At 36.6% G+C, this 1,153,433-nt stretch overlaps 9 protein-coding genes and 1 long non-coding RNA gene across 40 annotated transcripts; 5 read left to right on the forward strand and 5 right to left on the reverse strand.

The window, feature by feature from the left end:
* Nucleotides 1-14,376: 14,376 nt before the first annotated feature.
* Nucleotides 14,377-34,710, forward strand: LOC123563970 (H/ACA ribonucleoprotein complex subunit 1-like). Its single transcript, XM_053536638.1, has 7 exons — nt 14,377-14,535; nt 15,999-16,064; nt 17,011-17,159; nt 20,446-20,505; nt 26,626-26,713; nt 28,026-28,052; nt 29,590-34,710. Exons 1-7 carry the CDS (start codon nt 14,412-14,414, stop codon nt 29,733-29,735), a joined length of 660 nt encoding a protein of 219 aa, XP_053392613.1. The 5' UTR covers nt 14,377-14,411; the 3' UTR covers nt 29,736-34,710.
* A 16,388-nt stretch (nt 34,711-51,098) lies between these two features.
* On the forward strand, nt 51,099-184,382 carry LOC123563971 (isovaleryl-CoA dehydrogenase, mitochondrial-like). The gene is given in 12 exon segments (XM_053536639.1): nt 51,099-51,270; nt 70,891-70,980; nt 77,110-77,161; nt 95,943-96,112; nt 113,446-113,539; nt 117,503-117,639; nt 119,264-119,357; nt 125,260-125,353; nt 140,798-140,879; nt 144,430-144,534; nt 173,964-174,036; nt 183,928-184,382. Coding segments are annotated over 12 exon segments (1,272 nt in total). The 5' UTR covers nt 51,099-51,123; the 3' UTR covers nt 184,062-184,382.
* Nucleotides 184,383-214,572: 30,190 nt separating this feature from the next.
* On the reverse strand, nt 214,573-217,448 carry LOC123563972 (uncharacterized). 2 transcript variants are annotated; one of them, XM_053536637.1, is made up of 4 exons: nt 217,289-217,448; nt 215,677-216,977; nt 215,254-215,393; nt 214,573-214,993 (listed from the first exon to the last, which is right to left on the reverse strand). In XM_053536637.1, exon 2 carries the CDS (start codon nt 216,967-216,969, stop codon nt 215,887-215,889), a length of 1,083 nt encoding a protein of 360 aa, XP_053392612.1. In that variant the 5' UTR covers nt 216,970-216,977; nt 217,289-217,448; the 3' UTR covers nt 214,573-214,993; nt 215,254-215,393; nt 215,677-215,886. The 2 variants fall into 2 exon arrangements, 1 of the variants encoding a protein (XP_053392612.1); XR_008369808.1 differs by lacking the exon at nt 217,289-217,448 and having other exon boundaries at nt 216,848-216,983.
* A 27,142-nt stretch (nt 217,449-244,590) lies between these two features.
* LOC123541563 (uncharacterized) lies at nt 244,591-250,413 on the reverse strand. Its single transcript, XR_008369809.1, has 3 exons — nt 250,147-250,413; nt 245,188-245,374; nt 244,591-244,921 (listed from the first exon to the last, which is right to left on the reverse strand). It is a non-coding gene; the product is annotated as an uncharacterized LOC123541563 (long non-coding RNA).
* A 220-nt stretch (nt 250,414-250,633) lies between these two features.
* LOC123563973 (peroxisomal membrane protein PMP34-like) lies at nt 250,634-308,794 on the forward strand. Its single transcript, XM_053525901.1, has 8 exons — nt 250,634-250,852; nt 262,525-262,585; nt 265,594-265,660; nt 270,427-270,581; nt 276,082-276,207; nt 287,435-287,583; nt 307,394-307,492; nt 308,729-308,794. Exons 1-8 carry the CDS (start codon nt 250,718-250,720, stop codon nt 308,792-308,794), a joined length of 858 nt encoding a protein of 285 aa, XP_053381876.1. The 5' UTR covers nt 250,634-250,717.
* Nucleotides 308,795-369,510: 60,716 nt separating this feature from the next.
* On the reverse strand, nt 369,511-508,679 carry LOC128555127 (rap1 GTPase-GDP dissociation stimulator 1-like). 2 transcript variants are annotated; one of them, XM_053536634.1, is made up of 15 exons: nt 508,475-508,679; nt 498,465-498,566; nt 489,204-489,332; nt 476,588-476,716; nt 452,780-452,926; nt 438,213-438,341; nt 429,929-430,054; nt 420,412-420,564; nt 414,949-415,080; nt 412,069-412,203; nt 407,453-407,578; nt 401,144-401,233; nt 391,397-391,573; nt 389,440-389,568; nt 369,511-371,677 (listed from the first exon to the last, which is right to left on the reverse strand). In XM_053536634.1, exons 1-15 carry the CDS (start codon nt 508,476-508,478, stop codon nt 371,538-371,540), a joined length of 1,848 nt encoding a protein of 615 aa, XP_053392609.1. In that variant the 5' UTR covers nt 508,479-508,679; the 3' UTR covers nt 369,511-371,537. The 2 variants fall into 2 exon arrangements, with proteins under 2 accessions (XP_053392609.1, XP_053392610.1); XM_053536635.1 differs by lacking the exons at nt 476,588-476,716; nt 489,204-489,332; nt 498,465-498,566; nt 508,475-508,679 and adding an exon at nt 476,340-476,363.
* Nucleotides 508,680-508,753: 74 nt separating this feature from the next.
* LOC123563976 (sorbin and SH3 domain-containing protein 1-like) lies at nt 508,754-935,190 on the forward strand. 26 transcript variants are annotated; one of them, XM_053536619.1, is made up of 35 exons: nt 508,754-509,115; nt 558,088-558,239; nt 568,462-568,541; nt 589,673-589,855; nt 610,360-610,467; nt 615,569-615,700; nt 624,403-625,617; nt 679,145-679,204; nt 681,467-681,529; nt 708,066-708,262; nt 714,724-715,072; nt 719,037-719,102; nt 754,535-754,591; nt 760,560-760,762; nt 769,787-769,862; nt 780,872-780,943; nt 784,773-785,180; nt 794,219-794,269; nt 794,792-794,885; nt 804,109-804,159; nt 809,146-809,260; nt 822,583-822,678; nt 828,710-828,759; nt 860,811-860,956; nt 871,944-872,252; nt 872,550-872,576; nt 876,516-876,619; nt 880,147-880,232; nt 880,709-880,732; nt 906,601-906,729; nt 909,376-909,601; nt 910,535-910,703; nt 920,540-921,002; nt 921,562-921,751; nt 925,539-935,190. In XM_053536619.1, the coding sequence occupies exons 1-34, from the start codon at nt 509,023-509,025 to the stop codon at nt 921,731-921,733; spliced, it is 5,826 nt and encodes a 1,941-aa protein (XP_053392594.1). In that variant the 5' UTR covers nt 508,754-509,022; the 3' UTR covers nt 921,734-921,751; nt 925,539-935,190. The 26 variants fall into 26 exon arrangements, with proteins under 26 accessions (XP_053392594.1, XP_053392604.1, XP_053392581.1 ...); XM_053536629.1 differs by having other exon boundaries at nt 625,204-625,617; XM_053536606.1 differs by lacking the exon at nt 624,403-625,617 and adding an exon at nt 626,195-627,565.
* LOC123564884 (uncharacterized) lies at nt 891,168-898,419 on the reverse strand. The gene is made up of 2 exons (XM_053536636.1): nt 897,761-898,419; nt 891,168-895,277 (listed from the first exon to the last, which is right to left on the reverse strand). The coding sequence occupies exons 1-2, from the start codon at nt 898,245-898,247 to the stop codon at nt 894,316-894,318; spliced, it is 1,449 nt and encodes a 482-aa protein (XP_053392611.1). The 5' UTR covers nt 898,248-898,419; the 3' UTR covers nt 891,168-894,315.
* Nucleotides 935,191-1,020,962: 85,772 nt separating the features above from the next.
* On the forward strand, nt 1,020,963-1,021,553 carry LOC123562201 (uncharacterized). Its single transcript, XM_053525910.1, has one exon. It carries the CDS (start codon nt 1,020,963-1,020,965, stop codon nt 1,021,551-1,021,553), a length of 591 nt encoding a protein of 196 aa, XP_053381885.1.
* An 11,155-nt stretch (nt 1,021,554-1,032,708) lies between these two features.
* On the reverse strand, nt 1,032,709-1,120,479 carry LOC123563980 (uncharacterized). Of its 4 annotated transcripts, none has more exons than XM_045357213.2 (7): nt 1,120,465-1,120,479; nt 1,095,895-1,096,106; nt 1,072,802-1,072,953; nt 1,069,256-1,070,427; nt 1,068,142-1,068,216; nt 1,062,049-1,062,852; nt 1,032,709-1,034,744 (listed from the first exon to the last, which is right to left on the reverse strand). In XM_045357213.2, exons 2-7 carry the CDS (start codon nt 1,095,991-1,095,993, stop codon nt 1,034,272-1,034,274), a joined length of 2,775 nt encoding a protein of 924 aa, XP_045213148.2. In that variant the 5' UTR covers nt 1,095,994-1,096,106; nt 1,120,465-1,120,479; the 3' UTR covers nt 1,032,709-1,034,271. The 4 variants fall into 4 exon arrangements, with proteins under 4 accessions (XP_045213148.2, XP_045213147.2, XP_045213149.2 ...); XM_045357212.2 differs by lacking the exon at nt 1,120,465-1,120,479 and adding an exon at nt 1,114,263-1,114,403; XM_045357215.2 differs by lacking the exon at nt 1,120,465-1,120,479 and adding an exon at nt 1,057,453-1,057,472 and having other exon boundaries at nt 1,034,605-1,034,744; nt 1,095,895-1,096,395.
* Nucleotides 1,120,480-1,153,433: the final 32,954 nt, after the last annotated feature.

Below are 1,153,433 nucleotides of genomic sequence, written 5' to 3' on the forward strand. Positions count from 1 at the left end.
TGTATCCCTTCCAGCTGGGTGATGTCCTTGCTGGTATGCGGGTCCCAGGCTGGCGAGGCATATTCCAGTATGAGCTTGACTAGTCTAGGCTGGTATAGCATTGGGCCTTGGTGTTTCTAGGGCACCTGATCAGGTTTCTGCGGAGAAAGCCTAGGGTGTTGTTGGCCTTTCTCATCTTGTCTCAGGGCTCCAGATAATTTTTTTGGCCAATGAGTATTTACTCAACATATTTTTTGTGAATGAGTAAAATGGTATAATCTGAAATTGACTAGAAGTAATTTTACTCGTGAAAATTTATAAATGTAAAAAAAACAGAAATCAGTTTTATAACATATTTATTGGGTGTAACACCCATGCATTTGTTTGCAGTTTAGTTTCAGTTGATCAGGTCGGATATCCGGGCCCTTCAGCGTATCGTGTTGCGTAGCAACAAGCCATACATGTGATCTCCCGCGCGGGAGGGTCAAAATCCCGATTTTTTCACCTTGCCTCCCGTCTCCCGACCAAAACCATATTTCTCCCGCTTTTCAAAAAAAAAATAAATTGTATTATGACTGGGTTGATAATTACCGAGGAGTGGAGTGCCAAACATGTTTACACAATAAATCAGTGTCACCGGTACGACTGTTGTGTATTATACATGTTTGACACGCATGTAGCTGGAGGAAATAGTACTTGTTTTTCACAGGTGAATTATTAATTGTTTGTTTTGATAAGGGATTAGACAAGCCGAGCCTTTTCCACCTGTCTCACGGGGCCGAATATCGGTCCATTCTCAATTTTTTTACCAATTTGAAGCAAAAAACTCCCAGTCATAAGAAATAACTGAAATGAATTTTAATTATTCAAAGAAAAGTTTTGTTCGGTAATAAAATCACATAAATAATTGTTGGAAAAACCAACCCATTACTATTTTTAGAACAGGAGTGTTATTTCCCCTTTTGCAGTTACGCCATTTTCTTCCAATGTTTACCAGATTAATTTCTTACTAAAATCGGATTTATTTCATTGAAAATTGGATGAAAATACACACTCATTTATTTGATAACATCAATCTACATTATTTTGGTAAGTGTAAATACATGTTGATGCATTTCTGTTCTCTATTTTTCATGTCAAAATCATCAGTATTTTTATACGAAAGTGGGTGGGGTAAGGAATTTGTGTTGTGTTCAGACCAATTTAGAGCTTCGTTTTTTTTCAGTCCTCGAGTTGAATAATGTTAATGCATGTTCACCACCATTTCAGACCTAAATTCAGACTTTGTTTCTACAAATTTAATCTTTAAAGAAAGTTTAAATTTAGAACAAGAGGGAGCTTCTGTAAGACAGCATGCTCGACTTTTCTTAGTGATTGACTCTGAATTAAAGCTTTGCCAGTAAAAGGAGCAATTAAAGCTTTGCCAGTAAAGGGGCATAATAGTCAATAGCTTTGAATGTAACAGAGATATTAGACATTATATAAAACTTTAACAAAAAAATGTAAGTTAAAAAGTGGCATAACGCTGTCAAAATTCAAATCAAGAGTTATGAGGATTGTTTCTTCTGGTGTATACATTATTGTGTGGCCAAAAATATTGGATTTTGTCTCTAAGTTATGTGTCCGCGCGCTTAATTTATGTCGATAAAAAACCTCCAGTTTTGAGACCCCAACTCCAGCTGAAAAATGGCAAACCTCCAGTTTTGGGATTCTGAACTTATCACATGTATGCAACAAGCGGAGGTGACAGCAAACGCTAAATTGTAATTGAAAAGCATTTCATGTTTCACTAGTGCTGGTTGTTTTTCTTTGCTTAAAGTCAAATTTTGGACAATATTGATAATTCAGTCAGTGAATTTATAATGTAGCATGATGTTCCAGAAATCACTCCTGAGAAAGAGAACTTTCTTTTTTAGGTTTCAGACGTGATATTCATCATTTATCCGTATAAGCTGCAAGGTCCCATATTTGTGACGGATTGGAGGAAAATCATAATTTAAAAATTTAAGTTTTTGCTTCTTTTTTTCCCTTGGCTTGCTTTGGCTTCACACTCACTACCGAATAAAATAGAATATTCAATATACCTTTAGCTTTGTTTTGGGGATCAGTTTTGTTGGTTTAAAGAATGCGTAGAGTGTTTGTTCACTTATACATTCTTAGAAAGAGAAATTTTTGTTTATTCCGCACCGGAAGTTGATATTTTAAATAGACACCGCTTTAAAATACACTACCGTACCATCAATATTAATTCCCAAGTATTTGATATACGCAGCCATTGAGTGTAAAAAATAGTTTAACCTAGGTTTATAGAGTACCATTCAATGTGGGAGAATTAATGCCGACTATGCTCTGTTACATAAAGCATCCGGACGATTCAGATTTTGTTTACGCCAATAAAAAGTCATTGCGTGCGTATCTGTTGTTTCATATACGTTTTTATACGCTTAAAAATTATCAGACATGCGTATATGCATTATTTCAAAGCGTAATTTATGCTAATACGCATCTTATCTGGAGCCCTGTTGTCTTCTATGTGGGCATTCCAGGCCAGGTTGTCTGCTATGGTCACTCCAAGGTATTTTCCGGTTTTGGTGAAGTTCAGGTCATGGCCATGGATGGAATACGAGGCTTTGATGAAATTTCTTTTCCTGGAGATGCGTATGACTGCATTTGGCAGGGTTAAATGACATCTGCCAATCAGATTCCCACTGCTGTAGCCGATCAAGGTCTTCTTGTAGTAACAGGGTGTCCTGGACAGTGCGGATCTTCCGATAGAGGAGGCTGTCGTCGGCAAACAGGCGTGATGTGGATGAGACTTTCTGCGGTAGGTCGTTAATGTACACGAGGAACAACAGGGGCCCCAGTACAGTTTCCTGGGGGACACCAGAGGAGACATTGGCTGAATGTGACTGTTGTCCTTCTACGATGACCCTCTGGGTTCTGTTGGACAGAAAGCTCTGTATCCATTTCAGGGTGTTGCCATGGATACCATAGTGGCGCAGTTTAAGGGACAGGTGCTGATGCGGGACCTTGTCAAAGGCTTTGCTGAAGTCCAGCAAGATGGCGTCTATCTGTTCCCCTTCATCGATTCCTGATGCTAGGTCTTGGAGGGTGACTATCAGCTGGCTATCGCAGGATCGTCTTTTCCGAAATCCGTGCTGGGCATCTGATAGTATGTTATGGGCATCAGGATGTTGCATGACCTGACTGTGGATAATATGTTCCATTACTTTGTAACAAACGGATGTAAGGGAGATCGGCCGGTAGTTCGCTGGGTTGCTTTTGTCTTCTTTCTTTAAGATTGGCGTGACAAGAGCCTTTTTCCAGTCATCTGGTACCTCTCCCTGGTGCCGGGAGGCTTGGAAGATTAGGGTGAGTGCTGGAGTGATCTCAGCTGCACATTCCTTGATGAAACGGGATGGGATGGCATCTGGACCCTGGGCCTTGTGTGGGTTGAGATTCTCTAGTAACTTAAGTACTCCTCCCCCATGTATGGTGAACGATTTCATTTGAGGACTCGGGCTGCCAGCCATAGACGGCATGTTGGACAGGTCTTCTTTGGTGAATACGTCACAAAATTGATCATTCAAGATGGTGGATTTGGTTTTGGCATCACTGTATGCAATCCCATCTTTTTTCAGTAGGGGAACCCCACTGCTATCACATTTCTGGCTGTTAATATATGTGTAGAGTTTTTTGGGGTTGGCTTTACCAGACTCCAGTGAAACCATGTCATTGACGTAGCTGCTACGGGCTTGTCTGCTCTCATACTGGACTTCCTTCTGGAGTTGTTTGTAGCATTGTATGTCCTCTGCGTTTCCACTCTTCTTGGCTCTCCGGTGGGCTCTCTTCTTCTTACGTGAGAGACGCTTGATCTTCTGGGTGATCCAGGGTTGGTGGAAACGAGCAGATGACATCTTCGATGGAATATCGCTATCAATTATGTTGGTACAAAAGGCTGAAATTTTGTTCCAGAGTTGGTTAATGTCAGTTTCAATGTTGTGTGAAGTTGTGAATGAATCCGAGAATGATTTGGTATTTGATTTCATTTCCGGTAGGTTGGCCCGTGTCCAGAGAAGTATCTTCCTCTTTGTTGGCTTCTTCCTTGGAGCAAGGACTTTTGCCTCGGTGAATAATATGTCGTGGTCACTAAGGCCTGGCATGGGTTTGGTCTTGCTTACAAGAGAGGGTCTGTTTGTTAGAAAAACATCCAGTGTGTTGTATCCCCGCGTTGGAAACTGACAGTTTGTTCTGAGCTGGTGTCATACATGGTGTTCAGGAATAATTCACTAAGGGCGTGGTTGTAGTTGGACCCTGTGACTGTGTTGTTGCTCCAGTCAATGTCTGGTAGATTCGCATCTCCTGCAACCTAGATGGTGGATCTTGGATACTGCTGGTGTAGTCCTCTGATATTCTCGCAGAGCTCTTCCATGTAAGTCTGGTCACTACTTGGTGGTCTGTATAGCGCACCAATTATGAGCGGTTCTTTGTCGGAGCAGGTGAATGATGCTACTGTGAATTCAACTGAGGTCTGTATGGGGAGCTGACATCCGGATATATTTTCCTTGGCAGCTATTATAACGCCTCCATGGGGATCAGTTGAATGGTCTAGTCTAGAGATGATGTTGTATCCAGGCGGAACAACCTCCCTTTCATGTATGCCGGGATGTAGCCATGTCTCGGAGCCGATGATAATGTCTGGGTTTAACTCACTCAGTAGTAGCCAGAACGCCGACTTCTTCGCTCGAATGCTTTGGAAGTTCACAGTCAATACTCTGAGTGTGTTAGGCTTGCGTCCAGATTTCTTCATTGGTCCTCTTGGGGATGAAGTGAGCTGTGGTGAGCCTATAGAGCTGTCAAGGGAGCTAAGGCTCGATGTCCTAGTAGATCTCGGGCTGACCATTCCGGTTGATGGAGGCTGTCCGTCCGAGTAGTTGGATAGGATACTGTAGAGTTTTCGGTCATGATTGATGTGGCTTGTGTGTCTGAAACATATGTTTCAAATAAGGATGTAGAGAAATTTGGGATGCCGCATGTAAAACATATCCATGTGACGTTGGATGTGATACCTTGGTATACAGCTTCTGGCATGTTCATACATCTGGTATGGTACCAAGTGTCGCAGGAATCACATGCGGTAGCTCTCTGGTTGGACTTACATGGTTTACTGCAAACACCACAGGGAAACTTGTAGTTAGGGCCTGGGTTAGGGTGGCAATCACCAGCGAGTGTTATCCGAATATTCTGTATGTCCGAATACTGTTCATTTTTGGATGGCAATGTACATGTAACTGATAGTGTGAACAAGGCTAGTCCTTGACGTAAGATATGATGGAGATACCCCACTATGGTGAATACTGTAAAAAGAACCAAAGCTAGGTCACTGATAGTTCGTGGAAATGGTCATTCAGGTTCATTTTCAGATGTAAACAATGAAATTTGACAACCGGAAGTAGTATTGTTTACAATAAAATCGAGGAAAAATTCCTAAAAATACGATGTTTTGGGCAAAATGGTCCAGAAATTTCAGTGGTTCTGTTGCATAAACTAGTTCTCTAGTAAATCTGATGCTTTCCTGTCAGTTGCTGCTGCATATCTTGGGGGAAAAATCAACTTTTATCTCTCCGCTCTGCAAATTGCATGCGCGCCTCACAACGACCTTTATACCATCAATCCCCAATTAAAATCCGTTTAGGGAACGTTTTCTGGTACATGTACAAAGTATTTGTAATTAATACATCACATTCTCTGATAATGAATTTATGTTGACATTAATATATTAAAGCATAAACTTGCCTCACTGACATTTTATGAATGTATTTTGTGTTTCATTTCTGTAATTTATTGTCGTATAGGCAGTCTGCTGTTATTGAAACCGGTGTCAGGGTAGATATCTCTAAGATCTCTAAGATTTAAATCTCTGATTTAAAATTATGGATTAAATTCAACCCATATGAAGTTTTTACATGAATATTAATGTTTAATTTATTAAAGCAAGTAAGTCTGATCAGTATATTACGACTTTTTTGGTTAAAGTCTTCGTTTTCCTAACAGTAAAATGCAGATACAGGTAAGGCTAGCCGAATGAGTAAGGCTAATCTAGGTATAGCTAAAACAATTCAGCTTCAGAGATGTTATATGCTGTTTTGGATCTCTGAGCTGAAATGAACATCGTATTGAAACCTAACCAGAAATTGTGCCAGAAGTCTGTCACACTATAATTTTATCAAATCAAATGCGACAGACTCACCTTTTAATTTAATATCTATCTAATCCATTTTTCTTCTGATTTGGTGTAAAATGAACCATGCAACACCATTTGAAAACAAGTTATACCCAAAAGTTTCAAATGGGTACCGCTGTCTGCAGTATTTTGCCCACCATTGCAGTTGTCACGTGATCGAGGTACTTTTCATTTTAAAAACAAATCTAACGGTAAAGAATCATTATTGATGGAAATTTTTGTGAATTTAAACCTTCTATTGTATGATTTTATGAATTTTGTTAAAAATTCTTACATTTTTAAGTCAATTAAATTCATTAAATATAAAGAAAATTTGATTCTGAAATTCAAAAATAACCATGTGCTACCAAATTCACCTGACGTCATCAAAATCTCGCGAGAGTCAGTGCGAAGATGTTGCAGTTCAACCTGGTTAGGTAAACAAATGGGGTTACGCCATAACTTATTGGACGCAACCATCAGACTATAAAAATAGCGTCAGTTATGTTATGGTAGCCAGAACTAATCTAGGAAGTATTACAGCACTTTTGTGGTGAGTGTCTACAAAGGCGGAGGCTATCTAGTCCTATAAATAAGATCTGACATAACACATTTTTACATTTTGACATCTATTGGGTATGTAAGGTCTTATTGGATTGCCATGCATAAGATGTAGTGAGCGCCCAACAAACCTCTGTGTCACCGTAAATCTTCAAATTATGAACAATGCAACACAATCGAAAGTGAAAGAATACTACTTACTCTGAAAAAATCGTTTTTTCAACTGCCTAGGTCAAAAATTACCAAAAACTTTACTTTTTTTGTTTAAACATAGACTTTATTTCTTTCTGCTGTATGTATTGCTGTGTATCTGTGTTAGGCTGTACAAAATTTCTGGTCTATTCCAAATGTTGTGTAAACACAATTTATTTTTAGAATCAATTTTAGACAAAATATTTTCCCTCTAGAAGATCACCTCGCTAATAGTTCATGTGGAAAATTGTTTTTGTCTAAGTAACTTCTAAATATATTCTTGCAAAAAAATACTTTTTTCACTGGATCCGCCCATGTATAAACGGGAGAAAAATCATGTGCAAACAAGGCAATTCACGTGCTGTTAATACATGATTTTTATTTTTGAAATGCTTTGCCAGGGAAGTATGTATGTATTTCTGCGCAGACTGATATTTGGCATCTGCATCTTGTTTCTTCCATAATAACCTCTTCTTGTAGCATCATAGATACAATGTAATCCATAGTATGTTTAGCTGTATCAGTTTCCAACCCCAAACGTACTGCCCCCATCAATGTACGCACTAGCTTCTCTTAGAGTTTACTCCCTTTACAAAGCGTCTGTTCAGTTATTGTAAATAACTGTGAATAAATAAGTATCGCGTGTAACTTGTGCTATTGCCCGTTTTTAGGTATTATATTAATGATTTTTGTTAGTATCAGTCGGTTTGTTTTTACCTGATTGTTCACAGAATTCATATAATAAACCTCGAAATCTAGTCACTAGCTTCGTACTCATCCGTACTCTGTTTGTTCGTACTCAAAATAATTCGAATGTAAAGTTGTTATTCTTAAAATAATTGTGTTCCTGTTTATCAGTTTTTTTAGTTATATGCAAAATTATGTGTAATGTAACGTTTGTAATAACTAAAAATAAAAATAAGATGCTCAAAAACCTTCAAATCACGCTTTTAGTAGTGTTGTTGTTATGTGTGCCCCGGTTATGGATATTTAAAACATGTTTACCGTTTCCAAGAACAACAAGAATGGTAAATAAAAAATGTACCGGAATCGTCAAGTCATCACATATGAAAACAATGCATTTAGTCGTCGTGTAATGTTGTTTTTTTTATGCAAGAATAGCGACAATACACGTTTGTTTTGTGTATTAACGCCTGCAGAAGCCCTTGGGATATGTTTTTGACCTTCGGTCTCGGTCACAAACAATCCCGCGGGCTTCTGCAGACGTTAATACACAAAAAAACGTGTATTATCCCTACATTATAACCTGCTGAAAGTACAGACAAAATGGCGGAATGTCTATTGAAAAGTGTACACAATTCACATATAATTGACAGACAGGGGTGTAACTGTTTCAAGTTGTCGCAGTTTATAACCCATTTGAATTATTGGTTAAAATTTCATAACTTGTTTCAGTTATCATGAAATATTACAAAGCCCTCCTGTGCCAATTCCTCATTTTGAATGTGACTAATGCAATTATTTCCTGAATACTTGACCTTTTATCTTTCCAGCTATGCAGTAAAATTTTTTATGCAAGGCTGATAAAGTTTTACGCAGAAGCTTTAAAGCTATAAAACTCTTAATATCTCATTATTATCCCATTATGCTTATCAGGTCATGCTCAGACTAAAAGAGAATTTGATTAGCCTCTGTTTGCTACTAATTTCACTTTAAAGGTCACTTTGTGAGAACAGCAAAAAGACTTCTTTTGAATAACTTACCTGAGTTAACTATATTTTATAACTAATACAGGTATATATAAAATGGTAATATAAAATGCTTGAAAAAGTAACTGAAATAGGTTACATAACTGAAAACAGTTACACCCCTGACTGATTGAGTATTAGAGATTTTAAAGGTAAATTTTATCAAAATATCACTAGAATATGATAAATAACGGCAGGTTTAACTGTTTAAACATGCGTACATCGTATATTTTATGTGTAAGAAAATGCTACATTCTACTGATAAGGGCCTGTTTAGACGTTACAATGCAAAGTGAAAATAAAACGTAAATTAATGAATGTTGAAGGTAAAATGAGCATGTACATGTCTAATATTTTGAACTAGTGGCTATCCACACGACAGTAATGCCGATGATTTTCTTTATCTGCATGACGGTCATACTGATTATTATGTCTCCCACCACAGAGTGGTGTGGGAGACATATTGATTTACTCCTAGCTGTCTGTGTGTAAGTCTGTCACAAATCTTGTCCGCACTCTTAAGTGGAACATTTCTCATCCGATCTTCACCAAACTTGAACAAAATGTGTTTGCCAGTAAGTCCTCGGCTAAGTTGGTAACTAGCCAAATCGGCCCAGGCACTTAGAAATAATGGCCCTTGAAACTTGTTTTTGATAATCAAAGCACTGAAAGTCTGATAAGGCAGTTGAGGTCTTGGTGCATGGTTGACTCATATACAACTACTTAGATGATTAGGCAGTTGTGGGAGACATGCGCTTTTCTCAAAAGCAGCTCTAGTTTAAATTTAATATTCACACAACGATCATGCATGGAAAGTCAAGCTCATTATTTTTGTTATCCATACAACTAAACATACTGCAAGCAAGTTTTCCCTGCTTTTCAGATCCATATGTATAGTGCCGATTATTTCAGTCATGGCGAAAGAGTTTCAAAACAACAGTCAGACAACCCAGGATAACCTGTCTGACCAAATGGAAACTTGTTTGCATGAAAACCTGTTGTAGAGTAAACAAAAACCACTAGATATGTTCATTTTATGTACTTGTTTATTATAAACTGAAATACGTTTATCTTGTGTACTCACTGCAGTCTTTTCATTAGACTCCCACTTTTTACCAAGCTGCACTTCACTCATATATGCTAGTTTCTCTAAAAAGCTCATGATGCTATAATGTTTTGCTGGAAGTAATGAAGAATGAAGCAGCGCATAAGAAAACTGTTGTAAAAAAGCACTTAAGTGGTAGTAAAAACTGACCCACTCCAGCCCTATCAGAGATACAGTCCGAAACCCTGACCCTCCACTTGTACCTAGCCATTTTTTGTCGGGCAGGTTCAACTGTCCAACAGGATTTCGCCATGACTGTTATTTGACAATTTTTAATATTAACCAGTTGGTAAGTTAAAACAACCGATGGCAGCATGCAATTACGATGCCTAAAGTTATTATGTTGTGAACAATTTATTTAATTAAAACATTATATGAAAAGTGAAAAACACAACATTTAGGTAAAATGATAAGCTATTATACAGGTATAAGTTTGCTGTGCATTCTTTTGATTTATTTGTTCTGCGAGTGGTGAGTTAATTAATTATGTCTCCCACCACACAGTGGTGTGGGAGACATATTGATTTACTCCAGTCTGTCTGTCTGTCTGTGTGTGTGTCTGTCACAAAGCTTGTCCGCACTCTAAGTCGAACATTTCTCATCCGATTTTCACCAAACTTAAACAAAATGTGTTTGACCATAAGACCTCAGCCAAGTTCGATAACTAGCTAAATTTTAATCGGCCAAGACACTTTGGAATTATGGCCCTTGACAATAATTTATGAATCACCTAGATGCATAAAAATGCTGAAGTCTTCATTCTCAAACATGCACCAAAAACCATTCATCTTGTCCGCACTCTAAGTCAAATATTTCTCATCCGATCTTCATCAAACTTGAACAAAATGTGTTTGACCATAAGACCTCAGCCAAGTTCAATAACTAGCTAAATCGGTCAAGACACTTCGGAATTATGGCCCTTGACAATAATTTATAAATCACCTAGATGCATAAAAATGCTGAAGTCTTCATTCTCAAACATGCACCAAAAACCATTCATCTTGTCCGCACTCTAAGTCGAATATTTCTCATCCGATCTTCACCAAACTTGAACAAAATGTGTTTGACCATAAGACCTCAGCCAAGTTCGATAACTAGCTAAATCGGCCAAGACACTTCGGAATTATGGCCCTTGACAATAATTTATGAATCACCTAGATGCATAAAAATGCTGAAGTCTTCATTCTCAAACATACACCAAAAACCATTCATCTTGTCTGCACTCTAAGTCAAACATTTCGTATCCGATCTTCACCAAACTCGAACAAAATGTGTTTGCAAATAAGACCTTGGCCAAGTTCGATAACTAGCCAAATCAGTTAAGACACTTCAGAATTATGGCCCTTGACAATAACTAATGAATCACCTAGACTCATAAAAATGCTGAAGTCTTATTCTCAAACATGCACCAAAAACCATTCATCTTGTCCGCACTCCAAGCCAAACATTTTTTATCCAATCTTCACCAAACTTAAACAAAATGTGTATGACCATAATTCCTCTCCCGGGTTCAATAACTAGCAAAATTGGCATAGGCACTTCAGAATTATGGCCCTTGAATTACTGAAAATCAGCCATTTTACTCTTCAAAGGTATATTTGTTGTGACTAAACAGTATAAAAACACTGACTTAGTGTTTAGATGATTAGGCAGTTGTGGGAGACATGCGCTTTTCTCAAAAGTAGCTCTAGTTAAATAATGAAAAAGGTAAATAAATGATATCATTTGTTGCAGTGTTGTATTAATATCTTATTAATGTCTGTTGATTTATTATGTTAAACATGAACATGATGCTGATAACTATGATATACCTTGTGCCAGAAGTTTGAGCCTTCCATTTTGTGTCCGCTCTGTATCTCCTAAACCCCTTGGAAGGATTTTCATGAAACTTGGGTTAAATGATCACCTCATCACGATGATGTGCTGAACTCGAGTCAGCCATGTTTGCTCAAGGTCAAATTCACAACTCAAGGTCAAAGGTTTGAGCCTTCCATTTTGTGTCCACTCTGTATCTCCTAAACTCCTTGAAGGATTTTCAAATTCATTGATGTCGTCATACATGGACTATAAAATATACTTAACAACTTCAGTGCTTCCACCCAATGCCATCAATCCTTTCACTGTGAATTACAGTGGCGGGGGAAATAGCTGTCTTTCAGACTGCCTTGTTATTGTGAAGATGTTGATCCTAAGCAATATATTACACCTTACTCAAGACAGTGCAGACACTACAATCATCTGGCATTTCAGATACCATCTACTGCAGCTGATTGTTACAAAATTTATTTTTCCCTAGAACTGTTTTTCAGTGGAACACACATTACCATCTCATGTAGTCAGTGTTGAAATGGTCTCCGCATAATTCAAGTACAGATCTTTTTTGTTTTATCTTGCTTTAACCCTACTAACACAAGCTACTCAGTTTCAGTCAACGGTTATTTTGCGATAACCCATGCGCGTGCAGTGACGACTTTCGATCCAGATGCGTAGCACGGTCGTAAAAAATAGTTTCCATTTTTGTGCCCCCCCATGAGTGGTGGGGGCATATAGATTTGGTCTTGTCCGTCCGTCCGTCCGAAGTTCGTGACACTCCTAGCTCAAAAAGTATTTGATATAAATTCATGAAACCTTGCATGAGTCTTTATCATGATATGAACTTGCGCACCTCCTATTTTTCGTCTGGCTCCGCCCCCTATTTTTAGAGTTATGGCCCCTGAAATAGTCAAAAATGCACATTTTCACCTTGTGACACTCCTAGCTCAAAAAGTATTTCATATAAATTGATGAAACCTTGCATGAGTCTTTATCATGATATGAACTTGCGCACCTCCTATTTTTCATCTGGCTCCGCCCACTATTTTTAGAGTTATGGCCCCTGAAATAGTCAAAAATGCATATTTTCACCTTGTGACACGCCTAGCTCAAAAACTATTTGATATAGATTCATGAAACCTTGCATGTTTATTAATCATGATATGAACTTGCGCACCTCCTATTTTTCATTTGGGTCCGCCCCCTATTTTCAGAGTTATGGCCCCTGAAATAGTCAAAAATGCACATTTTCACCTTGTGACACGCCTAGCTCAAAAAGTATTTCATATAAATTGATGAAACCTTGCATGAGTCTTTATCATGATATGAACTTGCGCACCTCCTATTTTTCGTCTGGCTCCGCCCCCTATTTTTAGAGTTATGGCCCCTGAAATAGTCAAAAATGCACATTTTCACCGTGTGACGCGCCTAGCTGAAAAAGTATTTGATATAGATTCATGAAACCTTGCATGTGTATTAATCATGATAAGAACTTGCGTACTTCCTGTTTTTCTTTGGGTCTGCCCCCTATTTTTAGAGTTATGGCCCCTGAAATAGTCAAAAATGCACATTTTCACCTTGTGACACCCCTAGCTAAAAAAGTATTTCATATAAATTGATGAAACCTTGCATGAGTCTATATCAAGATATGAACTTGCGTACCTCCTATTTTTCGTCTGGCTATGCCCCCTATTTTTAGAGTTATGGCCCCTGAAATAGTCAAAAATGCACATTTTCACCTTGTGACGCGCCTAGCTCAAAAAGTATTTAATATAAATGGTTGAAAAATTGCATAAGTCTTTATCATGAAATGAACTTGCACACCTCTAATTTTTTGGCAGGTTCCACCCCTATTTTTAAAGTTATGGCCCCTGAAATAGTAAAAAAATGCACTTTTTCACCTAATTATGTGCCTAGCTCAAAAAGTATTAGATGTAAGTTCAGGAAACCTTGCAGGAGTCTTTATCATGATGTGGCCTTGCACACTTGGCATTCTTCTTGAGAATCTTACTCTTATTACAGAGTTACGGCCCTTGAAATAGCCAGAATAGTGGATTTTTTGTTTGTGATGCTCATAGCTCAAAAAGTATAGGGCCTAGAATAATGAACCCTTTTCATAAAATGTTTGTTGAGGCTATACCCCATTAAGACTGCAAACATTTGAATTATTGCCCCTTATTTGTGACTAATGTACCTGTGGGGGGCACACCCTGTGTCCTACAGACACATTCTAGTTTTCTATTACTGTTGATACTAGTATGTCGTGTTAGAATCAAAATAACAAGTTCCCAAGTGTGATTTATCGTAGAATAACCCGAGTTTTTCATTCTTATGCGAAACAATATATCACGAAGGCCTACAGCCTTTGTGATATATTCTTACGCATAAGAACTCAAAACATGGGTTATTCTACGATAAACCACGATTGGGAACTTTTCTTAAGTATACCTCATATTACTTCCCTAACTTCTACACTCTAATACTTTTCCCCCTCCCTCTTTTCCATTGCCCCCATCCACCACTTTCCAAGCAAGAATATTTTTTTGCATTCTTTTGTCTTATATTGTTGTTGCTTCATGTTTCCCCCCACCGCCCCTCACACACACACACACACACACTCACACACACACACATTATTTTTGTTACATTTCTTAATTTCTCTTACTAATAATATCACGTTTTATTTCTTGGTTTCTTGTTATCCCTTACAGTAACCTCCCCAAACTTTACTCCCAACATACTAAATTTGAAAAAAGCAGTATTATGATGATCTATTGTACGACATATTCAAAATGACATGTACCATTACAGATAAAAACAACAGATAGAAATGGGTTTTGGTGATCGTGGTGGAGGATTTAGAGGCCGAGGTGGAGGCGACCGGGGCGGAGGTAGAGGTGGAGGTAGAGGTGGTGGGTTTAGAGGAAGAGGCGGAGACAGAGGAGGTTTCAGGGGTAAGTGATTTTCAGTGATGTCCTACTCTCTACTTAAAGTGGAAGCTGAAGCTAAAATAAATAGTGCAAAAATGTGCAATGAAAGCCTGCTATGAAAGTCAAGCTTTTAGCATCCTTCCACATACCTTTTTAGCTTGACTATTCGAAGAATAGGGGAGCTATCTTACTTGCCTCGGCGTTACCATGAGCGTCACACAAATGTTAAAGTTTGCCTACCACCCCAAATATTTTCAAAGTCCATTGAGATATTGCTTTGATATTTTGCATACTTGTTTACCATCATGACCCCAGTCTGTAGAAAGGAGGAGGCAACTCTATCAAGCATTGACTGAATTTGGCCCCTTTTCGACTTAGAATAAATGTTAAAGGTTGTGTACCACCCCAAATATTTTCAAAGTCCATTGAGATATTGCTTTGATATTTTTCATACTTGTTTACCATCATGACCACAGTCTGTAAAAAGGAGGAGGCAACTCTACCAAGCATTTTGACTGAATTATGGCCCCTTTTCGACTTAGAATAAATGTTAAAGTTTGCGTACCACCCCAATTATTTTCAAAGTCCATTGAGATATTGCTTTGATATTTTGCAGGTGTGGTTTATCATAGAATAACCCGAGTTTTTCATTCTTATGCGAAACAATATATCACTCAGGCCTACGGCCTTCGTGATATATTCTTACGCATAAGAACTCGAAACATGGGTTATTCTACGATAAACCACGTTTGGGAACTTTTCTAAAGTATACCTTATATTACTTATAAGTATATAAAAGATGAAATTTCGTAATCATTTTCTACACATGAAGTACTTTATTTCAGCGGCATTTCATTAACTTCTCAGAGACTCTGACATGTGTTGGGGTGGATTTTTTTTGTTGCTAAAATTTTAAGCATAAAATCCTTTATTGCAAGGGACAGTTTATGTCAGAATTGTGAGATGAATTTTCATCTTTGTAGCATTCTCTAAATGTTTCATGTTTTTATGCCCCCGAAGGGAGGCATATTAGTTTTCAACTGTCCGTCTGTTCGTTCGTCACAATGTTAACTTTTTGCATGAAGGCACTTTATTCGCAAACCACTGCACCCAGGACCTTCAACCTTCACATGCTGATAGTGCTTATTGAGTACACGACTCCTACTGACTTTGGGGTCACCAGGTCAAATGTCAAGGCGCTGCGGGGGCATTTGTCACCATTAGTGACAGCTTTTGTTAACCATTATGTAACCCTTTCAGTTAGTAAAACCATATAAACAGTAGTTGAAATAGCATTATATACTGATCAGTGAAGTTTACTTAGAAAAGACCAGTGTCTGGAAGAAAGAAACTGAAACTGATGTTATGTTGAAACTGCTTGAAGGAGTTTTGTGTCGAGTTAAGCTAAACGTATTGTCTGGTAGAGGTAAAGGAGAAAACAGAAAAACCATAATATCAATCTCAGCTTATTTTGTGTGTATTTACAGGTGGCCGTGGAGGTGGAGGTGGTTTTAATAGAGGGTATGATCAAGGACCACCAGAATCTGTAGTTGGTATGTATCTGTAGATCCATGCCTATGGATTTTACAGTGCTTGCTTTTTCTATTGAGTTGTCTTTTAAGGTGCATGTCTATCATAATTACATGAATTTTAAAGTCAATATTATTCATATTGTAATAAAGAATTGCTAAATTCCTTCCACTTTGCATCTGGTTACTGTTGTGTAGGACTAAGAAATATATCATACAGACTACACAGGTCTTTGTATCACTTAATGTTACTTATTGCATTTACTGTCTTTTGAAAAGATTTTGAATCCCAGTTATTTTAGGTATTTTACTTTGCATTTAACTCAGCTATACCAGATTTGTACTTGTCATTTATCTCTGTAATTTGTTGTTTTTCTTAGTAATTTCAGCTATTTATGTAAGCTATTCCAGGTATTAATCTCAGTCCCTCTAGGTATTTACTCGTCATGTTGGTTATTCCAGGTATTAATCTCAGTCCCTCTAGGTATTTACTCATCATGTAAGCTATTCCAGGTATTTATCTCAGTCCCTCTAGGTATTTACTCATCATGTAAGCTATTCCAGGTATTAATCTCAGTCCCTCTAGGTATTTACTTGTCATGTTGGTTATTTCAGGTATTAATCTCAGTCCCTCTAGGTATTTACTCGTCATGTAAGCTATTCCAGGTATTAATTTCAGTCCCTCTAGGTATTTACTCATGATGTTGGTTATTTCAGGTATTGATCTCAGTCCCTCTAGGTATTTACTCATGATGTTGGTTATTTCAGGTATTAATCTCAGTCCCTCTAGGTATTTACTCGTCATGTTGGTTATTTCAGGTATTAATCTCAGTCCCTCTAGGTATTTACTCGTCAGGTTGGTTATTTCAGGTATTTATCTCAGTCCCTCTAGGTATTTACTCATCATGTTGGTTATTTCAGGTATTTATCTCAGATATTCCAGGACTTTCTAACTTTTCGTTTATTTTAGAATTAGGCGCAATGACACACACCTGTGAAGATGATCTAGTTTGTAAATGCACAAATGAGAAAGTACCATATTTCAATGCACCAATTTTCCTTGAAAACAAACAGCAAGTTGGGAAAGTTGATGAAATATTTGGACCAGTCAGAGATTTTGTATCCTTTTCATGTCTGGAATCAGGACATATTACAGGAATAGTTAGAGCAGCTATGGCGGGCAGATGGCATCTACAAGAGTAGTCTCCTCCCAAACTTGAGCTGTTCTTATCTAATGTTGACCAAGTTGGAAACCTGGTTATTGAATTGGCAATGTTGTTGGGTGAATGGATGGATGGATGGGCAGCGTGAAGATTTGGTGTCTGTTCAGTAACTAGTTTGGGTTGAGATATTGAATTGCAATCTTGCCTATAGGGAGCTTATAGTAAGACCAAGGTTTGGGATTGAATTTGGGATCAGTAGAGCCAAGGTCAAGGACATTGTTATTAAAAATGGGAAAAAAGCGGTATTCACTCAATAACTTAAGTTTTCGATTGATGGATTGAAACTAAACTTGGCATATAAGTAGGTTTTAGAAAAACCAAGGCTGGGATTGCATATGGGGACATTGGGGTCAGGTTCAAGGTCAGTATAACTGATTTAATATGTATACTTAGAAAATTACGCAGTGTTGCAGTGGTCTAGAGCGTTTGGCCAAAGCTACATTTTGTGCTGTGGAAGGGATGGGTCGCGGTTCAAATCCCACAGAGCACCTAACTTTTTATGCCCCCACATTTGTGATGGCATGTAGCTTTGGTGCTGTCTGTTTGTCTGCACATCCAGAAATCTTGAGTGTCCACCTCCTCCCACAGTTTTATCCTGATTTGTTTCAAACTTTCACAGATGAACAAGCTTGATGTGCAGATGACCTGAAAGAAAGGAACTTTTGCTGTGATTATTTTTACTGCTGTTATGGCCCTTTGATAGTTTTACTATAAAGAATATAAAGAAAAACCTTATTTGTCTAACTCCTCAAACACTATTTAAGGGTATGCTTGAAAGTTTCACAGATGAAGGACTTTCATGTGAAGATGACCGTAAATAATGGTCTTTTTTAATAGTGACAAGGTGAGCTTTTGTGATCACCCTTCGTCCGTCGTCAGTCCGTGTGTGCCTCCGTCCGTCAACAATTTCTTGTCTGCACGATAGTGGTTTCATTTATGATTTTATTTTAACCAAACTTACACACAACTTGTATCCCCATAAGATCTCAGTTCCTTTCTTGAACTGGCCAGATCCCATTATGGGTTCCAGAGTTATGGCCCCTGAAAGGGCCAAAATTAGCTATTTTGACCTTGTCTGCACAATAGCAGCTTTATTTATGATTTGATTTTTACCAAACTGACATACAACTTGTATCACCATAAGATCTTGGTTCTTTTCTTGAACTGGCCAGATTCCTTTATGGGTTCCAGAGTTATGGCCCCTGAAAGGGCCAGAATTAGCTATTTTGACCTTGTCTGCACAATAGCAGCTTCATTTATGATTTTATTTTAACCAAACTTGCACACAACTTGTATCACTATAAGATCTTGATTCCTTTCTTGAACTGGCGAGATCCCATTATGGGTTTCAGAGTTATGGCCCCTGAAAGGGCCAGAATTAGCTATTTTGACCTTGTCTGCGCAATAGCAGCTTCATTTATGATTTGAATTTAATCAAACTTGCACAAAACTTGTGTCGCCATAAGATCTCAGTTCCTTTGTTGAACCGGCCAGATCCCTTAATGGGTTTCAAAGTTATGGCCCCTAAAAAGGGCCGAAATAGCTATTTTGACCTTGTCTGCACAATAGCAGCTTCATTTATGATTTGATTTTAACCAAACTTGCACACAACTTGTATCACCACAATATCTTGGTTCCTTTCTTGAACTGGCCAGATTCCATCATGGGTTCCAGAGTTATGGCCCCCTAAAGGTCCAAAATTGGCTATTTTGGCTTTTGCAGCCATATAGAGACTTCATTTATGGTTTTATTTGATAAAAACTTCCAAAATATCTTCAACAACAATAAATCTTGGATTCCATGACAAATCAGATCCAATCGTAGGTTCCAGAGTTATTTTATATCTGATTACCTCCCCTGATTGTAATCAAAATGGATTTATATCAGTAAGTACTTACAGGACTTATTTGAAATTTCATTATTGTCATTAGTTGGACTGAGCCAATCAGGGTAGATAACTATCGAATGATTTTATGTCAAATTACCTCCCTTTATTTCAAATAAAAATGGGTATATCTCCGTAACTAATGAAGATACTGATCTGAAATTTCATTTATGTCAACAGATTTATTTGGCAGATCCTTCTTTTGTTCACTTACAATAATTTTCTTTTTAATGACTTCCCTTTTACATTACTATAAATAGCTTATTTTTAGTAACTTTTTTATTATTGGCCGTAGGGAAAAACCGAGACCACTTTTCTGTGGTACAACATGGATGGTACCTCCAATTTTTAGGTGTATTTTGACATATCTGTACCTTTTAAGATTTTTTTTTTCTTTTGGTTAAATTTCTTCCCTTTGTTGTTCCTGTCCTTTGGACTTAGATATTTTTTCTGAGGACCTTCTTGTCCTCAAGTGCAATGATAACAGGTGAGCGATATAGGGCCATCATGGCCCTCTTGTTGAAGGAATGGATTCAGAGTTGCTCAGATCCACAACCTTTATCTGAATACAATTTGCTTCAAACTTTGAGTGGAACATCCTTCATGTGAAGATGGTCAGTACTATAAAATCTTTGCTATTTAGAGGATGGCACTGTTTGTGGGGGATTCTGTGTCCTAATGACATAATTCTAGTTTCAAATGCTTCCACTTGTGCTTGTCTTATTTTAGGGGTCACCATACCTTAAAATAGAAAAATCTTTTATACTTAAGACAGTTGTTACCATTCATGAAACAGTCTGTCATACATATATTTAAGCTCAAATTGTCAGTTTCAGGTGAACAACATAGGGCCACTGGCTCTCTTGTTTCAAATGAAACATAGGGCCACTGGCACTCTTGTTTAAAATGAGGAAACTTTGTCCAGTTTAGGGACTGCATAGCAAAAAAAGAAAATTGCAAAAATATTTCAATGTGCCACTTAATTGATGTTCACCAAAAGTTGCTTTGCAAGGTCTGAAGGTCACTGTCCTCAAATTCTGAAAAAATGTTTTGGCAACACCAGTCTCATGGAAAGGGCCATTCTTGATATTATTGCACCAATGTTGTTTTACTATTATAAATATAGTTTTCTTTCTGTACAAAACGTAGAGTGAATGTAAATATATAACATTAAATTAAATAGACATATTTTGCATGTGAATAAATGTATAAACATATTTATCTACAAGAATTTCATTTAAGAAGATATAGAACATTATTTTTCGGTAATTGATTACTTCCCTTAACATTTATATAGTACTTTTCAATAAAATTGTCGGAGAACATGAAAGCAGGATCATTTTCAAAAGACCAAAAGGTAAGTTATTTTGAAATTACAAACTAGACATTTTGTAGAAATACATAATTATAACAACTAGATGTTAACAATGGCATTTGAAATTTATCTATTTGCTATGCAACTACATTTAAAACTACGGCAATTGCCCGCCCGCTTAGCTCAGTAGGTAGAGCGTCGGTCTACGGATCTCGGGGTCGCGAGTTCAATCCTCTGGCGGGGCGTATGTTCTCTGTGACTATTTGATAAACGACATTGTGTCTGAAATCATTAGTCCTCCACCTCTGATTCATGTGGGGAAGTTGGCAGTTACTTGCAGAGAAAAGGTTTGTACTGGTACAGAATCCAGGAACACTGGTTAGGTTAACTGCCGGCCGTTACATGACTGAAATACTGTTGAAAAATGGCATTAAACCCAAAACAAACAAACAAACGGCAATTGCCCCTCACCACTGGGTTCAGAACATGAGGAAGCCATCCAGCTAGTTTATAGGTCATTGGTCATAACCAGTACAGACCCCAGCCTAAAATAATGCCTGCAGGGGCATCTTGGGTCTTCATTTTGTATAACCTGTAGTTTTGTCCGTGAGCTTAAATCCAACCAAAAGAAGAAATGAATTGTACAACAAAATGTCAGAGGTCAAGATTAGAACTTTTCTGCCACTTTATAGAGCCTTCCTCCAACAAGCTTTCTACACAGGCACAGATGTAACATGTTTATAGAGCCCCTTCCCCAACAGGCTTTCCACACAGGCACAGATGTAACATATTTATAGAGCCTTCCCCCAACAGGCTTTCTACACAGGCATAGATTTAACATGTTTATAGAGCCTTCCCCCAACAGGCTTTCTACACAGACACAGATGTGAATGTTTATAGAGCCTTCCCTAAACAGGCTTTTCACACAGGCATAGATGTAACTTGTTTATAGAGCCTTCCCCCAACAGGCTTTCCACACAGGCACAGATGTAACATGTTTATAGAGCCTTCCCCCAACAGGCTTTCTACACAGGCATAGATGTAACATGTTTATAGAGCCTTCCCCCTACAGGCTTTCCACACAGGCATAGATGTAACATGTTTAAAGAGTTTTCCCCCAACAAGCTTTCAACACAGGCACAGATGTAACATGTTTATAGAGCCTTCCCCCAACCGGCTTTCTACACAGGCACAGATGTGACATGTTTATAGAGCCCTCCCCAAACAGGCTTTCTACACAGGCACAGATGAACATGTTTATAGAGCCTTCCCCAAACAGGCTTTCTACACAGGCACAGATGTAACATGTTTATAGAGCCTTCCCCAAACAGGCTTTCTACACAGGCACAGATGTAACATGTTTAATATAGAGCTTTCCCCAAACAGGCTTTCCACACAGGCACAGATGTAACATGTTTATAGAGCTTTCCCCAAACAGGCTTTCCACACAGGCACAGATGTAACATGTTTATAGAGCCTTCCCCCAACAGTCTTTCTACACAGGCATAGATGTAACATGTTTATAGAGCCTTCCCCCAACAGGCTTTCTACACAGGCACAGATGTAACATGTTTATAGAGCCTTCCCCAAACAGGCTTTCTACACAGACACAGATGTAACATGTTTGTTTTCGTTTCCTGTGCTGGTAAAAGATAAAACTTGTTGGTAGTTCCTGCTTAGTAGTTTGTGTCAAGTCACCAATACAACATGGTATTCATTGTTTGTTTTTCTGTAACAATTAATTGGAATAAGTTTGGTATCATAATTAATTGGACAATAATACATTCTGGTATTTTAATATTATGATTTATTGGACCATTACCAGCTTCTATATTTAGCTTTGAACACTGTTAGTAGAATAAGTTTGGGGAAGGCACTATAAACATGTTCCTAGTAGACAAGGTTTGAGATCGTCTGAAAATTCTGAATGTCGTTATGTTGTTCCATACAACAAGTGCAAAACATCCAATGATAGAATTTTCTGTATTATTGGTCCAAAACAGGCTTTCTACACAGGCACAGATGTAACATGTTTAATATAGAGCTTTCCCCAAACAGGCTTTCCACACAGGCACAGATGTAACATGTTTATAGAGCTTTCCCCAAACAGGCTTTCCACACAGGCACAGATGTAACATATTTATAGAGCCTTCCCCCAACAGGCTTTCTACACAGGCATAGATGTAACATGTTTATAGAGCCTTCCCCCAACAGGCTTTCTACACAGGCACAGATGTGAATGTTTATAGAGCCTTCCCTAAACAGGCTTTTCACACAGGCATAGATGTAACTTGTTTATAGAGCCTTCCCCCAACAGGCTTTCCACACAGGCACAGATGTAACATGTTTATAGAGCCTTCCCCCAACAGGCTTTCCACACAGGCATAGATGTAACATGTTTATAGAGCCTTCCCCCTACAGGCTTTCCACACAGGCATAGATGTAACATGTTTATAGAGTTTTCCCCCCAACAAGCTTTCAACACAGGCACAGATGTAACATGTTTATAGAGCCTTCCCCCAACCGCTTTCTACACAGGCACAGATGTGACATGTTTATAGAGCCCTCCCCAAACAGGCTTTCTACACAGGCACAGATGAACATGTTTATAGAGCCTTCCCCAAACAGGCTTTCTACACAGGCACAGATGTAACATGTTTATAGAGCCTTCCCCAAACAGGCTTTCTACACAGGCACAGATGTAACATGTTTAATATAGAGCTTTCCCCAAACAGGCTTTCCACACAGGCACAGATGTAACATGTTTATAGAGCTTTCCCCAAACAGGCTTTCCACACAGGCACAGATGTAACATGTTTATAGAGCCTTCCCCAAACAAACTGTCTATACACAGGCACAGATGTAACATGTTTATAGAGCCTTCCCCCAACAGGCTTTCTACACAGGCACAGATGTAACATGTTTATAGAGCCTTCCCCAAACAGACTTTCCACACAGGCACAGATGTAACATGTTTATAGAGCCTTCCCCAAACAAACTGTCTATACACAGGCACAGATGTAACATGTTTATAGAGCCTTCCCCCAACAGTCTTTCTACACAGGCATAGATGTAACATGTTTATAGAGCCTTCCCCCAACAGGCTTTCTACACAGGCACAGATGTAACATGTTTATAGAGCCTTCCCCAAACAGGCTTTCTACACAGACACAGATGTAACATGTTTGTTTTCGTTTCCTGTGCTGGTAAAAGATAAAACTTGTTGGTAGTTCCTGCTTAGTAGTTTGTGTCAAGTCACCAATACAACATGGTATTCATTGTTTGTTTTTCTGTAACAATTAATTGGAATAAGTTTGGTATCATAATTAATTGGACAATAATACATTCTGGTATTTTAATATTATGATTTATTGGACCATTACAAGCTTCTATATTTAGCTTTGAACACTGTTAGTAGAATAAGTTTGGGGAAGGCACTATAAACATGTTCCTAGTAGACAAGGTTTGAGATCGTCTGAAAATTCTGAATGTCGTTATGTTGTTCCATACAACAAGTGCAAAACATCCAATGATAGAATTTTCTGTATTATTGGTCCAAAACTTTGGAATGAACTGCCGTTAAAACTATGCAAAAGTAAATCACTTGACACATTCAAAAAAATCTTAAGACACTGTATTTCAGAGATTTCGCGGCATTGTTTTCAATTTTTTGATAGCTGTTATTATGCGAAAACAGCAGGTGATAGTTCTTAAATTTTTGTAAAAGGTTTTACATTTCAACATTTATATTTCCAAGGTTTGTTTAATTAAACGAACTTGTTGGTAAGACTCTATGGGTAGGGTAGTGTGTAGTATTTCTTTCTTAAATAGTATATGATGGCACCATTAACCGGGGGATTTGAACCTCTGTATGCAGCTCGTCTGGGCGTACCATGTGGTGCTTTAAGCACAGGTATTCGCAATAGGGGTAAAATGACCTCAAGGGGAGTGGTGCGGTCATGACTGTTTGTTACAATAAGGCAGTTATTATTATTATTGTCATTATTAATATTGTTATAATAATAATTATTATTATTATGTACAATGCCATTGAATATATCATTGTATAAAAATAGGCGTTTAATCAAATTATTCAGTTTCAGTTTCAATAAGGAAGCTGTTGTACTCGCCCATCATGACTGTAGTGTGACAAGTTGTGTTACACAACTTGCATACTTATTTACAGAATTGCTTTTTAACTTTGAAATTTGTGTTAAAGTTTTTATGATGTCCAATGTCTTCTTTCAGTTGAAATTTGCTCTTCTTGCTCATAATGACAATGTAGATCAGTGTTACGAGATGTGTAACTGTACCTTAGTTATGCCATGTTTAAACTTTGAAACTTTAGTTAAAGTTGTTCACAGAGTACAATGCTGTGTTAAACTATGCAGGGGTGTGGAATTTCTAATTTTTTTCACTTGTCCACAAACAAGTTTGGCTGAAGAATCTACTTGTCCAAAGACTAAATCTACTTGTTCATGGAAAAAATAAATAAAGCAGGCCTTTTGTACTTGTATTTGGACATGCATGAAATGTGCTTTGAAGATTTGTCCACCATGTGTGGAAACATCCTTGACACTTGCATACTTGACATGTGAGAATGTTGTCTTCATCTTTCTGCAGCCAACTGAACTTGTAGAGCCAGTTATTCTGAAAAATGCAAATACCTTCCCGTTTTTCGGGCTCTTTTTCTGACCTAGTCGCACCCGAACCACCATTTCGAATGACAAACTTGTCCATCACTTTTATTCCAAACAGAAACGGATTGTCTGCCCTTATTATAACACCGTCATTGTTTTCCTTGGCAACAGTCAATCAGCGCACAGAAATTTCCAGGTAGACATTTTGCGAGGGGCTCCATATGGGTTTCGTTTATTAAATATAACAGCATTTACTAAATTTCATCAACCTCAATTGAAAAATACAGCCTCTATCGCATACAAAACATTTTTCTTTGATTTGTCCTAGCGACCTAGTTCTTGACCCCAGATGACCCATATTCAAACTTGACCTTAATTTAATCAATGCTATCATTCTGACCAAATTTCATGAAGATCAATTGAAAAATATAGTCTCTATTGCATACACAAGGTTTTTCTTTGATTTGACCTAGTGGCCTAGTTTTTGACCACAGATGACCCATATTCTGACTTGACCTAGATTTCATCAAGGCAATCATTCTGACTAAATTTTACGAATATCGTGTGTAAAATGCAGCCCCTATTGCGTACACAAGATTTTTCTTTAATTTGACCGGGTGACCAATTTTTTGACCGTAGATGACCCATATTCAATCTTCTATATTTCATCCAGACAAACATTCTGATCAAATTTCATGAAGATCCGGTGTAAAATGCAGCCCCTATTGCATACAAAAGGTTTTTCTTTGATTTGACCTAATGACCTAGTTTTTGACCCCTGATGACCCATATTCGAACTTGACCTAGATTTCATCAAGGCAATCATTCTGACCAAAATTCATGAAGATCAATTGAAAAATACAGCCTCTATCGCATACACAAGGTGTTTCTTTGATTTGACCTAGTGACCTAGTTTTTGACCTCAGTTAACCCATTTTCAAACTCGGCCTAGATTTTATCAAGATAATCATTCTGACAAAATTTCATGAAGATCAATTGAAAAATACAGCCTCTATCGCATACACAAGGTTTTTCTTTGATTTAACCTAGTGACCTAGTTTTTGACACCAGATGACCCATTTTCGAACTTGGCCTAGATTTCATCAAGATTATCATTCTGACCAAAATTCATGAAAATCAATTGAAAAATACAGCCTCTACCGCATACTGTACAAGGTTTTTCTTTGATTTGACCTAGTGACCTAGTTTTTGACCCCAGATGACCCATTTTCAAACTCGGCCTAGATTTCATCAAGATAATCATTCTGACAAAATTTCATGAAGATCAGTTGAAAAATACAGCCTCTATCGCACACATAAGCTAAATGTTGACAGACGACAGACAGACGCCGGACATCAAGCGATCACAATAACTCAGGTGAGCTAAAAAGGTATACTAAACTTTTCTTACTATGTTATAGGTATACATGTAATAAACAGATAAATACATGGAAGATATAATGTATTCTTTGTATTTTACTGCTATAGTTTATTGGATGATAATTTCTTCTGTATATTGCAGTTTTACATAGACCCATACAAGTTGTTACCCCTACAGAGGTTTCTTGAACAACCAAAAAGAGGTGGACGTGGAGGTGGTAGGGGTGGTGGTAAGTGTTTATTTCCTCCTTAATTGTCACAGTACGCAATGTTTATTCAGGTCTTTGGTCTTTGCGAAGTCATTTTTATTCTTGATAGCTTATTTTATAGCCTTTGGTTAAAGTAGGTTTATTGCACAACTACATATATATTCCATGGAAAGAATAGGGATATCATACAGTCACAATCCTTTTTTTATGCCCCTGAAGGGAGGCATATAGTTTTTTAACCGTCTGTCGGTCTGTCAGTCTGTCCGCAATTTTCGTGTCCGGTCCATATCTTTGTCATCGATGGATGGATTTTCAAATAACTTGGCATGAATGTGTACCACAGTAAGACGACATGTAGCGCGCAAGATCCAGGTCCGTAGCTCAAAGGTCAAGGTCACAGACATTAAAGGATAGTGCATTGATGGGCGTGTCCGGTCCATATCTTTGTCATCGATGGATGGATTTTCAAATAACTTGGCATGAATGTGTACCACAGTTAGACGACGTGTCGCGCGCAAGACCCAGGTCCGTAGCTCAAAGGTCAAGGTCACACTTAGACATTAAAGGATAGTGCATTGATGGGCGTGTCCGGTCCATATCTTTGTCATCGATGGATAGATTTTCAAATAACTTGGCATGAATGTGTACCACAGTAAGACGACCTGTCGCGCGCAAGACCCAGGTTCGTAGCTCAAAGGTCAAGGTCACACTTAGACTTTAAAGGATAGTGCATTGATGGGCGTGTCCGGTCCATATCTTTGTCATCCATGGATGGATTTTCAAATAACTTGGCATGAATGTGTACCACAGTAAGACGACGTGTCGCGCGCAAGACCCAGGTCCGTAGCTCAAAGGTCAAGGTCACACTTAGACGTTAAAGGTCATTTTTCATGATAGTGCATTGATGGGCGTGTCCGGTCCATATCTTTGTCATTCATGCATGGATTTTAAAATAACTACGCATGAATGTGTGACACAGTAAGACGACGTGTTGCGCGCAAGACCCAGCTCCGTAGGTCAAAGGTCCTAAACTCTAACATCGGCCATAACTACTCATTCAAAGTGCCATCGGGGGCATATGTCATCCTATGGAGACAGCTCTTGTTTTTGTTGCTGTAAATGTACATGATTGATTTTCTAAGCTTGTGATAAGCATGAAGAAATGCAGCCATTTTGGCAATCTGTTTCATAAATAATGCTTGTCATTAGTAAATCAATTTTATGACCATCCATAGTTGATTGTTCGTTCCACTTTCTTACTTTTACTCAGTTGTCACTTTGTTCTTACATTAACCATTTACAGGTAACTGATGGTTTTGGTACTGTATTTCAGGTCGAGGTGGAGGCAGGGGTGGAGGAGGTACGCAGATTTTACTTTTGTCTATTATTTACAATCTTAAGAACAATCCATTGGAAATGCATTAGCCAGTTGGTACAAGCTTTCTACCTAACTAATCATTGTTATGTTCAGTGTTGCTGAAAGGATACACTGATAAAAGTGTTAGAAGGTTTAAGTCAGTTAGGTCTGCTCTGTCAATATGTCATACTCTGATCCAAAGACAGATCAGTCACCCTCTAGCTCAGAATCGTGTATGGAAGTTGTCAGTTACATACCCAGAAAAGGTCTGTTATTGGTACAGAATCAAGGAGCACTTGTCTGGTTAACTTGCTGTCCTACCTTTCAGAATTACTGTTGAAAATCAGTGTTAAACCCAGTCAACCCAGTATATTGTATAGTTTACAAACACTATCAAATATTATATCAGGTACATTTAGAAATGTTAAGGACCTACTAATTTGAATATTGATAGCTATTTTTCTCAGCTATTTTTCTCACCAATGCATCGCCATTGCTTTTGAAAGATCATATCTTAGTAACCGTTTCATGGATTGAAACTTCATACAGGGCTTCCTGGTATAAAACCTACTGAAATAAGCAAGTTACATCACTCTTGTTGAATTTAATACAAATTATGGCCCTTTTCGACTTATTTTTGTTTCCAACAAACTATCTAGCTGTATCTCTGTAACAACTTCATGTTTTTGATTGAAACTTGAAACAGTGCTTCCTAGTCATCAAACCTGCTGAAATAACCAAGTGAGATAACTCCTGATTTTGATTTCCGGTATCTTTACCGGTGCTGGAAAAATCCATCTTACACTCTTGTGCTGTAAATGACGTATAACGAACTACATATATGTAGAAGATTTATGTAGTAATTTATATTTTATTTATAGAACGGAATAAAAATTCAATACCTTGACAGTTCCTGTTGGTTCCTGATAGTATATTTCTTGATTCAAATCACGTTATTTTATCAAAAATTTATAACGTTATGCTGCAAATGATAAAACAAAACCCAAACTAAACATGGTTGTTTTGAAACGTCATGACGTCTTTCTTGTTTACGGACGTTGGTTTCCTGCGCTTTGTTTTAATACACTGCCATAAGAAATAGTTCTAAAAGGAAAGCCTTTCGATTGATTTTATTTTTATTATTATTTCTTGAAATCGGTATGCAAGAAAAAGATTGTGTCACTGGTTATAGGTGCAGGTGGAAATATCCGGCTCTCGGGTAACTGTTTAGGCGGTAACTCGGCAAGGAGCCTCGTTACCGCCTAAACAGTTACCCTCGAGGCCGAATATTCCTATCTGCACCTACAACCAGTGAAAGAATCTTATATTTTTAGACTTAGACATTTAGTTAAAGTTGTATATGCAACTTTACTGTCAAGCTGTATCTCAGAAACAACTACATATATTGGACTGAAGCATCACACAAAACATTCTACTCTCATATGGCCCTTATTTCACTTGGAAAATTTGGTTAAAGTTCTGCCTGTTGGTTGTTATCATTTCAGTTTGCATTGCTTTATTTTTTGTTTCCTCGTTTCAGGACGTGGAGGTCGTGGCGGAGGTAGAGGAGGTGGATTCCGTGGTGGACGAGGTGGTGGTGGTGGAGGATTCCGGGGAGGCCGAGGTGGATTTGGTGGCAGAGGGGGTGGGGGAGGAGGGAGAGGAGGAGGGTTTAAAAGATTCTGAAGTGAAAAATTTAATATTTGTATTATTTTTTAGCCTCTTTGACCAATGTAAGCTATTAAAACAGGCTGTTTAGAGGCAATTGTGGGAAGTTGTGACATGTGTTCATACCAGGAGATGCTAGAGACTAGAGGTAAAGGACATGCAGTATGTCCTTGACAGTTCTTATTAGTCAAGATTATCTTACATGAAATGCAAGAAAGATAAATGATTTCCATTCTTTGCCTCAGAGCTCAGGTACCCCCTGGAACAGTCGGCTCACTTACTGAATGAAAATGCGATACTCAAAATTTAGTTTGGAATAAATGACTGTTTGTATTTTTGGTTTGAATTTGAAATGATTTTTAAACACCACTTATGTACATTATGACCTTACTATGACGACACTGCTAGAGCAAACACTTTCATACAAAGGCAGCATGTTTCTTTCTCATCAAAATTATTTATAGTAAATTAACTTCAACATAGTACATCCTCTGAACAACAAATATTATTATTTATGGAAAACCTGGTAAAGTGCATGTATTTCACATAGTGTATGTAAGCAGCTATAGCCGATTTAGAACTGTGACCTCTGAAGGGTTTCACCTTCAAGGTCAGTGAAATTTACCAAGACTTTAGATACATTATTGTAAGGTGTGTAGTACCTGTGACCTTGGTCTGTCAGGTCAAGGTCACAATTTGATGTCTGCATTTCATATCATTATAGAACATGGAGCATTTTCAAGTGTCATAATTGTGGCTTAGAATTCACACCTAAACTATTCTGGCATATTTTACATATACAGCTGTAGCATTCTTGGGCAGGCATGATTCGGGGGCATTTGTCACTTATAATGACGGCTCTTGTTCTCGAGAAAGATGATAATATTGCCATTTAATAAATTTACTCACAGGTTGCCATTCATTCATAAAATTACTTTCATTTCCATATGCCGAGTCAGAACTACCTTAAGCTGTGAAACTCGAGTGAGTGATCTTTGGTCATCATGGCCCTCTTGTTACATTTGCATTGTGGTTAGCATTTAAAGAAGTTTTTTTCTTCCGACTTTTGATTTTAATACTTGTTACATGTGTGTTTAGGTATGAAAATTGTAGTCACACTCATTTCTTTGGTGGAGGTATCTACTTTTTTATGCCCCCCTGTGAAGGAGGTAGGGTATATTGTTTTGCAGATGTCGGTCGGTTGGTATGTCGGTCGGTCTGTAGACCAGTTGGTTTCCAGATGATAACTCAAGAATGCTTGGACCTAGGATCATGAAAGTTGATGTGTAGGTCGGTCATGACCAGCAGATGACTCCTATTGATTTTGAGGTTAGTTGCTCAAAGGTCAAGGTCACAGTGACCCGGAATAGTTACACGGATTCCGAATGATAACTGAAGAACGCTTTTGCCTAGATGGTGAAAGTTGAAAGGAAGGTTGGCCATTAACAGCAGATGACAGTAGGTGATACATCAAGGTCACAGTGACTCGGAACAGTTAAATAGTTGCCAGGTGATAACTAGATAATCACTTTGGTCAAGGATCATGAAAGTTGATAGGGAGGATGGTTAGGACCAGCAGATGACCCCTATTGATTTTGAGGTCAAAGGTCAAGGACACAATGACCCGGAACAGTTAAACAGTTTCCGGACTATTACTTAAGAATGCTTAAGCCTAGAATCATGAAACTTAATAGAGATGTTGATCATGACTAGTAGATGACCCCTATTGATTTTGAGGCCAAAGGTCAAGGTCACAGCAACCCGGAACAATTAAACGGTTTCTGGATGGTAACTCAAGAGCACTTTGGCCTAGGATTTTAAATGTAGATATGAAGGTTGGTCATGACCAGCAGATGACCCCTATTGATTTTGAGGTCAGTTGGTCAATGATCATGATCAGAACAGTTGAACTTTTTTGGCCAAATAACTGGAAAATACTTTGGTCTAAGATCACATTTGATACAGAGTTTACCTGTGATCGGTAAATGACCCATAATTATTGATTTGAGGTCAATACGTCAAACATCCAGTGCACTGTGACCAAATAATTCTGTTTCTTGTGCAATTACTGATTGCATCAAGGGGGCATTTCGTGTTCTACGAGCTCTTGTTTTACATAATATTTGTTTGTAAATGATTTTTTAAGCTCAAACAAGGAATATATACTAATCTTTAGTTTTTTTGTAGAGTTTCTACTGTTTTTAACGGTCTAGTGTAAGTAGTAGAGGTACACAAGATCTTAACATGGAATCTCCATAAATAAACTTACATTCTTTGAAATAAGTTATTTTTAGCTGGACTATACAAAGTATGGAGAGCTTTCCTACTCGACTTGGCGTCTGCATACTTCCCCATCCGCACTTTGGTTAAAGTTTTTATGCACTTTCTCTTTATCTCTGTAATTACTTGATGGATTTGTTTCAAACTGAAAGTAGTTGTTCCACATCATATGACACAAGGTCAATGACTTTGGTACCAATGTTTAAAGGTGGTCAATCACATTTAAACAACATTTAATGACATTTTTTACTTTTTGCATATTCTGGTAGAGAATTATTTAAGGAACAAAAAGATCGATTACATAGAGTTAGATTCCTATTTGAAATGTATATTTTATTATTTTTATAAAATTTTGTAATTACTCCCCTTTAATATGAAAGTATATAAAAAGCTGGGTATTTCTTTTTATTTCGATACAATGTCTAGTTTTACATTTGAATTTGATAGACATATCAACTATTGAACAATCTGAACCAAAATGCAAGTTTAAAAGCTGTGTGTAGCTTCTGAATTCATTTATTTCCAATCTATCTTGGTTGCGCAACCAAGATAGGCAAAGGGAGGTAATAATAATTTTTCAAACTTGCGTTTCTAATGAATTCCATCTAAATACATCATTTTTAATGCAAATATTTTACAAATATATTACAATATGTCTAATATACTTATACATTTCCTTAGGCAAAGTATGTTTATCAAATTTATACTTATGATAAAATAACTCTATCTTGGTTGGGCAACCAGGATAGGAAAATGAAATTTTAAAAATACCTCCAGTGAAAATCTAATTTGTATTAAGTGTTAAGTGAACATAAATGAGTGTAAATGATCAGATGCTAAAGTTTCGAACAAATCCGTTACATGGCCAAAATCTGATTATCCACCTTTAATGAATTATCCCCCTTTTTACTTAGAATTTCAGGTTAAAGTTTTGTTACACTTTCACTCTATCTCCGTTATTACTAAATGGATTTGATTCAAACTTAAAATTGTTGTTCAACATCATCACTCACATCATATGACACTAGGGCCATAACTCTTGCACCGATATTTCATGAATTATTCCCCATTTTACTTAGAATTTCTTGTTAAAGGCACTGACCTCCATATTTGGCTAAAAATAATCTTTCTTTCAAATTGAAGTTTGGTCATATTATGAACATTAGAAAATGAATTTTTGTTTCTAAAATATTCTAAGAATTCCAAATCAAGAAAGAAAGATGACTGTGTGGGGAATCAAACCCCAGACCACCGCAGATATAAAGACATTTTCCCATCGTTGTAACCAATATAGCTGAGGAGGTGAATAATGACTTAAAAATATAGATATTTATAATTGAGACAGTTTACCTGGAGTAAAAGCGTGACAAATGCTTTTCGATTTTCATCGTAAAAACAGCAAATTCTCATGTGTTTCCGTAACATAAAGTTTGTCAGTAATTAAGTTTTAAAGCCTTCTTAAGAAATATAGCATTTATTTCAAGCTACCTAAAAGAAATTAAATTTTTTTTTGTTGTCGAACGATCTGGAGGCCAGTCGCTATAAAGTTTTGATGCACTTTCACTTTATCTCAGTTATTACGAAATGGATTTGATTCAGACTTAAAATAGTTGTTCCACCTATCACACACATCATATGACACAAGGTGCATAACTCTTGCACCAATTTTTCATGAATTATACCCCCTTTTACTTAGAATTTAAGGTTAATTTGGATACATTTTCACTGTATCTCAGTTATTACTAAATGGATTTAATTCGAACTTGAAGTAGTTGTTCCACATTATCACCCGAATCATATTACACAAGGTGCAGAACTCTTGCACCATTATTTTATGAATTATGCCCCCTTTTTGTTTAGAATTATATTTATTTAGTGTCTGGATACACTATCTCTCTTATTACTTAATATTTTTGACACAGACTGGAGTTACTATCCAATATCTTCATCCACATTGGAGTCATTAAACACTCCAGTGACAGCTCCAGCTTCCTCACACTATCTAGCATCGAAATAGTTGAGCGCGCTGTCTCCTGTGACAGCTCTTGTTTCTCTGCTAACAGTGGATTTAGCCTTAGCTGATGTTTTGAAAGCCCTTTTATATGAAATTAAAAGAATAAATTATTCTTGAATCTTTGTTAGACATGAATTGTATTAAAAAGGCTACATTGTGTGAATTTATCTCATTCTGATCAGTTCAGTTTTCACATGTTAAAAGTTGTAACATTATACTATCTTTACTAAAACTTGTAACTAACAGTCTATGCAAGTACTAGTATGTTTTTACCTCACTTGCGTAGTTTTTGTTGTAAAAAAATCCAACTTCTTCAATTTTAATTTCAAAGCAGCTGGCCTTTAATTAAAGATACATCTGTTGGTATAATTAATGAAAACAAAAACTTATATTTCTTCTTGGCATTAGGGATTTCTGAAATCTATTGTTTTTTGCCATTTAAATTATAAAAACCATGGCGAATAAAATTTTTGTGTGAACTTTTACATGAATAAGTATACAAAAGCAGTTTATGCAAAAGATAGAATTTTTCACACCCGTTTACTTATACTATAGAATGTTGACAACCAGTGGCTTTAGAATTTTTCATGGCCATTGCCTCAATTGATTTTATATTGTTGTTTTTGTCTGAATGATATATACTGTTTGTAGACATAATATGCAAATATTGTGCAAAAATAAATAACTGATGATTTATAATGTGTCTGTTTTTTCTGTAAAAACAACTGGGATGGAGCCAGTAGAACATTCAGTGTTTATTCATAAATGATGAATTTCTGCCTTACTTTAGAACAATCAGGAAGAATGTAAGTAAATTGTGAACAAAAATGGATATCGTTATTCTTCCCTGATGAAGGCTAAATGCCGAAACGTTGGAAGTTAATAATAATCTATGAAAAAACACTACATATGGTGTTGTTGATTTTTGTGTTTATGAAGAATGTAACAAGAATACAGATTGATAAATTGTATTTGCTCAAGCCATATGAGTGGAACCCTTACCTGTAAAGTATTATGGGACCAGTTACGGCAACGAGTGCCATCCTTAAAAGATGCATGCTCTCTTACTTGAGCTCTTATCCAAACTTCATCATGCGCAATGGTTATGGGCATAATATCTCGGCCAAGTTTGATATCCTCCAAGTCTCTGACCCTTGAATTACGCAAAATTTAGTGTCCTCTTAATAACTTAGTACCGAGTCAGAATTATTATACCCGAAAATACAAAGTATGTGTGGGCTATATTGGAGTCCTGCTAGTCTGTCCGTCCGCTGGTTTGTAAGTCTATATATCCTTCTGTTTTCATGTCTGGTTCATATCTTCTTGACTGCTGGGAAGATTTTTGTAAGACCTGCAAGAATTATTGCATGAAACTGAGGTCGCTCAGTTTAAGGGCAAGGTCATATTTGGAGGTCAAAAGTCAAACAGCTACACCCTGTGGCTGCTCACTATTTTCTAAACTACATAGAAGATTTTTATAAAACTAGTATCAGTTGTTTACTTCAACAAGACGTGTGCAGTGTATATCCCAGGTTACACTGTCCATTGTCAAGGTCACTAAATAACTGAAATTCTTATCCACACCATACCTTCTAAACCACTTGGAAGATTTTCACAAAACTGGCATCAAACATTGATATCACAGTGCAGAGCATGCAACGCAGGTCACTAGATCTGACAAGGTCAAGGTCACAGATATATTCTTAACCACTGGAAAGATTTTCATAAAATGCATTAATTGTGAACCTGTCGATCACACTACCTAGGTCACTAGGTTCAAGGTCATGGTCACACATAGAAGTCGAAGATCAAATTGCTCAAATTTGTGTCCATTGAATATCTTTTAAATCACTGAAATAAATTGCGTAACATTAGCATCCAGAAGACAGTAGAATGCACAAGCCAGGTCACTAGGTACAATTAAGGTCACACTTAAAGGTCAAAGGTCATGTTTACAACATTATACTACCCTTGTATCAAAGATATTAATCACCCCTAGTTATGCCCCTTTCGAAGGAGGGGTATATTGTTTTGCAGATGTCAGTCGGTCGGTTGATATGTAGACCAATCCGTTTCCGGAGGATAACTCAAGAACGCTTGGGCCTAGGACCATGAAAGTTGATAAGGAAGTTGGTCATCACCAGCAGATGACCCCTATTGATTTTGAGGTCAGTATGTCAAAGGTCAAGGTCACAGTGACACTGAACAGTTAAACAGTTTCCAGATGATAACTCAAGGATACTTGGGCCTAGGACCATGAAAGTTGATAGGGAGGTTGGTCATCACCAGCAGATGACCCCTATTGACTTTGAGATCAGTAGGTCAAGGTCACAGTGACTAGGAACAGTAAAACAGTTTCTGGACGATAACTCAAGAACACTTGGGCCTAGTATCTGGAAAATTGTTAGGGAGATTGGTCATGACCAGTAGATGACCCCTAAAGATTTTGAGGTCAGTAGGCCAAAGGTCAAGGTCACATTGACCCGGAACAGTTAAACCCTTTCCAGACGATAACTTGAGAATGCTTTGGCCTAGGATCAAGAAACTTAATAGGGAGGCAGATCAGCAGATGACCCCTGTTGATTTTGAGGTCAAGGTCATATTGAATCAGAACAGTAGAACTTTTGTTTACAATGAGCAAATAATTTCTGTTCCTTGTGCAATTACTGAATGCATCAGGGGAGGCATTTCATGTTCTACGAGCTCTTGTTATAACTCTAGCCTTGGCCAACGTTTAATAAACCAGCCAGATAAACTTGGTTGCTTTAGAGTTACTGGCCTTGTCAATATAGAGAAATCTGAAAACTGAAACTAGTCCACACAAAAAGTGGAGTATTTTAAAACTATAGTGATTTGCTGTGATGACCATGCATATGTTACATTAGCATGGCACTCTTGTTTGCAAAATGAATCAACTGCATTGTTGCTATATTCTGGCACTGCTTTAAACTCCAGACTTCGACTAGAAATGATCTTTCTTTAACATTGAAGTGTGGTCATATTATGAACATTATAACATGAGTTTTTGTTTCTAAACTGTCCTAAATATGCCAAATCAAGAAAAAAAAACATGCCAGAGTCAGGGAAATGAATCCCGTCACTGTGGCAATACAAAATTCCTGCAGTCTTGACCAAAACACAATGGAAGAGTACATACTTAACGATTGTCAATAGAAAGCTTTATAAATATGGGCACTGACCTCTAGATGGTAAAACAACCAAAAAAAATTCAGATTTCGGAAAAGTATTATTATATTTCTAAAGGCTTTAAAATTTAGGTACTGACAGATGATATGTTATGGAAACACATAAGAAATTTAAGAATTAGTTGTCCAAAACTGAAAAGCATTTGTAATGGGGTTTCGGGATAAACTGCCTTAATTCTATTTTTAGCTCAATAGAGCATGAAGTGCTCAAGAAGAGCTATTGTGACTGGTCATTGTCCAGCGTGCGTCAACACTTGCCTTGTTAACCCAATCTTTATGAAATTTGCTCAGAATGTTATTAATAGAGTCCACAGTTTAAGTTTGAAATCATGAGATTGGTCAGAATGTTTCTCTTGATGACCTCTAGGTCAAGTTTGAATATGGGTTATGTGGGATTAAAAACTAGGTCACCCAGTCAAATCAAAGGAAAAGCTTGTTAACACTCTAGATGCCACATTTATGACCCTATTTTCATGAAACTTGGTCAGAATGTTTATCTTGATGATTTTTAGACCAAATTTGAATATGGGTCATGTGGGCTCAAAAACTAGGTCACTAGGCAATATCAAAGAAAATTCTTGATAACACTCTAGTATGGAATGATATTTAGGTAAATATTATACAATGCCTGTTGACTGTTACAATTTACTCACTGACACTCCCATTGTGCTTACTGGTATAGTAATCATGCATGCTGGCACCTTTAACACGCTTGTTGACAATGATACCACGCTTGTTGACAATGATACCATGCTTGCTGACAATGATACCATGCGTGCTGGAAGTTACAACTACTTTGCTGCTTAGACCCTGATGTCTATATCATAATTTCATTTGGCAAAATGACAGTGCCGTGTACCGTATTGGAATATTTCAACATGCCGGGACTGTATATAAGCAACATTGCACAGTTACAATGCTCACAGAAGAAATACACGATGTGACCACACAATATGAAAGATGCAATTCAGCCACTAAGCAAGTTGAAAGTAGCATAATGCAAAGTGCAAACATTGCACGTCACATTTTGATACCAGGGGACGCAAGTTCGTAGTTTTCACGAAAGGTAATGGGAATATCCGGCCTATAACGGATTTTAATTAGCTCTTGGCTAAGTGTCAAAACAGTCATCACTGACTCAAGTTCATATTCTACATGTTCAAAATGACAGTTTGACACATTATTAGCAATCTGCAAAATTCTGTCCTTAACAGCCAGTTTTAATTGTGAAATCTCAGGATTTCAAACTGTAAGTCTCCATTGATATAACACGTCACTTGTAAATAAACGCAACATTAAAAATAAATAAAGTTAAGACAAATGGCGATTTGCAAAAAGGGGAAGTAACTATTGTTAGATCTCTATACATATTCGGATAGCCTCGAAAATCTTTCCGGCAAATAATATTCAAAGTACGGACAAGGCAGTCTGAAAGACAGCTAATCCCCCGCCACTGCTATGGATAGTGAAAGGGTAAACCTTTGACCTTTAGCTGTGACCTGACCTTGAACTGACATGGTGACTCATGAATTCTGCACAACGTCTTGATGAGGTGATTATTTGACCCAAGTTTCATAAAAACCTTCAGGGGTTTAGGAGATACAGAGCTCAAACTTTGACCTTGAGCTGTGACCTTGACCTTGAGTTGACATGGCTGACTATTGAGTTCTTGATGGGGTGATCATTTGACCCAAGTTTGATGAAAATCCTTCAAGGGGTTTAGGAGATACAGAGTGGACACAAAATAGAAGGCTCAAACCTTTGACCTTGAGTTATGACCTTGACATTGAGCCGGCATGGCTGACTCATAAGTTCTGCACATCGTTTTGATGAGGTGATCATTTGACCCAAGTTTTATAAAATTCCTTCAAGAGGTTTAAGAGATATAGAGTGGACACAAAATGGAAGGCTCAAACCTTTGACCTTGAGTTGTGACCTTGACCTTGAGCCAGCATGGCTGACTCATGAGTTCTGCACATCGCCTTGATGAGGTGATCATTTGACCAAAGTTTAAAATGAATCCTTCAAGGGAATTAGGAGAGGAGATACAGAGCAGAAACAAAATGAAAATCTCAAACCTTTGACCTTCAGTTGTGACCTTGACCTTGAGCCGGCATGGCAGACTCATGAGTTCTGTACATTGCCTTGATAAGGTGATCATTTGACCCAAGTTGATGAAAATCCTTCAAGGGGTTTAGGAGATATAGAGCGGACACAAAATGGAAGGCTCTAACCTTTGACCCTAAGTTGTGACCTTGACCTTGAGCTGGCATGGCTGACTAATGGGTTCTGCACATCATCTTGATGAGGTGATCATTTGACCCAAGTTTTATAAAATTCCTTCAAGTGGTTTAGGATATATAGAGCGGACACAAAATGGAAGGCTCAAACCTTTGACCTTGAGTTGTGACCTTAACCTTGGGCGGTCAAGGCTGACTCATGGGTTCTGCACATCGTTTTGATGAGATGATCATTTGACCCAAGTTTCATGAAAATCCTTCAAGGGGTTTAGGAGATATGGAGCGGACACGAAAGTGTTACGGACAGACGGACGGACGGACAGAAGGACGGACGGAAGGACGGACGGAGACCATTCCTATAACCCCCACCACTTGTGGCGGGGGATTAAAAAACACGACCACTTGAACATTGCGCCCCCTGTTATCAAAATGTGACATATACTTTTGAAATGACATTATGCTTACTCCTATTTTGTCTAGTGCCTGATTACATTTTCCTTACTGGTTGATCACTTCGTGAATTTTGTTCTTGGATGCATTACAGATTAACCAGTATAACCATAGCATGTTAAAATATTCCAATACGGTACACGGCACTGTCATTTTGCCAAATGAAATTATGATATAGACATCAGGGTCTAAGCAGCAAAGAAGTTGTAACTTCCAGCACGCATGGTATCATTGTCAGCAAGCGTGGTATCATTGTCAACAAGCGTGTTAAAGGTGCAGCATGCATGATTACTATACCAGTAAGCACAATGGGAGTGTCAGTGAGTAAATTGTAACAGTCAACAGGCATTGTGTAATATTTACCTAAATATCATTCCATACTCTAGAGACCACATTTTAAGTTTGAAACTCATGAGAATGGGTCAGAGTGTTTGTCTTGATGAAATCAAGGTCAAGTTTGAATATGGATCATCTGAGGTCTAAAACTAGGTCAAGTAAAAGAAAACTGTGTGTGCAATAGGGGCTGCATTTTTCAATGGATCATAAGTTTAATCAGAATGATCTTTTTTAAATCTAGGTCAAATTGAAAAATTGTTGAAAAAGACGTTAAACCCGAACACACACACACTAGGTCAAATTCAGTATGGGTCATCTGAGGTCAAAAACTAGGTCACCTGGTCAAATCAAACATAAACCTGGTGTATGCAATAGGAGTTGTTTTTTTTTCAACAGATATGCATGAAACTTGGTCAGAATGTTTGTCTCCATTAAATCTCAGATGAGTTTTTATCTGGGCCATGTGGGATCAAAAACTAGGTCACCAGGTCAAATCAAAGAAGGGCTACATTTTTGATTCAATCTTCATAAAACTTTGTCAGAATGCCAACTTTATCATGAAGTCTTGTATGATTTCGAATTATGGGTCATGTAGGGTAAAAAATTAGGTCACTATGTAAAATGAAATGAAAAGCTTGCTTACACTCTAGAGGCCATTTTTTGTTCCAGTCAGACTGCATGAGACTTTGTCAGAATGTTTGTTTTCATGAAATCATGGACTGGTTCTATTCTGGGTCATGTGGGGTCAAAAACTAGGTCACTAGGTCAAATCAAAGAAAACGCTTGTTTACACTCAGGCCACTTTGTTGGTCCAATCTTAATGAAACTTGGGTCAGAATATTTGTCTCTATGAAATCTCGGACGAGTTAAAAATTTGGTCCAGTTGGATTAAAAACTACGTCTCTAGGCCAAATCAAAGAACAATCTTGTTTACACTCTAGAGGCCACATGTTTGCTCCAATCTTCAGAATGTTTATCTTCTTGAAAACTCGGATGAGTTTGAAACTGGGTCATGTGGTGTCAAAGGCTGGGTCACTAAGTGAAACATGTTTACACCGTTATGGTGTGTTACTCTGGTGAGCGACCTAGCGCCATCTTGGCTCTCTTGTTTATCATCATCTTCCTTTAAGGTTATTAACGCGTTGGCACATTGGTGCGCCTGTCAAGACGAAATAAAAATGTTTTATTGTCTCGTGCAGATGCGCTTGTCATAATGACTACAAGTCGCGTGCTCGCCAATATGACATATCGAAACATTTTATTTCGTCTTGACATGATCGCCAGTGCACCAAAACGAAAATTTTGTTGATGGTGTTGCACTTCGTCAGCCTGAAATACAATGTTTTGTTTTGTCACGTTCTATGTTTCTCCATGCTGCGTTGATAATTTCATTTTATCTCAATGGCGCGCGTGCCAAGACAACACAATCAATATATTTATATATATATATATATATATCCATCTAAAAAATGTTTTGTATAAAGGCTGCCGTACGGCAATGGTGCTGCCGCTGTAGGGTTGCCGCACAATAATTGCTCAATATTTGTGCGATTTCACGGGTACGGCACGGGCAGCGATCGGCAACATTGCAGCAGCTGTGCGAGGGCCATGCGAAGGTCCCATGGTACGATTTCTTTTGGGCACCATGTCCACGGAATACTGTGCATTGGCTGCACAATCAGCATGTGGCCTCCTAACGATGCCCGTGCGGGGATTGTGCAATGCAACATGTCTAGGGGCTTACGTTGCTTTTTTAGCTCACCTGAGCACAAAGTGCTCAAAGTGAGCTTTTATGATCGCCCTGTGTCCGTCGGCGTCGGCGTCGTCAACAATTTGACTGTTAACACTCTAGAGGTCACAATTTTGGCCCAATCTTAATGAAACTTGGTCAGAATGTTCCCCTCAATAATAACTTGGATGAGTTCGATATTGGGTCATCTGTGGTCAAAAACTAGGTCAAAGCTTGTTAACATTCTAGATGTCACATATTTAGCCCAGTCATAATGAAACTTTGTCAGAATGTTACCCTCAATCAAATCTTGGAAGAGTTCGACATTGGGTCACCTGGGGTCAAAAACTAGGTCACCAGGTCAAATCAAAGGAAAGGCTTGTTAACACTCTAGAGGTCACAATTTGGGCCCAATCTTCATCAAACTTGGTCAGCATGTTGCCCTCAATAAAGTCTTGGACGAGTTTGATATTGGGTCATCCGGGGTCAAAAACTAGGTCACCAGGTCAAATCAAAGGAAAAGCTTGTTAACACTCTGGAGGTAACATTTTTGGCCCAATCTTAATGAAACTTGGTCAGAATGTTACACTCAGTAAAATCTTGGATGATTTCGATATTAGGTCATCTGGGGTCAAAAACTAGGTCACCAGGTCAAATCAAAGGAAAAGCTTGTTAACACTAGAGGTCACAATTTTTGCCCAATCTTAATTAAACTTGGTCAGAATGTTACTCTCAATAAAATCTTGAATGAGTTTGATATTGGGTCATCTTAAAAAACTAGGTCACCAGGTCAAATCAAAGGAAAAGCTTGTTAACACTGTAGAGGCCACATTTATGACTGTATCTTCAAGAAACTTGGTCAGAATGGTAATCTTGATGATCTTAAGGTCCTGTTTGAATACGGGTCATGTAGGATCAAAAACTAGGTCACCACGTCAAATAAAAAAAAAGCTAGTTTACACTGTAGAGGCCACATTTATGACCATATCTTAATGAAACTTGGTCAGAATGTTAATCTTGATGATCTTTAGGTCAGATAGGTCAGGTGAGCGATACAGGGCCTTGATGGCCCTCTTGTTTCAAATTTGTATAACTTTTCGCTAAACAAAATCGCAGAGGCTGCAGGGCCCTCGATTCCGTATTATAATCGCACTGCAGCCACTTGTCTCAGCAAGGAGGCTGCATGGAAAGGAGAATACGGACCGTCTATAGGCTCCACAGACACACCGCAGGCCAAATGTGAAAAAAAAAGTTATTTCACACTGATGTTTGGTGTTTTTATCTCTAGCTTTGTTGGGTAACCAAATTTTCAAGTTCCAAGCTTTTATTTCAAGTTGTGGGCCTTTAAGAGCATAAGACATTAAGACAATTACATTATAAGACAACAACATATTAATTTAAAACGACTTCCTGTTGATATCTGCTCTGGGAATTCATTTGCGTTTACAACATGTCCAGAATGTGATTGGTGTAAAATAAATGATTAAAGCCGTGGCATTAATGTTACTCTTACACCAGCTACTATCATCACTTGAATACGTACACGGGTAAATATGTTAGCCGTATTCACCCATGTGTATATGTTCTGCGAATTACGTTTGACCCGCATGTCTAATCTACGAATATCGGCATTACCTCATTTCTTCTTGCACTTCTTTAGTTATTAGGCTAAATATGGTCTTCAGTTTGGTTTAAACATATTTCATTGCATACAAATTAACATGATAATTATATCTCAATTACAGAGTTAACGACGATATGATGCAAAAGGATTCGGTAACAAGTTCCGAGTCTGAAAAGGATTCGGTAACAAGTTCCGAGTCTGAACATTATTACATACCCTCCCTTAACAATTTTCACTTACATGGGATGTGGCTATGCAAAATGTTTTATTATTGAAGAGAAAAGCAGAAGGAAGAAAAGAATTCGAAATCTAGTGAGATAGAGTACAACATATATCTTATATTTCATATAGCACATATATTTTAATTGTTGCTTTGTATTTCTGTTCTTTGTGATGTCTAGAAAAATTTTGGACACACAATGCCCTTACAGAAGCAAGCCTCTGTGGCGTACATGCTGCGTATTTGCTGTGTATATGCCGCGAACACAGTAGTACGCCAGAGGAGTACATTTTACATACACCGCATGCCGCGTACATGCCGCATACTATTTCCACGAGTATACAGCATGTACGCAGGAGGTCACTAGTACACTTCAAGTACGCAGCAAAGACTCTGAAAATTTAAGGAGTACACTGCATGTACGCAGGAGGGACTTGTACAAGAAAATAGTACACTGCATGTACACCGCAGATACTTTGAAATTTGTGCAGTACACTTCATATACGCGGGAAAGACTTGTACAATTTCTTTTGGCATTTATACTTAGTTTTTTTTTTATAAGTTAAAGTCTGAAGTAAACTTCATATACGCGGGAGGGACTTGTTCATTTTCTTTTGGTGTTTATACTTTGAATTTTTTTAGGTAAAAGTCTGAAGTACACTTCATGCAGGAAGGATTTGTACATTTTTTTTTTTTTGGAAGCAAGAACTGGATTTCCGAGTAACTTTTATCTTAATAGCATAGAATAGTTCAGATTACCGGTATTCTGAACAATGAAAATTTGCCAAACTATTTGCAATGTTCATTTGTGAAGCTTACATCTTAGTGATTTCTGAGCTGCACCTTGCATGCAGTGTAAAAATATATTCTTTTTCATTTTGAATTAATCCTGGAGCTTTCTAACTTGGATAATTGAAAAGCCTTATTTGAACTTCATTGCATTACATTTTGTAATACATGAAATAATTACCAAGATAATGCCTCAACAGCGCCCGAATGAGAAGAATTAATAGCTCTCACTGTTATTTGAATACTCTTAAGCAAAACACCATTCTATCATGTTTTATAAAGGCTTTAATGCTCATTATGTTAACTCATTAAGGCCTCACCAAATTAAAAAGTTGTTCATCGGATTTGCCGCTCGTATATTTTCAGAACGTTTTTGGCTAATTGCGCTCGCCCCATTGGAAAAAATCAATCCAAAATTTTTTGGTACGCTACTTTTTACGGACGTAAAAGTGTATAAATGCTTAATAATTCCAGTCCTAGATTGTTCTCAGATGGATTTTAATCAAAATAAATACATACTACGCACACATCGTCTATAATAAATCATAACACTTATATTTAGTTGCATTAAAGTTGTTTCCCCTTGATGCAGTTACGCCATTTTCTTCAAATGTTTACCAAATTACATGCTACAAAAATTGATTTATTTCATGAAAAGTGGATGAAGAAAAGCATACTAATTTATTTGATAACATCAATCTACATTATTTTGGTAAGGGTAAATACTTATTGATGCATGTCACTTATCTTTTTTCTGTTTTTTTTCTGTCCAAATGATCAGCATTTGCATACGAAAGTTGGTGGGATAAGGAAATTACATTATCACAGCAGTTTCGCCACAAGAAAAAGCATGTATGCAGCAGGAGTACACAGCATGTACGCCGCAGGACTCGGGCCAGGAGTACACAGCATGTACGCCGCAGGGGTAGTACACCGCAGGCTCATTTGCATGTGAAAAGTGTATGTGCCGCGTACATGCTGCGTACTATTTCCCGCATACTAAATTCCTCCAGCGTACATCCTGTGTACTATGTAGTCCACAGCATGTACGCAGCAAGTAGTACGCGGCAGAGCTCATTTGCATGTCAAAAGTGTACTACAAACGTACTATCGGTGTATGTGTGGTGTATATCCTGCGTACTATTTAAAGCCCTTGATTTCAGTACATGTCATGTACGCATCATATACGCTGTATGTACACAGCATAAGTACGCAGCAGGCCTTTTTCTTCTGTAAGGGATATGCACTTTAGTATTTCAATGCTCAAAACGCTTTGTATCCTTGATAAATTTTTGAACACTTCTAAAAAAAATAATATTACCGTTGGCTGATAAAGCGGAGTTCCCAAAAAGTAAAGTCTCTATATTTAAAGGGTGGTAGTCCTTGGTTGACTGAAACATATTTACTAGCATTCTTTGATTTGTAAAATTAGAACACTGAAAAAGATTATTTAAGTGCTCTCAACCTTCCGTATGATCCACAACTACAACTAAAATGAGTGGTTAAGTAATTTGTAAAAAGATCAAATGATAAATTGAATACATTCTTTTGCCAGAGGAATATAACTCCGGTACTTCTGGTGCTTTAAACCGTGTGGTTAATAGGCCTAATGATTTTTTAAAAGCGGGTAGGGTATTGATTGTCTTGTTTCAATAGGTTTTTCATTCCATAGTGAAATAGAATCTAGAAAATATTTCGGCACGTCTTCTTAAAATATCATAATCCTCATGATTTCTTACGTTGTTAAGGGCTGTTGTCACTAACACTGACCCCTGAGGAACTCCAGCCGTCACGGCCTTTGAAATCTGATTGCGATAGCTAAAATGCAAAATTCTATTAACAGCATATCTTCCCTACATTAATTATCATTTTATCGTGTCTATTGAATTATATCCCGGGCAAATAATTTGACTTAGACTATATACCGGTGTATACGTAAGTATACTTGTGTTTTAGTTATAACAATAATAATAGCATGTTCTAGTAACAACTAAAAAAATTAAAACCATTTTAACAGTATTATAGTTATGCAGAGAAAAATGTGAAAACACAAAATGGAATAAATTGCATGCTTATTTTATTTGACAATGTATATTAAAGTTCTAATTTCAAAAGAACATGATTTAGTACGAAAGGCTAATAATAGATTTGCCTGTACAAGGACTTCTTTCACTGATGGGGCCTCCGTGGCCAAGTGGTTAAGGTCGCTGACTTCAAATCACCTCCCCCGCCGAGGTGGGTTCGTGCCTCACTCAGAGCATTGACTTCTTCATCCAGATGGCTAACGGGAGGTCAGGCCCACCCGTGATCCCCACCCGTGATCAAATAGTGGACGGAGGGGCACATGGGGTCTTCCTCCACCATAAAAGCTGGAAAGCCGCCATGTGACCTATAATTGTATCGGTGGGACGTTAGATAATGTCGGGAACTCGAGAATTGTACTGTTTTGTATCAGTTGCATCCGAGTATAACATAATAATATTGCATTACCGTGAGCAAAACAGTTCGTGGCGGACAAAACAGTTCACTGATATTTTTACCGGTATCTGCATTGGGGTAAGTATTCTCCATCAAAGAATCGGTTGGTGCAAAAGATGTTATAGATATTTATTTCTGTAAAAAGTATCATGAATGAAGAACATGCCATGTGCTTCCCGTTTAAAAGTAACCAATATTTAGTAAGTTATGACGAGTTAAAAGTGTGATTTTGTTGAAAAAATGTGAAAACGAAAGTTTATCGCGTAATATTTAATTCACTTTTCAACTTAGGTCTATTGTATTAATGTCAACCTTTAAAATAATGTTTGCCCTGAATATTGTCCAATTTTTAAGCGACAAAACGCAATACTCAACCAGTTAGAGACTTTCAAACATGACAGGGACGAAAAAAGGCGTGGCAGCATTGCACAGCTCAAAATTATTTGTGTTGCGGGCAAGAGCAGTCCTGTGCCTTTTTAACCAGGTTTTCAACGAAAACCGGAGTTATTAGAGTGGGGTATGTCGTTGGTCGGGCGGGCGGGCAGGCGGCGTCAAACTGGTGTTTCCGGTCAATAACTTTTGTTTCGGTAAAGATATTTGAATAAAACTTGGTATGTATGTAGCTTATATCAAGACAAAGGCTGGGATTGATTTTGGGGTTTCTGGGGTCAAGGTCAAGGTCACTGTTACTTAAAATAGAAAAAGGGTTTCCGGTCAATAACTTAACTTAGGAATGAGCTATCATGATGAAACTTGGTGTATAGAAAACTTATATAAAGTTGTAGCTTGGGATTGATTTTGGGGTTTCTGGGATCAAGGTCAAGGTCATTGTTACTAAAAATAGGGTTAGGGTTAGGGTTTTGCTTTAAAGTGGTGCACTGTGATTCAGTATACTTTTTATACGCCCGAAGGGACGTATTATGTTATGACGCTGGCGTCCGTCTGTCCGTTAGCAATTTCGTGTCTGCTCTGTAACTCTTGAACCCCTTGAAGGATTTCAAGGAAACTTGACACAAATGTTCACCACACCCAGACAACGTGCAGAGCGCATGTTCCGGATGTCTCGTTTCAAGGTCAAGGTCACACTTAGGAGTCAAAGGTCATATCAGTTTGTTTCGTGTCCGCTCTATAACTCTTGAACTGCTGGAAGGATTTCAAAGAAACTTGGCAGAAATGTTCACCACATTGCAACGATGTGCAGAGCGCATGTTCCGGATGACTCGCTTCAAGGTCAAGGTCACACTTAAGGGTCAAAGGTCATATATGACTTTGCTTTGTGTATATTGCTCTGCATTGCAGTGCTCTTGTTTTTATTTGGCAGATCTCTTTTTTTTGTTCTTACAAAAAATTTTTTTTAATTACTTCCCTTTTATGTTACTATAAATAGCTTATTTTGAAACTTTTTTATTATTGGCCGTAGGGAAAAACCGAGACCACTTTTCTGTGGTACAACATGGATGGTACCTCCAATTTTAAGGTGTATTTTTACATACCTGTACCTGATAAGGATTTTTTTGTAGACTTTGAACTTTTTTTTTGTGGACTTAAGATTTGTTTTTTGAAGTTTTCCTTTTGTTGTTCCAGTCCTTTGGGGCTTCAACAGTCAAGTTCTTAAAATTTTGCTCCCATCCTATGATGTAAGCCTTCGGGCGTATATTGCCCCACTTGGCGGCGCTCTTGTTTATTCTTATGAGAAGTGTTGAAAACCTGGTTTTGTGGCATTGCCGCGTTTCTTGTTTTATTTTACTTTAATTAATGGTCTAAATAGTGATATCAAGCTCATAAGTCTTAGACAATAACGTTTGTAATCAGACAACAGCAATTTACACTAATTTTTATTAACAAACAGATGTAAATCAAAGCATATATTTATCATACAACCGCCTAACAATGTAATATGTCATCAACACGTCTTCCTACATTTTTAAATTTATGTTTACAGTGGTACGGTAGTTTGATGCCTTCCCGTTTAGAAACGTTCCACTTACTTTATTAGATCATTTGTGATATTTCTTTCTGGATCACAATGAATATGTACCTGTGCTACTACTGCAATGCAACAGCTGACCTTTATAGCCAGTTAATTCAGCACCTCTGTAATAGTCATAAGTTTGACACGTTTAAGTACAAATAACCTGAGCTTGACTGTCGTACAGGGAAACAGGATATAGAACAAAAATATTTGAATGTATTAAACCTGTGTCACATATAAAAAAAATGATAGATGAAAACAATCAGTTACACATATCTCTTCTTGAAGAAAACAACACTGAAAAATCTTTTTTATCTTTAATCTTTCACTAAACGTTTTAAATGAAAACAATGAATTAGGAAACACTTCAACATTCAAATTAGAATCCTGTACCTGTTTTTTTTTTATTTTTTTATAAGAAACAGACCCACCTGAAGTAAATTCAACTGATATTAATGACAATACATCATAGGTAATAGAAACATTACAGGAACATGGTCAGAATTATATAAAAATGGTTATCACTAGTCGCTTGTAAACAGTTCCTAATGGAAAACATATGTTATTTGTAAATTGTTCCTTGATGTTGTAGAAATTGAATGCTTTCGAAATCCTCTTCATCCCGGATGAGAAATATGCACGAAAAAAACTTAAAAATTTTGGAAAGTTGGTTACAAACTGTTCCATCGGAAAATTTTGCGTTTCATGGCTGGTCCCCGAAATACTGGTCAAGTTGTAAGTGGGCAGCAAGTTCTCGGTGACTGTTCTACACAAAATTCAAGTATAAACTTTGAAGTGCCTCCTAAACCAATCATAGCCCAGGACACATTGGAACCAATACCACCAGGTGATTTTGTAGACACTATGAAAATGTTTACAAACTATGTAGGGGAAAAACCTATCAGTGAAGTTTGAAGGTCCTTGGTGCAGTGGTTCGCGAGTAAAGTGCCTTCATGCAAAAAGTTAACATTGGCCCCTGTGACCTTGACCTTTGACCTGGTGACCCCAATGTCAGAAGGGGTGGTATACTCAATAAGTACTATCAGCGTTTGAAGGTCCTTGGTGCAGTGGTTCGCAAGTAAAAGGCCTTTATGCAAAAATTTAACGTTGGCCCCTGTGACCTTGACCTTTGACCTGGTGACCCCAAAGTCAGTAGGGGTGGTATACTCAATAAGTACTAACTTCATGTGAAGTTTGAAGGTCCTGGGTGCAGTGGTTTGCCATAGAAGCTTGTTCATTGTCATCCTCGGCCAGTTCCCAATAACATAGCCAGGGCCAGATCCAGAAATTTTTGACTGGGGGAGGGGGGGGGGCACCAGTCTTGAACGAAGACATCACCACCGAGGATCAAGGTATTGGAGGGGGTGCCTTTAAATTTCCAATGTTAGGTAGGGGTTCAGGGGTCAGGTGGACTCCCCCTATAATTTTTTGAAATACAGGCATAAAATTGCGGCCTCTGGTGCATTTTAGGTCTAAATTTTGAGGTATTGGAGGGGTACGATACTCCCCTCCTGATTGGGAGGTCATGGGGCTCTCCCCCTGGAAACTTTTGAAATACAGGTATGAAATGGTGGTCTCTGGTACATTTCTGGGTCTAAATTTTGAGAAAAAATTATTCCTTTGCCAAAATAATAGGGTGCATCTTTGATGAGTACAGTTCACTTCTCGGCCAACTGGGGGAGGGGGGCCTGGGCTGGGGCCTGGGCTGGGCCCTGGAACCGGGCCTGATAACTTTATTAATGAACAAACTGCGAAGGAAAACATTATCCTGGTGAAAACTACCGCAAAAAGCGCCCTGCTCGCACGTAATAAATACTGCCACCGGCAACTCGGTGAAATCGGGGACGAATAAAAAATACTTGATACCGCATTGACTTTTGGCGGGATTACGTTGGGCCGCTTGCACGTTAGTATCTCTCAGCTTTGTTTTCGCTTTTTGTTCAGACGTTAAGATATATAGATCTATGATAAATCAAAATGACTTGATCATAAAAACATTAATACAAGTTGCTTCTAATATATGATATTTTTATAAATATTGTTTTCTATGATGTAAGCAACAAATAAAATGGCAGCACTCCGCAAGATTTCTTGTTTCAATTTATTTAGAAAACGTATTTTAAAGATAAAACCATGTATACAGAATCAGACAAGGGCATCCTCATATTTTCCTATCGATGACAATATGTATGGACTGACAGATGAACAGAAACAGGTAACTATTAATCAGCTGAAGAACTTGTTTCGTAAGAGGTCAAAAATTATACTGATTATGCATACAGACCAGTTTCCGATTAAAATTGAGGGTTTTCATTATATTTATTTTTAAATACAAATTGTTTACAAAAATAATCTACAAATCGTTAAACCCTAGTCTTTACTCTTTGCAAGGATGTAAACAATATTGGCCTTACCTGTGCATGCGTCCAAAAACGGGCTCCGAAAGGGCAGCCTAATTAACGTTAATTGGTTTATTTACAGTACCAGTTTCCGACAAATGGTTTTGTAAGCAGCTTTAAAATTATTATGATTGAAAATCTTTTATAATTTTGATTTTAAATATGTAATTAACCTTTACTACTTTTTTCCCATAAGGTTATAACACACTAAATAGTTGTTGTTCTTTATTGTATATGAAATTGACCCATTTCCAATGACCGCAGCCCACATCAGGACCCATTTTAAATTTCTGTATCTTACATTTTCTTGAAGAATATTGTCAGTGCTAACTAAAAATCAGGTCAAACACACAAACTGCATGCAAAATCAGATAAAAAATGCAAAAAATTGCAAAGAAAATAAGGAAAATAGCTCTACAGAGCAAAAAAACTGAGGACTATTTGTGTCCGCCATTATGCGACTACCATTTTTTTTCGCGCCATTTTTCTATTTAGTGTCTGTATGCCATAAATCGTACAGGGTGTGGCTATCTTCCGTTCCGTTACGTACGGTACCGCACAGCACCTGTATAATCATATTATGCAACACTTCAGACAAGCACTATTCACATTGTGTATTTGTCTAGCTTGTAGACAGTAATTTATTTGATTACTGTATACATTGTACTCTCGGTATATACGAGTTTTATATCGACTTTAAGTCCTTAAGCTGTGTTAATATATATTTAAAAAAAAAAAATTTAAGCGTTGACTGGGATCCAGGAACCCAGGACCTCTCACACCTGAAGCGAGCGCTCTTACCTTGTTACTAAATACCCATGTGATGCGTAAGGAATATAATTTCCTTAATACTTTATCCAATTAATAAGCTCAGGATTTACCTCCCTGGAATTGGACAAACATGGGTTTGTATTCCGCGCATGCGTGTCATGTGGAATCCCTCAGATGTAAACAAAACAGAAAGTTGATTGCTTAATAAAGAAGGTAGAATTTCTCTGTAAACACTTGCCATTGATGAATGAAATTTCGCTCGATGCTTGCTTGTGAAACAGCGTTCCAAAACATATAGTACTCCCTTTATGAAAGGCTACATGAAAGGAGAAATTGCGAGAATTCGATACTGGTACTGTTCGGATACATGTCCGATACCAGTAACTTCTAACGCAAACAGATCTCTTAGTTTCATTAAAAGGAATGTAACAACGAGAAATAAAAAAGTCAGGGAACTGGTATACAAGTCTCTGGCAGGGCTTTATTTAGGGGCGACTTGAGCGAAATAGCCGCTTTGTCGGGGGCGTCGGAAGTGGGGCCGCATGGGACGCGGTCGCGGCTCCAATAATTTGCCCAAAAACGATTTTTTGTTAATTCATAAGTTGGAGTCGCAGATCCGCGGACCCAATATTTTGTATAGTATGCTAAATTTTGCTTCGCGTTAAACAATACAGGCTGTCCAGAGTAATGTGTTACCGTGGTGACGGTGACACGATTGGGGGGTTGTTAATTGGAGTCATACGCATGTGTCCGTGATTGGACTTAATTACGCATGAACAAATCAGCATGTTTTTAATTGGCATGTCTTTAGTTAATGGTACGTTTAAGCTATACCTGCCGCAAAGATCTAAGATATCAACTTATAAAATTCAGAAAAATAATTATCATGTTTTTATTTAATGAAAGAGGTAAATGTTAAGATTTATCACACCGCTAAGATGTAAGAAATTAATTACATAAATTGTTTTTACTCGAAAAATTATTGTTCAGTACATTAAATACAGAAAAAAAACATACATGCATTCTTTGTATTGCGTTACACATTCTTAATTCTGATAAGAGTTTATTGAACTTCATTTTGCTTATAGTCATGTAAATAGTAAGAAAATACTGGAGACGTGAGATGCGATTCAGTACCCCTAAAATGCACCAGATCTCGCCATTTACGATCCTGTTTTTTTTTAAATGTTCGGGGGGAAATCCCCCATACCCCCCTTACAGGAGGGGGATACCCCCTCCCATACCTACCCCGCTCCCAGCCCCAGTATCAAACACCTTCCGATGCCCTTGTTTGTAGCTCCCCATTTCGCTCTAACATCAAAGCAAAATTCCACACTCGTCCATTAATCCACTATCGGCCTGTAACTTGACACTTGACTCGAATACATGATGGTATTATTCAAGCTCTGCCTACTTGAGATACCGAGAAGTGCGAAGGCGATTATAGTCGGATATTTTCAGTGAATTTGTTTTTTACTTTAAAGGCCTAGATTTTGGCAGTGGGCTAAGGGATTTCTGTCTTCACCAGCACAGTTGGGAGCTAATGTCACCACCACAGTATGGTTCCAATAAACAAGGGTCATTGTTTATTGGAGTCAGTCTATCTTACAAAGGGGCCTCCGTGGCCGAGTGGTTAGAGTCGTTGACTTCAAACCATTTGCCCCTCATCGATGTGGGTTCGAAACCTCATTTGTGGCGTAGAATTATTCACCTGAGGAAGCCATCCAGCTGGCTTACGGAAGGTCGGTGGTTCTACCCAGGTGCCCGCTCGTGATGAAAGTATGCACGGAGGGGCACCTGGGGTCTTCCTCCACCATTAAAAAGCTGGAAAGTCGCCATATGACCTAAAATTGTGTCGGTGCGACGTTAAACCCAACAAAATAAATAACTATCTTACAAGTGTATCAGTTTGTGAGAAGGGGAAACAATGTAATTTATTTTAAATTAATGAATAATTGATAACTTTTAAAGGCATTTCTATGTAAAGAAAAATATTTGTTGATCAAACACAATTATAAAATAATCAGAAACTTATTTTCACAATAATGAAATAATGAGAAACTTACTTAAAGAAATATGCAAGTTTTTATTTATACTGTAAATAACATTTGTCTAAAATTGAAAACAGAATGTGCATTTCAAAGTTACAAAGCAAAGCATGAATCAAGTCACTTTTGGCAACATACTGAAAATGAAAACTGAGTATAGATGGAACACAATAACTTTATATTCAAATAATGTTGATTACATGAATACAAGAAATGAATACAAGTTTGGCAACATACTGAAAATGAAAACTGAGTATAGATGGAACACAATAATTTTATATTCAAATAATGTTGATTACATGAATACAAGAAATGAATACAAGAAAATCAATTTCCAATTCGAAAAAATATTGTTAGTCAGCACAAAGAACTCATGAAGTTTTCACTATACTTGTGTTTTTATTATTATTATTTTCAATATTATTACTGTATCTTTTATCATCCTATATGTAATATAATAATAATAATAATAATAGTTATGATTGACTATGATTATTATTATTATTATTATCATTATTATAACATTAAAGTAATAGTTATTATCATCTATATAATATCAAAAGAATAATTATTATTATTATCTGTTTTTATCATTCCACATTCACTGAAGAAAAATTTATTTCTTTCAACTCCACTGCACACATCTTCATGGTCTAGTTGGGCTCACTGCTGTGCTAATTGCCCTCTAATCAGTTACTGTTACATAATCGCTGATCAGCAGCAGATAAGACGGGAGTTGTATATTGGATTTGGGGGGTGGGGGACACTTATATAGTAGTGAATCTAGGCCTTTAATAGACTTGAACAAAGACAGGAAATAATAACAACAGATCACAGAGTGATCTTGGCGCCCACCGTTAAACCATTTTTGAATGTTCCAAATTTCAGGACAAGCTCAAAGTCCTAAGAAATGTGAAAGTAGGTTCTAGGTAAAAATCAAGGTCAAATTTCAATTCAGAACACAAAACTATGCATGTGGTCTAAATTTGAAGCCTGTAGCTTGAGAAATGAATGTGAAAGTAGGTCACTAGGTCAATCTTAAGGTCAAAGTTCATTTCAGTACAAAAAAACTATGCATGTGGTGTACAAAAAACTATGCATGTGGTACAAATTTGAAGGCATGTGAAAGTAGGTCAAAATCAATGTCAAATTTTATTATGGAACACAAAACTATGCATGTGGTTCAAATTTGAAGCCTGTAGCTTTAGAAATGTGAAAGTAGGTCACTAGGTCAATCTCAAGGTCAGAGTTCATTTTGGTACATAAAACTATGCATGTGGTCCAAATTTGAAGGCTGTAGCTTGATAAATGTGACAGTATGTCACTAGGTCAAAATCGAGGTCAAATTTCATTTCGGTACACAAACCTATGCATGTGGCTGTAGCTTGAGAAATGTGAAAGTAGGTTACTAGGTCAAAATCAAGGTCAAATTTCATTTCGGTACACAAACCTGTGCATGTGGCTGTAGCTTGAGAAATGTGAAAGTAGGTCACTAGGTCAAAATCAAACTATGCATGTGGTACAAATTTGAAGGCATGTGATAGTAGGTCAGTAGGTCAAAATCAATGTCAAATTTTATTATGGAACACAAAACTATGCATGTGGTTCAAATTTGAAGCCTGTAGCTTTAGAAATGTGAAAGTAGGTCACTAGGTCAATCTCAAGGGCAGAGTTCATTTCGGTACATAAAACTATGCATGTGGTCCAAATTTGAAGGCTGTAGCTTGAGAAATGTGACAGTATGTCACTAGGTCAAAATCGAGGTCAAATTTCATTTCGGTACACAAACCTATGCATGTGGCTGTAGCTTGAGAAATGTGAAAGTAGGTTACTAGGTCAAAATCAAGGTCAAATTTCATTTCGGTACACAAACCTGTGCATGTGGCTGTAGCTTGAGAAATGTGAAAGTAGGTCACTAGGTCAAAATCAAGGTCATCTCATTTCAAGGTTCATCTAGCCACTCAAAACTATACATGTGGTCTAAATTTGAAGGTTGTAGGTTATGGACAAGATTTTAAAAGTTTTTCCCTAGGTGTAAGTCTATATAAACCATGTGACCCCCGAGGTGTGGCCATATTTGACCCTGGGGGATAATTTGAACAGACTTAGTAGAGAACCACTAGATGATGCTACATTACAAATATCAAAGCCATAGGCTTTGTGGTTTTGGACAAGAAGATTTTCAAAGTTCAAAGACTCCCAGGGTGGGGCCATATTTGACCCTAGGGGAATAATTTGAATATCTTAGTAGAGGACCACTAGATGATGTCATACACAAAGTATCAAAGCCATAGGCCCTGTGGTTTTGGACAAGAAGATTTTCAAAGCTTTTCCCTCAGCCCTTTTTTTGTAAATTTGGGGAAGGGTACCAGGTCCCTTTTGGAGGGGAAATTTACGTCGCGAAATCATTGTTTGGAGGAATATATTTGCTGAAAAGTTGTTAAAATCAGGACTGAAAATCAAAACTAATTTATTTTTTTTTGCATGGGGAATTTTTGGCCAAGGTGGGGAAAAAAGTATACTTTTTAGATTGGGGAATGGGGCCGAATTTCGGCCCTAAAATCAGCATAAAAAAAGGCCTGTCCCTATATAAGCAGAGCTCTCCACAAGCCCCTGCAGCCGGTGATTTCACCGGCTACTGACGGATGTACCGCTGGCTACTTTTCTAAAACTGAACAAAAAAATGAACTTCAAAATATGAAATAATAACCCGAAATTAATTGCTGAATGAAAACATAAACAAACCTCTTACATTACATGTATGTGTATTCCAACAGTTAAACTATGTAATTTTTGTATGCTGACGTCATGTGGTTGTTGGTTTCCAAAGTCCGTGAATTGTGCAGGATCTTAGCGCATCAGTATTTTTTAGCTCACCTGTCACAAAGTGACAAGGTGAGCTTTTGTGATCGCGCGGTGTCCGTCGTCCGTCGTGCGTCCGTCCGTAAACTTTTTGCTTGTGACCACTCTAGAGGTCACATTTTTCATGGGATCTTTATGAAAGTTGGTCAGAATGTTCATCTTGATGATATCTAGGTCAAGTTCGAAACTGGGTCACGTGCCGTCAAAAACTAGGTCAGTAGGTCTAAAAATAGAAAAACGTTGTGACCTCTCTAGAGGCCATATATTTCACAAGATCTTCATGAAAATTGGTAAGAATGTTCACCTTGATGATATCTAGGTCAAGTTTGAAACTGGGTCACATGCCATCAAAAACTAGGTCAGTAGGACTAAAAATAGAAAAACCTTGTGACCTCTCTAGAGGCCATATATTTCACAAGATCTTCATGAAAATTGGTCAGATTGTTCATCTTGATGATATCTAGGTCAGATTCGAAACTGGGTCACGTGCCTTCAAAAACTAGGTCAGTAGGTCAAATAATAGAAAAACCTTGTGACCTCTCTAAAGGCCACATTTTTCATGGGATCTGTATGAAAGTTGATCTGAATGTTCATCTTGATGATATCTAGGTCTAGTTCGAAACTGGGTCACGTGCAGTCAAAAACTAGGTCAGTAGGTCTAAAAATAGAAAAACCTTGTGACCTCTCTAGAGGCCATATATTTCATGAGATCTTCATGAAAATTGGTCAGAATGTTTACCTTGATGATATCAAGGTCAGGTTTGAAAGTGGGTCACGTGCCCTCAAAAACTAGGTCAGTAGGTCAAATAATAGAAAAACCTTGTGACCTCTCTAGAGGCCATATTTTTCATGGGATCTGTATGAAAATTGGTCTGAATGTTCATCTTTATGATATCTAGGTCATTTTTGAAAGTGGGTCACGTGCCATCAAAAACTAGGTCAGTAGGTCAAATAATAGAAAAACCTTGTGACCTCTCTAAAGGCCATATTTTTCATGGGATCTGTATGAAAGTTGGTCTGAATGTTCATCTTGATGATATCTAGGTCAAGTTCGAAACAGGGTCATGTGCGGTCAAAAACTAGGTCAGTAGGTCTAAAAATAGAAAAACCTTGTGACCTCTCTAGAGGCCATACTTCTGAATGGATCTCCATAAAAATTGGTCAGAATGTTCACCTTGATGATATCTAGGTCAAATTTGAAACTGGGTCAAGTGCCTTAAAAAACTAGGTCAGTAGGTCAAATAATAAAAAAAACCTTGTGACCTCTCCAGAGGCCATATTTTTCATGGGATCTGTATGAAAGTTGGTATGAATGTTCATCTTGATGATATCTAGGTCAAGTTTGAAACTGGGTCAACTGCGGTCAAAAACTAGGTCAGTAGGTCTAAAATCAGAAAAATCATTTGACCTCTCTAGAGGCCATATTTTTCAATGGATTTTCATGAAAATTGATCTGAATGTTCACCTTGATGATATCTAGGTCAATTTCGAAACTGGGTCACGTGCGGTCAAAAACTAGGCCAGTAGGTATAAAAATAGAAAAACCTTGTGACCTCTCTAGAGGCCATATTTTTCATGAGATCTTCATGAAAATTAGTGAGAATGTTCACCTTGATGATATCTAGGTAAAATTCAAAACAGGGTCACGTACCTTCGAAAACTAGGTCAATAGGTCAAATAATAGAAAAACCTTGTGACCTCTCAAGAGACCATATTTTTCAATGGATCTTCTTGAAAATTGGTCAGAATTTTTATCTTGATAATATCTAGGTCAAGTTCAAAACTGGGTCACATGAGCTCAAAAACTAGGTCACTATGTCAAATAATAGAAAAAACGACTTCATACTCAAAACTGGGTCATGTGGGAAGAGGTGAGCGATTCAGGACCATCATGGTCCTCTTGTTAATCAGTCTCACCACGTGACGAGCACAGACAAATAGTTTAGCATATAAGAAATAGTTTAGCAAATTTATAAGCGGGCACCGGTGGGTTTTCCCGCTTTCTTTATTTATCCGATCCAATGCATACTTTTTCGGTACATTTCCGCTATCTTTGCTTTGTATTGAAAGCAAATTTAAATAGCAAACCTGTAAGTAACTAAGTAGAATTGATTCATTAATTTTAGTCTTGTAAGTTTCCATTCAGCCTGTTCTGACCACTTGTAGCGTTATTAGCTCATCTGATTTTTGGAGGAAAAAAATGATGAGTTATTGTCATCACTTGATCGGTGTCGGCGTTGCCTGGTTAAGTTATATGTTTAGGTCAGTTTTTTTCCTAAACTATCAAAGCTATTGCTTTGAAACTTGCAACACTTGTTCACCATCATAAGCTGACCATGTACAGCAAGAAACGTAACTCTGTCTTGCTTTTTGCAAGAGTTATGGCCCCTTTTGGACTTAGAAAATCAGATTTCTTGGTTAAGTTTTATGTTTAGGTCAGCTTTTCTCCTAAACTATCAAAGCTATTGCTTTAAAGCTTGCAACAGTTGTTCACCATCATAAGCTGACTCTGTACATCAAGAAACATAACTCTATCCTGCTTTTTGCAAGAATTATGGCCCTTTTGGACTTAGAAAATCATGGGTAGGACAATTTTTCTATTATACAAAAAAAAATTAGATGAGCTTCAGCACCCGCAAGGCAGTGATCTTGTTTTTACTGGCACGATGCATTTCAAAAAATGTTTCATATGCTGTTGCTCGCTTGCTGTGCGTAAATGGTTTGCATCTGGGCTTTGAAGTAAGATTTTTTTCTGAAAGATTACTCACTTGCCTAAAAGATGGTCAGTCATTGATAAAGAAATATTTTTGAAACAAAAAATATGGACCTGGAAGCAGTAGATCTACATGTCAAAATGCTCATGATCGCCTTTCTAATGGCTCATTGTTTCAGGGGGGAAAAAATCAAAATCACTTTTTTGGCACTTTATTTTCTCGGAATACATTATCACTGTACTAAATAGATTTAAGTGTATATGGCTCATGGACCCATACTGTATCCTAGATATATCCACCTATGTGCCAAGGCTGTGAATGAAGACTGATGCTGAACCGTTTTTGACAGATTTTTTTAATAATATAATTACCCGGTTTAGAGTGAGGGTATGACTTTTTAGCTCACCTGTCACAAAGTAACAAGGTGAGCTTTTGTGATCGTGTGGCATCTGTCGTCCGTCCGTCCGTCCGTAAACTTTTGCTTGTGACCACTCTAGAGGTCACATTTTTCATGGGATCTTTATGAAAGTTTGTCAGAATGTTCATCTTGATGATATCTAGGTCAGGTTCGAAACTGGGTCACGTGCGGTTGAAAACTAGGTCAGTAGGTCTAAAAATAGAAAAACCTTGTGACCTCTCTAGAGGCCATACTTTTCAAGGATCTTCATGAAAATTGGTCAGAGTGTTTACCTTGATGATATCTAGGTCAAGTTCAAAACTGGGTCACGTGTCCTCTAAAAACTAGGTCAGTAGGTCAAATAATAGAAAAACCTTGTGACCTCACTAGAGGCCATATTTTTCATGGAATCTGTATGAAAGTTGGTTTGAATGTTCATCTTAATGATATCTAGGTCAAGTTCGAAACTGGGTCACGTGCGGTCATAAACTAGGTCAGTAGGTCTAAAAATAGAAAAACCTTGTGACCTCTCTAGAGGCCATATATTTCATGAGATCTTCATGAAAATTGGTCAGAATGTTCACCTTGATGATATCTAGGTCAAGTTCAAAAGTGGGTCACGTGCCTCAAAAACTAGGTCAGTAGGTCAAATAATAGAAAAACCTTGTGACCTCTCTAGAGGCCATATTTTTTATGGGATCTGTATGAAAGTTGGTCTGAATGTTCATCTTGATGATATCTAGGTCAAGTTTGAAAGTGGGTCACGTGCCTTCAAAAACTAGGTCAGTAGGTCAAATAATAGAAAAACGTTGTGACCTCTCTAAAGGCCATATTTTTCATGGGATCTATATGAAAGTTGGTCTGAATGTTCATCTTGGTGATATCTAGATCAAGTTCGAAACAGGGTCATGTGCGGTCAAAAACTAGGTCAGTAGGTCTAAAAATAGAAAAACCTTGTGACCTCTCTAGAGGTCATACTTTTCAATGGATCTTCATGAAAATTGGTCAGAATGTACACCTTGATGATATCTAGATCAAATTTGAAACTGGGTCAAGTGCCTTAAAAAACTAGGTCAGTAGGTCAAATAATGCAAAAACCTTGTGACCTCTCTAGAGGCCATATTTTTCATGGGATCTGTATGAAAGTTGGTCTGAATATTCATCTTGATGATATCTAGGTCAAGTTCGAAACTGGGTCAACTGCGGTCAAAAACTAGGTCAGTAGGTCTAAAAATAGAAAAACATTTTGACCACTCTAAGAGGCCATATTTTTCAATGGATCTTCATGAAAATTTGTCTGAATGTTCACCTTGATTATATCTAGATAAAATTTGAAACTGGGTCATGTGTGGTCAAAACTAGGTCAGTAGGTATAAAAATAGAAAAACCTTGTGACCTCTCTAGAGGCCATACTCTTCATGAGATCTTCATGAAAATTGGTTAGAATGTTCACCTTGATAATATCTAGGTCAAATTCAGAACTGGGTCATGTGCCTTCAAAAACTAGGTCATTAGGTCAAATAATAGAAAAACCTTGTGACCTCTCTAGAAACCATATTTTTCAATGGATCTTCATGAAAATTGGCTCGTGTGGAGACAGGTGAGCGATTCAGGACCATCATGGTCCTCTTGTTTTGTGATGTGACAAATACATTTTAAAGAGGAGTTATGTTTCTAATGTCTTTTTAGCTCACATGTCACAAAGTGACAGTGTGAGCTTTTGTGATCGCGCAGCGTCCGTCGTCCGTCCGTGCGTCCGTCCGTGCGTAAACTTTTGCTTGTGACCACTCTAGAGGTCACATTTTTCATGGGATCTTTGTGAAAGTTGGTCAGAATGTTCATCTTGATGATATCTAGGTCAAGTTCGAAACTGGGTCAACTGCGATCAAAAACTAGGTCAGTAGGTCTAAAAATAGAAAAACCTTGTGACCTCTCTAGAGGCCATATTTTTCAATGGATCTTAATGAAAATAAGTCAGAATGTTTACCTTGATGATATCTAGGTCAAGTTTGAAACTGGGTCACGTGCCATCAAAAACTAGGTCAGTAGGTCAAATAATAGAAAAACCTTGTGACCTCTCTAGAGGCCATATTTTTCATGGGATCTTTATGAAAGTTGGTCTGAGTGTTCATCTTGATGATATCTAGGTCAGGTTCGAAACTGGGTCACGTGCTGTCCAAAACTAGGTCAGTAGGTCTAAAAATAGAAAAACCTTGTGACCTCCCTAGAGGCCATATTTTTCTATGGATCTTCATGAAAATTGGTCAGAATGTTCATCTTGATGATATCTAGGCCATGTTCGAAAGAGGGTCATATGCGGTCAAAAACTAGGTCAGTAGGTCTAAAAATAGAAAAACTTTGTGACCTCTCTAGAGGCCATATTTTTCAATGGATGTTCATGAAAATTAGTCAGAATGTTCACCTTGATGATATCTAGGTCAAATTTGAAACTGGGTCACGTGCGGTCCAAAACTAGGTCATTAGGTCTAAAAATAGAAAAACCATGTGACCTCTCTAGAGGCCATATTTTTCCATGGATCTTCATGAAAATTAGTCAGAATGTTCACCTTGATGATATCTTGGTCATGTTCAAAAGTGGATGACGTGTGGTCAAAAACTAGGTCATTAGGTCTAAAAATAGAAAAACCTTGTGACCTCTCTTGAGGCCATACTTTTCATGAGATCTTCATGAAAATTGGTGAGAATGTTCACCTTGATGGTATCTAGTTCAAGTTCGAAACTGGGTCAAGTGCCTTCAAAAACTAGGTCATTAGGTCAGATAATACAAAAACCTTGTGACCTCTCTAGAGGCCATATTTTTCAATGGATCTTCATGAAACTTGGTCAGAATTTTTATCTCGATATCTAGGTCAAGTTCAGAACTGGGTCACATGAGCTCAAATACTAGGTCACTATGTCAAATAATAGAAAAAAACGACGTTATACTCAGTTCAAAACTGGGTCATGTGGGGACAGGTGAGCGATTCAGGACCATCATGGTCCTCTTGTTTGTATAAAGAAATATAGGTAGACAAAGCAAAGAAAAAACACCCCAAAATACACCAGATTGCAACATATTAAACCTTCAATTTCAAAATTTTCAGGGGGAGGACCCCCTGCTCAGGTTCCTCTGGCTCCTTTTCTTTCATCACTGACTACTTCAAACTTTAGAAAGGCCTGATATAAGTCTATATAAACCATGTGACCCCAGGGGCGGGCCATATTTGACCCTAGGGAAATAATTTGGACAATCTTGGTAGAGGACCGCTTGATGACGCTACATACCAAATATCAAAGCCCTAGGCCCTGTGGTTTTGGACAAGAAGATTTTCCCTATATAAGTCTATGTTAATGATAAAAATAAACAGGGCCATAACTCACTCAAAAATTGTTGAACCTGTCTGATTTTCAAGGGGACACAACTAGGGTACCAATACATCATTCTGACAAAGTTTGGTCAAAATCCCCCCAGTAGTTTCTGAGGAGATGCGATAACGAGAAATCGTTAACAGACGGACAAAAGGATGTCCGACCACGGACGCAGAGAAAATGAAGAAATTTTTCATGCGTTGTTCATTTTTTTTTAGCTCACCTGTCACAAAGTAACAAGGTGAGCCACAAAGTAACAAGGTGAGCTTTTGTGATCGCAGGGTGTCCGTTGTCCGTCCGTCCGTCCATGCGTCAGTCCGTAAACTTTTGCTTGTGACCACTCTAGAGGTCACATTTTTCATGGGATCCTTATGAAAGTTGGTCAGAATGTTCACCTTGATGATATCTAGGTCAAGTTCGAAACTGGGTCACGTGCCATCAAAAACTAGGTCAGTAGGTCTAAAAATAGAAAAACCTTGTGACCTCTCTAGAGGCCATATATTTCAAAGATCTTCATGAAAATTGGTCAGAACGTTCACCTTGATGATATCTAGGTCAAGTTCGAAACTGGGTCACGTGCCATCAAAAACTAGGTCAGTAGGTCAAATAATAGAAAAACCTTGTGACCACTCTAGAGGCCATATTTTTCATGGAATCTGTATGAAAGTTGGTCTGAATGTTCATCTTGATGATATCTAGGTCAAGTTCAGAACTGGGTCACGTGCGGTCAAAAACTAGGTCAGTAGGTCTAAAAATAGAAAAACCTTGTGACCTCTCTAGAGGCCATATATTTCATGAGATCTTCATGAAAATTGGTCAGAATGTTCACCTTGATGATATCTAGGTCAAGTTCAAAAGTGGGTCACATGCCTCAAAAACTAGGTCAGTAGGTCAAATAATAGAAAAACCTTATGACCTCTCTAGAGGCCATATTTTTTATGGGATCTGTATGAAAGTTGTTCTGAATGTTCATCTTGATGATATCTAGGTCAAGTTTGAAAGTGGGTCACGTGCCATCAAAAACTAGGTCAGTAGGTCAAATAATAGAAAAACCTTGTGACCTCTCTAGAGGCCATATTTTTTATGGGATCTGTATGAAAGTTGGTCTGAATGTTCATCTTGATGATATCTAGGTCAAGTTTGAAAGTGGGTCACGTGCCTTCAAAAACTAGGTCAGTAGGTCAAATAATAGAAAAACGTTGTGACCTCTCTAAAGGCCATATTTTTCATGGGATCTATATGAAAGTTGGTCTGAATGTTCATCTTGGTGATATCTAGATCAAGTTCAAAACAGGGTCATGTGCGGTCAAAAACTAGGTCAGTAGGTCTAAAAATAGAAAAACATTGTGACCTCTCTAGAGGTCATACTTTTCAATGGATCTTCATGAAAATTGGTCAGAATGTACATCTTGATGATATCTAGGTCAAGTTCGAAACTGGGTCACGTGCCCTCAAAAATTAGGTCAGTAGGTCAAATAATGCAAAAACCTTGTGACCTCTCTAGAGGCCATATTTTTTATGGGATCTGTATGAAAGTTGGTCTGAATATTCATCTTGATGATATCTAGGTCAAGTTCGAAAACTGGGTCAACTGCGGTCAAAAACTGTGTCAGTAGGTCTAAAAATAGAAAAACCTTTTGACCACTCTAGAGGCCATATTTTTCAATGGATCTTCATGAAAATTTGTCTGAATGTTCACCTTGATGATATCTAGATACAATTTTAAACTGGGTCACGTGTGATCAAAACTAGGTCAGTAGGTATAAAAATAGAAAAACCTTGTGACCTCTCTAGAGGCCATACTCTTCATGAGATCTTCATGAAAATTGGTCAGAATGTTCACCTTGATAATATCTAGGTCAAATTCAGAACTGGGTCATGTGCCTTCAAAAACTAGGTCAGTAGGTCAAATAATAGAAAAACCTTGTGACCTCTCTAGAAACCATATTTTTCAATGGATCTTCATGAAAATTGGCTCATGTGGAGACAGGTGAGCGATTCAGGACCATCATGGTCCTCTTGTTTTATGATGTAACAAATACATTTTTAAGAGGAGTTATGTTTCTAATGTCTTTTTTGTATAAAGAAATATAGGTAGACAAAGCAAAGAAAAAACACCCAAAAATACACCAGATTGCAACATATTAAACCTTAAATTTTGAAATTTTCAGGGGGAGGACCCCCGGCTCAGGTTCCTCTGGCTACTTTTCTTTCATCACTGACTACTTCAAACTTTAGAAAGGCCTGATATAAGTCTATATAAACCATGTGACCCCAGGGGCGGGGCCATATTTGACCCTAGGGAAATAATTTGGACAATCTTGGTAGAGGACCGCTTGATGACGCTACATACCAAATATCAAAGCCCTAGGCCCTGTGGTTTTGGACAAGAAGATTTTCCCTATATAAGTCTATGTTAATGATAAAAATAAACAGGGCCATAACTCACTCAAAAATTGTTGAACCTGTCTGATTTTCAGGGGGACACAACTAGGGTACAAATACATCATTCTGACAAAGTTTGGTCAAAATCCCCCCAGTAGTTTCTGAGGAGATGCAATAACGAGAAATCGTTAACAGACGGACAAAAGGATGACGGACCACGGACGCAGAGAAAATGAAGAAATCTTTCATGCGTTGTTCATTTTTTTTTTTTTTTTTCTTTTTTTAGCTCACCTGTCACAAAGTGACAAGGTGAGCTTTTGTGATCGCGGGGTGTCCGTTGTCCATGCGTCAGGCCATCCTTAAAAAATTGTTTGTTTGCGGTAACGCGACCGACTCACGAAAATCGCCGCGACTCAAACAATTTTTTAACCCAAAACTCGGAATTTTTTTTTTTATCGGTGCCATGTTTTTATTCTTTCCTGTTTCGTTATTTCTTTTGGGTAACTATTTGTATTTGTATAAGTTTTCCTAGACAGTGTTCGTTGAGGTTCAACTACATGAATGATCGATATGGCCGATAAGAAACAAAATGTGTGAATGTTACGCTTTCTGTATACCGCTAATTAACAAGTGACACAAATACGATAATAGGCTGCTCTTCTATGCATTGTTTATCAATTAACTTTTACACATTGATCAATAGATACCTTTGGCAATGACGGACATTATTGTACCAAATACAAACCGCGAGAAGCCCACGTGTCAGTCGGCGCGTGGCATGATTGACATCTGCCAGAAGCTGATTAATATACCAAGCTCCGCCTACTGCCATACATCCGCTTATGGCGGCGAACAATATTCGAATTCACCGGGATTTTGATTGACAAGGGGCAGTTCTTTCGAACTCGTGACGCATAAAAGAAAATTTCCTCGGGTCAAGCCGACGCACGGGAAATGTTTTTGTGCGGGTCAAATACGAGTTTTTGTCGATAAGTGCGAGTGAAAACCCAGAACCTCGGGTCTACCGAACGCCCTGCCGATTTCCTGATATACTACAAAAATTCATGCAAAAAGTTGTTTAGAAAATTACACATGGACAAATCGTGGTACATAGTGTTATCTGTGCAATACTGCAGACGTATTTAACCGAGTTTAGATTTGTAAAATAATGATTTTTCTCGTACGTAAAACATCTGGGATAGAAAAATTCTGGATATCATTCTGTCATAATTTCTCAAACAATTTTGCAAACAAATAATAATTTTAGTTTCGATCTTTTGTCGTTGCATAATCTTTTTAATCTGCCCCGAGGATAAAAACTGCAGTGACACTGCACAACTCACTTGGAAAGAGCACAATAAACGTCAAAATTATTAGACAAACAAAATTTCTACCTGAAAATTTATTTATACAGTTAAACATCCTTTCAATGCAATGACTAAAACCAGCGAAAGAAATCCATAATGTTTACGTTTCTAGATTTTCCTATTTGCGTGAAATTAAATTTCCATGGGTCCACTTTTTCCTATTTTTCAAAACCCAGACTTTAGAAACATAGTTATTATTACTGAAACTTTCTGTGACTTAAATAATGTAACTGAAATTCATGCAAATTTTTGACACCTGCCATCAGAAACTGGGTTTAATCTGTTTGACAACTGTTTCTTTTAATGTGTGCTGACAGTAGCGGATCAAAGAAGACGTGTATTATGTGTGATGTCATAGTGATGTCACTGCTATTGACATGTATTTAATTCAAGAAGTGACTGTGAAATGCTTTTATGGGTTTTGTGTTTTGACTTTGAGTGCATTAGTACTGGAAGCTTGATTTTATTTTTGCTGATATGGAATTAAACCTAGCTTTTTTTAATTGTATTCATATTCAGATTAGGCTTTTCTTGGTTAAGGCAATCATTGCAAGAGTGAAAAAAACTTTAATTGGCAGTTTAATCACATAGATCACAAGGATAAGAAATTAGGTTTACATTGATAAGTATATTTAGTTCCATTTTCAACTTGCATGTCATGGCGCTATTAAAAATCTTTCGCGTTTCCCTAAAATCACTCCACCTCTCCCTAAATCTCTCCACTTCTCCATAATCTTAGCTGAGGAAGAAATGACTTCTCCCTAAAATATTAACATAGCTTAAGCCCTGAGTAAAACAATGTAAAGCAATTAAGTAATTGTCTTAAAAATTACATGATACATAGGCTTTGAAGGAGTGCGGTGCTAGTAATCAGACTCGGTCTACAGGGTATTAAAATACGAAGATTTTGCTATGTACTTCAATGCTGAATCCATAAGGAATGTAATGTTTTTTATTACCCTAGCCAGTGCAAAGACATTCAAAAGGTCTGGCCAATTTATTTTTGTTTAATTATTGATAATCTTAAATTTTTAAGTTCATATGGAGATAATAAGCTCTGTTTGTAACTGGTGTCAGGCTATCTGTTGTTTTTACTGTTATTAAAAAGGTAATATTACTAGTAATATTAGTATTCATACTTTGTGAAAACTACCACCCTTGCAGATATGTTACAATCAAGTTAGCATTCTACAGAGAAGTGTTAGTACCCAGAAGGTGTATAAACCAGAGGGTTACAAAAGAAAATGCAGGTGTTGTACAATTAGTATACAAAAAAAAAAACGAAAAAAAAAAAAAATCCCTACCTACCTACTCGCACTAAAAATTCTGGGTCGCGTTACTGCAAACAAACAATTTTTTAAGGATGGCCTCAGTCCGTAAACTTTTGCTTGTGACCACTCTAGAGGTCACATTTTTCATGGGATCTTTATGAAAGTTTGTCAGAATGTTCACCTGGATGATATCTAGGTCTAGTTCAAAACTGGGTCACGTGCCTTCAAAAACTAGGTCATTAGGTCAGATAATAGAAAAACCTTGTGACCTCTCTAGAGGCCATATTTTTCAATGGATCTTCATGAAAATTGGTCAGAATTTTTATCTTGATGATATCTAGGTCAAGTTCAAAACTGGGTCACATGAGCTCAAAAACTAGATCACTATGTCAAATAATAGAAAAAACGACGTCATACTCAGTTCAAAACTGGTTCATGTGGGGACAGGTGAGCGATTCAGGACCACTTGGTCCTCTTGTTTTGATTTAATGTCGCACCAACACATGATGGTCATATGGCGACTTTCCAGCTTAAATGGTGGAGGAAGACCCCAGGTGCCCCTCCGTGCATTATTTCATCATGAGAGGGCACCTGGGTAAGAACCACCGACCTTCCGTAAGCCAGCTCGATGGCTTCCTCACATGAAGAATTCACTGCCCTGTGTGAGGCTCGAACCCACATTGATGAGGGGCAAGTGATTTCATGCATTCATATAAACAATCATAATTAAAGTGTATTTGGTACGAAAGAACCTAGTGTTATTTCTTGGCAGTATATTATTGTTCAGAACATTAAGCTTACCTTTCGTGTATGTATTCATCAGAATAGAAGTGCAAATCAATAGTATATTATTACTAAACATTCAGTTTCTATTGCTGTCTAATGTCAAAGTGATTTCATGGACATATCCCAATCAAAATCCCAGGAAAAGTGCTGTTTTGTCAAGTTAGAAGTCCATAACGAACATTAAAGAAACAAGATACACAGTGATGCGTTGCAATTGTACCTACTGCGTTGAAATCATTTTTGGTCGATTATTTTATATGCCCGCAATGAAAATTCACCGATTACTAAGAAATAGTTCTGGCTTGACAGTGTCATACTTACGATTTGATATAAACATGCCCATGGGCCGCTTTATACAAGATTTTACCATTTGTGATGGAAATTCTACAAAAACGACAGTCCCTCGTCAAACTGTACAGAATAGTATACATTAATGACAATAAATTGCACTGAACAAGTGTTTGTGGCTGGAAGAGTACACATGTGGGCTCCTGTCTCACTGGTTGTTTTCATTCAAATGTGAAAAAATATGGGAAAACTCATTAGAAAACTTAACATAATATAGTCAGCCTGCCATATTTATCCACCGCTTCTGCGACGAATCCTCCAACGCACGGCGTTGGAACCACCGCTTCTGCGAAAGCTATAACCAGTGTGGTCACCCACTTGTCATCGAGTCGCGTATAGCCAGCCATTACATGTGATTGTCAGCATGTTTGCATAGGTGACAATTTGCGATTGTAAAGATGTTTGAAGTAACTTCGATTGTTTTCTCACATACTAATTACTTGGCAGAATTAATTAGAAAAAAGTGATAATTAGTCTTAATTATGAATCTTCGAGTAAATTTAATATTATAAGATACACATACATATCTTAAAATGATACACTGTATGCATCACCATTTTAGTCTTGTATTCCAGGAAAGATGAAATGTTTTAATGCTATGTTGTTAATAATTAATAAAGAATTACATTTCACCTATTCTGTCTTTACCTTTTTACCTCAATTGAGCATTGTTTAAGTGAAATATTGTGATCACTAAGTCTGTACAATAGAGGCCAAAGTTTTGACAAAATGCTTAAGTCTTTCCATCAGTCTAGTTATTAAAGACTGCAACTTTTTCAGCTTTTGGAGTCCCAGGACTGCAGCTTAAAATTGTGAGAACCCTGTACATATGAAACATTAAGTTGAGCTTTCTGAAGTTTTGCCCTACTTATCAGATACCATAGTACTGATTATTTGACAATTTTTTACATACACCTGACATAATCTGTATCAAGATCCAAAGTAGAATTGAACAAGAAACTCCTGATCAGTTTGTTATAAAAGCATATCCATTCTAGAGGTCAGGTAGAGCAGAAAAACATTACGAAAGTTACAATCACTGCTCTAGCTGAAACAGTGAAATTTGATTGGATAAAGAGACTGAAAACAACAATTAGACAATATATTTTATCTTACAGCTACGAGAAGCAGTTTTCCAGTTTGCACAGAAAGAGTTGGCACCAAAAGCAGATGAAATTGATAAGACAAATTCATTTCCAGAAATCAGGGTAAGAGTCATTACATTCACCTATACTTACTCTTACTTTCAAAAAAAAAAGGAAGAGCTAAATTTAAGTCTTGCCAGTTTTGTATGTAATACTTGGGTATATCATCATTGTGTACTTGTTCATAAGTTAAGGCAATGGTAAAACAAGTTTTATAACAGTTGAACAAAATGATTAGCCCTAAAAAAAATTTAACTCGCCTGAACTTTGTTCAGGGCGAGCTATTTGTATAGGTGGATACTGTGGCGTCCATCTTCCTGTGTCAACATCATCTCCTCTGAAACTGCTGGTCAGAATTACACCAAACTTGGTCAGTAGCATCTAGGCATAGGCCTCTATCAAGTTTATTCAAATGCTTCACCGTGGCCCCTTTTCTCTGCCGCCAGAGCTAAAAATAGAAAAAAGTCATGAACCTCTTGATGGATCTTCATTAAACTTGTCTGTAGCATCATTATAAGGTCCTAAGTTTGATCAAATGGGGGCCCTTTTAGGGGATGCTAGAGCCAAAATTAGAAATACCTTTAAACAACTTCGTGTCATGAACTGCTTGAAGGATTTTCATCAAACTGGTCTGTGTCATTATCAGGTCCTTTCTCATGTTTGCACTTGGCCCCTTTAAGGGGCGGCTATAGCCAGAGTTAGAAATACCTTTAAAAGACTTTGCATGAACTGCTTGATGGCTTTTCATCAACTTGATCTGTAGCATCATTATAAGGTCCTCTTCCCAATATGTTCAAATGGGGGCACTTGGCCCCTTTTAGGGGCCGCTACAGCCATTATTAGAAATATTTTTAAACAAGTTCTTCTCATGAACCGCTGGAAAGATCTTCATCAAACTTGGTCTGTAGCATCAATATAAGGTCCTCTCCAAATTTATTCAAACGGGGGCACTTGGCCCCTTTTAGGGGCCACTGGAATTGAAAATAGAAATGCCTTCAAAAGACTTCTTCTCATGGACCGCTAGATCGATCTTCATCAAACTTGATTTGTAGCATGAGTTTAAGGCCATTTACCAAAAAATTCAGTTGGGGCTGTTAAAGCTAAAACTAGAAATACCTTGAAACAACTTCTTCTGATAAATAGCTTGATGAATTTTCATTAGACTTGGTATGTAGGATCATTATAAGGTCCTCTCTCAGATTGTTCAAATGAGGGCAGTTGGCCCCTTTTAGGGGTTGCTAGGGCTAAAAGTAAAAATACCTTTTAATGAATACTTCTCATGAACCACTCAGTGAATCTTCATCAAACCTGGTCTGTAGCCTTACTCATTTGGCTTATCTGGATGACTTATTTTATGATCTGATATTTTATAATTGTCATCCCTCTAAGCCTTACCGGTATCTGCATTTTCGTGTTAGGAAATCGAAGACATTAAAAAATAAATAAAAAAGTCATAATAGACTGGTCAGACTTACTTGCTTTAATAAATTAAACATTAATATTCATGTAGAGACTTCAAATGGGTTGAAATCAATTCATATTTTTAAATAAGAGACTTAAATCTTCGAAAATATGATATGACAGGTGCAAGGAGATATCTGACCTGACACCGATTTCAATAACAGCAGACTGCCGATGACACTAAATTGCAGAAACAAAACACAAAATATACATTCATAAAATGTCAGCGAGGTAAGTTTATGCTTTAATGTCAACACAAATTCATTATTAGAGATGTAATCATTACAAATACTTTGTACATGTACCAGGCGTTCTCAACAGATTTCATTGGTGATTTCCCAACAGAAATCAGTCAGGGGTGTAACTGTTTCAAGTTATCGCAGTTTATAATCCATTTGAGTTATTGCTTAAACTTTCATAACTTGTTTCAGTTATCATAAAATATTATAAAGCCCTCCTGTGCCAATGACTCATTTTGAATGAGACTAATGCAATTATTTCCTGAATCCTTGACCTTTTATCTTTCCAACTATGCAGTAAAATCTTTTACGCAAGGCTGATAAAGTTTTACGCAAAAGTTTTAAAGCTATAAAACTCTTAATATCCCATTATGCTTTTCAGGTCATGCTCAGACTAAAAGAGAATTTGATTAACCACAGTTTGCTACTAATTTCACTTTAAAGGTCACTTTGTGAGAAGAACAAAAAGGCTTTTTTGAATAACTTACCTGAGTTAACTATATTTTGTAACTAATACTAATACAGGTTATAAAATGCTTGAAAAGGTAACTGAAATAGGTTACATAACTTAAAACAGTTCCCTGACTGGAAATATGGAGAATAAGTTTGGATGTGACGGAGACAGCGACAGCCAAAAGGGGCCTGGTCATGTAAAATCAATTCCAGACAGTAACTTGAGAATGACTTGACCTAAAATGTTGAAACTTAACTCCCTGAGGCCGATATCGTGATATACATGCTGCGGCGAGATAAGAATTACCACCTGACGTCGATGAACATTATCTGATTTTATCATAATCACACTCGCAGGCAGTCAATTGAAATCATGCATGGAAATATTATTAACAACTATACTTATAAAATCTTCCAAGTTTGAACATTTTTCCACTTTTGTCTGTAACTTATATCCAAATAGAATAATAATTTCACTTCGAAACATTCACCATTTTTACACACCTACTGCATTTAATAAATATTTGAACATTTCCAGTTTTATTACTTTTTTTACATGAAAGCACATTAAATTCCAATAAATAAAAATACATTATTAACACAGAGTAATTACATCAGCATTACTCAAAATTAACACCCATTTTTGAGTGAATATCCATGGTTTATTTTGATGTACACAAACCTTGTGTGACAGACACTGAGACAGTTAAGTTGTAATATTTACACCCATCTTTGAAGAATTATTAAATTTGCAAAAAGCATTTATTTACACACATTTTCATGAAACATGTTTTGTTGTATTATTTTTATCCATTTGTATTTAATGCAATGTAAGTGCACGAATATTTCAGTCTTCTAAAACATAACATTTCCCGACCAGTCATTTCTCTGATAATGAAATTTCATCGTTGGAATCATCATCAGATGGAAATGATACGTCAAATTCTGCATGATGATGAATATTTTCTTCAATGTTAGAAAAATCTCCAACAGCCAACATTATTTTAATCTTTTGAAATACAGTATGAACGAAACACAGCGGAGTTCGTCATTTTTATTTCCTTTACCGCATATTTACAAACATGTATTTTAACAAGGAAACTAATTATTAGCATAATTAATACCTATAACATCTAAGACATAATAGCCGGTATGCAAAATAATTTTGCTTTTATCAGGATTATCAAAAATTAACAAGTACGTGACGCAATGAGCATGATCTCGGTGCCGCGACTATACTCGTCAATCCCCGTCCTGGGGAGTCCTGATAATGCGCATATAGTCGGATATCGACGCTACAGGGGTAGAAAATATAGCGCCTTTAGTCGCATTTCAGCCCCAAGGAGTTAATAGGATGATTTGACATACAGAGTATATGACCCCTATTGATTTTGGGGTCACTTGATCAAAGGTCATGGTCACAGGAGCCTGAACAGTAACTTGAGAACCACTAGGCCAAGAATTTTGAAACTTAGCGGGATGCTAGGACATGTCAAGTAGATGATCCCTATTGCAGCCAACCATCAGTGTCTCTTTGACTTTCGCTCCTGACCCCTATTGACTTCTTGCCTATACGACTTTGCATTGGGGGAGACAAGCGCTTTTTTACAAAAGCATCTTCTAGTTTAATTTGGTGTGCTTGGCCCCTTTAAGGGTCAGATGGTTAAAGGGCAAGGAATACCTGACAATAAGTTAATTTTATATGAAAGCCAACCTCAAGCCTTTCATAACACTGAAAAAAGATAAAATCGGATCACTATTGAAAAAGATATGGCAGTTTGAAATTTAAGAAAATGGCTGGTCATAGAGGCAGCCATCTTAGTGTGTTTATGACATCATTTACACACTGCTGAATTCTTTATTTAGCAAATAACCTTTTGAATTAATTAACTTCATATGTTTATTGAGTGTAAGATGTAAAACATGGTAATTTCTTTCATACCCATGCATGGTCGTAAGAGGCGACTAATAGGGTCTTAACACTTGGTTTTGCTGTAACTCTGTGATTCCAGCTGATATGCAAATTATCCATACCTCATGTTTTTATTTCGATGTAAATGAGATGTGAAATCAAAATTTGTAGTCCTGAATGGCGCCATATAACCTGTACTGTGTTGGTGCGCCGTAAAACCCAAATCAAAATATTTCAGTATACAGCCAAAACGCCCCAAACCGGATTTCCTAAAACCGGAATCCACCGAAAGTTGGACATTCCTGTAGGACCCGAATTTTTAAACACGAACAGTCAAATTAAACATGCAAAGGTGATAATTAAAAAAAAAAGTGTACAAAAAGGCCACGCTCAATTACTCAATAAATTATGAAACATTTCTTTTTCAATTCAGCATGTGATTGTCGGAAAATTGTTAATAAAAGAATGATTAAAAGAGATTAACCAAATAAGTTTATGTTCCCTTGCATATACAGAAAACAAACTGTCATTCATAGTGTACCAAAGGAAACACCTGTATGATAAGCAGAAAACATTAACAGATATATAAACATCTCCTACAGTTCAAATCAAGGATATTTTTTCCCAATCCGGAATCCTCTGAAAACCGGAATTTTTAGTCGGTCCCAAGCTTGTCCGGTTTAGGGGGTTTCCACTGTAGCTGTGAAAAGGTGAGAAATTAATTTACAGAGATAAGTAAAAAGTTCAAATATGTATCTAGAAAATTACTAAATCTGTCATTTTGTTTTTTGTTGCCATGGAAACAAAATGGCCACCATTTTAATAAAACTTTTACATGCTTATACCTTTCTCATTGTTAAGCAGATTTTGAAAATTCTTTAACCTCTTTAAATGATTTGAAAAATCCTAGCAGGCAGAATTAACTTATGAACAACATTGCCTTTCCCTTTAAGGTCCCCTTTAGGTGAGCGACTTAGGCCCATTTGTGCCTCTTGTAGTCCATGTTTAACAGTTCTGCCACTCAGAACAGTTAATGTTTTACACTTCAGCCACTCTGAACAGTTCATGTTTTACTTTTCAGCCACCCAGAAGAGTTCATTTTCTCTTCAGCCACTCAGAACATTCATGCTTTACACTTCAGCCACTTTGAACAGTTCATGTTTTTTTCTTCAGCCACTCAGAATGTTCATGCTTTACACTTCAGCCACTCTGAACAGTTCATGTTTTACTTTTCAGCCACTCTGAACAGTTCATGTTTTACTCTTCAGCCACTCTGAACAGTTCATGTTTTACTTTTCAGCCACTCTGAACAGTTCATGTTTTACTTTTCAGCAACTCTGAACAGTTCATGTTTTACTCTTCAGCCACTCTGAACTGTTCATGTTTTACTTTTCAGCCACTCAGAAGAGTAAATGTTTTTTTCTTCAGCCACTCAGAACATTCATGTTTTACACTTCAGCCACTCTGAACAGTTTATGTTTTACTCTTCAGCCACTCTGAACAGTTCATGTTTCTCTTTTCAGCCACTCAGAAGAGTTCATTTTCTCTTCAGCCACTCAGAACATTCATGTTTTACTCTTCAGCCACCCAGAACATTCATGTTTTACACTTCAGCCACTCAGAAGAGTTAATGTTTTTTTCTTCAGCCACTCAGAACATTCATGTTTACACTTCAGCCACTCAGAACATTCATGTTTTTACTTCGGCCACTCAGAACATTCATGTTTACACTTAGCCAATCTGAACATTCATGTTTTCTCTTTGGCCACTCAGAACAATTCATGTTTTACATTTCAGCCACTCAGAATATTCATGTTTTATACTTCAGCCACTCAGAACATTCATGTTTTACACTTCAGCCACTCAGAACAATTCATGTTTTACTCTTCAGCCACTCAGAACATTCATGTTGTACACTTCCGCCACTCAGACCATTCATGTTTTATACTATAGCCACTCAGAACATTCATGTTTTACATTTCAGCCTCTCAGATCAGTTCTTATACTTCTGATTGAGCAAGACTACCTTACTAAAAATGGACAAATTCCATATCAAGTCATTAAACGATGTTTATTTTTTCATTTTGTTTATAGAAAAAGTAAATGCATAACTCTTATTTCCTTCAGGAATTCTGGAAGAAATGTGGTGAACTTGGTCTGCATGGCATCACAGCCCCAGGTATTTCTAAATGTTTCTACATTATCATCTCATTTACAAATTGTCAGATTCTAGAGAATAACTCACCTTTATGGCTTTACTAATTCATGTGAGTTATGAACCAGCCAGTTTTGTGCGAAAAAACAATGTACATAGCATTTCAGTTAGTTGTTTTGTTAAATTTCTTGATTTCTTAGACACTAATCTAGAATATGAACAGACTTAATCAAACCGAGTCTGCTGTTATTCTTCTTGGTTGCATTCTTTGCTTCCAAAGGATCCTTTTTAGTTCACCTGTCACATAGTGACAACGTGAGCTTTTGTGATCACCCTTCGTCCGTCGTCAGTCCGTCCATCCGTGCGTCCAACAATTTCTTGTCTGCACGATAGTGGTTTCATTTATGATTTTATTTTAACCAAACTTGCACACAACTTGTATCATCATAAGATCACAGTTCCTTTCTTGAACTGGCCAGATCCCATTATGGGTTCCAGAGTTATGGCCCCTGAAAGGGCCAAAATTAGCTATTTTGACCTTGTCTGCACAATAGCAGCTTTATAGGAGACATATTGTTTTTGCCCTGTCCGTCCATCCCTATGTCACACTTCATTTCCGAGCAATAACTGGAGAACCATTTGACCTAGAACCTTCAAACTTTATAGGGTTGTAGGGCTGCTGGAGTAGACGACCCCTATTGTTTTTGGGGTCACTCTGTCAAAGGTCAAGGTCACAGGGGCCTGAACATTGAAAACCATTTCCGATCAATAACTAGAGAACCACTTGACCCAGAATGTTGAAACTTCATAGGATGATTGGTCATGAAGAGTAGATGACCCCTATTGATTTTGGGGTCACCAGAATGTTGAAACTTAATAGGATGATTGGTCATGAAGAGTAGATGACCCCTATTGATTTTGGGGTCACTCCGTCAAAGGTCAAGGTCACAGGGGCCTGAACATTGAAAACCATTTCCGATCAATAACTAGAGAACCACTTGACCCAGAATGTTGAAACTTCATAGGATGATTGGACATGAAGAGTAGATGACCCCTATTGATTTTGGGGTCACTCCATCAAAGGTCAAGGTCACAGGGGCCTGAACATTGAAAACCATTTCCGATCAATAACTAGAGAACCACTTGACCCAGAATGTTGAAACTTCATAGGATGATTGGTCATGAAGAGTAGATGACCCCTATTGATTTTGGGGTCACTCCGTCAAAGGTCAAGGTCACAGGGGCCTGAACATTGAAAACCATTTCCGATCAATAACTGGAGAACCACTTGACCCAGAATGTTGAAACTTCATAGGATGATTGATCATGAAGAGTAGATGACCCCTATTTATTTTGGGGTCACTCCATCAAAGGTCAAGGTCACAGGGGCCTGAACATGGAAAACCATTTCCGATCAATAACTGGAGAACCACTTCACCCAGAATGTTGAAACTTCATAGGATGATTGTACATGCAAAGTAGATGACCCCTATCGATTTTGGGGTCACTCCATTAAAGGTCAAGGTCACAGGGGCCTGAACATTGAAAACCATTTCCGGTCAGTAACTTGAGAACCACTTGACCCAGAATGTTGAAACTTAATAGGATGATTGGTCATGCAGAGTAGATGACCCCTAACATTTTGGGGTCACTCTGTGAAAGGTCAAGGCCACAGGGGCCTGAACATTGAAAACCATTTCCGGTCAGTAACTTGAGAACCACTTGACCCAGAATGATGAAACTTCATAGGATGATTGATCATGCAGAGTAGATGACCCCTAACGATTTTGGGGTCACTCTGTTAAAGGTCAAGGCCACAGGGGCCTGAACATGGAAAACCATTTTCAGTCAATAACTTGAGAACCTCTCGACCCAGAATGTTGAAAGTTCATAGGATGATTGTTCATACAGAGTAAATGACCACTATTGTTTTTGGGGTCACTCTGTTAAAGGTCAAGGTCACAGGGGCCTGAACATTGATAACCAGTTCCGATCAATAACTTGAGAACCACTTGACCCAGAATGTTGAAACTTCATAGGATGATTGAACATGCAGAGTAGATGACCCCTATTGATTTTGGAGTCAGTCAATTAAAGGTCAAGGTCACAGTGGCCTGTTCATGTAAAATCATTTTTTGGAAATAACTTGAGAACCACTTGACCTACAATGTTGAAACTTAATAGGATGATTGGACATGCAGAGTAGATGACCCCTATTTATTTTGAGGTCACTTGATCAAAGGTCAAGGTCACAGGAGCCTGAACAGTGACTTGAGAACCACTAGGCCAAGAGTGTTGAAATCTAGCGGGATGACTGGACATGCCAAGTAGATGATCCCTATTGCAGCCAACCATCAGTGTCTCTTTGACTTTCGCTCCTGACCCCTATTGACTTCTTGCCTATAGGACTTTGCATTTGGGGAGACATGCGCTTTTTTACAAAAGCATTTTCTAGTTTATGCTTTGATTTTTACCAAACTGGAACACAACTTGTATCAACATAAGATCTCGTTTCCTTTCTTGAACTGGCCAGATTCTATTATGGGTTCCAGAGTGATGGCCCCTGAAAGGGCCAGAATTAGCTATTTTGACCTTGTCTGCACAATAGCAGCTTCATTTATGATTTGAATTTAATCAAACTTGCACAAAACTTGTGTCACCATAAGATCTTGTTTCCTTTTTTAAACCGGCCAGATCCCTTAATGGGTTCCAGAGTTATGGCTCCTGAAAGGGCCAAAATTAGCTATTTTGACCTTGTCTGCACAATAGCAGCTTCATTTATGATTTGATTTCAACCAAACTTGCACACAACTTGTATTACCGCAAGATCTTGGTTCCTTTCTTGAACTGGCCAGATTCCAGCATGGGTTCCAGAGTTATGGCCCTTTAAAGGTCCAGAATTGGCTATTTTGGCTTTTGCAGCCATATAGATACTTCATTTATGGTTTTATTTGATACAAACATCCAAAATATCTTCAACAACAATAAATCTTGGATTCCATGACAAATCAGATCCAATCGTAGGTTCCAGAGTTATTTTATATCTGATTACCTCCCCTGATAGTAATCAAAATGGATTTATATCAGTAAGTACTTATTGGACTTATTTGAAATTTCATTATTGTCATTATTTGGACTGAGCCAATCAGGGTAGATAACTATGGACTGATTTTATGTCAAATTACCTCCCTTTATTTCAAATTAAAATGGATATATCTCCGTAACTAATGAAGATACTGATCTGAAATTTCATTTATGTCAACAGATTTATTAGCCAGATCCTTCTTTTGTTCACTTACAATAATTTTCTTTAGCTCACCTGTCACAAAGTGACAAGGTGAGCTTTTGTGATCGCGCGGTGTCCGTCGTTCGTCCGTGCATGCGTCCGTAAACTTTTGCTTGTGACCACTCTAGAGGTCACATTTTTCATTGGATCTTTATGAAAGTTGGTCAGAATGTTCATCTTGATGATATCTAGGTCAAGTTCGAAACTGGGTCACGTGCTGTCAAAAACTAGGTCAGTAAGTCTAAAAATAGAAAAACCTTGTGACCTCTCTAGAGGCCATATATTTCATGAAAATTGGTCAGAATGTTCATCTTGATGATATCTAGGTCAAGTTCGAAACTGGGTCACGTGCCATCAAAATCTAGGTCAGTAGGTCTAATAATAGAAAAACCTTGTGACCTCTCTAGAGGTCATATATTTCACAAGATCTTCATGAAAATTGGTCAGAACGTTCACCTTGATGATATCTAGGTCAAGTTTGAAACTGGGTCACGTGCCATCTAAAACTAGGTCAGTAGGTCAAATAATAGAAAAACCTTGTGACCTCTCTAAAGGCCATATTTTTCATGGGATCTGTATGAAAGTTGGTCTGAATGTTCATCTTGATGATATCTAGGTCAAGTTCGAAACTCGGTCATGTGCGGTCAAAACTAGGTCAGTAGGTCTAAAAATAGAAAAACCTTGTGACCTCTCTAGAGGCCATATATTTCATGAGATCTTCATGAAAATTGGTCAGAATGTTCGCTTGATGATATCTAGGTCAAGTTCGAAACTGGGTCACGTGCCTTCAAAAACTAGGTCAGTAGGTCAAATAATAGAAAAACCTTGTGACCTCTCTAGAGGCCATATTTTTCATGGGATCTGTATGAAAGTTGTTCTGAATGTTCATCTTGATGATATCTAGATCAAGTTCGAAAGTGGGTCACGTGCCTTCAAAAACTAGGTCAGTAGGTCAAATAATAGAAAAACCTTGTGACCTCTCTAGAGGCCATATTTTTCATGGGATCTGTATGAAAGTTGGTCTGAATGTTCATCTTGATGATATCTAGATCAAGTTCGAAAGTGGGTCACGTGCCTTCAAAAACTAGGTCAGTAGGTCAAATAATAGAAAAACCTTGTGACCTCTCTAAAGGCCATATTTTTCATGGGATCTGTATAAAAAATTGGTCTGAATGTTCATCTTGATGATATCTAGGTCAAGTTCGAAATAGGGTCAACTGCGGTCAAAAACTAGGTCAGTAGGTCTAAAAATAGAAAAACCTTGTGACCTCTCTAGAGGCCATACTTATGAATGGATCTCCATAAAAATTGGTCAGAATGTACACCTTGATGATATCTAGGTCAAATTTGAAACTGGGTCACGTGCCTTAAAAAACTAGGTCAGTAGGTCAAATAATAAAAAAACCTTGTGACCTCTCTAGAGGCCATACTTTTCATGGGATCTGTATGAAAGTTGGTCTGAATGTGCATCTTGATGATATCTAGGTCAAGTTTGAAACTGGGTCAACTGTGGTCAAAAACTAGGTCATGAGGTCTAAAATTATTAAAACCTTTTGACCCATCTAGAGGCCATATTTTTCAGTGGATCTTCATGAAAATTGATCTGAATGTTCACCTTGATGATATCTAGGTCAGTTTCGAAACTGGGTCAAAAACTAGGCCAGTAGGTCTAAAAATAGAAAAACCTTGTGACCTCTCTAGAGGCCATATTTTTCATGAGATCTTCATGAAAATTAGTGAGAATGTTCACCTTGATGATATCTAGGTAAAGTTCATAACAGGGTCACGTACCTTCGAAAACTAGATGAATAGGTCAAATAATAGAAAAATCTTATGACCTCTCTAGAGACCATATTTTTCAGTGGATCTTCATGAAAATTGGTCAGAATTTTTATCTTGATAATATCTAGGTTAAGTTCAAAACTGGGTCACACGAGCTCAAAAACTAGGTCACTATGTCAAATAATAGAAAAAACAACGTCATACTCAAAACTGGGTCATGTGGGAAGAGGTGAGCGATTCAGGACCATCATGGTCCTCTTGTTTAATTACTTCCCTTTTACGTTACTATAAATAGCTTATTTTTAGTAACTTTTTTATTATTGGCTGTAGGGAAAAACTGAGACCACTTTTCTGTGGTACAACATGGATGCCAATTTTTAGGTGTATTTTGACATATCTGTACCTTGTAAGAATTTTTTTTTCTTTTTGGTTAAATTTCTTCCTTTGTTGTTCCTGTCCTTTGGACTTAGATATTTTTTCTGAGGACCTTTTTGTCTGCAAGTGCAATGTTAACAGGTGAGCGATATAGGGCCATCATGGCCCTCTTGTTTTAAAGATAAGAATTAGTTTCCAAAGCAAAGGTGATCACTGTTTATGGAAGTTCAGGGTGGAATAAATTTGAATTGCTATTAGTGGAGGTTTTTGATAAAAGACCATTTTAATAGCATGCCATGTTAGCATTTTAGTTATACCCCCACAAAACGAAGTTTGGGGGGTGTAAATAGGAGTGAGCTTGGCGGTCGGTTGGCCGGTCTGTCTGTCTGTTGGTTTTGCATGGTTTCCGGATGATAACTCAAGAAAGGCTTGACCAACTTAAAAATTTTTGGTACACAGATGTAACATCAGAAAATACAGGTCAAGTTCGAATTTGGGATCAGTAGGTCAAAGGTCAAGGTCACAGTGACCCTGAACAGTTAAACGGTTCCGGATGATAACTTGAGAACGCTTGGGCCTAGGATCATAAATTTTGTTGCACAGGTGTAACATCATGAAATGCAGGTCAAGTTCGACTTTGAGGTCTGTAGGTCAAAGGTCAAGGTCACATGGACTCGGAACAGTTAAATGGTTTGCGGATGATAACTTGAGAACGCTTGGGCCTAGGATCATAAATTTGGGTACACAGGTGTAACATCATGAAATGCAGGTCAAGTTCGACTTTGAGGTCTGTAGGTCAAAGGTCAAGGTCACAGTGACTCGGAACAGTTAAATGGTTTCCGGATGATAACTTGAGGACGCTTGGGCCTAGGATCATAAATTTTGGTACACAGGTGTAACATCATGAAATACAGGTCAAGTTTTACTTTGACATCAGTAGGTCAAAGGTCAAGGTCACAGTGACTTGGAACAGTTATAAGGGTTTCCGGATGATAACTTAAGAATGCTTGGGCCTAGGATCATGAAAATTGATAGGGAGGTTGGTTATGACTAGCAGATGACCCCTAATGATTTTGAGGTCAGTAGGTCACAGGTCAAGGTCATAGTGACCTGGAACATTTAAACAGTTTTCGGACAATAACTTGAGAATACTTGGGACTAGGATCAGGAAACTTAATCTGGAGGTTGGTCATGTCAAGCAGATGAGCCGTATTTATTTTGAGTTCCAAAGGTCAAAGGTCATTTAAACCTTTTGGGGACAATAACTTGAGAACGCTTGGGCGGAGGATCATGAAACTTCATAGGGAGGTTGACAATGACTAGCAGATGACCTCTGTTGATTTTGTGGTTAGTAAGTCAAAGGTCAAGCAAGTTCGTCTTTGACATTGACATAGTTCTGTGGCAAGGCCATATTGTGGGGGTATAATTCATCACTCCTGTGACAACTCTAGTTTTAAAATGTAATACTTCAGAGTAAAGCTACTAGACTGCAGGCCTTGGCACTAACTTTTTACACTGAGAGCCCCCTACCTGTAGAATTTGGTTTCTCTCACCAATACAAGGGATCCCTCAAGTTTGAAAGGATGAACTTGTACTTAACCAAAACTGCTAAATCTTAAATCATAATTATTTATTTCTTTTCTTGTTTCAAATTAACAGTCTATATCCTTTGTTTTGTAACAGCTGATATAGGTTGTTGCAGAATTTAAATTGAAGCAAGCAAAGAAATAAATATGATTTAAGATTTAGCAGTTTTTTGAGATGAAAGCAACATTGGGTTCGTACTTTTTTGGTTGAATATTCTGTTAGAATTAAGAAATCTTTGAATGTAACTCGGTATCTGATGTGGATATTAAATTGTTGTTATTGAAAATAGGTACCCTGGAGGAACACCTAGCTTTGAATAATGGGTGTCCCTTGCTAGAATTTGTGATCCTCAGGATCCGGGGACACTGTTAGTGTCGAGGCCTATAGAGAAAATCTGAAAGATTAAGAGAGGTGGAAAAAATGCCAATAAACTGAAAGTTAAATCCTTAGGGTAGATATTAGGACATATTTGGCAAAATAGCTTCACAATTAAAAATGGAAAATTAAACACACACAGTAATTAGAAAACTTCTACTGTTGTAGATATCATTATAACGAAATGTGGTAAGGGTTAGCTGATGGGGAACGAGGGAGGCCAACATTTATTGGCCATGCTCATAGATAAGCAGTTAAGCTTCTGTGAACGTAGAAAATTTGTGTCGGGGAAATTTGATGTTTTATCTTTCCTAGAAATCAGAGAATAACAGCCTTTTTCTTGGTTTCCAAGTGTCATCAAACAAGTATTGTTGTTGTTTTTTTACGCCAAACAGGATCATTTTTATCAATTAATTCAGCTTGGCAAGTTGTTTAACAAATATTTTCCTCAAGGATTGTGTAATTTTCTAAATAATTCTTGCATCATTTACTGTGAAATCATTTAATTTCGCTGGCATGAAATTTTGCGCAAACTGCAAAAAAGACAGTTTCACGTGGGCTTTAATTCGCACATTTTTAATTTAAGAATTTTTTTTTAAATATTTTTTTTTTCAGAAATCGCCAGCATCGCACGTGTCCCTGTCATATTATTATTATCATACCAGATTTATATAGCGCCCTTTTCATGATAAAAGCGTTCAAAGGCGTTTTACATATAGCAAACGCAGCCACACAGGGCGCGAAATTCATCCTCTACTAGTACAGACAGAGAGGGACAGAATGAGATAAAGCCCCCAGAACAGGTGGAGAGAAATCATTTTAGATACAGGCCTGTCCAGCTAAGTTAGCCTAGCTCTTTGTGAATAGACAGTCTGGTTCTTTAACATGCCCGGTGTGTAGCACCGATACACGCGAAGCCTTCATTCCTGGGAAGAACCACTACAGGCCTCTTAGGTGGGAGACACTCGAGAGCATCTCAGAAATTTCCAGTGCCTGGACCGGGATTCGAAATGTCACAGGGTGAGAAAAATGTGCAGTCCGTCCGGGGCTCGAACCCGGGACCCCTCGCTTACAGGGCGAGTGCTCTACCGACTGAGCTAACCGGCTGCCTGACACATATCTACCCTTACGTGACCAAGTCCGTACCATGACATACACCCCCATTAAAATTGGAAATTCGTCCTCGAACTCTGAAGGTACATAATATTGCATGCGTCATAAGACTGACCAAGCAAGCATGCCACGGCCCCACGTTGGGCACCAAATGTTGTTTAGCCTGTCAGTAAAAGTGGCCTGTTTATGACCTTGATAAAAAAAATGTGACAGTTAATTGACACTATGGTTAAGTGGCCCGTTTATGACAAAAACAATATGACAGTCCAACTGATAATTGTATGGTTAGGTTAAGTGTGAAAGAGTATCAAAGGGTCGATGAAAATAAAAGAAGTTTGAAGCCTTTTTAATCCCCCGCCGTGGCAGAGGGATTATAGGAATGGTCTGCGTCCGTCCTTCCGTCCGTAACAAAATCGTGTCCGGTCCATATCTCCTAAACCCCTTGAAGGATTTTCATGAAACTTGGGTCAAATGATCACCTCATCAAGAAGATGTGCAGAACCCATGAGTCAGCCTTGTCGGTTCAAGGTCAAGGTCACAACTCAAGGTCAAAGGTTTGAGCCTGCCATTTTGTGTCCGCTCTATATCTCCTAAACCCCTTGAAGGAATTTTATAAAACTTGGGTCAAATGATCACCTCATCAAGACGATGTGCAGAACCCATGAGTCAGCCATGCCGGCTCAAGGTCAAGGTCACAACTCAAGGTCAAAAGTTTGAGCCTTCCATTTTGTGTCCGCTCGATATCTCTTAAACCCCTTGAAGGAATTTTATAAAACTTGGGTCAAATGATCACCTCATCAAGACGATGTGCAGAACCATGAGCCAGTCATGCCGGCTCAAGGTCAAGGTCACAACTTAGGGTCAAAGGTTTGAACCTTCCATTTTGTGTCCGCTCTATATCTCCTAAACCCCTTGAAGGATTTTCATCAAACTTGGGTCAAATGATCACCTCATCAAGGCGATGTGCAGAACTTATGAGTCAGCCATGTCGGCTCAAGATCAAGGTCACAACTGAAGGTCAAAGGTTTGAGCCTTCCATTTCGTGTCCGCTCTATATCTCCTAAACCCCTTGAAGGAATTTTATAAAACTTGGGTCAAATGATAACCTCATCAGAATGATGTGCAGAAATTATGAGTCAACCATGCCAGCTCAAGGTCACGGTCACAACTAAGGGTCGAAGGTTTGAGCCTTCCATTTGGTGTCCACTCTGTATCTCCTTAACCCCTTGAAGGATTTTCATCAAACTTGGGTCAAATGATCACCTCATCAAGAACTCATGAGTCAGCCATGTCAACTCAAGGTCAAGGTCACAACTGAAGGTCAAAGGTTTCAGCGCTGTATCTCCTAAACCCCTTGAAGGATTTTCATGAAACTTTGGTCAAATGATCACCTCATCAAGATGTTGTGCAGAATTCATGAGTCAGCCATGTCAGTTCAAGGTCAAGGTCACAGCTAAAATCAAAGGTTTTACCCTTTCACTATCCATAGCAGTGGCGGGGGATTTAGCTGTCTTTCAGACTGCCTTGTATGAATAGCGTTTGTCCAATTACTCTAAAACAACAATAGCAGGTATGAATAATTACAAGACTGTGCCATTGCAGTGTGGCAAACTTGAAGTTTGTGGACGACGAATGAATTTATACACACATGAATTCAAATACTTACATAGTTTTCTGTCAAGGATTAAATGATAAATATTTCGTAGCATTTGTAGGATGATGACAACAATATAAAACTAGCGTAAGAAACTGAAGCGTTAATATAAATAATTGAATCAGATTTCATAATCCATTTTGATAGAAACAAATAAACTCCTTTGAAGACAAGCTTTTATTAACTGCCGATAAACTTTGACGTTTTGAGAAAATTTGAAATACACAGGTCTTATAACATACCTTTATCCTTTGCGCACCTGGCCAATTTTTACAGCGATTGCCTGTAGTGTATTGAAACGGGTAAAACATTCCTTGCCTCAAAACCGGGCCAATCTTTACAGCGATTGCCTGCAGCGTTATGAGACGGGTGCCTTTTTTGCAGGCTTAAAACCGGACGCAAGATTTAACGTATTTTACGACAAGATATATACGTTCTTCAACGATACAGTGCTCTTTCGAGTAGGAACCAAATATACATTCTTCACTGATACAGTTCTTTCGGGTATTGCAAAAACTGTTGACATAGAACCCACTTATATACGTTACAGGCAATCCATGTATTATTTATTATAATTGAAAGATTAAACGAGACTTACCTGTTGAAGTTTGATCTTAATTCTGTTATGCTAAGTGGCAGGAATTATATGAGATGAACACGTGACCACGGCCTGATAAGCCCTCAGACTTTAGAGTAATGCTATTTGCATGGAAAAGTCCCATTGTATGGGAGGGCTTGGGTGGGCATATAATTCCTGCCACTTAGCATAACAGAATTAAGATCAAACTTCAACAGGTAAGTCTCGTTTAATCTTTCAATTCTATTATGCTAAGTGGCCAGTCGTAATTATATGAGATTTTAGAGTCCATGCAAATAGTAAATTCTTCTATCAACTAGCGAAATGTAAAATGTAACTATAATTTCAACTAAATTAACATTTTTAATTCTACAGTAAACAACATTTAGCTACAGTATCAACTACATAAACAATTGCATGAGCACACAGAATACATACATGTGACAATAATAATATTTTTTGATATAATATTATGTGAAGTTCCACCCAGATTTATAAAGATCCAACAGTTTCAGCTAATAATAATACATGTTCTGATGGCTGCGATACGTTTCATCTAGATTAATTAAGATCTTCCACTGTCTAAAACTGTTTTACTGAATGCTGAATCATTTGTCACAGGTCTGTTATAATATTTTCTGAATGTGCAGTCCTTTGACCACCCCGCAGTTTTTAACACAGTTTCAATAGGAGTGCCCTTTGCAGCTTTGCTGCAAGATGCAGCACGAATACTATGGGGTTTAAATAGAGACATATCTATACCTGCATTTCTCAGTACAGTTTTAATCCATCGTGCAAGTGTAGCCTTAGTCACTGCTTGATAAGGTCTTTGGTAACTTATAAACAATTGTGATGATTGTCTCAAGTCTTTAGTGAATTCTAAGTAAGCTTGTAAAGTATTCACGACACATAGATTTTTCTCCAGAGTATATTTTTAGCTCACCTGTCACAAAGTGACAAGGTGAGCTTTTGTGATCGCGCGGTGTCCGTCGTCCGTGCGTCAGTGGGTCCGTGCGTCCGTAAACTTTTGCTTGTGACCACTCTAGAGGTCACATTTTTTGTGGGATCTTTATAAAAGTTGGTCAGAATGTTCATCTTGATGATATCTAGGTCAAGTTCGAAACTGGGTCACGTGCCGACAAAAACTAGGTCAGTAGGTCTAAAAATAGAAAAACCTTGTGACCTCTCTAGAGGCCATATATTTCACAAGATCTTCATGAAAATTGGTCAGAATGTTCATCTTGATGATATCTAGGTCAAGTTCGAAACTGGGTCACGTGCCATCAAAAACTAGGTCAGTAGGTCTAAAAATAGAAAAACCTTGTGACCTCTCTAGAGGCCATATATTTCATGAGATCATCATGAAACTTGGTCAGAACGTTCACCTTGATGATATCTAGGTCAAGTTCGAAACTGGGTCACATGCCTTCAAAAACTAGGTCAGTAGGTCAGATAATAGAAAAACCTTGTGACCTCTCTAAAGGCCATATTTTTCATTGGATCTGTATGAAAGTTGGTCTGAATGTTCATCTTGATGATACCTAGGTCAAGTTTGAAACTGGGTCACGTGCGGTCAAAAACTAGGTCAGTAGGTCTAAAAATAGAAAAACCTTGTGACCTCTCTAGAGGCCATATATTTCATGAGATCTTCATGAAAATTGGTCAGAATGTTCACCTTGATGATATCTAGGTCAAATTCGAAAGTGGGTCACGTGCCATCAAAAACTAGGTCAGTAGGTCAAATAATAGAAAAACCTTGTGACCTCTCTAGAGGCAATTTTTTTCATGGGATCTGTATGAAAGTTGGTCTGAATGTTCATCTTGATGATATCTAGGTCAAGTTCGAAACAGGGTCATGTGCGGTCAAAAACTAGGTCAGTAGGTCTAAAAATAGAAAAACCTTGTGACCTCTCTAGAGGCCATACTTGTGAATGGATCTCCATAAAAATTGGTCAGAATGTTCATCTTGATGATATCTAGGTCATGTTTGAAAGTGGGTCACGTGCCTTCAAAAAGTAGGTCATTAGGTCAAATAATGAAAAAATGTTGTGACCTCTCTAGAGGCCATATTTTTCATAGGATCTGTATGAAAGTCAGTCTGAATGTTGGTCTTGATGATATATAGGTCAAGTTTGAAACTGGGTCAACTGCGATCAAAAACTAGGTCAGTAGGTCTTGAAATAGAAAAACCTTGTGACCTCTCTAGAGGCCATACCCTTGAACGGATCTTCATGAAAATTGGTCAGAATGTTCACCTTGATGATATCTAGGTCAAGTTTGAAATGGGTCACGTGCCTTAAAAAACTAGGTCAGTAGGTCAAATAATAAAAAAAACTTGTGACCTCTCTAGAGGCCATACTTTTCATGGGATCTGTATGAAAGTTGGTCTGAATGTTCATCTTGATGATATCTAGGTCAAGTTTGAAATTGGGTCAACTGCGGTCAAAAACTAGGTCAGTAGGTCTAAAATAAGAAAAATCTTTTGACCTCTCTAGAGGCCATATTTTTCAATGGATTTTCATAAAAATGGATCTGAATGTTCACCTTGATGATATCTAGGTCAGTTTAGAAACTGGGTAATGTTCAATCAAAAACTAGGCCAGTAGGTATAAAAATAGAAAAACCTTGTGACCTCTCTAGAGGCCATATTTTTCATGAGATCTTCATGAAAATTAGTGAGATTGTTCACCTTGATGATATCTAGGGAAAGTTCAAAACAGGATCACGTACCCTCGAAAACTAGGTCAATAGGTCAAATAATAGAAAAACCTTGTGACCTCTCTAGAGACCATATTTTTCAATGGATCTTCATGAAAATTGGTCAGCATTTTTATCTTGATAATATCTAGGTCAGATTCAAAACTGGGTCACATGAGCTCAAAAACTAGGTCACTATGTCAAATAATAGAAAAAACAACGTCATACTCAAAACTGGGTCATGTGGGAAGAGGTGAGCGATTCAGGACCATCATGGTCCTCTTGTTCAATGAAGAGTTCAATTAAATGGTTATGTGGTGTAGATTGTTTGAGTAAGTCACCAATTCTAAATTTCACAGAACTGTTAGTTACATCTATGTTTCTGATATCTATAAGAAATAAGGTCTGACACCTTTGTCCTGTAGTCAGAGCTAAAAGCGTAATTAATTTAAATGACAATGACATAAGATCTAAATTATTATTATGACCTAACAATTTTAAATAATTTAACACTTTTCCTGTATCCCAGGTATACATATATCTGGGCAATGATGGTTTTTTGATGAATATTGACTTCAATAATCTTTTAATAAGTACATGCTGTCCAATTTGAAAATTTGAAGTTATTTCTAAAAGAGACGATAATGCTGATCTTGCGGTATTAAGCCCACTATAATTTAATCCAGTATTGTATAAATTTGTTAAAAACTCCAGAATATGATTTACATTGGGATCAAATTTATTAATTTTCCTTTGTTCACAAAACTGCACCCATTTCTTGAAATACGTGTAATATTGTTGTGCAGTCGTCGATTTCCATGATGATAGGATGAGCTTAGCAGAGTCTTTCGGTATGTGGATGTTTTGGGTGGTATAGAACACTGTCCACTTTTGGTAAAATGTGTGGCTGTTTTATTACCATGTTGAGTAGCCTTGGAAACCACACCTGTGTTGGGAATATTGGTGCAATAAGCACTGCATTTGCCTTTTCCCGATCCAGTTTCTGTAAGACTGCTGCCAGCAAACTAAATGGAGGAAACATATATATACATGAATATTTGTTCCATGACAACGAAAACGCATTTATAGCATAAGCACTTTTTTCAGGTATGTAGGAGACAAACATTGGAAGCTTTTTGGTAAGATTTGACGCAAACATGTCAATATCACATGTAACATTCAATTTTTGACAGATGTCGAGAAACACTTCATCTCGCAACGCCCATTCCATGTCATCTCTAAGACTCCTAGATAGTTTATCCGCTGTTATATTATCTTTCCCAGGGATATGATAAACACTCAACCATATACTTTTGTTTACACACCACGACCAAATTTCACATGTCAAATCATTTAGTTCCTGGACACGTCCCCCCATCTTTGATAAATATTTTATGGCAACAGTATTATCTAAATATAACTGAACATGTACAGCATGTAAATTTTCACACAAAAATTGGAGGACGTAAAATGCAGCTTTTAATTCAAGGTAGTTGATGTGTCTAAGTTTGTCTAAATCCGACCAATGCCCAGAGACTTTTATATTGTTTGTCTTGTCAAAACCGCCCCAACCGAATTGTGAACTATCCGACTCGATAATGACATCTGGATCTGATGTTTGAATTGGTTTATAGGACGTATGGATATTGCTTATCCACCAAGATAAGCAATTCATACTTTCCGCGGACAGGGTAATATTTGCCTCAAAATCACCTTTGTATTTACTTAAAGCTTGATCTCTTTCTATTTCCAATTTTTTGTAATATAATGGTGCATACAAAACCCCTGGTTCACTTGCCACTAATTTGCCAATAATTGTAGCTAACTCCTGATCGACACGTATTTCTGCCCTAATAGTTTCTTACAGTGCTCAAGAATGTCCCTGCATTTTTCAGGCGTGAGCCGAATAGTCATAGATACCGAATCTAATAAGAATCCCACAAATGTTATGCGCTGCGTGGGGATAACAACTGATTTTTCTGTATGAACTGTGAAACCTAAATCATCAACCAATGTCAGTGTGTCATTTATATTTGTCAGACAGTCCTCATAGGTGTCTCCCTGCAGAAGGCTTTCATCTATATAAACAACATTTGTATGTCCCATCTTTCTTAAAGATGAAAACACAGGTTTGAGAACCTTTGTATATGTTCTTGGTGCACTTGCAAGCCCATTAGGTAAGCAAGTAAATTGATAACAGTTATTTTTCCAAATGAATTTGAGGTATTTTCTAGACATTTCATGAACTGGAATACTGTAATATGCCTGACGGAGGTCAATACTAGCAAACCAAGCATTTTTCTTTACCAATGTTAAAGCTGATTTCAAGTTTCCATTTTAAAATGATGTTTAGTAACATATTGATTTAACTGTTTAAGATTGAGAATGAGTCTAAATGTTCCATCTTTTTTAGGCCTTAAGAATATATTGACAGTACATCATCTTTTGACCGCTCTGACATTTCTATAATGTTTTGATGTAAAAATTCTTGCAGTTGATTATCAATGACTGACATTTCCTTTTTATTAAATACTACTTGTGCTGGCGATGGTACCTTTAAATGTACATTGTCACAATCAAACTCGATCTGGTAACCCCACTTAATAATATCTAAGATCCATTTGTCAGAGGTTAACTGAGTCCAAACAGAGTAATTTTTTGTCACATTTCCAGCTTGAAAATTCTCATAAGTGTTGCAAAGCTTAGCATATGAGGTACTTACATATTGTACATCATCTAATTTTTCTGTGGACGGCCCTGCATGCGAGATTTCTGGTTGGGGTATTGTTTCCCTTGTGGCAGGGCCCGTTTGGCTAAAAAATTACCAGAATGTTGATATTGCCTCTTTGGTGGTGGAGAACCATACGAGCCATATATGTTATTGGGACGCTCTTGTCTCTCCCCTCTGAATACTGTTGTCGTTTCCACTGGTCTTTTTCTAGGCTGTGGTTTTTTCCCACTTGAAGTCATGACTTTTCCAAGCCTTTTCATTTCATTGATGGTTTTTGACCCTTTCCGACAAATTTTCCCCAAGCAGATTTTCAGTAATTTCAACCTGTGGCTGACAGAATTTTCGAAACTCTGGTTTTAATCCTGGCTTAATCATTCTACGTCTAACATTGCTAAGATCACGGTGTGCAAATGTCATCATGTTTATGCTGTCGAAAGCCAGATTGAACCAAGTTGTGCTTTCTTCAGATTTTTGTTCAAGCAGCAAATCCATAAGCTTCAACATGGGAACCATTGCTTTGCCCACATAGGCTTGTGTGTTTTGAAATAAACAATCTTGCATGCGCAGTCTCTTGTCTAGCACATCATCGTTCCACAACTCCTCATTTATCTTGGGAACAGTTAGCATCTTGCAATTCTCAGGTATTTTGACCGTGTCACACAGTTTCTTTCCTTTCTCAATGTCAAAATTCTTGGCTATAGATTTATTTATCATTGAAGAGATGGACTCGTTTATTTTCGGTCCAAAACTGTTACTACCATCTAAAGTTTCATTAGCTGACTGGAGTTTGACCAATTTATGATTGGTTTCGGAAACTGATTGATTTTTACCATCCTGGTGGTTAGAACTGACTCTCACATAATCATCTTCGCTGTCCGAATCGTCACCGTATCCGAACTGTGCATTGCCCGAATACGCAACACTATCATTGTCACTGTCATTATTTTCAGGTAAATCTCGGGCATCATTCGTTAAAATCGATTTGTTTCGTTTCTTCTCTGTTCCTGGTAACAACTGATCAACTTTTTCTACCAATTTCTGCATCGAAGCCGTAAGAATATCCAATTTATTCTCATTTTGACATATACGAGATTCTAGTCCACGAGTATCCTCCCTTTTGTTTTTATCTCGGAAACTCGTTTTCAGCGCGATCTGGAGCCATGCGTATTTGATCACGTGTTTTGTTACAGTCATTGACGCGCTCCACGCTTGACTGAATCAATGGCTGACCCCCTAATTTTTGAAGGGCCGAAAATTCATCTTCTTGTATGATATAAATACAGTTCTCTGGGCCTGCAAATTGACCATCAACTAGAACCCCACCATGTGTGGTATCATTTCTCCGGGAATTCCCATTTGGAGCCCTGTTCATTGTTTCAAAATCGATGTGGTCAAAATTTGACCTAATTCCTTTGTTTCCCTGGGTTTCCTGACCAGTCAATGGTTAATCACAAATAACTGAAAAAGTCGGCGTATTTAGTCTGTAATGTTAATGAAAAATGAACAGGAAATTATCCTTGCTTTGTTTTATCACTTTATGTACTCGAAAATCCATAAAATAACGCAAGAAATTGAAAATTTTTCACTCTAAAATTATCTGAAGGTCATTAATGGCCGAAAGCCAAACTAGTTCTGAGGGCTTATCAGGCCGTGGTCACGTGTTCATCTCATATAATTCCGACTGGCCACTTAGCATAATAGAATTATATAGTATAAATAAAGTAGGCAGTATTATAAAACATGTATGTGAACCATCCTATTGCGTATTCACGTTCAAACAAATATTGTCATTTCTGCTGTGTTTTAGCAACAATTTGAACGTCGACAGACGTAATAAATACGGTTGTGAACGTTTCCGGATGAAGAGTCCTAACTTTTGCCAACATGCCCACAACGTTAAAATACGTATTTTAAAGATAATCAATAATGATCGATATTACCATTAAGATCGATTTTATTGATCACTTTTATAATTTTATCGAGATAACCCATTTATTGTCTCCAAATCTACATAAGTCTTATGTTTGTCTTATAAGGCTTTATTATGCGTGACTGGAATTTAAGTAGGTCAGGGTTTTCTCAAGAAAGACAGTTTATTGATTTATATTGATAAAAATAGGCATTTTAAATAAAGACATTCCTAACAAAATTTATTTATCATGAATTTAACAGGTAAAATATTAAGATAGTGAAAGAAAATTTTAAGTCCGCGTTTTAGAAGCATATGTAATAAACGTTACAATTTCAGGAATTAAAAATAAAAAAATTAAAGTTTCAGGGTTCCTACACTAAAATGGGGTCAGGTTTTGAGGATAGAAAAATTTACCCGTTTAAAAGCGTTATAGGCATTCACTGTAAATATTGGCCTGTTTTTGAGGGCTCAAAAATTTTACCTGTTTCACTGCGTTACCAGTGCGCAAAGGATATTTCGGACAAGAAATCAATTCTGATAACTATATACTAGATGGTCAAATAATAGCGCGGTCTTAAATTCACGCATCGTTCATAGCGCGAAATGTGCAAGAATTCGTCAAGCGCAAATGATTTCACAGTACTGTCATGGCTGTTAACATTTTGCTTATGTAGAAACTTTTACAAAGGAATTAAAAGTTTACTTTTCAATTTTAGCTAAATATGGTGGAGCAGAGATGGGTTATGTTGAGCATTGTTTGGTAATGGAGGAGATGTCACGTGCGTCAGCTAGCATCGCCCTCAGTTATGGAGCCCATTCTAATCTGTGCCTTAATCAGATAGTCAGAAATGGAAATGATGAACAAAAAGAAAAATATTTACCTGATGTATGTAGAGCTGTGTGGAGCTTTTTAGCTCACATGTCACAAAGTGACAGTGTGAGCTTTTGTGATCGCGCAGCGTCCGTCGTCCGTGCGTGCGTGCGTCCGTGAGTAAACTTTTGCTTGTGACCTCTCTAGAGGTCACATTTTTCATGGGATCTTTATGAAAGTTGGTCAGAATGTTCATCTTGATGATATCTAGGTCAAGTTCGAAACTGGGTCACGTGCGGTCAAAAACTAGGTCAGTAGGTCTAAAAATAGAAAAACCTTGTGACCTCTCTAGAGGCCATATTTTTCACAAGATCTTCATGAAAATTGGTCAGAATGTTCACCTTGATGATATCTAGGTCAAGTTTGAAACTGGGTCACGTGCCGTCAAAAACTAGGTCAGTAGGTCAAATAATAGAAAAACCTTGTGACCTCTCTAGAGGCCATATTTTTCATGGGATCTGTATGAAAGTTGGTCTGAATGTTCATCTTGATGATATCTAGGTCAAGTTCGAAACTGGGTCAGCTGCGGTCAAAAACTAGGTCATTAGGTCTAAAAATAGAAAAACCTTGTGACCTCTCTAGAGGTCATACTTTTGAATGGATCTTCATGAAAATTGGTCAGAATGTTCACCTTGATGATATCTAGGTCAGGTACGAAACTGGGTCACGTGCCATCAATAACTAGGTCAGTAGGTCAAATAATAAAAAAACCTTGTGGCCTCTCTAGAGGCCATATTTTTCATGGGATCTGTATGAAGGTTGGTCTGAATGTTCACCTTGATGATATCTAGGCCAAGTTCGAAACTGGGTCAACTGTGGTTAAAAACTAGGTCAGTAGGTCTAAAAATAGAAAAACCTTGTGACCTCTCTAGAGGCCATATTTTTCACAAGATCTTCATGAAAATTGGTCTGAATGTTCACCTTGATGATATCTAGGCCAAGTTCGAAACTGGGTCATGTGCCTTCAAAAACTAGGTCAGTAGGTCAAATAATAGAAAAACCTTGTGACCTCTCTAGAGGCCATATTTTTCATGGGATCTGTATGAAAGTTGGTCTGAATGTTCATCTTGATGATATCTAGGTCAAGTTTGAAACTGGGTCAGCTGCGGTCAAAAACTAGGTCATTAGGTCTAAAAATAGAAAAACCTTGTGACCTGTCTAGAGGCCATACTTATGAATGGATCTTCATGAAAATTGGTCAGAATGTTCACCTTGATGATATCTAGGTCAAGTTTGAAACTGGGTCACATGCCTTCAATAACTAGGTCAGTAGGTCAAATAATGAAAAAACCTTGTGACCTCTCTGGAGGCCATATTTTTCATGGGATCTGTATGAAGGTTGGTCTGAATGTTCATCTTTATGATATCTAGGTCAGGTTCAAAACTGGGTCACATGAGCTCAAAAACTAGGTCACTATGTCAAAAAATAGGAAAAAAACGACGTCATACTCGGTTCAAAACTGGGTCATGTTGGGACAGGTGAGCGATTCAGGACCATCATGGTCCTCTTGTTTAGACACTGACCTCCAGATTTTCACTGAAAATGGTCATTCTATAAAATTGAAGTTATGAATATTAGAACATAGTTTTTTAGCTCACATGTCACAAAGTGACAGTGTGAGCTTTTGTGATCGCGCAGCGTCCGTCGTCCGTGCGTCCGTCCGTGCGTAAACTTTTGCTTGTGACCTCTCTAGAGGTCACATTTTTCACGGGATCTTTATGAAAGTTGGTCAGAATGTTCATCTTGATGATATCTAGGTCAAGTTCGAAACTGGGTCACGTGCGGTCAAAAACTAGGTCAGTAGGTCTAAAAATAGAAAAACCTTGTGACCTCTCTAGAGGCCATATTTTTCAAAAGATCTTCATGAAAATTGGTCAGAATGTTCATCTTGATGATATCTAGGTCAAGTTCGAAACTGGGTCACGTGCCTTCAAAAACTAGGTCAGTAGGTCAAATAATAGAAAAACCTTGTGACCTCTCTAGAGGCCATATTTTTCATGGGATCTGTATGAAAGTTGGTCTGAATGTTCATCTTGATGATATCTAGGTGAAGTTCGAAACTGGGTCAGCTGCGGTCAAAAACTAGGTCATTAGGTCTAAAAATAGAAAAACCATGTGACCTCTCTAGAGGTCATACTTTTGAATTGATCTTCATGAAAATTGGTCAGAATGTTCATCTTGATGATATCTAGGTCAAGTTTGAAACTGGGTTACGTGCCATCAATAACTAGGTCAGTAGGTCAAATAATAAAAAAACCTTGTGACCTCTCTAGAAGCCATATTTTTCATGGGAACTATATGAAGGTTGGTCTGAATGTTCATCTTGATGATATCTAGGCCAAGTTCGAAACTGGGTCAACTGTGGTTAAAAACTAGGTCAGTAGGTCTAAAATAGAAAAACCTTGTGACCTCTCTAGAGGCCATATTTTTCATAAGATCTTCATGAAAATTGGTCAGAATGTTCACGTTGATGATATCTAGTTCAAGTTTGAAACTGGGTCATGTGCCATCAAAAGCTAGGTCAGTAGGTCAAATAATAGAAAAACCTTGTGACCTCTCTAGAGGCCATATTTTTCATGGGATCTGTATGAAACTTGGTCTGAATGTTCATCTTGATGATATCTAGAATAATTTCGAAACTGGGTCAGCTGCGATCAAAAACTAGGTCATTAGATCTAAAAATAGAAAAAGCTTGTGACCTCTCTAGAGGCCATACTTTTGAATTGATCTTCATGAAAATTGGTCAGAATGTTCATCTTGATGATATCTAGGTCAAATTTGAAACTGGGTCACGTGCCATCAATAACTAGGTCAGTAGGTCAAATAATGAAAAAGCCTTGTGACCTCTCTAGAGGCCATATTTTTCATTGGATCTGTATGAAAGTTGGTCTGAATGTTCATCTTGATGATATCTAGGTCAGGTTCAAAACTGGGTCACATGAGCTCAAAAACTAGGTCACTATGTCAAATAATAGAAAAAAAATGACGTCATACTCAGTTCAAAACTGGGTCATGCTGGGACAGGTGAGCGATTCAGGACCATCATGGTCCTCTTGTTTATTAGCTCACCTGTCACATACTGACAGGGTGAGCTTTTGTGATCGCCCTTCGTCCGTCTGTTGTCCGTCAACAATTTCTTGTCTGCACAATAGAGGTTTCATTTATGATTTTATTTTTACCAAACTTGCACACAACTTGTATCACCATAAGATCTCAGTTCCTTTCTTGAACTGGCCAGATCCCATTATGGGTTCCAGAGTTATGGCCCCTGAAAGGGCCAAAATTAGCTATTTTGATCTTGTCTGCACAATAGCAACTTTATTTATGATTTGATTTTTACCAAACTTGCACACAACTTGTATCACCATAAGATCTCGGTTTCTTTATTGAACTGGCCAGATTCCTTTATGGGTTCTAGAGTTATGGCCCCTGAAAGGGCCAAAATTAGCTATTTTGACCTTGTCTGCACAGTAGCAGCTTTATTATGTCTCCCCCAGGAGACATATTGTTTTTGCCCTGTCCGTCTGTCCTTCCGTCCGTCCGTCCGTCCGTCCGTACGTCACACTTCATTTCCGAGCAATAACTGGAGAACCATTTGACCTAGAACCTTCAAACTTCATAGGGTTGTAGGGCTGCTGGAGTAGACGACCCCTATTGTTTTTGGGGTCACTCCGTCAAAGGTCAAGGTCACAGGGGCCTGAACATTGAAAACCATTTCCGATCAATAACTAGAGAACCACTTGACCCAGAATGTTGAAACTTCATAGGATGATTGGTCATGAAGAGTAGATGACCCCTATTGATTTTGGGGTCACTCCGTCAAAGGTCAAGGTCACAGGGGCCTGAACATTGAAAACCATTTCCGATCAATAACTAGAGAACCACTTGACCCAGAATGTTGAAACTTCATAGGATGATTGGTCATGAAGAGTAGATGACCCCTATTGATTTTGGGGTCACTCCATCAAAGGTCAAGGTCACAGGGGCCTGAACATGGAAAACCATTTCCGATCAATAACTAGAGAACCACTTGACCCAGAATGTTGAAACTTCATAGAATGATTGTACATGCAAAGTAGATGACCCCTATCGATTTTGGGGTCACTCCATTAAAGGTCAAGGTCACAGGGGCCTGAACATTGAAAACTATTTCCGGTCAGTAACTTGAGAACCACTTGACCCAGAATGTTGAAACTTAATAGGATGATTGGTCATAAAGAGTAGATGACCCCTAACGATTTTGGGGTCACTCTGTGAAAGGTCAAGGTCACATGGGCCTGAACATTGAAAACCATTTCCGGTCAGTAACTTGAGAACCACTTGACCCAGAATGTTGAAACTTAATAGGATGATTGGTCATAAAGAGTAGATGACCCCTAACGATTTTGGGGTCACTCTGTTAAAGGTCAAGGCCACAGGGGCCTGAACATGGAAAACCATTTCCAATCAATAACTTGAGAATCTCTCGACCCAGAATGTTGAAACTTCATAGGATGATTGTTCATGCAGAGTAAATGACCCCTATTGTTTTTGGGGTCACTCCGTTAAAGGTCAAGGTCACAGAGTCCTGAACATTGATAACCAGTTTCGATCAATAACTTGAGAACCACTTGACCCAGAATGTTGAAACTTCATAGGATGATTGAACATGCAGAGTAGATGACCCCAATTGATTTTGGGGTCAGTCTATTAAAGGTCAAGGTCACAGTGGCCTGTTTATGTAAAATCATTTTTTGGAAATAACTTGAGAACCACTTGACCTACTATCTTGAAACTTAATAGGATGATTGGACATGCAAAGTAGATGACCCCTATTTATTTTGAGGTCACTTGATCAAAGGTCAAGGTCACAGGAGCCTGAACAGTGACTTGAGAACCACTAGGCCAAGAGTGTTGAAATTTAGCGGGATGACTGGACATGCCAAGTAGATGATCCCTATTGCAGCCAACCATCAGTGTCTCTTTGACTTTCGCTCCTGACCCCTATTGACTTCTTGCCTATAGGACTTTGCATTTGGGGAGACATGCGCTTTTTTACAAAAGCATTTTCTAGTTTATGATTTGATTTTTACCAAAGTGGCACACAACTTGTATCACCATAAGATCTTGGTTCCTTTCTTGAACTGGCCAGATTCCGTTATAGGTTTCAGAGTTATGGCCCCTGAAAGGGCCAAAATTAGCTATTTTGACCTTGTCTGCACAATAGCAGCTTCATTTATGATTTGATTTTTACCAAACTGGCACACAACTTGTATCACCATAAGATCTTGGTTCCTTTTTTGAACTGGCGAGATTCCTTTATGGGTTCCAGAGTTATGGCTCCTGAAAGGGCCAAAATTAGCTATTTTGACCTTGTCTGCACAATAGCAGCTTCATTTATGAATCGATTTTAACCAAACTTGCACACAACTTGTATCACCACAAGATCTTGCTTCCTTTCTTGAACTTGCCAGATTTCTTTATGGGTTCCAGAGTTATGGTCTCTTAAAGGTCAAAAATTGGCTATTTTGGCTTTTGCAGCCATATAGAGACTTCATTTATGGTTTAATTTGATACAAACTTCCAAAATAACTTCAACAACAATAAATCTTGGATTCCATGACAAATCAGATCCAAGCGTAGGTTCAGAGTTATTTTATATCTGATTACCTCCCCTGATTGTAATCAAAATGGATTTATATCGGTAAGTACTTATATAATACTTATTTGAAATTTCATTATTGTCATTAGTTGGACTGAGCCAATCAGGGTATATAACTATGGACTGGTTTTATGTCAAATTACCTCCCTTTATTTCAGATTAAAATGGGTATATCTCAGTAACAAATGAAGATACTGATCTGAAATTTCATTTATGTCAACAGATTTATTTGGCAGATCCTTCTTTTGTTCACTTACAATAATTTATTTTTATTACTTCCCTTTTATGTTACTATAAATAGCTTATTTTTAGTAACTTTTTTATTATTGGCCGTAGGGAAAAACCGAGACCACTTTTCTGTGGTACAACATGGATGGTACCTCCAGTTTGTAGGTGTATTTTAACATATCTGTACCTTGTAAGAATTTTTTTTTTCTTTTTGGTTAAATTTCTTCCCTTTGTTGATACTGTCCTTTGGACTTAGATATTTTTTCTGAGGCCCTTCTTGTCCTCAAGTGCAATGATAACAGGTGAGCGATATAGGGCCATCATGGCCCTCTTGTTTCTAAACTGTCGTAAAAATGCCAAAAAAAAAAAAACCCATGCCCAAGTAAAGAATCGAACCCGGGTCACCACCGCCAATGATTATTTTCCTGCGGTCTTCACCAATACAGCATGGAGAATACACACTTAACGGTTGTTAAATATAAAGCTTTATAATTGAGGCAGTTTACCTCCGATACCCTGTTACAAATGCTTTTAAATTTTAAATGGAAAATTAGTAGAAACAATAATTCTCATTTTTCCATAACTTATAATCTGCCATTAGCTAAGTTTCAAGGCCTTTTTACGAAATATAGCAATGACTTTCTGATATCAGAAGAAATTCTTCTGATCAGAAATAGTGTCATTTTTAGCCCACCATCATCAGATGGTAGGCTATTCAAATCACTCTGCATCCGTGGTCCGTCGTCCTTCCGTCCATTAACAATTTCTCGTTATCGCATCTCCTCAGAAACTACTGGGGGGGGGGGGGGGGGTTTTTTGACTAAACTTTGTCAGAATGATGTATTTATACCCTAGTTGTGTCCCCCTGAAAATTAGACTGGTTCAACAGTATTTGAGAGTTATCTATAATTTACATAGATTTATATAGGGAAAAACTTTGAAAATCTTCTTGTCCAAAACCACAGGGTCTAGGGCTTTGATATTTGGTTTGTAGCATCATCTAGTGGTCCTCTGCCAAGACTTTTCAAATTTCCCCCTAGGGTCAAATATGGCCCCACCCGGGGGGGTCACATGGTTTATATTATATAGACTTATATAGGGGAAAACTTTGAAAATCTTCTTGTCCAAAACCTCAAAACCTAGGGCTTTGATATTTGTAATGTAGCATCATCTAATGGTTCTCTACCAAGTTTGTTCAAACTATCCCCCTAGGGTCAAATATGGCCCTGCCCCAGGGGTCACATGGTTTATATAGACTTATATTGGAAAAACTTTAAAAATCTTCTCTTCCATTCAAATTCAAATTTGGACCACATATGTAGTTTTGAGTGGCTAGATGAACCTTGACATGAGTTGACCACGATCTTGACCTAGTGACTTACTTTCGCATTTCTGTAGCTTCAGCCTTCAAATTTTGACTAAATGCGTAGGTTTGTGTACTGAAATAAACTTTGACCTTGACATTGACCTACTTTCACATTTTTGAAGGTACGTGCTTCAAATTTGGACCACATGTATAGTTTCGTGTTCCGAAATAAAATTTGACCTTGATTTGGACCAGGTGACCTACTTTTACATTTCTCAGGCTACATTCTTCAAATTTGGACCACATGCATAGTTCTGTGTTCCGAAATGAAATTTGACCTTGATTTTTACGAAGTACCTACTTTCACATTTCTCAAGCTACAGCCTTCAAATTTGAAGCACATGCATAGTTTTGTGTACCGAAATGAACTTTGACCTTAAAATTGATCTAGTGACCTACTTTCACATTTCTCAAGCTACATCTGCTATATTTGGACAACATGCATGCGCATATGCACAGTTTTGTGTACCGAAATGAACTTTGACCTTGATTTTGACCTTGAGCTAGTCTTTAAATCTGGAAAATAGCTCAATGGTGGGCACCAAGATCACTCTGTGATCTCTTGTTTATCCAGAATTTTCAGTTTTGACATGTTGAGTTTTGTATATTTGTTAGGCCAGAGAAAATAGATGTTAAGCTTCTCGTCCAAATTTTGGGAAAGCATAGATATTGTGATCACGCTGTGTTCGGCATCGATCTTGCGTCCGTCCGAGCAACTTAAAAGATAGAGAGGGCCATCTAACTGTAAAGAGAACAAAAGGGAACAATAACTTCAATCCATTAACAATAGAGTAAAGGGCCTGGTCCCCCTTTACAACAAAAGAAATGCCCCCCAATATCATTTTGGTGGCACGTCCGTCCGTCAAGTCGTCCTTCCATCGTCAACAATTGTGTTTAAACGACATCTCCTCCAAAACCACTGAATGGATTTTGAAGAAACTTGGCCACGTTGTTCCTTGTATGGTCCTCTACCAAAATTGTTCAAACGGTTCCGCTTGGTTGCACATAGGGGCTGCCAGAGCTAAAAATAGAAAAACTTCAAACAACATCTCCTTCTAAACCAATAGTGCAATTTTTAAATAATTTCACACAAATGGTCCTTATGTCACCCTCTACCAAGGTTGTTTAAATTATTCCGATTCGTTAAAAAACATGGCCGCCAGGAGGCGTGGTCACTTTTCCGTATATGTATATAGTGGAAACTTTAAAAATCTGCCTGTGTGAAACTGCTAGCCCATTTTTAGCTCACCTGAGCAATGCTCAGGTGAGTTTTTCTGATCGCTCAATGTCCGGCGTCTGTCGTCTGTCTGTCAACATTTAGCTTGTGTATGCGATAGAGGCTGTATTTTTTAACTGATCTTCATGAAATTGGTAAGAATGATTACCTTAATGAAATCTAGGCCGAGTTTGAAAGTTGGTCATCTGGGGTCAAATACTAGGTCACTAGGTCAAATCAAAGAAAAACCTTGTGTATGTGATAGAGGCTGTATTTTTCAGTTAATCTTCATGAATTTTGGTCAGAATGAATACCTTGATGAAATCTAGGCCGAGTTCGAAAATGGGTCATCTGGGGTCAAAAACTAGGTCACTAGGTCAAATCAAAGAAAAACCTTGTGTATGCGATAGAGACTGTTTTTATGCCCCTGAAGGGAGGCATATAGTTTTTGAACCGTCTGTCTGTCGGTCTGTCCGCAATTTTCGTGTCCGGTCCATATCTTTGTCATCGATGGATGGATTTTCAAATAACTTGGCGTGAATGTGTACCACAGTAAGACGACGTGTCGCGCGCAAGACCCAGGTCCGTAGCTCAAAGGTCAAGGTCACACTTAGACATTAAAGGATAGTGCATTGATGGGCGTGTCCGGTCCATATCTTTGTCATCGATGGATGGATTTCAAATAACTTGGCATGAATGTGTACCACAGTAAGACGACGTGTCGCGCGCAAGACCAGGTCCGTAGCTCAAAGGTCAAGATCACACTTAGACGTTAAAGGATAGTGCATTGATGGGCGTGTCCGGCCCATATCTTTGTCATCGATGGATGGATTTTCAAATAACTTGGCATGAATGTGTACCACAGTAAGACGACGTGTTGTGCGCAAGACCCAGGTTCGTAGCTCAAAGGTCAAGGTCACACTTAGACGTTAAATGATAGCGCATTGATGGGCTTGTCCGGTCCATATCTTTGTCATCGATGGATGGATTTTCAAATAACTTGGCATGAATGTGTACCACAGTAAGACGACGTGTCACACGCAAGACCCAGGTCCGTAGCTCAAAGGTCAAGGTCACACTTAGATGTTAAAGGTCATTTTTCATGATAGTGCATTGATGGGCATGTCCGGTCCATATCTTTGTCATTCATGCATGGATTTTAAAATAACTGTGCATGAATGTGTGACACAGTAAGACGACATGTTGTGCGCAAGACCCAGCTCCGTAGGTCAAAGGTCCTAAACTCTAACATCAAGGTCAAGTTTGAATATGGGTCCTCTTGGGTCAAAAAGTAGGTCACTAGGTCAAATCAAAGGAAAAGCTTGTATATACGATAGAGGCTGTATTTTTCAATTGATCTTCCTGAAATTAAGTCCAAAAGGATAACCTTAATGAAATCTAGGCCGAGTTTGAAAATGGATCATCTTGGGTCAAAAAGTAGGTCACTAGGTCAAATCAAAGAAAAACCTTGTGTATGCGATAGAGGCTGTATTTTTCAATTGATCTTCATGAAATTTGGTCAGAATGATAGTCTTGATGAAATCTAGGTCAAGTTCGAATATGGGTCTCGTGCTCTGGGGTTAAAAATTAGGTCACAGGTCGAATCGAAGAAAATACTTATTTATACTCAAGATTTTTGCTCCAATTTTAATGATAATTGGTCAGAATATTTATTTCCATGAAATCACTAGGTCAAACATGTTTACAACACTGTTATGGTGTGTTTCTCAGGTGAGCGACCTAGGGCCATCTTGGCCCTCTTGTTAAAATTATTTTTTAAAAATGGTCCTTGTGTGACCCTCTACCAAGATTGTTCAATTTATTCGGATTCGTCAAAAAACATGGTGGCCAGAGGGCGTGGTCACTTTTCCCTATATATATATATATATATATATATAGTGGAAATTTAAAAAATCTTCTTGTGTGAAACTGCTGGCCCGATTTTAAATTAATTATGCACAAATTGTCCATGTGTGACCCTTTACCAAGATTGTTGAAATTATACCGATTCGTCAAAAAACATGGCTGCCAGGGGGCGTGGTCACTTTTCCCTATATGTATATAGTAGAAATTTTAAAAATCTTCTTGTGTGAAACTGCTGGCCTGATTTTAAAATAATTTTACACAAATGGTCCTTGTGTCACCCTCTACCAAGAATGTTCAGATTATTGCGATTCGTCAAAAAATATGGCTGCAGGGAGCGTGGTCACTTTATCCTATATGTATATAGTAGAAACTGCTTGTATAAAACTGTTAGCTCAAATTTAAAATAATTTTACACAAATGGTCCTTGTGTGACCTTCTACAAATAGTGTTCAAAATTTTTTGATTTGTTAAAAAACATGGCCACCAGAGGGCGTGGTCACTTTTCATCAACACATCTCCTCCAAAACCACTGAATGGATTTCGATGAAACTTTACACAAATGATCTCTGGGTGGTAGCCCTCTTTAACGTTGTTCAAATGGTTCTGGTTCGTTGAATAAATGGGGCTTTTTGGTTAGAAAAAGGATTTCAGCTATCAGACTTCAAAAATCTTTCTCTCTAGAGCTTTGATATTTGGCATGTGATATAAGGGTGTGACTCTCTACCATAATTGTACAAATTATTGCCCTAAGGTAAAAAATGTCCATACCCCTGTGCATGACATGTACTTACTGTAGGCTTAATTATATATAAGAAAATCTTCTTCTGTGAATCAATAATAGGTAGAGTCTTGATATTTGGCGTGTAATATCAGAGTTGTACTGTCTACCATAATTGTTCAAATTATTGAGCTAAAAATAGAAAAACTTCAAACAACATCTCCTTCTAAACCAATAGTGCAATTTTTAAATAATTTCACACAAATGGTCCTTATGTCACCCTCTACCAAGGTTGTTTAAATTATTCCGATTCGTTAAAAAACATGGCCGCCAGGAGGCGTGGTCACTTTTCCGTATATGTATATAGTGGAAACTTTAAAAATCTGCCTGTGTGAAACTGCTAGCCCATTTTTAGCTCACCTGAGCAATGCTCAGGTGAGTTTTTCTGATCGCTCAATGTCCGGCGTCTGTCGTCTGTCTGTCAACATTTAGCTTGTGTATGCGATAGAGGCTGTATTTTTTAACTGATCTTCATGAAATTGGTAAGAATGATTACCTTAATGAAATCTAGGCCGAGTTTGAAAGTTGGTCATCTGGGGTCAAATACTAGGTCACTAGGTCAAATCAAAGAAAAACCTTGTGTATGTGATAGAGGCTGTATTTTTCAGTTAATCTTCATGAATTTTGGTCAGAATGAATACCTTGATGAAATCTAGGCCGAGTTCGAAAATGGGTCATCTGGGGTCAAAAACTAGGTCACTAGGTCAAATCAAAGAAAAACCTTGTGTATGCGATAGAGACTGTTTTTATGCCCCTGAAGGGAGGCATATAGTTTTTGAACCGTCTGTCTGTCGGTCTGTCCGCAATTTTCGTGTCCGGTCCATATCTTTGTCATCGATGGATGGATTTTCAAATAACTTGGCGTGAATGTGTACCACAGTAAGACGACGTGTCGCGCGCAAGACCCAGGTCCGTAGCTCAAAGGTCAAGGTCACACTTAGACATTAAAGGATAGTGCATTGATGGGCGTGTCCGGTCCATATCTTTGTCATCGATGGATGGATTTTCAAATAACTTGGCATGAATGTGTACCACAGTAAGACGACGTGTCGCGCGCAAGACCCAGGTCCGTAGCTCAAAGGTCAAGATCACACTTAGACGTTAAAGGATAGTGCATTGATGGGCGTGTCCGGCCCATATCTTTGTCATCGATGGATGGATTTTCAAATAACTTGGCATGAATGTGTACCACAGTAAGACGACGTGTTGTGCGCAAGACCCAGGTTCGTAGCTCAAAGGTCAAGGTCACACTTAGACGTTAAATGATAGCGCATTGATGGGCGTGTCCGGTCCATATCTTTGTCATCGATGGATGGATTTTCAAATAACTTGGCATGAATGTGTACCACAGTAAGACGACGTGTCACACGCAAGACCCAGGTCCGTAGCTCAAAGGTCAAGGTCACACTTAGATGTTAAAGGTCATTTTTCATGATAGTGCATTGATGGGCATGTCCGGTCCATATCTTTGTCATTCATGCATGGATTTTAAAATAACTGTGCATGAATGTGTGACACAGTAAGACGACATGTTGTGCGCAAGACCCAGCTCCTTAGGTCAAAGGTCCTAAACTCTAACATCGGCCATAACTATTCATTCAAAGTGCCATCGGGGGCATGTGTCATCCTATGGAGACATCTCTTGTTTTCAACTGATCTTTATGAAATTTGGTCAGAATGATTACCTTGATGAAATCTAGGCTAAGTTTGAAAGTGGATCATCTGGGGTCAAAAACTAGGTCACTAGGTCAAATCAAAGAAAAACCTTGTGTATGCGATAGAGGCTGTATTTTTCAATTAATCTTCATGAATTTTGGTCAGAATGATTACCTTGATAAAATTTAGGCCGAGTTCGAAAACGGGTCATCTGGGGTAAAAAACTAGGTCACTAGGTCAAATCAAAGAAAAACCTTGTGTATGCGATAGAGGCTGTATTTTTCAATTAATCTTCATGAATTTTGGTCAGAATGATAACCTTGATGAAATTTAGGCTAAGTTCGAAAATGGGTCATCTGGGGTCAAAAACTAGGTCACTAGGTCAAATCAAAGAAAAACCTTGTGTATGCGATAAAGGCTGTATTTTTCCATTAATCTTCATGAATTTTGGTCAGAATGATAACCTTGATGACATCTAGGCCGAGTACGAAAACGGGTCATCGTCACTAGGTCAAATCAAAGAAAAACCTTGTGTATGCGATAGAGGCTGTATTTTTCAATTAATCTTGATGAATTTTGGTCAGAATGATTGCCTTGATGAAATCTAGGTCAAGTTTGAATATGGGTCCTCTTGGGTCAAAAAGTAGGTCACTAGGTCAAATCAAAGGAAAAGCTTGTATATACGATAGAGGCTGTATTTTTCAATTGATCTTCCTGAAATTAAGTCCAAAAGGATAACCTTAATGAAATCTAGGCCGAGTTTGAAAATGGATCATCTTGGGTCAAAAAGTAGGTCACTAGGTCAAATCAAAGAAAAACCTTGTGTATGCGATAGAGGCTGTATTTTTCAATTGATCTTCATGAAATTTGGTCAGAATGATAGTCTTGATGAAATCTAGGTCAAGTTCGAATATGGGTCTCGTGCTCTGGGGTTAAAAATTAGGTCACAGGTCGAATCGAAGAAAATACTTATTTATACTCAAGATTTTTGCTCCAATTTTAATGATAATTGGTCAGAATATTTATTTCCATGAAATCACTAGGTCAAACATGTTTACAACACTGTTATGGTGTGTTTCTCAGGTGAGCGACCTAGGGCCATCTTGGCCCTCTTGTTAAAATTATTTTTTAAAAATGGTCCTTGTGTGACCCTCTACCAAGATTGTTCAATTTATTCGGATTCGTCAAAAACATGGTGGCCAGAGGGCATGGTCACTTTTCCCTATATATATATATATATAGTGGAAATTTAAAAAATCTTCTTGTGTGAAACTGCTGGCCCGATTTTAAATTAATTATGCACAAATTGTCCATGTGTGACCCTTTACCAAGATTGTTGAAATTATACCGATTCGTCAAAAAACATGGCTGCCAGGGGGCGTGGTCACTTTTCCCTATATGTATATAGTAGAAATTTTAAAAATCTTCTTGTGTGAAACTGCTGGCCTGATTTTAAAATAATTTTACACAAATGGTCCTTGTGTCACCCTCTACCAAGAATGTTCAGATTATTGCGATTCGTCAAAAAATATGGCTGCCAGGGAGCGTGGTCACTTTATCCTATATGTATATAGTAGAAACTGCTTGTATAAAACTGTTAGCTCAAATTTAAAATAATTTTACACAAATGGTCCTTGTGTGACCTTCTACAAATAGTGTTCAAAATTTTTTGATTTGTTAAAAAACATGGCCACCAGAGGGCGTGGTCACTTTTCATCAACACATCTCCTCCAAAACCACTGAATGGATTTCGATGAAACTTTACACAAATGATCTCTGGGTGGTAGCCCTCTTTAAAGTTGTTCAAATGGTTCTGGTTCGTTGAATAAATGGGGCTTTTTGGTTAGAAAAAGGATTTCAGCTATCAGACTTCAAAAATCTTTCTCTCTAGAGCTTTGATATTTGGCATGTGATATAAGGGTGTGACTCTCTACCATAATTGTACAAATTATTGCCCTAAGGTAAAAAATGTCCATACCCCTGTGCATGACATGTACTTACTGTAGGCTTAATTATATATAAGAAAATCTTCTTCTGTGAATCAATAATAGGTAGAGTCTTGATATTTGGCGTGTAATATCAGAGTTGTACTGTCTACCATAATTGTTCAAATTATTGCCCTAAGTTCAAAAATGTGTGTGACATGTATATAATATACGTTTATTAGGCTAACATAGAAGAAATCTAACTTTGTACTTGTACCAGTATGTTACATAAACGCACTTGAAGCCTTGTACACAGATGAGCGTTTTAGGGTCAATGACCCTTTTGTTTTTTAATTTAGAAATACGGGAGACCTGAGGTCAATTTGACAAATCAGATTTAGAATAGCGCTGTATTGATAATTCTAATGTTTGTTGCTGTGTCTTTGAATTATTTGTATATATAAAACTCTTTTCGATATAAATATAAAAAAAATAATTTCATGTCATAAACTTTAATCTTACTTATAATGTGATAGTAAATCTTTTTTTTCTGATGGCTGATTGTACCCTGTAAGAAAAAAATATTGCAACAAATAAATATTTGTCTGTTCAGTTTACTTGCAAATTCAAAATATTTAGTTCTGTCAAAGTACAACCAAGGTCTGTAAAGAAAACAATGTGTCATTCCTGCAGCTGAGCATGTGCAAAAAGCTATGCCTGTGGAACCGATAATGATGTTATCGATCTTCAACCTTAAACATACAAAATGCGTAGAATCTAGTATTTTGACACTTGAAAAAGCTTCTATTGTTTCTTAATTAATTAAATGCACTTGCAAACCTAACATATTTAAGTCCAATTTCCAAATCTATGAAACAAATAATGCAGTAGTACTGCCTACTTTGCATGCGAAAATGGCATGTCGGACTTCCCTACAGAGGCAAATGTCCAGGTTAAACACAATTGAAATATTGAAATCCAGACAACAGATATTTAATTCTAATCAATAAAAATCACTCACAATCAAATATCTTTTTCTGAAAGTTTTTGAAATCGAAAGTAGGTTGTCAGAACGTCTGCTTGCCGTGTCTCACTGCCGTTTTTTCATGAACATTTCTCTTAATTTATTTCAATAAGAGGTAATATCATGGTAAACTTTAATATCAGATACTGTCAAATAGTGTTAAATTGTCTTTGCACAATCACAATATGTCAAATGTATTCTTTAAACCAGAGAATTGGACAATGCTTTTAAAAGTGTATCAATATCTGGATGTAATATTTTGGATATCTAGGTTTCGACCAATAAAACATTTCGGGGCGGGGGTTTTCAGATAGGGGCGGGCAGGGATGAGAATATAAGAACTAATTATGCCCCCGAAGGGAGGCATATAGTTTTTGAACCGTCGGTCTGTCGGTCTGTCCGCATTTTTCGTGTACGGTCCATATCTTTGTCATCGATGGATGGAATTTTCAAATAACTTGGCATGAATGTGTACCACAGTAAGACGACGTGTCGCGCGCAAGACCAGATCCGTAGCTCAAAGGTCAAGGTCACACTTAGACTTAAAGGTTATTGCATTGATGGGCATGTCCGTCCATATCTTTGTCATCGATGGATGATTTCAATAACTTGCAGGAATGTGTACCACAGTAAGACGACGTGTCGCGCGCAAGACCCAGGTCCGTAGCTCAAAGGTCAAGGTCACACTTAGACGTTAAAGGATAGTGCATTGATGGGTGTGTCCGGTCCCTATCTTTGTCATCGATGGATGGATTTTCAAATAACTTGGCATGAATGTGTACCACAGTAAGACGCGTGTCGCACACAAGACCCAGGTCCGTATCTCAAAGGCAAGGTCACACTTAGACTTAGGGATAGTGCATTGATGGGCGTGTCCGGTCCATATCTTTGTCATCGATGGATGGATTTTCAAATAACTTGGCATGAATGTGTACCACAGTAAGACGACATGTCATGCGCAAGACCCAGGTCCGTAGCTCAAAGGTCAAGGTCACACTTAGATGTTAAGGTCTTTTTTCATGTTGTGCATGATGGGCGTGTCCGGTCCATATCTTTGTCATTCATGCATGGATTTTAAAATAACTACGCAAAATGTGTAACAGTAGACGACGTGTCGCGCGCAAGACCACACGTAGGTCAAAGGTCCTAAACTCGAAATCCCATACTATTCATTTAAAGTGCATCGGGGCATGTGTCATCCTATGGAGACAGCTCTTGTTTTTTATTGCCTTACTTGAGGTAAATTAAAGTGAAAAAAAGACACATAAATATCATTTTGAAGTAATATCTACTCAATAACATGGTTTTATACTAATTTATTTTAGGTCGATTGTGAAACAAGTTCTACAACTTAATATTAATCACTCTCGACACCTCATTCCTGATGAAATCCATCGCCAAGAGGGTATGAGAGAAGAGGCCAGTTTCCCTTTTAATGCTGAGCGCTAAGCAAGAGAGGTACTGGTACCATTTTTCACATCTTTGATATGACGCAGCTGGGGATCAAACCCACGACCTCCCGCACTCGAAGCAGACGCTCTACCACTAGGCTATCAAGGCGGTTATACTTATTAAATCATTTTATATTGTCTGAATGATAAGTATTCTAAGTTATTCTGTTATTTAACAAAATACATTGTTTTCCAGTTGATAGCAGGAAACATTATAGGAGCACTAGCTATGAGTGAGCCGAATGCTGGATCAGATGTAGTATCCATGAAACTCAGGGCAGATAAAAAAGGTAAAAGATTAATTATAATATGATGCACCTTCGAATGTTTACAGCAGGTCATATTTATTTGCAGTGAACCTTAAAAATTGTACACTGTTGTAAATAATGAACTTTTTATACGCCTGTGGCGGCGGCGGAGGGAGGCGTCCAAAGCATATTGAACAGTTTTCAACGGATCTTCACCAGACTTGCTGACAATGTTTATGGGCATAATATCTCGGCCAAGTTGGAAAACCAGCCAAATCGCCGCAGGCACTCTTGGATTATGTCCCATGAATTATTTGAAAAACAGCGAATTTAGCCTTGTCCGCTCTCGAACGTTTTCATCCGATCTTCACCAAACTTCGGCATAATATCTCGGCCAAGTAAGATAACCACCCAAATCGCCTCAGGCACACTTGGATTATGCCCTTTGAATTAGGCCAAGTTCGATGACGGGCATATTTTTTGACAGTCTGGCACTCTTGTTATTTTTAGCTCGACTATTCAAAGAGCTATCCTACTCACCACGGTGTCGCTTCACACCTTGGTTAAGTTTTTCGTACCAGTCCACATTTTGACAAAGTCTTTTGAGATAAAGCTTTTAAACTTTCACCATTTGTTTACCATCACCATGGCCAGTTATAGGCAAGAGCACATAACTCTTATCAGGGATTTTGGCTGAATTATGGCCTCTTTTGACTTAGAAATCATGGTTAAGTTTTTCGTACCAGTTCATATTTTTTTGACAAGGTCTTTTGAGATAAAGCTTTGAAACTTTCAACACTTGTTAACCATCACCATGTCCAGTTATAGGCAAGAGCACAAAAGTCTATCAAGGATTTTGGCTGAATTATGGTCCTTTTTGACTTAGAAATCTGGGTTAAGTTTTCGTACCAGTTCATATTTTGACAAAGTCTTTGAAGTTAAAGCTTTGAAACTTTCAGCACCTGTTTACCATCACCATGTCCAGTTATAGGCAAGAGTACATAACTTCATCCAGGATTTTGGCTGAATTATGGCCCCTTTTGACTTAGAAATCTGGGTTTAAGTTTTTCGTACCAGTTCATATTTTGTGTAGTGTTTGACATATGGCTTTGAAACTTCTGTCACTTGTTCAGTATAATAGTCTCTATCTATAGGAAATAGTACATAACTCTGTCATATATTTTGGCTGAATTATTGCCCTTTTTGGACTTGGAAATTGATTCTGATTTCATACAAGTCCATGTTTTGTTAAAACTATTTGATATATGGCTTTTAATTTTTGAACACTTGTTTATCATCGTGATTTCCATCTGTAGGCAAGAGAACTTAACTCTGACAACTATTTTGGCTGAATAATGGCCCTTTTTGGACTTTGAAATTGGTTAACACATTGCCATTTAGTGCAAGACTTATTGAAATCCACAAATACAGGAACATTGTTTGTCTAATGTATTTTTTTCTTTTGTCTGAATACCGTATAAGTACTTATTTCTGCAGGCTTAATATTCTGCGATTTTTATACGCCCGAAGGGACGTATTATGTTATGACGCTGGTGTCCGTCTGTCCGTTAGCAATTTCGTGTCCGCTCTGTAACTCTTGAACCCCTTGAAGGATTTCAAGGAAACTTTACACAAATGTTCACCACACCGAGACGATGTGCAGAGCGCATGATTTGGATGTCTCGCTTCAAGGTCAAGGTCACACTTAGGAGTCAAAGGTCATATCACTTTGTTTCGTGTCCGCTCTGTAACTCTTGAACCCCTTGAAGGATTTCAAAGAAACTTGACACAAATGTTCACCACACCAAGACGACGTGCAGAGCGCATGTTCTGGATGACTTGCTTGAAGGTCAAGGTCACACTTAGGGGTCAAAAGTCATGTCAGTTTGTTTCGTGTCCGCTCTGTAAGTCTTGAACTGCTGGAAGGATTTCAAAGAAACTTGGCAGAAATGTTCACCACATTGTAACGATGTGCAGAGCGCATGTTCCGGATGACTCGCTTCAAGGTCAAGGTCACACTTAAGGGTCAAAGGTCATATATGACTTTGCTTTGTGTATATTGCTCTTCATTGCAGTGCACTTGTTTTTATTTGGCAGATCTCTTTTTTGTACTTACAATACTTTTTTTTTGAATTACTTCCCTTTTATGTTACTAGAAATAGCTTATTTTGAAACTTTTTTATTATTGGCCGTAGGGAAAAACCGAGACCACTTTTCTGTGGTACAAATATTGCTCTTCATTGCAGTGCTCTTGTTTTTATTTGGCAGATCTCTTTTTTGTACTTACAATAATTTTTTTTTGAATTACTTCCCTTTTATGTTACTAGAAATAGCTTATTTTGAAACTTTTTTATTATTGGCAGTAGGGAAAAACCGAGACCACTTTTCTGTGGTACAACATGGATGGTACCTCCAATTTTAAGGTGTATTTTTACATACCTGTACCTGATAAGGATTTTTTTGTAGACTTTGAATATTTTTTTTGTGGACTTAGATTTGTTTTTTGAAGTTTTCCTTTTGTTGTTCCAGTCCTTTGGGGCTACAACAGTCAAGTTCTTAAAATTTTGTTCCCATCCTATGATGTAAGCCTTCGGGCGTATATTGCCCCGCTTGGCGGCGCTCTTGTTCTAAAAATGAGGTGGTATGAAATTTCTGAGTACCTTATTTCTGCAGTGTCTTCCTTCTCACGTTGATTGGATTTATTTTTGCGGTTCTGTATTCTACGGTTGTTTCATAAATTTCAAATAGACAGGTACGTATTTTGTTGTTATTTTGACAGTTATGTTGGCTTCCGGTTTGAAAATAAAAGTTGACGGGTTCTGATGTAACATCGTCATCATCACATAATGTTAATTGTTAAATGCAAGGAGAAACAGTCATTTTATGAATACGATCATACCAAACAGACATGAAAAATGTCTGAATCTATATTTTGCAAACATTCTCATCTGTGCATTGTAACGGTATGATAGTTTTTGTTAATCACGCCTTTTTCAGTCCCATACAAATAACGGTAAACATGACCATCGCCAGACGGATCGGTTGACAATAGACACAAAGGATACAATGGATTGTTTGTCACGTAATTAAAGAAAATTGAAATTGACAGCTGACTGCTAAATGGTGAACGAAAATCAAAACAAATTCGATGGTTTTTATTATTGTTTATTAAACACCAAAACAATAATTAAAACGGCTCTTTTATATTACCATTACTACTAAATTTTCAACTTGCTTCGTCGGCATTCGGCTACATATGTGATAAAAGCCGATAACGATTAAACATTGTCTTATACTTAACCGGATTATAATGGCGGCTTGTATCGTTGTATCAAGGCATGTCAGGACAAAATTTTCTGCGGATTTTAAATCTGCGGTCTTATTGTCTTCCGCAGAAAACGCAGAAATAAAGTTCCCGCAGAAAAAAGTACTTATACGGTATCTTTAGAAATATTTTGACCCCATTCTTCAATCAATTATTGGAATAGGCGAGCGCGCTGTCATCCGACAGCTCTTGTTGTCAAGTTTGCTTGCCATGAGTTTGACATAGTATTAATCGGTTGGTATAGTTGGAAGAAGTATTTACACTATGAGATGGCCAGATGCATACATATATTATCTCGTATCCCTTTGAAAAGATAAAAACCAAAATATGCTGTGTTGTTTCAGAACTGGTCTGGGCCAGAAATTTGACCCTCATTGAGCAGAAATGTTTGCCTGAAACAGTATTTGGGCCCGAAATCTGTGTCAGTAATTAATGGGCTTGACGGTGGCGCCCTTTGGGCATGGACATTCTTTAATTCTTCATAATTGATACAAATATTATACATTTATTCCTATTAAGGTGTTTATTTCATATAAAAATTTATGCTATTAAAACTGGGATAGATTAAAAGTTGTTAAATTACATATAAGAGATTCAAAACATAAATGTGAAGTACAAAGAGGTAGCCATTTTGTCAGAAGGTAGCTGTGTGGAGTTACATTCTTTTTCTTTACTTTTAGGAGATTACTATGTATTAAATGGCAGCAAATTTTGGATAACAAATGGTCCAGATGCTGACGTGTTGGTTGTGTATGCTAAAACAAATTTTGATGCTGATAAACCACAGCATGGCATTACAGCATTTCTTATAGAAAAGGTAGGACTTACCTCACATTCTTGTCTTTAAGTTTTTATATAGCTTTTAAAGGTTTTTTGTTAAATTGATATTGCTTCATTGAATTTGACTGACAATGCGAGATGGAATAAAATGATTGTGGGGGATATAAAAGTGATTTTTACACTGGTTAATGACTTTTTTTGCAAGATTCTATGGCCATCAGAGAGAATGAGTGTTAAATAGTGATGTTCCGGTTGTCACTGATGATCGAGTTATCATTGCCAAAGTCTCAAAGTCTGCAACATCAATTCTGACCACAGAGAATCGATTCCTGAGTCACTGACTTTGTTAAAAAATTAATATACAGCTTTCAAGACTTTTTCAGATACCTCTCATTGTTTAGCGTACAGACTTTGCGCTATTCTCATCTTTGGGTTAGTATTTCAAAATACCTGCTCTTTAAAATGGAGAATGCTTTATGGCAAGTTCATGTTCGCGTTAATAATAAAAAATTTCATTGTCCTGGCATTATATCATCAGATGCCTTGAAATATTTTGTGTTCTACATGAAGCCTGAATGCCGGGAGTTGGGTCCTGTTCAGAAAAACCTTGACTTGCAAAATATCTTTAGGGCAGTTCCAGAATTAATTGTTTGTGGGGTGGGGGAAGGTTGGAAGGCACTTTTTGAAGAAAAAACACCACCCATAATTTTCAGCTCACCTGAGCACAAAGTGCTCAAGGTGAGCTCTTGTGATCGGTCATTGTCTGGCAGCATCCGACGTCTGTCAACATTTGCCTTGTTAAAACTCTAGAGGCCACAGTTATGACCCAGTCTTTATGAAACTTGGTCGGAATGTTTGTCTTGATGATCTCTAGGTCAAGTTTGGAACTGGGTCAGTAACTAGGTCACCCGCTCAAATCATAGGAAAAGCTTGTTAACACTGTAGAGGCCACATTTATGACCCTGTCTTCATGAAACTTGGTCAGAATGTTTATTTTGATGATTCCAAAGCCAAGTTTAACAGGTGAACGATATAGGGTCATCATGACCCCCTTGTTTTTATATTGTAACAATTTTCAGATTTTTCTTGACAAGCCGTTATTATTTCTACAATCCAAAATAGTGGATATAGTTTAAAAAAAAAAAAGATGATAGAACTAATTCCAGACCAGCCAGGAATGTCACCGACATATTTTCCATGTCAAATATGGCATTGCATCTAGCATGACTTGAATCACAGATCCTTAACCCAGGAGAACAGATGAATTCCAGATAATTTTCCATTTGGTGCAACAACTCCACTCCGAGTGCCAGTCTGATTGCTTCGCAGCTGCTGAAGGCATGCACACTACAGCAGCTGTGTCATAGAATTCTTCATCAAAAGTAATGAAAATAGTCAAATATTGATATGTGAATTTCATGAGAAAGGTTTGCCATATTGTTACATTACAGTAGTCTATTTTGGTTTTCCGATTCCGATTATTTCCGATTAATCGGATCAGAGAGTGATCAGAATCGGACCGATTAATCGATTCCGCTTCAGCCATCCCATTCTCATCACTAGTGTTAAAGCCATTATTATTGTAATATCAGATACTTCACCAGTTAACTGTTTTGATACATAAAGGGTTATCGACATTAATCTGTTATACTACTTTACAGGGAATGGATGGATTCAGCACGGGTATAAAGTTGGACAAACTAGGTATGAGAGGTTCAAACACACAGAGTTGATATTTGAGGGCACTCAAAGTCAGTATAACACGATAACAAATTTTAGTGTTCACCAAATTATAGGTCAGTGTGTTATATGTCAATCTGTACGAATTGTGAGAAGTTTTTTAAATCTAATTAATGAAAAAATGTCAATTCTGCTAGTAGAAATGTTAAAATTATGATTTCCCCATGACTCATTATGAAATAATTGCTGTTGATGTACCAATTTTCATATCACACCTAGCAATGAAATCAAGCACAACTGACCCATCTTTTTATTGCTGAATTTCTAGGTATAAGTTTGCACAGTAACAACATTCACTGCAGGATCAATTAGTTCAACACTAATCAAATTATCTATCAATCTGAGAACATCAAATTTACCTGAATCAAAACGTTCAAACTTAGCTTTAACTTTGTCAAATTATGACCCTTGTTAACTTAAAAATTTTGGTTAAAGTTTTGCATGTAACAGTTTCTCAGGAATTACACAACAAAATGTTTTAGATTCTCCACACATCTTCGTTATCACTGGGTGACATCACATGGCAGTTAATAACTTTGGCTTTAACTGGCAAAATTATGCCTTTTTCAACATAGATAAATTTTGCTAAAGTTTTTTACTTTAGCTCATATTAGTGAGGGTTAAATAGGAAAGCTTTGTATTTTGAAGTTCATTCTGTTTGATTATTTTTTAGGAAATTGAGAAGCAAATGCTTTTGCCTTACTTTAATTACATAAAACAAACTGAGTTTCCAGCCTTAATAGAATCTAACATATTTTTCCTCATATGAGGTTTTGTGACCTTATTTCGTCATGTGATGTTGTCCGCTCAACAATTTCTAAGAAAGTCTTCTTCTTGAAAACCACTGGATAGATTTACACCAAACTTCACAGGAAAGATCCTTGGGTGGCCCCCTTCCAAAATTATTCAAAGAATTGAATTCCATGCAGAATTCTGGTTGCCATGGCAATCGAAGATCTTTGATATTTGGCATGTGACATCATCTAATGGTCCTCTATGAAGATTGTTCAAATAATGCCCCTGGGGTGAAAAGAAGCCCCACCCTGGGGGTCACAAATTTTACATAGACTTGTATAGGAAAGCGCCATGTGGTTCTGGGATGATCTATGAAAAGAATTGGAACCACTGCCTTACCCTTGCATGATCGTAAGAGGCAACTAATAGGGTCTTAACACTTGGTTTTGCAGTAACTCTGTGATTCCAGCAGGTATGCAGATTTTGATTCCATACCTCATGTTTTTATTTCGATGTAAATGAGATTTGGAACCAAAATTTGTAGTCCTGTTTGGCGCCATATAACCTATACTGTGTTGGTGCACCATAAAACCCAAATAAATAAATAAATTGTATAGGAAAAAACTTTAAAAATCTTCTTGTCTAAAACCACAAGACCTAGGCCTTTGATATTTGGTATGTAGCATTGCTTTGTGGTCCTCTACCAAAATTATTCGAATTATAACCCTGGGGTGAAAAGAGGCCCTGCCCCAGGGGGTCTGAAATTATACATAGACTTGTATAGGAAAACAATTTTGTCTGACACTGCAAGGCCTAGGCTTTTGATATTTGGTATGTTAAATTGCCTTGTGGTCCTCTACCAAAATTATTTAAATTATGCCTCTGGGGTGAAAAGAGGCCCTGCCCTAGGGGTCCCAAATTTAACATAGACTTATATAGGGGGAAAAAAAACTTCTCGTCTGAAAGTTCAAGGCCTAGGCCTTTGATATTTGGTATATAGCATTGCCTAGTGGATCTCTAACAAGATTGTTCAAATAATGCCCCTGTGGTGAAAAGAGGCCCCACCCTGAGGATCACTTGTTATATGAGTTACAAATAATAAATACTTAAAAAATTATCAGATCATATTTCCTAGGCTGTTTAATTATAATTACTTGATGACCCTAAGGGATTGGGGTCACTTGACTATGACCTTGACCTGCTGACCTACTTTCATTTTTTTAGCTCACCTGTCACGTAGTGAGCTTTTGTGATCGCATTTTGTCAGTCGTCCGTTCACATTTTCTTGTGAACACGATAAAGACCACATTTTGCAATCAATTTTAATCAAACTTGCACACAACTTGTATTGGCATAATATCTCTGTTCTTTTTCGAAAACTGGCCAGATCCTGTCATGGGTACCAGAGTTATGGCCCCTTAAAGGGCCAAAATTTGCTATTTTTGGCTTGTGAACACAATAAGAGACCACATTTTACAATCAACTTTAATCAAACTTGCACACAACTTGTATTGGCATAATATCTCAGTTCCTTTCGAAAAGTGGCCAGATCCCATCATGGGTTCCAGAGTTATGACCACCTCAAAGGGCCAAAATTTGCTATTTTTGGCTTGTGAACACGATAGAGACCACATTTTGCAATCAGCTTTAATCAAACTTACACACAACTTGTATTGGCATAATATCTCGGTTCTTTTCGAAAAGTGGCCAGATCCCATCATTGGTTCCAGAGTTATGGCCCCTTAAATGGCCAAACTTTGCTATTTTTGGCTTGTGAACACGATAAGACCACATTTTGGAATCAACTTTAATCAGACTTGCACACAACTTGGATTGGCATAATATTTCTTTTCCTTTTGAAAACTGGCCAGATCCCATCATGGGTTCCAGAGGTATGGGTCCTTTAGTGGCCAAAATTTGCTATTTTTGGCTTGTGAACACGATAGAGACCACATTTTGCAGTCAACTTTAATCAGTTGCACACAACTTGTATTGGCATAATATCTCAGTTCCTTTCGAAAACCGGCCAGATCCCATCATGGATTTCAGAGTTATGGCCCCTTAAAGGGCCAAAATTGCTATTTTTGGCTTGTGAACACGATAGAGACCACCTTTTGAAATCAACTTTAATCAAACTTGCACACAACTTGTATTGGCATAATATCTCAGTTCCTTCTGAAAACTGGCCCGATCCCATCATTGGTTCCAGAGTTATGGCCCCTTAAAGAGCCCAAATTTGCTATTTTGGCTTTTGCAGCCATATAGAGACTTCATTTGTGGTTTGATTTTATAAAAACTTGCAAAATATCTTCAACAACAATAAATCTTGGATTTCATGATGAATCTGTCACAATCAATCATAGGTTCTGGAGTTACGGCCCCTAATTGACCCCAGAAAGAGCCAAAATTTGTTAATTTTTACCTTGTGAACATGATAGAAGTGACATTTTATATTTGATTTTAACTACACTTACACACAACTTAAGTCACAATAAGATCTCAGTTCCTTTCAAAAACCGGCTAGATTCCATTATGGGTTCTGGAGTTACAAAATTTTCTAGTTTGGCCCTTTCAGCCATATAGAGGTTTCATTTATGCTTTGATTTGATACAAACTTGCATAGAATGATTATCTTGATGATTTCTAGGCCTTGATTGAAACTGGGTCATGTTGGGTCAAAAACAAGGCCATCAGGTCAAATCAAAGGAAAAGCTTGTTAACAACCTAGAGGCCACATTTATGACCCTATCTTCATGAAACTTGGTATGAATGTTTATCTTGATGATTCCTAGGCTAAGTTCGAAACTGGGTCATATAGGGTCAAAAACTAGGTCAAATCAAAGGAAAAGCTTGTTAACACTCTTGTTCATTTGATATGCATGAAACTTGGTCAGAATGTTTCTGTGCATGAAATATTTCATGAATTTTTATCTGGGTCATGTAGGGTCAAAAACTAGGTCACCAGGTCAAATCAAAGAATAAGCTTGTTTACACTCAATAGGCCACATTTTTTGGTCTAATCTTAATGAAAATTGGTCAGAATATTAGTCTCCATGAAATCACTAGGTAAAATATGTTTACACTGTTATTGTGTGTTTCTCAGGTGAGCGACTTGGGGCCATCTTGGCCCGCTTGTTTAAGATACAGCCTTGAAATTTGATAACATGTACAGTTTTGCACACCGATCTTAAAACTGACTTTCAGTGACCATGAATTTGACCTACTGACCTACTTTCTAATATTTTAGCATCAGTTTGCCATTTTAAACTTGTGGCTCATATTACTCAGGTGAGCGATTCAGGGTCATCATGACCCTCTTGTTTATATATGTTTCTAACTTAAAATTGCCATTTTACTTTTTAATTAGATATATGTAGATAATTAAAACAAGTTCTGTTTAAATTAAGTTTTTATGACTCAAGACCTGTCAAATTCGGTGATAAAAGGGTATGACTGACAGAACTTGTTTCTAAATCTACCAGGAACATAATGTCATGTATTAAAAGTAAAATATATCTATTTTACACCTCAGTGTATCGAGTGATAGGGGCTGAGAATCGAGGTGTATATGTGTTGATATCTGGCCTTGACATAGAGAGGGTTATAGTTGCTGTTATGGCTGTAGGGTGAGCATTACTCCATGTTACACTGTCACAGAATGCACCTTGGCTTGTAGTTGATACAATGGTCAATGGTCAGAACTGAAATCAGTACAAGTTTAAATTATCAGAATTTTTTTTCTGAGGAAGAAAGCTTGCAATGTGTTGAATGTAACCTTTCAACTGAAAGTGTCAAAGCAATCTTTATTTTATCAAAAACCTGATCATAAACAAGTCAACATGCTTCACACCATGTCCATTACACAGCCCTGGTATGCAGTAGGTTGAATTGGCAGTTTCTCTCAGCATTGTTTATAATGTTTGGAAGATACTGCTGAAGATAAGGCAATTATTGAAGGTCTTTTAATTTCTTTACAGTTGATCAAGTATTGGGAGGTGTAGGGCGTGGGGTTTATGTGTTAATGTCTGGACTGGACTTAGAGAGAGGTGCTGGGGCTGCAGGACCTTTAGGGTGAGCACTGTCTTTGATATTATCTATAAAATGGATTCAAGTTGAGCTCCAAAAAGTAATTAGCCATTTATCTAAAAAATTTCAGGGAAAGAAGAGTCTGACTTTGCTCACATGGTTATATTTGTATAGAATTATATAAAGTGAAGCTGAATGATGCATACACCTAATCCTGTACAAGTCTGGCTGTTTTAACAGTATTTACTGTGTGATCTTCCAGGCTTATGACAGCCTACTTCAGACTGAACAGTCTGTTTTCTGTAGAGAGATTGCCATTTCAACTAAATAATCCTGCAGTTCAAACAACAAAATGGCAATCAGTTCATCAGTTCTTGTAGTACTTAGAGTTGCAAGTCGAGGTTTTACATGTTAACGTTTTATACTGTTTAAAAGGTAATGTTAGTCCATTTGATTATTGGGGTGGGGTCCTTTTACTTGAGACTAAATTGTATATTTAAGCACAGGGAAATGAATGTACAGAGAATTCATCACTATTTGTCAATTTCTGTGTAACCTATCCAGTAGCCTAGAAAAAAATGTATGTCTTTAATTGTAACATGGTTATGACAAAACAATTCTTTTCTTTATTTTACAAGCTTTTTTCCTATACTCTGTACATAGTCGCTAGATGCTTTTGTGTTGAATTGAACCAATACCTTTTGTCACATCAGTTTAAGGTTGAAGATACTAGTTACAGAAAAATAGCTTGATATAGTTCTCTGTTAAATTAAAACAAACTACATATAATAAAACCATAAATTAACTGAAGCCTGACAGCAAAGCAGTTGGGATTTACACTTCAACCTTATTTTATCCCATGCATACACTAGAAAAATCCAAGCATAACTATCTATAACCCTCCTGTATCAAGGAACAGAATATAACATGAAATATCAAGTGTTGATTCATGACTACTGATGGAAACATTTTGGTGTATATTATCCGCTTGTCTACTGTTTGTTATGATAATGTAGAAAATGTAGAAAACTGATATCACTTTCCCATTGAGGGTTTGTTTGCTTTATCAGTTTTTCTTTGTCAGTAAAACATTTGATATTTCACATAAATGTTATACGTTTTCCTTTAATTGTGCTGTTTTCCCTATTTCTGCTAGCCAATCACATGCTGGGAAACATTAACCGAGGTGTATATGTGTTGATGAGTGGCCTAGATATAGAAAGGTGCATTCTTGCATCAGGACCTTTAGGGTAAGTTACAGTACAATGAGGGCAGAGGAACTTATGATAACATGTAGTCACATGTCACAGAGAACTGCAATATAAAACAGAAGTTTGATGTAGGGCTTTCATTGAAGGAGACAATATTGGTATTTGTTGGTGGACTGGTTGCATAAAGACATTAGAAAAAAAAAAGTTCATAATATATTCTTGTACCTGTATGGTTTGTTGGTGGCCTCTATGCCAGATACAGATTTCAAGATACAGTATATACTGGATCAAATCACTTACAAATGCTGTAATTCTTTTAATCTTGCTCACAACCATTAACTTCAGTTTATGGTCTCATTGTCCAGCTGAGTTGGATATGGCAGCTATTTTGTTTTTATCAACATCCATATCAGAAATAAATAAAAAGGCTGGAAACTTGCATGAAGCATGATAAATCATGAATTGAAATGAGATTTGTTTTGATATATCAGTGACAGCCCAAGTTTAACAATTTTCTGTAATGTTCCAGTGATGCATGTATTTCGACACACATGTAATTAAATTCAGATCTGCCTTTGAACATTGCAACAGCACAGTTGGTAGCGCAATGCAATTCCCGTTGGGAATATGCTTAAAATAGGTTGCGAGACATCTGGTGCTAGTGTTGCGCATAAAAAAGAAGCATAAACAAGAGGGTAATGATGACACTATATCGCTCACCTGTTTAAGTTGGCCTTGGAATCATCAAAATAAATATTCTGACCAAGTTTCATGAAGATAGGCTCATAAATGTGGACTCTACAGTGCTAACAAACTTTTCCATTGATTTGAGTGGTGACCTAGTTTTTGACCCCACATGACCCAGTTTTAAACTTGGCCTAGGAATCATCAAGATAAATATTCTTACCAAGTTTCATAAAGAAAGGGGCATAAATCTGGCCTCCAGAATGTTAATAAGCTTTTCCTTTGATTTGAGCTGGTGACCTAGTTTTTGACCCCACATGACCAAGTTTTGAACTTGGCCTTGACCAAGTTTCATGAAAATAGGGTTATAAATGTGGCCTCAAGAGTGTTAACAAGCTTTGCCTTTGATTTGACTGAGTTACCTAGTTTTTGACTCTTTATGACCCAGTTTTGAACTTGGCTTAGGAATCATCAGTATAAACATTCTGACCAAGTTTCATGAAGATAGGGTCATAAATGTGGCCTCTAGGGTGTTAACAAACTTTTCTTTTGATTTGACCAGGTGACCTAGTTTTTGACCCCACATGACGCAGTTTTGAACTTGGCTTAGAGATCATCAAGATAAACATTCTGTGCAAGTTTGTATCAATTCAAAGCATAAATGAAACCTCTATATGGCTGAAAGGGCCAAAACACAGGCTCTCCAGTCGTTCGTAGTTTTTCCTAGTTTTTAGCTCACCTGAGCCAAATGCTCAGGGTGATCTATTGTGATCACTCACCGTCTGGCGTCCGTATACTTTTACTTTAAACAACATCTCCTCATAAACCGCTAGGCCAATTTCATCCAAACTTCACAGGAATGTTCCTTGGGTGAAGCTCTACAAAAATTGTTCAAAGAATTGAATTCTCTGCAGAACTCTGGAAACCAGAAAGCCCTAGAGCTTAGACATTTGGTGTGTAGCATTCCCTAGTGGACCTCTACCAAGTTTGTTCAAATCAAGACCCCAGGGGTCACTTGATTTTACATAGGAAAATCTTCAAAATTTTTCTAAAAATAAACCAGAAGGCCTAGAGCTTAGATATTTAACATGTAGCATTGCCTAGTGGACCTCTACAAAATTTGTTCAAATCATGACCCCCGCCCGAGGGGTCACTTGATTTTACATAGGAAAATCTTCAAAAAAAAATCTAAAAATAAACCAGAAGGCCTAGATCTTAGAGATTTGACATGTAGCATTGCCTAGTAGACTTCTACAAAATTTGTTCAGATCATGACCCCACCCCATGGGGTTACTTGATTGTACATAGAAAAATCTTCAAAATTTTCTAAAAATAAACCAGAAGGCCTAGATCTTAGATATTTGATATGTAACATTGCCTAGTAGACTTCTACAAACTTTGTTCAAATCATGACCCCCGGGGTAAAATTGACCCCGCCCCAGCGGTAACTTAATTGTACATCGGAAAATCTTCAAAAAATTTCTAAAAATAAACCAGAAGGCCTAGAGCTTAGATATTTGACATGTAGCATTGCCTAGAGGACCTCTACAAAATTTGTTCAAATTATGACCCCCCGGCATCAAATTGGCCCCGCCCTATGGGTTACTTGATTGTACATAGGAAAATCTTCCAAAAAATGTCTAGAAATAAACTAGAAGGCCTAGAGCTTAGATATTTGGTGTGTAGCATTGCCTAGTGGATCTCTACCAAGCTTGTTCAAATCATGACTTTGGGGTCAAGTTTAAATGCAAATCTTCATAACAACCATTTAACCAGGTGAGCGATATAGGGCCATCATGGCCCTATTGTTTAAAAGTGCTCCTAGTTTTTCTAAAATGCTCCTAGTATTCCTAGTTTTTCATTTGCAGCATTATGTCTGAAAGTTTCAATTTTGTGTTTTAAATGTGTTTTGAATATTTTCTTGCAGAAAACAATGTAGAAATGTTCAGCTGACTTGCCTGTGTTACTGGCAGTAGTGGTTTGGTGTCACTGATACATTTGGACTATGCTTAAGTGATGCCAAACAGAAACTGCAGAAGCAAGTTTACAGTCAGCTGAACACCAGGCCCTGATCCATGGCCAGACCGAGGGGCCCATGCCCCCCCCCCCCCCCACCCCCCCCACCCCTCGTTGGCTGAGAAGTGACCTATACTCATCAAAGATGCAACCATCTGTTTTGGCAAAGGAATAATTTTTTCTCAAAATTTAGACCCAGAAATGCACTAGAGGCCACCATTTCATACCTGTATTTCAAAATTTTCCAGGGGGAGAGCTACCCCTCCATTATTTATTTATTTATTTATCCCCCCGCCAAAGGCGAAGGGGATATTAGAAATGCTCTCCGTCCGTGCGTGCGTGCGTCTGCAACGATCTTTGTCCGGAGCATAACTCCAAAAGTACTGGAGGGATTTTCTTCAAACTTCATACACTGATAGAACACATTGGGAGGAAGTGCAGTGTGCAAGAACAATAACTCTACCTTGCCTATTTTTTGAGTTATTCCCCTTTATCATATTTTCTTAAAAAAAATTGTCCGGAGAATTTCTTCTTCATGCATAGAGGGATTTTGATATAACTTGGCACAAATGTTCACCACCAAGAGACAGAATGCCATGCGCAAGATCCAGGTCCCTAGGTCTAAGGTCAAGGTCACACTTAGAGGCCAAAGGTCAGATACAAGAATGACATTGTCCGAAGCATTTCTTCTTCATGCATGGAGGGATTTTGATGTAACTTGGCACAATTATACACCATCATGAGACGAAGTGTCATGCGCAGTTCCCTTCTTTAGAATTACCTCCCTTTGTTGTTACTTTATATAGCTTTTATTGTAACTTTTTCATTACTAGTCGTAGGGAAAAATCGAGACCACTTTTCTGTAGTACAACATGCATGCTACATCCAATTTTGAGGTGTATTTTGACCAATCTCTACCTGGTAAAGATTTTTTTGTGGACTTGCAATTTTTTTTTTTTTTTTTTTTTTTTTTTTAAGATTAACTTCCCTTAGTTGTTACTATAAATAACTTATATTGTAACATTTTTATAATTGACCGTAGGGAAAAAACAAGACCACTTTTCTGTGGTACAACATGGATGTTACTTTCCAATTTTACGTGTATTTTAAGATATCTCTACCTGGTAAGGAGTTTTTTGTGGACTTAGAAAAACAAAAGACTTACAATGATTACTAAACAACCACAAAATTAAAATTCCATTTGCAAATACAGCTGCAAGAGTAAAGAAATTTGCTGTGACGGGCATATATTGTGACATTCTGGCACTCGTGTTCCCTGTTAGCTTTCCATTCCTTCTTTTTACAGTAGCCATATAGAAAAACATCATAGCTATACTGTTCATGAAAATTAATAAAATTTAGCAGTAAACCACCTCACCACTGACTTATTCTTTCTTCCACATCTTTAAAACCCCTGATGCGGACCACAACTAAATGGTTCTTCAAAGCTTTCCCCAAAATTAATACTTTCAGACACTAACTTGCCAGGAACTTTAGCCTTCAGTTATAATATGCCCGGCAGGGGGATTGGCCATGTCTAACATGGCTCTTGTTGACATTTAACATCAATAGCATAAAACACAATAACAAAGGCAATAAATATAATATCACAGCATATAAAAAATACCTCAAAATTTAGACCTAAAAATGCACCAGAGGCCACCATTTCATGCCTGTATTTCAAAAATTTCCTAAAATGAGGGCTGTACAGCCACCAATAAATGGAAGCAGAGGCCACCATTTCATACCTGCATTTCAACAAAAATCAGAAAAACTAATATGGGCAAAGGCACCCCACAAATAACCCGCTAGGCTTCTCGGCGGTGACATCTTCGTTCTAGACTGGTGACCCCCACACCCCCACCAAGTCAAAAATTTCTGTATAGCTTTTATGTATGGTAATTAGATAGAAGAACAGCTGTAAGGTAACACTTTATCTGATAATACCTCCTAGTTTTTGTCTCAGTATTCCTAGTTGTACCCCCCAACAACAAAGTTGTAAGGGGGAGTATACTGGTTTCAGGTTGTCTGTCTGTCTGTCCGTAGACGCAATCTTGTGCGCACCATCTCTCCTTATCCGCTTGACAGAATTTAATGAAACTTCACACAAGTGATCAGTACCAACAGTAGTTGTGCATGGGGCATGTTAGGTTCTTTTAAAAAAACAATTTGCAGAGTTATGGGACTTTGTTTTTTTTGTTACTATACTATATACATAGACACAATCTTGTGCGCACCATCTCTCCTCATCCCCTTGACACAATTTAATGAAACTTCACACAAGTGATCAGTACCAACAGTAGTTGTGCATGGGGCATGTTAGGTTCTTTTAGAAAAAGAAATTGCAGAGTTATGGGACTTTGTTTTTTTGTTACTATACTATATACATAGACACAATCTTGTGCGCACCATCTCTCCTCATCCCCTTGACACAATTTAATGAAACTTCACACAAGTGATCAGTAACAACAGTAGTTGTGCATGGGGCATGTTAGGTTCTTTCAGCGACAAAAATTGCAGAGTTATGGGACTTTGTTTCTTGTTAACATACTATGTACATACAGTCTGCATATGCAATCTTGTGCGTGCCTAATCTACCAAACCCTTGCACACAATTTAATGAAACTTCACACAAGTGATCAGTACCAACCCTAGTTGTGCATGGTGCATGTTAATATTCTTTTAGATAAATATTCTGCATAGTTATGGGACTTTGTTTTTTGTTACTATACTGTATACATACAGTCTATATACATACAGTCCACATAATTATGCAATCTTGTGTGCGTCAAATTGCAATGTACTGTGTCAGTGCATGCGGGGGGTACATTCATCACCTTTAGTGATAGCTCTAGTTTTTTCCTAGTTTTCTCCTAGTTTTTTTGTGATCGCCCTGTGTCCGTCGTCCATCTGTCCGTCGTCGTCAACAACTCTAGAGGTCTCAATTCTGGCCCAATCTTCATGAAACTTGATCAGAATGTTACCCTCAATAAAATCTTGGACGAGTTCAATATTGAGTCATCTGGGGTCAAAAACTGGGTCACCAGGTCAAATCAAAGGAAAATCTTGTTAACACTCCAGAGGTCACAATTTTGGCCTAATTTTCATGAAACTTGTTCAGAATGTTACCCTCAATAAAATCTTGGACGAGTTTGATATTGGGTCATCTGGGGTCAAAAACTAGGTCACCAGGTCAAATCAAAGGAAAAGCTTGTTAACACACTAGAGGTCACAATTTTGGCCCAATCTTAATGAAACTTTGTCAGAATGTTACCCTCAATAAAATCTTGGATGAGTTTGATATTGGATCATCTGGTATCAAAAACTAGGTCACCAGTTCAATTCAAGGGAAAAGCTTGTTAACACAGTAGAAGCCACATTTATGACTGTATCTTCATGAAATTTGGTCAGAATGTTAATCTTAATGACCTCAAGGTCCAGTTTGAATCTGGGTCATGTAGGGTCAAAAACTAGGTCACCAGGTCAAATCAAAAGAAAAGCTAGTTAACACTGTAGAGGCCACATTTATGACCATATCTTAATGAAACTTTGTCATAATGTTTATCTTGATGATATATAGGTCAAGTTCAAATCTGGGTCAGATGGGGTCAAAAACTAGGTCACTAGGTCAAATCAAAGGAAAAGCTTGTTAACACTGTAGAGGCCACATTTATGACTGTATCTTCATGAAACTTGGTCAGAATGTTAATATTGATGATCTTTAGGTCAAGTTCGAATCTGGGTCATGTGGGGTCAAAAACTAGGTCACCGGGTCAGATCAAAGGAAAAGCTAGTTAACACTCTAGAGGTCAAAATTTTGGCCAGATCTTAATGAAACTTGGTCAGAATGTTACTTTCAATAAAATCTTGGACAAGTTCGATATTGGGTCATCTGGGGTCAAAAACTAGCTCACCAGGTCAAATCAAAGGAAAAGCTTGTTAACACTGTAGATGCCACATTTATTACTGTATCTTCATGAAATTTGGCCAGAATGTTAATCTTGATGACCCCAAGGTCCAGTTTGAATCTTGGTCATGTAGGTCAAAAACTAAGTCACCAGGTCAAATCAGAGGAAGAGCTAGTTAACATTCTAGAGGCCACATTTATGACCATATTAAAGGAAAAGCTTGTTAACACTGTAGAGGCAACATGTATGATCTTATCTTAATGAAACTAATTCAAAATGTTAATCTTGATGATCTATAGTCCATGTAGGTCAGGACTATAGGTCATCTAGGTCAGGTGGGGTAAAAAACTAGGTCACTAGGTCAAATCAAAGGAAAAGCTTATTAACACTCTAGAGGTCACATTTATGACTGTATCTTCATGAAACTTGGTCAGAATGTTAATCTTGATGATCTTTAGGTCAAGTTCGAATCTGGGTTATGCAGGGTCAAAATCTATTTCACCAGGTCAAATCAAAGGAAAAGCTTGTTAACAGTCTAGAGGCCACATTTATGACTGTATCTTCATGAAACTTAGAATGTTAATCTTGATGATCTTTAGGTCAAGTTCGAATCTGGGTCATGTGGGGTAAAAAACTAGGTCACTGGGTCAAATCAAAGGAAAAGCTAATCTTGATGATCTCAAGATCTCAAGGTCCAGTTTGAATCTGGGTCATGTAGGGTCAAAAACTAGGTCGCCTGGTCAAATTAACGGAAAAGCTAGTTAACACTGTAGAGGCCACATGTATGATCATATCTTAATAAAACTAAGTCAGAATGTTAATCTTGATGATCTTTAGTTCTTGATCAAATCTAGGTCAGGTGGGGTAAAAAACTAGGTCACTAGGTCAAATCAAAGGAAAAGCTTGTTAACACTCTAGAGGCCACATTTATGACTGTATCTTCATGAATCTTGATCAGAATGTTAATCTTGATGATATTTAGGTCAAGTTAGAATCTGGGTCATGCGGGGTCAAAATCTAGGTCACTGGGTCAAATCAAAGGAAAAGCTAGTTAACACTTTAGAGGCCACATTTATGACCATATCTTAATGAAACTTGGTCAGAATGTTAATCTTGATGATCTCAATGTCCAGTTTGAATCTGGGTCATGTAGGGTCAAAAACTAGGTCGCCGGGTCAAATCAACGGAAAAGCTAGTTAACACTGTAGAGGTCACATGTATGACCATATCTTAATAAAACTAAGTCAGAATGTTAATCTTGATGATCTTTAGGTCAAGATCGAATCTGGTCAGGTGGGGTAAAAAACTAGGTCACTGGGTCAAATCAAAGGAAAAGATAGTTAACACTTTAGAGGCCACATTTATGACCATGTCTTAATGAAACTTGGTCAGAATGTTAATCTTGATGATCTTTAGGTCAATAGGTCCGGTGAGCGATACAGGGCCTTCAAGGCCCTTTTGTTTATTCATTCGATTGACAAGGCTGTTGAATAGTCAAGTGTTGCTTTCCTATGACTGCTCTTGTTGACATTTTTAGTGTGATTTATAGTCTATAACTTTACACAGCTACAGACTGCATATGAGTGAGTGAGTGAGTTGGGTTTTACGGCGAATCGACACAAAATGGTCATATATCGCCGAGAGACTGCATATGATGTCACTTTAAAGGTTAAAAAGTGACTTTTCTGTTTGGCAATATTCCTTTGATCGTTGCAGTATGTTAAACATGGTAACACACATTAATACTACAAAATCTGTGCTGATATTTTACAAAACTGTTATGATATATATCAACACAGAAATCTTTATAGAGTTTCATTAAAAAGAAACTGTTGTGATATATATCAGCACAGTAAAACTGTTCCGATATATATCGCAACACTTTTTCTCTATCGAGGTCCTATCAAGGGAGTCTAATTTTTTCCTTTCAAAGAAAAGATGATTTTAACTCCAATTTACAGTTCACAGAGAAAGAATGATCATAAACACCTACATTTATAAAGTAAAAGAATAAATAAACTAGAATATTTCAAAAACTCGATAGTTTTCGCCAAATTCAGAAATAGATATGAAATATATGAAATTCTGAGATTTCTCAAACGTTTCTTTTTCTTTGATTTTTTTTTTGCAAACAAAACAACAAGTTTTACAATATGTTTGGCCAATAAAATGCAAAGATTTAAAATCAATGCAGAAATCTGTTGGATACTTTTATCTGGGGAACCCATTTTCTAAAACAGAAGTTTTAGTGTTTCATTCAGCGAGGCGCAAAAAGGGAATCAAAAGAGTAAAAATAATAGTAAACAAATTTAAGTGAAAATAGTATCATACATGCCATATTTTCAGATGGTCAATAAGGGAGATTTATCTCAACAGGGCATTTTTTAAGGGAGATTTGGGTAAAAATAAGGGAGACTTTTATTTGCTCATTTTTTATACGCTAAATAGCCATTTTCATGAAAAAATCATCAAGTATTCTATATTGAATTGATGAGGGGAGCCAACAGTTGTGTACAGAATGCATGATTATTACTTATAGCACTTTACTTAATCCAAGAAAATTCAGAATACCATGAAAGATTGAACCAGGAACTTTGTTTTTGCTTTAGGTGTTGATGCTTCTGCATCCTGGGAGAGTGATCTTTTTGACATGTTTAAGAATACAATACTCAAAAGATTGCGGAGATATCATGTCAAAACAGTCTTTTAAGCGTAGTCATTTCTTTTCAGAAATGAAGTTTTAAAAAAAAATGGAAGTCCTTCTTTTGCTCGATTGTCCATATTTAGATTAAAACTACATGTATTTAAACTGGGAATTCTTCTCCTGTTAATTATTACAACATGACAATTATATCACAAAGGAATGGCAGTCAATTCTTCGGGTAGTATGGACTGCAATTTATTTCATAAAATTCACTTATCCGAATTCATGTCTGTCCGAAATTCTGTGTAGTCCGGCGTTTACTCGCCAATTATTGTTAAATTGTAATTGATTTTTTGCATGTTGTGCAAGTATTTAAATTGAGAAGCATAAACTCGGTGTTAGCACTAACCTGTCTCATCCTCCGATGGCTCGATAAATATCGAGGTCAACGAAAACGAAAGTACACTTTGGCAGGTGGCGGTAAAATGACGTAATTTTAAGACTGGTTTACATATTGTTTTGAAAACTACAAATCAGTGACTTTGATGGTATTGAATCAGTCTAAAATCTCCCATACACATGTTTACAATTGCCTACGGGTAAGATTAAATGGTTAATTGTTTGGAGATGGTGACAGAAGGTGGTAAGATAATTAATGCCTCAGGCGTGTATCCCTCGATAAAGAATCTAGGGATTATAGATAACTATCAAAATTATGTTTGAAGAGTATTTCCGGGCTAATCGATATTGCATTTTAAGCATTTTCTAAAGGTCTACATTGGGTCCGAGATACGATTTTGCGACATTTTTAAAAAAAATAAATTATTTTTTACGGGAGGTCTTCATGTCCCCGCGGGAGACCGGGAGATATACTGAAAATACGGGAGAAAAAGGCTCCCAGCGGGAGATATGGCATGTATGTAATATATAAATTTTAATGATAAAACTATGCGATAAAACAGTTATAATATGTAATGCTCGTGTGTTACGAGGATATATCAGAGCTAGGGGTACATACCGGCCTCGACAATATGTGCGGAGAAAAATACCGAGATGTACCCCTAGCTCTGATATATCGTCGTAACACACTCTCACACATACTATAACTATTACTTAACATACCATGCACTTGGTTCCGATGAGTTATAACGAAGTTATGATGCTAGTAACATAACCTCTGGAACATCTCTTGCATATTTGCTAATTTGATGAATTTTACTGCCATTAGTTGTTTAATTTAATTATTTCTAGACCACTCATCAATCACATTTCATATGTATACAGTAAAGGCTTCAGTGTGTTGGCATTCAGTACTTACTTGACCAATGTAAAAGACATAATTTATTAGTCCCCTACAAGTGGAACACTGGAGGGGACTATAGGAATGCCCTCCCTCTGTCTGTCCATCCACAAATCTCGATTCTGCAATTACTCAAAAAGTATTCAAGCTAGGTTCATAAAACTTGGTATGTGAATGGAGGGCAATATGTAGATTATGCACATACATGATTTATGATGGTAGGTCAAAAATCAAGGTCACTATTGAAGGTAAAGTAAAAATTGTTTCTGTTCCATAAATTTTATATGCATTGATGGATTATCTTAGTGGTATACACAAATGTTCCCCATAAGACAATGTGTCAGCACATGATCTAGGCTTGTCGGAAAAAGTTCAAGGTCACTGTTTAAGGTCAAGTAAAAATTTGTTTCTGCCCCATAACTTTTAGTTGCATTGAAGATTTTTATACCCCCGGCATCTACTGATGCGGGAGGCATATAGTGATTGTCCTTTCCTTTCGTTCGTTCATTCGTCCGTCCGTCCGTACGAGGTTAACCAAATGGGACCGTTTCGTCTAGCATCAGTACCCCTTACTAGAATGACTTGATACTAATGCAGATGTAACCTGTGACCATTCCTCATCTTCAGACATCACCTGACCTCAGTTTGACCTTGACCTTGAACTTGACCTGGTTTTGGACTTAGGTTGCTTTGTATCAGGTTGCTTTGTATCGACAAGGATGCCACCAGGGGCATCAAGCATTTATTGAACGCAGCTCCTTGTTTTTATTACTACACAGAAATGTTTCCCATGATTAGACTATGTGTCAGACATATGACCCATGGTTGTCAGTCAAAGGTCAGGTTCACTATTGAAGGTCAAGTAAAATTGTCTTATACTGGTAGGGGACTTCTGTATTACCTCTGCAATACTCAATCACTTGTTACTTAAGCCCTTTGTAGTATTGAAAAACACAGCCAATTCACAGTTGTCACCAGGTGTGAACCTGGTTTCAGGAGTCTTACTATATCTCTGCACAGCTGTTTCTGTCTTCTCCAGTTTAAGGCTTATGAACTTCCCGCAGGCTTAAACTTAGGAATGCCAAAAATATAATTTACCAGTACTAAGTTTGTAGGCATTTATACTGTTGACATTGTGGAGAGTTGTCTATAGCTGAAGACACTGAATTTCATACAAAATTTCATTGCAATTTGTGATGAGTGACAGACATAATGAAAATTGAGCATTTTAATATTTCAGACAAACTTTTGATGAATATAGGTATGGACGGCGGTTACCGCCAAAATTAGTAAGTATACAATCCATCCATTAATAAGTCAGTCAGTGCAGTGCATTTCAACACCGTCTAGTCTAAAACTTCATTCCGTCCAATAAATTTGGATTCAACACATTGCATTTTGAAATCATGTAATAAAAAACTTAATGACGCCCATTTAAACATGAAATGATGCATTGAAAAATTTGTTGTGATACACCGTAATATGAAATTATCTGACGAAACATGATACCATGCAGCGTGTGAAGCAACTTGAGTACGTGCAGTGTAAAATGAAAATGATTTATTACAACTTCATGTAATGAATATTGAAACCGCTTTGTGTAATTCAGTGTGGCATATATAAACTTGTTGCCATGCAGTGCAATATGAAGACGTTAAATGCAACATGAGTTTGTGCAGTCTAAAGTGAAACGATTCATTAAAACTTGGCGCCGTTTAATGCCTATTGAAACCATGTTGTGTAATTTGGAGTGGCATATAAAAATTTGATGCCATGCAGGTCAATGTGAAGCTGTTTAAGGACACATGAGTATGTACATTGTAAAGTAAATCGATTCATTACAACTTCATGCCGTCTTAAAGGGAATTCCTATAGTTTTTTATGCGCATCTTTCTGCGCAGCCGACACTTTCTATGGAAAACTGAACTGAAGTCAACATTTGTTGAAACATGTTACAGACGATCTTAGATATGAGGAATTTTGAATGAAATAACATTTTTGATAAGTTATATCAGTAATCAAATGTTGATACTGGTTTATGTTGTATTGACAAGTATCATGCCTGACAGGTATCTTGCTATTTTTGTGGTTGTGTTTTCACATCGCATTTTAGTACAAAGACAGTGTTGTTCATATAATGTAAGACAATTGCATTAGTACTGATAAGACAATATCACCTTTCAGATTATGTAGTATTCAATTATAGAAAGAATTAAGAATTCTTAAAACTTTTTTTTAACTTTTAGCAGACATACATGTAATCAATTTGGCCAGGTTCGCGCCATTTCCGTCCGAACAGGTGTTGTATTTTAGCGGTCTTAACATAAAATTTAGCCTGGTGACCCATACATTTTTAGCCATTTTTATGCTCACAATATAATTATCTATACACAAGAAGAAAAAGAAAAAATTCTATGAAAGAGTTTTTTCAAAATTTAAAAAAAATATTCTTCACTATGGGTATTTTTCAATGAAAAAAGTTCACAAAAGTAAATATGAAACAATATTTTTTTTTCATTTGTACCCATTATTGTAAGGATAGAGTATTACAAATATGACTATGATATCAAATAAGTATATAATAAAATCTGTAAAAAGAAAAAACCGTATTGTGCTGCCTGGATGTATATTTTGGTTGGTATTTATAAAAAGCAGAAAATTATGAAAATGTTGAAAAATCGCTGGCAGTTTCAGCAACAGTGGATGTGTTCAAAACAATTTTTCACAAAAACAAGCCTGGTGACCTATTGTTTTTATTTGTTCATTGTTTTCAGCACAAATTTTCCTATCATATATGTGAATTTAAAAAAATTCTATGAAAGGAAAAAAACTATAGGAATTCTCTTTAATTCTGGTGTCGCATTTCACCATTGTTACCACGTGCTTCATAAAACTTATCATCATAATAATGAATCTTCATTGAAAATATGAACCTAACCTTTTCTTATAAGACAAAATATTGAAGCATTTGGTTTTCTCTAATATAAATATAGTTACACAGATTGGGCACATCTTCCAATCGGTATTATATTACCTCGGTCTGGGTGTCTTACGGGGTTGTCTTACCCCGATCAGGTTAATACAACAATATAAAAGCACAAAAGTTTCAGTATCTTTAGAAATATGCTAATATCTACATTTTTAATGTAGTTAATATTTTTGATATATCTATTTATTACCCGAGAACAATTTTATCATTATATTGTTGATACTTTATGTCTTACAAAGTTGTCGAAGTTAATAAAAAAGTTATCCAAACTTTTTGTACTTTTCTATTGTTCTTATATTACCCCGATGTATACTCAGATTGAGGTAATGGATGGAATTTTCAGATTATTTTGCCAAAACATACAAGAGTTGAGCGAATTATATATATCACTTGATCCAGACGATCTTGTTATAATGTAATAATTACATATAATACGACTAAGTAGCAAATTAAGAAATTGAATAAACTTGCAGTTATTCGAAGATGTTCTAAACCTGTGATAAAATGACATCTGTGTTATATCCTGATGAATCTGTGTTATGAAAGTATGTATTTAAACAAACATTGCTAACCTATAATCACCACAATATTTACCAAATGTGCACAGATTTTCCATGCAGAACAAAATGTCATGTCTTACATTTACAGGTGGATAGAAAATTGGGTATTTTTTAGTACCCGACCAATTTAAGCATGTGGTGTTTTTCCTATTTCTATGTATTTGTTTTATTATGTATTTATCCTGATGAAGGCGTAAGCGCCGAAATGTTGATAAAAGATAAATATTCACGTGTTGTTGTTGAATTTTACCATCGTATATGTATTTGTTTCAATTACAAATGTTTTGCAAACCTGAAACCAACCTAGACTATTTAAAATACAGAAACATATAGGTAAGTCAGGTATCATGCTTGGAATAACTTTGGCCTGTGAGGTCTATAAACACCATGCAGACCTATTTCTTGAATGATAACTGTAATTTATTCACCTCTTCATTTTACACAAAACAATCTCAATACGCATTAGATGGCGTCAAGTTGCAGTGAGTCATTCTGTTTTGCACTGCAGGTATGGAAGCTGTGTTGGACGGTTTCACATTGCGCTGCATGGCATCAAGATTTAATACATCGCTTAATATTAAACAACACAATTTCAGTATGCATTAGACTGCGTCAAGTAATAAATGTCTCATATCATTTTACACTGCACGAACTCATGAAGGTTACGTCGAACGTATGGTTTAACATTCCACTGCATGGCATCAAGTTGGGCTGCATGGCACCACAACTTGTCATACGTTTCACATTTCGATGCACCGCAACAACTTTTTATGCCTCCGGCATTTGCTGATGCGGGAGGCATATAGTGATTGTCCTGTCCAATCGGTCGTCCGTACGAGGTTAACCAAATGGGACCGTTTCATCTAGCATCAATAGCCCTAACTAGAATGACTTGATACTAATGCAGATGTAACCTGTGACCATTCCTCATCTTCAGACATCACCTGACCTCAGTTTGACCTTGAACTTAGGCGGCCTCATTTTGCACTTCGGTTGCTATGTATAGACAAGGATGCCACCGGGGGCATCAAGCGTTTATTGAACGCAGCTACTTGTTTAATGTATTGTTTCATGTTTAAGTGGATGGAATGAAGTTTTGTACTAAATGATACTTAAATACAATGCATTGAATGAAAAGTTACTGAATGGGATGGAATTTTACACTAGACGGCGTTAAATTGCACTGCACTGACTGGCTTGTTAATGAATGGGTTGCACATTTACTAATTTTGGCAGTAACCACCGCCCATACATAGGTCTAGAAAATATGTCACTTACAGAATGAAAGAAACAGCTTATAAAATGGATAAAAGTATTAAAGTAAATTTCTAGGAATTGAAACTATTAACTATGTATTTACCATATTGTATTTTCTATTGCAGAATAATGCAGGCATGTTGTGATGTGGCTTTCAAATACGCACATGAAAGAGAATGCTTTGGTGAAAAAATTGGACATTTCCAGGCAAATTTCTATTCCATTTATAGCCATTATTTAGTAAAACCTGTAAACCAACCTGTAATCAGAAATATATTATTTTCTTCCACTGACAGTAAATGTTTATAAAACAGATATGGTAATATTCATTTTTAGCTCAACTATTCGAAGAATAAGTAGAGCTATCCTACTCACCATGGTGTTGGCGTCACACCTTGGTTAAGTTTTTTCGTACCAGTCCACATTTTGACAAAGTCTTTTGAGATAAAGCTTTGAAACTTTCAACACTTGTGTACCATCACCATGTCCAGTTTTAGGCACGAGTACATAACTCCATCAAGGATTTTGGCTGAGTTATGGCCCCTTTTAACTTAGAAATCTTGGTTAAGTTTTTCGTACTGGTTCACATTTTGTGTAAAGTGTTTGACATATGGCTTTGAAACTTTTATCATTTGTTTGTTATAACAGTCTCAATCTGTAGACAAGAGTACATAACTCTGTCAACTATTTTGGCTGAATTATGGCCCTTTTTGGACTTGGAAATTGGTACATGTGGCTTTGAAAGTATCATCATGATTTCTATCTGTAGGCAAGAGTACATAACTCTGTCAAGGATTTTGGCTGAATTATGGCCCTTTTTGGACTTGGAAATTGGTTCAGTTTTCGTACAAGTCCATGTTTTGTCAAAACTATTTGACATGTGGCTTTGAAACTTTGAACACTTGCTTATCATCATGATTTCCATCTGTAGGCAAGAGTACGTAACTCTGTCAAGTATTTTGACTGAATTATGGCTCTTTCTTGAATTGGAAATTGGTTCAGTTTTCATACAAGTCAACATTTTGTCAAAGCTATTTGACATGTGGCTTTGAACTTTTAATACTTGTTTATCATCATGATTCCCATCTGTAGGCAAGAGTACATAACTCTGTCATTTATTTTGGCTGAATTATGGCCCTTTTTGGACTTGGAAATCAGTTAAGTTTTTCATACCGGTCTGTATTTTGCCTAACCTGTTTGTCATATGGCTTTGAAACTTTGACCACTTGTTTACCTTCATAGTCTACTTACCTAGGACAAGGACTTTTGCTCAATTATGGCCCTTTTTTGGACATAGAAATTAGTTATGTTTCGCATACCTTTCAATATTTTGTCTATTAACGGTTTGATATATGGCTTTGAAACTTGAACACTTGCTTACCAACATGGTCACACATTGCCATATAGTGCAAGACTTATCCAAATCCACAAATGCAGTACATTGTTTGTCTTATCTATTCCTTTTCTTCTGTCTGAAAATCTCTGGTAATATTTTGACCCTATACTTCTATCAATGCTTCGAATAGTTGAAGGCGCTGTCAACAGACAGCTCTTGTTATTGGATACTGTGAAATCATTGTTATTCGTTGGGGATTACTTTGGGACTATTAAATATCATAAATTAATTGCTAGATTTGCATCTGATGCATTATTACCCAATTCACATTACACGTTTCTTGGCAGAAAATAACATATGCACAAGTTCAACAGCTTGTAAATTTTGAACTTTATATTTGTTTCGATTATGAATGCTAAATGTGTAAGACAATATCCCAGGTGCTACGGTTTTGACATTTTTTAGCTCAACTATTCAAAGAATAGTCTAGCTGTTCTACTCGTCCTGGCGTCGGTGTCGGCATCACACCTTGGTTAAAGTTGTACATATGGCTATCATTTAAAGGCATATAGCTTTGAAACCTTTTTCTTTTTCTAGGTCAATTACCAACCTCACTAGGTCAAGGCCTATAACTTAGCCATGTATTTTGGCCAAATTATGCCCCCTTTTGGACTTAGAAAATCCTGGTTAAAGTTTTAAGTTTTGCATACAAGTTACTGTTTCCAAAACTAATGCAGATACTGAATTGAAACTTCACATGTTTTCGGGGTCATAAATCTAGGTGGTAGCATCAAGTCCCAACACTCTGACATGCATTTTAACCAAGTTATGCCCCCTTTTGGACTTAGAAAATCCTGGTTAAAGTTTTGCATGCAAGAGCATATAGCTTTGAGACTTTTTTATGCCCCCAAAGGGAGGCATATAGTTTTTGAACCGTCTGTCTGTCTGTCGGTCTGTCAGTCTGTCGGTCTGTCAGTCTGTCAGTCTGTCCGCATTTTTCGTGTCCGGTCCATATCTTTGTCATCGATGGATGGATTTTCAAATAACTTGGCATGAATGTGTACCACAGTAAGACGACGTGTCTCGCGCAAGACCCAGGTCCGTAGCTCAAAGGTCAAGGTCACACTTAGACATTAAAGGTTATTGCATTGATGGGCGTGTCCGGTCCATATCTTTGTCATCGATGGATGGATTTTCAAATAACTTGGCATGAATGTGTACCACAGTAAGACGATGTGTCGCGCGCAAGACCCAGGTCCGTACCTCAAAGGTCAAGGTCACACTTAGACATTAAGGGATAGTGCATTGATGGGCGTGTCCGGTCCATATCTTTGTCATCGATGGATGGATTTTCAAATAACTTGGCATGAATGTGTACCACAGTAAGACGACGTGTCGTGCGCAAGACCCAGATCCGTATCTCAAAGGTCAAGGTCACACTTAGACATTAAGGGATAGTGCATTGATGGGCGTGTCCGGTCCATATCTTTGTCATCGATGGATGGATTTTCAAATAACTTGGCATGAATGTGTACCACAGTAAGACGACGTGTCATGCGCAAGACCCAGATCCGTAGCTCAAAGGTCAAGGTCACACTTAGATGTTAAAGGTCTTTTTTCATGATAGTGCATTGATGGGCGTGTCCGGTCCATATCTTTGTCATTCATGCATGCATTTTAAAATAACTACGCATAAATGTGTGACACAGTAAGACGACGTGTCATGCGCAAGACCCAGCTCTGTAGGTCAAAGGTCCTAAACTCGAACATCGGCCATAACTATTCATTTAAAGTGCCATCGGGGGCATGTGTCATCCTATGGAGACAGCTCTTGTTTTTTTTCTAGGTCAATTTACAACCTCACTGGTTAAAGTTTTGCGTGCAAGTTACTATCTCCAAAACTAATGCAGATACTGGAAACTCTATAGATATTTTAACATTTAGGTTAATAGTCTTTTTTTCTGGGACAAACATGCAAATAGTTGAGCATTGGCTGTCTTATGGACAGCTCTTGTTTAATTGGCAACGACTTTTCTTATAGAATATTTCACAGTTTCATTAAGTTTTACAAATTAGGGGTCGTAGAAGTTAAGGTCACTCGCTCATCTCCCGCAGCATAGATTGCAAATTCGATAACCATGGTAGCGCTGTTTGACAAGTCTAGGTTTTACATGTAAGAACTAAATGATATACTAGATCTAGTCCTGTGAAAATCATAAAAAGAAAATCAAAAATTTGAAATCCACGAATTTACGTCCTCACGAAACAGCCGTTTTGGCCAAAACCTCGAAATTTTGTGCCGATGATATTAAATGATTTCACAGTAAAGAGGTATGAATGGAAAAATAATTATCTGTTTTATATTTTCAGTAACTGTAACAGAATGAATTTTTTGTTAACCTAGTGTTGGTTTATTTTCAGATGATCCAGGCAAAGTTAGCAGATATGTATACAACATTAAGTGCCAGTAGATCATATGTATATAATGTTGCTAGGTCACTAGATCAAGGTCATATCAATCCAAATGTAAGTATTCAAATACTTCTGCTCTGAACTCTACCTCAGTCATGGCCTCTTGAAAAAGAGGGGGGGGGGGATATTGTCTAGCTCATGTCTGTCAGTCTGTCAGGTCAGTTAACAGTTTTATTAGCTCACCTGTCACATAGTGACAAGGTGAGCTTTTGTGATCACCCTTCATCCGTCGTCTGTGCATCCGTCCGTCTGTGCATGCGTCAACAATTTCTTGTCTGCACGATACTGGTTTCATTTATGATTTTATTTTAACCAAACTTGCACACAACTTATATCACCATAAGATCTCGGTTCCTTTCTTGAACTGGCCAGATCCCATTATGGGTTTCAGAGTTATGGCCCCTGAAAGGGCCAAAATAAGCTATTTTGACCTTGTCTGCACAATAGCAGCTTTATTTATGATTTGATTTTTACAGGCCTAGTGAAACCTTTAAAACCTTTAAAAACCTTTAATTTCAGAGCAAACCTTTAAATTAAAGCCTTTAAATCTTCTGAAAAATCCTTTAAAACGGCCAAATAGCCTGTAATTTTCACTCAAAACCTATATTTTTGTTCAGACTGCTTGCTGTGCCAGTTTAAAGCAAGTAATGGTTATACTACTGTATTTCTTCCCCCCTTTTAAGTGTTGTTATTAGGATACTGCTTGTGTATCTTTCATTTTTAGCTCGACTATACGAAGTATAAGGAGAGCTATCCTACTCGCCCCGGCGTCGGCCTCGGCGTCTTTCCGCGTCCCCACCTTGGTTAAAGTTTTGGTGCACTTTCTCTTTTTTCAACTTATCTCTGTAATTACTTGATGGATTTGATTCAAACTTGAAATACTTATTACTCATCATCATCTACATCATCTGACATAAGGGCCATAACTCTGGCACCAATATTTCATGATTTATCCCCCCTTTTCACCTAGATTTTCAGGTTAAAGTTTTGATGCACTTTCACTCTATCTCTGTTGTTACTGATTGGATTTGATTCAAACTTAAAACAGTTGTTCAACATCATCACCCACATCATATGACACAAGGTGCATAACTCTGGCACCATTTTTTCATGAATTATTCGCCCTTTTTACTTAAAATTTCAGGTTAAAGTTTTGGTGCACTTTCACTTTACCTCTGTTAGTACTGAATAGATTTGATTCAAAATTAAAATAGTTGTTCAGCATCATCACCCACATCATATGACACAAGGTGCATAACTCTGGCACAAATATTTCATGAATTATTCCCCCTTTTTTCACTTAGAATTTCAGGTTCAAGTTTTGATGCACTTTCACTCCAACTCTGTTATTACCAAATGGATTTGATTCAAACTTAAAATAGTTGTTCATCATCATCACCCACATCATATGACACAAGGTGCATAACTCTGGAACCATTTTTTCATGAATTATTCCCACTTTTTACTTAGAATTTCAGGTTAAGGTTTTGGTGCACTTTCACTCTACTTCTGTTAGTACTGAATGGATTTGATTCAAACTTAAAATAGTTGTTCAGCATCATCACCCACATCATATGACACAAGGTGCAAAACTCTGGCACAAATATTTCATGAATTATTCCCCCTTTTTTCTTAGATTTTCAGTTTAAAGTTTTGATGGACTTTCACTCCAACTCTGTTATTACGGAATGGATTTTCTTTTTTTTTCTTTTAACCTTTTGTTTTCGTTTTGCATACTGTCGCGTGTTTTGGTTTTACTGATGTATCAAATGCTGTATCTTATAGGAACTGGTATGTATCATCTTTTTTAGAATTTATATATATTTTGTAATTCATATTGTATTATCAAAATAAGTATTTCTTACAGTAACATTATATAAGATTATATTACATTATATTATATTTTTATATAAAACTTAATTGATGCACAACTGCATATTTTATTTATATTGAAAGGGATTAAACGCCCCTTGCTTCCAGAGTTTACTCTTACTCATTTGAGCATTTTGTGCCAAATGAGTACTTGTGATCACTGATTGTTTGTCCAATCATCCATCCTCTTTGTTGTACTAAAGTTTTGGATTATCTCAGGTGAGTGATAGAGGGCCTTTTTTGACCCTCATAATGTTTATCTATCAGTCACAGATTTATCCATTTACTTGCAGATAAATTGACAATACAATGGACACCTCAGCAGACACTTCGCTATTTTCTTCACCTTCCTTGATATCAGCATCTCTGACTACACCAACATCTACCAATCAAGCCTCCTCATCTACAGTCTCTGCATCTATGGGTTCCACATCTACAGCCTCTACATCTACAGCCTCTGCATCTACTAGTTCTACATCTATGGCTTCTGCATCTACAGCCTCTACATCTGCAGCCTCTACATCGAAGGATTCTACATCTACGGTCTCTACATCTACGGCCTCTTCATCTACAGCCATTACATCTATGATAGAAGACTCTTCATCCAACATAGCTATTTCTTCGCCTTCTTTGTTTAAATCTCAACAATTTTCTCAGTCAACAAGAAAAGCAGAACAAAACCCAGCAAAGAGGAAACTTATTGATTTACAAGAAGCATCTTCATCCCATAAAGAAACAGTTGAAACTAACCTAAAATCATCACTTTATGATTTTTCTAAAAAAGACATGAAAAAGGGAAATGAAACGGTAGAAAAGGTTTTACGTCACTTTCACTCTATCTCTGTTGTTACTGATTGGATTTGATTCAAACTTAAAACAGTTGTTCAACATCATCACCCACATCATATGACACAAGGTACATAGAAAAAGCTTTAATGTCAGAGTCTGCAGCTTGTAAGCTTGATAGTTCTGACATAGAAGATATTTAGAGAACTGTTTTGAAATCATTCAAATTACATGTATTGATTCAAAGGTCTGTTTCATTCAAACTGTTAGTACATTATAAATATATATTTACAGTAATGATAGATAACCCTATACTTTATAAGTTCAGATTTGCTAATAAAAAAAAATATTTCAGGGTTATATTGTATCAAGGTTTGTAAGTATGTATTATTCATCTCATAAAAATAACAATGCATTAAAATATGTTCTTCACAAGAATGTTGTACATTCACATCTTTAACTTAATTTTTGTTGTTGTTATTTCTGGTCTTTTGGAACATAGATTCTATACAATGTCATGGTGTACAGTTGGTGTCAGGTGGAACAAGGAGTGTTCCACAATTTATTACTTCTGTTAAACTCGTCAATGCCATACATTGTTTACTTTGCATGGTTGTGTTCTATGCTTCCAAGGGACCAAATAGAAGTTAAAATTTTGTAATAATTATTAATATATCTAAGGGTTTGGTGTCCAACAGACTTCAACTGTATTCATTTTTATAATTTTTTTGGCGCTCCTTTATGGTGGAGGAATTCTTCGTTCATTTTTGTTGTCGGGAGTTTTGGGTAAAAATATTTATAATTATATGATTAGTAAATACAGTAATTTCCAGTAATCAGAGTATCAGTAGTTACAGTGATATAATATTTTATCAAGTTAAGAAAAGAAAAACTTCATTTTAAATCACTATATTTGATAGGTTTCTAACATTAAAATAGTTACCCTGTATTTGTTTTATTGGAGTGAAATATTTTTATTTAACAAAATTTTCTCGAGCATTACTTCTTAATATTCTATGAAAATAAATGGTATCAATTAACTATTTCTTTCCATTAATTTGCATTTTTAGGATTCATCAGCTATTCAGTTTTCTTCTCGGAAACAAAGGTGCACACATATATAATGGCAACTTAGAAATGGAGACTTGTTGTAAACATTGTGCAAAAACATTCAAAACAGTGAAAAACCTAGAAAAACACAAATGTACCTTCTGTTTTAAATGTCAAAAAAAGTTCCAAAGATACAGCACATTTCAAACGCATACTTGTTCAACACAACTTTTGTGTCAACAGTGCAAAAGAACTTTCAAGTCAAGCAAAACCAAAGAAAATCACAAGTGTTCTTTTTGTTTAGAATGTAAAAACAAATTTTCCTCATATCAGAAGTTACAGAGCCACAGCTGTATATCTAGAACAGTAGTAGTGCGAACAGAACAAATACCACAGTACTTCTATCCTGTAAATGACAAATGGCAAAGACAGAAATGTAGTGACTTAAGATTAACACCTGTTCAGTTTCATCTGCATCACTTAAATGAAATGCCTTTGGGAAAGCCAGCTTCAACTAAAACCATAGCTGGTGATGGTAACTGTTTCTTCCGCTGCATTTCATACTTGTTAACTGGAATTGAGGAAAACCATCTCTTCATTAGAAAAACACTTGTGAGATATATGCTCACTAATGACAATATTTTGCAAGTGTTGTTAACAGGGTCTACTTCTTTCCAAGAACACATAGAATCAACCAAAATGGGTGCTGATGGTCAATGGGCTACAGAAGTTGAAATTTATGCTATGGCCTTTCTGTTGAAGACACAAATATTTGTGTACAGCCAATCATCGGATCTATCTGATTGGAGATGGCTTAACCATAGCCCTTCACTGATTGACTCCAGTTGTCAAATAGCCAAGCAAGCCATCTATTTGAACCATAAAAATGGTAATCATTTTGAAATTGTTAAATCTGTTATTTCTGCACCAATTCCACAAATATTTGACAATCAAAACAACCTCCTGCAAAAAGAATTAAAACATCAATTTACACTGTCTGCTGCTAAGACATTCACCAAAAAGCATGTGTCAACAGGAACTTCAGGTTCGATGGAAGACAAATGCAGCAAGAAACAAGGAAATATGTTTAAACAAAATGAGAAAAGAAGGAAAGAAAGAGAAAAAAAGCGATTACAACGTCTTAATGAAGATTTCAGAAAAAAAGAAAATGAGCAAAGAAGGAGTGATGAAAACAGATATAAAGACATACAACGTAAAAAAGTTAAGTTTTCCAGCTCTAGTGAAGCTATTCAGTTACAACTTGGTATTTCAAGGTCAAGAGATACTGATCGCAGAAAACAGAAGAGGAAAAACCCAGAAGTCCGTTTGGTCGAAAACTCTAGGAAAAGAAGCCTGCCTACATCAAGAATAAAGGAAAGAGATCATAAAAGACAAAAGAGGGAGTCACAAAATTTCAGGTCAAACGAAAACAGGAAAAAACTGCAAAACCCGAAGTCACGTCAAAAAGAAAAGAAACATAAAAGAGAAAAACGTGATAATCAGGGAATTAGAGATATGGAAAATGAAAGAAAAAGACTCAATCACTCACTGAGAGAAACAGAAAAAAATATCAAAATAAAAAAACGCAAAGATGTCTCATTTAGAGAGTCTGAAAATGCTTCCAAGAGGAGAAATGTTAACAGTAGATATGCTGAAAAGGAACATAAACAATTGAAAAGAACAGATAGCAACTACCGTGCCTTTGAGATTCAGATGAAAAATAAACAGTCTGTCAAAGACATTATTTCAAATTTTCACAAGGAATTGCACAAGGGCCTGACTTCATATGTACTTGTTGCAACCAACTGTGGTATAGGGATAATGTGCAAAAAGCCTCAAGTATCAATATTAATGATGCAGATTTGAAAAAGAAAGTTATAACTGGAATAAAAAGTGCTCAAGGCATTGAATGGTTATGCCACACATGTGCATCATCCATACGCCAGAAGAAATTACCACGCCTTTCACATTTCAACAAGTTGACATTTCCAGAGAAAAATCAGCACTTGTATTTAACCCACCTTGAAGAGCGGCTTATTGCACCCCGTATACCATTTATGCAGTTAAGAGAATTGCCAAGAGGTGGCCAGATCAGCATTAATGGAAATGTTGTAAATGTACCAGCAAATATAAATTCAACAGTCTTAAAGCTACCAAGAACACAATCTGATGATATGTGCATACCTTTGCAGCTGAAAAGAAAGTTGTCATATTCACATTATGTTGATAAAGAGATGATACGTCCAAACAAGGTGACAGATGCTTTGAAGTATTTGATTGCTAATAGTGATTTATATAAAGAGGAAGGAATTTCATACAATGAAGATTGGTCTTTCAATACTGCCAGTACTGAAACCTCAAATAGCAACAACTTCTCATCTTCAAATAGTGATCATTTTGTTGTTACTCAGTCAGGGCAGGATATACCAGACAATACTCAAAATGTCCAGCTTCCACAGTCTATTGAGCCAAATGTTCCAACAGATTCTACTTTGTCACCTGTACATGACCAATGGGATGAAACTTCAGTTGAAGATCAAGCTGTTGGAAATTTGGATACCATGATGCAGCCTGTAGATATTAGTGCTGATGCAAGTCAGTTGTTGTCATTCGCACCTGCAGAAGGAAACACACCTGTAAATATATTTCTTGACAAATATGCTGAGGAACTCTCTTTTCCAACTATTTTTTGTGGTCAGAAGCGCCCATCCAATACCGAACGTGAAATCCCATTATGTTTTTCAGATATATGCAAATCTGAAGTTCGTCGTCCAGACAGGAGAGTAGCTTCAAATATTCCTAACTTATTTTTTAAAGTTAAGAAATAGCAAGCACAACATATCTTTGATAAAGCAAACCTTTGTTTGCGCAAAACGAAAGATATTGCTAACCTTACAGCTGCTTTTTAAAAGAATGAAAACAACATAGAAAAGATTTGTCATTTGGATGAAGGTTACAGAGTTTTTAAGGACCTCAGAGGATCACCACCATATTGGGAGAAGACAAAAAAGGACCTCTTTGCTATGATCCGTTGTTTAGGAATCCCGACATGGTTTGCCTCATTCTCATTAGCAGAAACAAGATGGGTGCATCTTTTGCAAATACTTTCAAGAACTGTAAATGGAACAAATTTGACAGCAGAAGAAGTAAACAGTCTCAACTGGTTTGAAAAGTGTAATCTGATTAGAATGGACCCTGTTACTTGTGCTAGACACTTTCACCGGCAAGTACAAAAATTCATTAATGGTGTTTTGTTAAATTCACTTTGCCCTATTGGACAAGTAAAAGACTATTTCTATAAGGTTGAATTCCAGATGCGTGGATCACCTCATATCCACATGCTTTTATGGGTCGAGGATGCACCAAAACTTGATGAGAACTGTGAAAATCAGACTGATGTTATAACTTACGTGAATCAGTTTTTGACTACATTTCGGGACCCAGACATTGAAAGCCTGGTAAAAATGCAGGAACATGCATATAGCAGAACATGTAAAAAGAAACACAAAGAAATATGCAGATTCAGTTTTCCAATTCCACCTTTACTGGAAACCGAAATACTTGTTCCATTGCAAGCAGACATTCCAATTGCTGAAAGAGAAAGTCATGAACAGAATTGGAAAAAAGTTGCCAAATTTCTCAACAACATAAAGAAAGATTCTGCTGTCTCTTTTGAAGAAATGCTGACTTCATTACAGCTCACTTACGATGAATATATTCTTGCAATAAGGTCAACAGTCACAGGAAAAAAGATATTTCTGAAGAGGGACGTGAATGCTGTTAGAATAAACAGCTACAACAAAATTTTACTTCAGTCTTGGAGAGCAAACATGGATCTTCAATTTGTTGTTGATCCATACGCTTGTGCTATGTACATTGTTACGTACATAGCCAAAAGTCAACGAGGAATGAGCAATCTTCTTTATGCAGCAACAAAAGAAGCCCGTGAAGGAAATCATACATTGAGGAAACAAGTAAAAGCAATTGGCCATCAGTTTCTCACACATGTTGAATTGTCTGCACAAGAAGCTGTTTACTACATACTACAGATGCCGTTAAAGATGTCTTCTAGAGATGTAGTGTTCATTAACACCTCACCCCCAAATGAAAGAACTGTTCTGCTGAAAAGTATGAATCTTATTAAACAGCTACCAGATGATTCACAAGATATCCAGACTGTTAATATACACCAGAGATATGCATCAAGACCTACAGCTCTTGAAAAGTTATGCCTTGCAGACTTTGTCTCAAATTACAGGATCTGTTACACTTCAACAAAGACTGATATTACTTATGATAGTGATAACAGTGAACAGGAAACACAAACAGAGGATACTTACAAAGTTGGTAACATCTTCATCAAAAGGAGAAGAAAGCCTGTTTGCATACGATATGTCAGGTATCAAGAGGAAGTAGATCAGGAGAATTATTTCAGAGAAATACTTCTACTGTTTTCTCCATGGAGAAATGAGTCTTGTCTAATAGGAAGCAATAAAACCTACATAGAGCAATACAATGTTATATCCGAGCAACTTGATATAAAAGTTAAAATGGAACAGTACAACCACAAATTTCCGCTTCTAGATCAAGCCATACACGATGCTGAAAACATGAAAGAAGAAGATCTTGAAATGAAATGGGATCAGAATGCACCATCCACTCGAACTGAAGATAAACAAGACAAAGATGTAGGGATAGGACCAGATGCATATGCAGAGCTTCTTCCGCCTGACCCACAAATGACAGGTCTTGAATCAACTGGTGCAGAATATTTTCAAAGCAGTACCTTTTCTAACTATATGCTGGATGAACATTATTTCCAACTTGTTAGATCATTAAACATTCAACAACAACATTTCTTTCTCCACATTCTCCACCATTTCAAGACATCAGATGAACCCATTTATCAGTTTCTCACTGGTGGAGCAGGTGTTGGAAAGTCAGTCTTGGTAAAAGCTATTTACCAAGCTCTGACACGATACTTCAACTCTGTTCCTGGTGCTAACCCAGATAACCCAAAAATAGTGCTTGCTGCTCCAACAGGAAAAGCCGCGCATCTTATAAATGGAAACACATTGCATTTCCTTCTTAGCATACCAGCAAACCAGGGTTTTGAATATAAACCATTAACATCTGAAAAGCTCAATACTTTGCAGTCAAAATTTAGAAATATTCGTCTCCTCATTATTGATGAAATATCCATGGTAGGAAATAAAATGTTCTCCTTCATACATCAACGTCTACAGCAGATAATGGGTTCCACTAAATTATTTGGTGGAATTTCAGTCTTGGCTGTTGGAGACTTATTCCAGCTCAAACCAGTTTTTGATGGATGGATTTTTGACAACTTGCATCAACAGTATGGCCCTTTGGCTTTAAATCTGTGGAAAGACCATTTTAGAATGTATGAACTTCAAGAAATAATGAGACAAAAAGATTCCAAAGATTTTGCTGAAGTTTTAAACAGACTGAGGGAGTGTAATCACACAACAGATGATATCAACTTCCTTTTACAAAGAAAGATTTCTGCAGATCTAATGCTTCCAAATTATCCATTTATGGTACCACATATTTATATTAGAAACGCAGATGTTGATTTCCACAATAACCTTGTATGTGAAAGTCAGGGCTCCAATGCTGTCAAGATAAAAGCATTAGATGTTGTGTTAGGTGATGTAGATACTGAAGTGAAAACAAAGATAATGAACTCTATACCAGATGACATTTCCAAGACTATGGGACTACCCAAATATTTGAAAACAGCAATCGGTTTGAGAAATGAATTATCTTGCAATGTAGATGTATCAGATGGAATGACAAATGGAGCGGCATGTATTCTGAAAAGTATGGGTCTTTGTGATGAAAATGGAAATTATCAGTATTTGTGGGTCCAATTTGAAAATGATGACATTGGTAAAGATTCTAGAAAAACCAACAAACAGTTATACACAAATAATTCAAATAACATGTGGACTCCTGTGTTTAAAGTCAGAAGACAATTTCCTGTAGGTCGTTATAAATCTGCCTGTGTACTAAGACAGCAGTTCCCATTACGCTGTGCTGCAGGAAAAACAACACACAGATGCCAGGGAGATACAATGCAAAGTGCAGTAGTTGATTTCTCTGGTAAAACTTTTCCTCATTCACATTATGTTGCACTTAGCAGAGTTACCAGTTTGGAACGACTTTTCATTAGAAATTTGAATGAAACAAAAATACGTGTTGATACAAGAGTATTAAGTGAACAAAGAAGGCTACGCAGGGAAATGTCAACTGAGTGTTTCTTGACTCCATTACTTAACTCAAAACAAGATATGTTTAGTTTACTATACCACAATGTCAGGTCACTTAACAAGCACATCCTTGACATAAGAGGTAATGAAATCTATACTTGGCAAGATTGTATGATATTTTCTGAAACAAAGTTGAAATCCACTGATCAGGATGAAGATTATGCAATTCCTGGTTTTCATCTCTATAGGTTTGACTGGAAAAGTTCTGGAACACGACGGCCACCTTATGGAATAGCTGTTTATTCACGAATTCCTATCATATACTCATCTTTCTCTTACCAGACTGTTTCTACTGCAAAAGATGTTATTGAAATGGTTCATTTTGAACTTCAAAATGTTGCTTCTTGTACGCCAAAACTTTTAGTCAGTGGAATATATGTGTCTCCAAAGACATCCAAGAAAACACTTAAACAGTTCTTTGCAACCCGAGCTCCAAATATAACACCACATGTGTATCTTGGTGATTTTAATGAAGATTTTTTAAAAACACCATATACAGAATATATTGGCAAAGCTCTTCAGTGCAAGCAACTAGTAACTTGTCCTACAACTGACTCAAAATCATTAATAGACCATGTTTATGTAACAGATGACATCAAAGGATGCAGTTGTTGTGTCTTAGAGAGTTATTTTTCTGATCACAAGCCAGTTGTTTTTCAACTAAAGAAGAACTAATAAAATAGTTATTTTACAGGAATGCATTAAATGCATCTCACTTATATTCCATTTTTGAGCCTTTGTTGAACAGTATATATATTTTTATATATATATATGAACAAAATATTGTTTGAAAAAGGATACATCTTTTCTGCGTAAAGTTAATGATGTTTGTGATGAAAATGAACTTGTTTATTTGTCTGTGTCCAGTTTCAAACTGCTATGGCATGGAATCACCATATACAACAGACTTTTTTATAAAAAGGATTCATATTGGTGCTGAATTCCAGTCTTCAAAGTTCTACAAATAAGCCTGTTTGTGGGGTTTCAACAAAAAATTAGTAAGTGTTTATAGAATTAGTACAAGTTTTAATCTGATATTTATATCATGTCTATTTGATATCATTACTTCATTCTATTTTTATTTTCATTTTAGCTGATGGTTTTTTACATTTCTTGTGTATAATTTCATAATATTGTCACAGCAATACATTATGTTCCCTATATGTTGAGTATTTCTTAATATTTTTGACACAAACTTGTCCTGTTGTTCAATATCTTCATCCACATTTTAGTCATTAAACACTCTAGTGACAGCTCCATTTCTTCAGATATGCCCACTTCCACTATCCAGCACGGAAATAGTCGAGCACGCTGTCTTCTGTGACAGCTCTTGTTAGTAAATACCTATATATATTATGTGTTTTCAACAAGAATTCCGACAAAAATAGCCTTTATTTACTCTTTATTTTTAGCTCACCTGTCACTTAGTGACAAGGTGAGCTTTTGTGATCACCCTTCGTCCGTCGTCAGTCCGTCCGTGCGTGCATCTGTCCGTGCGTCAACAATTTCGTGTCTGCACGATAGTGGTTTCATTTATGATTTTATTTTAACCAAACTTGCACACAACTTGTATCACCATAAGATCTCGGTTCCTTTCTTGAACTGGCCAGATCCCATTATGGGTTCCAGAGTTATGGCCCCTGAAAGGGCCAAAATTAGCTATTTTGACCTTGTCTGCACAATAGCAGTTTCATTTATGATTTGAATTTAATCAAACTTACACAAAACTTGTGTCACCATAAGATCTTGGTTCCTTTCTTGAACTGCCCAGATTCCATTATGGGTTCCAGAGTGATGGCCCCTGAAAGGGCCAAAATTAGCTATTTTGACCTTGTCTGCACAATAGCAGCTTCATTTATGATTTGAATTTAATCAAACTTGCACAAAACTTGTGTCACCACAAGATCTCGGTTCCTTTCTTGAACCGGCCAGATCCCATAATGGGTTCCAGAGTTATGGCCCCTGAAAGGGCCAAAATTAGTTATTTTGACCTTGTCTGCACAATAGCAGCTTCATTTATGATTTGATTTTAACCAAACTTGCACACAACTTATATCACCACAATATCTTGGTTCCTTTCTTGAACTGGCCAGATTCCATCATGGGTTCCAGAGTTATGGCCCTTTAAAGGTCCAAAATTGGCTATTTTGGCTTTTGCAGCAATATAGAGACTTCATTTATGGTTTTACTAGATACAAACTTACAAAATATCTTCAACAACAATAAATCTTGGATTCCATGACAAATCAGATCCAATTGTAGGTTCCAGAGTTATTTTATATCTGATTACCTCCCCTGATTGTAATCAAAATGGATTTATATCAGTAAGTACTTATAGGACTTACTTGAAATTTCATTATTGTCATTAGTTGGACTTAGCCAATCAGGGTAGATAACTATGGACTAATTTTATGTCAAATTACCTCCCTTTATTTCAAATTAAAATTAGTATATCTCTGTAACTAATGAAGATACTGATCTGAAATTTCATTTATGTCAACAGATTTATTTGGCAGATCCTTCTTTTGTTCACTTACAATAAAAATTTATTAATTACTTCCCTTTTACGTTACTATAAATAGCTTATTTTTAGTAACTTTTTTATTATTGGCCGTAGGGAAAAACCGAGACCACTTTTCTGTGGTACAACATGGATGGTACCTCCAGTTTTTAGGTGTATTTTGACATATCTGTACCTTGCTAGAATTTTGTTTTCTTTTTGGTTAAATTTCTTCCCTTTGTTGTTCCTGTCCTTTGGACTTAGATATTTTTTCTGAGGACCTTCTTGTCCTCAAGTGCAATGATAACAGGTGAGCGATATAGGGCCATTATGGCCCTCTTGTTTAATATTTTACACTAAAAGGCCTTTATTTCCATAGATTGGAGCCTTTATAAAAACCTTTATTTTTGTTCAGGCCTGCAAGGAGGCCTGTTTTTACCAAACTGGCACACAACTTGTATCACCATAAGGTCTTGGTTCCTTTCTTGAACTGGCCAGATTCCATTATGGGTTCCAGAGTTATGGCCCCTGAAAGGGCCAGAATTAGCTATTTTGACCTTGTCTGCACAATAGCAGCTTCATTTATGATTTTATTTTAACCAAACTTGCACACAACGTCCAAGTCAAGTGTGGGAAATGACTTTGACAATGAGGGATTTCACTTACTCTGCTGTTGTATGAATGGATAATACGATGTTAGTGTTGAAAAAAATTAATTACTTCTACGATATTTACAGATTGTTTTTTTACATTTTAATATAATGGGCAAATATTTTTATTTTCTTGATGGTATGCATTCAGATCTGAGTTTTTAGCTCACCTGTCACATAGTGACAAGGTGAGCTTTTGTGATCACCCTTCGTCCGTCGTCAGTCCGTCCGTGTGTCAACAATTTCTTGTCTGCACGATAGTGGTTTCATTTATGATTTTATTTTAACCAAACTTGCACACAACTTGTATCACCATAAGATCTTGGTTCCTTTCTTGAACTGGTGAGATTCCTTTATGGGTTCTAGAGTTATGGCCCCTGAAAGGGCCAAAATTAGCTATTTTGACCTTGTCTGCACAATAGCAGCTTCATTTATGATTTGAATTTAATCAAACTTGCACAAAACTTGTGTCACCATAAGATCTCAGTTCCTTTCTTGAACCGGCTAGATCCCATAATGGGTTCCAGAGTTATGGCCCCTGAAAAGGCCAAAATTAGCTATTTTGACCTTGTCTGCACAATAGCAGCTTCATTTATGATTTGATTTTAACCAAACTTGCACACAACTTGTATCACCACAAGGTCTTGGTTCCTTTCTTGAACTGGCCAAATTCCATCAAAGGTTCCAGAGTTATGGCCCCTTAAAGGTCCAAAATTGGCTATTTTGGCTTTTGCAGTCATATAGAGACTTCATTTATGGTTTTATTTGATACAAACTTCCAAAATATCTTCAACAACAATAAATCTTAGATTCCATGACAAATCAGATCCAATCGTCTGATTACCTCCCCTGATTGTAATCAAAATGGATTTATATCAGTAAGTACTTATAGGACTTATTTGAAATTTCATTATTGTCATTAGTTGGACTGAGACAATCAGGGTAGATAACTATGGACTGATTTTATGTCAAATTACCTCCCTTTAGTTCAAATTAAAATGGGTATATCTCTGTAACTAATGAAGATACTGATCTGAAATTTCATTTATGTCAACAGATTTATTTGGCAGAGCCTTCTTTTGTTCACTTACAATATTTTTTTTTAATTACTTCCCTTTTACTTTACTATAAATAGCTTATTTTTAGTAACTTTTTTATTATTGGCCGTAGGGAAAAACCGAGACCACTTTTCTGTGGTACAACATGGATGGTACCTCCAATTTCTAGGTGCATTTTGACATATCTGTACCTTGTAAGAATTGTTTTTTCTTTTTGGTTAAATTTCTTCCCTTTGTTGTTCCTGTCCTTTGGACTTAAATATTTTTACTGAGGACCTTCTTGTCCTCAAGTGCAATGATAGCAGGTGAGCGATATAGGGCCATCATGGCCCTCTTGTTTCTAGTTGCTTTGGCCTACATTGGTCAAATTTCATAGTATGATTGCCTATGGTAGATTAACCCAATTATTTTGGAGTCAGTATGTCAAAGGTCTCAGTGATCAAAGACTGCAAACAGTTTCTGATCTATAACTGGAGAACACTTGAGCCAGCAGTTGTTAAACATTATTAGATGATTGCATAGGGGGTCATTAGATGTCATCTATTGTTTTTATGCTAAGTAGGTTAAAGGTCAAGATCACATTGCTGAAAATGATTTTCTCAAGTTACTGAAGAATGCTTGGTCCTTGACCCTACTTTATTGGGAACAGGTCAGAGGTCAAGATTACAGTGACCTTGAGACTTGAGACCAAAATAGTTTCTTATGGATAGCTAGAGAGTGCTTGACCCTGCCACCATCAAACTTAATTGCATGATGGGGCCATTACCAGTATATCAAGGTCATAGTATACTGAAGACTGAAAATAACATCCCCAGTTTTGCAAATAGCTCTTGTTAGCTCAGGTGAGTTTTTCTGATCGCTCGATGTCCGTCGTCCGTCGTCTGTCAACATTTAGCTTGTGTATGCGATAGAGGCTGTATTTTTCAATTAATCTTCATGAATATTGGTCAGAATGATAACCTTGATGAAAACTAGGCCGAGTTCGAAAATGGGTCATCTCGGGTCAAAAACTAGGTCACTAGGTCAAATCAAAGAAAAACCTTGTGTATGCGATAGAGGCTGTATTTTTCAATTAATCTTCATGAATATTGGTCAGATTGATAACCTTGATGAAATCTAGGCCGAGTTCGAAAATGGGTCATCTCGGGTCAAAAACTAGGTCACTAGGTCAAATCAAAGAAAAACCTTGTGTATGCGATAGAGGCTGTATTTTTCAATTGATCTTCATAAATATTGGTCAGAATGATTGCCTTGATGAAATTTAGGCCGAGTTCGAAAATGGGTCATCTCGGATTAAAAACTAGGTCACTAGGTCAAATCAAAGAAAAACCTTGTGTATGCTATAGAGGCTGTATTTTTCAATTATTCTTCATGAATAATGGTCAGAATGATAACCTTGATGAAATCTAGGCCGAGTTTGAAAATTGGTCATCCCGGGTCAAAAACTAGGTCACTAGGTCAAATTAAAGAAAAACCTTGTGTATGCTATAGAGGCTATATTTTTCAATTGACCTTCATAAATATTGGTCAGAAAGATTGCCTTGGTGAAATCTAGGCCGAGTTCGAAAATGGGTCATCTGGGATCAAAAACTAGGTCACTAGGTCAAATCAAAGAAAAACCTTGTGTATGCTATAGAGGCTGTATTTTTCAATTATTCTTCATGAATAATGGTCAGAATGATAACCTTGATGAAATCTAGGCCGAGTTCGAAAATAGGTCATCTCGGATCAAAAACTAGGTCACTAGGTCAAATCAAAGAAAAACCTTGTGTATGCGATAGAGGCTGTATTTTTCAATTGATCTTCATGAATTTTGGTCAGAATGATAACCTTGATGAAATCTAGGATGAGTTCGAAAATGGGTCATCTGGGATCAAAAACTAGGTCACTAGGTCAAATCAAGGAAAAACCTTGTGTATGCGATAGAGGCTATATTTTTCAATTGATCTTCATGAATTTTGGTCAGAATGATTACCTTGATGAAATTTAGACCGAGTTCGAAAATGGGTCAACTGGGGTCAAAAACTAGGTCACTAGGTCAAATCAAAGAAAAACCTTGTGTATGCAATAGAGGCTGTATTTTTCAACTGATCTTCATGAAATTTAGCCAGAATGATTACCTTGATAAAATCTAGGCCGAGTTCGAAAATGGGTCATCTGGGATCAAAAACTAGGTCACTAGTTCAAATCGAAGAAAAACATTGTGTATGCAATAGAGGATGTATTTTTCAATTGATCTTCATGAAATTTGGTCAGAGTGATTGCCTTGATGAAATCTAGGTCGAGTTTGAATATGGGTTATCTGAGATCAAAAACTAGGTCACTAGGTCAAATTAAAGAAAAATCTTGTGTATGCGATAGAGACTGTTTTTTTCAATTGATTTTTATGAAATTTGGTCAGGATGATTGCCTTAATGAAATCTAGGTGGAATTTGAATATGGGTCATCTGAGGTCAAAAACTAGGTCACTTGGTCAAATCAAAGAAAAAACTTGCGTATGTGATAGAGGCTGTATTTTTCAATTGATCTTCATGAATTTTGGTCAGAATGATTGCCTTGATAAAATCTAGGTCGAGTTTGAACATGGGTCATCTAGGGTCAAAAACTAGGTCATATCTAAGAAAATGCTTGTTTTATCTCAAGAGACCAATTTTTTGGTCCAATCTTAATGAAAATTGGTCAGAATATTTGTTTCCATGAAATCACTAGGTCAAACATGTTTTACACTGTTATGGTGTGTTTCTTAGGTGAGCGACCTAGGGCCATCTTGGCCCTCTTGTTTTAATGAAGTTTATTGGGACTTCTTTCTTTTAATTGAGATTTGGAAATGACCAGTTCCAAGCCTTGTTTGGCATTTTATATGGGTTTTACCTTTGAATAATTTTTAGCTTGTCTGATTTTTTGAGAAAAAAATGATGAGTTATTGTCATCACTTGATCAGCATCGGCGTTGCCGTTGCCTGGTTAAGTTTTATGTTTAGGGCAGCTTTTCACCTAAACTAACAAAGCTATTGCTTTGAAACTTGCAACACTTGTTCACCATCAAAAGCTGACTCTATCCTGCTTTTTGCAAGAATTATGGCCCCTTTTTGACTTAGAAAATCAGATTTTTTGGTTAACTTTTGCGTTTAGGTCAACTTTTCTCCTTAACGGTCAAAGCTATTGCTTTAAAACTTATAACAGTTATTCACCATTAAAAGTTGACTCTGCACAGCAAGTACTGTAACTCTACTTTGCTTTTTGCAAGAATTATGGCCCCTTTTGGACTTAGAAAGTCATTGTTAGGACAATATTTCTATTATACAGAGACAAAAAAGTCAGATGAGCATCTGCACCCACATGGCAGTACTCATTTTAGCTCGACTATTCAAAGAATAAGTAGAGCTATCCTACTCATCATGGCGTCAGCATCACACTTTGGCTAAGTTTTTCATACCAGTCCACATTTTGACAAAACCTTTTGAGATAAAGCTTGGAAACTTTCAACACTTGAGTACCATCACCATATCCAATTTTAGACAAGAGTACATAACTCCATCTAGGATTTTGGCTGAATTTTGGCCCCTTTTAACTTAAAAATCTTGGTTAAGTTTTCCGTACTAGTTCATATTTTGTGTAAACTGTTTGACATATGGCTCTGAAACTTTTATCACTTATTTATTACAGTCTCTATCTGTAGGCAAGAGTACGTAACTCTGTCAATTATTTTGGCTGAATTATGGCCCATTTTGGACTTGAAAATTGGTACATGTTTTGTCAAAACTGTTTGACATGTGGCTTTGAAACTTTGTACAATTGTTTATCATCATGATTTCCAGCTGTAGGCAAGAGTACATAACTCTGTAAACTATTTTTGGCTGACTTATGGCCCTTTTTATGCCCCCGAAGGGAGGCATATAGTTTTTGAACCGTCTGTCGGTCTGTCAGTCTGTCGGTCTGTCCGCAATTTTCGTGTCCGGTCCATATCTTTGTCATCGATGGATGGATTTTCAAATAACTTGTCATGAATGTGTACCACAGTAAGACGACGTGCAGTGCGCAAGACCCAGGTCCGTAGCTCAAAGGTCAAGGTCACACTTAGACTTTAAAGGATAGTGCATTGATGGGCGTGTCCGGTCCATATCTTTGTCATCGATGGATGGATTTTCAAATAACTTGGCATGAATGTGTACCACAGTAAGACGACATGCAGTGCGCAAGACCCAGGTCCGTAGCTCAAAGGTCAAGGTCACACTTAGACGTTAAAGGATAGTGCATTGATGGGCGTGTCCGGTCCATATCTTTGTCATCAATGGATGGATTTTCAAATAACTATGCATGAATGTGTACCACAGTAAGACGACGTGTCACACGCAAGACCCAGGTCCGTAGCTCAAAGGTCAAGGTCACACTTAGACGTTAAAGATCATTTTTCATGATAGTGCATTGATGGGCATGTCCGGTCCATATCTTTGTCATTCATGCATGGATTTTAAAATAACTATGCATGAATGTGTGACACAGTAAGACGATGTGTCGCGCGCAAGACCCAGCTCCGTAGGTCAAAGGTCCTAAACTCTAACATCGGCCATAACTATTCATTCAAAGTGCCATCGGGGGCATGTGTCATCCTACGGAGACAGCTCTTGTTGGACTTAGAAATTGGTTCAGTTTTGGTACCAGTCCATGTTTTGTCAAAACTATTTGACTTGTAGCTTTGAAACTTTGAACACTCTGTTGATGTTGTAACACAGATGTAAAAATAGTAGCCAGTCTCCAGTCGCCTAACAACAGACAGCTTTCAATGTTGCTATGCAATGGAGGATAAATAAAAAATTCGCGATTCAGAGAAAAAAGAAATCCAATTTTAAGTTTTTCATAAAAAGTCCGAAAACAGCAGACGATGGAGAACAAAGAAAGATGACTTGTCCGAGTCTGCTAAATCACCCAGTGGCATAGCCACTACGTCAGAATCCATCGACAAACATTCATTCTGTAGTAAATGGCCGTGGTAAGGTTTAGATAACAATATTATGACTGGTAATTATGTTTAAAGTACAGCAAAAGTAATACGTTGAGCTACTTGTAACAAAAAGTGTTAAAAATACAGCTTATCATTACGGGTAAAACAGTTATTCTTTCATGACCCCTGTTTTTAGCTCACCTGTCACATAGTGGCAGGGTGAGTTTTTGTGATCACCCTTCATCCGTCATCCGTCCACAATTTCCATGTGAACATGATAGAGACCACATTTTGTATTTGATTTTATCAAACTTGCACACAACTTGTATGGGCATAATATCTCGGTTCCTTTCGAAAACTGGCCAGATCCCATCATGGGTTCCAGAGTTATGGCCTCTTAAAGGGCCAAAATTTGCTATTTTTGGCTTGTGAACACGATAGAGACTGCATTTTGCGATCATCTTTAATAAAACTTGCAACTTGTATTGGCATAATATCTCAATTCTTTTTGAAAACTGGCCAGATTCTGTCATGGGTTCCAGAGTTATGGCCCCTTAAAGGGCCAAAATTTGCTGTTTTTGGCTTGTGAACACAATAGAGGCAACAATTTGCAATCGACTAAAATCAAACTTGCACACAATTTGTATTGGCATAATATCTCAGTTCCTTTCAAAAATTGGCCAGATCCCATCAAGGGTTCCAGAGTTATGGCCCCTTAAAGGGCCGAAATTTGCTATTTTGGCTTTTGCAGCCATATAGAGACTTCATTTACGTTTTGATTGATACAAACTTGCAAAATATCTTCAACAACAATAAATGTTGGATTCAATCATGAATCTGTCGAATCCAATCATAGGTTCTGAAGTTACGGCCCCTGATTGACCCCTGAAAGAGCCAAAATTTTGTAACTTTTACCTTGTGAGCACGATAGAAGTGACATTTTATATTTGATTTTAACCACACTTACACACAACTCAAGTCACGATAAGATCTCAGTTCCTTTCGAAAACTGGGTTCTAGAGTTACTGCCCCTGAAAGGGGAAAAATTTTCAATTTTGGCACTTTCAACCATATAGAGGTTTCATTTATGCTTTGATTTGATACAAACTTGCACAGAATGATTATCATAATGATCTTTAGGCCTGGATTGAAACTGGGTCATGTCGGGTCAAAAACTAGGTCATCAGGTCAGATCAAAGGAAACGCTTGTTAACAACCTAGAGGCCACATTTATGACCCTATCTTCATGAAACTTGGTCAGAATGTTTATCTTGATGATATCTAAGCCAAGTTTGAAACTTGGTCATATGGGGTCAGATATTAGGTCACCCAGTCAAATCAAAGGAAAAGCTTGTTAACACTTGTTCATTTGATGTGCATGAAACTTGGTCAGAATGTTTGTCTGCATGAAATATCATATGAATTTTTATCTGGGTCATGTGGGGTCAAAAACTAGGTCACTAGGTCAAATCAAACAATAAGCTTGTTTACACCCTAGAGGGCACATTTTTTAGCGCACCTGTCACATAGTGACAAAGTGAGCTTTTGTGATCACCCTTCGTCCGTCGTCAGTCTGTCCGTCCGTCAACAATTTCTTGTCTGCACGATAGTGGTTTCATTGTACTCCCCGAACAACAAAGTTGTAAGGGGGGAGTATACTGGTTTCAGGTTGTCTGTCTGTCCGTCTGTCTGTCTGACTGTAGACACAATCTTGTGCGCACCATCTCTCCTCATCCCCTTGACACAATTTAATGAAACTTCACACAAGTGATCAGTAACAACAGTAGTTGTGCATGGGGCATGTTAGGTTCTTTCAGAAAAAAAAATTGCAGAGTTACGGGACTTTGTTTTTTGTTACTATACTATATACATAGACACAATCTTGTGCGCACCATCTCTCCTCATCCCCTTAACACAGTTTAATGAAACTTCACACAAGTGATCAGTAACAACAGTAGTTGTGCATGGGGCATGTTAGGTTCTTTCAGAAAAATGTTTTGCGGAGTTACAGGACTTTGTTTTTTGTTACTATACTATATACATAGACACAATCTTGTGCGCACCATCTCTCCTCATCCCCTTGACACAATTTAATGAAACTTCACACAAGCGATCAGTAACAACAGTAGCTGTGCATGGGGCATGTTAGGTTCTTTCAAAAGAAAAAATTGCAGAGTTAGGGACTTTGTTTTTCGTTAACATACTATGTACATACAGTCTACATATGCAATCTTGTGCACGCCTAATCTTCCGAACCCTTGCACACAGTTTAATGAAACTTCACACAAGTGATCAGTAACAACAGTAGTTGTGCATGGGGCATGTTAGGTTCTTTCAGAAAAAAAAATTGCAGAGTTATGGGACTTTGTTTTTTGTTACTATACTATATACATAGACACAATCTTGTGCGCACCATCTCTCCTCATCCCCTTGACACAGTTTAATGAAACTTCACACAAGTGATCAGTAACAACAGTAGTTGTGCATGGGGCATGTTAGGTTCTTTCAGAAAAATGTTTTGCGGAGTTACAGGACTTTATTTTTTGTTACTATACTATATACATAGACACAATCTTGTGCGCACCATCTCTCCTCATCCCCTTGACACAATTTAATGAAACTTCACACAAGTGATCAGTAACAACAGTAGTTGTGCATGGGGCATGTTAGGTTCTTTCAAAAAAAAAAATTGCAGAGTTAGGGACTTTGTTTTTCGTTAACATACTATGTACATACAGTCTGCATATGCAATCATGTGCGCGCCTAATCTTCCGAACCCTTGCACACAATTTAATGAAACTTCACACAAATGATCAGTACCAACCCTAGTTGTGCATGGTGCATGTTACGTTTTTTTAGATAAATATTCTGCATAGTTATGGGACTTTGTTTTTTGTTACTATACTGTATACATACAGTCTATATACATACAGTCCACATAATTATGCAATCTTGTGTGCGTGCGTCAGATTGCAATGTACTATGTCAGTGCATGCGGGGGGTACATTCATCACCTTTAGTGATAGGTCTAGTTTTAATCAAACTTGCACACAACTTGTATCACCATAAGATCTCTGTTCCTTTCTTGAACTGGCCAGATCCCATTATGGGTTCCAGAGTTATGGCCCCTGAAAGGGCCAGAATAAGCTATTTTGACCTTGTCTGCACAATAGCAGCTTCATTTATGATTTTATTTTAACCAAACTTGCACACAACTTGTATCACCATAAGATCTTGGTTCCTATCTAGAACTGGCCAGATTCCTTTATGGGTTCCAGAGTGATGACCCCTGAAAGGGCCAGAATTAGCTATTTTTAACTTGTCTGCACAATAGCAACTTCATTTATGATTTGAATTTAATCAAACTTGCACAAAACTTGTGTCACCATAAGATCTCGGTTCCTTTCTTGAACCAGCTAGATCCCTTAATGGGTTCCAGAGTTATGGCCCCTGAAAAGGCCAAAATTAGCTATTTTGACCTTGTCTGCACAATAGCAGCTTCATTTATGATTTGATTTTAACCAAACTTGCACACAACTTGTATCACCACAAGATCTTGATTCCTTTCATGAACTGGCCAGATTCCTTTATGGGTTCCAGAGTTATGGCCCCTTAAAGGTCCAAAATGTGTTATTTTGGCTTTTGCAGCCATATAGAGACTTCATTTATAGTTTGATTTGATACAAACTTCCAAAATGTCTTCAACAACAATAAATCTTGATTCCATGAAGAATATGTCAGATCCAGTCGTAGGTTCCAGAGTTATTTTATATCTGATTACCTCCCCTGATTGTAATCAAAATGGATTTATATCAATAAGTACTTATAGGACTTATTTGAAATTTCATTATTGTCATTAGTTTGACTGAGACAATCAGGGTAGATAACTATGGACTGATTTTATGTCAAATTACCTCCCTTTATTTCAAATTAAAATGGGTATATCTCCGTAACTAATGAAGATACTGATCTGAAATTTCATTTATGTCAACAGATGGACTTGGACAATCAGTGAAGATACATATTGACTGAATTTATGACAATTACCTCCCTTTATTTTTTATCTAAATGAAATACACCTTAGCAGCTCTAATTAGATAGGTTTGAAACGTTATTTATGTCTTCCATGGTAAGAAATAGTCATATTAGATAACTCTTGATTGAACATTTATCGATATGAATACTTTACTAATAATTGTTGTTTAGGCTTGTACTCTGTATCTTCTACATGCATATACCAATGCATGATTACCTCCCCTAATTTTAATAAAAATGGATTTATCTCGGTAATATTTATAGAACTCATTTGAAATTTAATTATTGTCTTTAGTTGGACTGAGCAATCAGGGTAGATAGCTATGGACTGATTTTATGTCAAATTACCTCCCTTTGTTTCAAATTAAAATGGGTGTATCTCAGTAACCAATGAAGATAATGATTTGAAATGTCATTTGTGCCATCAAATGGACTTGGACAATCAGGGTAGATAACTTTTGACTGAATTTATGACAAATTACCTCCCTTTATTTTATGTAAACTAATATATCTCAGCAGCATCTAATGAGATTGGTTTTAAATGTTATTTAAGTCTTCAAGGGTGAGGAATAGTCATGTTAGTACAAAAATGCAGCATTTGAGCCTAGGACCCTCAAACTTGGTATGGAAATTGGCCCTGACTAGGTCAGAAGGGACTGTTACAAGAAAATGTTTATCCTGATGATACTTAATGTGCATGCCTATGTGCTCTATGTCAAAACTTGATCATATCATTTTGAGCAATGGTACTCAGGTGAGCGATATTGGGCCATCATGGCCCTCTTGTTATTCTGTCTTCATAAATGTCAGAATGTTTGTTATCATGAAGTCTTGGATGATTTCAAATCTGGGTCTTGTGGGGTCAAAAACAAGGTCATTAGGTCAAATCATTAAGCTTGTATACACTCTATAGAGGCCACTTTTTTGCTCCAATCTTCCTGAAACTTTGTCAGAATGTTTGTTTTCATGAAATTTGGACAAGTTTGAATCTGGGTCATGTGGGGTAAAAAACTAGGTAACTAGGTAAAATCAAAGAAAATGCTTGTTTACACTTAAGAGGCATCATTTTTTGGCCCAAACTTAATGAAAATTGGTCAGAATATTTTGTCTCCATGAAATCACTAGGTAAAACATGTTTACACTGTTATGGTGTGTTACACAGGTGAGTGACATAGGGCCATCTTGGCCCTCCTGTTTTCAAATGTCCACATGTTTTTGCCTTAATGGGGCCCTTTGACCCCACTTAAAAAAATCTGGATTGAACACTGATCTGTTAAGGAGGTAGGTTACCTTGTTACAAGGGTAAATTCAAATTAGTTGAACCGCAGCATTCTTTTGTATTTCGTGTAATATGAAGTTTTAACTGCTACAATCTCAATTTCGTTTGTCTCTGTCCCTTCAAGTTCATTTTTTATCCAGGTTTGAAGAGCATGACCCTCCAAAGGTATTTCATATTGAAAGAAGAAGGAAAATACGGATATTTAACACTTTTCAGTGTATTTTAATTTCATTTATATCCGTAGAAGTCTGCATAATTGATAATTTTACTAATATGCACGTTAGCTTTCTAATATAAGCTTAAAATGTATATGTCACGGGGCTAGTATTTCCATGGTAACGCAATTTCTCTCATTAGCTCACCTGTCACAAAGTGACAAGGTGAGCTTTTGTGATCGCGCGGTGTCCGTCGTCCGTCGTCCGTGCGTGCGTGCGTCCGTCCGTAAACTTTTTGCTTGTGACCACTCTAGAGGTCACATTTTTCATGGGATCTTTATGAAAGTTGGTCAGAATGTTCATCTTGATGATATCTAGGTCAAGTTCGAAACTGGGTCATGTGCCTTCAAAAACTAGGTCAGTAGGTCTAAAAATAGAAAAACCTTGTGACCTCTCTAGAGGCCATATATTTCACAAGATCTTCATGAAAATTGGTCAGAATGTTCACCTTGATGATATCAAGGTCAAGTTCGAAACTGGGTCACGTGCAGTCAAAAACTAGGTCAGTAGGTCTAAAAAAAGAAAAACCTTGTGACCTCTCTAGAGGCCATATATTTCATAAGATCTTCATGAAAATTGGTCAGAATGTTCATCTTGATGATATCTAGCTCAAGTTCGAAACTGGGTCACGTGCCTTCAAAAACTAGGTCAGTAGGTCAAATAATAGAAAAACCTTGTGACCTCTCTAAAGGCCACATTTTTCGTGGGATCTGTATGAAAGTTGATCTGAATGTTCATCTTGATGATATCTAGGTCTAGTTCGAAACTGGGTCACGTGCAGTCAAAAACTAGGTCAGTAGGTCTAAAAATAGAAAAACCTTGTGACCTCTCTAGAGGCCATATATTTCATGAGATCTTCATGAAAATTGGTCAGAATGTTAACCTTGATGATATCTAGGTCAAGTTCGAAAGTGGGTCACGTGCCCTCAAAAACTAGGTCAGTAGGTCAAATAATAGAAAAACCTTGTGACCTCTCTAGAGGCCATATTTTTCATGGGATCTGTATAAAAGTTGGTCTGAATGTTCATCTTTATGATATCTAGGTCATTTTCGAAAGTGGGTCACGTGCCGTCAAAAACTAGGTCAGTAGGTCAAATAATAGAAAAACCTTGTGACCTCTCTAAAGGCCATATTTTTCATGGGATCTGTATGAAGTTGGTCTGAATGTTCATCTTGATGATATCTAGGTCAAGTTCGAAACAGGGTCATGTGCGGTCAAAAACTAGGTCAGTAGGTCTAAAAATAGAAAAACCTTGTGACCTCTCTAGAGGCCATACTTGTGAATGGATCTCCATAAAAATTGGTCAGAATGTTCACCTTGATGATATCTAGGTCAAGTTTGAAACTGGGTCACGTACCTTAAAAAACTAGGTCAGTAGGTCAAATAATAAAAAAAACTTTGTGACCTCTCTAGAGGCCATACTTTTCAAGGGATCTGTATGAAAGTTGGTCTGAATGTTCATCTTGATGATATCTAGGCCAAGTTTGAAACTGGGTCAACTGCGGTCAAAAACTAGGTCAGTAGGTCTAAAATTAGAAAAATCTTTTGACCTCTCTAGAGGCCATATTTTTCAATGGATCTTCATGAAAATTGATCTGAATGTTCACCTTGATGATATCTAGGTCAGTTTCGAAACTGGGTCACGTGCGGTCAAAAACTAGGCCAGTAGGTATAAAAATAGAAAAACCTTGTGACCTCTCTAGAGGCCATATTTTTCATGAGATCTTCATGAAAATTAGTGAGAATGTACACCTTGATGATATCTAGGTAAAATTCAAAACAGGGTCACGTACCTTCGAAAACTAGGTCAATAGGTCAAATAATAGAAAAACCTTGTGACCTCTCTAGAGACCATATTTTTCAATGGATCTTCTTGAAAATTGGTCAGAATTTTTATCTTGATAATATCTAGGTCATGTTCAAAACTGGGTCACATGAGCTCAAAAACTAGGTCACTATGTCAAATAATAGAAAAAATGACTTCATACTCAAAACTGGGTCATGTGGGAAGAGGTGAGCGATTCAGGACTATCATGGTCCTCTTGTTTTTAAACAACTATGTATAAAAATAGGGGTTTTCGACGGCTTCAGTGACATTCTGTTAATGACCAACATGGAATATTTGGGTAATATTATTAGCAAAATACCAAGCACTTTACATGGTACCCTATTTTTCTTGAAGTTTAAAGTAACCATGGCAACAAAGATGTTTAAAATAGCTTATATCTTGCTTTTTGGTGTAATTTCTTATAAAAAGTATTGAATAAGATTATCTTTCTAGTTGATGTAGCTTTAAAGCATATTATTTCTAACGTAAGTTATATTTTTGTGTAATTTGCATTTATTCAAACAAATTTCACGGCTTAGAATACTTACAGCAGTACCCCTCGTCTGGAATTTTTCATGGAAAAATCGTTCAGCATGCTGCTATTATTCTAATGGATATTGTTGAAATGAAAATAAAAAGCCGAAGCTGTGTTTCTTAAATAGACCAGTGTCAACGCTTTTAAATTTTACATTTAGATACATAGGTCACGGGCTTCGTTTCCATGGTAACATCAATTCAATTCAAGAAACCACAATTTTCTACTGAAATTTGAACAATTTTAGATCTTAGTTTTAGTACATAAGTAACAAATTATCAACGGAACCTGAAAAATAGGTATTACAAATCAAATTGCTAGATTTTCTATTTGAAAATGGCCGTAACAAGTAACCTTTCACCCAACTATATTCCAAATAACATTGCTTATCATCATCCATTTTCTTACATTCCGCATAACATTTCAATATAACTACATAAAAGAAGCAAAATATTGATTATTATTCAGAGCAAAAGACTCATAAAAAATATTTCAGCAAATAATGGTTATTTAAAAATAGTTAAAATAAAGAAAATGCACAGAATTACGTACTTTCAAGATAAAAGCTATCAATTTTGCGCGGTAACTGACACGTAACGTCATTGTTTTGAAGCATTTCTGCGGCAATTTATACATTATTTCTGCATTATTAAACCATAAAGCATCAGATCGAAGACAGGTTCATGATTTGTTTTCAGAAGAATGAATATACAAACACATTTAGTTTGTCGTAAACGTCGTCGTAAATCGTCACGTTAGCTTCCGGTTGGACATGCGCACATACAAATATAAAGGTAACCTACCTCCTTAAGTTTTTCATACTAGTCCATATTTTGCCTAACCTGTATGTCATATGGCTTTTAAACTTTGACCAGTTGTTCACTGTCATAGTCTACATAATTATGTAGGCAAGACTTTATAACTAGGACAAGAACTTAAGTTCAATTACAGCACTTTTTGGACATATAAATTAATTAAGTTTTGTATACCATTCCACATTTTGTCTAAACTGTTTATATGGCTTTGAAACTTTAAACACTTGCTTACCATCATGGTCAGACATTGCCATATAGTGCAAGACTTATCCTAATCCACAAATACAGGTACATTGTTTTATCTATTTTTCTTCTTTTGTCTGAAAATCTTTGGTAATATTTTGACCCCATACTTCCATCAGTTCTTCCAATAGTCGAGCACACTGTCAAGAGACAGCTTTTGTTTGATGTTTGAAATAACATTGAGTCTAGTTTTGCGCGTTACGAGCATTTTGCAGTTACTTGTCAGAAAATATTGTCTGAAGTTATCCTCTAAAAGTGCAGATTTTATGTCAGCCATATTTGAGTTTATGTATCTTCCAATGTATTGTGGCTAGATATTGTACAGTCGAACTTCGATGGCTCGAACTTGAGGGTTCCGTGGAAATTAGTTCGAGTTTTCCGTTGTGCGAGTCATCCAAATGGCGGCCATTTTAAATTTGGGAATTTGAGGGCATGATGAGTTACAAACCTTACATAGTAAAATATTGTCATATTGTACCTAAATGTGTGTATGATACGATGATAAATAAAAAAACGAACGCTGAAATATGCTTTATTATTTATTTTCAAACATGACATAGATACGGAAAAAACACAGATAGAACACTAATAGAATTATAAGAATTTGGTGAAGACAGCATCAAATAGAAAGACATGAATAACAAACCTTTTTGAATCATAGCCCAGTATAAATATTATCAAATATATTGCTTTCCAGTAGCCGACTTAGCTATCCCCCCCGTATCCGGGTCCTTTACTAAGTTGTTCAGCCATGCTAAAGCAGTATGAAAGTTGACGTCGGATCTCCCGTTTTTAAGCAGAAAAAATAAAGACAGACATAGTATGTACATTGCTCAATCATTTTAAATAATTTTATTCGTATGAATCAAAGCCCATTAAAGCATTGCAGTGAACGAAAGCCACTTTGTTTAATTTGTTTGTCGTATACCGACGCTGATTACGAAAGCGTGTGAAAATTACGCATGCGCCGGTTAAAGGGGAAGCTTGGCGAATGTCAGGCAGAAGTAAACACAAGCCATCCCGGCAAAAATTGTCTGTTCGACTGAATAGGTATAATTATCACTGTAATTAAGCCGAGGGGACCACCAAATGAGTTCGAGAGTTCGAATTATCGAAGTTCTAGCGATCCGAGGTACAACTATATTAGAATAAAGAAGGAATAAATTCGGGACCTGGCGACGAGTTCAAGCGATCCCGGGTGTTCGAAAGATCCGAGTTCGAGCCATTGAAGTTCAGCTGTATATCTATTCAGTTCCATTCAATGAAGCAGTGTGTCGAGACATGTACTTTACTTACAGCAATCTTAAGGCCTATAGAAAAGTTCTACATGAATGTTCTGTACTTCAGTAAACTGTAGTTATATTTGTTATTGTATGTTTCAGGACTGTGCTGGTGTGATTCTCTACACTGCGGAGGCAGCTACTCAGATGGCATTGGATGCTATACAGATCCTAGGTTTGTCTTCACATAAAATTATTGCATATTGCCACAAGAACATTTCGACTTATGTGAATTAAGAAATAATAAGTTCCCAAACGTTTTATCGTAGAAAAACCCAAGTTTTGAGTTCTTATGCGTAAGAATATATCACAAAGGCCGTAGGCCTGAGTGATATTTGTTTCGCATAAGAAGGAAACATTTGGGTTATTCTACAATAAATCACACTTGGGAACTTATTATTTCGATTCTAACACGACATACTAGTATCAACAGTGTTAGAAAAAATGGTAACTACTTTTTACGACCGTACTACGCACCTGGATCGGATGACGTAATTGCACGCGAGTGGTTTATTGCAGAATAACCCGAGATGGATTTTGCTCTACATGTATGTAGGTTATTTGCTGGTCATGTTAGAATTATTAGTATAGCAAGATTCAAAATTACATTTCCGACAAACTTATAGGCAGAATCATTTCATTGGAAATGGATTGAATGGGCAGCACAGTTGAAGGATCACCAGCTATTTTACAGTATACTTGGCTTTGAAATCATCCTCTCTTATATTTTATCAACCTTTGAAACAATAATCTTAGAGTGTCATATTGCAGCTGTTAATTGTCATTATTGGACAGTTTTATTAGCTCACCTGTCACATAGTGACAAGGTGAGCTTTTGTGATCACCCTTCGTCCGTCCATGCGTGCGTCAACAATTTCTTGTCTGCACGATAATGGTTTCATTTATGAATTTATTTTGACCAAACTTGCACGAAACTTGTATCACCATAAGATCTTGGTTCCTTTCTTGAACTGGCCAGATCCCAATATGGGTTCCAGAGTTATGGCCCCTGAAAGGGCCAAAATTAGCTATTTTGACCTTGTCTGCACAATAGCAGCTTTATTATGTCTCCCCTAGGAGACATATTGTTTTTGCCCCGTCCGTCCTTCCGTCCGTACGTCACACTTTATTTCCAAGCAATAACTGGAGAACCATTTGACCTAGAACCTTCAAACTTCATAGGGTTGTAGGGCTGCTGGAGTACACGACCTCTATTGTTTTTGGGGTCACTCCGTCAAAGGTCAAGGTCACAGGGGCCTGAACATTGAAAACCGTTTCCGATCAATAACTAGAGAACCACTTGACCCAGAATGTTGAAACTTCATAGGATGATTGGTCATGAAGAGTAGATGACCCCTATTGATTTTGGGGTCACTCCGTCAAAGGTCAAGGTCACAGGGGCCTGAACATTGAAAACCGTTTTTCCGGGATCAATAACTAGAGAACCACTTGATCCAGAATGTTGAAACTTCATAGAATGATTGGTCATGAAGAGTAGATGACCCCTATTTCCGTCAAAGGTCAAGGTCACAGGGGCCTGAACATTGAAAACCGTTTCCGATCAATAACTAGAGAACCACTTGACACCCAGAATGTTGAAACTTCATAGGATGATTGGTCATGAAGAGTAGATGACCCTATTGATTTTGGGGGGCCCATTTCCTTTCAAAGGTCAAGGTCACAGGGGCCTAAACATTGAAAACCTTTTTCCGATCAATAACTAGAGAACCACTTGACCCAGAATGTTGAAATTTCATAGGATGATTGGTCATGAAGAGTAGATGCCCCCTATTGATTTTGGGGTCACTCCGTCAAAGGTCAAGGTCACAGGGGCCTGAACATTGAAAACCATTTCCGATCAATAACTAGAGAACCACTTGACCCAGAATGTTGAAACTTAATAGGATGATTGGTCATGCAGAGTAGATGACCCCTAACGATTTTGGGGTCACTCTGTAAAAAGGTCAAGGTCACAGGGGCCTGAACATGGAAAACCATTTCCGGTCAGTAACTTGAGAACCACTTGACCCAGAATGATGAAACTTCATAGGGTGATTGGTCATGCAGAGTAGATGACCCCTAACGATTTAAGGTCACTCTGTTAAAGGTCAAAGGCCACGGGGGCCTGAACATGGAAAACCATTTCCAATCAATAACTTGAGAACCTCTCGACCCAGAATGTTGAAACTTCATAGGATGATTGTTCTGGCGGTAAATGACCCCTATTGTTTTTGGGGTCAGTCTATTAAAGGTCAAGGTCACAGTGGCCTGTTCATGTAAAATCATTTTTTGGAAATAACTTGAGAACCACTTGACGTACAATGTTGAAATTTAATAGGATGATTAGACATGCAGAGTAGATGACCCCTATTTATTTTGAGGTCATCTGATCAAAGGTCAAGGTCACAGTAGCCTGAACAGTGACTTGAGAACCAGTAGGCCAAGAGTGTTGAAATTTAGCGGGATGACTGGACATGCCAAGTAGATGATCCCTATTGCAGCCAACCATCAGTGTCTCTTTGACTTTCGCTTCTGACCCCTATTGACTTCTTGCCTATAGGACTTTGCATTGGGGGAGACATGCGCTTTTTTAAAAAAGCATTTTCTAGTTTATGAATTGATTTTTACCAAACTGGCACATAACTTGTATCACCATAAGATTTTGGTTCCTTTGTTGAACTGGCCAGATTCCATTATGGGTTCCAGAGTTATGGCCCCTGAAAGGGCCAGAATTAGCTATTTTGACCTTGTCTGCACAATAGCAGCTTCATTTATGATTTTATTTTAACCAAACTTGCACACAACTTGTATCACTATAAGATCTTGGTTCCTTTCATGAACTGGCGAGATCCCATTATGGGTTCCAGAGTTATGGCCTCTGAAAGGGCCAGAATTAGCTATTTTGACCTTGTCTGCATAATAGCAGCTTCATTTATGATTTGAATTTAATCAAACTTGCACAAAACTTGTGTCGCCATAAAGTCTCAATTCCTTTTTTGAACCGGTCAGATTCCATAATGGGTTTCAGACTTATGGCCCCTGAAAGGTCCAAAATTAGCTATTTTGACCTTGTCTGCACAATAGCAGCTTCATTTATGATTTGATTTTCACCAAACTTGCACACAACTTGTATCACCACAAGATCTTGGTTCCTTTCTTGAACTGGCCGGATCCTAATATGGGTTCCAGAGTTATGGCCCCTGAAAGGGCCAAAATTAGCTATTTTGACCTTGTCTGCACAATAGCAGCTTTATTTATGAATTGATTTTCACCAAACTTGCACACAACTTGTATCACCACAAGATCTTGGTTCCTTTCTTGAACTGGCCGGATCCTAATATGGGTTCCAGAGTTATGGCCCCTGAAAGGGCCAAAATTAGCTATTTTGACCTTGTCTGCACAATAGCAGCTTTATTTATGAATTGATTTTACCAAGCTGGCACACAAGTTGTATCACCATAAGATCTTGGTTCCTTTCTTGAACTGGCCAGATTCCATTATGGGTTCCAGAGTTATGGCCCCTGAATTTTGCCAGAATTAGCTATTTTGACCTTGTCTGCACAATAGCAGCTTCATTTATGACTTTATTTTAACCAAACTTGCACACAACTTGTATCACTATAAGCTCTTGGTTCCTTTCATGAACTGGCGAGATCCCATTATGGGTTCCAGAGTTATGGCCCCTGAAAGGGCCAGAATTAGCTATTTTGACCTTGTCTGCACAATAGCAGCTTCATTTATGATTTGATTTAATCAAACTTGCACAAAACTTGTGTCGCCATAAGGTCTCAGTTCCTTTTTTGAACCGGTCAGATTCCATAATGGGTTTTAGAGTTATGGCCCCTGAAAGGTCCAAAATTAGCTATTTTGACCTTGTCTGCACAATAGCAGCTTCATTTATGATTTGATTTTAACCAAACTTGCACACAACTTGTATCACTGCAAGATCTTGGTTCCTTTCTTGAACTAGCCAGATCCCAATATGGGTTCCCGAGTTAATTTGGGCCCCCGAAAGGGCCAAAATTAGCTATTTTGACCTTGTCTGCAACAATAGCAGCTTTATTTATGAATTGATTTTACCAAACTGGCACACCATTTGTATCAAACCCTAAGATCTTGGTTCCCTTTTTTGAACTGGCCAGATTCCATTATGGGTTCCAGAGTATGGCCCCTGGAAAGGCCAAAAATTAGCTATTTTGACCTTGTCTGCACAATAGCACTTCATTTATGACTTTATTTTAACCAAACTTGCACACAACTTGTATCACTATAAGCTCTTGGTTCCTTTCATGAACTGGCGAGATCCCATTAGGGTTCCAGAGTTATGGCCCCTGAAAGGGCCAGAAAATTTGCTATTTTGACCTTGTCTGCACAATAGCAAACTTCATTTAAGATTTGATTAATCAAACTTGCACAAAACTTGTGTCGCCATAAGGTCTCAGTTCCTTTTTTTAACCGGTCAGATTTCCCTAATGGGTTTTAGAGTTATGGCCCCGAAAGGTCCAAAATTTTGCTATTTTGACCTTGTCTGCACAATAGCAGCTTCATTTATGATTTGATTTTAACCAAACTTGCACACAAATTGTATCACCGCAAAGATCTTGGTTCCTTTTTGAACTGGCCAATCCCAATATGGGTTCCAGAGTTATGGCCCCTGAAAGGGCCAAAATTAGCTATTTTGACCTTGTCTGCACAATAGCAGCTTTATTTATGAATTGATTTTTACCAAACTGGCACACCATTTGTATCACCATAAGATCTTGGTTCCTTTCTTGAACTGGCCAGATTTAATTATGGGTTCCAGAGTTATGGTCCCTGAAAGGGCCAGAATTAGCTATTTTGACCTTGTCTGCACAATAGCAGCTTCATTTATGATTTTATTTTAACCAAACTTGCACACAACTTGTATCACTATAAGATCTTGGTTCCTTTTATGAACTGGCGAGATCCCATTATGGGTTCAAGAGTGATGGCCCCTGAAAGGGCCAGAATTAGCTATTTTGACCTTGTCTGCACAATAGCAGCTTCATTTATGATTTGAATTTAATCAAACTTGCACAAGACTTGTGTCGCCATAAGGTCTCAGTTCCATTTTTGAACCGGTCAGATTCTATAATGGGTATCAGAGTTATGGCCCCTGAAAGGTCCAAAATAAGCTATTTTGACCTTGTCTGCACAATAGCAGCTTCATTTATGATTTGATTTTAACCAAACTTGCACACAATTTGTATCACCACAAGATCCCTTTGGGTTCCTTTTTGAACTGGCCAGATTCCATCATGGGTTCCAGAAATTAGGCCCCCTAAAGGTCCAAAATTGTTATTTTGGCTTTTGCAGCCATATAGAGACTTCGTTTAAGGTTTTATTTGGGTACAAACTTCCAAAAAATTTTTCAGCAACAATAAATTTGGATTCCATGACAAATCAGATTCCAGGTTATTTATATCTGATTACCTCCCCTGATTGTAATCAAAATGGATTTATATCAGTAAGTTCTTATGGGTTTTTAAATTTTTGAAATTTCATTTATTGCCCATTATTTTGGACTGTCCAATCGGGGTAGATAACTTTTGGATGTTTTATGTAAAATTTACCCCCCTTTTAAATTTAAAATTTAAAAATGGGTATATCTCCGAAACAATGAAGATACGATCTGAAATTTAAATTTATGTAACAGATTTTTTTGGGCCGATCCTTCTTTTTTTTCACTTACAATAATTTTCTTTTTAAAAACCCTTTCCCTTTTTACTTTTCTTTAAAAAAAACTTATTTTTAGAAAATTTTTTTTTTTATTGGGCCCTGGTTTCCAAAATGGATGGTACCTCCAAATTTTTTTTAGCCACCTGTCACATTTACAAGGGGAGCCCCTTTTTTTTGGGTCAAACCCCTTTGTACGTCGTCCCTCCGCAAAATTTCTTGTTTGCCGATAGTGGTTTTCCCTTTTTAAAGATTTTTTTTTTTAACCAAATTACACACAACTTGTATACCATAAATTTTCGGTTCCTTTCTTTAACCGGGGCCCGATCCCATTTTTGGGGTTTCCCGGGGGTTATGGCCCCTGAAAGGGCCCAAAAAACAGCTATTTTGACCTTTTCTGCACAATAGCACTTTATTTATTTATTTTTATTTTTCCCCAAAATGGAAAACAATTGTACAACCCCTAAGATCTTGGTTCCTTTTTGAATGGCCCAAATTTCCCTTATGGGGTTCCCGATTTATGGCCCCTGAAAGGAAACCCGAATTAGTTTTTTGGGCCCCTTTTTGCACAAAAAGCAGGGTTCATTTATGATTTGAAATTTAATTCAAACTTGCACCAAAAATTGTGTTTCCCTTTAAAATCTCATTTCCCTTTTTTGAAAACCCGGGCCCAATCCCTAATGGGGGTTCCCGAGTTATGGGCCCCCGAAGGGGCCCAAAAATTTGCTATTTTTTACCTTGTCTCACAATTAGCACCCTTTATTTATGAAAATTTTATTTTTAACCAAACTTGCCCCAAAAAACTTGTTCACCCCCAAGATCTTGGTTCCTTTTTTAAAAGGAAAAGATTCCCTCATGGGTTTTCCCGATTTTGGGCCCCCAAATGTCCCAAAAATTTGGGTTTTTGGCTTTGCAGCCTTTAAAAAATTAATTTTTGGTTTTATTTGATTTCAAACTTTTCCAAAAAAATCTTCAACAACAATAAATTTGGATTCCATGACAAAAACAGATCCAAATTTGTAGTTCCAGAGTTTTTTTTTTTTCTGATTACCCCCCCCGATTGTAGTCCCAAAAAGGAATTTTTATTTAGTAAGTACTTACAGGGGCTTATTTGAAATTTCTTAATTTTCCCCTTAGTGGGGCCCAGGCAATCAGGGTTTATAACTATGGGGCTGATTTTTTTGTTTAAATTACCCCCCTTTTAATTTTTTTTAAATTTTAAAAGGGTTATCCCGTAACCCAATGAAGGGTACTGATCTGAAATTTCATTTATGTTAAAAATTTTTTGGCAATCCCTTCTTTTTTTTATCCCTTTCAAAAATTTTCTTTTTAATTTCTTCCCCTTTTTTCGTTACTAAAAAATAGCCTTTTTTTTAGTCCCTTTTTTTTTTTTTGGCCGTTAAAAAAAACTGAAAAACCCTTTTCTGTGGTTCAACATGGGGGGTACCTCCAAATTTTTTGTGTTTTTGGGTTTTCTGTACCCTTTTAAGAATTTTTTTTTTCTTTTTTGGGTTTAAATTTTTTCCTTTTGTTTTTCTGTCCTTTGGACTTAGATATTTTTTTTTTGGGACCTTTTGTCCTCAAGTGCCAAAGATAAAAAGGGGGAAATAGGGGGCCCATGGCCCTCTTTTTGACATTCTGTAATTTTAAAAAAAATTTTTTTTTTTTTTTGGTTAAATTTCTTTCCCCCTTTGTTGTTCCCGCCCTTTGGGAAAAAGTTTTTTTTCCCGGGACCTTTTTCCTTTTAAAAATGCAATTTATTTAAAAGGTGAGCGATATGGGCCCCATGGGCCCCCTTGTTTCTAAAATTTTGTTTTCCTTTTGGGCCTTTTTTGGGGTTTGTAAAAGACCCCTTCTGTAAAAAAAATGTTTTTTCTTTAGCCAGTGCTAGGATGTTTTAGGGGGATTTTTCATTAACCCCCGGGAAAAAAAACTTGATAAAACCCTAATGTTGAAATTTCGGCCTGGACAAGATATTTTATGGCGCCAAAACCCCACGGACGGACAGTGGCGATTTTAATATGCCCACCTTCCGGGCAAAAAACTCAGACAGATTAGTTTCAAAAAGAAATTTGGAAAGAAGCAAGAACACTTTGAGGTGAGGTAAAGGTATGAAAACTTAAACCAAAAAATAAAAAAGGAGATGAGGAAGGTAGCACTGGGAACCTATAGAATGTAGATAAAGGGTAGAGGTGTGTGTGTGTTCGGGTTTAAAGGCTGGGGAAGAACTATAAAAAGGATTCAGGTAGAGAAATGGCCATTCTTTTTGTGTACAGTGAGCAAGCAACATTAGATGTTTATATCAAAATTTCAAAGAAATTAGAGCACAGATCTTTTTGAAATTTTGCACAAGTCTTCTTCAGCACCATTGTTATGTTTTGAAAAAAATATGTTTAATGATTATCTAGAAGTGTACTTTCCGGAAAAAATAAGGGTTGTCTGCTACAATATTTGAATTTAACTCTCAGATGATTGGCAGCTTCTCCATTGGCTGAGAGCTAATCATGAAACAGCAGTTGTATGAGTCACACTCTCTACTGTCATTTAACATTCACATGTTTATGAAGATGTATTACTGAATTACATAGAAAACTATATTGTCCCAAAAATTATGGCTTTCAGGAATGGAAATTAAACATCTATCTTCTCATTTATTGATAACAATACACAGCAATGCACTAAGACTTGTCATTTTTTTTGTAGAAAATTTAAACATTTAAACATAATTTTTTTAATGGAACCAATTAGTAAATTTATCCTATTCCAACATCACTTGCACAGCATTTTGTTTACCTTCCATTTGTCAATTGAATGGCATTTATCAAAATTAAGGGACATTCTTTTCTGATGTGTATCAAGTTATTTCTGTAGACATTTACTTGAGTATTAAAGAACACAATGCAAAATTTTTGCAGTTACTTGGTGATGTAGATGGGACTTAAATTGTTACAGCAAGGAAAGAAAAGAATATGAGGCAATAACTACATCATACATGTAGAAAAACTTTTTGGGAAAAATCACATAATTCCAGTGTTTCATTCTGGTACAAGAAAAAAACAAAACTGAAAAACATGAATTAGATGCTTTTAGATATCAAGCACATGAATTCTGTGTTTACATGATCAGATTACAGTCGTCTGCCGACTCTCTCATAGGTAGTAAAGCTCCTCCCCTAATGCATATATGCTTAATTGCCTGCCGGCCAGTAATTCAGTAAATTCACTAAATCAGACCCCGGCCTTTAACGTCTTTTTCAAAAAAATTTCAATCATATAAACGACGGTGTCTACTTGTAGCAGTGAGCACAATGCCCAACTTTATAGTGCTGCTTCGCTGGAATATCACGCCGTAGACTCGTGGCATTATACCCCACCCAGTCACATTAAACTGACACCGGGCTGACCAGTCCTAGCACTATCCCCTTAATGCTGAGCACCAAGCGAGGAAGCTACTAGGACCATTTTTTACGTCTTTGGTATGATACACGCGGCCGGGGATCGAACCCACGACCACCCAAACTCGAAGCGGACGCTCTACCCCTAGTGCACTGGGAACCTATAGAAGGTAGATGAAGGTAGAGGTATGCACTGGGAACCTACAGAATGTAGATGAAGGTAGAGGTATGCACTGGGAACCTAGAGAATGTAGAGGTATGCACTGGGAACCTATAGAATGTAGATGAAGGTAGAGGTATGCACTGGGAACCTAGAGAATGTAGATGAAGGTAGAGGTATGCACTGGGAACCTAGAGAATGTAGATGAAGGTAGAGGTATGCACTGGGAACCTATAGAATGTAGATGAAGGTAGAGGTATACACTGGGAACCTATGAAGGTAGAGATATGCACTGGGAACCTATAGAATGTAGATGAAGGTAGAGGTATGCACTGGGAACCTATGAAGGTAGAGATATGCACTGGGAACCTATAGAATGTAGATGAAGGTAGAGGTATGCACTGGGAACCTACAGAATGTAGATGAAGGTAGAGGTATGCACTGGGAACCTACAGAATGTAGATGAAACAGTTTCAGTTTCTGAATAATGAAACTATTCTTCTGAAAGACAGAAAACTCGAGCCCAACCCAGGATAATTGGGAATGAAGACTAGTGTGAAACCATTTGCTGAAAGACTTTCTCAACCTCCAACCTCCTGTGGGCAGGAATTGTTAGTTATTGAAGGGAACAAATTGATTTTAGTACAGTTAGGAGGTACTTTTGTGTTTATTTAATTTTCCACTGCAAGTTCATATTAAACAAGACTGTCTACATGAAACAAACATTCTGGAGGAAGTTATTTGTTTATATTTGTAGGTCAAGTTAAATAATTTCTTATGGGCATACTCAAAAAAGGTTTCTCTTTTATTTTCAGGTGGAAATGGGTACATCAACGACTATCCAACTGGCAGGTTTTTACGTGATGCCAAGCTGTATGAGATAGGAGCAGGGACCAGTGAAATCAGAAGACTTGTTATTGCTCGGGCAATTAATGCTTTCTATAAATAAACAAACAAAAAACAAGTTTGCAGTGCTGACATGTGATAAAAGTGCTATTTGTGAAGTAACACATCCTAAAAATGTCTTGGGCAGTTGAAGCTGAAGAAAACAAATTAGCAGTTCAATTTTTTGTTTGTCAGATATGCCTCTGGCAACAAAGGAATATAGAAGCAAGTTCATGTTTAAGTATTAGTTAAAATATTACTGCCTGACTGTATTTAAAATTATTTTGTATTAATAGATGAATAATATATTTATTTGGAGCAGGTTTCTCGAAACTGGTAACATTTGATACAGTATATGTGCTATTAAAAAAATATAGCAAAATCATGTAAGAATTTGATTTGACTCCTGTGTTTCCACTCCTCTGAAATTTCAAGTTGGGCTGGCATAATCTATATATATTTACTACTCAGTATGTACAAGTACACAGATCCTCATCTGATAAGATAAAACAGAGTGTGATATGCAACAGGTCATATTGTTTTCAGTAATCTTGTATGATCAAACCTATATTTCATGGGTAACGCTTACAGTGCCTTTCTTGGATAAGCACATCACTTATTCGGATGGAAAGCACATCACTTATTCGGATGGAAAGCACATCACTTATTCGGATGGAAAGAAAGAATACTCATGGAACAGCAAATGAAATCATCCAAAAATATCAATCGACATACGTAAGTTGACTATACACATACTACCATGGAACATAAGGAACTCCCAGGACAGGTGAATATATTCAGCAACTTTTGAGAAATAAGCCGCACAATGGGAGTACTGCTATGCACATATGGGAGCAGTGTATTATAACCATTTTTAGCTCACCTGAGCCAAAAGCTTTTGTGACCGCTTGATCTCCGTCATTCAACTGTCAACAATTTCTAATAAAATCTTCAAAACTCTTGGGCAGATTTACACCAAACTTCACTGGAATGATCCTTGGATTCCCCCCCCCCCCATTTTCAAAATTGCCCATAGAAGTAAAATCCATTCAGAACTGTGGTTTCCATGGCAACCAAAAGGAAAATCTTTAAAAATCTTCTCAGAAACAGCCAGATTTCAAAAATATTTTGTAGAAATGATCTCTAGGTGACCCTGTATCAAAATTGCTTCTGCCATTCTATTTCAGTAAAAAACATGGCCGCCAGAGAGTGGGGCTAATTTTCCCTCAATGGCTATATTGTAAATTTCAAAAATTTCAAAACCACTGTGCAGATTTACACCAAACTTCACAGAAATGATCCTTGGGTGGCCCCCTTTCAGAATTGCCCAAAGAATTAAAATGCAATCAGAACTACGGTTGCCATGGCAACTGAAATGAAAATCTTTAAAAATCTCAGAAACTGTTAGCTGGTTTTCAAAAATATTAAACCTGACTTTAAGTGACCATGAATATGACCTACTTTCTTAATATTTTAGCATCAGTTTGACATTTGAAATATGTAACTCATATTACTGAGGTGAGTGATCCAGGGTCATTATGACCCTCTTTTTTGCCCACCATCATCAGAGGTGGGGGTATTAAAATCACTCTGCGTCCGTGGTCCGTCCGTTTCCGTCATTCCGTCCGTCCGTTACAATTTCTCGTTATCGCATCTCCTCAGAAACTACTGGGGGATTTTGACCAAACTTTGTCAGAATGATGTTTTGGTACCCTAGTTTTGTCCCCCTGAAAATCAGACTGGTTCAACAAATTTTTGAGTGAGTTATGGCCCTTTGTTATTTCTATATTTTACATAGATTTATATAGGGGAAAAACTTTGAAAACCTTCTTATCCAAAACCACAGAGCCTAGGCTTTGATATTTGGTTTGAAGCATCATCTAGTGGTCCTCTACCAAGATGATTCAAATTATTTCTCTGGGGTCAAATATGGCCCCGCCCTGGGGTCACATAGTTTATAATGACTTATATAGGGAAAAACTTTGAATAACCCCTTGGTCCAAAACCACTGGGCCTAGGCTTTGATATTTTGTATGTGACATCATCTAGTGGTCTTCAACTAAGATTGTTCATATTTTACTCCTAGGGTCAAATATGGCCCCGCCCTGGGGTCATATGGTTTACATAGACTTATATAAGGAAAAACTTTGAAAATCTTCTTGTCCAAACCACAAAGCCTAAGGCTTTGATACTTGTAATGTAGCATCATCTAGTGGTTCTCTACCAAGTTTGTTCAAATTATCGCCCTAGGGTCAAAAATGGCCCCGCCCTGGGGGTCACATGGTTCATATAGACTTATATAGGGAAAAGCTTTTAAAATGTTCTTGTCAATAACTACAACATTCAAATTTGGACCACATGTATATTTTTGAGTGGCAAGATGAACCTTGACATGAGTTGACCTTGATTTTGACCTAGTGACCTACTTTCACATTTCTGTAGCTACAGCCTTCAAATTTGGACCACATGTATATTTTTGAGCGGCAAGATGAACCTTGACATGAGTTGACCTTGATTTTGACCTAGTGACCTACTTTCACATTTCTGTAGCTACAGCCTTCAAATTTGGACCACATGCATAGTTTTGTGCACTGGAAAAAACTTTGACCTTGATGTCCTAGTGACCTACTTTCACATTTTTGAAGGTACAGGCGTCAAATTTGGACCATATGCATAGTACCGTGTTTCTAAGTGAAATTTGACATTGATTTTGACCTAGTGACCTACTTTCACATTTCTCAAGCTACAGCCTTCAAATTTGGACCACATGCATAGTTTTGTGTACCGAAAAAAACTTTGACCTTCACATTGACCTAGTGACCTACTTTCACATTTTTAAGGTACAGGCTTCAAATTTGGACCACATGCATAGTTTTGTATTCCGAAATAGAATTTGACCATGATTTTGACCTAGTGACCTACTTTTACATTTCTCAAGCTACAGCCTTCAAATTTGGACCACTTGCATAGTTTTTGTACCAAAATGAACTTTGACCTTTACAGTGACCTAGTGACCTACTTTCACATATTTAAGGTACAAGCTTCAAATTTGGACCGCATGCATAGTTTTGTATTCCGAAATAGAATTTGACCTTGATTTTGACCTAGTGACCTACTTTTACATTTCGCAAGCTACAGCCTTCGAATTTGGACCACTTGCATAGTTTTGTGTACCAAAATGAACTTTGACCTTAAGATTGACCTAGTGACCTACTTTCACATTTCTGTAGCTACAGGCTTCAAATTTAGACCACATGCATAGGATTGTGTACCGAAACAAACTTTGACCTTGACATTGACCGGGTGACCTACTTTCACATTTCTCAAGCTACAGCTTTCGAATTTGGACCACATGCACAGTGTTGTGTACGGAAATGAAATTTGACCTTGAGGTAGTCAGTTAGTCTTAAAATTTGGAACACTCAAAAATGGCACATTGGTGGGCGCTAAGATCACTCTGTGATCTCGTTTTTTTTAACATTCATGTTCATTTCAGTGCCCTTTTCTGCAATTATATGTACAATTTTATCAACTTACGCGTTTCAAAACAAGAACGTTATGTTCGTTTTTGTTTGTAGTGAAGTAAAGACAGAATGTCCTAAATACCAGGCTCCTACATTTTAAGGGTGAACACTTAAGGCACCTCAGTTAATTTGAAAAGATACATGTAACATATGCATCACCTCACAAGTTCCTTTTTATGGAATATATGCTATCAAAAACAAGTTTAAGGAAATAAGACCTATAAAAAGGTAAAACCCACTAAAGGCATTGAGCATAGCAAAACGCAGTCACCCATTATCTACAGTTACACCAAAGCAAATACAATATAGGTGCCACTAGCCAGAAGAACATTAGAAAAAATATATTTTGCAATTGGTAACTGCGTTTCTTAATGTTCTTGCGTAGATGGTATAATCAAAGCATTTTAGCACACGTCCTCTTCCGAGGTAACAGGAATCAAAAAATGCTTTATTTGCCATATTTAATGCAAATCTTTGAAAAAATTTGTACCTGTTGCAAACAATATGAAGATGTTCCACAACATCATTTCAGTTATAAAATAAAGGTAACCTTAAGCATAAATGGATGATAAATGAGGTCATGACAATTCCGACTTTCCTTGTTTATCCAAATCATACAGTGAAAGTTAGGTGCATAGCCGTAAAAGAAGCGAGTTTCATCCACAAAATTAGGTTTGATCATACACCTTGGTAACAGTTAATGCCTGTTTTTTCACCATTCTTGCATAAAAACTACTTTTTTCGCTGGATCCGCCCATGTATTAATGGGAGAAAAACCGTGTGCAAACAAGGCAATTCACATGCTGTTAACACACGATTTTCATTTTTGAAATGCTTTCCCAGGGACGTATATGTATTTCTGCACAGACTGACATCTGGTGTCTGCGTCTATTTTTAGCCCACCATCATCAGATGGTGGGCTATTAAAATCACTCTGCGTCCGGCCGGCCGTTAACAATTTCTCGTTATCGCATCTCCTCAGAAACTACTGGGGGGGATTTTGACCAAACTTTGTCAGAATGATGTATTGGTACCCTAGTTGTGTCCCCCTGAAAATCAGACTGGTTCAACAATTTATGAGTGAGTTATGGCCCTTTGTTTATTTCTAGAATTTACATAGATTTATATAGGGAAAAACTTTGAAAACCTTCTTGTCCAAAACCACAGGGCCTAGGGCTTTGATATTTGGTATGAAGCATCATCTAGTGGTCCTCTACCAAGATGATTCAAATTATTTCTCTGGGGTCAAATATGGCCCCGCCCTGGGGGTCACATGGTTTATATAGACTTATATAGGGAAAAACTTTGAAAAACCTCTTGTCCAAAACCACAGGGCCTAGGGCTTTGATATTTTGTATGTGACATCATCTAGTGGTCTTCGACTAAGATTGTTCAAATTATACCCCTAGGGTCAAATATGGCCCCGCCCAGGGGGTCATTTGGATTACATAGACTTATATAGGAGAAAACTTTGACAAGAGATCACAGAGTGATCTTGGCGCCCACCAATGTGCCATTTTTGAGTGTTCCGATTTTCAAGACTTAATGACTAGCTCAAGGTCAAATTTCATTTCCGTACACAACACTGTGCATGTGGTCCAAATTAGCAAAGCTGTAGCTTGAGAAATGTGAAAGTAGGTCACTAGATTAATTTCAAGGACAAAGTTCTTTGTACACAAAACTATGCGTGTGCATCAAGTTTGAAGGCTGTAGTTTGAGAAATCTGAAAGTAGGTCACTAGGTCAATCTTAAGGGCAAAGTTTATTTCGGTACACAAAACTATGCAAGTGGTCTAAATTTGAAGGCTGTAGCTTGAGAAATGTGATAGTAGATCACTAGGCCAAAATCAAGGTCAAATTACACTTCAGAACACAAATCTATGCATGTGGTCCAAATTCAAAGCCTGTACCTTCGAAAATGTGAAAGTAGGTCACTAGGTCAATGTCAAGGTCAAAGTTTGTTTCGGTACACAATCCTATGCTTGTGGTCTAAATTTGAAGCCTGTAGCTACAGAAATGTGAAAGTAGGTCACTAGGTCAATCTTAAGATCAAAGTTCATTTCGGTACACAAAACTATGCAAGTTGTCCAAATTTGAAGGCTGTAGCTTGAGAAATGTGAAAGTAGGTCACTAGGTCAAAATCAAGGTCAAATTTTATTTCGGAACACAGAACTATGCATGTGGTCCAAATTTGAAGCCTGTACCTTCAAAAATGTGAAAGTAGGTCACTAGGTCAATGTAAAGGTCAAGGTTTGTTACGGTACACAAAACTATGCATGTGGTCCAAATTTGAAGGCTGTAGCTTGAGAAATGTGAAAGTAGGTCACTAGGTCAAAATCAAGGTCAAATTTCATTTCAGAACACGAAACTATGCATGTGGTCCAAATTTGAAGCCTGTACCTTCAAAAATGTGAAAGTAGGTCACTAGGTCAATGTAAAGGTCAAGGTTTGTTTCGGTACACAAAACTATGCATGTGGTCCAAATTTGAAGGCTGTAGCTTGAGAAATGTGAAAGTAGGTCACTAGGTCAAAATCAAGGTCAAATTTCATTTCAGAACACGAAACTATGCATGTGGTCCAAATTTTAAGCCTGTACCTTCAAAAATGTGAAAGTAGGTCACTAGGTCAATGTCAAGGTCAAAGTTTTTTTCAGTGCACAAAACTATGCATGTGGTCCAAATTTGAAGGCTGTAGCTACAGAAATGTGAAAGTAGGTCACTAGGTCAAAATCAAGGTCAACTCTTGTCAAGGTTCATCTTGCCACTCAAAACCATACATGTTGTCCAAATCTGAATGTTGTAAGTTATTGACAAGAAGATTTTAAAAGCTTTTCCATATACAAGTCTATATGAACCATGTGACCCCCAGGGCGGGGCCATATCTGACCTTTTGGGGATAATTTGAACAAGCTTTGTAGAGAACCACTAGATGATGCTACATTACAAATGCCAAAGCCCTAGGCTTTGTGGTTTGGACCAGAAGATTTTCAACGTTTTTCCCTATATAAGTCTATGTAAACCATATGACCCCCAGGGCGGGGCCATATTTTACCCTAGGGGGATAATTTGAACAATCTTAGTAGAAGACCACTAGATGATGTCACATACAAAATATCAAAGCCCTAGGCCCTGTGGTTTTGAACAAGAGGTTTTACAAAGTTTTTCCCTATATAAGTCTACATAAACCATGTGACCCCCAGGGGCGGGGCCATATTAGACCCCAGGGAAATAATTTGAATCATCTTGGTAGAGGACCACTAGATGATGCTTCATACCAAATATCAAAGCCCTAGGCTCTGTGGTTTTGGACAAGAAGATTTTCAAAGTTTTTCCCTATATAAATCTATGTAAATTATAGAAATAAACAAAGGGCCATAACTCATTCAAAAATTGTTGAACCAGTCTGATTTTCAGAGGGACACAACAAGGGTACCAATACATCATTCTGACAAAGTTTGGTCAAAATCCCCCTTGTAGTTTCTGAGGAGATGCGATAACGAGAAATTGTTAATGGAATGACGGACGGACGGACGGAAGGACGACGGACCATGGACGCAGAGTGATTTGAATAGCCCACCATCTGATGATGGTGGGCTAAAAATCTTCTTGTCCAAACCACAAAGCCTAGGGCTTTGATATTTGTAATGTAGCATCATCTAGTGGTTCTCTACCAAGTTTGTTCAAATTATCCCCCTAGGGTCAAATATGGCCCTGCCCCGGGGGTCACATGCTTCATATAGACTTATATAGGGAAAAGCTTTTAAAATCTTCTTGTCAATAACTACAACATTCAAACTTGGACCACATGTATATTTTTGAGTGGCAGATGAACCTTGACATGAGTTGACCTTGATTTTGACCTAGTGACCTACTTTCACATTTCTGTAGCTACAGCCTTCAAATTTGGACCACATGCATAGTTTTGTGCACCGGAAAAAACTTTGACCTTGACATTGACCTGGTGACCTACTTTCACATTTTTAGCCCACCATCATCAGATGGTGGGCTATTCAAATCACTCTGCGTCCGTGGTCCGTCCGTCCTTCCGTCTGTTAACAATTTCTCGTTATCGCATCTCCTCAGAAACTACCAGGGGGATTTTGACCAAACTTTGTCAGAATGATGTATTGATACACTGGTTGTGTCCCCCTGAAAATCAGACTGGTTCAACAATTTATGAGTGAGTTATGGCCCTTTGTTTATTTCTATAATTTACATAGATTTATATAGGGAAAGACTTTGAAAATCTTCTTGTCCAAAACCACAGAGCCTAGGGCTTTGATATTTGGTTTGAAGCATCATCTAGTGGTCCTCTACCAAGATGTTACAAATTATTTCCCTGGGGTCTAATATGGCCCCGCCCCGGGGGTCACATGGTTTATATAGACTTATATAGGGAAAAACTTTGAAAAACCTCTTGTTCAAAACTACAGGGCCTAGGGCTTTGATATTTTGTATGTGACATCATCTAGTGGTCTTCTACTAAGATTATTCAAATTATCCCCCTAGGGTCAAATATGGCCCCGCCCCGGGGGTCACATGGTTTACATAGACTTATATAGGGAAAAACTTTGAAAATCTTCTTGTCCAAACCACAAAGCCTAGGGCTTTGGCATTTGTAATGTAGCATCATCTAGTGGTTCTCTACCAAGTTTATTCAAATTATCCCCGTAGGGTCAAATACGGCCCAGCCCTGGGGATCACATGGTTCATATAGACTTATATAGGGAAAAACTTTGAAAATCTTCTTGTCAATAACCTACAACATTAAAATTTGGACCACATGTATGGTTGTGAGTGGCAAGATGAACCTTGACATGAGTTGACCTTGATTTTGACCTAGTGACCTACTTTCACATTTCTGTAGCTACAGCCTTCAAATTTGAACCACATGCATAGTTTTGTGCACTGAAAAAACTTTAACCTTGACATTGACCTAGTGACCTACTTTCACATTTTTGAAGGTACAAGCTTCAAATTTGGACCACATGCATAGTTCCGTGTTCTGAAATGAAATTTGACCTTGATTTTGACCTAGTGACCTATTTTCACATTTCTCAAGCTACAGCCTTCAAATTTGGACCACGTGCATAGTTTTGTGTACCGAAACAAACTTTGACCTAGTGACCTACTTTCACATTTTTGAAGGTACAGGCTTCAAATTTGGACCACATGCATAGTTCTGTGTTCCGAAATGAAATTTGACCTTGATTTTGACCTAGTGACCTACTTCCACACTTCTTAAGCTACAGGCTTCAAATTTGGACCACATGCATAGTTTTGTGTACTGAAATGAACTTTGACCTTAAGATTGACCTAGTGACCTACTTTCACATTTCTGTAGCTACAGGCTTCAAATTTAGACCACATGCATAAGATTGTGTACCGAAACAAATTTTGACCTTGACATTGACCTAGTGACCTACTTTTACATTTTTGAAGGTACAGGCTTCAAATTTGGACCACATGCATAGATTTGTGTTCTGAAATGAAGTTTGACCTTGATTTTGACCTAGTGACCTACTTGTACATTTCTCAAGCTACAGGCTTCAAATTTGGACCACTTGCATAGTTTTATGTACCGAAATAATCACCTTAAGATTGAGCTAGTGACCTTCTTTCAAATTTCTCAAACTACAGCCTTCAAACTTGATGCACATGCATATTTTTGTGTACAAAGAACCTTGTCCTTGAAATTGATCTAGTGACCTACTTTCACATTTCTCAAGCTACAGCTTGTAAATTTGGACCACATGCATGGACTATATATGCACAGTGTTGTGTACGGAAATGAAATTTGACCTTGAGCTAGTCAATAAGTCTTGAAATTTGGAACACTCAAAAATGGCACATTGGTGGGCGCCAAGATCCTTCTGTGATCTCTTGTTGAAGGTACAGGCGTCAAATCTGGACCATATGCATAGTTCCGTGTTTCAAAATGAAATTTGACATTGATTTTGACCTAGTGACCTACTTTCACATTTCTCAAGCTAGAGCCTTCAGATTTGGACCACCTGCATAGTTTTGTGTACCGAAAAAAACTTTGACCTTGACATTGACCTGGTGACCTACTTTCACATTTTTTGTAGGTACAGGCTTCAAATTTGGACCACATGCATAGTTTCATGTTCAGAAATGAAATTTGACCTTGATTTTGACCTAGTGACCTACTTTCACATTTTCTCAAGCTATACAGCCTTCAAATTTGGACCACATGCATAGTTTTGTGCACCAGAAAACACTTTGACCTTGACATTGACCTGGTGACCTACTTTCACATTTTTTGTAGGTACAGGCTTCAAATTTGGACCACATGCATAGTTTCATGTTCAGAAATGAAATTTGACCTTGATTTTGACCTAGTGACCTACTTCCACATTTATCAAGCTACAGCCTTCAAATTTTGACCACATGCATAGTTTCATGTATCGAAAAAACTTTGACCTTGACATTGACCTGGTGACCTACTTTCACATTTTTGAAGGTACAGGCTTCAAATTTGGACCACGTGCATAGTTTTGTGTTCCGAAATGAAATTTGACCTTGATTTTGACCCAGTGACCTACTTTCACATTTCTCAAGCTACAGCCTTCAAATTTGGACCACATGCATGGTTTTATGTACAGAAACAAACTTTGACCTTTACATTGACCTAGTGACCTACTTTCACATTTTTGAAGGTACAAGCTTCAAATTTGGACCACATGCATAGTTCAGTATTCTGAAATAAAATTTGACCTTGATTTTGACCTAGTGACCTACTTTCACATTTCTCAAGCTACAGCCTTCAAATTTGGACCACATGCATAGTTTTGTGTACCGAAATGAACTTTGACCTTAAGATTGACCTAGTGACCTACTTTCACATTTCTGTAGCTACAGGCTTCAAATTTAGACCACATGCATAGGATTGTGTACCGAAACAAACTTTGACCTTGACATTGACCTAGTGACCTACTTTCACATTTTTGAAGGTACAGGCTTCTAATTTGTACCACTTGCATAGTTTTGTGTACCAAATTAAACTTTGACCTTAAGATTGACCTAGTGACCTACTTTCAATTTTCTCAAGCTACAGCCTTCAAACTTGATGCACATGCATAGTTTTGTGTACAAAGAACTTTGACCTTGAAATTGATCTAGTGACCTACTTTCACATTACTCAAGCTACAGCTTTCGAATTTGAACCACATGCACAGTGTTGTGTACAGAAATAAAATTGACCTTGAGCTTGTCAATAAGTCTTGAAATTTGGAACACTCAAAAATGGCACATTGGTGGGCGCCAAGATCACTCTGTGATCTCTTGTATGATGTTACACCTGTATACCAAAATTTGTCTATATCTGTGAAGCCTTTCAGGAGTTATTGTCCGGCAACCATGAGTTGGCAAATTTTAAGTTGGAAAGGGGCCATAACTACATAAAAACAAGAGGACCATGATGGTCCTGAATCGCTCACCTATCCCCATATGACCCAGTGTTGAACTGAGTATGACGTCGTTATTTCTATTATTTGACATAGTGACCTAGTTTTTGAGCACATGTGACCTAGATATCATCAAGATAAAAAATTCTGACCAATTTTCATGAAGATTCATTGAAAAATATGGCCTCTAGAGAGGTCACAAGGTTTTTCTATTATTTGACCTAATGACCTAGTTTTTGAAGGCACGTGACCCACTTATAAACTTGACCTAGATATCATCAAGGTGAACATTCTCACCAATTTTCATGAAGATCCCATGAAAAATATGGCCTCTAGAGAGGTCACAAGGTTTTTCTATTTTTCGACCTACTGATCTAGTTTTTGACCGCACATGACCCAATTTCGAACCTGACCTAGATATCATCAAGCTGAACATTCTCACCAATTTTCATGAAGATCCATTGAGAAATATGGCCTCTAAAGAGGTCACAAGGTTTTTCTATTTTTAGATCTACTGGCCTTGTTTTTGACCCCACGTGACCCAGTTTCGAACTTGACCTAGATATCATCAAGGTGAACATTCTGACCAATATTCATGAAGATCTCATGAAAAATATGGCCTCTAGAGAGGTCACAAGGTTTTTCCATTTTTAGATCTACTGACCTAGTTTTTAACCCCACGTGACCCAGTTTCGAACTTGACCTAGATATCATCAAGGTGAACATTCTGATTAATTTTCATGAAGATCCATTGAGAAATATGGCCTCTAGAGAGGTCACAAGGTTTTTCTATTTTTAGACCTACTGACCTAGTTTTTGACCCCACATGACCCAGTTTCGAACTTGACCTAGATATCATCAAGGTGAACATTCTGACCAATATTCATGAAGATCTCATGAAAAATATGGCCTCTAGAGAGGTCACCAGGTTTTTCTATTTTTAGATCTACTGACCTAGTTTTTAACCCCACGTGACCCAGTTTCGAACTTGACCTAGATATCATCAAGGTGAACATTCTGATTAATTTTCATGAAGATCCATTGAGAAATATGGCCTCTAGAGAGGTCACAAGGTTTTTCTATTTTTAGACCTACTGACCTAGTTTTTGACCCCACGTGACCCAGTTTCGAACTTGACCTAGATATCATCAAGGTGAACATTCTGACCAATTTTCGTGAAGATCTTGTGAAATATATGGCCTCTAGAGAGGTCACAAGGTTTTTCTATTTTTAGACCTAATGACCTAGTTTTTGACTGCACGTGACCCAGTTTCGAACTTGACCTAGATATCATCAAGGGGAACATTCTGACCAATTTTCATAAAGATCCCATGAAAAACGTGACCTCTAGAGTGGTCACAAGCAAAAGTTTACGCACGCACGCACGGACGGACGGACGGACGCACGGACGACGGACGCTGCGCGATCACAAAAGCTCACCTTGTCACTTTGTGACAGGTGAGCTAAAAATGGTGGTTTGTAGCCAAAGTCGGAACTTTAGCTGTATTTGATGTTACACCAGTCCTGTTTACCAAAAACATTTAAATCTGTCACTGGAGTGTATAACGACTCCAATGGTGGATGAATACTACACAATATAAAAAATATCAAATAATAAGAGAGGTACAGATAAATATAAACTGCTATATAAGTATAATTCTAAGCAAAAAGGGGGCATATTTCAGAAATATTGGTGCAAGAGTTATGCACCTTGTGTTATATGATGTGGGTGATGATGTGGAACAACTACTTCAAGTTTGGCCATTTTTGACCTTAGGGCAATAATTTGGACAATAGTAGTAGTCAAACCCTTCTATTGCATGCCAAATATCAAAGCTCCAGAGAAAAAGAAGTCTTGATAGCTGAAAATCATTTTTTAACCCAAAAAAAACTCTATGTTCAATGAACCAGAACCATTTGAACTTTGAAAGAGGGCTACCCAGAGATCAGTTGTGTAGTTTCATCAAAATCCATTCAGTGGTTCCGGAGATGTTTAAAATTATTGATGAAAAGTGACCACGCCCTCTGGCGGTCATGTTTTTTGATGAATCAGAAAAATTTGAGCAATATATTTGTGCAAAATTATTTAAAATCGGGCCAGCAGTTTCACACAAGAAGATTTTTAAAAAGTTTCTTCTATATCCATATATGGAAAAGTTACCATGCCAAGCATCTCCATCCATTGGTTCTACTTCATGAGAAGTTGTTGTTTAAAGGTATTTCTGTTTTAGTTCTAGTGGCCCTTTCAAGGGGCCAATCATCCCCATTTGTACAAAAAGAGTAAAGGACCCAAAAATAATGCTACAATCTATCCATCGGTTCATGAGAAGATGTCATTTAACCTTTAGCCGGCTGCCAGCAAGTGATTTTGCCTTTGTGACCAGTGCAGACCAAGATCAGCCTGCACATCTGTGCAGTCTGATCATCAGGGATGTGCCTAATTATAATTATAATTAATTACAAATTTTGATCTAATCGAAAATAATGAATAATTAAGCACAAACTAAATTGAAGTAACTGAAATTAATTAATTACTGACTTAGGTTTGGGTTGTAATTGTCAATTAAATCTAATTACTTTCAATTACTTTGGCTTTTTTACTGATCAATGGGCGTGTGAAATTTTAACAGTGACAGTAAATAGCTGACAGGTATTGTTGTATAAACAATCAGGTGTTAATCCCTATTCAGTTCTGTTAAGTGTGATCACTGAGTGAACATTTTAGTCACTAAACCTAATAAATAGGACTGTACAGAAAAACTGATATTGAAACTTGTCATTCTGTCGTGGTATTACACATAGTGCACATCATGAATTCATCAGCTCTCAAACATTTTATCCTTCCAAAGGATACCTGTGGAAATTTTCAAGCAAAATGCAGACACTGCTCAAGGCCATACCTGTTGAGTTTCCAAAACAGAGTTTTGTGTGATTCGCGAAGCGACGGGTGGGGGTTTGGGGGACCCCCACCCCAAGAGTTTTTTTTTTAAATATACATGAAAATATGCATTCTGGTGCTTTCTGAGACCATTAATATGAATTTCAGGTCCACCCTTTTTGCCTTGCTTTAACACATTCTATGTGGAAAACACATGATTTTTAGCCCACCATCATCAGATGGTGGGCTATTCAAATCACTCTGCGTCCGTGGTCCGTCGTCCTTCCGTCCGTCCCTTCCGTTAACAATTTCTCGTTATCGCATCTCCTCAGAAACTACCAGGGGGATTTTGACCAAACTTTGTCAGAATGATGTATTGGTACCCTAGTTGTGTCCCCCTGAAAATCAGACTGGTTCAACAATTATTTAGTGAGTTATGGCCCTTTGTTTATTTCTATAATTTACATAGATTTATATAGGGAAAAACTTCGAAAAACTTCTTGTCCAAAACCACAGAGCCTAGGGCTTTGATATTCAGTATGAAGCATCATCTAGTGGTCCTCTACCAAGATGATTCAAATTATTTCCCTGGGGTCTAATATGGCCCCGCCCTGGGGGTCACATGGTTTATATAGACTTATATAGGGAAAAACTTTGAAAAACCTTTTGTTCAAAACCACAGGGCCTAGGGCTTTGATATTTTGTATGTGACATCATCTAGTGGTCTTCTACTAAGATTGTTCAAATTATCCCCCTAGGGTCAAATATGGCCCCGCCCCGGGGTTCACATGGTTTACATAGACTTGTATAGGGAAAAGCTTTGAAAATCTTCTTGTCCAAACCACAAAGCCTAGGGCTTTGGCATTTGTAATGTAGCATCATCTAGTGGTTCTCTACCAAGTTTATTCAAGTTATCCCCCTAGGGTCAAATATGGCCCCGCCCTGGGGGTCACATGGTTCATATAGACTTATATAGGGAAAAGCTTTTAAAATCTTCTTGTCAATAACCTACAACATTCAAATTTGGACCACATGTATGGTTTTGAGTGGCAAGATGAACCTTGACATGAGTTGACCTTGATTTTGACCTAGTGACCTACTTTCACATTTCTGTAGCTACAGCCTTCAAATTTGGACCACATGCATAGTTTTGTGCACTGAAAAAAACTTTGACCTTGACATTGACCTAGTGACCTACTTTCACATTTTTGAAGGTACAGGCATCAAATTTGGACCACATGCATAGTTTCGTGTTCCGAAATGAAATTTGACCTTGATTTTGACCTAGTGACCTACTTTCACATTTCTCAAGCTACAGCCTTCAAATTTGGACCACATGCATAGTTTTGTGTACCGAAACAAACTTTGACCTTAAGATTGACCTAGTGACCTACTTTCACATTTTTTAAGGTACAGGCTTCAGATTTGGACCACATGCATAGTTTTGTGTACCGAAATTAACTTTGACCTTAAGATTGACCTAGTGACCTACTTTCACATTTCTGTAGCTACAGGCTTCAAATTTAGACCACATGCATAGGATTGTGTACCGAAACAAACTTTGACCTTTACATTGACCTAGTGACCTACTTTCACATTTTTGAAGGTACAGGTTTCAAATTTGGACCACATGCATAGTTCTGTGTTCCAAAATAAAATTTGACCTTGATTTTGACCTAGTGACCTACTTTCACATTTCTCAAGCTACAGCCTTCAAATGGACCACTTGCATAGTTTTGTGTACTGAAATAAACTTTGACCTTAAGATTGACCTAGTGACCTACTTTCAGATTTCTCAAACTACAGCCTTCAAACTTGATGCACATGCATAGTTTTGTGTACAAAGAATTTTGTCCTTGAAATTGATCTAGTGACCTACTTTCACATTTCTCAAGCTACAGCTTTCGAATTCGGACCACATGCACAGTGTTGTGTACGTAATGAAATTTGACCTTGAGCTAGTCAATAAGTCTTGAAATTTGGAACACTCAAAAATGGCACATTGGTGGGCGCCAAGATCACTCTGTGATCTCTTGTTTCTTATTCATTCTCTATTGTAAAAATACCCTTGTAATCTGAAACCTCTCTACTCCGAAAACCGGACAGACTTTTGAGAATTTTAAATCTAATTACATTAAAATCTACCCTTCTAATCCGAACCTTAGTCAATGTCTCTGATATAAATCTTGCTCACTTCTGTAATTTTTGAGTCTGTTAACAATCTTAACTATTACTCTTTATAAAAGTGTCAACAGAAATAGGCCCCCACACTGGTAACCAAAAGTCATGTCAGATTTTTGCTTTGCAGATGTGTGCAATTAGCACAGGTTTGAAAGAAACAAGTCTAAGTAGTTTGTTTGAACAGAAATTTGTAAGAATAGACATATGTGCAATAAGTACTGACAATGTAATAGATCCTTATTAATCTGTATCTTCCTCACACATTTTTGTAGAATTTGTTCATTAAAGCAGCAAATTGATTCACTAAATGAGGTACTAAATCGGACCATTACAATAACCAGACAAGTAAAAATATCCTCCTTTTAGCTACCTTCTTGGAATGTATGAGTGGTGAAAAAATGTTTACAAGTGATATTGCTAAGTTAAATTAACATGAAATTTACATAACACTAAAGTTATCTACATAATGCTTATGATTAACTGTTTTTTATTTGTCTTTTCACAAAAAGATAAATCTACACATCGTGTATAACAAATAGCCTAATTTATCGTTCTGAAATAGAAACCTTTCTAATCCGAAAACCCGTCTAATCCGAACTTTTTTTCTAGTCCGAGCATGTTCGGATTAGACAGGTTCCTCTGTATTGGTAGAGGGTCACACAAGGACCATTTGTGTGAAATCACTGGGCTAGTGTTTCAATCGTAGTAATTTGTAATCTCTTAGTAGAGAGTAACAGAAGGACCTTTTGAGTGAAATTATTTCAGAACCTGGCAGAGGGTTGAGATGTCGTTTGAAGATTTTTATGCCCCCGAAGGTGGGTATATTAAAATCACACTGTCCATTCGTGTGTATGTCTGTGTAAATTCTTGTCCAGGCTGTAACTTCAATCCATAAAGGGATTTTGAAATAACCTGGCATAAATGTTCACCATAATGAGACGATGTGTCCTGCACAACACCCAGAACCCCAACTCCAAGGTCACAGATTAACATGGTCTGTTTCGTGTCCGGTCCACAACTCTGCCATCTATAAAGGGATTTTGAAATAGCTTGACATAAATGTTAACCATAATGAGTCGACATGTCATGCGCAAGACCCAGGCCCCTAGGTCGAAGGTCAAAATTAGAAGTCAAAGGTTAACTGGGTCTGTTTCGTGTCCGGTCCATAACTCTGCCATTCATTAAGGGATTTTGAAATTACTTGGCATAAATGTTCCCCATAATGAGACGATGTGTCAGACGCAAGATCCAGACCCCTAGCTCTTAGGTCAAGGTCACACTTAGAGGTTAAAGGTTTATATGGTCTGTTTCATGTCAGCTCCATAACTCTGCCATTGAAGGGATTTTCAAATTACTTTGCATAAATGTTCCCTATAATGGGATGACGTGTCGTGCACAAGACCCAGACCCCTAGCTCCAAGGTCAAGGTCACACTAAGTCAAAGGTGTTTCTTGTCTGGTCCACAACTCTGCCATTTATCAGGGATTTGAAAATAATTTGACACAAATGTTTACCATATTGAGAGGGTGTGTCATGCTTATGGTCCGTGTCTCTTAGGTCAAGGTCACAAAATGATGCGTGATTTTTTTTGCACAGACAACTGTAGCATTCTTGGGCTTGTTTCGGGGACATTTTGTCACAAACAGTGACAGCTCTTGTTCAATTTTTCATCTCTGGTGGCCCTATGTGCAACCAAGCAAAACCATTTGAACAAGAGCTCGTCGAACATGAAATGCCCCCCTTGATGCATTCAGTAATTGCACAAGTAACAAAGTATTTGCTCACTGTAAACAAAAATTCTACTGTTCTGGTTTAATGTGACATTGACCTTTGACCTATTGACTTCAAAATCAACAGGGGTTATCTGCTGGTCATGATCAACCTCCCTATTAAGTTAAGTGATCCTAGGCCCAAGCGTTCTCAAGGTATCGTCCAGAAAGGGTTCAACTGTTCCGGGTCAATGTGACCTTGACCTTTAGCCTACAGACCTCAAAATCTATAGGGGCCATCTATAGGTCATGACCAACCTCCCTATCATGTTTCATGATCCTAGGCCCAAGCGTTCTCAAGTTATTGTCTGGAAACGGTTAAAATGTTCACTGTAACCTTTACTTTTGACCTACTGACCTTAAAATCAATAGGGGTCATCTGCTGGCCATGGTGAACCTCTCCATCATCTTTCATGACCCTTGTCCAAAGCGTTCTCAAGTTATCGTCCAGAAACCGTTTAACTGTTCCTGGCCCAGGGGTTCCATTTGACCCGGGACCCCGGGAGATTTTCAAAAGACGCTCAAAGGACCCGGCATGATACTTGCCTGTGCGTCCTTCGGGACCCGGAGGCATTTTCCTTTGATAATCCTTTCTCTTATCATTCATTTCCTTCAGTAAAACTATTTCCACGATAGACACGTGTATTCCAAAATAAACACTCGCGGTCATGCCCTCCTGCCTTTGATCTTCCGCTAAATCCCGCCCTTTCTCCTGTAGACATGCCTCGCTGATTTTTTTATCAGCAAGTTACATCACGGCGAGTGCACATAGGTAACAAGAATCAATGAAGTGTTGAAATTAATTGATAAAGCGTATTGATCTTGTGTACTGTCAAAAAAGGCGCCAATTATTAAATTATCGTAAGCAGCTGATTACCGAGCATGTGAAAAGTGCCCTGCAAGATTTTTTCATGCAAACTTTAAATTAGACCATTGCTTAGTGATCATACCGTAATTTCAACAAGAAGCTTCACAAATTTTGATGAATTTTGAAAGCAAAAATAAGTTTATAATGTCCGTTAACGAGTCTAATTACACCCGATGTCATATGCATATTTCCAAAATTCCTTAAAAAAACTGACTTTCAATGCAGTTTTTAATGATAAGTAGCATCATTATTTGAGGAACTATCTCTGATTTAGCTTAGTTGGCCAAGTAAACTGAGCAAAAACTACTTTCCGATGACATTCCGAAAGTGTACCAGTATCCCGACAGTACATTTTGGATACATTTTTATAGTGTTATAGCACTGTTCTGTTATTAAAAATTAAATGAAACATAGGAGAAAAACCTAATCAAAATAACACGAATTTTGATAAATATTAGTTTACAATATATGACCTGAAACTGTTATTTTTATTATGCTGTAACATGATCTTGGGTTTATTGTTTTCTCAGGTAAAGATCTACGTATTACTAAATAAAAAAATATAGTCAATTATATGGACGTGTTGGGACAACACTCCTGTATTTTGGAAAAGGACCCTTCAAAATTTGGGCCCAATGGTCCTGGGACTCTTGGGTTTTCAGGTCTAGTGGAACCCCTGCTGGCCAATCTGAACTTGAACTTTGACCATATCACCTCAAAATCAATAGAGGTCATCTGCTGGTCATGATCAATCTCCTGATCCTAGGCCCAAGCATTCTTGAGTTATCGCCGGGAAACCATTTTACTGTTCCTGGTCACGGTGACTTTGACCTTTGACCTACTGACCTCAAAATTAATAGGGGTTCCCTGCTGGTCATGACCAACCTCCCTATCAACTTTCACGATCCTAGGCCCAAGCAGTCTAGTTATCATCCGGAAACCATTTAACTGTTCCTGGTCACGGTGACTCTGATCTTTGACATACTGACCTTAAAATCAATAGGGATCATCTGCTGATCATGTCCAACCTCCCTATCAACTTTCATGATCCTAGGCCCAAGCGTTCTTGAGCTATCATCCGGAAACAGTTTAACTGTTCAGGGTCACTGTGGCCTTGAACTTTGACATACAGATCTCAAAATCAATAGGGGTCATCTGCAGGTGATGACCAACCTTACTATCAATTTTCATGATCCTAGGCCCAAGCTTTCTTGAGTTATCATCCGGAAACGGATTGGTCTATACATACAGACCAACTGACCGACCAACAGACAGGCAGACCGACATCTGCAAAACAATGTACCCCTCCTTCTTCGAAGGGGGGCATAATAATTTTGGAAGACCACAAAGCAAGGAACATTCTGATCAAATTTCATCAACTTCCACCACAGATAGTGTTTGAAGGAAAGCGTGGGTGGATGGGCAAGGAACAGATGCTGAGTGATCACAAAAGCTCACCTCCAGGACTTTTTGCTCAGGTGAACTAAAACATTGTTTCTCTAAATCATGTTCCAGGTCCATAATGACCAATTACATGCGTCGCAAGGGTCAAGTGATGGTGAAACTGGAGAGCAGTTTCACTGAAAATGATGGTAAAGCTGAATTATCTTTATTCAATATCTTTTCTGTATGAAAGCTAAACTGATTGGATGCACTTACACAATAATGGAGTAAGTAGTTGAATGGAAATAATCAGAAAACAATATTTGACATAGCAAACTGCTAGAGTTTAAGAGCATTAATAAAATTATTGTCTGTATAATTTTCTATAAATAACAAGAGGGCCAAGATGGCCCTAGGTCGCTCACCTGAGATACACACCATAACAGTGTAAACATGTTTGACCTCGTGATTTCATGGAAACGAATATTCTGGCCAATTTTCATTAGGATTGGACCAAAAATGTGGTCTCTCGAGTTTAAACAAGTATTTTCTTTGATATGACCTAATGACCTAGTTTTTGACCCCAGATGACCCATATTCAAATTCAACCTAGATTTCATCAAGGCAATCATTCTGACCAAATTTCATGAAGATCAACTGAAAAAAACAGCCTCTATCGCTTACACAAGGTTTTTCTTTGATTTGACCTAGTGACCTAGTTTTTGATCTCAGATGACCCATATTCAGAACTGACCTAGATTTTATCAAGGCAATCATTCCGACTAAATTTCATGGAGATGAAGTGAAAAAAAACAGCCTCTATTGCATACACAAGGTTTTTCTTTGTTTTGACCTAGTGACCTAGTTTTTGAACCCAGATGACCCATTTTCGAACTTGACCTAGATTTTATCAAGGTAAACATTCTGACAAAATTTCATGAAGATCAGTTGAAAAATACAGCCTCTATCGAATACACAAGTTTTTTTTTTATTTGACCTAGTGACCTAGTTTTTGACCCCAAATGTCCCATTTTCGAATTTGGCCTAGATTTTATCAAGGTAATCATTCTGACCAAAATTTATGAAGATAAAGTGAACAAGAGGGCCAAGATGGCCCTAGGTCGCTCACCTAAGAAACACACCATAACAGTGTAAAACATGTTTGACCTAGTGATTTCATGGAAACAAATATTCTGACCAATTTTCATTAAGATTGGACCAAAAAACTGGTCTCTTGCGATAAAACAAGCATTTTCTTAGATATGACCTAGTTTTTGACCCTAGATGACCCATGTTCAAACTCGACCTAGATTTTATCAAGGCAATCATTCTGACCAAAATTCATGAAGATCAATTGAAAAATACAGCCTCTATCACATACACAAGTTTTTTCTTTGATTTGACGAAGTGACGTAGTTTTTGACCTCAGATGATCCATATTCAAATTCGACCTAGATTTCATTAAGGCAATCATCCTGACCAAATTTCATAAAAATCAATTGAAAACAAGAGGGCCATGATGGCCCTATATCGCTCACCTGTTATCATTGCACTTGAGGACAAGAAGGTCCTCAGAAAAATTATCTAAGTCCAAAGGACAGTAACAACAAAGGGAAGAAATTTAACCAAAAAGAAAAAAAAAATTCTTACAAGGTACAGATATGTCAAAATACACCTACAAATTGGGGGTACCATCCATGTTGTACCACAGAAAAGTGGTCTCGGTTTTTCCCTACGGCCAATAATAAAAAAGTTACTAAATATAAGCTATTTATAGTAACGTAAAAGGGAAGTAATTAAGAAAAAAAAAATTATTGTAAGTGAAGAAAAGAAGGATCTGCCAAATAAATCTGTTGACATAAATGAAATTTCAGATCAGTATCTTCATTAGTTACGGAGATATACCTATTTTAATTTGAAACAAGAGCACCGCCTTGCGGGTGCTGACGCTCATCTGATTTTTTTTGTATAATAGAAATATTGTCCTACCCATGATTTTCTAAGTCTAAAAAGGGCCATCATTCTTGCAAAAAGCAGGAGAGAGTTATGTTTCTTGATGTACAGTGTCCACTTATGATTGTGAAAAACTGTTGCAAGTTTTAAAGCAATAGCTTTGATAGTTTATGAGAAAAGTTGCCTTAAACACAATACTCAACCAAGAAAATTATTTTCTAAGTCCAAAAGGGGCAATAATTATTGCAAAAAGCAGGATGGAGTTATGTTGCTTGCTGTACAGGGTCAGCTTATGATGGTGAACAAGTGTTCCAAGTTTCAAAGCAATAGCTTTGATAGTTTAAGAGAAAAAGTTGACCTAAACATAAAACTTAACCAAGAAATCTGATATTTTCTAAGTCCAAAAGGGGCCATAAATCTTGCAAAAAGCAGGATGGAGTTATGTTTCTTGCTGTACAGGGTCAGCTTATGATGGTGAACAAGTGTTGCAAGTTTTAAAGCAATAGCTTTGATAGTTTAGGATAAAAGCTGACCTAAACATAAAACTTAACCAAGAAAACAGATTTTCTAAGTCCAAAAGGGGCAATAATTCTTGCAAAAAGCAAGATGGAGTTATGTTTCTTGATGTACAGGGTCTGCTTATGATGGTGAACAAGTATTCCAAGTTTCAAAGCAATAGCTTTGATAGTTTAGGAGAAAAGTTGACCTAAACATAAAACTTAACCAAGAAATCTGATATTTTCTAAGTACAAAAGGGGCCATAAATCTTGCAAAAAGCAAGATGGAGTTATGTTTCTTGCTATACAGGGTCAGCTTATGATGGTGAACAAGTCTTCCAAGTTTCAAAGCAATAACTTTGATAGTTTAGGAGAAAAGCTGACCTAAACATAAAACTTAACCAGGCAACGCCGACGCAGACGCCGACGCCGACAACCGCTCAAGTGATGACAATAACTCATCATTTTTTTTCAAAAAATCAGATGAGCTAATAAAGGGAGGTAATTTGACATAAAATCAGTTCATAGTTATCTACCCTGATTGTCTCAGTCCAACTAATAACAATAATAAAATTTCAAATAAGTCCTATAAGTACTTACCGATATAAATCCATTTTGATTACAATCAGGGGAGGTAATCAGATATAAAATAACTCTGAACCTATGCTTGGATCTGATTTGTCATGGAATCCAAGAATTATTGTTGTTGAAGTTATTTTGGAAGTTTGTATCAAATAAAACCATAAATGAAGTCTCTATATGGCTGCAAAAGCAAAAATAGCCAATTTTGGACCTTTAAGGGGCCATAACTCTGGAACCCATGAAGAAATCTGGCCAGTTCAAGAAAGGAACCAAGATCTTGTGGTGATACAAGTTGTGTGCAAGTTTGGTTAAAATCGAATCATAAATGAAGCTGCTATTGTGCAGACAAGGTCAAAATAGCTAATTTTGGCCCTTTCAGGGGCCATAACTCTGGAACCCATAATGGGATCTGGCCAGTTCAAGAAAGGAACCGAGATCTTATGGTGATACAAGTTGTGTGCCAGTTTGGTAAAAATCAAATCATAAATAAAGCTGCTACTGTGCAGACAAGGTCAAAATAGCTAATTTTGGCCCTTTCAGGCGCCATAACTCTCGAACCCATAATGGAATCTCGCCAGTTCAAGAAAGGAACCAAGATCTTATGGTGATACAAGTTGTATGCCAGTTTGGTTAAAATCAAATCATAAATGAAGCTGCTATTGTGCAGACAAGGTCAAAATAGCTAATTTTGGCCCTTTCAGGGACCGTAACTCTGGAACCCATAATGGAATCTCGCCAGTTCAAGAAAGGAACCAAGATCTTAAGGTGATACAAGTTGTGTGCCAGTTTGGTAAAAATCAAATCATAAATAAAGCTGCTACTGTGCAGACAATGTCAAAATAGCTAATTTTGGCCCTTTCAGGGGCCATAACTCTGGAACCCATAATGGAGTCTGGCCAGTTCAAGAAAGGAACCGAGATCTTATGGTGATACAAGTTGTATGCAAGTTTGGTAAAAATCAAATCATAAATAAAGTTGCTATTGTGCAGACAAGGTCAAAATAGCTAATTTTGGCCCTTTCAGGGGCCATAACTCTGGAACCCATAATGGGATCTGGCCAGTTCAAGAAAGGAACCGAGATCTTATGGTGATACAAGTTGTGTGCAAGTTTGGTTAAAATAAAATCATAAATGAAACCTCTATCGTGCAGACAAGAAATTGTGGACGGACGACGGACGAAGGGCGATCACAAAAGCTCACCCTGTCACTATGTAAAAACAGTATCGCATACACAAGATTTTTCTTTAATTTGACCTAGTGACCTAGTTTTTGACCTCAGATAACCCATATTCAAACTTGACCTAGATTTCATCAAGGCAATCACTCTGACCAAATTTCATGAAGATCAATTGAAAAATACATCCTCTATTGCATACACAATGTTTTTCTTCGATTTGACCTAGTGACCTAGTTTTTGACCCCAGATGACCCATTTTCGAACATGGCCTAGATTTTATCAAGGTAATCATTCTGGCTAAATTTCATGAAAATCAGTTGAAAAATACAGCCTCTATTGCATACACAAGGTTTTTCTTTGATTTGACCTAGTGACCTAGTTTTTGACCCCAGATGACCCATTTTCGAACTCGGCCTAGATTTCATCAAGGTTATCATTCTGACCAAAATTCATGAAGATCAACTGAAAAATACCGCCTCTATCGCATACACAAGGTTTTTCTTTGATTTGACTTAGTGACCTAGTTTTTGACCCGAGATGACCCATTTTTGAAATCGGCCTAGATTTCATCAAGGTTATCATTCTGACCAATATTCATGAAGAATAATTGAAAAATACAGCCTCTATCGCATACACAAGGTTTTTCTTTGATTTGACCTAGTGACCTAGTTTTTGACCCGAGATGACCCATTTTTGAAATCGGCCTAGATTTCATCAAGGTTATCATTCTGACCAATATTCATGAAGATTAATTGAAAAATACAGCCTCTATCGCATACACAAGCTAAATGTTGACAGACGACAGACGACAGACGACGGACATCGAGCGATCAGAAAAACTCACCTGAGCATTGCTCAGGTGAGCTAAAAATACAGCCTCTATCGCATACACAAGTTTTTCTTTGCTTTGACCTAGTGATCTAGTTTTTGAATCCAGATGACCCATTTTTGAACTTGGCCTAGATTTCATCAATGTTATCTTTCTGACCAAATTTCATGAAGATCAGTTGAAAAATACAGCCTCCATCGCATACACAAGCTAAATGTTGACAGACGACGGACATTGAGCGATCACAGTAACTCACCTGAGCAGGTGAGCTAATAACAAGAGGGCCAAGATGGCCCTAGGTCGCTCACCTAAGAAACACACCATAACAGTGTAAAACATGTTTGACCTAGTGATTTCATGGAAACAAATATTCTGACCAATTTTCATTAAGATTGGACCAAAAAATTGGTCTCTTGTGATAAAACAAGCATTTTCTTAGATTATGATATGACCTAGTTTTTGACCCTAGATGACCCATGTTCAAACTCGACCTAGATTTTATCAAGGCAATCATTCTTACGAAAATTCATGAAGATCAATTGAAAACTACAGCCTCTATCACATATACAAGTTTTTTCTTTGATTTGACCAAGTGACCTAGTTTTTGACCTCAGATGACCCATATTCAAATTCGACCTAGATTTCATTAAGACAATCATCCTGACCAAATTTCATAACAAGAGGACCATGATGGTCCTGAATCGCTCACCTCTTCCCACATGATCCAGTTTTGAGTATGACGTCGTTTTTTCTATTATTTGACATAGTGACCTAGTTTTTGAGCTCATGTGACCCAGTTTTGAACTTGACCTAGATATTATCAAGATAAAAATTCTAACCAATTTTCATGAAGATCCATTGAAAAATATGGTCTCTAGAGAGGTCACAAGGTTTTTCTATTATTTGACCTATTGACCTAGTTTTTTAAGGCACGTGACCCAGTTTCGAACTTGACCTAGATATCATCAAGGTGAACATTCTGACCAATTTTCATGAAGATCCATTCAAGGGTATGGCCTCTAGAGAGGTCACAAGGTTTTTCTATTTCAAGACCTACTGACCTAGTTTTTGATCACAGTTGACCCAGTTTCAAACTTGACCTAGATATCATCAAGATAAACATTCAGACCAACTTTCATACAGATCCCATGAAAAATATGGCCTCTAGAGAGGTCACAACGTTTTTCTATTATTTGACCTATTGACCTAGTTTTTTAAGGCACGTGACCCAGTTTCGAACTTGACCTAGATATCATCAAGGTGAACATTCTGACCAATTTTCATGAAGATCCATTCAAGGGTATGGCCTCTAGAGAGGTCACAAGGTTTTTCTATTTCAAGACCTACTGACCTAGTTTTTGATCACAGTTGACCCAGTTTCAAACTTGACCTAGATATCATCAAGATAAACATTCAGACCAACTTTCATACAGATCCCATGAAAAATATGGCGTCTAGAGAGGTCACAACGTTTTTTCATTATTTGACCTACTGACCTACTTTTTGATGGCACGTGACCCACTTTCGAACTTGACCTAAATATCATCAAGATGAACATTCTGACCAATTTTTATGGAGATCCATTCACAAGTATGGCCTCTAGAGAGGTCACAAGGTTTTTCTATTTTTAGACCTACTGACCTAGTTTTTGACCGCACATGACCCTGTTTCGAACTTGACCTAGATATCATCAAGGTGAACATTCAAACCAACCTTCATGAAGATCCATTGAAAAATATGGCCTTTAGAGAGGTCACAAGGTTTTTCTATTATTTGACCTACTGACCTAGTTTTTGACGGCACGTGACCCACTTTCGAACTTGACCTAGATATCATCAAGATGAACATTCAGACCAACTTTCATACAGATCCCATGGAAAATATGGCCTCTAGAGTGGTCACAAGGTTTTTCTATTATTTGACCTACTGACCTAGCTTTTGATGGCACGTGACCCACTTTCGAACTTGATTTAGATATCATCAAGGTGAACATTCTGACCAATTTTCATGAAGATTTCATGAAATATATGGCCTCTAGAGAGGTCACAAGGTTTTTCTATATTTAGACCTACTGACCTAGCTTTTGACAGAACGTGACCCAGTTTCGAACTTGACCTAGATATCATCAAGATGAACATTCAGACCAACTTTCATACAGATCCCATGAAAAATATGGCCTTTAGAGAGGTCACAAGGTTTTTCTATTATTTGACCTACTGACCTAGTTTTTGATGGCACGTGACCCAGTTTCGAACTTGACCTAGATATCATCAAGGTGAATGTTCTGATTAATTTTCATGAAGATCTTGTGAAATATATGGCCTCTAGAAAGGTCACAAGGTTTTTCTATTTTTAGACCTACTGACCTAGTTTTTGAAGGCACGTGACCCACTTTCGAACCTGACCTAGATATCATCAAGGTGAACATTCTGACCCATTTTCATGAAGATCTCTTGAAATATATGGCCTCTAGAGAGGTCACAAGGTTTTTCTATTTTTAGACCTACTGACCTAGTTTTTGACCGCACGTGACCCAGTTTCGAACTTGGCCTAGATATCATCAAGATGAACATTCAGACCAACTTTCATAAAGATCCCATGAAAAATATGGCCTCTAGAGAGGTCACAAGGTTTTTCTATTATTTGACCTACTGACCTAGTTTTTGAAGGCACGTTACCCAGTTTCGAACTTGACCTAGATATCATCAAGGTGAACGTTCTGACCAATTTTCATGAAGCTCTTGTGAAATATATGGCCTCTAGAGAGGTCACAAGGTTTTTCTATTTTTAGACCTACTGACCTAGTTTTTGACGGCACGTGACCCAGTTTCGAACTTGACCTAGATATCATCAAGGTGAACATTCTGACCAACTTTCATAAAGATCCCATGAAAAATGTGACCTCTAGAGTGGTCACAAGCAAAAGTTTACGGACGCACGCACGCACGCACGCACGACGGACGCCGCGCGATCACAAAAGCTCACCTTGTCACTTTGTGACAGGTGAGCTAAAAATCAATTGAAAAAAACAGTCTCTATCGCATACACAAGATTTTTCTTTAATTTGACCTAGTGACCTAGTTTTTGACCTCAGATAATCCATATTCAAACTCGACCTAGATTTCATCAAGGCAATCACTCTGAACAAATTTCATGAAGATCAATTGAAAACTACATCCTCTATTGCATACACAATGTTTTTCTTCGATTTGACCTAGTGACCTAGTTTTTGACCCCAGATGACCCATTTTCAAACTCGGTTTAGATTTTATCAAGGTAATCATTCTGGCTAAATTTCATGAAGATCAGTTGAAAAATACAGCCTCTATCGCATACACAAGGTTTTTCCTTGATTTGACCTAGTGACCTAGTTTTTAATCCCAGATGACCCATTTTCGAACTCGGCCTAGATTTCATCAAGGTAATCATTCTGACCAAAATTCATGAAGATCAATTGAAATTTACCGCCTCTATCGCATACACAAGGTTTTTCTTTGATTTGACCTAGTGACCTAGTTTTTGACCCGAGATGACCCATTTCCGAACTCGGCCTAGATTTCATCAAGGCAATCATTCTGACCAATATTCATGAAGATCAATTGAAAAATACAGCCTCTATCGCATACACAAGGTTTTTCTTTGATTTGACCTAGTGACCTAGTTTTTGACCCAAGATGACCCATTTTTGAACTCAGCCTAGATTTCATCAAGGCTATCATTCTGACCAATATTCATGAAGAATAATTGAAAAATACAACCTCTATCGCATAAACAAGGTTTTTCTTTGATTTGACCTAGTGACCTAATTTTTGACCCCAGATGACCCATTTTCGAACTCGGCCTAGATTTCATCAAGGCAATTATTCTGACCAATATTCATGAAGATCAATTGAAAAATACAGCCTCTATCACATACACAAGGTTTTTCTTTGATTTGACCTTGTGACCTAGTTTTTGACCCGAGATGACCCATTTTCGAACTCGGCCTAGATTTCATCAAGGCAATCACTCTGACCAATATTCATGAAGATTAGTCGAAAAATACAGCCTCTATCGCATACACAAGGTTTTTCTTTGATTTGACTTAGTGACCTAGTTTTTGAGCCGAGATGACCCATTTTCAAACTCGGCCTAGATTTCATCAAGGTTATCATTCTGACCAATATTCATGAAGATTAATTGAAAAATACAGCCTCTATCGCATACACAAGCTAAATGTTGACAGACGACAGACGACGGACATTGAGCGATCAGAAAAACTCACCTGAGCATTGCTCAGGTGAGCTAAAAACAACAAAATGTGAAGCAAAATGCATTAATATAGAGCACGAAGTTCGCAAATAATCATAAAACGTCTTTAAGGTAGTTCTGCACGTTTAGATCGAAATTTTTTCTACAATGCAGAATTTGATTAAACTTCAAAACTTCAGAATATACCTAGAAAATTCAGCAAATAAAAAAGATAGAGTCGTGTGCTTGATTTTTTGCCAAACTGATTTGAAAAATTTGGACCTCACGCAATATTTCAAAATTGGAGTCTATGGGAAAATCATAGCTTTCATAACATATTTGCGACTAGAAATTTTTCTACAACGTAGATTTTGATGAAACTTCTCACAGTTGTAAATAAAGATATCGCCTATAATATGGAGAAATAAAATGTACAGGTCCGTGTGCTTATTTTTGAGATATTTGACCAAGATTAAAGTGAACCGGACATTTCACGCTAATTTTAAGACATTTTTTTCATTTTTTTAACGTGTCATATATTTAAATATATCATATTTTGACTTTAGTAATATAGCAACAGTGCCATTGTAATAAATTTACTCACAGGTTTCGATTAAATCAATAAATTATTTTCATTTCCGTACGCCGAATCCAGGCTTTATTCTACGTTTTCCGGATAAATGACGTTACGCCATCACTTCCGGTTTATCAAACGTGCAGAACTACCTTAAAATAGCCAACTTATAAATCTTTTAGAAAAAATGGAAATTAGAACTTGATGCCAACATCTTATTTTCTTGCAATCACTCAATTGGGACAACAGTGTAGCATTTAGCCAATGATATTGTAAACCCATAAATTGCTTTAGCAGTGTAGTTCAAGTGAACATGTATTCAACCCAATATCAGACGTTGTGATATCATACGTGTACATGTATAAACGGTAAGTGTCTGTTAACATCACCTGATTACTTCAATCACAGTTACCAGTATTTGCTTTTATAAGCACAGGTGTAAAAGCACGACTTTACAAACAGCTGGCAATTTTCTGAATTTTGGCACATCAGACGCTTACTGAAATAAGGAAGGAAATCTTGCATGTGTACCTGTACCAGTATGAAATCACAACATCTCTTGTTTACATTATGGGCGAAATCCTGGCCTTTAACCATGTTTCATCAATCCTGGAAGACTACTGTCTCATACCCATTCATAGGTGCAACCTGAAAAATACTACAATGACAGCAATTTCAAATTGCTATTAAAAACAAACCTAAAAGTACAATTTCGACAATGTTTAATTACAAGTGTATACAAATTTCTCTTCATCAATGGCATGTCATGTATCAACACATTAAAGTCAATGTAATTAACATTTCAATTATACATTTTCAATTTTTAACTTAACCAAAGACAAAATTCTAGCACTTTTCAATATTAAATATACACATGATACAAATTCTGTAGATAAATAATGTAAAAACTACAGGTTAGAGGCATAACGCATAGTAGTCATCAGAAATGTACATGTTAACAGAAAACATTTTTCATACGTTTTCAAAAAAACTCTTTTTATATATACAAGAGTATATTTTTTCCAATACCACCCTTTGCTTTTCCTTGCAATTCATTTTCTAAATTCTTGGAACTTTAACTTTCCCCATCTACAACTTTCTCTTGGCCAATCTCGAATCAGGATTTCTGTTGAACAAAATGATGAATTGAGTATAAAGCATGTAAAAGACAAGCAAATCCTACAATAATTTTAGCAATCTTGAAAATGAAGCATCAACATGATAAATAAATTTCACAGTAGCTGGGAAGAATAAATTTTAGACTGGGACAATAAAGGCAAAATTGTTTTAAATGCACAAGAAAAATTATTAGTAAATAACTAGTTTCTTGAAGTTTGTAAATATATCTTCATCTGTAAAAGACTTGCAACATGCAAGATACCTTACCGAATTTAAAGTATTGGGCACATTTGGAGCAAGCACTCCTGGGGTCAGGAATAGTGCAACGACCCTCTGTCAAGTTGGAACATGTAATACGACCAACATAGTTTCAATTCTGCTACAGTCGCCATTCTTTTCTGCATCATCTAAAATGTAGAACTAGATATTTAAGATTAGAAATGGTTTCAATTACCTTACCAACTATCACAGTTATCATAAACCTAACAAGAGCTTCTCAAAGCAAAGAAAACTTGGTATATCAAAACCACTTTATTCAAATTTTAGAAACTTGTTTTAGATATTTACAGCTGCTGAAAATACGTAGCTTAGGAATTTTAGCATTGTTAGGTACATGGTTCACTGAACTGTGGAAAGCTCTTGTTTTTACAATTCTACAAAGAAATATATACAATATACTTTGATTCTCACCATATGGTCATTTCCTGTTCAATTCCATAGACCATAATTCTATATGTTACAACAGAACATTTATAACCATAATCTGGTTTTGTTTACTTGTACCTGGCTTACCAACCAAGCACTCTGTAAATATATGCAGGTAATGGTGCAATTGGTGCTGCACATTTTCTATGCAATCCTGATGCAAGTATTTATTATTCACTTTGAATTTCATGAACATCATTCCATTTCTCCAGATTTTGCCATTGAGGCACACTTTGAGCAGAACTCTAGGGACACATTCCCTTGGTCAACATGCAAACAAACCCCTGCTGTTTTCCTCACCGTCAATTTTCCGCGCTTTACTACATTGTGATAATCATGGTCAAGGTCAGCACTCCTCTTACGATTCAGAGAAGATGAAAGCTTAACATTCTCTACATTTCCAATGTTTTTCAAAAGCCCTGACAATGCACTCTGGTTAGCGAGAACACTTTTTAAATATTCAATTTCTTCTTTAAGTTCATTTCTTTCATTTGAAACTTTTCGTTCATTTTCTTTGAGAGTAAAGTTTTCACACTTCAATTCTTCAATTTCATCTTCTAAACTTTTGATATAAGCCTTTTTCTTTTCCCTATTCATCTTGGCTTGAACCGCATTCTTTTTGTTTCTGTCGTCAAGAGCTTTAAGAAGTTCATCATCAATTTCTTGTTTTGTTTGAGCTGCTGTCTTCACAACCTTGACAACTTTAACTGCTGGTGGAGATGCCTTTGAAATGCACTTTTTGTCATAACTGTTTGTTTTGGAACTAGAACGCAAGATATGAATATCAGTTTGATGAGAATTTTTCATAAATGGAACTTGAATGACGGATGCACAAGGATTTGCTTCTGGCATCTGTTTTTCTCTCAAAGCCCTTGACTGAATTATTCTCTGCTTTGGCATATAATCTGGATCATTTGAATCGGAATCCACTTCTATGTCTGGACTACCTTGATCAGGTAAATTTATAACAGGCCGGACTTGAACTTCTGGCGTTTTCAGATTCGCTCTAGTTTCACTTGATAGTGGGACTGCCAAATATGTCTCAAGCTCCTTGTCAAGTTCATTATCTTCATCAACCGCCACCGACTCAAAATCAAATAACTTAACTTCACCATCTGCCGACATAAAATCTACTTCACTTAGAGGCGATACTGACCTAACCTCACTCATATCCGAACATCCGCTATCGGACTCGTGACTTGGAGATGCCTTGCTTGCAAAGACTGGATCAACGGTCATTCCAAAGTCCACGTCACACTTGATAACCTTGCTGTCCATCAGCTCATCTAACAAACAAGGAACAGAATTATTGATATCATCTTCCATTTTCACGTTATTTAAATGATTAAAATATGAATACTGAATTTCCTTACTAATAAAACAATAGTGTCGTGTTTAAAAATTACTTATCGCTCGATAGGTTTTATCTGGACTATATAGTCTGTTCAAAAGCTCTTCAGAGCTTATGTTTTGTAATGTTGCCCACTTGCCGACTCAAAATAAAACTTATTGTATTGTATCTATTAATGTCACAGTTCTTGAAATTTATGCATTAAGCAATACTGTAAGTTTATTTAATCTATTTTAAAATGTTTACCAAATAAAGTAACTGTAAAGATACTGTAGTGTAATCCTTTTTTATAACTAATTTTTTCAGACTTCTCTCGTTCCCGTTGCCAATTGCATTAAGAAAGTAGAACTGTTTACGGAATATATAAACCAGATAAACGTTTTCTGTACGTACTGCTAAATCATGAGGTTTTGATTGGATCAATGGCAGTCAAATAACAATTTGATTGGTTTATATTTAAAGCTATGACATCACCTCAACGTTGGGAAAACGACAACCGTACAACGCATTTTAGTGTTCGGCACGGACAAAATAGTGCAAAAATATAATTAATTTAATTGCCCACTGTATAACACTTTTTAATCGAAATTGATCTACATCGGAATATCGCTTGAAATGAAATAAGATATTGATGACTCAAAAACGTTGGTCACATAAATTTACATTCAAGTTAGATAACAAATTAATACGAGTTTCCGGTATAATGGAAATGGCTAATACCTGTAAGAAAGTCACATCGTTATCATCCTCACACCCGACATTTGTATATTCGACCAATCTGTACAAATATGGAGACAAGTCAAATGGTTTATCGCGGCCAGAAATTTGTACAAACCGGACAGAAGTTGCGAAATTGTCATTTGTGCAGGAATGAAGCGTTTACTATAATGTCCAGTACTGGACAGGTATAGTGACCATGCACGGACACAGCCAATTTTCTCAGAGGGGGTCCGATCCCCTGCCCCCACCCCCCACCCGCCCTGGAAATTTTGCAATTTGGCACTTCATTTTTTGCATTCTGGGACAGTTTTATGGACTAACCTGTTAAATTTGCGAAAATGATAAAATCAAGCTTTCTTGAAGGTAAAATTCTTAGTTTCTTTTAGATAAATAATATGAATTATGTCGGGGTCGTATGTAGCAGCAGCCGCATATACTTTACATGCAGTCCTAATGTTGCCTTTTTCGAAAAATATTTTCTTTCCTTCTTGTCTTCTTTCCTTTTTTAAAGATTTTCCAGAGGGGGTCCGGACCCCCGGTCCCCACCCCCCATCTGGATCCGCGCATGGTGACATATCATGCTTTCTGTTTATGCAGGTAAAATTGTGTTTGGTTAAATTTCAACAGAGCACAATTGTCTGAACAGTGTACAAACTCATTACTGTTTTTTTCAGGCAAGGGTGGAAAAAAGTGGTAGACAATGAAAGCAGTAACATTTTTATTAAAAAAAAATAAACAATGAGACAAACATTTCCAACATCTTTGGACGGTTCAAAAATCCCATGTTAAACATACGATAAAGCCCGAAACGCGTGAAAATGTTCCGAATGTAAATCAGGTGAAGTAAGCGCTCTATGTAGATTATGCGTCTAGATTGATTAAACTGGGCGAGTCTACTTACTTATTACTTGAGGATGAAAAAAAAAACGTGTTTTTTAAATGTTGCTCTTAAACAAGGGTGGCGGTTGAACTACTAAAAGTACAACAACAGTTGATTCACAACAAATCGTACGGTATGTTTTATAATCAGTAGAAGCTAGTCGTATTTACGCTTATGAGACCTGTTTCACCCATAAGTAAAGAATTGACAGGTCCATCATGAAATATTTTCCCCATCTTACAAATACTTGTCCTATTCAATATGATCGCGATCAACAATTGTATACTGCCGGACTAGACAGAAACAGCAAGCACGTGGTTGCTTGTCAGCTGGCCAAGGTTATATCAGTGAAAAAGGACTGATTAGGAGAAGAGATAAATTATTTAGACTGGCTATTTAAACATGCTGGAATGGGACATTTGGATAAAAGACATCTAGCACTTAAACATTTGATCAAACAAAAGATTAAAGCATCCTACAACACTTATTGTGAAATGCAACTCATGCAATTGGTTGATTAGCCAGAACTCATGTTGCAGGCCAGCAGTCAGACCTTACTGTCCCTGATTTTAGCAAGGCTTTTGATAAAGTTAGTCACACTAGATCAAGGGAGAATCTTGTTAAAGGGCAAGGAAAGCCTGAAAATAAGTTGATTTTATATGAAAGCCATCATCAAGCCTTTCATAACACTGAAAGAATTTTTAAAATCGAACCACTATTGAAAATGATATGGCAGTTTGAAATTCAAGAAAATGGCTGATCATGGATGCAGCCATTTTAGTGTGTTTATGATGTCAATTACACACCGCTGAATTCTTTATCAGCAAATAACCTTTTAAATATATTAATTTCATATGTTTCTTGAGTATAAATGTAAAACATAGTAATTTCTGTCATTAGAGCTTGAAAAGGTACAGAAATAAGTAAATACAGGTCATATAATTATGTATCTGGAAATTTAATTATTCTGCCATTTTGTTTTTTGTTGCCATGGAAACAAAATGGCCACTATTTTAATGCTGATAACTTTCTCATTTTAACACTCTAGAGTCCACAGTTTAAATTTTAAATTAATGTCAGAATGTTTATCTTGATGACCTCTATGTCAGGTTCGAATCTGGGTCATGTGAGGTCAAAACCTATGTCACCCGGATCAAATCAAATGAAAAGCTTGTTAACACTCTAGAGGCCACAGTTGTGCTTTAAATATGAAACTTGGTTAGAATGCTTGTCTTGATGATCTCTAGGTCAAGTTCGAAATTGGGTCATGTGGGGTCAAAAACTAGGTCAGTAAGCCAGATCAAAGGAAAATCTTGTTAACACTCTAAAGAGTCCACAGTTTAAGTTTGAAACTCATGGGAATCGGTCAGAATGTTTGTATTAGTGAAATCTAGGTCAAGTTTGGATCTGGGTCATATGGGGTCAAAAACTAGGTCACCCGGTCAAATCAAAAGGAAAGCTTGTTAACACTCTCCAGGCTACATTTATGACCATATCTTCATGACACTTAGGCAGAATGTTTATTTTGATGATTTTTAGGCCAAGTTCGAATCTTGGTCATGTGGGGTCAAAAACTCGGTTATTAGGCAAGATCAAAGGAAAATGTTTTTAACATACTAGAGACCACTTTTTAAGTTAACTCATGAGAATTGGTCAGAATTTTGTTATGATGAAACCTAGGTCAAGTTTGAATATGGGTCATCTGGGATCAAAATTTAGGTCATGCGGTCAAATCCAAGAAAAACTGTGTGTGTGCAATAGGGTCTGCATTTTTTACTTGATATTCGTGAAATTTAATCAGAATGATTTTCTTGAGGAAATCTAGGTCAAGATTGAATCTGGGTCACCTGGGTTCAAAAACTAGGTCACCTGGTCAAATAAAAGAAAAAGCTTGTGTATGCAATAGGGGCTGCATTTTTCATTTGATGTGCATGAAACATGGTCAGAGTGTTTGTCCCCATGAAATCTCGGACGAGATTTTATCTGGGTCACGTGGGTTTAAAACTAGGTCACCAGGTCAAATCAAAGAAAAAGCTTGTTTACACTCTAGGGGCCACATTTTTGATTCTATCTTCATAAAACTTGGTCAGAATGTTTGTTCTCATGAAGTCTTCGATGATTTCGAATCTGGGTCATATGAGATCAAAAGGTAGGTCACTAGGTCAAATCAAAGAAAATGCTTGTTTACAATCAAAAGGCCACTTTTTTCTCCAATCTTCATACGGTGTCAAAAACAGGTCACTAGGTCAAATCATAGAAAATGCTTGTTAACACTCTAAAGGCCACATTTTTGGTCCAATTTTAATGAAAATTTGTCAGAATATTTGTCTCTATGAAATCACTAGGTCAAACATGTTTACACTGTTATGGTGTGTTACTCAGGTGAGCGACCTAGGGCCATCTTGGCCCTCTTGTTTAATAAAATAGCACCAGTTTTGGTGGGAAAATGATGGTGTGTATAGTTTGAAATTCTAGACCATGTTGAGCACAGCAGATTTATGTGAATAGTATGGTATCAGCTACAGTAAGTGACTTTATTATGCCCCACTTCGAACAAGGATAGGTATCTTGTTTTGCAGATGTCTGTCGGTCGGTCAGTATTTTTGGTCGTTCGGTCCGTAGACCAATCAGTTTCCGAATGATAACTCAAGAACGCTTAAGCCTAGGATCATAAATGTTTATAGGGAGGTTGGTCATGACCAGCAGACAGCAGATGACCCCAATTGATTTTGAGATCAGTAGGTCAAAGGTCAAGGTCACAGTGACCCGGAACAGGTAAACCATTTCTGGATGATAACTCGAGAACGCTTGGGCCTAGGATCATGAGAGTTTATAGGAAGGTTGATCATGACCAACAGATGACCCCCCTTGATTTTGAGATCAGTAGATCAAAGGTCAAGGTCACAGTGACCCGGAACAGTTAAACCGTTTCTGGATGATAACTCAAGAACAATTGGGCCTAGAATCATGAAAGTTGATAGGGAGGTTGATCATGCCCAGCACAAAACCCTTATTGATTTTGAGGTCAATAGGTCAAAGGTCAAGCTCACAATGACCCGGAACAGTTAAACACTTTCCGGATGATAACTTAAGAAAACTTGGGCCTAGGATCATGAAAATTGATAGGGAGGTTTATCATGACCAGCAGATGACCCCTATTTATTTGAGATCAGTAGGTCAAAGGTCAAGGTCACAGTTATGAACAGTGAAACGGTGACCTCTATTAATTCTGAGGTCTAAGGTCAAGGTCACATTAACCCGGAACAGTTAATTTATTTATTTGGGTTTTACGGCGCACCAACACAGTATAGGTTATATGGCGCCAAACAGGACTACAAATTTTGGTTCCACATCTCATTTACATCGAAATAAAAACATGAGGTATGGAATCAAAATTTGCATACCTGCTGGAATCACAGAGTTACTGCAAAACCAAGTGTTAAGACCCTATTAGTCGCCTCTTACGATCATGCAAGGGCAAGGCAGTGGATCCAATTCTTTTCATACACAGATCGTCCCAGAACCACATGGGGCCCGGAACAGTTAAATCATTTCCAGACGATAACTTTAGAACTCTTGGGCCTAGGATCACGAAACTTAACAGGGTTGTTGATAATGACCAGAAGATGACCCCTATCGATTTTGAGGTCAGTAGTTCAAAGGTCGAGGTCACAGTGACCCAGAACAGTTAAACTGTTTCTTGACAATAACTTGAGAAAGCTTAGGCCTAGGATCATGAAACTAAATTGGGAGGTTGGTCATGACCAGCAAATGACCCCCATTAATTTTGAGGTCAGTAGGTCACAGTGACCCAGTACAGTTTCTCCGTTTCTGAACAGTAACTTGAGAACGCTTTGGCCTAGGATCACGAAACTTAGTAGGACGGTTGATCATGATCAGCAGATGACCCCTATTATTTTAAGGTCAGTATGTCAACAGTCAAGGTCCGTCGACCCAGCACAGCATAACATTTTTTGCCAGATAACTAGAGAATGCTTTGGTGTAAGATCACATTTGACACGGAGGTCACTTATGACTGGTTAATGATCCATAATTATTGATTTGAGGTCAGTACGTCAAATGGCTGGTGCGCAGTGACTAAACAATTTCTGTTCCTTGTGCAGTTACTGAATGCATCAAGGGAGGCATTTTGTGTTCTACGAGCTCTTGTATAGAGGGTTCCTTAGCAGTGGTAATAAAATTTCGTGCATGCACACTCTACGTAGGGCAAAAATACATGACCGCACATAAACTATGTTAAAGTTATATTACATTTCAATCTATTCAGTCAATATGAGCCTGTATAATAATAAATTACCACTGCAAGACAAAGGAAAATATATGTAAATCTTAACACATCCACAACTGCCTTGCTTAAAATGTCACTGTGGGGAATCACATGATAAAAATAATCTCTATTAAACCAAATAAATTTATGAATAATATGGGATAATATTGAAGCATCTTTTGTCGTAATTCTAAAATATACAACATAGATGTATCCGAAAACTACATAGATTTCAATCACAATCACCTACTGATTATCTGGAACACTTCAAGAAACTGAGACTTCTTATTTTCCTTGCAATGGTGTTTGTAATTACAGGATATCTATCATTATTGTCAACTACATAATAAGTCAACAAATTTCATAAGTCATATGTTAAGCTATATGTAAATTTTATCTTATCATGGTAGGAAATTTATTCATGTTCTTCAAAATATAACTTTGGTTTAGAGATTATTTTGATCATGTGATTCTCCACAGTGAATGTGATACTTTAATTAATGCACATTATAACTGATAGCTGGAACAACTATAGACCTTCCTGCTGATAGGTTAGGGATTCGTAATGAACAGACAAACTATTTTTCAGCAATATTGAACTTTCATCTCGACAAATTTAGGTTAAAGAAAAATGTGAAACTGATATTTTCCATCAATTAAAAATGGACATTTCTTAACAATATTCAGATCTGACAGAAATTACAACCTGCCGCAATTAGCTTTCATGATAATATCATTAAAAGTCTTAAAATTTAAAGTTAAATCAAGAGAAGTTGAAGTAACTGGGTTTCAAAAAGTCAAAAACGTATACCTATGTTTGTTTGTATATAAGTTTATTTATAGTCATCACCGGTAACCCATATGGACGACTCCTCCAGATTAGTGGGAGGATAGTGCAAGATACGGAAGAGGCTACAATTCCAGAAGCTTCCCTGGTTCTTTAGCGTGCCAAGTGTAAAGCACCCATACACAGGACTCTTATCCCAATGTTAGTAATTTTTAGTTGGAGAAGCGTGGAACTCATGACCCCTGGTTTCATAGTCAAAAAGTGTTACCACTGGACAATATATAACAGTTATGTTATAATTTCCCCTATATTACTTACATTAAAGGCCTAGATCTTGGCAGTGGGCCAAGGGATTTCTGTCTTCATTAGCACAGTTCGGTGGTTTCAATAAACAGGGGTCATTGTTAATAATCATTCTACCTTATACCTGTGTCAATTAGTGAGAGAAGAGGAAACAGTGTATTTTATCACTGGCACCAGAACAGAAAGAAAATACCTCTGTACATGTTATACCTTAGCCCTAGGTATTCTATAAGAACCATGGTCGAAGGGGAAAAAATTTTTTACAAACCGTTTAAATGGATTTCTCCCTAAAAACACGCAGTTCGGTAAAGGTGCTAGGGATTCAAACAAGTGGTAATTTATTTTCCCTTTGGGGTTCCCGGTCACTTTTCTTCAAACTTTATCTTAGAAAAACAACGGTAGTTTATAGTTATTTCAACGTTACCAAAAAACTTGCTTAAATTTCCCCTTTGGTGAAGTTCCGTTCTAGATACAAAACCCCCCTTGTTTGGCGTTGTGAAAAAAAGTATGTCAATCTCATTTTACTACACGTTTTTGCTAAAATGGGGGAAAATGCAGCAAAAATGTGAAAAAATGAATAAAAAAAAACAGAACAGGCGCCCAATGGTTTTAAATTTAAAAGATCTTTATACAAGATGAATTTCTTTCATCTTTTCGGTTTTTTAGTGTAAAATTGTGTTTTTTTTTAAAATTCTGTTTTTGTTTGTTTTTTAAACGCCAAAATGGCCCACTCCCCGTGACCCAGCCCGGATGTTCATTAGGGAGGTAAAGCAATTTTTTTCTGTAAAATTTGACAAAAGCATAAATATAGTGATAATTCAGAAATAGAATTTTTTGAGACAGTGATGGTGCCTTTGGGAAAAAATTTTTCCCTTTGTTCAAATCTAGGTACCATTCCCCAAACTGCCTTTTTAAGTGAGGAATGTACGTTTGAAACAGTAAGTATAGTTTCCGTTCATGACCAGGGTTTCTTAAAGAATACCAGGGTGGTATAAATGTACAGAGGCATTTTCTTTCTGTTTGGTGCCGTGTACTTTATTATAAATTTTTTTTAAAACAAGGGCCTGGGTCCTGAATCGCCCCTCTTCCCCTGACCCAGTTTTGGGGGGTTTTATGAGTCGTTTTTTTATTATTTGATTAGTGACCTTTTTTTTAAAAGTCTTGTGACCCAGTTTTGAATTGACCTAATTTTATCAAGATAAAAATTCTGCCCCAATTTTCATGAGATCCATTGAAAAATAGGGTCTCTGGGTTTTTTTCATTATTTACCTATTGACCTAGTTTTAAAGGGTCGTGCCCCTGTTTTAAATTTTCTAGATAATAAAGGTGAACTTCTCTAATTTTTTGAAGATTATGAAAATATGGCCTTAGAGGGTCAAAAGGTTTTTCTTTTTTTATACCTATGGCCGTTTTTGCCCGCCATGACCCTTTTCAAAACTGCCTAGTTTCATAAGGTGAACATTCGATCAATTTTCATGAAAAACCCTTTTAAAAAATATGGCCCTTTTAGAGAGGTCAAAAGTTTTTAATAATTTTAGCCCTATGACCTATTTTTTGAACACAGTTGACTCATTTAGACTTGCCCAGTATCTAAAGATGAACTTTCAGACCAACTTTCATCAGACCCCATGAAAAGATGGCCTCAGAGATGTAAAAGGTTTTTTATTATTTGACCTATGACTAGTTTTTATGGCACGTGCCCCATTTTCAAACTTGACCTGTGTCATAAAGGGGGAAACATTTGCCCCAATTTTTATGGGATCCATCTAAAGTATGGCCTTAGAGAGGTCACAGTTTTTCTATTTTTTGACCTACTGACCTAGTTTTGGGGACGTGCCCCACTTTAATTGACCTGAAAATTTCAAGAAAAAACATTCAGATTAATTTATAAGACCCCTAAAAAATTTGGGCCCTCTAGAAAGCCAAAAGGTTTTTCTATTATTTGCCCTACTGACTTGTTTTTGATTGCCGTGCCATTTTCGAATTGACTAGATATCTTTAAGGTGAAGGGTTCCGACATTTTTATGAAGATTCATGAAATATAGGCCTCTAGGAGGTACAGGTTTCTTTTTTTGCCCTATGCCCTTTTTTTGATGCAGTGCCATTTTAAACGGGACTAGTATCATCAAGATGAAATTCCCCCAACTTTATACAGATCCCATGAAAAAATCTGGCCTTTAGAGAGGTCAAAAGGGTTTTTCTTTTATTTGCCCTATGACTATTTTTTGAAGGACGTGACTGAGTTTCAAATTTGCCAGATTTAAAGGTAAAAGTTCGACCATTTATGAAGAGGTCATGAAATATATCCCCTCGAGAGGTCAAAAGGTTTTTTTTTTTTAGACCTACTCCCCTTAGTTTTTGATAGCATTGACCCATTTTCGAACTTGACCTGTATCTAAAGATGAACTTTCAGCCCAAAACTTTCAAAAGATCCCATGAAAAACTGGCCTTTAGAGAGGTCAAAAGGTTTTTTCTATTATTTGACCTATGACTAGTTTTTGAAGGCACGTGATGGTTTCGAATGCCCTGATATCTCAAGGTGAACATTTGACAATTTTTCTGAAGATCTTGTAAAATAAGGCCCTAGAGAGGTCAAAAGGTTTTTTATTTTAGCCCTATGCCGTTTTGACGGCCGTGACCCTTTTTCGAACTTGACCTAGATATCATCAAGATAAATTTGACCAACTTTCATAGTCCCATAAAAAATGTACCTTAGATGGTCAAAAGGTTTTTCTATTTTTAGACCATGCCCTATTTTGCGCACCGCCCCATTTTAAAATTGCCTAAATTCATCAAGATAAAACATTTGATTAATTTTCTAAAGACCTAAAAATTATGACCCAGGTGGCACAAGGTTTTTCTATTTTTAGATATGACCTGTTTTTGCGGCAGTGACCCAGTTTCGAACTTGACTAGATATTCAGATAAAACATTCTGACCATTTTCTAATGACCCCAGAAAATGTGACCTCTAGAGTGGTCACAAGCAAAAGTTTGGGCGGGCAGGGATGAGGCGGCGCGGACCCCGCGCGATCACAAAGTACCTTGTACTTTGTGACGGGTGAGCTAAAAACTTTCAATAATTTTAAAATTTAATTTTTTTTTCTTGGCTTTTTTTCTTAAAAAAAAAAAAGTTCGTTGTTCAATATAGAAATTTTTTGGAATACTAAGAAAACCACCTGTTTTTAGGAAAAAAAGGAAGATTTTTTTTTTGTTTTTTTTTAAAGTTTATCTTGGATGTGCACCCGCAATTCTTTTGATATTCAAGAAAAAAGGCATTCACTCATCAAAAGTTTTTTTTACTTTTTTCTGACTTTTGTAAAGGTCTTTTGCCAAATGGCATTTCGTGTTATAAAAAAGCAGAAAAAAGGTGTCATTTTTTGTGCCTGTACTGGCTCCCATGGACAACACACAAACCCTGTCGGTAAAAAGCTAGCTCATCACAAAAATGTTTATTGGCCTATTACTGTTTTTCTCCAATGACAATTGAAGGTTTACAAATTTGCATTTTAATGGAATTACTTCCCTTTATGCATTCAGTAACGTTAAAAAGGAAAATTTTAAATATGCAACTTATTATTGAATTAAAAATTCAGTATAGAGAAACACAATAATTGATTTTTTTGTCATATTTTTATTTTAATAAGGTGATTGAAGTTAAAAAACGAGCTTCAAGGAGACGCGCGCTCGCTATTTCGACGTGGATAGAAAAACGGGGGCCATTTGAGGGGTGGAGTTTGGTCACTGGGGTTTAATGACTCCAATTGGATAAAGATATTGGACTTTGTTGAGTCGTGTCAAAAGTAAAAGTGAAAAAGAGGATAAAGATAAATTCTAAGCAAAAAGGGGGCATAAATTCATGACATATGGTGCAAGAGTGATAACTGTGTCATATGGTGATGTTGGGGAAAAACTATTTTAATTTTTGAGAAAATCCATTTGTAGTAATGAATTGTAAAAATGATTAAAATTAACCTTAATCTAAGAAAAGGGGGGCTAATTCCTAAAAAAAGGGTGCAAGATTTAAGGACCTTGTGCCTATATGGAGTGTGATGTCAGACAATTGTTTTAGTTTGAAAAAAAACCCTTTTAGAAATAACAAGATGGTGAAAGTGCCCAAAAACTTTAACTAAAATTCTAAGAAAAAAGGGGGGGCATAATCATAAAAAAATTTGAGCCAGAATTATGAACTTGTGTCATTGTGTGGGTGTGTGTGGAAAAAAATTTTTTAAATTTGAATCAAACCCTTTTAGGTTTTCTGAGTTTGTGAAAGTGCCCAAAATTTTAAACCCTAAAATTTCAAGAAAAAAAAGGGGGCATAATTCTTTAAAAAAATTGGTGTAGGGTTATGGCCCTTTGGGTTTAAATTTGAGTTAGTGATGAGTGGAACAACTTTTTTTTAATTGAATCAAACTATATAAAAACTGAGATAGGTGAAAGGCATAAATTTTAAACCCAAATTCAAAGTAAAAAGGGGGGATAATTTATGAAATAGTGGTTGAGAGTTTGGCCCTTGTCCCATATGTGTGGGGGTGATGAGGAATAACTTTTGAAGTTTGAAACCAAACCCATCAATAATTACGAGTAAGGAGAAAAAAAAAAAGAGGTGAAAAAAAAAATTTAACCAAGGGGGGGGACACGGAAGGACCCCGATGCCGACGCCGGGTAAGTAGGATAGCTCTCCTTCTTTATAGTCAAGCAAAAAAATCTTTTTTCCCATTTTTTTTTAAAGTTTTGTAAAAGTTGTAATGGTAGGTATAACCTTTTTCTTTATTTGATTTTGGCAGTTTTGTTTCCCCAATACAAAGAAATTATTGAGTTTTCACTAATAATGTACCTACATTTTATTATCAGTATTATTATTTATTTTTTCTATTATTTACTTAATAATAATAATAATATATTATTATTATTAATTAATAATACTATATTAATATTATCATTATTATTGCAATTTATTAAATTTTTTCATGACTGTATTTTTTGTTTCTCTGTTGGCTGAAGGGTTCGAAAAAGTAATAAGTACATATATCCTTATCTGGGTTTAAATGTTGAAAAAAAAAATAGTCGAAGTAGGTGTTTGGGAAAAAACCAATTAAACCCCTGATTTGGTCTAAATTTATTTCTCTTTCATTAAAGTTACAATTGTAAAAACATACTGCTAACATTTATTATTAATAAAAAATTTTTGTTTTTATGGGGGTTTTGATATCAGGATTTATAAACCCCTAAAAAAGTTAAAAATTTCACCTCTTTTGGCTCGGTAAATATGCTTTTTCGGGTTATAAACCCTGTTTAACCTATGAAAAGTCGTAATTGTATAAAACAAATAATTTATTTTTTTTATTCTACTTCAGAGCTGGAAAAAAATTTTCTTTAAACCCACTGCCCCAAATTTCAGGGGTCCTGCTGGGGAATTCCCCTTTCCATAAGCAGCGTAAGGGGGGAGTTGTTTTTTGGTTTGGTGGTACTTTTGTAGGGGATCTAGGCTTTAAACCCCCAACTTCATGCAGTGCCCTTTAGACCGGTCCCAAAAAAATTTATTTTTACGTGTTGATGTTGAAAATTGCCTTCATAAATTTATTAAAGAAAAACTAAAACCTGGAAATTCACAATGAAGGGGGTCTAGTTTTTTCCCCAGACAATCGGCATATAAGTCAAAAAACATAACGTCCCACCCGTTACGATATTAAAACTAAAATAACTTTTGGACTCCCTCACATGCCCCCACGAACTAATAATCCCTCCTTTTGGGTGTAACATCATGCTTATCCTCCAAAGAGCGAATGTGGGATAACGCTTTTTTTCGCGTTTTAACATCTGGAATCCGAGGGTTGGTTGGTACCGAGCCGTTAGGGATTCTAAGATGTTTATACATGAAAAGAACGCGAAACGCTATTCTGCATAAAATGCTTTTAAAAACCAAGAAATGAATTATATACCCTTCAACATCAAAAATTTTCCATGAAATGGGGGTTTTAAAAGTCTAATTGCTTTTTACGTTGACGTTTTCCTTTTGAATTATCCGTTTTTTGGGGCCGAAATACGTTTACATTTTGCCAGGGAAGCGCATATAAAAAAAAAGGTTTTTTTAACAGCCGGGTGCGGAATTCCCCCCTTTTAACACACTTTTCTCCCCTTTAAAACCCCCCCCGGAAATTGAAAATACGAGTTTTATGCTAAAATTTTTGAAATACTCGAAAAGAAAAGCATTAAGGGAATTTTTTTGTATTCTGGTAAATACAAGTTCACCCCCTCGCATTATGACATTTTTGATTTCTGTACTTACTCAAGGCAGGGTTACCCATTCCGCATTTGAAAAGTTTTTTAAAATACGATTTATGAAATAATGACAAAATAATGGTAAAAATTAATTTTCTTTTTAAATGAAGCGTGCTCCCACCCCAAAGGGTCTTTTTTAGATCGTTTTTTTGGGACAGAAAGGTTCGGGATGTGTGGGAAAAGAAAATTGAATATCAACTGTTGTTTTAAGCTTACATTGTTTAATTGCAAAACCCCAAGGTTGATGATTTTAAAAATTTTCATGTGTGGTGTAACCCAAAACCCTTGAGCCATGGGCAGAGGTAATGGAAAACTTTATTCAACCGCATAAATGAACAAACGTGAGCTAAAAAAGTTTTGTGAAACAAAGTGGGTTTCCCTTTTTAACGACACTTACTGGACTTTTTTTCCCCTTTTGGGTTTCCCCCTTTAAAAATCCCGGTTTGAAACAATTATCACTTTTTCCTTTTTCTGTTGTATGACATGGCAAGGGTTTGAACTTCGACCCCCCCCCCCAAAACAGACATTCTCAATTGGGTTTTGAGGCGGTAAAATTTGGTCTTCCCAGAGTTTTTTTAAAAAGTTAAAAAAAGATTTGGAAATTTTGCTTTGAGAAGAAAAATAAAGTCAACACAATTTAATGAAAAACCTTTTAATTTTAACGAGGCCGGTTGGTTAATCGCTCATGTTATCTTTTGCATTTGAGGACAAAAGGTCCTCAGAAAAAAAATCAAAGCCCAAAGGACGGAAACAACAAAGCAAAGAAATTTAACCAAAAAAGAAAAAAAAATTCTTAAAGGGAAAATTTATGTAAAATACACCAAAAATTGGAGTACCTCCTGTGTACCACAGAGAAGTGGTCCGGTTTTTCCCTAGGCCAAAAATAAAATGTTAAAAAAATAAGTATTTATGTAATGAAAAGGGAAGAAATTTAAAAAAAATAAAAATTGAAGTAAAACAAAAAAAGGATTCCCAAAAATAAATCTGTTGACATAAAGAAATTTAGTCAGTATCTTTTTAGTTATGGAAAATATCCCATTTTAATTTGAAATAAAGGGAGGTAATTTGACAAAAAATCATTTCATAGTAATTCCCCTGATTGTCTCAGTCCAATAATAACAATAACATCCCTGTCAATTTCCCAAATAAGAAAGAGTAAATTTGTGCAGTCATGGCGCGTGACAAAAAAAGGGGGTGCAGGGGGGGTTTTTCCCCCCCTCTTTGGCTCGTAGTCAAGGAAAATTAAGCATTTTTTAAATTGGTACAATTTTTCTGGGGAAGCTTGGGTTTTTAAAGCAAACGGAAAACCATTTTCGGCAGGTTGTTACGTATAAGTTCTTTGAAAATGACACTTGACGTTTTTTTGTTATTGTTGTTATCCTGTTTTAAAAAAACGATGCCAGAGGCAAATTAGGAAATAATGGTCCAAAATTTTTTTTTGTCTGATTTTTTTAAAAAGCGTGAAAAAAAATGCTCCAATTTTTTGACTTGACAGGTTGAAAATAAGAAATTTCAAATAAGTCCAAAAGTACTAACTGTATAAATCCTTTTCGATTAAAATCAGGGGAGGTAATAGTTTTTAAAAAAATTTGGAACCTTTGATTGGATTTGTCATGGGAAACCAAGTTTATTTTTGTTGAGATATTTTAAAAGTTTGTATCAAAAAAAAACAATAAAAGAAGTTCTTAAGGCTGCAAAAACCAAATTGCCAATTTTGGACATTTAAAGGGCCTAACTCTGGGAAACCCCCGTGGAAATTGGCCGTTGAAGAAAGGAGCAAGATCTTGTGGTGAACAAGTTGGTGAAAAATTTTGGGTTTTAAAACAAATCTAAAAGAAACTGCTTTGTGGACAAAGGGCAAAAAAAGTAATTTTTCCCTTTTTGGGGCCTAACTCTGGACCCTTATGGGTTGGCCCGGTCAAGAAAAGGGAACGGACCTTTGGTGACACAAGTTTTGTGCAAGTTTATTAAATTCAAATCTAAAAAAAGGCTATTGTCGCAAGGGCAAATAGTAAATTTTGGTCCTTTCAGGGGCCATAACTTTGGAACCCATAAAGGGAAACCGCCGTTAAGAAAAACCCGATCTTTTGGGAAAAATTGGGCAAGTTTGGTTTTAAAAAAATGAAATGAAGTGCTATTGTGGACAAACCCAAAAAAAACTATTTGGGCCTTTTAGGGGCCATAAAATCTAGAACCTAATGGAATCTGGCCCGTTCAAGAAAGGAACCAAAAATTTGGGATAAAGTTGTGTGCCAGTTTGGTAAAAAACAAATTAAATAAAACTGCTTTTGTGCAGCAAGGTCAAATAGCAAATTTTGCCTTTTCAGGGAACCCCTAAGGGTTGGCCAGTTCAAGAAAGGAAATGTGATTTTTTTGGTGATACAAGTTGTGTGCAATTTGGTTTTAAAAAAAAATCATAAATGAAACATTGTGCAGACAAGAAATTGTTGACGGACGGAAAATGACGACAGACGACGGCGAAGGGTGATCCAAAGCCCTTGTCACTTGTGAAGGGAGCTAAAAAAAAGTCAGTGGAATTTTGAAAAAAAATGGTTGTTTTATGAAATTTTAATAAGCTTCAAAAGTAATCAATCTTTTTTGTAGATGCAAACAGTGAAATTTTTTAATAGGATTTAAACACAAACTACATGAACGGTGGCAACAGGCTGCTCCAAGTACTGAAAAAAAAAAAAAAAAAAAAACCCCCTATGATTGATTTTAAAAAAAAATGATAAATAAATATAAAAAATAAACAAGAGCTGTCGTAGGACAGATGTTGACTATTCAACGTTTGTCAATTGGGAAGAAAATTAAAGTTTAAAAAGGGGCATAATTTTGTAAATTGCAAGCGGGTTATGGAACCTGTACAAAGCAAATCAGTTTTGGCAATGGAAAACTGGTGAAGTTTCAATCCAATCCATTGGTGGGGATGAGATCCGTACATACAAAAAATTTAACCAAAAAAAATCGAAAAAGGGGCATAATTTTTAAAACTACAAAGAGAGTTTGGAACCTGTCATTGCACGTTAGACCATCACGTGAAAAAGTGTGGAAGTTTCAATCCCTTCCTCAGTGGGACTGGTACAGCTTTCTAAAAAACTTAAAACCAAAAAATTTCTGTCAAAAAGGGGTCATGATGCCCCGGGTCGCTCACCAGAGTAATATGTTTAAATGTCAAAGATATTTTTAGAAATTTTTGGAAAATTTTCCAAAGTACAATCAAAATAAACCCCCTGGGGCGGGGCCCAAAATTTTCCCCCGGGGGGGCATGATTGAATAAAGTGGAGAAGTCATAGGCAATATTAAATGAATACTAAGATCTAGGCCCCCCTTCTGGTTTATTTTAGCAAATTTATAAGATTTCCCCAAGTACAATTTAAAAAAAACCCTGGGGTGGTCAATTTTACCCCGGGGGGTAAAATTTGAACAAATTTGTGAGGCCCCTAGCCCGGCTACTGCGAATTTTCTAAACTCTGGCCTTCTGGTTTTTTTTTAGAAAAATATTGAGATTTTTTTTGTAAAACAAGTAACCCCCGGGGGGGGGAATTTGACCCTGGGGGGGCATGATTTGAAAAAATTTGTAGAGGTCCCCTAGGAATGCTACATGTCAAAATCTAAAAACCCAGGCCTTTTGGTTTTTTTTTAGAAATTTTTTTTAAAGTTTTCCTATGTAAAATCAAGTGACCCCCGGGGCGGGTCAATTTTTACCCTGGGGGCTGATTGAATAAAAGTTGTGAGGTCCCCAGGCAATGACATGTGAAAAATTTAAGCTCTGGCCTTCTGGTTTTTTTTGAAATTTTGAAGATTTTTTATATGTAAAATCAAGCGACCCCTAGGGCGGGGTCAATTTTTTTACCCGGGGGGCATGATTTGAACAACTTTATAGAGGTCCACTAGGGGAATTACATGTCAAAAATCTAAGCTCTGGGCTTTTTGCTTTTTGAGAAGAAGTTTTTTTTAAAGGGTTTTCCATGTAAAATCAAGTGACCCTGGGGCGGGGTCAATTTGACCCCGGGGAGTCTGTTGAACAAAAATTTTTAGAGGTCCACTAGGCAATGCTACATGTAAATATCTAAGATCTAGGCCTTTGCTTTATTTTTAGAAATTTTTTTGAAGTTTTCCATGTAAAATAAAGTGACCCCCGGGGCGGGGGCAAATTTTGACCCGGGGTCATGATTTTAACAATTTTGTAAGGTCCCTTAGGCAATGACATGTCAAATATCTAAGTTAGGGCTTCTGGTTTTTGAGAAGAAAATTTTTTAAGATTTTTTTTGTAAAAAACAAGTACCCTGGGGGGGGGGTCAATTTTTACCCCCGGGGGGCATGATTTTAACAAAATTTGGGAGAGGGCCACTAGGCAATGCTTCACACCAAAAAACTAAGCTTAGGCTTTTGGTTTTTTAGAAAAAGTTTTAAAGTTTTTCCTTTCGGTTTCCTGGCAACCGAGTTGCATGGAATTCAATTCTTTGAAAATTTTTTGAGAAGGGCCCTCCAAGAACTCCCGTGAAGTTTCATCAAATTTGGGCCCGTTTGGTTTAGGAGGGGATGTTGTTTAAAGGAAAGTGGGGGCGGCGGGGGGACGAGGGGACGACGGACGGCGGAGGCGGGCGGGACGGTGAGCGATCAAATGCTCACCCTGAGACTTTGTGCTCTGGTGAGCTAAAAAGGGGCTAATTTTGTACAAATGCAAAATGGAGTTTAAATAACCCGTGCAATGTAAATCAGTTTTTCAGGAATAAGTGTGTGAAAATTTCAATCCATTCCCCCTAGGGTTACTGAGAACAGCTTACAAAAAAACTTTAACCAAAATTGGGGCGCCAAGCCGGATGAATGATTTGTTTCAGATGGGACTTGTCAATTTCAACCCGATTTCCCGGAATTTTTTTGGTTGGAAAGGAAGAACTAAAAATTCTTGTCAAAAAGCGCCATAGTTGTACAGAAATGTCCCTTGCATAGCCCTCAATGGGACTGTTTCAAAAATTTGATTTTTCAGAAAAAAAATGACCAAAAGGGTTTTTGGGTAGTTTTCTGTTTTTAAAAATTTTGAAATCGGCTTGCATTCAAAATGATTTAGCTGATTGTTTATGTGACAGCAATGTAACTTTTTTGCCTTGGGGGAAATTCAAAAAAAATTAGTGGAGAGGGGACGTAGACCAGTAGACTCGGGGTTTTCATGTACAAGGGATTCAAGTCTTTTTTTGGATTAGTAAAAGAATACATTGTAAAGAATGAATTTCCGTTTGTAAGGGAAGAGAAGTTTGATGAAAATATTAAGGTCAAACTTACTTAAAATTTCATCTGTCATAAATTTTATGTCAACCTAAATACCTTTGCTTTGCAGGACTCAATTTTTGTAAATTTCAATTTCATTGGGCTTTTTTTATGTTCTTTATTGCACATTATTTTGTTTTATTTTTTTTACTAAAAATTTCGTTGGGAATGAAATAAATTGTTTTTTTCAAGTAGTGAGGTAAGGATCTAAATTTTTTAAAAAAAGATAAACATTTTGATGATTTCATTTCTTTTGTTTGACAAATTTTATTTATATATTTTCAAAAGTTTTCCGTTATTTTCATGTAAAAAATTGCTCATGAAAGAAAGTTTTAAAAGGAAGACAGTTCTATTTTTTTTTTGAATATTAGTCCAAAACTTTTTTTTTGCATGCAACAATTTTTGCTTGTTAATAAGGGGCCCCTGCGTGTTATTTACAGTTTGAATTATTTCGAAATTCTTTTCTGTAAAATAAAAGAAAAATTTCGTGATTTGAATTCAAAGTTTTTTTGTTTATTTCTGTTACGTGGAATACACAATGCATACTATTTTTACCAATGCTCTTATTTTTTATTTTTAGAAGATATTGCAAACAAAATGGTTTTTAAAAGTCACCTTGATAAAGGTTTTTGTTCATTTTACATGGGTGTGAGGGGATGGCAGAGGCATGAAAATGGCAGTAGGTCAAAGATCACAAATAGAGCTCAAAGGTAAATTTTTCCCCTTTTTATTTTGTCCCGAGCTAACTTATTTAAATTCAAAAATTGGCTCCCTCAATGCTCCAATTTTTGGCAATTTCTTACTTTTAGCTCGACTATTCAAAGAATAGTGAGCTTTAAAAATTAGACAACAAAAACGGGGAAATCAAAGTGTCAGTAATAAAATGCGAGGTCTAATAACCCAGCAGCACTTTAAAAATCTTCCCCTAACTTTATCTGCTTTTTCACATCAAGCTTTTTTAGTAATTTTAAAAAAATTTTAAACGTTACTTTATCCGAATCATCTCTTTAAATTTCAAAAAAACTCATGGCAAACAAAAAACCAAAAGGTATAAAGTGCAAGTTCAAAAAATTTAAAATTTTGTTCAAAGAAATGAATATGTTGTCTTCAATCTATCAAATGTATTTTGTTTTAATATATATATACACACACACATATATATATATATGTTCTACTTTACAACACTGCTCCATCCTCCACTTACTTCACATATTTGCCCTACCAGTCTTGTGCTAGGTAAATTTAGGGGGCAGTGAAGGAAAAAAGGGGCAGATTCTTTTTGGTACTGGTATAGACAATGGTTATTTAGTTGTTACAGCCCAAAAGGACACTTATGCACATCTGGTCCTTGCAGCTACATTGTCAAAAACACTAAAATATTTAAGTTTTAGTGCAGCACTTAGACTGAAACTAGTGAAAGTTTATGCAACAATTTACTGCTGTGCATATTTCACACGGTAATGTGTCCGACATACTTTTAGAACATAGGTAGACAAACTTTTTCCCGCAAACAGTTCCCCAAATCACTGTGAAAAATTAGCCCAAAATAAAGAGGAATATGAATTTCCCACTTGGTTTGATTTGTAGTTTTTGGGGCCACGTTTTTTCTATTTCAAAACCAATGGGAAAACCCAAATGCAGGCAAAACAATTCACTGAAACCAAAATTGGAGTGAGTTTGAAAAAAAAATCAAATACATGCTACTTCAATTACTAACCACATACACCTACATAGTTAGAAAACTAGGAAATTAGGACTTTTTTATTTTTGGAAGAAAATAAAAATACCTGGATTCATAAATAATACCCAAGCATAATTCTTTGCATTCAAATTTTAAATTTTTTAACTCCAATCTAATCAATTATTTTGCATTTTCCTGAATCATACAGAAAAAAAAGTAACTATTTTGTAATGCACACCCCCAAAAACAGTATTTAAATTTTGTCCGTATGTCCCCCATTTGAGCAAATTTTGGTTTAGAAAAAGAATCAGAAAACAATAATTCCCGCAAAGCACCTTTGGGCATTATTCCGGGTTGGTTTTAAAATTTGATTATTTTTTTTAAAATTATACCGTCTGATAATTTAATGGAGACCTGATGCAACCTTTCCACTTATGTGTGCTTTTGAAAAGGATTCTCACCCTTTTAATTTTTTTTGCATTTGAATTAAATAGTTTTAATGACTTAACATCGCATAGATTACAGCTTATAATGATAAATGACCCAACCTTGTATTAAAATGATGTGAAATGAAAAAAACTACACTCATGGGAAAAATCAAACCCAAAATGCAAAGTTTCTCAATATATAATTTTTCAGACGATTTCAAAAAAATCATTTTTTTTAGGGTGCCTGATTATACTTTGCTAGGTTATAATGTATGTTCTCATAAAATTGAAATTTCACCTTAGTATGTTCACCTTTAATAAATAAAAGTGCTACAGTATTTTATATTCTTTAAATTTTATATTGGAATAGTTTAAAACAAAAAAAATTTGTTTAAAAAAATCTCTGATTACTTGCAGAAAAACAATCCCCTTTGCATTTATAGCATTTCTTTCCCAAAGGACAAATCTGCAGCAACAGGTAATTGGACACACAATACCCAAAAGAAAAAAGTACAAAGTGATCCATTCAGAGAATTTTTTGGGAATGTGCAAATTCTTCACGGCCCTATATCACCTGCAGTGTTGCGTTTTAAAACCAAATCTCATGTTACCCGAAAGTATATAATCATCATTAATACTTAAAGGTAATACTTGTAATATGCAGGTAATTGTAAGTATAACTGTAATAAAGTGTAGAATGTAATGCAGCGATAAAGGTGGAAAAAATTTGCAGCGTAAAGTGTGGTATTACTGTAAAACTGTGTACATTGGAATGCAGCGATAAAGTGTGGAATATGAGTTTATTTAAAAAGGGAGGTATATATGTAATAAAAATGTAGTACATTGTATATGCTGCGATAAAGTGTAGGAATATGCAGCGATAAAGTGTAGGTATGTAGGTATATGCAGCAATAAAAGAGTAGGTATATGTAGTAATAAGTGTAGGCATATGTAGCAATAAGTGTAGGCATATGTAGAAATAAGTGTAGGCATAATTATGTAGCAATAAGTGTAGGCATCGCCTACGGGCGCCAACGTTCATCTGCAAGTGCTGGACAGTAATAGGGGATTTGGTAGGTTTGAAATCAAGGTTTGACTCTTTTGCCCAAAATTTTTAAGGGTCAAAAATGGCTTTCAAGTCAAAATCAGCTTTTAGGGGTCAAAATATACTGTTTAAAAGCAACTTCCACAGACTTTTTCTGAAACAAGTAATTAGTCCTCAAAGTCTACAAGCAAAAAAAACAGGGAAATTTTTTTGTATTTTAAAAAAATAAACAATAAGGCCCAAAAGGGGCCCAGGTGCTCACTTGAGAAAAACTAGTGTAAACAGTTTGCCTGTGATTTTATGGACCAAATTTTTTGACCAATTTTCATTAAGATTTGGGCAAAAATTTGAGGGGGAAAACGACTTTTTAATTTGCCCCTTTTGACCTAGTTTTTGAGCCAAGATGACCCACATTCGAACTTGACCTAGACTTGATCAAGGCAATTGTTCTGACCAAATTTCATGAACCTCGATTGAAAAATACAGCTTCTATTGCATACAAAACGTTTTTCTTTAATTTGTCCTAGCAACCTAGTTTTTGACCCCAGATGACCCATATTCAAACTTGACCTTAATTTCATCAAGGCTATCATTCTGACCAAATTTCATGAAGTTCAATTGAAAAATACAGTCTCTATCGCATTCACAAGGTTTTTCTAATATTTGACCTAGTGACCTAGTTTTTGACCCAAGATGACCCATATTCTAATTTTACCTAGATTTTATCCAGGTAATTATTCTGACTAAATTTTATGAATATCCAGTGTAAAATGCAGCCCCTATTGCGTACACAAGGTTTTTCTTTAATTTGACCAGGGGACCAGATGACCCATATTCAAACTCAATCTAGATTTCATCCAGACAAACATTCTGATCAAACTTCATGAAGATCCGGTTTAAAATGCAGCCCCTATTGCATACACAAGGTTTTTCTTTGATTTGACCTAGTGACCTAGTTTTTGACCCAAGATGACCCATATTCAAACTTGACCTAGATTTTATCAAGGCAATCATTCTGACCAAAGTTCATAAAGATCAATTGAAAAATACAGCCTCTATCGCATACACAAGCATTTTCTTTGATTTGACCTAGTGACCTAGTGTTTGACCCAAGATGACCCTTGAGCTTGACCTAAACTTCATCAAGGCAATCATTCTGACAAAATTTCATGAAGATCAATTGAAAAATACAGCCTCTATTGCATACACAAGGTCAAGGATTTTCTTTGATTTGACCTAGTGACCTAGTTTTTGACCCAAGATGACCCAATTTCAAACTTGGCCTAGTTTTCATCAAGGCAATCATTCCGACAAAATTTCATGAAGATCAGTACAACAAGAGCTCGTAGAACACAAAATGCCCCCCTTGATGCATTCAGTAATTGCATAAGGAACAGAAATTATTTGCTCACTGTAAATAAAAGTTCTACTGTTCTGGTTCAATGTGACCTTGACCTTTGACCTATTGACCTCAAAATCAATAGGGGTCATCTGCTGGTCATGTTCAACCCCCCTATTAAGTTTCGTGATCCTAGGCCCAAAAGTTCTCAAGGTATCGTCCGGAAGAGTTTAACTGTTCCGAGTCAATGTGATCTTGACCTTTGGCCTACTGACCTCAAAATCGACAGGGGTCATCTACTGGTCATGACCAATCTCCCTATCAAGTTTCCTGATCCTAGGCACAAGCGTTCTCAAGTAATCATCCTGAAATGGTTTAACTGTTCCAAGTCACTGTTACCTTGACCTCTGACCTACTGACCTCAAAATCAAAATGGGTCATCTGCTTGTCATGACCAACCTCCCTATCAATTTTCCTGATCCTAAACCTAAGCGTTCTTGAGTTATTGTCCGGAAACCGTTTAACAGTTCCTGGTCACTATGACCTTGACCTTTGACCTACTGATCTCAAAATCAATAGGGGTCATCTGCTAGTGATGACCAACCTCCCTATCAATTTTCACGATCCTAGGCCCAAGCATTCTTGAGTTATCATCCGGAAAACGTTTAACTGTTCCGGGTCACTGTGACCTTGATCTTTGACCTACTGATCTCAAAATCAATAGGGGTCATCTGCTGGTCATAGCAACCTCCCTATCAACTTTCATGATCCTAGGCCCAAGCGTTCTAGAGTTATCATCTGGAAACCGTTTAACTGTTCAGGGTCACTGTGACCTTGACCTTTGACATACTGATCTCAAAATCAATAGGGGTCATCTGCTGGTGATGACCAACCTCCCTATAAACTTTCATGATCCTAGGCCCAAGCGTTCTTGAGTTATCATCCAGAAACGGATTGGTCTACATTCCGACCGACCAACCGACATCTGCAAAACAATATACCCCTCCTTCTTCCAAGGGGGGCATAAAAATACAGTTTCTATCGCATACACAAGCTAAATGTTGACAGATAGACGCTGGACGCCGGACATCAAGCGATCACAATAACTCACCTGAGCATTGCTCAGGTGAGCTAAAGACATGCAAGTGTACTTTGAACTTTACATAAAGTCATATGCGTTTACTTCATACTTCATAAATAAACTCGTGGGGAAAAAATGGAGAGATCTGAGAGGCATTGTCCAGTTGATATTTCTCCTAGTTTCATTATTGTCAACTACGGTAGGTGACACTGGGTATTTTTTTCTCTGAGCCACTGCTTTTTCCGAAACAATAAAATTTTAAGGCAAACGACAGGAATACCAAAGTACTCAAGAAATTTATTTATTTATTAAATTTTTCTATCCCTTTAAAAAGCTATTATTAAAGAAATGTCAATTTTTGTTAACTTCTTGCAATATTATTTTCATAAACATCAGCCAATTAATAAAGAGTTTTTTGAAAATCACATTTAAAATAAAGATGTCAATAAGGAAGATTTTTTAAAGCAATTCATAATTTTGCACATTGCCTAAAAGTGGGTGGGGTTTTGTGCCTTTGCATGTTTTATTCTTGAAAAAATGCTTCAAAATAAGAGCTGCTTTTGCAACAGTTGTCATACTTTTCTTAAATGCAGACTTTTTATTGACTTTTTAAATTCTTGATAAAATACCTGTTTTAAATTTCATTTCTTTCATCATACCCATTCAATTCTTATAATTTCCGCTTATATAAAGCATTTTTATTTGTTTTGGCTGAAACAAAGCCTCGGCAACGATAATAAATTTGCTATAGATCGTAACAGCCGCCCGGCTCATATAATCATATCAAGCACACAAAATAATGATTTTAATATCCAATTTATAACCAGTAATAACATAAAATATGTTTCATTTTAAGTAAATTTTCACGGGTCAAGCAGATGCACAGGGCATTTTCTGTGCGGGTCAATGGTTGTTCTCCATTTTCACAGGTCAAAACCCGTAACCTTGGTTCTACCGAATGCCCTGAGTATGTGAGAAATAAGTTACAGTTCAGAATTTCTAAGTATAAAAAGGGCCATAAAGCTGACAAAATGCAGGTTAGAGCTATGGTTCTTGGCCTTCATAGTCATCTAATGATGATATGATAAATAAGTGTGCAAAGTTTCAAAGCTGTAGCTCTTATATAGTTTCTGAGAAAAGGTGGACCTAAACAATAATTTTAACCGAGAAACTCAAATTTTGTAAACTTGTACAAAAAAGGGCCTTAATTCTGACTTAATGCATATCAGACCTAATGATGATAATCAAGTGTGCAAAGTTTCAAAGCTGTAGCTCTTACAGTTTTTGAGAAGGAAGTGCATGGCTATTCGTACGGCTCTCCTGTACAAAAAGTGAAATAGCCCGCAGGTGGCTATTCCTACGGCAGTTTTGTATTACATTGTACTGAATGAAGTCAATTAACTGATATATATTCAACCATTTTCTTTACTAAACCACTGGACCTGGTATCACCTGAAATGTATTAAATTCGAGTGTTTTAAAATTATCATTTTCCCATAATCAAATAAAAATGCAAAAACAGTTTTGATAAATAAAGTGCTGATAAACAATTAATGGAAACATTTAAAATATTATCAACATTTTCTGATTAAACTATCCTTTCCAACTTTGTAATTATGAGATATTTTTAAGAAAAATGCAGATTGAAAAAACTATTAAATGATGTTAAAATAGATACTTTATAAATACGTCAGTCTTTTAAATGTAATATTATTGATGAATATAATTATTAAGTTATAATAATGTTTAAGGTTTGAACCATTTCGAAGAAGACCTTGAGAAACAAAAATCAAACAACACCAAATCATAGAAAGAAAGAGTTGTTTGACATGAAAATTTAACAGCATGTAAAACATTTATATTACTTTACGAAACAAGTGTCAGTATACTGATATAAACATTGACTGCCTAAAGGAGCTCCACTTCCGGACAGTTAAACGCCTTTAAAAACTCACCATTTTCAAAGAACAGTTACACATGTTCGTTTTGATGCATTTGCAATAGCGTGCGAGTGGTGAAATTTCGCATAACAAGGTGGAACACAGTTTTCAGCAATTGTTTATCTCTTAGTCTATTTCTTTACAAATGGTATTCATTTTCAAAGGGAGACAACTTTTTCCGATTATTTTAAGTACAAATGACATTCATTTTCAAAGGGGAACAACTTCTTCCGATTATTTTAAGTAATTGTCGAGAAAAAGTTGTCTCCCTTTGAAAATGAATGCCATTTGTAAAGAAAAAAAGATAAACAATTGCTGAAAACTATGTTCCACCTTGTTATGTGAAATTTCACCACTCGCATGCTATTGCAAACATGTGTAACAGTTCTTTGAAAATGGTGAGTTTTTAAAGGCGTTTGACTGTCCGGAAGTGGGGCCCCTATAGGCAGTAATTTTCTGGAATTCAAAGTTTATATCAGTATATTGACACTTGTTTTGTAAAGTAATATACATATTTTACATGCTGTTTAATTTTCATGTCAAACAACTCTTTCTTTCTATGATTTGGTGTTGTTTGATTTTTGTTTGGCAAGGCCTACTTCGAAACCTTAAAGTATTGAACTCACTTCCTCTGAACCACCCTTTTGTACATGATGTATAAACAGCTTAAACCTCTATCAAATATTAACTGAATATTGTGTAAACTAACACCAGGATACAGGCGTGATTAATAGATAACATGTGTAGAGGGAGACGGACCCTTTGTTACCACCTTACAAACATGTGTTATAACGTTCCCAATGAACCCAAGAATAATTATTATTCTATCGCTTTCCTGAATATTTTAAAATGTATGAATATTATTATTAAAAGTAATTACACCATTTCGAAAATAGCTAGACAACAGCCCAATTTTGATATCAATCAGGAACATTTTCGGAAGTGCAAAACTATCATCCATTTTCATGAATTTTGGAACGCTAGTAAATACATTGTATTTTGAAGATAAAATAAAAATGCTATATACCAGTCAGTTCTATTATGACGTAAGGAAATTGTTAATCTTTCGAACCAACATATATCTAATATCATATTTTTTCCAGTTTAAATACATGTTCATATATCTAATATCATATTTTTTCCAAACAGTTTAAATACATATTCATTTTTTGGGGGAAAATTAAGGTAGATTTCTTATACATCATATATGTAACATGTATAGATATTTGTAGATGCCATTTGATTTATTTTTTGTTTCAAACTAAAAAGAATCAGCCAGACCATAGTTTATATTTCATCGGTCAGATATCAACGATTTTTCAACGTTAAAACAACGCAGGCCCTTCCCCAGAAATTTTTGAAGGCGCTGGGGTAAAGTTTGCGGGCGGGATAAGGGGTGGGTGCGGGAGGGGTTTCCCCTCCCTTGTTTGATTTTAAAAAAAAAAAAAACCCAAATGGTGCTTTTTTAAGTATACCATATGCAAAAAAAACACAACAACATGTATTTCATTACTTCTACATTTTCACATAATCATATAACCATCAATATATCATATACACTACACAGATGTCCACTTCTTTTATAAGTATTTTCGAACAACACACATGTCCTTCCACTTCTTTTGTACTAACACTAACAACACATAGGCATTTTTTTTTTTATATAAGTGTTTGTCTTTGGCACTGTGCCAATCCTTTACTGCACCACTGAAATTAAAGTCATTCATTTTTTGTCTCTGCATGGACACCATGAGTAAACCATTAAGCACTTTCATGCTCACTGGTGAATGGTGTGTGGTCTTTACACATTCAACTGCTGAAACCTCTCTCACAATCTGAAAGTACAAAAAAAAGTATTTGTTATTTTCCCAGAGCAAGGATAACCAAGGATGGATTTATATTGTAAAAGTTCCTAAGATTTGACATTTTAATATCTTGTGTTCTTCTGCACAATGAATTGCAACAGTATTTCTGTTCAATATTTGTGGGTGTTAACAACACCATTGCAGCTTTTTTACACATAGAAGCAGGTTCTGTATTTCAAGTTTAACTATGAATTTTACTGCAAGCAGCAAGTTTCAGAAAGAACATGTATACACACCAGCTGTGGAGGTTGGTAGAAGCAGTCCCACTGTAGCTACTTTGCACAGGTCTGGGTGAGATTCGGACAGATTACCAATAATCCACTCCATTGTGCTCAAAGTGTTCATCTGTGGTAAGGGTGGCTTTCGCATGGCCCATTCAATAACCGCCCAGTCTTCTTCAAGGGAGAAGTGTGATGAAAGAGCCTGAAATGAAACACAAGTTACAATGACATGTTTCAATGACTTGACAAAATGAATCATAACTTTTTTGTTGTTGATAAGTTTCTTGTTTTTTTTTCTTCTAAAATTCTTTGGACCATACATGATGCTGTAAATTAATATATTCAGTAAATAGAGATTCTAAATAAATCAATGTTTATTTAGCATAGAAATATTGACTTCCTTGAAATACAGCAGAAGAGAATTCATTCATCCCTTTTACCGACTAGCCCGGTTCTTTACGTGAGAAAATAGGCAGTTTATTTGGAACTGGTCTTTCCCAGGAACGATGGTTAGGTAACCTGCCCTAAATTTTGTTATTCCACTGAAACTTGTATCATTTGGTCTTTTCATGTTTACTTTGAGAGATACAAAAGCAAAGTGAAACAAAAATATCATAGTAGATAAAGTTTAATATTTAGAAATTAATAGCACCTTAAACAATAGTAATTAAACATCCTCGGAAAAGTTTGCTTCAGTTCATCCAGAACAATGATTTCAAACTTCAAACAGTCAAAGAATCACTTCTCTGCTAATTATTACTGATAACAATTAACTTACCCATGCATGCCGCCACCAACTGTTATCCCATTTCTTTGCATAGACTAATTATAATCCTTAACTAATTATATTCCAATCACTCCTGTTCCAATTAAAGGTGGTCAATCACATTTAAACAACATTTAATGACATTTTTTACTTTTTGTATATTATGGTAGAGAATTATTTAAGGAACAAAAAGACCGATTACATAGAGTTAGATTCCTATTTGAAATGTATATTTTATTATTTTTATAAACTTTTGTAATTACTCCCCTTTAATATGAAAGTATATAAAAAGCTGGGTATTTCTTTTTATTTCGATACAATGTCTAGTTTTACATTTGCATTTGATAGACATATCAACTATTGAACAATCTGAACCAAAATGCAAGTTTAAAAACTGTGTGTAGCTTCTGAATTCATTTATTTCCAATCTATCTTGGTTGCGCAACCAAGATAGGCAAAGGGAGGTAATAATAATTTTTCAAACTTGCATTTCTAATCAATTCCATCTAAATACATAATTATTAATGCAAATATTTTACAAATATATTACGATATGTCTAATATTTATACATTTCCTTAGGCAAAGTATGTTTATCAAATTTATACTTATGATACAATAACTCTATCTTGGTTGGGCAACCAGGATAGGAAAATGAAATTTTAAAAATACCATACCTCCAGTGAAAATCTAATTTGTATTAAGTGTTAAGTGAACATAAATGAATGTAAATGACCAGATGCTAAAGTTTCGAACAAATCTGTTACATGGCCAAAATCTGATTATCCACCTTTAACTGCAAACTTGTGAAAACACAGACTTTCATCAACACGTGTCGTATTTAAACCCTTATCAGTACACGGTACTGTGTATTCATAAACTACCCCGACCGATTTTACCTGAGGTATCTCATGGGGATGAAATCGCTTACTGATTTAAGACGCTGCTCTAATAATTGAGGCACTGCGCGGGAAGCTATATTTCGTGTTTTAAGCGCAGCGGTAGCGCGGCCCCTTATGCGGCTGGGGAAGGACCTGCAACATCTTGAATTCGACCATATTTCAACATTGAAAGACCAACGTCATCTTTCGACAATATCTCATTGTTGACTGTCCGACATTGAATCAACGTTGTTTTATGTCATGACCTAAATACAACCATATATCAACGTTGAAATGACGTTGTGTGCCTGCTGGAATGAGGGAATGAGAGGCTACACATACAGGACCGTACGAATAGCCACTTCCATTTGAGAAAAGGTGGAGCTAAACAAAAATTTTAACCAATGCCGACGATCAAGTAACAACAATATTGTTAATAGCGAGCTCGAAGATGCTAGAGAATCGAGCATTACGGTAACGCAAGTATACTTTCAAACATGGTGATGGATTTGAAAAGATTCGTCGGAAGTTCTTAAAAAGCGCACCCTAGCGGACAGGTGCTCACAGGAAATACTTCTTTCCGCAGTGAATACAGAACTTCATTCTATTGCTAAAAATGATTCATCACTCAACAATAATGCAAGAAAGATTTCCAGTTGTTTGAAAAAAAAAAAATTTCATTTAAAAGATCAAGCATCGGCTAGTAAATGGTAAAAAAAGTCATAAATAAGCAGAAAGCCACGGGAACGCAATAATGACGTCACCGTGACACCAGCTTCCCATAAATTTTGCAACGTATGATATTTACTGTTACAGGTATGGTGACACTAAATGTAGACTTTTTTTTCAGGTGAATAGGTTCTTATACAAAGAAACTTTAATTTCACTATTCAAAAGAATTCGCAAGTGAATAGGTGAATAGGTTCTTGCGAATTTTTTTGAGTACAGTGCTTTAGGGTATATCGGATAGCTAACCAATTTTTCCTGCATTCCAATTCAAAGAAATGAAAATAGTAGTTTTTTTTCAGTATATTAGACAGAAAACATCTATTCTTCTTAAAACATTCAGCTTTTAATAGAAATTCCTGTGTTTTTTCCCTCCAAGCCATTGTTTACATATGCGCTGATTTAGGGTGTACAGGATAGCTTTGGTCATTTTTTTCCATTATTAGTTTGAAATCCACATCTTGACAAGCTTTCCAAGATTTCATTACTATAAATCAGAATAATAATATATTCTCTTTTCAAAAACATTCAGCTTTTTAAATTTCTATCAAATACTTTTCATTCACTGACGTTTTTTACATATACTGGTTCGAGTCGTAAATTCGGCCAGGTCGTAAATATTCAGCCACCCACTTTAAAGCATTTTTTCGAGCCAGATGCTTGAGAACGCATATGTGACATCACAAGCACTTGCGTTAGCAACAAAGTCGGCAAAAAACAACAAGCTGAGGTGACTAGAGAAAAAGTTGGCATTCATTAAAGTTGTGTACTCTAAGTAGCAAATATTTTGTCTGGCGGGTCGCGTGACGTCATCGCACGTGCTCGTTTCTGCTGACACCCCGCAAGGGTTAATTCAGATCTAAACTTTATAACACGAAAAGAACATGCGCTAACTAGCATAAAACGCGTTATTACCAATAAATTATCCCTCGACGTCATTAAATTTCCATGTCTACATTGTTTTTTTCACGTTGACGTCATATCCTTTTGAAATTGAATTATCCTTTTCGGGGCCGTAAAACGCTTATGCTTTGCCACGGAACGTGCATATAAAAAAAATTTTATAACAGCACGTGAGCGCGAGAATCTCTTTAATTTCCTGTTAAAACACCCCAAAAAGTGACAAGAACAGCAGTTTTATGCTTAAATGTGTGATAAACAGTGACGTAAAAATTAAACTACGTCATGCTGGTGTGAGAAGGATGACAGGCGCTTTTGAAATCTCTGTTGGCAAAAATTTCCTATGAGGTATGCCATTGAAGAATGATTGAAGTTTGTTGAAAAAAGAACAATTTGGCTGTAGCATCGATTTATTTCCAAGACAATGTTAAAAATATAACCAACTTAATGTTTAAAAGGTGGCCGAATATTTACAACCTCTAGAAGGTAAAATGCGGAGGCTAAACCTGTCCGTTATTTTAAGCGCGGTTTTATTGTTTACCATACTGTAAACGGCCGTTAATGATAACAATCAATGTTGCTTGTATTAAAGCACATATGGTAGAAATTTTGTACAAATCAATCGTATAAAGAAAGAAATATTTATGAAAAACCGCATAAAGTGGCCGAATTTACGACTCGAACCAGTACACTGATTTAGTCTATAGGGGATAGCTTTATTTTACATTGGCAGTGGCTACGATTACGGTACCGTAATCCTAGCCTCCGGTTCTAGGATTACGGAAGTTCCGTATTCCTAGACAACCCTATGAGGACAGGCTAGGATTACGGAAGTATTTAAGAGACATCAAAAATATGTTAGGACATGCATAAATGATGTTGTAAACTTCTTATTTCACTTTATTAAAATAGCGATTTTTGATGCCTGCCTTATTATTCCGTGTTATCTATCCGCCATTTTGGGTTAGTATAATCTTAAACGCTATATTAATGGCGGCCTGCGGAAATATTATAGAAATATGAGGGTAAAAGTTAGGTTTAAAAAATATTCTATACTTTGATTTTTTTATTTATAACCATATTGTATGTTATTAAAGACCATTTGTATTGATTTGATGACAAAAATTGCAGGTATATATGAAACATAGATAATTCTATAAAATTTCCGCGTGCCACCATTAAGATTATACTAACCCAAAACAGCGGATCGAATCGATAGCACGAAATAATAGTGAAATAAGTAATTTTACAACGTCATTTATGCATGTCCTAACATATATTTGATGCCTCTTAAATACTTCCGTAATCCTAGCCTATCCTCATAGGGTTGTCTAGGAATACGGAACTTCCGTAATCCTAGAACCAGAGGCTAGGATTACGGTACCGTAATCGTAGCCACTGCCTTTTACATTTGATAACATATGAAAAATAACACAACAAGCAAATATTTATAATGTATGTCAGGAATGTCTGTTTGCATGCCAGTAAAAGAATGATAAGAAAATTTATACAATAATTCAAGTCTTAATATAAAATTTATCAATTTATCCTCTATACCCTAAAATCCACTATACCCTAAAGCACTGTAGTGAATAGTTTGTTTATGACAAATAAATGATGCATACTTTTTTATTTTAAATCCGATTTCTTTGAGCTCGCTTTGAGGCATTGCCTTGTTTCATATTAAGCAAAAACATACAAACCATTGACATCACTAACTATCCATTCTGGATGGGCGAGACTTGCAATCGCAAAAACATCAGCCACCAAGAAAAGTATTCCCGATACTGCAGTGAGCTTATCCATATCCGTCTTAAAAAACCGTTTAGTACATATTTATTTCAGATCGCTTCATATTGGTTTACTTTTCATCTAGAAATTCTGTTAAACTGAGTTAAACTTTCACTTTTCTGAAATTTTCTCTATCCGTTGCTTTCATTTTGGTTTTTATGGTTTAAGACATGTTACATAAATTATGTAACGAATTATTTGAATTTATATTGACAATTATGAGACGTTTTGTACACTAAGCCAATAAGAAATAATTCTACAATTTAGGAATATATTTTTGCTGTTATATTTATGATGTTTACATGTATCTTTATCAATAAAATCTTTGAATGATAAAAAAAAAGATAATTAAAAAATCCATTTACTGTAACTTGTGCTGTCAACTCTACCCACGTAAACCCGGAAGTGACGGGTCAAGATCTAGTTCGTTAACTTTCTGTTTTTACAAATGCCAGCTCATCTGAATGTTTCCGGGAAAACAGAATGGCACGCATACGAATTGCCAGCTTTATGAATGACTCAGAAGTGAAGTTATTCTTTACAAATTCAGAGGAAGCAGTGATGAAACCTGGAGTTTTTACTTACTCCAATCTTGTACATGCAGTTGCAGGAGCTGTGGTAATGACTGTAAAACTTAAAGTTAAAGTACTGGACGTTAAAATGTGGAAATTGTCAGCATATGCAAATTTCCAGTGTAGTGCAGTATTTGCAGAGAAGATAAACATCTATCAAAAATGAGATGAATGAAAAAATTCAAATACATATTTACATAAATTTGTTTTCTTTGTTTAATTGTTGGCAGTGGCAAGAGAACCGGAATCGGTTCCCTAGACTGCGAACTTATTCGTCCGGAACCGATTCTCTAAGCAAAATACCGTGCATAGGCTAGGGAACCGGAATTTTATTTCTATGCATAATGCTGCCGATATCCACTTTGTTTCTTGTTTCTTGGTAAGTGTCATGCATATTATTATCTTAATTAATTTTACCAGGCCCTTGCATTTATCTGCGTTTACTGTCTCTAAAAGTGTACTCGCCGCATATATACCGTGTCTTCCGTATTGGAATGATATGAACTAGTACGAATGAATGCGTGAAAAGTTGAAAACTACTTCGCAGTTTTTAAATGTTATTAAATTTTGCTTTAAACGTGTACTATGTTTAAATTATTTAAATATAAAATAATATTGGTTTGTATTTGCGTCATTACATGTTTAAATACTGGTTTGTAACACCTCGACATTTCACGTTCAAAGATATGTAATCAATACTAATTAACAGAAATTACTTAATTCGTTCAAAATCGTTTCTTTTATTGTCTTATACCTTTTAAATTTAAATTTCATGTTGATTTCGGCTCCAGTGTCGACGATTTCGCATTCATTCATACTAGTTTATTTTATCATTCCAATATGGTGGACAGTATGCGGCGATCGAGTACACTTCTAGAGACACAGTAAACACAAATAAATTAAAGGGCATAGCTTGCTGAAATAGTAAAATTTATTAACTTATTAAGATAAGAACATGCACAAGATACTTACCAAAAGAAACAAAAGGAATTTCGACAGTTTTATACATAGAAATAAAATTCCGGTTCCCTAGCCTATGCACGGTACTTTGGCTAGAGAACCGGTTCCGGACGAATAAGTTCGCTGTCTAGGGAACCGATTCCGGTTCTCTAGCCACTGCCTTAATTGTTTTAGTTTAAACATAGGCAGTGGCTAGAGAACCGGAATCGGTTCCCTAGACTGCGAACTTAATCGTCCGGAACCGGTTCTCTAAGCAAAATCATGAAAATACTGTGCATAGGCTAGGGAACCGGAATTTTATTTCTCTGCATAATGCTGCCGAAATCCACTTTGTTTCTTGGTAAGTGTGTAATATTATCTTAATTAATTTCACCATGCCCTTGCATTTATCTGCGTTTACTGTCTCCAAAAGTGTACTCGCCGCATATGTACCGTGTCTGCCGTATTGGAATGATACAAACAAGTACGAATGAATGCGTAAAAACTACTTTGCAGTTTTTAAATGCTATTTGCTTTGAACTTATACTATGTTTAAATTATTTAAATATAAAATTATATTGGTTTGTACTTGCGTCATTACATGTTTATAGATGAACAAACTCATTTAATTGCCCTTAAAACTTCATACAGATTCTTTGATCACTTTAAATACTGGTTTGTAACACCTCAGCATTTTACGTTCAAAGATATGTAATCAATACTAATTAACAGAAATTACTTAATTTGTTTTAATCGTTTCTTTTATTGTCTTATAAAATACCTTGTAAATTTAAATTTCAAGTTTATTTCAGCTCCAGTGTCGACGATTTCACATTCATTCGTACTAGTTTATTTTATCATTCCAATATGGCGAACAGTATGCAGCGATTTACACTTCTGGAGACACAGTAATTAAACACAAATAAATAAAAGGGCATAGTTTGCTGAAATGGTAAAATTAATTAACTTATTAAGATAAAAACATGCACATGATACTTACCAAGAAACAAAGTGAATTTCGACAGTTTTATGCATAGAAATAAAATTTTGGTTCCCTAACCTATTTACGGTAGTTAGGCTACAGAACTGGTTCCGGACGAATAAGTTCGCTGTCTAGGGAACCGATTCCGGTTCTCTAGCCACTGCCTTAAACATATTTTATTCCCAGTAAAACATGTGCAAATTAAATATGTACATCATAGTTTGAACAAGATAGGCAAGAAAGGATAAGAATGAAAGACTCATAGTTTTATAAAATTCTTCTCCTAATTTCATTGTTTTGAATATACTGCGAGTAATAGGAACCATGTAGAAGTATTTGTAATCATTACTTCTGAGAAAAAACGGAAATTTTGATCAATCATTAACACTATCATTAATAGTAGTTAGCAATTAATAGTAGTCAGCAATTTGTTTGTGATGAAATGGAAACTTTTAACAAAGTTGTGTTTTTCTTGGGATTGAAGGATTATGATAATAATATGATTTTCTTTAGTATTCAAATTCAGTTTAGATCCATCTTAAGTAAGAGCTATTTCTACAAACATTTACCAAAATGTTCTTCTCAGGTGACACATAACTTTATGAAAGCTAAATTTACTCACTCTATGTCGTGAGTAAATCAATTATTCACTAATTTCATGTTCCTAACTACAAAAACAACAAACACAAATATAGGATACAGGTCTTAGTATTTGACAGCATTCCAATGTACAAAAAATACGAATATATTTGTCTTGCAAAAGTCAGACGGTACGATGTTGTGCGATGTGTTGATGATCGACCAGTAGAAGTGGGGTAAATGTGGTTATCTTTATCTTTGTACACCACTCAACCTGAAAACATACTATCAAAATTTAAGGCAAACATATAATCAGATGTACATGAAAATCTAAACTGTAAATATGTGCTTTCTATTAGGTCCCGAATGAACCAAATGTAATAACTTGAACTCATCTTATCTAAAATAATTAAACAGCATATAAGATGGCAATTCTGGTCTCTCTCAGCTTCGTTGAATAACCACAAAATAAGAAAAATGTGCAGTGTGTAAAACATAACATTCTTTCAAGGTAAAATAAAAAATAAAATGAAAACTAGCTCAAAAGAGGATAACGGCAATTTCCATTTGATAACGAAAGAATAACATTGCATGGGAAAAAACAGCATAAAATATATAGATATAGAATTAAATGCGTACTTGCGAATGTTACTTTTCTAAATGTAGATACCGAGTCTTGCATGGAGAATTCAAATGTTCTCATATAATGTTAAATGTATATCTGCCTTTAAAGTTCTAGTGATACATGAATACTCAACAGTAATAATTATCAAGGAACTGTTCATGTCTAAAGACCCTTGAAATATAAAGTAACTGTGAACCTTATTTTTTATCAGAACATAAAGGAGACGTAATGTCTGACCTGAGGAATCTCTCTAGAACTAAATGATTACTCTTGTTTAAATCACAGTCAAAAAGTCAAATCTGCCTTTGATATTCGAATACAGTTACAAGCCATCAGCAATAACTATTAAGAAACTTGAAATGTCTGTTAGGGTGGGTGGGAGGGAATAAACAAATAATCAAAATACTTGTTATGCTGTCAAATATTCAACCTCGAGTGAAGAATATCAATTAACAATCACTTATATAGTGCACTGAAAACATGAGAAAATCGTGAATTGCAAGCAGAAAACGCGGTAAAGTAACTACCGGTAACTGGAGACAAAATAGTTAGCAGACGATGAAAAACGTGAATAATTTTATATAGCTCTTTCCCTGCATGGTAATACAGTATTGTTATATTGAATAACCGACTTCTGGATGACCCATAATTATACAGGTGGTTTAGAGATCTGGTAACTAGACCTCAGGAATCATATTTGAATATGCTTATTGCTTGTTACATTTCAGAATAATAGAAAATTACCATTGAAACAATCAAAGAAAGTCGGGGCAAAACATAATTTTTTAAAAAATTTTACTTAGATATTTTATATGCAGTACTAGATCCAGTCTTACAAGGTTGTAAGCAACCTTTTATCATGAATGATTTTCATTTTGGTTCAATAAGCAGCGTCACATATCCATGATTTTAGACTCAGAATATGTCTGTCAGAATGTATCTAGTCTTCCAAAATGTAAAGGTTGTAATTATATAATATTAACATGGCATATTAAACTTAATAAAGTAACAACTTCATTTTCTGGGACATGCACATGTTAGTTACAAATGCTAGGCAGATAGGTTTATTTTATTACTGATGCAGACTTTTGAACTCTTTGAACAAATTTACATTACTTTGCATATGATCTTGACAATGAAGTGACATCTGGCCATGTGGTTCAATATCCTTTTTACCCTCTCAAAGAACTTTGTAATATCTTTACATAAATGTTCATCATAATATGCCTTTTTGCAGAAAGCAACTTACAGCCATGAAGCTGTGAGTTAAAAGGACAAATGTATTCACAGTATTTGGTATCTTTTTGATACCGTTTACACCCTTAAAGAATCTTTAGGTCCATTAAGATGTACAGTCATGGGGCAACTTCCAGCTAGGGGTGTTCTTAGGTGACCTCACAGGACAAGTTACATAACCCTAGTGTTTAATTTGTCAATACTGTGCCCCTTTTTAACTTTGAAATTTTGTTAAGGCTTTGCATGTGTGTAGGTTTCAGAAACCACAGGCCCAACTGCTTTCAAACTTCACACATGTCTGTGGCATCAATGGGTGAACACACTAGACAAGTTAGCTTTTAAAATTATTGAAATTATACTCCTTTAAAATTTGCATGTAAGCAGGTTTCTTGGAAAGTACCAGGCCAAATGCTTTCAAATTTCACAAGTCCTCAGTGTCATGAGACTACCTGTCAGGAGAAGTTACATAACTATAGCTGATATTTTATCTAAATATGCCTCTTTTTTAATACATGTATAGAACTTACCAAGATTAATACTTTTAAGCTTCTTCTTCTTCTTTCTTCTTCTTTTATGATAATGGCCTCGTTCAATACTGATACATTTTGGCCATGCGTGGGGGTTAAAAAAGTGAAAGACTATCAGGTTTCCCAAGCTACTCAGTCCACCTAGTACTCCCAGACAGTTGGTGTTAAAAACAGGTGCAAAAACCTAACACCTTATAGTAGCCCTAAATGTAAGACATGTACAGTACAGCTAGCGCGGAACCTTCATTTGAACACCCGTTGCCGCAATTCCAATTCGCGTGTTCGTTTTTACTGTCCGCCGCGACGGGTGTCATATCGGATATTTCGGGTGTTCAGGAATGGTCATTGCCGGAGGCAGTGAACGCCGCGCGTTGCGATGGACGGACGCGATGGTCCGTGGTGGTCGGCCGCGAGGAAACCTGGTGTTCATTCAATACTTTTTGAAAGAATTATTCATCTCATAATTTATAAATATAAATGCTTAAATTGTCTATGCATATACAAACTAATTATTTAGAATGTATACCTCGTCCGTATACTCGTAATCAGTCGCGATGTTATGATATGTAATAGTAATTATCACATTGTTTTGTATTTTCTGTAAAATCTAAATAGAGTTGCATATTCTTTGTTTTGTTCTAACAGTTTTATTTCTATTTTCAGGTCACTGCAAGCGTATAAATCTTTGATCCTATTGTTCATTTCTAAATCGATTGTTGAGTTAATTTTATGCTATTCGCACCTCATCTGACAAATACCTTACAAATTATGTTTTACTAACAGCTGTTTCTTACTCTGTTTTATTTATTACGGTACCTAATACGCTCTTTTGTTTCGCTTGTTTGTCATTTTTCAGTTGTTTAGAAATTATTGGTAAGTTTCTTTACACTGTTCTATGATTGCTACTCATCAAATAATTATTGTTATTTGTTCGTAATATGTTTAATAATATAATTACTATCATATTTATTGACAATCTGTGATAAGATGAATATATTTAATAGTATTTCAAGACTTTTTACTCGAGTCTTTGATTTATTATTTTCATTACTTATTAGATGAATATTTAATACACACTTTTATGATATATGAGACTTAGGTACACACCTTTCGTTTTCGGAATTCCGCATATTGTTGTAATATTTACATGTACTTTTTCTGTAAACAATAGAAACAGTTGCATTTTTTTCTAATTACAGGTAAACGTAAGCGAGCGGCGAATTTGGTGTTTGAGAAGAAGACGAATATGAATTTTTTGTTCAAATACAAATAGACATAGTCTGTTATTTTACACCCTCTTGCTCATTTATTAACTAAACAGTCATAAATTCCATATGGTGACCGAAAAAAGACTCTTTATGTGGTCTCATTGTGGTTTGTTTTTCTCTGGACCTTGCTGGAGTCATCTCTGTTGTGTTTATTTTTTTCTCTGATCTTTCGGGATTCTCGAGTCGATCCACTTGTCTATACATACTGTACTGTGAAGTGAAGTTCCGTCATATGGTAGGTTTTGATGGGATGGTGATGGTTGGTGGAGGATGCTGCACATATCATTACCCCTCGAGTTTTTATTAGTTTACATTTTAGAGTTCAGTGTACTTAAAAGGTTTTATTTTTGCTATGGTTCTACTTTGCAAATGCGGGCTCTGAATCTGCTTTTTGTGCTCTGTGCTTCCAAGAAATCTACTCGTACCTATTATCTTTATTAACTATTACAAAACTTGTCATTTAATAACATTTAACATGAGTAGTTACACTGTAAGAAGATTCAAACATCTTAAAATATCCATTATATAAAAACAAAACACAAAAAACTAACGATACTAATAAATTGATGATAATTAATATTCATACATTCATATCATTACAAATGACCTTTGCTACTTGATGAAACATAAATATCAATCTGAATGAGAAGTCTTTTGGATGTCACGTAAGCACCAATTTCAAAGGAAGACCGGTACAAGCTAGTAGTATATGTAGCTGCATTAGGCAATATTTCTAAATCATAGTTGTATATCTTTGACGTTACTTATCTCTGACGTTATATGTATCCGACACTAGATTGGAACGAAAATAAATATAACAAAGTACAAAAGTATACGTTTCTTGACAACGGCTGTACCTGCAAAATAAATAAAATCAGTATGTAATAATACTGAAACAATTGCTCAAATCCCGAAGCTAATATAAGTTAAAAAATAAAAACATGTTCATAACATAGGAGTTCTAAAGTTCTCTGAGATTCGCTTTTGAGATAGTACATCTTACTTGGTACCGTCGGATCGGCGGATTAATTATTTCTTACATGCATATGATGGTCTTTCTGCCTCTAGATTTTAGTTAACAGTTGAGAAAACAGAAAACAAAATTATATTCACTCAGAAAAAAAACAAACTTCTATCGGCTATGTTATTTTGTTTATTTTGTTTTTAACACTTACGATTATGTGCGAGCTCTTTCTATATAAAATACGCCGATAACGTGTCAAAATTTGACATGTGTTCAGACAATTATATGAAAAAATCTTGTGAATGTAATCAACGTGTCACAATTTGATACAATGTCTGTGTAAAACATCCCTTCACACAATTGTTTACAATTTGGATATAATTTATTGAAAAAGATATAATCGTCAATGGCAATAAACTAAAATCAAAACATTAAAATTATCGGGCGTAGATAACAAGGCCTGATAAAGGTAGACGAGTAAATTGAATAAATGATATACATTGTGTATTTATAATAAATACATTATAGATGATAAATTTAACAATTAAATGCTTCTATATACTGTTAAAAAATTAATGTTAAAATAAAACGTTGACCGCGATGGTCCCTCGCGCGTGAACACTGCGAATCCTCGCGGCCGTCCACCGCGAACCGCTGTGTTCATGACCGCGAGGGCCCACGGGTGTCCGGCCATCGCAACTGAACACCCGAAAAAAAATTTACGCGCGAGGGTCGAAGGGTTTTTGAAGGTGCCGCGCTAGCTGTACTGTACATACATAAGCTGTTGTGCAGGAAAAGAGAAATATTAGTAGGGTTAAAAACAGGATAAAAACAAGTATATATAATTAAATTATGGTTGGAACATCTATGCAGCCAGTGCCAGTGCTTCACACATGTTTTTGGCATTAGGCGTAAAAAAAATAATTGTTTGTTTCCGGTATCCCGACCTACCCTAAATTTTTGGCCCGACCCTAAATGTTTTTATGGCCTTGGAAAATATTTTTTTCAACTTTTTAACAAAAAGATGCAAAACTGCACTTTTTATGCTTTAAACATGGCCAGTGATGTTAGAAATCAACTTAATGATGCTCGAAAGGCATAACCCCCTTATTTGTAATCATTTTTTGACAAAAAAATAATTTCCGAAAAGTCTCCCTTAATAAAAAAAAATTCCAAAAAAAAAAAAATTTTCCGACCTACCTACCCTAATATTTTTGAGCATGTTACCGGAAACAAAGAATTTTTTTTTAGGCCTTATGAACTTATTAGGCTATATATTTATAAATCTATATATAGGGTGCTTTTTTTAGTCAAACTAACTAAGATCTTAGTTCCCTTCCTAAAACATGAATAGATAATTTTAGAATTTTAGTGTAACTGAATATTGGTTAAATGTGGTTTCTCGCTACAGTTTCGTTTTTAGCTCACCTGAGCACGAAGTGCTCAAAGGTGAGCTTTAGTGATCGCCCTGTGTCCGCCGTCCGTCCGTTGTCAACAATTTTACTCTTAACACTCTAGAGGTCACATTTTTGGCCCAATCTTAATGAAACTAGGTCAGAATGTTACCCTCAATAAAATCTTGGACGAGTTTGTTATCGGGTCATCTGAGATCAATAACTAGGTCATCAGGTCAAATCAAAGGAAAAGCTTGTTAACACTCTAGAGGTCACATTTTTGGCCCAATCTTAATGAAACTTGGTCAGAATGTTACCCTCAATAAAATCTTGGACGAGTTCGATATTGGGTCATCTGGGGTCAAAAACTAGGTCATCAGGTCAAATCAAAGGAAATGCTTGTTAACACTCTAGAGGTCACATTTTTGGCCCAATCTTAATGAAACTTGGTCAGAATGTTACCCTCAATAAAATCTTGGACAAGTTCGATATTGGGTCATCTTGGTTCAAAAACTAGGTCACCAGGTCAAATCAAAGGAAAAGCTTGTTAACACTCTAGAGGTCACAATTTTGGCCCAATCTTAATGAAACTTGATCAGAATGTTAATCTTGATGATCTTAAGGTCCAGTTTGAATCTGGGTCATGTAGCACTCTAGAGCACTCTGTAGCACTCATGTTAACACTCTAGAGGCCACATTTATGACTGTATATTCATGAAACTTAGTCAGAATGTTAAACTTGATGATCTTTAGGTCAAGTTCGAATCTGGGTCATGTTGGGTCAGAAACTAGGTCATGGGGTCAAATCAAAGGAATAGCTAGTTAACACTTTAGAGGCCACATTTATGACCATATCTTAATGAAACTTGGCAGAATGTTAATCTTAATGATCTTTAGGTCTGTAGGTCAGGTGAGCGATACAGGGCCTTCATGGCCCTCTTGTTTTTTTTCTCAATAATAGATTTTGATGAAATGTTTTGTATTAAAAGATTATGTTATGATGTATTGAAAAATGAAATAAAAATACTAGGTCACCAGCTTTGTTTCAATTTAATTTGCCCCTAGATATGGTACTATTTTAAACATTTTTCAAAATTTCTGTAGTCCTAAAATATATTTCAGTAAAGTACAATAATCAGCATAAATTTGATTATCTAAGCATTTTTATAATGGAAAACAATATATCTATCTGAAACATGCTAAGAGAAATCAAAAGAGCATGATTTTGTAAAGAAAGGAATACTTGTTCAGCAGACCCAAGGGCTATTTTTGCATATTTTTGTCAGTTTTAAGTTGGTACTTCTGCTATTTTATCGAGTTTCACATAATAGAATTTAATCAAACTCTGCACATACCTTTGGTTATGTCTACCTAATCTATAACAAAATGAAAATTGATAGGTCACCATATTAGATTTCGCTTAAATCAAATTAAAACGAGGTGGGGTGTGGCGGGCATTTATACAACGCAGGTTGGTACGAAATACTCTTTCAGTGTTTGAGCAAATGACTTAGAAATATATATATATAAAATTATCAAACGGCAGATTTCTTAATAAGCGGATTTTAAGGTGTTTCTGAAGCATTTTGATGGCATAGAACGATGAAAGTTTCCGCCCTTTTTTTTAACAAAACCTATAGTTTACGAATGTACGGTACGGGTACAGTATGGGATTAGAAACAGCTGTGACTCAATGCAGAGTTTGGGCGCTGGTATAAATAACAGACTCCAGTATATGTCGGATTGAAGCAATTTGAACTAAAAGTACTTTAAATGTATATATTTTGTAACCATGGTGATACTTACCCTAACCTTTAGTCAGTATATTATACATTTTGTACATTAAATGCATGCGAACATACAATAATTTGCAAATTTTTGCCATACGCGAAATTAGATAATCACTTCCGGGCATGCGCAGAAGACCTCACCAGCTCTGCAGTGAGCTACATCGATTAGAAACACAACCAAATTGGCACGGTGTTGGGGTAAATATCGACCCATCCGGAAAAACTGTAGCGAGTGCCTTTAATGGGAATGTCAAATTTTAAAATGTCTCTTTAAACTCTCTTATAACTTCAAAGTGAATTACCAAATTCATTGTTTTATATTCTTTTAAACTGTATATTGAACATATCTTGTATTCTTTTACTGTGTATTAAATGCATATGGATGAGACACTAAGTAATAAAATGATAAACTAATTTAGAAGTCAGAGATCAGACAGACAGCAGTTTGTATAGAATCATGTAAATTTGCCCATGTGTTAGTCACATAATGAAGTTTCAGTGTAAAAAACAACCATAATTATAGTATTGGATCTCAGCATAAAAAATAGTTAACTACATAGACATAAAGAAGTATTTGACATTATGATCAAGATTGTCAAAGCATTTTGTCACCTCAGAGCAAAAAAATGGTTAACTGCATAGACATAAAAAAGTTTTTAACATTATGACCTCCTATTTTGAAGCATTTTGTCACATCAGAGCAAAAAATGGTTAACTACATAGACATAAAATGTATTTGACATTATGACTTTCTCCTTTTAAGCCCCTTGTGGTTATGGGACAATCTGTGTATGTAAAGAATTGGAACCACTGTCTTACCCTTGCATGATCGTAAGAGGCGAATAATAGGGTCTTAACACTTAGTTTTGTTGTAACTCTGTGATTCCAGCAGGTATAAAAATTTTGATTCCATACCTCATGTTTTTATTTCGATGTAAATGAGATGTGAAACCAAAATTTTTAGTCCTGTTTGGGGCCATATAACCTATACTGTGTTGGTGCGCCGTAAAACCCAAATCAGTCAATCAGTTCTCCTTTTAAGCATTTTATCCCCTATGCAAAAAGTGGTTAACTGCATAGACATAAAGAAGTATTTGACATTATGACCTCCTATTTTGAAGTATCTTCTCACCTCAGAGCAAAAGTGGTTAACTACATAAACATAAAGAAGTACATGTATTTGACATTATGATCAGAACTGTCGATGCGTTTTATCACCTCAGAGCAAAAAGTGGTTAACTGCATAGACATAAAAAAGTGTTTGACATTATGACCTTCTCTTTTGAAGCATTTTATCAGCTCAGAGCAAAAAGTGGTTAAGCACATAGACATAAAGAAATGGTATGCACTTTTTTGCCCTAAGGTGAACATTTTTTGCATGATTATACAAACATTTCTTTTTAACAAATTTCAGGGAAGCGTTGTTGGATTGACTGTGTTTTTTCCTCTTGATACTGCAAGGACAAGACTTCAAGGTAGTATTAGCATGGTTTACACTCCACAGTTCATTTATCATAAAAAGTGGTTAATCTGTTTGTTATTTAGGGCAGCAGGAGTATTAAGGTAACACTGTCAACCTCAGTCCCCTAAAATGTTGCTATATAGTTCATACTCTGTGCTCACTTTTTAGCTCACCTGTCACACAGTGACAAGGTGAGCTTTTGTGATCGCCCTTCATCGGTCGTCCGTCCGTCCACAATTTCCTTGTGAACACGATAGAGACCACATTTTGTATTTGATTTTAATCAAACTTGCACACAACTTGTATGGGCATAATGTCTCAGCACCTTTCGAATACTGGCCAGATCCCATCATGGGTTCCAGAGTTATGGCCCCTTAAAGGGCCAAAATTTGCCATTTTTGGCTTGTGAACACGATACAGACCACATTTTGCAATCAGCTTTAATCAAACTTGCACACAACTTGTATTGGCATAATATCTCAGTTCCTTTCGAAAACTGGCCAGATCCCAACATGGGTTCCAGAGTTATGGCCCCTTAAAGGGCCAAAATATGCTATTTTTGGCTTGTGAACACGATAGAGACCACATTTTGCAATCAACTTTAATCAAACTTGCACACAACTTGTATTGGCGTAATATCTCGGTTTCTTTCGAAAACTGGCCTGATCCCATCATGGGTTGCAGAGTTATGGCCCCTTAAAGGGCCAAAATTTGCTATTTTAGGCTTGTGAACACCATAGAGACAACATTTTGCAATCATCTATAATCAAACTTGCAAATGACTTGTATTGGCATAATATTATTCCGGTTCCTTTCGAAAACTGGCCAGATCCCATCATGGGTTCCAGAGTTATGGCCCCTTAAAGGGCCAACATTTGCTATTTTGGCTTTTGCAGCCATATAGAGACTTCATTTATGATTTGATTTGATACAAACTTGCAAAATATCTTCAACAACAATAAATCTTGGATTCCATGATGAATTTGTCAGATCCAATCATAGGTTCTGGAGTTGTGGCCCCTGATTGACCCCTAAAAGAGCCAAAATTTGGTAATTTTTACCTTGTGAACATGATAGAAGTGACATTTTATATTTGATTCTAACCACACTTAAACACAACTTAGTCACAATAAGATCTTGGTTCCTTTCGAAAACCGGCTAGATTCCATCATGGGTTCTAGAATTATTGCCCCTGAAAGGGGCAAACTTTTCTATTTTGGCCATTTCAGCCATATAGAGGTTTCATTTATGCTTTGATTTGATAAAACTTGCACAGAATGATTATCTTGATGATCTCTAGGCCTGGATCGAAACTGGGTCATGTTGGGTCAAAAACTAGTCATCAGGTCAGATAAAGGGAAAGCTTGTTATCAACTTAGAGGCCCCATTTAGACCTAATCTTCATGAAACTTGGTCAGAATGTTTATCTTGATGATTTCTATGCCAGATTTGAAACTGGGTCATATGGGGTCAGAAACTAGGTCATCAGGTCAAATCAAAGGAAAAGCTTGTTAACACTCTTTAGGCCACATTTATGACCCTATCTTCATGAAACTTGGTCAGAATGTTTATCTTGATGATTCCTAGGCCAAGTTTGAAACTGGGTCATTTTGGGTCAAAAGCTAGGTCAACCGGTCAAATCAAAGGAAAAGCTTGTTAACCCTCTTGTTCATTTGATGTGCATGAAACTTGGTCCGAATGTTTGTCTGCATGAAATATCGTATGAATTTTTATCTGGGTCATGTGGGGTCAAAAACTAGGTCACCAGGTCAAATCAAAGAATAAGCTTGTTTACACCCTAGGGGGCACATTTTTGATTCTATCTTCATAAATTTTGGTCAGAATGTTTGTTATCATGAAGTCTTGGATGATTTCAAATCTGGGTCATGTGGTTCAAAAACTAGGTTACAAGGTCAAATCATAGGAAAAGCTTGTATACATTCTAGAGGCCATTTTTTTGTCCCAATCTTCCCGAAACTTTGTCAGAATGTTTGTTTTTATAAAATTTTGGACAAGTTTGAATCTGGGTCATGTGGGGTAAAAAACTAGGTCACTAGGTCAAATCAAAGAAAATGCTTTTTTACACTCAAGAGGCCACGTTTTTTGGTCCAATCTTAATGAAAATTGGTCAGAATATTTGTCTCCATGAAATCACTAGGTAAAACATGTTTACACTGTAATGGTGTGTTATTAATGGATCGCGATAATTTTATTTTAACGGTACTTGGTAAAATAAAAAAAAAAGGTAAAGCAGGTATATTTTCAGATAAGTGGTGTTAATTTTTATGTTGTAGTATTCTTAACTTTAAATACGATAACAGATTTGTAGCCTAGTGGATAGTGTGTTGGATCTCTATTCTTTGTATGTTTGCATGGTGTTGGTTCGAGCCCTTCTTTTTTAAAATGATTTTACTTATTCTATTTTAGCAGGTATTTTACATCGTCTTTTGTAAGAGTTTTCTTTATTAAATTTGCAATGTTAATAAATTTAATATCTATTCTAATATGAGATCCTCTGAAAAATTTCAATAAGTAATCAGTATAAGTGCACGAGAAGATCCTGATAAAAATAATTTTACCTGTATTCTTCTGCAGGTTAAACATGTTAGAAATTAAAAAAAAATGTGACTCATCCCATATTCGAACCAGCACCGTAAGATTACAAATCATACGTGTTAACCACTACACCACGCCGCTACTCACATCGGTTTTGACATATAAGATATTTGCCATGTAATGTGTCCACCTGATTCCCTATTTCATTGTTATGGGTTGATCCGGTATTAGTAAATAAAGGCCACAGTTATCGCGTTTTGTTAATACACAGGTGAGCGACCTAGGGCCATCTTGGCCTCCTTGTTAAATTGTTGACATGACAAAAAGTACAGTTAACAAGGACTTAAATATTGCAAGTACATGTAGTAAGAAGAAACAAAATGAGTCAACAGCACAAACTAGTATTCAATATTTGATCATTTTTGTCATGATTTTTAATTTTTTTTATTTGTTCTTGCATTTCAGTTGACGAGAAACGAAAAGCAGATTATTCTTATGCTGTTATTTTAGATATTATAAAACAAGAAGGATTGTAAGTAATTTGTTTTGATGAATCACCTGAAGCAAATTAATTGTTATTGAAAATCTCTGGAAGATCATTCAGATATTAGGAGTGAGCTGCTAGAGACATTTTAATTATGTCTCCCACCACACAGTGGTGTGGGAGACATATTGATTTACTCCTGTCTCTCATCCAATCTTCATCAAACTTGAACAAAATGTGCTTGACCATAAGTCCTCGGCCAAGTTCGATAACTAGCCAAATCGGCCCCAGCACTTTGGAATTATGGCCCTTGAAACATTGTTTTTTGAAAATCAAAGCACTGAAAGTCTGATTGGGTTGTATTCAGATGATTAGGTAGTTGTGGGAGACATGCGCTTTTCTCAAAAGCAGCTCTTGTTACCAGTTGGTTTCATAATACTTCCGTAACAATTTTTCAGTTAATGATCTGTTTATTTTACCACAGTCCATAAACAGTGATTAATACAAGTTTCATTTCTATTATACTTACTGACTAGACTTTCCTTAAAACTAAGTTTGTGCATTAAGGGCTGTTTCCATGGATGAGTCCATTAGGACCTCCATATATGAATCCATTAGGGGGACCTCAACAGATGTGCTATTATGAGAACCTCAATGGATGAATCTATTTGGGGTGGGGGGCACAGATGTGTCCAGAAGTAGAGCCTCCACGGATGAATCCATTAGGGGGACTTCCATGGATGTGTCCATTAGGAGAGCCTCCATATATGAATCCATTAGGGGGGCCTCGACAGATGTGCCATTAAGAGAACCTCAATGGATGAATCTATTAGGGTCGGGGAGGGGGACCTTCACAGATGTGTCCAGTAGGAAAGCCTCTGTGTAGAGATGGTACCTAAAAATTCAAATTGCATCTCATATTACTTCCTGTCGAAAACTTAATACCGGAGTACCTCAATTATATAATGGTTTAACTTTCATACTTCATTTTTCATGCTGAATGGCAATATTTAATCCAAAACATTTGGTCCTACTTGGAAAAGTGAAGCCAGTGACAGATAAATCTTCTAGGACTATTTAGTTATCTGAATAAAGTATGCATAGATTCGGATGTGTTTCCCAAAGTATAGTTTACTTCAAGATCTATGAATAATCATTCAAACAAAAAAGTTGAGCATTATATGTCATTTTCAAACGAAATAATTCAAAGACATTTTTTAAATTTATTACTGCCGATAATTTACAGGTGTGGTATGATCGTAGGAAAGAAAACATTATTCATCAGAAAAAAGATATAAATAGACTATATGAATTTTACGACCTCGAATCGCGGTCACACCAAAATCATACCAAAAACTGTGCCAAAAGAAGTTATTTCACTTTTATGACACGCTCCTTGTGTTTACAAATGTACCTGATTTGCATATTGACCGAGGTGTGCGGAATCGCATTTACCTTGCGGAAAACTTCTGTTAATATAATGCAGACGTTCTTTAGTATAAATAGAATGGTTGTGTTAGTTAAAAAGAAATGACAATCACCTTTCTTTAGCTAATCCACCAAAACAACGAAGCCAATATCGCTGTCAAAAGTTCCCATATTTACTGCATGGTACTATGTTGAATTATTGCGTGTGAGATAAGCGATATGCACTTCAGTTTTGCGCTTGATTTGTTGTTGTTGTCGTTGAATACATAGCCTTAGGTACCATCTCTACTCTGTGGATGAATCCATTAGGGGGACTTTCATGGATGTGTCCATTAAGAGATGAATCCATTAGGGAGGGTCAATGACTAGTCCATTAGGAGAGCCTTCATGACTGTGTCCAATTGGGGGCCTCTATCTACTGGGTGGGGGGGGGTCTCCGCAGATGAATCCATTAGGAGAGCCTCCATGTATGAATCCATTAGAGGGGCCTTGACAGATGTGTCCATTAAGAGAACCTCAATGAATGAATCTATTAGGGGGGCCTCCACGGATGTGTGCAGAAGGAGAGCCTTTATGGATGAATCCATTAGGGCACATCCATGGATCTGTCCTTTAGGGGAGCCTCCATGGATGAAGCCATTAGGGGGTCCATGACTTTGTCCATTAGGAGAGCCTTCATGGCTGTGTCCATTAGGAGAGCTTCAATGGATCTTCATGGCTGTGTCCATTAGGAGAGCTTCAATGGATGAGTAGTAAAAGTTTCTGTTGATTAGGACAGCCTCCATGGATGTGTTCATTAGGATAGCCTTCATGGGTATGCGAATTAGGAGAACCTCCCTGGATGTGACTATTAGGAGAGCTTCTATGGATGTGTCCATTAGGAGAGCCTTCTTTGATGTGCCCATTAGAAAGCCTCAGTTGATGTGTTCATTTGGAGAGCTTCCATGGATGTGTCCATTAGGAGAGCTTCTGTGGATGTGTCCATTAGGAGAGCCTTCACAGATGTGTCCATTAGGAGAACTTCTGTGAATGTGTCCATAAGGAGAGCTTCTATGGATGTGTCCATTAGGAGAGCTTCTGTGGATGTGTCCATTAGGAGAGCTTCTATGGATGTGTCCATTTGGAGAGCCTCTGTGGATGTGTCCATTTGGAGAGCCTCTATGGATGTGTCCATTAGGAGAGCCTCTGTGGATGTGTCCATTAGGAGAGCCTCAGTGAATGTGTCCATGTGAAGAGCCTCAGTGGATGTGTCCATTAGGAGAGCCTCCAAGGATGTGTCGATTAGGAGAGCTTCCGCAGATGTGTCCATTAGGAAGCCTCAGTGGATGTGTCCATTAGGAGAGCCTCCACGTATGTGTCCATTAGGAGAGCTTCCGCTGATGTGTCCATTAGGAGAACTTACATGGATGTGTCCATTAGTAGAGCCTCCTTGCATGTGTCCATTAGGAGAGCTTCTGTGGGTGTGTCCATTAGGAGAGCCTCCATGGACATGTCCATTAGGAAGCCTCAGTGGATGTGTCTATTAGGAGAGCTTACATGGATGTGTCCATTAGGAGAACCTTCATGGATGTGTCAATAAGGAGAGCTTCCATGGATATGTTTAAGGTGGGTGGGTGGTCAAGTGGTAACACGCTTGACAGTCAATCCAGAGGTCCGGAGTTCGAATCCCGGTCCAGGCACTGGAAATTTCTGAGATGCTCTTGAGTGTCTCCCACCTAACTTAGAGGCCTGTACTGGTTCTTCCCAGGAAAGACGGCTTCGCGTGTATTGGTGCTATACACTGGGCATGTTAAAGAACCAGACTGTCTATTCGCAAAGAGCTAGGCTAAATTAGCCGGACAGGTCTGTATCTAAAAAGGATTCTCTCTCTCTGTTCTGGGGACTTTATCCGTCTGGTCAGATCGCTCTGTGTCTACTAGTAGAGGATGAATTTCGCGCCCTGTGTGGCTGCGTTTGCTATAAGTAAAGTGCTTTTGAACATGTTTATCATGAAAAGTGCGCTATATAAATCTGGTATAATAATAATAATAATAATATGTCCATTAGGAAGCCTCAGTGGATGTGTCCATTAGGAGAGCTTCCGTGGGTATGTACATTAGGAGAGCTTACATGGATACGTCCATTAGTAGAGCCTCCGTGGATGTGTCTATTAGGAGAGCCTCCACAGATGTGTCCATTAGAAGAGCTTACATGGATGTGTCCATTAGGAGAGCTTCAGTGGATGTGTCCATTAGGAGAGCTTCAGTGGATTTGTCCATTGGGAAGCCTCAGTGGATGTGTCCATTAGGAGAACTTCCGGGGTTGGGGGGGGGCAGGGTGGGGGTCCATTAGGAGAGCTTCAGTGGATGTGTCCATTAGGAGAGCTTCTGTGGATGTGTTCATTAGGAGAGCCTTCATGGATGTGTCCATTAGGAGAGCTTCAGTGGATGTGTCCATTAGGAGAGCTTTTGTGGATGTGTTCATTAGGAGAGCCTTCATGGATGTGTCCATTAGGAGAACTTCAGAGGGGGTGTCCATTAGGAGAGATTCAGTGGATTTGTCAATTAGGAGAGCTTCTGTGGATGTGTCCATTAGGAGAGCCTTCATGGATGTGTCCATTAGGAGAGCCTTCATGGATGTGTCCATTAGGAGAGCCTTCATGGATGTGTCCATTAGGAGAGCCTTCATGGATGTGTCCATTAGGAGAGCCTTCATGGATGTGTCCATTAGGAGAGCCTTCATGGATGTGTCCATTAGGAGAGCTTCTGTGGATGTGTCCATTAGGAGAGCCTTCATGGATGTGTCCATTAGGAGAGCTTCAGTGGATGTGTCCATTAGGAGAGCTTCTGTGGATGTGTTCATTAGGAGAGCCTTCATGGATGTGTCCATTAGGAGAGCTTCTGTGGATGTGTCCATTAGGAGAGCTTCAGTGGATGTGTCCATTAGGAGAGTTTCTGTGGATGTGTCCATTAGGAGAGATTCTGTGGATGTGTCCATTAGGAGAGCTTCAGTGGATGTGTCCATTAGGAGAGCTTCTGTGGATGTGTCCATTAGGAGAGCTTCAGTGGATGTGTCCATTAGGAGAGCTTCTATGGATGTGTCCATTAGGAGAGCTTCTGTGGATGTGTCCATTAGGAGAGATTCTGTGGATGTGTCCATTAGGAGAGCTTCAGTGGATGTGTCCATTAGGAGAGCTTCTGTGGATGTGTCCATTAGGAGAGCCTTCATGGATGTGTCCATTAGGAGAGATTCTGTGGATGAGTTCATTAAGAGAGCCTCTGTGAATTGATTTTAACACAACAAAACAAAAAGTTTTTCAATAAAAGCTGATGCTTATTCAATTCAAATTTTATTCCAGTATAAATTGATTTGTATTTACTAGAACAACCATTTTGTTTTTATTTCAGCTTGTCACTGTACAGGGGTCTTATTCCAGTTGTTACTACCCTATGTTGCTCAAACTTTGTATACTTCTATACCTACAATTGCCTAAAAGCAGTATTTTTAGCAGATGGGGTCAAGCCAGACCCCTTTAAGGATCTTGGTTTCGCATTTATATCAGGTTAGAAACATTAGATGCTATAGTAACTGTTAACTGATGTAATACATTCTGCATAGTGCATAGCCATTAATGCAGTCATATTGCATAGCCATTAATGCAGTCATATTACATAGACATTAATGCAGTCATAGTGCATAGCTATTAATGCAGTTATATTGCATAGAGATTAATGCAGTCATAGTGCATTGTCATTAATGCAGTCATATTGCATAGACATTAATGCAGTCATAGTGCATAGCCATTAATGCAGTCATAGTGCATAGACATTAGTGCAGTCATATTGCATAGACATTAATGCAGTCATATTGCATAGACATTAATGCAGTCATAGTGCATAGACATTAGTGCAGTCATATTGCATAGCCATTAATGCAGTCATATTGCATAGACATTAGTGCAGTCATATTGCATAGCCATTAATGCAGTCATAGTGCATAGACATTAGTGCAGTCATATTGCATAGCCATTAATGCAGTCATAGTGCATAGCCATTAATGCAGTCATAGTGCATTGTCATTAGTGCAGTCATATTGCATAGCCATTAATGCAGTCATAGTGCATAGCCATTAATGCAGTCATATTGCATAGACATTAGGGTAGTCATATTGCATAGCCATTAATGCAGTCATAGTGCATAGCCATTAATGCAGTCATAGTGCATTGTCATTAATGCAGTCATATTGCATAGCCATTAATGCAGTCATAGTGCATAGCCATAAATGCAGTCATAGTGCATTGTCATTAATGCAGTCATAGTGCATTGTCATTAATGCAGTCATAGTGCATAGCCATTAGTGCAGTCATAGTGCATAGACATTAATGCAGTCATAGTGCATTGTCATTAATGCAGTCATAGTGCATAGCCATTAATGCAGTCATATTGCATAGACATTAGTGTAGTCATAGTGCATAGCCATTAATGCAGTCATATTGCATAGACATTAGTGCAGTCATAGTGCATTGTCATTAATGCAGTCATAGTGCATTGTCAGTAATGCAGTCATATTGCATAGACATTAATGCTGTCATATTGCATAGACATTAATGCAGTCATATTGCATAGACATTAATGCAGTCATAGTGCATTGTCATTAATGCAGTCATATTGCATAGACATTAATGCTGTCATAGTGCATAGCCATTAATGCAGTCATATTGCATAGACATTAGTGTAGTCATAGTGCATAGCCATTAATGCAGTCATATTGCATAGACATTAGTGCAGTCATAGTGCATTGTCATTAATGCAGTCATAGTGCATTGTCATTAATGCAGTCATATTGCATAGACATTAATGCTGTCATATTGCATAGACATTAATGCTGTCATATTGCATAGACATTAGTGTAGTCATAGTGCATAGACATTAATGCAGTCATAGTGCATAGACATTAGTGTAGTCATAGTGCATTGTCATTAATGCAGTCATATTGCATAGACATTAGTGTAGTCATAGTGCATAGCCATTAATGCAGTCATATTGCATAGACATTAGTGCAGTCATAGTGCATTGTCATTAATGCAGTCATAGTGCATTTTCATTAATGCAGTCATACTGCATAGACATTAGTGCAGTCATAGTGCATTGTCATTAATGCAGTCATATTGCATAGACATTAATGCTGTCATATTGCAATGCCATTAATGCAGTCATAGTGCATAGCCATTAATGCAGTCATAGTGCATAGACATTAATGCAGTCATAGTGCATAATTTACGAGGGGGGCATTCTGAAAGTCTTGCAACCTGTGGTATATCAGAAAAACTGAAGATGATAGTAAATATTTAACAAGTCCAAGCGGTCTGGTTATTCACCCTTAACTTCCACACATGTTTTCAGCCATCTGATCCATTAGGCAAATGCCTCAAGATACTCCCAATTTGCATCCTCACCAAAAAAATCACAAGGGGCAAGATCTGGACTATAGGGTGAGTGTAGCAAGGTTTTAAGTCCCTGGTATGCCAGGTAATCTAGCACCACATTGGAAACATGAGCTGGGGCATTGTCATGAAGCAGATTCAAGCCAAGCACCCTGGTCTTTGGATGGGCATCCATGTAGTGGCATACCACTCATGGTAGGTAGGACAGTTGCAAAGTAAAATGAGCCTGTGACAGTCTTGTGCACAAGGATAGGAACTTAACAAATGGGGTACCCAAAGTGCACATATCTTATGAAGCCCAAGACTTTGCTTTAAGTTAATATAAACAACTGCCCCTACCCAAACTATTGCCATATCTATCTGACAACTTCTGTTCAGTGTATTGGGCATCTTTGTTAATAACTTTGTGACGGTAGTGACGTCTTTTTTAGCTGACAAAGGACACCCTGGTCTTAGGTCATCTTCAAGCGATGACCTACCCTACTTAAATCCTTCTGCCCACCAAGTAACTGTAACTCTATCCATAAGGAACAACATGTCAGCTTTGATTTCAGTTTGAGGATAATAAAGTAATGTGCCAATTTTGTTATAAGTTCTTTGCTCTTCAACAGCCATGATAGCTTATTTCAAAAGAAATCTACTTAATTGCCAAAACCATGTCTTATAGATATCAACTGGCCATCTTTCATTAAAATATCTAATCTTTAGATATTTACTTCAAATGTAGAAAATCTTCATCAGATGTAGATTTAATTTTATCAAATTTATAAATTAGGTTTACATCAATAATTAATTTTCACAAACTAACAGTTGATTGCTGAAAAAACTTCCAGTTGATTAGTTATAGTACTAGTACACATTTCTACTATGTTTAGCTACACATGTATGCAGTGTGTACATAAAGTTGTTAATTTTATGTTAAAGCGACATCATGGTGTGAGATCTTAAAACATCAAAATTTTCCTATATTCACCCTTATGTCGCATATTTGATGTTACAACAATGTATTCTTCATCGAATTCTGTTGAAAATTGTTGTTTTTCTACAAAATCTAAAATAAAAGCATTTGTCTGCGATTTCTGAAAAGGGTTTCCCAGTTTATAAAAAATGGGATTCTGTTCAGTGAGCACCTTGCAAACATTACCTGTCAGTGAGAAAAAATGAGTAATGTAGCAAAATGATGCGTAATGTAGCAAATTGGGGCGTAATGTATAAATAAATGTAATACTAGAGCTAAAATACTTGCACAATGACATGTTTTGTTGCTTATAAAACATTATCTCTCATGAATATTATGATAATTATTATTTTATATATGGTAAAACACATTATATAGGTAGCATTCAAAGGTAAGTACGGTGTAATGATGGCCTGTATAGTTATCTAAGCATAATGCCGATCATAAATAAGGCTAGTAGAGGCGTAATGTATGTATGAAATTTATACCAGAGATAAAATACTTGCAGAGTGACATGGTGTATTGCATAAAAACATTTTCTCTAATAAATTGATGAGAAATATTAATTTTATCTATTAGTATGGTAAACTGCATTATATAGATAGCACTCATAGTGAAGTCCAGCGTATTGATGATGAAAGCCTAGTATATATAGGCGTAATATTGATTGTAAATACAGTTTTTGTTAAGATACAAACACTTTCAAAATGAATCCGATGAATAAACATTTTGTTGAAAATGGAATAATGAGTAATGATTTTATGGAATACAAAATAATTAATTAACTTGCTTATTAATCTAGTTGGCAGAGTTAATGTTAGATTCAGCCCTTTCCGTATCAAGGTGTGTTGGGTATTGTTCGCAAGATCCAAGTATGAGTTTTTTATAATCATAAGCATCTCCTGGGAGGGTTTTATGATATTTTTTTAATTTTAAAATATCTTAAATAATGCAGTGTTTTCTCTCATAGTTTATGGTTTGAAACTTATTTTGTAGTTGTGTAAGGATCCAAATATTTAATACTTTTAAACATTGATTAGTTCACATGCTTAGCATTTTCGGCGTGGCATTTTTTTCTGCACAATCCGCATGGAAATTGCACTTGTTTTTCCTCAACCCATAATCACAGATCACAATATTCTGTATTGTTCAAATATGAATAGTTTATATATTCCAATAAAACAAATAATCACAATGCACGATTTTTAGCAAATGCATATCTACGTATATTTATTTAGAATGAAGAATATATAACTAAATAAATTGTAAAAAAAGGCATTTATATTGATAATATTAACTGAGACAGAAGCAACCAATTAAACACTTTAAAATCTGAGTATTTTCTTTGACCAGTGACATTGTTGGATTAAAGATACCTTTCATGTTGATCAGCGCCATGCGATCCTAACTGAAATTGGTCCTTTAATAAATTTCAGTGTTGTTTTAAGCAGACGCAAATTTTATGATTAAAGACGACTCATGTGACATTACACGGTAGTTGACTAAAGAAGACACGTGTGATATACACAGTAGTAGCATGTTATTGTCCCCTCTCTAAACAATCATGGATTGCGATGTAATTTTGATTTGATCAAATGTAATAACGATTTTGTTAATAAAAGTTGGAATCGCAGTATCATTTGAAAATATAAAGTTAGTAAATGGCATCTGACACAATACTTACAATAAAATTGATATTGAGTTTTTAATTGATCTCGAATGTCTTTGTATTCTTTCATAATATAATTATTTCTGAAAAAATAAAGGGGAAGAATTTATCTAATTATAAGAAAAACAAATGTCTAAATGTAAGAAAAACGTTGACATTCCCTTTTATCGAATTGATGCAAATTAATATATGCATGAAGAAAGAATTTGACCTAAAAGGGAAATAACAGGCCTAATATATAAAGAGGGCAGTCAGAAATAGTTTTGAAAATATCTATGCCTGATTTTTAGGCTATAAATGTATCATTAAGTGCTATATAATCTTTTTCCTTCCATTATAAATATCAATATCTAAGCGACATTATGTCTAATTCCCCCATACATTATACAGCATTAGGCCACATTTTGCCATGCGCAGTTTTGGTTTGCTGCCCACGTGATGATAGTGTCTAAAAATACTATCGCTTCTCGTTCTATATTTATCAGTGTTTACATTTATAAAGTGTTGCAACGGTTTATAAAAGTGCAGGAGAAAAACTTTTAAAACTCGAATGTTCCCGTAATTCAAACAAGAGTTTGAACTATTAAGTTTCATGTACATAATATATAAAACCATGGCGGAATTTTGCCTTTCGGTGATATTTATTTTAAAAAATCACAATGTGTGGGTTAGTCATTTTAACATAAACTACATGAAATATTTGTTCATGTTTTCAGATACAAAAATTGGGTCTGATATACCTTTAATTTTTGTATTATTACGTCGTCATATAATAATTTCCACCTACATTTTGTACAAAGAGAGAATTACCCTGTTTATACATGTCTAGTTTATCAAAATATGTACTGTGCAAGAAGATATTGTGAAAATTGCAAGACTTTCAGAATGTCCCTCATATTACAGACATTGTGTTATTCTAAGTGGTATTTATATTGAAGTTTTCTTGTTTCATTCCAAAACTGTATTGTTCAGTTATTCTTGTGTTGTTTTAGGTGTGGTAAATGTTTTAGTTACTACACCACTATGGGTTGTGAACACTCGCTTGAAGCTTCAAGGAATCAAGTTTCAGACTGAAGAGTACAGAGGTGATAAACAAGTCAGATATAATGGTATTATAGGTATGTCTATCAATTAACATTATTGAATATTATAAAATATTTCTTACTGTACTGATAACTTTAAAAACACATCAATGATCTTATCCTGCTGTTTAGAATGTCGTCAGAAGTTTTTATCAGAGTAACTGTTATGCTTGCAATTATTGTATGTAAAGATGACATTATGAGTTTTGTGTAAATTTCTTAGAATTTATGGCCAATTTTCAGGAAGTTATTGTGGTAAGTTTTTATAACAGAATGTTCTTACAGTTGGAACATCTTTCATGATTCTCACTTCTCAGTACTTACAGTTGGAATTCTCATTTCATTCTGTTGGAACACCTTTCCTGATACTCATTTCTTACAGTTGAACATCTTTCATGTCTCTCATTTCTTACAGTTGGAACAACTTTCATGATTCTCATTTCTTACAGTTGAACATCTTTCATGTCTCTCATTTCTTACTGTTGGAACAACTTTCCTGATTCTCATTTCTTACTTTTGGAATTCTCATTTCAAACTGTTGGAACATCTTTCCTGATTCTCATTTCTTACTGTTTGAATATCTTTCATGATTCTTATTTCTTACTTTTGGAATTCTCATTTCAAACTGTTGGAACATCTTTAACTGATTCTCATTTCTTACAGTTGAACATCTTTAACTGATTCTCATTTCTTACAGTTGAACATCTTTCATGTCTCTCATTTCTTACTGTTGGAACAACTTTCATGATTCTCATTTCTTACTGTTGGAACATCTTTAACTGATTCTCATTTCTTACAGTTGAACATCTTTCATGTCTCTCATTTCTTACTGTTGGAACATCTTTCATGATTCTCATTTCTTACTTTTGGAATTCTCATTTCAAACTGTTGGAACATCTTTCCTGATTCTCATTTCTTACTGTTTGAATATCTTTCATGATTCTTATTTCTTACTTTTGGAATTCTCATTTCTTACTGTTGGAACATCTTTAACTGATTCTCATTTCTTACAGTTGAACATATTTAACTGATTCTCATTTCTTACAGTTGAACATCTTTCATGTCTCTCATTTCTTACTGTTGGAACAACTTTCATGATTCTCATTTCTTACTGTTGGAACATCTTTAACTGATTCTCATTTCTTACAGTTGAACATCTTTCATGTCTCTCATTTCTTACTGTTGGAACATCTTTCCTGATTCTCATTTCTTACTGTTGGAACATCTTTTCTGATTCTGATTTCTTACTGTTGGAACATCTTTCCTGATTCTCATTTCTTACTGTTGGAATATCTTTTATGATTCTCATTTCTTACTTTTGGAATTCTCATTTCTTACTGTTGGAATATCTTTCATGATTCTCATTTCTTACTTTTGGAATTCTCTTTTCATACTGTTAGAGCATCTTTCATGATTCTCATTTCGTACTGTTGGAATATCTTTCATGATTCTCATTTCTTACTTTTGAAATTCTCATTTCTTACTGTTGGAATATCTTTCATGATTCTCATTTCTTACTTTTGGAATTCTCATTTCTTACTGTTGGAACATCTTTCCTGATTCTCATTTTGTACTGTTGGAACATCTTTCATGATTCTCATTTCTTACTTTTGGAATATCTTTCATGATTCTCATTTCTTACTACTGGAATTCTCATTTCATACTGTTGGAATATCTTTCCTGATTCTCATTTCTTACTGTTGGAATATCTTTCATGATTCTCATTTCTTACTACTGGAATTCTCATTTCATACTGTTGGAATATCTTTCCTGATTCTCATTTCTTACTGTTGGAATATCTTTCATGATTCTCATTTCTTACTTTTGGAATTCTCATTTCATTCTGTTGGAACATCTTTCCTGATATTCATTTCTTACAGTTGAACATCTTTCATGAATTTCATTTCTTACTGTTAGAACAACTTTCCTGATTCTCATTTCTTACAGTTGGAACATCTTTCATGAATTTCATTTCTTACTGTTGGAACAACTTTCATGATTCTCATTTCTTATTACTGGAATTCTCATTTCATACTGTCGGAACATCTTTTCTGATTCTCATTTCTTACTGTTGGAACATCTTTTCTGATTCTCATTTCTTACTGTTGGAACATCTTTCCTGATTCTCATTTCTTACTGTTGGAATATCTTTTATGATTCTCATTTCTTACTTTTGGAATTCTCATTTCTTACTGTTGGAATATCTTTCATGATTCTCATTTCTTACTTTTGGAATTCTCTTTTCATACTGTTAGAGCATCTTTCATGATTCTCATTTCGTACTGTTGGAATATCTTTCATGATTCTCATTTCTTACTTTTGAAATTCTCATTTCTTACTGTTGGAATATCTTTCATGATTCTCATTTCTTACTTTTGGAATTCTCATTTCTTACTGTTGGAACATCTTTCCTGATTCTCATTTTGTACTGTTGGAACATCTTTCATGATTCTCATTTCTTACTTTTGGAATTCTCATTTCTTACTGTTGGAAACACTTTCATGATTCTCATTTCGTACTTTTGGAATTCTCATTTCTTACTGTTGGAACATCTTTCCTGATTCTCATTTCTTACTGTTGGAACATCTTTTGGAATTCTCATTTCTTACTGTTGGAATATCTTTCATGATTCTCATTTCTTACTTTTGGAATTCTCATTTCTTACTGTTGGAACATGTTTCCTGATTCTCATTTTATACTGATGGAACAGGTTATCTGATTCTCATTCCTATCTGTTGGAACATCTTTCTGATTTCTTACAGTTGGAACATACAGTCGAATACCGTTACCTCGATATTCAAGGGACTGTAAAAATTGCATCGACGTATCCGAAGTTCGACGTAACGATATTGACTATCTGGGATAACTTTATACTTGTGTCGGACGTCTATATTGTCACTATATCCAATGTTTTTTTCAGAGGGTTTTAAAGGGGAAAGAAATAATATAAAAAGTAAATATGATTTTAATTTTATTGACAAAAAACATCTTAATTAAATAGTACATACACACATTTAAGTTTTAAATTTTTCAAAATATACATGTAAACATTAAAATTTAGCATTTTATTCCTTCCATAAATAAGTCTGAATGCAGCTGTAATGTTCCTAGTTGAGTAGTCATTTTGACTGTGTTCGATAACGAAAATTTGTACCTGTGTAATACGCATATTGTCACTCAATCCTAAACGGAAGATACAGAAAAATATTTCATCCAAATTAGTTGTTGTATTGGAAAACAATTGCCCGCTTGCACGCTGTTTTATAAGACTAATTATTGGGAATTAAATGCAAACTACCTAACATTTGAATTGGATTAAAGATTAAATAACAACACACTAACTTGATTATGATAAATACATCGCCGGACAACAATAGGTTGCTTTTCACACCTTACAAATAACATGGATATTTTTTGACACGCTGTGATATCGACGAAACCAGGTGTAAAAACAATACAGGTAAGTTGACGGGACTGAAAAATCTCATCGAGCTAAACAAAATATCGAGCTAATCATATCGAGGTAATGATAAATAATTACATTAGAATATATAGGGAAAAATCGGGACCGACTAAAACACATCGTGCTAACCGGAGTATCGAGCTAACCGATATCGAGGTAACGATATTCAACTGTATTTCCAAATCCACATTCTTACTGTTTGAACATCTTTCCTGATTCACATTTTTTACAGTTTGAACATATTCAGTGATTCTCATTTCTTACAGTTGGAACAGCTTTCATAATTCTCATTTCTTACAGTTGGAACATCTTTCTGATTTCTTACAGTTGGAACATATTTCCAGATCCACTTTCCAAATCCACATTCTTACTGTTGGAACATCTTTCCTGATTCACAATTCTTACTACTGGAATTCTCATTTCATACTGTTGGAACATCTTTTCTGATTCTCATTTCTTACTGTTGGAACATCTTTTCTGATTCTCATTTCTTACTGTTTGAACATCTTTCCTGATTCTCATTTCTTACTGTTGGAACATCTTTCCTGATTCTCATTTCTTACTGTTGGAATATCTTTTATGATTCTCATTTCTTACTTTTGGAATTCTCATTTCTTACTGTTGGAATATCTTTCATGATTCTCATTTCTTACTTTTGGAATTCTCATTTCTTACTGTTGGAACATCTTTCCTGATTCTCATTTTGTACTGTTGGAACATCTTTCATGATTCTCATTTCTTACTTTTGGAATTCTCATTTCTTACTGTTGGAATATCTTTCATGATTCTCATTTCGTACTTTTGGAATTCTCATTGTTTGTTGGAACATCTTTCATGATTCTCATTTCTTACTTTTGAAATTCTCATTTCATACTGTTGGAACATCTTTCATGATTCTCATTTCTTACTTTTGGAATTCTCATTTCGTACTGTTGGAACATCTTTCATGATTTTCATTTCTTACTTTTGGAATTCTCATTTCTTACTGTTGGAACATCATTCATGATTTTCATTTCTTACTTTTGGAATTCTCATTTCATACTGTTAGAACATCTTTCTTGATTCTCATTTCTTACTTTTGGAATTCTCATTTCATGCTGTTAGAACATCTTTCATGATTCTCATTTCTTTCTTTTGGAATTCTCATTTCATACTGTTAGAATATCTTTCATGATTCTTATTTCGTACTGTTGGAATTCTCATTTCATACTGTTAGAATATCTTTCATGATTCTCATTTCTTACTTTTGGAATTCTCATTTCATACTGTTAGAATATCTTTCATGATTCTCATTTCTTACTTTTGGAATTCTCATTTCATACTGTTGGAATATCTTTCATGATTCTCATTTCTTACTTTTGGAATTCTCATTTCATACTGTTGGAATATCTTTCATGATTCTCATTTCTTACTTTTGGAATTCTCATTTCATACTGTTAGAGCATCTTTCATGATTCTCATTTCGTACTGTTGGAACATCTTGCATGATTCTCATTTCTTACTTTTGAAATTCTCATTTCATACTGTTGGAATATCTTTCATGATTCTCATTTCTTACTTTTGGAATTCTCCTTTCATACTGTTGGAATATCTTTCATGATTCTCATTTCTTATTTTTGGAATTCTCATTTCTTACTGTTGGAATATCTTTCATGATTCTCATTTCTTACTTTTGGAATTCTCATTTCATACTGTTAGAGCATCTTTCATGATTCTCATTTCGTACTGTTGGAACATCTTTCATGATTCTCATTTCTTACTTTTGAAATTCTCATTTCATACTGTTGGAATATCTTTCATGATTCTCATTTCTTACTTTTGGAATTCTCATTTCATACTGTTGGAATATCTTTCATGATTCTCATTTGTTATTTTTGGAATTCTCATTTCTTACTGTTGGAATATCTTTCATGATTCTCATTTCTTACTTTTGGAACACCTTTCCTGATTCTCATTTCTTACTGTTGGAATATCTTTTATGATTCTCATTTCTTACTTTTGGAATTCTCATTTCTTACTGTTGGAATATCTTTCATGATTCTCATTTCTTACTTTTGGAATTCTCATTTCTTACTGTTGGAACATCTTTCCTGATTCTCATTTTGTACTGTTGGAACATCTTTCATGATTCTCATTTCTTACTTTTGGAATTCTCATTTCTTACTGTTGGAATATCTTTCATGATTCTCATTTCGTACTTTTGGAATTCTCATTGTTTGTTGGAACATCTTTCATGATTCTCATTTCTTACTTTTGAAATTCTCATTTCGTACTGTTGGAACATCTTTCATGATTTTCATTTCTTACTTTTGGAATTCTCATTTCTTACTGTTGGAACATCATTCATGATTTTCATTTCTTACTTTTGGAATTCTCATTTCATGCTGTTAGAACATCTTTCTTGATTCTCATTTCTTACTTTTGGAATTCTCATTTCATGCTGTTAGAACATCTTTCATGATTCTCATTTCTTTCTTTTGGAATTTTCATTTCATACTGTTAGAATATCTGTCATGATTCTTATTTCGTACTGTTGGAATTCTCATTTCATACTGTTGGAATATCTTTCATGATTCTCATTTCTTACTTTTGGAATTCTCATTTCATACTGTTAGAGCATCTTTCATGATTCTCATTTCGTACTGTTGGAACATCTTTCATGATTCTCATTTCTTACTTTTGAAATTCTCATTTCATACTGTTGGAATATCTTTCATGATTCTCATTTCTTACTTTTGGAATTCTCATTTCATACTGTTGGAATATCTTTCATGATTCTCATTTCTTATTTTTGGAATTCTAATTTCTTACTGTTGGAATATCTTTCATGATTCTCATTTCTTACTTTTGGAATTCTCATTTCATACTGTTAGAGCATCTTTCATGATTCTCATTTCGTACTGTTGGAACATCTTTCATGATTCTCATTTCTTACTTTTGAAATTCTCATTTCATACTGTTGGAATATCTTTCATGATTCTCATTTCTTACTTTTGGAATTCTCATTTCATACTGTTGGAATATCTTTCATGATTCTCATTTCTTATTTTTGGAATTCTCATTTCTTACTGTTGGAATATCTTTCATGATTCTCATTTCTTACTTTTGGAACACCTTTCCTGATTCTCATTTCTTACTGTTGGAATATCTTTTATGATTCTCATTTCTTACTTTTGGAATTCTCATTTCTTACTGTTGGAATATCTTTCATGATTCTCATTTCTTACTTTTGGAATTCTCATTTCTTACTGTTGGAACATCTTTCCTGATTCTCATTTTGTACTGTTGGAACATCTTTCATGATTCTCATTTCTTACTTTTGGAATTCTCATTTCTTACTGTTGGAATATCTTTCATGATTCTCATTTCGTACTTTTGGAATTCTCATTGTTTGTTGGAACATCTTTCATGATTCTCATTTCTTACTTTTGAAATTCTCATTTCATACTGTTGGAACATCTTTCATGATTTTCATTTCTTACTTTTGGAATTCTCATTTCTTACTGTTGGAACATCATTCATGATTTTCATTTCTTACTTTTGGAATTCTCATTTCATACTGTTAGAACATCTTTCTTGATTCTCATTTCTTACTTTTGGAATTCTCATTTCATGCTGTTAGAACATCTTTCATGATTCTCATTTCTTTCTTTTGGAATTCTCATTTCATACTGTTAGAATATCTGTCATGATTCTTATTTCGTACTGTTGGAATTCTCATTTCATACTGTTAGAATATCTTTCATGATTCTCATTTCTTACTTTTGGAATTCTCATTTCATACTGTTGGAATATCTTTCATGATTCTCATTTCTTACTTTTGGAATTCTCATTTCATACTGTTGGAATATCTTTCATGATTCTCATTTCTTACTTTTGGAATTCTCATTTCATACTGTTGGAATATCTTTCATGATTCTCATTTCTTACTTTTGGAATTCTCATTTCATACTGTTAGAGCATCTTTCATGATTCTCATTTCGTACTGTTGGAACATCTTTCATGATTCTCATTTCTTACTTTTGAAATTCTCATTTCATACTGTTGGAATATCTTTCATGATTCTCATTTCTTACTTTTGGAATTCTCATTTCATACTGTTGGAATATCTTTCATGATTCTCATTTCTTATTTTGGAATTCTCATTTCTTACTGTTGGAATATCTTTCATGATTCTCATTTCTTACTTTTGGAATTCTCATTTCATACTGTTAGAGCATCTTTCATGATTCTCATTTCGTACTGTTGGAACATCTTTCATGATTCTCATTTCTTACTGTTGGAACATCTTTCATGATTCTCATTTCTTACTTTTGAAATTCTCATTTCATACTGTTGGAACATCATTCATGATTTTCATTTCTTACTTTTGGAATTCTCATTTCATACTGTTAGAACATCTTTCTTGATTCTCATTTCTTACTTTTGGAATTCTTATTTCATGCTGTTAGAACATCTTTCATGATTCTCATTTCTTTCTTTTGGAATTCTCATTTCATACTGTTAGAATATCTGTCATGATTCTTTTTTCGTACTGTTGGAATTCTCATTTCATACTGTTAGAATATCTTTCATGATTCTCATTTCTTACTTTTGGAATTCTCATTTCATACTGTTGGAATATCTTTCATGATTCTCATTTCTTACTTTTGGAATTCTCATTTCATACTGTTGGAATATCTTTCATGATTCTCATTTCTTACTTTTGGAATTCTCATTTCATACTGTTGGAATATCTTTCATGATTCTCATTTCTTACTTTTGGAATTCTCATTTCATACTGTTAGAGCATCTTTCATGATTCTCATTTCATACTGTTGGAACATCTTTCATGATTTTCATTTCTTACTTTTGGAATTCTCATTTCTTACTGTTGGAACATCATTCATGATTTTCATTTCTTACTTTTGGAATTCTCATTTCATACTGTTAGAACATCTTTCTTGATTCTCATTTCTTACTTTTGGAATTCTCATTTCATGCTGTTAGAACATCTTTCATGATTCTCATTTCTTTCTTTTGGAATTCTCATTTCATACTGTTAGAATATCTGTCATGATTCTTATTTCGTACTGTTGGAATTCTCATTTCATACTGTTAGAATATCTTTCATGATTCTCATTTCTTACTTTTGGAATTCTCATTTCATACTGTTGGAATATCTTTCATGATTCTCATTTCTTACTTTTGGAATTCTCATTTCATACTGTTGGAATATCTTTCATGATTCTCATTTCTTACTTTTGGAATTCTCATTTCATACTGTTGGAATATCTTTCATGATTCTCATTTCTTACTTTTGGAATTCTCATTTCATACTGTTAGAGCATCTTTCATGATTCTCATTTTGTACTGTTGGAACATCTTTCATGATTCTCATTTCTTACTTTTGAAATTCTCATTTCATACTGTTGGAATATCTTTCATGATTCTCATTTCTTACTTTTGGAATTCTCATTTCATACTGTTGGAATATCTTTCATGATTCTCATTTCTTATTTTTGGAATTCTCATTTCTTACTGTTGGAATATCTTTCATGATTCTCATTTCTTACTTTTGGAATTCTCATTTCATACTGTTAGAGCATCTTTCATGATTCTCATTTCGTACTGTTGGAACATCTTTCATGATTCTCATTTCTTACTGTTGGAACATCTTTCATGATTCTCATTTCTTACTTTTGAAATTCTCATTTCATACTGTTGGAACATCATTCATGATTTTCATTTCTTACTTTTGGAATTCTCATTTCATACTGTTAGAACATCTTTCTTGATTCTCATTTCTTACTTTTGGAATTCTCATTTCATGCTGTTAGAACATCTTTCATGATTCTCATTTCTTTCTTTTGGAATTCTCATTTCATACTGTTAGAATATCTGTCATGATTCTTATTTCGTACTGTTGGAATTCTCATTTCATACTGTTAGAATATCTTTCATGATTCTCATTTCTTACTTTTGGAATTCTCATTTCATACTGTTGGAATATCTTTCATGATTCTCATTTCTTACTTTTGGAATTCTCATTTCATACTGTTGGAATATCTTTCATGATTCTCATTTCTTACTTTTGGAATTCTCATTTCATACTGTTGGAATATCTTTCATGATTCTCATTTCTTACTTTTGGAATTCTCATTTCATACTGTTAGAGCATCTTTCATGATTCTCATTTCGTACTGTTGGAACATCTTTCATGATTCTCATTTCTTACTTTTGAAATTCTCATTTCATACTGTTGGAATATCTTTCATGATTCTCATTTCTTACTTTTGGAATTCTCATTTCATACTGTTGGAATATCTTTCATGATTCTCATTTCTTATTTTTGGAATTCTCATTTCTTACTGTTGGAATATCTTTCATGATTCTCATTTCTTACTTTTGGAATTCTCATTTCATACTGTTAGAGCATCTTTCATAATTCTCATTTCGTACTGTTGGAACATCTTTCATGATTCTCATTTCTTACTGTTGGAACATCTTTCATGATTCTCATTTCTTACTTTTGAAATTCTCATTTCATACTGTTGGAATATCTTTCATGATTCTCATTTCTTACTTTTGGAATTCTCATTTCATACTGTTGGAATATCTTTCATGATTCTCATTTCTTACTTTTGGAATTCTCATTTCATACTGTTAGAATATCTTTCATGATTCTCATTTCTTACTTTTGGAATTCTCATTTCTTACTGTTGGAATATCTTTCCTGATTCACATTTGGTACTGTTGGAACATCTTTCATGATTTTCATTTCTTACTTTTGGAATTCTCATTTCATATTGTTGGAACATCTTTCCTGATACTCATTTCTTACAGTTGAACATCTTTCATGATTCTCACTTCTTAAACTAGGAAATATTTTCATGATTCTCATTTCTCACTGTCATTTCCTACTGTTGGAACATGTTTCATGATTCTCATTTCATACTGTTGGACCAGGTTTCCTGATTCTCATTCCTAACTGTTGGAACATCTTTCTGATTTCTTACAGTTGGAACATATTTCCAAATCCACATTCTTACTGTTTGAACATCTATCCTGATTCACATTTCTTACAGTTTGAACATATTCAGTGATTCTCATTTCTTACAGTTGGAACAGCTTTCATAATTCTCATTTCTTACAGTTGGAACATCTTTCTGATTTCTTACAGTTGGAACATATTTCCAAATCCACTTTCCAAATCCACATTCTTACTGTTGGAACATCTTTCCTGATTCACAATTCTTACAGTTTGAACATATTCAGTGATTCTCATTTCTTACAGTTGGAACAGCTTTCATAATTCTCATTTCTTACTATAGGAATATCTTTCATGATTCTCATTTCTTACAGTTGAAACATCTTTCCTAATTCTCATTTCTTACAGTTGGAACATTTTTCCTGATACTCATTTCTTACAGTTGAATAAAATCATTGTTTGAAGTTCAGATGCAAAGGAATTATATCACGAGGGTGCAGCCAGAGTGATAAAATAATATGTGTGTGAATGACAGGCAATGATTTTATGCTTGAGAAAATTACTATTTGCGATATATTATTTTGATTCTATTATGATATGAAAGATAATTATCTACATCCTTGGTGACATTCATCATGTATTTGCCTGTTTTATGTGGTTTATTTTCCAGCATGCCACTATGAGGTTTGACACTGTGATGCAATAATTGTGACATACTTACAGTGATTTTGTTGCATAATAACACACTGTTTCAGTCTTTATAGTTCAATAATAGATACAAAAGGTTGTGTTAGAATAAATAATACAATTTGGCATTCACAATACTTCAGATTGTCTTAGAAAGATAGTGAAAAATGAAGGTGTTTTTGCACTATGGAATGGTACTAAACCTTCACTGATTCTGACCAGTAATCCAGCCATACAGTTCATGGTGTATGAAACAGTCAAACGCTACTTCCAGAAAAAATTACACCAAAATGTGAGTACAGATTTAGGAATATGTCTCAAATGATCAGACAGACCCATATGCTATATTTTAGTTTATATAAATTATTAGCTCACCTGTCACATAGTGACAAGGTGAGCTTTTGTGATCACCCATCGTCCGTCCGTCCGTGCGTTCGTGTGTGCGTAAACTTTTGCTTGTGACCACTCCAGAGGTCACATTTTGCACGGGATCTTTATGAAAGTTGGTCAGAATGTTCACCTTGATGATATCTAGGTCAAGTTCGAAACTGGGTCACGTGCGGTCAAAAACTAGGTCAGTAGGTCTAAAAATAGAAAAACCTTGTGACCTCTCTAGAGGCCATATATTTCACAAGATCTTCATGAAAATTAGTCAGAATGTTCAACTTGATGATATCTAGGTCAAGTTCGAAACTGGGTCACGTGCCATCAGAAACTAGGTCAGTAGGTCTAAAAATAGAAAAACCTTGTGACCTCTCTAGAGGCCATTTATTTCATGAGATCTTCATGAAAATTGGTCAGAATGTTCACCTTGATGATATCTAGGTCAAGTTCGAAAGTGGGTCATGTGCCATTAAAAACTAGGTCAGTAGGTCAAATAATAGAAAAACCTTGTGACCTCTCTAGAGGCCATATTTTTCATGGGATCTGTATGAAAGTTGGTCTGAATGTTCATCTTGATGATATCTAGGTCAAGTTCGAAAGTGGGTCACGTGCCATCAAAAACTAGGTCAGTAGGTCAAATAATAGAAAAACCTTGTGACCTCTCTAAAGGCCATATTTTTCAAGGGATCTGTATGAAAGTTGGTCTGAATGTTCATCTTGATGATATATAGGTCAAGTTCGAAACAGGGTCATGTGCGGTCAAAAACTAGGTCAGTAGGTCTAAAAATAGAAAAACCTTGTGACCTCTCTAGAGGCCATACCCTTGAATGGATCTTCATGAAAATTGGTCAGAATGTTCACCTTGATGATATCTAGGTCAAGTTTGAAACTGGGTCACTTGCCTTAAAAAACTAGGTCAGTAGGTCAAATAATAAAAAAACCTTGTGACCTCTAGAAGGCCATACTTTTCATGGGATCTGTATGAAAGTTGGTCTGAATGTTCATCTTGATGATATCTAGGTCAAGTTTGAAACTGGGTCAACTGCGGTCAAAAACTAGGTCAGTAGGTTTAAAATTAGAAAAATCTTTTGACCTCTCTAGAGGCCATATTTTTCAATGGATCTTCATGAAAATTGATCTGAATGTTCACCTTGATGATATCTAGGTCAGTTTCGACACTTGGTCACATGCGGTCAAAAACTAGGCCAGTAGGCATAAATATAGAAAAACCTTGTGACCTCTCTAGAGGCCATATTTTACATGAGATCTTCATGAAAATTAGTGAGAATGTTCACCTTGATGATATCTAGGTAAAGTTCAAAACAGGGTCACGTACCTTCGAAAACTAGGTCAATAGGTCAAATAATAGTAAAACCTTGTGACCTCTCTAGAGACCATATTTTTCAATGGATCTTCATGAAAATTGGTCAGAATTTTTATCTTGATAATATCTAGGACAAGTTCAAAACTGGGTCACATGAGCTTAAAAAGTAGGTCACTATGTCAAATAATAGAAAAAACGACATCATACTCAAAACTGGGTCATGGGGAACAGGTGAGCGATTCAGGACCATCATGGTCCTCTTGTTTTGATTCTATTATGTCTTTCATTGTCAAATTTATCAAATATGATAGAACTGTTTCTTCGCGCATGCATGGCGCCAAATGGTAGGTTGTAACGCTCCTTTGTTTATACACACCAGGACCGGAAGTGGTAATATGTCTTGCGGAAGATGATGGCGAATTATTCTGCAAAGTGAATAATCAACTGAGTATGTGTGTAAATTAATCAAGACAGTTATGCTATGTGACATTTCGTTTTAAACATGCTGTTAAGTAAAATATTTGATCAAATTTGAAAGCGCTGTTTCTAGATGCATGCATGGGGATCAGATCATGTCAACATGACGTCAACATAATATCGTTGTGATGATTTAAGCATTTCCTAGTTATATTAGAATATTAAATCAATACCGGTGTAACAGCCCAGTTTTTCCCCCACTCAAACAACCATTTTTATGCCCCCAAAGGGAGGCATATAGTTTTTGAACCATCTGTCAGTCTGTCGGTCTGTCAGTCTGTCCGCAATTTTCGTGTCCGGTCCATATCTTTGTCGTCGATGGATGGATTTTCAAATAACTTCGCATGAATGTGTACCGCAGTAAGACGACATGTCAAGCGCAAGACCCAGGTCCGTAGCTCAGAGGTCAAGGTCACACTTAGACGTTAAAGGTCATTTTTCATGATAGTGCATTTGTGTCCGGTCCATATCTTTGTCATCCATGGATGGATTTTCAAATAACTTGGCATGAATTTGTACCACAGTAAGACGACTTGTCGCGCGCAAGACCCAGGTTCGTAGCTCAAAGGTCAAGGTCACACTTAGACGTTAAAGGTCATTTTTAGCTCACCTGTCACATAGTGACAAGGTGAGCTTTTGTGATCACGCAGCGTCCGTCGTCCGTCGTCCGTGCGTCCGTCCGTCAGTCCGTCCGTAAACTTTTGCTTGTGACCACTCTAGAGGTCACATTTTTTGCGGGATCTTTATGAAAGTTGGTCAGAATGTTCATCTTGATGATATCTAGGTCAAGTTCGAAACTGGGTCACGTGCCATCAAAAACTAGGTCAGTAGGTCCAAAAATAGAAAAACCTTGTGACCTCTCTAGAGGCCATATATTTCACAAGATCTTCATGAAAATTGGTCAGAATGTTCACCTTGATGATATCTAGATCAAGTTCGAAACTGGGTCACGTGCGTTCAAAAACTAGGTCAGTAGGTCTAAAAATAGAAAAACCTTGTGACCTCTCTAGAGGCCATATATTTCACAAGATCTTCATGAAAATTGGTCAGAACGTTCATCTTGATGATATCTAGGTCAAGTTCCAAACTGGGTCACGTGCCATCAAAAACTAGGTCAGTAGGTCAAATAATAGAAAAACCTTGTGACCTCTCTAAAGGCCATATTTTTCATGGGATCTGTATGAAAGTTGGTCTGAATGTTCATCTTGATGATATCTAGGTCAAGTTCGAAACTGGGTCATGTGCGATCAAAAACTAGGTCAGTAGATTTAAAAATAGAAAAACCTTGTGACCTCTCTAGAGGCCATATATTTCATGAGATCTTCATGAAAATTGGTCAGAATGCTCACCTTTATGATATCTAGGTCAAGTTCGAAAGTGGGTCACGTGCCTTCAAAAACTAGGTCAGTAGGACAAATAATAGAAAAACCTTGTGACCTCTCTAGAGGCCATATTTTTCATGGGATCTGTATGAAAGTTGGTCTGAATGTTCATCTTGATGATATCTAGGTCAGGTTTGAAAGTGGGTCACGTGCCATCAAAAACTAGGTCAGTAGGTCAATTAATAGAAAAACCTTGTGATCTTTCTAAAGGCCATATTTTTCATGGGATCTGTATGAAAGTTGGTCTGAATGTTCATCTTGATGATATCTAGATCAAGTTCGAAACAGAATCATGTGCGGTCAAAAACTAGGTCAGTAGGTCAAATAATAGAAAAACTCTGTGACCTCTCTAAAGGCCATATTTTTCATGGGATCTGTATGAAAGTTGGTCTGAATGTTCATCTTGATGATATCTAGGTCAAGTTCAAAACAGGGTCATGTGCGGTCAAAAACTAGGTCAGTAGGTCTAAAAATAGAAAAACCTTGTGACCTCTCTAGAGGCCATACTTGTGAATGGATCTCCATAAAAATTGGTCAGAATGTTCCTCTTGATGATATCTAGGTCAAATTCGAAAGTGGGTCACGTGCCTTCAAAAATTAAGTCAGTAGGTCAAATAATGAAAAAACGTTGTGACCTCTCTAGAGGGCATATTTTTCATGGGATCTGTATGAAAGTTGGTCTGAATGTTTATCTTGATGATATATAGGTCAAGTTTGAAACTGGGTCAACTGCGATCAAAAACTAGGTCAGTAGGTCTTGAAATAGAAAAACCTTGTGACCTCTCTAGAGGCCATACCCTTGAATGAATCTTCATGAAAATTGGTCAGAATGTTCACCTTGATGATATCTAGGTCAAGTTTGAAACTGGGTCACGTGCCTTAAAAAACTAGGTCAGTAGGTCAAATAATAAAAAAACCTTGTGACCTCTCTAGAGGCCATACTTTTCATGGGATCTAAATTTGGTCTGAATGTTAATCTTGATGATATCTAGGCCAAGTTTGAAACTGGGTCAACTGCGGTCAAAAACTAGGTCAGTAGGTATAAAAATAAAAAAACCTTGTTACCTCTCTAGAGGCCATATTTTTCATGAGATCTTCATGAAAATTAGTGAAAATGTTCACCTTCATGATATCTAGGTAAAATTCAGAACAGGGTCACATGCCTTCGAAAACTAGGTCAATAGGTCAAATAATAGAAAAACCTTGTGACCTCTCTAGAGACCATATTTTTCAATGGATCCTTATGAAAATTGGTCAGAATTTTTATCTTGATAATATCTAGGTCATGTTCAAAACTGGGTCACATGAGCTCAAAAACTAGGTCACTGTGTCAAATAATAGAAAAAACGACGTCATACTCAAAACTGGGTCATGTGGGAAGAGGTGAGCGATTCAGGACCATCATGGTCCTCTTGTTCATGATAGTGCATTCGTGTCCGGTCCATATCTTTGTCATCCATGGATGGATTTTCAAATAACTTGGCATGAATGTGTACCACAGTAAGACGACGTGTCGCGCGCAAGACCCAGGTCCGTAGCTCAAAGGTCAAGGTCACACTTAGACGTTAAAGGTCATATTTCATGATAGTGCATTGATGGGCGTGTCCGGTCCATATCTTTGTCATTCATGCATGGATTTTCAAATTATTGGGCATGAATGTGTACCACAGTAAGACGACGTGTCGCGCGCAAGACCCAGGTCCGTAGGTCAAAGGTCCTAAACTCTAACATCGGCCATAACTATTCATTCAAAGTGCCACTGGGGGCATGTGTCATCCTATGGAGACAGCACTTGTTTTTAGCTCACCTGTCACAAAGTGACAAGGTGAGCTTTTGTGATCGCGCAGCGTCCGTCGTCCGTCCGACAGTCCGTCTGTAAACTTTTGCTTGTGACCACTCTAGAGGTCACATTTTTCATGGGATCTTTATGAAAATTGGTCAGAATGTTCACCTTGATGATATCTAGGTCAAGTTTGAAACTGGGTCACGTGCGGTCAAAAACTAGGTCAGTAGGTCTAAAAATAGAAAAACCTTGTGACCTCTCTAGAGGCCAAATATTTCACAAGATCTTCATGAAAATTGGTCAGAATGTTCATCTTGATTATATCTAGGTCAAGTTCGAAACTGGGTCACGTGCTTTCAAAAACTAGGTCAGTAGGTCAAATAATAGAAAAACCTTGTGACCTCTCTATAGGCCATATTTTTCATGGGATCTGTATGAAATTTGGTCTGAATGTTCATCTTGATGATATCTAGGTCAAATTCGAAATTGGGTCACGTGCGTTCAAAAACTAGGTCAGTAGGTCGAAAAATAGAAAAACCTTGTGACCTCTCTAGAGGCCATACTTATGAATGGATCTTCATAAAAGTTGGTCAGAATGTTCATCTTGATGATATCTAGATCAAATTCCAAACTGGATCACGTGCCATCTAAAGTAGGTCAGTATGTCAAATAATGAAAAAACCTTGTGACCTCTCTAGAGGCCATATTTTTCATGGGATCTGTATGAAAGTTGGTCTGAATGTTTATCTTGATGATATATAGGTCTAGTTTGAAACTGAGTCAACTGCGATCAAAAACTAGGTCAGTAGGTCTTAAAATAGAAAAACGTTGTGACCTCTCTAGAGGCCATACCCTTGAATGGATCTTCATGAAAATTGGTCAGAATGTTCACCTTGATGATATCTAGTTAAATTTTGAAACTGGGTCACGTGCCATCTAAAACTAAGTCAGTAGGTCAAATAATAAAAAAACCTTGTGACCTCTCTGGGGTCTATACTTTTCATGGGATCTGTATGAAAGTTTGTCTGAATGTTCATCTTGATGATTTCTAGGTCAGGTTTGAAACTGGGTCAGCTGCGGTCAAAAGCTAGGTCAGTAGGTCTAAAATTAGAAAAATCTTTTGACCTCTCTAGAGGCCATATTTTTCAATGGATCTTCATGAAAATTGGTCTGAATGTTCACCTTGATGATATCTAGGTCAGTTTCGAAACTGGGTCACGTGCGTTCAAAAACTAGGCCAGTAGGAATAAAAACAGAAAAACCTTGTGACCTCTCTAGAGGCCATATTTTTCATGAGATCTTTATGAAATTTAGTGAGAATGTTCACCTTGATGATATCTAGGTCAAGTTCAAAACAGGGTCACGTATCTTCGAAAACTAGGTCAATTGGTCAAATAATGGAAAAACCTTGTGACCTCTCTAGAGGTCATATTTTTCAATGGATCTTCATGAAAATTGGTCAGAATTTTTATATTGATGATATCTAGGTCAAGTTCAAAACTGGGTCACATGAGCTCAAAAACTAGGTCAGTATGTCAAATAATAGAAAAAACGATGTCATACTCAAAACTGGGTCATGTGGGAACAGGTGAGCGATTCAGGACCATCATGGTCCTCTTGTTAGATTTTTCTCCTCTGGTTACGCCTTCCTAGTTTTTGTACACAAAAAAGAGAAACAAATAACCAGTTTGTTTTTCCCCCCAAGTTAATTTTTCCTCCTAGTTAGTTTTTATGCCCCTGAAGGGAGGCATATAGTTTTTTAACCGTCTGTCGGTCTGTCAGTCTGTCGGTCTGTCCGCAATTTTCGTGTCCGGTCCATATCTTTGTCATCCATGGATGGATTTTCAAATAACTTGGCATGAATGTGTACCACAGTAAGACGACGTGTCGCGCGCAAGACCCAGGTCCGTAGCTCAAAGGTCAAGGTCACACTTAGACGTTAAAGGTCATTTTTCATGATAGTGCATTCGTGTCCGATCCATATCTTTGTCATCCATGGATGGATTTTCAAATAATTTGGCATGAATGTGTACCACAGTAAGACGACATGTCTCGCGCAAGACCCAGGTCCGTAGCTCAAAGGTCAAGGTCACACTTAGACGTTAAAGGTCATTTTTCATGATAGTGCATTCGTGTTCGGTCCATATCTTTGTCATCCATGGATGGATTTTCAAATAACTTGGCATGAATGTGTACCACAGTAAGACGACGTGTCGCGCGCAAGACCCAGGTCCGTAGCTCAAAGGTCAAGGTCACACTTAGACGTTAAAGGTCATTTTTCATGATAGTGCATTCGTGTCCGATCCATATCTTTGTCATCCATGGATGGATTTTCAAATAATTTGGCATGAATGTGTACCACAGTAAGACGACATGTCTCGCGCAAGACCCAGGTCCGTAGCTTAAAGGTCAAGGTCACACTTAGACGTTAAAGGTCATTTTTCATGATAGTGCATTCGTGTTCGGTCCATATCTTTGTCATCCATGGATGGATTTTCAAATAACTTGGCATGAATGTGTACCACAGTAAGACGTGTCATGCGCAAGACCCAGGTCCGTAGCTCAAAGGTCAAGGTCACACTTAGACGTTAAAGGTCATATTTCATGATAGTGCATTGATGGGCGTGTCCGGTCCATATCTTTGTCATTCATGCATGGATTTTAAAAATTATTGGGCATGAATGTGTACCACAGTAAAACGATGTGTCGCGCGCAAGACCCAGGTCCGTAGGTCAAAGGTCCTAAACTCTAACATCGGCCATAACTATTCATTCAAAGCGCCATCGGAGGCATGTGTCATCCTATGGAGACAGCTCTTGTTTCTACTTAGGTTTTATACACAAATGGGGGAAAAATAAATCAGTTGATTGTCTTCCAACTTCAGAATGTATTACGCAGACGTGCAAATACATACATATTAGGGGGGAAAGAAGCAACTATTCAGTTTCTTCCCCCTTCATCGTGTATTATTCAGATTTGCAGATACATGCACACTAGAGGGGGAATGAACCAACCAGTTTATTCTCCCTTCACCTTGTATTATTCAGACATGCAAATGTGACCAGTTCTATATTTTAGATATATTTTATTATGAAAATCATTAAAATAACATTAAGTCATTATTTTATCAGAGTGCCCTTACCTTTCTACAGTTTATTACTTATCTAGAAATAATTATAGCTAAACATATGTGCATTTATTTGGTCTGCTACTTCAAAAGATATTCCAGACAGAATTTGATATGGTAATAATTTAATTAGTAAGTGTTAATTAGTATCAGAAAGTAATAAGCCACTGGAGTAGACAAGTACTGGTCAAGTTTTAATGTATGCATGTGTGATATGATTGGTTGAAATATGATGCATGTGTGATGTGATTGGTTGAAGTATGAAGTGGGCGTGAATGAAAATGTTGCAGAGTTTGGAGGGAAAGTTGAAAGAAGTCAGTTTGGAGTTGGAGTTAGATTTAGGTTTTTGTTTTAGGCACCACAGTCAAAAATTAGTCAAAATTGATATTTTAATATTTTAGGCAAGAAATACTTTGGAAACTTTGAGAATAATAAATTATGATGTACTATGAATTGATAAATTGGAATTATTGAAGTGATATAACATTATTATTTAGAATGGAATAAAAGAATATTAGAACTCTACCACTTGTTTAATAGTAGCTAATTTCCCCGAGAAATGGACCCCGGTTACATAATGGTGTGAGAATCAAAAGGGTAGAAAATTTGAAATGTGGAAATTCAGAGTGAAATGCAGAAAAATGGAATTATATTACTTGTGACAAAACTTAAAACTGGATAAATGAAAGATGCCGCAATTAGGCCGAAATGTGAAAATGGACTCGATAACTGCACCAAAGTTTGAAAATGGAGAAAATGCGAAATTCTTTTTAGAAAAATTTGAACTTGTAGCAAATGCTAATTCGTGGAATAATGAACAAAAATGTATTCAAATGTGTTTAGCTTTGCCAAAGGGTGCTGAAACATGGTACATGAACTTAACAGCTGAAGTGAAAAATGACTTTGAAAAGTTAAAACAGGCCTTTACCAGTAGATATGCTAATTTGGACAGTAGAACAAGTCTGTACACTAGATACGTAAATTCAAAGCAGGGGAGTAGAACAGTACAGGATTATGTAGAATCGGTAACTAGTCTGGGACGTGATCTCGGAAAAAGTGAGAGTGACATATTAGACAAGGCCATTCATGGTTTGCAGATGGAAATACGAAAGTTTGTGATTTTGAGGGAAGTAAAAACATTGGATGAGTTAGTGAAAAGTGCCAAGATGGCAGAAAGTTCAGAAAATGAGGACAAAACACTAAGTGACAGTGACCAGGCAGATGATAATGTGCAAGTGAATAGGTCCAGCGATATCAGACAGCCATATAGGAGGGATAATCAGGGTCCGCAGTGCAGAAGAAGATTTCATGGGCGAGAGAAGCTAGACAACCAGAAGTGCAGACATTGTGGTAGGTGTGGTCATTTGTCTTTAAGGTGTAGGTTCAAAAATGCCAGATGTTACAAATGCAATCAAATTGGTCATATTGCTAGGACTCATTCTGTCTTTAATAGATAGGGACTCGCGCCTGTCCCACAAAATTTTGGGGATGGGCATACTAAGGGAAAAAGTAAAATTAATGCTGAAAATAGTAATATTGGAAAGGCATACAAAATTGGGGAAGAGAAAAATTTGATAGATGTAAGATTGGGGAATTTTTCAACATCAGCTATGGTTGATAGTGGTGCTTCTATATGCTGTTTGACATATGAAATGTTTAAAAGAAGTGGCCTTTACAAAAATTATAGTTTGATGAAGTCTGACATAAAGAGTGCAGAATCAGTAGATGGTACATCAATGCAAATTATGGGAAAAGTAACTGTTCCTATGACTATCTGTAGACTTACCTTGACTCAAACATTTTATGTTTTCAAAAAGCTGAATCAGCCAGTCATACTAGGAAGAGATTTTCTTAAAGACCAGAAAGCTTGGGTTGATTTTGGTGAAGATATTTTGAAAATACAAGAAGGTCTTATAGTAGTCAAGATGTTTTCCTCTAAACATAAGTCGAGTCTGGCCCGTCTTGTTAACAGAATCAGTGTTCCACCTCAGTCAGTGAGCATTACTAAGGTGAAGGTCAAAGGTCAAAGTCAAAATGGTTTATCTGTTATTCAGCCAATTAGAAGCTTGCCAAGTAAGAATCAAGTTATCGGGGCAAGATCAGTGTCAAATGTGCAAAATAACACAACTTTCATACAAGTTATGAACCCGACTAATGAATGGGTACACTTGAGGCAAAATGAACCAGTAGCTAGGGTAGAGAAACTCAGTCATTGTGACATCATGAACACTGATGATACTTCAGAATATAAATATGAGAACGAAATGAATGTTCAGTGTGACAGATCTGATGCCGAGTATATTGAAATAGCTAGGTCCATAGGCATAGATTTGACAAATTCTGATTTGACTGAGGAACAAAAGCACAAATTGCTAGTTTTTCTAGGTAAAAACAGAGATGTTTTTGCAACATGCACTGCTGAACTAGGTCATACTAAGTTATTTCCTCATACAATTGATACTGGGGATGCCCCTCCTGTTAGGAAACGTCCGTATAGAATGACGCCTGAGCAGAAAAAGGAAATTGAGCGTCAGACTGAAGACATGGAAAAGCATGGCATTATAAGTCCTTCATGTACTCCATGGCAAAGTCCCATTGTGTTGGTTAAGAAAAGTTCTGGGGAATACAGATTTGCAGTCGATTACAGGGCCGTCAACAAGCTCACAAAACCATTACACTTTCCTATTACACATTTTCAAGATGTAATAGATGCTTTAGGTGAATCTAAGTCTTCCTTATATACAGTATTAGATATGGCCCAAGGATTCTTTCAAATTTCCTTAGATCCAGCCACTAAAGACCGCACAGGTTTTGTTTCTCATCAAGGAGTCTGGGAATTCAACAGATTATCTTTTGGGTTAATTAACAGTAGTTCGGCCTTTAGCACAGTTATGCACGAGGTACTTAGAGGTATAAATTACAAATACGCTCTTGTGTACATTGATGACTGCTTAATTTTCAGTCAAAACTTTGACGAACATCTTGAGCATTTATCAGAAGTATTCAATAGATTCAGACAAGCCAATTTACGTCTGAAACCAAGTAAATGTACCTTTGCGGCAAAGGAGGTCAAATTTCTGGGTCATTGTTTCACCAGACAAGGTATTGGGGTTGATAAAGATAAGGTGACCGCAGTCACAAATTTTCCTGTCCCCACAGATCAGACCACTGTACGCTCCTTCTGCGGATTGATTAACTACTACAGAAGGTTCATAAAAGATGCTAGCAGGATTGCAATTTCCTTTGTCTTAGGTCAGAAAGATGAACAGGGACGCGAGCATGTAGTTTCATATGGGGGTAGATCTTTACGCCCAGCAGAGAAAAACTGGGGTATATTTGATTTAGAAGGGTTAGCTCTAGTCGAAGGTATCAGGCACTATCATACTTATCTAGCAGACCGCAAGTTCACAGTTGTTACAGATCACATTGCACTAAAATCTTTAAGGGACAATAAAGCCAGTGGTAGGTTAGGCAGGTGGGCAGTATACTTGCAGGGCTATCAATATGAGGTTGTTTATAAGGCGGGTAAGCTTCACTCAAATGCGGATGCTTTGTCGCGCAGGAATTATGAAGATGAACCTATTTCTGAGGGCAGTGATAAAGATGCAGACAATATACTCATTAACCCACAGGTTTGCTCTGTAGATACTGACTGTCCAGTTGTGATCGAATATACACTTGAATACACGGAACCTAAGGTAGTTGACATTAACTCGGTAACAACTAAGTGTGATAAGAACAGATTGTCTGAAATGATAAATGCTGTAGATGCCTACAATGATATAAATCCGACTGAGTTCATGAAAGAAATCAGCAATTTAACAGTGGAACAACTTCGGATAGATCAGATGGCAGACAAAGATTTTGTACCATTGTTTGAATACAAAGAAAATGGGAAGGTACCGGATGATAGGGAAGCCGCTCGTAGGCTTGTGGCTGAGGCGCAGTTTTACGAGATTGATGACGGCATTCTCTATCATTTGTATCAGCCCAGATCAAAAGGACACAGGTGGATAGACGTCAAAAAGCAGTTAGCTGTACCACACAAATACAGGGATACAGTATTGAAACAATACCATGACGCATTGACAGGTGGACATTATGGCATTGAGAAGTCATATGAGGCGATAAGGACCAAATTCTTCTGGCCGTCCATGTACAGAGACATCAAGCTGTATTGCCAGTCCTGCGAACCATGTCAGATGTCCAAGCGCTACATCCATCAGCGAAGAGCACAGTTACAGCCATTGCCAGTAGGAGATGTTTTGTCCAGACTTCATATGGATATTTTAGGACCACTGCCGAAAACAGATGAAGGCTACAAATATGTACTCCTTATTGTTGATTCTTTTTCCAAGTGGTGTGAAGCATTTCCCTTAGCAGACATGGAAGCCAAAACTGTTGCCTGGAAGTTGTATGATGAAATCATATGTCGATACGGCTGTCCAACTTCAATTTTGACAGACAGAGGAGCCAACTTTATGTCCAAGCTGATGAAAGAATTATGTAGTATTTTCAAAATCAGCAAGATCAACACCAGTAGTTACCATCCTGCAACAAATTCATCTGCTGAAAGGATGAACTCCGTGATTCTGCAAAAGCTCAGGGTGTACTGCAACAAGAAACAGACAAATTGGGCTCAGCTTCTACCCAGCATCATGATGAGTTACAGAGTTAGTCCAGCTGTTGATTCCACAGGCTACTCACCATATTACATAATGTTTGGGAGAGAATGCAGACTACCTCTGGACACAGCCCTCATACCCACGACCACTGCAGGTACAACACATGAACAGCACCTTAGACGTATCATAGAGAATCAGACAGTGTGCAGAGAGCTGGTGAGAGAAAATACTCTGAAAGCACAAGAGAAGTACAAGAAATACTACGACAAGAAGGCTAAAACTCCCGACTTTAATGTCCATGACAATGTGTGGCTGTATAATCCAAGGACAGAGCCAGGATTATCTCCGAAATTGACACAGCGGTGGACCGGACCATTCTACATAGCTGAAAAACTCGGTGAAGTCAATTATCGACTCAGAAATTTAGAAACACACAAAGCTATCAAGAGTGTGGTCCATGCAAACAGACTAAAACCCTACTTCAACCCAGCACTGAGACCAACAAACATCCCAGAGGCATTAAGGGGTCAGAACGTAGTGGAGCTGCAAACTGAAGAAGATGAAGACAGACAAGAAAATATTTCCCAGGATACTATGACGGCAGATTCACACAACCCAGGAAATGATGCCAACATGGATAGCTGGGAACTTGACAGAATCCTGCAGGCAAGCCATTACAAAGGCAGATTGGTATACAAAGCAAGGTACAGAGATGAAGAAGGAAAAGCAAGAACACTGTGGCATTATGACGAGGACTTGCCAGAGGATGTGAGGAAAGAATTCCACATCAAATACACATTTTCTGGTAAAGTGCGCAAGCGTCCACATATTGAGTAAAGCGATAAATTTGCCTGTAGATAAAGAATTATATGAAATTCAGTGTAAATATGAAACAAAGCATTCTTAAGCCAGAGAAGAGAAAGTAACTTTAGGGTTCTAAGTTGAAGTTATGTTGATACCCTGATCACTGCAATTACTAAATAAGGCATTGCGTTAAATAATTTAAGTTGGTTGTAAAGAATTTTGTGTGTCATGTATGACTAAATTCAAAATTATATGTACATATTTTTTTTCATTTGGCTATTTTTGTTTGGAACTTACTATACAGGCATATCTAAATTAAACTATGACCTTTCTTGTTATTTTCAGCTTTGTTTTCCTTTTTAGTGTAAGCATTATGTGATACCCAAGATACTGTTATAGGCTACAAATTTTGAGAAACCAAAGGAAGGTTTATAAGAAAATATGAGAAATAGGTACCTATACATATTGAGAAATGAAAGGGGATAGCTGTTTAAAGCAATATTTTGTATGTGCTATCTTAAACATTCTATCTAAAAGGGAGATTTGTAGATTTATGCTTGGGGATAAGTAAAGGGGTAAAAAGACAATGAGTAGAAGTTATTTGGAGCATAAGAACCAGGTTACAAGGAGTGATTTCAGCAGTACACTTAATCATGATTCTACATTATCCAGATTATTGTAAATCTAGTGATTTTCCAGTATAGATACCTCTTTGTTTCGTTTTGGAAGAGAACACTTTAATATTGGGGATTGCTATATTTATTAATTTGTATGAGTTTGAAAATTCAAACTTTTAGTACTTATTCTTCTTGTAAATAGTCAAATGTTTTTAATTGTAATGTAAGTCACAGTACATTGACTCAAAATGTCAGTATATGCAGATTATAAAAAGTAAATTGTTCTGATAAAGAGAATTCTTTATTAAACAATGTTTTAAAATGGCATTTTTGAGTCTAGACTTTGAAACATTGATCACATCCTACAAAAAGTGTATTTAAATAAAAATGTGTGATAGTGTATATACATGTCTATTCATGAACAGTGAGCAGTGACAGTGCAAGGACAGTGCAGAGCTGGAAAATGACTAAGAAATGTGGCACAAATATTTAATTGCATATAACAGTGCATGAAAACGTATCTTCAGCTGTATTTTATTGTCTAAGACTACTTTAAGTTGCGAAAGATACGCAAAATTATGAAAAATATGATTTCAAGTTGAATATTTTCTTTTATCACAATTTAATTGCCGTCGTATTATTGAACTGTGATCATCATATTTGATCTATAACATTTGTGTGTAGTATAATATGTTTTCTTTTGCATATATCTTAAATTTCAGTATGATGAAATTTGTTGTTTCATTGTGTTGAAGGTTATTATTCAGATGTTATTTAACATTAATAAATTTGCAGGAGCAAATTCAGTGAGAGAGGGAGAAAATGTGACCAGTTCTATATTTTAGATATATTTTATTATGAAAATCATTAAAATAACATTAAGTCATTATTTTATCAGAGTGCCCTTACCTTTCTTCAGTTTATTACTTATCTAGAAATAATTATAGCTAAACATATGTGCATTTGATTTGGTCTGCTACTTCAAAAGATATTCCAGACAGAATTTGATATGGTAATAATTTAATTAGTAAGTGTTAATTAGTATCAGAAAGTAATAAGCCACTGGAGTAGACAAGTACTGGTCAAGTTTTAATGTATGCATGTGTGATATGATTGGTTGAAATATGATGCATGTGTGATGTGATTGGTTGAAGTATGAAGTGGGCGTGAATGAAAATGTTGCAGAGTTTGGAGGGAAAGTTGAAAGAAGTCAGTTTGGAGTTGGAGTTAGATTTAGGTTTTTGTTTTAGGCACCACAGTCAAAAATTAGTCAAAATTGATATTTTAATATTTTAGGCAAGAAATACTTTGGAAACTTTGAGAATAATAAATTATGATGTACTATGAATTGATAAATTGGAATTATTGAAGTGATATAACATTATTATTTAGAATGGAATAAAAGAATATTAGAACTCTACCACTTGTTTAATAGTAGCTAATTTCCCCGAGAAATGGACCCCGGTTACACAAATACAAACATACTAGGGAGAAAAGAAGCAACTAGTCAGATTTTCCCCCTTCATCGTGTATTATTCAGACATGTAGATACATGTACAATAGGAGGGAAAGAATCAATAAACTAGTTTCTTCCCCCTTCAACGTGTATTATTCAGACATGCAGGTACATGCATACGAGGGGGAAATAACCAACTAGTGGGTTTCTTCCCCCTGGCCTTCACTGTGTATTATTCAGACATGCAGATACATGCACATGAGGGGGAAAAGAACCAACTAGTCAGTTTCTTCTCCCTGGCCTTCACTGTGTATTATTCAGACATGCAGATACATATACATGAGGGGGGAAAGAACCAACTAGTCAGTTTCTTCCCCCTGGCCTTCACCATGTATTATTCAGACAAGCAGATACATGCACATGAGGGGAGAATGAACCAACTAGTCAGTTTCTTCCCCTTTACTGTGTTTTATTCAGACAGGCAGATACATACATACTAGTGGGGAAAGAACCAACCCCTTTACTGTGTATTATTCAGACATACAGAAACATGCACATGAGGGGGAAAAGAACCAACTAGTCAATTTCTTCCCCCTGGCCTTCACTGTGTATTATTCAGACAAGCAGATACATGCACACAAGGGTGGGGGGAATGAACCAACTAGTCAGTTTCTTCCCCTTCACTGTGTTTTATTCAGACATGCAGATACATACATACTAGGGGGGAAAGAACCAAAGAACCAACCTCTTTATTGTGTATTATTCAGACATGCAGATACATGCACAAGAAGGGGAAAAGAACCAACTAGTCAGTTTCTTCCCCCAGCCCTTTTTTTACGCCGATTTTGGGGCCGAAATTCAGCCCCATTCCCCTGGCAAAATAATATACTTTTATCCCCATCTGCACTAAAAAATTCCCCAATTGCAAGTCATTTTTATCAGCGAAAATTTCCACCGCCGATGGATTAATAGGTCTGAATGTATGTGCGTTCTAAACACCGCTTCTAGAAACGCCGCAATCGGAACATCTCAGATATTACCGTTAGCGTCGGTCATCGGGAATTTCCCTTTCCAAAGAAAAGCCTTTCCAGAATTTCTGATTCGCGGATAGATTTATCTACAACAATCCGATTTGCGGATATATTTATCTAATAACAAGCCGATTCTCGGAAGTAATGAACGAAAAAATCTGGAAATATTGTTAAGTCGAACGGCTCACAAATAATTTGCGCGATCGTGAAATGATTTCAGTCGCGGTCGCGTTCGTTTCAATCGACGCGAAGATTTCAATCGCGTTCATTTCAGTCTACGCGTAAACATTTCGGTCGGCCCAACATTTCACTCTACGGGTAAACATTTCGGTCGGCCCAACATTTCACTCCTTCGTTAAATTTCAGTGAAAAGATTGAGATACAAATGAACTAAAGCAGTTTGTTTGGTTCTTTCACTTGTTACATTGGGTAACACAGGATGAATTTTTTAAAGCACCTCCCAAGTGCTTCCAAACAAAGTGCTAATCATACCTTTAGGTGGTATTTTCACTATACAGTAATATGTATGGACTAGCTTGTAAATTGAGATTTATATATAATGCAATTAAAAGCATTGAAAAAGCTTTTTATAAGTCATAAAATAAAAAAGGACAACTCTATTTTTGATAAATGACCTTATATTAGTTTGAAATACAAAGGTCAAAAATAAAGAACTAAATATTAGTGCTTTAGGAACATCTAAGTAGTGGAAAATGCCCATTAAAGGGAGATAATTCAAAAATTGCAAACTATTAAAGGAATAATTTCATACATTGAACAATTACTTTAGCTATGAAATTGTTCTTGAAAAATGATTTAAACATTTTAATGACAAGATTAAAAACTATTTTTGATTCAATGTAATATTAGGATGAAATGGTTCAAGGGCAAATTGCTTGGTTAAAGTATAAAATGAAACAGAGATTTTAAAAAAACAATGGCTTCTAATTCTGGCACTTTAGGGTATGAAATGGTCCCAAGATTTTGCAATTGGCTTAAGTCATGGCTAAAAGTGTGAAACAGCCAGGGAAGGCCTTGATCTTACTCAATCTGTGTTTTTGTTTTTTTATATATAAAAAAAATTCCCCAATTTGGTATTTTACGACGCAAATTTCCCCTTCTGAAAGGACCCGCCACCCTTCCCCAAAACCATAAAAAAAGGGCTGCCCCCCCCCCCCCCCATCCCCCTTCACTGTGTATTATTCAGACAGGCAGATACATGCACATGAGGGGGGAAATAACCAACTAGAAAGATTTTTTCCTCATCACCATGTATTATTCAGATATGTAGATACATGCACACTAGGTGGGAAAGAACTAACTAGTCAGTTTCTCCCCCCTTGCTTTTTATCATTGGAAAAATTCTTATGTACTTTCAGGAATTGAGTTGATTTCTATATTCTATCACTGGAACAATATGTACTTTCAGGAATTGAGTTGATTTCTATATTCTAACACTTGAACAATATGTACTTTCAGGCATTGAGTTGATTTCTATATTCTATCACTGGAAAAATTCTTATATACTTTCAGGAATTGAATTGATTTCTATATCCTAACACTGGAACAATATGTACTTCCAGTGATTTCTATATTCTAACACTGGAACAATATGTACTTTCAGGAATTGAGTTGATTTCTATATTCTAACACTGGAACAATATGTACTTTCAGGCATTGAGGTGATTTCTATATTCTAACACTGGAACAGTATGTACTTTCAGGCATTGAGGTGATTTCTATATTCTGTTACTGGAACAATATGTACTTTCAGGCATTGAGGTGATTTCTATATTCTAACACTGGAACAGTATGTACTTTCGGTGATTTCTATATTCTATCACTGGAACAATAGTACTTTCAGGAATTGAGTTGATTTCTACACCTCTGCACTTTAAAAACACACCACTCAGAAAATGGGTCATAAAATTTTATTTTATACGACAATTCCATTATTTTTATGTGATTACATAAATTCATTATCTGGTACACAAACAAGGAAAATTTAACAAAAATCGGTTAACAAAAACTGTTCATTTCGTCCTATTAAACAACACCACCCTCCAAGTCAAAATTCACAGACGACCAGTATTTTATTAGAGATCACGAATTTATCAGTTTTATATTATTTGACAACTCACATGTACAGTGCACATGCAAAACGTGCTAAACGTCTTACCTGTGCATAATAAGTCACGGATGAGTGGTTTTGAATAAATATAATTTTAATTAAGCGACAAGTGACTAGTGTATTGGAAAAAGACATTTGTTATCATTTAAATTAATATTGGAAGACTTTATGCGTGAAATAAGTAATAAAAAATCTCAAAATTCTATTTTGTCAATTTTGAAACTGAGGGGTACCAGATATAAACATCTTAAATAAGTAGTTTTTATTTATAGATCTTTTTCATTTTTGCATATCTTATGGAAGAGATATTGAGATTACTATATAATGCAAGAATGAATAAATTGGTCCACTCAGAAAGTGTAATTTGTGTATTTATTAAGTGGTGCGTTTTTAAAGTGCGGAGGTGTATATTCTAACACTGGAACAATATGTACTTCCAGGCATTGAGGTGATTTCTATATTCTGTTACTGGAACAATATGTACTTTCAGGCATTGAGGTGATTTCTATATTCTATCACTGGAACAATATGTACTTTCAGGAATTGAGGTGATTTCAATTTTCTATCACTGGAACAATATGTACTTTCAGAAATTGAACAGATTTGAGCAATAGTTATGTGCTTTCAGGAATTTAGTTGAATCCTATATTTCATTGTTGGAGCAATACTTGCGTACTTTCAGGAAATGCACAGTTTACTTTATTTCATCATTGGAACAAAACTTCTGTACTTTCAGAGATTGAACAGATTTCTATATTTAATCAATGGAGTAATATTTCATGAACTTTCAGAAATTGAATTGATTCTTAAAGTTCATTTTCAGAGAAATACTTTTAATTATATATTTCCAGGAACTGGAAGGATTGCTATATTTTATCATTGGAGCAGTACTTAATGTACTTTCAGGAATTGAGTGTACTTTAATAATGTTTTAAAACTGGAGCTTTTTTTGCAATTTCAGGAATTGAGTGGACTTCTATATTTTATCATTGGAGCAATATCAAAGACAGTAGCTACAGTGGTCACGTATCCATTACAGATACTACAGTCCAGACAGAGGGTGAGGGTGAAGTTTTCTACATTTATTATGTGTACTGCTTATTGTATCACATTATATGTAACCTCATTGCACAAAGTAAAAAAATGCATGGTCATAAAGAAGCACTTGTCTGCTTTTGTGCTGAGATGACAGTATTACTCATTTTTAATGAAAACATTAATAATATGTTATGTATCATTCTACATGTTTGTTCAAACAATACTAAAGAAAAAGTCGCTTTTATATTTTCAACAAATTTTCAGTTTGTACTTACAATAATTTTTTTTTGAATTACTTCCCTTTTATGTTACTATAAATAGCTTATTTTGAAACTTTTTTATTATTGGCCGTAGGGAAAAACCGAGACCACTTTTCTGTGGTACAACATGGATGGTACCTCCAATTTTAAGGTGTACATACCTATACCTGATAAGGATTTTTTTGTAGACCTTGATTTTTTTTTTTGTGGACTTAGATTTGTTTTTTGAAGTTTTCCTTTTGTTGTTCCAGTCCTTTGGGGCTACAACAGTCAAGTTCTTAAAATTTTGCTCCAATCCTATGATGTAAGCCTTCGGGCATATATTGCCCCGCATGGCGGCGCTCTTGTTGTTTTATAATGTTTTACTTTTACCTCTATCTATATGCTTTACGTAGTCATTCTATTTGAATCAATATCTTCCTCTTTGAAAAATTATGTCACCCAACATTCTGGTTGAGACATATTGCTCTAGGTCTAGCCATCTATCTGTCAGTCTGTCCTTCCATCAGTCTGTCACAGATTCATGGTCGCCTTCAAATATGTCATACAGTGAGATCAGAGGTCAAATAGTCAGGTTTTCATGTCTGTTTCGTTTCCTGTAACTGCCTCAAATGATTTTCAAATAACACAGCACAAATGTTTGCCCTTATTTTATGACATGCAGAACACAACTTTCTGTCATGTTGGTACAGATTCATAACCTATCCCTTTGTGTTATGAGTATTACAGATGAATTTCAATCAGCAGCTTCAGCCAGTGAAAGATTCTATTTTCTTGCATATAATTCTAAGAAGCATTTTCAGGGGGCATGTGTCACACAATTTTGCCCCCATTCTTGTTTAGTTTGGGGTCTGACAAGTATCCAGGACCTGTTAAAGGTACCATATTTTTAGCAGAAAAAAAAAGATAGAAAAATGTACATCAGAGGTTTGAACATTTCAGTATTGCAGGTGATGACCATCCTATATGTTACTTACTTGGTCATGTTTTGTTTTCAGGCTGGTTACAACAAAGAGAATCAAACAAAGAGCATGGTTCAAGCTTTCCAGGATATCTTGGGGTAATTTTTCATTATGCTCTTACCTAATATACTGGTTCAGTGCCTAAATTCGGACAGTGCTTAAATATTCGGACACCGTTTTAAAATGCTTTACGATCATGATTTTTTACTGAAATGAACAGGATCGACGCAAACGAAAGCTTTGATGACCAGCTGTCAACAACAGTGTACGAATATAAGCTTTTCCAGAGAAAACTACTTTCAAATATCCGCACCGCATAAAGTAAACATTGTGTGTGTTGGGGGATGACGTCATACAGCGCGCGCCTGTTATTTGAGGTGCGATGAGGTACTAATTAAATAAGAAAAAAATTCTTCCTATTGCAGACGACTCTTTTTGTTTGCTGATCGGAACTGATTTAAAAACATGTTTTAGAATTCTGTACTACCCTCAGTATTTATTTAAAAGATTTAACCAATTTCTGTTATATATCAATTAATCCAATAGAGAAAAAAATGCCAGCATTTTGCAGACGAGGGAAGCAATTTATTAGATAAAATCGTCGCAGTGACGTACGTGTCATTCATAATGATCCCCATAGTTGTGTCAAAATGTATAACGACAGTGACAGAATCTACATGTAAGAAAGAATAATTTTAAACATTAATTTTTGCTCAGATAAATTCTATTATATTATTGTTATATTTGGCAATTATACAAAGTTAGAAACCAGCCCATATGATCACGTGATGAACAGGTAATAAAATTTAATTTGGACGGAGGTGTTTGTATATGTTTACAGGACTGTATTTGACTGCTTTATTTTAAACGAAGTCGTGTTTATTGTTATTTTTGGGTGCACATATTCGTTGCATTTTATACCCAAATAGTGTCCGAATATTTAAGTACTCTAAAGGTCAATTTTGACAGCTTTTACTGGCCCGATTTGGATGACATTTTTATGATGAAATCAGCAACATACGATTTTGTTGTTTTGCAAAGAGATTTATAAAGAACCTAAGATTATACAGTTAAAATTTTATGCACGTGTGGTTTCATAATGCAAATTTACTGTCAAAAACCCACCAAAAGTGTCCGGATTTAGGCACTGGACCAGTATAAACAGTCTAAATGTCTGCATTGTATATGGGGTTTTTATGCAGACATTTTCGATTGTTTCTTATGGAAGACCTTGATTGTGTAGCATACATAACATACAAATAATACACTTGCAGACTTTTCAAACTGGACCTGTAATCTTGGATTAAAACTAGTTATATTATTAACTCATTTGTAAAACATTCATTACATTTTAAGAAATTTAACAATGGTTAAATCAGTTATATGTAGTGAAAGATAGCAAAGTATTGGTTAGAATTAGATAAACACAAAATAAAAAATGTTTTTGTACCCCCCGACAACAAAGTTGTAAGGGAGAATATACTGGTTTCAGGTTGTCTGTCTGTTCGTCCGTCCGTTCGTCCGTCCGTCTGTCTGTCCGTAGACACAATCTTGTGCGCACCAACTCTCCTCATCCACTTGACACAATTTAATGAAACTTCACAAAAGTGATCAGTAACAACAATAGTTGTGCATGATGCATGTTAGGTTCTTTCAGAAAAAACAAATTGCAGAGTAATGGGACTTTGTTTTTTGTTACTATACTATATACATAGACACAATCTTGTGCGCACCAACTCTCCTCATCCCCTTGACACAATTTAATGAAACTTCACACAAGTGATCAGTAACAACCGTAGTTGTGCATGGTGCACGTTAGGTTCTTTCAGAAAAAAAATTTGCAGAGTTACAGAACTTTGATTTTGTTACTATACTAGATACATACAGTCTGCATATGCAATCTTGTGCGCGCATAATCTCCTGAACCCATGCACACAATTTAATGAAATTTAACACAAGTGATCAGTAGTAACCCTAGTTGTGCATGGGGCATGTTAGTTTCTTTCAGAAAAAAATTCTGTAATGGGACTTTGTTTTTTGTTAATATACAATATACATACAGTCTGCATATGCAATCTTGTGCGCACCTAATCTCCACGAACCCTTGCACACAATTTAATGAAACTTCACACAGGTGATCAGTACCAACCCTACATGTGCATGGTGCATGTTACATTCTTTTAGATAAATATTCTGCAGAGTTATGGGACTTAATTATTAGACTGATTAAACTGCTAGCAGCTTTTTGATTAAAAAGCCTTAAAACAATTTTGATGACAAAAGCCAAAAAAGAAACTGAAAGACAAAGCAAAAAAGCAATCTGCATGACAGCATTGTTAATTAAGAAGCATAAAAGTCATTCTGCTTGACAGCGATGTAAACTGAAAAGCCAAAAAACAATTCTGTTTGACAGCATTGTTAAACAAGAAGCTTAAAACAATTCTGCTTGAGAGCATTGTTAACTGAGAAGCCTAAAAGCAATTCTGCTTGACAGCGTTGTTAACAAAGAAGCCAAAAAGCATTTCTGCTTGACAGTTAGAAGCTAAAAAGAAAGCAAAGTCAACTTATGCAGTTGTTTGCATTTAATATTAAGGAATTATTATTATGAAACCACATGTATAAGAAACTTTGTCACATATATTCTTTAGCTGTCAATTGCGCTATTATGTATACCAGATAAAACTGAGTGTGCTCAGTTGCTGGTGGATGCAGGAGCCAGTGTTAACCATACAGACTGTCACTTTGGTACACCACTGCATGCGCTGTATACAAGGGAACTTTAAAACTGTGTCAAGTCCCTTTAAAGGCAGGTATTCATTATGTATTATTAGTCCCCCACCACACATGGGTGGGGACTTTTGATTTTCTCCCCGTCGTTGTGTCTGTCTGTCGCACAAACCGTTTACCCGTCCCACTCTTAAGTGGAAAAATTTCTATCTGTTTTTCCAAAACTTTTACAAAAAGGGTTTGCATAAGACCTCGGCCAAAATTTCGGTATCTAGCCAAATCGGTCGAGGCCCCCTTTAAATCATGGCCCTTGAATTACCGAAAAAATTTCCAGGTCTTGGGGGCTAAAAGGCCCATATCTACTAATGATTAGTGTATAGGGGGCACTTTTGGGGGAAAATTTTTGTGCACTCTAAGTGCAAGCTTCACCCAAACTTAAACAAAAAAGGTTTTTACTATAAGACCTCGCCCGTTTTTGAGTGGGCCCAAAAGGCCCAGGCATTCGGAAATTTTGGCCCTTTTAATTTCCAAAAACTCAGATTTCTTGCCATTTTTGACCAACTGGGGTATACTACTTTTAAAAAATGTTAAAAAGGCTTTTGGGTGTTAAAAAAGGGCATGCACAGTGCTCTAATAAAAAGTATAAAAGATATTACTATTTAGATGATTCGTTGGGGAGACATGGCCTTTTCTCAAAAACATTTTTAAGGCCACACCTTTATAAGTTTTCACGGTTTTTTTTTTGAAAAAATTGGGCGGCGAGCAAAAAAAAATTTTAAAAATTTTTTTAGGTTTTGGAAATCAGGAGCGACGAAGAGCGAAGAAAAAATTTGACTTGGCTCTCGGCTGACTAATAAAAAACCTTAAAAAAGAATGATACCCTTTTAGATTAAAAATTAAAATCCCCAGGGATTTAGAAAATTACTGGACGCACAACAAAGCAACTGGAAAAAAAAAAAACATTTTCATACGTACAGAATCAAATAATGATGCTTTTTAAAAAAAGCTGTTAAAAATATTAATAAACAACAATGCAAACCTTACCCATATTATCACATAATATGTACTTGAATTTTTTTCTGCTAGGGAAAAGTGTAGCATTCTTGGACTTTACAAATTTTTTTATAATAAAAATTCAAGTGGTTATAACTATTAAAGTTCTGATTTAAAAACTTAGAAACAGTTATTTACTGTCAAAGTCTCACGGAAAAAACATACTCAAATTCTAAATCTGAAGAGTTTCCCCTTTTTTTAACATAAAATTTTTTTTTAAAGTTTTTATTAAGCCCAATCCCGTTTTTTCAAAGCTTCGACATTATCCCCTTTTACTGGCAAAGCTCTGATTCAAAAAGCGAGCAGGATTTTTTATGTAAGCTCTTTTTCTAACTTTTAAAATTTCATAAAATAAAAAAAAAAAAGTTGAAAAAAGTCTCAATTTTAAAATTTTAAAGGAGATTAACGTGCCAAAATTAGTGGGTCACTTTTGGCAGACATATTTTTGAGATTAATTCCCCTTTGCCTTGAATCAAAGGATTTTTTGACAAAAAAATTTTTTTTTTTTTTATAATGGGGTTTTTTAAAAACGGCAGACGCTTTTTTTCACTGAAAAAAAAAAAAATTGTTTATTTGTAAGAACAATTTTTTTGTAAATAAACAAAACATCCCTTTTAGGACACCTTTTACAACTCTAAAATTATGCCAGGAATTGCTGAATAGGGTTTAGAAGTTGTAACCAAATCTTGGGTTTCCCCATGCATTTTTCCCAATGATTTTTTCAAAGTGCTTTTCAAAGTTGAAGTTCAGTTATGTTTTAATCTTTTGGACACTTCCCTTAGGTCAAAAAATTTTTAAAACAAAATTATTTTGCCCTACCCTGAACCATTTCGTTTGGAAATTTGGGGTTCAGCGTTTTTTTTGAAGGGGCTTCACCCCAGGTTTCTCCACCTCTTGTTATTCTCTCGCTATTCATCTGCGCAATGAAGGCAGAAAGTTTTTTCCTTCCAAATGCTTAAATTTCTGTTTCAATGGGATTTTGAAAACATCGCAAAACAAATTTTTTTTGTTGGTAGTCTAATCATCGGAGCTCTTGGAGATAAAAAACAAATTTTAAACGCCTAAAAACGGTATGATGAATAGCAAATCATAGATTTCGCGAAATCTTCAAAAAGCGAAATTAGACATAAAATGTAAACTAATGAAATTATTTTTTTAAAAATATTTTAAGCTTTTATTAAAAGTATAAATCTAGTGTACATGTCAATTTTTTTAAGAAAAAAAATTTATTTAGGGTGGTTTGAAGCAAAAACTTATACGGGGGTAGATTTCGCCCGATTTAATCGTGGAAATCTCAAATGACAGGGGAAAAAACAAGACATAAAAATTTAAAAGTGATGATTTTCTTTTAAAACTTTTTAGGTTTTTTAAGAATATTTTCTCATTTGCACGCAATTTTCAAGAAAAAAAAATTTTTTTTTTAGGTGGTTTGAAACGAAAAAAAATAAGGTGTTGTTTTGCCAGACTCTAATGCAAAAAAATCTCAGGTGACCGGCAAAATCAAGACAAAAAATTAAAGTGATGAAAACTTTTCAAAATCCTTTTAAGCTTTATTAAAAATATTTCTAGTGTGTGCAATTTTCAAAAAAAAATCTTTATTTAGAAATATTTAGAAACGAAAATAACGGGTTTGTTTGTTTTGCCAATTGTCAGTGACATGAAAAAATAAATCATAAAATTTTAAAGTAATGAATTTTTTTTTTAAAACCCTTTTTAAGCATTTTCGGGAAAAAAATATACGTTTCAGTAAATTTTTTAAAGAAAAAAAAATTTTATATTTAGGGGTTTTGAAGCGAAAAACATATAGGGCCCCTTTGATTTGCCTGATTCACAGGCGGGGAAACCTAAAAGGACATTTTTAAAATAAGAAAAAAATTTAAAGTGTGGATTTTTTGGAAATTTTTTAACTTTCACAAGAATAAGTTTACGCGTGCATGCAATTTTCGGGAAAAAAATATTAAAATTTAGTATGATTAATAAACAAAAAAACTTATACGGATGTTGATTTCGCCAGTTTTATTAAAAATCTTAAAATTTTAAAGGGAAATTAATTTTTTTTTAAAAAAACCCTTTTTGACTTTAATTAAAAAATATTTCTAATTTTCAAGAGAAAGAAAATATTTTGATGGTTTTGAAAAGAAGCGTAGGGGGTCTTGAATTCGCCTGATTCTTATGGCAGAAATCTCAGGTCAGGAAAAATCAAGACATAAAATCTAAGTAAGGGAAATTTTTTAAAAAATATCCTTTTGGCTTTTAGGAATGTTTTCTACTGCAGTAAAGTTTCAAAAAAAAAAAAAATATTTGAAAGGTTTTGTAAAGAAAATCCAATGCGAGTGTTGATTTGTCTGTTTTGGCGGAAGAAAAACAAATCGTTTAATTATTAGAAATAATTCCACCTTTTATTCAAAAAAAATTGATTTTTTAAAAAAAAACAAACGATGGGGTTATTTGAGCATTATTCCTTTTTAAAATCTAAGTTGGGTTTTTTAAATTTATTATCTTTTTTCATTAAAAAAAGGTAATCAAGTTTATGAGTGTTAACAGTACATAATATTTAAACATCACTTGGTTTGATTTTAAATTTTACAGCAAAATAATCCCGATGTACTAAAAATCGTTTGGTTTTACCCCCGTTCCAAACAATTTTCACGGAACTGTAATCGTTGATATACAGAGTTACATTTTCAAAAAAAAATTGATTTCTGAAAGAAAATTTTTAACACAATATAAAAAAAAACTAATCTTACTCACAGAAGATACAACGGTCGTCACCTGGGCGGCACCACAATGATTAGTTAATCAAATTAAAATTTAAACCAATTAGTTTGCGGGGAAAACGATAAATTTTTCAAAGGTGGTTTTCTCAACGTTTTTTGGAGGTGCGAAAAGAGCAGTAAAATCGGTCAAAAATTTTGCCAATCTCCGACAATTTTTTTAGATTTTACATGTAACAAACATAAATTTTTTAGATTTGCAATTTATTTTCATTAACCTTTACCTATGAAAAAGCTTTCAGAATTAAATTTAAAGTTTTATGTTTAGGATATGGCCATTTTTTTAAAAAATTCATAATTTCATTTTTTCTCCAAATTTTTGTTGAATACAATTCTTTCATGTATTTAAAAAATTTAGTGTGATTGTAACTTGACAGGGCATGTAACACATCCCCCCGCAACACGGTTTTAATTATTTTCACCCTTCCTTTAATCAGTATTGCCCAGTTTTATGAAAAAAGTAAAAACTTTTAAAAACCCAACTTAGATTTAAAACTTTTTTTTTTCAAAAAAAATATTATTTTTCGACATATAAATGGGAAAAATATTCCAAAACGGCTCAAACATTTTAATGAATACGCAAATTTAGGTTATTAATAAAACCGGCCCGGCCCCCCCGGCCAAACCAGGAAATAGCCGTTCTGTTGTACGAAAAAACCCGGGAAAATTAGGGCGGAAAAGGCTAATAAATTAGTGTATCGTGTCATATAACTTTAATTTAAATTTAGTAAAAAAAAAAAAAAACTGAAATTTATCCCGCGAGGAACTCTTTTAGAATGGGGGTTTAAAACTGCTGTTCTTTCTGGTTGCAAAACGTTTAATTAATTTGTAAAAATTGACACGGAAAAAATTTTACATACGTTGTTTTGACGGCCTTCTAATTGTTCCCGAATTTTTTTTATCGTTATTATTATTTACTATTTTATAATCTTTTTGTCCAAAAAGTTGTTATATTTCGAAGAAAGGGAAATTCCTCTCGGGCCTCAAAGGTTTTTGTTTCACCTGTGCATCCCAAAACCTAAATAAATTTTTGTGTCGGTAACATGCCTAAAAAAAATAGGTGTAAAAAGGGAGGTTTTTTATACTTTTTGTTTCAAAGAGACTTTACGGGAAATTATTTTAAATATGAAAAAAAAAATGAATACAATAATTTCTAATATCACGACAAATTTTTTTAAAAAAATAGAAAAGACATTTTTTAGAAATTTTTTTAAAAAATTTTAAAAAATTTTCAAAACCATAAAACTTTTGGGCATGGGAAAAAAAAAAGGGTAGGTCGGGGTAAACCATTATCACAAGAATGCAGCCCTTGAACAAAGGGAAAATTTTACACACGGGACCCCTATTGTTTTTTAAAAACCTGTAAAAAATATATAGAAAAAAATACTGAATAGTTTGTTTCCCCGCTAAACTATATCTCTTGGCCCTTTTTCCGCTGAAAAATTTACGTAAAGATTAAAGTCACACATTTAATATTTTTGTTGGACCTTGCAGTTTTTGGGGGTAAGCCTTCAACCTTTCCCATATCATTTTATATTCGGAAAGGGTTGCAAAAATGTTTTAAAAAATATTTTTTTTTTTTTTTAAATTTTGCAAGTAATCTCTGAATAAACTGATTTACTTAAAAATTTTATTAAATTATTTCAAAAATATATAGAGTAAAATCGAGATACAAAAATTTTTTTCCTTTTTTTTTTTTTACGATTCTCTAAACCAGGGCCCCGGGGGGGAAAAACCGTCAGCGGATTTTTTTACCGTGCTCCAACAAACCCCTTTCTTTCGGTGCGAGTACCCGGTTTTCTTTCCAGGCGCATTTATCAAGTGTATTTCAATTAGTTGGGGGAAAACCCCCAAATCGACGCAAAAAAGAAATCTTTTTAAATGGGGAAAAAAAATAAACCCTTTAACTGCACTCCAATATACAAACGATTCCCCACTTTTTTTTTGAAAAAAAACCAAAATAAAAAATTTTTTTAAGTTTGTTTTGGGAATTTTTCCCAAAGCCTACCCTTTCCCAAATTTTGCAAATTAAAATACTTCAAAAATTTTAAAATTCCCAAAAGGTTTTGACAATCTTTGGGCCCAAAATTTTCAAAATTTATTTAGGGGTTTATTTATAAATTAAATTTTAAAACAGAATGGGCCCTTTTTATTTATTTGCTAGTGGGCGGGATTTTTTTATACAGAACCCCCTGAAGAATTCCCCAAAGAGCCCCTAATCATAATTTTTTCAAAAAACTCGGGAAAAAACAAAATAAAAAAATTTGAACGGGTTGGGGGGTTTCTTAAAACTCCCAAAAATTTTTTTTTTATTAAGATTTTTTTTGAAATTTTTCAAAACACATGTCCAGGCAAAACGATTTACTCTAACCCTGGGTTACGGGACTTTTGGTTTCTGAAACCCCAAAACCCAAATGAAAAATTACTTGGATCAAAATTGAGCATTTTAAAGCTGTCGCATTTCTGAGACCCCTTTCGTTTTGTAGTTTTTATTGGAAAAACCAAACCTATTGTAAAAATGGCAAAAAAAAACTGGTTTTCTCTTCTTTTGAAATACCAATTTAATTTTTTACGATATTTCAAATTTTTTACAAAAAATCGAGTGTAAATTTTTTTAGCTATAATTTGGGTTTGGGGGTTTAAAAAGCCCATGTGTGGCCAAATCCATAAAACATCTCGAAAAGTTTTAACCAAACAATTTTTTTTTAACTTTACGAAAAAAGGTTGAGCGGGTTTTCCCAAAAACCCAATTACAACCTTCAAATCTTGTTTAAAAAAACATTAAAAGTTTATCTTTCCCAAAATTTAAAAATTGGTTTTTTAAAAAAAAAATTCCGGTTTTCCCCCTTTTTGAAAATCGGCGGGAAAAAAATTTTCCAATTTAGGTTTAACCCAAAAATTATAGTTGAGGGTGTTTTACGGGGATTAAATTTATTTTTTTTTGGGGGCCCTTTTCCAAAAATAAATTTTTTTATTTAAAACCCCAAATGAAATATTTTTTTCAAAAAATGAAAATTGGGGTTCTTTTTTTTTCAAAATCAAATTTTAAAATTTAAAAAAAATTTAATTGTAAATTACGAAAATTAAAAAAAGGGATCCCTTCTTTTGTTTTCGCTATTGTCTTAATTTTCTCCCCACCCTATTTCTCCCCACAAATTTCACACCCCAATTTTTTAAAATTCAAAAACTTGAAACAAGGGAAAAAAAATTGGGGTTTTTCACCACAAAAAAGTTTTAAACCGCAATTGTTTATTTAAATTTTAATTTTGTATTTTGTTAGCCATTTTCGTTTTTTTTCTGATCTTTATTGTTACGCGGATTCCCTAAAACCTTTTTCACCAAAAACGCGGAATTAAAAAAAATAAAAATAATACTTCTTATTTTAAAAATTTTTTTAAATGAAAGTTTTTGCCACTTTTAAAAGTACTTTTATTTTCTAAAAAGTTCCTGAAATTTTTTTGAAGGGGAAAAAAAATTTAAAATTTCTCTCAAAATTTTTTTTTGCTGTGGGGCTAGGAAAATTTTGATTGTTTCATATTTAAAGTCCCGACCAAATTAAAAGTAAATTAGCCGGGGGGAAAAATTTTTTTCCCCTTGTGGCCTTTTAATTTTTTAAACCCCCTTTTTCCCTCAACTTTTTTTTTTATACATTTACTTTTAAATACTAAATTTTTTTTCTCTAAAGTAAATTACCAAATTTTCCGGGTTGGGAAAAAATATTAGTCCCCAAAGATTATTTTGAGGATCCACCTCTCAGGAAATTTCATTTTTTTTTTAAATTTTAAAACCCAAAAAAATTAAAGAAATGATTTATTTTAAAATTTTAAAAAATTTTTACTTTCCAAATAAAAAACAAATTTTAAAGGGGGCTTTACCCAAGCACTTAAAAAATTTTCCGACTTTCTGTATAAAAATCATTACTTTTTGGGTAGGAAACCCATAAATCCCCCTTTAGGGTTTTCATAACCCTGTTTTTTATGACAAAAAAACTTAACAAAATCACACAGTAACATTCCCAAAAGCCGCCCATAACAACGGGAAAATATAATGAAGGGCCCAAATTTTCTTTGATTAGTAGTTAGTTAATTTTTCCAAACTGATGGTGATTAGTTTTTTTAGTTTGATATTTTTTTAAAGAAAAATTTTTTCAAAAAAGTTGCATGTAGAACCCCAACCTTCAAAAGCAAAAGAAAAAAAAGGCCCGGGGTTTAACTTGTATGAACACAAGAAAAAGTAATTTTAATCCAATTAAAAATTAAGCCAAACCTTTTTCGTAACGAAAGTATTTAACTCTCATAGGGGGAAAATTAAAAGGGTTTTTCCCATGCCAAAAAACCCAAAAAAGTTGTTTTCCATGTGATAGGAAAAAAAAATTTTTTTTTTCATTAAATTTAAAAATTTTATCCTTTCCATTGTTCCCGAATTTTCACATTTCAACGATAAAAAAACGTATTTTTTTTCCCAAAAGGGGGAGCCAAAACACCCAAATGACCCCCAGCGGGACGCCCACACGTTATTTCGTTTAAAAAAATGCGACGTCCTATACAATTTAAAACCCCCAAAAATGCCTAAGGCTGCAAAAACCCTTTTTAAACTAAAGTTAAAACTTTAGTACGGATTTAAAAATAAAAAAAATTGTCGTTTTATGTGGGGGGTCCCATATTTTGGGTTTTTTTCCACCTTTAAAAACGATATCCCGTCGATAAATTCCTCGAGGTTTAAAATTGCTTTTAAACCGGGCCCATAAAACCACATAGACCAAGCCATAGAAAAAACCCAACCCTTGCCCAATTTCATTAGTTTTTATTTTTTTCCCAACTTTTTTTTTTAGCCGATTTTTGAAGAAAGCTTCAAGGGGTTATTGTAACCACTCCCAAAATTCCCTTCCTGGGAAAAAAACCCTACTGGTGTCAAAAAGAAGCATGGGCCCTGACCCCCTTGGGGGTCAACCCACACCTCTGGGTTGGAGCGGGCCCAAAACCCCTTTTCAAATTTATAAAATCCCCATTCGCAGAAAATTTAAATAACGATTTTTTGGGGCACAAAATATAAAAAGCTTATGATATATTTTAAGTTTAAAAAATTGGGGAAAAAGGGAAATTTGGGCATTGGTGGGGAAAAAAAATTTTAACAAACCAAATTTTCACACATTTGTAATTTCCCTGCTTTAAAATTTCATTTTAAAAAAAAAAAAATTTTAAAATTGGTGAATAATTGTAAAAAAAAGCATTACAAAACATAACAAAACAAAATTGTAGTCCGACCGGGCCGGTTTTTTTTTAAAAATTTTTGTTAAAAAAGATATGCAAATAAATTTTTCAAATAAAAAAGAAAAAAGAAATCAAAAATTTAAAAAATCTAAAAACAAAAAAAACGTTTCAAAAAACAAATTGTTAAAAACATGAAAGTTCATTTCAACACTAACCCTCCCCCCTTTATCCGTTAAATTTGATATTTCCCCCGTTTTTTTATTGGGGTTTTTGTTTTTTAAAAAAAACTGAGAGGACAAAGTTTTTGGGGTGCCGGGGGTGTGGGGGGGGGGGGGCCCCTCCGGGTTTGAAACTTGCGACCCATCTTTTTATATTTTAAACTCCATTTCCCCCCCATTTCTACAACTTACTGTAACTCCCAAAGGAAAAATCTCCTAAAAAAATCCCCTGTTTTTTTTAAAACTTTAAAAAAAAAAATTTTTCATTTGAGCAACATTTTAAAGATAATTTTTTTAAAAAAAGACCTATTACAAAAGAGTTATACCCCTTTTTGGGAAAAGGTTTTCTTTGAAAAATTTTTTTTGAAATTTTTTTTAATTGCCTCCCTTTAAGAAAAATAGTAAAAAGTGACAATTTTAAAATTTTTGATTTTGATATAATTTTTGTTTATTTTTAGTTTTAAATGCCAAAATTTTTAATTTTTTCAACCCAACCCTGAAAAAAAAGCAAGTATAAAACAGCGCATAGCTTTTTTTCATTTTTTTCAAACTATCTTGGGTTTCGCAACCGAGAAAAGCAAAAAGGGGTATAAAAATTTAAAATTTAAAAAAAAATTTCATTTTCCCAATTAATTTTTCCCCAAAATTTTTCCCTTTCAATTTTTAAACCCTTTGACAACCTTAATATAAGAGTGTTATAAAAGACGTACATTTAAATAGCCGTCCCGTTCGGTTTAAAGTATCCGCTAAAATTCTATCTCGTGTCCCGTCCGGTACACAAAATACACATCGCCCGCCGAAGTAATTTCTTTTTTGATTGATTTTGGGTTCAAATAAACCCTTTTTTTTTAGGTCTTTTCCTTTTCCAAATGCAAAACTTTCACAAAAAAAACTATCATCAATATTTAAAAACTTTGCTTTTACTTTTTAAAAGAAAATTTAAAATTGATAAAGATGACGGTATCAAACCCTTCGTAAAATTTTTTTTTAGCCTTCCGTCCCCCAAAATTTTCCCCTTTTTTTTTTGTACAAAACGAATCGGCTATTCCGTGGTTTGGGGGCCCGGGGCCCGGTTTTTTTTTAATAAACCCCCTTTAGTTGGGGCATTAAAGTTGGGTTTTCCCCTTTAAACAGTTACGCCCCTTTTTCTTTCAAATGTTTTTCCAAATTAAAATTTGATTTTTTTTCATTGAAAACTGGGAAAAAAAAAACATACTAATTTATTTTTATAACAAAAAAATCTCAATTTTTTTTGGTAAGGTTTTAAAAACTTTTTTAAGCATGTCACTTATTTTGTTTTCTGTTTTTTTCCTGTCCCCAAATGATCAGCCCTTTGGGTAAAGAAAGGGGTGGGGTAAGGAAATTTTCATTATGAGTTGTTTTTCCCCGAACATTTTTGATTTTTAAATTTTTTCCCCCCAAATTTTGCACTAAAAGGGAACACTTTGGGGCCCTTTTCGCATATTCTCGCCTTAAATTTTGGGGGAAAAACACATAAATTTTTGCTCAAATGCCTTAAAAAAAACGCTAATCCCCTGGCCTTAAAACTTTTGGGGCCGGGAAATTTTCCCCTTTTCGCTGAAATGCCCGGTTCCCCGGGGGGTTTTTCTTTAATTTTTTTAAAAAAAGTTCAATTTTGGGGTAACTTAAACCCAAATCTAGTAATTTCGCGAAACAATCAAATTAAACAAATCTTTGAATAAATGTAACTAATGAAAAAATTTTTTTTTAAAAACCTTTTTAAACCCTTTTTTTAAAAATATAAAAACTACATTTTTCATGGCAATTTTTCAAGAAAATAACTTATATTTAGGGGGGTTTTTTTTTGGGGGGGAAAAACTTATACGGGTCCTTGGAAAATTTGCCCCCGATTCTACATGCGCGGGAAAACTCAAGTGACATTTAAAAACAAGATATAAAATTGAAAGTGATGAAGTTTCTTTTTAAATCATTTTAGGCTTTTATTAAGAATATATATCTTAGTTTGCATGTCAATTTTCAAGAAAAAACATTTATATATAAGGAGGTTTTGAAACGAAAAATGTATACGGGTGTTGATTTCGCCAGATTTTATATGCGCAGAAATCTCAAGTGACAGGCAAAATCAAGACATAAAATCTAAAGTGATGAATACTTTTTAAAATCCTTTTAAGCTTTCATTAAGAATACATTTCTACGTGTGCATGTCAATTTTCAAGAAAAAATATTTATACTAAATATTAATTAGAAACGAAAAATATATACGGATGTTGATTTTGCCAGATGGTCAGTGACATGCAAAATCAAGTCATAAAATTTAAAGTAATGAATAATTTTTAAAATCCTTTTAAACTTTTATCGGGAAAATAAATATACGTTTGCAAGTCAATTTTCAAGACAAAATATTTATATTTAGGGTGGTTTTGAAGCGAAAAACGTATACGGGTCTTGATTTCACTCGATTCTACATGCGCGGAAATCGCAAGTGACAGGTAAAATCAAGATATAAAATTTAAAGTGAAGGATATTTTTTTGAAAACCCTTTTAAGCTTTTATCAAATATATATTTCTACGCGTGAATGTCAATTTTCAAGAAAAAAATATTAATATTTAGTATGATTAATAAACGAAAAACTTATACGGATGTTGATTTTGCCAGATGGTCAGTGACATGCAAAATCAAGTCATAAAATTTAAAGTAATGAATAATTTTTAAAATCCTTTTAAACTTTTATCGGGAAAATAAATATACGTTTGCATGTCAATTTTCAAGAAAAAATATTTATATTTAGGGAGGTTTTGAAGGGGAAAAAGAAGGGTCTGATTTCACTCGTTTCATGCGCGGAAATCGCAAGTGCGGGAAAAAATTCAAATAAAAAATTTAAAGTAAAGGGATATTTTTTTTAAAAACCCTTTTAAGTTTTTATCAAATTTTAATTTTTACGCGTGAATGTAAATTTTTCAAAAAAGAAAATTTATATTTAGTTGATTAATAAACAAAAAATTTATAGGTGTTGATTTGCCAGTTTTTTATATAAAATTTTAAAATTTTTAAATGAACATTAAAAAAAAATCCTTTTAGCTTTTTTAGGAATTTTTTTTTTCCATTTTAAGTTTAAAAAGAAAAGAAAAATATTAAGTATGGGTTTAAAAAAAGCGTATGCGGGTCTTGAATTCGACTGATTCTGTATCGCAGAAATTCAAGTGTCAGGAAAAATGAAATTAATCTAAAGTAATGAATTTTTTAAAAAAAACCCTTTTGGCTTTTATTAGGAAAATATTCTACTGTCCATGTAAAAATTCAAGAAAAAAAAAAATTTTTTTTTTGCAAGGTTTTGAAAAGAAAATCCTATGCAAATGTTGTTTTGTTATTCGAGGGGAAGAAAAATCAAATCGTAAAATTTAAAAATTTGGTTTTTAAAAAAACCCCGGGCCCGGCCCCCGGGCCCCGGGCCCCCAAATCAGGGAATAGCCGTTCCCGATTGAGGGAAACCCCCCCCCCCGGAAAAACTTATGGACGGAAGGCTAATATAATTACGAAATGGTGATCCGTATTTTTTCAAGGAATTATTGTATTTTTTTTCTTATTAAAAAAGTAGAAGCAAATATTTAATATTGATATAGTAATTTTTGATAAAGTATTGCACTTGCAAAAGCAAAGACCAAAAAACAAGCTTTTGAATCACACTCAATCAAAAATAATCTTTCGGCGTCGATGAGTCATTTTGTGTACTGGCAGACACGGGGAAAGCAGTTTGCAGGATACTTTCAACGAACTGGACGGGCTAGTTAAATTAAAATGTATTTCCCCCTAACGTTTTGTGAACTGGGTTTGTGTATAAGGCAAAGGGGTTTTCCCGTGCACGGAAGTTTTAAAAAATTTGGTTGCCCGACCAAGATAGCGTTTTAGCTTTTAATTTAATTTAATAAAAATATTTTGTCTTAGGGAACATATGAATTTTAAAACACTTTTATAAAAGGTTGCAAGATTTGCTTTGAAAAGTACACATTTTGCAAAAAATTAAAATTTAAAAATGTAAGTTATAAAATTATTTTATACTCCTTCTGCCTACCGGTTGCGCAACCAAGAATCGAAAATAGTGAACTACGAAGCTATGCGCTTTTTTCATATTGCCTTTTGTTTCAGGTTGTTGAAGTATTCGTTTAAATTATAAAACAAAAATAAACTAATAAATTATATCAAAATCCAAAAAAAATAGTCCACTTTTTTTACATTTTTTTTTTTACAAAATTTAAAAAAAAAACAAAAAAAATTTCCAAAATTTTTCTTATTAAAAACTTTTTTTTAAAAAAAAAAAAAAAATCAAAAAAATTTTAAAATTAAACATATTTATTTTTTGGTGATTTTTTTTTTGTTTTACCCGGGCTAATTTTTAAAAGGGGTTTTTGGGGGTTTTGGGGGGGGGGGTGGTTTGTGGGGGGTTTTTTTTTTTTTTTTTTTTTTTTTTTTTTTTTTAAAAAAAAAAAAAAGGGAAAAAAAAAAAAAAAAGGGAAAAAAAAAAAGGAAAAAAATTTTTGGGGGGAGGAACCTTTATTTTTACTTTTTTTCCGATTTTTTTAAATTTTTTAAAAAATTTTTTTTTTTTTTTTTTTTGTAAACACTTTTTTTTAAAAAGAATTTTCCCCCGGCCCCCGGATAAAAGCTTTTTCAAACTTATACAAAATTTTACCCCTTTAATTTTTTTTTTTCCCCCCAAAAAAAAACAAATTTCAACAGATTTTTTTTTAACCCACCAACCGCCCCCTTTTTTTTAAAATTCCGGTTTTTTTAAAAACCCCCCAAAGATTTTAATTTTCGCTTTTTAAAACAATAATTGCCCTTTTTATAATTTGACCCCCCTTTTTAAAAAAACCCCTGTCGGCAGGCCTGCTTTTTTTTCAAAACCCGGGGGTTTTTTGTTATAATTTTCCCTTTTCCAAGCTGGGGGGCAAAAATGGGGTCCGAAATTTTATAACACCGTTTTTTTCCAGGAACACTAGGGTTTTTTTAATTTCTCCTGGCAAAAAAAATTTTATCTCAAAAAATTTCCAAAAAATTTTTTTTCTTTGGGGGCCCATTGAAAAACGGGCCAAAAAAAGCTTCAACCTTTTTAACGATTGAAACCTTTAAGGGGGGTTCCACAAATTTTTCCCCCCTTTCGGGCTTTTTTTTAACATACCCCCTATCAAAGAAAAATTAAAAAAACTCCAGTTATACTTTGGGGTTTTTATCGGTCCTTTTTTAAAAAAATTTGGGGAAATTAGGCCATGGTTTTTCCCCCTTGAAAAAAATTTTTTTTTTTGGGAAATTTGACAAAAAAAAGGATAAAATTTAATTGGAAAAAAAACAATTTTTAAAAATCGCCAAACCCATTTTTTTTTTGGCGGGGTTTTTTTTTTTTATTTTTAGGGTCGTTTTTAAAAATTTAAAAGGGAAGCTTTTTTTTTTGGTTTTACTTTTTGGGTTTTTTTTGTTGGGGAAAAAGGCCCATTTTTTTTGGGTTTTAAAAATTTTTTTATAAATTTTAAAACTTTTTTAAATTTCAAACTTTTTTCCCTGTTGAAAATTTTTTCCTTTTAAAATAAAAAAAACCCCATTAAGCCGAATGCCCTTTTTTTAAATTTTTTTTCTTATTTTGTTAAAAAATTTTAAACCCTTTTTTTCCCCCTTTTTGATTTTTCAAAAGAAATTTAAAAAAATCCACAATTCTAAACCCCAGTAAACCCCCAACTTCTTTTTTATTTTCCCCCCCCCAAAAAATTGTAAGGGGGGTTTTAATGGGTTTTAGGTTTTTTTTGCCCTTTTGGGCTTTTCCCCGGGTTTTTCTTTTTAATTTTTTTTTTATCGCCACCAAAAACGCAATTGTTTTATTATCAAACCCCAGCCTACTCATAATTTATAAACATTAGATACAAATGTCTGCAGCCTTAGGTCATCTTTCGTGGTTAAATTTTGTATACGACGTCGCATTGTTTTAACGTAAAAACGTGTGGACGTCACAGCTGGAGGTCAACATATGTGTTTGGCTCCACCTTCGAGAAAATACGTTTTTATCTTTTGAACATTGACTAATCTAGAACAATGGAAAGGACTAAAAATATAGATTTAATGATAAAAACAATATTCATATCACATGCGCACAACGCTATTTTGTTTTTTCTGCGCAGGGTGATATTACATTTTCATGTTTCCCTATGAGAGATCGATACTTTCGTATGATTAAAAGACGAATGCGCTTTTTTTATACATAGGATTAAATTACTTTATCTTGTGTTCATACATGTGTGAACCCGGGCCTATTTTTCTTTTCTGCTTTTGAATGATTTGTTCTACATGCAACATTTTGAAAACAATTTTTCATCAAGTATTCAAACTGAACTATCACCATCAGTTTGGGAAATTAACTAACTACTAATACTAAGAAATAAGTGTTTCTCATTATATTGTTCCGTAGTTATCGCCGTTTTTCGAATGTTATGCTGATGATTTTGTTGAAGTATGCCCATAAATACAGCGTTTGTAACCTCAAGCTATAGATCTATCAAAAAGTAATGATTTTTATACAGCAAAGTCGCGAAAATTTTCTAAGTGCTTACTAGTAAAGCCTCCTTAATTCTGTCTTCATTATTGTACCCCCCCCCGACAACAAAGTTGTAAGGGGGGGTATACTGGTTTCAGGTTTGTCTGCTGTCTGTCGTTGTCTGTCTGTCCGTCTGGGCCGTAGACGCAATCTTGTGCCACTCTCTCCTTATCCCCTTGACAGAATTTAATGAAACTTCACACAAGTGATCGTACCAACCAGTAGTTGTGCATGGGGCTTGTTAGGTTCTTTTAGAAAAAAAAATTGCAGAGTTATGGGACTTTGTTTTTTTGTTACTATACTATGTACATTGACACAATCTTGGCGCACCATCCTCTCCTCATCTCCTTGACACAATTTAATGAAACTTCACACAAGTGATCATTTCCAACAGTAGTTGTGGCATGGGGCATGTTAGGTTCTTTTAGAAAAAAAAATTGCAGAGTTTGGGACTTTGTTTTTTTTTTTTACTATACTATATACATAGACACAATCTTGTGCGCACCATCTCTCCTCATCGCCTTGACACAATTTAAGAAACTTCACACAAGTGATCAGTAAAAACAGTAGTTGTGCATGGGGCATGTTAGTTCTTTCAGCGACAAAAATTGCAGAGTTATGGGACTTTGTTTCTTGTTAACATACTATGTACATACAGTCTGCATATGCAATCTTGTGTGTGCCTAATCTTACCAAACCCTTGCACACAATTTAATGAAACTTCACACAAGTGAATCAGTACCAACCCTAGTTGGGGCATGGTCATGTTAAATTCTTTTAGATAAATATTCTGCATAGTTATGGACTTTGTTTTTTGTTACTATACTGTATACATACAGTCTAAATATATCAGTCCGCATAATTATGCAATCTTGTGTGCGTCAAATTGCAATGTACTGTGTCAGTGCATGCGGGGGGTACATTCATCACCTTTAGTGATAGCTCTAGTTTGGTGAGTTAATAACTTTTTTTAATGTTAAATAAATCATTTAAAATTATTTTTCGGTATAATAAAATAAATAATGTTTTCCTGAGAGAGTGACCCCTCAAAATAACTCTATCCGTGACTAATATTTTTCAATGCGACAATTGTAAGTTACTTTAGAGAAAGAATTTAGTTTTTTTAAAATGTAAATGTATAATAAAATGTTGACGAAAGGGCTTAAAATCCTTTTAAGGCCACAACAGGAAATAATTCTTCCCGGTTTAATTCTGATTTTTAAGTTGGTCGGGACTTTGATATGCACAATAAAAATTTTTCCTAGCACCACAGCATAAAAATAAAACCTGAGAGTCATTTTATAATTTTATTTCATTCAAAAACATTTCAGGAACATTTTCAGAAAATAAAAGAACATACTAAGTGGCGAACTATCAGAAAATTTTGTTTAATAAGAAGTACTATATTAGTTTTTCATTACGCCGCTTTTGTGTGTAACAGTATTCAGGGATACACGCGTAACAAAAAAAGATGGGAAAAAAATCGAAAATGGCTAACAAAAAGAATATAATTAAATGAAATTTATGCTGTTGTAAACTTTTTTGTGGTGATTAACATATTTTTCCCTTAGATCAAGCATTTGTATGTAAAAATTGAGTGTTGCAATAGCTGCGCGTGAAAATAGGGTGGAGAAAATTAAGACAATACCGCGAAAACGGAGAAGGAGTTTCCCTGTTTATTTTCGCTCATATTACAAATCAATTTTTTTTTTATCATAATTGTATTTGTGAAAAAAAAACACACTAACTTAGTCATTTTCCCATTTGAAAACATATAGGTTTCAATGGGCCTGTTACTGAAACTTTATTACTTTTTGGATATAATGGAAACCCAAAAAAAAATTAAATTTCCCGTAAAACAGCACGTCACAACTATATATATTTAGGGTTGGGGCTAAAATGTTTGATTTCTCGACGCAATTTGCGTAAGGAGTACGAATTTTTCCTTTTCAATACAATGTAATATCGGGTGAAGATTAAACTTTTACTGTTATTAAACAAGTTATGAAGGGTGCAACTTGTTTTTGGAAAACCCCGCTCATTACAACTTTCTTTACCGTAAAGTTGAAAACATTGTAAGGTTAAAACCTTTCTGAGATGCTTTTAAAGGATTTGGCCACACATGGGCAGTTTAAACAAAACCCAAATTTTAGCTGAAGAATTACACTCGGATCTTTGTAAAAACTGCCCAAACTATCGTACAATTACTCGGGGGATATACAAAAGAAGAGCAACAGTTTTATTTGCTATTTACAATAGGTTTTTGGTTCTACCAATGAAAAACTCACAAAACGTAAGGTCTCAAAAATGCGGGCAGCATTAAAACTGCTCCCAAAATAGATCCAAGTACAGTTCCTTCCGGTGTGGTCACGTAAACCATGTAAAGTAAGCAGTGTTAGAGTAAATCGTCTGCGTACATTGTGATATTGGATAAATTTAAAAAAAAAAAAATCTTAATGAAGAAATTTGGGAGATTTGAAGAAACAACATCCGTTCAAAGTTTTATTTTGCTTTTTCGAGCCCCACTGGGGTCACGACCATGACTTCTCATATGACCCAGTACTGGTTTTCCAGGGAAACGGGGCTCGAGAGTGGTTACAATAAGCTTGAAGCTTTCAAAACACAATCGAAACTAAAACAAATTTGTATAAACTAAAAACTAATCGCTGACAATTTTGGGTTTTTCTGGTTGGTCATATGTGGATTTATCGGCCTGATAAAGCAATCAACCTCGAGCGAATTTATGATTGATTCGCTTAACAGGCGAAAAATTTCCACATTGACCCCATAAAAAAACGAAAATTTTTATTTCAATCCAGCCTACCATAAGTTAAACTTAATGAAATGTCTCAGCCTTGGTCATCTTTCGTGGTTAAATTTGGTTCCCGACGTCGATTGTTTTTAAGTAATCGTGGGACGTCACAGTGGAGGTCAATACTGTTTTTGGCTCCCCCTTCGAGAAAACGATTTTTTTATCGTTGAAAATTGTACATCTAAACAATGGAAAAGGGGACTTAAAATGATTTAATGATAAAACAAAAAATTTCTATCACATCCAACAACGCTATTTTGTTTTTTGCGCTGTGATATTACATTTTCAGTTCCCAAGAGATCGATACTTTCGAGTTTTTAAAAAGACATGCGCTTAATTATCTAGGATTAATTTTTTATTTGTGTCACATGTGTGCCCCGGGCCTATTTTTCTTTTTTTTGTTTTTGAATGTTTTGTTTCTACATGAAAACATTTTAAAAAACAATTTTTTCATAATATAAATAAAACCCTATCACCTAGTTGGAATTAACTAATCTAACTACTAAAAATGAGTGCTCTCTTATATTTTCCCTTGTTATCGCGCTTTTCGAATGTTATGCTGTGTTTTTTGTTAAAAGTATGTCCAAAAATACGCGTTATGAAACCCAAGACTATAATACTATAAAAAAGTAATGATTTTTTTCAGCAAAGTCGTGACAATTTCTAAGTGCTTACTGGTAAAGCCTCCTTAATTCTGTCTTCATTTTTGGTAAAATAACTTTTTTAATTTTAAAATAAAATTCATTTTTTTTGGGTTAATAAAATAATAATGTTTCCGAAAAGGGGATCCCTCAAAAAAACTCTATCCGTGCAAATTTTTTTTAAATGCGACAATTGAAGTTACTTTAGAGAAGAATTTAGTATTTAAAATGAAAATGTAAAATAAAATTTTTGAAAAAATGGGCTTAAAATCCAAAAAAAGCCACAACAGGAAATTAAAAAAATTTTTTTCCCCGTAATTCTGTTTTTAAGTTGGTCGGGACTTTGATATGCCAAAATCAAATTTTCCTAGCCCCACAGCTAAAAATAACTGTAGTCATTTTATAATTTTTATTTCATTCAAAAACATTTCAGGAAATTTTCAGAAAATAAAGAACATACTAAGTGGCGAACGATCAGAAAAAATTTTTTAATAAGAATATATTTTGTTTTTCATTACGCCGCTTTTTGTTGTAACATGTATTCAGGGAAAAACCGCGAACAAAAAAGATGGGGAAAAGAAATCGAAAAGGCAAACAAATAAGAATTAATTAAAAAAAAATTTATCTGTTGAAAAACTTTTTTTTGGGTGTTTAACTTTATTTTTCCCTTTTTTTTTGTACAAGCATTTGTAGTAAAAATTGAGTGTGCAATAGCTCGCGTGAAATAGGGTAGGGGAAAATTAAGACATCCCGGGAAAAAACGAAAAAGGAGACCCCTGTTTTTTTTTCGTCTTTTAAAATTCAATTTTTTTTATCAAAATTTGTTTTTTGTGAAAAAGAACACACACTTAGTCATTCCCATTTGAAAACAAAAGGGTTTTCACGGGGCCTGTTATACCAAATGAAACATAATTACTTTTTGGATATAAGGGAAACCCAAAAAAAAAATTTTCTCCGTAAAAAAGAAACGTCACAACTATATATTTTAGGGTTGAGTAAAATGTGTTTTTCGTAAGGAGACGAATTTTTCCTTTTAAAAACTGGGGTTATTATAACAGATTTAAAACCGGGGATGCGTATTCGGCCGAGTGGATTTTGCCGATGGATCTCCGGGGGCGCGCAAGCACCGAGTGTATCTACCTGGAAAAACCCACAGAGCCAAAATACAAAGTCCCGACTAGCGCTGTTTAAGACCCTTTTGTTTATCCCTTTTTCCATTTTGATTCTTGTTTTGTTCTTAAATGAATCTTCAATGTTGAATATATTAAATGGAACTTACTGAAGTTTTTATGTGCGTTTTTTATAGAAATGTTTTGGGGTCTGCATTTAAAATTGAAAAAACCCCGGCACTACGAAGGAAGGTACAATAGGATTTAAAAAAAGGTACAATACAAAATTTTTGTTTCTGTTCATATTTAATTGTGAAACACAACCCGATTTTTTTTCAGAATTTATATAGGTTTATAAAAAAAATGAAAATATCGGGTAAAGATCAGTTTTTACTTTATTTAAACAAGTTTAAAGGGAGCAATTTTTTTTTTGGCAAATCCCGCTCATTACACTTTTTTTCCCGTAAAGTTGAAAAAAAAAATTTAAGGTTTAAAAATTTTTTTGAAAAATGCTTTATGGATTTGGCCCAATGGGGAGTTTACAAACCATTATAGCTGAAGAATTTCACTCAGTCTTTCGTAAAAACTCAAAAACTATGTACAATTACTCGGGTTTTACAAAAGAAGAGCAAAGTTTTATTTTCTAAATTTTCAAAAGGTTTGGTTCTACCCAATGAAAAAATCACAAAAAAGTAAGGGCTCGAATGCGGGCGCATTTAAAACTGTCAATATAGTCCAAGTACAGTTCACTTCCGGGGGGGTCACGTAAACCCTGTAAAGTAAGCAGTGTTAGATAAATCGTTGCAGTACATTGTGAATTTATAAATTTACAAAAAAAATTTATGAAGAAATTTTTGGGGTTTGAAGAAACAAAATCCTTCAAAATTTTATTTTCTTTTTCGGATTTTTTGTAATTATGATTGGCGGGGTCAAAAGTTCTTCGTTGTTATATTCAAAAATGCCCGGGCCTAGCAAACTGATGAAAAAGGCATTCCCGTTACAATAATATATCAATAACTTAAATAAATTGCAAAGTTTGCAAAAAGTCTAACCATTGAATTTAAATTTTTAAGTACTAAATTCAAATCTAAAGTGTGAGCATTGGTAAATTCCAAAAGAACCATAAAAGTTTTTTCTTGGTCCCTTTTTTTTACGGAAACGTGTGAAACTTCTGTATATTGGGCTTAAAAGTAATTTTGTTCCCATTAAAGATTTTTTTTCGCGTGAGTTTTGGGTTTACCAACTATGTAAAATACACTCGATACTGTTTCCCGGAAAGTAAACATTTCGACGAAAGAAGGGACTGTTTGGGGTCCGGTCAAAAACCGCTGAAGATTCGCCCGCGACCCCCGGTTTACGAGCACGTACAAAAATGAAAAAAATAAAAATTTTTTTATTGTTTACTTTATAGTTTTTTTAAAATAATTTGAATAACTTAAGAAAATAGTTTTTTTCAGAGATTACTTGCAAACTTAAAAAAAAAAAAAAAAAATGTTAAAAAATTATAGCAAAACCCGCCCAATTTGAAAAAGTTATCGAAAGTGCAAAGGGTATGCCCCAAATGCAAGCCACAAAATTTCAATGTGTGACTTTAAAACGTACTCAAGTCAGTCGCTAAATTAAAAGATACTCGAAAACCCGCTGAAAAAAAAACCCATCTCAGTGTTTGGTTTCTATTTTTTATACAGGAAAATTTTTAAAAAAAATGGGGACCCTGTGTAAAACTTTTTATGTTCAAGCGCTTCTTCGTGGTAATCGGGATCCCCCCCATTTCCATTTTTTTTAATGACCCCAAATGTTTTATGGCTTTGGTTTTTAAAAAATTTTTTAAAAAAAAAAAACCCGCTCTTCTATTCTTTAAAATTGTTGTGTTTGAAAATTATTCGTATTCATTTTTTTGAATAAAAAAAATTTGGCCAAAACAAAAGTTAAAAAAATTTTTTTTTTTTTTTTTAGGAGTTACCGGCCAAAAAGAATTTTGGTTCTTGGTTCACGGGAAAAAAATCTTTGGGGGGCCCAAAGGAAATCCTTTTTGTTTTTAAACCCCTTTTGGACAAAAACGTGATTTAAAATGTTTATGTTTGTTTTGGGAATATTTTTGTAAAAAGGGGTTTTAAAAAACTTCGGTGTTTACAATTTTTTTTAAGAGTTTTTGCAAAAAAGGGGCACCGTTTTTACCCTTTTTCAAAAAGTTTAGGGCATTATTTGTTGGGGGTTTTTTTTTTCAAAACAAAAATATGTAGTTGAAATTTGCAGGGTTTTCGTTTATATTACCTTCCGTCCCTAAGTTTCCGGGGTTTCCCCATTAGATTTTATTTCCGGGTTTTGGGGGGCCCCGGGGGGGGAAAAAATCCCTAATATAAAGGTTTTTGTTTATTTTGCTGGGGGTTTTGTAGAGTATTTTTTTGTTAAAAACCATTTTAGGGGCAACTGGCGGTTAAAGATTTTAATTTTTTTGCCGTAAAAAGTAGCCACAAAATTTTGGTTGTTTTTTTCAATGGGGCGAGCGCAAGCCAAAAAAAAACAAAAAATTTTTTGTTTCTGGGGAAAAGGGGAAAATAGAACACCGGGGAAAAAAACCGAAAAAAAACCCGGAAAAAACCAAAAAACACCAAAAAAACACTTAAAAAAAAAAAAGGAACCCCGTAATTAATGATTGATTTTTTGGTTTAAAAGTCATGTATTTTAATATCTGGTGCGAAATAACTGTGATTGTAAGAGTAATGAGTAATTGTTGAGCATTGTGTTTTTACGGGTTTTTCGTAATGCGTAAAAAAACCAAAACACTCGAAAATCTTAAAAATAAAGAAAGTATCAATTTTCGCCTGATTTTAAAATTTTTTAAATTGTAAACTTATTTGAGTTTAAAAATTGTTTTGGAATTCAGTTTTTCACTACAATTGAAGTTGAGGAGGTTTTTTTTGGGTTCTTCAAATGTTTCCGGTGTTACGTAAAAAAGCGAGCGTTCAAATTACAACCAAGATATCCTTTTTTTTTTTTTACCCGGTGGGACAAGAAATTATAAAAAAACATTTTTTTTTTAAAAAAATATTTATTTTCATATTCTTAAATAAATACGTACAAACATACACAAAAAAAAACACAATAAATTTTAAAAGCGAAATACATCATCGATTTGATTCAACAATACTAGGTAGATCTATAAAAATCACTCTGTTTTCATGAAAAGTTTGGGGAAGTTAAAAAAAAGAAAAATTTCATTTAAATAAAGTGCCATGTAAAAATTTACCTTATTTTAAATCATTTTTAAATTTTTTCATGTTAAAAATTAACGTTTGTTGTATAGTTTTTAAAACAAAATAAAGATGCACAGTTCTATATAAAAAATTTTATTGCGATATAAAAAATGTAAACGAGTAAATAGACTGTTTTGAAAAGAGTTAAAAAATTGTATATATACATAAATTATCACATTCGCAAGAAAAAATATGTTTTTTCCCTAATTAACTGTATATTAGTTTAAAAAGATGTAAATAAACAGACAAAAAACCCAACAATATTGTAAAATCAAATAACAGTTGTATAAAGTCTGAAATTGAGCGGCAAAACCGTGAACAACTTTTTAATTGGTGAGGCTAAATTTTTATTTTTGAAAATGTTTTCAGCAAATTAGGTATTGATTGTAAAAAAGTTTGAAAGGCCTAAATTCTTTTTAAATTTTTATATGAAGACAAAATTTTAATGAAGTGCAAAGATTTGTTAAGAAATTTAGAATTTCAGATTCCCAGTTAATAAGTTAGAGCATGCAGTATGAATACGGTCTCTACAAATCCATACTGTATAAGATTTGAAATTATTGGTTCCTTTTTTACTATTTTTCAACACACTGTTAAATTTGCACATTTTTGTAGGCCCATAGAAAAAAAATGAAGACTTGTGCATCCGTTCATCTGTCATATTTAGTGTCCAGATCATAACTTAATAACCATTTAAGGTATTCACTTTCAACTTGGCATATTGGTAGAAGACCATGAGACTATGTGCAGATCACATGAACCAGGTCGGTCAAGGTCACAAATTATAGCTCAAAAGTCAAATTTGACCCTCATATTTCATGTCTGGAGCATAATAATTATTCAAGGTATTGACTACAGGAAAGAGGTTTTAATACAAGCTTCTAGCTTACTCCTCAATACAGTAAAACCTGTGAACAAAAACCACTCTTCGGAACAAGCAAAAGTGGTCTTTGTTCACAGGTGGTCTTTATTCGGGGGGAAGAGTCACTTCTCAGTTAGCCATTATCGTGCTGATAAAAAGTATTTTTACAGCTCCTTGCATTCTTTATGTTCTTTGTATTAATTTGGCCTGTGCAAACTTGCAAATTTTCAATCAAGCAGTAATTATTATGTTTGCTATAAGGCGAAAGTCGTGAAAATTCGGCGGATTTCAAATATTTTCAAGCCGGAACGGTCCAGCTTGGTCGTTGCTGGGGGGCAGATATGACCCTTGGGAATCAGTTTGGCCGGTCGCTGGTCGCGGTCACCAGGTGGTCGCTATTCACGGCCTTTTTATGAGCATTTTTCTATGGGGGGACCAGAGACCGGTCGTTGTCGACAGGTGGTTGCTATTCACAAGTGGTCGCTAGCACAAGTTTGACTGTACTACCACATTAATATATGTTTGTATGATACATATTTGGGAAATAAATATTGTTTAAACCAAGGTATTAAAACATTGCAGACAGGTAGCTGGTAATGAGACAACATTCAGAGCACATGAATCAGGTCAGTAGGTCAAAGGTCAAGGTCACAAATTGAGCTCAGTCGTCAAATTTGTCCTTCATATTTCATGTCCAGAGCTTATTAACCATTCAATGTATTGATAGCACCACACAAAACATTACCCCCCCCCCCCCCCACCCCCCAAAAAAATCACTTTCAGTTTTTAGCTCACCTGAGCAATGCTCAGGTGAGTTTTTCTGATCACTCGATGTCTGGCATCCGTCGTCTGTCTGTCTGTCCGTCAACATTTAGCTTGTGTATGCGATAAAGGCTGTATTTTTCAACTGATCTTCATAAAATTTGGTCAGAATAATTACCTTGATAAAATCTAGGCCGAGTTTGAAAATGGGTCATCTGGGGTCAAAAACTAGGTCACTAGGTCAAATCAAAGAAAAACCCTTTGTGTAGGATAGAGGCTGTATTTTTAATTAATCTTAAATCAAAATATTTGGCCCAGAAAAATGGATTTCCCTTGATTAAAACCAAATTTTCTAGGTCAAGGTTCCGGAATTTATGGGGTCATCTAGGATCAAAAAGTAGGTCATTAGGTCAAATCGAAGAGAAACTTTGTGTATGCGATAGAGGCTATATTTTTCAACTGATCTTCATGAAATTAAGTCAGAATGATTGCCTTGATGAAATCTAGGTCAAGTTTGAATATGGGTCATCTTGGATCAAAAATAAGGTCAAAAGGGTCAAATCAAAGAAAAACCTTGTGTATGCGATAGAGACTGTTTTTTTTAATTGTCTTCATAAAATTTTGGGTCAAATGTTGCCTTGATAAAATCTAGGTTGAGTTTGATTATTGGTCATCTGGGGTCAAAAAGTAGGTCACAGGTCAAATCAAAGAAGAACCTTGTGTATGCAGTAGAGGCTGTATTTTTCAATTGATCTTCATGAAATTTGGTCAGAATGATTGCCTTGATAAAATCTAGGCCAAGCACGAATATGGGTCATCTGGGATCAAAAAGTAGGTCACTATTTCAAATCAAAAGAAAACCTTGTGTATGCGATAGAGGCTGTTCTTTTTTTCAGTTGATCTTCCTGAAAGTAAGTCAGAATGATTGCCTTGATGAAATCTAGGTAGAATTTGAATATGGGTCATCTGTAGTCAAAAAGTAGGTCACTAGGTTAAATCAAAGAAAAACCTCGTGTATGTGATAGAGGCTGTATTTTTCAACTGATCTTCATGAAATTTTGTCAGAATGATAACCTTGATAAAATCTAGGTCAAGTTCGAATATGGGTCATCTGGTTTTAAAAACTAGGTCACTAGGTCAAATCAAAGAAAAAGCTTGTGTATGTGATAGAGGCTGTACTTTTCAATTGATCTTTATGAAATTTGGTCAAAATGATAGCCTTGATAAAATCTAGGTCAAGTTCGAATATGGGTCATCTGGGGTCAAAAACTAGGTCACTAGGTCAAATCAAAGAAAATACTTGTTTTTGCTCCAATTTTAATGATAATTGGTCAGAATATTTTTTTCCATGAAATCACTAGGTCAAACATGTTTACACTGTTATGGTGTATTATGGTGTGTTTCTCAGGTGAGCGACCTAGGGCCATCTTGGCCCTCTTGTTTGTTTCTTAGTATTTCATCGCTGCTGCCTAACTAAAACCCAAAACCCCAAACCCACTGCCACATTGCATCCCCCCTCCCCCCACACTACCTCCTTCTCTGGTCTAGAACTGTGGATGTATATTACCCCACTTTGCAGAGCTCATGTTATTGAATGCGATAAGATATTTTCAAGGAAGTTTATTTTCCAGCGAGTGCACAGTGCACTTACTGAGCTACTGATTTTCTGTAATTGCTCAGTCATAATTAGTTCTTATGAACAGTATTTATCTAAAGATTCTAAATTTCAAATCACACATAACACAGGGTGTAACTTTAGTCTTCATTATTATCACTATACATGCAAAGAAATATTGCATTGCTTTAAAAATATTAACATAACAGTTTAAAAAATAGTTCACCCACTGCCAAGCTGTGAAACGTCAAAGATGGCCATACACAAAACAAATAATGGTCACAATAATTTCTTTTGAATAAAGTTTAACAAGTTTATTCAAACAGTATTATACAAATTATCAAAAGTTGAAATAGTAGTATCAAAAAAAAATGTTCGAGTACATTGAAAATAAATTTAGAAAATAAATTGAGGTTTCATCATGTATGTCAGAGTAATGACAAAAAGCATGTAGAAAATACTAATTTTTAGGTGTATGGCCCAGATTTATAAATCTGTATTGTGTCTTTAATTAACTGAAATTTAAAAGTCTGCAAATACAGAAGAAATGAAAATTCCATGATTAAAAGACCCTGTACGATACGATACAGTGCCTGGAAGTTGAATACAAAATATTAACATGATGATAAAGTACATAACTTTACTTGTACTTTCAATCTGAAAAATATTGAGTGATATTTTTATGCCCCCGAAGGGAGGCATATTAGTTTTCAGCTGTCCGTCCGTTCGTTCGTTAGTTCGTTCGTCACAACGTTAACTTTTTGCATGAAGGCACTTTACTCGCGAACCAGTGCACCCAGGACCTTCAAACTTCACATGCTGATAGTACTTATTGAGTACACAACCCCAACTGACTTTGGGGTCAAAGGTCAAGGTCACAGGGGCCAACGTTAACTTTTTGCATGAAGGCACTTTACTCGCGAACCACTTCACCCAGGACCTTCAAATTTCACATGCTGATATGAGTACACAACCCCTACTGACTTTGGGGTCACCAGGTCAAAGGTCACGGTCACAGGGGCCAACGTTAACTTTTTGCATGAAGGCACTTTACTCGCGAACCACTGCACCCAGGACCTTCAAACTTCACATGCTGATGCTGCAGGGGGGCATTTGTCACCATTAGTGACAGCTCTTGTTTACAATTTCTTCTAGGATGTAATGTGAATTGTATAAAGATTTTGAACACACCACTACATCTGGCAGCCAGACAGCAAGACTTTGATGCAGTTTCTCTGTTGCTGCATTTTGGGGCGGACACACAGATGAAAAATAATTATGATCTGATGGCAAAAGACATGGTACCAAGCTCAACATCAAACATCCGCCAGTTGTTACAGTACTGGGAGTGTATGTTTATATTTTGTAGTATTTGAATGGAATTGTCCATCTATGTACAATGTGTCATGTATACAAGGGGCATTCAAGCAAGTTTCAGAAAAAAATCCCTTCAGTCTTTAATTTGTAACTTGTATAAGGATAGATACCAGCATGTGTCTTGAAGAGTATACCTGTATGTACAAGGCTGAGAAAATAATGAAATCATGTTATTAATTTTTCAGGGAACTGTAGTAATGTACAAATTCTATGATTATATTTGTTGAATATTTATCATCTGCCATGACTATACAAAATCATCTGTAAACACAACAGATTTCATTTTTAGCTTATGAGCATTTTGATTTTTTGAAAAGAAAAAGATGAGTTATTGTCATCACTTGATCAGCATTGGCGTTGCCTGGTAAAGTTTATGTTTAGGTCAGCTTTTCTCCTAAACTATGAAAGCTATTGCTTTAAAACTTGCAACTCTTGTTCACCATCAGTAGCTGACTCTGTACAGCAAGACAGATAACTCCATCCTGCTTTTTGCAAGATTTATGGCCCCTTTTGGACTTAGAAAATACCAGATTTCTTGGTAAAGTTTATGTTTAGGTCAACTTTTCTCCTAAACTATCAAAGCTATTGTTTTAAAACTTGCAACACTTGTTCACCATCAATGATTGACTCAGAGCAAGAAACGTAACTCCATCCTGCTTTTTGCAGGAATTATGGCCCCTTTTGGACTTAGAAAATCAGATTTCTTGGTTAAGTTTTGTGTTAAGTTCAGCTTTTCTCCTAAATATCAAAGCTATTGCTTTAAAACTTGCAACTCTTGTTCACCATCAAAAGCTGACTCAATATAGCAAGAAATATAACTCCTTCCTGCTTTTTGCAAGAATTATGGCCCCTTTTGGACTTAGAAAATATCCGATTTCTTAGTTAAGTTTTGCGAGTTTTTCACCAGGCTTTTATTCATGTAAATTTAGGTTTAAGGTTAGGGTTAGGCAGATAGGTGGGTGGCATCAGACATGGTTTCCAGTCAGTAACATTAGTTCTGGTTGACATATTGTCAACAAATTTTGTGTATTACCAGCCTTTAGGCCACACCAAACTGATTACCTGTTTGCAGATTTCCCTGCACTAATCTGAGGGGGAAAAATTTTTTTTTTTGACCGCTTGCACCTGGCATATTTTTGGCTCTGGGTCAAAATTAGTAAGAATGAAAAAAAAATGAGGAAATTCCGAAGTTTAAACGCACCTTGCTTGTAATTTATCGGAACATTGGAAGAACATGTTCTCTGACACAGCCACCAATATGACTACGTAGTCTCCCTACGGCACAGAAGGCCTTGGTAGTATCAGTTTATTCGATTAAATTTTTGTTATATTCGATTGCTTTAAATATCGGGCTTAACAAAATGGCAGCCCCCTATGTCTGCAAGTATTTCTAGCAACAGCTGTTGAGATTTCCCCAAGCTGCAGTTTTACAGAGTTATTTAGTGCTGCTGTGCTATACAATAAGATGAATCTTTCCAAGTAAAGTCCGCTTGGGGCATGTGTGTTTCTCAAACCCATTTTTGTAGCTCACCTGAGCACTTTGTGCTTAAGGTGAGCTTTTGTGATCACCCTTCGTCCGTCGTCGTCCGTCATCCATCCGTCCGTCTGTCGTCAACAACAATTAGGAACATTCAAAAATGGCTCATTGTTGGGCGCCAAGATCACTTTGTGATCTCTTGTTACTTTTTTTAGCTCACCTGAGCACTTTGTGCTCAAAGGTGAGCTTTTGTGATCGCCCTGTGTCCGTCGTCAGTCGTCCGTCGTCAACAATTTGACTGTTAACACTCTAGAGGTCACAATTTTGGCCCAATCTTAATGAAACTTGGTCAGAATGTTACCCTCAATAAAACCTCGGACGAGTTCGATATTGGGTCATCTTGGATCAAAAACTAGGTCACCAGGAAAAGCTTGTTAACACTCTAGAGGTCACACTTTTGACCCAATCTTAATGAAACTTGGTCAGAATGTTACCCTCAATAAAATCTTGGATGAGTTTGATATTGGGTCATCTAGGGTCAAAAACTAGGTCACCAGGTCAAATCAAAGGAAAAGCTTGTTAACACTCTAGAGGTCACATTTTTGGCCCAATCTTAATGAAACTTGGTCTGAATGTTACCCTCAATAAAATTTTGGACAAGTTTAATATTGGGTCATCTGGGATAATAAAAACTAGGTCACCAGGTCAAATCAAAGGCAAAGCTTGTTATCACTCTAGAGGTCACAATTTTGGCCCAATCTTAATGAAACTTGGTCAGAATGTTAATCTTGATGATCTTTAGGTCAGGTTTGAATCTGGGTCATGTGGGGTCAAAAACTAGGTCACCAGGTCAAATCAAAGGAAAAGCTAGTTTACACTGTAGAGGCCACATTTATGACCATATCTTAATGAAACTTGGCCGGAATGTTAATCTTGATGATCTATAGGCCAAGTTTAAATCTGGGTCAGGTGGGGTCAAAAACTAGGTCACCGGGTCAAATCAAAGGAAAAGCTTGTTAACACTCCATAGAAGCCACATTTATGACTGTATCTTCATGAAACTTAGTCAGAATGTTAATCTTGATGATCTTTAGGTCAAGTTCGAATCTGGGTCATGTGGGGTCAGAAACTAGGCCACCGGGTCAAATCAAAGGAAAAGCTATTTAACACTTCAGAGGCCAGATTTATGACCGTATCTTTATGAAACTTGGTCAGAATGTTAATCTTGATGATCTTTAGGTCAGTAGGTCAGGTGAGCAATTCAGGGCCTTCATGGCCCTCTTGTTTTATTAGCTCATCTGACCACAAAATGAAAACTCTCCGTCCGGCAGTCTGTCCATCCACACTTCTTCAAACAACATCTCCTCTGAAACTCTGTAGTGGAAGTTAATGAAACTTGGCCTGGCATGCTCCTTAAGTGGTCTTCTTTCCATTCCGCTTGGTTGCACATAGAGGCAGCTAGAGCTAAAAATGAAAAAAAAATCTTTAAACAACATCTTCTCCTGAACCGCTTGTCCAATTTTAAAATGATTTCATGCAAAACGTCTGTATGTAACCCTTTACCAAGAATTTACGAATTATTCTGATTCATCAAAAAAACATAGCCACTAGTGAGCATGGGCATTGTTCCCTTTTAAAGTTTATGTACATTGTGTATATAGTGAAAATCTTATTGTAAGACACTGCTGGCCCAATTTCAAAATAATTTCACACAAATGGTCCTTGTGTGACCCTCTACCATGATTTTCAAGTTATTCCAATTTGTCAAAAAACATGGCTGCCAGAGGGTGTGGTCACTTTTCTCTATAATTATGTACATTGTGTGTATAGTGGAAAATTTAAGAATCTTACTGTATGAAACTGCTGGCCAAATTTTAAAATAATTCACACAAATGGTCCTTGTGTGATCCTCTACCAAGACTTTTTAAGTTATTTCAATTCATCAAAAAACATGGCTGCTTGATGGTGGGGTCATTTTTCACTATATGTACATTGTGTATATAGTGGAAATAATTTAAAAATCTTATTGTATGAAATTGCTGGCCCAATTTTGAAATAATTTCACACAAATTGTCCTTGTGTGACCCTCTATAAAGATTATTCAAGTTATTCCAGTTTGTCAAAAAACATGGCTGCCAGAGGGCATGGTCACTTTTCCCTACTATGCCCCAAGGATAACTTGATATTTACAAACATGACTATAAACAGATTAAAATGGAACATAGGGAATTCAACATTTATATAGTGGAAACTTCAAAAATCTTATTGTATGAAACTGCTGACCCAATTTTAGAATAATTTCACAGAAATGGTCCTTGTGTGACCCTCTACAAAGATTATTCAAATTATTCCAGTTTGTAAAAAAAATGTCCGCCAGATGGTGTGGTCACTCCTTTCTATAAAACTATACATGTTGTCCAAATTCGAATGTTGTAGGTTAAAAACAAAAAAGTAGGTCACTAGATCAAAATAAATGACCTTGACCCTAAACAAGAGAGATGACAACATTAATGAGTTATATGCAATTTTCTTTTCTTATTACGGAAACAGAGAATGCACATATAATTACTTATGTTATAACTAATAATTATACCAACAAAACGAAGTTTGGGGGGGCTATATAGGAGTGAGCTTGGCGGTTGGTCCGTCCGTTGGTTTTGCATGGTTTCCGGATGATAACTCAAGAAAGGCTTGTCCAATTTAAATAATTTTTGGTACATATTTGTAACATCAGAAAATACGGTCATGTTCGAATTTGGGGTTTAGTAGGTCCCAAAGGGCAAGGTCACAGTGACCCTGAACAGTTAAACGGTTTCCGGATATAACTTGAGAACGCTTGGGGCCCAGGATCATAAATTTTGGTACATAGGTGTAACATATTTAATTTGCAGGTCAAGTTTGACTTTGAGGTCTTAGGTCAAAGGTCAGGGTCACAGGGACCGGAACAGTTAAATGGTTTTCCGGATGATAACTTGAGAACGCTTGGCCTAGGAAAATAATTTGTAAAACAGGTGTAACATCATGAAATGCAGGTCAAGTTCGACTTTGAGGCCTGTAGGTCAAAGGTCAAGGTCACAGTGACTCGGAACAGTTTAATGGTTTCCGGGTGATAACTTGAGAAAGCTTGGGCCTTGGATCATAAATTTTTGGGACACAGTGTAACATCATGAAATGCAGGTCAAGTTCGACTTTGAGGTCTGTAGGTCAAAGGGCAAGGTCACAGGGACTCAGAACAGTTAAATGTTTCCGGATGAAACTTGAGAAGGCTTGGGCCTAGGATCATAAATTTTGGTACACAGGTTTTAACATCATGAAATGCAGGTCAAGTTCTACTTTGAGGTCAGTAGGTTAAAGGTCAAGGTCACAGTGACTTGGAACAGTTAAACGGTTTCCGGATGGTAACTTGAGAATGCTTAGGCCTAGGATCATGAAAATTGATAGGGAGGTTGGTTATGGCTAGCAGATGCCCCCTAATGATTTTGAGGTCAGTAGGTCACAGGTCAAGGTCACAGTGACCCAGAACATTTAAACAGTTTTCGGACAATAACTTGAGAATGCTTGGGACTAGGATCAGGAAACTTATTCTGGAGGTTGGTCATGTCAAGCAGATGACCCATATTGATTTTGAGTTCCAAAGGTCAAAGGTCATTTAAACCTTTTACGGACAATAACTTGAGAATGCTTGGGCGGAGGATCATGAAACTTCATAGGGAGGTTGATCATGACTAGCAGATGACCTCTATTGATTTTGTGGCCAAAAGTTCAAAGGTCAAGCAAGTTCCGCTTATTGGCTTAGTTCTGTGACAAGGCCATATTGTGGGGGTATAATTCGTCACTCCTGTGACAACTCTAGTTAAACCCATACTCTAAACAAGAGAGAGAGATGACACCATTAATGAGTTATATGCAATTATTATTTTTTTCTTATTATGGCAACAAAGAATGCCCATATAATTATTTATATTATAACAAATAATTAAACCCAGAACTTTGAGTACTAAACAGATTAATCTTCAATCTACTAGGGTAGTCCATCCACTGCTGAGGTGTAATAGGAAAACTCTTTCTCCGGAAATTAAATGATTAGAAAAAAAATCACTGAACACTTTCCAAAATTGAATGAATTACAGTCAAGGATTAAAGAAGATAAATTTTGAATATTGTTAAGTCAATAAGATATTTATATTCTTTCCATTATAATTGCAGCTAATCCAAGAAGTTTGAAGTTTCTGTGCAGACAAGTTATCCGGACAAGTCTTGGAAGACGTCATCTGAAGCACATAGATAAACTTAATTTACCTACACTTCTTACAGACTTTTTGACATATGAATATCTTCAATAACTTATAACCAAATTATATTTATGTCCCCCACCACACAGGGGTGTGGGAGCAATTGATTTACTCCAGTCTGTGTCTGTCTGGTGTCACAAAGTTGTCCGCACTCAAGTCGAACATTTTCTTTGATTTTCCCAAATTCAACAAAATGTGCGCCAATAAGGCTGGGCCCAAAGTTCGTAATTACCCAAAATGGGCCTAGGCATTTGGGAATTAGGGCCCCCTTGAATTACCAAAATTTCCCAAATTTCTTGCTAGTTTTACTCCAACTGTGTATGGGGGTCTTTTTGGTGTAATTTAGCGCATGCACAGTGGTTTCAGTAAAGGTATTTTAAAGTGATTTTAAAAGATATTTCTTTTGGGGGACATCCTTTTAAAAAAAAACTCTGTTGCGTTTTTGAATAAAAGGTTGTTTGAAAAAAGTTTTTTGAACGATTTTTTTTAACCCCAATACCAGTTATGGGGGGGATATTGGAGTCGTTTTCCTCCATTGGCCTTTTCCCCTTTTTTCTTGTCTGCTTCTATTTTAGCTCACCTGTCACATAGTACAAGGTGAGCTTTTGTACACTTTTTGTCTGTGCGTCCGTCAAAATTTCTTGTTGCACATAGGATTTTATTTTTTTTTTATTTTAACCAAACTTGCCACAACTTTTATTGCCTTAAAAAATCTTGGTTCCTTTCTTGAACTGGTCAGATCCCTTAGGGGTTTCCCAAATTATGGCCCCCCCGAAAGGGACAAAATTAGCTATTTTGACCCTTTTCTGCACAGTAGCCTTTATTTATGATTTGATTTTTTTCTAAACTTTCACACAACTTGATCACCAAAAAATTTGGTTCCCTTTTTTGAAATGGCCAATCCTTATGGGTTTTAGAGTTAGGGGCCCCGAAAGGACCAGAAAATTTTCTATTTGCCTGTCTGCACAAAAGCCTTTATTTTTGCTCACCTTTTACATAGGAAAGGGAGTTTTGTGATCACCCTTCGTCCGTCGTCCGTATCAGGCCTGCTCTCGTGCGTCCGTCAACAATTTCTTGTCTGCACATAGTGGGTTTTATTTATGATTTTATTTTAAACCCAAACTTTCAACAACTTGTTCACCCAAAAACACGGTTTCCCTTTTTTGAACTGGTCAGATCCCCTTATGGGTTCCCTTTAGGCCCCTAAAAGGGGCCCAAAAATTTGCTATTTTGACCCTTTTCTCACAATAGAGCTTTATTTTGATTTGAATTTTTTCAAAATGGGACACAACTTGTATCACCATAAGATCTGGGGTTTCCCTTTTTTGAAGGCCCGATTCCTTTTGGGTTCCCGAGTTTGGCCCTGAAAGGGGCCCGAAATTTGCTATTTTGCCTGTCTGCACAATAGCAGCTTCATTTATGATTTGATTTTAAACCAAAATTTCCACAACTTGTATCACCAAAGATCTCGGGTCCTTTCTTGAACTGGCGATTCCTTTGGGTTCCAAATTATGGCCCCTGAAAAAGGGCCCAAAATTAAAACTATTTTGCCTTGTCTCACAATAGCAGCTTCATTTTGATTTGAATTTATCAAACTTGCACAAAACTTTTGTCCCATAAGATCTCGGTTCCTTTCTTGAACCGGCCGAGCCCCAAAGGGTTCTAGAGTTAGGCCCCTGAAAGGGCCAAAAAAAGCTATTTTGACCTTGTCGCACAATAGCCACTTCATTTATGATTTGATTTTAACCAAAATTGAACCCAAATTGTATACCACTGATCTTGCTTTCCCTTTCTTCAACTGGGCCCAAATTCCCCTCTGGGTTCCCGAGTTATGGCCCCTTAAATTCCAAAATTTGGGTTTTGGGGTTTTGCAGCCCTAAGAGACTTCATTATGGGTTTTATTTGATACAAACTTCCAAAAAATCTTCAGCAAAAATAAATCTTGGGTTCCATGACAAATCGATCCAATCATATGTTCCAGAGTTATTTTATATCTGTTTACCTCCCCTGATTGTAATCAAAATGGATTTATATCAGTAAGTACTTACAGGACTTATTTGAAATTTCATTATTGTGAATTAGTTGGACTGAGACAATCAGGGTAGATAACTATGGACTGATTTTATGTCAAATTACCTCCCTTTATTTAAAAATTTAAATTTTTTATACTAAAATAATTTATGAAGATACTGATCTGAAATTTCATTTATGTCAACAAAATTATTTGGCAGATCCTTCTTTTGTCCACTTACAATATTTTTTTTTTAATTACTTCCCTTTTTACTTTACTATAAATTAGCTTTTTTTAGTAATTTTTTTATTATTGGCCGTAGGGAAAACACTAGACCAGTTTTCTGTGGTACAACAGGGAAATGGTACCTCCAATTTTTAGGTGTATTTTAACATTCCTACTTTGTAAGATTTTTTTTCTTTTTGGTTAAATTCCTTCCCTTTGTTGCTCCTGTCCTTTGGACTTAGATATTTTTCTGAGAAACCTTCTGTCCTCAAGTGCAATGATATCAGGTGAGCGATATAGGGCCATCATGGCCCTCTTGTTGATTTTATTTTAACCAAACTTGCACACAACTTGTATCACCACAAGATCTCAGTTCCTTTCTTGAACCGGCCAGATTCCATTATAGGTTCCAGAGTTATGGCCCCTGATAGGGCCAGAATTATCTGTTTTGTCTGCACAATAGCAGCTTCATTTATGATTTGAATTTAATCAAACTTGCACTGAGACAATCAGGGTAGATAACTATGGACTGATTTTATGTCAAATTACCTCCCTTTATTTCAAATTAAAATGGGTATATCTCCGTAACTAATGAAGATACTGACCGAAATTTCATTTATGTCAACAGATGGACTTTGGACAATCAGTGAAGATACATATTGACTGAATTTATGACAAATTAAACCCCCCTTTATTTTTTCTAAATGAATACACCTTAGCAGCTTCTAATGAGATTGGTTTGAAACGTTATTTATGTCTTCCATGGTAAGAAAAAGTCCATATTAGATAACTCTTGATTGAACATTTAACGATATGAATACTTTACTAATATATTGTTGTATAGGCTTGTACTCTGTATCTTCTACATGCATATACCAATGCATGATTACCTCCCCTGATTTTAATAAAAATGGATTTATCTCGGTAAATATTATAGAACTCATTTGAAATTCATTATTGTCTTAATTGGGATTAGGCAATCAGGTAGATAGCTATGGACTGATTTTATGTCAAATTACCTCCCTTTGTTTCAAGTTAAATGGTTATCTCAGTAACCAATGAAGATCGATTTAAAATGTCATTGTGCCACCCAGAGGACCGACATACGTTTGACTGAATTTATGACAAATTACCTCCCTTATTTTATGTAACGAATAACTCCAGCACTAATGAGATGTTTTAAATGTTATAAGTCTCCGGGTAAGGAAGTCAGTTAGTACAAAAATGCGCATTTGAGCCTAGGGCCCTCAAACTTTGGTATGGAAATTGGCCCTGACTAGGTCAAAAGGGACTGTTTAGAAAATGTTTATCCTGATGATATTTAATGAGGGATGCCTCTGTGCTCTATGTCAAAACTTGATCATATCATTTTGAGCAATGGTACTCAGGTGAGCGATACAGGGCCATCATGGCCCTCTTGTCTTAACTTCTGGGAAAGATTTCCAGTTATTATCCTCATCAGTATGACGTGCAGAGCACACATCCCAGGTCACTAGGTCAAAGTTCAAGGGCACATTCTGAGGTCAGATGTCAGATAGCTTAACTTTGTGTCGACACTGCTTTAAAGATTTTTATAAAACTAGAAACAGTGGTTTACCTCATCAAGACAATGTGCAGAGCACATAATCCAGGTCTTTTAGTCCAAGGTCACACCTGGAGGCCTAAGATCATATAGCTTAAATTCCACTCCATATCTTGTATATAATTTGGAAGATTTTAATATAACTGGCATCAAATATTTACCTCATCAAAAGGACACACAACACAAAACCCAGGTCAAAGGTCAAGGTTATACTTGGAGGTCAAAAATCAGATAGCTCAAATTTGTGTCTGCCCAATATCTTCTTAATCACTGAAATGAATTTTATCAAACTAGCACCAGTTAACCTTAGCCAGATGACATGCAGAGTGCACAAGTCAGGTCAGTAGGTTCAAGGTCAAGGTCACACCTGTCCATTAAAGTAGCTCAAATTTCTGTTGGCTCCACATCTTAACAATTGGAAGGATTTTCAAAAAACTAGCATCAATTGTTAACCTTGTCAAGATGATATGCAGAGTGAACAATCCAGATCATTAACTTCAAGGTCAAGATCACAGTTGAAAGTCAAAGGTCATGATCACAACATTTTTCTTTCCTTGCATCCGAGGGTAGTAATTGTTTTCTTTCCCAGGTCTCTGAATCATGAAATCTACACAAATTTTAGCATCAGATCTGTTATGAACTGGTCTGTTTGAGAGAGGGCTTTTTTCATGAATTTCAAATTTTAGTTTGCAAGAGATAAACATCAACCTGCTAATGCCAAAGTTGACAATTTTATATGCTGATCAACATTTCTACAAAGTTTTACGTCTCTTATAAAGTTTTTGAGCAATATGTGACACAAATGAATACTTTTTCATGGGCCATGCTGATACTTGATGAAGTCACAATCAAATCCCCAGGTTGAGTTACATTTTTTTACTATTTTCCTGTCATCAGTTTTGAAACAAGAGGGTCATGATGACCCTAAATCGCTCACCTGAGTAATATGAGCCACATGTTTAAAATGGCAAACTGATGCTAAATAATTAGACGGTAGGTCAGTAGGTCATATTCATGGTCACTGAAAATCAGTTTTAAGATCCGTGTGCAAAACTGTACATATCATCCAAATTTCAAGGCTGTATCTTAAACAAGAGGGCCATGAAGGCCCTGTATCGCTCAGCTGACCTATTGACCTAAAGATCATCAAGATTAACATTCTGACCAAGTTTCATAAAGATACGGTCATAAATGTGGCCTCTAAAGTGTTAACAGCTTTTCCTGATTTGATTTTGACCTGGATGACCTTAGTTTTTTTGAGACATATCCTAAAGGTGGCCCAATAACAATTTCCGAAACCTTTTCCTCCCGAGATTTTATTATGGGTTACATTCTGACCAAGTTTCATTAAGATTGGGCCAAAATTGTGACCTCTAGAGTGTTAACAAGCTTTTCCTTTGATTTGACCTGGTGACCTAGTTTTTGACCCCAGGTGACCCAATATCGAACTCGTCCAAGATTTTATTGAGGGTAACATTCTGACAAAGTTTCATTAAGATTGGGCCAAAATTGTGACCTCTGTAGAGTGTTAACAAGCTTTTCCTTTGATTTGACCTGGTGACCTAGTTTTTGACCCCAGATGACCCAATATCGAACTTGTCCACGATTTTATCGAGGGTAACATTCCGACTAAGTTTCATTAAGATTAGGCCAAAAATGTGACCTCTAGAGTGTTAACAGTCAAATTGTTGAGGACGTACGGACGACGGACGCCGCCGGACACAGGGTGATCACTGAACCTCACCTTTGAGCACTTTGTGCTCAGGTGAGCTTAAAACAAGAAAGTAGGTCAAGGTCACAGTCAAGTGACCCCTGATCGCTTTGGGTCATCAAGTATTATAATTAAACAGTCTAGGAAATATGATCTGATAATTTTTGAAGTATTTATTCCTATATAACTCATATAACAAGTTACACCCAGGACAGGGCCTCTTTTTCACCCCAGGGACATAATTTGAATAATCTTGTTCAAGATCCACTAGGCAATGCTACATATCAAATATCAAAAGCCTAGGCATTGCAGTTTCAGGCAAGAAGATTTTTAAAGTTTTTTTCCTATATAAGTCTATGTTAAACTTGAGACCCCCCCCTCCCCCGGGCAGGGCCTTTTTTCACCCCAGGGTTATAATGTGAACAATTCTGGTAGACCACAAGGCAATTATACATAGCAAATATCAAAGGCCTTGGTCATGTGGTTTTAGACAAGAGTTATAAAAAAATTTCCTATATTAGTCTATGAAAAATTTGTGACCCCCAGGGCGGGGCCTCTTTTCCTCCTAGGGGCACAATTTTGAACAATCTAAATACAGGACCATAAGATGATGTCACATGCCAAATATCAAGGCTCTATGCCTTGTCGTTTTGGACAAGAAGATTTTTAAAGTTTTTCCTTTCGGTTGCCTTGGCAACCAGAGTTCTGCATAGAATTCAATTCTATGAATAATTTTGAAAGGGTGCCACCCAAGGATCATTCCTGTGATGTTTGGTGTAACTCTGCCCAGTGGTTTTCAAGAAGATATTTTTAGAAAATGTTGACAGACGGATGACTGACGATGGACATTGAGCGGTCACAAAAGCTCACCATGAGCCTACAGCTCAGGTGAGCTAAAAAACTAGACATAGTGTTTTGTTGATAGCTGGTCATCCGTCAGCATTGCCATTAACAGACTATTTAAAAATAAATATAATAGCTACAGACTTCATACTCTGTAAGATTACTTAGTACAAGTCATCCCTCTTGATTTTGAGATCGGTGTAAAGGTGACAGGGACCTGATTACTGGTAATTATTTCATTTCTAGACACAAGTTACCTTCAGACTGAAAATGGTGTCCACTTTATAACTAGACAAGGCTAAAATCTCCTTAAATGGGGCATCTGGTCACTAGAGCTAAAAATAGAAAAACCTTTTAACAACTTCTGCTCATGAACCACTTGAAAGATCTTCAAACTTGATTTGTATCATCATTGTAAGGTCCGCTCTAAAATCTGTCAAAATGTGACATTGGCCCATTCTAGGTTCCACTATTCTTCCATTTAACTTCTAGGCAATATATGACCTTTTTGTGTAGATTTGCCGTAAAACCCAACTCATTCATTTTTTACATTTTTACATAAATGTTTATGCTTTACAGTTGGTGTTTGCAGTACGACTTTTCAGCAATATATGACCATTTTGTGTCGAATCGCCGTAAAACCCAACTCACTCACTCTCATAAACTACTTGATGGCTCTTCATCAAAACTTGGTTTGTTACGTCTTTATAATGTCCAGTCCTGAATTTGTTTATATGACACATGGTCCGTTCCAAATTCCACTACAGCTAGAAATGGAATGACCTTAAAACACTATGAAGAGATAGTATATTAAGTGGGTGGGATATGATAATGCTTATATATTTATTGTTAGATCTTTAAGTGCCTGTGCTTTATACTACTTCTCATGCATCCCTTAATAAATCTTTATAAGACTTGGTATGTAGCATACCTTCATTTTAGCCTATTTGGGGACACTAGATATTAAACAACTTCTTCTCATGAAGTGCTTGATAAATATTTATCAAAGTTGGTCTGTAATATGGGAACTTGACCCCATCAAGCATACATTAGAGCTAAAGTAGAAAGAACTTTAAATGACATTTTCCCTTGAACTGCTTATTATCTTGATTAAACTTGGTCCTTGGTATTCTGGGAAGGTCCTCTTCCATTGTTGAAAGGAAGGCACTTAACCTGTTTTATGTTTTTTATTCTCAACACAATGGTCAGTATTTTATGAATCTGTGTCAAATACCTAGTTTTGTGATTTAAGAAACACTATCGCCCTCTTTTTTTTTTTTTTACATTTCTTATCCTTACAGCTATCATTTAATATCTTTGTAAACATTTAAGAAGTTTTTCAAACTGTCATTCTGGCAGCTCTTCTTAGTAATTCAAAGGCTATAACTCATGAGCCATAATGATAATCTAGAGTTATAAAACTTGGTTTTATGCCCTTAGACAATGTGACCCAGTTTGGTGTATGTGTTCAGGTTAAGTATCTTTTTCAACAACTTTTCAGTTATATGAACAATGCTGACTGCTTCTAGCAGTCCATCTATATTGTGCTGCCACACTGGAATATCCTGCCATAGACAAGTGATATTATACCCCACCCAGTCACACTGGGCCGACTAGTTCTAGCAATATCCACTTTTAATGCTGAGTGCCAAGAGAGGAAGCTACTAGTACCATTTTTTTACATCTTTGGCATGACACTAGGCTACCGAGGCGGTGACCCAGTTTGGTTAACATTAGATAAGAACTGCTCAAGTTAAAGAGCAGATACTGTCCATTTTCAAAATTTTGTATAATTCAAGGGCAATTACTCCAGAGAGAATTGGATGAACCCAACTGGTTATCGAAACTGAATTAGATACTATGCCAATGAATGTTGTGGCCAAGTTTGATGAACATTAGCTGAGAACTACTAGTCTGTCAATTTTCAGTTTGTAGCTATTCAAGGACCATAACTCCAAAGCTACTGGACAATCTGGATGTTTATTGAATTTGACTGAGATATTATGTCCCTAATCATTGTGACCCAGTTTCGTCATCATTGGATAAAGTAAGAAAGTCACTGTCAATGTTTGTAATTCCAGAGCCGCTGGGACAATCCACAGAAGATCACATAATAGGTTATGTATATAAATGGTACTGAAAACGAGATCATTTTATCATTGTTCAGGCCTGAAAAATAGCCATTTTGCTGTTCAAACAGTTCAATGGGGAAATGACAATTGCATGGATCAGTATCTTGAAGTGTCTATTAATGAAACACAAAAACAAACAAGCTTTCTGTCAGTTGTGCTGAACTTTTATTTCCAGAAGAACACAAAGAAAAAACACAATCTCTTTGTCACAATTAGAAGCATGTTAAATGAGTATGTAGTCTGAAAATGAAGTAGTAAAGGCTGTGAATGGAAAATTTTTCCCAGACAAAACAAATGTGTACTGTCTACATGAACAGCAAAACAGTGAACAAATATTCTCTCTGGCTTATTTAGAAAATGTTGAATGGCACTGGACTTAAAAACTATTTGATTTAATTGGTTCATTATTACTTCGACTATTCAGTTTTCAGAATCCATTTGAGCTTACAGACACTATTGCTTGGCAATAAAATACTCCTGGTTTAATTGTGAAATATATTTATTCTGATACCAAGATGCAGGTGTTCTCAGCTAGTACCACTACTAAATCACGAGGTTGTAGCCATTTTAAAGCATGTGATACATTTATATACACTCCAGGACTTTATAAAGATTCATCCAAACATTTGAAAAATTTTATTCATGAAGATTTTCAGAATGATCTTAATAAATAAGAGTCTAGATGTAATTACAATGTATATGCTGTGACTATGGCTCAAGAAGCTCATCTCCAGATTAATCTTATTTGGATATACAGTGATTTCGACATCAGAAAAGAATACTGAATATTCCTTAAAGTCATTAGTCCATTAAAAGATAAATAAATTAACCACTGTTTCAAATGATAAAAGGTCTGGTTGATTTTTGCATTGTGAAAAGCTGACATAGCTGACATTGACCATTTAAAATGTTCACATGTTGTGTCAAATGTGGAAACACAGAACATACGGAAGTATAGTTTCAGTGATTCTCAGTACTGTTTATCTGGGCTTTGATTGATCTTTTCACATTACAGAGTTTCAATAAAAGATTCTTAGAAATGCCTACTTTTGACAAGAATAAGAATAAGAGTTGATAAATATTCTAGCACCCTTAATTTAACACGGTGATCGCCCTAAATTGCTCACCTGAGTTCCATGGTTCACCATGATTCTCACCCCGAGTTCCATGGTTCAAAATTGGTTACATTATGAGAGCATATTTTTTAATACAAATAAACAATATTCAAAACTAGAAATGTGTCCATAGGATACAGATGCTCTCACTATGTGTTGTAAGGACACAGAAGTGCGAGTCCTGTGAGATACAGCACCTTAGACAATAGAAAATGTATACTGAAGTTACTGACTGGAACACAACTGTACATATTTATTTCACCACTGAATTATTAAATATTTTATCATTTTGTTATGGTGAAATTTTGTACCAAGTTACTTGAATATCCTTCTATGCATATAAAGGTTTTTTATAGACCTGACAAAAAATCCAACACAAAATCTTGTATGTGCTGATTTTGACCTTTCATACCTTAACACAGTATTATTATGGTGAATGTTTGTGGTAAATCATACGCATATCAACACATCATCTTGTAATGGTGGATGTCTGTGCCAAGTTATATGAATCTCCATCCATTCATACAGAAGTTATAGACCCGACACAAAAAATTATGTTTTTTCTTACTTGTAAGTGAGACAATGACTTTAAAGGTAGGGGTTGAGATCTTGAATGTGACATTTCATCTTTATATGGTGAATGAGATTTGAAGATCCATGCATGCATCAAAATGTTGCAATGCAGACAAGAAAATTGACATTAAATTTTTTACCTTTAAGTGTGACCTTAACCTTTGAGCTAGGGGTCTGGATTGTACAAGTGACATATTGTCTTTGAAAACCATGCATGCATAAAAAAGTTACAGAGAAGACGGGAAAAATTAAACATTCCTTTGACCTCTAATTGTGACCTTGAACTTAGAGCTAGGGGTCTGAAATCAGCACACATCACATCATCTTGTTATGGTGGTTATTTGTGCCAAGCTTTTTCAAAATCCAACAATGCACAACATAGTTGTTGACCCAACAAGATTTTGTGTACACACAAGAATTTGGTGGTTTTGTTGTTAAGCTGGTTCTAGCAGCTTCTAAATTCAGTCAAGTGGAACCATTTGAATAAATCTGAGAGAGGTCCAAGACAAAGGTTCTGATCAGTAGTTTCAGAGGCTGTTTATGTAAAATGTTAACACCGACAGACATAAAAGTGATCATAAAAACTCACTGAGCTGATGAAAGGTCAGTAAATTTGGAAAAACAAGAGCTGTCTCCATAGGATGACACATGCCCCCGATGGCACTTTGAATGAATAGTTATGGCCGATGTTAGAGTTTAGGACCTTTGACCTACGGACCTGGGTCTTGCGCGCGACACGTCGTCTTACTGTGGTACACATTCATGCCCAATAATTTTAAAATCCATGCATGAATGACAAAGATATGGACCGGACACGCCCATCAATGCACTATCATGAAATATGACCTTTAACGTCTAAGTGTGACCTTGACCTTTGAGCTACGGACCTGGGTCTTGCGCGCGACACATCGTCTTACTGTGATACACATTCTTGCCAAGTTATTTGAAAATCCATCCATGGATGACAAAGATATGGACTGGACACGCCCATCAATGCACTATCCTTTAATGTCTAAGTGTGACCTTGACCTTTGAGCTACGGACCTGGGTCTTGCGCGCGACATGTCGTCTTACTGTGGTACACATTCATGCCAAGTTATTTGAAAATCCATCCATCGATGACAAAGATATGGACCGGACACGCCCATCAATGCACTATCCTTTAATGTCTAAGTGTGACCTTGACCTTTGAGCTACGGGCCTGGGTCTTGCGCGCGACACGTCGTCTTACTGTGGTACACATTCATGCCAAGTTATTTGAAAATCCATCCATCGATGACAAAGATATGGACCGGACACGAAAATTGCGGACAGACTGACAGACCGACAGACGGTTCAAAAACTATATGCCTCCCTTCGGGGGCATAAAAAGAATGTTCATGAGGTTGTAATCACCTTCAACATGTAATAAATGTTTGTAAATTGGAACTGTGAATTTTGTGTGACATGAATTACAACATGAGCCCCTTGTGCACATTTGACAAAAGTCACACTAAAAGTATCACAAAAGAAATCACAATATTGGTTCAGATTTAATTGATAACAATAAGTAATTATCAAATATTTGTAGGCAAGTTACAAGAATGAAATAACTGCACCCTGTTGGTGAGTCATTTTTTAAAGGAGTTAATCAGAATTTGATCAAAGAACAGATGTGTTCCAAAGTTAAACAAATGACAGATTATACTTACCTGTGCTCACTGAATAACTAATACACAGATTTTCACAGGAGGTATTTTAAAAATTTAATTTTCTTATCCTGGTTGCCCAACAAGATGGAGTCTATATTTAAATTTAATCCTTACCCTGCTAAATTTCTATAATGATCTTCTCCATCTTTTAATTTGGACAGTGCCATTAACTGCTGACAGAATGGCGAACAGTGCAGATCATGATCAGACTGCACAGCTATGCAGGCTGATCATGATCTACACTGGTCGCAAAGGCAGAATCAGTTGTTAATAATCATCCTTTGCCTAAAGAATGATATCAATGTAAGAACTATTGCATTAACAATTATATATTAAGCCAAACTTTATTAGAAATATAAGTTTGTAAAATTATTATGTCCTCCCTTTGGATATCTTAGTCTTACCAACAAGATTCATTGGAAATAAATCTATTCAACAATTACAAAATGTTTTAAAATATGCCTATTGGTTAAGATTGATGAAAAATCCCTATATCAAATGCCAATGTAAAAATACAAATTAAACAGATTCTTTTGTGTTTTTCTAACCATGTAATTGTGCATGACATCTACCTGGACACCTAAAAACACAACATTTAAAGAATTAAGGGGCTTAAAAAGTGACTGATTACCTTTAAAGTCCTCAAGTGTATATCTATGTTGAAAAGGAATGTTCAAAAAGGTATAAAGAATGTATTAGCGCTTACTATCTGCACAGTGAAAAAGTATACATATAACATTCAAATCTACATTTAAAGTAAAAATATGATGGGTAACAAACAGTTCTTAAAACATGTTGCAAATTCAAAAATGTTTGAAATACATAATAGTCAAACCTGTGCGAGAGACTACCTTTGATCAGAGACCTCTAGTTTAATGTTTGAACTGGCACTTTGCAATATAATTCAACTTGTGGATAAAGTCCACCAGGAACTATAGACTGCTTGGCCTTACCAATGGTGCTCTTTATACTCAGGTTTGACTATCTAACAAGAGGACCATGATGGTCCTGAATCGCTCACCTCTTCCCACATGACCCAGTTTTGAGTATGACGTCGTTTTTTCTATTATTTGATATAGTGACCTAGTTTTTGAGCTCATGTGACCCAGTTTTGAACTTGACCTAGATATTATCAAGATAAAAATTCTGACCAATTTTCATGAAGATCCATTGAAAAATATGGTCTCTAGGTTTTTCTATTATTTGACCTATTGACCTAGTTTTCGAAGGTACGTGACCCTGTTTTGAACTTTACCTAGATATCATCAAGGTGAACATTCTCACTAATTTTCATGAAGATCTCATGAAAAATATGGCCTCTAGAGAGGTCACAAGGTTTTTCTATTTTTATACCTACTGGCCTATTTTTTGACCGCACATGACCCAGTTTCGAAACTGACCTAGATATCATCAAGGTGAACATTCAGATCAATTTTCATGAAGATCCATTGAAAAATATGGCCTCTAGAGAGGTCAAAAGATTTTAATAATTTTAGACCTACTGACCTAGTTTTTGACCACAGTTTCGAACTTGACGTAGATATCATCAAGATGAACATTCAGACCAACTTTCATACAGATCCCATGAAAAGTATGGCCTCTAGAGAGGTCACAAGTCTTTTTTATTATTTCACCTACTGACCTAGTTTTTTATGGCACGTGACCCAGTTTAAAACTTGACCTAGATATCATCAAGGTGAACATTCTGACCAATTTTTATGGAGATCCATTCACAAGTATGGCCTCTAGAGAGGTCACAAGGTTTTTCTATTTTAGACCTACTGACCTAGTTTTTGACCGCACATGACCCTGTTTCGAACTTGACCTAGATATCATCAAGATGAACACTCAGACCAATTTTCATACAGATCCAATGAAAAATATGGCCTTTAGAGAGGTCACAAGGTTTTTCTATTATTTGACCTACTGACCTAGTTTTTCATGGCACGTGACCCACTTTCGAACTTGACCTAGATATCATCAAGGTGAACGTTCTGACCAATTTTCATGAAGATGTCATGAAATATATGGCCTCTAGAGAGGTCACAAGGTTTTTCTATTTTTAGACCTACTGACCTAGTTTTAGACAGCACGTGACCCAGTTTCGAACCTGACCTAGATATCATAAAGATGAACATTCAGACCAATTTTCATACAGATCCAATGAAAAATATGGCCTTTAGAGAGGTCACAAGGTTTTTCTAATATTTGACCTACTGACCTAGTTTTTGATGGCACGTGACCGAGTTTTGAACTTGACCTAGATATCATCAAGGTGAACGTTCTGACCAATTTTCATGAAGATCTTGTGAAATATATGGCCTCTAGAGAGGTCACAAGGTTTTTCTATTTTTAGACCTACTGACCTTGTTTTTGAAGGCACGTGACCCAGTTTCGAACTTGACCTAGATATCATCAAGATGAACATTCTGACCAACTTTCATAAAGATCCCGTGAAAAATGTGACCTCTAGAGTGGTCACAAGGTTTTTCTATTTTTAGACCTACTGACCTAGTTTTTGATCGCATGTGACCCAGTTTCGAACTTGACCTAGATATCATCAAGATGAACATTCTGACCAATTTTCATAAAGATCCCATGAAAAATGTGACCTCTAGAGTGGTCACAAGGTTTTTCTATTTTTAGACCTACTGACCTAGTTTTTGACCGCACGTGACCCAGTTTCGAACTTGACCTAGATATCATCAAGATGAACATTCTGACCAATTTTCATAAAGATCCCATGAAAAATGTGACCTCTAGAGTGGTCACAAGCAAAAGTTTACGGACGCACGGACGCACGGACTGACGGACAACGGACGACGGACACCGCGCGATCACAAAAACTCACCTTGTCACTTTGTGACAGGTGAGCTAAAAAGGAACACATATTTGGCACAAAGACAGTGATAACATCTCCTTTGTCATCCTTTAAAACAAAAAGCGTTTTGTACAGTATAAAATGCTATGAAATAGGTAAATTACCCGTGTCATCATTTGATACATAATATGATCTGGTTGAATTAAACTTCATGTACTGAAATTTAAACTGTATCTGGAATTTCTTGCTTGACTTGTGGCCTGACATTTTCAGCTTCAGTTCACATAGTATATCAGAATCTAAATAAATGAACAAATACCACACCTCCCAATAGCTTGTCAATGTCCAATATTAAATAACACTAACAGCCAAGTTAAAATGATAAACAAGAGGACCATGATGGTCCTGAATCGCTCACCTCTTCCCACATGATCCAGTTTTGAGTATGACGTCGTTTTTTCTATTATTTGACATAGTGACCTAGTTTTTGAGCTCATGTGACCCAGTTTTGAACTTGACCTAGATATTATCAAGATAAAAATTCTGACCAATTTTCATGAAGATCCATTGAAAAATATGGTCTCTAGAGAGGTCACAAGGTTTTTCTATTATTTGACCTATTGACCTAGTTTTTTAAGGCACATGACCCAGTTTCAAACTTGACCTAGATATCATCAAGGTGCACATTCTGACCAATTTTCATGAAGATCCATTCAAGGGTATGGCCTCTAGAGAGGTCACAAGGTTTTTCTATTTCAAGACCTACTGACCTAGTTTTTGATCGCAGTTGACCCAGTTTCAAACTTGACCTAGATATCATCAAGATGAACATTCTGACCAACTTTCATAAAGATCCCATGAAAAATATGGCCTCTAAGAGAGGTCACAACATTTTTTCATTATTTGACCTACTGACCTACTTTTTGATGGCACGTGACCCACTTTCGAACTTGATCTAGATATCATCAAGATGAACATTCTGACCAATTCTTATGGAGATCCATTCACAAGTATGGCCTCTAGAGAGGTCACAAGGTTTTTCTATTATTTGACCTACTGACCTAGTTTTTGACTGCACATGACCCTGTTTCGAACTTGACCTAGATATCATCAAGATGAACATTCAGACCAACTTTCATGAAGATCCATTGAAAAATATGGCCTTTAGAGAGGTCACAAGGTTTTTCTATTATTTGACCGACTGACCTAGTTTTTGATGGCACGTGACCCACTTTCAAACTTGACCTAGATATCATCAAGATGAACATTCAGACCAACTTTCATACAGATCCCATGGAAAATATGGCCTCTAGAGAGGTCACAAGGTTTTTCTATTATTTGACCTACTGACCTAGTTTTTGAAGGCACGTGACCCACTTTCGAACTTGATTTAGATATCATCAAGGTGAACATTCTGACCAATTTTCATGAAGATTTCATGAAATATATGGCCTCTAGAGAGGTCACAAGGTTTTTCTATTTTTAGACCTACTGACCTAGTTTTTGACCGCACGTGACCCAGTTTCGAAACTGACCTAGATATCATCAAGATGAACATTCAGACCAACTTTCATACAGATCCCATGAAAAATATGGCCTTTAGAGAGGTCACAAGGTTTTTCTATTATTTGACCTACTGACCTAGTTTTTGATGGCACGTGACCCAGTTTCGAACTTGACCTAGATATCATCAAGGTGAACGTTCTGACTAACTTTCATGAAGATCTTGTGAAATATATGGCCTCTAGAGAGGTCACAAGGTTTTTCTATTTTAAGACCTACTGACCTAGTTTTTTAAGGCACGTGACCCAGTTTCGAACTTGACCTAGATATCATCAAGGTGAACATTCTGACCAATTTTCATAAAGATCCATTGAAAATTATGGCCTCTAGAGAGGTCACAAGGTTTTTCTATTTTTAGACCGACTGACCTAGTTTTTGACGGCACGTGACCCAGTTTCAAACTTGACCTAGAATTTACCAAGATGAACATTCTGACCCATTTTCATAAAGATCCCATGAAAAATGTGACCTCTAGAGATGTCACAAGGAAAAGTTTACGCACGGACGGACGGACGACAGACACTGCGCGATCACAAAAGCTCACCTTGTCACTTCGTGACAAGGTGAGCTAAAAAATCAGTAGGTGCTGTCCACTGCTCACAGTAAATCATCTTTTATATCTACACTCAACAAAATTCCTAATTGGTCAGTTTTTATTGTATTACTATTTTGTTAATAATGCAAGTATTTACATGAAATTTCACATACCGACATTTAAATAGGTACTGTAGCTAATTATTGATTTATTTTTGACCGACTCACCGCCAAAGTAACCGCTTTAGGCGTTTTGGCCAATTTAGCATATTTTGCACGTGCATGGCATGTGCACCAGTATGCACGTGTTAATTAACACTTTTGGCATTACTGACGAAAGTCCTACTAGAAAAACACATATCATCCTTAAACTGACACAAGAGAAACGCGTCGGGCTGTCGGAATTATACAACAAAATTCAAAATCGGTCATTTCAATGAATTGTACTTTGGTTAAATTTCGGAAAAAGTGCGCAGATGGTAGATAACCAATGAGTGAAGGTTCTTGTAAACAGAAATAAGGTTACAAATGGAAATAACCATCAAAGTAACAGTTACAAACAAATAACATCAAAATTCTATTGAAATTGTAAAAACAATAACACACGTGCCGTAAATGTATCCCAGCTAGCAACATTCCAACAGCTCGATCCCATTGCTCTTGTGTCAATTTCACCATAATATGTGTTTTTCTGGTTGGACTTTCGTCAGTAATGCCAAAATTGTAAACGAACACGTGCATGTTGGTGCACATGCAAAATATCCAATATTAGGCAAAATGCCTAATGCTGTTACTTTGGCCATGAGTCACCAAAACTAAATTAATAATTAGCTGCAGTACCTATTCAAATGTCCGCATGTGAAATTTCGTGTAAATACATGTGATAAGTTCAGAATCCCAAAACTGGAGGTTTGCCATTTTTCAGCTGGAGTTGGGGTCTCAAAACTGGAGGTTTTTTATCGACATAAATTAAGCGCGTGGACACAGAACTTAGAGACAAAACCCAACATTTTAGGCCACACAATAACGCATAAGTCTACCCCAGAAGAAACAATCCTCATAACTCTTCATTTGAATTTTAATTGTTCAGAGTTATGCCACTTTTTTACTTACATTTTTTGGTTAAAGTTTTATATAATGTCCAGTATCTCTGTTACATTCAAAGCTATTGACTATTATGCCCCTTTTACTGGCAAAGCTTTAATTGCCCCTTTAACTGGCAAAGCTTTAATTCAGAGTCAATCACAGAAAAGTCGAGCACTCCCTCTTGTTCTAACTTTAAACTTTCTTAACAGATTAAATTTGTAGAAACAAAGTCTCAATTTAGATCTGAAATGGTGGTGAACATGCATTAACATTATTCTACTCGAGGACTGAAAAAACAAGAGGACCATGATGGTCCTGAATCGCTCACCTCTTCCCACATGACCCAGTTTTGAGTATGACGTCGTTTTTTTCTATTATTTGACATAGTGACCTAGTTTTTGAGCTCATGTGACCCAGTTTTGAACTTGACCTAGATATTATCAAGATAAAAATTCTGACCAATTTTCATAAAGATCCATTGAAAAATATGGACTCTAGAGAGGACACAAGGTTTTTCTATTATTTGACCTATTGACCTAGTTTTCGAAGGTACGTGACCCTGTTTTGAACTTTACCTAGATATCATCAAGGTGAACATTCTCACTAATTTTCGTGAAGATCTCATGAAAAATATGGCCTCTAGAGAAGTCACAAGGTTTTTTTATTTTTATACCTACTGGCCTAGTTTTTGACCGCACGTGACCCAGTTTCGAATTTGACCTAGATATCATCAAGGTGAACATTCAGATCAATTTTCATGAAGATCCATTGAAAAATATGGCCTCTAGAGAGGTCAAAAGATTTTAATAATTTTAGACCTACTGACCTAGTTTTTGACCGCAGTTGACCCAGTTTCGAGGTAACAAGGTTTTTCTATTTTTATACCTACTGGCCTAGTTTTTGACTGCACGTGACCCAGTTTTGAAACTGACCTAGATATCATCAAGATGAACATTCAGACCAACTTTCATACAGATTCCATGAAAAGTATGGCCTCTAGAGAGGTCACAAGTTTTTTTTTATTATTTGACCTACTGACCTCGTTTTTTAAGGCACGTGACCCAGTTTCAAACTTGACCTAGATATCATCAAGGTGAACATTCTGACCAATTTTCATGAAGATCCGTTCAAGGGTATGGCCTCTAGAGAGGTCACAAGGTTTTTCTATTTCATTATCTACTGACCTAGTTTTTGATTGCAGTTGACCCAGTTTCAAACTTGACCTATATATCATCAAGATAAACATTCAGACCAACTTTCATACAGATCCCATGAAAAATATGGCCTCTAGAGAGGTCACAACGTTTTTTCATTATTTGACCTAATGACCTATTTTTTGAAGGCACGTGACCCACTTTCTAACTTGACCTAGATATCATCAAGATGAACATTCTGACCAATTTTTATGGAGATCCATTCACAAGTATGGCCTCTAGAGAGGTCACAAGGTTTTTCTATTTTTAGACCTACTGACCTAGTTTTTGACCGTACATGACCCTGTTTCGAACTTGACCTAGATATCATCAAGATGGACATTCAGACCAACTTTTATACAGATCCCATGAAAAATATGGCCTTTAGAGAGGTCACAAGGTTTTTCTATTATTTGACCTACTGACCTAGTTTTTGAAGGCACGTGACCCACTTTCGAACTTGATCTAGACATCATCAAGATGAATATTCAGACCAACTTTCATACAGATCCCATGAAAAATATGGCCTCTAGAGAGGTCTCAAGGTTTTTCTATTATTTGACCTACTGACCTAGTTTTTGATGGCACGTGACCCACTTTCGAATTTGACCTAGGTATCATCAAGGTGAACATTCTGACCAATTTTCATGAAGATCTCATGAAATATATGGCCTCTAGAGAGGTCACAAGGTTTTTCTATTTTTAGACCTACTGACCTAGTTTTTGATTGCACGTGACCCAGTTTCGAACTTGACCTAGATATCATCAAGATGAACATGCAGACCAACTTTCATACAGATCCCATGAAAAATATGGCCTTTAGAGAGGTCACAAGGTTTTTCTATTATTTGACCTACTGACCTAGTTTTTGATGGCACGTGACCCAGTTTCGAACTTGACCTAGATATCATCATCAAGGTGAACGTTCTGACCAATTTTCATGAAGATCTTGTGAAAAATATGGCCTCTAGAGAGGTCACAAGGTTTTTCTATTTTTAGACCTACTGACCTAGTTTTTGATGGCACTTGACCCAGTTTCGAACTTGACCTAGATATCATCAAGATGAACATTCTGACCAACTTTCATAAAGATCCCATGAAAAATGTGACCCCTAGAGTGGTCATAAGCAAAAGTTTACGGACTGACGCACGCACGGACGGACGGACTGACTGACGGACGGACGGACGACGGACGCTGGGCGATCACAAAAGCTCACCTTGTCACTTTGTGACAGGTGAGCTAAAAAAGAAGCTCTACATTAGTCAGAACACAACTCATGAATTATGTAAACTCCTTACCCCACCCACTTTCGTATAAAAAAAACTGATCATTAATGATTTTGACATGAAAAACAGAAAACAGAAATGCATCAACATGTATTTACCCTTACCAAAATAATGTAGATTGATGTTACCAAATAAATGAGTGTATGTTTTCATCCAATTTTCAATAAAATAAGTCTGATTTTAGGAGCAAATTAATTTGGTAAACATTGGAAGAAAATGGCGTTACTGCATAAGGGGAAGTAACACTCATGTTCTAAAAATAGTAATGGGTTGTTTTTTTCCAACAATTATTTATGTGATTTTATTACCGAACAAAACTTTTCTTTGAATAATCAAAAAATTATTTCAGCTGGGAATTATTTTTTATGACTGGGAGTTTTTTGCTTCAAATTGGTAAACAAGAGGACCATGATGGTCCTGAATCGCTCACCTCTTTCCACATGACCCAGTTTTGAGTATGACGTCGTTTTTTCTATTATTTGACATAGTGACCTAGTTTTTTAGCTCATGTGACCCAGTTTTGAACTTGACCTAGATATTATCAAGATAAAAATTCTGACCAATTTTCATGAAGATCCATTGAAAAATATGGTCTCTAGAGAGGTCAGAAGATTTTAATAATTTTAGACCTACTGACCTAGTTTTTGACTGCAGTTGACCCAGTTTCAAACTTGACCTAGATATCATCAAGATGAACATTCAGACCAACTTTCATACAGATCCCATGAAAAGTATGGCCTCTAGAGAGGTCACAAGGTTTTTTTATTATTTGACCTACTGACCTAGTTTTTTATGGTACGTGACCCAGTTTCAAACTTGACCTAGATATCATCAAGGTGAACATTCTGACCAATTTTTATGGAGATCCATTCACAAGTATGGTCTCTAGAGAGGTCACAAGGTTTTTCTATTTTTAGACCTAATGACCTAGTTTTTGACCGCACATGACCCTGTCTCGAACTTGACCTAGATATCATCAAGATGAACACTCAGACCAATTTTCATACAGATCCCATGAAAAATATGGCTTTTAGAGAGGTCACAAGGTTTTTCTATTATTTGACCTACTGACCTAGTTTTTTATGGCACGTGACCCACTTTTAAATTTGACCTAGACATCATCAAGATGAACATTCAGACCAATTTTCATACAGATCCCATGAAAAATATGGCCTCTAGAGAGGTCACAAGTTTTTTTTCTATTATTTGACCTACTGACCTAGTTTTTGACTGCACGTGACCCACTTTCGAACTTGACCTAGATATCATCAAGGTGAACATTCTGACCAATTTTCATGAAGATGTCATGAAATATATGGCCTCTAGAGAGGTCACAAGGTTTTTCTATTTTTAGACCTACTGACCTAGTTTTTGACCGCACATGACCCAGTTTCGAACTTGACCTAGATATCATCAAGATGAACATTCAGACCAACTTTCATACAGATCCCATGAAAAATATGGCCTCTAGAGAGGTCACAAGGTTTTTCTATTATTTGACCTACTGACCTAGTTTTTGACGGCAGATGACCCAGTTTCGAACTAGACCTAGATATTATCAAGGTGAACATTCTGACCAATTTTCATGAAGATCTTGTGAAATATATGGCCTCTAGAGAGGTCACAAGGTTTTTCTATTTTTAGACCTACTGACCTAGTTTTTGATGGCACGTGAGCCAGTTTCGAACTTGACCTAGATATCATCAAGGTGAACATTCTGACCAAGTTTCATGAAGATGTGAAATATATGGCCTCTAGAGAGGTCACAAGGTTTTTCTATTTTTAGACCTACTGACCTAGTTTTTGACCGCACGTGACCCAGTTTCGAACCTGACCTAGATATCATCAAGATGAACATTCTGACCAACTTTCATAAAGATCCCATGAAAAATGTGACCTCTCGAGTGGTCACAAGCAAAAGTTTACGGACGGACGACGGACACCGCGCGATCACAAAAGCTCACCTTGTCACTTTGTGACAGGTGAGCTAAAAATGGAGCCTAATTGGCATTGAGACAGGTGGAAAAGGCCCTGCTTGTCTAATCCCTTATCAAAACAAACAATCATGTTATCAAAATTCACCTGTGAAATACAACTTTTTCCTCCAGCTACATGTGTGTCAAACATGTATAATACACAACAGCCGGTGACACTTTGATTTACTGTGTAAACATGTTTGGCACTCCTTGGTAATTATCAACCCAGTCATAATATTGTTTTTTTGTTTGTTTTTTTTGAAAAGCGGGAGAATTATGGTTTTGTTCGGGAGACGGGAGGCAAGGTGAAAAAATCGGGATTTTGATCCTCCCGCGCGGGAGATCACATGTATGACTAAATACCTGCATTATTGACAAAATATTAATACAAATATATCCTGACCGATTAGGAATTTTGTTGAGTGTACAGTTATCTCTAAAGGGGATTTATATCCCCAACAAAAACATATTTGAAATACTTTTCTTGTTTAAGCTGCCTCCAGTAGAGTCAAAGATACTGTCTTCAGTGAAAAAAAATGTAAACAAGAGGACCATGATGGTCCTGAATCGCTCACCTCTTCCCACATGATCCAGTTTGAGTATGACGTCGTTTTTTCTATTATTTGACATAGTGACCTAGTTTTTGAGCTCATGTGACCCAGTTTTGGGAAATTGACCTAGATATTATCAAGATAAAAATTCTGACCAATTTTCATGAAGATCCATTGAAAAATATGGTCTCTAGAGAGGTCACAAGGTTTTTCTATTATTTGACCTATTGACCTAGTTTTTTAAGGCACGAGACCCAGTTTCAAACTTGATCTAGATATCATCAAGATGAACATTCTGACCAATTTTCATGAAGATCCATTCAAGGGTATGGCCTCTAGAGAGGTCACAAGGTTTTTCTATTTCAAGACCTACTGACCTAGTTTTTGATCGCAGTTGACCCAGTTTCAAACTTGACCTAGATATCAGCAAGATAAACATTCAGACCAACTTTCATACAGATCCCATGAAAAATATGGCCCCTAGAGAGGTCACAAAAATTTTTTCATTATTTGACCTATGACCTACCCTTTTTGAAGGCACGTGACCCACTTTCGAACTTGACCTAGATATCATCAAGATGAAAATTCTGACCCATTTTTATGGAGATCCATTCACAAGTATGGCCTCTAGAGAGGTCACAAGGTTTTTTATTTTTAGACCTACTGACCTAGTTTTTGACCGCACATGGACCTGTTTCGAACTTGACCCAGATATAATCAAGATGAACATTCAGACCAACTTTCATGAAGATCCACTGAAAATATGGCCTTTAGGAGGTCACAAGGTTTTTTTCTATTATTTGACCTACTGACCTAGTTTTTGACGGCACATGACCCATTTCGAACTGACCCAGATATCATCAAAATGAACATTCAGACCAACTTTCATACAGATCCCATGGAAAATTTTGGCCTCTAGAGAGGCACAAGGTTTTCTATTATTTGACCTACTGACCTAGTTTTTGATGGGACGTAACCCCCCTTTCAAACTTGATTTAGATATCATCAAGGTGAAATTTTGGGCCAAATTTTTATGAAGATTTCATTTAAATATATGGCCTCTAGCGAGGTCACAAGGTTTTTCTATTTTTAGACCTACTGACCTTGTTTTTTTACCGCACGGGACCCAGTTCGAAAAATTTACCTAGATATCATCAAGATGAACATTTTTGACCACCTTTCATACAGATCCCATGAAAAATATGGCCTTTAGAGAGGTCACAAGGTTTTTCTATTATTTGACCTACTGACCTAGTTTTTGATGGCACGTGACCCAGTTTCGAACTTGACCTAGATATCATCGAACTTGACCTAGATATCATCAAGGTGAACGTTCTGACCAATTTTCATGAAGATCTTGTGAAATATATGGCCTCTAGAAAGGTCACAAGGTTTTTCTATTTTTAGACCTACTGACCTAGTTTTTGACCGCACGTGACCCAGTTTCGAACTTGACCTGATATCATCAAAGTGAACATTCTGACCAATTTTCATGAAGATTTTGTGAAATATATGGCCTCTAGAGAGGTCACAAGGTTTTCCTATTTTTGACCTACTGACCTAGTTTTTGACCGCACGTGACCCAGTTTCGAATTTGACCTAGATATCATCAAGGTGAACATTCTGACCAATTTTCATGAAGATCCATTGAAAATTATGGCCTCTAGAGAGATCACAATGTTTTTCTATTTTTAGACTTACTGACCTAGTTTTTGATGGCAGGTGACCCAGTTTCGAACTTGACCTAGAATTTACCAAGATGAACATTCTGACCCATTTTCATAAAGATCCCATGAAAAATGTGACCTCTAGAGATGTCACAAGGAAAAGTTTACGATCGGACGGACGGATGGACGCAGGACGACGGACACCGCGCGATCACAAAAGCTCACCTTGTCACTTCGTGACAGGTGAGCTAAAAATAAAATACTTTAAGGGAGATAATTCTAACATATTTCTAGATAGTGTAATACTGTCTGTATCCATACAGTAAGCTGCATTTTACAACCATAGCAAAAGTTATATGTTTTAGATGAAATTTTTGAGATTTCTCCCAGCAAAGCTTACAGTATATATTGATAGCTATAACAATTATATATATATCTGGAATGTTAATATACAGACTGGTCCATAATTAGGTTAAATGAGTATCCAAGAATTTAGATTTAGAGGTGGACACAGATGCAGACTAACTGGCATGTGCCCTACCTAAAATCCAAAAAGTATGCATTTTGCTTGACTCTAAAGATGTCAATTTGGAAGATTTTTCAGGCTCTCTTCCTGTTGCAATATAACTGTTAGTACTGTGACTTGGACAATGGAATGTAACTTATTCAAATGTTTATAAAACAAGTTATTATATCTTGTGACAGTTTTTTTTACTTGTGGGAGTGGGGGGATACATTTGTATTAACATGGCAGAGGAGGACCCCATGAATGATTTGTGAGAAATTTTTCTGAAATCAAATTACTCTGAAATCAAACAAGAGGTTTTGGACAAGATGACTTTCAAAATATTCGTTATATACATATTACTGACCATTGGGGATCCTGACTGTTGACAATGAGAGGCTGAACGTCAAACATATTGGGAAAAGTGACCATGTTACTTTAGCTGCTGTGGCTTTTTTATTTGAATAAATGTAAATAAAAAGCCAACACTGGTACAGCACAGAGGCCAATCAAAATACTAGTGCTAACATATGTCCGAGCACACCATCTGACAAGCTGTGTACCTACAGTTATCTCTAGATCAGACCCTTGGACCTACCTGGAAAACCTGCCATGTCTTACCTAAATTTCTGGATCCACCTCTGTTTAAAATGAAACAAATATTTTATAAGATTAAAGTCTGTCTTGAAACTTATTCCCATGACTCACAAATACAAGTAAATAAATTGTTTCCCCACATAGTTAACAACATACAGCGTTTTCAACTATCACTAAATGTTATAATCATATCTAACATTTTTCTTGAAGGAACTCCATAAAAAATATCTCTTAACATCTTAACATAGAAAAAACTGAAATGCTCCAACACTAACGCAAAATCTGCCTGTTGCCATTGCTTTTAAATGAGCAAATTCTCTTTTAAAACAACAATAAACAAGAAAAAGGTAGTTATTTTCTTCTTTGCAGTTGAGAATTATCCTATGGATTGTACCATACTTTTGCCTGGATTGTTCCATTACATTTGTGTGGTAGATCACCTATCTACTGGTTGGGTATCTTCTAGTAGTGTTATCACAGATTTGGCAGCTTCCTTAACTTTATAGTCATCATGTTCAGTTAGCTGGCGTATAACGTCAGGAATACTTGAGCTTAGTAAATCTTCTCGTAGTGACTCTGTAAGTAAATAATCAACATCAACTCAATATTGAAAACACAAAATTAGCTTGAAACCAATGAGCTAATAAAACTAAATGTGTTCAACTCAGTACAGTGAAACTCTTTAAGTATCATTATAAGAGAGATAATGTGGGAAAGTCACAGACATTAATTAAATTTATAATAAAACAAGATTATAACTGCAAAACTATCCTATATATGTATAAAAATCAAAATACAATACAGCATAACTGCACAAGACACTGCACTACATGTATAAAACACAAATATTTTGCAACTACCAAACACAACACCTGTCTAACCAGGAAAGTGAACAGTCCTCTTTACACATGTACAGAAAATCCATGTAAAAGGCATTGTAAGAGAAGACATCTTTCTGCCTTTGCCTTCTCTCAGTTCACATTTAGCTTTTCCACGCTTCATCTCCAAAACCTCTGGCCAGACTTTAATAAAATTTCATGCAAATGAAAAGTAGGAAGCCTGGTCATACATGTCTCACCCGGGTTCTTTTTCTGAGCTATGGCCCTCAAAGGTTATTTTGTAATAAAACTTGTCTGAACCTATTTCCTAAACTATTTGAGGGATTTAACTGAAACTTCATAGAAATGTATATTTCCTGATGCAAATATAATAATCTTTTTATTACATATACATACTACACTTATAGTTATTATATAAATGATATGAATTTGTTCTGTAGCCTGAGTAAAATTGAAAATATCGTTGTTAAAGAACTTTAAAACATGATGACTTGTATGGGAATGACGTCATAAATGACGTCACACACCAGGTAGGGACTTTAAACATCAATACGGAAAAATATTGGCAATTCAGATTCCACTGTAACTTAACAGAGTATATAACTGAGTATGTAATAATGTTATATACAGAGTTAAACCCTATCAAACAAACAATCTACATAAATATCTGCACTACAGCCTGTCGACCTTAGATTTGACACTCTAGACAATGAACCACACAAAAGACAACTGTCAGCCAGAAGACAGAGATTTATTTATAATTGTAAATTGTGCACCATTCCGTTTATTCAAGCTGATGATAAAGTAGTCCCTTTATAAGTCTGATATGTCAAACAGTTCAAAATAGTTTGTGTGCATAGTTAACAAAGTTCACAAGGTACACGGTGTAGTATTAATGTGGGAAAACTTTAATGTGAGGCATTTTGTAGCTAGATACAATATATTCCTGAAAAATAACCACAACCAACTGTCTTTATCAAGTGTGTATGTGCACTAACTTAAATTGTCAATCAGAGATACACAAAATTTACAGTGTACATGGAAATTCTTTAGCCCCGACTCTGAAAGGGAAAATAAATACATGTGTATGCATAGACATGACAAGTTGTTCCTGTCTAAACCTATTTTTCTACAGAGAGAACAAGCAAACAGAAGGAAAAGAAGTAAATGGATACAATGCTCCAGACTAACTTGGATGAAAAATTGCCCCCAAAATATCATCAGAATAAGTTTTAGTGAAACTGTTGGTGGAAATAAATACCAAACCCTTAAAACATCTCTTTAGGTCATCAAAACAAAACAGGACTACCATTTATACCAATATATCAGATATCTATAGTATAGGAAAACACTTCTGTTATCAAAATAAATGAAACACTAAGTCGAAACGATATGCAAAACAACACTGAGTGACAACAGCTAATACTCAAAAACATACTGCCAGCGTAGGGAAGAAGACCAGTACAGGCCAGAAGTCTACAAGGGAGTGACTGGGCTGTCTGCGGGGCAGCTGCAAAGCATGGGTGCACAACAAATATTAGCAATTCACTCTGTGCAAAATACTTTTAAATTCTATACATAAGAACAGTAATTATGAACAAGAGACCCATCATGGTGCTTAGTCACACACCTGACCTAACAACTTCAGAAACATCTCTTAAGACAACATTTATGCACCATCAGAAAATGCTTCATGTAAAATATCTGTACTTTTGGATATGAATGTTTTAACATTTTTCCTTATATATAATTTATGTAACAAAAGCTATCTGTAAGACAGCCAATGCTTGACTTTTTGAATTGTTGTCCCAGAAGCATGAAAAGCATGGATATTACCCTAAATGTTTAAATATCTATAGCATGCGTGGATCCAGCCAATATTCTTAGGAGGGGGGGGGGGGGGGTTACTATGACAAACATGTGTCTTTATACACTAAATAAGCAGACGTTCAGCGTTTCACTTCCTGCATTCTGGGGCATTTTAGGAGCATTTTAGAACACCTTTTCCACTGCAATTTCATTTTACAATATATACTTTATTTTTACATTTTTATGAGCTTACCTGTTAAATTTGGGAAAAAGAATAAAATTAAGTTTTCTCAAAGGTAAAATTCTTTGTTTCTTTGAGATAATTAACATAATATATGAATTACACCAGGGTCACTTTGAATGTGGTCCTAATGTAGCCTTTTCAAAAAACCATTTTCTTTCCTTCTCCTCTTCATTTCTTTTTTTTAGGATTTTGCAGGGGTGGGGGTGAGGGCTACACACCCTCTGGATGTCTGCATGTATAGAGTTTCAATCCAGTATCTGCATTAGTTTTGGAGATAGTAACTTGCATGCAAAACTTTAACCAGAAGTTTTTAAGTTCAAATGGGGACATAATTTTGCAAAGTACATGTAAGCTATGATCTAGTTTTATAAACCCAAAGAAATGTGCGAAGTTTCAAATCAACATCTGCATTAGTTTTGGAAACAGTAACTGGCATCCAAAACTTTTACCATGATTTTCTAAGTCCAAAAGGAGGCATAATTTGCCTAAAATAAATGTCATAGTTATTGGACTTGATCCTGTGAGGCTGATTATTGACCCAGAAAAAGAGAATATTTTCAAAGCTATATGCCTTTAAATAATAGCTGTATGTACTTGCAAACAAAACAGGATTTTCAAAGTTCACAGGGGGCATAATTTGGCATAAATTAATGCCAGAGTTATGGGACTTGATCCTATGAGGTTGATATTGACCTAGAAAAAGGAAAAAAATAAGTTTCCCTGCTATATGCTTTTAAATAATAGCTGTATGTACTTGCATACAAACTTTAACCAGGATTTTCTAAGTCCATAATGCATGTCAGAGTTATTTAGACTTGATGCTGTCACCTAGTTTTATAACCCAGAAGACACATGTGAAGTTTCAAATCAATATCTGCATTAGTTAGGAGAAAGTTTAAATTAACCAGAATTTTCTAAGTCCAAAAGGGGGCATAATTTTACCAAAATACATGTCAGAGTTATGGGACTTGACCCAGTGTGGTTGGTAATTGACCTAGAAAAAGAATAAGGTTTAAATCTGTATGCCTTTAAATGATAGCTATACGTACTTGCATGCAAAACTTTAACCAAGGTGTGACGCCGACCCCAGGGTGAGTAGAATAGCGTGGACTATTCCTCAAATAGTCAAGCTAAAAAAAATGCTAACCCATGGCAGCTCCAAATTTAGCAACAGCAAAACCATTTGAACAAACATGAGATGTTCATGCTACCTAAAAAATTTGGTTAAGACCAATCAAGCAGTTCATGAGAAGAAGTGGATTAAATGTTTATTTCTATGTTTAGCTCATGCAATTAAGCAGAACCCTTTGAACAAACTTGATAGAGGTACATGCAAGGAAGCATCTGACTAAGTTTGGTGTAAATCCATCAATTCAAGTAATTGTTCAAAGAGAAATTTAATATCTTGAATTCTTGGTTAGAGAGAGCTAAAAATAAGCCAAAGCATCAATATCACCAATGCTGATATGTTTTGTTAAGCTATTTGTTAACCATACAGCTATTGTCAATAAAACTATGTGTACACTTTAATTTTAAAAGAAAGTGTTTGATGTGGAAATATATCTAACATATATAAGAATTTTTACATCTGTAAACTGCCATGGGTGTACCTAAACAAGTTTTAAAGTGAACACACATTTTAGATAAAAAGCCTAAGATAGCATACACACAGATTGTAGATTTGTTATGAAACATAGTTCAACACAAGGAAGATTCTGACAATGTATGGTGAACATCTATCATCCTATCCTTAAGAACAAGCCATTTAAAGTAAAAAATAGCTGCATACTGTACTATTCACCTATAATAATAGCTCAACCTTAACTATGTTCAGGTGAGCTTAAACTGGCCATTAATGTAGAGCCTGTCTGCAAAAATATGGAAAAATATGTTAACCTTTTCTAGCAGGGAGAAATACATTCTGTAAAATCAATCAGCTTTATAGAAAATTATCTTTTGTGGATATCCCTGTATATAATGTTGAAACAAGATTGTCGAAGTGTCATAATATTATGCTTGTCAAAACAAACTGCTTTTCACTTTCAAAATTGAGGAGATAAGTTGTCAATTTTGACTAATTCAGGGACCATTACTCTGGAGATATTTATCCAAACTGGCAGGTAATCAAACTGGACCTAGATTTTATAAGATACACATTCTATGGTTGAGATCAAAGAAATCATATTCTAGTAATTGAGCAGACACTATCAATTTTCATAATTTTGAGGTATTAAGGATGTACGAGCATTTTTCCGGGATTTCCGCCATTTTGAAAAATGTTTCTTCGAATATTGCTTTCTAACAAAAGTTTTGTCAAAAAATAATGATAAATAATTAAAATATGGCTAATAATGTACCATTTAACCAAATAGATTCTACTTTCTGCGAAAAAAAGATTTTCACCCTTATTTTTGGCTTGCATTTGCCTAAAATTGATGTAAGATTTACAATGGGGTAGGGGTAGGTGATTTCAAATATCTATTTAAGAAGATCAGGTTTGGTTTTGATATTTTTCTGACTGATACATATAATAATAAGCTACAATTGAGGTAAAAGTTTTCAAGATAGCACTTTATATTATCTAGAAAATATAAATTAAAACAAAAAATATCAAAATTCACCAATTTTTAACAGTTTTTTCTTAGTAAATATCTTAGATGCAAGGTGACCCCAACTTTTTTCTTTCCAATATGAAGCAATTTTGTTTGTCATTAAAGCTACAAAATAATTTGAAAATCTTAGCGTCAGAATTTTTTTGGTAGATCTAAATACGTTTTTTCCATTGAAAATAAAGTGGGTGGGGTAATGAAAATGAAATGAAAGTGATTTATTAGTGACATTTATGCTTATATAATACTGACATCACCTTGTTTTCACATTAACCTATAAGACCCAAAATCACTATAACATTAAGTGGGATATTATATGTTTTATAAAGTACTACCATTTTTTCAGTTTTACAAAATTTCAGAAATGCTTAAGGCTGATCACTACCAAATAGAATGTAAGCCTCTGCAGGTCTAGTCACAAGTAGTCCAAATATAAATAGTACTAATCTTTTTTCCTTTCCTAGTGCATTTTCTCGGCAGCAACGTGCTTACTTTTACCCTACCGCGTTTCAGTATGTATCACTTTGCATTCTAATGAAATCGGCATGTTCCTATTGCCTGCTAGATAAAAATGGCGGCGTAAGAATTTAATGTCACGAAAAGAGAAATTGAAAGAAGCGAAAAATAGTAAAATCAGTGGGTTGTATTTAACGAACTGTAGTTTTCTTATATAAAAGTTAACACCCCCTTTTCTTTTTGTTTTTCTAAAGTAGCGATCTAGTTCTTTATGGGAATATAAGTCTCTGAAAATCTGATATGCTAGAAAATGTCGAAACACCGTTATGAAGTGAGTGGATTTTATATGAAATAAAGAACAGCTGGATTTAGTGGTGTTCAGCCTATAATATTTTTTCAGTTTTACAAAATTTCAGAAATGCTTAAACAGTGGGTGAAGGAAATGCCCTATAGAATTAAAACGAGTTTGGTGACCTATGATTTTTCTTCTCTTATTTGTCTTGGAAACTAAAGTTCTTCAAGCTCACAGAGTATGAAAAATTCTTAATGTTAGAAAAAATTTGCTCTTACATCCTTAATCTGATTTGGCACGTAATCAAAACTGGCCAAGATTTTATACAGATTGCAAAAAGGCTTCAGAAACGTGCCAGTTTCTCAGTTTAAGACCAATTTTTTAGACTGATTTATAAGATTTAATAGAAATCAAATAAAATTGGTTAAAACAAATAACCAAAATGAAGAAGGAAACTGTTGACTGCACCCTCAGATCAACACTAAGTATGTCAAACTCTCCAATTGCCACCTTGATAATCAGTCCGTATTTAGCATGTGTCGCTACACATCCTCAAATGTTTGCAACGTGTCAGCTACAGTATTTAAATGCTCTTTATTCAAACCAACTGACTTGGACAAACTTCTGATGATTTCAACAATTAACCAACTTTTAAACAAATAAATGTTTTAATTACTTTTGACCTGGACCGACTGTTTTGTGTTTTAAAAATTTGAAAATTAGAGAAATCATTTTGTATGTAACTTTCTTTGTTTAATCTTGCTTAAAGGTTTGTATTATTTAAAACAAGAGCTGTCACTAATGGTGACAAATGCCCCTGCAGCACCTTGACCTTTGACCTTGTGACCCCAAAGTCAGTAGGGGTGGTGTACTTAATAAGTACTATCAGCATGTGAAGTTTGAAGGTCCTAAATGAAGTGGTTTGCATGTAAAGTGTCTTCATGCAAAAAGTTAACGTTGGCCCCTGTGACCTTGACCTTTGACCTGGTGACCCCAAAGTCAGTTGGGTTGGTGTACTCATAAAGTACTATCAGCATCTAAAGTTTGAAGGTCCTGGGTGAAGTGGTTTGCAAGAAAAGTGCCTTCATGCAAAAATTAACGTTGGCCCCTGTGGCCTTGACCTTTGACCTGGTGACCCCAAAGTGAGTAGGAGTGGTGTACTCAATAAGTACTATCAGCATGTGAAGTTTGAAGGTCCTGGGTGCAGTGGTTCGCAAGAAAAGTGCCTTCATGCAAAAAATTAACGTTGGCCCCTGTGGCCTTGACCTTTGACCTGGTGACCCCAAAGTGAGTAGGAGTGGTGTACTCAATAAGTACTATCAGCATGTGAAGTTTGAAGGTCCTAAATGAAGTGGTTTGCATGTAAAGTGTCTTCATGCAAAAAGTTAACGTTGGCCCCTGTGACCTTGACCTTTGACCTGGTGACCCCAAAGTCAGTAGGGTTGGTGTACTCATAAAGTACTATCAGCATCTAAAGTTTGAAGGTCCTGGGTGAAGTGGTTTGCAAGAAAAGTGCCTTCATGCAAAAAGTTAACGTTGGCCCCTGTGGCCTTGACTTTTGACCTGGTGACCCCAAAGTGAGTAGGAGTGGTGTACTTAATAAGTACTATCAGCATGTGAAGTTTGAAGGTCCTGGGTGCAGTGGTTCGCGAGTAAAATGCCTTCATGCAAAAAGTTAACGTTGGCCCCTGTGCCCTTGACCTTTGACCTGGTGACCCCAAAGTCAGTAGGGGTGTTGTACTCAATAAGTACTATCAGCGTGTAAAGTTTGAAGGTCCTGGGTGCAGTGGTTCGCGAGTAAAGTGCCTTCATGCAAAAAGTTAACATTGGTCCCTGTGACCTTAAACTATGACCCCAAAGTCAGTAGGAGTGGTGTACTCAATAAGTACTATCAGCAAGTGAAGTTTGAAGGTCCTGGGTGCAGTGGTTCGCGAGTAAAGTGCCTTCATGCAAAAAGTTAACATTGGTCCCTGTGACCTTGACCTTTGACCTGGTGACCCCAAAGTCAGTAGGGGTGTACTCAATAAGTACTATCAGCATGTGAAGTTTGAAGGTCTTGGGTGCAGTGGTTCGTGAGTAAAGTGCCTTCATGCAAAAAGTTAACGTTGTGACTAAAGAACAAATGAAAGAACGAACGAACTAACGGACAGACAGTTGAAAACTAATATGCCTCCCTTCGGGGGCATAAAAATATGTTTGAACACCGGTAAGGAAAACAAGAGGGTCATGATGACCCTGGATCGCTCACCAGAGTAATATGAGCTACATGTTTCAAATGTCAAACTGATGATTTTAAGAAATTTTTTGGAAGATTTTCCTATGTACAATCAAGAAACCCCTGGGGCTGGGTCAATTTGACCCTGAGGGGTAAAGATTTGAACAACTTTTGTAGAGGTCCCCTAGGCAATGCTTCATGTCAAATATCTAAGCTCTAGGCCTTCTGGGTTTTTTTAGCTCACCTGAGCACAAAGTGCTCGGGGTGAGATATTGTGATCGCTCACCGTCCGGCGTCCGTCCGTCCGTCGTCCGTCCGTCCGTCCACACTTTCCTTTAAACAACATCTCCTCCTAAACCACCAGGCCAATTTTGATGAAACTTCACAGGGATGTTCCATGGATGGTCCTCTTTAAAAATTGTTCAAAGAATTGAATTCCATGCAGAACTCTGGTTGCCATGGCAACCGAAAGGAAAAACTTTAAAAATCTTCTTCTCAAAAACCAGAAGCCCTAGAGCTTAGATATTTGGTGTGAAGCATTGCCTAGTGGATCTCTACCAAGTTTGTTCAAATCATGACCCCGGGGTCAAAATTGACCCCGCCCCAGGGGTCACTTGATTTTACATAGAAAAATCTTAAAAAATCTTCTTCTCAAAAACCAGAAGCCCTAGACCTTAGATATTTGACATGTAGCATTGCCTAGTGGACCTCTACTAAAGTTGTTCAAAGCACGACCCCGGGGTCAAAATTGACCCCGCCCAGGGGTCACTTGATTTTACATATGAAAATCTTCAAAAAATTCCTAAAAATAAACCAGAAGGCCTAGAGCTTAGATATTTCACGTGTAGCATTGCCTAGTGGACCTCTACAAAATTTGTTCAAATCATGACCCCCGGGGTCAAAATTGACCCCGCCCCAGGGATCACTTGATTTTACATAGGAAAATCTTAAAAAATCTTCTTCTCAAAAAGCAGAAGGCCTAGAGCTTAGATATTTGACATGTAGCATTGCCTAGTGGACCTCTACTAAAATTATTCAAATCATGACCCGGGGTCAAAATTGACCCCGCCCTAGGTGTCACTGGATTTTACATATGAAAATCTTCAAAAATTTTCTTAAAATAAACCAGAAGGCCTAGAGCTTAGATATTTCACATGTAGCATTGCCTAGTGGACCTCTACAACATTTGTTCAAATCATGACCCCCAGGGTCAAAATTGACCCCGCCCCAGGGGTCACTTGATTTTACATAGGAAAATCTTCAAAAAATTTCTAAAAATAAACCAGAAGGCCTAGATCTTAAATATTGACATGTAGCATTGCCTAATAGACTTCTACAAAATTTCTTCAAATCATGACCCCCAGGGTCAAATTGGCCCCGCCCCATGGGGTTACTTAATTGTACATAGAAAAATCTTCAAAATTTTCTAAAAATAAACCAGAAGGCCTAGAGCTTAGATATTTGAAATGTAGCATTGCCTAGTGGACCTCTACAAAATTTGTTCAAATCTTGACCCCCCGGGGTCAAATTGACCCAGCCCCAGGGGTTACTTGATTGTACATAGGGAAATCTTCATAAATTTGCTTAAAATAAACCAGAAGGCCTAGATCTTAGATATTCGATATGTAACATTGCCTAATAGACTTCTACAAACTTTGTTCAAATCATGACCCCCGGGGTAAAATTGGCCCCGCCCCAGGGGTTACTTGATTGTACATCGGAAAATTTTCCAAAAAATTTCTAAAAATCATCAGTTTGACATTTGAAACATGTAGCTCATATTACTCTGGTGAGCGATCCAGGGTCATCATGACCCTCTTGTTTTAGAAAATTTTGAAGATTTTTCTATGTACAATCAAGTAACCCCATGGGGCGGGGTCAATTTGACCCTGGGGGTCATGATTTGAACAAATTTTGTAGAAGTCTACTAGGAAATGCCACATGTCAAATATCTAAGATCTAGGCCTTCTGGTTTATTTTTAGAAAATTTTTATTCATGATTTGAATAAATTTTGCAGAGGTCCACTAGGCAATGCTAAATGTGAAATATCTAAGCTCTAGGCCTTCTGGTTTATTTTTAGAAAATTTTTGAAGATTTTCCTATGTAAAATCAAGTGACCCCTGGGGCGGGGTCAATTTTGACCCCGGGGGTCATGATTTGAACAAATTTTGTAGAGGTCCACTAGGCAATGCTACATGTCAAATATCTAAGCTCTAACCTTCTGGTTTATTTTTAGAAAATTTTGAAGATTTTTCTATGTACAATCAAGAAACTCCATGGGGCGGGGTCAATTTTGATCTTAAGGGTCATGTTTGAACAAATGTTGAACAAGTCTACTAGGCAATGCTACATGTCAAATATCTAAGATCTAGGCCTTCTGGTTTATATTTAGAAAATTTTTGAAGATTTTCCTATGTAAAATCAAGTGACCCCTGGGCCGGGGTCAATTTTGACCCCGGGGGTCATGATTTGAACTAATTTTGTGGAGGTCCACTAGGCAATGCTACATGTCAAATATCTAAGCTCTAGGCCTTCTGGTTTATTTTTAGAAATTTTTTGAAGATTTTCCTATGTAAAATCAAGTGACCCCTGGGGCGGGGTCAATTTTGACCCCGGGGGTCATGATTTGAACAAATTTTGTAGAGGTCCACTAGGCAATGCTACATGTCAAATATCTAAGCTCTAGGCCTTCTGGTTTATTTTTAGAAAATTCTGAAGATTTTTCTATGTACAATCAAGAAACTCCATGGGGCGGGGTCAATTTTGACCTTAAGGGTCATGTTTGAACAAATGTTGAACAAGTCTACTAGGCAATGCTACAAGTCAAATATCTAAGATCTAGGCCTTCTGGTTTATTTTTAGAAAATTTTTGAAGATTTTCCTATGTAAAATCAAGTGACCCCTGGGGCGGGGTCAATTTTGACCCCGGGGGTCATGATTTGAACAAATTTTGTAGATGTCCACTAGGCAATGCTACATGTCAAATATGTAAGCTCTAGGCCTTCTGGTTTATTTTTAGAAAATTTTTGAAGATTTTCCTATGTAAAATCAAGTGATCCCTGGGGCGGGGTCAATTTTGACCCCGGGGTCATGATTTGAATAAAATTGGTAGAGGTCTACTAGGAAATGCTTCACACCAAATATCTAAGCACTAGGGCTTCTGGTTTTTGAGAAGAAGATTTTTAAAGTTTTTCCTTTCGGTTGCCATGGCAACCAGAGTTGTGCATGGAATTCCATTCTTTGAACAATTTTTGTAGAGCTTCACCCAAGGAACATTCCTGTGAAGTTTGGATGAAATTGGCTTAGTGGTTAATGAGTAGATGTCGTTTAAAGTAAAAGTTTACGGACGGACAACAGACGACGGACGCCGGACGCCAGACGGTGACTGATCAGAATAGCTCACCCTGAGCCTTTGGCTCTGGTGAGCTAAAAAAACAAGAAAATGGTTATTGCAATTAATTAGACAAATTCACATGGGGAGCCAACACAAATAATTCTATGATTACTTTACCTACAGCCTTGTCACTAAAGAAAGTTAATTGAATGAACACTTAAGTCAAAAAAGAGGCTTAGTAACAACGTTATACAACCTATAAAATGCCTATCATTTCATCACAGTGGGCAAGTGTGAGAAGTTTTAATCCATTCCCATAAGTGGGTACTGAAATATCAGCTTGCATACAAAAATTTAACCAAAGATTGCAAAATCAAACAAGAGGGCCATTGACCCTAAAGCGCTCACCTGTGTACAAGGCTTCAAGTGTGTCTGTATAAGTACAGAGTTAGGTTTCTTTTATGTTAGGCTATATTATATACATGTCACACACATTTTTGAACCTAGGGCAATAATTTTAATAATTATGGTAGACATTACAAATCTGATATCACACGCCAAATATCAAGGATTTAGCTATTATTGATTCAGAGAAGAAGATTTTCAAAGTTTCTTATATATAAGCCTATAGTAAGTACATGCCAGACATGGGCATGGCCATTTTATTGACCTTAGGGTAATAAGTTGAACAATTATGGTAGAGAGTCAAAAGTCAAACCCTTATATCACATGCCAAATATCAAGGCTGGAGAGAAAAGGAATTTTAAAGTCTGATAGCTTAAAACCTATTTTTAACCAAACAGACCCATATGTTCAATGAACCGGAACCATTTAACAACGTTGAAAGAAGGCTACCAAGAGATCATTTGTGTAAGGTTTCATCAAAATATGTTCAGTAGTTTTGGAGGAGATGTTGTTTAAAGAAATTGTTGATGAAAAGTGACCACGCCCTCTGGCGGCCATGTTTTTTGATGAATCAGAAAAATCTGAACAGTATTTGTAGACACAAGGACAATTTGTGTGAAATTATTTTAAAATCAGGGTAACAGTTTTAAACAAGAAGATTTTCTAAGTTTCTACTATATACATAAAGGGAAAAGTGACCACGCCCCTAGCAGCCATGTTTTTTGACGAATCGGAATAATTTGAACAATCTTGGTAGAGGGTCACACAAGAACCATTTGTGTAAAATTATTTTAAAATCAGGCTAGCAGTTTCACACAAGAAGATTTTTAAAGTGACCACTATAATATACATATAGGGAAAATGACCATTCCCTCTGGTGGCCATGTTTTTTGACGATTCAAAATAACCTTAACAATCTTGGTAGAGGGTCACACAAGGATTATTTGTGTAAAATTATTCTAAAATCAGGCCAGCAGTTTCACACAAGAAGATTTTTATAGTTTCCACTATATACATACAAGAGGGCCATGATGGCCCTGTATCGCTCACCTGAGTACCATTGCTCAAAATGATATTATCGTTTCAAACCAATCTCATTAGAAGCTGCTAAGGTGTATTCATTTAGATAAAAAATAAAGGGAGGTAATTTGTCATAAATTCAGTCAATATGTATCTTCACTGATTGTCCAAGTCCATCTGTCGACATAAATGAAATTTCAGATCAGTATCTTCATTAGTTACGGAGATATACCCATTTTAATTTGAAATAAAGGGAGGTAATTTGACATAAAATCAGTCCATAGTTATCTACCTTGATTGTCTCAGTCCAACTAATGTCAATAATGAAATTTCAAATAAGTCATATAAGTACTTACTGATATAAATCCATTTTGATTACTATCAGGGGAGGTAATCAGATATAAAATAACTCTGGAACCTACAATTGGATCTGAAAGATTTGTCATGGAATCCAAGATTTATTGTTGTTGAAGATATTTTGGAAGTTTGTATCAAATAAAACCATAAATGAAGTCTCTATATGGCTGCAAAAGCCAAAATAGCAAATTTTGGACCTTTAAGGGGCCATAACTCTGGAACCCATGATGGAATCTGGCCAGTTCAAGTAAGGAACCAAGATCTTGTGGTGATACAAGTTGTGTGCAAGTTTGGTTAAAATCAAATAAAAAATGAAGCTGCTATTGTGCAGACAAGGTCAAAATAGCTAATTTTGGCCCTTTCAGGGGCCATAACTCTGGAACCCATTAAGGGATCTGGCCAGTTCAATAAAGGAACCGAGATCTTATGGTGACACAAGTTTTGTGCAAGTTTGATTAAATTCAAATCATAAATGAAGCTGCTATTGTGCAGACAAGGTCAAAATAGCTAATTCTGGCCCTTTCAGGGGCCATCACTCTGGACCCATAATGGAATCTCACCAGTTCAAGAAAGGAACCAAGATTTTATGGTGATACAAGTTGTGTGCAAGTTTGGTTAAATTCAAATCATAAATGAAGCTGCTATTGTGCAGACAAGGTCAAAATAGCTAATTCTGGCCCTTTTAGGGGCCGTAACTCTGGAACCCATAATGAAATCCGGCCAGTTCAAGAAAGGAACCAAGATCTCGTGGTGATACAAGTTGTGTGCCAGTTTGGTAACAAGAGGACCATGATGGTCCTGAATCGCTCACCTCTTCCCACATGACCCAGTTTCGAGTATGACGTCGTTTTTTCTATTATTTGACATAGTGACCTAGTTTTTGAGCTCATGTGACCCAGTTTTGAACTTGACCTAGATATTATCAAGATAAAAATTCTGACCAATTTTCATGAAGATCCATTGAAAAATATGGTCTCTAGAGAGGTCACACGGTTTTTCTATTATTTGACCTATTGACCTAGTTTTCGAAGGTACGTGGCCCTGTTTTGAACTTTACCTAGATATCATCAAGGTGAACATTCTCACTAATTTTCATGAAGATCTCATGAAAAATATGGCCTCTAGAGAGGTCACAAGGTTTTTCTATTTTTATACCTACTGGCCTAGTTTTTGACCGCACATGACCCAGTTTCGAAACTGACCTAGATATCATCAAGGTGAACATTCAGATCAATTTTCATGAAGATCCATTGAAATATATGGCCTCTAGAGAAGTCAAAAGATTTTAATAATTTTAGACCTACTGGCCTAGTTTTTGACCGCAGTTGACCCAGTTTCAAACTTGACCTAGATATCATCAAGATGAACATTCAGACCAACTTTCATACAGATCCCATGAAAAGTATGGCCTCTAGAAAGGTCACAAGGTTTTTTTATTTTTAGACCATCTGACCTAGTTTTTGACCACAGTTGACCCAGTTTCGAACTTGACCTAGATATCATCAAGATGAACATTCAGACCAACTTTCATACAGATCCCATGAAAAGTATGGCCTCTAGAGAGGTCACAAGGTTTTTCTATTTTTAGACCATCTGACCTAGTTTTTGACCACAGTTGACCCAGTTTCGAACTTGACATAGATATTATCAAGATGAATATTCAGACAAACTTTCATACAGTTCCCATGAATATGGCCTCTAGAGAGGTCACAAGGTTTTTTTATTATTTGACCTACTGACCTAGTTTTTGATGGCACGTGACCCAGTTTCAAATCTGACCTAGATATCATCAAGGTGAACATTCTGACCAATTTTTATGGAGATCCATTCACAAGTATGGCCTCTAGAGAGGTCACAAGGTTTTTCTATTTTTAGACCTACTGACCTAGTTTTTGACCGCACATGACCCTGTTTCGAACTTGACCTAGATATCATCAAGGTGAATATTCTGACCAATTTTCATACAGATCCCATGAAAAATATGGCCTTTAGAGAGGTCACAAAGTTTTTCTATTATTTCACCTACTGACCTAGTTTTTGAGCTCATGTGACCCACTTTCGAACTTGACCTAGATATCATCAAGATGAACATTCAGACCAACTTTCATACAGATCCCATAAAAAATATGGCCTCTAGAGAGGTCACAAGGTTTTTCTATTATTTGACCTTCTGACCTAGTTTTTGATGGCACCTGACCCACTTTCAAACTTGACCTAGATATCATCAAGGTGAACATTCTGACCAATTTTCATGAAGATCTCATGAAATATATGGCCTCTAGAGAGGTCACAAGGTTTTTCTAATTTTAGACCTACTGACCTAGTTTTTGACCGCACGTGACCCAGTTTCGAACTTGACCTAGATATCATCAAGACGAACATTCAGACCAACTTTCATACAGATCCCATGAAAAATATGGCCTTTAGAGAGGTCACAAGGTTTTTCTATTATTTGACCTACTGACCTAGTTTTTGACGGCACGTGGCCCAGTTTCGAACTTCCTGACCTAGATATCATCAAGGTGAACATCTGACCAATTTTCATGAAGATTTCATGAAATATATGGCCTCTAGAAAGGTCACAAGGTTTTTCTATTTTTAGACCCACTGACCTAGTTTTTGATGGCACGTGACCCAGTTTCGAACTTGACCTAGATATCATCAAGGTGAACATTCTGACCAATTTTCATGAAGATCTTGTGAAATATATGGCCTCGAGAGAGGTCACAAGGTTTTTCTATTTTTAGACCTACTGACCTAGTTTTTGAAGGCACGTGACCCAGTTTCGAACTTGACCTAGATATCATAAAGATGAACATTCTGACCAACTTTCATAAAGATCCCATGAAAAATGTGACCTCTAGAGTGGTCACAAGCAAAAGTTTACGGACGGACGCACGCACGCATGCACGCACTGACGCACGGACGGACGACGGACACCGCGCGATCACAAAAGCTCACCTTGTCACTTTGTGACAGGTGAGCTAAAAATCAAATCATAAATAAAGCTGCTATTGTGCAGACAAGGTCAAAATAGCTAATTTTGGCCCTTTCAGGGGCCATAACTCTGGAACCCATAATGGGATCTGGCCAGTTCAAGAAAGGAACCGTGACCTTATGGTGATATAAGTTGTGTGCAAGTTTGGTTAAAATAAAATCATAAATGAAACCACTATCGTGCAGACAAGGAATTGTTGACGCATGTACGCACGGACGGACTGACGACGGACGAAGGGTGATCACAAAAGCTCACCTTGTCACTATGTGACAGGTGAGCTAATAAAACAAGAGTGGCCCTAAGCTACTCCCATGACCTTGACTGACCCTGAACATATATGTATGACAAATTGAATAATGGATGGTGCCACCATTTGGAAAAATTTTGAAGTGGATGTTACAATGATGGTACAGACCAAGTTTCATGAAAATCCACCACGTAGTTCATGAGAAGAAGTCATTTTTCTCTTTTTAGCTCTAGCAACTCCTAAACAGGGCCCAGGGCCTCATCTGAACAAAGTCAGGGAAGGACCTTACCATAATGCTACAGAGTTTGATGTAAATCCATTAATTAAGGGGTTCATGAGTAGTTTGTTTAAACTTATTTCTATTTTTAGCTCTAGTGGCCCCTCAAAGGACAAAATTTGAACAAACTTGAGAAAGGACCTTGTCAGGGTAAAGTTTGGTGAAATTCTGATTAGTAGTTTCAGAGGAGACTAGTTGTTTCAGAGGAGGAGATGTTGATGTAAATTGTGGATGATGGATGACAGACGAAGGGTGACGGACGCTTGACCATCCACCTATAGTAATAACTCTTCTAGAACCTTTGGTTCAGGTCAGCTAAATAATATAATAATAAAAAAGAATATCTTGCCAGTAATCAGACTATTTTGATGTAAACATTAGAACATTATAATATCAGTTTATACATTACTGTCTGAATAATGTATATACAAGACATAGGAAACTGTTTTATTAAAAACGTGTAATGTGAGTTCATGTAAGTATAGGTTATAGATCATTTACTGACCTTCTAATGAAATTAAGTTTTGCAGTAACAAAGCACAGCAAAGTGAAAGCATAACTTAATTCATCATGCCCATAAGTGATCTACTGTAAGTACGCATGTATGATGCACACCCATGTATAATATGCACCCCCGATTTTAGTCCAAAATCCCAGGATAAAACATTTTGGTCAATTTTGAGTTAGAATAAAAATTAGAGTAGAGTTTATCTTGACATCTGTAACAATTTTTAACTCTGCAGTGGAGATCTGAATCGGTCTCGCTATACTATAAATTTTTGATTCCTCGAAAATAAAACTAATAAGACATTGTTATATATGTTGTTCCTTTTTTTTTTATCTCAATTAGTTTTATGAATAAACTGAAAGCAACTGGTTTATAAAATTTTGGAATGGCAACTTCTTTAACAAGGGGTGTCCGTAAGACAGCACTCTCGACTTTTCTCATTGCTTGCTCTGAATTAGAGCTGTGCCAGTAAAAACTTTATAAACTTTAACCAAAAAGTTCTAAGTTAAAAAGTGGCATAACTTTGTCAAAATTCAAACAAGAGTTATGGGGATTTTATCTCCTGGTGTAGACTTTGAAAGTAAATAAATATCCAAACATACACAAAGTCAACCTATGAACCAGTAAAATAATCAAACTGTCTCTAACGACTACGACTTATCCACAAACTTTATTATCTATGGAAATGTATGATTTTACAGTAAGTAATTTGGCGGGCAATGTTTACCTGCAGTACAGATTGTTTTAGTGAGGGTTAGTGTATTGCACTTGATCTCGGCCAGTGTCTGGTCACCTTTCAACAACTGGAGTACCGTCTCCAATAGATCTGCTTCCTTCAATGGCAATGCTGCATCAGCTAAATAAACAAATAAGGCAAACTGTCTCTGTAGCTCAGTATTTCATGACAGACAAAAAGTTACATTGATGAGAAGCTAACTGCTCCCTCAGGATAATAAGTACTCACTTTTGGAGGACCAAGTATCTACAGTCAAGCTGAATAACTCCCTTATATGAAAGTTTAATCTTTGTAACACTTCTAGTACTTGCTTTTAAGTCAGACCAACACAAATAAGGTCATATGGCAAATTTCCACTTTGTAATGGACGGCGAAGACCTCTAGAGACCGTCCGGACATTCTTTCAGGCACAGGTGGTAATCTTGATAGAACCAAAAACCGTGTGTACCTCAGCATTCTTAATTCCCTTTTAAGGTTTCAAACCCATAGTGACATAGGGCAAGTGGTCTTAACTACCCTGAAAAACAGGCCCTTTCTTGCAAGGCTTAAATCAACAGCTATGTGCCACTGCATAAGTTCAAATGTAAATATTTTAACAACTAAGTTACTGAAGTAAAAAAAATACCATTGTATTATCTGAAGTCTGCAGAACTCAACAATCAATAATCAACAAAATAAGTGTAGGAAACAAATGTATGAGCCATAACCCCATCAAAAGTTATCTAACTGGTGCCAAACTGAACTGTAGATCCTCATTACATGCATGCACACGCCCTCTGGCGGCCATATTTTTTGACAAATCAAAATAATTTGAACAATCTTGGTAGAGGGTCACACAAGGACTATTTGTGTAAAATTATTCTAAAATCAGGCCATTAGTTTCACACAAGATTTTTAAAGTTTCTTCTACATATATATATAAGAAGATTTTTAAAGTTTCCACTATATACATATAGGGAAAAGTGAACACGCCAAATGTTTTTTGATGAATCAAAATAATATAACAATCTTGGTTGAGGGTCACACAAGGACCATTTGTGTAAAATGATTCTAAAATCAGGCTAGCAGTTTCACACAAGAAGATTTTTAAAGTTTCCACAATATACATATAGGGAAAAGTGACCACACCCTCTGGCGGCCATGTTTTTTTGATGAATCAAAATAATTTGAACAAGCAAGGACCATTTGTGTAAATTTATTCTAAAATCGGGCAGTTTCTTACAAGAAGATTTTTAAAGTTTCCATTTTATACATACAGGGAAAAGTGACAGTGCCCTCTAGCGGCCATGTTTTTTGACAAATTGGTATAATTTGAACAATCTTGGTAGAGGGTGACATAAGGACCATTCGCGTGAAATTATTTCAAAATTGCACCATCGGTTTAGGAGGAGATGTCCTAGTTTTGTCTATTTTTAGCTCTGGCAGCCCCTATGTGCAACCAAGCAGAACCGTTTGAATAACTTTGATAGAGTACCACCCAAGGAACATCATGGCCAAGTTTCATCAAAATCCATTCATTGGTTTTAGAGGAGGTGTCGTTTAAACACAAATGTTGACGACGGACAGACGACTTGACGGACGTACAGACGCATGACGGAGACAGCTTGTTCACAACAGCTCACCATGAGCACCTTGTGCTCAGGTGAGCTAAAACCAAAAAAATCTATTTGCATGGTCAAGATGGCACTAGGTTGCTCACCTGAGTAACAGACAATAACAGTATAAACATGTTTCACCTAGTTATTTCATGGAGACAAATATTCTGACCAATTTTCATTAATATTGGACCAACAATATGGTCTCTTAAGTGAAAACAAGCATTTTCTTTGATTTGACCTAGTTTTTGACTCCACATGATCTAGATAAAAGCTCATACAAGACTTTATGAAAACGAACAATATCTGTTTCTAAGAACACTGATTTAATCAAATCTTGATAGAAAGATTACCTAGTACAGTAGAAGCTATTAAAGTTAAAGCCACAAGGGATTCATTCTGCATGACAACATGCTCTGATGTTGCCATAGCAACCAGATGTGGTGTCCCATCAGCCCTTATAATGTTACGCATCACATCCTCTGTACGACTGTTCTTTACCAACCAAGCCATTAGTCTTGTGGCCTCTCCTAAATAAACAAGAAAACAAACCCATTACAAGGCCACCATCAGAAAGTGTCTCTCCCAAGGGCTAGGGGGTTTTATACTCACATTATATTTTTAACACTATTGCAAACAAGAGCTGTCCGTAAGACAGCCAAGCTCGACTATTCGAAATATTGTCCCAGAAGCAGAAAAACATTACCCAAAATGTTAAATATCAAAAGAGTTTTAAGTTCAAATGGGGACATAATTTGACCAAAATGCACATCAGAGTTATGGGACTTGCTGCTATCAACTAGTTTTATAACCCCAAAGACACATGTGAAGTTTCAATTTAATATCTGCATTAGTTTTGGAGATAGTAACTTGCATGTAAAACCTTAACCAGAATTTTCTAAGTCCAAAAGGGGGCATAATTTACCCAAAATACATGTCAGAGTTATGGGACTTGACCCAGTGAGGTTGATAATTGACCTAGAAAAAGAAAAAATAAGTTTCAAATCAATACGCCTCTTGGTAATAGGTGTATGTACTTGCACACAAAACTTTAACCAGAATTTTCTAAGTCCAAAAGGGGGCATAATTTGGCCAAAATGAAGGTCAGAGTTATGGGACTTGCTGCTATCAACTAGTTTTATAACCTCGAAGACACATGTGAAGTTTTAATTCAATATCTGCATTAGTTTTGGAGATAGTAACTTGCATGTAAAACCTTAACCAGAATTTTCTAAGTCCAAAAGGGGGCATAATTTACCCAAAATACATGTCAGAGTTATGGGACTTGACCCAGTGAGGTTTGTAATTGACCTAGATTAAGAAACAAGAGGGCCATGATGGCCCTATATCGCTCACCTGTTATCATTGCACTTGAGGACAAGAAGGTCCTCAGTAAAAATATTTAAGTCCAAAGGACAGGAACAACAATGGGAAGAAATTTAACCAAAAAGAAAAAACAATTCTTACAAGGTACAGATATGTCAAAATGCACCTAAAAATTGGAGGTACCATCCATGTTGTACCACAGAAAAGTGGTCTCGGTTTTTCCCTACGGCCAATAATAAAAAAGTTCCTAAAAATAAGCTATTTATAGTAAAGTAAAAGGGAAGTAATTAAAAAAAAAATATATTGTAAGTGAACAAAAGAAGGCTCTGCCAAATAAATCTGTTGACATAAATGAAATTTCAGATCAGTATCTTCATTAGTTACGGAGATATACCCATTTTAATTTGAAATAAAGGGAGGTAATTTGACATAAAATCAGTCCATAGTTATCTACCCTGATTGTCTCAGTCCAACTAATGACAATTATGAAATTTCAAATAAGTCCTATAAGTACTTACTGATATAAATCCATTTTGATTACAATCAGGGAAGCTAATCAGATATAAAATAACTCTGGAACCTACGATTGGATCTGATTTGTCATGGAATCTAAGATTTATTGTTGTTGAAGATATTTTGGAAGTTTGTATCAAATAAAACCATAAATGAAGTCTCTATATGGCTGCAAAAGCCAAAATAGCCAATTTTGGACCTTTAAGGGGCCATAACTCTGGGACCCATGATGGAATTTGGCCAGTTCAAGAAAGGAACCAAGACCTTGTGGTGATACAAGTTGTGTGCAAGTTTGGTTAAAATCAAATCATAAATGAAGCTGCTATTGTGCAGACAAGGTCAAAATAGCTAATTTTGGCCCTTTCAGGGGCCATAACTCTGGAACCCATTATGGGATCTAGCCGGTTCAAGAAAGGAACTGAGATCTTATGGTGACACAAGTTTTGTGCAAGTTTGATTAAAATCAAATCATAAATGAAGCTGCTATTGTGCAGACAAGGTCAAAATAGCTAATTTTGGCCCTTTCAGTGGCCATAACTCTAGAACCCATAAAGGAATCTCACCAGTTCAAGAAAGGAACCAAGATCTTATGGTGATACTAGCTGTGTGCAAGTTTGGTTAAAATCAAATCATAAATGAAGCTGCTATTGTGCAGACAAGGTCAAAATAGCTAATTCTGGCCCTTTCAGGGGCCATAACTCTAGAACCCATAAAGAAATCTGGCCAGTTCAAGAAAGGAACCAAGATCTTATGGTGATACAAGTTGTGTGCCAGTTTGGTAAAAATCAAATCATAAATAAAGCTGCTATTGTGCAGACAAGGTCAAAATAGCTAATTTTGGCCCTTTCAGGGGCCATAACTCTAAAACCCATAATGGGATCTGGCCAGTTCAAGAAAGGAACTGAGATCTTATGGTGATACAAGTTGTGTGCAAGTTTGGTTAAAATAAAATCATAAATGAAACCACTATGGTGCAGACAAGAAATTGTTGACGCACTGACGGACGGACGCACGAGACGCACAGACGACGGACGAAGGGTGATCACAAAAGCTCACCTTGTCACTATGTGACAGGTGAGCTAAAAATAAGTTTCAAATCTATATGCCTTTCAGTAATAGCTGTATGTACTTGCATGCAAAACTTTAACCAGAATTTTCTAAGTCCAAAAGGGGGCATAATTTGGCCAAAATGAAGGTCAGAGTTATGGGACTTGCTGCTATCAACTAGTGTTATAACCCCGAAGATACATGTGAAGTTTCAATTCAATATCTGCATTAGTTTTGGGGATAGTAACTTGCATGTAAAACTTTAACCAGAAAGTCCAAAAGGGGGCATAATTTGCTCAAAATACATGTCAGAGTTATGGAACTTGACCCAGTGAGGTTGGTAATTGACTTACAAAAAGAAAAAATAACTTTCAAAGCCATATGCCTTTAAATGAGAGCTGACTTGCATGCAAAAACGTAGTAACAAATACTAGGACTTAGAAAATTCTGGTTAAAGTTTTGCATGCAAGTACATACAGCTATTACTGAAAGGCATAGAGATTTGAAACTTATTTTTAGCTCACCTGTCACATAGTGACAAGGTGAGCTTTTGTGATCACCCTTCGTCCGTCGTCTGTGCGTCTCGTGCGTCCGTCCGTCAACAATTTCTTGTCTGCACTATAGTGGTTTCATTTATGATTTTATTTTAACCAAGGTGTGACGTCGACGCCAGGGTGAGTAGAATAGCTAGACTATTCTTCATATAGTCGAGCTAAAAATGCTAATTTCTTCAAGGTCAATGTCACTTTGGGGCCAGGACTCACCATGGGGCTGTAAAATGAGTTTCTGAACCATCCTACAAAGCATTATATGTAACAGTTTTTGAGAAGTTGTAGGTTTTTTTTAACTTTCAAAGGTGTGAACAAATCTAAACAAGAGGCGTTTGTTGACAGCTCTCTGGACTATTCGACGAATTGATGTAAGTATGGGGTCAAAATATAAACAGAGATTTTCAGAGAAAAGAAGGAATTTTTTTCAAAGGAGTCAAGACAAACAATATACCTCTATTTGTGGAACTGGACCAGTTATTATTAACTAATACCTATGTCAAAAAGGGAATCAAAACTTTAAATGTATACGTAGGTTTGATTTAGAATCTGATAAAACTGAGGCGATCTGGCTTGAAGTACAGAAAAACAAACAAAAGCCATTCGTATTTGGTTACATCTATAGACCTCCATCTTCAAATGTGGAATGGAACTGTGAATTAGAATACACTATTGAGAAAATATTTAATGAAAACAAAGAAATTATTTTGACTGGAGATTTTAACTATAACTATGATCCTATTACTAAAGCTACTAACAACAATTCTTGGGATAATATTACTAACAGTTTCAATTTAAAACAACTTGTTGACATGCCCACTAGAGTAACCTGCACAACTAAAACAATAATAGATCATCTATATACCAATTTTTCTCAAAATATCTCTGAAATTAATGTTCCAGCCATATCAATTAGTGACCATTTTCCAGTGTGTTTCACAAGAAAGGTCTCCAGTATAGTTCCTAAAGGCCCTTTACATCATATGATTCAGTATCGTAACATGAAGCATTTTGATGAATCAGTTTTTCTAGAATCACTAGAACAACAGCCATGGTCAATTTTAGACATATATGAGGACCCAAATGATGCTTTAGATACCTTTAATTCATTGTTCAATGATGTATTAAACAGACATGCTCCATTCAAACAAAAACGTGTAAAACATGTACATTTACCAGACTGGTACAATCCAGAGATTTTGCAAGCTACCAAAGAAAGAGACAAGGCAAAAAAGCTCAATGACAGGGCACAATATAAATTTTGGCGAAACAAAGTTAAAAGCCTCATATACAATTCTAAAAAAAGATACTATTCTGAAACTATAAATGACAATAAAAAACATGCCAAAGAATTGTGGAAAAATCTTCATTAGGTAAGTCACCAATCACCAAACCAACTACATTCAGGATGAGGAGGGGACTCAGATCTCAGATCCAATTAAAACAGCAGAAGTATTTAACAATTATTTCATTGACATTTTCAAATCAGCCCCTCAAAATTGTTCCTCCTTATCAGAAAGTGATAAAATAAAATTACAGGAGTTTATTGCAATCCATACTAAACTAGATTCTCCATTTTCAATACCAAAAGTCACAAGCACATTCATAGAAAAAGAGCTGCAAAAACTTGATCTGAGTAAATCAACTGGACTTGATGGCATAGGCCCAAAATTTCTTAAAATAAGTGCTCAGATCATATCTAAACCTCTAGAAAAGATATTTAATCTAAGTATATCAAAGGGTATATTTCCAGCAATATTTAAGAGGGCAAAGGTTACACCTATGTATAAAAAAGGGTCTAAATGTGACAAAACAAACTATAGACCAATATCAATCTTACCAATTCTATCAAAAGTGTTAGAAAGACATGTCAGTAACACTTTCAAATCATTTCTGGAAAATAATTCTCTTCTTCACCCAAATCAGTCAGGGTTTCGAACAAGCTACTCGTGCGAAACTGCTCTAACTACTATTATTGACAACTGGATAAAAGCAATAAATGAAGAAAATCTTGTTGGAACTATTTTTTTAGATCTTACTAAAGCATTTGATCTTATCAATCACAAGTTACTCACTGAAAAACTGAAATTATATAATGTTGATGAAAATGCAATTACTTGGTTCTGGTCATATCTCACAAATCGCTCACAGCAAGTTCATGTGTCTGGAAAATATTCCAGTGCTCAAGATATACTGTCTGGTGTGCCACAAGGCTCAGTTTTAGGACCTCTTCTTTTCATTGTTTACATAAATGATATGCCTTTACACTTATCAAATTCAACATCAGATATATTTGCAGATGATACCACTTTATCATCTTACGGAAATACTATCATCTCAGTTAGTAACAATCTTCAATCTGATCTTGATTCTGTACAAAACTGGTGTGAACGAAATTCAATGATTACAAATGCTGAAAAAACTAAAGCAATGTTCATTTCACCTTCAAACCACACATATAATACTATCAAAGACTCAAATATTTCTCTCAAAGATAAAACTATACAAACTTCAACCACAGAAAAACCCTGGGAGTTCATATTGATCATACCCTTAACTGGAAAATGCATGTTCAAATGACACTGAATAAATGCAACTCCTTATTATATTTGCTTATGAGAATTAAACAATTTTTAAATCTCCATACTAGAAAAATGTTCTTCAATGCATACATTCTTCCTCATCTAGATTACTGTTGCACTATTTGGGGAAACTGTAACACTGAGCTTTTGAATGACATGTACAAATTCCAAAAACGTGCAGCTCGTGTTATTTTAGATAAAGACATTGACACACCAACAGACGATTTATTTATTCAACTTAACTGGATGAAATTTCAAGATAGAGTTAATTATAAAAAAGCCATATTAGTATACAAATCTCTTAACAACCTTCTCCCTAGTTACATGAAGCAACTATTTACGTATACTGAAAATAGGTCATTGAGATCATATGATCAAAGACTACTTTTAGTTCCAAAACCTCGACTTGAATTCTATAGAAAATCACTGGCATACTCTGGTGCAAAATTATGGAACTCACTTCCTTATCATATAAGAACATCAACAAACCTGAACACATTCAAAAGCAATTATTTAAAATGGTGGTTCTCTAGTGGGCAACAACATCTATCAACCGCATGAGAACTATGATATTTCTTGGTATCAGAGTACTTATTTAAAACTATAAATAATTAACAAATAATTGTATATTGTTTGTTTCATTACTTTTGCTTTCAGTGTAACTTTACATAAAACCATGTTGTTTATTCTATTACCTTCCTTATGTAAATTTCATGTAATCCTCTTATATATGCTATTTTGCATTATAATCCCTTCATGACTTTGTTTACTTTAATTTGTTAATTTGTGTTTACTGTATATATGTACATTTGAGGCTCACAGGGAAGACTGGGTACACCCAACTGTGTTGCCTCGTTAAATAAAGACTTTATTATTATTATTATTATTATTATAAATGAGACAAAATCCTTGTCCTAGCTATGTAGTCTTGCCTACATATGGAGACTATGATGGTAAAAAATGCTGTCAAAGTTTCAAAGCCATAATTATGTAAAACAGTTTAGACAAAAATATGGACTTGTGCGAAAACGAACCTATTTCCAAGTCCAAAAAGGGCCATTATTCAGCCAAAATACTTGACAGAGTTATGAACTCCTGCCTACAGATGGAAACTGTCATAATAAACAAGTGATAAAAGTTTCAAAGCCATATCTCCAACAGTTTACACAAAATATGGGCTGGTACGAAAAATGAAGTTGCAAGTTCAACAAGAGCGCCAGAATGTCACAATATACGCCCAAAATTTAAGGTTGGGGTTGCAAGTGGTGGTGATGGGGGGCAGATAAGAAGGTATGGATGAGGGATACAAAGGTATTCCTGTGACCTTGACCTGTGATTCACTAACCCTAAATTCATAGGGATCTTCCTCAAGTTGTACCTAGTCACTGTGTAAAGTTTGCAAGATAAAGCTATTTTACTGTCTGTCTGCCCCAAAATAAAAACATTACAGAAATTAAGTTAGGTCCTAGTGACATTGACCTTTGAGTCACTGACCCCAAAATCAATAGGATCTTCCTCCAGTGATATGTAATCATTGTATTAAGTCCAAAAGCTGTAGCTATTGTAATTTATGACTTAAGAGTCTACAAAACATTTTCAGTCTCAAGGTCACTTTGACCTTGACCTTTGACCTATTGACCCTTAAACCAATTGGGATCCTCCTCAAACAGTGCTTATTCATTCTTAAAAGTATGAAAGCTGTAGCTTTTATACTTTCTGACTTAGAGTTGGAATAAGAAAATGTTGACAGACAGAAAGAAAGGACTACATTCCATTCCATAAAATGTCATTTTTTTCAGAACAGGAGTATAAGAACACATTTCTATAATATTCATATTTTTACTTTTTCAGACATGAACACAAAGCATGCATAGGTAGGTATTGATCTTGATTTTGTATTGTTTTACAGTTGTAAGTCATGATAACAGAATTTAAGGTCATATGATGCCTTTCCATATACAGTAAACCTCGCTTATAAGGAACAGCTAGGGACCTCTAAAAATTGTTCCTTATAACCGAGGTTCCTTATATCCGTATAGCGAACTAGTTCCTTGTAACCGAGGTTTGTATAACGAACCCAATTTGTATAGGGAACACTATTTGACTGACGTTTCATAAGGGCTATGTGTTCACACTCCGGGCTGACCTTGAATCTTTATGTGAGGAAGTTGCTTTCCTAGTACCGGTCCTTTCCTGGAGAGATGGTAAGGTAAACTGCCTGCATGTATATGACTGAAATAGTGTTGAAACGCGGCGTATAACCTTAACCACGCCAAAATTGTTCGTCAGTAGAATGACCGTAATTTATGTTTATAATTTGTCGGTCATTTCTAACTTCTTTTAGAGAGCGCTACATGATGACTATAAGATATGTTGCAGTTACTCCCCTTACCTTGCTTGACTGCATGTTATGTGAATAGTCATCACTACTAATATAAAATAAATGTTCATTTTTTCATTACAAAAATGTTAAATTAGACTACCAATTAAAATTTAAAGTAGGGTGTTTATGACATACAGTCTATTACGACTAGACAACGGCGCCATACATACGGATTAAAGTGTAAATTATACCTATACTTTTGCTATTGTCCATTTTAGCACCTGCTATAATTTTTCTTTGGAAATTTGGTAAACTGGACTGTTTGCCATTGTTAATCACGTGTAATTAGCACATTTATTTAGGATTTTCGTTCACTATTGCTAACATGAAACACCAAATACATGTAGCTGTCGAACATAATCTTGAATAAATATAGTCTACTATCATTTAGTAGGACTATTTGGTAATTTGATGATATTATATATTTTCTTTTTATCGTATCCGTGAATTAATAAACTAAAGATCATAGAAATGAAATAATTAAGAAATAATATATCTCATCCAGTGATTTGTCATTTAATAAATCATTGTTTTGAGTTCAGATGCGAAGGAATTATATCACGAGGGCGCAGCCCGAGTGATATATTAATACACATCTGAACGACAAACAATGATTTATTCAAGAGCAAATCACTAAATGAGATATATTATTTCGATTCTAACACGTTACCGAGGATTTTTAAGTACATCATTGACGATATTCATTAAATATTTGCCCGTTTTCAATGGTTTCTTTTCCAGCGCGCTGCTATGCCGTTTGACGCCACGACGTAATAACTGTGACGTCAGAATAGTGATTTGTTGTATAATAATTCACTGTTTTCTGCCTTTTTTGTTTAATAGGAAAATGAATCGGATCGTGTTAGAATTTGTGTTTCTTCATGTGCATGAAAGCGATTTTCATGTACATGAAAGCATGTGATAGTGATAGTGCCGACATTACTCTAACGTCATCAGCGATTCTCATGTTTATTTCCGGTATTCAATAATTTTTATTCTTTATGTCTGTTCGCTATAACCGAGGGGTTTTCCATTGCATTTCGTACTTTGGGACTGGAAAAAGTGTTCCTTGTAACCGAGTGTTCCTTATAACCGAGTTCCCTATAACCGAGGATTTTTACATTAAATAAAGAAGGAATTAGATCGGGGAATTGAAAACTGTTCCTTGTAACCGAGTGTTCCTTATATCCGAGTTCTTTATAAGTGAGGTTTACTGTATTGATAGTGAAAGAAAACCCATGATGCCACTTTGGGCCTTAATTTAGGCATCTAAGTAGGAGCACTGACCTTTAGTTAGCCAACCATATAGAAAGACATGCTTTATTTATAAGCTCAGCTTCAAATTTTACATTTTCATGTGTAGGCTATTACTCATGTTCACTCTATAACTCATGTTGAAATTCCCAAATACAGTAACTTGTACTGATATTCCCAAATCTATAATATCATGTGTTAAAAATTTCAAGACCTGTAATCTGGGACTCAAACCCAAGGTCTCAGAATACTGCTCCAATTCCCTAATAAATGAGATACTGGGTAAATAACATATTTTCCAAAAATTGTGAACCAACCACCAGTCAATACATCAAACTTTAAAGGGTCTGCACAATAAATGAGTTTGACTGTAGATCTTATATCAAACAAAATCAAGCACAGACAAATGAAAGAGCAGAACTGTGCACAAAAAGAATAAAAAGTAACCTTTTACACCCGGGTGCTCTTCACAAGCACTCCATTCGACCAGTCTGGTAACAAACTCACGATGCTGACCTAATTTCACTGCAGCTTCTTCTAAAAATAGAACATTATACTTAATTACTTACAGTCTAACAAAGTATGAAGTTTCACTCAAAAGTTCATTGTACAAATAAAACATAAAATTTATATTGGTTGCTTTCTTTTGTTTACTGCAAAATTACAACAGCTCATCTAAATCGAAGTACAGACACAGTACTGATGAAAGGTGATTTATGTTAGTATGTGTATAAAAAGAATTCATTCCAAAAATGGCACAGGCGCTAACAGCGCTTTGATAGTCAGAAACCCAATACATATAGGATCTGATTTGGCTAACCATATCATCAATATGATACTGCGCTTTGGAGATATATACAATTATGCATTCAAACCCCCTGTAAAGTAAAAAGATGTGAAGTAAAGGCATGCAGGTGATAGTTATTCGCAGTAAATTACTGTGCCATTGGTATATATTCAAAGTATGTTGAACTATTTTTTACTGGGCATGAGTATTTGTAAGTTTGTGATCAAGTCCACGGCTGATAGAGTAGGCCAAATTTTCCGGTCTGTAACGATAATGACGTCAGAGGAAGTAAATTATTCTGCATTGAACTATTGTACAGTGGATAGATACGACATAGTTGTGAGACAGTCTATTCCTGATTAAATTCTGCGCAGTTACATATAGAAGGTGATTTTGATAAATCACCTTTCAACAAAAGCACCACCTGCAGGTGTCAATGCTTTTTTGTAATATGCAGGAAAAGAGTTATGGTACTTGGCCTTCTTACTCATTAATACAGGACAAAAAAATATGTATGAAGCTTCAAAGCTACAGTATTCAAGAAAAGTGAATCTAAACAAAACAAGAGCTGTCCATCAGACAGCCAATACTCAACTATTCAAACTGTTGTCCCAGAAGCAGGAATATTACCCTAAATGTTAAAATATCTACAGAGATTCAATCCAGTATCTGCATTAATTTTGGAGATAGCAACTTGCATGCAAAACTTTAACCAGAAGATTTTAAGTTGAAAAGGGGACATAATTTTGCAAAATACATGTCAAATTATGGGACTTGATGCTATGACCTTGTTTTATAAACTTGAAGAAACGTGCAAAGTTAATTAAATATTTGCATTAGCATTTTAGATAGTAACTTGTATGTAGATTTATAACCAGGATTTTTTAGTCCAAAAGGGGGTATAATTTGGCCAAAATAAATGTCTGAGTAATGGGTCTTGATGCTATCACCTAGTTTTATATCCCCAAAGAAACATGTGACAGGGGATAGTAACAAAGTCCAAAAGAGGGCATAGTTTGGCAAAAATAAATGTCAGAGTTTTGGGACTTGATCTAGTGAGGTTGGTCATTGACCTAAAAAAAAGATAAAATATGTTTCAAAGCTATATGCCTTTAAATGATAGCTGTATGTACTTGCATACAAAATTTGAATCAAGGTGTGACGCCGACGCCTGGGTGAGTAGAATCTCAAACTATTCTTCGAATAGTGGAGCTAAACAGTAACCAGGAAGTTACCAATTTTTAGGGTTAAAAGAGCCAAAATTCTAACCAAAATGCAAAAAAGAGTCTTGACCTACTTTCTAACGACAATAAACATGTGTACAAGTTTCAAAGCTATATGTGTAACAAGAGGGCCATGATGGCCCTATATCGCTCACCTGTTATCATTGCACTTGAGGACAAGAAGGTCCTCAGAAAAAATATCTAAGTCCAAAGGACAGGAACAACAATGGGAAGAAATTTAACCCAAAAGAAAAAAAAATTCTTACAAGGTACAGATATGTCAAAATACACCTAAAAATTGGAGGTACCATCCATGTTGTACCACAAAAAATGGTCTCGGTTTTTGCCTACGGCCAATAAAAAAAAAGGTACTAAAAATAAGCTATTTATAGAAACGTTAAAGGGAAGTAAGTAAAAAAAAAATTACTGTAAGTGAACAAAAGAAGGATCTGCCAAATAAATCTGTTGACATAAATGAAATTTCAGATCAGTATCTTCATTAGTTACGGAGATATACCCATTTTAATTTGAAATAAAGGGAGGTAATTTGACATAAAATCAGTCCATAGTTATCTACCCTGATTGGCTCAGTCCAACTAATGACAATAATGAAATTTCAAATAAGTCCTATAAGTACTTACTGACATAAATCCATTTTGATTACAATCAGGGGAGGTAATCAGATATAAAATAACTCTGGAACCTACAAATGGATCTGATTTGTCATGGAATCCAAGATTTATTGTTGTTGAAGATATTTTGGAAGTTTGTATCAAATAAAACCATAAATGAAGTATCTATATGGCTGCAAAAGCCAAAATAGCCAATTTTGGACCTTTAAGGGGCCATAACTCTGGAACCCATGATGGAATCTGACCAGTTCAAGAAAGGAACCAAGATCTTGTGGTAATACAAGTTGTGTGCAAGTCTGGTTAAAATCAAATCATAAATGAAGCTGCTATTGTGCAGATAAGGTCAAAATAGCTAATTTTGGCCCTTTCAGGGGCCATAACTCTGGAACCCATTATGGGATCTGGCCGGTTTAAAAAAGGAATCGAGATCTTATGGTGACACAAGTTTTGTGTAAGTTTGATTAAATTCAAATCATAAATGAAGCTGCTATTGTGCAGACAAGGTCAAAATAGCTAATTCTGGCCCTTTCAGGGGCCGTAACTCTGGAACCCATAATGGAATTTCGCCAGTTGAAGAAAGGAACCAAGATCTTATGGTGATACAAGTTGTGTGCAAGTTTGGTTAAAAAAAAGTCATAAATGAAGCTGCTATTGTGCAGACAAGGTCAAAATAGCAAATTCTGGCCCTTTCCGTGGCCATAACTCTAGAACCCATAATGGAATCTGGCCAGTTCAAGAAAAGAACCAAGATCTTATGGTGATACAAGTTGTGTGCCAGTTTGGTAAAAATCAAGTTATAAATAAAGCTGCTATTGTGCGACAAGGTCAAAATAGCTAATTTTGGCCCTTTCAGGGGCCATAACTCTGGAATCCATAATGGGAACTGGCTAGTTTAAGAAAGGAACAGAGATCTTATGGTGATACAAGTTGTGTGCAAGTTTGGTTAAAATAAAATCATAAATGAAACCACTATCGGGCAGACAAGAAATTGTTGACGCATGGACGGACGGACAACGGACGAAGGGTGATCACAAAAGCTCACCTTGTCACTATGTGACAGGTGAGCTAAAAATGGACCTAAACAAGAACTGTAACCTAATTCCCATTCTAGAAGTACATAAAGGACTATAATTTAGGTGAAAACATATCATTGGTATTGTTCTTAGCTTGTGTACTCATCTAATGATGATAAATAAATGTTTGAAGTTTCAAAGCTAATTGTCTGATAGTATTAAAGGAAAGTGGAACTTAAAATTTTAACCATGAAATTCAATTTTTCTGAGTACAACTAGATGTATGTCCACAGGGCACAGCTTTCCAACTCCTACCATTGTACATGGTTTCATGACTCTAGATGAAATAATTTTAAGATATATGTAACACAAACTTGTAAGCACTTTGTGTATTTTTCACTAAGTAAAGGACCATAACTCTGGCCTTGCTGAGTAGATTCCCAAAGAGAACACCATGTTGACAACTTCACAACTTCTAATGTTTTATGACTCTAAGTTGTGTACAGTTTGAGATACATAGGACACAAACTTTTATGTTTTACTAAGTCAAAGGCCATAACTCTGGTCTTGCAAAGTGAAACAAGAGGGCCATGATGGCCCTATATCGCTCACCTGTTATCACTGCACTTGAGGACAAGAAGGTCCTCAGAAAAAATATCTAAGTCCAAAGGACAGGAACAACAAAGGGAAGAAATTAAACCAAAAGAAAAAAAAAATTCTTACAAGGTACAGGTATGTCAAAATACACCTAAAACTTGGAGGTACCATCCATGTTGTACCACAGAAAAGTGGTCTCGGTTTTTCCCTACGGCCAATAATAAAAAAGTTACTAAAAACAAGCTATTTATAGTAACGTAAAAGGGAAGTAATTAAAAAAAAATGATTGTAAGTTAACAAAAGAAGGATCTGCCAAATAAATCTGTTGACATAAATGAAATTTCAGATCAGTATCTTCATTAGTTACGGAGATATACCCATTTTGATTTGAAATAAAGGGAGGTAATTTGACATAAAATCAGTCCATAGTTATCTACCCTCATTGGCTCAGTCCAACTAATGACAATAATGAAATTTCAAATAAGTCCTATAAGTACTTACTGGTATAAATCCATTTTGATTACAATCAGGGGAGGTAATCAGATATAAAATAACTCTGGAACCTATGAATGGATCTGATTTGTCATGGAATCCAAGATTTATTGTTGTTGAAGATATTTTGGAAGTTTGTATCAAATAAAACCATAAATGAAGTCTCTATATGGCTGCAAAAGCCAAAATAGCCAATTTTGGACCTTTGAGGGGCCATAACTCTGGAACCCATGAAGGAATCTGGCCAGTTCAACAAAGGAACCAAGACCTTGTTGTGATACAAGTTTTGTGCCAGTTTGGTTAAAATCAAATCATAAATGAAGCTGCTATTGTGCAGACAAGGTCAAAATAGCTAATTCTGGCCCTTTCAGGAATCCATTAGGGGATCTGGCCGGTTCAAGAAAGGAACTGAGATCTTATGGTGACACAAGTTTTGTGCAAGTTTGATTACATTCAAATCATAAATGAAGCTGCTATTGTGCAGACAAGGTCAAAATAGCTAATTCTGGCCCTTTCAGGGGCCATCACTCTGGAACCCATAACGAAATCTCGCCAGTTCAAGAAAGGAACCAAGATCATATGGTGATACAAGTTGTGTGCAAGTTTGGTTAAAATAAAATCATAAATGAAGCTGCTATTGTGCAGACAAGGTCAAAATAGCTAATTTTGGCCCTTTCAGGGGCCATAACTCTGGAACCCATGATGGAATCTGACCAGTTCAAGAAAGGAACCAAGATCTTATGGTGATACAAGTTGTGTGCCAGTTTGGTAAAAATCAAATCATAAATAAAGCTGCTATTGTGCAGACAAGGTCAAAATAGCTAATTTTGGCCCTTTCAGGGGCCATAACTCTGGAACCTGTAATGGGATCTGGCCAGTTCAAGAAAGGAACAGAGATCTTATGGTGATACAAGTTGTGTGCAAGTATGTTTAAAACAAAATCATAAATGAAACCACTATCGTGCAGACAAGAAATTGTTCACGCACGGATGCACGAGACGGACGGACGGACTGACGACGGACTGACGAAGGGTGATCACAAAAGCTCACCTTGTCACTATGTGACATGTGAGCTAATAAAAACAAGAGCTGTCACTATTGGTGACAAATGCCTCCAAAGCGTGCACAAGAATGCTACAGTTGTCTGCACAAAATATGCTAGAATAGTTTAGGAATGAATTATTTTGTGACCATGACTTCGACCTGAGAGACCTGGGTCATAAGTGTGACACATCTTCTCAGTATGGTTAACATTTGTGTCAAATTATTTTCAAATCCCTTGATAAATAGCAGTTATGAACCAGAGAAAAAAAAAAAAAAAACACAATCATGTAAACCTTTGACTTCTAAGTGTCACCTTGACCTTGGAGCCTAGGGGTCTGGGTCTTGCGCATGACATGTCATCTCATTACGGTGAACATTTATGCCAAGTTATTTCAAAATCTCTTTATGGATGGCAGAGTTACAATCCAGACAATAATTTACACGGAAGCAAGCACATACGGATGGACGGATAGTGTAATTTTAATATGCCCATCTTTGGGTGCATAAAAACAACTCAGGTGGACAAATTCACATGCCGAATAATTTTTCTACATGGTTTCATGCCTCTAGGTGGAATACTTTTCCAGATGCAACACAAACTTTTAAGCACTTTTAGGTAGTGCTGCACGTTTGAACACCCTACTTTCGTTTTCAAGTAAACAACTCGAAAACATGTGAATAAGAAAGGTCTCTTATTTTATGTAAATTCATTCCACAGGTGAAATAATGCCCATTTGGCCCCTGGTTTACGTGCAAATGTGTAAGAGCGCTGAAATAACACTGGCAAGTTATGACAATACCTCGTAAATTTCATATCAACATATGTGGTATATATTTTAGGTAATACACACATAGTGGTAATCTGCAATATGCTCACATTTATTTTACAATTTTAATATTACATAATAATACCTCTATACAATTCTTTTTCTTATTTCTCTCTATGTTAATTTCACATTTAGACATACCTTGACCATCAACAAGCATTCGTAACACCCCTAACATTTTGAATATAACAGCCAACATTTCAGAGTCAACAAGAACCAGCACAGCATCGAGAACTCCTTCGTTTATCAGTGAAGCTTTATTGGTTGCTGAAAGTTTCAAAAGTAAAACATCACATAATTAATAAAAGGTTATTTTTCAAAGATATGATATAAGTTAATTATGTCTGTCCTCCTGGCAATATTATGTAATGAACTTTCAATATTTCTATCTCCTGTCTTTTCACTTGGCAGACAATGTTTGAATATACTGGTATCCCTTACAGATTTGACCTACAGATATTTCTGTCAGTGCAGTGACAGTCAGCAGAAAGCACTAGTGAAAGCAGAGATTGTAGAAAGATATATTACAAGAATAATTTTAACCCTTATCATGCTGGCCACAATTGATTCTGACTTTGCGACCAGTGCAGTCATGACCAGCCTGCACATCCATGTTTGCCACTAGTCAGTATCTTTTTGGACTGCACCCTTTTTAACAGTTAATGGTACTGTCCAAATTGAAAGATGGACAAGTTCATTATAGAAATTTAGCAGGGTAAGCGTAAAATTAAGATGCATTGTTAAAATGCATAGTCATACTTCACAAGGCAGTCTGAAAGACAGCTAAATCCCCCGCCACTGCTATGGATAGTGAAAGGGTTAAACCTTTGATTTTAGCTGTGACCTTGACCTTGAACTGACATGGCTGACTCATGAATTCTGCACAACGTCTTGATGAGGTGATCATTTGACCAAAGTTTCATGAAAATCCTTCAAGGGGTTTAGGAGATACAGAGCTGAAACCTTTGACCTTCAGTTGTGACCTTGACCTTGAGTTGACATGGCTGACTCATGAGTTCTTGATGAGGTGATCATTTGACCCAAGTTTGATGAAAATCCTTCAAGGGGTTAAGGAGATACAGAGTGGACACCAAATGGAAGGCTCAAACCTTCGACCCTTAGTTGTGACCTTGACCTTGAGCTGGCATGTTGACTCATAATTTCTGCACATCGTTCTGATGAGGTAATCATTTGACCCAAGTTTTATAAAATTCCTTCAAGGGGTTTAGGAGATATAGAGCGGACACAAAATGGAAGGCTCAAACCTTTGACCTTCAGTTGTGACCTTGACCTTGAGCCAACATGGCTGACTCATAAGTTCTGCACATTGCCTTGATGAGGTGATCGTCTGACCCAAGTTTGATGAAAATCCTTGAAGGGGTTTAGGAGATATAGAGCGGACACAAAATGGAAGGCTCAAACCTTTGACCCTAAGTTGTGACCTTGACCTTGAGCCGGCATGACTGACTCATGGGTTCGGCATATCGTTTTGATGAGGTGATCAATTGACCCAAGTTTTATAAAATTCCTTCAAGGGGTTCAGGAGATATAGAGCGGACACAAAATGGAAGGCTCAAACCTTTGACCTTGAGTTGTGAACTTGACCTTGAGCCGCCATGGCTGACTCATGGGTTCTGCACATCGTCTTGATGAGGTGATCATTTGACCCAAGTTTTATAAAATTCCTTCAAGGGGTTTAGGAGATATAGAGCGGACATAAAATGGCAGGCTCAAACCTTTGACCTTGAGTTGTGACTTTGACCTTGAACCGACAAGGCTGACTCATGGGTTCTGCACATCGTCTTGATGAGGTGATCATTTGACCCAAGTTTCATGAAAATCCTTCAAGGGGTTTAGGAGATATGGACCGGACACGATTTTGTTACGGACGGAAGGACGGACGGACGGAAGGATGGACGCAGACCATTCCTATAATCCCTCCGCCATGGCGGGGGATTAAAAATTCTCATATGGTACAAAAAATAATGTCTGGACTCCTGGTTAATTTTTGAGGTAAATGCCTGTAACAGTTTTAAAAAGTCAATGTTTTGACAACTGTAAATTCTTAAGGATATTTTTGTGTCCATGTAACGGGAAACATTCTAGGGGGTCTCTGGGCATGTCCCATAGAAAATTTGTAAATTAAAAAAAGAACAGTTGTCCAGTCTCTCTGCTGCAGCAATAGAAAATACTACTCATATAACATTTTTGCAAGCAAAGTGGCCAAAACTTTCATCTTAAGATGACGTATGTCTCAATGTTAAGCTAACAAAAATGTATATTATGTAAATGTGTTACAAGTGTGCAAAGGATATGAAACATGAACATAGGTCAACTGACCTATACTTTGATCTCAACCATGTGGCAGCAAGTTTGCAACTGAGTAAATAATTAAACTTTTACAAAACACCAGGGGCTTAGAAGAAATGAACCAGACTAGGAATCCATAGCTAAAACCTTTGACCTTAATATGTGCCCTGACCTCGGGTCAGCACAAATGAACAAGACGGCCATGATGGCTCTACATCACTCACCTGAATTTCAGAGCCAGCAGAAGTTAATTACATAAATTAGTGTGACAGATCACAAACAGTTCAAACACTATATGGTTCTAAGGTCTTTGAAATGGGGTGGAAAAATAAATTCGAGCAGACTGAGAGTATTTTGGAAGGTCTCTTTATAATGGTTCTATTTTTACTTCTTGCCACCCCTCAAAGAGGCCAAGTGCCCACATTTGCATAAATCTGGGAGAGGACCATATAATGATGCTGCAGACCAAGATTGATAAAGATGCATTCAGCAGTTCAAAAGAAGAAGTTGTTTAAAGGTATTTCTATATTTAGCTCTAGTGGCCCCATAAAGGGGCAAAGTTCCCCCATTTGAATAATTTTAGGAGAGGATCATACAGTGATGCTTCAGACTACAACAGACCAAGTTTCAAGAAGATCCATGAAGTGAATCATAAGTAGAAGGCATTTAAAGGAATTTCTATTTTTAGTTCTAGTGGCCCCTAGAAGGAGCTATGCTCCCGAATTCGAGCATGTTTTGGAGAGAATCTTATAGTAATAATACAAATCAAGTTTGATGAAGATATATCAAGACATTAATGAGTAGAAGTCATTTAAAGGTATTACTACTTTTAGCTCTAGCAGCCTCTTAAAGGTTAAAAGGATCATGCCAGGATGCAATTGACCAAGTCTAGTGCAATTCAGACCGGAACCTTCAGAGATGTCATCTGAAAAAATAGTGTGGACTGATGGACAACAGACAGACTGACGACGGACAGTGAGCGCTCACAATAGCTCACCTTGAACACTAAGTACTCAGGAGACTGTACATCATTCTGCTGAGCTGAACAATTGACAGAAGTTTCATTAAAATCCTTTGAGCAATTAAGTAGTTACTTACCAGACACAGTGTACAAGGCTTAAAGCAAGCACAAGAGGAGCATTAGTTCTGTACATTAGATGAGGTAAAAACATGAACCAAATTTATGAAATATGGGCCAGAACTCTGAGCTTGGAATACCACTGTTATTCTCTACCAAATAAACTGTTTGGTGGCTTACACATATTCTCCCCAATTAAATAAAAGAATTATATACCTTAGCATACTCCCATACTTAACTGAAATTAATCTTTGAAATTCCAATTGGATAAAGTACAAGGTGAACATGAAAGTAATCATCTCATATTAGGCACCAAATGTCACAGAGTGAGAAAAATGAGCAGGACCAGAAATACAACTCTTCACAACCTCTCAGTTGTAACAATGGAACTACCATACTGTTTCAATGAGGAGAACCAATTTTTCATGAAAATCCATCCAGATATATGTCAGATATGGAATCAAAGGCCCAAACCTTTCACCTTCAATTGTGACCCTGAACTTTGGCTAGCACAGTTGCAACATAAGTTAAGCACAATGTTTTGCTGATGAAAAAATTTGACACCAGTTGCATAAATGTATACTTCATTTAGAAACAACATTACAACTGGTATTATAACTTTTCTAACCAATGTCGTAACCAAAGCTAATGTAAGTTTCTTCACTTGTTATATTAGGGTCACATTTACATTTTCCAATTACCAAAGATGAATAATTATGATGTGTTTATACTTCATGGTAAATATTTCCCATCTTTCAGATTTCTATCATCTCCTGGGAAATGTTTTACCTGCAAAAATGACAGCAATCAAGTCAACAGACACCTTATTAGTACATGGGTTTATTCCAGACTGATTCCTTAGTGTAATTACTACATTACAATCGTAACATGTAGATTAGTTACCAGTCTAACATACAGTAATGGGGGACTTATTTTCACAATTTTATCAATACAGGCAATTAAATCCCATCAAAGTAATAAAATTCTATTCATTTCATCTCCAAAAGTTGATTTCCATTGATTCAATGAATGAAATAGCCATTTCTGACAAAACTAGGAAATGTCACGCCCACAAAGTAAACTGATTCTACAGTAACATGAAGAAATTAAACAAGGGAATTAACATAACAGCATACGAAATATTGTAAATGACAAGCAATTTGGCATATGGTAGTATATACACCTTCTTTTTTTGAAGAGTACCTGGTCATGGCAGAAATAATTACATTCACTAAAAGAAAACAATACAATAACAACAAACAAGTTCAAGGCTTTCATTTGCCATGTAAAATGTAGCTAACAAGGTCTGACATTAGCAATTACACTCCTTCTAAGTTGAAGAGTATTTAGTTATAAATAGATCACCCACCTGGTATTGCTAGATTTCTGAGAGCACTAAGACTAGCATGTTCTAAAGTACATTTCTGTTCCCCATACACAGGTTTCAGCAGATGTAATAATCTTTTAATTACACCTTGCTCAACCAGGAACCGGCAATGCTCATCTGTTAAATGATAAACCAGTCATCTTACAATTAAAAATTACAAATCATTTACTGAATAATAAAACAAACATTCAGACTCTCTATTAATTTGATTCTAATTTCAGCAAGATTTTTTTTATAATCAAACAGAGATATATTTTCAAAAAACTTTGAAATCACAGTACTTGATATAAAACTTGAACAAGAGTGCCATGTAGGGCTTGTCTCACCTTACCTAATTATACCCCAGATTACGTAGTATTTAATTTGCCTAAGATTTCATTTAAACAAATATTATGACGATGTTTCATATTAATCAGCAAAACCCGTTTTCTATGAATTTCACCTAATAACCATGTTTATCACTTGATGACCAAGTACAGAACTTGACCTTAAGTTTAGAAAGACAAACATTCTGACAATAAGGTTAAAAATGTGACCTCTAGTATGAATTCAAGGGTTTTCTATTATTTGACCTGATGACATAGCTTTGGATATCAGCTGACCCAGTTTCAAACTTAACCTTGATTTTATTAAAACAACATTCTGACCATATTTCATATAAATATGGTAAAAAAAAAAAACAGGCTGTTTTTATGGTTTGACCAAGTGACCTAGCTTTTGACATCAAACAACATTGTTTCAAACTTGACCTAGATTTCATACAAAAACATATTTTGACATATTTTAATGAAAATCAAGTAGGAAATGTGGCCTCTAAACTGCTATCACTGTTTTTCTATGATCTGACCTACTGACCTAGTTTTTAACCTAAGACAACTCTGTTTCAAATGTGACATAGAATAGAACAGACAAACATTCCCACAAAGTTTTATAAAATTCAGGTAGAAAATGTAGCTTCTACAATGTTAACATTCAAGGTTTTCTTATTTGACATAATGACCCAGTTTTTGACCCCAGATGAGCCATGACAAATTCCTCTGAGATTTAACTCAGGAAAACAATCTGACTTAGATTAATTAAAATTGGGCCCAAAGTGTGACCTCTAATGTGTTAATAATCAAACTGTTCAGTGTTGATGACAAGCAAACTCAGGCTGATAACAATAGGTCACCTTCATCAATTTGTGCTCAGGTGAGCTAAGAAGCACTATTTTTGGCAAGGAAGATAATCTTCAGTGTATACCACAATGCATAAAATGCATTATATGCTAACTTAATATGGTAACATGTGTTAAAACATATTCACATTCTACCTTTTTTTGTTTTGTTGGGTTTAACATCAAACGACACAATTATATATGGGGACTTTCCAGCTTTTGATGGCAGAGGGAGATCCCAACTGCCCCTCCGACCATTATTTCAAGGACACATAGGCACCCGGGTAAAACCACCAACCTTCTGTAAGCCAGTTGGATGGCTTCCTCACATGAAAACCAGGTTTTGAACCCTAACAGGTGAGGGGCAAGTGATTTGTGTAAGAGACCTTAATCACTGGACCAGGAAGAACCCACTCAATTAATCTTGTTTTAAGTGTTGGTTACAATAAAAGTTTATGTAAGTTAAAAAAAATCCGAATTGTCTGCTATGCTTCAAGTTAATATAACAGTTCATTCAATAATTAGTCTCACACTAAGCTAAAATGCATCAACTTTTCATAAGACTCTGCACTATTATGGGTTACTATGGCATATTTATATTTAAACATCTTCCAATTATGTTGCTCTCTTCAAGACCTGGAACAGTATGATTATAGAGGATGTAAACATGTATACTGGTTTCAGAACAGTTTCCGATAAAAAATGAGGGTTTTCATTATATTTATTTTTAAATACAAATTGTTTACAAAAGTAATCTACAAATCTTTAAACCCTAGTCTTTACTCTTTGCAAGGATGTAAACAATACCGGCCTTATCTGCGCATGCGTCCAAAAACAGGGGCTCCGAAAGGGCAGTCTAATTAACGTTAATTGGTTTATCTACAGTACCAGTTTCCGATAAATGGTTTTTTAAGCAGCTTTAGAATTGTTTTGACTGAAAATCTTTTATAATTTTGATTTTAAATTATGTAATTAACCTTTACTACTTTTTCCCATAAATCGTACAGGGTATGGCTACCTTCCGTTCCGTTACGTACGGTACCGTACAGCACCTGTACAATCATATTATGCAACACTTCAGACAAGCACCTTTCACATCGTGTATTTGTCTAGCTTTGTAAACAGTAGTTTATTTGATTACTGTATACATTGTACCCCCAGTATATGGGAGTTTTATATTGATTTTAAGTCCTTAAGCTGTGTTATATAGATTTTAAAAAAGTGATAAAAAAAAGATAAAAGTTTAAGTCGAGGCTGGGATTCGAACCCACGTCCTCTTACACCTGAAGCGAGCGCTCTACCTTGTTACTAAATACCAATGTGATGCACTATCAGTATAATTTCCTTAATATTTTATCTAAATTATGAAGGGAGAGTAATTCTACAACGGAGTGCAAATCATAAGCTCAGGATTTACCTCCCTGGAATAGGACAAACATGGGTTTTGTCTTCCGCGCATGCGTGACATGTGGAATCCCTCAGATGTAAACAAAACAGAAAATTGACTGCTTAATAAAGAAGGTAGAATTTCTCTGTAAACACTTGCCATTGATGAACGAAATTTCACCTGATGTTTGCTTGTGAAACAGCCTTCCAAAACACATAGTACTCCCTTTATGAAGGGTAACATGAAAGGAGAAATTACGAGAATTCGGATACTGTTACTGTTCGGGTACTGTTCCGATACCAGCACTCTAGATATTTACCACTTCTTGCAAAGTTGCCAACAGCTAGGGCACCAGAAAGTTGTAAATGTTCCTTGTTACTCTCTAACCACTTCAGAGACTCCGAGAATATTTCTCCTTTACCATCATCAAACAGTATCTCCATACTCTTTTCTGGAAGGTGAAAACATTCAGTTATATCTACATGTACTTTTCTGGCATGTCAAAAGTAAATACTGCAAAGTCTGCCTATTCTAGAGACCCTATGCTCTTTAATTATTTAGTGCATTATATTTCTTTCTGTTTTTGAAATTGTACATGTTTGCCGAGGATATTCTGAAATAAAGCCTGTTCATGAGAAAGCTGGTTCTCCCTGTTTTTTTTTGCTAGATATTGTCTTCTCAGTTATACTCACAGAGTGCTGACAGCACCTTCAAGAACAGATAGAAACAAGGAGCTGTCAGAAGGACAGCTTGACTTTTATTTAAACATTTGCTAAGAAAAGTGGAAAACAGTAGAATAATGTAATAGAAAAATTGTACATTTTTTTGTTGTTGTTGGGTTTAATGTTGCACCGACACAATAACTGGTCATATGGCGACTTTTCTAGCTTTGATGGTTGAGAAAAATCAAGGTACCCCCTGTGCATTACTTCATCATGAGCGGGCACCTGGGTAAAACCAGACCTTCCATAAGCATGCTGGATGGCTTCCTCACACAAAAAATTCATGAAAGAGGCCCCTAAAATTGTACCTTTGTGTGTGGGGATAGGTTGGGGGTGGGGTTGGGGAGGCAGGAAGTGTGTAGTGAGGTGCACAAGCAATTGTAAAAGTAAAAAACATCAAAAATGAAAGAAAATAAACAATTAACAAGAGCTATCAGCATACTCAACTATTCAAAAACGTTTACAAACATAGTATCATTATAATAAAAGTAAGTGTGAGAAATGCAAAACTTTTTTAAATTTATGTGTGTGTGTGTGTGGGTGAATGTGATATACTAAGGAACCATAGAGCCATATATGATATAAAAAGCAAGATGTAAAAAAAAATCTTTGGGGAGGAGGTCGTTGGGTTGCCAAAGCGGTGTATGTGTGAATGGGGACGGGCTGGTTAGAGGAAGAGGGTGTTTGATATAATCTAAGAAACAATACATGATAAAACAAGGAGCTGCGTTCAATAAACGCTTGATGCCCCCAGTGGCATCCTTGTCGATAGATTTTGCACCTAAGTCCAAAACGAGGTCAAGGCCAAGGTCAAACAGAGGTCAGGTGATGTTTGAAGATGAGTAATGGCCACAGTTTACATCTGTATTAGTATTAATTCATTCTTGTAAGGGGTATTGATGATAGACGAAACGGTCACATTTGGTTAACCAAGAGATGGCCCATATAAAGCAACCTAAGTCCAAAATGAGGTCAAGGTCAAGGTCAAACTGAGGTCAGGTGATGTCTGAAGATGAGGAATGGTCACAGGTTACATCTGCATTAGTATCAAGTCATTCTAGTAAGGGGTATTGATGCTAGACGGAACGGTCCAATTTGGTTAACCTCGTACGGACGGACGGACAGGACAATCACTATATGCCTCCCGCATCAGTAGATACTGGGGGCATAAAAAATATTTGTGTGGCGGAGGTGGGGGGAGGGGGGAGGAGAAGTGTATGAGGGTATAATTTGTGGGATGTGGGGGTATGACAGATTCTGGTAATACGAAACATTACGAGATATAAGTGACATTGAGAAGCTTTAACTAATGGCATTTCAAAATCTGACACTAACTACCTTGACCTTTGAGGTATCTGGCTCTAAAGCAAAAGATGTCTGCGCCTAACAGATCAATCCTTATGTGAGGTATGATGATTATAATGGCAATTATACTTAAGAAGATATAGTGAACTTGAGAAGCTTGTCATAAAACTTTAACCATTACTATACATAACATCTGACCCAAGTGATCTTCACTTGTATGACATATACCTGCCTTTTTCTTAGACCAACCCAGCATGATATCATTTACCCTCAAATAAGGGCTGGTCTTGGTAAGGGGCAGACATCTTTTGGTCACTTGTCAAGTACCACAAACATCAAGATCACTGAGGTCTGATATAGTGCTGGTTCAAGTATTATGGAAAGCCCCTCAATTTCACTACATGTCTTCTTAACTGCTGCCCCTATTATCATAAATTTTACATAAGGATTAATCTTAATGAGTGGCAGTCATCTTTGGGTTTAGGGTCAGGTATCTCTGATGAATATATAGAAAGCAATTGTTTTCAATATCTCAGAATAGCATCTCTCAGAATGACATGAGCTTCTCAATTCAAATGGAAAACAAAAGGTGTGATGGCCTTTTGTTACAATGTGTTAAACGTTTAAAGATCAAATGGCAAGTAATCAGCAATTAGAGTGACACCTTGTGTCAGTTTTGTTGTTCATAGTTTGGTCACAGTTAAAGACAATATTTGATCTTTAATGAGTATCATATTATGTAATGATTTTTGGTATTTATTTCTTCAAAATACTATTGATTGAAAAAAAAAAAAATTCTTTAAAACATAAACTACTCTTATCTATTATGGAACGTAACAGCAATCTTAGTTTTTAGTCTAGACAGTTAGTGCAGAGAGTAGTTTTCCTTTACCGCAATGGCAAAAATCGTAAACAAACTTGTTTTGAAGTTGGAAAATCATCTATACCTGTGTATAATATGCACCCATGATTCGAGGGTAGTCCTGATGGTTAAAGAACTGCGCATTATACACGAGTATCTATGGTAAGTCTAAATCAAACACATTTAGTAACAAGAGGGTCATGATGACCCTGAATCGCTCACCTGAGCAATATGAGCCACATGTTTAAAATGGCACACTGATGCTAAAATATTAGAAAGTAGGTCACATTCATGGTCACTGAAAGTCAGTTTTAAGATCGATGTGCAAAACTGTACATGTCATCCAAATTTCAAGGCTGTATCTTAAACAAGAGGGTCATGATGACCCTGGATCGCTCATCTGAGTAATATGAGCTACATGTTTCAAATGTCAAACTGATGATAAAATATTAAGAAAGTCAGTAGGTCACATTCATGGTCAATGAAATTCAGTTTTACGATTTGTGTGCAAAACTGTGTATGTCATCAAAATTTCAAGGCTGTATCTTAAAAAACAAGAAAGTAGGTCAGTAGGTCAAGGTCACAGTCAAGTGACATAATATTACTTGGGGTCATCAGGTAATTGTAATTAAACAGTCTTGGAAATAGGATCAGATGATTTTTTAAGTATTTTTCCTATATAACTCACATAATAACTAAGTGACCCCAGGGCGGGGCCTCTTTTAACCCCAGGGGCATAATTTGAACAATTTTGGAAGAGGACGACTAGACAATGCATCATACCAAATATCAAAAGCCTAGGTCGTATGGTTTCAGACAAGAAGATTTTTAAAGCTTTTTCCTATATAAGTCTATATAAAACATGGGACCCCCAGGGCAGGGCCTCTTTTCACCCAAGGGGTACAATTTGAACAATTTTGGTTGAGGACCATAAGACAATGCTACAAACCAAATATCAAAGGTCTAAGTGTTGTGGTTTCAGACAAGAAGATTTTTAAACTTTTTTTCCTATATGTCTATGTAAAACTTGGGACGCCCGGGGCGGGGCCATATTTGAACCTAGGGGGATAATTTGAACAATCTTGGTAGAGGACCACTAGATGATGCTACATACTAAATATCAAAGCCCTAAGCCACGTGGTTTTGTACAAGAAGATTTTCAAAGTTTTCCCTATATAAGTCTATATAAACCATGTGACCCCCGGGGCGGGGCCATATTTGACCCTAGGGGGATAATTTGAACAATTTTGGTAGAGGACCACTAGATGATGCTACACACCAGATATCAAAGCCCTAGGCCCTGTGGTTTTGGACAAGAAGATTTTTAACGTTTTTCCTTTCAGTTGCCATGGCAAACAGAGTTCTGCATGGAATTCAATTCTTTGAACAATTTTGGAAGTGGGCCACCCAAGGATCATTCCTGTGAAGTTTGGTGTAATTCTGCCCAGTGGTTTTCAAGAAGAAGATTTTTTTAGAAATTGTTGACGGACAACTGACGACGGACTACGCACGATGCACGACGGACATCAAGCGGTCACAATAGTTCACCTTGTCACTTAGTGACAGGTGAGCTAAAAACGAGAAAGTTGGTCAGTAGGTCAAGGTCACAGTCAAGTGACCCCTAATCGCTTGTGGTCATCAGGTAATTATAATTAAACAGTCTGGGAAATATAATCTAACAATTTTTTAAGTATTTATTCCTATATAACTCATATAACAAGTGACTCACAGGGCGGGGCCTCTTTTCACCCCAGGGGCATAATTCGAACAATCTTGTTAGAAATCCACTAGGCAATGCTACATATCAAATATCAAAGGCCTAGGCATTGAACTTTCAGACAAGAAGGTTTTTTTCTCCCTATATAAGTCTATGTTAAATTTGGGACCCCCAGGGCTGGGCCTATTTTTCCCCCAGGGGCATAACTTGAACAATTTTGGTAGAGGACCACAAGGCAATGCAACATACCAAATATCAAAAGCCTAGGCCTTGCAGTTAAAGGCAAGAAGATTTTTAAAGTTTTTTCCTTTATAAGTCTATGTAAAACTTGAGAACCCTCGGGGCAAGGCCTCTTTTCACCCCAGGGTTATAATTTGAACAATTTTGGTAGATGACCATAAGGCAATACTACATACCAAATATCAAAGGCCTAGGTCTTGTGGTTTTAGACAAGAAGATTTTTAAAGTTTTTTCCTATATAATTCTATGTAAAACTTGTGACCCCCGGGGAGGGGCCTCTTTTCACCCCAGGGGCACAATTTGAACAATCTTCATAGAGGACCATAAGATGATATCACATGCCAAATATCAAGGCTCTGTGCCTTGCGGTTTTGGTCAAGAAGATTTTTAAAGTTTTTCCTTTTGGTTGCCATGGCAACCAGAGTTCTGCATGGAATTAAATTCTTTGAACAATTTTGAAAGGGGGCCACCCAAGGATCATTCCTGTGAAGTTTGGTGTAATTCTGCCCAGTGGTTTTCAAGAAGATTTTTTTAGAAATTGTTGACAGCCGCACGCCGCACGACGGACATCAAGCGGTCACAAAAGCTCACCATGAGCCTTTGGCTCAGGTGAGCTAATAACTGACAGAGATAGAGTGAAAATGCATCATTAACCTTAAGTAAAATGGGGGGCATATTTCATGAATTATTGGTGAAGAGTTATGGCCCTTGTGTCATATGATGTGGGTGATGATCAGGAACAACTACTTTTAAGTTTGAAGCAAATCAGAGCTAAAGCAGAAGTGCATCAAAACTTAAACCATGCTATGGACACAGATGCTGGCACCAGAGCGAGTATAAAAAGCTCTCAATATACTTCCTATAGTCAAGCTAAAACTGCCTGAATATTAGCAAGAAAAGGGGATCAATACATTTCTACTGTCAAGATTAACAAACCTCCAGTTAGTAGCAATATAAGGAGATCTGAAGCCATCTTCACTTTCTGTTGACTTTCTTCGCTGTATTCAGCATTCTCGTCAAGATTAATTTGAGCCATTTTAATCAGGTGTTTACATAGATCTGTGTGAGCTAGTAAATCTTTGACTTCATCTGAAACATAGAAAGTGCTATCTTCAATAAAAAAATAAAACAACCCCTGTAAATCATGGTGCACTGTAAAGTTACACCTCTGGAAATCATGATACTCTGTAAAGTGTAAATACTCCACAATAAGTCTACTCCAAGTGTTGTTGATTAAGAAATAATATATCTCATTTAGTGATTTGTCGCTTGGAGTTCAGATGCGAAGGAATTATATCACGAGGGCACAGCCCGAGTGATATAATAATACGCATCTAAACGATAATGATTTTATTCAAGAGCAAATCACTAAATGAGATATATTATTTTGATTCTACCACTTCACCAAGGACTTTAAAGTACATCCTTTACGGCATTCATTAAATATTTGCCCATTTTCAATTGGTTTCTTTTCCAGCGTGCCGCTATATGCCGCTTGACGCAATGACGTAATAACTGTGAGGTCAGAACAGTGAATTGTTGTATAATAATGCACTGTTTTCAGACTTCTTTGTTTAATAGGAAAAGGCATCGGATCGTGTTAGAATCCTCTGTAAATCATGTTGCACTGTAAAGTTACACCTCGGGAAATAATGATACTCTGTAAAGTGTAAATACTCCACAATAAGTCTACTCCAAGTGTTGTTAATCCTCTGTAAATCATGGTGCACTGTAAAGTTACACCTCTGGAAATCATGATACTCTGTAAAGTGTAAATACTCCATAATAAGTCTACTCCAAGTGTTGTTAATCCTCTGTAAAGCATGGTGCACTGTAAAGTCATACCTCTTGAAATCATGATACTCTGTAAAGTGTAAATATTCCACAATAAGTCTACTCCAAGTGTTGTTAATCCTCTGTAAATCATGGTGCACTGTAAAGTTACACCTCTTGAAATCATGATACTCTGTAAAGTGTAAATATTCCACAATAAGTCTACTCCAAGTGTTGTTAATCCTCTGTAAATCATGGTGCACTGTAAAGTTACACCTCTTGAAATCATGATACTCTGTAAAGTGTAAATATTCCACAATAAGTCTACTCCAAGTGTTGTTAATCCTCTGTAAATCATGGTGCACTGTAAAGTTACACCTCTGGAAATCATGATACTCTGTAAAGTGTAAATACTCTACAATAAGTCTACTCCAAGTGTTGTTAATCCTCTGTAAATCATGGTGCACTGTAAAGTTACACCTCTGGAAATCCTGATACTCTGTAAAGTGTAAATATTCCACAATAAGTCTACTCCAAGTGTTGTTAATCCTCTGTAAATCATGGTGCACTGTAAAGTTACACCTCTGGAAATCATGATACTCTGTAAAGTGTAATATCTCCACAATAAGTCTACTCCAAGTGTTGTTAATCCTCTGTAAATCATGGTGCACTGTAAAGTTACACCTCTGGAAATCCTGATACTCTGTAAAGTGTAAATATTCCACAATAAGTCTACTCCAAGTGTTGTTAATCCTCTGTAAATCATGGTGCACTGTAAAGTTACACCTCTGGAAATCATGATACTCTGTAAAGTGTAAATACTCCAAGTGTTGTTAATCCTCTGTAAATCATGTTGCACAGTAAAGTTACACCTCTGAAAATCATGATACTCTGTTAAGTGTAAATATTCCACAATAAGTCTACTCCAAGTGTTGTTAATCCTCTGTAAATCATGGTGCACTGTAAAGTTACACCTCTGGAAATCATGATACTCTGTAAAGTGTAAATACTCCACAATAAGTCTACTCCAAGTGTTGTTAATCCTCTGTAAATCATGGTGCACTGTAAAGTTACACTTCTGGAAATCCTAATACTCTGTAAAGTGTAAATATTCCACAATAGGTCTACTCCAAGTGTTGTTAATCCTCTGTAAATCATGGTGCACTGTAAAGTTACACCTCTGGAAATCCTGATACTCTGTAAAGTGTAAATACTCGACAACAAGTCTACTCCAAGTGTTGTTAATCCTCTGTAAATCATGGTGCACTGTAAAGTTACACCTCTGGAAATCATGATACTCTGTAAAGTGTAAATACTCCACAATAAGTCTACTCCAAGTGTTGTTAATCCTCTGTAAAGCATGGTGCACTGTAAAGTTACACCTCTGGAAATCATGATACTCTGTAAAGTGTAAATACTCCACAATAAGTCTACTCCAAGTGTTGTTAATCCTCTGTAAATCATGGTGCACTGTAAAGTTACACCTCTGGAAATCCTGATACTCTGTAAAGTGTAAATACTCTACAATAAGTCTACTCCAAGTGTTGTTAATCCTCTGTAAAGCATGGTGCACTGTAAAGTTACACCTCTGGAAATCATGATACTCTGTAAAGTGTAAATACTCCACAATAAGTCTACTCCAAGTGTTGTTAATCCTCTGTAAAGCATGGTGCACTGTAAAGTTACACCTCTGGAAATCATGATACTCTGTAAAGTGTAAATACTTAGCAAATAATCAAGGCTTTCGAGTTGTTTATCGTCTGATTTACCACGGTTCAGAGTTCAGATGCATAGGAATTGAACCACGAGGGCGTTAGCCTGAGTGGTTAAATACTGAAGCATCTGAACGATGAACCGTGGTAAATTAGACGATAAATAACAAGAAAGCCTTGACTGTTTTCATTCTGACATGCTCATTGATATATTTAAATAGATATTATACTGGACTTCCTTTACGCGAGGAGTAATGTATCGAACGTCATGCGGCAATATGACGTTAATTATGACGTCATAATGCTCTCTTACCGGTCCGCGCGTCAACCGTTGTTTATCGCAGAATATATCGAGCTTGATTTTCTTCTTTGTTTAACTGGAAATCAAATCGAGCCATGTTAGAATCCACAATAAGTCTACTCCAAGTGTTGTTAATCCTCTGTAAATCATGGTGCACTGTAAAGTTACACCTCTGGAAATCATGATACTCTGTAAAGTGTAAATACTCTACAATAAGTCTACTCCAAGTGTTGTTAATCCTCTGTAAAGCATGGTGCACTATAAAGTTACACCTCTGGAAATCCTGATACTCTGTAAAGTGTAAATACTCTACAATAAGTCTACTCCAAGTGTTGTTAATCCTCTGAAACATGGTGCACTGTAAAATACACCTCTGGAAATCATGATACTCTGTAAAGTGTAAATACTCTACAATAAGTCTACTCCAAGTGTTGTTAATCCTCTGTAATCAAGGTGCACTGAAATACACCTCTGGAATCATGAACCTGTAAAGGTTTAAAGTTATCCCAGTGTGTAATCCTCTGTAAACAGGTGCACTGTAAAGTTAACCCTGAATCATGTCTTGTAAAGTGTAAATACTCCAAGTGTTGTTAATCCTCTGTAAATCATGGTGCACTGTAAAGTTACACCTCTGGAAATCATGATACTCTGTAAAGTGTAAATACTCCACAATAAGTCTACTCCAAGTGTTGTTAATCCTCTGTAAATCATGGTGCACTGTAAAGTTACACCTCTGGAAATCATGATACTCTGTAAAGTGTAAATACTCCACAATAAGTCTACTCCAAGTGTTGTTAATCCTCTGTAAATCATGGTGCACTGTAAAGTTACACCTCTGGAAATCCTGATACTCTGTAAAGTGTAAATACTCTACAATAAGTCTACTCCAAGTGTTGTTAATCCTCTGTAAAGCATGGTGCACTGTAAAGTTACACCTCTGGAAATCATGATACTCTGTAAAGTGTAAATACTCCACAATAAGTCTACTCCAAGTGTTGTTAATCCTCTGTAAAGCATGGTGCACTGTAAAGTTACACCTCTGGAAATCATGATACTCTGTAAAGTGTAAATAATTAGCAAATAATCAAGGCTTTCGAGTTGTTTATCGTCTGATTTACCACGGTTCAGAGTTCAGATGCATAGGAATTGAACCACGAGGGCGTTAGCCCGAGTGGTTAAATACTGAAGCATCTGAACGATGAACCGTGGTAAATTAGACGATAAATAACAAGAAAGCCTTGATTGTTTTCATTCTGACATGCTCATTGATATACTTTAATAGATATTATACTGGACTTCCTTTACGCGAGGAGTAATGTATCGAACGTCATGCGGCAATATGACGTCAATTATGACGTCATAATGCTCTCTTACCGGTCCGCGCGTCAACCGTTGTTTATCGCAGAATATATCGAGCTTGATTTTCTTCTTTGTTTAACTGGAAATCAAATCGAGCCATCTTAGAATCCACAATAAGTCTACTCCAAGTGTTGTTAATCCTCTGTAAATCATGGTGCACTGTAAAGTTACACCTCTGGAAATCATGATACTCTGTAAAGTGTAAATACTCTACAATAAGTCTACTCCAAGTGTTGTTAATCCTCTGTAAATCATGGTGCACTGTAAAGTTACACCTCTGGAAATCATGATACTCTGTAAAGTGTAAATATTCCAAAATAGGTCTACTCCAAGTGTTATCAGTCCTCTGTAAGTCATGGTGCATTGTAAAGTTACACCTCTTGATATCCTGATATTCTGTAAGTGTAAATACTCTATAATAAGACTACTCCAAGTGTTGTTAATCCTCTGTAAATCATGGTGCACTGTAAAGTTACACCTCTAGAAATCCTGATAATCTGTAAGGTGTAAATATTCCACAATAAGTCTACTCCAAGTGTTGTTAATCCTCTGTAAAGCATGGTGCACTGTAAAGTTACACCTCTGGAAATCATGATACTCTGTAAAGTGTAAATACTCTACAATAAGTCTACTCCAAGTGTTGTTAATCCTCTGTAAAGCATGGTGCACTGTAAATTTACACCTCTGGAAATCCTGATACTCTGTAAAGTGTAAATACTCCACAATAAGTCTACTCCAAGTGTTGTTAATCCTCTGTAAAGCATGGTGCACTGTAACGTTACACCTCTGGAAATCATGATACTCTGTAAAGTGTAAATATTCCACAATAAGTCTACTCCAAGTGTTGTTAATCCTCTGTAAATCATGGTGCACTGTAAAGTTACACCTCTGGAAATTCTGATACTCTGTAAAGTGTAAATACTCCACAATAAGTCTACTCCAAGTGTTGTTAATCCTCTGTAAATCATGGTGCACTGTAAAGTTACACCTCTGGAAATTCTGATACTCTGTAAAGTGTAAATACTCCACAATAAGTCTACTCCAAGTGTTGTTAATCCTCTGTAAATCATGGTGCACTGTAAAGTTACACCTCTGGAAATCATGATACTCTGTAAAGTGTAAATACTCCACAATAAGTCTACTCCAAGTGTTGTTAATCCTCTGTAAATCATGGTGCACTGTAAAGTTACACCTCTGGAAATCATGATACTCTGTAAAGTGTAAATATTCCACAATAAGTCTACTCCAAGTGTTGTTAATCCTCTGTAAATCATGGTGCACTGTAAAGTTACACCTCTGGAAATCCTGAAACTCTGTAAAGTGTAAATACTCCACAATAAGTCTACTCCAAGTGTTGTTAATCCTCTGTAAAGCATGGTGCACTGTAAAGTTACACCTCTGGAAATCATGATACTCTGTAAAGTGTAAATACTCCACAATAAGTCTACTCCAAGTGTTGTTAATCCTCTGTAAATCATGGTGCACTGTAAAGTTACACCTCTGGAAATCCTGATACTCTGTAAAGTGTAAATACTCCACAATAAGTCTACTCCAAGTGTTGTTAATCCTCTGTAAATCATGGTGCACTGTAAAGTTACACCTCTGGAAATCCTGATACTCTGTAAAGTGTAAATACTCCACAATAAGTCTACTCCAAGTGTTGTTAATCCTCTGTAAATCATGGTGCACTGTAAAGTTACACCTCTGGAAATCCTGATACTCTGTAAAGTGTAAATACTCGACAATAAGTCTACTCCAAGTGTTGTTAATCCTCTGTAAAGCATGGTGCACTGTAAAGTTACACCTCTGGAAATCCTGATACTCTGTAAAGTGTAAATACTCCACAATAAGTCTACTCCAAGTGTTGTTAATCCTCTGTAAAGCATGGTGCACTGTAAAGTTACACCTCTGGAAATTCTGATACTCTGTAAAGTGTAAATACTCTACAATAAGTCTACTCCAAGTGTTGTTAATCCTCTGTAAAGCATGGTGCACTGTAAAGTTACACCTCTGGAAATCTGATACTCTGTAAAGTGTAAATACTCCACAATAAGTCTACTCCAAGTGTTGTTAATCCTCTGTAAAGCATGGTGCACTGTAAAGTTACACCTCTGGAAATTCTGATACTCTGTAAAGTGTAAATATTCCACAATAAGTCTACTCCAAGTGTTGTTAATCCTCTGTAAAGCATGGTGCACTGTAAAGTTATACCTCTGGAAATCATGATACTCTGTAAAGTGTAAATATTCCACAATAAGTCTACTCCAAGTGTTGTTAATCCTCTGTAAATCATGGTGCACTGTAAAGTTACACCTCTGGAAATCATGATACTCTGTAAAGTGTAAATATTCCACAATAAGTCTACTCCAAGTGTTGCTAATCCTCTGTAAATCATGGTGCACTGTAAAGTTACACCTCTGGAAATCATGATACTCTGTAAAGTGTAAATATTCCACAATAAGTCTAATCCAAGTGTTGTTAATCCTCTGTAAATCATGGAGCACTGTAAAGTTACACCTCTGGAAATCCTGATACTCTGTAAAGTGTAAATATTCCACAATAAGTCTACTCCAAGTGTTGTTAATCCTCTGTAAATCATGGTGCACTGTAAAGTTACACCTCTGGAAATCCTGATACTCTGTAAAGTGTAAATATTCCACAATAAGTCTACTCCAAGTGTTGTTAATCCTCTGTAAATCATGGTGCACTGTAAAGTTACACCTCTGGAAATCATGATACTCTGTAAAGTGTAAATATTCCACAATAAGTCTACTCCAAGTGTTGTTAATCCTCTGTAAATCATGGTGCACTGTAAAGTTACACCTCTGGAAATCATGATACTCTGTAAAGTGTAAATACTGCACAATAAGTCTACTCCAAGTGTTGTTAATCCTCTGTAAAGCATGGTGCACTGTAAAGTTACACCTCTGGAAATCATGATACTCTGTAAAGTGTAAATACTGCACAATAAGTCTACTCCAAGTGTTGTTAATCCTCTGTAAATCATGGTGCACTGTAAAGTTACACCTCTGGAAATCATGATACTCTGTAAAGTGTAAATATTCCACAATAAGTCTACTCCAAGTGTTGTTAATCCTCTGTAAAGCATGGTGCACTGTAAAGTTATACCTCTTGAAATCATGATACTCTGTAAAGTGTAAATACTCCACAATAAGTCTACTCCAAGTGTTGTTAATCCTCTGTAAATTATGGTGCACTGTAAAGTAACACCTCTGGAAATCATGATACTCTGTAAAGTGTAAATATTCCACAATAAGTCTACTCCAAGTGTTGTTAATCCTCTGTAAATCATGGTGCACTGTAAAGTTACACCTCTGGAAATCATGATACTCTGTAAAGTTTAAATACTCTACAATAAGTCTACTCCAAGTGTTGTTAATCCTCTGTAAATCATGGTGCACTGTAAAGTTACACCTCTGGAAATCATGATACTCTGTAAAGTGTAAATACTCGACAATAAGTCTACTCCAAGTGTTGTTAATCCTAGTCATGATAAACTGTTTGGTTAGAATACTGAAAAAGTATGAACACTTATGCCAAGCATTTTTATCCAAGGTGTCATACATTGACGCTAACGTTGAATCACATAGTTTTTTGTTTTCTTCCTCCACCTTTGCTGTCCTTAAGCCATTCTGGACCACTTGCAAATATCACTTGAGGATCAAGGCACAGATGAGTGAACACTGTTGTGGCTTCAATAGTTTATAAATTTCAGTTGCTGTTTGCAAAACTTATGGCGAGGTAAGGAACCAACTGTTGCCAAAGGTAGATACAATAAAGTTTATGTCGAGGTAAGGGACCAACTGTTGCCAAAGGTAGATACAATAAAGTTTATGTCGAGGTAAGGAACAAACTGTTGCCAAAGGTAAATACAATAAAGTTTATGTCGAGGTAAGGGACCAACTGTTGCCAAAGGTAGATACAACTAAGCAGTTGAAGCAGTTAATTCGGCCACTGTTTGGATAGTGAAATAGGTTGTGTATCGGGTAGGAACCAATTTAGCCGAAGTTGTGACTTGACATAAAGTTGCGAGGTAGGGACATTTGAATTCTGCACATGCTTGATAAAGAGAATATTACAGCACAAGTCATATAAAATCCTTCAAGGTGTTAAGATAGTACAGAGGTAAGGTAAATGGTAGGCTCAAGTTTACCATTGAGTTGTGACCTTGACCTTGAGCCAACATGGCTGACTCATGGGTTCAGTACATTGTCTTCAAAATTTATGTCGAGGTAAGGGACCAACTGTTGCTGAAGGTAGATACAATAAAGTTTATGTCGAGGTAAGGGACCAACTGTTGCCGAAGGTAGATACAATAAAGTTTATGTCGAGGTAAGGGACCAACTGCTGCTGAAGGTAGATACAATAAAGTTTATGTCGAGGTAAGGGACCAGCTGTTGCCTAAGGTATATACAATAAAGTTTATGTCGAGGTAAGGGACCAACTGTTGCTGAAGGTAGATACAATAAAGTTTATGTCGAGGTAAGGGACCAACTGTTGCTGAAGGTAGATACAATAAAGTTTATGTCGAGGTAAGGGACCAACTGCTGCCGAAGGTAGATACAATAAAGTTTTTTTCGAGGTAAGGAACCAGCTGTTGCTAAGGTAATACAATAAAGTTTATGCTGAGGTAAGGACAACTGTGCCAAGGATAATACAATAAATTTTTGTATGGTAAGGAATCACTAGCTGTGCTAAGGTTAATAAAACTTGTGTTCAACTTTTCTACATATGTTATGTACATTTTAGCTAGTCATAGTGAGACTTAAATAGATAAATGGACAACTTATCCCACTAAATATATGATATCGAGAACTGAATGACTTGCCCAACCCTGCTCAATCTAAGACATTGAGAAATGAACAACTAATTCCATGCTGCTAAATCTGAATATCTTACCCCACTCTAAATCTTAGATATTGATAACTGAATAATTTGCCCCATTGCAAAATCCACGCCATCAATAACTGAATAAATTATCCCATGCTGCTAAAGCTATGATATCTGGAAATGAATATCTTACCTCACTCTGCTTTTATGACATTGAGAACTGAATATCTTATCCCACTCTGCTAAATCTGCCATATCGAGAACTGAATAACTTAACCCATTCTGCTCAATCTATCAATCTATGATATTGAGGACTGAATACCTTACCCCACTCTGCTTAAAGTACCATATCAAGAAATGAATATCTTACCCCACTCTGCTAAATCTGCCATATCGAAGAACTGGATAACTTGCTCCATTCTGCTAAAACTATGATATCATGAACTGAATAACTTACCCCACTCAGATAAAGCTATGAGTATATCAAGAACTGTCTCATACTGTTCCTCTCCACTTGGTGTTCCCAGAAAGTCCACCAAAGCTTGACAAAGATTTGATGACAGTAATTTCTCCTTACATAGTTCTGAAAATAAGTAACAGACAAGAATAGTGTCTATCAATGTGAACACCAACTTGTTAAAGCAGGAGTACACTGGTAGCCAGTTACCACTATACTCACTCTGCTACGGGTAGCCAGTTACCACTATACTAACACTGTTACTGGCAGCCAGTTATCACTATACTCTGCTATGGGTAGCCAGTTATCACTATACTAAATTTGTTACTGATTGCCAGTTAGCACTATACTAATTCTGCTACTGGTAGCCAATTACCACTATACACACTGTGCTATGGGTAGCCAGTTATCCCTATACTAACTCTGCTACAGGTAGCTAGTTATCACTATACTAACTCTGCTGCTAGTAGCCAGTTACCACTATATTAACTCTGCTATGGGTAGCCAGTTACCACTATACTAACTCTGCTACGGGTAGCCAGTTACCATAATACTCACTTTGCTAGGGGTAGCCAGGCCCCAATTTCACGAAAAAACTTAAGTAGTTGCTTAGCTAAGTCTGTTATTTCAAATGCTTGTTTTTGCCTTTTATGCATCTTCAATGTTGACTTTTTCATCTATATCAGACCAGTACCTGACTATTTCATAGATCAAATCACAACAATTCTTAATTTTACAGAAAATGAAGTATAAGAAAAAGAAATATACTTAAGCAAATACTTAAGTTCGTTATATCGTGCTTATATAGAAATATCATATTTGCATGACTGAAATAAGTACTGCAGACAAATACTACTAACCATAGTTTATTTTAGCTTTAAATACATTAGTATAGAAAAAATCAACATCAAATAACAATAGCTTAAGCAATAACACGATTTTAAAATAGCAGACTTAACTACTTAAGTTTTTTCGTGAAATTGGGGCCAGATGTCACTATACTAACACTGTTACTGGTAACCAGTCATCATTATACTCTGCTATGGGTAGCCAGTTATCACTATACTAACTCTGCAACTGGTAGATAGTCATTGCTATACTAATTATGCTTTTAGTAGCCAGTTATCACAATACTAACTCTGCTACTGGTAGCCAGTTATCATTATACTAATTCTGCTACTGGTAGATAGTCATTGCTATACTAACTATGCTACTAGTAGCCAGGTATTACTATACTAACTCTGCTATGAGAAGCCAGTTATGACTATACTAACTCTGCTACTGGTAGCCAGTTATCACTATACTGACACTGCTACTGGTAGCAAGCTATCACAACACAGACTTTCCTACTGGTAGCCAGTCAACACTATACTCACTCTGCTACTGGTAGCTAGTTACAGGTAGCCAGTTATCACAATACTGACTCTGCTACTGGTAGCCAGTTATCACTATACTAACTCTGCTACTGGTAGATAGTCATTGCTATACTAACTATGCTACTAGTAGCCAGGTATTACTATACTAACTCTGCTATGGGAAGCCAGTTATGACTATACTAACTCTGCTACTGGTGGCCAGTTATCACTATACTGACACTGCTACTGGTAGCAAGCTATCACAACACAGACTCTCCTTATGGTAGCCAGTCAACACTATACTCACTCTGCTACTGGCAGCTAGTTACAGGTAGCCAGTTATCACAATACTGACTCTGCTACTGGTAGCCAGTTATCACTATACTAACTCTGCTACTGGTAGATAGTCATTGCTATACTAACTATGCTACTAGTAGCCAGGTATTACTATACTAACTCTGCTATGGGAAGCCAGTTATGACTATACTAACTCTGTTACTGGTGGCCAGTTATCACTATACTGACACTGCTACTGGTAGCAAGCTATCACAACACAGACTCTCCTACTGGTAGCCAGTCAACACTATACTCACTCTGCTACTGGCAGCTAGTTATCACTGTACTAACACTGTTACAGGTAGCCAGTTATCACAATACTGACTCTGCTACTGGTAGCCAGCTATCACTATACTTACTCTGCTACTGGTAGCCAGTTATCACTATACTAACTCTGCTATGGGTGGCCAGTTACAACTATACCAACTCTGCTACTGGTAACCAGCTATCACTATACTTACTCTGCTATTTGCAGCCAAATTTCACTATACTAACTCTGCTACTGGTAATCAGTTATCACTATACTTTGTTACTGATAGCCAGTTATTACTGTACAAAATCTGCTATTGGTAGCCAGTTATCACTACATTAACTCTGTTACGGATATCGTTATCACTATACTAACTCTGCCACAGGTAGCCAGTTATCTCTACACTAACTGTGCTACTGGTAGCCAGTTATCACTATACTAACTCTGCCATGGGTAGCCAGTTATCTCTATACTAACTCTGATATAGGTAGCCAGTTATCACCATACTAACTCTGTTACAAATAGCCAGTTATCACTATACTGACTCTGATACTGGTAGTCAGTTATCACTATACTAACTCTGTTATGGGAAGCCAGTTACTACTATACTGACTCTGCTACTGGTAGCCAGTTATCACTATACTGACACTGCTACCGGTAGCCATTTATCACTATACGAACTCAGCTACTGGTAGTCAGTTATCACTATACTAACTCTGCTACTGGTAGCCAGTCATCACTATACTAACTGTGCTACTGGCAGACATTTATCACTATATTAACTCTGCAACTAGTAGCCCATTATCACAGTACTAACTCTGTTACTAAACGTGAGTTATCACTATACTAACTCTGTTATGGGAAGCCAGTTATCACTATACTGACTCTGCTACTGGTAGCCAGTTATCACTATACTGACTCTGCTACTGGTAACCATTTATCACTATACTAACTGTGCTACTGGTAGCCAGTTATCATTATACTAACTGTGCTACTGGTAGCCAGTCATTGCTTTACTAACTGTGCTATACTAGTAGCCAGTTATCACTATACTAGCTCTGCTATTGGAAGCCAGTTATGACTATACTAACTCTGCTACTGGTAGCCAGTTATCACTACACAGACACTGCTACTGGTAGCAAGTTATCACAATACAGACTCTCCTACTGGTAGCCAGACATCACTATACTAAATCTGCTACTGGTAGCCAGTTATCACTATACTAACTCTGTTACAGGTAGCCAGTTATCACAATAATGACTGCTACTGGTAGCCAGGTATCACTATACTAACTCTATTACTGGTAGCCAGTTATCACTATACTAACAGGGGTTCCACTAGACCTGAAAACCCATGAGTCCCAGGACCCTTGGGTCCAAATTTTGAAGGGTCCTTTTCCAAAATACAGGAGTCCTGTCCGAACACGTCGATACAATTGACTATATATTCTTATATAGTAGTACGTAATAAATAGCTAATAAAACAATATAACCAACATCATGTTACAGCATAATAACAATGTCTGTTTCAGGTCATATAATCTCAAATTGTAAATTAATATTTATCAAAATTCATATTAATTTGATTAGGTTTTTCTTCAATATTTTAATTTTTAACAGAAAAGTGCTAAAACACTCTGTAAAAATGTATCCAAAACGTACTATCCAGATACTGTTACACTTTCGGAATGTCGTCTGAATGTTGTGTTTGCTCAGTAACTTGGTCCACTAAGGTAAACCAGAGATAGTTCCTCAAGTAATGATGCTACTTTTCATTAAAAGTTGCATTGAAAGTCAGTTTTTTCAGTGAATTTTGGAAAAAATTGCATATGTCATCGGGTGTAATTAGAATCGTGAACGGACATTCTAAACTTATTTTTGCTTTCCAAATTCATTTAAATTTGTGGGTTTTCTTGTTGAAATTAAGGTACGATCACTAAACAATGGTCTAATTCAAAGTTTGCATGAAGAAATCTTGCAGGGCACTTTTCACATGCTCGGTACTCAGCTGGTCGCTTTAATACAGATAATTTAATAATTGGCGCCTTTTTGACAGTACACAATCAATACCCTTTATCAATTAATCTTAACACTTCACTGATTCTCATTACCTATGTGCACTCGCCGTGACGTAACTTGCTGATAAAGAAAAATCGGCCAAGCATGTCCACAGGTAAAAGGGCGGGATTTAGCAGGAGTGTTTATTTTGAATACAAGTGTTTATCGTGGACATAGTTTTACTGTAGGAAATGAATGATAAGAGGAAAGATTATCAAAAGAAAATGCCTCCGGGTCCCCGAGTGACGCACAAGCAAGTATCATGCCGGGTCCTCTGAGTGTCTTTTGAAAATCTCCCGGGTCCGGACCCGGGGTCCCGGGTCAAATGGAACCCCTGTACTAACTCTGTTATGGATAGCCAGTTACAACTATACCAACACTGCTACCTGTAGCTAGTTATCACTAAACTAACTCTGTTATTGATAGGCAGTTATCACTTTAGTGACTTTATTATGGGTAGTTAGTTATCACTGCATTAATGCTGCTGCTAGAAGCCATTTACCATTATACTGACTCTGCTACTAGAAGCCAGTTATAATTTTACTGAATCTGCTACTGGTAGCCTGTTATCACAATACAGACTCTGCTACTGGTAGCCAGTTATCACTATACTGATTCTGCTACTGGTAGCCAGTTATCACTATACTGACTCTGCTACTGGTAGCCAGTTATCACTATACTGACTCTGCTACTAGAAGCCAGTTATAATTTTACTGACTCTGCTACTGGTAGCCTGTTATCACAATACAGACTCTGCTACTGGTAGCCAGTTATCACTATACTGACTCTACTACTGGTAGCCAGTTATCACTATACTGACTCTGCTACTGGTAGCCAGTTATCACAATACTGACTCTGCTACTAGAAGCCAGTTATAGTTTTACTGACTCTGCTACTGGTAGCCAGTTATCACAATACAGACTCTGCTACTGGTAGCCAGTCATCACTAAACTAACTGTGCTACTGGTAGCCAGTTATCACTTTACTAACTCTGCTATTGATAGCCAGTTATGAGTATACTAACTCTGCTACTGGTAGCCAGTTATCACTATACTGACTCTGCTACTGGTAATCAGTTACCATTATACAGGCTCTGCTACTAGTAGCCAGTCATCACTAAACTAACTGTGCTACTGGTAGCCAGTTATCACTTTACTAACTCTGCTACTGGAAGACAGTTATGACTATACTAACTCTGCTACTGGTAGCCAGTTATCACAATTCTGACACTGCTACTGGTAGCCAGCTATCACAATACAGACTCTGCTTGGGTGATTCCAGTACTCCCGCTTTAACAGCTGTGGGTATTGTTAAATCACCAATTAGGTATGGTGCCTGCCTTTTAATTTTGTCTTTTGGCAGTTTCTGTGATATGCAGGCTCCATAACCACAGATTCCCTCTCTAAATTCCAGTCTGTTTAGTTCTGCCCATTGTTTTCTTGTTTAGGGCAAAGCCAATATTTTATCTGGTGATAATATGCCACTCTTCATGGAACTGCACTTGGTGCATCATTGAAGGTTCCATATGCACTGACATATAAATACATCTGCTGATGTCTCTAAATTATATTCTGGTACTTATAACATGTGTAAATGTTGAGTTCTGCTCAACCCGGGGCTAGAAGGTGTGGATGGTAGCTTGCATTTCATGAACAGGCTCAATCAAACTGTGCCTGCAACATTTTCATTTGTGTTGTGCTGGGCGACTTGTGGTTTTCCACTTTATCTATTCTATTATCTTGAAACTAACAATTCTCTTCAAAACCTGTGCAACACATTTCTAAACTAAACCTGTAAAATTAACACCTCTAGATTTTCTAAACTAAACATCTGAGACCAACATTTCTGAACTAAACATGAAAAAGTAGCTTTTCTGAACTAAACATGTGAAAGTAGCTTTTCTGAACTAAACATGTGAAAGCAGCTTTTCTTAACTGAACATTTGGGACTAATTTTCTGAACTAAACATATGAAAGTAGGTTTTCTAAACTGAACATGTGAAGGTAGCTTTCCTAAACTGAACATATGAGACCAACATTTCTGAACTAAACATGTGAAAGTAGCTTTTCTAAACTGAACCTGTGAAAGTAGCTTTCCTAAACTGAACATATGAGACCAACATTTCTGAAATAAATATGTGAAAGTAGCTTTTCTGAACTAAACATGCGAAATTAGCTTTTCTAAACTGAACATGTTAAAGTAGCTTTTTTAAACTGAACATTTGAGACCAACATTTCTGAACTAAACATATGAAAGTAGCTTTTCTGAACTAAATATGTGAAAGTACCTTTCAGAACTAAACATGTGAAAGTAGTTTTTCTGAACTGAACATGTGAAAGTAGCTTTTCTGAACTGAACATGTGAAAGTAGCTTTTCTGAACTAAACATGTGAAGTAGCTTTTTTGAACTAAACATGTGAAAGTAGCTTTTCTAAACTGAACATGTGAAAGTAGCTTTTCTGAACTGAAAATGAGAAAGCAGCTTTTCTAAACTGAACATGTGAAAGTAGCTTTTCTGAACTGAACATGCGAAAGTAGCTTTTCTGAACTAAACATGTGAAGTAGCTTTTTTGAACTAAACATGTGAAAGTAGCTTTTTTGAACTAAACATGAGAAAGTAGCTTTTCTGAATTGAACATGTGAAAGTAGCTTTTCTGAACTAAACATGAGAAAGCAGCTTTTCTAAACTGAACATGTGAAAGTAGCTTTTCTGAACTGACACTGTGAAAGTAGCTTTTCTGAACTAAACATGTGAAGTAGCTTTTTTGAACTAAAAATGTGAAAGTAGCTTTTTTGAACTAAACATGAGAAAGTAGCTTTTCTGAACTAAACATGAGAAAGCAGCTTTTCTAAACTGAACATGTAAAAGTAGCTTTTCTGAACTGAACATGTGAAAGTAGCTTTTCTCAACTGAACATGTGAAAGTAGCTTTTCTGAACTAAACATGTGAGACCAACATTCTGAACTAAACATGAGAAAGTAGCTTTTCTGAACTAAACATGAGAAAGCAGCTTTTCTAAACTGAAGATTTGAGACCAACATTTCTGAACTAAATATGTGAAAGTAGCTTTTCTTTACTGAACATGCAAATGTAGCTTTTCTGAACTAAACATGTGAAAGTAGCTTTTCTGAACTAAATATGTGAAAGTAGCTTTTCTGAACTAAATATGTGAAAGTACCGTCATTCTACGAATATAAGATGCACATTTTTTTACTGAGATTCTGGTCTCGAAGGACCGATGCGTCCTATATATGGGGATAGAAAAAGACCAAACATTTTCCCGACTCAAAAATTAAGAAAATCGATCTTTGTTCACACCGCGTACCTCTATATTGAAGAGAATTCAAGGGGAGTAAATACCAATGACTCGGGCATAGCTAATAGCCGTATCAGGACCCGACGTCTTAAATTACTTTTGTATAAATGTAAAATTTAAAGCTCACGTAAAATCTTGAGATAAATAAATGCTGTTTCTCATTAAAATATATTTTACAACGCATTCCTGTAACTGATCATTAAGTTTTTAACAAGACCTGTGTAAAATTTTCCCGGCGTGTTTTCATATATTTTGCATCAAAATACTTGAAACTCCATATCAGGTAGCCCGGAAATCAATTATCTAGTTTTCAAACATAATTTTGATAGTTGTCTATAATCCTCTTGTTCATCGAGAAATTCACGCCCGAGGCATTACTTATCTTACACCTACTGTCATAATCTGCAAACAATTAACCGTTTAATCATACCCGGAGGCAATTGTAAACATGTGCATGGAGATTTTAGATGGATCCAATATGAACATAGTCGCTGATCCGTAATGTTCAAAATTATTTGCAAACCAGTCTTAAAATTACGTCATTTTACCGCCACGTGCCAAAGTGTACTTTCGTTTTCACTGGCATCAATATTCATGGAGTGATCAGAGGATGCGGCAGTTTAGTGCTTAAACAGAGTTTATGCTTTTCAATTTAAATACTTGCACAACATGCAAAAACATCGACAATGATTTAGCAAAAACCAGTGAGTTCGTGGAAACTATAGTGAATTTCGGACAAACATAAATTCGGATAAGTGGTAAGTGGGTATAAGCATTTTTCCAGAATTCTCCTATAATCGGCTGATTACGGTAGCTTTTCTGAACTGAACATGTGAAAGTAGCTTTAAGATTGGTTCATAAAGGTAGACTTTGATAAAAGTAAATGATATAACTGAATCAGTGAAACTAAATGTTTTAAAAAGAATTTATGGAATACCACATCTACATTTTGCAAGGATGATCTACATACCGGAGTCTGTGAGACTAGCAATTGTGACCAGCACCATATTACATAAACCATCTTCAGTTTGGTACTGCTGTAAGTATTTGGCAATCACATCTAATGCATCTCCCTCAACAGTTTTCTTCTGGAGCGTCTCTACAATATAGTAACATCATCATTTACAAGTATACAAATTAAACTTTTCTTTCTTTCCATGTATAAACTGGGTCTAACAATAAAAACAAGAGGGTCATTGACCCTAAAGTGCTCACCTGTGTACAAGGCTTCAAGTGTGTTTGTATAAGTACAGAGTTAGATGGCTTCTATGTTAGCCTATATTATATACATGTCACACATACTTTTGAACCTAGGGCAATAATTTGAACAATTATGGTAAACATTACAAATGTGATATCACACGCCAAATATCAAGGCTCTAGCTATTATTGATTCAGAGAAGAAAAGTGACCACACCCCCTGGCAGCCATGTTTTTTGACTAATCGGAAAAATTTGAACAATCTTGGTAGAGGGTTACACAAGAACCATTTGTGAAAAATTAGTTTAAAATCGGGCCATCAGTTTTTCACAAAAAAAAACATTTTTAAAGTTTCAACTATATACATATAGGGAAAAGTGACCATGCCCTCTGGTGGCCATGTTTTTTGACAAATTGGAATAATTTGAACAATCTTGGTAGAGGGTTACACAAGGACCATTTGTGTTAAAATATTTTAAAATCGGTCCATCAGTTTCACACAAGAAGATTTTTAAAGTTTCAACTAAATACATACAGGGAAAAGTGACCACACCCTCTGGCGGCCATGTTTTTTGACAAATCAAAATAATTTGAACAATCTTGGTAGAGGGTCATCACCCTTGTTATCCGATTAATACGAAATGCTGTGATAATTCCAAAATGCTACAAAATGGCCGATCAACGATTTTGAAAATTTCAGGTTTTTCGGTAAGTTGCTGTGGCTTGATAAGAGATTTTAACTACCATCTGATGTTGCAAAAAGGACGAATGGTGATTTGTTTCCATGGAACATAAACTATTTTACTATACTTTTGTAAATACAATCCACAATATGTTAAATAGTTGACAAAATCCATTTAGTTTAGTTTAAAAATTCATAAAAAAATATTAAGAGTTGTTTTTCATGCTTGTAATTCACTGTATATACGGCTCTACCATTTCACTATCTGACATAGTTTACAGTAAGTTGTTTACTTTTGCCTTTTTTATGTCAAAACCGTTTATATTGATCCTTGTGTGAAAAATGGATAATAGCCAAAAATGATCATGGATAATGCCCAGCATGCATTGTCTTTGAAAGTGGATAATAGCCGACATTTTTTTTTTTCATTGGCATCGATTACAAATTGACCAGTTTTGTGTGCGTGGACATGTTTTGGTAAATTACTTTGTAACAACATGATGATATGAACCTGTTAACAATTTTATACTGGTAACAGGCACAGCGTACAATTTGCACCTTCGTGGTATCAAGTCCACATGTGCATAAGTATTATTTTTCCCCGCTGTCCCATTTTACCCCACGGTTTTCATATTCCATATTCTCTCTCCTATCTCTCTCTCTCTCACACACACACTCTTTCTCTCTCACACACACATTTTGCATGAAATGTGAATTAAATATTTTTTTCAGTTCTGAAGATGTACAACTTTAAGTGCTATAGATATGAGACGGAATGATACTCCTTGACTGAAGTAGTGTCCCATTCTATGATTTATTATTAAGAGTTGTGCATTAAAGAATTTTTTTGTTTGATTTTTCCATACATTTGCATTCATTCTCAAGGTACACCTATTTTACAATGATTCTGCTTAGTTTTGGTGCAAAAGATTGAGAAAATATAGAGAAATGACAATTCATTACAGGTCACCCCCATCCCAAAAAATGCGCAAAATTTAGCCCTGTGCAAACAATATTTCCATTTATTTTACCTTATTCGTGGAATTTTCTTTTAAGATCTGTTTAATCGTTACAATGCATGTCATTTACATTCAGAAACATGCTAATTTCAATAATATTTAGACAATTGTAGAGCTAAAATGCGAGAAAAGACATTTATTAGGTCCTAAAACGGACCAAAATAGAGCCACCAGGTCGAAAACTCGATCTAAATTCCAAAAATACAAAAAGTTTAAGAGTTTTCTGCCATTTGTTACCGTTTTACATCATAAAGAATAGATTAATGGCATTTTCATTGATTTTCGAGGAGTTTGAAAAAATACCATGCATTGCCCCTTATAGGCTGAACACCACTAAATCCAGCTGTTCTTTATTTCATATAAAATCCACTTACTTCATAAAGGTTTTTCGACATTTTCTAGCATATCAGATTTTCAGAGACTTATATTCCCATAAAGAACTAGATCGTTACTTTAGGAAAACTGAAAGAAAATGGGGTGTTAACTTTTATATAAGAAAACTACAGTTCGTTAAATACAACCCGCTGATCTTACTACAGTGGACATTGTATTAAGAGACCGCCCGAGGGACTGCTAAAAAGTGGTCTCTTAATGGAGTGGTCTCTTAATGAATTTCAGACAGGTGAAGAGAAAATATATTTTTAACTGTTAATATAACTGTATATATCATGAGCATACATATATGTATATAAATTTCACAAACTGAAAATTATAACTTGATTGTTCGTCAGTTCGACTGTTACAAAGGTTAATTGCATCCAGGCAGGTGTAAAATGTACTTGCATTACACAGGTGAAGAAATACCCGGCAGGAATTTGGTACCAGGTTGCTTAATAGATACTTTTGTTAAATATTTTACCTGTCGGGACTCCATTAAAGTGGTCGCTGGTCGTTTAATAAAAAAGTCGTTTAATGGAATAAATGTATGTACTGAAAACGTTTCGGGAGGGATTTTGACCGGTCGTTTAATACAAAAATCGCTTAATACAGGTGGTCGCAAGTACAATGTCGACTGTACTTTTCGCTTCTTTCAATTTCTCTTTTCGAGACATTAAATTCTTACGCCGCCATTTTTACCTAGCATGCGATAGGAACATGCCAATTTCAATAGAATGCAAAGTGAAACGTGGTAGGGTAAAATTAAGCACGTTGCTGTCAAGAAAATGAGCGAGGAAAGGAAAACATATCAGTACTATTTATATTTGGACTACTTGTGACTAGACCAGCGGAGGCTTACATTCTATAGTGATCAGCCTAAATATCGTGAACTTGTACTAGATGAAGCTACTGGAAAATATTTGATACAGGACAAACGTGCTACCTGGCTTGGTTCCAAAAACATTAAAGTTGAAAAGTAAAAAAACTACAGTAAGGTATGGATTACTTTTTGTGTCAACTGATGATGATGTTGTAACGCAAATAAGAACACCTATGAAAACTACAAGAGATTCAGCTGTAGGGAAAGCCAAAGTATCAATGTAGTTATTGTGAATGGTATGAAGACACTTTGCAAGAAATTATTTCACACTGTTGTAAGATCCATGAAGATAGTGTTTTAAAATATCGTGAATATGTGTCGAATGAGAATAGGCGTGGATATCAATCTAAACTGCATGAAGGAATAACACCAAAAAATATTCGCTGGTAGTGAAATAATTGTCAAAAACAATTTGGTGTTGATTTGTGAACTGAATATCAGTAATTAAAGATGTGTACAAGTTTCATGAAGACTGAACCTGGTATACTAGTTGACAAGCAATTATTTACAAAGAGCAATTTTTTGCGTGGTAAAAACTGAAACAAACCAAAACAGTTACATTCTGTTAAAAGTGCGACGAATATCAAAGATATAGACATTTACCCTTTTGATAAAATGTTTCAGGAACATCTGGTACTATGTGTATAATACATTACCTTGGGCATGCTACAGTAACAAGTTACCACATTTCATGCGTATATTTCTTCAATATACAACATTCTACCTTAAGAACAGGATATGCAAAATTTCAAACTACAATGATGGCTATTATCCATATAACATTTCGGGCTTTATCTTCGAAATTTCTATGAACACTTTGGTCAGTATCCATCGACTAGTACAAATGCTTATATATTCGTCAATTTAGGTTATTTGATATAAAATAAAGACTTCTGAACATGTTCATATCATTGTTTATATAATAACTGAAAAATACAAAATAATATTCATTACCGAAAGTCCATTAAATGAGGTTGACAACGCTTTAAATCGCCAAACTCGTTCTCAAAAGCAAAATGTAAACATTAAGTCTTTCCAGAGTGAACAAAATGTCCCATATGCAAATTGTTTAGTGCAAATGGCACAGCTTCTAAACCATGCTGAACCAGTTATAATACTTTAAACGATCAGAATGAGTAATTAGAAAATAATAAATTGGAAAAACAATGTCCTTACCAAGTCTGACTGTTTCATCCAGTTTGTAGCATTTTGGAATTATCACCGCATTTCATATTATCCGGATAACAAGACTGGTCATAGAAGGACCATTTGTGTTAAATTATTCTAAAATCGGACAAGCAGTTTCATACAAGAACATTTTTAAAGTTTCCACTATATTCATATAGGGAAAAGTGACCATGCCCTCTGGCAGCCATGTTTTTTGACGAATCAGTATAATTTGAACAATCTTGGTAGAGGGTCACACAAGGACCATTTGTATGAAATTATTCTAAAATTGGGCTAGCAGTTTAGTACAAGAAGATTTTTAAAGTTTCCACTATATACATATAGAGAAAAGTGACCACGCCCTCTGGCGGCCATGTTTTTTGACAAATCAAAATAATTTGAACAATCTTGGTAGAGGGTTACACAAGGACCATTTGTGTAGAATTATTCTATAATCGGACAAGCAGTTTCATACAAGAAGATTTTTAAAGTTTCCTCTATATACATATAGGGAAAAGTGACCACGCCATCTGGCGGCCATGTCTTTTGACAAATCGGTGTAATTTGAACAATCTTGGTAGAGGGTAGCATAAGGACCATTTTTGTGAAATTATTTCCAAATTGGACCAAGACGGTTTAGGAGGAGATGTCGTTTGAAGTTTTTTCTATTTTTAGCTCTTGCAAGCCCCTATCTGCAACCAAGCGGAACCGTTTGAACAACTTTGGTAGAGGACCGCCCAAGGAACATCATGGCCAAGTTTCATCAAAATCCATTCAGTTGTTTTGGAGGAGATGTCGTTTAAACACAAATGTTGACGACGGACGACTTGACGCACGGACGACGGACACAGCGTGATCACAATACTTCACCATGAGCACTTCGTGCTCAGGTGAGCTAACAAGTAGACATGTTGGCACATAAACCAGTAATTATCACCTTGTACAAGAAGAAAATATTGATGTTGTTCATTAATCTTTATAACTACTAATATTTCATGAAGTAAATAAATAAAATAAGATCCAGGAATTATCAGAGTAATGGGAAACACATACACAACAGTTCCTGGAGGCAGCTAATTTATTGCAGTATTTATTTAAGGATGTGCTGTGTGAGACAGGCTTTTGTACCAAGCAATAATCAGTTTAACATTATCATTTACATTACAGGCCCAAATACAAACTAAGTAGTTACATCTTTTTTTTCATATTAAATGCCCGCTTGTTAGAATATTTCTGAAATCAAGTTTTTGATAAGACTCATCTTTCAAAACTTGGTCCACACAATAGAATAACTGAAACTGGTTGGTTGCATGGGTGGTACCAGGAGTTAAGGGTTGGATTTGTAGCATTTTTTGACAGTTGGTTATCTGAAATTGTTTAAGTTGTTAAGGCTTGTTGTCTGGCCTCTCAGTTGCAAAAGGTTGGACGTTTTTTGTTTTACACTGCACAAGCAACCCTAGAAGCTGTGTCATTATAATAGAACTGACACAGGGATGAACAGAGCAACCTTGACCTCAGCGGCATAAAATACAATCACAAGCTAGGTCTTTACTTAAGCATGTTATATATCATGTTTGGCCACAATATATTGTTATTGCTCAAAAACTGTTTTTTTTCTATTTCTGGTAACAGTGAAATTGAAATAATCCCGAGCTGCCCCAAATGCAATCAAAAACAACAGCTGTCTAATGACAGCACACTGGACTATTTGAAGCCCTTCCACATATTGCTAGCTTACATACAAAAGCTTTAGCAAACTTTTCTAAGTTGAAAAATGGGCCATAATTTTGCTACAATGTAAGCCAGTATTATGAAACTTGCATGTGAGGTCATCCCAAGATGCCAAAGGTGTGTGGAGAATCTGAAAACATTTAGTCAAGTAATTGAGAAACGTGCTTTCAAAAATTTCTATGTGAAAAAAAGGTCATAACTTTGATAAAATGAAAGCTAGAGTTACGTAACGTGAAACATGAGACCATCTCATGTTGCAGAAGTCATGTATTAAGTTCGCAAGCATTTGGCCAAGTACCTTTTGAAAAACCTGCTTACATGCAAAACTTTAACCTGAAAGTCTATGTTAAAAAGGGGCATAATTTTGACAAAATGAAAGCTAAAGTTATGTGACTTGTCCTGGAAGGTCATCTAATAATGCGAAAGACATGTGTGAAGTTTGAAAGCATTTGGCTCAGTAGTTGTTAAGAAACATGCTTACATGCAAAACTGTCCTGATGCGGATGCAGACAAAATGGTGATTACAAAAGCTCTTGAAAAATTTCAAATAGTTGAGCTAAAAAAACAGTAAGGATATTGATCCAGTTGGAATAGCCATGTTCCCAGGACGCAGTCTTTCAAAACAAAATCACACAGCAGTCAATGTATAACAAACATACAACAAGGATAAAACACACATATTTTAAGAAACATATTGAAGTACAGCTTTGGAATGGTGGTAGACACCACTGGGGAGCTTAAACCGGTTCACTGCATGCAAACACTCACTCCTTATCCCCACTATGTTCCAAAGTTACACGGCAGTATAATTAAAGGTTATCCATCAAGAATCCCTTACAAATGTATTGGTAATTAACCCATACCCTGCTAAACTTCTATAATTAACTTGTCCATCTTTCAATTTGGACAGTACCATTTACTCTTAAAAGGGGTGCTCACCAAAAAGATACTAACTGAATAGCGAACAGTGCAGACTATGATCAGACTGCACACGGATGTGCAGGCTGATCTTGGTCTGCACTGGTCACAAAGGCAGAGTCACTTGCCGCCAGCACTGGTCACAAAGGCAGAGTCACTTGCCGCCAGCACTGGTCACAAAGGCAGAGTCACTTGCCGCCAGCACTGGTCACAAAGGCAGAGTCACTTGCTGCCAGCACTGGTCACAAAGGCAGAGTCACTTGCCACCAGCACTAGTCACAAAGGCAGAGTCACTTGCCGCCAGCAGGCTGATCTTGGTCTGCACTGGTCACAAAGGCAGAGTTACTTGCCGCCAGCAGGCTAAGGGTTAAAGGCATAACAAATATGTAAAATGAAAAATGTTTTTTCTTAGAAAACACTGGATCAGTGACCTCAGTGTGCCTCACCATATCCACATCACTGTATGATACTAATTAGAGGAGAAAGAAAAAAAAACTAAATTTTTTTCCTTCCATCACTGAAATAATGTTGGAAGTAAATGAACAGAAACACCTGACTTCAGGCTGAGGTAACATAAATCTTGTAATACCCGTTACATTTTTTCAATTTCAGAATATTGTTTTTATTACCTGCGGCCTGAAGGCCGCAGGTATATTGGAATGCAACAAGTAGTATAGCACATGGGGACTGGGTGATTTCACGTGACTTTTTACCGATATGCGATTGGCTTATCGCATTTATGGAACGCCGTTTTTGCAATATAGCTAGCACTCTATATGATATATAGTGAAATGTTTGTGACCTGAATTCCTCATTCATTATTTCATATAATTTATTCAAACTTTCAGCAATGATCAATATTGATACCTTGTTGTGCATAAGGGTTTATATATTAATTGCTCTTCAGTTTCCTAGATTATGGTCCTGTGTTGTCAAGCAAGTCCAGGTGAAGGCATGAATTACATTTGTGAAAGCTCTAGTAAAGTATTCCAATAGCCAAGGAATGCGACCAGTTGAGCTAAAAGTTATGTTATACATGAAAGGGAAATATAGTTATTTTTGCTCAAAACAATAACTTTCAGAATTAAGAAATACATAGTTCATATAACTACTTGTACATCATGTAGAATGGAGTAATATTTCTTACATTAAAGCGTAATGGTATATTAAAAAACAAAACAAGTACGTTATTCACCCATAAGTTATTATCAACAATTTTTGGTCTGTATAACTTCTGGCCACAGGAAATCTTGCGACTTGTTTATGTATTTACTTGAGGGTGTTCAGCTACTGATACATTTGTGGAGAACAGACAATACATCTCATTATCCAATCCTACACCACTAAGTTAATTAACTTCTCTCTCACTGAAACTTGGCACTCATGCAAATTCTCTCTGTGTAGTGTTTTACCTGATTTTATTCTTTTATCCCATTAACATAGGAAGCTATCAGTATCTCAAGTGCAAAATTCACCTTGATACTTTCATAAAATGACAGGTTATAATCACGAGTCTTTTAAAACTAGAAAAAGTAAGTAACAAATCTGACAATGACATTTTGCCCTTGTTTCTGGACAAGTTTGGTGAAGATCCATCTGCCAGCTTATGACAGAAAGTCATTTAACAGAGTTTCTGTTTTTACCTAAGTGCAGACAAGCATAACCATTTGCATAATTTTGAAAAAGGTCCATCAAAGGATACTTTTGACCAAGTTTGGTACACACCCAAGTAGCTGTTTATGAGAAAACGCAACTTTCTTATATTTCTACTTCTGACTGCCCCTGGGTTCTGTCAAGTGGTATCATTTAAAAAACTTGAGAAAATCCCAAGTTTGTTGAAGATACATCAATCAGTTCATGAAAAGTTGTTTAGAGATTTTTTTCTGTTTTTATAACATTAACGAAACTATCTAAGGGTTCATTACTTAGTAATTTAAATTATTTTTGTATTAATCTTTGGGTATTTATTTCACCTTTAAAGTATATTGTTTAGCAGCAATTACTTTCATATTTGTCCTTAAATACTTTAGTGAAACATTGTAATTTATTTGGATTGTTGTTACTTTAAAGCAGAGAGTCACAAAATACACTTACATTTATTGTAGCAACATGAACCTAATGTTTTTACCCTTTTGATCATTTAGTCTAAAGTTATGCTTTGTCCTCTTTATCAATAATTTTCACTACTATTCATTAAGATCAATCTTGAAAGATTAGTTTAAGGCAGTATAATATATTTTGGTAAGTTTTGAAATTTAAAATCAGTATCCATGTTTTAATTAAAGGGTTGTGCCATCCTGATGTGTCAGTAATTCTGACATAATATATTGTAGTTTATCTCTAGTAAATTCCTAGACTAGACTGGTCACAGTCCTTACATTTGCCAGTCATAGTCTCTTCTCAATTTTATGTTAAATTACTTCCCTTCATAGTTATAACATGGTTACCTTTTCCTGCTGCCGAATGTACAGTCAGATATTCAACAGGGAGCAATCTATAAACAGGGAGCTATCTATAAATGAAAGATATCTGACTAGGAAATACGTTAGTATATAAAACTAGAGTTGTCACAGGAGTGACGAATTATACCCCCCACAATATGGCCTTGTCACAGAACTAAGCCAACGTCAAAGCTGAACTTGCTTGACCTTTGACCTACTGACCTCAAAATCAATAGAGGTCATATGCTGGTCATGATCAACCTCCCTATAAAGTTTCATGATCCTCGGCCCAAGCATTCTCAAGTTATTGTCCGGAAAAGATTTAAATGACCTTTGACCTTTGGAACCCAAAATAATTATGGTCATCTGCTGGTCATGACCAACCTCCCTATTAAATTTCAGGATCCTAGTCCCAAACATTGTGAAGTTGTTGTCCGAAAACCGTTTAAGTGTTCCGGGTCACTGTGACCTTGACCTGTGACCTGCTGACCTCAAAATCATTAGGGGTCATCTGCTGGTCATAACCAACCTCGTTATCAATTTTCATGATCCTAGGCCCAAACATTCTCAAGTTATCATCCGGAAACCTTTTAACTGTTTCGTGTTATTGTGACCTTGACCTTTGACCTACTAATCTCAAAGTCAAATATGACCTGTATTGAATAATGTTACACCTGTGTACAAAAATTTAAGATCCTAGACCCAAGCGTTCTCAAGTTATCATCTTGAAACCGTTTAACTGTTCCGAGTCACTGCGAACTTGACCTTTGACCTACAGACCTCAAAGTCGAACTTGACCTGTATTTCATGATGTTACACCTGTGTACCAAAAATTATGATCCTAGGCCCAAGTGTTCTCAAGTTATCATTCGGAAACCATTTAACTGTTCCGAGTCACTGTGACCTTGACCTTTGACCTACAGACCCCAAAGTCGAACTTGACCTGTATTTCATGATGTTACACCTGTGTACCAAAATATATGATCATAGGCCCAAGCGTTCTCAAGTTATTATCCGGAAACCGTTTAACTGTTCAGGGTCACTGTGACCTTGACCTTTGACCTATTGACCCCAAATTCGAACTTGACCTGTATTTTCTGATGTTACATCTGTGTTCCAAAAATTATTTAAATCAGTCAAGGCTTTCATGAGTTATCATCCGGAAACCACAAAAACCAACAGACCGACCGACCGACCGACCGACCGACCGCCAAGCTCACTCCTATATACCCCCACAAACTTCGTTTTGTGGGGGTATAAAAACTTATTATCAGACTAGTAGCTAGTCTAATTCCTAGACCACTGCTTCCAAGCAAGCTAACATACTGAATAAACAGATCTGCTAGATGTTTCCACTGGTGTCAGGATATTAATTGTTTTACAAAGAGTTCAGTGGCATGTAGATATTTGACCTTTAAACTAGGTGTCTTGCACATGACACATCATTTTGTTATGAGCAATAAATGTGCCCAGTAAAATCAAAATTCTTTGATGGATGGCAGTTATTGACCAGACATGAAAATAAGACCTATTAATCTTTGACCTCCAAATGTGATGTTGACCTTTGAGCTATGGGACTGGGTTTGTGTGCCAAACATTGTCTGATTATTGGGAACATTTGTGACAAGTAAAATCAAAATCAATTGATAGATGAGTTAGGGATCAGAAAAAATGTGATGGACATGACTGACGGATGAGTGCAAACCTATAGTCCCTAAAACTGATTTCAACAAGTAGGAGTGGGTAACAAATTTATTGCTTTGGTATAAGTGACACCAACACAATTTTGGTCATATGAAGACTCTCCAGCTTTTAAAGATGAAGATTTAAGGTGCCACATAGTGCATTATTTCCATCACTGCTGACATCTTATTAGAATCACCAACCTTTTGTAAGTCAGCTAGATGTCACTTTGGAAGGTTCCTACCCACTGATCTATGTCATATTTTAAAGCTAGCCACATCCAAATACATTTACATTGACAACAATATATAACTCACCACTGCTCTTTGTCAGACTTTAAAGTTAGCCATATTCATTGACATCTATCTGGACATCAATACATAACTCACCACTGTTCTATGTCAGACTTCAAAGGTTGCCACATACATTGGCATCTACTGTGACATCAGTATATAACTCACAACTGCTCTATGTCAGACTTCAAAGGTTGGGACATACATTGGCATCTACTGTGACATCAGTATATAACTCACAACTGCTCTATGTCAGACTTCAAAGGTTGCCACATACATTGGCATCTACTGTGACATCAGTATATAACTCACAACTGCTCTATGTCAGACTTAAGGTTGCAACATTCATTTAAAATATACTGTGACATCAGTATATAACACACAACTGCTCTATGTCAGACTTCAAAGGTTGCCACATACATTGGCATTTACTGTGACATCAGTATATAACTCACAACTGCTCTATGTCAGACTTCAAAGGTTGGGACACATATCATGTGCATCAAAACTGTACAACAAGGTTAATATATCTACACATCAGCTAGCTCTATGTCAGACTTCAAAGGTTGCTACATACATTGGCATCTACTGTGACATCAGTATATAACTCACAACTGCTCTATGTCAGACTTCAAAGGTTGCCACATACATTGGCATCTACTGTGACATCAATATATAACTCACAACTGCTCTATGTCAGACTTCAAAGGTTGGGACATACATTGGCATCTACTGTGACATCAGTATATAACTCACAACTGCTCTATGTCAGACTTCAAAGGTTGCTACATACATTGGCATCTACTGTGACATCAATATATAACTCACAACTGCTCTATGTCAGACTTCAAAGGTTGGGACATACATTGGCATCTACTGTGACATAAGTATATAACTCACAACTGCTCTATGTCAGGCTTCAAAGGTTGCCACATACATTGGCATCTACTGTGACATCAATATATAACTCACAACTGCTCTAAGACAGACTTCAAAGGTTGGGACATACATTGGCATCTACTGTGACATTAGTATATATCACACAACTGCTCTATGTCAGACTTCAAAGGCTGCCACATACACTGGCATCTACTGTGACATCAGTATATAACTCACAACTGCTCTATGTCAGACTTCAAAGGTTGCCACATACACTGGCATCTACTGTGACATCAGTATATAACTCACCATTGCTCTATGTCAGACTTCAAAGGTTGCCACATACACTGGCATCTACTGTGACATCAGTATATATCACACAACTGCTCTATGTCAGACTTCAAAGGTTGCCACATACATTGGCATCTACTGTGACATCAGTATATAACTCACAACTGCTCTATGTCAGACTTCAAAGGTTGCCACATACATTAGCATCTACTGTGACATCAGTATATAACTCACAACTGCTCTATGTCAGACTTCAAAGGTTGCCACATACACTGGCATCTACTGTGACATCAGTATATATCTAATAACAGCTGCCCTACTGTAAAAGCAGAAATTTTCGCGAGGGTTTAATTTTCGCCTTATTCACGAGGCCCTACATCTCGCGGAAATTAATACTCGCATAAATATTTACCATAAGTATAATTCAAATTAAAGTAGGACACCATTTTAACAATTTCGCGAATATTAAACCTTGTGAACATACTCAAAATTTCAAATTCGCGAAATTTTGACCAAGCAAAAATATGTGCTTTTACAGTATATCAGACTTTAAGGTTCCACATACACTGGCATCTACTGTGACATCAGTATATAACTCACCATTGCTCTATGTCAGGCTTCAAAGGCTGCCACATACATTGGCATCTACTGTGACATCAGTATATAACTCACAACTGCTCTATGTCAGACTTCAAAGGTTGCCACATTCATTGACATCTACTGTGACATCAGTATATAACTCACCACTGTTCTATGTCAGACTTTAACGGTTGCCACATCCATTGGCATCTACTGTGATATCAATATATAACTCACAACTGCTCTATGTCAGACTTCAAAGGTTGCCACATTCATTGACATCTACTGTGATATCAATATATAACTCACCACTGTTCTATGTCAGACTTTAACGGTTGTCACATTCACTGACATCACTGTGACATCAATATATAACACACCACAGCTCTATGTCATTTTTCAAAAGTAGCAACATTCATAGAAATCTAACTTGACAGCATATACAGTGCCTTCAGAATGTCTAGAGACAAATATGAAATAATTACATAGTTCCAATTTAAAGGTAGCCAAAATACATTATATAACTCACCATTGCTCTATGTCAGACTTCAAATGTAGTCTCATTACAATATGTATCTCGCAACTGCTCTATATGTAGTGATTTCTCTACGTCAAACTTAAAGTGTAACCTCATTACAATCTATAACTCACCATTGCTCTATGTCAGACTTCAAATGTAGTGTCATTATGATATATACTAGTAACTCAACACCCCTCTATGTATGTAGCAACTTTGCTATATTTAACGCTCCACTGCCTTATGTCAGACTTCAAAAGTAGCTTTATCAATCATAAATCTCTACTGCTCTATGTAGGACTCATCACAATATACTAGCGCTGCTTTTGAGAAAAGCGCATGTCTCCCACAACTGCCTAATCATCTGAATAGTAATTGGTTCAGAAAAGTACACTTCAGGTGTAAGTTTTGGTTCAGTAATTTAAAGGGCCACGCAGTTCAGTAAGTTCAAAGTGGACTTGGATGAGTGGTTCAGTAAGTTTTGGTTTAATGATTCAAAGTGGTTTGGATGAGTGGTCCGGATCAGTAATTCAAGGGCCATAATTCCGAAGTGCCCAGGCTGATTTGGCTAGTTATCAAACTTGGACGAGGACTTATTGGCAAACATAATTTGTTCAAGTTTGGTGAAGATCGGATGAGAAATGTTCCACTTAAGAGTGCCAACAAGATTTGTGACAGACGGATGGACAGACAGACAGGAGTAAATCAATACGTCTCCCACCACACATAACTCACCATTGCTCCATGTCAGACTTCAAATGTAGCCTCTTTACAATATATAACTCACCACTGCTCTTGTGTAAGATTTCAAATGTTGTCTCCCTATAAAATATACCAGTAACTCATCACTGCTCTATGTCCGTGGTATATTTAACTCACCATTGCTATTGGTAAGATTGAGAAGGAAGCCACATGCAATTGTCCTCAGCCTGTCTGCTTCACACTTGGTGTTAGATAAAAGAGACCGTAATAGCCGTAGCAGTATGCATATACCATCATTATCATCCACTATCCTTCGACCAATGTCTGAAAAACATCATTTCAAAATAACAAGAGGGTCATGATAAACATGGCCTTGGAATCATTGAGATACACATTCTGACCAAGTTTCATAAAGACAGGGCCATAAATGCGGCCTCTACAGTGTTAACAAGCTTTTCCTTTGATTTGAGTTGTGACCTAGTTTTTGACCCCACATGACCCAAGATAAATATTCTTACAAAGTTTCATGAAGATAGGTCATAAATGTGGTCTCTAGGGTGTTAACAAGCTTTTCCTTTTATTTAACCTGGTGACCTAGTTTTTGATCCCACATGAACCAGTTTATAACTTGGCTTAGAGATCATCAAGTTAAACATTCTGTGCAAGTTTGTATAAAGCATAAATGAAACATCTGTATGGCTTAAAGGGCCAAAATAGAAAATTGTGCCCCTTTCAGAGGCATTAACTCTAGAACCCATAAAGGTTGATAGCCGGTTTTCGAAAGGAACTGAGATCTTATTGTGACTTATGTTGTGTGTAAGTGTGGTTAAAATTGAATGTAAAATGTCACTTCTATCGTGTTCACAAAGTAAAAATTAACAAATTTTGGCTCTTTCAGGGGTCAATCAGGGGCTGTAACTCCAGAACCTATGATTGGATCTGACGGATTCCTCGTGGAATCCCAGATCTATTGTTGTTAAAGATATTTTGCAAGTTTGTATCAAATCAAACCATAAATGAAGTCTCTATGGCTGCAAAAGCCAAAATAGCAAATTTTGGCCCTTTAAGGGGCCATAACTCTGGAACTCATGATGGGATCTGGCCAGTTTTCAAAAAGAACCAAGATATGCGAATACAAGTTGTGTGCAAGTTCGATTGAAATTGATTACAAAATGTGGATGGACGGACTGACGACGGGCGTTCACAAATATGTGACACTATGTCACTATGTGACAAGTGAGCTAAAAAGAAGAAAGTAAGTCAGTAGGTCATGGTCAAGGGACCATGTAATCGCTAAGGGTCATCAACTGGTTACTACTGAAATATGTTAGAACATTATCTAAGTTTTTTCCAACGTAACTATTCATATTTGAAACAAATAAAGGGCCATAACTTCATGAAAAATCATTAAAATGGAATGTGCTTCGCACATGCACAACTACACTTGGTACCGCTGATAATAATAACAAGGTTTGATAACAGTCTGGCATACAATGGCAGAGCAATAGCGTAGACAACTTTTTTTTATATACATATGAAGAAAAAATTTATAAAGGGCCAAAAATATGCTTTGCACATGCACAACTTGACTTGGTACCAATGATAATAAAAGGTTTGATAAAAGTCTGGCATATAAGGACCGAGAAATAGTGCGGACAAATTTTGTCCATATATGTATAAAGAAAAAATTAATAAACTGCTAAATCATCAAATGGAACCCGCTTCACACATGCACAACTAGGCTTAGTACTGATAATAATTACAAGGTTTGATGGAAATCTGGCAAATAATTGCTGAGAAATAGCGTGGATAAATTCCGTCTACAGACGGATGGATGGACAGACCAACAGATGGATGGACTGGAATCCAATACAGCCTGCAGATACTAGTATCTGGGTGGTATAGCAAGAAAATACGCAATTATAACCAACTTTACCGTATATTATCATAGGTTCGGTACCGTATCTGCTTTTAGACCCAAGCGAAAGCACTCTGCTATAGGTGCAAATAATGTAAACACCAGACAGCTGACAATAACTGTCTGATTTTCGGGGATACTTATGTGCTATCAAACTGGGAAAAAATGTATGAAGCTCTACTTTGGTGTATATTACGCACCCTGTTGTGAAAATGAAAAAAATCGTAAAAAAAGTGCATAACAGATTTAAATGTTTACAATAGTCTAGCTAACTAGGAACCATCTAGGAATTAAATAACAGGTATCATGTATGATAAAATAACTGACTGAGATGGCAGAGGCATTATCTAGAGGAAAAATATTGTCAATTTACAGATATGTCTATCTCAGAAATATTATTGCTTTTACATATAAACATACCATTGGTTGATCAATGGAGGGGAATAAAAAAACTCAGACATTTTCAATGAAACTATTTACATCCAACTAATTTATGTACTTCTGTCTGTCTTCAACACTGATAGATTTTTTCTTTATTATCTTATTGCTACCTGCACTTCTAAATATCTGGCAAGTTGGCATTTTTATGGTAACAAATCGCATATTTTGTTAATTCAATAAAGAAAATATACCAGGAATGATAATTCATAATGAATCAACGGTTAAAAAGCATAAAATCTGTTTATGATGGCATGTAATACTTTATAGAATTTTATTCAAAGTTGTTAAAACATGTCCTATATAGTGTTAACAAGGTATTTCTATTATTTTAACTAGTTACCTATTTCTTGATTTTAGTCCACATAGTTTTGAACATAGAGACAAATATTTTGACCAAGTTTCACCTAGATCTGGTAAGAAATATGGCCTCTAAATGTTGACCTCATGACCTCATTTTTGACCCAAGTGACTGGTAACATATCCTCCTGAGATTAAATTGAGGCAAACATTCTAACAAATGTTTACTAAAACTTGTTTAAACTTATGATCTCTAGTGTGAACAAGTGGGTCATTGACCCTAAAGCGCTCACCTGTGTACAAGGCTTTAAGTGTGTTTTTATGAGTACAGAGTTAAGTTTCTTCTATGTTAGCATATATTATATACATGTCACACACACTTTTGAACCTAGGGCAATAATTTGAACAATTATGGTAAACATTACAAATCTGATATCACACGCCAAATATCAAGGCTCTAGCTACTATTGATTCAGAGAAGAATGACCACGCCCCCTGGCAGCCATGTTTTTTGACGAATCGGAATAATTTGAACAATCTTGGTAGAGGATCACACAAAAACCATTTGTGTAAAATCATTTTAAAATTGGGCTTGCAGTTTCAAACAAGAAGATTTTTAAAGTTTCCACTATATACATATAGGGAAAAGTGACCACGCCATCTGGCAGCCATGTTTTTTGAAGAATCAAAATAATTTGAACAATCTTGGTAGAGGGTCACACAAGGACCATTTGTGTAAGATTATTCTTCTAAAATCAGGCTAGCAGTTTCACACAAAGAGATTTTTAAAGTTTCCACTATATACATAATGGGAAAAGTGACCACGCCCTCTGGAGGCCATGTTTTTTGACAAATCAAAATAATTTGAACATTCTTGGTAGAGGGTCACACAAGGACCATTTGTGTAAAATTATTTTAAAATCGGGCCAGCAGTTTCACACAAGAAGATTTTAAAAGTTTTGCCTATATACATATAGGGAAAAGTGACCACGCCCTCTGGTGGCCATGTTTTTTGACAAATCAAAATAATTTGAACAATCTTGGTAGAGGGTCACACAAGGACCATTTGTGTAAAATTATTCTGAAATCGGGCTATTAGTTTCACACGAAGATTTTTAAAGTTTCCACTATATACATATAGGGAAAAGTGACCACGCCCTCTGGCGGCCATGTATTTTGACAAATCAAAATAATTTGAACAATCTTGGTAGAGGGTCACACAAGGACCATTTGTGTAAAATTGTTCTAAAATCGGGCAAAAAATGCAGGGGACAATAAATAATGTATCTGTTTCCAAAATAATAAGAAAGGTGAGATAGGACCTGGAGCCGAATTCAGTGACAGCATTGATGTTCTTGTAAGTTTGAGTTTTGTTATCTAGAATTCAATATATTGACCAAGAAATACCAGTCAATGTGCCAGAAAGCATTTTGTATTATGCATCATGATTCCTTTATGATAAACCAGCAACTAGCTTTTCAAGGATGAAAGCAAATATTCCTTTTGTCTGGAAATACACTGATACAACATGATTACATTATGAAATCAGAGGAAATTGATCTAACTGTGGCAATATTGTCTGCTTATTCTTTTTATTTCCAGATTTTATAACATGTACTCTTACTGATGGCATTTTGTAAAAACCAAGTAAATTACGAAAATGCTCTTAAATAACAAGAACTGTTTGTAAAGCACATATGACCCCCCCACCCCACCCTTTTCAGATAAGTAGGTACTAATCATCCATTAAATCCTATATAAAGTCTGGGTCCCATCGACATTCAACAGTACATGCATACATTATCTATCAGATATTCCCCTCCTGTCCAAAATAATCCAAATGTTCTGTAATCTAACGGACATTGCTTATGTTGCTCAAGGGGGATAAAATGTTGCTTTGGTATGTCAATTTTTGTGTCGTTTGTCATTGTAGGGAATTACCATTCTTGAGAGGGCAAAGTATGTTGAATTTGCTTAGGAGGAATTGTGTTTACCACTCAAAGGAGGGAATCACTCAAGAGAGGTATCGTTTAGGGAGGGAATACTGTATTGCAAAACAGAGTAATGGGACCTACAGCGAACAAGTGTGTGAAGTTTCAGTCCATTTCAAATAGAGGTTACTGAGACTCCAGTTTACATTAAACAAGAGGGCCATGAAGGCCCTGTATCGCTCACCTGACCTACTGACCTAAAGATCATCAAGATTAACATTCTGACCAAGTTTTATTAAGATATGGTCATAAATGTGGCCCTAAAGAGTAAACTAGCTTTTCCTTTGATTTGACCTGGTGACCTAGTTTTTGACCCCACATGACCCAGATTCAAACTGGACCTTGAGATCATCAAGATTACCATTCTGACCAAGTTTCATAAAGATACAGTAATAAATGTGGCCTCTACACTGTTAACAAGCTTTTCCTTTGATTTGACCTGGTAACCTAATTTTTCACCCCACCTGACCCAGATCTGAACATGACCTATAGATTATCAAGATTAACATCCTGACCATGTTTCATTAAGATATGGTCATAAATGTGGCCTCTACAGTGTAAACTTGCTTTTCCTTTGATTTGACCTGGTGTCCTAGTTTTTGACCCCACCTGACCCAGATTTGAACTGGACCTTGAGATAATCAAGATTACCATTCTGACCAAGTTTCATGAAGATACAGTCATAAATGTGGCCTCTACAATGTTAACAAGCTTTTCCTTTGATTTGACCCGGTGACCTAGTTTTGACCCGACATGACCCAGGTTTGAACTTAACCTACAGATCATCAAGGTTAACATTCTGACTAAGTTTCATAAAGATACAGTCATGAATGTGGCCTCTAGAGTGTTAACAAGCTTTTCCTTTGATTTGACCTAGTGACCTAGTTTTTGACCCCACCTGACCCAGATTTGAACTTAACCTATAGAGCCTCAAGATTAATATTCTGACCAAGTTTCATTAAGATATGGTCATAAATGAGGCCTATACAGTGTAAACAAGCTTTTCCTTTGATTTGACCTGGTGACCTAGTTTTTTATCCTACATGATCCACATTCAAATTGGACCTTGAGATCATCAAGATTAACATTCTGACCAAGTTTCATGAAAATACAGTCATAAATGTGGCCTCTACAGTGTTAACAAGCTTTTCCTTTAATTTGACCTGGTGACCTAGTTTTTGATCCAAGATGACCCAATATCAAATTCGTCCAAGGCTTTATTGAGGGTAACATTCTGAAGAAGTTTCATTAAGATTGGGCCAAAATTATGACCTCTAGAGTATTAACAAGCTTTTCCTTTGATTTGACCTGGTGACCTAATTTTTGACCCCAGATGACCCAATGTCGAATTTGTCCAAGATTTTATTGAAGGTTACATTCTGACCAAGTTTCACTAAGACTGGGCCAAAATTGTGACCTCTAGAGTGTTAACAAGCTTTTCCTTTGATTTGACCTGGTGACCTAGTTTTTGACCCCAGATGACCCAATATCGAACTCGTCCAAGATTTTACTGAGGGTAACATTCTGACCAAGTTTCATTAAGATTGGCTCAAAATTGTGATCTCTAGAGTGTTAACAGGCAAATTGTTGACGCCGACGCCGACGACGGAGGACACAGGGCGATCACAAAAGCTCACCTTTGAGCACTTCGTGTTCAGGTGAGCTAAAAACTTAACCAAAAAGTCTAAATGGGGCAAAACAAAGTTACAGAACATGCACATTGCATGTCAGTCATAACAGGGAACAAGGGTGTGAAGGTTCAATCCATTCCCACCATATGCTTACGTGCAAAAACTCAAACGAATCGGGACACAGACGCACATGCTAACAAATAGCCAAGCTAAAAATCATCAGACCAGTATAATGAGATAATATACTCAACTACAATTCATTACAACAGTTGCTGGGAAGTTTCATCAAAATTCTGTATGCGACATAAAAGATGATAAGACTTCAATATCGGAATCATCGGAAGGAAACAAGAGGTCCAAATGGGCCAAATTCCCTCCCCAGAGGAGTGCCGTGACCTCTAGACCTTGCTTCTGACCAAGTTTGATGGACATCCAATAAGCAGTTCATTAAAAGTTGCTTTAATGGTTTTCCATTTTTTACTGCGGCAGCCCCTAAGTGACCAGAATAATTTGGAAAAATATGAGCAAGGTTCATACAAGGATGCTTCAGACCAAGCTTGGTGACCATCCATCAAGCAGCACATGAGAAGAAGTTGTTTAAAGGCTTTTCAAACTTAAGCTCTTGCAGACCCTAAAATCAATCAAGGCTTTTCAAACTTAAGCTCTTGCAGACCCTAAAATCAATCAAGTGGAACCATTTGAAAACTAGATGTGTGTCCATAGGACATAGGTGCCCCCCCCCCCTCCCCCCACCCCACCCCACTCCTGTCACTGTACATGGTTTTATGACTCAAAAGATAAACATTTTTAAAGGTGTTTGCAACACAAACTTTTAAGAACTTTATGTATATTTTCACTTAGTGAAGGACCATAACTCTGGCCTAGCTGAGTAAAATCCCAAAGAGAACACCCAGTGCAAAATTTCGTAGGCTATAAAACAATCCTCTACTGTTTTATGACTCTAGGTCAAGTATATTTTGACATACATGAAGCACAAACTTTTTTTTTGACTAAGTCAAGGGCTATAACTCTGGTCTTGTAAAGTAAAAAAAACAAGAAAAAAAAACATGCTGAATAATATTCCTACATGATTTCATGACTCTAGGTGAAATTTTTAAAATATATGCAACACAAGCACTTTATATGTATTTTTCACTAAGTCAAGGACCATAACTCCAATCTGGCTGAGTGAAATCCTAAACAGAACACCAGGTGCGCAACTTCAAACGCTATATTACAATCCACTGTTTTATGACTCTATGTCAAATACTTTTTGAGATACATGTGACACAAACTTACATCCCATTTATGCATATTTTTGACAATCAAGGGACAACTCTGGTCTGACTGACAAAACTCCAGAACAAAATCCCATGTGCACAACTTCAAATGCTGAATAATATTCCTATGTTTCATGACCCTATGTCATATACATTTTGCGGTATGTGTGACACAACTTTTATGCCTTTTCATGCATATTTTTTTACTAAGTCAAGGGCCATAACTCTGGTCTAAATGAGTGACATCTCTAACAAAACCCCAAATGAATAACAATCCTGTGAGGTTTGATGACTCTGGGTCAAATACTTGACACAAATTAGGACGGACAGACAAAAATTTGGGGGGGTACAAAAATTGAGAGAGAATCTTACACAGATGTTTCAGACTAAGTTTTGGTGATGATCCATCAAGCGGTGCATGAGGAAAAGTTGTTTAAAGGTTTTTTCTATACATAGCTTTGGCAGCCAAGCAGAACCATTTAACAAGAGGGCCATGATGGCCCTATATCGCTCACCTGTTATCATTGCACTTGAGGACAAGAAGGTCCTCAGAAAAAATATCTAAATCCAAAGGACAGGAACAACAAAGGGAAGAATTTAAACAAAAAGAAAAAAAAAATTCTTACAAGGTATAGATATGTCAAAATACACCTAAAAATTGGAGGTACCATCCATGTTGTACCACTGAAAAGTGGTCTCGGTTTTTCCCTACGGCCAATAATAAAAAAGTTACTAAAAATAAGCTATTTATAGTAACGAAAAAGGGAAGTAATTAAAAAAAATATATATTGTAAGTGAACAAAAGAAAGATCTGCCAAATAAATCTGTTGACATAAATGAAATTTCAGATCAGTATCTTCATTAGTTACGGAGATATACCCATTTTAATTTGAAATAAAGGGAGGTAATTTGACATAAAATCAGTCCATAGTTATCTACTCTGATTGTCTCACTCCAACTAATTACAATAATGAAATTTCAAATACGTCCTATAAGTAATTACTGATATAAATCCATTTTGATTACAATCAGGGGAGGTAATCAGATATAAAATAACTCTGGAACCTACGATTGCATCTGATTTGTCATGGAATCCAAGATTTATTGTTGCTGAAGACATTTTGGACGTTTGTACCAAATAAAACCATAAATGAAGTCTCTATATGGCTGCAAAAGCCAAAACAGCCAATTTTGGACCTTTAAGAGGCCATAACTCCGGAACCCATGATGGAATCTGGCCAGTTCAAGGAAGTAAGCAAGATCTTGTGGTGATACAAGTTGTGTGCAAGTTTGGTTAAAATCAAATCATAAATGAAGCTGCTATTGTGCAGACAAGGTCAAAATAGCTAATTTTGGCCATTTCAGGGGCCATAACTCTGGAACCCATTATGGGATCTGGCCGGTTCAAGAAAGGAACCGAGATCTTATGGTGACACAAGTTTTGTGCAAGTTTGATTAAATTCAAATCATAAATGAAGCTGCTATTGTGCAGACAAGGTCAAAATAGCTAATTCTAGCCCTTTCAGGGGCCATAACTCTGGAACCCATAAAGGAATCTTGCCAGTTCAAGAAAGGAATCAAGATCTTATGGTGATACAAGTTGTGTGCAAGTTTGGTTAAAATCAAATCATAAATGAAGCTGCTATTGTGCAGACAAGGTCAAAATAGCTAATTTTGGCCCTTTCAGGGGCCATAACTCTGGAACCCATAATGTGATCTGGTTGGTTCAAAAAAAGGAACCAAGATCTTATGGTGACACAAGTTTTGTGTAAGTTTGATTAAATTCAAATCATAACTGAAGCTGCTATTGTGCAGACAAGGTCAAAATAGCTAATTTTGGCCCTTTCAGGGGCCATAACTCTGGAACCCATAATGGGATCTGGCCAGTTCAAGAAAGGAACCAAGATCTCATGGTGATACAAGTTGTGTGCAAGTTTGGTTAAAGTAAAATCATAAATGAAACCACTATCGTGCAGACACGAAATTGTTGACGCACGGACAGACTGACGACGGACGCCGGACGAAGGGTGATCACAAAAGCTCACCTTGTCACTATGTGACAGGTGAGCTAAAAACAAGAGCTGTTTGTAAAACATGTATGCCCCCCCCCATGATGGGTTGTCCAATTATCAGTACCATGATCACTATGACCTTGACCTTTGACCTACTTACTCCCCAAACAATATGGGTCATCATCTACTTCATAAGCCCACTCAATGTGCTATAAAGTTTGAAGCTTCTGGATCAAGTGGTTCTCAAGTTATTGTGGGGAAACTATTTTCAATGTTCAGGTCCCTGTGACCTTTGACCTACTGACCCAAAAAACAATAGGGTAAGTAAAAAAAGTCTTTGAAATTGCAGAGTACCTAAGAGTCTTGCATTCGTCAACTGTAACTGGTATTTTCTCATTTTGGCTGGGAAAATACAAACAATTTGTCTTTGGTAGCTCCATGTCTCTGGAAAGTTTAAAGTGTTCAGCAGCCATATTTATCAATTATTAATTGTAGTGATGGGCAAATCGGTTAGATTTGCCAACCGATTAATCGGCATAATCGGACAAGCCAACCGATTCGATTAATCGGATATAATCGGATAATCGGTTACTCTAGTTGCATATCTATAAGTTCACTTCACAGTGTATGTTTTATGTCACTACTTAAGAAATGAACCACACAGACATCAAATATCCTATTTCTATTGTATCCCTTCATAAACAGAAGTAAGTTAACAGCATAAAAGTAAAATATTTGTGAAGATAGTAAACTTCATATCAGGTACTGGTCTCAATTTCACCAGAGACTCTTATCCAGTGATATATTGTGATTTCAAATTAAAATCATATGAAGCAGAAGAAAGTATTAACGATTTATTAATTTTTAATAACGACTGGAATGATTTCCTTCCCACAAAATCAAAAATTTAAAACACTTTCGCTAATATGCTTGCGTAAGTCTAACAGCATGCTATGCATACTGCCATACTAATGTCAAGAGTTTAGATTGATGTTTTTCCCAGCTTAATTTTGTGTAAAAGCCATATATCTTCCAAAATCTGGGTGATCAAAGATGAACTCAATTTCTTTCGAGACTTTGGAGGAAGCCATTTTTACGTAGAGTAGTTACCCTTGGCGTAACTGCACCAAAGAACAGTAAGTACCAGAAAGAACAAGAGCTGTCTCCATAGGATGACACATGCCCCCGATGGCACTTTGAATAAATAGTTATGGCCGATGATAGAGCTTAGGACCTTTGACCTACGGAGCTGGGTCTTACGCGCGACACGTCGTCTTACTGTGTCACACATTCATGCGTAGTTATTTTAAAATCCATGCATGAATGACAAAGATATGGACCAGACACGCCCATCAATGCACTATCATGAAAAATGACCTTTAACGTCTAAGTGTGACCTTGACCTTTGAGCTACGGACCTGGGTCTTGCGCGCGACACGTCGTCTTACTGTGGTACACATTCATGCCAAGTTATTTGAAAATCCATCCATCGATGACAAAGATATGGACCGGACACGCCCATCAATGCACTATCCTTTAATGTCTAAGTGTGACCTTGACCTTTGAGCTACGAACCTGGGTCTTGCGCGCGACACGTCGTCTTACTGTGGTACACATTCATGCCAAGTTATTTAAAAATCCATCCATCGATGACAAAGATATGGACCGGACACGCCCATCAATGCACTATCCTTTAATGTCTAAGTGTGACCTTGACCTTTGAGCTACGGACCTGGGTCTTGCGCGCGACACGTCGTCTTACTGTGGTACACATTCATGCCAAGTTATTTGAAAATCCATCCATCGATGACAAAGATATGGACCGGACACGAAAATTGCGGACAGACTGACAGACCGACAGACTGACAGACCGACAGACGGTTCAAAAACTATATGCCTCCCTTCGGGGGCATAAAAAGGTAAGAAACAACTAAATTATCCGTTTTGGGGTGCCAAGTAATTAATCGGTCAGGGAAAAGTGAAGTCGGCGATCGCGTTCATGAATGCAACACCGACGATTATTCGATTGTCGCCGATTGTCGGCCCATCACTAATTAATTGTGAAAGTAAACTTCATAAGAGATGTCTGCTGACAGCGTGCTACTATTTGAAGAATTGATGGAAGTATGGGGTCAAAATATTACCAGAGATTTTCAGACAAAAATAGATAAGACAAACAATGTACCTGCATTTGTGGATTTGGATAAGTATTGCACTATATGGCAATGTGTGACCATGATGGTAAGCAAGTGTTCAAAGTTTTAAAGCCGTATATCAAACAGTTTAGACAAAATATGGAATGGTATGCGAAACTTAACTAACTTCTTTGTCAAAAAAAGGGCCATAACTGAGCCAAAGTCCTTGTCCTAGTTATGTAGTCTTGCCTACATATGTAGACTATAATGGTGAACAAGTGGTCAAAGTTTCAAAAACATAAGGCAAACAGGTTAGGCAAAATATGGACTGGTATGAAAAACTTAACTGATTTCCATGTCCAAAAAGGGCCATAATTCAGCCGAAATAGTTGACAGAGTTATGACCCTTACAGATGGAAATCATGATGATAAACAATTATTCAGTTTCAAAGCCACATGTCAAATAGTATTGACAAAACATGGACTTGTACAAAAATTGTACCAATTTCCAAGTTAAAAAAGGGACATAATTCAGCCAAAATAGTTGTCAGAGTTATATACTCTTGCCTACAGATAGAGACTGTTATAATAAACAAGTGATAAAAGTTTCAAAGCCATATGTCAAACACTTTACACAAAATGTGAACTGGTACGAAAAACTTAACCAAGATTTGTACATTAAAAGGGGCCATAATTCAGCCAAAACCTTGATGGAGTTATGAATTCTTGCCTAAAACTGCACATGGTGATGGTACACAAGTGTTGAATGTTTCAAAGCTTTATCTCAAAAGACTTTGTCAAAATGTGGACAGGTACAAAAAACTTAACCTTGGTGTGACGCTGATGCCGTGATGAGTAGGATAGCTCTACTTACTCTTTGAATAGTCGAGCTAAAAATGCTGGAGTTTCTATCTTATGGTTATATATTATACCAGATTTATATTGCGCCCTTTTCATGATTCAAAGGCGCTTTACATAGCACAAACGCAGCCACATTTATCGTCTACTAGTACAGACACAGAGCGATCTGACCAGAGGGACAGAGTGATACAAAGCCCCCAGAACAGAGAGAGACATCCTTTTAGATACAGGTCTGTATAAGTAATGCTTATTTCATATTTAATAGCATGAGAAACAAGTGAATGAAGTATTGCCATGCAATACAAAGTCCCCTACTGGAAGGCACCTAATTTTCTCTACTGCAGTATAACATAATGAACTGATATTTATCAATGATGTATAAACAATATTGTACTATATATACAATATAATATAACAAAGCACTTGGATTAAAATTTGCATAAATAAAAACGTACAGTTGTTTTCATTTGGAATTTTTTTGGCCGATTATACAAAAAGTTATCATAAAAGTTATTTATAGTAACAACAAAGTGAAATTAATCCTAAAAAAAAAAAAAAAAATCTATAAAATGTAAGTCCACAAGAAAATCTTTACCAGGTAGAGATAGATCAAAATACACCTAAATATTGGATGCAACATGCAGTAATAAAAAAGTTACAATGTAATCTATTTATAGTAACAACAAAGGGACGTAATTCTAAACAAGAGTGCAAGAATGTCACAATATACGCCCGTCACAGCAAATTTCTTTACTCTAGCACCTGTATTTGCAAATGGAATTTTAACTTTGTGGTTGTTTAGTAATAACTAAGTGTTTTGTTTTTCTAAGTCCACAAAAAAACTCCTTACCAGGTAGAGATACCTTAAAATACACCTAAAATTGGAAAGTAACATCTATGTTGTACCACAGAAAAGTGGTCTTGGTTTTTCCCTACGGTCAATTATAAAAAAGTTACAATATAAGTTATTTATAGTAACAACTAAGGGAAGTTTATCTTAAAAAAAAAAAAAAAAAAAAAAAAAAAAAAAAAAAAAAAATTGTAAGTCCTCACAAAAATCTTTACCAGGTAGAGACTGGTCAAGATACACCTCAAAATTGGATGTAGCATGCATATTGTACTACAGAAAAGTGGTCTCGATTTTTCCCTATGACTAGTAATGAAAAAGTTACAATATAAGCTATTTATAGTAACAACAAAGGGAAGTAATTCGAAAGAAGGGAACTGCGCATGACACTTCGTCTCATGATGGTGTATAATTGTGTCAAGTTACATCAAAATCCCTCAATGCATGAAGAAGACATGCTTCGGACAAAGTCATTCTTGTATCTGACCTTTGGCCTCTAAGTGTGACCTTGACCTTAGACCTAGGGACCTGGTTCTTGCGCATGACACTACGTCTCGTGGTGGTGAACATTTGTGCCAAGTTATATCAAAATCCCTCTATGCATGAAGAAGACATGCTCCGGACAAGGTTTTCATTCTTGTATCCTTTGACCTCTAAGTTTGACCTTGACCTTAGACCTAGAGACCTGGTTCTTGCGCATGACACTCCGCCTCATGGTGGTGAACATTTGTGCCAAGTTATATAAAAATTCCTCAATGCATGAAGAAGACATGCTCCGGACAAAGTTTTCATTCTTGTATCCTTTGACCTCTAAGTGTGACCTTGACCTTAGACCTAGGGACCTGGTTCTTGCGCATGACACTCCTTCTCATGATGATGAACAATTGTGCCAACTTTCATCAAAATCCCTCTATGCATGAAGAAGATATGCTCCGGACAAAGTCATTCTTGAATTTGACCTTTGACCTCTAAGTGTGACCTTGACCTTAGACCTAGGGACCTGGTTCTTGCGCATGACACTCCGTCTCATGATGGTGAACAACTGTGCCAAGTTTCATCAAAATCCCTTCATGCATGTAGAAGATATGCTCCGGACAAGGTCTGTGGACGCCGCCCGCCCGCCCGCCCGCCCGCCCGCCAGGGGCATTCCCATAATACGTCCCGTTTTTCAAACGGGCGTATAAAAAGTGTGCCTCATGGTGGTGAACATTTGTGCCAAGTTACATCAAAATCTCTCCATGCATGAAGAAGAAATGCTCAGGACAAAGTCATTCTTGAATTTGACCTTTGACCTCTAAGTATGACCTTGACCTTAGACCTAGCGACCTGGTTCTGGCGCAAGACAATTTGTCTTATGGTGGTGAACATTTGTGCCAAGTTACATTAAAATCCCTCCATGCATAAAGAAGAAATGCTCCAGACAAAGTCCTTCTTGAATTAGACCTTTGACCTCTAAGTATGACCTTGACCTTTGAGCAAGGGCTCCGGGATTTGCGCATGACACGTTGTCTCATCATGGAGAACATCTGTGCCAAGTAATATTGAAATCCCTTAATGAATGACAGAGTTATGGACCGGACATGAAACAGACCCTGTTCATGCCATGTTAACATTTGACTATTAAGTGTGACCTTGACCTATGAGCTAGGGGTCTGAAAGTTGTGCATGACAAATCGTCTTATTATGACATACAATTTTGTCAATTGATATTAAAATCCCTTCATGGATGAGAGAGTTATGGACCGGACAGGAAAAAAGCCCTGTTGACCTTTGACCTCCAATTGTGACCTTGACTTTTGAGTTAGGGGTGCAGGTTTTGCGCATGACACGTCGTCACATCATGGGGAACATTTGTGTCAAGTAATATTAAAATCCCTTCATGGATGAAAGAGTTATGGACCGGACACGAAACAGACCCTGTTCATGCCATGTTAACATTTGACTACTAAGTGTGACCTTGACCTTTGAGCTAGTGGTCTGAAAGTTGTGCAAGACACATTGTCTTATTATGAGGTACAATTGTGCCAAGTGATATTAAAATCCCTTCATGGATGGGAGAGTTATGGACCGGACAGGAAAAAAGCCCTGTTGACCTTTGACCTCCAATTGTGACCTTGACCTTTAAGCTAGGGGTCCGGGTTTTGCACATGACACGTCGTCTCATCATGGGGAACATTTGTGCCAAGTAATAATAAAATCCCTTCATGGATAAAAGAGTTATGGACCGGACACGAAATTGCGGACGGAATGACGGAATGACGGAAAAGCGCATTCCTATAGTCCCCGAAACTGGTTTTCAACCAGTAGGGGACTAATAACAACAATGATGTCAAGAGTACCTACTGCTGGTCAATTTTCATCCGTGAGAAACAGAAATAAACAATGCATGGCCAATGAAAGAGGAAATATATATTCCGATAATTGGAGAACAGATTGTAGAAAGTCAGACTATAAGACGTTTCTTCCATCAATTAATCAAACTACAGCTCCCTGTGGACTAACTAAATGCCAGGCAAGAACACAGTCATGCCCAGTATCAGACATTTAAACAGTTCATACTGCTTTTTTTCCAAACATTCTACTGAATTGTTTTAAGAGCTCTGGTTTTATCAAACTGTAACACATAATGCCCTGAGCAAATTCTCGAGACACCTCCACAAGAAGGAGTGGGCAGCTAGTCAAAATCCCTCCCAGAATCTGACAACACGTTTTTGCAAAAGAATCCATCATTAATTATTTTTCAACTACAGAAAAATTAAAACTAAATGACAGAGTATAAAAAATAAGCAAGCATAGAGCTTGTCCCCCTGTCTGTACTGATTTATTGTTAAGAAGCTTGGAGAGCTGTTCTTTCCCCATAGCAATCAATATCACAATACTGACTACTCAAAATAAAATCCAATCAAATAATAGTGCAAGCTTAATCTCACCAACTACCACTCTTTGTAATGATTTGTCAAGAATGTTTATTGCATTACATGGCATTACCATCACATAATTGATAAGAATGTCTTGTTAAAGAGTTCCAGAGAATGTTTACCAATTTAGGAGTGATGGGAAGGGTTAAGATGAAACTATAGAATTGACTGAAACATGAGCAATCATTTAGTCTACAATAGGGAAAACCAGTTAAAACTGACAAAGTTCCTAGAGAATATAACAACTAAAATGACAAGCAAAAGACATAAAAAGGAGGGCCATGATGACCCTAGATCGCTCCCCTGAGCTTAAGGTAGTTCTGCACGTTTGATAAACTGAAGTGATTTCATTTATCTGGATAATGTAGAATAAAGCCTGGATTGGTGTAAGGAAATGAAAATCATTTTCTGAATTAATGGCAAGCTGTGAGTAAAGGACGGGATATGATAAGGACCAAAAATGGCCCCCACTAAATATGCATGTAAAACAACATCATTCCATTGGTAATTAACTATATTTTTCAAAATCCACCAAGATATAATGACCAGACGTCGGTAATGACCCCAAAAAATTGATTATTACATCTATCTAAGACTTACGCTGGAAAGATATTTGATCATTTAGAATGGGGGTATAGAAAACTATTTTGCAATATATTTTAGTTTATATTGCTGAACACTAAAAATTGTTTTTTTTTTTTGTTTTTTTTTGTTGGGTTTAACGTCGCACCGACACAATTTTAGGTCATATGGCGACTTTCCAGCTTTAATGGTGGAGGAAGACCCCAGGTGCCCCTCCGTGCACTATTTCATCAAGAGCGGGCACCTGGGTAGAACCACCGACCTTCCGTAAGCCAGCTGGATGGCTTCCTCACGTGAAGAATTCTACGCCCCAAATGAGGTTTCGAACCCACATCGATGAGGGGCAAATGGTTTGAAGTCAACGACTCTAACCACTCGGCCACGGAGGCCCCCACTAAAAATTGTATGTCGTCACAATACTCAGTGATCCAACTTCTTGAAACGAATTTTCATTTTGTATTCTTAGACAGAATGATCGTGCAAAAACAAGGAAAACAAGGGAGATAACTCTTTCATGTAAGGATGACCGAAAACTCTTATAAGAAATAAGATTTTTTTTTATTTTTATACATCTACTAAGGCTTATTCTCTAACTATTATGTCTGTTTCGTTTTATTTCGTATCAAGAACATTTCTAAAACTAAAATCCAAAACTTTCATTTCATATGCGTTACCATAGCAACATAGGAACAGTTTTGCATTTTTTGGATTTGTAGTAATTTAGCGAGTTGTTTCACATACTTGATGAAATATTAACTTTTAAAACACATATTTGCTTCTATATCTCCTTACATATTTAGTGTTTTTTTTGTTTCGTATACGGAATGTTCTTCTTGTGTGACATTCGTATAAAACAAAACCTCCGTCGAATAAATCAGGAGGCAGGACTTTGTCTTACAAGTTTCCATTTTTCATATTTTCGGTTATTTTTTTTTTACATATGTAATGAAGTATTTTCATCAAGTAAGTTGAAAAAACGAGTGTTCATTTTACTTGAATAAATAATATACGAGTTGCATAATATTATTAAATCCTTACCACATAATTAAAACACGTACCCGCAGAAACGTCGCCGGAACCGAGTTAGATCGGTATTACAACTATGGAAGCATATCTAAGTAGTTTATTCAATTTAATTTCTTGGATTAAATCAAAAACGTTTCCTTTGACACGAAACTATAATATCGATATGAGAAGCACGAAATATACATTAGCGTAATGTAAGATCATCAGGAAGGAGTGACATGAAAGGCACGTGCAGTTTCCCGCCAAAATGCCCTTATGTATGTAACGTAAAATGCTTCCGATTTCCTGCAAAAGATTTGGATTATAGATGAAAGAGAACTATTTGATTTTACTCCATTATGTTATATTCCAATTACAATTGTTGCATTTATATTATATATTGCGTTTATATTAAAATCAGTTTTAAAGACGACCTGGGATATACCAAAGAAGTAACATTTGTATGCGCGCATGAAGACATTTTATATTATTCTAACTGTATTGAACACTGAATTCATTAGAGCGGTAGGTATAATTTGTTTACAAAATAACAATAGGCCATGGCTGCACAATGAGAAGCAGATGACCCGGCTTTCCTCTGGATTACCGCTTTTCCTTTCCTCGAATAGAAAGACAGACAGATTCGAGACGAAACGGCTGCAGTGATAAAGAACCGGCAAAGTTGCTCAGTACGCACGTGTTAGTCTAGAAACATCTGCGCACGTGCCCATCTATAAGCTAATAATTGATCTCTATAGTAAGCTTTCCATCATGCCGAGTGATATGTGCGCAGAAGTATTTTTACACTAATACGTGTGCAGATGTTTGATACTATTACGTGCGCACGAAGTAACTAATACGTGCGCACGTTTTAGTATGACAAAAACATCCATGTCCCCCTCTGTGATACCTTAACTACATGTATATACATTCCTCGGTTTTTTAAAAATCATAACTGTTATTCTAGAAAAGAAAGAGAAAAAAAAACACAACACCTGTATATGTGCCTTCATTTCAAAAGCGTATTCATTAACAGTGCAGAGAGCCTAGCTAGTCCGGGCCCGCTTCGACTACGGGGGGTGGGGGTGGTATTGGGTTTGATCTCCGGCCCCGTCATACCAAAGACGTGAGAAATATTACCAGTACTCTCTTGCCTGGATGCTTATCATTAAAAGGGAAACTGGTTTCTCTGCTCCTACCCTGATGATGGATTCATCAGGAATGAAATGTCGAAATTGATTTATATAAGTTGTAGAATTTGCTTCACAAGCTAAATAAGGACACCGCAGATTTGCGGATCACAGGTTCGCGAGTGCTATCCCCGAACGAGGCTTTTCTTCTCCGTGATGATTTGATAGGGGGTATAGTGACTATAATCATTCGTCCTCCATCTCATAATCATGTGGGGAAGTTGACAACTACATGCGGAGAACAGGTTTTTACTGGTACGGAATCCATGAACCCGTTACTGTTGAAAAACAGCGTTAAAACGCAAAACAAAACAAATCACAATCAACCTACAATAAATTATTAAAAACAATAATAAGATGACGCGTCTTTCGATATTTTAGATATTCTTTAAACACAAATATAGCTTAGCTATTGTGTTTTAAAAATGTTTATATAGGGATTTTATCTTTTATTCATAAAATAAAATATTTCACACCGGAAATGACATCTCAGTGACATTAATTGACTTAACATACATTTATTTATGAAACTTCGTATTGGCGATGAAATGGAGTATTTTAAAATTGATGAAACAATTCTGAGTTGTTGACTTACTATTTTTCATACATCTTAAAAAAGAAGTATAAAAACACATGTTTATAACTTTATCACAGACATAGATCTACAGTAAAAGAATAATTGACTAATTATAGAAATAACGCGGTTAAATGGTTTAAAATATTTTAACTCGCGGCTAAAAATATAAAATCTAAATATGGTTTGCAACTCACCATCAAAGAATAGTACTTTCTCAGTTTCTGTCGTTTTTGACAGAAAAAAAGTTAACAGGATTTGTCGGGAATCGATCTCGCATACCACTAACACCAGGCATAAAATTTCCTTTCAACCGTCGTGCATACCGATTGCGTCACAGAGGCTTATGTACAAAGTACGTCATCATTTTATATAAAAGAACTATCTACATGTGTCTACTACTTGCGGTTGTGCATGAGTTATCTTTCTTGTCTCTATAACATTTATAATGTAAACAATAACAATTTTCTTTTTAAACAACTTTAATTACACTTTATTATTTCTTTTAAAATGCCGCTTAAACAAAATCAACTTGAATATAATCCCGAAATACAGATCATGTAGATCTAAAACATGTAACACTGATCATTAAAATGTCTAGATCTACTTTCAGTTTCACTTTTGCATTAAACTCGGCTCTAAACATTTAATTTTCTTATAAAAACAACTCTTGGTTATCAGTTTCATGATTAGAACAAAACTCCCGCATATCTGTTTGATGCTCAGTTGCTTAGAGATGAGCACGTTTCCTTCAAAGAAAAGTGAGGCTAAAAATTTCTTTTTTAGTTGCTGAAGTTTTTAAGAATATTCTGAAGACTGAAAAAATCAGGATTTAATAAAATTCTAAAAAATTTGATCTGAACGTGCAGAACTACCTTAAACAGGCTAAAGAGGAAAAGGACCATAATAAGGAAGTTCCAGAGGTAGTAGAAGCTGATTTACATAAATTAGTTTGATAGAGGACAAACAGTTCAAACACTATATACTTCTTAGGTTTCTAAAACTGGGTGGAAAAAATACACCAGACCTTTGGAGCAGGCTAAGGGTCTTTTGGTTTTTTTTTTTATACTGGTTATCTGGATCCAGCGGTTCACGAGAAGAAGTTGTTTAAAGGTATTTCTACATTAGCTCTGGCAGCCCCTAAAAGAGACCAAACTGAAACATTTGAACAAACTTGATAGAAGACCATGCCAGGACACTATTGATCATGTTTGGAGCAGTTTTGACCATTAGTTTTAGAGGAGATATCTTCTGAAGAAAATAGCTTAACCTTAGCACTTCATGCTCAGGTAACTAAAAAAATGTTAGTAACAATTTCTTATTCTAACTAAGGCAAAACTGACATTATGACTAGCAACATACATGAGGACCTGGGATTACTGACTACTTATCAAGACAAATCATCAAATTCCAATCTATTACAGAAATACAAGTAGCAGAAAGTGATGTGGGAAAGGCACCTCAAAACTGAAAATTTTGGAGACATTGATATTTGCACAAGAAAATCAGACACTTGTATGAGAAATATCATAACAAGAGCTGTTTGTAACTAGAGCTATCACTAAAGGTGATGAGTGTACCCCCCGCATGCACTGACACAGTACATTGCAATTTGACGCACACAAGATTGCATAATTATGTGGACTGTATGTATATAGACTGTATGTATACAGTATAGTAACAAAAAACAAAGTCCCATAACTATGCAGAATATTTATCTAAAAGAATGTAACATGCACCATGCACAACTAGGGTTGGTACTGATCACTTGTGTGAAGTTTCATTAAATTGTGTGTAAGGGTTTGGTAGATTAGGCACGCACAAGATTGCATATGCAGACTGTATGTATATAGTATGTTAACAAGAAACAAAGTCCCATAACTCTGCAATTTTTGTCGCTGAAAGAACCTAACATGCCCCATGCACAACTAGGGTTGGTACTGATCACTTGTGTGAAGTTTCATTAAATTGTGTCAAGGGGATGAGGAGAGATGGTGCGCACAAGATTGTGTCTGTATGTATATAGTATAGTAACAAAAAAACAAAGTCCCATAACTCTGCAAATTTTTTTTCTGAAAGAACCTAACATGCCCCATGCACAACTATTGTTGTTACTGATCACTTGTGTGAAGTTTCATTAAATTGTGTCAAGGGGATGAGGAGAGATGGTGCGCACAAGATTGTGTCTATGTATATAGTATAGTAACAAAAAAACAAAGTCCCATAACTCTGCAATTTTTTTTTCTAAAAGAACCTAACATGCCCCATGCACAACTACTGTTGGTACTGATCACTTGTGTGAAGTTTCATTAAATTCTGTCAAGGGGATAAGGAGAGATGGTGCGCACAAGATTGCGTCTACGGACAGACGGCCAGACAGACAGACGGACAGACAGACAGACAACCTGAAACCAGTATACCCCCCTTACAACTTTGTTGTCGGGGGGTACAAAAAACAAATGCTTCTAACAATGGCCTGGTGGGTAATTTTCTATCTCAAGTATGCTGCGGCATTTACCTTTAACCTAAAGACCCAGAAACAGTAGGAGAATGTAGCTACGATGTTTAGGCTCAAGCATTCTCCAGCAATTGATAAAAAAAAACATGTCTCAATGTCCCTGTCAACTTGACCTTAAGCAACTGACCTCTAAAACTGGGTCAACTGCAGACCGCCGATTCTATGAAATTTGGGACCATGACCTAATAACCTCCCATCGCCCCACCCTCCCACACACACATACAACAACAATTATCTAGTGAGATATTTATCCTAAAAAGTTTGACCTCTGTAAGCCTAAGCACTCTCCAGTTATTGATCTGAAACTGTTTTCAGCTTCAATGTCACAGAGGGCATGGAATGTATGAATCATACTCTCTGTCAAAGCACATATTTCCAAGGGCACGGCACACCTGTATCATACTCCCTGTCAAAGCACATATTTCCAAGGGCACGGCACACCTGTATCATACACTCTGTCAAAGCACATATTACCAAGGGCACGGCACACCTGTATCATACGCCCTGTCAAAGCACATATTTCCAAGGGCACGGCACACCTGTATCATACTCTCTGTCAAAGCACATATTTCCAAGGGCACGGCACATCTGTATCATACTCTCTGTCAAAGCACATATTTTCAAGGGCACGGCACACCTGTATCATACGCCCTGTCAAAGCACATATTTCCAAGGGCATAGACACCTGTATCATACTCTCTGCCAAAGCACATATTTCCAAGGGCACGGACACCTGTATCATACTCTCTGTCAAAGCACATATTTCCAAGGGCACAGACACCTGTATCATAATCCCTGTCAAAGCACATATTTCCTAGGGCACGGCACACCTGCATCATACTCTCTGTCAAAGCACATATTTCCAAGGGCACCACACCTGTATCATACTCTCTGTCAAAGCACATATTTCCAAGGGCACGGCAAACCTGTATCATACGCCCTGTCAAAGCACATATTTTCAAGGGCAGGGCACATCTGTATTATACTCTCTGTCAAAGCACATATTTCAAAGGGCACGGACACCGGTATCATACTCTCTGTCAAAGCACATGTTTCCAAGGGCACTGCACACCTTTATCATACTCTCTGTCAAAGCACATGTTTCCAAGGGCACTGCACATCTGTATCATACTCTCTTTCAAAGCACATGTTTCCAAGGGCACTGCACACTTGTATCATACTTTCTGTCAAAGCACATATTTCTAAGGGCACGGCACACCTGTATCATACTCTCTGTCAAAGCACATGTTTCCAAGGGCACTGCATACCTGTATCATACCCTCTGTCAAAGCACATGTTTCCAAGGGCACTGCACACTTGTATCATACTTTCTGTCAAAGCACATATTTCTAAGGGCATGGACACCTGTATCATACTCTCTGTCAAAGCACATGTTTCCAAGGGCACGGCACGCTTGTATCATACTTTCTGTCAAAGCACATATTTCTAAGGGCATGGCACACCTGTATCATACTCCCTGTCAAAGCACATGTTTCCAAGGGCACTGCACACTTGTATCACACTCTCTAGCACTTACCATTGTCAAAGCACATGTTTCCAAGGGCACTGCACACTTGTATCACACTCTCTAGCACTTACCATTGTCAAAGCACATGTTTCCAAGGGCACTGCACACTTGTATCACACTCTCTAGCACTTACCATTGTCAAAGCACATGTTTCCAAGGGCACTGCACACTTGCATCACACTCTCTAGCACTTACCATTGTCAAAGCACATGTTTCCAAGGGCACTGCACACTTGTATCACACTCTCTAGCACTTACCATTGTCAAAGCACATGTTTCCAAGGGCACGGCATGCCTGTATCATACTCTCTATATTATCTTGTCTTTCCAGTACTTTAAGAAATATAGGAACAAAGCCCTTCTCCACACAAGGTTCTCTCACTGATTCTGTAATGTATAAAAGTGTACAAATCATCTAAATTTGAAGTGTTCTGTTTGTTTTCTATTTGTTGAAAAACATGCTGTTCCAATATCAAATAAAGAAAAAATCTGGCATATTTATTTCATTTTATCAGATAAAGTGCCACAATTTTCTACCCACCTCAACAGAGCATAAGACTTTTACTTGCATGGTTATTAGTTCCAATCAAGCATAATGTTTCTGTGATGACAGAATAAACTAGAAGTTGCGTTTGTAGGAAAGCGCATGTCTCCCCCAATGCATAGTCATATAGGCAAATCAATAGGGGACAGGAGTGGAAGTCAAACAGACACTGATGGTTGGCTGCAAAAGGGACCATCTACTTGGCATGTGAAGTTCCAACATTCTGGGCCTAGTGGTTCTCAAGTTATGAATTGGAAACGGTTTTTCATGTTCAGGCCCCTGTGACCTTGACCTTTGATCAAGTGACCCCAAAATCAGTAGGGGTCATCTACCATCTTAACAAGTTTCAACATTCTGGGTCAAATAGTTCTCAAGTTATTGATTGGAAAGCGTTTTCTATGTTCAAACCCAAGTGACCCCGAAAATGATAAGGGTCCTATCACCCTATGAACTCTGAAGGTTCTAGGTCAAATGTTTCTCAAGTTATTGACCGGAAATGGATTTCCATGTTCTGTCCACTGCGACCTTGACCTTTAATAGAGTGACCCCAAAATATATATAGGGGTCATCTACTCTGCATGTCCAATAATTCTATGAAGTTGCAACATTCTTGGTCAAATGGTTCTCAAGTTACTGACTGGAAATGGTTTTCCATGTTCAGACCCCTGTGACCTTGACCTTAAATAGAGTGACCCCAAAATCAATAGGTGTCATCTACTCTGCATGTCCAATCATCCTATGAAGTTTCAACATTCTGGGTCAAGTAGTTCTCAAGTTATTGATTGGAAAGCGTTTCCTATGTTCAAGCCCCTGTGACCTTGCCCTTAGCTCAAGTGACCCCCAGAATGATAAGGGTCATATACACTTTAAATCCTATCACCCTATGAAATTAGAAGGTTCTAGGTCAAGTGGTTCTCAAGTTATTGATTGGAAATGGTTTTTATGTTCAGGCCTCTGTGACCTTGACCTTTAACAGAGTGATCCCAAAATCAATAGGGGTCATCTACTCTGCTTGACCAATCATCCGATGAAGTTTCAACATTTTGGGTCTTGTGGTTCTCAAGTTACTGATCAGAAATGGTTTTCCGTGTTCAGGCCCCTGTGACCTTGACCTTCAATGGAGTAACCCCAAAAACAATAGTGGCCGTCTACTCAATAAGCCCTACCACCCTATGAAGTCTTAAGGTTCTGGGTCAAATGGTTCTCCAGTTATTGACCGGAAATGAAGTGTGACGGACGGACAGGGCAAAAACAATATGTCTCCCCCAGAGGGGGGAGTGGGGAGACATAACAAGGGTGCCACAGTCACAAAATACGCCTATCGAGAGCTTGTTAGATGAAAAGTTTTTGTTACAGAACTGCACATATGATTCAAATATCATGACAGTAGCTTCAAAAATACGAAAACAAGGGCTATCGTTAAAAGTGATGGATGCTGCCTGAATTGCAGATTTGTCACACTTGACCTTAGACCTAGGGACCTGGTTCTTGCGCATGACACTCTGTCTCATGGTGGTAAACAGTTGTGCCAAGTTACATCAAAATCACTCCATGCATAAAGAAAAATGTCATTCTTGAATTTAACCTTTGATCTCCAAGTGTGACCTTGACCTTAGACCTAGGGACCTGGTTCTTGCGCATGACACTCTGTCTCATAATGGTGAACATTTGTGCCAAATTACATCAAAATCCCTCTATGCATGAAGAAGAAATGTTCCGGACAAAGTTTGTGGACGCAGCCCACCCGCAATGCCCTCCCGCCCGCCAAGGGCATTCCCATTTCAGACGGGCGTATAATACAAAACCACAGAGATTGTATATAAAACTGTTACATTAAGAACAAAGTATACTGCTATCGTATAGTAATAAATACTTGGGCACCATGAAATTTGAACTCTCAATGTCGTAGTAATTGAAGAGCCCACTAGGACCAAAAGTGACATTACTTGAACAAGACGTTAGTTATAAGTAACTGCCAATGTTCCGTCCTTTAATAAAATTTACATAATTGCCAAACAAAGAGGGCCCTGAAGGTCCTGTATCACTCATCTGACCTATTTCTTAACCCAGATTACCTAGAATCTAATTTGGCCAAGATTACATAGACAATTCTATCCATGCTTTATGTAAATTGGGTAAATCATTAACCAAGTTTTTCAATGATTTGACCTAGTGACATAGTTTTTGACCTCAGGTACCCCACTTTGGACCTTGATCTAGAGTTTATACAGACAAACATTCTGACAAAGATTTATGATGACCAAGTTGAAAAAGTGGCCTAGATCACCTAAGGCCATAATAAATTAATTCTTAGATTATCATCCCCGCCCGCCCCCTCTTTTTTACTTTTTTTATGCCGCCCCGACCTTTTTTATTAAACAAGAGGACCATGATGGTCCTGAATCGCTCACCTATCCCCACATGACCCAGTGTTGAACTGAGTATGACGTCATTATTTCTATTATTTGACATAGTGACCTAGTTTTGAGCACATGTGACCTAGATATCATCAAGATAAAAAATTCTGACAAATTTTCATGAAGATCCATTGAAAAATATGGCCTCTAGAGAGGTCACAAGGTTTTTCTATTATTTGACCTAATGACCTAGTTTTTGAAGGCACGTGACCCACTTTTAAACTTGACCTAGATATCATCAAGGTGAACATTCTCACCAATTTTCATGAAGATCTCGTGAAAAATATGGCCTCTAGAGAGGTCACAAGGTTTTTCTATTTTTCGACCTACTGACCTAGTTTTTGACCGCACATGACCCAGTTACGAACCTGACCTAGATATCATCAAGCTGAACATTCTCACCAATTTTCATGAAGATGTGTTGAGAAATATGGCCTCTAGAGAGGTCACAAGGTTTTTTCTATTTTTAGACCTACTGACCTAGTTTTTGACCCCACATGACCCAGTTTCAAACTTGGCTTAGATATAATCAAGGTGAACATTCTGACCAACATTCATGAAGATCTCATGAAAAATATGGCCTCTAGAGAGGTCACAAGGTTTTTCTATTTTTAGATCTACTGACCTAGTTTTTAACCCCACGTGACCCAGTTTTGAACTTAACCTAGATATCTTCGAGGTAAATACTCTGACCAATTTTCATGAAGATCCATTGAAAAATATCGCCTCTAGAGAGGTCACAAGGTTATCCTATTTTTAGACCTACTGACCTAGTTTTTGACCGCACGTGACCCAGTTTCGAACTTGACCTAGATATCATCAAGGTGAACATTCTGACCAATTTTCATGAAGATCCATTGAGAAATATGGCCTCTAGAGAGGTCACAAGGTTTTTCTATTTTTAGATCTACTGACCTAGTTTTTGACCCCACATGACCCAGTTTCGAACTTGACCTAGATATCATCAAGGTGAACATTCTCACCAATTTTCATGAAGATCCATTGAGAAATATGGCCTCTAGAGAGGTCACAAGGTTTTTCTATTTTTAGACCTAATGACCTAGTTTTTGACCCCACATGACCCAGTTTCGAACTTGACCTAGATATCATCAAGGTGAACATTCTGACCAATATTCATGAAGATCTCATGAAAAATATGGCCTCTAGAGAGGTCACAAGGTTTTTCTATTTTTAGATCTACTGACCTAGTTTTTAACCCCACGTGACCCAGTTTCGAATTTGACCTAGATATCATCAAGGTGAACATTCTGACCAATTTTCATGAAGATCCATTGAGAAATATCGCCTCTAGAGAGGTCACAAGGTTTTTCTATTTTTAGACCTACTGACCTAGTTTTTGACCCTACGTGACCCAGTTTCGAACTTGACCTAGATATCATCAAGGTAAACATTCTGACCAATATTCATGAAGATCTCATGAAAAATATGGCCTCTAGAGAGGTCACAAAGTTTTTCTATTTTTAGACCTTCTGACCTAGTTTTTGAACCTACGTGACCCAGTTTCGAACTTGACCTAGATATCATCAAGGTGAACATTCTGACCAATTTTCATGAAGATCTTATGAAATATATGGCCTCTAGAGAGGTCACAAGGTTTTTCTATTTTTAGAACTACTGACCTAGTTTTTGAAGGCAAGTGACCCAGTTTCGAACTTGACCTAGATATCATCAAGATGAACATTCTGACCAACTTTCATAAAGATCCCATGAAAAATGTGACCTCTAGAGTGGTCACAAGCAAAAGTTTACGGACGCACGGACGGACGACGGACACCGCGCGATCACAAAAGCTCACCTTGTCACTTTGTGACAGGTGAGCTAAAAATTAAACTCACACTCCTCCGACTGAACAGCATTGTTGTAAAATAACAACTTTCACTATGGTTTTCATACTAGTAGCGGTTTTTCAATGTGAAATAACTCTTAAGGTTTAGAATTAGGCTTTGAGAAACAAAAATCAAACAACACCAAATCATAGAAAGAAAGAGTTGTTTAACATGAAAATTGAACAGCATGTAAAACATGTATATTACTTTATGAAACAAGTGTCAGTATACTGATATAAACATTGAATACCGCAAAAGGACTGCCTAAAGGGGCCCCACTTCCGGACAGTTAAACGCCTTTAAAAACTCACCATTTTCAAAGAACTGTTACACATGTTCGTTTTGATGCATTTGCAATAGCGTGCGAGTAGTGAAATTTCACATAACAAAGTGGAACACAGTTTTCAGCAATTGTTTATCTTTATTTCTTTACAAATGCAATTCATTTTCAAAGGGAGAAAACTTTTTCTCGACTGATACTTAAAATATTCGGAAAAAGTTATCTCCCTTTGAAAATAAATGCCATTTGTACTTCAAATATTCTGTCATTTTGAATATAAAAGGCTTGATTTTGTCAGTTTAAACTGATCAGAAATATATCTCATGTTGATAAAAAGGACCCTTCAGCTGAAATCCTAGGAGTCTGTAAACAGGAAGTACATCATGATATTACAAAGACAAAAGCAATGTAATAGCTCCAGTTTTATTTTAGGTCAGAGACCACCAATTCAAAAAAGTACAGGGAACTTACTGGGAATGAGGTAAGTGTATACCTGGGAATAAGGTAACGTCTGTGCGTTCTGATTGGTCAGTCATGTAAACAAACCCAGGAAGTGATTATTTTTTCAAAATTGATATTTTTTCACTGCATTTACAGTATTTTATTATACATTTTGACAAAATTTGCTACATTTTATGTGTATTTAAAAAAAGTTTTATCAAACGAATTTCTCCCGCCATGTCAATGATGTAAACAGGGGGTCATCTCATTCACACTAAAATTACTTAAATAAAGTATCACTATTCATATGTTTTTCGTCCGATATTTTGGTAGAACTAAGATAGTTCTTGAAAAACTTGTAATTAGATATACATGTTTCGATGTATGGAAGGCCGTACACGCCATAATGTTACAATGTAAGTCTATGGGAAAACAATTGGTGGTCTCTAACCTTTACCATCTGCAGTGAAACATTATGTTCTTTCCATCAAATAATTATGTCTCCCACCACACAGCGGTGTGGGAGACATATTGATTAACTCCTGTCTGTGTGTCTGTCACAAAGCTTGTCCACACTCTAAGTTGAACATTTCTCATCCGATTTTCACTAAACTTGAACAAAATGTGTTTTCCAATAAGTCCTCGGCCAAATTCGATAACTAGCCAAATCGGCCTAGGTACTTCGGAATTATGGCCCTTGAATTACTGAAAATCGGCTTTTTTACTCTTGTCCGCGCTCTAAGTCGAACAGTTTCATCCGATCTTCACCAAACTTGAACCAAATGTTTTTGACCTTAACTAGTCAAATCGCCCTTGACACTTCAGAATTATGGCCCTTGAATTACCCAAAATCAGCCTTTTTACTCTTCAAAGGTATATTTGTAGTGAGTAAACAGTATATAATGACTGACTTACATTTGTACTATTTAGATGATTAGGCAGTTGTGAGTATTTTAAAACTTTTTGAATTTTGAAAATCCATAAATGAGCGAAAAAGTTATTAACTAGAAATGTGTCCATGGGACACAGATGCCCCCACTACATGACAAAGGACACAAATTTTTTCCTAGGTCAGGGGCCATAACTCCTACAATACTGAATGAATCTGGACATGAAGCCCCAGGTGCACATCTGTACATGCTGACCAACATTCCTGTAAACTTTGGTGACTCTAGGTCAAATATTTTTGGAGCTACGCGCTACACAACATTAAAATGACAAAATTTTTAACTAAGTCAGGGGCCATAACTCCTACATGACTGAATGAATCCGGACGCGAAACCCCAGGTGCACAACTGCACATGCTGACCAACATTCCTGTAAACTTTGGTGACTCTAGGTCAAATACTTTTGGAGCTAGGCGCGACACAACATCAAAATGACCAATTTTTAACTAAGTCAGAGGCCATAACTCCTACATGACTGAATGAATCCGGATGCGAAACCCCAGGTGCACAACTGCACATGCTGACCAACATTCCTGTAAGCTTTGGTGACTCTAGGTCAAATACTTTTGGAGCTACATGCGACACAACATTAAAATGACCAATTTTTTACTGAGTCAGGGGCCATAACTCCTCCACGACTAAATGAATCCGGACACGAAACCCCAGGTGCACAACTACACATGCTGACCAACATTCCTGTAAAGTTTTGTGACTCTACGTCAAATACTTTTGGAGCTAGGCGCTACACAACACTAAAATGACCAATTTTTACAAAGTCAGGGGCCATAACTCCTAAATGACTGAATGAATCCGGACGCGAAACCCCAGGTGCACAACTACACATGCTGACCAACATTCCTGTAAAGTTTTGTGACTCTAGGTCAAACACTTTTGGAGCTAGGCGCGACATAACATTCTCGGAAGGACGGACGGACGGACGGAAGGAAGGACGGACGACAAGAGCAAATCTATATGCACCCCCCAAAAGTGGGGCATAAAAATTAAAAATTCCGATCCCATACACAAATGATGTAAAAACATTTGTTTTGCCCACCACCAGATAAACAGATGTTGATGTGTGTTGTCATGGCGACCTCTCCTATTGTATATCTGGTGGTGGGCAAAACAAATGTTTTTACATCGTTTGTGTATGGGATCAGAATTTTTAATTTTTAATAACTTTTTCGCTCATTTATGGATTTTCAAAATTCAAAAAGTTTTAAAATACTCACAATTTTCATATTTTCGTATTTATATTATGTTTTTTAAATGACCGTTTTAAAATGACATATAATTTTAACAGCGGCGTACTGATGTTCAAAACTTTTAGAAAACAGTGTAAGTTAAGCGTTCATAATTAAACCATTTTATTTCGAAATAACAATTAAAAGTAATTAATAAATTGCTTGTTTTATAATCTTTCCATTGATCAAAAAAAAATTTGATATAATTTGTGTTTTAAGAAAGTTTAGGCCGTTAGAAAAACATCACTGTTTACAAAAAACATGGCCGTTCAGTTTCTGCCCATCCGATCACTGTCTTATCAGTTCTAAAAATAGAAAATACAACGGATTTGTATACAAACACGATCTCTCCTATAGTTATCACTATTAACAAGGCATTCTCATCTGTTTTTTTGCTGTTTCTGCCAGTTATTACAACAAACGAGGTACTCTCACATTTTTGCTGTTTGTGTGAGTTCTCACTATGAACAAGTTATTCTCACCTGTTTTTGCTGTTCCTTGTGTTATAACTATTAATAAGGTAATTTACCTGTTTTTGCTGTTTCTGTAGTTATCACTATTAATGAGGTATTCTCACCTGCTTTTGCTGCTTCTGTTTTGCTTTTTCTATGATTCTTTTTATGAATGAAGCATTCTAACCTGTTTCTGCTGTTCCTGTGTGTCATTACTATGAATGAGGTATTCTCACCTGTTTTTTTTTCTGTTTCTGTGAGTTCTCACTATGAATGATGCATTCCAACCTGTTTTTTTCTGTTTCTGTGAGTTCTCACTATGGATGAGGTATTCTCACCTGTTTTTTTCCTGTTTCTGTGAGTTATCACTATGAATGAAGCATTCCAACCTGTTTTTTTCTGTTTCTGTGAGTTTTCACTATGAATGAAGCATTCCAACCTGTTTTTTCTGTGAGTTTTCACTATGAATGAAGCATTCCAACCTGTTCTTTTCTGTGAGTTCTCACTATGAATGAAGCATTCCAACCTGCTTTTCTGCGAGTTCCACTAAGAAGATAGCAGTTCCACCTGTTTTCTGGTTTCTGTGAGTTCTACATATGACACGGTATGAAACGTTGCCTGCGGCACAAATGTGCCGCATGAAATGAAGGCATCGCGCCTTCCGACGCGCAGGCATTGCCAGGATTTTACAAAATTAACGAGCAGTGAGTAAAATTGAATGTTTTGGTTATTGTCTTTACAGTAAAACTTTAGAATCGGGGAATGCAGCGGGATGTAGTTGTGTCTTGCCGACAAATCCATGCCCAGTTTTGGAAGAAATATGTAATATTGTTATTTTGCGCGTGTTTTTCATCGGATACAGTAACATGAAAATTACAAAAGCAGTGAATATTCCGAGTCATTTTACCTCCTGCTGAAAAAGGAATGATGTATTTCTGTAGTATGTCATATAAAGACATGATATCTGATCGATTGAGATAAAATACATGCCTAGAAAAAGGCATACCCCCTCGTTCTGCCGACTTTTCAGTCCAGTGCCGCAGGCATCTCGATGGTGTCGCAGACATCGTGAGAGGCGCAGTCATCTCGAATACTATTGTTATCAGTAGTACGTGTAATTTCGACCTTCTAACATGTATTTAAGTACAAAATTATCAATAACAATGTTGTTCCTCCAGTTATTGTGTAGGACAAATCTTCTCAATCCGAACTTTGTAATATTAATAGCTATTTTAAGAAGTTTGCAATATTTTTTCTTGCTCTTTTGGGGGATGGGACCAGGTGCCTCCCAAGTGAGAAAATCACGTCATTTTGTATCGAAGTTTGATTATTTTCTCCTAAAAAACAATATTTAATTACCAAACATTCTCATTTGTAACAATTATTGATGCTTAGTTCAAAGCAAGGTATGAAAACCAGCATTGGAGCACAAAAACTGTCATAACTTTTGTCATTTTTCAACCAATTTTGATGTTTTTGTTTCAGCATCAAGTTTTGTTGTTTTTTCTTTACAGTTTGGGCGTACTATTTTGATAAGCGATGAGCTGAATTTCGCCCCCTCCCCCTCCCCACCAACCCCCGAAAAAAAATAAGTGGCGAAAAATCACTGTTTTGGCTTTCCGAAGAAAAGGAACGCAAAAAAGACACACAAAAACACCGTAAAAACATGAAACTTCCCTTAAAACGATACCGTTCCCAAGTTTTGTGTGGAAAAGAAGCAATGAAGTTATCGATAGTTAAATATCTTGTTTATATTATATTTTCAGGTGGATGTACATGCATTCAGTGTATATTAAAAGGAAAAAGGAAATCATTCCTCCTTATGATCAGATGAAAACTTTATGTGTACAGTCAGTGAACAGACCTAAATCATAGTTGAACGACAAAGAGTGAGTAAAATACGTTAATATCTTTGTAGAATTTCAGAAATAATTAGAACAACTTAAGCCTTATTTTGGACATTTTTTCATTGGTTCTTTTCTACACAAAACTTGGGAACAGTATCGTTTTAAATATTCTTCGTTCGTATCTAAATATCTTGACTTAACAGTGAAATTTGTGCTGATATACTGTTACAGAAAAACATGGCGCGAGATGAGCGAGAGAAATTTCATGTTTTTATGTGTGTGTATGTGTTTTTTTTTTTTGTCTTATTGCGTTCCTTTTTTTCGGAACGCCAAAACAACGAATCTCACCATTTATTTATTTTTTATCTTTTTTTTTTTGGTGGGAGTGGGGTAGGGGGAATTCACCTCGCCGCTAATAAAAAAAGTACGCCCAAACTGTAAAGAAAAAAAACTCGATGCTGAAACAAAAACATTAAAATTGGTTGAAAAATGACAAAAGTTATGACAGTTTTTGTGCTCCGATGCTGGTTTTCATACCTTGCTTTGAACTATAAGAATCAATAATTGTTACAAATGGGATGTTTAGTAATTAAATATTGCTATTTTACGGGAGAAAATGAATCCAAAATCGATACAAAATGACGTGATTTTCCCCTGCCCCATTCCCAAAAACAGCGAGAAAAAATACTGCAAACTTCTTAAAATAGCTATTTATATTACAAATTCGGATTGAGAAGATTTGTCTTGCTACTACAATAACTGGAGGAACAACATTGTTATTGATATTTTTATACTTAAATACATGTTAGAAGGTCGAAATTACACGTACTACCAACTACAATAGTATTCAAGATGACTGCGCCTCTCACGATGTCTGCGGCACCATCGAGATGCCTGCGGCACTGGACTGAAAAGTCGGCAGAACGAGGGGGTATGCCTTTTTCTAGGCATGTATTTTATCTCAATCGATCAGATATCATGTCTTTATATGACATACTACAGAAATACATCATTCCTTTTTCAGCAGGAGGTAAAATGACTCGGAATATTCACTGCTTTTGTAATTTTCATGTTACTGTATCCGATGAAAAACACACGCAAAATAACAATATTACATATTTCTTCACAAACTGGGCATGGATTTGTCGGCAAGACACAACTACATCCCGCTGCATCCAGATTTCTAAAAAGTTTTTACTGTAAAAAGACAATAACCAAAAACATTCAATTTTACTCACCTTGCTCGTTATTTTTGTAAACATCCTGCGCAATGCCTGCGCCGTCGGAGGCGCGATGCCTTCATTTCAGTGCGGCACATTTTGTGCCGCAGGCAACGTTTCATACCCGTGTATGAATGAGGTATTCTCACCTGTTTTTTTTTTCCTGTTTCTGTGAGTTCTAACTATGAATGAAGCAACCCAACCTGTTTTTTTTCTGTTTCTATCAGTTCTCACTCTGAATGAGGTATTCTCACCTGTTTTTTCTGTTTCTGTGAGTTCTCACTATATATGAATGATGCATTTCAACCTGGTTTTTTTTCTGTTTCTGTGAGTTTTCACGATGAATGAAGCATTCCAACCTGTTTTTTCTGTTTCTGTGAGTTCTCACTATGAATGAAGGATTCTCACCTGTTTATTTTCTGTTTCTGTGAGTTCTCACTATGAATGAAGGATTCCGACCTGTTTTTTCTGTTTCTGTGAGTTCTCACTATGAATGAAGCATTCCAACCTGTTTTTCCTGTTTCTGTGAGATCTCACTATGAATGAAGCATTCCAACCTTTTTTTTCTTCTGTTTTTGTGAGTTCTCTGAATGAAGCATTGCAACATGTTTTTTCTGTTTCTGTGAGTTCTCTCTATGAATGAAGGATTCTCACCTTTTTTTCTGTTTCTGTGAGTTCTTACTATGAATGAAGCATTCCGACCTGTTTTTTCTGTTTCTGTGAATTCTCACTATGAATGAAGCATTCCAACCTCTTTTTCCTGTTTCTGTGAGTTCTCACTAAGAATGAAGCATTCCAACCTGTTTTTTTTCTGTTTCTGTGAGATATCACTATGAATGAAGCATTCCAACCTGCTTTTTTTCTGTTTCTGTGAGTTATTACTATGAATGAAGCATTCTTACCTGTTTTTTTTTCTGTTTATTTGAGTTCTCACTATAAATGAGGTATTCTCACCTGTTTTTGCTGTTCCTGCGAGTTCTCTCTAAAAATGAAGCATTCTTACCTGTATTTGCTGTTTCTATGATTTCTGCTGTGAAAGAGGCATTTTTACCTACATGTATCTGTGCTGTTTTTATGATTATTTCTTTAAATGAGGCATTCTTACCTGTTTCTGCTGTTCCTATGAGAAAACCTATGAACAAGGCATTCTTACCTGAGTTTGCTAATTCTATGATAATTACTATGAATAAAGCATTTCCACTTGTTTTTGTTGTTTCTATGAGTTATTACTATGAATGAGGCATTTTACCTGTTTTTGTTGTTTCTATGAGTTATTACTAAGAATGAGGCATTTTACCTGTTTTTGATGTTTCTATGAGTGATTATTATGAATGAGGCATTCTTACCTGTTTTTGATGTTTCTATGAGTGATTACTATGAATGAGGCATTCTTACCTGTTTTTGATGTTTCTATTAGTGATTACTATGAATGAGGCATTCTCACCTGTTTTTGATGTTTCTATGAGTTATTACTATGAATGAGGCATTTTACCTGTTTTTGTTGTTTCTATGAGTTACTATGAATGAGGCATTTTACCTGTTTTTGTTGTTTCTATGAGTTATTACTAAGAATGAGGCATTCTTACCTGTTTTTGATGTTTCTATGAGTGATTACTAAGAATGAGGCATTCTCACCTGTTTTTGCTATTTCTGCAAGAAGTTGAGAAACTCTAGTAACACTGTCTTCATCCTGAGCTAGATTCAGTAAATCATCCAGCAAGCCTTTCTTTGTAAAACTCTCAGCAATCTCATCTGTAATGTCCTCTATATAAAACAATATAAAATCAGTATATATATATATATAATCTTTATGTGCAATGTTAACAAGAGACCCACTCTGGTATTATGAAAACACAAGTTTTCTTTTAGGACTGAACTGTTTAAAAAACGTAGCTTTTTATGCTGTAATACACTTAAATGTTTCATCTTTTAAATTAGTTTGGCAACCAGGTTAGAAAATAAAAATAAAAGCTTTTGCAAAACATTTAAGTCCCCAAAATGGCATACGTGACACAAGGTTAGGGTTCGGGTCAGGGTCCTCTTGCCTGTGGCCTTCACCTTGGAGGTAAATACCTGAATGTTGCCTTCAACATACTTTCTCATCATGCTTAACATTTGTGTAAAGTTTCATTGGACTTCCTTGAATCTTTTAAAATTTAAAGAGTGTTTCAAACAGACAGACAGACAGACATAGAGTGTGTCAGATTACTATATACCTCCCTTCCAGTATATAACAAGAGCTGACCATAAGACAGCACGCTCAACTTTTCTCAGTGCTTGACTCTGAATAAGAGCTTTGCCAGTAAAAGGGGCATAACTCTGTCAAAATTCAAACCAGAATTATGGGGATTGTTTCTCCTGGTGTAGACTTTGATAGTAAATAAATATCTTAAGTTTCAAGTCAAAAGCTTTGATAGTAACAGAGATATTTCACTAAACAAAAACTTTAACCAACGTCAATGGCGACGGCGATGCCGGGGCGAGTGCAATAGCTTTCCTTTTTCTTCAAAAAGTCGAGCTAAAAATGAAAATACTTTTGGCCAACACCTTGGACATGACTGAAGCGCTCAAGTATCTTAAACTACAGTATATCATTTCAAAACCACAATTTGCACATTAAGATACAGTACAAATAATACTCAGTGTTTTCTTGCATACCAGACTGGAATTTCTGGTGCATGAAAACTCCATCTTACACCCTGAGGTGTAAGATGACTCTCCTGCTCTAAATGACTATAACGAACTACATCTGTGTAATAGATTTGTGTGGTAATTATACTGACTGACATAAAACTGGGTAAAAATCAAGTACCTTGATAGTTTCTCTTTGTTCATTACAAAATATTTCCCAATTCAACAAAACACTAGAGCTGCTTTCGAGAAAAGCGCATGTCTCCCACAACTGCCTGATCATCTGAATAGTACCTTAACTGCCTTATCAGACTTTCAGTGCTTTGATTATCAAAAACAAGTTTCAAGGGCCATAATTCCGAAGTGCCTGGGCCAATTTGGCTAGTTATTAAACTTGGCCGAGGACATATTGGCAAACACATTTTATTCAAGTTTGGTGAAGATCGGATGAGAAATGTTCGACTTAGAGTGCGGACAAGATTTGTGACAGACAGACAGACACACACAGACATGAGTAAATCAATATGTCTCCCACACCACTGTGTGGTGGGAGATATAATTCTAAGTAAAAAGGGGGCATAAATCATGATAAATTGGTGCCAGAGTTATGGACCTTGTGAGATATGATGTAGGTGATGATGTGGAACAACTATTTTAAGTTTGAATCAAATCCATTTAGTAACAACTGAGATAGAGTGAAACTATACCAAAACTTTAACCTTAAATTCTAAGTAAAAAGGGGGCATAATTCATGAAAAATTTGTGCCAGGTTGTGGACCTTGTGTCATATGATGTGCGTGATGATATGGAACAATATTTTAAGTTTAAATCAAATCCCTTCAGTTATAATAAAGATAGTGAAAATGCATCAAAACTAGAGCTGCTTTTGAGAAAAGCGCACGTCTCCCACAACTGCCTAATCATCTAAATAGTAAGTCAGTCATTATATACTGTTTACTCACTACAAATATACCTTTGAAGAGTAAAAAGGCTGATTTTGGGTAATTCAAGGGCCATAATTCTGAAGTGTCAAGGGCGATTTGACTAGTAAAGGTCAAAAACATTTGGTTCAAGTTTGGTGAAGATCGGATGAAACTGTTCGACTTAGAGCGCGGACAAGAGTAAAAAAGCCGATTTTCAGTAATTCAAGGGCCATAATTCCGAAGTACCTAGGCCGATTTGGCTAGTTATTGAATCTGGCCGAGGACTTATTGGCAAGCACATTTTGTTCAAGTTTGGTGAAAATCGGATGAGAAATGTTCAACTTAGAGTGTGGACAAGCTTTGTGACAGACACACAGACAGGAGTAAATCAATATGTCTCCCACACCGCTGTGTGGTGGGAGACATAATTATTTTATGGAAAGAACATAATGTTTCACTGCAGATGATAAAATAAAACCAGAGCTATTACATTGCTTTTGTCTTTGTAATATCATGATGTACTTCCTGTTTACGAACGTAAAGTTCCCATGCTTTGTTAATGCGCTACTGTAAGAAATAAATTGCTATAAGAAAGTCATTTGTTTGAATTTATTTTTACTATTATTTGTTGAATATGGCATGCAAGAAAAAGATAAAATCACTAGTGGTAGGTGCAGGTAGAAATATCTGGCTCTCGGGTAACTGTTTACGAGATAACTCGGCAGGGTCTCCTTACTGCCATAACAGTTACCCTCCAGCCAGATATTCCCATCCATCTGTGTTAAGGTGTTTGACGAAGAATCATTTGTCTCTCATTTCTATAATTTGAGTCCCATTTAGTTTATATGCAATTTTTATTATATCAAGGGTCATTTCATTTGGTCTATCTTGCCGATTATTTACGTGACTGTGATCTTGTGGCCATAATTATATAATTATTGTGTGTGAGTTTCATGTAGATTGTAGCCTTGGTTCCAGTTGATTTTTTCATGTGCTTCTGTTTGGCAAATCGGCATAGTATCAGCAACGAACGTAGCCTAATGTTTATACAGGAGCAGTAATAATACCGTCATTCTCATTATGTTACAAAAGCAAAAAATGTCAATGCCTGAATCCCAGGCCAGGTAGATTACCTAGTAAATGAGGTGCTTACAATGTGGAATATGGTGATTTTGACAAATTCAAGGGCCATAACTCCAGAACTTTGAAACAATCTTGCCCATTATCAAATCTGTACAACATCATATAGTTATGAGTACTAGTACTAAAGAAATGTGACCTATGTGGCCATGATGCCCAATATCAACTCACTCATTTGAGTGTTGGCAGTTTCCACAATTAAACAAGAGCCATGTTACACATGGCTAATCCCCCCGCCGGGCATATATAATTGAAGGCTAAAGTTCCTGGCATGTTAGTGTCTGAAAGCATTAATTTTGGGGAAAGCTTTGAAGAACCGTTTAGTTGTGGTCCGCATCAGGGGTTTTAAAGATGTGGAAGAAAGGATAAGTCAGTAGTGAGGTGGTTTACTGCTAAATTTTATTAATTTTCATGAACAGTATAGCTATGATGTTTTTCTATATGGCTACTGTAAAAAGAAGGAATGGAAAGCTAACAGGGAACAAGAGTGCCAGAATGTCACAATATATGCCCGTCGCAGCAAATGTCTTTACTCTAGCAGCTGTATTTGCAAATGGAATGTTAATTTTGTGGTTGTTTAGTAATCATTGTAAGTCTTTTGTTTTTTTTAAGTCCACAAAAAAACTCCTTACCAGGTAAAGATACCTTATATATAATAAAATACACCTAAAATTGGAGAGTAACATCTATGTTGTACCACAGAAAAGTGGTCTTGTTTTTTCCCTACGGTCAATTATAAAAATGTTACAATATAAGTTATTTATAGTAACAACTAAGGGAAGTTAAGCTAAAAAAAACAAGAGCTGTCCGTAAGACAGCCAAGCTCGACTATTCGAAATATTGTCACAGAAGCAGGAAATTATTACCTAAAATGTCAAATATGATAAAGAGTTTTAAATTCGAAAGGGGACATAATTTAACCAAAATACATATCAGAGTTATGGGACTTGGTGCTATCAACAAGTTTTATAACCCCGAAGACACATGTGAAGTTTCAATTTAATATCTGCATTAGTTTTGGGGATAGTAACTTGCATGTAAAACTTTAACCCGAATTTTCTAAGTCCAAAAGGGGGCATAATTTGCTCAAAATACATGTTAAGAGTTATGGAACTTGACCCAGTGAGGTTGGTAATTGACCTAGAAAAAGAATAAATAAGTTTCAAAGCTATATGCCTTTTGGTAATAGCTGTATGTACTTGCACGCAAAACTTTAACCAGGATTTTCTAAATCCAAAAAGGGGGCATAATTTAACCAAAATAAAGGTCAGAGTTATGGGACTTGGTGCTATCAACTAGTTTTATAACCCCGAAGACACATGTGGAGTTTCAATTCAATATCTGCATTAGATTTGGAGATAGTAACTTGCATGTAAAACTTTAACCAGAATTTTCTAAGTCCAAAAGGGGGCATAATTTGGCCAAAATACATGTCAGAGTTATGGAACTTGACCCAGTGAGGTAGGTAATTGATCTAGAAAAAGAAAAAATAAGTTTTAAATCTATATGCCTTTTATTAATAGCTGTATGTACTTGCATGCAAAACTTTAACCAGAATTTTCTAAGTCCAAAAGGGGGCATAATTTAACCAAAATGAAGGTCAGAGTTATGGGACTTGGTGCTATCAACTAGTTTTATAACCCCAAAGACACATGTGAAGTTTCAATTCAATATCTGCATTAGTTTTGGAGATATTTACTTGCATGTAAAACTTTAACCAGAATTTTCTAAGTCCAAAAGGGGGCATAATTTGCTCAAAATACATGTTAGAGTTATGGAACTTGACCCAGTGAGGTTGGTAATTGACCTAGAAAAAGAATAAATAAGTTTCAAAGCTATATGCCTTTAAATGATAGCTGTATGTACTTGCATGCAAAAACTTAACCAAGGTGTGACGCCGACGCCAGGGTGAGTAGAATAGCTAGACTATTCTTCGAATAGTCGAGCTAAAAATTGCAAGTCCACACAAAAATCTTTATCAGGTAGAGATTGGTCAAAATACACCTCAAAATTGGATTTAGCATGCATGTTGTACTACAGAAAAGTGATCTTGATTTTTCCCTACGACTAGTAATGAAAAAGTTACAATAAAAGCTATTTAAAGTAACAACAAAGGGAAGTAATTCTAAAGAAGGGAACTGCGCATGACACTTTGTCTCATGATGGTGTATAAGTGTGCCAAGTTACATCAAAATCCCTCCATGCATGAAGAAGAAATGCTTCGGATGAAGTCATTCTTGTATCTGACCTTTGGCCTCTAAGTGTGACCTTGACCTTAGACCTAGTGACCTGGATCTTGTGTATGACACTCCGTCTCGTGGTGGTGAACATTTGTGCCAAGTTATATCAAAATCCCTCTATGCATGAAGAAGAAATGCTCCGGACAAGGTTTTCATTCTTGTATCCTTTGACTTAAGTGTGACTTGACCTTAGACCTAGGACCTGGTTCTTGCGCATGACACTCCGCCTCATGGTGTAAACATTTTGCCAAGATATATCAAAATCCCTCCATGCATGAAGAGATATGCTCCGGACAAATTTTTTACGAAAATATGATAAAGGGGAATAACTCAAAAAATAGGCAAGACAGAGTTATTGTTCTTGCACACTGCACTTCCTCCCAATGTGTTCTATCAGTGTATGAAGTTTGAAGAAAATCCCTCCAGTACTTTTGGGGTTATGCTCCGGACAAAATGTTTTAAGAAAATATGATAAAGGGGAATAACTCAAAAAATAGGCAAGGTAGAGCTATTGTTCTTGCACACTGCACTTCCTCCTACTGTGTTCTATAAGTGTATGAAGTTTGAAGAAAATCCCTCCAGTACTTTTGGAGTTATGCTCCGGACAAAATTTTTTAAGAAAATATGATAAAGGGGAATAACTCAAAAAATAGGCAAGGTAGAGTTATTGTTCTTGCACACTGCACTTCCTCCCAATGTGTTCTATCAATGTATGAAGTTTGAAGAAAATCCCTCCAGTACTTTTGGAGTTATTCTCCGGACAAAATTTTTTAAGAAAATATGATAAAGGGGAATAACTCAAAAAATAGGCAAGGTAGAGTTATTGTTCTTGCACACTGCACTTCCTCCCAATGTGTTCTATCAGTGTATGAAGTTTGAAGAAAATCCCTCCGGTACTTTTGGAGTTATGCTCCGGACAAAGATCGTTGCGGACGCACGGACAGACGGACGCACGCACGGACGGAGAGCATTTCTAATATCCCCTTCGCCTTTGGCAGGGGGATAAATAAAGAGCATGTAAGTCTGGATAAATTTATCCTAATTGTTCTATAACACAATCTTTTTTTATGAAATACACATTGTATCTAAATAGAATTGGTGAAGAAAAATTAACATAGTGAATATAACAATCAGTGCTAGCCCTGGCCATTATAAATTAATAGCCACTTCTTTTTCAGGGAAAAAATTAATAGACAAACTTGGCGTGCCCGTTATTCGCATTTCAATAAAAAACATAATACAGGGTATTTATAACTATGTAATCTTTTTTTTTTTCATGAAACACTTACACATTTTATTTTTCAATGATCATTATTCATGTATATCATAGGCTTTGAATAATCATACATTTGTGCATATCTTCAGTTGTTTGTATTCAAATGTCACTGAAAATACCATTTTTGTATGTGACATGACCCATTGTGAATTCTGGTCAAGAATGATCATTACTTCTTGTGACGAAAGTAAGAAGAAAATTTGAGTCAAAAGCATCAGTTATTACCTGAGTAACGTAAACAAAATCATTATAAATAATTATTATAGAGCCGACATGAAACTTTCTGACTCGTATGAGCGAGCTCTTTGTGCTTTGACTGTTGACTTCCATTTTTGTTGGCAGACGAAGTTGTAAAAACGAAATTGTCCAAACTTTGTGATAATTGTTTATGTTTCCGGTTTCTATTTGCCGAGTTACTGTGTGCAAAAATCACACGCGCCCGCGACAGGGAACCTATCAGAATGCAGAAAAAGAGATGCTAAATTTTGACGCAGTATGGTTTTTCCAAAACTGCAGAAATCAAGAGGCCCTCGGTGGGTTAAACATCTGTATCGTAGGTCAAATTTGTTTATAAACTCCACAAACTTCAAGCGATGTTCAGCATTTCTAAATTATTCTTTCCTTTTTTCATTTCAAACCAGAAAATTTGTGCTTGCAAAAACGCACTTGTTCGCCGTCAAAAAGTCTCGAGTCGGACATAGGAATTCCACATCTGAAGGAATTATGTTTAATTAATTTGTTTGTTTGGTAATTAATGGCGATTAAATGATCAAGGATAAAGTGATGATAATTGTTGCTTTAAACTTCTATACGACCAATAGTGCACACCTATGGATCAGTTTCTGTGTTGGCGATAAACAAATCAATTAAGCGTGCCAAGGTCACCGTTTAGAGGGGGTAATTATGCATACACTTCCTGCTATCGACTTCGCACGTTTTTGTCGATAAAACTACGTGTTTTCCAGCAGTTTAAGGACAATTTTTTGCAATATTTTTTTGTAGCATTTTTATAAATTAATAGCCATTTTCTATCACCAAAATTGCGTTTTAATCGACATTTGAATAAAATAATCGCCATTTGGCGATAATGTGGATTGGCAGCGCGAGCACTGCACAATTCACAGGTAAATCTCTAGACCACATGGACGGATTTGCCCATAGTAAAAATTTTCCACTAACTTCATATTGGTATAATATTCTGTCTTAATGTTGAAAGTACTTACGTGTAAAATAGTGAAATATGCCATGTTTGATAAATCAAGTGCACGTAACTCTACTGGTCAGACCAGGCTTATCAGTAATTTACATGTTTTGTATAAATTTGACTAGAAATGATTTACAGGTTAACGGACCTATCTAGGTGCAAAAATATCTTAATTAATTAGAACAGTTACAGCCATAAAGAGAGGTAATCATAACTATGGATTGCATAATACTTTCTACTCTATTAACTCATATTTAAACCTTAGCCAATTATATAAGTTAACTATTATTGAAAATAGGATTTAACAAGAGCTGTCAGTAAGACAGCGCGCTTAATTTTTCTCAGTGCTTGACTCTGAATTAGAGCTTTGCCAGTAAAAAAAATTCCAAGTTAAAAAGGGACATAATTCTGTCAAAATTCAAACCAGAGTTATGGGAATTGTGTCTCCTAGTGTAGACTTTGATAGAAAATAACTATTTTGAGTTTCAAGTCAAAAGCTTTAATAGTAACAGAGATATTTGACTTTATCAAAAATGTTAACAAAAAATTCTAAGTTAAAAAGGGGATTTATGTATGTGTTCGGGTTTAACATCTTTTTCAACAATTTTTCAGTCATATAAATGACGGTGTCTACTTGTAGCAGTGAGCACAATGCCCAACTTTATAGTGCTGCCTCACTGGAATATCACGCCGTAGACACGTGGCATGATACCCCACCCAGTCACATTATACTGACACCGGGCTGACCAGTCCTAGCACTATCCCCTTAATGCTGAGAGCCAAGCGAGGAAGCTGCTAGTACCATTTTTTACGTCTTTGGTATGACGCGGCCGGGGATCGAACCCACGACCTCCCGCACTAGTTAAAAAGGGGAATAATTCTGTCAAAATTCAAATCAGAGTTATGGGGATTGTTTCTCCTGGTGTAGACTTTGATGGTAAATAAGTATTTTAAGTTTCAAGTCAAAAGCTTTGATAGTAACAGAGATATTTGACTTTATCAAAAATTTTAACAAAAATTCTAAGTTAAAAAGGGGCATAATTCTGTCAAAATTCAATCAGAGTTGTGGGGATTGTTTTTTCTGGTGTAGATTTTGATGGTAAATAAGTATTTTAAGTTTCAAGTCAATAGCTTTGACAGTAACAGAGATATTTGACTTTATCAAAAACTTTAACCAAAAATTCTAAGTTAATAAGGGGCATAATTCTGTCAAAATTCAAATCAGAGTTATAGGGATTGTTTCTCCTGGTGTAGACTTTGATAGTAAATACCTATTTTAAGTTTCAAGTCAATAGCTTTGATAGTAACAGAGATATTTGACTTTATCAAAAACTTTAACCAACGGCGACGGCAACGCCGGGGCAAGTGCAATAGCTCTACATTTTCTTCGAAAGGTCGAGCTAAAAAGAAATCAATGTATTGCAGCCACACTATAATCAAAAGCATTATGAGCCTTTATATGAATCTGAATAAACATCTCACCATTTTTGGAGTCTGTGAAAACATCAAGTATACTACTAAGGGCCTTCACTTTGTCTTCTCTACTACTGGCTGCATGTAAACACTCCAGCACCAGAGAAACATCTGCAAACAAAGAGTTAAATCTGCAATAACTTATTCCTGCAGTTCCTCTCATTGCCATCTATCAATATGATATTCCCTCCAGTAGTAGCAAAGTCATTACCTCTATAAAACTTTCAAAGAGTAGAAATGCCTAACTATCAGTTAATTTACATATGAAACATATCATCCATCCATTTTAAGTTAAGTAGAAGTTTTAAAATCAAACTACTACTGAAAACAAGAGGGCCAAGATGGCCCTAGGTCGCTCACCTGAGAAACACACCATAACAGTGTAAACATGTTTGACCTAGTGATTTCATGGAAACAAATATTCTGACCAATTTTCATTAAGATTGGACCTAAACTGTGGTCTCTTGAAGTGTAAACAAGTATTTTCTTCAATTTGACCTAGTGACCTAGTTTTTGAGCCAAGGTAACCTACATTCGAACTTGACCTAGATTTGATCAAGGCAATCATTCTGACCAAATTTTATGAACGTCAATTGAAAAATACAGCCTCTATCACATACAAAACGTTTTTCTTTGATTTATCCTAGCGACCTAGTTTTTGATCCCAGATTTTACCTTTATTTCATCAAAGCTATCATTCTGACCAAATTTCATGAATATCAATTGAAAAATACAGCCTCTATCGCTTACACAAGGTTTTTCTTTGATTTGAACTAGTGACCTAGTTTTTAACCACAGATGACCCATATTCAAACTTGACCTAGATTTCATCAAGGCAATCATTCTGACTAATTTTTATGTATATCCAGTGTAAAATGCAGCCCCTATTGCGTACACAAGGATTTTCTTTAATTTGACCGGGTGACCTAGTTTTTGAACCTAGATGACCCATTTTCGAACTCGGCCTAGTTTTCATCAAGGTAATCATTCTGACAAAATTTCAAGAAGATTAGTTGAAAAATACAGCCTCTATCACATACACAAGGTTTTGCTTTGATCTGACCTGGTGACCTAGTTTTGAACCCAGATGACCCATTTTTGAACTTGGCCTAGTTTTCATCAAGGTAATCATTCTGACAAAATTTCCAGAAGATCAGTTGAAAAATACAGCCTCAATCGCATACACAAGGTTTTTCTTTGATTTGACCTAGTGACCTAGTTTTTGATCCCAGATGATACATTTTCGAACTCAGCCTAAATTTCATCCAGACAAACATTCTGATCAAATTTCATGAAGATCCGGTGTAAAATGCAGCCCTTATTGCATACACAAGGTTTTTCTTTGATTTGACCTAGTGACCTAGTTTTTGATCCAAGATGACCTATATTCGTAACTGATGTAGATTTTATCAAGGCAATCATTCTGACCAAAATTCATGAAGATCCATTGAAAAATACAGCCTCAATCGCATACACAAAGTTTTTCTTTGATTTGACCTAGTGACCTAGTTTTTTTACCCCAGATTTCCCATTTTCAATCTCGGTCTAGATTCATCAAGGTAATCATTCTGACAAAATTTCATGAAGATCAGTTGAAAAATACAGCCTCTATTCGCATACACAAGTTTTTTCTTTGATTTGACCTAGTGACTTAGTTTTTGACCCAAGATGTCCCATTTTCGAACTCGGCCTAGTTTTCATCAAGGTAATCATTCTGACAAAATTTCAAGAAGATTAGTTGAAAAATACAGCCTCTATCACATACACAAGGTTTTTCTTTGATCTGACCTAGTGACCTAGTTTTGAACCCAGATGACCCATTTTTGAACTTGGCCTAGTTTTCATCAAGGTAATCATTCTGACAAAATTTCCAGAAGATCAGTTGAAAAATACAGCCTCAATCGCATACACAAGGTTTTTCTTTGATTTGACCTAGTGACCTAGTTTTTGATCCCAGATGATACATTTTCGAACTCAGCCTAAATTTCATCAAGGTTATCATTCTGACAAAATTTTATGAAGATCAGTTGAAAAATACAGCCTCTAACGCATACACAAGGTTTTTCTTTGATTTGACCTAGTGACCTAGTTTTTGAACCCAGATGACCCATTTTCGAATTTGGCCTAGATTTCATCAAGGTAATCATTCTGACTATAAATCATGAAGATCAATTGAAAAATAGTCTCTATCGCATACACAAGTATTTTCCTTGATTTGATCTAGTGACCCATTTTCCAGCTCGGCCTAGATTTCATCAAGGTTATCATTCTGACAAAATTTCATGAAGATCAGTTGAAAAATACAGCCTCTATTGCATACACAAGCTAAATGTTGACAGACAGATGACAGACGCCGGACATCGAGCGATCACAATAACTCACCAGAGCATTGCTCAGGTGAACTAAAGATAGGGCATTTGAAAATTAAGAAAATGGCGGTCACACATTAAACCGGAATCCACCTAAAAACCGGAATACACTTTCCATAACCGGAATACACCTGTATTTTTTAATTTAAAGGTATTTTAGAAGTGTTTTTGATATAATTCAATCATATATATCATAAATAATTAACATACGAAAGGAAAATAAAATACGTTCACGCAAAATGATTTTATACGAGATTGAAATTCGGCGACCGCGCGGGAAATTATCGTAACCGAAATACACCCGTATTTTATTAATAAATGGTATTTCTGTAAGTTTTTTGATATAATTCAATCAAATATATCCTAAATAATTAATATACGAAAGGAAAATAAAATACGTTCACGCAAAATGATTTTATAAGAGATTGAAATGCGGCGATCGCGCGGAAAATTATCATAACCGAAATACACGCGTAATACACGTGTAATATATTAATAAATGGTATTTTGTAGGGTTTAATGCAGAACTCATTCGTATATATTATGAATAATAAATTTACAAATGGAAAATAATTTTTTTTATTAACTTAATTATTTACTTTATTAACGCAAAACGAATTTATAGAGATCGAAATTCTACTAGCGCACGGGAAATTTCCATAACTGAAATGCACTTGGCCTTTCTTTTTAAAGTAAATAGTATTTTATTATATGAACAATTTTTATAATTTTTGTAAGATGTAGAACGATGCTCAATCAGATTAAACATGAATGAGAGAAGTTAATTAAAAGTTAATTCTGTAAACGAGATTATAACTCTACGATCTTACGGAAATAATGTACGCTTACGAGAATGACCCTAATCTAGAGTATACATATCTCCAAGAAATAAAGTTTATTTATTTATGATCATCATCTGGCCTAATCGGATTTATTTTGAAAGATTTTTAAAACCTGTCAAATGCTTTTTAGGTAAATAATAAACGTTGTCATGCATTCATATTGACTGCAAGACCGATTCCAAATCGGCATATTTTTAGAAAAATTCGATGCACTGATTCTTTTTTATTCTAAATCATTTTAGTTGATCGTTGTAATTAATCGTCCGTCATAAACAAATCCGTTACAATCAACTAAATTACCAGTAATTGCAACCGGGATGTAAATTAAAAAAGTAAATTCATAAAGCGAAAGTTGTTTGCAAATTAATTGACACCTCGTTTGCAATAGTTGGTAGTTTGTAATAAATGCCCTTAGATTTTTCTGAAAACAATTAGCTTTTTATTTATGATTTAAAACCTTTTGGTTTGAAGTCCATGACGAAATACCGACATAATAAGTTCAAATGTGTTTCTTTAAATACCGACGCACGGCTGCTAATTGCTGTCTTGTAATCAAAAAGTGTTGACACGGCAGTCTTTGAATTGCCGAGTGCTGTTTGTCACACGAAACTGCGGGTCTTTGATATGGTAAAAAGTTACCTTAAATGAGTATTAACACCCCCAGATAATTTCTCAGCTAAATCTGTATTTATACCTAGCATTTCTCCATGCAATTTACCATTTTGGTAAACCATACGTCTGTGTATAAAACTATAATTGTTCTTGTTGCTAAAATATTCAGAAATATGGAGCTTTGTACTTTATGTGATAAAACTTGTGAAACTAATAGAATCAAATGTGACTATTGTCAAAGGTGGACACACCACACTTGTTGTGGTATGTCCAAGGAGGATGCCAAATCTTGGTCTCCTGCCTCTTTGAAATTTGTTTGCAAATCATGTGGATTTAATGGCGACAAGTACGATGTCAGTGTTGCTCTAGTTCGGTAAGTCATTGTTTCATATATCTTTCAGCTTACTAAGGTAACAAATTGGATTACGCATGAAATGCTCCGTTATACCCATATAATGTTAACTGAAAAACTTTGAACCCCTCAAAATTAATTACCTGGGAGATTTCATATCCAATTTACAATTACAGATATAATTATTTCTTTAAGATCTGTTACTTAAAACGTGTAGTACAGAAAAAGTTCTAAAATTTTAAAAATTATGGATGGAAATTGCACGTGCCCCTGCTCAAATTACACATTAACATTTTACCGATTAAGAATATACAGTCTTACAAATGATATGCATAGTGCTCGGAAGACTAAATGTTTTGACATATTTATTACGAAATTGATACAAGTTGGATGTTTGAAATATAATTATAATAGAATATTGTGCGAATACGCACGCGAAATTGATTTGTGGCATCTTTTTTTTTTTTGTTAGAGTATTGGTATTGATCACGTGTCATTACCAAATATTATGCAATCAACAATACAATCCAGTGATAAGACATAATAATTGATAACAAGTGTCAACCGGCAATCCAATCAACATGTTCATGAATACCCGTCAAAAGCGGCGTTTAATTGTAATTTTACTGTATTTTTGAGTTGATAGATTCAAGATTTTTGCTTCAATTATGTACATTTATCTTAACCAACGAATGGTACTGTCCAACTTCATCAATTATGGTATCATGGTCGGTAGTGAGTCTCAAACCAATGTCTGATATCAATCAGTGAGTGGTTACAGTTGTTTCAAGCAAGCATTCTTAACCACTCAGCAACAAGGGTCATGGGTCTACACGCACTTTGGACGATGGTGTAAGAACAAGGATTTTAACAACTCAGTCAGGGCTTGAGCTAGGGAGCGACTTGAGCGAAATAGTCGCTTTGTAACTCCCCACTTCGCTCTAATCTAACATCAAAGCGAAATTCAAGTGGCCCGATTTTTTTATCCACACTCCTCCAGTTATCCGCTATCGGCCTGTTGACACGACTGGAATACACGATAGCATAATTTAAGCTCCGCCTACTTCAGATTATATACCGAGAAGTGCGAAGGCGACACTTGTTTTGTAAACTGACTATTGATAAACAAAGCAGTAGGGATTTATATTACATAAGCTTACACATTCTTTTTTGACCATTAGAAAGTATCTTACCGTGTTTGGCTCCAGTAATTTCCTGAAATCCATTTAATTTTACTCGTATTTTTCAAAACCCAAACTTTAGAAACATAATATTATCACTGACACTTTCTGTGACTAAAATAACCTAACTGAAATTTACGCAAATTTTTGACACCTGCCATCAGAAACTGGGTTAAACCTGTTTGACAACTGTTTCTTTAGTGTGTGCCGACACCAGCCTATCAAAGAGACACCAGCAGATCAAAGATGTGTATTCCGTGTGATGTCATAGTGATGTCACTGCTATTGACATGTATTTAATTCACAGTACTTGTTATTTAAAGTGACTGACTTTGAGTGCATTAGCACTGGGAGCTTGATTTATATTTTTTTTTGCTGATATGGAATTAACTTTTTTGATTGTATTCATATTTAAAGGGTTTTTTTGGTCTGGACAATCATTGCAAGAGTGAAAAAAAATCTTGAAATTGCAGTTTAATCTCATTAGGTTCACAAGGTTAAAAATGATAAGAAAACAGAATCACTGACATTTTCAGTGAATTTGTTATTTACTTTAAATTAATAGACTTTGTAAACAAAGACAGGGAATAATAATATAAAGCATATTTAGTTCCTTTTTCAGCTTGCATGTCATGGTGCTTAAATCTTTTCACGTTTTCCCTAAAATCTCGCCACTTCTCCCTAAAATCTCTCCACTTCTCCCTAATCTTACCTGAGGGAGAAGTGACTTCTCCCTAAAATCTTGGCCTAGCTTAAGCCCTGTCAGTATTTATGTAAGTATCATTACTTATTCATTCTTGGCGTTAAAATAATTCCCGTTACCTGAAATATGAAATTTAATTATAAATACATCTGCGCTCGTGCAATTGTTGTCGCTTATATGATTACTCTATACTTCATAAAGGAATATTATATAATACCATTTGAAGACTATTTTCAAATATTTTAAACCAAAAGAATCAAAATTTTAAAGAAATTTACCTACCTAAGTTAAAAGCTAACAAAATAATGACGATTGTAGTTCATTCACGAGTGCGCAAATTTCACGTGCGCTCAACAAATTTTCAACCTCGTATAAACACGTTTGGCGTGTTTTGATTTGCTTTTTTAAATTGATTATTCATTTTAGATATGATTGAATTCTGTCATAAACCCTAAAAATGCGATTTATTACAGAAATACGGGTGTATATTAGATAATTTTAGGACATGGAAATTCATTCACGAATGCGCAAATTTACAGTGCCCTCGCAGATTTTCAATCGTGTACAAGACGTAATGCGCAAAATTATTTTAATTTCCTTTTGAAAATAAATTATTTATGATATATATGTTTGAATTCAGTCATAAACCACTTCAAAAATACCATTTGTTGAAGAAATACGGGCATATTTCGGTTAAGGTAATTTCCCGAGCGGTCGCCAGATTTCGATCTGGTATAAAATCGTTTTGCGTTAAAGTATTTTATTTTCCTTTTTTAATATTATTATTTATATTACACAGGAATGATTTCTGCAAAAAATCTCTACGAAAATACCATTTATTAATAAAATACGGGTGTATTTCGGTTATGAAAATTTCCTGCGCGGTCGCCGAATTTCAATCTTGTATAAAATCATTTTGCGTGAACGTATTTTATTTTCCTTTCATATCTTAATTATTTATGATATATATGATTGAATTATATCAAAAACACTTCTAAAATACCTTTAAATTAAAAAATACAGGTGTATTCCGGTTATGCAACGTGTATTCCGGTGTATTCCGGTTTTTAGGTGGATTCCGGTTTAATGTGTGACCCAGAAAATGGCTTACCATTTTTGTGTTTTTAGCCACTTTTTTTTTGTTTATGATGTCTTTTTACACACTGCTGAAATATTTATTTAGCAAAAACCCTTTGAAATATATTTGTTTCTGGCATTTCCGGTGATTTTACCCATGCCAGCAAAGCCTGTCTGGTACCCCGATGCCAGATGACTCTTGTACTATTGATGGCTAGTAACAATCTGTGCACTGATTATGTCCCTCATATGTAGTAGGGGGAACATTTTGATTTAGTGCTGTCAGTTTGTCTATCAATCTGTCTGTACGTCACATTATTTGTCCATGCAACTCCTGACACACCACCAGGTGGATAGATCGCCCTGATGTCACGCGTCAACACCTGTGTATCTGGTGGTGGGCAAAATAAACATTTTTACATCGTTTGTGTATGGGATCGGAATTTTTAAGTTCTAATAACTTTTTCGTTCATTTATGGATTTTAAAAATTCAAAAAGTTTTGAAATGCTTATGATTTTCATATTTTTATATTCAAATAACTTTTGAAAATGAAAAACAATTTTAAATGACATATGATTTTAATAGCGGCGTAGCGATGCTCCAAACTTTTAGAAAAAACACTGAAAGTTAAGGTTTAGTTCACAATTAATCGATTTTATTTCAAAATATAAATTAAAAGTTATCAATAAATTGCTTGTTTTATATTATCCTTTCCCATTGATAAAAAAATTATTGATATAATTTGTGTTTTAAGAAAGTTTAAGCCGTGTTAACAAAAAAAACATGGACGCTCGGCGTCTGCCAACCCAGTCTTTGTCAGTTCTAAAAATAGAATATACAATGGATTTGTATACAAACACGATCTGTCCTATATCCTTGTCTTTTATCAGAATGCCATCTTGTCGTTTAGAAAACTATAGGAACATTCAAATGGAGACCTGATTTCACCAGTTTAAATTTCTCTTGGCAAGTATTTCATTACAAGAAACGGAAAATTCTTTGGTGTGCGAAGCCGTGAACTGTGGGATACACTTACTCTACACTTTCTTAGACCTTGTTGTAGTGCATCTCACTTTATTTTTGACAAGATGAATATTTAGCAGGCTGGTAACATTGCCCGATCGGGCTTTCGGCATAAAAACTAATATTTCTTGAAAAATAGTAAAGATATTTCTTTCAAACTTGGTCCATTTATTAAGCATTTCTTATGATACAAATTAAAATAAAAATAACTTGGTTGCCTTCAGTTTTGATAGAATTATTTCCCCGTTTCAGATTTTTATGACGCATAATTTTTGAAGTCCAAAAACAATTTGTTCTAATGCTAAGTTTAAAATAAAAAAAGGTTCAGTGGCTTTCTAATGCTCTAAATTATTGCGCTAGTAAATGAATGTATACATTTACTTGCTTTCACTAACAATATTATAGAAAAATGTTAGTTGCAAAAAAATTGTTCATACATCTGCACTAGAAACAAAGTATTAACCTTAAATACATAGAATAAAGGCATTGGTGCACAAGTTTTGAGCAATAGAAACCCATTGAAATCTTTTCTGTATTAAAGACTGCATTAAACATGACTTTTTTGGACTTCAAAAATTATGCATAATAAAAATCTGAAAAAGGGAAGTAATTCTAACAAAACTGAAGGCAACACAGTTATTTCTACCTTAGTATGCGTCATATGTTATGCTTAATTAATGGACCAAGTTTGAAAGAAATATCTTCATTATTTTTCAAGAAACATTATCGTACAGTTACCTGAATCAGTGGGGCACCAGAATCGGTGTATTTTGTTTAAGCATGCTCCTTGTTTGAACAGGGAGTCGTATGTCATAATAAGTTATTGCACTGGTTGTGTAAACTTATTAACTACATCACAGCTGTCAAACTTTGCAAAATGTGATTTTAAATAAAAAGTTATGATGATTTAAAATACCCATGTGTAAATTTTCATGAATTTCTTATTACTTTTTACCACTGTTACAAAATCTCCTCCACTTCCCACACTTTTTAACCATTTGAAACAATATTTTGTATGATGTAGTTTCAAGATCTGCCGAAATTATAAAAATATGGTAAAATAATATGCATTACCCAGAATTAGCATACAGGGTATTCACAAAATTTCATCTTCTTATATATTTTTGTTGTAAAAAGTACTGTTTTACCTCCATTTGTTTCACATGTGAATGTAAATAAATCTTGTTTTTCTGCCAGAAATGGAAAGATTGCAGTTAAATAGTTGCATCTCATTTGTATTCACTCAATTTGGCGAATGTAACCATAAAGGATGTCACCATCATCCAACTTTTATACTGCTGCTTGCAAATGGAGGCTAGACTGCATGGTGGTTTTCGCTGCTAGTGCTATGGTTAACCTTACTTGTTACAAATATTACAAATCCCAGTAAATATATTCATTTTTATGATAAGAAAGTATTGCTTTTATGATAACTTTAATGTTTTGGACATACTTTTCCATTTTAATATCACTTAACCATATGGACTACGAGTACACTGATTCAGGTGACGGCATTTAGACATACCGCTTATAGGGGTCATGTTATTAAAATGGCTCTGATTTTAAACTGAAAGCTAGTTTTAAAGAATGTGGATCTCTTTAAGATGCACAAGTAAAAAATGTATCAAAATAAGTTCATTTTGATATATTTAACCCAAGTTTAGACAAATGCATAGGACATGAATCCTTATCCCCACCAATACTGGTAACTCCAGGCTAGTTTTTATGTCTAAAGGCCGATCGGGCAATGTTACCAGCCTGTTTAGAGCTTTTGCCAAATATACATAAATGAAAGAGCAACTGAAAGTAAAACATACACTTTACTGACAAAATCTTTAACCTAATCATAAACTTCTTACCCATTATTATAAAGAGTCTGCGAAAATAATCCAATACAACCAAATTTCACGTGTGGTTTGACAGCTCTGTCAAAACACCGGAAGTGTTCCACCGTAAGACCTAACAACCACAGACTGCCTGTTAGGCCTATCCTTGCGCCGTTAGCTTGGCAATCAGTTACTTTTATTCTGCTGGTGAAGACATTATAAAAAGCAATAACTTTAAATCTTAGTTTGCAAACCTCCGAAATATATTTGGATAAAAGTATGTTTTATTAGCATGTGTTCGGCATTTAAAATAGTTCCGTTGTTGACATAAAAATCGAAAGGAAAAAAAACAGTTTCCGTATATGAAAATATTATATTGGTAATTTAATTCAACTGCACATTAATGAAGAGTGGAATGTCTTCATACTGTGAACAAACGCAAAAAGAAATAGAAATATTGAATTAAACTAAATAGTCACGTAGAATTTAAGATGTCTATTTGTTTTCCTTATTTTCGGGTGTTACATATCGGCTCCTCTCGGTTGCACAGGTAAATTTCATGGCGGTTTCGGATAGTTAGGATGGATTTTTCAGTGACTTTAAGTGGAGGATCACCCTGGGGATTTCGGCTTCAGGGTGGAAGGGAATTCAATGAACCTATTCGTATAGCAAAGGTAAATCATATTTTCAAATGTGAAATCCTGTTAGTTTGTAGTTTTAGTGATATTCTCTAATATGTCAGATTTCAGAATGACAGGAATTTGCTGCTGACCTTAGTTCCGGTTTTCTAATAAGTGATATTAGGTTACCCTGCATCATATGTGCAGGCCCAGTTCCAGAAGTTTTTATTGGGGGTCGGAGGGTGGCACAAGTTTAGGATCAATTCCTCGTTGATAAGGTAGCACCCAGATAAAGTTAATGTCGGTAGCACACTGGAAGAGTCAGTTAAAATAATTTGAGGTTTAAGTTGTTGAGGGGCAATCCAAAGAGCTATAAAAATAAATAGATTGGCAACTTGAAAGGCATATAGAGCAAATCTCGCCAACATCCCGTGACAACTGAATGAGATCTCGTCTCCACGCGCCATTTTAGAATGTGTCACTTTATGTACCACTTTGGACACCTTATGTACCACATATATGATATATAGTAGATGATCATTTTTGTTTTGATTTGATAAAAATGTTTTATTTTATGTTACTTGAAATGTTTTTTACTAAATTAAATGTTAATTGTCATAATTAATAAGGTAATTTATATGCACATAGGAATGTTAACAACATTCTATGGACTTAAGCTGATTAAATCAAAGTTGTTTTCACAGGTAATTATCACATATTGACAGTGCTACACAATGAGATACAATTACTATATAATATATAGGTGGTACACTAAGTGTCAAAATGGTACATAAAGTGTCTGGTACATAAAGTGACTGGTACATAAGGTGTCGCACCCCCATTTTGTATTCGAAAGCAATTATCCCTGTTTCTCGTATTCTCAGGGTTTCTCATATTCTTGTTTTTTGCCTTAAAGTTGTCAAATAATTTTATGTTTGTTATTTTCTAGACAGGAATGGTTCAAAACTGACACACTGAAAATTTCAAGTGATTTGAACGCATATTGACAAAATAAATCAGCATTTTACTCAATTTTCAAAAAAATCCTTATTTTTTTCTGGTGGTGTTAGCAAATTTGACATAAATTATTTATTATGCAATTAATTGTCATATTTCTTGATGTATTTACTACAGAATATATCTTTTTATTACACAATGGTAATTTTTGTGTTTTAAATTCTACAACATATTTGGGATGAAAAGTCAAATCTGAATCCACGGGAATACAAGAAACTTTTGGCCCATTTCTGCGGGTGAGGGTGGTATCAAATACAGTAACAAAATAATTAAATGGGATAATTTCTGTAACATTTTATAACTCCATCTGAAAGACAAGTGAATTTTCTACAAAATAACACCCAAATGCTGTTTATGAAATAGTTATTCTGTTACTGGGAATAAAAACAGCCCCTTAGGCCCCCAAGAATATGAGAAAACAGGATATTCATCGGTAAATTAATTATCACCGTATGACCACGCTTCTTTTGATGGCAAGAGACGTGTACTTTAATTGTGTCTTAAGACTATTTCACATTAAACTAATGTTGTTTTAGAAGCTAACATTTATTCTAAATGTAGTTTTAAAGGTACAAATTTTAACTTCATGCTCGCCGATGTTTGTTTTTACTAAGATAACGCCGATTCACGCTTTGACGCGAGATTACAGCCAGTTGCCATTCTGTGTATTTTATAGTTCTTTGGGCAATTTAAACAGTTTTGTCACTTGAGCATATTTGCGTGAAGACGCAGTAAACGTTAAGTGTGTACTGGCATGCGAGTAGTCCCCGGACAGCAGTAGTTTTCGGACACGTTCCCCCAATGCTCTAATTTTGCGATTCATCTTCATATTTTTGTGCCTAATCATACAGACGTTTGTTTTGGAGAAGTTTATCAAGTTTATTTTTTCACAGGTAATCAATCATATGAATATAATAATGGTGGAAATCCTACCGCATGGTTACTTGTTCAGGGTTTCCTCTGGGTCAGTTTCACTTTGCGCCAACAAATTCGCCAATCAGGAAAAGTTTGCGCCAGTGGCTCTCAAGTTGGAGCCAATAGTCTGTGATGGGTGACATACCATTTTCTTTTTTTAATCTCTTTTTCATTTGATTTTTTACAGTAACCATTCAATTTGCTCTTGAACCAGTCTATCCTAATATCACATTGAATCAAAAATAGTTTTTAATCTTCTCAACCATTTTCAAGAACATTTTCTAAACAAAAGTGATTGCTCAATCTATAAAATTATCCCTTTATATAGTTTGCCATCTTTAATTATCTCCCTTTAATGGTCATTTTCACTAAACAGATGTTTTTAAAACATGAATATTTATCTCTTTATTCTTTTAACTTTTTATTTCAAAATTTATTTAGGTCATTTATCAAAAACACTGTTGTTTTATATTATTTTATAACTTTTGAAAAGCTTTTTAAAATACTTAAGTTTCATTATATATATAACTAAATTTCTATTTCCTTTCATACATACTAATGTATAGCGAAAATACCACCTACAGGTATTATTAGCACTTTGTTTTGAAGCTCTGAGGTTGAGCTTTTTAAAATTATCCCCGTGTATCAATGCTTTACGTTGGGCAAGTAAAAGAACCAAAAGAACTGCTTTAGTTCATTTGTATCTCAAAAATTCTTCGATTGAAATTATACGAGCGCGACTGAAATTTAGGAACGCAACGCGTAGGGTTAACAACGCTTGTGCAAAATTTATCTATTAACGATTGGAGAATATGTGTATCTTTTGATCGCGCTTTGACGTGTCATTATTTCCGGCATTTTCTCGGTCTCTCAATTACTTCGGCGAATCGGATTGTCATTAAATAACCTGTAATTTGTGTCGCGTTTTTTGCATCATAAAAAAGGTGGTGCATAGACGAAGCACGCAGCTAATATTTCGTTTCATTTGGTCTCGTGTAAGTAGGCGGGGTTAAATTTGGCGGATCAGATTGACCGATAATCGTTCTTGCGTGGAGGAACGCTCTAGTGACTCGGCGAAGTTTTAAATTATGCCCCGAGGTGTAAATCGATATTGACACGTTGTGTATTGTCTTCGTGTAGTGTTAAATATTGGATAATCTGTTATTGCGTCCTTGAGAAAGATCAGAAGATCAGATCGACGATTATCTTATAGGCGCCAATGAAATTTGCCAATTGAAGATTTTTAGCGCCAGAATTTACATTTTGTCGCATTTGGCGCCATTGGCGACCGACAGCGGGAACCCTGCTTGTTTACATTTTCACTGGCGGGGCTTCTGTTTTTATTGCGCATGCGCAAGCCCGTCTGGAGGGTTTTAAAATTAAGGCTACATGTCTTTATACTTCACGACTAGCAGACGATACACACACATTCAACAAAAAAAAATTATTTTCTTTGTGACAACAATACTAATATACCAAAATATTTCATTATTTGCTCGATTAGCCAGTTATTGCGCGTGACTTAAGCATAATTATTCTATTTTTTTGTTGTCGCAATTTTCCGTGTGGCTGGGACAAATAAATTTGATGCAAACGTTTGATCTTTTTACATTTACATAAAATATCATTTGTCTTTTTCATAATTCCAGCTCAGATGGGCAGTTCCCGATAAATATATTCATGAAAAAATGGTGTCCGGGCATTACTATCGAGGATGTTAAAATTTGATGTTTACAGACCCCTTTTCGGGCCTCGCAAATTCCCCGCGAACGTGACCTCATTTCACAGGAAAACCCCTAAACTGGTAATACCGGAGCTGAGTTATTTATATATGTTAATCCTTTTTTTTCTTGATATTGTTTAAGCTTTTGAGGACGAAATATATGCGATTTCTGTCCGGGGACTAATTGCGTGCCAGTATGCTGTGTTCTAATAATTCTGTGGCTCTTAATCGGCAAAATTGCGCATGTGCGTTTGATGTTATATAATAATTCACATGTTGTTTTTAAACCAAAAGTAGCTGCAACCTTTCAATATAAACATGCTAAGTCAAAAAATCAACAAGATAGGACAGCAATGAAAAATTTCACCTCGTGTATGTTGACCTTCATTGGTCTGGACCAGCTGGCAGCTTCTCGTTGAATCCGTGGCTCTGATTGGCTTTTGTTTAGAAGACAGTGTTCCAAGTATTGTTTTATTCTGAAGCTAAAGTAGAAGTTTTTAAAGACAATTAGGGCTGTTGTTGTTTTTCACAATATTTATTTATTGATGATATGGTGAACTTCACTTTTAACAATACAGAACTTTAAAATCACTATTCAGTCAAATTCAACCCTAAAAAGCAAAAATAAATGATTAGGTTTCTTTTTTTTTTTTTTGAAAATTGTGAAAGAATATGAATCTCAATAGATATTCAATTAAAATGTGGCAAGGTCATGCGATTCACAGGACTGGTGGGAGTTTTTAAACGAGATTAACAAGATTAGCAAGTTGAAGCGGTGAAACTCGATGGTTGATCTACCTATACCTTACAAGTTAATAACGCTATGGCTGAAAAGGGAGACATTTTACAGTTTTTGCCGCAAGATTTTACTTTAATATATTATGTTTGTTAGCATGATTTACTTTGATGTGAAAATAAAAAAAAAAATGAAAATTTAGCAACTGTTTTATCTAAACTGCATTCGTTATATAAAATAATTGCTTCATTCCTCTTTAAAATTATAGCTGGCCCACTAAGCACAATAGGGAGGGCGCAGATTGATCTATGGATCACGGGGTCGTTATTTCAATCCCCATGCAAGGCATATGTTCGCCATGACGATTTGATAAAAGACATTTCGTCAGAAATTTTTATCATTTGTCCTCCACCTCTGATTCATGTCCATGGGGAAGTTAGTTGTTACTTGGAAAGTACAGAATCCAGGAACACTTATATAGGTTACAGTAGATAATCGTGTATAATGTGCAGTTTTTTGACCATGTGGACCACCCCTTAATAGTGGGTGCGTATTATACACAGGTATAGATGATTTTCCAACTTCAAGTTTGTTTATGACTTTCGCCATTTCAATAAAGGGAAACTACTCTCCGTGCTGACTGTCTACACTAAAATCTAAGATTGCCGTTATGTTCCGTAATAGATAAGAGAAGTAAACAAAAATAATTTCATATGAATTTAATAGTATTTTGAAGACAGAACTATCAAAAAGCATAAATATTATGATACTAATTAAAGACCGAATATTATGTTTTTAACTGAGATCAAACTGTGAACAGCAAAACTGACCTGAGGCGTCATGTTGATTGCAGATAATAACAGGCCATTTGATCTGTAAAGTTTAACAGATCGTAACAAAAAACAATCACAGCTTTTGTTATCGATTTGAATTGAGAAGCTTGTGTCATTTTTAGCTCATCTGATTTTGAAAAAAAAATGATGAGTTATTGTCATCACTTGATCGGCGTCTGCGTCGGCATTGCCTGGTTAAGTTTTATGTTTAGGTCAGCTTTTCTCTTGAACTATCAAAGCTGTTGCTTTGAAACTTGCAACACTTGTTCATCATCATAAGCTGACCCTATACATTAAGAAACATAACTCCATCCTGCTTTTTGCAAGAATTATTGCCCCTTTTGGACTTAGAAAATCAGTTTTCTTGGTTGAGTATTATGTTTAAGTCAGCTTTTCTCCTAAACTATCAAAGCTATTGCTTTAAAACTTGCAACAGTTTTTCACCATCAAAGGCGGACGCTGTACATCAAGAAACATAACTCTATCCTGCTTTTTGCAAGAATGATGGCCCTTTTTAGACTTAGAAAATCATAGGTATACACAAAAATCAGATGAGCATCAGCACCCGCAAGGCGGAGCTTTTGTTTTGAAAGATGTCATTCCAAGTGCTAAATTAATTTAATTATTTAAATTTAAAAAAGAAACATCAAATATAATAGCGATATTTCATAGATTTTTTTTTCAAGAAAACAAAAATCGATAATAGAGCAAGACAGATACCACTCTCCGACTAGGAGGTAAAATATATTACTGGTCTTTCGTTTTCAATCTTCCTCAAAATTGACCAAAAATGTTTTTTTCCCTGGATTTTCGGCTAAAAATGGGAGTGCGTATTATACTTGGATGTGCATTATACATGGGTATCTATGGTAACTGCCCACCATCACATATTTTGTTTTCTTTCTACAGGTGTTTGTTTGTTTTTTTACAGAACTTGTTTTGTTGGAAAATAACTTTATAGCTAGTGTTGTACTGTTATACCTTATCCAACATAAAATAAAAAAATCTTGTATCTTGAAATACTGTTGAAAACAGTGTTAAACCCAAAACAAAACAAACAAAAATCTACATAATTATTGTATCAAATTTACTAGACTAGCCACTAGACTGATAATAATATATTATTTCTACATTTTTCCTTTTTTGACGAATTTAATTTTATAGAGACAAAAGTAGGGCTGGGTACCGCCTTGAAAAAAATACCGCGGTATACCATGGTTTTTTCCTAATTACCGCGGTATATACCATGGTATACCACCATATTTATCGTAAGACTTACAGCTATGGAAGTGGTCATAAAAATATTGAAAAACTCTCAGAAATACTTAATTTATTATGAGCAACAACGAAGACTAGTTACTTGACTAGAATTAAAGAAAAAAATACACTGGAATATTAACTTGACTAATGACTAGTTAGATTAATGACCCTTAGTATTTTTTACCAGCGTGCATTCGTCGGAAGACACCATATTGTCCATAGGGAAGCACTGGGTCACATGCATATAGGTCGCGCTTGTTTGAAGTTCGATTCGTGCACCCGTTTGATAAACCAGTAACGTTTACAAATAGTATGAAGGCTTCATCAAATCGTTTTCAAACAAAAAATAATAAATTTCAACTCAACATTTTCCATACTATTTATTTCTTTTTTAATACATGCAAATACATTCCGGGATATTTTAAACTATCATCATTTAAACAAGAAGTCGGGACTCGCCGAATTTACCAGACTCGAAGTAAAAACAAGTGCGCCCATGACGTCATCCATCTATACGGAATAATCTGGAGGTTTTCGAAGGTTTTGATTGGGGATCACGCGGTCGATCATACATGTTCAATTGCACCATTGGATGGTTATTTTTGGAAACTAATAATAGTAGCATGGGAATTCCAGAGATATAAATCGGAAGATCATGCGTGGTGTCAATTGCTGTTACGGAAAGCTACATAGACAATGTAAATTAAAAATAAACAGAAGTAGGGATAATGTTGATAAAATACCGGTATTCCCCGATGGTACCGCGGTATCGTACCATGGGAAGATGGTACCAGGGTTACCGGTATACCGGTAATACCGCGTACCTCTAGACAAAAGCCAGTCTTTTTTAGAGATTTTCACAGAGGAATGATGTTGAAATTATCATGATATTGTACATAGAATATAGACTGGCTCAGTTCACTATATTTAATCATAAAAATGTAAAAAAAGATATATCATAGTCTAGGAGCTAGTCTACAAATTTACATTCAAATGGACATTGTCAAATAGGTGGAGATGAAGAAATAGATTGATGCGCTCGTGTCTTTTGAGGAATTTTAAAACAAAATGGTGCGGAGAGGTGTGTTGAATACTCAGTTCCTTAGAACAGAATATATACATTTACATAATATAAATTCTCCATTGCTGTATATTATCAACTTTTTTTTTTATCTCATGCAGTCTTTTTTCGGTGTGAATTTTAATAATCCATGCAAAGTTAATGCTTATTATTCACACTTAATAAAATTATTTAAAGTGGATTACAATCAAATACTTGACCGGATAACACGTTACATTTAAATGGGTATTTTAAATGGTATTAAAATAAGTTGTTTCTTATCAAAATTTGGATAATTATCTTTAATAGATCACAGTGCACGGACAAAATTTCTGTAGCCTGAATTTTGATAAAAATCTTTAACTTAATGTCTTACATTAATTCTTATCACAATAAATCAAACTTATATCCAATTTATGAAATACATGAGACCAAATCTGTAGAACCTTTGCAGTATGATACTCAAGATTATCATGTTAAATTTCCATATTTTTTATTAAATTTGTATTCATTTTTCCATAGCGGCAATATTAAATAGAAAATGTGTGTGTCTATAAACCATGTACGCAACGCAACAGGTAAATAATCTAAATGCCTATGTTGAGTAATGCAACAAGTGTGGGAATCAAGATACTATTAAAGGTGTTATAAATAGGGTACATCTATCCATTTTATTTTTACATGGGGGATATGCATGAAGATGTTTTATAATATGAAAGGGTTTTGAAGACTATTGTGTTGTGATATGAAAGAGTAAAGAAGAATGTCACACTCATGAACTATTTTGTTTATAGGTGACGGTCGAGGGATTAGGTGAGCCAAATAGTGGCACACGTTGTAACTTTTTATCTCGGTGATATTGTCTTGTGGTCACTGAGGTTATCAGCTTTGTTTTGTTACTTTTTGGCAATCTCCCATTTCATAGTATAATATACTATAAAACCAATCTATTATTGCAAACGCTAATATAGTAGCCCAGTATAATACTTTTCTACTTTATTAAATACGGACTATTTTAGAGGACTACATTGCTGCTGTTGAATTGCTGATATGTAAAAACTTATTATGTCAAATATGGCCACAACCTAAGTCCAACTGTTGAATATACTGTTAACTGAAATACCAGTAGAAGATCAAAAATTAAGGTGCCAGATCATTCATTTGAGTGTCAGGGCTTGTGAAAGGGTCTGGCTATGATTTACATCGGCCATATAGCAATGGAGAGCTGCAGTGAAAGGGAAACATTTGATCAGATTGAGGTGAAGTATGTTAACATGGCTGGCTGATATATTGTAGATAAATTGCCATTTTTGATGGGTTAATTGACACTGTTGCTCACTTTGATCATTGTTCAAATAGATAAATATAGATTGAAGTAATTGCTCAAGATAAATTGATAGTTTGTTCATGGTATTTGAATTGTGTAAAGATGTGTACCTGTGAGCTATGTAATGCCTCTTTACATACCAAAAAATAAAACTTTGTTTATAAATCAAAACAAGGTCAGAAGTTATTCAACACGAAACGTGTTTTTATTTAGCTCGACTTTTCGAAGAAAAAGTAGAGCTGTTGCACTTGCATTGCTATTGCAATGAATTGAAAGTAATTTTCTCACATTTACAGCTAAATGCTTTTTGCTGAGTGAAAAAATATTTGAATAAATATTTATACTAAAAGTAAATTGTACATGTAGTTTTGTGCAATACATGAAATATAATGGATTCTCCTAGTCAGAAGAGAAAAAATCATTCATGTGACATTCCTTTTGTAAAGTATTTATACTGTTTCATAATTAGGCCAACATTTTTTTATTTTCTGGTTTACGGGAGATTTTTCAAAAAATTTGGGTCGTGGGGGGGGGGGACAAATAAAAATAAAAATAAAAGTCCCAATTTTGAGCAGTCGACCAAATAAATAAAAATAAAACGTCCAAAAGGATACAATTTTTTTATTTTTTGTAAACCACAGAAATCAAAAGCTTGCAAGCTTAAATTGCATACACACTCACAAATGAACTATTCTGAACTGGTTTATCAGAAAACTGTTGTTTTCTTTATGTGTAGCTTGTATGAATAATGCCATTTTCAAAGTCACCAAGGATATGCACTATTTGTGTTTTTGTATGTATCTATTTTGTAGTAAAAATAGACTTGTGGAAACATTTTTCATTATTAAATATACATATACCACAGTTGACAATATCATATCATAAGACCACTGCATAATGTTTATTATTTAAACATGAATAAAAACTGCTTTAAAATGGGGATATGCAATGACTACTTTAGGTCTGCATCCTGCATACATGCATATTAATTGGCTGGAGATGGAGTCTTAAAAGACAGGCATTGTCATACTAGAAGTGAAAAATACGAACTGATAAATATTATGCACACTGGCTTTAAAATTAAATTGCTTTGGTTAAGTTTCGGTGGCTTGAATATTGTTTTATATTTTGCCGACTGTCAGTGCCACCTAAATTGTAAGACAAGCAAAAACAATCTGAATTTTGGTTCAGCTAAAATGTGTACAAAATAACAACTTTAGCGGCTGATGTTCAAACAACATTATCGGAGATTTATACATGTAAGACTCTTCACTGAGATGGGACTTGGAATTAGTAAATTATGAGTCTGAAAAATTTATTACTGGATAATTTATGTCATTATGTGTTCCTCAGTGTCAAAGGCACATGTGGCATATAGTGTCTGAATGTTTGTCCCAGACATACTTCCAAAGAGTCATCTTACATATTTTGTCGGTATACTTAAGTGAACATGACAATATTGCTGCGAGTTTCATGTTTCATAATTATCTTTTGAGTTACAGTACCTGGCTAGAACTTAAGTCAAACTACTTTTATGTGATCCTAGGAAATATTCAGATAAACTCTTATATATGGCCAATATCTCTACTCGGATTTATAGATTGCCCGTCACAAATATTAAACAACCGTTAATCTAACGGTCCAATTATTTTGACTAGTTTGAATCTTTTATCAACATTTATCATTGTCAAGCATTTGCAGGGACATGTCATTTTACATTGAAATTGCACTTTGTTTTGAACAGAACTACTGAAAATTGTGGTATTTTTTCTTCTCTAAAAAAATATGTTTAGCAAGCTGATACTCACTTTTGCTCTTCCATTTTGCCATTTCTTTGGTTTCTTTCCTTTTTTATCAATTGTGGTATTTTTCTGACAGTCCCACATGAATTCAATCGTTGTCCAATTATAATATACAGACAACAAATCTCGTACATGTGATACGCCAGATATTTTTTTCATCTGGACAGCGTTGATAGTGAAGGTCATTTTTTGTAGGTGATTACTCCTAATATTGAGCTTTAGGTGTTTTAATTTCTACTCAGATCCAATTTGTTTACAATACTTGTTATCTCTGCCAACTCATTCCAAAGATTATTGTCTGTAAACTTGTATATCTTTCCAATTTAATTTCACACAATTAACATTCATGCAGGCTGCCATTTTTCATGCGTCTACTGATCTAGATTAAAAACCTCTACCATACAGTTAAACTTTTATTTTTGGCAGCAGCAATTACGGACGGTTGGCGGGTAAAATGAAAAAAAAGTACTGAAAATGACTTTTATTTTTATTTTGTTTTGTCAAAAATTAGGGTCGGCGCTCCCGTAAACCAGAAAATTGAAAAATGCTGGCCTTATGAATATATTTTCATAATCTTTGATGAAATGCCATATATATTTGACTAGTAAGTAGTATGTAAATAAATCGCATACAGGAGGTTGCACATCTCCTTAATCAAGCACACCTTACCTACTTTCAGTTTGGGCCAATGCTGAACTCAACTTTAGGTGTAACGATATCTGGATGTACCGATATGAATTCTACGGTCCCCTGAATATCGTTACAAGCGTAGTTTATTGTAATTGCATCATCATCTACATTGTACATGGTCCATAACTGTACACTGTTATTTCATGAAATTGAATTGTGTCCCTTTTTAGTCCCCTACTGGTTGAAAACCAGTTTCGGGGACTATAGGAATGCGCTTTTCCGTCATTCCGTCCGTCCGGTCCATAACTCTGCCATCCATGAAGGGATTTTAATATTACTTGGCACAAATGTTCCCCATGATAAGACGTGTCAAACGCAAGACCCGGACCCCTAGCTTAAAGGTCAAGGTCACAATTGGAGGACAAAGGTCAACATGGCTTTTTTCCTGTCCGTTCCATAACTCTCCCATCCATGAAGGGATTTTAATATTACTTGGCACAAATGTACCTCATAATAAGACAATGTGTCATGCACAAATTTCAGACCCCTAGCTCAAAGGTCAAGGTCACACTTAGCAGTCAAATGTTACCATGGCATGAACAGGGTCTGTTTCGTGTCCGGTCCATAACTCTGTCATTCATTAAGGGATTTTAATATCACTTGGCGCAAATGTTATCCATGATCAGACGATGTGTCGTGCGCAAAACCTGGACCCCTGGCTCAAAGTTTAAGGTCACAATTGATGTCAAAGGTCAGCAGGGCTTTTTTCCTGTCCGGTCCATAACTCTGCCATCCATGAAGGGATTTTAATATCACTTGGCACAAATGTTCCCCATGATGAGACAACATGTCTTGCGCAAAACCCAGATCCCTAGCTCAAAGGTCAAGGTCACAATTTGCAGTCAAACGTCAATAGGGTTTTGTCCTGTCCGGTCCAGAAATCTGTCATCCATCAAGGGATTACAATATTACTTGGCATAAATGTTCCCTATGATGAGACGACGTGTCATGAGCAACACCCAGAACCTTAGCTTAAAAGGTCAAGGTCACACTTAGAGATTAAAGGTCAATAGGATTTTTTCCTGTCCGTTGCATAACTTTGTCATGCAAGACAGGATTTAAATATCAGTTGGCACAAATATTCCCCTGGATGAGACAACATGTCATGTGCAAAATCGGGCCGTAGGTCTAAGGTTAAGGTCACACTTAGAGGCCAAATGTCAGATACAAAAATGACTTTGTCCGGAGCATTTCTTCTTGATGCATGGAGGGACTTAGCACAAATATTCACCACCATGAGACAGATTGTCATGCGCAAGAACCAGATCCCTAGGTCTAAGGTCAAGGTCATACTTTGAGGTCAAAGGTTAAATTTAAGAATGACTTTTTCCAGAACATTTCTTCTTAATGCATAGACGGATTTTGATGTAACTTGGCACAAATGTTCATCGCCATGAGACACCCTTGTTTTAAGAATTACCTCCCTTCGTTTTTACTATTAATAGATTATATTGTTACTTTTTTATTACTGGCCGTAGGGAAAAATCGAGACCACTTTTCTGTGGTACAACATTCATGTTACATTGAATTTTTAGATATATTTTGAGCTATCTCTACCTGGTAAAGAGTTTTGTGTGAACTTATAATAGATTTTTTTTTTATTATGCCCCAACATTGGGGGGGGGGGCATATAGATTTGCCCTTGTCTGTCCGTCCTCCGTCCGTCCGTCCTTCCGAAAATGTTGTGTCGCGCCTAGCTCCAAATGTATTTGACGTAGAGTCACAAAACTTTACAGGAATGTTGGTCAGCATGTGTAATTGTGCACCTGGGGTTTCGCGTCCGGATTCATTTAATCATGTATGAGTTATGGGCCCTGACTTTGTAAAAATTGGTCATTTTAATGTTGTGTCGCGCCTAGCTCCAAAAGTATTTGAACTTTACAGGAATGTTGGTCAGCATGTGTAGTTGTGCACCTGGGGTTTCGCGTCCGGATTCATTCAGTTGTCTAGGAGTTATGGCCCCTGACTTAGTAAAAAATTGGTCATTTTAATGTTGTGTCGCGCATAGCTCCAAAAGTATTTGACCTAGAGTCACCAAAGTTTACAGGAATGTTGGTCAGCATGTGCAGTTGTGCACCTGGGGTTTCACTTCCGGATTCATTCAGTCCTGTAGGAGTTATGGCACCTGACTTAGTTAAAAATTATTTGACCTAGAGTCACCAAAGTTTACAGGAATGTTGGTCAGCATGTGCAGTTGTGCACCAGGGGTTTCGCGTCCGGATTCATTCAGTATTGTAGGAGTTATGGCCCCTGACCTAGGAAAAAATTTATGTTCTTTGTCATATATGGGGGGGGGGGAAGCATCTGTGTCCCATGGACACATTTCTAGTTTTTTTTGTTTTTTTTTATTAATTTCCCTTTGTTGTTACTATAGATAACTTATACGATAACTTTTTTATAATTGGCCAAAAAAATTCAATTTGAAAACAACTAGGTTTTTATGTATGCAAAGTTTAATCCAAGTGTTTTGTTATAACATATTGTATAGATAGTACAATATTGTTTATACATCATTAACATATATCAGTTCATTATGTTATACTGCAGTAGAAACAATTAGATGCTTTCCAGTAGGGAACTTTACTTCATTCACTTGTTTACATAGACTCTCATGTTAATGATTCACCCAGTTTCTTGTATTACGAAATTGGTTTGGCTTAAATTTTCCACGCAGATCAAAGATTAATCTTGTTAACACTCTAGAGTCCACAGTTTAAGTTTGAAACTCATGAGAATTGGTCAGAATATTTGTCTTGATGACCTCTAGGTGAAGTTCGAATCTGGGTCATGTGGGTTTAAAAACTGGGTCACCTGGTCAAATCAAAGGAAAAGCTTGTTAACACTCTAGAGGCCACATTTATGATCCTATCTTCATGAAACATGATCAGAATGTTTATCTTGTGATCTTTAAGCCAAGTTGGAAACTTGGTCATGTGGGGTCAAAAACTAGGTCACTAGGCCAGATCAAAGGAAAATCTTGTTAACACTCTAGAGACCATATTTTAAGTTTGATACTCATGAGAATTGGTCAGAATGTTTGTCTTGATGAAATCGAATATGGGTCATCTGGGGTCAAAAGCTAGGGTCACCCAGTCAAATCAAAGATAAACCTTGTGTATGCAATAGGGGCTGCATTTTTCACTGGATCTTCATGAAATTTGATCAGAATGTCTGTCTTGATGAAATCTAGGTCAAGTTCGAATATGGGTCATCTGGGATCTAAAACTAGGTCACATGGTCAAATCAAAGAAAAACTGTGTTTATGCAATAGGGGCTTCATTTTTCACTGGATATTCGTGGAATTTGAACAGATTGTTTGTCTTGATGAAATCTAGGTCAGAATTGAGTATATAAGTCATCTGGGGTAAAAAAAACTATAGGTCACTGTCAAATCAAAGAAAAACTTGGTGTGTGCAATAGGGAGCCCTGCATTTTTCATCTGATGTGCATGAAACTTGGTCAGAATGTTTGTCTCCATGAAATCTCGGATGAGTTTTCATGAGTCACGTTGGGTCAAAAACTAGGTCACCAGGTCAAATCAAAGAAAAAGCTTGTTTACACTCTAGAGGCCAGTTTTTTGCTCCAATCTTCACGAAACCTTGATAGAATGTTTGTCTCCATGAAATCCTGGATGAATTCTTATCTGGGTCATGTTGGGTCAGAAACTAGGTCACTAGGTCAAATAAAAGAAAATGCTCGTTTAGACTCAAGAGGCTGTATTTTTGGTCCAATCTTAATGAAAATTGATTAGAACATTTTGTCTCCATAAAATCTCACACTGGTTAAAAATTGGGTCAGGTTGGATTAAAAACTAGGTCACTAGGCCAAATGGAAGAAAAATCTTGTTTACACTCTAGAGGCCACATTTTTGCTCCAATCTTCATGAAATTTGGTCAGAATGTTTATCTCCTTGAAAACTGGGACGAGTTTGAAACTGGGTCATTTGATATCAAAAACTGGATCATTAGGTCAAACATGTTTATACTGTTATGGTGTGTTATGCGGGTGAGCGACCTAGGGCCATCTTGGCCCTCTTGTTATAATAAAAGATGTTTTGAACGTAACTGTAGATATTCAGAAAATTTTCTTGAAAATTGCTATGTTGAATTTTTATTCACTGAAGTGCCAAATGTTGTCAACCTTATTTTGTATTGATGACTTGGATTTGGATTTACATCAAAGAATTAAAACAGTGCAGTTATATACAACAGTACAGTACACTTTTAAAAAAAAAGTGGGGTTACAGCTACAATTGTACAAGATATATTAGTTTCAAGTTGCAGTTGCACCTGGAATATTGTGAGTTGGGAGATAAGTGTTCTAAACATCTCAAAATTATATATACATTGCAACACAGCCAATTAATCGGGTAATAATCTGAACAAAATTTACAGCTGCTTTTTAGAACATCTTTGAAATTGTCTTTAAGTCAGGTAATTAAAGAAACTCTTGAAATGGATTGTTGGATTGTTTATTTCAGTAGTTCATTTATTTCATTGTTACAGTCAATAATAGTTATTTTTTCAGGTAAGCAATGTTGTTGTGTTTGAATCATTACAACAGTGACCAGGTATACCAATAGGAGTTCAACATAGAACTATAAATTACAATAAGGAAGGTAAACTGAACAAATTTAAACAAATTATTTATAGATAATAAAATTTAATCATTGGTTTGGACTGATCAAAAAATACTTTCATTATAATTATTAAGAACAAAACACGAACAACACAAAAAGCTGAATGGCTTATGGATTTGGTCCAGAATTCAGCTCACTCACAAGTGTGTAATATGCTTGAAACTTGTCCACAAAATAAAAACAGAGTAACATTTTCAAAAAAACACTTGTTTTTATAACATTGTATTAAATTGCTTGAAAAATCATTTTAGATCTAAAAAATATATCAATATACACACTTGAATCAATTTTTTCTTACAGTAGTCTGCTCAAATTGATAATAAAGTGGTTTCTGGAGGCAGGAATTTGGCACAGTTGTGCAAAGATTCAGTGCCAATTTTCTGCCTGCTAAAAGCTTTGAAGTAGCATGTCATATTATTCTTGTAATTCTTATATCCCTATAATAGACAAAGATAATGGGCCTTGATAAGTACACATATTCTATGCTATAAACAGTGTTGTTTTTTTCCTTCTACAAAATTTTAATATTGATATACTGTATGTCTGTTATTTGTGACCGGGTGAACATTTTTATGCCCCCGAAGGGAGGCATATAGTTTTTGAACCGTCTGTCTGTCTGTCGGTCTGTCAGTCCGTCCGCAATTTTCGTGTCCGGTCCATATCTTTGTCATCGATGGATGGATTTTCAAATAACTTGGCATGAATGTGTACCACAGTAAGACGACGTGCAGTGCGCAAGACCCAGGTCCGTAGCTCAAAGGTCAAGGTCACACTTAGACGTTAAAGGATAGTGCATTGATGGGCGTGTCCGGTCCATATCTTTGTCATCGATGGATGGATTTTCAAATAACTTGGCATGAATGTGTACCACAGTAAGACGACGTGCAGTGCGCAAGACCCAGGTCCGTAGCTCAAAGGTCAAGGTCACACTTAGACGTTAAAGGTAGTGCATTGATGGGCGTGTCCGGTCCATATCTTTGTCATCGATGGATGGATTTTCAAATAACTTGGCATGAATGTGTACCACAGTAAGACGACGTGCAGTGCGCAAGACCCAGGTCCGTAGCTCAAAGGTCAAGGTCACACTTAGATGTTAAAGGATAGTGCATTGATGGGCGTGTCCGGTCCATATCTTTGTCATCGATGGATGGATTTTCAAATAACTTGGCATGAATGTGAACCACAGTAAGACGACGTGCAGTGCGCAAGACCCAGGTCCGTAGCTCAAAGGTCAAGGTCACACTTAGACGTTAAAGATCATTTTTCATGATAGTGCATTGATGGGCATGTCCGGTCCATATCTTTGTCATTCATGCATGGATTTTAAAATAACTATGCATGAATGTGTGACACAGTAAGACGATGCGTCGCCCGCAAGACCCAGCTCCGTAGGTCAAAGGTCCTAAACTCTTAACATCGGCCATAACTATTCATTCAAAGTGCCATCGGAGGCATGTGTCATCCTACGGAGACAGCTCTTGTTTGATAGTGTTACAGTGGAGCAGGGTTCGAATTTAACCAGATTTTCTACTTGCTTTTTTAGCCCACGTGAGTTACATTGTAACAAAAGATCGCTGATTAAAAATGCATATCATTTGACCTAAATTTTTAACTAGGGATGGGAACGAATACTGATATCAATATTCGAATATTCGGTTTGCCATATTCGAATATATTCGAATATTCGGCATGTTTTAATGGAATTTTTAAATTATTACTAAGTGATTGGCATATACACAATATATTCCGCTGTTTAAAACGTTAATCATCGTACGTAATAAGGACTAAAATGTTTGTTTCGGGTAACCCGACCCTACCTAGTTAGACCCGCCGACCCTAGTGTTTTATTTCATAATTCTGTCAGTATAATCATAAACATATTAAACTAATTCAAATTTTTAGAAGAAACATTCAAATCGATTATAATTTAGACCGTTGCAACTTTATCTAAAAATAGCAGGTCGTCCAATTTACGTGTCGCCGCTATTTTGAAAATTTTCTATCGGCGTGTAAAAAGCCGACAAAGCCGACAAACTTAACGAAGGCAGGCTTAAACCTCCTTCAACGTGATCATATATTTTTATTATAAACTACTTCAAAATTTATTTCAAATACGGCTGATTGCCCGGGCGCTGTGGATGAAAACCGAATCTGTGGACGGTATGAAATCTCTTACAAAATTTTGCTAAAAGATCGCCAATATCTACAAGTTTGGTATTGTTTAGAAAAAAAATGTTCTAAAATTTGTTACATAAAAAAGGCGCCAATAAAAATTAACAAAAGATAAAAAGATATCACATTTACGCCTGGTGCAAACTGTTAATGCGTAAAGATGACCCCTGTCAATTATGCATTGCAACTTTCTTGTTAATTGGACACTTTTTGACATGTATCACATTTACACCTGTTGCAAACTGTTAATCCGTAACGGTAGCCCCTTAATTATGCATGCATTTTCCTTGTTAATTGGACATCTTTATTAATTTGATATACGATAAAAAACACGACAGAATAAACGGTTCAATTCTGAAAAAATAGCATGCTTATATTGCCCCAAATAAACTATACTCAATATACATTAATTTATGAACATTCGAATTTGATTTTCATATTCGAATATTCGGCTGATGTTCGAATATTCGAATATCCGAATATTCGTTCCCCTCCATATTTTTAACTGATAAAAAAATGAAATCTCTACTTGCAATTTGACATTTTCGCCTGCTTTTTTCCAAGTATGCAAGCTTAAATTTGAACCCAGCTATGGAGGATCCTATGTTATAGAATATATTCAATATTGAATAATATATATAAGACACACACTGGATCCACCCAGTAACAGTACAATATAACTCAGATACAGTGAACTCGAGACCTAGGAAAATTGTTCCTTGTAACTGAAGTATGTTTTATCCATAAAAGGAACAGTTTGTTGTACATAGAAATGTTGGTTATAATACGTCAGCTTGATTCATTTACAGCTAGAAACTACCCTTGATCATACCTTTCTTAATATGTAACAACAATATTCTGTTGAAAAATGTGTAAGTTTGTTAAATTATTTCTCATGTTAAATTCAGTCAAAAGAGCTGCAGAAGATAACTAGATTGTGTATACTGATCCAGAATTATGTGTAAAATGTCTGTTAATCGAAAACTGGTCAAGTTACATGTATGAAAGTTTATTTGCATTATTAATTATTTGACTGCATAGAATAAGGTGCATTACAATTTGAAATTTGAAGTTTAAATTAAACATTGATATATAGGAAATATCAATCATGTACATTGCGATGTTGTTTATCATTTGGTACGCACTCTTGTCTGCTAATATAACTTGCATTAAGGGGGTTTTGTTAGTATTTCTCAAAATATTTTCTCTTGTACTTAGCACTTCTCTCACCAGCTAACCTAACTGACAAAGGATTGCTTATTGGCTTTCAGGGTAAAAGACTTTTACATATACAGGACCTTTGATTTGAGAGTGGCATAAACTTGATTTCTCTTTTGTTCCTTGTGTAGGAGCTTTAGAATCGTCTTGGGAGCAGACTTTCACATGATCATTTTCTTGTTCAGTATTCAGAGCACATTTCCGTTAGACATATTTTTTTTATCACATATCAGACATTTTCAAAATTATGCACTATTTATTCATGTAAGTATTATCCTGTTCTCCAGGTGGAGCATGTAAGGTAGTCTGTCAGTATTATCCTGTTCACCAGATGGATATCCTGTTCACCAGGTGGAGCATGTAAGGTAGTCTGTCAGTATTATCCTGTTCACCAGGTGGAGCATGTAAGGTAGTGTGTCAGTATTATCCTGTTCACCAGGTGGAGCATGTAAGGTAGTCTGTCAGTATTATCCTGTTCACCAGGTGGAGCATGTAAGGTAGTCTGTCAGTATTATCCTGTTCACCAGGTGGAGCATGTAAGGTAGTCTGTCAGTATTATCCTGTTCACCAGGTGGAGCATGTAAGGTAGTCAGTCTGTCAGTATTATCCTGTTCACCAGGTGGAACATGTAAGGTAGTCTGTTAGATTATCCTGTTCACCAGGTGGAGCATGTAAGGTAGTTGCTGAAGATTTTTCTTCACGACTTCTATCCTATACTTGATTAGTACACACTGAAATGTAATTAATAAAGGATGAAAAATTTCCTTTCTTACAACATGTATATTCAAGTTCACTGTATTTGATTTTAACTGTATGATTGTTGTTGCAGCTACAGACCAATACAGGGGTTGAACATATATTAATGATAAGATATATCCTGACAAGGAGTATTCTTAGATAGGTTGTAATGATTGCCAACAAGCTGATTGACAACACCAGTCTCCACATTCCTTCCTTATGATACACTACAGGTGAACATGTGAATCAGTTCTATCCTTTAAAATTTATGACCTAGGTGTATACATCATCAGTTGTGTGCTTAAAGTTTATATTAATGCATTAGTTTCATGTATAATTATACCTCTGTTTAAGGTTTAGCAGTATATCACAAAACAACAGATTTTTTAACGAATGAACAAAAACTTGACACACAACTTATCTGTCTAATACATGTTTTACTGTTCTGTCCCACAGAGTTTGATACTTAAAATATTCTTAATGAGTTGTCCCCCTTTAAATAAAAATGCCATTTGTAACGAAATAAATGTAAACAATTGTCAAAAACGATGTTTTATCTAGTTATGTAAAGTTTAAACACTCGCACGATGATGCAAATGCATCAAAACGAAGACGTGTACAACAGCTTTTAAAAATGGTGAGTTTTTAAAGGCGCTGAACTGTCCGGAAGTGTGGCCACTTCATGCAGTCCCTTTCCGGAATTCAATATATATTTCAGTAAATTGACAATGGCTTTGTAGAATAATTTAAATGTTTTATACGCTGTTAAATTTTCATGTAAAACAATGCTTTCTTTCTATGATTTGATGACGTTCGAACTTTTTTCTCCGAAACATGGACCTATACCTTAAATATTTAGCAGTATATTCCAAAGCATACTACCAGTGCTATGAAGCATCACCATGTACCTATGAAGAACAGTGTTGGTTAAATATAAGAAAGAATCATGTGTGAAATGAATGAGGTACTAAGTAGTGTAATTATGATCGGTAGCATTACCATAGTTCCCCAAACAAGCAACCTCACAAAATCATTTTTGTTGGGTTTTTAACATCATACCATCACAATAGGTCATATGGCTGTTGCTTTTCAAGATGGATGAAGAGCCCAGATGCCCCTCCTAGTTTTATTTCAGGCAGGGCTGAGCACCAGGGTACCACAAGACAGCTAGATGGCTTCCTATGACTTACTGTCAGTGTAGAACCTTTTAAACTGTACTTAACAGGAATGATGGTTGATGGTGATGGAGGACTGGATAAGATCTCTGTATAGATCAAGATGCACCACTATTTTATTATTGATGTCTGCTACATCTGCATCACAAAATATAAAGATTCTGTCTCCAGGCAATCATGGATATTGGTATCTGCATTTGATTTTCCATGTGCAAACATAAATCAAAGACAGGTCCAGGATAATGGGATCTAGGGGTGTGTAGGAGAGTGAACCATAAAAGAGTTGGAAAGTAGTCCTCAGATGGTGCAATCTTAGTATATTTTAGTATAAATACATGACACAGTGTCATCTTTTAAATTTGTTATTTAAAGTTTTAAACAGCAATTTTACCGAAATGAAATCTATTAATTTTGCCTGATGATCTATCCTTTTTCTTCATTAATTTTTTGTACACACAGTATCCTACTTTGGAATGAGGCATATTGTCTGCTTACCAGGTTTTGATATTCCCAGAAAGTTAGATGAAAATTGTTTTGTTTGATAATTTTTTTTTTTTAAATTGATGCTTACATCAGATCTACATGATTACAGACACTGTCCTGGATCTTTGCTGTTTAAACCACATCATCATATACTGTGAAATCATTAATATTCGTGGGGGACTAATTTTTGTGGATTTTGTGGTTGTGCCAATCCACGAAATTTAATCCCAAAGAACAAGTAAAACTCCCATTTAATTTCCATTCATTTTATGTTCAAAAGTTGAAATCCACGAAATTTCATGCCCACGAAATTAAATGATTTTACAGAATCCTACTTTTGTTTTTAGCTCAGGTGAGCTTTTGTGATCGCTTGATGTCCGGCGTCTGTCTGTCTGTCAACATTTAGCTTGTGTATGTGATAGAGGCTGTATTTTTCAACTTATCTTCATGAAATTTTGTCGGAATGATAACCTTAATAAAATCTAGGCTGAGTTTGAAAATGGGTCCTCTTGGGTCAAAAACTAGGTCAAATCAAAGAAAAACCTTGTGTTTGCGATAGAGACTGTATTTTTCAATTGATCTTCATGAAATTATGTCAGAATGATAACTTTGATAAAATCTAGGTCAAGTTTGAATATGGGTCATCTGGGATCAAAAACTAGGTCATTAGGTCATATCTAAGAAAATACTTGTTTAAACTCAAGAGACCACATTTTTGGTGCAATCTTAAAGAAAAGTGGCCAGAATATTTGTATCCATTAAATCACTAGGTCAGACATGTTTACACTGTTATGGTGTGTTTCTCAGGTGAGCGACCTAGGGCCATCTTGGCCCTCTTGTTTATTTTTACAAAAAATTAGAGGAGGTTATTATATAATAAATACAGGCACATTTATTGCAAGATACAACTGGTTGGTCATGCACACTGGAGAACTCCTACAACAAAATTATCAAGCACAGATAAATGCATAAATACGGCTTTGCTTCAACTGGCTCTTATCTCACCTGATAGTTAAGTGAACACAGAACACCAGACTTCTGTTTTATATGATACACTTTTGTACACTCATCATTTTTATTGCCCATGATAATATCTTTTTAAGGTTTTCTGAAAAAGCATTAACATTTCAGTAACACAATGTGTCATGGTGAAATTGCTTGTAAGCAAAGCCTGGAAAATATATTATGGAAATTTTATGAATTTATTTTTAGGCCTGCCAGGGAAAAAAGGAGAAAAACCTTATCACATTTTGCCTTACTGAGCTTATTTAAGCAAAGTGTATAATCTGAAAGTTAGTGCCAGGTTTACATACTGTATCCCTCCTAGTATACCCTCCTCATAGTGGTGACTGTTGAGGCTTATTTTGGGGGCTTTGTCTCACTCTGTTCTTCTGGTCAGATCGCCCACTGTCTGCATATACTAGTATAGGATGAATTTGGCACCCTGAGTGGCTGTCTTTGTGCTATGAAAAGTGCCTCTTAAACATGTTTATCATGAAAAGGGCGCTATATAAATCTGGTATAATATATCAGTAAATTGACAATCGTTGCATATCTAACATGCTGTAGCTGACAGTTCCCTCAATTAACAATGTTTTACATAGCCTAAAAAAGCTAACTTTTGCTTAAATAAAAGTACTCCTTCATAAACTGTCCCTGTCATTTTATTGTATTAATTGTCTTTTAATCACTGTTGTCGAAGCAGACCTCATTCTGTAAGTTCTTCGTAAACTTTGTGACAAAAATTAAAGGAAATGAACTGATTTGATGCCCAAACTATTGCTATAGTATCTCAACAGTATGCTGCAACACAATATGCTTCGAATGGTATTAGTCCTGTGTGCAAAATCAACAGTATTGCAATAGCCCTTTCCACAATATCAACAGTATTGCATGCAATGGCCCTTTTCTCAATATCAACAGTATTGTAATAGCCCTTTCCACAATATCAACAGTATTGCAATGGCCCTTTTCTCAATATCAACAGTATTGCAATAGCCCTTTCTGCAATATCAACAGTATTGCAATAGCCCTTCCCACAATATCAACAGTATTGCATGCAATGGCCCTTTTCTCAATATCAACAGTATTGTAATAGCCCTTTCCACAATATCAACAGTATTGCAATGGCCCTTTTCTCAATATCAACAGTATTGCAATAGCCCTTTTCTCAATATCAACAGTATTGCAATAGCCCTTTCCACAATATCAACAATATTGCATGTAATGGCCCTTTTCTCATTATCAACAGTATTGCAATAGCCCTTGCCACAATATCAACAGTATTGCATGCAATGGCCCTTTTCTCAATATCAACAGTATTGCAATAGCCCTTTCCGCAATATCAACAGTATTGCAATAGCCCTTTCTGCAATATCATCAGTATTGCAATAGCCCTTTCTGCAATATCATCAGTATTGCAATAGCCCTTTCTGCAATATCATCAGTATTGCAAAAGCCCTTTCCGCAATATCAGCATTATTGCAACAGTAAAAATAGAGATACAGAGGAATCCTTTTAGATACAGGCCTGTCCGGCTAACTTAGCCTAGCTCTTTGCGAATAAACAGTCTGGTTCTTAGGCTTTAGCCTGCTGGCCAGGCAAGTGATTCTGCCTTTGCGACCAGTGCAGACCCAGATCAGCCTGCATGTCCGTACAGGCTGATCATGGTCTGCACTTTTTGCTATTCAGTCAGTAAATTTTCAGGGAACACCCCTTTGAATAATAAATGGTATTGCCCATATTGAATGATGGACCAGTCCAAAGAAATTTTGCAGGGTAAAGGTTAACGTGCCCAGTGTATAGCACTGATACAAGCAAAGCTGTCTTTCCTGGGAAAAACAGTACTAGCTTCTTAGTTAGGTGGGAGAAACTCAAGAGCATGTCAGAAATTTCCAGTGCCTGGACTGGGATTTGAACCCCGGACCTCTGGATTGACAGTCAAGCAAGTTACCACTAGACTACCTGACTGGTGCCTTTTCTTATGAAATACCTTCCCTATTGTCAGTGTATGGTCAGTATATGCCTAGTGTGTTGCCAGTAAATAATAGTCTAAAATCTAGTTACTTTCCAGCCTATTTCCAGAGCTGACAATAAACTGAACTAGTGTGTTGCCACTGAATAACCATCATGAGCTCAGGTACTTGTCAGCCAACTTTCAGAACTGAAAACCAGCTGTAAAATTTAACTTCCAGTCTGCTCTCAGTTTATATACAGTTTATTGTCAATGATATTTGTAATCAAAATTGTAACAAAATTGCATTTGATTTTTCGTATGAAATTATTGAAAGGAGCAAAATTGTATAGAGGTAGCTGGACATAAAACACTGACAACAAACTGGTATACAATTTCAATCTGGCAACACACTGGCTACATAACTGACAAGTAGCGGCTTTTTGGACTTTCCAATAATTATGTTGTCCTTGTATTGTCAGTGTACAGCCAGTCAACTGCCAATATTTTTCTGACAACTACCCTGTAAAATTAATAGAGGATAATTGTTGGTTTCGGTGTAATATCACGTTATAATTTCACCGAGTGGGCACCAAAAGTGATATTTTCACGAGTGGCGCAGCCACGAGTGAAAATAACAACTTTTGGTGTTCACGAGTGAAATTACCGTGATATTACATCGATACCAACAATTTTTCTGTTTATTTTATGTCTAAAACTCTACTTTTGTTGTGTTTATTTCAATAAAATGTCGAAATTTGCGGGAATTTTTATCAGGAAGCATCGCAAAGATGACGTCATTTTAACGACGTCATCGTCATATTGTTTCCGGCTTTCAGTACGCTCGGTAAACTTTTTGACGTTAATCCGGGTATCAGATTTGATAATTTTCACTGAGTGGCCAGTGAGTTTATCAGGATATAATTCACCGTTATATTTCGATAAACCACCGAAAAACATAAAATAAAACATGCTAATTTACCATAATCTTGGTCAAATTTCCTTTGATTTCAATATTATGTTATCGATAATTGAAATATTGCAAATCTTAATTTGTAATAAAACTGACTCGTGAACAAGCAAATCTCAGGCTGCACTGCACATTAATATTCATATTAAACATTAATAAGGATAAATAGAAAAGAACCAATATACTGGCACTAAACTGGAAACAAACTTACCATACACTGACAATACAATGGTAATAAAAACAATTTTCCTAGGGGAAATAAATAAGATTAGTAACACTGAGTAGCAAGTGATATATTGGGATCACTTGTCCATCTGCCACACTTATGTTCAAGTGCTCATAAAGGAATTTACTTAAAACTTTAAATAATGATTCCAGTTTTCTCTTGTCCATGTAAGAGAGCCTGGCATGTTTTGACCGACTATACACTGACAATACAAGGTAAACTAGCTGGCAATATGCCTCAGTGTGCATAGCTAATAACCTATAATTATTGTTTTGCTTTTAAATACGAACACCATTTCAAAACTCTAACATTGAAGATAAATTGAGAGGGCACCTGTGCCGACAGAAAAATAATTGTGTTCGAGAGGGTTCCCGTGCCGTGTGTAGAGAGTCAAGAGGGATCCTGTGAGGCAAAATTGAGCCGACTGAGAGGGATCCCGTGCATTAACGAAATCGAAAGTAGAGCGTTTTTAAGGAAATATTATGAAAATATCCACATATTGTGTATTTACAAATAAGATAGAATCAATGGCTTCACATCTAAGGTATTAGATGTTCATCCAAGCCAGTACCTCCGGCTACATTCCATCTTCGTTTGGACTTGTGTCAACTGATAAAACAAATGTAACAATAAAAAAGCAATGGTATATAGCTATGCCATTCTGTGGGCCATATGTTTTTATGCACAAAAATGTGCTTAGGACGAAAAATTTGATTTTCTGAGCTGACTGATGTTGGAGTTCATTGTTTAGCACAGAGAGTGTCCTGTGCGTGAACAGAGAGGGATCCGCTTTCTCATTTTCTACAGAGAGGGATCCGATATGGGTATACACCGTGTTAAAGCTGAAAATAATTTTGGAGGGAAAAATCCAATACTCGGCCATTTTTATAAGGTGTCTTGTATTATTTGTTTTGTTATGAAAATTGCTAAGATGGATATATTGCCAGTGTATTGCCGGTGTGTAACCAGTTTATTGTCAGTATCTGCTCTGAGTAAATTTATATCCAATGTACGGTCAGACAGACAGAAAATCCATACCATATAGTAATTTTTTACAATTCCAATGTGTTGCCATATCAGTTAGATTAAAGAAATTATGTTTTTTATTTCCAGTTTCTTGCCATTTTCCTGCCAGATTTCTTCCAGACACTGGAAACAAACAGACAATATTTTCAGTGTGTTTATATGCTGATTGTTATGTGCCAGTTTTTTGTCATATAGTTGGCAGGTTGCGCCCAGAAACTGGAAATAATATGGAAATAGTGCCCATGTTATTTTCAGCTAACCTTTTTTTCTTGGAAGTTTGTTCCCATATAGGAGTAAGATTATTTCCAGTTACCTTTTTGTTTTTGACAGACTGTTTCCAGATCATTGACAGTTACCTTGCAGCTTAATGCCAGCCTGTTACCATATTTCATTTTCGTAAGGGTTGACTTCAGGTAAAGGGTTGTATAAAGAGACCACATTTCTCAGCATTTTCAAGTAAATGTTAAACTTCTCAAGTAAATGTTAAACTTTTCAAGTAAATGTTAAACTTCTCAAGTAAACTTTTTTGTTTTAATGCATTTGATTAATGTCAGCACTGTGCTGAAATTTCACATTACTTGGTATAACATTGTTTTTGATAGCAATTTTGAAAAAAAAATGTTTCTTAGGTACCCAGTAGTAGGGAACAGTTCGGGACAGTATGATAAAACTTATTGTATTCTCTTTTTTATTCAGATGTATCGTGGTCAGTTTCTTAAAGTCATTTTGTTCATTTCCTTACATTAATTGTTTACCCTAGATTTAATTACAATTAATTACATATTATGACAGACTCAGAAAAAATGATTAAATTAACGAAAATCTATAATATATATTCAATTTTAGGGCTAGATACATAAAAATGAGCATGTTTTACAGTATTAAGACCTGTAGTATTGTGTTATAAATATTAACTATGTAGAAATGTGACCCATGTCAGTTGTATCATGACTAATACAAACACATTATGCACTTGAATGTTTAAATTTTCAACATATTCATTGTCAGAAATGGTCAGTGTATTAAGAAAATGATGTTTATATTTTGAATACTGATGTTTATAGTAAAATCATTCCATAATAAATAATGTAAATAGAATTAATCAAACAGACAAGGGTCATCAAGTTTTTAGAAATTCTCAACAGAAAGAAAGAATAAAAGAACACAAATATGATTTTGGGTTTCAGACTTGAAAGGTAATGATATTAATTAGGTGATTTCATATTGATTTTGCTATTTAGCTGAAAACAGTTGGATTTGCTTAGGCTGAGGCCAAAAGTTTTTAAAAAACTTTACTGTCCTTTGTTATTAAATTGTGATTTGAACTGCAGAAGTCAACAGAAAGACATTTTTATGGTTCCTTAATGTAAATGCAACTACGTTCAAAGAAGAAAATCCTGATCAGACTAATGTTAAAATTGTTTCTCTACTATATGATGAAAATCACTACTGCCAGCTCATTTAAAGTTGCAACGCAATGCCACATTCTGTTTAACAGGACAGAGCACCACTTGGGCCCATTTACTAAATCCACTTGCCAGAAGAATGTGAATTCATCAACAAACTGCCTAAATCCACTTAATCCAATAACATTTGTGGAAGCAAGTTTTTAGCTCGATTGTATGAAGTATATGGAGAACTATCCTACTTGCCCTGGTGTCGTTGTCCTTCCGCGTCCACACCTTGGTTAAAGTTTTGATGCGCTTTCTCTTTTTTTTCTCTTTATCTCTTTAATTACTTGATGGATATGCTTCAAACTTAAACTAGTAATTCCTCATCACCTACATCATTTGGCTGAAGGGCCGTAACTCTCGCACCAATATTTTATGAATTATTCCATCTTTTTACTTTGAATTTCAGGTTAAAGTTTTGATGCACTTTCACTCTACTTCAGTTGTTACTAAATGAATTTGATTCAAACTTTAAATAGTTGTTCCACATCATCACCCACATCATATGACACAAAGTCCATAACTCTGGCACCAATTTGTCATGTATTATGCCCTCTTTTTATGTAGAATTTTAGGTTAATTTTGAAGTATTTTTACTATATCTCTGTTATTACAGAATGGATTTGATTCAAACTTAAAACAATATTATTGTAAAAAATATGATGACACTCACCTTTGGTAATGTTTTTTTTACGCGACGTGCACTACCTCGAAAGTTGCGACAGAGCAGTTTTCCGTATACCTCTTAAAGAGGTAGCTCTGTAGTTTACCAGGCACGACATAGTCGTTGTGAAGTCGGCCACTTCGCCAAATTATTGCCTCCGGGCATAATCCGAATCGCTGAGTTGTAATCTGTTTGTTTACTCAGTTAAAGTTGTAAAACTTGGTGCACACACATCGTAATACAATAAATGTAAATTATTGATAAATCCATTGTTAACTCCGCCTACTCGCCTGTCAAACTTAAACCAATCATAGCGTTATTTATCAATATTGTAAGCCGCTGCCATTTTGAAAATTTGCAATCAGCATGTAAAAAGCCGATAATTTTATCTAGGTGCAGACTTAAACCTTCTTGAACATGATCTTATGTATCAGTCGTATGTTATTTCTTGATTTTATTATAAATTGCATCCAAATTTATTTCAAACACGGCCAATTTCTATAAATGAATTGCCTGGTAACCAATTCCGCGGACGTCTGAACTGCCGTAAAAAATATTGTAAAAAGATCACCAAGTTTGGTATTGTTTTCGAAAACATTAATAAATAAATCAATTAAATGTATAAATCTGAACAAGTTTATGCAAGAATCGGGCAATTTTAAAGCGAGAGAATCGAAACATGCATGAAAACTTCCAAGGCCGCCACCTGATAAAGGTCATGCACCTGATAAATTTGAGTTTTGGAAGTGTAAATTTCGGATAAAAATTTAAAGGTGACTTTTTATGCCCCCGAAGGGAGGCATATAGTTTTTGAACCGTCTGTCTGTCTGTCTGTCAGCAATTTTCGTGTCCGGTCTATATCTTTGTCATCGATGGATGGATTTTCAAATAACTTGGCATGAATGTGTACCACAGTAAGACGACGTGCAGAGCGCAAGACCCAGGTCCGTAGCTCAAAGGTCAAGGTCACACTTAGACGTTTAAGGATAGTGCATTGAAGGGCGTGTCCGGTCCATATCTTTGTCATCGATGGATGGATTTTCAAATAACTTGGCATGAATGTGTACCACAGTAAGACGACATGCAGTGCGCAAGACCCAGGTCCGTAGCTCAAAGGTCAAGGTCACACTTAGATGTTAAAGGATAGTGCATTGATGGGCGTGTCCGGTCCATATCTTTGTCATCGATGGATGGATTTTCAAATAACTTTGCATGAATGTGTACCACAGTAAGACGACGTGCAGTGCGTAAGACCCAGGTCCGTAGCTCAAAGGTCAAGGTCACACTTAGACGTTAAAGATCATTTTTCATGATAGTGCATTGATGGGCATGTCCGGTCCATATCTTTGTCATTCATGCATGGATTTTAAAATAACTATGCATGAATGTGTGACACAGTAAGACGATGTGTCGCGCGCAAGACCCAGCTCCGTAGGTCAAAGGTCCTAAACTCTAACATCGGCCATAACTATTCATTCAAAGTGCCATCGGGGGCATGTGTCATCCTACGGAGACAGCTCTTGTTTCATAGTGCAGTTTGTACTTTATTTAGAAACGGTTAAAAGAACTTGTAAAACACTTGTTTTACTAATATGTTCTTTAAACTGTGCTTTTGATTATGCCCCCGGCATCTACTGATGTGGGAGGCATATAGTGATTGTCCTGTCCATCCATCCGTTTGTTCATCCTTACGTACGAGGTTAACCAAATGGGACCGTTTCGTCTAGCATCAATACCCTTTACTAGAATGACTTGGTACTAATGCAGAATGTAACCTGTGACCATTCCTGATCTTCAGACATCACCTGACCTCAGATTGACCTTGACCTTGACCTCATTTGGACTTGGGTTGCTTTATATGGGCCACTCTTGGTTAACCAAATGGGACCTTTTCGTCTAGCATCAATATCCCTTACTAAAATGACTTGATACTAATGCAGATGTAACCTGTGACCATTCCTCATCTTCAGACATCACCTGACCTCAGTTTGACCTTGAACTTGACCTCGTTTTGGACCTAAGTTGCTTTGTATCGACAAGGATGCCACCGGGGGCATCAAGCGTTTATTGAATGCAGTTTCTTGTTCTATTTGTTTTTGTAGTTTTGAAAATAGAACTGAAATAAGTGAACTTGAATTTTAGTATTTGTTTTTGTTCTTGTAGTTTATAATGCAGGTAAAATTAACTTTCATTTCCCATCTTCCTTTGGCACCGGCACCAATGTTGGCTCCAGTGGCTCCTCTTTGGCTCCAACTTTTGCCAAATGCTGAAAGTGTTGCTGACAGCTAAAAAATATCCAGGGCCACCCCTGCAATTGGTTAAGGTCGCTTTTTTCAAATCACTTCCCCTCATCGATATGGGTTTGAGCCTCACTTGGGGCGTTGAATTCTTCATGTGAGGAATCCATCCAGCTAGCTTACCGAAGGTCGGTGGTTCTACCAAGGTGCCTGCTCGTGATGAAATAATGCACGGAGGGGCACCTTGGGTCTCCCTCCACCATCAAAGCTGGAAAGTCGCCATATGACTTATAATTGTGTTGGTGCGACATTAAACCCAGCAAAATAAATAAATAAACTGCAGGTCTAGCTAAAATACTGTTGTCTTCTTGTATATGTGACAGGTGTTCTGCAGGTCTAGCTGAAATACTGTTGTCTTCTTGTATATGTGACAATAGTTCTACAGGTCTAGTTAAAATGCTGTTGTCTTCCTGTTTAATGAAAATAGTTCTACAGGTCTAGCGAAAAAACTGATGTCTTTTTGTATATGTGTGTATTTGCAGACATTCAGAACTGATATTTCATTAATACAATCGTCATATATGCCTAGTAGTTAGAGTTCATTATACATACTAAGTCATTGTGGTAAGGGGAGTAACTTGTTAAGTCTCATACTGTTATATAGAAAGAGTAGCTGTTCTTGCTTCTGTATTTATATCATACAAAATAATCAGTATTCATTATTGTATATGTTATTTTAGTACAATGCTGTTTTGAATATATTAACATTCACGAGGACATTGGGTTTTGTAATGAAAGAAAAGAATGTTTAATTATACCCCCACAAAACAAGGTTTGGGGGGATGGGTATATAGGAGTGAGCTTGTCGGTCGGTCCGGTTACTTATGACTGGTAAAAGACCCATAATTATTGATTTGAGGTCAGTAGGTCAAACGTCCAGTGCACAGTGACCAAATAGTTCCTTTTCCTTGTGCAGTTACCAAATGCATCAAGTGGGCCATTTCATGTTCTACGAGCTCTTGTTTTAAGCTCGTCTGAGCACAAAGTGCTTGGGGTGAGCTATTGTGATAGCTCACTGTCTATTCATAGTCCATCCATCCAAACTTTTCCTCCTTCATGAAAGGCTGGAAAGTTACCATTTGACCTAAAATTTGTGTCGGTGTGGCATTAAACCCAACAAAAACAGAAATCCTACCCTACCTGCTCCTCCCCTCCCTAATACCCATCCATATATATTTTATTAGAAACTTTAGAAATATTCTTGTCAGAAAACACTGCACTATTTCAAAAAAATTGCACAGGCAAAATTTTGTCTTGCAAAACCGTCTTCCAAAGTATTCAAGCAAATGGTGTAACTCAGGTGAGTGGCCCTCTTGTATAAAAAGACCCATCTAACAGGAAATGTGTGAAGTAGCACCTTGATTTATTCATAAAATAATAAATTATTCCATAGAAACGTGATAATGGCGAAATAATAAGGCGAGATTATAAAAAGGCAAGTAATCTCGCATTTCATTGTTGAAATGTTGTGTGCTACTGGAAGAGGTTCCTGATAAATCAGCAATGATGTATGCTTCTTTTCAGTAGACAGACGTCCCAATATTGCTTTTTTTTGTTCATGGTGCCAAAAATATTTTCTAAATACAATTGTTACTATGGTGATGACTGATGACTTTAATGTACCTTAGATTTTTAGCTCACCTGTCACATAGTGACAAGGTGAGCTTTTGTGATCACCCTTCGTCCGTCGTCAGTCCGTGCGTCCGTGCGTCAACAATTTCTTGTCTGCATGATAGTGGTTTCATTTATGATTTTATTTTAACCAAACTTGCACACAACTTGTATCACCATAAGATCACGGTTCTGGCCAGATCCCATTATGGGTTCCAGAGTTATGGCCCCTGAAAGGGCCAAAATTAGCTATTTTGACCTTGTCTGCACAATAGCAGCTTTATTTATGATTTGATTTTTACCAAACTGGCACACAACTTGTATCACCATAAAATCTTGGTTCCTTTTTTGAACTGGCCAGATTCCATTATGGGTTCCAGAGTTATGGCCCCTGAAAGGGCCAGAATTAGCTATTTTGACCTTGTCTGCACAATAGCAGCTTCATTTATGATTTTATTTTAACACACAACTTGTATCACCATAAGATCTTGGTTCCTTTCTTGAACTGGCGAGATTCCTTTATGGGTTCCAGAGTGATGGCCCCTGAAAGGACCAGAATTAGCTATTTTGACCTTGTCTGCACAATAGCAGCTTCTTTTATGATTTTAATTTAATCAAACTTGCACAAAACTTGTGTCACCATAAGATCTCGGTTCCTTTTCTGAACCGGCCAGATCCCATAATGGGTTCCAGAGTTATGGCCCCTGAAAGGGCCAAAATTAGCTGTTTTGACCTTGTCTGCACAATAGCAGCTTCATTTATGATTTGATTTTAACCAAACTTGCACACAACTTGTATCACCACAAGATCTTGCTTCCTTTCTTCAACTGGCCAGATTCCATCATGGGTTCCAGAGTTATGGCCCCTTAAAGGTCCAAAATTGGCTATTTTAGCTTTTGCAGCCATATAGAGACTTCATTTATGGTTTTATTTGATGCAAACTTCCAAAATATCTTCAACAACAATAAATCTTGGATTCCATGACAAATCAGATCCAATGGTAGGTTCCAGAGTTATTTTATATCTGATTACCTCCCCTGATTGTAATCAAAATGGATTTATATCAGTAAGTACTTATAGGACTTATTTGAAATTTCATTTTTTCTTTTTGGTTAAATTTCTTCCCTTTGTTGTTCCTGTTCTTTGGACTTAGATATTTTTTCTGAGGACCTTCTTGTCCTTTGTCCTCAAGTGCAATGATAACAGGTGAGCGATATAGGGCCATCATGGCCCTCTTGTTATTTTAGAGATATATTCCTGTAAAAGATTAAATTTAGTTTTGTTTGTTAAAGTTATCACATACTTAGCTATTCTTATAGTGCAAGAGAAAATTGTTCTAATTTTTAACAGTCACAAGCAGTAACTACTGAAAATTATGTCTCCCCACCCTCTGGGGGAGACATATTGTTTTTGCCCTGTCCGTCCGTCCGTCCGTCACACTTCATTTCCGAACCATTTGATCTAGAACCTTCAAACTTCATAGGGTTGTAGGGCTGCTGGAGTAAACGACCCCTATTGTTTTTGGGGTCACTCCATCAAAGGTTAAGGTCACAGGGGCCTGAACATTGAAAACCATTTCCGGTCAATAACTCGCGTACCACTTGACCCAGAATGTTGAAACTTCATAGGATGATTGGTCATGCAGAGAAGATGACCCCTATTGATTTTGGGGTCACTCCGTTAAAGGTCACAGGGCCTGAACATTGAAAACCATTTCCGATCAATAACTAGAGAACCACTTGACCCAGAATGTTGAAACTTCATAGGATGATTGGTCATGTAGTGTAGATGACCCCTATTGGTTTTGGGGTCACTCCATCAAAGGTCAAGGTCACAGGGGCCTGAACATTGAAAACCATTTCCGGTCAATAACTCGCGTACCACTTGACCCAGAATGTTGAAACTTCATAGGATGATTGGTCGTGCAGAGAAGATGACCCCTATTGATTTTGGGGTCACTCCGTTAAAGGTCACAGGGCCTGAACATTGAAAACCATTTCCGGTCAGTAACTTGAGAACCACTTGACCCACAATGTGGAAACTTAATAGGATGATTGGTCATGCAGAGTAGATGACCCCTAATGATTTTGGGGTCACTCCGTTAAAGGCCAAGGTCACAGGGGCTTGAACATTGATAACCATTTCTGATCAATAACTTGAGAACCTCTTGATCCAGAATGTTTAAACTTCATAGGATGATTGAACATGCAGAGTAGATGACCCCTATCGCTTTTGGGGTCACTCTGTTAAAGGTCAAGGTCACAGGAGCTTGAACATGGAAAACAATTTCCGATCAATAACTTGAGAACCACTTGACCCAGAATGTTGAAACTTCATAGGATGATTGAACATGCAGAGTAGATGACCCCTATTGATTTTTGGGTCAGTCTATTAAAGGTCAAGGTCACAGGGGCCTGGTCATGTAAAATCATTTCCGGAAAGTAACTCAAGAACCACTTGACCTAGAATGTTGAAACTTCATCAGATGATTGGTCATGTAGTGTAGATGACCCCTATTGTTTTTGGGGTCACTCTGTCAAAGGTCAAGCTCACAGGGGCCTGAACATTGATAACCATTTCCGATCAATAACTTGAGAACCTCTTGATCCAGAATGTTGAAACTTCATAGGATGATTGGACATGCAGAGTAGATGACCCCTATTTATTTTGGAGTCACTTGATCAAAGGTCAAGGTCACAGGAGCCTGAACAGTAACTTGAGAACCACTAGGCTAAGAGTGTTGAAACTTAGCGGGATGACTGGACATGCCAAGTAGATGATCCCTATTGCAGCCAACCATCAGTGTCTCTTTGACTTTCGCTCCTGACCCCTATTGACTTCTTGCCTATAGGACTTTGCAATGGGGGAGACATGCGCTTTTTTACAAAAGCAATTTCTAGTTCAGTTCAGTCTTCAAGACATGATTGTTAACACATAATGATTTATTGATGAAATGAAAATGGTTTTTGAAAAGCAAAACGGCGTTTGTACAGTCACACTTCCTTTGCTCGAACTCGAATAATATAACACGGCCCTTCGCTCGAACTCATCACCAGGTCCTGGCAAAACCCCTGTATAATGTAAATTGTTCAATGGCTAGAACTAATTGTCACAGGGTGAGAAAAAAGTGCAGTTAGTCCGGAGGCTGGAACCTGGGACCTCTTGCTTACAGGGCGAGTGCTCTACCGACTGAGGTAACTGGCTGCCTGACACATCTGCTCCATCTGGTGACCAAGTAAATTATATTTTGGTGTAAATTGAATTTTTCGCAAACATATCAGAAAGCATGAAAACCACATTAGAAAAAAAAGCAGGTTTTGGAAGTGAACAAGTTTGGCAGACAATCCTACATTACAATAACTAGGGCTTAATTTTACAACAAGAGATAAATAAAATAACTATAAAATTGCTCATTTCCAAGGGAAATACTAATATTTGTTGCCTTGCAGGATCTCTCTGATTAAATTTAGAACTTTCTGTTCCACAAATAAAACATCAAAGTCCAAAATATGTAATTGTACTTGAGCCTGGTTAATTTTTGTTCAGAAATGTTTTTGATCCCTCCCTTGATTTGATTGGTCGGAAATTCTGCTGAAAGATAAGGATGACTGCCACTTCAGAATTGTAATAAAGTTTGAGATAGTGGTGATATCAGACTGTTTTTAGCAATATATAAATGTATGTTTGATGGTGTTTTTTACAGGTGGGAGAACATACTGTTGCTTGTGGATGTTATATGATAGGTTGTTAGGCTGGACTCACCAACTAAGCTGGAACATGTTCTGGAATATATGTGAAATTCTGCTCTAAATGGCCTGTTCCTTTATGTTCTGAAGCTTGGATATAATGATTAGTTTTTTTGTAGACTTTGTACAGATGCTGCAGACAAGGGCTGTATGCCTTCATTGTGATTTTGATCATTTTGTGATGATTTCTTTGTAACAGCCATGTCCCCTAGTTGTCTGAACATAATTGCTCATTCATACTATTCTGTTAATTAGATTGAGTTGTTCGGGCTAACATTGCCTGAACTATTTTCGTGAAGGTTTCTCAAGCACTTAGTTTCTTTGCTGAAGATGGTGAAGGTGAGTGACACATGTACACAACATCGCAAGGTTTTCAAGGAACCATGTCTGTTTGTTGTTGATTGTAGCCAGTTTTATGTTAGTTAGATGCAGATATTTTTTGCATTAAGTAAATTTGGTAAGTGATGAAAGACTCTTAGAGACACTAAAAAGTTTATTTCATCTAGCCTAACATGTCGATATATTTATTCTTTCTTAAAGGTTAATGCCCCTTCCAAATATTTTGTGTATTGTCTGCCAAATGCCTTATCATGTTCTCAGTTTATTGGCTTAGACTGGTAGACATACCAAGTCTTCACTCAAGTCATTCATTCATTCACACTACTCCAAGGAAATGTTTTAGTCGTGCTAATGAATCAAAGCCTTGAAATGTCTGATGGTTGCGGGTTTTTGGTAGATTTAATTTCTGTTTAAATGCTATTCTATGAATATACATGAATGAGAAACAAATACAAATTCAATGTGCCTTATATCTAAGATGAACTCTGCCTGACCCAGCTTGTAATGTAACCATGGGCTGGAATACCTTATCATTGATAGATCTTATATAATCTAAATGGTCAGTGGGAGTGGATACAGGTTGAATAAGAACTGCTTGTTCATTGAATATTCATCCGCATTGTTCATGAATGGGACTATTTTGTGTAGCACATGAACATCCTTTGGATGTGATTCGGAATCAAATAAAGATGATATGATTGTCAGAAATGCACTTTAACTTTGGTAGCGGGATAAACCCGCAACCAAAAATAGTTCAAAATGTTTTTATTGTACCTCCCCCTCTCCCCAACAACAAAGTTGTAAGGGGGGATATACTGGCTTCAGGTTCTCTGTCTGTCCGTCTGTAGAAACAATATTGTGCACACCATCTCTCCTCGTCCCCTTGACACAATTTAATGAAACTTCACACAAGTGATAAGTAACAACAATAGTTGTGCATGGGGCATGTTAGTTTCTTTCAGGAAAAAGAAAATGCAGAGTTATGGGACTTTGTTTTTGTTACTATACTATATACATAGACACATTCTTGTGTACACCATCTCTCCTCATCCCCTTGACACAATTTAATGAAACTTTACACAAGTTATCAGTAACAACAGTAGTTGTGCATGGGGCATGTTAGGTTCTTTCAGAAAAAAAAATGCAGAGTTATGTGACTTTGTATTTTGTTAACATACTATGTACATATAGTCTGCATATGCAATCTTGTGCGCGCCTAATCTTCCAAACCCTTGCACACAGTTTAATGAAAATTCGCACTAGTGATCAGTACCAACCCTAGCTGTGCATGGTGCATGTTATGTTCTTTTAGATATATATTCTGCAGAGTTAGAGACTTGGTTTTTTGTTACTATACTGTATACATACAGTTTATATACATGTACATACAGTCCACATAATTATGCAATCTTGTGTGCGTCAAATTGTAATGTACTGTGTCAGTGCGTGCGGGAGGTACATTCATCACCTTTAAGGATAGCTCTAGTTATAGTTGAAAATCTGTATAGAAAATCTGCCATATTTTGCATAAAGTTAGGCATGATTTCAAGTTATTTCTTATTTGTAACCATTTATAATAAAGTATTTGCAACAGAATGATAGTTTAACAGTATCCATATTAAACTATGGAGGGGAAAGTTCAGTATTGTCTGTGGGGAGAAGACAGTATATTGTTGAGATTATGGGAGGGTCAGTTAAAAGTCTTGACATTGGGAAGAAGACAGTTCAGTGTTGGCATTGGGGGAAGGCAGTTCAGTGTTGGCGCTGGGAAGAAGACAGTTCATTGTAGGCAGTGGGAAGAAGACGGCTCAGTGTTGTCACTGGGAAGAAGGCAGCTCAGTGTTGGCACTGAGAAGAAGACATTTCATTGTTGGCATTGGGAAGAAGGCAGATCAGTGTTGGCATTGGGAAGAAGGCTGTTCAGTGTTGGCACTGGGAAGAAGGCAGTTCAGTGTTGGCAGATCTTTGTTGGCAATGGGAAGAAGGCAGTTCAAGCTGGCATTGGGAAGAAGGTACTTCAGTGTTGGCACTAGGAAGAAGGCAGGTCAGTGTTGGCACTGGGAAGAAGGCACTTCCGCGTTGGCATTGTGAAGGAGACAATTCAGAGTTAGCTGTGGAAAAGGCAGTTTTGTTATTGTTGCATTGGACCTGGGAAGAAGGCACTTCAGCACTGGCATTGTGAAGAAGACAATTCAGTGTTGGCTCTGGGAAAAGGCAGTTTTGTTATTGTTACTGGGAAGAAGGCAGCTCAGTGTTGGCACTGAGAAGAAGACATTTCATTGTTGGCATTGGGAAGAAGGCAGATCAGTGTTGGCATTGGGAAGAAGGCTGTTCAGTGTTGGCACTGGGAAGAAGGCAGTTCAGTGTTGGCAGATCTTTGTTGGCAATGGGAAGAAGGCAGTTCAAGCTGGCATTGGGAAGAAGGTACTTCAGTGTTGGCACTAGGAAGAAGGCAGGTCAGTGTTGGCACTGGGAAGAAGGAACTTCCGCGTTGGCATTGTGAAGGAGACAGTTCAGAGTTGGCTGTGGAAAAAGGCAGTTTTGTTATTGTTGCGTTGGCACTGGGAAGAAGGCACTTCAGCACTGGCATTGTGAAGAAGACAATTCAGTGTTGGCTCTGGGAAAAGGCAGTTTTGTTATTGTTACTGGGAAGAAGGCAGTTCAGTGTTGGCATTGGGAAGAAGGCACTTCAGTGTTGGCATTTTGAAGAAGACAGTTCAGTGTTGGCATTGGGAAGAAGGCAGTTCAGTGTTAGCATTGGGAAGAAGGCACTTCAGTGTTGGTACTGGGAAGAATTTCAGTGTTGGCATTGGGAAGAAGACAGTTCAGTGTTGGCATTGGGAAAAAGGCAGTTCAGTGTTGACAGTGTGGAGGGGACATTTTGTTATTGTTAATTGGAAGAAGGTATTCATTGTTGACATTATGGAAGGGACATTTTAGTCTTGACATTGGGAAGAAGGCAGTTCAGTGTTGGCACTGGGAAGAAGGCAGTTCAGTGTTGGCACTTGGAAGAAGGCAGTTCAGTGTTGGCACTAGGAAGAAGGCAGTTCAGTGTTGGCATTGGGAAGAAGACAGTTTAGTGTTGGCATTTTGAAGAAGGCAGTTCAGTGTTGGCATTTTGAAGAAGGCAGTTCAGTGTTGGCATTGGGAAGAAGACAGTTTAGTGTTGGCATTTTGAAGAAGGCAGTTCAGTGCTGACAGTGTGGAGGGGATATTTTGTTATTGATTGAGAAATAGGCAATTCAGTATTGACATTAGGAAGAAAGAAGCTCAGAATTCATATTTTGACAGTTCAGTGTCCACTTAAGGAGCAGACAGTACAGTGTTAATGTCATGGAGGAGACATTTAGGTATCTGCTTAGGAGGAGACCATACAGTATTCACATTTTGGTGAAGATAGTTCAGTATATCCACATTATGGAGGAGACAGTGCAATATCCACATTATGGAGAAAACAGTGCAGTATATCCACCATATCAAGGAGATCCATATTCAAAATGTGGCAGAGATGGTACATATTCACATAATGGAGGAGATAGTACAGTATTCACATTATGGAGGAGACAATACAGTGTCCACATTATGGAGAAGTCAGTACATTATGTCCACATAAAGGTGGAGTCAGCTAGTACAGTATCTGTATTATCTAGAAAACAATATCATATCCACATTATAGAGGAGACAGTACAGTATATCAATATTATGGAGGTGACACAGTATCAGGATCCACATGGAGGAGACAGTACAGTATCCACATTTTGGAAGAGACAGCACAGTATCCACATTATGGAGGAGACAGTACAGTATCCACATTATGGAGCAGACAGTATCTTACCCACATTGTGGAGGAGACAGTATCTTATCCACATTATGGAGGAGACAGTACCTTATCCACATTATGGAGGAGACAGTACAGTATCCACATTTTGGAAGAGACAATAAAGTATCCACATTATGGTGGAGACAGTACAGTATTCACATTTAGAAGGGAAAGTACAATATCCACATTATGGAGGAGACAATACAGTATTGGACAGTACAGTATCCACAATTTGGAAGGGACAGTACAGTATCCATATTTTGGATAGTACAGTATCCACATTATGGAGGAGACAATACAATATCCACATTTTGGAAAGGACAGTACAGTATCCACAGTACAGTATCCGCATTTTGGTGGAGGCAGAGCAGCATTTACATTGTGCTGGAAACTGTCCTGTATTTGCATCTCAAAGATGTTTGCACATAGTATTACAGTATATCTTTTATGTATATATGAGTAATTTATCTTCAAGGGCTTTTTCATTCATAAGGTTTTATAAGAATGCCTATGAAACATTATTTATAGACAGAAACCTGATCTGATCTGTAATCAGGATGTAACCAGTAGATAACCTTATCACTGCCTCAGCTGCCAGTTCTGATAAGCTTGATTATTTAGTGGAGATGTATAGATTTAATGTAGATAGTAAAATAAAATTTCTGAGAGTCAGATCACCTTAGCTGACCCTTGTTAGGTTAATGTGCTTGCATCTGTGGTATTTTTTAATGTTTTTTTTTCTGTAATGAAGATTTATTTGGAAATCCCACCATTTAATTGAACCAGTCTGATGTTATATCATTTGATGATATAATTCTGGAATTTTGGGATGGGAACTGTTTAACTCACCTGAGATAAGCATCTGCTCTTGGACTATAAAATTTTAGGAAATAGGTACACAGATATAATTGTAAAGGTATTTCAGAAATTTGTATGTTCAATAAAAATTTATGTACACTCCTTTTAGTATAATTCTGTACAGAGTAATGCATCAATTACATAAGACAATAAAGTGCCACGGAGGAGGGGTGGTCAGATTAAATATTCATTCTACTTGAAGTCCACATTGGTGTCACCACACTGGATGCACTTCAAGAATGATCAAAATATATCTTTGTGTACTTATCTTCTAGTCCAGCATTTCATAATGAATAGGATAGTAAACCATCCTGGTTCTGAACCTGTAAGACAAGGGTCATTAGGTTTCAGCAATGTCCTTATATTGACATAAAATATAAAGCTGGCAGAAGCACTTGCTGTCATGTTGTAGGTGATTATCCCTAGCAGGTCTGTACAACCAGACTACCTGTTATTGATGATTTCTGGCAGGATATCAAACCATGTTGTACATGGGGAACATGAAACTGGACAGTTTATTAGTGCTCCCTGGCACCACTTTTATGTCTTCCTTACACAGTACATGGATTCATTCCAACTTAGTTTAGTTTTACAAGAAGATTTCATTCAATATAGAAACAAAAACACCAGGGGAAACTTGTGCTGAGACTGTTTCTGGGGAAACATGAACTTAGACTGTTTCCAGGGAAACATGGGCTGAGACTGTTTCTGGGGAAACATGAACTTAGACTGCTTCCAGGGAAAACCTTCACTGAGACTGTTTCCTGGGAAACGTGCACTGAGACTGTTTAGTGGGGAAATGTGCACCGAGACTGTTTTGTGAGGAAATGTGCATTGAGACTGTTTAGTGGGGAAATGTGCACTGAGACTGTTTAGTGGGGAAATGTGCACTGAGACTGTTTTGTGGGGAAACATGCACTGAGATTGTTTTGTGCAGAAATGTGCACTGAGACTGTTTCAGGGGAAACATGTTCTGAGTCTGTTTCTGGGGGAAACGTGCACTGAGACTGCTTCTTGGGAAACATGCTTATAGACTGCTTATAGAATAACAGGTTACTGTCTTTCGAGAAAGGGTTTCTCAGACGAGGCTAGATATGGTCCTGGAAGGAGCGAGGCTTGCCATTATTAACAACTTTTATCCTACCTTCATGCAAAATATAGGGCAAAACGTAGATCTAGGGGTAGAATAAATTTTGCTGTTTTGCCGGACTCTGGTACATTTTTGCTATTTTGTGAAAAAACGAGATGGCTAGGCCGACATTCCATTAATATCCTGTAGTTCAGTAGGGCGTATTGAATTGAGAAATGCCAAAAAATTGGACATTGTTCCTGCAACGGGATCATTGCAGGCTGTTCAAAAAGTGCAAAATTGATGATTTTGGCATGTTATTTTTAATGGGTGGGGTACAACTTTCGTTTTGATAGCTTTCTGTATTCTTGTATGAGAGTCCTGATTTTGTGATTAATTAAAAGCACAAAACATGCACACAATTTATAAAGTGGCCACTCTGATTCTGCACAATAGGGAAGTGCAATATTACGACTCGCTACATGTAAGCCTGGCCGTGCCCAAAATGTTCGAATCCAAATGTACCCTGCTACCTATAGTATTATTCTTGTCTGGAGTATTTCTCGGGAACCACTGGTTGGAATTTAGCCATACTTCATAGTAAGCTTCACTATCAAGAGGAAATGTGCATATTATCTTCTTGTTTTTATCAGAAGATTTTTCATCGAGTTATTGCCCTTTGATTATTCAACAGTAGTATACTAAAGTACAATTTTTTTCTGGAATATTTCTCAGCAACCACTGTTTTGAATTTAGCTGTACTTCATAGGAAGCTTTATTAACAAGAGGAGATGCACATATTATGATCATGTTTTGGTTGGATGATTTTCACTGATTGATTGCCCTTTGATTATTCAACATTAGTAAACTATAGCGCCATCATAGTCGGGAATATTTCTCAGCAACCACTGCCTGAAATTCAGCAAAAATTCATAGGATGATTCCCGCTTATTTTTTCATTATCCTTTGGAATGAGTTTTCAGTGAGATATTGCCCTTTAAACTAAATGTGCAAAGTCAGTAAATTCAACTTTTGTTCTTTTAATATGCAAATTTTGGGGAGCATCCATCGGTTTTATCGATATTTCTTGTTTTATTTATCTTTGATAAGAGAAAGTGTAAAGTCAGTCAAGGTATGGTCCAGTGTATGTGGATTATCCATTTTACCTACATGCTTTTGCAAATCATTCAGTGGCTGTGGATTGACTGGGCTTGTTTGAAGTGAAACAGGAAGTGTTAATTGTTTCCAGAGCTGAATACCTGAAACATGTTTTTGCAGAGTTTTAACATTTATAACAGATGGAATACTTCAGTCCACTAAGAGAAATAATTCTTCAGACAACTGGGATATGCCTTAGACCAGAAAACATGTTTAAGTGATTCACTGATAATGTGATTTTTGCTTAATTGTTAACAGTTTTTATTGATTTCTGGTTGATAACTTTTGTTAGGATTGATACACTGGTACCAAAATTCACAGTGTATAGACTCTCTGTACGTCCAAACGGAAGTTGCCAAAAACTAGGCGTTCACTTTCTTTTTTCAAATCTTTGGAAGCTGTCGGTAGAAAGTATATTTATGTTTTTCTCTGACTATTTGAAATAAATTTTCTTGTTGTATACATTTTTCAGTGGATGATAAATGTCTCAGCAACACACAGTCGTTAAATAGACATTAACGCTTGAAATTAAATTTCACCAAAAACACAGATGGTCAAAGCAAAAGACGAAGCATTCGGGCTAAAACTGCCCATTATTTTGGAACTGCGAAAGAAGTTCGTGTCAGAACCGCTTCTGAATGTTTCATTATCAATCCATGCACATGAGTTTGTACCTACAAATACATGTATGCATTATACAATCCTGAATAGTTGAAATATTGTTTAATCCAATATGCATCTGAATTACGCACTGGCCGCCTAGTCGCAAAACTTGATATAAAACTGTTCCACTATTCGCCATAACACTGTAGGCCTATTCAATAAAGAAATGATGAAGTGTTTGGGCTTGTAAGGGTCATACAGTGTACTCATTGAAATAATAAATATAAGTTTTGTGTTGTATTTTACTTGCGACTGTCAAACAGTATTTAATAGTCTTATTTCACCAACCATGTCCTTGCCTTGGACAAGAAATAGAATCTGTATGCGTGTTTCCGCTAACATACGAGAAAAATATATATTTATTGCTTTATTATGCTCAGTATGACAAGACACTTTGTTTTTCTTTATATTTTAGCTCCACTGTTTGGAGAATAAGGGTGCTATTTTACTCGCCCAGGCTTCGGCGTTGGCTTTCTTGGTTAAAGTTTTTCGGCAACCTTTGTTTCTGTCACATCTTTTTTACTTTTGCTTTTGCTTATATCTTACTGTAACTTCACATAAACATTGTGCAGCATACAAACAAAGCCTTTTTATGCAGTATACCCAAGGTCAAGGCCACCCAAGGTGTTAGTGTTTGAAATTATTTTTTGTTTAAAAATTTAAGCTCCGCCTACAGACTCACGCACTGTCTTTAAATTTTTATGTTATATCAACATTGTGCTATATTCCCCTTGTTGTATTGAAAAATGCCTGGGTGAAATAAAAGATACGTTCTGTTCAAAGTATTTAGTTCTGATTTCTTTTATATCAGACTTTAGATGTTATTGAAAATAAAATTCCACAGAAGTAACTGCTTAATACTTTAATTATAATTTACTGAATATCGGAAAGTTCCGTTATGCAACGCTTTCCAATCGTGGGGAGGTGTTCATAACAGCATATGGCCCAACAAATGACATATTGAGATAAAATGTAGTGCTGTAAAATGCTACACTCTCTTGATTTAATTATTATGTATCCAACTCCTGCCCATATTTTATTAACTGATAAAACAATTATAGGGACATATTTATCATTTAAGTAAGTATTGTCTTTCATTGAAATGCCTTTGGCAGATGGTCTGAAGCAGTGACTGTCAACTTGAATTGCAGTGCAGGGAGAGCTCAGGTCTTTTACTAAAGCAATCTCAAATTTAAGTTCAATTATGCATAAAGAAGATATGAAAATATTCCCAACACAAATTGATGGTGTTGTACAGTTTCTCAAGGTGTGGTAGTCTACCTCCAGTGAACCCACTGTACAGCTGTAGATACTTCACTCTCAAGATGTGCACATGGTTTTTTCGCTTTTCGTTATACCTGTTTTAAACAAGATAATTATACATGTGTGCCAATCTTAGGTCTTTCGTATTACTGAAAATAGTGAAATAGTGAAATAGTGAAGTTATTAAAAGTCACGATATTTCTGTAAAACAGTGTTGGATTTGAGTGGTTGCGATAAATTCAAATGCTGCATGGGATTAGATTGCAACTAAACAAATCATCCATTTAATATAATATTTACATGAAGGATATTGAATTTCATGTAAAAGGAATAGTAGGTAATTATGAGTAGTGTATATTATAAGTAGTGCAGTTTTTGGCACAGAGAATACAGTTAGCAATTATAATAATTCTCACAATATACTTCAAGTCTGTGTCGTTTCTTTCCAAGAAGATGGGCATTTCTGTTGTGCATGTGAATCATGCAATCTTAAGTAATTTTGCCATACTTTTGTGACACATTATAATTTTGACAGATGATTATAATCTTTTTTTTTTCATTCTTGATAAAGGACTTTAAAGAGATACTGACTCTGTAAAAATATAATGCAATCATCACTGTTTCCAGCATAAAAGAGGGACATATACATTGACTGTCTCTATTGTGTCTGGCCCTCATAACTTCACTGTCCGTCAGGAGATTTTACAATTATACAGGAACTTTTGGTATAATAAGGGCTTAGAGCAAAACTAGTCTATCTATATATAGAAATAGAAGCAGATAGACCAGTTTCGCTCTAAGAGCAACATATGTACTCGCAATCTACCTGTCCAATATGTGCTTTACTGTACAACTTGATACTTAGCATATTCTCAAAAACTTGTTCCCCTTTAAAAAAAGAATGCCATTTGTAAAGAAATAAAAATAAACAATAGCTGAATACTATATTAAACCTGGCTATGTGAAATTTCAGCACTGGGACATTATTGTAAATGCATCAAAATGATGATGTGTAACAGTTTTTAAAATTGTTGACCTCTCCAAAAGTGTGACCCTTTTATGCAGCCTTTTTCTGGAATGCAATGCATGTAATAGTAAAAAAACTCTTTCTATGATTTAATGTTTGAATTTTTTAAAAATAAGAAGTCATTAACACATGTTTCCATTAATGGGACAGAATTTGCAAGAATGTAACTGCAAGGTGAAAGTCCTGGTTTACAAGGTGTGTTTCAGTGTAGATTTAAAGATGTTTTTCACAATAATTTCTAGCGGACAGAATTTTTTGTAACTTTGCGTATTTATAGATTGATGTATGACAAGTTAATATAAAAAATAAAAATAATAGGTACCCGTGCTTCTTTTTTCAATATTCAAAGTTTATTAAGAACACCAAATCGGTATTTTTGTCTGAAGAAACAGTACATACATGTCATAATAAAACTACTGCAAACAATTATTTATTCGGAGTTTCATTCTGATGTTACTGTTTATGCATCCGAATAAATAACACCACTATAACTATACATAAAATGTCAACATATAGATATATTAACTCAGAAAAATTACTCTTGACAGATGTCGAAAGTATCTGAAACTGAGAAAAACACGAAGTATTTCTTAATGATATGAAAAATCTAGCGGACAGAATTTTTCCAAATTTTATATTATGTAAGCTAGAACTAAGACAAAAAAAACTAAACCAAAAAAATAATATCAACCCGTGCTTGTTTTCAAGAAAAATTAAAAAATATTCACTGCGCCCACAAAAGTATTTTTTCATTACCCCACCCACCTAAAATTATGGACATTTTTTTTTCTTACAAAACAAATTGCACAATGTTATTATCAGTTCCTTAACCAATATTCTTACTCACATGCGGAATAATGCTCCTTTAAGGTTGCATGCCTCTAGGTCAAATACTTTTTGAGATACTTGCTACACAAGCTTTAACATCCCATCTATGTATATATTTGACCACATCAAGGGACATAATTCTGTTTTTATTGAGTGAAACCTCAAATAAAAGCACTGGTGCACAGCCCGCCCGCTTAGCTCAATAGGTAAGAGCGTTGGTCTACGGATCTCGGGGTCGCGAGTTCGATCCTCGGGCGGGGCGTGTGTTCTCCGTGACTATTTGATGAACGACATTGTGTCTGATATCATTAGTCCTCCACCTCTGATTCATGTGGGGAAGTTGGCAGTTACTTGCGGAGAACAGGTTAGTACTGGTACAGAATCCAGGAACACTGGTTAGGTTAACTGCTCGCCGTTACATGACTGAAATACTGTTGAAAAACGGCGTTAAACCCAAAACAACCAACCAACTGGTGCACAACTTCGCATGCTGAATTTAATTCTTGTATGGTTTCATGACTCTTGGCGCATATAATTTTGAGGTACATGCGACACAAATGTTTAGACCCTTCATGTACAATTTGACTATCAAGGGCCATAACTCTGGTCTTACTACGTGAAATGCGGGATGGGGCACAAAAAGTATAACAACTTTTTTAGGAAGTCACATTTGAACTTGAAGGAGATATATCTACGTTAAAATTTTCTGGAATTTTATTTGACTTGGAGTCGGCTGCATCATTACTGGACGAAATAGTTTACTTTCAAATTGGCTGTCCACAATGTATTCGATTCGAGCACTTCCTACAACTACTCCTCCAATAAAACACCATCACTTTAAAGGTAAAATATGGATGCACGACCTATATTGTCAGTAAATACGATATATTTTGCGCGAGTGCGCTGCATATCCGACAATTATGCACTTTCGGCGGCGAATTCTGACTTTTACAGTAGATATCGCTTGCTGCGCGAATGAGCTGCGCACAAAATATTGTGATGAACTCCTTTAACTTGCACAAAATTTTGAAATTCCATTTGAAGAAGTATTTATCAGTAAAGGTACATTTGAAAATCTTGGGATTTGAGCTCAAATGATGAGAAGGAACAGATGAAGAATGCTGAAAAAAATACAACATTGTCATTATGCATCCACTACCTTTCTCCAGAGATCACAGGACAATATGTGCTCCAGGAAGTTCCAGATTAGCACAAGTGTTCTCTATTTTCTACCGTATATAATTTATATCATAAATGTTGTTATTTCAGATTAATCCAAACAGTAAGGCATACAATGAAGGCATCCAAGTGGGAGATTATGTGGAGAGTATAAATGGACAGAAAACAAAAGGACTAGAACATCAAAGTGCTCAACAACTCATAAAGACAGCCACAGACCAGTTGGTATTGGAACTTACACGGTGAGCTCTTCTATAGAAACAGTAATGAATTTAAAATATAAGTGGGGGTCTCCATGGTCAAGTGGTTAAGGTCACTGATTTTAAGTCACTTGCCCCTACTGATGTGGGTTCAAAACCTTCCTTGGGGTGTAGAATTCTTCATGTGAAGAAGCCAATAGGTGTGCTGAAGGTCGGTAGTTCTACCCAGGTGCTCACCAATGCTTGAGACAAGGCTGAGTCAGAATCTTTGTTTATATGAAGTCTAGGTTGAGTAAGAAACTAGGTTATGTAGGGGTTAAGAACTAGTTCACTAGGTCAAATCAAAATTGCATACAATGTTGAGGCAATCTTTTCTATCTGATCTACATGAAACTGGGTCAGAATGTTTGTTTTGATGAAATCTAGATCAGATTCTAAACTAGGCAATCATGGATCTAAAATCAGGTCATTAGGTGAAATAATAGAAAAATGTTGAGACCAGATTTTCTACCTAATCTTCATGAAGCCAGCTCAGAATGTTTCTCTCCATCAAAACATTACTTAGATCAAGTTTGAAACCAGGTCATCTGTGGTAAAAATGTAGGTTACTAGGTTTAATCATAGAAAAACATTGCGAGGGCTTGGTGCAAAACTATTGTAAGTATATATAAATAAAGAACAAGATACAATAGTTTTGTGCCAAGCCCTCGAATTTGTTAAAGCCCTGCTCCGCGGCTATTCAAATTCTGTTGTGTGTATGCAATCCATGATTACAATAGGTAACAGTTAATGGCCATGAGCCACACTATAGCAGGCAAAACCACAGGTATTTTATGTAGAATTTGATATAAAATAGACTCTCTTTTGACAGGCGTCACTGTTCATAGTCAGGATTTTCAGGCTTTTTTAGTGACAAGTTAAGGTTAAAAGGTAGGACTGGAGCAGGTCTTTAACACTTTACAGGCCACATTTTTTACCTGATCTACATGAAATGTTGTCAGAAGGTTTAAGAAATAGGTCAGGTGAGTAAAATAATGCCTTTATGGAGTTGAAGTTGAGGTTTTTTGATGCAGAAAAGTATCCTTATGTCTGTTTTAAGTAATACAGTAGTGATGGGTGGTAATTTGATATACACACCTTAGTTAGATCAGTTCACAGGTTTACCCACAATTCACACAGTGCTAGAGAATCCCTGAAAGAAAGCAAGTTAATATTGTAGCTGCTTTATCTTTTATTTTTGTCATACATCATCATCATAGATATAACTGAAGTTTACAGTCATTTACTCAAGGGATCACTGAGAAGTGACTAGGTAGTTACCAACAGTAGATCTCGACTGAAAGGTTACCAGCATGGAGGTAACCAACACGAAGTTTAGCAACATTAGATCTCAGATGTAAAGGTAACGGATGTAAAAATTACCAACATTAGATCTTAGATGTAAAGGTAACCGATGTAAAAATTACCAACATTAGATCTCAGATGGAAAGATAACTGATTAAAGAAACTGATAGAACTCAAGTCACATTGCTTGATTAGAATAATTATAAGTTATTATGTCTCCCACACCACTTTGTGTCTGTCTGTGTCCGTCTGTCACAAATCTTGTCCGCACTCTTTAAGTCGAACATTTCTCATCTGATCTTCACCAAACTAGAACAAAATGTGTTTGCCAATAAGTCCTCGGCCAAGTTAGATAACTAGCCAAATTGGCCCAGGCACTTGAATTATCGAAAATCGCTCAGGTCTTGGGGACATAAAGGACCCATATGCTACTAATGTGAATACTGTATAGCAGGTTAATTCTGCGGGTTTTATTTCTGCTTATTCTGCGGTTCGAGGCTGTCACGCTGAAATAAATTCCGCACATTTAAACTGTCAGCAGAATTTTTTGACGCAGAAATAAAACTTTGATATTTCGCTTAAAGCTATGCTCCGCGGCTATTCAAATTCTATTGTGTGTATGCAACCCTTGATTACGGTAGGTAACAGTTAACAGCCACGTGCCACACTTTATTTCATAGTTCATAGTCGGGATTTTCATGCTTTTTCAGTGACAATTTAAGGTTAAAAGGTAGGACTGGAGCAGGTCTTTAATATAATGACCCGTTATCTTTATCTCACGAGTTTTTCGTCTGCTATCAAGTTATTCACAACGTGGTTGATTGCTTTTGTTATTGTATCAATCTATTGTCCACGAATGAATGGTAACCGTTTCGGGCGTGTAATCTTTAAAAGTGTATATCACAAAACGCGCTAGGTTTATGAAAAGTTTGACAAACGTTATATAAATTTGGGAAAATAAAATATATATTGCATATATTTGTATATAAATTGTAAATTTTTCTACCGGTACTAGACCTACAGTATTTATTTTTAACTCTGAATTCTGATCATGCACGCTGATGAAATGAAATCAAATTTAAACATAAATCAGCTGGGCCAACTTCACTGTCCTAGATTCCGACCTACATAATGCCACCAAGACATAACTGACGAGAACGATATGCATTTGAGTCGTTAATTATGACATAGTAAATGCGGTAGCTATTTCCCATGCGCAGAATTACTTCTGGTTTATGCAAACTGCAAAAATTAATTCCTGCTTTTCTCGAAGGTAGCAGAAATAAAAAACGCAGAAATAAACTAGGTCCATTTTAGGGCAAAACCACAGAATTTTTTGCCCGCAGAATTAACCCGCTATACGGTAGTAGTATATTCGTCCCCAAGATTTAATCATGTCAGATGATTAGGCAGTTGAGGTTTTAGTGCATGATTGACTCATATACTACTATTCAGATGATTAGGCAGTTGTGGGAGACATGCGCTTTTTTCAAAAGTAGCTCTAGTTTGCTTTGTATTGGGAAATATGCACGAGTTCTGCAGGGAAAATATTGCATGACTTTAGATAAGGTAATAACCTTTTTATTATGCCCCCCTTCGAAGAAGGAGGGGTATATTGTTTTGCAGATGTCGGTCGGTAGGTCGGTCGGTCGGTCGGTCGGTCGGTCGGAATGTAGACCAATCCGTTTCCGGATGATAACTCAAGAACGCTTGGGCCTAGGATCATGAAAGTTGATAGGGAGGTTGGTCATCACCAGCAGATGACCCCTATTGATTTTGAGGTCTGTATGTCAAAGGTCAAGGTCACAGTGACCCTGAATAGTAAAACGGTTTCCGGATGATAACTCAAGAACACTTGGGCCTAGGATCATGAAAGTTGATAGGGAGGTTGGTAATGACCAGCAGATGACCCCTATTGATTTTGAGGTCAGTATGTTAAAGGTCAAGGTCACAGTGACCCTGAACAGTAAAACGGTTTCCGGATGATAACTCAAGAGCGCTTAGGCCTAGGTTCACGAAAATTGATTGGGAGGTTGGTCATAACCAGCAGATGATTTTGAGGTCAGTATGTCAAAGGTCAAGGTCACAGTGACCAGGAACAGTAAAATGGTTTCCAGGCAGTAACTCTAGAACGCTTGGGCCTAGTATCAGGAAAATTGATAGTTAGGTTGGCCATGACCAGCAGATGACCCCTATTGATTTTGAGGTCATTAGGTCAAAGGCCAAGGTCACATTGGCCAGGAACTGTTAAAATGGTTTCTGATCTTCTTGTCCAAAACCATAGGGCTTTGATATTTGGTATGTAGCAAAATCTAGTGGTCCTCTACCAAGATTGTTCAGATTATTTCCCAGGGGTCAAATATGGCCCTGCCCTGGGGGTCACATGGTTTATATAGACTTTTATAGGAAAAAACTTTGAAAAACCTCTTGTCCAAAACCACAGGGCCTAGGGCTTTGATATTTTGTATATGACATCATCTAGTGGTCCTCTACTAAGATTGTTCAAATTATTCCCCTAGGGTCAAATATGGCTCTGCCCTGGGAATCACATGGTTTACATAGACTTATATAGGGAATAACTTTGAAAATCTTCTAGTCCAAACCACAAAGACTATGGCTTTGATATTTTGTAATGTAGCATCATTTAGTGGTTCTCTACCAAGTTTGTTCAAATTATCCCTCTAGGGTCAAATATGGCCCCGCCCCAGGGGTCATATGGTTCATATAGACTTATATAGGGAAAAACTTAGAACCTTCATGTCCATAACTTACATCATTCAAATTTGGACCACATGTATAGTTTTGAGTGGCAAGATGAACCTTGACATGAGTTGACCTTGATCTTGACCTAGTGACCTACTTTCACATTTCTGTAGCTACAGCCTTCAAATTTGAACCACAAGCATAGTTTTGTGTACTGAAATGAACTTTGATATTGAGATTGACCTAGTGGCCTACTTTCACATTTCTGAAGATACAGGCTTCAAATTTGGACCACTTGCATAGTTTTGTGTTCCGAAATAAAATTTGACCTTGATTTTGACCGAGTGACCTACTTTCACATTTCTCAAGCTACAGCCTTCAAATTTGAACCACATGCATAGTTTTGTGTACCGAAATGAACTTTGATCTTGAGATTGACATAGTGACCTACTTTCACATTTTTGAAGGTACAGGCTTCAAATTTGGACCACATGCATAGTTTTTTGTTCCAAAATAAAATTTGACCTTGATTTTGACCTAGTGACCTACTTTCACCTTTCTCAAGCTACGTACAGCCTTCAAATTTGAACCAAAGCATAGTTTTGTGTACTGAAATGAACTTTGATCTTGAGATTGACCTAGTGACCTACTTTCACATTTCTGAAGGTACAGGCTTCAAATTTGGACCACTTGCATAGTTTTGTGTTCCGAAATAAAATTTGATCTTGATTTTTACCTGTTACCTACTTTCACATTTCTCAAGCTACAGCCTTCAAATTTGAAGCACATGCATTGTTCTGTCTATCGAAATGAACTTTGACCTTGAAATTGATCTAGTGGCCTGCTTTCACATTTAATTTTTGTTGTCGTTAATAGTGGGAGTAGAGACGTGATTTTTGGAGTGTAGTTTTGTGAATGTGTGCTTGATGTGTTTGTGTCATTATATTTTGGATTGCTGCATGTGTTGATCCAGAATCAGCATCAGAAACAATCACATATATAAACTTGAAATATTTATTATTGATAAACACTTTGTGAACTTTCGTTCACCATTGTAGTTTTCAGTCATGGATTTTTATACGCCCGAAGGGACGTATTATGTTATGACGCTGGTGTCCGTCTGTCCGTCTGTCCGTCCGTCCGTCCGTCCGTCTGTCCGTCTGTCCGTTAGCAATTTCGTGTCCGCTCTGTAACTCTTGAACCCCTTGAAGGATTTCAAGGAAACTTTACACAAATGTTCACCACACCGAGACGATGTGCAGACCGCATGTTTTGGATGTCTCACTTCAAGGTCAAGGTCACACTTAGGAGTCAAAGGTCATATCAGTTTGTTTCATGTCCGCTCTGTAACTCTTGAACCCCTCGAAGGATTTCAAAGAAACTTGACACAAATGTTCACCACACCAAGACGACGTGCAGAGCGCATGTTCCGGATGACTTGCTTCAAGGTCAAGGTCACACTTAGGGGTCAAAAGTCATATCAGTTTGTTTCGTGTCCGCTCTGTAACTCTTGAACTGCTGGAAGGATTTCAAAGAAACTTGGCAGAAATGTTCACCATATTGTAACGATGTGCAGAGCGCATGTTCCGGATGACTCGCTTCAAGGTCAAGGTCACACTTAAGGGTCAAAGGTCATATATGACTTTGCTTTGTGTATATTGCTCTGCATTGCAGTGGTCTTGTTTTTATTTGGCAGATATCTTTTTTGTACTTACAATAATTTTTTTTTTTTGAATTACTTCCCTTTTATGTTACTATAAATAGCTTATTTTGAAACTTTTTTATTATTGGCCGTAGGGAAAAACCGAGACCACTTTTCTGTGGTACAACATGGATGGTACCTCCAATTTTAAGGTGTATTTTTACATACCTATACCTGATAAGGATTTTTTTGTAGACTTTGATTTTTTTTTTTGTGGACTTAGATTTGTTTTTTGAAGTTTTCCTTTTGTTGTTCCAGTCCTTTGGGGCTACAGCAGTCAAGTTCTTAAAATTTTGCTCCAATCCTATGCTGTAAGCCTTCGGGCGTATATTGCCCCGCATGGCGGCGCTCTTGTATTATGTATGACAGCAATTTCTTACACAAAATTGGACAATCAACAAGGTGTAGACTTAATCCTATTGTGTTATCAAGGTTAAAAGATTTGAGAATATTGAAACAGTACAGAGGAAAAAGAGCTGGTCACCTGAAGGCACAATCCTTGAACAATAGCAAAAGTGGTTACGGTAAACCAGTGGTTTTCAGAGGTGTAAACTTAAGCAACCTTATATACCCTAAGAAAAATGGAAATAAATTGAATGGACAAAATGAACAGCTTACATGTTTGACGCTAAATTGTCGCTCGGCAGTAAACAAGGATGTTCTTATTGGTCAATTATTACGCGAGGGAAAGATAGATTTTGCTCTTCTTACAGAGACTTGGTTTTCGGACGACAAACAACACCAATATGAAACGTCTGATCTCAATCAAAATGGCTACAAACTGAGTGTTACGAACAGGCAAAATAGGGTGGGTGGTGGTGTTGCACTGACATGTAGATCTGCTGTAAACATGCGCAAACTTTCGGCAGGAAATTCTCACAGTTTTGAATATGGTATTTGGCAGTTGATTTTCAAGAACATTACCATGCATGTAGTTGGGATTTACAGACCTCCGTCTTTATCCACTTGTTCCCAGTTCGTCACAGACTTCTTTCAATATATGGAGGGAGTACTATCACAGTACTCAAATGTAATGGTCATGGGTGACTTTAATCTTCACATCCACGATGACAAAAATGCAGTAACAGAATTCAATAATTCTTTGTACGCCATGGGTTTACAACAACATGTACAATTTAGTACACACACTGGTGGCAACATTCTTGATTTGGTCCTTACGGAAGTCGTAAATGGTGTTGAAGTAGTTTCTTGTGAACAGGGTCCATATATTTCTGATCACTGTGCAGTCAAAATTGTGACAAATGTTAGAAAGGAAAATATAACAAGTGAGGTGGTGCTCTTTAGAAATTTCAAAGACATGGATACGAATACATTTTCAAGCGATCTGAGAAAAATGACAGTCGAAAGTGATAATGTCGACCTTTTTGTTGAAGAATTTCAGACAGCAGTAGAAAAGATTATGAACTCACACGCACCATTTATAGAAAAAACAATCATCCATCGCGCTCCAAAACCCTGGTTCACAGAAAAACTTCTTCACCTTAAAAGAGTGGCTCGCAAATCTGAACGTTTGTGGAAGAAACATAGACAATCACATCTGCATGAAGCCTTCAAAACAGCACGTAAAAACTACGAAAAAGAACTCAAACATGAGAAAAAATCATCTCTGAGTGAAAAAGTTCTTAATGCAAAAGGTGACTCGAAAAAGCTTTATAGATTTGTATCTGAGACAACAGGCACTAGGTCTGAGAACCCTATGCCAACTGGACATGACACTACACTGGCTGAGAAATTTGCAGATCATTTCATGAATAAAATCGAAAAAATTCGAGAATCGTTGAAACATTTCGATAAGTTTCAACCATGCGAAAAAGATATTCCTTGTTTTGACAGTTTTAAAGATCTGAGCGAGGAAGAAGTTAGAAAACTTATAAACCAACTACAGACAAAAACATGTGAACTTGATATTCTACCAACAAAAGTGCTAAAATCATACTTGGATGAGCTGTTGCCTGTTATTACCAAATTGGTTAATTTGTCGTTGCGCGACGGCATCTTTCCAACAAAATGGAAACAGGCAATTGTAAGACCTTTGTTGAAGAAAATGGGACTTGAACTTGAATTCGCAAACTACAGGCCTGTTAGTAATCTATCGTTTCTGTCAAAATTAATTGAAAAAGCAGCTCTGTTCAGGCTCAATGATCATGTAAACAAACACAATCTTCTACCAAAAAACCAATCTGCTTACAGGAAAAACCATTCTTGCGAATCAGCACTGTTACGTCTTGTAAATGATTTACTGGATGCTATGGAGAAGAAAGAAGTTACAGCGCTAATTGCCATCGATCTCAGTGCCGCTTTTGATACTGTAGATCATGACATTCTTGTTGATGTGTTAAACAAGCAGTATGGCGTTCGTGGAACAGCACTGAGCTGGGTTGATTCCTATCTGCGCCCCAGAAGTTGTCGTGTAAGTGTCAATTCAGCCATGTCATTTCCACGCCAATTAAACTGTAGCGTTCCACAAGGGAGCTGCTTAGGACCGTGGCTATATTTGACATATGCGGGGACACTGTTTGATGTTATTCCGCCGTCGATTTCAGTTTACGGCTTTGCGGATGACCACACTGCTAATAAACGCTTTAAACCATCATCTCCAACAGTAGAATCCCAGGCAATACGAGAACTAGAACAATGTGCTAAAACAATCAACAACTGGATGAATGAAAATAAGCTTAAAATGAACACTTCCAAAACTGAGTTCATCATGTTTGGTAGTAGGCAGCAGCTCTGTAAGTGTTCAACTGACAAAGTATGCATTGTAGGTGATGAAGTGAAATCAGTGAGCTTTATTCGATATCTAGGTGCATTCCTGGATGAAAACTTGAATCGAAAAGAGCATGTAAAACGAAAGTGTAGAACAGCAATGCTCAACTACTTCAGAATAAAATGTATCCGGAAATATCTTACCAAGGAGGCTACCGAAACCCTTGTCCTGTCATTGGTGATATCCCATTTAGATTATTGTAATGCCATTCTGTATGGTATTGCTCAAAGCGAAGTAAACAAAATGCAACGAATTCAGAACATGTGTGCAAAACTTGTCCTAAATCGAAGAAAATATGACAGTTCCAAGCAAGCCCTGTATGACCTTCACTGGCTACCAATCAAAGCCAGAATCACATTCAAAATGCTCACCTACATGTATAATTGTTCAGTCAGAAACTCTCCAGAATATCTTTCTGAACTTCTCATAAAACAAACACAGACAAGAAACTTGCGTTCTTCAAACTCCGTTACTGGGTGTTTCGTTGTTCCTTTCAACAAGCGCAAAACGTTCAGCGACAGAAGTTTTGGTACTGTTGGACCTAAACTCTGGAATGAATTGCCTCTCGAAATAAGGAACTCAGACACAATAGATGTTTTCAAAAAGAAGTTGAAAACTCATTATTTTGGAAATTACTTTGCACTCTTTTAGAGACTGTGACTGTATTTTTTAAGAAATTGAAGTAACGTGAACTGGATGATTTTATTGTGTAAATACATTCGAATATGAACTATATTATAACAAATACAAAATACAATTGTTTGTAATTACTTCTGGACATGTCGCAATAACCCACTTATTCTTACTTAATAACAAACAGCTGTCTTACTGTATCTTAATATTCTAATATTTTATTAATCTTACCTGATGTCTGATCTTTTTTTTTTAATGCTTACTAAATAGTTTATTCACAATGGTATTTATGCTAATTTATGTTATATGTCATTAAATATCTTAATTTTTGTCGTATTTTTATGTATTTGTAAAACGCCATTGAATATGTTTTGCGTAAAAATAGGCGTTTAATCAAATAAAACAGTTTTTTTCTCAAGCCACAGCTTTCAAATTTGGACCACATACACATTGTTTTGTACCGAAATGAAATTTGACATTGATTTTGTTCTTGAGCTAGTCTTGAAATTTGGAACATTCAAAAATGGCTCAGTGGATGGCGCCAAGATCACTCTGTAATCTCTTGTTAGGTTAATAGGTTAAAGGTCAAGGTCAGATTAAACCAGAACGATAGAACTTTTGTTTACAGTGAGCATATAATTTCTGTTCCTTGTGCAATTACTGAATGCATCAAGGGGGGCATTTCGTGTTCGACGAGCTCTTGTTCCATATGTATCTACACGTATGAATGTAAGGAAGATATTATGAATTTGTTCAATAGCATATTGACAATACTGAACTAAATAAAAGAATTGATGCAACAACAGACAATAAATTATGTCATGCACACGATATGAAATTCAGGTAAGTAGATGATATTACTGGAACCCAGTATGGGTTTGATGCTCCAAATATATATGTGAAATGACTGCTGTTTATATTGACATCAAGAATGTTGATATACTTGAATTGTTACACTTCATACAGATTATTACAGTTATTTGAGAATTTACAGTTATTTAAGAATTGGTAACAGATTTTCAGTGGATTTGTTTTCAAGATATTACTGATATATCATACAGTTGTCATTATGAAATGCTCAATATTTGTTTCAGGGTTGGTTCCAAACCAAATGGTACAATGAATGGTGACATAAACAACCACATAGACCATGAATTGGAGATTTTGAACTCGGGTAAAATGTTTTTATTGAATAAGTCCAAAAGCTGATTGTGATGGTGCTTAACACCGGTTGTAGCATATATTATGAAGAAGCAACAATAAGATAAAAACTGTGTGTTCTGCCAACTCAAGGGAAATGTTAACAGAAACGTGCCGTTTTTAGCTCATTGGAATCAAAGGTTCAGAGTGAGCTATTGGTATAGGCAGATGATCTGTTGTCAACATCCATTATCCATCGTCCACAATTTACATAAACATCTTCTTCTCAGAAATTACATGTCAGAATTACACCAAACTTGGTTGGTAGCATCCTGGCAAGGTCCTCTCTCAAATTTGTTCGAGTGAATGCACTTGGCTCCTTGTAGGGGCCGCTAGAGCTAGAAACAGGAAACAGTTAAACAACTTGCTCTCATGAAATAATTGATGGATCTTCATCAAACTTAGCCTGTAGCATCATTGTAAAGTCCTCTCCGAAAATTGTACAAATGGGAGGATTGGCCCTTTATAGGGGCCACTAGAACTAATAGGGTCATGGTAAAAATTGTTCAAATAGGGGCACTTGGCCCTTTTTAGCTCACCTGAGCCAAAGGCTCATGGTGAGCTTTTGTGACCGGTCAATGTCCGGCGTGTGTCGTCCGTCTTTCAACATTTTCTAAAAAAATCTTCTTTTTGAAAACCACTGGGCAGAATTACACCAAACTTCACAGGAATGATCCTTGGGTGGCCCCCTTTCAAAATTGTTCAAAGAATTGAATTCCATGCAGAACTCGAAAAGCTTTAAAAATCTTCTTGTTCACAGGGATGTTCCTTGGATTGTCTTCTTTAAAAATTGTTCAAATAATTGAATTCCATACAGAACTCTGGTTGCCATGGCAACAGAAAGTAAAAACTTTAAAAATCTTCTTGTCCAAAACCACAGGGCCTAGGGCTTTGATATTTGGTATGTAGCATCATATAGTGGTCCTCAACCAAGATTGTTCAAATTATCCCCCTAGGGTCAAATATGGTCCTGCCCAGGGGGTCACATGGTTTACATAGACTTATATTGAAAAACTTTAAAAATCTTGTCCATAACCTACAACATTCAAATTTGGACCACATGTATAGTTTGAGTGGCTAGTGACCTACTTCCACATTTCTGTAGCTACAGCCTTCAAATTTGGTCATGTGAGGTCAAAAACTAGGTCACCAGGTCAGATCAAAGAATAAGCTTGTTTACACCCTAGGGGACACATTTTTAGCTCACCTGAGCCAAAGGCTCATGGTGAGCTATTGTGACCGCTCAATGTCCGTCGTGCATCGTGTGTCCGTCAACATTTTCTAAAAAAATCTTTTTGAAACCACTGGGCAGAATTATACCAAACTTCACAGGAATGATCCTTGGGTGGCCCCCTTTCAAAATTGTTCAAAGAATTGAATTCCATGCAGAACTCTGGTTGCCATGGCAACCGAAAGGAAAAACTTTAAAAATCTTCTTGTCCAAAACCACAGGGTCTAGGGCTTTGATATTTGGTGTGTAGCGAAATCTAGTGGTCCTCTACCAAGATTGTTCAAATTATCCCCCTAGGGTCAAATATGGCCCGCCCCAAGGGTCACATAGTTTATATAGACTTATATACTGAAAAACTTTGAAAATCTTCTTGTCCAAAACCACAGGGCCTAGGGCTTTGATATTTGGTAGGTAGCATCATCTAATGGTCCTCTACCAAGATTGTTCAAATTATTTCCCTAGGGTCAAATATGGCCCCATCCTGGGGGTCACATATTTTATATAGACTTATATAAGAAAAACTTTGAAAATCTTCATGCATTAAACCACATAGCCTAGGGCTTTAATATTTGGTATGTTGCATTGTATAGTAGTCCTTTACCAAGATTGTTCAAATTATTCCCCAGGGGTTAAAAATGGCCCCACCCCGGGGGCTCATGGTTTAAATAAACATGTACAGGGAAAAACCTTTAAAAAAAATCTTGTCTTAAACCATACGGCCCAGTGCTTAGATATTTAGTATGTGGCATGCTGTAGTGGTTCTCTTACAAGATTGTTCAAATCATGACCCTGGTGTCAATACAGGCCACGCCCAGGCGGTCCCTTGTTTTACATAGACTTATTTGTTGTTTTGAAGCAGTGGCAAAGAAAGTTGCACCACAAGTATAATGTTTGACACAGATTTCAATATTCATCTTGAATTGTCTTGAATCGTGACCTACTGACCTACTTTCTCGTTTTTAGCTCACCAGAGCACAAAGTGCTCAGGGTGAGCTATTGTGATCGCTCACGTCGGCGTTCCGTCCGTCCGTCCGTCCGTCGTCCGTCTCGTCGTCCGTCCGTCCGTCCGTCCACACTTTCCTTTAAACACACATCTCCTCCTAAACCAACAGGCCATTTTGATGAAACTTCACAGGATGTTCCTTGGATGGTTTCTCTAAAATTGTTCAAAGATTGAATTCCATGCAGAACTTGGTTGCCATGGCAACCGAAAGGAAAAACTTTTAAAAATCTTCTTCTCAAAAACCAGAAGCCTAGAGCTTAGAATTTGTGTGAGCATTGCCTAGTGGACCTCTACCAAGTTTCTTCAAATCATGACCCGGGTCAAATGGGACCCGCCCAGGGGTCCACTGATTTTACATAGAAAAATCTTAAAAATCTTCTTCTCGAAAACCAAAGCCATGACCTTAGATATTTGACATGTAGCATTCCTAATGACTCTACTAAGATTGTTCAATCATGACCCCGGGTCAAATTGACCCCGCCCCAGGGGTCACTTGATTTTACATAGGAAAATCTTCAAAAAATTTCTAAAAATAAAGCAGAAGGCCTAGATCTTAGATATTTCACATGTAGCATTGCCTAGTGGACCTCTACAAAATTTGTTCAGATCAGACTCCCGGGGTCAAAATTGACCCCGCCCCAGGGGTCACTTGATTTTACATAGGAAAACCTTAAAAAATCTTCTTCTCAAAAAGCAGAAGCCCAAGAGCTTAGATATTTGACATGTAGCATTGCCTAGTGGACCTCTACTAAAGTTGTTCAAATCATGACCCCCGGGGTCAAAATTGACCCCGCCCTAGGGGTCGCTTGATTTTACATATGAAAATCTTCAAAAATTTTCTTAAAATAAACCAGAAGGCCTAGAGCTTAGATATTTCACATGTAGCATTGCCTAGTGGACCTCTACAACATTTATTCAAATCATGACCCCAGGGTCAAAATTGACCCCGCCCAGGGGTCACTTGATTTTACATAGGAAAATCTTCAAAAATTTCTAAAAATAAACCAAAAGGCCTAGGTCTTAGATATTTGACATGTAGCATTGCCTAGTGGACCTCTACAAAATTTCTTCAAATCATGACCCCCAGGGTCAAATTGGCCCCGCCCCATGGGGTTACTTGATTGTACATAACAAATCTTCAATATTTTCTAAAAATAAACCAGAAGGCCTAGAGCTTAGATATTCGACATGTAGCATTGCCTAGTGGACCTCTACAAAATTTGTTCAAATCTTGACCCCCAGGGTCAAATTGACCCAGCCCCAGGGTTTACTTTATTGTACATTGGGAAATCTTCATAAATTTGCTTAAAATAAACCAGAAGGCCTAGATCTTAGATATTCGATGTGTAATATTGCCTAGTGGACTTCTACAAACTTTATTCAAATCATGACCCCCGGGGTAAAATTGGCCCCGCCCCAGGGGTTACTTGATTGTACATTGGAAAATTTTCCAAAAAATTTCTGAAAATCATCAGTTTGACATTTGAAACATATTACTCTGGTGAGCGATCCAGGGTCATCATGACCCTCTTGTTTAAGTTACAGCATAGAAATGGACCACATGTATAATTTTTGATACAGATTTCAATACTCATCTTGAATAGTCTTAATCAAGACCTACTGACCTACTTTCTTGTTTTTGAAGCTACAGCAAAGAGATTTGGACCAACTGTATAAATTTTCATACAGATTTCAGTTTATATTATTATCTTTACTGTGACCTACTCGCCTACATTTTTAGCTCACCAGAGCACAAAGTGCTCAGGGTGAGCTATTGTGATCGCTCACCGTCCGGCGTCCATCCGTCCGGCGTCCGGCCGTCCGTCCACACTTTCCTTTAAACAACATCTCCTCCTAAACCAACAGGCCAATTTTGATGAAACTTCACAGGGATGTTCCTTAGATGGTCTTCCTTAAAAATTATTCAAAGAATTGAATTCCATGCAGAACTCTGGTTGCCATGGCCCCGCCCCATGGGGTCACTTGATTTTACATAGGAAAATCTTCAAAAAATTTCTAAAAATAAACAGAAGGCCTAGAGCTTAGATATTTCACGTGTAGCATTGCCTAGTGGACCTCTACAAAATTTGTTAAAATCATGACCCCCAGGGTCAAAATTGACCCCGCCCCAGAGGTCACTTGATTTTACATAGGAAAATCTTCAAAAATTTTCTAAAAATAAACCAGAAGGCCTAGGTCTTAGATATTTAACGTGTAGCATTGCCTAGTAGACTTCTACAAAATTTGTTCAAATCATGACCTCCGGGATCAAATTGACCCCGCCCAATGGGGTTACTTGATTGTACATAGAAAAATCTTCAAATTTTTCTAAAAATAAACCAGAAGGCCTACAGCTTAGATATTTGACATGTAGCATTGCCTAATGGACCTCTACAAAATCTGTTCAAATCATGACCCCCGGCCCAGGGGTCACTTGATTTTACATAGGAAAATCTTCAAAATTTTTCTAAAAGTAAACCAGAAGGCCTACAGCTTAGATATTTCACGTGTAGCATTGCCTAGTGGACCTCTACAAAATCTGTTCAAATCATGACCCCTGGGGTCAAAATTGACCCCGTCCCAGGGGTCACTTGATTTTACATAGGAAAATCTTCAAAAATTTTCTAAAAATAAACCAAAAGGCCTAGATCTTAGATATTTGACGTGTAGCATTGCCTAGTAGACTTCTACAAAAAAAATTCAAATCATGACCCTCGGGGTCAAATTGACCCCGCCCCATAGGGTCACTTGATTTTACATAGGAAAATCTTCAAAAAATTTCTAAAAATAAACCAGAAGGCCTAGATCTTAGATATTTGATGTGTAGCATTGCCTAGTAGACTTCTACAAAAAAAATTCAAATCTGGACCCCCCAGGGTCAAATTTACCCAGCCCCAGGGGTTACTTGATTGTATATAGGGAAATCTTCATAAATTTGCTAAAAATAAACCAGAAGGCCTAGATCTTAGATATTGGATATGTTACATTGCCTAGTAGACTTCTACAAACTTTGTTCCATTCATGACCCCCGGGGTAAACTTGGCCCCGCCCCAAGGGTTACTTGATTGTACATCAGAAAATCTTCCAAAAAAATTCTAAAAATCATCAGTTTGACATTTGAAACATGTAGCTCCTATTACTCAGGTGAGCGATCCAGGGTCATCATGACCCTCTTGTTTGTTTTTGAAGCTTTAGCAAAGAAATTTGTTCAAGCAAGCAACTACTCAGGTGAGCGATATAGGGCCACAATGGCCCTCTTGTTTTCTTTGCTAGAACTAAAAATAAAAAACCTTCAAACAACATTTTCTCATGAACTGCTTGATGGATCTTCAATAAACTTGGTCTGAAGGTCCTCTCTAAGGTCCTCTTTAAATTGTATTTGAATGGGGGCTTTAAATTGTATTCGAATGGGGGTCACTTGTCCCATTTAGGGGCTTGTGATAGAAATAGATCCTGTCTCAAATTTCAAATGAAGGCACTTCGCCCTATTTAGGGGCTGCTAGAGCTAAAAATAGAATAATGTTTAGACAACTTCTTCTCATTGTAAGGTCCTTGCTTCATTTTGTTAAAATAGGGGCAATTAGCCCCATTTTGGACAACAAGAGATTCCTTTAAACAGCTTTAAGGAAACACTTACCATAGCTAAAAATAAATATCTTTAAATGACTTTTTCTGGCGGATCTTCTTTAAATTTGGTCAATAGCATCCTTGTAAGGATCGCTCAGATTTTTCAAATAGGGGCACTTGACTTGTTTTCTTTGGGTTTTTATGCCCCCGAAGGGAGGCATATAGTTTTTGAACCGTCTGTCGGTCTGTCGTTCCGTCGGTCTGTCTGTCCGCAATTTTCGTGTCCGGTCCATATCTTTGTCATCGATGGATGGATTTTCAAATAACTTGACCTGAATGTGAACCACAGTAAGACGACGTGTCGCGCGCAAGACCCAGGTCCGTAGCTCAAAGGTCAAGGTCACACTTAGAGATTAAAGGATAGTGCATTGATGGGCGTGTCCGGTCCATATCTTTGTCATCGATGGATGGATTTTCAAATAACTTGGCATGAATGTGTACCACAGTAAGACGACGTGTAGTGCGCAAGACCCAGGTCCGTAGCTCAAAGGTCAAGGTCACACTTAGATGTTAAAGGATAGTGCATTGATGGGCGTGTCCGGTCCATATCTTTGTCATCGATGGATGGATTTTCAAATAACTTGGCATGAATGTGTACCACAGTAAGACGACGTGTCACGCGCAAGACCCAGGTCCGTAGCTCAAAGGTCAAGGTCACACTTAGACGTTAAAGGTTATTTTTCATGATAGTGCATTGATAGGCGTGTCCGGTCCATATCTTTGTCATTCATGCATGGATTTTAAAATATCTACGCATGAATGTGGGACACAGTAAGACGACGTGTCGCGCGCAAGACCCAGTTCCGTAGGTCAAAGGTCCTAAACTCTAACATCGGCCATAACTATATATTCATTCAAAGTGCCATCGGGGGCATGTGTCATCCTATGGAGACAGCTCTTGTTTCTTATGCTAAATACAGTTGTTAACATTTATGATTCAGTGTTGTCTTAAGAAAACCCTCCCAAGATTGTTTCAGTTTGTCAAACAAGAGAGCCATGATGGATTTAAATTGCTCATCTGATTTACACTGCTTGCTTGAACAGTTTGGTAAACACAAGGAAAATGTCTGTGAAATTATTTTGAAATAGCACAAGTGTTTTCTGACAAGAATATTGTTAAAGTTTCTACTTAATAAATACAGGCGAGTAATGTGGTCACTAAGCTCAATTTTAAAATAATCTTACACAGATGTTCTTTTGGTCACCCTTTACGAAGATTGTTCAAATTATTCTGATTTAACAAAATAATATGACCACCAGAGGGTGTGGTCACTTTTTCCTAGAAATTTTAAAAGTTTTTTCTTCTCAGAAACTGTGAGTGGTTCAGATATTTCATGGCCTTCTTAATGATTTTTGCTGTGAATGGAAATATTTTGTATAATTTTTATACTGATATTATTTCTTTTTTCTTCCAAAATGCACACAATACTAATTACAGCAATTATTGTACAGATATTTGTACAAATATATTCACAAAAGATCAAACAGCATTCATTTATTACAAGAGGTTTTGTATTCATTCATTCTGGATTTCCTGTCAGAAATCAAGGTAATTCATTGTACTATGGATAAAAGAAATTAATATCATTGAAAAGGTGTTTGAGTTTCCTTATATTTCTAGTTACACTTAGGTCTTTGTTGGTAAAGAGAGGTCTTTGTTGTTAAAGAGAATTTCAATGAGTATTTTATAGAAGTTTTTTGACATTCTGACATAGTTATGGTGTTTAAGTCATATACAGTAATTACCTAAAAGTATGTATAATGTGCACCGTTGTATACTGCACACCCCTGATGCGAGCCTTTTTGGAAAATCTTTTTTGGTCAATCCAGAAGGGAAGGAAACAAAACTGAAAAGGTGTAAAAAGATCAAAGTATTGTACTTGGAATGAATAACCATCAGACTTTACAGTTTTCTGCACCACTATCAATCAGTGAGTTAAGGTAAAATAATATTATAATAATAATGAAATAATTATGTAATGAAGGAAACATCCAAAGTGTTGAACTGATCTTGAAAGATTGTTTCTTTTGTTCTAATCTGTTAGAGATCAAACAGCCAGTAATTATCAGCAATTAGCAGGGAGGCCAACTGTGTCACCTCTTGCCATGTTAGAGATCAAACAGCAAGTAATTATCAGCAATTAGCATGGAGGCCTACTGTGTCACCTTTTGTCACATTAGAGATCAAACAGCCAGCAATTAGCAGGGAGGCCTACTGTGTCACCTCTTGTCACATTAGAGATCAAACAGCCAGTAATTATCAGCAATTAGCAGGGAGGCCAACTATGTCACCTCTTGCCATGTTAGAGATCAAACAGCCAGCAATTAGCAGGGAGGCCTACTGTGTCACCTCTTGTCAGTTTTGTTGTTAACCAGGTTTTCAACGAAAACCTGAGTTATTAGATTGGGGTATGTCGTTGGTTGGGCGGGTGGGCGGGCGGGCGGTGTCAAACTGGTGTTTCCGGTCAATAACTTTTGTTTCGGTAAAGATATTTGAATAAAACTTGGTATGTATGTAGCTTATATCAAGACAAAGGCTGGGATTGATTTTGGGGTTTCTGGGGTCAAGGTCAAAGTCACTGTTACTTAAAATAGAAAAAGGGTTTCCGGTCAATAACTTAACTTAGGAATGAGCTATCATGATGAAACTTGGTGTAAAGAAAACTAATATAAAGTTGTAGCTTGGGATTGATTTTGGGGTTTCTGGGATCAAGGTCAAGGTCATTGTTACTAAAAATAGGGTTAGGGTTAGGTTAGGGTTAGGGTTGTGCTTTAAAGTGGTGCACTGCGATTCAGTATACTTTTTATACGCCCGTTTGAAAAACGGGACGTATTATGGGAACGCCCCTGGCGGGCAGGCGGGCGGCATCCACAGACCTTGTCCGGAGCATATCTTCTACATGCATGGAGGGATTTTGATGAAACTTGGCACAGTTGTTCACCATCATGAGACGGAGTGTCATGCACAAGAACCAGGTCCCTAGGTCTAAGGTCAAGGTCACACTTAGAGGTCAAAGGTCAAATTCAAGAATGACTTTGTCCGGAGCATATCTTCTTCATGCATGGAGGGATTTTGATGAAAGTTGGCACAATTGTTCATCATCATGAGACGGAGTGTCATGCGCAAGAACCAGGTCCCTTGGGGTAAGGTCAAGGTCACACTTAGAGGTCAAGGATACAAGAATGAAAACTTTGTCCGGAGCATTTCTTCTTCATGCATTGAGGGATTTTGATACAACTTGGCACAAATGTTCACAAGCATGAGACGGAGTGTCATGCGCAAGAACCAGGTCCCTAGGTCTAAGGTCAAGGTCACACTTAGAGGCCAAAGGTCAGATACAAGAATGACTTTGTCCGGAGCATTTCTACTTCATGCATGGAGGGATTTTGATGTAACTTGGCACAATTGTACACCATCATGAGACGGAGTGTCATGCACTGGTTCCTTCTTTTGAATTACTTCCCTTTGCTGTTACTATAAATAGCTTATATTGTAACTTTTTCATTACAAGTCGTAGGGAAAAATCGAGACCACTTTTCTGTAGTACAACATGCATGTTACATCCAGTTCTGAGGTGTATTTTGAGCTATCTCTACCTGGTAAGGATTTTTTTGTGGACTTGTAATTTTTTTTTTTTTTTTTTTTTTTTTTTTTGGTCTCTTTAAAGATTAACTTCCCTTAGTTGTTACTATAAATAACTTACATTGTAACTTTTTTATAATTGACCATAGGGAAAAACCAAGACCACTTTTCTGTGGTACAACATTGATGTTACTTTCAAATTTTCGGTGTATTTTAAGGTATCTCTACCTGGTAAGGATTTTTTTTGTGGACTTAGAAAAATAAAAGAATTACAATAATTTCTAAAAAACAAAACATTGTAAACAACTAGAAAATTAAAATTCCATTTGCAAATACAGGTGCTAGTGTAAAGAAATTTGCTGTGACGGGCGTATATTGTGACATTCTGGCACTCTTGTTTATTCTTATGAAAAGTGTTGAAAACCTGGTTTCGTGGCATTGCCGCATTTCCTGTTGACAGTTGGATCTCGGTTAAAAATGATACTTGATTAATAAACAAGGGTTCACTAAGTTTGTGTGAAAAATGAACCACTCTCATCAATTACAGAATGTAATGGCAGTCTTTTTAGCTAAGACAGTTTTAGTGCAGAGAGTAGTTTCCCTTTAATGGAATAGCGAAAAAGCATAAACAAATTTGTTTTAAAGTTGGAAAATTGTCTAAACCTGTGTATAGTATGAACCAACAATTCGAGCTGGTCTTGTAGGACAAGAACTGTCTATTGTACATAAATAGTAACTGTAAGTCTTCTTGGAGTTTAGGCGAGTCAAGTGGGCCCTAGATTTCTTCAGATGAGGTATTATAGGCTTGTAGTATAGGAAGGTCTGTTGAAGAAACTAGGCATGAGTTTTCACTTGTGAATAACACATAAATAGTTTATTCAGGTAGAAAATCTCTCTACAGGTTTTTGTAATATTTTATTGGCAGCTGAATATGAAATATGAAGAAAAGTTCTATGTATGAATGATTTTTTTTTACTTTCATGATGATAAAATTTCAAATATTTATCAGGTAGAAATATACATAACCAAGACCAGATGTTTATCAGATTACCTTCATATCAAACTTGCTTCACAAAGGAAATAACTTCCAAAATGGCTGAATATATAATGTCTTTGTTTATCCATTGTTTTTATTACAGACAATTTCTTTATCGTTTGCATCAACTTTGATTAAAGGTCCACCTTGTAAACTGTAAGAGATACAGCTTTGAAACTTTGCCCACATGTTTATCATCATTAGGTGACTGTGTAGGCCAAGAACCATAACTCTGATTTGCATTTTTTTCAGAATTATGGCCCTTTTTGTACTTAGAAATTTTGAACTATGACTCATTTCTTACATACCATCCAGCACTTTCAGATGAACAATGGCACTGGTCGGTGGTGCTCTTGTTTATTATTGGCCGTAGGGAAAAACCGAGACCACTCTTCTGTGTGACAACATGGATGGTACCTCAAATTTTTAGCCCACCATCATCAGATGGTGGGCTATTCAAATCACTCTGCGTCCGTGGTCTGTCCGTCCGTTAACAATTTCTCGTTATCGCATCTCCTCAGAAACTACTGAGGGGATTTTGACCAAACTTTGTCAGAATGATGTATTGGTACCCTAGTTGTGTCCCCCTGAAAATCAGACTGGTTCAACAATTTATGAGTAAGTTATGGCCCTTTGTTTATTTCCATAATTTACATAGATTTATATAGGGAAAAACTTTGAAAATCTTCTTGTCCAAAACCACAGAGCCTAGGGCTTTGATATTTGGTATGAAGCATCATCTAGTGGTCCTCTACCAAGATGATTCAAATTATTTCCCTGGGGTAAAATATGGCCCCGCCCCGGGGGTCACATGGTTTATATAGACTTACATAGGGAAAAACTTTGAAAAACCCCTTGTCCAAAACCACAGGGCCTAGGGCTTTGATATTTTGTATGTGACATCATCTAGTGGTCTGCAACTAAGATTGTTCAAATTATCCCCCTAGGGTCAAATATGGCCCCACCCTGGGGGTCATATGGTTTACATAGACTTATATAAGGAAAAACTTTGAAAATCTTCTTGTCCAAACCACAAAGCCTAGGGCTTTGATATTTGTAATGTAGCATCATCTAGTGGTTCTCTACCAAGTTTGTTCAAATTATCCCCCTAGGGTCAAATATGGCCCCGCCCCGGGGGTCACATGGTTCATATAGACTTATATAGGGAAAAGCTTTTAAAATCTTCTTGTCAATGACTACAACATTCAAATTTGGACCACATGTTTATTTTTGAGTGGCAAGATGAACCTTGACATGAGTTGACCTTGATTTTGACCTAGTGACCTACTTTCACATTTCTGTAGCTACAGACTTCAAATTTGGACCACATGCATAATTTTGTGCACTGAAAAAAACTTTGACCTTGACACTGACCTAGTGACCTACTTTCACATTTTTGAAGGTACAGGCTTCAAATTTGGACCACATGCATAGTTTCGTATTCCGAAATGAAATTTGACCTTGATTTTGACCTAGTGACCTACTTTCACATTTCTCAAGCTACAGCCTTCAAATTTGGACCACATGCATAGTTTTGTGTACCGAAACAAACTTTGACCTTTACATTGACCTAGTGACCTACTTTCACATTTTTGAAGGTACAGGCTTCAAATTTGGACCACATGCATAGTTCTGTGTTCCGAAATAAAATTTGACCTTGATTTTGACCTAGTGACCTACTTTCACATTTCTCAAGCTACAGCCTTCAAATTTGGACCACATGCATAGTTTTGTGTACCGAAACAAACTTTGACCTTTACATTGACCTAGTGACCTACTTTCATATTTTTGATGGTACAGGCTTCAAATTTGGACCACATGCATAGTTTTGTGTTCCAAAATAAAATTTGACCTTGATTTTGACCTAGTGACCTACTTTTACATTTCTCAAGCTACAGCCTTCAAATTTGGACCACATGCATAGTTTTGTGTACCGAAACAAACTTTGACCTTTACATTGACCTAGTGACCTACTTTCACATTTTTGAAGGTACAGGCTTCAAATTTGGACCTCATGCATAGTTTTGTGTTCCGAAATAAAATTTGACCTTGATTTTGACCTAGTGACCTACTTTCACATTTCTCAAGCTACAGCCTTGAAATTTGGACCGCTTGCATAGTTTTGTGTACCGAAATGAACTTTGACCTTAAGATTGACCTAGTGACCTACTTTCACATTTCTGTAGCTACAGACTTCAAATTTAGACCACATGCATAGGATTGTGTACCGCAACAAACTTTGACCTTGACTTTGACCTAGTGACCTACTTTCACATTTTTGAAGGTACAGGCTTAAAATTTCGACCACATGCATAGATTTGTGTTCTGAAGTGAAATTTGACCTTGATTTTGACCTAGTGACCTACTTTCACATTTCTCAAGCTACAGCCTTCAAATTTGGACCACTTGCATAGTTTTGTGTACCGAAAAAAACTTTGACCTTAAGATTGACCTAGTGACCTACTTTCAGATTTCTCAAACTACAGCCTTCAAACTTGATGCACATGCATAGTTTTGTGTACAAAGAACTTTGTCCTTGAAATTGATCTAGTGACCTACTTTCACATTTCTCAAGCTACAGCTTTCGAATTTGGACCACATGTACAGTGTTGTGTATGGAAATGAAAATTTGACCTTGAGCTAGTCAATGAGTCTTGAAATTTGGAACACTCAAAAATGGCACATTGGTGGGCGCCAAGATCACTCTGTGATCTCTTGTTATGTGTTACCTGGTTTAGCTCATCTGATTTTTTAATAAATAAATGATGAGTTATTGTCTTCACTTGATTGTCGTTGGCATCGGTGTTGCCTGGTTAAGTTTTATGTTTAGGTCAGCTTTTATCCCAAACTATCAAAGCTATTGCTTTAAAACTTGCAACACTTGTTCACCATCAATAGCTGACTCTGTACAGCAAGAAACATAACTCCATCCTGCTTTTTGCAAGAATTATGGCCCCTTTTAGACTTAGAAAATCAGATTTTTTGGTTAAGTTTTGTGTTTAGGTCAGCTTTTCTCCTAAACTATCAAAGCTATTGCTTTAAAACTTGCAACATTTGTTCACCATCAAAAGCTGACAGCAAGAAACATAACTCCATCCTGCTTTTTGCAAGAATTATGGCCCCTTTTGGATATCAGATTTCCTGCTCAAGTTTTGCGTTTAGGTCAGCTTTTCTCCTTAATGATCAAAGCTATTGCTTTAAAACTTGGAGCAGTTATTGGCCATTAAAAACTGACTCTGCACAGCAAGTACCGTAACTCTACATTGCCTATTTGCAAGAATTATGTCCCCTTTTGGACTTAGAAAATCATGGGTTTGACAATATTTCTATTATACAGAGACAAAAAAAATCAGATGAGCGTCTGCACCTGCAAGGAGGTGCTCTTGTTTTTATAATTTCTTCCCTTTGTTGTTCCTGTCCTTTGGGCTTTAACAGTCTAAGTCTTTAAATTTTGCTCCCATCCTCCTCTGATATAATCCATCAGGTGTATATTGCCCTGTTTGGCGGAGCTCTTCTAATAAAGTTATGTGCCATTTTTGTACTGTCTGTTTATATATAGTGACAAGACTTTTGAATTTTAAAGTCCATTATTTAATGTAACACACAGTAGCTTATCAAATGGTTACATTTTCAAATAAACTAGTAATTGGTATAGCAGGGCTCATGCTGCCAGTCGCCATTATCGCCATTTGCGATTATTTTATTTTAATGGCGAATATTTTTTCATTTTGGTGACAGGATTATTTTATTTAACAGCTGCATAAATAATTATTAAGTAAGTAGCCCGCGGTCAGCTAGTGTAGAAAATCGATAAACCGGACTATTTATTACCTCGTGTATTCCAAACACGTGTCAACTATGCCGATAACATTGCCTAAGGCGGTGGGGTGCAGACGACAATTAAACCGCTCGTAACCGTCACAGAAGAATATAATTTTACTAATCTAGCATCTAAGGTGATGCTATCAATCAGATTGAACTGGCATGCTACTTTTTGAGAACGTTTTCAAATGCTAACGCAAATTTTCCTCAATTCTAGATTTGGCAGACAACAATTTTAAAATCCAGTTTCCTGATGAAAACCTAGATTGTCATCTATAATTATCGCTAATTTAATTAGAGTTCTATCTGTGAAAACATATTATAAACTGACCTAATTGTCAACGATTTCAAAATTCTTTAATCAGAATCTATAGGCTATATCTTTTATTCTGAAATGCAAGTGTTCGAAATGAGAAGAACTCAAAGTTTTTCGAATTTCCAAAATTTGAAAACAACGAGAATGTGTTGAAATATTACTGTCCAGATATTTTTAATAGTTTAATTTTGATATGCCAAGACAATTCTAGCATAGAATCTAATTATATAAATGTCAAACCCAGAAGTGATCGGGAAATCCAGTCTTGTTTCTATTTTTAGAAACATGGCCGATACGTCAGAGGTCGCGAAAGCCGTCGGACATTTCCGGTAAATTTTGATCCGGTCCGGCGTGATATATCAAGTTCACAAGACCGAGTGTCCGATAAAAATTGCAGGTCAATATGATAAAATAAGAAGAAAGTCCTCCACGATTTCGCAAAAGTTTGACTTTCATCATTAAATTGTAACATGGAATCCCGAGAAATTGATGTCAAACTATATTTTAGTAAGCGCTTGTTTCATTGGTACTTAAAATAGAAACAGTGGAAACCCCTCACGACGTCACGACAATTCTAAGAACGCGCGTTATCATTGGATGCTTACTAATCGTGGATGGTACTCTATTTATGTACGCGGGAACCAGACGGGAATTTCCAGAAATTCCGAAGTCATCTTTCTCTTTATATGTCAACATCAACGTGACTCGATGCAAACAATAGACTTGTGGGGGAAAAGACAGCGATGATATAGCAAATGAATATGAATAAAATCTGTAAAAAGATCCTTTGGAAGCAAAGAATGCAACCAAGAAGAATAACAGCAGACTCGTTTTGACTGAGTCTGTTCGCGAGAGGTAATGAAATGTGCAACAACTCTCACGCCCCCTAGCAACGGCTTCTGCGGGACTCTAAATCTATTACACATATATGTTGAATGGACTCCATGGTCCCAAAGGATTAGAAAATATAACAACACTGAATCCAAGTACAGGGAGACTTTTTACAGCCTGAAAACTTAATGTCTGAAATCTGTTTCAATAAATATGTGGAAATAAACTAAAAGGATGTAGATTCTAATTTGTGTAATGCTGTCTATATAGACTATGTATAAATACCAGTTTTAAAGATCAGATATCAAATTTATTAATCCCCCGCCGTGGCGGAGGGATTATAGGAATGGTCTGCGTCCGTCCTTCCGTCCTTCCGTCCGTCTTTCCATCCGTCCTTCCGTCCGTCCTTCCGTGCTTCCGTCCGTAACAAAATCGTGTCCGGTCCATATCTCCTAAACCCCTTGAAGGATTTTCATGAAACTTGGGTCAAATGATCAACTCATCAAGACGATGTGCAGAACCCATGAGTCAGCCTTGTCGGTTCAAGGTCAAGGTCACAACTCAAGGTCAAAGGTTTGAGCCTGCCATTTTGTGTCCGCTCTATATCTCCTAAACCCCTTTAAGGATTTTCATCAAACTTGGGCCAAATGATCACCTCATCAAGACGATGTGCAGAACCCATGAGTCAGCCATGCCGGCTCAAGGTCAAGGTCACAACTCAAGGTCAAAGGTTTGAGCCTTCCATTTTGTGTCCGCTCTATATCTCTTAAACCCCTTGAAGGAATTTTATAAAACTTGGGTCAAATGCTCACCTCATCAAGACGATGTGCAGAACCCATGAGTCAGTCATGCCGGCTCAAGGTCAAGGTCACAACTTAGGGTCAAAGGTTTGAACCTTCCATTTTGTGTCCGCTCTATATCTCCTAAACCCCTTTAAGGATTTTCATCAAACTTGGGCCAAACAATCACCTCATCAAGACGATGTGCAGAACCCATGAGTCAGCCATGTCGGCTCAAGGTCAAGGTCACAACTGAAGGTCAAAGGTTTGAGCCTTCCATTTCGTGTCCGCTCTATATCTCCTAAAACCCTTGAAGGAATTTTATAAAACTTGGGTCAAATGATTACCTCATCAGAACGATGTGCAGAAATTATGAGTCAACCATGCCAGCTCAAGGTCAAGGTTACAACTAAGGGTCGAAGGTTTGAGCCTTCCATTTGGTGTCTGCTCTGTATCTCCTTAACCCCTTGAAGGATTTTCATCAAACTTGGATCAAATGATCACCTCATCAAGAACTCATGAGTCAGCCATGTCAACTCAAGGTCAAGGTCACAACTGAAGGTCAAAGGTTTCAGCTCTGTATCTCCTAAACCCCTTGAAGGATTTTCATGAAACTTTGGTCAAATGATCACCTCATCAAGACGTTGTGCAGAATTCATGAGTCAGCCATGTCAGTTCAAGGTCAAGGTCACAGCTAAAATCAAAGGTTTTACCCTTTCACTATCCATAGCAGTGGCGGGGGATTTAGCTGTCTTTCAGACTGCCTTGTTAAAAAGAATTCGGTCTGGTAGAATATTATCCGGTCCTGTAAAAAAATCATGTTTACCAGACCGATTGTCCTGTGAATATTCAGGGTCTTTCGTGAACACTGTACGTGCAAGCTAAAAAATCAACAAAACAATTACTTGCATACTGTCATTAGCGTAAGTAAAGACCTTCTAAAACACATAAAAAAGTTAGTATCTATTGAATAAAGCATCATAAACTTGTTTAGAATATGCTATAATTCATTAGTGTGTTTAGATGCCAAATATCACATATTTTCACGACCCGATTGTTTTGTACTTTTTGGGCAATTTAAGTGCAGTTGTGGTCAAAAGAATCATGAAAACACTTGATATAATTATATAAAGAAAAAGTATAAACATGAAAGATAGTCAAAGACTTTGTAAACTTTACGCTATATATTGTGTGTGCATGAATAGGGCTTGAGCCATTGCCCAGTCCACAATGTCGATCAAGCTGCCTTACACAAACAAAATATGTGTCCAGAAAATGCCTTAAGAATCCATCAGATTGAAGCATTTTAAGGCCTTATCTTTGAAAACATTTAAAGTGGGACCCACACCCCCAAAATTATGTATTTTTCCCTGAACCCCCGGTACCCCCAACTAGATCCTACTACTTTTCAAAGCAATCAAGAAAATATTTAAATTAGAAATTGTTGTTTTTATTCTTACTAAAATTGCACGCAAATGTCCGCGTCAATTTTGGCTATTATTTTTTTTATAGGTTCAAATGTTGGCTACTATTTTTTGGAGGCCAGTGTGAGCCCTGGTATAGAATAGAACAGAAAGAAGTATGTTGATTTGGAATACCCAATAACTAATGATGTTTCTTTGATTTAAACAACTTTTTTATCACAAACATTTCAGAATTTATTGACTTATAGTGTGATAGATCATGTAAAGTGACCATAAGCATCATTTGAACAGAGCTGGATATTTGCTATCTTGAGTCAATACAAGAGTTTTTGCTTGAAAAAAGTAGGTAAATGTTATAATCTGTGGTTGTTTAATGTCCATGCATATTAAGTTAGTTTGTGAGAGTATTTGTTGACATCAGCTATAAAGTGACCTGTATTTTAGAATGAGTAGATTGTATCTATCCTCCAACCCCTTTTCTGTATGAATATGTAGTAATTTTGTCAGTGGGTGATTAAATGGCCGGTATATATGAGTACAAATGTACATGTACTCTGAAGTTCATATAATTGAACATTTTAAGAGACTTTAAGCCTATTACACATTGCATCTTAATTGGCCTGTTATGAAAATGATTTTCTTAAAGTAGGTAAGGCTTGGATATGATGCAAAATGAGTTCAAAATAATTACTGGTTTGGAAAGTTAAACAGGCATGCAGAACCCAAGGCATTTTTATAAATATGCTATGTTTTGTCTGCACTTTGTCATATTACTCCCCTTTATGACACATATTCTCCGCCCTCAAGGGTTTTAATTACACAGATATTATGAAACTGATCATGGTTGTCAATTACTGGTCATTGGTCATTGGTTGATGCATCACAGTCCAGTATGGTCAAGATTTATTTATACAGGACAGGTGCTCTGTTTAACAATATTTCATAGGTATTACTCAGCTGGTATGAGTTAGGCTTTTCAGCCAGATATCATCTCTTTATTATCTTCTGTGGAAGTAGAGATTGATAGGGGACTATTCAAAGTGGAATAATTGAAGGATTAATTTGTTGAGGACAACTGCAAGATAGCAGCAAACTTAAGATTGGTATGTACAGTGATAGACTATTTGATGCAGGGTAATGCAAAACGCAGGAATTATTTTACATGGCTCCGTATACTAATAGTACATTGCCATACCATACCCATAGGTTGTACTATTCCCTGGTCAGTAGTTCAGCACAAGTGTGTTTGGGCTAAAATCAAAAAAATAAGACCGGTTAAATAATAAATTTCTAATGTCATGTAATAAAACACTTACTGTACAGCATGCCGGTCAATAGTGATAACTTATAATTAGCCCTTGGTCATTCAAACCTCAGGAAACAGACCTCGGTAAGATAGTTTTGACTATGGACTAGATAGCCATTCAGTAAATGTATATTATAGAGGTATGTAAATAATTTTGTTTTATCATTCACATTGGCATGGAGCATTGTTTCTGAAATTGTTGTGGGAATTGTTCTGCTGGCATTTCAGTACACATTTGACAATAAGATACCCAGTTTTTAGCTGGAAGCTGAAATGATGGAGTATGTACAAGAGGTGTAAAACCTGCAGACAGGTATTAATGTCAGTAGAATACAAACATCATAAAAGATGACTTTCATATGTATAAAACATTGCAGCTGTCATACATATTCATTATCTGCCTCATCATCTGTGACCTTTGCTTATTGTCTTTTTCTCAAGTTCACATAAATTTTGGATGTGATATCTTCTGGGTGTATTCTTTCTTTACAAATGAGTGAAAGATTTACACTTGATACTGTATAATGCATTGCTGTAATTATGTGTTTTGTCCTGTGCATTTAAATTATATTTCAAAAATTCATACACTATATTTTTCTTTTGTTTTGAATCACTACTTGACTATGTGAAATATTTAAAGTTATCACCCTTTCTGTGGCATCACAAAAATTTTGCATGTAAGATGATTTTGACAACATGAGGTGACCTCACAGGGCAAGTGATATAACTAACTCCTTTTTTACCTAAACTATTCAAAGACAAGGTAGAGCTGTTGTGCAGAGCGCAGGTTTAATTACAGTCTAACCTGTACTTACGGTCACCTCCGATCAGCGGTCATTTTATGATGCCCAGACGGATTTTCCTCTATTTCATCACTTTTTTCAGTGGCCACCTCCCGTCCGCGGCCAGCGGTCACCAAAAATTGCCCCCCGACCGCCGTATTTGACCCCTTTCAGCGGCCATGTTTCTTCCAAAACCAATTATTTTTAGGCGACAATCGCCGAAGATACCCGATTTTTTTGAGAAACATGTGATTGCTAAGTTTCGCGTGATTTCACCACAAGAACGACAAAATGACATGAGCTTCTCAATTAAAACTGATAACCAAAGGTGTGAACCTCTTTTTGTTAGATCAAATGGCCAGTAATTATCGGCAATTAGCGTGTCACCTCGTGTCAATTTTGTTGTTCACAGTTTGATCTCGGTTAAAGATAATACTCGATATCTAATTAGTAGCATAATATTGTGATTTTTTTATATTTCTTTCATCAAAATACTATTAAATCTATACGAAATTTCTCGTGTTTGAAAGAAAAATAAAGCACTCGATCTTTTACGATACGTAACGGCAATCGTAGATTTAAGCGTAGACAGTAAGCGCGGGGAGTAGCTTCCCTTACCAAAATGGCGAAAATCGTAAACAAAAATGGCGGAAATTGTAAACAAACTTGTTTTAAGTTGGAAAATTATCAGTAACAATTTTTGTTGTAAAAAAAAAAACACGCCAGAGTTTTAGATTACTCAGAAGACCATTCGTATTGTGAAGGCAAATTCACGTCAATGTATCCTGGTAAAGTAATAATAGAAAACCAAAAAAAATGACCCCAAATTGTCTGCTTCCCTTGGCTGGCTGCTTAAGACAGCTTAGACTGTATACCCCTTTTTTCGGCTAATTTTTGGTTAAGTTTTGTTAATTCGATTATAGAAAGTATATGGAGAGCTATCCTACTGTCCCAAGCATCAGTGTCCGCACCATAGGTAAAGTTTTGATTCTATGCAATAGATAGAAGTGAGACTGTTAGACATCATGAATGTTTTTATCAGAACTCCTTTACAAACAGATGAATGCTAAATTTTGAAAACTTTGTGACATAAATCAGGAAACACGTCCGTTTAATACTGCATTGGGATTTGTTGAAGAAATCAATTAATGAAACATTGGATCTGACTGTGTTTTTGAGAAAGTTCTTTTGTTATACTATATCAACATTTGTTTTAATTTGCAGAGAAAAATGTCCAGGTATTTCCATTTTGCAGGGAGAAGTCAAAATGGGATTTTCCATTACTTTGATATGAGACTAGTCAAGTTTCACTGGCAGTGGTCATATATTTTAACAATTTATTTCTGTTAATATTTTCAATTTTAGGAAGAAACAGAGAACCATTTGTTCACGATGTTGCTAGTGAGCATCACCATGGTGATGACCTGCCTACTGGTTACCATGGTCATGGTTACCTAGGAATTCAAGGTAACCCAGTGCCTGGTAACCAGGCTGTCAGTAACCATAGCAACAGAAAACCAGGCTCAAGTGCAGTCTGGACACCAAAGGGTTTGTTTTCATGTTTGATTGAGTGCCCTCTTTTATCTATATATTGTATAGCAGCATATTTTGCCCTGTTTTGTAAATGGTTGGGCAACCAAAGTCATTTTCATCATTTTTTAACTTGACTATTTGAAGAATAAGGAGGGTTGTTGTACTTGCCCTGGCGTAGACATTGCTGACACATTCAGCTTAAAGTTCACATGTTCCAGAAAAATTGCTTGAATAGGCCTTTGTACTTATGTATAGTACATATTTGTGTTTGTGTCAGTCTGGAGCCATAACTAAGAGATGAATTGGGGTATTTCATTAAATCATGGTCATTATAAAATATTAACATTTATTAGGAAATGCAGCCCTTCAAGTTTCAGTGATATTGGTGGAGGAACAAAAGAGTTATGGTATTTCTTTGCAGATGGTATAGGTCCATGCTTAGTACATACATGTACAGTTGAACTTCGGTGGCTCGAACTCGGATCTTTCGAACACCCGGGATCGCTCGAACTCTTCGCCCGGTCCCGAATTTATGCCTTCTTTATTCTATATAGTTCTACCTCGGATCGCTCGAACTTCGAAAATTCGAACGCTCGAACTCATTTGGTGGTCCCCTCGGCCTGATTACAGTGATAATTACGCCTATTCAGTCGAACAGACAATTTGTTGCCGGAATGGCTTGTGTTTACAAAGTTTTTCACATCTCTGCCAGACATTCGCAAAGCTTCCCCTTTAAGCGGCGCATGCGTAATTTTCACACGCTTATGTAATTAGCGTCGGTATACGACAAACAAATTAAACAAAGTGACTTTCGTTCACTGCAATGCTTTAATGGGGCTTCGAATAAAATTATTTAAAATAATTGAGCAATGTCTGTCTTTATTTTTTCTGCGTTAAAACGGGAGATCCGATGTCAACTTTCATACTGCTTTAGCATCGCTAATCAAAGTAAATGACCCGGAAATAGGGAATAGCTAAGTCGGCTACTGGAACGCAATATATTTGATAATATTTGTGCTGGACAATGATTCATAAAGGTTTGCTTTTCATGTATTTCTGTTTGATGCTGTCTTCACCAAATTCTTATAATCATATTAGTGTTTTATCTGTGTTTTTCTTTTTCGTATCTATGTCATGTTTGAAAATGAATAATAAAGCATATTTCAGCGTTCGTTTTTTATTTAGTCATCACATTGGTCACAAAGTGACAAGTATATTGTGATGCGTCTGGTACCATCGCCTCGTCCAGTTCAATGCGTCAGTGCGTCCGACTGCGTTCAGGCCCCGTCTGCTGTTCCGTAGACTTTCTTGTGACCTATCTTGAGGGGGTCACATTTTCAATGGACTTATAAAATTGTCGAATTTGTTCTATAACTTGATGATATCTAGGTCAACAGTTCGGAATGATGGGGCATGCCGTTCAAAATTAGGTCTTTTTAAGGTTCTAAAAATAGAAAAAACTATTGTGAACTCTTAGCTGCATTATTATTTGATCAAGTCTTCATATGAAAATTTTCAGAATGTTACCTTGATGAATATTAGGTCAATTCGGTATACGGGCATTTTGGTGGGTCAAAACTAGGTCAGTAGTCTAAAAATAGAAAAAAACCTTTGTGATCTACTTCATTAGAGGACTAAATTTTCATGAACTTTAATGATATTAGTCAATATGCTTGGTCGTGATGTTACATTGTCAAGTTCAAACGGGTTTCAACGTGATAGGTGTACAAAAACTAGGTACTTAGGTCTAAAATGACAAGACCTTGTGACCTCTTAAAGGCCATATTCACAAGCATACTTCATGAAATTTGTGTCAAATTTCTCCTGATGTCTAGTCAATTCAGAACTGGTTCAAGGTGGGTTACAAACTAGGGCATAATCTGTAAATAGAAAAACTGTGACTTCTAGGCCAATTTTCATGATATTTCTTCTAGAATATGCTCATAATGTCACCTTGATGATATTAGTCATAGTTCGAACTGGTCCTGCGGTCATAACTGTCCAAAATCAAAAACTAAAAAACCTTGTTTACCTTCTCTTTAATGGCCATTTTTCACTTCTTCATGGAAAATTTTGTAGATATTCACGTGTATGTTCTATGGTCGAGTTCGAAACTGGGTCTGTTATGTACAAAAACAGGTCAGTTGTAAATTAAATGGAAAACTCTTGATGTCCTCTAGAGGCGTATATTTTCAATGGACTTTCATGAAATTGGTCAAAATTTTACCTTGAGATATCAGGTAGTTTCGAATCTAGGTCATGGTGTATATAAATATTATGTGTCAGTGATCTAGAAAATAGAATCCTTTGACCTCTTAAGCATATTTTTCATGAATTTTTCATGAAATATTGTCAGATGTTCATTTGTGATATTCTAAGTCGATTCAAAATTTGGTTAAACGTGGTCAATAAACTAGTCATAGGACTGAAAGATAGGAAAACAGGGTTACCTCCTAGAGGCCATATTCTCATGATCTTCATGAAAATTAGGTGAGAATGTTCCTTGATGATTCTAGGGCAGTTCGAACGGGTAGTGACGATTCAACAACTAGTTAGACAATAAGTGGTTCATTCGAAAAAAGAAAAATCTTGAACCTCCTCGATAGAGCTAATTTTTACGAGATCTTATGAAAATTGGTGAGAATGTTCAACATTGTTGCTAAACATACGGTCATGAATTTAAATGCGTCACGTGCTTCCAAAATAGGTCATTAGGTCTAATTATAGAAAAGCCTTGTGACCTCTCTAGCTCTTTTTTCAACGGATTTCAAAAATTGGTCAGAATTTTTATTTGAATGTTTTGGTTAATGTGCTCAAAAACTAGGTCACTATGTCAAATAATAGAAATAACGATGTCATACTCAGTTGAACACTGGGTCATGTGGAGATAGGTGAGCGATTCAGGACCATCATGGTCCTCTTGTATTTATCATCGTATCATACACACATTAGGTACAATATGACAATATATTACGATGTAAGGTCTGTAACACATCATGCCCTCGAATTCCCAAATTCAAAATGGCCGCCATTTGGATGGCTCGAACAACGGAAAACTCGAACTAATTTCCACGGGACCCTCGAGTTCGAGCCATCGAAGTTCGACTGTATGTAGCTTTCTTGGAGACTGGTGTATGTGCTTTGGTATTTGGGGGTCAACTTGTCAAGATAGCTGACACTAAAAATTGGAATTTTTTTTCTACTCAATAACCAGTTAGCAATAAGGTCTTGTGACCAAACATGGAATTTTGGAAGCTTGCATGGAGGCATGGTTTAAGTTGTATTTTTGGTTGCTTTTTTCAAGGTTTTAAAACAGAGAAATGGTTTTCTCACAATAGTTTCAGTTAGGAAATAGATACCATTTGCTGCATTTTTAGTGGCTTGGATCTAGGTCATTGTAACTAAATATGGAAAAATGCTTCTCAGTCAATAATTTATTAGTAAGGGTAAAATTAGTGTAATTGGTAGTTGATTCAGTTGCATTTTGGGTTGCTTTGGTCAAGGTCTAGGACAGTATTACTAAAAAATAGAAAAAATATTTTTATTCATAACTTCAGTTAGGAAAGAGACGTAAATTTACACAGAGACCAAGCTTCAATTGCATTTTGGTATTGCTTGGGTCAAGGTCATTGTTACAATTGTACTTAAGATATAAACGGTTTTTAATCAATAACCTGTTAGAAATGAGGTGCTTTTACTAAAAATATGTAACTTGTGTAAGGAATGACACATTGTGACCAAACTGACATCCATTTTGAAAACAAGTGCCTTTATCCCATTCAGCGTAAGATACCAATTCATTGAATTTGCTTGTCAATTACTGCCCCTGTTGTCATCAGACTTCGCATAAGCATTAGTCTGTTAAGGTCAAGGTCACTAGGGTCATATTGTAATAGTGCTGGTATTTAGCCTCCCAATTTCTCTATATGTTTTTAGCTACTGCCCCCATAATCCTCAAACCTCACTTACTTATATCTCATATTGTTTCTTAGTCTCCCTCATACCCACTCTCCAACCCACAACACACACACAACTAAAAAACTTTGTATTACTTCCTCTGTTAAATGTCATTTTTTCACTTTTCTATTGGTAAACATTTTTGAGTAGTTGAGCGTGCTATGCTTCTATGGCTCTTACTATAAGAGTTGCTGTTATTTAACAAAAGCAGGCCATTGAAATTTGTATTTCAAATTGAAAATGACTTTGATTGTTCCAGAAGTTTTGTGTTGTATTTTTGAACTTTCAGTATATATTTCATTATATATAATTTTCTTTCAGAGTTTCAGTATTTCTTGCTAGCATGGCATGTATATAGTATTGTAGTTTAGTGTCTAGCTTTCTGTACAAGCACATTCAGTATTGTTATACATGCATGTATGTTGTTGTTGAAATTTTTAGCTCACCTGAGCACAAAAAGTTCAGTGGTGAGCTATTGTGATCATACTTTCTCCATCCATCTGTCAATGAATTTTTGTTTAAACATTACAATTAGAGACAAGCTTTCATGAACTGTAAGATGATAGGGCTTGCTCACAGGAGGTATAACCTCACGATTAGGCAAAATGCTCATATCTCACATCTTACCTAAAATTAAAAATACCTTTAAGGTAGGTTACCTTGATATTTTTATGTGCGCATGTCCAACCGGAAGCTAACGTGACGATTTACGACGACGTTTACGACAAACTAAATGTGTTTGTATATTCATTCTTTTGAAAAAAAAAAAATCATGAACCTGCCTCCGATCTGATGCTTAATGGTTTAATAATGCAGAAATAATGAATAAATTGCCGCAGAAATGCTTCAAAACATTGTTGCCTTAAAATGACGTCATTGACATCATGCCATTACGTGTCAGTTACCGCGCAAAATTAATAGCTTTTATTTTGAAAGTACATAATTCTGTGCATTTTCTTTATTTGAACTAATTTTAAACAGCCATTATTTGCTGAAATATTTATTATAAGTCTTTTGCTTTGAATAATGATAAAAATTTTGCATTTTTTATTTAGTGATATTGAAATGTTATGCGGAATGTAAGAAAATGGATGATGGTAACTGTTGTTATTGGGAATATAGTTGGTTGAAAGGTTAAATTACTTATTACGGCCATTTTCAAATAAAAATTGGGCAGTTTGATTTGCAATACCTATTTTCCAGTTTCTTTGATAATTTGTTACTTATATACTAAAACTAAGCTCTAAAATTGTTCAAATTTCAGTATAAAATTGTTGTTTCTTGAACTAAACTGATGTTACCATGGAAACGAAGCCTGTGACCTATATATCTAAAAGTAAAAATCAAAAGTGTTGACACTGGTCTATTAAGGAACACAGCTTCGGCTTTTTATTTGTATTTCAACAATATCCATGAGAATAATAGCAGCATGCAGAATGATTTTTTCATAAAAAATGTCAGACGAGGGGCTTTGCTGCAAGTATTTTAAGCTGTGAAATTTGTTTAAATATATGCAAATAACACGAAAATATTACTTACGTTAGATATAAGATGTTTTCAAGCTACATAAACAAGAAAGATATTTTTATGTAATATTTTTTATAAGAAATTACGATAAAAAGCAAGATATAAGCTATTTTAAACATCTCTGTTGCCATGGTTACTTTAAACTTTAAGAAAAAATGTGTACCAAAAATGTGAAGTGCTTGGTATTTTGCCAATTATATTACCCAAATATTCCATGTTGGTCATTAACAGAATGGCACTGAAGCCGTTGAAAAACCCGTTTTCATACATAGTTGTTTAAAAATGAGAGAAAAAGCGTTACCATGGAAACTTGAGCCCCGCGACATATACATTTTAAGCTTATATTAGAAAGCTAACACGCATACTAGTAAAATTATCAATTATGCAGACTTCTACGGATAACAATGAAAACCAAATACACTGAAAAGTGTTAAATATTTTCCTTCTTCTTTCAATATAAAATACCTTTGGAGGGTCATGTACTTCAAACCTGGATAAAAATTGTACTTGGGACAGAGATAAACGGAATTGAGATTGTAGCAGCTAAAACATTAAATTATACGAAATACAAATAATTGCTGCAATTCAACAAATTTGAATTTACCCTTGTAACAAGGTAACCTACCTCCTTAATGGATCTTCCTCAGACTTGGTCTTAAACATCATTGTAAGACATCATTGTAAGATCCTCTCCAAAATTTGTTCACCTCTTAGCTAACATTAGAAAAACCTTTATATGACTCTTTTCATGGACTGCTTGATGGATATTCATGAAACTTAGTCTGTACGGCATCATTGTAAAGTCTTGTCCCAATTTTTTCAAATGGTGGTACTTGGCCTATTTTAGGGGCCACTAGTTTATTATGCCCCCCTTCGAAGAAGGATGGGTATAAATTATTGTTTTACAGATGTCGGTAGGTCGGTCGGACGGTCTGTCGGTATGTAGACCAATTGGTTTCCGGATGATAACTGAAGAACGCTTGAGCCTAGGATCATGAAAGTTGATAGGGAGGTTAGCATGACCAGCAGATGACCCCTATTGATTTTGAGGTCAGTCGGTCAAAGGTCAAGGTCACAGTGACCTGGAACAGTTAAACGGTTTCCGGATGATAACTCAAGAACGCTTGGGCCTAGGATCATGAAAGTTGATAGGGAGATTGATCATGACCAGCAGACGACCCCTATTGATTTTGAGGCCATTAGGTCAAAGGTCAAGGTCACAGTGACCTGGAACAGTTAAATGGTTTTCGGATGATAACTCAAGAATGCTTGCACCTAGGATCATGAAACTTGATAGGGAGGTTAGTCATGACCAGCAGATGACCCCTATTGATTTTGAGGTCAGTAGGTCAAAGGTCCAGGACACAGCAACCCGAAACAGTAAACGATTTCCGTATGATAACTCAAGAATGCTTGGGTCTAGGATGATGAAAGTTGATAGGGAGGTTGGTCATGACTAGCAGATAACCCCTTTTGATTTTGAGGTCAGTAGGTCAAAGGTTAAGGTCAAAGTGACTTGGAACAATTAAACCGTTTCCAGACAATAACTTGAGAATGCTTGGGCCTAGGATCACGAAACTTGATAGGGAGGACCAGCAGATGACCCCTATTGATTTTAAGGTCAGTAGGTCAAAGGTCAGGGTCAAAGTGACCCAGAACAGTTAAACCGTTTCAGGACAATAACTTGAGAATGCTTTGGCTTAGGATCAAGAAACTTAATAGGGAGGTTGATCATGACCAGCAGATGACCCCTATTGATTTTGAGGTCAGTAGGTCAAAGGTCAAGGTCACATTGACCCAGAATAGTAGAACTTTTGTGTACAATGACCAAATAATTTCTGTTCCTTGTGCCATTACTGAATGCATCAAGGGGGGGCATTTCGTGTTCTACGAGCTCTTGTTCTAAACACAGTTGTTATGGTTCATGACATATACTCAAGGTCAAATAGTCAAGTTCAGGAAAGTAACTTCGGGCCACTATTGCCCTCCTGTTGTTGTTTGATTTTACCAGAATTGCTTCTCTTTAAATAATAAGGTAAAAATATGTAATAATATGTATTATTAGCTCACCTGAACTTTGTTCAGGGTGAGCTATTAGTATAGGTGGATTATAGTATGGCATCCGGCGTCCATCATCCTGCCTCAACATTTTTACTTAAACATCTTCTCCTCTGAAACAACTTGTCAGAATTACACCAAACTTAGTCAGTAGCATCATAGCATAGACCTTTATCAAGTTTATTCAAATGGTTCACCTTGACCCCTTTTAGGAGCCGCCAGAGCTAAAAATAGAAAAACCTTTAAAGAACCTCTTCTCATGAACTGCTTGATGGATCTTCATTAAACTTGGTCTGTAGCATCATTATAAGGTCCTCTCCCAAGTTTGTTGAAATGGGGGCACTTGGCCTCTTTTACGGGCTGCTAGAACTAAGATTAGAAATACCTTGAAATGACTTCTTCTTATGAACCGCTGGATGGATCTTCATTAAACTTGGTCTGTAGCATCATTATAAGAACCTCTCCCAATTGTATTCAAATGGGGGTACTTGGCCCCTTTTTGGGACCACTAGAGCTAAAAATAGAAAAATCTTTAAAAGACTTTTTCTCATGAACCACTCAATGGATCTTCATCAAACTTGGTCTGTAGCATCATTATAAGGTCTTCCCCCAACTTTGTTCAAATGGGGGAACTAATGGCCCCTTTTGGGGCCACTAACCTAAAAACAAAAATACCTAAGACTTAAAGGACTTCTGCTTATGAATTGCTTGATGGATCTCTAGCAAACTTTGTCTGTAGCATCATTAAAAGGTCCTCTCCCAATTTTATTCTAATTGGGGCAATTGGCCCCTTTTAAGGGCCGCCAGAGCTAAAATTAGAAATACCTCTCATGAACTGCTTGATGGATCTTCATCAAACTTGGTCTTTAGGATCATTATAAGGTCCTCTCCCAATTTTCTTACGCCCAAAGGGAAGTATTATGCTATGACGCTGGTGTCCGTCTGTCCGTTAGCAATTTCGTGTCCGCTGTGTAACTTTTGAACCCTTTGAAGGATTTCGAAGAAACTTAACACAAATGTTCACAACATCGAGACAACATGCAGAGCGCATGTTTTGGATGGCTCGCTTCAAGGTCAAGGTCACACTTAGGGGTTAAAGGTCATATGACTTTGTTTCATGTTCGTTCTGTAACTCTTTAACTGCTTGAAGGATTTTAAAGAAACATGGCACAAATGTTCACCACATCGAGACGACATGTTTCGGATGGCTGGCGTCAAGGTCACACTTAGGGGTCAAAGGTCATACCTTCGGGCATAAATTGCTTCACATTGCGGTGCTCTTGTTTACAAATGAGGGCACTTAAATTAGAAATACCTTTAAAAGACTTCTTCTCATGAACTGCTGGATGGATCTTCATCAGACTTGGTCTGTAGCATTTTTATAAGGTTCTTTCCCAGTTTCATACAAATGGGTGCATTTGGCCCTTTTAAGGGGTCCCTAAAGCTAAAATTAGAAATACCTTTAAAACAACCTCTTCTCATGAACTGCTGGATGGATCTTCATCAAAGATGGTTTGCAGCATCATTATAAAGTCCTCTCCATGATTTGTTCAAATTGGGGTTTGTAGGGGCTGCAAGGTCTAAAAATAGCTTTTAACAATTTCTTCTTATGAACCACTCAATGGATCTTCATCAAACTTGGTCTGTAGCATCATTTTAAGGTCCTCCAAAATTTGTTCAACTGTGGTGTGCTTGGGCTCTTTTAGGGGCCGCTGGAGTTAAAAATAGAAATGCCTTAAAATGAACTGCTTGATGGGTCTTCATCAAACCTTGTCTGGAGCATCATTATAAGGTCTTTTACCATGTTTGTTTATTTGGGAGCCTTGGCCCTTTTTAGGGGCCACTAGAGCTTAAAATAGAAATGTCTTTAAAGTACTTCTTCTCATGAACAGCTTGATGGATCTTCCTGAAACTTGCTGAAACTTGGTCTGTAGCATTATCATAAGGTCTTATGCCAAATTTGTTTCAAAGGGGTGCTCTTGGTCCCTTTTAGGGGACACTAGAGTTAAAGTAGAAACACCTTTGAATAATTTCTTCTGATGGCTATGAGTATTTTGGTGGGTGACAGCAAATTATAGAAAAAATAGCCAAATAACTTTTGTTTTAATGGTAAGCTTAAAGGATTTTCACCAAACCTAGTTAGGAGCAAATTCAGATGGTTAAGTTTTCTTCAGGTGAGCAACTTAGGCGAGTGATTTCGGCCTCTTGATATCTATTTTATAAAGTTAAAATGAAATTGTGGCAATTAAAGGTTTCAGGACATGAATTTTCGAACTATGCATTCTTCATTTAGGGTAAGAGAGTTAGAAACTGGGTTATCTGGAGTCATCTCATACTAAAACACCCTGAAGGGCAAAATTACTGCCTGATTTACATAAAACCTGGTCAGAATGTTAATGTCTAGGAAATCAGGGTCTAGGCTGAAGCTAGGTCATCTTTGTCACTAGCTCCATTCATTGGAAAAGCTAACTGCACTTCTCCATCATCTTTGTGAATATTCTTTAATGTAAGAAAATGAGCCATTAAGAATAAAAATTAGGTTACAGGTCAATTCACAGAAAAGCCTTGTATTTTAGACCCACATTTTCTATATTAGATACACATGAAACTATGTCAGAATGTTAGTCTTAATGAAACTAAGGTCAGATTTACAGAATGCAATTCACAGAAAAGCCTTGTATTTTAGACCCACATTTTCTACATAAGTACAAGAAACTATGTCAGAATGTTAGTCTTAATGAAACTAAGGTCAGATTGGAGACTGGGTCATCTGTGGAACTAGCTAGGTCAGTTGCCCACTTATTTATCTTTTACATTAACTGAAACTATGTTTGGGTATCTAGGTGAGAGATATGATATAGTGTTGGTATGACCTTTTTTTTCTAGATTTTCTTTTTGCATGTTTTTGCATTGTACACTAGGATGGACTTTAGATGACAGATAACTGCATCATGATATCCTGCAAATACACTATTTTACCTTTTTACTCAAGCTGTATAAAGATTTTTAGCTCGACTATACGAAGTATGGAGAGCTATCCTACTCGACCCGGCGTCGGCATCCTTCTGCGTCTGCACTTTGGTTAAAGTTTTGATGCACTCTCTCTTTATCTTTGTTATTACTTGATGGATTTGCTTCAAACTTAAAATAGTTATTCCTCATCATCACCCACATCATATGGCCCAAGGGCCATAACTCTCACACCAATATTTCATGAATTATCCCCCCTTTTTACTTGGAATTTCAGGTTAAAGTTTTGATGCACTTTCACTCTATCTCATTTATTCCTAAATGGATTTGATTCAGACTGAAAGTAGTTGTTCCACATCATCTCCCACATCATATGGCACAAGGCCCATAACTCTGGTACCAATATTTAATGAATTATCCCTCTTTTACTTAGAATTTCAGGTTAAAGTTTTGATGCACTTTCACTATATCTCAGTTATTACTAAATGGATTTGATTCAAACTTAAAATAGTTGTTCAACATCATCACTAACATCATATGACACAAGGGCCATAACTCTTGCACCAATATTTCATGAATTATCCCCCCCCCCTTTTTTTCTTAGAATTTCAGGTTAAAGTTTTGATACACTTTCACTCTATCTCAGTTATTACCAAACGGATTTGATTCAAACTTAAAACAGTTGTTCCACCTTATCACCCACATCATATGACACAAGGTGCATAACCAGGCACCAATTTTCCATGAATTATGCCCCCTTTTACTTAGAATTTAAGGTTAATTTTGATGCATTTTCACTATATCTCAGTTATTACAAAATGGATTTGATTCAAACTTGAAGTAGTTGTCCCACATCATCACCTACATCATATGACACAAGGTGCATAACTCTTGCACCAATATTTTTATTAATTATGCCCCCTTTTTGCTTAGAATTATACTTGTATAGTGTTTTGATACGCGTTATCTATACCTCTCTTATTACTGAATATTTTTGACACAGACTCAAGCTATTGTGCAATATCTTCATCCACCATTGGAGTCATTGAACACTCCAGTGACAGCTCCAGTTTCCACAGATGTGCCCAGTTTCACTATCCAATATCGAAATAGTCGAGCGCGCTGTCTCCTGTGACAACTCTTGTTTTTATTGTTGATTAACACTACCCCTTTATACACTAATGGGATCAGCCACAACATAAGCCAAAATTTGCTCAGCATTTGGCAGAGTACCTTACTTCAGGGGTGTGTTCAGTTCAGTCAGTACAAACTTTCTTTGATTCTTTCCAATATGACATAAATGATTAATGTATGCACTACAGAAAAACGAAATGACTGTTCGGTTAATTTTAGTACATGTAACTATACCTACCTGTTTTGCCATAATATTATCCCCGCCGAAGGCGGAGGGATATAGTTTTGGCATTATCCATTCGGGGCCATATCTTGGAAATGAGTTGGAATATTTAAATAAAACTTCATATACAGGTTCACCACTATAGGGAAATGAGGCACGTCAAGTTTTAGTCAGATTGCCCAAGTAACACAAGAGTTATAGGCCTTAGTAGTTTCTAGTGTTAACTATATAGGGTACTATAAATATGGCAATTTCTGCTCCGTAACTTTTGACATATTTGACCTAGAACTATGAATCTTAAATTGAATTTAGATCACCCCATCATGTGGTAGTGCACACACAATTTCGTCAGGATCTCTTGAGTAACTTCAGAGTTATTGCCCTTTAATTGTTTAAAAATCCACATATTTGTACAAAACAAACTAACCATTTGGTAGAATTTCATTAAACTTCTTTCATATTTTTTTTCCATGAACATTTATTATCAACATGTGAAGTTGTGTACCCACACCTGGTCACCACCTTGCCTTGGTCACCCCCCCACCCCCCTCTCCTCCATCCAGTCACCTCCACTACCCCGGTCATGCACACACCCCCAACCCAACAACAGTTTTTTTTTATTTTTCTTAATTTCCATCAATATTTATAATCAACATGAGAAGTTTTGTACCCTCACCCGGTCAAACTCCTCCCCCGCCCCACCCACGTTCCATTACTTGATTGTGCTCTCTTAAGGACATCTGTCCTTTAATGTACAAATGTACATGTTAAACAGCAACACTTGGTGCCTCCGAAGGCAAAAATGTTTAAACTCAAAACATTTATTTTCTGTTAAATTGATCCTGACTAATGAAATTATTTGCTTCTTAGTAAAATCCTTAACTTTTTGCCAGATATATTTCTTTGCCATTCCTCACCACAGACCCATTCGGCGGGGATACCAATTCATCGAATTTGCTTGTTGTTCATAAAACACCCTTGATCTAGTAAGAAACTCTCATGAATGTTATGATATAGTTGCATCCAATGGAACTGATATTTAACTAAATTATGTCAAAGTAGTAACTATTTAAGATCAACATAATTTGATTAAGAGAAACATAATTACAATATTTGTAATCAGTCACATTGTAAAAATGATAAATATCAAAAGCCTAAACCTTTTGAATGTTTTCTTTCAACTGTGTCATATGGAATTGAAAATGGGGTTAAATATTTTACAGTAAAAACAAAAGATATTCTGTAACCCATTATGATTAATAAGGAAATAGTTTGACCTTAATACTGTCATCTAAAAAAGATATAATACAATTTAGTGTTCAACTTCAAAGTAGAGTCGACCAATCCATGGAGTCCTGATATTTTCCTCCTTGTTTGCATTTTGTTTCTATTGCACTGAACTATATTTGGGGATGCAAAACAATTGAAAACATTATATTGGAGCTGTAGCAGACTTGGGGAGGTGATACAGTCTGTTCACAAAATGCAATGGAATTACATCTCAAGTTTGCTAGCACCTGCTTCAGTAGACTAGCTCCTAGACTATGATATTATCTTTTTTACATTTTTATGATTAAATGTAGTGAACTGAGCCAGTCTATATTCTATGTCCAATATCATAATTTCAACATCATTCCTCTGTGAAAATCTCTAAAATAGACTGGCTTTTGTCTCTATGAAATTAAATTCGTCAAAAAAAAGGGAAAAATGTGGAAATATATTATTATCAGTCTAGTGGCTAGTCTACTGCTTCAGCGGAAGTACTTAGAATTTCTGTATGTTCTTCTTGACCAATAGGTTTAATAGTCTTGTAATAGGTTACATCAGATTACAGTTTTGAATAATAGAAACCCTTAATGCCCAGTCTTTATGTTTTGTTACTATTTTCTTCAGAAAAATGCTCCCAAGTTGAGAAAGTAATTCAGTTGCATTTAAATACCTGCAAGATGATTGAAATGATTAACTGTAAACTTTCTTTCTCTGTAAGACATGAAGAGATAAAACAAGTAATAATGTTCACCTAAGAGACTGAAATAGTGACATTAAATGGTAATGGATTTGATAAGTTTCATTCCCATCAAAACTTGTGGTGTATCTATTATTGAGAAACAGAAGATTCACTTTTTAGATAGGAGGCAACATGAATGCATTAGTTTTTAAGGCATTGACAGAAAGTATAAGATTGAACTGGTTTTATGATCTTAACAATTTATAGCAGCTTTCTGTGAGATGAGTCAGAATTTCAGAAGTTTAGTAATTAAAGAAACTACAGGAAATAGATTAGACAGAAGGCATTTCTCTATCAGACCAATCACTGCTAATCCTTTTGAAAGTGTGTAGCAAACATTCCTGGAAAAATATTGAAATATATATGGCTATGACAATTGAAGTTTATGCCAATGATCCAGGAATTAACATTTTATTTAATGAAATGGAAAATGGGCTGGAAACTGGTATGTAACTTCTTGTTTTAACATTATTAATTTATTAAATTTGATGACAAGACAATTTTCACTCATATATTATGGCTTTTATCAAAAACATCATTGACTTGGTTATTTCCAAAACCTTCATTATAATATTTCATTACAGGGTTTCCTCTGGGTCAATTTCACTTTGCGCTAACAAATTCGCCTTTGCGCCAGTGGCTCCAAAGTTGGAGCCAATATTTGGAGACAATAGTCTGTGAGAGGTGACATACCACTTATGTTTAGATATAATAATAATTACAGGCATTCAGTAACAAACACGTATATAGTTATTTAAATTTATTTCAATCATTTAGAAATTAGATATCATTTAACTGCATCGGCGACATCAAAAGCGACATTTCTTTTCATTGTTTTAATTTTGCTACAAACAACATTAACAAATACGTGTGTAATTATCTAATCAACTCATCAGTTAATCCAATTATACAGTTAATTTGACTCCCAAATGTCCCTAGCTACTCAAAACACTCGTTTCAAAGTGTCATACAAGTGAAATAGACAACACATCATGTATAATCGATCATGTGCGGCCTTTGTTTTTCCCTGAACATTGTAGGAATTTTACATTTGTGAGAAAAATCTGATCGCTGATTTTTAGCTCACATGTCACAAAGTGACAAGGTGAGCTTTTGTGATCGTGCAGCGTCCGTCGTCCATCCGTCCGTCCGAGCCCACGAATGAACATTGTTGGGTACAGAGAACAATAGGTAATGGTAAATTCTATTCATTCCGTAGTGTTTATTGGGTACTTTTTGTAGCATATTGGGTACTTTTTAACAAAAGAAATACCCAATAAAGGTCAATCTGTGGGAACATCCGTCCGTCCGTCCGTAAACTTTTGCTTGTGATCACTCTAGAGATCACATTTTTCATTGGATCTTTATGAAAGTTGGTCAGAATGTTCATCTTGATGATATCTAGGTCTAGTTCGAAACTGGGTCACGTGCGGTCCAAAACTTGGTCAGTAGGTCTAAAAATAGAAAAACATTGTGACCTCTCTAGAGGCCATACTTTTCAATGGATCTTCATGAAAATTAGTTAGAATGTTTACCTTGATGATATCCAGGTCTATTTTAAAACTGGGTCACGTGCCATAAAAAACTAGGTCAGTAGGTCAAATAATAAAAAAACCTTGTGACCTCTCTAGAGGCCATATTTTTCATGGGGTCTGTATGAAAGTTGGTCTGAATGTTTATTTTGATGATATCTAGGACAAGATCGAAACAAAACTAGGTCAGTAGGTCTAAAAATAGAAAAACCTTGTGACCTCTCTAGAGGCCATACTTTTCAATGGATCTTCATGAAAGTTAGTCAGAATGTTCACCTTGATGATATCTAGGTCAAGTTTGAAACTGGGTCATGTGCCATCAAAAACTAGGTCAGTAGGTCAAATAATATAAAAAAAACCTTGTGACCTCTCTAGAGGCCATATTTTTCATGGGATCTGTATGAAAGTTGGTCTGATTGTCCATCTTGATGACATCTAGGTCAGAGTGAAAAACTGGGTCAACTGCGGTCAAAAACTAGGTCAGTAGGTCTAAAAATAGAAAAACCTTGTGACCTTTCTAGAGGCCATACTTTTAAATGGATCTTCATGAAAATTGGTCAGAATGTTTAACTTGATGATATAAAGGTCAAGTTCGAAACTGGGCCACATGCTTCTAAAAACTAGGTCAGTAGGTCAAATAATAAAAAAAACGTGACCTCTCTAGAGGCCATATTTTTCATGGGATCTGTATGAAAATAGGTCTTAATGTTCATCTTGATGATATCTAGGTCAGGTTCGAAACTGGGTCAACTGCAGTCAAAAACTAGGTCAGTAGATCTAAAAATAGAATAACCTTTTGACCACTCTAGAGGCCATATTTTTCAATGGATCTTCATGAAAATTGGTCTGAATGTTCAACTTGATGATATCTAGATAAAGTTCGAAACTGGGTCACGTGTGGCCAAAAACTAGGTCATTAAGTCAAATAAAAGAAAAACCTTGTGACCTCTCTAGAGGCCATATTTTTCATGAGATCTTCATGAAAATTGGTGAGAATGTTCATCTTGATGATATCTAGGTCAAGTTCAAAACTAAGTCACATGCTTTCAAAAACTAGGTCATTAGGTCAAATAATAGAAAAACCTTGTGACCTCTCTAGAGGCCATATTTTTCAATAGATCTTCATGAAAATTGGTCAGAATTTTTATCTTGATGATATCTAGTTTAAGTTCAAAACTGGGTCACATGAGCTCAAAAACTAGGTCACTGTGTCAAATAATAGAAAAAACGACATCATACTCAGTTCAAAACTGGGTCATGTGGGGATAGGTGAGCGATTCAGGACCATCATGGTCCTCTTGTTTCATGGAGCCACTGAGATTCGCCAAATGAAGATTTTTAGCATCAGAATTTATTTTAGGTCACATTTGGCGCCATTGGCGACCGACAGCGGGAACCCTGCATTAGAATTATAAAACATAGTAGGTGGAATATTTGATCATTTTGTCTGAAGTGGTTATGATTGATTTTCAGAGATCATGCACTAGTACAATCAGATGAATGTGATTTGGGTTAATGTTCCATTAAACCTGACCTCAAAAAGCTGTTGTAACATATCATGCCAGCTGCAGGTTCATGCAGCTCTATTTTAGCAAAGAGGTCATTAACAGTTTCAAATTTTAACTTCATTCTAGAACTTTGAACTTCTAGTTTTGTCTGTTTCCTCAATTTACCTGGAAAAAGAACTATGGGAATATAATTACAGTGAGTCATGAGCTATTTAAAACTTTTTTATGTAAGATCCATAAACACATTGAGAGAGATGTTGTATACAACAGAACAGGTAGCCTGGCACCAGTCCAGTCACTGAAATACAGCAAACAGCTGACTGCCTACATGCAGGCCAAATACTAGCATTTCGTAGCTAGTACTAAATATTTTGAAACAATTTGGTTGGGCTATGCTGGAAATGGTTAGGGCCAAAGGCAATATTGTTGTGGGCAGCAAGGTATAACAACACAGTCATCATTCATCCATTTTGTAGATTTTAAAATGTTTCTCAGCTTAGGACAATGGGATACAAGTAATAAATTTTTTTAATTATTTTTTTAGAAAAGCTTTATCTAAAAGAATGATTTCAATCATCAGTGCAATTAGAAATAAATTTTTCAAACACATGAATGGGAGCTAAGTCAGGTAGCGGACAAGGTGATGCGGAAAGGGGCATAACCAAAAAAACACACCATATTTTGGTTGTTGTCAAAGACAATCAGTGTAATCGTTTAAACATAGGAAACAACAGCACTAGGAGATATTGCATTATACAAATATTTTGACAATAATTATGGGGGAAATTGAAAATACCCAGTGCAAGAAAAGTGATAAAATATACAGTTTTTAGAAATGTTAGGGAAGAGTAGAGCAAATGTATTACAATATTGTACAAATGTACATAGCACTTTGTATGGCACTTTCAGCTTACCAATTTAGTTGTTTATACAATGAAAATGAGTTAAATACTGGTTTAAGGACACTAAATTTTGAGACAAAAATGGCCTGAACTGCCCACTTAGTGGGACCAGTTCCGGTATTGTCTGCAAATGACTGACCTAAAGCAGATTAATATTGTTTATAGCATGATACTTTTAGCTTTATACAATTGACGAGAGAAAAATGTCTCCTAACCATTAATAATTAAATTAAATTAAATTGAATTAAATTTAATTTAATTAAATTAATTTTTTTTTTTAATTTTATATTATTGTTTTTATTTATTTATATTTTTATTAGCTCACCTGTCACATAGTGACAAGGTGAGCTTTTGTGATCGCGCAGCGTCCGTCGTCCGTGCGTGCGTAAACTTTTCCTTGTGACATCTCTAGAGGTCACATTTTTCATGGGATCTTTATGAAAATGGGTCAGAATGTTCATCTTGTTAAATTCTAGGTCAAGGTCGAAACTGGGTCACGTGCCATCAAAAACTAGGTCAGTAGGTCTAAAAATAGAAAAACCTTGTGACCTCTCTAAAGGCCATATTTTTCATGGGATCTGTATGAAAGTTGGTCTGAATGTTCATCTTGATGATATCTAGGTCAAGTTCGAAACTGGGTCACGTGCGGTCAAAAACTAGGTCAGTAGGTCTAAAAATAGAAAAACCTTGTGACCTTTCTAGAGGCCATATATTTCACAAGATCTTCATGAAAATTGGTCAGAACGTTCAACTTGATGATATCTAGGTCAGTTTCCAAACTGGGTCACGTGCCATCAAAAACTAGGTCAGTAGGTCAAATAATAGAAAAACCTTGTGACCTCTCTAAAGGCCATATTTTTCATGGGATCTGTATGAAAGTTGGTCTGAATGTTCATCTTGATGATATCTAGGTCAAGTTCGAAACTGGGTCACGTGCGGTCAAAAACTAGGTCAGTAGGTCTAAAAATAGAAAAACCTTGTGACCTCTCTAGAGGCCATATATTTCATGAAATCTTCATGAAAATTGGTCAGAATATTCACCTTGATGATATCTAAGTCAAGTTCGAATGTGGGTAATGTGCCATCAAAAACTAGGTCAGTAGGTCAAATAATAGAAAAACCTTGTGAGAGGCCATATTTTCCATGGGATCTGTATGAAAGTTGGTCTGAATGTTCATCTTGATGATATCTAGATCAAGTTCGAAAGTGGGTCACGTGCCATCAAAAACTAGGTCAGTAGGTCAAATAATAGAAAAACCTTGTGACCTCTCTAGAGGCCATATTTTCCATGGGATCTGTATGAAAGTTGGTCTGAATGTTCATCTTGATGATATCTAGATCAAGTTCGAAAGTGGGTCACGTGCCATCAAAAACTAGGTCAGTAGGTCAAATAATAGAAAAACCTTGTGACCTCTCTAAAGGCCATATTTTTCAATGGATCTTCATGAAAGTTGGTGGGAATGTTCGTCTTGATGATATAAAGGTCAAGTTCGAAACAGGGTCATGTGCGGTCAAAAACTACGTCAGTAGGTCTAAAAATAGAAAAACCTTGTGACCTCTCTAGAGGCCATACTTGTGAATGGATCTCCATAAAAATTGGTCAGAATGTTCATCTTGATGATATCTAGGTCAAGTTTGAAACTGGGTCACGTGCCTTAAAAAACTAGGTCAATAGGTCAAATAATAGAAAAACCTTGTGACCTCTCTATAGACCATATTTTTCAATGGATCTTCATGAAAATTGGTCAGAATTTTTATCTTGATAATATCTAGGTCCAGTTCAAAACTGGGTCACATGAGCTCAAAAACTAGGTCACTATGTCAAATAATAGAAAAAACGACGTCATACTCAAAACTGGATCATGTGGGAAGAGGTGAGCGATTCAGGACCATCATGGTCCTCTTGTTTATTTTATTTTAATTTACGAGGGGTGAATGCGAAAGAGTTCTAAGTGCATATAAATAAAGAAGCACTTAGAACTTTTTCGCATTCACCCTTTTTATAAATAAAATTATTATTATTTTGCTTTTTCTACAAATCTAGATGGATCATGATGACCGGGCCAGAATAGACAACTGCCTCTTGCCACTAATGCCTGTGTTTATATAGATCCATATTTATTTTCTGTATTTATCAAGGGTATAAAACATGTTGAGGTCAAGGGTAAAAAACCCTCTGGTTATGGATTTATGATTACAGAGATCAGTTTGGAAACACTGAAGAAATAAACAAAACACTTTCTGCTTCAGTTTACCTTCGTTGTTTCTTTTGGTGTTACTGTGGAAAATATATACTGTTTGTAAATTTTGTTTAAATCTAAATGCATGACATTGAATTTTGTTCTGTTTTGTACTTATATATTTATATATATTATGTCTATATGTGGATGTCATGCTTTAGATATATACTCAGAAATTATAGGTCAGTTAATGCTTCCATTTTCATTTGCTGTTCTTGTAGGGGTAATACTTTCAATAATTTTTCAACTAGATATTGGAATTTTGTGACATGGAGGAAAGTTTAGAGGAAATTTTATGTAGGGCATCTGTATGCTTATTGTGTCACTGCTGTAATCTTTTATCTCTTACAGGCTTCATCCAAAGTGATCTATGAAAATTATTTAATGTTTAGTGCTTATGAGCAACTTGACAGTATAATATTATAGAAGTATTCAAATACTATAAATGGTATATTTGCAGGGGATAACAGACCTACAAAGTCATACAAGCCTGTGTCTTTCACTCACCAACAGTTGTCACCATCCTCACACACTAAACCAATGACAGTCCCTGTAAACACAAAGAAAGGTGAACTTTTTTATTTGTTTGAATGTCTTAATTAGACTTGTTTTTTAATATATTCTTTTTTTCAACTTTTTTTACAATTATACCTAATTTGTATGCATAACATCATGCAAAACATTTTCACTTAAGCATGACATCAGAATATTAGATCTATTGATTTCTATTACATTTTGATGTGATTTTATGTTAGTAAGGTGTAGCAGGATTAACTCTTTCTTAAGAAAGTCCGGATTATTCCACTGGTCTCAAACTTTGGAAGTTCAAGACATTTATTAGTCCCCTACTGGTTGAAAACTAGTTTCGGGGACTATAGGAATGCGCTTTGCTGTCTGTCATTCCGTCCGTCCGTCCGCAATTTTGTGTCCGGTCCATAGCTCTGTCATCCATGAAGGGATTTTAATATTACCTGGCACAAATGTTCCCCATAATGAGACGACGTGTCATGTGCAAAACCCGTACCCCTAGCTTACATCCAATTTTAGGAGCATTTTGACCTATCTCTACCTGGTAAAGAGTTTCTTGTGGACTTATATTTTTATTTTTTTATTTTTTTTCCCCTTTTGTTGTTACTATAAATAACTTATGACACCTTTTTAGCTCACCTGTCACGAAGTGACAAGGTGAGCTATTGTGACCGCTTGAGGTCCGTCGTGTGTAGTCCGTCGTCCATCAACAATTTCTAAAAAAAATCTTCTTCTTGAAAACCACTGGGCAGAATTACACCAAACTTCACAGGAATGATCATTGGGTGGTCCCCTTTCAAAATTGTTCAAAGAATTGAATTACATGCAGAACTCTGGTTGCCATGGCAACTGAAAGGAAAAACTTTAAAAATCTTCTTCTCAAAAACCAGAAGCCCTAGAGCTTAGATATTTGGTGTGAAGCATTGCCTAGTGGACCTCTACCAAGTTTGTTCAAATCATGACCCCGGGGTCAAAATTGACCCCGCCCCAGGGATCACTTGATTTTACATAGGAAAATCTTCAAAAATCTTCTTCTCAAAAACCAGAAGCCCTAGAGCATAGATATTTAACATTTAGCATTGCCTAGTGGACCTCTACTGAAATTGTTCAAATCATGACCCCGGGGTCAAAATTGACCCCGCCCCAGGGGTCACTTGATTTTACATAGATTTCTATAGGAAAATCTTCAAAATTTTTTAAAAAATAAACCAGAAGGCCTAGAGCTTAGATATTTGACATGTAGCATTGCCTAGTGGACCTCTACAAAATTTGTTCAAATCATGACCCCCGGGGTCAAAATTGACCCCGCCCCAGGGGTAACTTGATTTTACATAGGAAAATCTTCAAAAAATTTCTAAAAATAAACCAGAAGGCCTAGAGCTTAGATATTTAACATGCAGCATTGCCTAATGGACCTCTACAAAATGTGTTCAAATCATGACCCCCGGGTCAAAATTGACCCCGCCCCAGGGGTCACTTGATTTTACATAGGAAAATCTTCAAAAAATTTCTAAAAATAAACCAGAAAGCCTAGGTCTTAGATATTTGACATGTAGCATTGCCTAGTGGACCTCTACAAAATTTGTTTAAATCATGACCCCCGTGGTCAAATTGACCCCGCCCCATGGGGTTACTTGATTGTACATAGAAAAATCTTCAAATTTTTCTAAAAATAAACCAGAAGGCCTAGAGCTTAGATATTTGACATGTAGCATTGACTAGTGGACCTCTTCAAAATTTGTTCAAATCTTGACTCCCCCCGGGTCAAATTGACCCAGCCCAGGGGTTACTTGATTGTACATAGGGAAATCTTCATAAATTTGCTAAAAATAAACCAGAAGGCCTAGATCTTAGATATTTGATATGTAACATTGCCTAGTAGACTTCTACAAATTTTGTTCAAATCATGACCCCCGAGGTAAAATTTGCCCCGCCCCAGGGGTTACTTGATTGTACATCGGAAAATCTTCCAAAAAAAATTCTAAAAATCATCAGTTTGACATTTGAAACATGTAGCTCCTATTACTCAGGTGAGCGATCCAGGGTCATCATGACCCTCTTGTTTGATAATCAGGCCAAAAAATGCCATATGAAAACAACTGTAGGTTTTTATGTATATAAATTTTAATCCAAGTGTTTTGTTATAACATATTGTATATATAGTACAATATTGTTTATACATCATTGACAGATATCAGTTCATTATGTTATACTGCAGTAGAGAAAATAAGGTGCCTTCCAGTAGGGGACTTTGTATTGCATGGCAATACTTCATTCACTTGTTCAGACTAAAATGACTACATTAATTTTTGAAAGAACCCTCAGATGGCAGGAATTTCATATGTATTCAATAATACACAAGCTGTAATCTTGATTAGTGACAGTTTCTGGTATATTGGTTTGCAGACCATGTTAATATTCTTTATACAAAATGAAAAAACTAAAGGTACAGGGTGAGCTATTAGTAAAGGTGGATGGTCTGGTGTCCATTGTCCTTCATACATTGTCCACAATTTACATAAACATCTCCTCTGAAACTACTGGTCAGAATTACACCAAAATTTGGTTGTAGCATTCTGGCAAAGTCCTCTCTGATATTTCATCATAATTGTTCTGCCTGACCCCTTTTAGTGGCCGTTAGAGCTAAATATAGAAAACCTTTAAACTACTTCTAATCATGAACTGTTTTATGGATATTTCATCAATTTTGGTCTGTAGTATTGTTATAAAGTCCTGTCCCAAATTTATTAGACACTAGAGCCCATTTTAATTGTCCCTATAGATAAAAATAGAAATACCTTTGAAGGACTTCTTCTCATGAATCGCTTGATGGATCTTCACAAATCTTGGTCTGTAGCATTATTGTAAGATCCTGTCTCATATTTGTCCAAATGTTGGCACTTGGCTGCTTTTTGGGTAAGCACTCATGATTCAGTTGTGTCAAACATATATTCATGGTCAAACATTCTTGGTCAGGTGAGGGATTTAGGGCTACAATTGCCCTTTCATTAGCTCACCTGTCACAAAGTGACAAGGTGAGCTTTTGTGATCGCGCAGCGTCCGTCCGTGCGTGCGTCCGTGCGTAAACTTTTGCTTGTGACCACTCTAGGGGTCACATTTTTCATGGGGTCTTTATGAAAATTGGTCAGAATGTTCACCTTGATGATATCTAGGTCAAGTTCGAAACTGGGTCACGTGCGGTCTAAAACTAGGTCAGTAGGTCTAAAAATAGAAAAACCTTGTGACCTCTCTAGAGGCCATATATTTCACAAGATCTTCATGAAAATTGGTCAGAATGTTCACCTTGATGATATCTAGATCAAGTTCGAAAGTGGGTCACGTGCCATCAAAAACTAGGTCAGTAGGTCAAATAATAGAAAAACCTTGTGACCTCTCTAAAAGCCATATTTTTCATGGGATCTGTATGAAAGTAGGTCTGAATGTTCATCTTTATGATATCTAGGTCAGTTTCGAAAGTTGGTCACGTGCGGTCAAAAACTAGGTCAGTAGGTCAAATAATAGAAAAACCTTGTGACCACTCTAAAGGCCATGTTTTTAATGGGATCTGTATGAAAGTTGGTCTGAATGTTCATCTTGATGATATCTAGGTCAAGTTCGAAACTGGGTCATGTGCGGTCAAAAACTAGGTCAGTAGGTCTAAAAATAGAAAACCTTGTGACCTCTCTAGAGGCCATACTTGTGAATGGATCTCCATAAAAATTGGTCTGAATGTTCATCTTGATGATATCTAGGTCAAGTTCGAAAGTGGGTCACGTGCCATCAAAAAGTAGGTCAAATAATGAAAAAACGTTGTGACCTCTCTAGAGGCCATATTTTTCAGGGATCTGTATGAAAGTTGGTCTGAATGTTTATCTTGATGATATATAGGTCAAGTTTGAAACTGGGTCAACTGCGATCAAAAACTAGGTCAGTAGGTCTTAAAATAGAAAAACCTTGTGACCTCTCTAGAGGCCATACCCTTGAATGGATCTTCATGAAAATTGGTCTGAATGTTCACCTTGATGATATCTAGGTCAAGTTTGAAACTGGGTCACGTGCCGTCAAAAACTAGGTCAGTAGGTCAAATAATAGAAAAACCTTGTGACCTCTCTAGAGGCCATACTTTTCATGGGATCTGTATGAAAGTTGGTCTGAATGTTCATCTTGATGATATCTAGGTTAAATTTGAAACTGGGTCAACTGCGGTCAAAAACTAGGTCAGTAGGTCTAAAATTAGAAAAATCTTTTGACCTCTCTAGAGGCCATATTTTTCAATGGATCTGTATGAAAATTGGTCTGAATGTTCGCCTTGATGATATCTAGGTCAGTTTCAAAACTGGGTCACGTGCGGTCAAAAACTAGGCCAGTAGGTATAAAAATAGAAAAACCTTGTGACCTCTCTAGAGGCCATATTTTTCATGAGATCTTCATGAAAATTAGTGAGAATGTTCACCTTGATGATATCTAGGTAAAATTCAAAACAGGGTCACGTACCTTCGAAAACTAGGTCAATAGTTCAAATAATAGAAAAACCTTGTGACCTCTCTAGAGGCCATATTTTTCAATGGATCTTCATGAAAATTGGTCAGAATTTTTATCTTGATAATATCTAGGTCAAGTTCAAAACGGTCACATGAGCTCAAAAACTAGGTCACTATGTCAAATAATAGAAAAAACGACGTCATACTCAAAACTGGGTCATGTGGGAACAGGTGAGCGATTCAGGACCATCATGGTCCTCTTGTTGAATAAAGTTGCCTCTTAAACTTTGTTACATGCAGATATTGCTGTATTCTGTGTCAAGTATACATTTCTGTAAACAACTAGTATTTTATTTAGACATTTCTATCTTTCTAACAGCAAGATAATTTGTCTAGCATCAGGGCCTCGAAGACAAATACTGCATCATTTACTGATTTAAAATGGGAGATTTGTCTCCCTTTAATTCGTGAATATTATATAGTGTATGTTTAGGCTTTTTGTATTGTGTAATTTGGCTTTTGTTGTTGTTGTTGTGTTCTTGTTGTAGACATCAGATAGTTTACGAAAAATTCAAATTGTAGAACAGTTATTATGCATGATTTGGTTATATATCAAGAATAACAATATTGTGTCTAAAACACATCTTATTTTCTGTGCAGTAAAGTCTCGGACGGCGCCAGCTAGTCCGGTTGTCCAGCGTCGGTTTAGGACGGCACCAACAAGTCCTGTAATGTTTCAGTCTGTGCTCAAAATACCAGCACTGTCGCCAAGATCTACAAGTAAACACCCTGGTAATTCTCTACTGCATTTGCATGCAACATCATGCCCACAGCTTCTCCACTTGTCTCATTTATTAGTTTTTGTACATAAATCATGACAGAGTTCCAGATAAGATTTTAGGTTAAAGGGTATTTTATCCCTTACTTTTTTACCCCCCTGATTTTTTCAGGGTGAGCTAGTATAATAGTTGGATGGTCCGTTGTCCATCTGTTGGCTGTAGTTGGCTGTAATTCATTGACCACATTACATAAAATATCTTCTTCTTTGAAACTATTGGTCAGAATTCATCAAACTTAGTCTGTAGCATCCTGGCAAGGTCCTTCCTCAATTTTTTTCAAATGATGGCACTTGGCCCCTTTTAGGGACCATTAGAGCTTAAATAGAAGAAACACATTTAAATGAACCACTTGATGGATCTTCATCGAACTAAATGTCTGTATAGCATCATTGTAAGGTCATCTCAAATTTATTAATCCCCCGCCGTGGCGGAGGGATTATAGGAATGGTCTGCATCCGTCCTTCCATCCGTCCTTCCGTCCGTCCGTCCGTCCTTCCGTCCGTAACACTTTCGTTTCCGCTCCTTATCTCCTAAACCCCTTGAAGGATTTTCATCAAACTTGGGTCAAATGATCACCTCATCAAGACGATGTGCAGAACCCATGAGTCAGCCTTGTCGGTTTAAGGTCAAGGTCACAACTCAAGGTCAAAGGTTTGAGCCTGCCATTTTGTGTCTGCTCTATATCTCCTAAACCCCTTGAAGGAATTTTATAAAACTTGGGTCAAATGATCACCTCATCAAGACGATGTGCAGAACCCATGAGTCAGCCATGCCAGCTCAAGGTCAAGGTCACAACTCAGGATCAAAGGTTTGAGCCTTCCATTTTGTGTCCGCTCTATATCTCTTAAACCCCTTGAAGGAATTTTATAAAACTTGGGTCAAATGATCACCTCATCAAGACGATGTGCAGAACCCATGAGTCAGTCATGCCGGCTCATGGTCAAGGTCACAACTTAGGGTCAAAGGTTTGAGCCTTCCATTTCGTGTCCGCTCTATATCTCCTAAACCCCTTGAAGGATTTTCATCAAACTTGGGTCAAACGATCACCTCATCAAGGCGATGTGCAGAACTTATGAGTCAGCCATGTCGGCTCAAGGTCAAGGTCACAACTGAAGGTCAAAGGTTTGAGCCTTCCATTTCGTGTCCGCTCTATATCTCCTAAACCCCTTGAAGGAATTTTATAAAACTTGGGTCAAATGATTACCTCATCAGAACGATGTGCAGAAATTATGAGTCAACCATGCCAGCTCAAGGTCAAGGTCACAACTAAGGGTAGAAGGTTTGAGCCTTCCATTTGGTGTCCACTCTGTATCTCCTAAACCCCTTGAAGGATTTTCATCAAACTTGGGTCAAATGATCACCTCATCAAGAACTCAGGAGTCAGCCATGTCAACTCAAGGTCAAGGTCACAACTGAAGGTCAAAGGTTTGAGCTCTGTATCTCCTAAACCCCTTTTAGGATTTTCATGAAACTTGGGTCAAATGATCACCTCATCAAGACGTTGTGCAGAATTCATGAGTCAGCCATGTCAGTTCAAGGTCAAGGTCACAGCTAAAATCAAAGGTTTACCCTTTCACTATCCATAGCAGTGGCGGGGGATTTAGCTGTCGTTCAGACTGCCTTGTTCATATGAGGGTACTTGGCCCCTTTTAATGGGTGCTAAAGCTAAATATAGAAAAAACTTCAAACAAGTTCTTCTCATGAACTGCTTCATGGATCTTGGTCAAACTCTGTGACATTATTTTAAGGCCCTCTTCCAGATTTGTTCAAATTGGGGGCACCTGACACCTTTTAGGGACCATTAGAGCTGAAAACAGAAAAAAAACTTGTACCAATATTTTATGAATTATGCCCCCTTTTTACTAAAGGTTTGATTCATTTTCACTCTATCTCAGTTATTAGTGCATTGATTTGATTTAAACTTAAAGTAGTTGTTTTTCATACTCACCAGTATGGTATCACACAAGGGCCATTAATTCATGAATTTTGTCCCTTTTTAGCTCACCAGAGCACAAAGTGCTCAGGGTGAGCTATTGTGATCGCTCACCGTCCGGCGTCCGTCCGTCCGTCCGTCCGTCGTCCGTCCGTCGTCCGTCCGTCCGTCCGTCCACACTTTCCTTTAAACAACATCTCCTCCTAAACCAACAGGCCAATTTTGATGAAACTTCACAGGGATGTTCCTTGGATGGTCTTCTCTAAATATTGTTCAAAGAATTGAATTCCATGCAGAACTCTGGTTGCCATGGCAACCGAAAGGAAAAACTTTAAAAATCTTCTTCTCAAAAACCAGAAGCCCTAGAGCTTAGATATTTGGTGTGAAGCATTGCCTAGTAGACCTCTACCAATTTTGTTCAAATCATGACCCCGGGGTCAAAATTGACCCCGCCCCAGGGGTCACTTGATTTTACATAGAAAAATCTTAAAAAATCTTCTTCTCGAAAACCAGAAGCCCTAGACCTTAGATATTTGACATGTAGCATTGCCTAATGGACTTCTACTAATGTTGTTCAAATCATGACCCCGGGATCAAAATTGACCCCGCCCCAGGGGTCACTTGATTTTACATAGGAAAATCTTCAAAAATTTTCTAAAAATAAAGCAGAAGGCCTAGGTCTTAGATATTTCACATGTAGCATTGCCTAGTAGACCTCTACAAAATTTGTTCAAATCAGACCCCTGGGGTCAAAATTGACCCCGCCCCAGGGGTCACTTGATTTTACATAGGAAAACTTTAAAAAATCTTCTTCTGAAAAAGCAGAAGACCTAGAGCTTAGATATTTGACATGTAGCATTGCCTAGTGGACCTCTAAAGTTGTTCAATCATGACTCCCGGGGTCAAAATTGACCCCGCACTAGGGGTCGCTTTATTTTACATATGAAAAATCTTCAAAAATTTTCTTAAAATAAACCAGAAGGCCTAGAGCTTAGATATTTCACATGTAGCATTGCCTAGTGGACCTCTACAACATTTATTCAAATCATGACCCCCAGGTTCAAAATTGACCCGCCCCAGGGGTCACTTGATTTTACATAGGAAAATCTTCAAAAAATTTCTAAAAATAAACCAGAAGGCCTAGATCTTAGATATTTGACGTGTAGCATTGCCTAGTAGACCTCTACAAAATTTCTTCAAATCATGACCCCCGGGGTCAAATTGGCCCCGCCCCATGGGGTTACTTGATTGTACATAGAAAAATCTTCCAATATTTTCTAAAAATAAACCAGAAGGTCTAGAGCTTAGATATTTGACATGTAGCATTGCCTAGTGGACCTCTATAAAATTTATTCAAATCTTGACCCCCAGGGTCAAATTGACCCAGCCCCAGGGGTTACTTTATTGTACATAGGGAAATCTTCATAAATTTGCTTAAAATAAACCAGAAGGCCTAGATCTTAGATATTCGATATGTAACATTGCCTAGTCGACTTCTACAAACTTTTTTCAAATCATGACCCCCGGGGTAAAATTGGCCCCGCCCTAGGGGTTACTTGATTGTACATTGGAAAATTTTCTAAAAATCATCAGTTTGACATTTGAAACATATTACTCTGGTGAGCGATCCAGGGTCATCATGACCCTCTTGTTTACTTGGAATTTCAGGTTAATATTAATGCACATTCACTAGATCCTTCTATTACTTAACTGAGTTGATTTAAACTTGAAAAAGTTCTTCCATATCATCATATTATACAAGGTCCATAACTCTGGCATGAATATTTTGGGATTTATGCCCCTTTTTTCTTAGAATTTCAGTTTAATTTTTATGCTTTTATTCACCCTAAGTCTGTATCTCCCTTGTTACTAAATGAATTAAATTGAAACTTAAAACTGTTGTTCCACATCAACACCCATATTATATGTCACTATGTCTATTCCTTTAACACCATTATTTAATGAATTATGCCCTTCTTTTACTTATAATTTCAGGTCGAATCTGTGGTGCATTTTTGCTGTAATTACAGTTATTACTAAACAGATTTTATTCAAACTTAAAATTGATGATAGATGGAGCAATACTCAAAGAAATATTCCATGAATTAAGCTGCTATTATAGTTAGTTGATGTTTTGATACACATTGACTCAACATCTGTTAATACTAAATACATCTGACACAGACTTAAACTAATACATCTGACACAGACTTAAACTGTTGTCCAATATAGTTATCCACATTGGTGTCATTAAACACTCAAGTCATAGCGCCATTTTCCATTTTGCATTGTACAGGTTCCATAACTCTGTTTTGCATTTTTACACAATTTTGCCCCTTTTTTCATCTTTTGTATTTATTTATATTGCTAAGGATGTTGAATAGGCGGTTGTTGGTCTTGTAAACTTAATAAATTTGGTAAAAGTATCAAGCTGTGTCTCTGTAACAACTAGGGATGGGAACGAATACTGAAATCAATATTCGAATATTCGGTTTGCCATATTCGAATATATTCGAATATTCGGTTTGTTTTAATGGAAGCTTTGAATTCTTATTAAGTAACTGGCATATACCCAACGTATTCAATTGTTTTAAGCGTCGATAATCGTACGTAATAAGGCCAAAAAATGTTTGTTTCGGGTAACCCGATCCTACCTAGCAAAACCCGCCGATCCTAGCGTTTTATTTCACGATTCTGTCAGTATAATCATGACCATATTTAACTAATTCAGTGTTTTAGCTTCAAAATGATACAAAAAATCAAAACGATTATAATTTAGACCGTCGCAATTTTATCTAAAAATAGCAGGTCGTCCCATTTAAACACGTGACGCGCTGTTGTATTACCGCCGCCATATTGAAAATTTTCAATCGGCGTGTAAAAAGCAAGTAAGGCAGACTTAAACCTCCTTCAAAATGAACTTAAGCATCAATCATATGATATTTCTTGATTTTATTATAAACTAATTCAAAATTTAATTAGAATACGGCCGATTTTGGATGAAAACCGATTCTGCGGATGGTCTGAAACGTCGTACAAAATATTGCGAAAAGATCGACAGTATCTACAAGTTTGGTATTGTTTTCGAAAAAAAAAATTCTACAACTTCTTACATAAAACAGGTGCCAATAAAAATGAATAAAAGATAAAAAGATATCACATTTACGCCTGTTAATCCGTAGCGATGACCCCAGGTAATTATGCATTGCAGTTTTCTTGTTAATTGGACATTGACGCCTGTTGCAAACTGTTAATCCGTAACGATGGCCCCTGCCAATTATGCATTGTTATTTTCTTGTTAATTGGACATCTTTTGATACGCGATAAACAAACATGACATGGTTTTATTCTGTAGAATTAGCATGTTCATATTGCCCAAAATCAATGATACTTATTTTGAAAAGAAAAAAAAAAATATATATATATATACAATAATTTACGAATATTCGAATTTGATTTTCATATTCGAATATTCGACCGATTTTTGAATATTCGAATATTCGTTCCCATCCCTAGTAACAACACTTTCTATTGGATTGAATCTTCACACAATGCTTCCAAGTGATCAGACCTACTGAAATAACCAATTTAGGTAACTCTTGGTTTAGCTTTACACAAATATTGTCCCTTTTCAACATAGAAAATCTAATTAGAGCTTTATCTCAGTAGCAGCTACATATATTGGGCCTGAAACTTCATACAAGACGTCCTTCTCATCCAGCGTTCATTCATAACCAAGTTAGAGAACACTTGCTTGAAATTAATTCAAAATATGGCCCTTATTTGACTTAGAAATTTGGTGGTAGTTTTACATGCAAGTTATTATGTCTCCCACCACACAGTGGTGTGGGAGACATATTGATTTACTCCTGTCTGTCTGTCTGTCTGTCTGTCTGTCACAAAGCTTGTCCGCACTCTAAGTCGAACATTTCTCATCCGATCTTCACCAAACTTGAACAAAATGTGTGTGCCAATAAGGCCTCGGCCAAGTTCGATAACTAGCCAAATCGGCCCAGGCACTTCAGAATTATGGCCCTTGAATTACCGAAAAACGCTCAGATTTTAGGCGCATTCCTGGAGCCAAAAGGACCCCTATACTACTCATGAGTATAGGGGTCCTTTTGGCTCCAGGAATGTGCATGCAATCTGAGTAGTATAGGAGTTCTTTTGGCTTGATGAATGTGTATGCGCTCTAGTAGGGCAAGTTCGATAATGAGCCAAATCAAGGCACTTCGGAGTTATGGCCCTTGAATTACCGAAAATCGGCCTTTTTACTCTTGTCTGTGCTCTTAGTCGAACATTTCTCATCCAATCATCACCAAACTTGAACAAAATGTGTTTGACCATAAGTCCTCGGCCAAGTTCGGTAACTAGCCAAATCAGCCCAGGCACTTTGGAATTATGGCCATTGAATTACCGAAAATCGGCCTTTTTACTCTCGTCCGCGCTCTAAGTCCAACATTTCTCATCCGATCTTCACCAAACTTGAACCAAATGTTTTTGACCATAACTCCTTGGCCAGGTTCATCAACTAGCCAAATCGTCTGAGGCACTCCAGAATTATGGCCCTTGAATTACCCAAAATCAGCCTTTTTACTCTTCAAAGGTATATTTGTAGTGAGTAAACAGTATATAAAGACTGACTTGCTATTTAGATGATTAGGCAGTTGTGGGAGACATGTGCTTTTCTCAAAAGCAACTCTAGTTATTATTGCCATGATAAAATTTTAATTTATAATAAATTTTAATAGAATGAACAAGTGTAATTCTTGCAAAGTTATGGGCCATGTTTGACTTAATATTTGACTTAGAAATTGTCAAATAGTTGAGCACTCTGTCTTATGAACAGCTGTTTTAAAATTTCAAAGTGTATAAGCTTATCTGGATCTCTGATATTGTTTAAAGTTGATTAAGATAATTATAAAATGTGTTTCAGTTTATTTTATAAGAGAAATATTGGTCTTACATATGCCCCCCTGTGAAGAAGGGTATATTGTCTAGCTACCGTAGATACCCATGTATAATGCGCAGTTTTTTGACCCCTGGGACCACCCCTGAATCGTGGGTGCGCATAATACACAGGTATAGACAATTTTCCAACTTCAAAACAAGTTTGTTACCGATGTTCGCCATTTTGGTAAAGGGAAACTACTCCCCGCGCTTACTGTCACTGCTAAAATCTAAGATTGCCGTTACGTTCCGTAAAAGATCGAATGGTTTATTTTTCTTTCAAACAAAATTAATTTCTTATAAATTTAAAAGTATTTTGATGAAAGAAATGTTAATAAATCACAAAAATTATGATACTAATTAAAGATCGAGAATTATCTTTAACTGAGATCAAACTGTGAACAACATAATTGACACGAGGTGACACGTTAATTGCCGGTAATTACTGGCTATTTGATCGTGACAAAAAGACTATCACACCTTTTGTTATTGGTTTGAATTGAGAAGCTCATGTCATTTTGAAAGATACCGTTCTGAAATATTGAATCAGCTGCTGTTTATTTATTCAAAATAGTTAATTAAAAAAGGTAAAACAACAAATAAAACAATATTTTACTGGTTTTATTTTCGAGAAAACAAAAATCGATAGTACCGCGAGACCAATGCTGCTCTCCGCCTTGGAGATAAAATTTATTACCGGTGTCGATATAAACTCTACTTTCGTTTTCCATCCACCTCAAAATTGACCAAAAATGTTTTTTTCCCAGGATTTTGGGCCAAAATCGGGGGTGCGCATTATACATGGGTATCTACGGTATTGTGAGTTGGTCGGTCCATGTGTCTATCAGTACAGGTTTGCCGTCAGAAACTGGAATGTGCTTTAACCCATTGCTACCACACATTGTAATAACATTACATGTGGAGAGAAGATAATCATAGTGTTTTAGGGGTTAGTAAGTCAAAGGTCAAGGTCACAGTGACCAAAAAAGCGAAAACAGTTCCCTCTTGATAGCTTGAATCCTTTAGACATAAAATATGTTGGATGATTCACTATTAAGCAGGATGGTTGACTATCCAACTAACTATCCAAGTACCTTTAATGTTTGTTTGGCCAGTAGGTCTAAAGTAGCTGTAAAATGATTTCTGATCACTAGCTTAACTTGCAGACATGATTGTCAGTTACTGTTTTTTTTGGCCCACTGTATATCAAAGTTGAAGGTCACAAGGATCATAAAAATGAAAACTGTTTCTGATTGATAACTTGAGAAGCTACACATGAAGCTTCAGTTGCTCATGTTGCTCGTTGTTAGTAGATGCCCTTTATCAGTGTTAGCTTCATTATCACAAGCTAGTTAATTCTGAAAAAAAAATGGTTAAGTCTAGTCCTGCAATGTGAACTTCAACAAAGTGACTTTTCAGTTTTCAGAAATTGAAGTATGTATTTTGGAATCTGATAATGATAAAAAGTGAAATGTTTGCATGCAGTATGTTATAATTTTTGATGAAGATTTGATCAGTAAAACAAGTAGAACAGGTATGGAAAGATTGTCTTTTAGATCAGGTTTCTATGTTGCATGTTATGGAGTAACACTGTAGCTTTGTGCAGAAGAAACTCTTGCTTACCAATATTTTGTGTAATTCATATTACTTTTCTTTTGGTTCTAATTATCATTTTAATAGCATTAGAATTAAATTGCAAATCTGAATTTCATGTTAATCAGGGTGAAAGATTTGTTTTAGATAAATATCTGACTCACTGTCTATATCATTAGGTTCTAGATTGATGCAAAATTTCATAAATGCAGAGGACATTGGGAGTCATTGGCAGACACCCCCATCATCATGCCCCTCAACACCACCAAGACCCCGCCTTCCAAAATATTTCAAACCCACACCATTCTTACCTCGAGATTCTCCGCCACCAGTTCTACCTCGACATTTAATGGAACATTCTGAATCGGACATATCATTGCCACATTGTCAAGCATATGCTCCTTCTCCACCACTTCGACAGCGGACATTCTTAAGTGATTTCTCACCAAGTAGTGATGAGGGAACACACAGGTTTCGTCCAGTGATTCCGTCACCTAAACTCTTGCGGCGGACATACTTGAGAGATTTTTCATCTGGTAGTGCTGAGAGTTTATCGGAGTCCCAGCCAATGATTCCATCTCCGCAATCTTTACGAAAAACATTGCATGGAAATGCACCTCCAAGTCTGGGAGAGGGTGAAACTAAACATCCACTATTTAAACAATCAGTTAGAGCATTGAGGAAGAAGTTTTTTCAGGACTTAGCACCTAGTAGTGATGATGATACAATTAAATCTGAAATAGTTGTTCCACCCCCAAAGTCAGTGCGGAGTATTATTGAAGACTTCACTACCCCAAATGAGGAACTTAAAAGTGAAACTAAAACACTTAAAGCTAAGGAAATTAAAATTAAAACTCCTCCACCTGTGTCTCCAAAGCCTGTCAGGAGAAAATTGGTAGAAACTAATGTTGCTAAAAAGGAACAAGTTAATGCCAGTAGCCCACCTCAGAAACCTCTGCAAACTGCATTTTTGCAAATAGTTTCAGTAAGTGGAAAAGATGAGGAAACACAGAATCCTACAATTGCTCCAGCTAAACATGATTTTCCTTCTCCAATGTCTTCAAAGAAAATCATCTCGCAAGAGTTTATACAGGAAAATGAGACAACTAAAACCATGTCTGACGAAAAACCTTCTCCAAAATTTTGGCAGAGGAGAAAAATGTTTGACTTCTCGTCTGACCTTGAGGAAGGACCAAGAAAATCAAGATCTGTCCCAGCCTCTCCAAAGCTCACGCTGAGACAGTTTTGGCGAGATTATTCACCCAGCAGTGAAGGAGGTACAGATATTATGAGGCCAACGTCAGGGTCCAAGAATATTTCAAAGTCGAAGAAGTCAAAGGGCCTTAGTCTGTTTGGTAGAATGCGAAGAAAGCTTTTGGATATGGGAATTCCAGGTATATGGTATGGTGTTAGCATGGTTTTTCCTTTGATTACTTTGTTTTCAGTGTGCTCTTAAGATTGAGGGTCTGTACATGTAATGAGTTGTAGCAGAATTTTCTTGAGTATCATTATTGGAATTTGAAACTTGAATGCTAGCACAATTTGTTTTGTTGTTGATGTGATAATTTTTTGTATATTTTACTGTTCTGGGTGTGTTTTGCATTGTCTCTTTGGTGTTTCTTTTTGGAAAGCTTGGAGGACTGTGGTTGCATCCTCTGCCTAACATTTCCTATCTATAATCAGGCCAAATTCATTGAGCAGTTCTGCCATATTTTTGTCTCATTTACTGTGTTGGATTTTCTGGTCATGGTTGTCTCAGATTGGATGAATTTTCAGATTTGCAGTTACAGCATGGTTTAGTTTGCAGCATTTTGCATGGTTTTCATGTTGTCTTAATTTTAAGTTTATGATTTGCATTTTTGTTTATAAACTGTTGTGGGTTGATTCTTTTGATAGACATGACCTGCATGGCTTTTCATGATTATTCTGTCACTCAAATGGTTGTATTAATTTTCTATTTCTTTTACACAGATGACTCTGAACTATACAGAAGCCAGCAGCAGACTTTTGGAGGAGTGTCTGCTGCAGCCAAAAATGTAAGTGCTGACAGTCATGCATGGTCATTGCCAATAAAGGTTGAGTCTCACAAAAATCAAGCAATTAATTCGCCACAGTCTCAAGGTTACAGCCTTGATTCACCAAGGTCACATGATTCTCGAAGGTCGCAGCCTCAAAACATATTCCCTCCACCCAGAGATTTCGCCTCAGGTCATAGTGACCTTCCAAGAGAAATTCCTGTTCTTTTTGATGGAATAAATGAAGGTCTTAGAAGTCTAAGGCAAGTCCCTGTTGAAGTTGATCAAGGTCAGAGTGCTGATTTAGCCAGGTCAGTTAATATTGAGAGGAGTCCAATACAGCGTGCACTTCTGCGTGAACAATTCACTTCAACAGATGGACAGCAGAGACAGCAGTCTCCTGGTCAGTTGTCTAGTTCTCCAAGGCGAGAAATACCCATTCAAATAAAAAGAGGACCTCTTACCTCACAAACATCTCTAGAAAGTGACTCTAAACCTGATTCACCGCGACAAATCCGGATTGAGCGGGATAAAAAGAAAGCTGATTTAGAAAAACGTAGAATAGATCTTGAAAGAGACATAAATAATGTAATATATGATGCAATAAGGCAAGTTCCAATATATGACAAACAAACAAAACAGGAAATAAAGCCTTCAGCATTTGGTAAGTACCCAGATATTGATCCACCCCCATATGGGGCACAACAGAGTGAATACATTATCCCAACAAAAGTGGAATCTCAGAGAGAAAAACGTGTGGAAGAAGCTATACAACATCAGCTGGAAGCAGATAAAAAGGACACCTTACAAAAGAAATGGGAAGAAATGCGCCAAGATGAAAGGTCCTATGCTACTCTGCCAGTTAAGAAAAAAACACCAAATGATCTATCAGCCAAACAAATACTCGAAAGTGAAGCAGGAAGCTATTCTACATTACCTTCATTTAGGCATAAAGTTAGAAGAAGTGGAAGTCCAAAACTGCAGCGCAACATAATTCATGATGATGATACCTGTTTTAGTGATATCGAAGGTGGGAGGGGTAAAGCTCAACCATCATGGAGACCTATGCATTCTCCTTTACAATCTAGGCATGTATGGAAACCTAATATGCATTCTGCCCAGGCACCAACTGCAGCCTGGGCACCAGCAGCTTCTCCTCATCAACAGAGGAGGGGTCCAGACATGTCTTGTGCTCCTTTGTCTAGGTCACTATCAGAAAGTCAAGGCCAGTCTCATCCTAAAGTTCAAGATGAGTTTGAAGCAAGACCACAGCAGGGAAGAGGCTTCATACCCATTCAGATTCACCATGAACAGAAACCAAGAAAAGGTATCATGCATGATCCTGCATGTTAACCTGATCCAACAACTTAGAAATCCTAATTACATAAGTAGAGAAAAATACAGAATACTTAACATGTCTGTAAAACATAATATTATACTTACTTGTTTAGCATGACTTTTGTCTTGTTGAAAACTTTTCATCACAGGATTAGATATATGGGAAGTTGATTTGTTATTTGTTTAATTGTACTTCTGAACTGGGACTGGTTTACATTACTGAGTTAGAAGCATGTTCGTGCACCCCCTACAGAAAAAGTTCAAAGCACTGAGTCCCATATATCTATCTGTCGCAACCCATATAATGAAACATTTAAAACAATAACGACTCGGAAGAGATTAAAATGTAAATTTAAGACCATATCCCTGTCTTGAATAATTATAAGATTTTATTCCTTTTTGTACCTAATTTTTCAAACGTGTCAAACATTTAAGGACACACTAAGTAGTGCATTGGCATTTTTGGGACATTTTTTGTTTCTGTTCAATATAACTTTATCATACTTTCCAATATAAGATATCAAAAATAAGAATTTCAAAGTTCAAGCATACATTACTTCTGTAATGGGCCGGTTAGTTGGTTCAAGTCACGACTAGGGATAATTTCACACTTATCACAACAAAAAAGCACACTACTAAATGTAATTATTTCATAACAGAAACGACAATGACTGATAAATTAAATGATTTAATAGAGCACAGACACGTCTTAAACAATGGTCAAGGATAACGTAATATAAATTACTGACATAACACTCCATGATTACTATATGTAACTGACAGACTATATTCAAAAACTACTACACTGTCAATACAACACAATTCAATTAGTAACCATAAGAATGTTATTCTAAATTCACAAATAGCTGTTACCCTATGACCTTATGTATGACAATGAGGAAAGCAATCATACTATTTATATTGCCAAATTAACGCTTTAAACTATTACATTGGAAAAAAAAAAATTTGCGAATTAATAAAACTATCATGTCAAATACAAAATTATAACCATAATGTATGAAACAAAATAAGCACAAATTAATAAGCACAGGAAACAAGGGTAAGCAAAATTAAAGCAACAAATAAAAAGGACAAGCATATTACACAAAAAAAAAGGATGAAACAGAATAAGCGCAAACATTAATAAAGGTAAGCAAAGTAAGGCATACAATTATATAATATAAACAAACAAAATGGAACTTAATTTATAAGGGTGGGTGGGAGCGGCAAATTTTTGATGTTGACTGTGACGTGTCATTCGAAACTGTGAAGAGGTTCAAAATTTGACCAAAAGAAGTTCGATAGTGTATGAATACAATGTTCACTAAACCATGACAGGATAAAAATAGGAAGTGAAAGTGAATATATAGGTGTCGCTGTAAATTCAATAATTAATAGATTTTATGGAACAAAATCTCCTAAATAAGAATAACTGAATGCACACGAGAAAGACTTGATTTGCAAGTTTCAAGATAAAAATAGATTAATAACACTTCAATGATCTACAGACGGGAAGGGTAGGTTTGACGGCCTATTACACTTTGGTGTAACTAAAATTATGTGGATGATTTTTCACCTGGTAAATATAACTGAATTTGACTGGCTGTCTTGGTCAAGAGGCCTATTTATTTTTAGCTCATCTGATTTTTGGGGAAAAAAATGAGTTATTGTCATCACTTGATTGGCGTTGGTGTCGGCGTCGGCGTTGCCTGGTTAAGTTTAATGTTTAGGTCAGCTTTTCTCCTAAACTATCAAAGCTATTGCTTTGAAACTTGGAACACTTGTTCACCATCATAAGCTGACCCTGTAAAGCAAGAAACATAACTCCATCCTGCTTTTTGCAAGATTTATGGCCCCTTTTGTACTTAGAAAATATCAGATTTCTTGGTTAAGTTTTATGTTTAGGTCAACTTTTCTCCTAAACTATCAAAGCTATTGCTTTGAAACTTGCAACACTTGTTCACCATCATAAGCTGACCCTGTACATCAAGAAACATAACTCCATCCTGCTTTCTTCAAGAATTATTGCCCCTTTTGGACTTAGAAAATCAGTTTTCTTGGTTAAGTTTTATGTTTAGGTCAGCTTTTCTCCTAAACTATCAAGTCTATTGCTTTAAAACTTGGAACACTTGTTCACCATCATAAGCTGACCCAGTACAGCAAGAAACATAACTCCATCTTGCTTTTTGCAAGATTTATGGCCCCTTTTGGACTTAGAAAATATCAGATTTCTTGGTTAAGTTTTATGTTTAGGTCAACTTTTTCTCTTAAACTATCAAAGCTATTGCTTTGAAACTTGCAACACTTGTTCACCATCATAAGCTGACCCTGTACAGCAAGAAACATAACTCCATCCTGTTTTTTGCAATAATTATTGCCCCTTTTGGACTTAGAAAATCAGTTTTCTTGGTTGAGTATTATGTTTAAGTCGGCTTTTTTCATAAACTATCAAGGAAAGCTATTGCTTTAAAACTTGCAACAGTTTTTCACCATCATTAGCGGATGCTGTACATCAAGAAACATAACTCTATCCTGCTTTTTGCAAGAATGATGGCCCTTTTTAGACTTAGAAAATCACTTAGAAAATCATGGGTAGGACAATATTTCTATTATACAAAAAAAATCAGATGAGTGTCAGCACCCGCAAGGCGGTGCCCTTGTTTAAATAAGTGTTAACAATGTTCAAACTGTTGACCTGTTAATACATGGAATTGAAGAATGAAGTAGTCTGATTCGTTGGCAGAAAAATAAAGTTCAGTCCTTGATGAAGGAGGAGCCTAAGGATAAAGCTCATAATACATTTTCCTCTTTTTCTCAAACAGTGAAGTGTTTGAAGTGATTCAATTTCTTTATTGATGAAGGAAATTGCATCTGTTTCTTTGATGAGTGTATCACAGTTTTATAATAAATTTTACCATTCTTGAATTATATCACTTAATTCAGTGAGGAAGGACTTTGAGACCCACAAATAATTGATTACTGATGAGTCAGTTAAATCTATTTGAAGATAACAATAGAGTTTTACATATTTGATTACCTTAACAGAATCTTGATGCATAAAACCTTATCAAAATACTGTACTTGTCATCAAGAACAATGATACTCTGGTGAGTGAACTAGGGCTACAAGAGCCCTCTTGTATATTTTTTGATAAGTCATGGTTACATTCATTTCCCTATTGTTAATTTATGGTTGTGTACAATGCCCTATTTACTTTTAAAGATTTGCTTTTCTATTTACTTCCAAAATTAAAACTTTTCTCACCAGAGTGGTCTGTTAAATAAATATGTTACACTTCCATTTAAATGATGCTGTATTGAAAGACATCACCTTTATTGGTTTTAAAAGATACATATATTATAGTATGATAGATTAACATTACAACTTTTTCAAATAAGCCTTTACACGGGGACATAAATCACTCTAGTTTGATTGTTACCTTGCAAATTGATGAACATTTTTTACCTTATTGTTACTCTGTTTTTTAGCTCAGTACATACATCGTATATATTTTGTTCATGCTGTGTCCAACTCGTCCTTGGTTCTTGCCCTAAAGTTACTTTGTAGATTTAGTGTCCAACTCACCCTTGGTTCTTTCCCTAATGTTAACTTGTAGATTTAGTGTTTAACTCGTCCCTGCTTCTTTCCCTACTGTTAACTTGAAAATTCAGTGTCCAACTCGTCCTTGGTTCTTGCCCAAATGTTTACTTGTAGATGCAGTGTCCAACTCGCCCTTGGTTCTTTCCTTAATGTTAACTTGTAGATTTAGTGTCCAACTCGCCCCGCCTTTTTCCCTACTGTTAACTTGAAAATTCAGTGTCCAACTCGTCCTTGGTTCTTGCCCTAATGTTAACTTGTAGATTCAGTGTCCAACTCGTCCTTGGTTCTTTCCCTAATGTTAACTTGTAGATTTAGTGTCCAACTCGTCCCTTGTTCTTTCCCTACTTTTAACTTGAAAATTCAGTGTCCAACTCATCCTTGGTTCTTGCCCTAATTAATCCCCCGCCACAAGTGGTAGGGGGTTATAGGAATGGTCTCCGTCCGTCCTTCTGTAACATTTTGTGTCCGCTCTGTATCTCCTAAACCCCTTGAATGATTTTCATGAAACTTGGGTCAAATGATCACCTCATCAAGACGATGTGCAGAACCCATGAGTCAGCCATGTCGGTTCAAGGTCAAGGTCACAACTCGAGGTCAAAGGTTTGAGCCTCCCATTTCGTGTCCGCTCTGTATCTCCTTAAGCCTTTGAAGGATAATCATGAAACTTGAATCAAATGATCACCTCATCAAGACGATGTGCAGAACCCATGAGTCAGCCATGTCGGCTCAAGGTCAAGGTCACAACTCAAGGTCAAAGGTTTGAGGCTACCATTTCGTGTCCGCTCTGTATCTCTTAAACCTCTTGAAGGGTAATTATGAAACTTGGATTAAATGATCACCTCATCAAGACGATGTGCAAAACTCATGTGTCAGCCATGTCGGCTCAAGGTCAAGGTCACAACTCAAGGTCAAAGGTTTGAGCCTTCCATTTTGTGTCCGCTGTGCATCTCCTAAACCCCTTGAAGGATTTTCATCAAACTTGGGTCAAATGATCACCTCATCAAGATGATATGCAGAATTGATAAGTCAGCCGTGCCAGCTCAAGGTCAAATTCACAACTTAGAGTCAAAGGTTTGAGCCTTCCATTTTATGTTCATTCTGTATCTCCTAAACCCCTTGAAGGATTTACATTGAACTTGGGTCAAATGATCACCTCATCAAGAACTCATGAGTCAGCCATGTCAACTCAAGGTCAAGGTCACAACTCAAGGTCAAAGGTTTGAGCTCTGTATCTCCTAAACCCCTTTTAGGATTTTCATGAAACTTGGGTCAAATGATCACCTCATCTAGACGATGTGCAGAATTCATGGGTCAACCATGTCAGTTCAAGGTCAAGGTCACAGCTCAAGGTCAAAGGTTTACCCTTTCACTATCCGTACCAGTGGCGGGGGATTTAGCTGTCTTTCAGACTGCCTTGTTTTAACTTGTAAATGGACAGTGTCCAACTCGTCCTTGGTTCTTGCTCTAATGTTAATTTGGAGATTCAGTGTCCAGACCTACCCCTGGTTCTTTCCCTAATCTTAACTTGTAGATTCAGTGTCCAACTCGTCCCTGGTTCTTTCCCTAACTGTTAACTTGAAAATTCAGTGTCCAACTTGTCCTTGGTTCTTGCCCAATGTTAATTTATAGATTCAGTGTCCAATCCTACCCCTGTTTCTTTCCCTAATCTTAACTTGTAGATTCAGTATCCAACTCATCCCTGGTTCTTTCTCTTCTGTTAACTTGAAAATTCAGTGTCCAACTCGTCCTTGGTTCTTGCCCAATGTTAATTTATAGATTCAGTGTCCAATCCGTCCCTGGTTCTTTCCCTAATCTTAACTTGTAGATTCAGTATCCAACTCATCCCTGGTTCTTTCTCTTCTGTTAACTTGAAAATTCAGTGTCCAACTCGTCCTTGGTTCTTGCCCAATGTTAATTTGTAGATTCAATGTCCAACTTGCTCTTGGTTCATTCCCTAATGTTAACTTGTAGATTCAGTGTCCAACTCGTCCCTGGTTCTTTCCCTACTGTCATCTTGAAAATTCAGTGTCCAACTCGTCCTTGGTTCTTGCCCTAATGTTAATTTATAGATTCAGTGTCCAACCTGTCCCTAGTTCTTTTCCTAATCTTTAGTTGTAAATTCAGTGTCCAAATCATCCTTGGTTCTTTCCCTAATGTTATATTGTAGATTCAGAGTCCAACTCATCCCTTGTTCTTTCCCGAATGTTGGCTTGTAGATTCAGTGTCCAACCTGTCCCTAGTTCTTTTCCTAATCTTTAGTTGTAAATTCAATGTCCAAATCATCCTTGGTTCTTTCCCTAATGTTATATTGTAGATTCAGAGTCCAACTCATCCCTTGTTCTTTCCCTGATGTTGGCTTGTAGATTCAGTGTCCAGCCTGTTCCTTGTTTTTTCCCTAATGTGACTTTGTAGATTTAGTGTCCAACCTACCCCTGGTTCTTTCCCTTATGTTAACTTGTAGATTCAGTGTCCAGCTTGTCCCTGGTTCTTTCCCTTATAAAAACTTATAGATTCAGCATCCAACTCATCACTGGTTCTTTCCCTAATAATAACTTAAAGATTCAGTGCCCAACTCATCCCTGTTTTTAGCTCACCTGAGCACTGCTCAGGTGAGTTTTTCTGATCGCTCTAAGTCCGTCGTCCGTCGTCTGTCGTCTGTCTGTCAACATTTAGCTTGTGTATGCGATAGAGGCTGTATTTTTCAACTGATCTTCTTGAAACTTGGTCAGAATGATTGCCTTGATGAAATCTAGGCCGAGTTCGAAAATGGGTCATCTGGGGTCAAAAACTAGGTCACTAGGTCAAATCAAAGAAAAACCTTGTGTATGCGATAGAGGCTGTATTTTTCAATTGATCTTCATGAATATTGGTCAGAATGATAACCTTGATGAAATCTAGGCTGAGTTCGAAAATGGGTCATCTGGGGTCAAAAACTAGGTCACTAGGTCAAATCAAAGAAAACCCTTGTGTATGCGATAGAGGCTGTATTTTTCAATTGATCTTCATGAATATTGGTCAGAATGATAACCTTGATGAAATCTAGGCTGAGTTCGAAAATGGGTCATCTGGGGTCAAAAACTAGGTCACTAGGTCAAATCAAAGAAAACCCTTGTGTATGCGATAGAGGCTGTATTTTTCAACTGATCTTCATGAATATTAGTCAGAGTGATTATCTTGATGAAATCTAGGCTGAGTTCGAAAAGGGGTCAACTGGGGTCAGAAACTAGGTCACTAGGTCAAATCAAGGAAAAACCTTGTGTATGCGATAGAGACTGTATTTTTCAATTAATCTTCATGAAACTTGGTCAGAATGATTACCTTGAAGAAATCTAGGCCAAGTTCGAAAATGAGTCAACTGGGGTCAAAAACTAGGTCACTAGGTCAAATCAAAGAAAAACCTTGTGTATGCGATAGAGGCTGTATTTTTCAGTTGATCTTCATGAATATTGGTCAGAATGATTACCTTGATGAAATCTAGGCCGAGTTCGAAAAGGGGTCATCTGGGGTCAAAAACTAGGTCACTAGGTCAAATCAAAGAAAAACCTTGTGTATGCGATAGAGGCTGTATTTTTCAACTGATCTTCATGAATATTGGTCAGAATGATTACCTTGATGAATTCTAGGCCGAGTTCGAAAAAGGGTCAACTGGGGTCAGAAACTAGGTCACTAGGTCAAATCAAGGAAAAACCTTGTGTATGCGATAGATGCTGTATTTTTCAATTAATCTTCATAAATTTTGGTCAGGATGATTGCCTTGATGAAATCTAGGTCAATTTCGAATATGGGTCATCTGGGGTCAAAAAGTAAGTCACTAGGTCAAATCAAAGGAAAAGGTTGTATAAGCCATAGAGGCTGTATTTTTCAATAGATCTTCCTGAAATTAAGTCAAAATGATAACTTTAATGAATTCTAGGCCGAGTTCGAAAATGGGTCATCTGGGGTCAAAAACTAGGTCACTAGGTCAAATCAAGGAAAAAACTTGTGTATGCGATAGAGGCTGTATTTTTCAATTGATCTTCATGAATATTGGTCAGAATGATTGCTTTGATGAAATCTAGGCCGAGTTCGAAAATGGGTCATCTGGGGTCAAAAACTAGGTCATATCTAAGAAAATACTTGTTTAAACTCAAGAGACCACATTTTTAGTCCAATCTTAATGAAAATTGACCAAAATATTTGTTTTCATGAAATCAGTAGGTTAAACATGTTTACACTGTTATAGTGTGTTTCTCAGGTGAGCGACCTAGGGCCATCTTGGCCCTCTTGTTTTCACTTTTGTTAACTTATAGGTTCAGATGACTTCCTTGTTTGAAAGTTGCTTAGTTTTCAAAACAAAATCTTATAATTCTTCTCCAAAAATAGATGATATATCGTTGGCTTGTGATGTACAAGATTTATTGAAACCCTGTAGTTTGGGGTAACCACAGGGGAGAGTTACAGAAGGGAGGGGACAATTGCAGCAAGATGGCTATACAGTTACCATCCTTTTTTGTCTCGCCCACTTTTAGTGGAAGCGAGACTAAGCGATTCAAATTCTGGATACAGCGACGGCTTCAGCAATTGTGAATAGCTAAAAAACTGTTACATATATTTCTTTTAAACTGTGTAGGATGTTTTAGAAACTAATTTTACACCCCATGGTGAGTCCTGGCCCCCTAGTGACCTTGACCTTGAAGAAATTAGCATTTTTAGCTCATCTAATTTTTTGTGATCGCCCTGTGTCCGTCGTCCGTCATCCGTCCGTCCGTCAACAATTTGACTGTTAACACTAGAGGTCACATTTTTGGCCCAATCTTAATGAAACTTGGTCAGAATGTTACCCTAAATAAAATCTTGGACGAGTTTGATATTGGGTCATCTGGGGTCAAAAACTAGGTCACCAGGTCAAATCAAAGGAAAAGCTTGTTAACACTCTAGAGGTCACAATTTTGGCCCAATCTTAATGAAACTTGGTCAAAATGTTACCCTCAAGAAAATCTTGGACGAATTTGATATCAGGTAATCTGGAATCAAAAACTAGGTCACCAGGTCAAATCAAAGGAAAAGCTTGTTAACACTCTAGAGGTCACATTTTTGGCCCAATCTTATTGAAACTTGGTCAGAATGTTAGCCGTAATAAAATCTTAGACGAATTCGATATTGTGTCATCTGGGGTCAAAATCTAGGTCACCAGGTCAAATCAAAGGTAAAGCTTGTTAACATTCTAGAGGTCACAGTTTTGGCCCAATCTTAATGGAACTTGATCAGAGTGTTATCCTCAATAAAGTCTTTGACGAGTTCGATATTGGGTCATCTGGGGTCAAAAACTAGGTCACCAGGTCAAATCAAAGGAAAAGCTTGTTAACACTGTAGAGGCCGCATTTATGACTGTACCTTCATGAAACTTGGTCAGATTGTTAATCTTGATGATCTCAAGGTCCAGTTTGAATCTGGATCATGTAGGATCAAAAACTAGGTCACCCGGTCAAATCAAAGGAAAAGCTAGTTTACACTGTAGAGGCCACATTTATGATCAAATCTTAATGAAACTTGGTCAAAATGTTAATCTTGATGATCTATAGCTCAAGTTCAAATCTGGGTTAGGTGGGATCAAAAACTAGGTCACCAGGTCAGATCAAAGGAAAAGCTTGTTAACACTCTAGAGGCCATATTTATGACTATATCTTCATGAAACTTAGTCAGAATGTTAAACTTGATGATCTTTAGGATAAGTTTGAATCTGGGTCATGTCGGGTCAAAAACTAGGTCACCAGGTCAAATCAAAGGAAAAGCTAGTTAACACTTAAGAGGCCACATTGATGACCATAATCTTTATGAAACTTGGTCAGAATGTTAATCTTGATGATCTTTAGGTCAAGTTTAAATCTGGGTCAGGTGGGGTCAAAAACTAGATCACTAGGTCAAATCAAAGGAAAAGTTGTTAACATTCTAGAGGCCACATTTATGACTGTATCTTCATGAAACTTTGTCAGAATGTTAAACTTGATGATCGTTAGGTCAAGTTCGAAGCTGGGTCATGTCGGGTCAAAACCTAGGTCAAGGGGTCAAATCAAAGGAATAGCTAGTTAACACTTTAGAGGCCACATTTATGACCATATCTTAATGAAACTTGTTCAGAATGTTAATCTTGATGATCTTTAGGACAATAGGTCAGGTGAGCGATACAGGGCCTTCATGGCGCAATTGTTTGGAAAAAAAAGATGAGTTACTGTCATCACTTGGTCGGCGTTGGCGTTGCCTGGTTAAGTTTTAAGTTTAGGTCAGCTTTTCTCCTAAACTATCAAAGCTATTGCTTTAAAACTTGCAACACTTGTTCACCATCAATAGCTGACTTTGTACAGCAAGAAACATAACTGCATCCTGCTTTTTGCAAGAATTATGGCCACTTTTGGACTTAGAAAATATTATATTTCTTGTTTAAGTTTTATGTTTAGGCAAACTTTTCTCCTTAACAATCAAAGCTATTGCTTTAAAACTTGGAGCAGTTATTCGCCATTAAAAGTTGACTCTGCACAGCAAGTACTGTAACTCTACATTGCTTTTTGCAAGAATTATGGCCCCTTTTGGACTTAGAAAATCATGGGTTGGACAATATTTCTATTATACAGAGACAAAAAAATCAGATGAGCGTCTGCACCCGCAAGGCGGTGTGCCCTTGTTTAGATTTTTTTGATGGCTTTGAAAATTCACAAAAATAACAATTTCTCAAAAACCGTTACATATATTGCTTTGAAATGTTGTAGGATAGTTCAAAAACACATTTTACACCCCCATGGAGAGTCCTGGCCCCGTAGTGACCTTGACCTTCAAGAAATTAGTATTTTTAGATTTTTTTTTGACAGCTTTGAAAATTCCCAAAAATGACAATTTCTCAAAATCTGTTACATATATTGCTTTGAAACCTTGAAGGATGGTTCAGAAACTCATTTTACACCCCTATGGTGAATCCTGGCCCCCTAGTGACCTTGGCCTTGAAGAAATTAGTATTCTTTAGATTTTTTATGCTCCCCGAAGGGCAAGCATATTGTTGCCACTTCGTCCGTCAGTCCATCTGTCGCACTTTTTTCCAGACTATAACTTGAAAAGTATTAATGGCATTTGATTGAAACTTCACATAATCATAGAGGCCATTGAGACAAAATGCAGTGTCAAAGAATCATAACTCTGCTTTACCTAGTTTTTGAATTATCTTCTTTTATTATACAAAATAAGGCTTGTCCAGAGCATTACTTGAAAAGAATTAATGGCATTTCATTGAAACTTCACAAAATGATAAAGGTCTTTTTTTCTTCTTTTTTTTTTTTGGTTTCTAATACGTTATTCCTCATATTGGGACAAGCACATGCATCGAGGAGCATCATTCGGTTATACTGATCCTTTGTTGATGCCTTTGCGAATTCACAAAAATGACAATTTTTCAAAAAATTGTTACAGATATAGCTTTGAAACTTTGGAAGGTTTTAAAACTTACTTTGCACCTATTTCATGAGTCAAAGCTCCTGTGGGTGAGACACTTTTCAGGCAGTGGCCTTATTACAGTTTCTGTGTTGTTGTTTTTTCAGTTTCAATGCTTTTTTTTTAAAAATCAGTTAGTTTTGGAAGAAAAGATAATCAAGTAATTGCAGACATGCAGTCTTTTTCTTTCACATAATGCCATATGAAAGGTTATTTTCTGATCGCCCATAACATTTCCTCAGCAGTTTGCCTTTTTTAAGAGATTTTACAACAGCATTCTGATATTAAGATAATTATGCTTTATATGGCATATTGCAATAAAACTTTCATTTATAAGATTAACTTGCCAGCAGTCTGAATGTTTCTTCTTTAATCAAGCTGGAGATTCTATAGGCAATTAAATGGAAGCCTGGCTCCCTGGCTGCATGCATAGATTTTTTTCATAAATACTGCAAACATTTTATTAGTTAATTTTAAGTCTCTAAAATAGCATATTTTTATGTAATGGCTAAACTTATGTCCAGAGCCAAGGGCAATAGAAATTGTCAATATAGAAACAACCTAATGGAGTTACTTCCCCTGTTAATGAGAAATATAGCAGAATAAACATAGGAAGATGCATCTTCATGAAATAATTGCAGACTTGGTTTGATAGTGTCTGTCCATAAAGCCCTCTAGCAGTAAGAAAACAGAGAAGCTTGTATGCCATTCTAATACCTGTATAGTTAACTGTTAATTTAAAGCATATTATGGTGCTAACAGTGGTTGTCAGTGTGAATAAGATTATTTGAAATTAAAATTATTTTATCCAATCTAAGGTTTTTTTCTTCATTTTAAGACATGCAGATTTTTTTAAATTGAAAATATTTCAGAATTTGATACTACTGGCTAGCGACCACCAAATCTGGACAACCACCAAACCGGACAGTCCCTCTAAATGCTTTATTTCGGTCTTTAATCTTGCTCATCTGTTTATGATCAAATAGAAGCTTGATTTTCAACAACACAGCGAGGTTACAACAGTTAAATTCAAGTATTTTACAATAAATGCCTCATTTGATTTCGTCTGCACTCACGAAGCATGTTTACATGTCGGGGGAAGTCGGAAGTGGTGTGATGCACATGCGCAGTATTTCCGTGAGGTCCCGCCATAAATCTAAAGACCCCATGCAAATTTGAGGTAAGCAGACGAGACGTTTAGTAAACAGTAAAACCGGGGAAATACAGCTTTGATAATTTAGTGCATGATTTTAATACACCCTTAAACACATTTTCATATCAAAATATCCACTTCGAAAAGTGAAATTTTAGAAGATTCAGTCGGGAGAGATACGATCAAATCTTCAATTCAAGAGAGGTAATTCGTACAATTCTATGACTCAGACACTGTACGGCTACTTTCCCTTGGTTGAAAATAAAGATTAAATCAATGTTGAACGTAAATTGAAAATCAATAAAATGACACTTCACTGTCCAGAAACATGGTACTGTTAAACCTTAAAACAACGTGATTCGGTGGCCCTTCGTTCGGGCCTCGAAAAAGTACTTGACCTAATTTTAGAAGTAAACAAATAAGCTCTTTAGTTGGGAGGAGAACCTAGCTTTGTTCACTTGAAATTTCAACCGTTAGATATATCTATTTCCCGAGTTATCGTGAAAAATATTACAAAAGTGTCCAGCTGTAGGACGCAAGCCAGTATTACTTACACTGGCCTACAGAAGATTTTTATAACTGGTTTATATACTTTCCGCACCTGTAACGTAATAAAACGTGTCTGATGGCCCTTTCACGCTTCCGTAGAATCAACATTTATTACACGAAATTCATTTTGAAATTTTTTCTGAAATGTCTAGGTCTGCACCTCTCTAATACGGAAATATCTTACATCCAAGGAATATACTGACACTCAGACAACATCAAAAAGGACCTTATGAATGATTTGACGAAGTTCCAAATATCTCCATATACCTTTGCTCTGTTAAGAACCCCTGTGTTATTTGTGTTTATTCTGAGTTCAAATATTTTTTGGGAGATGAAAAACTGACATGTTTTGCTAAAGCCCAGGTATTTCCAAATCGTTAGAAAATGCTGAAAATTGACTCCCCATTAGCAAAAAAAAAAAAAGTCCACGTGCATACATTTAGATGGGGTAACCCCTGCATGTGACCCCTGACTATCTACCAATGCAAATGTGACTTTCGTTTTCAAGTTTAGCCTGTCTACTTTCATTTTCTTTACTTCCGGAAATAGCTGACGGTCGAGTGACATCATTTTCTGTGTTGTCAAAAACATACCTATGCCTGGCAAGATTGCATGAAAATGTGCCCGGTGTCCTAAGGATATAAGCTTTAATTGCAATTTTTTGTTGAGTGATGTCTCTGTCACTCTGGGTCAAATTCAGTTCATTTTATAAAATCTTAATGAAGTTGTTGTAATTCAGTATTATACAGCTATAGCACAGACAGATTTTATTAGCCTTGGTCAGTTTCAAGCAGCCATCTGTCACTGTTGTCCCAGCAATGCATTAATGAAGCTCAGCTTTCTGGGCAAGTCACCAAGTCATTTGTATAATGTATTTGGATCAATACTCCCAGTAAGTTCTAATTTAGCAGTTTACAGTGTGTGGTGACAATATTATTGTCAGTACCTATTTCAATTGTCTATACCTTATTTTAGGCAGCTGTCACTTTATGGTCATTGCATGAGATATTTTCACAAATAATTGTACTTTGTTTGACCAACTGTCAGGTTCTCTGTTTCAATTATTTCTGTGATTCTTCAAATTTTTAATAAAGCAGAAATTATAGCATTATACGAGTTGAAAAGACCAGAGATTGCCTTATTGTAGCAGGAGAGTTAATTATTCATGGATTTAGTTGTTTTTGACTATTGGGGTTATTGAGGCTATTGGATTATGACAGACTATTGGGGAATTATGACTACTGTATACCGACACAGTGATCAGTGTGTGTAGCTACATCGTGCAATATTGCAATATATTTGAAGAACCTAGAAAATATAGACTACTTATTACAAAACAAATTGAAACTCAACCCAGTTTTGTGAAGTTCGGTTTGAAAAAAGGAAATAAGCTTGTTTAATGTTTTAAATGGTTGCATGAAGGAATTGGATTTTTGTAATGGAATTTTGAGTGAGGAGGACAAGAAGTATTTACTGTCTGCTGTGTTTTACCATTTCAGTCTAACATTTGTGTAATGAGTACAGAAAAATGTGATTGGGTATGAATGAATGCAAAAGCAGTTAGTGGTAATTACAAATTGTTGGATAATTAAGCTGCTATAATGCTTTCAGAACTCAACTGTTAAATGATTTTTTGTGTACTGAAAATAAAGGAATGAAAAGGGTAATTATGCAGTTTCTAAAAGTAAAGACATAATTATTGATCATTCAGTCAAGGAATTTCATTATCAGGGGAAATCCGCAGGTTAGCATTTTCAAGATTCCTTGAGATAATATGAAGTTATAAATGTTACTTAGACACTCTCCTTGTAAGCCATCTGTCTGATCATATCAGCCTAAGGCATTATTGAAAACATCATTTCATTGATGTCTATAAATATTAAAATTTCATTGAAATTCTGATTTTATACGTTGTCTAGGCTTTGAAATTCTTGTCTATTTTTGGGTCGGTCACTCATTGATTTCCCCGTATGCTATGGTAGTGGTCTACGGCCGCATTTTATCGATATTTACACTGAGTGCTATTTCTACTGTATCACCATTTGTATATTTCCGTTTCCGTTTAAAAAACACGGTGAATAATAACTTGCAATTTTTTGCTGTTTGCGAGTGTTTCCAGTGAATTAAAATGAGTAAGAAAAATAAACGTGTTTACTCAAGTAAGTGGGAGACAAAGGACGAATATAAACAGTGGCTGAAGCCCTATAAAGCAGACCGAACGAAGTGTATTTGTACGTCGTGTGACAAAATTCTTGATGTATCATCAGTGGGAATGCGCTAAAAAGTCACAAGAAAAGCATTAAATATTAAACATCAGCAAAATAGTGAATCACATCAATCTAACTATCCAATTACGTCATTTTCAAAGGTGTGACAAGTGATGGTTGTTTTATTTTTGCATTACATGATGAACACAATAAAACTCGTTAAAGTTGTTCAGATTAGGTCATGGTTTTGAAAAAAAATAGTCCTTGAAAAATTGTAAAAAGTCCTTGAAAAGTACTAGAATTTTGTCTCTGATATTCTGTATGAACCATGTTATATTATCTGTCTGATCTACAGGCATTATTGAAAAACATTTCATTGTCTCTAGCATTCTCTGTCTGATCTACAGGCATTATTGAAAAACATTTCATTGTCTCTAGCATTCTGATATTATATTATCTGTCTGATCTACAGGCATTATTGAAAAACATTTCATTGTCTTTAGCATTCTGATATTTATTTTATATCTGTCTGATCTACAGGCATTATTGAAAAACATTTCATTGTCTCTAGCATTCTCTGTCTGATCTACAGGCATTATTGAAAAACATTATTGTCTTAGCATTTTCTGTCTGATCACAGGCATTATTGAAAAAATTTCATTGTCTCTAGCTTTCTCTGTCTGATCTACAGGCATTATTGAAAACATTTCATTGTCTCTAGCATTCTCTGTCTGATTTACAGGCATTATTGAAAAACATTTCATTGTCTCTAGCATTCTCTGTCTGATTTACAGGCATTATTGAAAAACATTTCATTGTCTCTAGCATTCTCTGTCTGATCTACAGGCATTATTGAAAAACATTTCATTGTCTTCAGCATTCTGATATTTATTTTATATCTGTCTAATCTACAGGCATTATTGAAAAACATTTCATTGTCTTCAGCATTCTGATATTTATTTTATATCTGTCTAATCTACAGGCATTATTGAAAAACATTTCATTGTCTCTAGCATTCTGATATCATATTATCTGTCTGATCTACAGGCATTATTGAAAAACATTTCATTGTCTCTAGCATTCTGATATTATATTATCTGTCTGATCTACAGGCATTATTGAAAAACATTTCATTGTCTCTAGCATTCTGATATTATATTATCTGTCTGATCTACAGGCATTATTGAAAAACATTTCATTGTCTTTAGCATTCTGATATTTATTTTATATCTGTCTAATCTACAGGCATTATTGAAAAACATTTCATTGTCTCTAGCATTCTGATATCATATTATCTGTCTGATCTACAGGCATTATTGAAAAACATTTCATTGTCTTTAGCATTCTGATGTTTACTTTATATCTTACTCATCAACCAGAATTTACCTAAGTATAGATTTTTTGGGTAACCTTAATAGAAGCTTACCACAGCTGTATCTACCAGTGAATAAAGTGCTGATATGTAGCCATTTTGCTTTATGAGAGCCTTTCTTGGAGATCTTGGCTTTTTTTATGTGTTATTTGCACAATTGGCTGTAAATAAATATATGAATTTGATGCCACAAGTGTCTATGCTATCATTAGATTAGATGGATTTTCAGAATTGAGGTTTCTTTGTTGATTTTTGTGCCAAGATTATATCACAAATCTTCTATTTTAGTGTTTTATTCCTTGTGTGATTTTCAGTATTGGAGAGAATCCAAGATTCTGATTTCTTCTTCAGCATTTTTTCCCCCTCTTACTACTTTCATATATCAGTCCATATTGTTTCAACACACCCACCCCTTCTACCCCTTCTCCCATTAAACCCCTCAACTTCACATATTTTTAGCTCACCAGAGAATGAAGAGATATGCATGGTCTGTCATCCGATGTGTGGTCAGAATATCTCTTAAACCATTGCCAATTTCAACCAAACTTCACAGAAATGTTCCTTCAAATCTAGGTCATCCATGCCGAATTCTGGTTGCTATGGCAACCGAAATGAAAAATGTTCCTTGGATGCCCTATACCAAATTCCTTCAAGCCATGTTCATTTGTTAAAAAACATGGCTGCTAGTTTTCCCTGTATAACTATAAATCTTCTCATGAAGCTGCTGGCTATATTTGAAAATGATTTCACAATAATTTTCCTTTACTTAATTACTTCAAGTCATTTTGTTGTGTTAAACATGACCACCATGGGGCAGGGCTAATACTTAAAAAATCTCCACTTAAACTGCTGGCCATCATTGTTCCTTGTTCCAAAATTTTACTAATCCAGCTGTGAATGTCAGGCTTGTTCCTTTTTCAGTATTTCTTTTTTATGTATCAGATGGGTACACTAATGGTTAACTAAAAAGTCCAATTTAATTGAAAACTTCAAAGAACTGAATAATGTCACACCCTTATTTAAGTAAAAAAAACAAGTCTGTTAAAGTAATATTCATGGTTTGATGTGCATGTTGTGCACATATCTGTGAAATAGGCACAGGCACCAGACCAGAAACAAAATGCCACTGTACCCTAGATGAAATACAAGAGCAAACACACGTAACTCACCTAAAATGTGCAGTTATGCAAATGGGTTCTGTGCATTTTGAACAATTGGTAATTTATCTTCCATCATGCACCAGTCACTTCTTATTACTGAGACACTGGATAATTTATGTTTTTGTTAATTTATATAGAAAAACTTTGATAACCTTCCCTATTAACTGGACCAGACAGCATGGTATTGTATACATGTAGGTGAAACATAAACAAACAAAAACAGAATGTGCAGTATTCATAGTTATCGGCACATTTTATACAGTCCCACAAGGCATAGTATGTTTTTGACTACACAGAAAATGATGTCAGATGACCTTCAGCTTTTCCCAAAGCAAAGAAAATGCTTAACTTTATTTGTATTGGTCTATATTCACAGTTCATGCACATGGGACACCCCATCTAAAAGTATGTGCATGGATGTTTTAGCTCACCTGAGCACAAAGTGCTCATGGTGAGCTATTGTGATCATGCTGTGTCAGTCATCCGTTGTGTGTGCATTCGTCTGGTCTTCCGTCCGTCATCAACAATTTCAACGACATCTCCAAAATGGCAGAATGGATTTTTATGAAACTTGGCCTGGATGTTCCTTTGGTGGTCCTCTACCAATGTTGTTAAAACAGTTTTGCATGGTTGCACATAGGGGCTGCCAGAGCTAAAAATAGAATCTTCAAACAACATCTAAACTGCTGGTACATACGCACATTCATTCCCAAAATTTGTGTAACGCTACACCTGACACTTCTAGACCAATTTTAGTGCAACATTCATAATTTTTACGTGAGATTCCTGTGATATCGCATCCTTGGCAGGACCCTGCCACAACCTAGCAAGCTCATATGGTGTTTTTTTTTAATTTTGGTTCAAAAGGCCCTTTTGATGTTGTGTAAAAGTGTGCAGATGTCAGATATTTCTGTATCTGAGAGCTGCAGACTTAGATATTTCAGAAATATTTTCAAAATGACTTGCACTTCATAAATGTTGATCCTACAGGAGTGTGAAAGGGCCATCAGACGCTAATACGTTTTCTTAGATTACAGGTTCTGAAAGGATAATAGAATTAGAGTGGGTTCGGGGTTATTCGGCCGTTTAAGCAATGCAATACCATATAACACAAATTATAGTTTCGATTTCGTATGCTGGTGAGTCTAAATATAGATTAGACTCTCCCACACATTTTCAGGGGTTAATTGTGGTAAAACATTGTAGGAATTGATAACCAGTCAAGGTTATTACTGTCAAGTCTGGTCGGCCCATGTCGGCCGTTTTCGATGCTACTAGGCCACAATGTCGGGTTTCACCGGCCGTGTCAAAGTTTTTAAAAAAACAAAGCTGTTTTGATAAAAACATGTAATAATTCTTTAAAGAATAAAATTAAGCATTTAAAATTCATTTGAAGCAAACCTACGTTGTAAATTCGGAAGAACAAACATGTAGTACATGTCAGATGCCGTAAATCCTTTAATGTATCGATTTCAAAATTTAAGAATGTAGACAAAGTAACATCTGAAAGAACGTAGTTTTACATAGCCTAAATCTTATCAACAAAAGTCATAGATCTACTCAAACACAAATGCTGCTACTTGTTCCTCATTCAATTCCAAATACGCAACACATACCCGGTAAATAACACCGTTTACTACCTTAATGCCGACTCATATCTAAAAAGACAAAAAATAATGAAATATTATTTTATAGAATTAGAGGTGTCCCCAAGACAAATGCGATAGGCCCACATCGCTTCAAAACGTAATTATTGTCTCCCCCCCTTTGGGGGAGACATATTGTTTTTGCCCTGTCCGTCCGTACGTCACACTTTATTTTCTGAGCAATAACTGGAGAACCATTTGACCTAGAACCTTCAAACTTCATAGATTGGTAGGGCTTATGGAGGAGACGACCCCTATTGTTTTTGGGGTCACTCCATCAAAGGTCAATGTCACAGGGGCCTGAACATGGAAAACCATTTCCGATCAATAACTCGAGAACGACTTGACCCAGAATGTTGAAACTTCATAGGATGATTGATCATGCAAAGTAGATGACCCCTATTGATTTTGGGGTCACTCCGTAAAAGGTCAAGGTCACAGGGGCCTGAACATGGAAAACCATTTCCGATCAATAACTCGAGAACAACTTGACCCAGAATGTTGAAACTTCATAGGATGATTGGTCATGCACAGTAGATGACCCCTATTGATTTTGGGGTCACTCCATCGAAGGTCAAGGTCACAGGGGCCTGAACATGGAAAACCATTTCCGATCAATAACTTGAGAACGACTTGACCCAGAATGTTGAAACTTCATAGGATGATTGGTCATGCACAGTAGATGACCCCTATTGATTTTGGGGTCACTCTGTGGAAGGTCAAGGTCACAGGGGCCTGAACATTGAAAACCATTTCCGGTCAGTAACTTGAGAACCACTTGACCCAGAATGTTGAAACTTAATAGGATGATTGATCATGCAGAGTAGATGACCCCTAATGATTTTGGGGTCATTCTGTTAAAGGTCAAGGTCACAGGGGCCTGAACATTGAAAACCATTTCCGATCAATAACTTGAGAACCTCTCGACCCAGAATGTTGAAACTTCATAGGTTGATTGAACATGCAGAATAGATGACCCCTATCAATTTTGGGGTCACTCTGTTAAAGGTCAAGGTCACAGGAGCCTGAACATGGAAAACAATTTCCGATCATTAACTTAAGAACCACTTGACCCAGAATGTTGAAACTTCATAGGATGATTGAACATGCAGAGTAGATGACCCCTATTAATTTTTGGGTCAGTCTATTAAGGGTCAAGGTCACAGGGGCCTGGTCATGTAAAATCATTTCCGGAAAATAACTTGAGAACCACTTGACCTAGAATGTTAAAACTTAATAGGATGATTGGACATGCAGAGTAGATGACCCCTATTAATTTTGGGGTCACTTGATCAAAGGTCAAGGTCACAGGAACCTGAACAGTTGACTTGAGAGCCACTAGGCCAAGAGTGTTGAAACTTAGTGGGATGACTGGACATGCCAAGTAGATGATCCCTATTGCAGCCGACCATCAGTGTCTCTTTGACTTTCGCTCTTTGACTTTCGCTCCTGACCCCTATTGACTTCTTGCCTATAGGACTTTGCATTGGGGGAGACATGCGCTTTTTTACAAAAGCAATTTCTAGTTACATCTAGGCCACTCATTTGTGAACATTTACAAATCAAATCTCACTAAGTAGATATATACGTAATAACATGTTCTAATCATATCTGAGCAAAAGAAATAAGTACATTACTCATAAGGAAAAAAATGCAACAGTTAGGGGTTCGGAACGAGATCGCCAAGATAATAATCAACACTGCTCCCTATTGAGCTACAGAGTGCAATTTATTGCAATGTCTTTAAAACAATTATTTATATATCGTTAGATTATATTTTATTATAGATATCATTTAATTTTATGTTTTTCGGTGGTTTATCGAAATTTAACGGTTGAATAATCTGATAAACAGTCGGTCCACTCAGTGAACATTATAAATCTGATACCGGATTAACGTCAAAAAGTTCACGAGCGTACTGAACGAAACAATATGACGATGAACGTTTAAAATGACGTAAATCTTTGCGATGCTTCTGAAACACATTGTCCCAATTTCGACATTTTATTGAATCATACACTACATTAAATATAGAGTTTTGACCTAAAATAAAGTACATTGTGGTAAAATGAATATCACGAAATTTCCTCGTGACAAAAATTTTAATTCACTCGTGGCGGGCAACTCTGAATTTTCAAATTGGCTACCCACTAGCATGTGAAAATGTTATCGTGAATCATTACTCCGACACCAACAATGACCCCCTATAATATTAAGTATTAGGAACTTTGTTCATCTTAAAATATTTTTGATTCCGAAAGTTGACAAGATGTTAATATATTTTGTGGGTTTATACGCACCTAAAAATAGATTCACAGTCAACATCCATCAAGCTTACGAACATAGATATATGATACCGATTTGAATTGTAAACTCGATTCCTCGAAACTACATTTGGCCCAGCCTTGAAATATTGCATGACATCCATAAGTCTCCTACATGTTAAAATACCTAGTAATTTGCTGTCTGGTTGAATCGCGCTAAAAACTGAAAAGTTCAAGCACTTGATTTCATAATTTAAATGGCGCTGAGCTCTTATTGTGCATTGACTAACAACAGCATATTAAGAGTGTTTCTATAATGGCAGTTATGCCAGGGCAGACCGAACCGCCTAACTCTAAGATGAGTGAAGTAAGTCATTTAATAATTTAAGCTTGAATTACAGATGGTCATTATTTTGTTATTATCTAAAATTCACATGAACTACACATGGTGCATACATCTTACTTAATCGTTGAACTGGCCCATGCATAATCGAGCACAAGTCTCCTCACATAAATACTATATTTGATTGTGTCCACAAACATTCCTTATTATCATGCAGTGCTCAAGATAGTTCTAGTGTATTAGCTGCCAGTTTATTGCTATTAATGTAACTCTTTTTCAGTCAGAAGTCTTATCATTATTCTTTTCTATTATTTTTGACAGGATATTTTTTCTATTTATTTTTAGAGCCTTTATGGAGTCTGATCTTTTCTATAATAATAGAACCATTAATTATATGTTATGGATAGTTCCATGTGGACCCTTTTTCAGCAGATCAATAATGTATTTGGTATGAGCAGTCACAGTTTTCAGACTAAAGACCCCTGAGGCTATAGTAAGATAACTCATATGAATGAAAGGAATTGTATGCAGAAGTTAGGGATGGGAACTAATCAAGAATGAATAGTTCCATATAAGGATTGGTGGTAGTGGTACAGTCCTGGTATGTAAGGCAATTTCTTCAATCATTGAAAAGTAGTACTTGGTATATTGGTCTTGCTTTATTTAAATAGACATGTTGATATCATATTGGCTATACTGGTTTGCTGCATTAGTATGACTATTCGAAGAATACATAGAGCTATTGGCCATATCCATTCATCAGCGTCTGCATCCTGATTTTGTTAGGTTTTTGTATGTAAGCTCAGGTATCTCAGTAATTAACCACTTGTGGGAGTGGACTAAAACTCACATTCACTGTGAAGAGCTTATGTACACTGCTTAGATTCCATAACTCTGTTTTGCTTTTTTTACAAAATTTTTCCCCTTTTTAGCTCGACTATTCAAAGAATAGTAGAGCTATTGGACTTGCCCGTGCATCGGCGTCCGCATCAGCATCCCAATTTGGTTAAGTTTTTGTATGTAAGCTGGTATCTCAGTAACCACTTGTGGGAATGGATTGAAAATTCACACACTTATTGTACCCCCCGACAACAAAGTTGTAAGGGGGTATACTGGTTTCAGGTTGTCTGTCTGTCTGTCTGTCCGTCTGTCCATAGACACAATCTTGTGTGCACCATCTCTCCTCATCCCCTTGACACAATTTAATGAAACTTCACACAAGTGATCAGTAAACAACAGTAGTTGTGCATGGGGCATGTTAGGTTCTTTCAGAAAAAAAAATTGCAGAGTTATGGGACTTTGTTTTTTGTTACTATACTATATACATAGACACAATCTTGTGCGCACCATCTCTCCTCATCCCCTTGACACAATTTAATGAAACTTCACACAAGTGATCAGTAACAACAGTAGTTGTGCATGGGCATGTTAGGTTCTTTCAGAAAAAAAATTTGCAGAGTTACGGGACTTTTTTTTTTTTTTACTATACAATATACATAGACACAATCTTGTGCGCACCATCTCTCCTCATCCCCTTAACACAATTTAATGAAACTTCACACAAGTGATCAGTAACAACAGTAGTTGTGCATGGGGCATGTTAGGTTCTTTCAGAAAGAAAATTTGCAGAGTTACGGGACTTTGTTTTTTTTTTTTACTATACAATATACATAGACACAATCTTGTGTGCACCATCTCTCCTCATCCCCTTGACACAATTTAATGAAACTTCACACAAGTGATCAGTAACAACAGTAGTTGTGCATGGGGCATGTTAGGTTCTTTCAACAACAAAAATTGCAGAGTTATGGGACTTCGTTTCTTGTTAACATACTATGTACATACAGTCTGCATATGCAATCTTGTGCACGCCTAATCTTCCGAACCCTAGCACACAATTTAATGAAACTTCACACAAGTGATCAGTACCAACCCTAGTTGTGCATGGTGCATGTTACGTTCTTTTAGATAAATATTCTGCATAGTTATACAGTCTATATACATACAGTCCACATAATTATGCAATCTTGTGTGCGTCAAATTGCAATGTACTGTGTCAGTGCATGCGGGGGGTACATTCATCACCTTTAGTGATAGCTCTAGTTCACTCTGATAAACTGACTTACATTGCACAGGTCCCATAACTGTATTTTGCTTTTTTACAAAATTATGCCCCTTTTTCGACTTAGAAATTTTTGGTTAAGGTTTTGTATGTAAGCTGGTATCTCAGTACCCACTAATTGGAATGGATTGAAACTCTGACATGCACTAAGCAAGTACCATAACTCTACTTTGTTGTTTTTTTTTCAAAATTATGCCCCTTTTTCCACTTTGCAGTTTTTGTATGTAAGCTGGTATCTCAGTATCCACTTATGGGAATGGATTGAAACTTCACACACTTGTTCACTGTCATGGTCTGACTTGCACTGTGCAGGTCCCATAACTCTACTTTGCATTTTGTCAAAATTATGCCCCTTTTTCGACTTAGCAGTTTTTATGCCCCCGAAGGGAGGCATATAGTTTTTGAACCGTCTGTCAGTCTGTCGGTCTGTCAGTCTGTCGGTCTGTCAGTCTGTCCGCAATTTTCGTGTCCGGTCCATATCTTTGTCATCGATGGATGGATTTTCAAATAACTTGGCATGAATGTGTACCACAGTAAGACGACGTGTCGCGCACAAGACCCAGGTCCGTAGCTCAAAGATCAAGGTCACACTTAGATGTTAAAGGTCATTTTTCATGATAGTGCATTCGTGTCCGGTCCATATCTTTGTCATCCATGGATGGATTTTCAAATAACTTGGCATGAATGTGTACCACAGTAAGACGACGTGTCGCGCGCAAGACCCAGGTCCATAGCTCAAAGGTCAAGGTCACACTTAAACGTTAAAGGTCATTTTTCATGATAGTGCATTCGTGTCCGGTCCATATCTTTGTCATCCATGGATGGATTTTCAAATAACTTGGCTTGAATGTGTACCACAGTAAGACGACGTGTCGCGCGCAAGACCCAGGTCCATAGCTCAAAGGTCAAGGTCACACTTAGACGTTAAAGGTCATATTTCATGATAGTGCATTGATGGGCGTGTCCGGTCCATATCTTTGTCATTCATGCATGGATTTTAAAATTATTGGGCATGAATGTGTACCACAGTAAGACGACATGTCACGCGCAAGACCCAGGTCCGTAGGTCAAAGGTCCTAAACTCTAACATCGGCCATAACTATTCATTCAAAGTGCCATCGGGGGCATGTGTCATCCTATGGAGACAGCTCTTGTTGGTTAAGTTTTTGTATGTAAGCTGGTATCTCAGTATCCACTAATAAGAAAGGATTGAAACTTCACACACTTGTTCACTGTCATGAGCTGATAAGCACTGTACAGGTTCCATAACCCTGCTTCGCATTTTTACAAAATTATGCCCCTTTTTGGACTTGTATTCATTCAATTGACAAGGCTGTTGAATAGTCAAGCGCTGCTGTCCTCCAGCAGCTCTTGTTTGACTTAGCAATTTTTGGTTAAGTTTTTGTATGTAAGCTGGTATCTCAGTACCCACTAATGAGAATGGATTGAAACTTCACACACTTTTTGACATGCATTGTACAGGATCCATAACTCTTTTGCATTTTTAGCTCGTCTGATTTTTGAAAAAATACTACGAGGTATTGTCGTCACTTGAGAGTCAGCATTGGTGTTGGTTAAATTTTTTGTTTTCTCAAAAACTATAAGAGCTACAGCTTTGAAACTTTGCACACTTTATCATCATTAGGTGACTATCTAAGCCAGAAACAAAATGCCACTGCTTTTTGTCAGAATTATGGCCCTTTAGTACTTAGAAAATTTGAGTTTCTTGGTTAAAATTTTGTTTAGGTCCACTTTTTCCCAAAAACTATTAAGAGCTACATATTTGAAACTTTGCACACTTGTTTATCATCATTAGATGAGTAAGTAGATCAAGAACAGTAACTCAAACCTGCATTTTTAGCTCACCTGTCATGAAGTGACAAGGTGAGCTATTGTGACCGCTTGATGTCCGTAGTGCGTCATGCGTCAACAATTTCTAAAAAAATCTTCTTCTTGAAAACCACTGGGCAGAATTACACCAAACTTCACAGGAATGATCCTTGGGTGGCCCCCTTTCAAAATTGTTCAAAGAATTGAATTCCATGCAGAACTATGGTTGCCATGGCAACTGAAAGGAAAAACTTTAAAAATCTTTTTGTCCAAAACCACAGGGCCTAGGGCTTTGATATCTGGTGTGTAGCATCATCTAGTGGTCCTTTACCAAAATTATTCAAATTATCCCCCTAGGGTCAAATATGGCCCCACCCCGGGGGTCACATGGTTTATATAGACTTATATAGGGAAAACTTTGAAAATCTTCTTGTACAAAACCACATGGCCTAGGGCTTTGATATTTGGTATGTAGCATCATCTAGTGGTCCTCTACCAAGATTGTTCAAATTATCCCCCTAGGATCAAAAATGGCCCCGCCCCGGGGATCCCAAGTTTTACATAGACTTATATAGGAAAAAGCTTTAAAAATCTTCTTGTCTGAAACCATATGACCTAGGCTTTTGATATTTGGTATGATGCATTGTCTAGTAGTCCTCTACCAAAATTGTTCAAATTATACCCCTGGGGATAAAAGAGGCCCCGCCCTGGGGTCACTTAGTTATTATGTGAGTTATATAGGAAAAATACTTTAAAAATCATCTGATCCTATTTCCAAGACTGTTTAATTATAATTACCTGATGACCCCAAGTAATATGATGTCACTTGACTGTGACCTTGACCTACTGACCTACTTTCTTGTTTTTAGCTCACCTGAGCACTGCTCAGGTGAGTTTTTCTGATCGCTCGATGTCCGGCGTCCGGCGTCCGTCGTCTGTCGTCTGGCGTCTGTCGTCTGTCGTCCGTCGTCTGTCAACATTTAGCTTGTGTATGCGATAGAGGCTGTATTTTTCAATTAATCTTCATGAATATTGGTCAGAATGATAACCTTGATGAAATCTAGGCCGAGTTTGAAAATGGGTCATCTCGGGTCAAAAACTAGGTCACTAGGTCAAATCAAAGAAAAACCTTGTGTATGCGATAGAGGCGGTATTTTTCAATTGATCTTTATGAATTTTGGTCAGAATGATTGCCTTGATGAAATCTAGGCCGAGATCGAAAATGGGTCATCTGGGGTCAAAAACTAGGTCACTAGGTCAAATCAAAGAAAAACCTTGTGTATGCGATAGAGGCGGTATTTTTATGCCCCCGAAGGGAGGCATATAGTTTTTGAACCGTCTGTCTGTCTGTCGGTCTGTCAGTCTGTCGGTCTGTCCGCAATTTTCGTGTCCGGTCCATATCTTTGTCATCGATGGATGGATTTTCAAATAACTTGGCATGAATGTGTACCACAGTAAGACGACGTGCAGTGCGCAAGACCCAGGTCCGTAGCTCAAAGGTCAAGGTCACACTTAGACGTTAAAGGATAGTGCATTGATGGGCGTGTCCGGTCCATATCTTTGTCATCGATGGATGGATTTTCAAATAACTTGGCATGAATGTGTACCACAGTAAGACGACGTGCAGTGCGCAAGACCCAGGTCCGTAGCTCAAAGGTCAAGGTCACACTTAGACGTTAAAGGATAGTGCATTGATGGGCGTGTCCGGTCCATATCTTTGTCATCGATGGATGGATTTTCAAATAACTTGGCATGAATATGAACCACAGTAAGACGACGTGCAGTGCGCAAGACCCAGGTCCGTAGCTCAAAGGTCAAGGTCACACTTAGACGTTAAAGGATAGTGCATTGATGGGCGTGTCCGGTCCATATCTTTGTCATCCATGGATGGATTTTCAAATAACTTGGCATGAATGTGTACCACAGTAAGACGACGTGCAGTGCGCAAGACCCAGGTCTGTAGCTCAAAGGTCAAGGTCACACTTAGACATTAAAGGATAGTGCATTGATGGGCGTGTCCGGTCCATATCTTTGTCATCGATGGATGGATTTTCAAATAACTTGGCATGAATGTGTACCACAATAAGACGACGTGTCACACGCAAGACCCAGGTCCGTAGCTCAAAGGTCAAGGTCAAACTTAGACGTTAAAGATCATTTTTCATGATAGTGCATTGATGGGCATGTCCGGTCCATATCTTTGTCATTCATGCATGGATTTTAAAATAACTATGCATGAATGTGTGACACAGTAAGACGATGTGTCGCGCGCAAGACCCAGCTCCATAGGTCAAAGGTCCTAAACTCTAACATCGGCCATAACTATTCATTCAAAGTGCCATCGGGGGCATGTGTCATCCTACGGAGACAGCTCTTGTTCAATTAATCTTCATGAATATTGGTCAGAATGATAACCTTGATGAAATCTAAGCCGAGTTCGAAAATGAGTCATCTGGGGTCAAAAACTAGGTCACTAGGTCAAATCAAAGAAAAACCTTGTGTATGCGATAGAGGCTGTATTTTTCAATTCTTCTTCATGAATATTGGTCAGAATGATAACCTTGATAAAATCTAGGCCGAGTTCGAAAATGGGTCATCTCGGGTCAAAAACTAGGTCACTAGGTCAAATCAAAGAAAAACCTTGTGTATGCGATAGAGGCTGTATTTTTCAATTGATCTTCATGAATTTTGGTCAGAATGATTGCCTTGATGAAATCTAGGCCGAGATCGAAAATGGGTCATCTGGGGTCAAAAACTAGGTCACTAGGTCAAATCAAAGAAAAACCTTGTGTATGCGATAGAGGCGGTATTTTTCAATTGATCTTTATGAATTTTGTTCAGAATGATAACCTTGATGAAATCTAGGCCGAGTTCGAAAATGGGTCATCTGGGGTCAAGAACTAGGTCACTAGGTCATATCACGTAAAAACCTTGTGTATGCGATAGAGGCTGTATTTTTCAATTGATCTTTATGAATTTTGGTCAGAATGATTGCCTTGATGAAATTTAGACCAAGTTCGAAAATGGGTCATCTGGGGTCAAAAACTAGGTCACTAGGTCAAATCAAAGAAAAACCTTGTGTATGCAATAGAGGCTGTATTTTTCAACTGATCTTCATGAAATTTAGCCAGAATGATTATCTTGATAAAATCTAGGCTGATTTCGAAAATGGGTCATCTGAGGTCAAAAACTAGGTCACTAGGTCAAATCGAAGAAAAACATTGTGTATGCAATAGAGGATGTATTTTTCAATTGATCTTCATGAAATTTGGTCAGAGTGATTGCCTTGATGAAAACTAGGTCCGTTTTGAATATGGGTTATCTGAGGTCAAAAACTAGGTCACTAGGTCAAATTAAAGAAAAATCTTGTGTATGCGATAGAGACTGTTTTTTTCAGTTGATATTTATGAAATTTGGTCAGGTTGATTGCCTTAATGAAATCTAGGTCGAATTTGAATATGGGTCATCTGAGGTCAAAAACTAGGTCACTTGGTCAAATCAAAGAAAAAACTTCTGTATGTGATAGAGGCTGTATTTTTCAGTTGATCTTCATGAATTTTGGTCAGAATGATTGCCGTGATGAAATCTAGGTCGAGTTTGAACATGGGTCATCTAGGGTCAAAAACTAGGTCATATCTAAGAAAATGCTTGTTTTATCGCAAGAGACCAATTTTTTGGTCCAATCTTAATGAAAATTGGTCAGAATATTTGTTTCCATGAAATCACTAGGTCAAACATGTTTTACACTGTTATGGAGTGTTTCTTAGGTGAGCGACCTAGGGCCATCTTGGCCCTCTTGTTTAAGATACAGCCTTGAAATTTTGATGACATACACAGTTTTGCACACAAATCGTAAAATTGAATTTCATTGACCATGAATGTGACCTGCTGACTTTCTTAATATTTTATCATCAGTTTGACATTTGAAACATGTAGCTCATATTACTCAGGTGAGCGATCCAGTGTCATCATGACCCTTTTGTTTCAGAATTATTGCCCTTTTTGTACTTCAAAAATCTGAACTATAACTTACTCTTTGCTGACATATTGTCCAGCACTTCCAGACGAGCGAAGGCACCCATAGGCGGTGCTCTTGTTACAAAATTATTCCCCTTTTTTTCTGGAAATGTTCCTTGAGTGACCCTCTACCAAATTCTTTCAGATCTTTCTGTTTGGTAAAAAAGGCGTGGCTGCCAGGGGGCGGGACTAGTTTTTCTATATGGCTAGCCTGATTTCAAAATGATTTCACAGCAGTGTTCTTATAATATCTTATAATATGCAACTTATTGTTTGTAAGGGTGCATTAAATAGTTTATGATATGTTTTATCAGCTATGTGGGTTTTGCACCTTATAGCAGAAGCTTTACAGAGCTTTGCTTGTCATAAAACAATCTTGTGAATAGATAAGGGAATATTTCTAGCCAGGTGTATGATCTTAGTGTACTATATTTATAAAAATACGAGTATTTGCAGATTTTTTTATAAAAATATGAATATTTGCAGAAGATTTTAATTTTTGCTTTCAGTTGGTAAGTTATCTTAAAACCTCTCAGAAACTTAAGTTTGTTATTAATCCCCCGCCGTGGCGGAGGGATTATAGGAATGGTCTGCGTCCGTCCTTCCGTCCTTCCGTCCGTCTTTCCGTCCGTCCTTCCGTCCGTAACAAAATCGTGTCCGGTCCATATCTCCTAAACCCCTTGAAGGATTTTCATGAAACTTGGGTCAAATGATCACCTCATCAAGACGATGTGCAGAACCCATGAGTCAGCCTTGTGGGTTAAAGGTCAAGGTCATAACTCAAGGTCAAAGGTTTGAGCCTGCCATTTTGTGTCCCCTCTATATCTCCTAAACCCCTTGAAGGAATTTTATAAAACTTGGGTCAAATGATCACCTCATCAAGACGATGTGCAGAACCCATGAGTCAGCCATGCCGGCTCAAGGTCAAGGTCACAACTCAAGGTCAAAGGTTTGAGCCTTCCATTTTGTGTCCACTCTATATCTCTTAAACCCCTTGAAGGAATTTTATAAAACTTGGGTCAAATGATCACCTCATCAAGACGATGTGCAGAACGCATGAGTCAGTCATGCCGGCTCAAGGTCAAGGTCACATCTTAAGGTCAAAGGTTTGAACCTTCCATTTTGTGTCCGCTCTATATCTCCTAAACCCCTTAAAGGATTTTCATCAAACTTGGGTCAAACGATCACCTCATCAAGGCGATGTGTAGAACTTATGAGTCAGCCATGTCGGCTTAAGGTCAAGGTCACAGCTGAAGGTCAAAGGTTTGAGCCTTCCATTTCGTGTCCACTCTATATCTCCTAAACCCCTTGAAGGAATTTTATAAAACTTGGGTCAAATAATTACCTCATCAGAACGATGTGCAGAAATTATGAGTCAACCATGCCAGGTCAAGGTCACAACTAAGGGTCGAAGGTTTGAGCCTTCCATTTGGTGTCCATTCTGTATCTCCTTAACCCCGTTGAAGGATTTTCATCAAACTTGGGTCAAATGATCACCTCATCAAGAACTCATGAGTCAGCCATGTCAACTCAAGGTCAAGGTCACAACTGAAGGTCAAAGGTTTCAGCTCTGTATCTCCTAAACCCCTTGAAGGATTTTCATGAAACTTTGGTCAAATGATCACCTCATCAAGACGTTGTGCAGAATTCATGAGTCAGCCATGTCAGTTCAAGGTCAAGGTCACAGCTTAAATCAAAGGTTTTACCCTTTCACTATCCATAGCAGTGGGGGGAATTTAGCTGTCTTTCAGACTGCCTTGTAAATTATTAAAATATCAACAGGTTTTCTGTATGATGATTTTTGGTGGATATTGCATTAAAAATTTTGTCATCTGACTGCTTGAGTGCACCCCTTTTCCCTGAACAGCTTTTATGAAAATTGATTGTTGTTGCAAAGTAGACAGTTTCTGTCTTAGAAAGTTAGCATGATTTAGAAATACCATTATAGGTACTGCATAATTTCATTACAGGTACTGCATAATATCATTACAGGTACTGCGTAATATCATTATAGGTACTGCGTAATATCATTATAGGTACTGCATAATATCATTACAGGTACTGCATAATATCATTATAGGTACTGTGTAATATCATTATATGTACTGCATAATATTATTACAGGTACTGCATAATATGGCATTTTGAAATGTGAAATAACAAAGGAATACCATACACAACATTTCTGATGCAAACGCTAATTCATCATTTGCAGAGCTGTAACATGCTCTGTTTTGGACTTTACATCATGAGTTTGATTCCCAAGCCCAAGTTATATTTATTAGCTCATCTGATTTTTTGAAAAAAAATGATGAGTTATTGTCATCACTTGATCGGTGTCGGCGTCGGCGTCGGATCAGATTTCTTGGTTGAGTTTTATGTTTAGGTCAGCTTTTCTCCTAAACTATCAAAGCTATTGCTTTGAAACTTGCAACACTTGTTCACCATCATAAGCTGACCCTGTATATCAAGAAACATAACTCCATGCTGCTTTTTTCAAGAATAATTGCCCCTTTTGGACTTAGAAAATCAGATTTCTTGGTTAAGTTTTATGTTTAGGTCAGCTTTTCTCATAAACTATCAAAGCTATTTCTTTAAAACTTGCAACACTTGTTCACCATCATAAGCTGACCATGTACAGCAAGAAATATAACTCTCTCTTGCTTTTTGCAAGAATTATGGCCCCTTTTGGACTTAGAAAATATCAGATTTATTGGTTAAGTTTTATGTTTAGGTCAGCTTTTCTCCTAAACTATTCAAGCTTTTGCTTTGAAACTTGCAACAGTTGTTCACCATCATAAGCTGACTCTGTACATCAAGAAACATAACTCCATCCTGCTTTTTGCAAGAATTATGGCCCTTTTTGGACTTAGAAAATCATGGGTAGGACAATTTTCCTATTATACAAAAAAAATCAGATGAGCGTCAGCACCCGCAAGGCGGTGCTCTTGTTTTTTAAACCGTATTAATTTCTTAATGTCATTATTCAATAAGAGTCAACAAAGACAACTCAATTTAGTTGATTTAGTTCCAGCCTTTTCACTAACTGAAACACATCATATTATTAGAGAAACTAAATGCACATAGTTGTGCCTATGTTTAAATACACTTCTTTTTTTAAGCTCTCCTGAGATAGGTTTTAGAAAACCTAGTTTTAGAAATTTTAAGACCACTTTAAATAGCTTTGCTCCACAATAATCTCATAATACCATTTTTATATGAAACTTTGAATGACCATAGCAAAATCTTCATGATCAGAACATTTTCATACATGTTGTAACGTGTTTTTTATGCCCCCGAAGGGAGGCATATTAGTTTTCAACTGTCCGTCCGTTCGTTCGTTCGTTCATTCGTTAGTTAGTTCGTTCATCACAACGTTAACTTTTTGCATGAAGGCACTTTACTCGCGAACCACTGCACCCAGGACCTTCAAACTTCACATGCTGATAGTACTTATTTAGTATACCACCCCTACTGACTTTGGGGTCAAAGGTCAAGGTCACAGGGGCCAACGTTAACTTTTTGCATGAAGGCCTTTTACTTGCGAACCACTGCACCCAGGACCTTCAAACTTCACATGCTGATAGTACTTATTGAGTACACCACCCCTACTGACTTTGGGGTCACCAGGTCAAAGGTCAAGGTCACAGGGACCAACGTTAACTTTTTGCATGAAGGCACTTTACTAGCGAACCACTGCACCCAGGACCTTCAAACTTCACATGCTGATAGTACTTATTGAGTATACCACCCCTACTGACTTTGGGGTCACCAGGTCAAAGGTCAAGATCACTGGGGCCAACGTTAACTTTTTGCATGAAGGCCTTTTACTTGCGAACCACTGCACCCAGGACCTTCAAACTTCACATGCTGATAGTACTTATTGAGTACACCACCCCTACTGATGTTGGGTTCACCAGGTCAAAGGTCAAGGTCACAGGGGCCAACGTTAACTTTTTGCATGAAGGCACTTTACTCGCGAACCACTGCACCCAGGACCTTCAAACTTAACATGCTGATAGTACTTATTGAGTACACCATACCTACTAACTTTGGGGTCACCAGGTCAAAGGTCAAGGTCACAGGGGCCAACGTTTACTTTTTGCATGAAGGCACTTTACTCATGAACCACTGCACCCAGGACTTTCAAACTTCACATGCTGATAGTACTTATTGAGTACACCACCCCTACTGACTTTGGGTCACCAGGTCAAAGGTCAAGGTCACAGGGGCCAACGTTAATTTTTTGCATGAAGGCACTTTACTCGCGAACCACTGCACCCGGGACCTTCAAACTTCACATGCTGATAGTACTTATTGAGTACACCAGACCTTCATGCTGATAGTACTTTATGAGTACACCAACCCTACTGACTTTGGGGTCACCAGGTCAAAGGTCAAGGTCACAGGGGCCAATGTTAACTTTTTGCATGAAGGCACTTTACATGCGAACTACTTCACCCAGGACCTTCAAACTTCACATGCTGATAGTACTTATTGAGTACACCACCCCTACTGACTTTGGGGTCACCAGGTCAAGGTGCTGCGGGGGCATTTGTCACCATTAGTGACAGCTCTTGTTTGAACATATTAAATGGTCAAATGTTAACAGGGTCTGTTTTGTGTCCAGTTCATAACTCTGCCATTCATCAAAGGATTTTGAAATTACTTGGCAAAGTTGATCAACATAATGAGACGACTTGTCATGCGCAAGATCCATACCCCTAGCTCTAAGGTCTAGGTCACACTTAGAGGTTAAAGGTTAACATGGTCTGTTTCTTGTCAGGTCCATAACTCTGCAATCGACGAAGGGATTTTAAAATTACTTTACATAAATGCTCTGGGGCATTTGTCACTAATAGTGACAGCTCTTGTTTTGTCAGTAGTGTTTTTATCTTGAAACTCCAATGTTCAGTTTCAGAAATTGTTTACTTGCAGTGTATATTAAAAAAATAAGTATTAGGAGTGAAACCTATCTTGCTGCATGTTTTGAATTAGCAACAGCTTCAATTTGCTTATAGATAGTTACAGGTATTGACTAGAGACAAAAGTGACTAAATACCCTTTATGAGTTACATTACCTATTTATATATAAGGCGTAAAAAAAAAATTGTTTCCGTTATTCCGACCTTCCCTAAATTTTTGGCCTGACCCTAAATGTTTTTATGGTCTTGGAGAATATTTTTTTCAACCGTTAACAAAAAGTTGCACTTTTTATGCTTTAAACATGGTCAGTGATGTTAGAAATCAACTTACTGATGCTCTAAATGCATAACCCCCTTCTTATGCCCCTCTTCGAAGAAGGAGGGGTATATTGTTTTGCAGATGTCGGACGGTATGTAGACCAATCCGTTTCCAGATGATAACTCAAGAACGCTTAGGCTTAGGATCATGAAAGTGATTGGTAATAACCAGCAGATGACCCCTATTGATTTTGAGGTCAAAGGTCAAGGTCACAGTGACCCAGAACAGTTAAACAGTTTCCGGACGATAACTCAAGAAGGCTTGGATCATGAAAGTTGATAGTGGTTGGTCATGACCAGCAGATGACCCCTATTGATTTTGAGATCAGTAGGTCAAAGGTCAAGGTCACAGTGACCCAGAACAGTTAAACGGTTTCCGGATGATAACTCAAGAACGCTTGGGCCTAGGATCATGAAAGTTGATAGGGAGGTTGGTCATGACCAGCAGATGACCCTATTGATTTTGAGGTCAGTAGGTTAAAGGTCAAGGTCACAGTGACCAGGAACAGTTTAACGGTTTCCGGATGATAACTCAAGAACGCTTTGGCTTAGGATCACGTAAGTTGATAAGGAGGTTGATCATAACCAGCAGATGACCCCTATTGATTTTGAGGTCAGTAGGCTAAAGGGCAAGGACACAGGGACCTGGAACAGTAAAACTGTTTCCAGACGATAACTTGAGTACACTTGGGCTTAGGATCACGAAAGTTGATAAGGAGGTTGATCATGACCAGCAGATGACCCCTATTGATTTTGAGGTCAGTAGGTCAAAGGTCAAGGTCACAGTGACCTGGAACAGTTAAAATGTGTCCGGACGGTAACTTGAGAATGCTAGGGCCTAGGATCACTTAACTTAATAGGGAGGTTTATCATGACCAGCAGATGACCCCTATTGAATTTGAGGTCAATAGGTCAAAGGTCAGTGTCACTTTGACCAAGAACAGTAGAACTTTTGTGCACAGTGACCATATAATTTCTGTTCCTTGTGCAATTACTGAATGCATCAAGGGGGGCATTTCGTGTTCTACGAGCTCTTGTTTGTATTCATTTTTTGACACAGAAATAGTTTTCGAAAAGTCTCACTTAATAAAAAAAAAAATCCAAAAAAAAAATTCCCGTCCTATATACCCTAATATTTTTAGCTCACCTGTCACGTAGTGAAAGGGTGAGCTTTTCTGATCGCTCGTCGTCCGTCCGTTCACAATTTCTTGTGTATACGATAGAGACCACATTTTGCAAGCAGTTTTGATCAAACTTGTACAAAACTTGAACTGGCATGATATCTCAGTTCTCTTCTGGCCGGATCCCATCATGGGTTCTAGAGTTATTGCCCCTTAAAGGGCCAGAATTTGTGTGCGTGAGTGTGTCAACAATTTCTTGTCTGCACGACCGTGGTTTCATTTTTGATTTTATTTTAACCAAACTTGCACACAACTTGTATCACCATAAGATCTTGGTTTCCTTCCTTGAACTGGCCAGATCCCATTATGGGTTCCAGAGTTATGGCCCCTGAAAGGGCCAAAATTAGCTATTTTGACTTTGTCTGCACAATAGCAGCTTTATTTATGATTTTATTTTAACCAAACTTGCACAAAACTTGTATCACCATAAGATTTTGGTTCCTTTCTTGAACTGGCCAGATCCCATTATGGGTTCCAGAGTGATGGCCCCTGAAAGGGCCAAAATTAGCTATTTTGACCTTGTCTACATAATAGCAGCCTCATTTATGATTTGAATTTAATCAAACTTGCACAAAACTTGTGTCACCATAAGATCTCATTTCCTTTCTTGAACCGGCCAGATCTCTTAATGGATTCCAGAGTTATGGCCCCTGAAAGGGCCAAAATTAGCTATTTTGACCTTGTCTGCACAATAGCAGCTTCATTTATGATTTGATTTTAACCAAACTTGCACACAACTTGTATCACCACAAGATCTTGGTTCCTTTGTTGAACTGGCCAGATTCCTTCATGGGTTCCAGAGTTATGGCCCCTTAAATGTTCAAAATTGGCTATTTTGGCTTTTGCAGCCATATAGAGACTTTATTTATGGTTTTATTTGATACAAAATGGATTTATATCAGTAAGTACTTATGGGCTTATTTGAAATTTCATTATTGTCATTAGTTGGACTAAGCCAATGAGGGTAGATAACTATGGACTGATTTGATGTCAAATTACCTCCCTTTATTTCAAATTAAAATGGGTATATCTCCGTAACTAATGAAGATACTGATCTGAAATTTCATTTATGTCAACAGATTTATTTGGCAGATCCTTCTTTTGTTAACTTACAATCATTTTTTTTAATTACTTCCCTTTTACGTTAATATAAATAGCTTGTTTTTAGTAACTTTTTTATTATTGGCCGTAGGGAAAAACCGAGACCACTTTTCTGTGGTACAACATGGATGGTACCTCCAATTTTTAGGTGTATTTTGACATATCTGTACCTTGTAAGAATTTTTTTTTTTCTTTTTGGTTTAATTTCTTCCCATTGTTGGTCCTGTCCTTTGGACTTGGATATTTTTTCTGAGGACCAATTTGTCCTCAAGTGCAATGATAACAGGTGAGCAATATAGGGCCATCATGGCCCTCTTGTTTTAACCAAACTTGCACACAACTTGTATCACCATAAGATCTTGGTTCCTTTCTTGAACTGGCCAGATCCCATTATAGGTTCCAGAGTTATGGCCTCTGAAAGGGCCAAAATTAGCTATTTTGACCTTGTCTGCACAATAGCAGCTTTATTTATGATTTTATTTAAACCAAACTTGCACAAAACTTGTATCACCATAAGATTTTTGTTCCTTTCTTGAACTGGCCAGATCCCATTATGGGTTCCAGAGTGATGGCCCCTGAAAGTGCCAGAATTAGCTATTTTGACCTTGTCTGCATAATAGCAGCCTCATTTATGATTTGAATTTAATCAAACTTGCACAAAACTTGTGTCACCATAAGATCTCATTTCCTTTCTTGAACCGGCCAGATCTCATAATGGATTCCAGAGTTATGGCCCCTGAAAGGGCCAAAATTAGCTATTTTGACCTTGTCTGCACAATAGCAGCTTCATTTATGATTTGATTTTAACCAAACTTGCACACAACTTGTATCACCACAAGATCTTGGTTCCTTTCTTGAACTGGCCAGATTCCTTCATGGGTTCAAGAGTTATGGCCCCTTAAATGTTCAAAATTGGCTATTTTGGCTTTTGCAGCCATATAGAGACTTTATTTATGGTTTTATTTGATACAAACTTCCAAAATATCTTCAACAACAATAAATCTTGGATTCCATGACAAATCAGATCCATTCTTAGGTTTCAGAGTTATTATGTCTCCTGGGCATATTGTTTTTGCCCTGTCCGTCCGTCCGTCTGTCCGTCCGTCCGTCCGTCCGTCCGTCCGTACGTCACACTTCATTTCCGAGCAATAACTGGAGAACCATTTGGCCTAGAACCTTCAAACTTCATAACGTTGTAGGGCTGCTGGAGTAGACGACCCCTGTTGTTTTTGGGGTCACTCCGTCAAAGGTCAAGGTCACAGGGGCCTGAACATTGAAAACCATTTCCGATCAATAACTAGAGAACCACTTGACCCAGAATGTTGAAACTTCATAGGAAAATTGGTCATGAAGAGTAGATGACCCCTATTGATTTTGGGGTCAATCCGTCAAAGGTCAAGGTCACAGGGGCCTGAACATTGAAAACCATTTCCGATCAATAACTAGAGAACCACTTGACCCAGAATGTTGAAACTTCATAGGATGATTGGTCATGAAGAGTAGATGACCCCTATTGATTTTGGGGTCACTCCGTCAAAGGTCAAGGTCACAGGGGCCTGAACATTGAAAACCATTTCCGATCAATAACTAGAGAACCACTTGACCCAGAATGTTGAAACTTCATAGGATGATTGGTCATGAAGAGTAGATGACCCCTATTGATTTTGGGGTCACTCCGTCAAAGGTCAAGGTCACAGGGGCCTGAGCATTGAAAACCATTTCCGATCAATAACTAGAGAACCACTTGACCCAGAATGTTGAAACTTAATAGGATGATTGGTCTTGAAGAGTAGATGATCCCTATTGATTTTGGGGTCACTCCGTCAAAGGTCAAGGTCACAGGGGCCTGAACATTGAAAACCATTTCCAATCAATAACTAGAGAACCACCTGACCCTGAATGTTGAAACTTGATAGGATGATTGGTCATAAAGAGTAGATGACCCTTATTGATTATGGGATCACTCCGTCCAAGGTCAAGGTCACAGGGGCCTGAACATTGAAAACCATTTCTGATCAATAACTAGAGAACCACTTGACCCAGAGTGTTGAAACTTCATAGGATGATTGTACATGCAAAGTAGATGACCCCTATCGATTTTGGGGTCACTCCATTAAAGGTCAAGGTCACAGGGGCCTGAACATTGAAAACCATTTCCGGTCAGTAACTTGAGAACCACTTGACCCAGAATGTTGAAACTTAATAGGATGATTGTTCATAAAGAGTAGATGACCCCTAACGATTTTGGGGTCACTCTGTGAAAGGTCAAGGTCACAGGGGCCCGAACATTGAAAACCATTTCCGATCAGTAACTTGAGAACCACTTGACCCAGAATGATGAAACTTCGTAGGATGATTGGTCATGCAGAGTAGATGAACTCTAACGATTTTAGGGTCACTCTGTTAAAGGTCAAGGCCACAGGGGCCTGAACATTGAAAACCATTTCCAATCAATAACTAGAGAACCACCTGACCCAGAATGTTGAAACTTGATAGGGTGATTGGTCATAAAGAGTAGATGACCCTTATTGATTATGGGATCACTCTGTCAAAGGTCAAGGTCACAGGGGCCTGAACATTGAAAACCATTTCTGATCAATAACTAAAGAACCACTTGACCCAGAGTGTTGAAACTTCATAGGATGATTGTACATGCAAAGTAGATGACCCCTATCGATTTTGGGGTCACTCCATTAAAGGTCAAGGTCACAGAGGCCCGAACATTGAAACCATTTCCGGTCAGTAACTTGAGAACCACTTGACCCAGAATGATGAAACTTCATAGGATGATTGATCATGCAGAGTAGTTGAACCCTAACAATTTTAGGGTCACTCTGTTAAAGGTCAAGGCCACAGGGGCCTGAACATTGAAAACCATTTCCAATCAATAACTTGAGAACCTCTCGACCCAGAATGTTGAAACTTCATAGGATGATTGTTCATGCAGAGTAAATGACCCTTATTGTTTTTGGGGTCACTCCGTTAAAGGTCAAGGTCACAGGGGCCTGAACATTGATAACCAGTTCCGATCAATAACTTGAGAACCACTTGACCCAGAATGTTGAAACTTCATAGGATGATTGAACATGCAGAGTAGATGACCCCTATTGATTTTGGGGTCAGTCTTTTAAAGTTCAAGGTCACAGTGGCCTGTTCATGTAAAATCATTTTTTGGAAATAACTTGAGAACCACTTGATCTACAATGTTGAAACTTAATAGGATGATTGGACATGCAGAGTAGATGACCCCTATTTATTTTGAGGTCACTTGATCAAAGGTCAGGGTCACAGGAGCCTGAACAGTGACTTGAGAACCACTAGGCCACGAGTGTTGAAATTTAGCGGGATGACTGGACATGCCAAGTAGATGATCCCTGTTGCAGCCAACCATCAGTGTCTCTTTGACTTTCGCTCCTGACCCCTATTGACTTCTTGCCTATAGGACTTTGCATTGGGGGAGACATGCACTTTTTTACAAAAGCATTTTCTAGTTTTATATCTGATTACCTCCCCTGATTGTAATCAAAATGGATTTATATCAGTAAGTACTTATGGGCTTATTTGAAATTTTATTATTGTCATTAGTTGGACTAAGCCAATGAGGGTAGATAACTATGGACTGATTTTATGTCAAATTACCTCCCTTTATTTCAAATTAAAATGGGTATATCTCCGTAACTAATGAAGATACTGATCTGAAATTTCATTTATGTCAACAGATTTATTTGGCAGATCCTTCTTTTGTTAACTTACAATCATTTTTAAGCCCACCGTCATCAGATGGTGGGCTATTCAAATCACTCTGCGTCCGTGGTCCGTCGTCCTTTCGTCCGTCCGTCCGTCCGTCATTCCGTCCGTCCTTCCGTTAACAATTTCTCGTTATCGCATCTCCTCAGAAACTACCAGGGGGATTTTGACCAAACTTTGTCAGAATGATGTATTGGTACCCTAGTTGTGTCCCCCTGAAAATCAGACTGGTTCAACAATTTTTGAATTAGTTATGGCCCTTTGTTTATTTCTATAATTTACATAGATTTATATAGGGAAAAACTTTGAAAATCTTCTTGTCCAAAACCACAGAGCCTAGAGCTTTGATATTTGGTATGAAGCATCATTTAGTGGTCCTCTACCAAGATCATTCAAATTATTTCCCTGGGGTCTAATATGGCCCCGCCCCGGGGGTCACATGATTTATATAGACTTATATAGGGAAAAACTTTGAAAAACCTCTTGTTCAAAACCACAGGGCCTAGGGCTTTGATATTTTGTATGTGACACCATCTAGTGGTCTTCTACTAAGATTGTTCAAATTATTCCCCTAGGGTCAAATAAGGCCCCGCCCCGGGGGTCACATGAATTACATAGACTTATATAGGGAAAAACTTTGAAAATCTTCTGGTCCAAACCACAAAGCCTAGGGCTTTGGCATTTGTAATGTAGCATCATCTAGTGGTTCTCTACCAAGTTTGTTCAAATTATCCCCCTATGGTCAAATATGGCCCCGCCCTGGGGGTCACATGGTTCATATAGACTTGTATAGGGAAAAGCTTTTAAAATCTTCTTGTCAATAACCTACAACATTCAGATTTGGACCACATGTATGGTTTTGAGTGGCAAGATGAACCTTGATATGAGTTGACCTTGATTTTGACCTAGTGACGTACTTTTACATTTCTGTAGCTACAGCCTTCAAATTTGGACCACATGCATAGTTTTGGGCACTGAAAAAGACTTCGACCTTGACGTTGACCTAGTGACCTACTTTCACATTTTTGAAGGTACAGGCTTCAAATTTGGACCACATGCATAGTTTCGTGTTCTGAAATGAAATTTGACCTTGATTTTGACCTAGTGACCTACTTTCACATTTCTCAAGCTACAGCCTTCAAATTTGGACCATATGCATAGTTTTGTGTACCGAAACAAACCTTGACCTTTACATTGATCTAGTGACCTACTTTCACATTTTTGAAGGTACAGGCTTCAAATTGGGACCACATGTATAGTTCTGTGTTCCGAAATAAAATTTGACCTTGATTTTGACCTAGTGACCTACTTTCACATTTCTCGAGCTACAGCCTTCAAATTTGGACAACTTGCATAGTTTTGTGTACCGAAATGAACTTTGACCTTGAAATTGACCTAGTGACCTACTTTCACATTTCTGTAGCTACAGGCTTCAAATTTAGACCACATGCATAGGATTGTGTACTGAAACAAACTTTGACCTTGACATTGACCTAGTGACATGCTTTCACATTTTTGAAGTTACAGGCTTTAAATTTGGACCATATGCATAGATTTGTGTTCTGAAGTGTAATTTGACCTTGATTTTGGCCTAGTGACCAACTTTCACATTTCTCAAGCCGCAGTCTTCAAATTTGGACCACTTGCATAGTTTTGTGTACCGAAATAAACTTTGACCTTAAGATTGACCTAGTGACATACTTTCAAATTTCTCAAACTACAGCCTTGAAACTTGATGCACATGCATAGTTTTGTGTACAAAGAACTTTGTCCTTGAAATTGATCTAGTGACCTACTTTCACATTTCTCAAGCTACAGCTTTCGAATTTGGACCACATGCACAGTGTTGTGTAGGGAAATGAAATTTGACCTTGAGCTAGTCATTAAGTCTTGAAATTTGGAACACTCAAAAATGGCACATTGGTGGGCGCCAAGATCACTCTGTGATCTCTTGTTTTAATTACTTCCCTTTTACGTTAATATAAATAGCTTGTTTTTAGTAACTTTTTTATTATTGGCCGTTGGGAAAAACCGAGACCACTTTTCTGTGGTACAACATGGATGGTACCTCCAATTTTTAGGTGTATTTTGACATATCTGTACCTTGTAAGAATTTTTTTTTTCTTTTTGGTTTAATTTCTTCCCATTGTTGTTCCTGTCCTTTGGACTTGGATATTTTTTCTGAGGACCTTCTTGTCCTCAAGTGCAATGATAACAGGTGAGCGATATAGGGCCATCATGGCCCTCTTGTTTTAACCAAACTTGCACACAACTTGTATCACCATAAGATCTTGGTTCCTTTCTTGAACTGGCCAGATCCCATTATAGGTTCCAGAGTTATGGCTCCTGAAAGGGCCAAAATTAGCTATTTTGACCTTGTCTGCACAATAGCAGCTTTATTTATGATTTTATTTTAAACAAACTTGCACACAACTTGTATCACCATAAGATCTTGGTTCCTTTCTTGAACTGGCCAGATCCCATTATGGGTTCCAGAGTTATGGCCCCAGAAAGGGCAAAATTAGCTATTTTGACCTTGTCTGCACAAAAGCAGCTTTATTTATGATTTGATTTTTACCAAACTTGCACACAACTTGTATCACCATAAGATCTTGGTTCCTCTTGGTTCTTTTCTTGAACTGGCCAGATTCCATTATGGGTTCCAGATTGATGGCCCCTGAAAGTGCCAGAATTAGCTATTTTGACCTTGTCTGCACAATAGCAGCTTCATTTATGATTTGAATTTTATCAAACTTGCACAAAACTTGTGTCACCATAAGATCTTGGTTCCTTTGTTGAACCGGCCAGATCCCATAATGGGTTCCAGAGTTATGGCCCCTGAAAGGGCCAAAATTAGCTATTTTGACCTTGTCTGCACAATAGCAGCTTCATTTATGATTTGATTTTAACCAAACTTGCACACAACTTGTATCACCATAAGATCTTGATTCCTTTTTATACGCTCAAAGGGACGTATTATGTTATCGCCTCGGTGTCCGTCTGTCTGTTGGCTAGCAATTTCCTTTCTGCTCTGTAACTCTTGAACCCCTTGAAGGATTTCAAAGAAACCTGACACAAATGTTCATCTCATCGAAATGACCTGCAGAGCGCATGTTTCACTTCAAGGTCAAGGTCACACTTAGGGGTCAAAGGTCATATGACTTTGTTTTGTGTGTATATTACTCGGCATTGCTTTGCATTGCAGTGCTCTTGTTTTTATTTGGCAGATCCTTCTTTTGTTCACTTACAATAATTTTTTTTAATTACTTCCCTTTTATGTTACTATAAATAGCTTATTTAGTAACTTTTTTATTATTGGCCGTAGGGAAAAACGGAGACCACTTTTTTGTGGTACAACATGGATGGTACCTCCAATTTTTAGGTGTATTTTGACATATCTGTACCTTGTAAGAATTTTTTTTTTCTTTTTCGTTAAAAAACTTCTTGTATGAAACTACTGGCCTGATTTGAAAATAGTTTTATTTGAAGTAACTTTAAGAAAATTTTAACTTCATTTTCTGATAATTCTTTTGATTGATGTTGATTATGATTTTTTTGACCTTCTTGTCCTTAAGTGCAATGATAACAGGTGAGCGATATAGGGCCATTATGGCCCTCTTGTTTAGCATGTTACCGAAAACAAAAGAATTTTTTTTAGGCCTAATGTAACTTGTCATACCAAGATGTGAAAACTATTGACATTAATATCAAAATACAGGTTAAAAAGCACCCACTACATTGAATCATTCCATTCTACAGCATTTCAATGAGAAGAAATACACACTGCAGCTACAAATGATTATGAACAACAACAAAAGATTTTTTGTGCCAAAACTAATGCATTGTGAAAATAACACATTGTGAAAATGACAATCTTCACTTTCTTCAAGTCTGAATTGTTCAGATTAATTTATAATATTTGTCATGTCTAGACTGTTAAAATTTTGTTCATCCATTGCTTAATTTTGTGTGGAACATTATTACAAAATTAAACTGTGGGTTTAAAGAAAGCATACTTTTTAAAAGAAAAAATACTAGGTTGAACATGTATTTAAACACTGCATCAGTTTTTATCTCGTTCTGGCAATATTTTTAGTGTTGGTTTAAGATGTAAGAAACATTTTTTTGGCAGAAAAAAAGATTATAACATAATCATGTTTGATGATTGAACATGTTCATAAAAGGTGATTAGCTAACATGATCGTGGATGTATAAAACATGTTCCAACATGTCTTAACATCAATCATAATCCATATTTCGCTATGGGAAACAAGGATTAGACACCAGAGAAAAACTAACTTGAATAAAGTATGTAATACAACATATATTATATAAAAAAAAAATTGGATGGATGCAAGATTCAGACTTTGAAAAGTATCACTAGAACATAATTGCATTTCCTTCACTCATCCCCTGCATCAACGAGCCAACTGTTGATAAAAATTACAGTTATGTTTTAAACAGAATATGTAATTGTTTATTCACATACTGCTATAAATATAAACATCATAATACTGTGTGGTACTTAATTGATAATGAGAGAGTGATAACTTATACAATGGCTTATTACAAAGAAGATGCCTTTGTGATTTTTGAAGTGTTTGAACTCTGTGACGGACTCACATGCTCCTCTTTGGGTATGAAGTCTCACTTCCAGTGTTTTTTTCCACTATTTTGGGAATGGGCCCAAATTGGGATTTTTTGTTTGTTTCAGAATTAATGAACTAACAATACTTTTTAAGCAAGTTTTTAGCTCACCTGTCACAAAGTGACAAGGTGAGCTTTTGTGATCGCGCGGTGTCCGTCGTCAGTCCGTGCGTGCGTCCGTCCGTAAACTTTTGCTTGTGACCACTCTAGAGGTCACATTTTTCATTGGATCTTTATGAAAGTTGGTCAGAATGTTCATCTTGATGATATCTAGGTCAAGTTCGAAACTGGGTCACGTGCCATCAAAAACTAGGTCAGTAGGTCTAAAAATAGAAAAACCTTGTGACCTCTCTAGAGGCCATATATTTCACAAGATCTTCATGAAAATTGGTCAGAATGTTCACCTTGATATCTAGGTCAAGTTCGAAACTGGGTCACGTGCCCTCAAAAACTAGGTCAGTAGGTCTAAAAATAGAAAAACCTTGTGACCTCTCTAGAGGCCATATATTTCTCAAGATCTTCATGAAAATTGGTCAGAACGTTCACCTTGATGATATCTAGGTCAAGTTCGAAACTGGGTCACGTGCCTTCAAAAACTAGGTCAGTAGGTCAAATAATAGAAAAACCTTGTGACCTCTCTAAAGGCCATATTTTTCATGGGATCTGTATGAAAGTTGGTCTGAATGTTCATCTTGATGATATCTAGGTCAAGTTCGAAACTGGGTCACATGTGTTCAAAAACTAGGTCAGTAGATTTAAAAATAGAAAAACCTTGTGTCCTCTCTAGAGGCCATATATTTCATGAGATCTTCATGAAAATTGGTCAGAATGTTCACCTTGATGATATCTAGGTCAAGTTTGAAAGTGGGTCACGTGCCTTCAAAAACTAGGTCAGTAGGTCAAATAATAGAAAAACTTTGTGACCTCTCTAGAGGCCATATTTTTCATGGGATCTGTATGAAAATTGGTCTGAATGTTCATCTTGATGATATCTAAGTCAAGTTTGAAAGTGGGTCACGTGCCTTCAAAAAGTAGGTCAGTAGGTCAGATAATAGAAAAACCTTGTGACCTCTCTAAAGGCCATATTTTTCATGGGATCTGTATGAAAATTGGTCTGAATGTTCATCTTGATGATATCTAGGTCAAGTTCGAAACAGGGTCATGTGCGGTCAAAAACTAGGTCAGTAGGTCTAAAAATAGAAAAACTTTGTGACCTCTCTAGAGGCCATACTTGTGAATGGATCTCCATAAAAATTGGTCAGAATGTTCACCTTGATGGTATCTAGGTCAAGTTTGAAACTGGGTCACGTGCCTCAAAAAACTAGGTCAGTAGGTCAAATAATAAAAAAACCTTGTGACCTCTCTAGAGGCCATACTTTTCATGGGATCTGTATGAAAGTTGGTCTGAATGTTCATCTTGATGATATCTAGGTCAAGTTTGAAACTGGGTCAACTGCGGTCAAAAACTAGGTCAGTAGGTCTAAAATTATTAAAATCTTTTGACCTCTCTAGAGGCCATATTTTTCAATGGATCTTCATGAAAATTGATCTGAATGTTCACCTTGATGATATCTAGGTCAGTTTCGAAACTGGGTCACGTGCGGTCAAAAACTAGGCCAGTAGGTATAAAAATAGAAAAACCTTGTGACCTCTGTAGAGGCCAATTTTTTCATGAGATCTTCATGAAAATTAGTGAGAATGTTCACCTTGATGATATCTAGGTAAAGTTCAAAACAGGGTCACGTACTTCGAAAACTAGGTCAATAGGTCAAATAATAGAAAAACCTTGTGACCTCTCTAGAGACCATATTTTTCAATGGATCTTCATGAAAATTGGTCAGAATTTTTATCTTGATAATATCTAGGTCAAGTTCAAAACTGGGTCACATGAGCTCAAAAACTAGGTCACTATGTCAAATAATAGAGAAAAAAAAGACATACTCAAAACTGGGTCATGTGGGAAGAGGTGAGCGATTCAGGACCATCATGGTCCTCTTGTTGTGGTAAAAGATAGTACAGTTGTCAATAATTATTCATCGAAAACAAAAACAAAAATATTTTACAATCTCTGATTGAGCTTGCAATACATAGACATAACTGTTGTCTGTTTCAATATCACATAGATCATTGTCTGAATCTGACATACAGATTCCATCCACTGATGCTATTAATGTTAGCTTTTGCTATATGTATTTTACTTTCGGTTTCACTTATTGAATTTATTGACTAGACGTAGCCATTGTAGGTGTGGTAATTTGAGTGGTAGACAAATCTAAAGTTTTAAGGTATGTCTGACAAACAAAACATGAATTTTTTACATACTTTTTATGTCATTTTTACCAATTTTCTGAGTATAATACTTTTTGTAGACAGCAATTGTTTACGATCAACAGATGCTTACATTATCATGCCTTTCAATGACCTGCTTTTAGGGGCAGTAATTACAATTTACTATAATACCGCAATATCAACATCGACGTAATGGATTTTGGACCCCAATTTTCATGTAATGTTGTTGAAATTTTTAGGCATTTTTACCAACTTTCATATGGGAATTTTAGAGGTCAAATTGGGGGGAAAAAACAAACTACTTTTCAGTTGAATTGGGGCCGAACTTTGGCCCAATACCTGACCCGAAAAGAAACAGTGACTTCACTAGGCAGCTAGCTTGCAGAAGGAAAAATACTTCGCCAGGCAGCTAGCATGCAGAAAGGAAGTATACTTCGCCAGGCAGCTAGCTTGCAGAAAGGAAGTATACTTCACTAGGCAGCTAGCTTGCAGAAAGGAAGTATACTTCGCCAGGCAGCCAGCTTGCAGAAAGGAAAAATACTTCGCCAGGCAGCTAGCATGCAGAAAGGAAGTATACTTCGCCAGGCAGCTAGCATGCAGAAAGGAAAAATACTTCGCCAGGCAGCTAGCTTGCAGAAAGGAAGTATACTTCACTAGGCAGCTAGCTTGCAGAAAGGAAAAATACTTCGCCAGGCAGCTAGCTTGCAGAAAGGAAAAATACTTCGCCAGGCAGCTAGCTTGCAGAAAGGAAGTATACTTCACTAGGCAGCCAGCTTGCAGAAAGGAAAAATACTTCGCCAGGCAGCCAGCTTGCAGAAAGGAAGTATACTTCGCCAGGCAGCTAGCATGCAGAAAGGAAGTATACTTTGCCAGGCAGCTAGCTTGCAGAAAGGAAGTATGCTTCACTAGGCAGCTAGCTTGCAGAAAGGAAGTATACTTCACTAGGCAGCTAGCTTGCAGAAAGGAAGTATACTTCGCCAGGCAGCTAGCATGCAGAAAGGAAGTATACTTCACTAGGCAGCTAGCTTGCAGGAAGGAAGTATACTTCATTAGGCAGCTAGCTTGCAGAAAGGAAGTATACTTCGCCAGGCAGCTAGCATGCAGAAAAAGCCTGTGAAATATTGTCTTAAGGTTTTCTCCATTACTAAAGCTTCAAAGTTTTTATATATCGAGATGTCATTATAACAAAAATGATGAAGCAAAATGTAAGTAGAATAATAGAAAAGAATGTGAAAGGTTTGCTTAGTGAATGTGCATGCAACTGGATCTTGACTGTGTTGCATACTTGTACTGTAATTGTGCATCCATTTCCACATGTGATTACACAAATACTGTACTATTCTAACTGATCTGATTAAAATGATGAGTTTGTTCATATTTGTAATGTTTTAATAATTTTTGTTAAGCTCCCGCCACGAGTGGTTGGGGATTATAGAAATGGTTTCCATCCATCCTTCCATCCTTCCCTCCGTCCATCTGTCCGTAACATTTCATGTCCGCTCTGTATCTCCTAAACCGCCTGAAGGATTTTCATGAAACTTGGGTTTAATGATCACCTCATCAAGATGATGTGCAGAACCCATGAGTCAGCCATGTCGGCTCAAGGTCAAGGTCACAACTCAAGGTCAAAGGTTTGAGCCTTCTATTTCTTGTCTGCTCAATATCTCCTAAACCGCTTGAAGGATAATCATGAAACTTGAGTCAAATGATCACCTCATCAAGACAATGTGTAGAACCCATGAGTCACCCATGTTGGCTCAAGGTCAAGGCCACAACTCGAGGTCAAAGGTTTGAGCCTTCCATTTCGTGTCCGCTCTGTATCTCCTAAACACCTTGAAGGATAATCATGAAACTTGGGTCAAATGATCACCTCAGACGATGTGCAGAACCCATGAGTCAACCAATATCGGCTCAAGGTCAAGGCCACAACTCAAGGTCAAAGGTTTGAGCCTTCAATTTTGTGTCCGCTCGATATCTCCTAAACTGGTACCTCTTGAAGGATTTTCATGAATCTTCGGTCAAATGATCACCTCATCAATACGATGTGCAGAACTCATGAGTCAGCCATATCGGCTCAAGTTCAGGGTTACAACTCCGGATAAAATTTGAGCCTTCCATTTTGTGTCCGCTCTGTATCCTAAACCCCTTGAGGAATTTCAAGAAACTTGAGTCAAATGATCACCTCATCAAGAGGATGTGCAGAACTCACGTGTCAGCCATTTCGGCTGAAGGTCAAAGTCACAACTCGGGGTCAAATGTTTGAGCCTTCCGTTTTATGTCAGCTCTGTATCTCCTAAACCCCTTGAAGGATTTTAATATGACTTGGCTGTGATATTCCCCTTATCAAGACAATGTGCAGAACCAGTCAGCTTAAGGTCAAGGTCACAACGCGAATGTTTAATGGCTCCACCCAATACCATCAACCCTTTCACTATCCATAACAGTGGCTGGGGATATAGCTGTCTTTCAGACTGCCTTGTGAAAATAATGGTTCCTTCTACATATTTCATTGTAAGGTTAGTTGGCGATTATAAAAGCACTGTATTGTGTATACTATAGGACTTCACAATATTATTGCATTTACATGTCACAGTGCAAAACTATAAATGAACTTAGATATTTTAAATTTGATATTATTAAATGGAATGTTGGTAAATATAGACTATTTTTTAATTGGATATCATAAAATCCATTTTATGATGTCATTGAAAAAAGTAAAAATTGTATAATAATACTAATATGCATGAAAGATATATCCATAAATCAAATTCAAGATATCATAAAATCATGTACATTTTTAGTATCTTTAAATTACTTACTGTTATTATGAATTATAAAATGTTTTTTTAGATATTAAGAAAAGAATTTAGAATATCATTAAATCAAATTAAGGATATGTAAAATAAATGATATTTAGAGATATCCAGTATTCTGTTTTGTGATATCTGTAATTTATTTTTTGATATCTTTAAATTGTTTCATGCTATCATACAATCATACAATATATTAATGATAAATTTAAGAAATTGTGAATAAATAGTGAAACAGCACACCATACAAAATAATCTTAAAATATCCTGAGTGATTCTTATGGTCCTCAAACTGAGTGATTTTTTTTCTGTATCTTGTTCTACTGCTCATTGTACCACTCTTGCCCATTCACCTCGCAGATGGGTATGTTATGCCCAAAAGGGTGGCGCTCTTGCTATTCATGGTGCAATTTAGCTCACCTGAGCCTTTTCTGCTGTTGTCCACGTTCATTTGTTTCAAATAACATCTTGCGTGAAGCTGCTGGGTCAATTTATGTAAATAAAGGCAATTTTAAGAAAATTTCCTCTCAGAATCTGAAAAGATTTTTACAGAAATTATCACAGTTTGACCATGTACTACAATAACTTGCTTGATTATAAGTAAAAAAACATGAGATTTCACATTAATTATCTCTGGATAACGGTTCAATAACAAAAGATAAAGGCTATACAAGACGTCACAAAACATGGCTGGAAGAGATCAGGCCAGTCTTTCTACATGTTTTTCTTATACTTGTAACCAGTACAAGTATTAAAAAATATAGAAAGAAGCAATTTGTTTTTCTGTTGTTTTTTGTGTGATTATTTATGTGTATTATTCTGTATATTACAGTTGGTGACACTAGTTACGATGACGAAAAGGATTCAAGTTTGTCAAGTTTTGACACTTTTGGTAAGATTTTCTGGCAAAAAATCATATTTTGAAAAAACTTCCATTGAAAATCTAACATTTATCAAGCACTCAGTGAACACTAACTTACGTGTAAATAATCATTATACCCCCACAAAACGAAGTTTTTGGGGGGGGGGTGGGGAGGGGTGTATATAGGAGTGAGCTTGTTGGTCGGTTGGTCCGTTGGTTTTCATGGTTTCCGAACAGTAACTCATGAAAGGCTTGACCAATTCAAATAATTTTTGGTACAAAGGTGTAACATCAGAAATAAAGGTCAAGGTCACAGTGACCCTGAACAGTTAAATGGTTTCCAGATGATAACTTGAGAACGCTTGGGCCTAGGATCATAAATTTTGGAACACAGGTGTAACATCATGAAATGGAGGTCAAGTTCAACTTTGAGTTCAAAGGTCAAGGTCACAGTGACCCAGAAAAGTTAAACGGTTTCCGGATGATAACTTGAGAACGCTTGGGCCTAGGATCATAAATTTTTGTACACAAGTGTAATATGATAAAATACAGGTTAAGTTCGACTTTGAGATTAGTAGGTCAATGGTCAAGGTCACAATGACACGAAACAGTTAAACGGTTTCCAGATGATAACTTGAGAACGCTTGGGCCTAGGACCACGAAACTTATTAGGGAAGTTGCTCATGACCAGCAGATGACCCCTATAGATTTCGAGTTCAAAGGGTCAAAGGTCAGAGTGACCCTGAACATTTAAACCTTTTCCGGACAATAACTTGAGAACGCTTGGGCCGAGCATCATGAAACTTCATAGGCAGGTTGAACATGACCAGCAGATGACCTGTAATGATTTTAAGGTTAGTAGGTCAAAGGTCAGGCAAGTTCGTCTTTGACATTGGCTTAGTTCTGTGACAAGGCCATATTGTGGGGGTGTAATTCGTCACTTCTGTGACCACTCTAGTTTGTTTAAGTTTCTGATATATCCATTACTTGATTCAAATCTGATTATCCACCTAGGTTTTGTCAAAGAATTTGACCTAGTCATAAAACCTTATAGGAATATTATTCAGCATGTTAAGTTGGTGCACCTAGGGTTTCATTTGGGAGTTCACTCAGCAGGACCAGAGTTATGGCCCTTGACTTACTCAAAAATACGCATTAAGGACCAAAAAGTTTATGTTGCATTTATCTTAAAAAGTATTTGATCTAGAGTGGTGAAGCTGCAATAATGTTAGGTGAGCTATTGTGATCACTCACAGTCTGACGTCTGTCCTGTCCACACTTTCCTTCTAACGACGTCTCTGAAACCGTGTGATGGAAGTTAATGAAACTTAGTCTCATTGGTGGTCTTCTTTAAAAATTGTTCAAACCGTTCCACTTGAATGCAAATAGGGGCCGCCAGAGCTAAATATAGAAAAAAACGTTAAAACGACATCTCCTCCTAAACTGCTATCTTGATTTTGAAATAATTTTATACAAATGGTCATTATGCAACCGGGTCTACCAAGATTGTACAAATTATTTCGATTCATCCAAAAAATGGCTGCCAGGAGACGTGGTCTCTTTTCATATATATATATATAGATGGCAGCATTTTTAAAATCTTCTTGTTTAAAGTAATTTTATATAAATGGTCATTATGTTACCAAGACTGTTCAAATTATTCCGATTTTATCAAAAGGGCATGGTCACTTTTCTCTATATGTGTATAGTGGAAACTTTAAAAACTTCTTGTCAGAAACAACAGGCCCAATTTTAAAATAATTTTACCCAGAAGTTGCTTTGTTGACTCTTTATGAAGAGTATACAAATTATTCTGTTTTGCCAGAAACATGGCTGCCAGGGGATTTGATCATTTTTCCCTATATGTATTTAGTTGAAATTGTTTGATAATGTCTTATAGTTTCCTCTGTCATAATTCCCCCCACCCCTCCCTTCACTACTTCAAAATAATTTCACAGTCATTTTCCTTGCATAATCATCTACAAAACTGTAGAACCCTCTTGTAAGGGAAAATTCTGTAACTAGTTAAATAGCTTACCATGGAATTATTATAGAATGTACAGTAACTCTTTCTCTTTCTTTTGTGGTTTTCAATAGATTGGTGATTCTTTTTCATGAATTTTCACAAATACATTTAAACAGTAGCAATAAAATTATGAAAGTCTTAATGGAGAAACAGTTGAATGTTTGGAAATTGCTTGGATTAGGGTCAGGTATGGGAGAAAAAATATTTCTTGTTCTTGTTCATGTCTGCATATCAAAAACATGTTAATGTATTTGTGTTTGTTGCAGATATGTCTTCTGAAGGGAAGATAAATGGTACCCAGCCTCCAGTAAAATCCAGTCCTAAGTCAGGTAAGGGTTGCACAATATAGAGATATATTTTGCATTTTTGCAACAATTCCTGAAATCTTGTGAAATGAAGCAGAATGCATGTGAAATATAACTAGGAAAGACAACTGGGAAAGATAACTAGATAACTGGGAATTTACCCCGGCGAAATGGAATTCATGAAATCATGAATTTTTCATCACCATTATGAATTATTCATGAACTGTTCTGGACCACTTCTTAATCTGACTTCATGAAGTTTTATGCATGAAGTGTCATTTGATCTACTTCATGAAGATATCAAGCATTATTGACAGATTCATGAAATCCTTGAAATATTCATGAACTTGTTTAAGAATGATCAAGATTTTTTCACGAATGTCAAAATACCTATAGAATTGAAGAAAAATTCTTGAAAAAAATGATGAACATTTTATGAGCAGTTTAAGATTATTAAATTCTTAAAACATTCTTGATGTGTTCTTAAGAAAAAGTCATCTATGATTCATTAAAAGTGCTAAAATTCAAAACCTTTTTCTAGTTCAGTACCAGTTCTTGAACCCAATTAGGAGTTTCTGAACTGTTCATTCATTAAACATAAAACTTAGGTTTTCCTTTTACAATAAATGAATAAGTTCATGAACTGTTCATGAATGTTCATGAACATTAAATTCATAATGTCACATGATCAGTTTCCATTATTTTGTTGCATGCTGGGAAATTTTTTGCACATCTGATTCAGCATTTTTTGAGAAGTTTGTGCAGCAAATGAGAAGGAAATATTTATCATACTATAGTAAGGAATGGTTTAAAAGGAACATGAGTATACTGAATATCAAATAAGTAATTATGGTGTTGTCATAAATTGTTCATTTTAAAAAATATAAAATCCTTTTAAAATGTCACATGTTTTCACGACCCTGAAAAAAAAGCTAGTATCTAATCTGAATGTCAGTCTTGAGATTAAAGTAAATTATACATTTTTGTATTTTATACAGCAATAATTATTGTTTACTTCTTATTATGCTACCAATCCCACTCTAGTTTACTGTTTGACTCAACATGTCATTTGTTGAGGGTGGAAAATGTCATTGTCTCAGTGACTCAGCAGAGACTAAAACAATCTCTAGCCACTAACTGAACAACTCTAAAACTAACCTACAGGAATTTTTCTTGAATCAAGCTATACTGATATTGTTTAAAGAATTTCATTACATGCAGATCTCTCAGGTTTCATAGTGTTACACTGCTACCAGGTTACCTTGACAATTTCATGAAACTTTTTTCTTTTCTTTTTTACAAAAATTGTTCATGAATAAATATTCATGAAAATCAAAACTTATGTTTCATGAATTTCAGTACATTATCTCCCTTTTAATGACAAGTGCATGGATACTACTTAATTGGTACAGGTATTATTTAGTAACTGAAAATATGATGGATTACTGTATCATTTAAGGCAAAGAAGTCCTTTAATAATGTTTTGTATTGTTCATGAAATATTCAAGAAAAGCACAAAATGTCTTCATGAAGTTATAAGAATATTTATTCTTGAAATGTTCATGGAAAAAACATGAAGTGCAAATGAGACATTGAAATAAGGAACAAAATAATGCATGAATTCTTCATGAAGTATTTTTTTCAGGAATATTTTCATGAATTCTTCATGAAGATTAATAAATACAAACTTCATGAATTCTTCATGAACACAGGCTATGCTTAATTTCATGCATTTTTAATGCATTAACCACTTCATGAATAATTCATGAATCTGTTTTCATGAGCTGCTGATGCATTTGTCTCATTTGCACTTCATGTTTTTGTCATGAAGACTTCATGAAGTCTCCTCATGAAGAAGTCATGAATGCTTCATGAATACTTCATGAAGTATGAATAAACATTTGACAGGGGAAGATAACTGAATAATTGGAAAGATAACTGGGAAAGGCAACTACATAAATGACAAAGATAACTGGGACAGATACTGTGAAAGATAACTGGGAATGACAACTGGGACAGATAGTCAGATACTGTGAAAGATAACTGGGAATGACAACTGGGACACATAATTGGGAAAAATATTGTAAGATCGGCACATAGGGCTGCACATTGTTTTTTAGGGTCACTCAGTTTTGTGAAGGCCTTGTAGTAACTCTCTCAGTCGCCATCTGTCTGTACATCATGGCTCTGTTCCAAGTTAGTTCCTTAACATTTTGTCACTAGAGAGACTTATTGTCAATAAGTAAATCTAATAAAGTTAATCCTGCAATGAATTGGTAGATGATTATTTAGTGGACCTAGTATGTACAAGAGGGCAATATTGAGAATATGCACATCCTTTTTATTTTGTCCCTCTGTCCATTAATCTGTCAGCCAGTGGCTAAAGGAATCTGTAATTTTTTCAAAGGTGTTAGAGATTTTTCATGAAACCAGGTTTATAGAAACAGGGCTATACTATGTATATGCATGTCCTTTTATTAGCTCCCCTGAACTTTGTTCAGGGTGAGCTATTATTGTAGGTGGATGGTCCTGCATATCTTGTCTATCGTCTGTTGTTCTGTGTCCTTTGTCAACATTTTTGTCGAGCCTGCTTGCGGTGAGCTCAATATAGTCGCCACTTTTGGCAGTTCAGTGTATGTGAGTTTGTGCGTCTGTCCGTGTGTGCGTGGGTCCATCCAATTTTGTCTGGACCATAACTTTGACATGTATGGACCAATCTTGTTTATATTTGGCATGAATTTTTACCTCAATGAGAAGGTGTGTCATGCGCAAACCCCATGTTCCTATCTCAAAGGTCAAAGGTCAAATTGAAGTTTGTCCGGAGCATTTCTTCTTCTTGCATGGTGGGATTTTGATGTAACTTGGCATGAATGTTCACCACTATGAGATGGAGTGTCATGCGCAAGAACCAGGTCCGTAGGTCCAAGGTTAAGGTCACACTTGACAGCTGGCAGGCTCGACATTCTGCCCATGGGCATACTTGTAAGTTAAACATCTTCTCAGAAACTACTGTTCAGAATTACACCAAATTTGGTCAGTAGCATTCTGGCATGGACCTCTGTCAAATATATTCAAATGGTTTACCTAGGCCCCTTTTATGGCCCGCCAGAGCTAAAAATAGAAAAACCTTTAAACAACTGCTTGATGGATTGTCATTAAACTTGGTCTGTAGATTTGTTATAAGGTCCTCTACAAAATTTGTTCAATTGGATGCACTTCGCCCAATTTCAGGGCTGCGATAGATAAAAATAGAAACTTTCAACAACTTCTTCTCATGAACCAGTAGACGGATCTTCATCAAACTTGGTAGGTAGCATCATTATAAGGTCTTATACCAAATTTGTTCAAATAGGGACACTAGAGCCCTTTTAGGGGCCACTAGAGTTAAAATAGAAATACCTTTGAATGATTTCTTCTGATGGTTATGTGTTTTTGGTGTGTGCCAGCAAAATGTAGAAAAAAACCTTAAATATCTTCTGTTTTAATGAACAGCTGAAAGGATTTTCACCAGACCTAGTTAGAAGCAAAGTCAGGTGGTTAAAGTTTTCTTCAGGTGAGCGACTTACACCCATTTGGGCCTCTTGTTAACTTGACTTATAATGAAGGGCGGCATCAAGCGGTTCATGAGTAGAAGGTTGTGTGGGGTGATGCATCAGTGTCAGACTTTTGGTAAAGTTTTGCATGTAAGGTCATACCTGAGTAACCATTCTATATACACACAATGCTTCCTAATCATCAGAGGTACTTACATAACCAAGTTAGATAATCCTTGCTTCCATTTATGGAAATTAGAGCCCTAATCTTACTAAGAATTTGTTGAAGTTTTGCATGCAAGTTGTTTTACTGTCATAATAAAATAAAGTGTAATTAAATAACTCTTTTTACCTTACCAAGTTATGGCATTTGTTCATTTAAGACATTGTTGAATCTTCAAACGGGCTGTCTTATGTACACGGTAAACCTGCAAATATTGAAATATATAATAGGTACTAAGACCCTAAAAAAAAAGAGAAAAAATGTGAAAAGTAAGTAGCTCCTTATTTCAGTTAAACTACACATGCATTTCTCATACAGAGCAACCTTGAACCTATATGATATACTCCTGTGCAGTACCATTTTTATACGGCGGGTTGGGCAGGCGGATGGATGGGCGAGCGGGCGGCGTCCACAGACTTTGTCCGGAGCATATCTTCTTCATGCATGGAGGGATTTTGATGAAACTTGGTACAATTATTCACCATCATGAGACGGAGTGTCATGCACAAGAACCAGGTCCCTAGGTCTAAGGTCAAGGTCACAGAGGTCAAAGGTCAAATTCAAGAATGACTGTCCAGAGCATATCTTCTTCATGCATTGAGGGATTTTGATGTAACTTGGCACAGTTGTTCACCATCATGAGATGGAGTGTCATGCACAAGAACCAGGTCCCTAGATCTAAGGTCAAGGTCACATTAGAGGCCAAAGGTCAGATACAAGAATGACTTTGTCCGGAGCATTTCTTCTTCATGCATAGAGGGATTTTGATGTAACTTGGCACAATTGTACACCATCATGAGACAGAGTGTCATGCGCAGGTCTCTTCTTTAGAATTACTTCCCTTTGTTTTACTATAAATAGCTTATATTGTAACTTTTTCATTACTAGTTGTATGGAAAAATCGAGACCACTTTTCTGTAGTACAACATGCATGTTACTTTCAATTTTGATGTGTATTTTGATCTATCTCTACCTGGTAAGGATTTTTGTGTGGACTTACAATTTTTTTTTTTTTTTTTTTTTTTTTTTTTTTTTAAAGATTAACTTCCCTTAGTTGTTACTATAAATAACTTATATTGTAACTTTTTTTATAATTGACCGTAGGGAAAAACCAAGACCACTTTTCTGTGGTACAACATAGATGTTATTTTCAAATTTTAGGTGTATTTTAAGGTATCTCTACCTGGTAAGGAGTTTTTTTATGGACTTAGAAAAACAAAAGTATTACAATAATTACTGAACAACCACAAAATTAAAATTCCATTTGCAAATACAGGTGCTAGTGTAAAGAAATTTGCTGTGACGGGCGTATATTGTGACATTCTAGCACTCTTGTTAAATTAGTGGGAATAAATTTTATTGACTATACAGGTATCAATAAGCACCACTGTAAGGCATAAGTTATGACAACATTGGACACAGTGATCATTCCAGTTTTGTGAGGTTGCCCTGTATGTTATACTTTCAATTGATGGTTCAGTGACTAAAACCAGGAAGCTTCTGTTGTTTTGAAAGATGAGGCACTGCTTCAAAAGGTTTGCTTAACAACAGCAATACATTACTTTGTATAACTGAATACCTGCAGGTCACATGGATAAACATGTAGTGATCAATATTTTATTAAACCTTGATGAATTATGTTATTTCTGGGTGTGTTTTTGTGTGGAGGCTGCGTTCTTTATAAATCTAACCAATGAATCTCATAATTATGTGAGGGAAAATTACACTTTAAGCAATTTTTTCCCTGTTCAAAACAAGCCGTTGTGGTCATCCCTTTTGTGTAGCCAACAGTTTTACTGTTAACACTCTACAGGTCACAATTTTAGCCCAATCTTAATAAAACTTAAAAGAATATTACCCTCAGTTAAATGGTCAAATGTTTAAAAACTTCACACATGTCATGCATCATTAGATGACCTCATCAGACAAATTACATAACTCTAGCTTTTATTTTGTCAAAATTATGTCACTTTTATAACTTTGAGTTTTTGGTTAAGGTTTTGCATGTAAGCAGTTTTTTCAGAAACTACTCTACCAAATGCTTTCAAACTTCACACATGTATTCGGCATCATGAGATGACCTGATATGGCAAGTAACATACCTCTAGCTTTTATTGTGCTCCCAAAATTTTTTGGGGGGTTACCCTTGTCCATCCATCTGTCTGTCTGGCGGAATTTGTGTAGTGTATATCTAAAGAAGACAATATTTGACCTGGAGTTATCAAACCTCACAGGATTGGTATTCAGCACAGGAAGTTGTGCACCTGGAGTCTTAATTGGGATCTCACACAGCCAGACCAGAGTTATAGCTCTTGGCTTAGTCAAAAATATTCATAGAAGGGCATATTCAAAAAGTGTTGTCATAAGGTCATAAAATGTCATAGGAATATTATTCAGCATGTGAAGTTGTGCACCTGGGATTTTGTTCCAGATTTCTTCAGTCAGACCAGAGTTATGGCGCTTAATTGTCAAAATATGCATGAAAGGCATACAAGTTTGTGTGGCATGTATTGCAAAAAGTATTTGACTTAGAGTCTTAAAACATCAGGGGATGGTGATCTGTTTGAGATTTTATTTTTTGAAATTTCACCTAGAGTCATGAAACCATATAGGAATTTTTTTCACTTTGCAAGACAAAAGTTATGGCCCTTGACTTAGTCAAAAAATAAAAGTTTGTGTCCCATATATCTCAAAATGTACTTGACCATGAGTCATAACATTTGAGGATTGTTTTATAACATGTGAAGTTGTGCACCTGGTTTCTTTTTATGATTTCACCCAGCTAGGCCAGAGTAATGGTCCTTCGTGTAGTGAAAAATACACATAAAGAGCTTAAATGTAAGTGTTGCATATATTTTTAAAAAATATTTCACCTAGAGTCATGAAACCATGTACAGTGACAGGAGTTGGGGGTGGGGGCACCTGTGTCCTATGTAATAAAGTTTTGTGACAGTTTTGCATGAAAGCATGTTTCTCAGCAATTACCAAATGTTTTCAGATTTTCATACATCTTTAGCATCACAAATGACCTCACATGGCAAGTTTCATAACACTGGCTTAAATTTTTTCAAAATTATGCCCCTTTTTCAACTTGAAAAGTTTTGCAGAAGCTTTTGTGTGTAAAGTAGTATTAGGTGCAGGCTTCAAATAAGCAAGCACACTGTCATTAGACAGCTCTTGTCTACTTGGTCTTCATGGAACTTTGTCAGAATGTTTGTCTCTATAAAAACTAGGTCACTAGGTCATATCATAAAAAGACATTGTTAACACTCAAAAGGCCACATTTTCTACCTGACCTTCATGAGACTTGGTTTGAATGTTTGTCTGTTTAAAATCTAGAATAAATTTGTATGGGGGAAAAAACTAGGTTATTTGGTCAAATCATAGCACTTTATAACACTTTTTCAGCTTGATCATCATAAATCTTTATCAGAGTGTTTGTCTGTATGAAATCTAGGACAAGTTCAGAAGTGGGGTACCCGAGGTCAAAAACTATGTCACTAGGTCAAGTCATTGAAAAACGTGGTTACTGATCTACCTGATTTACATAAAACATGGTCATACATTTGTCTCTATTAAATCTATTTTGAAACAGAAGTACAAAGTGATTTTGCTTTCTATAGGCAACAACTGGTCAAATTGTAGTTAGACTTGTATGTAGAAAATGAAGTAATGTTACTTTTTAGCTCACCAGAGTGTAAAGGTCAGCTTTTCTGATTACCTAGCAAAATGAGGGATACAGAGCAATTTTTATATGTCCGTCTGAAAGACGGGACGTATTATGGGAAGCCCCTGGCAGGCGGGCATCGTCCACAGACTTTGTCTGGAGCATATCTTCGTCATGCATGGAGGGATTTTCATGTAACTTGGCACAAATGTTCACAATCATGAAATGGAGTGTCATGTGCAAGAACCAGGTGCCTTTGTCTAAGGTCAAGGTCACACTTATAAGTAAAAGTTCAAATTCAAGAATGACTGTCCGGAGCATTTCTTCTTTATGCATGGAGGGATTTCGATGTAACTTGGCACAAATGTTCACCACCATGAGACGGAGTGTCATGCGAAATAACCAGATCCCTAGTTTTCGAATTACTTCCCTTTGTTGTTACTATAAATAACTTATATTGTAACTTTTTATGCCCCCCTTCGAAGAAGGAGGGGTATATTGTTTTGCAGATGTCGGTCGGTCTGTCGGTCGGTCGGAATGTAGACCAATCCATTTCCGGATGATAACTCAAGAACGCTTGGGCCTAGGATCATGGAAGTTGATAGGGAGGTTGGTCATCACCAGCAGATGACCCCTATTGATTTTGAGGTCTGTATATCAAAGGTCAAGGTCACAGTGACCCTGAATAGTAAAACGGTTTCCGGATGATAACTCAAGAACACTTGGGCCTAGGATCATGAAAGTTGATAGGGAGGTTGGTCATGACCAGCAGATGTTCCCTATTGATTTTGAGGTCAGTATGTTAAAGGTCAAGGTCACAGTGACCCTGAACAGTTAAACGGTTTCCGGATGGTAACTCAAGAACGCTTAGGCCTAGGGTCATGAAAGTTGATAGGGAGGTTGGTCATGACCAGCAGATGACCCCTGTTGATTTATAGGTCAGTATTTCCAAGGTCAAGGTCACTGTGACCAGGAACAGTAAAATGGTTTCCGGGCAATAACTCAAGAACGCTTGTGCCTAGTGTCAGGAAAATTGATAGTTAGGTTGGCCATGACCAGCAGATGACCCCTATTGATTTTGAGGTCATTAGGTCAAAGGTCAAGGTCACATTGGCCAGGAACAGTTAAACGGTTTCTGATCTTCGTGTCCAAAACCATAGGGCCTAGGGCTTTGATATTTGGTATGTAGCAAAATCTAGTGGTCCTCTACCAAGATTGTTCAGATTATTTCCCTGGGGTCAAATATGGCACCACCCCGGGGGTCACATGGTTTATATAGACTTATATAGCAAAAAACTTTGAAAAACCTCTTGTCCAAAACCACAGGGCCTACGGCTTTGATATTTTGTATATGACATCATCTAGTGGTCCTCTACTAAGATTGTTCAAATTATTCCCCGAGGGTCAAAAATGGCTCCGCCCTGGGGGTCACATGGTTTACATAGACTTATATAGGGAAAAACTTTGAAAATCTTCTTGTCCAAACCACAAAGACTATGGCTTTGATATTTTGTAATGTAGCATCATCTAGTGGTTCTCTACCAAGTTTGTTCAAATTATCTCTCTAGGGTCAAATATGGCCTCGCCCCAGGGGTCACATGGTTCATATAGACTTATATAGGGAAAAACTTAGAATCTTCATGTCCATAACTTACATCATTCAAATTTGGACCACATGTATAGTTTTGAGTGGCAAGATGAACCTTGACATGAGTTGACCTTGATCTTGACCTAGTGACCTACTTTCACATTTCTGTAGCTACAGCCTTCAAATTTGGACCACATGCATAGGTTTGTGTACCGAAAAAAACTTGGACCTTGTTATTGACCTAGTGACCTACTTTCACATTTTTGCTTCAAATTTGGACCACATGCATAGTTTTTTGTTTCAAGATAAAATTTGAGCTTGATTTTGACCTAGTGACCTACTTCCACATTTCTGAAGGTACAGGCTTCAAATTTGAACCACATGCATAGTTTTGTGTACCGAAATGAACTTTGATCTTGGGATTGACCTAGTGACCTACTTCCACATTTCTGAAGCTACAGGCTTCAAATTTGGACCGCATGCATATTTTTGTGTTCTGAATTGAAATTTGACATTGATTTTTACCTATTACCTACTTTCACATTTCTCAAGCTACAGCCTCCAAATTTGAAGCTCATGCATTGTTCTGTCTACCGAAATGAACAATGACCTTGAAATTGATCTATTGACCTACTTTCACATTTCTCAAGCCACAGCTTTTAAATTTGGACCACATACACATTGTTTTGTACCGAAATGAAATTTGACCTTGATTTTGACCTTGAGCTAGTCTTGAAATTTGGAACATTCAAAAATGTCTCAGTGGATGGCGCCAAGATCACTCTGTAATCTCTTGTTAGGTTAATAAGTTAAAGGTAAAGGTCAGATTAAACCAGAATGGTAGAACTTTTGTTTACAGTGAGCATATAATTTCTGTTCCTTGTGCAATTACTGAATGCATCAAGGGGGGCATTTCGTGTTCGATGAGCTCTTGTTTATAATTGACTGTAAGGAAAAACCAAGACCACTTTTCTCTGGTACAACATAGATGTTACTTTCAAATTTTAGGTGTATTTTAAGGTATCTCTACCTGGTAAGGAGTTTTTTTTGTGGACTTAGAAAAACAAAATATAGATTTCTTGTGGACTTACTTCAGTTTAACCTGGTTGTAAGAATTGGATATGTCTTTGTTTGGGCTTACTGTCAAGAAACTTATACAGAATGTGTTTTACTGTAACATTTACATGACGGGCGTATATTGTGACCTTGCTTTATTTAACATATGTCCAGAAATGAAAGCTGTAAGCAGATTTTAGTGGACTGAGGTTATATAAAATCATATTTTAGTTGAACTTGACTGAATTGTCCTTTAGAAAGACATTTCCCCAGTGAGGTTTGGAAGGAAAAAATGCTAAAAAGATTTGAAAGTGACACAGTTTTACATGTTGTGTTGAGAAATAATCTTGACAGTGACGGATTTAATAAAATGTAGTGGAAGATGCAGAGACAGATATAGAGATTGTGCTGATGAATCAGCATGCAATGTTAAAAGCAACAGATTGTGTACAGAGAAACTATTGATCTCCTCACAAACATATATATATATATATATGTGTGACTATCAAATGCTTAAATCAGCACAATGATACTATGCTGACATCACGTCCATGTGATATTTAGAGCCATGTATGCATCTAGAAAAAGCCCTTTCAGATTTGATCAAATATTGTTCTTAACAGCATGCTTGAAACCAAATGTCACATTGCACAACTGTCTTAATTAATTTACACACATACTGAGTTGGTTATTTGCTTTGCAGAATAATTCCCTAGCATTTTTGAACTTGTTGAAGGTTTTAGGTCAAATGGTTCTCAATGATTTCAAACGCAATATCTTTTATTAAATTGCCACAGAGAAAATACGCCTCGCGCAGAAATCAAACTCTTGACCCTTGAGTTTTGTAGATCTGCACTCTCCCTATTGAGCTTTTCAAAGTGATATCTCCCAGTTCAAGGTCACACAGCCATTCTAGTATAAGAAGTTGGTTTTTTTAGCTCACCTGAGCACGAAGTGCTCAAGGTGAGCTTTTGTGATTGCCCTGTGTCCGTCGTCCGTCGTCGTCCGTCCGTTCGTCTGTCCGTCGTCAACAATTTGACTGTTAACACTCTAGAGGTCACAATTTTGACCTAATCTTAATGAAACTTGGTCAGAATGTTACCCTCAATAAAATCTTGGACGAGTTTGATATTGGGTCATCTGGGGTCAAAAACTAGGTCACCAGGTCAGATCAAAGGAAAAGCTTGTTAACACTAGAGGTCACAATTTTGGCCCAGTCTTAATGAAACTTGGTCAGAATGTTACCCTCAATAAAATCTTGGCCGAGTTCGATATTGGGTCATCTGGGGTCAAAAACTAGGTCACCAGGTCAGATCAAAGGAAAAGCTTGTTAACACTCTAGAGGTCACAATTTTGGCCCGATCTTAATGAAACTTGGTCAGAATGTTACCCTCAATAAAATCTTGGACGAGTTCGATATTGGGTCATCTGGGGTCAAAAACTAGGTCACCAAGTCAAATCAAAGGAAAAGCTTGTTAACACTGTAGTGGCCACATTTATGACCATATCTTAATGAAACTTGGTCAGAATGTTAATCTTGATGATCTTTAGGTCAAGTTTGAATCTGGGTCATGTGGGGTCAAAATGTAGGTCACCGGGCCACAAGTTGGTCAAGTTTAAATCTGGGTCAGGTGGGGTCAAAAACTAGGTCACTAGTTCAAATCAAAGGAAAAGCTTGTTAACACTCTAGACGCCACATTTATGACTGTATCTTCATGAAACTTAATTAGATTATTAATCTTGATGATCTTTAGGTCAAGTTTGAATCTGGGTCATGTGGGGTCAAAATGTAGGTCACCGGGCCAAATCAAAGGAAAAGCTAGTTAACACTTTAGAGGCTACATTTATGACCATATCTTAATGAAACTTGGTCAGAATGTTGATCTTGATGATTTTTAGGTCAGTAGGTCAGGTGAGCGATACAGGGCCTTCATGGCCCTCTTGTTTATCCATTAGTAGCAACGTTTGACTGTCCTGGTAAGGTGAAAGACTTAGGGCCAAGTCCCACCATATCAAAGATAATTTCCATTAATCATTGTGAATCAATATCAAAATGAAATCGATCTTCTCTGTCTGATCATGTGGCCTGAAATTTATCTGGAATGCTGTAGAAGATATATTTATCCTTGGTGGAAAGTTGCGCAGTTGGATTTCAACTGAAAAAAGGTATATTGTAGGCCTATAGCTAAGGTTTTGTGGTTAAAGACACTTGCTGCAGTTTCTTGTATGAGAGATTGGGCAAAAATTTCCCAGTAATAGAATAGTAGATCTTTTTATACGCCCAAAGGGACGTATTATGTTATGACGCTGGTGTCCGTCTGTCTGTCCGTCCGTCTGTCCACCAGTTAGCAATTTCGTGTCCGCTCTGTAACTCTTGAACCCCTTCAAGGATTTCAAGGAAACTTGACACAAATGTTCACCACACCGAGACGACATGCAGAGCGCATGTTTTGGATGTCTTGCTTCAAGGTCAAGTTCACACATAGGAGTCAAAGTTCATATCAATTTGTTTCATGTCCGCTCTGTAACTCTTGAACCCCTTGAAGGATTTCAAAGCAACTTGACACATATGTTCACCACACCAAGACGACATGCAAAGTGCATGTTCCGGATGACTCGCTTCAAGGTCAAGGTCACACTTAGGGGTCAAAAGTCATATCAGTTTGTTTCGTGTCCGCTCTGTAACTCTTGAACTGCTTGAATGATTTCAAAAAAACTTGGCAGAAATGTTCACCACACTGAGACAACATGCAGAGCACATGTTCCGGATGACTCGCTTCAAGGTCAAGGTCACACTTAGGGTCAAAGGTCATATATGACTTTGCTTTGTGTATATTGCTCTGCATTGCAGTGCTCTTGTTTTTATTTGGCAGATCTCTTTTTTGTTCACATACAATAATTTTTTTTATGTCCCTGAAAGGAGGCATATTAGTTTTCAACTGTCCATCTGTTCGTTAGTTCGTTCGTCACAACGTTAACTTTTTGCATGAAGGCACTTTACTCAGGAACCACTGCACCCAGGACCTTCAAACTTCACATGCTGATGGTACTTATTGAGTACACAACCCCTACTGACTTTGGGGTCACCAGGTCAAAGGTCAAGGTCACCAGGTCAAAGGACAAGGTGCTGCGGGGGCATTTGTCACCATTAGTGACAGCTCTTGTTTGAATTACTTCCCTTTTATTAGCCCACCATCATCAGATGGTGGGCTATTAAAATCACTCTAAGTCCGTGGTCCGTCCGTCCGTCCGTCCGTCCGTTCCGTTAACAATTTCTCGTTATCGCATCTCCTCAGAAACTACTGGGGGGATTTTGACCAAACTTTGTCAGAATGATGTATTGGTACCCTAGTTGTGTCCCCCTGAAAATCAGACTGGTTCAACAATTTATGAGTGAGTTATGGCCCTTTGTTTATTTCTATATTTTACATAGATTTGTATAGGGAAAAACTTTGAAAACCTTCTTATCCAAAACCACAGAGCCTAGGGCTTTGATATTTGGTTTGAAGCATCATCTAGTGGTCCTCTACCAAGATGATACAAATTATTTCTCTGGGGTCAAATATGGCCCCGCCCTGGGGGTCACATAGTTTATAATGACTTATATAGAGAAAAACTTTGAATAACCCCTTGTCCAAAACCACAGGGCCTAGGGCTTTGATATTTTGTATGTGACATCATCTAGTGGTCTTCAACTAAGATTATTCATATTATACCCCTAGGGTCAAATATGGCCCTGCCCTGGGGGTCATATGATTTACATAGACTTATATAAGGAAAAACTTTGAAAATCTTCTTGTCCAAACCACAAAGCCTAAGGCTTTGATACTTGTAATGTAGCATCAGCTAGTGGTTCTCTACCAAGTTTGTTCAAATTATCGCCCTAGGGTCAAAAATGGCCCCGCCCCAGGAGTCACATGGTTCATATAGACTTATATAGGGAAAAGCTTTTAAAATGTTCTTGTCAATAACTACAACATTCAAATTTGGACCACATGTACATTTTTGAGTGACAAGATGACCCTTGACATGAGTTGACCTTGATTTTGACCTAGTGACCTACTTTCACATTTCTGTAGCTACAGCCTTCAAATTTGGACCACATGTATATTTTTGAGTGGCAAGATGAACCTTGACATGAGTTGACCTTGATTTTGACCTAGTGACCTACTTTCACATTTCTCAAGCTACAGCCTTCAAATTTGGACCACATGCATAATTTTGTGCACTGGAAAAAACTTTGACCTTGATTTTGACCTAGTGACCTACTTTCACATTTTTGAAGGTACAGGCTTCAAATTTGGACCATATGCATAGTTCCGTGTTTCAAAATGAAATTTGACATTGATTTTGACCTAGTGACTTACTTTCACATTTCTCAAGCTACAGCCTTTAAATTTGGACCACATGCATAGTTTTGTGTACCCAAAAAAACCTTGACCTTCACATTGACCTAGTGACCTACTTTCACATTTTTAAGGTACAGGCTTCAAATTTGGACCACATGCATAGTTTTGTATTCCGAAATAAAATTTGACATTGATTTTGACCTAGTGACCTACTTTTACATTTCTCAAGCTACAGCCTTCAAATTTGGACCACTTGCATAGTTTTGTGTACCGAAATGAACTTTGACCTTTACATTGACTTAGTGACCTACTTTCACATTTTTAAGGTACAGGCTTCAAATTTGGACCACATGCATAGTTTTGTATTCCGAAATAAAATTTGACCTTGATTTTGACCCAGTGACCTACTTTTACATTTCTCAAGCTATAGCCTTCAAATTTGGACCACATGCATAGTTTTGTATACCGAAATGACCTTTGACCTTTACATTGACCTAGTGACCTACTTTCACATTTTTAAGGTACAGGCTTCAAATTTGGACCACATGCATAGTTTTGTATTCCGAAATAGAATTTGACCTTGATTTTGACCTAGTGACCTACTTTTACATTTCTCAAGCTACAGTCTTCAAATTTGGACCACTTGCATAGTTTTGTGTACCGAAATGAACTTTGACCTTAAGATTGACCTAGTGACCTACTTTCATATTTCTGTAGCTATAGGCTTCAAATTTAGACCACATGCATAGGATTGTGTACCGAAACAAACTTTGACCTTGACATTGACCTAGTGACCTTCTTTCACATTTCTCAAGCTACAGCTTTCGAATTTGGACCACATGCACAGTGTTGTGTACAGAAATGAAATTTGACCTTGAGGTAGTCAGTAAGTCTTGAAATTTGGAACACTCAAAAATGGCACATTGGTGGGCGCCAAGATCACTCTGTGATCTCTTGTGTTACTATAAATAGCTTATTTTGAAACATTTTAGCCCACCATCATCAGATGGTGGGCTATTCAAATCACTCTGCGTCCGTGGTCCGTCGTCCTTCCGTCAGTCCGTCCGTCCGTCCGTCCTTCCGTTAACAATTTCTCGTTATCGCATCTCCTCAGAAACTACCAGAGGGATTTTGACCAAACTTTGTCAGAATGATGTATTGGTACCCTAGTTGTGTCCCTCTGAAAATCAGACTGGTTCAACAATTTTTTATTAAGTTATAGCCCTTTGTTTATTTCTATAATTTACATAGATTTATATAGGGAAAAACTTTGAAAATCTTCTTGTCCAAAACCACAGAGCCTAGGGCTTTGATATTTGGTATGAAGCATCATCTAGTGGTCGTCTACCAAGACGATTCAAATTATTTCCCTGGGGTCTAATATGGCCCCGCCCCGGGGGTCACATGGTTTATATAGACTTATATAGGGAAAAACTTTCAAAAGCCTCTTGTCCAAAACCACAGGGCCTAGGGCTTTGATATTTTGTATGTGACATCATCTAGTGGTCTTCTACTAAGATTGTTCAAATTATCCCCCTAGGGTCAAATATGGCCCCGCCCCGGGGGTCACATGGTTTACATAGACTTATATAGGGAAAAGCTTTTAAAAACTTCTTGTCCATAACCTACAACATTCAAATTTGGACCACATGTATAGTTTTGAGTGGCAAGATGAACCTTGACCTTGATTTTGACCTAGTGACCTACTTTCACATTTCTCAAGCTACAGCCTTCAAATTTGGACCACATGCATGGTTTTATGTACCGAAACAAACTTTGACCTTTACATTGACCTAGTGACCTACTTTCACATTTTTGAAGGTACAGGCTTCAAATTTGGACCACATGCATAGTTTTGTATTCCGAAATAAAATTTGACCTTGATTTTGACCTAGTGACCTACTTTCACATTTCTCAAGCTACAGCCTTCAAATTTGGACCACATGCATGGTTTTGTGTACCGAAATGAACTTTGACCTTAAGATTGACCTAGTGACCTACTTTCACATTTCTGTAGCTACAGGCTTTAAATTTAGGCCACATGCATAGGATTGTGTACCGAAACAAACTTTGACCTTGACATTGACCTAGTGACCTACTTTCACATTTTTAGCCCACCATCATCAGATGGTGGGCTATTCAAATCACTCTGCGTCCGTGGTCCGACGTCCTTCCGTCCGTCCGTCCGTCATTCCGTCCGTCCGTCCTTCCGTTAACAATTTCTCGTTATCGCATCTCCTCAGAAACTACTAGGGGGATTTTTACCAAACTTTGTCAGAATGATGTATTGGTACCCTAGTTGTGTCCCTCTGAAAATCACACTGGTGCAACAATTTTTTAGTAAGTTATGGCCCTTTGTTTATTTCTATAATTTACATAGATTTATATAGGGAAAAACTTTGAAAATCTTCTTGCCCAAAACCACAGAGCCTAGGGCTTTGATATTTGGTATGAAGCATCATCTAGTGGTCCTCTACCAAGATGATTCAAATTATTTCCCTGGGGTCTAATATGGCCCCGCCCCGGGGGTCACATGGTTTATATAGACTTATATAGGGAAAAACTTTGAAAAACCTCTTGTCCAAAACCACAGGGCCTAAGGCTTTGATATTTTGTATGTGACATCATCTAGTGGTATTCTACTAAGATTGTTCAAATTATCCCCCTAGGGTCAAATATGGCCCTGCCCCGGGGGTCACATGGTTTACATAGACTTATATAGGGAAAAACTTTGAAAATCTTCTTGTCCAAACCACAAAGCCTAGGGCTTTGATATTTGTAATGTAGCATCGTCTAGTGGTTCTCTACCAAGTTTGTTAAAATTATCCCCCTAGGGTCAAATATGGCCCCGCCCTGGTGGTCACATGGTTCATATAGACTTATATAGGGAAAAGTTTTTAAAAACTTCTTGTCAATAACCTACAACATTCAGATTTGGACCACATGTATGGTTTTGAGTGGCAAGATGAACCTTGACATGAATGACCTTGATTTTGACCTAGTGACATACTTTCACATTTCTGTAGCTACAGCCTTCAAATTTGGACCACATGCATAGTTTTGTGCACTGAAATAAACTTTGACCTTGACATTGACCTAGTGACCTACTTTCACATTTTTGAAGGTACAGGCTTCAAATTTGGACCACATGCATAATTTCTTGTTCCAAAATGAAATTTGACCTTGATTTTGACCCAGTGACCTACTTTCACATTTCTCAAGCTGCAGCCTTCAAATTTGGACCACATGCATGGTTTTATGTACCGAAACAAACTTTCACCTTTACATTGACCTGGTGACCTACTTTATCATTTTTGAAGGTACAGGCTTCAAATTTGGATCATATGCATAGTTTTGTATTCCGAAAAAAAATTTGACCTTCATTTTGACCTAGTGACCTACTTTCACATTTCTCAAGCTATAGCCTTCAAATTTGGACCACTTGCATAGTTTTGTGTACCGAAATGAACTTTGACCTTAAGATTGACCTAGTGACTTACTTTCACATATCTGTAGCTACAGGCTTCAAATTTGTACCACATGCGTAGACTGGTGTTCTGAAGTGAAATTTGACCTTGATTTTGACCTAGTGACCTACTTTCACATTTCTCAAGCTACAGCCTTCAAATTTGGACCACTTGCATAGTTTTGTGTACCGAAATAAACTTTGATCTTAAGATTGACCTAGTGACCTACTTTCCAATTTCTCAAACTACAGTCTTCAAACTTGATGCACATGCATAGTTTTGTGTACAAACCACTTTGTCCTTGAAATTGATCTAGTGACCTACTTTCACATATCTCAAGCTACAGCTTTCGAATTTAGACCACATGCACAGTGTTGTGTACGGAAATGAAATTTGACCTTGAGCTAATCAGTAAGTCTTGAAATTTGGAACACACAAAAATGGCACATTGGTGGGCGCCAAGATCACTCTGTGATCTCTTGTTGAAGGTACAGGCTTCAAATTTGGACCACATGCATAGATTTGTGTTCTGAAGTGAAATTTGACCTTGATTTTGACCTAGTGACCTACTTCCACATTTCTCAAGCTACAGCTTTCAAATTTGGACCACATGCACAGTGTTGTGTACGGAAATGAAATTTGACCATGAGCTAGTCAATAAGTCTTGAAATTTGGAAAACTCAAAAATGGCACATTGGTGGTCGCCAAGATCACTCTGTGATCTCTTGTTTATTATTGGCTGTAGGGAAAAACCGAGACCACTTTTCTGTGGTACAACATGGATGGTACCTCCAATTTTTAGGTGTATTTTTACATACCTGTACCTGATAAGGATTTTTTTTGTGGACTTTGAATTTTTTTTTTGTGGACTTAGATTTGTTTTTTGAAGTTTTCCTTTTGTTGTTCCAGTCCTTTGGGCTACAACAGTCAAGTTCTTTAAATTTTGCTCCCATCCTATGATGTAATCCTTCGGGCGTATATTGCACCGCTTGGTGGAGCTCTTGTTATTATATGCCGAAGGGACGTTATTATGTTATGATCCCGGTGTCCGTCTGTCCACCAGTTAGCAATTTCGTGTCCGCTCTGTAACTCTTGAACCCCTTGAAGGATTTCAAACAAACTTGACACAAATATTCACCACATGGAGAGGACTTGCAGAGTGCATGTTTTGGATGACTCGCTTCAAGGTCAAGGTCACATTTAGAGGTCAAATGTCATATGACTTTGTTTCGTGTCCGCTCTGTAACTCTTGAACTACTTGAAGGATTTTAAAGAAACTTGGCACAAATGTTTACCACATCGAGACTACATGCAGAGCACATGTTTGTGATGACTGGCTTCAAGGTCACAGAGGTCATAGGTCATATGACTTTGTTTTGTGTGTATATTGCTCTGCATTGCGGTGCTCTTATTTTAATTTGGCAGATCCCTTTTTAGCTCACCTGTCACATAATTATGAGCTTTTGTGAGCGCCCTTCGTCCGTCGTCTGTCCATCCGTTGTCCGTTCACAATTTCTTGATAGAGTCCACATTTTGCAACTGATTTTAATCAAACTTGCACACAACTTGTATTGGCATATCTTGGTTTCTTTCAAAAACTGACCAGATCTCATCATGGGTTCAAGAGTTATGGTCCCTTAAAGGGACGGAACATGACCAAGGTCAAGGTCACACTTAGAGACCAAAGGTCAGATACAAGAATGACATTTTCAGGAGCATTTCTTGTTCATGCATGGAGGGATTTTGATCATTCTTAGCTACAATTCTTAGCTATACATCTACTGACAAATATGCAATTCGGGCAGCATCCATCGTTTTTAACAATATCTCTTGTTTTTGTATTTTTGAAGCTACTGTCATGATATTTGAATCATATGTACAGTTCTGTAACAGAAACTTTTCTTCTAACATGCTCTTGACAGGTGTATTTTGTGACTATGGCACCTTTGTTTGTTATAAAAACTTCTCTTAGGGCTCTCATTAAAAGGACCACACCAAAAAGAATCCGTATGAAATATGGTACTTGATAAATTATTTGTTTGTACATCAATAAAAATGTATCTATAACATAAATCTTACTAATTAACATACTGTGAAATCATTTAAATTCGCTGGCATGAAATTTCGCGCAAACAGCAATAAAGACAGTTTCACACCGGTTTTCATTCATGCATTTTCAATTTAAGAAAGAAATTTAAATTAGAAATTGGGTGTCACTATCATGTGTCGCCTGTCAATTGAAGCGGTCCATTTTACGACCTTGTTAAATAAACAATATGACAGTCCAACTGATAATTGTTGTTAATTGACACTATGGTTAGGTAAAGTGTGAAAAAGTTTCAAAGGATCAGTTAAAATGTCTTATTGTGAATGGCGCTTGTCCAATTACTCTAAAACAACAATGGCAGGTGCGAATAATTCACGAAGTGGCGCCGCTACCTTCAAAAACTTGAAATTTGGAGACGACAAATGAATTAATACACATATGAATTCAGATAATTACATAGTTTTCTGTCAAGGATTATTAATGATGAATAAAAGAAATTTTTTGTAGCATTTGTAAGACGACGAATGACAACGATATAAAATTAGCATAAGTAATCAAAGTGTTGTAAAGTAAAACCAATTAAACAATTAATATAAATAATTTAATCAGATTTCACGTTCCATTTTGGTAAAAACAAATAAGTTTGTACCAAAACAACATTTTAATTAACTGCCGATAAACTGTGGCTTTTTGAGAAAGATTGAATCAGATAACTGTACAGGGGTGTAAAATTCTTTTTCACACCACTCGCCCTGCAGGACTAGTAGCTAGTAAAATCTACTCGCCCTTAGTGGACAGTCACTCGCCCTAATAATTGAAATTTTTAATACTGTCACGTTTTATGGAAGGAGTATTATGTACAACAAGCAAATTTCAAACAAACACATAGCTCGTAGGCTACGTTTCCTTTTTGATTATTCATTTTTGTTACTCTTAAATTTCCTTTTCACACCAGACATTTTTCTTTCACTAATTTTGTCATCTTCACCGTCAAGTTGCTCTCCATATAATAACTGCATCGAAAGTAAAAATAATCACAGTCTAACCCCTACCGTAGTTTCCCAAAGTGGCAGGAAAGTATTAAACATCAGTTATTTTCATTTTCTCAAGACTTACTTCCCGAAAAATAATTATTTTGAAAAGTGTCTTAAAAATATGGACACCATAATCATCATCCACCTACCCGTCTTGATGGCGAAAAAAAAAAGTTGAAGATCATCGATAATTATTCTGTTGATAAACTAAGTAAGTGGCCTGTTTTCACCATCAATTAACATCCTCTCAAAGAGCTAAAAGAAGTGTGTCGGTATCATGACATCTGAAGTGGAGATCAAAGCGGTATTGTTACACGAGATTGTCATGGCATTACATCATATTACAGTTTTCGCGCCATGTGACCTATTTGCCCTCAAGAAATTTACATTATCGTTTGAGAAGAATATTTTATAAAAAAAAATACATGTACAAAGATTCATTTAAAACTTATTAAAAACCGCAACAACATCATTTTGTTTTTTTCTATTTACGTCCACGAGGTCACGTACCCTATTCCGCCGCACTAACAGAAACATTTTTACCAAAAAAATCGTTTTACTCAAAAATCGTTTTACTCAATGTATTTAAATTACTGTCGCTTTTTCATTATTTAAGATTTTTTAATTCTGTTTTTTGTTCTTTCTGGTCAAAAGTCTGAATTTTATGCCCATTGTATGTATCATTTATTTTCTCTTAGAAAGAAATCAGTAATTAAGATCGCGCTGTTTGAAATTTAACAAATGATTATATGAAAATTCGACCGTTTTCATACAAATTTGCTTACATTTCCGTCGATATTTTATTGAAATCTTAATAGAATTCAAATTGTATTACTTCTCAAGCGGTGTTGAAAAACTGAAGCGATAATGTTAAAAAATGAATGCACTACGCGCGTTTTTTTGTGTACTTGTCGATAAACAAAAGTAACGGAGATGTAAATTTGATATTACGATAGGTCGTACGTGCTCTCGGAATGGAAAATTACCGGCATGACGTTTTGATATCTTTACGATTCGCGGGTAAATTCCAGTCAATCAAAGTAGCAACTGAACTATCTCAAAGTTTGTTGACGTTTTTCAAGATGTAATTTCTGAATTTCATTAAAGCAACGACGTAAAAACCACTCGCCCGATCGGTCGAGTATACAGCGAGATCCACTCGTCCTTTCCAGACTTTAACTCGCCAATGCGAGCGGGCGAGTGGAATTTTACACCCCTGCTGTATACTAAATGGTTAAATTATAGCGCGGTTTTAAATTTGCGCATCGTTCGTAGCGTGAAATGCGCGCAAAATCGTCCTGCGTGAATATAAATGATTTCACAGTATTTAGATGTTGATAATTATTATACAGTGTGCAATACAAGTCTTGCAAAAACATCCCTTTTTCAGAAAAACTGCTATTATAATCATTATGTTATTGATGGCCATTGATCCATTTGCAAATACTTGCCTTTCTTAGAAACCCTACTGATGCACCATAAAGTAAGTGAGTTATATGTCAGACATTACTGCCAATATTGTCAGCCTCTAAGCTCCAGACGGATAATTTGGATACTATATATGGCTAGATATATGTACAGACTAGAACTTTACAAATCTATAAACTATTGACCTTTTAGGAATGACTTGTTTGGAAACAAATCTTAGAAATACTTTTGTGAGTTATGAAACTTGTCTTCAAATCATTGTTTCATTAAAGAGGGATGGGACTAGCTGGATAGAAAACTTGAAAATTTTCTCTCTAAAACTTCTGGCCAAATTCCAAAACAATTTAACAGCAGTGTTCCTTTAGTGACCTACAAATCATTCTGTTATTCTGTTTCATAAAAAACATGGCCACTAGGGTCTATATATTCTGCTGTATTGAAACTATGAAAATCTTCTCTTGTGAAACTACAGACTCAATTACAATATAATTTCACATAAATGTTTCTTTTCCTTCAAAATGTTCTGTTTCATTTAAAAAATGGCCTCCATAGTTTTCACTGTATGGCGTTATGGGAAAGTTTTAAAATCTTCTCCTCAAACGGCTGGCCCAAATTTTAGCTCACCTGAGTTGAAGGTTCTGGGTGAGCTGTTGTTTGGCATCTGTCATTTGTTGTCCGTCGTCCACAATTTACATAAAAATCTTCTCCTTTGGTCAGAATTATCCCAAACTTGGTCTGTATCATTACAGTGAAACACCACTCGCTCGAGCATCGATGACTCGAGTACCCGGGCTCGCTCGAGCAATTCATGTGGTCCCCGCCGATTTCCTTCTATTTTCTATGTGAAATTACCATGGCTGGGTCGAGCATCGATAACTCGATCACTCGAGCATGACATCTGGTCCCTGTGTATTAATTTACTCTTTGTTGCTTCTGGCAAACTCGAGCAGAGGTGTTGAAATTTTTCACACCTTCGGTGGTCAGAAAATATCATTTAATTAAAAATTTTCACACACCGTGAGAATTGCGTGGTCTATCCTAAATGTTTGTTTGTCGGTATATTTGATCTGATAATGAGAATAATTATTGCTAAAAGGTTGAAGAAAAGTTTTATTGATCATAGATGAATTACTGATTACTTAAATCTTCTCTTCTGCGGGATCGAGAAGATTGTCATGAGATCTTAGTATTTCAGTCAGCAATTGTTTGCATGCAAATGAAGGAAATAATATATTAGCCTTTTCATAAAATTGAGAAGATAATTTTGATATGCACTTGTTGATAAATAAAAATAAATAGTCCTAGTTGTTTCTTCACAAGTCCCATTTACAAATTACGTTTTGAAACGTCTATCATAGATAACGTTTCTAATATGTTTTTTTTTTGAAAATGTCACAAGTATGTTACTATTACGCATCACCGTTTACTCTGCAAATGGTCGCGATGACAATAGGTATTGGTAAAACAAACTTCAATTTTCGTCTAATGTTGGTCAATGTTCGGGTCGCTCGAAACCATGGATAACTCGAGCATTTTGCTCATCCCCTTGCGACCTCGAGCGAGCGGTGTTTTACTGTATTATTATCGATCCTCTTACTAATGTGTCTTCAAATGGAGGCACTATCTAGAGCGAAAAGTAGAAATGCCTTTAAATGACTTTATGAACTGCTTGGTTGGTCTGTAGCATCATTATAAGGTCCTCTCCCAAATTTGTTCAATGGGAGTGCTTTAGGCACTCAGTCCCTTTAAGTGACCACTAGAGGTAAAAGTATAAATACCTTCACGGCTTCTTCTTAGGCAGTCCGTCCATCACTCTTCATTTCCGGTCAATAACTGGAGAACAATTTGACCTAGAATCTTCAAACTTCATAGGTTGGCAGCGCTTATGGAATAGATGACCCCAATTGTTTTTGGGGTCACTACATCAAAGGTCAAGGTCACAGGGGCCTGAACATGGAAAATCATTTCCGATCAATAACTTGAGAACGACTTGACCCAGACTGTTGAAACTTCATAGGATGATTGGACATGCAGAGTAGATGACCCCTATTGGTTTTGGGGTCTCTCTTTTAAAGGTCAAAGTCACAGGGGCCTGATCATGGAAAACCATTTCCGTTCAATAACTTGAGAACCACTTGACCCAGAATGTTGAAACTTCATAGGATGATTAGACATGCAGACTAGATGACCCCTATTGATTATTTGGTCACTCTATTTAAGGTCAAGGTCACAGGGCCCAGAACATGGAAATCCATTTCTGATCAGTAACTTGAGAACCATTTGACCTAGAACCTTCAAACTTCATAGGGCAATAGGACTTACATAGTAGATGACCCCTATTTTTCTTTTTGGGTCACTCTGTTAAAGGTCAAGGTCACAAGGACCATCCGTCTGTCACATATCATTTTTTATCAATAGCTGGAGAACTGTTCGACCTAGAACCTTCAAACTTCATAGGGTGATAGGGTGTACAGAGTAGATGACCCCTATCATTTTTAGGGGTACTAGATCAAAGGTCAAGGTCACAGATCTTGAACATGGAAAACTGTTTCTGATCAATAACTTGAGAACCACTTGACCCCGAATGTTGAAACGTCATAGGATGATTAAACATGTAGAGTAGACAACCCCAATTGATTTTTGGGTCACAGGGACCAGAACATGGAAAAAGGTTTCCGATCAGTAACTTGAGAACCATTTGACCCAAAACCTTCAAACTTCATAGGATGATAGGACTTACAGAGTAGATAGCCCTTATCATTTTTAGGGTCACTTGAGCAAAGGTCAATGTCACAGGGGCCTGAACATGGAAAACTTTCCTATCAATAACTTGAGATCCACAATGTTGAAATGTCATAAAAAATGATTGGACATGCAGAGTAGATGACCCCTATTGATTTTTGGGTCACTTGATCGAAAGTCAAGGTCACAGGGGCCAGAACATGGAAAACCATTTCCAATCCATAACTTGAGAACCACTAGGCACAGGATATGTTGAAACTTCGTGGGATGATTGAACATGCTGAGTAGATGATCCCTATTGCATCCAACCATCAGTGTCTCTTTGATTTTCGCTCCTGTCCCCTATTGACTTCTTGCCTATTATTACTATGAATTGGGGGAGACATGCACTTTTCTACAAAAGCATCTTCTAGTTCACATTTATTCAAATGGGGTGCTAATTGGCTGTTTCAGGGACTGTTAAGAGCTAAAAATAGGAAAACATTTAAATAACCTCTTCTCATGAATTGCTTATTGGATCTTCATAAAAATTGGTTTGTAGCATCATTGTAAGGTCTCAGTTTTTTCCCGCAAACAGGGGCACTGTGGCTTTTTAGGGGCTGCTGGAGCTGAAAGAATACTTTAAATTTTACCTCCACGGCGGAGATTGGAATTGGTCACACTAAAATATTGATCAATGATTTTTGATATTTCTTTCTTCAAATACTAATATGAAATAAGGCAGTGCCTCAATTGTGAATCATTACAATCCATTAGCTTGCCCAGAAATATGCGTTTGTATCAATTTAAAGGTAGATTTTGGAATAAAAACAATACTGCACATTTTTGTACTGATATGCAAGGCGTTGCGGTTTGGACAAGTTATGTGGACGCTTATTACGCACAAGGAAAACGCATATTCTTACAAAAAATCCAAAGTCAGACGCTCCTAGCACGTGCCGGAAGACCACATTTTTTAATTCGTTAGTATATCTCATTCGGTATATATCGCATGTTACCGTAGAGGGATCGATCACGATTTTCGTCGCAAAGCCTGATTCCCTATTAAATTCACATAAAATAGACTTTTGTTTAAAAAAATAAACCACTCTAGATCAATCTATTATTGAATATAAGAACAAACTTAGTTTTTAGCCTAGACAATTAGCATTGAGAGTAGTTTCACTTATCATAGTGACAAAATCATGAAAAAGCTTGTTTTGAAGTTGGGAAACTGTCTTTACCTGTTTATAATATACACCCACAATTCTGGGATGGTCCCTGGGGTAAAAAACTGTGCATTGTGCACAAGCATCTATGGTGTTTAAGGTGTCGAATATTTTAATGTCATATTTTATCTTTAGAGATAATTGCCAACTTGTGGGAAAGTTATGTGTTTTCGCTATCAGTTTATGACATTGACTATTTTTAGTTCTCTTTTTCTTAGGTGTGTGGAAGCCTGGTGTACAACCTTCTCCAACAGCCCCTGACTCCACTGAGAAGTCCCACAGGGAGGGGAAAGACTCTCCCTCACTAAAAGATATACCACAGAGGTGGACCCCAGGAGGACCAGCAAGTTCATCCCCCAAAGGGTACAGACCTGTTAAGACAGACTTCTCAAAGGCTCCTAGCAATAAATCTGCAGTAAGTTACAACTTGTTAAGTATATATAGACATACCATAGATCCTTAAAAGGGAGCGACAGGAAACATCAAGTGGTTTTCAATTAGGGTAAACCTGAAATAACAGTTTCACAGTGGCAGTATCTCATTTACCAGGATTAGTAAAACATTTATTAAATATTACAAATAAAGTGCGGGTAACCAGTTTTTAAAACATGATATTTCATGTAAAACAGAAATTTGAGTTAACATGAGTGCTTCCCTCTGCGCGAAACGTGCACTTTTCTCAAATACTTCACCCAACTGCAAGAAGTGTTTGAGAAAAGTACTGAGAACTGGAAGATGCTTTATACAGAGGAAAGCACTCATTTTGCAGTCCTCGATGGTCTTTATATTATAAATATCAGTCAAGTAATAAGGAAACAAGAGCTCTTAGAACACAAAATGCTCCCCCCCCACTTCTTATGCATTCAGTAACTGCACAAGGAACAAAAATTATTTGGTCACTGTGCACTTGATGTTTGACATACTGACCTCAAATCAATAATTATGGGTCATTTACCAGTCATAAGTGACCTCCATATCAAATGTGATCTTAGACCAAAGCATTCTCTAGTTATTTAGCAAAAAAAAGTTCTGTTCTGGGTCAATATGACCTTGATCTTTGATCTACTGACTTCAAAATTAAAAGGGGTCATCTGCTGGTCATGATCAACCTCCCTATTAAATTTCATTATCCTATGCCTAAGTGTTCTCAAGTTATCGTCCAGAAACGGTTTAATTGTTCTGTGTCAGTGTGACCTTGACCTACTGGCCACAAAATCAATAGGGGTCATCTGCTGGTCATGATCAACCTCCCTATTAAGTTCTTAGATCCTAGGCCCAAGCATTCTCAAGTTTTCCGGAAACGGTTTTACTGTTCTGGGTCACTCTGACTTTGACCTTTGACCTACTGATCTCAAAATCAATAGGGGTCATCTGCTGGTCATGATCAACTTGCCTATTAAGTTTAGTAATCCTAGGCTCAAGCGTTCTCAAGTTAACGTCCGAATACTGTTTAACTGTTCCGATACTTTGTGACCTTGACCTTTGACTTACTGATCTCAAAAACAATAGGGGTCATCTGCCAGTCATGACCAACCTCCCTCTCAACTTTCATGATCCTAGGCCCAAGCGTTCTTGAGATCATCTTGAAACTGTTTAAGTGTTCTGGGGCACTGTGACCTTGACCTTTGTCCTACTGACCTCAAAATCAATAGGGGTCATCTGCTGGTCATGACCAATCTCTCTATCAACTTTCATGATCCTAGGCCCAAACATTCTTGAGTTATCATCTGGAAACCATTTAAGTGTTCTGGGTCACTGTGACCTTGACCTTTCACATATTGAGGTTATACAATGTATATCAAAAGTTGTTTAATATTGCAAGATATTTCTTATGCCCATCTTTGAAGGTAAAGTGCTGCTAAAATCCTGTACATATAAATGTTTCAAGAATGGGCATTAATTAGGTTATACAATGTATATCAAAAGTTGTGTAATATTGCAAGATATTTGTTATGCCCACATTTGAAGAATACGATGGTAAAATTCAACAACACCAATGAATATTTATCTTTTATCATTCAATGTTTTGGCACTTACACCTTCATCAGGATAAATACATCATAAAACAATGGACGTGACGTCATGAAGTTAACGTTACGTTGAATAGCGGAAAAACGTATACTGTAAAATCATATAATTTTGTGGGCATGAAGTTTCGTGGTTTTTGTCAAAACAGCAATTTCGTGGGAATACGAATTCGTGGATTTGAACATAAAATGAATGGGAATTCTACTTGTTCTTTTGGACTAAATTTCGTGGATTGACTCAACCATGAAAATTAGTCCCCCACGAATATTAATGATTTCACAGTAGTGTTTTAAGTTTGTTTGTTTGTTTTGGGTTTAACACCATTTTTCAACAGTATTTCAGAAGTATACCTAAATTAATTGTATGTATACTTAATACATGTCACATGTGAATAGCAGATAACAAGTTTAGTATGATACGGATATAATAATACTGAATTTTCTATAGCAGTATATATATAATATATGTATATATATATATATATATATATAATTTTTTTTTACCTTTGAAGAAGGGGGTTATATTGCTTTGCACCTGCCTGTCACATTGGTCGGTCTGTCAGTCCATCTGTCCCTCTGTCAGTAGAGCAAACAGTTTCTGCACAATAACTTGAGAACCACTTGACCTAAAACCTTCAGAGGTGGTACCATGATTGGGCTTATGAAGTGAATGACCCTAATACTTTATGGGGTCAGTAGGTCAAAGGTCATGGTCACAGGGGCCTGAACCTTGAAAAAAGTTACCGCCCAATAACTTGAGAACCACTACAGTCTTGACCCAAAACCTTCAAACTTGGTAGCATGATTGGACTTATGAAGTAGATGTCCCCTGTACTTGTTTGGTTCACTTGAACTTAGAGAATGGTTGCCGCCCAATAACTTGAGAGCCACTTGACCAAGAATCTTCAAACTTGATAGCATGATTGGGCTTATAAAATAGATGACTCCTACACTTTTTGGGGCTAATAGATCACGGTCACAGGGGCCTGAACCTTGAAAACCTTTTCCACTCCAAAATTTGAAAACCACCTGACCCACTATCTTCAAACTTGAATGTTTTGAGGTTAGTAGGTCAAAAGTCATAGTGATAATGTGTCTGAAAATGAGACAACCCATCCTTGGCAGCATAAGTGTTTTACAAACAACTCTCAGATGGTGGGCTATTCAAATCACTCTGCGTCCGTGGTCCGTCCGTTTGTCCGAGCACACGATTGGTACCTTAGGTGGTAGGAGGTGTGGCCTAGGACAATAGAAATCCTTTGTATTCATTCCATAACCACTTAATTCTTTTGTTCCTTAATTGGTCATTCTATTGTTTTAAAACAATGGAATGACCACCTAATACACGAATCGTATGGAAGTCCGTCCGTTCGTTAACAATTTCTCGTTATCGCATCTCCTCAGAAACTACTGGTGGGGATTGTGACCAAACTTTGTCAGAATGATGTATTCAATTGGTACCCTAGTTGTGTCCCCCTGAAAATCAGACTGGTTCAACAATTTGTGAGTAAGTTATGGCCCTTTATTATGCCCCCCTTCGAAGAAGGAGGGGTATATTGTTTTGCAGATGTCTGTCGGTCAGTCGGTCAGTAGGTCGGTCGGTCGGAATGTAGACCAATCCATTTCCGGATGATAACTCAAGAACGCTTGAGCCTAGAATCATGAAAGTTGATAGGGAGGTTGGTCATCACCAGCAGATGACCCCTATTGATTTTGAGGTCAGTATGTCAAAGGTCAAGGTCACAGTGACCCTGAATAGTAAAACGGTTTCCGGATGATAACTCAAGAACACTTGGGCCTAGGATCATGAAAGTTGATAGGGAGGTTGATGTTGACCAGCAAATGACCCCTATTGATTTTGAGGTCAGTATGTTAAAGGTCAAGGTCACAGTGACTCTGAACTGTTAAACGGTATCCGGATGATAACTCAAGAACGCTTAGGCTTAGGGTCACGAAAATTGATAGGATGGTTGGTCATGACCAGCAGATGACCCCTATTGATTTTGAGGTCAGTATGTCAAAGGTCAAGGTCACAGTGACGAGTAACAGTAAAATGGTTTCCAGGCAATAACTCAAGAACGCTTGGGCCTGGTATCAGGAAAATTGAGGGTTAGGTTGGCCATGACCAGAAGATGACCCCTATTGATTTTGAGGTCATTAGGTCAAAGGTCAAGGTCACATTGACCAAGAACAGTTAAACGGTTTCTTATCTTCTTGTCCGAAACCATAGGGCGTAGGGCTTTGATATTTGGTGTGTAGCAAAATCTAGTGGTCCTCTACCAATTTTGTTCAGATTATTTCCCTGGGGTCAAATATGGCCCCACCCCGGGGGTCACATGGTTTATATTGACTTACATAGGAAAAAACTTTGAAAAACCTCTTGTCCAAAACCACAGGGCCTAGGGCTTTGATATTTTGTATATGACATCATCTAATGGTCCTCTACTAAGATTGTTCAAATTATTCCCCTAGGGTCAAATATGGCTCTGCCCTGGGGGTCACATGGTTTACATAGACTTATATAGGGAAAAACTTTGAAAATCTTCTTGTCCAAACCAAAAAGACTATGGCTTTGATATTTTGTAATGTGTAGCATCATTTAGTGGTTCTCTACCAAGTTTGTTCAAATTATCCCTCTAGGGTCAAATATGGCTCTGCCCCAGGGGTCATATGGTTCATATAGACTTATATAGGGAAAAACTTAGAATCTTCATGTCCATAACTTACATCATTCAAATTTGGACCACATGTATAGTTGAGTGGCAAGATGAACCTTGACATGAGTTGACCTTGATCTTGACCTAGTGACCTACTTTCACATTTCTGTAGCTAAAGCCTTCAAACTTGGACCACATGCATAGGTTTGTGTACCGAAAAAAACTTTGACCTTGACATTGACCTATTGACCTACTTTCACATTTTTGAAGGTACAGGCTTCAAATTTAGACAACATGCATAGTTTTGTGTTCCAAAATAAAATTTGACCTTGATTTTGACCTGGTGACCTACTTTCACATTTCTCAAGCTACAGCCTTCAAATTTGAACCACATGCATAGTTTTGTGTACCGAAATGAACTTTGATCTTGAGATTGACCTAGTGACCTACATTCACATTTCTGAAGGTACAGGCTTCAAGTTTGGACCGCATGCATATTTTTGTGTTCTGAATTGAAATTTGACATTGATTTTTATCTGTTACCTTCTTTCACATTTCTCAAGCTACAGCCTCCAAATTTGAAGGACATACATAGTTTTGTGTACCGAAATGAACTTTGACTTTGAAATTGATCTAGTGACCTGCTTTCACATTTCTCAAGCCACAGCTTTCAAATTTGGACCACATACACATTGTTTTGTACGGAAATGAAATTTGACCTTGATTTTGACCTTGAGCTAGTCTTGAAATTTGGAACATTCAAAAATGGCTCAGTGGATGGCGCCAAGATCACTCTGTAATCTCTTGTTAGGTTAATAGGTTAAAGGTCAAGGTCAGATTAAACCAGAATGGTAGAACTTTTTGTTTACAGTGAGCATATAATTTCTGTTCCTTATGCAATTACTGAATGCATCAAGGGGGGCATTTCGTGTTCGACGAGCTCTTGTTTATTTTTATAATTTACGTATATTTATATAGGGAAAAACTTTGAAAACCTTCTTGTCCAAAACCACAGGGCCTAGGGCTCTGATATTTGGTATGTAGCATCATCTAGTGGTCCTCTACCAAGATTGTTCAAATTATATCCCTGGGGTCAAATATGGCCCTGCCCCAGGGGTCACATGGTTTATATAGATTTATATAAGGAAAAACTTTGAAAAACCTCTTGTCCAAAACCACAGGGCCTAGGGCTTTGATATTTTGTATATGACATCATCTAGTGGTCCTCTACAAAGATTGTTCAAATTATTCCCCAAGGGTCAAATATGGCCCCGCCCTGGGGGTCACATGGTTTACATAGACTTATATAGGGAAAAACTTTGAAAATCGTCTTGTCCAAACCACAAAGACTAGGGCTTTGATATTTATAATGTAGCATCATCTAGTGGTTCTCTACCAAGTTTGTTCAAATTATCCCCCAAGTGAAAAACTTTTAGAATCTTCATGTCCATAACCTACATCATTCAAATTTGGACCACATGTAAAGCCTTCAGATTTAGACCACATGCATAGGTTTGTGTACTGTAACAAACTTTGACCTTGACATTGACCTAGTGACCTACTTTCACATTTTTGAAGGTACAGGCTTCAGATTTGGACCACATGCGTAGTTTTGTGTTCCGAAATGAAATTTGACCTTGATTTTGACCTAGTGACCTACATTCACATTTCTCAAGCTACAGCCTTCAAACTTGGACCACATGCATAGTTTTGTGTACCGAAATGAACTTTGATCTTGAGGTTGACCTAGTGACCTATTTTCACATTTCTGAAGCTACAGACTTCAAATTTGGACCACATGCATATTTTTGTGTTTTGAATTGAAATTTGACATTGATTTTTACCTAGTACCTACTTTCACATTTCTCAAGCTACAACCTCCAAATTTGAAGCACATGCATAGTTCTGTCTACTGAAATGAACTTCGACCTTGAAATTGATCTAGTGACCTACTTTCACATTTCTCAAGCCACAGCTTTCAAATTTGGACCACATGCACTGTGTTGTGTACGGAAATTAACTTTGACCTTGATTTTGACCTTGAGCTAGTCTTGAAATTTGGAACATTCAAAAATGGCTCAATGGTGGGCGCCAAGATCACTCTGTGATCTCTTGTTTTAACCAATATTAGCCAGTTAGGTAATTTAAAGTAATTATATTTCTCGATGAAGTAACTATTCTTGATTTTCTAGATATCTGCCCCAGAATCATTCAGCCAGCCAGCTCCCAAGTCAGAGGAGAGTTACAGTTGGAAACCGACACAAAGAGTCGCACCCACTGCCTCAGAATCTCTACCCACAAGTGCTTTTTCATATCAGCCAACATCACCATCACATCAACATGAGAATATCACCCACACTCAACAAGACTTGCAGACTTCATCACCATCCAAACTAGAAACAAGTACTTCATTGTCTCAGCTACCAGTTCAGAATGGTGTAGATCACCATGTCTCAACAAGTATGTTACATTTGAAAGATGAACCCAGCCGACTGCCACCATCACAGAGTCCTTATATCACACTTCTTCAGAAAAACAGAGGTATGTATACACACATACACACTCATATGCGATAGAGTCACAGTTTTCTTTCTTACGTTAAGGTATTGTGTGGTATATTTGAGTTGATTTTTCCCCTTTTTTGTTTCCGGTTGATTGTTATTTTTTATGGAAACCGTTATTCCCTGATTATCAAGCATGGTGTTATTTGCAGTGAATTTTATGTGTTTTAAAGTTAATTTAGTTTCATTTGTATTGGCTCAAGTTTCAGTACAGTCATTTTAGCTGAACTATTCAAAGAATAGGTAGAGCTATTGGACTCACCTTTGCGGCGTTAAGTTTTTGTATGTAAGCTGGTATCTCAGTAAGCACTCCTGGGAATGGATTGAAACTTCACACACTTGTACTCTGCAATAAACACAGTATCCATAACTCTATTTTGCTTTTTAGCTCACCTGAGCAATGCTCAGAGTGAGCTATTGTGATCACGCTGTGTCCATCATGCGTCGTCCGTCCGTCGTCAACAATTGTGTTTAAAAAACAACTGAATGGATTTTGATGAAACTTGGCATGGATGTTCCTTGGATGGTCCTCTTCCAAAGTTATTCAAATGGTTCCGCTTGGTTGCACATAGGGGCCGCCAGAGCTAAAAATAGAAAAATCTTCAAAAGACATCTCCTCCTAAACCAATGGTTTGATTTTAAATAATTGCACACAAATGGTCCTTATATCAGTCTCCACCAAGATTGTTCAAGTTATAACGATTTGTCAAAAAACATGGCCCCCAGGGGGCATGGTCACTTTTCCCTATATGTATATAGTGGAAATTTAAAAAATCTTCGTGTGAAACTGCTAGCCTGATTTTGAAATAATTTCACACAAATGGTCCTTGTGTGACCCTCTGCCAAGATTGTTAAAATTATTTTGATTCGTCAAAAAACATGGCTGCCAGAAGGCGTGGTCACTTTTCCCTATATGTATATAGTGGAAACTTTAAAAATCTTCTTGTGTAAAACTGCTAGCCTGATTTTAAAATAATTTTACACAAATGGTTCTTGTGTGACCTTCTACAAATAGTGTTCAAAGTTTTCTGATTCATCAAAAAACATGGGACTATTTATGTGACCTACTGACCTACTTTCTTTATATTTTAGCATCAGTTTGACATTTGAAACATGTTCACACAACTGGGAAAAGATTTTAGTGCTTACTTATATTTGACTTTCTTACCTGATTGAGGCCTCTGTGGCCGAGTGGTTAAGGTCACTGACTTCAAATCACTTGCCCCTCATCGATGTGAGTTTGAGCCTCACTCAGGGCATTGAATTCATCATGTGAGGAAGTCATCCAGCTGGCTTAAGGAAAGTCAGTGGTTCTACCCAGGTACCCGCTCGTGATGAAATAATGCACGGAGGGGCACCTGGGGTCTTCCTCCACCATCAGGGCTGGAAATTCGCAATATGACCTATAATTGTGTCAGTGCGATGTTAAACCCAACAAAATAAATAAATAAATATTCTTATCTGATCTCTTACATTTGTCTATGTAGCTCATATTACTCAGGCGAGCGATCCTGAGTCATCATGACCCTCTGGTTACAAAATTGTGCCCTTTTTAGCTCGACTATTCGAAGAATAAGTAGAGCTATCCTACTCACCACGGCGTCGGCGTCGGCGTCACACCCTGGTTAAGTTTTTCGTACCAGTCCACATTTTGACAAAGTCTTTTGAGATAAAGCTTTGAAACTTTCAACGCTTGTTTACCATCACCATGTCCAGTTATAGGCAAGAGTACATAACTCTGTCAAGCATTTTGACTGAATTATGGCCCCTTTTGACTTAGAAATCTTGGTTAAGTTTTTCGTACCAGTTCATATTTTGACAAAGTCTTTTGAGATAAAGCTTTGAAACTTTCAACACTTGTTTACCATCACCATGTCCAGTTGTAGGCAAGAGTACATAACTCCATCAAGCATTTTGGTTGAATTATTGCCCCTTTTTGACTTAGAAATCTTGGTTAAGTTTTTCGTACCAGTCCACATTTTGACAAAGTCTTTTGAGGTAAAGCTTTGAAACTTTCAACACTTGTTTACCATCACAATGTCCAGTTGTAGGCAAGAGTACATAACTCCATCAAGCATTTTGACTAAATTATGGCTCCTTTTGACTTAGAAATCTTGGTTAAGTTTTTCGTACCAGTTCATATTTTGTGTAAAGTGTTTGACATATGGCTTTAAAACTTTTATATCTTGTTTAGTATAATAGTCTCTATCAATAGGCAAGAGTACGTAACTCTCTCATCTTTTTTGGCTGAATTATGGCCCTTTTTGAACTTGGAAATTGGTTCTGTTTTGTGTATGTCCATGTTTTGTCAAGACTATTTGACATATGGCTTTTAAACTTTAAACACTTGTTTATCATTATGATTTCCATCTGTAGGCAAGAGTACATAACTCTGACAACTATTTTGACTGAATTATGGCCCTTTTTGGACTTTGAAATTTGTTCAGTTTTTCTTACAAGTCAGCGTTTTGTCAAAACTATTTGAAATGTGGCTTTGAAACTTTTAACACTAGTTTATCAACATGATTTCCATCTGTAGGCAAGAGTACATAACTCTGTCAACTATTTTGACTGAATTATGGCCCTTTTTGGACTTGGAAATTAGTTAAATTTTTCATATAAGTCCATGTTTTTCCTAGCATATAACTTAACATATTTGCCATCATGGTCACACATTGCCATTTAGTGCAAGACTAATCGAAATCCACAAATACAGGAACATTTTTTGTTTAATTCTTTTTTTTGTTTAGTCTGAAAATCTATGGAAATATTTTGACCCCATTCTTCAATCAATTCTTCGAATAGTCGAGCGCGCTGTCATCCGACAGCTCTTGTTTATACGCCCGTTTCTGAAAGAGCGGGACGTATTATGTGAACACATGTGGCGGGCGGGTGGGCGGCATCCAAAAGCATGTCCGCTCTCTAAGTCAAATAGTTTTCATCTGATCTTCACCAAACTTGCTGACAATGTTTGTGGGCAGATCTCAGCCAAATTCGATAACCACCCAAATCGCCCCAGGCACTTGTTATTATTAGCATCCATCCGCCATATTTGTTATTGTTTACATTTATTATAAATGTCAAATCAGAGCCACCATCGATTGATATTGTACATATCATTGACGTACATGCCATCTTTATTTACATTAAATATATATTATTTCATATATATTTACAGTTGTCATTACTCGCCGTTAGCCCAGCTAAGAACCCAAACCCCAGATAGAACAACATTAACAGATATATAAGCTACATATACAAAGCACAAAAGCCACATCTGTAACACACTCTTGGATTATGGCCCTTGAATTACTTGAAAACTGCCAATTTAGCCTTGTCCGCTCTCAAAGTCAAACAGTTTCATCTGATCATCTTCACCAAACTTGCTGACAATGTTTGTGGGCATAATATCACGGCCAAGTTCGATAGCCACCCAAATCACCCTAGGTACTCTTGGATTATGGCCCTGGAATTACTTGAAAAACTGCCAATTTAGCCTTGTCCGCCCTCTTAAGTCGAACAGTTTTCATCCTATCTTCACCAAACTTGGTGACAATGTTTTTGGGCATGATATCCTGGCCAAGTTTGATAACCACCCAAATTGCCCAAAGCACTCTTGAATTATGACCCTTGAATTTACGTAATAGAATATTTAGATGGGCTTATTTTGTGACAGTCTGGCACGGTATTCCTGTTTGACTTTACTATTCATTCAATTGACATGGCTGTTGAATAGTCGAGCGTTGCTGTCCTCTTGTCAGCTCTTGTTATTAATGTAGTCTTTTGCCTTTAATGTTTTGGTAAAAATTGAAGATTTGATAACTTTGTAATTCTGTATCTCTAAATGTGATGTTCATAGTACTCACAAGCAAGTTTGCTTCATTGATTTTTTTTTCTAAAAGAAAGAGATTTTGAACATGTTTTAAAATGAGGCAAAATTTTAGATGATGAAGAAGTACTCTATTATACTGGAGGTAGAAATGTGAACCAAAGTGAAACAATTCCTCAAGGTAAGATTGGCAGAAACACTAGGCAAACATAGTAGAAACATTGTGCATAAGTCTTAGATTCTTTGTCCATGTTTTCATTGTGTATGTTGTAATTCTAGTTAGATATATATGTGGCAAGTGTATACAAGAGATAAATGGATAGAAATAAGCTAGATACACTTTGGCTGACTTGTTGCTGAAATGCTTGCTAAATGCATCTTGATATACTCCCGGATACATAGAATACTAGGGCTGTATTAGATTCAGGCACGTCCATCCATTGGTTCTCCCGGCCATTTTGTTTATTAAATGTCTTCTTAACTGCCCGGAAGATTTTCATAAAACTAGTTAATCATTTATTTATCTCATACAGATGATTTGCATAGCCCACAACCCAGGTCATTACTTCCATGGTCAAGATCACAGATGTCAAAGATCAAATAGCTTAATTTAAAACTTTCATCAACACAAGTGCCGAGCTGCATCCCGGGTCACTAGGTCCAAGGTTGGAGGTTAAAGGTCAAATAACTTCAGTCTTAGAAAGGATATTCATAAGACTAGTATCAGTTGTTAACCTCATCAGGACGACTTGCACTGTGTACAACTTAGATCACTAGGTCCAAGATCAAGGTCACACTTGAAGGTCATGATCACAAAATTTTACTTTCCCTGTATCAAATCGTCTTTAGTGATTGCTCTGTTTGACTATTTTTTTGTTGTATTCCGAAGTGAATGCTTTTTAACTTATAATCATTTACGGGTTACTATGGTAAACTGCCCAGAAAGTTTGGTGACCTTTTTTAAATCCTAAAATGGTATGACCTCAAATAGGGTAGGGATTCAACAGTTGCATTTATTGTTATTTATTGTATTCCCTGTAGAAAAGCAGACATGGTGAAGAAGTGTTAACAGTGTTGCTTCCAAACAGTAAAGGGAGAAAGAATCGGTCTATTACTGTCATACTTTATATAATAGATAACCCTTTAGTTGTTGAGGGTCAGTAAGTCAAAGAAAAAGTCACCTCAAGACTGACAACTGTTTAAAATCAATAAGTGAAGAAAATTTGGGTTACACCAACCAAGCTTTTTAGGATAAGTACTTGTGGTCAGCAGATGATCCCATTATTTTAGGGGCCAGTACATCAAAAGTCAAGAAGGGTGAGAATTGTCTATATACAGTCAATAACTGGAGAAGTCTCTGGCTTATGGCAATCAAACTACATTGCATGATTGCCTGTAGTGAGTAGATGATCCATGTTGTTTGGTGGTCAGTAAGTTTCAGTTGTTAGATCATCTTAGAAAACAATTTTGAGGGAACTGTATTACTGCACTGAAACTTGTATTTGTGATGAGAGTGACATATTGCTGTAAGTAATCCAGTATAAATAGAAGTGAATAATGCCTCCGCAAATCAGGATTAACTCTTGCACAGATTAACACTTAAGGTATTTCTAGTGCACATTAATCTTTTTATTGTGGTAAAGTTTATAACTGGTACAAAGATGTAATCAACACTGTTTGGAAACTGTGATGCTAGAACCTGTCCAGTCATGGCATGGCTCAAACTATGATCCTAGAGCCTTTCCAATAACAAAGCTAAAACTAGGGACACCTAAAACATTTCCAGACATTGCATTGCTCTTTCCAATACAAACACCTTGTATCATTTTGATTTTAAAAACTCACAATGTTCCTTTGCAGTTTAGGCTTAAAAAATCAACTTGTTAATTTCATTTGTACTTCCCTCCGATAGTGTACAGCAGTGGCAAGTTTCCCTATCAGGGAGTGTACAGCAGTGGCAAGTTTCCCTATCAGGGAGTGTACAGCAGTGGCAAGTTTCCCTATCAGGGAGTGTACAGCTGTGGCAAGTTTCCCTATCAGGGAGTGTACAGCTGTGGCAAGTTTCCCTATCAGGGAGTGTACAGCAGTGGCAAGTTTCCCTATCAGGGAGTGTACAGCTGTGGCAAGTTTCCCTATCAGGGAGTGTACAGCAGTGGCAAGATTCCCTATCAGGGAGTGTACAGCAGTGGCAAGTTTCCCTATCAGGGAGTGTACAGCTGTGGCAAGTTTCCCTATGTTTCCCTATCAGGGAGTGTACAGCTGTGGCAAGTATCCCTATCAGGGAGTGTACAGCAGTGGCAAGTTTCCCTATCAGGCAAGAGAAAAAAACAGCAAAATGTCCTTCTTCACAAAGGCTTCAAGTTGCAACTGGGTTTGAAAAAGTATTAGACTACATTACTGTTGATGTTACAGTCTTATTTCAGTATTTAAGATGTAGGATAAAGCAATGTTTTATGTGATAACATTTGCTTGGTATTTTCAGTGAACACAATGGTATTTATAAAGATACTTTAATTAAATAGGATTAGAATGACACCTTCTCTCAACTATTTGAAGAGTAAGGAAGGCTGTTGTCATCACACTGACATCATCATTGGTTTAGGTAAAAGTTTTATGGCAAGTTTCTCAATTACACAGTATCTTTTTAACTACCGCCCCTATTATTATCAGACTTTGCATTAGGATTGGTCTTGATAAATGACAGGCATCTTTTTGAATAAGTTGGGGTATTCCTAGGTCAAGGTCACTGAGGTCAAATATTGTAATAGTGTTGGTTTACGTTGTATGGCAAGCAGCACAGTTTCACTGTTCTATCTTAACTGCTATAATAATCAAAACTCACATGAGGATTGGTCTTGGTAAGAGACAGACATATTTTGGTTTCGGGCCAGGTACCCAAAAGGTACCCCAAAAAACACTGTAATTATGGCCTGGTTCCCAGTTTCACTGTAATGTTCTTAACTGCAGAAATAAGCTGCGTCCTTCCGTCAGTCCTTCCGTTCTTCCGTTACATTTTTCGTGTCTGATCCATAACTCTGCTATCCATGAAGGGATTTTGAAATAACTTTGCATGAATGTACTCCATAAGGCAAAAAAAAAGTTATATATGTGGTTCAGGTAACATTGCCAAAAATAGGGTAGGTAGGTAGGATTTTTTTTTTCTTAAAAAACCCATGTATGAGGCTAAAAAATATGTGTGGTTCAGGTAACATTGGTCAAAAAATAAGGTAGGCAGGTAGGGTTTTTGAGCAATTCTAAAAGGGGACTATTCAAGGAACTTTCCTGTGAAGTTTGATCAAAATTGGCCAAGTGGTTCAAGAGCAGTCCAAATAATAGGACGTTTTGGGTCAGCGTGATAATTATTGACTGTCGCTGTCTCCGTCACAGGGATGACAACTATAAATAATTCAGATCATAAAATAAGCCATCCCGATAAGCTAAATGAGTAAGGCTAGTTTAAGAGATGTCATTTGAAGCCTCCCCTGGCTCTTTCACACTTGTAGCCATGACTTTAGCCAATTGCAAAAACGTTTTATAGCCAAAAGTGCCAGAATTAGTAGCCATTATTTTTTTTTTAATTCTATTTCATTTTATACTTTAACCATGCAATTTGCTCTTGAACATGTACATCCTAGCATCACATTGAATCAAAAATAGTTTTTAATCTTCTCATAAAAATGTTTTAGCCATTTTTCAAGAATATTTTCAAAGCAAAAGTAATTGCTCAGTGTATAAAATTATCCCTTTAATAGTTTGCAATTTTTGAATTGTCTCCCTTTTCTGGGCATTTTTCACTACTTTGATGTTTTTAAAACATGAATATTTAGCTCTTTATTTTTATGCCCCCCTTCAAAGAAGGAGGGGTATATTGTTTTGCAGATGTCTGTCGGTCATTCTGTCTGTCGGTTGGTCTGTATGTAGACCAATCCGTTTCCGGATGATAACTCAAGAACGCTTGGGCCTAGGATCATGAAAGTTGATAGGAAGGTTGGTCATCACCAGCAGATGACCCTATTGATTTTGAGATCTGTAAGTCAAAGGTCAAGGTCACAGTGACCCTGAACAGTTAAACGGTTTCCGGATGATAACGCAAGAATGCTTAGGCCTAGGATCATAAAAAGTTGATAGGGAGGTTGGTCATGACCAGCAGATGACCCCTATTGATTTTGAGGTCAGTATGGTAAAGTCCAAGGTCACAGTGACCAGGAACATTTAAACGGTTTCCGGATGATAACTCAAGATTGCTTGGGCCTAGGATCGTGAAAGTTGATAGGGAGGTTGATCATGACCAGCAGATGACCCCTATTGATTTTGAGGTCAGTATGTCAAAGGTCAAGGTCACAGTGACCAGGAACAATAAAACAGTTTCCAGGCGATAACTCAAGAACGCTTGGGCCTAGGATCAGGAAAATTGATGGGGGAGATTGATCATGACCAGCAGATGACCCCTATTGATTTTGAGGTCTGTAGGCTAAAGGTCAAGGTCGCATTGACCTGGAACAGTTAAATCCTTTCCAGACGATACCTTGAGAACACTTGGGCCTAGGATCACTAAACTTAATAGTGAGGTTGATCATGGCCAGCAGATGACCCCTGTTGATTTTGAGGTCAAAGGTCGATGTCACATTGAACCAGAACAGTAGAACTTTTGTTTACAGTGAGCAAATAATTTCTGTTCCTTGTGCAATTACTGAATGCATCAAGGGGGTGGGTGGGGGGGGGGGGGGGCATTTCGTGTTCGACGAGCTCTTGTTTACCATTGTGTTTCAAAATTTATATAAGGTCATTTATCACAAAACAGAGTTGTTTTATTTTATTTTATGACTTTTAAAAAGTTTTTTAAAATGCTTCAAAGTTTCATTATTTACTCATTTCATACATATTAATGTATAGCGGAAATACCACCTAAAGGTATTAGTAGCTCTTTGTTTTGAAGCTCTTGGGTGGCGCTTTAAAAACTTCATCCTGTGTATCAATGCTATACATTGGGCACTCTACATTGGGCACGTGAAAGAACCAAAAGAACTGTTTTAGTTCATTTGTATCTCAAAGATTCTTCGACTGAAATTTTACGAACGCGACTGAAATGTTACGAACACGTAGATTTATTTAACATATTTTATGATCGCGAACGCATAGATTTATTTAACACATTTCACGATCGCGCATATAGTTTGACAATCGCATATAATTAATTTTTAATTCTTTGCGAGCGCTTTGACTTATCATTATTTCCAGAATTTTTTTTAGGTTCTCGTGATCGACCATTACTTCCACTAATCGGCTTGATATTAAAAATAACTTGTAAATTTATCTCCCTGGATATTAAAAATAACTTGTAAATTTATCTCAACGAAGTGCGCAGCTAATATTTCATTTCATTTGCTTTTGTAGAAGTAGGCAGGGCGAAGTTTGACGAATCAAATTGACTGATAATCATTCTTGCATGAAGGAACACTCTCGCAATGCCCCAAAGTGTAATTAGATATTGACACATTGGTGTATTGTCTTCTTGTATTGTCTTTGTGTATTACTAAATATTGGATTATCTATTGATAGACGCTGTCTTCAAAGCGTTCAGTTCGGACTCAATATATTTCATCTCAGGCTAATTCTTTACCGCAAACAAGTTTCGTTCTAAAAATCGATAAAATGTCTTAGGGTCGGTGGTTAAAAAATAGGGTCGGTCGGGTTACCTGAACCACACATATTTTTAGCTCGACTATTCGAAGAATAAGTAGAGCTATCCTTCTCACCACGGCGTCGGCGTCACACCCTGGTTAAGTTTTTCGTACCAGTCCACATTTTGACAAAGTCTTTTGAGATAAAGCTTTGAAACTTTCAACACTTGTTTACCATCACCATGTCCAGTTGTAGGCAAGAGTACATAACTCTGTCAAGCATTTTGACTGAATTATGGCCCCTTTTGACTTAGAAATCTTGGTTAAGTTTTTCGTGCCAGTTCATATTTTGACAAAGTCTTTTGAGATAAAGTTTTGAAACTTTCAACACTTGTTTACCATCACCATGTCCAGTTGTAGGCAAGAGTAAATAACTCCATCAAGCATTTTGGTTGAATTATTGCCCCTTTTTGACTTAGAAACTTGGTTAAGTTTTTCGTACCAGTCTACATTTTGACAAAGTCTTTTGAGATAAAGCTTTGAAACTTTCAACACTTGTTTACCATCACCATGTGCAGTTGTAGGCAAGAGTAAATAACTCCATCAAGCATTTTGGCAGAATCATGGCCCCTTCTGACTTACAAATCTTGGTTAAGTTTTTCGTACCAGTTTATATTTTAAGAGTAAGATAAGATAGTGGAACTAACAACCAACACAGATTAAAATTTACAGATTTATTAAAATGACCGACGTTTCGACTTTTCACGAGTCTTCATCAGGGTGAACAAATAACAGAAACAAATCTACTAAGGTACAAAAATTCGGGAGCAAATGTCACGTGATGTATGTCTAAAAATAGAATTGTAAATATTGTCCTAGGGAGCAGTTGTTATTTAGTGTTAGTGAATATTGTTATCGAAATCGTAGTTGATAATTAACAGTTCTTTTCAAAAATGCCATATATTAAATAAATACTTATTTGAATGTCTAGTAATGTTGTTTTTTCATCTTGGCACACAGTGTCTATACTTGTGTTGCTGGTGGATGGTGAGGGGTCTGTTGATCGGATGGGTGATTCTGGAAATGGAGACAGTAACATTGGTCTTCTCATTTTGTGTAGGATTTTTTTAACTGATGTTGTTTTGGGTGTAGATTCTACCTTCAGCCAAGGTTTGCTTCCTGGAACTGTTCTAAATTTTGGTGTAGCTTCAAATGGCGGTGTCCATGGTTTAACTTTTTCTGCTGCTGGTTTAGGTTTAGTGTACTCATATCTAGTTATGAAACGCGTCAATGGTGTGTAATGTTGTTCTGTTGAGTGTATTTTTAAGTGTTCTCTCCTGCTTCTATTTGGCATGGTCGGTGTAGAGTGGGATAAATTATGTTTATTGTGTACTTGATTCCAGCTGGTTTGTCGGAGCTCGGCTGGTGGTTTTTTTGTTGTTTATATCCTTCTGTACTGATAAGACGATTTTAGAGATGATGTCTGATATTAGGTCGATCTCGTCTGCTGGTGTCGTATCGTTTAGGTGTTTTTGTACTTGGTTAATTTCTTCAATCAGCTGTGTTTTCCTTGTGTTCCAGTAATCAAGTAATAATTTAGTTAGTTCTAACCCAAAATTGATATGGGCTTCTTCCCACCTAATTTGGAGTACTGAATTAATGACTGGTACTTGTGGCGTGATATTGACTCGTAGTGATCTCGGGATAGACTGGCTTTCAACACATTTCTCTAGATATTGTACATGATGGTCTGTGCGGGTAAGTTGGATGTGTAGTTTTTTCAGAATTTTGAAGCGCGAAAGATTAGGCTGACTGATGCGCCGGGTTGAAATGTCGTTGTCGTCTGCCTTGCGTTTTTTATTAGCCTGTACCGGAAGTGTATTTATAGATAATGATGGTGTTGTTAGGGTTTCTTCGTAATTTTCTGTATCTGACATATATGATATACTCTGCGGTGGGATTCCTTCTTGAAAGGTATCGACGATGCCTGTATCGATGGATCCAATACTAGGATGCTTGGAGGTAAGATTTTTAATCTTTGATAACCTCCACACCGTGTTTTGTGTTCTGGTCGACTAACCCGCGAAGGTTGGATCCCAAAAGGGATAAGAGTTCCACTAGAGTAAAATACTAAGAGTAAGATAAGATAGTGGAACTAACAACCAACACAGATTAAAATTTACAGATTTATTAAAATGACCGACGTTTCGACTCTTCACGAGTCTTCATCAGGGTGAACAAATAACAGAAACAAATCTACTAAGGTACAAAAATTCGGGAGCAAATGTCACGTGATGTATGTCTAAAAATAGAATTGTAAATATTGTCCTAGGGAGCAGTTGTTATTTAGTGTTAGTGAAAATTGTTATTGAAATCGTAGTTGATAATTAACAGTTCTTTTCAAAAATGCCATATATTGAATAAATACTTATTTGAATGTCTAGTAATGTTGTTCTTTCATCTTGGCACACAGTGTCTATACTTGTGTTGCTGGTGGATGGTGAGGGGTCTGTTGATCGGATGGGTGATTCTGGTAATGGAGACAGTAACATTGGTCTTCTCATTTTGTGTAGGATTTTTTTAACTGATGTTGTTTTGGGTGTAGATTCTACCTTCAGCCAAGGTTTGCTTCCTGGAACTGTTCTAAATTTTGGTGTAGCTTCAAATGACGGTGTCCATGGTTTAACTTTTTCTGCTGTTGGTTTAGGTTTAGTGTCCTCATATCTAGTTATGAAACGCGTCAATGGTGTGTAATGTTGTTCTGTTGAGTGTATTTTTAAGTGTTCTCTCCTGCTTCTATTTGGCATGGTCGGTGTAGAGTACAGTTTATATTTTGTGTAAAGTGTTTGACATATGGATTTGAAACTTTTATATCTTGTTCAGTATTATAGTCTCTATCAATAGGCAGGAGTACATAACTCTGTCATCTTTTTTGGCTGAATTATGGCCCTTTTTGAACTTGGAAATTGGTTCTGTTTTCGTATATGTCTTTTAGTTTTAGTTTAGTTTATTTCAACAAGCATGAAGGCCTCCGGCCCATATACACAATATTTACATAGCTAAGCTAATACAATACATGCATACAGTTTGTACTTGTGTGATACCCAGCTGACATTTTATTAAATATAATACACAAATAATACAGTAATTATTCAGTTCGTCACATATTATACAAATTTCATATTACCTATTGTCACTATATTCCGCTCTTAACTTAAATGCATAATATATGTACATTGCCAAGTTTCTTATAATATTAACATTGGTACTTGACATCAAAATACAAAATTTATTAACATTTGGGTATCTAAAATATTTTTCTCGCAGATATTTTTGTCGTATATTTCTATATATTGGACAAATAAGTATAAAATGGTACTCGTCTTCGACACAATTTTTACAATAAAAACATAATCTATCATTTTTAGGTATACCCAAATGTCTTCCTTTTTCTATTAATAGTTGGTGAGATGATGATCTTAGAGAGACGATACTTGATCTAAACTTAACTATATCTATAGCATCTACATATGCTTCGACATCAAAATTTGTCTTAAATACATGGTAATATGTTAATTTTCTATTCTCAGCACATTTTGTGTTCCACATTTGCAGATACTGGTCTTTTAGACGTTGCAAATAGGTATATATGAAAACATTTTGATTGTTTACTTTTTGACTTTCCCAAATATATCCAAATCCATTACTGTACAAATTACGTTTAATAACACTGGCCCAGTTACTGTATCCAAGGGAATCTAATTTTAATAACATGTTATAGCATTTTTTCACATATCGACAGTCAGGCATTTCTAAAATCTTGATCCAGTACTTAATACATCTTTTTTGTGCTACAATATACATAGGATATCGACCACAGTTTCCCATAATAGCTTCATTACATGCTTTAAGGGAAGCATTTAAGAACCGTTTACATGCATATATATGTACTCTTTTAGTATTTTCCATCATATGGATTCCCCATAACTCAGACCCATAAAGTAGTACAGGTACAACTTTAGTATCAAATATCTTAAAATATGTTTTGTGTGACATAGGTAATACATTATTCAAACTCTGCAAGAGGGAAACAATAACCCTTTTAGCTTTTGAAGCCATACAATCAGCCATTTTAAACAATGACATACGGCATGTGAATTGTAAACCTACATACATAAAAGAATTTTGTGTTTCAATATGAGTACCGTCATAAAAATTAAAGGTCATTTTTCATGATAGTGCATTGATGGGCGTGTCCGGTCCATATCATTGTCATTCATGCATGGATTTTAAAATAATTACGCATGAATGTGTGACACAGTAAGACGACGTGTCGCGCACAAGACCCAGCTCCATAGGTCAAAGGTCCTTAACTCTAACATCGGCCATAACTATTCATTCAAAGTGCCATCGGGGGCATGTGTCATCCTATAGAGACAGCTCTTGTTTTTTACCAATTTAAAAATAAAATCACAGATATTAGCATTTGAAAGCATTCACCAATTATAGATTTCCAGACATTTTCAAACTTCAGAATTATATGATATATAGTTATGACTTGCATACATTTGCTAGTATGTTGCCCTATTACCTAGAAAATGTTGTATTGGCATGCCGTATGTTTTGTGAAAAATGTCCCTAGGCGGGAGACATTGGTAACTCTGTTAAAATTTCTTGTTTTTTTTATGTTTCTCCATATTGTTTCTTAGTATCCCTTCCATCTTGACCATTACTCCAATTACATCTTCCTCACCCAAAGATATAAAAATTGGTACAGTTTGCACCCAGTGTATTCTGTCATTTTGATCTTGTCTGATTTTTGAAAAAATCTAAGTATTGTCTCGCTTGATTGTCAGTGTCAGTTAAATTTTTTGTTTAGGTCGATCTTTTCTCAAGAACTATACCAGCTACAGCTTTGAAACTTTGCACACTTGTTAGCTCATCTGATTTTTTGAAAAAAAATGATGAGTTATTGTCATCACTTGAGCGGTTGTCGGCGTCGGCGTCGGCGTTGCCTGGTTAAGTTTTATGTTTAGGTCAGCTTTTCTCCTAAACTATCAAAGCTATTGCTTTGAAACTTGGAATACTTGTTCACCATCATAAGCTGACCCTGTATAGCAAGAAACGTAACTCCATCTTGCTTTTTGCAAGATTTATGGCCCCTTTTGTACTTAGAAAATATCAGATTTCTTGGTTAAGTTTTATGTTTAGGTCAGCTTTTCTCCTAAACTATCAAAGCTATTGCTTTGAAACTTGGAATACTTGTTCACCATCATAAGCAGACCCTGTACATCAAGAAACATAACTCCATCTTGCTTTTTGCAAGATTTATTGCCCCTTTTGGACTTAGAAAATCAGTTTTCTTGGTTAAGTTTTATGTTTAGGTCAGCTTTTATCCTAAACTATCAAAGCTATTGCTTTAAAACTTGCAACACTTGTTCACCATCATAAGTTGACCCTGTATAGCAAGAAACATAACTCCGTCCTGCTTTTTGCAAGATTTATGGCCCCTTTTGGACTTAGAAAATATCAGATTTCTTGGTTAAGTTTTATGTTTAGGTCAACTTTTCTCTTAAACTATCAAAGCTATTGCTTTGAAACTTGCAACACTTGTTCACCATCATAAGCTGACCCTGTACAGCAAGCAACATAACTCCATCCTGCTTTTTGCAATAATTATTGCCCCTTTTGGACTTAGAAAATCATTTTCTTGGTTGAGTATTATGTTTAAGTCAACTTTTCTCATAAACTATCAAAGCTATTGCTTTAAAACTTGCAACAGTTTTTCACCATCATAAGTGGACACTTTACATCCAGAAACATAACTCTATCCTGCTTTTTGCAAGAATGATGGCCCTTTTTAGACTTAGAAAATCATGGGTAGGACAATATTTCTATTACACAAAAAAAATCAGATGAGCGTCAGCACCCGCAAGGCGGTGCTCTTGTTTTTCATCATTTGATGACTTAGTAGGCCAAGAACCATAACTCTGATATGATTTTGTCAAAATTATGGCCCTTTTTGTACTTAAAGAATTTGAGTTTCTTGGTTAAATTTTTGTTTAGGTTGACCTTTTCTCAAAAACTATAAGAGCTACAGCTTTGAAACTTTGTTCACTTTTTTATACGCCCGTTTGAAAAACGGGACGTATTATGGGAACGCCCCTGGCGGGCGGGCGGGCGGCGTCCACAGACCTTGTCCGGAGCATATCTTCTACATGCATGAAGGGATTTTGATGAAACTTGGCACTGTTGTTCACCATCATGAGACGGAGTGTCATGCGCAAGAACCAGGTTCCTAGGTCTAAGGTCAAGGTCACACTTAGAGGTCAAAGGTCAAATTCAAGAATGACTTTGTCCGGAGCATATCTTCTTCATCCATAGAGGGATTTTGATGAAAGTTGGCACAATTGTTCATCATCATGAGAAGGAGTGTCATGCGCAAGAACCAGGTCCCTAGGTCTAAGGTCAAGGTCACACTTGGAGGTCAAAGGATACAAGAATGAAAACTTTGTCCGGAGCATTTCTTCTTCATGCATGGAGGGATTTTGATGAAACTTGGCACAAATGTTCACCACCATGAGGCGGAGTGTCATGCGCAAGAACCAGGTCTCTAGGTCTAAGGTCAAGGTCACACTTAGAGGTCAAAGGATACAAGAATGAAAACCTTGTCCGGAGCATTTCTTCTTCATGCTTAGAGGGATTTTGATATAACTTGGCACAAATGTATACCACCACGAGACGTAGTGTCATGCGCAAGAACCAGGTCCCTAGGTCTAAGGTCAAGGTCACACTTAGAGGCCAAAGGTCAGATACAAGAATGACTTTGTCCGAAGCATTTCTTCTTCATGCATGGAGGGATTTTGATGTTACTTGACACAATTATACACCATCATGAGACGAAGTGTCATGCGCAGTTCCCTTCTTTAGAATTACTTCCTTTGTTGTTACTATAAATAGCTTATATTGTAACTTTTTCATTACTAGTCGTAGGGAAAAATCGAGACCACTTTTCTGTAGTACAACATGCATGCTACATCCAATTTTGAGGTGTATTTTGACCAGTCTCTACCTGGTAAAGATTTTTGTGAGGACTTACAATTTTTTTTTTTTTTTTTTTTTTTTTTTTTTTTTAAGATTAACTTCCCTTAGTTGTTACTATAAATAACTTATATTGTAACTTTTTTATAATTGACTGTAGGGAAAAACCAAGACCACTTTTCTGTGGTACAACATAGATGTTACTTTCCAATTTTAGGTGTATTTTAAGGTATCTCTACCTGGTAAGGAGTTTTTTTGTGGACTTAGAAAACAAAACACTTAGTTATTACTAAACAACCACAAAATTAAAATTCCATTTGCAAATACAGGTGCTAGAGTAAAGAAATTTGCTGTGACGGGCGTATATTGTGACATTCTTGCACTCTTGTTTTATCATCATTAGATGACTGTGTAGGCCAAGAACCCTTTCTCTAACCTTCATTTTATCAGAATTATGGCCCTTTTTGTACTTAGTAATTCTGAACTATTAACGCTTTTCTTATATACTGACAAGCACTTGCAGACAAGCGATGGCACACTTAGGTGGTGCTCTTGTTGTATTTGCAAACATTTTTTTCGAAATGGTCAAGTTTGCTGTCCTTCCGACCGCTTTTGTTCAAACTCACAATTATTCCTCAGAATAATTTTAATCAGAATTGAAGTTCAACATGTTGAAATCCTTGACAAATTTTAAAAATAGTATATAAATACAAAGTTATCTCTTGGATAAATCTTGTTTAATGTTTATAAATATTGCATCTTAAACTGTGTCTGTTTTAAGTTTTTGCTTACTTAAACATAATCCCTTAGATAATGATTTTGTCAACAATAAAATCCTGTTTCAAACAATGGTTAATATATATTTTCTGTAATGCTACATCTTTCTTATTGAAACATGAGTAATCTCCCTGTATTTGTTTTAGTATTTGAATATATTGAATACACAAACAACTATCTGTAAGGTATTTGTAGTATGTCAATAAGGTTTGTTGTAAGCAGTGGGTCTCTAAGTCACCACAATTCACAAACTATTGATAAGTGACCACAGGAAACATTTTGCTTAAAACTTAATTGGAATTTAACGATTTAATTTGTTTTATTGGCAGTTCGCTATTCAGGTTATTCAGCGTTTACAAATAGGGTTATCTGTGGTAAAAGTTACCTTTAACGTACTTCACTGTCACAACTTGACTAATTCTGATTGAAGAGTGTACTTGAATTGTAAATATATTGGATATAGAGTATTCGATTAGTAGTATACTTTAAGTTTTATACTTAAGGTTACTTAAAGTTGTCAGGTGCAGTAGTTAAATGTGATGTATGGATAAATGTGATGTGTTAATTAAAGTTTAATGTATGCTGTAAAGGTGACCTGTAGTGTAAAGGATTATCATATTAAGATTGGGTAGGTTTTGACTTTTGTTATCAATATAAGATACAAGAATCAATGCACCTCATTTTCTATGTTATCATACTTTATCCAGTCTGTAGAAATATTTCTGTTCAAATTTGGAATATATTTGAAATGGTCTTGCTGTTTTGTAAGGGTATTTTATGTATCAGTACACCTGAGTAATTGTTGTCTTAAATGATACAGAACCTGTGTGCATGAAAAGATGCTTGAATATGTTAGAGCAGGATTGTTTGTAAACAGTACATTGTTGTTTATAAAGACAGCATATTCCCCTGTCAAGGTCAAAGGTTAAGGCTTACTAGAGACAAAAAATTACACTCCAAGTTACCTCTGACAAGCCATCAAGGGGTGAGGGGGTGTGGGGGGATATGTACTTTACAACTATTTACAGGTCTTGTTACATATGAAGGGGGTCTTTATCTTCTTTTTTTTTGACAGTTCACAATGAGGTTATCTGTGAGATGCACAGAACATTTTAGGTGTCATTGAAATATTGTTGAAAATGGTTTGGTCAGAACCCAGTTTTCCATACCATTTTCAGGGTGGAGAATAAGCAATGAAATTGCAATTTAGGACTACTACATACTGAGACTGCGACTGAGACTCTGATGGTACGGTTTTGGACTGCCACCACACTTTGAGATTGCAGTTTTGAACTGCCACTGCACTCTGGTGGTGTGATTTTGGATTGCCATTCCCTATGATATTGCAGTTTTGGACTGCCACTGCACTCTGATGGTATGATTTTGGATTGCCACTGCACTGATGGTATGATTTTGGACTGCCACTGCACTCTACTGGTGCGATTTTGGACTACCACCACACTTTGAGATTGCAGTTTTGAACTGCCACTGCACTCCGATGATACAATTTTGAACTGCCTCTGGATTCTGATGGTGCTATTTTGAACTACCGCTACACTTTGAGACTGCAGTTATGAACTGCCAATGCACTCTGATGGTACAATTTTTGACTGCCACTACACTCTGATGGTGCGATTTTGGATTGCCATTGCCCTTTTGATATTGCAGTTTTGAACTGCCACTGCACTCTGGATTCTGATTGTGCGATTTTGGACTGCCACCACACTTTGAGACTGCAGTTTTGAACTGCCACTGCATTCTGATGGTACAATTTTGGACTGCCACTGCGCTGTGATGACGCAATTTTGGGCTGCCACCACACGTTGAGACTGCAATTTTGAACTGTAACAGCACTCTGATATTGCGATTATGGATTGCCACTGTACTCTGATGGTACGATTTTGGACTACCACCACACTTTGAGACTGCAGTTTTGAACTGCCACTGCACTCTGATGATACGATTTGGACTGCCACTGCACTCTGATGGTGCAATTTTGGACTGCCACCACACTTTGAGATTGCAGTTTTGAACTGCCGCTGCACTTTGATGGTGCAATTTTGGACTTTCACCACACTTTGAGATTGCAGTTTGAACTGCCACTGCACACTGATGATACGATTTTGTTTCAAACTGCCACTACACTCTGATGGTGCGATTTTGGACTGCCACCACACTGCACTCAGATGGTATAATTTTTGACTGCCACCACACTTTGATTGTGCAATTTTGGACTGCCACTGCACTCTGATAGTACAATTTTGGACTGCCACTGCACTCTGATGGTGTGATTTTGGACTGCCACCACAGTTTGTCTCACACTGCACTCTGATGGTACAATTTTGGACTGCCACTGCACTTTGAGATTGCAGTTTTGAACTGCCACTGTACTCTAATGGTGCAGTTTTGGATTGCCATTGCATTTTGAGATTGCAGTTTTTGATTGCCACCATAGTATGAGGGTGTGATCTGCCATCACATTAGATTAGTTGTTTATAATTTGTATGTATGTAGCTGAAATTGGCCAAAATTTTAGCACTTGTCCCCTACACTGGTTATTTAGTCTTTTGTGGTACAGCATGATTTCTACCAAAATATGGTTGTAGGCAAAAATTAATTGGGAGGAATATAATATACTCCAGTACCAAAATTTATTCATGTCGATTCATTTTATTGACAATTTCCTTTTTTTCATAATATACTGACAGAAAATATGACATTTGCCACCTGTTTAAGTAAGGTCATGTTTCATTCATTGAAGGATATCAACAGTTTTTCAATATGTTCACTATTCACAATGGTGTGAAAGTTCCACCCTTTATTATTACTTTGGTATTAAATTACAAAGATCTTTTGTAATAAACCATTTGTAACTGTTAATGATCCTGTAAGATAATGACCTTCTCTGCTGATCTTTTTCCATTTGAAAAGAAATTTGTCACACTGTGAAACCATTTCATTTTGTGGGCATGAATTTCATTGCTCCTATTGGACAGCTGAAAATATTTGGATAATAGGATAAAACTTTGTAGAAATGTTTACTACTGTATAAGATCATGCAAGTTTCAGTCAGATTGCCTGAAGATCACAAGAGTTATGGCCCTTTGTACTTGTACAGTCTTAATTACATAGGGTATTACTTTGCAAACCACACATGTCCATTTCAATTCAGGACAAAGAAGAGAGTATATTGTTTTATCCGTTGTTGGTTGGTCTGATTGTTAGTCATTCTGTCAGTCAGTAGACCATTTTGTTTCCCGTTAATAACTAGAAGAATCCTTTGCCTCTCAATGGTCAGACTTAAAAGGATGACTGCCTGTGGTCAGTAAATGGCCCTAGGTCAAGGTCCCAGTGACCTTGAGATTAAAAACAGTTTCTGCTCAATAACTGAAGAACGCTTGAGCCTACAGTCATCAGACTTCATAGGATAATTACCTGTGATCAGTAGATGGCCCTATTCTTTTGGGGGTGAGTAGATTAGAAGTCAAGTTCACAGAGACCTCTACACTGAAACAGTTTCCCCTCAATATTTATAGAACACTTTGGCCTACTGTCATCAAACTTGATGGATGATTGCCTCTGGCAGTATATGATTCCTATTGTTTTGGGGTCAGCAAGTCAAAGGTCAAACTCACATTGACCTTGAGAATGAAAACAATATTAGCTTAACAACTAAAGAATGCTTGTGCCTAATGCTTTCTAACGTCATAGAAATATTGCCTGTGGTCAACTGATGACCCCTAATGTTTTAGGGTCAAAGGTCAAGGCTTTACCTTTTTCTATAAGTTTTTGAAATTGAAAGTAGGTTGTCTGCTCTTGGTGTCAACCAGGTTGCCAATTTTTTATCAATATTTCTCTTAAATCATTTTAATAAGAGGAAATGTCATGGTAAATTTAAAAAACAGATACTGTCAAATGCTGTTAAACTGTCTTTGCATCATCACAATTTGTCAAACACATCCTTTAAACTGGAGAGTCCGGCAGTGTTTTACGTAAGTGTATCAGTATCTGGACATTCAATTTTGGATATCCGGCTTTTGATCAATAAAAAATTGGGACTAGGGGTTTTAGATATGGGTGGGCGGGTATGAGGATCAAACAGTTAATTTTCTAAACTTGAATTCTTGCAGGTTTAATTCTTTTGAATTTAGACAGTGCTAAAAGTGCCACTAAAGTTAGCAAAGAAGGCTTTCATAACTTCCAACAAAGAGTTGAATAGTGGTGTCAAGTTAGATATTAACATTTTAGGACTTGAAAAATGCATAATAAACTTAGAATGAACATGTGAAGAGTAATGACTGGTGGTATTATAATTTATAAGTGCAAATAAGTTGATATTATCATTAGCTGCTGCATTGCATGTAGTTTATTATGTCTCCCCCAGGAGACATATTGTTTTTGCCCTGTCCGTCCGTCCGTCCTTCTGTCCGTTCGTACGTCACACTTCATTTCCGAGCAATAACTGGAGAACCATTTGACCTAGAACCTTCAAACTTCATAGGGTTGTAGGCCTGCTGGAGTAGACGACCCCTATTGTTTTTGGGGTCACTCCGTCAAAGGTCAAGGTCACAGGGGCCTGAACATTGAAAACCATTTCCGATCAATAACTAGAGAACCACTTGACCCAGAATGTTGAAACTTCATAGGATGATTGGCCATGAAGAGTAGATGACCCCTATTGATTTTGGGGTCACTCCGTCAAAGGTCAAGGTCACAGGGGCCTGAACATTGAAAACCATTTCCGATCAATAACTAGAGAACCACTTGACCCAGAATGTTGAAACTTCATAGGATGATTAGTCATGAAGAGTAGAAGACCCCTATTGATTTTGGGGTCACTCTGTCAAAGGTCAAGGTCACAGGGGCCTGAACATTGAAAACCATTTCCGATCAATAACTAGAGAACCACTTGACCCAGAATGTTGAAACTTCATAGGATGATTGGTCATGAAGAGTAGATGACCCCTATTGATTTTGGGGTCACTCCATCAAAGGTCAAGGTCACAGTGGCCTGAACATGGAAAACCATTTCCGATCAATAACTAGAGAACCACTTGACCCAGAATGTTGAAACTTGATAGGATGATTGTACATGCAAAGTAGATGACCCCTATCGATTTTGGGGTCACTCCATTAAAGGTCAAGGTCACAGGGGCCTGAACATTGAAAACCATTTCCGGTCAGTAACTTGTGAACCACTTGACCCAGAATGTTGAAACTTAATAGGATGATTGGTCATGCAGAGTAGATGACCCCTAACGATTTTGGGGTCACTCTGTGAAAGGTCAAGGTCACAGGGGCCTGAACATTGAAAACCATTTCCGGTCAGTAACTTGAGAACCACTTGACCCAGAATGATGAAACTTCATAGGATGATTGGTCATGCAGAGTAGATGACCCCTAACGATTTTAGGGTCACTCTGTTAAAGGTCAAGGCCACAGGGGCCTGAACATGGAAAACCAGTTCCGATCAATAACTTGAGAACCACTTGACCCAGAATGTTGAAACTTCATAGGATGATTGAACATGCAGAGTAGATGACCCCTATTGATTTTGGGGTCAGTCTATTAAAGGTCAAGGTCACAGTGGCCTGTTTATGTAAAATCATTTTTTGGAAATAACTTGAGAACCACTTGACCTACTATCTTGAAACTTAATAGGATGATTGGACATGCAGAGTAGATGACCCCTATTTATTTTGAGGTCACTTGATCAAAGGTCAATGTCACAGGAGCCTGAACAGTGACTTGAGAACCACTAGGCCAAGAGTGTTGAAATTTAGCGGGATGACTGGACATGCCAAGTAGATGATCCCTATTGCAGCCAACCATCAGTGTCTCTATGACTTTCGCTCCTGACCCCTATTGACTTCTTGCCTATAGGACTTTGCATTGGGGGAGACATGCGCTTTTTTACAAAAGCATTTTCTAGTTTCTTTTTAGGAGTGCTAAAGAGATGTTTTACACTTTACATTGTGTCTTTAGTAGTTATGCAAGTGTCAAAAGCTTTCTTTAAGTAATACCATTAACTTAAATACAGCAGTATTAAATGTCCCACTTGAACACCTCAGTCTCCCACTGAGAAAAAGTTGGGATGTCTGGCATAGAGGCCAAGCTTTAGTTGCATTTTGGTTGTGTGGGTCAAGGTTTTTGTCACTGTAAATACCAAGTATGTAACAATGAGTTTGGTTCAGTGGAGACATGGTACACTGGTTGTTTGTTTAGAAGAAAGGTTTTGTTACATTTTGGGTTGCTATGGTCAAGGTTTCTTAATTGTTATTTATAAAAGACAAATAGTTTTTCCTTCAAAACTTGAAATAGGGATGAGGTTTTATGACAAAATTTGGTATATAGAAAACAGATTTCTTTGCTTTATATACTTGTTACCACCTAAACAGTTCCCCTGGAGCTGCACCTACAATCAGTGTAATAATCTTATAATGTTGTAGGAAAAAAACAGAATGATATAAATATCGTAAGATTTTCCAACTTTATTACAGTCTTTCACTTCTTTTCATTTCAATGGTTTGAATATTTCAAACATTCAGTAGATGCATTTCATTACTTTTTATAAGATATATGCTAATTTTAGCCATGTACAGCCAGTGTTGTCTATTGAATTTAACTCTGAATGAGGTAATTAAAGATTTGGCAAAACATCACAATACACCAAACTTCTTTATTTTGAACTGTCTCACAGGAAATAATACATTAATTAGATGTGGATTGTTTTTGACGTTGCAGTTGTGTAAAGGGATACTTTAAAGGAATATGAGGAATCTTGTAAACAAAGTGAAAAAGTGTTTAAGCTGAGAAATGTCTTAAAATTGTAATATAAAGTACCTTTTGTAAATGCCTTGGTATAAATGCAGAAACAAGTTTTATATAAACACAATGTATTTTGGCATGTAGTTGTTAAATGAATACAGGCATTTAACCAGTGATCCAAATTTTGGATATAATAATGAAGCATTCAACATTTGATCATTTCAAAGGTAAATTATTTTCATACCTTTTTAGAAGAAATTGTGAAAAAGACACATTTTTTCTTGTTTGTATATATGTACATGTTTGACATGAGTGACCTATATGTCTTGTATGTTTGCTGCTTGTTCCAGTGCCAAGAGATTGGACAATTTTGATAATCATGTGATAATCAGATAAACCAATTATAGTGTAAACCTAGCTCAATTGTATTGTAATCAGATACATATTGTAATAAATAATGACTTAATGATTGCTTTTTAAACTGATCAACGTATTTAAAAAACTGAAAAATTTAAGAAGCAGTTTAAAATCTATATTGTATATGTTCTCAGTGCTGCAAGCAGCATTATTGAAAATAATTCAGTGTCATCATTTAAGTTTATATTTGATTAAATTAACCCGAAATCATTGGGCTTTTTCAAGAGTGAGCTCTGAAATTGTTGTTCGGGTTTCCAGGGATCTGAAGCTAGTTTACAGAAATATATCGCTATGAAGTGAACTCAGGCATATTGCCAGGACATGTGCTTTGCCTGGTTGTAGAAATTGTTGGTTTTTAGCTCACCTGTCACATAGTGACAAGGTGAGCTTTTGTGATCGCCCGTTGTCCGTCTGTCGTCTGTCCACAATTCCTTGTGAACTTGATAGACATCGCATTTTGCAATCAATTTGAATCAAACTTGCACACAACTTGTATTGGCATGATATCTCCTTTCGAAAACTGGCCAGATCCCATCATGGGTTCCAGAGTTATGGCCCCTTAAAGGGCCAAAATTTGCTCTTTTGGCTTTTGCAGCCGTATAGAGACTTCATTTATGGTTTGATTTGATACAAACTTGCAAAATATCTTTAACAACAATAGATGTTGGATTCCATGATGAATCTGTCAGATCCAATCATAGGTTCCAGAGTTACGGCCTTTGATTGACCCCTGAAGGAGCCAAAATTTGTTAATTTAACCTTGCGAACACGATAGAAGCAACATTTTACATTTGATTTTAACTACACTTACACACAACTTAAGTCTAACTAGACTTACACACAACTTGAGTCACAATAAGACCTTGGTTCCTTTCATAAACCAGCTAGATTCCATCATGGGTTCTAGAGTTACTGCCAAAAATTTTCTATTTTGGACCTTTCAGCCATATAAAGGTTTCAGTTATGCTTTCATTTGACACAGACTTGCACTTGTTTATCTTGATTATCTTTAAGCGAAGTTTGAAACTGGACCATGTCAAAGGAAAAGGAAAAACTTGTTAACACCCTAAAGGGCACATTTATGACCCAATCTGCATGAAACTTGGTCAGAATGTTTATCTTGATGATTCCTAGGCCAGGATCAAAAATGGGTGATATAGGATCAAAAACAAGGTCACCAGGTCAAATCAAAGGAAATTCTTTTTAATACTCTTGAGGCCACATTTATGACCCTATCATCATGAAACTGGGTCAGAATGTTTATCTTGATGATTCCTAGGCCAGGATCAAAAATGGGTGATATAGGATCAAAAACAAGGTCACCAGGTCAAATCAAAGGAAATGCTTTTTAACACTCTTGAGGCCACATTTATGACATTCATGAAACTTGGTCAGAATGTTTAATTATCTTGATGATTCCTAGGCTATCTTCGCAACTGGGTCATGTGGGGTCAAAAACTAGGTCACCTGCTCGCTTGTTAACACTCTAGAGGCCATATTTATGACCCTATCTTCATGAAACTTGGTAAGATAGTTTATCTTGACGATTCCTAGGCCAAGTTTGAAACTGGGTCATGTGGGATCAAAAACTAGGTCACCACTCATATCTAAGGAAAAGGTTGTTAACACTGTAGAGGCCACATTTATGACCCTATCTTCATGAAACTTGGTCAGAATGTTTAACTTGATGATTCCAAGGTCAAGTTTAACAGGTGATCGATATAGGGTCATCATTATCCTCTGGTATAAAAGGCTAGATCAGATAACTTCTGTCACATTTTCCAGGGATGGGTCACCACCCATGTCCATCTGTCTGTCAATCCATCACACTTTTTGACTGAACAATTATTTTGGAACTTAAATAAACTTGACATGATATTGATAGTTGCCATTTGATACTGATATATCACCCCTACTGCTACACAGCCTTTGCTTGTTAATGTTATAATGAAATTCATTCCTTTTATGGAAATTTACTTGCAGAAGATAAAAATATTTAATTGTACCCCCCGACAACAAAGTTGTAAGGGAGGGTATACTGGTTTCAGGTTGTCTGTCTGTCTGTCTGTCTGTCTGTCTGTCCGTCTGTCTGTCTGTCCGTCTGTCCGTAGACGCAATCTTGTGCGCACCATCTCTCCTTATCCCCTTGACAGAATTTAATGAATCTTCACACAAGTGATCAGTACCAACAGTAGTTGTGCATGGGGCATGTTAGGTTCTTTTAGAAAAAAAAATTGCAGAGTTATGGGACTTTGTTTTTTTGTTGCTATACTATATACATAGACACAATCTTGTGCGCACCATCTCTCCTCATCCCCTTGACACAATTTAATGAAACATCACACAAGTGATCAGTACCAACAGTAGTTGTGCATGGGGCATGTAAGGTTCTTTTAGAAAAAAAATTTGCAGAGTTATGGGACTTTGTTTTTTTGTTACTATACTATATACATAGACACGACACAATCTTGTGCGCACCATCTCTCCTCATCCCCTTGACACAATTTAATGAAACATCACACAAGTGATCAGTACCAACAGTAGTTGTGCATGGGGCATGTAAGGTTCTTTTAGAAAAAAAAATTTGCAGAGTTATGGGACTTTGTTTTTTTGTTACTATACTATATACATAGACACAATCTTGTGCGCACCATCTCTCCTCATCCCCTTGACACAATTTAATGAAACTTCACACAAGTGATCAGTAACAACAGTAGTTGTGCATGGGGCATGTTAGGTTCTTTCAGAAAAAAAATTTGCAGAGTTATGGGACTTTGTTTTTTTTGTTACTATACTATATACATAGACACAATCTTGTGCGCACCATCTCTCCTCATCCCCTTGACACAATTTAATGAAACTTCACACAAGTGATCAGTAACAACAGTAGTTGTGTATGGGGCATGTTAGGTTCTTTCAGCGACAAAAATTGCAGAGTTATGGGACTTTGTTTCTTGTTAACATACTATGTACATGCAGTCTGCATATGCAATCTTGTGCATGCCTAATCTACCAAACCCTTACACACAATTTAATGAAACTTCACACAAGTGATCAGTACCAACCCTAGTTGTGCATGGTGCATGTTACATTCTTTTAGATAAATATTCTGCATAGTTATGGGACTTTGTTTTTTGTTACTATACTGTATACATACAGTCTATATACATACAGTCCACATAATTATGCAATCTTGTGTGCGTCAAATTGCAATGTACTGTGTCAGTGCATGGGGGGGGGGGGGGTACATTCATCACCTTTAGTGATAGGTCTAGTTTGGTTTATTTTCACCACTTGTATTTACATGCAAGAAAGTTTAATCTATCATCTAGTATAACATTTATCTTGTCATGTCAAAGACAGTGTATATATCTTTTCTTGTCAAATAGTGTGTGTGTATGTTTATATTTGGCATGATAAATACAGATTAACCTTTGAAAACATTTCCTTATCTTAAATGAGCTTTAGAAAATTATCACAATCACTGCTTGATCAATATTTTCGCCAATACACCAGTGTAGTTACATAAAACATCCTTTAAAGAATATTGCATTCTACTGTATGTCTTTAAATAGCTATACATAGTTAAATGTTATCTCCTTATACACAGCAGCTTTAGATGTATTTTATGGTACTTTATTTGTTTTAAAATTTGTAACTTGCTTTCAAGATTGGACATGATTGTTTGAATAGCTTAAGAATTCCTGCCTTTGAAATTACCATATTGCACATTGTTGATACATTGAGCATACATCATCAAACTTACAACAGATGTGTATTCTTACAAGAGCACATCCAGCTTTGATACAGCACTAGAGTTATGTCCCATGAATTAGTCAAAAAGGCTGACTATTTCACATTGTTAACACATTTAAGACTAACCTTTCCTGAGAAATTTACATGAAACTCACACAGAATATATATTGTAGTAAGGTCTTGGACAAGATAGATGATGAGCCAGGATTTTCACAGAGCAACAGAGTTATAGCCCTTGATTTAGTCAATATTGCTGTATTGTATATTTAGAACAGAGTAGTATTCAGGCAAGTGATATAAGACCATCATGACTCTTGTTCATGAAGCTTGGAACAGTGATAGATAGCAATTAGGACATTTATTTTGTAATGTTGCTACATCTGGTGGCAACAAGAATTTAAAAATATGCCAAAAGGGGACATTGCCTATTAAAGTAACAAAGTACATGAAATCTGGGAAAGCTAGCTGTATGAAGATATGTACAGTATTTTATCAGTCAGTCACACAAGGTGTATAACTATGACAGTATTGGGAGTACAAGAGATTTGACAATTGGTCTTCGTCACCCTGTCCTTTGTACTTTATGTCGGGTTCAAACTCTGTCATCCATAAAGGGGTTTTGAAATTACTTCGAAAAAATCTTCCCAATATTGAGATAATGTGTCAAGTGCAAGACAGAGACCCCTAGCTCCAAGGTCAAGGTCACAGTAGGAGGTCAAAGGTTAACAGCTAATGTTTTGTGTCAAGTCCACAACTGTCCTGCCATCAGGGATTTTGAAATAACTTGACAAAAATGTTTTGAGACAACATGTATGGAAAGAACCAGATTCCTAGATCCAAGCTCACATGGTCACACTTAAGGTCAGTTATTACTGGTCACAACTGAATTAAACTTCATGCATGTGTGTCACCTAATGATGCCATCTGAATGACAATTTGGTTGCATAACTCTAGCTTTCTGTTTGATGAAATTATGCCTCTTTTTCCATTTTATTCAACAAAATTCTGTGTGTGATTATCAGTGAGGTAATATCTCAGTAGCTACACATCATTAAAAAAAATCACACACTACTTTGCCATGGTAATACTAACTGAATGACGTAGGTCCCATAACTCTTGTTCATTCATCTGTCTGCTTCCACCCCACCTCCACCTAAAAAAACAGTGTTCAACAATTTTTTAGTGAGTTATGGCCCTTTGTTTATTTCTATAATTTACATAGATTTATATAGGGAAAAACAGTCACTATTCAAATCACTCTGCGTCCGTGGTCCGACGTCCTTCCGTCCGTCCGTCCGTCCTTCCGTTAACAATTTCTCGTTATCGCATCTCCTCAGAAACTACCAGGGGGATTTTGACCAAACTTTGTCCAAATGATGTATTGGTACTCTAGTTGTGTCCCCCTGAAAATCAGACTGGTTCAACAATATTTTAGTGAGTTATGGCCCTTTGTTTATTTCTATAATTTACATAGATTTATATAGGGAAAAACTTTGAAAATCTTCTTGTCCAAAACCACAGAGCCTAGGGCTTTAATATTTGGTATGAAGCATCATCTAGTGGTCCTCTCCCAAGATGATTCAAATTATTTCCCTGGGGTCAAATATGGCCCCACCCCGGGGGTCACATGGTTTATATAGACTTATATAGGGAAAAACTTTGAAAAACCTCTTGTTCAAAACCATAGGGCCTAGGGCTTTGATATTTTATGTGTGACACCATCTAGTGGTCTTCTACTAAGATTTTTCAAATTATCCCCCTAGGGTCAAATGTGGTCCTGCCCCGGAGGTCACATGGTTTACATAGACTTATATAGGGAAAAACTTTGAATATCTTCTTGCCCAAACCACAAAACCTAGGGCTTTGATATTTGTTATGTAGCATCATCTAGTGGTTCTCTACCAAGTTTGTTCAAATTATCCCCCTAGGGTCAAATATGGCCCCGCCCTGGGGGTCACATGGTTCATATAGACTTATATAGGGAAAAGCTTTTAAAATCTTCTTGTCAGTAACTACAACATTCAAATTTGGACCACATGTATGGTTTTGAGTGGCAAGATGAACCTTGACATGAGTTGACCTTGGTATTGACCTAGTGACCTACTTCACATTTCTGTAGCTACAGCCTTCAGATTTGGACCACATGCATAGTTTTGAGCACTGAAAAAAACTTTGACCTTGACATTGACCTAGTGACCTACTTTCACATTTTTGAAGGTACAGGCTTCAAATTTGGACCACATGCATAGTTTTGTGTTCCGAAATGAAATTTGACCTTGATTTTGACCTAGTGATCTACTTTCACATTTCTCAAGCTACAGCCTTCAAATTTGGACCACATGCACAGTTTTGTGTACCGAAACAAACTTTGACCTTTACATTGACCTAGTGACCTACTTTCACATGTTTGAAGGTACAGGCTTCAAATTTGGACCATATGCATAGTTCTGTGTTCCGAAAAATATTTGACCTTGATTTTGACCTAATGACCTACTTTCACATTTCTCAAGCTACAGCCTTCAAATTTGGACCACTTGCATAGTTTTGTGTACCGAACAAACTTTGACCTTTACATTGACCTAATGACCTACTTTCACATTTTTGAAGGTACAGGCTTCAAATTTGGACCACATGCATAGTTCTGTGTTCCGAAATAAAATTTGACCTTGATTTTGACCCAGTGACCTACTTTCACATTTCTCGAGCTTCAGCCTTCAAATTTGGACCACTTGCATAGTTTTCTGTACCGAAATGAACTTTGACCTTAAGATTGACCTAGTGACCTACTTTCACATTTCTGTAGCTACAGGCTTTAAATTTAGACCACATGCATAGGATTGTGTACCAAAACAAACTTTGACATTGACCTAGTGACCTACTTTCACATTTCTCAAGCTACAGCCTTCAAATTTGGACCACTTGCATAGTTTTTTGTACCAAAATAAACTGTGACCTTAAGATTGACCTAGTGACCTACTTTCAAATTTCTCAAACTACAGCCTTCAAACTTGATGCACATGCATAGTTTTGTGTACAAAGAACTTTGTTCTTGAAATTGATCTAGTGACCTACCTTCACATTTCTCAAGCTACAACTTTCGAATTTGGACCACATGCACAGTGTTGTGTACGGAAATGAAATTTGACCTTGAGCTAGTCAGTAAGTCTTGAAATTTGGAACACTAAAAAATGGCACATTGGTGGGCGCCAAGATCACTCTGTGATCTCTTGTTTTCTTTTAGTTTTTTTAGCTCACCTGTCACATAGTGACAAGGTGAGCTTTTGTGATCACCCTTCGTCTGTCGTCCGTCGTCAGTCCGTCCGTCTGTCTCGTGCATCCCTGCGTCAACAATTTCTTGTCTGCACGATAGTGGTTTCATTTATGATTTTATTAGTCCCCTACTGGTTGAAAACCAGTTTCGGGGACTATAGGAATGCGCTTTTCCGTCATTCCGTCCGTCCGTCCGTCCGTCCGTCCGCAATTTCGTGTCCGGTCCATAACTCTGTCATCCATGAAGGGATTTTAATATTACTTGGCACAAATGTTCCCCATGATGAGACGACGTGTCATGCGCAAAACCCGGACCCCTAGCTCAAAGGTCAAGGTCACAATTGGAGGTCAAAGGTCAACAGGGCTTTTTTCCTGTCCGGTCCATAACTCTCCCATCCATGAAGGGATTTTAATATTACTTGGCATAAATGTTCCCAATGATGAGACGACGTGTCATGCGCAAAACCCGGACCCCTAGCTCAAAGGTCAAGGTCACAGTTGGAGGTCAAAGGTCAACAGGGCTTTTTTCCTGTCCGGTCCATAACTCTCCCATCCATGAAGGGATTTTAATATTACTTGGCACAAATGTACCTCATAATAAGACGATGTGTCATGCACAACTTTCAGACCCCTAGCTCAAAGGTCAAGGTCACACTTAGCAGTCAAATGTTAACATAGCATGAACAGTGTCTGTTTCGTGTCCGGTCCATAACTCTGACATTCATTAAGGAATTTTAATATCACTTAGCACAAGTGTTCCCCATGATGAGACGACGTGTCGTGCGCAAATCCCGGACCCCTAGCTCAAAGGTCAAGGTCACAATTGGGGGTCAAAGGTCAATAAGGTTTTTTCCCTGTCCGATCCAGAACTCTGTCATCCATCAGGGATTACAATATTACTTGGCATAAATGTTTCCCATGATGAGACGACGTGTCATGCGCAACACCCAGTACCCTAGCTTAAAGGTCAAGGTCACACTTTGAGATCAAAGGTCAAGAGGATTTTTTTCCTGTCCGGTCTATAACTTTGTCATGCAAAGCAGGATTTAGATATCAGTTGGCACAAATATTCCCCTGGATGAGACAACATGTCATGCACAAGAACCAGGTCCCTAGGTCTAAGGTCAAGGTCATATTTAGAGGTCAAAGGTCAAATTCAAGAATGACTTTGTACGGAACATTTCTTCTTCATGCATGGAGGGATTTTGATGTAACTTGGACCAAATGTTCACCACCATGAGGCACCCTTGTTTTTAGAATTACGTCCCTTTGTTGTTACTATAAATAGATTTTATTGTAACTTTTTTATTACTGGCGGTAGAGAAAAATCGTGACCACTTTTCTGTGGTACAGCATGCATGTTACATCCAATTTTTAGGTGTATTTTGACCTATCTCTACCTGGTAAAGAGTTTCTTGTGGACTTATATTATATAGATTTTTTTTTTTTTTTAAAGATTAATTTCCATTTGTTGTTACTATAAATAACTTACATGATAACATTTTTATAATCAGTAAAAAAATTCAATATGAAAACAACTATAGGTTTTTATATATATAAATTTTAATCCAAGTGTTTTGTTATAACATATTGTATATATAGTACAATATTGTTTATACATCATTGACAGATATCAGTTCATTATGTTATACTGCAGTAGAGAAAATTAGGTGCCCTCCAGTAGGGGACTTTGTATTGCATGGCAATACTTCATTCACTTGTTTTAACCAAACTTGCACACAACTTGTATCACCATAAGATCTCGGTTCCTTTCTTGAACTGGTCAGATTCCTTTATGGGTTCCAGAGTTATGGCCCCTGAAAGGGCCAGAATTAGCTATTTTGACCTTGTCTGCACAATAGCAGCTTCATTTATGATTTGATTTTAACCAGACTTGCACAAAACTTGTATCACCACAAGATCTTGGTTCCTTTATTGAACTGGCCAGATTCCTTCATGGGTTCCAGGGTTATGGCCCCTTAAAGATCCAAAATTGGCTATTTTGGCTTTTGCAGCCATATAGAGACTTCATTTATGGTTTTATTTGATACAAACTTCCAAAATATCTTCAACAACAATAAATCTTGGATTCCATGACAAATCAGATCCATTTGTAGGTTCCAGAGTTATTTTATATCTGATTACCTCCCCTGATTGTAATCAAAATGGATTTATATCAGTAAGTACTTATAGGACTTATTTGAAATTTCATTATTGTCATTAGTTGGACTGAGCCAATGAGGGTAGATAACTATGGACGGATTTTATGTCAAATTACCTCCCTTTATTTCAAATTAAAAGGGTATATCTCCGTAACTAATGAAGATACTGATCTGAAATTTCATTTATGTCAACAGATTTATTTGGCAGATCCTTCTTTTGTTAACTTACAATCATTTTTTTTTTCAATTACTTTCCTTTTACATTACTATAAATAGCTTGTTTTTAGTAACTTTTTTATTATTGGCCGTAGGGAAAATCTGTGGTACAACATGGATGGTACCTCCAATTTTTAGGTGTATTTTGACATATCTGTACCTTGTAAGATTTTTTTTTTCTTTTTGGTTTAATTTCTTCCCATTGTTGTTCCTGTCCTTTGGACTTAGATATTTTTTCTAAGGACCTTCTTGGTCCTTAAGTGCAATGATAACAGGTGAGCGATATAGGGCCATCATGGCCCTCTTGTATGTTTCTTGATATTTGCTTTTAGTATCTTGTCATCTGCACCAGTTTATATTACTCACCTCACCCCCATCCATCATCACGTTACCACCCACCATAAAAAAATACTTCCAGGTCCTTGTGTCACTTCATATCTATGTCTCCCCCCTGTCTGGGGGAGACAAATTGTTTTTGCCCTGTCCTGAACTATAACTGGAGAACCATTTGACCTAGAACCTTTAAAACTTCATAGGTTGGTAGGGCTTATGCTATTGTTTTTGGGGTCACTCCGTCAAAGGTCAAGGTCACAGGGGCCTGAACATGGAAAACCATTTCAGATCAATAACTCGAGAACGACTTGACCCAGAATGTTGAAACTTCATAGGATGATTGGTCATGCATAGTAGATGACCCCTATTGATTTTGGGGTCACTCTGTCGAAGGTCAAGGTCACAGGGGCCTGAACATGGAAAACCATTTCCGATTAATAACTTGAGAACGACTTGACCCAGAATGTTGAAACTTCATAGGATGATTGGTCATGCACAGTAGATGACCCCTATTGATTTTGGGGTCATTCTGTTGAAGGTCAAGGTCACAGGGGCCTGAACATTGAAAAACCATTTCCAGTCAGTAACTTGAGAACCACTTGACCCAGAATGTTGAAACTTAATAGGATGATTGATCATGCAGAGTAGATGACCCTTATTGATTTTGGGGTCATTCTGTTAAAGGTCAAGGTCACGGGCCTGAACATCGAAAACCGTTTCCGATCAATAACTTGAGAACCTCTCGACCCAGAATGTTGAAACTTCATAGGATGATTTTTCCTGCAGAGTAAATGACCCCTATTTGTTTTTCGGGTCACTCCCTTAAAGGTCAAGGTCAAAGGGGCCTGAACAATGATAACCATTTCCGATCAATAACTTGAGAACCTCTTGACCCAGAATGTTGAAACTTCATAGGATGATTGAACATGCAGAGTAGATGACCCCTATCGATTTTGGAGTCACTCTGTTAAAGGTCAAGGTCACAGGAGCCTGAACATGGAAAACAATTTCCGATCAATAACTTGAGAACATCTTGACCCAGAATGTTGAAACTTCATAGGATGATTGAACATGCAGAGTAGATGACCCCCCTATCAATTTTGGAGTCACTCTGTTAAAGGTCAAGGTCACAGGAGCCTGAAGATGGAAAACAATTTCCGATCAATAATTTGAGAACCACTTGACCCAGAATGTTGAAACTTCATAGGATGATTGAACATGCAGAGTAGATAACCCCTATTGATTTTTGGGTCAGTCTATTAAAGGTCTGGTCATGTAAAATCATTTCCGGAAAATAACTTGAGAACCACTTGACCTAGAAAGTTGAAACTTAATAGGATGATTGGACATGCAGAGTAGAAGACCCCTATTAATTTTTGGGTCACTTGATCAAAGGTCAAGGTCACAGGAGCCTAACAGTTGACTTGAGAACCACTAGGCCAAGAGTGTTGAAACTTAGCGGGATGACTGGACATGCCAAGTAGATGATCCCTATTGCAGCCAACCATCAGTGTCTCTGACTTTCTCTCCTGACCCCTATTGACTTTTTGCCTATAGGACTTTGCATTGGGGGAGACATGCGCTTTTTAACAAAAGCAATTTCTAGTCCACATATGTTTTTTCGTGGAACTGAACCACATTGATATAGAATAATTATATCTATAAAATCTAGACCAGAAATAATAACTAGTCAGATTAGTATCTCTGTAGTCATCAAAATTATCAAAATTTTAAAAATTGAAGGTATTTCCTCAGATTCAAGTGTAGTTTTCTTTGATTTCAACCATGCAAATAATCAAGTTAATTTGCTGTGAGGGGCTTATATTGTGACAGTTTGACATTCTTGTTTGGCATTGAAAAAACAACGGTCAGCTTCTTTGATACACAAATTGTAAATTGCTATGTCAAACTACCTGAAACTTCTATAAAAACACCTTAAGGGTTTGAGCCAGTATCAAAGAAACTAATAGTATTTCCTTTAGGTACACCATAAAGAAGTTTTGGAATCGTCTTCAAGTTCCAATGGTGTAGGGGGCTGGAAGGATTTAAGATTTATACAGAGTTATATACTGATTAATACACTAGGAATAAGGATATAAGCATAATTATTTACAGCATGCCTGTTTTGTATCAGCAGGCATAATGTTTTGATATAATGTGCATAAATGCTTAAAATATTTCCCTCTATTCAATGAAATATGCATATGAATGTATCCACTGCATGATTTATGTATTCTTACAATCCAGATGAATTCCAGACTTGAAGCAAAATATGTAATTCCACATAAAATCTAATTGCTTTTTATCTGTCTTGCATGTATCATGTATTTTGCAACATGTTTTAGATTAATTATTCAGCACCATTTTACACCTGTTAATAGCACTATACTCGACACACATATTAAATAACAACAATATACTTGACACCAGGTCCTGCTAGCAATATTAAACTTGACTGCCAACAATATTATATTTGACACACCTACCAACCACACTTTACCTGACACGCCTGCCAACAACCTTGTACTTGACACATCTGCCAACAACATACTAAACACCTACCAACAACACTGTACTTGACACACATTCCAACAACACTACTTGACACACCCACCAGTAACACTGTACATGACACACCTGCCAACAAACCTACTTGACACACGTGCCAATAACACCATACAGGATATATCTGTCAACAACAAGATACTTTACTCACTTGCCAACAGCACTATGCTTGACACACCTGCTAACAGCACTATATGCGATTCACCTCGAAACTATACTCACCTTGCCATGCCAACAAAAACACAGAACTTGACATACCTTACCAACAACACTATATTGTACTCTTGGGAACAGATCATCTTAATTTGGAATTTTTTATGCCCCCACCACTCAGTGGAGGGGGCATATGGATTTGGTCTTGTCCGTGCAAAAAAGTTTGTGATGCGCCTAGCTCAAAAAGTGTATTTGATATAAATTGATGAAACCTTGCATGAGCCTTTATCATGATATGAACTTGAGCACCTGCTATTTTTTGTCTGGCTCCGGCCCCAATATCTAGAGTTATGGCCCTCTAAAATAGTTTAAAATACACATTTTCACCTTGTGGCACGCCAAGCTCAAAAAGTATTTGATAAAAATTGATGAAACCTTGCATGAGTCTTAATCATGATGAACTTGAGCACTTTTTATGCCCCCGGCATCTACTGATGCGGGAGGCATATAGTGATTGTCCTGTCGGTCCATCCGTACGAGGTTAACCAAATGGGACCGTTTCGTCTAGCATCAATACCCCTTATTAGAAAGACTTGATACTAATGCAGATGTAACCTGTGACCATTCCTCATCTTCAGACATCACCTGACCTCAGTTTGACCTTGACCTCATTTTGGACTTAGGTTGCTTTATATGGGCCATCTCTTGGTTAACCAAATGGGACCGTTTCGTCAAGCATCAATACCCCTTACCAGAATGACTTGATACTAATGCAGATGTAACCTGTGACCATTCCTCATCTTCAGACATCACCTGACCTCAGTTTGACCTTGACCTTGACCTTGACCTCATTTTGGACTTAGGTTGCTTTATATGGACCATCTCTTGGTTAACCAAATGGGACCGTTTCGTCTAGCATCAATACCCCTTACTAGAATGACTTGATACTATTGCAGATGTAACCTGTGACCATTCCTCATCTTCAGACATCACCTGACCTCAGTTTGACCTTGACCTTGACCTCATTTTGGACTTAGGTTGCTTTATATGGGCCATCTCTTGGTTAACCAAATGGGACCGTTTCGTCTAGCATCAATACCCCTTACTAGAATGACTTGATACTAATGCAGATGTAACCTGTGACAATTCCTCATCTTCAGACATCACCTGACCTCAGTTTGACCTTGAACTTGACCTCGTTTTGGACTTAGGTTGCTTTGGATCGACAAGGATGCCACCGGGGGCATCAAGCGTTTATTGAACGCAGCTTCTTGTTATTTTTTGTCTGGCTCTGCCTCCTATTTTTAGAGTTATGGCCCCTGAAATAGTCAAAAATGCATATTTTCACCTTTTGACGTGCCTAGCTCAAAAAGTATTTCATATAAATTGATGAAACCTTGCATGAGTCTTTATCATGGTATGAATTTGCGCACCTCTTATTTTTTGTCTGGCTCTTTCCCCTATTTCCAGTGTTATGGCCCCAGAAATAATCAAAAATGCACATTTTCACCTTGTGACGTGCCTTGTCCAGAAAGTATTTCATATAAAAAGTATTTTATGTAAATTCATGAAACCTTGCACAAGTCTTTATCATAATGTGGCCTTGCACACTTGATATTCTTCTTCAGATTACAGAGTTACAGCCCTTGAAATAGCCAAAATAGTGGATTTTTTCTTTGTGATGCTCATAGCTCAAAAAGTATATGACCTAGAATAAAGAATTCTTTATATAAAATGTTTGTTGAGGCTTCACCCCCTTAAGACTGCAAACACATGAATTATTGCCCCTTATTTGTGACAAATGTACCAGTGGGGGCACACCCTGTGTCCTACAGATACATTTTAGTTTTTAAGGACATATTGTTTTTGTCTTCGCTGTCTGTCCGTCTGTCCTCATTAAGCTTGTCCGGCTTTCACAGGTCGGACTGCTGGCCAGATATTGACGAAACTTCACAAGAGTGATCAGTACCAAGCCTGGTTGTGCATATCGCCGGCAAGTTCCGCTTCCCAGCACAAAATGGCCGCAAGAGCTAAAAATAGAAAAATCTTGTTCAGTTTTCACAGGTCAACCTGCTGGCTGAATTTCAACGAAACTTTACAGGAGTGATCAGTACCAAGCCTAGTTGTGCATATCGCCAACACGTTCCGCTTCGCTGCACAAAATGGCCGCCAGAGCTAAAGGTAGAAAAATCTTATCCAGCTTTCACAGGTCAAACTGCTGGCTGGATTTCGATGAAACTTCACAGGAGTGATCAGTACCAACCCCAGTTGTGCATATCACTGGCATGTTCTGCTTCGCTGCACAAAATGGCTGCCAGAACTAAAAATTTAAAAAAACTTTTCTGGCTTTCACAGGTCAAATTGCTGGACAGATTTCAACAAAACTGCCTTCACCTTCATGCATTAAATCCTTTTCCATCCTCAGAATACATAGGGGGGAGACATGTGTTTTTGTGACAAAGACACCTTCTAGTTTGTCTGGTTGTCAATTTATTATGCATGAGAATTGTATGTAGTTGCATGTATGTTTTCAGAGAATGGTTACCCAAAAGGTATAGAGTTTGTTGGAGATCCTATCTTAGTCACAGAGGGTAAGGTTCATTCAGTATTCATGCTTAGTTTAAAGGAGGATGTACCTGCTGGGCAAGTCGGCCTTGAAAATTCTCTAGTACAGAAACTATGCTTTATGGGGAAGCTTAAATACATGTAGCTTCTCGGTGTATGAGGGTAGGCATACTGATTTAGTCTTGTCTGTTTGTCCGACTGTACATCTGCTTTGTAAGAAAAGAGTGTCAGAACTCAAATTTAAAAAAGAAAGTTATAGAAGGGATCAGTTTCAAGCTTTGTCAAGATTCAGTTTTAATAACTTGTTGAATGAATAATATATAATCCGATTAATGTGGGGTTATTGCCATCTTTACTGTTAAATGCTTCTCTTTGTTCATGGAATATGATTATTTTCATACTTTGGGCATGAAGGAATTTTCAAGTGGTAAGGGACAATTTCATGTTTTCCCAGGGTCTGTTTAGGTTCTCTAATGGTAGGGGCAGTCTTGCCCCTCGTGTTTATTCCATAATTGCTTTTCTAAGTTGAAAGTGGAGCTAAGCTAAATTGTCTGGTGAAAGATTTATGGCAAAACTTTTTCCCTTAAAAGATATTTTAAATAAAATCTCATTGAAAAACTACTTTCTGCTTTAGATAGATAACCTAATATGAAATGTACAAGTTTCTTTCTAATTTGCATGAAAACTGCATGCCTTATCATAATGCCATATCTGCATGTACTTTGTAAACATGAGCTTTGTTCTTTTGTCATCCACTAATGTATCTGTTCATATGTTTTTTAGCTCACCAGAGCATGAAGTGCTCAAGGTGAGCTATTGTGACCGGTCATCGTCTGGCGTCCGGCATCGCGCGGTGTCCGATATGCATTATGCCTCAACATTTGCTTTGTTAACACTCTAGAGACCAGATTTGTAACCCAGTCTTTATGAAACTTGGTCAGAATGTTTGTCTTGATGATCTCTAGGTCAAGTTCGAAACTGGGTCATATGGGGTCAAAAATTAGGTCACTAGGCCAGATCAAAGGAAAATCTTATTAACATTCTAGAGTCCACAGTTTGCATTTGAAACCCATGAGAATTGGTCAGAATGTTTGTCTTGATGACCTCTAGATCAAGTTCGAATCTGGGTCATATGAGGTGAAAAACTAGATCACTCGGTCAAATCAAAGGAAAAGCTTTTTAACACTCTAGAGACCACATTTATGACCCTATTTTCGTGAAACTTAGTCAGAATGTTGATCTTGATGACCTCTAGAACAAGTTTAATACACTGTCATGTTGGAACCAAAACTAGGTCACAAGGCCAGATCAAAGGAAAATCTTATTAATACTCTATAGAGTCCACAGTTTAAGTTTGCAACTCAAGAGAATTGGTCAGAATGTTTGTCTTGATGACCTCTAGGTCAGGTCGGAATCTGGGTCATGTGAGGTCAAAACTAGGTTACCTGATAAAATCAAAGGAAAAGCTTGTTAACACTTTAGAGGCCACATTTATGACCCTATCTTCATTAAACTAGGTCAGAATGTTTGTCTTGATGATCTCTAGGTCAAGTTCGAAACTGGGTCATGTGTGGTCAAAAACTAGGTCACTATGCCAGATCAAAGGAAAATCTTTTAACACTCTAGAAACAACATTTTAAGTTTAAAACTCATGAGAATTTGTCATAATGTTTGGCTTGATGACCTCTAGATCAGGTTTGAATCTCGGTCATATGGGGTCAAAAACTAGGTCATTCAATGAAATCAACATTTATGACCCTATCTTCATGAGACTTGGTCAGAATGTTTGTCTTGATGACCTTGAGGGCAAGTTCGTATTTTGATCAAATGGGGTAAAGACTAGGTCACCTGATCAAATCAATTGAAAAGTTTGTTAACACTTTAGAGGCCAGATTTATTACCCTATCTTCATGAAACTTGGTCAGAATGTTTATCTTAATGATCTCTAGGCCAAGTTCAAAACTGGGTCATGTGGGATCAAAAACTAGGTCACTAGGTCAGTCCAAAAGAAAAGCTTGTTAACACTGTAGAGGCCGCATTTATGACCCTAACTTCATGAAACTTGGTCAGAATGTTTATCTTGATGATCCTTAGGTCAAATTCAGATATGGCTTATGTGGGGTCAAAAACTAGGTCACCTGCTCAAATCACATGAAAAGCTTGTTAACACTGTTGAGACCAGATTTATGATCCTATCTTCATGAAACTTGGTCAGAACTTGGTCGGAATGTTTGTCTTGATGATCTCTAGGTCAAGTTTGAAACTGGGTCTTGTGGGTCAAAAATTAGGCCAGTAGGCCAGATCAACTCTGGGGGAGACATATTGTTTTTGCCCTGTCCATCTGTCCATCCGTACGTCACACTTCATTTCCGATCAATAACTGGAGAACCATTTGACATAGAACCTTCTAACTTCATAGGGTGGCAGGACTTATGGAGTAGATGACCCATATTGTTTTTGGGGGTCACTCCATCAAAGGTCAAGGTCACAGGGGCCTGAACCTGGAAAACCATTTCCGGTCAATAACTTGAGAACCATTTGACCCAGAATGTTGAAACTTCATAGGATGATTGGTCATGCAGAGTAGATGACCCCTATTGATTTTGGAGTTACTGCCTGAAAGGTCAAGGTCACAGGGGCCCGAACAAGGAAAACAATTTCCGGTCAGTAACTTGAGAACCACTTGACCCAGAATGTTGAAACTTCATAGGATGATTGATCATACAGAGTAGATGACCCCTTTTGATTTTGGGGTCACTCTGTTAAAGGTCAAGGTCACAGGGGCCTGAACATGGAAAACCATTTCCGATCAATAACTTGAGAACCACTTGACCCAGAATGTTGAAACTTCATAGGATGATTGGACATTCAGAGTAGATGACCCCTATTGATTTTAGGGTCACTCAGTTGAAGTTCAAGGTCATGGGTCTGAACATGGAAAACCATTTCCAGTCAGTAACTTGAGAACCACTTGACCCAGAATGTTGAAACTTCATAGGATGATTGGTTGTGCAGAGTAGATGACCCCTATTGATTTTGGGGTCACTGCATTAAAGGTCAAGGTCACAGGGGCCCGAACAAGGAAAACCATTTCTGGTCAGTAACTTGAGAACCACTTGACCCAGAATGTTGAAACTTCATAGGATGATTGGTCATGCAGGGTAGATGACCCCTATTGATTTTGGGGTCACTCTATTAAAGGTCAAGGTCACAGGGGCCTGAACATGAAAAACCATTTCCGATCAATAACTTGAGAACCACTTGACCCAGAATGTTGAAACTTCATAGGATGATTGGTCATGCAGGGTAGATGACCCCTATTGATTTTGGGGTCACTTAGTTAAAGTTCAAGGTCACAGGAGTCTGAACATGTAAAACCGTTTCTGGTCAGTAACTTGAGAACCACCTGACCCAGAATGTTGAAACTTCATAGGATGATTGGTCATGCAGAGGAGATGACCCCTATCTATTTTAGGGTCACTCTATTTAAGGTCAAGGTCACAGGGGGCTGAACATGGAAAACCATTTCCGGTCAGTAACTTGAGAACCACTTGACCCAGAATGTTGAAACTTCATAAAACCATATCCAATTCATAACTTGAGAACCAGTAGCCCCAGAATGTTGAAACTTAGTGGATGATTGGACATGCCAAATAGGTGATCTCTATTGCAGCCAACCATCAGTGTCTCTTTGACTTTCGCTCTTGTCCCCTATTGACTTCTTGCATATACGACTATGCAGTGGGGGAGACATGCGCTTTTTTACAAAAGCATCTTCTAGTTTAGCTCAACTATTCGAAGAACAAGTAGAGATATCCAACTAACCATGGCGTCAGCGTCGGCGTCACACCTTGGTTTAAGTTTTTTGTACCAGTCCACATTTTGACAAAACCTTTTGAGATTAAGCTTTGAAACTTTCATGTCTAGCTTTAGGCAAGAGGACATAACTCCATCAAGGATTTTGTCTGAATTATGGTCCCTTTTCACTTACAAATCTTGGTGAAGTTTTTCACACCAATGTTTTGACAAAAGTATTTGACCTGGCTTGGCTTTGAAACATTGAACACTTGTTATACGCCCGAAGGGATGTATTATGTTATGGTCCCGGTGTCCGTCTGTCCATCCATCCGTTAGCAATTTTGTGTCCGCTCTGTAACTCTTGAACCACTTGAAGGATTTCAAAGAAACTTGACACAAATGTTCACTACACCAAGACGACGTGCAGAGCGCATGTTTTGAATGTGTCATTTCAAGGTCAAGGTTACACTTTCGTGTCCGCTCTGTAACTCTTGAACTGCTTGAATGATTTCAAAGAAACTTGGCACAGATGTTCACCACACTGAGGCGACAGGCAGAGCGCATGTTTGAGATGACTCGTTTCAAGGTCAAGGTCACACTTAAGGGTTAAAGGTCATAAATGACTTTGCTTAGGTATATTGCTCTGCATTGCAGTGCTCTTGTTTTTATTTGGCAGATCCCTTTTTGTTCTCTTGCAATAATTTTTTTTTTAATTACTTCCCTTTTTTGTTACTATAAATAGCTTATTTTGAAACTTTTTTATTATTGGCTGTAGGGAAAAACCGAGACCACTTTTCTGTGGTACAACATGGATGGTACATCCTATTTTTAGATGTATTTTGACATAACCTTACCTGGTAAGAATATTTTTGTGGACTTAGAAATGTTTTTTTTTTTTTAGAATTTCTTCTTTTTGTTGTTCTGTCCTTTGGGTTTCAACAGTCAAGTTTTGCTCCCATCCTCTGATGTAACTCTTCGGACGTATATTGCCCCGCTTGTCGGCACTCTTGTTTTTCATTAGTATCACCATCTGTAGGCAAGAGTACCTAACTCTGTCGAGTATTTTGGCAGAATTAAGGCCCTTTTTGGACTTGGAAATTTGTTCAGTTTTCATACAAGTCCATATTTTGTCAAAACTATTTGACCTGTGGCTTCGAAACTTTGAACACTTGCTTATTGTCGTGATCACAATCTGTAGGCAAGAGTACACAACTCTGTTGAGTATTTTGTCTGAATTATGGGCCTTTTTGACTTGGAAATTGGTTCAGTTTTCAAACAAGTCCATGTTTTGTCAAAACTATTTGACATTTGTTTATCGTCATGATTTTCATCTGTAGGCAAGAGTATATAACTCTGTCAAATATTTTGGCTGAGTTATGGCCCTTTTTGGCTTGGAAATAGTTATATTTTTCATACCAGTCCATATTTTGTCTTACCTGTTTGTCATATGGCTTTGAAACTTTGACCACTTGTTTACCATAATAGTCTACATATGAAGGCAAGACTACGTAATTAGGACAAGGCCTTTGGCTCAGTTATGGCCCTTTTTAGCTCACCCGTCACATAGTGGCAAGGTGAGCTTTTGAGATGTGTTCAGGAGGCATGTGTCATACAGTATTGGCATTACTCTGGCTACAAATAATTATGTCTCCCACACCACTGTGGTGGGAGACATATTGATTTACTCCTGTCTGTGTATCCGTCTGTCACAAATCCTTGTCCACACTCTTTAAGTCGAACATTTCTCATCTGATCTTCACCAAACTTGAACAGATGTGTTTGCCAATAAGTCCTCGGCCAAGTTCGATAAATAGTCAAATCGCCCAAGCCACTTCGGAATTATGGTCCTTGAATTACTGAAAAACGCTCAGGTCTTGGGGCATAAATGAGTCTTATACTACTAATGTGTGAATAGTAGTATATGAGTCATTTATGCCCCAAGCCCTAAACATGTCAGATGATTAGGCAGTTGAGGTTTTAGTGCATGGTTGACTCATATACTACAATTCAGATGATTAGGCAGTTGTGGGAGACATGTGCTTTTCTCAAAAGCAGCTCTAGGTCTATACTGGTTTAAACTTGTTTGGGTATTTTTCAATACCAGATAGACATTTTATATTGAGCTGTTTTGTTAATAAAGATATTATTTAGCTTTCTCAGAATGTACTGTTTATTACTCATGCTTTATTATTTCAGAGGGCAAAATTCCTAAAGGTGCAATATATCTGGGTAAATCCGAATCAATGGAGGGTGATGTGAAACACACAGACACCTATTATGCAGTCCCTTCAGACGAGAAACCAAGTACTGTGACCACAACAAAGGTCAGCAGTCCGAAACGTTATGAGGATATTGGACCTATAGATGAGGAAAGTGGCATGCCCCTCTCATTCAGAAAGGTAGGCTTGATGAAGGTAAAGGTTGACTCCCATGCTCAAACTGCTACATATTGTACAGTCATACAGTCTATGACAAAACCTTTTTTTACAGCAGAACAAATTACTTGAAATTTTAATCTAAAGTGTTTTTGCCTGTTTCTGGTTCAAGTCTTTTTCACCATTTTTAGCTTGACTATACAAAGTATATGGAGAGCTATCCTACTTGCTCTGGCGACAGCGTTGGCGTCTTTCCGCGTCCACACCTTTAAAGTTTAAGTTTTTATACACTTCTTTTTAGCTCGACTATTCAAAGAATAGTCTAGCTATTCTACTCACCCTGGCGTTGGTGTCAGTGTCACACCTTGGTTAAAGTTTTGCATGCAAGTACATATGGCTATCATTTAAAGGCATATAGCTTTGAAACTTATTTTTTTCTTTTTCTAGGTCAATTACCAACCTCACTGAATCAAGTCCCATAACTCTGACATGTATTTTGGCCAAATTATGCCCCCTTTTGGACTTACAAAATTCAGGTTAGTTTTACATGCAAATTACTATCTGCAGAGCTAATGCAGATATTGTATTGAAACTTCACATGTGTCTTTGGCATTATGAAACTAGATGATAGCATCAAGTCCCATAACCCTGACCTGCAATTTGGCAAAATTATGCCCCCTTTTGGACTTAGAAAATCCTGGTTAAAGTATTGCATGCAAGTACATATAGCTATTACTTAAAGGCATATAGATTTGAAATTTCTTTTTTCTTTTTCTAGATCAATTACCAACCTCACTGGGTCAAGTCCCATAACTCTGACATGTGTCTTGAGCAGATTATGCCCCTTTTGGACTTAGAAAATTCTGGTTAAGTTTTGTGTCTGCAAAACAAATGCAGATGTTAAATTGAAACATCATATGTGTCTTAGGGGTTATAAAACTACTTGATTGCATCAAGTCTCAGAACTCTGACTTGTATTTTGGGCAAATTATGCCCTCTTTTGGACTTAGAAAACTTCTGGTTAAAGTTTTGGTTGAAACTCTATTGATATTTTAATATTAGATTAATATTCCTGCTTCTGTGACAACGAATAGTTGAGCACTAGCTGTCTTATGGACAGCTTTTGTTTTCTCTTTATCTCTATAATTACTTATGGATTTCCTTCAAACTTAAAATAGTTATTCCTCATCATTACCCACATCATTTGGCACAAGGGCCATAACTCTTGCATCAATATTTTATTAATTATGTCTCCCCCCCCTGGGGGAGACATATTGTTTTTGCCCTGTACGTCCGTCCGTACGTCACACTTCATTTCCGAGCAATAACTGGAGAACCATTTGACCTAGAACCTTCAAACTTCATAGGGTTGTAGGGCTGCTAGAGTAGACGACCCCTGTTGTTTTTGGGGTCACTCTGTCAAAGGTCAAGGTCACAGGGGCCTGAACATCGAAAACCATTTCCGATGAATAACTAGAGAACCACTTGACCCAGAATGTTGAAACTTAATAGGATGATTGGTCATGAAGAGTAGATGACCCCTATTGATTTTGGGGTCACTCTGTCAAAGGTCAAGGTCACAGGGGCCTGAACATTGAAAACCATTTCCGATCAATAATTAGGGAACCACTTGACCCAGAATGTTGAAACTTTATAGGGTGATTGGTCATGAAGAGTAGATGACCCCTAATGATTTTGGGATCACTCCGTCAAAGGTCAAGGTCACAGGGGCCTGAACATTGAAAACCATTTCCGATCAATAACTAGAGAACCACTCGACCCAGAATGTTGAAACTTCATAGGATGATTGGTCATGAAGAGTAGATGACCCCTATTGATTTTGGGGTCACTCCGTCAAAGGTCAAGGTCACAGTGGCCTGAATATTGAAAACCATTTCCGATCAATAACTTTAGTACCACTTGACCCAGAATGTTGAAACTTTATAGGATGATTGTACATGCAAAGTAGATGACCACTATTGATTTTGGAGTCACTCCGTTAAAGGTCAAGGTCACAGGGGCCTGAACATTGAAAACCATTTCCAGTCAGTAACTTGAGAACCACTCGACCCAGAATGTTGAAACTTCATAGGATGATTGTTTATGCAGAATAAATGACCACTATTGTTTTTGGGATCACTCCGTTAAAGGTCATGGTCACAGGGGCCTGAACATTGATAACCATTTCCGATCAATAACTTCAGAACCTCTTGATCCAGAATGTTTAAACTTCATAGGATGATTGAACATGCTGAGTAGATGACCCCTATCGATTTTGGGGTCACTCTGTTAAAGGTCAAGGTCACAGGAGCCTGAACATGGAAAACAATTTCCGATCAATAACTTGAGAACCACTTGACTCAGAATGTTGAAACTTCATAGGATGATTGAACATGCAGAGTAGATGACTCCTATTGATTTTGGGGTCTCTTTGACTTTCAAAAGTGTCTCTTTGACTTTCGCTCCTGACCCCTATTGACTTCTTGCCTATAGGACTTTGCATTGGGGCAGACATGTGCTTTTTTACAAAAGCAATTTCTAGTTATCCCCCCATTTTACTTAGAACTTCCGGTTAAAGTTTTGGTGCAGTTTCACTCTATCTCAGTTTTTAATCCCCTGCCGTGGCGGAGGGATTATAGGAATGGTCTGCGTCCGTCCATCCGTCCTTCCGTCCATAACAAAATCGTGTCCGGTCCATATCTCCTAAACCCCTTGAAGGATTTTCATGAAACTTGGGTCAAATGATCACCTCATCAAGACGATGTGCAGAACCCATGAGTCAGCCTTGTCGGTTCAAGGTCAAGGTCACAACTCAAGGTCAAAGGTTTGAGCCTGCCATTTTATGTCCGCTCTATATCTCCTAAACCCCTTGAAGGAATTTTATAAAACTTGGGTCAAATGATTACCTCATCAGAACGATGTGCAGAAATTATGAGTCAACCATGCCAGCTCAAGGTCAAGGTCACAACTAAGGGTCGAAGGTTTGAGCCTTCCATTTGGTGTCCACTCTGTATCTCCTTAACCCCTTGAAGGATTTTCATCAAACTTAGGTCAAATGATCACCTCATCAAGAACTCATGAGTCAGCCATGTCAACTCAAGGTCAAGGTCACAACTGAAGGTCAAAGGTTTCAGCTCTGTATCTCCTAAACCCCTTGAAGGATTTTCATGAAACTTTGGTCAAATGATCACCTCATCAAGATGTTGTGCAGAATTCATGAGTCAGCCATGTCAGTTCAAGGTCAAGGTCACAGCTAAAATCAAAGGTTTACCCTTTCACTATCTATAGCAGTGGCGGGGGATTTAGCTGTCTTTCAGACTGCCTTGTTACTGAACGGATTTGATTCAAACTTAAAATATTTGTTCCACATCATATGACACAAGGTGCATAACTATAGCACCAATATTTCATGAATTATACCCCCTTTTACTTTGAATTTCAGGTTAATTTTGATGCATTTTCACTATATCTTTGTTATTGCAGAAGGGATTTGATTTAAATTTAAAATAGTTGTTCCACATAGACATCATATGACACAAGGTCCATAACTCTTACACCAATTTTTCATGAATTATGCCCCCCTTTTTACTTAGAATTTTAGGCTAATTTTGATGCATTTTCACAATATCTTTGTTATTACAGAAGGGATTTCATTCAGAGATAAAACAAATGTTCAACATCATCACCCACATCATATGACACGAGGCTCATAACTCTGGAACCAATATTTCATGAATTATGCCCCCTTTTTAATTAAATTTCAGGTTAAAGTTTTGATGCACTTTCACTCTATATCTGTTTTTAACAAATGGATTTTATTCAAACTTAGAATAGTTGTAGCACATCATCACACACATCATATGACTCAAAGACTATAACTCTGGCATCAATATTTCATGAATTATGCCCCCTTTTTTATATAGTGACAAGGTGAGCTTTTGTGATCACCCTTCGTCCGTCGTCAGTCCGTCCCTCAACAATTTCTTGTCTGCACGATAGTGGTTTCATTTATGATTTTATTTTAACCAAACTTGCACACAACTTGTATCACCATAAGATCTTGGTTTCTTTCTTGAACTGGCCAGATCCCATTATGGGTTCCAGAGTTATGACCCCTGAAAGGGCCAAAATTAGCTATTTTGAGCTTGTCTGCACAATAGCAGCTTTATTTATGATTTGATTTTTACCAAACTTGCACACAACTTGTATCACTATAAGATCTTGATTTCTTTCTTGAACTGGCCAGATTCCATTATGGGTTCCAGAGTTATGGTCCCTGAAAGGCCCAGAATTAGCAATTTTGACCTTGTCTGCACAATAGCAGCTTTATTTATGATTTGATTTTTACCAAACTTGTACACAACTTGTATCACGATAAGATCTTGGTTCCTTTCTGAAACTGGCAATATTCCATTATGGGTTCCAGAGTAATGGCCCCTGAAGGGGTCAGAATTAGCTATTTTGACCTTGTCTGCACAATAGCAGCTTCATTTATGATTTGATTTTAACCAAACTTGCACAAAACTTGTGTCACCATAAGATCTTCGTTCCTTTCTTGAACCGGCCAGATCCCTTAATGGGTTCCAGAGTTATGGCCCCTGATAGGGCTGGAATTAGCTATTTTGACCTTGTCTGCACAATAGCAGCTTCATTTATGATTTGAATTTAATCAAACTTGCACAATACTTGTGTCACCAAAAGATCTTGGTTCCATTATTGAACCGGCCAGATCCCATAATGGGTTCTGCATGTTAGGATCGAAATGTTTTAGAATTTGATTAAACTCTTAATTTTTCAGATTTCAGAATATACTTAGAAAATTCAGCAAAGAGAAGAGATAGGGTTGTGTGCTTGGATTTTTTTGCTAGACTGATTTGAAAAATTTAGACCTCACGCAATTTTTCATAATGGGAGTCTATGGGAAAATCACAACGTTCATAACATTGTTCATAACATTTTCATGATAAAATTTTTTTGTACAATGTAGATTTTAATGAAACTTCTCACAGTTGTAAATAAACATATGGCATATAATGTGTTGAAATAAAATATATATGTCCCTATGCTTTTTTAGCTCACCTGTCACATAGTGACAAGGTGAGCTTTTGTGATCGTCCTTAGTCCGTCCGTCCACAATTTTTTGTGAACATGATAGAGACCACATTTTGCAATCGATTTAAACCAAACTTGCACACAACTTTTATTAGCATAAAACTGGCCAGATCCCGTCATGGGTTCCAGCGTTATGGCCCCTTAAAGAACCAAAATTTGCTATTTTGGCTTGTAAACACTATAGAAACCACATTTTTGCAATTTATTTTATTCAAACTGGCACAACTACTTGTATTGGCATATTCTCTGTTCCTTTGAAAACTGGCCAGATCCCATCATGGATTCCAGAGTTGTGGCCCTTAAAGGGCCAAAATATGCTATTTTGGCTTTTGCAGCCATATAGAGACTTCATTTATGGTTTGACTTGATACAAACTTGCAAAATATCTTTAACAACAATAGATCTTGGATTCCATGATGAATGTATCAGATCCAATCATAGGTTTTGGAGTTATGGCCCCTAAGTGACCCCAGAAAGAGCCAAAATTTGTTAATTTTTACCTTGTGAACACGGTAGAAGTGACATTTTACATTTGATTTTAACCACACTTACACACAACTCAAGTCACAATAAGATCTTGTTCCTTTCGAAAACCAGATAGATTCCATCATGGATTTTAGAGTTACTGCCCCTGAAAGGGGCATAATTTTCTATTTTGGCCTATTCAGTCATATAGAAGTTTCATTTATGCTTTGATTTGATACAAACTTGCACAGAATGTTTATCTTGCTGATCCCTAGGCCAACATAGAAACTGGGTCATGTGGGGGTCAAAAACTAGGTCACCAGGTCAAATCAAAGGAAAGGCTTGTTAACAGCCTAGAGGCAACATTTATGACCCTATCTTCATGAAACTTTGTAAGAATGTTTATCTTGATGATTCCTATGCCAAGTTCAAAACGGGGTCATATGGGGTAAAAAACTAGGTCACCTGGTCAAATCAAAGGAAAAGCTTGTTGACACTCTTGAAGCCACATGTATGATCCTATCTTCATGAAACTTGGTCAGAATATTTATCTTGATGATCTCTAGGTCAAGTTTGAAACTGGGTCATGTGGGATCAAAAACTAGGTCACCCGCTCAAATCAAAGGAAAAGCTTGTTATCACTCTAGAGGCCATACTTCTGACACTATCTTCATGAAACTTTGTAAGAATGTTTATCTATGATTCCTAGGTCAGGTTCGAAACTGGGTCATGTGGGATCAAAAATAGGTCACCACTCAAATCAAAGGAAATGCTTGTTGACACTTGAGAGGCCGCATTTATGACCCTATCTTCATGAAACTTGGTCAGAATGTTTGTCTTGATGATTCCAAGGCCAAGTTTAACAGGTGAGTGATATAGGGTCATCATTATCCTCTTGTTCTACGTTTTCCGGATAAATGACGTTACGCCATCACTTCTGGTTTATCAAACGTGCAGAACTACCTTAAGCTAGATTCACCTCATGTTATTATTAATTAGCAAAGGACCTTTGCTGGCATGTATTATTATCCCCCTTGACCAACTAAAAGCAGTGTTTTTATGCCCCCGAAGGGAGGCATATTAGTTTTCAACTGTCCGTCCGTTAGTTCATTCGTTCGTCACATTAACTTTTTGCATGAAGGCACTTTACTCGCGAACCACTGCACCCAGGACCTTCAAACTTCACATGCTGATAGATCTTATTGAGTACACGACCCCTACTGACTTTGGGGTCACCAGGTCAAAGGTCAAGGTCACCAGGTCAAAGGTCAAGGTGCTGCGGCGGGCATTTGTCACCATTAGTGACAGCTCTTGTTCCACTTGATTTTTTAGAGAGAAAAAATTGAAAATGCTTTTAATTCAAAAAGTACCGTAGATTCACATGTATAATGCGCAGTTTTTTTACCCCCGGGACCACCCCCGAATCGTGGGTGCACATTATACACAGGTATAGACGGTTTTCCAACTTCAAAACAAGTTTTGTTTCCGATTTTCGCCATTTTGGTAAAGGGAAACTACTCTCCGCACTAACTGTCACCGCTAAAATCTAAGATTGCCGTTACGTTCTGTAAAAGATTGAGTGGTTGATTTTTCTTTCAAACAAAATTGATTTCATATAAATTTAAAAAGTATTTTGAAGAAAGAAATATTTAAAAATCACAAAAATTATGATACTAATTAAAGATCGAGTACTATCTTTAAACGAGATCAAACTGTGAACAACCAAATTGACACGAGGTGATACGCTAATTGCCGGTAATTAAGATAAGATAGATCAGATTAGATTTATTTAAAGTCAGCAAGACATCAGACAAGTACAACATAAGCTCATGTGAGCTTTTGAACCAACTACAATTACTACGGTAATTACTGGCCATAATCGTAACAAAAATACTATCACACCTTTTATCGGTTTGAATTGAGAAGCTCATGTCATTTTAAAAATTACCATTCCGAAATATTGAAACAGTTGCTTTCAATTTATTCAAAATATTTAATTAAAAAAGAAAAAACAATAAATAAAACAATATTTTAGTGGTAAAACAAAAATCGATAGTTCCGCAAGACGGATGCTGCTCTCCGCCGCGGAGGTAAAATTTATTACCGGTGTCGATGTAAACTCTACTTTCGTTTTCCATCCACCTCAAAATTGACCAAAAATGTTCACAAAACTTGTGTCACCATAAGATCTTGGTTCCTTTCTTGAACCGGCCAGATCCCATAATAGGTTCCAAAGTTATGGCCCCTGAAAGGGCCAAAATTAGTATTTTGACCTTGTCTGCACAATAGCAGCTTCATTTTTTAAGATTTGATTTTAACCAAACTTGCACACAACTTGTATCACCATAAGATCTCGATTCCTTTTTATACGCCCGAAGGGACGTATTCTGTTATCACCTCGGTGTCCGTCTGTCTGTCTGTTGGTTAGCAATTTCCCTTTTGCTCTGTCACTCTTGAACCCCTTGAAGGATTTCAAAGAAACCTGACACAAATGTTCACCTCATCGAAACGATGTGCAGAGCGCATGTTTCGGATGGCTCACTTCAAGGTCAAGGTCACACTTAGGCGTCAAAGGTCATATGAATTTGTTTTGTGTGTATATTGCTCTGCATTTGCGTTGCATTGCAGTGCTCTTGTTTTTATTTGGCAGATCCTTCTTTTGTTCACTTACAATAATTTTTTTTAATCACTTCCCTTTTATGTTACTATAAATAGCTTATTTAGTAATTTTTTTATTATTGGCCATAGGCAAGAACCGAGACCACTTTACTGTGGTACAACATGGATGGTACCTCCAATTTTTAGGTGTATTTTGACATATCTGTACCTTGTAAGAATTTCTTTTTCTTTTTGGTTAAAGCAAAATAAAGTTACCTACCGTATTGATGTATATTCATGGAACTTGGTACAAATATAGTTCACTGTAGAGCAAAGTTTTTCTCTTTGATTAACTAACAAACTGTTGCACGGTCCTTTTATACGTAACTTGTGTATATCTGAAACTTAGGTTTCTTTAAAAATATAGTCCTCTCATTCACAGAGCAACTTATTCGGCAGAAGAATGATGTAAGTTCACTGCATTTGCTTGTTGATATGAAAGCAAGAGAGTCATACAGTAATGCAGTCCATCTGTCTGTCTGTCTGTCTGTCTGTCTGTCTTTCCCTATGTCATCACACTATTTTGTCCATAACTTCTGCTTCCTTAATTACTAATTTAACCCCTGTTCTGGTTTAAAACACTGTGACAGGGGCTATGGTTGCTTTTTGGACTGCTTTTGTTACATATTGCTATATCTTTGTGTAAATCAGTGAGGAAGTAATTTATCTGAAAACAGTGTTTTGCATGAAGAGGTGTCTGGGACATCCATATGCTCATTCTGACTGATAACTGACTTCCATGGCTGTCTGAGGCATAAACGCAAGTATTAGCAAATGCCATATGAAACACATTGTCCTGTTTGTTACCTTCAGAATGTTGAGGAAGAGAAACAACATGATTGGTATAAACAGATGTATAGAAGTTTACACAGAACAAAGAAAAAAGAAGGTATACTTTTATTCTGATTCATGTGAATAGTTTCAACTCTTTTTTTTTTAACACTAAACAGGTACTAACATATTTCTGTAAACATCTGCAAGTTAGTCTCCAATAAAGGCCTGCAAAAATGAGAAACAAATAGTTGGTTTTATGAACTGATTGTTGCATTACTGATCCACTGTTTGTATGCTCGTTTTTAGCTCACCTGTCACATAGTGACAAGGTGAGCTTTTGTGATCACCCTTCGTCCGTCGTCCGCCGTCAGTCCGTCCGTCCGTGCGTCAACAATTTCTTGTCTGCATGATAGTGGTTTCATTTATGATTTTATTTTAACCAAACTTGCACACAACTTGTATCACCATAACATCTCGATTCCTTTCTTAAACTGGTCAGATCCCATTATGGGTTCCAGAGTTATGGCCCCTGAAAGGCCCAAATTAGCTATTTTGACCTTGTCTGCACAATAGCAGCTTTATTTATGATTTGATTTTTACCAAACTGGCACACAACTTGTATCACCATAAGATCTTGGTTCCTTTCTTGAACTGGCCGGATTCCATTATGGGTTCCAGAGTTATGGCCCCTGAAATGGCCAAAATTAGCTATTTTGACCTTGTCTGCACAATAGCAGCTTCATTTATGATTTGAATTTAATCAAACTTGCACAAAACTTGTATCACCATAAGATCTTGGTTCCTTTCTTGAACCGGCCAGATCCTTTAATGGGTTCCAGAGTTATGGCCCCTGAAAGGGCCAAAATTAGCTATTTTGACCTTGTTTGCACAATAGCAGCTTCATTTATGATTTTATTTTAACCAAACTTGCACACAACTTGTATCACCAAAAGATCTTGGTTCCTTTTGTTGAACTGGCCAGATTCCATCATGGGTTCCAGAGTTATGGCCCCTTAAAGGTCCAAAATTGGCTCTTTTGGCTTTTGCCGCCATATAGAGACTTCATTTATGGTTAGATTTGATACAAACTTCCAAAATATCTTCAACAACAATAAATCTTAGATTCCATGACAAATCAGATCCAATCGTAGGTTCCAGAGTTATTTTATATCTGATTACCTCCCCTGATTGTAATCAAAATGGATTTATATCAGTAAGTACTTACAGGACTTATTTGAAATTTCATTATTGTCATAAGTTGCACTGAGCCAATCAGGGTAGATAACTATGGACTGATTTTATGTCAAATTACCTCCCTTTATTTCAAATTAAAATGGGTATATCTCCGTAACTAATAAAGATACTGATCTGAAATTTCATTTATGTCAACAGATTTATTTGGCAGATCCTTCTTTTGTTCACTTACAATAATTTTTTTTTTAATTACTTCCCTTTTACGTTACTATAATTAGCTTATTTTTAGTAACTTTTTCATTATTGGCCATAGGGAAAAACCGAGACCACTTTTCTGTGGTACAACATGGATGGTACCTCCAACTTTTATGTGTATTTTGACATATCTGTACCTTGTAAGAATTTTTTTTTCTTTTTGGTTAAATTTCTTCCCTTTGTTGTTCCTGTCCTTTGGACTTAGATATTTTTTCTGAGGACCTTCTTGTCCTCAAGTGCAATGATAACAGGTGAGCGATATAGGGCCATCATGGCCCTCTTGTAAGGCCATACCAAATTGATTAATAGTTCTTCGGAAAATTTTCAAAAAAAATAGGAGCGGGCGAACGAAATTTTTATTTTATTTTTTTTTTTCTCAATTTTGATTTTTTCAGAGGCGGGTAGATTTTACATGGAGCGAGCGGGCTTTTTTTATTTTTTTCCCCAGCTTGAACCCTTGAGGAGGCGGTTATGATTATATATAAAGTTAACATTTCTTTAGAAATAACACAGAAATCAAATATTTACAGTGTGGGTAACACAGTACATAGCTTTTCTATATGTTTTAAAGACTACATGAATGATTTTGCAAATAAATTCTTGGCAGAACTCAATGAATCACTTTTTTTTTATTTTGTAATTTTAATTACTAAGGAATGAGTGTCTTATTTTTTATTTTGATTTTTCTACATTAATCTGAAGACGTGCTTATTTAATGGCACAGGATGAGGAATATTTAAGACAAAACAGGCACATGATTGTGTGGAATAACATTTCTTCTGAAACACAGTTAGATGGCTTTGACACATGAACAAATTTGTGCCCCTAGTGGAACTCCAACCCATAGAGGTGACAGGGGAAGTAATAAACCACTTGACCAGTGAGACCTGACAGAATTGGGCATACAGATGCTTAGACATTGCTCGAATCCCTTTGGAATAATTTTTAACAGATCACGATCAGGCTAGCTTAAGCTTTTGTGGTAGAGATTCATTTCAGGCAAAAATAATAACAGACGGACAAAGAACGATCCCAATATGACCACCCTTAAAAGTGTTGTTTGTTGTGCTTTGACTGAATTAGAAATTTAGAGTTGGGGAAGTCTGGGTTTTTTTTTTCAGTTTCTTTCGTTCAATCAATTTACAGCCAATTTCAAATATATCCTGGCATCATGTGTACAAACAGGCAAAACTGTGGTTACAAAAGGACAGAATTTGTTAGAAATTATTTTCGTACCAACACTACTTATTTGAAAAGCGAAACAATTTCTAAATTGACTAAATGCTTTTTGATAGAATATCTGACTGATGTACTATTTAAAGGAGTTACGTTCAAAAAACTTTGGGTCGACACAATGTGATAGGTCGGTCAGGATTTTTTTAAGATAGTAGTTGGCCTCAGCTTTGGGCTCTAGATCTAACATGCTGAATTAAACAACTGATAACAAATGGTTTGGAAACTTTATATCTGAACAATATTTCCAAATATTTTAACTGCATCCCCGTGCACGTCTTACAAGTCGGACTTCGTTCTTTTCACTGTATTGAACAAAAGTAGAATTACCTACCGGCACATCGAAGGCCATGTGTGGCACTAGCACAGACACTTCAGATTTAAAACAGATGATGAACAACACCATAATTCCTGACTTTTTTGAGTTTGGATCATCAGCTACATGTATTACGGACGCATGAAATCCGATCAATATCACTTTGACGCATTAAAACAGCGATAAAACCTGTTTTGCCGTTATTATTCCGGACCGCGTAATCGAAAAAAAAATTTTTTTTTCGGAGATTTTTATGTACGTGCGGGCGGGTAATTATTTTTTTTTTTTCTCGGGAATGGAATTATTGATGCAGTAGTTCCGACGAACGACATATCAATTTGGTATGGCCTAACAATAAATATTTCACCAGGCATAAAGGTAACATCAGATTAGAAAGGTAACCTTGGACCAACACTTCAGGTAAAAGTAACAAGTAAGATGTGAGTTGAAATCATTTAAAGGAATGAATTTTGGTTATCATCTTGTCATTGTCATCAAATCTATTCGAAACCTATAAAATCAATGAGACATGTTTTAGGAATAATAGAAAACATTTTCCAATAATGGTGTTAAGTGATTTTATTTGCTTGACTATACAAAGTATGGAGAGCTGTCCTACTCAACCTGGCGTCGGCATCCTTCCGCGTCCGCAACTTGTGTTTAAGTTTTGATGCAGTTTCTCTTTAACTCTGTAATTACTTACTTCAAACTTTAAATAGTTATTCCTCATCATAATCCACATCATATGGCACAAGAGCAATAACTCTCACACCAGTTTTTCATGAATTATCTCCCCTTTTTACTTAGAGTTTCAGGTTAAAGTTTTGATGCACTTTCGCTCTATCTCAGTTAATACTAAATGGATTTAATTCAAACTGAATGTAGTTGTTCCACATCATCTCCCACATCATATGACACAAGGTCCATAAATCTGGTACCAATATTTAATGAATTATCCACCCTTTTTTACTTAGAATTTCAGGTTAAACTTTTGATGCACTTTCACTATATCTCAGTTACCACTAAATGAATTTGATTTAAACTTAAAGTAGTTGTTTAACATCATCACTCACATCATATGACACAAGGACTATAACTCTTACACCAATATTTCATGAATTATACCCCCCCCCCCCCCCCACTTTTTACTTAGAATTTCAGGTTAAAGTTTTGATGCACTTTCACTCTATCTCAGTTATTACTAAACTATTCCACCTTATCACCCACATCATATGACACAAGGTGCATAACTCTGGCACCAATATTTCATGAATTATGCCCCCTTTTACTTAGAATTTAAGGTTAATTTGATTCATTTTCACTATGTCTCAATTATTACTAAATGGATTTGATTCAAACTTGAAGTAGTTGTTCCACATCATCACCCACATCATATGACACAAGGTGCATAACTCTTGCTTTTTATGAATTATATCCCCTTTTTGCTTAGAATTATACTTATTGAGTGTTTTGATACACTTCATTGAGTCGGCTAAACGCTGTGAAGCGTTTGACAAGTCCTTGCTATCGCACGATTTCTCATTCTTAAATGGCCTCACAACACAGCGAAGTGATGTAGTTCCATTGGATTGTCTCTAATTTCAAAGAGTTCTTTGATCGAATGAAGTTCATTTATGTCAATCCTATTTGCTATGACCAAATTACGATGTAATCTGTCATATTTATGACTTCTAATTGTGCAATACTCGAATAAAGCCACGTATTTTCTTCCGCGGTAACTCATTAAGCATAAACACGCATAACGATTCGGCGGGATTTGGTAATACATTTGCGCATATGATTATGGTGACGAATTTTATGCCGTTTTGTCACAAAATAGCAAATATGATGTTCACAAATTCAAATAAAAACTGCATATTAACTTATTAGCCAAATTATCCATTTGTTACCCTGTCCGTTTCAAAAAATAATCTTTAAAATCATTGCGCAAATAACAAATTTATTGTGCTGTGCATTTTATGAATTGCGCAGGCTTACAAAGCTTGCGTAACATCCAGCAAAAGACAAAATATAGTTCCAGAACATACTGCTAGTATTTTATTGAGTGGGTACCTCTGAAAGCATTGGAATGTCTCTTATCAAAGAGTTTACCACATCGATGAAATTAAATTATGACAGCTTCATTTTAAATGACCCGAATAAGATATGTGCAGTACGTTAATTCTTCCGCGAGACTTCGCGGATGAATCATAACTACATTCTGGACACTTCTCGGCGAACAAGCGTGACCTGTTTATAACAACGCTTCTACGACTTTGCGTGGGTTGAATTTTGCAGTCAGTAAACGGATAAATTATCGGAAGAAGAAGCTCTTACTGGTTTGTTTAGTTACTACTGATATTAAAAATGATATTAATTCTTATTTTTCAAGAAATAAACAAATCGGCGAAACATTAAATTGTATTTTCTTGTAGTTTTTGAAATCGAAAGTAGATCGTCTATGTTTTGCTGCTTTGACGAAACGAAACAATTTTTTTATGAAAAGATTTAAATAAGAGGTAATTTAACCGTAAACTTCAATGTCAGATACTGCCAATTGCTGCTATATGGGTTCGTATCATCACATTTTGTAAAATATATTGTTGAAACTGGAGAAAAGTGTAATCGTATCTGGATATAATATTTTGGGTAAATATCGAGCTGTGTTATGAAATTTTAACATTCAAGTAACATACATGATAGATATTATTGTAACAGAAATGATTCTAGAATTTATTTTTATTACACCTACATATAATCTATGACAGACTCGTATTCTAGTCCTGAGGCATGATCTGAAAGTAAAAAGATGAAGTGACAGTCATACTTTGGATATTGTAATACTAGAAAGAATCTAGGTAATATTTAGAAATTGAAACAGATTTTCAGTTAAAGTCGCACCAAAGGCTGTATCAAGGGTCTGCATATTCAAAAATTTCTTGTGGTAATACCCCAAACCCTACTTGCAGGAAGGGGTATCCTCCCAGACCCTTCCCCCATATTGCCACTTTACAGTTTGATACATTTGCCCTTTTACCACCTGCCGCAATGCCCGTTTCAAAATCTGACTGCAATTTAAAGCGGAAAGAAACACCCCTCCCCACACCCACCCTGCTACCAACCACGTAAAAATGGCTCAAACAATTTTCTGCCCAGTCTGGGCCTGTCTGTCTACATGAATCAAAATGGATAATTGAAAGTGGATGGACTTCGGGATAACAGACATGATTTTTAAGGGGTTAACAAGTCTGAAATAGAATAAATGATAGTTTTAACTAAAAAAGAACTGCATTTATTAATATCTGTTACACTATATATTGACACTAAACGCAAAAGTAAGTATACTTTAAATTGACATCATTTATAATATGATTTAACAATACCTAACATATGACAAGGCTATCGCCAGGCCCATTATAATATCTGTAAAATATCAGTTCTTTCGTCCATCCGTTACAAATTGTATGTGGCAATCCGCGCTGTAAAATTTTAATATTATAAATTGTCATATTCAAATTTTATCATGTGCGAATATATACCAGCCGATAATTGCCTCTTCTGGCAATGCCGGAGGCAAATGTTTACTGGAAAAATATATAAAGTCATGGGCAGTATCTAAGTGTCAGCTGTCAAATTGTAGTTTGTACTTTCAACATTTTTATTTCTGCGAGCCACTTCAATTTTAGAGAAATATATTGGGTTTAAATACTTGTATAATGTCAATCAAAGTTTTACTAGGCATCGACCGAATGTTCATTTCATTTATTGTAACAAAATCTCTCTTTAGTTGGGGAAAAAAACTGAAAACAAACTGAAACTGGTAGACTATACTGTCAGTACATCAATCATTAGCCGACTCAGGCCCTTCAGGCCTTTGATTTTTATCTCTCTTATTACTTAATATTTTTGACACAGACTCAAGCTGTTGTCCAATATCTTCATCCACCATAGGAGTCTTTAAACACTCCAGTGACAGCTCCAGCATCCTCAGATGTGCCCAGTTTCACTATCCCGAGCATCGAAATAGTCGAGCGCGCTGTCTCCTATGACAGCTCTTGTATTGTTCTTGTTATTTGTCCAGTTGTTGTATTGGCTGAAGGCCAATATCAAATCAAATTATTTTACATGAGAAACATCCAAATGATTTGTATGAAACAATTACCCTTAAATGAAGCGGTTATTTCATGTGTCCTGAAGCTGCTTCTGTCCATATCCGTTCATTTGAAAATGAAAATGAAGTGACTTTTCCATATAAGCTCTGTCTTGGTACACAAACATAACACTTGAATCCCATATTGGCTCTGTTTTTAGCATGCCTGAATTATATTCAGAGTGAGCTATTAGTATAGGTGTATAATGTGGCATCCATCGTTCTGCGTCAACAATTTTACTTTAACATTATCTTCTCTGAGAGTGAAGGTCAGAAATACCCCAAAGTTGGTCAATAGCACCCTGGCATGGGCTTCTATCTACTTGGCATGTTGTAGGGCCAGCCAGATTAAAGAATCAAAAAAGCTTTAAACAACTTCTTTTTATGAACCACTTGATAGATCGTCACCAAACTTAGTATGTAGCATCCTTTTGTGGCCCTCACTCAGTTTTATTCAAATAATTCTGCTTGGCTCTTTTTAAGGGCCGTCAGAGCTACAAAAAGAGAAAGAAACCTTTAAATGACTTTTTCTTGTGATCCACTGGATGGATTGCCAAACTTCATCTGCAGCATCATTGTAATGCCCTCTCTTGTTTTTTACGGGCTGCCAGAGAATAGAAAAACCTTTTAGCAACATCTTCTCATGAACCAATTTAAGGATCTCAACAAAACTTAGTCTGTAACATCATTGGTTCTATCTTTGATTTTTCAAGTAGTGGATCTTGGCTCCTTTTAGGAGCTGCTAGAGTTAAAAGTAAGGAAATCTTTTAAGCAACCTCTCTTGAACCAATTGACAGATCTTCAGCACATTTGGCTGTTGCATCCTCTTGTAGTCCTCGCCCAACTTGGGACAGTGGTTCCAGTTGGGCCCTTCTGGACACTGCAAGAGCTTAAAATGAAATAAAAACTGTAAATGATTTCTTCTCATAAACAGCTTGATGAATCTACACAAAACTGTTCTGTAGCATCTTTATATCTCCCTCATATTTGTACAAATGCTTTAGTCTGACTGCTGTTAGGGGCTACCACAGTAAAGGGGAAAAAAATCTATAAATAACTTTTAATGAATTGTTCAATGAATGTTCACCAAACTTGCTCAGAAGCAAGGTCTAAATATCATGGTCCTCAAATGAGCAGTTTAAGCCCAGTTGGGCCTTTTGTTTCATATTCACCTGATTTTTTTTGCATACAGTTTAGATTGGAGTAAGTTCAATCTGATTTATACAAATTGCAGAATTTACCAATGCCATGTCTAATATTTCATTGTTGTTTTAATAGCTGAGATTGTGTAAAGTGTTGTATTTATGCTACATGTATTGTGTTCTGACAACAGTATTTTTCTGTTTTCTATAATTCTGTACAGACACAAACACCAGTATGATTATAGTGTTGTATTTACGTTGTTTTAATTGACTGTGTGGTGTTGTTGTCCCTGAAATACCTTGCTTAGACTGATGTTCCACTTCCCTGAAAAACCTTGCTTAGACTGGTGTTCCACTGATTATCCCAGAAATATCTTACTTCTGCTGATTATGTCTCCCCCCACACAGTGGTGTGGAAGACATATTGCTTTACTCCTGTCTGTGTGTGTGTCTATGTGTCTGTCACAAATCTTGTCCGCACAACATTTCTCATCCATCTTCACCAAACTTGAACAAAATGTGTTTGCCAATAAGTCCTCGGCCAAGTTCGATAACTAGCCAAATCGGCCCAGGCACTTCGGAATTATGGCCCTTGAATTACCGAAAATTGGCCTTTTTACTCTTGTCAGTGCTCTAAGTCAAACATTTCTCATCCGATCTTCACTAAACTTGAACAAAATGTGCAAAGAATTTTAGAATATCTTCTCCAAAGTTCAAGACACAGGGGTCAGTGGTTTGGCAAGGAACTCTCCAAAAGTTCAAGACACAGATCTTCACAGAGTAACACGGGAAGTACCTATTAAAAAATGTCTTGTTCTGAAGTACAAGGCTTAAACAAGAGACAATGAGTTTAACATAAATTTGACATAAGGAAATCTTTAAAAAGTCCTCATCAAAGCAAATAAACAATATATGTAGCAATACCTTTTGGTTTCCTTCTTAGGTATCCTAGACCTGATCTTGTTTAACTCCCTGAGGCCGATATCATAATATACATGCTGCGGCGAGATAAGAATTGCCACCTGACATCGAAGAACATTATCTGATCTTAGAGCATAATCACTCTGACATGCAGTCAATTGAAATCATGCATGGAAATATTATTAACATTGGTGTAAATCAAACTATACTTAAAAATCTTCCAAGTTTGAACAAATATTTATATATATATCCACTTTCGCCCGTAACTTATATCCAAATAGAATAATAATTTCACTTCGAAACATTTACCATTTTTACACTGTGTTTAATAAATATTTGAACATTTCTGATTTTATTACCTTTTTCACATGTAAACACATTAAATTCCAATAGAAATACATTATTAACACAAGAGTATTTACATCAGCATTACTAAAAAATAACACCCATTTTTGAGAATATTGATGGTTTATTTTGATGTATAATTAATTTCTAAACATGTACACAAACGTTGTGTGACACACACTGAGACAGTTAAGTTGTAATATTTACACCCATCTTTGAAGAATTATTACATTTACAAAAAACATTTATTTACACACATTTTTATGTATGAAACTTGTTTTGCTGTGTTATTTTTATCCATTTGAGTTTAATGCGATGTAAGTGTACGAATATTTCAGCTTTCTAAAACTTAACATTTTCCGACCATTCATTTCTCTGATAATGAAATTTCATCGTCAGAATCATCATCCGACGGAACTGATACGTCAAAAGCAGCATGATGTAAGAAAAAAGAAAAATCTCTGACAGCCGACATTATTTTAATCTTTTCAAATACAGTATGAACGAAACACAGCAGAGTTTGTCTTGTTTTATTTCCTTTACCGCATATTTACAAACATTTATTTTAACAAGGAAACTAATTATTAGCATAATTAATAATTATAACATCTAAGAAATAATAGCTGGTATGCAAAATGATTTTGCTTTTATCAGGATTATCAAAAATTAACAAGTACGTGACGCAGTCAGCATGATCTCGATGCCGCGACTATACTCGTCAATCGCCGTCCTGGGGAGTCCAGATAATGCGCGTATAGTCGGATATCGACGCTACAGGGGTAGAAAATATAGCGCCTTTAGTCGCATTTCGGCCCCAAGGAGTTAATAGATGTATTTTGTCATTAGAGAGACTGTGATTTATTGTAACTTTTAGTATTAAATGTTTTATAAGAGCCTGTGGTGTAAAATTCAGAATATTGCAGTAGTAACCAGATAAACACCTCAATTCTACAATGTCAAAAATGGAGTCATGCGTATTTTTAGAAAGGTTTTACAGATGTCTGTGTTAGGAATACACTTGCAACATTCTTACTTTAATAGTAAAATAGTTTATGGCCCAGTAGTTAAAGAGATATACAATAAAAACTTTGAAGTCAATTTTCTCAAAACTCTTGACCTGTTAGGACATTGTGGATTTTAGGGAGTGAAATATAGGTGTACACATTCATAAAACACTTTTATTTCCTTTATATCTCCATTTGAAACTATGTAAGTTAACAAATAGCAAACTTAGTTGGAAAATTTTAAGCAGAACTTCTTGACTAGGGATTATCAGTTCTCTGTTTCAGTAATATTGTCTAGAAAAAAAAAGTTATATTTTCATCAAAGTTGTAAAATGTAAAAAATAAGTAAGAACTTGAATGATATGAAGTGTCGTGTTACATTTTAGTTCTCGGTACATGTAGTTTATGCTTGTATTTCCACTTTGCATGTACAATTTATTCATTTAATAAACCAGCAGTTCCCTTTTTTCTGCAGATGTTCATCATAATATTCATGCATATTCACACAGTAAGTTGAATTACCACACATGCTGCTAAAACTGTAAAGAATATTGCTTATTTCAGCAACAAACAACTATAAGCCGACATACCAGTGGCCTGATGATGGTGACAGATCAGACACAAAGTCAGTTGATGGTATGTGATATATAGTTGAGTTACTGTTAGTTATGACATGGATGATGATTTAAATTATTGGAGTATGTTTGATAAGATGAAAGTTCATTTTTGATAGGAATTATTTGAGAATGGCAGTTGTTTACATCTTTTAATTTTTAGACTAATTACTTAAATTAGTTCTCAGAATTTTTGTTGTGTTCTTGAGTGCTTCCTGGAATTCTGACTGATGTCAGCATTTTTTATATGGCAGTTCAACTATACTGATAAACAAACAATGAGAAAGACAATTTATTTTGTGATATGGTATACATTATCATTAATGACACAACAATCCTGCCTAGCACTGAATTAAAAGTTTGCTTTTGTATGTAATGTTGCTAAATTCCTGTTATAATGGTGTAGCATGCAGGTTTGGAAGCATGTTTTTAGCTCACCTGTCACATAGTGACAAGGTGAGCTTTTGTGATCACCCTTCGTCCGTCGTCCGTCGTCAGTCCGTCCATGCGTGCGTGCGTGCGTCAACAATTTCTTGTCTGCACGATAGTGGTTTCATTTATGATTTTATTTTAACCAAACTTGCACACAACTTGTATCACCATAAGATCTCGGTTCCTTTCTTGAACTGGCCCATTATGGGTTCCAGAGTTATGGCCCCTGAAAGGGCCAAAATTAGCTATTTTGACCTTGTCTGCACAATAGCAGCTTTATTTATTACTTGATTTTTACCAAACTGGCACACAACTTGTATCACCATAAGATCTTGGTTCCTTTCTTGAACTGGCCAGATTGCAATATGGGTTCCAGAGTTATGGCCCCTTTAAGGGCCAGAATTAGGTATTTTAACCTTGTCTGCACAATAGCAGCTTCATTTATGATTTTATTTTAACCAAACTTGCACACAACTTGTATCACTATAAAATCTTGGTTCCTTTCTTGAACTGGCGAAATTCCATTATGGGTTCCAGAGTTATGGCCCCTGAAAGGGCCAGAATTAGCTATTTTGACCTTGTCTGCACAATAGCAGCTTCATTTATGATTTAAATTTAATCAAACTTGCACAAAACTTGTGTCACCATAAGATCTCGGTTCTTTTTTTAAACCGGCCAGATCCCTTAATGGGTTCCAGAGTTATGGCCCCTGAAAGGGCCAAAATTAGCTATTTTGACCTTGTCTGCACAATAGCAGCTTCATTTATGATTTGATTTTAACCAAACTTGCACACAACTTGTATTACCACAAGTTCCTTTCTTGAACTGGCCAGATTCCATCATGGGTTCCAGAGTTATGGCTCCTTAAAGGTCCAAAATTGGCTATTTTGGCTTGTGCAGCCATATAGATACTTCATTTATGTTTTTATTTGATACAAACTTCCAAAATATCTTCAACAACAATAAATCTTGGATTCCATGACAAATCAGATCCAATCGTAGGTTCCAGAGTTATTTTATATCTGATTACCTCCCCTGATTATAATCAAAATGGATTTATATCAGTAAGTACTTATAGGACTTATTTGAAATTTCATTATTGTCATTAGTTGGACTGAGCCAATCAGGGTAGATAACTATGGACTGATTTTATGTCAAATTACCTCCCTTTATTGTACCCCCCGACAACAAAGTTGTAAGGGGGGGTATACTGGTTTCAGGTTGTCTGTCTGTCTGTCCGTAGACGCAATCTTGTGCGCACCATCTCTCCTTATCCCCTTGACAGAATTTAATGAAACTTCACACAAGTGATCAGTACCAACAGTAGTTGTGCATGGGGCATGTTAGGTTCTTTTAGAAAAAAAATTTGCAGAGTTATGGGACTTTGTTTTTTTGTTACTATACTATATACATAGACACAATCTTGTGCGCACCATCTCTCCTCATCCCCTTGACACAATTTAATGAAACTTCACACAAGTGATCAGTACCAACAGTAGTTGTGCATGGGGCATGTTAGGTTCTTTTAGAAAAAAAAATTGCAGAGTTATGGGACTTTGTTTTTTTGTTACTATACTATATACATAGACACAATCTTGTGCGCACCATCTCTCCTCATCCTCTTGACACAATTTAATGAAACTTCACACAAGTGATCAGTACCAACAGTAGTTGTGCATGGGGCATGTTTGGTTCTTTTAGAAAAAAAATTTGCAGAGTTATGGGACTCTTTTTTTTTTTGTTACTATACTATATACATAGACACAATCTTGTGCGCACCATCTCTCCTCATCCCCTTGACACAATTTAATGAAACTTCACACAAGTGATCAGTAACAACAATAGTTGTGCATGGGGCATGTTAGGTTCTTTCAGAAAAAAAATTTGCAGAGTTATAGGACTTTGTTTTTTTGTTACTATACTATATACATAGACACAATCTTGTGCGCACCATCTCTTCTCATCCCCTTGACACAATTTAATGAAACTTCACACAAGTGATCAGTAACAACAGTAGTTGTGCATGGGGCATGTTAGGTTCTTTCAGCGACAAAAATTGCAGAGTTATGGGACTATGTTTCTTGTTAACATACTATGTACATACAGTCTGCATATGCAATCTTGTGCGTGCCTAATCTACCAAACCCTTACACACAATTTAATGAAACTTCACACAAGTGATCAGTACCAACCCTAGTTGTGCATGGTGCATGTTACATTCTTTTAGATAAATATTCTGCATAGTTATGGGACTTTGTATTTTGTTACTGTACTGTATACATACAGTCTATATACATACAGTCCACATAATTATGCAATCTTGTGTGCGTCAAATTGCAATGTACTGTGTCAGTGCATGCGGGGGGTACATTCATCACCTTTAGTGATAGCTCTAGTTTCAAATTAAAATGGGTATATCTCCGTAACTAATGAAGATACTGATCTGAAATTTCATTTATGTCAACAGATTTATTTGGCAGATCCTTCTTTTGTTCACTTACAATAATCTTTTTTTTAATTACTTCCTTTTTACGTTACTATAAATAGCTTATTTTTAGTAACTTTTTTTATTATTGGCCGTAGGGAAAAACCGAGACCACTTTTCTGTGGTACAACATGGATGGTACCTCCAATTTTTTTTTTTTTTTTTTTTTTTAGGATTGACTTCCCTTAGTTGTTACTATAAATAACTTATATTGTAACTTTTTTATAATTGACCGTGGGGAAAAACCAAGACCACTTTTCTGTGGTACAACATAGTTGTTACTTTCTAATTTTAGGTGTATTTTAAGGTATCTCTACCTGGTAAGGAGTTTTTTTGTGGACTTAGAAAAACAAAAGAATTACAATGATTACTAAACAACCACAAAATTAAAATTACATCTGCAAATACAGGTGCTAGAGTAAAGAAATTGCTGTGATGGGCGTATATTGTGACATTCTGGCACTCTTGTTTATTCTTATGAAAAGTGTTGAAAAACTGGTTTCGTGGCATTGCCGCGTTTCTTGTTTATTATTGGTCGTAGGGAAAAACCGAGACCACTTTTCTGTGGTAGAACTTGGATGGTACCTCCAATTTTTAGGTGTATTTTGACATATCTGTACCTTGTAAGATTTTTTTTTCTTTTTGGTTAAATTTCTTCTCTTTGTTGTTCCTGTCCTTTGTGGACTTAGATATTTTTTCTGAGGACCTTCTTGTCCTCAAGTGCAATGATAACAGGTGAGCGATATAGGGCCATCATGGCCCTCTTGTCTTTATAGATGTTTGCATGAATGTAATGGCACATTTTATTTACATACTGTATGATTGTTTTATAGTGGAGAATGTTCCACATTGCTTATATTGTGTATTTTTCTATGTTATTCTGCTTGTATATGTTGCATGACTGTTGGCATGATGTAGTATTATGTGTCTACAGCTACAAATACAGAAACATCAGCAAGTGAATCTTTTACAAAGTCAGAAGAATCCAAGTCCTACTTTGCTCTAGCATCACCAAAAAGTACAGGAGCTTTGTCACCAAGAAGTACAGATTTGTCATCGAAATGTTCCAAACTTTCACCCTCATCACCTAAAAGTGCAGATTTTTCTTCTAAAAGTTCAGATTTTTCATCAAAGAATGGTGAAAAATCATCCTCAGGTTCACACTACAAGCCACACAGTGCAATTAATGACACTTCTAAGACAAAATCAGACAAGAGTAAATTCTCATTATCAAGTGTATCTGAGGTGTTAAGAAGGGATGCAAAGTTTCCTAGTGGAAAACAAAATAAATCGGATGATGTTTTTTTGGAGAGCAAAGGGAGCAAGTCGGATGACGAGCAAGGTATTATCTTACATGGCTTGGAGTTACCTATATTATCTTTATCTAACACCAGTTTAACATTTTATCTTATCAGTTACTTATATGCTTTTGTTGCTGTACAATAGGGAGTGGACTATGTCTCAGAGAAATTTTCAGTTTTTCTCCCTATTCTTTCACTGACACATTGTTTAATAAAACAAAGGCTAATTTCCATTTGTTTTTACCTGCTTGAGCTGTAAGTCTGGTGCAAGGACTTGAGTGCTATTCACCTTATCATACAAGGCCTCTAGTGCTATTTACTCTGTCTGACAAGACCTCCAATGCTATTCACCCTATCAAACAAGCACTCTTGTGCAATTCTTCCTGTCATACAAGGACTCGAGTGCTATTCACCCTATCAAACAAGGACTTGTGCAATTCACCCTGTCATACATGGACTCCAGTGCTACTCACCCTATCATACAAGGACTTGAGTGCTATTCACCTTATCATACAAGGACTTGAGTGCTATTCACCTTATCATACAAGGACTCTTGTGCAATTCACCCTGTCATACAAGGACTCCAGTGCTATTCACCCTATCAAACAAGGACTCTGGTGCTATGCACCCTATCATACAAGAACTACAGTGCTATTCACCCTGTTAAATAAGGACTAGTGCTGTTCACCCTATCAAACAAGGCCTAGTGCTATTCACCCTATCATACAATGCCTCTTAATTAGCTACTCTTAATACTTACCCTATCATACAAGGACCCCAGTGGTATTCACCATATCATACAAGAACTCTTGTACTATTCACCCTATCATACAAGAACTCCAGTGCTATTCACCCTATCATACAAGAACTCCAGTGCTATCCACCCTGTCATACAAGAACTCTTATGCTATTTACCCTATCATACAAGAACTCCAATGATATTCACCCTGAGAAACAAGGACTAGTGCTATTCACCCTATCAAACAAGGCCTAGTGCTATTCACCCTATAATTCAATGCCTCTTAATATTTACCCTATTATACAAGAACTCCAGTGCTATCCACCCTGTCATACAAGAACTCTTACGCTATTCACCCTATCATACAAGAACTCCAGTGCTATTCACCCTGCCAGACAAGGACTAGTGCTATTCACCCTATCAAACAAAGCCTAGTGCTATTAACCCTATCATACAATGCCTCTTAATATTTACCCTATCAAACAAGGCCTAGTACTATTCACCATATCATACAAGAACTCCAGTGCTATTCACCCTATCAAACAAAGCCTAGTGCTATTCACCCTATCAAACAAGGCCTCTGGTGCTATTCACCATATCATACAATGCCTCTTAATATTTACCCTATTATACAAGGACCCCAGTGCTATTCACCCTATCATGCAAGGCCTAGTGCTCTTCACCCTATCATACAATGCCTCTTAATATTTACCCTATCATACAAGGACTCCAGTGCTATTCACCATATCAAAGAACTCCAGTGCTATTCACCCTGTCATACAAGAACTCAGTGCTATTCACCCTATCAAACAAAGCCTAGTGCTATTCACCCTAGCATACAATGCCTCTTAATATTTACCCTATCATACAAGGACTCCAGTGCTATTCACCCTATCATACAAGAACTCTTGTGCTATTCACCCTGTCATACAAGAACTCAGTGATATTCACCCTATCAAACAAGGCCTAGTGCTATTCACCCTAGCATACAATGCCGCTTAAATATTTACCCTATCATACAAGGACTTTAGTGCTATTCACCCTATCATACAAGAACTCTTGTGCTATTCACCCTGTCATAGAAGAACTCCAGTGCTATTCACCCTATCAAACAAGGCCTAGTGCTATTCACCCTAACATACAATGTCTCTTAATATTTACCCTATCATACAAGGACTAGTGCTATTCACCCTATCATACAAGAACTCTAGTGCTATTAGCTCTATCTTACAAGACGTCCAATGCTATTCACCCTGTCAAACAAGGCCTCTGGTGCTATTCACCCTATAAAACAAGGACTCTAGTGCTAGGCACCCTGTCATACAAGGACTCAAGTGTTGTTCACTCTATCATACAAGGACTCAGTGCTTTTTACCCTATCATGCAAGGACTCTAGTGCTATTTGCCCTATGATGCAAAGACTATAGCGCTTTTTGCTCTTTCATACAGAGATTTCATGCATATCATATATATACATATCATGTAAGGACTCTGGTGCTTTCTTCCCTATTATGCAAGGACTCTTGTACTATACACCCAATCATACAAGGACTCCAATGTTATTTTTTAAGATCATGCAGGGACTGCAGTTGCTATTCCTCCTATCATACAAGGACTCCAGTGCTATTCCTTATCTCATTCAAGAGGGAAGCACCAGTGCTATTCCTCATATCATGCAAGGGCTCCAGTGCTGTTCCTCATATCATGCAAGGGCTCCAGTGCTATTCCTTATATCATACAGGGGCTCCAGTGCTATTCTTAATATCATACAAGGGCTCCAGTGCTATTCCTTATTTTATACAGGGGCTCCAGTGCTATTCCTCATATCATGCAAGGGCTCCAATGCTATTCCTCATATCATACAGGGGCTCCAGTGCTATTCTTAATATCATACAAGGGCTCCTGTGCTATTCCTCATATTATACAGGGGCTTCAGTGCTATTCCTCATATCATACAGGGGCTCCAGTGCAATTCTTCATATCATACAAGGGCTCCAGTGCTATTCCTCATATCATACAAGGGCACCAGTTCTATTCCTTATATCATGCAAGGGCTCCAGTGCTATTCCTCATATCATACAAGGGCTCTAATGCTATTCCTCATATTATATAAGTACTCCAATGCTATTAGTCATATCATACAAGGGCTCCAATGCTATTCCTCATATTATATAAGGGCTCCAATGCTATTAATCATTTCATAAAAGGGCTCCGGTGCTATTCCTCATATAAGGGCGCCAATGCTATTCCTCATATCATACAAGGGCTCCAATTCTATTACTCATACAAGGATCAGTGTGCTATTCCAATATTCCAAATAGCATACAAGGATTTGCATGCTACTTCACTAAACTCTACAATACTCCATTGTTGTCAAATGAAATACACTGTCAGATTAAGTGTGGCAAAAGAATTGTAAAATTGATGTCAACAAATTTGTTAAGACAAGTATTTTCTCTAAAAACATTTGTTTTAAAAGAAATTGTGAAGACTTTTAACAGTTACAAATTGGTGGACTTGATGAAGGTGCTATAAGTGTTTTATTGGCCAATCGTCCACTCCTTATTGTACTGTAGTAACCTAATGACCTCAGCAGACATAGTTGATGGTGCCATATGCTTTCACTTCTGAGTGAGTTTCCTCCTGTGTGAAGTTTCTTTCTGAATTTGCTGTAGACAGAGAATTGAATTTCTACACTTTTATTCAAGCTTAGATATTTGTAGAAATGATTTGTTTGTTGTAGGTCAGTTAGATAGTAAAAAGAATGTTTCTATGCAGGAATATTTTAGACCATGATAATATATACCAACCACTCCTGAACCAATAACTCTTATATTGCTACTCACATAACACCATATCATGATGACATTTTTACATGTTGTGCACAAGTAGGAGCATTCTTTTTTCATATACTATAAGTGCATACTTATAACATGGCAGCAATTTGTATAAAACTTGCACCTATAACATGTAATTAATATACGTTGAGCCCACCCTTTGACCCCTAACTGTGACCTTGACCTTTGAGATAGGAACTGGGGGTTTGCACATGACACTCTGTCTCATTGATTTAGTTATTCATGCTAAATATAAACAAGGTTCCTCAATGCATGTCAAAATTATGGGCCGGACAAGATCTGTCTTGAGCTTTGAACTCCAACTGTGACCTTGACCTTTGAGATAGGAACCTTGAGTTTGTGCATGACACTCCATCTCACTGAGGTTAATATTCATGCCTAATATAAACAAGATTGCTCCTTGCATGTCAAAGGTATTGTCCGGACAAACAAATCCAAATGCACACACAACACATACACTGAACAGCCATTTGGATGACTATGTCTTCAGTTCCACAAGTGGGCTCAACAAAAAGTAGCCAGTATTGTTTATTATTTTTGTTTTAGTTGTTCCTAATAGTTTTCATGATATTGCTTCTAATCTATGTTTGAAATATTTTAACTTTGAGTCTAACACTGATCCCTTGAGCATGCAAGGGGATTAGTAAATTGCTTGAATTTTCCAGGGTTTTGAGCAATCCAAACATAGGAAAGTCAATGACCATATGAACTGGGTGCCTCACTGTATATTGTAGGCTAATAAACTTAACTAATTTGTTTGTATTATTTTATAAACTTACTTATGTTTTGTCTTGCTATTCATTTCACATAAATATTTCTAGTAAATCAAGCTGGAAATAATTGTATTTTCAAAATGGTTAACTTTGAAATCAACATTTGAATAATAGTCATAGATATAAGAAATTAGATATCCCAAACAGTGATTTTGTCTTTGCATAAAACCATTGTTTTGAGTTCCAAGAAATTATATCAAGAGGATGCAGCCCGAGTGGTGTTACTATAAGATTTTATGGCAGAGATAATCACTGTTTGAGGTATAGTTTGTCAATTCTCTTATGATACCAAGGAATGCTACTTGCATTCTTGACATCCACTAGATAGTTGTCCTCTTTTTAGTGTTTTATTCATTTTTAGCTCACCTGTCACATAGTGACAAGGTGAGCTTTTGTGATCACCCTTCGTCCGTCGTCAGTCCGTCCGTCCGTCAACAATTTCTTGTCTGCACGATAGTGGTTTCATTTATGATTTTATTTTAACCAAACTTGCACACAACTTGTATCACCATAAGATCTCGGTTCCTTTCTTGAACTGGCCAGATACCATTATGGGTTCCAGAGTTATGGCCCCTGAAAGGGCCAAAATCAGCTATTTTGACCTTATCTGCACAATAGCAGCTTTATTTATGATTTGATTTTTACCAAACTGGCACACAATTTGTATCACCATAAGATCTTGGTTCCTTTCTTGAATTGGCCAGATTCCTTTATGGGTTCCAGAGTTATGGCCCCTGAAAGGGCCAGAATTAGCTATTTTGACCTTGTCTGCACAATAGCAGCTTCATTTATGATTTTATTTTAACCAAACTTGCACACAACTTGTATCACTATAAAATCTTGGTTCCTTTCTTGAACTGGCGAGATTCCTTTATGGGTTCCAGAGTTATGGCCCCTGAAAGGGCCAGAATTAGCTATTTTGACCTTGTCTGCACAATAGCAGCTTCATTTATGATTTGAATTTAATCAAACTTGCACAAAACTTGTGTCGCTATAAGATCTCAGTTCCTTTGTTGAACCGGCCAGATCCCATAATGGGTTTCAGAGTTATGGCCCCTGAAAGGGCCAAAATTAGCTATTTTGACCTTGTCTGCACAAATAGCAGCTTCATTTATGATTTGATTTTAACCAAACTATCACACAACTTGTATCACCACAAGATCTTGGTTCCTTTCTTGAACTGGCCAGCTTCCTTCATGGGTTCCAGAGTTATGGCCCCCTAAAGGTCCAAAATTGGCTATTTTGGCTTTTGCTGTCATATCGAGACTTCATTTATGGTTTTATTTGATACAAACTTCCAAAATATCTTCAACAACAGTAAATCTTGGATTCCATGACGAATCAGATCCAATCGTAGGTTCCAGAGTTATTTTATGTCTGATTACCTCCCCTGATTGTAATCAGATGGATTTATATCAGTAAGTACGTATAGGACTTATTTGAAATTTCATCATTGTCATTAGTTGGACTGAGCCAATCAGGGTAGATAACTATGAACTGATTTTATGTCAAATTACCTCCCTTTATTTCAAATTAAAATGGGTATATCTCCGTAACTAATGAAGATACTGATCTGAAATTTCATTTATGTCAACAGATTTATTTGGCAGATCCTTCTTTTGTTCACTTACAATAATTTTCTTTTTAATTACTTCCCTTTTACGTTACTATAAATAGGTTATCTTTAGTAACTTTTTTGTTATTGGCCGTAGGGAAAAACCAAGACCACTTTTCTGTGGTACAACATGGATGGTACCTCCAATTTTTAGTAGTATTTTGACATATCTGTACCTTTTAAGAATTTTTTTTTTTTTTGTTAAATTTCTTCTCTTTGTTGTTCCTGTCCTTTGGACTTAGATATTTTTTCTGAGGACCTTCTTGTCCTCAAGTGCAATGATAACAGGTGAGCGATATAGGGCCATCATGGCCCTCTTGTTGTTTCTGGTCCTGATATTTGATGGTATGTATAATTGTGTTGTACAAACAAAGATTTAATATAAAACGTCACACTTTCAGTTTTCTCTGTTTAATATAAAAACAAATTAGGTCATGTTAAAATCAGTACTATACTCTGATTGATTAAAGATGAGATGTTTTGTGTTTGTGAGATGTGACTTTGCAGATAACAGAGAAGTTGAGATTCTGTATGTGTATGCATCCTTATAGCAGAAAAGATATACTTAGCAATAAGTTATAAAAATATCATCTGTTAAGAGTGAGCTATTGGTGTAGGTGGGCGGTCCATTGCTTATCCCTCATCGGACATCTGTTGTCCTGCTTCTACATTTTTATGCCCCACTTCAAAGAAGAGTGGGAATAATGTTTTGTTTATTGACCTCTCTCAACATTGTTTTGTTCATTGTCCTCTCTCAACATTGCTCAAATGGTTCTTCTTGGCTCCTTTTAAGAGCATAAAGAACTAAAAGCTGAAAAACCTTTAAGCTACATCTCTAGTGTTGTTTGATGGACCTTCACCAAACTTGGACTATAGCATCCTTGCATGGACCTTTCTCAAGGTTTTACAAATGATTCATCTTGTCCCCTTTTGATGACTGTCCGAGCAAAAAATAGAATAAAACCTTAAACAACTTCTTCTCATGAATCTTTAGATGGATCTTCACTGAACGTGTCCTGTAGCATCATTGCATGATCAGATGTTTCGGCTAAATACCCTTTTAGGGACCCACAGAGCTAAAATAGATAAATCATTAAACGACATTAAGATCTTTGCTAAACTTGGTCTGTAGCATCCTTGGATTGACTTTTTTCTTTTTAATCAACATGTTCCAACTTGACTGCTAAACAAAGACAAATTTCGCAACAACTTATTCTCATGAACCACTTGATGTACCAAACTTGATCTATAGCAGCCTTGGTTGGGCTGTTCTCAAGTTTGTTCAAATGGTTTTGAGGCCATCACAACAAAGCTAAGTTTGGATGAAAAATTTGGGACTATTTTCACTGATTGCTTAAGGTCACAAGTGACTGAATAGTAAAGGTTGCTGACATCAGATCACTTGCCCCTCATGTGGGTTCCAAACCTTGCTTGGGGTATAGAATTCCAGCTGGCTAATGGATGGTTGGTGCCCACTCATGCTTGAAACAATGCTTTGCGTGGCACCGGGTGGTCCTGCTCTACCATCAAAAATCTTATTGTAAGATGAATAAGTAGTTGTGTTTCAATCTTAAGATATTTGTTGTATATAAGGTGAATACAGTCTAACCTGTCTTAAGCAGCCAGCCAAGGGAAGCAGACAATTTGGCCGCTAAAGCCAGGTGACCGCTGATCGGAGGTGCAGCCAATATATGTATTTTTCAGACTTCTGGCCAGTTTAGCCTTTAGGCCCATTTTTGGGGGGTTTCCCATTTTTTTTTTACCAGGATACAATGACGTGCATTTGCCTTCGCAATACAAATGGTCTTCTTAGCAATCTAAAACTTCGGCGTGATTGTTTTACTACAAAAATTGTTACAGACAATTTTCCAACTTCAAAACAAGTTTGTTTACAATATTCGCCATTTTGGTAAGGGAAGCTACTCTCCGCGCTTATTGTCTACGCTAAAATCTACCATTGCCGTTACGTTCGGTAAAAGATGGAGTGGTTTATATTTTTTTTTCAAACACAATTAATTTCGTATAAATTTAATAGTATTTTGATGACAGAAGTATGAAAAATCACAAATATTATACTACTAGTTAGTAATCGAGTATTATCTTTAACCGAGGTCAAACTGTGAACAACAAAATTGACCCAAGGTGACACGCTAATTGCCGATAATTACTGGCCATTTGATCATAACAAAAAGGGGATTACACCTTTGGTTATCAATTTTAATTGAGAAGCTCATGTCATTTTGTCGTTCTTGTGGTGAAGTCACGCGAAACTTAGCAATCACGTGCTTCTCAAAAATCGGGTATCTTCGGCGACTATTGCCTAAAAATAATTGATTTTGGAAGAAAAATGGCCGCTGAAAGGGGTCAAATACGGCGGTCGGGAGGCAATTTTGGTGGCCGCTGGCCGCGGACGGCAGGTGGCCGCTGAATAAAGTGATAAAATATAGGAAAATCCGTCGGGGGCGTCATAAAATGGCCGCTGAACGGAGGTGACCGCTGATCGGAGGTGACCGTTAGTACAGGTTAGACTGTAGTTTGCAATGTTGCAATCTATAAATTGTCCATGCATGTCAAATGAAGAGTTGTTATGTTGCAATCTTAGATATTTGATGCATATAAAGTGAATGAGTAATTGTGTTGCAGTCTAAGATATTTGATGCATGTAAAGTGAATGAGTAATTGTGTTGCAGTCTAAGATATTTGATGCATTTTAAGTAAATGAGTAATTGTGTTGCAGTCTAAGATATTTGATGCATGTAAAGTGAATGAGTAATTGTGTTGCAGTCTAAGATATTTGATGCATATAAAGTGAATGAGTAATTGTGTTGCAGTCTAAGATATTTGATGCATGTAAAGTGAATGAGTAATTGTGTTGCAGTCTAAGATATTTGATGCATATAAAGTGAATGAGTAATTGTGTTGCAGTCTAAGATATTTGATGCATATAAAGTGAATGAGTAATTGTGTTGCAGTCTAAGATATTTGATGCATGTAAAGTGAATGAGTAATTGTGTTGCAGTCTAAAATATTTGATGCATATGAAGGTCCTAGTTACCATAGATATATTTTTACTGTGCTATCTTGTATATTTCAGATATTAACCCATACAGACCTAGTTATGAGAAGCCATCAAGGTCTGTGAGAGGTATGTGAAACAAGAATACTTTTGTAAAAAAGTTAAATAGTATGTTTTCTTTAAGAAGAAGATTTTAGGCACAGTTTTTATGTGCCCCTCAGACTATAATGTACAAGTTATCTTCATATATTTATGCAAGAGGGTTTTGTAAAAATCATTACAACAGTTACATTCTGTCAGCAAATCAAGAAACAAAGATTTAACAAAATTTGAACAGTTAGTTTTATGCAGGAAACCTGAACAGTGTTCTGACAACCAAAGTATTTGAATCAAACACAAGTCATTTCATAGTTCTACAACAAGTTCAATACATACAGGTCTGAAATATATGTCAGACAAAACTGTTTGACTGTGATGTTTATTAGTGAGAAATAAAGTGGGTTTAAAGGAAATTAAATATTTGAAGAAATTGTCAACAAAGATAGTATTCCTGTATTGATGCAAAATAATATAGTTTATCTATGTATCAAGGGTGTCACTTTATCATTGTCCATATAAAACAATTTGATATATTGTGAATATCTTTTATAGGTGACATTAACTCTGGTTACCTCTCAGAACCAGAATACCGATCAAAGATGAGAAGTAAAAGTACATCAAATGTCAGCAGAACAGCTCGGGCTTTGTAAGTTTGCTTTACTGATATCTGTAACAGGTATATCCAGTAAATGTGTGAAAACCCAAATCCTTTACATGACAAAATGCATGACTAATTTCATACAACACTGCAATCCTTACAATATGGCAGTTCTTGTACAGATACAGCTGCACAATATTGTAGTTGTTTTACTGAAATATTAGAACAACACAGCAGTACTCTATACAACATGTCAGTTCTGGTACAGATACATGGGCACAACACAGCAATTCTTTAACGGGAAGGCAATGTTGTTATGTTAATTCCGGCTGCTAGAATTTCTTATATCATTTAAAGAAGTGAAAAAACACAGTCCTGATAGGAAAGTCTATCCTCCATTGTTCACATTAGCTTGACTATACGAAGTATGGAGAGCTGTACTACTCGACCCAGCATCGGCGTCCTTCCGCGTCTGCACTTTTGTTTAAGTTTTGATGCACTTTCTCTTTATCTCTGTAATGACTTGGTGGATTTGTTTCAAACTTTAAACAGTTATTCCTCATCATCACCCACATCAAATGGCAGAAGGGCCATAACTCTTGCACCAATATTTCATGAATTATCCCCCCCCCCCCTTTCAACTTAGAATTTCAGGTTACAGTTTTGGTGCACTTCCACTCTATCTCAGTTATAAATGGATTTGATTCAAATTTAAAATAGTTGTTTCACATTTATGCCCCCTTTTTGCTTTGAATTATACTTATTTAATGTTTTGATAACTTTATCTTTATCTCTCTTATTAATTCTTTTGACACAAACATAAGCTATTGTCTAATACATTCATCCACATTGGAGTCATTAAACACTCCAGGGACTGCTCCAGCTTCCTCAGATGTACCCATTTTCACTATCCAGCATCAAAATAGTCAAGTGCGCTGTCTCCTGTGATAGCTGTTTTATCATAATTCACCTAAGAATAATATAAAGACTAATGAAATTTTAATTTAGACCTTGACATTTCTTTTTTATGCCTCCAAAGGTGGGCATATTAAAATCGCACTGTCCGTCCGTGTGTCCGGTATTCTTTTCTGGGCTGTAACTCTTCCATCCATTAAGGGATTTTGAATTAACTTAGCATAAATGTTCACCATAATGAGACGAAGTGTCATGCGCAAGACCCAGACCCCTAACTCACAACAATATCTGCCTTAAACAATCCAGTAGTAGTTTATCCCTGGATTCACAACAATATCTGCCCTAAACAATCCAGTACTAGTTTATCCCTGGATTCACAACAATATCTCCCTTAAACAATCCAGTAGTAGTTTATCCATGGATTTACAACAATATCTCCCTTAAACAATCCAATACTAGTTTATCCCTGGATTCACAACAGTATCTCCCTTAAACAATCCAGTCCTAGTTATCCCTGGATTCACAACAATATCTCCCTTAAACAACCCAGTACTAGTTTATCCCTGGATTCACAACAATATCTGCCTTAATCAATCCAGTACTAGTTTATCCCTGGATTCACAACAATATCTCCCTTAAACAATCCAGTTCTAGTTTATCCCTGGATTCACAACAATATCTGCCCTAAACAATCCAGTCCTAGTTTATCCCTGGATTCACAACAATATCTCCCTTAAACAATCCAGTCCTAGTTTATCCCTGGATTCACAACAATATCTGCCTTAATCAATCCAGTCCTAGTCTATCCCTTGATTCACAACAATATCTCCCTTAAACAATCCAGTACTAGTTTATCCCTGGATTCACAACAATATCTCCCTTAAACAATCCAGTCCTAGTTTATCCCTGGATTCACAACAATATCTGCCTTAATCAATCCAGTCCTAGTTTATCCCTGGATTCACAACAATATCTCCCTTAAACAATCCAGTCCTAGTTTATCCCTGGATTCACAACAATATCTGCCTTAAACAATCCAGTCCTAGTTTATCCCTGGATTCACAACAATATCTGCCCTAAACTTTATCCCTGGATTCACAACAATGTTTGCCCTAAACAACCCAGTATTAATTAATCTATGGATTCACAACAATATCTGTCCTAAACAATCCAGTACTGATTTATCCCTGGATTCACAACAATATCTGCTCTAAACAGTCCAGTTTTATCCCAGGATTCACAACCATGTCTACCCTAACAACCCAGCTTTGTTTTGTCATTGGAGTCACAACAAAAATCATACTTGTTTATCCCTGATTTGCCACCATGTCTGCCATTAATAGTGCAGCTCTGATTTATCCCTGGATTCACAGTTATTTATGCCATTAATAATCCAGCTCTGATTTATCCCTTGATTCACAAACATGTCTGCCATAAACAATCCAGCTCTGATTTTATCCCTGGATTCACAGTTATGTCTGCCATTAACAGTCCAGTTCTGATTTATCCCTGGATTCACAACCATGTCTGCCATTAACAATCCAGCTCTGATTTATCCATTGATTCACAAACATTTCTGCCATAAACAATCGATCTCTGATTTATCCCTGAATTTACAACCATGTATGCCATTCATAATCCAGCTGTGATTTATCCCTGGATTCACAACCATGTCTGCCATTAACAATCCAGCTCTGATTTATCCATTAATTCACAACCATGTCTGCCATAATCAGTCCATCTCTGATTTATCCCTGAATTTACAACCTTGTCTGCCATTAATAATCCAGCTCTGAATTATCCCTGGATTCACAGTTATGTCTGCCATTAACAGTCCAGTTCTGATTTATCCATGGATTCACAGTTATGTCAGCCATTAACAGTCCAACTCTGATTTATCCATTGATTCACAACCATGTCTGCAGTAAACAATCCATCTCTGATTTATCCCTGAATTTACAACCATGTATGCTATTAATAATCCAGCTGTGATTTATCCCTGGATTCACAACCATGTCTGCCATTAACAATACAGCTCTGATTTATCCATTGATTCACAACCATGTCTGCCATAAACAATCCATCTCTGATTTATCCCTGAATTTACAACCTTGTCTGCCATTAATAATCCAGCTCTGATTTATCCCTGGATTCACAGTTATGTCTGCCATTAACAGTCCAGTTCTGATTTATCCATGGATTCACAGTTATGTCTGCCATTAACAGTCCAGTTCTGATTTATCCATGGATTCACAGTTATGTTTGCCATTAACAGTCCAGCTCTGATTTATCCATTGATTCACAGCCATGTCTGCCATTAATAATCCAGCTCTGATTTATCCCTGAATTTACAACCATGTCTGCCATTAACAATCCAGCTCTGATTTATCCATTGATTCACAACCATGTCTGCCATTAACAATCCAGCTCTAATTTATCTATTGATTCACAACCATGTCTGCCATTAATAATCCAGCTCTGATTTATCCCTGAATTTACAACCATGTCTGCCATTAACAATCCAGCTCTGATTTATCCATTAATTCACAACCATGTCTGCCATAATCAGTCCATCTCTGATTTATCCCTGAATTTACAACCTTGTCTGCCATTAATAATCCAGCTCTAATTTATCCCTGGATTCACAGTTATGTCTGCCATTAACAGTCCAGTTCTGATTTATCCATGGATTCACAGTTATGTCAGCCATTAACAGTCCAGCTCTGATTTATCCATTGATTCACAACCATGTCTGCAATAAACAATCCATCTCTGATTTATCCCTGAATTTACAACCATGTATGCCATTAATAATCCAGCTGTGATTTATCCCTGGATTCACAACCATGTCTGCCATTAACAATCCAGCTCTGATTCATCCATTGATTCACAACCATGTCTGCCATTAACAATCCAGCTATGATTTATCCATTGATTCACAACCATATCTGCCATTAACAATCCAGCTCTGATTTATCTATTGATTCACAACCATGTCTGCCATTAATAATCCAGCTCTGATTATCCCTGAATTTACAACTATGTCTGCCATTAACAATCCAGCTCTGATTTATCCCTATATTTACAACCATGTCTGTCATTAACAATCCAGCTTTGATTTATTCCTTGATTCACAACCATGTATGCCATGGATAGTCCAGCTCTGATTTATCTCTGGATTCACAACCATGTCTGCCAATACCAACCCATATTGATGTCTTTGGAGTCACAACAATATCTGCCCTTTAACCATAGCCAAGTTCTGGTTATAAGGACATTACATTCCAGCTTTAAGTTAACCCTGGATTCAGCAAACACATGAATTTAATAAGATAAGGTTTGAATAAGAAGAACAAGAAACATAAACCATAATGTACGAAAACAAACAGAATATATTGGCATTATACTCCAGATTTAATTGAGAGAGTGTTCCTTAATATAGGAGCAATATACACAAACCTCTGGTTGTCATACATCATTTTGGAGAGTGTTCCTTAGTTTTGGTGCAATGTACATAAACCTCATTGGGAGATGCTAGGAGCAGTGTACACAAACCTCTGGTTGCCATACATCATTTTTGGAGAGTGTTCTTTAGTTTCGGTGCAATGTACACAAACCTCCGGTTACCATTTATCATTTGGAGAGTGTTCCTTAGTAAAGGAGCAATGTACACAAACCTGGTTGCCATTTATCATTGGGAGAGTGTTCCTTAGTCTAGATGTAAAGTATGCAATCCTCTTGTTGCCATGCCATTTTTCATTGGGCGCGTGTTCCTTAGTCTAGGAGAAATGTATACAAACCTGGTTGCCATTTTTCATTGGGACAGTGTTCCTTAGAATAGGAGCAATGTACACAAACCTCTGGTTGCCATACATCATTGGGAGAGTGTTCCTTAGTCTAGGAGCAATGTACACAAAGCTCTGTTGCCATACATCATTGGGGGAGTGTTCCTTAGTCTAGGAGCAATGTACACAAAGCTCTGTTGCCATACATCATTGGGAGAGTGTTCCTTAGTCTAGGAGCAATGTACACAAAGCTCTGTTGCCATACATCATTGGGAGAGTGTTCCTTAGTCTAGGAGCAATGTACACAAAGCTCTGTTGCCATACATCATTGGGAGAGTGTTCCTTAGTCTAGGAGCAATGTACACAAAGCTCTGTTGCCATACATCATTGGGGGAGTGTTCCTTAGTCTAGGAGCAATGTACACAAAGCTCTGTTGCCATACATCATTGGGAGAGTTTGACACAACTAATTACACTGTGTCATTATATGAGGAGATGTTAGAAAAATCTTAAAATATGTTTTGCTGAATTGCTTGAACAAAAACTTCTGTAAGATTCCAGTACTTTATCCATGATGAAATATATAGAGAAGATGATACTTCATGATGTTTTATGTAATCTTTTCTGCTTATGATTTACAAGCAACTAGGTGAGTTCTGGCTAAGCCTCCACTTGCTTAATGAAACCTCTTCTTCATGTCCAGTATATATCATATATATGATGCCAAGGGATATTAATCATGTATACTAATGTTAGCTTGCTGTTGAGTTGTTTCCCCTTATACTGCATATTTTCTCCCTTGTGCATTATGAAGGTCTGATCCATGTTTCGCAAGGTATACTGAATGTGTTTGTGTATAATATTAGTAGCTTTTCATATGCATGAGATGTTGTTAATATCCCCACTGCTTCAGCTGCAAGGGGGAGTGATGTCAGTCAGTCCATTTGTCTGTCACTTCACCCACCTATCAGTCAGTCAATCTGTCTATAACTCCACCTACCTGCCAGTCAGTCCATCTGTCTGTAACTCCACCTACCTGCCAATCAGGCCATCTGTCTGTCTGTCACATGTATTGTCTACACAAATACTTCCAGGAACTTTTTTTTAAAAAATCATCTAATATTTGTTCCCCTTTAAAATTTTGGGGGTGGGGGCACATAGAGTTGCCCCTGTCCATCTGTTTGACCGCTTGTTTTTGAATTTATGCATATCTCAAAAAGTATTTGAGTTATAGTCAACCTCATAGGATTGTTATTCAGTATGTGAAGTTGTGCACCTGTGTTTCACTTGGGATTTCACACAGCTAAAAGTTTGTGTCACATTTACCTCAAGAAGTGTTTGGTCTAGGATTATGGAACATGACAGGAATATTATTCAGCATGTGAATTTGTGCACATTGGGTGTTTTTAGAAATTTCATTCAGCCAGACCAGAGTTATGTACCTTGACTTTGTCAAAAAATGGCACGAAAGGGCATAAAATTTTGTGTCACACACATCTTAAAACATGTTTGACCTAGGGTCATAAAACTTAATAGGAGTGTAATTCAGCATGTGAAGTTATGCACCCGGGGTTTCTTCGGGATTTCTTTTTCCAGACCAACATTATGGCCCTTCATTGTCAAAAATTTGCATAAAAGGGCATACAAGTTTTGTGCCTCATGTAGCTCAAAACGTATTTGACTTAAAAAACATTAGGGGATTATTATATAGCATGTGAAATTGTGGACCTAATTGGTGTTCTTTTTGAGATTTCACTCAGCCAGATCAGAGTTATGGTTCTTAACTTAGTAAAAAATACATATAAAGTGCTTAAAAGTTTGTGTTGCATATATATTGTAAAATGTATTCCACCTACAGTCATAAAATCATGTAGGAATATTATTCTGCATGTAAATTTGTGCACCTAAGTTGTTGTTTTCACTCTGCAGGACCAGTGTATTATGGCCCTTGAATTATTAAGGGTATAATAGTTTGTTTCATATACTTGACCTAGTGTCAAAAAAGGATTGTTATATAGCATGTGAAGTTGTACATCTGGTGTTTTCTTTGGTATTTCATTCAGGCTGACCAGAGTTATGGGCCTTGACTTAGTGAAACAGACACATAAAGTGCTTACAAGTTGTGTCTTAAAAAATATTTCAACTAGAGTAACAAGACCATCTACAGTGACAGGAAATTGGGAAACCAATGTCCTATGGTCATACATCTAGTTTTAGTGAACTATTCTGATTATATTCTGGTTATTTCACTATAAACACTGGAAAAAAATGCTGGGATGGAACTACAGAATGAGAAAGATTTGGTTAAAACAACATAAATTGATCTGGGATACTGTGTTTGGCTTGAGTGGAATTTTGCCAGGGCAGATCACATGAGGTGCTTGTGAACCTAGGGAGTGAAATAGGAGGACCTTTTTTGAGGGAGAGTAATAGAGGGACCTTGTAGGGTGTGAAATAGTCACTTGCTAGGGTGTGGAATAGAAGGACATTCTAGGGAGTGAAATAGAGGGATAGTCAGAGTAGATGAGCTACAGATAGAATGTTTTCGCATTTCTTATCATGATAGTGAGAATTGTTGTTAGTTAAGCTAGGGACAGCCTGTAATAATTCTCTCTTTTGATGGACATTATCTATTGATGACATGTAGAAGATTTATTGCATTGATGAAAAAAAAGCGATCTTAAAATTGCATGAAAAATAATGTTGCTAGGAAACTTACAGTTGTTATTGGAAAACTGAGGTTGAGGTAACATATTGTTCAGGTAGTAACCATGTTACCTTCGATCAATAGTGTACATGGACAAACTTGCTAGCAGCTAGTATTGTTCTGCCTGATGCATGCTTCATGGGAAAATTCAAGATTCACCAATAACTGAAAATTTATATTTTGCATGATGTGTCATGGATATTTACACTTTTAGCCATATGACTTTGTGGTTATATAGGGAAAAATTGGTTTCCATAGAAACATTTCACAGGTTGATTGGCAATTTAAGAATCAATAGCAGTGTAGAATTGGCAGTCTGTGGACCTGAGGCATTGGAGTATAAAAATATATTAGGTATTGTAAAAGAGTTCAGTTACAAATCACACACAGTTAGGTTTTAGTTTGCATGTTTTGTGTTCTGTTTGATGTTGAATGTATGTGTGTTGTTACACTGGCATGCCTTTTGTTTGTCAAAAATGGAAAATTTCATTTTCTTGGATTTCCAAATCAACTCAGATGGTCAGTTTTGCATGGACCAGTCATGTTGATATATGTAAGCATGCAGTTAGCATGATAAGCTTGTTATATATATAATGCTATATATAATTGTTGATAAAATTAATAGAATGAGATAAAACAACATTTAACTAGTTATCAAAAAGCAGGTTTCGAAGTAGATATTTTGATTGTTAGAAGTTGTTGATATTAATTGAAGGGGCATGCCTTCTGATATGATTTTTTAAACTAATAAATCATCAGTTTTTAATTTGATGTTTCATAGAAATACATTCAGTGTGTAGATAAAATCAGCACTTCATAATTAACTTGATTAAACATTTTATTCCCAGAAATTAAAAGTTGTATGACTTTGGTTATAATTTTGCTGCCACATTTTTTATGAACATAAAATATAAATTATTTAATTCCTGTTATTTTCTGTTTCCAATTATAGTTATCTCATCTATTTGTCATAGGTCTGAATAATTGATGAGTATTAATTAATCCGTTCTTATTCATTACCTCCCTTTAAGACTCTTACAGCATTAGAGAAAGTAGTTTTCCTGGCCATTATGCATATTCCATTTTTGAACAGCTGTATTAACATAAACATTAAAGTACTATGGAACTTTAAGTTTACCATTGGCCATATGGAACATTCAAAGTTTATTACTACATTTTTGTAGTGAAAATAAAATTAGATGACTGATTTTTTGTTCTGTCAAAATTAAGGGAAGTGGAGGAGATTCTGCTTCCAGTGCACAAGGGGTTGGTTGTGAGGGACTCCAAGGGTGTCTGTCCAACTTGACAAGAGAGTTGTAAGATACATGCCATGTAAACACTGTTACTGCATGTCAACAGCTGTACCCATATATCGGGTTAATGTTTGTAATGATTCCATCTTTAATGGCAAAATCAATTCAAGCATTGATTTTGTCTACTGTCACTATGAAAACAAACAAATATAGGTTCCCTTTCTTGGCCCCTTAATTGTACAAGTAGAAAATTGACAAACTGAAGTTTGTTTTTTGAACATTTGCACAGATAAGTAAATTATTGCAAATAAATTTGTCAGCCAACCAGACTATAAGGTACAGCCAAATGCAAAATTTTGCATCATTATTTGATAGTCACTGTGTGACTTACAATTGGTAAATGTCTTTTCTGTATTGAACTATCTGGAAATCACATAATGACTATTACTATTAGATTATATTACATTTTCATGTTTAAAAAAAGAAATTGACATAAAGTTGAAGGTGTGCCCCTTAGTACAAAGTTACCTCTTAAGAAAGGAACAAGACTTTGTTATAATATATGTATTTTCATTTGAATTGAAAATGAACTCGATGTTTACACTATTGCAGAGATATAGGCACATTACCAACTGACTTGGAAGAATTCATCAAATATCTTGAGTAGGTGACAATTTATTTACCCTACCCACTTGTACTATATCAGTATATCTGTATGGGAGGTAATAGTTGTTTCGATATTATGCTGTTATATCAGCAGTGATGATCCAAAACACTGTAACTGAAATTTGGTTCAAAAATGATGTTTAGCTCCACTATTCGGAGAATAGGGGGGCTATTCTACTCGCCTCGGCGTTGGCGTGACCTTTCTTGGTTAAAGTTTTTTCGCAACCTTTGTTTTTCTGTCATATCTTTGTTACTATTGCATATATCTTACTGTAACTTCACATAAACATTGTCCAGCATACAAACAAAGTATGTGCAGAGGCTGGACCCATTATATATAAGGTCAAGGTCACCAAGGTGTTATACTTAGGTTATTTGTAAGGTTAAAGTTTTTCGGCAACCTTTGCTTTTCTGTCATATCTTTGTTACTATTGCTTATATCTTACTGTAAGTTCACATAAACATTGTCTATCATACAAACAATGTATATGCAGGGGCTGGGCCCATTATACCCAAGGTCAAGGTCACAAAGTTGTTAAACTTGCAATTATTTTCATGTTAAATTTTTTTTGAAAGCTTTGTTTATAGACATATCTTTGGTGCTTTAAAAAATAATGACTTGAAATTAAAAATGTTTCTTTATAATCATCATCTGCATGTGTGGTTACAATCCCCATAACTCTTATTGTATTTTTTACAGAATTATGCCCCTTTCATACTTAATGTTTTTTGGCAGTCATTGTTTTCTGGATATAACTTTAGTGCAATAGAAGATAAGACTTGAAACTTAAAATGTATCTTTATCATCATCATCTGCATGTGTGGTAACAATCTTCATAACTCTGATTTGTATTTTTGACCAAACTATGCCCCTTTCATACTTAAATATTTTTACAAACCTCATTTTCTGGACATAACTTTGGTACTATATAAGATAATGACTTGAAACTCAAAATATATCTTTACCATCATTATCTGCATGTGTGGTAATAATTCCAATAACTTTAATTTGTGTTCTTGACAGTATTATGCCCCTTGGTGTATCTTCCTTTTAAAAGTAGAGGTCTCTTATTGAGATATAATTATATTCATTTTACTGTCAAATCGCCGAATAGTGGAGCACGCTGTCTTAAGACAGCTCTTGTTTAAAAAACGTGTCTGCAAAATGTCGCACTCATTTCTGTCCTGTCGTGGTCGCCTTACTTCAATACAACCATGTGAAATATGTGAAATATCTGTTTCATTGCAGGATTTTTCACTCTTATAAAAGGGTGCACTTAGGGGGCTTTGACTAGTTTTAAGGAGCTTAAAAAAGCCACCATATTTTAGTCAGTTTTAATGTCTTCTCATATTAACAAACAAGTTAATAGGGACTGCCGTTTTTGAGAATTACACACAGTTCATTAAAGATCAAAAATCCTGTAAATGCATTTAAGCCATATAACCAAAGTTAATGGATAGAATACACGATTTGAAACTAGTTCTAAAAATTGTTATAAAGGACTTAGCCTTGCTATGGCAGAGTAAATACTCTTATCGTATCCTTTAAGTTGCCATTTTGCAGTTACGGGGTTTTGGATTGGCACCATCCATATGCAAGTGAAATCATTATTTCAAATATAACTATAGCACTTTTTATTTTGTATCAGATTATTTTTTTGTAATGTAATTATTATTACATGAATTTATTGACTGGTACATGAAGGGGGATACTTTTTGATTTGGAGTTCATAAAAAATAAATACTTGTATATTGTATTTTTTGACAATTGCTTCACTAATTGGAACAGAAAACTTACAAAATGGTATGGCCAGTTGTTGTTTTTATGTCTGTCTGTCTGTCTTGATAGGACATTTGTATTGTTTACCTGTATGGGGATATGAATGAATGGATTTTGTGGAATTATAGTTAGTTGGGGAAACTTGAGATGTAGGTAGTTTTGTCTGCAAGTAGTTAGAGATTGTATCTCACTGTGACCTTTGCTAATGTAGCACATTCTTACAGCACATGTAATGCATATCTGCACTCAAACTTCCAATAAATATCCAAAATGCTGTTCTCTTCAAGTCACCAGCATTAAATATTGAAAGGTCTGTCCTAATCAAGATGTAAATTATAATCTTATCAATTAGGTAATTTCATATTGACTTTTTAAGTATCATTGGCTGAGGCCATTTGACAATATGGAATCATCTAATCATTGCCTATTTTATACTCCCATCACACCAAGCTTGTTTTCAGTACGTTCTAAAAAATGTAGCCAAACGAGCTCAAACTGTGGCAACGGAACAGACATAGTAACAACATTCTACAGTCGGTCTAAGAACTTTATGGACTGGCTCAGACGGGGTTGAACGTGAATGGTGCTCTAGAACTTTGAGCCTACTCAAAAATTTCTGCTGATCATTCCGTCCTACAGTTAGACGGACTGACAACGTACTTAAACGAGATGGACGTACTAAGAACTGAACAGCCGTACTTCCATCGTACTGGAGACGTGGTATGACGTAATGCGATCGGGCTTCAAATCAAGTACATGTGCACACCGACCAGATCCGTTTGTAGCTCGTTTAACCCGTTCACAGAAAGACTTAACTCGACAGCATTACATCGTTAGTGCATCGTTATTCCGTCTGAATACAATCAAAATAAAATACTAAGTTTGCAATATGTTTCTAAATAGTTCTAAGAGTTTACAATACGTTCTCAGTATGCTCCGCATGTTTTTAGTACGTTTAGTACGTTTATTCACAGTTCTTACAACGTCGATCCCGTCTGCAGTACAATTACACCAGTTAGGGTATAAATATATGCCATTGCCGTACAGGTTAACGTTTGGGCACAAGGTTTATGCCTTTGCTTTTTTGTTCTTTGGTTTCTGACTCTGTCCTCCTTTATCCTCGGACTTGGAGACAGAGTCGTCAAAAGGTGCAAGGAATAAATTACGACGCTCATCCTCTCAACTTCCACATTCAGGGGCTGACTCAGGAGACTGTATCGGCTTCTGTCAGACATTGGTCTTTTACTGCTTTAACACTTTACACCCCATCTCTGTTTGGCTTCACTTTTCCTTGTAGTCATATTGATACTTGCCTATTGCTGTGGATTTTTTGTGTCTTGAGAGGTTGAAGAGACAAACGAGGATGAGAACTGGGCGAAACATGATGGCTTTTACTAGCCATTTGACCAGAATCTGATTGCAATTTACGTTCTGAAAGTACTAGGGAGAGATGACGTAATCAGAACTAGTTAAACTGTCTGTGAACGAGTTGGTAGAGTTAACAACTAGTTAGAACGTATTTCGACGTACTCGGAATGAAGTAGGACTAGTTACGAACTTCTTTGATCTGACTACAGATGGACTTGCGCCTACAAACGGTGTCTACATGAGGTGAACGGGCATTTTTTTCCGAACTGAACTTACTATTAATGGACATCAGATGGGATAAAGACGCGATGGACATATCAAGAACTGTTTAAGAACTAACTACATCGCATTATGGATATTTTCCGGCCAAAGTACAAACGTTCTTGCCAGATTGCAGCCCGTTTTACAATATTTTAGGACGGGTTAGGACGTTTGAGAACTAGTTTGGTGTGATGGGGGCTTTATTAATTAACTTTATATTAACTTGAAACCCGCCCGCTTAGCTCAGTAGGTAAGAGCGTTGGTCTACGGATCGCGGGGTCGCGAGTTCGATCCTCGGGCGGGGCATATGTTCTCTGTGACTATTTGATAAACGACATTGTGTCTGAAATCATTAGTCCTCCACCTCTGATTCATGTGGGGAAGTTGGCAGTTACTTGCGGAGAACAGGTTTGTACTGGTACAGAATCCAGGAAGACTGGTTAGGTTAACTGCCCGCCGTTACATGACTGAAATACTGTTGAAAAACGGCGTTAAACCCAAAACAAACAAACAAACAAATTATATTAACTTGATATTTATGAGAAATCTGTATTGTCTTTTATTATTAAACTGTGGTGAGAACCACAAAAGAGAATAAAAAGACATTTTCGTTTGTTTATGATTCCTGATTGTAAACTTCACACTAATTTATAGTCATGATTTCTGACTAACTGACTTCTCTTCTATGTGATGAAAAACAACTGCCCAAGTTTGACAGGACATTGTGAATTCACCTACAACCCTTCATTAATCCAGTTTGGTCCAATACAATTGTTGGAAGCCAACTTTTGACCAATACCAGTGGACATGTCTATTGTCTGTTAGTTTTAACATATTGTTATGATAACAAGTTACTGTAGTGTATAACAAACTACAGGTCATTTTCGTAAACATCATGTTTGTAAACATTAAAGATTGCGTTTTGTAACCTTAACTCAGGGTTCCATATTTTAGCGTGTCTTGTATCAGAAAAACGTGAGCTCAAGCGAAAACAAAACAATATTTAAAAAGTAGAAAGGTCATTTTGTAAGTAGAGAAATTTTGGTTTGAAAATGTGTAAACACGCATGACCTATTAATCAAACTGTAAATGATTTTTCGTCTGTATTCATAATAAAATAATATCTGTAAGGTTGACTGAACAAATGGGAAGCTGTGTCATTTTTGGTCAAGTTGATTAACTGATCAAATTAAAGGATTCTTATGTTGGCTAAGAAAATCCTGTAGTGGCAGAAATGAAGCAGGTTATAGACGACTTTATTCTTGTATGACTTTGATTTTGTCCTTGTATGAATTTGGCAATTTAGCATAGTATTACAGCACATATTACATAGATATTAAATAAAATGATTTTTGGCTGGTGTCATTTTCCCCTTAATACAGACCAACTTAAATTCAACAGGGATTTGCAGATAACCAATTGAATAACAAAATCATTCAATATCTTCTTTTATCCGATTAAAAAAAATATGAATGTGGTTTGATTTAGTGAGCTCTCTGATAAATGTTTCTTTTAAGGAATCATTGTTGTTTCAATGTATTTATAGTTAAAAGATGTCTTGTTTCATGTTACAGTGAATGGTCACCACCAAGTGCAAGGTCAACATTAGAAGTGTACCGAAACCAGCCAAGGAGTATTGTTGACTACGAGCCAGGCTTCTCATCAATAGCATTCAGAGAATCAAAAACAGTAAGTTTGAAACAGAATATTTTGATAAAATTTAAATGTGTTTTACAATGCAAATACTTATGCTCTGGTGTTGTTATATCTGCATTTTTGTGCATGAATGTTATATGGGACTATTTTGTGTCAAGGTTTGTAATTTGTTGCACATGGATGAAGTACACTGCCTTTTTGTGTACCAGGCTTACATTTGTTTTCTCCACATTGCATAGCTGCAGTACTTCCCTTTGTTGATATTTGATAGCTCATGATATTATACCAGACATAGGTAAATTGGTTCAAATTATGCCCCTGAGGTGAAAGAGGCCCCAGCCTTACATAGACTTATGTAGGAAAAAACTTAAAAAATCTTCTTGCCTGAAACTGCAAGGCCAAGGCTTTTGATATTAATTTGGTATGTTGCATTGCCTAGTGGTCCACTACCAAAATTGTTCAGATTATGCCCGTGGGGTGAAAAGAAGCCCTGCCCTGGGGGCTTCAAGTTTTACATAGACTTATATAGGAAAAAACTTTAAAAATCTTCTTGTCTGAAAGTTCAAAGCCTAGGCGTTTGATATTTGGTATGTAGTGTTGCCTAGTGGATCTCTTGTTAGCTTGTTCAAATTATGCCCCAGGCACTTCAAAAATTATCTGATCATATTTCCTAGACTGTTTGATTATAATTACCTGATGACCCCAAGTAATTAGGGGTGACTTGACTGTGACCTTGACCAGCTGACTTCCTTTCTTGTTTTAGCTCACCTGAGCACAAGGTGCTCTGGGTGAGCTATTGTGATCACCGTCCAGTGTCCGTCTTTCGTCCGTCCGCACTTTCCTTTAAACAACATCTCTGAAACCAAGTTAATGAAACTTTGCTGGATGTTCCTTGGGTGATCCCCTTCCAAAATTGTTCAAAGAATTGAATTCCACACAGAACTCTGGTTGCCATGGCAACCAAAAGGAAAAACTTTAAAAATCTTCTTGTCCAAAACCACAAGGCTTAGAGCCTCAATATTTGGCATGTTACATCAATTATTGATCCGCTATGAAGATTGTTCAAATTATGACTCTGGGGTGAAAAGAGGCCCCATGCCCTGGGGGTCTCAAGATTTACATAAACTTATATAGGGAAATTTTTTTTTAAATCTTCTTGTCTGAAACCACAAGACCTAGGCTTTTGGGATTTGGTATGTAGCATTGCCTTGTGCAAGATTTTCAAATTATTACTCTGGGGTGAAAAGAGGCCACGCCCCAGGGGTCCCAAGTTTTACATATACTTACACATGAAACAAACTTTAAAAAAAACTTTTTGTCTGAAACTGCAAGGCATAGGCTTTTGGTATTTAGTATGTTGCATTGCCTAGTAGTCCTCTACCAAGATTATTCCAATTATGGCCTTGAGTTGAAAATAAGCCCTACCCAGGGGGCCCAAGTTTTACATAGACTTAAATAGGAAAAAACATTCTTGTCTGAAATCACAAGACCTAGGCCTTTGATATTTGGTATGTAGCATTGCCTTATGGTCCTCTACCAAGATTGTTCAAATTATGCCCCTGGGATGAAAAGAGGCCCTACCCTGGGGTCCCAAGTTTTACATAGACTTATATAGGAATTTTTTTTTTTTAAATCTTCTTGTCTGAAAGTTCAAGGCCTAGGCCTTTGATATTTGGTATGTAGCGTTGCCTAGTGGATCTCTAACAAGATTGTTCAAATTATGCCCCTGGGGTGAAGAGGCCCTGCCCCGAAGGTCACTTGTTATATGAGTTATATAGGAAATAATACTTCGAAAAATATTTCCTTCACTGTTTAATTATAATTACCTGATGACCCAAGTAATTTTCTTGTTTGTAGCTCACCTGTAGCTATAGTGACCGCTTGATGTCCGTCGTGCGTAGTGCGTCCTCCGTCAACAATTTCTAAAAAAATCTTCTTCTTGAAAACCACTGGGCAAAATTACACCAAACTTCACAGGAATGATCCTTGGGTGGCCCCCTTTCAAAAGTGTCCAAAGAATTGAATTCCATGCAGAACTCTGGTTGTCATGGCAACCAAAAGGAAAAACTTTAAAACTCTTCTTCTCAAAAACCAGAAGCCCTAGAGCTTAGATATTTGGTGTGAAACATTGCCGAGTGGACCTCTACCAATTTTGTTCAAATCATGACCCTGGGGTCAAAATTGACCCCGCCCCAGGGGTCACTTGATTTTACATAGGAAAATCTTCAAAAAAATTCTAAAAATAAACCAGAAGGCCTAGAGCTTAGATATTTCACATGTAGCATTGCCTAGTGGACCTCTACAAAATTTGTGCAAATCATGAACCCCTGGGTCAAAATTGACCCCGCCCCAGGGGTCACTTGATTTTACATAGGAAAATCTTCAAAAAAATTCTAAAAATAAACCGGAAGGCCTAGAGCTTAGATATTTGACATGTAGCATTGCCTAGTGGACCTCTACAAAATTTGTTCAAATCATGACCCCCGGGGTCAAAATTGACACCACCCCAGGGGTCACTTGATTTTACATAGGAAAATCTTCAAAAATTTTCTAAAAATAAACCAGAAGGCCTAGATCTTAGATATTTGACATGTAGCATTGCCTAGTAGACTTCTACAAAAATTTGTTCAAATCATGACCCCTGGGGTCAAATTGACCCCGCCCCATGGGGTTACTTGATTGTACATAGAAAAATCTTCAAAATAAACCAGAAGGCCTAGAGCTTAGATATTTTATATGTAGCATTGCCTAGTGGACCTCTACAAAATTTGTTCAAACCATGACCCCTGGGTTAAAATTGACCCCACCCCAGGGGTCACTTGGTTTTATGTAGGAAAATCTTCAAAAAATTTCTGAAAATAAACCAGAAGGCATAGAGCTTAGATATTTCACATGTAGCATTGCCTAGTGGACCTCTACAAATTTGTTCAAATCATGACACCCGGGGTCAAAATTGACCCCGCCCCAGGGGTCACTTGATTTTACATAGGAAAATCTTTAAAAAATTTCTAAAAATAAACCAGAAGGCCTAGATCTTAGATATTTGACATGTAGCATTGCCTTGTAGACTTCTACAAAATTTGTTCAAATCATGACCTCCAGGGTCAAATTGACCCCACACCATGGGGTTACTTGTTTAGCTTTAGCAAAGAATTTTTTTCAAGAAAGCAATTAAACTCAGGTGAGCGATATAGGGCCATCATGGCCCTCTTGTTTAAGATACAGCCTTGAAATTTGGATGACATGTACAGTTTTGCACACCTATCTTAAAACTGATTTTCAGTGACATGAATGTGATCTACTGACCTACTTTCCTAATATTTTAGCATCAGTTTGACATTTGAAACATGTAGCTCATATTACTCAGGTGAGCGATCCAGGGTCATCATGACCCTCTTGTAATAATTGGTCAGAATGTTTTTTTTTCCATGAAATCACTAGGTCAAACATGTTTACACTGTTATGTTGTATTATGGTGTGTTTCTCATGTGAGCGACCTAGGGCCATCTTGGCCCTCTTGTAGTAGTATTCTTGAGGAATGAGGCCTTTGTTGCTTAGCTGCTGATAATGTCAATTATGTTAACATTATGCCTGTATAGGTTGTTGAATCAATTTATTAATGAGCCTTGTAGGTGATGTACAAGGTAAATACCAGTTATCAGCTAGATGCTGCTGGTTCATAAAGGGTGTGATCTGTAAAAATATTGATCCCAAGACACACCTTTGTTTAGTTAAAGATACAAGAAACTTTATTTATTGCAAGATACAATGTTACTAGTAGCTCATGACCTCTTGTCCCACAAACATGTAACTTTATTTTTATGTCTCCCACCACACAGTGGTGTGGGAGACATTGATTTACTCCAGTCTGTGTGCCTGTCTGTCTCTGTGTGTGTCTGTCACAAAGCTTGTCCACACTCTTAGGTTGAACATTTCTCATCAGATCTTCACCAAACTTGAACAAAATGTGTTTGACCATAAGACCTCGGCCAAGTTCGATAACTAGCCAAATCCGCTCAGGCATTTTTGAATTATGGCCCTTGAATTACTGATTGGATCCATTTGTCTGTATCCACTCATCTAGACCATTCAGAGAAACTAGTCATTTTTCATTTGGCAGTTGTGGGAGACATGTGCTTTTCTCAAAAGCATCTCTAGTTTACTATACTGCATTTTAAGCCCTAACAGACTAAAGCTATTCTGCTGTAGCATCAATCCTCCTAACAGACTAAAGCTACTCTGCTGTAGCATCAATCCTCCTAACAGACTAAAGCTACTCTGCTGTTGCATCAATCCTCCTAACAGACTAAAGCTACTCTGCTGTTGCATCAATCCTCCTAACAGGCTTAAGCTACTCTGCTGAAGCATCAACAGACTAAAGCTACTCTGCTGTAGCATCAACAGACTAAAGCTACTCTGCTGTTGCATCAATCCTCCTAACAGACTAAAGCTACTCTGCTGTAGCATCAATCCTTCTAACAGGCTAAAGCTACTCTGCTGTAGCATCAATCCTTCTAACAGGCTAAAGCTACTCTGCTGTAGCATCAATCCTTCTAACAGGCTAAAGCTACTCTGCTGTAGCATCAATCCTTCTAACAGGCTAAAGCTACTCTGCTGTAGCATCAATCCTTCTAACAGACTAAAGCTACTCTGCTGTAGCATCAACAGCCTAAAGCTACTCTGCTGTTGCATCAATCCTCCTAACAGGCTAAAGCTACTCTGCTGTAGCATCAATCCTTCTAACAGGCTAAAGCTACTCTGCTGTAGCATCAATCCTTCTAACAGGCTAAAGCTACTCTGCTGTAGCATCAACAGACTAAAGCTACTCTGCTGTTGCATCAATCCTCCTAACAGACTAAAGCTACTCTGCTGTAGCATCAATCCTTCTAACAGACTAAAGCTACTCTGCTGTAGCATCAACAGACTAAAGCTACTCTGCTGTTGCATCAATCCTCCTAACAGACTAAAGCTACTCTGCTGTAGCATCAATCCTTCTAACAGGCTAAAGCTACTCTGCTGTAGCATCAACAGACTAAAGCTACTCTGCTGTTGCATCAATCCTCCTAACAGACTAAAGCTACTCTGCTGTTGCATCAATCCTCCTAACAGGCTAAAGCTACTCTGCTGTAGCATCAATCCTCCTAACAGACTAAAGCTACTCTGCTGTTGCATCAATCCTCCTAACAGGCTAAAGCTACTCCTAACAGACTAAAGCTACTCTGCTGTAGCATCAATCCTCCTAACAGGCTAAAGCTACTCCTAACAGACTAAAGCTATTTCTAACAGACTAAAGCTACTCCTAACAGGCTAAAGCTACTCCTAACAGACTAAAACTACTCTGCTGTAGCATTAATCCTCCTAACAGGCTAAAGCTACTCCTAACAGACTAAAGCTATTCTGCTGTAGCATCAATCCTCCTAACAGGCTAAAGCTACTCCTAACAGACTAAAGCTATTCTGCTGTAGCATCAATCCTCCTAACAGGCTAAAGCTACTCTGATGTTGCATCAATCCTAACAGACTAAAGCTACTCTGAAACAATGTAAAGCAATTAAAATGGATAAGCTACAGTAACTTTGAAATTTGCAAGAAATGTTTATGCATTGGCACCATTTAAGTTCCTGGGCTGTACCAATAATTGACCTGTGGTTAATTATATGAAGGAATTATATCACAAGTAAACCTCATATTGGAAATGCAATCAAGGAATGATAACAAATTGATACTCAGATTTAATGACCAATCAATAAGTATGTGACTACCTTAAAAAGCCATTGCAATGAAACGGTACAGTACAGGGTATCTTCTCGCTTCATACATCAGTAATTGCTTCATAGAGAAGTCATCATATGAAAATTGAATTATGTTTTCTATACAATGAATGAAAATTGTAACAGTTGTAAATAATTCATCAATGTTTCATTGGAACATTAACCTGATCTCAACCCTCCTCCCTTGGGTATATTGTTTTGCTCATGAAGGTAGGTCAGTTCTTCAGTCTTTTGGTCTTTAAGTAGACCATTTCATTTCCAAAAATATTGGAAAACATTTGCCCTTCATACAGTAGATGAACCTAATTGTTTAGTGTCTACATCAAAGGTCAAGGTCACAGCTGGGAATTGTTTCTGATCAAATACTGGAGCACATTTGGGCCTAGACCTACTAAACTTGAAATAGATGACTGCCTATCTTTAGGTTAACGCAACTGTTTTTAGCTCACCTGAGCAATGCTCAGGTGAATTTTTGTGATCACTCAATGTCCGTAGTCTGTAGTCTGTCTGTCATCTGTCGTCTGTCAACATTTAGCTTGGGTATGCGATAGAGGCTGTATTTTTCAACTGATCTTCATGAAATTTTGTCAGAATGATAACCTTGATGAAATCATTGTGTATGCGATAGAGGCTGTATTTTTAGCTCACCTGTCACAAAGTGACAAGGTGAGCTTTTGTGATCGCGCAGCGTCCGTCGTACGTCCGTCCGTCCGTAAACTTTTGTTTGTGACCACTCTAGAGGTCACATTTTTAATGGGATCTTTATGAAAGTTGGTCAGAATGTTCATCTTGATGATATCTAGGTCAGGTTCATAACTGGGTCAACTGCGGTCCAAAACTAGGTCAGTAGGTCTAAAAATAGAAAAACCTTGTGACCTCTCTAGAGGCCATATTTTTCATGGGATCTGTCTGAAAGTTGGTCTGAATGTTCATCTTGATGATATCTAGGTCAAGTTCGAAACTGGATCAGCTGCGATCAAAAACTAGGTCAGTAGGTCTAAAAATAGAAAAACCTTGTGACCTCTCTAGAGGCCATACTTTTGAATGGATCTTCATGAAAATTGGTCAGAATGTGTACCTTGATGATATCTAGGTCAAGTTCGAAACTGGGTCACATGCCTTCAAAAACTAGGTCAGTAGGTCAAATAATAAAAAAACCTTGTGACCTCTCTAGAGGCCATGATTTTCATTGGATCTGTATGAAAGTTGGTCTGAATGTTTATCTTGATGATATCTAGGTCAAATTCGAAACTGGGTCAACTGCGGTCAAAAACTAGGTCAGTAGATCTAAAAATAGAAAAACCTTGTGACCTCTCTAGAGGCCATACTTTTGAATGGATCTTCATGAAAATTGGTCAGAATGTTCACCTTGATGATATCTAGGTCAAGTTCGTAACTGGGCCACGTGCCTTCAAAAACTAGGTCAGTAGGTCAAATAATAAAAAAACCTTGTGACCTCTCTAGAGGCCATATTTTCCATGGGATCTGTATGAAAGTTGGTCTGAATGTTCATCTTGATGATATCTAGGTTAAGTTCGATACTGGGTCAACTGCGATCAAAAACTATGTCAGTAGGTCTAAAAATACAAAAACCTTTGACCTCTCTGGAGGCCATATTTTTCAATGGATCTTCATGAAAATTGGTCTGAATGTTCCCCTGATGATATCTAGATAAAGTTTGAAACTGGGTCACGTGCAGTCAAAAACTAGGTCAGTAGGTATAAAAATAGAAAAGCCTGGTGACCTCTCTAGAGGCCATAGTTTTTATGAGATCTTCATGAAAATTGGTGAGAATGTTCTCCTTGATAATATCTAGGTCAAGTTCAAAACTGGGTCACGTGCCTTCAAAAACTAGGTCATTAGGTCAAATAATAGAAAAACCTTGTGACCTCTCTAGAGGCCATATTTTTCAATGGATCTTCATGAAAATTGGTCAGAATTTTTATCATGATGATATCTAGGTCAAGTTTAAAACTGGGTCACATGAGCTCAAAAACTAGGTCACTATGTCAAATAATAGAAAAAAACGACGTCATGCTCAGTTCAAAGCTGGGTCATGTGGGGACAGGTGAGCGATTCAGGACCATCATGGTCCTCTTGTTTCAATTGATCTTCATGAATTTTGGTCAGAATGAATTGCCTTGATGAAATCTAGGCCAAGATCAAAAATTGGTCATCTGGGGTCAAAAACTAGGTCACTAGGTCAAATCAAAGAAAAACCTTGTGTATGTGATAGAGGCTGTATTTTTTAATTGATTTTCATGAAATTTGGTCAGAATGAATTGCCTTGATGAAATCTAGGCCAAGTTTGAAAATCGGTCATCTGGTGTCAAAAACTAGGTCCTAGGTCAAATCAAAGAAAAACCTTGTGTATGCTATAAAGACTGTATTTTCAGTTGATCTTAATGAAATTAAGTCAGAATGATAGCCTTGATGAAATCTATTTCAGGTTCGAATACAGGTCATCTGGGGTCAGAAACTAGGTCAGTAGGTCAAATCAAGGAAAAACCTTGTGTATGCAATAGGGGCAGCCTTTTACACTGGAGTTTCATAAAATTTAGTCAGAATGGTTGCCTTGATGAAATCTAGGTCAAGTTTGAATATGGGTAATCTGTGGTTAAAAATAGGTCAGTAGGTCAAATCAAGGAAAAACCTTCGTGTATGCAATAGGGGCAGCCTTTTACACTGGAGTTTCATAAAATTTAGTCAGAATGGTTGCCTTGATGAAATCTAGGTCAAGTTTGAATATGGGTAATCTGTGGTTAAAAATAGATCACTAGGTCAAAGCAAGGAAAAACCTTGTATATGCAATAGGGGCTGCATTTTACACGGGAGTTTCATAAAATTTAGTCAGAATGGTTGCCTTGATGAAATCTAGGTCAAGTTCGAATGTGGGTAATCTTGGGTCAAAAACTAGGTCACTAGGTCAAATCAAAGAAAAACTTTGTGTGTGCAATAGAGGCTGTATTTTTTAATTGATCTTCATGAAATTTGTCCAGAATGATAGCCTTGATGAAATCAAGGTCAGGTTCAAATATGGATCATCTGGGGTAAAAATTGAGGTCACTAGGTCAAATCAAAGAAAAACCTTTTTTATGCAATAAAATTAGAGCGGGCGAGCGAAATTTTTATTTTATTTTTTTTTTCTCAATTTTGATTTTTTCAGAGGCGGGTAGATTTTACATGGAGCGAGCTGCATTTTACGCTGGATTTTCTTAATATTTAGTCAGAATGGTTGCCTGATGAAATCTAGGTCAAGTTCGAATATGAATCATCTAGGGTCAAAAAGTAGGACACTAGGTCATAACAAAGAAAAACATCGTGTATGCTATATAGAATGTTTGTCTTGATCTTCATGAAATTTGGTCAGAATATTAACCTTGACAAAATCTAGGTCAAGTTCGAATATGGGTCATCTGGGGTCTAAAACTAGGACACTAGGTCAAATCAAAGAAAATACTTGTTTAGACTCAAGATTTTTGCTCCAATTTTAATGAAAATTGGTCAGAATATTTGTTTACATGAAATCACTAGGTCAAACATGTTTACACTGTTATGGTGTGTTTCTCAGATGAGCGACCTAGGGCCATCTTGGCCCTCTTGTTGGTCCTACATCCCATATTAGTGACCTGATTTAGTTCATACACTCAGCAACCCTTGTGGTAAGACCTACCAACTGATCTATATAGAAATGACCTTGACCTTCATATGACCATCAACTTCAAACTTAAAACCTCCTCCATGGCTGTGTGTTTAAGGTTGCTGATTTCAAATCATTGGCTTCTCATGGATGCGGGTTCGAGCCTCATTCAGGGCATTGAATTCTTCATGTGAGGAAGCCATCAAGCTGGCATAGGGAAGGTCGGTGGTTCTATCCAGGTGCCCACTCGTGATGAAATAATGCACATGGTCTGAATGTTGAAAAGTCACCATATGACCTAAGATTTTGTCAGTGCAGCATTAAAACCAACAAAAAATAATAAAAAAATGAAAAAAAGCAACGTTTTAGTTAACCAGAATTTACTGTTTCACCTACAGCCACTTTAATGACAAGATTTAGTTCATACTCACACTCAACAGTACTTGAAGAAAGATCTACAATCTTTGTATGATCTTCACCTTTAAACTTAAAACCTCAAAAAATAAATTCTTTGATCCTATTCCGGAGAGGTGGTGGGGAGGGGGGCATGATTTTTGTTTTGAAAATGTAGCTTTTTGTGCACTGCTGCAAACATCCTAGAATGATACTTATGATTAGGAGGTGACCACTTTTTTAAGTCATTAGGTTAAAGGTTGAGGTCATGGTACCCTTGAGTAAGCAAACAGTTTCTGTACAGAAGCAAAGAGTTGAGCATAATTATTATCTATCGAACTTGACAGTGATTAGATGACCCCTATTGTTTTAGTGGTCAGTACTCAAAGGTCTAGGTCCTAATGTAAAAAAAATGAAAAATGGTTTCCAATTAATTGGAGATTGCTTTGAACATTTTTGTTTGTAGAGTCATAAAGGTCAAAGCCTAGTGTCCTTGAGGCCCAATTACCTATCCTGTATTAGGGGGCATTAGGTCTTCATTATTATTCCTTTGTTCTGTGTTACCAAAATAAACTTCATTTTGACCATTTTTTAGTTAAATGAAATTTAAATGTATTTATATATTGTGTTGTGAGAGTATGCATAGAAATAAAATGACAGCATGCATTAGAACAATATGGTTGATCAACATAATTCTCTTTTCAGTTCTGCTACATAAACAAACAGCAGAGATGGGCTATATTGCAGAATAATTTCACACAAAGTTAGACCCTACCACATTCTTTAATTCAGTATCATTTTGCTTTAAAAAAAAACAACACATGGCCGGAACTGGGGGAGTGGGGACTGTTGGTGGGGGGGGGGGGGCCGCATATACCAGATGAGCTTTTTTATTTTGATTGTCAAAAAATGTGGCTACCAGAGGCTCACTTTTCCTTATACATATAGTAAACTTTTTATATGCTGGCCCTATTTTTAAATAATTTCACACAAATTTTTTAGCTCACCTGAGTACAAAGTGCTCAAGGTGAGGTATTGTGACTGACCATAGTCTGTCGTCCGTCAACATTTGCCTTGTGAACACTCCAGAGGCCACAGTTGTGTCCCAATCTTTATGAAACTTGGTCAGAATGTTTGTCTTGATGATCTCGAGGTCAAGTTCGAATCTGGGTCATGTGGGGTCAAAAACTAGGTCACCCAGTTAAATCAGAGGAAACGCTTTTGAACACACTAGAGGCCTCAGTTGTGACTCAATCTTTATGAAACTTGGTCAGAATGTTTGTCTTAATGATCTTTAAATCAGATTCGAAACTTGGTCATGTAGGGTCAAAAACTAGGTCAGTAAGCCACATCAAAGGAAAATCTTGTTAACATTCTAAAGACTACAATTTAAGTTTCAAACTCATTAGAATTGGTCCGAATGTTTTTCTTGATGACCTCAAGATTGAATCTGGGTCATGTGGGGTCAAAAAATAGGTCATCCGGTAAGGAAAAGCTTGATAACACTCCATAGGCCAAGTTTATGACCCTATCTTCATGAAACTTGGTCAAAATGATGATCTTGGTGATCTTTAGTCCGAGTTTTAATCTGGATCATCTGGGCTCAAAAAATAGGTCACCTGTTAAAATCAAAGAAAAATCTTGTGCATGCAATAGGGGCTGCACTTTTTCATTTGATGTGCATGAAACTTGGTCAGAATGTTTGTCTGCATGAAATCTCCAAGGAATTTTTATCTGGGTCATGTCGGGTCAAAAACTAGAGCACCAGGTCAAATCAAAGAATAAGCTTGTTTACATCCTAGGGGGGCACATTTTTGATTCTATCTTTGTAAAACTTGGGCAGAATGTTTGTTATCATGAAGTCTTGGATGATTTCAAATCTGGGTCACTTGGGGTCAAAAACTAGGTCACTAGGTCAAATTGAAGGAAAAGCTTGTATTCTATAGGCCATTAATTTTTGTTTTGCTTGTTTACACTCGGGCCATGTTTTTTAGTCAAATCTTAATGAAAATTGGTCAGAATATGAAATCACTAGGTAAAACATGTTTACAATGTTATGATGTGTTACTCAGGTGAGCGACCTAGGGCCATCTTGGCCCTCTTGTCTTGTTTCTTTGCTGACTCTCTACAAATACTGTTAGATTTCATGAAAAACATGGTTGTCGGAGATGATAAATGAAATATGTTCTAACAATGTCTACTTTAACCTGGTCTGAATCATTTTTCACAGAAATGTTCCTTGGAGGGACCTCCACATTGCTGTGTATTTTAGCTCATCTGAGCACATAGTGCCATGGTCACTTGTATGGTCACTTGTATATGAAAAATTCTTCAAAAGTTATCTGATCATATTTCCTAGACTGTTTGGTTATAATTACCTGATGACCCCAAGTAATTAGGGATCACTTGACTGTGACCTTGACCTACTGACCTAGTTTCTTGTTTTTAAGATACAGCCTTGAAATTTGGATGACTGTACAGTTTTGCACACCGATCTTAACACAGACTTCCATGAATGTGACCTACTGACCTACTTTCTTAATATTTTAGCATCAGTTTGACATTTGAAACGTAGCTCATATTACTCAGGTGAGCAATCCAGGGCATCGTGAACCTCTTGTTTAAAAAAAGTACTGTCACAGCTAAAAACAGAAATACGTTTAAAGAACATGTTTTCCCAAATTACTGGTTCTAACTGAGAAAAAAACAACAACTCGGAAATGCTGCTTTGGGGCCCCCATCCAGTGTGTTTCAAGTTCTTTTGATTCATCAAATACATGAGTCCTCCCAAGCTAAAAATAGAAACTTTTTCCAATTTCATTTTTTGATTATTTGAAATAATTTAAGAGAAATGTTCCTTTGATTACCCTGCATAAAGTTTTTTCATTTTATTCTGGTTTGTCAAACTTTTCTTATACATGTATGAATAAAGCAGAAGATATTTGCTTGTGTGACCTTATATTAGAAGTGTTCAAGCCAGCTTTGAAACTCAGATGAGCAAATAATGAGTTACAAATCTAGGGCCATTGTGGCTCTTTTGTTTTAGTATTTGAACATTTTAGTATTCAATAATCAGACAAGTATGTCAGAGCTACTAGAAAGCACAGTAATGAAAAGTTTTGGGACATTCATTACCATCATAAATAGTTTAAGTATTTTATCATGAAGAAGACTTCAACAACTTGTATTTTGAACTTGAAGTTCTTCATTGTTGAAAATTATATTTTGAAACCATGTAGCATGTAATATATACAGGCCCTCCGAGGATAGCTTGCAACAACACACAGCATGTCACAGTTTTCACTTCTGAACACCATGGGTTTGTTTATATGCAGATACACTTTGAACCTTTTGAAAATGTGTAGTCACTTAATTTTAATCTGTGTTGTAATTTTGAGAAGTCTTTTTAAAATGAATTTTGTTTGTTACTTAACATGCGATTTATATTATAGCATGCACAAAGAAATAAATAAGCCCAGGTGTTAGGAGTATGTGTTTGTACAGTCATAATAATATTAAAACATTGCATGATTATTTGTCTTGATTTGATAGCAACGCTCAGACAGACCTAAGTCCTACACCGGACTTTCCCCTGCTGAACGAGAAAAACTTGCCAAGAAGAGAAGTCGGTCACTTAGAAAATATAAGGTAGAAAAAGTTGTAGATTTACAGAACTTGTGTGGAGTGGTTTTTATATTAATTGCTAATAATGCTTTATATTTGCGGTATCACAGCTTTTTTCTGTTTCCTATAGATATTTACAGGGGAGTTAACAAAATCTATTCCAGTGAACAGACCAATAGAAGCATCTTCCCTTTATGCAGTGCTTACAGTGTATATATATTAACACGTTTTACTTAGTATTTTATTGAGAACACTGTAGTATAGTATCACATCCTATTTAGCTTGTCAGTTCAAAGAATAGTAAGAGCGATTCTACTCCTCAGCATCATACCTTCATTAAAGTATGTTTATATCTCAGAAACCATTGCATCTATTCGATTGAAACCTGCTAAAATAACCAAATTAGATAACTTTGTCGATTAAAAGATTCAGTAAGTTTTGTGTGTAACTGACTTTCTAACTGTATCTCTGTAACAGTGGCAAGTATTGGATTGAAGCTCACACAAGACTATCTATACCGTAGTCAAATAACCAAGTAAGATAATGAGCATTATAAAATGAGCTTTTGTTTCTAAACTATCTTAAGAATGCCAAATCCAAAAAAAAAAGATGCCAGCGTCAGGCCGTTGCTGTATTAAAAACTCTTCCGCTGTCTTTACCAATATCGCCACGAAGGAATATATATGTGAAAATTGTTAAATATAGAAGTTTATAATTGTTAGGAAGTTTACATCAAGTAAAACAACTAATTCTTATGTTTTTCCATAACATATAGTCAGTTAGTAATTAAGTTTCAAAGCTTTCTTAAGAAATATAGCATTAATTTCTTGATACCTAAATTTTTTATTTTTTTTATATAATATTATGCAGTTAACTGTTATGCTGTATCTCAGTAATGATTGAAACTTTACTCCAGTCTTGCCCATGTTCAGAAAATAGTCTAGCATTTTGTCTTGAGGACAGTTCTTTTTTTTGTTTTGTTTTTTTTAGATTTTTTTTTTAGATTTTTAGCTTGCCTATACAAAGTATATGGAGAGCTATCCTATTCTCCCTGGTGTCAGTGTCGTGACCGCCCTTCTGCGTCCACACCTTGGTAAAAGATTTGGTGTACTTTCTTTTCTTTCTCTTTATCTCTGTAATTATGTCTCCTCCCCTACTTATGGGGGAGACATATTGTTTTTGCCTTCACCGTCTGTCCGCATTAAGCTTGTCTGGCTTTCATAGGTCAAACTGCCAGCTGGATTTCAATGAAACTTCAAAGGAGTGATCAGTAGCAAGCCTAGTTGTGCATAGCACTGGCATGTTGCACTTCGCTGCACAAAATGGCCATCAGAGCTAAAAATAGAAACATCTTGTCCGGCTTTCAAAGGTCAAACTGCTGGACAGATTTTGAGGAAACTTCACAGGAGTGATCAGTACCAGCCTAGTTGTGCATATCACTGACATGTGCCGCTTCGCTGCACAAAATGGCCACCAGAATTAAAGGTAGAAAAATCTTGTCCTGCTTTCACAGGTCAAACTGCTGGCTGGATTTCTTTACTTTCTGATTGTAAATGCATGAAGTATTTCCTCATTTCCACATCACTTTTCGCCTTCACCTTCATGTATTAAATTCATTAAAACCAACTGCAACTTATGTTTTGATTTTCGCCCTGCATACCAACAAACATGCCCCTCTTCCATCCTTAGAATACATAGGGGGGAGACATATGTTTTTGTTACAAAAACACCTTCTAGTTACTTGATGGATTTGCTTCAAACTTATACCTCATCATCACCCATATCATCTGCCACAAGGGTCAGAACTCTCTCACCAATATTTTGTGAATTATCCCCCTGTTTTACTTAGAATTTCAGGTTAAAGTTTTGGTGCACTTTCACACTATCTCAGTTTTACCAATAGGATTTGATTCAAACTTAAAATAGTTGTTCCACATCATCACCTACATCATATGACACAAGGTCCATAACTCTGGCACCAAATTTTGAAAATTATACCCCCTTTTTACTTAGAATTTTTGGTGATTTTTTGTGCATTTTCACTTTATCTCTGTTATTACAGAAGGGATTTGATTCAAACTTTATAAAATTGTTCAACATCATTACACACATCATTATTACAGAAGGGATTTGATTAAAATTTGAAAAAATTGTTCAACATCATTACACACATCATATGATACAAGGTTCATAACTCTGGTACCAATATTTCATGAATTTTGCCCCCATTTTACATAATATTTCAAGTTAAAGTTTTGATGTACTTTCACTAGATCTGTTATTATCAAACAGATTTGATTCAAACTTAACATAGTTGTAGCACATCATCACTCACATCATATGACACAAGGGCCATAACTCTTGCACCAATATTCCATGAATTATGCCCCCTTTTTACTTAGAATTTCAGGTTAATGCTGTTCTTCCACATCATATGACACAAGGTCCATAACTATGGCACAAATATTTAGTGACTTACGTTTCCTTTTTACTTAGAATTTCAGTTTAATTTTTGTTTTCTTTCACTATATCTCTTTTGTTATTAAATGGATTTTATTTAAACGGTTGTTTCACATGGTCACCCACATCATACAACACAATCATGTTCATGATGATGGCAACAAAATGCTATAGTTATGCCCCCTTTTTACTAGAATTTCAGGTTCAAGTTATGATGCACTTCCGCTCTATCTCACTTATTTGATTCAAACTTAGTTGCTCCACATTATTAGCCACATGATATGACATAATGTCATGATGCATAAAATTACTATTGCAGAAATTTTCTATAAATTGAGTCCCTTTTATACTTATTTAATGTTTAATGTTTTGATACACTTCTCTATCTCTTTTATTACTAAATACATCTGACACAGACTTAAGCTATTGTCCAATATCTTCATCCACATTGGAGTTATTAAACACTCCAGTGACACCGCCAGCTTCCTCAGATGTGCCCACGTATCACTATCTTGCACCGAAATAGTCGAGTGCGCTGTCTCTTGTGACAGCTCTTGTTATGTTTCCCCATAAATGTTTTTAACAGGCATTTGTTATTTGATATATTTTTGTATTTTTCCCACATGCTTTATAATAGAATTTTTTTTTGTATAAAATAGTTTCAAGAGCTTTCTTGAAGCGACTTTTCTTGTAGGAGGGCATTAGTATTCTTCAACATTCCTAAGTGGTCAGATCAGGAAGGCTTAAACACACTATATACTAGATTTCTTGTAACTTTTATGCATTGCTTTTGTAGGAACTTTGCATTGCCTAAATATTTACAAAACATTGTAGCATCTAAAGTCAGACCAATGTTGTGTTCAGGTAACAAAATGTTTACATCGGGTGTAAAATGTAGGAACGGTTATGGGTGCATATAAATATATATTGCCATCATTTGCTTTATGAAATTCATAAGTGAATATTTTTCATTGATTAACTGTAAGATGATATCAGTACTTCCAACATTTTTAGTTCAACTTTTCGAAGAAAAAGTAGAGCTATTGCACTCGCCCCAGCATCGCTGCCACTGTCTGTTACTATTAAAGCTATTGACTTGGAACTTAAAATAGTTATTTACTATCAATGTCAACACCAGGAGAAACAGTCCTCATAACTCTGGTTTGAATTTTGACAGAGTTATGCCCCTTTTTAACTTAGAATTTTTTTTTTATAAAGTTTTTACTGGAAAAGCTGTAATTCAGTGTCAAGCACTGAGAAAAGTCGAGCATGCTGTCTTACGGACAGCTCTTGTTTGTACTTTCAAATTATTATCATATTTTTAAACAATAACATAATAGCCATTTTAGCTGAAGAGTTGTCATCCTTTTTACATTTTTCTTTGTTAAATTCTTTGCTTTAAATATTCAATCAAGCCAATTTGCATGGGGTGTATTTTTGAGTCACATACAGATTTTACTCTTGATGTATTTTGGTTCACCTGACAAAAGACGTTCGCTTTTGTGTAGGTGCAATTCTTTCGCAATGCTGTAAAATGATGAATATAGAATTTTGAGATATATTTTTTTAATGTTCTGTTGTATGGCTGTTTATTTTATATGATGGCTCAAAGGAGTACAAGATTTAAAAGAGAAAACTGGTAAAAAATGTGGTCTGTTAGTGGATTGGCTTCAGTTTATTCTTTGCACTTGAAAAGTATACCAGGAGTGAAAGTTTTTGTATTGCTTACTCTACTTTTCTTTTTATCACATATCAATAGAGAATAGTTTCATTTTTATACCTCCCCCACCATCCCTAAAAGAAGATGAGGGGTTGTACTGGGTTGCTCATGTTAGTAGGTTTGGCTCTTGATCAGTAGAACTTTGGTTTCTGATCAATGAGAAGAAAACCTTTAGGCCTAAGCATAGGAATTTACTTTGTTGCCATGGCCCCTATAGATTTGGGAGTGTGTAGGTCAAAAGTCAAGGTCACAGTGACCTCAAGAGTTTCCAAGCAATAAGTGGAGATCCCTTGGGCCTGTTGTCATTAAGATTGATTTTATGATAGCGGTTGTTTTATATCCCTAAAAGTTCCATCTTATTATTACTTGTGATAAGTAAACAATCCTCAGTATTTTGGGGAGAAGGTCGAAGGTTGTGGTCATAGTAACCTGCAAACCACAATAAGTAGAAAAGGATTGGGCCTTTTACTGTCAAAAGTCATAAGATGATTGTGTGTGTTATGTTGGTAGGTTTTTGTCATCAGTACGTAGGCTAAAAGGAAAGGTGACTGTGACCAAGAGACAGAAAATGGTTTAACTTGCTTGGTCCTGCAACCATCAACTTGCTTGGTCCTGCAACCATCAACTTGCTTGGTCCTGCAACCATCAAACTTCATAAGATGATTGCCTGTAGTCATAGATAACCTTTACTGCTTTTAGAGTCAGTAGATAAAAGTCAAGCTCATGTGACCAATAGTGGGACGGTTCTTGCAGGGATTGGATACATAACACTTATGGTAATAAGAGTAACCTTGAAAATTAAAATGCTTTGTGGGCAACAGGGGAACATTGGGCCTGTGACATTCAAATTTTGTAGGATAGTTGGCTATGGCCTGTAGATTACCAGTTTGGGTTATAAGGTCAAAGGTCAAGGTCATCATTGTCATGACTTTAAATGGTTTACAATCAAGAACAGAAGAATGCTTAGTCATTAGGGTAACTTGGTCTAAAGCCAAGGGTCACTGCAAACTTAAGATTCAACTTTACATACCCAGTAACCTATACTCAACATTACATACCCAGTAACCTAGACTCAACTTTACATACCCAGTAACCTAGACTCAACTTTACATACCCAGTAACCTGGCAAAATGCCATCATTAAGGCATATCTGTTTTACAAAGAGCTTTTGTGCACAATTGTTCAACTTATTTTTATGAAACTTTCAATAAATGTAAAATCAGTGAAATTTCTTCAGTACAGTCAAATTATGTTTGCTCAAACCTGACAGGACCCACAAAATTTGTATTATAAGTTACCGGTAGTTAGAGCCATCAAACTTTACACATTATGTAGGGAATTGCCAGGACCAGTGATGAGGTCGAGCTAGGTGTGGTAGTCAGATTATTTGAGTTTGAGGGAACAAAATTCAACTGTACTGTCTTGTTTGTATCTGTAGTCTGGATTATTATAAATACAAAACAGATGTATTACAGAGCCAAAAGATTTTGCATGCCTCTGCTAACAAGTGGTTTGTTCGGAATCAAGTGATCATTTACTTGTTAACTTGTTTGTTTGGATTTAAACAAAACAAAACTATTCCATTTACTTTAGGATCAATTGCCAGCTTACTTTTCAAAATAGGAAAGGAACAAACTTAATAGTATAAAATATTCTTTTTTGAAATCTCCATTTCATACAATATATCAATCGTATGCAAAAAAGAAGAATATATATTCAAATATAAAAAAATAATCTATGTGTGTTTGTTGCAATGGTACTATACTGACTATGTTTGTCCCAATGGTGCTATACTGACTAAGTTTTCACTAAGTATGTTTGTTCCAGTGGTCCTATACTGACTAAGTTTTCACTAAGTATGTTTGTTGTTTTCAGGCAGGATCTCACAACCCACCACCAGAACTACCAGGCCAGTACAGTACATAGTAAGTATAAATATTTCATAATTGATCAGGTACTTTGTGAATTCAGGGTTGTTTTTCCAATTAGTTTTCTGATACAGCTTTTATGCATTTGAGTGGTCGGATTTAGGGCCATCATGGTTAACCTTTAGCCTGCATGTCTGTGCAGGCTCATCATGGTCTACACTGCTATTGATCAGTCATACAGTAGATTTTCAATGATCACCCTTTAAATAATAAATGGTAAATAAAAGGTTAAACCCCAGTGAGAACAAAATGCTTATGTTGAGCATTTAAAGATTGTTGGATATTGTTCACAATTGCCATATTTACACTCCAGTATCCACATTAACAAACCATTGGTTATACTTTCTCAAAAGAGTAACTGCATACAAAGCCTTTTGTGATGTTACAGTACATTCAGTTGTTAAGAGATATGATGTAGCTGACATTGTGTAAAACTGATGCTTGGATGAGTAGAATAGCTTTCAGTATTCCTCAAAAGTTGAACTGAAACTGATAACCTCTAATGACCTTGACCTTGCTGATGTAAGTCCAGGTTGAACACACCCAGGCTCATGATAAATACTTCTCCGAAAGGAAATTAGTAAGAAGAATATGAACCAAAGAAGAAAGTTCAGTATATGTTTGATCCATTTGACACAGGTAACTTTAAAGACAGATGAACTTGATTAGATCTAGTTTAGGATTGTAAGCACTATGTAAATATCAACACCACATTTAAGGATGTACGAGCGTTTTTTTTCAGGATATCCGCCATTTTGAAAAATGTTTCTTCGAATATTGCTTTCTAACAAAAGTTTTGCCAAAAATTAATGCTAAATAATTAAAATATGGCTAATAATGTACCATTTAACCAAATATATTATGCTTTTTGCAGAAAAAAAATTTTCACCCTTATTTTTGGCTGGCATTTGCCTAAAATTGTAAGATTTACAATGGGGTAGGGGTAGGTAATTTCAAATATCTATTAAAGTAGATCAGGTTTGGTTTTGATATTTTTCTGACTGATACATATAATGTTAAGCTATAAATAAAATAAAAGTTTTCAAGTGTTGAAAAACGTAAGTTCGAGTGTGGGGGTTTATACTCCATTGATAAAATACACTTTAATTCCAATTTTCAATGTTAGTTTATTATGAGATTTTGTCTAGTGATGGAAATAAGTCATCAAAATTATAATTTCTCTCATTCCTCTGGTCTAAAGTCACTTATAATTATAACTGTAAATATTTCATTTCTTGTTTCTATGATCTGTCATTTTCAAAGTCCGAGCCAAAAGTAAAGAATTCCCTCCCTAGTTCTGACCTAGGTTTATATACAAAAGCAGGTACCCTCCCATATTTGGAGTGTATCATGGTAATGAATGACAAAGATTACCCCTAATATTTATGAGGATAACCGTTGACTGATGGTACCATCCCAAATACGGAGCCACCTCTAACTCTAACAAATCAGACATGTTTACGATGTTACATGATGACAACATACCCTGATAAAATGATACACACTCCAGTCCCAAGCAATTTATGAGGGTAACTGGTGAATGACATCTCTAGTAAGCAGAGGCCAAAGTTTCTCATCAGTAGAATCAATTAATAAATCAACTTTAATAAGACTAGCTGCTAAATTTACAACACTCCCCCACCCTTAGCTTCTTAATTGTCCCCAATTAAGTTTAAACATTAAAACATAAGTGACTACTGAGCCAGACTCTTGCTCTCAAATACTATGAAGAAGATACATAAGAATATGAATACATAAACTATTATATCATTGAAATTGCTCCTCAATATAAATGATTAAGTGTCATGAATAGTAGCAAACATGCTATACTCTGCATTTTAATAAAACTCAGGATTATAGTTCGGAAGAACTACATTAACTAAATGCTTCTCAAAGTAGTATACATGTAAAATGACTATTATACTAATGTGTGTATGAAACATTAAAAGTGTAAAAAAAATCACCAACTGTCCTAGTAAAACACATGTAAAGTAAAATCCAGTGTTGAATTCGGTTCATCTAATAAGGTGAATATATTTTTGTAAGCACTTTCACACAATGTTTATTTCTCTCACACTAAGTCCTGGTGCCTTTATTTGTTTTAACATTAACACAGTATGATGATAGAAATAGGCACAAATATGATTAATTTCATTGATATGGTAGTCGTCATTACCATTTACTAATGTAAGTCCTGGTGCCTTTAATTTATTTAAATTAATTTGAAAAAAGGGAATAGGCACAATATCTAATTTGTATGGCTATGGTAGTTGTCTCTACCAAAGTTTTAAGTCCTGTGTGCCAAGAATATCTAATTATACAACAAATGATTTTAATAAATGGCACAAATTTTCATATCTGAAAATGAAACCCACAAATAAATCCATCTGAATACACCAAGGCTGAATGGGATTATTATTACCAATGCAGCCACTAATTAAATCCATATAAAGAATAATAAATCCGTTTGAATACACTTAGGCTGAATGGGATTATTATTACCAATGCAGCCACTAATTAAATCCATACAAAGAATAATGAAATGAATAATTACACATCTTATAATCCAGGATGAAAATTTAGTTAACATTTTAAATCCGAAAGGAATTATGAACTTATATCCAAAACAATTAACACTTTTAATATTTTAAACTATTTGTGTACCATGTTGGTATGGTCTGTATTGGGTCCTGTTCCTTGAACTTCCTCTCACATTGTTGACTGGTACTGTCCGGGCAGGATTTGGAAGTTTGCTGGTACCCTTTCATTTTTTGCTTTATGATTATTTTCCTCAGACTTAACCATGTTTGATTGCCAATGGGTCATTTTATTTCCATGAAAAGGTTTCAATCTGTCATGATGCACTATATGTATCGATTTCCGGATTCTGTCTCATATTAAGGTGGCCCCCATTATGGTCCGTTTGTATACGATCCATAGGATGGCCAACTGTGTACTCTGTTAATGGTGCCCTCGATATGTTTTTCGGCCTTTTTCGGAATGCACACTTTTCACAACTTTTGATATGCAACTGGACGTATTCCTTCATTTTATACCAGTGATATTGGAGATGTAATTTTGAATATGTCTTTGAAATTCCTAAATGTGCTCCAGTAATTGAATCATGACAAGATATCAAAAGTTCCTTATATAGTACTCTAGGCACTATCAACAAAAGCCGATGGTCCTTTGCACTGACAATGTACTTTTTAAATAACACTCCATCAATCAGAGTTAACAGGTCATAATTTAGCCAAGAATTCCGCACACTTGGTGAATTCCCAGCTACCTTATCTCTCAGGGGTCGTCTGTTTTCTTCAAGCCACTGTATCACAATTCCTAAATCTGGGTCTGCCCTCTGCAATTTAGCCATTTTGACAGGTGAACAATTAACTGTGTTAAACTGTTTGAGACAACCTAAGTTAGATGTTTGCGCTGCATCCTCGGATAATGCAACATGTTCATCCAGTATAGAATTTACGTCCTTGTTCAACACCTCCTCGTTATTGTCACCAAAGTTGAAGCTATTTCCACTTTGTACGTACCCATTTAAATCCAGACTATTATGGAATCGAAGTCGTTGAACACGATTTCAGAAGTACTTCCCGGTCTGTTTTAATCCATGGAAAAGTGTATTGAAACATCCTATCAACTTCATGATTTGCAGCTGCATGAGCACAAAAATACTGCTCCATAACCCACTATTTTGAGCCTTCGCTCGTAATATGACTGGCCTATTCTGATTCCCCATATTCAAGTTTTTATCGAATAATGGAACAACGTCATTGAATTGTGCAAAATCTGACCAGGAATCGTGCTCTGACACCCCTTACATGTTCATGACTGTCATCATCTTCAGTTGTGACAGAATCTTTTTCTTGTTGCTTTTTAGGTCCTATGATTGTCACTTAATTGTCACCACAAATATATTAAATAGAAATATATGTCCAAATTTCTTATAAGCACGTGTGTAAGTCCGTTTCCGTCGCTGCCACCAGTGTTGAAAAACGTAGGTTCGGGTGTGGGGGTTTATACTCCATTGATAAAATACACTTTAATTCCAATTTTCAATGTTAGTTTATTATGAGATTTTGTCTAGTGATGGAAATAAGTCATCAAAATTATAATTTCTCTCATTCCTCTGGTCTAAAGTCACTTATAATTATAACTGTAAATATTTCATTTCTTGTTTCTATGATCTGTCATTTTCAAAGTCCGAGCCAAAAGTAAAGAATTCCCTCCCTAGTTCTGACCAAGGTTTATATACAAAAGCAGGTACCCTCCCATATTTGGAGTGTATCATGGTAATGAAAGACAAAGATTACCCCTAATATTTATGAGGATAACCGTTGACTGATGGTACCATCCCAAATACGGAGCCACCTCTAACTCTAACAAATCAGACATGTTTACGATGGTACATGATGACAACATACCCTGATAAAATGATACACACTCCAGTCCCAAGCAATTTATGAGGGTAACTGGTGAATGACATCTCTAGTAAGCAGAGGCCAAAGTTTCTCATCAGTAGAATCAATTAATAAATCAACTTTAATAAGACTAGCTGCTAAATTTACAACACAAGATAGCACTTTATATTATCTAGAAAATATAAACTAAAACAAAAAGAACAAAAAATATCAAAATCCACCACTTTTTAACAGTTTTTTTAGCTCACATGTCACAAAGTGACAGTGTGAGCTTTTGTGATCATGCAGCGTCCGTCGTCCGTCCGTCCGTGCGTAAACTTTTGCTTGTGACCTCTCTAGAGGTCACATTTTTCATGGGATCTTTATGAAAGTTGGTCAGAGTGTTCATCTTGATGATATCTAGGTCAAGTTCGAAACTGGGTCACGTGCGGTCAAAAACTAGGTCAGTAGGTCTAAAAATAGAAAAACCTTGTGACTTCTCTAGGGGCCATATTTTTCACAAGGTCTTCATGAAAATTGGTCAGAATGTTTACCTTGATGATATCTAGGTCAAGTTCGAAACTGGGTCATGTGCCGTCAAAAACTAGGTCAGTAGGTCAAATAATAGAAAAACCTTGTGACCTCTCTAGAGGCCATATTTTTCATGGGATCTGTATGAAAGTTGGTCTGAATGTTCATCTTGATGATATCTAGATCAAGTTCAAAACTGGGTCAGCTGCGGTCAAAAACTAGGTCATTAGGTCTAAAAATAGAAAAACCTTGTGACCTCTCTAGAGGTCATACTTTTGAATGGATCTTCATGAAAATTGGTCAGAATGTTCACCTTGATGATATCTAGGTCAAGTTCGAAACTGGGTCACGTGCAATCAATAACTAGGTCAGTAGGTCAAATAATAAAAAATCCTTGTGACCTCTCTAGAGGCCATATTTTTCATGGGATCTGTATGAAGGTTGGTCTGAATGTTCATCTTGATGATATCTAGGCCAAGTTCGAAACTGGGTCAGCTGTGGTTAAAAACAAGGTCAGTAGGTCTAAAAATAGAAAAACCTTGTGACCTCTCTAGAGGTCATATTTTTCACAAGATCTTCATGAAAATTGGTCTGAATGTTCACCTTGATGATATCTAGGTCAAGTTCGAAACTGGGTCATGTGCCTTCAAAAACTAGGTCAGTAGGTCAAATAATAGAAAAACCTTGTGACCTCTCTAGAGGCCATATTTTTCATGGGATCTGTATGAAAGTTGGTCTGAATGTTCATCTTGATGATATCTAGGTCAAGTTTGAAACTGGGTCAGCTGCGGTCAAAAACTAGGTCATTAGGTCTAAAAATAGAAAAACCTTGTGACCTGTCTAGAGGCCATACTTTTGAATGGATCTTCATGAAAATTGGTCAGAATGTTCACCTTGATGATATCTAGGTCAAGTTTGAGACTGGGTCATGTGCCATCAATAACTAGGTCAGTAGGTCAAATAATGAAAAAACCTTGTGACCTCTCTAGAGGCCATATTTTTCATGGGATCTGTATGAAGGTTGGTCTGAATGTTCATCTTTATGATATCTAGGTCAGGTTCAAAACTGGGTCACATGAGCTCAAAAACTAGGTCACTATGTCAAATAATAGAAAAAAAACGACGTCATACTCAGTTCAAAACTGGGTCATGTTGGGACAGGTGAGCGATTCAGGACCATCATGGTCCTCTTGTCTTAATAAATCTCTTAGATGCACGGTGACCCCAACTTTTTTTCTTTCCATTTTGAAGCATTTTTGTGTGTCATTAATGCTGCAAAATATTTTGAAAATCTTAACGTCAGAATTTTTTTGTAGATCTAAAGACGTTTTTTCCATTGAAAATAAAGTGGGTGGGGTAATTATGTCAACATGTAAAACTTAAAGAGATTTGTTAGTGACAGTTATGCTTATATAATACTGACATCACCATATATTCATATTAACCTGTAAGACCTGAAATCCCTATAAGATTAAGTAGGATATTATATGTTTTATAAAGTACCAACATTTTTAGCTCACCTGTCACATAGTGACAAGGTGAACTTTTGTGATCACCCTTCGTCCGTCGTCAGTCCGTGCGTGCGTCCGTCCGTCAACAATTTCTTGTCTGCACGATAGTGGTTTCACTTATGATTTTATTTTAACCAAACTTGCACACAACTTGTATCACCATAAGATCTCGGTTCTTTTCTTGAACTGGCCAGATCCCATTATGGGTTCCAGAGTTATGGCCCCTGAAAGGGCCAAAATCAGCTATTTTGACATTGTCTGCACAATAGCAGCTTTATTTATGATTTAATTTTTACCAAACTGGTACACAACTTGTATCACCATAAGATCTTGGTTCCTTTCTTGAACTGGCCAGATTCCATTATGGGTTCCAGAGTTATGGCCCCTGAAAGGGCCAGAATTAGCTATTTTGACCTTGTCTGCACAATAGCAGCTTCATTTATGATTTTATTTTAACCAAACTTGCACACAACTTGTATCACTATAAGATCTTGGTTCCTTTCTTGAACTGGCTAGATTCCATTATGGGTTCCAGAGTTATGGCCCCTGAAAGGGCCAAAATTAGCTATTTTGACCTTGTCTGCACAATAGCAACTTCATTTATGATTTGATTTTAACCAAACTTGCACACAACTTGTATCACCACAAGATCTTGGTTCCTTTCTTGAACTGGCCAGATTCCAACATGGGTTCCAGAGCTATGGCCCCTTAAAGGTCCAAAATTGGCTATTTTGGCTTTTGCAGCCATATAGAGACTTCATTTGTGGTTTTATTTGATACAAACTTCCAAAATATCTTCAACAACAATAAATCTTGGATTCCATGACAAATCAAAACCAATCTTAGGTTCCAGAGTTATTTTATATCTGATTACCTCCCTTGATTGTAGTCAAAATGGATTTATATCAGTAAGTACTTATAGGACTTATTTGAAATTTAATTATTGTCATTAGTTGGACTGAGCCAATCAGGGTAGATAACTATGGACTGATTTTATGTCAAATTACCTCCCTTTATTTCAAATTAAAATGGGTATATCTCCGTAACTAATGAAGATACTGATCTGAAATTTCATTTATGTCAACAGATTTATTTGGCAGATCCTTCTTTTGTTCACTTACAATAATTTTCTTTTTAATTACTTCCCTTTTACTTTACTATATATAGCTTATTTTTAGTAACTTTTTTATTATTGGCCGTAGGGAAAAACCGAGACCACTTTTCTGTGGTACAACTTGGATGGTACCTCCAATTTTTAGGTGTATTTTGACATATCTGTACCTAGTAAGATTTTTTTTTCTTTTTGGTTAAATTTCTTTCCTTTGTTGTTCCTGTCCTTTGGACTTAGATATTTTTTTCTGAGGACCTTCTTGTCCTCAAGTGCAATGATAACAGGTGAGCGATATAGAGCCATCATGGCCCTCTTGTTTCAGTTTTACAAAGTTTCAGAAATGCGTAAACAGTGGGTGAAGAAAATACCCTATAAAATTAAAACGAGTTTGGTGACCTATGTTTTTTCTGCTCTTGTTTGTCTTAGAAACTAATGTCTTCAAGCTCACAGGGTAAGAAAAAATTCTTAACCTTAGAAAAAATTCGCTCGTACATCCTTAAGTAATGTCTCATTAGTGTATAGTAATGGCCAGGACAAGAATATGCATTGTTTTTAGCTCACCTGTCACATAGTGACAAGGTGAGCTTTTGTGATCACCCTTCGTCCGTCGTCAGTCCGTCCGTCCGTGCGTCCGTCCGTGCGTCAACAATTTCTTGTCTGCACGATAGTGGTTTTGTTTATGATTTTATTTTAACCAAACTTGCACACAACTTGTATCACCATAAGATCTCGGTTCCTGTTTTGAACTGGCCAGATCCCATTATGGGTTCCAGAGTTATGGCCCCTGAAAGGGCCAAAATTAGCTATTTTGACCTTGTCTGCAATAGCAGCTTTATTTATAATTTGATTTTTACCAAACTGGCACACAACTTGTAAAACCATAAGATCTTGGTTCCTTTCTTGAACTGGCCAGATTCCTTAATGGGTTCCAGAGTTATGGCCCCTGAAAGGGCCAGAATTAGCTATTTTGACCTTGTCCGCACAATAGCAGCTTCATTTATGATTTTATTTTAACCAAACTTGCACACAACTTGTATCACCATAAGATCTTGGTTCCTTTCTTCAACTGGCGAGATTCCGTAATGGATTCCAGAGTTATGGCCCCTGAAAGGGCCAGAATTAGTTATTTTGACCTTGTCTGCACAATAGCATCTTCGTTTATGATTTGAATTTAATCAGACTTGCACATAACTTGTGTCACCATAAGATCTCAGTTCCTTTTTTAAACCGGCCAGATCCCTTAATGGGTTCCAGAGTTATGGCCCCTGAAAGGGCCAAAATTAGCTATTTTGACCTTGTCTGCACAATAGCAGCTTCATTCATTATTTGATTTTAACCAAACTATCACACAACTTGTATTACCACAAGATCTTGGTTCCTTTCTTGAACTGGCCAGATTCCATCATGGGTTCCACAGTTATGGCCCCTGAAAGGTCCAAAATTGGCTATTTTGGCTTTTGCAGCCATATAGAGACTTCATTTATGGTTTTGTTTGATACAAACTTCCAAAATATCTTCAACAACAATAAATCTTGGATTCCATGACAAATCAGATTCAATCGTAGGTTCCAGAGTTATTTTATATCTGATTACCTCCCCTGATTGTAATCAAAATGGATTTATATCAGTAAGTACTTATAGGACTTATTTGAAATTTCATTATTGTCATTTGTTGGACTGAGCCAATCAGGGTAGATAACTATGGACTGATTTTATGTCAAATTACCTCCCTTTATTTCAAATTAAAATGGGTATATCTCCGTAACTAATGAAGATACTGATCTGAAATGTCATTTATGTTTGCAGATCCTTCTTTTGTTCACTTACAATAATTTTTTTTTTAATTACTTCCCTTTTACATTACTATAAATAGCTTATTTTTAGTAACTTTTTTATTATTGGTCATAGGGAAAAACCGAGACCACTTTTCTGTGGTACAACATGGATGGTACCTCCAATTTTTAGGTGTATTTTGACATATCTGTACCTTGTAAGAATTTTTTTTCTTTTTGGTTAAATTTCTTCCCTTTGTTGTTCCTGTCCTTTGGACTTAGATATTTTTTTCTGAGGACCTTCTTGTCCTCAAGTGCAATGATAACAGGTGAGCGATATAGGGCCATCATGGCCCTCTTGTTAGACCATTTTGATCGAATGTTTGTGCCAATGCCAACACACAAATAAAAATATATGAAAGTTGATATGAAGGTTGATCATCACCTGCAGATGACCCCTATTGATTTTGAAATCTGTATGTCAAAGGTCAAGGTCACAGTGTCCCTAAACAGGTAAACGGTTTCCGGATGATAACTCAAGAACGCTTGGGCCTAGGATCATGAAAGTTGATAGGGAGGTTGATCATGACCAGCAGATGACCCCTATTGATTTTAAGATTAGTATGTCAAAGTTCAAGGTCACAGTGATCCTGAACAGTTAAATGGTTTCCGGATGTTAACTCAAGACTGCTTGGGCCTAGGAACGTGAAAGTTGATAGGGAGGTCGGTCATGACCAGCAGAAGACCCCTATTGATTTTGAGGTCAGTAGGTCAAAGTTCAAGGTCACAGTGACCAGGAACTGTAAAACAGTTTCCGGGTGGTAACTCAAGAACGCTTGGGCCTAGGATCAAGAAAATTGATAGGGAGATTGATCATGACAGCAGATGACCCCTATTGATTTTGAGGTCATTTGATTAAAGTTCAAGGTCATATTGGCCAGGAACAGTTAAACGGTTTCTGGACGATAACTTCAGAATGCTTAGGCCAAGGGTCATGAAAGATGATAGAGAGGCTTCATCATGACCAGCAGATGACCCTTATTTATTTTAAGGTCAGTAGGTCAAAGGTCAAGGTTACAGTGACCCAGAACATTTTAACTGTTTCCAGACAATAACTTGAGAATGCTTGGGCCTAGGATCATGAAACTTGATAGAGAGGTTGGTCATGACCTGTAGTTGACCTCTATAGATTTTAAGGTCTGTAGGCTAAAGATCAAGGTCACATTGACCCGGAACAGTTAAACCCTTTCAAGACAATACCTTGAGAACGGTTTGGCCTAGGATCACTAAACTTAATAGGGAGGTTGCTCATGACCAGCAGATGACCCCTGTTGATTTTGAGGTCAATAGGTCAAAGGTCAATTCACATTGAACCAGAACAGTAGAACTTTTGTTTAGAGTGAGCAAATAATTTCTGTTCCTTGTGCAATTACTGAATGCATCAAGGGGGGCATTTCGTGTTCGATGAGCTCTTGTAGTTGCCATATACATCCCCAACAATTTGAAATACGTCCTGGGAGTATACAATTGCAAGACTGATCAAGCAAGTATGCAATGTTTGGAACTCTAAACCCAGGCCTAGGAATACAACCACAATGCTCTGTGCACTGTCAGCTTTACATTGTTTAGGGTGAGCTCTTAGTGTAGGTGGATTGTCTGGCTTCCATCATCCTGTCTCAACATTTTTACTTGAAATATTTCTTGTCTGAGTGAACTGCTTAAAATATCAAAAAGAATATTATGAATCAACTCTCATAATATAAGATCCATGATGCAAGTATTTCCCATAGAAAATAGCACTATTACTGATAGTCATCAAACATTGTACAAAATTTTTGAGTTGCAATGTTTTTAACTTATTAATCAAAAAGTCTCTACAAAAGCAATTAAAGCCATCATTCATATTATCTAATGGCATAAATGAAAAGTCATAATTATTAAGATCTTGTAATGGGAAGCAACTGCTGAAGAACTGGAATGATCCATAAAGCTGAATCTAATTTACCGTAATAATTCTATTTATAGCCCATGCTCTAATAAGCGCCCACTCCCGACTTTTCGGGGAAAAAACGGCCATTTTTTTCGGAAAAAATCAAAAATACGATGTTATCTAATAAGGGCCCATCCTATAAATCCAATGAAAATAATCCTACCTTTTAATTGTTTAAACAGCGAATTTTCTTATTTCCATTCTGATGTGAGATCGCACTTCACTTTTCTTATCTTTAATTCCGTATATTTTATATGTACACGGTATTTCAATGCCCCCATGTTCAGACATGCATGTCAGTATAGTTCCGATAGAATGATGATTTTTAGAAACATGAAAACCTTTTATGGCTGCTTTTACTGACACTAACACACATACCGCCGTATACTACATGTACTGTGTATTGACCCAGGTAAACATGTGCTTATGCAAAGGCGCGCGCTTTTCTTAATTACGTCACGTCACTAGTCTGGCATTTCGAGACGGGTACCGCAAGGGAAATTTAATCAATACTGGATTCGAGGCATTTGATCTTTAATAGGATGTTGTTAAAATTTATATCTTGTGTGTCTGGCCTCTTGTAAATCATAGAAACCGCCTAGTCCTTCATTCTTTTCACTTTGGAAAGCCATAGGGAAACACTAGTCGTATTTAATTAATTGCCGCTTAAAGTACCGATGTAGTACGTTCGTTATCGATTTCTCTGCGACCATCACATAGTCGCCGACACCAGTATTTTCGAAAATAAATGTTGCATCAATTTTGAATGATTGGTTGTGATTTGTCTCTAATATTCGCCCATCCCTAACTTTTGAACAGACCAGTTTTCTAATAAACGCCCGGGCTATAAATAGAATTATTACGGTATGTATATTTGCAAACATTGTTACATTAAAAACTTCTGGTTAAAGTTCTGCATGAACCAATGCAGATACTGGATTGAAACTCTATAGATTTTTTAGCTTGAATATTAGAAGAATATGGAGAGCTATATTACTTACCCCAGCGTCAGTGTCGGCATTAGCATTGGTTAAAGTTTTTAGCTCGACTATTCAAAGAATAGTCTAGAGTCTAGCTATTCTACTCACCCTGGCATCGGCATCACACCTTGGTTAAGTTTTTGCAGTTATCATTTTAAAGGCATACAGCTTTGAAACTTACTGTTTTTTCTTTTTCTAGGTCAATTACCAACCTCACTGGGTCAAGTTCATTAACTCTGACATGTATTTTGAGCAAATTATGTGCCCTTTTGGACTTAGACAATTCTGATTAAAGTTTTACATGCAAGTTATTATCTACAAAACTAATGCAGATATTGAATTGAAACTTCACATGTGTCTTTTGGGTTATAAAACTAGTTGATAGCACCAAGTCCCATAACTCTGACTTTCATTTTGGCCAAATTATGCCCCCTTTTGGACTTAGAAAATTCTGGTTAAAGTTTTACATGCAAGTTGCTATCTTCAAAACTAATGCAGATATTGAATTTAAACTTCACATGTGTCTTTGGGGTTATAAAACTAGTTGATAGCATCAAGTCCCATAACTCTGACCTGCATTTTGGTTAAGTTATGTCCCCTTTTGAACTTAAAACTCTTGTGATATTTTAACATTTTGGGTAATATTTTCCTGCTTCTGGGACAATATTTCGAATAGTCGAGCTTGGCTGTCTTACGGACAACTCTTGTTTGTGAAATGGTAATATCTTGTAGACCATCAAAGATATTTACTTCAAACTTGGAACACTTATTATAACAGTCTTCACCTGTAGGCAAGAGTACATAACTATTTGACATGTGGCTTTGAAACTTTGAACATTTGTTTATTATAACAGTTTACCTGTAGGCAAGAGTATATAACTCTGTCTGAATTATGGCTGTTTTTGGACTCGGAAATTGGTTCAATTTTTGTACAAGTACATGATTTGTCTCTACCTGTAGGCAAGAGTACATTACTCTGTTAAGTATTTTAGCTGAATTATGGCCCTTTTTGGACTTTGAAATTGATTTAGTTTTCATACAAGTCAACATTTTGTCAAAACTGAAATGTACTTGACATAATGTGGCTTTGAAACTTTGAAGGCTTGTTTATCATCTCCATCTGCAGGCAAGAGTACATAACTCTTGTCAACTATTTTGCCTGAATTATGGCCCTTTTTGGACTTGGAAATCAGTTTTCACAAATTTTTCACACCAGTCCATGTTTTGCCTAACCTGTTTGTCATGTTGGCTTTGAAACTTTGACTACTTGTTTACCATCATAGTCTACATATGTATGCAAGACTACACTAATTAGGACAAGGACTTTAGCTCAATTATGGCCCTGTTTTGACATAGAAATAAGTTAAGTTTCATATACCATTCCATATTTTGTCTAAACTGTTTGATAGATGGCTTTGAAACTTTGAGCACTTGCTTACCATCATGGTCACACATTGTCATATAGTACAAGTCTTATCCAAATTCACAAATACTGGTACATTGTTTGCCTTCTTTTGTCTGAAGATCTTTGGTAATATTTTGACCCCATACTTCCATCAATTCTTTGAATAGTCGAGCAGGCTGTCAACAGACAGCTCTTGTTAACATTTAGGGTAATATTCCTGCTTCTGGGACAATTCGAATAGTCAAACATTGGCTGTCTTAAACTGACATCTCTTGTTTACAATTACAGTTATGCTTGTAACTACAGACTATTGTACTGGAACTTTTGCAAAGCATTCTTTTCATCAAAATTAAATTTATTGTACTTAATTAGTAACACACTTGCCTGATTATAGTAAAAGTTGTAGCTCTAGTTATGCCTCCCTTCGAAGAAGGAGGGATATATTGTTTTGCAGATGTCGGTCGGTCAGTTGGTATTTTGGTTGCTTTCTGGATGATAACTCATGATCGCTTTGGCCTAGAATCATGAAAGCTGATAGGGAAGTTGATCATAACCAACAGATGATCCCTATTGATTTTGAGATCAGTAGGTCAAAGGTCAAGGTCACAGTGACCCGGATTAGTTAAACTGTTTCCGGATGATAACTCAAGAACGTTTGGGCCTAGGATAAGGAATGTTTATAGGAAGGTTGGTAATGACAAGCAGATGACCCCTATTTATTTTGAGGTCAGTAGGTCAAAGGTCAAGGTCACAATGACCAGGAACAGTTAAACAGATTCCAGATGGTTACTTGAGAATGCTTAGATCTAGGATCACGAAACTTAATAGGGAGGTTGATCATGATCAGCAGATCTGTTCCTTGTGCAGTTACTGAATGCATCAAAGGGGGCATTTCATGATCTATTAGCTTTTGTTATACTTTAGTTGCATAGTGGCACTAGGACAGCTGGTTTGGAGCAAAGACCATATTATTTTAGCTAACCTGTCACATAGTGACAAGGTGAGCTTTTGTGATCACCCTTTGTCCGTTGTCCGTCGTCAGTCCGTCCGTGCGTCCGTCAAAATTTCTTGTCTGCACGATAGTGGTTTTATTTATGATTTTATTTTAACCAAACTTGCACACAACTTGTATCACCATAAGATCTCGGTTCCTTTCTTGAACTGGCCAGATCCCATTATGGGTTCCAGAGTTGTGGCCCCTGAAAGTGCCAAAATTAGCTATTTTGACCTTGTCTGCACAATAGCAGCTTTATTTATGATTTGATTTTTACCAAACTGGCACACATCTTGTATCACCATAAGATCTTGGTTCCTTTCTTGAACTGGCCAGAATCCATTATGGGTTCCAGAGTTATGGTCCCTGAAAGGGCCAGAATTAGCTATTTTGACCTTGTCTGCACAATAGCAGCTTCATTTATGATTTTATTTTAACCAAACTTGCACATAACTTGTATCACTATAAGATCTTGGTTCCTTTCATGAACTGGTGAGATTCCATTATGGGTTCCAGAATTATGGCCCCTGGAAGGGCCAGAATTAGCTATTTTGACATTGTCTGCACAATAGCAGCTTCATTTATGATTTGAATTTAATCAAACTTGCACAAAACTTGTGTCACCATAAGATCTCAGTTCCTTTTTTGAACCGGCCAGATCCCATAATGGGTTCCAGAGTTATGGCCCCTGAAAGGGCTAAAATTAGCTATTTTGACCTTGTCTGCACAATAGCAGCTTCATTTATTATTTGATTTTAACCAAACTTGCATACAACTTGTATCACCACAAGATCTTGGTTCCTTTCTTCATGGGTTCCAGAGTTATGGCCCCTTAAAAGTCCAAAATTGGCTATTTTGGCTTTTGCAGCCCTATAGAGACTTCATTTATGGTTTTATTTGATACAAACTTCCAAAATATCTTCAACAACAATAAATCTTGGATTCCATGACAAATCAGATCCAATCGTAGGTTCCAGAGTTATTTTATATCTGATTACCTCCCCTGATTGTAATCAAAATGGATTTATATCAGTAAGTACTTATAGGACCCCGGGGGTCACTTGATTTTACATATGAAAATCTTAAAAAATCTTCTTCTCAAAAACCAGAAGCCCTAGAGCTTAGATATTTGACATGTAGCATTGCCTAGTGGACCTCTACTAAAGTTGTTCAAATCATGACCCCGAGTCAAAATTGACCTCGCCCCAGGGGTCACTTGATTTTACATAGGAAAATCTTCAAAAAATTTCTAAAAATAAACCAGAAGGCTTAGAGCTTAGAAATTTGACATGTAGCATTGCCTAGTGGACCTCTACAAAATTTGTTCAAATCATGACCCCCGGGGTCAAAATTGACCCCACCCCAGGTGTCACTTGATTTTACATAGGGAAATCTTCAAAACTTTTCTAAAAATAAACCAGAAGGCCTAGATCTTAGATATTTGACATGTAGCATTGCCTTGTAGACTTCTACAAAATTTGTTCAAATCATGACCTCCGGGGTCAAATTGACCCCACCCCATGGGGTTATTTGTTTAGCTTTAGCAAAGAATTTTTTTCAAGAAAGCAATTAAACTCAGGTGAGCGATATAGGGCCATCATGGCCCTCTTGTTTATTATTGGCTGAAGGGAAAAACCGAGACCACTTTTCTGTGGTACAACATGGATGGTACCTCCAATTTTTAGGTGTATTTTGACATATCTGTACCTTTTAAGAATTTTTTTTTCTTTTTGGTTAAATTTCTTCCCTTTGTTGTTCCTGTCCTTTGGACTTAGATATTTTTTCTGAGGACAAGAAGTGCAATGATAACAGGTGAGCGATATAGGGCCATCATAGCCCTCTTGTTACAAAATATCTTTAACTGTAAAGAGTAACTTGCTTTTTAGCCCACCATCATCAGATGGTGGGCTATTCAAATCACTCTGCATCCGTGGTCCGTCGTCCTTCCGTCCGTCCGTCCTTCCGTTAACAATTTCTCGTTATCGCATATCCTCAGAAACTACCATGGGGATTTTGACCAAACTTTGTCAGAATGATGTATTGATACCCTAGTTGTGTCCCCCTGAAAATCAGACTGGTTCAACAATTTTAGAGAGAGTTATGGCCCTTTGTTTATTTCTATAATTTACATAGATTTATATAGGGAAAAACTTTGAAAATCTTCTTGTCAAAAACCACAGAGCCTAGGGCTTTGATATTTGTTATGAAGCATCATCTAGTGGTCCTCTACCAAGATGATTCAAATTATTTCCCTGGGGTCAAATATGGCCCCGCCCCGGGGGTCACATGGTTTATATAGACTTATATAGGGAAAAACTTTGAAAAACCTCTTGTTCAAAACCACAGGGCCTAGGGCTTTGATATTTTGTATGTGACATCATCTAGTGGTCTTCTACTAAGATTGTTCAAATTATCCCCCTAGGGTCAAATATGGCCCCGCCTCGGGGGTCACCTGGTTTACATAGACTTATATAGGGAAAAACTTTGAAAATCTTCTTGTCCAAACCACAAAGCCTAGGGCTTTGGCATTTGTAATGTAGCATCATCTTGTGGTTCTCTACCAAATTTGTTCAAATTATCCCCCTAGGGTCAAATATGGCCCCGCGCTGGGTGTCACATGGTTCATATAGACTTATATAGAGGAAAGCTTTTAAAATCTTCTTGTCAATAACCTACAACATTCAAATTCGGACCACATGTATGGTTTTGAGTGGCAAGATGAACCTTGACATGAGTTGACCTTGATTTTGACCTAGTGACCTACTTTCACATTTCTGTTGCTACAGCCTTCAAATTTGAACCACATGCATAGTTTTGTGCACTGAAAAAAACTTTGACCTTGACATTGACCTAGTGACCTACTTTCACATTTTTGAAGGTACAGGCTTCAAATTTGGACCACATGCATAGTTTTGTGTTCTGAAATGAAATTTGACCTTGATTTTGACCTAGTGACCTACTTTCACATTTCTCAAGCTACAGCCTTCAAATTTGGACCACATGCATAGTTTTGTGTACCGAAACAAACTTTGACCTTTACATTGACCTAGTGACCTACTTTCACATTTTTTAAGGTACAGGCTTCAAATTTGGACCACATGCATAGTTCTGTGTTCTGAAATAAAATTTGACCTTGATTTTGACCTAGTGACCTACTTTCACATTTCTCGAGCTACAGCCTTCAAATTTGGACCACTTGCATAGTTTTGTGTACCGAAATGAACTTTGACCTTAAGATTGACCTAGTGACCTACTTTCACATTTCTGTAGCTACAGGCTTCAAATTTAGACCACATGCATAGGATTGTGTACCGAAACAAACTTTGACCTTGACATTTACCTAGTGACCTACTTTCACATTTTTGAAGGTACAGGCTTTAAATTTGGACCACATGCATAGATTTGTGTTCTGAAGTGTAATTTGACCTTGATTTTGACCTAGTGACCTACTTTCACATTTCTCAAGCAACAGCCTTCAAATTTGGACCACTTGCATAGTTTTGTGTACCAAAATAAACTTTGACCTTAAGATTGACCTAGTGACCTACTTTCACATTTCTCAAGCTACAGCTTTCGAATTTGGACCACATGCAGTGTTGTGTACGGAAATGAAATTTGACCTTGAGCTAGTCAATAAGTCTTGAAATTTGGAACACTCAAAAATGGCACATTGGTGGGCCCCAAGATCACTCTGTGATCTCTTGTTTATTTAAGGGCAATGGGGGGTGGGATTCTCAGAATCTAGTTAGGTAGTTTTCAAGCTCTGATACAATTTGGAAATGATGTACATAATGAATAAACAGATAAAATGCTACTTGTTCAGCTGATGTACAATTAAATTTGCAAATATTAGCCCCCTACAAATATAAATTATTTCACAGTAATGGGAGTGCTTGTGTACAATTATCTTGATACTTGATTGTTTCTAGATTAAAAATACTTCATTTATCAGTACACTAGATATTTCTCACAGTCAGGTTGTTTTGAAAACAGGGAAAATGCCACATATGTTCTAATTGCAGATTAAAGGTGTCAGCCATTTTAAAGATTCCAAAAATTCTGCTCAATATACATTGATGTTTTGGGGGTTCTTTTTAGCAATCCTGGCCCCGTGTACACAAAACATTTTCAGTCTCAGCTGAGTTTGATAATGAAACTTTATTTGTCCTTTATATCTAAATAAAATGTTTAAAACTAACTTTCAAGTTAATAACTATTTTCAAGTGGCTATTCAGTATTATCATGGTCAGTCTCAATTAGAATTTAACCTTGAAGTTTTAGTAAAATTGATATTAAAATTTCAAACTCAGCCGAGACCGAAAAATGTTTTGTGAACACGGGGCCAGAGCACATTAAGTGCTTATGGTGAACTTTTAAGGACTGTTGGATATCTGTTGTCATGTCTGTCAGTCATCTGTCTGTTGTCCACAATTGCTTTAAAGAAGGTCTATATATAAACCACTGTTCCAGTTTCAGCCACATATCACAGGATTATGTTCCTTGGGTGGTCTCCTTTCAGATTCCTTCAAATCTAGGTCATCATTGTCATTGCCACCAAAAGAAAACAACTCTTCTCATAAACTGCTGGTCCAGTTTTGAAATATTTTCAGTGAATTGTTACTTCGGTGACCCTCTTCCAAATTCCTTATACATGTACTAGTAATCATTCTGTTTCGTTAAAAAAAAACATGGCTGCCATGGAATGGGGTTAGTTTTCTTTGTTTTAACTGCTGGCCTGATTTCAAAATAATTTTGCAGCAATAATTGGAGACCCTCTACTGAAGTCATTGAAATAATTCTGTTTCTTTTAAAAATACAACCTCCAGAAGCTAGGGGGGTGGGGGGTGAGGGCTGGGACTAATTTTCCCTGTATGGCTATATGGAAAAGTTTGAATATCTTTTGCTCTGAAACTGCTGGCTGGATTTGAACATAATTTCACAGAAATGCTTCATGCGTCAGTGACCCTCTATTAAATTCCCTTAAATCTTATCTTTTTACCTATATGGCTATATAGAAAATTTTGAAACTTTTCTCCTCACAAACCACTGGACAGGTGTGTTTTTTTAAATAATTTGATCAATGCTCCACCCAGTACTGAACTCTTTCACACCATGTTGATTTGTTTAGAAACATGGCTGCCATGGGATGTGGCTAATTTAGTTTTCTTGATATGGTTATATGGACAACTTTAAAAGTCATCTTTTCTGCAACTGCTGGCTTGATTTGTAAATAATTTCATAGTGATGTTCTTTGGATGACCCTGTACCAGATGCTTCTCAGATCATTCTGTTTCCTTAGTCTGCCCAGTAGACATGGTCTCAGATTGAGCTCATGGTCACAAATTGTGCTGAAAGGCATGGTCACAAACTGCTTTAAGGTCAAATCTGTCTGTGTCTGGAGTGTAACTTAATAACCATTCTAGATAGTATTACTGGCTTTGAACTTGGCATGTATGTGGGTGGCGATGAGACAATGTGCAGAGTGCATCAATTTTGGAGCTGTAGGTCAAAGGTCAAGGTCTCAGCAAGGGCAAAACTGTGTCATGTCTGAAGCACAACTTTAAAAAATATTCACCGTATTAACTTGAAAAATGGAGTATAGATCAGTTGTGATGAGACATTACTCCCAGCCCCTAAAATCCCACCCCTGACGATAAAGATATTTTTTATTTTTTTACTTTCAGTTTCTTGGGGGTTAGTGTCAAGTCAAAATCAGAGTACAGAACTCCACACCTGCTCCAAGCCCTACTCACAGCAACACAATCTCCACACCTGCTCCAAGCCCTACTCACAGCAACACAATCTCCACACCTGCTCCAAGAACTATTCACAGCAACACAATCTCCACACCTGCTCCAAGCCCTGCTCACAGCAACACAGTCTCCACACCTGCTCCAAGCCCTACTCACAGCAACACAATCTCCACACCTGCTCCAAGCCCTACTCACAGCAACACAATCTCCACACCTGCTCCAAGCCCTACTCACAGCAACACAATCTCCACACCTGCTCCAAGCCCTACTCACAGCAACACAATCTCCACACCTGCTCCAAGCCCTACTCACAGCAACACAATCTCCACACCTGCTCCAAGCCCTACTCACAACAACACAGTCTCCACACCTGCTCCAAGCCCTACTCACAGCAACACAATCTCCTCCCCAATACACACATTGATTTAACTGGGGTTATTTTTGACTTGTTCACCTCTATCTCTCTGTGTGGCAGTGATCCATTCATCTCCATATTCAAATTATTAATGACCACTTGCCTTGTTACAAACCCATTTATTTTCTTTGTTGATCTACCAGGCCAAGGTCAATTGTTTATTGAATGTACTTCATTCATGGGTTGTTTGTTGAATGTACTTCATGGGTGTCCTCTGTGACCAAAATTTAACATAACTATGGACATATACCTGCATTTATAATCATGATGTAAAACAATCATTGTTTATAAAATTTTACACTTTAGATATGTGATGATCACAAGATATTGTTATAAAATGGAATTACTAATCATTGGAGAATGATATGAAATTTCTTAATGAAACTGTTGTTAATTTCATATTGTTACTTACTGTTTGGATTATTTGGAAAAATATACATGTATACAGTTCAAGTAAATTTTCCAGAAATAATGCAGATTCTAAACATAATTCAATTTGCATTAAATTCACAGTATTTACATTTTTACAAACTACAAACATTTATTGGGGCATTACTGAATCAATACTGGCAATGTTTGATGTAACAGTCAATCTCAGGTGAAAAGATGGTCTTTGTTCATCAGTTAGCCAAATGTTGACATGCTGTCAGCAGCTGTAGTTCTTAACCATCTATCTTTTTTGATCAGAAAAGAGCAGCTTTAAATGTTTAACTCTTTTTTGCTTTGAATAGCTTCCCGAAGCATGTAAACTTTTATTGCATTTTATTCAAATTCAGATTTAAATTCAAAACATAACACTCTATTAGAATGCAACTAAAAGGTTGATTTTTTCATAAAATGTTTGAATTATGTTGGAACTATTCCCGGTATTTTAAAATTAACTGGAATTCTAGAATAAAATTTCCACATTATATTTACAGTAAGTGTTTTGGAAATTTATTATTATACCATTACAAACATTAGAAATTTCAAAGAACTGAATATTGTCATTTTCTATCATTTTAAGAGGTCTTAAATAGAAAACACAATTCTTTATTATTATCAGTTTTGTTTAAAACAGTGCACAGATATCAGTGATATATGGTAAATATTAAGGAAAGATTCATGTAATGTGAAAGGTATTTGGATATCTAGGTCAGTAATAACTTTCATGGATATGAATGAAATCTCCCAGTTTAATACTGTTTGCTAATATAAAGGTGAATCAGGAACAATATTTGTACAACAGTCAGTGTCACCTTAATCTTCTCAATGTGCGTAGTTTTTCTTCTTCATTTAATGCTATTAAAGAAAAAACAGTATATGAAATGATGAATATTCAATAGATAAGTCAAAGAACAGAATGCTGAAAAAGGGAATAAATACAGAAAAACAGCAAATTCAACACAGTGTTTTAATGTAATTATTCAAAAGAGATCATTTGCTGAAATAGTTTGAAGAATATTAAAGTGATGTGACAATTCTTTAAGTTGTGACATGATGGATACTTGAAGAGTTATAGAGTACAAAATGATGCAGTTAATTGGAAGGCTGTACAGGTGAGATCCCTCTGTATTCACATAATTATAGGATGCTTCTAATTACTACATGTAATCAGGCCCATTAAAGGTAGAGCAACAGGGATATAAATATTTCCTAGGGCGGGTAGCTAGACTAGTTGAGATTTGGGTTCCTAGGCTGGGTAGTTAGTTTAGTTGAGATTTGGGTTGCTAGGCCTGGTAGCTAGAGTAGTTGAGATTTGGGTTGCTAGGCCTGGTAGCTAGAGTAGTTGAGATTTAGGTTGCTAGGCCTGGTAGCTAGACTAGTTGAGATTTGGGTTCCTAGGCATGTAGCTAGATTAGTTGAGATTTGGGTTCCTAGGCATGTAGCTAGATTAGTTGAGATTTGGGTTCCTAGGCTGAGTAGTTAGACTAGTTGAGATTTGGGTTCCTAGGCCTGGTAGCTAGACTAGTTGAGATTTGGGTTCCTAGGCGTGTAGCTAGAGTAGTTGAGATTTGGGTTCCTAGGCCTGGTAGCTAGACAAGTTGAGATTTTGGTTGCTAGGCCTGGTAGCCAGAGTAGTTGAGATTTGGGTTGCTAGGCGTGTAGCTAGAGTAGTTGAGATTTGGGTTCCTAGGCCTGGTAGCTAGACTAGTTGAGATTTGGGTTCCTAGGCTTGGTAGTTAGACTAGTTGAGATTTGGGTTCCTAAGCCGGGTAGCTAGACTAGTTGAGATTTGGGTTCCTAGGCATGTAGCTAGACTAGTTATGTCTCCCGCAGAAGACATATTGTTTTTGCCCTGTCCGTCCGTCCCTCCGTCCGTCCGTACGTCACACTTCATTTCCGAGCAATAACTGGAGAACCATTTGACCTAGAACCTTCAAACTTCATAGGGTTGTAGGGCTGCTGGAGTAGACGACCCCTATTGTTTTTGGGGTCACTCTGTCAAAGGTCAAGGTCACAGGGGCCTGAACATTGAAAACCATTTCCGATCAATAACTAGAGAACCACTTGACCCAGAATGTTGAAACTTCATAGGATGATTGGTCATGAAGAGTAGACGACCCCTATTGATTTTGGGGTCACTGCCTCAAAGGTCAAGGTCACAGGGGCCTGAACATTGAAAACCATTTCCGATCAATAACTAGAGAACCACTTGACCCAGAATGTTGAAACTTCATAGGATGATTGGTCATGCAGAGTAAATGACCCCTATTGATTTTGGGGTCACTCCGTCAAAGGTCAAGGTCACAGGGGCCTGAACATGGAAAACCATTTCCGATCAATAACTAGAGAACCACTTGACCCAGAATGTTGAAACTTCATAGGATGATTGGTCATGAAGAGTAGATGACCCCTATTGATTTTGGGGTCACTCCGTCAAAGGTCAAGGTCACAGGGGCCTGAACATTGAAAACTATTTCCGATCAATAACTAGAGAACCACTTGACCCAGAATGTTGAAACTTCATAGGATGATTGGTCATGAAGAGTAGATGACCCCTAACGATTTTGGGGTCACTCAGTCAAAGGTCAAGGTCACAGGGGCCTGAACATTGAAAACCATTTCCGATCAATAACTTGAGAACCACTTGACCCAGAATGTTGAAACTTCATAGGATGATTGGTCATGAAGAGTAGATGACCCCTCTTGATTTTGGGGTCACTCCGTCAAAGGTCAAGGTCACAGGGGCCTGAACATTGAAAACCATTTCCGATCAATAACTAGAGAACCACTTGACCCAGAATGTTGAAACTTCATAGGATGATTGGTCATGAAGAGTAGATGACCCCTATTGATTTTGGGTCACTCTGTCAAAGGTCAAGGTCACAGGGGCCTGAACATTGAAAACCATTTCCGATCAATAACTAGAGAACCACTTGACCCAGAATGTTGAAACTTCATAGGATGATTGTACATGCAAAGTAGATGACCCCTATCTATTTTGGGGTCACTCCATTAAAGGTCAAGGTCACAGGGGCCTGAACATTAAATACCATTTCCGGTCAATAACTTGAGAACCACTTGACCCAGAATGTTGAAACTTAATAGGATGATTGGTCATGCAGAGTAGATGACCCCTAACGATTTTGGGGTCACTCTGTGAAAGGTCAAGGTCACAGGGGCCCGAACATTGAAAACCATTTCCGGTCAGTAACTTGAGAACCACTTGACCCAGAATGATGAAACTTCATAGGATGATTGGTCATGCAGAGTAGATGACCCCTAACGATTTTAGGGTCACTCTGTTAAAGGTCAAGGCCACAGGGGCCTGAACATGGAAAACCATTTCCAGTCAATAACTTGAGAACCTCTCGACCCAGAATGTTGAAACTTCATAGGATGATTGTTCATGCAGAGTAAATGACCCCTATTGTTTTTGGGGCCACTCCGTTAAAGGTCAAGGTCACAGGGGCCTGAACATTGATAACCAGTTCTGATCAATACCTTGAGAACCACTTGACCCAGAATGTTGAAACTTCATAGGATGATTGTACATGCAAAGTAGATGACCCCTATCGATTTTGGGGTCACTCCATTAAAGGTCAAGGTCACAGGGGCCTGAACATTGAAAACCATTTCCGGTCAATAACTTGAGAACCACTTGACCCAGAATGTTGAAACTTAATAGGATGATTGGTCATGCAGAGTAGATGACCCCTAACGATTTTGGGGTCACTCTGAGAAAGGTCAAGGTCACAGGGGCCCGAACATTGAAAACCATTTCCGGTCAGTAACTTGAGAACCACTTGACCCAGAATGATGAAACTTCATAGGATGATTGGTCATGCAGAGTAGATGACCCCTAACGATTTTAGGGTCACTCTGTTAAAGGTCAAGGCCACAGGGGCCTGAACATGGAAAACCATTTCCAGTCAATAACTTTAGAACCTCTCGACCCAGAATGTTGAAACTTCATAGGATGATTGTTCATGCAGAGTAAATGACCCCTATTGTTTTTGGGGCCACTCCATTAAAGGTCAAGGTCACAGGGGCCTGAACATTGATAACCAGTTCTGATCAATACCTTGAGAACCACTTGACCCAGAATGTTGAAACTTCATAGGATGATTGAACATGCAGAGTAGATGACCCCTATTGATTTTGGGGTCAGTCTGTTAAAGGTCAAGGTCACAGTGGCCTGTTCATGTAAAATCATTTTTTGGAAATAACTTGAGAACCACTTGACCTACAATGTTGAAACTTAATAGGATGATTGGACATGCAGAGTAGATGATCCCTATTTATTTTGAGGTCACTTGATCAAAGGTCAAGGTCACAGGAGCCTGAACAGTGACTTGAGAACCACTAGGCCAAGAGTGTTGAAATTTAGCGGGATGACTGGACATGCCAAGTAGATGATCCCTATTGCAGCCAACCATCAGTGTCTCTTTGATTTTTGCTCCTGACCCCTATTGACTTCTTGCCTATAGGACTTTGCATTTGGGGAGACATGCGCTTTTTTACAAAAGCATTTTCTAGTCTAGATTTGGGTTCCTAGACGTGTAGCTAGACTAGTTGAGATTTGGGTTCCTAGGCTTGGTAGTTAGACTAGTTGAGATTTGGGTTCCTAAGCCGGGTAGCTAGACTAGTTGAGATTTGGGTTGCTAGGCCTGGTAGCAAGAGTAGTTGAGATTTGGGTTCCTAGAATGGGTAGCAAGAGTAGTTGAGATTTGGGTTCCTAGAATGGGTAGCTAGACTAGTTGAGATTTGGATTCCTAGGCTGGGTAGCTAGACTAGTTGAGATTTGGGTTCCTAGGCCGGGTAGCTAGACTAGTTATGCCCCCCTTAGAAGAAGGAGGGGTATATTGTTAAGCAGATGTCTGTCTGTCGGTCGGTATGTAGACCAAACCGTTCAACTGTTTTGGGTCACTGTGACCTTGACCTTTGACCTACTGAGCTCAAAATCAATAGGGGTCATCTGCTGGTCATAACCATCCTCCATATTATGTTTCGTGATCCTAAGCCCAAGAATTCTTAAGCTATCATCTTGAAACTGATTGAATTCTTTAGCTATCATCTTGAAACCGATTGGTCTACGGACCGACATACCAGCCGACAGACAGACTTATGCAAAACAATATACCACAACTTCTTTGAAGGTGGACATAACTAGTCTATCAAACTGTTTAACTGTTCTGGGTCACTGTGACCTTGACCTTTGGCCTACTGACCTCAACATCAATAGGGGTCATATTCTGGTCATGACCAACCTCCCTATCAGCTTTCATGATCCTAGGCCCAAGCGATCTTGAGTTATCATCCGGAAACCGTTTAACTGTTCCAGATCACTCTGACCTTGCCCTTTGACCTACTGACCTCAAACTCAAAAGGGGTCATCTGCTGATCAGTATCTACTTCCCTATCAAGTTTCATGATCCTATAGGCCCAAGCATTCTCAAGTTATCATCTGAAAATGGTTTAATTGTTCCAGGTCACTCTGACCTTGACTTTTTACCTATTGACCTCAAAATCAATAGGGGTCATCTGCTGCTCATGATCAACCTCCCTATCAACTGTCTTGATCCTAGGCCCAAGCGTTCTCAAGTTACTGTCCAGAAATTGTTCTGAAAGTATTCTGGGTCACTGTACCTTGACCTTTGGCCTACTGACCTCAAAATCGAAAGGATTCATCTGCTGGTCATGATTAACCTCCCTATCAACTTTCATGATCCTAGGCTGAAGCATACTTGAAATATCATCAGGAAACTGTTTCACTCTTCCAGGTCACTGTGACCTTGACCTTTGATCTACTGACCTTAAACTCATCAAGGGTTATCTGCTAATCATGATCGAGTTCCCTATAAAGTTTCGTGATCTTAGGCCGGGTAGTTAGACTAGTTGAGACTTGGATTTCTAGGCCGGGTAGCTACACTAGTTCAGACCGGGTAGCTACACTAGTTAATACTTGGGTTCCTAGGCTGGGTAGCTAGACTAGTTGATATTTGGGTTCCTAGGCCAGGTAGCTAGACTAGTTGAGACTTGGGTTCCTAGGCCAGGTAGCTAGACTAGAGACTTGGGTTCCTAGGCCAGGTAGCTACACTAGTTGAGACTTGGGTTCCTAGGTCGGGTAGCTAGACTAGTTAAGACTTAGGTTCCTAGGCCGGGTAGCTAGACTAGTTGAGACTTGGGTTCCTAGGCCAGGTAGCTAGACTAGTTGAGACTTGGGTTCCTAGGCCAGGTAGCTAGACTAGAGACTTGGGTTCCTAGGCCAGGTAGCTAGAGTACTAGAGACTTGGGTTCCTAGGCTGGGTAGCTAGACTAGTTGAGACTTGGGTTCCTAGGCCAGGTAGCTAGAGTACTAGAGACTTGGGTTCCTAGGCCGGGTAGCTAGACTAGTTGAGACTTGGGTTCCTAGGCCAGGTAGCTAGACTAGTTGATACTTCGGTTCCTAGGTCGGGTAGCTAGACTACTAGAGACTTGGGTTCCTAGGCCGGGTAGCTAGACTAGTTGAGACTTAATTGGGTTCCTAGGCCGGGTAGCTAGACTAGTTGATACTTGGGTTCCTAGGCCGGGTAGCTAGACTACTAGAGACTTGGGTTCCTAAGCCAGGTAGCTAGACTAGTTGATTCTTGGGTTCCTAGGCTGGGTAGCTAGACAAGCTAAGACTTAGCAAGTGATTACACCAGCCTATACTGACAGGTTTGGGGAACTCACCTCAGATTCTTGTCAGTAGATTGTATAAAATTTCATATGAAAAGCATCCTGTTGGATACAAATGTGCTTAATGTCTAACACTGAATGCAGCCCTGATTTAGGGTAATGCATGGAAAACTGATTTAGGGTAATGCATGGAAAATGTAGTCAAGGTTCTTGCAACACGAGTTGATAAAAAACTAAACAAGTAGAACAGGTCCTATTTTTCCTTTAAATTGTAAGTTTAATAGTTCCAGTTAACAGTTGCAATTCATAAATGTTTTACAACAGATGAATACAAAATGGTGTACATAAACATTCAAAGTCCAGTGATTCTGAGGCCGCAATGAAACTTTTCATTAGATAAATAGTCATATTCAGCATCCCTGTAAATTATTAAATTTGCTAAAAATACCCCAAAATTAAATTGTTCAATAAAAACATTTTCAAACCTTAAATATGTAATGAATGAACTTGGAGCCAAACATATTTTTTTATGAGGTGCTTGACTGTATGATATACTTACATCTTAGAATAATTCAAAGTCTGTTTGATGTAAAAAATTGCTAAATGTAATATTCCCCCCCCCCCCCCCCGTCAAAACATTCCATGTGGTTTATTTTCACCCCACAGTACATGTTAATGACTGTGCTAGATAACCAACTGTCTTTAATTTGTGGATCAGTGTACTAGGTATATTGTTTCTACTTCAATGCTCAAAGACAGTTATTGCACTTTGATATGGAATATAAACTTTTATAGCACTGATGAATTTAAAGCCCTGCTCCGCGGCTATTCAAATTCTGTTGTGTGTATGCAACCCATGATTACAATAGGTAACAGTTAATGGCTATGCGCCACACTTTAGCAGCAGAACCACAGACATTTTAAAATAGACTCTATTTTGTCAGGTGTCACTGTTCATAGTCAGGATTTTCATGCTTTTTCAGTGACAATTTAAGTTTCAAAGGTAGGACTGGAGCAGGTCTTTAAGATTTTACCAAAACTAGTTGTCTTTATCTAAAGTTCAACCTGAATTTATAAATGTGATAACATTCTGTACCATTTAGGTCAAAGGTCAGTTTTGCATAATATATGTGCATGTATAAAAGTATGCATTAAGGCTTAAATATATTCATACATTTTAAGCTCACCTGAGCAATGCTCGTGAAGAGCTTTTGTGATCACGCTGTGTCTGTCACCATGGTGCGTGCGTCCTAGTGTATGTGCATGCATGCATCTGTCTGTTGTCAACAATTGTGTTAAAATGACATCTCCTCCATAACCACTGAATGAATTTTGATGAAACTTTGCATGAATGTTCCTTGAATGGTCCTCTACCAAAGTTGTTCAAACGGTTCCGCTTGGGCCGCAAGAGCTAAAAACAGAAAAATCTTCAAACGACATCTCCTAAATTGATGGTCCGATTTTGAAATAATTTCACACAAATGGTCCTTAGTCACCCTCTACCAAGATTGTACAAATTATTCAGAATTGTCAAAAAACAGTCTTCCAAAACTGTTCTAGCAAGCTGTGAAATTTAAGTTAGCAGTCAAGGACCATCATAGCCCTCTTGTTTTAATGATTCCAGAATGTAAAATAGAATTTTGACCTGATTTATAATCATAGAATCATGATAACTTTCTAGCCTTGATGTTAAACTTGTCTCCTTATGATGATAAACACAACTGCCATGGTCAAATTCCTGGAGTTGCATTTGGGCAATAGTGAATCTGAAACTGAATGCCCATGTTACTAAATTTGATGGCCAGGGCAATAAGAATTCATTGACAGCCCATGTAAATCCCAAACAATGCAAATATACACTTCTAGCTTCTGTTTATTTACCATCTGGTGATGATCACAACTTACTGTAGAGTATAGCCCATTAAATTATCTATTATCTAATTATATGAATAACCTTATTAAGGTGTTGACGAAACTTTATGCACAAGTGAAGGTGGCGTCTATGGCAAGCCAATTGTCCAATAATTACGTGAACCCTAGTTCACTGTCGAAAAACTAGGATTAACGATCGATAAACTAGGTTTTTCGAATACTAACCTGTATTTTCGAGCGAAAATATAGGATAATGCCGTGAACCATAGTTCACGCTCATAAATGTAGGTTCACGATTGTAAACCCCAGTTCACGCTCGTAAACATAGGTTCACGTTCGTAAACTATGGTTTACGAGCGTGAACCGGGGTTTACGAGCGTAAACATAGGATAACGATTGTAAACATAGGATAACGACCGAAACTCATAGTTCAATCGAGAAACCTAGTTTATCAAACGTAAACCATGGTTTACGGTCGATATATTAGGATTATAGAATCAACAATGAATTTCGGGCGTGAACATGGGTTTACGGCCATGAACCTATGTTTACGACCGTGAACCATAGTTTACGAACCTGAACCTATATTTTCGAGCGTGAACCTATGTTTACGAACGTGAACTTGGGTTTACGAGCGTGAACTTAGGTTTACGTTCGATAAAACAGGTTTTTCAAATGTAAAACCAGGTTTTTCAAATACTAACCTATTTTTTCGAGCGAAAACTTAGGATAACGTCGTAAACCATAGTTCACGCTCGTAAACGTAGGTTCACGTTGGTAAACCCAAGTTTACGGTCGTAAACAGGATAACGACCGAAATTCATAGTTCAATCGAGAAACCTAGTTTATCGAACGTAAACCATGGTTTACGATTGATATACTAGGATTGTGAAATCAACTATCAATTTCGGCCGTAAACCTATGTTTACGGTCCTGAACCTATATTTACGAGCGTGAACCTAGGTTTACGGCCGTGAACTACAGTTTACCTTCGTAAAACCGTGTTTATCGATTTGTAACTATATGGCAAGCCAATTGTCCAATAATTACGTGAACCCACACAGTCAAAAAACTAGGATTAACGATCGATAAACTAGGTTTTTTGAACGTAAAACTAGGTTTTTCGAATACTAACCTATATTTTCGAGCGAAAACATAGGATAACGCCGTGAACCATAGTTCACGCTCGTTAATATAGGTTCACGATTGTAAACCCCAGTTCACGGTCGTAAACATAGGTTCACGCTCGTAAATGTAGGTTCACGAGCGTGAACCGGGGTTTACGAGCGTAAACATAGGATAACGATTGTAAACATAGGATAACGACCGAAACTCATAGTTCAATTGAGAAACCTAGTTTATCAAACGTAAACCATGGTTTACGGTCGATATATCAGGATTATAGAATCAACAATGAATTTCGGGCGTGAACATAGGTTTACGGCCATGAACCTATGTTTACGGACGTGAACCTATGTTTACGACCGTGAACCTATGTTTACGGACCTGAACCTATATTTTCGAGCGTGAACCTATGTTTACGATCGTGAACTTGGGTTTACGAGCGTGAACTTAGGTTTACGTTCGATAAAACAGGTTTTTCAAAAGTAAAACCAGGTTTTTCAAATACTAACCTATTTTTTCGAGCGAAAACATAGGATAACGTCATAAACCATAGTTCACGCTCATAAACGTAGGTTCACGTTGGTAAACCCAAGTTTACGGTCGTAAACATAGGATAACGACCGAAATTCATAAATCAATCGAGAAACCTAGTTTATCAAACGTAAACCTGGGTTCACGAGCGTAAACTATGGTTTACGCCCGGTATCTGATGTTTTCACTGGAAAATATAGATTAGTATTTGAAAAACCTAGTTTTACGTTCGAAAAACCTAGTTTATCGATCGTTAATCCTAGTTTTTCGAACGTGAACCGGGGTTCACGTAATTATTGGACAATTGGCTTGCCATAGGCGTCAGTTTTTCTACCAGGAGCACACCCTGAAATTAAGACAAGCTGGCTGAACCAATCTTTCATTGGCCCAGAACATTGTGTGTTGGCCGAGATGAAGCAAACTATCACAGACCTGATCTTCGTATGACTTGTGCAGTTAGTAAAATATTGCAGCAAGTATTATTTAGTTAATTAATAATAATTGATATTATTGTGTGGCTGACTTGCATTCTTAAAATGCATTTACATTTACGTCTTTTTCAGTACTGAAGGCAGACAGCGTTTTGTGTCAGAACCGAGTATTAATAATCATGACAACACTGATGAAATCGATGCCTACAAAAAAATACAAAAAGGTGGAGAAATCCCAATAAAAGGGTTACAGAAACCTGCACCCGAGAAAAGCCCAAGTAAGTTTCAACACAACAGTCTTTGTAAACCCCACCCACATTATCCTCAATTCTTCTTTCCTGTAGCTTATGTTCTTCCCTTTGGTTTTGACGTACCATATTCTTCCAACTGTGACACCCTATTGATTTCCTCTAACTTCTTTTTGATTTTGGTAAAAAAAATGATAGCTTTCTTGTAATACATATTATAGCGATTTTTTTATGCAGAGATATCACACATGGAACTAAATATTATAGTCTCAAATCAGGAGGGATATGGCACAGTTCAGTGTATGATGGGGATCACCTTTTCATGGAAGATCATTTTGTATGCCTGTTTTGAAAAAGAAGAAAGATGCATTATGTTATTGCATTATCTATTTTCAAATCGGGAAGGATTTCAATTTAATTTTTCAGACTTTATATATATATAAAGACAAAGTATGTCTTCAGGAAGATCCTTAGCAAGATTTGGGTCAGTTCATGTGCCACAGATTTTTTTTTTTTTTTTTTTGAGAATTACTTCCCTGAACTTTGGAACTGTCTTAAAAAAAAATTAAAACAAATTAGCACATACTAATCCATCTATTAGTTGTTTTTATTGTATAACACATTTTTATTCATCCATTTACCTGTTAGACTGTGCCCCAAATTGTCAGTATGTTTTTACTGGCATACATGAGTATTTTCTTAAATGAGGAACAAATTGAAAATAAATAGTAGGCCTGCATGTAGTTCTGAGTGTGTGCATGTAAGCTTGTTTTTTTTTTTAAAGAGCTTTACATATCTGTTTCAGAAATAAGTTGGCCAAACTTTCAGTTAAATATATCAATATAAGAATAAACCATGCATGTTTGTATGTATAAACTGCACCAGATGACTGAAACATATATAAATGTTACAGTAAGTCTTTTTTGTAGATGTGCAAAGTAAAGTTTAAACTTGGAAAGAAAAGCTTTATAAAAAAAAAAGAAATGGATGAACAAACTTAAAAGTGGCATCAGTTGTTAGAAAATGCTTCAGTGTTTTATGGTTATGTCTGTGGATGACGGTTGACTTAATTTAATGTAGAAACTTCTGAAATCCTTGTTTTCTCATTAAAATCAGTCGTATAAGTTTCATTTAGGTAGTTGTAATATTTTTATACCTGCATATCACTTGCACATCACAACAAGCTTCATAGTCATCCAATTTGTACAGGACATACCTAGATCCTCGCTTAATTCTTTCTCCCTCTTTATAAAGACATGGCCTGTTGAAGACAGCAATATGACCTTATATAAGATGATTTATATAAAGACATGACCTAATGTAACATGCTCTATTTGAAGACAGAAACATGACCCAATGTAACATGCACTATTTGAAGACAGAAACATGACCCAATGTAACATGCACTATATGAAGACAGAAACATGAACTGATGTAACATGCTGTATTTGAAGACAGAAACATGACCTGATGTAACATGCTCTATTTGAAAACAGAAACATGACCCAATGTAACATGCACTATTTGAAGACAAAACATGACCCAATGTAACATGCACTATTTGAAGACAGAAACATGACCTAATGTAACATGCACTATTTGAAGACAGAAACATGACCTGATGTAACATGCATTATTTGAAGACAGAAACATGACCTGATGTAACATGCTTTATTTGCAGACAGAAACATGACTTGATGTAACATGCTTTATTTGCAGACAGAAACATGACCTGATGTAACATACACTATTTGAAGACAGAAACATGACCTGATGTAACATACACTATTTGAAGACAGAAACATGACCCAGTGTAACATGCACTATTTGAAGACAGAAACATGACCTGATGTAACATGCTTTATTTGCAGACAGAAACATGACCTGATGTAACATACATTATTTGAAGACAGAAACATGACCTGATGTAACATGCTCTGTTTGAAGACAGAAACATGACCTAATGTAACATGCACTATTTGCAGACAGAAACATGACCTGATGTAACATGCTTTATTTGCAGACAGAAACATGACCTGATGTAACATGCACTATTTGAAGACAGAAACATGACCCAATGTAACATGCACTATTTGAAGACAGAAACATGACCTGATGTAACATGCACTATTTGAAGACAAAAACATGACCTGATGTAACATGCTTTTATTTGCAGACAGAAACATGACCTGATGTAACATACACTATTTGAAAACAGAAACATGACCTGATGTAACATGCTCTGTTTGAAGACAGAAACTGTGATGACCTGATGTAACATACACTATTTGAAGACAGAAACATGACCTGATGTAACATGCTCTATTTGAAGACAGAAACATGACCTGATGTAACATGCTCTATTAAGTGACAAAAACATGATCTGATGTAACATGCTCTATTAAGAGACAGAATCATGACCTGATGTAACATGCTCTATTTAGAGACAGAAACATGACCTGATGTAACATGCTCTATTCAAAGACAGAAACATGACCTGATGTAACATAGTCTATTTGAAGACAGAAACATGACCTGATGCAACATGCTCTATTTAGTGACAGAAACAACCTGATGTAACATGCTTTATTTGCAGACAAAAACATGACCTGATGTAACATGCACTATTTCAAGACAGAAACATGACCTGATGTAACATGCATGTTTTAAATGCAACAACATGACTGGATGTAACATGCACTATTTGAAAATGGCTACATGGCCAGATATCACATGGTACTATTTAAAGATGGCAATATGACCTGATGTAACATGGTTCTGTTTGAATGGGTGTTGAAGTAAAAGTTACTTGAGATAGTTTAGGGGCAGGGGGGGGGGGGGAGGGGGTTATAAAATATCCTATATTTGTTCTTATATTTTCAAGGAAAAGTTGATTTTAGGCCAGCAAATGTAACAATGAATTAAAGGTAAATTGCAAATCAATATATGAAAAATATTTTTTTCAATGTTTTCAAGATACATAATTAACAGTATTTCCTTTATTTTGCAGTCTGCATGGAAAAATGTAGGTTGTCTTTATTATTTTTATTTTCCTTATAAAGTGATTATAAAGAAGGTTGTGATTAGTCCACTGATGTTGGAAGGGAGTTAATTCAGACCTACTGTAAAATTCTGACATTTCAAACATTTTGACATTTTTAAACTTCAGTATGTAAACAAACTATACAAAATGCAGTAGATGCATGTGTTTACTGAGCAGGACATTTTCAAGTAGATAATCATTGCCATGTAGGGAGCTACCTTGAGGAGGAAAAGCAGATGTGACAGTTATCAGTATTATCGGTCAAAGTGAAGGTTTTAAGAAGTCAGATATATGCAATAAATTGAGAGAGCTCTGTTTTGTGCACTTCACTAATTACTGTATTCTGGTAATTGGACTTCTAGATAAGGCAGGAGACCATGTCAGACCTAGATAACAAGAGGTTTGTTTCCCAGGAGAATAGCATGAATGATGACAGTAGGCCAGGTTCCAAGACTTTGTCACATTCAATGGAATCTGGTTCCCAGGATAGTTCAAATGTTATACATGTTGATACAGATTCTCACAGTGTATCAAGTGCTGCCACTATACAGTTTGAATTCTTTGACAGAGAAGAACAAAAACGTAGAGAGGAATACAGGCATCGTGTGGAAAGGCACTACTGTCGCTTGATAGAAGAAGAGAGATTATCTCCTGAGTCTGCAAGTGTATTGAGTGATGCGTTTGCAGAAGCTGAAGTGCGTGCAAAGTACGGTACTATCAGATCAGAGGGCAAACCTGAGTACCACACAGGGATTGATAAAACTGTTTGGCGAGAGATAGATCATCAGAGGTCAAAGTCACTTGAACGTTTAAAATCACATCACAAGGGTATTATCAACAGTAATAATTATGATAACTACAGTAAAGATAATGTGAATTTATCATTTAATATGGAGCAGTCAAAGGACTCACTGGATTTAATTCAAATTAATGATGGCAGTTTAGATTCAAGTTTGCAGATAGATGTTTCTCAATTTGAAACTGATGTTGCAGTAGGAATGGGAATTTACCCTGAAGAAAGTATGGAAAAAGATTTATTTAGGAATTCTGTAGAAATAAGTGCAAGTAGTGGGAACTATAATGAAGATGATGATAGTGAGACGTTGAACCTCGAGTCTGAGGAGGAAAGGACAGAGAGTGATGATTCCGAGGATGAGTTTAATTTCAGTAGAGATGGGAGGAGAGAATGGATAAATAGGCGGGGTGATTTAGCAGTTGAGAAAAGCATGGAGGCGTGGCTTGGGTCCCCTCGAGTTGGCCGTTGTAAGGATGATGATGGGGAAGGAAGACAGTATTATAAGAAGCAGCTGGATAATTATAAACATAAAATTGCAGCAAAAGAAAGAGAAAGACTGACAGAGTTATTAAAGCAGAGCTCATCTGTGCCAAGTGCTTCTCCTACACCCATGGATTATGATGCTGATGAAGAATTCAGTGCAAAGGAGACTCCAATGTCCAGCTCTCACTCCCTGGACCAGTGGTCAGACTGTCATGTTAATGATACTAAAAGTGAAAATACTTTTCCTGTAAGTGACAGTAGCAAGTTATGTTATGATTTTTTGCCTAAGCCTATATCTAGCAAAAGTTCAGTTAGTAGTGAGAAAAATAGAGTGGATCATTCCACATACCAGTCTTACACGGCAGGTTTGTTACATTCTAGTGGGAAGTCAGAAAAATTTCTCAAGTTACAGAAACATTTTGCAGTATTAGAAAGAATAAGTGATATTGAAGAAAAATCCAGGCAATTTAGTGCACCATTTGCTGCCACAGAAGCTGACCATAGTAAGTTATATACAAAATATGATGTTCAAAGTATGGAAGAATTGCAGTGGTTATATCAAGAACTCAGTGAGGCCAGGAAAAATGAGGAATTCTTTTATGATCTTCAGAAACTTGAAGTATATCAGTGGAAACCTTCAAGAGATCATGGATTAAAAAAGAAAGGCAAATCTTTAAACGATTTGAAGAAATTTTATGAACATTTGGATGAAGAGGAAAGAGTCAGGGGAAATAATCTGTTGCAAAACACATTCTTCAGTAATGCAGTAAAAGCTGAAAAACAAAAGAAAAATGGAAGGGCAAGAAAACAAAGAACCTCAGATATTTCCAAATCAGAAAAGGTGTTGGAAAGAGCTGCAAGTAGTCCAAAGATGCCACCAAGGCCGTTATATGGAACACACATTCCAGAGAAACTTAATGACTATGAGATTCTTGTAGAAACAAAGAAACAGAAAAATAAGGAGGAGTGTCATAATTTTGTTGAAAATCTACATGTAAGATCACTATCAGCTCCATACACAAAGCACTTGCAAAATGTGTCTGCTGCAGAAGAGAAGGGTCAAGGACATAAACGATCAGATTCCTTCAGAGGTGCTCTGTTTGCAAAGCATCCTGTCCCAGACAAAAAGTCAAAACCAACAGTAGCAGAAGTGACTCCTGTTCCAAGACAAGTTAGCCAGAAACCTTTAATATACCCTAAAATCATGTCCGGACCACATGACTTTGCAAGTCGTGTTACTACAACAGAGGCAGTTGCACGCCCAATGCAGTCAAATTTACATATCTACAACTCTCTTGAAAACCCCCAATATAAAGCCACTGTAAATTTAGATGAACCAGTGCGTAAACTGTCAAGGGGACGTTCAAATGACAACTTCATTGTCCAGAAAGCTGCAGATGGCAATTACACTGTGTTAGCAGCAGACAGGAATATCAACAGACTGACATTAGAAAGAGATCGAAGTCCAAGACTTGCAACTGTAGAAAATCCTTATCCAGCAATTTTAGATGGGAATCAAGAAGATTGGAAATCAGAAACACAACTCTGTGAAAGTTTAGAGGCTTCACCCAACACAGTGCAGCAGAATTTTACCATGGAACCTAAAGAAACTTGGTCATTAACTGAAACAAAAGTTACTGCATCTGAAGTCCAGTCTGTAAATGCCCATCCTTTTACACATGTTGCAGTTGATTCGTCACAAAGAACCAGTGTCAGAGATGTAGTTGCAAAGATTGAAAATAAAACTGAAAGTGAAATCTCACAGTTAGAACTTCATAGAACTAGGGAGTTCCCTATACACAAGGCAAACATGTTACCAAAGAGTAGAACAATTCCAGACCTATTAGAGAATCAGCCAAACTCTGCTTCAAGTTTATCAGACTGTTACAGACAAAAAAGCAGCAGTGACCAGTGTTTGATAAAGACAACAGATGAAGAAGCAGGACATGTGATAACTGAAATGTCTATTGCTCCTCTATCAACTAGTCAGGGACCCCCTAGGACACTGGTTTCAACAATATTGCATCATTCCATGCCAACATTTAAGATTACAAACCTTAGGCCATTGGCCCGAAATAATGAATTTTGCACAAGTAAGTTTTTCCCTAAGAGTGCTTCTTCATCAGAAGTTGTAAGTTTTGACCGAAATGAAACAGATAGAACCATGGAACCTGTGTTGCATATGCCTGTTGTTAGTCAAATATTTCGATTCCCTGTCAAAGGAAATTTTTGTGATACTAAAGACGATAGAAGAAATAGTGTTAGCAGTAACGACACTTTTATTGTCAATGAAAGTGATGATGAAAATGAGCACCAGTATAAACTTTCTTACAGTATGGAAATGAAGGATACATTTGATCAATGTAGGTCTAAATCTGAGCCTGATCTTATAGAGCAGGATGATCCAGTACGACCACGCTCGGCAAAGTCTCACAACCAACTCAATGTTGACTTTGAATCTGGACATCAGTGTGTTCTTCAGACTGTGAGCAGCAATATTGGAGACATCAAGAATAAATATAGTGACAGTACAAATAGATTTGGAAAGAAAATTCATCATTCTTGTGAAAGTTCAGGTGAAAGTGTTTGTACAGGAACCGCTGGCAATGGCAGTAATGAATCAGTCAGTTTCATTAGAAGAGCAAGTTTTGATGCATATGTGCCTCCTGCTGAAATAGTAAGGGATATGATGAAGTCAGAAGACCTCTATAAAAGATCTCATCCTAATGAAAGAGCAAGAACACCTTCACTTGTGGGTAAAATGACAATTGATTATCTGCAAGAAATTGGAAATGAGTGGGCAGTAAGTAAGAGCTCAAGGGAGGGGTCAAAGTGGAACAAGGATCCTGTTGACTTCACTAATAAAAGCGTAACATTACCAACTGTTGAACCATTTGTAGGTTCAGAAAATACAACAACACCAAATAAGTGGGTACCTGTCCTAGAAAGTAGACAGAGTATCACTGGGAGTGATCAAAATATTGTTGATTCTGATAAGTCACAGCTTCAAAATCTCACTGCAGTAAATGCTGAAAATGTAAGAACATCAAATGAGCAGCTAGGAAGTAAGCCTGAAACCTTCATGTCAGAGAAATATCTGACAATACCAAGGAGACCAAAACACAAGTTGAGTGCAGCTGAAGGATTTGGATACAGCACAATTCCCAGAATGAGACCTGACAGACAGACAAACAAAGCAAGGGATGAACAAAAACATCCTGACAGGCTAGAATCTGATTTAGGTAAACTTTCTATTGGGCACAGTAAAGTTTTGTCAGTTGTATTATCCTGCATACTATATACAGCTTGAGGTATCATGTAGGACTGCAATAAAATGGCACATATTCACTGTGGTAGTAATAGCATAGTACTTGTGAGTTTTTGCTTCCTATATGTTTTCAAAAAAGCTGAAGGCACACTGTTTCAAGTTGTTGTTTATGGAAGAGAGTATCGAGAAAGGAAGGAAATTAAATTAAGCATAGAAAATACAAATTGCAATCCATTGTTTTTGCGAATATGGAAATAATACTGCCTAGTCAATAGAATGTTTGGTATGGGACCTTATTAGTTTTATGCTTTGTATATCGGGGTTTGAGTGACTTGCAGTTTTCTGCTACCTAAAGCACTTATATACCACTGATGGTTAGTCTGCAGGCCCTTGTACCACTGTATTAATTTTGTGCCATTTTAATGTTGTCTTGTTGTAGAAAATAATCCTAATTGTCTACCCTGGTGCAGTTTATACCCCTCACTCTTGCATGTATTCATGTTTTATTGTCATAAGTGCCTTAAAACATAATATAATTTCAAACACTATCAATAAGGAAAACACTGCAACTCCGCTTAATCTTCCTACAACTTTTCATCAAGTTTCATTTTGCACATTTTCATGCATTTTTTTCTCTTCGTTTGCTTAAAGAATTTTTTTTCTCTATATAAGATTTTCCTGAGGAAATGAAACTTAAATCATGATTAATGATATAAGATAAATTCACTTGGGAAACTGAAAATCTTTTTGACTGGGAAATAAATCAGAAATATTAGAATTGGCTTTAAAAAAAGTTGTGTTTCTGGTGGCCAGAGCTTTCCTAAATTCTAACTGCCGATAGTAATTTTTAAGCTCACCTGAACACAAAGTGCTCACGGTGAGGTATTATGATCACACTGTGTCCATCGTGTGTGCATCCGTCCGTCCATCCGTCAAGTCATCCGTCATCAACAATTGTGTTTAAACAACATCTCTTCCAAAACCAATGAATGGATTTTGATGAAACTTGGCATTGATTTTTCTTGGGTGGACCTCTACCAAAGTTGTTCAAACGGTTCCACTTGATTGCACATAGGGGCCGCCAGAGCTAAAGATAGAAAAATCTTCAAACGACATCTCCTCCTAAACCATAATCGGATTTTGAAATAATTTCACACCAATGGTCCTTCTGTCATCCTCTGTTCAATTTATACTGATTCGTCAAAAAATATGGCCGCCAGGGGGCATGGTCACTTTTCCCTATATGTATTTGATTTGTCAAAAAAACTTGGCTGCCAGAGGGCATGATCAGGTTTCCCTATATGTATATAGTGGAAACTTTAAAAATCTTCTTGTGTGAAACTGCTTGCCTGATTTTGAAATAATTTTACACAAATGGTCCTTGTGTGACCCTCTACCAAGATTGTTCAAATTATTTCGATTTGTCTAAAAACATGGCTGTCACGTTTCCTATATGTATATAGTAGAAACTTAGAAAATCTGTTAGCACAATTTTAAAATAATTTCACACAAATGGTCCTTGTGTGTCCTTCTACAAATATTGTTAAATATTTCTGATTCGCCAAAATAAAATGGCCGCTGTTTCTGATTCGCCAAAATAAAATGGCTGCCAGAGGGCGTGGTCACTTTTCATCAATAGTTTCTTTAAACAACATCTCCTCCAAAACCACTGAATGGATTTTGATGAAACTTTACACAAGTGATCTCTGGGTAGCCCTCTTTCAAAGTTATTCCAATTGTTCTGGTTCATTGAACATATGGGTCTTTTTTGATAGAAATAGGTTTTCAGCTATCACACTAAAGAGCTTTGATATTTGGCATGTGATATAAGGGTTTGACTCTACCATAATTGACCAAATTATTTACTAAGGTCAAAAATGGCCATGCTCCTGTGTGTGACTTGACATGTACTTACTATAGGCTTACAATAAGAAACTTCGAAAATCTTCTTCTCTGAATCAATAATAGCTAGAGCCTTGATATTTGGTGTATGATATCAGAGTTGTACTGTCTACAGTAATTGTTCAAATTATTGCCCTAGGTTCAAAAATGTGTGTGACATGTATATAATATAGGCTAACATATATATATATATACATATATACATAAACAAATATAACATAGAAGAAACCTAACTCTGTACTTGTACCATTACGTTGAAGTCTTGTACACAGGTGAGCGCTTTAGGATCAGTGACCCTCTTGTTTTTGAAGCTTTAGCAAAGAAATTTGTACAAGCAAGCAACTAAACACAGGTGAGCGATATAGGGCCATCATGGCCCTCTTGTTTATACTATTGCATCAGCATATTCCAAAAATGTATTGTCAAGCTTTGACTTGATGTATTTAGCCATAAGATCTTGCTGTAATTTGATTGTGGGTAACCCTTAAATAAAAATGTTAAATTTAATCATGGTTGTACTTAGTACGTTTTTAGCCATATGAGTGTAGTAGGTCCAGATAAGTCAGGTTAGATTATGAACTAAGTTAGGCCATTAGGTGCAGATCAGTCAGGTTGGATTATGAACTAACCAAGCTAGGCCTGTAGGTGCAGATCAGTCAGATTGGATCAAGGGCATCGTTTTTTTCCCCAGTAAATCACATTAGGCATAAATCTGTGGAACTGCTTCAAAGAAACATGGTGGGTGGCTTCCCTTGCTTACTTACTGCCAAATACTTCATTTCATAGCCTCTGTTCTATACTTAGGATTGGTGTAGGTGCTACAAAGAGAAAAATACTGTTAACAAAGAAAAAAATACCACTATTTTATTAATATAGAGCAAAGAACTTTTGACCTACTGGTCTGACCTGGTTCATAAACAAAACTGAATTATCTGCACCTACTGGTTTGACCTAATTCGTAATCCAACCTGACTGATCTGCACCTCATGACAGAGTAAAAATGCAACCATAGTAAATATGACTCCAGAGTAAATATGGCTCTGTCATGGTTGTGGCAAACATTTTACTCTCACCATTCATATGGTGTATAAATGACACAGTTTACAGCCTAGCATAAATGAGCCTTTTTTTACACCTTTCTGAGCTTAGGTGAGCGATTTAGGGCCATTATTGCATGATCATCTTGTTTTATTTTTGTTAGAAAAATGTGTTCTTGGAAGTATTTTTGTGTTCAGATACATTTTTCTGTGCATGCCTGTATTACAATATTGTTAAAGTTGTGGAATGTGCCAAAAATATTACACATCCTCAGTGCTGATATTTTACAGATTTTTCCAAACTTGAGATAAATTGCAGGAAGTTTTTATGATTTAGAATGTCATTATATCTTGAAATTGCATATAACATACTTTGGCAGAATAATTAAAAAAGGAAAATAACTGAGTTTAGCAGGATGTGTTATGTGTATGATTATTGTTTCCCTGATGCTTTGTATTTCCTATTTTTTATTGTTTGCATGTTGTAGACAATATCCAGAGCCAGAAGAATTCCTCAAATGAACCAATCAAAACGTCTGAGACAAATCATCAGAAAATCACAAAATCCCACACTAACCATCTGCAATCCCAGCAAATTGCAAAGCACGACACAAATGATAAATCAGTATACAGGAAAAATGGTCCCCTATTATCTGGCTATGTGCCCAGTCCCCCTGTTCGAAACCCATTACGGATTTCTATTCCAAGTTCAAAACCTTCCCGTCCTCGCAGGAGCACTCAATCAGCAGCAGAGCAGCTGGGGGTTAAAAGTCCGCCACCGGTGCGCGTCAATGGAGGTATTAACTCATCGTTTGATTTTGCTTTACATATTAAGTTTGACATTGCTGCTTTAAAAAGTTGGTTTAGGGTGTGTGTTTTTGCTATAGCATTCATTTTCTATCATTTCTACAAAGTATTGGTAAAATAATATGTTGACATCATAATTTTAAGTTAGTTATTTGGTCAGTGTTTTGACTTGTTTTGATTCATTTTAGTTGTTTTCTATTAACTAAAAGGAATAATGGAAACTAATTATCATTTAATATTGATATTTTTATAATACATTGTGTGCATGATGTATTTCAATTAAACAGTTGATGAGGAAATAAATGATGGCAGTGGTGAGTATACAGTCAGCAACTGTGCAAATAATCATTTAATAACACTCCCACTAATATAGGACAGGTACTCCAGAGCTAACTGTTACATTAATACAGACTAACCTTTCATTCTTGCTTATGTAAAAGTATGTAGGTGTTGAATGAGATAAAATCTGGACATGCAAATTAAAATGTCTAAAATAAAGTATTTGTTAGCTACAGGCTAAGCTATTGCACTCACCCATCCAGCAGCATCTGTGTCCTGATTTGGATAAGTTGGAACGGATTGAAACTTCACACACTTGTTCACTGTGATAATCTGACATGCAGTGTACAGGTTCCATAACTCTGTTTTGCTTTTTCACAAAGTTATACCCCTTTTCCAACTTTGCAATATTTTTCATGTAACTAATCGCATTCAGCATCATAAGAGTGAAAAGTTCTATGACTCATTTATACATGTTTATTTCCGTGTTTTCATAATTTTAAAAGTTTAGTAACAAGTATTTTGAATAGTCAAGTGTTGCTGTCGTCTGACAGCTCTTGACAGATTCTTAAAGGTGTACTGATAGTGTTTAAATGTAATTGTGCTCTCCTTTATTTCAGGGAGAAATGGTCACCAATACATGTAATAGGTTCCAAATAATTCTTTGAGAACTTTTAAGACTTACCAACTTACCAACATGTCCCATTTTACTCCCCAACTAGTTGAAAAACAGTTTCAAGGGCTATATAACTGCAGCTCATCTCAGTGTCACAAGTAAGACCTATACTAACTTAAAGGTCAAGGTCACACTGAGTGGTCAAAGACTTTGGTTATTTTTTCTTGTCCTGTAAATAACTTTCTTGTACATGGATGGATATTTAAGTAACTTGGCACAAACTTTCACCATAACAAGACATAGTAAGATGTGCAACAACCAAGACCCCTGCCATAAAGGTCAAGGTCACACTGAGAGATCAGAGATTTTTATTTCTTCCCAAAAAGATTTAATGTTTTGAAATAACCTCTCTTTAATTTCACAGTTCATCTTTTGTTTTACTAGGTAAATTGGTTATTAGATTGGTGGATGGACCAAGTAAAACTCATCATGTTTATATGTAATTGTGCTGTCCTTTATTTCAGGGAGAAATGGTCACATGTAATAGGAAAATAACTTAATAACTTTAGATATTAAACTCAAGCTTATGACATAAGGGGTCATTTGGCCCAAGGTCAGCATTACTAAATCAAAGGCCACTGTTATTAGGAATAGAAAAGAAACAGTGTCCTCTCAATAACTTTAATTTTGGTTGAGTTATTCAAATAAAATTTGGTCTGTAGGTAGCTTATAGTAAGACCAAGGATGGCATCATGTTGGGCCAGTCAGATTAAGATCAAGGCCACTGTTACTTAACATATCTTTTAAAAAAAACTGTTCATTTCATAATGTTAGTTTGGACTGATATTGGATTATGGCAGCTTATAGAAAGTTGGATTGCATATGGGGCCTGTAGGGTCAAAGTCAGCATTTAAAAACTTTGCTGTATTCTTATAAAAATCCACTGTGGTATAGTTATTTAAGATGCATTGGTCTGAGGCATTGGTTTTTGGTACTTTTTTTTTTCTAGCTTGACTATATGTAGTATGGAGAGCTGTCCTACTCGACCCGGCGTCAGCGTTTTTCCGCGTCCATACCTTGGTTAAAGTATTGAAACACTTTCTCTTTATCTCTGTAATTACTTGATGGATTTGATTCAAACTTAAAATAGGTATTCCTCAGCATCACCCACATCAAATGGCACCAGAGCCATAACTCTCGCACAAATATTTCATGAATTATCCCCCCTTTTACTTTGAATTTCAGGTTAAAGTGTTGATGTACTTTCACTCTATCTGAGTTATTACTAAATGGATTTGATTCAAATTTAATACAGTTGTCCACATCATCACCCACGTCATATGACACAAGGTCCATAACTCTAGCAGCTATTTTTCATGAATTATGTCCCCTTTTACTTAGAATTTAAGGTTAATTTTTATGCATTTTCTATATCTCTGTTATTACAGAGAGGATTTGATTCAAACTAAAATTAAATGTTCCACATCATCACTCACATCATATGGAATAAGGGCCGTAACTCTTGCACCAATATTTCATGAATTACCACCCCTGTTTTAGTTAGAATTTCAGGTTAAAGATTTGGTGCACTTGCATTCTGTCTCAGTTATTACTAAATGAATTTGATTCAAACTTAAAACAGTTGTTCCACCTTATCACCCACATCATATGACACAAGGTCGATAACTCTGGCACCAAGTTTTCATAAATTATGCCCCCCTTTTACTTAGAATTTAAGTTTAATTTTGATGCATTTTCACTATATCTCCGTTACTACAGAGAGGATTTGATTCAAACTTAAAATAAATGTTCCACATCATCACTCACATCATATGACACAAGCGCCATAATTCTTGCACCAATATTTCATGAATATCCCCCCTTTTTACTTAGAATTTGAGGTTAAAGTTTTGGTGCACTTGCACTCTATCTCAGTTATTACTAAATGGATTTGATTCAAACTTAAAATAGTTGTTCCACCTTGTCATCCACATCATACGACACATTAGGTCCATAACTCTGGCATCTAAATAGTTGAGCGTGCTGTCTCCTGTGACAGCACTTTTAAAATTGATATTTTTTGGTAAAATTTTGTAAATAAGACAAGAACCTTAACTCTGTTTTGCATGTTGCCAAATATTTTGACCTTTTTCAGACTAGCATTGGCATTCAAAGGTGGTGTACCTAATTTTTTGTAGTAAGAAAAGCACTCTATTGACAAATGTAATGTACTAGTGATGTCTGTTGGTAATGAAACTCTTTCGAGATGGGTCATGAGCCTTCTTTTTACATGAAAGCTATGTATATGCAAAAAAGGGTACAAGATAGCACATGTTCCTGATTGGTAAAATCCAGTGTACAATATGCATGTAATTTAAATTAATTCTTCTAACCTACATGTATTCAGTCGCAAGAAACTTTGGCATTATCACTGTATTATACATTCAGAGTACTGACATTTTTTATTTTTGCATGATTTTTCTGAGACTGAAGATCAAGGTGAACTTCTGCAATTATGTGGCAATGGTCAAAATTTTATTTAAACAACCACTTTTCCTAAACCACTTCATGGGATTCAAAGCATCCTCCAGTAATATGGAGTATTGAAATATCATACAAGTTATTATGCTGGCTGATAAGGTTTCTGCTTTTGAAACAGTATTTTAAATGCTTTCAATTTCGAGGTTTTAAGGTCAAGGTCAGAATGACCTAGAGATACTGGAGAATTATTGCCTGTTATGAAGAAAATGACGCACTGAATAGGTGTATGATATATAAAAGTGTAGGCATATAATGCAAACTTGTCATATCCTCTTTCGTTGAAGAATCTTTAAAAAAAACCAGTAGGACCACCATTGTCTTCTCCTTGTTTCACATTCATTAAAGTGAAGTTAAATTTGATAGAAAGTTACAAAACCTTGTGTCTGACTGTATTTTTATGTATGCAGTAAATTTTCCTGCTGACTAGTTTCTCTTAGTTACCTTTCCAGCTCTGTATATTCATCAAACACATTCCTTGTCTTTCCAGCACTTGTTTCAGGCCCTTATTCCTGTACACATGTTGCATGTGATATATGTGTAATTCAACGTTCTTTAAATGAAAGTTTTACTTAAAATTTTCTTGAGTTTGTTAGATGTGTTTTAAAAGTCCTTTATTTCATTATTGGTAAATGTTAGTGAGTATAGTTAAATATTCCGATCTTTTACTGTCTATGCTGTGATGCAGCTAGTAATGACTGTTTCACTTCAGAATATGTTCTCGCGTTTTAATGGAATACTGCTGAATAAATTAAGTATATGTTAAGAAAAAGATGCATATTTACTGTTGATGTTAGTTCAGTTTTGTTTATATTTTCAGCCTTCAGACATCTGACAACAGATGAGTTACGAAGTCAGCATAGACCGAGCGACAAAGATCAGCGACGAAAGGAAGAAGAGGAAGCATACAGAAAAAGAAGACTTGTAAGTTCAATATTATTGATTTTGCCTAGAAATAATAATGTGAAGCTATGAATACTTAATGCAGTTTTGTAATGAATGGATATAGAATGTACAAGTTTGTATTTTACTGCTGGCTATCATAGTTTTCTGTTGGAAGTAGGTGATAACTGTACACATTTTATTAGCTCACATGAACTAGTGGTTCAGGGAGAGGTATATGTGGAAGGTCTAGTGTCTAGCATGCATTATACACCAACAACAATTTAAACATCTTCTCAGGTCAGAATTACTCCTACCATATTTTCCTCAAATATTGGGACACCCTTTAAAATTGAATTTGCAAAAGTAATTATTTTGAGCACGACTATACGAAGTATGGAGAGCTGTCCTACTCGACCCAGCGTCTGCACTTTGGTTAAAGTTTTGATGCACTTTCTCTTTATCTCTGTGATTATGTCTCCCACCACACAGTGGTGTGGGAGACATATTGATTTACTCTTGTCTGTGTATATATGTGTGTGTGTGTCTGTCTGTCTGTCACAAATCTTGTCCACACTCTAATAGTCAAACATTTCTTATCCGATCTTCACCAGACTTGAACAAAATGTGTTTGACAATAAGTCCTCGGCCAAGTTCGATAACTAGCCCAATAGGCCTAAGCATTTCCGACCTATGGCCCTTGAATTACCAAAAATCGGCCTTTTTACTCTTGTCCACGCTTTAAGTCAACATTTCTCATCCGATCTTCATCAAACTTGAACAAAATGTGTTTGCCAATAAGTCTTCGGCCAAGTTCGATAACTAGCCAAATCGGCCCAGGCACTTCGGAATTATGGCCCTTGAATTACCCAAAATGGCCTTTTTACTCTTCAAAGGTATATTTGTAGTGAGTAAATAGTATATAAAGACTGACTTACTATTTAGATGATAAGGCAGTTGTGGGAGACATGCGCTTTTCTCAAAAGCAGCTCTAGTTACTTGATGGATTTGTTTCAAACTTAAAATAGTTATTTCTCATCATCACCCACATCATATGGCATAAGGGCCATAACTCTCACAACAATATTTCATGAATTATCCCCCGCCCTTTTACTTAGAATTTCAAGTTAAAGTTTTGATGCACTTTCACTCTATCTCAGTTATTACTAAATGGATTTGATTCAAACTTAAAATAGTTGTTCCACTTTATCCTCCACATCATATAACACAAGGTTCATAACTCTGGCACCAAATTTTCATGAATTATGCCCCCCCCCCACTCTTTTAACTTAGAATTTAAGGTTTATTTTGATGCATTTTCACTTAAATCTCTGTTTTTATAGAGAGCATTTGATTCCAACTTAAATTAATTGTTCCACATCATCACCCACATCATATGACACAAGGTCCATAACTCTAGCAGCTATTTTTCATGAACTATGTCCCCTTTTACTTAGAATTTAAGGTTAATTTTGATGCATTTTCACTATATCTCTGTTATTACAGAGAGGATTTGATTCAAACTAAAATTAAATGTTCAGCATCAACACTCAGATCATATGACACAAGGACCATAACTCTGGCACCAGAATTTCATGATTATCTCCCCTTTCTACTTAAAATTTCAGGTTAAAGTTATGGTTCACTTTCACTCAATCTTAGTTATAACTAAATGGATTTGATTCAAATATAAAGTAGTTGTTCCACATCATCACCCACATCGTATGACACAAAGTGCACCAGTATTTCATAAATTATGCCCCTTTTGCTTAGAATTATACTTATTTAATTGTTTTGATACACTTTATCTCTCTTATTACTTAATACTTTTCACACAGACTCGAGCAATTGCCCAATATCTTCATCCACATTGGAGTCATTAAACATTCTAGTGACAGCTCCAGCTTCCTCAGAATGTGCCCAGTTTCACTATCCAGCATCGAAATAGTCGAACATGCTGTCTCCTGTGACAGCCCTTGTTCTTGTACCTAACATTTGAGACAGAAAATTTCTTCGACATTTTTTCTGTGGCTGTAATTTGGGACAGTATGTGGAGCAATTATCTTACCAATGAAAAGGTGAAAAAAGGAGGTGGGTGAGGGAAGAGAATGTATTTATATTTTTATATTCCTGTTAAAATGGACTTAAACTTGGGGGAAAATAGGGTTATTTTGTAGCATCCCGACATGGACTTCTTCCAGTTTTGTTCAAATGGTTCCACTTGACTGCATTTAGGGCCGCCTGTGCTAAAAATAGAAAACAAGCATTTCAACAACTTTTAAACTACTTCTTCTCATCTTCACTAGAAATGATCTGCAGCATCCTTTGAAGGCCCTTTCTCAAGTTTTTATCCTCTGCCAAAGGTAGTTTTGGTGTTGTTTTTCACACTTTGCTTTTTTCTGTTTGTCCTGTTGGGACCATATCTAAGACATGTTTTGTTCGGGAACACAAGTGTTATGGCCCTTAATTTTGTACTTGTATAGTGTGTAGTACATCCTTATGGTATTGTGCATCAGCAAGATATTTACCTATCATCTCATTATATCCCCTGATGTTACAAAAATGAAAGGAAGGGAATGTATATGTGAGGAATTGCTTTGGTTATATAACCACTGAAATATTAAACCATAGTGCAAAAGTCAGGTAAAATAAATGGACAATTGTTTTCTTAAAATTTTGGTCATAGACTGACTTGTGACAAAAGTCACTACACTCACTAGAATTAAACGTCTTGTCACAAGTCTGTCTATGCCCAAAAAATATTAAGAAAACAATTGTCCATTTATTTTACCTGACTTTTGCACTATTGTTAATATAACCAAAGCAATTCCTCACCTATATATGTTGCTGTCTCACCTGGGAATTTCAGCCTTCAAATGATTTTCTAGATTTCTGCACTGGCACAATATCTGTTTTCAAACTTGAACATGTTGTATTAATAGTTGTTTTCATTTTACACAAGTTACATTCATGGCAATGATATAACCTGAGAACAAACTCCAGTTCCACACAATGACTTTAACAGCAATTCTAATATGCTTGTCTCTGTTAAAACACTCTTACGCTAAAATGACATCACATTAACGTGCGATGATGTCAAAGTTTTTGTTGCGAGCAAGAAAGAGTGCTTCTACATCTTATCTGCTGGTTTAGAATGAGGGCATATTAGAATCGAAATAATTTAAAGCAAAATGGTGTTTTAACACTATTTATACACTCGGGCGGTAATACATCGCCCTCGTGAAATTATTATGCCCGACGTATAACCGCCCATCATGCATAAGTAGTGTTGAAACACTCTTTTGCTATAAATTATTTCTTAAATGATGTTTCTATGGAATGTGCCAAAGTGGTTATTATGCATATATACAAAAGGATTTAGGGTGATTCTTAGTAATCCACATAGTTCCATTTTTTGCTTAATAATAATAGCTTCAAGGAAGATTTATTGTGAGCAAACTTGATATACAGGTAGCTTGCAAGCATTATGGGTTGCTTGGTCAATATCTAGATTACTGCTGGTATAATTAGAAAAAAATGCTTTCACTTCTTATTGACCTTATTTCCAGGAACAAATTTATGAGGAGGAAAGGCGAAAAAAGCTGGTACAACAGCAAGCAGATATTGAGTCTCGTAAACACTCGGACTTCCTCTTGTAAGTATAGTTAACATTCTAAATGTTTTGTTATATATTGTAACTATATTTTTATATATCTTGTTCATATGCAACCAAGCTTTGATAAAGAGATATTCTATCATTGTGTAAAATGCCATTTTTGTCAACATCCCAGCAGATTTAAAACTGTTTGAGATAGTAGCTTCAAAGATTGGTTGTTTTAAAATGTTTTATATTACTAAAGCTACTGCTTCTACCAAAAAGAGTATAAATTTGCAAAACGTATTAGTTGTTTTGATTGACCTTTTAGCATAAGCAAGCAAAGCCTTACTACAGCTGAGTCACCATTAATGTAAATAGATAATAATTCTCTGATGTGCACATTTTAAACAATATCTAAATTATTTTGAAATTTGCTTCACCTAAACTTTTTTTGAGAATATAGAATTTTTAAATGTTATATCCTTCATATTTTGGTTGGATGTTTGTTGTAAAAACCCCACCTCTTTTCCCAGCCAACCCACCAATCAACAACAAGTGTGAGTAAACATAGATCGAGATAGATTGCCTGTGCTTGTTCACTAACAACCTACAAATATACCATATTGTAGAAATTATGCACTACTTTCTATACCCCCCTTCAAAGAAGGAGGGGTATATTGTTTTGCAGATGTCGGTTGGTAGGTAGGTATGTTGGTTAGTCAGTCAGTCCGTAGACCAATCGGTTTCCGGATGATAACTCAAGAATGCTTGGGCCTAGGATCATGGAAGTTGATATGGAGGTTGGTCATGACCAGCAGATGACTCCTATTGATTTTGAGGTCGGTAGGTCAAAGTCACAGTGACCCGAAAGAGTTAAACGGTTTCCAGATGATAACTCAAGAATGCTTGGGCCTAGTGCCATGAAAGTTGACAGGGAGACTAGTCATGACAAGTAGATGACCCCTATTGATTTTTAGGTCTGTAGGTCAAAGGTCAAGGTCACATTGACCCAGAACAGTTAAATGGTTTCCCGATGATTACTCAAGAGCGCTTGGGCCTAGGGTCTGGAAATTTTATAGAGAGGTTCGTCATGAACAGCAGATGAAGTAGGTCAAAGGTCAAGATCACATTGACCCAGAACAGTTAAACAGTTTCTGGATGATTACTCAAGAATGCTTGAGCATAGGATTTGGGAATATGGTAGGAAAGTTGGTCATGAACAGCAGATGACCCCTATTGATTTTGAGTTCAGTTGGTCAAAGGTCAAGGTCAGAGTGACCAAGAACAGTTGAACATTTTCAGTACGATAACTTGAGAATGCTTGGACCTAGGATCATGAAACTTAATCATGACCAGCAATGACCCCTATTGATTTTTAGGTCAGTAGGTCAAAGGTAAAGGTCACAGTGACCCGGAACAGTTAAACAGTTTCTGGACGATAACTTGAGAATGCTTGGGCCTAGGATCACGAAACTTAAAAGGGAGGTTGATCTTGACCAGCATCTGACCCCTATTTTGAGGTCAGCAGGTCAAAGATCAAGGTCACATTGACCCAGAACAGCAGAACTTGTTTTTGCCAAATAACTAGAGAATGATTTGGTCTAAGATCAGATTTGATATGGAGGTCACTTATGACTGGTAAATGACCCATAATTATTGATTTGAGGTCAGTACATCAAATGTCCAGTGCCCAGTGACCAATAATTTCTGTTCCTTGTGCAGTTACTGAATGCATCAAGGGGGGTATTCTGCATTCTACGAGCTCTTGTTTTAGTTATGTCTTCTGGTGAGAAATATTATTGTTTTGGCACCATTATCTGTCTGAACTAACAAAATAATACTTTAGTAGGTATCTGTAAATACTTTTCTTTCAGTAGGTTTGTGTGGGTGGGTTTATAAAAACCTGTCTGTCCAAAACCATGTCCGCTTCATAAGTTTTTGTCCCCATGAAAACTATAGACCATAAAACTTTTAAGGAGAGCTTACTTATGTACCTTATTCTCAGCATTCATACAGATTTTTGTGCTCCCTAAAAATTTTGGGGTAGTAGGGCACTTAGAGTTGCCCTTTTCCGTCGGAATTTGTGTCATGCATATCTCAAAAAGTCTGCTACTTTACAGCTTAATGTACAAAATCTGCTACTATTGCTTCCTTACAGCATAATGTATAATTGGGAAAGTACGCTGCAAATGCTTCAGCTGCTTTTGCGTCATTCCTTGTGATGATGCATGCTTATTCACGGTACTAGTTTCAAATAAAACAAAAAAAATGACTTAGTTTCTTGTGTATTCCATCACTGCTGCCAAATACCCTCCCCCCCACCCCCAACACCAACTCACCACCACTTTCCCCCAGTGGAGCATGTAACTCAGATTATTTAAATTGTGTGGTTGGGTGAGTGGAGCATGTAAGCCAGATTATTTAAATTGTGTGGTTGGGTGAGTGGAGCATGTAAGCCAGATTATTTAAATTGTGTGGTTAGGTGAGTGGATCATGTAAGCCAATTCATTCAGTATGGTCAGTGGAGCATATACACAAGGTTATTCAATATGTATGGTAGGTTGAGTGGAACATGTGAGATGGGTTATTAGTCCCCTACTGGTTGAAAACCAGTTTTGGGGACTATAGGAATGCTCTTTTCCGTCATTCCGTCATTCCGTCTTTCCGTCATTCCGTCATTCCGTCCGTCCGCAATTTCGTGTCCGGTCCATAACTCTGTCATCCATGAAGGGATTTTAATATTACTTGGCACAAATGTTCCCCATGATGAGACGACGTGTCATGCGCAAAACCCAGACCCCTAGCTCAAAGGTCAAGGTCACAATAGGAGGTCAAAGGTCAACAGGGCTTTTTTCCTGTCCGGTCCACAACTCTCCCATCCTTGAAGGGATTTTAGTATTACTTGGCACAAATGTTCCCCATGATGAGATGATGTGTCGTGCGCAAATCCCGGACCCCTAGCTCAAAGGTCAAGGTCACAATTGGAGGTCAAAGGTCAACAGGGCTTTTTTCCTGTCCGGTCCATAACTCTCCCGTCCATGAAGAGATTTTAGTATTACTTGGCACAAATGTTCCCCATGAGGAGACGATGTGTCATGCGCAAAACCTGGACCCCTAGCTTAAAGGTCAAGGTCACAATTGGAGGTCAAAGGTCAACAAGGCTTTTTTCCTGTCCGGTCCATAACTCTCCCATCTATGAAGGGATTTTAATATTACTTGGCACAAATGTACCTCATAATAAGACGATGTGTCATGCACAACTTTCAGACCCCTAGCTCAAAGGTCAAGGTCACACTTAGCAGTCAAATGTTAACATAGCATGAACAGGGTCTGTTTCGTGTCCGGTCCATAACTCTGACATTCATTAAGGGATTTTAATATTACTTAGCACAAGTGTTCCCCATGATGAGACGACGTGTCATGCGCAAATCCCGGACCCCTAGCTCAAAGGTCAAGGTCACAATTGGGGGTCAAAGGTCAACAGAGTTTTTTTCCTGTCCCGTCCATAACTCTGCCATCCATGAAGGGATTTTAATATTACTTGGCACAAATGTTTCCCATGATGAGACGACGTGTCATGCGCAACACCCAGTACCCTAGCTTAAAGGTCAAGGTCACACTTTGAGATCAAAGGTCAAGAGGATTTTTTTCCTGTCCGGTCTATAACTTTGTCATGCAAAGCAGGATTTAGATATCAGTTGGCACAAATATTCCCCTGGATGAGACAACATGTCATGCGCAAGAACCAGGTCCCTAGGTCTAAGGTCAAGGTCATATTTAGAGGTCAAAGGTCAAATTCAAGAATGACTTTGTACGGAACATTTCTTCTTCATGCATGGAGGGATTTTGATGTAACTTGGACCAAATGTTCACCACCATGAGGCACCCTTGTTTTTAGAATTACGTCCCTTTGTTGTTACTATAAATAGATTTTATTGTAACTTTTTTATTACTGGCGGTAGAGAAAAATCGAGACCACTTTTCTGTGGTACAGCATGCATGTTACATCCAATTTTTAGGTGTATTTTGACCTATCTCTACCTGGTAAAGAGTTTCTTGTGGACTTATATTATTATTATTTTTTTTTTTAAAGATTAATTTCCCTTTGTTGTTACTATAAATAACTTACATGATAACATTTTTATAATCAGCCAAAAAAATTTAATATGAAAACAACTGTGGGTTTTTATATATGCACATTTTAATCCAAGTGTGTTGTTATAATGTTATAACATATTGTATATGTAGTACAATATTGTTTATACATCTTTGACAGATATCAGTTCATTATGTTATACTGCAGTAGAAAAAATTAGGTGCCTTCCAGTAGGGGACTTTGTATTGCATGGCAATACTTCATTCACTTGTTCAGTATGTATTGTAGGGGTGGGGGAGCAGGTAAGCAAGGTTATTTAATATGTAAAGTAGGTAGAGTGGAGTATGTAAGCAAGATTATTCAATAATGTATAGTTGGTAGAGTGGAGTATGTAAGCAATTTCATCCATTATGTATTTTAGGAGTGAGTATAGCATGTAAGCAAGGTAATTCAATATGTATATTAGGCAGAGTGGAGTATGTAAGCTAGGTTATTCAATATGTATAGTAGGTAGAGTGAAGTATATAAGTGAGGTTATCCAATATGTATATTAGGTTGAATGAAGTATGTAAGTAAGGTTATTTAATATGTATTGTAGGTAGTAGGTATAGTGGAGTATATAAGTGTACATATCCAATATGTATAGTAGGTAGAGTGGAGTATGTAAGTGAGGTTATCCAATATGTATATTAGGTTGAGTGGAGTATGTAAGGGAGGTTATTTAGTATGTATAGTAGGTAGTAGGTAGAGTGGAGTATATAAGTGTACTTATCCAGTATGTATAGTAGGTAGATTGGAGTATATAAGTGAGGTTATTCATTATGTATATTAGGTATAGTGGAGTATATAAGGGAGGTTATTCAATATGTATATTAGGTACAATGGAGTATATAAGGGAGGTTATCCAATATGTATATTAGGTATAGTAGAGTATATAAGGGAGGTTATCCAATACGTATATTAGGTATAATGGAGTATATAAGGGAGGTTATCCAATATGTATATTAGGTTAGTGGAGTATATAAGGGAGGTTATCCAATATGTATATTAGGTATAGTGGAGTATATAAGGGAGGTTATCCAATATGTATATTAGGTATAGTGGAGTATAAAAGGGAGGTTATCCAATATGTATAGTAGGTATAGTGGAGTATATAAGGGAGGTTATTCAATATGTATATTAGGTAAAGCGGAGTATAGAAAGGAGGTTATCCAATATGTATATTAGGTATAGCGGAGTATATAAGGGATGTTATCCAATATGTATATTAGGTATAGCGGAGTATATAAGGGAGGTTATTCAATATGTATATTAGGTATAGTGGAGTATATAAGGGAGGTTAACCAATATGTATATTAGGTATAGTGGAGTATATAAGGGAGGTTATTCAATATGTATATTAGGTATAGTGGAGTATATAAGGGAGGTTATCCAATATGTATAGTAGGTATAGTGGAGTATATAAGGGAGGTTATTCAATATGTATATTAGGTATAGTGGAGTATATAAGGGAGGTTATTCAATATGTATATTAGGTTAGTGGAGTATATAAGGGAGGTTATCCAATATGTATAGTAGGTATAGTGGAGTATATAAGGGAGCTTATCCAATATGTATATTAGGTATAGTGGAGTATATAAGGAAGGTTATCCAATATGTATATTAGGTTGAGTAGAGTATATAAGGAAGGTTATCCAATATGTATAGTATGTAGTGTGTAGTATGTAAGGGTGGTTATTCAGTATGTATAGTAGGTTGTGTGGAGTATGTGAGGATATCCAATATGTATAGTAGGTAGAGTGGAGTGTGTAAGTGAGGATATCAAATATGTATATTAGGTAGAGTAGAGTATATAAGGGAGGTTATCCAATATGTATAATAGGTTGAGTGGAGTATGAAAGGGTGGTTATTCAATATGTATAGAAGGGGCGAGTGGAGCATTTGAGCAAGATTATTCAATATGTATAGTTGGAAGAGTAGTGTATGTAAGCAAGATTATTCAGTATGTATAGTTGGAAGAGTGGAGTATGTAAGCAAGATTATTCGGTATGTATAGTTGGTAGAGTGGAGTATGTACGGAAGATTATTCAGTATGAATAGTTAGTAGAGTGGAGTATGTAAGGAAGATTATTCAGTATGTATAGTTGGTAGAGTGGAGTATGTAAGTAAGATTATTCAGTATATATAGTTGGTAGAGTGGAGTATGTAAGGAAGATTATTCAGTATGAATAGTTGATAAAGTGGAGTATGTAAGCAAGGTTATTCAATATGTATTGTTGGTGGAGTGGAGTATGTAAGCAAAGTTATTCAGTATGTATAGTTGGTGGAGTGGAGTATGTAAGCAAGGTTATTCAGTATGTATAGTTGGTGGAGTGGAGTACGTAAGCAAGGTTATTCAATATGTATTGTTGGTGGAGTGGAGTACGTAAGCAAGGTTATTTTATATGTATAGTTGGTGGAGTGGAGTATGTAAGCAAGGTTATTTAATATGTATTGTTGGTAGAGTGGAGTATGTAAGCAAGGTTATTCAGTATGTATAGTTGGTAGAGTGAAGTATGTAAGCAAGGTTATTAAACCCCCACTAAATGAAGTTTGGGGGGTATATAGGAGTGAGCTTGTCAGACTGGCGGTCTGTTGGTTTTCATGGTTTCCAGACAATAACTCATGAAAGGCTTGATAGATTTAAATAATTTTTAGTACACGGGTGTAACATCAGAAAATACAGGTCAAGTTCGACTTTGAGGTCAGTAGGTCAAAGGTCAAGGTCACAGTGACCCTGGATAACTTGATAACGCTTGGGCCTATGATCATAAATTTTGGTACACTGATGAAACATCATGAAATACAGGTCAGGTTCGACTTTGAGGTCAGTAGCTCAAAGGTCAAGGTCACAAGGACTCTGAACAGTTAAACAGTTTCTGGATGATAACTTGAGAATGCTTGGGCCTAGGATCATAAAAATTGATAGGCAGGTTGGTCATGACCAACAGATGACCCCTATTGATTTTGAGGTCAGTAGGTCATAGGTCAAGGTCACAGTGACCCGGAATTTTTTAAGAGTTTTCGGACAATTAACTTCAGAATGCTTGGGCCCAAGATCACGAAACTTAATAGGGAGGTTGGTAATGACCAGCAGATGACCTCTACTGATTCTGAGTTCAAAAGGTCATAGTGACCCATAACATTTAAACCGTTTGCGTACAATAACTTGAGAACGCTTAGGTCGAGGATCATGAAATTTCATAGGGAGGTTGATCATGACCAGCAGATGACCCCTATTGATTTTGAGGTCAGTAAGTTCGGCTTTGGCAATGACTTAGTTTTGTGACAAAGCCATATTGTGGGGGTATAATTCGTCACTTCTGTGACAACTGTAGTTCAAAATGTATTGTTGGTAGAGTGGAGTATGTAAGCAAGATTATTTAGTATGTATAGTTGTAAGAGTGGTGTATCTAAGCAAGTTATTATGTCTCCCCAGGTAAGATGTGTCTTATTATGACAAGAAGAAAATCATATCAGGTCACACAAGCTTGATATACTAACAATGTGAAATTTGACTGTATACATCCTCTTCAGCCAATTTTTAGCTCACCTGAGTACGAAGTGCTCAATGTGAGCTTTTGTGATCGCCCTTTGTCCGTCATCATCCATCGTCAACAGTTTGACTTTTAACACTCTAGAGGTCACAATTTTGGCCCAATCTTAATGAAACTTGGTCAGAATGTTACTCTCAATAAAATCTTGGACGACTTTGATACTGGGTCATCTGGTTTCAAAAACTAGGTCACCAGGTCAAATCAAAGGAAAAGCTTTTTTAACACTCTAGAGGCCAAATTTATTACTGTATCTTCATGAATGTTGGTCAGAATGTTACTCTTGATGATCTTTAGGTCAAGTTCGAATCTGGGTCATGTGGGGTCAAAAACTAGGTGACCAGGTCAAATCAAAGGAAAAGCTAGATAACACCCTTGAGGCCACATTCATGGCCATATCTTAATGAAACTTGGTCAGAATGTTAATCTTAATGATCTTTAGGTGAAGTTTAAATCTGGGTCAGATTGGTTCAAAAACTAGGTTACCAAGTCAAATCAAATGTAAAGCTTGTGAACACTCTAGAGGCCACATTTATGATAATATATCTATGAAACTTGGTCAGAATGTTAATTTTGATGATCTTTAAGTCAGCTTCAAATCTACGTCAAGTGGATCAGAAACTAGGGTCTGGTGGGGTCAAAAACTAGGTCACCAAGTCAATCACTCTAGAGGCCACATTTATTACTATATCTTAATGAAACTTGGTCAGAATGTTAACCTTGATGATCTTTAGGTCAGAATCAGATCTGGGTCAGGTGGGTTCAAAAACGAAGAAAAGCTAGTTAACACTTTGTAAAGCACATTTATGACCGTATCTTAATGAAATTTGGTTAAAATGTTAATCTTGATGATCTTTAGGTCAAGTTCAAATCTGGGTTATGTGGGTTTAAAAAACTAGGTCACCAGTTTGAATCAAAGGAAAAGCTAGTTAACACTCTATAAGCCACATTTATGACCATATCTTAATGAAACTTGGTTAGAATGTTAATCTTGATGATCTTTAGGTCAAGCTCAAATCTGGATCAGGTTGGGTCAAAAACTAGGTCACCAGGTCAAATCAAAGGAAAAGCTTGTTAACACTCTAGAGGCCACATTTATGACTGTATCTTCATGAAACTTGGTCAGAATGTTAACCTTGATTCTCTTTAGGTCAAGTTCAAATCTTAGTCATGTGGGATCAGAACTAGGTCACCAGGTCAAATCAAAGAAAAAGCTTGTTAACACTCTAGAGGCCACATTTATGATCATATCTTCATGAAAGAGTGTTAATTTTGAAGATCTCTAGGTCAGGTTTCAATCTTGGTCAGGTGGGACCAAAAACTAGGTCACCAGGTCAAATCAAAGGTAAAGCTTGTTAACACTCTAGAGACCTAATTTTAAGTTTTAAACTCATGGAAATTGATCAGAATGTTTGTCTTGATGACCTCTAGGCCAGGATCAAATCTGGGTCATGTGAGTTCAAAAACTAGGTCACCAGGTCAAATCAAAGGTAAAGCTTGTTACCAAACTAGAGGTCAAATTTATGACTGTTTCTTCATGAAACTTGGTCAGAATGTTAATATTGATGATCTTTAGGCCAAATTGGAATCTGAGTGATGTGGGATCAAAAACTAGGTCACCAGGTCCAATCAAAGGAAAAGCTAGTGAACACTTTAGAGACCACATTTATGACCATATCTTTATGAAACTTGGTGAGAATGTTAATCTTAATGATCTTAAGGTAAAGTTGGGTCAGGTGGGGTCAAAAACTAGGCCACCAGGTCGAATCAAAAGTAAAGCTTGTTAACAATCTAGAAGCCACATTTATGATGTATCTTCATGAAAGTTGGTCAGAATGTTAATCTTGATAATCTTTAGGTCAAGTTCAAATCTGGGTCATGTGGGGTCAAAAACTAGGTCACTAGGTCAAAGTAAAGGAAAAACTAGTTAACACTTTAGAGGCCACATTTATGACCATATCTTAATGAAACTTGGTCAGAATGTTAATCTTGATGATCTTTAGGTCAATAGGTCAGGTGAGCAATACAGGGCCTTCATGGCCCTCTTGTTTTGTGTCCCATTTTTCTGTCAAAAAGAGGTAGAAAACTAGTAGGTCTTTTGAATTTGTTAGCATTAGATTTAATGTTAGTTCTGACAGAGAGTATAGTTCAACACTCGACTAGTATAGGTTGATTGTCGGGCATTCATTGTCTGTCGTCTTTTTTCCTGCATCAACATCTTTGTTTTAACATCTTCTCCTCTGAAACTATTGTCAGATTTACACAAGACTTAGTCAGTAGCATTCTAGCATGGTCCTCTCTTAAGTTTTTAGCTCATCTGATTTTTTGAAAAAAAATGATGAGTTATTGTCATCACTTGAGCGGTTGTCGGCGTCGGCGTCGGCGTTGCCTGGTTAAGTTTTATGTTTAGGTCAGCTTTTCTCCTAAACTATCAAAGCTATTGCTTTGAAACTTGGAATACTTGTTCACCATCATAAGCTGACCCTGTATAGCAAGAAACATAACTCCATCTTGCTTTTTGCAAGATTTATGGCCCCTTTTGTACTTAGAAAATATCAGATTTCTTGGTTAAGTTTTATGTTTAGGTCAACTTTTCTCCTAAACTATCAAAGCTATTGCTTTGAAACTTGGAATACTTGTTTACCATCATAAGCAGACCCTGTACATCAAGAAACATAACTCCATCTTGCTTTTTGCAAGAATAATTGCCCCTTTTGGACTTAGAAAATCAGTTTTCTTGGTTAAGTTTTATGTTTAGGTCAGCTTTTATCCTAAACTATCAAAGCTTTTGCTTTAAAACTTGCAACACTTGTTCACCATCATAAGCTGACCCTGTACATCAAGAAACATAACTCCATCCTGCTTTTTGCAAGATTTATGGCCCCTTTTGGACTTAGAAAATATCAGATTTCTTGGTTAAGTTTTATGTTTAGGTGAACTTTTTCTCTTAAACTATCAAAGCTATTGCTTTGAAACTTGCAACACTTGTTCGATATCATAAGCTGACCCTGTACAGCAAGCAACATAACTCCATCCTGATTTTTGCAATAATTATTGCCCCTTTTGGACTTAGAAAATCATTTTCTTGGTTGAGTATTATGTTTAAGTATACTTTTCTCATAAACTATCAAAGCTATTGCTTTAAAACTTGCAACAGTTTTTCACCATCATAAGTGGACACTGTACATCAAGAAACATAACTCTATCCTGCTTTTTGCAAGAATGATGCCCTTTTTAGACTTAGAAAATCATGGATAGGACATTATTTTATAACTCCAAAATAAATGACTCAAAACAAACGTGTAACACTTGTTTTTTATTCTATCTAATACTTTGCTTTTAGGGAATATACAATATCAGAATCCAATACATTAATCATTGATACAACAATTAAAGAGTGGCATGTTGTGGTCACTCAATAAATCTGTCGGGGTGCCCCGCCAGATTGTTAGAAATTCCGTCGACCGAAAGGAGACCGGACGATTGCTTTAACATCAACGCTATCAAAGTAGGAAATTAATATGGTGGCATGACCTTGACAGCTATTGGAGCGGTTCACTATACAGCTAAGCAACGCGATGCTAGTTTAATACCGATGCGACACTTTGGTATCACCCAGGCCAACTATAACGGACACAAAGGCTATGATTTCATCAGGCAAAGCTAAGTAGATATTGTCTCAGTACTAGGACAATACCTATGCAACAACATTATTATGCAAACGTCGGACTGATACAGCAATTATAAACAGCAATACTACGTCAGCAGCCATAAAACAACAACAGCAATACTACGGCAACAGCAATACTACGTTAACAGCTATGTAATCCACGCATTAGCCACCGGACAAAATATTTCGCGCTACCCGGATTGTAGATCCCCGACCCGCGCGGGTGCCCGGCGCCTGATCAGAAACCTGAATCCGAGAAACATTTAGATTCATGATCTTAATTTTGGCGACTACTAACATTCAGATTTTAACAAAAATATAACACATTCGGTCACCCTCCGATCGACAGAATTTTTTCAGCTAAGATATATATATGTACAGACAGTTAAATGAGTGACTTAGTTCATAGATCTTATAATTATCCTTAAGAAGATGCCTGGTTTTAAAGTTACTTCTGTTACACACTAAACAAAAAGTAATAATATTTCACAATTAACGTTTTTCTGCTATAACAAACTTATATTGTCTTTGACACTGCACGGCACGGAATATATGAAGTCACGTATAGTAAAAACATACTGCACCAAATGAAGTTCATGATTTAAATCCAAATGAATGCTTAAATGTTAATAGATTTTATCTCTCATGGACACATGTTCTTCTGAGCACATCCGATTCATCTCTGCAGTTTAACGTCATGCATCAACATTTGACTGGATTGTGTGTGACGTCATTATCTCCTAATCTCAGTTCAACAGCAACTTCCTGGAACATACAAACTAACAAAAACAGTAAATTTGTTCAAAACAACTTTATGATTAAACTATTACTAAACATTAATGTTGTTAAAATCAACAGAAAAGTTTGGGGTGTGGCGGGTGGGTTAAAGTTTAGAGTGTCGTACTAGACTTCTGTCTTGTGAAAATTCGACTGAGAGCGTTACACGTGTGCTCGAGTTTTTCTTTACATAGACTGGTTCCCACATACTACGCTCAAAAGATCAAAGTAAAACAAGCCGGGAATCAAAACCGGTTTTGTGACTACAAGCGTGACAATCGTTCTGCAGTGGCGTAGCTAGTATTACAATGGAACACTATTTTTCGCAAAAATAAAATGAATTATTTTTATTCAAAATAATTTTAATTATTTTATAACTCCAAAATAAATGACTCAAAACAAACGTGTAACACTTGTTTTTTATTCTATCTAATACTTTGCTTTTAGGGAATATACAATATCAGAATCCAATACATTAATCATTGATACAACAATTAAAGAGTGGCATGTTGTGGTCACTCAATAAATCTGTCGGGGTGCCCCGCCAGATTGTTAGAAATTCCGTCGACCGAAAGGAGACCGGACGATTGCTTTAACATCAACGCTATCAAAGTAGGAAATTAATATGGTGGCATGACCTTGACAGCTATTGGAGCGGTTCACTATACAGCTAAGCAACGCGATGCTAGTTTAATACCGATGCGACACTTTGGTATCACCCAGGCCAACTATAACGGACACAAAGGCTATGATTTCATCAGGCAAAGCTAAGTAGATATTGTCTCAGTACTAGGACAATACCTATGCAACAACATTATTATGCAAACGTCGGACTGATACAGCAATTATAAACAGCAATACTACGTCAGCAGCCATAAAACAACAACAGCAATACTACGGCAACAGCAATACTACGTTAACAGCTATGTAATCCACGCATTAGCCACCGGACAAAATATTTCGCGCTACCCGGATTGTAGATCCCCGACCCGCGCGGGTGCCCGGCGCCTGATCAGAAACCTGAATCCGAGAAACATTTAGATTCATGATCTTAATTTTGGCGACTACTAACATTAAGATTTTAACAAAAATATAACACATTCGGTCACCCTCCGATCGACAGAATTTTTTCGGCCACAATAAATTGACGCCAATTTATCCCCCAAAATTCTGAGCACTTATTCGCAGAGTAAGGAAAGTAAAAGTATGACACATACACCGACAAAATTGAACAAGAAGCCAGTTTAATACGTATATACTATTCAGTAACTTATTCATTTATTATGAATTTATTTTTAATTAGGATATATGTTTTACAATAATGTCCTTAACGTAGTCTAAGTAAAATTCCAAGCCTACATCATTCAAATGCACACCGTCTGCACGAAAAAAGTTAGTTTTATCGTCTATATCTGGAGATACATAGTCTCCATTGCCCGATTCTAGAACAATCCTGCGTGCTAAACGGTTTAGTCTTTTCCTTTTTTGTTCAATAGGTTTGTAGCCGATATTGGTCCCCCTCCATGACTTTCTTTGGAGAATGTCTATCCAAATGATAACTGAATTTGGTAAAGCATCTCTAAGGTAGGTTACCTCCCTTTGAATGATTTCCCTGATAGCTGGTGTTTTTAGGTAAACTAAATCATTCCCACCTAGATTGATTATGATCATTCTTGGTGGTGAGCATAGAAGGACTTGTGATTCCACTTGGTGTCTAAATCCCTGCCAGCCAAGACCTCTCACACCCCACCAGCCTATCTTCACATCATTTAATTTCAAATTGGGTTTGCCAGTAGCCATGGCACGAACTCCAGCCCAATAGGGAATGGAATCCCCTAAGATCCATACGTCTATAGAAAGATAAGACAAAATTAGTTGAGCCCTAATTGTTAACATAACAAAGGCAATAAGAAACACGACCAACACATTCTTAAGCTGTACATATGGTTGAAAAACTGAGGATTTTGGCATATATAAGTCTGGTAAGGATCTGTGTAAGTGAAATTAATTTCGAATATATAATTTGTAACAATTAGACGACCACCTTCCCATCTTCATAATTATCTCCGAAGAAACACCTTGAATTGCCAGATCAGTAGCCCTGCCTATTCTAAAACTATGTGATTTAAAATTACCCCCTCTATAACATGTTCTGCTTATAGCTTTCGACAAAACGTCAGTGAACTGTGACCTCGTGACTACTGCACCATTCTGGTGACAAAACAGTGCTACTTGATACATTGGTCGTAATTCCAAAAAAGCTATGAGCTTTAAAACCGGACATATAGTCTCATTTTGCCTTGGAATTTTTATCAGAACTGGCTTTCCTCTTTGATTTGTCTTGTAATGGCGAAGTTTGATAATGACATAACAGTTATTATGCATGAACGATACATCGTCACGAAGCAATGCATTACCTAAATGGTATGTACGTGGCGCTACTAGTTCACTCACACGAAATAAGCCAAAATATGCTAGCGTAAACAAAGCTGAAAATAGTTTTGTTTCATAATTGTCGTTACAAAATGTTGATAGCACATTACAAACTTTCTCCAGAACATGTTTCCTTAAAGGGGCTCGCTCATCCCTAGTGTGCCTATTTCTGTGAGTCCCCTCTAAAAGTTTATTTACTATAAATACTCGGCTAAAATCAGTGAAACCACGTAGTTTATGAAAATAATTAATACCTGCTAAATAAGTTGCAATTGTTTTAGGGGACAACCCTCTTTCAAAACAGTTGGCTAGAAAAAGTAAGACATGGGACACGGGGATCGGCCACAACTTTGGAAATGTATAGTTTGATCTAAATCTTTCGAATGAATTCACCGCCGTATGATACGTCAGTAATGAATTATGCGCTACAGCTGTGTCGAGGAGCTGTCTAGCTCTGAATCGAAGACGTGCCATAGAAAACTGGGTATTTGATGCGGTTCGGGATCCGCCTCTGGTGCCAAGTCCCTGAATCTCTGTAAATTAAAGCGAGATAAAGAGTCGCATATGTCGTTATTACTACCTGGGACGTGAGTAGCCTTTAACCATATGTTTAGTTCTAAACATCTCAATGTTATAAGTCTAACCAAACACATAACCTTTTCAGATTTTGAAGTCAGTTTGTTTAAAATGTGAAAAACTGCCATATTATCACAGTTGAATTTGAGCTTTTTGTTCGCTAACTCGGAGCCCCATATAAATAATGCTACCATGATTGGAAAAAGTTCCAGAACCGTAATGTCTGTGGTTATGCGACTCGTGCCAGTCTGAAGGCCATTTAGCTTGGCACCAATGACCCTTAAAGTATATGCCAAACCCAAGACCTTCACCACCTGCACTGTCTGAAAAAGAGTTGCACATCTGCGTTCGAGACCCAAAATTTGTCATGAAATAATGAGATACCGTTAAAGTCTTTTAAGAAAGTAAGCCACATTTTCAGATCTAATTTGATTTCATTTTTTAGCCGTAGATGATGATAGGGTTTTGTTAACCCACAAATAGAGTTTATCAAACGGCGTGAAAATGGTCTGCCCATAGGTATTGCGCGACAGCAGAAATTCAAAGAACCTATGAGAGACTGCATCCTTTTCAGTGTTGTATTCCTATGGGGAAGCATTTCAGTGATCTTATTAATAACTTCCTGAATTTTCGATACAGGAATTCTAACCGTCATCTGTATTGAATCTAATTCCAAACCCAAGAAAACGAGTATCTCAGTAGGGCCCTCCGTTTTTTCATCCGCTAACGGGACACTTAAATCAGACATAGTGTCTCTAAATATTTCCAAAGCACGGGTACACATTTCAGAATTTTTTGCCGCCCCTAAGAAATCATCCAGAAAGTGAATAAGCCCACCTGACTCTAATTTTCGTTTTACACAAAATTCTAAAAATCTTGAAAACCTCTCAAAAGTGATGCAGCTAATGGATGCACCAAAAGGTAGTGCTTTATCAAAATAGAAATTACCTGAAAAACAGAAACCAAGTAGTTCGAAGTCTGACGGTGTAATAGGTATCAGTCTGTAAGCGCTGCGAATATCTGTTTTAAACATTTTACAGTTTTGACCTAGATCTTGGACTAGCTTGACCGCCTCGTCAAAACTAGTGTACTGAACCGAACACAATGCCGGATCAATATAGTCATTAATAGATTCGCCCGGAGGGTATGATAGATGATGAATCATCCTATAATCTCCGGGTGTTTTCTTAGGGACAAGACCAATAGGTGAAACAATCAAATTTGGCAGCGGACGTTCTGAGAAAGGACCGGCAACTCTGCCTGCTTCTATTTCTTTATTAATTTTGGACTTGATAATTTCCGTATTCAACAACGAAGATCGTAAATTCTTAGCATCTCTAGGAAAACGCGGACCTGTATATTGGATAGAAAAACCATGTGTAAAACCGTTTAAAATAAAATCTGCCTCAGCCTGATCGTAAAATTTTAAATAATGCTTCAAAGATGTGATTTTTATTGGAGTTTTGGCTAAATTATGAATATCCAGATGACTAGGAGACGTTAGCGGGGTGACCCGCTCAACGTCTTTTGTCCGAGATGTGCATGCCTTAATTTTTTCTTGATCCTCTAAATGAGCCGCGCCTAGCGAAAGGCCTTCCGCGAAATGCGTTTTGGCTTTGGTGTGTTTGTGCTCGAAACTGATTTCCTGATGCGCCTGACCTTACACAATTGATTTCTGGGTGTGGTGCGTTACATTTTGCACACAAATGGGCAAACCTACAATTAGGCCATGAACATGTACCTTTATTGTAGTCATTACAAGTGTACCTGTATGGATTTGAAGCATTTTTAAGGACCGGTCGCATTTGCATGCAGCGCCACCAGAGGTCGTTATTTATCTTTGACCAGGATGAAGGAGAAATGGCCTGGCGCAAACGAAATTGCTGGTCATATTCGCGCCAGCTGAACCCACCATTTCTAATAGCGCTTTCTCTGGTATTAAACATGTAATGCAACATTTCATACACTTTGTCCGCGTGAGTTGACAAATAGATGGACATATAAATAATGAAAGCATTCGTCCATTTTTCAATATCCTCAATTTTCTCCCTACATTCTTTTTGTGCCGTTTCAACCCGACCGTCTGAGCTAAATTTAACTACTGTTCCATTGCAATAATCTAAAAGTTCAATTGCGCCCTTCAATAATAACGCTAAATTGACATATTCGCCCCTACAAATTTTTTGTTTCAACATAGCTGGCACGTGCGCTGCAATATCATCATCAGCCGTGCGGACTGGAGGTAAACAGGTAATAGAACTCGACACGGTATCCCTTGCAAATTGTGATAAATGGTTCGGTACATTGACATTCGCCACGTTAGCATTGCCACACCCTATTTGACAAGTATTCCCTGGAACTTCATGGTTTCTGGTAGAACCTGTGTTAATAAATTGTGATTCCTGCATTAATTGTTCAAAATCTATAATAGGGCACCTACCGGTATCGTTCTGTAGCAAGGGATCATTGCCAAAATCGTCCAGCTCTGCATCATCTGACCTTCGCTTCCGGCCCCGGTTCAAGTCATCCGCCGACGGGGTGCCCCGCCCGGCGTTCCTCGGTTGTGGGACTCTTCCTGCCGCCTCTAGGCCTTGTTCGTCATCAGTGTCAGGTCTTTCAGGTACTGGTACTGGTGCTGGTGCTGGTGCTGGCGGTTGAACACGAGCTTGTGCTCTCGTCCTTCTAATTTCTGGAGCCGGCGCCGGCATTCGTCTATTTACCGGCACTGGTGCGTGCTCTCTTCTATTTACCTCACGCTGTGGTGGTCGTCTTCTCTCTCGCCCGCGACGTGGCATATTTAGCAAACAAGATCGAGTTTGAATTTTATAAAGTTTAGAGTGTCGTACTAGACTTCTGTCTTGTGAAAATTCGACTGAGAGCGTTACACGTGTGCTCGAGTTTTTCTTTACATAGACTGGTTCCCACATACTACGCTCAAAAGATCAAAGTAAAACAAGCCGGGAATCAAAACCGGTTTTGTGACTACAAGCGTGACAATCGTTCTGCAGTGGCGTAGCTAGTATTACAATGGAACACTATTTTTCGCAAAAATAAAATGAATTATTTTTATTCAAAATAATTTTAAATATTTCTATTATACAAAAAAAATCAGATGAGCGTCAGCACCTGCAAGGCGGTGCTCTTGTTTTAAATGGTTAAGTTTAGTCCCTTTTAAATAAAAAAAATGTTTAAACAGCTTCTTCTCTTGAACCATCTGATGGATTTTCATAGAACTTGGTTCAGCTGTAACTCTAACAACTTCTCACAAACCTCTTGATGGATCTTCATTAAACTTGTTCAGTAGTATTGTTTGAAAGTACTCTCCCAAGTTTATTTAAATAAAGACACTCGGGGTGGGGGTGCTTTTTAATCCCCCGCAACAAATGAGGGGGGGTTATAGGAATGGTCTCCGTCCGTCCTTCCGTCCTTCAGTCCTTCCATAACATTTTGTGTCCGCTCTGTATCTCCTAAACCCCTTGAAGGATTTTCATGAAACTTGGGTCAAATGATCACCTCATCAAGACGATGTGCAGAACCCATGAGTCAGTCATGTCGGTTCAAGGTCAAGGTCACAACTCAAGGTCAAAGGTTTGAGCCTTCCATTTCTTTTCTGCTTTGTATCTCCTAAACCCCTTGAAGGATAATCATGAAACTTGAATCAAATGATCACCTCATCAAGACGATGTGCAGAACCCATCAGTCAGCCATGTCTGCTCAAGGTCAAGGTCACAATTAAAGGTCAAATGTTTGAGCCTACCATTTCGTGTCCGCTCTGTATCTCTTAAACCTCTTGAAGGATAATTATGAAACTTGGATTAAATTATCACCTCATCAAGACGATGTGCAGAACTCATGAGTCAGCCATGCCGGCTCAAGGTCAAGGTCACAACAAATGTTTGAGCCTTCCATTTTGTGTCCACTCTGTATCTCCTAAACCCCTTGAAGGATTTTCATCAAACTTTGGTCAAATGATCACCTCATCAAGAAGAGCTCATGAGTCAGCCTTGTCAACTCAAGGTCAAAGGTTTTAGCTCTGTATCTCCTAAACCCCTTGAAGGATTTTCATGAAACTTGGGTCAAATGATCACCTCATCAAGACGTTGTGCAGAATTCATGAGTCAGCCATATCAGTTCAAGGTCAAGGTCACAGCTAAAGGTCAAAGGTTTACCCTTTCACTATCCATAACAGTGGCGAGGGATTTAGCTGTCCTTCAGACTGCCTTGTTAGAAATAGAAATACATTTAAACGAATTCTCTTATGAACTTACTGATCTTCATCAGACTTGATCATTATAGAGTCCTCTCCAAATGTTGTTGGAATGGGGGCACTGGGGCTGCTAAAATGGGGGCACTTGGGCTGCTGGAGCTGAAAATAGAAATATTTTTAAACAACTTCTTCTCTTCAACCACTTGATGGATCGTCATCATTGATTGCACCTGGCCCCTTTTATAGGCTGCTAGAGGTAATACCTTTATATGACTTCTTCTCATTAACAGTTTCAGGAATCTTTATCAAACTTGGTTTGTAGCATTATTTTAAAGTCCTCTCCTACATTTGTTCAAATGGGGATGTTTAACCCCTTTTAGCAACTTCAAGAGCTAAAAATAGAAGCATCTTTAAATGACTTCTTTTCTTGAACCACTTGATGTATCTTCATCAAACTTGTTTTGTTGCATCTTTATAAGGTCCTCTCCAAAGTTTGTTCTTGGTGCCTTTTAGAGGTCACTTGAGCTAAAAATAGAAAACCCTTTAAATGTCTTCTTGTCATGAACTGCATGGTCCGTCTTCACAAAACTTGGTCTGTATCATCATTGTTAGATCCTTTCCCCAATTTGTCCAAATGGTGGCACTAGTTTATACTAAAGATGTTTGCAGCATTCATGATTTAGTATGTCATACATATATTCAAGGTCAAACAATCAAGGTCAGGTGAGTGTCTTATGGCCACTATGGCCCTTGTTTCTAGTTTCTGTATGAATACAAAAAATAAAGATTTTCTAGTATTATGCAATACATGTCACTAATAAAGGTTTTCTGATATAGTGTTTTTAATCCATTTTCTTCTTGTCAGATATGGTTTGAAGGATGTCCTTATGTAATGCACCTATCAATATTTTGCCCAAGGAGGGGGGCGGCGGGCCGATCCAGGGGAATTTGACATTTTTCCTTTTTTAGAGTCTAAATCCCCACCCTAGAGCAATGGCAATTTTTCAGAATCCCCACAGTTGGAGATGCTTTACATATCAAATGACCCGGGGGATGGGCTTTCATGGATGTCCATGAATTTATATAAGGTTATTGCCTTCTCACATACAATCATTAAAAGGTAATAAGTCAGCCAGTTTCAATTCAATTTTATTACATTTGTATATTAAAACTTTCACATGTCACATGACAAAGTCATGAAATTGCCTCTGCCTCCTCTGTCTTCCAAACCTTGATACCTGAAACAGAGGTCATTTACTTTTTTGAAACACAGTTAAAATTGGTAATACACAAAGTCAATGAATGTTTATTATATATACATTTAAAGAAGAGCATTGCCTAATGGGGGCAGATGCTAATACTCAACTGTGTTTACCCATAAAGGGCAAGGTCACATTGGGTCAACTTTAAGTAGGTCAATGTGAAGGTCTTTTCTGTGTCCCCCTCACTGGGGGTAACATATTGTTTTTGCTCTGTCTGTCTGTCCTTACTTCTGCCTCTCTGTCACACTTCATTTCCGATCAATAACTGGAGAACCATTTGACCTACAGCCTTCAAATTTCGTAGGGTGAGAAGATTTTACAGAGAAGATGACCCCTATTATTTTTAGCTCAACTATTCGAAGAATAAGTAGAGCTATCCTACTCACCACGGCGTCGGCGTCGGCATCACACCTTGGTTAAGTTTTTCGTACCAGTCCACATTTTGACAAAGTCTTTTGAGATAAAGCTTTGAAACTTTCAACACTTGTTTACCATCATCATGGCCAGTTATAGGCAAGAGCACATAACTCCATCAAGGATTTTGGCAGAATTATGGCCCCTTTTGACTTAGAAATCATGGTTAAGTTTTTCGTACCAGTTCATATTTTGACAAAGTCTTTTAAGATAAAGCTTTGAAACTTTCAACACTTGTTTACCATCACCATGGCCAGTTATAGGCAAGAGTACATAACTCCAACGGGGATTTTGGCTGAATTATGGCCCCTTTCGACTTAGAAATCTTGGTTAAGTTTTTCGTACCAGTTCATATTTAGACAAAGTCTTTTGAGATTAAGCTTTGAAACTTTCAACACTTGTTTACCATCACCATGTCTAGTTATAGGCAAGAGCACATAACTCCATAAAGGATTTTGGCTGAATTATGGCCCTTTTTGACTTAGAAATCTGGGTTAATATTTCGTACCAGTTCATATTTTGACAAAGTCTTTTGAGATAAAGCTTTGAAACTTTCAGCACCTGTTTACCATCACCATGTCCAGCTATAGGCAAGAGTACATAACTCCCTCAAGGATTTTGGCTGAATTATGGCCCCTTTTGACTTAGAAATCTTGGTTAAGTTTTTCGTACCAGTTCATATTTTTTGTAAAGTGTTTGACATATGGCTTTGAAACTTTTATCACTTGTTTAGTATAATAGTCTCTATCTGTAGGAAAGAGAATATAACTGTGTCATCTATTTTGGCTGAATTATGGCCCTTTTTGGACTTTGAAATTGGTTCTGTTTTCATACAAGTCTGTGTTTTGTCAAAACTATTTGACATATGGCTATTAAACTTTGAACACTTGTTTATCATTATGATTTCCATCTGTAGGCAAGAGTACATAACTATTTTGACTGAATTATGGCCCTTTTTGGACTTTGAAATTGGCTCATATATTGCCATTTAGTGCAATACTTATCGAAATTAAAGTAATACAGGAACATTGTTTGTCTAATCTATTTATTTCTTTTGTCTGAATATCCGTGGAAATATTTTGACCCCATTCTTCAATCAATTCTTCGAATAGTCGAGCGCGCTGTCATCAGACAGCTCTTGTTGTGGTAACTGGTCACAGGGGCCTGAACATGGAGAACCGTTTTTGATTAACTTCATCATAACTTCAGAACCACTTGACCACTGACTGTTGAAACTTCATATGATGATTAAACATGTAGAGTAGATGACCCCTATTGCTTCTTTGGTCAATTGATAAACAGTCAAGGTCACAGGGACTAGAACATGGAAAAAGGGTTTCCGATGAATAACTTGAGAACCATTTGACCCAGAACCTTCAAACCTATAGGATGATAGAACTTAAAGTGTAGATGACCCTTATCGTTTTGGGGGTCACTTGAGCTAAGGTCAGGGTCACAGGGGCCTGAACATAGAAAACTCTTTTTAATCAATAACTTGAGAACCACTTGACCCAGAATGTTGAAACATATTAGGATGATTGGACATGCAGAGTAGATGACCCCTACTGATTTTGGGGTCACTTGATCAAAGGTCAAGGTCACAGGGGACTGAACAGGGAAAACCGTTTCCAATTCATACCTTGAGAAGCACTAGGCCCAGAATGTTGAAACTTAGTAGGATGATTGGACATGCCAAGTAGATGATCCCTATAGCAGCCAACTGTCAGTGTCTCTTTGACTTTCGCTCCTGTCACCTATTGACTTCTTGCCTATACGACTATGCATTGGGGGAGACATGCACTTTTCTACCAAAGCATCTTCTAGTTGTGTCCAAATGTCATTCAAATCTTTTAAATTTTGTATTCAGTATGCCTCGAATTTGAGTGAGAGCTTATTATAAATAAAATATTTACCAAAAAAAACCAACATAAAAACGGCAACTTTATGACATAACTTTTTACCAACCATTACCGTATACACTGGTAATACAGTATGTAATAATATTGTATATTGATTTCCGGACCCAGGCCCGGATCCAGAAATATTTGACTGTGAGGGACGGGGAGACTCCAGTCTAGCATGAAGACTTCATGGCCGATTAAATACAGGTATGAAATGGTCTCCTCTGGTGCATTTACTGGTGGGGCACTCCCCTCATTATATCAATAATAGTGGAAAAAACATGTCTGCCTGCAAGACGGCCATTTTTCTTGTTTCTTCAACGAATTGGAGCGGATCGCTGTCATCTTCTATGCGATCCTAGTTGTCTCCTCTATCATTTCAGCGGTGTCAAATTTCGACCCTCAGGATCTAAAAGTCGGCCAAACTCTTTTTCCCGGGACTTGGCACCATTCTTACTTTTCCCTATTTATATAGTGGAAACATTAAAAATGTCATTGTCAGAAACTTCTGGCCCTATAAGTTAATAACACAAATATTTCTTGGGTGACCCTTTACAAAGATTATACATATTGTTCTGTTGTGTCAAAAAACATGGCTGCCAGGAGAACCTTGAAAAGGGTTTCCGCCCAATAACTTGAGTATCACTTGACCCAGAATCTTCAATCTTGGTATAGAGTAGAAGACCTTCATAGTTTTCAGGGTCAGTAAGTCAGAGGTCAAGGTCACAGGGGCTGGAACCTTGAAAATGGTTTGCCCAATAACTTAAAACAACTTGACCCAGAACCTTCAAGCCTGGTAGCATGAATGGGGCGAATGAATTAAATGACCCCTATTGTGTTTAGGGTCAGAAGGTCAAGGTCACAGAGGCCTGATCCTTGAAAACAGTTTCCACCAAATAACTTAAGGACCATTTGACCAAGAACCTTCCAACTTGACAGCATGATACAGCTTATAAAGAAGATAACCAAATTGTTTTGGTGGTCCGTAAGTCAAAGATCAAGGTCACACGGGCCTGAACCTTCAAAAGGGTTTCCAGTCAGTCACTTGGAAACCACTTGGCCTAGAACCTTCAAACTTAGAAGCATGATTTGGCTTATGAAGTAGATGACCCCTGTTTTGGGGGTCATTGGGTAAAAGTTCAAGGTCACAGGGAACTGAATATTGAAAACTGTTACCTGAACATTGAAAATTGTTTCCCCTCCATAACTTGAAAGCCACTTAACCCAGAACCTTGAAACTTGATAGAAGGTCAAGGTCCCCGTGATCACGGGACTGAAAATGGGACAAGCCCTCATAGGGGGAGGGGGCTTAAGTATTTTACAAAGAGCTCTTGTTATTTAGTGCCCACCAACTTAACTCAATAGGGAGAGCGCAAATCTATGAATGGTGGGGTTGTAAACTCGATCCTCGGGCTTGGCGTATTTTCTTCATAGCAATTTGATGAAAGACATTGGATCTGGTCATTTTTCCTCCAGTTACCTGCAGAGAACAGGTTTGTTCTAGCACAGAACCCAGGACTACTAGTTAGGTTAACTGCTCACTGTTACATAACTGAAATTCTGTTGTAAAACAGCGTTAAAGCCAAAACAAACAAACAAACTTGTTATTTAGTAGAAACTTTTACAGCATTGTAGTCAGAAGATTTTGACACTTTTTTAAAATAATTCACAGACATTTTCCATGTTTGACTATTTACCAAAACAATTTGAGCAAGCAGTGTAAGGTCCTTTCTTCAAATGGTTGCGCTGATTTTAGGGGCCACAAAAAAAAAGGAAAACCTTTAAACCACTAATTTTCATGAACCGCTTTGATGGATTGATTTGATGTGTAACATCCTTGTTAGGTCCTTTCTCAAATTTGTTCAAATGGTTTAGCTTGACTAATTTTAGGGAGCACAGAGCTAATATATATGTAAAAAAATATATATTAAATTTTGACTTCTTCTCAGGAACTGCTTGATGAAATGTCTCCAAACTTTGTCTGTAGCATCCTTTAAGGTCCTCTCCTGAATTTTGTTCAATTTATTTTGCTTTAGTGGCTGCCAGAACTAAAAATAGAAAAACTATTTAACAAAATCTTCTAAAGTTGACTGATTTTAGGGGACGCCAGAGTAGAAACTAGAAAATCTTTAAACAACTTTTTATGAACCGCTAGATGGATCATCACCAAACTTGGTTGTAGCATCTTTGTAAGGTTCTCTCTCATATTTATACCCCCACCAAACATGTTTGGAGAGGGGTATATAGGAGTCAGTTTTGTCGCGTCCCGTCCCGTCCCGTCCCGAAATCTATTATCTCACTTATTACTAAATGGATTTGATTCAAACTTAAGATAGATGTTCCACCTTATCACCCACATCATGTGACACAAGGTGCATAACTCTGACACCAAGTTTTCATGAATTATGTCCCCTTTTACTTAGAATTTAAGGTTAATTTTGTTGTATTTTCACTATATCTTAGTTATTACTAAATGGATTTGATTCAAACTTAAAATAGTTGTTCCACTTCATCACCCACATCATGTGACATAAGGTGCTTAACTCTGACGTCAATTTTTTATGAATTATGTCCCCTTTTTACTTTAAATTTAAGGTTGATTTTGATGTATTTTCACTATATCTCAGTTCTTACAAAATGGATTTGATTCAAACTTAAAATAGATGTTCCACCTTATCACCCACATCATGTGACACAAGGTGCATAACTCTGACACCAACTTTTTTTATTATCAGTCCTATGTAAAAAGTAAATACATTTTTCTGTGGTAACATGGGTCGGTAAGACACTTTTTTGTATTCACTTTTAGTGTATCTCTAATATTAGAGATTTTTTATATTTACCTCATCCCTCATCCAGGGCACATAATTATACTAGTATTACTTATATGTGGAAGCCCAGGATGAAGTACTCCAAAGACGAGTAAACTTCTTTTTAAGTATTAAGCTTTTTTGACATTTTTATATTATTCTAAGTATTTTTAAGATTACTTATGGTTGCCATTCTTCTGTGACAAGACCGTATGGTGGGGGTATGAGTCACTCCTATGACAGTTCTAGTTGTTCCAATGGTTCTGCTTGACTGGTTTTAGGGGACGCCAGAGCTAAAAATATAAAAACCTTTAAAAATAAATGACTTATTCTCATGAACTGCTTGATGGATTTTCACCATATTTGGTATGTAGCATCCTTCAACGGTCCTCTCATACATTTGTTCAAATAGTTCTGCTTGACTGATTTTAGGGGCTACAAAAGCTTAAAATAGAAAAGCCCTTTATACTGAACATAGTTGTTTCTATTTATGATTCAGTATGTCATACATGTATTCAAGATCAAAATTCTCAGTAACAGGCAAGTGATTTAGGCCACGTTGGCCCTTTTGTTGTAGTGTGAAGTATACTTAGAAATGCATATTACACAGTATACAAGCTTTGAAATTCTTTTCTGTTAAACCAGTTATTTGCATTGATTTACACCATTATTTTCTGTAATTTCAGACCATCGCAGAAATCTCCTATTCCCAGTGACAGGTTTGAATATGGAACGGTACCTGAGGAGCGTCGGCGAGGATTCAAGATCCATGGGAAAGCCAGAGGACTGTACAACTTTACAGCTCAGAATTCAAGGTATACAATCCTAATCCGATTTCCTATCCTTTATAAATATAGAGTATAATAGTACAATGACAGTAACACCCAATTCACCCATACTAGAACTAGTGTAAACAGAACTCTACTTATACCCATTAGAACTGGTGTAAAGTAAACACCCTGATGCCCTTTAGAATTGGTGGAATTCCTCTGACACCCACTAGAACTCATATAAGCAGAACTCCCCTGATGCCCTCTAGAGCCCATCTAAGCAGAACACCCCTGATGTCCTCTAGAGCCCATCTAAGCAGAACACCCCTGATGTCCTCTAGAACTCATGTAAGCAGAACACCCCTGATGCCCTCTAGAGCCCATCTAAGCAGAACACCCCTGATGTCCTCTAGAACTAATGTAAGCAGAACACTCGTGATGCCCTCTAGAACTCATCTAAGCAGAACTCCCCTGATGCCCTCTAGAACTCATATAAGCAGAACATCCCAGATGCCCTCTAGAGCCCATCTAAGCAGAACACCCCTGATGTCCTCTAGAGCCCATCTAAGCAGAACACCCCTGATGTCCTCTAGAACTCATGTAAGCAGAACACCCCTGATGCCCTCTAGAGCCCATCTAAGCAGAACACCCCTGATGTCCTCTAGAACTAATGTAAGCAGAACACTCGTGATGCCCTCTAGAACTCATCTAAGCAGAACTCCCCTGATGCCCTCTAGAACTCTTGTAAGCAGAACATCCCTGATGCCCTCTAGAACTCATTTAAGCAGAACTCCCCTGATGCCCTCTAGAACTCGTGTAAGCAGAACATCCCTGATGCCCACTAGAACTCATCTAAGCAGAACACCCCTGATGCCCACTAGAACTCATCTAAGCAGAACACCCCTGATGCCCTCTAGAACTCATCTAAGCAGAACACCCCTGGTGCCCTCTAGAGCCCATCTAAGCAGAACGCCCCTGATGCCCTCTAGAACTAATATAAGCAGAACATGCCTGATGCCCACTATAACTCGTCTAAGCAGAACACCCCTGATGCCCTCTTTAACTCATGTAAGCAGAACACCCCTTGATTGCCCACTAGAATTGGTGTAAGTAGAACTCCCCTGATGCCTGCTTGAACTCATGTAAGCAGAATATCCCTGAGGCTCACTAGAACTGATGTAAGCAGAACTCCCTAATTGCCCACTAGAACAGGTGTAAGCAGAACACCCCTAATTGCCCACTGGAACTGGTGTAAGCAGAACACCCCTGATTGCCCACTGGAACTGGTGTAAGAAGAACACCCCTGATTGCCCACTAGAACTGGTGTAAGAAGAACACCCCTGATTGCCCACTAGAACAGGTGTAAGCAGAACATCCCTGATTGCCCACTAGAACAGGTGTAAGCAGAACATCCCTGATTGCCCACTAGAACAGGTGTAAGCAGAACACCACTGATTGCCCACTAGAACTGGTGTTAGAAGAGCTCGCCTTATGCCCACTTGAACTTATGTAAGGAGAATATCCCTGAGTCTCACTAGAACTGATGTAAGCAGAACACCCCTGACACCCACTAGAACTGGTGTAAGCAGAACACCCCTGATTGCCCACTAAAAATGGTGTAAGTAGCAGATTCATGACACCCACAAGAACTCATCTAAGCAGAACTCCCCTGATGCCCACTAGAACTGGTGTAAGCAGAACACCCCTGATTGCCCACTAGAATTGGTGTAAGTAGAACTCCCCTGATGCCTGCTTGAACTGTCATATGTAAGCAGAATATCCCTGAAGCTCACTAGAACTCATCTAAGCACAACTCCTCTGAGTGTCCACTAGAACTCATGCAAGCAGAACACCTCTGACACTCACAAAAACCGTTCTAAGCAGAACACACCTGGTTGCCCACTAGAACTGGTGTAAGCAGTACTGTCGGTGCACAGAAACATTGATTGGACTTCATAATCCCAAAGGACCAGAAATAATGCCAACTTAGAGTACAAAACAACTTTTTTTATGAAAGTCACACAGCACTATAAGCAGCGCCGTAGCTACACTGAGGCAAACCCCCCAGACCCCTCGCCCCCCTGAAATAAGGGGATTCCCCCTACAGTACCTCAAAATTTAGACCAAACAATGCACCATAGGCCACCATTTCGTATCTGTATTTCTAAATTTTCTAGGAAGAGAGACCACTGACTCCACTGAAATGAGGGGGGAACCCCCTGCGATACCTTAAAATTCAGACCAAAAAATGCACCAGAGGCCACCATTTCATACCTATATTTCGAAATTTTCCAGGGGAGAGCCCCCTGACTGGCAGGTGGTCATGTATTGAGATTTCCAACCAAATATTTCTTTCTTTCTCAGACCCCTTCCCCCTTTCTGTCTGTCCATCTTTCCGTCCCTCACATTTTCTTTCATACACAACTACTCCTATAGTTTCCATCCAAACTTGCCTATTATTAATTAACAATGTTAAAGCATATTAAAAACAATTACACTTTTGTTGTATGAAGGTTAGGTGGTTAACAATAATACACAATTCCAGCTTTCTTTAAAATGCGTAAGTCCATCAACTCAATACAGAATCTGATAGATAATTAACTTTATGATACAGTGTAATGTTTTAACTACCTGAAATGTCTCTAACTAACACATCGAATTACACACATATTCTTATTTTTCTTTTCCCAGAGAGCTGCCATTCAGGAAGGGTGACATTGTTTACCTGATACGGCAGATTGACTCAAACTGGTTTGAGGGTGAGAAGAATGGCCGTGTTGGTATATTTCCAGTAAACTATGTGGAGGTACTCACGTCAATTGAGGAGGCATCATCAGCTGCCCAGCAGTCAGAGGGACAAGCTAGAGCAAAGTACAACTTTAACTCACAGACTTCTGTAGAGCTGCCCCTGAGAAAGGTATATCTTTACCTACATACTTCTGTAGATATGCCCCTGAGAAAGGTATATCTTTACCTACATACTTCTGTAGATATGCCCCTGAGAAAGGTATATCTTTACCTACATACTTCTGTAGATATGCCCCTGAGACAGGTATATCTTTACTCACAGAATTTTGTAGAGCTGCCTCTGAGAAAGGTATATCTTTACTCACAGACATTTGTAGAGCTGCCTCTGAGAAAGGTATATCTTTACTCACAGACATTTGTAGAGCTGCCTCTGAGAAAGGTATATCTTTACTCACAGACTTTTGTAGAGCTGCCTCTGAGAAAGGTATATCTTTACTCACAGACATTTGTAGAGCTGCCTCTGAGAAAGGTATATCATTACTGAAAGACTTTTGTAGAACTGCCTCTGAGAAAGGTATATCTTTACCCACAAACTTCTGTAGAACTGCCTCTGAGAAAGGTATATCTTTACCCACAAACTTCTGTAGAGCTGCCCCTGAGAAAGGTATATCTTAAGCCACAGACTTCTGTAGAGCTGCCCCTGAGAAAAGTATATCTTTACCCACAGACTTCTGTAGAGCTGCCCTCTTTGCTTACAGACTTTTATAGAACTACCCCAGAGAAAGGTATATCTTTACTCACAGACTTCTGTGGAGCTGCCCTTGAGAAATTACTCACAGTCTTCTGTAGAGCTGCACCTAGAAATGTTGTTTCTTTATGCACAGACTATCTGTATAGCTTCCCCTGAGAAAGGAATTTCTTTACTCACAGTCTTTTGTAGAACTGCCCCTGAGAAAGGAATTTCTTTATTCAAGAAAAATACCTGTATCTGCCACCTTAAGATCAACTGTGTACTTAACTTCCTGCATTGACTGAATATGTCATTCTTTGCAGTGTACTGTAACATTTGTTGTATAAATACACAGCATTGTAATTATTTCAGGGCGAGATTGTGACATTGTTACGTAATGTAGACGAGAATTGGTTTGAGGGTCGTTTTGGAAACCGGCAAGGAATTTTTCCTGTAGCTTATGTAGAAGTCCTTCAGGAACCATGCACACCCCTTGTTACCCCAGCTCCCTCAGTGATTACTACACCTATGACTGGAAGAGGTAAGGGATCCAATAGCAGAAATTAAAATTTTAAACAACAGTTTGTATGTGTGCTGTTACATTCTCAAAATTCTTGAGGGTCGAAAAATTTCATTTTATGTTTTTAGCTCAACAGTGCGAAGTATATGGAAAGCTATCCTATTGGCCATTCCGCACCTTGGTTTAAGTCATCTTTAGCTCACCAGAGCACTTGTACATAGGGGAAGTTTTGTGATCACCCAATGTCTGTCATCATCCATCTGTAGGCATTAAAACTTTCACTTAAACGTCTCCTTTGAAACTTCATTTCAGAATTGCACCAAACTTGGTCTGTAGCATACTTACATGAACCTCTCTCAATTTTTATACGCCCAAAGGGACGTATTATGTTATGACGCTGGTGTCCGTGCGTCCGTCCATTAGCAATTTCGTGTCCGCTCTGTAATTCTTGAACCCCTTCAAGGATTTCAAGGAAACTTCACACAAATGTTCACCACACCGAGCTGGCAGAGCGCATGTTTTGGATGTCTTGCTTCAAGGTCAAGGTCACAGGACTCAAAGGTCATATCAGTTTGTTTCATGTCCGCTCTGTAACTCTTGAACCCCTTGAAGGATTTCAAAGAAACTTTACACAAATATTCACCACACCAAGACGACGTGCAGAGCGCATGTTCCGGATGACTCGCTTCAAGGTCAAGGTCATACTTAGGGGTCAAAAGTCATATCAGTTTGTTTCGTGTCCGCTCTTGAACTGCTGGAAGGATTTCAAAGAAACTTGGCAGAAATGTTCACCACACTGAGACAACGTGCAGAGCGCATGTTCCGGATGACTCGCTTCAAGGTCAAGGTCACACTTAAGGGTCAAAGGTCATATATGACTTTGCTTTGTGTATATTGCTCTGCATTGCAGTGCTCTTGTTTTTATTTGGCAGATCTCTTTTTTGTTCACTTACAATAATTTTTTTTTGAATTACTTCCCTTTTATGTTACTATAAATAGCTTATTTTGAAACTATTTTATTATTGGCCATAGGGAAAAACCGAGACCACTTTTCTGTGGTACAACATGGATGGTACCTCTAATTTTTAGGTGTATTTTTACATATCTGTACCTGATAATGATTTTTTTTGTGGACTTTGAATATTTTTTTTGTGGACTTGTTTTTTTGAAGTTTTCCTTTTGTTGTTCCAGTCCTTTGGGCTACAACAGTCAAGTTCTTTAAATTTTGCTCCCATCCTATGATGTAACCCTTCGGGCGTATATTGCCCCGCTTGGTAGAGCTCTTGTTTTTAATTGCACCACTTCACTGCAATTAAGGGCTGTGAGAGCTAAAAATGAAAAATATTTAAATGATTACTCATAAACTGCTGGATAACTTGGCATTGACCTCTCTCAAATGTGTTCAAATGGCTGCAATTATGGGCTATGTATGAGAATAAAATACTGGAAGATAGGAAAACCTTTTAATAACTTCTTCGCATGATATATTTTTAGAGTTTTTGTGATCGCTCGATGTCCGTCATCTGTCTGTCAACAATTAGCTTGTGTATGCGATAGAGGCTGTATTTTTCAACTGATCTTCATGAAATTTTGTCAGAATGATTACCTTGATAAAATCTAGGCCAAGTTCGAAAATGGGTCATTAGGTACCTTGGTCAAATCAAAGAAAAACCTTGTTTATGCGATAGAGGCTGTATTTTTCAATTGATCTTCATGAATTTTGGTCAGAATGATTGCCTTGATGAATTCTAGGCCAGGTTCAAAAATGGGTCATCTGGGTTCAAAAACTAGGTCAGATCAAAGAAAAACCTTGTGTATGCGATAGAGGCTGTATTTTTCAACTGATCTTCATGAAATTTTGTCAGAATGATAACCTTGATGAAATCTAGGCCAAGTTCGAAAATGGGTCCTCTGGGATCAAAAACTAGGTCACTAGGTCAAATCAAAGAAAAACCTTGTGTATGCGATAGAAACTGTATTTTTCAATTGATCTTCATGAAATTTGGTTGGAATGATTGCCTTGATGAAATCTAGGTTGAATTTGAATATGGGTCATCTGAGTTCAAAAACTAGGTCACTAGGTCAAATTATAGAAAAATCTTGAGTATGCGATAGAGACTGTATTTTTCAATTGATTTTCATGAAATTTGGTCAGAATGATTGCCTTGATGAAATCTAGGTAGAGTTTGAATATGGGTTATCTGGGGTCAGAAAGTAGGTCACTAGGTCAAATCGAAGAATAACTTTGTGTATGCGATAGAGGCTGTATTTTTCAATTATCTTCATGAAATTTGTTCAGAATGATTGCCTTGACGGAATCTAGGTCAAGTTCGAATATGGGTCATCTGGGATCAAAAACTAGGTCACTAGGTCAAATCAAATAAAAACATTGTGTATGCGATAGAAGCTGTATTTTTCAATTGATCTTCATGAAATTTGGTCAGAATGATTGCCTTGATAAAATCTAGGTCATATTGGAATCTGGGCCATCTAGGATGAAAAACTAGATCCCTAGGTCAAATCAAAGAAAAACCTTGTGTATGCGAGAGAGGCTGTATTTTTCAATTGATCTTCATAAAATTTTGTCAGAATGATTGCCTTGATGAAATCTAGGTCGAGTTTGAATATGGGTCATCTGAGGTCAAAAACTAGGTCACTAGGTCAAATCAAAGAAAAACCTTGTGTATGCGATAGAGACTGTATTTTTCAATTGGTTTTCATGAAATTTGGTCAGAATGATTGCCTTGATGAAATCTAGGTCGAGTTTGAATATGGGTCATCTGGGGTAAAAAAGTAGGTCACTAGGTCAAATCAAAGAAAAACCTTGTGTATGCGATAAAGACTGTATTTTTCAATTGATTTTCATGAAATTTGGTCAGAATGATAGCCTTGATAAAATCTAGGTTAAGTTTGAATATGGGTCATCTGGGGTCAAAAACTAGGTCACTAGGTCATATCTAAGAAAAAACTTGTTTAAACTCAAGAGACCACATTTTTGGTCCAATCTTAATGAAAATTGGCCAGAATATTTGTTTCCATGAAATCACTAGGTCAAACATGTTTACACTGTTATGGTGTGTTTCTCAGGTGAGTGACCTAGGGCCATCTTGGCCCTCTTGTTTATGGATGTTTCCCAAACTTTGTAAGAAGCCTAATTACCAGAACTGTCCTCAAATGGTTCATCTTGATTGCACTGAGGAGACAAAACAGCTAAAAACAAAGATAAAACCTTTAAAGTAAACCCCAACATCCATCCCAGCTATCAGTAAGTAGGGCTAGCAGGCATTATCTCTCTTATAATCGTCATCTGGTATTGTATAACAATCAGCTTTAGGACAGGAAGATGTGTCTTGTTGCTTGTTCTTTATGTTTTATGTTTTGAAACTTGGCACAAAGTGCATGTGTACATGCTTTGGGTGAGCTAGTGTTATTGCTCAGTGTCCTTCTGTCTACATTTTTCTTCAGATGACATGTCTAAAACTACTGGTCAGAATTGCACCAGACTTGGTCAGTAGCATCTTGGCATGTTTTTGTGCTCCACCGCATGAGTGGTGGGGGCATACAGATTTGGTCTTGTCCGTCCGAATTTCTTGACGCGCCTAGCTCAAAAAGTGTTTGATATAAATTGATGAACCTTGCATGAGTCTTTATCTTGATATGAACTTGCGCACCTATTATCTTACATCTGGCTCTGCCCCCTATTTCTAGAGTTATGGCCCCTGAAATAGTCAGAAATGCTTTTTTTCACCTTGTGACACGCCTAGCTCATAAAGTATTTGATATAGATTCATGAAACCTTGCATGAGTCTTAATCATGATATGAACTTGAGCACCTCCTATTTTTCATCTGGGTCTGCCCCCTATTTCCAGAGTTCTGGCCCCTGAAATAGTCAAAAATGCACATTTTCACCTTGTGACGCACCTAGCTCAAAAAGTATTTGATATAAATTTATTGAACCTTACATTAGTCTTTATCATGATATGAACTTGCCCACATCCTATTTTTCATCTGGGTCTGCCCCCTATTTCCAGAGTTATGGCCCCTGAAATAGTCAAAAATGCACATTTTCACCTTTTGATGTGCCTAACTCAAAAAAGTATTACTTATAAATTGATTAAACCTTGCATGAGTCTTAATCATGATATGAACTTGCGCACCTTTTTATTTTTCATCTGGGTCCACCCCCTATTTCCAGAGTTATGGCCCCTGAAATTTTAAAAAAATGCACCTTGCATGAGTCTTAATCATGATATGAACACCTCCTATTTTTTGTCTGCCTCCGCCCCCTATTTTCAAAGTTATGGCCCCTGAAATAGAAACAATGCACTTTTTCACCTTGTGACGCACCTAGCTCAAAAGGTATATGATCTGAATGGATGAAAACTTGCATTAGTCTTGATCATGATATAAACTTGCACACCTCTTATTTTTTGGCTGATTCCACCCCCAATTTTAAAAGTCCCTGAAATAGTCAAAAAAATGCACATTTTCACCTAATTATGTGCCTAGCTCAAAAAGTATTTGATGTAAATTCATGAAACATTGCTCGAGTCTTTATCATGATGTGACCTTGCACACTTGGCATTCTTCTTCAGAATCTTAGCGCTTATGACAGAGTTATGGCCCTTGAAATAGCCAAAATAGTGGATTTTTTGTTTGCGATGCTCATAGCTCAAAAAGTATATGGCCTAGAATAATGAATCCTTTTCATAAAATGTTTGTTGAGGCCACACACCCTTAAGACTGCAAACATTTGAAATAGTGCCCCTTATTTGTTACAGATGTACCAGTGGGGGCACACCCTGTGTCCTACAGAACATTCTAGTTTAAAGATCTGGACGTTGGGGCGTTTGTCCGTAACAGCCATTAAAATATACGCTATAATTTCTTTCAGGTGTAATTTAGAAATGTTAGTTCGTTTTAAATATTTGTTTTTAGCTCGACTATTCGAAGAATAAGTAGAGCTATCCTACTCACCACGACGTCGGCGTCGGCGTCACACCCTGGTTAAGTTTTTCGTACCAGTCCACATTTTGACAAAGTCTTTTGAGATAAAGCTTTGAAACTTTCAACACTTGTTTACCATCACCATGTCCAGTTATAGGCAAGAGTACATAACTCTGTCAAGCATTTTGACTGAATTATGGCCCCTTTTGACTTAGAAATCTTGGTTAAGTTTTTCGTACCAGTTCATATTTTGACAAAGTCTTTTGAGAAAAAGCTTTGAAACTTTCAACACTTGTTTACCATCACCATGTCCAGTTGTAGGCAAGAGTACATAACTCCATCAAGCATTTTGGTTGAATTATGGCCCCTTTTTGACTTAGAAATCTTGGTTAAGTTTTTCGTACCAGTCCACATTTTGACAAAGTCTTTTGAGATAAAGCTTTGAAACTTTCAACACTTGTTTACCATCACAATGTCCAGTTGTAGGCAAGAGTACATAACTCTGTCAAGCATTTTGACTGAATTATGGCCCCTTTTGACTTAGAAATCTTGGTTAAGTTTTTCGTACCAGTTCATATTTTGACAAAGTCTTTTGAGATAAAGCTTTGAAACTTTCAACACTTGTTTACCATCACAATGTCCAGTTGTAGGCAAGAGTACATAACTCCATCAAGCATTTTGACTGAATTATGGCCCCTTTTGACTTAGAAATCTTGGTTAAGTTTTTCGTACCAGTTTATATTTTGTGTAAAGTGTTTGACATATGGCTTTGAAACTTTTATATCATGTTCAGTATAATAGTCTCTATCAATAGGCAAGAGTACGTAACTCTCTCGTCTTTTTTGGCTGAATTATGGCCCTTTTTGAACTTGGAAATTGGTTTTGTTTTGTATATGTCCATGTTTTGTCAAGACTATTTGACATTTTGGCTTTTAAACTTTAAACACTTGTTTATCATTATGATTTCCATCTGTAGGCAAGAGTACATAACTCTGACAACTATTTTGACTGAATTATGGCACTTTTTGGACTTTGAAATTTGTTCAGTTTTTTTTAACAAGTCAGCATTTTGTCAAAACTATTTGAACTGTGGCTTTGAAACTTTTAACACTAGTTTATCAACATGATTTCCATCTGTAGGCAAGAGTACATAACTCTGTCAACTATTTTGACTGAATTATGGCCCTTTTTGGACTTGGAAATTAGTTAAATTTTTCATATAAGTCCATGTTTTGCCAGACATATAACTTAACATATTTGCCATCATGGTCACACATTGCCAGTTAGTGCAAGACTAATCGAAATCCACAATTACAGGAACATTTTTTGTTTAATCCATTTTTTTGTTTAGTCTGAAAAACTATGGAAATATTTTGACCCCATTCTTCAATCAATTCTTCGAATAGTCGAGCGCGCTGTCATCCGACAGCTCTTGTTGAAAGTCCTGTACTCAAGAAGATTTTTGCAGATGTCTGCCAGTTGGTTAGCAAGTCATTTCTCCATAACAGAAATTGCAATACGTTACCTTTTTATTAGCTCATCTGAACCAAAGGTTCAGGGTGAGCTATTAGTATGGGGTGGATGGTCCGGCGTATATCCACCCATCGTGTATAAACAGTGTTAAAACACGGTTTTGCTATAAATTATTTCTTAATCTGAAAATTGTACAAAATAACAATCAACTTCAGAAGCTTGGCACACAACCTAGGAAAATAATAGCAGACTCTTTTTTAAGGGTTGATTGAGTCGTTCATAAGATGTAACGAATCGACAACACTTACAATTCTTTAAGATTTGAATATCATATGGATGCATTTTGTGGAAATATTCTTAAATAAATGAATGACAAAAAATAAATGCACAAGTACTTTACACTGAATCCTTTAAATAAAATGTTTGTTGAGGCCACACACCATTAAGACTGCAAACATTTGAATTATTTCCCCTTGTTTGTGACAAATGTACCAGTGGGGGGCACACCCTGTGTCCTACAGACACATTCTAGTTTCAAATGTTTCAGCTTGGCCCCTTTGAAGGGCAGCCAGAGCTAAAAATAGAAGAATTTTTATATGACTTTTTGCGAATCACAAGATGTATCTCCATCAAACTTGGTCTGTAGCATCATTATAAGGTCCTCTTTCAAGGGTTTTATTTAAATGGGGGCACTTGGTCCCTTTTAGGGGCTGACAGAGCTAAAAATAGAAATTTTAACAAATTCTTCTCATAAACTGCTTGATGGATCTTCATCAGACTTGATTTATAGCGTCATTATAAGGTCCTCTCAGAATTTGTTCAAATGTGGGAGGGGGTTGCTTGCAGCCAGAGCTAAAAATAGAAATATCTTTTAAACAATTTCTTCTCATGAACAGCTGGATGGATCTTCATCAGACTTGTTCTTTAGCGTCATTAAAAGGTTTTCTCCCAAATTTGTTCAAATAGGGGCACTTGGCCGATTTTAAGAGCCACTTGAGCTAATAATAGAAATACCTTCTAATAACGTCTACTCGTAAACTGCTTGATTTTCGGTTGAATAGAGGGTTAGCATTATAAACGAGTGCACATCGGTATTTACTGTATCAAACAAAGAAAATTAAGACAAGCAAAATTAAGATTAATATAGTTCAGTGTTTTTATTTGACCAAATACTAGTTAAAGGTGGTTTATCAGATTTTGAACAAGCTATGTATTTGTTCACAAATTGAACATTTGATCATTTACACTTATTTATGTTCACTGAGGGCTTAATTCATGTTAGATTTCTGTCATAGAATTTTTGTCAAAGAGTTGCATTTAGAACTTTATATTTAGCAGTAATTTATGAGAAATGCAAGTTTGGGAAGTTATTAATACCTCTCTTTGTCTATCCCAATCATGATTTTTGTCAAGCCCGCTTGCGGAAGCGAAGACATAGTCATCTAAATGGCTGTTTGGTGTATGTGTGTGCGTCCGTCCGGATTTGTTTGTCCCAACCATAACTTTGACATGCATGGAGCAATCTTGTTTATATTTGGCATGAATGTTAACCTCAGTGAGATGGAGTGTCATGCACAAACCCCAGATTCCTATCTCAAATGTCAAGGTCACAGTTTGAAGTTAAGAGAATTTACTTTTTGTAGAACAGGCTGGACATAGTTCTCAAAATGGCTGTTCAGGTTATGTGCATTAGTGTGTGGGTCCCTCCAATTAATACGGACGGTAACTTTGGCCTGCTTGGAGTATTCTTGTTTATATTTAAATGAATGTTTACCTCAGTGAGATGGAATGTCATATGAAAATCCCAGGTTCTTATCTCAAAGGTCAGGTCACTCTTAGGGGTCAGACGTCTTGTCAGATCTTGTCAGAGCCATAAGTTTGTTCCATGAAGCAATCTCTTTTACATTTGGCATAAATGTTGCCACAGTGAAACAGAGTGTTGCTCACAAAACCCATGTCCCTATCTCAAACGTTCGCTAAGCACAAAAAGGGAGATCGCAGATCTTTGGATCCCTGATTCATGAGTTGTGTATGTTTTCCTTGACAATTTGATCTAAGACATTGGTCATATAATATCTTGCCTAGGCCATAACTTTGGCATTGAGCAACAAAACACCTTACATGAACCTTGATAACCTCTTTACATCAAGGTTTGTCAGACCTTGAAAAGTATTTGAATTTCAGATAGATGCTTAAAAATTGTTTAAAGAATTGTCTTAGTGTTCATAACCTTAAAGTACTTGAAAAGTGCTTCATTTTGATCTCAGAAGTGCTAGTTTTTTCATTTATCAAAGGAGTCTAAAAAGAGTTCAAAACAAAAGAAAAAGCAAACAAAAAATTTCACTTAATCTTCTTGCCAAGTAAAATTATCACATTATTCACCTGAGAACTATCCTGTTTTGGTAAGAAACTGCCTATGAAGAGTATTCAGGGACAAGTTTTAAGATCATCTTAGCCGAGGTTGGCTGAAATTCATGAGAAAAGTGCTTGAATTTGAGTTTTTCAGCCTTGAAAAGTGCTTGAATTTGAATTTTTGAACCTTGAAAATTGTTTGAATTTTTTAGGGAATGATTATATGAACCATGGACATGTCTGAACTATTCTAGGCACACAACAGATGTTGTCACCTGTCAGTAAGTCTTTACATGTCTGAACTATTTCAGGCACACCACAGCTGTTGTCACCAGCCAGTAAGTCTTTACATGTCTGAACTATTTAGGCACACCACAGCTGTTGTCCCCAGCCAGAAAGTCTTTACATGTCTGAACTATTTCAGGCACACCACAGCTCACCAGCCAGTAAGTCTTAACATGTCTGAACTATTTCAGGCACACCACAGCTGTTGTCACCAGCCAGTAAGTCTTAACATGTCTGAACTATTTCAGGCACACCACAGCTGTTGTCAACAGCCAGTAAGTCTTAACATGTCTGAACTATTTCAGGCACACCACAGCTCACCAGCCAGTAAGTCTTAACATGTCTGAACTATTTCAGGCACACCACAGCTGTTGTCACCAGCCAGTAAGTCTTAACATGTCTGAACTATTTCAGGCACACCACAGCTGTTGTCAACACCCAGTAAGTTTTAACATGTCTGAACTATTTCAGGCACACCACAGCTGTTGTCCCAGCCAGAAAGTCTTTACATGTCTGAACTATTTCAGGCACACCACAGCTGTTGTCACCAGCCAGTAAGTCTTAACATGTCTGAACTATTTCAGGCACAGCTGTTGTCACCCACAGCTGTTGTCCCCAGCCAGAAAGTCTTTACATGTCTGAACTATTTTAGGCACACCACAGCTGTTGTTGTCACCAGTCAGTAAGTCTTTACATGTGTTGTCACCAGTCAGTAAGTCTTTACATGTCTGAACTATTTCAGGCACACCACAGCTGTTGTCACCAGTCAGTAAGTCTTAACATGTCTGAATTATTTTAGGCACACCAGAGATGTTGTCACCAGTCAGTTATGATGGAGCACCAACCCCACCCCCACAGCCATCCCCAGGGGCATTCAGGTCACAGTCAGATTACCTTGGAAACAGATACGCAGCAAGTCCAAGAGATCAACATTTGCTCCAGCAACAACAGGAAAATATAATAACGTCGCCCCGAAATGAACATATATCGGCACAGAGATTTGATGGAGTACAATCTCAAAAACATTATGATTACTCTTCCTCAGCGAGACATATAAATGGAGGTTATTCTTCTTTGCCACAGCAAAGTTACAACGACTTTTCAGTGCGTAGTAGGCAAAGTCCACAACAAATTAGAAAAGACAATCCGCCATCTTTGAATATTACAGCAAAATCAGTGTCTACTCCAAATATAAACATGAACATTAGCAGCAGAAATCATAGTAAAGGTAACAGACAAGACGAAGATTTAGCTATAGCTAGGTATGTCAACATATTTAAAGCTTACATGATAAAATTTACAGATAACACATGTAACAAAAATAAATGAAGTTAAAAGATTTTGCTGAGATGAAGGGATAAAAGGTCATAGCCAAGGCTATGTTTTTCTTCACAACCTGAGGCTAGTTTCACAGACGAGTTCATCTAAATTTAACGAGTTTAAACAGTCTGGGTTTATGAATTCTTGTATATGATAAATATATTTCTCCGCATGCCCTGTGCATGTGACATTTTATTTCCAGTTACAAATAAAAGTTACAGTAATTTAATTGACTTAATGTGTCCATAATAGTTGAATCTCGGTATCTCGAATTCCAAGGGATTTAGTGTTTTGCCTCGAGATATCCGAAATTCCATTTGAAAAAGTATTTTGTGCACATGTTTTTGGGACGGGATATTGAAAATGTCTTTGAGATGGGCACAGAATTTTGAGATGAGCAAGTTCAAGATATTGAATTTCAACTGTTTATAAGACTTAGTGCTTTAGCTTCTAGTTGTGTATTTTAGTAACTTTCAGACAGGGTGTATTTGTTTGTTGCAGGTATCGAGCAATCTATGCATATAAACCTCAGAATGAAGATGAACTTGAATTGTTGGAAGGTGACGAGATTTATGTAATGGAGAAGTGTGATGATGGCTGGTATGTCGGAACGTCGGGTCGAACTGGAATGTTTGGTACCTTCCCCGGCAACTATGTCACTCGATCACAATAAGTCATGCTTTTATTATAGGTATATGTTTAATTTTATACAATACAACAAGGTACCTTATAGGATTAACCATTGTAAAATGTTTATGTACAATCCCCTTCCCCCCCCCCCCCACCCCCCACCTCCAGCTATCGGTACCTTTACTTCATTGTTATTTCTGTTAGCCTAGAGGTCACATGGTTTCAGCTCCACAATGTAACAAAGACCTTGAAACCATAAACCTTTTCCTAGGTAACTTTAGAGGAATTATTTATTGCCCTAGACCTCTGTGTCAGCAGGTCAAAGGTCACAGTCTCACTAAATCTTACATTGAAAATGGTTTCCAATCAGTACCTTTAGAAAACTTTAAGCTTTGTAGGGTGGCTGTTTAAATGCACAAAATTGATTTTGAGATCATTAGGTTGAAGTTCAAAGTCATACCTTGAAAATGGTTTAGAATGAATTATTGGAGAATACTTGAGCTAAGCTAAGGACATTAAAGCAGCATGCCTCCAGATCGTTAGACAACAACAAAAAATATTATTTTTTTAGATATCTTGCAATAAATGCTATATTTCTTAAGAAGGCTTTTCAACTTAATTATTGACAAACTTTATGTTACGGAAACACTTGAGAATTTGCTATTTTTACTACTTTTTACGATGAAAATTGAAAAGCGTTTGTCATGCTTTTACTCCAGGTAAACTGTCTCGATTATAAATATCTATATTTTGGAGTCATTATTCACTACTTCAGCTTTAGCGCTATTGGTTACGATGACAGGAAAATGTCTTTATTGCCGCGGCAGTCCGAGGTTCGATTCCCGACGCGGTCATCTTTTTTTCTTGATTTGGAACTTCTAAAAGATGTTGGAAACAAAAATTCATATTCTAATGTTCATAATATGATCAAACTTCAATTTGAAAGAAATATTATTTTTTAGCCAAATCTGGAGGCATGCTGCTTTAACATTGCCTATGAAGTAATGAACTTTGTAATATTTGTGTCACATGTTTCATAGGACAAGGTCGCACTAGCACTTAGCAAGAAAATGGTTTCAGTCTGTATTTCATGTCGGGAGCGTAACTTAATTACTGTTCAAGGTTTTGACTTTAATCTTGGCATAGAAATAGATGGCAATGAGATGATGTGCAGAGGGCTAAAAATAGCTTGGTGAGTCAAAGGACAAGGTCACAGATGGAGCCTAGAGGTCAATTTTGTCCATCATATATAGTGTCCATAGTTTCTTGTCCTGTAAGTATCCGGTCACTGCTGCTGAATACAACCGCAAACAGTGCACCCACCACCACATTACCCCCACCGCCCCCCCACCCAATTTTTTTTTTTAAATTTTACTTCTTATTCCTGTGATTTACAACTTTGTGGAGCTCTTGTTTTTGTAAGTCATGAGACTTTGTAATGGTTAGTCACATTTGTGATATCTAATGAGTTTATTAACTGAGCTGCTCAGGTGAGTTTTTGTGATCGCTCGATGTCCGGCGTCTGTCAACATTTAGCTTGTGTATAGAGGCTGTATTTTTCAACTGATCTTCCCGAAATTTAGTCAGAATGATTACCTTGATAAAATTTAGGCAGAGTTCGAAAATGGGTCATCTGGGGTCAAAAACTAGGTCACTAGGTCAAATCAAAGGAAAACCTTGTGTATGCATAGAGGCTGTATTTTTCAGTTGTTCTTCATGAATTTTGGTCAGAATGATTGCCTTGATGAAATCTAGGCCAAGTTCGAAAACGGTTCATCTGGGGTCAAAAACTAGGTCACTAGGTCAAATCAAAGAAAACTTTTGTGTATGCAATAGAGGCTGTATTTTTCAACTGATCTTCATGAAATTTTGTCAGAATGATTACCTTGATACAATCTAGGCCAAGTTTGAAAATGGTTCATCTGGAGTCAAAAACTAGGTCAAATCAAAGAAAAACATTGTGTATGCGATAGAGGCAGTATTTTTCAATTGATCTTCATGAAATTTGGTCGGAATGATTGCCTTGATGAAATCTAGGTCGAGTTTGAATATGGGTCATCTGAGGTCAAAAACTAGGTCACTATGTCAAATTATAGAAAAACCTTGTGTATGCAATAGCGACTGTATTTTTCAATTGATTTTCATGAAATTTGGTCAGAATGATTGCCTTGATGAAATCTAGGTCGAGTTTGAATATGGGTCATCTGGGGTCAAAAAGTAGGTCACTAGGTCAAATCAAAGAAAAACTTTGTGTATGTGATAGAAGCTGTATTTTTCAATTGATCTTCATGAAATTTGGTCAGAATGATTGCCTTGATAAAATCTAGGTCAAGTTTGAATATGGGCCATCTGGGGTAAAAAACTAGGTCACTAGGTCAAATCAAAGAAAAACCTGTATGTGATAGAGGCTGTATTTTTCAATTGATCTTCATGAAATTATGTCCGAATGATTGCCTTGATGAAATCTAGGTCGAGTTTAAATATGAGTCATCTGAGATAAAAAAAAAAAAAATAGGTCACTAGGACAAATCAAAGAAAAACATTGTGTATGCGACAGAAACTGTATTTTTCATTTGGTCTTCATGAAATTTGGTCAGAATGATTGCCTTGATGAAATCTAGGTTGAGTTTGAATATGGGTCATCTGGGGTCAAAAAGTAGGTCACTAGGTCAAATCAAAGAAAAACCTTGTGTATGCGATAGAGGCTGTATTTTTCAATTGATCTTCATGAAATTTTGTCAGAATGGTTGCCTTGATAAAATCTAGGTCAAGTTTGAATATGGGTCATCTGGGGTCAAAAACTAGGTCATATCTAAGAAAATACTTGTTTAAACTCAAGAGACCACATTTTTAGTCCAATCTTAATGAAAATTGGCCAAAATATTTGTTTCCATGAAATCACTCTAGTTCAAACATGTTTACACTTTTATGGTGTGTTTCTCAGGTGAGCGACCTAGAGCCATCTTGGCCCTCTTGTTATACACCTGTTTAAAAAACGGGACGTATTATGGGAATGCCCCTGGTGGGCGGGCGGGCGGCAACCATAAACTTCTTCCGGAGCATATCTTCTTCATGCATGGAGGGATTTTTTCACCGTCATGAGACCAGGTCCCTAGGTCTAAGGTCAAGGTCAAACTTAGAGGTCAAAGGTCAGATTCAAGAATGACTTTGTTCGGAGCATTTCTTCTTCATGCATGGAGGGATTTTGATGTAACTTGGCACTGTTGTTCACCATCATGAGGTGGAGCGTCCTGCGTAAGAACCAGGTCTAAGGTCAAGGTTACACTTACAGGTCAAAGGTTGATACTTTGTCCGGAGCATTTCTTCTTCATGCATGGAGGGATTTTGATGTAACTTAACACAAAATGTTCACCACCATAAGACGGAGTGTCATGCGCAAGAACCAGGTCCCTGGTTTAGAATTACTTCCTTTTGTTGTTACTATAAATAGCTTATAATGTAACTTTTCTATTACTGGCCATAGGGATAAATCGAGACCACTTTTCTGTAGTACAACCTGCATGTTGTAACATGATAATTTTTAGGAAAACAAAATAAAGATTTCTTGTGGACTTACATCCATTCGTTGCTACTATAAATAGCTTATTTTTGAAACTTTTTTACCTGGTTGTTAGAATTGGATATGTCATTGGGCTTACTGTCTACCAAGCTTTTACAGAATAGTTTTACTGTAACATCAACTTGACGGGCGTATATTGTGACATTCTGGTACTCTTGTTTGCTGATATGTTCAAAGTTAATATTTTATCTTTTATGTAAGTCATGTTTATACTGAGTACACTAAGATATAGTAAGAAATGACAAAAAAAAACTGTTTTGTTTTTCAGGTAGAGAGCATAAGTAACCAGTAGTGCCAATCTTGCAGTCATGTACAGACTGTGTTGTACATAACGTGTATATATGCTGTGTATATAGCTGTGTAGATAGTGATGTTTATTAGATGTTCTCAACTTTACTGGTTTCTGCATACAGACAGAACATCGCCAAACTCAAATGATTTTAGTTTGTCAAGTTTGAACAAAAGTTAATTCATGTAATCTCTGGTGAATGACTAAACATACATTGTAGTTGCATTATGAATATCACCAATGTACAATAAACTGGGCTGGGGCTATGCATAGAAATATTGTGCTACTTTCAAGAATGTTATCAAACGAAACTTTCCTTAATGATCTATAAGTCTGTTTTTCTACTTATGAAAAGAATATTTCACATTAATTATTATAATCCCACAAATCAAGTTTTTGGGGACTTTGTTCTAATTATTTTGTCCCCGTCTTGAAACATTTTGGACAATGACCTTGACTTAAGTGTAAATTGATACAAAAATAGACAACCAAAACGAGGAAATGAAGAGCACTATAACCAGTGGTAATTACCTCGCTTTATGTACTTCATTTTTCACATTTTTAGCTCACCTGTCACAAAGTGACAAGGTGAGCTTTTGTGATCGCGCGGTGTCCGTCGTCCGTCGTCCGTCCGTGCGTCCGTAAACTTTTGCTTGTGACCACTCTAGAGGTCACATTTTTCATGGGATCTTTATGAAAGTTAGTCAGAATGTTCATCTTGATGATATCTAGGTCAAGTTCGAAACTGGGTCACGTGCCTTCAAAAACTAGGTCAGTAGGTCTAAAAATAGAAAAACCTTGTGACCTCTCTAGAGGCCATATATTTCATAAGAGCTTCATGAAAATTGGTCAGAATGTTCACCTTGATGATATCTAGGTCAAGTTCGAAACTGGGTCACGTGGGTTCAAAAACTAGGTCAGTAGGTCTAAAAATAGAAAAACCTTGTGACCTCTCTAGAGGCCATATTTTTCATGAGATCTTCATGAATATTGGTCAGAATGTTTACCTTGATGATATCTAGGTCAAGTTCGAAACTGGGTCACGTAGGGTCAAAAACTAGATCATTAGGTCTAAAAATAGAAAAACCTTGTGACCTCTCTAGAGGCCATATTTCTCAATGGATCTTCATGAAAATTGGTGAGAATGTTCACCTTGATGATATCTAGGTCAAGTTCGAAACTGGGTCACGTGGGGTTAAAAACTAGGTCAGTAGATCTAAAAATAGAAAAACCTTGTGACCTCTCTAGAGGCCATATTTTTCATGAGATCTTCATGAATATTGGTCAGAATGTTCACCTTGATGATATCTAGGTCAAGTTCGAAACTGGGTCATGTGGGGTCAAAAACTAGGTCAGAAGATCTAAAAATAGAAAAACCTTGTGACCTCTCTAGAGGCCATATTTCTCAATGGATCTTCATGAAAATTGGTGAGAATGTTCACCTTGATGATATCTAGGTCAAGTTCGAAACTGGGTCACGTGTGGTCAAAAACTAGGTCAGTAGGTCTAAAAATAGGAAAACCTTGTGACCTCTCTAGAGGCGATATTTTTCAATGGATCTTCATGAAAATTGGTCAGAATGTTTACCTTGAAGATATCTAGGTCAAGTTCGAAACTGGGTCACGTGGGTTTAAAAACTAGGTCAGTAGATCTAAAAATAGAAAAACCTTGTGACCTCTCTAGAGGCCATATTTTTCATGAGATCTTCATGATTATTGGTCAGAATGTTCACCTTGATGATATCTAAGTCAAGTTCGAAACTGGGTCACGTGGGGTTAAAAACTAGGTCAGTAGGTCTAAAAATAGAAAAAACCTTGTGACCTCTCTAGAGGCCATATTTCTCAACGGATCTTCATGAAAATTGGTGAGAATGTTCAGCTTGATGATATCTAGGTCAGGTTTGTAACTGGGTCATGTGCGGTCAAAAACTAGGTCAGTAGGTCGAAAAATAGAAAAACCTTGTGACCTCTCTAGAGGCCATATTTTTCATGAGATCTTCATGAAAATTGGTGAGAATGTTCACCTTGATGATATCTAGGTCAAGTTTAAAAGTGGGTCACGTGCCTTCAAAAACTAGGCCATTAGGTCAAATAATAGAAAAACCTTGTGACCTCTCTAGAGGCCATATTTTTCAATGGATCTTCATGAAAATTGGTCAGAATTTTTTATCTTGATGATATCTAGGTCACATGTGCTCAAAAACAAGGTCACTATGTCAAATAATAGAAATAATGACGTCATACTCAGTTCAACACTGGGTCATGTGGGGATAGGTGAGCGATTCAGGACCATCATGGTCCTCTTGTTTAACATTTAAGTCCATGTATTCCAATGTCAGATGGAAATTTAATTTAATTTGGCACAATGGAAGAGAACATTGAAACAAATTGAAGATCATCAGAGGCATAGCTCTTGCATGATTTTTTTGTACTGAAGTTTTATATATAAAAAACCATACTACATGTACTTAGGAAAATAACTTTTAATTTGATGTTACAAGATACAGTGTTAGATGGTAGTGAGAGGAACAGTAACTCTGCCTGAAATGATTATCTCTTTTTATATCTTTTTTATAAGATAATTATTTTGACTTTACTGAATGAAATTTGATGTTATTTGATACAATTATGCATAAGAAAGAGAGAAACTTTAGAACCCAAAACACTTCCTTTAATAGGTAAAAAAATCGTCTACTTTAATTTCTCACATTTTGGTCCCAACAAAAAAAAATCAGTCTCTGAAATAAATCTGATGAAACAAGATAGAATGATCAATGGTGAAAGAAGAAGTGCATAGGGCAAGAGCAATAACTCTTGTCATAAATAGTTATAAAATTATTATCTTTTTGTATTTTTTTTTCTCACGAGCCACTCTAGCAGTTTTTCATGTAACCAAGAAATGCTAACTTTTAAAAATTTTATACAAATTCTAGTGAAAATAATACCTTATAGACTTCACATAAAAGTACACAAGTAATCTGTACATCCTTTTAAATCAGAAATAGAAGTCTTGCTTCTGAACAGAGTTTATTGTGTCGTGCCTATTGGATAGAGTTACACACATGAATAAGATGGCACTGTTTTATGTATTTTGTATTTAGAGAATTAAGGAATGTATTGGAACCTATACTATTTTCTACATTTTATGGTTATTCTTGTTTTAAAGTAGTCACTAGTTAATACATTAGCATAATCACTTAAACTGTGTACGTCAGTTTTAATGCATTTATTTATTTGTGTATGTAACATGTAAATTTGATTGACAATGTTTCATGTATGAAATGAATGAGGTCAAATAGTTATCTTGTGAACAAAATTTGAACTTATGTTTTTGTGTTATTTAGTAGAATTTTGTAGCATTTATGAATTGATTACTTCTAGTCACTATGTAATGTAAGAAGGTGACTGATGTTTTGTTAGGGTTTTTTGTTTGTTTTTGTTTTGTTTGCTATAGTTTGCTATATCATTAGGGTTAGTGTGAACATTTTTACATGTTCTTGTAACTCACCTGAACCAAGGTTCACAGGTGAGCTATTGTGATTTTGCTGTTTACTTTTAGATTCAATGACTTGTTCTTTTGTTCCTTTAAGTTGTTTCATCCATTTCACCACAGCGTACAACAACCTTAACTCTTTCTTGGAAAAAATTTCAATTATCTCCCTTGTTGGTCGTTTTAGAATATTTTGATTTTGTCTGATCGTATCTTTGCAACAATTGAAGGGAATTGAAAGAATTTTGTCACAATGATAGAAGGCAATGAGAAGAAGTATGAAGTATATAGCCTAACATTCTTAACTCTGTCGTGAATACTAGTAATTATTTTATTATTTCAAATATTTCTGTACAGACTCTTTGCAAATACTGAAAGAATTGATATGTTGAATATTGGAAGTGCAATATTTCAGCTTGCTAAATTATTCATTTTAACTCAGCAGCAGGGGTATATGACTGCCTCTGAAGACTGCTTGTGTTCAAAATTAAAAATTCTCCAAAAGTGCAAGGCCAAGATACAAGATACTTTTAGCCCACCATCATCAGATGGTGGGCTATTCAAATCACTCTGCGTCCGTGGTCCATCCGTCCGTCAGTCCATCCGTCCATTAACAATTTCTCGTTATCGCATCTCAGAAACTAATGGGGGGATTTTGACCAAACTTTGTCAGAATGATGTATTGGTACTCTAGTTGTGTCCCCCTGAAAATCAGACTGGTTCAACAATTATTGAGTGAGTTATGGCCCTTTGTTTATTTTTAGCTCACCTGAGCATGAAGTGCTCAAAGGTGAGCTTTAGTGATCGCCCTGTGTCCGTCCGTCCGTCGTCAACAATTTGACTGTTAACACTCTAGAGGTCACATTTTTGGCCCAATCTTAATGAAACTTGGTCAGAATGTTACCCTCAATAAAATCTTGGACTAGTTCAATATTGGGTCATCTGGGTCAAAAACTAGGTCACCAGGTCAAATCAAAGGAAAAGCTTGTTAACACTCTAGAGGTCACAATTTTGGCCCAATCTTAATGAAACTTGGTCAGAATGTTACCCTCAATAAAATCTAGGACGAATTCGATATTGGGTAATCTGGGGTCAAAAATTAGGTCACCAGGTCAAATCAAAGGAAAAGCTTGTTAACACTCTAGAGGTCACAATTTTGGTCCAATCTTAATGAAACTTGATCAGAGTATTAACCTCAATAAAGTATTGGACGAGTTCGATATTGGGTCATCTGGGATCAAAAACTAGGTCACCAGGTCAAATCAAAGGAAAAGCTTGTTAACACTGTAGAGGCCGCATTTATGGCTATATCTTCATGAAACTTGGTCAGAATGTTAATATTGATGATCTTAAGGTTCAGTTTGAATCTGGGTCATGTAGGATCAAAAATTAGGTCACCAGGTCAAATCAAAGGAAAAGTTAGTTTACACTGTAGAGGCCACATTTATGATCATATCTTAATGAAACTTGGTCAAAATGTTAATCTTGATGATCTATAGCTCAAGTTCAAATCTGGGTTAAGTGGGGTCAAAAACTAGGTCACCAGGTCAAATCAAAGGAAAAGCTTGTTAACACTCTAGAGGCCATATTTATGACAGTATCTTCATGAAACTTAGTCAGAATGTTAAACTTGGTGATCTTTAGGTCAAGTTCAAATCTGGGTCATGTCGGGTCAAAAACTAGGTCACCAGGTCAAATCAAAGGAAAAGCTAGTTAACATTTTAGAGGCCACATTTATGACCATATCTTAATGAAACTTGGTCAGAATATTAATCTTGATGATCTTTAGGTCAAGTTAAAATCTGGGTCAGGTGTGGTCAAAAACTAGGTCACTAGGTCAAATCAAAGGAAAAGCTTGTCAACACTGTAGAGGCCACGTTTATGACTGTATCTTCATGAAACTTAGTCAGAATGTTAAACTTGATAATCTTTATGTCAAGTTCGAATCTGGGTCATGTCGGGTCAAAAACTAGGTCACGGGGTCAAATCAAAGGAATAGCTAGTTAACACTTTAGAGGCCACATTTATGACCATATCTTAATGAAACTTGGTCAGAATGTTAATCTTGATGATCTTTAGGTCAGTAGGTCAGGTGAGCGATACAGGGCCTTCATGGCCCTCTTGTTATAATTTACATAGATTTATATAGGGAAAAATTTTGAAAATCTTCTTGTCCAAAACCACAGAGCCTAGGGCTTTGATATTTGGTATGAAGCATCATCTAGTGGTCCTCTACCAAGATAATTCAAATAATATCCCTGGGGTCAAATATGGCCCCTCCCCGGGGTCATATAGTTTATATAGACTTATATAGGGAAAAGCTTTGAAAAACCTCTTGTCCAAAACCACAGGGCCTAGGGCTTTGATATTTTGCATGTGACATCATCTAGTGGTCTTCTACTAAGATTGTTCAAATTATCCCCCTAGGGTCAAATATGGCCCCGCCCTGGGGGTCACATGGTTTATATTGACTTATATAGGGAAAAACTTTGAAAATCTTCTTGTCCAAACCACAAAGCCTGGGGCTTTGATATTTGTTATGTGGCATCATCTAGTGATTCTCTACCAAGTTTGTTCAAATTATCCCCCTAGGGTCAAATATGGCCCCGCCCCCGGGGGTCACATGGTTCATATAGACTTATATAGGGAAAAGCTTTTAAAATCTTCTTGTCAATAACCTACAACATTCAAATTTGGACCACATGTATAGTTTTGATTGGCAAGATGAACATTGACATGAGTTGACCTTGATTTTGACCTAGTGACCTACTTTCACATTTCTGTAGCTACAGCCTTCAAATTTGGACCACGTGCATAGTTTTGTGCACCGGAAAAAACTTTGACCTTGACATTGACCTAGTGACCTACTTTCACATTTTTGAAAGTACAGGCTTCAAGTTTGGACCACATGCATAGTTTTGTGTTCCGAAATGAAATTTGACCTTGATTTTGACCTAGTGACCTACTTTCACATTTCTCAAGCTACAGCCTTCAAATTTGGACCACATGCATAGTTTTGTGTACCGAAAAAAACCTTGACATTGACCTAGTGACCTGCTTTCACATTTCTCAAGCTACAACCTTCAAATTTGGACCACTTGCGTAGTTTTGTGTACCGAAAAAACTTTGACCTTGACCTAGTGACCTACTTGCACATTTTTGAAGGTACAGGCTTCAAATTTGGACCACATGCATAGTTTTGTGTTCCGAAATGAAATTTGACCTTGATTTTGACCTAGTGACCTACTTTCACATTTCTCAAGTTACAGCCTTCAAATTTGGACCACATGCATAGTTTTGTGTACCGAAATGAATTTTGATCTTGAGATTGACCTAGTGACCTACTTGCTCATTTCTCAAGCTTAGGCTTCAAATTTGAAGCACATGCATAGTTTTGTATACCGAAATGAACATTGACCTTGAAATTGATCTTGTGACCTACTTCCACATTTCTCAAGCTACAGCTTTCAAATTTGAACCACATGTTTGGACCACATGCACAGTGATGTGTACTGAAATGAAATTTGACCTTGATTTTGACCTTGAGCTAGTCTTGAGATTTGGAACAATCAAAAATGGCTCAATGGTGGGCACCAAGATCACTCTGTGATCTCTTGTACACCTAGCATTGCCATGTGATATATCAAATTTGCTCAGGTCAGAATTCATTTGACTTTTAACAGGAACTTTTAAAATTTTATACAAAAGTGGAAGGCTTTACCAGTACACACAAAATACAGTAACTGTACATTTAACCAAGAAATCCTACATTATCAGATGATTTCCTCCTCAGGTGTGCCACTTAGGTTCATTTTTGCCTTTTTTAAGATTTCATGTAGAAAATGTAAAGACATGTAAATTAATAGTTTGAATTCGGAAAATTGTTAAGGATCTATACGACCATGAATTTTTGTTAAAGAAAGTAATCTATAAAATCAGAATTTCATTAAATCTTTCACACTAAATCTCATTTTATTCCCTGGCAAATACTCATTATATATAAACAATGATGTTCTTATTTATTGATATGTTATTGGCTTTTCTCATAGTTTAAGTCCTTTAAGTTAATGCTAAAATTGTAAATCATATCATTATTTATATATCCAACATAATTATGTTTTCACTTTTTACAGCAGGTGGTTGGACGGGATGTACTGTTGTTGTTATTATGTTGGATTAAAAGCAGATTTATTCAGGTTGAGTTCAATAGCCAGCTAATTGGACAAGTATTGAAACGATTCTGGCTCTTGACTTCATCAAAATTGTTGAGGAGGGTGTAGGAGGTTGGGGGTGGAATTACTTCAATGATGTGAAGTGGACACAAGAATGTAGACATTTTATGTTTTTCTCAGTCAAAGTAGAATGACTACTGAAGCCATACAGAAGTAAGGCAAGTTTTGTAATTGATGTAGAAAACATTCGTAATTTCAGTCTTTATGAAATTAAATTTTCAATGATGGGCATACACTGTGTCATTTTGGTTCTCTTTGCTAAATATTAAATCTATTCCTAAGATTCATAAAACAACAAGAAAAAAAATCTTGCCTTGTTTGATCACAAGTGAATTTGAAATTTTTTTTGTCTCTTTGGCTTAGAATAAATTAAGTAACATTTTGATTTAACTAAGATTGTAGAGTGATACTTCCCTTACATGTCTCACTAACAACTTATTATTTCTGAATTAAAGCCATTTCACCTAAACACCTAAGAAACCTAAAGTCTAAAAAAAATTAGAATGCTCTACAGTTAACAAGGTTTTTTCATATGTATGCCAAGTCCTAAATCAAACTGGAAACAATGGAAACAAAAACTTGCTCTAGTTCTGTCTGAAAAGCTCCCTTTTTACCTCGAGATTATTAAATGTTTCCTTGTTCATGCCAAAATAGGTAAATATTCATTTAGGGTGTTAACAGTTTCACTCTGAAGTGTGAATTCAAAAATCTGTCTCACATGTACATATTTCATTCTCTTAATGTGAGGAGGATGCCTTTAACATACCATCTTCATCCATATAAAGACAGTTTGACAAGTATTTGTTTATTACACTACTATATAATTGCCAGTACATATTCATCACAGGTTTGCTGGGCTAATAATTAAAAAACAAGTTAAACTAAATCTGTGGAAATAAATTTCTGATGTCATTTAAGTAAACACTTATTGAATGGCTTGCTCACTGGTCAGTAGTCGAATTTATTGCCAGGGGTCCAAACCAAGGGTCAATTGTTTTAACTATTGAATGGCAAACCCTTCAATAAGTGTAAAATACATGCTTGTACTCCAAGATACTGCATGTTTTCACCTGGAGATTCAGCTTACATGTGGGCACTGTAGCTGATTCGAGAATTACAAAAAATAGCATCATTTCAGTTTTCTTGCAGAACAGCCTTTACAGGGAATTTTAACACCAAGTCATTTTTTTTTTTGAGATATTTCTTATTTTTTGGAAGTTAGATCTGGGCAGATTTTGTAGGCGGTTGTTTTGCATTGAAAGATGATGTGTTAACATTGTGTGGAGGTGTTTAGTTTTCATCCATAGAGACATGAATATTATGTTGTTTTTCTTTTGTGTCAGTGTTGTTACAAATGAAATCTTTATCCATATTTATTTATTCTATACTCGAGTTCACATGTTTTCATATCAGCTTTATACATTGTAAGGCTTTTATTTATTCAAGGCATGCTTGTTGCTTAAAGTTTAAAAGACATTATGATTCTCATTACAAAGTTAACATTAAATATTTTCATCTGTAAAATCTCTATACTTTAACTACATATTCAAACTTTAATACCTAGAATAACAGATTAAAATTCAGAACTTGTATAATTTTAGTATAAGGAACATATATTATTGTTTATGAAGTTACCATGTATTAATAAACATAAATCACTAACTATCGATAAGAAGATTTTGAATTTCGAAATGTTTTGTTTCGGCTATTTTCTCCCCTATTATAGGATGCCTTACTGCAATATTTGATTGACTATACAGTTATAGTTTTCGTATCTTACTTTAATGGCAACATAAATTAGTGTTGCCTTATTAAACTTTTTTATAAACATGATATTGCTACGGGACTGAACATGTAGATTTTTTCTTGTATGAACATGTTTGGTGCATGAAATAAACAGTTGCCTTTAATTTCCCTTCGTTTTTATATTTCCTTTCATTAAGTGGAAAAAATATAATATACATAACTTCTTTTCTATTTCAATTGGAAGAAAACGGGCAAACAAAAGTAATTGCTTTAAGTTACTTGTACAAAATTTTAATGATTGTGCTCCATTGACCTAAAATAATTATAACTGTATGTTTAGTTCACTGAAGTATAAAGCCAAATCAGACAAACATTCTTCGGTAAAACACAGATCACTCATGATCATAAGAGGAGGAGTTTTCTAGGATTTCCAGCCATCCAAATATAGAAAATGTGTGAAGTTTGAAACTGGGTCATTTTTAGCCCACCATCATCAGATGGTGAGCTATTAAAATCACTGCGTCCGTGGTCCATCCGTCCGTCATTCCGTTAACAATTTCTCGTTATCGCATCTCCTCAGAAACTACTGGGGGGATTTTGACCAAACTTTGTCAGAATGATGTATTGGTACCCTAGTTGTGTCCCCCTGAAAATCAGACTGGTTCAACAATTTATGAGTGAGTTATGGCCCTTTGTTTATTTCTATATTTTACATAGATTTGTATAGGGAAAAACTTTGAAAACCTTCTTATCCAAAACCACAGAGCCTAGGGCTTTGATATTTGGTTTGAAGCATCATCTAGTGGTCCTCTACCAAGATGATTCAAATTATTTCTCTGGGGTCAAATATGGCCCCACCCTGGGGGTCACATAGTTTATAATGACTTATATAGGGAAAAACTTTGAATAACCCCTTGTCCAAAACCACAGGGCCTAGGGCTTTGATATTTTGTATGTGACATCATCTAGTGGTCTTCAACAAAGATTGTTCATATTATACCCCTAGGGTCAAATATGGCCCCGCCCTGGGGGTCATATGGTTTACATAGACTTACATAAGGAAAAACTTTGAAAATCTTCTTGTCCAAACCACAAAGCCTAAGGCTTTGATACTTGTAATGTAGCATCATCTAGTGGTTCTCTACCAAGTTTGTTCAAATTATCGCCCTAAGGTCAAAAATGGCCCTGCCCCGGGGGTCACATGGTTCATATAGACTTATATAGGGAAAAGCTTTTAAAATGTTCTTGTCAATAACTAAAACATTCAAATTTGGACCACATGTATATTTTTGAGTAGCAAGATGAACCTTGACACGAGTTAACCTTGATTTTGACCTAGTGACCTACTTTCACATTTCTGTAGCTACAGCCTTCAAATTTGGACCACTTGTATATTTTTGAGTGGCAAGATGAACCTTGGCATGAGTTGACCTTGATTTTGACCTAGTGACCTACTTTCACATTTCTGTAGCTACAGCCTTCAAATTTGGACCACATGCATAGTTTTGTGCACTGGAAAAAACTTTGACCTTGATTTTGACCTAGTGACCTACTTTCACATTTTTTAAGGTACAGGCGTCAAATTTGGACCAAATGCTTAGTTCCGTATTTCAAAATGAAATTTGACATTGATTTTGCCCTAGTGACCTACTTCCACATTTCTCAAGCTACAGCCTTCAAATTTGGACCACATGCATAGTTTTGTGTGCCGAAAAAAACTTTGACCTTCACATTGACCTAGTGACCTACTTTCACATGTTTAAGGTACAGGCTTCAAATTTGGACCACATGCATAGTTTTGTATTCTGAAATAAAATTTGGCCATGATTTTGACCTAGTGACCTACTTTTACATTTCTCAAGCTACAGCCTTCAAATTTGGACCACTTGCATAGTTTTGTGTACCGAAATGAACATTGACCTAGTGACCTACTTTCACAATTTTAAGGTACAGGCTTCAAATTTGGACCACATGCATAGTTTTGTATTCTAAAATAAAATTTGACCTTGATTTTGACCTAGTGACCTACTTTCACATTTCTCAAGCTACAGCCTTCAAATCTGGACCACTTGCATAGTTTTGTGTACCGAAATGAACTTTAACCTTTACATTGACCTAGTGACCTACTTCCACATTTTTAAGGTACAGGCTTCAAATTTGGACCACATGCATAGTTTTGTATTCTGAAATAAAATTTGACCTTGATTTTGACCTAGTGACCTACTTTTACATTTCTCAAGCTATAGCCTTCAAATTTGGACCACTTGCATAGTTTTGTGTACCGAAGTGAACTTTGACCTTAAGATTGACCTAGTGACCTACTTTCACATTTCTGTAGCTACAGGCTTCAAATTTGGACCACATGCATAGGATTGTGTACTGAAACAAACTTTGACCTTGACATTGACCTAGTGACCTACTTTCACATTTCTCAAGCTACAGCTTTTGAATTTGGACCACGTGCACAGTGTTGTGTACGGAAATGAAATTTGACCTTGAGGTAGTCAATAAGTCTTGAAATTTGGAACACTCAAAAATGGCACATTGGTGGGCGCCAAGATCACTCTGTGATCTCGTTTTATAGAAAACATTATTTTCTACCTAGTATAACATGAAACTTGGTTGATGAATTGAAATTCCAGTTAAAAGTTGGAAGGAAAAAGTAGGGTACTAGGTTAAATCTTTGAAAAAACTTGATAACACTTTTCAGTGGGACATGTCTCTGTTCTTTTTGTCTTGGCAAAGAAATAAAAGAAATTGATCCTGTAGTTTTAACTTTTACTGTGGTGAAGGCCAAGAAGAAGAAGAAGAACTTTTACTGTGTCAAGTGGGAAAGTATGCTTGGCTTCAGCTCAGATTGCTCTTATATACCACAGGACCAAAATCTTAGCAGACTGATGGTGTTAAAATGAGGACTAAAAAATTATCCTTGTTTTATATTTTTAGCTGTCAGTCAAAGGTCAAACTCTATTGAAGGTCAAGTAAACCATTTCCCCTCCATAACTTTTATGTGCATTGATAGAACAAAGTTCAGGGTGAGCTATTAGTATAGCTGGAAATGTGCATCGGGCTGCGTCAACATTTTTACTTGAATATCTTCTTCTATGAAACTATGGGTCAGAATTCTACCAAATTTGGTCAGTAGTATACTGGCATGAGCCAATATTCAATTTGTTCAAATGGCTCACCTTGGTCCCATCTAGGGGCCGCCAGAGTTAAAAATAGAAAAAGACTTCTTTTCCTGAACTGCTGGGTGTACTTTCATCAAATTTGGTCTGTAGCTTTGTTATAAGGTCCTCTCCTAATTTTGTTCAAATGGGGGCATTTGGCCTCTTTTAGGAGCCACAAATGCTAAACATCAAAATACCTTATAAAACAAAATAACTTCTTCCTATGAGTTGCTGGATGGATCTTCATAAAACTTGGTCTGTAGTATCAATATAATGTCCTGTCCAAAGTTCAGACTCAAATGGAAAAATATTAAAACAAATTCTTCTCGTAAAGCGCTTAATGGATCTTCATCAAACTTGGTCTGTAGTATTGTTGTAATGTCCTCTTCAAACTTTTTCAAATGGGGATAAACCTGAAAATATCTTCAAACAAACTCTCATGAAATGCTTGATGGATCTTCATCAAACTCGGTCTGAAGCATCATTATAAGGTCCTCCCCAAAATTTGTTCAAATTGAGGACTTGGGGCCCCTTTTAGGTAACGAGTGATCGAGTATTGCAGTGGCAATACAGAAGTCCCTTACTGGTGGAAAACTTTGTTAGTGTCCGTCCCTTATGGTTATTGGCAACGGTGTTAGAACTAAAAATGCTTCAAGGGATTTAGGAATCTACAAGTATAGATCATGTACGTGACACTGTCTCATCATGGGGAACATTTGTGTGTGGTACTAAGATAATCCATCTATGTGCATTAAAGTTATGGAGGAGAAACAAATTTACTTGATCTTCAATAGTGACCTTGATCTTTGATCGACAACCATGTGTAGTAATAAAAATATTTTCAAAGCAAGTAAAGTTATGGAGCAGAAAAATATCTACTTGACCTTAAACAGTGACCTTGACCTTTATCCGACAAGCACAGATCATGTTTTGACAAATTGTCTCATCATGGGGAATGTTTGTATATAGCATCAAGAGAATCCATCAATGCATATAAAAGTTATGGAGCAGAAACAATTTTTATTTGACCTTCAATAGTGATCTAGACCTATGACCTACAAGCATATTAAAGTCATGTACTTGTATAATCTACATATTGATATCTATTCACGTACCAAGTTTTATGAACCTGGCTTGAAAACTTTTTGAGTAACTGCAGGATCGAGGTTTGTGGACAGTGGGCATTCCTATATACGGTAAAAAAATATATTCCTCTCTTGGTCTGTTAAAAGGTCCTCTCCAAAATGTGTTCAAATGGAGGCACTTGGCCCTTTTAGTGGCCACAAGAGCTAAAAAAATAGAAATCTCTTTAAACGGCTTCTTCACATGAACTGCTGAATAGGCCTTCATCAAAATTTGTTTGTGGATAGCATCATTATAAGGTAGTATGCACTTTGTCCCCTTTAAGAGACACCACAGCCAGAAATAGACAATTATTTAAACAACTTCGTTCTAATGTTGCTGTCACAGCAAACTAGAAAAAAACCTTTAAATCACTTTTATTTTAATGAACGGTTCACCAAACCTGGTCAGAAGCAAGGTCATATGGTCTAGGTCCTCTTCCAACCCACATCGGTGAGCCTGCATTATAAATATCGAGGTGTACAAACAATTACACAAACGCAAAGTATAGAAATGTACACAATCATCAACATTGTCGAAATTTTGAATAAAATAGTCACTGGATGCAACAAATTTACATGTTACATTAAAACCACTATTTGAACTGACATGAATAAAATTTGTATAACAGCAGTGATGCGTAACATAGGCAGGACAAACCCCAACCAAAATATAAAGAATTCATTTCTTCAACAGGACATAAATTTACTCCTTTTACTTGAATAACAATAAAACAAAATCCCTCTGATCGAAAATAAAGATAAAGTGATCTCAGTTCTCATTGTTCCTTCTCAAGTAGAGATGGTACCTACCCAAGAAAATCTAAGGGGAACAACTCTGAACTGACCAATAAACTGAAGCCAACATAAAACTTTGGTCAAAAGTGAAAAAAGAAATCAAATAGGTCCTTTTACCAACAACTGATCAGGCAGACAATTTAAAATAGGACCTACATTTGTTTAAATCTCTTTATATTCAATATACAACATGCACACTTTTCTCATGGCTTACACCGACAGTTATTTTATAAGTTGTAGTGAGGCCCTGATAGGAAGTTTAGAAGTGCATGAAAATAAAGTAAAATAATGCATAAGTTGCATTAAAGACATTTTACGACATTAAGAAACGTTATTAAGTTTTGATCTTTTAGCCAAAGTTATTTATTGTTCTCAATGATGATACATTGGTTTACACAAAATTTATATATTAAGGTTTAGGAGTATACCACCAAAACACAGAAATTTTTGATAAACGAACAACATCGTTACCAATATTTTAACTGACCATTACATGTTCTGCCGTACTGTCCCGTACTTGAAATATTCTGAAAAAGTTGTCCCCCTTTGAAAATGAATGCCATTTGTAAAGACATAAAAATAAACAATTGCTGAAAACTGTGTTCCACCTAGTTATGAGAAATTTCAACACTCGCACGCTATTGCAAATGCATCAAAACAAACTTGTGTAACAGTTCTTTGAAAATGGTGAGTTTTTAAAGGCGTTTGACTGTCCGGAAGATGGACCCCTTTAGGCAGTCCTTTTCCGGAATTCAATGTTTATATCAGTATACTGACACATGTTTTGTAGTTTTTGTAATGATAGCGTATATATTACTCTACAAAACAAGTGTCAGTATCCTGATTTAAATACCAATGTATTTAGAGATGAGACCACGCATTTACTTTGTTCAAATGTTCGGCTAATTTGCATAGAAAAGGGATAGGAGATTTGCTAGATTTTTAAAGTGTACATTATTGGCTCAATCCTTTTGTATGTACTGAAAAATATCTATAATAAAAATGACACTTTAGTCTACATGCAGACCTGCTGCATAGTTTTTTTACATGCGTGTAGGTCTACTGAAATAATACATTTTGCATGAAATTTATTTAAAAAAACAAGGTTTAAGTTCACTGTACTTACTTGAAATATGCTAGTACCCAAAAATGCACCATTTGCCGTTCTCATTAAAAAAAATTCCCGGGGGCCCCCTACACCACCCTGCATACCATGAATAAGGTCCTAGCTACGCGCCTGTAGACTGCAATGTATTTTAAGCAATTCAACATTCTCTGGATGGAACTATCACGATCATTGCTTTCCATGAAAAACGAATAACTGCTGAAAAACATATGGAGATTACTTTATTTGGTGATTTTCGTTACAGGTCAACTACCTTAAACAAGCTATAAGGTGTTTTATTTATTGTTGTAAATAAAGTAAGCGGGTAACTTCAACATTAATTTACAACTTAAACTGTTGACACAACTTGAAAAATGATTTTTGTCGGGGCCTCTCATTTACAATTATATCAACAATTATCACCTGAATTGAGTGCATTCGTGAGTGGAAAATATTGATGGTAAAATGGTGTAGGGGTTTGTGTACATTACAAAATCTTTAATAACTTCTTTCGGGTAAATTTTTGGTATGGTTTTGGTAAGCTTATAATAAAGAGCATGTCATTCTCTTTCACTCAGATTTTTTTCATGAGTTTTAGACTCTTGGGTAGTCATGGATTTTGACTTTAATAAAAGACAAAAGGAAGTTCAGTATACGCTCTTTCAAAGTGTTGAAAGTAGACTAAACTTACACTCAGGGGCGTAGGGACGATTTGAGCATTGGGGCAACGGAGGGGGTGGGTTTGGGAGGTGGGGTCCCCCTCCTATGAACGGGGTCCGGTGTGTCCCTGGGAAAATTTTGCATATAGCTAGAGTAAATGGTGCAATCTGGCGACTTCTTGGACTGCTCAGTATCTGTTGAACATACTTGTTTTTTTTTTTCGAGTTTTCAACCCTATTTACAGTTTACTATGTTTAAACACTGTAATGGCAGTACGATGTTAGATAGGACAATGTCTTGCCAGGGTAAAACCAGTAATGTCCTAAGTAGGGGATCTAGCACAAGACCGTGACTTAAAGGGGTAATCCAATCCTTGTGGCATTTTAGTCATTAAATGGCATTATAAAGGTAAAACGCAGTTCACTGTTTAGGGTTGAATGAACGGAGTTCAGGGTTCTTTTTACCAAATGATCGATTTGGAAATGTAAAATTGCGGGGCTCATTGGCCTTTTATATTTTTATGTAGAAGCTGTAATACTTGTTAATTTAACTAGATCTGTAAAATCTATGAGGATTTTTTCTACATTTTATGCGTTGAATTTAATCATTATGATTGGTGCCTTTGATTTTCAAACAATATGTTTAAGTGTCAAAAATATTTAATATATTTAACGTAAAGACATCTAAAGATCCCGATTTGTGTTTGTGTTTTACTCAAGATACTTTCCTTTGTCGGCAGAATTTGAGACACAACATTAATTGCAATTTTGGAAGTAAGCAATTAAATACGATTAACTTTCATTAATTAAATTAATGTATTGCCTATAATCCGAGTCTGCGGTGCATGAAAATACAGCAACCTTGGTCATTGCGGATTATCGATTTGTACAATACCCTGTCACCAAGGTGGTCTAGCAAGGTGTCGGTGATATGACAAGATTCTGTGTACATATCAGTCGCCGATGCACTTCATTATAAATGGAAGACCGCTGTATTTATTTTCAATTATATTTTCTAGCCTTTTCAAAAATTTCAAGCATTTCGCCGCTCCTCGAAATATTGGGGTGGCGGGCGCCGCCCTTGCCGCCCCAGCTCCTACGCCCTTGACACTTTACTCTATTGAATTTACTTAGCTGTGGAGACTTTTGATATAGACTATAATTTGGGAAATCCTAAAATTATTGAAAAATAGTCTATACAAGAGTTGTCCATTTTGCTTCAGATATTTTGAAAAAGTCATTTTTTAAATATCAAATATTTCTATTTTTACATGGAGAGGAGGAAAACCATAAATATATTTAGTGAATTGGTGCACTTAGCTATCATTTCGCTTAACACTTAGCTAAAAAATTCAAATTCATCTTTACTGATTTTTTTTCAGAGTGAAATGATAGCTAAGTGCACCAATTCCACACTGGCCATAGCTTTATCAGATCAAGTGGTTCCAACGTTGTTTGAACGGTGAATTTTACGCCAATCAGGTGGAGAAATAGGGCCCGATACACAATTTCCGGTATCATAAGTATATTTAAAGGAATTTCTACCTTAAATAACGGGCAAATGAAAACGATGGGTGCACCGGGAGCGCAAATGGTCTATGTTTTAGCACATTGTGTCCTTTTTAGCTGAGATTTGTGCGTTTATTCAAACACTTCTGTACAGTCCGGCGGGGGAAAGGAGATTTTTTACAGTTTTTGACAATATCGCCCTCAAATGTTGTGTTTATGGGAACAAGTAACTTTTAAAAACACTTTTTATGTAAAGGGCTACATCTTAAAAAAAAGCGTGTGTATTTTCATAGATTATTCAGAGTTGTTCTGAAAATCGGCCGAAAACCAAATGCAACCCGTTTCGAGTGGGTCGCTATGAAAACGCAATCAAGTGGATACCGTTCTGTGTCTTACTTGCGAAGTCTTATCCGTCTTAAAAAACAGCATTAAGGCCTAACAATGAAAAAATTTAGAGATTTTTTATATCATTATAATGATCCCGCCATTTCTAATACATTGGTACTTTTACATTTTTATGCTCGCTTAACATTTAACATATTTTGTGGACATGTCAAGAACTTCAACACAAAAAACATAAAGCAAGGATGAACACCGAACAATACTTAAAGTAAATAATAGTATTGTTCGTTAAAACAAGAAACCATTTCACTGATATTTTTCCTCCGCGAATGGTACTGAACAGCATACAAAGGCGGATTGACTCTTTAAAATCAGTATAGTTACAGTTGGAAAATTTTAGCCCTTTTAAAAAACCAATACATTGCGATTTCATTACTGTTATGCATTAAGCTTTTCATACAAAATAAATAAAATTTGGTCCATGATAAAAGTATTGATCAGTTGTTTGTATATTTTTTCATTCATATTCCTGGTGAAACGTTCATTATTTTTAGAGAGATAAATCACAGAGACCGTTAAAATTTTGGGCAGGGAAAAGACAAGATTTTCTTTTTGTCCTCCATAAAACAGAAACGACGTAATAAAACTCTATGGTCGCCGTTCAAAAATGAAAATACAAAAGAAATACAGGGCACCAAAAAAAAAAAAACGGACCAGCAATTCTAAGAGAGCGGTCACCAAGCCACGATTAAAAGCGTTTTCTCTATGTGCTCAAATGAATAAAAAAACACACACAAAAAAACCCGAAAATTCTGCTAATTCCAACTTCAAGCACCAAAATATAAGAAAAAAAAACCCCGTTTACAATAAGGAATTAGAAGAAAGATTTTATTGATGAAATGTTTGAAGAATTAACAAAGGAAGAGGGGCAGATTTTTTAGATATAAAACATTGCAAGCGACAAGGCTGTCCTGAGACCCAAATTTCTGAAGCAAAAGATACATTATTTACAATATTTCAACTCTATCAAATCGAATAAGTACCCCTTGGCAAACTTTATTTACAGACAGTTAAATAGTATAACTGTGACCGTCCCCTCTTAGTATTATTGCTAGTCCGTTTATTTTCTTTCACTGGTGTCTGTATTTCATTTGTATTTTCATTTTTGAAAGGCGCCAACCATAGAGGGTTTTTTACGTCGCTTCTGTTTTAGGAGGACAAATAAAATTTTGTCTTTTTCCCCGGCCAATTTTAACGTTCTCTGTGATTATCTTCTCTGAAAATAAATGAAGGCTAACCAGGGAAAATGAATGAAAATGTGTACAAACAACTGATCAATACTTTTATCATGGACTAAACTTTATTTATTTTGTATGACGGCTTAAATGCACAGCAAATCAGTAATGAAATCGCATTGTATTGGTTTTAAGGGACTAAAAAGTAACCAAACTGTTACTTACTGATTTAAAGAGTCAACCCGCTTTTGGGATGCTGTCAGTACCATTCGTGGGTGAGATAGATATCCTTGAACTGGTTCTTGTTTTTACAAACTGTAACTATTATTTTTCTAAATGATTTGTTCGATGTTCATCCTTGCTTTATGTTTTTTTGTAAAATGTTTTTTGACAGTGTCCACAAAAAATTTTAAATGTTAAGCGAGCATAAAAAAGTAAAAAACAATATAATTGAAAGGCGGGTCATATAATGATATAAAACTCTCTAAATTTATTTTTTTTAGCCTTTAATGACGTTTTAAGAAAGGATAATACTTCGCAAGTAAGACCGAACGGTATCCACTTGGATTGGTTGCATAGCGACCACTCGAAACGGCGTTGCATCAGGTTTTCGGCCGATTTTTCAGAAACAACTCTGAAATTTCATGAAAATACCCCAAAGCTTTGTTTTAAGAGGTAACCCTTTACATAAAAGTGTTTAAACATTACTTTCTGCCGCTAAACACTATATTTGAGATGAATTTTCAAAAACTGTCAAAAATCTCCTTCCCCGCCGGACTGTACAGAAGTGTTTGAATAAGGCGGCACAAATCCAGCTAATGGACACATGTGCTAAAACAAGACACATTTGCGCTCCAGGGGCACCCATCGTTTTCATTTGATTCGTTAAATTTTAAAGGGTAGAAATTCCTTCGAATCATACTTACAATACCGGAAATTTGTAGTATCGGCCATATTTCTCCATCTGATCGGCGTAAAATTCACCATTCAAACAACGTTGGAACCACTTGATCTGATAAAGCTATGGCCAGTGTGAATTCACTAAATATATTTATGGTATAGATGGGTGGTTTATTTAGAATAAACTTTTAAATCAATGAAACTGGAGTAACTTTTGTAACCCTGTAACCAGATATACATTGGTGATTTATTTAAAATTAACTTTTTAATCAATGAAACTGGAGTAACCTTTGTTTCCACTATGTAACCAAAGGACTATAGTAGTAACCCTGTAACCAAATATACATGGGTTATTTATTTGAAAAAAGAAAGAAAAAGAGTTGAGTCATGAAACTGGTGTAACCTTTGTGTAACTAGAGTACTATAGTAGTAACCCTGTTACCAGATATACATGGGTGATTTATTTAAAATAAACTTTTAAATCAATAAAACTGGAGTAACCTTTGTAACCACTGTGTAACCAAAGAAATATAGTAGTAACCCTGTAACCTGATATACATGGGTGATTTATTTAAAATAAACTTTTAAATCAATGAAACTGGAGTAACCTTTGTAACCACTGTGTAACCAAAGAAATATAGTAGTAACCCTGTAACCAGATATACATGGGTGATTTATTTAAAATAAACTTTTAAAGCAATGAAACTGGAGTAACCTTTGTAACCACTGTCAGTGTGTAACCAAAGAAATATAGTAGTAACCCTGTAACCTGATATACATGGGTAATTTCTTTGAAAAAAAAATGAAAAGATCTGAATCATCAAACTGGAGTAACTTTTGTAACCCTTGTGTAACCAAAGGACTATAGTAGTAACCCTGTTATCAGATATACATTGGTGAGTTATTTAAAATAAACTTTTTAATCAATGAAACCTCTGTAACCACTGTGTAACCAAAGAAATATAGTAGTAACCTGTAACCAGATATACATGGGTAATTTATTTGAAAAGGAAAAAGATCTGAGTCATCAAGCTGGAGTAACCTTTGTGTAACCAAAGGACTATAGTTACTGTAGTAACCCTGTAACCAGATATACATGGGTAATTTATTTGAAAAAAAAGAAGAGAAAAGATCTGAGTCATCAAACTGGAGTAACTTTTGTAACCGCTGTGTAACCAAAGGACTATAGAGTATAGTAGTAACCCTGTAACCAGATATACATGGGTGATTTATTTGAAAAAAAAAAAAGATAAAGATTTGAGGTAAAGGTAAAGGTGTTTTATTTACCGTCGCTTGGTGAAACAATTATTAACATTAGCTGTATAGAGCTTTTCTGCGACCCTGTATTAAGAACAGTTAAAACCAATTATACCTCACCCCCAGCAATTTGCTGGTACCCATTTACAGCTGGGTCGACTGAGGCAATCGTGATAAAGTGCCTTGCCCAAGGACACACCGCAATGGGAGTAGCCAGGATTCGAACCAGGGGCCTTCACCTCCGTAGGAAAGCGTCTTAGCCCTCTCAACCAATGCGTTCACGAGTCATCATATTAGAGTAAACTGGAGTAACCAAAGACATATACAAGTTTTACAAGTTTTATTCATATAAATTCCAGAAGGTCTTAGACCCAAGAGGACGTGATACATTATACGGCGATATATATTACATAGTCTACAATGAAATTTGACAAGTATAAACTACATACACACATATATATATATACATATACATATACGCTAATTGTAATAAATTTATATGTAAAAAGAACTTTGTTAATGACTACGACTGACAATAGCTGCAGACAATGGCTACTGACAATGATTATATGGCGGCATATGTAACACAATTTTACAAATGAAATTTGACAAATATAAACTACTCTATATCATATCATATTACGCCATTAATTAACATCCAGGACAAAGAAGTATATTATACCATCCCTGATCATGACACTGACTATTGACAAAAATTAAATTAATAAAATTTAATACAAATTGCCCATATATCAATGCTAATTGTGATACACTTAATATCTGTAAATAGACTTTGACAACCACAACGGCTGGCAATAGTCACAGACAATGGCTACTGACAATGATTTTGTCAGTATAATTAGATACCCATGCAGGGGCGTCGGAAGGTGTTTGATATTGGGGCCGCGAGGGGGTAGGTACGGGAGGCGGATACCCCCTCCAGTAAGGGGGGTATGGGGGATATCTCCCAGAAATTTTAAAAAAAAACAGGATCATAAATGGCGAGATCTGGTACATTTTAGGGGTACTGAATCGCATCTCAAGTCTCCAGTATTTTCTTACTATTTACATGACTATAAGCAAAATAAAGTTTAATAAACTCTTATCAGAATTAATAATGTGTAACGCAATACAAAGAATGCATGTATGTTTTGTTTTTTGTATTGCATGTACTGAACAATATACAGAAATCCCATGTCCGGAGTCCGGGGGCTACCAGAAAATTCTGTCAGGCTACTAAATATTTTCAGAGCGTACCCTATATCGAGTAGCCCGGAAATCAATAATCTAGTCTTCATGCATAACTTTGACAGTTTCATATAATCCCCTTGACTATCGAGTAATAGGAGAGATAGTGTTTGTATACAAATCCGTTGTATTTTCTATTTTTAGAACTGATAAGACAAAGGTCGGGTGGGCAGACGCCGAGCGTCCATGTTTTTTGAAAACAGTGATGTTTTTCTAACGGCTTGAACTTTCTTAAAACACAAATGATATCAATATTTTTTTGATCAATGGAAAGGGTATAAAACAAGCAATTTATTGATTACTTTTAATTATTATTTCGAAATAAAATGGATTAATTATGAACGCTTAACTTTTTTTCTAAAACTCTGGAGCATCGTTACGCCGCTATTAAAATCATATGTCATTTAAAATGGTTTTTCATTTTAAACAAGATATTTAAATGAGAAAATATGAAAATCGTAAGCATATCAAAACTTTTTGAATTTTTAAAATCCATAAATTAGCGAAAAAGGTATTAAAAATTCCGATCACAAACGATGTAAAAACATTTGTTTAGCCCACCACCAGATAAACAGGTGTTAATGCGTGACGTCACAGCGATCTCTCCTATACACGCCGGAGGCATTAATTACCTTAGACCTATTATCACAGTCGGCAAACAATTAACCGTTTTTAATCGTACCCGGAGGCAAATGTTTTTTGTTTGCACACGAGATTTTAGACTGATCTAAAAGCACCCAAGTTGCTGATCCGTAGTGTTCAAAACAATATGCAAACCAGTCTTAAGATTACGTCATTTCAACGCCAACTGCCAAAGTGTACTTACGTTTTCGCTGACCTCAATATTTATCGAGTTTTGAGAGGATATTTGATTATGAGGGAGTTAGGTGCTTACATCGACTTATATTTTTTAATTTAAATACTTGCACAGAATGCAAAAATCGACAATAATTTTAGCAAAAATCGGCGCGTTTTTGTCAGAAACTATACCTGATTTCGGACAAACATAAATTTGGATATGTTATTACACAGTGCCAAGAAAGAGAGAAACGTAATTTACTCGGCTTTAGTCCTTTTATTAAACTGCTTTTTATAAGATGTTAAGAATCAGACAGAATTATAATTGACTTAAACCCTACATTAATTTAAGCATTCCACCCCAACTGTAGACTGTAGTATACAAGCACTTAACAAATAATCCAAAATGGTCATTGCCGAATAAACTAAAATGTTCGGGCTACAAGACAAAAATATTGGTAGCCCAATGGGCTACCAGTAAATTTGCAGATTTCTGAAACCCTGGATACCAAATAATATATTAGCTATCGGGTAGATAGCACTTCTTGTAATTATATTAATTTTATACAATGCAGCGTGATAAAAGTTACATGCATGGGTCTTATCTTGTTTTGAGTAGAAAATAACAAGACAAGACTCTGCAAAATGTCACAGAAACGTGAGAAGAAACAAATGACCACATTCTATGATTTTTATACCGAAACAGCGTACATGTTATATTTTGCTACAGAAATAATGTTTACATTTACAATAGAAACTATAATATTATTTGATTTAACGGCAGTTTGTCTGTTTTTTTTTGTTGTTTTTTTTTTGGGCTATTTTTATACTAAAATAATTCGTTTTAGAAACTTTCTGACGAATGTTATTTCGCACTGTGTTGCATTTTTAAATGGCTTGTGAAGCAGTGAATTGTTGTATATTCTAATATAATTGTCTCTGTTAAAACACTCTTACGATAGAATGACGTCACGTTAACGTGCGATGACGTCAAAGTTTTTGTTGCGACCAAGAAAGAGCGCTTCTATATTTTATCTACTGTTTAAGATTAAGGGTATATTAGAATCGAAATACTTTATAGCAAAACCGTGTTTTAACACTATTTATGCACTCGGGCGGTAATACGTCGCACAAATAATTTCACTCGGGCTGCGCCCTCGTGAAATTATTACGCCCGACGTATAACCGCCCATCGTGCATTAATAGTGTTAAAGCACACTTTTGCTTTAAATTATTTCTTAAATAATTCACTGTTTTTCAACCTTTTTTGTTTGATAGGAAAATGAATGGGATCGTGTTAGAATTTTGTATAATTTATGTTATTTCCTCAAGCTCAAACAGAGAGAAATTTCAAAGTGATAACCACTGCGCAAAACGAACGCAGAGAATTCATTATGCCAAATATTTTGCTAAAAGAATTATAAAACACAAAATAAAACTGTCGATAACAATTTTTCTGGGGAGCTTCAAGTAAAATGATTTAATCGGACAGAAATTATGCTCCAACACTGAAAAATTATGGCATTGCTCTCTGCATTCAAAAAGAAACATAGGACAGAAGTAAAACCTACTTACATTTCTTCCAAAATTTGTAAACTAAAGAATAAATGCAAAATCAAGAACTTTTACAACATGTGACTAAGTATTTTCAAAGACTAAACCTTCACCCTTCTGTATCAGAGGTTAAATTCACTTTAAACAGCAAGAAATGGCTAATCAAATGGGGGAAAAATCGCTTTTTTACAACAAATCAATGATAATAAGTCTTGAAAAAACAGTCTATCTTACTAGATAAAAGAAATATATTGAAAAAAAGTTTGGTCCTAGTGGGGCTTGGGCCTATTTACGCTCTCATCGGTACTTTTTCTAACCTCCTGAAAAATTAGTTAAAGTTATCTCCTAAACATGGTATATTGATATGAGATTTTTCTTATTTATATGCAACCGCCTCGGTAGCCAAGTGGTAGAGCGTCCGCTTCGAGTGCGGGAGGTTCGATCCCCGGCTGCGTCATACCAAAGATGTAAAAAATGGTACTGGCAGCTTCCTCGTTTGGCGCTCAGCATTAAGGGGATAGTGCTAGGACTGGTCAGCCCGGTGTCAGTATAATGTAACTGGGTGGGGTATCATGCCACGTGTCTACGGCGTGATATTCCAGTGAGGCAGCACTATAAAGTTGGGCATTGTGCTCATTGCTACAAGTAAACACTGTCGTTTATATGACTGAAACATTGTTGAAAAAGACGTTAAATCCCCCCCCCCCACACACACACACACTATTTAACTTTGAAACCATGGTGGGGGCCAATGATATGGTTACAAACGTAGCATAAACCGGTTTAAATTAACCTGTGGTGTGTTTGCAACTGACATTTACAAGACGGTGCCCGGCTGTGTTCTTTCCATTGTTCATTTTGCCCCCGTTTGTCTATAACTTTTTTAACATTTATATTTTGAAGATATGTTTATGTGTACAAATCAATACATATACTGTTACGAGGTTGTGGTTTGATTGGATTGCGTTCTCGGAACCTGACTTTTTTGTTAGATATTAATCTTTGCATTTTTCAGATTCCCAAGTGAGAATTATGTGCCGTTTCTCTCACTAATTATGTTATCCCCAATGTAGCAAACACAATGTATTTTTTCACCAGTTGTAGTCTATGATATCCTTACACTACCTTTTCAAGTTAATCAAGATGATTCATCACAACAGTCCCGTATGCTCGCCTTAGTTTGATATGGAAAACCCATAATATCTACATCTTTCCCGCACAAATTTCATCCAGTGTTTTGTGGTAGCCAGCCTTTCTGTACTTTCAGTACTTTGATCTAATATCTAATTTTTTTTTAGATATCTTGAAAGAAATGCTATATATCTTAAGAAGGCTTTAAAACTTAATAACTGACAAACTTTATGTTACGGAAACACTTGAGAATTTGCTGTTTTTACTACTTTTTACGATGCAAATTGAAAAGCGTTTGTCACGCTTTTACTCCAGGTAAACTGTCTCTGTTATAAATATCTATATTGTGGAGTCATTATTCACTACTTCAGCTATGACGCTATTGGTTACGACGACGGGAAAATGTCTTTATTGCCGCGGCGGTTCGGGGTTCGATTCCCGACGCGGTCATCTTTACAAAAATTCATATTCTAATGTTCATAATATCACACTGGCCATAGCTTTATCAGATCAAGTGGTTCCAACGTTGTTTGAGCAGTGAATTTTACGCCGATCAGATGGAGAAATATGGCCGATACTACAAATTTCCGGTATTGTAAGTATGATTTTAAGGAATTTCTACCTGTTTTATAACTAATCAAATGAAAACGATGGGTGCACCGGGAGCGCAAATATGTCTATGTTTTAGCACATATGTCCATTTAGCTGAGATGTGTGCCGTTTATTCAAACACTTCTGTACAGTTCGGCGGGGAAAGGAGATTTTTGACAGTTTTTGACAATATCGTATGAAATACAGTGTTAATCGGGAATAAGTAACTGTTAAAACACTTTTTATGTAAAGGGCTATCTCTTTAAACAAAACGTGTGTATTTTCATAGAATTATTCAGCGTTATTTCTGAAAAATCGGCTGAAAACCTAATGCAACGCCGTTTCGAGTGGGTCGTTATGCAACGCAATCAAGTGGATACCGTTCTATGTCTTAACTTGCGAAGTATTATCCGTCTTAAAAACAGTCATTCAAGCCTAACAATGAATACATTTAGTGAGATTTATAGCATTTTAATATCCCGCCATTTCTAATATATTGTACATCGAACAATATCGTTAAGTAAATAATAGTAATAGTTCGTAAAAACAAGAACCAGTTCACGGATATCTATCTTCTCCGCGAATGGTACTGAACAGCATACCAAAATCGGGTTGACTCTTTAAATCAGTATAGTTAAAGTTGGTTACTTTTTACTCCCTTAAAACCAGTACATTGAGATTTCGTTACTAATTTATTGTGCATTTAAGCTGTTCATTCAAAATAAATAAACTTTGGTCCTTGATATAAGTATTGATCAGTTGTTTGTACATATTTCATTCATATTGCTGTGGTAGTTTTCGTTTATTTTCAGAGAAATTAATCACAGAGAACGTTAAAATTGGCCTGGGAAAAGACAAGATTTTATTAATTTTGTCCTCCATAAAACAGAAACGACGTAATAAACATCTATGGTCGCCGTTCAAAAATGAAAATACAAATGAAATACAGACACCAATGAAAGAAAATAAACCGGACCAGCAATACTAATAGAGATGTACCACAGTTGTACTATTTAACTTTCTGTAACCAAAGAAGAAAAGCCAATAGGTACTAATTCGATTTGATAACAGTTAGAAATATTGCAAAATAATGTGTCTTTTGCTTTATTCACTTTGACTGAAGACCAGAGGCCACCATTTCATACCTGTATTTCAAAATTTTCCAGGGGGAGAACCCCTTGACCCCCCCCCCCCACCCCACGATCAAGAGGGGAATATTGTCCCCTCCAATATCTCCAAACTTAAACCTAAAATGCACCAGAGGCCACCATTTTATGCCTATATTAAAAAATTTCCAGGGGAGTTAACCGTACCCGCCCCTGACCCCCTACCTAACATGGGCAAAGGCGCCCCCTCTAAAACATTGCGCCTCGGCGTTGATGTCTTTGTTCAAGACTGGTGAACAAAGACTGGTGCCCCCCCCCCCCAGTCAAAAATGTCTGGATCCGGCCCTGCATTGTTGTCTGTATTTCATTTGTATTTTCATTTTTGAACGGCGACCATAGAGGTTTATTACGTTGTTTCTGTTTTATGGAGGCCAAATAAAATCTTGTCTTTTCCCTGGCCAGTTTTAAGGTTCTCTGTGATTTATCTCTCTGAAAATAAATGAACGCTACACCAACAATATGAATGAAAATATATACAAACAACTGAATAATACTTTTATCATGGATCAACATTTTTTTTATTTTGTATGACTGGCTTAAATGCACAGTAAATCAGTGGAAATCGCAATGTATTGGTTTTAAGGGACTAAAAAGTTACCAACTGTAACTATACTGATTTAAAGAGTCAACCCGCTTTTGGTATGCAGTTCAGTACCATTCGTGGAGGAGAAAAATATCCGTGAAATGGTACTTGTTTTTACGAACTATTACTATTGTTTACTTAATGATATTGTTTGATGTTCGTCCTTGCATTATGTTTTTGTGTTGATGTGTTTTGACAATGTCCACAAAAATATGTTAAATGTTAAGCTAACATAAAAATGTAAAAGTACAATATATTAGAAATGGCGGGATATTATAATGCTGTATAACTCACTAATTTTATTCATTGTTAGGCTTGAATGACTGTTTCTGAGACGGATAATACTTCGCAAGTAAGACACAGAACGGTATCCACTTGATCGCGTTGCATGGCGACCCACTCGAAACGGCGTTGCATTAGGTTTTCGGCCAATTTTTCAGAAATAACCCTAAATAATTCTATGAAAATACATATACTCTGTTTTAAGAGGTAGCCCTTTACATAAAAAGTGTTTTTTCAGTTACTTGTTCCCGATTAATACTATACTTTATGCGATTTGTCAAAAACTGTCAAAAATCTCCTACCCCCGCCGAACTGTACAGAAGTGTTTGAATAAACGGCACATATCTCAGCTAAACGGACACATGTGCTAAAACAAAGACACATTTGCGCTCCAGGTGCACCCATCGTTTTCATTTTATTAGTTATTAAACAGGTAGAAATTCCTTTAAATCACACTTACAATACCGGAAACTTGTAGTATCAGCCATATTTCTCCATCTGATCGGCGTAAAATTCACCGCTCAAACAACGTTGGAACCACTTGATCTGATAAAGCTATGGCCAGTGTGAATATGATCAAACTTCAATTTGAAAGAAAGATTATTTTTTAGCCAAATCTGGAGGCATGCTGCTTTAAAGTGGTAACGGATTTACTTAGTTGGTGGATTTAACAACTTTTATTTTATACTCTTCTGTGAAATACTGAAATTTATCATTGAAATAAAATTGATATTTTCACTGTTTCAAACAGTGAAAATATCATTTTTATTTTTCACTGGTACGGAACTACATTTGAATGCGAAATGATATGAATTATAAATGATAGGAAATTCCTTGAAAAATATTCTTCAGTAAAGGTAAAGAAATCAGAAAACGTAATAGAACTATTTATAGTTTTTCTACAAAAACATCCTGACGTCACGACAATATCACGTTATGGTGCATTGCACGTGACGTTGCGCGGGCAAACTGAATATAATTTGGTTAAAACCATTAAAAATGCATAAAATAAATAGAAAATTTGTTTGTTTCACTGTAAGATCAAAATATATTTCACTCGTGAACACCATAATTTACATTTCCACTCGTGGCTGTGCCACTCGTCAAAATATTGCATTATAGTGTTCACTCGGTGAAATATATTTCGATTTTACACTAAAACAAACAAATATCCTCTAGATCTATATGTTAGCGTAAATACTGTAGAAATAGTGGACTTTACATTTTTTTCAGGCAATAGAAAACAACATAGTTCTTTTCCAAAATTTTAGGGTTTTTTTTTTTTATTATTTTGGTGTAGAAATAAACGCCCCCCCCCCCCCTTGGTGCAAAATGTAACGCCTCCGGGGCGCTTAAAAGGGGGATACGGAATCTCAATAAGGTAGAATGGTCTTGTCGTCCTAGGGTTCCACACACTGATGACCAATATTTAAAACAGACATTGCAACCAAAATTTACAAGATGGTCATTATATATTTATATAGATGTGCCCTAGAAGGAAATTTTGCTATGCTTTAACTTGTTTTTAAAGGGATTTGTCTAATTTTGGTAAATATTTAAAGCCCTAGATTCACTACTATATAAGTGTCCCCCCCCCCCCCCCCCCCCCCCCAAATCCAATATACAACTCCCATCTTATCTGCTGCTTATCAGCGATTATGTAACAGTAACTGATTAGAGGGCAATTAGCACAGCAGGGACCCCAACTAGACCACGAAGATGTGTGCAGTGGAGTTGAAAGAAATTAATTTTTCTTCAGTGAATGTGGAATGATAATAATAATAATTATTATTTTGATATTATATAGATGATAATAACTATTACTTTAATGTTATAATAATGATAATAATAAAAATAATCATAATTATCATTATTATTATTATTATTATTATTATTACATATAGGATGATAAAAGATACAGTAATAATATTGAAAATAATAATGATAATAAAACACAAGTATAGTGAAAACTTCATTAGTTCTTTGTACTGACAAACAATATAATATAAAATCATTGAGTTCCATCTATACTCAATTTTCATTTTCAGGATGTTGCCAAAAGTGACTTTGCTTTGTAACTTTGACATGCACATTCTGTTTTCAATTTTAGACAAATGTTATTTACAGTATTCTGCAAACTTACGATGAGTCAAAGTCACATTTTTCTGAAATATCACAATTCTCCAGACAGAATTTGAAAAAAATAAAAACTTGCATATTTCTTTAAGTACCGTAAGTTTCTCATTGTTTCATTATTGTGAAAATAAGTTTCTGATTATTTTATTATTGTGTTTGATCAACAAATATTTTTCTTTACATAGAAATGCCAAAAAACTAACATAACTTTAAAAGTTATCAATTATTCATTAATTTAAGATAAATTACATTGTTTCCCCTTCACACTAATTGATACACTTGAAAGGTAGACTGACTCTCCAATAAACAATGACCCTTGTTTATTGGAACCATAATGTGATGGTCATTAGCCCCCAACTGTGCTGGTGAAGACAGAAATCCCTTGGCCCACTGCCAAAATCTAGGCCTTTAAACCAGAGTCTCTATATTCCCATATATGTAACAATAAATAGGAAAAATAACATTTGAAAGGTTAATTTTATCGTCAAAATAGCGTATTCTAAAAGTGTTTACTAAAGCCAGTTAATACGTAGAGCTGGGAGCGTATTTCAACTTGAACTACCTTCCGTGCAAAAGTGCCGCACAAGCGGTTTGATAAAACGAATGAATGGAAAATTGTCAGTCCGGCTACATTTGGTAAAGTTTCTACCGATTCTCCTTAAAATATTCAGCCGTCTAGATGCCTCTTGACACAATTACCAAGTTGCAAGTTTATTGAAAATTCAAGGGCCTTATGTACATCTGACACATACATATCAAACAGCATGGCATATTAAACAAGATATATTGATGGTTAACAATGTGCGTGGAGGATGAGACATGTTATTATTGTAATGGACACGCAATAACAATCAGCGAACCTGTCATCTCGGCATTCTCCGATTTTAATGGAAAGGCAGGTAAGCGTTGAACTTCTTCTACATTGGAAGAGTCGTCCAAGGAGAACACGCAATCACTCGGACATTACTGAGTGTCATTACGGGTCCATCACCCCAGACTTGCAAATTATCTAAAATTAAACATTATTTTCTTTTTATAAAAGACTGCCACCTTATTTTCACAATTCATAAGTCTGAAAAATTTAAAGGGACATACCCTATAACTGAGTGCAATATTAAATATCTTCAGAAACCATGTGTAAATGAATCATTGAATCAAAAGGAACAAGCATTGTACTTAAAGTACAAAACACATACGGCGCCGCAGCAGTAAGCGAATTCGCTGCGAAACCCATGCTATTTAACCTTCTTTCTTGATTGTTTTACATATTCATAAGACATAAAGATATAAAATTGCAAAAATCACATCAAATTATTTAGTGTATAAAGACAAATTTTTGTCATAGTAAGGGTTCGGTCGGACCCCTCGAGAAAATTGGCTGAAATCCGCGCATGACAATAATTATTTTGGGTTGGTAGCGATTTATTATAGACAGACGCTTATATAGGTGATTATTCGCCCAAAACGGAATAGTTTGATATATGTTCTTCTTGAAAAATATAATAAGTTCTTCTTTTACATACGTCCAAGAAGATTGACTGCGTCATCACGATATACTTGCATCTCCAAGTGCTGACTTCTTCAAACCGCTATGCTTGAAAGTTGTCAGTTAGCATAAAATTAGAATTAAACCTTTCACTTTCATTTTAACACACCTAGGCCATAAAACTTGTGACGTGCAGACAGCGTGTTTTCATCTGCATTATACAGATTGTTGTATTCAAAGAAGTAGAGTATGTCAGTTATTAAAGAACTGAATTGCAGGGGACAAAGGATTGAATATTTTCTATAAAATTATGAAGAAAAAAGGAAATAAATAGACCTATAGACCCAGATACGCGTCTCACTCAGCACCAGCAGCTCACTATAGACCCGGATACGGTCGCACTCGGCACCAGCAGCTCACTATTTACCCGGATATACGGTCGCACTCGGCACCAGCAGCTCACTATATACCCGGATACGAGTCGCACTCGGCGCCAGCAGCTCACTATATACCCGGATACGAGTCGCACCCAGCGCCAGCAGCTCACTATATACCCGGATACGAGTCGCACTCAGCGCCAGCAGCTCACCATATACCCGGATACGAGTCGCACTCAGCGCCAGCAGGTCACTATATACCCGGATACGAGTCGCACTCAGCGCCAGCAGCTCACTATATACCCGGATATGAGTCGCACTCAACGCATGCTGCTCACTATTTACCCGGATACGAGTCGCACTTAGCACCAGCAGCTCACTATCTACCCGGATACGAGTCGCACTCAGCGCCAGACTATATACCCGGATACGAGTCTGAGACTCAGCGCCAACAGCGCACTATCTACCCGGATACGAGTCGCACTCAGCGCCAGACTATATACCCGGATACGAGTCTGAGACTCAGCGCCAACAGCGCACTATCTACCCGGATACGAGTCTGAGACTCAGCGCCAGACTATATACCCGGATACGAGTCGCACTCAGCACCAGCAGCTCACTATATACCCGGATACGAGTCTCACTCAGCGCCAGCAGCTCACTATATACCCGGATACGGTCGCACTCGGCACCAGCAGCTCACTATTTACCCGGATATACGGTCGCACTCGGCACCAGCAGCTCACTATATACCCGGATACGAGTCGCACTCTGCGCTAGCAGCTCACTATATACCCGGATATGGTCGCACTCAGCGCCAGCAGCTCACTATATACCCGGATACGAGTCGCACCCAGCGCCAGCAGCTCACTATATACCCGGATACGAGTCGCACTCAGCGCCAGCAGCTCACCATATACCCGGATACGAGTCGCACTCAGCGCCAGCAGGTCACTATATACCCGGATACGAGTCGCACTCAGCGCCAGCAGCTCACTATACACCCGGATACGAGTCGCACTCAACGCATGCTGCTCACTATTTACCCGGATACGAGTCGCACTTAGCGCCAGCAGCTCACTATCTACCCGGATACGAGTCGCACTCAGCGCCAGACTATATACCCGGATACGAGTCTGAGACTCAGCGCCAGCAGCGCACTATCTACCCGGATACGAGTCGCACTCAGCGCCAGACTATATACCCGGATACGAGTCTGAGACTCAGCGCCAGACTATATACCCGGATACGAGTCGCACTCAGCACCAGCAGCTCACTATATACCCGGATACGAGTCTCACTCAGCGCCAGCAGCTCACTATATACCCGGATACGAGTCTCACTCACATGCCATGAATTCCCAGTCCCATACTACCACCTTATATTTCCCGCAGTAGTGATCGCTGATAAGCGTACTATATACCCGGATACGAGTCTCACTCAGTGCCAGCAGCTCACTATATGTATAGGATATAAGACGAAAACAAGAAAACTTTCTTGGTGTTAAAATTTACAAGGATATGACGGATGAGGAAAATGTTTCACTGAAAGCGTAGTTGGAATCGGAGAGCTGGAGAAATTGACTGCTGCTTGTGCACTGAATGAGAAAATGGGTTATTTGTTCACATGCCTGGCAATATACTGTTGTTGTGATTTATTAGTTCAATGACAGTTTTTGTTGGGTTGTACATGAATTTGCCAGAAAATCTTCAAATTTATTGCAAGAAGACTTACAGAACAGACTCTTAATATATTATCGGATACAGCTACTGGTAAGTCCAAATCAAACTAAACTTGTGATATTATTAGCAGCGAGGCGGAAGCTGAAAACTAAGGATATGAATTTTATTTGTGCACCCGAAACTTCTCTTATTTAAGTTATTATCATAACTGATGACATGTGCTTGAGGCACCCAAAGGGGAAATATATATAATGTCCCAACTGGAGTACTGAAAAATATATTTGATATCATTCACTTGGAATTTATTAGATATTTTCCCACTAAAATCTCTATTTCATCCGAAAGCATAAAATAAAACAGAATATACGAGTACAAAATTAAAAAATATTGCGACAAAACTAAGGTTCATGTAAGTACATCCTTATTTGCAATTGTTTGTCTTTTCCAATAGGCAGTCTCACAGACTGAACAAATGTGAGCAAATGCTTCACACTGGCTTCAAACACAAGAAATGAAGGCAATTTGTTATACGTAGGGTGCTATAAACGTTTTTATTTTGAAAGGAACATCCCGTTTTTTTACAGTCGCACTCAGCGCCAGACTATATACCCGGATACGAGTCTGAGACTCAGCGCCAGCAGCTCACTATATACCCGGATACGAGTCGCACTCAGCACCAGCAGCTCACTATATACCCGGATACGAGTCTCACTCAGCGCCAGCAGCTCACTATATACCCGGATACGAGTCTCACTCACATGCATGCCATGAATTCCCAGTCCCATACTACCACTTTATATTTCCCGCAGTAGTGGTCGGTGATAAGCGTACTATATACCCGGATACGAGTCTCACTCAGCGCCAGCAGCTCAATATATGTATAGGATATAAGACGAAAACGATCCAATATGTAAAATACTGGACTGTCCGAAGCGCGTTACATATTGGATCGTTTGAGGCTTATATCTTACTCAAAACATTGTTTTTATGGCATAACCAATAAAGAATTACGTATAAACTATTGACGTAAAATATTCATATTCACTTTACCGCATTTAAGGCCTATGCTAGTTTGACAATGTAAAATTCCTATGTAAAACTGAGATTGTCGTAACAACGCGAGGAATGCACGGGGATAAAAAAGAAACTAAATAATAATACAAAAATGTATCTCCGAATAAATTATAAAGTATCAATGACACTCAAAAACATGTCCCAACAGTGCACTAGAAGAAAATGCATAGAAATTTTCGGGGTAAGTATTTGGTACCGTAAGTCTCTCATATATATACAAGATATATATTATTCAATCAAGGATATGTCAGTGTAAATGAGCTGAGCGTTAGTTTTCTAAGAAAACGTCGTTAAACTGTGTTACACGAATCACACGTGCACCGCTCTTTTACAATCAAAGGCCTGAAGGGCCTGAGAGTCGGCTAATGATTGATGTACTGGTAGTATAGTCTACCAGTTTCAGTTTGTTTTTAGTTCACGTAGTGACAGGGTGAGCTTTTGTGATCACCCTTCGTCCGTCGTCCGTCCGTCCACAATTTCTTGTGAACAAGATAGAGACCACATTTTGCAAACCATTTTGATCAAACTTGTACAAAACTTGTATTGGCGTGATATCCCAGTTCCTTTCGAAAACTGGCCAGATCCCATCATGGGTTCTAGAGTTATTGCCCCTTAAAGGGCCAGAATTTGCTATTTTTGTGCGTCAACAATTTCTTGTCTGCACGATAGTGGTTTCATTTATGATTTGATTTTAACCAAACTTGCACACAACTTGTATCACCATAAGATCTTTGTTCCTTTCTTGAACTGGCCAGATCCCATAATGGGTTCCAGAGTAATGGCCCCTGAAGGGCCAAAATTAGCTATTTTGACCTTGTCTGCACAATAGCAACTTCATTTATGATTTGATTTTTACCAAACTTGCACACAACTTGTATCCCCGTAAGATCTTGGTTCTTTCTTGAACTGGCCAGATTCCATCATGGGTTCCAGAGTTATGGCCCCTGAAAGGGCCAATATTAGCTATTTTGACCTTGTCTGCACAATAGCATCTTCATTTATGATTTGAATTTAACCAAACTTGCACACAACTTGTATCACCATAAGATCTAAGATTTCTTTCTTGAACTGGCAAGATTCCATCATGGGTTCTAGAGTTATGGCCCTTGAAAGGGCCAAAATTAGCTATTTTGACATTGTCTGCACAATAGCAGCTTCATTTATGATTTGAATTTAATTAAACTTGCAAAAACCTTGTGTCATCCTAAGATCTCGGTTCCTTTCTTGAACCGACCAGATCCCATAATGGGTTCTAGAGTTATGGCCCCTGAAAGAGGCAACATTAGTTTTTGACCTTGTCTGCACAATAGCAGATTCATTTATGACTTGATTTTAATCAAACTTGCATAAAACTTGTGCCACCATAAGATCTTAGTTCCTTTCTTGAACCGACCAGATCCCATATCGGGTTCCAGAGTTACTGCCCCTGATAGGGCCAAAATTAGCTTTTTTGACCTTGTCTGCACAATAGCAGCTTCATTTATGATTTGATTTTAACCAAATTTGCACACAACTTGTATCACCGTAAGATCTTCGTTCTTTCTTGAACTGGCCAGATTCCATCATGGGTTCCAGAGTTATGGCCCCTGAAAGGGCCAAAATTAGCTATTTTGACCTGTCTGCACAATAGCAGCTTCATTTATGATTTGAATTTAACCAAACTTGCACACAACTGGTATCATCATAAGATCTAAGATTTCTTCCTTGAACTGGCCAGATTCCATCATGGGTTCCAGAGCTATGGCCCCTGAAAGGGCCAAAATTAGATATTTTGACCTTGTCTGCACAATAGCAGCTTCATTTATGATTTGAATTTAATTAAACTTGCAGAAAACTTGTGTCATCGTAAGATCTCGGTTCCTTTCTTGAACCGACCAGATCCCATAATGGGTTCTAGAGTTATGGCCCCTGAAAGAGGCAAAATTAGCTTTTCTGACCTTGTCTGCACAATAGCAGATTCATTTATGATTTGATTTTAATCAAACGTGCATAAAACTTGTGTCACCATAAGATCTTAGTTCCTTTCTTGAACCGACCAGATCCCATAACGGGTTCCAGAGTTACTGCCCCTGATAGGGCCAAAATTAGCTTTTTTGACCTTGTCGGCACAATAGCAGCAGGGGTTCCACTAGACCCGAAAACCCAAGAGTCCCAGGACCCTTGGGCCCAAATTTTGAAGGGTCCTTTTCCAAAATACAGGAGTCCTATCCCAACATGTCAATATAATTTACTATATTTTTTATTCAGTAATACGTAGATCTTTACCTAAGAAAACAATAAACCCAAGATCATGTTACAGCATAATAAAAATGTCAGTCTCAGGTCATATAGTCTCATATTGTAAACTAATATTTATCAAAATTCATGTTATTTTAATTAGGTTTTAATATTTCATTTCATTTTTAATAACAGAACAGTGCTTATAACACTCTAGAAAAATGTATCCAAAATGTACTATCCGAATACTGTTACACTTTCAGAATGTCATCGGAAAGTAGTTTTTGCTCAGTTTATTTGGCAAACTAAGCTAAATCAGCGATAGTTCCTGAAATAATGATGCTACTTATCATAAAAATCTGCATTGAAAGTCAGGTTTTTTTTAGGAATTTTGGAAATATGCATATGACATCGGGTGTAATTAGACCCGTGAACGGACATTCTAAACTTATTTTTGCTTTCGAAATTCATCAAAATTTGTGAAGTTTCTTGTTGAAATTACGATATGATCACTAAACAATGGTCTTGCAGGGCACTTTTCACATGCTCGGTAATCAGCTGCTTACGATAATTTAATAATTGGCGCCTTTTTTGGCAGTACACAGGATTCGCTTTATCAATTAATTAACACTTCATTGATTTCTTGTTACCTATGTGCACTCGCCGTGACGTAACTTGCAGATAAAAAAATCAGCGAGGCATGTCTACAGGAGAAAGGGCGGGATTTAGCAGAGATCAAAGGCAGGAGAGCATGACCGCGAGTGTTTAATTTGAATACACGTGTCTATCGTGGAAATGGTTTTACTGAAGGAAATTAATGATAAGAGAATGGATTATCAAAGGAAAATGCCCCCGGGTCCCGAAGGACGCACAGGCAAGTATTCTGCCGGGTCCTTTGAGCGTCTTTTGAAAATCTCCCGGGTCCGGACCCGAGGTCCCGGGTCAAATGGAACCCCTGAGCAGCTTCATTTATGATTTGATTTTAACTAAATTTGCACACAACTTGTATCACCATAAGACATTGTGCCTTTCTTGAACTGGCCAGATTCCATCATGGGTTCTAGAGTTATGGCCCCTGATAGGGCCAGAATTAGCTATTTTGACCTTGTCTGCACAATAGCAGCTTCATTTATGATTTGAATTTAATCAAACTTGCACAAAACTTGTGTCACAAGAATGTCTTGGTTCCTGTCTTGAAGCGGCCAGATCCTATTATTGGTTCCAGAGTTATGGCCCCTGAAAGGCCCAAAATTAGCTATTTTGACCTTGTCTGCACAATAGCAGCTTCATTTATGATTTTATTTTAACCAAACTTGCACACAACTTGTATCACCATAAGATCTTGATTCCTTTTTAAGAAGGGACATATTATGTTATCGCCTCGGTGTCCGTCTGTCTGTATGTCTGTTGGTTAGCAATTTCCCTTCCACTCTGTAAATCTTGAACCCTTGAAGGATTTCAAAGAAACCTGACAGAAATGTTCACCCCATCGAAACGACGTGCAGAGCGCATATTTCGGATAGCTCACTTCAAGGTCAAGGTCACACTTAGGGTTCAAAGGTCATATGACTTTGTTTTGTGTGTATATTGCTCTGCATTTGCGTCGATTGCAGTGCTCTTGTTTTTATTTGGCAGATCCTTCTTTTGTTGACTTACAATATTTTTTTTCAATAACTTCCCTTTTATGTTACTATAAATAGCTTATTTAGTAACGTTTTTATTATTGGCCGTAGGGAAAAACCGAGACCACTTTTCTGTGGTACAACATGGATGGTACCTCCAATTTATAGGTGTATTTTGACATATCTGTACCTTGTAAGATTTTTTTTCTTTTTGGTTAAATTCTCCCCTTTGTTGTTCCTGTCCTTTGGACTTAGATATTTTTTCTGAGGACTTAGATTTATTTTTAATTTCTTCCCTTTGTTGTTCCTGTCCTTTGGGCTTCATCGGTCAAAATTTTGCTCCTATCCTCCTCTGATGTAATCCTTCGGGCATTAAACTACTGGCCTGATTTGAAAATAATTTTATTTGAAGTAACTTTAAGAAAATTTCAAATATATTTTCTCATAATTCTTTTGATTGATCTTGATTATGATTTTTTGACCTTCTTGTCCTGAAGTGCAATTATAACAGGTGAGCGATATAGGGCCATTTTGGCCCTCTTGTTTTCCCAACTGAACAGAGATTTTACAATAGATGAAACTGACATTCAATCGATGCCTAGAAAACTTTGATTGACATTATACAAGTATTTAAACCCAATATATTTCTCTAAAATTGAAGAGTGGTTCGCAAAAATAAAAATGTTGAAAGTACAAACTACAATTTTACAGCTGACACAAAGATACTGCCCATGACTATATATATTTTTCCAGTAAACATTTGCCTCCGGCATTACCAAAACAGGCAATTATCGGCTGGTATATATTCGCACATGATAAAATTTGAATATGACAATTTAAATATTGAAATTCATAAGTTATAGCGCGGATTGTCACATACAATTTGTAACGGATGGACGAAGAACTGTTCAGATATTTTACAGATAACTGGCCCGGCGATAACCGTGTCACACGCTAGGTATTGTTCAATCATATTATAAGTGATGTGAATTTAAAGTATACTTACTTTTGCGTTTAAAGATATGTAAATGTTGCTGAGTGTCAATATATAGTGTCATGAATATTTACACTGACAGGAAAATTGCGCATTCAAACAAAAAGGGAAGTTACTCGGATTAGCAACCAATTTCGGAAAAGATAACCGATATTAATAAATGCAGTCCTTTTTTAGTTAAAACCATCATTTATTCTATTTCAGACCTGTAAACCCCGTCAAAACCATGTCAGTAGTCCCGAAGTCCATGCACTTTCAATTATCCATTTTGATTCATGCAGACAGACAGGCCCAGACTGGGCTGAAAAATGTTTGAGCCATTTTTACGTGGTCGGTAGCAGGGTGGGTGTGGGGAGGGATGTTGCTTCCCGCTTTGAACTGCAGTCAGATTTTGAAATGGGCATTGTGGCAGGTGGTAAAAGGGCAAATGTGTCAAACTGTAAAGTGGCAATATGGGGGGAGGATGTGGGAGGATACCCCCTCCTGCAAGTAGGGTATGGGGTATCACCACAAGAAAACTTTGAAAATGTAGACCCTTGATACAGCCTTTGGTGCGATTTCTAACTAATATTTTATGTTTCACTTTCTAAATATAACCTAGATTCTTTTTAGTATAACAATATCCAAATTATGAATGATTGTCACTTCATATTTTTACTTTCAGGTCATGCCTCAGGACTAGAATATAAGTCTGATATAGATTCTATGTATGTGTTATAAAAATAAATTCTAGAATCATTTCTGTTACAATAATATCTATCATGTCTGTTACTTGAATGTTAAAATTTCATAACACAGCTCGATATTTACCCAAAAATATTATATCCGGATACGATTACACTTTTCTTTATACCGCCAAAATCTCCAGTGTCAACATTATATTTTACAAATTGTGATGACACGAAGACAGTTTAGCAGCAATTGGCAGTATCTGACATTGAAGTTTACGGTGATGTTACCTCTTATTTAAATCATTTCATAAAAAATTGTTTCGTTTCGGCAAAGCAGTCTAACATAGACGATCTACTTTCGATTTCTAAAACTACAAGAAAATACAATTTAATGTTTCGCCGATTTGTTTATTTCTCGAAAAATAGAGAAAAAAACTCATTTTTAGCTCATCTGATTTTTTGAAAAAAAAATGATGACTTATTGTCATCACTAGAGCGGTTTGTCCGGCTCGGCTCGGCGTCGGTTCGGCGTCGGCGTCGGCGTTGCTGGTAATTTTATGTTTGAAGTCAGCTTTTCCTCCTAAACTATCAAAGCTATTGCTTTGAAACTTGGAATAACTTGTTCACACATATAAGTGACCCTGTATAGCAAGAAACATATACTCCATCTTGCTTTTTGCAAGATTATGGCCCTTTTGTACTTAGAAAATATCAGATTTCTTGGTTAAGTTTATGTTAGGTCAACTTTTCTCCTAACTATCAAATGCTATTGCTTTGAAAACTTGGAATACTTTTCACCTATAAGCAGACCCTGTACGTCCAAGAATCATAACTCCATCTTGCTTTTTGCAGATTTATGCCCCTTTTGGACTTAGAAAAATCAGTTTTCTATGGTTAAGGTTTATGTTTAGGTCAGCTTTTATCCTAAACTATCAAAGCTATTGCTTTAAAACTTGCAACACTTGTTACCATCATAAGTTGGACCGGGATAGCAAGAAACATAACTCCGTCCTGCTTTTGCAAGATTTATGGCCCCTTTTTGACTTAGAAAATATCAGATTTCTTGGTTAAGTTTTATGTTTAGGTCAACTTTTCTCTTAAACTACAAAGCTATTGCTTTGAAACTTGCAACATTGTTCACCATCATAAGCTGACCTGTACAGCAAGCAACATAACTCCATCCTGCTTTTTGCAATAATTATTGCCCCTTTTGGACTTAGAAAATCATTTTCTTGTTGAGTATTATTTTAAGTCAACTTTCTCATAAACTATATAAAGCTAATTGCTTTAAAACTTGCAACAGTTTTTCACCATCATAAGTGGACAACTGTACATCAAGAAACATAACTCTATCCTCTTTTTGCAAGAATGATGGCCTTTTTAGACTTAGAAAATCATGGGTAGGACAATATTTCTATTACACAAAAAAAATCAGATGAGCGTCAGCACCCGCAAGGCGGTGCTCTTGTTAAAACCAGTAGTAATTAAACAAACCAGTAAGAGCTTCTTTTCCCGATAATTTATCCGCTTACTGACTGCAAAATTCAACCCATGTGTCATCATGAAACGCAGAATGGGTGACGATTTCATTTTTTGCGACCTGAATCGTAAGCAAATTATCCGAACCAGTCAAAATTCCAGAAAGGTTACGATTTAGAACGAAGTTGTATGTAGACGTTGCGGCATTTTTCGCCACTCGCGATTTTGCATCATTTTGATCTGGCCGATCTTCGTTCGGTGAACCGAAGTCCGTATTTTCAAGCGCAAAGTCGTAGAAGCGTTGTTATAAACAGGTCACGTGTGTTCGCCGACAAGAGCTCAGAATGTAATTAGGATTCATCCGCGAAGTCTCGCGGAAGAATTAACGTACTGCACATATCTTATTCGGGCCATTTAAAATGAAGCTGTCATAATCTAATTTCACCGATGTGGTAAACTCTTTGATAAGAGACATTCCAATGCTTTCAGAGGTACCCGACTCAATAAAATACTAGCAGTATGTTCTGGAACTATATTTTGTCTTTCACTGGATGTTACGCAAGCTTGGTAAGCCTGCGCAATTAAAAGAAATGCACAGCGCCATAAATTTCTTATTTGCGCATTGATTTTAAAGATTATTTTTTGAAACGGACAGGGTAACAAATGGATAATTTGGCTAATAAGTTAATATGCAGTTTTTATTTGATTTTTTTGTGAATATCATAATTGCTATTTTGTGGCAAAAGGGCATAAAATTAGTCACCATAATCGTATGCCCAAATGTATTACCAAATCCCGCAGAATCGTTATGCGTGTTTATGCTTAATGAGTTACCGCGGAAGAAAATACGTGGCTTTATTCGAGTATTGCACAATTACACTTCATAAATTTGACAGATTACATCGTATATTGGTCATAGCAAATGGGATTGACATAACTGAACTTCATCCGATCAATGAACTCTTTGAAATTAGAGACAATCTAATGGAACTACATCTATTCGCTGTGTTGTGAGGCCATTTAATGAGAATGAGAAATCGGGCGATAGCAAGGACTCGTCAAACGCTTTCAGCGTTTAGCCGACTCAAAAATATGTCCGCCATGTTTTCTTCAGTGAACGAAATAAAAGGAGTATTTTACCTTAGATTTCCTTATTGTAGAGTACGATTGACTTTCTAATCTAAATAAAGCATCACTTTTTCATAACATCCCGCTGTCCGATCTTTCTGATCACTTAACGATCACTCACAATTACAAAATAAAACCAACGTGTCATCAAAATTATCACTTTACACGGCTTCATGGACATCACGGCCTACTAACATTAAATTTGTAATCATGCGCCAACCAAACACATGATGAAAGATCGAGACTTTTTCAAAGATATGTTTTATTTCCTGTAATTTTCTGATATTCTAACCTTTAAACAACCGGATTGTATGCACAGAAATAACGAAAAGATTTATGCAATAAAGCTTTTCGTTTAAATTTTGGACCTATCTTTTTCAAGCCCAACAACAGACATGTATATGTCACAAACCCGGCCTGTCCTCGAAATCAGTGTCAAAGGTTACTAGAACATAAAAACAATAAATAAACAACCGCTTACTATGTTCTTGTAAGTCCTATAAGATGAAACGGCTCGTGTTTATACATTCATATATACACGGCTACTAAACGCTAGCGCCACCACCAAATTGTGGTGATAAGGAAAAGAGCTATCGACATTTCCGTGGTGCAGCTATCGCCCATTTCTACTTGTAAACACTTGAGTAAATTTTATATTTTATCTTATATTTTCATTGATAGAACTTTTTTCGAAAATCGGAAAATGTAGTTCCGTGTAACAACACTTTTACTACAGATTGGCAGTGATTTCATTAAAATAATATGCAAAAATTGTGGTGTCAGGAGCTTTTCTCCCGAATCTTACAGTGGCGCATTTTCATATCGGCCAGTATTCCGATGAATAGACACACTGTAAGAACATACCTGCGCATGCAAATGGTGTAGAAATAATAAATAATTATATACGCACACACCATGAATAATAGAATCTCGGGTTAGAAGAAATATACCAGGATTTTTAAAAGTGGTGGCGTTATAACTCTAGTGATGGCGCTATACAGTAGTGGTGGCGCTGTTACGGCATTCAATAATACGAACTGCTGGCGCATCCGGAACAAAACAAACACCAACATTCTCTAACTGATAATTATCCTGCAATGAATTATGTTATTAAAGAAAGAAAAACACGATCATAGTTTACTTACCTTTATGAAACATTCTCTATCCAAGAAAAAAAAGAACAAAATACTCATAGACCCTTGGGACTCTTGTAGTCAAAGTAAATATTTTCCTTTGTTTAAAATGTTAATGTAGGATTATTTCTAACTTTTAAATATTCTACTTTAATACAAACGTAAGCCCGCCCGCTTAACTCAGTAGGTAGAGCGTTGGTCTACGGATCGCGAGACCGCAAGTTCGACCCAAATGTTCTCCGTGACGATTTGATAAAAGACATTGTGTCTGAAATCATTCGTCCTCCACCTCTGATAGTTCATGTGGGGAAGTTGGCAGTTAACGTTACTTGCGGAGAACAGACTTTTACTGGTACAGAATCCAGGAACACTGGTTACGTTAACTGCCCGCCGTTACATCGTGACTGAAATATTGTTGAAAAACGACGTTTAATCCAAAACAATCAAAATAAATACAAACGTAAGTGTACTTTAAATTCAGGTCAAGAAAAATAGTAGCAATACTTTTATTTCAAACAAAGATTTGTGTCCGGGAAACAATTTGAAGATAGTGTAGAATGTATTTGTTGTATTAAGATTCTGAAACTACTCTCCTTTGTTTTTATACGTCGTTTGCATGTCACTGTAAACAAAATAGCTTTCTAAAAAGTGACTACAGTACATTTTCAATTCCAATCGATTAAATATGATTAATCAATAGAGCTTAGATGTACAATCTGAATCCATATACATGTAGATTATTTTGCGATCATGTAGAGGTTACTACATGTATTTTGTGGAGTAACGTAATTTGGGTGTAGTGTGGGATAGGTTGATAAGATCGATTATTGTAGAAATTTCCGGGGCTTGCAGACAGACATGTTCATATATTTAAATTGAATATATTAGTCACTAATAATATACAACAGCGCCACCACTACTGTATAACGCCACCACTTGAGTGATAGCGCCACCACTTTCAAAAATACTCGTGTTTTAACTTTTTACTGTATTTTTCGTAATTGTTTGGTGTATGGGAATACGTGTAATTCATTTCTACACCATTTGCATGCGCAGGTATGTTCTTACAGTGTGTCTATTCATCGGAATACTGTTCGAATACTGGCCGATATGAAAATATGCCACTGTCAATTTGGGAGAAAAGCTCCTGGCGCCACAATTTGCATAATATTTCAATGAAATTACAGTCAACATGTAGTAAAAGTGTTGTTACACGGAACTACATTCTCCGATTTTCGAAAAAAGTTCTATCAATGAAAATATAAGATAAAATATAAAATTTACTCAAGTGTTTACAAGTAGAAATGGGCGATAGCTGCACCACGGAAATGTCGATAGCTCTTTTCCTTATCACCACAATTTGGTGGTGGCGCTAGCGTTTAGTAACCGTGTATATATTCCGTATCGGGAACATTGACAATCACAAGTTGATCCTTACCACGAACATGAAAACAGTTACTTTTATGCCTTTGTTTTACATTTCAAACATAACGATTCACATATACGTTCAAGAACGTAAATTTCGTGCTTTCCGACCCACATGGTGTGTAAACTTTTGTAATTAAAAGTATGGTGTATTCGGCAAACCATTTGTAATTACCGACGTGGTAAATGTCATTGAGAGTATCAGTTATGTTTACGAAATTTAATTGAATATTTATGTTATATACTTGCAAAAGAAAAACTTGATGGTCATGGTCGCTGGCTTCGAATTCCTCGCCCATCACCGAAGTGGGATCCAAAACTCACTAGAGGTGTAAAACATTTCACGTAAGGAAGCCATCCAACTGAGGTTAATGTCTCGATCTAGGTACGTGTATGAGCCCCAAAAAATGTCTGGAGGGGCACCTGGAGCCTTTCCCCACCAACAAAACCTGGGAAAAGTTAATTGTGTCGTTTCGGTGTTACTCTCAATCAAACAAAATAAACATTGTTCCCGTTTTTGTTTGTTTGTTTGTTTATATTTGTATATAAATGAATATGCTAAACGGGTTTGTTTGTTTCTGTGTATACGTAACGTCAAAATATAATATTACAAATATAGATCAACAGTGAACGCCAGTTGCATTATATTTTCACGAGCGTTTAATGCTTTAATCTCACATGTAAAACAAACATATTCCTCATGTATAAAAGGTATAGGTAAATATATATGTATATGCTTGTGCACTCGTGGAATTAAATGTAAGTGTAAAAAGTATATGTTCACAGTGCAAATCATCCATGCTAAATAATACGTATGATATGTTTGCGTTCTCACTGTCTAATATGTCCGAAATGATATATTCGATTTTTATCACAGAGTTCTAGTTTATTTTTCACCTTAAATTAAAGCAAACGTGTTCAATATAATTTTAAACTTTAACTTTGAAACTAGTAGGTTGTAGCATTCTCTAGGTCAAGGGTATTTTTATTGCCTTCTGTAGTCGGTCATTATCTATTGTAAAAAAAATCTTTTTTAACCAAAGTGGAAAATTTCAGGTACTTGAAAATGCAGCTTTCTAAAAGGTCAGTTAGAATTCTCGATGTCATTTGTTAGACATACCTTGTAAATAAATAATATTATTACAAAATTAATAATGCTATTTCTTTTGTTGCACTTTGCGGACTTACGATAAAGTTATATATATATATTTATCTGAGCAGTAGACTCTCTGTAAATGAGCACTACGTAAGCGCTCAGGCTCTTCTCGCACACCATACCTATGGCCGGTTGCAAGACAACTATAAGCAAGAGTTAAGCGAGAGTTATTGTGATCCGTCTATCGAACGGGTTGCATGAAACGCCTTCTTAGGTAACCGTTAAAAATCTTGGCCAAGATATCGCTGGGTTGCACGACGAAATTTTGACGGTACCGATTTCTCAGTGGACACTTCTTGTACAAACCTGGCTGTTAGTAGGTTTATCGCCGAGTCAAAGCATATTTCAGTTTATATACATGGTTTGTTTTCAAATGTACGTGAGGTAAATTAAAGTATGTCTGTGTTTGATTACCTGGATATGCTTGAAGAACTTTATAGAGTTTAAATATAGATATATTATAACAATGAGGTTACTATTTGTCAAGGCTCCCTCCTTCAGAAACAATATTTTCGCATTGTTGCTTTCTATGATCGTATTGTTCTCTACAAGCTGTATAAAAACTTCTTTCCCACAAGGAGAAAATAGCTCGCTCTTTTGCATGGGCATCTTCAGTTACTTGTATTTACAAGAATTTTGTTGAATTAATGTTATTTGAGCCGCACCATGAGAAAACCAACATAGTGGCTTTGCGACTAGCATGGATCCGCGCAAGCTGGTCTGGATCCATGCTGTTCGATTTCAAAGTCTATTATAATTTGAGCAACAGTTAGCGAACAGCATGGATCCTGACCAGACAGCATGGATGGGCAGGCTAGTCCGGATACATACTGGTCGCAAAGCCATTAAGTTGGTTTTCTCGTGGCGCGGTTCATTTGTTTCCAAATGAGCGTGGAAGTTGAATTATTCGGCTACCAGTAACCTTCAGAAAATAAAGTTAGTTTCATTATCGCTATTAATTTCATAATGCTATACCGTGTATACACATACACCCACTATACATTCGAATGCTTAAATAAACATGCTTCGCCGGTCATCCATTACTCAACTGAGTAAGACTTGAAATTTTCATGTGCAACCCAACTTACTCCGGGATAATCTGGAGATTATAGGTAGAGATGGTACCTACCCAAATAAATTAAAGGGGGACAACCCTGAATTGACCAATAAGCTGAAGCCAACATTAAACATTGATCAAAAGTGAAAGAAAAATCAGATAGGTCCCTTTTCAAACAACTTATCAGACAGACAAAATATGACCTACATTTGTTTAAATCCCTTTGTATTCAATATACAATATGCACACTTTTCTCATGACTTACACTGACAGTTATTTAGTAAGTTGTAGTGAGGCCCTGATAAAAAGTTTAGTAATGCATGAAGATTATATAGAATTATGCATACATTCCTTTGAAGAAAATTAACGACATAAAGAAACGTTATTAAGTTTTGATCTTTTAGCCAAAGTTTTTATTTATTGTTCTCAATGGTGATACATTGGTTTACACAACATTTATATATCAAAATGTAAAATGTATATATTCAACAATGAGAAATAACAAAAACTGGTAACACAAAAATTTCATTGTCGTCAAATATAATTACAATAGTTTAAGGTAGTGGTTGTAATTACTACATGTTAAGGTAGCTGATAGGTAATGACTCTTTGTAATGTATTCTAAGCAATTCTCAATTTAAACATTCTCTGGAGGGAACTAGCACGATCATTTGCTTTCCTTGAAAAATGAATAAATGCTGAAAAAGCATATTGAGATTACTCTATTTGATGATTTTCGTACAGGTCAACTACCCTAAACAAACTAAAAGGTGTTTTATTTATTGTTGAAAACAAAGTAATCGAATAATTTCAGATATCAACATTAATTTAAAACTTATACTGTTTACAAAACTTGAAAAAAAAAGTTTTTGTTGGGGCCTCTCATTTACAAATATATCAACAATTATCAGCTGAACTGAGTGCATTCATGAGTGAAGATATTGATGGTAAATAGTGTAGGGGTTTGTTTACAATATAAAAATCTTTTAATAAACTTATCTTTAAGGTACATTTTTGGTATGGTTTTGTTAGGCTTATAATAAAGAGCATGTCATTCTCTCTCACTCAGAATTTTTTCAAGCGTTTTAGACACTTGGCTAGTCTTGGAATTCGACTTTATTAAGAGACAAAAGGAAGTTCAGTATAGGCTCTTTCAAAATGTTGAAAGTAGAGTAAACTTATATTATACTCATTGAATTTATTTAGCTGTGGGAGCTTTTGATATAGACTATAATTGGAGAAGTCCTAAAATCTTTGAAAAACGGTCAATACAAGAGTTGTCCATTTTGCTTCAGATATTTTGAGAAAGTCATTTTTTAGATATCAAATATTTTTATTTTTGACATGGAGAAGAGGAAAACCATAAAATATTTAGAAAATTGGTGCACTTAGCTATCATTTCACTCTGAAAAAACCTGTAAAGATGAATTTGAATTTTTTAGGTACCATCTCTATTATAGGTAGATAACTCAACCCGCCGCTCAGCGTTGATCCGCGAGTTATCGGACGATCTGTCCTGCAACCGGCCACTATAGTTCGGACTTCTTTCATGTGTAAAGGCATGTGCACAAAAATGACAAATTTTGCCAACACCTGGTATTTTAGAAAAGTAATAAATGGAAATAGAAAAATAGCTCTCAGCTCATTTGCACGGATAGTTTAGCTTTATTATATATGTTATAGTTTTTCGCAGTTATGCACGATGACATAGAATACTTACCCCGAAAATTGTGATACGAACATACTGATAACTTTTCCCACTATATTTTTTTAATTAAAGTAAGAGTTCAGCACTTCATGGTTTTGATGTATTGTCACATTGGAAAAACGTTTGTTTTACAGTAACTTCGAAATTCCTCAGAAATAATATCATGTACCCAACCCACCTAATTCATAATTTCAAAATAGCATAGGCCTTAATAACAGTTGCTATATGACTATAAAATACTCTGTAGATCCTCATGACCATTTTACGCACGTTTTTCTCATAAAACACGATTGCGTTTTTCTCGTGTTTCTCGCCTTCGTAATATTGGACTTCCGTTAGCCCTAGATTATCGTGATGCTATTAGTATAGGATAGACAACGAGTGCCGTGCCGTTGTCTACGGGATATATACAACGAGCAAAGCGAGTTGTATATATCCCGTAGACAACGGCACGAGTTGTCTATCCGACTTAGACCACGTGACATAAAAACTGCAATTACTGAAAACTCTCCCACGCGTTCTATAGAAATGAGGATTAACGTGTTTTTATAAGATTAATATCATCTTTGTACCGTTAGCGCTTAATTGACAGTAGGACATATGAAAGAATGCAGGTTATTTGTATAAATTCAGTTTTACTCAAATACCGGATTTACTAAGATTTAACGTTCATTAACACTTTGAGTCATTTGCAATCACAAAATTAATGCTAAACAGTTAAATATGGATTTCTCAAAATTACTCAAAATTGGACAGCATGCTGAACAATTAGTCTTTGTGAGGAGTTTGCATGTTGGCGAAACACGATGACAGATACGTTTATTCGTTGATTCAAGAAGATAGCCAGGTTATTTATTTATTTATTTATTTAGTTAGTTATTTTTTTTTATTTGTTTACTTTGTTTATCAGGATAATGTTAGTGCGTAGATGCTCGTAGGACTACGAATACCTTTTACTATATCGTGCCCTTCTTGTAAGAATGATGTAGTTGTTTTACTTTCTAACTGGGCCAAGTTGTTCGAAACTTTAACGGACTGTAATTAAGTTTAGTTTAGTTTATGCTAATTTGTTTTAGCTCGATTGTGATGAAAACTTTAACTGTTTAAGCTTATTGTAACCACTCTCGAGTCCGTTTCCTATGAAAACTAGTACTGGGGTCATATGAGAAGTCATGGTCGTGACCCCAATGATGCTCGAACCCACGACCACTGCATTAAGCTGTTAAACTAACCGCCTGTTAAATTTCTATTTATGATACTAGTCTTGGCGGGTGGAAAACACTAGTATGATGTTTTAAGTTTACTGTAAAGATGGTTTAGTGTTTATAATCCTTAACAAGTGCATTTGATTTTCTAAGTTTTCTAAACTGTCGAAATCTGCTGATAAAGTCAATCGACCGTTAACTCAATCGCCTGTTAAAGTTTCGAACAACTGGATCCAGTTGATTGCAAATGTAAGGATCGTGCTGACATGTCTTTTTTTATAACAAGTGAACATAAAAAGTTACAACTGTTGGAAACGTTTCAGTGAATGCGTAAATTACGTTTTTACCCAGCTGGTTCTACACTACAAATATGTAGTTTATTGTAATTCATGTTATTGATATCTAATAACATGGGGTCATTTTTACAATATTAATATTTAGACGTTGTCAACTGAATTTACCTCCAAGTCAGTCTTATTTTTTATCCCATTGATAACTGGTGAGAATATTGCAAGGTCATTTAACTCCGGCGTTAGCCTGTATTGTTAGATGGTAAATTGGCACGAAATTCACGCGTTTTTTGCCCAAGTTTCCCCCGATATATATACAACGCTACTGTTGTATATAAAATATAGACGGGTACAAGTCTGCATTGCGATTGGCTATTTACGGGTTATCGTGGTCTAAATTGTGTTAACACATGCACGGAATAAGCAGTAGCACACCCTATAAACGACTGTATCCCCCTCTTCCTCTTGCGAGTGATCAAAACAATAAACTGACAGCTAAAAGTTGAAAAACAGAACTTTAAAGTGACTGATTTGCTTTGTGTGTATGTATATTTACATTTTATTGGAAGCTAAACATGATTTGTTTCTGTATATAAGGTGTTAGTTTGATGACAGGTAGAATTATAGCAAAAAAACTCGATTGATCACGGATTTTGTCCAGAAATTGTACATTGCCGGCGTCAAAAGTACTTATTTTCTTGCTTGAAGAATGACCTACATGTAAATTCCACTGTTTCATGGATAAAGAAACAATACTGGTTTGGTAAAATAAAATAAAATCATTGATAAATTCTCCAATTTGTTTATAACCGTCAATGAAAGAAGATTCGGTGTTATTTCCTGACTGTATGCATGCTTGCTTAAGTACTGAAAAAGTGCTTACGAGTTTCGTAAAAAGACTGATTGCCTGTTTGTGAGTGACTTCTTTTTAAAATATCGGCGTTTCATATGCTCCTGTAGTATTTCTTCATATTTAGAACCCGCAAAGAAAGTTTGAAGGAGGGTGGTATAAAGCAGTCACCATGCGGTCTGTCTGTTCGGTCTGTTTGTATATGTGTCCTCATACATTTGGTTGTGCAATTACTTCAATGCTATTACACCTACCTCTCTCAAAGTTTACATACAAACATCGGCCATATGTAGTTAATGTCCATCTTATTATTTTCCTTTTTCTTTTTAAAGTGACACTTAGAGGTGAAACATGGTCTGTTTTTCGCGTCAGTGCCATAACTTCTTTATGCATTAAGGGATTTTGAAATAACTTGGCACAAACGTTCACCATCATGAGACCATTATAAGAAGATGTGTCGCATACAAAACTATATTTTCTAGAATTTCAAACCATTGAAACCAATATATAATCGCAACTATAATTAATAAGGTGTGAAAATATGAACAGTAAATGGGGGTGATTTGGAGTGAAACGGCGCTAGATTGAATCCACTAATCCTTTGTGGATCGCTTTCTTGACATCGTCGCACAGTAAACTGCTCTATTTTAGTTTTGTCTTTGTATTTGCCATAAACAAACGAACTTTAACATGAATCTTGTCTTATTTTACTGAAAATACATTCTGCGAATATAAAAGTCCCCATTTCACAAGCAGAAGTGCCATTAGAAGAAAAAAATGAGGGTTTATTACCTCACCTGAGCAAGAAGTGCTCAAGGTGAACTTTTGTGATTACCCTTTGTCCTATGTTCGTTGTCCGTCATCGTCGTCTGTCGTCAACAATTTGATTGTTAACACTGAGAAGTCACACTTTTGGTCCAATCTTAATGAAACTTGGTCAGAATGTTACCTTCAATAGAATCTTGGACGAGTTTGATATTGGGTCATCTGGGCTCAAAAACTAGGTCATCAGGACAAATAAAGGAAAAGGCTATTAACAGTCTAGAGATCACAATTTGGTCCAATCTTACTGTAACTTGGTCTGAATATTACCCTCAATAAAATCTTGGAACAGTTCGATATTAGGTCATCTGGGTTCAAAAACTAGGTCACCAGGTCAAATCAAAGGAAAACCTAGTTAACACTCTAGAGGCCACATTTGTGACCATTTATCAATAAAACTTTTTTTTTCAGAATGTGTTTTTGATGATATTTAAGTCGAATTCAAATCTGGGTCAGATGGGTCAAAAACTTGGTCACCAGGTCAAATCAAAGGAAAAGCAAGTTAACATTCTAGAGGCCACATCTATGACTATATCGTAATGAAATTTTGTGATAATATTAATCTTGATATTCTATAGGTGGCGTTTAAATCTGAGTAAAGTGAGGTCAAACTTTGAACTAGATCACCAGATAAGATCAAAGGAAAAGCCTTTTAACTCTCTATCGGCCATAGATAAGGCAACACCTCTATTGCCTACCCACGACTACCCGCCGTGATTTGATAATCATTTCTCATACATTTATACTTACAAAATTACACACAGCTTTCGATATAAATGTCGGAATTTGCCGATCATACTGAAACAAAGACGAGGTACAACTCACGCCATTTTTGAGTCGGCTAAACGCTGAAAGCGTTTGACGAGTCCTTGCTATCGCCCGATTTCTCATTCTCATTAAATGGCCTCACAACACAGCGAATAGATGTAGTTCCATTAGATTGTCTCTAATTTCAAAGTGTTCATTGATCGGACGAAGTTCAGTTAAGTCAATCCCATTTGCTATGAACAATATACGATGTAATATGTCAAATTTATGAAGTGTAATTGTGCAATACTCGAATAAAGCCACGTATTTTCTTCCGCGATAACTCATTAAGCATAAACACGCATAACGATTCTGCGGGATTTGGTAATACATTTGCGCATATGATTATGGTGACTAATTTTATGCCCCTTTGTCACAAAATAGCAATTATGGTATTCACAAATTCAAATAAAAACTGCATATTAACTTATTAGCCAAATTATCCATTTGTTACCCTGTCCGTTTCAAAAAATAATCTTTAAAATCAATGCGCATATAACAAATTTATTGCGCTGTGCATTTCATGAATTGCGCAGGCTTATCAAGCTGGTGTAAAATCCAGCGAAAGACAAAATATAGTTCCAGAACATACTGCTAGTATTTTATTGAGTCGGGTACCGCTGAAAGCATTGGAATGTCTCTTATCAAAGAGTTTACCACATCGGTGAAATTAAATTATGACAGCTTCATTTTAAATGGCCCGAATAAGATATGTGCAGTACGTTAATTTTTCCGCGAGACTTCGCGGATGAATCCTAATTACATTCTGGGCACTTGTCGGCGAACACACGTGACCTGTTTATAACAACGCTTCTACGACTTTGCCTTGAAAATATGGACTTCGGTTCACCGAAAAAATACTACGAAGAAAGGCTAGATCAAAATGATGCAAAATCGCGAGTTGCGAAAAATGCAAACGTTTACATACAACTTCGTTCTAAATCGTAACCTTTCTGGAATTTTGACTGGTTCGGATAATTTGCTTACGATTCAGGTCGCTAAAAAATGAAACCGTCACCCATTCTGCGTTTCATGATGACACATGGGTTGAATTTTGCAGTCAGTAAGCGGATAAATTACCGGGAAAAGAAGCTCTTACTGGTTTGTTTAATTACTACTGATTTTAAAAATGATTTTATTTCTTATTTTTCGAGAAATAAACAAATCGGCGAAACATTAAATTGTATTTTCTTGTAGTTTTTAGCTCGACTATTCGAAGAATAGACTAGCTATTCTACTCACCCTGGCGTCGGCGTCGGCGTCGGCGTCACACATTGGTTAAGTTTTTACATGCAAGTACATACAGCCATCAATTAAAGGCATATAGCTTTGAAACTTATTTTTTCTTTTTCTAGGTCAATTACCAACCTATCTGGGTCAAGTCCCATAACTCTGACATGTATTTTGAGCAAATTATGCCCCCTTTTGGACTTAGAAAATTTTGGTTAAAGTTTTACATGCAAGTTACTATCTCCAAAACTAATGCAGATATTGATTTGAAACTTCACATGTGTCTTCGGGGTTATAAAACTAGTTGATAGCACCAAGTCCCATAACTCTGACTTTCATTTTGGCCAAATTATGCCCCCTTTTGGACTTAGAAAATTCTGGTTAAAGTTTTGCGTGCAAGTACATACAGCTATTTCTAAAAGGCATATAGATTTGAAACTTATTTTTTCTTTTTCTAGATTAATTACCAACCTCACTGGGTCAAGACCCATAACTCTGGCATGTATTTTGAGCAAATTATGCCCCCTTTTAGATTTAGAAAATTTTGGTTAAAGTTTTACATGCAAGTTACTATCTCCAAAACTAATGCAGATATTGATTTGAAACTTCACATGTGTCTTCGGGGTTATAAAACTAGTTGATAGCATCAAGTCCCATAACTCTGACTTTCATTTTGGCCAAATTATGCCCCCTTTTGGACTTAGAAAATTCTGGTTAAAGTTTTGCGTGCAAGTACATACAGCTATTTCTAAAAGGCATATAGATTTGAAACTTATTTTTTCTTTTTCTAGATCAATTACCAACCTCACTGGGTCAAGTCCCATAACTCTGACATGTTTTTTGAGCAAATTATGCCCCCTTTTAGACTTAGAAAATTTTGGTTAAAGTTTTACATGCAAGTTATTATCTCCAAAACTAATGCAGATATTGATTTGAAACTTCACATGTGTCTTCGGGGTTATAAAACTAGTTGATAGCAGCAAGTCCCATAACTCTGACCTTCATTTTGACCAAATTATGCCCCCTTTTGGACTTAGAAAATTCTGGTTAAAGTTTTGCGTGCAAGTACATACAGCCATTACTAAAAGGCATATAGATTTGAAACTTATTTTTTCTTTTTCTAGATCAATTACCAACCTCACTGGGTCAAGTCCCATAACTCTGGCATGTATTTTGGGCAAATTATGCCCCCTTTTTTAACTTTTAAAATTCTGGTTAAAGTTTTACATGCAAGTTTCTATCTCCAAAACTAATGCAGATATTGAATTGAAACTCCACATGTGCCTTCGGGGTTATAAAACTAGTTGATAGCAGCAAGTCCCATAACTGATATGCATTTTGGTCAAATTATTCCCCCTTTTGAACTTAAAACTCTTTTGATATTATACCTTTTTGGGTAATATTTTCCTGCGTCTGGGGCAATATTTCGAATAGTCGAGCTTGGCTGTCTTACGGACAGCTCTTGTTGAAATGGGAAGTAGATCGTCTATGACTGCTTTGACGAAACGAAACAATTTTTTTATGAAATGATTTATATAACAGGTAATATCACAGTAAACTTCAATGTCAGATACTGCCAATTGCTGCTAAACTGTCTTCATGTCATCACAATTTGTAAAACATATTGTTGACACTGGAGATTTTGGCGGTATAAAGAAAAGTGTAATCGTATCCGGATATAATATTTTGGGTAAATATCGAGCTGTGTTATGAAATTTTAACATTCAAGTAACAGACATGATAGAAATTATTGTAACAGAAATGATTCTAGAATTTATTTTTATAACACATACATAGAATCAATATCAGACTTACATTCTAGTCCTGAGGCATGACCTGAAAGTAAAAATATGAAGTGACAGTCATTCATACTTTGGATATTGTTATACTAAAAAGAATCTAGGTTATATTTAGAAAGTGAAACATAAAAAATTTCAGTTAGAAATCGCACCAAGGGTCTACATTTTCAAAATTTTCTTGTGGTGATACACCAAACCCTACTTGCAGGAGGGGTATCCTCCCACACCCTCCCCCCATATTGCCACTTTACAGTTTGACACATTTGCCCTTTTACCACCTGCCAAAATGCCCATTTCAAAATGTGACTGCACCCCTCCCTGCACCCAGCCTACTACCGACCACGTAAAAACGGCTCAAACATTCTTCAGCCCAGTCTGGGCCTGTCTGTCTACATGAATCAAAATGGATAATTGAAAGTGCGTGGACTTTTGGACAACTGACATGGTTTTGAAGGGGTTAACAGGTCTAATATAGAATAAATGATGGTTTTAACTAAAAAAGAACTGCATTTATTAATATCGGTTATCTTTTCCGAAATTGGTAGCTAGTCCGAGTAACTTCCCTTAGTTTCGAATGCGCAATTTTCCTGTCAGTGTAAACATTCATGACACTATATATTGACACTCAGCAACATTTACATATCTTTAAACGCAAAAGTAAGTAAACTTTAAATTCACATCACTTAGTAATAGAAAGAGCATTGAAACTCGAGGGTAAACGATTTGTACGAGGGGGCGTAGCCCCCGAGTATAAATCGTTTACCCGAGAGTTTTAATGTTCTTTCTGTTTTGTATCATAGCCATCCATATATGGTAGTTGTAGGCGGTCCACATTGCCATATACAGCAGTTCAGTGAGTACTTAAAATCCTTGCTTTACAAATGTGTAAAGCCCAGGTAAAATAAACCAATGCTAGAGCAGAAAATCAATAAAATACACTTTGCTGTCTACTGTTCCAGACACGCTGGCATACTTTCCTATCTAACAGTGCGGTAACTAGCGTGCGGGTATTAAATACCTGCACACTTTTAGTTACCGCACCCTGTACTCAGAGTATACGAATTACCTGCACCAAATTTGTTAAAAAAAACACCGAGCTATGATACAATAATATGATTGAACAATACCTAGCGTGTGACACGGTTATCGCCAGGCCAGTTATCTGTAAAATATCTGAACAGTTCTTTCATCCGTCCGATACAAATTGTATGTGACAATCCACGCTATAACTTATGAATTTCAATATATAAATTGTCATATTCAAATTTGATCATGTACGAGTATATACCAGCCGATAATTGCCTGTTTTGGTAATGCCGGAAGCGAATGTTTACTGGAAAAAATATATAGTCATGGGCAGTATCTTAGTGTCAGCTGTAAAATTGTAGTTTGTACTTTCAACATTTTTATTTTTGCGAACCACTCTTTAATTTTAGAGAAATATATTGGGTTCAAATACTTGTATAACGTCAATCAAAGTTTTACTAGGCATCAATTGAATGTCAGTTTCATCTATTGTAACAAAATCTCTGTTCAGTTGGGAAAAAACAATTAAAAACAAACTGAAACTGGTAGACTATACTACCAGTACATCAATCATTAGCCGACTCTCAGGCCCTTCAGACCTTTGATTAAAACAACGGAAGTGGGTTGAGCAAGGCCTAGCAATGAAAACGACCAAATCCGCAAGGACAGATTCCCGGCGTGTGTACGTTATCACTATCAAATGTATGAGAAATAGGGGTACATCTTGACAGGTAGTAAACACGACGGCTGTACTACTCGCGCACGGTATTTGTAACGATATCATGTTTATGTTATTATTGAGGAAGGGGGAATCGGTTAGTTAAACCATTAGGCCATTCGTGACAAAATAGTTGAACTACTTTTGAATCTTGTTGACTAATTTACCATGAAGTAAACTCTGAATTACTTATAAGGACTAAATCGACTTTTCCGATAATGTTTTCGTTATCATTTTTCTATTTATACGTTTATTCGCAGGATACTTGCGGGAAAAATGGTTTTTTCTTTTTTTTTTAAATCAGAGGATCATTTTGTTGCAGACGGACAGACAGACGGGGGTCAACCTATAGTCCCCTCCTGTCTCATCTCATCGATATTTTGAAATCGTAAGGTAACATTTCTTCACGTGATTTCTTTAGGGAATCGACGGTTAATTTCTTGCATGACATAGTAGGGACCCAGGGTATACATCCAGTTCCTAATTCGTATTTTGTGATAGTATATGTGTGTTAAACCAACACTGAGTACTTGCATGTAAACGACGCTGAAGCATTCAATTGATTATTTGATTAAGTAGGATAGCGAGTCACAGACACTCCACCTCCACCCATAATGGATTAGTACAAGCATCGCACGAGGGGTTCGACATTAAATGACATTTTAAACATGACGACTGATCAAAAGAAACAATTTTGTATGCATATTTTTTTTTTATTTCACTTACACCTTTTAAGGACATAAATCGCGTATTGTACTCGCAAGATGGAATACAGTATCACTCGCAAATACGCGTTCAGATCAAATATCAAAATTGGCAAGTCGGCATACAGTGAATGTTTTTTCCACTGACTAGATAAAAGTTAATTTCATTCAAAAGCGCAACAGATACGAAACATTTTATTTACATATATTTATGGATTATGCATACTTATTACAGAAAACATCATGGATAATTGGATTACAAATCAATTTGGCGTCATATTCATCAGTTTCGTGACTTGGTCGAGTGAATTTTCATGCAATGAGTGTGATCCGTCAACATTTTGTAAACATTACCTGTCAGTTTCATCTATTATATCACCATATACACATATTTATGTTAGACATATCGTTTAACTTAAATACACATACAGTATAAAGCAAAATAATGCATTTGAAGACGATTCTTACCTTTCGCGTGTCTGTTTATTGTTTTGATCACTCGCAAGAGGAAGAGGGGGAGTACAGTCGTTTATAGGGTGTGAGTAGTATTCTCACGAGTGGCGGCGGGAGGAAATAAATTTTGTGACATTCTGGAAACAAAAACTGGATTTATTTTAATTCATGGCAAGGGTAAAGTGCTTCTGTTCTTTTTATTTAAGCGTGTGCAAGGAAACTTTCTTGGTGTTAAAGGCCTAGATTTTGGCAGTGGGCCAAGGGATTTCTGTCTTCACCAGCACAGTTGGGGCTAATGACCATCACAGTATGGTTCCAATAAACAAGGGTCATTGTTTATTGGAGAGTCAGTCTACCTTTCAAGTGCATCATTTAGTGAGAAGGAGAAACAATGTAATTCATTTTAAATTAATGAATAATTAATAACATTTAAAGTTATACTAGTTTTTTGGGGGGGCATTTCTATGTAAAGAAAAATATTGTTGATCAAACACAATAATAAAATAATCAGAAACTTATTTTCACAATAATAAAATAATGAGAAACTTTCTTAAAGAAATATGCAAGTTTTTATTTTTTCAAATTCTCTCTGGAGAATTGTGATATTTCAGAAAAATGTGACTTTCACTCATCTAAAGCTGGCAGAATACTGTAGATAACATTTGTCTAAAATTGAAAACAGTATGTGCATTTCAAAGTAACAAAGCAAAGCGTGAAAAAGTCACTTTTGGCAACAAACTGAAAATAAAAATTGAGTATAGATGGAACACAATGATTTTATATTATTTTTTTGTCAGCACAAAGAACTCATGAAGTTTTCACTATACTTGTGTTTTATTATCATTATTATTTTCAATATTGTTACTGTATCTTTTATCATCCTATATGAAATATAATAATAACATGAGCCATGTTAGACATGGCTAATCCCCCCGCCGGGCATATTATAATTGAAGGCTAAAGTTCCTGGCAAGTTAGTGTCTGAAAGTATTAATTTTGGGGAAAGCTTTGAAGAACCGTTTAGTTGTGGTCCGCATCAGGGGTTTTAAAGATGTGGAAGAAAGAATAAGTCAGTGGTGAGGCGGTTTACTGCTAAATTTTATTAATTTTAGTAGTATAGGCATCGGTTTGGGGTCACGACTGCGCATGCGTAAGAATGACGTCATGCGCAGCGGCCATTTTGAATTTTTTTTTTAGAATGACATCATCTTCCTATTTTATGAATGACCTCACTCTGCTATTTATATCTCCCAGAAGTATATAGAGCTGACTTATATACCTATCTAGGGCGTGATCACGCACATTGAGGGTCAGGTACTCAGCCCAAGACGGAGAGATAACAAAAACACAAAATAGTTCAAGAAAATCAAATAGATTTTAATTATATTTGAACATATAGGTTTATTTATAACCTAACTGAATAATTACATTGTATGGTAAACAAAAAACTTATTTAATAATAATCTAAAGTAAAATATGTATCACTTTTTAAATTAAAAACATAAAGCTTTATTTAAGATAGCTACGTTAGAAGTAACGTTAACTGAAAATAAAAGGCTACTTTTTTGCTTACGATGTTTCCTCCTAGGCGTCCACTAAGTAAATGACCATGTATTTGTTTTAACAAGAGGTCATTCAAATGAACACAGTCTAATTTTAGAATGAACTTCCAACCTCGGTGAAACTACTATTAGGTACTGTATACCCACAACGATGGTCATTAATCAAACGAGTCTTTGATGGTTGAGCTTTGGTATTCATGCGTAAATTTATACCGGATGAAAAAGTCATTAAATTCTCCATTTGGCTCTCACGCGTGAAAGTGCACTTACTGCATCTCTGAGTCCATGTGGTAAACTCATTATCTTTTCCAGAATAGCGCTGAAGCGTGACAGGGCACTTTCTGCATCTCTGAATACATGTGGAAAACTCATTAAGTTTCCTGACTTGGAATTCACGCGTGACAAAGTACTCGATGCCTATCGGAGCAAGTATGGGGAAAACACATTAAATTTCCTGACTGGGAACTCGAGTATTAGTGCCTCTTTCATACCATCAATAATATGATGTTAAAGAAGATTTTGATAGTTTTCTAAAATATGTGCCAACATTTTCAATGACCATCTAGAGTTTTAGAACCGGTAAGAGACTTTTTGAGAAGGTTGCTAAATAAATCATCAAAATTAAGACGTTTTAGGGTCCATTTTTACATTTTGGGTATCATACATTTTTGAAAAGCCTATAGAGTGCACATTACCGTAACCTAGGTGCCAACCGGAAATGAAGTCATTAAATTTCAAAGTCATCTTAAAGGCTCGGGACCGGTACCGTTAGAAAGATCTTTTCGAGTAGGTTCGGAAAATATGTACTATTATGGGTCTATCTCTATCCGTTTTCCAGATATTGGGATTAAAACCGGAATCATTCATCCGGAAACACCCGGCTTCACGCCTTTATTATTAAAGATAACATAGGCATGTTGGGTATCTAACCGAAGGTCTCGACGAGTACTATAAGTGGGTATACTCAAACCGGAAGTGAATTCAATCATGCGTAAAATTCACATATCTGCGAGTTCCTGGACTCGAACCTGGTCAAGTAAGGTACCATTGCAAAGGTCTCCACAAGAAGATTCGTATACTTTGATCATCGTATTTCCAAAAGGAACCGAATAATGAGCCAAAATCACTCAAGCGTTAAAATCCGGCTAACTCCTTCATTATTGAACAAAAGCTAGGCATGTAGGGTATCTAACCAAAGGTCTTGATAAGTACTATAAGGCAATAAACTTAAACCGGAAGTCAAATCACTCATGCGAGAAATGCGTCAAAGTAAGCTTACCTGATCCTTACACTTTGAGATAAAAAATGACAATGAACGAATTCACGGGGTAAAGTAAAATAAATAGAGTCTGAGCAACGTTCTGATTAGTCAGTAAAGGTTATAGCAATGCTCTGATTGGCTAGTGATATGACGCATTCTGATTGGTTTAAATTCTCAAAGAAAGGCTAGCTTACATGTTAAAACTTGTTATGTGCGCGATAGCTGGGTTCAAAGCCGTTCCAAACTAGAATATCTATTTTAACTAGCCAATAAAATCACCCCCTTTTTACATAAGCCTTGCTTTGAAAATGTGTCCCTTCGAAACGGATATATTAAAGCACGCTTTTAGTTTGTCAGATCAGTCTGACTTTAGACGTCAAAGCTTACAGTATGGAAAACTCTCGCCATTCAAATGTCATCATCAAAAGACAAAAAGCAATCACCATATGCACGATTATGCTTGTTGTTATATTTACCTTGCCTTTCGCTTTAGCGTTTGCGACTAAGAATTCAACTACACACGTAGATTATGAAATTAAAGTGAACGAAAACCAGACTGCCTGTCACTATAAAAAGCAGATCGTTATACAGCAAAACGTATATATTACTGTCTGCAACAGAGATAGTGAAATCCTAGTGGATTTGAGACGTTTTATAAATCACACCGTAAGTATCATCGGAATACAACTTTACCTTAAGCAGTGGAAATCAATCATATGACTTCTTCCTAAAATCGAAGCAGCCATCATTGAAGCACAAAGCATTAAGAATATTACATATCGACACAAAGACTAGAAATACTATAACAACAATCATTACACCACCACCACACCACCACAACCACCAGCTACTCCATCACCACCACACCCACCCCTACCACAACACCACCACTACCGCCACCACCACCACCACTACTACCTCCACCACCACAATCACCACCACCACCACCACCTCCATCACCAACACACCACCACTACCACACCGCCACCACCACCACCTCCTCCACCACCACCACCTCCACCTCCACCTCCACCATCACCACCACCTCCACCACCACCTCCACCTCCACCACCGCCACCACCACCACAACCACAACCACCTCCACCACCACCACCACCGCACCATCACCATTACTGACAAATAATTCTGACAGCAAAATATGTTTTAAAAGCGTAAGAATGGCATTTAAAATTTGTAAAAACACAAAGCAATGCCTTGTTGTATGAAAATAATTTTACATCTACTTCACAAATGAATAAGTGCCCTCTATGTCACCAGTCATTCTCTAGGCGCGAAGCTATGCTGAGACATCAACGTCATGTCCATGGAAATGACGAAGCCACTGACAGTTTTTCACCTCCATTACAAATATTGAACACTTCAAAAGAGACGACGTTTCAACATCCATTTTCTATGGTCGTTTCAGGACCAAGTGGTAGTGGAAAAAACTGAATGGACAAGGTAACTGTTATCATCAAATCTTGTAAGACCTCAGCCTCAGCGTATCATATGGTGTTTTGGACAATGGCAACCATTGTATGATGAACTTCAGCGTGAAATCCCCGGGGTCGAATTTGTACAAGGTATTCCAGACTACTTGAATGATTCCCAATATTTAAATGTTAGTCAAAGGAACCTGCTGGTCGTTGACGACTTGATGACTGAAGCTAAATGCGATCAAAGAATTGCTGATCTCTTTACTAAGGGCAGTCACCACAGGAACATATCTGTCGTATATTTCACCCAAAATTTGTTTCCTCAAGGTAAAGCCTGCAGAGATATCGCTTTGAATACGCAGTATCTGGTGCTATTTAATAATCCTATTGATAGACAGCAAGTAGCTACATTGGCAAGAAGAATATATCCTTCGTCTAGTAACATCTTTATGAAACGGTTTGAACGAGCGACATCAAGACCTCACGGTTATTTGGTAATAGACTTAAAATCGAGCACCCCAGAACAACACCGTTTACGTGAAAACATTTTTGAGGCAACCACTCCAGAAAAGAGAAAACGAACAGATGATGAATATAAACAAGAAGACTATTTCAATGGTGAAGGATACTTATCTGATAAAAATGATGACAAGGTTGAAGATAAGGAGGAGAATTATGATGACCATCATGATGATGATGATGATTAAGATGATAGTGATGATGAAACAGAAAACCGAAATAGTGACACAAGCTTTGTAAAGAAACGATCTTTGATCAAGGGACCTCCAGGTAAACGTAGAAAAGTTGAGATTATAGAAGAGCGCTCACGCCGTGAGATATGGGATAAGCGTTTTCAGGATCCTCTCAGACAATCTATTAAAGAACAATTTAAAGCTAAAGTTAACAACTATACAGAACAAGGGCTCACTTTTAAAGAAGCGTACCGCTGCACTGCTAATGATGAATTGCCTAAATTAAGAAAGAGACTGAGACAAAATTATGCCCGATTTCTAATTGACTTTTATGAGCTACAAAACGACCTTACTCAGCAGCAGATTCTACAGTCGGCTAAAAATCTAAGAAGTCAGCACGGCATGACTGTCAAAGAACCTATTAGGCAAGCCATTGCCCTTAGAAAAGACCTGTTTGATGAGTTGTGGCCCGATCATAAAAGCAAAGAAGAATATTCAATAGATGATAATAAAGAAAGTGAAGACGATGAAGAATCGGATGATGATGAATGAACGTTGTAAGAAGGATTGGCGTGCTTTAACTTTTCACCACGCCAAAATGGGTTCCATAGATGTATACGATTATAAACAAGAAAAATGGGTACCGGATAAACCGGACCCGGAAAAATGGATACAACACTTCAAAGACTTGAGGGACGGATATGTGTATCCTGATCATATGGGCCGTTACATTGTAGGAAGCGGTGCACATCGAAGAAAAATGGCTGAACTAAAAGAGAAACAAGAAAGAGAAGCACAAGAACAAAAAGGGAAAGATCTCCCCACAGTAAAACTTGTGACACCCGTAGCCCAAGCGGTTGATATTGCTAGGTCGGAAATCAGACGGTCACGAAAGCATAGTGATCTAAAGCGACATAGGGATACTTTGGACACACCTTTGAGTCGTGATTTAGACAGCCCACGACGTAAGAAATATCGCGAAAATATGACCCAAGATACTTTAGATTGGAACACCTATACATTCTAAAATGAATAACTATGAACTCGAGGAAATGTTAAAAGAGTACCCTGTGACAATATGTGCTGCGAATCAACTTCAGATACGTAGGGGACAATACGTTATCTCAAATACAGACACGAGCCAGGGATCAGGATGGCCTTTTATTTTCCTAAACGGGGACCCTACGAATTTTTCGATTCACTAGGTAATAGACCAGAGCACTACAAAGTTCATTTTGAGCAAGTGTTAAAGAAGCGTTACTGAATGAACTTCAGTCAAATACAGGATACAGATTCAAACATATGCGGGCTGTATTGCGTATATTACATTATGAACCGATGTTCTGGACAAAAAATGAAGGACATTGTAAAACCGTTTGATGTGTATTGCAAGAAGTTGAATGATGACTTTATTTTTTCTTATTTTAGTTGATACATGTAACCTATATTAGTGATACAAGCTTTGGCAATAAAAGATTGAAAGAACAATATGTCTTTGTTATTTATAACCCATACGTTCGAATTTGATTTGAAAGAAAAGATGAAGCGTCGGTAGGTGTTGTGGTATACACAAATAAAACAACATATTCCTTTATTGTATTTTATTTCTTCAACATCGCTTCACAAATTGATATCATGCTTCGCAATAAGCGTCTCTAGCAGTTCTAAATGAAGAATTGCATCAATAATATCTACAGATTTCGTAAGTAAAATAAGATTATGTTTATTAATCTTCTCTTGGACTGGAAACCAATCGTATAGAAATTCTTGGCCACCACCTCGTATCGCATCGTTGACATAAAGCGCTATTTCCTCGTTCTCAGGAATATAAGTCATCCAGTTACTTTCACCTCAATACTCAAATGCATCTTACGAAATCGAATCATGTCGATTAAAGTGTCTTTAAAAGATATAAAAGTGCTCTTTTGCTTTAACCATTGTTTTGTGCCTTCTTGTGGAAACTTTTGTGCTGTTATTTTACTAAGAACCATTCTATACGGCTCATAGTCCAACATGTAATATAACGGTATGAAGGGTTTTTCTACACAGTCGGAAAATATTTTTCTACAGAGATCCGATGATAACACATCTATCACTTATTCTTTATCACACTGTCTCTTTAGTCTGTCCTTCATACACATTTTGATCAACACAAGTCAGCAACGAATTTCACTCAAACACGCTTTTAAATCTACCAATTTCTGTTTGCATGATGATCACAGAGCATAGTAAGTACATCTATGTAGATATTTTCGGGTCCTTCAGGTTCCGTACTGATGTTACAGGAGCAATAGGAATTTGGTTGCAAGCTATGTTCGCACCACTTGAGTTCTATTTTCGGATGATACTTGCTCATGTAGTTTCGGAGCATGTACATCCATGTGGAGTAATTCATATCGAATTCAATTCTTGTTTTTGTTATGTTCTTGTACTTAACATAGAGACACCCCTTCGCTTCCAGAAAGTCGCGTAAAGCACACTCTATGTCTACCAAATAATGAACGCTAGGCAAATTAATACCCATGTCCGTATACGGATCACCAGTGTGGATGGTGAAGAAATCTACATTCAAAGTCGTCCTGTTTCTTATATAGGCTGTTAATAATTCTACCCAAATGACTTCGGAAAACCCAAAATATACTTTACTGTAATGCACTTCATTAATCCATACTTTGTGATGTACTGGACACACTTCCTTTAGTTCAGCAGCGAAGGAATTCATTATATTCTCGAATACTCCAGAACTATTTTCCATGATTTGACTTCAGAATGATTTTGTCTGATGAAAGCGTTATTATATACTTTTCATTCGAGGTATTTTTAGTAGCAGTGGTCATTCCTTTTGATTAGCCAGTTAAAATAGATATTCTAGTTTGGAACGGCTTTGAACCCAGCTATCGCGCACATGACAAGTTTTAACATGTAAGCTAGCCTTTCTTTGAGAATTTAAACTAATCAGAATGCGTCATATCACTAGCCAATCAGAGCATTGCTATAACCTTTACTGACTAGTCAGAACGTTCGTTTGGCTCTATTTGTTATATTTCTCCCTGTAAATTCATTCACTGCCATTTTAGATATCAAAGTGTATGGATCGGGTAAGCTTACTTTGACGTATTTCTCGCATGAGTGATTTGACTTCCGGTTTAAGTTTATTGCCTTATAGTACTTATCAACCTTTGGTTAGATACCCTACATGCCTAGCTTTTGTTCAATAATGAAGGAGTTAGCCGGGTTTTAACGCTTGAGTGATTTTGGCTCATTATTCGGTTCCTTTTGGAAATACGATGATCAAAGTATACACTTTACGAATCTTCTTGTGGAGACCTTTGCAATGGTACCTTACCTGACCAGGTTCGCGTCCAGGAACTCGCAGATATGTGAATTTTACGCATGATTGAATTCACTTCCGGTTTGAGTATACCCACTTATAGTACTCGTCGCAATATCTGGAAAACGGATAGAGATAGACCCATAATAGTACATATTTTCCGAACCTACTCGAAAAGATCTTTCTAACGGTACCGGTCCCGAGCCGTTATGATGACTTTGAAATTTTATGACTTCATTTCCGGTTGGCACCTAGGTTACGGTAATGTGTACTCTATAGGCTTCAAAAATGTCTGATACCCAAAATGTAAAAATGGACCCTAAAACGTCTTAATTTTGATGATTTATTTAGCAACCTTCTCAAAAAGTACCTTACCGGTTCTAAAACTCTAGATGGTCATTGAAAATGTTGGCAATTTTTTTTAGAAAACTATCAAAATCTTCTTTAACATCATATTATTGATGGTATGAAAGAGGCACTAATACTCGAGTTCCCAGTCAGGAAATTTAATGTGTTTTCCCCATACTTGCTCCGATAGGCATCGAGTACTTTGTCACGCGTGAATTCCAAGTCAGGAAACTTAATGAGTTTTCCACATGTATTCAGAGAGGCAGAAAGTGCCCTATCACGCTTCAGCGCTATTCCGAAAAAGATAATGAGTTTACCACATGGACTCAGAGTGGCAGAAAGTGCTTTATCACGCTTCAGCGCTATTTCGGATAAGATAATGAGTTTACCACATGGACTCAGAGATGCAGGATGTGCACTTTCACGCGTGAGAGCCAAATGGAGAATTTAATGACTTTTTCATCCGGTATAAATTTACGCATGAATACCAAAGCTCAACCATCAAAGACTCGTTTGATTAATGACCATCGTTATGGGTATACAGTACCTAATAGTAGTTTCACCGAGGTCGGAAGTTCATTCTAAAATTAGACTATGTGTTCATTTGAATGACCTCTTGTTAAAACAAATACATGGTCATTTACTTAGTGGACGCCTAGGAGGAAACATCGTAAGCAAAAAAGTAGCCTTTTATTTTCAGTTAACGTTACTTCTAACGTAGCTATCTTAAATAAAGCTTTATGTTTTTAATTTAACAAGTGATACATATTTTACTTTAGATTATTATTAAATAAGTTTTTTGTTTACCATACAATGTAATTATTCAATTAGGTTATAAATAAACCTATATGTTCAAGTATAATTAATATCTATTTGATTTTCTTGAAATATTTTGTGTTTTTGTTATCTCCCCGTCTAGGGCTGAGTACCTGACCCTCAATGTGCGCGATCACGCCCTAGATAGGTATATGAGTCAGCTCTATATACTTCTGGGAGATATAGATAGTAGAGTGAGGTCATTCTTAAAATAGAAAAAAGATGTCACTCTAAAAATAGAATTCAAAATGGCCGCTGCGCATGACGTCATAGATCCAAGATGGCCGCCGCGCATGCGCAGTATTGATGCCAAAGAGACGCCTATACTACTAATTTTCATGAACAGTATAGCTATTATGTTTTTCTATATGGCTACTGTATAAAAAGAAGGAATGGAAAGCTAACAGGGAACAAGTGTGCCAGAATGTCACAATATACGCCCGTCACAGCAAATTTCTTTACTCTAGCAGCTGTATTTGCAAATGGAATTTTAATTTTGTGGTTGTTTAGTAATTATTGTAAGTCTTTTGTTTTTCTAAGTCCACAAAAAACTCCTTACCAGGTGGAGATACCTTAAAATACACCTAAAATTGGAAAGTAACATCTATGTTGTACCACAGAAAAGTGGTCTTGTTTTTTCCCTACGGTCAATTATAAAAATGTTACAATATAAGTTATTTATAGTAATAACTAAGGGAAGTTAATCTTAAAAAAAAAAAAAAAAAAAAAAGTCCACACAAAAATCTTTACCAGGTAGAGATTGGTCAAAATACACCACAAAATTGGATGCATGCATGTTGTACTACAGAAAAGTGGTCTCGATTTTTCCCTATGACTAGGAATGAAAAAGTTACAATAAAAGCTATTTAAAGTAACAACAAAGGGAAGTAATTCTAAAGAAGGGAACTGCGCATGACACTTCGTCTCATGATGGTGTATAATTGTGCCAAGTAACATCAAAATCCCTCCATGCATGAAGAAGAAATGCTTCGGACAAAGTCATTCTTGTATCTGACCTTTGGCCTCTAAGTGTGACCTTGACCTTAGACCTAGGGACCTGGATCTTGCGCATGACACTCAGTCTCGTGGTGGTGAACATTTGTGCCAAGTTATATCAAAATCCCTATATGCATGAAGAACAAATGCTCCGGACAAGGTTTTCATTTTTGTATCCTTTGACCTCTAAGTGTGACCTTGACCTTAGACCTAGGGACCTGGTTCTTGCGCGTGACACTCCGCCTTGTGGTGATGAACATTTGTGCCATGATATATCAAAATCCCTCCATGCATGAAGAAGATATGCTCCGGACAATTTTTTTAAAGAAAATATGAAAAAGGGGAATAACTCAAAACATAGGCAAGATAGAGTTATTGTTCTTGCACACTGCACTTTCTCCAATGTGTTCTATCAGTGTATGAAGTTTGAAGAAAATCCCTCCAGTACTTTTGGAGTTATGCTCCGGACAAAATTTTTTTAGAAAATAAGATAAAGGGGAATAACTAAAAAAATAGGCAAGGTAGAGTTATTATTCTTGCACACTGCACTTCCTCCCAATGTGTTCTATCAGTGTATGAAGTTTGAAGAAAATCTCTCCAGTACTTTTGGAGTTATGCTCCGGACAACGATCGTTGCGGACGGACGCACGCACGCACGCACATACGGACGGAGAGCATTTCTAATATCCCCTTCGCCTTTGGCTGGGGGATAAATAATAATAATTATGATAATAATAATAATTATAATTATTATGATTATTTTTATTATTATTATTATTATTATTACTATAACATTAAAGTAATAGTTATTATCATCTATATAATATCAAAATAATAATTATTATTATTATCATTCCACATTCGCTGAAGAAAAATTAATTTCTTTCAACTCCACTGCACACATCTTCATGGTCTAGTTGGGGTCCCTGCTGTGCTAATTGCCCTCTAATCAGTTACTGTTACATAATCGCTGATAAGCAGCAGATAAGATGGGAGTTGTATATTGGATTTGGGGGTGGCGGGGGGGGGGGGGGGGGGGGGGGTGGACACTTATATAGTAGTGAATCTAGGCCTTTAAAATTTACAAGGGTATGACGGATGAGGATAATGTTTCACTGAAAGCGTAGTTGGAATCGGAGAGCTGCTGCTTTTGCACTGAATGAGAAAATGGGTTATTTGTTCACATGCCTGGCAATATACTGTTGTTGTGATTTATTAGTTCAATGACAGTTTTTGTTGGGTTGTACATGACTTTGCCAGAAAATCTTCAAATTTATTGCAAGAAGACTTACAGAACAGACACTTAATATATTATCGGATACAGCTACTGGTAAGTCCAAAATCATACTAAATATGTGATATTATTTTCGTTCCTTTAAACTGGTTAATACACGGCGCATAGCGGCGAGGCGGAAGCTGAAAACTAAGGAAAACTTGCTTTCAATATGAATTTTATTTGTGCACCCGAAACTACTCTTATTTAAGTTATTATCATAACTGATGACAGTGCTTGAGGCACCCAAAGGGGAAATATATATAATGTCCCAACTGGAGTACTGAAAAATATATTTGATATCATTCACTTGGAATTTGTTAGATTTTCTTTCACTAAAATCTCAGTATTTCATCCGAAAGCATAAAATAAAACAGAATATACGACTACAAAATTTAAAAATACTGCGACAAAACTAAGGTTCATGTAAGTACATCCTTATTTGCAATTGTTTGTCTTTTCCAATAGGCAGTCTCACAGACTGAACAAATGTGAGCAAATGCTTCAAACTGGCTTCTAACACAAGAAATGAAGGCAATTTGTTATACGTAGGGTGCTATAAACTTTTATATTTTAAAAGGAACATCCTGGTTTTTTTTTACAGTTTTTTTTTTCAATACGGCTAACGCCAAGGTTTTCAACGGAAAATTTAGGGTATTGGATAAAATGTGTTAGGAGGATCTAGAATAGTCACTTAAATTAATAAGAATTTATCGTCACAAGTTTGAATGGTATATTTAGAAATTGGCCTGACATTCCATAGGAAAACCACAATGTCTTTCATTTTTCCGCAGTGTTTTGCTTGAAGGTACACTGGATTTACTCAAATAAACATGAACTGTAAATTTTTATGGTTAATGCTAAAAATTCCTGTCAATACCAATAACAAAAATATCATTTGCAGGCGTTTACATGAACATTCAGAAACGTGTAAGCATTAGTTTAGTTTTTTCTATGCACAGATGTACGGATAAATTCGGAAAATGTGTATTGTGACATAACAAAAAATGGGCTATGTATGAGCATGCAATTATTCACTTAACTTTCGTTAATCGTAAATTATTACTATTATTTTTATGCTCCACGAAGGGCGAGCATATAGTTGCCACTTTGTCCGTCCGTCTGTCCGGAGTATAACTTGAAAAGTATTAACGGCATTTTATTGAAATTTCACAAAATCATAGAGACCATTGAGACAAAGAGCAGTGTCAAAGAAACATAACTCTACCTTACCTAGCTTTTGAATAATCTCCCTTTATTATACAAAATAAGCCTTGTACGCAGCATTACTTGAAAAGTATAAATGACATTTCATTGAAACTTCACAAAATGATAGAGACCATTGACGGAAAGCTCAGTGTCAAAGAACCATAACTCTACCTAGTTTTTGAATTATCTCCCTTTTTATACAAATAATGCTTGTTCGGAGCCTTACTTGAAAAGTATCAATGGCATTTCATTGACACTTCAAAAATGATAGAGGCCATTGGTGGGAAGTGCAGTGTCAAAGAACCATAACTCTACCTTACCTAGTTTTTGAATTATCTCCCTCAAGCACATGCATCGGGGAGCATCATTCGGTTTAACCGATTCCTTGTTGCGACTGAAATACTGTTAAATACTGTTAAACGTAAAACAAGCACTACCGAATTATTATGGTTGATTTGTACTGTATTTAATCTTTTATTTTCAAAGTTGATGCAAGCAGTAGATAACTGTTTCGTTAAATATAGAGGACTTGAGACTGTATGACTAGTATGCGCGCACTCGTCTCGAAATTTACTACAGTACGGCCTCAAAGAACTATCTTAATTGAAAAAGATCCTAGAGAGGCTGTAAATTGTGTGTTTAACATGGGACAGGAAATCATAAACGAGACTGAATATTACACACATCTGGGTGTTGAATGTGATGAGCATTTGTCGACACAAAAACAAATTTATGATGCCGGTAACAAGTTAAGAGGGACAGTTTTGAACATTGTAAATAGCGGTATACATCCCATGCAATTGAACCCAATCACTTCAAGAACTATCTACTGTGCAATCGTCTTACCTAAAGCTCTTTACGGTTGTGAATTATGGAACATGTATTCGTCATCAGATATTCTTAGCCTAGAAAAGCTCATAGGTTTTGTGTAAAGTTCATGCAAAAATTCAGACGTAATACAGTAACAGACTTTGCATTAAGTGCCATAAATCTTGACAGTATTGAGAATATCATAGATTATAGAAAACTGCAGTTCTTTGGTCAATTATGTCGTCTACCATGTAATTATCTGGCAAAACACATTTTTATTAACAGATTAACAAAATTTCTTCTGTTTGACAATCAGAGATGTGGATTCATACCTGATGCATACAAACCTCTTCGAAAATACAATTTGGAAGGCACTTTAGAAATGTATAAAGAGTCAGGTATCTTTCCATCGAAATATTCTTGGAAAGCAACATTACAAGCGGTGATTACTCACAAGGCGAACACAGAACGTGTTGAGAAATTGGTTTCTTCAAAACAAGAGCTGAATAAAGTCATCAAATGTAACAATCCGGCGACACTGTGGTCCGTCTCAAAAAACAATCCGAAAACGGCATATATATGCTCATTTCTGATGGATACAGTAGGACATTTTCTTTCCTCATCCTACGTTGTAAAGTGTAAAAGATGTGGACTATTATGTTACAATCAAATAATACATTTGATGTGTTTTTGCGCAGCAAACGATAAGAACATCACGTGCGTTTGGGACTCTATTATTGAGGTTTGCGGCACTGACGTTTTTAAAAGTCTTCTCGCATTATCCCCGGAGGCCCAGTGTTGGTGTATAGTCGAGTTAGCGGTGGATAATGACGGGCTGGTTCTACACAATTATAGAGTGGCAAAGTCTCTCTATAGTGTAACAAGTAAAAAATTGCTGCAAGATGCAGCAAATAGATGGTCGCACGGCCAAAAAAACAAAGTGTTAGTAGTAATCTTCTCTATCAGTGAAGTTATATTTCACCAAAGATGATAGTGAAAGTGGAATGATAGAGAATAAAACAGAACAACCAGAAACTGCAAATGTTGCAGCTAGATCTGTAAATGTGGCACACTGCTACTCATCCAAGATCACCTGAGAAAATTAAAAACAAGAGGGCCAAGATGGCCCTAGGTCGCTCCCCTGAGAATCACACCATAACAGTGTAAACATTTTTGACCTAGTGATTTCATGGAAACAAATATTCTGGCCAATTTTAATTAAGGTTGGACAAAAAATGTGGTCTTTGAGTTTAAACAAGTATTTTCTTAGATATGACCTTTGACCCTAGATGACCATATTCAGATTTGACCTAGATTTCATGAAGGTAATCATTCTGACATAATTTTATGAACAGATCAATTGAAAAATACATGTACAGCCTCTATCGCGTACACAAGGCTTTTATTTGATTTGACCTAGTGTCCTAGTTTTTGACCCTAGATGACCCATTTTTGATCTTGGCCTAGATTCCATCAAGGTTATCATTCTGACAAAATTTCATGAAAATCAGTTGAAAAATACAGCCTCTATCGCATACACAAGCTAAATAATGACAGATAGACGACAGACGCTGGACATCGAGTGATCACAAGAGCTAAAAAATCAAAGAGTACAAATATGCCCCCAAGAGTAAACAAAATAGTGGGGAATAAATTAATATTAAGGTAAATACTGTATAACAGCAACTAGAGTAAATAAAATGCCTTTTCATATTTTATCTGTAGATCTTCTATAAAAACTGGAAAAAGTTAACTTCACAACGCGACAGTTCGCACAGCCAGACAGGATTCGAACCTGGAACCTCCCCAAAACACAAATTACCATACATAATTTCCTCAATTTTGGGTTGCTCTGCCAATTGAGCTATCTGGCCAGTGGAACTGCAATATCCTAGCAATATCACTTAAGATAAATTTTCGATTTCTAGTTTTTAAAGCTGAAAGGGAGTATTAAAATGTGAAAAAAATGGTAATGGGGATTTCAGTATTCATTTAAGTTTTCAATTCTGCATATATGCCGATTTACCACCTTTTTTCATTGAGCCTACTGAAATTCCCTCAAAAATATTAATTAAAATACTCTTTTACTATTTAAAACAAGCATTATCAGAAATATATACAAATTAGGTTAGAAAAAAAATTGTTTCCTGTATCCTGACCTACCCTGTGTGGATAATCACGTGACCTGGAGAGTTCCTCCAACGAACATTGTCTTCTCGATTCAACCTAAAAAGTGGTAAGTTTCTATTTATCTATTTATATATCGATAAAAACAGTATGTCTACGGAATGTGCCGTTCCTTGTGCTTCCAGAATATATCTTTCTTTTGTCATGAATCCCTCTCGTTTTTTCCTGAAAGTCGAAAACGTGTATTTTCTGTCGTAAACGAAGAGGATTCTTTGAACGAACTCGCTGTATTATTCAGCTGTTTTGCTGGAAAGTGGCGTAGCTGACACACCAAATGTGTAAAACACTTTCTTCCGTTGAAACAAAACACGTCTGCATTCTAAGCCTGGGCGAAAAGTATATATATAAAGAGGAATTGCTGTAGAAACTTTTTGGATGCATACAACGAACGTTTTCCTGAAGAGTTCTTTGAACGAACATTTTTATTATGTTGTTGTCCAGCTGCAAGCTGTTGCCAAATATTACAAAATATTCACATTAGATTGACGTTAAACGTTTCTGTAAGTTATGTTTGTTTTCCAGAGCCTTTGGAAGCTGCAGTGTTTTTGAACTGGTGGAAATCTGCTGCTTGCGCGTGCGTTAGTGTAGCACAGACATCTTAGTATGTTAGAATTTTTAGAATAATCCGTTTATCTGCTGCTTGCGCGTGCGTTAGTGTAGCACAGACATCTTAGTATGTTAGAATTTTTAGAATAATCCGTTTATTTTAAGATTAAGTTTAAAGATGATAAACATTTTTTGTATGCGTAGTATCGTGTTCAGTTGCGCAGCGTAATGCAGCCATGAAGATTGTAACGGATTTGATTCGAAGGTCATACTCCTAAAATTGGCATTTTCTCATCTAATGTCTTGCGTCGTAAGTTGACAATAACGAACGCTTCACATCTTTCACGTACGTGTTATGTTAAATGTTTATGTGATGATATACTTTTCTTTCCAAGGCTCTATGCGTTTTGTCTGCAAATATTGTGGAAAGAATTTAAAGACTCGGTCCAGTCTTCATGAACACGAAGGAAGACATGTGGGCAGGAGAATAGGGAAAATGTTTTTAAACAAAACATCCTTGGATGAACACAGGTTATTACAGATTATTCTATTTGATAACCCCAACGATATTCTGTTGACGTCACGTCGACGTAGTATTTAGCGCCAGAAATATAGGGCTTTGAATTTTGATCAAATATTTTGCTTAAAAAATGTTTAAAGCGAAATGTCACATAGCATAACTGTCTTAATTAATGTACACACTTATTGACTTGGTTGTAAGCTGTGCAGAAAAAAATGCCATCATTGCGTCCTAATGGAACTATTTCGCAAGACGTATTAATTACCATTTCTGGTCTGGGCGTGTATAGACAAAGGAGCGTGACGACCTACCATTTGGCGCCATGCATACGCTAATGAACAGTTTTATCATATTTCATTTCAATTTTACAATAAAAGATATATTAAAATCAAATAAATTATAGAAAACCCGTGTTTGAACACTATTCGGGCGGTTATAAGTCGTACGAAATGGATGTCTGAATTTTAGTTTCCGACAAACGTGTTTAGGGTTTTGAAATTTGAAATATTTAAGACAAGTTTTTATACATGAAATCTAAGTCAAGGATAATTATTGTTAAAAGCAACAAAAGCCGATATGTTTCCTGTGAACATTATTCTAGAATATTTTGCAAAGCACAATTAACATTGGAAATGTTTCTATACTTATTAACAAATGAATACACTAGTCATGTCATAATTTACTTATTTTTATTTTCATTTTAGGTGAGGCTGGTACGTCCATCCACAACGTGTTATGTAATTTGTATATATGGATGATTGCATATTTTATGTTATTCTGTGTGATACTTACATTAGTATTTGTAAGGATTTTCATCTTATATGCCATGATTTTATCTAAAATTTAATAAATATTTACCGACACTAATTTTGATTTTGTATTTGTCTCTCTTGATATTCAAAAACCTAGAGGAAGGGAGAGGCTTAGTCATGTAATCAAACTAGAGTTTTCACTGAATGTGATAAATACCACCACAGAACCTTGATAGGTAAGGCAAAGGCAATGGCACATGTACCCAAATGTCAGTATCTCATTACTTATATCAAATGCCAGCTGGAACAAAGCAAACAAATTTGTGTTTTCTTGGTGATCATGTTTCAATGCAATCTCTTGTAAGTAGTTAGAACCACAACTTATGGTTTTGTAAAACTAACCAACCGACGGGATATCGGCCGACCGACCAACCAAAGCTGTGACTCAAATATACCACCATGAGGGCATTAAAATGAAATAAAAAGAGTCAATGCTTTATTATTAAATTTGTATGTTTTATTTAAGTGGGTACAATAATATCAAGTTTCAAAAATAAATACAAAAATTATACTGGAATCGTTTATTATATTGGCTATTCCATGACAAACCTGTATTATTGACAAAACACCTTTCAAATCTGAAAATTTGCAGAAATTTGAAGAAACTATCTTCACTATTTCAAGACTTTTAATGTCACTCTTGTGACAAGTTATATATAACTTACTACTAAACATCATGCATTTGAATATTTAGAAAGTTTTAAATTATTTTACTGAAACAAAATTTAGTCGTGTATTTTGGTTTCATCACACTTTTGTATTCTCATGATGCACGACAGCACAAATGACAATTATTTGTAAAATATGGTTGATTTTGATTCGCTTTGGATACCTTATTTACAATAAACTAGTTTTTAGTTTCAGCATGAACACAATAAAGACAATGCTTTTCCAGTATTTTCAATTATATATTATGCAATAATTATATCATGTCACTGATACAGGTTTTCGCATGTAATTGCCCCATATATCAATAATTTGCAAAACAAAGACAACAGAAAGCTTTACACAATATTATAATTTGTTTTGTCAATATGCCATAAAAATCTTAAAAAAAACCCAGCTATTTTACACTTTAAATGAAACAAGAGCCACAAAAGGGCCAGTACCGCTTTTCTGGATTAAATGGGGTGAGCCTTTTTGCGCGGACACTTAAGAAATGAAATGTTTCTAAGTACATGGCTACAGTACAGCACATTCTACCGTCAAACGTCCAATTTCAAGACTTTTATGACGAAAAGAAATACAGGTGACCATGTTGTGTACCAAAGCTGTTTGACTAAATTTCATTAATTTCATCACAGGTCATCTTTAAGGAAAATCTATTAGAAAATCTGACTTGTAGATTGTTATCTCGATTTGACAATAATCGGATTTCATCTAGCATGACTCATTCTCTGGTTTAATTTCAATACAGATCACACACACACTGCAAACAATATTATAATTATTGTGAAAATTAATAAAAATCTAACTGGCAAAATGTCAATAAGGTTTGGAAAATAATGGGCTTTGCACCGTTAAAATGTAGTATGGTTTACAACAGTCATTGCAGTAAGATTGGTTTTCAGACACAAAACTTTCAACAGAAAACATCTAGCTGTTTTCATCAGGTACATCAGTAGATGGTAATGTAAAGTCATTCAGCGAGGCACTATCATTGTTTTCAAACAAAACTCTTGCCGAAGTCTTTAGCTTCAGTCTCTTCTTTTGTGGCGAGACCCTGTAAAGTGGTGATCTGTAAGCACGCTTTAGTTTGGATTTAATTTTTGGGCCTTTTGGGCTTTTCGGGCTTTTCATCGGTGAACATGGATAGCTTGATAGTGCTGGTATTGTTCACACCTTTGACTTAAATACCACTGCGTGAGTGGAAACTGTGTCTTTCTGCTTCTTTGGGCGACCGAGCCACAAATTTGTCTTTTTCTTTCAAATTCTGCAAGTAGAGAAATATGCCATAATGACTTTATGGTGCGTTTGTGAGCTGTTTAGAATAGCATCCCCAACTTTGAGCGTGAAATATACGAGAACCGCAACTCTTGTCGGTATTGATTTTTTGCCTTGTGCGCCGTTGTAGTTGTTTCCCTTTACACTAAAATATCGATAAACCTGCTGTTTGGCATTTATAGGTAAACTCCGCTCTACATTTTCGAGCAACAATTGTACGCATCTTGGTTAGACAGAATTATTGAAGTATGCAAATTAAAGCAGAATATAACACATCTTAAAGCTACTATAATTAATTGTATTGTATGGACTTTGCTAGATACCGACATTGTTCCATGAGTTATAAATAATTATATTATATTAAACAATAAGTAAAATGTACGATTTTACAGTAAAAATACTTGTTTATCATGCGTATGTAATGTTGATTTTCTGTCCTGTATATGCTGAGTGAAGTTTAAGTTTCGTTGAATGCATGGACCGAAAATATAAAAATAAAAAATGCCACTTTTCAGTGGTAAAGGATATACATAAAACATCACACAAAACGATTCCTTTTCTTTAAAATATCTTTTGAAAGCCTTTCCCCTTTTTGCTGTGAAACGTGATGTTGTAAAATTATGTTCTCGAGTTATTTTTTTTTTTAAATTATCGCCCTGAAAATTTCGATTTTGACAATTACTGCATATTGACTGTAAGTGTTTTACGCGTGATGTTTTATGGACCTTTGCGAATACACCGGATGGAGACAAGTTAAACACCCCAGGCTATGCTAATTACCACCAAAATACGTCTGTAATAAAAATCATCAACTGAGACATACAGTAGAGATGTTCTGCCATATATATCTTCTTAAAACAGATATTTATTTATTAAATTATTTATCGGCAAATTGATCATAGATGTACTTTTTTTACTTATTATACTTTTTTTGCATAAAAATTTAGATGGGTGTAGAAAATTATAAAAGAAATTTAGGTGACGGTTAAGCAGTTTGTTTCAGAATAGTTTCGAACAGCTGGACAATACAACCTAAACTGAATTAAGCACATATATAAATTTTGGCAATTTCTAGTGTCATGTGTGTTTTTAAATCCCTAGATCCATTACTATATAAGTTCAACATTTCATTTGAGTCATCTTTGTGCACATTTACATTATACATACATTTGTTTAAAAAAAAACAACAACACATTTTATAATTGTTTAAACGCATACTATCTTACATTTTACAATTAACCTAAAGTATCTATTTGCTATTAAAAATTATTGTATTACAATAAAACTTCACTTTTTCACAATATTCGCAGTAAGACCATAAAACATTTGTGAAGAGGTGTCCTACACGATAAACCAATCTAAAACCCCCGTCTTATCTGCTGCTTATCAGCGATTATGTAATAGTCGCTAATTGATTGGCAATTTTGCACAACAGGGGTCCCCGTGGACCATGAACATTTGTGGAGTAGGAATTAATTTTCCTTTATGGAATGTAGAATAATAATATAGTTATAAAAATGTCTTTGTTTTCATAAAAGATTTCTGCCAATATCATGATAATGAAAAAGGTCATATACCGATGAAAGTGATTATTGTATTTGATAAATATATACTTTTTTTCAATTTGAATAATTAAATGTACCTTTTTTCATCTTCTACTGAAATGTACGCATGGGTAAATAAATCAAATTATCACCACAGTTAATATAATTTGTAATTTATACTTTTACGTTCACGCAGTGATCAGTGAACGTAAAGAAGCCATGGCTGTATGTAATATTTTAGGCCCATACATAACAAAATTTTTGCGAAATTTTTCAATTATTGAACAGTTTATTGTAATATCGTCAAAAATTATACCGGCATACAGTTTGTAAAGCAATTACATAGAATTAATTCTAATTGCCTTTTCAATTTAATGCGGACTTTTTAAGACCAATTTATTTCCAATTAAGGATGTGACTCTGTTTGTCAATTCAAGAAAGTTTTACTTTTAATCATGATAAATAAATAAATAAATAAATAGATAAATAAACTGTTCGAACAGATATGCAACACATTGATAAGCATTGCCTTGTGCCGTCGTACCGTCAAGTAAATATTTGTGAAAAGCGTGCTCAAGATTGCGATTACTTCATTTTCAAATTAAAATGGAAGCAATTTGTCATAATTCAATTTTAAAATAAAAAATACCCAGATAATGTTCAGACAATGGAGAATACTTCACGAGGTTATAAAATAATGTCATTTTGATAGAAAATGTTTTTATAGCCTTTTAAAACCTGACATAACCGATCTTTTCAAATTTTCTATATAGAAATACATAGAAACCATAGTCATCAGCTTCAAACAAAAATGGAAGCAATAAGTTTTTGTATCACATCGATAAAAAATATATTGAAATAAAGGGCAAAAAATGAAGATTACTTCACGAGGTTATAAAATTTTGTTAAATAAAGATAAAAATACGTTTTTAATGTTTGAAATATATTTTCCTATACAAATCTATAGTAAAACTGCTTATCGATAAACGTTATCGGGTCCGCGATCCCTGTATATTCAAGGGAGACTACTTTTGCCGAAACTACTGGTCAGTGTATTGAAATGTTGGCCATGAATACATTAAGTCTTTTGAATGTCATGACAACAGGAGTCTTTTTTATATATCACATTAATTTGAAGAGGACAGATAAATCACCATTCAAAGAAAATTTCGAGTTTTCAACATAATCGACAAAGCGGACTCGAATATGCCATAGGAATCAAATATGACGATGGACTGACATAGGATTCATAATGTTACGATGGACTGACAAACTGACATAAGACACAGTCACGTAAGATAATCATTTTACCCGTAAATTAAAGTAGAAAAAGTGGAAACTCCACAGGCCGCCCACCACGACAAAAAATAAAAATGTTGCAAGCTCGGTTTGATTGAGCCTGTTCATGGACGGTAGTGGAAATGCATGCTACCGTCCACGCCCTCTAGGCCCGGGTTGAGCAGAACTCAACATTTACACATGCTAAAAGTACTAAAATCAGTTTAGAAACATCCGCTGATGTATTTATACGGCAATGCATATGGAACCTTCAATGATACACTCCCATGCATATGTTTTACCAATATGTCAACTAATAACGCGAATTATTTCTTGAAAAGGGTTTCTACAACGACGCTGCATGCAAAGTCAACAAATGGCCATGAAAACAACAACAACATAGCTGAATGCTTATAAAAACATTTAACGTCAATCTAATGTGAAAATGTTTTAATATCTGGCAAACAGCTTGCAGCTGGACAACAGCATAATAGAAATGTTCGTTCAAAGAACTCTTCAGGAAAACGTTCGTTGTATGCATCCAAAAAGTTTCTACAGCAATTCCTTTTTATATATATACTTTTTGCCCAAGCTTAGCGTACAGACGTGTTTTGTTTCAACGGAGGAAAGTGCTTTTACACAATTAATGTGTCAGCTACGCCACTTTCCAGCAAAACAGCTGAAAAATACAGCGAGTTCGTTCAAAGAATCCTCTTCGTTTACGACAGAAAATACACGTTTTCGACTTTCAGGAAAAGACGAGAGGGATTCATGACAAAAGAAAGATATATTCTGGAAGCACAAGGAACGGCACATTCCGTAGACATACTGTTTTTATCGATACATAAATAAATAAATAGAAACTTACCACTTTTTAGGTTGAATCGAGAAGAAAATGTTCGTTGGAGGAACTCTCCAGGTCACGTGATTATCCGCACTGGCTGGACCCTAATACTTTTTCATTACCTCGGAGAAGTTTTTTTTTTTTTCAAATGTTCTCACAAGAAGTTGAAAAACTTTTTTTATACTTTAAACATGGTCAGTGATGCTAGAAATCAAACTACTCGGGGATAAATCAACAGGGGCTAAGGGTGTAACGATGTATCGAAATTCATTTTATCACGATACACCAGTTTGGCGATACGCGTATCGTATCATAGTTACAATACAGAAATGATAAGTTAAAACTAGAAATATTGAATGACATCTTTCATACATCAGTGTTAAAGATAGTAACTAAACTTTAAAGCAAAATTTCAAGTACTTTCCAAGAGCAGAGACACTGATTATTTTTCATTTTGTCACATGAATGCTTACTTACGGTACTCAATTCGTATCGCGATATGTACCGTATCGTTGCATCTGTATCACGATGCATAGTGTATCGTGAGACTAGCATATTGCTACACCCCTAGCAGGGGCCCAGTAGCCCATGTTTTTCTAGATTTTGGGCTGGGTCCCTAAACTGTTGGAGAAAATGCCCATATATGTTAAACATTTATTTTTGACAGTCTGGGCTCCTAAATAAAAATAGCTAGTTTATATCCCTGTTACTGATGCTCTAAAGGAATAACCCCCTTATTCGTATCTTTTGTACACATAAATAGCTTTCAAAAGGTCCCACTTAATAAAATCCAAAAAAAATTACTGACCTAACCTATACCTATTTTTCTTTAGCATGTTACTGGAAACAATTTTTTAGGCCTTATAGTACATGTATACCTAAATCGTAGTCGTAGAGGGTATCTTAAATACTATATGATTTTTAAGCCAGGAAAGTGTGCAGATTGGAAATTATACCCTGTTTTTCAAAGTGAAAGTACTATGTATTTAAATGGGACTAAAATTACATTTTCATTTTTTATTGAATGGGTGCGTATTATCTCTGTAAATCTATATCTACATCTACGGAAATACTTCCAACATTCAACAATCAATTTCTATCATAACTGGGAGGTCAAGCAGCTGTTAAAAACTAGGGGAATTTTCAAATAAATCAAATAAATGTAGCACAAAATATGCAATTAGCTGCTGCCACTCTTGCAGAAAAACCTTATAAGAAATCTTCCAGTTATATCATGCATAGAAAAAACAAATAGAACAATTTTAAACAGATCGATCACTAATTTTTTCATATTTTCCGAAAATTCTGAGTGATCCATATTGGCATAAAAATGAAAAAAATATCTTTCATTTATCCATGCAAAATTTACAGACTGTAAAATCCTTTACATTTATTAAATGTCTGTATATTAACAGAACGTCTGCATAACAGGTCTAGGATTTTTTCCTTTTAAAATATCTACAGTACATATATCACGGTGCACAATCACGTGGTCTATGATGTCACGCCGTAGGTATCGCGCCAAGCAATTTTTGTCAACAAAGCGTCGATTCAAGAAGAAAATTCGTCGTAAGTATTTTGTTACGAATGTTTGTAAAATGTCTTTAGTATGTTGCAAGTCCGTTTATAAATGCGTACCTCCGATCACACAGCATCTGTCCGTGTCTGCTTTAGTTTGGCTGGAAAACGGGACAAACTGACCAAAATCTCAAAATCGCTCTTGCTATCGCTCCAAGCTGATTCTAGAACCGCATTAAAACCAGCTTTCTCTTGCTAAATTCTCCAGATGGCCGTTTTTTTTTTTTTTGTTACTTTTTGTCTCAAAACAGCTGCTGATAGATTATTTTTCACGTTAATGGTGTTATTTTCAGGTAAAACCAAAGATAAAAAAGTATGCTATTGCGGCAAGTTCTGGAAGATAAATGATATTGCAACAAGCTGAAATGATATTCTTATTTTAAGTCAGTTTTCCCATCAGTATTCATAAGTAAATCAACGCATATCACTCTTTCACCTAAACCGAAACTGGTTAAATGATAATGCAAATGCTAAATGAAATATTTGATACTTTTATTTTGAGAAAATATGACATTGGATTATAAGTGCTATTCTTATTTTACAGGTCCTTTCACTATCGAACTAGCCGGAAGACTGTTTGCAATCTGGTGGACAAATATGAGCAACGAGCAGAAGACAGATCCATACAACGTGTGCCCACTAATAAGCGTTGTACATTGGAAGACAGGTAATAACCTATATTCAATAATAATAATAATAATAATAATAATAATAATAACAATAACAATATCATTATAATTATCAATAATGATAATAATAGGGGAAATTCTAGTCTGTAAACTCACTGAAATAACCTTTACACCGGCAAAACAAACAGACTTCATAGGAAACGCCGTCGTGTTACAGAATAATTGAATAAACTCTGAAGAGATCCGATACAAAAAAAAGACAAACAAAACCAACATTCGATTTGAGTCAGTTCATAACGAACTATGAGTAAAACAAATCTATCAACGCCCATGGCAACGCCGTAAGCAGTACATGTATGTATTCATTTGTTTTGGGATTAAATACGTGGCGACATGTTATAGCCGGCACACGACATATCACATCTGCATTTATAACAAGTCATCGACTTTACCAGTTTTTGTCTTTTTGCTTGTTACAGGGACCACGACTTTGATCGCTCAGAGAGAAGTAGGATCTTGTGCATGAAAAAGGTAGCTAAAGTGAGCCTAGACAGGAATGCTGTTAAAGGGGACCCCTTTGTGTTCGATGGGACAGCAGTGCAAGGCAGAATGAAAGCAAACTATGATCCCTCCGAGCGTTAGAATTGGACTGACAAATGACGATACACAGCATGTTTGCGTGTTACTTGACTGCCTTTCGACTAAAAAATTCAAGGCTGCTGACATAGGACGTTTCTTTCAAAATTCTATTTTAGACATTGTCATGAGTCAATAGACCAAGTTTGAAGACATTTTGTATGTTGGAAATTTTAGTTATTACACAGTTAACTCTCGTAAGCCTTTAAGGCTATGTATCATGATGTAGATTGGACCGTTTTCCCGAGTCAGGTCGTTTAAACATTTGTAATATTTTACAACTAACACATTCCAGAACTTTCAGCTTCATTTTTATTATTTTAAAGACACGTAACTTCATGTATAATCATACGTAAACAAGATAAAACTCACATTTATCATATGATTGTAAAATAATGTATCATTTCCCGAAAATTCGTTCTTATGAATATTTGGTTTACATATACATTGTCTCTACATTGAAAGTAAGTAATCCTGTTTTTCGGAAACAATAGTTCATAATGTGCTAAAAGAACTTTTACATTTGTAAACTTTAAAGATGTGTTTATAGTATCTAAAATATGTATATTATTTCTGTAATGATGGATTTCGGATAAAATTAGACGCTTACACCAGTTTTGCCAATGACTGTGAATGTAACATACGATATTAAAATTTTATATTTCGAAATTTCAAAATAATTTCTTCCAGAAACTGTTCCACATGTCGAAGCATAGTTAAATCAGTTGCAAACTGTTTCCTCTGTATTACAATTCCTACAATTTTAAAGGTTGTGTATATATCCACTATATTTTTAGCTACTGAAAAAATGGAATGAATTTTCTGAACATTCATTTTATATTAACTTTGCAAAATAATGCCAGAATTGTTTAGCCATTGATCGCTTTAGCTTGTTTTTCTTAAAGACCCAATGTTTATCTGTAAATAAAGTGAACAAGACTTAATATATCAACAGTACGTTTTCTTTTCTGAAAATCGAAAGGCTTCGTCAATACTTCTCAATCCCGTAATTCTGATTTTGCATTAAAAGAAGTATGACGTCAATTTGTTTGTTTGTTAAAGAAGGCTGAGTAAAGTAAATTTCAACCAATGAATTCCATCATATATTGCTTACACTTATGGACATTTCCGTTACAAAAATATTATACACCCGGAAATAAACGAAATAAACTGCACTCATTGCCTAAAATGATATGCTTATATATATATAAAATGGCGGCAAATAGAAGCTTTTTTCTTTCTTTTTTTTCGCCTCACGTAAAAGATCTAATGCAGTTTTTAGAAGTTTTGATACCTGTATGCATTTCGGCAGTCTTGGAAGGTAGTGCAAGGGCATGGGCGAATTTTCAAGCGTGTGTGTGATCAAGCGTGCATGTGAGTGGGCGATGTATCAGACGGATTGTTGACGCCTGGCCAATTGTGACTGTATTTAATGACTACTGCAACAAAACTTATACTTTGAACTATAAAATACTGGCATTAATCAAATCGTTGTAAATCACAGATTAAATTACAAACATAAGAACTGTATATGTTTTATTAGTCTTTTTTGACGACTAACCTTTAATCTTGTAACATGATAATAATAGCCCCGCGAATATACCGCTCTACATTAACACATAAACAGATTTATTTTGCTTCAAAGCCTTTGATTTATCCTGAAAATCACGCTCAAACCTTTCAAGCCGTCGTCGCACATAAATGCTTCAGTTTGTTGCGATAGCATTTATCTTTTAGAACTACCTGCTACAGCTAATTTTTAAGCTTGTTGCGATATCAATTATCTTTCAGAACTTGCCGCAATAGCATACCTTTTTATCTTTGGGTTTACCTGAAAATAACACGTTTAACGCGAAAAATAATCTATCAGCGGCTGTTTTGAGGCAAAAAGTAACAAACAAGAACGGCCATCTGGAGAATTCAGCAGGAGAAAGCTGGTTTTAATGCGGGTCTGAAATCAGCTTGGAGCGATAGCAAGAGCGATTTTGAGATTTTGGTCAGTTTGTCCCGTTTTCCAGCCAAACTAAAGCAGACACGGACAGATGCAGTATGATCGGAGGTACGCATTTACAAACGGACTTGCAACATACTAAAGACATTTTACAAAAATTCGTAACAAAATACTAACGACGAATTTTCTTCTTGAATCGACGCTTTGTTGACAAAAAATGCTTGGCGCGATACCTACAGCATGACGTCATAGACCACGTGATTGTGCACCGTGTATATGGACAATCCATGAATTCAAAGACTTTTCAATCTATAATTTTACAGAACATAGGAAATCCTAGACCTGTTAATTTATCTATCTCTTTAGACAAGCTTACTCACGGTCGCTTAGTGGCTGCTTTTTAATGCCACAGTTTGACCGTCACAATGTAAAACAAACTGTATACGTCGGATTATTTCGACTATCTATCTCTTTAATACTACATAGCGCCTCTTGTTATCAAGAAGTATGTACAAGAGAAAAAATCCCTCCATGACACCGAGTCAAAAGTTCTGACGCGGTCTCAAATTAATAAATTAAAATGCCTAATGTTTCAGTAACTGCAGGACATTGGGATATGTTTATAAATAGCTTCATTTAATAATTGGAAAAACCTTACACAGCGCCACCTGCCAGTAGTCTATGTACATGTATGTGTAGTAAATTCGCACCAAAAGCCACGTGGCCTATTGTTTCACTATTCCGTCTTCGACAACTTCACATTTATACGCATTAAAATGTTACTTTGACTGCAGCTCACCTCTATAAACATATTAAAATGCGTAACTAAGCAAAAAGTCTTCTAAAGCATGCTATTTATTTATGTTTCCTATTGATAGAGTAAGTAGGTCATCACCTTGGGTGACTTGTTATGAGTTTGGTTTATTCTAAAATTTAGATCAACGCATGTGAATTTGCACTCAAAATGCATAGTTATCAAAAACAAAATTGTTGTTAACAACTTACCTTGTTCTTGACAAAATCCACTTCAAAATATTTTAATAAAAAAGACGATACACTGACTACATGTACAGCAAGAAGAATGACATAATTTTCCCTGTACATGCGCCAATGGCCCTGCGCAAATAACTTGAAAGGCTGAAAACGATCAAATCCGATTCAATATAATGCAAATTCTGCAAATATTGCAAAATATAAACCAGAAGGAACAGAATTAAATAATATCAATTCCATTATTGTTGCGATTACACGTTAGAATATTCACTTTCTGAGTGTCAAACAAAAATTTAACAGAAAATGTGACTCGAAGGGAAAAAATTGTCAAATCCGAACCCATGGCACATTCTTAAACCACCTCTATATGCCCGGCCCAGATGGGCCGTGCAATAAGATAGAGGAGGGTTTGACGTTACGAAAGGACCCTACTCTTGAGTGCTATGCCGTCCGTCTCGTTTGCATTAATGTAATATAAGAGGTAACGTTACTTGAATTGAATTTTGGAAAGTTTGGAGTCTGTGAATCTCGAGATTTGTGTTGTCTACAGCATCTCGTGAGGTCATATCTTTTACGCTCATAATATGTTATTATGTATACACTCGTTTTACTTGGTAAATAAAAGTCGTTTAGTTTCGACTTTGTGAGCATTAACGCATTGGTCGGCTGAGTTATATTCACGATTGAAAATAGTTTCCGCATCTAGATAATACATGCCTATAATATATATAATATATATATTATGTTTTGAATTTCAAAAAGCTCTACTGATCCAAGTTCGAATTATGAAGTTACATGTTCATTTTGTCAATAATGTTTAAAAAAGAAATATGTATATTTTGCATTTAAGTCATTTGTTTAATTGCTTTTGTCAACCATGGGGAACCTACACCTGCGGTGGACACCGCCGTGGGGTAGGGGGCACTCGTGCGTTGCTCATTGCGCAACACAGAGTGTGCTGCCATGAAGATGGTCTGATGCGACCCTCTCTTGGCGGCTTGGCACTTCCGCATATGTGGTACATACGGTTCATTTTACATTTTATTCAATTCACAAATCAGTTGTATACCTCGGCCAATATTGTTATCTATTTATGACTGTTTGCAAATGTCTTTAGTGGTTAGTCTTAATGCATGTATAAGATATTTGTTAAAAGTATGTCAGTGGGTTGTATTGTTCTGTATAACTTGTAAAATATCAACAACGTATAATCTATGATTATCATGTCGTGCAGTTATTATAGAACAACATGTTTCTCCATTCGCAAACTATGACTACAATTTGTTATATGCCTCTTTTTTATTTAAACACTGTATGTGTTTATCACGTGACCATGAAACAATTCTGATCTGTTTAATTATGAATATTGAATATAGACAGTTTTTTATTGAATCAATCTCCACATTGCCGGTGGTCTAGCACTTTCGTTTTCGATTCCTAGACTATCTATATTTTGGTCTGATTGATAAAACAACTGTTTTGTCCCTATATTTGGATTCTGTTCCGGAGTTTTGCATTTCGTTTTTTTTTTCCTTTCGATTTTAATCGCAAGACCGGGCACATTCTTTCATACATTGGGGGCAACCCAGGATACATCAATTTAATTTTGCTTATAAAATTGTTGATATTCTATTTATCAATGAATTGAAATCGCACAGTAATAAGCATTAATAATGAATAACACTATTTCATAATAAAGACTTCTCTTCCAATTTAAGGCCCGGTCACACCGACCGAACTTTGTTGGAGCGTTCCTGGAGCGGTGAAAAAATTTCATCACCGCTCGTTACCGTTCACCACCGTTTAACAGAAGTTGGCCCCCGTTAAGGCAACGCCGTATACGCTCGGCCACCGCTGATGGTCCCTCCTACCGCTCCGAAAGTTTTGAGCTGCACAAAATATTGCGAGCGGTGAGGAGCGGGCAATTTTCCGCTCCGGCAAAGTTCACCACCGCTCTAACAACGCCCAGTCAAGTTTGGCACCGCTAGACGCAAGTTCGTGGACGCTTGGGTCCGCTAGGCCAACGCAGAAATCTTGAACGCTGGACCACCGCTGCTTCGCCAGCTTTGCCCGGGCGGTGATTAAACGTTGCACAAACTTTGGTGGAGCGGTTGTAAGCATTTTACGAGCGGACACGGGATTGCTGGAACGGTGTCGGGCGTTGAAGCAGCGATCCATTGCGGTGATGAACTTTGGTTTGGCGTTGGTATGGAGGTGTCGGAGCGGGACCAGAACTTCACTATCGACTTCTATAAAAAAATCTATCAGAACTTCTATCAAAGCGATCCGTTCAGCTCCGTAGTCAAAAGCGGTATGCCGCTAAACCAACTTTAAAACCCCGCCGAGCCAACGCACGCATGCGCGGAACGCCGCTCTATCAACGCTCGCGTCACCGCTAAACCAACGCTCGCTACCGCTCGCTACCGTTAAACCAACGCTAAAGCAACGCCGGCTTCAACGGTGCACCTCTAAGGCAACGCCCGTGTTTTCGATTTTTTCCCCATTTTGTGCGCGGTGACGAGCGTTGTCTAATTTCCGCCCCCTCTCCCTACCGTTGAAGGAACGCTCCAACAAAGTTCGGGCGGTGTGACCGGGCCATTATAGCTTTAGATTTGCATTAACAGTGAAATGTAATTGCTGAGCGTACACTCTTTTCCTGATGTACGATATCTCGCTATCTAAGCATTTTAATAGCATATTATTTAAGAATACTCATTTATTACATGTATGTGTTTAAATGCTTAATATTATCTTGTTTATTTTTGTCTTTGTTTATATGTTTGTTGTTGTCATACTGTAAATATGTTATGCTCTTCAATAATGGAGGAATAAAAGGTATCTATCTATCTATCTTATAAAACTGTTTTAAGCAGAGAGGAATAAATTCTTGCAGAATTTTTAAAGCTGGAAACGTGAACAATATTGAGGAAATTGTTGCTCTAGGAAGTGTCGTTTATGGAGTAAAACATCGTCGACGCATGCAAAAAAATGTATAATGTTATTTTTAAAATTTTGCGATTTTGTCCATATTTTTTAGCCAAACTCTGCTGTACCATGCCGATGAGACTTGGTATTAATATAAAATAACGGTATGTTATTCGTTGTTGTACAGAAAAGAAGCCTGTCCACTTATTCTTGATAATTAATATAAAGTTTTATTTGTATTTTAATGAGAACAACAATTATTCACGGTGAAGGACCGACGGACGACAGATACCGTATACCTCACGGGTCTTCGGCACCTGGGTATTAAAAACACTGCTGATGATAGTTCTTTTCAGATTCAATAATTAGGGGATGGCCGTTAGAAAATAAGAGGAGCTTGGGCTGGCAGATTTTGCTCAAACTCGTTTACACTAAATTTGCGTATATAGAAAACCTGGTGCGAAACATTCATTTACATAAATTTTACAATAAAATTGCGAAAAGCAATTTTGTGCAATTTGCCAACACCATAATTTTAGTTCTACTGTAAGCAGTATCATGTAAAACTAAAAATGAATGAACATTTATAAATGGATAAAGGCATATGTGAAACAATAGGAATGCACAATGAGAACTTATTACGGTGTAGCCGGTTAGCACAAAGGTAACTTTTGACATACCATTTTTAAATTTAGTTTAAAGGGGCAACTTAATTGGTTTAAACATATTTATTTAGAAGTCATTACATGAATAATATACAACAACTGAGATAAGGGAATTGGGCAGAAAGCTAATTAGGGGCAACTTAATTACTGCACGAGAAGCGATTATATGTAGATATCCTTGCTGGAATGAAGGCCAGATTGTAACAACACTGTCTTTTATACTTAATGTGTAGGATATGGAACAGTATACTAGTAGTTATTACGAGCGAAGCGAACGAGAGTTTTGTTTAATATTCTAGGATATTTTTTAATAACTTGCAGCCAGATTATACCATTTTTTATTGCAAAGTGGCCTTGGCTAGGAGGCAGTATTATATCTTAAATACTGTAATATCCATAGAGGGAAAGGCGAGTAAAATTTCTCATAAGAGTTTAGAATATTTCCTGAAATGTATTTTCTTTATAACTGAGACATGACTACTAATTTAAAATTAAGTGAAATGTTGCAACCGGAATCATGTGACATGATCATTTATTTACCTTTTTTGACAGCCTCGCCCCTGACTTTTTCTAGTGGTCATCGCTTTAGTATAGATATGAATAGTTTGATGACCCCAAGTTTCTTCTGATATTTAGTTGTGATTTCATATTTATGTAAACATTTCACACTAGGCGACAGAACTACAGAGCGAAAATTTTAGGAGGTAAATATATTCTATCACTGGAACTATTCTCTTTGTTTAGAAGATTTAAATATTCAAATTGACGATATGCAAGACCATTTTTTAGGGTGGTCAAACTCAGCTGTGCCATGATTATGATACTTGGTATAAATATCAACCGATGATAAGTTTTTCGTTGTTGTCTTGAGACAACCCCCCACATTTGTCCGAAGTACATAATACATGCACGTACTCGAACACGTGTACATTTACGCCGAAAAGGTCTTTTTCCTGCAGTAGTGGTGCTGATAAGCAAGTCTATATCTGCATGTAGTTCTCGTGTGGCTATCAGTGTGTAACATTATCGCTTAATAAATATGCTATATATTTATTCTTAACCATCGGTATTCAGGAAATTACTAATTTTGATAATATGGCAGTCCAGAGTTGTTCAAAGATAATTCCTCATAAAATTATCTTGGGGCTATATTACAAAGTAATTATTAGTTTCCGATGCCTTTGTCTGTATACAACAGAAACAGCGTAACGGTAACGTATAAAATTGCAACGAAAGTCCTTCAAATATGTGATAAATTAAATGTACTAGAAGAACATAATGTGACTGATTTTAATTAGAATTTTCATAATGACAGATGTTAATTATGATAAAGTATCTGCACAGACAGAAACATATTATATCTACATTTAGCTTAATGACACTACGCAACATTAAATCTTCTAATATAGGTAAAATATTTATGCATAGTCATTTGAAGGTGAAATAGTCTAGTGGGTTAAAATGGATGGAAATGTCGTTCATCGCCCTGACTGGCGTAGGTTCGAAACCTCGGTTAACCTTACTTTTTTCCTTACTGATTTTATATTCCATATAGTTTACAAAGTGCTTCATCAGAATAGTTTAGCGTATTATTTTCTGATGCCAAATTTTAGCCAAAGCAACGACTGACAGCTGATACAATTTTGATGATTGCAATCGATTCTCATACATTTACTCACAGTAAGTGCACGTTTTTTTTCGAAAGATACACCAAGTTACATACAAACACAGAAACCGGTTATTCGAGGATTCGAACTCACAAAACGAGTTGCTTATGTCCAATTGTTATCTGCATTCTACCCGACGGAGCTATGTTGCAGTATAATAACTGGATAGTTGAAATGAAAGAAATACTAATATTTACTTGTCAGATAATGTGCAAGCATTATGAATTGCTATTTCAACAGTTATCATAAAATGGCGTTTCGGCGGGAATCACGTTATCATTGGGGAATAGTACTTGAATTGTAACAATGTTAAGGACAAGACAAAATTTAATATAAATATATCTGATGTAATTGCATGTCAGTGAAAAACGTTTAATATGAGGCTATTTTATATATACTGCTTCTGTTTAAAGACTATGGTATTGCTATAACCAGGAAGGTCTAATACGTATCAGTTGTTCCAGCTATAACATTTATGTACACAACATGGCAACCAAAAGAAAGACTGTACTCTCACTGATTAATAATAAACTTAATAACTTAATTTAAGAATAATACATAAAGCCGCATTAGCTCTAGTGGGTTTAATTTGTACACTAGTCAGTATTGTACATGTATTTACAACTATGCCATGCAGCGATGTAATATTGCGGAATGTCACAGGCCAGAGAGATAACAAAGAAACCGATAGGTAGACGGGTAGGTAGACTGGCTGTACTCATCCGTATTACCCGACGCTGAGTTAACTCGCTAACAAACTGTTAAAGTGGTAGTATATTCATGGCATGGCACCAGTAGCTCACTATAGACCCGGATACGAGTCTAACTCAGCGCCAGAAGCTCACTATAGACCCGGATACGAGTCTCACTCAGCACCAGCAGTTCCCTATATACCCAGATACGAGTCTCACTCAACACCAGCAGCTCACTATAGACCCGGATACGAGTATCACTTAGCGCCAGCAGCTCAATATCTACCCGGATACGAGTCCCACTCAGCACCAGCAGTTCACTATAGACCCGGAAACGATTCTCTCTCAGCGCCAGCAGTTCACTATATACCCGGATACGGGTCTCACTCAGCGCCAGCAGCTCACTATATACCCGGAAACGAGTCTCACTCAGCGCCAGCAGCTCACTGTATACCCGGATACGAGTCTCACTCAACACCAGCAGCTCACTATATACCCAGATACGAGTCCCACTCAGCACCAGCAGTTCAATATATACCCGGATACGAGTCTCACTCAGCGCCAGCAACTCACTATTTACCCGGATACGAGTCTCACTCAGCGCCAGCAGCTCACTATTATCAACAACAACAACAACATTACATTTATTCACCCCCAAGTATTCAAAATACAATATGGGGATAAAGGAACAATGTAAACATACGGATATGATACAATCATTCTGGTACAAGGTTTTTTTTTGTAACTGCAGTAATAATTATATTCTATTTGTCGACATAAAACAACAATAATATTGTTTTTTTCTTGGCGTTAGAGAGGTAACTGGAGTCACGCATTGGGACTAGGTGTTACGTCACAATGATACAATCTAGGTTATTTTGTTGACTTTTCTAGCTTCAATAATAGAGGAAGACCTTTTTTTTAACGATTTTTCTCCCGTTTATACATGGGCGGATCCAGTGAAAAAAGTAGTTTTTATGCAAGAATGTAGGGATAATACACGTTTTTTTTTGTGTATAAACGTCTGCAGAAGCCCGCGGGATTGTTTGTGACCGAGACCGAAGGTCGAGGTCACAAACATATCCCAAGGGCTTCTGCAGACGTTAATTGAAACCGCTCTGCGTAATTAAGAGCGGTGTATAAAAACTTGCTGCCATGCAGTCCAAATTGAAGACGTTTAACGCAACAGGAATTAGTGCAGTGTAAAATGAAACGATTCATTAAAGCTTAGCGCCGTCTAATTTGTGTGATTTGGAGCGGCGTATCAAAATTTGATGCCATGCAGCCAAATGTGAGCCATTTAACGAAACACGAGTGTGTGCATTGTAAAAGATTAGTAAGACAGTATCAGTTCATAAGTTTGACCTGTTATAAATATAGATTCTGGATATGTTTTCATAAGAATATCTTAAATTTTGTCCTAAAACCGACTTCGTGGTAAAATTCTAACATTTAATTTCAAACAGTTCCTGCGATTTATCTCAGTATTAAAAGGGACCTTATTTTCGGGAAACATCTTTCTTCTTAGTTTAAGCTTTGTGAGAAGTATGATTCGTGAAACAGACTCAGTAATAGAAATAATAATGACAAAATTAACACTAAAAAATTCCAGAGTTAATTATTAATAATATAAAATCAATGTTAACATGGATTTCATACGACCTGTAAGGGGATTTGTCAGGGCCGGATCCAGAAATTTTTGACGGGAGTGGGGAGGGGGAGGGGGCACCAGTTTCGAACGAAGACATCACCGCCGAGGTGCATAGCAAGGTATTGGAGTGGAGTGCCTTTGCCAATGTTAGGGAATTCAGGGGGACTTCCCCAGGGATTTATTTGAAATACAGGTATGAAATGGTATCCTCAGGTGCATTTATTGGTGTGTGTACTCCCCTCCTATTGGGGGAGGGGGGGGGGGGATGGAGATCAGGGGGCTCTCCCCTGGAAACTTTTTAAATATAGGCATGGAAAGGTGGCCTCTGGTGCATTTTTAGGTCTAAATTTTGAGGTATTGTAGGAGTACGTTACTCCCTTCTTGATTGCGTGGTCAGGGGCTCTCCCCCTAGAAAATTTTGAAATACAGGTATGACATGTGGTCTCTGGTGCGTTTCTGGGTCTAAAAAATATTCCTTTGCCAAAATAGTAGGATGAATCTTTGATGAGTATAGGTTACTGCTCAGCCAACTGGGGGGAGGGGGTGGAGGGGGAGGGGAGGGGGCACGGCCGCTCGGCCCGGCCCTGGATCCGGGCCTGTTATGAACCGAGCGAACGTAGCAGGTACTCGTGGAGATAAAGTTAGTACTTGTATGAAATCCGGGAAACTTACTGACCAACATAAATGAAATACTGTTCAAAAACTGCGACATAGTTAGATCTACCCCACCACCCACCCCCGAAAAAACAAACAAACAAACAAACATTGACAAAACGTTGTACAGTGAAGTACATGTAATTTAGACATTCTGTCTAGAAGCATAAACATGTTAACATTGATTTTATATTATAAATGAGTAACTCTAAGAAGAAAGGTGTTTCGTTTCACAGACATAAGGTCCCTTTTAATAGGGGATTTATCCACGGCGCGAAGCGCCGAGGATGAAAATCCCCGAGACGGTAACGTCCGTATATAGTTATTCGTCTTTGTTTGTTTGTTTGTTTTGGGTTTAACGCCGTTTTTCAACAGTATTTCAGTCATGTAACGGCGGGCAGTTAACCTAACCAGTGTTCCTGGATTCTGTACCAGTACAAACCTGTTCTCCGCAAGTAACTGCCAACTTCCCCACATGAATCAGTGGTGGAGGACTAATGATTTCCGACACAATGTCGTTTATCAAATAGTCACGGAGAACATACGCCTCGCCCGAGGATCGAACTCACGACCCCGCGATCCGTAGACCAATGCTCTACCTACTGAGCTAAGCGGGCGGGCTTATTCGTCTTTGTTGTCTGCATATACTGAGGCAATTTTTTCGATGTTTTCCGGTTCCGGTTTATGTACACAACGCAGACTGGTTGTCTGCAAGAACATCCGAGCACCCCGAATCAGTCACAGAAATTCGTAAACCGCGCCAACATGATTCTTTTTACTTCTTTTTCGTAATGAAAACTGTACATGCAATTGAAAAACACTTTTAAAACAGTAAGGAAGTGTAAAGGCCGTCAAGTTTCTGCGTGGAGTGCAAATAAACAATAAAATCCTAAAGCCAGTGCGAAAACGCGATGCATGACGTCACCGTCGCGGCTTCTCGTAAATTTTGCAAAATATGATATTCGCTGTAAGAGGTATGATGACACTAAATGTAAACTGTTTAGAGCGAAGTTTTATTTCTTTCGAGTGTTGAATATGTCTTCGTAAGTAGATATATAACAGATAAATCCCCATGCTAGGCAGTGCCTTAATTCATATTACTGAGATAAATCGCAGGAACTGTTTAAAATTAAATGTAAGAATTTTACCTCAAGGTCGGTTTTAGGACAAATTTTAAGATATTTTTATGTAAAACTGATCCAGAATCTATATTTATGTAATGGAATTCTCCCTTACAAAATGAACGTCATGAAATTATGTGGCAAATAAACATTTAGCATACAAGTAACTGCTGAACTAGAGTAATTTAACTTAATACAAGGACTGTTTTAAATATTTAAAGTGTTTATACCTAAGTAACTTTCCTTCAAATGGACTGTTTCCTACAAAGATTCTTCATAAAAATTAGAATGTCATCGTTGTTGACATTTCTCCTTGTGGGAGAGTACTCTACATTAGGATACGTAACTCTTGTCATAATTAGTACAGGAGGCAGATGGTTCTTCTAGCAAATAAATTAATTACTCCCTGACACGTACAGGAAGAGATTTTTACCACATCATGACTATCTACAGACGTATTGGAACATTTCTGACGCTGCTGCCTTGTGCCATTTACGGTATTTAAAAATGGCGGACACGGAACTTTGGACTACTTCTACATTTTTAGGGTCCGGCTTTTCGTGAATTTATCTTTGTTATGAATGAAACTTTTAGGGATTCATATTTATGCTTAAATAACTTAAAGCCTGATGTAAGCCGGATATTTCACATCAATTGTAACATTTTACTATGTATGTACTATATATTGTTAGCGTAACAAATTTCGTCTGCATGTATCACTACGTTCAGCGTATAATGCTCCGGCTTTTTGTCAATATGTTATTTCATAATGTATATCATGTATAATTATGTGGCTTTTCTTTTAAGCCGTGCTTGTAGTACTCGAGCCTGAAATGTAATGCACTTTTATTGTTCTCATTGTTAAATGTTGCTTTGAGCGTATCACATTACCTAGTCTTAAGCCGGGATTTTCATTGGTCAAAGCCGTTGCCATTGGCACTCCAAAGGCTATAAATACGGGTGTCTGCGTTCAGTCGGTATCTTCTTTTCAACCGTAAAACCTTGGGAAGTAAAACTCACAGACGAGACATTTCTGTTCAGAAATACATGAAAAGCTCTTTAACAAGGTAAAAGAAACACTTATTAGGTAGTCTTAACTTTATTTTAAAGAGCAGAAAGTCAAATTCATAGAATAGGCACTTTTGGCCCTACAGAACAACAACAACAACAATACTATGAAGTAAATACAAAACCATGTAAAACCGAACCTTGCAGTATGCCTAGTCTGAATTACCACGTTATGGCAGAACCAAAGAGATGCATTGGTCTACGTAATTCTACTTATATTCACATATTATAATGCTTTGTACTGATGTAGATTCTATATATAACTGCTTTGACTGAAGAAGATCCCATTGCATAGGCCTAGGTCCTCCATTGTTAATCTATGACGATGTATTTATTTCTACGGTGTAATATCATTTCTACGATGCCATATTGTCAACTTCTGGAACGTACTTTTGTGTTATGTAAGCGTTATACGATTATTATGATGTCGCAATATTAAAGAGCTATTTTTAACCGTTCATCCAAGTTCCTGTGGTAATTTGAAGGTATTGATGTAAACCAGAAAGCTGTACCTGTATATATGCACTTCATCTTAACTGATGGTGATGTATGTATATCGGTTATCATTATGGTCCGATATCCTGACTAGATAGGACCGAAAAGGTAGTCCCAAGGTATATGATATATATATTGACGCATCTACAGAGATTGTCCAATATCGACGCATCCAAAGAGGTTGTCCCAGGTATCTATTTCAACGCATCTGGTGTTAATCCCAACATACACTTGTATTTGCATGCTTTATCAGGGGAGATGTAGATGTGCAAATACCAGTTATTACTAAGTAGATCGGTATCCTGATTAATAAGGATGTGCAACTACCCAGGGGGCAGGTCCTTACATTTATAACAGGTCAAACTTATAAACTGATAGTCTTATTAACCTTTTACAATGCACGTACTCGTGTTTCGTTAATGGCTGCATGGCGTCAAATTTTGATAAGCCGCTCCAAATCACACAACACGGTTTCAGTATGCATTAGACGGCGCCAAGCTTTAATTTTACACTTCACGAATTCATGTTCCGTTAAACGTCTTCACATTGGACTGCATGGCATCAAGTTTTTATACACCGCACTAGATTACACAGAGCGGTTTCAATATGCATTATATTAGACGGCGTCAAGTTGTAATAAATCATTTCATACTCATGTTGTGTTTAACGGCTTCACATTGAGCTGTATGGTATCATGTTTTGTTGGATGATTTCATATTACGGTGCATTGCAACAAGTTTTTCAATGTATCGTTCCATGTTTAAATGAATGGAATTATTATTATTATTATTATTATTATACCAGATTTGTTGAGCGCCCTTTTCATATGTAATATACGTTCAAAGGCGTTTTACAATTAAACATGTGACACATCGCAGATATGTAGGAAAATAAGAAAACATGACATATGCAATCACAAAACTGAAACTGAACAATTTGATTAAACGCCTTTTTTATAAACGATATTTTCAATGGCGTTGTACATAATAATAAAAAACAATAGTTATTACAACAATATCATAAATGAACAATGATAATATTTAAAGCCTTATTGTAACAAACAGCCAAATGGTGCCATCATGTACTGTTTTAGATAGAAATACCACACATTTCAAGTGAAACTCAAGTCTTGCGAAAAACACACACATAGAACGTCATAACCCTTAAAATGTGACATGATGAAATAAAAGGTGGATTGTCAATTTAGTTAATTACATGATGAATTGTACAGTTAAGAGACTCGTCAGCGACGAATGAGTTGCTGTAGTTCTGTATTACAAAAATAATGAGTAGAAACAGTCACAGTTGGTTCTATGTGTTGTAGAAATTTTGAAAAGGTGTTTTGAGAGCTTTTGAATGAATTAAGTGATGAATCTTTTCTGAGATGTCAGGGAAGAGTTCCATAGTTTTGCGGCGGCAACCCTGAAACTTCTATCCCGTAGGTAACCAGTCGACTTTTTTGTGGCACAAGGGTTGTTGCTGCATTTGCTGACCTCAGATTCTAGTTGCACGTACACCTCCAATAAGTTCTTCATATACCCGGCGAATGTCCATGCAAGGCATTGAATGTTTGAATGAGAATTTTGTATTTGATTCTATCTTGTATTGAAGCAATGAAGATCTTTAAGGATTGGTTTATAGTTCAAAACGGGTTGTTTTCGTAATAAGACGTGCAGCTGTTTTTGGACATTTTGCAGTTTGCTCGTTGTTGATATTGGCACGGCGTACAAAAGAGCATTGCAGTAATCTAATCGTGAGGTCACAAGCGAGTTTATCAGGGTTTTTGTGGCTTCAGTTGTCAAATATGGTCGAATATGACCAACGTGTCGTATTTGGCCGTAGCATGTTCGAGTCACAGAATTAACATGATGGTCCATGTGCATGTTCGAATCAAGCGTAGCACCAAGGTTTCGAACAGTTTTTGATGGTCTTATGCTCGATTCGCCAACTTTCAGTTCTAGATTTTCAACATGTTTGGAGTGTTTTTGACTCGAAAAAAGAATTACTTCAGTTTTGTCTGCATTCAATTTTAACATGTTTGAATTCATCCAAGAGATGATTTCTTTTAGGCATTGTTCAACTCGTGTGATTGTGGCTGCCTTTGATGCTTGGTCAACTGGTTTAAACGATAGATAGAGTTGGGAGTCATCTGCATAAAAGTGGTGGTTTAGACCGTGGTTTCTACAAATGGACCCGACAGGCTTTGTGTACATCGTGTAGAATTTTGGGCCTAGAACAGATCCTTCAGGAACACTGAATTTCATAAGGACTGGTTCAGAGAGTTTGCCATCGATGCATACTGTTTGGAAGCGGTCTGTTAGATATGATGTCACCCATTGAAGGGGTTTATCGGCAAATCCAAAATTAAATTCGAGTCTGTGAAGAAGGGTGTTATGGTCAATGGTGTCGAATGCAGCCGACAGGTCCAACATCACAAGTACTGTGACGTCACCTTTGTCAAGGGATTCAATAATGTCGTTCTGAACTTTTAATGAAGTTTTGTATTAAATGGTCTCAAAATGCAATGCGTTGAATGCAAATATATTGGACGGGGTTGAGTTTTAGATTAGACGGCGTTGAAATGCACTGCACTGACTGACTTGTTTAGGAATGGATTGTATATTTACTAATTTTGGCGGTTACCGCCGCCCATACAAATGTCTTGGGGTCGATTTGTCCGACAGTTGGTCCTTACTACTTACCACGAATACGGGATAACTTTGCCGCAGCTGTACTTTATCAAACGCCACGAAGGTAAATCTTACCAATCATTTGCAGCAATTCACGGAAACATGGTAATTTTCTTGTCAGATACATACAGCACAACACTGGATTCGAAACAACTTTGATTTCAAAAAAAAAAGAGTCAGAAACAGTTTGAAGTTTTCCTGCCCGTCTATATAGCGTCAGCTAGTTAGCTAGCTAAGAAGAGTTCCCTTTCCAGAATACCTGTTCTAACCTCTTTTAAAAGTAGGCATACCTGTGCTAACCTCATCTAAAAGTATCTGTTCTTATGTCTTTTAAAAGTATATGTTTTAACCTCTTCTAAAAGTTCCCCTTCCTAATCTTTCCTTAAAGACCTGTTCTAACCTCTTCTAAAAGTATCCCTTCCTGATCCCTTCTAAAAATACCTCTTTAAAACCTCTTCTGAAAGTACTTTTTCTAATCTCTTCTAAATAAACTACGTGTTCTAATAATCTCTTCTAAAAGTACCTGAAACAAGCAGAACCATTTATGATCAATAAGAGGAGAGCTTTGATTTCTAAAATAGTCAGACATAATTTGTTTGTAGTCAAAATGTAGCATCAGCTAGTCAGATTTACTTCTGTGTAGTCCCCTTTCACAATCCTTCAAATCTACATCACACATGCAGACTTGGTTGTCACAGCAATCAAAAGAAAAATCTTTACAAATCTCCTCAAAAACCGCTAGTCCAATTTCAGAATGACTTCACAGCAGGCTACGTTTCCCTATACGGCTATACGGAATACTTTGATAATCTTCTGCTCTCCAACCACTGCCCCGATTTTAAAATAATTTCACAACTATGTTTTTAAGTGACCTACCAAATTCCTTCACTCATTTTGTTTCGTTGAGCATGAGGGCTATGATGGCCCTAGATCGCTCACCTTAATTTTACAGCACAAATATGCTTCATTGGGAGATTAACATGATTATTTTAGCAATGTCATCCAAGAAGAGATTGTGTTAAATTATTTTGAAATCAAACAGTTTCAGACAAGATGATTTTCGAAGTGTGCCTCTATGTAAAAGTTAAATTTAAATTTTTTTTCTCTCCTCTAAGCTATGGAATCCTCTAAGTGCAATCAAGTGGAATATCTGATCAAATTTGGGAAAATTCACGACAGGAGAAGGTGAGTTCACAAGAAGAACCCATTTAAATATTTTGTTTCTATACTTAGCTCTTGCGGCTATTAAGTGCAATAAACAACCTTGAGAAAGATCCTTACAAGGATGCTTCTGACCAAGTTTGGTGAACATCCGATAAACGGTTTATGAAAATATGTCATTTAAAGCTTTTCCATTAAATGCAGTCAAGCAGAATCATTTAAAACAAGAGCTGGCACTATTAGTGACAAATACCCACGAGCATTTATGCCAAGTAATTTTAAAATCCCTTCTTCGATGGCAGAGTTATGAACCGGACAAGAAACAGACCCTATCAACCTTCGACCTCTAAGTCTGACCTTGACCTTGGAGCTAGGGGTCTGGGTCTTGCGCATGGCACGTCGTCTCATTATGGTGAACATTTATGCCAAGTTATTTCAATATCCCTTTATGGATGGCAGAGTTACAGCCCGGACAAAAGCACGGACGGACGGACAGTGCGATTTTAATATGCCCACCTTCGTGGTCATAAAAATTGAGGGATTCATCCAAGGATGTTACAGACAACAGTTTTGTGAAGATCAATCTGGTGATCCATGAAAGAACTCGTTTAAAGGCCTGACGGCCCCTAATGCAGTCGAACAAACTTGCTAGAACGTTACAAACCAGTAGTTTTAGAGGAGGAGATGTTCAAGTAAAAATGTTGACGCCGACGTAAGGACGTAACAACGAACGAAGAACAACACGGGCTGAACATCTCATCTGAGTTAAAAACATGGCCACGGGGACGGGGCAAGTCATACCTATGAAGGTGAAATACTTGTCCAGATATTGAGTGGAAACCATTTTCAATGTTCAGGTCCTTGTGACCTTGACCTTTGGCCCAGTGACCCCATTCTCATTTTGGACCAACTAGGGTAATAGGGGATCATTCTGACGAAGTTTCTTGAAGTTTGGTAAGCAGTTTTTGAGAAAAATGAATGAACAAAAAGGTTAACATGAGACTCATTATCCCATCCATCTGCCCGCCCATTCATCCGCCCGGACAAGCCTAATCTACAAGCCGGATGTTTCTTCGAAAATAAAAAACGGCCAAAAAGCATGGCTGCCTTAAGCAGGGCTAGCTTTCTCCATATGGCAAAACGAAAAACTTTAAGAATCTTTCCCTCTGAAACTGCTGGCAAGAATTCACATGCATGTTCCTTGGGTGTACATCGAGCTCCGCCCAACTACAATTTTTTACATTTAGTTTCTTGCATCTCTTAGTATCACGTCACCCTCATGCCTTTCTCCCCTACCCCGGTCCCGCAATTTCTTAATAATGCCTCCTAGTATCCTGTGTCCACTCCACCAACGCACATACTTATTACCCGCCCGTATTTATGAAACGGAGTCTTCTTATACTAAAAAGTAATTTCACAGATATGTTTCCTTGCGTGACCCTCAACCACAACTGTTAAAACAGCTGTGAAACTCAAGTGAACGATCTAGGTCAGTCTAGACCCTCTTCTCTATGTTTAGATCTTGTGGCCCAAAAAGCCAAGTTTTGTAATGATGTATCAACGATTCATCAAGCAGTTCATGAGCACATGTCCCCCCCCCCCCACCCCCCCAACCAACCACCCGTTAGGATTCCATTATAACATTATGGCGTGAACGGCTTCCATAAATCGAAACATGTATAACTTATTACATATTTTTTCAAGAACTATCTAAGTTCCACCGAAAAAGATATGAATAGTGATACTTTATTAGAGTAATGTTCGTGTAAATTAGACGACCCCCTGTTTACATAGTTGGCATGGCGGGATAAATTCTTTTGATTAAACTTTTCAAGGCTTTTCAAGTTTTGTTTTCTATTTTTAGCTCTAACGGCCCCTAAAAGGAAGCAACCGGAACCATTTGAAGAATTATGAGGGTGGTCCATGGTACAGACCATTGTCATTGTGGCTTATGAGAAGAAGTCTTTTAAATGATTTTCTCTATTTTTAGCTCTGGTGGTCCTTAAAGGGCACAGGCGGATCCATTTGAACAAATTTGAAACAGGACAAACTTGGATGCTACTGAAAAAGTTAGGTGATGTGTTTCATGAGAAATCAATTGTTTTTTTGTATTAGAATCACAGACCAAGTCTGAAGAAACTTTATTAAGTACATTCACAGGAGATGTTTAATTAAAAAGCGAAAGACGACGGACCATCTAAGTACATGTATATTAATAGCTCATTCTGAACAAAGTTTATGTGAGTTTAAAAAACTAGACAATGATAAATTATTTAATTTAATTCAACGTCCTAGAAATTAAAGGTCATAAGTGAAAATCGGTCCCCAAGTTTTTTTTTGTATCATTTGAAAGAGTTGTGTCTGCTGAACAAGAACTAGTAAATGAAATGACTATAAATAATATGCACGAATCACTACAGACATGTTTTGTGACTGCGAAATGATAAATCTTACACTTTAATAACTGGATTTCTGTTGAAATATTATTGAAGACAATAAGGTAAAAAACATAATTTTGTAAAGTAATTTATATTTTCTTTTTTTTCAGCAGACAATACACTTTCAAATGATACCAAAATCATATGAGCTTACCAGGCATAAATATTTGATATATTTTAATAGCACTGCTAAATAGAACTTGCTTATTTGTGGATCGGATACCTTAAAAGGTCGTAAGTGGCAGGCACGACCTTTTATTTCAATAGATATTCCTAAAACCGACCGTGAATGGGTCGTAACACATACGACTGTATAATTATTATTAACAAAATGTCATTTTTGGTTCAATAAACATGGTTACAAAATTAAGTTTTTATATTCATATTATGGCCCTTTCAATGAAGTACGTCATAAAAGGTCGTATGTAACAGAAACCTGTTCTGTTTATATCTTAATTTATCTGTGATATAACACTTGGGATTTGATCATAGTGACAGGGTCTTAGTTGAAGAAAATATTGATTATAATACTGGAATTGAGGAAATATTTTCAAGATAGAAGTATTTTCAATTTTTATTATATGAAAACTGTGGTTGATCGAAAGTGTTTGATACATAGCTTTTTCAGTTTTTTTTTTATCACACACTAAATATATATGAATATTGCACTTTGACAAGATTAACACTCCATATTTCAATATACACGTGCATATATATAATTATATAATATATGTAATAAATAAATATATCACGTGCGAATAAGTGATACTTTTTGGAAATCTAAATTTACAGAGAAAACGATCAAATAAATAACAATTACATAACATAATTACATTGAAGGAAACACAATTGCTAAGTTACAAAAGTTATGTTACAGTACGAAAAATAACTATTATGTATATTCCAGCTAATATAACCAGCGATGTTTGGTCTACAACCAGGACGAAAGTTTCTTTTTCTTAGTCTAACAAAAACTGAGACTAGGCCAGTCGCTAATTTTTTAAACATTCACATCAAACTGCCACATGTACAAACCACGTGACTACTATTCCAACCCATTATTGGTTCGTCCGAAATTGTCGAAAAAAAATGGGAAAGACGCAAACAGGAGAGAGTGATTTACAGTGCTAGAGAAAATCACAAACCCCTGCAATGAGCAAGGCCAAGAAGAAATTGTCATATGTTCATAAAATCTAGTCAAAATCAAGTATAGGTCAAAGGTCACGGTCACCGCTACTGATACACACGACAACAAGTCCCTGAACCTTTGCAACGCAATGTGTTATGGAAGAAAATGAACAATTTTTCCCCATTGTTTTGCGCTAATATACTGGCATACATACAAATAAAACAACTTTACAAAAATTCAAAGACATCTTCACAACCGAACCACAATTAACTTCTTAAACAGCAAAACAAAAACGTACTTATTATATCACAGAGGGATGTTAAAGTAATAAATTGGACAATCTGCAGCCAATTCATTTCATGTAACTGCAACTTGAAATATCACATTTGTAGTATGCCATACTGAACTGAAAAAATTGGCAAAGAACCATTTAATTATCATGATAACTCTTATGATTAAACATATAGTTGCATTTCCTGCCGTTTTTATTCAGTAAATGATGCACATTTATGACGATTTCGCCTTTCTTTACGTACTTTGGCGATCGCAGATTAAATTGGTATATTAGACTCGGTTAAATGGATAAATACGGTAGAATACAAGGAGAACACCTACACAATGTCCTTGGCATAGAGTTGCTGTGCTGACGTGCAGTACATATAGAATCAGGTAAAATACTGCCAGGTAGAATCTGCTATATCACGACTACATGGAGGGTTATAACTTCCCTGCGGAATGTACAAGAACATCTCCAGGCGTCCGTGATTATATATATTGAGGAACTTTGAGAAAACAAGTTAATGTCTCAACATATTATAAACGGTGACTTTTTTTTCTGCATTCGTTTTTTCTTGGGAATTGGGATATACAAGATAATGTGGAGCATAGGTCATATCACTGACATTCTAAGCACATAACACTTTTACAAAAATTGTTCTGAGCTAAAGTTGTCTGACATCACTCATACTGTCACCATAATGGATATGAAAAAAAGGTCACAAATCACACCCAGGCAACTGTTCCTGTTGTTGATAAACTTGGCGAAACTGCTGATGATGTTGCTGAACAGTTTGCTTTGGATTAGATCCACCAGCTTTAAACCCCCGTGGAAGACTGTAATAACTTGACTGAACACTGTAAGATGACTGCTGCGATGACTGTTTGGGTAAGGTAGATTGTACGCTCTCAGGCCACGCCTTTATTTTACGATTATAATCTCCATACTCAAGGGTTGTCTGGGGAGGCGTTTCCTGAGGTTCTGGCCACGCCTTGATTCTACGGTTGTAGTCCCCTTGTTCTACGGGTTTCCTTTCAGGTTTTTCCTGTTCAGGGAACGCTTTAATCAGGCGGTTATAGTTTCCGTATTGGTCTAACTGTCTTGGGTGTGCGTCTGGGTTGAAAGACTGGGCGGAAGACTGCTCCTGGTACCACTCGCTACGACTGGTTCCAGTTGACGGATCATGTGATTCTGAAACAATATCAATTAAAGTTAAGCTGACAATGTCGTGTATAGGTACTCTTGTTTTATTGTTATGTGTTGAACAAGATGGCCATGAAGGCTCTCTATCGCTACTCTGACCAATATATCTTACTGTTTCAAACTTACCCACAATCATTCTAACTAAGCTCCATAAGGTTGACAATGTGGCCTCTTATATGGAAAGCCACAGCTGTCTTCTGATGTTGATATAGCACTTTATGTTGTACATTTGTGCTTATTTTCGCATATATAGGAAGTTATTTTCGTTGCTAGTGCCGATTTTGACGCAAACATCATAAATATTTGCTGTTCAATTCGTTATTATTGGTACAAAATCAATTATTTTTTCGTATATAAGTATGTGTAAACATGTTCTTTAAAGTAACAGAAAATACAGTTTTTAAAATGTAAAAAATAAAATATATAGCTTATTTTCGCATATATAAAGTTATTTTCGTTACCGATTTTGACGCGTGTTAATTAAAATCGCTAATTATTTCCTAATTGTTGGACTGAAATCATTTACTTTTGCAGTATAAGTGTCTACTGATCGTATCTGTATAATGATATAAAATAAATTTAAATTAGATATAAAACAAAACAAGAGCTGTCCGTAAGACAGTGCGCTCCACTATTCGGCGATTTGACAGTAAAATGAATATAATATTATGTCTCAATAAGAGACCTGTACTTTAAAAGGAAGATACACCAATGGGCATAATTCTGTTAAGCACATAAATTAGAGTTATTGGGATTGTTAGGGGAGTTTCAAGTCATTATCTTATATAATAACAAAGTTATGTCCATAAACCAAGTTTGTCAAAAAATTGTATGAAAGGGGCATAATTTGGTCAAAAATACAAATCAGAGTTATGGGGATTGTTACCACACATGCAGATGATGATGATAAAGGTACATTTTAAGTTTCAAGTCTTTATCTTAAATTGTACTAAAGTTATATCCAGAAAGCGAAGTTTGTCAAAAAACTTTAAGTATGAAAGGGGCATAATTCTGTCAAAAATAAAATTAGAGTTATGGGGATTGTACAAACACATGCAGATGATGATTATAAAGAAACATTTTTAATTTTAAGTCATTATCTTTTAAAGTACCAAAGATATGTCTATAAACAAAGCTTTCGAAAAAAATTAACATGACAATAATTCAAGTATAACACCTTGGTGACCTTGACCTTGGGTATAATGGGCCCAGCCCCTGCGCATACTTTGTTTTGTATGCTGGACAATGTTTATGTGAACTTACAGTAAGATATAAGCAATAGTAACAAAGATATGACAGAAAAACAAAGGTTGCCGAAAAACTTTAACCTTAAAAAAAATCTAAGTATAACACCATGGTGACCTTGACCTTAGGTATAATGAGCCCAGTCCCTGCACATACTTTGTTTGTATGCTGGACAATGTTTATGTGAACTTACAGTAAGATATAAGCAATAGTAACAAAGATGTGACAGAAAAACAAAGGTTGCCAAAAAACTTTAACGTTATTAATAAACTAAGTATAACACCTTGGTGGCCTTGACCTTGAGTATAATGGGCCCAGCCCCTGCATATACTTTGTTTGTATGCTGGACAATGTTTATGTGAAGTTACAGTAAGATATATGCAATAGTAACAAAGATATGACAGAAAAACAAAGGTTGCCGAAAAACTTTAACCAAGAAAGCTCACGCCGACGCCGACGCCGACGCCGGGACGAGTAGTATAGCCCCCTATTCTCCGAATAGTGGAGCTAAAAATGGCTTATTTTCGTAAAAAGAAAATGTTTTCGCGAAAATAACCTTATTTTCGCACTTTAGGCCTACCCTACCCTGAACCGGTGTAGAAGAGGCAAAATGCCCTCGAATAATATCCTATGTCGGATGTTTTCGGCAATATTCGTTAACTTTCGTAATACAAGTTAAAGCATAGCAAAAGTTCCTTCTAGGGCATATCTATATAAATATAAAATGATCATCTTGCAAAATTTTGGTTGCAATGTCTGTTTTATACTGCCAAAAAATTTCAAGTAAGTATTTACGCTAGTTATTTAACATAAAGGGTTAAATCCAACAACAAATTAAATCTGTTACCACTTTCAGTAGAGTAAATACGGCAATAAGAAATTGACCCGGTTAATCAATTATGATTCGATGCGTGAATTTGTTGCGCATAATTAGAGGGTCGCAATGGGGTTTGTTTTCATATATTAACTATGCATTTCAAGGTAACGATAATATTTAGTTGTTTACATTTAAATTTATTGATATATGTCTATCTGGTCGACTGAATGTATGTTATGTTCCTCAAGAATGGAGGAAATAACATCCTCGGGTTTAGTAATATGTAATCCACGGAACGCGTTCAGTCAGAGAGTCGCCTCAATTAGGAAAGAATAGTCTAACGTCAGAGGTTATTTCTAAGGTCACGGAGTTTTATTGGCCAGCTTGTAATGACAACAGCTTTCGGTATCAGTAGCTCAGTCAAGTGTGACTTATTGAACTATAATATTCCTTCTCAAGAGAAGGAATAATTACGATCCCATAATGTAGTTTGCACATAATGTTATTTGCACCGCATATAAAGTTGAAAGCACCGGCTATAAATATAAAGGTACAGCATATACATCTAAACGAACCGTGTATACAGTTGAAAGCACCACATATACAATGCAATGCGCCACATATAAAGTTAAAATCACCGCATGTAAATTTAATAGAAATGCACATACAGGTAGGTACCTCATATACAAATGAAAGTTGAAAACACCGCACATAGAGTAATTCCGATACAAAGTTATAAGCACAGCATATGCAGTTGAAAGCACCACGTATACAGTTGAATGCACCACATATACAGTAGAAAGAACTGCATATAAAGTTAAAAAGACCACAAATGTAGATGGAATCACCGCATATACTATTAAAAGCACGACATATACAGCTGAAACAACCATATACACAGTTAAAATATCACCGCAAATACAGATGGAAGCACCGCCTTTACAGTGTTAAACTCTTTGTAAACATGTATAAACACTGTATATATTGGTAGAGGCATTTCATATACCGCATAAAGTGCTTTATCTTGCCTCCTACAAGTTTCCTGCATTCCTATTGGTCAATAGACAGTGGGGGAAACTTCCCGATCGGGAAATCGGGACTTCCCCTTTTTTGTTACTATATTAAGACATTTTTGCCCGTTCGGGAAACAAAATTGCTGTTTTTTAATAGGGTCAGAAAAATTGATCAGTGCATAAGGATATTCAAGTTACAGAGATAATGATACTATCAATGTACACAAGAAATGTTGTTCTAAAATTCTACCGTTCAGAATATCTTTAAACGGTCTTGTTATTTTTTATTTGTCATCCGAAATAAGCATATTTGCTCAATCTTTGCTCAAAGCCTGCATTTCCCGAATTAGAAATGCAATTTCGCAATTGGGAAATGCAGCAGTTTACTGTTTAACTCTTGATTTTCCATTCAGGAAATGTTTAAAGAGGCACCACAAAATAACTGTATTCTTTTGTGTTTCCATGATGGTAATTATACATGCTTTGCATGAAGAAAATGAGAAATGACAAGTATCTAGTAAAGAATTGACAGTGACAGATTTTAGGCCAAGAGGATGTGTTTAATGTTTTAACATTTCATTTAATGGCTGTAGCAATATGTACAGAAATCAGTGTATTAAGTTATATTTCAATCACATTTTGTTTTTACGTTGTATTATAATTATTTACCTATATATTTGAAACTATGCTGAAAACAGATCGACTGAAGAACTTTGCAGATGAAGTTGTCAAAACACATTTATTCAGGAAAGGCCATACTTGTCCAGCTGAGAACTTGTAGTATAGCTGTATATTACCTGTATTTTAAGAAAGATATTCACAAAGTTTTCAAGAGTGAAAAATGTAGGTCACTAGGTTGTGGTGGGTCTTTAAACAAAAGCGAGTAATAATAACTATTTTTATTGAAATTCTGGAAACAAAACATTTACACAAAACTCAAGGCGTGTATTCTCTGTATAATACTGATGCATATCTTCATTCATTCTTTAGCCTGTACAAACAACTCTCAATTAATTTGTAAATTGCTTCCTTTGACTGATTATTGCTCTCTTCAGTTAGTCTTTCAGTGGATGTTACATACACAGGACCTCTGCCATATTACCTGATGATATTTCATTGTCAAAGAAAACTTGGTGATTAACTGTTGCAAAGTTGGTAAAAGTTATGAGATATGAAACCAGAATCAAATTAATCTCATAACCTTTCTTCCTTAAAAACTGTCTCCATATAAAATTTCATTTTCAAACTAATTCATTTTTGTATCCATACAGGTTTTATAATGATCTTTAGGTTCCATACTTAACACTTGCTCATGCATATACAACTGATTTGGATTTTTTCACCTTTTATATCAATGTATGTATCCCTCTGCAAAAGGGACGTTATTGTTCTTAATGGCCTCCCTGACATATGGTAATGATCCAAAAGGAAATATTGTCAGCATCTGCCAAGATTTGCGATTATATCGACAGAGTTTAGCACAATTTAAAGCTTTTTTTTTACCTACACATAATCAAAACAGCAAGACTTTTTAAACAGGGTTCAAAGTTTAGTTAAAAAATCATGTTCATTTCAAAGTGACCTAAAGGTGTAACAACCCAATCAAATTCAAAGATATATTTTGTGTCGTCCCTTTAAGCTGTGCTGTTTAAAACCTGCAGTACCACGAATGGAGTCGCTACATTTTGTCATGTATAAGCTTATCTGCACATATGGTGAACTGTCACACAATACCGAGAAATACCCAATGCCGATTCTATTTTGGCTTCTTGTGACATAATATATCTTTCAACACCAGCTTCTAAACCATTTCTACGATAAAGTACAAGTCTAACTGAATCATATGAGCTGCAGTCCAAAGGTAAAGCATATAAAATGTGTTATTTTTTTGGTTGCAAAATTTTGTCAGTTTGATAAAATCTGTAAAACGATTGATCGATGCAATCACTAACACCAGTGACATGACTGTGTGTCTGCATTTGCTCTTCATAAACATTTTTTTTACAATATTGTCCGAACTTTTATATAACTCCCCATAGTTGATGTCATATATACTGTTTATGATATAAGTAACATGTCTCCATGAAGCATTCAACTTCTTGTCAGATTTTCCCATTACTTAATTATTATCAAAAGCTATCATACAGTCAACATTTAGGAAATGTAATGACGTTAAGTGTTCTGAGACAGTTGTTGGATAACTGAGAAAAGGACCTAATTTTGCGTTCAGATTTATGATAAATTTACTCTGTGCAGCTTCATACTGAATTAGGTTCCAAATAAAAGACAAAGTTGCTACTAAGTAAGAGTTACATAAACTGTAAATATGTTCAATTGCAATGCATTTGTTAAGTAAACAAGGCTTAGTGCTAATATCTGAAGTAACGCCCCCTAAAAAGGCAATAATAGCTTTACTCCGCTTCCATTTATATACTTTCAAGTTGAGCTGCCTTAACAAATACACATCTTTGTACATGGAAGATAGTATTTTAGAGTCATCTATTACAGATTTTGCTTCTGATTTTCCAACGAGGAAACGGCTTCCAGAGCAGATAGAGATCTAGGTATAAAAAGGTTTAATATTTTTAGACATCATCAACTGGAACGAAATACCTTAAATATTTTACCCAATACTAAAACAATCCCATTAAAATGTTATTTTTATCAGAGCATAATTTTATTATGTTATATTCTATATTTCTGTGGTCCCAAAGCCGTTTTATTTGCTTACAAGACATTTTTTTATATTGATTTGATCAAACCTGAATGATTTTTCATCGCAGATATCAACACCTAGTAGTCATAAATTAACATTACTTTTTTAAAAAAAATATCTTGGATAAAGAAAACAGATTTGAAAAAGAATCAATCAGTAAAAAGTTTTGAGGCAATACGAGCAGACCCTAGTAAATTATGGTTTGTTTTTCTCAAGAAGATAATATACAGCAAAAACAGTCATAAAGAAAACAAACTTCTTATTTCAGCTAACAATAGTAGTACGATCTACATTTTCTATACCCCCACACATTTATGTAGAGGGCATATAATGTTGCTGCTGTGACAGTGTCCGTATGTATGTCCGTCCGTCAGACCGTACGTCCCGAAATGTTGTGTGTCCAACTCCTCTCACACAACAAGCCTGATTTGCTATTTTGCTTCATACTTTCACAGATGAACAAGCTAGATGTGCAGATATCCATAAAGGAAGAATTGTTCTTCCGCGGCTATTTTTACTGCAGTTATAGCCCTTTGATGTTTTTTTTTACTATATGGAATGTAGAGAAAAGTCTTGTGTGTCCAACCTCTTCCATGCTATTAGCCTGATTTGCATCAAGCGTTCACAGATGAACAAATTTGATGTGCAGATGTCCGTAAAGTGAATGTTTTACTGCAGTTCAAAAGTTTTTGCTATACAGACTGTATGTGGGGCATCTGTTTTCTATGGACACAGTTCTAGTCCTTTGTAAGTTTGTATCTCCATAACCACTGATTGAAATGGATTGGAACTTCACACACTTGCTCACTGTACAGGTTTTGTAAATTTTGCGTTTTTTACAAAATTATGTCTATTTTTCAACTTTGATAGGATTTTTTTGCTTAGGTTTTTACCTCAGAGTGCCCTGGTTTAAAACAGGTTAATAAACAATGCACAAACAGACTGAAATGTCAATGGCTTTTGTATGCTATGTTTCATTGTTCATACAAAATGAATGACTGGTCTATAAGTTCTCAAAATGCAAATAATGATTTCACTTCTTACATTAGAAAAACATACTCAGTATGATGGCAATAGACCCGTACTAATGGCTTTAAGGTAAAATTTACATTTCTACATCATTTGAAAAGGAAACTCTATTATAAAATCAGCCAGTTATTTAAAGAACAGCAGTTCGGATCTGAGAAAATTATGGTAAATTGTATATAAGCTGCAACTATACAACTTGATCACAGCATTTGCAATGTATGTAATTCTGATATGACAGTGATCTTTATATCAGTAGTTATATCGCTATTACTTATATTTGCCCATGATACCAAGACTCTGTTTGTGTTTCTATGCTGCTGTTGTTGAGTATTGTTCATCTTTGCAAATTCTATACAATGGCATCAACGACTTTGTATATTTCACTTGTATACGTTTCTCCGTATTCCAATACTTCCGGCATTGCTAATATTTCAGACAGAATAAATGAAATGGGTTACAGGTTTTTTTAAGCAAAATTATATCCAGCACTTTTGGAAGCCATTTACCTTTCCCAAACGGGAAATTGCATTTCTAATTCGGGAAATGCATATTTTGCACTAACTCTAAGTAGAAGTGCCAAATTTCGAAGACAATAAAAAGATAACAAAATCATTAAAACAAATTCTGAACGGTAGAATTTTAGAACTACATTTCTTCTGTACAATGGTACCATCAATATTTCTGTAACTTGAAAATCCTTACGCACTGATCAGTTTTTCTGACCCTATTAAAAAACTGTGATTTTGTTTCCCGAACGGGAAAAAATGTCTTAATATAGTAACAAAAAAGGGGAAGTCCCGATTTCCCGATTGGGAAGTTTCCCCCACTGATAGACGTCACGTCGAGACAGTTTATATTCCATATCTTGCAAGTATATTTCAGATATGATTTTTTATTAAAATAAAATGGCTGCCGCATTGTTAATTTACAGAATGTGTCGATTATAGCATGTACGTAAAGAATAGTCGAAAAGATAAAATCGTTACACAGCTTGTTGGTGACAGGATACGGGATATACGCTGTCTCGAAAATCCATATCAGGCTCGAGCTTCGCTCTCGCCTGATACGGATTTCCTCAACAGCGTATATCCCGTATCCTGTCACCAACAAGCAGTGTAACTAATAATATCAACATCAGAAGACAGCTAGGGCTTTCCATAAAGATCCATCAAGCAGTTCATAAGAAAAAGTCGTTACATGTTGTTGTTTTTCTATTTCTAACTCTTGCGGCCCCTAAAAGGGGTCAAGTGCCCCATTTAAACAAACTTGAGAGAGGACCTTGTTTGGATGCTATAGACCAAGTCTGGTGTAATTCTGATTAGTAGATTCAGAGGGAAATGTTGACGCCAGACGCAGGATAACCGACCATCCGCCTAGCGGCTAATAACTCACCCTGAAAGTTGGGTTCAGGTGAGCTAACAAAGAAATGGAGGACAGAGGTACATGAAGTGGGATATTAAAGCAAATGTTGTGCGCCAAGCATTAAATGAAACGTGTATCCAGTGCTGTGGGTCGTGGGTTCGCTCCCTGGCCACATCATACCAAAGCCCTGAGCAATTGTACCAGCAGCTCTCTTGCTTGGCGCTCAACATCTCTCATACCTGCGTGGCGGTGGATATCATAATCACCGGGAATGAAGAGTCAAGAGTGATTTATATGTTAACAAACCATCTAAAATAAAATAGTATACTAGTAAACTAAAAATAAACATGCAGCAGAAAAAATGTATTAGCTAAATTTATTTAATGAAAGTACCGGTAAGTTACAAATTCTGCGTATCCTTGATTAAACAAACACTATATAGCGTTTTGGCATTTTCTTTCAGTATATTTTATCATGATTTATTATAATTTGGTATGGAAAACCAATCAGTAAAGTGCGGGTATCTATGTGAAGCAGCCAAAACACGATATACAGCAGCCACTTGCGCAAATGACAAAAGAACACAGAGAAAGCAAAACATGTAGGTAAAAGGTCATACAACTATATGAAGCACAAACATACACAAAACATAAACATCAACTAGAATCAACTGTAAGCAAATAATGTTCACTCAGCATTAAAAAAGTGAAACCAGACACTAGTAGGCTATAGGCCAGAGTGATGAAGCCTCCTCCTCCATAGGGAATTTTCTACACTATGACTTTTTGAAAGCCCAATATCTGTAAAGTATACTCCTGTTTATTAAGATCCGGGCGTTGGGCGTTACGGAAATACAGCTGTTACATTACGTTACCTATAAAAACTTTATAAAGCTTCATTTTTTTATGGAACAGAGCTTATTTTAAGTGGCATTCATTGTAAATATTATACAATACTAGAATGGTCTGACCTAGCACCGATATTTTAGTGTCATTTTTATTCAAAATCCTTAAGTCTCTCTTAGAATATATCGTTACAAATTGCCAATATTAAACACATATCAGGTTGCATCAACTATTCATTATGCATGCAAAATAAATAAAATAACTAAATAATAAAACCTGGAAATGCTGCGTAAATGCATTCTATTGAGCTGAACAAATTCAGTCGTTAATAGTTTGATATCAATATTTTGCATTATACTTTGTATATGTAACTATCCTTCTATTGTAAATGTTCTTACATATGTTATAATGTCATTACTCATATATTTTGTAAGATATTTTCTGTGTATATATTTAAATAGATGTTATGTCAGTCACTGAAAAGTGGAATAAAAGAATATAAATAACAAAACGAGATATCATTTACTTCCGTGTGATTACCCGTCCACATGTAACAGTACATATTGAAAAATACACTACCTTATGTAATGAAAATAATATTGAATAATAGCTAACTTTGCTCCAATATTACTGTTATTATTGCTATTATTTTATATTAGTAAATCAAGAGCAATCCAAGTACACAATAGATCCTACTAGGTTTAAACATGTTAATGTAAGTAATTAACGCTACTACTATTGTTTAATTTAAATTTCAAAATAATAACATTTGAATGTTTCGTTTTCGTTTCAGTGTTTATTAAAAGGTATTCATTAACCATGTCATGTAACATATCTTAAACAAATTGTCTCAGAATAATTCAGTTTTTTTTCTAGCTTTGAATAACCTTGCACAAATTAATATGATAGAATATTGTTTTAAAACTTTCACGATAAATCGTGAATTTTAACATTTTTGATGAATGAGTACATTAGGAACACAGTTATTCCTTATTTATTGAATATCATTTCTTTCATATTATGATTTTTATAATAATGCACTTTACTTATTCAACAATTTATGATACTAACAATCGTATAAAATAAAGTACATGGATGTACGATGTAGACTTTTCATTGAAATTTAAAAAGAAATTAACAGGATTTGTAGTAAAGGTCATTGTTGAAATATCCGTGATCTTTATTCATAAGTGAAATTGACTGCAGATAATAATTACATTTCTGAGCAGTGTTCCAAGTGTGTTTCACAATGATTCAGTGTATAACATATCCATTTAGTCTGTGTGGGTGTTCGTGATAATGTTAGATAGAAATATGCATTAAATACTCCTAAAACTGTGTACGGCATATTTCTACATTATTTGAAGTTGTGACATGTACAAATAAATGTTAATAGAACATATTAAGTGTCCTTTTTGTGTTAGCATGTCTAAGTATGCATATTTATACATGATGAAGAATACTTCAGTATCTTTCAACAGATGAGATATACAACATCATGATAATATTTTTGAAAATTACACACTGTATTCAGTAGCTGAATAAGTTCTCATTGTTTTCAGTGTACTAGTATTTGGAGTATGTATGTTGTATTCAAATAGTTGTTTCTTTTCATGTAAATGCTAGAGGTATCTCTTAATGCATTCAGTGTGTTTAAGTTCTGTTCAAAACATAGGAGAGTTAATCACCGGGTGGTTGAGTCTGAGCATTGGTATGCCCATGTCACTAAAATTGCTTTGTACGCTGACATTTATTGTACAAAAGATTTCTTTTTTTCCAGTATCAGCGCAACTTTCTTTGAAGTGTTTTCAAGCAAACATGATGCTTATTCTACCTCGAGCTACAAACATCTACGCGACAGGCCTAATGTATATGTGAAGAAGAAAACACACAGACCCTTCAGTGTACGGTGTGCATTTATTTTTTGTCATTCATTTATTTAAGAATATTTCCACATAATGCATCCATCTCTTGCTTATGATATTCAAATCTTAAAGAATTGTAAGTGTTGTTGATTCGTTACATCTTATGAACGACTCAATCAACCCTTAAAAAAGAGTCTGCTATTATTTTCCTAGGTTGTGCGCCAAGCTTCTGAAGTTGATTGTTATTTTGTACAATTTTCAGATTAAGAAATAATTTATAGCAAAACCGTGTTTTAACACTATTTATACAAGATGGGTGGATATACGCCGGACCATCCACCCCATACTAATAGCTCACCCTGAACCTTCGGTTCAGGTGAGCTAATAAAAATGTAACGTATTGCAATTTCTGTTACGGTGAAATGACTTGCTAACCAACTGGCAGACATCTGCAAAAATCTTCTTGAGTACAGGACTTTCAAAAACAAATATTTAGAACGAACTAATATTTCTAAATTACACCTGAAAGAAATTATAGCGTATATTTTAATGGCTGTTACGGACAAACGCCCCAACGTCCAGATCTTAAACTAGAATGTTCTGTCACAAATAAGGGGCACTATTTCATATGTTTGCAGTCTTAAGGGTGTGTGACCTCAACAAACATTTTATATAAAGGATTCATGATTCTAGGTCATATACTTTTTGAGCTATGAGAATCACAAACAAAAAATCAACTATTTTGGCTATTTCAAGGGCCGTAACTCTGTAATTAGCATTAAAATCTCAAGAAAAATCCATGTGTGCAAGTTCACATCATGATAAAGATTCATGCAAGGTTTCATGAATTTACATCAAATACTTTTTGAGCTGGGCACGCCATAAGGTGAAAATGTGTATTTTTGACTATTTCAGAGGCCATAACTTTGGAAATAGTGGGTGGGGCCAGACGAAAAATAGTAGGTGCACAAGTTTATATCATGATAAAGACTCATGCAAGTTTTCATCAATTTATATCAAATACTTCGAAAAAAAAAAATGCTTGTCTATACGAATGTCTAATGTCTATGCAGATAAGCATTCGCAGCAATTTTTTGAATGTCTATAAGAAAGGCTAATGTCTATACAGATAGGCATTCGCAGCAATTTTTTGAATGCCTATACGAATGTCTAATGTAAGCAAAATATCAAAATGCAAATACATATATAAGGTACTATCCCGGATATGAAAATACCAAAATTTCCTATATTAAGATGATATAATATTAGTATTTTAAAGTAAATTACAATTATACACAAATTTATTATTTTGTGCGAGGTCTATATTGAAATGTCTACAGAATAGATCTATGCAATGACATTATTCATTTTACGACCTCTATCCAGTTTTCAAAAGTCATAAAAATATACTTAACAAATAATCAAGGCCTTCGAGTTGTTTATCGTCTGATTTACCACGGTTCAGAGTTCAGATGCGTAGGAATTGAACCACGAGGGCGTTAGCCCGAGTGGTTAAATACTGAAGCATCTGAACGATGGACCGTGGTAAATTAGACGATAAATAACAAGAAGGCCTTGATTGTTTTCATTCTGACATGCTCATTGATATATTCTAATAGATATTATACTGGACTTCGTTTACGCGAGGAGTAATGTATCGAACGTCATGCGGCAATATGACGTCATAATTGACGTCATAATGCTCTCTTACCGGTCCGCGCGTCAACCGTTGTTTATCGCAGAATATATAGAGCTTGATTTTCTTCTTTGCTTAACTGGAAATCAAATCGAGTCATGTTAGAACTGATAATAATTATCTTTTGCATATGATCAAATATCTAGCCACATTTATTCTTTCTAACATATTGCTTTTATCATGACTTTCCTGCCTTATAACGAAATTTTGTCTATTTTCGTAACTCTTTAAAGGTTTTTGCAAAAATAACTAAAAGATGTCATAGCCTGTTTAAATTTCGTGAATTTTAAACATGTTATTCAAAAAATGTTGTTCTAAACCTGTGAGAAATTTCATAACTGTACTATCTGTAATATAAAACATAATTATTGCAACACATATTGTGGGGCGTTATAAATTTCGTAAACTGTATATAATGGGTAGTGTGGTCAAGATATAATGATACAGTTAAAAGTATATAGTGGGCCAGTTGCTTTACTTTTCCGGCGTAAGCAGTTTCTCCACTGGTATTCGTTTTGGCTTCTCGGCTCTGCCCAGTATAAATGGCGTACGCCAAGGTGCGTCATTCTCGTGAGGATAGACAAAGCGGTAGATTATGAATTTTCGTAAGTGCGTTTGAAGGAATTCATTGTTGGTACCAGAAAAAAGAATACAACAAAATAAAGATTTATAGTTTTAACAACCAACACTAAAAATAGAATAGATTGGAAAAAACGTTACCGGCGTTTACTGCCCACAGCGTGAAAGGTTTTCTTGCTTAAGCCGGGTTGGGCGAAACAAACTGGCTGACTATTCTGACACCCATAAGGTTAATAGATTGGTCACACGGAAATCTAAAATCCAAATTTATATATTTCCTAAATCTGTCTTCCAGGGTTGTTCGTTTCTTTTTAATTTTACATATAACGTTAGGAGACTGTAAAGGACATGTCATTATGTTAGGACGACATCATTTACCATAAACCTCTAACTCATTACAAATTTTCGATACAATAGCAAAGAATAACACCTTTACATTAGACCAACCTTTTATCTTTAACTGAAGCTTCCGCATTTTAATCACACTATGACACAATACGTGCCTTATTCCGTAGTTTTCAGTTACTTAATAATGCATCCAAATAACATTGCATCAATGTCACGGTCTTGCAAACACATCGTTCATACATGCAAACCGCAACAAGAGTGCCACAACTGCCCTACATCGCTCGCCGGAGAACCATTGGTTTACTGAAAGTCAAGGTCAAGGTCAGAGACCAAATATAAGTACATCACATTCAATATACTAAGTTTAGCATATCGATGTCCATTTATGGTGACAGAACCTAAAAGATCTTTTCAGGAAAAGCAAATATTTTTTTTAACATGATGCAAAAAGCAGAAGAAAACGTTTAATTTGAAGTTATCGCTCCTCTAGCTTACTAGAATATGGAAAAAACAAGCCGGAGTTGAAAATATGGTGCATGCTCGCCTTTTTACATGCTCCTGGTTTGGGCGACGGAGATGGATGGAGATGTCCCTCGAGCAACATCATACGGGGACTATATTTCACAACTTATTCGTTTTGCAAGAGCTTGCTCAAAGTTAGAGAGGATTTTAATGATAGAAATCTTCATATCAACAAAAAATTATTACAACAGGGTTACCGTTATCATTTTCAGTAAGTTTTACTACAGATCGTCCGAACTGTTAAAGAAATATAATACTAACCTAAAAACAACTTTAAAACTTGGACTTACACACCCGGAATACTATGGAGATGTAGTTTATAAAATTCGGAAAATTAAACATAGTCCTTATTTTAATCAGATATTTGTAAAATGCGTTAAATTTATCAAAAGAGGATACGATGCGAAAAGGCCTCGAGGGTAACTGTTTAGGCGGTAACGAGGCTCCCTGCCGAGTTACCGCCTAAACAGTTACCCGAGAGCCGGATATTTCCATCTGCACCTATAACCAGTGACAGAATCTTTTTCTTGCATACCGATTTCAAGAAATAATAATATAAATAAAATCAATCGAACGGCTTTCTTTTTAGAATTATTTCTTATAGCAGTGTATTTAAACAAAGCGCGGGAAACCAACGTCCGTAAACAGGAAAGACGTCATGACGTTTCAAAACAAATAATAATGTTTAGTTCCGGTTTTGTGTTATCAGTTGCAGCGTAACGTTATGAATTTTTGATAAAATAACGTGATTTGAATCGAGAAATATACTTTCAGGAACCAATAGGAACTGTCAAGGTATTGGATTTTTATTCCGTTTTTTAAATAAAATATAAATTACTACATAAATCTTCTACATGTATGGTAGTTCGTAATACGTCATTTACAGCACGAGAATCATCTTACACCCCGGGGTGTAAGATGGATTTTTCCAGCACCGGTAAAAATACCGGAAATCCCCGTCTGGTATGCAAGAAAAGTTGTTGAGTACATTGGTGTAATTATACCTTAGTTTTACCATAATTTCATGTTTTACTTAATATGATCCGGTATTTTTTTCACATGTTAGAGTCTTTCTCAGCGGGGAATGATTTTATTTACATCGTGTTGTCTAATTTGTTGAGAATAGGGTAAGTGCGGGGTTGGCATGCCCTAAACGCATTTAAACCCCCAGTTTCCTTTAGATAGGTTACTGACCGTTCCAAGGCGGTGCCCCTATTTTCAACTTGGTTTCTGTCTGTCTTGTATTTTGTGTTGCGTATGTTGTCTTGTTTGTTGTTAGCGTTCCTTTCCTCTTTCTCCTCGCTCACCCTATCACCCCCATCCTTTCCCCTTGCAATTGCGCTCCCATGCTTTGGCATCCCCTCCCCTTTTACTATGAGTAAGTTATTGTGCCCACCTTAATTTTGGCTGCCGGAATCCTAAGGCGGTGCCCGATTGTTGTTTTTTCCTGTTTATATGTGTGCGTTTGTGTGCTTGTGCGTCTGTGTGTCTTGGGCGGTGCCGTACAGTTTTGTTATATCTTACTTGTCTGTTTATCTATTTAAGTTAGTTGTGTGTGTGTGAGTTTATCTTTTGTACATGAGTGTCTGCACTTCTGTGGTTTACGTTGTAGTGTAACAGTGATTAAGGAACGTAGCATTCTCTTCTTTTGAATATTCATCCTTGTTCTACTTTCCCCTTCAACACCCCCCCCCCCCCCCGCCACCCTTCCTACCCCTTACCCCTTCCTCCCCTTCTATCTTTATTTTTCATAAAATTAAAATGTACTTGTTGGATTTTCGAAGCAACCCGTCTGTAATATTTTTCCGTTACAGCCTCTTTTTGTTGTGGGCCTACTTTTCAAATGCGTGGCTCTAAGGCTGTGTTTGTGGTGCTCTGTGCTTTCGAGAAATCTACCCTTACCTATTATCTTTTGTCAATCAATCAAATTATCAAATTCAGCCTTTCAGATTATATGATAGATTTGTCATTTTCCAAAGACATGCTTTTTGAAATTCCCGCAATTTAATGATGCGAAAATCCAGAAACGGCAAAAAGTGTAAGTTCCGCATCTCAAATGAAGACAATCTACATGTATATGCTGTAATAAACAAACTTTAGACTAGAAAGTTACATGATAAATCAAGACCGCACTACCGCTCAATAAATAGTTTTACTTGACCAAGAACACAAAAATGCTCGATAAGTGGTCTGATTTTACCAAGACCGAATAACTACTCTTTAAATAGTCTAACCTTAACAAGAACGCATAACTGCTCAATACATAGTCTAAAGTTGACCAGAATGCAACATTGCTCAAAAAATAGTCCGAGCTTACCTAGAACACAATACTGTTCAATAAAAAGTCTAAACTTAACCAGAACGCAATACTGCTCAATAAATAGTCTGACCTAACCAAGAACGCACTATTGCTTAACAAATAGTCTGACCTTACCAAGGACGTAATACTGCTACAAAAAATAGTCTGACCTTCCCCAGGACGAACAACGGCTCAATAGATAGTCTAACCTTCCCTACAACGCACAACTGCTGAATAAATAGTCTGACCTTCCCCAGGACGCACAACTGCTCAGATAATAGTCTGACCTTACCTAAAACGCACTACTGCTCAATAAATAGTCTAACCTTCCCAAGAACGCACAACTGCTCAATAAACAGTCTGACCTTACCTAGAACGCAGTTCTGCTCAATAAATAGACTGACCTTTCCAAGGACGCACAACTGCTCAATAAATAGTCCGACCTTACCAAGAACGCACAACTGCTCAAATAATAGTCTGACCTTCCTAAGAACGCACAACAGCTCAATAAATAGCCTAACCTTCCCCAGAGCGTACTTCTGCTCAATAAATAGTCTGACCTTCCCCAGGACGCACAACTGCTCAAATAATAGTTTGACCTTACCCAGAACGCACTACTGCTCAATAAATAGTCTAACCTTCCCAAGAACGCACAACCGCTCAATAAATAGTCCGGCCTTACCTAGAACGCACAGCTGCTCAATAAATAGTCTGACCTTCCCCAGAACGCACAACTGCTCAGTAGATAGTCTAACATTCCCCAGAGCGCACAACTGCTCAATAAAATGTGTAACCTTTCCTAGAACGCACTACTACTCAATAAATAGTCTGACCTTCCCCAGGACGCACAACTGTTCAAATAATAGTCTGACCGCCCTAAGAACGCACAACTGCTCAATCAATAGCCTGACCTTACCTAGACCGCACTAGTACTCAATAAATAGTCTGACCTTCCACAGGACGACCAACCCTGACTCATTAGATAGTCTAACATTTCCCAGAACGCACAACTGCTCAATAAATAGTCTGACCTTCCCCAGGACGCACAACTGCCCAAATAATAGACCTTACCTAAAACACACTACTGCTCAATAAATAGTCTAACCTTCCAAAGAACGCACAACTGCTCAATAAATAGTCTGACCTTACCTAGAACGCACAGCTGCTCAATAAATAGACTGGCCTTCCCAAGGACGCACAACTGCTCAAATAATAGTCTGGCCTTCCTAAGAACGCAGAAATGCTCAATAAATAGTCTGACCTTACATAGTACGCACAACTGCTCAGTAGATAGTCTAACCTTCCCCAAAATATCCAACTGCCTAATAAATAGTCTGACCCTCCTCAGAACGTACAACTGCTCAATAAATAGTGTAACCTTATCTAGAACGCACTACTGCTCAATAAATAGTCTGTCCTTACCCAGAACGCACTACTGTTTAATAAATAGTCTGACCTTACCCAAGGACGCACAATGGCTCAAATAATAGTCTGACCTTACCAATAACGCACAACTGCTCAATAAGTAGTCAGATCTTACCAAGGACGCAATACTACTCAATAAATTGTCTGACCTTCCCCAGGACCAACAACGGCTCAGTAGATAGTCTAACCTTACCAGAATGCACAACTGCTCAATAAATAGTCTGACCTTACCAAGACCGCACTACTGCTCAATAAATAGTCTGACCTTACCCAGGACGCACTAGAGCTCAATAAATAGTCCGACCTTACCAAGAACGCACAACTGCTCAAATAATAGTCTGACCTTCCTAAGAACGCACAACTGCTCAAATAATAGTCCGACCTTACCAAGAACGCACAACTGCTCAAATAATAGTCTGACCTTCCTAAGAACGCACAACTGCTCAAATAATAGTCTGACCTTCCTCAGAACGCACAACTGCTCAATAAATAGTCTGCCCTTCCCCGGAACGTACTTCTGCTCAATAAATAGTCTGACCTTCCCCAGGACGCACAACTGCTCAAATAATAGTTTGACCTTACCCAGAACGCACTACTGCTCAATAAATAGTCTGAACCTTCCCAGAACGCACAACTGCTCAATAAATAGTCTGACCTTACCTAGAACGCACACTGCTCAATAATAGTCTGACCTTCCTAAAAGACAACTGCTCAATAAATAGTCTGACCTTCCCCAGAACGCACAACTGCTCAATAAATAGTCTGACCTTACATAGAACGCACACATGCTCAATGAATAGTCTAACCTTCCCAAGAACGCACAACTGCTCAATAAATAGTCCGACCTTACCTAGAACGCACAGCTGCTCAATAAATAGTCTGACCTTCTTAAAAACGCACAACTGCTCAATAAATAGTCTGACCTTCCCCAGAACGCACAACTGCTCAATAAATAGTCTGACCTTACATAGAACGCACAGCTGCTCAATAAATAGTCTGACCTTCTTAAAAACGCACAACTGCTCAATAAATAGTCTGACCTTCCCCAGAACGCACAACTGCTCAATAAATAGTCTGACCTTACATAGAACGCACACATGCTCAATAAATAGTCTGACCTCACCCAGAACGTACTACTGCTCAATAAATAGTCTGACCTTACTAAGAACGCACAACTGCTCAATAAATAGTCCGACCTTACCTAGAACGCACAGCTGCTCAATAAATAGTCTGACCTTCTTAAAAACGCACAACTGCTCAATAAATAGTCTGACCTTCCCCAGAACGCACAACTGCTCAATAAATAGTCTGACCTTACATAGAACGCACACATGCTCAATAAATAGTCTGACCTCACCCAGAACGTACTACTGCTCAATAAATAGTCTGACCTTACTAAGAACGCACTACTGCTCAATAAATAGTCTGACCTTACCCAGAACGTACTACTGCTCAATAAATAGTCTGACCTTACCCAGAACGTACTACTGCTCAATAAATAGTCTGACCTTACCAAGAATGCACTACTACATAAAGTAGTCTGACCTTCGCTAGCACAACTGCTTAATAAATAGTTTAACTTACCATGAACGCACTACAGCTCTATAAATAGAATGACCTTACCAGGCCATACAGCTGTTCAATCTATAGTCTGCCCTTACCAAGAACGCACTAAAGTGGGCAGACTAATGCTCGGCACATACCAACGCTCGGCGTATATCACGTTTCTCTGGGAATTTCTTAATATATATTTAAAATATCAGCTCTTGTGAGTCCCTTTTCGTTTGTTTACATCACGCGTAATTTTATCCAAGTGCGATTCATTTCCGGTATGGTCACGTGGTCACAGTACAGCAGACGATGCAAGGCTAAAAACCGTTCAGTTTTGTGTTCTACTGTCATTAAAACAGATTTTCTGGTAAAAGAGGTATTAAAAAGCTAGCTTGCAGGCGGAATTATGGAGAAAAAAAGCATTTTTCTTTTTAATTATTTTATTTCTTTATACTTAAATAAAATACAAACCCTTATCATGGCACTTTATACGGACCCATTGTACTGCACTTTTCTGTAGCGTGTGCTGTTCAAGTAATTGATATACTATGTGGCCTAATGACACTTTTGAAAAGATTTCCAAAAATAATGGAAATAAATCATCAAATATCATAAGTTATTGATTTCTTGAAGTTAGACTCATAGAATTGTGATAAATTATCTCCAAATGAATTCCTTAAGATAATTGTTGTATAAAGTGTGTTTATTCAATTTATAGATGCAGAATAGAGAGAGGGGTAATTTACGTACATGTTTACTTAAAAAATCAGTTAATCAATACAACCTATGCCTTGTGTTAGATATGTCTTATACTTCACTTAAATGCATAAATAGTTCAAAATTACAACCTCAAGATTAATATGCCGTACGCCGAGCGTTGGTATACTTCCGTATGAACCGTACAGGTTTTACTGGTACTATTTTTAGCTCCCGCCTATTACGTCATGTTGTGACTAGAAATATGTAATCAATATGGTTGAATGTTCTACAAACTGGCGATAAAAAGTACGGTAAGTTAATGTAAAATCAGTTTTTAGATTTAAAATATGTAGTTTTTACGCCGAGCATTGGTCTGCCCACTCTACTGCTAAATCAATAGTCTAACCTTCTCCAAGAACGCAGTTCTGCTCAGTAGATTGTCTGACCTTACCTAGAACGCAGTTCTGCTCAATAAATAGTCTGACTTAACCCAGAACGCACAACTGCTCAATAAATAGTCTGACCTTACCCAGAACGCACTACTGTTTAATAAATAGTCTGACCTTACCCAGAACGCACAACTGCTCAATAAATAGTCTGACCTTACCCAGAACGCACTACTGCTCAATAAATAGTCTGACTTTACCCAGAACGTACTACTGCTCAATAAATAGTCTGACCTTACCCAGAACGTACTACTGCTCAATAAATAGTCTGACCTTACTAAGAACGCACTACTGTTCAATAAATAGTCTGACCTTACCCAGAACGTACTACTGCTCAAAAAATAGTCTGACCTTACCCAGAACGTACTACTGCTCAATAAATAGTCTGACCTTACCTAGAACGCACTACTGCTCAATAAATAGCCTGATCTTACCCAGAACGCACTACTGCTCAATAAATAGTCTGACCTTACCCAGAACGCACTACTGCTCAATAAATAGTCTGACCTTACCCAGAACGTAGTATTGCTCAATAAGTAGTCTGACCTTACTAAGAACGCACTACTGCTCAATAAATAGTCTGACCTTACCCAGAACGCACTACTGCTCAATAAATAGTCTGACCTTACCCAGAACGTACTACTGCTCAATAAATAGTCTGACCTTACCCAGAACGTACTACTGCTCAATGAATAGTCTGACCTTACCAAGAATGCACTACTACATAAAATAGTCTGACCTTCGCAAGCACAACTGCTTAATAAATAGTCTAACTTACCATGAACGCACTACAGCTCTATAAATAGAATGACCTTACCCAGAACGCACAACTGCTCAAGAAATAGTCTAATCTTACCAAGAATGCACTACTGCTCAATAAATGGCTGACCTTCCCCAGAACGCACAACTGCTCAGTACATAGTCTGAGAGCTGGCTGCCCAATAAATAGTTTAACCCTACCAAGACCGCACAACTGCTCAATAAATAGTCTTACCTTACCAAGACCGCATAACTGTTCAACTTTACCCAGAAGGCACTACTCCTCAATAAATAGTTTGACCTTACCAAGATATAACTTGACGCAGATGACATACGCATACACATTCAAATTTTACCAACATTGATGAAGGAATGATGTCTCTGTCAACAGTGCACGCTTCTTGCTAAACTCCACGTTACTTTCAATTAAGCAGTCAAATATGTTAAGGTATATAACTTGATCAACGTTTTATGTGGCAAGAACTACCTTTTTATCCAAATTTAAAGGCACTCAACCTTGCAATGTTTGAAAAATGTCACGTACATCAATACTTCCTGGTAATCATGTCTATGAAAGTTTATTAGGAACCTTGCGGAATTAGCTCGAACCACAATATTCAAGCACCAGTAATGCACTATATACAACATGTCTTAGAGCTAGGGCGCGTATCTCTGCAATGCCTCAAGCGATCGCTCAGCATCCCTGCGCGAAGCAAACTACACACGAAGTAATGTACCTATCAAGGTCAAAGCATTCTGAAGTTACTGAGCTAAAATCAAATTGTAAATAGACGGCTGGATGACCATGACCACTGCATGATACGTCCATCTCATCACTTCGCATGACAGCGACCATGACCATTGGCTAAGAAACCTCAATCTCAAAAGTAGTCCATCGTGAATATTATTTTTTGTATTTATGATCGCTGTAATCTTAACCTTTGACCCACTGATCTCAAAATCAACACGGGAATGCTCTGCTAGAGGACCAAAGTTGAGGATCGTAGGCCAAGACAGCAGAAACGGTTTTTGTACCAACAGTAACAACAGTCACTCTGTCCTTGATCTTTGACACACTGATTCCGGACGTAAAACTCTAATCTGGATGTACTTAATGTTGAACAAGATGCGATAGAAATATACACATTCTTTATATGTATAATAAGGATTGATTACGAAGGCAAGTTACTACAATGTATAAGTAGTGAAACATGGAATTATTTGATAAAACATGGGCACATACCCCTTGAAATGTTGAACAAAAAAATACGTTTTTTAAAAACTTTTATCTAATTCGTAGTGATTTATCGGTAAAAATTAACAACATCAGAAGCATTAACCAGAACAAGATGATAGGTAAATATTTGATAACATGCTTTTATTGCGGTGCAAGCGAAGCAGTAACAAAGTTCATGCTAAGTTTTTATATGTGGATAATATCAAGATGCTTCACAAGGTTATTATAAGTACTTGTACTTACTTTGAATGAACACTAATAATCTGCACAGGACAAAAAACAACAGCAGATTAGTTATGAAAACACAGCTTAATACAGTTGTCTAGTGCTGACAACAAGCGCATTTACAAAACTGCAAACACTTTACAAAACATATTTCCATGAAAAGGGTAAAAACAACATACTCTTGCAACGTCACAAAACAGACTTTGGACCATTGTCCAAAATATCTACACTGACTACATTTGTTAGTCCTGTATTACGCTCACTTGGCAAAAGCAAAACATTCAAGAAAAAGTCCAGATGTCTGTATTTTTGATATCTCTATTCCCCTGTCGGCGCCCTTTTCAAGCTGTGAAATGCAAATGCGAAGTAACAAGAAGTCCCTTATTTTGTAATACCCAAGTATAGTGTCTGATTTATGTTAACGTTGTGTACCCACGGCAAGATGTCACTCGACGTCAATTCACTCTGTACACGTATTTTAGACAACGCAAGCGAAATTACACCAAGCGAAATATTTTCGTCTTTTCACTCTGTCGTGAGCCATAAGGCACCAACCTTTACGAGGTCACTCAGACCTAAATACCTTTCCCTATATATTCTATATACAACGGAAAATTTTCAGAGCTTTCACACACAGCTAGACCCATTTCTACAAATCCTTACTTCATTTTAAAGTGTTGACATTTCATTATGTCGCCTTGGCGTGCACGTGTTTTCTAGCATATTTCGTTGTGCTAGAGGACAGGACCAACACAACGAAATGTGCTGTCCACCAGGACAGGACAACGAAATGTGCTGTCCTGGTGCTAATGCGCCATCACAAATTTTGAAAGTTTTGTGTGTCGTTTTGGCGCGTGCGTCAACGCGACAAAACGGAATTAATAATGTGACATACTAGTAACGGAACATAGAACGCGACAGAACGAAACTTTTTATACCATGCTGGCTCGCGCGCCATCAACAAAATATTAATGTTTGCGCGTTGGGGCACAAGCCAAGACAAAATGAAGTTTTTCGTTGTTTCGCGTTGGCGTGTGCGCCATTAACAAAAAAACAAAACTTTTTGACGTGTTGGTGTGCGCACTAAAATAAAATAAAATAAATGTTGTGCCATGACACAACAAAATATACTGCATAGCCGCGCACACGCCAACGCGACAAATAAAAACCAACATTTTATTTCATCTTGACGCGCGCACCCACACGAAGAAACGAAATGTTTATTAACGCGCGTTATAACGTGAATTAAATGTTATTCTATCACATTCAATGTTTGTTAGTTTCATTTTGTCGCGATTGTGCGCACACCAATACGACAGACAAAACTTTTAAAATTTCGCTTTGTTGCGTTTTCTCACCTGTGCTGGAAATCTCAGTCTCACACATAAATGACACAACAACGAACAAGATTTATCTAGCAGATTCATGTATATTACTTTGTTATATTTTATGCAAAACAGGATCAAGATCAAACACCACGGTAGTTACAAGGAATACTACTTTACTAGAGTGTTGATATGGGCGTTTGTATCGAGTTGGTTCTGGTACACTTTGTTTCGGTTCGAGGCCGAAAAAAATCCAGATGAACGCACTGGAAAACTTTCCTTTACTTATATACCTACCTACAAAAATTCCTTCAGACAGACCCACTTAGGTGAAACGGATGACGATGATGATACAAGATTTTGTATCAACTTATTTGATAAAGCCTGTATGATTGCACTGAACTCCTGGAAAACGAATAAAATAGTCCATCCAACGGACCTACGAGGGTGATACGGGTTAAGATGATGATACAAGATGTTGTATCAACTTACCTGATAAAGCCCGTATTTTGAACAAAAAAATGGTACAGAAGGTAGGTAATAAAGTCTTTTATAAATCAAGTGGACCATAGGGACCCCAACTCCCTCGCCTGACCATGACTGTTTGACCTTGAATATATGTATGACACTCTGAATCATGAACGGTTACAGCTGTGTTTAATATGAACTAGTGGCCCATAAAAGGGACTAAGTGCCATCATTTGAAAACATTTGGAAAAGGACCTTACAGTAATGCTACAGGCAAAGTTTCATGAAGATCCATCAATCACTTTATGAGAAGAAGGCATTTAAAGGTGTTTCCATTTTAACTCTAACGATCCCTTAAAGGGCAAAACCACTATTTGAACAAATTTGGAAGAGGACCTTATAAATAATGCTACAGACCAAGTTTGATGGTAATCCATCAAGTTGCTCATGAAAATAAGTCATTCAAACGTTTTTTTTTACATCTAGTGGCCCTAAAAGGGATCAGGCTCCCCATTTTGAAGAAATAGGATGAGGACCTTATAATAATGCTACAGACCAAGTTTGAAGAAGATCCATCAAGTAGTTCAGGAGAAGAATCGTTTTAACGTACATGTATGTATTCCTATCTTTAGCTTTAGATGCGCCCTCAAAATTAAAAGAGGATGTTATAATGAAGCTACAGACCAAACTTGGTGAACATCAATCAAGCGGTTCATGAGCAGAAGTTGTTTAAAAGTATTTACATATGTAGTTATTTTCAATAGCCACTATATGTAATAAAGCTAATAGAGAGCAAGTTTGATGAAGATCCATACAGCGGTTCGAGAGAAAAAGTGATTTAATGGTATTTCATAGTTTTAGCTATAGCAGCCCCTAAAAGGGGCATCCCATTAAAATGGGTACACCAATAGTACAGACCAAGTTTGATGAAGATCTATCAAGCTGTTCATGAGAAAATGCTTAGAAGTTCAGCTCTAGTGATCCTTAAAAGGATTCAAGTGGAAGTGAAGTGAGAGGACCTTACCAGGATTCTACAGACCAAGCTTGATGTAATTCTGATCAGTGGCTGCAGAGAAGATGTCTATGTAAAATGGTAGACGACGGACGGCGAACGATGGAAGCCGGACCATCCACCTATACTTACAACTCAGCTTGAACCTTCAATTCAGGTGAGCTAAAATTTATGATAGGAGAAATACTGAAAGAATATTATGCTAGAGTGCTGATCTATGCATTTGTATCGCGTTACTTTGGTTGTTTTACTTTTCGTGTTGGACTTGGGCGATGTAAAAAGTAACACGGACCTCTTACAAACGCCCAGGTCAATTAAATTATTTTTTATTTTACTACTTACCTATACATCTCGTACCATCATTGACTCAGTATTTTCTGATTCATGACCAACCGTATCCGTATAACGAGAAGTCCGCCATTCTCAAACGGATCCATTCAGAAATACTGCTTGCGGTAAACTTGTTTGATGACGCTTGTAAGTATACAGGTAGGTAATAAATAACATTACGCTATATATAAACTACGTTGTTGTTCGTCTTTGAAACGATATAGCGTCATTTCTGTTTAAGAAAGTACATTTCGAGTGCTTCGTTTAAATACGCTTTAAAAGATAAAAATGCTGTAAAGAAAGTCGTTTGTTTTGTTTTCTTATTTCTGTTATTGTAGAATACGGTATGTAAGAACAATAGCATAGCATTTATTGTGGGTGCGGATAGGAATATCCGGCTCAGGGGTAGTTGTTGGCGGCAACACCCGAGTGCTGGATAAGCCAATCTGCACCTACCACCGGCTAAAATATAACTGTCGTCATTTCTAGCGCTAGACGCGGTTTAGTTCTACTGTGTGTGAACATGATGACAGACCTAAAACACGGAGTGACATCTTATTTCGCTGCCGCCAGAAGGTAGACTGAAGCTGGCACAAATCATTCACCACAACCACTGACTTTTTGTAGGTCAAGAATTGATTAAAGTGAACTTCTCACAAAGTCGTGTAGACCTACATATTTATACAATGCTTTTCATGAGTATTAATAGGAGATTGTATACTGTAACCCCTGTTCTGTATAGTGTTTATTGTATCAGGGGGACTCATAACTGCATTAGCACTTAATGATGAACTTCTAATACACAAATATACCTTTATCTTAGTTACACATGTAACATATGAAGTAGCAATAGATGTTAGATATACTCGCATTAAGCTCTTTGGCATCTACAGAGATTTCCGAGACAGATAACAAAACCTATAATCATCGTAGGCAGTTATATGCAAGTTATGTGTGGAAACTATGTATAAGAGATACCAAATGTTACTTCGTCTTTGCTTTAGGCCAAACAATAGTTTCTGGTCTCCAAAAGTTATTTCGATTTTATACAATGCAGGTAATTTTGATCTCGCAACAATATGTATTGCTTTCATGGTTCATTTACATAAAAGCTGTAACGTTCCAAAAGTCGCCAATGTTGTCCAAATAATGCCTCCTTATTGCTTCATTTGACATTCATCAGATCATTTCCCGCTTTCCGGTTGTAATAGTAATGGAGACCAGAAACCTTCCTGTGTTGGCCTCAAGCCGGAGCTACCGTACAGAGACAAATAATTATCACATAACAAATGAAACCCACATGTCAAGGACAGAGCGCATGGAAAAATATTCTGAGACAATGCGAAAATACAAATTGAAATTTCTTAAACCGAGGATTTACACATCAAAAATGAGCGTATCGATTTATATGATAGGCTACAAACTTCAACATTACTCCTGAGATTGTTTTTTTAAATTTTGAACTATAAAAGCACTCACCTCTATAGTACGATTGCTGTTGAACGCCTGGACCAAAACCTTGCCATCCCTGCGCTCTCTTGTTGAAATTCTTTCCACCAATTAGCTTGGGTTGGTTTTCGGCTTCAAGATTGTGTTTAGGGAGCGGCTGTAACGGCATCGAATGAAGCGGGTGCGGCGTAAATGCTTTACTGACGTCACCCTGTGCAGCCGCACTCCATGGAGACTTTTCCGGCGACGGTTGAGGAGGATTTTGAACAATAAAGTCCAGTTTCGTTGAAGTTGGTGACTTTAATACATTAGTGTCGTCAATAACAAACTTTTCAACTCTCTGCTGTCGCTTCTGGAATAATTTAGCACCCCTGTTTTTTCCGCCTTTATGCAAATCTGCTGCAATAGTAAAACACGTGTTTGGTGAGACGCCATGATGGTCAACTTTCGGTGCGGATAACCTTAAACGCTCAAACTCCTGCTTTGACAAACTCATTCTCTGGCCTGTACTGACCTGGCTCGCCACTTTCGGAATTCTAAACGTAAATAAAGGTTTATTTCCCCCTTCGTCGTAGTAAAGTTCACTATCCAGATCGTTTAAATCCGCCACATCACCTGCAGACGACGAGAACTCGCTGCCGAAACCCCGCCGTTCATGAATCCACTTGTTTGCTTTCCGTTTTCGCCTTGCAAACATGCGCGCCCCTCTCGCTCGATTATTGGCAAACGATGTCAGTGATTGTGCTATCTTCTTACACATTGACATCTGTTCGTCAATTGTCGGATACCTGTTCGTTGCATCGTCGTAGAACGCCGAGTCCGAAAATATCTTCTCTGTAAGAAAAATGGCTGAGCATCAAAAAGTAATTTACGATCTTATCAGAAGGAAAAGTAGCAATTACTGCGCGCAGACTTATTACCTTATTTCCAGCGACTTGTTCTGCTGTTTATCTGTTTATTATAGTATAATGCTGCAGTATAACCCTGCTCATATGCAGTTGAAATTGTATTGTTTTTATGCATAATAACTTAAATGTGTAGAATGTTGTAGTTATATGTACAACCTTCAATTATATATTATGTAAATTAGCATAATTGTTGTCAAAATATAGATACTAGTAAATAACATCAATTAGATAATTCATAACAAGTCCTGGTTGTCTTCGCATTCATACTCTTAATCATATATGTATACTGTGTTCCAAACTCTTTCCTGAAAACTTTAACTTATCTTTACTCAGTAGCTTCAAAACATACTTTTAGAGCTTGATACAAACTAAACAAATTCGTTAACGATTTGAAAAGAATTCGAAAGGTTAGGTGAAAACTGATGTAGATATTATATGGTTCTTGAGCAACGTATGAATTGAAACTGGTAAATACCAGATTCTGAGAACAATACAGTTAAATTCATTTTCACCACTTTCACGGTGTTAATGTAACAGAGTTCATTTTCACCACTTTCACGGTGTTAATATGATAGAGTTCATTTTCATTACTTTTACGGTGTTAATATGATAGAGTTCATTTTCACCACTTTTACGGTGTTAATATGATAGAGTTCATTTTCATTACTTTTACGGTGTAAATATGATAGAGTTCATTTTTACCACTTTCACGGTGTTAATATGATAGAGCTCATTTTCATTACTTTTACGGTGTTAATATGATAGAGTTCATTTTCATTACTTTTACGGTGTTAATATGATAGAGTTCATTTTCACCACTTTTACGGTGTTAATATGATATAGTTCATTTTCACCACTTTTACGGTGTTAATATGATAGAGCTCATTTTCATTACTTTTAACCTTAAGTTTGGTATGGTAGTTACTATTGTAAACAGAGGACACTGTGACTGTCCGTTTGGTATGGTAGTTACTATTATAAGCAGAGGACACTGTGACTGTCCGTTTGGTATGGTAGTTACTATTATAAGCAGAGGACACTGTGACTGTCCGTTTGGTATGGTAGTTACTATTATTACCAGAGGACACTGTTACTGTAAGTTTGGTATAGTAGTAACTATTATAAGCAGAGGACACTGTGACTGTCCGTTTGGTATGGTAGTTACTATTATTGCCAGAGGACACTGTTACTGTAAGTTTGGTATAGTAGTTACTATTATAAGCAAAGGACACTGTGACTGTCCGTTTGGTATGGTAGTTACTATTATTACCAGAGGACACTGTTACTGTCAGTATGGTATAGTAGTTACTATTATAAGCAAAGGACACTATGAATGTCCGTTTGGTATGATAGTTACTATTATAAGCAGAGGACACTGTTACTGCAAGTTTGGTATAGTAGTTACTATTATAAGCAAATAACACTGTGACTGTCCGTTTGGTATGGTAGTTACTATTATAAGCAGAGGACACTGTTACTGTAAGTTTGGTACAGTATTAACTATTATAAGCAGAGGACACTGTGACTGTCCATTTGGTATGGTAGTTACTATTTTTACCAGAGGACACTGTTACTGTAAGTTTGATATGGTAGTTACTATTATAAGCAGAGGACACTGTGACTGTCTGTTTGGTATGATAGTGACTATTATTGCCAGAAGACACTGTGACTGTCCGTTTGGTATGGTAGCAATTATTATTACCAGAGGACGCTGTGACTGTCCGTTTGGTATGGTAGTTACTATTATTGCCAGAGGACGCTGTGACTGTCCGTTTGGTATGGTAGTTACTATTATTACCAGAGGACGCTGTGACTGTCCGTTTGGTATGGTAGTTACTATTACTGTGATTTCGTTGGAATAATGGTATACCATTATTCAGAGACTGTGAATAGTCATTTTAATTAATTACGTTTATTGACAGAGGTCTGTGACTCCTTTGGTATAATATTATAATTATTTGCGAGACGTCGGGTGTTTGGTATGTAGTTCTATCAACTTTACGTTATATGAGAGACACTGTGACTGTAAATTAGTTATTTTACCTATTATTAATAGGACGTCTTCAGTACTTTCCGTTTATAGTATGAGTTCATTTTCCAGACACTTTTCGTGTAATTTGAGTATGCATTTCACCTTTTACTGTACATGAAGACTATGTTCTGTAGTTTTATAGTGTTACTATATAAGCAGAGGACATTTTCCTTCTTGTAGGTGTTAATATGATAGAGTCATGCACACACTGTTTACGGTGTTAATATGATAGGAGCTTACTATTCTTTATTACTATTAGAACTGGTCTGTAATTTGGATAGTAGTTCTTATTAAGCATTGCACGGTGTTGATTGTATGGTCATTTATTACTATTAGTTAAGCAGAGGTCATCTTACTGTAAGTTGTTAAGTATAGAGTTCATTTTCAGACACTGTGACTGTGTTTGATATGTAGTTACATTTTACAGAGACACTGTTACTGTAATTGGTATGATAGACTATTTACAGAGACACTGTACTGTCCGTTAGGTATGATAAATTACATTTTCCAGAGACACTGTTACTGTTAAGTTTGTATGATATGTACACTTAATTATACAGAGGACATGTGACTTTCCAGTTTGTTGATAGTTGATATTATTGCAGAGACCATGTACTGTCCGTTTGGGGTATTTTATATTCATTTTACCAGACGCTGTGATGTCCGTTGGTATGTAGTTACTATATATGTACAGAGGATACTGTGACTGTTAGTTTGTATAGGTAGTTACTATTATTGACCAAGGAGTGTAGACGTGTTTGTATGGTAGTTACTATAAGCAGAGGAGACTGTGACCTTAAGTTTGGTATGGTAGTTACTATTATAAGCAAGGACACTGTGACTGTCCGTTTGGTATGGTAGTTACAATTATAAGCAGAGGAGACTTTAACCATAAGTTTGGTATGGTAGTTACTATTGTAAGCAGAGGACACTGTGACTGTCCGTTTGGTATGGTAGTTACTATTATAAGCAGAGGACACGGTGACTGTCCGTTTGGTATGGTAGTTACTATTACAAGCAGAGGACACTGTGACTGTCCGTTTGGTACGGTAGTAACTATCATAAGCAGATGACACTGTGACTGTCTGTTTGGTACGGTAGTAACTATTACAAGCAGAGGACACTGTGATTGTCCGTTTGGTATGGTAGTTACTATTACAAGAAGAGAACACTGTGACTGTCCGTTTGGTATGATAGTTACTATTATAAGCAGAGGACACTGTGACTGTCCGTTTGGTATGGTAGTTACTATTACAAGCAGAGGACGCTGTGACTGTCCGTTTGGTATGGTAGTTACTATAATTACTAGAGGACACTGTGACTGTAAGTTTGGTATGGTAGTTACTATTAAAGCAGAGGACACTGTGACTGTCCGTTTGTATGGTAGTACTAATAAAGCAGAGACACTGTGACTGTCAGTTTGGTACGGTAGTTACATTACAAGCAAGGAGATAACTGTGAATTGCCTTGGTATGGTATTTTATTCACAGAGACCAACACTGATTACGATTCCGTTTGGTATGACAGTTACTATATTGCCAGATGCACTGTTTATCTTCCGTTTTATTGGTACTGAATTTTTTACCAGAGGACCTGTATGTCCGTTTGTATGGATATTACTATTATGTATCACTGTGCTGTCCGTTTTTTATAGTAATTTACTATTAAAGCATAGGAAACTTGACTGTTGTTACTGGTATCAGTAACTAACAATGCGAGCCACGTGACTGTCCGTTTGTATGGTTTACTATTCAGCTAGGGAAATGTGACTGTCACGTTTGATGTAGTTACTACTATTGAGTAAGGACGCTGTGACTGTCCGTTGGAGTATTACTATTATTACAGAGACGCTTGACTGTCGTTTGTATGGCATTATATTACTTACTGTTCCTGTTTTGGTATGGTATTTACTAAATGTTCCAGAACAGCTGTGTGACTGACCATATTGTTCGGTAGTTCATGTATGCCAGAGGCTGTGACTGTCCATTTGTATGTAAGTTACTATTATTGCAGAGGACGCGTGACTGTCACGTTGGTATGTAGTTAACTATATTACCAGGAACTTTTGACTGTAAATAGTATATAATTCTATTATTACCATAGACGCTGTGACTTGTCCGTTTGGTATGGTGTTTCAATTATTACCAGAGGACGCTGTGACTGTCCGTTTGGTATGGTAGTTACTATTATTACCAGAGGACACTGTGACTGTAAGTTTGGTATGGTAGTTACTATTATAAGCAGAGGATACTGTGACTGTCCGTTTGGTATGGTAGTTACTATTATAAGCTGAGGACGCTATGACTGTCCGTTTGGTACGGTAGTTACTATTATTACCAGAGGACACTGTTACTGTAAGTTTGGTATAGTAGTAACTATTATAAGCAGAGACACTGTGACTGTCCGTTTGGTATGGTAGTTACTATTATAAGAAGAGGACACTTTGAATGTCCGTTTGATATGGTAGTTACTACAAGAAGAGGAGACAGTGACTGTAAGTTTGGTATGGTAGTTACAATTATAAGCAGAGGAGACTTTAACCTTAAGTTTGGTATGGTAGTTACAATTATAAGCAGAGGAGACTTTAACCTTAAGTTTGGTATGGTAGTTACTATTATAAGCAGAGGAGACTTTGACAGGTAGTTTTGTATGGTAATTACTATTAAAGAAAAAGACCCTTTTTGATTGCTTGGTACGGTAGTTACTATTACAAAGAAGATTTTAGTGCGGGAGGTCGTGGGTTCGATTCCCGGCCGCGTCATATAAAAACATGAATAATGGTATCAGAAGCTCCCTTGCATGGCGCTCTGCATTGAAACTGGCTTCTCTTCTCTCATACCTGCGCGGCGATGAATTCCATCAGGAATGAGGTTTCGATTAATATAAGTTGTAGGATCGATTTAAATTAAACTAGTATAAACTATAGAGAAGATGAGACTATTTTGTTATGTTTACTACTACTATAAAAAGAATAGAATGTTAGTTTGCTAAGGTAGTAAATATCATAAGCAGACAGACTTGATATTGTAATTATTACTACAAGTTGAGGATAGTGTAATCGACTGTTCTGTTTTTGTTCAGTTTAGCAATAAATAAAGAGTACAACGTAAAACAAAACTATGACAGTAACATACGTATTGCACTATTTTGTTTCCCGCCACCAGTTTATTTTATGTAGCCTACCGCTATCACTTGTTCCGGTATCTGAATCGCTTTCGTCTGCTACAAAACGTTCATCGTTTGTGTTGTTGTCGTCTACTGTAATGTACATCCATATCATGCAAAAATGAAAGCATGCAAGTTGAAGGCTACATTATAAAAACATGTTTAGTTTATTATTTTAAATGTCATTCAATATTAGTAAATAAAAACACTCCTGCAAGACATATGTGCAACATATATATCTGTTTTAACGTTTCAATATTGTTGAGGGAAAAAAGGAACGCACCTAGACATGTTGGTAGCTGACATTACTTCGTTATTTTACAAGATTTTATTTCTGTTAGGACAGTATGCCGGTAGTTTAAACATGTAAGTAATAAAATTCCCCAACCAGAAAGGACATTTGTCTTATTTGCTACCATATCAACCACACTTTTCATACTAAAATTTAACTGAAGAAACTGCATATTCTGCAAATTACCTACAATCTATAAGTCAGATTTCATGGATTTTTTTTACTTATATAGTCAACACAGGATCTTCATTATAAGTTATATAGGATCCCACTGTGCCACAATTTGTCATAGTTTTGGATTTATGTTGCTGTAGCGACAGCATTTTAACATATTAACAAGATAAAAGGGCGTGCGTATTCTCCATATTGTCTTCTATCTTTGCACAAAATTTCATGAAAAAATATCTTGTACTTCAAAAGTTATCACAGGATCTCACTTTGTGCAACTGGCCGACTGACGGACGGACGGACAAAAGTGGAGGGCTAAACATACATCCCCTCCGGTAAAACACCGGCAAGGGACTGAAAACAGGACATAACATGCAGGTACATGAACTAATCGCTTATCTAGAGGCAAAACGGGCCACAACATGAAGCCACGGGAAATATCGTCCTAATGGGGAAACTGGCCCCAGTATGCATGCAAGTATGTGAACTCATCATCTAAATGGGAGAATAGGCCAAAATATGCAAGCACATGACCTCGTCGTCTAAATGGGGAAACATGCCCCCGCATGCAGGCACTTACACTCATTGTCTAAATTCGGAAATATGACTACATGCAGGCACGTGAACTCCTCGTCTATAGATTGGAAAACCGGTAAAAAGTATTGAACTTACTTCTGTGTGCAGAGATGTCACTGAACCCATCATATCTGTCAGGAGACGCCATACCACTGTCCTCGTCGGGAGTAAACATCACTTTCGGCTGGAACACATGCAGATGTGTTGGCCGTTCTGCCGGATCCGGTTCATCATAACCTGGTTGGTTTGGCGTCGAGAAGTGTCCTGGCTCAAATTTTGACTGTATCGATACTACATTGAACCTTGGGTTCTCTGATGGTGATGGTGGGAGGGGTGGCGGTGGTGGTGCTGGCATCAGGTTTGGCTGTACCGGGGGGCGAATCATTCCTGGGTGATGCGTATTGACACCAGCAACTTCCCGTTCTGAAGGATCAAATGGAATGGGTGATGGCGAAGTTGAAACAGGCTTAGGAGGCACTGGTGGGGCCCACTTTTTCTCTGGCGAACTAATGGGCGCAGGGGGCACATTAATCTTTGGTGGGGTCCATTCTACTTTTTTCGGCAGTTCAAACATAGGATAGTTCGGGTCGTCCATTTTAGGCGGGACATATTTCATACCTCCTGGTCTATAATCATTATAGTTATTATATTTCGGTGTATCAAAACTATGGGTTGCCTCCCACTTTTTCTGTTCTCTTAATATGAAAGGATCTACGTTTTCTTTACTTGCTCGTGAATCTCGTGAACTCCTTCTGAGACTCATTCTGTCGAGACTTCCGGACTGGACCGACGCCGGGCGGCCGTGTGACCCTGGGGAAGGAGACAAGCTCCGCGGTTGCCACATCACTGGCGACGATTTCTTATGACCATACGATATATCTAATGAACTCTGACTTTTTTGAATATTTGCTCTGTTAAGAGATGGTGGTTGCCATACGAGTGGTGACCGGTTGGGAGATCGGCTCTTGTGCTCTGTCGAGCCAAGACTAGTATGACTCACAGCCGGTGACACTCCACCACTGCTACCACCGTAACGTGTAGTTCTCTGTTCGGTGACCGTTTTAGTTACCCTCCGACCATCACCGGTTCTCATCGTGTACTCATCTGTGTATACATCTTTTCTTGTATTCCCCTCTGTGGAAGTGTAACCCCCGTGAGCGGAAGTCACTATTCCCGGAGCAGCGTTCTCAAAACCGGAAACCATCGGAATGATGCGAGGATGTCGCTGGGGATCCAGCGGTTTAGAAGATCCGTGAAATCCTGCAGGTCTGGAAACATAAAACCCAAGACGAGTAGAGATAACCAATGAATGTCGCAAAACAAATTTAAGCATCATTTTGATTTGACCTTGTATGAGGAGGATAACATTATGGCAGAACACCACTAAATCCGACTGATCTTTATTTCATTTAAAATCCACTAAACTTATTAACAGTTTTTTCGACATTTTCTTGCATATCAGATTTTAGAGACTAAACTATTCTTCAGCTATATTGATCTTTCATTTGGACAAATTCAGGTTAAAGATAGCTGGGAAATTGATATAATCCATCAATTTAAACTCATGTTTTTATGGACATTTCATAACATGATCTAACAAAACTTACTATCTGTCGCAATTATCTAACATGATAATATCACTAAAGGTCGTACTTAAAATCGAAAAGTGTAACCAAAAGAAGTTAAAATAATACTTCATTTTCGTTCATTGAATTTGAACATTCAAAACTAAAGACTTTCGACGGGGTAACAGATTAACCCCATCTGGTGTACCCCCGCCCCCCTCCCCCTCGATTATATTTAGAATATAAACATGAGATGGTTCCTTAAGTAAATAGATACCATTAGTAATTTAAGCAGAACTTACGAATTTAGTTTTTTTTAGTATGAAAATCATTTTAAAAAGAAATTTCTGTCAAAGTTCCAAAGGATCTTCTTACAGATTATTTATAATTTTAGGTATCATAAGATACAAAATAAGACGACACAAATTGCTCACTTAGGGAGTATCCGCAAATGACTGATCTAAAGCGAATGTTTATTTTATAGCATGTTAACACTAGTGAGAAAAATTTTCATCACCGTTACCTTATTTGATTTTTTTGGCTACGCTGAGTTTACTCTACAAGGATGGATGACAGTTTTGGCTACGCTGAGTTTACCCTACATGGATGGATGACCGTTTGGATGGATGACCGTTTTGGCTACGCTGAGTTTACCCTACAAGGATGGATGACCGTTTTGGCTACGCTGAGTTTTAAATGACTTCCGACATATCAGGTTAAGTTTTTAATAACCGTTCTGTCTAAGGAGTTAGGGAATTCGATTAAAGAGTTCATTTATCTTACAAAACAATTACTCATTTGTTTTATGATCACCATAAATAACGAAATGATATACAAATGTATATGTTTATAAATACATGTACTGTATGTAGTCACTTGGTGCTGCTATTCGGATTCATTGAGAATTTTCAAAACTAGATAAAAGGCAACATACAAAGCATTTACAGTCCCTAAATAGTTTTGTATAGGTGACAGATTTTTTTTTTTGGCGTATCATGCACGCATACGCAACGGTCACCGTATCGTCCGCTATTAACTTTCAAACAATTCTGTTTGGGAATAATCAATATACGGAATTCGTCTTTCTACAAGTACAAAAATGATGTCACGCGCTGACAGGTGTTCCAAATTTTGTATAAATTTGATAAAAAATGTTTTTTTAAAAAGTTGAGTATGTAACATTCAATTTCTGTGGATTTGGCAATTCGGTAATCTTAAAAGAACAAAAAAAAAAAAAAAATACATGCTGTCATTATAACAAGAGCTGTCCGTAAGACAGTACGCTCAACTTTTCTCAGTGCTTGGCTCTGAATTAGAGCTTTGCCAGAAAAAACTTTATTAAACTTTAACCAAAAAATGTTAAAAAGGGGCATAACTCTGTAAAAATTCAATCAGAGTTATGGGGATTATTTCTCCTGGTGCAGACTTTGATAGTAAATAACTGTTTTAAGTTTCAAGTCAAAAGCTTTGATAGTAACAGAGATATTTGACTTTATCAAAAACTTTAACAACCCAATTCTAAGTTAAAAAGGGACATAACTCTGTCAAAATTCAAATCAGACTTATGGGGATTGTTTCTCCTGGTGTAGACTTTGATAGTAAATAAAATTTTAAGTTTCAAGTCAATAGCTTTGATAGTAACAGAAATATTTGACTTTATCAAAAACTTTAACCAGGCGACGCCGACGCCGGGGCGAGTGCAATAGCTCTACTTTTTCTTCGAAAAGTCGAGCTAAAATGTTTTATTTCTCACTTAATATTGATAAAATCTTGCAGTGTCAAACTTTTTGCTATTATATGTCTGTTAATAAATAGTCCTTTTACATTTTATCACATAATCTTAAAACTCTCTCTCTCTCTTTATTAAATTAACACAACTTCTCATTTTTATTTTGTTCACCCGCCTAGTTACTTTATATATAGTGGGAAGGACCAATTACTGGTGTTGCAAGTTGGGAGTAAATGTACAATTATTGATATATGATATTATAAATGTAAATAATAAGCGATAAAATATGGTTAAATAAAAGAAAAACACAAAATACTAATTTGGAAGTAAATTATTATTAAAGGTTACCTTGCCACTTCAAACACAATTGAATCACTGGCCATTTCAACAATGTCCATTGCTGACTGATGAGACTTGCTTGACACCGGATGACCATTGATACTTATAATTATATCACCTTCTTTTAGACCCGCCTCCTGGGAGTGACTGTTCTTGCGAATCTGTTAAAAAAGAAACATCTTGATATAGGTGAGCGTATTAGCCCATTTGGACCTCCTGTCATAGCTCTCCTTTCTCTTTTTCTGTAAATAAGTATGTTGTTCAAATGATTATATTAATTATGTATAAAACACTAAGGCTAAACATTATACATGGTAATTAACTACAATTAAGTAGCCATTTTCCATTGTTACACGTGATGTTTATCATGATGTTATATTGTATGCTATGCTGATGTTTTCCAATATTGTGGGACTATAAATCTTCGAAATCTTAAATATTCAACGCTGAAATGAATGAGCAATACATGTTTGAGGTACATTGTATATTTATCATCTTTCCGTGGAACATTATTTTCAACTTCTCTAAAACTCAACCAACTACTGCTTATTTTCAAATTTGCATTTTAGTGAGTCAAAAAATGGAAATTTTCCTATGCTGTATCATTCTATCTGACTACGTCAATGTTATGCATGTCATTGCAATAACTGGTCTGCATCGAATACTGGTCAAATTTGAATTTGAAAGTGATGCCTTGGTTTGTATCAAATACCTGGTGATGAAGGTAATGAACTTTCCCGAGTAAGCATCAAAAACATGGCGATGAACTGCCCGGGGTATGTATCTAAAACATGGTGATGAACCGCCCTGGGTCTGTATCCAAAACATGACGATGAACTACCCTGGGTGTGTATCAAATACATGGTGATGAACTACCCAGGGTGTGTATCAAATACATGGTGATGAACTGCCCAGGGTCAGTATCAAAAACATGGTGATGAACTACCCAGGGTCTGTATCAAATACATGGTGATGAACTGCCCAGGGTCAGTATCAAAAACATGGTGATGAACTGCCCAGGGTCAGTATCAAAAACATGGTGATGAACTGCCTAGGGTCTGTATCAAATACATGGTGATGAACTGCCCAGGGTCTGTATCAAATACATGGTGATGAACTGCTCAGGGTCTGTATCAACAACATGGTGTTGAACTACCCAGGGTCTGTATCAAATACATAGTGATGAACTGCCCAGGGTCAGTATCAACAAGACCTGTCACAAATGGTGACAAATGCCCCCGCAGCACCTTGACCTTTGACCTGGTGACCCCAAAGTCAGTAGGGTGGTGTACTCAATAAGTACTATCAGCATGTGAAGTTTGAAGGTCTTGGGTGAAGTGGTTCGCATGTAAAGTGCCTTCATGCAAAAAGTTAACGTTGGCCCCTGTGACCTTGACCTTTGACCTGGTGACCTCAAAGTCAGTAGGGTTGGTGTACTTATAAAGTACTATCAGCATGTAAAGTTTGAAGGTCCTGGGTGCAGTGGTTCGTGAGTAAAGTGCCTTCATGCAAAAAGTTAATGTTGGCCCCTGTGACCTTGACCTTTGACCTGGTGACCCCAAGGTCAGTAGGAGTGGTGTACTCAATAAGTTCTATCAGCATGTGAAGTTTGAAGATCCTTGGTGCAGTGGTTCGCCAGTAAAGTGCCTTCATGCAAAAAGTTAACGTTGGCCCCTATGACCTTGACCTTTGACCTGGTGACATCAAAGTCATTGGGGTGGTGTACTCAATAAGAACTATCAGCATGTGAAGTTTGAAGGTCCTGGGTTCAGTGGTTCGCGAGTAAAGTGCCTTCATGCAAAAAGTTAACGTTGTCCCCTGTTATCTTGACCTTTGATCTGGTGATGCCAAAGTAAGTATGGGTAGTGTACTCAATAAGTACTATCAGCAGGTGAAGTTTGAAGGTCCTGGGTGCAGTGGTTCGCGAGTAAAGTGCCTTCATGCAAAAAATTAACGTTGGCCCCTGTGACCTTGACCTTTAACCTGGTAACTCCAATGTCAGTAGAGTTGGTGTACTCAATAAGTACTATCAGCCTGTGAAGTTTGAAGGTCCTGGGTGAAGTGGTTCGCATGTAAAGTGCCTTCATGCAAAAAGTTAACTTTGGCCCCAGTGACCTTGACCTTTGACCTGGTAATCCCAAAGTCAGTAGAGTTGGTGTACTCATAAAGTACTGTCAGCATGTAAAATTTGAAGATCCTGGGTGCAGTGGTTCGCGAGTAAAATGCCTTCATGCAAAAAGTTAATGTTGGCCCCTGTGATCTTGACCTTTGTTCTGGTGACCCCAAAGTAAGTAGGAGTGGTGTACTTAATAAGTTCTATCAGCATGTGAAGTTTTAAGGTCCTGGGGGAAGTGGTTCGCGAGTAAAGTGCCTTCATGCAAAAAGTTAACGTTGGCCCCTGTGACCTTGACCTTTGACCTGGTAACCCAAGTCAGTAGGGTGGTGTACTCAATAAGTACTATCAGCACGTGAAGTTGAAGGTCCTGGGTGAGTGGTTCGCGAGTAAAGTGCCTTCATGCAAAAAGTTAACGTTGCCCCTGTGACCTTGACCTTTGACCTGGTGACCCCAAGTCAGTAGGAGTGGTGTACTCAATAAGTTACTATCAGCATGTGAAGTTTGAAGTCCTTGGTGCAGTGGTTCGCGAGTAAAGTGCCTTCATGCAAAAAGTTAACGTTGGCCCCTATGACCTTGACCTTTGACCTGGTGACTCAAAGTCATTGGGTGGTGTACTCAATAAGAACTATCAGCATGTGAAGTTTGAAGGTCCTGGGTTCAGTGGTTCGCGAGTAAAGTGCCTTCATGCAAAAAGTTAACGTTGCCCCTGTATCTTGACCTTTGATCTGGTGATGCCCAAAGTAGTATGGGTGTGTACTCAATAAGTACTATCAGCAGGTGAAGTTTGAAGGTCCTGGGTGCAAGTGGTTCGCGAGTAAAGTGCCTTCATGCAAAAATTAACGTTGGCCCCTGTGACCTTGACCTTTAGACCTGGTAACTCCAGTCAGTAGGTTGGTGTACTCAATAAGTACTATCAGCCGTGAAGTTTGAAGTCCTGGGTGAAGTGGTTCGCATGTAAAGTGCCTTCATGCAAAAAGTTAACTTGGCCCCATGTGACCTTGACCTTTGACCTGGTAATCCCAAAGTCAGTAGAGTTGGTGTACTCATAAAGTACTGTCAGCATGTAAAATTTGAAGATCCTGGGTGCAGTGGTTCGCGAGTAAAATGCCTTCATGCAAAAAGTTAATGTTGGCCCCTGTGATCTTGACCTTTGTTCTGGTGACCCCAAAGTAAGTAGGAGTGGTGTACTTAATAAGTTCTATCAGCATGTGAAGTTTTAAGGTCCTGGGGGAAGTGGTTCGCGAGTAAAATGCCTTCATGCAAAAAGTTAACGTTGGCCCCTGTGACCTTGACCTTTGACCTGGTAACCCCAAGGTCAGTAGGGGTGGTGTACTCAATAAGTACTATCAGCACGTGAAGACTGAATGTCCTGGGTGAAGTGGTTCGCGAGTAAAGTGCCTTCATGCAAAAAGGTAACGTTGATCCCTGTGACCTTGACCTTTGATCTGGTGACCCCAAAGTCAGTAGTGGTGGTGTACTCAATAAGTACTATCAGCATGTGAAATTTGAAGGTCCTGGGTGCAGTCGTTCGCGAGTAAAGTGCCTTCATGCAAAAAGTTAACTTTGGCCCCAGTGACCTTGACCTTTGACCTGGTAACCCCAAAGTCAGTAGAGTTGGTATACTCATAAAGTACTATCAGCATGTAAAGTTTGAAGATCCTGGGTGCAGTGGTTCGCGAGTAAAGTGCCTTCATGCAAAAAGTTAATGTTGGCCCCTGTGATCTTGACCTTTGATCTGGTGACCCCAAAGTACGTAGGAGTGGTGTACTTAATAAGTACTATCAGCATGTGAAGTTTGAAGGTCCTGGGTGAAGTGGTTCGCGAGTAAAGTGCCTTCATGCAAAAAGTTAACGTTGGCCCCTGTGACCTTGACCTTTGACCTGGTAACCCCACGGTCAGTAGGGGTAGTGTACTCAATAAGTACTATCAGCACGTGAAGACTGAATGTCCTGGGTGAAGTGGTTCGCGACTAAAGTGCCTTCATGCAAAAAGTTAACGTTGTCCCCTGTGACCTTGACCTTTTACCTGGTGACCCCAAAGTCAGTAGTGGTGGTGTACTCAATAAGTACTATCAACACGTGAAGTTTGAAGGTCCTGGTTGCAGTGGTTCGCGAGTAAAGTGCCTTCATGCAAAAAGTTAACGTTGTGACGAACGAACGAATGAACGAACGAACTAACTAACTAACTAACTAACTAACTATCAAAAACATGGTGATGAACTGCCCAGGGTCTGTATCAAATACATGGTGATGAACTGCCCAGGGACTGTATCAAATACGTGGTGATGAACTGCTCAGGGTCTGCATCAAAAACATGGTGTTGAACTACCCAGGGTCTGTATCAAATACATGGTGATGAACTGCCCAGGGTCAGTATCAAAAACATGGTGATGAACTACCCAGGGTCTGTATCAAATACTGAACTGTCCATTGTCAGCATCAAATACATGGTGATGAACTGTCTCGGTCTGTCTTCATCAAATACATGGTGAAGAACTGCCCAGGGTCAGTATCAAAAACATGGCGATGAACTACCCTGGGTCTGTATCAAATACATGGTGATGAACTGCCCAGAGTCAGTATCAAAAAAATGGCGATGAACTGCCCAGGGTCTTATCAAATACATGGGGATGAACTGCCCAGCGTCTGTATCAATGCCCAAGGTCTGTATCAAATACATGGTGATGAACTGTCCCGGTAGAGCATCAAATACATGGCGATGAACTGCCCAGGGTCTGTATCAAAAACACGGTGATGAGCTGCCCAAGGTCTGTATCAAATACATGGTGATAAATTGCCCAGGGCCTGTATCAAATACATGGTGATGAACTGCCCTGGGTGAGCATCAAAACATGGCGATGAACTACCCTGGGTCTGTATCAAAAACATGTTGTTGAACTGCCCAGGGTCTATATTAAAATCATGGTGATGAAATACCCAGGGTCTGTATCATATACATGGTGATGAACTGCCCAGGGTCTGTATCAAATACATGGTGATGAACTGCCCTGGGTTAGCATCAAAAACATGGCGATGAACTGCCCAGGGTCTGTATAAAACACATGGTAATTAGCTGCCCAGGGTCTGTATCAAAAACATGGTGATGAACTGCCCAGAGTCGTTATCAAACACATGGTGAAGAACTGCCCCGGGTCTGCATCAAACACATGGTGATGAACTGCCCCGGGTCTGCATCAAAACATGGTGATGAACTGCCCCGGGTCTGTATCAAAACATGGTGATAGACTGCCCCGGGTCTGCATCAAGTAAATGTAATGTACTGCCCCGGGTCTTATCAAATACATGGTGATGAACTGTCCTGGGTCTGCATCAAGTACATGGTGATGAACTGTCCTGGGTCTGCATCAAATACTCGTTACTGTACAGAAGGTGCTTAACAGACCCGGGTCAGCATAAAAAAAACATGATGATGAACTGCCAATTACATGGTGATATACTGCCCGAGCTCTGCATCAATTACATGGTGATGAACTGTCCCGGGTCTGCATCAAGTACATGGTGATGAACTGCCCTTGGTCTGCATTAAATACCCGTTGCTGTACAGAAGGTGCTTAACTGACCCGGGTCAGCATAAAACATGGTGATGAACTGCCCCGGGTGAGGATCAAATACATGATGATGAACTGCCACATACATGGTGATGTACTGCCCCAGGTCTGCATCAAATATGTGGTGATGAACTGCCCCGGGTCTGCATCAAATACATGGTGATGAACTGCCCCGGGTCTGCATCAAATACATGGTGATAAACTGTTCCAGGTCTGCAAGAAATACATGGTAATGAACTGCCCCGGGTCTGCATCGAATACATGGTGATGTTCTGAAGGTGTTGAACTACCTTGGGCCTGTACCAAATACCTGATGATGGACTACCCCGGGTTAGCATCAAATATATGATGATGTTCGGAATGTGTTGAATTGTCCCGGGTCAGCGTTACATATCTGGTGATGAACTGCCCATTGTCAGCATTAAATACATGGTGCTGAACTGTCTCGGTCTGTCTGCATCAAATACATGGTGATGAACTACCCCTGGTCAACATCAAATACCTGGTGATGAACTGTCCCGGATCAGCATCAAATACATGGTGATGAACTGTCTCGGTCTGTTTGCATCAGATACATGGTGATGAACTGCCCATTGTCAGCATCAAATACATGGTGATGAACTGTCTCGGTCTGTCTGCATCAAATACCTGGTGATGAACTGTCCCGGATCAGCATCAAATACATGGTGATGAACTGTCTCGGTCTGTCTGCATCAAATACATGGTGATGAACTGCCCCGGATCAGCATCAAATACATGGTGATGAACTGTCTCGGTCTGTCTGCATCAAATATATGGTGATGAACTGTCCATTGTCAGCATCAAATACATGGTGATGAACTGTCTCGGTCTGTCTGCATCAAATACATGGTGATGAACTGTCCATTGTCAGCATCAAATACATAGTGATGAACTGTCTCGGTCTGTCTGCATCAAATACATGGTGATGAACTGTCCATTGTCAGCATCAAATACATGGTGATGAACTGTCTCGGTCTGTCTTCATCAAATACATGGTGATGAACTGTCCATTGTCAGCATCAAATACATGGTGATGAACTGTCTCGGTCTGTCAGCATCAAATACATGGTGATGAACTGTCTCGGTCTGTCTGCATCAAATACATGGTGATGAACTGCCCATTGTCAGCATCAAATACATGGTGATGAACTGTCTCGGTCTGTCTGCATCAAATACATGGTGATGAACTGCCCCGGGTCTGCAGCAAATACCTGATGATGTATTGAAGGTGATGAATTGTCCCGGGGCAGCTGCAAAACACTGGTGAGGAACTGCCACGGGCCCCCATTAAATATATGTTGATTTACTGCCCCGGGTTGGCATAAAATATATGGTGATATACTGCCACGGGTCAGCACCAAAAGCATCGTGAAGTACTGAAGGTGTTGAACAGCCACGGTTCAGCATCAAACACATGGTGATGTACTGAAGGTGATATACTGCCACGGGTCAGCATCAAATACATGGTGATGTACTGAAGGTGATAAACAGCCCCGGGTCAGCATCAAAAACATGGTGATGTACTGAAGGTGTTGAACTGCTCCGGGTCAGCATCAAATACATGGTGATGTACTGAAGGTGATATACAGCCCCGGGTCAGCATCAAAAACATGGTTATGTTCTGAAGGTGATATACTGCCCCGGGTCAGCATAAAATACATGGTGATGTACTGAAGGTGTTGAACTGCCCCGGGTCAGCATAAAATACATGGTGATGTACTGAAGGTGTTGCACTGCCCTGGGTCAGCATCGAATACATGGTGATGTACAGAAGGTGATATACTGCCACGGGTGAGCATCAAATACATGGTGATGTACTGAAGGTGAAATACTGCCACGGGTCAGCATATATACATGGTGATGTACTGAAGGTGCTGAACTGCCATGGGTCAGCATCAAATACATGGTGATGTACTGAAGGTGATAAACAGCCCCGGGTCAGTATCAGAAACATGGTGATGTACTGAAGGTGTTGAACTGCCCCGGATCTGCATCAAAAACATGGTGATGAACTGAAGGTGAAGTATAGTCCCGGGTCAGCATAAAAAATATGGTGGTGTACTGAAGGTGTTGAACAGCCCCGGGTCAGCACCAAATACATGGTGATGTACTGAAGGTGATATACATCCCCGGGTCAGCATCAAAAACATGGTGAGTGATATACTGAAGGTGTTGAACTGCCCCGGGTCTGCATCGAAAACATGGTGACGTACTGAAGGTGATGTACAGTCCCGGGTCTGCATCAAATACATGGTGATGTACTGAATGTGATATACTGCCACGGGTCAGTATAAAATAAATGGTGATGTACTGAAGGTGTTCAACTGCCTCTGGTCAGCATAAAATACACGGTGATGTATTGAAGGTGTTGAACTGCCCCGGGTCAGCATCAAAAACATGGTGATGTACTGAACGTGATATACTGCCAAGTGTCAGCATAAAATACATGGTGATGTATTGAAGGTGTTGAACTGCCCCGGGTCAGCATCAAAAACATGGTGATGTACTGAACGTGATATACTGCCAAGTGTCAGCATAAAACACATGGTGATGTATTGAAGGTGTTGAACTGCCCCGGGTCAGCATCAAAACCATGGTGATGTACTGAACGTGATATACTGCCAAGTGTCAGCATAAAACACATGGTGATGTATTGAAGGTGTTGAACTGCCCCAAGTCAGCATAAAATATATGATGATGTACTGAAGGTGTTGAACTGCACCGGGTAAGCATCAAATACATGTTGACGTATTGAAGGTGTTGAACTGCCCCGGGTCAGCATAAAATACATGGTGATGTATTGAAGCTGTTGAACTGTCCCGGTTAAGCATCAAATACATGTTGATGTACTGCTCCGGGTCGACATCAAGTACATGGTGATGTACTGAAGGTTTTAAACAGCCCCGGGTTAGCATCAAATACCTGTTGATGTACTGCTTCGGGTCGACATCAAGTTCATGGTGATGTACTGCCCCGGGTCAGCATAAAATACATGTTGATGTACTGAAGGTGCTGAACTGCCCCGGGTCAGCATCAAATACATATTGATGTACTGCTCCGGGTCGGCATCAAATACATGTTGATGTACTGTCCCAGGTCTGTATCAAATACATGGTGATGTACTTCACGGGTCGGCATCAAATACATGGTGATGTACTGCCCGTGTCAGCATCAAATACATGGTGATGTACTGCCCGGGTCGGCACAAAATACATGGTGATGTACTGCCCGGGTCAGCATCAAATACATGGTGATGTACTGCTCCGGGTCGGCATCAAATACATGTTGATGTTCTGCCCCGGGTCTGTATCAAATACATGGTGATGTACTTCACCAGGTCGGCATCAAATACATGTTAATGTACTGCCCCGGGTCGGCATCAAATACATTGCGATGTACTTCACCGGGTCGGCATCAAATACATAGTGATGTACTGCCCGGGTCGGCACAAAATACATGGTGATGTACTGCCCGGGTCAGCATCAAATACATGGTGATGTACTGCTCCGGGTCGGCATCAAATACATGTTGATGTTCTGCCCCGGGTCTGTATCAAATACATGGTGATGTACTTCACCAGGTCGGCATCAAATACATGTTAATGTACTGCCCCGGGTCGGCATCAAATACATTGCGATGTACTTCACCGGGTCGGCATCAAATACATTGCGATGTACTGCCCGGGTCGGCATCAAATACATAGTGATGTACTGACCGTGTCAGCATCAAATACATGGTGATGTACTGCCCGGGTCGGCATAAAATACATGGTGATGTACTGCCCGGGTCAGCATCAAATACATGGTGATGTACTGCCCCGGGTCGGCATCAAATACATGTTGATGTACTGCCCCGTGCCGGCATCAAATACATGGTGACGTACTTCACCGGGTCGGCATCAAATACATGGTGATGTACTGACCGTGTCAGCATCAAATACATGGTGGTGTACTGCCCGGGTCGGCATCAAATACATGGTGATGTACTGCCCGGGTCAGCATCAAATACATGGTGATGTACTGCCCCGGGTCGGCATCAAATACATGGTGATGTACTGCCCCGGGTCAGCATCAAATACATGTTGATGTACTGCCCGGGTCGGTGTCAAATACATGGTGATGTACTGCCCGGGTCGGCATAAAATACATGGTGATGTACTGCCCGGGTCAGCATCAAATACATGGTGATGTACTGCCCGTGTCGGCATAAAATACATGGTGATGTACTGCCCGGGTCGGCATAAAATACATGGTGATGTACTGCCCGGGTCAGCATCAAATACATGGTGATGTACTGCCCCGGGTCGGCATCAAATACATGGTGATGTACTGCCCCGGGTCAGCATCAAATACATGTTGATGTACTGCCCGGGTCGGTGTCAAATACATGGTGATGTACTGCCCGTGTCGGCATAAAATACATGGTGATGTACTGCCCGGTTCAGCATCAAATACATGGTGATGTACTGCCCCGGGTCAGCATAAAATACATGGTGATGTATTGAGGGTGCTGAACTGCCCCGGGTCAGCATCAAATACATTGTGATGTACTTAAGGTGTCGAACTGCCACAGGTCAGCATCAAATACATATTGATGTACCGCCCCGGGTCTGTAGCAAATACATGATGATGTACTGCCCTGGGTCGGCATCAAGTACACTGTGATGTACTGCCCCGGGTCGGCATCAAATACATGTTGATGTACTGTCCCGGGTCGGCATCAAATACATGGTGATGTACTGCCCCGGGTCTGTATCAAATACATGATGATGTACTGCCCTGGGTCGGCACCAAATACATTGTGATGTACTGCCCCGGGTCGGCATCAAATACATTGTGATGTACTGCCCCGGGTCGGCATCAAATACATGTTGATGTACTGCCCCGGGTCAGCATAAAATACATTGTGATGTACTTAAGGTGTCGAACTGCCCCAGGTCAGCATCAAATACATATTGATGTACTGCCCCGGGTCTGTATCAAATACATGATGATGTACTGCCCTGGGTCGGCATCAAATACATTGTGATGTACTGCCCCGGGTCGGCATCAAATACATGGTGATGTACTGCTCCGGGTCGGCATCAAATACATGTTGATGTACTGCCCCGGGTCGGCATCAAATACATGTTGATGTACTGCCCCGGGTCGGCATCAATTGCATTGTGATGTACTGCCCCGGGTCGGTATCAAATACATGATGATGTACTGCTCTGGGTCGGCATCAAATACATTGTGATGTACTGCCCCGGGTCGGCATCAAATACATGGTGATGTACTGCCCCGGGTCGGCATCAAATACATGGTGATGTACTGCCCCGGGTCGGCATCAAATACATTGTGATGTACTGCCCCGGGTCGGCATCAAATACACGGTCATGTACTGCCCCGGATCGGCATAAGAGTTACAACTGTATGTCTTCATTTTTATATTTAAACTGATGGGCATATTAGAATGACAAAAATATTGTTTTAAAACATATTTAGATGTACTTTCTGTAAAAAAAACCCAAAGGTAACAACTCACTTCATACAGAATTTGCTCACAACATAATTTAGTAGATTTAAAGGTAAACGTAGATAAAGTTTGTGAAAATTGTCCACTAATAATAATGTGACTGAATTTTAAAATGTTGTCCCAGACATGCAACTGGAGTCATAAGAAATATCACGAATTTCTATACTTTCATTTTTTCTATAACTGAATTACGCTTAATTGAAAAAAAAACAAGAGCTGTCCGTAAGACAGCCAACGCTCGACTATTCGAATTGTTGTCCCAGAAGCAGGAATATTACCATAAATGTTGAATTATCTATAGAGATTCAATCCAGTATCTGCATTAGTTTTGGAGATAGTATAACTTGCATGCAAAACTTTGACCAAGATTTTCTTAGTCCAAAAGGGACATAATTTGGCCAAAATGCATGTCAGACTGAGAGTAATGGACTTGATGCTGTCACCTAGTTGTATAACCCTTAAAGACATATGTGAAGTTTCAATTCAATATTTGCATTAGTTTTGGAGACAGTAACTTGCATGCAAAACTTTAACCAGAATTTTCCAAGTCCAAAAGGGGGCATAATTAGGCAAAATACATGTCAGAGTTATGGGACTTACCCCAGTGAGGTTGGTAATTGATTTGATAAAAGAAAAAATAAGTTTCAAAGCTATATGCCTTTAAGTAATAGCTATATATGTACCTGCACGCAAAACTCTCACCAGGATTTTCTAAGTCCAAAAGGGGGCATAATTTGGTCAAAATGCATGTCAGAGTTACGGGACTTGACCCAGTGAGGTTTGTCATTGACCTAGAAATAGAAAAAAGTTTCAAAGCTATATGTCTTTCAGTAATAGCTATCTGTACTTGCATGCAAAACTTTAATCAAAGTGTGACGCCGGCCAGGGTGAGTAAAATAGCTAGACTGTTCTTTGATCTGTACTTGTACGCAAAACTTTAACCAGGATTTTCTAAGTTCAAAAGGGGGCATAATTTGACCAAAATGCATGTCAGAGTTATGGTAATTGACTTAGAAATACGAAAAGTAAGTTTCAAAGCTATATGCCTTCAAGAAATAGTTATCTGTACTTGCATGCAAAACTTTAATCAAATTGTGACGCCGGCCAGGGTGAGTAGAATAGCTAGACTATTCTTTGAATAGTCCAGCTAAAAACGTGTGCTCATATTTTGCTTCTTGAATGTATAATGTTAAATCACAAATGTTTAGAGTTAGGTATGTTATGCTTTCAAACATACTGTATATCTATGTTAAATATTTATATTGAACTGTGTCTTGGTCGTATTTGTATGTATGTTTGTGAATGGTCAAATGCATTATTAGGCCTTACCAAATTAATTTGTTGTTCATCGGATCTGCCGCACCTATCGTTTTTGAAATGTAAAAAAAAAATATTTGCTTTTTGTTGTTGTTTTTTTTTTTTGCATGCACTCGCACCCTCGAAAAAAGGCATACAGACACTAAATAGCCTGAGCAACTATGAAAAAATGGTAGTCGCATAATGGCGGATTCAAATAGTTCTCAGTTTTTTTTGCTGTAAGAAGGATTTTTCCTTGAAATCATTGCTATATATTGGTTGAAATAATATTGCATGCCTATACTTGACATACTGGTAGCATTTGCATGTTGAAAAAAGACTCCAAACTGATTTAACATGTGAAATTTATTCATACACCCCTACCCTAAATTGTGATTGTCATTTCAGTGTAAACATTACGGTGTGTCCGTTTGACAAGAAATATTTTTCTTGCATCAAACATGACATGATATTTTTACAGTATAAATGTTGCTCTACAAGAAAATGTAAGTTAAAGAAATTTAAAATGGGTCTAGGTGTGTATTGCAGCATTGTGAAAACTTGTCATTTTATATAGAATATATAGTGGTGGCTATTTAGTGTGTTATAACCAAAATACAAGTTAAAATTTGGTGGTACGCAACATTTTTGGACGGTACGGCGTGGGTTTTAGACATACCAAAAATGGTGTCTGTTCCGCAAGTTTTGAGGTCACACACGCCTAAATAGTATTCCCTATATATTCTATATAAAACTGACATTTTTAAAGAGCTACCAAACATAGCTAAACCCATTTCAGAAAACAAATCCTTACCTCATTTAAAGAGTTATGATAAAACTGACATAAAATTAAGAAAAAAGTAGGGGTCATGCATTTTCTTAGAGAGATTTATCTTGTCACATTTGCTTACTGTAAAATCAGATCAAAATTACACTGCTTTGACCTGGAAGTACTACTCACTTCACCAAATACAACCTCCCCTCCCATTTTTTCTACCGCAATGTCAAAAATACATTCACAATGAAATTTAAACAGAAACTGGCATTTATTTAGACCTCTGTGGCCATACCAAGTAAAAAATTAGTGTTCAAAAACCTGTCCGCCATTATGCGACAATAGATGACTGCCACGCTGGTTCCTCCTTGATAGTTAAACTTGTACTAAATTACTAGTTTTTCAAGCCAGATTTTGCTTGTTGTGTGAAATGTGGTCAAAGTTACAGACTGCACAACTACAATAACATTTGTTCAAACATTTGAGTGCCTAATAGTTTGGAACAGTATACTTGAGAGGTCAAATCTGTGGAAATATGAAGGAAACATAAGCAAATGCACAATTAATTTACCTTTTAATATGACATAAATTTGGCTTCAGGAAATCAAAGAATCCATGAGAAATATCCTGGGAATGACAATAGTTGAAGAGCATTGACTGTGTGTTATCACTAGATGGAAGTATTTTAATCCAAACTTTTGTTTAAGGTCGTGCCATTGTTTTTCACATTTATGCCAGTCACATTAAGTCCTCTCCAATATTTAAGGTTCCACCATTGTATTTTACATTAATTCTAGTCACATTAAACCTGATGTATTGTGCAGGTAAGGTTACAGCATAAGACAAATAAATTAACATTTTTTCTAGCCTCTAGCCACACACTTTTTATGCTTTAAAGTTATTGTATTTTACATTTCAATAGATAGTTTAGTGATGATTTAAGGTATTTGTACTTTACATATATTCTGGTCATAATAACTCCCATCTTTATGTAAGTTACAACATTGTATTTTAAATAACTAAAGTTAGACAATTTAAGTCCCTTGAATTGTTCTAATCACATTTTATAATCATTTTTTGTAATACCGTGAAGGTCATGTATTCTCCCATTTCTTCTTCTGGGCTTTTCTTTATATCTTATTTTCTAGTGGATTGAACAGTTTGTCTCAAGTTTTGCTGTCAAATGTTTTCCAATATTCGACAAGCAGAGGTTTTCAGTTGACGGGACAGCATCGGGATATAAGCCCACTGAATACTGTAATTATACTTGCCTGCAGTATTTACCAGCATATGTATACGAACATCACAGTGTTTTATATGTGTTAACAGGTAATCAATAAACGTATGTCAAGAAAGCCGTTCATATGTTAATAATTCGAGAAACATCTGTATTTTTACACATTTCAATACTCGTAAAACAGGCCACGAGAGTACGCTAGGGGACCTCGTTCGCATGCAAATGTTGTAGGGATAATACGCGTTTTTTTGCGTGTGTATTAACGTCTGCAGAAGCCCGCGGGAATGTTTCTGATCGAGACCGAAAGAAATTTTCTAATTGTTTGTCGGTAATTCTATGCAGAATAGTCTCCCGAGATATCTTCGCGTTTATTACTCCTTTAACGGAAACCAGTGCCTCGAATATAACAAATATATTTTCACACCTAGCAGACTATTTATATCCGTGTGACAATTACAAAATATCGTAGATACGTACAGATGAGTAAAAAACACGTGCGTATATGTCAAAAGAGGGCCATGATGGCCCTATACCGCTCACCTGACTCAAATGGGTACATCATTTTTTGGTACAGGACCTGTTCACAATGCTTTATTCCAATTATCTTAGCTTTATGAGGTTTTAGACAGGAAGACAAGAGACCACATAGGTGGGACCAATATGACCCCAGGCCCACGGACAAGATCTGAACAAACTTGGTAAAGGCCCACTGCACAATGTTTCAGACTTGGTAGTGACCCACTACACAATGTTTCAGGTTAAAGGTCAGTAATTCAGATCCTTCTTTGTTTCATATAGAAAACGACAACTTCAGGTCGTCTATACGTATCTTTAGAGAACATCACTTTTTTCTACACCTATTTTTCATGAAAGTTCTATCACAAATTAACGAAAAAATGAAAAGAAAATAGGGGGTTATGTAGTTCCTAATGAAATGCCAGTCAGTTGTGGTCTGCTACCCTAAAAATGGCGCATATTAGCTCTCGTCCGCGCAATAAACACCTACTTCCGGTTTCGATCTGCAAAACTTGCCATGTGGGGTGTACGAACATGAAAACCGTCTGATTTCATTCAGAATGTATTCTAGTATTGAAAAATGGTGATTAAACCACTCGTTCTACATGAATTTGTTAAAAAAAATTGGGAAAATTAGGATCTATTTATTATGGACTTCTTTCTTCTACACCAAGGAAGCACATTTTCGACCGAATTACTGACCTTATTCCTATAATGAAAAGCCAAATATCTAAGCTCCAGGGCTCGACGGTTTAGACACGAAGATTTTTAACAAGTCTTTTCCTATACAAGTCTGTGTTAAACAAGTGAACAACTGGGCGGGGACAATTTTGACCCTATGGGCTTAATTTGAACAAACTTGGCAGAGGACTACTACACACTGACACAAACCAAATATCTAAGTTCTGGGCCTTGCGGTTTTAGAGATCTTGGTAGAGGTAGAAAATGCTACAGGCCAAATATTTAAGCTTTATGTCTTACTGTTTTAAAGCAAAAGATTTTAAAAGTTTATATATAGAAGTCTATGTAAAACAAATGCCAATTTTGACCCCAGGGAAATGAGGGCCACTAGACAATACTACAAGCCAGATATCTAAGCTCTTGGCCTTGCCGCTTTAGAGAATAACATTGTTAAAGCTTTTCATTTTGGCTGCAGTAGCAATCAGAATTCTGCACGGAATGAAATTCTTTGAACAACTTTGGTAGATAACCACGCAGGGAATATCCAGGTCAAGTTTGATCAACTTCCACCAAACGGTTTTAGAGGATATGTCGTTTAAAGAAAAGTGACGGACGGTGAACAAACGGTGAGTGATCACAGTAGCTAACACTGCTCAGGTGAGCTAAATCATGTATGAAGAATACGGCTGTGTAACGTATGAAATGTGGTTTAATAAAGCGTAAGTATTTCATGTAGTTTGTTGATAGATAGAGGACATCGTTTTTTCTTTGGGGAGTGGGGAGGGGATGCTTACAGTTACGTTACGTTTGACATCACATGTCAATACCATACCCCAGTCATAGTGTGACGCTTTGGCCTCCCCATTGGGATAAGAGTCCCGAGTATCGGTGCTTTACACCCCGGCACGCCAAAGAACCATGGAAGGTCCTGGAATTGGAGCGTCTTCTGTATCTTGCACTATCTTCCCAGTAACATTACTAACAGTCTTCTAGAGGAGTCGCCCATTTGGGTTACCGGTGGCGAGTATAAATAAACTTATATACAAACAAACAAACGTGGCATCCAAAACATAACAGTATGACCGGGACCGGACGCGCTATGTTTACGTTCTGTTACATTTTTGCTACGTTAAACTACGTTGTACAACGTTCTCGCCACGTTGTTGCCACGTTTTAGTACGTAGTTGGAAAACGGCAGCGAATTATGAACATGTCACGTTTTGTCACATTTGATAACGTTTCAGCCACGTTGTTCTTTGTTGGCTGACGTTGTTGCCACGTTTCCAAACGTAGCTATACGTGGCGGCCAAAATATGATACTAAGAAAGTGTAATTACTGGTTAAATTACATTTTTTTTATCATCAGCATTATAAAGGCACACATTTAGAACATGGCAGATAGTTGGACAGTTTGTGAGAAGCATACAAACATGAAACTGAAAGATTGGACAAAGAAAAAGAAAAAAGCACATAATGAAAATCTGTTAACAATCAAGGTATGAATAACGATTTGTAAGATCAGAAATAATGTCATAAGTGAATGTTTCCAGGTATATAGCAGCAACAAAACATATAACTACTCTGTTTCTATGGCAACTATACAAATGCAGTCTGCTGCTTGAATGCGATCCAGCATAAAATACGGTAACATGTATTAATCAAGTAGCGTATTGATATAAGTGTTTAGGACTTCATTATAGCCAGTATTTCCACGAATTAAAACACTTTTTAGCCTTTGTCTCCATGAATTAGGACATATTTTTTTTCATTATATTCAATATCTCCAGAGTTAGGACATTTTTTCTATTATAGCCAATGTCTCCGAGAACTAGGACATTTTAGCTCGACTATTCGAAGAATATGGAGAGCTATACTACTCACCGCTGCGTCGGCGTCGGCAATTTTTTTTTTATGAAATGGTATCAAAGATATTTACTTCAGACTTTGAACACTTGTTTATTATAACAGTATCTACTTGTAGGCAATAGTACATAACTCTGTCAAGTATTTTGGCTGAATTATGGCCCTTTTTGGACAGATTTCGTACAAGTCCATGTTTTGTAAAAACTATTTGACATGTGGCTTTGAAATTTTGAACACTTGTTTATTATATTAGTCTCTACCTGTAACAAAAGTACATAACTCTGTCAAGTATTTTGACTGAATTATGGCCCTTTTTGGACTTGGAAATTGATTAAGTTTTCGTACAAGTACATGCTTTGTCAAAAATATTTGACATGTGGCTTTGAAACTTTGAACACTTGCTTATCATCATGATTTTCATCTTAAGGCAAGAGTACATAACTCTGTAAAGTATTTTGGCTGAATTATGGCCCTTTTTGGACTTTGAAATCAATTAAATTTTTCATACCAATTCATATTTTGCCAGACCTTTTTGTCAAAATTATGGCTTTGAAACTTTGACCACTTGTTTACCATCATAGTTTACATATGTAGGCAAGACTAGATAACTAGGACAAGGACTGTAACTCAGTTATGGCCCTTTTCGACAAATTAGTTAAGTTTCGCATACCATTCCATATTTTGTCTAAACTGTTCGATATATGGCTTTGAAACTTTGAACATGCTTACCATCATGTTCACACATTGTCATATAGTGCAAGACTTATCCAAATCCACAAACACAGGTACAGTGTTTGTCTTATCTATTTTTTCTCTTTTGTCTGAAAAGCTCTGGTAATATTTTGACCCCATACTTCCATCAATTCTTCGAATAGTCGAGCACGCTTTCAACAGACAACTCTTGTTTCATTATAGCTAACATCTCCTTAAATGGGGACATGTTTTGATAACAACCAATATCTGCATGAATTAGGACATTTTATCACTATAGCCAATATCTCCACAAACTGGAATATTTTTCCATTATATTTAATATCTCCACGAATTTGGATTTTTTTTACATATATATATTTTTTCATGCTAACCAATACTCCTTCGAATCAGGATATCTACAGATGACTTCTATAGTTATTTTTGGCAGTTTTTTTTTTAATCAAGATAAGGGCAAAGCAGGAAGGAAGTTTACTAGTAAGTCAATTTAAGAAATGGCCCACTAACATGTCACCAAATTTCAAATTCAATTTAGATGTCGTTAGGAGCCGACCATTGATCTCCGAGTAGTGGTCAGAGACCACCAATTCAAAAAAGTACAGGGAACTTACTGGGAATGAGGTAAGTGTATACCTGAGAATAAGGTAGCGTCTGTGCGTTCTGATTGGTCAGTCATGTAAACATACTCAAGAAGTGAATATTTTTTTTCAAAATGGAATATTTTTACTGCATTTACATTTTGACAAAATTTGCTACATTTTATGTGTATTGAAAAAAAGTTTCATCAAACGAATTTCTCCCGCCATGACAACGATGTAAACAGGGGGTCATCTCATTCACACGAAAGGTTTATTCTAATAAATTAAAATATTTAATTATCTAGCATATAATTGCCTTACTGACATTGTGGGTAATTCGGAACATTTGGGTATTTTTCCTTCTTTGTAAAATCCTTTTTCATTGGCGTCAGAAGTTTGTTATATTTATACTGATTGGTCCAATAAAGTTGTTTTGTTAAGGCCCGGCCTCTGTTTGTTTTTCATAGTATTTGTCATTGTTGTAAGTGAATTTGACAGAATCACACGTTTTTTCAATTAATTTTTTCCCACCCACCCACCGCCAAATTTTCAGTTTTGTTTTTAAAATTTACTTTTTTATCATGTTGTGAAGTTGAATAATTCATAACTTACATTGTGATGTCTTTTTGTAATTTGTTTATTGAGTAAGTGCCGTATTAATACTTTGTTGAGTAAGTTATTTCCTGAGAAATATTGTTTATACAATATTATGTTGATTATGTATGTCCTTCATATTGTGTCAGTTAATAAGATATGGCGGTTAAGTGGATATTCATAATAATATCAGTGCTGATCATAAGTTTTGTTCTATTATATTTCCTTACATAACGTGTGATCATTGATTTATGGCATTAAATTTATAATTATTATCTAGTAAGTGTTTTTCTTATTCTCAATGAAAGGGGAGATAATTATTATGTAAAATAAAGTATCACTATTCATATGTTTTTCGTCTGATATTTTGGTGGAACTAAGATAGTTCTTGAAAAAAATGTGATTGGATATACATGTTTCAATTTATGGAAGGCCGCACGCGCCATAATGTTATAATGGAAGTCTACGGGAAAACAATTGGTGTTCTCTAACCTAGTATGTTTTTTATGAGGGGTATGGAGAGGGAGGGATAGGTGGAAGGGGCGGGGTGGGGGTGCTGGAATTTTAGTTAAAGCCAGTCTAATACTATTTTTGTTTTGTAAGATAACTGGAATTGTTTTTAGAACTTGAAGCTCAGACAGTTTTTTTATATTTTCAAAGTTAAACCGAAAGATTTTTTCCAAAACATTTATTTCTTACACTTCTGTTTATAAAAAAACACATACATATTTTCCTTTATCTCATATTCTATTAAAAACGAGCATTGTATAAACATAAATGCCAAGCATATGTCTATTATTCGTCATATAGGACGCGGTCGAGAACCAGTATTTATGTTTGGGAAGAAAAAAAATCAGAATGTTTTGGCCAAGTATACCTCAAATGTTGAAATCTGAAGTAATCTAACAGTTTCACTATCTTAATTAAAAACAATTAACCAAAATAATAGCTTTAAATATTGATCGTATAATAAAATAAGCGAAATGGTGTTTGACATACTGAATGATGAAATAATCGAAATGGTAGGTGTTGTCTTGTATAATAAAATAAACGGAATGATAAGTTTAAATTTTGATCATGCGCTGTCGTATCGTATAATGAAATAAGAAAATTGGTAGGTTTAAATTTTGACCATGAACTGTCATATTACGCAATAAATTAGGCGAATTGGTTTTAAATTTTGACCATGCACTGTCAAATTTTGTATATTGAAATAAGCGAAAACAGGGATTAAAATTTTGACCATGCACTGTCATATTGTATAATGAAATAAGCGAAAACACGGGTTAAAATTTTGACCATGTACTGTCATATTGTATCATGAAATAAGCGAAAACACGGGTTAAAATTTTGACCATGTATTGTCATATTGTATAATGAAATAAGCGAAAACAGGGGTTAAAATTTTGAGCATGTACTGTCTGTCATATTGTATAATAAAATAAGCGAAATAGTAGGTTTAAATCACGGTAGGTTTAAGTTTTGACCATGCACTGTCATTTTGTATAATAAAATAAACGAAAACACGGGTTAAAATTTTGACCATGCACTGTCATATTGTATAATGAAATAAGCGAAAACACGGGTTAAAATTTTGACCATGTACTGTCATACTGTATAATAAAATAAGCGAAAACGCGAGTTATAATTTTGACCATGTACTGTCATACTGTAAAATAAAATAAGCGAAAACACGGGTTAAAATTTTGACCATGTATTGTCATATTGTATAATGAAATAAGCGAAAACAGGGGTTAAAATTTTGAGCATGTACTGTCTGTCATATTGTATAATAAAATAAGCGAAATAGTAGGTTTAAATCACGGTAGGTTTAAGTTTTGACCATGCACTGTCATTTTGTATAATAAAATAAACGAAAACACGGGTTAAAATTTTGACCATGCACTGTCATATTGTATAATGAAATAAGCGAAAACACGGGTTAAAATTTTGACCATGTACTGTCATACTGTATAATAAAATAAGCGAAAACGCAGGTTAAAATTTTGACCATTGACCATGTGTACTGTCATATTTTTTAATGAAATAAGCGAAAACACGGGTTAAAATTTTGACCATGTACTGTCATACTGTATAATAAAATAAGCGAAAACGCGAGTTATAATTTTGACCATGTACTGCCATACTGTATAATAAAATAAGCGAAAACGCGGGTTAAAATTTTGACCATGTACTGTCATATTGTATAATAAAATAAGCGAAAACGCGAGTTAAATTTTTGACCATGTACTGTCATACTGTATAATAAAATAAGCGAAAACGCGGGTTAAAATTTTGACCATGTACTGTCATATTGTATAATGAAATAAGCGAAAACGCGAGTTATATTTTTGACCATGTACTGTCATACTGTATAATAAAATAAGCGAAAACAGGGGTTAAATTTTTTACCATGTATGATGTACTGTCTGTCATATTGTATTAATAAAATAAGCGGAATAGTAGGTTTACATCATGGTAGGTTTAAATTTTGGCCATGCACTGTCATATTGTATAATGAAATAAGCGAAAACACAGGTTGAAATTTTGACCATGCACTGTCATTTTATATAATAAAATAAGCGAAAACACGAGTTAAAATTTTGGCCATGCACTGTCCTATTGTATAATGAAATAAGCGAAAACACGGGTTAAAATTTTGACCATTGACCATGTACTGTCATATTGTATAATAAAATAAACGAAATGTCGAACTCTGCAATTAACGTACACGTAAAAAAAAAACAATTGAGCGTTCGAAATAATTTAATTACGCTTAATTAAAAACTATAAATGAGTCCTAAATTTTAAAGGAACAACTTTTTTATGGAATTACACAATCGTTAATATCGTTCGGTAATTGGTGTATATATAAATGATATAATTTTACATATTTTGGAACAACAGTACGCAACCGCATTGGATTGTGCCTAAATGCAAATTGAATTTCGCCAAATTTTCATTTTGTGATGTTACATTGTCTAGTGTGCGGACGTATGAGTAGTGAGACTTAAAGGAGAACAGTTATCGGAGGCAATGGTCTTGTCTAAAACAGTATTTTCAGTGAGGAAAGAATGTCTAACACTCTTCTTCTTACATTAAGCGATCTATCACATTTTACGGTATAGATATTTGTTGTGTATGAGCATAAATGTAACGATCTAGAACTAGCGTTGTTTTCTGGAAACAATTACTGCGACGATAATACTGTGCTGGAACGATGCCACCATACTCAATGACCCTAATTAACGAGGCAATCATTTCTTGTCAATATAACAATCATCTGATCTTCATCAATATAATTTATTACGTGAAATAATGATTTGTACAGGCGGCAAATTCATCATAATGACCTTGCTCCTGATTATGGCTGCGCAAATAACTTCACATGTGCATAATTTCTATTATGTAGGAATATTTGTACAAAAACGCATTTTAAGAGGTCATCTCTTGCTCTAGTTCATTCATAGATAAATACATTGTATAATATATTATGTTTAATGCTGAATCTGTTCAGGATTTCAGATTACTAAACAGCCACCCGAAACTGGCTCGTTCACAACTAATAGACTTTCTTTGAATTGCTGATGTTGCAAATATCGTTTTAAGACAAACAAAAATCAACAAACCTTTGCCACTTCCAAGGGATAATTTCCCCCTCCTTGTAACCGGAATCCCCATGGGGCGCCGCCGGACAGCGTAATTGTCAATCTTTCTCCTGTCACCATTTTGTCGTCTGCTTTTGCTTAAAATCCGAAACAATCCAACTAAGAACACCTTCCTGTAGTAATATCACTCGCGCACTTCCCTTGATGGCGTACAGCTACATGGTGTTCGCAGTCTGTGAATAATAATAAAACATATCTCGTTTGTTTCAAAATATTCTCGCAGTGAGCACAATATTCTAGCAAATACTAAACTGCCAACGCAGTAGATAGGTTGGTAGTAAATTACTGATCTAGCTCACCGGAATCTTTAGAAACTCTATACTGAAAAGCAAAACGTACACTGATGTTTACTTATACAAATGTTTTTGATCGATGTGATTGATCAGAGATAAATGTAAACAATTCCCCTGGAACACTATGTTACCGGGTGGCACACTGGAAATCACCGCCCTGAGCTAACATTTCGCAATATTTGATCGCTTTCCTGCTGATGCTTGATAATCAGAGAAACAACACAGTTATGAGGTATCCAGCTGCTTTTAGTTGTTTCATATACCATTTCGTAACATCTACAGAAAACAAAAGAGAATCCAAAGAAGAAAAAAATAGAAAAAAAAAGAACTTTAAACTCAGCTGCTGAGTTTAGTACGCAGTTTAGTACGCAACATTCTCACTCTGATCAAACGCAGATCAAAAATTGAATATTTGATGCGTATACCATCTTTGATATGTAAACATGGTCTAACACTGTTATTTACAAGGTTAGCTTTTTCAAGAAGCTAGTCAGCGGCCCGTATGCTCAACATAACCTAGAATTAAAGTTCTGTGAAGTACATAATATAGTTCTCAACCTGCCAGTGCAATTGCAATTCATGCGATTTTATTGTTTCATTAAAGTCGGTTAATGATTGAAAACTAAACATTTTTTTTATCCCTTTTTAATCAAGTATATTTCGTAATTCTAGATTTAATCTAGTCAGATTTGTTCTTTCTGCATTTTTTCTTTGATTAGATCACGTCAAAAAAGTTAAGTACAGAAAATGCTTCGTTCAAATTGTATTCTATATTTATGGTTCACTGAAATCATGTAGAAATTGGCGAGGATTTTCGGAAACATATTGGACGTTTTCATTTACTTTAAAATTTCTTTTTGTTGTACAAAATTCATAATGTTTTCATCAGAAAAAAAAAAGTCATGTTGACAGACTGCAAAACATAATTATAAACAAGTCAACGACGAGGGATTCGAAAGTCGCAAAGATGAAATTTCTTCCGGCAGCTCAACACGCCACTGATTCTCAGTTTGCCAGTGAAATTGCATATTCCCATACAGAAAGCAAGGTAATCAAGAGCTGTCGGAGGACAGCAACGCTCGACTATTCAACAGCCTTGTCAACTAAATGAATATTAAAGTCGAAAAGGGGGCATAATTTTGTAAAATTGCAAAACAGGGTTATGAAACCTGTACACTGCATATCAGCTCATGACAATGGACAAGTGTGGGAAATTTCAATTCATTCCCATCAGTGGGTCCTGAGATACCAGCTTACATACAAACACTTAACAAGAAAACTTCAAAGTCAAAAAGGGGCATAATTTTGTAAAACAAGAGCTGCCACTAATGGTGACAAATGCCCCCGCAGCACCTTGACCTTTGACCTGGTGACCCCAAAGTCAGTAGGGGTGGTGTACTCAATAAGTACTATCAGCATGTAAAGTTTGAAGGTCCTGTGTGAAGTGGTTTGCGAGTAAAGTGCCTTCATGCAAAAAGTTAACGTTTGCCCCTGTGACCTTGACCTTTGACCTGATGACCCCAAAGTCAGGAGGAGTGGTGTACTCAATAAGTACTATCAGCATGTGAAGTTTGAAGGTCCTGGGTGCAGTGGTTCGCAAGTAAAGTGCCTTCATGCAAAAAGATAACGTTGGCTCCTGTGACCTTGACCTTTGACCTGGTGACCCCAAGGTCAGTAGGGGTGGTGTACTCAATAAGTACTATCAGCATGTAAGTTTGAAGGTCCTGGGTGAAGTGGTTCGCGAGTAAAGTGCCTTCATGCAAAAAGTTAACGTTGGCCCCTGTGACCTTGACCTTTGGCCTGGTGACCTCAAATTCAGTAGGGGTGGTGTACTCAATAAGTACTATCAGCATGTGAAGTTTGAAGGTCCTGGGTGCAGTGGTTCGCGAGTAAAGTGCCTTCATGCAAAAAGTTAACGTTGGCCCCTGTGACCTTTACCTTTGACTTGGTGACCCCAAAGTCAGAAGGGGTGGTGTACTCAATAAGTACTATCAGCAAGTGAAGTTTGAAGGTCCTGGGTTCAGTGGTTCGCGAGTCAAGTGCCTTCATGCAAAAAGTTAACGTTGTGACGAACGAACTAACTAACTAACTAACGAACGAACGGACGGACAGTTGAAAACTAATATGCCTCCCTTCGGGGGCATAAAAAAAGCAAAATAGAGTTATGGAACCTATGCAATGGAAGTCAGTTTATCACAGTGAATAAGTATGTGAAGTTTCAATCCATTCCCACAAGTGGTTACTGAGATACCAGCTTACATACAAAAACTTAACCAAATCGGGACGCGGATGCAGACGTAGACTTACAAAGTCTGTTGAGCTCAAATAGTCTGTAATAATATTAATTTCTTCAAACTGACACTAAATTATTTTCTCAGAAAAACATTTTCTCTCTAGGCTCGTTAGAGACAGAGGAGATATTTTAAATTTTTTTAGAAAGTGGTATCAGAGAGGATTGATTTTATGGCCAGGTGCTTTACATTCAATGACTCTAACGACTGATGCCAGTCTAATGCAGACGAAGTATGGGTGAGTCCAAAAGCTCTACCTATTCAATGAGCAGTCGAGCTAACGGTCTTTTTCCTATCCTAAAAGCACCCCCTCGAGACGAGCCGGAATAAAGATTTTCTAGGTCTGGGTAAATGTATTTTCATAAATAACTCAACTTAAAATACTTAATCTCTTTGTGTAAATGCTAATATTGTATATAAATGAACTCATGATTACTTATCTTATATATTGTATATATGAAGTACTCTCCGTTATAAGGAGATATTAAGCCATCCACCTGCTCTTCACAGTAGCACGGCGATACGCCTACATCCACGTGTCACAGCGGCCATAAAAATAGCTAACATCAGCACCTACGTGTCAAAGCGGCAATACAAAAGAGCTACATGTCACAGCGGCCATAAAAATAGTTAACATGGACATCTACGTGTCAAAGTGACCATATATAGAGCTAACATTGACATCTACGTGCCACAGTGACCATATATAAAGCTAACATTGACATCTACGTGTCACAGTGGTCATACAAAGAGCTAACATTGACATCTACGTGTCATAGTGGCCCATAAAAAAGAGCTAACGTGGACACCTTTGTGTCAGAGTGGCCAATAAAAGGAGGTAACGTTGTATCTACGTGACACAGCGGCCACAAAGAGCTAACATGGATACCTTCGTGCCACAGTGGCTCATTAAAAGAGTTAACATGGACACTTACGTGTCACAGTGACCACCATAAAAAGAACTAACATGGACACAGCGACCATACAAAGAGGTAACATGGACATCTACGTGTCACAGCGGTCATAAAAAGAGCTAACCTAGACTTAAAGTTCTGTGAAGTACATAATATAGTTCTCAACCTGCCAATGCAATTGCAATTGATGAACAGTATAAAATAGCATTCAGATTAGTTTCCCTTAGACAATACAATGTGCGGATTGAATCTAGTCTTCAGTTCAGTTTTTCATAGTTAAATCGGTAAATATAATGCCTGTGGTCATTTAACAATGTGTAAAGCGAATTTGGCCTACAGATACAATACAATGACAACACAAAATTTTGTAAAAATGCTAACTAAAGTTACTAGAGTTATAGAACATGAGTAAGAGCATGTGAGCAAGCTTGTGCAGTTTCAGTCTATTTCCATTAGTAGTACTGAGATACCAACTACATTTGTATTATTATTTTTAACTGCTATGTCGAAAAAGGGGGGAATACTTTTGTAAAAATGCAAAGTAGAATGGGTTCAATGCATGTCAAATTATCACAGTGAACAAGCGTGTGAAGTTTCAACCCATTCCTATCAGTGGGTACTGAGATACCAGTTACATACATACAAAAACATAACCAAATTTTTACATAATTCACAATGTTTTCAAACAAGAGGGCCATAATGGCCCTATATCGATCACCTGTTATCATTGCACTTAAGGACAAGAAGGTAAAATCAAAGCACTGACAGGACTGATGTGGGCAGCGGTTGACAGCTTCTGGTGATGGGCATGAACAGTTAGCTTAAGCTTTGCGATTCTAGTTAAACTACTGTTGATTAATAAGCATTTTCAACCTTTCATTTACCAAATCAAGGGGTTAAACTCTGCTTTTATTCTGTCAAAGGGGAAACATATTATATGAGCAAAGCTCGTGTGCTTAGTGAAATTTTTGTGAGGTTTGGTTAATTTTGCTCAAAATCTTTTTTAAATTATAAGCATTTTTTTTAACAAATCAATGGGAAACACCCTGCTTTTACTGGAACAAGGGGAATAACAGTAAATTTGAGCAAAGGGCATGGACTTATTGATAATTATGTGTTGTTTGGAGATTCTAGTTATAACAAGAGCTTGTAGAACACTTGCATGAATTAACTGACAAGGAACAGAAATTATTTGGTCACTGCCTACTGGACAATTAACGTATTGATCTTAAGCCTGGCTGGAGAAAAATCGATAATGCGACAGGTATGATCGTTATCGTCCGTAAATTTTACGTAAACTTCAAAGATTAAGCGGGGTCATAAATCACCTTATCTACAAAATCGATATTTATTGCCTTCAGGTAATAAGTAACTTAGTCTTTACTCTTGACACTTGTAGAGAGATGATGTGACATGAGCGGAGGAAGAGTGAAGTTTGAGATATATAAAATTCAATGTAAAATAATAAAGAAAATAAGTACTTAAAGGGCACATAATATCTTTTCCTTGCATCTTTATTACGTATTTAGCTGGTAGTACCAGAAAGGTCTGTAGTCGTTCCAGGTAGTACTTAAAGGTCTTTTTACCCGTGAAAGCATTTCATCATTTAAGTGTGTAGTAAGTCAACATTGTAATATTTAAAGATTTGTTTAGCAATAAACGTGTTTACATCAACACAAACTATAACAATGTACGTATATAATAACCATAAGAATAACTTCAGTTTCATGTATCACCGTAGAATACTTCGGAAAACCAAATATGCAAATATAAATGTGTACGCATGTTAACAACTTTTCTCTTTTCTATATATTGCTATGAAAATAGAATGGCTTAATTCACAGTCAAGTCAAATGTTAGTTTTAATATATAACTTTGTTAAGTATCTAAACTCGGGAACTAACTGAAGATATTTAACTAAAAAGGAAATGTAACACTGTGTAATTTGTCCATTTCTTTCTTGGCCTAATAAAACGGATAGGGACTGTTTGAAATAATTCAAATTATCATTGCTATGTATAAGAAATAAATACTGTTTTATTTTAAAAATAGAACTGAAATACATGTACCCACGTCAAGTTGCAATACGTTTTGTTTATTGGATATATACATCAATAGCTTACAAACGTGCAATATTTTCTGGAATAAGAAAGTTTGACATATTATTATTATTATTATACCAGATTTGTTGAGCGCCCTTTTCATATGGAATATACGTTCAAAGGCGCTTTACAATTAAACATGTGACACATCGCAGATATGTAGAAATAACAAAACATGACATATACAATCACAAAACTGAAACTGAACAATTTGATTAAACGCCTTTTTTATAAATGATATATTCAATGGCGTTGTACATAATAATAAAAAATAATAGTTATTACAACAATATCATAAATGAACAATGATAATATTTATAGCCTTATTGTAATAAACAGCCATGACCGCACCCCCATCCTTGAGGTCGTTTTACCCCTATTGCCAATACCAGTGCTTTAAACATCTGGTACGCCCAGACGGGCTGCATATAGTGGTTCAACCTCCCGGTAAATGGTGCCACCATGTACTTTATTAGACAGAAGTACCACACACTTCAAGTGAAACTCAAGTCTTGCGAAAAACACACACATAGAACGTCATAACCCTTAAAATGTGACATGATGAAATAAAAGCTGGATTGTCAATTTAGTTAATTACATGATGAATTGTACAGTTAAGAGATCTTCGTCAGCGACGAATGACTTGCCGTAGTTCTGTATTACAAAAATAACAATGGCATATTTATTATGGGTAGAAACAGTCACAGTTGGTATCTATGTGTTGTAGAAAATTTTGAAAAGGTGTGTTTTGAGAGCTCTTTTGAATGAATTAAGTGATGAATCTTTTCTGAGATTGTCAGGGAGAGAGTTCCATAGTTTTGCGGCGGCAACCCTGAAACTTCTATCCCCGTAGGTAACCAGTCGACTTTTTTGTGGCACAAGGGTTGTTGCTGCACTTGCTGACCTCAGATTTCTAGTTGGCACGTACACCTCCAGTAAGTCTCTCATATACACCAGCGACTGTCCATGCAAGGCCTTGAATGTTTGAATGAGAATTTTGTATTTGATTCTATCTTGTATTTGAAGCCAATAAAGATCTTTAAGGATTGGTGTTATATGTTCAAAACGGGTAGTTTTCGTAATAAGACGTGCAGCTGTGTTTTGGACATTTTGCAGTTTGCTCGTTGTTGATTTTGGCACGCCGTACAAAAGAACATTGCAGTAATCTAATCGTGAGGTCACAAGCGAGTTTATCAGGGTTTTTGTGGCTTCAGTTGTCAAATATAGTCGAATATGACCAACGTGTCGTATTTGGCCGTAGCATGTTCGAGTCACAGAATTAACATGATGGTCCATGTGCATGTTCGAATCAAGCGTAGCACAAAGGTTTTTGATGGTCTTATGCTCGATTCGCCAACTTTCAGTTCTAGATTTTCAACATGTTTGGAGTGTTTTTGACTCGAAAAAAGAATTACTTCAGTTTTGTCTGCATTCAATTTTAACATGTTTGAATTCATCCATGAGATGATTTCTTTTAGGCATTGTTCAACTCGTGTGATTGTGGCTGCCTTTGATGCTATTTCAACTGGTTTAAACGATAGATAGAGTTGGGAGTCATCTGCATAAAAGTGGTGGTTTAGACCGTGGTTTCTACAGATGGACCCGAATGGCTTTGTGTACATCGTGTAGAATTTTGGGCCTAGAACAGATCCTTCAGGAACACTGAATTTCATAAGGACTGGTTCAGAGAGTTTGCCATCGATGCATGCTGTTTGGTAGCGGTCTGTTAGATATGATGCCACCCATTGAAGGGGTTTATCGGCGAATCCAAAATTAAATTCGAGTCTGTGAAGAAGGGTGTTATGGTCAATGGTGTCGAATGCAGCCGACAGGTCCAACATCACAAGTACTGTGACATCACCTTTGTCAAGGGATTCGAGAATGTCGTTCTGAACTTTTAACAATGCGGTTTCAGTTGAATGAAATTTTCTGTATGCTGACTGGTTTATTTCATGTAATTGATTGTTCGTCAGATGCTCCTCAATTCTTCTGTTTACCACTTTCTCAAGGATTTTTGAGAGGAATGGCAGATTGGAAACAGGCCTGTAATTCTTGAGTGTGTTTTGGTCAAGACTTGGCTTTTTTAACAATGGTCTTATTCGTGATGTTTTAAATGATTCTGGCACGATTGTACTTTGTAGAGAGATGTTAACAATTTTCGTCAATATTGGGAGAAGTTCGTTTATACAAGATTTCAAGAGTCATGTAGGAAGAGGGTCTAATTCACATGACTTATTAGCTGACTTTTGAACAAGCGTTTTCACCTCCTCCTCTGTTGCTGGACTGAAACTAGTCAAACGCGCGGTATCACATAGTGATATGCGTCCGTCTTCTGGAGTAAATGATTCATTCTGATCCTGGGATGCAATATTAGTTCTGACTTTTTCTATTTTATCTATGAAGAAGTCGCTGAACTCCTGTGCTAGTAGTTCTGGGTTCTTGCCTGATGGAAGTGCCGCTTCACCTGGACCGTTCAATAAATGTTTCGTTATTTTGAACAAGCTTTTTTTGGTCTCGTTCACTTGATTCTATTTTCTCTGAGTAATAATCAGTTCTTGCCTTTTTTTAACATTTTGTTAACGATTGCGCATTGGTTCCTATACATCAAGTGGTAAACGGCGAGTCCTGAAGTCTGCCATTTACGTTCTAGTTTACGTTTCAAATGTTTGGCGTCGTGGAGCTCCTCCGAGAACCAGGGACAATATGGTCTTAATGTGATGGTTTTTGAACACAAAGGCGCAAGATTGTCAATTAAAGCTGAAAGTTCACTGTTGTATAATGAGACGAGAGTTTCTGCATCTGATGTACTTTGTGACAAATTCAAAAGATCGGATGATAGAATATCAGCTTTGAAAGTATCAACGTCAATCGAACGGAGTTTCCTGTATGTCACAGTTTACCGGAGGGGGTTTCGTGGCAAGTGCATTAAACATTACCGCGAAGTGGTCCTTGGCTATTTTTCCAGAGCTGTCTGATAACCCAGGATCAGTCACTACTACTTCCGATACTGTTTTATCTATGTCTCTGGTGATGACCACGTCTAGGGTATGACCGTGGACGTGGGTGGGCCCTTTCACATGTTGATACATGCCACAAGATTGTAACACACTGTTAAATCTGATGGTGTCACGATCAGAAGGAATGTCTAAATGAAAATTCAGATCGCCAGTAACGATGATATTCTTGTCAACTGCGGCGTATTTTGATAAGAAATCTAGCCACTCGGTATCCAGAAAATCATTTGTATTCAGACCATTTTTCTTTGATGGAGGAGGTCTGTAAATAACGGCCATGAGCAATGTGTAGTTGTTGATACTAACATTACACTCAATATGTTCAAATGTTGAAAAAGTATTGTCACTAGTTGAAGAGACTACTTTTACATCTATCACCGATCTATAAATGAGGGCCACCCTATCTACGTGGTGTCCATATAGACACATTGTATAAATATAAAGAAATGACAATCATTAAATTTCCACTTCAACGTAGAAAACGGCAAAAGTTTTAGTTTCCTATGCGCATAACACCTAAGTTGCACGGGCGAAATATGTACTTGAAAGAAGGGGACAAAAACATTCAGAGATTGATGCCCACGGAGCGATGTACCCTGTTTTCATGTACGGAAGCCTGCACACTTCAGAATTTGTAACATTACATTTAAAAATCAAATGTTGCTTGAATAAGCAATAAACAGAAAAGATAATAATCTTGAACAAGCAATACAATGAAGCAGTCGAAAAAAAAGCATAATCATTCGTTATGTCTTGTTTACTTTAATAAAGAATAAAACATAAGCATTGTCTTTTTATTAATTCCCATTTTATTGCCGTTATTAAATGCCTCCTTTTTTCGAAGAGACATGTGCTATAAAAGTGCGAAATGTCCACTATCACCCCCATAATTATCCATGCATGGTGGTAAAATTTTATTACAGTGAAAAGGTAATAAAAGTAACAAGCAAGGGACTATCTAATTAAGTATCTGTTAGAGCTTACTCAAAAATTTATATCTATTGCATATGATTGAAATAACAATCCCGATATGAAACTGTCAATTTCTAAATTAATCTTCGTTTACGCTGTCAGAGTTTTGATTAACATGCTAAAAAATTGAAATACAGATAATTTACTCTCCATCTTATCATTCATTAATATGTATAAATTGTCATTTAACCATATTAAAACACTTTGCTTAAGCGAACATTGTTAAAGAAAAGGTTGAGGAATCTTGCGCGTCGAAGTGTGTGTGCAAATAACAAAAATAAATCGCACATTTTTGACAGTTGAGGACTTTCTTCATCCGATACAAGGATCGTATTTTGATGTACTTAAGAAAACAATTGGACAAATAATCAAATCGACACTTTCTCTAAGTACAGACAACTTCATCTTTGTGTCTGCCTTTTTTCCCCAATAAAAGGTCCCATATGTATCTACTGTATTTACCTCTGGTCCGTTCTTTCACGCATGCATGTCAGAAGTTGACATGTAATATGTGTATTTTCTAAAAAATCAAACATTTTTACCGTAACACGTATTTTTTTAAAATAAACAATGTTTAAATCCGTGCAGTTACATTAGTAACATTCATTTACCGTAACACGTAATGTTTATTTTTTTAATAAACAATGTTTAAATCCGTGCTGTTACATTAGTAACATCCATTTACCGTAACAAGTTATGTTGTTTTTTTTTAAAATAAACAATGTTTAAATCCGTGCAGTTACATTAGTAACATTCATTTACCGTAACACGAATTTAAAAAAAAACAAAAAAAAAAAAACAATGTTACAATCCGCGCAGTAACATTAGTAACATTCATTTACCGTAACATGATATTTTTTTTTAAATAAACAATGTTTAAATCCGTGCAGTTACAATAGTAACATTCATTTACCGTAACACGTATATTTTTTAGTAAACAATGTTCAAATCAATGCAGTTACATTAGTAACCTTTTTACCGTAACACGTAATGTTCTTTTATAAACAATGTTTAAATCAATGCAGTTACAGTAGTATTGTTTGCTTTCAAAAATGTAGTATATATTAAAAAATAAACAAGGAAATTCATTGATGCAAGCATCAAAGACGCCGCCAAGTGTTGTGTCTGAAGTACATTTATTGCAATATGAGAAATCACCTAATCATATTAGTCTGACTGGCTACAAATTATCAACATTAGCACATAAAACAATATGTGTTATAAACTGTTTAAAACATGAAAAAAACATGATAGAAAAGTATTACCATGCAAAATGTCCCTTTACATACAAAATTAAAGTAATTATTTCACTAAGGTCAGTGAAAAGTTCTTATATGCAGGAGGGTGTGTATGAAGTTTCACAGAAATGCAGTTTGTTGGGAAATGAGGAAATGTTAAAAGATAATTATTTTCAAAGTTGTGGTTCACAGAAACCATTATTTTTATTATCATGTAATGTAATGAGTGTTTTCTATTTACTGATGAAGTTTCATGGACCTTAGTCACCTACATTATAGATTCCAGAATGCAGATTATACACAGCATTTTACTGTTTCCGTTGCCAAAACAACCAAAAATTTTGTCCAAGAAAAGAATGATGTAACATGAATAATCTATATATTGCCCCTATTCACAAAGCATGAATCTTTCTTTTATACTTTTGGAATATCATAGAATTCATTTTTTTTCCGAACAAACGATTAACTTGAAGTCCTCGTTGAACGCATTGGTCAAGAGAGCTAAGACGCTTTCCTACGGAGGTGAAGGCCCCTGGTTCGAATCCTGGCTACTCCCAGTGCGATGTGTCCTTGGGCAAGGCACTTTATCACGATTGCCTCAGTCGACCCAGCTGTAAATGGGTACCAGCAAATTGCTGGGGGTGAGGTATAATTGGTTTTAACTGTTCTTAATATAGGGTCGCAGAAAAGCTCTATAGAGCTTATGTTAATTGTTTCACCAAGCGACGGTAAATAAAACTTACCTTTTACCGTAAGGTTACTAGGAATATGTCAGTGTCTAGATTACAAGAAATTTAGCAAGCATAATAACCCACTGCCAAAGTGTAGAAAATGTTTTAATGAAAATGATTTTTTACGTCAGGAATGGACAGATACAAAAACAAACTATCTATAAAAGTAAAAAAAGAAAAGAAAAAGAAACAAGTAACAAGATATAATACAACCAGAGCAACTGACTAGTCATATAAAATCAATGAAAATATAAATTCAACAAGGAAATATATTTGAAAGTCATTGATGCTTTGATAAGTTATGGTCCCATGGCTTTTGATATTTCGATCTAAACGCATTTAAAGAAGAATTAACTTGTCACTGACAAATTCAGCCAAATGATAGCTCTTTATTGCACAACTTGGTTGACAGTAAATATCTGTAAACAATGAGTATATGATACATAAGCAAAATAAAAAAAAAACAACAAATAGAAATAGGAATCTGCACTGCAAAAATGTGTGCATTCTGAAATTACATTACAGTACCTATCAACAAAGAAAATAAGACAAAAGGTTAATTATAAGTTAACAGCGGCACTTCCTTCGTTCATTTCAACATATATATGCTTATTGATTCCTTTATTTAAATTGTTAATACGTTTTTTTCCCAAGGAATTTTATGCAGGCAAAGTGTAATTTTCCGTATTTTTATTTTTTAATATTCTCTTCTAAGTTTACTGAAAGGTTATTGTAAAACACATGAATACTCACTTGTCCGCAATTCAAGCGTTGCAGTATGGTATATCTGCATTGTGTTCTATTAATAGAAAATGAGATAGGTAAGTAGGTCATGCTAAGATCAGAAATAGAAAACTTGACTTACAGAGTAACCCCCCTTATCAATAAATCGGATCAACATTTTGACGAAATTGTAAATAAAAAAATATTTTCTGCTCTACAAATAAGGAGAGGAAAGACAGATAACATTGTTTTATATCACATAATAAGTTGCATTACATACATTTATTTTATGTTTTCTTTTTGCCATTTTTTGTTTTTTCAAATCAATATCATTGGTCCTTTTACAAACTATTCACTGTGTTGAGTTTATCACTCCGAAACTATTCATTACCATCTTTACAGGGTCCGAAATAATGGTTATAAAGCAGTAATTCGGTCGAAAATGTGCTTTCGTGGTGTAGTCGAAAGAAGTCCCTAATAAATAGATCCTAATTTTTCCATTTTTCGCGCATTTGCGCGTAAATCGGGGGCCAAATGGGCATTATTTCACTCGTGGAATGAATTTTACATAAAATAGGACACGTTTCATGCTAATACTCGCATGTTTTCGAGTTGTTTACTTGAAAACGAAAGTAGGGTGTTTATTCCGCGGACCGCTTTCTGAAATGCGGCAATATGAGGGTACCTGACTTCAGTTGACTTGCATTTCACTGCATACTATTCAACACCCCTTTTTCTTTTCGTTTTCTTGAAGCAAATGTATGGATATCTTGTTGAAAATAGGTCTACGACGGAGTGAAAATCTAGAAACTGTAACAAAATTGGTCTGAAGTAGCTGAATTTTATATGAAACAAAGAACAATTTCTTTTATTGGTATATCGGATATAAACGGATGTCTAGTTATTGTATGCACATTTATACCGTGGGAAACAGTTGACTATTCTGTAGAGGACGTCTGTGTAAACAAAAATAAAACATTTTAAAGTATCATAAACTCTCATAAAAGAAGCTGAAAATGTGTCATTTACTTTGATAGTTCATAAAAAACATGCCATTGAAGAAATGCACGACAAAAATTCACCGACCATCTTTTACAAATATCTTTGTTACATTTAAGTTCAGTACTTGCTGTTTATGTTGAATATTGCGTGTTGGTTATATTCTTTTCTTATTATTTTATTCTAATTCGCGTGTGTTAATTTCATACGTTTGTTGTAAGTATTTTTTTTATATTTTTGTTCTTAATTTAAAAAGAGAATATAACACGAGTAACATAATCATAATTTAACAATTATTATTATTATTATTATTATTATTATACCAGATTTGTTGAGCGCCCTTTTCATATGGAATATACGTTCAAAGGCGCTTTACAATTAAACATGTGACACATCGCAGATATGTAGGAAAATAACAAAACATGACATATGCAATCACAAAACTGAAACTGAACAATTTGATTAAACGCCTTTTTTATAAATGATATATTCAATGGCGATAGTTATTACAACAATATCACAGATGAACAATGATAATATTTACAGCCTTACTGTAACAAACAGCCATGACCGCACCCAACCCTTGAGGTCGTTTTACCCCTATTGCCAATACCAGTGCTTTAAACACCTGGCCGAATACACAAACAACACAGTTTTTACAACATTATATGTTAAGTTTGAACAAGAAAAAGAGCTATAATTATACAATATGGCAATGTTTGGTCTGCCATAATAAAGACTTTCACAACTCCCTGTGGAATCTGAATCATGGGATATTTGCCAATGTTGTAAAAACTGTGTTGTTTGTGTATTCGGCTAATTGCCTGACGGGCAATGATAGTTCAAACATCGAACAACTGGTAAATGCCTATACCGTTGTTCTCGACTTGTCAGATAATGCTTATATATTGTATAAAAGGAAGATAAGGAACATGTTTTTTTTTTGTTCTCTCAAAGTACTTTATTGTTCCTTCTCTTGAGAAGGAACACTTAGGGTTGGTAAGTCACACTTGACTGAGCAATGACCTCGAAAGCTGTTGTCGTTACAAGCTGGCTAATCAAACTCCGTGACCTTAGAAATGACGTCTGACGTTAAAATTATTATTTCCTAATTGAGACGACTCTGACTGAACGCGCTCCGTGGATTACATATTACTAAACCCGAGGATAATTGATTGATTCTTTTCTTTCCTTTATTCTTGAAGAGTATAACATGTGTACAAACAGGTAGACATATATCAGCAAATTTACATGTAAATAACTGAATGTTATCGTTACCTTCGAATGCATGGTTAATATGTGAAAATAAACCCCATTGCGACCCTCTAATTATGCTCAACAAATTCACGCTACTGACCGGGTCTACGTGACTGTATTCTTATTGCCGTATTTAACTCAACCGAAAGTGGTAACGGATTTACTTTGTTGTTGGATTTAACAATTTATGTTAGCGTAAATACTTTGGAAATAGCGTACTTGACATTTTTCGGCAGTATAAAACAACATAGTTCTTTTCCAGAATTTTAGTTTTTTTGTATTTAAAGCACCCTTGGTGCAAAATGTAACGCCCCCCAGGGGCGCTTAAAAATAAGTAAAGTTTCTTGTTTAACGTTGGTAGTCGACAACTTTTTTTCCAGCCGAGTCCACTGCAGGCGTCATATTTACCTCCCCAGCATCTAGTCTAGACCGATACTGTTGGAAAGAGTACCAATTAAAGTAAATCACCCAGCACTGAACACTAGTCGGGATATCAGACGAAACCGGGAATCAATCCGGGTTCAGGAATCAAACTCGGATTGGTCCGGGAATCGAACCCGGATCGCGGACGTTGTAGTCCAACCTGCTAACCACTGCGCCACCGACTCCCTGATTAAGCGATGTGTCGGGGGGGGGGGGGGGGAGAGGGAGAGTGGGGGAGGGATACGTTATGTCAATAAGGTAAAATGGTCTTGTCCTTGTGTCCGACCCTTGGTTCCACACACTGATGACCAATATTTAAAACAGATATTGCAACCAAAATTTTACAAGATGATCAATATGTATTTATATAGATGTGCCCTAGAAGGAACTTTTGCTATGCTTTAACTTGTAGAATAAATACTGTTTCACAAAACTGACATGAATAATGTTTGAATCACGCATTTGGTATCATTAAGCTCAAGTTTGCAGCACATGTATGTTCATCTTTTAAATGGCCATTCGTATGAGACTTGCATGAAAATACGTGCGGGCTCCTACAAGTCTAATTATTTTATAGAACCTATTGTTCTATTGTATCAATGCTTGTCTGAAGGTTATGTACAGGATTTAGATGCCCTCCGGGAAATAATTACAATAATTTAATATATAATATATGTCTGCTGTACGTTTGGAGTGTAATTCTTACTTCCGTTAAAAACATCAAAGCCTGAGAGAACTGGCGGGTTGGCTTTTAGTGCATTTTTTTTTATTTCATTGCCATGTAAGGATGACACACTTAAAGATACACTTGCATGTGTTTGTTATTTGACCCCACAGAATTCTAGTCAAATTCGTGTTAACGAATTTTATGACAAACTCCTTTGTCAAATTGAACAAGTGACTGTGTATTACAGTGGCAATACAGAAGTCCCATACCAGTAGAGCGTTTGAGGACGGGCGGAGGGCATTCCTATAGCCCCTTCCGGTTTTTCGTCGGTAGGGACTAAAAGTGCTTCAATTTATTTAGGCGCTAAGAAACAAAATCTGTTTTTACTCAAATTTCAGTAGTGAAAGTTGACCTACAAGCATAGATCATGTACGCGACACGTTATCTCATCATGGGGAACATTTGTATGCAGTACTAAGATATTCCATCATTGTAAATAAAAGTTATGGAGCGGAAACAAGTTTACTGGACCTTCAATAGTGACCTTGACCTTTGACCGACAACCATGGGTCATGTGCGCGACACATATTCTAATCATGGAGAACATTTCTGTGTAGTTATACAAATCCTACAATGCAGTTAAAAGGCTTAATACTTTACTTTAACCCGGTTTGTTAGGCATGCAAGCAACACGAGCAACACATTACCTGGTTATGGGGAACATGCGTGTGAGTGTATATAAAATGCTTCAAGACATTTAGAAGCTAAGGAACTTATTTTTGGTTTAATTTCAATAGTGACCTTGACATTTGACCACCAAGCAAGGGTCATGTATGCGACATATTGTCTGGTCACGAACAACATTTGCTTGTAGTGGTAAGAAAATATAAAGTTATGGAGTGGAAACATTTTTGCTTGGCCTTAAATAGTGATCTTTAAACGACAAGCATAGAACATGTGCTGACAAACTGTCTCATTACGGGGAACTTTTGTGTCACGGATATCATGTAAGACTAAAGTCATTGCAATTACTAGTTCTAATTTGTCATTAAATAATGAGACTATATACAAGTCTGATGATGAGAAAATTATTACAATTTTCAGTGATAAAAACCTTGTGTATATTATATTTGTTTTGTTGTTGTATGAAACCATTTCAAAATTAAATCGGTTGTGTAATTAGATAGATGTATAAAAATGCTATAAAATGTACATGTAAATGTATCAATTACCGGCAATGAAAGTGAATATTATGTTATACAAGGGAACAGAACCTTTATCACGGTAATTCAAGTCTCGGTCTGCTCATTCCCTCCCTTGGTATAATAATTGTATCACTTAAGGTACTTTCGCAAATTGAAATTAGAAATTCATGTGAAAAATCAGAATCCTCGAAACAGCTTTCGAAATGCAAGGACACAAAAATAAATGATAACAGTTGAAAAGATATATCTGTAGGTAAACTTGCGAGCATAAAAGCTACGTTGAACCCTATCACCACAGTGCTTTCGAAGAAAATGAGTGAACATTTTTGGTGCAAAATTTTGGTATCGTATGCAACCTAAATTGCTACTAAACATTTATTTTCAAATCAAAGAAATGCCAAAATAGTGCACACGAGCGTTACTCTTTCAAGAAAATGTCGTTAAACATTCTAATGTGCAAAACACGTGCACAGTTTTTCTAAAATATTTCGCCGCCATGTTTATTTCAGGGAATTAAATATATGATCGTTCTCCTAACTGAAATATATATGTCTCCTTATTCATGGTTAGAGATATCCATTTAGTATAGTTTTGCACTGTCCGATCTCCTTAATCTGTTACCGATCTTTTACATTTAAAGAATTACGATTTAAATCAAAACAGTTTTTGAAAATGATTGAAATTGAACTTTATTTTAGAAAATGTTCCGATCTTTCATTAATATTTTGCCAGCGGATGCTTACAAATTTTAAGTGAAACGGCTTTCTTGTCCAAGAGAGGCGTGTAAAGCGAAAAAATATCATTACACATTGCGTTTATTCTTTAAATGAGGCGAAGAAAGCTAAAACAAAAATTCACCTGAGGGGTGGTTTCAAACGGCTTTACAAGAACCTTAAAGACTTTTAAGTCGATAAATTTACCAGACTGGGTATGTATATGAAATCTGTAAAAATAACAATTTAAATCAGAATTACAGTTTTAAACTCAAAGATTTTGAGACTGCATATGCATAAATGAAGGTTATTTGTGACTTTCTGTTAATATTGATGACTTAGAATTTTTGGGAAAATGTGAAAAAATTAAAATGATCCAACCTGTCAGAAATTTTCCTGTTAGTTTTATCTATGCGTGTAATAAGAGAAACATTTCATTTTAATCTGCGGTTTTGATTTAAATCGTAATTTTAACATATATTTCATATACTCAATCTGTAAATTTATAGACTGAAAAATCTTTAAATTGATGGATTTTCCATATATTTACAGAATGTCTGTAAAACGACGAAATCCTAGACCTGTTCAACAGGGATAACCCTCTGCTAAGTAAATTATTCATCCGCCTTGCCCTTGAACAAATAGCCTGATAATTGGAAATTTGTATGAACAGACGGACAGACGCACGTTGCTGCTCTTTTATGTACTTTTCCTATATCCATTGACCAGTTGACAGGTCTTTTTGTGTGTACAGCATTTAAAGCATTTCGAATAGTAAATGTCTTACCTGGAAATAATCCCATAATATTATATCCAGAAAGAGACAAGTCCTATAAAATAACAGGTTACCTCGCACACGAGAAACATATGTTTATATTTTCACAAGTACTGAAAACTGTGTTTATATAGATATATGTAGATTATCATATAGGTAAGTACCGTTACACTGTGTGTTTATTACACTCGAGGTAAGATTTATCATGTAAATAACATCCCCACAAGTGAGTTTTCAATTTCATAGGCCACCGTATAAAATGGGCTAGACATACGCAAAAGAAAAACTTATTACAATTTTCAAGAAAAACATATATTGAACTATTCAGTTTTGGGAGAATAATCACCTATATAGCGTCTGTCTGTAATAAATCGCTATCCAACCAAAAGTGTTTGTTTGTTTGTTTGTTTTTGATTTAATGCCGTTTTTCAACAGTATTTCAGTCATGTAACGGCGGGCTGTTAACCTAACCAGTGTTCCTGGATTCTGTACCAGTACAAACCTGTTCTCCGCAAGTAACTGCCAACTTCCCCACATGAATTATCAGAGACCCAAAATTGCAAAACAACAACTTGATAAATAGCAAAACATTAATTTCACTTATTGCTGGAATGTTTAGCTGAAATTTTGAGAGCTGATGTTGTCTTACACATGTATGAATAAATACAGACGCGTGTAAAATAATCAAGAAAGAAGGTCAAAGTGGCAGGGGCCAGTTTCGTATTTGGCCCGGGTACGTTTTTTTAAATAAAATAGGGCAAGGAAAGTCTGATAATAAGTTAATTTTAAATGAAAGCCATCCTCAAACCTTTCATAACGCTGAATGAATTTTTAAAATCGGACAATTATTGACTAAGATATGGCAGTTTGGAATTTCAAAAAAATGGCTGATCATGGAAGCGGACATTTTAGTGTGTTTATGACGTCATTTACACACTGCTGAATTCTTTATTTAGCAAATAACCTTTTAAATAGATTATTTAATATGTTTCTTGAGTGTAAGATGTAAAACATTGTAATTTCTTACATTATAGCTGGAAAAGGTACAGATATTATTTTACAGAAATAAATAAATACAGTTCAAATATGTATTTAGAAATTTAATAAATCCGCCATTTTTTTTGTTGTCGAGGAAACAAAATGGCCGCCATTTTGATAAAACATTTAAATGCTCATAACTTTATCATTCTTAAACCGATTTTGAAAATTATTTTACTTCTTTAAACGATTTAAGGAATCCTAGCAGATTGATTTAACATGAGAGCAAGATAGCCTTTAATAGAACTAAAGATTCCTGCGTACTAGTAATTGTGTAAAATAAATATATGCTTGTATCGATATTCCTAGCTCCGTGTAGACGGCCGTTCTTAAACTCTTACACGAGGTAACGGAAGTCAGACGAAAATGGAAACAGTCATCCATCCATCCAGATTGAGCTTAAAGCAAAAACAGTAAACGGTTATGAGACGCTTTTGTTCCCACAATTATTTTCGTCTGTCCACATGCTTTACATATGTTTTAGGTCAGTAATTTGCAGATAATACGGTACAGGTCGCGCAAGGTGTGCATTTTGGGCAATGTTTTGCCTAAATATTTAGTGTGTTGAAACCGGGGTTTTACCATAGAAACAATTAACGGAATCGGCAGACTGAAAATGTCACATGATGAAGTGATTAGGATTTTTGCAATACAGCTGCTCAAAACTTCTCTGGAATTTCTCAAAACTGGATTTTTTTTCGCACTGGTTTCAGCACAGATCTGTGGAATTCCCTTGTGTGCTGCGGCCATTGGAAATAGGTCAATTTTATATGGAATAAAGAACAATAACTATTTAGTGTGTTAACCTAAAGGAATTTCTACCCGTTTAATAACGAATCAAATGAAAACGATGGGTGCACCTGAAGCGCAAATGTGTCCATTTTTTAGCACATGTTTAGCTGAGATTTGTGCCATTTATTCAGACACTTCTGTACAGTTCGGCGGGGGATGGAGATTTTTGATAGTTTTTGACAATATCGCATCAAATATAGTGTTTATCGGGAACCAGTAGTTATTAAAACACTTTTTAGGCTGGCGATACTCGCCAGACTATTATAACCACATATCGAGTTTCCACAAAGTTAAACAGGTGCTGAGACTGACAACACAAAATATAATTTCATGCGCAATTTAAATAGTTCGCCACGTTTATCAGTTTTGCCATAGGGTTGTATAAAGATGGCTTACTTTAATTAATATTTCTGTTATTTATACTATACATGTCATTTTATTTCTAAAACATTTTTTAAAAAACAGCAGCTGTCAGTTGACAGCACGCTCGACTATTCTCAGTGCTTGATAGTACAATATAAGCTATTGGTAAACTTTTAACAATCCAATAAACATATTCTACGACGAAAAGGGGCCATAATTCCGTCAAAATGCTTGATAGAGTTGTCTGCTCCTGTTTACAGACTGAGGTCATGATTGTAAACAACTATGCAAAATATGAAAGCAATATCCCAATGGACTTGGAAAATATTTGGGGTGGTACGCAAACTTTAACATTCCAATAAGCATAACCTAAATCGAAATGGGGCCATAATTCAGTCAAAATGCTTGATAGAGTTGTCTGCTCCTGTTTACAGACTGGGGTCATGATGGACAACAAGTACGCAAAATATGAAAGCAATATCTCAAAGGACTTTGAAAATATTTGGGGTGGTACGTAAACATAAACATTACAATAAGCATATTCTAAGTTGAAAAGGCCTAGGGGCCATAATTCAGTCAAAATACTTGATAGAGTTGTCCGCTCCTGTTTACAGAATGGGGTAAACAAGTATGCAAAAATGAAAGCAATATCTCAATGGACTGAAAATATTTGGGGTGGTTCGCAAACTTTTAACATTTGTGTGACGCTCATACTAACGCCGACACCGGGGCGAGTAGTATAGCTCCCATATTCTTCGACAATTCGAGCTAAAAATAAAATACAATAAAAAAGATGTTGTGAACCGATCTATTTCTTGACAACTGGAAAAAGGTAATTATAAACCGAGATCCGAGAGGCGTTACCTTGGCTTTGCTTTTATAAGACAAAGGTCAACGCCTCTTGTAGATTTCATTTATTTCCTCCTGTGATCGGATAAGCTAAAAACAACTAAAATAGTACTTCTAAAATGATTTAAAAGAAATTCATCCTGTCAAATCAAATTTGATATAAGATGTCAAATTCACAACATCCTTTTACTACAATGTACATATAAAATATGATAGTCCTACTATAAAATATACATATTATCTACAGTAGACTTAACTTCTTCTATGTTTTAAAATGTTAAAGCAGGCTTTGGCTGTAAACTTAGCAATACAATGGTTTGCAAATAAAGTATTTAATTTCTCGTCATCAGATAAATTTTCAAAAGTACTAACAATAGTTCTGATAGATGCATACAGCTCTTCCCTAGATTGCATATAGAGTGGACAGTGTAACAAGACATGTTTTTCATCTTCAACAAGATCGGTACAGTTAAAACAGGTTCTTTTTTGTATAGGTATGTTTTCATACCTCCCAGTTTCTAGTAGAATTGGTGCTACACCACACCTAAATAAAGCCATTGCTCTACGATAATGGAATGGTAGACGCTGTTTTACATAATTTTCAGTCTCAAAGACGGACTTAAAGTTTCTATAAGTTCTCAACTTATTTCTACCCTTTCCTGTAACTGAAGATACTCTATCTAAAGATTTTTTCCATATAACAATTTCTACATCAAACAATTTCTTTTCAACATTTTCTATCACTGCTTTTGTATTTACCCGTATTCCATGAAAGTAACTGTGATCCCCGAGGTTAATACTATTTAGCATTTACCTAATTCGGAAAAAACCATTCTTACATTTGGTGCCCGATGCTGATTTAGACCAATTAAACACTTTTTTATTCAACCTTGTTTCAGGCATATTCAAAAATCTACAATATTGTCTTATAACAGTACCCCATTGTCTGACAATTAGTGGCTTCCAGCCCATCTCCCCAGAAACGGCAGAATTTGGCGTATATTTCCCAACCCCTAAAAATATCGCATTGCCCTATTTTGAACTGCATTAATACAAGAATATGATTCCCCCCCATATAGATGCTGCATAGCTTATAACTGGCCAGACAGTAGAATCATATAGTTTTGTAAAGGTCGAGTACTGGAAGCCACCAAAGGTTTTACATTTAGAAATAACTAGGCCCAGCGCTCTTCCTGCCGACAATGCTACAGTCTTAGCCATTTCAGCAAAATCTAAAAATTCATTTAACATGACACCAAGGTATTTATATCTGTGTACCACTGATATGGGGATTAAACCTATATTAAATTCATGGTCTGTTACAATACAGCTGTTTGTTCTAAAATGAACTACATTTGACTTATCACCATTAATACTCATTTTATTTTTAATACACCACGTGTTAAGAATATCAAGTAGCTTTTGTAAATCCCTAGCAGTTTCTGCAACTAGAACAACATCATCTGCATATAGTGGAATACCAATAATATCGTCACTGATTTTAATCCCAATACCCGATTCCTGAATAGCAGTAACTAAATCATTGATATATAAATTAAATAAGACAGGCGGCAATGGGCAGCCTTGCTTAAGACCACAATTCACTTCAAACCATGGAGACTCAAAACCATTTAGTCTAATACAACACTGAATATCCTTATAAAGTGACACAACAGCACGGAAAAGTTTGCCTTGTAGACCAAACTTATTAATTTTTGACCACAACATAGACCTCGGGATGAAATCGTATGCTTTTCTAAAATCAATGAATGCAGTGAACGTGCTCTTTTTCTTAAGTTTCCTTGTTTCTATTATACTGGTTAAAGTATGTACATGATCAATTGTACTTTTACCTTTTATAAAACCATTTTGTTCATCATGAATTATTTCATTAGACATACACCATTTACTAATACGTTCATTCAAAATACTACAGTACACTTTATAGATGGACGAGGCTAGTGTAATACCCCTATAGGACAACGGATCTCTAGGGTCGGATGTTGATGATTTAGGGACTGGTGTAATAATTCCTTTAGACCATGCAGATGGCACCATACTTCTATTGTAACACTGATTAAAAAGATTTACCAGCGTGTAAATGGCAGAGTCATTTTTAAGAAGTTCTGCAGGTATATTGTCTAAACCAGGAGATTTACCAGATTTAGCTCGTACAATAGCATGGAGTGTTTCTTCAACTGATATAACCGAGTTAAAATGTAAACCATCATCATCTTTCCCATTGATATCAAAATCAGACACTGAAAAATCAGAAGCAGAAAGTTCACTCCCATCATTTGTGTTCAAAAGGCAGGAGAAATCATGCGCCCACTTGTCTAGGACTTGGTCAGCATTTCTATTTATAGAACCATCTGACATTACAATTTCGAAAGGTATATTTTTTTTAATTCTTTCATTTCCGATTCCTATCTTTCCAATCTCTTTCCAAAATTCATTTGGTTTTGTACTTAAAAGATCATCTATATCATTTTGTGCCCGAATAACATATTTTCTTTTAGCCCTTTGAACACAACGATCAAAATGCCTCCTCTTTTCTACATATGTTGGTAATGTTAATCCTAGTTTTTCGACCGTTCACGTAATTATTGGACAATTGGCTTGCCATAACCGGGCACATTTTTATGCAATCTCGCCACGCATAAACACAGAAAATGACGTCACTCGACCTTCAGCTAATTCCGGAAGTAAAGAAAATGAAAGTAGACATGCTAAACTTGAAAACGAAAAACGCCTTTGCATTGGTCGATTGTCAGGAGTCACGCGCAGGGGTCACCCCGTCAAAATGTATGCGCGTATCCTTTTTTAATGGGAAGTCAATTTTCAGCATTTTCTAGCGATTTGAAAATACCTGGGCTTTAGCACGACGTGTCAGCTCTTCATCTACGAAAACATAATTGAACTCGGAATAAACACAAATCCCACAAGGGACCGTAACGGAGCAAGGGTACATATAGATTTTTGGAACTTCGTCAAATCGCTCAAAAGGTCCTTTTTGATGTTGTCTGAAGGTGTCAGTATATGATAATATATATTTTTCTATTTTTGTCTTTTTAAATCTATGCCATGTTCATTCTTTATTTAATTAACTAAAATATTATTAAATCAAATTTCGTGAAAAATAAGCAGTACTTAAAAATTGAACGATACATACTTGGTATATATTCCCTCATTATATCCAATATACACTATTAAAATTTCTGCTAATTAGAACAGGTTTTTATAAAACACAATTCAAAATTCCAATTTACGTGTCAAAATTTGTATTATAAAATCTGTAACTCAATCTTTTGTCATAAAAAGGACCTGAACAATCATGTAGAAGTTGGTCATGCATTGTTTAAAACATAAAAACATAGGCCTGAATGACAAGTCAATAATCAGTTAAAACTATTTTAAAAGTAAAACATTTCAAGGCTGAATTGATCTCTTGTTAGGTAGATTACATGTACTTTGTTTATTCAAGTGCAATTGTTTTTATTTCTCTCAGGTCATAAAACATAACATACTGCAGTAAGTGAGGCAACAAAGGCATATGAAGTGTAAAGTGAATGTTGTGGTAATGTGTCTGGTGGGGGTGAGGTGGGGTTGCGGAGGGGCTGGGTGGGTGGGTTCGGCAAAACATGATTTATTGCATATTTTAATAAATAGTGGCACGGTGGTTAAACAGTTTGGACTACAAGCGGCCAGCGATCCGTGTTCTACTACTATAAACTTATAAGGCCTAAAGAAAGTTAGATTCACATATTGGAAGTTGATAGAACCAATAGACATTTCGATAGACATTTTGACGGCTTTCACCCGTTTTTCAAGCTAATCGACAGATATTTGTCATTGATATAAACTGTTCTCTGAACCTTGTTCTACAGTCTGTTGGTATTTTATACACATGTAAATACAATAAGGTTGCTTACGGAAGGTCGATGGCTCGTGATGAAATAATGTACGGATGGGCACCTGGGGTCTTCCTCCACCATTAAAGCTGGGAAGTCGCCATATGACCTATAATGTGTCGGTGCGACGTTAAATCCAACAACAAAAAAAAGGTTAAAGAATGCGTCATTTTATCATGAGAAAATATGTTTATATGTCTATTGACCGATCACTGCTAATTTGAAAAGTAAAGGTGTATTCCTTTAACATTTCAGAAACCCCGGATGTGACCGAAGCGCATGAAAAGACGCCGATAAATATAGTTCGAATCGTATTATAAATTTCTCTTACTTGTCCTAATATCCTAATATTACGTAATTGCACTCGTTCGACGCCGCCCAGCAGGCGGCGTCGAGTATATGGGATACACGTTTATTGGCATACAAACACTAAATAGAAAAATGGCGCGAAAAAAAAGGTAGTCGCATAATGACGGATACAAATAGTCCTTCTTTTTTTTTTCCTCTGTAGAGCTATTTTCCTTATCTTCTTTGCTTTTTTTTTGCTAAAATCTCACATCTTGACATGTAGGTAGCATTTTCATAATGAAATAACAACATGACAAAATTGTTCATGGAAACTTAGATCATACACCACCAGTATAATTTGGGGTCTCATTTTTTTAGCTGATTTTGCAGTTTGTGAGTAGTAGAGTTCCGCCCGTTGGGCAAAATGCCTGCGAGGCTGCGAGGCTTAAACTAATCCGGCTTAATCCCCTCCTATTTGGGGCATTGGCAATGGGGCAGCGAAGCATTTTAATCCGACATTATCCCTAATCCGGCTTAATCCCCTCGTAATCGGGGCAATGGTGCAGCAGCGGCTGTGGTGCAGCGGGATTTACGTAAGTAAGACATAAGAGTGATTCAGGAATTGCGTTTCGGCTCTAATCCTACTTAATCTCTAAGCCGGCGACCCTATCACGGTTTGTATTTATTAGCAAACCGCACTGACAGCGAGGAGTATTCGAGCATTCTGCAAAACGTTTCCAAGACGAAAAGACAAACCTTCTTCCTATTAGTTTGTGTCGTGATTTACTGAGGACTTAAATTGTGAAGACAGCGCGGTCTTGAAAAAAAAATAAAAAACGGAATATTCTGTATTATTGAAACGAGATATAGTGGTAAGCGCATTTTACTTTATTATTATTTACATGTTTATCATTATCTTACTTGTTTCCCATAATTCTAAGTAACTGAAAAGAACTTACCTCCGACAGGCTGATTTAGAAATCATCGATCAAATTGCATGATATAGACAGGGAGACGACAAGTATTTCTTATTCGCCATCGATATGCTATACAAAAAAAAAAAAAACAAAAAAAAAACTCTAATCTCGAATATATTGAAACGGAGTCTTTGCTTCATACAGGTAAAATAGTTAACATTACTATCAAAATTTGTCAATACATTAGAAAAAAAGAAGATAGTTTTTTATGGAATTTATACGACTAGACCAACAAGTACCGTTGATATAATTACACCGATCCATGTACAGTCTATGGAACAAGCCCAGGAAAAGCAAAAATACTACAAAATCTCTTTCCTTTTCACACCAAGGTGTTAATTAGGTTCTTACTGAGGGCATATGATTGCTAGCAATTAGCTTGACTATAAAGTCAGCACCACTGCAACTATACTAATTATTCTTATCTTATGTTATCACATTATTTGTCCGGGCTGCCTTTCATTCCGTGTGTGTATCAATAGCCACAATCAGCGAAATGTGAAAGATTAGATTTTATATATAAAAACACGGTCAAAACTTTTTATATATAAATAATTCTGAGATTGAAAGATTATTTTAAAATTATTGCAAAGTGACAAGATATATTTTTATCACAGTCATCTTGATTTTTCATCCCACAAAATTATCATTTTTATTTGATTATCTAGAATGACTTAACAATTATTTACGCACTTTAAATTTGAAATGCCCTTGTTCACTTTTGTATTCTGTTAGTGTGTTTATCCGTGAAATAATGTTCAATATTTATGAAAGGCAACATATAGGTCCGGGTGTTTAGAATTTGTAATAGTTTATATGTATATATCGATGTCATACACAGTTCACATCTCGTCCTTTTAGCAATTGAAATAAGTTCTAATCGGAAATTCTTATCATTTTCATTTTTAAACGAAATGTGTCACCATATATTAACTATTCATGCTTTTCATGCTTAAGAATAAGTCTTTTTTATATATGCATTAACCAATTCTTTTATAGTAAAAATATCTTTATAAATCATTTCTATAGATAAAACTTTGTTTCAATTTATTACTGTTGTTAATAATATTTTATTATCATACTAAAATGGAAAATAAAACTGTTTTTAAAAAGAAAAATGTTTATCTCTTTTTACTTATGTATATAAAACAAATAATTTTCTATTGCAAACTCATATAAGAGAAATGTGTTTTCTCCTTATCATAACAATCTAAAGATCATTATCTAATCATGCTTACTATCATGCTGATTTTTCTCTGCCACAGTGCGAGCTGCATGTAATTATAATAATCTATTAATGATGCATGCCCTTGAGGTTACCTGGCTCAAAAAGAGCGATATTTCGGGCAAATTCGTAAGACTGTGTACATATCTTTTCATTATTTTTAACCAGCACTTTATTGATCTTTCTTTGGCTATAGTAGAAACCGGAAATATTCCTAATTCACAATAAACTGCATAAGTCGGCGTTTGTTTCCGGTCCCCTTATGCATATTTGTAAAATCTTAAAAGTAGTTTAACAACATCTATAATTATTATAGATAACAAATATCTCAGATCCGTACAATTATACGGAAACATCCAGAGCTACGGGTCAGTGACACCGCTACGGGTCAGTGGACAAAGCCAAAGTGTTAGAGCTTTATCACCAGTAGGAAACGTCGCATAATCAACGACAATACGAAGAATTTCTAGGCGATCCTACTTTGGTCCAGATAACTCCGGCCTCAAAATTTAAAGGGCTTCAACTGCGTGACCTCCCGGAGTTCGAGCAGCGTTACGAGTTGACGTACACATGTACTGTCTGCACGAAGACGGGGTCATGGTGCCCCTGTTCAAGTCTACGGGCAGATACGCGGACACGCTGAACGTAAACCAGTACGAAAACCACTGCTCGTACGTTACGCAATTCGCCAACTACGCAAAGACATTTAAGTGCGAATTGTGCGACCGGATGTTTGACCATCTGAGTCATTTTAAAGATCACGTCAAAATCTGCGACAAAAAGACCGAGTTCGAATACCCGGGTGGGTTCTACAAAGAACAGCAGACCATCTTCGACGAGTTAGGGTCGTACAGGATCCAGGTGCCCGAAGACGATCGTACGTATCCGTAGTTTGCCGTATTCGATTTCGAATCCATGCTACTTAAACTGGAAGGTGACGCCACGGAGAAACTAGAATGGACCCACAAGCACGCTCCCATCAGCGTCAGCGTCTGCTCCAACATCCCCTCTCACACGGAACCCCTGTGTATCGTCAACGCGGAGCAAGACGAATTACTGAATGAAATGGTGGACGCCTTAACCCGAATACAAACAGCGGCTGCCATGTACGCAGGCGAAAAATGGGGCCAGTATGAAGACGATGAAGAAGGGGCCAAAAATGTCGAAAGGGCGAAACTTCTGTATGTCATGTTTAAAGACTACATGTCTACATTGCCCGTACTCGGCTTTAACAGGTAACAATTCATTTATCATATTTAAAGTCCTGAAAACACTTTTCAAATTTAATGGTAAAGGCCGCTAGGAGCCGAAAATTCCATAACATTTTACTATAAAATCAAAGTACCGAAAGTACTTATAACACGTAGGTCTTTACTTCTAAAAATCAAAGTACCAAAAGTACTTATACCACGTAGGTCTTTAAAAACCAAAAGACCGAAAGCATTTGTAAAAAAGTATTTACCGTAAGTATCATTTAAGACTATTATTATTTATTATTTTCAGCGCCAAATACGACCTGAATTTAGTAAAACAAAAGCTGGCCAAACATCTGCGCATGCTCGAGCAAGAGTACGGGTTCGTGGTCAAAAAAGCCAATTCATACGCGTGTCTGACGACCGACCGCTTCCGGTTCCTGGATATAAGCCACTTTTTGGTTCCTGGGATATCTTGCGCCGGGTTCCTGAAAGCCTATAGGGGCGAGGAAGCTAAAGGTTTCTTCCCCTACGAATGGCTTGATGACCCCGCCAAGGTGGAGCATACTGAGTTACCGCCTCATGAGGCCTTTTACAGCGCCCTTAAAAATGAGAATATCTCAGAGGAGGCATATACCTTTTGCCAGAAAGTGTGGACGGAACTAAACATGTCCACATTTAAAGATTTTCTTGTCTGGTATAATAACCTGGCTGTTGGTCCCTTCGTCACGGCAGTGGAACGTCTACAAAAGTTTTATTTCGATAAAGGCATCGACGTGCTCAAGACGGCCATGAGCGTGCCAGGTATAGCCCGACAGCTGCTTTTTAAATCGGCGATAGAAAAGGGAGCCGAATTTTCATTGATCGATCGGAAGAACGCCGACCTCCATACCGCCATCAAAGATAACATCGTCGGAGGTAGGTTTATTTATTCATTTATTCATTTTTTTATTATTGTTGTTGGCATTCTTTCTTATTTAATAATACATGTATATTTATTATATCATTCTAGGTCCTTCCATCATTTTCATCCGTCACCACCAATCAGGAAAGACGAAAATCTGGGGAGGTAAACCTTGTGAAAAGGTGGTGGGATACGACGCTAATGCCTTTTACCTGTGGGCAGTTGGACAGGCTATGCCAGAAGGCATGTTCGTGCGTCGTAGAGTCGAAAACGCTTTATAAATCTATTTATTTCTTTATTTAGTTTGCTAGTTACTTTTCAGGTAATTTATTTGTATTTTTATCTATATAGTTTTAAGGAATTATTATTTTTTATTTAAATGCTATTTTAAAAGAACTTTATTTACATATTATTTTTTTAATCATTTTTTAATGATTTCAGTTACGGTCCAATGATTATGGACAAAACTAAACACCGCAATGTGTTTTACGTGGAAGGGGAGAACAGGGCGTGCTTTGAGGTCAACAAACCGCAGTTCAGACAAACCATCTGTCTGGACGGCGACGATCAATATTACGAAGTGGAGGCGGCTAAGCAAAGAATCAAACTCGACCTCCCCGTGCAGCTGGGTTTCTTTATTCTGCAGTACGCAAAACTAAGGATGCTGCAGTTTTATTACGACCTTTTGGACAAATACGTGGACCGCTCCGACTTTGAATATATGGAGATGGACACGGTGAGTTAATGTTTCGTTTTGAATTATAACATTTTTCAATCGATACGATTCGTCAGGCATATGAACGCAAAATGTTATTGTTTTGGTTCTTTTCACGGATAATTATTTCATCATTTCAGGACTCTGCCTACATGGCTTTATCAGCGTCGAGTCTCCAAGAGCTCGTAAAGCCCGAAAAGCTGGCAGATTACCGGCATGAACTCACGGGACTGTGCGACGATAAGTAAAATCCCGTTGGAGACAGAAGAGTGCCCGGACTCTTCAAAACGGAATACGAAGGCGAGGAGATGATAGGCCTCTGCTCTAAGATCTACATCGTAAAAAGCACAGAGCAGGATTATAAATTCAGTTCTAAGGGTGTGTCTAAGTGCCTGGTTGAAGAACCTCTAAATATCTTTTAAAAGGTGCTTGGTATCGGAAAGCCCGCATCCGGTCAAAACAAGGGGTTCCTAGTAAGGAATAATGGGGTCTATTCTTATCAACAGACCAGGTGCGGATTCTCGTACTTTTATTGTAAGCGGAGAGTCCTGCACGATGGTATTCACACAGTACCTTTAGACATTGTTCTGTGCCCTAGAAAAGAGAAAAAGTCTAACGGTCCAGAACCCATGGAGGTAGAGGATTTGACAGACGAACTTTCGGAACAGGATTTAGGGAACATTTTATCATTAAATGTATAGTGAAATTTTTATTTCAATTTTGAAATGTGTATCTCGAGGCCTAACTATACTTAGTCTAAAGGAACCAGCGTGGGAGCCATCTGGTCTAGCCGCGTAACGGCTGCCAGGTATTTGAACACTAATTTTTCACTTGGCATGGCAACAGAGGCCTAAATTAAAGCTAGTTTCTGTTTAAATTTCATTGTGGATGTATTTGTGACATTTTGGTAGGAAAAATGGAAGAGCATGTTGTATTTGGTGAAGTGAATCTCAATTGTAGGATGAGTAGTACTTCCAGGTCACAGCAGTGTGATTTTGATGTCAGTTTACAGTAAGGAAAGGTGACCAGAGAAATCTCTCTTAGATGATACATGACCCCTACTTTTCTCTTTATTTTATATCAGTTTCATCATAACTCTTAGAATGAGGCAAGGATTTGTTCTCTGAAATGGGTCTAGCTATATTTGCTAGCTCTTTAAAAAATGTCAGTTTTATATAGAATATATAGGGAGAACTATTTAACTGGTTGTGACCTATAAGAAAATGTTGGCAAAAATTGAGATTTGTCCAGATATTGATATAAATGGACTAGTTTGGTCAGATTTTGGTTAAAAATGAGCATTTCATTGAAACTTTGCTGCAAAAACGGAAAAAAAAACAAAAAATCGCATTTTCACTGTTCTGGGTGTATTTTTTTTTAAAACAATGCACATTTACACTCTAAATTTTGCCTAATTATACCTTTTAGAGGAGACCTTTGGTATATTTCAAGGTGTTAGTGTGTAATTTGCTTGCAAATTATAGTGAAAATTTATGAAATAGGGCAAAAACCAGCTCTGGCTAGAAGAACTGGTTAAAAAATATGTCGCGACATCAATTTTGAAGGGAAATTGGTGCAGGGACCCGCGTTACTGAAAATGCCATAAAGCCTTGAAAACTGATCTGATCAAGCTGAAACTTAGTATTTTTCATGCAGATATGTTACTGGTACTATACAAATGAAATTGAGACTATTACAGAAAAAAGTTTTTCTTATAGGCCTAACTATACTAAAGGAACCAGCGTGGGAGCCATCTGGTCTAAAGGCTGTCAGGTATTTGAACACTAATTTTTCACTTGGCATGGCATGGCAACAGAGGTCTAAATTAAAGCTAGTTTCTGTTTAAATTTCATTGTGGATGTATTTGTGACATTTTGGTAGGAAAAATGGGAGAGCAGGTTGTATTTGGTGACGTGAATCTCAATTGTAGTATGAGTAGTACTTCCAGGTCACAGCAGTGTGATTTTGATGTCAGTTTACAGTAAGCAAATGTGACCAGAGAAATCTCTCTTAGAAGATATATGACCCCTACTTTTCTCTTCATTTTATATCAGTTTCATCATAACTCATTAGAATGAGGTAAGGATTTGTTCTCTGAAATGGGTCTAGCTATGTTTGGTAGCTCTTTAAACAAGAGATCACAGAGTGATCTTGGCGCCCACCATTGAGCCATTTTTGACTGTTCTAATTTCAAGACTAGCCCAAGGTCAAAATCAAGGTCAAATTTCATTTCGGTACACAACACTGTGCATGTGGTCCATGCATGTGGTTCAAATTTGAAAGCTGAAGCTTGAGAAATGTGGAAGTAGGTCACAAGATCAATTTCAAGGTCAAAGTTCTTTTCAGTATACAAAACTATGCATGTGCTTCAAATCTGGAGGCTTCAGCTTGAGAAATGTGAAAGTAGGTACTAGGTGAAAATCAATGTCAAATTTCAATTCAGAACACAAAAATATGCATGCGCCTGTAGCTTCAGAAATGTGAAAGTAGGTCACTAGGTCATTCTCAAGATCAGAGTTCATTTCGGTACACAAAACTACGCATGTGGTCCAAATTTGAAGACCGTAGACTGTAGCTTGAGAAATGTGAAAGTAGGTCACTAGGTCAAAATCAAGATGAAATTTCATTTCGAAACACAAAACTATGCATGTGGTCCAAATTTGAAGCCTGTACCTTCAAAAATGTGAAAGTAGGTCACTAGGTCAATGTCAAGATCAAAGTTTTTTCGGTACACAAAACTATGCATGTGGTCAAAATTTGAAGGCTGTAGCTTGAGAAATGTGGAAGTAGGTCACTAGGTCAAAATCAAGGTCAAATTTCATTTCGGAACATGAAACTATGCATGTGGTCCAAATTTGAAGCCTGTACCTTCCAAAAATGTGAAAGTAAGTCACTAGGTCAATGTCAAGGTTTCTGGTGCACAAAACTATGCATGTGGTCCAAATTTGAAGGCTGTAGCTTGAGAAATGTGAAAGTAGGTCACTAGGTCAAAATCAAGGTCAAATCCATTTCGAAACAAAATTATTCATGTGGTCCAAATTTGAAGCCAGTACCTTCAAAAATGTGAAAGTAGGTCACTAGGTCAATGTCAAGGTCAAAGTTTTTTCGGTACACAAAACTATGCATGTGGTCCAAATTTGAAGGTTGTAGCTTGAAAAATGTGAAAGTAGGTCACTAGGTCAAAATCAATGTCAAATTTAATTTCGGAACACGGAACTATGCATATGGTCCAAATTTGACGCCTGTACCTTCAAAAATGTGAAAGTAGGTCACTAGGTCAATGTCAAGGTCAAAGTTTTTTTCCGGTGCACAAAACTATGCATGTGGTCCAAATTTGAAGGCTGTAGCTACAGAAATGTGAAAGCAGGTCACTAGGTCAAAATCAATGTCAAATTTCATTTCGGAACACGGAACTATGCATATGGTCCAAATTTGACGCCTGTACCTTCAAAAATGTGAAAGTAGGTCACTAGGTCAATGTCAAGGTCAAAGTTTTTTCCGGTGCACAAAATTATGCATGTGGTCCAAATTTGAAGGCTGTAGCTACAGAAATGTGAAAGTAGGCCACTAGGTCAAAATCAAGGTCAACTCATGTCAAGGTTCATCTTGCCACTCAAAAATATACATGTGGTCCAAATTTGAATGTTGTAGTTATTGACAAGAAGATTTTAAAAGCTTTTCCCTATATAAGTCTATATGAAGCATGTGACCCCCGGGGCGGGGCCATATTTGACCCCAGGGGGATAATTTGAACAAATTTGGTAGAGAACCACTAGATGATGCTACATTACAAATATCAAAGCCCTAGGCTTTGTGGTTTGGACAAGAAGATTTTAAAAGTTTTTCCCTATATAAGTCTATGTAAACCATATGACCCCCAGGGCGGGGCCATATTTGACCCTAGGGGGATAATTTGAACAATCTTAGTTGAAGACTACTAGATGATGTCACATACAAAATAGACCAGTCTGATTTTCAGGGAGAACAACTAGGGTACCAATACATCATTCTGACAAAGTTTGGTCAAAATCCCCCCAGTAGTTTCTGAGGAGATGCGATAACGAGATGATGCTACATTACAAATATCAAAGCCCTAGGCTTTGTGGTTTGGACTAGAAGATTTTAAAAGTTTTTCCCTATATAAGTCTATGTAAACCATATGACCCCCAGGGCGGGGCCATATTTGACCCTAGGGGGATAATTTGAACAATCTTAGTTGAAGACCACTAGATGATGTCACATACAAAATAGACCAGTCTGATTTTCAGGGGGACACAACTAGGGTACCAATACATCATTCTGACAAAGTTTGGTCAAAATCCCCCCAGTAGTTTCTGAGGAGATGTGATAACGAGAAATTGTTAACGGACGGACGGACGGACGGAATGACGGACGGACCACGGACGCAGAGTGATTTGAATAGCCAAAATCTGATGATGGTGGGCTAAAAATGTCAGTTTTATATAGAATATATAGGGAGAACTATTTAACTGGTTGTGGCCTCGATATCGACATTATGGATAAAATCCCGTTTTCCGGTATTAACCACCAATAAACGCCCGTTCCCGGTTTTACGGTGAGGGGGGTATCGGCCATTACGCTACATGGCGGTAGTGTTTAGATGATCCTTTTTTCAAGTTTTAAACAAAGAAAATGAATAAAAAAAGTATTGCAGATTATCAATAAACATTGTTGTAATGAAAATGTGGCAAAAATATCCTCAAAGTTTACTTTATTTTTGAAATTTTATCTTTTATTCTACACTGCCGCTTCCGTGGCTCGATACCGAAGGTGTGTAATTATTCGTATTTTTCGAGGTAAACAGATTATTTTTGCAAAACAAAATGTTGCCGAGGTCGTAGAATAGTATTTCCATTGTGAGAAAGTAAGAACTTTCCTAAATCCTTATCTTCTGGCAAAAATAATCGCTAATATTGTACACGGTCTTTATGATCAGGTCGGCATGACGTCACATCCGGAGCAATCGATTATGCAAATCACCTTGGGGGCGAAAGCAGGACCCGGCAATTCGTAGCGAATTAACTAGCGGCTTGGGTTGTGATGTTTTTATTTTCAAATAAAACAAATCAAGAGTCATTTTTTATTGGTTGCGGGTTTATCCCGCTACCAAAGTTAAAGTGTATTTCTGACAATCATAATATCTTTATTTTATTCCGAATCACATCCAAAGGATGTTCATGTGCTACACACAAAAAATAGTCCCATTCATGAACAATGCGGATGAATTATCAATGAACAAGCAGTTCTTATTCAACCTGTATCCACTCACACTGACCATTTAGATTATATAAGATCTATCAATGATAAGGTATTCCAGCCCATGGTTACATCACAAGCTGGGTCAGGCAGAGTTCATCTTAGATATGAGGCACATTAAATTTGTATTTGTTTCTCATTCATGAATAATCATAGACTGGCATTTAAACAGAAAATAAATCTACAAAAACCCGCAACCATCAGACATTTCAAGGATTTGATTATCTACAGTCCTTACGCTATGGTACAATCTATATATTTTTTTTTAAAAAGTAGGGCTTTTGTAATAATTGATTTTGTGGCATTTTAAAACGGTCTGGAAAAAGTGACACATTATGTATTGTCAGCTCTTCGGCGCTTCGGATAAGTTATAATTAAAACAAGTTTTCAAGCTTATTCAACATTTTCTCAGTTTGCATATATAAATATTAAACTAATCTAAAATATCTGAGAAAATAACAATATTTTAAATCATCTTCTTTGCTTAAAATCGTAGCAGTTGTTTTTTTCATCTTTCAGAGAATCTTTTAAGTGTCTTGAAAAAAATGTTTTTTCAAGAATGAACAATGAATCAAATAAATAAGTAAATTAATTTTCTGATTTTTTTTTATGTCTTTTTAAAATAAGCTGATTTTCTAAATGTTTTAATGCTTTGAAATAGTTACATTGTTGCCATTTTCTGAAATGTAGATCTACTTAGTGCGATATATTTTATTTAATTTTATGTAAAATGCTATAATGTAAAACAGCATGCATGACTTTTCTCAGTGATTGACTCTGAATTACAGCTTTTCCAGTAAAAGGGGCAATTAAAGCTTTGCCAGTAAAAGGGGCATAATAGTCAATAGCTTTGAATGTAACAGAGATATTAGACATTATATAAAACTTTTAACAAAAAGATTAAGTTAAAAAGTGGCATAACTCTGTCAAAATTCAAATCAAGAGGTACGAGGATTGTTCCTTCTGGTATAGACTTATATTCGTTATTGTGTGGCCAAAAATGTTGGATTTTGTCTCTAAGTTATGTGTCCGCGCGCTTAATTTATGTCGATAAAAAACCTCCAGTTTTGAGACCCCAACTCCAGCTGAAAAATGGCAAACCTCCAGTTTTGGGATTCTGAACTTATCATATGTATGACTGCACAATAGATCTTAGTGAATAAACAAAAATGGCAAAAAGAAAACATAAAAAAATGTATATATGTAATGCAACTTATTATGTGATATAAAACAATGTTATCTGTCTTTCCTCTCCTTATTTGTAGAGCAGAAAATATTTTTTTATTTACAATTTCGTCAAAATGCTGATCCGATTTATTGATAAGGGAGGTTACTTTGTAAGTCAAGTTTTCCATTTCTGATCTTAGCATGACCTACTTACCTATCTCATTTTCTATTATAGGCTGAACACCACTAAATCCAGCTGTTCTTTATTTCATATAAAATCCACTCACTTCATAACGGTTTTTCGACATTTTCTAGCATATCAGATTTTCAGACACTTATATTCCCATAAAGAACTAGATCGCTGCTTTAGAAAAACAAAAAGAAAAGGGGTGTTAACTTTTATATAAGAAAACTACAGTTCGGTAAATACAGCCCGCTGCATTTACTACTTTTCGCTTCTTTCAATTTCTCTTTTCGTGACATTAAATTCTTACGCCGCCATTTTTATCTAGCATGCGATAGGAACATGCCAATTAGAATTAGAATGCAAAGTGATACATACTGAAACGCGGTAGGGTAAAAGTAAGCACGTTGCTGCCGAGAAAAATGCACTAGGAAAGGAAAAAAGATTAGTACTATTTATATTTGGACTTCTTGTGACTACTCATGAATTTGCATTCATTCTCAAGGTACACCTATTTCACAATGATTCTGCTTTGTTTTGGTGCAAAATATTGAGAAATTGTAGAGAAATGACAATTCATTACAGGTCACCCCCATCCCCAAAAATATGCAAAATTTAGCCCTGTACAAGCAATATAATCGTTAAGATATTTGTCATTTTCATTCAGAAACGCTAATTTCAATATTATTTAGACAACTGAAGTGCTAAAATGCGAGAAAAGACATTTACTAGGTCCTAAAACGAACCAAAATAGTGCCACCTGGTCGAAAATTCTATCTAAATTCCAAAAACACAAGAAATTTAAGCGTTTTCAGCCATTTGTTACCGTTTTACATCATTAAGAATACATTAATGGCATTTCCATTGATTTTTGAGGGGTTTCAGAAAATAGCATGTACTTTTCGAGACATTAAATTCTTATACCGCCATTTTTACCTGGCATGCGATAGAAACATGCCGATTTCAATAGAATGCAAAGTGATACATACTGAAATGCGGCAGGGTAAAAGTAAGCGCGTTGCTGTCAAGAAAATGCACTAGGAAAGGAAAAAAGATTAGTACTATTTATATTTAGACTACTTGTGACTAGACCAGGGGAGGCTAACATTCTATTTGGTAGTGATCAGCCTGTATGTGTGTGTTTGTGGTTATATACCATCTACACAACATATTTAAATGGGCAAGTATACAAAGCTAATACCTAGATGTTTTTATATAACAATCAACAAGGTTACTAAATATTTATTTACACCCTTTATTTACTTTCATTATTCAACAAAATGGGAAAAATGACATTGTGCTCCAGTTAGCTGGAAATGTGGTCTCTTGGGTGCTCATAAGTTTTTTCTATGATTTTACATAATGACCATGTGCTGTCTATGACAACCAAATTTTCAAACCTGATCTAGATTTAAGGCACACATGTAAATCAAAAAAGAAATGAGGTTCTGACCTAGAGACCTAGCTAGTTTTTACCCCAGATAACCCAGTTTCCATAATTGCCTAGATTTTATATTGACAAATATCACTAGAATTTATGTACAGCATGCAAAAATGATTTACCTCAACAAGACTTCTTATGTTTTGATCTTCTAAACTAGAGTTTAATCCCCAATAACCCAGTTTTAAACGGACATAGATGGCGGTTGGAAAAACATTTTTAATATGCTTCATGCAGACCAGGTAGGAAATGTGGCCTGAAGAATGTTAACAATATTTTTCTAAGATTTGAGCTTCTGACCTAATACTTGACTTGTGACCTAATTTCAACTTGGCCTACATCTGACCAGATTTCATGTAAATTATTAAGAAAAAAAAGACTTCTAAGATTGAAAAGTGACCTTGGAGATGTTTTTGTAAAAGTTTATGCTTCAGGATTCTAGAATCTTTTCTGCAGTAATAAAATTACTATAATAAACTTGTAGTATGTGTGACAGACAGATAACCATCTAGCCAGTGTTTCTATACCCCACTCCAGGAAGATGGGTAATAAAATGTTTGTGTGTTTGTGGTTACATACCACATACATAACATCTATATAAATGGGCAAGTTCTGTAAACCTAGAAATGTTCACTGATACTATATTTAGTGTTTTTCAAAACGTGGACATTTTCGCGGATAAAAATATTTGCGGAATCATGTCCTTCGCGAATCTCATTAAGTTGAAGTCGCAATGTCAAATATGTCACAAGGTATGAAGCAGAACTTGCCGTATTTATAGTACCCTATATAGTTAACACTAGAAACTTCTAAGGGCCACCACTCTGGTGTTACTTGGGAAATCTGACTGAAATCTGACGGGCCGCATTTCCCTATAGCGTTTATGTTAATGAAGTTTTATTTAAATATTCCCAACCACTTCCTAGATATGGCTCTGGACGGACGGACGGAAAGACGGACAAGGCCAAAACTATATCCCTCTACCTTCGGCGTGGGATAAAAAGCGTGAAAATATTTCTAGGTTTACAGTATACAATGTTCATATCTAATCCAGTTATTTGACCTTGTGACCTAGTACTTTACCCAAGAGGACCCAATTTCAAACTGGCCTATATTTAATAAAGATAAATATTCCGACAAGGTTTTACATAGATCAGAACCAAGTGTGGTTCCTGCAGACCTTACAAAGTTTTTGAAGGAACTGTGTTTTCACAACCCTAGTTATAGTGTGGATTACTATATTTTTGGGTGTATTGGTCGCACTTTTTTTACTCATTTTTCTGCCTGGAAATGTTCCTACAACTTATACTACAGAACATTGCCAGAAGATTTTTTTTCAGGCCAATCTTCATGCCATGGCACTCCCAAAATTAAGTGCATTTATGAACAAACAAAGTGGTAAAAAAAATCAATTTCAGCGGCGTTTCATGGAATACTGGTTATTTTCAATAAGGTATATCGTAAATATCCCACACAGGCCATTGAAATTGCTTATGACTACAATTCAATGCTGTACTTGCAGTTTGAGTTATGTTTGTAATCTACTTTCGTTTTACTGAACGTCACTGACAGGTACTTTACATGAACACCGGGTTGGATAAAATCCAGACAGATCCGTCCTCCATTCCAAACCAGGTTAGCGTTTCGTTGGTGCATAATAAAAACTTGAAAGATAAAATTTGTATTTTTATTTTTACATAAAAATAACCCAACAAAAAAGATATTTTTTGCACTCATAATCAAATAAACACGGTTAATTCGTAATTACTTAATGCTGTAAGGTGTTATAATTGATGTGCAAACAATTCAAACTTTAACTTGCATGATTACAGAATGTAAACACAAGCCGACTGCTGCTCAATTAATGTCAAAAAGCCACTTTTCTTTGATTCGAAGGGTCGAAAATAACGCTGTACGCTTCCACCATTTAATCAGGTTCTACAAATAATTCAGTCCAAAGCATCTACATTGCTACCGCCATTAACAAAGTATTGGCTGGGAAAAATTTGAAAAATGAACAGCAACTTCTATACTGGAACTTAATTTCTGACCATTTCCAGAGCAGAAATTGGGTGACGAACTACACATTACCATGACCAATACACCCCAAAATACAGTAGAATAGTTTCTCATTTCTCATTATCTATCATACACAGGTAGACATTCAAGTAATCTTCCCACACTGATATAAATATGAGTATTCTCTTAAAGCTGTATACTGTTTATCATTTTGTACCTATATGAGAGTTACAGAACATTATTCAAACTATTCACATAAATATCTAGTCGTTATAGTCTTTTACTTTAAACTGCATAAATTTTCATTGCACCAACTATAGTCTGTTTCATCGTTTCATTTTCTTTGCTGGAGGCTGGTCTGGAACACCAATTACTTTTGCCTCTGTATAACCTAAAATACAAGAAGAAAAGCAAATCTGACGGTATCACTAACTGAATAATGTGTTTCTTAAATAAGGTTTGCTTGGCTTAGAAAGGATATCAAACTTCTTTACTAACAAGCAAATTCGATGAATAAAGGATTTTACTAAGAAGCAAATAATTTCATTAGTCAAAATCATTTTAACAGAAAATGAATGCTTTTTGGGGGGAGGCGGGGGGGGGGGGGGGGAGGCAGGGGGGGTGACCAATTGAGGGTACAAAACTTTACATGTTGATTATAAATATTGATGGAAAATTAAAACTGAAAAACAAAAAAAAAAAAAAAAAATTGGGTGGGCGGGGGGTGGGAGGAGTGCGGGGCGGATGCATGATCGGGATGGTGGGCATGACTGAGTGGAGAGTGAAGTGGGGCAATGGTACAACTTTGCATGTTGATAAAATATTCATGAAAGATTTGAAAAAAAAATATTAAAAGGATTTTTTGGGAGGGGTGGGACCAAGGCAAGGTGGTGACCAGGTGTGGTTACACAGATTCAAATGTTTATAATAAATGTTCATGGAAATTAAATGAAATTCTACCAATTAGTTGTTTTTTATGTACAAATCTGTGGATTTTTTAACAATTAAAGGGCAATAACTCAAAAAAATTGACGGGCATCAGCGCAGTATGCTGGTTCATGTTTATTTCAAGTGTTATGAAATTCTATCTGATAGTTACTGAGAAATGGCTGCTAACAGACATTTTTGGGCATTTTTCATTAAATCTCTAAGGGAAATGGACCAATCCAAAAAAAACACTTGACGGGCATCATCACAGTATGTTGGTTCATCTTTATTTCAAATTTCATGAAATTCTGCTTGCTAGTGTTGTAAATTTAGCAGTCTTATTAAAGCTGATTTATTAATTGATTCTACTGATGAGAAACTTTGGCCTCTGCTACTTGAGTTGTCATTCACCAGTTACCCATATAAACTGCTAGGGACTGGAGTGTGTATCATTTTGTATCATTTTATCTGGGTATGTTGTCATCATGTACCATCGTAAACATGTCTAGTCTGTTAGAGTTAGAGGTGGCTCCATATTCGGGATGGTACCATCAGTCAACGGTTATCCTCATAAATATTAGGGGTAATCTTTGTCTTTCATTACTATGATACACTCCAAATATGGGAGGGTACATACTTTTGTATATAAACCTAGGTCAGAACTTGGGAGGGGATTCTTTTACTTTTGGCTCGGACTTTGAAAATTACAGATCATAGGATCTAGAAACAAGAAATGAAATATTTTACAGTTATAATTATAAGTGACTTTTGACCAGAGGAATGAGAGAATTATAATTTTGATGTCTATATTTCCATCACTTAGACTATATTTATCCATCACATAATAAACTAACATAGAAAACTGGAAATGAAGTGTTATTTCATCAATGGAGTATAAACCCTCACCCCCGAACCTACGTTTTTCAACACTGGTGGCAGCGACGGAAATGGACTTACACACGTGCTTATCAGAAATTTGGACATATTTCTATTTAATATATTTGTGGTGACAATTAAGTGACAATCCTGGGACCTAAAAAAACAACAAGACAAAGATTCTGTCACAACTGAAGATGATGACAGTCATGAACAATTGTTAGCTGAAGTTGTACTTTTGAGACAAAAAACTTAAATCGGCAGAAGTTGATAATTTGACCTTAAGTGAGAGACTACGCAAGGATGAACAGGAAACTATTTTACAAAGAGATGAATTAGTACGCAGTTACCAACAACGAATCAGTGACATTTCTATGGAAAAAGACAATCAGATAAGAAATTTAGTCAATGAAAGGGACACAGCTTCGAATGAAAACAGCAATACATCAAGGCAGCAAAATCAACAGATGAGAGGCCGTGACAAATACGAGGTTCCTCTACCAAGGCAAGTTATCTTTGATGGCAAATCATCCTGGGAGAGGTTCATTTACCCATTTGAAGCTATGGTTGATGCGTGCAAGTGGGACAATAGTGAACGTTTGTTCCGCCTTAAGAACAGTTAACGCGGTGATGCTGCGGAATACGCTTTCAAGCAGCTGGGAGCTGACGAATAAGTTATGCAAAGATAAAATCATCTATGGCGACGTGATTTCAGGAAAAGCGCTTCACTTCCTCCTATCTGGCTGAGTTAGAAAACCGGAAATACAACAGTGAAAAAGAATCATTGGCTGAATATGTGGCAGAAGTTAAGAGGTTGGTAATAAAAGGTTACCCCACAGCGAACAACGAGACGAGGGAAACGATAAACCTTCGGAACTTTCTTAAGGGACTTCAGGAATCTCAGGCGGCTTTGTTCATTGGGATGCAGCGATCAGGCAAGAGAATTGCTCGAACTATTCCAGCATCAGAGATGATGTGAGAGGGGCGAGAATTAGGAACATTGACACGGACAGGGAACCTCGTGTAACAGAAGCAAGACTGCAAGAATTTGGTAGGGATCTGAAATCCAACATAGGCAAAAAGATTGATCATCTCGCGAACCAATTGAATGTTAAAAGTAGTAGATCAGCCTCGGATCGTAAAGTAAATCAGCGCCCATCAGCGTGTTTTAGATGCCAGCAGTTTGGTCACTATGCGGACGAGTGTAAGGCAAACTTTCGGGAAGGTAACAAGTCAGAAAACTAGCTTCGACCAAGCCTAAAGGCCCAGACTTGGTCAATAACAATGAAGTTGAATTTAAGACTAAGTAATTTTGTGCTCATGCAGCTGCAAATCATGAAGTTGATAGGTTGTTTCAATACACTTTTCCATGGATTAAAACAGACTGGGAAGTACTTCCGAAATCGCGTTCAACGACTTCGATTCCACAATAGTCTGGATTTAAATGGTGTACAAAGAGGAAATAGCTTCAGCTTTGGTGACAATAACGAGGAGGTGTTGAACAAGGACGTAAATTCTATACTGGATGAACATGTTGCATTATCCGAGGATGCAGCGCAAACATCTAACTTAGGTTGTCTCAAACAGTTTAACACAATTAATTGTTCACCGGTCAAAATGGCCAAATTACAGAGAGCAGACCCAGATTTAGGAATTGTGATACAGTGGCTTGAAGAAAACAGAAGACCCCTGAGAGATAAGTTAGTTGGGAATTCACCAAGTGTGCGGAATTATTGGCTAAATTATGACCTGTTAACTCTGATTGATGGAGTGTTATTCAAAAAGTACATTGTCGGTGCAAAGGACCATCGGCTTTTGTTGATAGTGCCTAGAGTACTATATAAGGAACTTTTGATGTCTTGTCATGATTCAGTTACTGGAGCACATTTGGGAATTTCAAAGACATATTCCAAATTACAATTCAAATATCACTGGTATAAAATGAAGGAATACGTCCAGTTGCATATCAAAAGTTGTGAAAATTGTGCATTCCGAAAAAAGCCGAAAAACATACCGAGGGCACCATTAACAGAGTACACAGTTGGCCATCCTATGGATCGTATACAAACGGACATAATGGGGCCACTTAATGAGACAGAATTCGGAAATCGGTACATTATCGTGGTCATTAATGGATTTACCAAGTGGGCTGAGTGTTACGCAACCAGAGATCAGCTAGCAAGTTCTGAAAACATCAAAATATTGAGAAATTAAACCTGGATTTTTAAATTTTAATAAACACGTGCACAAGTTGCAAAAGGAATTTTTCTTTTTGTTTGAGACAGAAAATTCTGGATTTAAAGAAATAAATTTGTAACAAGGTCACTTTTGGATTAAGTTCATATTCCTTCTGGATTTAAAGTGTTAACTAATATTCATCCTGGATTATAAGTGTGTAATTATTAATTTCATTATTCTTTGTATGGATTTAGTCAGTGGCTGCATTGGTAATAATAATCCCATTCAGCCTAAGTGTATTCAAATGGATTCATTATTCTTTGTATGGATTTAATTAGTGGCTGCATTGGTAATAATAATCATTCAGCCTTGGTGTATTCAAATGGATTTATTTGTGGATTTCATTTTCAGATATGAAATTTGTGCCATTTATTAAAATCATTTGTTGTACAATTAGATATTTTTGGCACACAGGACTTAAAACTTTGGTAGAGACGACTACCATAGCGATATAAATTAGACATTGTGCCTATTCCTTTTTTTCAAATTAATTTAAATAAATTAAAGGCATCAGGACTTACATTAGTAAATGGTAATGACGTCTACCATATCAATGAAATTAATCAAAATCGTGCCTATTTCCATCATCATACTGTGTTAATGTTAAAATAAATAAAGGCACCAGGACTTAGTCAAGTTAGTGTGAGAGAAATAAACATTGTGTGAAAGTGCTTACAAATATATTCACCTTATTAGATGAACTGAATTCAACACTGGATCTTATTTTTACATGTGTTTTACTAGGACAGTTGATGATTTTTTTTTACACTTTTTAATGTTTCATACACACATTAGTATAATAGTCATTTTACATGTATACTACTTTGAGAAGTATTTAGTCACGTAGTTCTTCCGAACTATAATCCTGTGTTTTATTAAAACGCAGAGTATAGCATGTTTGCTACTATTCATGACACTTAATCATTTATATTGAGGAGCAGTTTCAATGATATAATAGTTTATGTATTCATATTCTTATGTATCTTCATAGTATTTGAGAGCAAGAGTCTGGCTCAGTAGTCACTTATATTTTAATGTTTAAACTTAATTGGGGACAATTAAGAAGCTAAGGATTGGGGAGTGTTGTAAATTTAGCAGTCTTATTAAAGCTGATTTATTAATTGATTCTACTGATGAGAAACTTTGGCCTCTGCTACTTGAGTTGTCATTCACCAATTACCCTCATAAATTGCTAGGGACTGGAGTGTGTATCATTTTGTATCATTTTATCTTGGTATGTTGTCATCATGTACCATCGTAAACATGTCTGGTCTGTTAGAGTATCGGGATGGTACCATCAGTCAACGGTTATCATCATAAATATTAGGGGTAATCTTTGTCTTTCATTACTATGATACACTCCAAATATGGGAGGGTACATACTTTTGTATATAAACCTAGGTCAGAACTTGGGAGGGGATTCTTTTACTTTTGGCTCGGACTTTGAAAATTACAGATCATAGGATCTAGAAACAAGAAATGAAATATTTTACAGTTATAATTATAAGCGACTTTAGACCAGAGGAATGAGAGAATTATAATTTTGATGTCTATATTTCCATCACTTAGACTGTATATCCATCACATAATAAACTATCGGCGATATAAGACCTTTTTGTGTCGATCCGCCGTAAAACCCAACTCATTCATTCATTCATAATAAACTAACATAGAAAACTGGAAATGAAGTGTTATTTCATCAATGGAGTATAAACCCTCACCCCGAACCTACGTTTTTCAACACTAGTTACTGAGAAATGGCTGCGGACGGACATTTTTGGGCATTTTTCAGTAAATAAAGGGCAATAACTCTAAGGAAAATTGACCAATCAAAAACAAAACTTGACGGGCATCATCGCAGTATGTTGGTTCATGTTTATTTCAAGTTTCATGAAATTCTACCTGCTAGTTACGGAGAATTGGCAGCGGACGGACGGACGGACAACGCCATTTCAATACCCCTCTCCCGATTTCATCGTCGGGGGATAATAACATAAATGTTTATATAACCCAGATGTGTGTCCATAGGACACTGGTGCCATCCAATCCACTTCCCATCACTGTACATGGTTTCACAAATTCTAGTGAAATATTTTTTAAGAGAACTGCAAAATAAATTTTGAACAAGCAAATTCGATGAATTGGTATCCCCCGCCGAAAGGGTCTGTGGTGAGGAACGGCAGAAAAATATATCCCGTTGTTTTGTCTCGTTTAAGGGCCCTAAAACAGGCTAGTTTGATCATTAGAATGGAAAAAACGAACCACGATTTTTTTTTAATAAACAATGTTTAAATCCGTTCAGTTACGTTAGTAACATTCATTTACCGTAACACGATTTTTTTAATAAACAATATTTAAATCCGTGCAGTTACATTAGTAACATAAACAATGTTCAAATTAGTAAACTTTTTACCGTAACACGTACCTAATGTTCTTTTAATCAATGCATTACAGCAGTATTGGTTACTTTTAAAGATGTAGTATATATTTAAACATAAATAAATCTGTCCGGTGAGTGTCTCGATTAAAATCTATAAGCTATACTGGCAACAAATAGGTTAGTGTATACGGGTTCTTACTCACTCTTTGTCGTGAGTAAATCAATTATTCACTAATTTCATGTTCCTAACTACAAAAACAACAAACGAAATATAGGATACAGGTCTTAGTATTTGACAGCATTCCAATGTACAAAAAATACGAATATATTTGTCTTGCAAATGTCAGATGGTACGATGTTGTGCGATGTGGTGATGATCGACCAGTAGAAGTGGGGTAAATGTGATTATCTTTATCTTTGTACACCACTCAACCTGAAAACATACTATCAACATTTAAGGCAAACATATAATCAGATGTACATGAAAATCTAAACTGTAAAATGTGTTTTCTATTAGGTCCCGAATGAACCAAATGTAATAACTTGAACTCATCTAATCTGGAATAGTTAAACAGCATATAAGATGGCCATTCTGGTCTCTCTCAGCTTCGTTGAACAACCACAAAATAAGAAAAAATGTACAGTGTGTAAAACATAACATTCTTTCAAGGTAAAATCAAAATAAAATGAAAGCTAGCTCAAAAGAGGATAACGGCAATTTACATTTGATAACGAAAGAATAACATTGCATGGGGAAAAACAGCATAAAATATATTGATATAGAATTAAATGCCTACTTGTGAATGCCACTTTTCTAAATGTAGATACCGAATCTGGCATGAAAAATTCAAATGTTCTCATATAATGTTAAATGTATATCTGCCTTTAAAGTTCTAGTAATACATGAATACTCAACAGTAATTATCAAGGAATGTTCATGTCTAAAGACCCTTGAAATATAAGGTACGTAACTGTGAACCCTATTTTCCATCAGAACATAAAGGAGATGTAATGTCTGGCCTGAGGAATCTCTCTAGAACTAAATGATTACTCTTGTTTAAATCACAATCAAAAAGTCAAATCTGCCTTTAATATTCGAATACTGCTACAAGCCATCAGCAATAACTATTAAGAAACTTTAAATGTCTGTAAGGGTGGGTGGGAGGGAATAAACAAATAATCAAAATACGTGTTATGCTGTCAAATATTCAACCTCGAGTGAAGAATATCAGTTAACAATCACTTATATAGTGCACTGAAAACATGAGAAAATCGTGAAATGCAAGCAGAAAACGCGGTAAAATAACTACCGGGAACTGGAGACAAAAATAGTTAGCAGACGATGAAAAACGTGAATAATTTAATTTACTCACTCTTTGTCGTGAGTAAATCAATTATTCACTAATTTCATGTTCCTAACTACAAAAACAACAAACGAAATATAGGATACAGGTCTTAGTATTTGACAGCATTCCAATCGAGCTAAACAAAGAAGGTAATTGTAGTGTAATAAATTCAAAAAATTCTTTTAGAAATATCCAAAGTTTTCAGAACGTTAGCCAAAGTAAACGCAGCACAGCCTAATATTAATGTAACATAGACAACGCATTCAAAAGACAGTCAACGCAATAATGCACGACTAAAATTAACAGCCCATGCTTTCTCAGCACAGCCAAAGCAAAATATCACTTTACAGCAAACGCTTTCACAGCACGACCAAATAGGGTCACTTTTTCGATTCAGCGTACGCTTTAACAGCACTACCAAAGTAAAACGTTCATTTTTTCCAAACACCCACCGCTTTCACAGCACAGCTGAAGTAAAATAGACACAAGCACGATACTCGAAAAGTATACTTATCTTTCATTGCAGTTCTCACCAAGTTTTATATGAATTTCATATCCATCTTACTATCTACATTAAGCTACAACTTGCACACCATCCAAAAATATTAATTCACATATTAAACATTTCATTTGGAAAGAACTCGGCAAAAATAAATTACAGACAACATTTCGAAGTTTAGCAAAAATGAAACGGCTAATGGTTTCGCATCACGGACTCGAAATATAAAAATACAACAACATCCTGTCTTGTTATCAGGGCAGTTCTACCCAAATGCTGAAAGTTTCACTAAAACGATATACGTTAAACTATTCACAACATTTAAAAATAACACTTACTACAAACTTAATATAAACTCTTGTTTGGCTAGTCAGCTCTTTTGCGTTATAACCAGTCAAAACAGTAAAACCTTTTACAGTACAGTTAAAGCAAAACGGACATAACTTCCTTAGCAAATTGAGCTTGAACAGGTAACACTTAGCCGTACAAACACAATGTAAACAATCAGACTGAGTGCTTTCGCGTATCCTTAAAATTAAGTTTGAAGCGACTCCCTATATCACAAATGTATACTTATCTATCAACTGTTGTTCAATTGTTGTTCTCAGCTCAACAGAAATAAATATCCACCAAACAAGGTAACACTGATCACTACATCTGAAAAGAACATAAGATTAACGATTGATCTAGAAAAAAATATACATCACAGCACAATTAAAGTAATTGAATATGTCAAAAATGTAAAGACAAAATCACTGTCGTTTTTAAAACAACTTCGTTTATCAAAATATAATAATCATTCATTAATGCAGTACCCAATGCTGTAGCTAATGACTTCACAACACAGAAATAAAACGATCAACAAAATGATACACGACAAAAATAAAACATCCAACACTTCCATAGCACAGCCGACGTAAATTACAATACCTAACGTTTTCACAACAACAATAAGGAAGTCAACGCAATTATGCACGACTAGAACAAGGCATCCCACACTTTCAAAATACAGCCAAAGTAAAAGTGTCATGGCTAATGTTTTCACAACACTGACTATAAGGCAGTCAACGCAATAATGCACGGTTAAAATAAACAGCCAACGCTTTCTCAGCACGACCTTTTTCACCAAGAAACGCAAATGCTTTCCCAGCACGACCAAAGTAATACGGTCACTATTTCCGCAATATAGCCAAATACTTATCTTCCGTCGCAGTTCTCACATATTCTTAATTAAAACATCTGAACAGGATATCAATCAAACAATCTCTTCGTTAAGCTAATAACTACAGTTTGAAAACTTCTGAAATATATGTCAGCCAAACAATGTTGCGGTTATCACGTCTAAAATAATTAATGGATTAATGATTATAATTTGGTGTAAAACCAAGGTAAAACGGACAGTAGCCTCATATTCGAAAAATTACAAGAACAAACACCCTCACAGCACGGTCGTATTTTAAAAACAACTGAATATATCAAAACGTAATAATCCGTCATTGAAAAGAACATTATATATTAGATATTTCATATTTTCATAGCAGATTTTCGTGCATTGTAGTTTTTTGTTAGCCCAACAACTTCTAAATACATATCATCCACCAATCAACGTTTTCCTAATCACGACATCTGGAAACAACAATCAATAGATTCAAGATTGATCTGCATGTAAAACTCTCATTGTATAACAAAAATAAAACGGTCAGTGGTCTCAAAGTACGGCAAAAATGTAAAAACAAATGCATCATAGCACGGTTGTTCTTTAAACCAGCTTAATATAAAACATTATCTTTCACAGATGTACCTATTTTTGTAGCTGATTTTTTCACACAACTGTAATAAGACAGTCAGCACAATAGTGCATGACTTAATGGCAGAAAACGTACTAATGCACGAAATATAGCTCACATTTACGAAGTACGGCCAAAGTAAAAGCAACATAACTAACTCAGTAATAAATTGTCTCAAAAATCCATAAAAGTACTCTAAAATGACTAGTGGTACAAACTTATAGGCATAGAATTTTGCAAGATACTCTCATAAATAACCAAATATATTGTGCAGAAAGTATTAAACAGTTGCAACACCTTTTGAAATAATGCAGACATTTTACATTATTCTTGCATTTTTTCCAATATCTAACTTTTATCTTCACCCACTTCATCATTTTTCAGTGTCATATGCCAAACATGGCAGAAATGAACATATTGAAAATTTTCATCTACACTATGGGCGAGTAGACTTAAAAACCGAATTTATCTAAAACAAATACTTATCTTTTTCATTGCAATTTTATTCTTGAAAACATATTCACCACGTGGTCTACAATTAAGCAAATCAAAGCTTCTGTGCTAAACAATATCACACGATTCAAAATCAACATAACTGAAATATAAAAACAAATACTAAATTTTCATCATAGTTCTAACAAATTCTGAATGCTGAATTGCACATCAAGAAACGGTCTCTATGTTAAGCTGATCATCTCTAATATTTTTTCTCAAAATTCCGTAACAAGAGGGTTCTCTTAAGTGACTAGTGGCATAAGATTTTTGCAAGATACTCTTAAAGACCCACCACGACCTAGTGACCTACTTTTTTCACCAACAAAATCTTCATGAAAATCATTCTTAAAATACAGCTATACTACAAGATTTTAGGCGGACAGTTTAGGCCTTTCCCGAATAAATGTGTTTTGAAAATTCATCTGCAAACTTATTCAGTAAATCTCTATTCAGCATAGTTTCAAAATTATATATGAATAACTATCTTAAACTGTGGAAACAAAATGTGATCGAAATTTAACTAAATACACTGATTTATGTACATATTGCTACAGTAATTCAATAAAATGTTAAGACATTACACACATTGTCTTGACCTAATATATGTCCCTGTCAATTTGTAACTAGATACTTGTTATCTCTCATTTTCTTCATGCAAAGCATGTATAATTACCATCATGGAAATACAAAAAGAATACAGTTATTTTGTGGTGCCTCTTTAGAAATAACCAAATATATTGTGCAGAAGGAACAAACCGTTTCAACGCTTTGAAGTAATTCAGCCAATTTACATTATTCTTGCATTTTTTCCAATATCTAACTTTATTTTCACCGACTTCATCATTTTTTCAGTGTCATATATACATTCTATGCCAAACATGGCTGAGATTAACATTGAAAATTTTCATCTAAACTATGGGCAGGTAGCTTTAAAAACCAAATTTATCTAAACATATACTTATCTTTTCAATGCAATTTCTTTCTTTAAAACATATCCGCCACATGGTCTACATTAAGCAAGTCAAAGCTTCTGTGCTAATCACAACATCACACGATTCAAAATCAATCAGCATCTTTTATTGTTGTTTTTTCTGAGTATGCTAAAAGCTAATAGCATCATCTGAAAAAAGAATAATTAACATATCTAATATTAAATCGAATTGTAAACGCTTTAAATACGACCGAGCTGTAACCACTGAATCATTTACGCCCGATAAATTAAAGTACGAAAACGTATGCTTCGCTTCTACTTACTGATACAATATGCACACCTTTTATTTACTAGTTCACAAAACTCGTCCCAGAAGTATATACATGTAATATTTACTTTCCTTCAATAGCAGGTTTTTTCATCATGAATTTATATAAAATAACATTGACAATAAATTAACACATTAAGCATGAAAACATCTGCAAAGTCACAGAGAAAACACAAATAAACGCATCAATATGTGTTATACAAACCTTGTGCACATGTACCATAAAACTAACTGAAAATATACAAAACAGATAACAGATTTTAATATGCACGTTTTCTTTATTTGAACATCCTGACCAGACGGAGTAATTTGTTGCACCATTTGCACGAAAACTTCGTGACCCGACACTACCAAAACATTCTCTGCGGTTATAAAAACCGATTCACAAAGGATTATGAAGTTAGTCACTTACAATTTTGCTATATAAGTAACATATCCGCCGCTTAAAATATTCACAATGTTTACAGATAAACTGTTTCAAATTTCTACAGCCAACATTACCACTAATTCAAGTACACAGTAGGCCGAAATTAAAACAAGATATTTTGTAAATCCGTATTAGCATATATCCCTTAGCGCTGATGAACCTTACATGTCAATAATCTTTGTAAAAGATATTCTAGCCAAAATCAAAACTTTAAGCAATATGAAATGTCTCATTTTGTGGAAACAGTATGTTGAGAAATTCTAGGACATTCCCGTTACACGTGTCAAAATTTCAAACTAAAATATTCATTTTGACAAAACACTACGGAACATAGAAAAAAGTAATAAATCTTTACCTTTCCGAAATTGCTACCTTTTTCACTGAGTAATACGTTGAGTGTTCATTTCCAGATGCAAATGATGTCCAAAAACTGAATATTCGTCTCAGAAGGGTTTGTCAAGTTTTCTTACGAGAATAAACAAATAATCAAAATACTTGTTATGCTGTCAAATATTCAACCTCGAGTGAAGAATATCAGGTAACAATCACTTATATAGTGCACTGAAAACATGAGAAAATCGTGAATTGCAAGCAGAAAACGCGGTAAAATAACTACCGGGAACTGGAGACAAAAATAGTTAGCAGACGATGAAAAACGTGAATAATTTAATTTAGTGAAGTCTATGTTTTGTCTGAAAAAAAAAAAGAAGTCGCTAATTCAACAAGCGGATGTCTAGATATTGTATGCACATTTATACTGTATATCAGCGGACTAGTCTTCTATGCACATATGACAGAAGCGTGGGAAACAGTTGACTATTCTGTCGAGAACGTCTGTGTAAACAACAACAACAACAACAAAACATTTTAAAGTATCATAAACATAAACTCTCATAAAAGAAGCAGAAAATGCGTTCATAAAAAAAACGTGTCATTGAAGAAACGCACACAAAATTCACCGACCATCTTGTACAAACATCTTTGTTACATGTAAGTTCAGTACTTGCTGTTTTGTTGAATATTGCGTGTTCTTTTCGTGCATATTCTTTTCTGATTACATGTATTTTGTTCTAATTTGTGTGTGTTAATTTCATACGCATGTGGTAAGTTTTTTTATTATATTTTTGTTCTTAATTTAAAAAAGAGAATATAACACGAGTAACATAATCATTATTTAACAACTTATATGTTAAGTTTAAACAAGTAAAAGAGCTGTAATTATACAATATGGCAATGTTTGGTCTGCCATAATGAAGGCTTCCACAACTCCCTGTGGAATCTGAATCATGGGATATTTGCCAATGTTGTAAAAACTGTGTTGTTTGTGTATTCGACTAATTGCCTGACGGGCAATGATAGTTCAAATATCGAACAACTGGTAAATGCCTATACCGTTGTTCTCGACTTGTCAGATAATGCTTATATATTGTATAAAAGGAAGATAAGGTACATGATTTTTGTTCTCTCAAAGTACTTCATAGAATAAATACTGTTTCACAAAACTGACATTCACGCATTTGGTATCGTTAAGCTCAAGTTTGCAGCACATGTATGTTCATCTTTTAAATGGCCATTCGTATGAGACTTGAATGAAAACACGTGCGTGCTCCTACAAGTCTAATTATTTTATAGAACCTATTGTTCTATTGTATCGATGCTTGTCTGAAAGTTATGTACAGGATTTAGATGCCCTCCGGGAAATAATTACAATAATTTAATATATAATATATGGCTGCTGTACGTTTGGAGTGTAATTCTTACTTCCCGGTTAAAAACATCAAAGCCTGAGAGGACTGGCGGGTTGGCTTTTAGTACATTTTTTTATTTCATTGTCATGTAAAGATGACACACTTAAAGATACACTTGCTTGTGTTTGTTATTTGACCCCACTGAATTCTAGTCAAATTCGTGTTAACGAATTTTATGACAAACTCCTTTGTCAAATTGAACAAGTGACTGTGTATTACAGTGACAATACAGAAGTCCCATATCAGTGGAGCGTTTGAGGACGGAAGGAGGGCATTCCTATAGCCCCCTCCGGTTTTTCGTCGGTAGGGACTAAAAGTGCTTCCATGTATTTAGGCGCCGCCTATAATTCATATATCTTTATAAAGAGAAGAGAATGGCGAACACTTCAACAGGATAATAAATAGTGTGTGTTCATTCTAATTAACACAATATTTGTTCAAACATTTTTTCCTTCTTTGTTTCTATTGGAAAATATCAACCAGATAAAAATCGATATCGCCAGCCAGGTGATTTCAAAGTGGATAATTTTACCGATAAGACGGCAATTTTTACCTAATTGTTGATCATGTAAGAAAGAATATCTGTTTTTACTCAAATTTCAGTAGTGACATTGACCTACAAGCATAGATCATGTACGCGACACGTTATCTTATTATGGGGAACATTTGTGTGCAGTACTAAGATATTCCATCATTGTAAATAAAAGTTATGGAGCGAAAACAATTTTACTGGACCTTCAATATAGCCGGGGAGCCAAGGCATGAAAACATGGATTTACCTGTCCGGTCATGCTATAGTCAGTTTCTATACATATTATGAAAGTACAAAGTCTCGCGGATCAGAAAAATCGGGCCTGCAAAACAAAAGCTCTTGCGAAATTTGAGAATATTAAGGGGAGATAACTCTGTATATTTGCAGTTTTTAAGATTCAAATCGTTTTTTTACTAACAAAACATGGCATCATGTTTCTAAAATCAGTTCGAATATATATCTTTTAACATTGCTTTTACGCATAAGGCTTATGGTTGAAAAATACGCAAAATGTACTCATTTTATGTACATTTTATTATAAGATTTGGCACCTAAAATACCAGAGAATAAAATAAAAATATTTAACATAAAATTTACAGTATGAAGAAGTAACCTTTAAAATGGTCTTATTTCTCAAAGTCATTTATTAATACCGCTGCGAAACAGTCTGTTAGAACAGAAAATCATCTAGATACTCTAGTTCAGGTTTGGCTAAGAAATACGCAAATCCGGGATATTTTATTTACCCCACCCACTTTATATAAGGCAAAAAATGTATAATAAAAATATTCGACCAACAACCAAGAAGATATATTCTTTTTATCACGTATACAATATAATCTATATTTTTGACCATATAAAGCTGGATGAGGGGTATTTAAAAGATTTTAAACAGAAAAAGGGGGTAGGAAAACCTATGTATTTTACAACCGATAATTAGAATAAACCACCCGTTATTAAATAAGAGCAACACTAATGAAAGGCGATGAAACCTTTTCTTGCAAACTATTCATTTAGAAAGTAATTTATTTAAATACTCTTTCGTGCAGTCTATTTCGGTTTTGGCTAAGAAATACGCTAATACGGGGTATTTTATGTACCCCACCCACTTTATATAATGCAAAAAATGTATAATAAAAAATATTCGACCATCAACTAAGAAGATATATTCTTTTTATCACGTATACAATATAATCTATATTTTTGACCATATAAAGCTGGATGAGGGGTATTTAAAAGATTTTAAATAGAAAAATGGGGCAGGAAAACCTATGTATTTTACACTGTGACCAATAATTAGAATTAATAACCCGTTATTAAATAAGAGCAACACTAATTAAAGGCGATGAAACCTTTACTTACAAACTGTTTAGCTGGAAAGTAATTCAATTAAATACTCTTTCATGCAATCTACTCCAGGCGTGGCTAAGAAATACGCAAAACCGGGGTATTTTATGTACCCCACCCACTTTATATAATGCAAAAAAAATGTATAATATAAAATATTCGACGAAAAATCAATGAGATATATTCTTTTTATCACATATACAATATAATTTATATTTATGACAATTTAAAGATGGATGAGGGGTATTTAAAAGATTTTGAATAGAAAAAGGGGGTAGGAAAACCTATGTATTTTACAGCCGATAATTAGAACAAACAACCCGTTATTTACCATTTAATAAATACAAACATCAATAATAAAAGGCGACGAAATCTTTACTTGCTAACTGTTCATATGAAAGTAAATAATTTAAATACTCTTTTGTGCAATTTTGTCAAAGTTGTGAAATTGTAGCGGTATGAACATTACCCCACCCATCTAAAACTATGTATAAAATGTGATTGATCGATCAATACAGTTTTTACAAATTAACAAAGTATAAATGCTTGCTTCGGGATTGTACACATCTGTTTTTACCTTTCTCATGATAAACAGATTGATGGAATATATTTCTAATGTGTTGAATGTAATGTAGAAATTTGACATAATGTGTAACTTTAATGTTTATAAAATGAGACATTTTGAATAATCTTTACTATTCAGAAGATTTTAAAACTAATTAATGTAATGATAATTCATTATATCACTATTCAAGAAATTTTACAAATCGTACAAAAATGTCGTAATTATATCCCCCAAACATATATAATTCAAATAGATTCTATCAGAGTTTTAGCTCACCTGTCACGTAGTGACACAAGGTAAGCTTTTGTGATCGCCTTCGTCCGTCCATACGTCCGTCCACAATTACTTGTTAACACGATAGAATCTACATTTTACTATTGATTTTAATCAAACTTGCGCGCAACTTGTATATTG

Source organism: Mercenaria mercenaria, chromosome 2 (genome assembly GCF_021730395.1).
Source record: "Mercenaria mercenaria strain notata chromosome 2, MADL_Memer_1, whole genome shotgun sequence".
NCBI classification, from domain to species: domain Eukaryota; kingdom Metazoa; phylum Mollusca; class Bivalvia; order Venerida; family Veneridae; genus Mercenaria; species Mercenaria mercenaria.

What these genes read in the sequence shown, in the direction of transcription:
- LOC123563970 (XM_053536638.1), top strand. Translation starts at nt 14,412, where the DNA reads ATGGGTTTTGGTGATCGTGGTGGAGGATTTAGAGGCCGAGGTGGAGGC. An exon ending in ACCACCAGAATCTGTAGTTG is followed by an intron (nt 16,065 to 17,010) that starts GTATGTATCTGT and finishes CGTTTATTTTAG; the next exon opens with AATTAGGCGCAATGACACAC. An exon ending in TGGAGGCAGGGGTGGAGGAG is followed by an intron (nt 28,053 to 29,589) that starts GTACGCAGATTT and finishes TCCTCGTTTCAG; the next exon opens with GACGTGGAGGTCGTGGCGGA.
- LOC123563972 (XM_053536637.1), bottom strand. Translation starts at nt 216,969, where the DNA reads ATGGACAGCAAGGTTATCAAGTGTGACGTGGACTTTGGAATGACCGTT.
- LOC123563973 (XM_053525901.1), top strand. Translation starts at nt 250,718, where the DNA reads ATGGCACGCATACGAATTGCCAGCTTTATGAATGACTCAGAAGTGAAG. An exon ending in ATTATAAAACAAGAAGGATT is followed by an intron (nt 265,661 to 270,426) that starts GTAAGTAATTTG and finishes TTTTTATTTCAG; the next exon opens with CTTGTCACTGTACAGGGGTC. An exon ending in TACTACAGTCCAGACAGAGG is followed by an intron (nt 307,493 to 308,728) that starts GTGAGGGTGAAG and finishes TTTTGTTTTCAG; the next exon opens with GCTGGTTACAACAAAGAGAA.
- LOC128555127 (XM_053536634.1), bottom strand. An exon ending in AATGCTTGTTGATGGTCAAG is followed by an intron (nt 401,234 to 407,452) that starts GTATGTCTAAAT and finishes TTCTATTTTTAG; the next exon opens with AAGAAGCTGCAGTGAAATTA. An exon ending in AGAGCACCCGGGTGTAAAAG is followed by an intron (nt 391,574 to 401,143) that starts GTTACTTTTTAT and finishes TTGTTTATTTAG; the next exon opens with GAGAGGCCACAAGACTAATG.
- LOC123563976 (XM_053536606.1), top strand. Translation starts at nt 509,023, where the DNA reads ATGGATTTTTCAGTGACTTTAAGTGGAGGATCACCCTGGGGATTTCGG. An exon ending in TCCTATCTTAGTCACAGAGG is followed by an intron (nt 754,592 to 760,559) that starts GTAAGGTTCATT and finishes TTATTATTTCAG; the next exon opens with AGGGCAAAATTCCTAAAGGT. An exon ending in CATTCAGAGAATCAAAAACA is followed by an intron (nt 809,261 to 822,582) that starts GTAAGTTTGAAA and finishes TTGATTTGATAG; the next exon opens with CAACGCTCAGACAGACCTAA.
- LOC123564884 (XM_053536636.1), bottom strand. Translation starts at nt 898,247, where the DNA reads ATGTGGGAACCAGTCTATGTAAAGAAAAACTCGAGCACACGTGTAACG. An exon ending in CTTGCTACAGAACGATACCG is followed by an intron (nt 895,278 to 897,760) that starts GTAGGTGCCCTA and finishes TTTAATTTACAG; the next exon opens with AGATTCAGGGACTTGGCACC.
- LOC123562201 (XM_053525910.1), top strand. Translation starts at nt 1,020,963, where the DNA reads ATGGCACCAGTAGCTCACTATAGACCCGGATACGAGTCTAACTCAGCG.
- LOC123563980 (XM_045357213.2), bottom strand. Translation starts at nt 1,095,993, where the DNA reads ATGGTGACAGGAGAAAGATTGACAATTACGCTGTCCGGCGGCGCCCCA. An exon ending in ATCCCTTGGAAGTGGCAAAG is followed by an intron (nt 1,072,954 to 1,095,894) that starts GTTTGTTGATTT and finishes CTTTTTTAACAG; the next exon opens with ATTCGCAAGAACAGTCACTC. An exon ending in ACAGCAATCGTACTATAGAG is followed by an intron (nt 1,034,745 to 1,062,048) that starts GTGAGTGCTTTT and finishes ATATTGTTTCAG; the next exon opens with AATCACATGATCCGTCAACT.